Source organism: Pseudophryne corroboree, chromosome 9 (assembly GCF_028390025.1).
Source record: "Pseudophryne corroboree isolate aPseCor3 chromosome 9, aPseCor3.hap2, whole genome shotgun sequence".
NCBI classification, from domain to species: domain Eukaryota; kingdom Metazoa; phylum Chordata; class Amphibia; order Anura; family Myobatrachidae; genus Pseudophryne; species Pseudophryne corroboree.
In genome coordinates this window covers 83,998,320-85,151,752 of record NC_086452.1, presented here as the reverse complement: position 1 = coordinate 85,151,752, position 1,153,433 = coordinate 83,998,320, and the positions used below count along the sequence as shown (strand labels likewise).

General features: G+C 46.7%; 3 protein-coding genes and 2 long non-coding RNA genes across 7 annotated transcripts in view; 1 reads left to right on the top strand and 4 right to left on the bottom strand.

Moving 5' to 3' along the window:
* SPATA6 (spermatogenesis associated 6) overlaps positions 1-242,186 on the bottom strand; it is a 290,370-nt gene extending 48,184 nt beyond the window's left edge. Inside the window, exons 1-6 of one of the 3 annotated variants that reach the window (XM_063939577.1) lie at positions 242,128-242,186; positions 174,596-174,658; positions 171,610-171,810; positions 161,865-161,952; positions 105,172-105,212; positions 65,000-65,169 (exon numbers count right to left, since the gene is read on the bottom strand). In XM_063939577.1, coding sequence (XP_063795647.1) covers positions 65,000-65,169; positions 105,172-105,212; positions 161,865-161,952; positions 171,610-171,810; positions 174,596-174,607 — 512 coding nt within the window. In that variant the 5' untranslated portion in view covers positions 174,608-174,658; positions 242,128-242,186. Of the gene's footprint in view, positions 1-64,999; positions 65,170-105,171; positions 105,213-161,864; positions 161,953-171,609; positions 171,811-171,901; positions 171,952-172,077; positions 172,247-174,595; positions 174,659-242,127 lie in introns of those variants that run through there. The other 2 variants (XM_063939578.1, XM_063939576.1) reach the window with 2 other exon arrangements.
* On the bottom strand, positions 144,966-146,101 carry LOC134957580 (uncharacterized). Its single transcript, XR_010186674.1, has 4 exons — positions 145,634-146,101; positions 145,489-145,552; positions 145,297-145,415; positions 144,966-145,068 (listed from the first exon to the last, which is right to left on the bottom strand). It is a non-coding gene; the product is annotated as an uncharacterized LOC134957580 (long non-coding RNA).
* A 76,830-nt stretch (positions 242,187-319,016) lies between the features above and the next one.
* On the bottom strand, positions 319,017-321,079 carry LOC134956712 (uncharacterized). Its single transcript, XR_010186119.1, has 3 exons — positions 320,978-321,079; positions 319,286-319,435; positions 319,017-319,176 (listed from the first exon to the last, which is right to left on the bottom strand). It is a non-coding gene; the product is annotated as an uncharacterized LOC134956712 (long non-coding RNA).
* On the top strand, positions 319,094-320,746 carry LOC134956711 (uncharacterized). Its single transcript, XM_063938704.1, has 3 exons — positions 319,094-319,150; positions 319,226-319,438; positions 320,054-320,746. The coding sequence occupies exon 3, from the start codon at positions 320,065-320,067 to the stop codon at positions 320,719-320,721; it is 657 nt and encodes a 218-aa protein (XP_063794774.1). The 5' UTR covers positions 319,094-319,150; positions 319,226-319,438; positions 320,054-320,064; the 3' UTR covers positions 320,722-320,746.
* Positions 321,080-351,965: 30,886 nt separating the features above from the next.
* Positions 351,966-1,021,944, bottom strand: AGBL4 (AGBL carboxypeptidase 4). The gene is made up of 8 exons (XM_063941485.1): positions 1,021,935-1,021,944; positions 1,019,425-1,019,514; positions 959,606-959,720; positions 882,655-882,766; positions 704,598-704,750; positions 633,885-634,047; positions 414,570-414,666; positions 351,966-352,126 (listed from the first exon to the last, which is right to left on the bottom strand). The coding sequence occupies exons 1-8, from the start codon at positions 1,021,942-1,021,944 to the stop codon at positions 352,027-352,029; spliced, it is 840 nt and encodes a 279-aa protein (XP_063797555.1). The 3' UTR covers positions 351,966-352,026.
* Between the last annotated feature and the right edge of the window lie 131,489 nt (positions 1,021,945-1,153,433).

The window sequence follows — 1,153,433 nt, the reverse complement described above, 5'->3', positions numbered from 1 at the left end:
TTTACATAAGATTAAGTGACACTTTGTTGTTGTTGTAATTATATCCAGAAAGCTGAAAGGAGGATCACATGTTCCTTTGATGCACTTACAGTCTCTAATAATAATTACATTTCAGTAGACCTATGGGGTGTGGTATTGAAGGTCAACCACACTTGGGTCGACAGTGTCCAGGTAGACCACTATTGGTCGACAGTAACTAGATTGACAGGGATTCTAGGCCGACAGGGTCTAGGTCGACATGTCAAAAGGTCGACATGCGTTTTTTTAATCTTTTTTGGTGTCGTTTTCGCCATACAGTGACCGGGAATCCCAATTAATGCACTGCTTCGCTCGCCATGCTTCGGGCAAGATGCCTCGCTCTGCTACCGCTGCGCTCGACACAGGTTACCGTTCCCAATCGTAGCCCACGTGGATCTTAAGTATGAAAAAGTTCAAAAAAAGAAAAAAAATAAGATTTTACTTACCGGTAAATCTATTTCTCGTAGTCCGTAGTGGATGCTGGGGACTCCGTAAGGACCATGGGGATAGACGGGCTCCGCAGGAGACATGGGCACTTTAAGAAAGAATTTAGGTTCTGGTGTGCACTGGCTCCTCCCTCTATGCCCCTCCTCCAGACCCCAGTTAGAGAAACTGTGCCCAGAAGAGCTGACAGTACAAGGAAAGGATTTTGGTAATCCAGGGCAAGATTCATACCAGCCACACCAATCACACCGTATAACATGAGTTTATAACAACCAGTCCACAGTATGACAAATAACAGAGCATCAGGTCAACCCCTGATGCAACCATAACATAACCCTAAGTGAAGCAATAACTATAAACAAGCATTGCAGAAGAAGTCCGCACTTGGGACGGGCGCCCAGCATCCACTACGGACTACGAGAAATAGATTTACCGGTAAGTAAAATCTTATTTTCTCTAACGTCCTAGTGGATGCTGGGGACTCCGTAAGGACCATGGGGATTATACCAAAGCTCCCAAACGGGCGGGAGAGTGCGGATGACTCTGCAGCACCGATTGAGCAAACACAAGGTCCTCCTCAGCCAGGGTATCAAACTTGTAGAACTTTGCAAAAGTGTTTGAACCTGACCAAGTAGCCGCTCGGCAAAGTTGTAATGCCGAGACCCCTCAGGCAGCCGCCCAAGAAGAGCCCACCTTTCTAGTGGAATGGGCCTTAACTGATTTTGGCAGCGGCAATCCAGCCGCAGAATGAGCCTGCTGAATTGTGTTACAGATCCAGCGAGCAATAGTTTGCTTTAAAGCAGGAGCACCCAGCTTGTTGGATGCATACAGGATAAACAATGACTCAGTTTTCCTGACCCTAGCCGTTCTGGCTACATAAACCTTCAAAGCCCTGACCACATCAAGCTAGTCGGAATCCTCCAAGTCACGCGTAGCCACAGGCACCACAATAGGTTGGTTTATATGAAAAGATGAAACCACTTTTGGCAGAAATTGTGGACGGGTTCGCAATTCTGCTCTATCCACATGGAAAACCAGATAGGGGCTTTTATGTGACAAAGCCGCCAACTCTGACACCCGCCTAGCCGAAGCCAAGGCTAATAGCATGACCACCTTCCAGGTGAGATATTTCAACTCCACCGTTTTAAGCGGTTCAAACCAGTGGGATTTCAGGAAACTCAACACCACGTTAAGATCCCAAGATGCCACTGGAGGCACAAAAGGAGGCTGAATATGCAGCACTCCTTTACAAACGTCTGAACTTCAGGTAGAGAAGCCAGCTCCTTTTGAAAGAAAATGGATAGGGCCGAAATCTGGACCTTAATGGACCCCAATTTTAGGCCCAAATTCACTCCGGACTGTAGGAAGCGAAGGAAACGGCCCAGCTGGAATTCCTGCGTAGGAGCATTCCTGGCCTCACACCAAGAAACATATTTTCGCCATATACGGTGATAATGTTGAGCTGTCACGTCCTTCCTAGCCTTTATCAGCGTAGGAATGACCTCATCCGGAATGCCTTTCTCTGCTAGGATCCGGCGTTCAACCGCCATGCCGTCAAACGCAGCCACGGTAAGTCTTGGAACAGACAGGGCTCCTGTTGCAACACGTCCTGTCTTAGAGGAAGAGGCCACGGGTCCTCTGTGAGCATTTCTTGCAGATCTGGATACCAAGTCCTTCGTGGCCAATCTGGAACAATGAGTATTGTTCTCACTCCTCTTTTTCTTATTATCCTCAGCACCTTGGGTATGAGAGGAAGAGGAGGAAATACATAGACCGACTGGAACACCCACGGTGTCACCAGGGCGTCCACTGCTACCGCCTGAGGGTCTCTTGACCTGGCGCAATACCTCTGTAGCTTTTTGTTGAGGCGGGAAGCCATCATGTCCACCTGTGGCAGTTCCCACCGACTTGTAATCTGTGTGAAGACTTCCTGATGAAGTTCCCACTCCCCCGGGTGGAGGTCGTGTCTGCTGAGGAAGTCTGCTTCCCAGTTGTCCACTCCCGGGATGAACACTGCTGACAGTGCACTTTCGTGATTTTCCGCCCATCGAAGAATTTTGGCGGCTTCCGCCATCGCCACCCTGCTCCTTGTGCCGCCTTGTCGGTTTACATGAGCCACTGCGGTGATGTTGTCTGACTGAATCAGAACCGGTTGGTCGCGAAGCAGGGTCTCCGCTTGACGTAGGGCGTTTTATATGGCCCTTAGTTCTAGGATGTTGATGTGAAGGCAAGTCTTCTGACTTGACCACAGACCTTGGAAATCTCTTCCCTGTGTGACTGCTCCCCACCCTCGGAGGCTTGCATCCGTGGTCACCAGGACCCAGTCCTGAATGCCGAATCTGCGGCCCTCGAGCAGATGAGCACTCTGCAGCCACCACAGGAGTGACACCCTGGCCCTGGGGGGTAGGGTGATTAACCGATGCATCTGAAGATGTGATCCTGACCACTTGTCCAGTAAGTCCCATTGGAAGGTCCTCGCATGGAACCTGCCGAAGGGAATGGCCTCGTATGATGCCACCATCTTTCCCAGGACTCGAGTGTAGTGATGCACTGACACCTGTTTCGGTTTTAATAGGTTCCTGACCAGTGTCATGAGTTCCTGAGCCTTCTCTATCGGGAGATAAACCCTTTTCTGGTCTGTGTCCAGAATCATGCCCAGGAAAGGCAGACGAGTCGTAGGAACCAACTGCGACTTTGGAATATTTAGAATCCAGCCGGGTTGTCGTAACACTTCGAGAGAAAGTGCTACGTTGATCAGCAACTGCTCTCTTGATCTCGCTTTTATGAGGAGATCGTGCATATATGGGATAATTGTGACCCCTTGCTTCCGCAGAAGTACCATCATTTCCGCCATTACCTTGGTAAATATTATCGGTGCCGTGGAGAGACCAAACGGCAACGTCTGAAATTGGTAATGACAATCCTGTACTACAAATCTGAGGTACGCCTGATGAGGTGGATAAATGGGGACATGAAGGTATGCATCCTTTATGTCCAGAGACACCATAAAATCCCCCCCTTCCAGGCTTGCGATGACCGCTCTCAGCGATTCCATCTTGAACTGGAACCTTTTCAGGTATATGTTCAGGGATTTTAAATTCAATATGGGTCTGACCGAACCGTCCGGTTTCGGTACTACAAACATGGTCGAATAATAACCCCTTTCTTGTTGAAGGAAGGGAACCTTGACCACCACCTGTTGAAGATTTTTTGAATTGCAGTTAACACTATTTCCCTCTCGTGGGGGGAAGCTGGCAGGGCCGATTTGAGGTATCGGTGAGGGGACATCTCCCCGAATTCCAGCTTGTATCCCTGAGACACAATATCTATTGCCCAGGGATCCAACTGGGAGTGAACCCACTTGTGGCTGAAATTTCGAAGACGCGCCCCCACCGGGCCTAGCTCCGCCTGTGGAGCCCCAGCGTCATGCGGTGGATTTTGTAGAGGCCAGGGAGGACTTCTGTTCTTGGGAACTAGCTGTGTTGTGCAGCTTCTTTCCTCTGCCCCTGCCTCTGGCAAGAAAGGACGCACCTCAGACTTTCTTGTTTTTCTGAGATCGAAAGGACTGCATTTGATAATACGGTGCTTTCTTAGGCTGTGAGGAAATATATGGCAAAAAATTTGACTTTCCAGCTGTAGCTGTGGAGACCAGGTCCGAGAGACCCTCCCCAAACAATTCCTCACCCTTGTAAGGTAAAACCTCCATATGCCTTTTTGAGTCGGCATCACCTGTCCATTGCCGAGTCCACAGGACCCTTCTGGCAGAAATCGACATAGCATTTATTCTAGAACCCAGTAGACTAATATCTCTTTGAGCATCTCTCATATATAGGACAGCGTCTTTAATATGCCCCAGGGTCAATAATATAGTATCCTTGTCTAAGGTATCAAGTTCCTCAGATAAGGTATCCGTCCACGTTGCTACAGCACTACACACCCAGGCCGACGCGATTGCTGGCCTCAGTAAGGTACCTGAATGTGTATAAATGGACATCAGGGTACCCTCCTGTTTTCTATCTGCAGCATCTTTGAGTGTAGCCGTATCCTGTGACGGCAGGGCTACCTTCTTGGATAAGCGTGTTAAAGCCTTGTCCACCCTAGGGGAGGATTCCCAGCGTAGCCTGTCCGTTAGCGGGAAAGGATACGCCATAAGAATCCTTTTGGAAATCTGCAGTTTTTTATCTGGAGATCCCCAAGCCTTTTCACATAACTCGTTTAGCTCGTGTGAGGGGGGAAAAGTTACCTGTGGCTTCTTTTCCCCATACATATGTACCCTCCTGTGAGGGACTGGGGTTTCCTCTGTGATGTGCAACACATCCTTAGTTGCTATAATCATATAACGGATGGATTTAGCCAATTTTGGCTGTAACTTTGCATCATCGTAATCGACACTGGAGTCAGAATCCATGTCGGTATCTGTGTCAACAATTTGGGATAGTGGGCGCTTCTGAGACCCTGTCGGCCTCTGCGACATAGGATCAGGCATGGGTTGGGACCCTGACTGTCCTGAGGCTACAGCTTTTTCTAACCTTTTATGTAAGGAATTAACATTATCATTTAAAACCTTCCACATATCCATCCAATCAGGTGTCGGCGCCGTCGGCGGAGACACCACATTCATTTGCTCCCGCTCTGCTTCCACATAGCCTTCCTCATCAGACATGTCGACACAAGCATACCGACACCCCACACACACAGGGAATGCCCTTTTTGAAGACAGTTCCCCCACAAGGCCCTTTGGAGAGACAGAGAGAGAGTATGCCAGCACACACCCCAGCGCTATAACCCAGGAATAACACAGTAACTTAATGTTAACCCAGTAGCTGCTGTATATATTGTGTTTTTGCGCCTAATTTATGTGCCCCCCCCCCTCACTTTTTACCCTCTTCTACCGTGAATCTGCAGGGGAGAGCCTGAGGAGCTTCCTCTCAGCGGAGCTGTGGAGAAAAAATGGCGCTGGTGAGTGCTGAGGAAGAAGCCCTGCCCCCTCGACGGCGGGCTTCTGTCCCGCTTAAATATGCATTTACTTGGCGGGGGCTCATACATATATACAGTGCCCAGCTGTATATATGTTTACTTTTGCCAAAAAGAGGTTCTAAATGCTGCCCAGGGCGCCCCCCCCTGCGCCCTGCACCCTTACAGTGACCGGAGTATGTGAGGTGTGTGGGAGCAATGGCGCACAGCTGCAGTGCTGTGCGTTACCTCAGTGAAGAACGGAGTCTTCTGCCGCCGGTTTGAAGTCTTCTTGCTTCTCATACTCACCCGGCTTCTGTCTTCCGGCTCTGCGAGGGGGACGGCAGCGCGGCTCTGGGATCGGACGGCGAGGGTGAGATCCTGCGTAGGACCCCTCTGGAGCTAATGGTGTCCAGTAGCCTAAGAAGCAGGACCTAGCTTCAGAGAGTAGGGCTGCTTCTCTCCCCTCTGTCCCACGATGCAGGGAGTCTGTTGCCAGCAGAGCTCCCTGAAAATAAAAAACCTAACAAAATACTTTCTCTCAGCGAACTCAGGAGAGCTCACTGAAAAGCACCCAGCTCGTCTGGGCACAGTATCAAACTGGGGTCTGGAGGAGGGGCATAGAGGGAGGAGCCAGTGTACATCAGAACCTAAATTCTTTCTTAAAGTGCCCATGTCTCCTGCGGAGCCCGTCTATCCCCATGGTCCTTACGGAGTCCCCAGCATCCACTAGGACGTTAGAGAAATAGGATTTTGGTTACCTGCCGGTAAATTGTTTTCTCGTAGTCCGTAGAGGATGCTGGTGTCCACATTAGTACCATGGGGTATAGACGGGTCCACCAGGAGCCATTGGCACTTTAAGAGTTTGAGAGTGTGGGCTGGCTGGTCCCTCTATGCCCCTCCTACCAGACTCAGCTTAGAAACTGTGCCCGAGGAGACGGACATCTTCGAGAGAAGGATTTAACACAGATAGTGGCGAGATTCATACCAGCTCACACATACAAGGCACATCAAGCTAACGTAGCTTGAAAACTCAGCAACCGCTGAAACATTACTTACCTAGTAACAATGCAGTACTCAACTAAAACAAAGTTGTACTGAACCAAATAACGATAGCAGGAAAACGAAGCGCTGGGCGGGCGCTCAGCATCCTCTACGGACTATGGCCCTCATTCCGAGTTGTTCGCTCGCAAGCTGCTTTTAGCAGCATTGCACACGCTAAGCCGCCGCCTACTTGGAGTGAATCTTAGCTTAGCAAAAGTGCGAACGAAAGATTCTCAAAATTGCGAATAGAAATTTCTAAGCAGTTTCTGAGTAGCTCGACACTTACTCTGCCACTGCGATCAGTTCAGTCAGTTTCGTTCCTGGTTTGACTTCACAAACACACCCAGCGTTCGCCCAGACACTCCCCCGTTTCTCCAGCCACTCCCGCGTTTTTCCCAGAAACGGCAGCGTTTTTTCACACACACCCATAAAACGGCCAGTTTCCGCCCAGAAACACCCACTTCCTGTCAATCACACAACGATCACCAGAACGAAGAAAAAACCTTGTAATGCCGTGAGTAAAATTGCTGCGATGCGAAGAAAATTACCGAGCGAACAACTCGGAATGAGGGCCATGAGAAAAGGATTTACCGGTAGGTAACCAAAATTCTATTTTCTCTTACGTCCTAGAGGATGCTGGGGTCCACATTAGTACCATGGGGATGTACCAAAGCTCCCAGAACGGGAGGAAGAGCATGGAGGCTCCTGCAGAACTGATTGACTGAACTTCAGATCATCAGAGGCCAAAGTATCGAACTTGTAGAACTTTGCAAACGTGTTCGACCCAGACTAAGTTGCAGCTCGGCAAAGTCGTAAAGCCGAGACACCCCGGGCAGCCGCCCAGGAAGACCCCACCTTACGAGTCGAGTGGGCCTTGACAGACGTAGGACACGGCAATCCTGTCGTAGAATACGCATGCTGGATAGTGAACCTGATCCAGCGAGAGATCGTCTGCTTAGAAGCAGGACACCCAATTTTCTTGGGATCATACAGGACAAACAGAGAGTCCGATTTTCTGTGACGAGCAGTCCTCTTCGCATAGATTTTCAGAGCCCTTACAACATCCAAGGACTTTGATGAAATTGAGGAGTCAGTAGCCACTGGCACCACAATAGGTTGGTTGATATGAAATGCAGACACAACCTTCGGAAGAAACTGCTGACGTGTCCGGAGCTCAGCTCTATCTTCGTGGAAGATAAAGTATGGGCCTGTACAGGACAAAGCCCCCAACTCCGAGACACGTCTAGCAGAAGCTAAGGCCAACAACATGACAGCCTTCCATGTAAGAAATTTGACCTCAACCTCCTGTAGAGGCTCGAACCAGTCCGATTGGAGGAACTGCAATACCACGTTAAGGTCCCAAGGCGCCGTAGGTGGGGAGGTTGGATGTGCAGAACTCCCTTCAAAAAGGTCTGAACCTCAGGGAGGGCAGCCAATTGTTTCTGGAAGAAAACGGATAGGGCCGAAATCTGGACCTTCACAGATCCTAACCTTAGGCCCATATCCACACCGGCTTGTAGGAAGAGGAGAAACCGTCCCAGTTGAAACTCCACCGCAGGAAATTTCTTGGACTCACACCAAGATACATATTTTTTCCAAATTCGATGGTAATGTTTTGACGTTACTCCTTACCTAGCCTGTATCAGGGTGGGAATAACCTTGTTCGGAATGCCCTTCCGAGCTAGTAACAGGCGTTCAACCTCCATGCCATCAAACGTAGCCGTGGTAAGTCTTGATAGGCGAACGGCCCCTGCTGCAGCAGGTCCTCCCAAAGAGGAAGAGGCCTCGGCTCTTCTTGCAGTAAATTCAGAAGATCCTCGTACCAAGCCCTTCTAGGCCAGTCTGGAGCAATGAGGATCGCTTGAACCCTTGTTCTCCTTAAGAGCTTTAGAACTCTTGGGATGAGTGGAAGTGGAGGAAACAAGTACACCGACGGGAACACCCATGGAGTCACTAGGGCGTCCACCGCCACTGCTTGCGGGTCCCTCAACCTGGAACAATACCGCCGAAGCTTCTTGTTGAGACGAGAGGCCATCATGTCGATCTGGGGTACACCCCAAAGATCTGTTACCTCCTTGAACACCTCCGGATGGAGACCCCACTCCCCTGGATGGAGATCGTGTCTGCTGAGGAAGTCCGCTTCCCAGTTGTCTACTCCCGGCATGAAGATTGCTGACAGCGCCAACGCGTTTTTTTTCTGCCCAGAGGATTATTCTGGTTACCTCTGACATTGCAGCTCTGCTCTTCGTTCCGCCCTGTTGGTTTATGTAAGCCACTGCTGTCACATTGTCTGACTGCACTTGAACGGCCCGATTTCTCAGAAGATGGGCCGTTTGAAGAAGACCGTTGTAGACAGCTCTTAGTTCCAGAATGTTTATCAGCAGGCTGGCTTCCAGACTTGACCACCTTCCTTGGAAGGTTTCCCCTTGAGTGACTGCGCCCCAGCCCCGGAGGCTTGCATCCGTGGTTAGAAGGATCCAGTCCTGAATCCCGAACCTGCGGCCCTCCAGAAGGTGAGGCAGTTGCAGCCACCAGAGGAGTGAAATCCTGGCCTTTGGTGACAGATGTATTCTCTGGTGCATGTGTAGATGGGATCCCGACCACTTGTCTAGGAGATCCAGTTGGAAGGACCGAGCGTGAAACCTCCCGTACTGCAGGGCCTCGTAAGAAGCCACCATCTTTCCCAGAAGGCGAATGCACTGATGAACCGACACCCGGGTTGGCTTCAGGACATCCCGGACCATTGTTTGTATCACCAACGCTTTTTCCTCTGGTAGAAACACCCTCTGCACTTCCGTGTGGAGGATCATTATCAGAAAGGACAACCTCCTGGTTGGTTCCAAATGTGATTTTGGAAGATTCAGGATCCAGCCATGTTCTGAGAAGCTGGGTCGTGAGAGCTATGGACCGTAATAGCTTCTCCTTGGACGATGCTTTTATCAGCAGAATGTCCATATATGGAATTATGTTCACCCCCTGTCTGCGGAGGAGAATAATTATTTCCGCCATCACCTTGGTGAATATCCTCGGTGCTGTGGAGAGGCCGAATGGTAGGGCCTGGAAATGAAAATGACAGTCCAACAGTGCGAATCGAAGATAAGCTTGATGCGGCAGTCAAATCGGAATGTGGAGGTCCGCATCCTTGATATCCAGGGATACTAGGAATTCCCCCTCCTCCAGACCTGATATCACTGCCCTTAGAGACTCCATTTTGAACTTGAACTCCCTCAGAAAGGGGTTTAGTGATTTTAAGTTCAGAATGGGCCTGACCGAACCATCCGGTTTCGGTACCACGAAAAAGTTTGAATAGTAACCTTTGTTTTGCATATGAGGTGGTACTGGCACAATGACCTGTGCCTCCACCAACTTCTGGATGGCTTCTTGTAGGACAGTCCTGTCCGCCAGCAGAGCTGGCAAGCCTGATTTGAAAAAATCGGCGAGGAGGGAGATTTTGAAATTTCAGCCTGTACCCCTGAGACACAATATCTTGCACCCAGGGGTCCAGGCCGGATGGCACCCAGACGTGACTGAAATGCCTGAGTATCGCTCCCACCGGCCCCACCTCCGGGACGTGTAGTCCAGCATCATGCGGAGGACTTCGGTGTACATGAAGCAGGTTTCTGTTCCTGGGAACCTGCAGCCGCAGGATTCTTGGACTTGGGCCGCAGGTTTCTTGGACTTGGGCCGACCTACCCGAAAGAAGGTGTTGGACGGCTTGGCCTTTCTGGTCTTGGTAGACAGACAGGGCTGTGATGTAGCTGAAGAAAAGGGTTTCTTTGGAGCAGGTGTAGCTGAGGGAAGAAAAGGTGACTTACTAGCCATAGCCGTGGAGATCCACGCTTCCCCAAAGAGAGCCTGACCTGTGTAGAGTAGGGTCTCCACACTTCTCCTGGATTCCGCGTCGGCAGACCACTGGCGCAACCACAGTCCTCGACGAGCTGATACAGACATGGAAGAAATTCCCGCAGCCATGGAACCCAGGTCTTTCATGGATTCTACCAGAAGTCCTGCCGAATCCTGAATGTTACGTAAAAACAATTCAACATCACATTTCTCCATAGTATCCAAGTCTTCAAGTAACGTGCCTGACCACTTTACTATAGCTTTGGCAATCCAAGCACTGGCAATAGTGGGACGTAGTATTGCCCCAGAAGCCGTTTACATGGATTTGAGCGTATTATCAATTTTACGATCAGCCGGCTCTTTCAAGGCGGTAGATCCTGGAACATGTAAAACCACCTTTTTTGAGAGTCTGGATACTGATGCGTCAACAATAGGCGGGTTTTCTCATTTTTTCCTATCCTCTACCGGGTAAGGAAACGCTACCAGAACCCTTTTAGGTATCTGGAATTTTTTATCCGGGTTTTCCCAAGCCCTTTCAAAAATAAGAATTTACTTACCGATAATTCTATTTCTCGGAGTCCGTAGTGGATGCTGGGGTTCCTGAAAGGACCATGGGGAATAGCGGCTCCGCAGGAGACAGGGCACAAAAAGTAAAGCTTTAGGATCAGGTGGTGTGCACTGGCTCCTCCCCCTATGACCCTCCTCCAAGCCTCAGTTAGGATACTGTGCCCGGACGAGCGTACACAATAAGGAAGGATTTTGAATCCCGGGTAAGACTCATACCAGCCACACCAATCACACTGTACAACCTGTGATCTGAACCCAGTTAACAGTATGATAACAGCGGAGCCTCTGAAAAGATGGCTCACAACAATAATAACCCGATTTTTGTAATTATGTACAAGTATTGCAGATAATCCGCACTTGGGATGGGCGCCCAGCATCCACTACGGACTCCGAGAAATAGAATTATCGGTAAGTAAATTCTTATTTTCTCTATCGTCCTAGTGGATGCTGGGGTTCCTGAAAGGACCATGGGGATTATACCAAAGCTCCCAAACGGGCGGGAGAGTGCGGATGACTCTGCAGCACCGAATGAGAGAACTCCAGGTCCTCCTTAGCAAGGGTATCAAATTTGTAGGATTTTACAAACGTGTTTGCCCCTGACTAAGTAGCCGCTCGGCAAAGTTGTAAAGCCGAGACCCCTCGGGCAGCCGCCCAAGATGAGCCCACCTTCCTTGTGGAATGGGCATTTACATATTTTGGCTGTGGCAGGCCTGCCACAGAATGTGCAAGCTGAATTGTATTACACATCCAACTAGCAATAGTCTGCTTAGAAGCAAGAGCACCCAGTTTGTTGGGTGCATACAGGATAACAGCAAGTCAGTTTTCCTGACTCCAGCCGTTCTGGAACCTATATTTTCAGGGCCCTGACAACATCTAGCAACTTGGAGTCCTCCAAGTCCCTAGTAGGCGCAAGGCACCACAATAAGCTGGTTCAGGTGAAACACTGACACCACCTTAGGGAGAGAACTGGGGACGAGTCCGCAGCTCTGCCCTGTCCGAATGGACAAACAGATATGGGCTTTTTTGAGAAAAAAACCACCAATTTGACACTCGCCTGGCCCAGGCCAGGGCCAAGAGCATGGTCACTTTTCATGTGAGATGCTTCAAATCCACAGATTTGACTGGTTTTAAACCAATGTGATTTGAGGAATCCCAGAACTACGTTGAGATCCCACAGTGCCACTGGAGGCACAAAAGGGGGTTGTATATGCAATACTCCCTTGACAAACTTCTGGACTTCAGGAACTGAAGCCAATTCTTTCTGGAAGAAAATCGACAGGGCCGAAATTTGAACCTTAATGGACCCCAATTTGAGGCCCATAGACACTCCTGTTTGCAGGAAATGCAGGAATCGACCGAGTTGAAATTTCTTCGTGGGGCCTTCCTGGCCTCACACCACGCAACATATTTTCGCCACATGTGGTGATAATGTTGTGCGGTCACCTCCTTCCTGGCTTTGACCAGGGTAGGAATGACCTCTACCGGAATGCCTTTTTCCCTTAGGATCCGGCGTTCCACCGCCATGCCGTCAAACGCAGCTGCGGTAAGTCTTGGAACAGACATGGTACTTGCTGAAGCAAGTCCCTTCTTAGCGGCAGAGGCCATAAGTCCTCTGTGAGCATCTCTTGAAGTTCCGGGTACCAAGTCCTTCTTGGCCAATCCGGAGCCATGAGTATAGTTCTTACTCCTCTACGTCTTATAATTCTCAGTACCTTAGGTATGAGAAGCAGAGGAGGGAACACATACACCGACTGGTACACCCACGGTGTTACCAGAACGTCCACAGCTATTGCCTGAGGGTCTCTTGACCTGGCGCAATACCTGTCCCGTTTTTTGTTCAGACGGGACGCCATCATGTCCACCTTTGGTATTTCCCAACGGTTCACAATCATGTGGAAAAACTTCCCGATGAAGTTTCCACTCTCCCGGGTGGAGGTCGTGCCTGCTGAGGAAGTCTGCTTCCCAGTTTCCATTCCCGGAATGAAACACTGCTGACAGTGCTATCACATGATTTTCCGCCCAGCGAAAAGTCCTTGCAGTTTTTGCCATTGCCCTCCTGCTTCTTGTGCCGCCCTGTCTGTTTACGTGGGCGACTGCCGTGATGTTTTTCCCACTGGATCAATACCGGCTGACCTTGAAGCAGAGGTCTTGCTAAGCTTAGAGCATTATAAAATTACCCTTAGCTCCAGTATATTTATGTGGAGAAAAGTCTCCAGACTTGATCACACTCCCTGGAAATCTTTTCCTTGTGTGACTGCTCCCCAGCCTCTCGGGCTGGCCTCCGTGGTCACCAGCATCCAATCCTGAATGCCGAATCTGCGGCCCTCTAGAAGATGAGCACTCTGTAACCACCACAGGAGAGACACCCTTGTCCTTGGATATAGGGTTATCCGCTGATGCATCTGAAGATGCGATCCGGACCATTTGTCCAGCAGATCCCACTGAAAAGTTCTTGCGTGAAATCTGCCGAATGGAATTGCTTCGTAGGAAGCCACCATTTTTACCAGGACCCTTGTGCAATGATGCACTGACACTTTTCCTGGTTTTAGGAGGTTCCTGACTAGCTCGGATAACTCCCTGGCTTTCTCTTCCGGGAGAAACACCTTTTTCTGGACTGTGTCCAGAATCATCCCTAGGCACAGCAGACGTGTCGTCGGGATCAGCTGCGATTTTGGAATATTTAGAATCCACCCGTGCTGTTGTAGCAGTATCCGAGATAGTGCTACTCCGACCTCCAACTGTTCCCTGGACTTTGCCCTTATCAGGAGATCGTCCAAGTAAGGGATAATTAAGACGCCTTTTCTTCGAAGAAGAATCATCATTTCGGCCATTACCTTGGTAAAGACCCGGGGTGCCGTGGACAATCCAAACGGCAGCGTCTGAAACTGATAGTGACAGTTCTGTACCACGAACCTGAAGTACCCTTAGTGAGAAGGGCAAATTTGGGACATGGAGGTAAGCATCCCTGATGTCCCGGGACACTATATAGTCCCCTTCTTCCTGGTTCGTTATCACTGCTCTGAGTGACTCCATCTTGATTTGAACCTTTGTAAGCGTTCAAATTTTTTAGATTTAGAATAGGTCTCACCTAGCCTTCTGGCTTCAGTACCACAATATAGTGTGGAATAATACCCCTTTCCTTGTTGTAGGAGGGGTAATTTGATTATCACCTGCTGGGAATACAGCTTGTGAATTGTTTCCCATACTGCCTCCTTGTCGGAGGGAGACCTTGGTAAAGCAGACTTCAGGAGCCTGCGAGGGGGAAACGTCTCGACATTCCAATCTGTACCCCTGGGATACTACTTGTAGGATCCAGGGGTCCTGTACGGTCCCAGCGTCATGCTGAGAGCTTGGCAGAAGCGGTGGAAGGCTTCTGTTCCTGGGAATGGGCTGCCTGCTGCAGTCTTCTTCCCTTTCCTCTATCCCTGGGCAGATATGACTCTTATAGGGACGAAAGGACTGAGGCTGAAAAGACGGTGTCTTTTTCTGCAGAGATGTGACTTAGGGTAAAAACGGTGGATTTTCCAGCAGTTGCCGTGGCCACCAGGTCCGATGGACCGACCCCAAATAACTCCTCTTCCTTTATACGGCAATACACCTTTGTGCCGTTTGGAATCTGCATCACCTGACCACTGTCGTGTCCATAAACATCTTCTGGCAGATATGGACATCGCACTTACTCTTGATGCCAGAGTGCAAATATCCCTCTGTGCATCTCGTATATATAGAAATGCATCCTTTAAATGCTCTATAGTCAATAAAATACTGTCCCTGTCAAGGGTATCAATATTTTTAGTCAGGGAATCCGACCAAGCCACCCCAGCTCTGCACATCCAGGCTGAGGCGATCGCTGGTCGCAGTATAACACCAGTATGTGTGTATATACTTTTTATGATATTTTCCAGCCTCCTGTCAGCTGGCTCCTTGAGGACGGCCCTATCTATAGACGGTACCGCCACTTGTTTTGATAAGCGTGTGAGCGCCTTATCCACCCTAAGGGGTGTTTCCCACCGCGCCCTAACTTCTGGCGGGAAAGGGTATACCGCCCATAATTTTCTATCGGGGGGAACCCACGCATCATCACACACTTCATTTAATTTATCTGATTCAGGAAAAACTACAGGTAGTTTTTTCACATCCCACATAATACCCTCTTTTGTGGTACTTGTAGTATCAGAAATATGTAACACCTCCTTCATGCCCTTAACAAGTAACGTGTGGCCCTAAAGGGAAATACGTTTGTTTCTTCACCGTCGACACTGAAATCAGTGTCCGTGTCTGTGTCTGTCGACCGACTGAGGTAAAAGGACGTTTTAACGCCCCTGACGGTGTTTGAGACGCCTGGACAGGTACTAATTTGTTTGCCAGCCGTCTCATGTCGCCAACCGACCTTGCAGCGTGTTGACATTATCACGTAATTCCATAAATAAGCCATCCATTCCGGTGTCGACTCCCTAGAGAGTGACATCACCATTACAGGCAATTTGCTCCGCCTCCTCACCAACATCGTCCTCATACATGTCGACACACACGTACCGACATATAGCACACACACACAGGGAATGCTCTGATAGAGGACAGGACCCCACTAGCCCCTTGGGGAGACAGAGGGAGAGTTTGCCAGCACACACCAAAGCGCTATATTTTACAGGGATAGCCTTATAATAAGTGCTCCCTTATAGCTGCTTTTATAAAATCACAATTTCGCCAAATTTTGCCCCCCCTCTCTTGATTTAACACTGTTTCTGTAGTGCAGTGCAGGGGAGAGCCTGGGAGCCTTCCTGACCAGCGGAACTGTGTGAGGAAATGGCGCTGTGTGCTGAGGAGATAGGCCCCGCCCCCTTTTCGGCGGGCTCGTCTCCCGCTTAAAAATGGATTCTGGCAGGGGTTAAATATCTCCATATAGCCCCGGAGGCTATATGTGAGGTATTTTTTGCCAAAAAAAGGATTTTCATTGCTGCCCAGGGCGCCCCCCCCCCCAGCGCCCTGCACCCTCAGTGACTGCCGTGTGAAGTGTGCTGAGAGCAATGGCGCACAGCTGCAGTGCTGTGCGCTACCTTAAGAAGACTGAGGAGTCTTCTGCCGCCGATTCTGGACCTTCTTCTCTTTTCAGCATCTGCAAGGGGGCCGGCGGCGAGGCTCCGGTGACCATCCAGGCTGTACCTGTGATCGTCCCTCTGGAGCTAATGTCCAGTAGCCAAAGAAGCCAATCCATCCTGCACGCAGGTGAGTTCACTTCTTCTCCCCTAAGTCCCTCGATGCAGTGATCCTGTTGCCAGCAGGACTCACTGTAAAATAAAAAACCTAAGCTAAACTTTTCTAAGCAGCTCTTTAGGAGAGCCACCTAGATTGCACCCTTCTCGGCCGGGCACAAAAACCTAACTGAGGCTTGGAGGAGGGTCATAGGGGGAGGAGCCAGTGCACACCACCTGATCCTAAAGCTTTACTTTTTGTGCCCTGTCTCCTGCGGAGCCGCTATTCCCCATGGTCCTTTCAGGAACCCCAGCATCCACTAGGACGATAGAGAAAATAGCATTTAATTCCTTTGACGTAGGGAAGGTTAGCGAGGCTTTCTTATTTTCAGTGAAGTAAGCCTCCTCAACCTGCTCGGGTGTTGTATCAGCAATATTCAACACATCCCTAATAGCCTCTATCATCAACTGCACCCCTTTTGCAAGAGATGCTGCCCCCCGCAACACATCCCCATCACAGTCTGTAATATTAGAATCGGTATCATCCTGCATGATCTGTGCAAAAGCACGTTTATGTGAATATACAGCAGGGAGCCCTGATGTACCAGAACTGGGCCAGACTGCCATAGAGTTCTGTAAAACCTGAGTTGCAGATTCATTTTGTGCAACCCTATTTGAAATCTGAGAAATCATAGATTTGATAGAGGATAACCACTCAGGCTCCTTTGCTGGAATCTGTGCTAAACCAGTGCAATCCTGATTACATGGAATGGGATCATTCTGAGAGGACATATCCTCTGCAGCATATGACACAGAGTCCCTGGACACTGCTTAATGGAGACCACAGACACTACACACACACACACACACACACACACACACACACACACACACACACACACACGGACAGACAGAGTTTCACCCCCAAGAATGGCAAGAGAGACACAGAGATTGGAGCCAACCCACACACAGCGCTTTTAATATAAAGGGAGACCCCCTATCAGCGCTGACTGTGCACCTTAATAGGTTACACAGTCGTTTTGCAGCATCTCCCCCCCCCCCTTCCACAACCCCCTGGTACCGTGAGAGATAGCTGGAGTTGCTTTGGAGGGACTTGCTCTTCCTGGACAGCGCTGTGCAGGCAAGAAAATGCAGCTGAACGCTGCTGGCTCCGCTCTGAGAAGCTCTGCCCCCAAAATGGCGCTGTCTTCCCGCTCTTCTTAGAATTATACTGGCCTGAGGATTTATGCTGGCTGAGATCCCGGGACCCCGACAGGCTGTGTGACCAGTGTAGGGTGTAGGCGCAGTTAATACTGCGCTCCTATTCTGATGCCGCCATCTTTACACCGGCTCCCCGCTTGCTAGGGGGGGTCGGTGACTCACTCGCCACTGATCTTCAGCTCTGTAAAGGGGTGGCGGCATGCTCCTGGGGTGAGCGATCCTCTGTGGCGGGGAATGATCTGTCACCTCAGGAGCTCAGTGTCCTGTCAGCGGAGATAGTGGCTCAGACCCCGCAGGGCGGACACTACTCCACCCCTTAGTCCCACGAAGCAGGGAGGCTGTTGCCAGCAGCCTCCCTGTAAAATAATAAACTCTAAAATAAACTTTACTAGAGAAACTCTGGAGAGCTACCCTAGCTGTGACCGGCTCCTCCGGGCACATTTTCTAAACTGAGTCTGGTAGGAGGGGCATAGAGGGAGGAGCCAGCCCACACTCTCAAACTCTTAAAGTGCCAATGGCTCCTGGTGGACCCGTCTATACCCCATGGTACTAATGTGGACCCCAGCATCCTCTAGGACAGCCGTGGCCAACCTGTGGCTCTTGAGCCACATGCGGCTCTTTCTTTATTCAAATGTGGCTCCCGACACTCAGTCACCTTACCACAACAGATCCTGGAAACTGGTGCACCCCAACCAGACACGCAGCAGCACTACGGCGACTGAAAATTGAGGGAGCCAGATACTGGGCTGTAGTGACATATGAGGGTGGGCTGGAGTGACACAATGGGGAGCTAGCTGGAGTGACACAGAAGGATCCTGGAGACATAATGGGGGAGCTGACTGGAGTGAAACAGAAGAGTGCTGGCTGGAGTGACACATTGACACATGGGGGAGCTGGCTGGAGTGACACATGGGGGAGCAGGCTGGAGTGACACATTAACACATGGGGAAGCTGGCTGGAGTGACACATGGAGGAGCTGAAGTGTATTATGTGAATATTGCTTTTTCAATATATTTTATGTGGATCTGGATTTTTTAATCATTTTATGTGGAAGTGTCTTTTTCAATGTATTTTCTGTGAATCTGGCATATTCATTGTCTTTTATACCAGGGGTGTGGCCTAACAGGCACAAGGTCACACCCCATTTTTGCACACGCGACTTCGGCTTGATGTCGGCTCTTTGACGTACCTAACAAGATTTTTTTGTCTCTTTGTCTCTGACTGGTTGGCCACCCCTCTAGGACGTAAGAGAAAAAAATGTGAAAACCTCATATCGACCTAGAGACCCTGTCGACCTAGTTAATGTCGACCAAGACACTGTCGACCTAGAGACCGGATACCGATCTATGCTAGGTGGCTTATAATAAACCTCAGTTAATAGTTACTGGTGGTTTTCCATACATAGCTAACCATAAGGGACTTCCTAAACATTAGATAGCCTTCCAAATTCACCACCCAGCCGTGACGGTTATCCAGCCAAGACTTGCTAGACCCACTAACTTCACAGCCCTCTTTCCAGTTCTAATTAGTATTACTTCTCCTTCAGACTTCCAACTAAGGAACATCCGTCCCCCCTGTACAGGTAGCAGAGGGAGAAATCAGAAAATATATTATATATGTACCATGGATGCACTTTAGGTAATAAACTTACAAAAGTTGTATGACTGCAAAATAACAGTCAACAGCAAAACAACAGGTAGTTAATGACTTAAATAAAATGGTCTCCTAAGACAAACTGGTACTTATTCTCTGCCTCTGGTAAATCGTATATTCCTCATGTTTACAGCTGGACACGGACAAATCCTCTTCTATTGTGGCTTCCAGACATACATGTTTTGGTTGATAAATGAAAACCTCTGCTACCCAACAACTTCCCTTGGGGTGAGGAGAGTAAGCACAAACTAACAGAAGCATATTTAGAATGAATATATTATTATATGGATATATGACCCAGGTATAGAGGAGAAATAGTAACAGTAAATGAAAAGGTGTAAGAGGGAAGCTTTTGTCTAAATCAGGGGTGGGGAACCTCCGGCCCACGGGCCGCATAAGGCCCGCAAAGCTGTTTGTTCCGGCCCACCCGCTTGTGTGTCAGCGAGATACGCCGCCGGCTCAGTCCGGCGGCGGCGTGTCTCAGCTGTCAAGGCAGGGAGGAGAGCGCAGCTATATATCCGGCGGCAGCAGCGGGTAGGATCTCAAACCAGCCACCGGTTCGTGAGCCAATCAGAGCCAGTCCCTGATTGGCTGCCGGTCCGCCAGCTCTGATTGGCTCACAAACCGGCGGCTGGTTTGAGATCCTACACACCACCCGACATAGCAGCGCTCTCCTCCCTTCCCTAACCGCTGAGACACGCCGCCGCCGGACAGAGCAGCAGCAGCAGTGAGCAGCACAATGGGGTGGGGGCATTTGTGCATCTGGCACTGTGGGGGCATTTGTGCATCTGGCACTGTGGGGGCATTTGTGCATCTGGCTCTGCGGGGGCATTTGTGCATCTGGCTCTGCGGGGGCATTTGTGCATCTGGCTCTGCGGGGGCATTTGTGCATCTGGCACTGCATTATTGGGGGCATGTGTGTATCACGTCCCATTTTAATTGGCCACATACATTTTTTGTCGTGCGCACTCAGTACCTCTAAGGGGCATAACTACTGGGGGGCAGGGTAATTTTTAAGTTGATCATTTTTGTATGGCCCCCAAAGGATTTTATAAATATCCAAATGGCCCTTGGTAGAAAAAAGGTTACCCACCCTTGGTCTAAATCAGGGGTGGGGAACCTCAGGCCCGAGGGCCGTATAAGGCCCGCAGAGCCACTTGATCCGGCCCGGCTCACCTAGTCGGGCACCCGCTGAGATTTTGTTACTAGTGGGCGCCTGGCTTCTTACCCTTAGTAGCAGCCGGAGGCAGGAGCTCACTCCTGAGCTCCAGCTTCCGGCAGTGTGCGTGTGCTGCTGTGTGGTGTTATGGGAGAGATGTCATGACTTCTCTCCCATAGTTCTGAGGAGCGAGCGGCCAGACGGAGGGCAACGGTCCGGAAGCAGGAGCGGGGCTGGTGAGTATTGTGTTTGTTTTTTTCTTAATGTGAGTAAGCGTCGCTACTAGGGGGCATATCTAATGGGGCATAACAACTGACTGGTGGCATATCTAATGGGGTATAACAAGTGACGGGGCATATCTAATGGGGCATAACAAGTGACTGGGGGCATACTTACTGGGGGCATATCTACTGGGGCATAACAACTGACTGGGGGCATAACTACTGACTGGAGGCATATCTACTGGGGCATAACTACTGGGGGCAGGCTCATTTTTAAGTTGATAATTTTTGTATGGCCCCCGAAGGATTTTATAAATATCCAAATGGCCCTTGGTAGAAAAAAAGATTCCCCACCCCTGGTCTAAATAAACAGATATTTTCTTAGATAACAAGGATGGTCCTGCTGTAATATGAAATTGTCTGTACTAAAGGGACTGTCAGGACTTGCTGGATATCTATTAACAATGGCAAAGAAATGTGATCAAAGTAACGTCATCCTTTTGAACCGGTTGACATTTTCTACTGTATCTTTTCCACTCCTCCACTCCTCAGGGGTAGTTTGGGTGTCCTGGCCTCCCAGCCACAAAGCTGATTAGCAGCTGCACCTCTATCTGGGGAAGAGGCAGGAAGCCTATTGTGTTGTTGTTATTATTCCTATTATTGAGATACAGTATATATATCTCACACACAGTATGTCCCCAACACGTACACACACACACACACTGTACACACACACTGTACACACACACTGTACACACTAAATTTTTGTCAGAATCAATTAACAGGGATGCGGTTAGCATTCCAGCCGTCGGGATTCCAACGGTCATGTGACAGACACCGGAATCTCGACACCACTCGGAATGCCGTCGCCAGAACACCGTTCGCCAGCATCCCAAAATATATGTTATGGTAAGAACTTACCGTTGATAACGTGATTTCTCTTATGTCCACAGGTATCCACAGGATAACATTGGGATATTGTCGAGCAACAGCGAAAATGGCACCAACACGGTCACAAGCTTTCTGGCCTCCCAGGATGCATTGGGGCCTCCACTATATAGTCCCGCCCACTGACTCAGTCAGATCAGTTCTTTCCACAGCGATTTTAGGCAGGAACATCAGGCAGAGACCTGTTTAGGCGATAAGAACACACATGCCCACCCTTCCATACAAGAAGGAAGAGGTTTTAGTGATTGTCTAGATCCTCAAATCAGATGCGTCAAGGTGGGATCCCTGTGGATACCTGTGGACATAAGAGAAATCACATTGTCAACGGTAAGTTCTTACCATAACGTATATTTCTCTGGCTGGGTCCACAGGATAACATTGGGATTCCCAAAGCCATTTTAGTGGAGCGGACGTTCCTGATTGCACAGGAGGACCTTTCGCCCGAAGTCTGCGTCATGAGAGGCAAAAGTATCCAAGGCATAATGTCTAATGAATGTGTTTATGGAAGACCATGTGCTGCCCTACATATCTGTTCTGCTGAAGCACCCTGTTGTGCTGCCCAAGAAGGACCTACCTTACGTGTAGAGTGTGCAGAGACATTAGCCGGAATAGGGAGATCTGCATGAGAATAAGCTTCTGATATTACCATTCGGAGCCATCTCGCCAGCGTCTGTTTACTAGCAGGCCATCCTCTTCTATGGAATCCGTAGAGGATGAAGAGAGAATCTGTTTTCCTGATGGCACTAGTACGATCTATGTAGATTCTTAAAGCCCGGACCACGTCCAGTGACGCTTCTCCCGCAGAAAGTCCCGATACCTGAAAAGCTGGGACTACAATCTCTTCATTCAGGTGAAACTTTGATACCACCTTTGGAAGATAGCTAGATCTCGTTCTGAGAACTGCTCTGTCTGGAAAAAAACTTAGGGAAGGAGACTTATATGATAATGCTCCTAAATCTGACACTCTTCTGGGTGACGCCATTGCCAGTAAAAAAAGAACTTTAACCGTTAACCACTTAAGATCTGCTCTCTCAAGTGGTTCAAACAGAGGACCCTGGAGAAATTTAAGAACTAAATTCAAATCCCAGGGAGCTGCAGGAGGAACAAATGGAGGTTGAATATGTACTACTCCTTGAAAAAACGTACGTACATCCTGTAAATCAGCAATCTTCTGCTGAAACAATACAGTTAACGCTGAAACTTGAACCCTCAAGGAAGCAACTTTCAACCCTTTATCCAATCCTGCCTGAAGGAAATCCAAAATCCTAGCTACTTTAAAAGATCTCGGCTTGAAATTTTTTCCAGTACACCAGTGAATATAGGCTTGCCATATTCTATGATACACACGGGCCGAAGAAGGCTTTCTTGCTCTAAGCATAGTTTGGATTACTTGTTTCGAAAATCCTTTAGCCTCTAAGATAGAGGTTTCAACAGCCACGCCGTCAAAGACAGGCGATCCAGATGACTGTGACAACAAGGACCCTGCATTAGCAGATCTGGACGTTGAGGGAGCAGTATCGGTGCTTCCATGGACATTCTCAACAGATCTGTGTACCAATGCCTTCTTGGCCAAGCTGGAGCTATTAGAATGATTGCTCCTTTTGCCTGTTTTATCTTTCTCACTACTCTGGGTAACAGAGATATTGGAGGGAACAGATATGCCAGCTGAAACCTCCATTCTACTGACAGTGCGTCTACAAGGACCGCTCCTGGGTCCCTTGTTCTCGATCCGTACCTCGGAACTTTGTTGTTTAGCCAAGACGCCATAAGGTCCATCTCCGGTAGACCCCATCTGTTCACCAGTGTCTGAAACACTTCTGGGTGTAGTGCCCATTCGGTTTCCTGAATGGTGTGCCGACGGAGAAAATCTGCTTCCCAGTTTAGTACACCCTGGACAAATACTGCTGACAATGCAGGGAGATGGAGTTCTGCCCATTTTAGAATGGGAGTTACTTCCTCCATCAGTCTCTTGCTGCGAGTTCCTCCTTGATGATTGAGGTATGCTAATGCCATTGCATTGTCTGAGCGGATCTGGACTGCTCTTCCTTGTAGATTGTCCTTTGCCTGAACCAGAGCCAAGAAAATGGCCCTTATTTCTAACAGATTTATTGGCAGGCGACTTTCCCTTGCGGTCCATTTTCCATGGAACCATAGGCTTCCGAGTACCGCCCCCCAGCCTTGCAGGCTGGCATCTGTTGTCAGGACTTGCCACTCTTTTATCCAAAAGGGTCTCCCCTTGTTTAAATGGTCTGTCTGTAGCCACCACGCTAGAGACCTTTTTACATTTACTGGAATCTTTATCATCTGCTTCTTTATCGTCTGATGATTTCCGTTCCATTCGGTCAGAATAAGGTGTTGCAACGGTCTGGAGTAGAATTGCGCATATTCCACCATGTCGAAGGTTGATACCATCAGACCCAACAGTCGCATTGCTGCATGGACTGAAATTGTCTGGGCTTGCAACGTTTCCTGAGCCATGACCTGCACCTTGACTATCTTTTTCTCTGGTAAGAGAACTTTCTGTAGGTCTGAATCCAATATGGCCCCCAAATGAACCATCCGCTGTGACGGATTCAGGGACGACTTTTCCCAATTTATGAGCCACCCGTGTCTCTGTAAACAAACTATCGTCTGTTAAAGATGGCTCAACAGTAAATCTTGCGACTGTGCCAAGATTAACAGGTCGTCGAGGTATGGGAATATTCTTATCCCCTGTTTGCGCAGACAAGCTGCCATAACCACCATGATCTTGGTAAACACCCTGGGTGCTGTAGCTAGCCCGAAAGGCAGAGCTTGGAACTGGAAATGTTCCTGGAGGATGACAAACCTGAGGTAACACTGATGTGACAGTGCTATAGGCACATGTAGGTAAGCATCCCGTACATCCAGAGATACCATGTCATCTCCCGGTTCCATAGCCAACATTATGGAGCGTAGCGTCTCCATGTGGAACTTCGGGATCCATATGTATTTGTTCAACATTTTCAGATTGAGGATTGGTCGGTATGACCCATTTGGTTTCTGGATTAGAAATAGATTGGAGTACAACCCCTGTCCCCTTTGTGATGGAGGTACTGGGACAATCACACCTGACTGCAGTAATTTTTGGACTGCTTCTTGCAGGGCATTGGCCTTCGACTCTATACGAGACGGGCTGGTGCAAAAAAATCTTTGAGGATACTGCCTCCTGAATGGGAACCCATACCCCTGAGATACTACCTTCTGCACCCAAACATCTGTTGTTGACTGCTGCCATATGTGTGCAAAATGAAGAAGTCGGCCCCCAACCCTGGAATCCTCCAAGCGGAGACCCGTCTCTTCAGGCTGATGGTTTCTGTTCAGGTTTGGAAGCTAGCTTTTTGCTAGCCCACTGCTTCCTACCCCTGGATTTAAACTGGGGTTGCTTAGGCACCTCTTTAGCTTTCGCTTTGCCAACAAAAAGAGCGAAATTTTAAACCCTTGGACTTAGGGTTATAGGTAGCCGGAAATCTGACCTTTTTCGATTCAGCCTCTGATTCTAGGATATCCGTTAAAGGTTTTCCAAATAATATATTACCGACAAAAGGCAATGCTTCCAATTCTTTCTTGGACTCCGCATCTGCCTTCCAGGTCCGTAGCCAAACTGCTCTGCGAGCGACTACTGTCAAGGCTGAAGCTTTAGAAGCAACTGTACCTACATCAATTGCTGCTTCTTCCAAATACTGGGCAGATTGTCTTAAACGGCAAAAACGATCCTCTTGCTCCCTAGTAGGAGAAGGGATGTCATTCTCTAGTTCCTCTATCCATTCGCCCATTGCCTTTGCTACCCAGGCCGAAGCCATAGTAGGTCTTACCACTGCTCCTACTAGAGAAAAAATATTTTTCAAAAGGCTCTCTACCCTCCTGTCTGTGACATCATTCAATGAGGTAGATGACAGTGGTAAAGCAGTTTTATGCACGAGTCGCAGAACATGTGCATCTACTTTTGGAGGAACTTCTCTTTTCGAACAATCCACAGCAGGAAATGGATAATAAGAATCCCATCTCTTAGGAATCTTATACTTTTTACTGGGCGCTGCCCAAGACTCATCCATCATTTCCGTCAGCTCATCTGACGCTGGGAATTCAGCTTTCACTGATTTTGTTCATTTAAATACAGGTGCTTTAGCTTTTAACACTGTCTTGGCTGGCTCTTCCAATGAGAGAACAGCCTGCACAGCATTAATAAGTTCAGCTACATCTTCTGAACTAAAGCTCTGCGACTGATCATCATACGGAGTTGAATCTATTGTATCATCATCATCCGATGTATCATCTTGTGTAGTCTGCCACATAGACGTATCTGTCTTAGTCTTACCTGTCCCCTGGTTGCTTGTAGAGGCTACTGGAACCAAACCATAGGAAGGGAGCTGCATGTATGGGTTCATAGTGTAACCTAACCCTTGAGGTGGTGCTACCGGAGTTAACCTGTCCGCTATTGAAGATCGAGTCTTTGCGAACATATTCCATGGTGGCTCTGTTGGTGGCTGAACCAACTCCTGTTTTTTACTTCGCTGAAAAGTGAAAGTTTGCACACAAACCCTCATAAGTGACCAATTGATTCATATCAATTACCCCTGACTTACAAGATAAGCATGTTAGGGCTGTAGGAGTGCTTGATAAATTCTCCTCATCACTTTTGCCGCTCACAGACATGGTATTAACCTGTTCTTGACTACACAATTTGTGACTGAAAATCACCCTATATGTCAGTATATAGAGGGGAGATCAATCTGACCACAGTGCACCTGATTTGAGGGTCAGAACAGGACTAACATTACACAGAAAAGTCAGCACGCATACTAGCAGTCAGTCACATGTTAAAGCATTAAACATTGCTATGTGAGAATACAACCTCCATAACAACTTATACATAAGTAGGAAAATTGTACTTCTGTTTTAAACTGGTTCTTTTTTAAACATAACATGCAGAAAACACAGTAATAGACAGGTCTCATATGCAATAGGTACTAAAAATTAACAATGCATACTAAGAAGTAGAGAGAATTTTTAGTACTGTATACCCTGCCTCCGTAGAGCGGGATACAGGGAGACTCACCACACTTCCATATCCAAGCAAATACGCTCGTAAGATGCTGAGTGGATTCAGATGCTACTGGTGTACACTGCCGCTCTTGATAACTGATAACAACCGCAGCGTCTAAGCTGCGACCGAGTACCCTCGTGGTAGCGTCTGAGCCGGAAGTGAGGTCATTTAGTTCATGAAACGAGAGACACGCGGGAACTGGCCATGAACTCAGAGGAGGGACGGCTAGGAGAGCGTCTGAATCCCCCTGCTGACTTAAACTCCCAGGATCGTGGCCTCTTCCTAGTCCTGGCGCCTATGATCCCCGAAGCGTAGCGCTGTCGCACTCTAGATGTTCGGCGCATCAACACACTGTTTGTAGTCTCCACCAAAATCAGTGTAGCTGTGTCCTGACCCCTCTAGTAAGGAAGTCCATAGACTCACCGTCTCCCCATGCTCCGGCCACAGCCTGGTTACGTCTGCTGGACCTGCTAGAACATCCGACACAGACGCCCGTCGAGACAGCACTGATACCCGAAGGTAAGCGTTGTTGCGACCCGGTGGGGAGTTGTTGGAGCGACTCTTTCTAGAATGCGTTTAAGACGCTGTTAAGATAAGTCGCTCAAAAAAAACAATATAGTAAGTCTATAAAAATAAAATAATAAAAGCTTGAGGCTGCTCTCACAGCAGCCCTGTGACCATGCGGCTTCCTGCCGCACCAAGCAAAAAAACTGATCTGACTGAGTCAGCGGGCGGGACTATATAGTGGAGGCCCCAATGCATCCTGGGAGGCCAGAAAGCTTGTGACCGTGTTGGTGCCATTTTCGCTGTCGCTCGACAATATCCCAATGTTATCCTGTGGATAATCCTGTGGACCCAGCCAGAGAAAGGTAAGTATCAGGATCACTGTGGGGGTCAGGGCCCGGGAGGGGAAGGGAGTGTGTTGGTGTGTGTTTTAGCCCTAGCCGCCACCCCAAGCATGTTAGGGTAGGGGACAGGGGTTAAATAATTACCCCGTCCCCTGTCGGTATTCTCATGGTCAGGATGCCGGTGTCGGCATCCTGTATCACACCCCATAAAAGGGAAAATAAAGAAGGATCAGAAGGGAAAGGATGGGGGACGGACGGACTCCTACCTGACCTGAAGAGAAGTAAAATTATTGCTATTGTGTCAAAAAATTCAATAAACGGACATTTATCATAGCGATAAGTGTGTATGTGTTCAATGTAGCTCAGCACAAACCTAATTATTCAGGTGACTTCTCCATCTTACCTCGTATTAGACAACACTAAGCATATGGCAGAACTTATAATAAAGAATGTAACTAACAGTTTGTAAGGGTGTGTACACACGGTGAGATCTTGCTATGCCCGATTTTCGCTTGCGATTTCCCTTGAACTCCCCGTAGCGCAGATAGCACAGATTTTGACTAACTTTTCTTGAGATATGGACTATGTGTGCTTACGATTTTGGCTTATGTGAGATGTTGGCTTATGTGAGAGGTCATTGACATGTGAGATGAACTAGATAGTACACCGATCTAGTAAGGATTGACATGCCTGTACAGTCTATCTTTTCTTGCGATGCCGACCTGGTGGGACCGCGCATCGGGATCGAATCGGGATCGCAAGGTGACTTTCACCTTGCGATCTGCACAAACTTTTCTTGAGATTTTGACTATATAGTCAAAATCGAAAGAAAATATCTCACCGTGTGTACACACCCTAAGACACAATACATAGAAAATTACAATATGATCAGACGTCTGATCATACAGTCAGAAACCCCGTGCCAGACTCAAATACTTTCATGACATCCATGTGTCATCTAGATACTGGATGTAAATTTCCACCTCTTATAAAATGTAATCATTCCCCTCTCTATGTCTGGGAAGGCTGCTCTTCTTTCGATATATAGAGTTGTTTTTATATTTTAATCCCCCCCCCCCAAAAAAAAGTAGCTAGTTGCAGCGGGATCCAGTCACATGGTCCACAATGTAGACATAGGGGGTCATTCCGAGTTGTTCGCTCGGTAAAAATCTTCGCATCGCAGCGATTTTCCGCTTAATGCGCATGCGCAATGTCCGCACTGCGACTGCGCCAAGTAAATTTGCTATGCAGTTAGGAATTTTACTCACGGCTTTTTCATCGTTCTGGCGATCGTAATGTGATTGACAGGAAGTGGGTGTTACTGGGCGGAAACAGGCCGTTTTATGGGCGTGTGGGAAAAAACGCTACCGTTTCCGGAAAAAACGCAGGAGTGGCCGGAGAAACGGAGGAGTGTCTGGGCGAACGCTGGGTGTGTTTGTGACGTCAAACCAGGAACGACAAGCACTGAAATGATCGCAGATGCCGAGTAAGTCTGGAGCTACTCAGAAACTGCTACGAGGTGTGTAATCGCAATATTGCGAATACATCGTTCGCAATTTTAAGATGCTAAGATTCACTCCCAGTAGGCAGCGGCTTAGCATGAGCAAATCTGCTAAAATCCGCTTGCGAGCGAACAACTCGGAATGACCCCCATAGTTCACTACGTCCACAGGCACCTGGTTGAGATGTCATACCCTCCAACTGTACCTTTTTAATAGGTACAGTACCTTTCTTTTTATGGTCTGTACGGATTTTTGGCTCTCCAAACTTCCATTGAAAGTATAGGAAAAGGGGCGTGGTCTTTACCCGTGACCACGCCCCCTTTTCCTCATTTGTACCGATTTTTATGTGTAAACTGTTGGGAGGGTATGAGATGTTCACAATGTCAAAGTCGCCATGTCAGTATGATAACGGTTGACCAAACATACCAGACCCAGTTGCACCTGACTATTGGGACTTCCACATAAATTTACTGACTTCCACATTGTAAAGTGAAACTGTATTCCAAAGGAGAATGGGGCTTGCTATCTATTCCCGTGCAAATATATGTATACCAGTAGGAAGCACGGACATAACAGTGCAGTATGCTGGGCCAGGATTTGTGTGACAGAACAAAATGCTAAGTACTTTATGAAAACATGAATGAGCATCTTATCTTGTGTCCCAGTGATAGGGTTCTCTAACTTGGCAAACTGGGACACTGGCATGTAATAGTAATTATTGGCCTTTGGAACAGTACCCTCCTCCTCCGGTTCGCAGGAGATAGGCAAAAATGCATCAATTTGCATCTGCACATGTGCAGTTTGCTAAAATTCTCTATTTGCAACCGTGAAAGGAGCTGCATTCCTTTTTTCCAGGGCTGCAATCAATAGGATTGATTGCATCAGTCCACTCCCACCCACAGTATCGCTCAGACTTGCTGCATACTGTGGAAACATGGAATATAATGTGTCTTTCACATCAGTGTTTGAGGATTGGTTCTCGTAAGGTTCAATGTTCCCTAAACAGAAAAATGATCCATTGTAAGTACAGTTTGCCAGCTCTCACGAGCATTCAATAGAACGCATGTGCTATATTTCATGAACCACTGCAGGTGAAGCCACGCGTGTGCATTGTTCACCACTGTGCAGACCACGCAGAGTCTCCTGGAAGCTCTTGTGTGTGACAGGGCAGGATCGATTCCCCTGTAATGTATCACTTGCAGGAGCGGCTGTGCTTTTCTAGCTGGAAAAGCGCAGCATTCAATTGCTGCAATGTGACACCATCCTTAAAAGACACTTGAATGTGTTGAAGAGGCTAGATGCAGAGAATGGAGGCACAGTAGTCAGCTTGTTGTCGGAATGCTGGTTGCTACTGAAATACAGCCAGAGTTACTGACGTCAGCCCAGAGGAGCATGGCTTAGCTCCAGCCTTTCCTCTTGGTGTTTGTATACTGTAGTAAGTTGGATATATTGTTTGTTGCTGCCTAAATTTTAGGACTCAACGGGTCACCCCTGTTTTTTTTTACGGAGAAGCCTCCTACAGATTCCTGTGCTCACCCCTTTCTTTCGGTCTATTGTTTTATGAAAAAAAGCAATCCAATAACAGTCCTTGTTAAATGTGTTCCTTCTTACAGTAAGTGGGTGCACATCGTATATACTGTATCAGTGGAGTCCATCCAGCACGGGTGGTATTCAGTATGCCAGCTGTTGGGATCCCGGCGCTCAGTATACCGGCGCCGGAATCCCGACACTCGGCATAGTGACAACTATTCTCCCTCTCGGGGGTCCACGACCCCCCTGGAGGGAGAGTAAAAAGCATTGCGAGTGTAGTGAGCCCGCAAGGGGCTCATTTGCGCTCGCTCAGCTGTCAGTATGCCGGTGGTCGGAATCTGTGCATGGGTGCAAATGGTGAGTTTGTGCATATGGCACAAGTGCAGAAGCATATTTACATATTAGGTGTCTGTTCATCCTATTTCCGAGTCAGTTGCGACTTGGCCGGATCTGTCTTTTCGTGAAATAAGTCATACGGAGCCGGGAACTCGTGCAGTAGCATAGCGATCGCACCTGACTTGTGGGCGTGTATCAAACGGTCTGTGTGATTCTGAGTCATGTGTACGGGGTATACTAAAGAGGACGGTCGTGACAGACGGCGTAAAATCAATGAACGGCACAGGATTCCCGCGCACAATCGCCCACATTAGATGAACAGTTATTCGTATTAAAATAAGATTTTACTTACCGATAAATCTATTTCTCATAGTCCGTAGTGGATGCTGGGGACTCCGTCAGGACCATGGGGATTATCGGCTCCGCAGGAGACAGGGCACAAAAAGTAAGCTTTTAGGATCACATGGTGTGTACTGGCTCCTCCCCCTATGACCCTCCTCCAAGCCTCAGTTAGGTACTGTGCCCGGACGAGCGTACACAATAAGGAAGGATCTTGAATCCCGGGTAAGACTCATACCAGCCACACCAATCACACCGTACAACCTGTGATTTGAACCAAGTTAACAGTATGATAACAACGAAGGAGCCTCTGAAAAGATGGCTCACAACAAGACTAACCCGATTTTTGTAACAATAATTATGTACAAGTAATGCAGACAATCCGCACTTGGGATGGGCGCCCAGCATCCACTACGGACTATGAGAAATAGATTTATCGGTAAGTAAAATCTTATTTTCTCTAACGTCCTAGTGGATGCTGGGGACTCCGTCAGGACCATGGGGATTATACCAAAGCTCCCAAACGGGCGGGAGAGTGCGGATGACTCTGCAGCACCGAATGAGAGAACTCCAGGTCCTCCTCAGCCAGGGTATCAAATTTGTAGAATTTTACAAACGTGTTCCCGCCTGACCACGTAGCTGCTCGGCAAAGTTGTAAAGCCGAGACCCCTCGGGCAGCCGCCCAAGATGAGCCCACCTTCCTTGTGGAATGGGCATTTACAGATTTTGGCTGTGGCAGGCCTGCCACAGAATGTGCAAGTTGAATTGTACTACAAATCCAACGAGCAATAGTCTGCTTAGAAGCAGGAGCACCCAGCTTTTTGGGTGCATACAATATAAACAGCAAGTCAGACTTTCTGACTCCAGCCGTCCTGGAATTATATATATATATATATATATATATATATATATATATATTTTCTGGGCCCTGACAACGTCTAGCAACTTGGAGGCCTCCAAGTCCCTAGTAGCCGCAGGCACCACAATAGGTTGTTTCAGGTGAAACGCTGACACCACCTTAGGAAGAAACTGGGGACGAGTCCCAGTTCTGCCCCGTCCGAATGGAAAATCAAATATGGGCTTTTGTAAGACAAAGCCGCCAATTCTGACAATCGCCTGGCCGAGGCCAGGGCCAACAGCATGGTCACTTTCCATGTGAGATATTTCAAATCCACAGATTTGAGCGGTTCAAACCAATATGATTTGAGGAATCCCAACACTACTTTGAGATCCCACGGTGCCACTGGAGGCACAAAAGGGGCTGTATATGCAATACTCCCTTGACAAATGTCTGGACTTCAGGAACTGAAGCCAATTCTTTCTGGAAGAAAATCTACAGGGCCGAAACTTGAACCTTAATGGACCCCAATTTGAGGCTCATAGACACTCCTGTTTTCAGGAAGTGCAGAAATCGACCTAGTTGAAATTTCTTCGTGGGGCCTTCCTGGCCTCACCCACGCAACATATTTTCACCACATGTGGTGATAACGTTGTGCGGTCACCTCCTTCCTGGCTTTGACCAGGGTAGGTATGACCTCTTCCGGAATGCCTTTTCCCTTAGAATCCGGCGTTCAACCGCCATGCCGTCAAACGCAGCCGCGGTAAGTCTTGGAACAGACATGGTACTTGCTGAAGCAAGTCCCTTCTTAGCTCCTGAGGCCATTAGTCCTCTATGAGCATCTCTTGAAGTTCCGGGTACCAAGTCCCTCTTGGCCAATCCGGAGCCACGAGTATAGTTCTTACTCCTCTACGTCTTATAATTCTCAATACCTTGGTTATGAGAAGCAGAGGAGGGAACACATACACCGACTGTTACACCCACGGTGTTACCAGGACATCCACAGCTATCGCCTGAAGGTCTCGTGACCTGGCGCAATACCTGTCCCGTTTTTTTTTTCGGGCGGGACGCCATCATGTCCACCTTTGGTCTTTCCCAACGGTTCACAATCATGCGGAAAACTTCCCTATGAAGTTCCCACTCTCCCGGGTGGAGGTCGTGCCTGCTGAGGAAGTCTGCTTCCCAGTCGTCCACTCCCGGAATGAACACTGCTGACAGTGCTATCACATGATTTTCCGCCTAGCGAAAAATCCTTGCAGTTTTGCCACTGCCCTCCTGCTTCTTGTGCCGCCCTTTCTGTTTACGTGGGCGACTGCCGTGATGTTATCCCACTGGATCAATACCGGCTGACCTTGAAGCAGAGGTCTTGCTAAGTTTAGAGCATTATAAATTTGCTCTTAGCTCCAGTATATTTATGTGGAGAGAATTCTCCAGACTTGATCACACTCCCTGGAAATTTTTTCCCTGTGTGACTGCTCCCCAGCCTCTCAGGCTGGCCTCCGTGGTCACCAGCATCCAATCCTGAATGCCGAATCTACGGCCCTCTAGAAGATGAGCACTCTGTAATCACCACAGGAGAGACACCCTTGTCCTTGGATATAGGGTTATCCGCTGATGCATCTGAAGATGCGATCCGGACCATTTGTCCAGCAGATCCCACTGAAGAGTTCTTGCGTGAAATCTGCCGAATGGAATCGCTTCGTAATAAGCCACCATTTTTACCAGGACTCTTGTGCAATGATGCACTGACACTTTTCCTGGTTTTAGGAGGATCCCGATTAGCTCGGATAACTCCCTGGCTTTCTCCTCTGGGAGAAACACCTTTTTCTGGACTGTGTCCAGAATCATCCCTAGGACCAGCAGACGTGTCGTCGGAACAACTGCGGTTTTGGAATATTTAGAATCCACCCGTGTTGTCGTAGAACTACTTGAGATAGTGCTACTCCGACCTCCAACTGTTCTCTGGACCTTGTTCTTATCAGGAGGTCGTCCATTTTCTTTGAAGACGAATCCTCATTTCGGTCATTACCTTGGTAAGGACCCGGGGTGCCTTGGACAATCCAACGGCATCGTCTGAAACTGATAGTGACAGTTCTGTACCACGAACCTGAGATACCCTTGGTGAGAAAGGCAAATTTTGGGACATGGAGGTAAGCATCCCTGATGTCCCCGGACACCATATAGTCCCCTTCTTCCCGGTTCGCTATCACTGCTCTGAGTGACTCCATCTGGATTTGAACCTTTGTAAGTGTTCAAATATTTCAGATTTAGAATAGGTCTCACCTAGCCTTCTGGCTTCAGTACCACAATATAGTGTGGAATAATACCCCTTTCCCTGTTGTAGGAGGGGTAATTTTATTATCACCTGCTGGGAATACAGCTTGTGAATTGTTTTCAATACTGCCTCCCTGTCGGAGGGAGACATTGGTACAGCAGACTACAGGAACCTGCGAGGGGGAAACGTCTCGACATTCCAATCTGTACCCCTTGGATACTACTTGTAGGATCCAGGGGTCCTGTACGGTCCTAGCGTCATGCTGAGAACTTGGTAGAAGCGGTGGAGGGCTTCTGTTCCTGGGAATGGGCTGCCTGCTGCAGTCTTCTTCCCTTTCCTCTATCCCTGGGCAGATATGACTCTTATAGGGACGAAAGGACTAAGGCTGAAAAGACGGTGTCTTTTTCTGCAGAGATGTGACTTAGGGTAAAAACCCGGTGGATTTTCCAGCAGTTGCCGTGGCCACCAGGTCCCATGGACCGACCCCAAATAACTCCTCCCCTTTATACGGCAATACATCTTTGTGCCGTTTGGAATCTGCATCACCTGACCACTGTCGTGTCCATAAACATCTTCTTGCAGATATGGACATCGCATTTACTCTTGATGCCAGAGTGCAAATATCCCTCTGCGCATCTCGCATATATAGAAATGCATCCTTTAAATGCTCTATAGTCAATAAAATACTGTCCCTGTCAAGGGTATCAATATTTTTAGTCAGGGAATCCGACCAAGCCACCTCAGCTCTGCACATCCAGGCTGAGGCGATCGCTGGTCGCAGTATAACACCAGCATGTGTGTGTATACTTTTTAGGATATTTTCCAGCCTCCTATCTGTAGATGGTACCGCCACTTGTTCTGATAAGCATGTGAGCGCCTTATCCACCCTAAGGGGTGTTTCCCAACGCGCCCTAACTTCTGGCGGGAAAGGGTATACCGCCAATAATTTTCTATCGGGGGAAACCCACGCATCATCACACACTTCATTTAATTTATCTGATTCAGGAAAAACTACAGGTAGTTTTTTCACATCCCACATAATACCCTTTTTTGTGGTACTTGTAGTATCAGAAATATGTAACACCTCCTTCATTGCCCTTAACGTGTGGCCCTAAAGGAAAATACGTTTGTTTCTTCACCGTCGACACTGAAATCAGTGTCCGTGTCTGGGTCTGTGTCGACCGACTGAGGTAAATGGGCGTTTTACAGCCCCTGACGGTGTTTGAGACGCCTGGACAGGTACTAATTTGATCGCCGGCCGTCTCATGTCGTCAACCGGCTTGCAGCGTGTTGACATTATCACGTAATTCCATAAATAAGCCATCCATTCCGGTGTCGACTCCCTAGAGAGTGACATCACCATTACAGGCAATTTGCTCCGCCTCCTCACCAACATTTTCCTCATACATGTCGACACACACGTACCGACATACAGCACACACATAGGGAATGCTCTGATAGAGGACAGGACCCACTAGCCCTTTGGGGAGACAGAGGGAGAGTTTGCCAGCACACACCAAAACGCTATAATTATACAGGGACAACCTTTATATAAGTGTTCCTCCCTTATAGCATTTAATATATATTCATATCGCCAAATCAGTGCCCCCCCTCTCTGTTTTAACCCTGTTTCTGTAGTGCAGTGCAGGGGAGAGCATGGGAGCCTTCCCACCAGCATTTCTGTGAGGGAAAATGGCGCTGTGTGCTGAGGAGAATAGGCCCCGCCCCCTTTTCGGCGGGCTTCTTCTCCGGAGTTTGTGATATCTGGCAGGGGTTAAATACATCCATATAGCCTCAAGGGCTATATGTGATGTATTTTTCGCCATACAGGTATTATACATTGCTGCCCAGGGCGCCCCCCCCCGCGCCCTGCACCCTCCGTGACCGCTGTGTGAAGTGTGCTGACAACAATGGCGCACAGCTGCAGTGCTGTGCGCTACCTGATGAAGACTGAAAGTCTTCTGCCGCCTGGTTCCGGACCTCTTCAATCTTCAGCATCTGCAAGGGGGGTCGGCGGCGCGGCTCCGGGACGAACCCCAGGGCGAGACATGTGTTATCCATTTTATATTTTATCGTGTTTATAGTGTGTTAATGATCAAAATTGATTAAATTATTTTATATCAGCACCCAATCCTTCTATTATATTTTCATGTTTATATACATCTATTAGCGCTGCTAATTGTTCTTTTCCTTTGATGTGTTCCGACTCCCTCTGGAGCTAATGGTGTCCAGTAGCCTAAGAAGCCAATCCATCCTGCACGCAGGTGAGTTCACTTCTCTCCCCTAAGTCCCTCGTAGCAGTGAGCCTGTTGCCAGCAGGACTCACTGAAAGTAAAGAACCTAAAAACTTTTTCTAAGCAACTCTTTAAGAGAGCCACCTAGATTGCACCCTGCTCGGACGGGCACAAAAACCTAACTGAGGCTTGGAGGAGGGTCATAGGGGGAGGAGCCAGTACACACCATGTGATCCTAAAAGCTTACTTTTTGTGCCCTGTCTCCTGCGGAGCCGCTAATCCCCATGGTCCTGACGGAGTCCCCAGCATCCACTAGGACGTTAGAGAAAAGAAGATAGTCGACTATGAATCAGTCTCGTAGTCTACAATACCCTTTATTTTAACCACACGTATGGCCTCAGTTAGTTGTATAGTTATGAGAGTGCAGGGCCATCAGGACTGCTTCCATTACGTGTCACATTGTGAGTTGGAAGCTTTTTTTCGTCATATGTGCTCCCTGAAATGCGTCTTTCCTCCAAAGTGCACAATGTCGATGCAAAGCATGTCACGTATCATAATATATTACAGAAGTAGAGACACAAGACCTGCCAAGTACAAATAGTATACCCATAATAATGCCCCCCTCTCCTCTACGGGCTCCTCTTGTGTTTGCACAGATCTACAAGGCTAGGCTCACCTGCTCATTAAACTTCCTAATCGACCCCCCCAGCTGTGCCCAGCTTCTCCCACAGGTTGGCTATTGATTACTGCCTCATGCCCTTTGGCACAAATCTAAAGAGACAGTTCTTGAGGTCACCAAAGAGTACTTTGCCGGTAAATGATGTCCGATATGTTTTTATTGTAAATGCAGTGGTTACCAAACTCTGGCGCAGATGTATCAAGCCTGGAGAAGGCATAAAGAAGTGATAAAGCAGTGATAAGTGCAAGGTGATAACACACCAGCCAATCAGCTCCTAACTGTTAATTTACATATTGGTGCATTATCACCTTGCACTTATCACCGCTTTATCACTTCTTTATGCCTTCTCCAGGCTTAATACATTCACCCCTCTGTCCTCAAGCAACCCAACAGTCCAGTTTTAACAAAAGTGACTTAATTCGTACCTCTTGCATTTTGCTATAACCATCTTGTGCTAAGCCATAAATATCCTTATAACCTGGACTGTTAGGGTGCCTTGAGGACAAGGTTTGGGAACCAATGGCATATGGGATTAGCCCATCCTTTCCTGTAGATTCTATTATATATATATATATATATATATATATACACACATACACACACACACACACACACACACACACACACACACACACACACACACCTATAGATCTACACACATTAGTCAACCCTATTTCCCTGTTGTAACAGGCACAGTGTTGGTATTTACACTGTAGGAAACACTGTGAGCCGACAACCACGGCGCTGCGCCCCTGGTGCTAGGCGCTATCCGCCATTTGTTCCTGTGCACCTGCCTGCATTGGTAACATCGTGTGACTACATTGCCCCTCGATGTTACCATAGGCCATATTGTGCATTACCACATATTTCATTATCGGCGCATGCGGGACACTTCCGGTCTTTACCGGAAGTAACGTCATGCGTTCCAGCGGGTGGAGCGCATGACCCCGCTGGGCGGACTTGGTGCCATTTTCTTTCCCAATTTACTAGGTATATAACAGGGGCATGGGAGGTAATGATCCATTGATCCTGTTCCTGCTTTGTTTTTTTTCTGCCCCTGCTGATGTTGTCTCATTGCCTCTGCTGGATTGGGACCGAAACGTCGGTACTGTGCGGAACTGGTTTGTGCAAAAATCTTTTTTTAACATTTTTTTTTTATTTAAAAGCGTGGAGTGTGCTATCATTCCCATCCCGTGGGAAACTCTGTGTACTGTATTATGGGTCCCCCAATAATTTGGGTCAGGTTCCGATTAGGCACCACAGCCAAAGTGTTATTTTGGGTGAGAGTGCAGGATACTCTGTGTAGATCTACACACACAGAAAAAATAAATATTATATATATATATATATATATATATATATATATGTGTATGTATGTATGTATGTATGTATGTATGTATGTATATATATATTTTAGTGCTGGGCAACGATTAAAATTTTTTATCGCAATTAATCGCAGGATTTCATGCGATTAATAGTATTGTTAGCTGACTAAAGTCAATAACGAATTCAAAAGTGGTGTATTGCGCACTTTTAGTACTTCTATATGAACAATAGTGCAATAACATTAAACAACGCTGCAAAAACATTTGGTTATCATGTCCAGAGTCGAATTCCACCTGGTTGGAATATCTTGTATAAGCAACTCCTTATTTTGTCTATGTTGAATTTGTTGTTTTTGTAATTCTGCAGCACTTGCTGGACTGTGTTTAAAGTGGCCTACAACTTTTCTGCATTTGGCCAGGACATTGTCAAACGCACTGTTCTGCAGAGATACTGTGACAGAACGCTGGAGACTGTGCGCAGTGCAGGGGACATGTTCAAAAGGCAGGTGTCTTGCAGCAGCAATCATATTTCTCTATCGTCCTAAGTGGATGCTGGGGTTCCTGAAAGGACCATGGGGAATAGCGGCTCCGCAGGAGACAGGGCACAAAAAAGTAAAGCTTTACTAGGTCAGGTGGTGTGCACTGGCTCCTCCCCCTATGACCCTCCTCCAGACTCCAGTTAGATTTTGTGCCCGAACGAGAAGGGTGCAATCTAGGTGGCTCTCCTAAAGAGCTGCTTAGAGAAAGTTTAGTTTAGGTTTTTTTCTTTACAGTGAGTCCTGCTGGCAACAGGATCACTGCAACGTGGGACTTAGGGGGAAAGTAGTAAACTCACCTGCATGCAGAGTGGATTTGCTGCTTGGCTACTGGACACCATTAGCTCCAGAGGGATCGAACACAGGCCCAGCCGTGGAGTCCGGTCCCGGAGCCGCGCCGCCGACCCCCTTGCAGATGCTGAAGCGTGAAGAGGTCCGGAAACCGGCGGCTGAAGACTCCTCAGTCTTCATAAGGTAGCGCACAGCACTGCAGCTGTGCGCCATTTTCCTCTCAGCACACTTCACTGGGCAGTCACTGAGGGTGCAGAGCGCTGGGGGGGGGCGCTCTGAGAGGCAAATATAAACCTTATACAAGGCTAAAAATACCTCACATATAGCCCATAGGGGCTATATGGAGATATTTAACCCCTGCCTGACTGGAAAAATAGCGGGAGAAGAACCCGCCGAAAAAGGGGCGGGGCCTATCTCCTCAGCACACGGCGCCATTTTCTGTCACAGCTCCGCTGGTCAGAACGGCTTCCAGGTCTCTCCCCTGCACTGCACTACAGAAACAGGGTAAAACAGAGAGGGGGGGCACATTAATGGCTATATATATATATATTAAAGCAGCTATAAGGGAGCACTTAATATAAGGATATCCCTTGTATATATAGCGCTTTGTGGTGTGTGCTGGCAGACTCTCCCTCTGTCTCCCCAAAAGGGCTAGTGGGTCCTGTCTTCATTAGAGCATTCCCTGTGAGTTTGCGGTGTGTGTCGGTACGTGGTGTCGACATGTATGAGGACGATATTGGTGTGGAGGCGGAGCAATTGCCAAATATGCAGATGTCACCCCCCAGGGGGTCGACACCAGAATGGATGCCTTTATTTGTGGAATTACGTGATGGTTTATCTTCCCTTAAACAGTCAGTTGAGGACATGAGGCGGCCGGACAATCAATTAATGCCTGTCCAGGCGCCTCAAACACCGTCAGGGGCTGTAAAACGCCCTTTGCCTCAGTCGGTCGACACAGACCCAGACACGGGCACTGATTCCAGTGACGACGGTAGAAATTCAAACGTATTTTCCAGTAGGGCCACACGTTATATGATTTTGGCAATGAAGGAGACGTTACATTTAGCTGATACTACAGATACCGTAAAACAGGGTATTATGTATGGTGTGAAAAAACTACAAACAGTTTTTCCTGAATCAGAAGAATTAAATGACGTGTGTGATGAAGCGTGGGTTGCTCCTGATAAAAAGTTGATAATTTCAAAAAAGTTATTGGCATTATACCCTTTCCCGCCAGAGGTTAGGGCGCGCTGGGAAACACCCCCTAAGGTGGACAAGGCGCTCACACGCTTATCCAAACAAGTGGCGTTACCCTCTCCTGAGACGGCCGCACTTAAGGATCCATCAGATAGAAAGATGGAAGTTATTCAAAAGAATATATACACACATGCAGGTGTTATACTACGACCAGCTATAGCAACTGCCTGGATGTGCAGTGCTGGAGTAGTTTGGTCAGAATCCCTGATTGAAAATATTGATACCCTAGATAGGGACAATGTTTTACTGTCGTTAGAACAAATAAAGGATGCATTTATCTATATGCGTGATGCACAGAGGGATATTTGCACACTGGCATCTCGGGTGAGTGCTATGTCCATTTCAGCCAGAAGAGCCTTATGGACACGACAGTGGACAGGCGATGCGGATTCAAAACGTCACATGGAGGTTTTGCCGTATAAAGGGGAGGAGTTATTTGGAGTTGGTCTATCAGACTTGGTGGCCACGGCTACTGCCGGGAAATCCACTTTTTTACCTCAAGTCACTCCCCAACAGAGAAAGGCACCGACCTTTCAACCGCAGCCTTTTCGCTCCTACAAAAATAAGAGAGCAAAGGGCTTGTCGTACCTGCCACGAGGCAGAGGAAGAGGGAAGAGACACCAACAGGCAGCTCCTTCCCAGGAACAGAAGCCCTCCCCGGCTCCTGCAAAAACCTCAGCATGACGCTGGGGCCTCTCAAGCGGACTCGGGGACAGTGGGGGGCCGTCTCAAAAATTACAGCGCGCAGTGGGCTCACTCGCAGGTAGACCCCTGGATCCTGCAGATAATATCTCAGGGGTACAGGTTGGAATTAGAGACGGATCCTCCTCATCGTTTCCTGAAGTCTGCCTTACCAACCGTCTCTTCCGAAAGGGAGAGGGTGTTGGAAGCCATTCACAAGCTGTACGCTCAGCAGGTGATAGTCAAAGTACCCCTATTACAACAAGGAAAGGGGTATTATTCCACTCTATTTGTGGTACCGAAGCCGGATGGCTCGGTAAGGCCTATTCTAAATCTGAAGTCCTTGAACCTCTACATAAAAAAGTTCAAGTTCAAGATGGAGTCACTCAGAGCAGTGATAGCGAACCTGGAAGAAGGGGACTTTATGGTATCCTTGGACATCAAGGATGCGTATCTACACGTTCCGATTTACCCCGCACACCAGGGGTACCTCAGGTTCATTGTTCAAAACTGTCACTATCAGTTTCAGACGCTGCCGTTCGGATTGTCCACGGCGCCTCGGGTCTTTACCAAGGTAATGGCCGAGATGATGATTCTTCTTCGAAGAAAAGGCGTATTAGTTATCCCATACTTGGACGATCTCCTAATAAGGGCAAGGTCCAGAGAACAGCTGGAGACAGCTTTAGCACTATCTCAAGAGGTGCTAAGACAACACGGGTGGATTCTGAATATTCCAAAATCCCATTTAATCCCGACAACTCGTCTGCTGTTCCTAGGAATGATTCTGGACACGGTTCAGAAAAAGGTTTTCCTTCCAGAGGAAAAAGCCAAGGAGTTATCCGATCTGGTCAGGAACCTCCTAAAACCAGGAAAAGTGTCAGTACATCAATGCACAAGAGTCCTGGGAAAAATGGTGGCTTCTTACGAAGCAATTCCATTCGGCAGATTCCATGCAAGAATATTCCAAAGGGATCTGTTGGACAAATGGTCAGGGTCGCATCTGCAGATGCACCTGCGAATAACCCTGTCACCAAAGACAAGGGTGTCACTTCTGTGGTGGTTGCAGAAGGCTCACCTATTAGAAGGCCGCAGATTCGGCATTCAGGATTGGATCCTGGTGACCACGGACGCCAGCCTGAGAGGCTGGGGAGCAGTCACACAAGGAAGAAACTTCCAGGGAGTATGGACGAGTCTGGAAAAGTCTCTTCACATAAACATTCTGGAACTAAGAGCAATCTACAATGCTCTAAGCCAGGCGGAACTTCTCCTGCAAGGAAAGCCGGTGTTGATTCAGTCGGACAACATCACGGCGGTCGCCCATGTAAACAGGCAGGGCGGCACAAGAAGCAGGAGTGCAATGGCAGAAGCTGCCAAGATTCTTCGCTGGGCGGAGAATCACGTGATAGCACTGTCAGCAGTGTTCATCCCGGGCGTGGACAACTGGGAAGCAGACTTCCTCAGCAGACACGATCTTCATCCGGGAGAGTGGGGTCTACATCCAGAAGTCTTCAACATGTTAATAGACCGTTGGGAAAGACCAATTGTAGACATGATGGCGTCTCGCCTCAACAAGAAACTGGACAAATATTGCGCCAGGTCAAGAGATCCACAGGCAATAGCTGTGGACGCACTGGTAACTCCTTGGGTGTACCAGTCAGTGTATGTGTTTCCTCCTCTGCCGCTCATACCAAAGGTATTGAAGATCATACGGCAAAGAAGAGTAAGAACAATACTAGTGGTTCCGGATTGGCCGAGAAGGACTTGGTATCCGGAACTTCAAGAGATGCTCACGGACGAACCGTGGCCTCTACCTCTGAGAAGGGACCTGCTACAGCAGGGTCCCTGTCTTTTTCAAGACTTACCGCGGCTGCGTTTGACGGCATGGCGGTTGAACGCCAGATCCTAAAAGGGAAAGGCATTCCAGAAGAAGTCATTCCTACCTTGATTAAGGCACGGAAGGAAGTCACCGTGAAACATTATCACCGCATTTGGCGAAAATATGTAGCGTGGTGCGAGGATCGGAAGGTTCCGACGGAGGAATTCCAACTGGGTCGTTTCCTACATTTCCTGCAATCAGGATTATCTATGGGTCTCAAATTGGGATCCATTAAGGTTCAAATTTCGGCCCTGTCAATATTCTTCCAAAAAGAATTGGCCTCTGTCCCTGAGGTCCAGACTTTTGTCAAGGGAGTACTGCATATACAGCCTCCTGTGGTGCCTCCGGTGGCACCGTGGGATCTAAATGTAGTTTTAGATTTCCTCAAATCCCATTGGTTTGAACCATTGAAAAAGGTGGATTTGAAATATCTCACATTGAAAGTGACTATGTTACTAGCCCTGGCCTCTGCCAGGAGAGTATCTGAATTGGCGGCTTTATCTTATAAAAGTCCTTATCTAATCTTCCATTCGGATAGGGCAGAACTGCGGACTCGTCCGCATTTTCTCCCTAAAGTGGTATCAGCATTTCATCTGAACCAACCTATTGTGGTGCCTGCGGCCACTAGCGACTTGGAGGACTCCAAGTTGTTGGACGTTGTCAGAGCCTTAAAAATATAGGACGGCTGGAGTCAGAAAATCTGACTCGCTGTTTATATTGTATGCACCCAACAAGTTGGGCGCACCTGCTTCTAAGCAGTCGATTGCTCGTTGGATTTGTAACACAATTCAACTTGCACATTCTGTGGCAGGCCTGCCACAGCCTAAAACTGTAAAAGCCCACTCCACAAGGAAGGTGGGCTCATCTTGGGCGGCTGCCCGAGGGGTCTCGGCATTACAACTCTGCCGAGCAGCTACGTGGTCGGGGGAGAACACGTTTGTAAAATTTTACAAATTTGATACCCTGGCAAAGGAGGACCTGGAGTTCTCTCATTCGGTGCTGCAGAGTCATCCGCACTCTCCCGCCCGTTTGGGAGCTTTGGTATAATCCCCATGGTCCTTTCAGGAACCCCAGCATCCACTTAGGACGATAGAGAAAATAAGAATTTACTTACCGATAATTCTATTTCTCGGAGTCCGTAGTGGATGCTGGGCGCCCATCCCAAGTGCGGATTATCTGCAATACTTGTACATAGTTATTGTTAACTAATTCGGGTTATTGTTAAGGAGCCATCTTTAAGAGGCCCTTTCTGTTGTCATACTGTTAACTGGGTTTAGATCACAAGTTGTACGGTGTGATTGGTGTGGCTGGTATGAGTCTTACCCGGGATTCAAAATGCCTCCCTTATTGTGTATGCTCGTCCGGGCACAGTACCTAACTGGAGTCTGGAGGAGGGTCATAGGGGGAGGAGCCAGTGCACACCACCTGACCTAGTAAAGCTTTACTTTTTTGTGCCCTGTCTCCTGCGGAGCCGCTATTCCCCATGGTCCTTTCAGGAACCCCAGCATCCACTACGGACTCCGAGAAATAGAATTATCGGTAAGTAAATTCTTATTTTCTTGCACTATCTGTGCTAAGTGTGCCGACTTTATCTGAAATGTTCCACTCCTATGCAACATGAATAAAATGTTCAGCGCACGTTTCAGCAAAATGTCTTTCTGTTTTCATTAGTCAGTGCATGTGAATGTAGCTCCCAGTGTTCATCAATATAATGCACTGTAACTCCGAGGTAATTATGGTTACCCAGCGATGTCCAGTAATCTCCAGTGAGAGCAACATGTGGTGCACATTGTAACGCCATCGCTTTTGTAGTCCTCTCATTTTCATACAAGTCATGTATTCTTCTTGTGATGGTGCGTCTTGAGGGAGGCTCATACGTGCTGTCATTCGTTGCGATCCTAAGAACATTCCTCAGACCGACATCTTCGACAATACTAATTGGCCTGCAGTTTGTAGCTATCCACTTCGCTATGTTATTTGTTAGCTTTTCTTGCTTTTGTTTATCTATACTTCTCCCATACGCTGTATCCAATGTAGTCTGCCGAAGCTTCCCTCCACTGTTTGTTTGAGTGGGTGAGTTGATGGCATCAACGGTGTGTATTGCATTTAAGTGTTACTTCAGACTCGAAGTACTCCGGTGATAAGAAAATTCAGCTTTGCAGTGTTTACAAATAACTTTGGTTTTATCAACTGTGCCATCGGGTAGAGATTTAAAATGGAAATGTCCATGTAAGATTTCGGTTCCTTTCTCCATTTTCTGTGAAAACATTTTTAAATAAATAAAATAAAATTTATAGCAGATTAGGCACCCCAGCAATAAAAGGGAGTATAATAGCTCAGCAGGGAGACCTTAATGAACAAAGGAGGCCCAAACTTCCAATCCCATCCACTAACCCTCCTGTTAATATAAGCAATATCAGCCCCAATGTACATAAACCCGTCACATCCAGTCCCACAGCGGCGTTGATAGAACCAGTGAATAGCCGCCGGTGAGAAGTGCTTCCTGCGCTGTCTCTGATACTTGCGCGCCGGCCAGCGCACACGCTGCGGGACCATTCTCATCCAGTCCCACAGCGGCGCCCGCCGGAGAAGAGAAGGTCTGCCCTGCGCGCTGCAACCCACGCGACCGAGGTTTCTCCTCAGCCACGCGTAACTAAGTTACCCAGTTCAGGCCAGCGCGCGCTATGGGATCCCACTCACCCAGTCCTACCGCGGCGCAGCTCCCGCTTGTGTTCTAACTTAGAACACAAGCGGGAGCTGCGCCGCGGTGGGACTGGGATCAAGTAGCGCGCGCTGGCCGGAGCTGGGTAACTTAGTTAGAACTTCTAAGTTAATCGCTACCTATCTAACTAAAAACTAAATGCTAAAGAGCAGCTATAAGGGAATCCTAAGCCTTTGCTAGGGCCCTGTATAAAAACCAGTACTCACAGAGATATTGTGAAGATGTCTCAGTCTCAAAAGGTTAGGGCGGCTGGCAGCTTCCTCTTCTCCGGCGGCATCCGGTGGCTTGCTCTTCTCCGGCTGCATCCAGCGGCTTCTCCATCAAGGGGGTCAGATGAATTACTGCTTCCGGCGGCTTCTTCCGCTACTGCTTCCGGCGCAGCAGCGTTAACGGCGTTAACAATATTATCGCCGTTATTGCCTTATGGCGTTAACGCGTTAATAACGCGTTATCTTGCCCAGCACTAATATATTTTTTTTACTGCATCGAGAACTCTGATCATACAGCTGTCATTTTATTACCTATTAAACTATATGTCCTAACAGGGTTCCTGAGAATTTCACAATTTCAAAAATGAAACCGTACTGAATTACAGTGATGTGTGCTCCTATGACATTTCCTAAGGAAGTCACTAGGGTGCGCTGTGACCTAACTAATAATGTACTGTAGCCATAAACTCAGAATCCACTAGGAAATGATTAGTCCTTCATGACACTATCTTAAAATTCTAAATAAGCAGCTTATAAACGTGAAATCATACTTAATAATTGTTCACATTTCTTATTTTATGAAAGATATTTATATTGCTGCGCAAAAAGAAACCCGCCATAGTATTTAAGCTATATAAATACTGGTGGAGTTTGTGATTATATATATATATATATATAGGTAGCGGTTATGGTTCGGCACTCACTAGTAAGGGTATCTTTACTTGCAGCGGTGCCCTCCGTAGATCAAAAGCAAGATCCAATATAGGCAAGACACAGAGACAATTCCGAGAAAGGATGGCACTGCATCGCAGCGCCATAAAGCAGGCGTTAGAAAAGGGTGTGAGTGAACAGCCTATTGCCCGGCATTGTTTACAGGCGAGGCACACGGTAGCCAGTATGCGAGCGATTATTATTGATCACGTCCCTCTTTCTCATCGGGGCGGGGATCGTAACAAAATTCTTATGCAACGGGAAAGTAGGTGGATATACGTCCTAGGCACCCTGTCACCGAGGGGGTTGAATGAGACATTAGGCTTACAATGTTTCCTATAAATAGCCATTATGGTATAGCACTCCATTTGTATGGCTTATTCCCCAAATAGCAGAAAATAACTCTATAAATCCTACAATTACCTGTAATAGGTTGTAATTAGACTTTAATAACATAATAACACAATAATATAAGTGACAACAAACGTCATTATCATTGACTCGTTAGGTTATTTAAGTATAAAAACGTGGACCTAGGTGTTATCTGTGATGCCGGGAATTGCATTGTTTAGCTGATAGCACCGTGTTTTTTAATTGTTGTATGTGTTTATTTGTTTTGTCAAGTGTGATCAGTGTCATATTCTCTTGTGATGTTATGCCCTGAGCACAGCGTGCAGGACTAACCCTTGGGTTGTTTTGATTATAGTGGTTACCTAGTAACGCTGACCTCACTTCTCCGGATTGGCTCCCTGCCCGGCGCAGCTGACTGACGTCATCGCTCCGGGACGAGTGCGCTCGTTCTGACGGACGGGACGCCGGCGGCGGCGTGGGACAGGTGACTCTAATCCTGTTACTGAGTACCTACTTGGGTGGGTATATAAGTGTATTCTATGTGAAATGTACTTGTGTATGATTTGTCCCTGAAGACGGGGCGCAGTCCCCGAAACGGCGTAGGACCGGATTAAAGACTTTTTTATCTTACTACAAGTCTGCTGAGTGCCGCTGATTTCCTCTCTTCTCTATATATATATATATATATATATATATATATATATATATATATATATACACACACACACACACACACACACACACACACACACACACACACACACACACACACACACACACAAAATATATATATATATATATATATATATATATATATATATATATATATATATATATATAGAGAGAGAGAGATATGTATATGTCTGGCTTTGATTTCGGAAAAAAAGTTACACCGCTTCCACCTCCCTAGCTTAATTAGGAGAGCTGCTGTGGCGATATGAAAATATGCTGATTGTGCATTTTTGGACAGATTTTTGAAAACTTTATATAGCCATATTTTGGACATGGCATGAGATATTTAAATAATATTTTATGTTTTTCTTAGACTACATACCTACTCTCCATATACCAAAATATATCAAAATCTGAGGTAGTGATGTAAAATCAGTGCGTTGATTTGACACAGAATGACCCTAATAGCAATATGGGTACCTCTAACGCTCACTCTAAGAACTTATGTTCTAAAGGGCCCTACACATTGAGCGATCCGCCGCCGAGCTGCCCGACGGCGGATACGGCCGATGGACGACCCGGCAGCGGGGGGGGGCAGTGACGGGGGAGTGAAGTGCAGGCAAATATGGAAGAGATTGTCCATATTGGCCTGCACAGGCGACGGGGCACCAGCGATGAACGGTATCTCATTCATTAATGAACGAGATTGTTCATATATTTGAATATTATTGCCCAGTGTGTAGGGCCAATAAGAGTCAGCGCTAGAGTTATCAATTTTGCTATAGTGGATTGTTTTTTTTTTGTGTGGCATGACTTTTCGCTGTGGTTGTGCTTTAACAGTGAATGGTTGTAAAAAGAACCACACTTTTGAAGGCTGAGATGTTAGAAGATAAAAAACTTAGTTTGAATGTGGTATACTAAAGGGGGAAAGCTTTGAGAAGGCACACAGAAGTCATTCATACCTGGATAACAATGTATATTAGGAGTAAATGACAATGCAGACATACATATTCTTTGACTGTTTGGAATGGGGTATATCAGGAGCAGACTGACTTATAGAACAGAAATCAGTATAGCTTCCAAAATTACTGCAGTTTCAGAAATCAGTGCAGAGCAGAGATCTCTGTAGACCAACATTGGAGACCATTGGGGAAATTCAATTGCCGGCAGGAAATTTAAAAAAAAAAATGCAGGGTTTTGCTATTCAATTCAAGAACTGAAAACTCTATAAAAAAATCACATTCTTTTTTTCTCGCTCCTCCAGAGCTAGTCTGATTTCTCCTAAATTTGTTAATTTTAGGAAAAACCACTAGGACTTGCTCTGGGACCCCAGAGGACTAATTAAGCAATTGAAAACTTCCAATTCGTTTAATTAATTATTTTGTAATTACTCACCTTCCGAAGCGGCGTCTCCAGCGTCCGGACCTCTGCAGCAGCAGTGAGTATAATGGATATAAACCAAGAAGAGAAAAAGAAAAGAAGGCTCCCGTATCCTTAGACCTTTGGGGAGCTTCCTAGTGCTGCATAGATTGGAGAAAGGGGAAATTGCCAACCCCTCAAATGGAATACAATACAAAAAAAACGAGTACCAATACGTGCGCAGAAGGAAGAATCAATTATAAAAAGTTATTTTAAAAAGTTTAATGCTTCAGTATAAATAAATAAAACAAATTAATACACAAACCTCAGAGTGACCACATTTGATAAAGGTTATGCATAGCCGTCACTACTTTAGTACATTTATAATTATAAATCTGAATTTAAACCATCTACCATTGTCCATATAAATGACCTCGTATTCAAGAGGACTATTTAGTGATTGAAAAAAATGTAACAGTCTCTTCAAAGTTGCAATTGCTCAAGATATGGTAATTTTGTATCAAATGTAAAGTGTCTATCACTTCATAGTTCTGTATAATGGAGTTGGTGAGTATAAATTACACCTTTGTGGCTGGCCCTCCAAATTTGTGACCTGTTCAACTGGACTTACTTATCTTTAAATAGGTTATTTGTCCAAAAGCCAAACAAGAACAATGGATAGTTTTAAGCCGTCAGTGAAGGTACCTGTATGGTTACCGGAGTTTCGTACAGCCGTGCAGTTTTTGTAAGCAGGACCGCCGTGAAGCTGTAATTCCTGTGTCTCAACGTGACTGAGACTTGTAGTGTGGCTGTCCGTTGTCTGTACAGCTAGAGAGTCCCGTTGGACCGGGCGGCTTCGATACTCGTATAGCCGCTAATTGAGATACCTGTACAGCCGGGACGTCAGTGAAGCCGTGCCGCTTAGGATTCCACGAGCCGCCGTGTGCTGCGCTGTCTGGGTGCTTCCCAGACAGTGCAGCTGGATAATCCTTGTAGGCTGAGATCGTGCACACAATAGCTGCTTCCGGCTGATTTACCTGACGGATGTATGCAACTTTAGTTGAGATTCATTTAGGACAATTTGGTGGGTGATCTGGAATGAGGGGTCACTCAGGCAGCAGTCACCTAACGCGTTTCTCGACCTTAGCACTGGTCGTTTCATCAGAGTAAAAAGGAAACTCTGAGGTTTGTGTTTTAATTTGTTTTATTTATTTATATTGAAGTATTAAACTTTTTAAAATAACTGAGTATAATGGATGTTAATGTCTGTGAGTGTGACCCCGCCCCCACTACAGGCAGCAGCTGGGAGAACTATATCTCAGAACATCCCCTCCCCAGTGGGAATATGAAGGGGAGACCACTTGAGAGGTATCTTTTTTTATCGTGCAAGCTGAAAACCCAGAGACCATTTTTTCAAATTTGATACTGCGGATATCCAAAATTGGACGTGAGGTCTGCAAAGTTTTTCACCTCACTAAACTTCGCGTCCAGTTCAGTTCCCCACCCATGGCTAGTCAGTGCAAGAGAAGTGTAATAGGTGATGCTCTGGTACATATAAGCCTGTGCCTTCAGACCAGTGCAGTTTTGGCACTGGGAGACATCCTGAGCAGAGTTGATTAAATGAAAATTTCAATTCAGAGACTCCACGGCATAGGTGGAGGTCACCATGTAGACCTCCATTGGCCCTGACGAAGTTCAAACCTAGGCAAAGTCCTAACCCTGGTCAAACTACACCACCATTTGTTGAAGCTGGGCACAAAACTCGGTGGGGCATAGAAGACAAACCGACAGACACACACACACAAAGTAGAACTGCATTCATTGCATGATGCCTACCGTTATAAAGACGATTTACCTTAGTACTAACTGAAGGTGTCACCATGCAGTGGGATAAAAGAAGCTTATGCTTACCTAGTGTGCATGAGCCTTAAATTTCTCATTTTCATAACTAGCAATAAAACTGTTCCCCAAACAATTCACAGGCAATGTCACATTCACTTCCAGTACATGACAATACATTACTGTGTTTTAAATACAGCTGTCTCTGCTTACTGCAGCCTTCGGAAGATCTTATGCCCTGTATTGCAATGAGTTAAGTCACACGCTTAATGAGCTGAAGAGTCATTTCAAGGCTGCTATCTTCGGTCTACCATTCTGCTCAGAGATTTCCCAGTCCTTCTCGGCTCCTTGTTACTTTGGAGGCCACTTGACTGTTTTCCCCACAGTGTGTTACAGACCCTGTCCTGAGAATATGTAATTAAGGAGAGTGAAGCAGGTAAAAATAAATGGTAATGTCCTGGAATCGCAGGGGACATTTGCGTAATGTGACTTTCATAATGTGAAAAGAACTCCAGTATCCACCAGAATGTACAATCTTCATCCTCCATTAATTCATACAGTATGAGGGAAAAAAATACAAGGATATTTCAATATCTGCAGCCTTTGGTGTCCAAGCTATTTCACTGGTTTGGCTCAACAGATTCTATGGTGGCACAGAGTTAGAAGTGCTGCCCTGGAGAGGTGGGTTCTAGTCCAACCTCGAGTAGGGAAAAGATGTGCACAAAAATACAAGCTTGGAATTACAGTGCTGCTGAATACGTGGATGTTATATAAACACAAACTGCATGAGGAGCTCTCTATTGAGCACCGGTTACATAAGATGATTAAGGAACAGAACGAAGGGATATTTGGCTTAACGTGAATAATTAGCCCAGCAACATGAATAGAATCCATTTTCCTGGAAGCAGATATACTGTTACTGCTGCTAGAAAAGAGGAATTGAAAAAGAATAAACGGGGTCAGAAATTATTGTTCCAAAGATGGAGCACATTTTGGAAGAACAGCAGTTAATAAATCCGGCAACTCATTGGTTTGCCTCTGAAATACAATTAGAAGTTGGGAAGGGCACTGATTTGGCTACCGTGGTAGCAGGTCATGTTATAAAGACAATCCAAGCGGCCACTGTTTGCCAATTAACAGCTTTTATGTTTATATCCTGAATGAAAAAAAGTCCTAGATACAAAATCCACGTTCCACTACACGTTCATCTTGTTATTGGACACATTCATTCCTGTAAATCCAAATAGCCATTATTCCATGACCAAAAGCCCCAGACCTTCTGGAGTCGCATCTTCAGGTGACTGTGGATTGAACCAGCAAAAAAATAAATAAAAAGAAAATAAAAGCTTGGACTGCTTAAAAGAAGCCCCACTGTTCTAAGGTGAACCAGCTCCTGCTGGCACCAAACGAAAAATAAGGAGCCTGAGCTGTGGCAGGGGTAGGGGGAGTAAGGACCCGTGCATCCTGGAAGATCTGAAAAACCTCAATGTCTGATTCCTTTGAGTTTTCGCAAGAAGTCTACCTCAAGTGGCTTAATGTGAAACTTTTGATAGCAATCATGGTTTACCTGTTGAGAGGGGAGGGGGGTGGGGGGGGGAGCTGCTTGACATTTGGTGTAAGGAGACATTTCTGAACATGTATACAGATAGTGGTGTAACAAACTAATCTTCCTTTCCTACCTAAGGTAATTTCCACTTTTTGACATTTTTTTTTTTTTTTTAAAGGAAGTGGAGGCTTACCAGCAGGTTGGGGGAAAAAAATGTAAAGTGGCACATACAGTCAGTGTAAAGTCCTGCGTGTTTTACCCTGACTGTGAGTGACATTTTTTATTTATTTATTTACACCTCCAAACCACCGGGAAGTGGCAGCTTACAAAAGTCGCAGTTGCGGAAAATAAGAATTTACTCACCGGTAATTCTATTTCTCGTAGTCCGTAGTGGATGCTGGGAACTCCGTAAGGACCATGGGGAATAGCGTGCTCCGAAGGAGGCTGGGCACTCTAGAAAGATCTTAGACTACCTGGTGTGCACTGGCTCCTCCCACTATGACCCTCCTCCAAGCCTCAGTTAGGTACTGTGCACGGACGAGCGTACACAATAAGGAAGGATTTTGAATCCCGGGTAAGACTCATACCAGCCACACCAATCACACCGTACAACTCGTGATATGAAACACAGTTAACAGTATGAAACAATAGAGCCTCTCAACAGATGGCTCAACAATAACCCGATTTAGTTAACAATAACTATGTACAAGTATTGCAGATAAACCGCACTTGGGATGGGCGCCCAGCATCCACTACGGACTACGAGAAATAGAATTACCGGTGAGTAAATTCTTATTTTCTCTAACGTCCTAGTGGATGCTGGGAACTCCGTAAGGACCATGGGGATTATACCAAAGCTCCCAAACGGGCGGGAGAGTGCGGATGACTCTGCAGCACTGAATGAGAGAACTCCAGGTCCTCCTCAGCCAGGGTATCAAATTTGTAGAATTTTGCAAACGTGTTTGCCCCTGACCAAGTAGCTGCTCGGCAAAGTTGTAAAGCCGAGACCCCTCGGGCAGCCGCCCAAGATGAGCCCACCTTCCTTGTGGAATGGGCATTGACAGATTTTAGCTGTGGCAGGCCTGCCACAGTATGTGCAAGCTGAATTGTACTACAAATCCAACGAGCAATAGTCTGCTTAGAAGCAGGAGCACCCAGCTTGTTAGGTGCATATAGGATAAACAGCGAGTCAGATTTTCTGACTCTAGCCGTTCTGGAAACATATATTTTCAGTGCCCTGACAACGTCTAGCAACTTGGAGTCCTCCAGGTCCCTAGTAGCCTAGGCACCACAATAGGCTGGTTCAGGTGAAACGCTGACACCACCTTTGGGAGAAACTGGGGACGAGTCCTCAATTCTGCCCTATCCATATGGAAAATCAAATAAGGGCTTTTACAAGACAAAGCCGCCAACTTTGATACTCGCCTGGCAGAAGCCAAGGCCAAAAACATAACCACCTTCCACGTGAGATATTTCAGATCCACGGTTTTTAGTGGTTCAAACCAATGTGATTTTAAGAAACTCAACACCACGTTGAGATCCCAAGGTGCCACAGGAGGCACAAACGGGGGCTGACTCTGCAGCACTCCTTTTATAAATGTCTGAACTTCAGGTACTGAAGCTAGTTCTTTTTGAAAGAAAATCGACAGAGCCGAGATCTGTACCTTAATGGAACCCAATTTAAGGCCCATAGTCACTCCTGCTTGCAGGAAATGCAGAAATCGACCTAGTTGAAATTCCTCTGTTGGGGCCCTTTCGGCCTCACACCATGCAACATATTTTCGCCATATGCGGTGATAATGAGTTGCTGTAACCTCTTTCCTGGCTTTAGTAAGCGTAGGAATGACTTCCTCCGGAATGCCCTTTTCCTTCAGGATCCGGCGTTCAACCGCCATGCCGACAAACGCAGCCGCGGTAAGTCTTGGAACAGACAGGGACCCTGCTGCCGCGGGTCCTGTCTGAGTGGCAGAGGCCATGGGTCCTCTGATATAAATTCTTGAAGTTCTGGGTACCAAGCTCTTCTTGGCCATCCACGAGTATCGTTCTTACTCCTCGCCTTCTTATTATTCTCAGTACCTTTGGTATGAGAGGCAGAGGGGAGAACACATAAACCGACTGGTACACCCACGGTGTTACCAGAGCGTCCATAGCTATCGCCTGAGGGTCCCTTGACCCGGTGCAATATCTTTTATAGCTTTTTGTTGAGGCGGGACGCCATCATGTCCACCTGTGGCCTTTCCCAATGGTGTACAATCCTATTGGAAGACTTCTGGAGGAAGTCCCCATTCTCCCGGGTGGAGGTCGTGTCTGTTGAGAAGATCTGCTTCCCAGTTGTCCACTCCGGGAATGAACACTGCTGACAGTGCTAACACATGATTTTCCGCCTATCGGAGAATCCTTGTGGCTTCTGCCATCGCGCTTCTTGTGCCGCCCTGTTGGTTTACATGGGCGACTGCCGTGATGTTGTCTGATTGGATCAGTACCGGCTGGTTTTGAAGCAGAGGCCTTGCCGGCCTCAGGGCATTGTAAATGGCCCTCAGGTCCAGAATATTTATGTGTAGGGAAATAACCTGACTTGACCAAAGTCCCTAGAAATTTCTTCCCTGTGTGACTGCCTCCCAGCCTCAAAGGCTGGAATCCATGGTCACTAGGACCTAGTCCTGTATGCCGAACCTGCGGCCCTCTTGAAGATGGGCACTCTGCAGCCACCACAGTAGAGATACCCTGGTCCTTGGAGACAGGGTTATCAGCCTATGCATCGGAAGATGCGATCCGGACCACTTGTCCAACAGGTCCCTCTGAAAAGTTCTTGTATGGAACCTGCCTAATGGGATTGCTTCGTAGGAAGCTACCATTTTCCCAGGACTCGCGTGCAATGATGCACCGCTACCTATTTTGGCTTCAGGAGGTCTCTGACTAGAGATGACAACTCCTTGGCTTTCTCCTCCGGGAGAAACACTATTTCTGGTTTATGTCCAGAACCATCCCCAGGAACAGTAGACGTGTCATAGGAACCAGCTGTGACTTTGGACTGTTTAGAATCCAACCATGCTGTTGTAGCACTTTCCAAAATAGTGCTACCCCGACTACCAACTGCTCCTTGGACCTCGCCCTTATAACGAGATTGTCCAAGTACGGGATAATTACAACTCCCTTTTTTTGAAGGAGTATCAACATTTCGGCCATTACCTTGATAAAACACCCTCGGTGCCATGTACAGTCCAAACGGCAGTGTCTGGACTTGGTAATGGTAATCCTGTACCACAAATCTGAGGTACTCCTGGCGAGGATGGTAAATGGGGACATGCAGGTAAGCATCCTTGATGTCCCAGGATACCATGTAATCCCCCTCGTCCAGGCTTGGAATAACCGCCCTGAGCGATTCCATCTTGAACTTGAATTTTTGTGTTCAAGGATTTTAAATATAAAATGGGTCACACCGAACCATGCGGTTTCGGTACCCCAACCCGTGTGGAATAGTAACCCCGTCCTTTTTGAAGTAGGGGCACCTTGAGTATTACCTGCTGGGAATACCGCTTATTAATTGCCTCTAGCACAGCCTCCCTGCCTGAGGGAGTTGTCAGCAAGGCATATTTTAGGAAACGGCTGGGGGGAGACATCTCGAATTCCAGCTTGTACCCCTGAAATACTACTTGAAAGAAACAGGGATCCACCTGTGAGCGAGCCCACTAATTGCTGAAATTTTTGAGACGGCCCCCCACCGTACCTGGCTACACCTGTGGAGCACCCGCGTCATGGTGTGGCCTCACAGGAGGCGGGGGAAGAATCTTGATTCTGGGAACAGGCTGACTGGTGCAGCTTTTTTCCCTCTACCCATGTCTCTGTACAGAAATGAAGCGCCATTTGTTTCTGAAGCCGAAAGGACTGTACCTTTGTCTGTGAGGAAACCTGAGGTAAAATTATTTCTTCCCAGCAGTTGCTGTGGATACGAGGTCCCAGAGACCATCCCCAAATAATTCCTCACCCTTATAAGGCTCTCTATGCGCTTTTTAAGTCAGCCTCACCTGTCCAGTGACAGGTCTCTAATACCCTCCTGACAGAATGGACATTACATTTATTTTGGATGCCAGCCGGCAAAATATCCGTCTGTGCATCCCCCATATATAAGACGACGTCTTTAATATGTTTTTATGTTTGCCAACTAGTATCCCTGTTTGACAGGGTCACCGACCACGCTGCAGCAGCACTATCTGCAGGTCTCAGTCTAGTACCTGAGTGTGTAAATACAGACTTCAGGATAGCCTCCTGTTTTTTATCAACAGGTACCTATTAAAGTGGCCGTATCCTAAGACGGCAGTGCCACCTTTTTTGACAAACGAGTGAGCGCCTTATCCACCCTAGGGGATATCTCCCAGCGTAACTTATCCACCTGGCGGGAAAGGGTACGCCATCAGTAACTTTTTATAAATTACCAGTTTCTTAACGGGGGAACCCACGCTTTCACACACTTCATTTATTCATCTGATGGGGGAACAAAACACTGCCTGTTTTTTCTCCCCAAACCTAAAACCCATTTTTAGAGGTGCTTGGGTTAAAGTCAGAAATGTATAACACATTTTTTATTGCCGGGATCACGTCACGGATGTTCCTAGTGGATTGTGTATATGTCTCCACCTTGTCGACACTGGAGTCAGACTCCGTGTCGACATCTGTGTCTGCCATCTGAGAGAGCGGGCGTTTTTGAGCCCCTGATGGCCTTTGAGACGCCTGGGCAGGCGCGGGCTGCGAAGCCGGCTGTCCCACAGCTGTTACGTCATCCACCCTTTTATGTAAGGAGTTGACACTGTCGGTTAATACCTTTCACCTATCCATCCACTCTGGTGTCGGCCCCACAGGGGGCGACATCACATATATCGGCCTCTGTTCTGTCACCATATAAGCCTCCTCATTCAACATGTCGACACAGCCGTACCGACACACCGCAGACACACAGGGAATGCTCTAAACGAGGACAGGACCCACAAAAGCCCTTTGGGGGGACAGAGTAAGAGTATGCCAGCACACACCAGAGCGCTATATATATACAGGGACTAACTGAGTTATGTCCCTAATAGCTGCTTTTTATATAATATACTGTATACAGTGCCAATTTTAATGCCCCCCCTCTCTTTTCCCTCTTACTGTACTGTAGAATTGCAGGGAAGAGCCAGGGAGCTTCCTTCCAGCCGAGCTGTGAGGGAAAAATGGCGCCAGTGTGCTGAGGAGATAGGCTCCGCCCCTTTTTCGCGGCCTATTCTCCCGTTTTTTATGGAATTCTGGCAGGGGTATTTACCTCATATATAGCCCCTGGGGCCATATATTGAGGTATTTTAGCCAGCCAAGGTGTTTTTATTGCTGCCTCAGGGCGCCCCCCCCAGCGCCCTGCACCCTCAGTGACCGGAGTGTGAAGTGTGTGAGAGGAGCAATGGCGCACAGCTGCAGTGCTGAGCGCTACCTTGGTGAAGACAGGATGTCTTCATGCCGCCGATTTTCCGGACCATCTTCTTGCTTCTGGCTCTGTAAGGGGGACGGCGGCGCGGCTCCGGGACCGAACATCAAGGCTGGGCCTGCGGTCGATCCCTCTGGAGCTAATGGTGTCCAGTAGCCTAAGAAGCCCAATCCGGCTGCAAGCAGGCGAGTTCGCTTCTTCTCCCCTTAGTCCCTCGCTGCAGTGAGCCTGTTGCCAGCAGGTCTCACTGAAAATAACAAATTCTAAGACTATAACTTTCTAAGAGCTCAGGAGAGCCCCTAGTGTGCATCCAACCTCGGCCGGGCACGAAATCTAACTGAGGCTTGGAGGAGGGTCATAGTGGGAGGAGCCAGTGCACACCAGGTAGTCTAAGATCTTTCTAGAGTGCCCAGCCTCCTTCGGAGCCCGCTATTCCCCATGGTCCTTACGGAGTTCCCAGCATCCACTAGGACGTTAGAGAAATACAGTTCTTTATATTAATGGGGACATCACACTTCATCACTCTGTCCAAGGCCAACTAATGACAAGGAGGAACAATTACATACGCTGGATCTTGTCAGTGCAATTTCTGATGACCTCATCTGACTGAATTCAGTCATAAAAACAGATCAGCTTTTTGACCTTCCTGTAGGACCTGAAATAGCATACTCCAGCCAAAACGCTTTTACAACATAAATCAAGGCTATTTAATGCACAGACTTACAAGAATACATGTGAGGTGACGGCAATCCTTAGGGCACATTCTACATAGATGGTGGCAATCCCATGGGCATGCAGGGCTTAGGCCTTAGCGGATGATCTGAAAAGCAGAACGGTGGTCGTGTCTTCACGCATTTTCCAGACATTTATTTTATGTATGTAACGTCTTCTGCTGAAGCGGAGTTTGGAACAAAAATCCCTCAGTAATACCCCTTTTCCACCGCATGAATAACATGGTTGTTGCTGGGTCTACCCCGGTCGAGACTTGGTGTAAATAGGACCTTAAAAAAACAACCAAGGTCTAGAGGTAATCCGACCCTGGTCACACTAAAAGCCTATGGAAAGCTGGATCAGCAGCGCTTGGAGATGATGTCATCTCTAAGCGCAGGCAGAGGGAAGAGGCGCCACTAACCCAGGTCCTGACTGTGGTGTAAACGGTATTTCAAGCTGCTGTGATACGGCTTGAAACTGGGTTTTTGGTGCAAAAGGGTTTTAGTCAATACAATTTTAATTTTGCTTATGCCTGAATCCACCATTTCTTTTGCTTGAACTTGGCTCAGTCATGAAGGGCTGCCATGGAATTAATAAATAAATAAAACAATTATCTTCAACTTAATTTCCTTAATATACTCTATGCCAGACCAACATTCCCATCCAAGTTGTCTATGGGGCTAATTCAGACCTGATTGCGGCTTGTGGGTTTTTGCACAGCAGGCTATCAGGTCTTAACTGCGCATGCACCACAATGCACAGGCGCGAGCGCCGGAATGCTTCGAAAAATCCGATTGCTCCGGTGATCGCAAGAAGATTGACAGGAAGAGGGCGTTTGTGGGTGGCAACTGACCGTTTTCAGGGAGTGTCCGGAAAAACGCAGGAGGGACCTGGCGTTTTGTGGGAGGAATCATGACGTCAGCTCCGGCCCCGATCATCGCAGCTGCTGAGTAAGTCCTGGGCTGTGCAGACTGCACTAACTTCTGTTTGTGCAGCTCTCCTGCACATGCGATCGCACCCCTGCACAGCGATTACCCCCTCCCCCTGTAGGCGGCGACTACCTGATCGCAGAGATGCTCCCTCGTGGGGGTCCACGACCCCACTGGAGGGAGAATAAATAGCGTGGCGCGCCACCGTGCCTGCAAGGGGCTCATTTGCGCTCGCCACGCTGTCGGTATGCCGGCGGTCGGGCTTCCGGAGCCGGTATGCTGGTCGCTGGGAGCCCGGCCACTGGCATACCATACTACACCCGGGATAGTCACGAAGCTGAAGACAGTGAAGCTTTATTACATTGGCTTCAGCACACGCAATATGTCCTTTTTTCCCGCCAACACTAAGTTGCTGCCCCTACCCCACCCCCCAAAATGCTGCAACATGTCAGTCATGCTGCGGCTTGGGGGCACTGCAGAATGCGATATGCAGATGCACAGTGCAGCAGCTGCGCAGATCTCTCATAATTGGGTTTATGTACATCTCTGAATTAGGTCTTCTGTGTCTCTGCACAGCCACCTACGGCGTTAACCCATCAGTGTAGGGCTGCCATGGAGTTTAAATATTCAGTGAAACCCTTCACATGACTGGGAGGTGGACACAATTTATTATACATTCATATATGTATGTTCTTTTTGCCAACCTGGGACGCGGCACCAATTACAAAGCCGTAAAGCCGCACAATAAGTATGAAGGACTAGCACAGGTTCGATTGCACAATATTTCCATGCACATGCTTCTGTTTTAATGGAATGAGCCTTAATTTGCATACATTAGGCCTGAAATAGCAACAATAGAGTTTTATTGCCCAGAGATAAACCAATTGTGCGAGCGTGTCAGCATCATAACACCAGAATGCCTCTTCCTTGTGTCTCTGTTGTTGGGATTTTACTGTTATGTCAAAGGAGAATGGGGAGGAGGAAGGGAGGGGGGGGGGGAAACACATTTCATTAGGAGAACAGTTTGCTCAGATGATAAAAATACACTTCTTAGCGGTATTCATTGTCATACTTTCAATTTTCCTTAGCTTCGGCAAACATTCTGCTGCTACACCAGTTTAAATTGTTTATTGATTTCAATAGATTGTATAAACACTTAGGAATTATTGCTCAGCGACCTGAAAAAAAGCCAGATCAATGGTAGACCTTCTCATAATTCATTTCAAAGATGCTCTGTCAAGTGTGATCAACTGCCCTCCTCCCTGGTGTGGCGGTAAAAGCACGCAACGCCTCTGTTTGCGTAGTGATAAAGGCAGTAACAAAATAAAAAAGAAAGAAAGAAAAACACGACATAAAGAAAGCAAATAATCTTCGCTCTCGACGGCAAGATATCTTGATTAGCCAAAGTGACAATGGCAAGAGACTCTCGGCGGGATTAAAGGCTGGTTACTACAAGCTAAAACACACACAAAAAAATGCATAGAATGGTTCACGCTCTGACGGTTTAGCACTCGATACAAAGGCCTGTCTCAAATGTCAAACAATTATCTGTTTAAGACAAAGACGTGCTGGCAACATCTGCCGGGACTGCTACAAGCGTGGGGAGAAGGAGAAAGGAAAACCGTAACACGCGTAATCTTTGCAAATAGATCACTAAAACTTTTTCCGCTTTCCCAAAGGATGGTCACATTTGTGAGGGATGTTAGCGATCATGGGTTGTGCTGGCTTCTAAGGCATGAGTCTGCACACTGTGCGGAAACGACTTACAAGGACAAAGTATCACAGGAGAGAAATCAATATAAATAGCTGTATAGTCATAGCGGGGAGGGAGAGAGCTTCCCAAAGAATCTACTTGGGGACAACAGAAAACAAATGATCTGATAACAAAAACACAAATCATTATAAAGATGAAATAGTACATGGACACATCCACAATACAAATACAACACACAACAAGACACACACAAAGAAGAAAGCTCCCAATAACTACTACTACTTTGCTAGGCTGGGTTGAGTTAGAGCACCCTGTTATCATTCTTCTACTGTTGACTCTTATCTCCCCAAGGGGCAGATGTATTAAGCATGGAGAAGGGACAAAGAAGTGATAAAGCAGCTGCTTTTGAATAATTTTGCACAGCTACTGCGTATAAAGATGCAGAGACAGGGATATTAGCGCCCACCTTTGAACCAGCCCCAGAGTCCTCTGATCAGGACCATCTTGCCTAAATCAGGAGGTATTGTTGCAAGGCACTTTCAAGCAAGTGCAGTGGAAAAAGGTGAAAGAGGATATGCTAAAGGCTTTGGGTTAAATTTGCGTTTGTGTGTCCCAACGTGTTTGAGCGGGGTACATCTGAAGCTCAAAAACCCAGTTCCCTAGTTCCACCATCTTTCCTACAGTACTGAATAATGATATGAGGCTTTGTGCAGTGAATGGAGGGAATGCAATTGTTTTACGCTCCGGCAGTCACTAGATGTGGCACCTGACGGATCAATTCAATTGCTGCTCAGTTTGGCTGCGCTTAGCTGCAGGCGCCGGCATTTCAGCTCACAACCCCCCATGCTGGCAAGCTTAAATTAGAGAAAAGTGACCTGTTTGGGTGCCCAAATGGCATTTTTCAAATCACGTACGGCACTTTGGTAAAACAGCTACACCCGGTATGGCTGGGCGCAATCAGCATGAAAACCCCCCAAACAACTGAATTGCGTCACACGATCTCCAAACACTTTAGACAGGAGATCAGACATGTGGCGGGCACGTAAGACGATTGAATTCCGCCCAAGGTGTTTCCCGCTGCATTCCTCCTGCCCATGTAGTGACTAAGGTTTTAGTGTAACTGGTGAAAGAAACTGGCGGTGGGGTTGTTCATGATTTATGGTATAAATGACTAAGTACTGATGTGAATAATTATGCAGACCCTGGATTCGTCACGCCTTCAACATGGGGGTGTTGTCCCCATTTTGAAGGCATGACAGATCCAGGGTCTGCATCGTCGTATGCAGACTTCCTGGACCCTGGTGTCCGGATCCTACGGCCAGCCTGAGTAAGCTTCAGCTTGCGCGGACTGGCCAGTACCTATAACCATCACGAATCACAATCGATGGACGCGATGATGATCCGAGGCTGAGTCTCGAAATTCTCCTGGTATCATTAGCGAGGATCAGTCTCCTACAGACGTCTCCTGCTGCATTAGAATTTTAATTGGACGGAATTTGGAGGAGTGGGGTGAGACAGAATGCTGGATACAGTATGTCAGTGGTCGTGAGGTGGTCAAGGCACTTCATGGATATCGCATGGAAATTAATTTGTTCCTAAGACTATGTAGAAAAGCCGCAGAGCTAACAATTACAGCTCCGCCAGTTACAAATAAATTACAAAACATGTAGTCTGCTAAATTCCATTTACTGGCACTAATAAGAGCAACCCGCCAAATGCTGGATAGACTATATGACATTATAATAAATATAAACACTATGTTATATTGATGTGGAGTCCATCCCTGTAGGGATACATATTGTTAATTTAATCAGCAGCGGTTTGCAGACTCAATGATATAATGCTGTATGCTATGACACAATCACAATACTGACCTTGGTGGTAACACATATTAATCCCTTGACAAAAAAAAGGGATATTTATATTCCATATAGGCCTATTATTACAGAGAACTAATAAATGAATAGCATCACCAAAAACACATAAATGTCAGCCACTTTACAAAAGCACAAAAGTACATTACATATGAATAGATACTGTCAAACTATAAAAGCTGTTAATGTGTTTCTCCCCGGTGGCAAATTTCTCATTAGGCATGTGAGGGGCGGCACTTGGGTGCTTATGTTGGTACTGCCAGCCCAAAAGTACCAGTAATGGCAAAATATTTACACTGTACTGTACCATGGGGGTCATTCCGAGTTGATCGCTAGCTGGCTAGTTGTAGCAGCCGTGCAAACGCTATGCCGCCGCCCACTGGGGAGTTTATTTTAGCTTAGCAGAAGTGTGAACGCATGTGCAGCCGAGCTCTGCAAAAACAGTTTGTGCAGTTTCTGAGTAGCTCTGAACCTACTCAGCGCTTGTGATCAATTCAGCCTATTCGTGTCCGGATTTGACGTCATACACCCGCCCAGCGAACACCCAGCCACGCCTGTATTTTTTCAGACACGCCTGCGTTTTTGCAAACACTCCCTGAAAACGGTCAGTTGACACCCAGAAACCGCCCCCTGCCTGTCAATCTTCTTGCGGCCGTCAGTGCGACTGAAAACTTCGCTAGAACCTGTGCAAAACAACAGATGCCTTTGTACCCATACGTCACGCGTGCGCATTGCGGGGCATACGCATGCGCAGAAATGCCGATTTTTAGCCTGATCGATGCGCTGCGAACAACGGCAGCTAGCAATCAACTCGGAATGACCCCCCATATGCCATCCTGAATGGTTTGTAAATGGGTAGGACATGCACATACTGCCCCTGTAAGCTGTCCTACTTAGTAAATATGTATACATAATTAAAAATAACAACATTTCATAGAGGCTTTTGATTATTTTTCTATTAAACTGGCTATCATGAAATTAGATTTTATAACCAATCAATAAAAATAACATTAGTAATTAGGCAGGCGGGGGGAGGCAGTTACTGAAGTGCCTAGGGTGCCCTAAAGCCGCTCGTTCCTCTCACCTGCATCATACGGACTGTGCTAATACGCAGATATTTACAGCTTATCTGTTACTGAGAAGTATGGGGCAGATGTATTAAGCCTGGAGAAGTGATAAAGCAGTGATAAGTGCAAGGTGATAACGCACCAGCCAATCAGCTCCTAACTGTAAATTTGCATATTGAAGCTGATTGGCTGGTGCATTATCACCTTGCACTTATCACTTCTCCAGGCTTAATACATCTGCCCCAATGTGTGTAGACAAGACATAGGCGTAAACAGTACCTGTCACAAGGGGGAAGGGGGGATTTTTATTTTTTATTTTTAACCCGGGACTCCAAAGTAATTTGCAAAGAGGAATGTTCTACCCAGCAGACAGACTGGTAATAAGCCTATTCCGCATGCTAGTCACTCAGCATTACCACTGATCTATAACTCTGCATTCCTGTGTTACATGGTACCAGTAGTGGGAAGGCTTATAATTAACCTAGTTGGACTCATTAGCATAATATTTATCAAATGGCCGGGGATGGGGTGGGGTTTGTTTTTGCAGTAAGTAGTACTTCGTTAATTATGAACAAAAATAATACCTTGTAAGGAACAAGCCCCGTCACTGCTGCTATTACTGTCCCTTACTGCTCCCAGCTGTGACTGACAGCTAGTATCATCCAGCATAAAGAGGCTCAGATAGGAAACTCTCCTTTCAGGAAATCTAAGTACTCAGCAACTTTGTATATTGAACAGTCAGGGGACAATTCTGCTGACTATCTATTCCAGTTTTAGATGGGGCAGCATTCCTGAGATAGAGATATTAAATCAAAACCACACACTGAGATTGATTTGTTCGCAAAGGTCATACATCTTTGAGGAACACAACACCTTTACCCAGTTTTATTATTAAGCATTATAATATCTAACCAGGTATACCACAATATTTTGTCTCTTGTGATGCTGGGAATAAGTGAGGGTATTGTTACCTTTGTCTAAGAGATGACCGGTTTAAGACAGGACTAGGCGGATGTCTCAGTATTGATGCAGGAGCCGAGCGAGATAGCGAAGGTGAAACTTTGCCTGGTGACTCCAGTACGCTGCCATTTAGACTGTCCAAGGACATCTGAAGGTCATCAATGTGCATCTTTCTGAAATCCTACAGACAAGAATAAAATAAGCTAATTTTATAACTGTATTTAAGTTTAATAATAGTGGATATATACAGATGTGTCCATATACACTAAGCTTCAGTGCTGGGCTAGATGAATGGCGCAAGTGAGCCGCCAGGTCCCATGTGACTCTGCTAGCTCCAGGAGTCTTTGTCATCTGAAAATACTTCTTAGTCGCAATACCATGAGACTAGGACGTACCAGGAGACAGCAAGGATTCATTTGGGATGCAACACTTGTATATCTGTGTCACTGAGGGAGATATTCAATTAGCTCAGACAATTAGGAGATATCGAATTCACCCCCCCTGCGTATTCAATTGAGGGCCATTTTCGCCTGTTTTAAAGTAAATTTTCGCCAATGGCTTTTCACTTTTTACGTTTTTAGTGAAAAGGCATTGGCGAAAAAAGTATCAAAATCGTCAAAAACGGCTCGCGTTTTCACCGGCATAGGTGTGAAAACACGTGGATCCACTTGTTTTTTGCTCCTGATGAATGTTTTGCCTAGGTGAAAAAACGGCCCTGTAATTGAATAGGGGAATCCCCATTCACCCCAAAAAATAGCGAAAAGTGCTGTTTTTTGCCTAGGTGGGAAAAACAGCCCTAATTGAATACCTCCCTGAGTCTGCATATGAAGCACAATGGCTCTTGGCATGGAAAAAAGCCACAGCAGCTGCGTGGTAGCACTTCATACAGATTCAGACTCAGTTGCACAGTTAGTGAATATCAAATTAATCCGCATAGCCTCCTGGTGCTTCAGAGTTGCATCACACTGAGACTAAAATGCATTTTTAGGTTGATTGGTGCAAGCCAAGACTCACAGGACCTAGTGCGCCGAGACTGGCTGTTTGGCACACTTGCAGCAATATTGTATCTGGACACATCTGTAAACATTTTCCAACCATCCCTATTTCTTCACAAAAGTCCAGATTTAAGGGATTTTCACACTATACCCAGATCATGTTTGGCAGGTGGTTCTCCTACTTTTTTGCCTAATCCGGAGTGACATAACCATGCTCACCCACCTACTCCCAATCCCATCAATAACTGTGAGGTTTAGATCAGAATCAGCTTTATTGGCAAGGTATACTTGTGTATACTAGGAATTGTTTGCGGTTACAATGCATCGCTAACTTAACATGGTACGGTACATAACATGTAGACATACATACATACATAGCATACATTACTACGGGAACGCTGTGCAAGGTAGCATCTCAGTTCATAGCTCCAGGCATTTTAGACCTTGTTTAGTAGATGAACAGCTAGTGGGAAGAAGCTTTTAGAGGTTCTGGTCGACTTAGCGGGAATGGACCTATAACGCCTGCCTAGAGTTTCATACAGGACATGGCCCAGGGTGTAGCTTGTCCACCACGATGTATATGTACATGTATATGTCGTGGACAAAGGAGAGATCGGCCCCGACATCCCTTTCTGCTGACCTCACGCAGTCTTTGGCAGCTCCATACCATACTGTGATTGATGAGCATAGGACAGACTCCACAATGGCGGTGTAGAAAGTGAGCAGCAGCTTCTGCGGAATGTTGAATTTCCTGAGTTGTCTCAGAAAGAACATTCTCTGTTGTGCCTTCTTGACGATGGAGCCTATGTTTGGCCCTCATTTGAGGTCGTGGGAGATTTTAGATCCAAGGAATTTGAAGGAGTCGACCCACGGCACCACACTGTCAGCAATCACTAGTGGGGGCATGGCAGCAGGTTTCTTCCTGAAGTCCACTACCATCTCGAGCGTTATAAATATAAATGTGCAACCACTGAAGCTTCTATTATATAACAGATGAAAAGTCAGCAATATGTGGAATTCCAAATCTCATAAATGCAGCAATCCACATTTACCAGGATATACAGGCTTAATCTGAAAAGGAATGCAATTGTCATTTGTATATCATCTATTCTCTGGATTATCCAAGTGATACACCCACTCTTGGGCTGTACAAGCCTATAGCAAATAGAAATACGTTTTGGTCACTGGGCAGACCATTGTGGAAGACGAGCGTTACTCACACCGGTGACGGACCACAACTGTCACACTCAACAAATTCTAAACAATAGAATTTGTGCTTTGTCAACCACGTAAACTGTAATCCGTAGTGCTGAACGCAGCGTGAAGATTAAATTAGTGGTTGAATTTATTCTCTAATGTCCTTTAAAGAACATATCTTTGCACCTCATTTAGAAAATGTATTTCCCGCTCACAACCAGAAAACCTAACCCCCACCTCCCCCCGCATCCTAACACGAATGCCGAATTCTGACAATGTCATCAGTTCATCTGCGACATCCTGAGAAAGTCAACAGTTGCCTGTACACATTTGAACTATGTCGACATAACTGTTGACACCTTGGTGTCAACACTATGAATGCTGACACTGTCGACCATCTGACTACATCCCGTGCATGTATGTGTATGTTTTCCAGTGTTTCCAGTATGCCCTGGTATAAGTACGCATCATTAAGTCGACATTCACTATGTCAACACCAGAACGTCAAATGTTATTAGGTCGACATGTTTAAAATGTGAACATCTGGAAAATGTTGACATGGACAAAATGATGACACATGTCAACATTACAGTCAGGGTTAGATGTGAATATTTCGATATTACTGCAAGGTTGACAAGTTACATGCCGACATCATAAAGTTGACATACTGTACATAACGTATGTTCAGTATCCCTTGGTATATATGTGTATGCGTCTTTTCCAGATGTGTGTTATGCCTAGGTTTTATTGTATTTTCAAGGTGTGCATGTTTTCCAGGTTTAAGTGTACGTTTTCCTGAGGTGTGTGTACTTGCGTGGGTTTGTAATTTCCAGTAAAAAAAAAAGATTTTAATCCTACCGGTAAATCTATTTCTCCTAGTCCGTAGAGGATGCTGGGGACTCCGTAAGGACCATGGGGTATAGACTGGCTCCGCAGGAGACATGGGCACCTAAAAAGAACTTTTCCTATGGGTGTGCACTGGCTCCTCCCTCTATGCCCCTCCTCCAGACCTCAGTTAGAGAACTGTGCCCAGAGGAGATGGACAATACAAGGCAGGATTTAAAAATCCAAGGGCAAGATTCATACCAGCTCACACCAATCATACCATGTAACCTGGAACATACATAACCAGTTAACCGTATGAACAACAACAGTGACGGTCCAAGACCGACTGCAACTGTAACATAACCCTTATGTAAGCAACAACTATATACAAGTCTTGCAGAGTTTCCGCACTGGGACGGGCGCCCAGCATCCTCTACGGACTAGGAGAAATAGATTTACCGGTAGGTTTAAAATCTTATTTTCTCTTACGTCCTAGAGGATGCTGGGGACTCCGTAAGGACCATGGGGTTTATACCAAAGCTCCCAATCGGGCGGGAGAGTGCGAATGACTCTGCAGCACCGACTGAGCAAAAGCTAGGTCCTCATCAGCCAGGGTATCAAACTTGTAGAATTTAGCAAAAGTGTTTGACCCCGACCAAGTCGCCGCACGACAAAGCTGTAAGGCCGAGACGCCTTGGGCAGCCACCCAAGAAGAGCCCACCTTCCTAGTGGAATGGGCCTTAACCGAATTTGGTACCGGCAATCCAGCCGTAGAATGAGCCTGCTGAATCGTATTACAGATCCAGCGAGCAATAGTCTGCTTCGAAGCAGATGCGCCAATCTTATTAGCAGCATACAGGACAAATAGTGCTTCTGTTTTCCTAAGTCTAGCCGTTCTGGCTACATAAATCTTCAAAGCCCTGACTACGTCCAGGGACCTGGAATCCTCCAAGTCACTCGGAGCCACAGGCACCACGATAGGTTGGTTCAGATGGAATGAAGAAACCACCTTAGGCAAAAATTGAGGGCGTGTCCTCAATTCCGCTCTATCCACATGAAAAATCAAGTAGGGGCTCTTGTGAGACAAGGCCGCCAATTCTGACACTCGCCTTGCCGATGCCAAGGCCAACAACATGACCACCTTCCAGGTAAGAAATTTCAACTCAACCTTGTTAAGCGGTTCAAACCAGTGTGATTTTAGGAACTGCAACACCACGTTCAGGTCCCATGGTGCCACTGGAGGCACAAAAGGGGGATGGATGTGCAGCACTCCCTTTACAAACGTCTGGACTTCTGGAAGAGAAGCCAATTCCTTCTGAAAGAAAATCGAAAGGGCCGAAATTTGTACCTTAACAGAGCCTAATTTCAGTCCCATATCCACTCCTGTCTGCAGGAAGTGGAGAAAACGCCCCAGATGAAAATCTTCCGTAGGCGCGTTCTTGGTTTCACACCAAGACACATACTTTCGCCAGATACGGTGATAATGTTTCACCGTCACCTCCTTCCTAGCCTTTATTAAAGTAGGGATGACCTCCTCCGGAATCCCCTTCTCCGCAAGGATTCGGCGTTCAACCGCCATGCCGTCAAACGTAACCGCGGTAAGTCTTGGAATATACAGGGCCCCTGTTGCAACAGGTCCTCCCTCAGAGGGAGAGGCCAGGGATCTCCTGTGAGCATCTCTTGAAGATCTGAGTACCAGGCCCTTCGAGGCCAGTCTGGAACAACGAGTATCGTCTGTACTCTTCTTCGCCTTATGATCCTCAACACTTTTGTGATGAGAGGAAGAGGAGGAAACACGTAGACCGAGTGGAACACCCACGGCGTTACCAGGGTGTCTACTGCTACTGCCTGAGGGTCACGAGACCTGGCACAATACCTCCGAAGCTTTTTGTTGAGGCGTGACGCCGTCATGTCTATTTGAGGAATTCCCCAAAGACGTGTTATGTCTGCAAAGACTTCTTGATGAAGTCCCCACTCTCCTGGATGGAGATCGTGTCTGCTGAGGAAGTCTGCTTCCCAGTTGTCCACTCCCGGAATGAAGACAGCTGACAGAGCGCTTACGTGATTTTCCGCCAAGCGAAGAATCCTTGTGGCTTCCGCCATCGCGACTCTACTTCTTGTCCCGCCTTGGCGGTTCACATGAGCCACTGCTGTGACATTGTCTGATTGAATCAGAACTGGTAGGTTTCGAAGAAGACTCTCCGCTTGTCGAAGGCCGTTGTACATGGCCTTGAGTTCCAACACATTGATGTGTAGACAGGACTCCTGGTCTGACCAGTCTCTGAAAATTTCTTCCTTGGGTGGGGAGCCTCGGTGGCTCGTGTCCGTGGTTACCAGGATCCAGTCCTGAATTCCGAACCTGCGACCCTCCAGCAGGTGAGCACTTTGCAGCCACCATAGGAGAGACACCCTGGCCCCTGGGGACAGAGTTATTTTCCGATGTAAGTGCAGATGCGACCCGGACCATTTGTCCAGAAGGTCCCATTGAAACGTCCTCGCATGGAACCTGCCGAAGGGGATGGCCTCGTAGGCCGCCACCATTTTTCCCTGAACTCGAGTGCATTGATGAACTGACACCCTTTTCGGTTTTAGCAGGTCTCTAACCATGTTCTGGATGTCCTGGGCTTTTTCCAACGGGAAAAAAACGGGAAAGCGCTATATAATACAGGGATGTACACTATACTGAGTGATTTTTCCCCTATAGCAGCTTATATACACAGTTTTGCGCCTAAATTTATGTACCCACCCTCTCTTTTTTACCCTTTGTGTACCAGGATACTGCAGGGGAGAGCCTGGGGACCACCTTCCTTCCAGCTGAGCTGTGAAGAGAAAATGGCGCCGGTGTGCTGAGGAAGAAGGCCCGGCCCCTTCAGCGGCGGGCTTCTGTCCTTTTATGTACTTTAATGGCGGGGGTTAATGCACATATACAGTTTATCAGACTGTATTATGTGCTTTTCGCCAAGTAAGGTAATCTAATTGCTGCCCCGGGCGCCCCCCCCCCCAGCGCCCTGCACCCATCAGTGACCGGAGTGTGTGGTGTGCTAAGGGAGCAATGGCGCACAGCTGCAGTGCTGTGCGCTACCTTCATGAAGACCGGAGTCTTCAGCCGCCGATTTTCAACTTCTTTTCGTTCTTCTGGCTCTGCAAGGGGGACGGCGGCACGGCTCCGGGACCGGACGACCGAGGACTGGGCCTGTGTTCGATCCCTCTGGAGCTAATGGTGTCCAGTAGCCTTAGAAGCCCAAGCTAGCTGCAAGCAGGTAGGTTCGCTTCTCTCCCCTCAGTCCCACGTAGCAGTGAGTCTGTTGCCAGCAGATCTCACTGAAAATAAAAAACCTAACAAATACTTTCTTTTCTAGGAAGCTCAGGAGAGCCCCTAGGGTGCATCCAGCTCTGGCCGGGCACAGATACTAACTGGGGTCTGGAGGAGGGGCATAGAGGGAGGAGCCAGTGCACACCAGATATAGTACCTAATCTTTCTTTTAAGAGTGCCCAGTCTCCTGCGGAGCCCGTCTATACCCCATGGTCCTTACGGAGTACCCAGCATCCACTAGGACGTCAGAGAAACCTTCATTTGTTCCGTATCCAGTATCATACCTAGGAACGTTAGTCGAGTTGTCGGAATCAACTGTGACTTCGGTAGATTCAGAATCCAACCGTGTTGCTGGAGTACTCTCAGGGAGAGCGTTACACTGCTCAGCAATTTCTCTCTTGATCTCGCCTTTATCAGGAGATCGTCCAAGTATGGGATAATTGTGACTCCATGCTTGCGCAGGACCACCATCATTTCCGCCATTATCTTGGTGAAAATCCTTGGGGCCGTGGAAAGCCCAAACGGCAACGTCTGAAATTGGTAATGACAATCCTGTACAGCGAATCTCAGGTACTCCTGATGGGAGGGATATATGGGGACATGAAGGTACGCATCCTTTATGTCCAGTGACACCATAAACTCCCCCTCCTCCATACTGGCTATAATCGCCCTGAGCGATTCCATCTTGAATTTGAATCTTTTCATGTACAGGTTTAGGGATTTTAGATTCAAAATAGGTCTTACCGAACCGTCCGGTTTCGGGACCACAAAGAGGGTTGAGTAGTAGCCTCTTCCCTGCTGGTTCAAGGGAACCCTGATAATTACTTGCTGTAGACACAGCGTTTGAATTGCAGCTAACACTACATTCCGATCTGGTGTAGAAGCTGGTAATGCCGACTTGAAAAACCGGCGCGGGGGCACCTCCTCGAATTCCAGTTTGTAACCCTGGGAAACTATTTCCAACACCCAAGGATTCAGGTCTGAGCTGACCCAGGCCTGGCTGAAAAGTCGAAGACGTGCCCCCACCGGTGCGGAGTCCCGCAGGGGAGCCCCAGCGTCATGCCGAGGATTTTGTAGTAGCCGGGGAGGACTTTTGTTCCTGGGCACCGGCCGAAGCGGGTGCTCTTTTCCCTCTAGCCTTACCTCTGGCAAGAAAGGAGGACCCCCGACCTCTTCTGGACTTTTGCGACCGAAAGGACTGCATCTGATACGGTGGTATTTTCTTTTGCTGTTGGGGAATAAATGGTAAAAAAATAAGAATTTACTCACCGGTAATTCTATTTCTCGTAGTCCGTAGTGGATGCTGGGGACTCCGTAAGGACCATGGGGAATAGACGGCTCCGCAGGAGACTGGGCACATCTAAAGAAAGATTTAGGTCTATCTGGTGTGCACTGGCTCCTCCCCCTATGACCCTCCTCCAAGCCTCAGTTAGGACACTGTGCCCGGAAGAGCTGACACAATAAGGAAGGATTTTGAATCCCGGGTAAGACTCATACCAGCCACACCAATCACACCGTATAACTCGTGATAGGAACCCCGGTTAACAGTATGATAACAACGGAGCCTCTGAACAGATGGCTCGCAATAACCCGATTTGTGTAACAATAACTATATACAAGTATTGCAGACAATCCGCACTTGGGATGGGCGCCCAGCATCCACTACGGACTACGAGAAATAGAATTACCGGTGAGTAAATTCTTATTTTCTCTGACGTCCTAGTGGATGCTGGGGACTCCGTAAGGACCATGGGGATTATACCAAAGCTCCCAAACGGGCGTGAGAGTGCGGATGACTCTGCAACACCGAATGAGAGAACTCCAGGTCCTCCTCAGCCAGGGTATCAAATTTGTAGAATTTTGCAAACGTGTTTGCCCCTGACCAAGTAGCAGCTCGGCAAAGTTGTAAAGCCGAGACCCCTCGGGCAGCCGCCCAAGATGAGCCCACCATCCTTGTGAAATGGGCTTTTACAGATTTAGGCTGCGGTAGTCCCACCGCAGAATGCGCCAGCTGAATAGTGCTACAAATCCAGCGCGCGATAGTCTGCTTAGAAGCAGGAGCACCCAGTTTGTTGGGTGCATACAGGATAAACAGCGAGTCAGTTTTCCTGACTCCAGTCGTCCTGGAAACATAAATTTTCAGGGCCCTGACTACGTCCAGTAACTTGGAATCCTCCAAGTTCCTAGTAGCCGCAGGCACCACAATAGGCTGGTTCAAGTGAAACGCTGATACCACCTTCGGGAGAAACTGAGGACGAGTCCTCAACTCTGCCCTATCCATATGGAAAATCAGATAAGGGCTTTTATAGGACAAATTCTGACACACGCCTGGCCGAAGCCAGAGCCAACAGCATGACCACTTTCCACGTGAGATATTTCAAATCCACAGTCTTAAGTGGTTCAAACCAATGTGATTTCAGGAACTCCAAAACCACATTGAGATCCCAAGGTGCCACTGGGGGCACAAAAGGAGGCTGAATACGCAGAACTCCTTTGACAAAAGTCTGAACTTCAGGCAGTGAAGCCAGTTCTTTCTGGAAGAAAATCGACAGGGCCGAAATCTGGACTTTAATGGACCCCAATTTGAGGCCCGAGAAAGTGCTACCCCCACTACCAACTGTTCCTTGGACCTCGCCTTTATCAGGAGATCGTCCAAGTACGGGATAATTAAAACTCCCTTCTTGCGAAGGAGTATCATCATTTCGACCATTACCTTGGTAAAGACCCTCGGTGCCGTGGATAACCCAAACGGCAGCGTCTGGAACTGATAATGACAGTCCTGCACCACAAATCTGAGGTACTCCTGGTGAGGAGGGTAAATGGGGACATGCAGGTACGCATCCTTGATGTCCAGGGAGACCATGTAATCCCCCTCGTCCAGGCTCGCAATAACCGCCCTGAGCGATTCCATCTTGAACTTGAACCTTTTGATATAAGTGTTCAAGGATTTTAAATTTAAGATGGGTCACACCGAACCGTCCGGTTTCGGTACCACAAACATTGTGGAATAGTAACCCTTCCCTTGCTGAAGGAGGGGTACCTTGACAATCACTTGCTGTAAATACAGTTTTTGGATAGCCACCAACACTGCCTCCCTGGCAGTTGCTGGTAAGGCAGATTTTAGAAAACGGGGGGGGGGGGGGGGGACGTCTCGAATTCCAGCCTGTACCCCTGAGATACTACTTGAAGGGCCCAGGGATCCACCTGTGAGAGCCCACTGTGTGCTGAAATTTCTGAGACGGGCCCCCACCGTACCCGGATCCGCCTGTGAAGCCCCAGCGTCATGCTGTGGTCTTACCGGACGCGGGGGAGGACTTTTGCTCTTGGGAACTGGCTGTATGCTGCAGCTTTTTCCCTCTACCTTTGCCTCTCGGCAGAAAGGATGCGCCTCGAGCCCTCTTGTGTGCTCTACTGTCAGCAAAATAGTGTCCCTATCCAGGGTATCAATATTATCCGACAGGGAATCTGACCACGCAGCAGCAGCACTGCACATCCATGTTGATGCAATCGCTGGTCGCAATATAATGCCCGTCTGTGTGTATATATAGCTTTTAGGGTAGCCTCCTGCTTTCTATTAGCAGGATCCTTTAGGGCGGCCGTATCCGGAGACGGTAGTGCCACCTGTTTTGATAAACGTGTAAGCGCTTTATCTACCCTAGGGGACGTTTCCCAACGTGACCTATCCTCTGGCGGGAAAGGGTACGCTGCCAATAACCGTTTAGAAATTATCAATTTCTTATCGGGGGAAGTCCAGGCTTCCTCACACACCTCATTTAATTCCTCAGATGCAGGAAAAACTACTGGTAGTTTTTTCTCACCGAACATAATACCCTTTTTTGTGGTACCTGGGGTACTATCAGAAATGTGTAATACATTTTTCATTGCCTCAATCATGTAACGGGTGGACCTATTGGAGGGTACACTAGTCTCATCGTCGTCGACACTGGAGTCGGTATCCGTGTCGACATCTATGTCTGCCATCTGAGGTAGCGGGCGTTTTAAAGCCCCTGATGACATTTGAGACGCTGGAACAGTCACAAGCTGAGTAGCCGGCTTTCCTATGTCGTCAAACCTTTTATGTAAGGAGCTGACACTGTCACGTAATTCCTTCCATAAGTCCATCCACACAGGTGTCGACCCCTCAGGGGGTGACAACACATTTACAGGCATTTGCTCTGCCTCCACATCATTTTCCTCATCATACATGTCGACACAGCGGTACCGACACACAGCACACACACAGGGAATGCTCTGACAGAGGACAGGACCCCACAAAGCCCTTTGGGGAGACAGAGGGAGAGTATGCCAGCACACACCAGAGCGCTATATACCACAGGGATATCACCTATAAAGAGTGTTTTCCCTTATAGCTGCATATATATATTATACTGCGCCTAAATTTGTGCCCCCCCTCTCTTTTTTACCCTTTCTGTAGTGCAGGACTGCAGGGGAGAGCCAGGGAGCGATCCTTCCAGCGGAGCTGTGAGGGAAAATGGCGCCAGTGTGCTGAGGGAGATGGCTCTGCCCCTTTTTCGGCGGGCTTTCTCCCGCTATTTTGTGTTATTCTGGCAGGGGTAATTTACACCTATATAGCCTCTGGGGCTATATATGGTGTCAGTTTTGCCAGCCAAGGTGTTAATATTGCTGCTCAGGGCGCCCCCCCCCCCAGCGCCCTGCACCCATCAGTGACCGAAGTGTGTGGTGTGCATGAGGAGCAATGGCGCACAGCTGCAGTGCTGTGCGCTACCTTGGAGAAGACAGAAGTCTTCAGCCGCCGATTTTCCGGACCTTCTTGCTTCTGGCTCTGTAAGGGGGACGGCGGCGCGGCTCCGGGAACGGACGACGAGGTCGGGTCCTGTGTGCGATCCCTCTGGAGCTAATGGTGTCCAGTAGCCTAAGAAGCCCAAGCTACCACCACTTAGGTAGGTTCGCTTCTTCTCCCCTTAGTCCCTCGCTGCAGTGAGCCTGTTGCCAGCAGGTCTCACTGTAAAATAAAAAACCTAAACTATACTTTCTTTCTAGGAGCTCAGGAGAGCCCCTAGTGTGCATCCAGCTCGGCCGGGCACAGAAATCTAACTGAGGCTTGGAGGAGGGTCATAGGGGGAGGAGCCAGTGCACACCAGATAGACCTAAGTCTTTCTTTAGATGTGCCCAGTCTCCTGCGGAGCCGTCTATTCCCCATGGTCCTTACGGAGTCCCCAGCATCCACTAGGACGTCAGAGAAATTTGATTTACCTGCGGTAGCTGTGGAAACCAGGTCGGTCAGCCCAACCCCAAACAATACGTCTCCCTTATAGGGTAGGACTTCCATATGCTTTTTTGAATCCGCATCACCCGTCCATTGGCGAGTCCATAAGGATCGGCTCGCTGAGATAGACATGGCATTGGCTCTGGAAGCCAGCAATCCAATATCCCTTTGAGCATCTCTCATAAATAAGACTGCATCTTTAATATGGGCTAGAATTAACAATACAGTATCTCTATCCATGGTACCAAATTCAGCCGTTAGATCATCTGTCCATTCTGAAATTGCGCTACATACCCATGCCGACGCAATTGTCGGTCTTAGTACAGTTCCAGTATGCGAATAAATAGACTTTAAAGTAGTCTCCTGCCTGCGATCCGCAGGATCCTTGAGGGTCGCTGTGTCTGGAGACGGTAGCGCCACTTTCTTGGACATGAGCGTTAAGGCCTTGTCCACAGTGGGAGGTAATTCCCAACGCACCCTGTCCTGTTTAGGGAAGGGGTATGCCATATAAATTATTTTGGGGATCTGCGGTCTCTTTTCCGGAGTCTGCCAAGCCTTTTCAAAGAACTCATTTAGTTCATGAGATGTGGGAAAATCTATAATCTGTCTCTTTCCCTTAAACATGTGTACCCTCGTGTCTGGAACAGAGGGTTCATCAGCATATGCAACACATCCCTTATTGCCACAATCATACACTGAATGCTTTTTGTCACCTTAGGGTGCAATTTTACTTCATCATAGTCGACACTGGAATCAGAGTCCATGTCGGTAGTAGTGTCCACAATTTGTGCCAAGAAACGTTTTTGAGACCCCGACGGGCCCTGTGAGTCGGTCCAATCCGAGGATTGACCCCCCGATGCCTCCCCTGATTCAGCCTTATCAAGCCTCTTATGTAAAGAAGCCACACTTGCATTCAACATATGCCACATGTCCATCCATGCCTGAGTCGGCACAACCGACGGGGACACACCACTCATTTGCTCCACCTCCTCCTTGGAGAAGCCTTCCGCCTCAGACATGTCGACACGCACGTACCGACACCCCACACACACAGGGATATACCTATAAGGGGACAAATCCCCAACCAGGCCCTTTGGAGAGACAGAGAGAGAGTATGCCAGCACACACCCAGCGCTCAAATAACACTGGAAAAACAAAATGACCAGATAGCGCTTTTTTATATACTATCCAAATTCCAACTCACTGCGTTACCAATGTGCCCCCCCCCCCTCTTTTTCCAGCCTGTGAAGTGTTCAGCAGGGGCGAGACCGGGGAGCCAGCGTTCTCATGCAGCTTCTGTGGAGAAAATGGCGCTGGTTAGTGCGGAGGATCAAGCTCCGCCCCCCCAACGGCGGGCTTCGGTCCCAGTGCAATTGTAATAAATTGGCGGGGGATCTGTGATTTTCTGCCTCCGCAGCCTAATCATACTCTATTGTGCCCAAAATTGAGGATTATTGCTGCCCAGGGCGCCTCCCCCTGCGTCCTGCACCCATCAGTGCTGCCTCTGTGTGTTGTGTCTGGGAGCAATGGCGCGCAGCGGTACGCCTTACCTCTCGAAAATCTGAAGTCTTCTGCCGCCTGAGAGGTCTTCTATCTTCTCATACTCACCCGGCTTCTATCTTCCGGCATCTGTGAGGAGGACGGCTGCGCGGCTTCGGGACGAACCCCAGGGTGAGACCTGTGTTCCGACTCCCTCTGGAGCTAATGGTGTCCAGTAGCCTAAGAAGCAGAGCCTATCAGTAAAGTAGGTCTGCTTCTCTCCCCTCAGTCCCACGATGCAGGGAGCCTGTTGCCAACAGGACTCCCTGAAAATAAAAAACCTAACAAAATTCTTTTTCTACAGAAAACTCAGGAGAGCTCTCTGCAGTGTACCCTTTCTCCTCTGGGCACAGTATCAAACTGAGGTCTGGCGGAGGGGCATAGAGGGAGGAGCCAGTGCACACCCATAGGAAAAGTTCTTTTTAGGTGCCCATGTCTCCTGCGGAGCCCGTCTATACCCCATGATCCTTACGGAGTCCCCAGCATCCTCTAGGACGTAAGAGAAAAAAAGTTGCTCCGGTATTTTAGGATACTCAACACAATATACAGTTACAACCTTCAATTCCAAAGTTAAAAGAACAAAAAAATAAATAAAAAAAAATCCCAGTAGTGAGTCCCCTTGCGGGCTTGCGACATTTCGGGTGCGGTGGTACAGGTTATATTCCCACTCAGGTGATGGCGTGGACTCACCACCCGAGTGAGATTACTGGGCTGCGGTCAGGATTTCGATTGCCGGCATTTCCTCCACTGGTGGGATTCTGGCGTTGGGATCCCGACAGGCCGTATATTAACCGCATCCCATAAAATCCAGCAATAGCCCAGCACTCGCACATCTCGCAGACAGCCGCTCCCGATGCCCAAATCTTGAGACAATATAGAGGTAGGAAGGTAAACGGCACTCACAGAAGATCAATCTTCATCTTCGATTATTTTAATACTGCACGGTCAACGTTTCACAGGGTAAGAGCTCTTCCTTCGTTAGGAAATATACATATTATATATATATATATATATATATATAAGTTTGCGCTGAAAGAGCTATCTGTAAATCAATGTAAAATAAAATGCACATAAAATGCAATTGTACTGTATCTTAATCTTGGCTTACATACCATGTAATACATACAGTAAAGAAAATATAATCAGAGGGGGAAAAAATCATTGGTGTTCAGGCTGTGACTGAGCAAGAAGAATGGAAATTAGACGGAAAGTAATTTAGACTTCTATGTAGTGATGAAAACAAAAATCCATTAATCAACCTTCATCAGCACATTGTTATCGATGGCATTCTGCGACTTCAGGAAAAAACAGATCTGCATCAGCAAGTTACCACCAAATAATATGTGTATTTGTTTATTCCCAGAAATTCCTAGGTGGAGAGATCATTCTAAACACGTCTTCCGTTTAATTTCAAAGCTGTGCTGTGTTTTCTGCTGCTAATAAAGGTAGATTTCAATCTCGACTTAGTTTGCTGGGAAGCGCGGCCAGCTCTGGGCCATCCGGGGAGTGATGAATTAAAGACCAACCATTGCTGTCTAGCAGCGCCCAAAAGTTCCTGCTGTTAATAACGCTTTTTTTTCCTCCTTTCAAACAAATCAATTTTAATTAAAATCTCTATGATAAAACAGTCGTGAATCATCAGGACAGTCCAAGGAAAGTAAATTATATGGAGCTATCATGGTAAAAAGGAAAATATAGCATAGCCTACTCTGAGGTTATCGTTACCGGTGAGAAGCTGGAGGCAGCGAGACAAGGAAATTGGAATTTAAAGTAATGGCGTCTTCTCCACGCTGGAATAGCACCAGGTCTAGGAAATCTGGGGTAGAGTCTCTCTTCCAGCTGCTGACCAAACATTAAATCAGTTTGTGAGCCAAATAGATTTAACCACTTAGGGGGGGAAATGTAATGAACAGAGATTTGCCGAAATCAATGTTTTTTTTGGCCATTTTTGCTGTTGGATTTAGAGGCTATACATTTTTAAAAGCAAAATCAGCTTTCCTTTGTGCATAGTGTTGCAAGGTAAAGACAGATCCTACCCTACTGTCCTTATTAATTTACCCACTGGGCGGCACTGTTCTATTGCAATCATTGGAATAGCTATAGAGAAATTTAGCTTCAGTTGCAGTTTTGCTATTTTAGCAAAAACGGCAATTGGCTGCGATCGCATGCTGGGGACAGGGCAAAGCCGGTCAGCATGCAAAAGCCGCCAGCGATGCGATCGTATCGCTGAATAGTGGTTGCCCCCCTCTTCCTGTGCAGCCAGGTTGTGTAGGCAGACGCAGAGCTGCCATTTTCCGGGGGGTTGCAGCGGGCGCGTACGACTCCACGCAGCGGCCCTGAACCTGCCCCGTTTCCTACGACACACCCACTCAACATCACTTCCCCCGCAACGCTGAATTGCCGCCCTGCAAATGCATCTGCCTGTCAGTCAAGCAGAGGCGTTCGCGTGAGATGCGATCGCATCTCACTGTGTGCACACGCGCAGTACCGCTGCTGCGAGTGCACACTGGTTATAAGCCATCCACACTGAATAAGGCCCCAAATCGGGCAGGTTAGACTGTTTTGTGCTCCAAAACCGGAATCCTATACTTAATCCTTTAATCCTAAAAGGAGAACCAAATATTCAAAAATACAGATTTCAAAATCTAGGGACATGCTTGGAACCCTGGGACAAATGACAATGACCAAAGGAATGAAAATATTCTAGTATAAAAGTATTTGTAAAACAAGCAAATGATAGCGCCACCCACTGGTTGCAGAATCCTGCAGTATGCAAGAAAGTGATAATTGCAATACCAAATCAATTTGTGTTACTTGTCAAACTAGTTTCTACTGCAGCAGAGAAAAGTCTGCCAACAGCTCCGCATGTGAAGAAGATTGTCAGAAATCTTCTCAGGATGAAGAGGAGAACGCACATTAGACAAGTACATGCAATCAACAGGCGCAGAGAATGTTTCAGCCTCTGGGGAAGATTTTAGCAAGACTACGAGTGTTACAAGTCAATATTCTGTAATGAAGTAAATCATTTAACATATTCTCTATCATGAACTGATTGCATATTTTTGTTTGATGTTTAGACGGCAAGCCGATTACTGACATTCTGCACATAATGGCAATGATGCAGGGTTTAACCTAAGCCCCTCTGCGGAGCAGATCTTGCATGTTTTCACTCTTAAACATATTCTGGGCCTGATTACGAGTTGCACGTGAGTCCAAATGCAGCCACATCCAGTGATTTTTTTGCATGCTGTGCTTGCGTCACCACCTGCATACGCATCTGTGCAAACTTAGAAGTGATTCAGAATCATCTTATACTTTCTTTGAGGACGCTTAAACGACATTGGCAAATGGGCAGCAACAATGCAAACACATGCAAGAGAACCATTGTGTGTGTGTATGTGTGTGTCACGTTCATGTAGCCAGAGGTTCCACCTATTCTGAGTCATGCTCTGTACGGGCATGGACGGGCACGCTACATGCAAAGTGGACACGGGAAACTGACCACTGGTAGGCTCTGACCAATAATGGCTCTATTTTCAAGAACATTTCCAATTTGATGATATGGTTGCGATCTGCGAAACGCGTCATTTTACTTGTTATGGAAAACTACTGATTACCTTTGATAATCTGCTATTGGCACCAATATCACTGGAACCTGTGCCCATGTGAAATTATTGTCATGCTACATTTCACCAAGCAAATAATGGATTTCTCTACATCTCACAAGGACTACAAACCTCACGGTAAACCTATGTATCCAGGAGTGATACTGGCCCTCATTCCGAGTTGTTCGCTCGCAAGCTGCTTTTAGCAGCATTGCACACGCTAAGCCGCCGCCTACTGGGAGTGAATCTTAGCTTAGCTAAATTGCGAACAAAAGATTCGCAATATTGCGAAAAGACTTCTCTGTGCAATTTCTGAGTAGCTCGAGACTTACTCTGCCAGTGCGATCAGTTCAGTGCTTGTCATTCCTGGTTTGACGTCACAAACACACCCAGCGTTCGCCCAGATACTCATCTGTTTTTCCAGCCACTCCCGCGTTTTTCCCAGAAACGGTAGCGTTTTTTTTACACACACCCATAAAACGGCCAGTTTCCGCCCAGAAACACCCACTTCCTGTCAATCACATTACGATCACCAGAACGAAGAAAAAATAAGAATTTACTTACCGATAATTCTATTTCTCGGAGTCCGTAGTGGATGCTGGGGTTCCTGAAAGGACCATGGGGAATAGCGGCTCCGCAGGAGACAGGGCACAAAAAGTAAAGCTTTCCGATCAGGTGGTGTGCACTGGCTCCTCCCCCTATGACCCTCCTCCAAGCCTCAGTTAGGTACTGTGCCCGGACGAGCGTACACAATAAGGGAGGAATTTTGAATCCCGGGTAAGACTCATACCAGCCACACCAATCACACCGTACAACTTGTGATCAAACCCAGTTAACAGTATGATAACAGAGGAGCCTCTGAAAGATGGCTTCCTAAACAATAACCCGAATTAGTTAACAATAACTATGTACAATTATTGCAGATAATCCGCACTTGGGATGGGCGCCCAGCATCCACTACGGACTCCGAGAAATAGAATTATCGGTAAGTAAATTCTTATTTTCTCTATCGTCCTAGTGGATGCTGGGGTTCCTGAAAGGACCATGGGGATTATACCAAAGCTCCCAAACGGGCGGGAGAGTGCGGATGACTCTGCAGCACCGAATGAGAGAACTCCAGGTCCTCCTTAGCCAGAGTATCAAATTTGTAAAATTTTACAAACGTGTTCTCCCCTGACCACGTAGCTGCTCGGCAAAGTTGTAATGCCGAGACCCCTCGGGCAGCCGCCCAAGATGAGCCCACCTTCCTTGTGGAGTGGGCCTTTACAGATTTAGGCTGTGGCAGGCCTGCCACAGAATGTGCAAGTTGGATTGTGCTACAGATCCAACGAGCAATCGTCTGCTTAGACGCAGGAGCACCCATCTTGTTGGGTGCATACAATATAAACAACGAGTCAGATTTTCTGACTCCAGCTGTCCTTGCAATATATATTTTTAATGCTCTGACAACGTCCAGTAACTTGGAGTCCTCCAAGTCACTTGTAGCCGCAGGCACTACAATAGGCTGGTTCAGATGAAATGCTGACACCACCTTAGGGAGAAAATGCGGACGAGTCCGCAGTTCTGCCCTGTCCGAATGGAAAATCAGATATGGGCTTTTGTAAGATAAAGCTGCCAGTTCTGACACTCTCCTGGCCGAAGCCAGGGCTAGTAACATGGTCACTTTCCATGTGAGATATTTCAAATCCACCTTTTTTAGTGGTTCAAACCAATGAGATTTTAGAAATTCCAAAACCACATTGAGATCCCACGGTGCCACTGGAGGCACCACAGGAGGCTGTATATGCAGCACTCCCTTAACAAAAGTCTGGACTTCAGGAACTGAAGCCAATTCTTTTTGAAAGAAAATCGACAGGGCCGAAATTTGAACCTTAATAGATCCCAATTTGAGACCCATAGACAATCCTGATTGCAGGAAATGTAGGAATCGACCCAGTTGAAATTCCTCCGTTGGAGCACTCCGATCCTCGCACCACGCAACATATCTTCGCCAAATGCGGTGATAGTGTTGCACGGTTACTTCCTTCCTTGCTTTAATCAAAGTAGGAATGACTTCTTCCGGCATGCCTTTTTCCTTTAGGATCCGGCGTTCAACCGCCATGCCGTCAAACGCAGCCGCGGTAAGTCTTGAAACAGACAGGGACCCTGCTGAAGCAAGTCCCTCCTTAGAGGTAGAGGCCACGGATCTTCCGTGATCATCTCTTGAAGTTCCGGGTACCAAGTCCTTCTTGGCCAATCCGGAACCACTAGTATCGTTCTTACGCCTCTTTGCCGTATAATTCTCAATACTTTTGGTATGAGAGGCAGAGGAGGAAACACATACACCGACTGGTACACCCAAGGCGTTACCAGCGCGTCCACAGCTATTGCCTGCGGATCTCTTGACCTGGCGCAATACCTGTCCAGTTTTTTGTTGAGGCGAGACGCCATCATGTCCACCATTGGTCTTTCCCAATGGGTTACCAGCATGTGGAAGACTTCCGGATGAAGTCCCCACTCTCCCGGGTGAAGGTCGTGTCTGCTGAGGAAGTCTGCTTCCCAGTTGTCCACTCCCGGGATGAACACTGCTGACAGTGCTATCACATGATTCTCTGCCCAGCGAAGAATCCTTGCAGCTTCTGCCATTGCACTCCTGCTTCTTGTGCCGCCCTGTCTGTTTACATGGGCGACTGCCGTGATGTTGTCCGACTGGATCAACACCGGTTTTCCTTGAAGCAGAGGTTCTGCCTGGCTTAGAGCATTGTAGATTGCTCTTAGTTCCAGAATGTTTATGTGAAGAGACGTTTCCAGGCTCGTCCACACTCCCTGGAAGTTTCTTCCTTGTGTGACTGCTCCCCAGCCTCTCAGGCTGGCGTCCGTGGTCACCAGGATCCAATCCTGTATGCCGAATCTGCGGCCCTCCAATAGATGAGCACTCTGCAACCACCACAGAAGAGATACCCTTGTCCTTGGAGACAGGGTTATCCGCTGGTGCATCTGAAGATGCGACCCTGACCATTTGTCCAACAGATCCCTCTGGAAAATTCGTGCATGGAATCTGCCGAATGGAATTGCTTCGTAAGAAGCCACCATTTTTCCCAGGACTCTTGTGCATTGATGTACAGACACCTTTCCTGGTTTTAGGAGGTTCCTGACAAGCTCGGATAACTCCTTGGCTTTTTCCTCCGGGAGAAAAACCTTTTTCTGAACCGTGTCCAGAATCATCCCTAGGAACAGCAGACGAGTTGTCGGCATTAACTGGGATTTTGGAATATTCAGAATCCAGCCGTGCTGTTTTAGCACTTCTTGAGACAGTGCTAATCCCCTCTCTAGCTGTTCTCTGGACCTTGCCCTTATTAGGAGATCGTCCAAGTATGGGATAATTAATACGCCTTTTCTTCGAAGAAGAATCATCATCTCGGCCATTACCTTTGTAAAGACCCGAGGTGCCGTGGACAATCCGAACGGCAGCGTCTGAAACTGATAGTGACAGTTTTGTACAACGAACCTGAGGTACCCCTGGTGTGAGGGGTAAATTGGAACGTGGAGGTACGCATCCTTGATGTCCAAGGACACCATAAAGTCCCCTTCTTCCAGGTTCGCTATCACTGCTCTGAGTGACTCCATTTTGAACTTGAACTTCTTTATGTACAGGTTCAAGGACTTCAGATTTAGAATAGGTCTTACCGAGCCGTCCGGCTTCGGTACCACAAATAGAGTGGAATAATACCCCTTTCCCTGTTGTAGAAGAGGTACCTTGACTATCACCTGCTGAGAGTACAGCTTGTGAATGGCTTCCAAAACCGTCTCCCTTTCGGAGGGGGACGTTGGTAAAGCAGACTTCAGGAAACGGCGAGGCGGATCTGTCTCTAGTTCCAACCTGTACCCCTGAGATATTATCTGCAGGATCCAGGGATCTACCTGCGAGTGAGCCCACTGCGCGCTGAAATTCTTGAGACGATCGCCCACCGCCCCCGAGTCCGCTTGAGAAGCCCCAGCGTCATGCTGAGGCTTTTGTAGAAGCGGGGGAGGGCTTCTGTTCCTGGGAAGGAGCTGCCTGTTGGTGTCTCTTCCCCCTTCCTCTGCCTCGTGGCAGATATGAATATCCCTTTGCTCTCTTGTTTTTAAAGGAACGAAAGGGCTGCGGTTGAAAAGTCGGTGTCTTTTTCTGTTGGGGAGTAGCTTGAGGTAAAAAGGTGGATTTCCCGGCTGTAGCCGTGGCCACCAAATCTGATAGACCGACTCCAAATAACTCCTCCCCTTTATACGGCAAAACTTCCATATGCCGTTTTGAGTCCGCATCGCCTGACCACTGTCGCGTCCATAAACTTCTTCTGGCCGAAATGGACATAGCACTTACCCGTGATGCCAGTGTGCAGATATCCCTCTGTGCATCACGCATATAAAGAAATGCATCCTTTATTTGCTCTAAAGACAGTAAAACATTGTCCCTATCCAGGGTATCAATATTTTCAATCAGGGACTCTGACCAAGCTACTCCAGCACTGCACATCCAGGCTGTCGCTATAGCTGGTCGTAGTATAACACCTGTATGTGTGTATATACTTTTTTGGATATTTTCCATCCTCCTATCTGCTGGATCTTTAAGTGCGGCCGTCTCAGGAGAGGGTAACGCCACTTGTTTAGATAAGCGTGTGAGCGCCTTGTCCACCCTAGGAGGTGTTTCCCAGCGCGCCCTAACCTCTGACGGGAAAGGGTATAAAGCTAATAACTTCTTTGAAATTAGCATCTTTTTATCGGGGGCAACCCACGCTTCATCACATACATCATTTAGTTCTTCTGATTCAGGAAAAACTATAGGTAGTTTTTTCACACCCCACATAATACCCTGTTTAGTGGTACCTGTAGTATCAGCTAAATGTAACGCCTCCTTCATTGCCAAAATCATATAACGTGTGGCCCTACTGGAAAATACGGTTGATTCGTCACCGTCGCCACTGGAATCAGTGCCTGTGTCTGGGTCTGTGTCGACCGACTGAGGCAAAGGGCGTTTTACAGCCCCTGACGGTGTTTGAGGCGCCTGGACAGGCACTAACTGATTGTCCGGCCGTCTCATGTCGTCAAACGACTGCTTTAGCGTGTTGACACTATCCCGTAATTCCATAAATAAAGGCATCCATTCTGGTGTCGACCCCCTAGGAGGTGACATCCCCATATTTGGCAATTGCTCCGCCTCCACACCAATATCGTCCTCATACATGTCGACACACACGTACCGACACACAGCAGACACACAGGGAATGCTCTTAACGAAGACAGGACCCCACTAGCCCTTTGGGGAGACAGAGGGAGAGTTTGCCAGCACACACCAAAAGCGCTATATATGACAGGGATAGCCTTATAATAAGTGCTCCCTGTATAGCTGCTTTTATAATATAATTTTTGCCACTATTTTGCCCCCCCTCTCTTGTTTTACCCTGTTTCTGTAGTGCAGTGCAGGGGAGAGACCTGGGAGCCGTCCTGACCAGCGGAGCTGTGTAAGGAAAATGGCGCTGTGTGCTGAGGAGATAGGCCCCGCCCCTTTTTCGGCGGGCTCGTCTCCCGCTCTTTAGTGTATTCTGGCAGGGGTTAAATATCTCCATATAGCCCCCGGAGGCTATATGTGAGGTATTTTTTAGCCAAATAGGTTTTCATTTGCCTCCCAGGGCGCTCCCCTCCCAGCGCCCTGCACCCTCAGTGACTGCCGTGTGAAGTGTGCTGAGAGGAAAATGGCGCACAGCTGCAGTGCTGTGCGCTACCTTTAGAAGACTGAGGAGTCTTCTGCCGCCGATTCTGGACCTCTTCATGTTTCAGCATCTGCAAGGGGGCCGGCGGCGAGGCTCCGGTGACCATCCAGGCTGTACCTGTGATCGTCCCTCTGGAGCTGATGTCCAGTAGCCAAGAAGCCAATCCATCCTGCACGCAGGTGAGTTCACTTCTTCTCCCCTAAGTCCCTCGTTGCAGTGATCCTGTTGCCAGCAGGACTCACTGTAAAATAAAAAACCTAAGCTAAACTTTCTCTAAGCAGCTCTTTAGGAGAGCCACCTAGATTGCACCCTTCTCGGCCGGGCACAAAAATCTAACTGAGGCTTGGAGGAGGGTCATAGGGGGAGGAGCCAGTGCACACCACCTGATCGGAAAGCTTTACTTTTTGTGCCCTGTCTCCTGCGGAGCCGCTATTCCCCATGGTCCTTTCAGGAACCCCAGCATCCACTAGGACGATAGAGAAAACCTCGTAATGCCGTGAGTAAAATACCAAACTTCATAGCAAATATACTTGGCGCAGTCGCAGTGCGAACATTGCGCATGTGCAATTAGCGGAAAATCGCTGCGATGCAAAGAAAATTACTGAGCAAACAACTCGGAATGACCACCACTGATACCACGTCCCAACATAGAAAGCATAAAAAAAAAAAAATACCCACAAATGGTAAACAAAAATAAATACATAAATAAATAAAAAGGACACTTAAGATTTCCAATATACCTCATGTATGCTGCTTAAGGTTCTGCTAGCTAGTAGCTTTTTAACACAAGCTATGTTTCTTCTTAAAGTTTTAAGCATGAACAATACTTACGCAGTTAACATAAATGGCATTACAGAGCTGTTTTAAAATATTTTACTTTTGATGTCACTAATCAACTTTGGCACAAGAATTACAAATTGGTAAAACTTGCAACTACTACTATAAACATAACACGGCTTTAGCAAACACACTTTCCAGATTTTAACTATCTCATGCCGACACTGTATAACCCATACAATGTTGCAGTTAACTCTTTATGAAGTGTGAAGTGTGTATATATTTTACACTGCTCAGTGCCCGTGGTTTGCTATAATTATTTTAATTGCAGGTAATATTTCAGAAACTTTTGACTACATGAACACCTTACATTTCTGACATCGCCAAGCAAGAAAAAAAAAATTCAAAAGCTGCACTAATCATACAATCTCTATGGGCCTGATTAATCTGTGTAAGCACTGTCGATAGTGGATGCAGTGGAGCAATGTTTTGCTACTGCGCCCAAGTTGTACGGCGCATCTGTGGCGATGGCTTAGCCACGGCACGCACAAAGAGAATCCATTTGCAAAGTGGGCGACAGGTAGTCAGTGTTCGGGGTAGGTTATGGGGGGTTGGTTCGCATAATGCAGGCGTGTGGCGACCGTTTCCTGGGCGTGTCCTAGTGTACCACTGCAAATTGATACTCAGTTGGAGAGGTCCCGACGTCTTAGCTGAGATGCACCTTCTGAGACAGCACATGGTTGTGGCTTTTGTATGTAAGCAGCGGATGTGAGACCTCGGAGGCGGGTGTCTATGTACACAAGACGGTGTCTGAGCAATTAGCATATTTTCGCAAGTCCGCAGCAAATGAAATAGCAGCTGCAAATGCAACGGGATCAGTATGTTTTGCCGATGGACGGGATGCTGGCGGTTAGAATACAGTCAGCGGAATCCCGTCCATCAGAATCCCGACAGTCCTCCAGTAAGCTCCCTAACCCTCCTCTGCCACCTACCCTAACCCTCCCTTGTGGGTGCCTAACCCTAACCTTCCCCACTTTGTGCCTAACCCCAACCCTCCCTTCCCCGCTGCCTAAACCTAACTCTCCCCGCTTGATGCCTAACCCTAACCTCCCCTTCTAAGTGCCAAACCCTAACCCTCCCTCCCCTGTCCCCAACCTTCCTGGCCCAGCAGCCTAACCTTAACCCCCTTCTTCTGCTAAACATACCCCCCCCCCCCCTACGTTTGCGGCAGGATGCCAGCGCGTCCCGCTGTCTGGACGATTGGCTGTCGGTAATGTGACTCTGGCATTGCCTCCTACTTTGGGATCCTGGAGTCGGTATATTGAACGCCGGGATCCTGTCTATCAGGAAGCTAACTGCTTCCCAATGCAACTATGTGCACCCATATATCAGACCCTATATGATTCTGCGCCATTTTTACACGGCGCTGCTTAGAAAAGGGTCCCTCGACCTCGTTTTAGCAGCGACAGACTGAAACTATCAAACACATTGTCCGCTTTTACTTCCCATTAAAAGTCTCCTAGCTTCCAAGTGTTACGGAGAAGAGAAAATAAACGTGTTGTAAATCATGGTCTTGACATTATTTGGACACTTAGACAGGACAGAAATAAGGGGGCACCTGAGATGGAATGGTAGAAAATGTTGTCCTTAGTACAATGGAATTTCTACTAAACCTAGATCACAATGAAGTATGAGATCAGTCAAAAATCAATAGCGAGGTACTTTACAAAATAATGGATGATGAAAGTATAAACGGGAATGAGCTTTTCTGAAAAATAATGCACGTCAGGCCGATTGGCAGCATCCTAAATTCTTTTTGCTAATGAGTACAGGTAACAGGAATGTGACTTGTACAGCAGGGGCTTTACAAAATACCCAGAAGGATTTTTTTTTAGAAATGTGTCCGACATTTAAAATCTCATGGTAAAAGGACTGCATTCTCTTCTATGGGCCTGATTAAGAGATTGACAGATGGCGCAGTGAAACGTTTGTTTAAAGCAGAGGTTCTCAAACTCGGTCCTCGGGGGCCCACAGAGTGCATGTTTTGCAGGTAACCCAGCAGGTGCACAGGTGTATTAATTACTCACTGACACATTTTAAAAGGTCCACAGGTGGAGCTAATTATTTCACTTGCGATTCTGTGAGGAGACCTGCAAAACATGCACTGTGTGGGCCTCCGAGGACCAAGTTGGAGAACCTCTGGTTTAAAGTTTCATGAGCTTCTTAGTGGCACTGTGTACGTGCCGTGATGGTCTTGCGATGGTGGTCACAGTGAGGATTTATTTACAAAGTGATTGACAGTCAGGGAGCATTTGTGGGTGGTACCAACATTTGCATATTTCCGCACCGCCGCTGCATACAGAATCGCAGCTGTGAAGGCATTCCTTAAACTTCTGCAGCATACTTCTCCTCCAACCAATCCCAAGAATCCTTCCTTCTGCTCATTCATCAATTACTGCTCTTACTGCCTGCAGGCGTAAGCACAGTGTCACTCCTATCACCTGTTCTTCCTTATAATGCCATTGTAATACAGGCATTATAGTCTATAGTGACTGGTAGAGTAATACCCCTTTCACATCGCAAAAATAACCCAGGTTATTGGTGGGTTGTTGCCGCGATGAGCTGGGTTGAGGTGCAGTGTGAAAGCGCCAAAGTGAATAATCCGGATCGAGCAACCCGGCATTTTAACCCGGGATAAAAGAAGGGTTAAACAGACCTGGGTCATTGTGCAGTGTGAAAGCCTCTGACCCGGGATATTCAACCAGGGTCTCAGAAAAAGATGCTGATTGGCTGTTTGTGTCTGCTCAAAGCAGTCCCCAGACCCTCCTTGTATTTCCTTTGAAACCTAGTCAATGTGAGCCAGAACATAGGATTTGAATTACCTACCGGTAAATCCTTTTCTCGGAGTCCGTAGAGGATACTGGGGTCCACATTAGCACCATGGGGTATAGACGGGTCCACTAGGAGCCATGGGCACTTTAAGAAATTGATAGTGTGGGCTGGCTCCTCCCTCTATGCCCCTCCTACCAGACTCAGTCTAGGAAACTGTACACGAGGAGACGGACATACTTTGAGAGAAGGATATAAAAGGATAGTGGTGAGATTCCGAACCAGCACACACAAACTAGAGGAAAGTCAAGCTAACCAAACTTTAAACCAGGAACAGCAACCGCTGAACCAACAATACTTAACCAAGTAACAGTGCAGGAAGAAACGAAGCACCGGGCGGGCGCCCAGCATCCTCTACGGACTACGAGAAAAGGATTTACAGATAGGTAATTAAATCCTATTTTCTCTTACGTCCTAGAGGATACTGGGGTCCACATTAGTCCCATGGTAATGTACCAAAGCTCCCAAACCGGGTGGGAGAGTGCTGAGGTGCCTGCAAAACGGATTGAAAAAATAAGAATTTACTCACCGGTAATTCTATTTCTCGTAGTCCGTAGTGGATGCTGGGGACTCCGTAAGGACCATGGGGAATAGACGGGCTCCGCAGGAGACTGGGCACACTATAAGAAAGATTTGGTACTACCTGGTGTGCACTGGCTCCTCCCTCTATGCCCCTCCTCCAGACCTCAGTTAGGATACTGTGCCCGGAAGAGTTGACACAATAAGGAAGGATTTTGAATCCCGGGTAAGACTCATACCAGCCACACCAATCACACCGTATAACTCGTGATACTATACCCAGTTAACAGTATGAAATATAACTGAGCCTCTCAACAGATGGCTCAACAATAACCCTTTAGTTAGGCAATAACTATATACAAGTATTGCAGACAATCCGCACTTGGGATGGGCGCCCAGCATCCACTACGGACTACGAGAAATAGAATAACCGGTGAGTAAATTCTTATTTTCTCTGACGTCCTAGTGGATGCTGGGGACTCCGTAAGGACCATGGGGATTATACCAAAGCTCCCAAACGGGCGGGAGAGTGCGGATGACTCTGCAGCACCGAATGAGAGAACTCAAGGTCCTCCTCAGCCAGGGTATCAAATTTGTAGAATTTAGCAAACGTGTTTGCCCCTGACCAAGTTGCAGCTCGGCAAAGTTGTAAAGCCGAGACCCCTCGGGCAGCCGCCCAAGATGAGCCCACCTTCCTCGTGGAATGGGCTTTCACTGATTTAGGATGCGGCAATCCAGCCGCAGAATGCGCCAGCTGAATTGTGCTACAAATCCAGCGAGCAATAGTCTGCTTAGAAGCAGGAGCACCTATTTTGTTGGGTGCATACAGGATAAAAAGCGAGTCAGTTTTCCTGACTCCAGCCGTCCTGGAAACATAAATTTTCAAGGCCCTGACTACGTCCAGTAACTTGGAATCCTCCAAGTCCCTAGTAGCCGCAGGCACCACAATAGGTTGGTTCAAGTGAAAAGCTGATACCACCTTAGGGAGAAACTGGGGACGAGTCCTCAATTCTGCCCTATCTATATGGAAAATCAGATAAAGGCTTTTACATGACAAAGCCGCCAATTCTGACACACGCCTGGCCGAAGCCAAGGCCAATAACATGACCACTTTCCACGTGAGATATTTGAGATCCACGGTTTTAAGTGGTTCAAACCAATGTGATTTTAGGAAACTCAACACCACATTGAGATCCCAAGGTGCCACAGGAGGCACAAAAGGGGACTGAATATGAAGCACTCCCTTTACAAAAGCCTGAACTTCAGGCAGTGAAGCCAGTTCTTTCTGGAAGAAAATCGACAGAGCCGAAATCTGGACCTTAATGGAACCCAATTTTAGGCCCATAGTCACTCCTGACTGTAGGAAGTGCAGAAAACGACCCAGCTGAAATTCCTCTGTAGGGGCCTTCCTGGCCTCACACCACGCAACATATTTTCGCCAAATGCGGTGATAATGGTTTGCGGTTACTTCTTTCCTGGCTTTTATCAACGTAGGAATGACTTCCTCCGGAATGCCCTTTTCCTTTAGGATCCGGAATTCAACCGCCATGCCGTCAAACGCAGCCGCGGTAAGTCTTGGAACAGACAGGGCCCCTGCTGTAGCAGATCCTGTCTGAGCGGTAGAGGCCATGGGTCCTCTGATAACATTTCTTGAAGTTCCGGGTACCAAGCTCTTCTTGGCCAATCCGGAACCACAAATATCGTTCTTACTCCTCGCCTTCTTATTATTCTCAGTACCTTTGGTATGAGGGGCAGAGGAGGGAACACATAAACCGACTGGTACACCCACGGTGTCACTAGAGCGTCCACAGCTATCGCCTGAGGGTCCCTTGACCTGGCGCAATATTTCATTAGCTTCTTGTTGAGGCGGGACGCCATCATGTCCACCTGTGGCCTTCCCAGCGGTTTACCAACAGTAGGAAGACTTCTGGATGAAGTCCCCACTCTCCCGGGTGTAGGTCGTGTCTGCTGAGGAAGTCTGCTTCCCAGTTGTCCACTCCCGGAATGAACACTGCTGACAGTGCTAGTACGTGATTTTCCTCCCATCGGAGAATCCTTGTGGCTTCTGCCATGGCCACCCTGCTTCTTGTGCCGCCCTGTCGGTATACATGGGCGACTGCCGTGATGTTGTCTGATTGGATCAGAACCGGCTGGTTTTGAAGCAGGGGCCTTGCCTGACTTAGGGCATTGTAAATGGCCCTCAGTTCCAGAATGTTTATGTGTAGGGACGACTCCTGACTTGACCAAAGTCCCTGGAAATTTCTTCCCTGTGTGACTGCGCCCCAGCCCCGAAGGCTGGCATCCGTGGTCACCAGGATCCAGTCCTGTATGCCGAATCTGCGGCCCACTAGAAGATGAGCACTCTGCAGCCACCACAGTAGAGACATCCTGGTCCTTGGAGACAGGGTTATCAGTTGATGCATTTGAAGATGCGATCCCGACCACTTGTCCAAGAGGTCCCACTGGAAGGTCCTTGCATGGAACCTGCCGAATGGAATTGCTTCGTACGAAGCCAACTTTTTTCCCAGGACTCGTGTGCAGTGATGCACCGATACCCGTTTTGGTTTTAGGAGGTCTCTGACTAGAGATGACAGCTCCTTGGCTTTCTCCTGCGGGAGAAACACTTTTTTCTGTTCTGTGTCCAGAATCATCCCCAGGAACAGTAAGCGTGTGGAAGGAACCAGTTGTGACTTTGGAATGTTTAGAATCCAGCCATGCTGTTGTAGCACTTCCCGAGATAGTGCTACTCCGACCAGTAACTGCTCCTTGGACCTCGCCTTTATTAGGAGATCGTCCAAGTACGGGATAATTAAAACTCCCTTTTTTCGAAGGAGTATCATCATTTCTGCCATTACCTTGGTAAACACCCTCGGTGCCGTGGACAGTCCAAACGGTAGTGTCTGGAATTGGTAATGGCAATCCTGTACCACAAATCTGAGGTACTCCTGGTGAGGAAGGTAAATTGGGACATGCAGGTAAGCATCCTTGATGTCCAGGGATACCATGTAATCCCCCTCGTCCAGGCTTGCAATAACCGCCCTGAGCGATTCCATCTTGAACTTGAATCTTTTTATGTATGTGTTCAAGGATTTCAAATTTAAAATGGGTCTCACCGAACCGTCCGGTTTCGGTACCACAAACAGTGTGGAATAGTAACCCCGTCCTTGTTGAAGTAGGGGTACTTTGACTATCACCTGCTGGGAATACAGCTTGTGAATTGCCTCTAGTACAGCCTCCCTGCCCGAGGGAGTTGTCGGTAAGGCCGATTTGAGGAAACGGCGGGGGGGGAGGCGCCTCGAATTCCAGCTTGTACCCCTGAGATACTACTTGAAGGATCCAGGGATCCACCCGTGAGCGAACCCACTGATCGCTGAAATTTTTGAGGCGGCCCCCCACCGTACCTGGCTCCGCCTGTGGAGCCCCACCGTCATGCGGCGGATTTGGAAGAAGCGGGGGAGGACTTCTGTTCCTGGGAACCTGCTGCGTGGTGCAGCTTTTTTCCCCTTCCTCTGCCTCTAGACAGAAAGGACCCGCCTTTTCCCCGCCTGTTTTTCTGGGGTCGAAAGGACTGTACCTGATAATACGGCGCTTTCTTAGGCTGTGAGGGGACATGGGGTAAAAATGCTGACTTCCCAGCTGTTGCTGTGGAAACAAGGTCTGAGAGACCATCCCCGAATAACTCCTCACCCTTATAAGGCAAAACTTCCATGTGCCTTTTAGAATCTGCATCCCCTGTCCACTGCCGAGTCCATAAGCCTCTCCTAGCAGAAATGGACAATGCACTTATTCTAGATGCCAGCCGGCAGATCTCCCTCTGTGCATCTCTCATGTACAAGACTGAGTCTTTTATATGCTCTACGGTTAGCAATATAGTGTCCCTGTCCAGGGTGTCAATATTTTCTGACAGGGAACCTGACCAAGCAGCAGCAGCACTGCACATCCACGCTGAAGCAATAGCTGGTCTCAGTATAACACCAGTGTGTGTATATATAGACTTTAGGATAGCCTCCTGCTTTCTATCAGCAGGTTCCTTTAGGGCGGCCGTATCCGGAGACGGTAGTGCCACCTTTTTAGACAAACGTGTGAGCGCTTTATCCACCCTAGGGGGAGTTTCCCAACGTGACCTATCCTCTGGCGAGAAAGGGAACGCCATTAGTAATTTTTTTGAAATCACCAATTTCTTATCAGGGAAAGCCCACGCTTCTTCACACACTTCATTTAATTCTTCAGATGGGGGAAAAACTATTGGTAGTTTTTTCTCCCCAAACATAATACCCTTTTTTGAGGTACCTGGGTTTATATCAGAAAGGTGTAAAACCTCTTTCATTGCCTCAATCATGCAACGAATGGCCCTAGTGGACATTAAATTTGACTCATCGTCGTCGACACTGGTATCAGTATCCGTGTCGACATCTGTGTCTGCCATCTGAGGTAGTGGGCGTTTTAGAGCCCCTGATGGCCTTTGAATTGCCTGGGCAGGCACGAGGTGAGAAGCCGGCTGTCCCGCATTTGGCATGTCGTCAAATTTTTTATGTAAGGAGTCGACACTTGCACGTAATTCCTTCCATAAGTCCATCCACTCAGGTGTCTGCCCCGCAGGGGGTGACATCACATTTATAGGCATCTGCTCCGCCTCCACATCAGTCTCCTCATCAAACATGTCGACACAGCCGTACCGACACACCGCACACACACACAGGGAATGCTCTTAAAGGAGACAGGACCCCACAAAAGCCCTTTGGGGAGACAGAGAGAGAGTATGCCAGCACACACCAGAGCGCTATATAATGCAGGGACTAACTGAATTATGTCCCCTATAGCTGCTATAATATTTACTGCGCCTCAAATTTGTGCCCCCCCTCTCTTTTTTACCCTTTTCTGTAGTGTAGACTGCAGGGGAGAGTCAGGGAGCTTCCTTCCAGCGGAACTGTGAGGGAGAAATGGCGCCAGTGTGCTGAGGGAGATGGCTCCGCCCCTTTTTCGGCTGACTTTTCTCCCGCTTTTTTCTGTATTCTGGCAGGGGTAATTACCACATATATAGCCTCTGGGGCTATATATTGTGGTTATTTTGCCAGCCAAGGTGATTTTATTGCTGCTCAGGGCGCCCCCCCCCCAGCGCCCTGCACCCTCAGTGACCGGAGTGTGAAGTGTGTATGAGGAGCAATGGCGCACAGCTGCAGTGCTGTGCGCTACCTTGGTGAAGACTGAAGTCTTCTGCCGCCGATTTTCCGGACCATCTTCTTGCTTCTGGCTCTGTAATGGGGACGGCGGCGCGGCTCCGGGAACGAACACCAAGGACGGGTCCTGCGGTCGATCCCTCTGGAGCTAATGGTGTCCAGTAGCCTAAGAAGCCCAAGCTAGCTGCAAGCAGGTAGGTTCGCTTCTTCTCCCCTTAGTCCCTCGTTGCAGTGAGCCTGTTGCCAGCAGTTCTCACTGTAAAATAAAAAACCTAATATATACTTTCTTTCTAGGAGCTCAGGAGAGCCCCTAGTGTGCATCCAGCTCGGCCGGGCACAGAAATCTAACTGAGGTCTGGAGGAGGGGCATAGAGGGAGGAGCCAGTGCACACCAGGTAGTACCAAATCTTTCTTATAGTGTGCCCAGTCTCCTGCGGAGCCAGTCTATTCCCCATGGTCCTTACGGAGTCCCCAGCATCTACTAGGACGTCAGAGAAATAGGATTTTGGTACTTACCAGGTAAATCCTTTTCTTTGAATCCATAGGGGGCACTGGAGTACTCTTGGGATATGGACGGATCCGCAGGAACAAGGCACTGAATAAATTAAATTTGGAACTACTCCTCCCCTCCATATCCCAGAGTACCTCAGTGTTTTTTACTGAGCCGAACAGGAGCAATAGAGAGGTTGACAATGGAGAATTACATATAACAAAACGGACAACAATAAAGTTGACACATAACGTTACTGACAACTAACAGTTGACACCATAACCGATAGAACTTGATAATTTGAACCAGTCGGTGAGAGTGTGTTACCATAAGATTCTCTGAACTTACCACAAACCAGGTAAAACTGCTCTGGGTGGGCGTCCAGTGCCCCCTATGGATTCAAAGAAAAGGATTTACCTGGTAAGTACCAAAATCCTATTTTCTTTTTCATCCACTAGGGGTCACTGGAGTACTCTTGGGACGTACCAAAGTTTCCGCCGTGGGAGGGAGAGCTGTTTGGAACCTGTAACACTAGGCGGCCAAAGCTAGATGCTGATGCCGCAAAAGTATCAAACTTGTAAAAGCGCACAAACGTGTGCACTGAAGACCATGTAGCCGCACGGCAAAGCTGTGTCGTAGAAGCTCCACGACCAGCTGCCCATGACGTTCCCACAGAACGTGTGGAATGAGCTGTTACTGATGTAGGTGGCTGTAACCTAGCATGAAGGTAAGCCTGACGTATGGTCAGTTTTATCCATCTGGATAAGGTCTGCTTAGAAGCTGACCAACCCATCTTGGCAGCATCGTAGAGAACAAACAACGTATCCGTCTTACGACCTGTAGCGTAGTGCGCGTACCACATCCAAGGTTCCAGAATCTCCTGTTAACACAGGAACTACTATTGGTTGATTGATGTGAAAAGAGGACACTACTTTTGGTAGGAAAGCGGGATTCGTCCGAAGTTCAGCTCAGTCATCATGAAACACTAAATACGGTGACTTGCATGACAAGGCACCCAAATCTAAAACACACCTTGCCGAAGCTAAGGCTAGGAGAAAAAATAAGATTTTACTTACCGGTAAATCTATTTCTCGTAGTCCGTAGAGCTTGCTGGGGACTCCGTAAGGACCATGGGGATTATACCAAAGCTCCCAAACGGGCGGGAGAGTGCGGATGACTCTGCAGCACCTATTGAGCAAACAGGAGGTCCTCCTCAGCCAGGGTATCAAACTTATAGAACTTTGCAAAGGTGTTTGACCCCGACCAAGTAGCAGCTCGGCACAGTTGTAGTGCTGAGACCCCTCGGGCAGCCGCCCAAGAAGAGCCCACCTTCCTAGTGGAATGGGTCTTAACCGATTTAGGCAATGGCAATCCTGCCGGAGAATGCGCCTGCTGAATCGTGTTACAGATCCAGCGAGCAATAGTCTGCTTTGAAGCAGGAGCGCCAACCTTGTTGGACGCATACAGAACAAACAGAGCTTCGGTCTTCCTGATCCTAGCTGTTCTGGTCACATAAATCTTCGAAGCCCTGACCACATCCAGGGTCTCGGAATCCTCCAAATCCCGTGTAGCCACAGGCACGACAATAGGTTGGTTCATATGAAAAGATGAGACCACCTTGGGCAGAAATTGAGGACGAGTCCTCAACTCTGCCCTATCCACGTGAAAAATCAGGTATGGGCTTTTATATGATAAAGCCGCTAATTCCGAAACACGCCTTGCAGAAGCTAAGGCCAACAACATGACCACTTTCCAAGTGAGGTATTTCAACTCCACTGTTTTGAGTGGTTCAAACCAAGGTGACTTGAGGAAACTTAATACCACGTTAAGATCCCAAGGCGCCACCGGAGGTACAAAGGGAGGCTGAATATGCAGCACTCCCTTCACAAAAGTCTGTACTTCAGGAAGAGAAGCCAATTCTCTTTGAAAGAAAATGGATAAGGCTGAAATTTGGACCTTTATGGACCCTAATTTTAGGCCCAAATTCACTCCCGTTTGAAGGAAGTGAATCAGACGGCCCAAATGGAACTCCTCCGTAGGAGCAGCTCTGGCCTCACACCAAGAAACATATTTCCGCCATATACGGTGATAATGTTTCAATGTCACATCCTTCCTAGCCTTGATCAGGGTAGGAATGACCTCCTTCGGAATCCCTTTTTCAGCTAGGATCCGGCGTTCAACCGCCATGCCATCAAACGCAGCCGCGGTAAGTCTTGGAACAGACAGGGTCCCTGCTGCAGCAGGTCCTGCCTTAGAGGAAGAGGCCACGGATCGTCTGTGAGCAACTCTTGCAGATCCGGATACCAAGTCCTCCTTGGCCAATCTGGAACAATGAGAATTGTTCTGACCCTTCTTAGTCTTATTAATCTCAACACCTTGGGTATTAGAGGCAGAGGAGGAAACACATAGACCGATCTGAACACCCATGGTGTCACCAGAGCGCCTACCGCTACCGCCTAAGGGTCTCTTGACCTGGCGCAATACCTCTTTAGCTTTTTGTTGAGACAGGATGCCATCATGTCTATTTGAGGCAGTCCCCACCGATCCACGATCTGTGTGAAGACTTCTTGATGAAGTCCCCACTCTCCCGGATGCAGGTCGTGCCTGCTGAGGAAGTCCGCCTCCCAGTTGTCCACCCCCGGGATGAACACTGCTGATAGTGCGCTTACATGGCCTTCCGCCCAGCGCAGAATCCTGGTCGCCTCTGCCATGGCCACTCTGCTCCTTGTGCCGCCTTGGCGGTTAACATGAGCCACTGCTGTGATATTGTCTGACTGAATCAGAACCGGTTTGTTCTGAAGCCACTCCTCCGCCTGGCGTAGGGCGTTGTAAATGGCCCTTAACTCCAGGACATTGATGTGGAGATAAGTCTCTAGGCTTGACCAGAGACCTTGGAAATTTCTTCCCAGTGCGACAGCCCCCCAACCTCGGAGGCTCGCGTCCGTGGTCACCAGGATCCAGTCCTGAATGCCGAACCTGCGACCCTCTAGGAGGTGAGCACTGTGCAGCCACCACAGGAGAGATACACTGGCCGGAACGCCTTCCTCCTGTGAACACGGTGAAATCGCGGCAGCGATCGTTTTCTTCTTAATTCAGTCGCTGACCGGCGTTACCCGCCGCTGTGCATACACATGAGGCCGCTGTGCATACACATTCCGGACCCGTTGGCACGACTGCGAAAAAAAGCATCGTGCGAACAGGTCGGAATGACCCCCTATGTACGTCACTGCCGTCACACTGTCCGACTGCACCTGAATGGCTTGATCTTGAAGAAGTTGTGATGCCTGTAGAAGGGCGTTGTATATGGCCCATAGTTCCAGAATGTTGATTGGAAGAATGGCTTCCTGACTTGATCATTTTCCTTGGAACGGTTCCCCCTGGGTGACTGCTCCCCAACCTCTGAAGCTTGCGTCTGTGGCTAGCAGAATCCAATTTTGAATCCCGAACCTTCGGCCTAGGGTCAGGTGATAAGTCTGAAGCCACCACAGAAGAGAAATCCTGGCTTTTGGCGACAGACTGATCCTCTGGTGCATGTGAAGATGCGATCTGGACCATTTGGCCAACAGATCCAGCTGGAAGGGCCTTGTGTGAAACCTTCCGTAACGCAGCGCCTTGTAACCAGCTACCATCTTTCCCCAAAAGGCGAATGCATAGATGCACCGATGTCCGGGTTTGTCTCAGAACATCCCGCACCATCGACTGGATCACCAATGCTTTTTCCAACGGAAGGAATACTTTCTGCTCCTCCGTATCCAATATCATCCCCAGGAACGGAAGCCTCCATGTTGGTTCCAGATGAGATTTTGGTAGGTTCAAAATCCACCCGTGATACTGGAGTAGTCGGGTTGAGAGGGCAATGTTGACTAACAACCTCTCCCTGGATGGTGCTTTTATCAGCAGATCGTCCAGGTACGGTATTATGTTCACCCCCTGTTTGCGGATGAGAAACATAATTTCTGCCATTACCCTGGTAAACACCCTCGGTGCCGTAGAGAGGCCAAATGGCAGGGCCTGGAACTTGTCGTGACAGTCCTGTAATGCAAACCTTAGATAAGCCTGATGAGGCGGCCAAAGCGGAATATGAAGGTACGCATCCTTGATATAGACACACCAAGAATTCCCCCTTCTCCAGACCTGAGATCACCGCTCTCAGAGACTCCTTCTTGAACTTGAACACCCGTAAGTACGGGTTCAACTACTTGAGATTAAAAATGGGCTTTACCGAACCATCCAGTTTCGGAACCACAAACAGGTTGGAATAATAACCCTGGTTTTGCAGCTGAAGTGGAACTGGAACAATGACCTGAGTCTGTACCAGTTTCTGAATTGCTTCCTGTAAAGTCATACTAGCTTTTTGAGAAGCTGGTAAGCCTGATTTGAAAAATCTGAGGTGGGAGTTCCTGAAACGCCAGTGTGTAGCCCTGGGCTATAAGATCTTTGTCCCAGGGATCCTGGCATGATGTTGCCCATATGTGACTGAAGAATCTCAAACGGGCTCCCACCTGCCTGTCTTCCAGGCAGTGTGGTCCACCGTCATGCCGCAGGCTTAGAGGAAGCAGAACCGCGGTTCTGTTCCTGTGAACCTGCAGTTGCTGGTTTTATGGGCTTACCTCTATTGCCTTTGAAGGCCGTAGAAGAACCTTTGGTTTTGTTTTTAAACTTCGCTGTCCGAAAGGACTCCAGAGTTGGAGCAGTGTAGGATTTTCTAGCCGGGGGAGCTGTGGAAGGAAGGTAAGCAGATTTACCAGCCGTAGCCTTGGATATCCACGTATCCAGTTCATCTCCAAAAAGGGCTTCACCTGTGAAAGGTAGGCATTCCACGCCTTTCCTGAAATCCGCGTCCGCAGTCCACTGGCGTAGCCACAAGCCCCTGCGTGCTGACACCGCCATGGCAGTGGTGCGTGCATTGAGTAAACCAATTTCCTTTATGGCCTCCACCTTAAAGTTAGCAGAATCCTGTATATGCTGTAGGAGTAAAATTATCTCCTCCCTGGATAAGGAATCTAACCAGTCAAGAAGATTACCTGACCATTTTGCAATGGCCCTAGAGATCCATGCACAAGCTATAGTGGGTCTCTGGGCCACCCCTGCAGCCGTGTGCAGAGATTTGAGAGTGGTCTCAAGCTTGCGGTCTGCAGCATCCTTCAAGGAAGCTGCCACAGGAACAGGTAAAACTATCTTATGTGACAGCCTAGAAACAGATGCATCAACTATCGGTGGGTTTTCCCATTTTTTTCCTATCATCCTGAGGAAACGGGAAGGATGTGAGCAACCATTTTGGGACCTGAAACTTCTTGTCAGGATTTACCCAGGATTTACCCACCTAAGGAATTTAATTCCTTAGATGCAGGGAAAGTAGCTGAGGATTTCTTTTTCACATTAAAATAAGATTCCTCCTCGTCCTCTGCCACCTTATCAGGAATGTGCAGGACATCTCTAATAGCTTATATCAGGGCTTGTATACCCTGTGATAAAGCTGCATCCCCCCTTCCTCCACCTCACCCTCCTCCGGGTCTGATACATCATCATCAGTATCAGCCTGCATGATTTGGGACAGAGTATGCTTCTGTGGACAAACGGTAGGGGTATGAGACGCTGGAACGACCTCTGAATTCTATTCATCAGGTCATCAACAGATTGCCTTAAGTATTGCGTCTCCTTCTCATTTTAGGATAATTTATTTGAAATATTTGAAATCATCCCTTTTAATGAATCTAACCATACTGGTTCAGATCCACTAGCCTGAGAATGTATACTATCCTGAGTACACGGCAGTGATCCCCCAGATTGAGAAAAACACTCTGCTGTGCATGATACACACTCCTTTGACATAGTAAATATGAAAGAATACACACACACACACACACACACACACACACACACACACACACACACACACACACACAGGAAAATAGGGTAAAACACAGTTAACCCACATAGAGCCCTCTAGGGAGACACAGAATATAATGGAGCCAGTCACACAGCGCCCCTACAGCTAAAGTACAAGTTTAGCTGGGTCGCAAACTAAGTACCCTAAAGAGGGTTAGTACACCAAATATTGCTCCCCCCCTGGTACCGCTGAGGTGCTCTGGAGTCCTTGTGGAGGAGCTCTGCTTCCCTGCCAGTCTGCCAGTGTATAGCTGCAGAGGGAAAATGGCACTGGTGAGCTGCTGGATCCATTCATAGTAAAGCCCCGCCCCCTTAATGGCGAGCGGTCTTCCTGTTTTTTTTTATACTGGCTGAGGTAATTTCTGTTCTACAGTGGGTTAAAACCCCTGTAGAATTGCTGCCAGTGTGGGTATGTGTGTGCTGTGGCTTCAGCTCGCCCCTCACAGCGGAAAACACAGCACCCTGTATGCCTCTGAAGCCTGGAGCAGCAGCCAGCTTGTCAGCGCTGCGCTCCTACCCCTTGTGCCGCCATTACAGCCGGCGACCCGCTAACCGGGACGCCGGCCACCTACTCACCACTCTTCTAACTTCTGGCTTTGTTAGGGGAGGCGGCGTGCTGCGGGTCTGTACGCTCGCCGTAATGGGGCTTGCGAATAGGACCCTCAGGAGCTCAGTGTCCTGTCAGCGGGGAACGGGACCATTTATCCTAGGGTGGTTGGGCCGTCCATCTCCCTAAGTCCCAAGAAGCAGGCAGTCTGGTGCCAGCCAGACCTGCCTGAAATCAATAAAAAACTAAATAAACGCAGAAAACTCTTCAGGAGCTTCCCAAGCGTGACCGGCTCCTCCGGGCACATTTTCTACGGAGTCTGATAGGAGGGGCATAGAGGGAGGAGCCAGCCCACACTATCAATTTCTTAAAGTGCCCATGGCTCCTAGTGGACCCGTCTATAGCCCATGGTACTAATGTGGACCCCAGTATCCTCTAGGACGTAAGAGAAAAGTCAATTTTAAATCACATCACAGTGTTTAACATGGGTGACCTGGGTTCAGTGTGAAAGGCACCAACCCGGGAATAACCTGGGTTGAAACTGCAAAGTGAATGGGTCTGAGCCTGCTCAGACTTAGGCCGGACCTGGGTTCAAAGCTGGGTCGGACCTGGGTTTGCAATCTGAAAGTGGTATAATACAGTATTCTCTCTCCACACAAGAGCCATACCGGAAAGATAATGACTGGAGAAGGAAGTGCTGGTGATTGGTGTCACACTATGTTATCTTCTACAATCAGGAGAGAGTTACTGTTGGATAAACAGTAAGGGGGCAGAAGCTGGCTGGCGGTCTTGAGAACAGGTGGGATCCTCCTTTCAGTTAGCATCATAGGATGAAAGGACGGGGTGGAAGATCAACTAAACAGGTAAGCAAAGACTAGTATAGTCAATAAGGGCCAATTAAGAAAAATGTCATATAGTGAAACCACTGTAAGTGGCTAAGAGTGTTAGCTTGGCAGTGGGGCCTACAAGTTAACAGAATGCATTGAAGGACCTGTGACCAGTGAAACTTTGTCAAAAATGTAATAGGAGAAAATCAATTTATAGCGACAGTCGTAATGGGCTATCGCAACGGTGTGGAGATCTTTGTAATGGCGACTCGTTGCAAGAACAACATTGCTCATATTACCTCACATCCATATAAGAGTGCATGATAAAAGGAATGATATTGCTGTGCCGTAAATATCTCTGATGAGCATCGCTGTCGCACTTTTGCGGACAATCGAATTGGCCCATAAGGATATAGATAACATTTAGCCCCACTCTAGGAGGCTAAATCATCAACAGTCTATCTGGGTGTTTAGTTTTACCTTCGTCTGGATGAATTAGAAATTATGAAAGGTTGACCTTGATGGAACTGTACATTTTTATTCTAATAACTAAAGGTTTAAAATATGTATTTTTTTTTTTTTAGTAATTCTGCCTTACAGACATTTTCCTGAATACTTACATTGGGATAGATGGGTCTGCTTCTGCTTAACATGGAGATATCTGAAAAGAAAAATCATTTTTAGTTACTAATGACAATAAACTAAACACATGGGCTACAGAGTATCATTAAGACTGAACATTAACAGCCTGAACCTTGCCTGCTTAAAGCCAACGAAAGATACAATATATAATGGAGGTTTTCACCTTAACAAGGTCCATCCCTTAATTTATCCAAAGCCAACCATCACTTGTGTAGCAAATAGGAACTTTCCAGGTTACCTGCAGCCAGTAAACCGGAACACATTGTATTCTGTTGCTGACAGCTGGTACAGAAAGCCGTCCACACCTGCTTCAACAGGGAACTGTACATTCTGCCTTCTTTAAGTGGACGGGATATAATAAAGGTATGGGTTGTCCAACAGAGGACAAGACCTTAACCTATAACACATACACACTGTCACGCTCTCATACATAATACACAAACACAGTCACACTATCATACATACAGTAATACACACACACAGTCACACTCATGCATAATACACACAGTCACACTCGTGCATAATACACACACAGTCACACTATCGTACATAACACACACACAGTCACGCCATCATACACAATACACACCATCATACACAATACACACACACAGTCACACCATCATATATAATACACACAGTCACACTCATGCATAGTACACACGCAGTCACACTCACGCATAATACACACACAGTCACACTATTGTACATAACACACACGGTCACACCATCATACAAACACAGTCACACATCATACACAATACACACACAATCATACAAAAATACACACACACACTAATGCATAATACACACACACACAGTCACACTCATATGCATAATACACACATACAGTCACACATGCATAATACATAGTCACACAAGTATGCATAATACACAGTCACACATAATACACAAACATACAGTAAACCTCATGCATAATACACGCAAAGTCACACTCTCAGCCATAATAGACACATACAGTCACACTCATGCATCATACACACACAGTCACACTCATATGCAAAACACACACACACAGATTTCACGGTCATGCATAGTGTTCATTCTAGCATCATGCACCTTTCAAAACACGTGCAGTTCGTCTTTCCTGCCTGGAGTGTCGCTCTCTGCTCTGGTACTTCTCAGAACACTCTGCTCTGTATTTTAGTGCTGAGATACAGAGCAGAGTGTTCTGAAAAGCAACAGAGCAGAGAGTGACACCCCAGGCAGGAAAGAGGAACTGCACAAGTTTTGAAAGGTGCAGGGTGCTAGAATGAACACTGATGCATATTACAGACACACAAACACTGTCACCATCTCATGTATAATACACACACACACACACACACACACACACACACACAATGTCACTCTCATACATAATACACAGCATCACACTAGTGCAAAACACATATACACTGTCACACTCTCATATATAACACAAACTGTCACCATCTCATGTATAATATACAAATACAGTCATACTTAGAGGATATATATATATATATATATATATATATATAGATAGATAGATAGATAGATAGATATTTTATAGGATTTTGATAACCTACCGGTAAATCCTTTTCTCCTAGTCCGTAGAGGATGCTGGGGACGACATCAAGACCATGGGGTATAGACGGGATCCGCAGGAGACATGGGCACTCTAACGACTTTTAATTGGGTGTGAACTGGCTCCTCCCTCTATGCCCCTCCTCCAGACCTCAGTTGTAGGAACTGTGCCCAGGGAGACCGACATTTCGAGGAAAGGAATTACTTAACTAGTGGTGAGATATCTATCAACTCACACCCTCAACCATGCCGCACACATGGCATTCAACATGACACACGCCAACAGGCATGAACTAATTGCAGCAACATGCTGAAACCAAGATAACACAACTTGTGTAACTCTAATAACTAAACTGCAGGTAAAGTACGCACTGGGACAGGCGCCCAGCATCCTCTAAGGACTAGGAGAAAAGGATTTACTGGTAGGTTATCAAAATCCTATTTTCTCATACGTCCTAGAGGATGCTGGGGACGACATCAAGACCATGGGGTCTATACCAAAGCTCCAGTACGCGCGGAAGAGTGCAGATGACCCTGCAGCACCGATTGACCAAACTTTAGGTCCTCATCGGCCAAGGTATCAAACTTGTAGAACTTAGCAAATGTGTTTGACCCTGACCAAGTTGCTGCTCGGCAAAGTTGTAATGCCGAGACCCCCCGGGCAGCCGCCCAGGATGAGCTTACCTTCCTAGTGGAGTGGGCCTTTACCGACGTCGGTAACGGCAATCCAGCCGTAGTATGAGCTCGCTGAATCGTATTTCTAATCCAACGTGCAACAGTCTGCTTGGAAGCAGGACAGCCAATCTTGTTGTGATCATACAGGACAAAGAGAGCCTCTGTTTTCCGTATACGAGCTGTTTTAGCAACATAGATTTTCAAAGCTCTAACCACATCTAGAGACTTTGAATCAGTGAATGTGTCAGTAACTACTGGCTCCACAATAGGTTGGTTTATGTGAAAAGCAGAAACCACCTTTGGAAGAAAATGTTGGCGAGTTCGCAACTCTGCCCTATCTTCATGGAAAATCAGGTAAGGGCTCTTGTGAGACAAGGCCCCCAATTCAGACACCCGCCTTGCGGATGCCAATGCCAAAAGCATCACCACTTTCCAAGTGAAAAACTTCAACTCTATCTTATGTAGAGGCTCAAACCAATCCGATTGAAGGAACTGCAATACCACGTTAAGGTCCCATGGTGCCACTAAAGGCACGAATGGAGGCTGGATATGCAGAACCCCTTTCACGAAGGTCTGAACCTCAGGAAGAGAGGCCAATTGTTTTTGGAAGAACACTGACAAGGCCGAAATCTGGACCTTGATTGATCCCAATCGTAGGCCCGCCTCCACACCATCCTGCAAAAAAATGGAGAAAACGTCCTAAGTGAAACTCTTCCGTAGGAGCTTTCTTGGATTCACACCAAGACACATATTTTCTCCAAATACGGTAATGTTTTGACGTTACTCCCTTTCTGGCCTGAATAAGAGTGGGGATGACCTCCTTAGGAATACCCTTCCTGGCTAGGATACGGCGCTCAACAGCCATGCCGTCAAACGTAGCCGCGGTAAGTCTTGGTACACACACTGCCCCTGCTGCAGCAGGTCCTCCCGAAGAGGAAGAGGATCTCCTATGAGTAACTGCTGAAGATCTGGGTACCAAGCCCTTCTTGGCCAGTCTGGGGCAATGAAGATTGCTCGAACCCTTGTCTTTCTTATGATCCTGAGTACTTTTGGGATCAGCAGAAGTGGAGGGAAAACATACACCGACGGAAACACCCACTGGGTCACCAGTGCATCCACTGCTACTGCTTGAGGGTCTCTCGACCTGGAACAGTATCTCTGAAGCTTCTTGTTGAGACGAGACGCTATCATGTCTATTTGAGGAACTCCCCGAAGACTTGTCACCTCTGCGAAGACTTCTTAGTGGAGGCCCCACTCTCCTGGATGGAGATCGTGTCTGCTGAGGAAGTCTGCTTCCCAGTTGTCTACTCCCGGAATGAATATTGCCGACAGAGCTTGTAGATGTTTTTCTGCCCAGCGGAGGATTTGTCGCCTCTGCCATTGCCGCTCTGCTTTTCGTTCCGCCCTGCCTATTTATGTATGCGACTGTTGTTACATTGTCTGCCTGGATCTGCATGGGATGGTCTTGAAGAAGATGTACCGCTTGTTGAAGGCCGTTGTAAATGGCTCTTAGCTCCAGAACGTTTATGTGAAGGCAGGCTTCCTGTTGTGACCAATGTCCCTAGAAGTTTTCTCCCTGACAGACTGCTCCCCAGCCTCGGAGACTCGCATCCGTGGTTACTAGGACCCAGTCCTGAATCCCGAACCTGCGTCCCTCTAGCAGGTGGGAGCTGTACAACCACCACAGGAGCGAAATCCTGTTTTTTGACAACAGGATTATCTTTCTGTGCATGTGTAGGTGTGACCCCGACCACTTGCCCAACAGGTCCCACTGGAATACTCTGGCATGGAACCTGCCCAACTGTATGGCCTCGTAGGCCGCCACCATCTTCCCCAACAACTGAATGCACTGATGGATCGACACACTTGGTTTCAATATCTGATTTACCATTTTCTGGATTTCCAGAGCCTTTTCCAGCGGAAGAAATACTCTCTCAACTTGTATCCAGAATCATCCCGAGGAAAGACAACCTTGTCGTCGGTTCCAACTGTGACTTTGGGTAATTTATGATCCACCCGTGTTGTTGGAGTATTGACAGGGAGAGGGATATGTTTGTAATAACTGCTCCCTGGATCTCGCCTTTATCAGGAGGTTGTCCAGATAAGGGATTATATTGACTCCTTTCTGATGAAGGAGGACCATCATCTCCGCCATCACCTTGGTGAATACCCTCGGCGCCGTGGAGAGACCGTAAGGTAATGTCTGGAATTGGTAATGGCAATCCTGAATCGCGAATCTCAGATGAGCCTGGTGAGGAGGATAAATGGGAACATGCAGGTAAGCATCCTTTATGTCCACCGACACTAAGTAGTCCCCCTCCTCCAGACTGGCAATCACCGCCCGAAGTGATTCCATCTTGAACTTGAACTTTTTCAGGAAGAAATTCAGATCTTTTAGATTTAGGATTGGTCTGACCGAGCCGTCCGGCTTCGGAACCACAAAGAGGCTTGAATAAAAAACCCTCCCTTGTTGTGACAATGCTACCAGGACTATGACCTGGTCTTGACAATTTTTGGATTGCCGCTGTTACTGCTTCTCTTTCTGACGGAGAAACTGGCAAGGTCGATTTGAAAAATCGGCATGGGGGAACGTCTTGAAACTCCAGTTTGTACCCCTGGGATACTATTTGCAACACCCAGGGATCCAGGCCAGACAGAATTCAATCCTGGCTGAAGAGTTTGAGACGTGCCCCCACCCGAGCGGCCTCCCGCAAGGGAGTTCCAGCGTCAAGCTGGGGATTGGTAGAAGTAGGGGTAGACTTCTGCTCTTGGGAAACTGGAGCCACTGTGGGCTTCTTTCCCCTTCCTGCAAAGAAGGGGGAACCTCTTGCCTTTTTGTATTTATTGGGCCGAAAGGACTGCATTTGCGGGTGATAGGTCTTTTTTGCCGATGCAGGCGCAGAGGGCAAAAATGTCGACTTACCTGCGGTAGCCGCTGATACTAACGCATCCAGGCCATCGCCAAATAAGGCCTCACCTTTACATGGGAAAGCCTCCATGTTTCTTTTGGAATCTGCATCCGCGTTCCACTGGCGAATCCACAACGCCCGCCTAGCCGATACTGCCATGGTAGCGGCTTGTGAACTAAAGAGTCCAATATCCTTCATTGCTTCCAGCATGTAGGCGGCAGCGTCCTTGATATTCCCTAACTTAAGTAGTATCTCATCTTTATCAATCGTGTCAATTTCTGATGACACGCTTTCTGACCATTTTTCAATAGCGCGACTCACCCATTCGCATGCAATAGTGGGCCTGAGCAGTGTACCATTGGTAACATAAATGGATTTCAATGTCGTTTCCATTTTGCGGTCTGCCGGCTCTTTAAGAGAAGCCGTGCCAGGAGCAGGGAGAATTACTTTCTTTGTCAACCTGGAAAAGTACACCGTCTAACACAGGGGGTGACTCCCATTTTTTCCTGTCTTCGACTGGGAAAGGATAAGCTATGTGAATCCTTTTGGGAATACGAAATTTTATATCAGGATTCACCCACATCCCTTCAAACAGAGCATTTAGTTCGTGTGAAGGAGGGAACGTGACTTTGGATTTCTTTTCCTTACATAAATAAACTTTTTCCTGAGGTACCGGAGTGCTTTCTGTAACCTCTAACACGTCCCTTATAGCCACAATCACATATTGTATACTTTTTGCCAATTTATGATCTCTCTCTCTGGATTCACTATCGTCGACACAAGAATCAGAATCCGTGTCGGTATCAGTGTTTACAACATTTGCAGATGGTCTCTTATGTGACCCAGAGGGGCCTCCCGCATAAGGAATAACAGCATCCTGAAAAATCACATCTTTCACAGATTTTCTCCAGCATGCAGCCTTAGATTCAGACTTATCTAATCTATGGTTAATCAGATGCATACTGTCACATAGCTCTTTACACCCATGCAGGCTCTTGGTGTGCCGGTAGCGCCACCACATTACAACTCTGTGTCCCTAAAATAACTTCCTCCGGGGAGGAACTCCCTGCCTCAGACATGCCTCACACGTGTACACCACACTCACAGACACACTGGGACTTATTTAGGGGACAGACCCACAGTAAAATCTGTCAGAGGGACACAGGATAGGAGCAGCCAGTTCACAAACCCAGCGCCAGTACTGCCTGTGAACACAGTATGTCCACAGCCCAAAAGCGCTTTTAAATAGTAATATACACTATCAAATGCACCACAATTGCTTTGTGCCCCCCTTTTATAGCACCCTGTACTTGTCAGAAGTGGAGGAGAGGACCAGCGTGTTCTCTGCAGCCTGAGGAGAGAGAGATAAAATGGCGCTGAGTAGTGTGCTGGCTGCCTGAGGAAGAAGCACCACCCCCACAATGGCGCGTCCTTACACTCAGTATATGACCTATTATTTATACTGGTGGGGGGAGGGCTGTGCCAGCAGCATCTTATGCCCCCTTTTAGCCAGCTTGAGGTATTTTTCTTGCTGCCCAGGGCACCCCCCTTCCCCCCCGCGCCCTGCAGTGCCTGTGTGTGTGGGCAGCAATGGGGCGCTGCGCTCCCGCCAGCCGCGCCGCACCTCAGCCGTCACATACTTGATTGAAGATCATTCTTCTCATACTAACCTGTCTTCTGACTTCTGGCTCTGCGAGGGGGGTGACGGCGTGCTGTGGGAGTGAGCATCTAGACATGGCTAGCGTTCAGTTCCCTTCAGGAGCTAATGGTGTCCTGTCAGCCAGAAGCAGAGCCATGAAACTCTGAGAAAGTTGGTTCTGCATCTGCCCCCTCAGTCCCACGAAGCAGGGAGTCTGATGCCAGCAGATCTCCCTGAAAATAAAAAACATAACATAAGTCTTTTAAGAGAAACTCAGTAGAGCTCCTCAGAGTGCATCCAGTCGACCTGGGCACATTTCTAAAACGGAGGTCTGGAGGAGGGGCATAGAGGGAGGAGCCAGTTCACACCCAATGAAAAGTCTTTAGAGTGCCCATGTCTCATGCGGATCCCGTCTATACCCCATGGTCTTGATGTCGTCCCCAGCATCCTCTAGGACGTATGAGAAACATATATAAATCTAATATATCATATACTGTCACAGTCTCAGGCAATGCCAGGAACAATTACCAGAATCTTCCTGATAGATGTTGGGGTACAACCACAAAAGTTACAGTATAGCTGATGCTCATAAATAAATGATGCAGTCAGCTGTCTATAAGCAGAGTAATCCTGTGTCTCAATTCCAACAGCCATATAGTAATCCTAACTCTGCAGCAATAGTCAGTACAAAACTTTAAAACTCTGTAATTAGCCATCTCCTCCAAAGTGCTGTGTTATATCACTGTTTCACAGCTGCATACATTAAATCCAGGGTTAGTAATTTTTCAAGTGACCATATAGTGTATATTAGTCAGCCATCTGTGTTTGCATGCTAAACTTTGTCTTAAATAGTGTGCCTGATTACCATTTAACTTAATGTCTGATCTTACAGGTCATCCAGCAGGCAGTGATATATACAGCAGCCGCCCCAGGGGTCTAATCAGAGTGCCTGGCAGGTTCATGAGCGGTTCAGCACTCAATAGATTTAGACTGTGGCATTTCAATGGACCTGGGTTATAGGGGAGGACAATATAAAACAGGTGTACTTGAGGGTCCAGCCTTCAACCCAGGCAACGCCAGGTATCCCAGCTAGTGTACTGTATGTTTGCCCCTGCTGATATGTTACTACAGACTTAAAGGTGACTATCTGGATGCCTGCACACCGTGGGTTAACTGTAAGGGAGTAGCCGCGAGCCTGTAGGAAGATATGGGATACTACATAGAACCCTAAAAATACTAACCCTGCACTCCGTCAGTAACTCTTCCCAGTGCAAAGCATGTAACATCGGTTCCGGAATGCCCACCTCTGTCACCTGTGGGAGTCTGCTAGCGAAGGCTGTCTTAGGAAACTGAAAAAAGATCGGGGGGATGTGGTATCTGACAACTGGAGAGCAGTATACATACTGTACAACAACATAGCGCGGTCCACAGATTTTATTATAGTAACTGGAGAGCAGTGCCAGCAGCAGGACCTCTGTTGATTGATGACCGTGCCTGAGGGTGAAAACCAGAAAGTCAGAAGCCACCTGATGCGGAAACGCTGACAGCTGAATTAGCAATGGCCAGGCAAGCTCCAATCGCGGGTGGCCCGTGGCAGGTGCAGAGACAGAGACCAAGCTGTCTCTGATAAAAGAGTTTGGTCCATCAGGTAGTGTTTCTGGGCACTCCGAAACTTCCACCTGTGTGTGCCACTGGAATATGTTGCTTTTTTTGTTTTTTAGCAGTCTTCCTTCTGTACTATTGATCCATACGTTTATATTAGAGGTGGTCTAACTAGGAGGTAGATGGATGATATTGGCACATATCATGCAGTTATGGCTCCTCCTGCTTTACCTATTTACAGAGGAGAAGCAGGAAGCTCTAGCGACGAGATGTATTAACATCTCGATGTCAGAGTGGGGGAGTGACAACTACCCCCAAGGCGATGTCTGTCAGTGCCCACAGCGCATCAGCCTAGTGCAGAGACCTCCCCTGCCCTCCCCCGGCCGGCTCCAGTGCACATGATCTTGAGATCCTTGCACAGCCTGGAGCTGGCAGCCACTACTGTGGCTATCAATGGGGCAACAACACCTGCAGCTGTCAAAATCGATAGCTGCAAGTATCGGAATGGTCAGGGCCACTGACCGTTCTTACATAGCGTGCCAATGTGCAGGGCAATCTTAAAGACAGCAGAGCTGATAATGACAGGGGCGCATGTCACATAACACACTTCAGCACAATAATACATGGGGGAGACGTGGTATCGGTGCACATAACGTGGATGATACCACTTCTCCCCCATAACGGAGGAAAACACATCTATACCTAGGTCCACAAAGAACCGTAACAGCTCAGGTTTTCCAGATCACCTGTGCATCTTTCAAAATGTGTCATTTAGTAATGAATACACCTGTGTGCCAGTTAGGAGATCTAGAAAACATGAACTGTTTGGGGTCCTTGAGGAATGCGGTTGGCCACACCTACTTTATAATACAAGAATGAATTTATATAAATCAGAAACAGAGGTTATTTTAGTGGCTCTGGAATGTGACACGGAGGGAAATAGAATACAGCAATATATTTATTAAAGGTTGCAGCTCTGTAAGCCAATAATTTACACATCCATATTAAGATGGAAATCCCCCTAAGCAGGATCAAGTCTCTAACAGGAGCTTTGCATGTGAAGAGACGCCTGGAACGTATCTGATGACTGGTGATGCTTTGCAGAATGATTCCTCCATGTAAGTCACGGGGGAAATCTCTCCTCTGCATGCTTCCGTGCACTGGTCTGACACCCACCAGAATATAACTGACCGCGTCATCATACAGTCCTGTGAGGTGTGTGATGTGCCCCACGTCCTGCATATTCTGTACCAGTATATTCCTAACACTACATTATTAGATGCATAGATCTATTACAAATATGTAACTTCAGACGATGGAGGCTTTCAGATTTTGGCTCGTGTTATGCTTCGTGCATTGTGTGACAGCTACAACCTGACACTATATTCCCAACGCCCACCTTTCTCATTTACTAGTTCCCACTCACAAGCGCAGCTCTGTCAGAAAGAAATGGCATAAGATTACGTGGAACGCTACCCTGGGGATGCACCTGGGTGACACAAACTGATTTTCTGAAATGATTTTAATGTTACATAGTGAGTGGGCTGACCATCCTGTCTATCTACCCGACGGAGGCTGTCACGGTCAATGATCTATTAAACACACTCTGTTGTAAGTCTGTTGTATTTCATGCAGAGACTGGTAGTAGGCATATTCAGGGTGAACAAAGTAATGACACTACACTGGTAACTCTTAGTTATTATTCCCATTTATTTACAAATATCTTATGGTACTATGCCATCGGTCAATTGTGGCACTAAACATTAGAGATGAGCGGGTTCGGTTCCTCTGAATCCGAACCCGCCCGAACTTCAGTTTTTTTTACATGGGTCCGAGCGACTCGGATCTTCCCGCCTTGCTCGGTTAACCCGAGCGCGCCCGAACGTCATCATCCCGCTGTCGGATTCTCGCGAGGCTCGGATTCTATCGCGAGACTCGGATTCTATATAAGGAGCCGCGCGTCGCCGCCATTTTCACACGTGCATTGAGATTCATAGGGAGAGGACGTGGCTGGCGTCCTCTCCGTTTAGAGAAGAGAGTGAGACAGTAGAGAGAGACACAGTAGTAGTAATTTTGGGGAGCATTATTAGGAGGAGTACTACTATACTACTACTACTTGCTGAAGTGATATAGATTAGATAGTGTGACTGTATTAATTATCTGACTTGTGGGGGAGACACTGACAGTGGGGAGCAGTTAGAGTCTGAGAGCAGGACTCAGGAGTACATATAACGTACAGTGCACACTTTTGCTGCCAGAGTCAGTGCCACACTGCCATTGTGACCACACTGACCACCAGACCAGTATAATATATTTTGTGATTGTCTGCTTAGGAGTACTACTTGCAAGTTGCTGATAGTGTGACCAGTGACCTGACCACCAGTTTAATAATCAATCACCACCAGTTTAATATATATATATATATATATATATATATATATATATAATTGTATATAATATATATATATATATATATAATATTGTATACCACCTACCCGTGGTTTTTTTTTTTTTCATTCTTCTTTATACATACTACTATAGTAGCTTACTGTAGCAGTCTGCGGTGCTGCTGAGCTGACAGTGTCCAGCAGGTCCGTCATCAGTCATTACATAATAAATATATATACCTGTCCGGCTGCAGTACTAGTGATATTATATATACATATATATTGATTTCATCTCATTATCATCCAGTCTATATTAGCAGCAGACACAGTACGTTAGTCCACGGCTGTAGCTACCTCTGTGTCGGCACTCGGCAGTCCATCCATAATTGTATACCACCTCCCCGTGGTTTTTTTTTTTCTTTCTTCTTTGTACATACTACTATAGTATAGTAGCTTACTGTAGCAGTCTGCGGTGCTGCTGAGCTGACAGTGTCCAGCAGGTCCGTCATCAGTCATTACATAATAAATATACATACCTGTCCGGCTGCAGTACTAGTGATATTATATTGATTTCATCTCATTATCATCCAGTCTATATTAGCAGCAGACACAGTACGTTAGTCCACGGCTGTAGCTACCTCTGTGTCGGCACTCGGCAGTCCATCCATAATTGTATACCACCTCCCCGTGGTTTTTTTTTTTTCTTTCTTCTTTGTACATACTACTATAGTATAGTAGCTTACTGTAGCAGTCTGCGGTGCTGCTGAGCTGACAGTGTCCAGCAGGTCCGTCATCAGTCATTACATAATAAATATACATACCTGTCCGGCTGCAGTACTAGTGATATTATATTGATTTCATCTCATTATCATCCAGTCTATATTAGCAGCAGACACAGTACGGTAGTCCACGGCTGTAGCTACCTCTGTGTCGGCACTCCATCCATAATTGTATACCACCTCCCCGTGTTTTTTTTTTTCTTTCTTCTTTGTACATACTACTATAGTATAGTAGCTTACTGTAGCAGTCTGCGGTGCTGCTGAGCTGACAGTGTCCAGCAGGTCCGTCATCAGTCATTACATAATAAATATACATACCTGTCCGGCTGCAGTACTAGTGATATTATATTGATTTCATCTCATTATCATCCAGTCTATATTAGCAGCAGACACAGTACGGTAGTCCACGGCTGTAGCTACCTCTGTGTCGGCACTCGGCAGTCCATCCATAAGTATACTAGTATCCATGCATCTCCATTGTTTACCTGAGGTGCCTTTTAGTTGTGCCTATTAAAATATGGAGAACAAAAATGTTGAGGTTCCAAAATTAGGGAAAGATCAAGATCCACTTCCACCTCGTGCTGAAGCTGCTGCCACTAGTCATGGCCGAGACGATGAAATGCCAGCAACGTCGTCTGCCAAGGCCGATGCCCAATGTCATAGTACAGAGCATGTAAAATCCAAAACACCAAATATCAGTAAAAAAAGGACTCCAAAACCTAAAATAAAATTGTCGTCGGAGAAGCGTAAACTTGCCAATATGCCATTTACCACACGGAGTGGCAAGGAACGGCTGAGGCCCTGGCCTATGTTCATGGCTAGTGGTTCAGCTTCACATGAGGATGGAAGCACTCAGCCTCTCGCTAGAAAAATTAAAAGACTCAAGCTGGCAAAAGCAGTAGCACCGCAAAGACCTGTGCGTTCTTCGAAATCCCAAATCCACAAGGAGAGTCCGACTCCAATTGTGTCGGTTGCGATGCCTGACCTTCCCAACACTGGACGTGAAGAGCATGCGCCTTCCACCATTTGCACGCCCCCTGCAAGTGCTGGAAGGAGCACCCGCAGTCCAGTTCCTGATAGTCAGATTGAAGATGTCAGTGTTGAAGTACACCAGGATGAGGAGGATATGGGTGTTGCTGGCGCTGGGGAGGAAATTGACCAGGAGGATTCTGATAGTGAGGTGGTTTGTTTAAGTCAGGCACCCAGGGAGACACCTGTTGTCCGTGGGAGGAATAGGGCCATTGACATGCCTGGTCAAAATACAAAAAAAATCAGCTCTTCGGTGTGGAAGTATTTCACCAGAAATGTGGACAACATTTGTCAAGCCGTGTGTTGCCTTTGTCAAGCTGTAATAAGTAGGGGTAAGGACGTTAACCACCTCGGAACATCCTCCCTTATACGTCACCTGCAGCGCATTCATAATAAGTCAGTGACAAGTTCAAAAACTTTGGGTGACAGCGGAAGCAGTCCACTGACCAGTAAATCCCTTCCTCTTGTAACCAAGCTCACGCAAACCACCCCACCAACTCCCTCAGTGTCAATTTCCTCCTTCCCCAGGAATGCCAATAGTCCTGCAGGCCATGTCACTGGCAATTCTGACGATTCCTCTCCTGCCTGGGATTCCTCCGATGCATCCTTGCGTGTAACGCCTACTGCTGCTGGCGCTGCTGTTGTTGCTGCTGGGAGTCGATGGTCATCCCAGAGGGGAAGTCGTAAGCCCACTTGTACTACTTCCAGTAAGCAATTGACTGTCCAACAGTCCTTTGCGAGGAAGATGAAATATCACAGCACTCATCCTGCTGCAAAGCGGATAACTGAGGCCTTGACAACTATGTTGGTGTTAGACGTGCGTCCGGTATCCGCCGTTAGTTCACAGGGAACTAGACAATTTCTTGAGGTAGTGTGCCCCCGTTACCAAATACCATCTAGGTTCCACTTCTCTAGGCAGGCGATACCGAGAATGTACACGGACGTCAGAAAAAGACTCACCAGTGTCCTAAAAAATGCAGTTGTACCCAATGTCCACTTAACCACGGACATGTGGACAAGTGGAGCAGGGCAGGGTCAGGACTATATGACTGTGACAGCCCACTGGGTAGATGTATGGACTCCCGCCGCAAGAACAGCAGCGGCGGCACCAGTAGCAGCATCTCGCAAACGCCAACTCTTTCCTAGGCAGGCTACGCTTTGTATCACCGCTTTCCAGAATACGCACACAGCTGAAAACCTCTTACGGCAACTGAGGAAGATCATCGCGGAATGGCTTACCCCAATTGGACTCTCCTGTGGATTTGTGGCATCGGACAACGCCAGCAATATTGTGTGTGCATTAAATATGGGCAAATTCCAGCACGTCCCATGTTTTGCACATACCTTGAATTTGGTGGTGCAGAATTTTAAAAAAAACGACAGGGGCGTGCAAGAGATGCTGTCGGTGGCCAGAAGAATTGCGGGACACTTTCGGCGTACAGGCACCACGTACAGAAGACTGGAGCACCACCAAAAACAACTGAACCTGCCCTGCCATCATCTGAAGCAAGAAGTGGTAACGAGGTGGAATTCAACCCTCTATATGCTTCAGAGGTTGGAGGAGCAGCAAAAGGCCATTCAAGCCTATACAATTGAGCACGATATAGGAGGTGGAATGCACCTGTCTCAAGCGCAGTGGAGAATGATTTCAACATTGTGCAAGGTTCTGATGCCCTTTGAACTTGCCACACGTGAAGTCAGTTCAGACACTGCCAGCCTGAGTCAGGTCATTCCCCTCATCAGGCTTTTGCAGAAGAAGCTGGAGACATTGAAGGAGGAGCTAACATGGAGCGATTCCGCTAGGTATGTGGGACTTGTGGATGGAGCCCTTAATTCGCTTAACAAGGATTCACGGGTGGTCAATCTGTTGAAATCAGAGCACTACATTTTGGCCACCGTGCTCGATCCTAGATTTAAAGCCTACCTTGGATCTCTCTTTCCGGCAGACACAAGTCTGCTGGGGTTCAAAGACCTGCTGGTGAGAAAATTGTCAAGTCAAGCGGAACGCGACCTGTCAACATCTCCTCCTTCACATTCTCCCGCAACTGGGGGTGCGAGGAAAAGGCTCAGAATTCCGAGCCCACCCGCTGGCGGTGATGCAGGGCAGTCTGGAGCGACTGCTGATGCTGACATCTGGTCCGGACTGAAGGACCTGACAACGATTACGGACATGTCGTCTACTGTCACTGCATATGATTCTCTCACCATTGAAAGAATGGTGGAGGATTATATGAGTGACCGCATCCAAGTAGGCACGTCACACAGTCCGTACTTATACTGGCAGGAAAAAGAGGCAATTTGGAGGCCCTTGCACAAACTGGCTTTATTCTACCTAAGTTGCCCTCCCACAAGTGTGTACTCCGAAAGAGTGTTTAGTGCCGCCGCTCACCTTGTCAGCAATCGGCGTACGAGGTTACATCCAGAAAATGTGGAGAAGATGATGTTCATTAAAATGAATTATAATCAATTCCTCCGTGGAGACATTCACCAGCAGCAATTGCCTCCACAAAGTACACAGGGAGCTGAGATGGTGGATTCCAGTGGGGACGAATTGATAATCTGTGAGGAGGGGGATGTACACGGTGATATATCGGAGGATGATGATGAGGTGGAGATCGTGCCTCTGTAGAGCCAGTTTGTGCAAGGAGCGATTAATTGCTTCTTTTTTGGTGGGGGTCCAAACCAACCCGTCATTTCAGTCACAGTCGTGTGGCAGACCCTGTCACTGAAATGATGGGTTGGTTAAAGTGTGCATGTCCTGTTTATACAACATAAGGGTGGGTGGGAGGGCCCAAGGACAATTCCATCTTGCACCTCTTTTTTCTTTAATTTTTCTTAATTTAATTAATTAATTTTTCTTAATTTAATTTTTTGCGTCATGTGCTGTTTGGGGAGGGTTTTTTGGAAGGGCCATCCTGCGTGCCACTGCAGTGCCACTCCTAGATGGGCCCGGTGTTTGTGTCGGCCACTAGGGTCGCTTAGCTTACTCACACAGCTACCTCATTGCGCCTCTTTTTTCTTTGCGTCATGTGCTGTTTGGGGAGGGTTTTTTGGAAGGGACATCCTGCGTGACACTGCAGTGCCACTCCTAGATGGGCCAGGTGTTTGTGTCGGCCACTAGGGTCGCTTAGCTTACTCACACAGCTACCTCATTGCGCCTCTTTTTTTCTTTGCGTCATGTGCTGTTTGGGGAGGGTTTTTTGGAAGGGCCGTCCTGCGTGCCACTGCAGTGCCACTCCTAGATGGGCCCGGTGTTTGTGTCGGCCACTAGGGTCGCTTATCTTACTCACACAGCTACCTCATTGCGCCTCTTTTTTTCTTTGCGTCATGTGCTGTTTGGGGAGGGTTTTTTGGAAGGGACATCCTGCGTGACACTGCAGTGCCACTCCTAGATGGGCCAGGTGTTTGTGTCGGCCACTAGGGTCGCTTAGCTTACTCACACAGCTACCTCATTGCGCCTCTTTTTTTCTTTGCGTCATGTGCTGTTTGGGGAGGGTTTTTTGGAAGGGACATCCTGCGTGACACTGCAGTGCCACTCCTAGATGGGCCCGGTGTTTGTGTCGGCCACTAGGGTCGCTTAGCTTACTCACACAGCTACCTCATTGCGCCTCTTTTTTTCTTTGCGTCATGTGCTGTTTGGGGAGGGTTTTTTGGAAGGGACATCCTGCGTGACACTGCAGTGCCACTCCTAGATGGGCCAGGTGTTTGTGTCGGCCACTAGGGTCGCTTAGCTTACTCACACAGCTACCTCATTGCGCCTCTTTTTTTCTTTGCGTCATGTGCTGCTTGGGGAGGGTTTTTTGGAAGGGACATCCTGCGTGACACTGCAGTGCCACTCCTAGATGGGCCCGGTGTTTGTGTCGGCCACTAGGGTCGCTTAGCTTACTCACACAGCTACCTCATTGCGCCTCTTTTTTTCTTTGCGTCATGTGCTGTTTGGGGAGGGTTTTTTGGAAGGGACATCCTGCGTGACACTGCAGTGCCACTCCTAGATGGGCCCGGTGTTTGTGTCGGCCACTAGGGTCGCTTATCTTACTCACACAGCTACCTCATTGCACCTCTTTTTTTCTTTGCGTCATGTGCTGTTTGGGGAGGGTTTTTTGGAAGGGCCATCCTGCGTGCCACTGCAGTGCCACTCCTAGATGGGCCCGGTGTTTGTGTCGGCCACTAGGGTCGCTTATCTTACTCACACAGCTACCTCATTGCGCCTCTTTTTTTCTTTGCGTCATGTGCTGTTTGGGGAGGGTTTTTTGGAAGGGACATCCTGCGTGACACTGCAGTGCCACTCCTAGATGGGCCAGGTGTTTGTGTCGGCCACTAGGGTCGCTTAGCTTACTCACACAGCTACCTCATTGCGCCTCTTTTTTTCTTTGCGTCATGTGCTGTTTGGGGAGGGTTTTTTGGAAGGGACATCCTGCGTGACACTGCAGTGCCACTCCTAGATGGGCCAGGTGTTTGTGTCGGCCACTAGGGTCGCTTAGCTTAGTCATCCAGCGACCTCGGTGCAAATTTTAGGACTAAAAATAATATTGTGAGGTGTGAGGTATTCAGAATAGACTGAAAATGAGTGTAAATTATGGTTTTTGAGGTTAATAATACTTTGGGATCAAAATGACCCCCAAATTTTTAGTGTTTTTGAAAAAAACACCCGAATCCAAAACACACCCGAATCCGACAACGCGGAACCGAACCTAAAACCAAAACACAAAACCCGAAAAATTTCCGGTGCACATCTCTACTAAACATAGCTTTCCCAAGGAGAACACACATCGCTTTTATAGAGAAGGGGATTTTAAAAGGTACAATTGTACACCTGCTGCAAAGGCATTTGCGTCCATCTCTGAATCAGGCCCTATACCAAAATAGTATTACAGCAACCTATTCGAATAACCATAGTGCATAGACAATCATCTGGAGGCATGACCACGCCCACATGTAAATTGTGTTCTCGTTATAAACTGCAGGGGGCATGACTACATCTTGAGGGTGTGGCCACAATCTTAGGGGCATGGCTGCACCCTTTGGAAGGTGTCAGTTCCTATAACAGACAATGGGGGTCATTCCGAGTTGTTTGCTCGCTAGCTGCTTTTAGCAGCATTGCACACGCTAGGCCGCCGCCCTCTGGGAGTGTATCTTAGCTTAGCAGAATTGCGAACGAAAGAGTAGCAGAATTGCGAATAGAAAATTCTTAGCAGTTTCTGAGTAGCTCGAGACTTACTCCTACACTGCGATCAGCTCAGCCCGTTTCGTTCCTGGTTTGACATCACAAACACGCCCTGCGTTCGGCCAGCCACTCCCCCGTTTCTCCAGACACTCCCGCGTTTTATCCTGGCACGCCTGCGTTTTTCCGCACACTCCCAGAAAACGGTCAGTTTCCGCCCAGAAACACCCACTTCCTGTCAATCACACTCAGATCACTTCAGCAATGAAAATTCTTCGTTCGGACGTGAGTAAATCTACTAAGTTTTGTGCTAAAATACTTAGCGCATGCGCACTGCGTATCATGCGCATTTTTGCCTTAATCACTCCGTTGCGAAAATCGTCAACGAGCGAACAACTCGTAATGACCCCCAATGGCTTATTTAATAAAACAAAGTCAAATACATTTTACTGGATTCAGTATGATTTGCTGGCGGACAGGAAATCGGAGGTCAAAATACAGACACCGGCATCCAGATAGTTGAATTCCCGACAGGGGTGAGGTAAGACTGTTCCCCCTCTCCCCTAACCCTCCCTTTGCACAGCCTCACCCTTCACTGGTGGTGCCTATACCCAACCCCCCCTGCCCTACAGCATAATCCTAACCATCTTCTCTTAGTGCCTAAATCTAACCTCCCCCCGATGTTGTCTAACCGTGAACCCCCCTCCCGGGGGCCTAACCCTAACCCCCCCCCCTCCCGGTGCCACCTAAACCCACCCCCACCTGGCCCTATCCCTAACCCAGCAGTTATACTTACAGTCGCAATGCCAGCTATCGGGTGCCGGTGCCCGTCTCCTGACCTTGTAGGGATTCCGGCTTCGGCATTCTGATGGCTGCTGGGTTTCCACATCGCCATACCAACTGCTGGGATCCTGAAAGCCGGTGTCTTAACTGCATCCCATTTAACGTCAACACCTGAACTACTGTAGTGGACTATTCTCCTTTCCTTGTGTACACAATTGACGTGAAGGAGGGTATCCAATTAGAGGTGAAGAAACATCAGGCATTTTTTACAATTTTTCCAGATGTTTCACTCGTATTCTTTTACAGGCTATCCAATTTGGACACCTGTAAAAAATGCATTATCTCCTGAAAATACACAGATTCAGTGAAACCTGTGTGTTTTCGGTAGAAACAGCCCCGTTTTCGGATGAAAACGGGCCTGTTTCTGGGGATTTGGTTTCACCTGCCTGAGGCAGGTGAAACAAAATCCCAAATAAACCGGAGTGAGCTGCAGCTTATCGGGGCTAATAGGAAAGCCCCCCGCGGCTAATTGGATGCCTCCCGAAGCGAGAAAAAAATAGGATTTTAATACCTACCGGTAAATCCTTTTCTCTTAGTCCGTAGAGGATGCTGGGGATGCTTCAAGAACCATGGGGTATAGACGGGATCCGCAGGAGACATGGGCACTTTAAGACTTTAAAAGGGGTGTGAACTGGCTCCTCCTCCAGACTCCAGTTATAGGAACTGTGCCCAGGGAGACGGACATTTCGAGGAAAAGGATTTATTTAATTTTTAAACTAAGGTGAGATACATACCAGCTCACACCCCTAACACGCCGTACAACATGGCATTCAACAACAACGCATGCAACGGCATGACCAACATCAGTCACAGACTGACTGAAACTGAACTCAACATGAGTGTAACCATAACCAAACTGCAGATAGAGTCCGCACTGGGACGGGCGCCCAGCATCCTCTACGGACTAAGAGAAAAGGATTTACCGGTAGGTATTAAAATCCTATTTTCTCATACGTCCTAGAGGATGCTGGGGATGCTTCAAGAACCCTGGGGTTTATACCAAAGCTCTAGAAAGGGCGGGAGAGTGCGGATGACTCTGCAGCACCGATTGACCAAACAAGAGGTCCTCCTCAGCCAGGGTATCAAACTTGTAAAACCTCGCAAAGGTGTTTAAACCCGACCAAGTAGCAGCACGGCAAAGCTGTAATGGCGAGACCCCTTGGGCAGCCGCCCAAGATGAGCCCACCTTTCTGGTAGAATGGGCTTTCACCGATTTCGGTAACGGCAATTCTGCCGTAGAATGAGCCTGCTGAATCGTATTACAGATCCAGCGCGCAATAGTCTGCTTGGAAGCAGGAGCCCCAATCTTGTTGGGAGCCCACAGGACAAACAGAGCCTCTGTTTTCCTAATCTGCGCCGTTCTGGCGACATAGATTTTCAAAGCTCTGACCACATCGAGAAACTTGGACTCGCAAAGGCGTCAGTAGCCACTGGCACCACAATAGGCTGGTTTACGTGAAATGATGAAACCACTTTTGGCAGAAATTGCTGACGAGTCCTCAACTCTGCTCTATCAGCATGGAAGATTAAATAGGGGCTTTTGTGAGACAAAGCCGCAAATTCAGATACCCGCCTTGCGGATGCCAAGGCCAACAACAAGACTACTTTCCAAGTATGGAATTTTAACTCAACCTTACGTAAAGGTTCAAACCAATGAGATTGCAGGAACTGCAACACCACATTAAGATCCCACGGTGCCACAGGAGGCACAAATGGAGGTTGGATGTGCAGCACGCCTTTCACGAAGGTCTGCACTTCTGTAAGGGAGGCCAATTCTTTCTGAAAGAAGATTGATAAGGCCGAAATTTGTACTTTAATAGAGCCTAACTTTAGGCCCGCATCCACACCTGTTTGCAAAAAATGGAGCAAACGCCCCAGCTGAAATTCCTCCGTAGGAGCCTTCTTGGATTCACACCAAGACACATATTTCCTCCAAATAAGGTGGTAATGCTTTGCCATTACTTCTTTCCTAGCCTGAAGAAGTGTGGGAATTACTTCACTGGGAATACCCTTTTGGGTTAGGATTTGGCGTTCAACCGCCATGCCGTCAAACACAGCCGCTGTAAGTCTTGATACACGCACGGTCCTTGTTGTAACAGGTCTTCCCGTAGAGGAAGAGGCCAGGGATCTTCTACGAGCAACTCCTGAAGATCAGGATACCAGGCCCTCTTTGGCCAGTCTGGAACAATGAGTATCGCCTGAACTCTTGTTCTTCTTATAATCTTTATCACCTTTGGAATGAGTGGAAGTGGAGGGAACACATAGACCGACGGAAACACCCACGGTGTCACTAGGGCGTCCACCGCTATTGCTTGAGGGTCCCTCGACTTGGAACAATATCTCTGAAGTTTCTTGTTGAGGCGAGACGCCATCATGTCTATTTGAGGAATTCCCCAACGACTTGTCACTTCTGCAAAGACTTCTTGATGAAGACCTCACTCTCCAGGATGGAGATCGTGTCTGCTGAGGAAGTCTGCTTCCCAGTTGTCCACTCCTGGAATGAAGACTGCTGACAGAGCGCTTGCATGTTTCTCCGCCCAGCGAAGAACTTTCGTGGCCTCGGCCATCGCCGCTCTGCGTTTCGCCCTGGCAGTTTATGTACGCCACTGCTGTTATGTTTTCTGACTGAATCAAGACGGGCAGACCGCGAAGAAGATGTTCCGCTTGCAGAATGCCGTTGTAAATGGCCCTTAATTCCAGAATGATTATGTGTAGACAAGTTTCCTGGCTTGACCATTTTCCCTGAAAATTTCTCCCCTGTGAGACTGCTCCCCAGCCTCGGAGACTTGCATCTGTGGTCACCAGGTTTCAATCCTGAATCCCGAACCTGCGTCCCTCCAGAAGGTGAGAACTGTGCAGCCACCACAGAAGGGAGATCCTGGTCCTGGAAGATAGGATTATTTTTTGGTGCATGTCCAGGTGAGATCCAGACCACTTATCCAACAGGTCCCACTGAAACACCCTGGCGTGGAACCTGCCATACGGAATGGCCTCGTAGGCCGCCACCATCTTCCCCAGCAACCGAGTGCATTGAAGAACTGACACTTTTGCCGGTTTCAGAATCTGTTTTACCATGTTCTGTATTTCCAGAGCTTTTTCCACTGGAAGAAAAACTCTCTGTAATTCTGTATCCAGAATCATACCCAGGAACAACAGCCGTGTCGTCGGAACCAACTGTGATTTTGGCAAATTTAGGAGCCTGCCATGTTGTTGCCGAATCGTCAGTGAGAGCGCAACATTTTTTAGCAATTGCTCCTTGGATCTCGCCTTTATGAGGAGATCGTCCAAGTACGGGATAATTGTAATTCCCTGCTTGCGCAGGAGAACCATAATTTCCGCCATAACCTTGGTGAAAATCGTTGGTGCTGTGGACAGACCAAACAGCAACGTCTGAAATTGGTAATGACAATCCTGAACAGCAAACCTCAGGTATGCCTGATGTGGAGGATATATGGGAACATGTAAGTAAGCATCCTTGATGTCGACCGACACCATAAATTCCCCCTCCTACAGACTGGAGATCACTGCTCGGAGAGACTCCATCTTGAATTTGAATTTTTTCAGAAAGAAATTGAGGGATTTTAGGTTCAGAATCGGTCTGACTGAGCCATCCGACTTCGGGACCATGAACAGACTTGAATAAAAACCCTCCCCCTGTTGTGACGGGGGTACTGTGACAATTACTTGATTTTGACACAGCTTTAGTATTGCAGCGCATACTACCTCCCTTTCTAGATGAGAAGCTGGCAAGGCCGATTTGAAAAATCGGTGAGGGGGCACGTCTTGAAACTCTAACTTGTACTCTTGGGTTACCATTTCTAACATCCAAGGATCCAGGTCCGAGTGCACCCAGACCTGACTGAAGAGTTTGAGACGTGCCCCCACCGGTGCGGACTCCCGCAGAGGAGCCCCAGCATCATGCAGTGGATTTGGTAGAAACCGGAGAGGACTTCTGCTCTTGGGAACTTGCCACAACCTGTGACCTTTTTCCCCTTCCTCTCGCAGCAAAGAAGGAGGACCCTCGTCCTTTTTTGTATTTATTGGGCCGAAAGGACTGCATCTGATAGTGGGGCGTTTTCTTCTGTTGTGCATGAACAGAAGGTAAAAATGACGACCAGGGCCGTTTCTAGCCAATTTGGCTCCCAGTGCGAGATTTCAAAAATGCCCCCCCCCCCCCCCATTGCTATAAAAAAAAAAATTTGCGTGCCCCCCCCCCCCCCACATACCTATAAAAAGAAAAAGCATGCGTGCGCTCCCGACATGGAGGTGTGGCCTGAATAAAATGGGTGTGGTCTCATTAAAGTGGGCGTGGCCTCGTCTGATATCACGCCCACCACAGGGGGGGGGGGGGGAAATAAAAATAAAAAAGTCCCCATTTTACACAGCATGGCAGGCAGGTGTCCCCATTTTACACAGTATGGCAGGCAGGTGTCCCCATTTTACAAAGTGCGGCAGGCAGGTGTCCCCATTTTACACAGCACGGCAGGCAGGTGTCCCCATTTTACAAAGTGTGGCAGGCAGGTGTCCCCATTTTACAAAGTGCGGCAAGCAGGTGTCCCCATTTTACAAAGCGCGGCAGGCAGGTGTCCCCATTTTACAAAGCGCGGCAGGCAGGTGTCCCCATTTTACACAGCACGGCAGGCAGGTGTCCCCATTTTACACAGTATGGCAGGCAGGTGTCCCCATTTTACAAAGTGCGGCAGGCAGGTGTCAAGTGGGGGGGGGGGGGGGAGGAAGGGAGGGAGGGGGAGAGAGATACTACTTACATCTTCCCGCTCTTCGGGTCTGGCCGCCTCACGTCCATCGCGCCGGCCGCCTCCTCCTTCCAGGCTTATCTCCTCTCCTCCCTCTTCCCGAGCGCTCCTGCTCGGAGGGCGGAGTTTCGCGGAATGACGCGTTTGCGTCGTGACGTCACGATGCAAACACGTCATTTCGCGAAACTCCGCCCCCCGAGCAGGAGCGCTCGGGAAGAGGGAGGAGAGGAGATAAGGACACACAAAGTGCCGCGGCGGGCGCCCCGTGCGGTTGCACGGCTCGCCCGCCGCTAGAAACGGCACTGATGACGACTTACCTGCGGTAGCCGTAGATACCAGGTCAGTGAGGCCGTTACCAAACAAAACACTACCGTTAAACGGTAAAGACTCCATCGCCTTCTTAGAGTCAGCATCAGCATTCCATTGATGAATCCACAATGCTCTCCTAGCTGAGACTGCCATGGCATTGGCCCTTGAACCCAAAAGGCCAATATCCCTTATAGCTTCTTTTAAATATGCTGCAGCGTCCCTGATATGACCCAGAGTCAAAAGGACGCTATCCCTGTCTAGGGTATCTACCTCAGATGACAAGTTATCTGCCCACTTTTCAATAGCGCTACTCACCCATTCCGAAGCAACGGCAGGCCTGAGTAGCGAACCCGTAGTGACATAAATGGATTTTTTGTGTATTTTCCTGCTTACGATCCGCAGGATCCTTTAGGGCTGCTGTGTCAGGAGACGGAAGCGCCACCTTTTTGGATAGACACGATAAAGCTTTGTCCACCGTGGGGGTTGACTCCCACTTTTCCCTGTCCCCAAAAGGAAACTGATATGCCACTGGAATTCTTTTGGGAACCTGTACCTTCCTGTCAGGATTTTCCCAAGCCTTTTCAAAAAGAGCGTTCAGTTCATGAGGGAGGAAACGTTACCTCAGGTTTCCTTTATACATACAGACCCTTGTATCAGGAACAGCAGGGTCCTCCGTGATATGTAATACGTCTTTTATCGCCACAATCATGTACTGAATGCTCTTAGCCAGTTTAGGATTCAATCCGGCATCACTATAGTCGACACTGGAATCAGAGTCCGTGTCGGTATCCGTATCTGCTATCTGGGTAAATGCACGTTTCTGTGACCCCGAAGGGTTCTGAGTTTGTGACAATGCATCCTCCATGGATTTCCTTCATGTATGGTTCTTAGACTCAGATTTATCTAATCTCTTAGTCAACCGAGCCACATTTGCATTCAAAACACTCAACATATTTACCCAATCAGTCGTCGGTGGTGCCGACACGGTCACTCCCACAGCCTTTTCTTTCCCCACTCCAGCCTCCTCCTGGGAAGAGAACTCAGCCTCAGAAATGTCGACACACACGTACCGACACCCACAACCACGCTGGGGCTATAGGAGACAGACCCACAACAAAGCCTGTTAGAGAGACACAGAGGGAGTCCTGCCAGCTCACAACTCAGCGCCTATCCCGGTTCTGAAGCGAGTAAATTACTACCCAGACCTGTTAACGCTTTTACTTTCCAAATAATTAACACCAGATCTCGTGCCCCCCCTTCCCCCCACCCCAGTTTTGCACCCTGTTACTTGTACAGCAGTGTGGGAGGCCAGGCTCAGCGTTTCTACAGCTTCTGTGAAGAGAAAATGGCGCTGGTCAGAGCTGTGAGGACTAAGCCACTCCCCCTTAATGGCGCGCTTCAGTCCCGCTTAATTTTACATATTTATACTGGCGGGGGTCTGTAATAAGTGCCCAGGCACTTCATACACTTCTGCCAGTCGCTAATTTAAGGATTTATGCTGCCCAGGGTGCCCCCCCTGCGCCCTACAGTGCCGTTCTTATGTGGGAGCATGGCCGTCTTCTGCCGTCACTGAAGTCTTCAGGTCTTCTTTTACTCACCCGGCTTCTGTCTTCTGGCTCTGCAAGGGGGGTGACGGCGCGGCTCTGGGAACGAGCAGCTAGGCGTACCAAGTGATCAGACCCTCTGGAGCTAATGGTGTCCAGTAGCCTAAGAAGCAGAGCCTTTGAACTCACAGAAGTAGGTCTGCTGCTCTCCCCTCAGTCCCACGATGCAGGGAGCCTGTTGCCAGCAGGTCTCCCTGAAAATAATAAACCTAACAAAGTCTTTTTTCTGAGAAACTCTGGAAAGCTCCTCAGTGTGCATCCAGTCTCACTGGGCACAGAATATAACTGGAGTCTGGATGAGGGGCATAGAGGGAGGAGCCAGATCACACCCCTTTTAAAGTCTTAAAGTGCCCATGTCTCCTGCGGATCCAGTCTATACCCCATGGTTCTTGAAGCATCCCCAGCATCCTCTAGGACGTATGAGAAAGAAGGAGGTTGTTCATTATATAAAGTTCTGGTCACACAAGGTACTATTTATACACAAAGATACATTTATATACCATAAAGCCAGCGCTAGAGATGATCTTGTATTGTATGCCCCTCTTTGGAAAGCTTCTGTTTAACCACTCAGCTGCAGTCTTTGGAAGCTGTGGTGCCAGCCATTTCTGTTGACCCTATACCCTTTGGAAGGCCCTGGCTCATCGCTGGGCAGAGGGCCACCTGGCTAGTCCGGGCATCATACATCAGTACCCGCTGATGGTTACTACTGGTTATACTGATTAATGAGAGAATGCACTGTTACCCCACTATAGACAGTGGTAGGGAAAACGCAGGCGTGACCAGGCGTTTGCAGGGCGGGTATCTGACGTCAATTCCGGGACCTCCGTCGCTAGAATCATCGCACAGGATAAGTAACTGCAGGGTGGTCCTGGTTTGCACAAAATGTTTTTGTACCGCTTGGCTGCACATGCGATCGCACACTTGCAAAGCAAAAATACACTCCCCCGTGGGCGGCGACTATGTGTTTGCACGGCTGCTAAAATAAGAATTTACTTACCGATAATTCTATTTCTCGGAGTCCGTAGTGGATGCTGGGGTTCCTGAAAGGACCATGGGGAATAGCGGCTCCGCAGGAGACAGGGCACAAAAGTAAAGCTTTCCGATCAGGTGGTGTGCACTGGCTCCTCCCCCTATGACCCTCCTCCAAGCCAGTTAGGTACTGTGCCCGGACGAGCGTACACAATAAGGGAGGAATTTTGAATCCCGGGTAAGACTCATACCAGCCACACCAATCACACCGTACAACTTGTGATCTAAACCCAGTTAACAGTATGATAACAGCGGAGCCTCTGAAAAGATGGCTCACAACAATAATAACCCGATTTTTGTAACTATGTACAAGTATTGCAGATAATCCGCACTTGGGATGGGCGCCCAGCATCCACTACGGACTCCGAGAAATAGAATTATCGGTAAGTAAATTCTTATTTTCTCTATCGTCCTAGTGGATGCTGGGGTTCCTGAAAGGACCATGGGGATTATACCAAAGCTCCCAAACGGGCGGGAGAGTGCGGATGACTCTGCAGCACCGAATGAGAGAACTCCAGGTCCTCCTTAGCCAGGGTATCAAATTTGTAGAATTTAGCAAACGTGTTTGCCCCTGACCAAGTAGCTGCTCGGCAAGGTTGTAAAGCCGAGACCCCTCGGGCAGCCGCCCAAGATGAGCCCACCTTCCTTGTGGAATGGGCATTTACATATCTTGGCTGTGGCAGGCCTGCCACAGAATGTGCAAGCTGAATTGTATTACACATCCAACTAGCAATAGTCTGCTTAGAAGCAAGAGCACCCAGTTTGTTGGGTGCATACAGGATAACAGCAAGTCAGTTTTCCTGACTCCAGCCGTCCTGGAACATATTTTCAGGGCCCTGACAACATCTAGCAACTTGGAGTCCTCCAAGTCCCTAGTAGGTGCAAGGCACCACAATAAGCTGGTTCAGGTGAAACACTGACACCACCTTAGGGAGAGAACTGGGGACGAGTCCGCAGCTCTGCCCTGTCCGAATGGACAAACAGATATGGGCTTTTTTGAGAAAAAACCACCAATTTGACACTCGCCTGGTCCAGGCCAGGGCCAAGAGCATGGTCACTTTTCATGTGAGATGCTTCAAATCCACAGATTTGACTGGTTTTAAACCAATGTGATTTGAGGAATCCCAGAACTACGTTGAGATCCCACAGTGCCACTGGAGGCACAAAAGGGGGTTGTATATGCAATACTCCCTTGACAAACTTCTGGACTTCAGGAACTGAAGCCAATTCTTTCTGGAAGAAAATCGACAGGGCCGAAATTTGAACCTTAATGGACCCCAATTTGAGGCCCATAGACACTCCTGTTTGCAGGAAATGCAGGAAACGACCGAGTTGAAATTTCTTTGTGGGGCCTTCCTGGCCTCACACCACGCAACATATTTTCGCCACATGTGGTGATAATGTTGTGTGGTCACCTCCTTTCTGGCTTTGACCAGGGTAGGAATGACCTCTTCCGGAATGCCTTTTTCCCTTAGGATCCGGCTTTCCACCGCCATGCCGACAAACGCAGCTGCGGTAAGTCTTGGAACAGACATGGTACTTGCTGAAGCAAGTCCCTTCTTAGCGGCAGAGGCCATAAGACCTCTGTAAGCATCTCTTGAAGTTCCGGGTACCAAGTCCTTCTTGGCCAATCCGGAGCCATGAGTATAGTTCTTACTCCTCTACGTCTTATAATTCTCAGCACCTTAGGTATGAGAAGCAGAGGAGGGAACACATACACCGACTGGTACACCCACGGTGTTACCAGAACGTCCACAGCTATTGCCTGAGGGTCTCTTGACCTGGCGCAATACCTGTCCCGTTTTTTGTTCAGACGGGACGCCATCATGTCCACCTTTGGTATTTCCCAACGGTTTCCAATCATGTGGAAAAAACTTCCCGATGAAGTTTCCACTCTCCCGGGTGGAGGTCGTGCCTGCTGAGGAAGTCTGCTTCCCAGTTTCCATTCCCGGGATGAAACACTGCTGACAGTGCTATCACATGATTTTCCGCCCAGCGAAAAGTCCTTGCAGTTTTTGCCATTGCCCTCCTGCTTCTTGTGTCGCCCTGTCTGTTTACGTGGGCGACTGCCGTGATGTTTTTCCCACTGGATCAATACCGGCTGACCTTGAAGCAGAGGTCTTGCTAAGCTTAGAGCATTATAAATTTACCCTTAGCTCCAGAATATTTATGTGGAGAAAAGTCTCCAGACTTAATCACACTCCCTGGAAATTTTTTCCTTGTGTGACTGCTCCCCAGCCTCTCGGGCTGGGCTCCGTGGTCACCAGCATCCAATCCTGAATGCCGAATCTGCGGCCCTCTAGAAGATGAGCACTCTATAACCACCACAGGAGAGACACCCTTGTCCTTGGATATAGGGTTATCCGCTGATGCATCTGAAGATGCGATCCGGACCATTTGTCCAGCAGATCCCACTGAAAAGTTCTTGCGTGAAATCTGCCGAATGGAATTGCTTCGTAGGAAGCCACCATTTTTACCAGGACCCTTGTGCAATGATGCACTGTTTTTAGGAGGTTCCTGACTAGCTCGGATAACTCCCTGGCTTTCTCTTCCGGGAGAAACACCTTTTTCTGGACTGTGTCCAGAATCATCCCTAGGCACAGCAGACGTGTCGTCGGGATCAGCTGCGATTTTGGAATATTTAGAATCCACCCGTGCTGTTGTAGCAGTATCCGAGATAGTGCTACTCCGACCTCCAACTGTTCCCTGGACTACGCCCTTATCAGGAGATCGTACAAGTAAGGGATAATTAAGACGCCTTTTCTTCGAAGAAGAATCATCATTTCGGCCATTACCTTGGTAAAGACCCGGGGTGCCGTGGACAATCCAAACGGCAGCGTCTGAAACTGATAGTGACAGTTCTGCACCACGAACCTGAGGTACCCTTAGTGAGAAGGGCAAATTTGGGACATAGAGGTAAGCATCCCTGATGTCCCGGGACACTATATAGTCCCCTTCTTCCTGGTTCGTTATCACTGCACTGAGTGACTCCATCTTGATTTGAACCTTTGTAAGTGTTCAAAAAATTTTTTAGAATAAGTCTCACCTAGCCTTCTGGCTTCAGTACCACAATATAGTGTGGAATAATACCCCTTTTCTTGTAGTAGGAGGGGTAATTTAATTATCACCTGCTGGGAATACAGCTTGTGAATTTTTTCCCATACTGCCTCCTTGTCGGAGGGAGACCTTGGTAAAACAGACTTCAGGAGCCTGCGAAGGGGAAACGTCTCGACATTCCAATCTGTACCCCTGGGATACTACTTGTAGGATCCAGGGGTCCTGTACGGTCTCAGCGCCATGCTGAGAACTTGTCAGAAGCGGTGGAACGCTTCTGTTCCTGGGAATGGGCTGCCTGCTGCAGTCTTCTTCCCTTTCCTCTATCCCTGGGCAGATATGATCTTATAGGGACGAAAGGACTGAGGCTGAAAAGACGGTGTCTTTTTCTGCAGAGATGTGACTTAGGGTAAAAACGGCGGATTTTCCAGCAGTTGCCGTGGCCACCAGGTCCGATGGACCGACCCCAAATAACTCCTCTTCCTTTATACGGCAATACACCTTTGTGCCGTTTTGAATCTGCATCACCTGACCACTGTCGTGTCCATAACATCTTCTGGCAGATATGGACATCGCATTTACTCTTGATGCCAGAGTGCAAATATCCCTCTGTGCATCTCGCATATATAGAAATGCATCCTTTAAATGCTCTATAGTCAATAAAATACTGTCCCTGTCAAGGGTATCAATATTTTTAGTCAGGGAATCCGACCAAGCCACCCCAGCTCTGCACATCCAGGCTGAGGCGATCGCTGGTCGCAGTATAACACCAGTATGTGTGTATATACTTTTTATGATATTTTCCAGCCTCCTGTCAGCTGGTCCTTGAGGACGGCCCTATCTATAGACGGTACCGCCACTTGTTTTGATAAGCGTGTGAGCGCCTTATCCACCCTAAGGGGTGTTTCCCAACTCGCCCTAACTTCTGGCGGGAAAGGGTATACCGCCCATAATTTTCTATCGGGGGGAACCCACGCATCATCACACACTTTATTTAATTTATCTGATTCAGGAAAAACTACGGTAGTTTTTTCACATCCCACATAATACCCTCTTTTGTGGTACTTGTAGTATCAGAAATATGTAACACCTCCTTCATTGCCTTTAACGTGTGGCCCTAATAAGGAATACGTTTGTTTATTCACCGTCGACACTGGATTCAGTGTCCCTGTCTGTGTCTGTGTCGACCGACTAAAGTAAACGGGCGTTTTAAAAACCCCTGACGGTGTTTTTGAGACGTCTGGACCGGTACTAATTGTTTGTCGGCCGTCTCATGTCGTCAACCGACCTTGCAGCGTGTTGACATTATCACGTAATTCCCTAAATAAGCCATCCATTCCGGTGTCGACTCCCTAGAGAGTGACATCACCATTACAGGCAATTGCTCCGCCTCCTCACCAACATCGTCCTCATACATGTCGACACACACGTACCGACACACAGCACACACACAGGGAATGCTCTGATAGAGGACAGGACCCACTAGCCCTTTGGAGAGACAGAGGGAGAGTTTACCAGCACACACCAAAAACGCTATAATTATATAGGGACAACCTTATATAAGTGTTTTCCCTTATAGCATCTTTTTTATATATTTCTAACGCCAAATTAGTGCCCCCCCTCTCTGTTTTAACCCTGTTTCTGTAGTGCAGTGCAGGGGAGAGCCTGGGAGCCTTCCCTCCAGCCTTTCTGTGAGGGAAAATGGCGCTGTGTGCTGAGGAGATAGGCCCCGCCCCTTTTTCGGCGGCCTCGTCTCCCGCTCTTAACGGATTCTGGCAGGGGTTAAATATCTCCATATAGCCTCCGGAGCTATATGTGAGGTATTTTTAGCCAAAATAGGTATTCATTTGCCTCCCAGGGCGCCCCCCTCCCAGCGCCCTGCACCCTCAGTGACTGCCGTGTGAAGTGTGCTGAGAGGAAAATGGCGCACAGCTGCAGTGCTGTGCGCTACCTTTAGAAGACTGAGGAGTCTTCTGCCTCCGATTCTGGACCTCTTCTTACTTCAGCATCTGCAAGGGGGCCGGCGGCAAGGCTCCGGTGACCATCCAGGCTGTACCTGTGATCGTCCCTCTGGAGCTGATGTCCAGTAGCCAAGAAGCCAATCCATCCTGCACGCAGGTGAGTTCACTTCTTCTCCCCTAAGTCCCTCGTTGCAGTGATCCTGTTGCCAGCAGGGCTCACTGTAAAATAAAAAACCTAAGCTAAACTTTTCTAAGCAGCTCTTTAGGAGAGCCACCTAGATTGCACCCTTCTCGGCCGGGCACAAAAATCTAACTGGCTTGGAGGAGGGTCATAGGGGGAGGAGCCAGTGCACACCACCTGATCGGAAAGCTTTACTTTTGTGCCCTGTCTCCTGCGGAGCCGCTATTCCCCATGGTCCTTTCAGGAACCCCAGCATCCACTAGGACGATAGAGAAAAGTAGCTAGCGAGCGAACAACTCGGAATGAGAGCCGTAGTCAGAATCGATGGAATAACTGTTCAAAAGGTGTACCACAACATATTAGTGCGTCATGCGATTCCCTCCGGAAGGCGACTTGTGGGTCAGAACTTCGTTTTACAACAAGATAATGATCCAAAACATATGTCCAAGTTGTGTACTAATTATTTGCAAAAGAAAGAAGACGCTTAAGTTGTTACAAAAATGGAATGTCCACCTCAATCACCAGATGTTTCACCCATGGACCTTTTGTGGGAAGAACTAGACAGGGAAGTCCGAAAACAGATGCCTACCAACACTGAGGGCCTCTAGGAGGCTCTTCAAAGCCGCTGGAGTCGAATAGATCGCCAAAAGCTGGAAACATTTGTAAATAGGATGCCAAGGATATGCAAAGCGCTTATCAAAGCTAAAGGCCCATACACATTAGACGATGTCGCTCTGTGAGCGACATCGTCTAACGTCTCCCCCTCCCGGGCCGGCCGGTCGGCGGCCGCCTGTACGCACTGAGCGATATGACCGCTCATATCGCTCAGTGACGTCACGCCCCCGCCAGCCCTGCATGAAGGTCGTGGACGACAGTCCACATCCTTCATGCATGCCCTACCGACAGCGACGATCGTTGCCGACCCGCGGGGCCGCGCATCGATCGTCGCTGGCGGCATACACACTTAACGATATAATGAGCGACGTCGCTCAAGGAGGGGGAAAATGAGCGACGTCGCTCATTATATTGTTAAGTGTGTATGGACCTTAAGGGTTGTCACTTCTCTGAAAGCAGACTACCTAAATAAACTTGCCTAAAAGTCAAAACAAGTATTGTTTTTTGTTTCCTTATTGTTCAAACAGTTGTTTATTTTGTAAACAACGCGAATAAAATAGGTTTTATTTCGTTACTGTGCGGTTAAATTGAAAATTCCTTAAAATATACTGGTGTGCTCAGACTTTTGACAAGTACTGTATTAAGCCTGGAGAAGTGATAAAGCAGTGATAAGTGAAAGACGATAACACACCAGCCAATCAGTACAAGTTTGAAAAATTACAGTTAGGAGCTGATTGGCTAGAGCCATATCACCTTCCACAGGGTATGGGACTCAGGGTCGACACCTATTGGTCGACACAGGAAATGGGCCGACACGCCCAATAGGTCGACATGAGTTTCTTAGTGTCGTTGTCTTTGTAAAGTGACGCTCGGCACAGGTTACCACTCCCAATTGTAGTCCACGTGGATCGTAAACTATGAAAAAAAGTTCAAACAATGGAAAAGAAAAAAAAAAGTGAAAAACTCATGTCGACCTTTTTCCATGTCGACCTAGAGTCCAGATACCCATTCCACTTATCACTTCTGCAGGCTTAATACATCTGCCACCTATGTGTTATAAGGAGTCAACTCAGTTTCTCTATTTACCAATCACTCCCAGCTGGTGAAAGCTATCGCTGCCACTAACTTTTACCAAGGTTCTCTGGTGAAGGCTTTCCCATCAAAACAGTGCATGTGCTGCCACAACCATTGCTTTGATCATCTCAGGATGAAGTCAACTGGGACGAGTGCCAGAAAAAATGCCTTATTATGCTGTCAAAACATTAGCGATGACTCTTACCTCCATCAGCCAGTATTGCATTAGCGCTCAGCAAAAGCCTATAGAAAAGTTGGGCAAGAAAAAATTTCTATCACTGCGATAGATAAAAATTCTTACATTTTGCCAACTCTTCGTAAACAGGCCCATTAGGAGGCAAGCAGTTTGTGATGTAGGATTTACAGTAACAAGTATCAACATAAATTCTACGGCAATGGCACTAAAACGGTTAGTAACACTAACCAGGCAAGGTGCAGTAATAGCTTGGCAAACTGCAATGATCTCAGTAGATTACGTTGTACATCTAAATCAATACAGGTCAAAAATAAGATTTTAAACCTACCGGTAAATCTTTTTCTCGTAGTCCGTAGAGGATGCTGGGACTCCGTAAGGACCATGGGGATAGACGGGCTCCGCAGGAGACATGGGCACTTTAAGAAAGACTTTGACTCTGGGTGTGCACTGGCTCCTCCCTCTATGCCCCTCCTCCAGACCTCAGTTAGAGAAACTGTGCCCAGAGGAGACGGACAGTACGAGGAAAGGATTTTTGTAATCCAAGGGCAAGATTCATACCAGCCACACCAATCACACCGTATAACTTGTGATATACTATCTAGTTAATAGTATGAAGAACAACACATCATCGGCCCAAACCCGATGAAACTATAACATAACCCTTATGTAAGCAATAACTATATACAAGTCTTGCAGAAGTAGTCCGCACTTGGGACGGGCGCCCAGCATCCTCTACGGACTACGAGAAAAAGATTTACCGGTAGATTTAAAATCTTATTTTCTCTAACGTCCTAGAGGATGCTGGGACTCCGTAAGGACCATGGGGATTATACCAAAGCTCCCAAACGGGCGGGAGAGTGCGGATGACTCTGCAGCACCGATTGAGCAAACAGGAGGTCCTCCTCAGCTAGGGTATCAAACTTACAGAACTTTGCAAAGGTGTTTGACCCCGACCAAGTAGCAGCTCGGCACCGCTGTAGTGCCGAGACCCCTCGGGCAGCCGCCCAAGACGAGCCCACCTTCCTAGTGGAATGGGCCTTAACCGATTTCGGTAACGGAAATCCTGCCGTAGAATGCGCCTGCTGAATCGTGTTACAGATCCAGCGAGCAATAGTCTGCTTTGAAGCAGGGCCGCTAACCTTGTTGGCTGCACACAGGACAAACAGTGCTTCTGTTTTTCTGATCCTAGCCGTTCTGGCCACGTAAATTTTCAAAGCCCTGACCACATCAAAGGACTCGGAATCCTCCAAGTCACGTGTAGCCACAGGCACGACAATAGGTTGGTTCATATGAAAGCATGAGACCACCTTAGGTAGGAATTGAGGACGGGTCCGCAACTCCGCTCTATCCATATGGAAAACCAGATAGGGGCTTTTATGTGATAAAGCCGCCAATTCCGAAACTCGCCTAGCTGAAGCCAAGGCTAACAACATGACCACCTTCCAAGTGAGATATTTCAACTCCACTGTTTTAAGTGGTTCAAACCAAAGTGACTTAAGGAAACTTAACACCACGTTAAGGTCCCAAGGCGCCACTGGAGGTACAAAAGGAGGCTGAATATGCAGTACTCCCTTTACAAAAGTCTGTACTTCAGGTAAAGAGGCCAATTCCTTTTGAAAGAAAATGGATAAGGCCGAAATCTGAACCTTAATGGAGCCTAATTTTAGGCCCAAATTCACTCCAGTTTGTAGGAAGTGAAGAAACCGGCCTAGATGGAATTCTTCCGTAGGAGCATTCCTGGCCTCACACCAAGAAACATATTTTCACCATATTCGGTGATAATGTTTAGACGTCACGTCCTTCCTAGCCTTTATTAGCGTAGGAATGACCTCATCCGGAATACCTTTTTCCGCTAGGATCCGGCGTTCAACCGCCATGCCGTCAAACGCAGCCGCGGTAAGTCTTGGAACAGACAGGGACCTTGTTGTAACAGGTCCTGCCTTAGAGCAAGAGGCCACGGATCTTCTGTGAGCATTTCTTGCAGATCCGGATACCAGGTCCTTCGTGGTCAATCTGGAACAATGAGAATTGTTCTCACTACTCTTTCTTATTATCCTCAACACCTTGGGTATGAGAGGAAGAGGAGGAAACACATATCCCGACTGGAACACCCACGGTGTCACTAGGGCATCCACAGCTACCGCCTGAGGGTCTCTTGACCTGGCGCAATACCTGTGTAGCTTTTGTTGAGACGGGATGCCATCATGTCTATTTGGGGCAGTCCCCACCGACTTGCAATCTGCGCAAAGACTTCCTGATGAAGTCCCCACTCTCCTGGATGCAGATCGTGTCTGCTGAGGAAGTCTGCTTCCCAGTTGCCCACTCCCGGAATGAACGCTGCTGACAGAGCGCTTACATGATTCTCCGCCCAGCGAAGAATTCTGGTGGCTTCCGCCATTGCCACTCTGCTCCTTGTGCCGCCTTTGCGGTTTACATGAGCTATTGCGGTGATGTTGTCTGACTGGATCAGAACTGGTCGATTGCGAAGTAGGATCTCCGCTTGACATAAGGCGTTGTATATGGCCCTTAGTTCCAGGATGTTGATGTGAAGACAAGTCTCTTGACCAAAGTCCTTGGAAATTTCTTCCCTGTGTGACTGCTCCCCAACCTCGGAGGCTCGCGTCCGTGGTCACCAGGATCCAATCCTGAATGCCGAATCTGCGGCCCTCTAGAAGGTGAGCACTGTTTAGCCACCACAGGAGAGATATTCTGGCCCTGGGGGACAGGGTGATCCGCTGATGCAATTGCAGATGCGACCCGGACCATTTGTCCAATAGGTCCCATTGGAAGGTCCTTGCATGGAATCTGCCGTATGGAATGGCTTCGTATGTTGCCACCATCTTTCCCAGAACTTGAGTGCAATGATGCACTGACACTTGTTTTGGTTTCAACAGGTTCATGACTAGAGTCATGAGTTCCTGCGCTTTTTCCGTCGGAAGAAAAACCCTTTTCTGGTCTGTGTCCAGAATCATGCCCAAGAAGGGCAGACGAGTTGTAGGATTCAGCTGCGACTTTGGAATATTGAGAATCCAGTCGTGTCGCTGTAACACATTCAGTGAAAGTGATACGCTGTTCAGCAACTTCTCCCGTGATCTCGCTTTTATGAGGAGATCGTCCAAGTACGGGATAATTGTGACACCCTGCTTGCGCAGGAGCACCATCATTTCCGCCATTACCTTGGTGAAAATTCTCGGGGCCGTGGAAAGCCCAAACGGCAACGTCTGAAATTGGTAATGACAATCATGTACCGCAAATCTCAGGTACGCCTGATTAGGAGGATATATGGGGACATGCAGGTATGCATCCTTTATGTCCAGAGATACCAAAAAATCTCCCCCTTCTAGGCTGGCGATGACCGCCCTGAGCGATTCCATCTTGAACCGTTTTAAGTAAAGGTTCAGGGATTTTAAATTTAAAATGGGTCTGACCGAACCGTCCGGTTTCGGAACTACAAACAGAGTTGAGTAGTACCCCTGCCCTCTTTGAAGCAGGGGAACCTCTACCACCACTTGTTGAAGACACAATTTGTGAATCGCATGTAACACTATCTCCCTTTCCAGGGGTTGTTTCGGTAGGGCCGATTTGAAAAACCGGCGAGGAGGCACTTCTTCGAATTCCAGCTTGTAACCCTGGGAAACTATTTCTATTGCCCATGGATCCACCTGTGAGTGGACCCAGACGTGGCTGAACAGTCGAAGACGTGCCCCCACAGGAGCTGACTCCCTCAGGAGAGCCCCAGCGTCATGCGGTGGATTTTGCAGAGGTCGGGGAGGACTTCTGTTCCTGGGAACTAGCTGTGGTATGCAGCTTTTTCCCTCTGCCCTTACCTCTGGCAAGAAAGGACGATCCACGTGCTCTCTTGCTTTTATTGGAACGAAAGGACTGCATTTGATAATGAGGCGCTTTCTTAGATTGTGAGGGAATACATGGCAAAAAATTTGATTTACCTGCCGTAGCCGTGGAGACGAGGTCCGAGAGTCCCTCTCCAAACAATTCCTCACCCTTGTAAGGCAACAACTCCATATGTCTCTTGGAGTCTGCATCAGCAGTCCACTGTCGGGTCCATAAGACACGCCTAGCAGAAATAGACATAGCGTTTATCCTGGAACCCAGTAAACTAATGTCTCTTTGAGCATCCCTCATATACAAGACCGCATCTTTCATATGCCCCAGGGTCAATAAAATGGAATCCTTATCAAGAGTCTCAATATCCGTTGATAAGGAATCTGTCCAAGCAGCTACAGCACTACAAACCCAGGCCGACGCAATAGCCGGTCTGAGTAACGTACCAGAATGTGTGTAAATGGACTTCAGGGTAACCTCCTGCTTGCGGTCAGCAGGATCCTTGAGGGTAGCCGTATCTTGGGATGGAAGCGCTATCTTTTTTGATAAGCGCGTCAAGGCCTTGTCCACCCTAGGGGAGAATTTCCACTGTATCCTGTTCTGCGACGGGAAAGGATACGCTGTTAGGATTCTTTTGGGAATCTGCAGTTTTTTGTCTGGAGTTTCCCACGCTTTTTCACATACTTCGTTCAGCTCATGTGAGGAGGGAAAGGAGACCTCAGGTTTCTTCCCTTTATACATGTGTACCCTCGTGTCAGGGACAGGGGGTTCCTCAGTGATATGCAACACATCTTTTATTGCGATAATCATATATCGAATACCTTTTGCCACCTTTGGCTGTAACTTTGTATCATCGTAATCGACACTGGAGTCTGAATCCGTGTCGGTATCCGTGTCAACTATTTGGGATAGTGGGCACTTCTGAGCCCCCGAGGGTCCCGGCGACAAAGGGACAGGCATGGGTTGACTCCCTGACTGTGCCCCAGTTTCGGCTTTGTCTAGCCTTTTGTGCAATAAATTAACATTTGTACTTAAAACATTCCACATCTCCATCCAGTCCGGCGTCGGCACCGCCGACGGAGACCTAACATTCATAAACTCCCCCTCCTCCTTAGGTGAGCCCTCAACCTCAGACATGTCGACACACGTACCGACACCACACATACACAGGGAAGCTCTTTTCTGAAGACAGGTTCCCCACCAGGCCCTTTGGAGAGACAGAGAGTATGCCAGCACACACCCCAGCGCTATATGACCCAGGAAAAACACAGTAAATTAATGTTTACCCAGCAGCGCTGTTTTATGTATCTGCGCCAATTATGTGCCCCCCCTCTACTTTAAAACCCCCTGTTACCGTGTGTCAAGCAGGGGAGAGTCCGGGGAGCTTCCTCTCAGCGGTGCCGTGGAGAAAAAATAAGAATTTACTTACCGATAATTCTATTTCTCGTAGTCCGTAGTGGATGCTGGGGACTCCGTCAGGACCATGGGGAATAGCGGCTCCGCAGGAGACAGGGCACAAAAATAATAAGAATTTACTTACCGATAATTCTATTTCTCGTAGTCCGTAGTGGATGCTGGGGACTCCGTCAGGACCATGGGGAATAGCGGGCTCCGCAGGAGACAGGGCACATCTAAAAAGCTTTTTAGGTCACATGGTGTGTACTGGCTCCTCCCCCTATGACCCTCCTCCAAGCCTCAGTTAGGTACTGTGCCCGGACGAGCGTACACAACAAGGAAGGATCTTGAATCCCGGGTAAGACTCATACCAGCCACACCAATCACACCGTACAACTTGTGATCTGAACCCAGTTAACAGTATGATAACAAAACGAAGTAGCCTCTGAAAAAATGGCTCACAACAATAGTAATAACCCGATTTTTGTAACAATAACTATGTACAAGCATTGCAGACAATCCGCACTTGGGATGGGCGCCCAGCATCCACTACGGACTACGAGAAATAGAATTATCGGTAAGTAAATTCTTATTTTCTCTAACGTCCTAGTGGATGCTGGGGACTCCGTCAGGACCATGGGGATTATACCAAAGCTCCCAAACGGGCGGGAGAGTGCGGATGACTCTGCAGCACCGAATGAGAGAACTCCAGGTCCTCTTTAGCCAGAGTATCAAATTTGTAAAATTTTACAAACGTGTTCTCCCCTGACCACGTAGCTGCTCGGCAAAGTTATAATGCCGAGACTCCTCGGGCAGCCGCCCAGGATGAGGCCACCTTCCTTGTGGAATGGGCATCTACATATTTCGGCTGTGGCAGGCCTGCCACAGAATGTGCAAGCTGAATTGTACTACAAATCTAGCGTGCAATAGACTGCTTAGAAGCAGGAGCACCCAGCTTGTTGGGTGCATACAATATAAACAGCAAGTCAGACTTTCTGACTCCAGCCGTCCTAACTATATATATAGTCTTGGAAGATCCTGCACTCTCATCAAAAGTAATAACGACGGCGGGTGCTCCTAATGACCAGAGAGGCCACCAATATACCACAACAACCACCTAGGTGGAAGGTGCACTCACGCCCAGAAATTAGTCTCTGAAGTCACTTGTAAATTCAGTATATTTTTATTCGGGTTCACTGTTGATGCCGTATTTCATCGACGTTTCGGTCCTTATGCGGACCTTTAGCAAGATTGGCACTTAAATCACCTATACAATCAGAAACAGTTACAATTAATATGTATAAGAACCCAGATTTATTCAACACCAACACCACCAGTGCCTCCCAGGCCCTGAAGACTGTCACAAAAACCAGAAAACGTATTAAAAAGCTGTTTTTTTATATATGTAAAAAAGAGATACTTGGAAATAATCCACGTGTGATGAAAGAGACACCTCCACCATTAGGACTATCTGTTTAGATAGGCAAATGATTACCTGGACGGCAAGCCAGATCACTCAGATGTGTGGAATGGCCTTCAAAGTTGGCAACATGCCTGATCACATAATGAAGTTAAAAAGCCTATAACGTAGGGGAAGCTGCAAGGCGTAGTCACCTATTAGATAAATAACAGAGTAACTACACCATAAGAAAATACACTAACAACGTCATTTTGGAAAAGATCATACCTAGTTACATGTAGAAATAGCTCATGGCAGCTTGTGGGCTCTGTACATGTGTCAGACACTCAGTCTGTAAGGAGGCACAACAGGAAAAAATAATCACCAACCGTAATCATGTGTCAGAAGGGAGCTGCAGGAGAACCATACTCACTGCTCAAGTGTCCAGAGCCAAATGGAAGCTGCATAAAGTTCAGCCTCAGCTGAGCACTATTTAAGGATCAACCACAGGAAGTGCCAATTAAGGAGATTAGTATAAACCCAGTCTCTCATTAACTGATCACCTCTCAGATAACTAACTCAGACCAACTGGGAAAAACGTTACAGGGTTCACAGGACAGGCAGTGGCTATCGCTAACGCACGGCTACTTAAATGAGTGTATTTTAACGATTTGGAAGGGCAACTGCCGGAGACGCGTCTTTTGCGTTCCACCGACCGGAACACCATGCGTTCCATTCCGCGGAAGTGGCGCTGGCCGGAAGTCTCTGCGTTCCACTCGCGGAAAGAACCGTAATTAGGCTTATCCACTGGCTAATGTTTAAAGGAGGTGTACAACCTAGAGGGGGGTGTTCTCAGAGAATGAACACTCCCCCAGGTGGAATCATCAATGTACAGGTTCACTCATAGCTCACAGGGACTCGGAGGTATACCGGAGGTCTCCTCACGTATAATCCTGGATTAACCTATGTGTAGCCTGTCAATCACCACAGAAGAAAAAGAGTGCAAATGTAAATAATGATCCATAATATGAAATGTCAAAAATGTCAAAAATGACATAAGAGGGCACCAGATCAAATGACCACAACTCACCCTACGCATACAAACTAACATATATCTGATCAACAAAGGCAAATTGAATACTGATGTGAGTGTAATATCTTTATAGTAATACATTGGTATAATGTAGTAAAAGATTTTAAATAATAAAAGGGAATAGTGGGTGGTGTGGTCATTGAAATTGGTGGACCCTCGTGACTAGTATAGGACCTGGGAAGGCTCCGGGAAACAACAGAAAAATATATATAAAAAACATAAGCAAGGACGTATAAATAACTGTCCTTACTTTCTTAATCTATATACATAAAAAGAACATACAAAAATGAAAAAAATAAAACATAGAACATAGAACATATAAAACATATAGAACACAAATCGAAACCCAGCCTGTATGTGCTGATTGTATCACAGTGCCCTATGTCCCTGAAACATACAAAGTGTGTTCCAAGGTATCCAATCAACTATGGCAAAATAAAATTCTAAAGAAAAATATTAAGGGGGTTGGCCTCATTGAGGCCCTTTGGTGACACTGTATTGAGTTTGTGTATCCAAAAGCTTTCCTTCTGTTTAAGTAACAAGGTGCGATCGCCTCCACTAACAGGTGGCGGCACCCAGTCAATCAGCTGACACTTCAGGGCAGATACTTGATGTCTAACTGACAAAAAGTGCCGTGCTACCGGTTTGTCAGAAAAGCCCACATTGAGGGCCGTGTGTATGGATGACCGATGGTTTGCCATCCTGTCGCGAAAGGGACGCGCGGTTAGTCCGACATAACATAACCCACATGGGCACTTTAGAAGGTAGACGACATGATCCAGTCGACAGTGGAGATGATATCTGATAAAGATTTTTTTCCCTGTGTGTGGGTGATACAAAAAAGGACCAGTGATCATAGATCTGCACGTTGTGCATCCCCCGCAGGAAAAACTGCCAGGTTTGGCTTGCATAAGCTGGATTTGAGATGTGTTCTGTTCAGGGAAAATCGTGGGTCTCATTAGTAATTGCTTTAGGTTGGCCCCTCGTTTGTATGCAACCATAGGAGCAGGTGTTTTAAGAAAAGGCAAACTGTTGTCGGTGGCTATTATTGGCCAATGTTTCCGTAGGGCCTTTCTGGTTGCACTTGTGGAACCATCATACTGAGTGGAACAAATCATCCGATTGTTACGAATGGGGTTTTTAACCTGTTGTTAATGAAAAATGCTGTTCGCTTTATTGAGACAGCGAGTAAGTACACTGCTAGTGTACCCTCGCTCCAGAAAGCGAGAGGTGATCTCGTTACATTGTTGATCTTTGAGTGCTGCGTTGGAATTGATCCTCATGGCTCTGAGGTACTGGGATATGGGCAATCCTTCTTTGAGGGCTGGGGGATGATGGCTGCTAGCATGCAAGGTCAGATTGCGATCAGTGGGTTTACGGTACAACGAGGTGTCCAGTCGGTCACCATTTCTGGTGATACTGACATCCAGGAAAGTGATGTTAGTGGCCGATACTGTGTATGTGAACTTGATAGGATTATCCAAAGCATTCAATTGGTTCACCATGTCAAGAAACTCAGACTCGGTGCCCTCCCACAGCAAGAAGACGTCATCAATGTACCGTTTAAAGAAGGCAATCTTGTGCCCATACCTAGGTAACAGGTACGTATGTTCATAGTGCGCCATGAACAGATTAGCGTAGGCGGGGGCCAAATTCGACCCCATCGCGGTTCCGGCGATTTGAAGAAAATAATCATTTTTATACATAAAGTGGTTGCACGTAAGAACCAATGAGGTCAGTTCCAACACAAACTCAGTGGGGTAATCTTTGCAGGGGCTGTTGGAAAGAAATTGACGTATAACATCCAAACCTAAGTGGTGTGGTATAACGGTATAAAGGGACCCCACATCCATAGTGGCCAGAAGAGTGCCTTCACTAAGATGGGTAAATGTCCGTAGATGTGTGAGGAAATCCCCAGTGTCCTTTAAATAGCTATCAGTTTTTAATACCAAAGGCTGTAGGATACTGTCAATAAAGACAGCAATTGGCTGTAACAGAGAGCCTTCCGCGGCAATAATGGGTCTGCCGGGAGGGTGAACTAATGTCTTATGAATTTTGGGCAGAGTGTATAGGATGGGACACCTGGGTGAATTGATGGTCAAATATTTTAATGTGTCTTCACTTATGTAGCCCTGCTCAAAACCTAACTTCAGAAATTGATCGATTTTAGATTTAATTTTAGGAACCGGATTGGTGGTTAATTTCTGATAGGTCATGTCATCTGCTAATTGTCGGTTGATCTCCATGTCATAGTCAGTCCAATCTTGGACGACTATTGCTCCTCCCTTATCCGCCGGGCGGATGACTATATGGGGAGAATCCTTTAAAGTTTTTAATGCTTTCCTCTCGGCTATGGACAGGTTATCAAACATCCTTTTGGGGGGTGAGCTCTCAGAGTCTCTTTGGACTAACCGTAAATAAGTTTTGATGCTGGGATTGGAGGATGGAGGATCGAATGTCGATTTGGGTCTGAATTGAGGTATCTCTTTGTTAGTGGATTTGTTAGCAAAGAACTCCCGCAGACGGAGGGAGCGGCCAAATTTATACTGATCTATAGTTTGTTGGAATGAATTAATTCTGCATGTGGGGACGAAAGATAAACCTCGGGCAAGAAGTTTAGTTTCCGCTGGACTCAGTTCTACGCTAGATAGATTAAAGACATTGTCACCTACTGTCTCCTCCTCCCTCTTCTCTTGGTACCCCCCTCTCCTCGGGTGCGGTCTGTGCCGCTTCTGAGAACCCTGGAACGGGTAGAGGAGGCCTCTCCTCCTCGATCTAAAAAACGAGTGGAGTCGTTGTTCCCTTCGTAATAATCGGTGTCTGAGGTAGAGGCGGAGGAAACAAATTCATGGGCAAAAGGTTGGGCCCTTCGCCTAGTGTATTGTCTATTCTGACGTTCACTAGTATTGTTTCCAAGTAACCAGCGGTATACAGTATGCGTTTGGTAGTCGTTAGTTACAGTGGACAATTTTTTTCGTTTAAAAGAAATTAGATCACGTTTATAAGTGTCCACCTGTGTCTGTAGACGTTCGATCCAATTTTGGGTTTTGTCATTCTGCAGCACGGTGGTGTGAGATTTGATGGTAATATCCACTTCAGTAGATAATTTCTTTAACTCAATGCCAACTTCCTCCACTACCAGGGTCATGAGGTCAAGCGAACATTTGTTCAATACTCCACACCACCGGCTGCAGAAGACAGGGTTGTTTCTACCCAATGTTGGAACGTTAGAGATACGGAAACCCCGGGGGATTTGTTTTCTCCTGAGGTATTCCGACAAAAATTGACCATGTAAAGTCAAATCAACCTCTTTTTGTCTGTGTTTAAGCACTTTGTAAAACAAATCCACAGGGGTTTCGGCTGGTAAGGCCTCAAACTCTAATTTATCGAATAGTAATTTTTCAGTGTCCTCATCCGTAAATGAAACTATACCAGTTTCAGCTTTGGCCAGTAGGCCATCATCCAACAAATATACCCCGCTCTGAGTCATAACACTCTTTAGACTGGAAAACTCAAACAGGTATAGCAATTAGATTAATAACATACTAAACATGACAAACAAAACATGTAAGGTTCCCGGAAATAAAGGTGGTGATCGGTGAGGAAGTCCAATCCGGTATGTTGGATGGGTGTCAGGAAGTAGGAACTGCGTATAGTAGTTCGAACAAATGTAGTCTTGGAAGATCCTGCACTCTCATCAAAAGTAATAACGACGGCGGGTGCTCCTAATGACCAGAGAGGCCACCAATATACCACAACAACCACCTAGGTGGAAGGTGCACTCACGCCCAGAAATTAGTCTCTGAAGTCACTTGTAAATTCAGTATATTTTTATTCGGGTTCACTGTTGATGCCGTATTTCATCGACGTTTCGGTCCTTATGCGGACCTTTATCAAGATTGGCACTTAAATCACCTATACAATCAGAAACAGTTACAATTAATATGTATAAGAACCCAGATTTATTCAACACCAACACCACCAGTGCCTCCCAGGCCCTGAAGACTGTCACAAAAACCAGAAAACGTATTAAAAAGCTGTTTTTTTATATATGTAAAAAAGAGATACTTGGAAATAATCCACGTGTGATGAAAGAGACACCTCCACCATTAGGACTATCTGTTTAGATAGGCAAATGATTACCTGGACGGCAAGCCAGATCACTCAGATGTGTGGAATGGCCTTCAAAGTTGGCAACATGCCTGATCACATAATGAAGTTAAAAAGCCTATAACGTAGGGGAAGCTGCAATATATATATATATATTTTTAGGGCCCTGACAACGTCTAGTAACTTGGAGTCCTCCAAGTCCCCAGTAGCCGCAGGCACCACAATAGGTTGTTTCAGGTGACAACGCTGACACCCCTTTAGGAAGAAACTGGAGACGAGTCCCAGTTCTGCCCTGTTCAAATGGAAAATTCTAATATGGGCTTTTGTAAAACAAAAACCGCCCATTCTTTTTGACAATCGCCTGGCCGAGGCCAGGACTAACAACATGGTCACTTTCCATGTGAGATATTGGTCAACAGCATGGTCACTTTCCATGTGAGATATTTCAAATCCACAGATTTGAGCGGTTCAAACCAATATGATTTTAAGGAATCCCAACACTATGTTGAGATCTCACGGTGCCCCTAGAGGCACAAAAGAACTGTATATGGAATACACCCTTTACAATCTGGACTTCAGGAACTGAAGTCAATTTTTTCTGGAAGAAAATCTACAGGGCCGAAATTTAAATCTTAATGAACCCCAATTTGAGGCTCAAAACACTCCTGTTTTCAGGAAGTGCAGAATCGACCTAGTTGAATTTCCTTCGTGGAGCCTTCCTGGCCTTACCCACGCAACATATTTTCACCACATGTGGTGATGACGTTGTGCGGTCACCTCCTTCCTGGCTTTGACCAAGGTAGGTATGACCTCTTATGGAATGCCTTTTTCCCTTCAGAATCCGGTATTCAACCGCCATGCCGTCAAACGCAGCCGCGGTAATTCTTGGAAAAGACATGGTACTTGCTGAAGCAAGTCCCTTCTTAGCTCCCCAGGCCCTTAGTCCTCTGTGAGCATCTCTTGAAGCTCCGGGTACCAAGTCCCTCTTGGCCCATCCGGAGCCACTAGTATAGTTCATACTCCTCTATGTCTTATAATTCTCAATACCTTGGTTATGAGAAACAGAGGAGGGAACCCATACACTGACTGGTACACCCACGGTGTTACCAGAACATCCACAGCTATCGCCTGAAGGTCTCATGACCTGGCGGAATACCTGTCCCGTTTTTCGGGCGGGACGCTATCATGTCCACCTTTGGTCTTTGCCAACGGTCCACAATCATGCTGAAAAACTTCCCTATGAAGTTTCCACTCTCCCGGGTGGAGGTCATGCCTGCTGAGGAAGTCTGCTTCCCAGTCGTCCACTCCCGGAAAGAACACTGCTGACAGTGCTATCACATGATTTTCCGCCTAGCGAAAAATCCTTGCAGTTTTGTCACTGCCCTCCTGCTTCTTGTGCCGCCCTTTCTGTTTACGTGGGCGACTGCCGTGATGTTATCCCACTGGATCAATACCGGCTGACCTTGAAGCAGAGGTCTTGCTAAGTTTAGAGCCTTATAAATTTGCTCTAAGCTTATTTATGCAGAGAGAATTCTCCAGACTTAATCACACTTCCCTGGAAATTTTTTCCCTGTGTGACTGTTCTCCAGCCTCTCAGGCTGGCCTCCGTGGTCACCGGCATCCAATCCTGAATGCCAAATCTGCGGCCCTCTAGAAGATGAGCACTCTGTAATCACCACAGGAGAGACACCCTTGTCCTTGGATATAGGGTTATCCGCTGATGCATCTGAGGATGCGATCTGGACCATTTGTCCAGCAGATCCCACCGAAGAGTTCTTGCGGGAAATCTGCCGAATGGAATTGCTTCGTAATAAGCCACCATTTTTACCAGGACTCTTGTGCAATGATGCACTGACACTTTTCCTGGTTTTAGGAGGATCCCGATTAGCTCGGATAACTCCCTGGCTTTCTCCACTGGGAGAAACACGTTTTTCTGGACTGTGTCCAGAATCATCCCTATGAACAGTAGACGTGTCATCGGAAAAAGCTGCGATTTTGGAATATTTAGAATCCACTCGTGCTGACGTAGAACTACTTAAGATAGTGCTACTCCGACCTCCAACTGTTCTCTGGACCTTGCCCTTATCAGGAAAGCGTCCATGTTTCCTTTTAAGAAAAATCATCATTCCGGCCATTACCTTGGTAAAGACCCGGGGCGCCGTGGACAACCCAAACGGCAGCGTCTGAACGGATAGTGACAGTTCTGTACCAGGAACCTGAAGTACCCTTGGTGAGAAGGGCAAATTTGGACCTGTAGGTAAGCGTCCCTGATATCCAGTGACACCATATCGTCCCCTTCTTCCTGGTTCGCTATCACTGCTCTGAGTGACTCCATCTTGATTTGAACGCTTGTATGTAAGTGTTCAAATATTTCAGATCTCACCGAGCCGGTTGGCTTCAGTACCACAATATAGTGTGGAATACTACCCCCTTCCATGTTGTAAGAGGGGTACTTTGATTATCACCTGCTGGGAATACAGCCTGTGAATTGTGTGAGGGGGAGATGTCTCGAATTTCCAATGTACACCTGGGATACTACATGTAGGATCCCGGAGTTCCCTTGCGAGTGAGCCCCCTGCGTACTGAAACTCTTGAGATGACCCCCTACCGCACCTGAGTCCGCTTGTACGGCCCCAGCGTTATGCTGCGGACTTGGCAGAAGCTGTGAGGGGCTTCTGTTCCTGGGAATGGGCTGCTTGCTGCAGTCTTCTTCCCTTTCCTCTACCCCTGGGCAGATATGACTGGCCTTTGCCCGCCTGCCCCTATGGGGACGAAAGGACTGAGACTGAAAAGACTGTGTCCTTTTTTGCCGATATGTGATTCGGGGTAACAAAAAGTGGATTTTTCAGCTGTTGCCATGGCCACCAGGTCCGATGGACCGCCCCTTTATACGGCAATACTTCCACATGCCGTCTGGAATCTGCCTCACCTGACCACTGTCGTGTCTTCGTCTGGCAGATATGTAAATCACATTTACTCTTGATGCCAGAATGCAAATATCCCTCTGCGCATCACGCATATATAGAAATGCATCCTTAAAATGCTCTATAGTCAATAAAATCTTGTCCCTGTCAAGGGTATCAAAATTTTCAGTCAGGAAATCCGACCAAGCCCCCTCAGCGCTGCACATCCAGGCTGAGGCGATTGCTGGTCGTAGTATAACACCAGTATGTGTGTATATACTGTCATGATATTTTTCAGCTTCCTATCAGCTGGCTTCTTGAGGGCGGCCGTATCTAGAGACGGTAACGCCATGTTTTTATAAGCGTGTGAGCGCCTTATCCACCCTAAGGTGTGTTTCCCAACTCGCCCTTACTTCTGGCGGGAAAGGGTATACCGCCCATAACTTTCTATCGGAGGAACCCCACGTATCATCACACACTTCATTTAATTTATCTGATTCAGGCAAAACTACAAGTAGTTTATTCACACCCTACAAAATACCCTTATTTGTGGTACTTGTAGTATCAGAAATATGTAACAGCTCCTTCATTGCCCTTAACATGTAACTCGTGGCCCTAAAGGAAAATTACGTATGTTTCTTCACCGTCGACACTGGGGTCAGTGTCCATGTCTGTGTCTGTCGACCGACTGAGGTAAATGGGCGTTTTTACAAGCCCCTGACGGTGTCTGAGACGCCTGGACCGGTACTAATTTGTCCGCCGGCCATCTCATGTCGTCAACCGTCTTGCAGCGTGTTGACATTATCACGTAATTCCATAAGTAGACCATCCATTCCGGTGTCGACTCCCTAGAGAGTGACATCAACATTACAGGCAATTTGCTCCGCCTCCTCACCAACATTTTCCTCATACATGTCGACACACACGTACCGACATACAGCACACACACAGGGAATGCTCTGATAGAGGACAGGACCCACTAGCCCTTTGGGGAGACAGAGGGAGAGTTTGCCAGCACACACCAAAAGCGCTATAATGTATATAACAACCCTAGAAGGTGTTGTTTCTATATATGCGCTCTTAATATATCATTATATCGCCAATTTATGCCCCCCTTCTCTTTTAACCCTGTTTCTGTAGTGCAGTGCAGGGGAGAGTGGGAGCCTTCCTCACCAGCGGAGCTGATCAGGAAAATGGCGCTGAGTGCTGAGGAGAATAAGCTCCGCCCCCTTTTCGGCGGGCTTTTCCTCCCGGTTTTTTAATAACTGGCCTGGGTTAAAATACATACATATAGCCTTAATGGCTATATGTGATGTATTTATTTGCCAAATAGGTATTTATATTGCTGCCCAGGGCGCCCCCAGCAGCGCCCTGCACCCTCCGTGACCGTGTCAGTGAGCCGTGTGACAACAATGGCGCACAGCTGCAGTGCTGTGCGCTACCTCTCTGAAGACTGTGAAGTCTTCTGCCGCCTGTTTCCGGACCTCCGTTCCGCCGTCTTTCTTCAGCGTCTGTAAGGGGGATCGGCGGCGCGGCTCCGGGACGAACCCCAGGCTGACCTGTGTTCCGACTCCCTCTGGAGCTCAGTGTCCAGTAGCCTAAGACTTCAATCCTCCTGCACGCAGGTGAGTTGCCAGTCTCTCCCCTAAGTCCCTCGTTGCAGTGATCCTGTCGCCAGCAGGAATCACTGATTAGAAACCTAAAAAAAAACTTTACTAAATAGCTCCTTAAGAGAGCCATCCAGTTTGCACCCTTCTCGGACGGGCACAAAAACCTAACTGAGGCTTGGAGGAGGGTCATAGGGGGAGGAGCCAGTACACACCATGTGACCTAAAAAGCTTTTTAGATGTGCCCTGTCTCCTGCGGAGCCCGCTATTCCCCATGGTCCTGACGGAGTCCCCAGCATCCACTAGGACGTTAGAGAAAAAGCTTTAGGATTAGGTGGTGTGTACTGGCTCCTCCCCCTATGACCCTCCTCCAAGCCTCAGTTAGGATACTGTGCCCGGACGAGCGTACACAATAAGGAAGGATATTGAACCCCGGGTAAGACTCATACCAGCCACACCAATCACACCGTATAACTTGTGATCTGAACCCAGTTAACAGTATGACAAACGTAGGAGCCTCTGAACAGACGGCTCACAACAAATAACAACCCGATTTTTTTGTAACAATAACTATGTACAAGTATTGCAGACAATCCGCACTTGGGATGGGCGCCCAGCATCCACTACGGACTACGAGAAATAGAATTATCGGTAAGTAAATTCTTATTTTCTCTAACGTCCTAAGTGGATGCTGGGGACTCCGTCAGGACCATGGGTATTATACCAAAGCTCCCAAACGGGCGGGAGAGTGCGGATGACTCTGCAGCACCGAATGAGAGAACTCAAGGTCCTCCTCAGCCAGGATATCAAATTTGTAGAATTTTGCAAACGTGTTTGCCCCTGACCAAGTAGCAGCTCGGCAGAGTTGTAATGCCGAGACTCCCCGGGCAGCCGCCCAGGATGAGCCCACTTTCCTTGTGGAATGGGCCTTGACAGATTTAGGTTGTGGCAAGCCTGCCACAGAATGTGCAAGTTGAATTGTGCTACAAATCCAACGAGCAATCGTCTGCTTAGAAGCAGGAGCACCCATCTTGTTGGGTGCATACAATATAAGCAGTGAGTCAGACTTTCTGACTCCCGCCGTTCTTGAAATATATATTTTCAATGCCCGGACCACGTCCAACAACTTGTTAGTAGCCGCAGGCACCACAATAGGCTGGTTCAGGTGAAACGCTGACACCACCTTAGGCAGAAAATGAGGACGCGTCCGCAGTTCTGCCCTGTCCGTATGGAAAATCAGATATGGGCTCTTATATGATAAAGCCGCCAATTCTGATACTCTCCTGGCTGAAGCCAGGGCCAGTAGCATGGTTACTTTCCATGTAAGATACTTCAGCTCCACCGATTTGAGCGGCTCAAACCAATGGGATTTGAGAAAATCCAAGACTACATTAAGATCCCACGGTGCCACTGGGGGCACAACCGGGGGCTGTATATGTAGTACTCCTTTTACAAAAGTCTGGACTTCAGGAACTGAAGCCAATTCTTTCTGGAAGAAAATCGACAGGGCCGAAATTTGAACCTTAATGGACCCCAATTTGAGGCCCATAGACAATCCTGTTTGCAGGAAATGTAGGAATCGACCCAGTTGAAATTCCTCCGTGGGGGCCTTCCTGGCCTCACACCACGCAACATATTTTCTCCAAATGCGGTGATAATGTTGTGCAGTCACCTCCTTCCTGGCTTTTACCAGTGTAGGAATGACCTCTTCCGGAATGCCTTTTTCCTTTAGAATTCGGCGTTCAACCGCCATGCCGTCAAACGCAGCCGCGGTAAGTCTTGGAATAGACACGGTCCCTGCTGAAGCAGGTCCCGTCTTAGAGGTAGAGGCCACGGATCCTCCGTGAGCATCTCTTGAAGTTCCGGGTACCAAGTTCTTCTTGGCCAATCCGGAGCCACTAGTATCGTTCTTACTCCCTTTTGCCGTATAATTCTCAGTACTTTTGGTATGAGAGGCAGAGGAGGGAACACATACACTGACTGGAACACCCACGGTGTTACCAGAGCGTCCACAGCTATTGCCTGAGGATCTCTTGACCTGGCGCAATACCTGTCCAGTTTTTTGTTGAGGCGGGACGCCATCATATCCACCATTGGTTTTTCCCAACGGTTCACAATCATGTGGAAGACTTCTGGATGAAGTCCCCACTCTCCCGGGTGTAGATCGTGTCTGCTGAGGAAGTCTGCTTCCCAGTTGTCCACTCCCGGAATGAATACTGCTGACAGTGCTATCACATGATCTTCCGCCCAGCGAAGAATCCTTGCAGCTTCTGCCATTGCTGTCCTGCTTCTTGTGCCGCCCTGTCTGTTTACGTGGGCGACTGCCGTGATGTTGTCCGACTGGATCAACACCGGCTGACCCTGAAGCAGGGGTTTTGCCAGACTTAGAGCATTGTAAATCGCTCTTAGCTCCAGTATATTTATGTGAAGAGACATCTCCAGGCTTGACCATACTCCCTGGAAGTTTCTTCCTTGTGTGACCGCTCCCCAGCCTCTCAGACTGGCATCCGTGGTCACCAGGACCCAGTCCTGTATGCCGAATCTGCGGCCCTCTAACAGATGAGCACTCTGCAACCACCACAGAAGAGACACCCTTGTCCGTGGCGATAAGGTTATCCGCTGATGCATCTGCAGATGCGATCCGGACCATTTGTCCAGCAGATCCCACTGAAAAGTTCGTGCATGGAATCTGCCGAATGGAATCGCTTCGTAAGAAGCCACCATCTTTCCCAGGACTCTTGTGCATTGATGCACAGACACTGTCCCTGGTTTTAGGAGGTTCCTGACAAGTTCGGATAACTCCCTGGCTTTCTCCTCCGGAAGAAACACCTTTTTCTGAACCGTGTCCAGAATCATTCCCAGGAACAGCAGACGTGTTGTCGGGGTCAACTGAGATTTTGGAAAATTCAGAATCCACCCGTGTTGTTGCAGCACTACTTGGGTTAGTGCTACTCCGTCCTCCAGCTGTTCTCTGGACCTTGCCCTTATCAGGAGATCGTCCAAGTAAGGGATAATTAATACGCCTCTTCTTCGCAGAAGAATCATCATTTCGGCCATTACCTTGGTAAAGACCCGAGGTGCCGTGGACAATCCAAACGGCAGCGTCTGAAACTGATAATGACAGTTTTGCACCACGAACCTGAGGTACCCTTGATGTGAAGGGCAAATTGGGACATGCAGGTAAGCATCCTTTATGTCCAGGGACACCATAAAGTCCCCTTCTTCCAGATTCGCTATCACTGCTCTGAGTGACTCCATCTTGAACTTGAATTTTTGTATGTACAGGTTCAAAGATTTCAGATTTAGAATAGGTCTTACCGAGCCGTCCGGCTTCGGTACCACAAATAGCGTGGAGTAATACCCCTTTCCCTGTTGTAGGAGGGGTACCTTGACTATCACCTGCTGAGAAAACAGCTTGTGAATGGCTTCCAATACCGTCGCCCTGTCTGAGGGAGACGTTGGCAAAGCAGACTTTAGGAACCGGCGAGGGGGAGACTTCTCGAATTCCAACCTGTAACCCTGAGATACTACCTGCAGAATCCAGGGGTCCACCTGTGAGCAAGCCCACTGTGCGCTGAAATTCTTGAGTCGACCCCCCACCGTTCCTGAGTCCGCTTGTAAGGCCCCAGCGTCATGCTGAGGGCTTTGCAGAACCCTGGGAGGGCTTCTGTTCCTGGGCAGGGGCTGCTTGCTGCCCTCTCTTACCCCTTCCTCTGCCCCGAGGCAGATATGACTGTCCTTTTGTCCACTTGTCCTTATAGGAACGAAAGGACTGCGGCTGAAAAGACGTGTCTTTTTCTGTTGGGAGGGGGTCTGAGGTAAAAAAGTGGATTTTCCGGCAGTTGCCGTGGCCACCAGATCCGATAGACCGACGCCAAATAATTCCTCCCCTTTATACGGCAATACTTCCATATGTCGTTTGGAATCCGCATCACCTGACCACTGTCGCGTCCATAAACTCCTTCTGGCAGATATGGACATCGCATTTACTCTCGATGCCAGAGTGCAAATATCTCTCTGCGCATCTCGCATATAAAGGAAAGCATCCTTTAATTGCTCTATAGTCAATAAAATACTGTCCCTATCCAGGGTATCAATATTTTCAGTCAGGGAATCCAACCAGACGACCCCAGCACTGCACATCCAGGCTGAGGCGATGGCCGGTCGCAGTATAACACCAGTATGTGTGTATATACTTTTTAGGGTAGTTTCCAGTCTCCTATCCGCTGGATCCTTGAGGGCGGCCGTATCAGGAGACGGTAACGCCACTTGTTTTGATAAGCGTGTGAGCGTCTTATCCACCCTAGGGGGTGTTTCCCAGCGCGCCCTAACCTCTGGCGGGAAAGGGTATAATGCTAATAACTTTTTTGAAATTAGCATTTTTCTATCTGGGTTAACCCACGCTTCATCACATACATCATTTAATTCCTCTGATTCAGAAAAAACTACAGGTAGTTTTTTCACCCCCCACATAATACCCCTTTTTGTGGTACTTGCAGTATCAGAGATATGCAAAGCCTCCTTCATTGCCGTGATCATATAACGTGTGGCCCTACTTGAAAATATGTTTGTTTCATCACCGTCGACACTAGATTCAGTGTCTGTGTCTGGGTCTGTGTCGATCGACTGAGGTAAAGGGCGCTTTACAGCCCCTGACGGTGTCTGAGACGCCTGGGCAGGTACTAACTGGTTTGCCGGCCGTCTCATGTCGTCAACTGATTTTTGTAATGTGCTGACATTATCACGTAATTCCATAAACAAAGCCATCCATTCCGGTGTCGACTCCCTGGGGGGTGACATCACCATTATCGGCAATTGCTCTGCCTCCACGCCAACATCGTCCTCATACATGTCGACACACACGTACCGACACACAGCAGACACACAGGGAATGCTCTTATCGAAGACAGGACCCCACTAGCCCTTTGGGGAGACAGAGGGAGAGTTTGCCAGCACACACCCGAGCGCTATAATATATATGGGAACAACCTTATATAAGTGTTGTTCCTTATAGCAGCTTAAATATATCCAATATATCGCCAAAAAATGCCCCCCCTCTCTGTTTTACCCTGTTTCTGTAGTGCAGTGCAGGGGAGAGTCCTGGGAGCCTTCCTCACAGCGGAGCTGAGCAGGAAAATGGCGCTGTGTGCTGAGGAGAATAAGCCCCGCCCCCTATTTCGGCGGGCTTTCCTCCCGTAGATTTAGATAACTGGCATGGGTTAAATACATACATATAGCCTTAATGGCTATATGTGATGTATTCTTTTGCCTTAAGGTATTAAAATATTGCTGCCCAGGGCGCCCCCAGCAGCGCCCTGCACCCTCCGTGACCGCTTGGTGTGAAGTGTGTGACAACAATGGCGCACAGCTGCAGTGCTGTGCGCTACCTTCATGAAGACTGAAGAGCCTTCTGCCGCCTGTTTCCGGACCTTCAATCTTCAGCATCTGTAAGGGGGGTCGGCGGCGCGGCTCCGGGACGAACCCCAGGGTGAGACCTGTGTTCCGACTCCCTCTGGAGCTAATGGTGTCCAGTAGCCTAAGAATCCAATCCATCCTGCACGCAGGTGAGTTGAAATTTTCTCCCCTAAGTCCCTCGATGCAGTGAGCCTGTTGCCAGCAGGACTCACTGAAAATAAAAAACCTAAAAAACTTTTTCTAAGCAGCTCTTTAAGAGAGCCACCTAGATTGCACCCTGCTCGGACGGGCACAAAAACCTAACTGAGGCTTGGAGGAGGGTCATAGGGGGAGGAGCCAGTACACACCACCTAATCCTAAAGCTTTATTTTTGTGCCCTGTCTCCTGCGGAGCCGCTATTCCCCATGGTCCTGACGGAGTCCCCAGCATCCACTTAGGACGTTAGAGAAAATGGCGCTGGTGAGTGCTGAGGGAGAAGCCCCGCCCCCTCGGCGGCGGGCTTCTGTCCCGCTCAATTGTTTTAATACATGGCGGGGGCTCTTTGTATACATGTACAGTGCCCAGCTGTACATGTATATATATCTGTGCCATAAGAGAGGTTCATATTGCTGCCCAGGGCGCCCCCCCCCCAGCGCCCTGCACCCTTACAGTGACCGGAGTGTGTGAGGTGAAGGGGAGCAATGGCGCACAGCTGCAGTGCTGTACGTTACCTCAGTGAAGATTCAAGCGTCTTCTGCCGCCTCAGATGGGTCTTTTCCTCACATTCTCACCCGGCTTCTTTCTTCCGGCTCTGCGAGGAGGACGGCGGCGCGGCTCTGGGACGGACGGCGAGAGTGAGACCTGCGTACCGATCCCTCTGGAGCTAATGGTGTCCAGTAGCCTAAGAAACAGAGCCCTGAACTCAGAGCAGTGGGTCTGTTTCTCTCTCCTCAGTCCCTCGATGCAGGGAGTCTGTTGCCAGCAGGCTCCCTGAAAATAAAAAACCTAACAAAAATGCTTTCTTACAGGAAACTCAGGAGAGCTCCTGAAATGCACCCAGTCTCCACTGGGCACAGTATCAAACTGAGGTCTGGAGGAGGGGCATAGAGGGAGGAGCCAGTGCACACCCAGAGTCAAAGTCTTTCTTAAAGTGCCCATGTCTCTTGCGGAGCCCGTCTATCCCCATGGTCCTTACGGAGTCCCAGCATCCTCTAGGAGGTTAGAGAAAATCCAGGTGTCTGGCGCGCGGGGGGCCCCCTGGCAGGTCCAGTGCATAGACAGGGGGGCCCGCAACGGGTCCGGCGCAACAGTGGCGGGTCCTGGCAGTAGTGACGGTAAGGGAATGGCTGCAAAGCACTCCCCCACCTGTCTGTGATTGGCTGCTGACTCCAGTAACATCACAACGCCACTACAGGGCCGAAATATTCCTGTTTTCCGAATATTTCGGTTAACGGTTGTCCGAATAACGGATACCCGACCTCTACTTTAATCTTGGTATGACAATGACTGAGTCTATATACAAAACCTTTTTTATGTATACAAAAATATATTTCTTACCATCATGCAGTTGGGAACAATCTTCTGACTTGGAACTTCTAGCAGAACATGACATCATGGTAGTGCCAGGTGACTGACTCATTTCCATCTGAAAGAAAAGAGGTGTCCTGAACAATTAGCACTACATTATTAGAGGAAGGCAAAATTATTTACAATTAGATGTTAGTCAGTCAAAAGAAGGAATCATCAGGGTGTTTTTAGCAGTCAGAGAAAATATTTGTCCTGAAAATAAATAACTAAAAAAGTTAGGTGCCAGAAATCAATTTTAGACAAACTGGCCCAATGGCTATTGGGTATGTCCAGCCCTGCATTAGATGTATGCAGTTTTCGCTATATTACACTGCATACATATGCAGCGGAACCAGATCAGAAGAACCGTGCCTGAGAACTTAGGTCAGGTACATATCAGGACCACCAGCAATCGTGCTGATGGTCGGGAAGATTTCCCTTTGCCTAGCAACATCACAGATTGCCGGCACACAACTCGATTTTATGAACGTCGGAATAATCTCTTGGTCCGGACTTCATTAATATGCACAACCGCACACACGATATTGGGGGTCATTCCGAGTTGTTCGCTTGTTATTTCTTTCTCGCAACGGAGCGATTAGTCGCTAATGCGCATGCGCAATGTCCGCAGTGCGACTGCGCCAAGTAAATTTGCTATGCAGTTAGGAATTTTACTCACGGCATTACGAGGTTTTTTCTTCGTTCTGGTGTTCGTAATGTGATTGACAGGAAGTGGGTGTTTCTGGGCGGAAACAGGCCGTTTTATGGGTGTGTGTGAAAAAACGCTACCGTTTCAGGGAAAAACGCGGGAGTGGCTGGAGAAACGGAGGAGTGTCTGGGCGAACGCTGGGTGTGTTTGTGACGTCAAACCAGGAACGACAAGCACTGAACTGATCGCACTAGCAGAGTAAGTCTCGAGCTACTCAGAAACTGCACAGAGAAGTTTTTTCGCAATATTGCGAATCTTTCGTTCGCAATTTTGATAAGCTAAGATTCACTCCCAGTAGGCGGAGGGTTAGCGTGTGCAATGCTGCTAAAAGCAGCTTGCGAGCGAACAACTCGGAATGAGGGCCATTGGCCCTCATTCCGAGTCGTTCGCTCTGTATTTTTCATCGCATCGCAGTGAAATTCCGCTTAGTACGCATGCGCAATAATCGCACTGCGACTGCGCCAAGTAATTTTACAATGGAGATAGTATTTTTACTCACGGCTTTTTCATCGCTCCGGCGATCGTAATGTGATTGACAGGAAATGGGTGTTACTGGGCGGAAACAGGCCGTTTTATGGGCGTGCGGGAAAAAACGCTACCGTTTCCGGAAAAAACGCAGGAGTGGCCGGGGAAACGGGGGAGTGTCTGGGCGAACGCTGGGTGTGTTTGTGACGTCAAAACAGGAACGACAAGCACTGAACTGATCGCAGATGCCGAGTAAGTCTGAAGCTACTCTGAAACTGCTAAGTAGTTTGTAATCGCAATATTGCGAATACATCGGTCGCAATTTTAAGAAGCCAAGATACACTCCCAGTAGGCGGCGGCTTAGCGTGTGTAACTCTGCTAAAATCGCCTTGCGACCGATCAACTCGGAATGAGGGCCATTGTTTGATTGACCTGCAGCACGGTCAATCAAATAATTTCGTATATCATCACCGGGAGTGCACAATTGTGGGTACACACTAGACGATTTGTCTTTCGAATACGACAAATCGTCCTAGTGTGTACACAGCCCAAGGGGCTGCGGTGACCGGTTTTGTGTCTTTGCAGTAATCCTATCTGCGACTCTATACTAATGCTATCAGCCCTTCCCCTGGTATGCAAGAGTACGTCTGAAGGGGAAACGATTGAGACGCCCACTTTACAAATCTTCAGACGCTACCGCTTAGTGCGTTTTTAGACGCAATAATCTTCTGCAACATCGAAACTCGCCCTAGGCCCATGCTACAGTAGCTACAGATTCTGCTTCAGAGTATAGTATCCAATAGCAGTTTCTGAGTATGCAACCAGTTCAGCAACATGCCCGACACTCCCGTACCACGCCAATGAAATGGACACTCTTTATATGTCTGAATAGCCCCCTCCCAGACACCCCAGGAATGTACAACACATTCCAAACATACTCGCGCATCTGTGCTCACACACCATGGGATGCATGTGCTTTAGGAGTTTTGGAATTCTTGCGCACGTGCGGTAGCTACGCATCGCTCAACTCCGTGACTCAGAATCAGGCACGTGGCGAACTATTCTAAACTCCAAAACTTCTGTTAAAAACCCATTCAGAAAAAATAAGAATTTACTCACCGGTAATTCTATTTCTCGTAGTCCGTAGTGGATGCTGGGAACTCCGTAAGGACCATGGGGAATAGCGGGCTCCGAAGGAGGCTGGGCACTCTAGAAAGATCTTAGACTACCTGGTGTGCACTGGCTCCTCCCACCATGACCCTCCTCCAAGCCTCAGTTAGGATACTGTGCCCGGACGAGCGTACACAATAAGGAAGGATTTTGAATCCCGGGTAAGACTCATACCAGCCACACCAATCACACTGTACAACTCGTGATATGAAACACAGTTAACAGTATGAAACAATAGAGCCTCTCAACAGATGGCTCAACAATAACCCGATTTAGTTAACAATAACTATGTACAAGTATTGCAGATAAACCGCACTTGGGATGGGCGCCCAGCATCCACTACGGACTACGAGAAATAGAATTACCGGTGAGTAAATTCTTATTTTCTCTGACGTCCTAGTGGATGCTGGGAACTCCGTAAAGACCATGGGGATTATACCAAAGCTCCCAAACGGGCGGGAGAGTGCGGATGACTCTGCAGCACCGAATGAGAGAACTCCAGGTCCTCCTCAGCCAGGGTATCAAATTTTTATAATTTTGCAAACGTGTTTGCCCCTGACCAAGTAGCAGCTCGGCAAAGTTGTAAAGCCGAGACCCCTCGGGCAGCCGCCCAAGATGAGCCCACCTTCCTTGTGGAATGGGCATTGACAGATTTTTGGCTGTGGCAGGCCTGCCACAGAATGTGCAAGCTGAATTGTACTACAAATCCAACGAGCAATAGTCTGCGTAGAAGCAGGAGCACCCAGCTTGTTGGGTGCATATAGGATAAACAGCGAGTCAGATTTTCTGACTCCAGCCGTTCTGGAAACATATATTTTCAGGGCCCTGACCACGTCTAACAACTTGGAGTCCTCCAAGTCCCTAGTAGCCGTAGGCACCACCATAGGCTGGTTCAGGTGAAACGCTGACACCACCTTAGGGAGAACTGGGGACGAGTCCTCAATTCTGCCCTATCCATATGGAAAATCAGATAAGGGCTTTTACATGATAAAGCCGCCAATTCTGATACTTGCCTGGCCGAAGCCAAGGCCAATAACATGACCACCTTCCACGTGAGATATTTCAGATCCACGGTTTTTAGTGGCTCAAACCAATGTGACTTTAAGAAACTCAACACCACGTTGAGATCCCAAGGTGCCACAGGAGGCACAAACGGGGGCTGACTATGCAGCACTCCTTTTATAAATGTCTGAACTTCAGGTACTGAAGCTAGTTCTTTTTGAAAGAAAATCGACAGAGCCGAGATCTGTACCTTAATGGAAACCAATCTAAGGCCCATAGTCACTCCTGCTTGCAGGAAATGCAGAAATCGACCTAGTTGAAATTCCTCTGTTGGGGCCCTTTCGGCCTCACACCATGCAACATATTTTCGCCATATGCGGTGATAATGAGTTGCTGTAACCTCCTTCCTGGCTTTAGTAAGCGTAGGAATGACTTCCTCCGGAATGCCCTTTTCCTTCAGGATCCGGCGTTCAACCGCCATGCCGTCAAACGCAGCCGCGGTAAGTCTTGGAACAGACAGGGCCCCTGCTGCCGCAGGTCCTGTCTGAGTGGCAGAGGCCATGGGTCCTCTGATATAAATTCTTGAAGTTCAGGGTACCAAGCTCTTCTTGGCCATCCACGAGTATCGTTCTTACTCCTCGCCTTCTTATTATTCTCAGTACCTTTGGTATGAGAGGCAGAGGGGAGAACACATAAACCGACTGGTACACCCACGGTGTTACCAGAGCGTCCATAGCTATCGCCTGAGGGTCCCTTGACCTGGTACAATATCTTTTATAGCTTTTTGTTGAGGCGGGACGCCATCATGTCCACCTGTGGCCTTTCCCAATGGTGTACAATCCTATTGGAAGACTTCTGGAGGAAGTCCCCATTCTCCCGGGTGGAGGTCGTGTCTGTTGAGAAGATCTGCTTCCCAGTTGTCCACTCCGGGAATGAACACTGCTGACAGTGCTAACACATGATTTTCCGCCTATCGGAGAATCCTTGTGGCTTCTGCCATCGCCATCCTGCTTCTTGTGCCGCCCTGTTGGTTTACATGGGCGACTGCCGTGATGTTGTCTGATTGGATCAGTACCGGCTGGTTTTGAAGCAGAGGCCTTGCCGGCCTCAGGGCATTGTAAATGGCCCTCAGGTCCAGAATATTTATGTGTAGGGAAATAACCTGACTTGACCAAAGTCCCTGGAAGTTTTTTCCCTGTGTGACTGCCCCCCAGCCTCAAAGGCTGGAATCCATGGTCACTAGGACCTAGTCCTGTATGCCGAACCTGCGGCCCTCTTGAAGATGGGCACTCTGCAGCCACCACAGTAGAGATACCCTGGTCCTTGGAGACAGGGTTATCAGCCTATGCATCGGAAGATGCGATCCGGACCACTTGTCCAACAGGTCCCTCTGAAAAGTTCTTGTATGGAACCTGCCTAATGGGATTGCTTCGTAGGAAGCTACCATTTTTCCCAGGACTCGCGTGCAATGATGCACCGCTACCTATTTTGGCTTCAGGAGGTCTCTGACTAGAGATGACAACTCCTTGGCTTTCTCCTCCGGGAGAAACACTATTTCTGGTTTATGTCCAGAACCATCCCCAGGAACAGTAGACGTGTCATAGGAACCAGCTGTGACTTTGGACTGTTTAGAATCCAACCATGCTGTTGTAGCACTTTCCAAAATAGTGCTACCCCGACTACCAACTGCTCCTTGGACCTCGCCCTTATAACGAGATTGTCCAAGTACGGGATAATTACAACTCCCTTTTTTCGAAGGAGTATCATCATTTCGGCCATTACCTTGATAAAACACCCTCTGTGCCATGTACAGTCCAAACGGCAGTGTCTGGACTTGGTAATGGTAATCCTGTACCACAAATCTGAGGTACTCCTGGCGAGGATGGTAAATGGGGACATGCAGGTAAGCATCCTTGATGTCCCGGGATACCATGTAATCCCCCTCGTCCAGGCTTGCAATAACCGCCCTGAGCAATTCCATCTTGAACTTGAATTTTTTTATGTAGGTGTTCAAGGATTTTAAATATAAAATGGGTCACACCGAACCATGCGGTTTCGGTACCCCAACCCGTGTGAAATAGTAACCCCGTCCTTGTTGAAGTAGGGGCACCTTGAGTATTACCTGCTGGGAATACAGCTTATTAATTGCCTCTAGCACAGCCTCCCTGCCTGAGGGAGTTGTCAGCAAGGCATATTTTAGTAAACGGCTGGGGGGAGACATCTCGAATTCCAGCTTGTACCCCTGAAATACTACTTGAAAGAAACAGGGATCCACCTGTGAGCGAGCCCACTAATTGCTGAAATTTTTGAGACGGCCCCCCACCGTACCTGGCTACACCTGTGGAGCACCCGCGTCATGGTGTGAACTCACAGGAGGCGGGGGAAGAATCTTGATTCTGGGAACAGGCTGACTGGTGCAGCTTTTTCCCTCTACTCTTGTCTCTGTACAGAAAGGAAGCGCCATTTGACCCGCTTGCTTTTCTGAAGCCGAAAGGACTGTACCTTTGTCTGTGAGGAAACCTGAGGTAAAATTATTTCTTCCCAGCAGTTGCTGTGGATACGAGGTCCCAGAGACCATCCCCAAATAATTCCTCACCCTTATAAGGCTCTCTATGCGCTTTTTAAGTCAGCATCACCTGTCCAGTGACAGGTCTCTAATACCCTCCTGACAGAATGGACATTACATTTATTTTGGATGCCAGCCGGCAAAATATCCCTCTGTGCATCCCCCATATATAAGACGACGTCTTTAATATGTTTTTATGTTTGCCAACTAGTATCCCTGTTTGACAGGGTCACCAACCACGCTGCAGCAGCACTATCTGCAGGTCTCAGTCTAGTACCTGAGTGTGTAAATACAGACTTCAGGATAGCCTCCTGTTTTTTATCAACAGGTACCTATTAAAGTGGCCGTATCCTAAGACGGCAGTGCCACCTTTTTTGACAAACGTGTGAGCGCCTTATCCACCCTAGGGGATATCTCCCAGCGTAACTTATCCTCCTGGCGGGAAAGGGTACGCCATCAGTAACTTTTTATAAATTACCAGTTTCTTAACGGGGGAACCCACGCTTTTCACACACTTCATTTATTCATCTGATGGGGGAACAAAACACTGCCTGTTTTTTCTCCCCAAACCTAAAACCCATTTTTAGAGGTGCTTGGGTTAAAGTCAGAAATGTATAACACATTTTTTATTGCCGGGATCAAGTCACGGATATTCCTAGTGGATTGTGTATATGTCTCCACCTTGTCGACACTGGAGTCTGTGTCTGCCATCTGAGAGAGCGGGCGTTTTTGAGCCCCTGATGGCCTTTGAGACGCCTGGGCAGGCGCGGGCTGCGAAGCCGGCTGTCCCACAGCTGTTACGTCATCCACCCTTTTATGTAAGGAGTTGACACTGTCGGTTAATACCTTTCACCTATCCATCCACTCTGGTGTCGGCCCCACAGGGGGCGACATCACATATATCGGCCTCTGTTCCGTCACCATATAAGCCTCCTCATTCAACATGTCGACACCGCCGTACCGACACACCGCAGACACACAGGGAATGCTCTAAACGAGGACAGGACCCACAAAAGCCCTTTGGGGGGACAGAGTGAGAGTATGCCAGCACACACCAGAGCGCTATATAATGCAGGGACTAACTAAGTTATGTCCCCTATAGCTGCTGTTATTATATATAATGTATACTGCGCCTAAATTTAGTGCCCCCCCTCTCTTTATTAACCCTTTGTAGACTGCAGGGGAGAGCTAGGGAGCTTCCTTCCAGCGGAGCTGTGAGGGAAAATGGCGCCAGTGTGCTGAGGAGATAGGCTCCGCCCCGTTTTCGCGGCCTATTCTCCCGTTTTTTATGGATTTCTGGCAGGGGTATTTACCTCATATATAGCCCCTGGGGCTATATATTGAGGTATTTTAGCCAGCCAAGGTGTTTTTAATTGCTGCCTCAGGGCGCCCCCCCCCAGCGCCCTGCACCCTCAGTGACCGGAGTGTGAAGTGTGTGAGAGGAGCAATGGCGCACAGCTGCAGTGCTGTGCGCTACCTTGGTGAAGACAGAGTCTTCATGCCGCCGATTTTCCGGACCATCTTCTTGCTTCTGGCTCTGTAAGGGGGACGGCGGCGCGGCTCCGGGACCGAACATCAAGGCTGGGCCTGCGGTCGATCCCTCTGGAGCTAATGGTGTCCAGTAGCCTAAGAAGCCCAATCCGGCTGCAAGCAGGCGAGTTCGCTTCTTCTCCCCTTAGTCCCTCGCTGCAGTGAGCCTGTTGCCAGCAGGTCTCACTGAAAATAAAAAAATCTAAGACTATTACTTTCTAAGAGCTCAGGAGAGCCCCTAGTGTGCATCCAACCTCGGCCGGGCACGAAATCTAACTGAGGCTTGGAGGAGGGTCATGGTGGGAGGAGCCAGTGCACACCAGGTAGTCTAAGATCTTTCTAGAGTGCCCAGCCTCCTTCGGAGCCCGCTATTCCCCATGGTCCTTACGGAGTTCCCAGCATCCACTAGGACGTCAGAGAAACAATGGTTGCTGTTCTCAGACCCCATTACCAGACTGGACTAGCAATGGTGTAAACTAATAGACACTTGAGAATCGGCTGTTCTCTTGAACGGACGATATATTGCAGGTCCGTCGGCCAGGGTGTACGAGTGATATGTCTGTGAACTCTATCGTTCACGGACATATCGTGTCAGTCCTGTTGCACAGCCAATGGCCAATATATCGTTAGATATATTGGCACGTCTGTGTGTGTGTACGGGCAGTCAGCCGACCGCCTGTACACACACTGCAGCAGCCGACGGTGACTGACAGCTGTACTGGACTGCGTGTGTAAATGCCCGCCCAGTTCATGATGTCAGACCCAGTCGTATCGGGCAGGGTGTATGCACAGCACACTGCCCGATCTGTCTTTAAGGTGGGTACACACTAGTAGATATATCTGCAGATCAATTGATCTGCAGATATATCTATGGACGGATCAGGCAGTGTGTTCAGCATACACACTGCCCGATCCGTCGGGGACTGACGTCATGAACTGAGCGGGCGTGTACACACGCCCGCCCAGTTCAGCTGTCAATCACCGCCGGCCGCCGCAGCATGGCACGCCAATATATCGGTAGATATATTGGCCGTCGGCTGTGCTGCGCGGCCGACGCGATACGTCTGTGAACGACGGAGTTCACAGACATATCGGCCGTACACACTGGCCAACGGTCCCGCGATATATCGGCCGTTCAAGAGAACGGCCGATATATCGACCAGTGTGTACGGGCCTTCAGATATAGCCGCAGATCGATTGATCTGCAGATATATCTGTAGGTGTGTACCCAGCATTATGGTGCCCATACACTTGTGAGATAAATCGGTGCTAACCTTCGATTTCGACCTCATCTGTGAGAGAAATCGAAGGATTGTATGCACATTGTAGGTACCTTGAAGGCCCGTACACACTGGCCGATATATCGGCCGTTCTCTTGAAAGGCTGATATATCGCGGGACCGTCGGCCAGTGTGTACGGACGATACGTCTGTGAACTCCGTCGTTCACAGACGTATCGTGTCGGCCCCGCAGCACAGCCGACAGCCAATATATCTACCAATATATTGGCGCGTCGCTGTGTGTGTACGGCGGTCGGCCGACCGCCCGTACACATGCTACGGCGGCCGGCGGTGATTGACAGCTGAACTGGGCGGGCGTGTGTACATGCCCGCCCAGTTCATGACGTCAGTCCCAGACGGATCAGGCAGTGTGTATGCTCAACACACTGCCCGATCCGTCCATAGATATATCTGCAGATCAATTGATCTGCAGATATATCTTTCCAGTGTGTACCCACCTTTAGACTCGATGCGCGGGCACGCCGCTCGAATGTCGAGTCTCAAGATATTATGTGCTGCACTTAATATCTCTCGCATCGCAGTGCAATCGCATGTGGTTTTAAAACCACATGATATTTCGCACTGCGATGTGCTCCCACTCGGCGGTGACGTGCCGATCACGTGATTACCATGCGATCTATTGCATAATCGCATGGTAATCACTTTGGCAGTTCAGGTGCGATGAGCTGCCGGTGCGATGCCCCGCGAGGTCGCATCGCGGGGCATCGCACAAGTGTATGGGCACCATTAGATTCATTTTAAGCTTTGGACATTTACATAAATGTTGGTCAGTGGCATTTTACAATTCAAGTCTTTGTATAAACTAGCGATCAAGCTCTAACAAAGGGGCAGATGTATTATTCTTGAGAATGGATAAAGAAGTGATAAACCAGTGATAAGTGCAAGGTGATAACGCACCAGCCAATCATTACGGATTTGAAAAATAACAGGAGCTGTTTTATCCCTTCTCCAGGCTTAATACATCTGCCCCAAAGTTCTTTCTGAGTGAACGTACGTGTCGGACCACAAAGGGGGGCTTGCTTTCGGTCTCCTTCTTGAATTCATAGGGTCCAAGGTTGAGATGGGCCAGTCTTTGCTTGGAGTCCTCAGACAACTCACACATGCGTCTGTTTGTGTATGGGGATGGCGAACGAGATTTGGAGGCGATCGTGGGCTGCTCATATCTCCTGCAGGTCTTGCGGGGCGGGGTGACAGGCTGTGGATGACAGACATGCTGGTTACAGGCAATAGTAAGTACAGGCTGTTGCTCTAGAGCTGCAGGAAAACATAATAAAGCCTATGCACACCTTTCCAGGAGCATCCTGCCCAGAATCTATAGATCTACCACACCCTTCTCCTGCTTGGAAGGATACACACACATACATATGTGAATGTGTGTGTGTGTATATATATATATATATATATATATATATATATATACATACATATATTCACTGAATACTGCACTTTGCATTGTAATGACCTGGGCTGAATACATAATTCAGGGACTAAAACCACATGACGCGCTCTCCCGGGTCCCCAGGCTTGATAGCTCGGGCGGTTCCCCCGGCAACGTCTCTCAGCCGCCCGGCACTGAGGTGACGCTGCCGGCAGTCGCACTGCACTGACGTCACATACACACAGTAACGTCAGCCGGGCGGCAGAGCAGGTCCCTCCCCCGTTATAAAAGGAAGGGCGCGGCGGGCGCAGTTGGTCGCCGCCAGTGATATAGACTGTGTGAGTCTGCGGTTTAGGCACGTGCTTGTTGCTGGGGGGGAGGGGGGCTCTGTGTGGCTAGTGAGGCAGTATCTGAGATGCTCTGAAAAAGCTAAAGAAAAACAAAAACCGGGAAAATCTAACATGTGAGATGCAAATGGACAGCACCTGGGGATCTCTAAGAAATGTACAAAAAAATAAAAAACGTGACCAGTATCTGGTCATCTCTCCAAAACAATTTGGAAAAGCAGAACACGTGGCAGCATCAGGGCATCTCTTTAAAGTTAATATTTGCAACACATGCAAATGGCCAGCATCTGGCCATCAATTAATGCTAAAAAGGCAAGTGGCCAGTATGTGGGCATCTATTAATGCTAAATAAAAAGGCAAGTGCCCAGTATGTGGGCATCTATTAATGCTAAAAAGACAAGTGCCCAGTATCTGGGCATCTCTAAAAACCTGCAATAAAAAAGAAAGTGGCCAATATCTGGGCATTCCTTTAAAAATGCAAGCGTGCAGCATCTTCGCATCTCTTAATGAATATGTCTAAAAAATGCAAGTGTGCAGCATCCGGGCATCTCTTAAAAATATATGTTGAAAAAAAGCAAGTGGAATCATGTTGAATAAAAGCAAGTGGGCACTATCTTGGCATTTTTAAAAATTATTTTAAAAGCAAGTGGGCACTTTCTGGGCATCTTAAAAAATCTGTTAAAAAAGCAAGTGGGCAGTGCCTGCACATCTCTTAAAATATGTGTCACAAAGGCAAAGTGGGCAGTATCTGGGCATCCCTGAAAATATGTTAACAAAACAAGTGGGCAGTTCAGTATCTGGGCATTTCTTAAAACACTGTCCAAAAAGCAAGTGAGGCGGTATCTGGTCAACTCGTAAAGTTTATTGAAGTGGACATTATTTGGTCCGCTATAAGAGGTTTTACTACTATAAAACAAATTTAAACCTGTTTAAGCAATCGTACTAAGCGGAGAACACAAAGTAATCTATAGCTAGAGGGACCAGATCCTACATACTATGATTATAAATAAACAGCTGCAGACAACTGGGCCTCTTGAGAAGAGAAGAATTATACTTAATGTTTATCATGAATTTAAATTGGTATACAGGATTTCAGCATTTCATTATTGTGAAGGCCCCCACACGGCTAGCAAAATTTCCTGGGGAGAGCATTGACATCTATTGTGCCCAAAATGTGTATGCAAGGTGGGGACGGCCATTTGCGGGCTGAAGCAATATCAATGTGCAGCCAATTAAATCGGTGGACCTCACTGACGCACAAGGTAGAGACAGCCATTTTGTCAGCTAGATTGTGGGACGGCAGTCTGCCCATTTAGTTACGTCATTGGCTCGTGGCAAATGCATAGTTCTGAAGTACCTCAGTGCTACCTACCAAATGAATAGGATTATTGATTCACCTCGCAAAATGACCATCTTCTCTGTGTGTATGTGAAGAATTCATTTAGCTCCGGTTATTGCAACTGGGAAATAAGTGATAAAAGCAGTATAATTATGCACTGACAAACTGCTCATGTTAGCAGGTATTGCGTAGCCTATAGAAACAATTCTGTCAGGAAAAAACCCCAATACAGCGTAATGGTATTAGGAGCAAAAACTGGTCAAGTAAAGTGATGTATTCCCCAGTATCAAGACTAATTGCTTAAGGGGGGTACTCACGGAGAGATCCATGCTTAGAGTTTAAGCATGAATCTCTCAAGTGTATGCCCCCCCAGAGATAGCGATGCGCAACCCCACGTGTTGCTATCGCCGGTGCTAGATTGGCTTGCATGCAGGCTCAATCTAGCACATCGCTCATTTCACCCGTCCCTCCCCCCCCCCCCCCCCCGGTCCGTCCCACCCTCGCTCAGCATACATCGCGCTGTGCTGAGCCGGGGGGAGAGATGTGTGCTGATCGGTTTGCTCAGCACACATCTCCCCCGTGAATACGGCCCTTTAGGTACAACAAGAGATAAAAGTAGGAAACCAGGAACTTTGGAGTCTATGCAGCTGACCGCTTCAATTACATCAACCATCACTACAGTTTCAATGTCTTTGCAGTAAAACCACTTACTGTTAATTAAAGTCTAATTGAGCTGTCTACTTTCCTTAGAACAGAGGGATCTATGGCAGTAAACTTGGCAGAAATAAAAAAATAATCAGGATCGTTTCTTATTTAATAGAAAAGAGCAGTTTATTTGGTTTTCTTTTACATAATACCATTTGTCATTAAACAAACAGGAAAAAAAACGACAACCCAGCAAACAGTGATTTCTAACCTTTTTCTGCATTCTCTCTGCGTAGTTGGGTCAATGTTCAGATGTACCTTATCCAACAAATACCTAGAGGGGGGCACAAAAAACAATAATTAAACATCAAGGTCTAAGTTAAAATGCTATCACGGGTAAATATCATGCAGTGTAACAAACGGGTTTAATTGTCAAGCATTCCCTTTGCAAGTGCCAGACTTTAATAAAGATAATTAAAAAAGACAAAGGACTGGTTGGAAATGTCAAGCAGATAACATTTTGCGTTTCTGATGATTCAATTACAAATGATTACATTGCTTTGTGCAACAATTAAGACCTGACTTTTATTTGAATGCGTTGGTTTGTCAAGATTGACTATTAATAGCACGGTTAATAGCAATTAAAACAAAATAACTGTTCAAACATAAAAAAATGAAATAAATTCATTATTGTTTTACTTAAGTATTACAAATTAAAAAAAAACATTACACCGAGTAATGTTTAAATTTATAAACAAGATGCGTTCGGTTGAGCTTTTATTGATGAATGAATCAAACGGACTCCAAAAGGCAGATAAATGCTTTGTTTAAATGTTATCATTTTGTAAAGGAAAGCGAGCAATCTTCCAATGCGCATAAAGGACATGATTTATAGGTGCATGGAATTCGCAATGCGGATGGATCTCGACGGTTTTAGTGAGCTGGAGTCTTATGCATCTCATTTGAGGTGGAATGGTAGTTACTGGGTGGTAAGAGGGCATTTGCGTCTATATGTTCCCCATGGGCGTGTAGTCAGAATTGCCGGTAATAGAGGTGAGATGTTGCCAACTCAGAATACAGGCAGATATATTTTTCATGTGGATTTCCAATTGCTGGCAGAGGCCAGAATTGTGACCTTTTTACCAGCGATTCAGAAACAGGCCCAAGGTGGCAACTCGGGGTCACTGCCAAAGGAGTAAGGGATTCATTAACGAATTGGTGGTCTAAAACAGAAGTGTCATTGTTGTTTGCAAAAACTATACTCCCAGGCTGTGTGGCATTAGAGGACGGAGATGTGCGCACAATGGCGCTCACGGCTAAATTCAATTTTGCACATCATGTGATCAACTAGAAAATTCAAAGCCTCCCGTCTATTACAGCTGTGGTCAACCCATTTTAGTACTCCTACCACAAATAATATATGATAACTATTAATCATGTCAAAGTCGGAAAAATATCATGCTACACGTTGCCATATATTCACCTCATGCGCTTGCCCGCTGCACGTGCACATTCTCTCCCGTGCGTGCGGATACTCGCAGCTGCGTGATGGCGCCTCCTCGGCCATGCGCTCGAGCGCGTGGTATGTGCATTTACGGTAGAGTTTGTGTGCGTCTAGCGGGCGACTCAATCGTTAAATAATAAAACCAAATAGTATGTTTTATAGATAATGTTCCCCTTAATAATAACTATAAGTTTGTTTAATGTAACTGGTCGCTGGACAGAGGAATTCCTCTTTGCATGATACGAAGGGTCAGACAGGGTTTGAGCAGTGGTGTTTGGTACCTAACTAAAGAACATTTTATTAGGAACAATCCGGTGCTAGTTAGGTAAAGATTAATCGCTCCTGCGTATAGTTATGTCTATTAGTAGTTTCTGGACATTTACTATATTTGCGGTTCATTATCCATGCGGCGGGAATTCTGAGATTCCCTCCCACCTGAGCAGTTTGATATAGTCACAGCCCACCTGTTCAAACTAACCTATGACCTTTTGTTATAATGCGGGGAGACATTCCTGTGTCCAATGAACAACAAGATTGTAGGGCCCTTTGTAGTACACTGTATGTTGTGTATATAAGGGTCACTGTCCCCAGACCGGCCAGTACGCTCTCTCATCAACATTTATCTCTGATAATTGGAGGACTGGATCCGGTTGCGCTAGCGAGTGTTCCCCGTATGATATGTTTCTCTGTGGCCACTTTGTTACCCGTTTTAATGTTAGCCATTCATTCTTAGTCTATGTATTTGTGTTTGCGATCGGTCGCTATTGTGTATATTTCTGTTTAGCTATTCTGTTAGATATTAATGTTAGTCTGTAGTGTGTGAACTGTTAACTGTTTTTCCCTTTTTACTTAGCTAAATATTGTTAGTAAAGGTGTTGGAACCTTAGCAAGGAGTGTGTTTCACCATTTGTTATTAAGGGTTGCTGAGCATCTCAATCGCTCAAACAGCTAGCTTACAGACCAAGGTTAAACAGTATTATATCATTGCAGTATCTCAACACTAAGAATTACAGTATAAGCATACTCTGTGTAAGGTTTAAAAGGTTATTATCTGTGTGTACGCTCGCTGTGTGTATTCCGTACTCACAGCGCAGCGTGTGTACGTAACTTGCGTACCATGTGCGAGGTCTTTGTATGCAAATAGCGTACGAAGTGCGTAGCACGTGCACGAGGGACAGCGGCCATTACGGCTTCACGATATTAGTAAATAGCTTGTGTTCTAAGGTATACAATCAGCTTTATCAATTGGGACCTCGTCCGTCCTCCACATATCCACACTGGTGAACAGACTTTATCTGTCAGCAAAGGGCGGGAACGCAGTATCCCTTCGTATCTGTCTTGGTGGTGAGGGATACAGTGGTGCTGACTAGATAAGCGTCTGTTACGCTACGCTGTAGGAGTGCTGGGGTGGAATCCGAAACCGGAAGGTAGGAAGGTAAGAACAATACGCTATTATCTTTTATAACTGTTTATTTCTGTTTTGCGTACGCACGCACACACCTGCATTGTTGCATTTCACTCTCTTGTTGCCATTAGAATCGATTATTAGAGACGTGCTGAGGAAATCTGGTGCTATTTAGTTGAGATTATAAAGGATAATTTTTAAGGGAATAATTGTAAAGGACACGCACACAGCATAGCAAATACTGTGTGGTGTACGGTAAGCGATTACAGTTGAACATCGTTTACATTTATAGAAGCGTGTTAGTTGCGTTGCTGTGGGCATATCTGGACTTTGTGCATACGTGTCTCGGGCAACGTGCGAGATTAAGTACGCAACACAAAGGCATACGCACGTGGCGTGTTTACGCAACGGAGCGTACGGATACGCCCACCGAAACTCAAATCACACGATAACATTGTTTTAGTGGGGGCGGTATAGTACAGCCACCTGATAATAGCACAGGTTTGTTCAGTTTCCAAAAAGCTTAGTTAAAAGAGAACCTTTTTCTACTGCAGAACCCAGGGATTGAACTACTGCCTGTATGAAAGTAATTTTTGTACAGAAAGATCAGTGTGTATATGAGTGAGTAGGAGTGAGTGTGGAAATAAAGGTATTATTTTGTGAACCCAGAAATCGGGATCCCGTCGGAGACCACATCAGGTGAGTGGACACTTGGTGGCGTGGGACTGGCTTGCCCACGTTAACATTATACAAGGTAAAAGGAGCAAGTAGTATCCGCAGACAAAAGGACTGCGAAGATTTAAGCGCAGCTCGGGGGGTTTTGCGTATTACCCATATAGACAAGTTGCTCCGGCTGAAGGTTTCGCAGCCTAAACAACCGATTCCGTTGGTCGTACAGCGTATAAATATTAAGTTACTTATGCGCAGTGCGACTGGACCGCACGTAATTGTGTGCATTAGTTTGTTACCTTGATACCCATTAAAATTTACTGTGGGATCATAAACGCTACTTGTACATTCTAACTTGATTTGTGTAGGTTTTTGTTATTTTAAGGGAGTTTCGCTGTTCACTCAGGAAATCTCCAACAACCAATACTTACTGGGGAGGGTAGCATACTCCCACACGCCCCAGTAAATAGAGGTTACAAAAAGATCCCGCGAATTGGGTACGTCCAGTGGTGGGCACATTGCTGGAACTCGTATTGGCCAATTGGGGCGTAAAGTGAGTGAAGGCACTAGTTGAACTTTCACCGTCGCCTTACTGCGGGCAACTTGGTTTGTTTTGTAAGAATTCGCTGAGACAGCAATATCTGCAAACGATGGGGGCCAGTTGTTCAAAGAAGGGACGTCCAACAAGGGTTCACGTTGGTATTTGTTGGCCCAATGGGTCAGCACGGTATATAATGTGTGAAAAATACGGATCACACACACAGGTATTTTGCAAAGAATGGGAACGAATGTCAGAGGATGATGGGGAGCAGTTTCCCCGGGTAGGCAGTTTGAACCCTGAGGTATTGCAGAATCTAAGAAAAAGGATAGGTCAAATAAAATCTGCAAAGCAGAGGATTAGACATTATGATTGTTTACAGGTATGGCAACAGGAAAGTGAAATACAACAGGAATTAGCTCAGAAAGCAAATTCAAATCCTGGTAGGAGTCTGATAGCAACGGCACCACCACCGTATATAGTAGGGGAAAAAGTGGCTGCAGAGAATGACATGCGGGTGTACGATAAGGGTGCACTTAACCAATGTAGTAGTGATAAGAATAAAATGAAAGTTAATGCAAATGTTGATACTAACGCTAACCCATGCAAGTTGTATCCCATTTTAAACTTCCCCCAGGAATACGACCAGGAAGATGAGCCCACTACGATTTCAGCTCTCTCTCTAGTGGCCACCATAAACGATACTTCAGTGGGCATCGCCCAACCAGTAAGAGTGGTATCAAAGGCACATAGTTCAGGGACAGGTGAGGTTGTATCTAGAGGTAAGTACGGCACTGTACAATATGCTGAAACTGTTGCACCACACACTGTAGAATCAACCCAGAGTGAAGCAATTAATCTTAATCCTGTTAGAGTGATAGCGGTCCCCAATGGGAAGACCGACAAAAATGGGGTCACACCCATCAGGAATATTGCAATGCACTGTCCCTGGTCCCGAGCAGAATTAAGAACAATTTTGTCTGAATTTCCTGATCCCAGAAAAGATTTAGCCGCATGTCAGGTTCATTAAGGACCTGGGTAACTCCACTGAACCTAACAACAAAGATTGGCGGACACTACTGAGGGCATGTCTGCCCTCTAGTATTGACCTTGTGAAATTTATAGCTGACTGTAAATTAGATGAAGAGGTACCCCTTACGGATGAGTATAATCAAGATAATGTAACCAGAATTAATCTACAGCTGGGAATATACTTCCCAGCTGTGGTAAAATGGAACAAAATTTTCTCCAAACAAATGGAAGGAGAAACTGCCTCTGACTATTTCCACCGGGCACTGGAGGAAATGGCTAAATATACTGGGATCGTGGAAATTGAGGCAAATGTACACCATAGAGAGGTAGCGGTGTTCGTCTTGATGGACGGTTTAAAGGAGGTATTAAGGAGTAGGGTACAAACCACTCAACCTAACTGGAGAGGTATGTCGGTGGCCGCCTTAAGAGAGACTGCTGTTGGGCACGACAGGAACATCACAAGACGCAGGGAGTCACAGAGTGATAAACTGATGGCTATAAGTATCCAAGCCCTTACAACAAGGCCGCCTCAGTCTAAATCTCAGACCCCTGGTGGTAAGCCGCATATGGTAAAATGTTACAATTGTAATAGGGAAGGTCATTTTGCACGTAACTGCACCAGTAATCCACACAATGCATATAAAAACCCTAGACAACGACATGACATACGAGATTGGGATCAAGGACCGCAGAGACGGAGTTATGAGCCATACGCAGAGGAAACAAGAAGGTATCCCCCAAGAAGAGACTGGCAAGTCTCTGATAGTTCCCATTTACCTCCTTCACAGGTAATAGCTGCCAGCGCAATGCAGGGAGGTCACCACGCACCATAGGGGTGGGGCCACACCTGTAGTCTGCAGCCAGTGAAATTAATTGCGAGCCTTGGAAGTGAACCCGAGGTTACAATTGATGTAGCTGGTAAATCTCTAAATTTCCTTGTAGATACGGGGGCGGCCAAGTCAGTGATAAATTCGACCGTGGGCATGAGAACCACTGGTAAAACAATTCCAGCCATGGGAGTAACAGGAGTAGTGCGACAATACTCTTTAAGCAAACCAGCAGAGATTACGATAGGGCCTTTGCATACCAAGCATTCTTTTCTGCTGGCTGCATCGGCTCCGTCTAATCTCCTGGGGAGAGATTTACTGTGCAAAATGGGATGCGTCATATACTGTACTCCTGAAGGTGTGTTCTTGGACATACCCGAAAACCACGCTCAGGAAGCGCAGGATATGCTAGACTCCCCAACAAGATTAATGTCACACACTGTTGTTGTAAATAGGTGTCCGTCCAATGTAGAGGAAATGATTTCCCAGATACCGGAATCACTTTGGACCAAGGATGGACAAGACACTGGATTGATGGCAAACGTAGCCCCAGTAGTTGTGCAAGTAAAAGATGGTAGGATAGCTCCAAAAATCCCACAATACCCTCTGAAGCCAGAGGTGGAGTTAGGAGTTTACCCTGTAATAGAGCGCTTGCTACAACAGGGCATTCTGGTAAGGACGTCCAGCACTGCCAATAGTCCCATCTTCCCTGTTAAAAAGAGTGGGGGGAGGGGTTACAGATTAGTGCAGGATCTAAGAGGGATCAACAAAATAGTTGAGAGTCAATTCCCCGTAGTGCCAAATCCAGCTGTCATCCTTATGCAAATCCCTCCCACTGCCAAATTTTTCACTGTGATTGACCTCTGCTCCGCCTTCTTCTCGGTACCTCTGCACCCTGACAGTCAATACTTATTCGCATTCACATACAGAGGAGTTCAGTACACTTGGACTCGATTACCACAAGGTTTCATAGACAGTGCAAGTATTTTCTCACAGGCCCTGCATGATTGTTTACAGTCTTTCCAACCAGAGAGTGGATCAATATTGATACAGTATGTGGATGATTTACTGCTGTGTTCAAATTCACTGGAAGCGTCCCTGAGAGATACGAAACAACTCCTGTTTCATCTTTCAGACACAGGACACAAGGTTTCCAAGGACAAGTTACAGTTATGCCAGACCCGTGTGAAGTATTTGGGACACTGTTTAACACATGGACTGAGACACCTTACCGCTGATAGAATTCAAGCAATTCGTGACATGACCCTGCCACAAACCCAGCAACAGATTAGAACGTTTTTGGGAATGTGTGGGTATTGCCGTAACTGGATCCCAGGTTTTTCCATACTGGCCCTACCTTTGCAGGAGATGGTCTCATCAAGCAAACCTGATCGGATTTCGCACACAGACGAATCCGAGATGGCATTTGAGAGACTCAAACAGTGCCTAACGCAGGCACCGGCATTAGGTATGCCAGATATGGGAAACCCTTTGAGCTGTACGGAACAGAGAGTGCTGGGTGCGCAGCAGGTGTCTTAACCCAGAAGCATGGTGATGCCAGCAGGCCGGTAGCCTACTACAGCGCCCAGCTAGATACGGTAGCGCGATCCCTCCCCACATGCTTGCGAAGTGTTGCAGCAATAGCATTGCTAGTCACAAAGAGCGAAGATGTAGTGCTAGGACACAACCTCACAATTCATACACCACATGCAGTGTCAGCCTTACTGAATTCGGCCCAAACCAGACACGTCTCATCAGCGCGATTTACAAGATGGGAATTGGCATTGATGGCCCCCGTAAACATCACCATAAGGAGATGCAGCGCATTAAATCCTGCAACGTATCTCCCAGGTGTGCCTGGACAGGCACAAAGGGTGGAGGATGAGAGTGATGGTGAAGGAGGATTTAATACAGGAGATGACACGCATGATTGTATGGAATATTTGACCCAAAATTTCACAGCAAGGCCTGACATCAGTGACAACCCACTGGAAGATGTAGATTTTACTTTCTACACTGACGGTAGTTGTCACAGACAGACGGACTCGAGAGACTTGTGTACTGGATACGCAGTCGTAGATGACTAAGGTACCATAGAAGCAGAACCGCTAGGCCCACCACACTCAGCACAAGTTGCTGAACTGGTTGCCCTAACCAGAGCATGCGAATTGGCTAAGGGCAAATCAGCCAATATTTACACAGATTCTAGGTACGCCTTCGGAGTAGTCCATGATTTCAGGGCCCTATGGCGCCTCAGAAATTTCATGACGGCAGCTGGCATACCCGTAGCGCATGCAGCCCACATCAAAAGACTTCTAACAGCGATACAGGAACCCGACAGAGTGGCTGTTATCAAGTGTAAAGCTCACACATATAGCCAAGACCCGGTATCACTTGGTAACAGCCGAGCAGACGAAGCTGCTAAATCAGCAGCCAGTACCCCCATACAGACAGACAGCACACAACTGATGGTATTTAATACTGTAAATACACAGAAATTATATGAAATGCAAAATTTGTGTTCCCCACAAGAAAAGGCAGTCTGGAGGTCAAAAGGATATGGCCAGGAGTCCTCAGGACTCTGGACAGATGGACAGGGTAAGCCAGTGGCACCCAGAGCATACCTTCCAAGTCTAGCGGAAGCGGCACATGGGCTGACTCATCTAGGCAAAGAAGGAATGTGTAAATTGGTAAGAGCTTATTGGTGCGCCCCAGGATTTTCTTCCCATGCGGGTAAAAGAGCGATGACATGTCTCACCTGCTTGAGGAAGAATGTCGGAAAGGCAATACCGACAGCCATCCCATATCCCTCCGACAGATTGCCCTTTTCAGGTAATACAAATTGATGTCATACAATTGCTACCTTGTAGAAATTTAAAATATGTATTGGTCTGTATTGATGTGTTCTCAAATTGGGTTGAAGCATTTCCCGCGGCCACAAATACCGCTGTATTTACTGCAAAGAAAATTGTGCAGGAATTTGTGTGTAGGTATGGTATCCCCAGAATCATTGAGAGTGATAGGGGTACCCATTTTACAGGTGAAGTCTTTCAAACAATGTGTAAGTTGATGGGAATTAATAGTAAGCTGCACACTCCGTACCGCCCCCAGGCGAGTGCAAAGGTGGAAAGAGTAAACAGCACTATTAAAAATAAATTGAGCAAGGTAATGACTAAAACAGGACTGTTATGGCCTGAAGCTTTGCCAATCGTATTATACAACATCAGAACCACTCCCAGGTCCCCTCTTAATCTGTCTCCTTTTGAAATTCTGTTTGGTCGACAACCTCATGTTATGATTAACCCCCAGGATGATTTGAAATGTAACAATGAAGTAACCGTAAAGTACTTGGTTAAGATGAGTAAGCAATTGAGGAATCAGAATGATAATCTAAAGTTGGTGATTCCTGATATGCCAGACAGTAATTGTCATGACATTGAACCTGGGGATTATGTAATGATACGGAATTTTCTACGCTCAGGTTGCCTTATTGACAGATGGGAAGGACCATATCAAGTCTTATTGACCAGCACAACAGCATTGAAGGTTGCCGAGAGAGAGACTTGGGTCCATTCGTCTCATTGTAAAAAGGTCACTGACCCAGAGAGGTCCCGTGATAAAGAACAGACGGTAGAGGTTGTATCACTAGAGTGCCTGTTCAGGGAGGATTGAGACGACACCTGAGCGCTGAGAATAATAAGACCAGAAGCTTGTCGAGCCAGATTTCTTTTTCCCATTTGTTGTTTTCTCCAGTTCCCACCTCCCTCCTATTTCCTTTCCCCCTTCTTATTTTTTTCCTTTTACTCCTCTAAGATGGACTTGCCCCAAGAGACTGTGATCCGGATTTTCCTGTTGACCATGATGTTGACCAGAGCAGTCTGTTTCGGTGAGAGTACCATGGAGGTCGAGGAAGGATCGGGAATGGGTTCTGATGACCAGGATGGAGGCGTAGTTTCCCAAGGACAACATAATCTCCCGAGTAAAGGCGAGTATCAGAAAACGATCTGGTAGCATTGACAATAGAAGAAATTGTGAAGGATTGTTAGATGAAGAGAACTGCATCTGTAGGCATTGTGACAATATAGTTGAGGATGGGTGCATCAAGAAGTGTCAGTCCAGTTTTAATGTCCACATGGACCGGCATCCATTGAGTGACTATCACTCCCTAGTGGGTAAAGTGTTAAACCATACAGACTGTTGGGTATGCTCTCAAGTACCTCAAGGTCATAGCAAATCAGGACTAGTACCATTCCCTTTAACTGTAGGAGAGGTACTTGAGCTAAGTGGTGGGAGGCCGGTGGACAAGAGGTTTTAACATTTCCAATCCCCGAAAGCCGGGAAATTGGGAAGTGTCATGGAGTAATCAAACCATGACCTTTTCATACAGAGCCGACAGAATGCCCATAGACACAGAACTTATACGCCAGATAGCCGACCATGGAAGATTTTTCCGGTATAGGTACACTCTAGGAAGTAGGACCATGCGAGTTGGAGAAGTATTACCAGGATACTTTGCACATATCATACAACCTGATACGTGTACTAAACAGATGGGAGAATTAGGGTTAGGAGATTTCACATGGAAAATTTGTAACATGGTAATGTCATACTCCGTCCCATATGTTCTCCCCGATGATGCATATTTCATATGCGGGAGGAAGGCGTATAAGTGGCTTGCCCCAAACTCAGAGGGATTGTGCTATATTGGAAAGTACTGCCTGAAGTAATGACTATCCCATAACAAAATGAAAGATATTCACCGCAGTGCCCAAGCTCCTTATACTCACACTCATTACAAGCACGTCGTTAAACGGCACCTGATAGAGAGGACAGAGCATTCAGCCTCTGATCTGATCCATGAATCCACCGGGATTCAATTCCTACTCGCGTTAGATATCACTCGTACCGCCAGAGGAGTGATAAATTATAGATATATATCTGCGCTTGCAAATTTATTAGACAATATCACCGAAATGTATGACGACACATTCAGGTACACTGGGAAAGAGTTACAAGCCTACAAAACAGAACTGGTTCAGCATAGGATGATTCTTAATTACCTCACAGCTGTGACAGGCGGGTATTGTGTTACCCTAGCAACTCAATATGGAATAAAGTGCTGCACGTATATCACAAACAGCACGGAGGACCCAGCCGAGGTCATAGACCAAAAGATGGATGACATTCTACAATTAAAATGGGAGTTTCGAAGGAAACACAATCTCACACTCGCTGCTGTCGGTAATGAGCTGACCAGTTGGGTGTCATGGTTGAACCCACGAAATTGGTTCTCGGGCTTAGGAGAATGGGCCCAAGGTATTATTATGGATGTAGGGAAATTTCTTTTGTGTATTCTGGGAGTCGTCATATTGGTTGGACTGATATTTAGATGCGTTCGGGTTTTAACAAAGTGTAAAAGTAATACCAGAGTGATGAGTTTAAGGAGCGAAGACACTATAATAACAACAACTAATTTGATTTATGACCCAACGATAGAGACAATGTTGTGATGAAAATGTGATTCCACGGTCCGTTTCTTTCACCCGTTTCTCCTTTGTTTTCCTCCAAGGTACAAAGACATCCGCTTGGAAGAAGAATTTGACAACCTCTTTTATACAGACCGTTGATGAACTATGCTACAAGCCCCCAATTTCCCTAGTGACTTTAACTTTTACGATAGCCCAATACTTTAGAGACTAACTTTATGGACAATGGAACAACTTTTGCTCGTTATGTATAGCAAAAGCACCGAGAGACATCAGACAACATGTACATCAAGACAAGACTTCAGACAAGACCTCAACCAGCGAATGCATATTAAACTCACATAGTTTACGACCGCATTTATAATAATTGCTTCTTATCTTCACCTCTACAACCTTTAGGTAATGACACACATAGTCGATAGGGAATATAGATACAGATATCAGCACTCACATATCCCCCCATTCATGTATCATCAACTAAATGTGCTCCCCCATTTGTTGCAACCAAAAGCCGAAAAGAGCTCGGTAAAGTTTGACAGCCCATCCACAGACCCGTAATACGGGATAAGAAGGATTCAAATGTATACTTCGCAATACCTCGAAGCTTGATTTAAAATACGTACGGCACGATGATACATGACCCCTCAAACATGGATTCATACACACATGCTTCTACTATCTCACTAGGTCATACCTTTTCTCTGACGTCCTAGTGGATGCTGGGACTCCGTAAGGACCATGGGGATATAGCGGCTCCGCAGGAGACAGGGCACAAAATAAAAGCTTAAGGATCAGGTGGTGTGCACTGGCTCCTCCCCCTATGACCCTCCTCCAAGCCTCAGTTAGATTTTTGTGCCCGGCCGAGAAGGGTGCAATCTAGGTGGCTCTCCTGAGCTGCTTAGAATAAAAGTTTAGTTAGGTTTTTTTATTTTCAGTGAGTCCTGCTGGCAACAGGCTCACTGCATCGTGGGACTAAGGGGAGAAGAAACGGACTCACCTGAGTGCAGAGTGGATCGGGTTTCTTAGGCTACTGGACACTAGCTCCAGAGGGACGATCACAGGTTCAGCCTGGATGGGTCACCGGAGCCGCGCCGCCGTCCCCCTTACAGAGCCAGAAGAGACGAAGAGGTCCGGTGAAATCGGCGGCAGAAGACATCCTGTCTTCAGACTAAGGTAGCGCACAGCACCGCAGCTGTGCGCCATTGCTCTCAGCACACTTCACACTCCGGTCACTGAGGGTGCAGGGCGCTGGGGGGGAGCGCCCTGAGACGCAATATAACAGAATACCTTAGGTGGCAAAACAGAATACATCACATATAGCTCCTGGGCTATATGGATGTATTTTAATCCCCTGCCATTTTACACAAAAAAGCGGGAGATAAGGACGTCGTGAAGGGGCGGAGCCTATCTCCTCAGCACACAAGCGCCATTTTCCCTCACAGCTCCGCTGGAAGGACGGCTCCCTGACTCTCCCCTGCAGTCCTGCTTCAGAATCAGGGTAAAAAAGAGAAGGGGGGGCATTGTTGGCAGCAAATAACAATAATTAACAGCAGCTATAAGGGAATAACACTTATATAAGGTTATCCCTGTATATATATATATAGCGCTGGGTGTGTGCTGGCAGACTCTCCCTCTGTCTCTCCAAAGGGCTAAGTGGGGTCCTGTCCTCTATCAGAGCATTCCCGGTGTGTGTGTGCTGTGTGTCGGTACGCGTGTGTCGACATGTATGAGGAGGAAAATTATGTGGAGGCGGAGCAGTTTCCTGCGTTGGTGATGTCACCCCCTAGGGAGTCGACACCTGACTGGATGATTGTATTTAAACAAATAATGTCAGCAATTTGCAAAAAACTGTTGACGACATGAGACAGCCGGCAAATCAGTTAGTGCCTGTCCAGGCGTCTCAGACACCGTCAGGGGCGCTAAAACGCCCGTTACCTCAGTGGGTCGACACAGACCCTGACACAGATACTGAGTCTAGTGTCGACGGTGACGAGACAAACGTAATGTCCAGTAGGGCCACACGTTACATGATCACGGCAATGAAAGAGGCATTGAACCTTTCTGACACTACAAGTACCACAAAGAAGGGTATTATGTTGGGTGAGAAAAAACTACCAATATTTTTTCCTGAGTCAGAGGAAATAAATGAGGTGTGTGAAAAAGCGTGGGTTTCTCCCGATAAAAAACAGCTAATTTCTAAAAAATTATTAGCATTATATCCTTTCCCGCCAGAGGTTAGGGCGCGTTGGGAAACACCCCCTAGGGTAGATAAGGCGCTCACACGTTTATCTAAACAAGTAGCGTTACCGTCTCCTGATACGGCTACCCTCAGAACCAGCTGATAGAAGGCTGGAAAATATCCTAAAAAGTATATACACACATACTGGTGTTATACTGCGACCAGCAATCGCCTCAGCCTGGATGTGCAGTGCTGGAGTCGCATGGTCGGATTCCCTGACTGAGAATATTGATACCCTGGATAGGGACAATATTTTGTTAACTATAGAACATTTAAAGGATGCATTATTATATATGCGTGATGCACAGAGGGATATTTGCACCCTGGCATCAAGAGTAAGTGCTATGTCCATCTCTGCCAGAAGAGCGTTGTGGACGCGACAGTGGTCAGGGGATGCGGATTCCAAACGGCACATGGAAGTATTGCCGTATAAAGGGGAGGAGTTATTTGGGGCTGGTCTATCGGACCTGGTGGCCACGGCAACGGCTGGAAAATCCACCTTTTTACCCCAGGTCACTCCACAGCAGCAGAAAAAGACACCGTCTTTTCAATCTCAGTCCTTTCGTTCCCATAAGTACAAGCGAGCAAAAGGCCACTCCTTTCTGCCCCGGGGCAGAGGAAGAGGAAAAAGACTGCACCATGCAGCCGCTTCCCAAGAGCAGAAGCCCTCCCCTGCTTCTGCCAAGTCTTCAGCATGACGCTGGGGCTTTACAAGCAGACTCAGATATGGTGGGGGCCCGTCTCAAAAATTTCAACGCGCAGTGGGCTCACTCGCAAGTGGATCCCTGGATTCTACAGGTAGTATCGCAGGGGTACAAACTGGAATTCGAGGCGTTTCCCCCTCATCGTTTCCTGAAGTCTGCTTTACCAAAGTCTCCCTCCGACAGGGAGGCAGTTCTAGAAGCCATTCACAAGCTGTATTCCCAGCAGGTGATAATCAAGGTACCCCTCCTGCAACAAGGAAAGGGGTATTATTCCACGCTGTTTGTGGTACCGAAGCCGGACGGCTCGGTGAGACCAATTTTAAATCTGAAATCCTTGAACACTTACATAAAAAGGTTCAAATTCAAGATGGAGTCACTCAGAGCAGTGATAGCGAACCTGGAAGAAGGGGACTATATGGTGTCTCTGGACATCAAAGATGCTTATCTCCACGTCCCGATATACCCTTCTCACCAAGGGTACCTCAGGTTTGTAGTACTAAACTGTCATTATCAGTTTCAGACGCTGCCGTTTGGATTGTCCACGGCACCTCGGGTCTTTACCAAGGTAATGGCCGAAATGATGATTCTTCTACGAAGAAAAGGCATTTCAATTATCCCTTACTTGGACGATCTCCTGATAAGGGCAAGATCCAGGGAACAGTTAGAAGTCGGAGTAGCACTATCTCAGGTAGTGTTACGTCAGCACGGGTGGATTCTAAATATTCCAAAATCGCAGCTGATTCCAACGACACGTCTACTGTTCCTAGGAATGATTCTGGACACAGTCCAGAAGAAGGTGTTTCTCCCGGAGGAGAAGGCCAGGGAGTTATCCGAGCTAGTCAGGAACCTCCTAAAACCAGGACAGGTCTCAGTGCATCAGTGCACGAGGGTCCTGGGGAAAATGGTGGCTTCTTACGAAGCGATTCCATTCGGAAGATTCCATGCAAGAACATTTCAGTGGGATCTACTGGACAAATGGTCCGGATCGCATCTGCAGATGCATCAGCGGATAACCCTGTCGCCAAGGACAAGGGTGTCTCTCCTGTGGTGGCTGCAGAGTGCTCATCTACTAGAGGGCCGCAGATTTGGCATTCAGGATTGGATCCTGGTAACCACGGATGCCAGCCTGAGAGGCTGGGGAGCAGTCACACAGGGAAGGAATTTCCAGGGCCTGTGGTCAAGCTTGGAAACGTCTCTTCATATAAACATTCTGGAACTAAGGGCCATTTACAATGCCCTAAGTCAAGCAAAACCTCTGCTTCAGGGTCAGGCGGTGTTGATCCAATCGGACAACATCACGTCAGTCGCCCACGTAAACAGACAGGGCGGCACGAGAAGCAGGAGGGCAATGGCAGAAGCTGCAAGGATTCTTCGCTGGGCGGAAAATCATGTGATAGCACTGTCAGCAGTATTCATTCCGGGAGTGGACAACTGGGAAGCAGACTTCCTCAGCAGACACGACCTTCACCCGGGAGAGTGGGGACTTCACCCAGAAGTCTTCCACCTGATTGTAAACCGTTGGGAAAAACCAAAGGTGGACATGATGGCGTCACGTCTAAACAAAAAACTGGACAGATATTGCGCCAGGTCAAGGGACCCTCAGGCAATAGCAGTGGACGCTCTGGTAACGCCGTGGGTGTACCAGTCAGTGTATGTGTTCCCTCCTCTGCCTCTCATACCAAAAGTACTGAGAATCATAAGAAGGAGAGGAGTAAGAACTATACTCGTGGTTCCGGATTGGCCAAGACGGACTTGGTACCCGGAACTTCAAGAGATGCTCACGGACGAACCGTGGCCTCTACCTCTAAGAAAGGACCTGCTACTGCAGGGGCCTTGTCTGTTCCAAGACTTACCGCGGCTGCGTTTGACGGCATGGCGGTTGAACGCCGGATCCTGAGGGAAAAAGGCATTCCAGAAGAAGTCATCCCTACTCTGGTCAAAGCCAGGAAGGACGTAACCGCAAAACATTATCACCGCATTTGGCGTAAATATGTTGCGTGGTGTGAGGCCAAGAAGGCCCCTACAGAGGAATTTCAACTGGGTCGTTTCCTTCATTTCCTGCAAACAGGACTGTCTATGGGCCTAAAATTAGGGTCCATTAAGGTTCAAATTTCGGCCCTGTCGATTTTCTTCCAGAAAGAACTGGCTTCAGTACCTGAAGTTCAGACATTTGTAAAAGGGGTGCTGCACATACAGCCTCCTTTTGTGCCTCCAGTGGCACCTTGGGATCTCAATGTGGTGTTGAGTTTTCTAAAGTCACATTGGTTTGAACCACTTTCCACTGTGGACTTAAAATATCTCACATGGAAGGTGTCGATGCTGTTAGCCTTGGCTTCAGCCAGGCGTGTGTCAGAATTGGCGGCTTTATCATATAAAAGCCCTTACTTGATATTTCATTCTGACAGGGCGGAATTGAGGACTCGTCCTCAATTTCTACCTAAGGTGGTTTCTGCATTTCACATGAACCAACCTATTGTGGTACCTGCGGCTACCAGGGACTTAGAGGACTCTAAGTTGCTTGACGTTGTCAGGGCCTTGAAAATATATGTTTCCAGGACGGCTGGAGTCAGAAAATCTGACTCGCTGTTTATCCTGTATGCACCCAACAAGCTGGGTGCTCCTGCTTCTAAGCAGACGATTGCTCGTTGGATTTGTAGTACAATTCAGCTTGCACATTCTGTGGCAGGATTGCCACAGCCAAAATCAGTAAAAGCCCATTCCACAAGGAAGGTGGGCTCATCTTGGGCGGCTGCCCGAGGGGTCTCGGCTTTACAACTTTGCCGAGCAGCTACTTGGTCAGGGGCAAACACGTTTGCTAAATTCTACAAATTTGATACCCTGGCTGAGGAGGACCTGGAGTTCTCTCATTCGGTGCTGCAGAGTCATCCGCACTCTCCCGCCCGTTTGGGAGCTTTGGTATAATCCCCATGGTCCTTACGGAGTCCCAGCATCCACTAGGACGTCAGAGAAAATAAGATTTTACTTACCGATAAATCTATTTCTCGTAGTCCGTAGTGGATGCTGGGCGCCCATCCCTAGTGCGGATTGTCTGCAATACTTGTATATAGTTATTGTTACAAAAATTCGGGTTATTATTGTTGTGAGCCATCTTTTCAGAGGCTCCTTTGCGTTTATCATACTGTTAACTGGGTTCAGATCACAAGTTGTACGGTGTGATTGGTGTGGCTGGTATGAGTCTTACCCGGGATTCAATATCCTTCCTTATTATGTACGCTCGTCCGGGCACAGTATCCTAACTGAGGCTTGGAGGAGGGTCGTAGGGGGAGGAGCCAGTGCACACCACCTGATCCTTAAGCTTTTATTTTGTGCCCTGTCTCCTGCGGAGCCGCTATATCCCCATGGTCCTTACGGAGTCCCAGCATCCACTACGGACTACGAGAAATAGATTTATCGGTAAGTAAAATCTTATTTTTCCCACCTGCTCCTCTCCTCCCTTTACCCAATCATAAAATGGTATTTACATTATGACATATATTTTTCTTTTTTTTGAACTGTTTTAGGAAGTGGCAGTTATTGATGACTGCCAAAGGGTGGACTGTCAAAGTCGGAAAAATATCATGCTACACGTTGCCATATATTCACCTCATGCGCTTGCCCGCTGCACGTGCGGATACTCGCAGCTGCGTGATGGCGCCTCCTCGGCCATGCTCTCGAGCGCGTGGTATGTGCATTTACGGTAGAGTTTGCGTGCCTCTAGCGGGCGACTCAATCGTTAAATAATAAAACCAAATAGTATGTTTTATAGATAATGTTCCCCTTAATAATAACTGTAAGTTTGTTTAATGTAACTGGTCGCTGGACAGAGGAATTCCTCTTTGCATGATACGAAGGGTCAGACAGGGTTTGAGCAGTGGTGTTTGGTACCTAACTAAAGAACATTTTATTAGGAACAATCCGGTGCTAGTTAGGTAAAGATTAATCGCTCCTGCGTATAGTTATGTCTATTAGTAGTTTCTGGACATTTACTATATTTGCGGTTCATTATCCATGCGGCGGGAATTCTGAGATTCCCTCCCACCTGAGCAGTTTGATATAGTCACAGCCCACCTGTTCAAACTAACCTATGACCTTTTGTTATAATGCGGGGAGACATTCCTGTGTCCAATGAACAATAAGATTGTAGGGCCCTTTGTAGTACACTGTATGTTGTGTATATAAGGGTCACTGTCCCCAGACTGGCCAGTACTCTCTCTCGTCAACATTTATCTCTGATAATTGGAGGACTGGATCCGATTGCGCTAGCGAGTGTTCCCCTTATGGTATGTTTCTCTGTGGCCACTTTGTTACCCGTTTTAATGTTAGCCATTCATTCTTAGTCTATGTATTTGTGTTTGCGATCGGTCGCTATTGTGTATATTTCTGTTTAGCTATTCTGTTAGATATTAATGTTAGTCTGTAGTGTATGAACTGTTAACTGTTTTTCCCTTTTTACTTAGCTAAATATTGTTAGTAAAGGTGTTGGAACCTTAGCAAGGAGTGTGTTTCACCATTTGTTATTAAGGGTTGCTGAGCATCTCAATCGCTCAAACAGCTAGCTTACAGACCAAGGTTAAACAGTATTATATCATTGCAGTATCTCAACACTAAGAATTACAGTATAAGCATACTCTGTGTAAGGTTTAAAAGGTTATTATCTGTGTGTACGCTCGCTGTGTGTATTCCGTACTCACAGCGCAGCGTGTGTACGTAACTTGCGTACCATGGCCCTCATTCCGAGTTGTTCGCTCGGTATTTTTCATCGCATCGCAGTGAAAATCCGCTTAGTACGCATGCGCAATGTTCGCACTGCGACTGCGCCAAGTAACTTTACTATGAAGAAAGTATTTTTACTCACGGCTTTTTCTTCGCTCCGGCGATCGTAATGTGATTGACAGGAAATGGGTGTTACTGGGCGGATACACGGCGTTTCAGGGGCGTGTGGCTGAAAACGCTACCGTTTCCGGAAAAAACGCAGGAGTGGCCGGGGAAACGGTGGGAGTGCCTGGGCGAACGCTGGGTGTGTTTGTGACGTCAACCAGGAACGACAAGCACTGAAATGATCGCACAGGCAGAGTAAGTCTGGAGCTACTCTGAAACTGCTAACTCGTTTGTAATCGCAATATTGCGCGTACGTCGGTCGCAATTTTAAGAAGCTAAGATTCACTCCCAGTAGGCGGCGGCTTAGCGTGTGTAACTCTGCTACATTCGCCTTGCGAGCGAACAACTCGGAATGAGGGCCCATGTGCGAGGTCTTTGTACGCAAATAGCGTACGAAGTGCGTAGCGCGTGCACGAGGGACAGCGGCCATTACGGCTTCACGATATTAGTAAATAGCTTGTGTTCTAAGGTATACAATCAGCTTTATCAATCATTTGGCACAATTGTTGATTAAGACCTGGGTATCATGGGCCACTCACAACTATGTTTGTGTAGTAGCTGTTCTCTACAGTTCAGCAATTCTACCTCGTCCCCTGGGCTCCAAACCAATGCCAATTTGGAGGATGGTTTACCGTATTTGTGAAAAGCCTTCTATGTGGTACCTGCGCCAATGATAACACCCATATACATGCTTTTCTCTTACGTCCTAGAGGATGCTGGGGACTCCGTAAGGACCATGGGGTATAGACGGGATCCGCAGAAGTCATGGGCACACTAATAAGACTTTGAATGGGTGTGAACTGGCTCCTCCCTCTATGCCCCTCCTCCAGACCTCAGTTAGACTTTGTACCCAGGAGTGACTGGACACACACTAGGGGAGCTCTACTGAGTTTCTCTAAAAGACTTTATGTTAGGTTTTTTATTTTCAGGGAGACCTGCTGGCTACAGGCTCCCTGCATCGAGGGACTGAGGGGAGAGAAGTCGGACCTACTTCTTCTTAGTTAAGGGCTCTGTTTCTTAGGCTACTGGACACCATTAGCTCCAGAGGGTTCGATCACTTGGTGCGCCTAGCTGCTTGTTCCCAGAGCCGCGCCGTCACCCCCCTCACAGAAGCCAGAAAAAAGAAGCCGGGTGAGTATTGGAAGAAAAGAAGACTTCAGTGACGGCAGAATACTTCAGTAACGGAGGTAACCGCAGCGGTAGCGCTGCCCTTCATGCTCCCACACACCAACGGAGACTTCAGTAACGGAGGTAACCGCAGCGGTAGCGCTGCGCTTCAAGCTCCCACACACCAACGGCACTCGCAGGGGGGGAGCGCCCTGGGCAGCAAGTTACTGAGGGTCTAAATCGCTGGCAAGAGGGTCATACTAGGTGCCCGGGCACCATGTACGATACCCCCGCCAGTGTAACGCAGCGGTTGCGCCGCGCGCCATTGCTCCCACACACCAACGGCTTACGAGGGCGCAGGGGGGGCGCCCTGGGCAGCGATATATATATATATATATATATATATATATATACAGCGTGTAAGTGCTGTATATGGACCCCCCCAGCTCAACATATATATATATATATATATTTTAGCGGGGCTTAAGCGCGCCGGGAAGGGGGGAGCTTAGCCCTCACAACAGATTCAGCGCCATTTTCCTCCATGTCCCCGCCAAGGCTATGTATACAGTACAAACGAGGGGGGGCACAGTGTTTTAGTGCTATATGGAGAGAAATATAGCACTATTTTCAATAATGGGCGTATAATCATTGTTGTGGTGCATGTATCTCTGTTTTTCCTGTCAGATTACCCACTATAGTTTTTAGTCGACATAGAGGGCTCTGTCACAAGCAGCTGTGGGGATCACTGTCGGCATCGCCGACGCCTGTTGTTACCTGATTCGTAAGATGCAGTAGCAGCAGGTCGGTAGTTGTATGCTTGTAAAAGTAAACACGGTATGGGAGACACAGTCGTATGTAGGTGCCCTGTCGACATCAACTGTAATTACTGGGTGAAAATTAACACGCTGTAACTGCCTTATACCTGTATATGTATTTATAGGTATATGTGGGGGGAGTGTTATTGAAATCATATATGTATGCTTCCCTCAGAACCCTCGGGGTTCCAAGAATTTTATTTTTTGCCTGCTTACTATTCCCTGCTGTCGACCAATACTAGGTTTTCTGTCGAACATAACGTTCCTGATAGATCCACAACTGGGGCATGTCAGTACATGGTTATACACATTCAGAACACATTACTGTCACTAGGGACCTGACGGGTCCGGACGATCCACTTATGTATATGTTAGGATATGTGTGTTATATTGTGTATTTCATTATGTATATTCATGAATGCTGAAGTAATAGTATTTCTTCTCATGTGCTGGTCACTCTTTTGATTAAGCTCTAGGTCGGCCGTGACGAGTTGGTCTTTGATCCTCTCAAGGAGTCCGAATGTTTATTATCTTCCCGACGCGGAGAGAATACTGTGGAAGTCAACTCCTGGTCGACACGGAGCCCTGTCACAAAGGATCATACACAGGAAGCTAAGTGATCATTTATTTCTATACTTTGGCTTTATTTGCATTGCATGCATATGGGGGAGTGTTATATTCGGATAGGCATCCAATAGAATTACCCTAAAGAGAGTGGGTAAGGTTTCTTATGTTTTTTCTGCTCTATAACATTGCAGCTGGCTGCCATGTGACGGCAGGAGGTGTGGCCGGGGAAATGCTGAGGATGTCTCCGAGAGATACTGGAGATACTGGAGGGACGGTATACAGCTGTTTGGGGATGCCTCAGTTCAGTCAATCTCGGCGGATACCACTGGTAAATCTAACTTTGTGAGTTAGACTCCTTCACAACGGTTGGTGACACATTCTTTTGTGGGATGCAGTCGTTTTAACCCAGGGGTGTCAAAGACAAGGCCCGCGGGCCAAATCCGGCCCGCCAGACCTCGTCTGATGGCCCGCGGTGCCGCCGCCATGAAACCCCCTTCTCCCGAGTGCCCAGCTCGGGGGGGGGGCGGGGTTTCGCGGAATGACGCGATTGCGTCGTGACGTCACGGCGCAAACGCGTCATTCAACGAAACCCCGTCGGAGGAGGGAGAAGGGAGCCGCGCAGACGAGGAGGGAGAGGCGGCTGAAGAGTGGCGAGAACCGCTTCAAATGTAAGTCAGCCCCTCTCCCTTCCTCTCTTTCTCTCTCTCTCCCTCCTTCCACCACCTGCCGCAATGTATAAAATGGGGACCTGTGCCTGCCACAATGTGTAAAATGGGGACCTGTGCCTGCCACAATGTGTAAAATGGGGACCTGTACCTGCCGCTATGTGTAAAATGGGGACCTGTGCCTGCCACAATGTGTAAAATGGGGACCTGTACCTGCCGCTATGTGTAAAATGGGGACCTGTGCCTGCCACAATGTGTAAAATGGGGACCTGTGCCTGCCACAATGTGTAAAATGGGGACCTGTACCTGCCGCTATGTGTAAAATGGGGACCTGTGCCTGCCGCAATGTGTAAAATGGGGACCTGTGCCTGCCGCAATGTGTAAAATGGGGACCTGTGCACTATAAAAGGGGGCACATGGCTGGGCACTATAAAAGGGGGCACATGGCTGGGCACTTTAAAAGGGGGCAGATGGCTGGGCACATATAAGGCAGGTGGAGCGGTAAATTTTGGATAGACCTACAGATACAACCGGCCCTTTGATGGGGACCAAACTGCTGATGCGGCACCCGATGAATTTGAGTTTGACACCCCTTAACCGGTTCGATACCGTTCTTTTTTCCTTTTCTGTGCAGACAGTGGAAGGTGAAAAGGTAAGAGTTCTGCAGCCTTGTTAGGTTCGCAGAAGCGGATGTCGTTTTCTGTTTCTACCACATCCACCACATCTCGCTGAGTCTATCTGGCTGGAGCCCACTCCGGTGGGGACTCGTCTACTACTTTTCAGTTAGTCCGAGAATAGACTAGGACCTGTGAGTTAATTATAGAATCAAAAGGGGGACATTCTGAGTTACAGATGTTTCCCCTCACTGATTTTCTAATAGATCTTACCGTTCCCCTCTGGAAGGGGAGGTAGTACGCGACGCCATACAGAGGTGCGTCACGTTCAGGGCATTGTCCTGCTGTCCCTGTTAAACCCGCCCCCCCCCCCCCCCCCCCAAAAAAAACAAAAAAAAACTAAGTGGTTTAAATGCGTTGTTCTCCGCATTCAGATTACCTGGGTGGATATCCAGGATTGTCTTTGCCATTTCACCGGAGTGATGGCAGTATGATGGTTTTCTTTCAATAGTAAGAGCCATTGTTATTCTGTACTGAGACGCTCAGATTACCTGGGTGGATATCCAGGATTTTCTTTGCCATTTCACCGGAGTGATGGCAGTATGATGGTTTTCTTTCAATAGTAAGAGCCATTGTTATTCTGTACTGAGACGCTCACCTGATTAAGGCGAGGTCAAGAAACAAGTGGTGCAAATCGTTGTTTCTCTCTGACTGTTCTTCAACACAGGGAATGGCTGTTGTTCCCAATGACGCAGATGTTGGAGGTGGGTATCAGAGTAGATACTGACCGGTTGAGGTTCTGTGTTTTTCCTGTGGAAAGAGGTCTGAGGATCCAGAGTCGGATCAGATTTGCTGTGACAATCCATCAATATGTTCCCTTAGTGAAGCAGATGGATGCGGCCTAAGAGGCCTTTTCGGTGAGCAGGTTATATGCCAGAGTGGTTTTCAGGGGACCAGTTGGAAATGTGGTCCGGGTCTCACCTGCACATGCACCGGAATATAATCCTAATGGCCAGGACATCGCTCCTGTGGTGTCTGCTCGGTTCTCACCTTCTAGAGGGACGAAGGTTCGGGATCCAGGATTAGATCCTGGTGTCCATGCATGCAGAACTCCGAGGCTGGGGAGCAGTCCTGGCAAGGGACGTATTTCCAGAGGACAAGGTCAAGCTGGGAAGCTTGTCTGCAATAAGCTTTCTTGAATTAAGAGCTATTTTCGACGAACATATTCTTCGTGATCTGCCTGTGTTAGTTCTGTCGGACGACTTGACAGCAGTGGCGTAAGTAAGCCGCTAGGGTGGAACAAGGAGCAAAGCGGCAATGTCAGAAGATGCAAAAGTTTGCCGCTGGGTGGAAAGACTGGTAAACGCTATATTAGCAGTCTTCGTTCCGGAGGTAAATGACGGAGAAATAGATTTCCTCTGCAGACACGATCTCCATCCGGGAGAAATACAGTCGTCATCGAGAAGTTTTCACAGAAGTGACAAGTCTTTGAGGAGTGCCTCAATTGGACCTGTTGGCGTCTCGCCACAACGAGAGGCCTCCGGGATATTGCTTGAGGTCAAGGGACACTCAAGCTATAGCAGTGGACACTCTTGTGACACCTTGGGTGTTTTCAGTCGGTCTGTGTGTCCCCTCCGCTTTCACTCTTTCTGAAGGTGATAAACGTGAGAAGAACAAAGGTTCAGGCGATCCTCATTGCTCCGGTCTAGCCAAGAAGGGCTTGGTATCCAGTTTTGCATGATTTACTCATAGAAGATCTCTGGCCTCTTCCTCTACGTGAGGAACTGTTACAGCAAGATCCTGGCCTATATCAAGACTGACCGCGGCTGCGTTGTCGGAGTGGCGGTTGAATGCCATATCCTAGTCCGAAAGGGTATTGCCAGTGAAGTCATTTCCACACTTCTTCAGGCTAGTGTTATGCACACCAGTGCCAGCAGGAATGTACTGGTGTCTGAACGGTGAGGGATGCAAAACAAATGAACTCACAGACAGACTGGGGAATATGACATTACATACACAGAAGGTGATAGGGTAACAAAATAAACACAAAGTGAACAGAGAAGCCCAAAGGCTAAGAAACTGGGTGTCTCCCTAGTATTAGGAATGCTCAGATGGAAAGAAGCGAGATGTAGAGAACCCGAAATGCTGTTGCTAAGGGCAACAGCAAAACCCTAAAGGGTTACCAACGGGTGTGGCAGTAAACTCCTTGGTCAGAGATGGAATAATAGACACAAGGAGAGTCTCCACAATCCTAGTCCTCACTTGCAGTGCACTGGTTCAGTTTACTGCCACTAAACTGACACCTGAACACCTTGCACAGTGAGAAAGGATTTTGGCAGGCAAGTCTGAGAATACAGCCGCAAACTTGCTAGGTTCACAGAGTAGCAAAAGAACCCCAGCAGGTTAAACGACTGACTCCAGTCTTACTGCTAGGTCTGGATTGGCAGAGTGTAATACCAAATCCCAAGGCCTATTTGCAGTAAGCAACAAACAAATACAAAGTTTACACAGTACTAGCTAGCTTTCAGGAACTGACTAACCAACAAAGATTCAGCAACATCTGCCTAACCTGAGAAGAGGGTTTATATAGCAGGTGATGTCCACGCCCCACTCAGACCTCACAGACTGTGAGCACAAAAACCAGCACCGGATCCCCTGCCGTGCACAGAGCCTGTAACCACTGCAAAGACCCGAACCGGAGTATCAGCTACGCTCAGGTTACTCCCCTAGCACTTGTCTCCCGGTTGCCATGACGACGTGGCAGCACAGAGCAGGAGACCCTAACAGCTAGAAAATAAGTAACGGCAAAGCCTTACCACCGTAGTTGGCGTAAATATGTGTCTTGGTGTGAATCCAAGAAGGCTCCTACGGAAGACTTTCAGCTGGGTCGTTCTTCTCCATTCTTTGCAAGCAGATGTGGATGCCGGCCTAAAGTAAATAGGCTCCATTTCAGTGCAGTTTTGGCCTTATAAGTTTTCTTTAAAAAAAAAAAGGAAAACAGAATTGGCCACCTTTCCGGAAGTTCAGACTTTCGTGAAAGGCGTACTGCACATCCAACCTCCATTTGTGCCCCATTGGCACCGTGGGACCTTGACATGGTGTTGCGTTTTCTTGTGTCACACTGATTGGAACCTTTATGAAAGGTTGTGTTAAAATTTCTCTCTTGAAGAATGGTCATGCTATTGGCTTTGGCGTCCGCAAGGCGGGTGTCGGAAGTTGCGGCTTTGTCTCACAAGAGCACCTGTTGGATCTTCCATGTGGATAGAGCGGAATTGAGAACTCTGATAATAGTTCTGCCAAAAGTGGTTTCTGTGTTTCGCAGAAACCAGCCTATTTTGATGCCTGTGGTTACTTAAGCATTGGCTGATTCAAAGTCTCTCGATGTAGGCGGGGCTTTGAGGGAGGAGCCAGTTCACACCCATTCAAAGTCTTATAGTGTGCCCATGTCTCCTGCGGATCCTGTCTATACCCCATGGTCCTTACGGAGTCCCCAGCATCCTCTACAGACTAAGAGAAAAGGATTTACCGGTAGGTATTAAAATCCTATTTTCTGTGGCCATGTTTACTCAACACCGCTTATTTTCCTGCGTACCTCCATGGGTGTGAGGGAAACTGGCATATGCCTTCATCCAGCAGTTCTGGAGGATCTTCGTGATCATGGCCTAGAATTTACTCTCCACTAAAAATTGTGTCCTTGGGGGTGAAGACAGCAAGACATACAGTATGCCTCTAGATTCCACCTTGAAACCAAATTGGTTTTAACTCATAGTTCTAATCCATAACAGGATTAAGGTCATTGTAGAAGCTTTAATGCTATGGAGTCAACAGGTGAATGATTGCTATAAGTTAGACCTATGGGCAATAGAAGCAATTTTCTCTTACGTCCTAGAGGATACTGGGGTCCATTTAGTACCATGGGGTATAGACGGGTCCACTAGGAGCCATGGGCACTTTAAGAATTTGGTAGTGTGGGCTGGCTCCTCCCTCTATGCCTCTCCTACCAGACTCCGTTTAGAAAATATGCCCGGTGGAGGCGGTAATGCTGAAGGAAGCTCCTGAAGAGTTTTCTGCATTTATTTTCTGTTTGTTGTTTTCAGGCAGGGCTGGTTAGCACCAGCCTGCCTGCTTTGTGTGATTTAGGGGGGAAAACGGCCCAACCTCTTGAAGGGTTAATGGTCCCATTCCCCACTGACAGGACACTGAGCTCCTGAGGGAACTAATCGCAAGCCCCACCACGGCGAGCGTACATTCCCGCAGCACGGCGCCAACCCTAACAGCCAGAAGAATGAAGAGTGGTGAGTACTGAGCCGGCGCCCCGGTTAGCGGGGCGCCGGCCATTATGGCAGCACAAGGGTACGGAGACGCACGGCTTCTAACCGGGGCGGAATGCGTCTCCAGACACAGTACCCAGACTGGCAACGCAGCCTTAAAACAGTTTATCAACATTTTAAGCACCATATTCCTCAGCCAGTATAAAAAAAGCGGGAAGACCGCGCGCCATTGAAGGGGCGGGGCTCCACTATGAGAGGATCAGCAGCTCACCAGCGCCATTTTCCTCTGCAGTGGACACAGACACTGACAGGACAGGGACGGGCAGCTCCTCCAGTGTGACTCCAGATTACCTCAGCGGTACCAGGGGGTCATAGCAGGGGGTGGAGCGACTATTAGTATACTAAGTTCCCTATCAGGGTACTTAGTCTGCGACCCGGCTAAGCTTGGCATTAGTGATAAGGGCGCTGTGGGGGCTGGCTCCAAACAACTCTGTCTCCCTTGAGGGCTCTTTGTGGGTTCATTGTGCTTAATCTTTTCTTTTCCTGTGTGTGTGCTGTCACATTTACATTGTCAGGCAAAGAGTGTGTTCCTTGTACAGCAGAGTGTTCCTCTTCACCAGGGGGCTCACTACTGGGTACTCAGGGTTCACAAGCTAGTGGAGCTGAACCGGAGTGGGTTAATTCTCTCATAGGAATGATTTCCGCAAAATTGTCCCGCAATGAGAAAGAGACGCAATACTTAAAACATACTGGATGAGTTTATGAACAGAGACTCAGTCCCCAAACATTTGTCTGCAAAAGCGACCTCTGGCCCATATGCCCATATCCTGCAATCTGACTATGTTGCTGATGGGTCAGACTTGGAGGAGGGTGAGGGGGAAGGGGGGGTGCTGCTCTACCACTGGGAATAGAGGCTCTTATAAAGGCTATCAGAGATGTTCTGCATATTCCTGATAAGAGGAGAGTGAGGAATCTTATTTTAATGTAAAGAAGTCCTCAGTTACTTTTCCTGTGTCAAAGGAATTGAGTACCCTGTTTGAAGAACCATGGGTTAATCCTGGTAAGTTTCAGATCCCTAAAAGGTTGCTCTTATCTTTTCCTTTTCCTCTGGAGGACAGGTAAAAATGGGAAAATCCACCGTTAATGGTAGCATCAGTCTCTAGGCTGTTCCTTGTGCAGCCTCCCTAAAAGACACAGCTGATCGTAAAATTGAGACTACACATTGAGACCTGCATGTGCGTGGATCACTAAAGCCATTGCGAAATGGTCAGGTGACCTAATTGAGGGGTTAGATTCCTTATCTAGGGGCGATGTTGTCTTACTCCTGCAACATATACAGGACTCTGCGAACTTTACGCTGGAAGCCATAAAGGAAATAGGCGTGCGTAACGCACGCATCACCGCTATGGCAGTGTCGGCACGCAGGGGCTTGTGGCTACCCCAGTGGACTCCTGAAGCTGACTAGGAAAGGCGTGGAAGAGCTACCATTCACAGGAGAGGCCTTGTTTGGAGATGAACTAGACAAATTGACCTCCGCAGCTACTGCGGCTAAGTCTACGTATTTTCCTTCCGCTGCCCCCCAACCAAGAAGACTTATTCAGCTTCTAAGTTACAGTCCTTTCGGACAGCCAAGTTCAAGGGCAAATCCAGAAGTGCTTCTACGTCCTCCAGCGGCGCAAGAGGTAAACCACACAAACCAGCAACAGACTTCAGCTCGACGGTGTACCGCAAAGCCTGGAGGGCTGCTAGGTGGGAGCCCGACTACAATTCTTCAGTCAGATCTGGTCAAATTCGTACCAGGATCCGTGGGTCATAGATCTTATTTCCCAGGGCTACAGACTGGAGTTCCAAGAGCTCCCACCTCACAGATTCTAAAAATCAGGCTTGCCAGTTTCACAAGAGGCAAGTATAACTTTACAACATGCCATCCAAAAACTGGTACAGACTCAGGTCATTGTTCCAGTTCCACCTCATCTACTAAACAAGGGGTACGCTTCCAATTTGTTCGTAGTACTGAAGCCGGATGGTTCGGTAAGACCGATTCTGAACCTCAAGTCTTTGAACCCGTATTTCAGAGTGTTCAAATTCAAGATGGAGTCTCTGAGAGCGATGATCTCAGGTCTGGAGGAGTGGGAATTCCTAGTGTCACTGGATATCAAGGACGTGTACCTTCATATTACGATCTGGCCGCCTCATCAGGCTTATCTACGGTTTGCACTGCAGGACTGTCGCTACCAGTTCCAGGCCCTGCCATTTGGTCTCTCCACGTAACCGAGAGTGTTCACCAAGGTGATGGCAGAGATGATGTTTCTACTCTGCAAACAGGGAGTGAACATAATTCCATACCTGGACGATCTCCTGATAAAAGCGCCGTCCAGGGAGAGGTTGCTGGACAGCATTGCTCTCCTAACCAAACTCCTCCAGGATCACGGGTGGATTCTGAACCTTCCGAAATCTCACCTAGAGCCAACACGGAGGCTTCCATTCCTGGGAATGATACTGGACACGGAGTCACAAAAGATGTTCCTTCCGTTGGAAAAGGCATTGGTAATCCAGTCGATGGTTCGGTAAGTCCTGAAGCCATCCCGGTCATCGGTGCATTCGCTTTCTGGGGGAAATGGTGGCCTCTAACGAGGCACTTCAATACGGAGGGTTTCACGCAAGACCCTTCCAGCTCGATCTGTTGGACAAATGGTCCGGATCGCATCTTCACATGCACCAGAGGATCTGCCTAATCTCCCATCTGTGGTGGCTACAGTCTTCTCACCTCGTTGCAGGATGGAGGTTCGGTATTCAGAACTGGATTCTGTTAACCACAGGCGCAAGCCTCAGAGGTTGGGAAGCAGTCACTCAGGGTGCAGTTTCAGGGAAGATGGTCAAGTCAGAAAGTCATCCTTCCAATCAACATTCTGGAACAGTGCACTAAAAATGGTAAAGTGACTCCTCCCACTTTGGCGCTAATCCAATGCTACACTTTTTGCAGGAACTTCTATTTTCTCAATAAAATGTAATGTACCGGCTTGATGTGAATAAAATATAAATTTAATACTACACAATTATTAAAAGTGAGACAAAAACAGAACCCAACATGGGAAACAGAGTCCTACCAAGATGATAATTCGAGCCGCAGGTGTTATGAATGCAAGGTATTTCCCGGGAACAATACCCTGCATGTGGCTCCGTCAGGCGTGTTCCCCAGTGGTCCCTTTCACAGTCAAGGATGTCCAGAAGCACAGGAAAGTACTGGAAAGCAGGTGCCGACGCGTTTCGGGACATCAAAGTCCCTTTTTCAAGGCTGTACAGCAGTTCCTGCAAAAAGTGTAGCATTGGATTAGCGCCAAAGTGGGAGGAGTCACTTTACCATTTTTAGTGCATTTTTACCGTTTGGAGTTTGTAGGGAACTCCCAGACTACCCCCAGGCCTGCACAAATCCTTACAGCGCAACCATCCACCTCTATTATTCCTTTTTTATTCTGGAACTCAGGGCCATATACAGCGCCCTTCTGCAGGCCTCACATCTTCAAGATCGGGTAATTCAGGTCAAGTCGGACAATGTGACAGCAGTGACGTACATAAACCGACATGGAACGAAAAGCAGAGCAGCAATGTCAGAGGTGTCAAAAATTATCCTCTAGGCAGAAAGAAACGCTGTGGCGTTGTCAGCGGTCTTCATTCCGGGAGTAGACAACTGGGAAGCAGACTTCCTCAGCAGACACGACCTGCACTTGGGGGAGTGGGGCTTTCACCCGGAAGTGTTCAGGTGCTTGTCAAGTCAATGGGGATATCCACAGATCGACATGATGGCCTCGCGTCTGACAAGAAGCTCAGGCGGTATTGTTCCAGGTCGAGAGACCCACAGGCGGTGGCGATAGACGCCCTGACAACTCCATGGGTCTATCAGATGATGTACGTGTTTCCTCCACTTCCTCTGATCCCAAGAATTCTAAAATGAATGAAAAGGGAAAAGGTTCAAGCAATACTCATTGCTCCGGACTGGCCATGAAGGGCCTGGTACGCGGACCTTCCGGAGATGCTCCTTGAAGATTTGTGACCTCTACCTCCGCAAGGATCTTCTGCAACAGGGCCCGTTCGTCTATCAGGACTTACCGCTGCTACGTTTGACGGCATGGAAGTTGAGCGGCTGATTCTAGCCAGGAGAGGGATCCCTAATAAGGTCATCCCGACTATGCTCCAAGCCAGGAAGGGGGTAACGTCTAAGCATTACCATCGTATTTGGAAGAAATACGTCTTTTGGTGTGAGAGCAGAAATTCTGCAGTGGAATTTCATCTGGGACATTTCCTGCTTTTTCTGCAGGCAGGCGTGGATGTGGGCCTACGTCTGGGCTCCATAAAAGTCCAAATTTCGGCCTTGTCCATTTTCTTTCAGAAACAATTGGCTTCTCTCCCTGAGGTCCAGACGTTCTTGAAAGGTGTACTTCACATCCAACCTACCTTTGTGCCTCCCAAGGCACCTTGGAATCTCAATGTGGTGCTGCAGTTCCTCCAAACGGACTGGTTTGAACCGTTACAGGAGGTGGACGTAAAATATCTTACGTGGAAGATCGTCACACTGTTGGCCTCGGCTTCAGCAAGACGTGTGTCGGAGCTGGGGGTTTTGTCTCACAAAAGTCCCTATTTAATTTTCCGTGAGGACAGAGCTGAACTCGTCAGGAATTTCTTCCTAAAGTGGTGTCCGCATTTCACATCAACAAACCTATTGTGGTTCCTGTTGTCTCTGGCACCTCTGCTACTTCAAAGTCTTTGGATGTTGTGAGGGCTTTGAAGGTTTATGTGAAAAGAGCAGCTCGTCACAGAAAGAGGAATTTGCTGTTTGTTCTTTAAGATCCCAATAAGATTGGGTGTCCTGCTTCAAAGCAGACAACTGCACACTCTATCAGACTTACTATCCAGCATGCTTATTCCACTGCAAGTTTGCCATGTCCAAAATCTGTACAGGCCCACACTACTTGATCGGTGGGTTCTTCCTGGGCGGCTGCCCAGGGTGTCTCGGCTTTACAACTCTGCCGAGCAGCTACTTGGTCAGGTTCGCAGATGTTTGCTAAGTACTACAAGTTCGAAACTTTGGCCTCTGAGGACCTACAGTATGGTCAATCAGTTCTGCAGTAACCTCAGCACTCTCCCACCCGGTTTGGGAGCTTTGGTACATCCCCATGGTACTAAATGGACCCCAGTATCCTCTAGGACGTAAGAGAAAATAGGATTTTAATTACCTACCGGTAAATCCTTATCTCGTAGTCTGTAGAGGATACTGGGCACCTTCCCAGTGCTTCGTTCTTCCTGCACTGTTACTTGGTTAAGTACTGTTGGTTCAGCCGTTGCTGTTCCTGCTTCAAGTTTGGTTAGCATGGCTTTCCTCTGGCTGTGTGTGCTGGTTCGGAATCTCACCACTATCCTTATCTATTCGTCTCTCAAAGTATGTCCGTCTCCTCGTGCACAGTTTCCTAGACTGAGTCTGGTAGGAGGGGTATAGAGGGAGGAACCAGCCCACACCATCAAATTCTTAAAGTGCCCATGGCTCCTAGTGAACCCGTCTATACCCCATGGTACTAAATGGACTCCAGTATCCTCTACGGACTACAAGAAAAGGATTTACTGGTAGGTAATTAAAATCCAATTTTTTTGACCAGTAAGGTGACCCTATACTGAGGGAATAGCTCAGGATAGACAGAGGTTGTAGCCTTACCCCCCACCTCTCCAGTGTCCATATGTGTCCATTATAGAATTAATTACTCCCTTCACAGTGGTAATAGATCACGCCCAAACCTCCCTGTGGTAAAAGAATGTCATTACCCCCCACCCCCAGTGTCCACTTGCCCCCAACTGGCACTAAAGCTCCTGTGACCATAGACCTCCGCAGCTCTCAGTGACAGTTAATCCCTTTATGGCCTTAAACTCCCTCCCACCCCTGCAATGGCATTTATCATGCAGAGTGCAGCTGATCAGGTCTCGGGACTGATTAGTGATACCTCTCTTTGCACTTAAGTACACTGATATCGGTGAATATGCTCCAATATGTCGATTGCATGGCATTCTGGGGCACACGATTGCCCTGAAGTGTTGGTATTCAGAGACCTCTATATCACAGCCGGAGAGAACAACAGGAGGAAATCAGTTCTGCACACTATTTAAAATACCAGGAGACAGAGAAGGAGGGATCAGTCGCGTGTCACATCCCATGCAACCACGTTAAGTATACTGTAGTACCATTTCTGGAACATTGGGGCAGATTCAATTAGTCATGAGGTTCCGTTGGAAACGTGCACAGCTGCACATCAAGCAAAGTTCCGCATATTACATTAGGAATCTGCAGGATGGAAGCAAAAGCCAAATAGATTTTCCTGCCCTAATTTTCTGGAGTATTACCGCACAAGACTCCAATGGTGACTGCCCCCACACTTCCCTTTTGACTGTAAGCTCCATGAACAGAACTCTCCTCCCTCCTGTTGTCATTCCCTTCTTCACACCAGCTTCACTCTATACCTCTGCCATGGGCTCACTGCCCCTGGACTGCACTCATCTGTTTCTTCAGGCCTACACCCTTTTTCTGCGCCCACGCTATGGAAACAGGTTCCAGCTTATGCTAAAAATATCCATTGCGCCCCTTGCATCAGTGGTTGTGCTGAGAGTAATGCTATTTGTTACTTGTCTACTGTATTGTACTGTTCCCTGTAGTATACTGTTATACCCTGTATTTTCTGATTGTTTTGCCCCCTGTACACTGCAGTCGACCACTTGCGGCACCCTATAAATAAAGTTTAATAATAATCTGCCCCAATTTATTTAAAGCAAGGTTCTGCCATTCCATTATTTGTAATGGCTCCAAATAGCTGTCTGCCCTTACCAATGATCACTCCATAGCATCTACCGTCTATCTCCTCTTGGTGCATGCTTTGTATTCCACTTTTGCAACTGCTGAATGGCTGTCGGGCAACAAGATCAGTTTGTGATGACGAATTACAGGCTCTGTTAGGATCTGCTTTATCATTCAAATATTAAAGCCAAATAAAGTGTTATTAATATTAATACATAGAAGGGAAGCATTTGATCAAACCGCTGTTTCTGATGTCAGTACATTCACAGTAAAACTTTCTGTATAATCCGGTAATAGGCCAGCTAGTCATAAATCTTGCATTTACTGATAATGACATATATATAACAGCACTTAGGTGAAGTGTCATTTTATTCAGTAGAAATTGTATTTATGATCACTTGCAGCTATGGGACACAGTCCAAAAATCTTTTCAAGGACGTTCTGCTTAGGACAAATCATTCCCGTAACCATTCTTACAATGGTTAGTAATTCACTTCCATGATACCCAGTGTGAAGAGTATTGTTTATGATCTCAATGTCACCCAGTAACATGGGGGGGTCATTCCGATGTTGATCGCTAGCTGCACTTGTTCACAGTGCAGCGATCAGGCTAAAAAACTGCAGTTCTGCGCATGCGTATGCGGTGAATTGCGCACGCGCGTCGTACGGCCACAACGAACTATGTAGTTTTGCACAGGGTCTAGCGAAGCTTTTCAGTTGCACTGGTGACTGCAGAGTGATTGACATGAAGTAGGCGTTTCTGGGTATCAACTGACCGTTTTCTGGGAGTGTTCGGAAAAACGCTGGCTATGTGAATGCTGGGCGGGTTTGTGACGTCAAAACAGGCACTGAACAGTCTGAAGTGATCGCAAGCGCTGAGTAGGTTTTGAGCTACTCTGAGACTATACAAAAAAACTTTGTAGCCGCTCTGCGATACATCCGTTAGCACTTCTGCTAGGCTAAGATACACTCCCAGTGGGCGGCGGCATAGTGTTTGCATGGCTGCTAAAAACTGCTAGCGAGCGAACAACTCGGAATGACCACCATGGTGCAAACGAACGTATGTACGGTAACCCGTAGCAACCAGACTTCTGCGTTCATAAGTCTGGACATTTAATTTGCTGACACAATTTCCCGCTTATTTAGGTCTACAGAACATCTGACCTGTTTTAAAACATACATGTAACCTCTGACGATGTCTGTTCACTTTAATAGAAAAGCAAATGTTCTAGAATTCTATTTTATTATTGACTAATGAAAGTGCATGCACATGAAAGTTTGGAGCTCAACTAATACACCCAATTAGTATACAGAACAGCCACAATAGCACACCTGTATACAGCGCAATGTAAGTAGCCTCCAAATGCAGTATACAGACACAGTAACTCTACAGACTTAGGGGTCTATTTACTAAGCCTTGGCTGGAAATAAAGAGGATGGAGATAAAAGTACTAGCCAATCACCTCGTAACTGTCATTTTTCAAACCGAGCCTGTGACATGGCAATTAGACAGTGATTGGCTGGTACTTTATCTCCATCCAAGGCTTAGTAAATAGACCCCTAAGGGGTCTATTTTTCTCTTGCGTCCTAGAGGATGCTGGAGTCCACATTAGTACCATGGGGTATAGACGGGTCCTCTAGGAGCCATTAGCACTTTAAGTGTTTGAGAGTGTGGGCTGGCTCCTCCCTCTATGCCCCTCCTACCAGACTCAGTTTAGAAAATGTGCCCGGAGGAGCTGGTCACAGCTAGATGAGCTCTCCTGGAGTTTTCCTGGTAAAAAAGTTTTTTTTAGAGTTTATTATTTTACAGGCAGGCTGCTGGCAACGGCCTCCCTGCAGCGAGGGACTGAGGGGGGGAGCAGTGTCCGCTCTGCGGGGTCTGAGCCACTGTCTGGAAACTGAGCTCCAGAGGGGTCTGATCGTTCTCCGCCACAGGGGACCGCCACCCCCTTGCAGAGCTGAAGAATCAGTGGCGATTGAGACACCGACCCTCCTAGCAAGCGGGGGGTCGGTGTGAAGATGGCGGCATCAGGGTAGGAGCGCAGTATTAACTGCGCTCCGATGATGGCTCAGTGGTACATGGTGCGGCGCTATGAGGGACGCTCTGAGCCAGCGCGACACCCTACACTGCTCCAGAAGCCTGTCGGGGTCCCCGGATCTCAGCCAGCACTAAATCCTCAGGCCAGTATAATCTGATGGAGAGCGGGAAGACAGCACCATTTTGGGGGCGGAGATTCTCCTCAGAGTGGACCCAGCAGCGTTCAGCGCCATTTTCCTGCCTGCACAGCGCTGACAAGGAGAATCAGGTCCCTCCACAGCAACTCCAGCTATCTGTAAACGGTACCAGGGGGTTGTAGAAGGGGGAGGGAGGCTGCAATACGACTGTGTATCCTATTTAGGTACACAGCGCTGAAAAGGGGTCTCCCTTTGGTAAAAAAGAGCTGTGTGTGGGTTGGCTCCAATCTCTGTGTCTCTCTTGCCATTCTTGAGTTGGAAACTCTGTCTGTGTTTGGTGGTCTCCTTTAGCTATGTCCAGGGACACTGTCATATGCTGCGGAGGATTTGTCCTCCCGGGATGATCCCATTCCATGTACTCAGGATAGCACTGGTTTAGCACAGATACCAGCAAGGGAGCCTGAGTGGTTTTCCTCTATCAAACCTTGGATTTCTCAGATTTCTGACAGGGTTGCAAGTACTGAATCTGCAACCAAGGTATTACAGAGCTCTATGGCAGTATGGCCTGTTTCTGGTACCTCGGGACGCTCCGCTATATACCCCCACAAACGTGCGCTTGTGCATGTCATGCAGGATGACACGGATACCGATTCTGACACCACAGACGGTGATGGGGATGTGTTGCAGGGGTCTGCATCTCTTGCAAAGGGGGTGCAATTGATGATAGAGGCTATCAGGGATGTGTTGAATATTAATGATACCACACCTGAGCAGGTTGAGGAGGCTTTTTTCACTGAAAATAAAAAAACCTCGCAAACCTTCCCTGCGTCAAGGTAATTGAGAAAGCATGGGAAAACCCGGAGAAAAAATTCCAGATCCCTAAAAGGGTACAGGTGGCGTTTCCTTTCCCTGAGGAGGATAGGAAAAAATGGGAAAACCCACCAATTGGTTTTACCTGTTCCAGGATCTACCGCCTTAAAGGAGCCGGCTGATCGAAAGATTGATAACACACTTAAATCAATGTACACTGCTTCAGGGGCCATATTACGTCCCACTATTGCTAGTGCATGGATTGCAAAGGCTATAGTAAAGTGATCGGCTACCTAACTAGAGGATTTGGATACGATGGATAGGGGTGACGCAACATTCACAATTCAGCAGGTTTTATGGTAGAATCCATGAAAGACCTGGGTTCCATGGCTGCAAGAATCTCTTCCATGTCTGTTTCAGCTCGTCGAGGACTGTGGCTGCGCCAGTGGTCGGCCGAGGCGGAATCCAGAAAGAGTGTGGAGTCCCTACCCTATACAGGTCAGGCTCTCTTTGGGGAAGCTTTAGACGCGTGGATATCCACGGCTACATCGGGTACATCTCCGTTTCTTCCCTCAGCTGCACCTGCTCCGAAGAAATCCTTCTCTTCATCAGCAACACAGTCTTTGCGGCCTAACAAGCCTAGAATGGCCAGACCGTCCAATACCTTCTTTAGGGGAGGTCGAGTTAAGTCCAAGAAACCTGCCGCTGCAGGTTCCGAGGAACAAAAGCCTGCTTCAGGTACGCCAAAGTCCTCCACATGACGGTGGGCCGCGCGGCCTGGGGGTGGGGCCAGTGGGAGCGTGACTCAGACAATTCAGTCACGTCTGGGTATCGTCCGGCCTGGATCCCTGGGTGATAGATATTGTATCCCAGGGTGATAGTGTTAGGGTCTCCTGCTCTGTGCTGCCACGTCGTCATGGCAACCGGGAGACAAGTGCTAGCGGAATAACCTGAGCGTAGCTGATACTCCGGTTCGGGTCTTTTGCTGTGCGGTGGTTACAGGCTCTGTGCACGGCAGGGGATCCGGTGCTGGTTTTTGTGCTCACAGTCTGTGAGGTCTGAGTGGGGCGTGGACAGCACCTGCTTAATAAACCCTCTTCTCAGGTTAGGCAGATGCTGCTGAATCTTTGTTGGTTAGTCAGTTCCTGAAAGCTAGCTAGTACTGTGTAAACTTTGTATTTGTTTGTTGCTTACTGCAAATAGGCCTTGGGATTTGGTATTACACTCTGCCAATCCAGACCTAGCAGTAAGACTGGAGTCAGTCGTTTAACCTGCTGGGGTTCTTTTGCTACTCTGTGAACCGAGCAGGTTTGCGGCTGTATTCTCAGACTTGCCTGCCAAAATCCTTTCTCACTGTGCAAGGTGTTCAGGTGTCAGTTTAGTGGCAGTAAGCTGAACCAGTGCACTGCAATTGAGGACTAGGATTGTGGAGACTCTCCTTGTCTATTATTCCATCTCTGACCAAGGAGTTTACTGCCACACCCGTTGGTAACCCTTTAGGGTTTTGCTGTTGCCCTTAGCAACAGCATTTCGGGTTCTCTACGTATTAAATCACTACATCTCGCTTCTTTCCATCTGAGCATTCCTAATACTAGGGAGACACCCAGTTTCTTAGCCTTTGGGCTTCTCTGTTCACTTTGTGTTTATTTTGTTACCCTATCACCTTCTGTGTATGTAATGTCATATTCCCCAGTCTGTCTGTGAGTTCATTTGTTTTGCATCCCTCACCGTTCAGACACCAGTACATTCCTGCTGGCACTGGTGTGCATAACATATTCAGCAGCCTAATACTCCTGTTGAAATTTTGTGGGAATATGGAGCATACCCCTCAAAATACTTTGCAACAGGTGGTCGATCAGGTGCAGGTCCTGACTCGACAATTTAATGATTTGTCCATTAAAATGCACACCTCGCAGGCCGCTGGCGGAGCTCCCGCAGCAGCAGTACCTTCAGGGGTTAAGGAGCCGAAAGTAAATCTCCCGGATCGTTTTTCTGGAGATCGCTCGCAGTTCTTTTGTTTCAAGGAGAGCTGCAAACTATATTTCCAGCTTAGGCCTCAGTCTTCTGGGTCGGAGATTCAGCGGGTGGGCATAGTGATTTCCTTGCTACAAGGAGACCCACAGGTCTGGGCATATGGGTTGCAGCCTGACTGTCCGTCGCTTAAAAGTGTTGATGCTTTTTTTACGGCACTGGGCATGTTGTATGATGACCCTGACAAGACGGCCTCAGCCGAGGCTCAGATTTCGATCCTTAATCAAGGGCGAAGGCCAGTTGAGGTTTATTGTACGGAGTTTCGGAGGTTGGCCCATGATACCCAGTGGAATGACCCAGCCCTGAGACACCAGTACCGAAGAGGTCTTTCTAACCAGTTAAAAGACCAACTGGTACAATATCCCTTGCCTGATAGCTTGGATCAGCTCATGCAGTTATCCATTCGGGTGGATAGACGGCTGAGAGAGCGCAGGCTTGAAAGGGAGACCGAGGTTTCCTTCTTTCCCAAGGGAACCTCAGACTCTGAGGAATTTTCCGAGGAGCCTATGCAGATTGGGGCTACCCGCCTCTCCTCGCGTGAGAAGACGCGGAGGAGACAGCAGGGGTTATGTTTGTACTGTGGGAATAAAGGTCATGTGGTAGTATCATGCCCAGAAAAGCCGGAAAACTTCAAGGCCTGAGGGTGATGGGAAATATCCTGTCAGGCCAGAAGTCAGAATTTCCCAAGAAGACTTTTATCATTCCGGTGACCTTGAAGATCCTCGGTCAAACTGTCAAGACTGAGGCCTTTGTGGACAGTGGGGCCGACGGGGTTTTTATGGACCGCCAATTCGCCCTGAAACACTCTGTTCCCTTAGTACCCTTGGCATCGGAAATTGGGATTTGTAAGTTAAAAGGGGAACCATTATCCCAGGGTAAAATTACCTCTTGCACTAGCCAGATTTCTTTGTTTATTGGAGCCACACACTCCGAAAAATTGTCCTTTTATGTGACCGTCTGTACTTTTGCCCCATTGGTGTTGGGGTTACCCTGGTTAAGGGCCCACAATCCTCAATTTGACTGGGTCTCTGGGGAGATTCTTAGTTGGGGTACTGATTGTTTCAGAAGTTGTTTGAGCCTTCCAGTCAGGCTTTCGCAGCTAAGTTTGCCAGGATTGCCAGGATGTTATGCAGATTTTGCGGACGTGTTCTCCAAAAGAGTTGCAGAGGTACTACCTCCCCATCGCCCCTATGACTGTGCCATTGATTTGTTGCCGAATGCTAAGCTTCCCAAGAGCAGGTTGTACTCCCTGTCACGTCCTGAGACTCAGGCTATGGCAGAGTACATTCAGGAGAACTTGGCTAAGGGATTTATCAGACCTTCACAGTCTCCAGTTGGGTCGGGGTTCTTCTTCGTGGGTAAAAAGGACGGTTCGTTGCGACCCTGCATCGACTTCAGGGAATTGAACCGTATCACGATTAAAAACTCATCATACCCACTGCCTCTCATTTCGGTCTTGTTTGACCAGCTTCGTACTGCCACCATTTTTTCTAAGAATGACCTACGCGGTGCGTACAATCTAATCCGAATAAGAGAGGGGGATGAATGGAAGACTGCCTTTAATACCCACTCAGGGCATTATGAATATTTGGTGATGCCTTTTGGGCTCTGTAATGCCCCGGCAGTCTTCCAGGACTTCATGAACGATGTGCTCAGGGAATATTTGGATAGATTCTTAGTTGTATACTTAGATGACATCCTAATCTTCTCCCATTCCCTGGAGGAACATCGGAAGCATGTACGCTTAGTCCTCCAGAAACTCGAAGACCACCGGCTTGGGGCGAAGCTGGAGAAGTGCGAATTTGAAGTTCAGCAAATCGCATTTCTAGGATATATTATCTCCCCAGAAGGTTTCCAAATGGAGGGTTCCAAGGTACAGGCAGTCCTGGATTGGGTGCAGCCCACTAGTTTGAAGGCGCTTCAGCGTTTTCTGGGCTTTGCGAATTTTTATAGACGATTTATCGCTGGATTTTCGTCTATAGTGGCGCCCTTGGTGGCACTCACTAAGAAAGGGGCGGATGTTGCTCACTGGTCTTGTGAGGCCAAAGCGGCTTTTGCCCGTCTCAAAAGGGCATTTGTCTCGGCCAAGGTGCTGCGACACCCAGATCCGGAGCGTCCTTTTGTGGTGGAGGTGGATGCCTCTGAGATGGGTATTGGGGCAGTGCTCTCTCAGATGGGGGTGTCTGATAATCGCCTTCATCCCTGTGCTTACTTTTCCCGTAAATTTTCGCCTGCCGAGATGAATTATGACGTGGGTAACCGGGAATTGTTGGCTATTAAGGATGCACTCGAGGAGTGGAGACACTGGCTTGAGGGGGCTAAGTTTGTGGTCTCAATTCTCATCGACCATAAGAATTTGGCATATTTAGAGTCAGCGAAGCGCCTCAATGCCAGGCAGGCACGATGGGCTTTGTTTTTTGCTCGCTTTAATTTTTTGATAACATATCGCCCTGGGTCAAAAAACATCAAGGCTGATGCGCTCTCGCGGAGTTTTGCTCCAATCCAGGAGACCACCGAGGAGCCATTGCCCATTGTGTCCCCATCATGTATTAAAGTGGGCATTACCCAGGACCTCTTGTCATTAGTCCTTAGAGCACAGGAGCAGGCTCCTCCAGACCTTCCGGTAGGTCTTTTGTTTGTGCCTCCTAGGTTAAGACAGCGAGTGTTCCTGGAATTCCATGCCAAGAAGTCGGCAGGTCACCCAGGTATTGCCAGAACTCGGGAGTTGCTATCTAGGGCGGTCTGGTGGCCCTCGGTGGCTAGGGATGTGGATCAGTGGGTTCGGGCATGTGACATCTGTGCCCGAAGTAAGACTCCTAGAGGGGTTCCTGTTGGCCCATTACATCCACTCTCTATTCCATCTAAGCCATGGACCCACATTTCAATGGATTTTGTGGTGGACTTGCCCAAATCCTCGGGGATGACAGCCATCTGGGTTGTCGTTGACAGGTATTCGAAGATGGCGCACTTCGTTCCATTGGTTGGGCTGCCATCGGCCAGACGCCTGTCTGAATTATTTATGCTGCATGTTGTGCGCCTCCACGGGTTGCCACTTGATGTAGTCTCTGACCGCGGATCCCAGTTTGTGGCCAAATTCTGGAAGGCATTTTGTTCCGATCTCCAGATTTCTGTCAGCTTGTCGTCAGGCTACCATCCGCAGTCTAATGGGCAGACTGAAAGGGTGAACCAGTCCTTGGAGCAGTTCCTCACGTGTTATGTCTCCAAGTGTCAGACTGACTGGGTTGCTCATCTGTCCATGGTGGAGTTTGCCTATAACAACGCGGCTCACTCTGCTACAGGGATCTCTCCCTTCCTTTGTGTGTATGGGCATCATCCTAAGGCCAATTCTTTTGACCCCCTGGACTCCACGCCTGGTGGTACCTCTGTGGTTTCGGTCCTTAGAGGTATTTGGAGGAAAGTGAAGAAAGCCCTTGTGTCTGTGTCATTAGTGACCAAAGGGGTTTTTGATAAGCGGAAAAGACCCTGCAGCTTCAAATTAGGAGACTTCGTCTGGTTGTCTACCAAGAATTTGAAGTTGAGACAGCCATCTCATAAGTTAGGCCCCCGGTTCATCGGTCCTTATAAGATCACTAGGGTTATCAATCCGGTGGCATTTCAGTTAGATCTACCCCGTTCTTTGGGTATCAATAAAACATTTCATTGTTCCCTTTTAAAACGGGCGATTAGTAATCCTTCTTCCAGTGGAAGACCTTCCCCTCTTCTGATACGTGGCCAGAGGGAGTTTGTTGTTGAAAGGATTCTTGACTCCAAGATGGTTCGGGGTCGGCTGTCATTTTTGGTGCACTGGAAGGGGTATGGCCCGGAGGAGCGGTCGTGGGTGCGCAGTTGTGATCTTCATGCCCCCAGACTGTTACGCTCTTTCTTCTCGCAGTTCCCCGATAAACCCGGTGGTAGGGGTTCTTTGACCCCTCGTCAGAGGGGGGGTACTGTTAGGGTCTCCTGCTCTGTGCTGCCACGTCGTCATGGCAACCGGGAGACAAGTGCTAGCGGAATAACCTGAGCGTAGCTGATACTCCGGTTCGGGTCTTTTGCTGTGCGGTGGTTACAGGCTCTGTGCACGGCAGGGGATCCGGTGCTGGTTTTTGTGCTCACAGTCTGTGAGGTCTGAGTGGGGCGTGGACAGCACCTGCTATATAAACCCTCTTCTCAGGTTAGGCAGATGCTGCTGAATCTTTGTTGGTTAGTCAGTTCCTGAAAGCTAGCTAGTACTGTGTAAACTTTGTATTTGTTTGTTGCTTACTGCAAATAGGCCTTGGGATTTGGTATTACACTCTGCCAATCCAGACCTAGCAGTAAGACTGGAGTCAGTCGTTTAACCTGCTGGGGTTCTTTTGCTACTCTATGAACCTAGCAGGTTTGCGGCTGTATTCTCAGACTTGCCTGCCAAAATCCTTTCTCACTGTGCAAGGTGTTCAGGTGTCAGTTTAGTGGCAGTAAGCTGAACCAGTGCACTGCAAGTGAGGACTAGGATTGTGGAGACTCTCCTTGTGTCTATTATTCCATCTCTGACCAAGGAGTTTTCTGCCACACCCGTTGGTAACCCTTTAGGGTTTTGCTGTTGCCCTTAGCAACAGCATTTCGGGTTCTCTACGTATTAAATCACTACATCTCGCTTCTTTCCATCTGAGCATTCCTAATACTAGGGAGACACCCAGTTTCTTAGCCTTTGGGCTTCTCTGTTCACTTTGTGTTTATTTTGTTACCCTATCACCTTCTGTGTATGTAATGTCATATTCCCCAGTCTGTCTGTGAGTTCATTTGTTTTGCATCCCTCACCGTTCAGACACCAGTACATTCCTGCTGGCACTGGTGTGCATAACATATTCAGCAGCCTAATACTCCTGTTGAAATTTTGTGGGAATATGGAGCATACCCCTCAAAATACTTTGCAACAGGTGGTCGATCAGGTGCAGGTCCTGACTCGACAATTTAATGATTTGTCCATTAAAATGCACACCTCGCAGGCCGCTGGCGGAGCTCCCGCAGCAGCAGTACCTTCAGGGGTTAAGGAGCCGAAAGTAAATCTCCCGGATCGTTTTTCTGGAGATCGCTCGCAGTTCTTTTGTTTCAAGGAGAGCTGCAAACTATATTTCCAGCTTAGGCCTCAGTCTTCTGGGTCGGAGATTCAGCGGGTGGGCATAGTGATTTCCTTGCTACAAGGAGACCCACAGGTCTGGGCATATGGGTTGCAGCCTGACTGTCCGTCGCTTAAAAGTGTTGATGCTTTTTTTACGGCACTGGGCATGTTGTATGATGACCCTGACAAGACGGCCTCAGCCGAGGCTCAGATTTCGATCCTTAATCAAGGGCGAAGGCCAGTTGAGGTTTATTGTACGGAGTTTCGGAGGTTGGCCCATGATACCCAGTGGAATGACCCAGCCCTGAGACACCAGTACCGAAGAGGTCTTTCTAACCAGTTAAAAGACCAACTGGTACAATATCCCTTGCCTGATAGCTTGGATCAGCTCATGCAGTTATCCATTCGGGTGGATAGACGGCTGAGAGAGCGCAGGCTTGAAAGGGAGACCGAGGTTTCCTTCTTTCCCAAGGGAACCTCAGACTCTGAGGAATTTTCCGAGGAGCCTATGCAGATTGGGGCTACCCGCCTCTCCTCGCGTGAGAAGACGCGGAGGAGACAGCAGGGGTTATGTTTGTACTGTGGGAATAAAGGTCATGTGGTAGTATCATGCCCAGAAAAGCCGGAAAACTTCAAGGCCTGAGGGTGATGGGAAATATCCTGTCAGGCCAGAAGTCAGAATTTCCCAAGAAGACTTTTATCATTCCGGTGACCTTGAAGATCCTCGGTCAAACTGTCAAGACTGAGGCCTTTGTGGACAGTGGGGCCGACGGGGTTTTTATGGACCGCCAATTCGCCCTGAAACACTCTGTTCCCTTAGTACCCTTGGCATCGGAAATTGAGATTTGTAAGTTAAACGGGGAACCATTATCCCAGGGTAAAATTACCTCTTGCACTAGCCAGATTTCTTTGTTTATTGGAGCCACACACTCTGAAAAATTGTCCTTTTATGTGACCGTCTGTACTTTTGCCCCATTGGTGTTGGGGTTACCCTGGTTAAGGGCCCACAATCCTCAATTTGACTGGGTCTCTGGGGAGATTCTTAGTTGGGGTACTGATTGTTTCAGAAGTTGTTTGAGCCTTCCAGTCAGGCTTTCGCAGCTAAGTTTGCCAGGATTGCCAGGATGTTATGCAGATTTTGCGGACGTGTTCTCCAAAAGAGTTGCAGAGGTACTACCTCCCCATCGCCCCTATGACTGTGCCATTGATTTGTTGCCGAATGCTAAGCTTCCCAAGAGCAGGTTGTACTCCCTGTCACGTCCTGAGACTCAGGCTATGGCAGAGTACATTCAGGAGAACTTGGCTAAGGGATTTATCAGACCTTCACAGTCTCCAGTTGGGTCGGGGTTCTTCTTCGTGGGTAAAAAGGACGGTTCGTTGCGACCCTGCATCGACTTCAGGGAATTGAACCGTATCACGATTAAAAACTCATACCCACTGCCTCTCATTTCGGTCTTGTTTGACCAGCTTCGTACTGCCACCATTTTTTCTAAGAATGACCTACGCGGTGCGTACAATCTAATCCGAATAAGAGAGGGGGATGAATGGAAGACTGCCTTTAATACCCACTCAGGGCATTATGAATATTTGGTGATGCCTTTTGGGCTCTGTAATGCCCCGGCAGTCTTCCAGGACTTCATGAACGATGTGCTCAGGGAATATTTGGATAGATTCTTAGTTGTATACTTAGATGACATCCTAATCTTCTCCCATTCCCTGGAGGAACATCGGAAGCATGTACGCTTAGTCCTCCAGAAACTCGGAGACCACCGGCTTGGGGCGAAGCTGGAGAAGTGCGAATTTGAAGTTCAGGAAATCGCATTTCTAGGATATATTATCTCCCCAGAAGGTTTCCAAATGGAGGGTTCCAAGGTACAGGCAGTCCTGGATTGGGTGCAGCCCACTAGTTTGAAGGCGCTTCAGCGTTTTCTGGGCTTTGCGAATTTTTATAGACGATTTATCGCTGGATTTTCGTCTATAGTGGCGCCCTTGGTGGCACTCACTAAGAAAGGGGCGGATGTTGCTCACTGGTCTTGTGAGGCCAAAGCGGCTTTTGCCCGTCTCAAAAGGGCATTTGTCTCGGCCAAGGTGCTGCGACACCCAGATCCGGAGCGTCCTTTTGTGGTGGAGGTGGATGCCTCTGAGATGGGTATTAGGGCAGTGCTCTCTCAGATGGGGGTGTCTGATAATCGCCTTCATCCCTGTGCTTACTTTTCCCGTAAATTTTCGCCTGCCGAGATGAATTATGACGTGGGTAACCGGGAATTGTTGGCTATTAAGGATGCACTCGAGGAGTGGAGACACTGGCTTGAGGGGGCTAAGTTTGTGGTCTCAATTCTCATCGACCATAAGAATTTGGCATATTTAGAGTCAGCGAAGCGCCTCAATGCCAGGCAGGCACGATGGGCTTTGTTTTTTGCTCGCTTTAATTTTTTGATAACATATCGCCCTGGGTCAAAAAACATCAAGGCTGATGCGCTCTCGCAGAGTTTTGCTCCAATCCAGGAGACCACCGAGGAGCCATTGCCCATTGTGTCCCCATCATGTATTAAAGTGGGCATTACCCAGGACCTCTTGTCATTAGTCCTTAGAGCACAGGAGCAGGCTCCTCCAGACCTTCCGGTAGGTCTTTTGTTTGTGCCTCCTAGGTTAAGACAGCGAGTGTTCCTGGAATTCCATGCCAAAAAGTCGGCAGGTCACCCGGGTATTGCCAGAACTCGGGAGTTGCTATCTAGGGCGGTCTGGTGGCCCTCGGTGGCTAGGGATGTGGATCAGTGGGTTCGGGCATGTGACATCTGTGCCCGAAATAAGACTCCTAGAGGGGTTCCTGTTGGCCCATTACATCCACTCTCTATTCCATCTAAGCCATGGACCCACATTTCAATGGATTTTGTGGTGGACTTGCCCAAATCCTCGGGGATGACAGCCATCTGGGTTGTCGTTGACAGGTATTCGAAGATGGCGCACTTCGTTCCATTGGTTGGGCTGCCATCGGCCAGACGCCTGTCTGAATTATTTATGCTGCATGTTGTGCGCCTCCACGGGTTGCCACTTGATGTAGTCTCTGACCGCGGATCCCAGTTTGTGGCCAAATTCTGGAAGGCATTTTGTTCCGATCTCCAGATTTCTGTCAGCTTGTCGTCAGGCTACCATCCGCAGTCTAATGGGCAGACTGAAAGGGTGAACCAGTCCTTGGAGCAGTTCCTCACGTGTTATGTCTCCAAGTGTCAGACTGACTGGGTTGCTCATCTGTCCATGGCGGAGTTTGCCTATAACAACGCGGCTCACTCTGCTACAGGGATCTCTCCCTTCCTTTGTGTGTATGGGCATCATCCTAAGGCCAATTCTTTTGACCCCCTGGACTCCACGCCTGGTGGTACCTCTGTGGTTTCGGTCCTTAGAGGTATTTGGAGGAAAGTGAAGAAAGCCCTTGTGTCTGTGTCATTAGTGACCAAAGGGGTTTTTGATAAGCGGAAAAGACCCTGCAGCTTCAAATTAGGAGACTTCGTCTGGTTGTCTACCAAGAATTTGAAGTTGAGACAGCCATCTCATAAGTTAGGCCCCCGGTTCATCGGTCCTTATAAGATCACTAGGGTTATCAATCCGGTGGCATTTCAGTTAGATCTACCCCGTTCTTTGGGTATCAATAAAACATTTCATTGTTCCCTTTTAAAACGGGCGATTAGTAATCCTTCCAGTGGAAGACCTTCCCCTCTTCTGATACGTGGCCAGAGGGAGTTTGTTGTTGAAAGGATTCTTGACTCCAAGATGGTTCGGGGTCGGCTGTCATTTTTGGTGCACTGGAAGGGGTATGGCCCGGAGGAGCGGTCGTGGGTGCGCAGTTGTGATCTTCATGCCCCCAGACTGTTACGCTCTTTCTTCTCGCAGTTCCCCGATAAACCCGGTGGTAGGGGTTCTTTGACCCCTCGTCAGAGGGGGGGTACTGTTAGGGTCTCCTGCTCTGTGCTGCCACGTCGTCATGGCAACCGGGAGACAAGTGCTAGCGGAATAACCTGAGCGTAGCTGATACTCCGGTTCGGGTCTTTTGCTGTGCGGTGGTTACAGGCTCTGTGCACGGCAGGGGATCCGGTGCTGGTTTTTGTGCTCACAGTCTGTGAGGTCTGAGTGGGGCGTGGACAGCACCTGCTATATAAACCCTCTTCTCAGGTTAGGCAGATGCTGCTGAATCTTTGTTGGTTAGTCAGTTCCTGAAAGCTAGCTAGTACTGTGTAAACTTTGTATTTGTTTGTTGCTTACTGCAAATAGGCCTTGGGATTTGGTATTACACTCTGCCAATCCAGACCTAGCAGTAAGACTGGAGTCAGTCGTTTAACCTGCTGGGGTTCTTTTGCTACTCTATGAACCTAGCAGGTTTGCGGCTGTATTCTCAGACTTGCCTGCCAAAATCCTTTCTCACTGTGCAAGGTGTTCAGGTGTCAGTTTAGTGGCAGTAAGCTGAACCAGTGCACTGCAAGTGAGGACTAGGATTGTGGAGACTCTCCTTGTGTCTATTATTCCATCTCTGACCAAGGAGTTTACTGCCACACCCGTTGGTAACCCTTTAGGGTTTTGCTGTTGCCCTTAGCAACAGCATTTCGGGTTCTCTACGTATTAAATCACTACATCTCGCTTCTTTCCATCTGAGCATTCCTAATACTAGGGAGACACCCAGTTTCTTAGCCTTTGGGCTTCTCTGTTCACTTTGTGTTTATTTTGTTACCCTATCACCTTCTGTGTATGTAATGTCATATTCCCCAGTCTGTCTGTGAGTTCATTTGTTTTGCATCCCTCACCGTTCAGACACCAGTACATTCCTGCTGGCACTGGTGTGCATAACAGATAGATATTGTATCCCAGGGATACAGGCTGGAATTTCAAAGTCTCCCCTTCATCGTTTTTTCAAATCAGGCTTGCCAGCTCTGCTCTACAAGAAGCTGTCCAGAAGTTGGTGGAAGCATAGGTCATTGTGCCAGTTCCTCCTCATTCACAAACCACAGGTTACTATTCGAACCTTTTCGTGGTACCAAAACCAGATGGTTCGGTCAGGCCCATTCTGAACCTAAAATCATTGAACCCTTTCTAAAGGAGTTCAAGTTCAAGATGGAGTCTCTCAGGGCGGTGATATTAGGTCTGGAAGAGGGGGAATTCCTGGTATCCCTGGATAACAAGGATGCATGCCTCCACATTCCGATCTGGCTGCCGCATCAGGCTTATCTCCGTTTCGCATTACTGGACTGTCATTTCCAGTTCCAGGCCCTGCCATTCGGCCTCTCCACAGCACCGAGGGTGTTTACCAAGGTGATGGCAGAGATGATGGTTCTCCACCGCAAACAAGGGGTGAACATCATTCCATATTTGGACGATCTGCTGATAAAGGCATTGCCAAGGAGAAGCTGCTGCAGTCCATTGTTCTCACAACCCGCCTCCTCAAAATCCACGGTTGGATTCTGAACCTTCCGAAGTCACATTTGGAACCAACCAAAGGTTGTCCTTTCTGGGAATGATCCTAGACACAGAATTGCAGAGGGTGTTTCTTCTGCAGGAAAAGGCGGTTATACAAGCTATGGTCCGGGATGTCCTGCAGCCGGCCCGGGTGTCGGTTCATCAATGCATTCGCCTGTTGGGAAAGATGGTGGCCTCTTACGAGGCTCTCCAGTGCAGAAGGTTCCACGCTCGGGCCTTCCAACTGGATCTCCTGGACAATTGGTCAGGATCTCATCACCACATGCACCAGAGAATACGTCGTGTCGCCGAAGGCCAGGATTCCTCTGGTTGCTGCAATTACCTCACCTTCTGGAGGGCCGCAGGTTCGGGATTCAGGAATGGTTCCTTCTAACCATGGATGCGAGCCTTCAGGGCTGGGGAGCAGTCACTCAAGGAGTAACATTCCAAGGAAGGTGGTCAAGTCTGGAAGCCGGCCTGCCCATCAACATCCTGGAACTAAGAGCCGTCTGCAACGGTATTCTGCAGGCAGCCCATCTTCTAAGAAATCGGGCCATTCAAGTGCAGTCGGACAATGTAACGACAGTAGCCTACATAAACCGTCAAGTCGGAACGGAGAGCAGAGCTGCAATGTATGAGGTGACAAGAATCATCCTCTGGGATGAAAGACACACGTTGGCGCTCTCACCAATCTTCATTCCAGGAGTGGACAACTGGGAAGCAAACTTCCTCAGCAGACACAATCTCCATCCAGGGGATTGGGGTCTCCATCCGGAGGTGTTCAAGGAAATAACAGATCTTTGGGGGTTACCTCAAATAGACATGATGGCCTCTCGTCTCAACAAGAAGCTCCGACGCTATTGTTCCAGTTCGAGGGACCCACAAGCAGTGGCAGTGGACGCCCTGGTGTCTCTGTGGGTGTTCCAGTCGGTGTACGCGTTTCCACCAATTCCACTCATTCCAAGAGTTCTAAAGCTCGTAAGGAGAACAAGAGTTCAAGCGATCCTCATTGCTCCAGACTGGCCAAGGCGGGCTTGGTACGCGGACCTTCTGAATCTCTTGCAGGAAGAGCCGAGGCCCCTACCTCTTCGGGAGAACCTGCTGCAGCAGGGGCCGTTCGCCTATCAAGACTTACCGCGGCTACGTTTGACGGCATGGAAGTTGAGCGCCTGATACTTGCTCGGAAGGGCATTCCGAAGAAGGTCATTCCTACCCTGATACAGGCTAGGAAAGGGGTAACGTCTAAACATTACCATCGTATTTGGAAGAAATATTTGTCTTGGTGTGAATCAAAGAAGTTTCCTACGGTGGATTTTCAACTCGGACGTTTTCTCCTCTTCCTGCAAGCAGGTGTGGATATGGGCCTGAGGTTGGGATCTGTGAAGGTCCAGATTTCGGCCCTATCCATTTTCTTCCAGAAACAATTGGCTGCCCTCCCTGAGGTTCAGACTTTTTTGAAGGGAGTTCTGCACATCCAACCTCCCTTTGTACCGCCTACGGCGCCTTGGGACCTTAACGTGGTGTTGCAGCTCCTTCAGTCGGATTAGTTTGAGCCTCTACAGGAGGTTGAGGCAAATTTCTTACATGGAAGGCTATTACGTTGTCTGCCTTAGCTTCTGCTAGACGTGTGTCCGAATTGGGGGCTTTATCCTGTAAAAGCCTATACTTGTTCTTCCACGAAGATAGATCTGAGCTCCGGACACGTCAGCAGTTTCTGCCGAAGGTTGTGTCGACATTTCATTTCAACCAACCTATTGTAGTGCCAGTGGCTACTGATTCCTCAGTTACATCAAAGTCCTTGGATGTTGTGAGGGCTCTGAAGATATATGTGAAGAGAACTTCTCGTCACAGAAAATCGGACTCTCTGTCCTATATGATCCCAAGAAAATTGGGTGTCCTGCTTCTAAGCAGACGATCTCTCGCTGGATTAGGTTCACTATCCAGCACGCTTATTCTACGGTAGGATTGCCGTGTTCAAAATCTGTTAAGGCCCACTCTACTCGTAAGGTGGGGACTTCCTGGGTGGCTGCCCGGAGTGTCTCAGCATTGCAACTCTGCCGAGCTGCAACTTAGTCTGGGTCGAACACATTTGCAAAATTTTACAAGTTCGATACTTTGGCCTCTGATGATCTGAAGTTCAGTCAATCAGTTTTGCAGGAGCCTCCGCGCTCTCCCTCCCGTTCTGGGAGCTTTGGCACATCCCCATGGTACTAATGTGGACCCCAGCATCCTCTAGGATGTAAGAGAAAATAGGATTTTGTTTACCTACCGGTAAATCCTTTTCTCTTAGTCTGTAGAGGATGCTGGGCGCCCTCCCAGCGCTTCGTTTTCCTGCACCCATTTTATGGTTAAGTACAGCTTGGTTTAGTTATGTACTGTATTGTTACTTGGTAAGTAATGTTTCAGCGGTTGCTGAGGTTTTCAAGCTAGTTACTGTAGCTTGATGTGTCTTGTGTGTGTGAGCTGGTGTGAATCTCTCCACTATCTGTGTTAAATCCTTCTCTCGAAGATGTCCGTCTCCTCGGGCACAGTTTCTAGACTGAGTCTGGTGGGAGGGGCATAAAGGGTGGAGCCAGCCCACACTGTCAAACTCTTAAAGTGCCAATGGCTCCTGGTGGACCCGTCTATACCCCATGGTACTAATGTGGACCCCAGCATCCTAACCAAAATCCTATTATCAAAGTTCGATTTTGTATTCGATTTTAAGTTTGATTTAAAGCGACCGATATCAAATCAAATAAACATTCTTTTTCACTCACCAAATCCCACTAATATTGAATTTTTAAATCAATTTCAAAATCTTATTTGATGTTCGATTTTGAAGTGATTTTGTGTTCGGTTTAGGATATCCATTTTAAAATCACCTATAACATCGAATACAAAATTGAAAAAACTTTTTCATTCTCAATATGGTACAAATTAGTGATGAGCGGGTTCGGTTCCTCGGAATCCGAACCCCCCCCCCCGAACTTCACCCATTTTACACGGTTCCGAGGCAGACTCGGATCCTCCCGCCTTGCTCGGTTAACCCGAGCGTGCCCGAACGTCATCATCCCGCTGTCGGATTCTCGCGAGATTCGTATTCTATATAAGGAGCCGCGCGTCACCGCCATTTTCAGTCGTGTATTGGAGATGAAAGGGAGAGGACGTGCAGCGTTCTCTCAGTTTCTGTGTTCAGTGTGCTGCAAATATCTGTGCTCAGTGTGCTGCAAATATATGTGCTCAGTGTGCTGAAAATATCTACGTTCTCTGCCTGAAAAACGCTCCATATCTGTGCTGCATTGTAGTATATAGTAGGAGGACAGTGCAGAATTTTGCTGACCAGTGACCACCAGTATTATATAGCAGTACGGTACAGTAGTCCACTGCTCTACCTTGTGTCGTCAAGTATACTATTCATCCATACCTGTGCTGCATTTTAGTTGTGCGCAGTATTATATAGTAGGAGGACAGTGCAGAATTTTGCTGACCACCAGTATATATATAGCAGTACGGTACAGTAGTCCATTGCTCTACCTCTGTGTCGTCAAGTATACTACAAAAGTTCAGTAAAATGACCCAAAAATCAAAAGCATCTGATGAGAAGCGTAAAACTTGCCAATATGCCATTTATGACACGGAGTGGCAAGGAACGGCTGAGGCCCTGGCCTATGTTCATGGCTAGTGGTTCAGATTCACATGAGGATGGAAGCAGTCATCCTCTCGCTAGAAAACTACAGTGCCACTCCTAGGTGGGCCAGGTGTTTGTGTCGGCCACTTGGGTCGCTTAGCTTAGCCATCCAACGACCTTGGTGCACCTCTTTTTTTCTTTGCATCATGTGCTGTTTGGGGACTATTTCTCTAACGTCCTAGTGGATGCTGGGGACTCCGTAAGGACCATGGGGAATAGACGGGCTCCGCAGGAGACATGGGCACTTTAAGAAAGAATTTAGATTCTGGTGTGCTCTGGCTCCTCCCTCTATGTCCCTCCTCCAGACCTCAGTTTGAATCTGTGCCCGGACGAGCTTGGTGCTGTTCAGTGAGCTCTCCTGAGCTTGCTGTAAGAAAGTATTTTGTTAGGTTTTTTATTTTCAGGGAGCTCTGCTGGCAACAGACTCCCTGCATCGTGGGACAGAGGGGAGAGAAGCAGCCCTACTCTCTGAAGCTAGGTCCTGCTTCTTAGGCTACTGGACACCATTAGCTCCAGAGGGATCGTACACAGGATCTCAACCTCGTCGTCCGATCCCAGAGCCGCGCCGCCGTCCCCCTCGCAGAGCCGGAAGACAGAAGCCGGGTGAGTATGAGAAGCAAGAAGACTTCGAAATCGGCGGCAGAAGACTCCGTTCTTCACATGAGGTAACGCACAGCACTGCAGCTGTGCGCCATTGCTCCAAACACACCTCACATACTCCAGTCACTGTAAGGGTACAGGGGGGGGGGGGGGGGGGGGCGCCCTGGGCAGCATATGGATCTCTGTTGGCAACAGTACTCATATATACAGTTGGGCACTGTATATATGTATGAGCCCCCGCCAAAAAGATATGTATTTTAGCGGGACAGAAGCCCGCCGTCGAGAAGGCGGGGCTTCTACCTCAGCACTCACCAGCGCTATTTTTTCTCCACAGCTGCGCTGAGAAGAAGCTCCCCAGGCTCTCCCCTGCAGATCACGGTAGAAAAGGGTAAAAGGAGAAGGGGGGCACATAATTAGGCGCTAAAAATACAATATACAGCAGCTACTGGGTTAACATTAAGTTACTGTGTTATTCCTGGGTTATATAGCGCTGGGGTGTGTGCTGGCATACTCTCTCTCTGTCTCACCAAAGGGCCTTGTGGGGGAACTGTCTTCAAAAAGGGCATTCCCTGTGTGTGTGGTGTGTCGGTACGCTTGTGTCGACATGTCTGATGAGGAAGGGTATGTGGAAGCAGAGCGGGAGCAAATGAATGTGGTGTCTCTGCCGACGGCACCGACACCTGATTGGATGGATATGTGGAAGGTTTTAAATGATAATGTTAATTCCTTACATAAAAGGTTGGAAAAAGCTGAAGCCTCAGGACAGTCAGGGTCCCAACCCATGCCTGATCCTATGTCGCAGAGGCCGACAGGGTCTCAGAAGCGCCCACTATCCCAAATTATTGACACGGATACCGACATGGATTCTGACTCCAGTGTCGATTACGATGATGCAAAGTTACAGCCAAAATTGGCTAAATCCATCCGTTATATGATTATAGCTATTAAGGATGTGTTGCACATCACTGAGGAAACCCCAGTCCCTGACAGGAGGGTTCATATGTATGGGGAAAAGAAGCCGCAGGTAACTTTTCCCCCCTCACACGAGCTCAATGAGTTATGTGAAAAGGCTTGGGAATCTCCAGATAAAAAACTGCAGATTTCCAAAAGGATTCTTATGGCGTATCCTTTCCCGCCAACGGACAGGTTACGCTGGGAATCCTCCCCTAGGGTGGACAAAGCTTTGACACGCTTATCCAAGAAGGTAGCCCTGCCGTCACAGCATACGGCTACCCTCAAAGATGCTGCGGATAGAAAACAGGAGGGTACCCTGCGTCCATTTATACACATATAGGTACCTTACTGAGGCCGGCAATCGCGTCGGCTTGGGTGTGTAGTGCTGTAGCAGCATGGACGGATACCTTATCTGAGGAACTTGATACCTTAGACAAGGATACTATATTAATGACCCTGGGGCATATTAAAGACGCTGTCCTTTATATGAGAGATGCTCAGAGAGACATTAGCCTACTAGGTTCTAGAATAAATGCTATGTCGATTTCGGCCAGAAGGGTCCTGTGGACTCGGCAATGGACAGGTGATGCCGACTCAAAAAGGCACATGGAGGTTTTACCTTACAAGGGTGAGGAATTGTTTGGGGAGGGTCTCTCGGACCTGGTCTCCACAGCTACGGCTGGAAAGTAATTTTTTTTGCCATATGTTTCCTCACAGCCTAAGAAAGCACCGTATTACCAAATGCAGTCCTTTCGATCACAGAAAAACATGAAAGTCCGAGGTGCGTCCTTTCTTGCCAGGGGCTGGGGCAAAGGAAAGAAGCTGCACAACACAGCTAGTTCCCAGGAACAGAAGTCCTCCCCGGCTTCCACTAAATCCACCGCATGACGCTGGGGCTCCACAGGCGGAGCTAGGCCCGGTGGGGGCGCGTCTCCGAAATTTCAGCCACAAGTGGGTTCACTCCCAGTTGGATCCCTGGTCAATAGATATTGTGCCTCAGGGATACAAGCTGGATTTCGAAGAGATGCCCCCTCACCGATACCTCAAATCGGCCCTGCCAGCTTCCCCCTTAGAGAGGGAAATTGTGTTAACTGCAATTCACAAATTGTATCTTCAACAGGTGGTGGTCAAGGTTCCCCTCCTTCAACAAGGAAAGGGTTATTATTCTACCATGTTTGTGGTACCGAAACCGGACGGTTCGGTCAGACCCATATTGAATTTAAAATCCCTGAACATGTACCTAAAAAGGTTCCAGTTCAAGATGGAATCACTGAGAGCGGTCATTGCAAGCCTGGAAGGGGGGGATTTTATGGTGTCTCTGGACATAAAGGATGCGTACCTTCATGTCCCCATTTATCCACCTCATCAGGCTAACCTCAGATTTGTGGTACAGGATTGTCATTACCAATTTCAGACGTTGCCGTTTGGTCTCTCCACGGCTCCGAGAATATTTACCAAGGTAATGGCGGAAATGATGGTACTCCTGCGGAATCAAGGGGTCACAATTATCTCATACTTGGATGATCTCATAAAAGCGAGGTCAAGAGAGTAGTTGCTGATCAGCGTAGCACGTTCTCTGGAAGTGTTACGGCAACACGGCTGGATTCTAAATATTCCAAAGTCGCAGTTGGTTCCTACCACTCGTCTGCCTTTCCTGGGCATGATTCTGGACACAGACCAGAAAAGGGTTTATCTCCCAATAGAGAAGGTTCAGGAACTCATGACACTGGTCAGGTACCTATTAAAACCAAAACAGGTGTCAGTGCATCACTGCACTCGAGTCCTGGGAAAGATGGTGGCATCATACAAGGCCATTCCCTTCGGCAGGTTCCATGCGAGGACCTTTCAGTGGGACTTACTGGACAAATGGTCCGGATCACATCTTCAGATGCATCGGTTAATCACCCTATCCCCCAGGGCCAGGATGTCTCTCCTGTGGTGGCTGCAGAGTGCTCACCTTCTCGAGGGCCGCAGATTCGGCATTCAGGACTGGGTCCTGGTGACCACGGATGCAAGCCTCCGAGGGTGGGGAGCAGTCACACAGGGAAGAAATTTCCAAGGTCTGTGGTCAAGTCAGGAGACTTGCCTTCACATCAACATCCTGGAACTAAGGGCCATTTACAACGCCCTACGTCAAGCAGAGACCCTGCTTCGCGGTCAACCAGTTCTGATTCAGTCAGACAACATCACCGCGGTGGCTCATGTAAACCGACAAGGCGGCACAAGGAGCAGGGTGGCGATGGCGGAAGCCACCAGAATTCTTTGCTGGGCGGAGAATCATGGAAGCGCACTGTCAGCAGTGTTCATCCCGGGGGTAGACAACTGGGAAGCAGACTTCCTCAGCAGGCACGACCTCCACCCGGGGGAGTGGGGACTTCATCAAGAAGTCTTCGCACAGGTTGCAAGTCGGTGGGAACTGCCACAGGTGGACATGATGGCATCCCGCCTCAACAAGAAACTACAGAGGTATTGCGCCAGGTCAAGAGACCCTCAGGCGATAGCTGTAGACGCCCTGGTGACACCGTGGGTGTTCCAATCGGTCTATATTTCCTCCTCTTCCTCTCATACCCAAGGTGTTGAGAATCATAAGAAAAAGAGGAGTGAGAACAATACTCATTGTTTCGGATTGGCCAAGAAGGACTTGGTATCCAGATCTGCAAGAAATGCTCACAGAGGACCCTTGGCCTCTTCCTCTAAGACAGGACTTGTTGCAACAAGGGCCCTGTCTGTTCCAAGACTTAACGCGGCTGCGTTTGACGGCATGGCGGTTGAACGCCGGATCCTAGTGGAAAAAGGCATTCCGGATGCAGTCATTCCTACGCTGATAAAGTCTAGGAAGGACGTGACAGCTCAACATTGTCACCGTATATGGCGAAAAATATGTTGCTTGGTGTGAGGCCAGGAATGCCCCTACGGAGGAATTCCAGCTGGGCCGTTTCCTTCACTTCCTACAGTCAGGAGTGACTTTGGGCCTAAAATTGGGTTCCATTAAGGTCCAGATTTCGGCCCTATCCATTTTCTTTCAAAAAGAGCTGGCTTCTCTACCTGAAGTTCAGACGTTTGCGAAGGGAGTGCTGCATATTCAGCCCCCTGAAATCCCACTGGTTTGAACCACTCAAAACGGTGGAATTGAAATATCTCACGTGGAAGGTGGTCATGCTACTAGCATTGGCTTCGGCTAGGCGTGTGTCAGAATTAGCGGCTTTGTCATATAAAAGCCCCTATCTGGTTTTCCATGCGGATAGAGCAGAGTTGCGGACCCGTCCACAATTCCTGCCAAAAGTGGTTTCATCTTTTCATATAAACCAACCTATTGTGGTGCCTGTGGCTACTACTGACTTGGAGGATTCCGAGTTGCTTGATGTGGTCAGGGCTTTGAAGGTTTATGTAGCCAGAACGGCTAGAGTCAGGAAAACAGACTCTTTGTTTATCCTGTATGCTTCCAACAAGCTTGGTGCGCCTGCTTCAAAGCAAACTATTGCTCGCTGGATCTGTAACACGATTCAGCAGGCTCATTCTGCGGCTGGATTGCCGCTGCCAAAATCAGTTAAGGCCCATTCCACTAGGAAGGTGGGCTCTTCTTGGGCGGCTGCCCGAGGGGTCTCGGCATTACAGCTGTGCCGAGCTGCTACTTGGTCAGGTTCAAACACTTTTGCAAAGTACTACAAGTTTGATACCCTGGCTGAGGAGGACCTTGTGTTTGCTCATTCGGTGCTGCAGAGTCATCCGCACTCTCCCGCCCGTTTGGGAGCTTTGGTATAATCCCCATGGTCCTTACGGAGTCCCCAGCATCCACTAGGACGTTAGAGAAAATAAGATTTTACTTACCGGTAAATCTATTTCTCGTAGTCCGTAGTGGATGCTGGGCGCCCGTCCCAAGTGCGGACTTCTTCTGCAATACTTGTATATAGTTATTGCTGCAATAAGGGCTATGTTATGGTTGCATCAGGGTTGAACTGGGGTGTGGTATTGAAAGTCGACAGTAACTAGGTCGACAATGTCTAGGTCGACCACTATTGGTCGACAGTAACTATATCGACAGGGTGTCTAGGTCGACAGGGTCTTTAGGTCGACATGTTCTAGGTCGACAGGCAAAAGGTCGACATGAGTTTTTCATGTTATTTTGGTGTCGTTTTCTTCGTAGAGTGACCGGGAACCCCAATTAGTGCACCGCGTCCCCTCGCATGGCTCGCTTCGCTCGCCATGCTTCGGGCATGGTGCCTTCGCTACGCTCGGCTCAGATTACCGTTCCAATCGTAGTCCACGTGGATCGTTAAGTATGAAAAGGTACAAAAAAAGAAAAAAATTGTGAAAAACTCATGTCGACCTCTTGACCTGTCGACCTAGAACATGTCGACCTAAAGACCCTGTCGACCTAGACACCCTGTCGACCAATAGTGGTCGACCTAGACATTGTCGACCTAGTTACTGTCGACTTTCAGTCCGGATCCCGTTGAACTGATGCTCTGTTGTTGTTCATACTGTTGACTAGGTAAGTTTATCACAAGTTATACGGTGTGATTGGTGTGGCTGGTATGAATCTTGCCCTGGATTTCCAAAATCCTTTCCTTGTACTGTCAGCTCTTCCGGGCACAGTTTCTCTAACTGAGGTCTGGAGGAGGGACATAGAGGGAGGAGCCAGAGCACACCAGAATCTAAATTCTTTCTTAAAGTGCCCATGTATCCTGCGGAGCCCGTCTATTCCCCATGGTCCTTACGGAGTCCCCAGCATCCACTGCGGACTACGAGAAATAGATTTACCGGTAAGTAAAATCTTATTTTTTTAAATCGGCCATCCTGTCTGACACTGCAGTGCCACTCCTAGATGGGCCAGGTGTTTGTGTCGGCCACTTGGGTCGCTTAGCTTAGTCATCCAGCAACCTTGGTGCACCTCTTTTTTTCTTTGCATCATGTGCTGTTTGGGGACAATTTTTTGAAGTGCCATCCTGTCTGACACTGCAGTGCCACTCCTAGATGGGCCAGGTGTTTGTGTCGGCCACTTGGGTCGCTTAGCTTAGCCATCCAGCGACCTTGGTGCACCTCTTTTTTTCTTTGCATCGTGCTTTGTTTGGGGACTATTTTTTAAATCTGCCATCTTGTCTGACACTGCAGTGCCACTCCTAGATGGGCCAGGTGTTTGTGTCGGCCACTTTGGTCGCATAGTTTAGCCATCCAGCGACCTTGGTGCACCTCTTTTTTTCTTTGCATCATGTGCTGTTTTGGGACTATTTTTTAAATCGGCCATCCTGTCGGACACTGCAGTGCCACTCCTAGATGGGCCAGGTGTTTGTGTCGGCCACTTGGGTCGCTTAGCTTAGCCATCCAGCGACCTTGGTGCACCACTTTTTTTCTTTGCATCATGTGCTGTTTGGGGACTATTTTTTAAATCGGCCATCCTGTCTGACGCTGCAGTGCCACTCCTAGATGGGCCAGGTGTTTGTGTCGGCCACTTGGGTCGACTAGCTTAGTCATCCAGCGACCTCGGTGCAGATTTTAGGACTATAAATAATATTGTGAGCTGTTCAGAATAAACTGGAAATGAGTGGAAATTATGGTTATTGAGGTTAATAATACTATGCGATCAAAATGACCCCCAAATTCTATGATTGAAGCTGTTTTTGAGGGTTTTTTGTAAAAAAATAATACGAATCCAAAACACACCCGAATCCGACAAAAAGTTTTCAGGGAGGTTTTGCCAAAACGCGTCCAAAACACGGCCGCAGAACCGAATCCAAAACACAAAACCCGAAAAATTTCCGGTGCACATCACTAGTCCAAATATATTACATCCAAAAAGCTGCAGTGGTTCCTCTCTGATTTGGGTACATCTCTGATTCTAGGTCACCTGCGTATGCACAGGACCTGTTCTGTGCATGTGTAGAATGGATCCTGCATCATCACAATCAGTGCCCCCTAAACCGTAGCCTGTCACCGTTTGGGGGCGGGGAATGCAAATGTTAGGGCACTCCAGCACTATTTGTGTGAAACCCCTAGAACCGGTGAGAGGTTTTCCTGCCAATAATAGCCCCCCGCTGTTCCCTTGGTGCATGACACGCACACCAGTAAGTTGCCGCCTAGAGTTGAACCTCTAGCAGTAGGGGCTCACACAATAGGCTGGAGACCTCAGGATAATGAGCTGGAGTATAAACGAGGATAAGTGGACACAGGAGAACAAAGGGTTAAGGTCAGGGCTAGACTAAGATGTCAGCGTGGGCAGATATGGCACTATGATAGAATGCAGACACTGCAGATGGCTGTAGGCACAGCGCAGATGGCATGCAGGCACTGTGCAGTTGGTACACTTTGCAGACTGAGTACAGGAACACTGGGATAGCAAACGGAGGGTTAAAAAAACACTGGGACTGAACGTAGGTACAGCCAGAGCAAGGACTAGGACTCAACGGGTAGATAATCCGGCAGAGTATCTACAAGACAGGAAAAGTCTTCACAGGACCTGGAAACTGGGACCATCAGCTTTTACTGACAGGGCACAAACTATAACCGGCACTGGAGAGCTGGGCTGAGTGCCTGATAGCAAAAACCAGCACCATACAGTGCAGCCAGAGAGGGAGGCATATCTTAATGAAAACAACTTAATGTAGCTGCAGCACTGCACGGACAACATGGGTCCCAGGCTGTAGTAGATAACTCCATTGGGTGAGAGAGTAGTAATGCTGTTTGCATATAAATGCAGTATTATGCTATTGGATATCCATTTTTTTCTCCACAAACCAACACTGGAGATTTAAGGTGTGAGACGACATTGAAGGAATCTAAAAAGGTCCAAACACATTAGACAATGACGCTCTGTGAGCGACGTCGTGTAATGCTTTCCCTCCGGGGCCGGCCGGTCGGCGGCCGACTGTACACACTGAGCGATATGACCGCTCATATCGCTCAGTAACGTCACTCCTCCACCAGCCCTGCATGCAGGTCGTGGACGACAGTCCAGATCCTGCATGCATGCACTGCCGACAGCGATGATCATTGCCGAGCTGCGGGGCCGCACATCAGCCGTCGCTGGCAGCATACACACTTGCCGATAAAATGAGCGACGTCGCTCAGGGAGGGGGAAAATGAGCGACGTCGCTCATTTTATCGGCAATTGTGTATGGACCTTTACTCTGTGTGGGTGTGACCCTCTCCCTATCAATGTGCCATTGTCTACTGTTCATGTAGACAACAAGGTAGGAGGCCATACTCTTGCTTTAAAACATAAACGTGGATGGCGATATTGCTCTATGAGATGTTTTTTTTTCTTTCTGTGAGAGAAATCTCAGAAAGTATAGGAGTCCAGAATCCCACTGAAGAAAGTTTGAATCCAGAGGGACATTATTTTGAGGGGGAGAGAATAATATCAATTCTGCTGTCAGTCACACGCACGCTACTCAGTTATTGCAGGATGGAACTCACAGTAATTAGCCAGCGTATCCCTGTGGAAGAGTGGAAGCTCCATACACAGGTGGAAGAGAACATGCATTCAAAAAGTATTTTGTAAGACCAAACCAGTCAGCTATATGGGGCCTTCTTACATAGGTATAGTTCTCTGGTGACATGATGGAACTGTGAGCTACACAGAATTAAACGTAAGTAATTCCAGGCATACCTTTTGCACCTATTATAGGGTAGGTGCAAGTGTGCCCTGATCTTGACTCGTGGCAAACAAAATTTACTGCTAGTGGTGCGATCACATCGTGAGATGTGTGTAACTTTGCATATGGATGAATATACACATTTGTCTCCATGAACTCATCCCGATTTCTATACAACTTTGCATGAGGCCTACAGTGTCCTCTTAAGAGCCACACGCCAATGACATATTGGAATTAATGGGTTCATAAGCGGCTTGAAATACATATGTAAAATAAATTCCATTGTAAGTGTTGCATATTATGGATATTGTAGGCCAGTGTCCTCACCGGGGTCTATTTCACAGGCATTCCACTTGGCTGTTTTCGCACTACCTTTACATTACTGTGACAAGCACAATACCAGAGATCCCTCGCCCATCTACAAGAGGCAGTGTGAAATTTGGTGGGAACATTGCAGAGAGGATAGATGGGGAGTGCAGATGTACATCCGTGTGTCAGCATGCAGCACCACTGTGTCTCAGCAGTATGTCTGTGCAGCGAGTAATTGGGCAATATCTGCAAGAGTCTGAGAAAAGTTTACCTGTGTCCAGCCACATTATATTTCTCCCACCCAGCTACTTTTTAATGCCGCCCGGCTGGTTAAATTTTCCAGGGAGAACACCATAGGCCTTATGCAGAGTACAACATATGCCCATTTGCAGGCGTATTTTACAGTGGAACCTCTAAGACTTGTGCTGCCTCTAATGATATCTGTGGGTGACATTTTGAGTCATGTGGGGGTGGGGCTGATGAGGTAATGAAAGCATCTCATTTCATTTTTAAAAGATGGTGCCTAAGCCACACTCCATTACAGACAGCTAAAACTCCTCCTACATCATTAGGACAATGTCCTGACAGCATCTCGTACTGGTCAAAAAGCTGAGTATACAGGTATTTTAGCAGGGGTGTATCTACCCATTGGCCAGGATGGCACTCGCCAGGGGCGCCATGCAAGGAGGGGGCGCCGCCTGGTGGTGCCACCCACGGCCAAAGGGTAGAAAAGTAGTACTGTCAGACTGTACCTGGTGAGAGTCTGTTACTGGTGGAGCTGCACCGGTGTCCGGCAGCACCGCACTTGTAATCAGACTCAAAATAAACTACAGCTCCCAGCAGCCCTTGTTGCTGGGAGCTCCCGACAGCAAGGAAGCCGCGCCGGCAGTAACAGACTCTCACCAGGTACACAGCAATTGTTATATAGCACAGTGCTATAGATCTATTTGTTGTTGTAGATAATAAAAAAGTGTCAGTATTTGGGAGAAGGGACTGTAGTACCTGGAAAACTACACGATTTTCATGCATGTTAGATGTAAGTAAGTAGTAAGTAAGCGAAAACTTTAACTTGTTGAGTGTAATAAAGAAAATAAAAATCTTACCTATTTCAAGACCAGGTTCAAGGAAATGTATATCAGTTAATTGTATAATTGATCATTTTATCTTGGAAGTGATTGCACCCTGATGTTTTTTCTAACAGGAAGTACTTCTACCATCCAACTAATGGTGTTTGCATACCTCCCAACTTTGTTCTTCTGTGGAGCGGGACACTCGCGCGGCTTCGCTCCCGAAAAGGGGCGTGGTCTGTGAAAAGGGGGCGTGGCTTCGCGGGAGTACCCGCGATCGCGAGCCACGCACCGTTTTCGTCACTGAGGGGGCATGCCCAGCGCTCTGTGAGCCGCTGGCATTCTCCCTCTGACTCCACTGAATAGACGCTGTGCGCATGCGCACAGCGTCTATTCACCGCTGCTCTGCTAAGCAGAGCAGCGATTGACAGAGCCTCCCAACTGACCCCCCCACCGCAGGACACTGTGGCCCGCGGGTGGGACAGCGGGACAGTCCACAAAAAACGGGACTGTCCCGCGTAAATCGGGACAGTTGGGAGGTATGCGTTTGGTTAATGGCTGGGTCCATTTGAGGCTCATCTCAATAGCATTTCATTTGAGATGCAGTCAAGATGCCAGTGTTTGGCATCCCGACGGTCGGAAAGCTGACACCAGCATCCCGAAACTACTCGGAATGCTGATGCTGGCATCCCAAAATAAATAGCGATGCAGAATGCCAAAATTCGAAACGAGTTGGTGACAAAGTCTCCACTGGCAATCCGCATGGGAGGGTTAGGGCAATCCGCATGGGAGGGTTAGGGTTAGGCTGCGAGGGAGGGAGGGTTAGGGTTCGGTGGCAGGAAGGGAGATTAGGAAGGGTGAGTTAGGGTTAGGCACCACTGCAGGGGGGGGGGGGGGCAGGTTAGGGTCAGGCTGTGGGAAAGGTGGGTTAGGGGCAGGGGGGAGGGATGGTGTAACGTGAATACGAGACACTACTGTGCGGTGTAATGTGAATGAGGTACACTACTGTGTGGCATAATTTGAATTGGGATACTATTGTTCTACGCCCTTCCCCCACAAGACCATGTCCTTTTCCAATACTCACACTCTATTTCAAAAGGGTGTGTAGGGGGTGGGGGGTGCCAGCCCCTTACTTTGCCAGGGGCGCTCGGACCCCTAGATACACCCCTGTATTTTAGTTTATAGGATATTGCCGTCACTGTTCTGCAAAGTTTAAATTCCAGTCACTGTCAAATTAGTTAGTTACATAAGAAATCAATAGAAAATTAGTCACGCCCCTGATCCGCCCAAAAACACCCACTTTTTAAAGAAACACAACTGTTTTTGAGGTCCATGAATCTGGATCTTATGGGACTTATAATAGTAGACATAGCTTGTTAAGTATAAAACATTCCAAGTTGTTTTAGATTGGTGTGGTATGTTAGGTCGACAGCTATCCTGTGACTATGTTGACAATCATCATATCTACACGAATGACATGTCGTCATTATAGCATGTTGACATAATGTCCCTAGTGGCCCACCGGTCACTTACCTGGTCCCGGAAGCTGCAGTGGTTTCCGGATCCTGGCAGTCATGTGACCATCACTCCTGATGCAGAAGTCTGAGGGAGCAGCATTTTTAACTTTAATCCCTACCCCGAGTGCTTAAATCTAACACTCCCGGCAATGCCTAAACCTAACCAATAACCCTCCCGACAATGCCTAAACCTAACCAATTGCATTCTGAGAATGTTGATATTTCACTCGGCAACAATGTGAGAAGGAAGAGAGAAAATGCTGATAGTAAAAATAATTTTGATAATCCCTCACAATTACCATGGAGTATAAATGAAGTTCTTAGCACACATTTGCGCAAATATGTGGGCCCATCCACCGGTAACTTCATTAGATAGGTCCCTAACATCTCTAATACTATCACATTGTATAAATGTATCTAGGTCTTACCGTCAAATAAAGGTCAATAATCTAGGAAACAGTGTCTGCTGATATGTTGAACCATAAAGACTTTCTACTGTCAATTGTGAATACTGACAGTGATAACTCAACAATGTGACTGGTTCCAATATTATTCAGTTAAGTTTTATATATATATATATATTTATTTATTTTCTTTTTCAACAAAATGGTGTACAGGTGCGCTGGTTAATGTTCAGTTTCCACTTAGAAAATGGAAAATAATTCTCAAGGTTGGCAAAACTCTGGGATATAGCCTTTAAAAAAACAGCTGCACCCCTCCTGTAGAAACTCCGGACTCCTGGAGTGAGATACTCTAGATACAGAAACAAAAGGAGGGGGCGCACAGAGGCCCTCATTCCGAGTTGTTCGCTCGCTAGCTGCTTTTAGCAGCAGTGCACACGCTAAGCCGCCGCCCTCTGGGAGTGTATCTTAGCTTAGCAGAATTGCAAACGAAAGATTCGCAAAATTGCGAATAGAAATTTATTAGTAGTTTCTGAGTAGCTCGAGACTTACTCTGCCACTGCGATCAGTTCAGTCAGTTTCGTTCCTGGTTTGACGTCACAAACACACCGAGCGTTCGCCCAGACACTCCCCCGTTTCTCCAGTCACTCCCACGTTTTTCCCAGAAACGGCAGCGTTTTTTCACACACACACCCATAAAACGGCCAGTTTCCGCCCAGAAACACCCACTTCCTGTCAATCACACTCTGATCACCAGAACGAAGAAAAAACCTCGTAATGCCGTAAGTAAAATACCTAACTGCATAGCAAATTTACTTGACGCAGCCGCAGTGCGAACATTGCGCATGCGCAGTTAGCGGAAAATCGCACCGATGCGAAGGAAAATAACGAACGAACAACTCGGAATGAGGGCCATTGTGCAAACAACTTTTATATAAAACAGGTAAAATCACTTTAAGAAAGGATCCACATTAACACATTAGATCACTGTGACATAGAATCCACATTAAATGAATGGGACTCGTACTGAGGTTCTCATCCGTGTGGACTGGTTACCATATGATGTATACAGAATGAAAGCTCCAATCTCTCCCTGCCAGTAAAAGCTGTGCTGCACTGAGAACCGTGACCTCACACCGCACCAGCGGCTTACGGGACGCCAACACAGGCAGAAGGCACAGACCAGTGGTCAGCTTGGAGGCAGGCGTGGCCTGCTAGATGTAGCTGCCTACCTAATTGGATGCCCACTATAATTTGATATACAGTACAGTTCAGTATATTCATGTCCATTAATGGCATTCATATTTGTTTTTAAGTTCTATGTACATTCGCATGTAAATGGATTGGTGCACAAAAATAGGACTAAATTATCCCCCCACCACCTCTTTCTGATATATATCAGAAATCCACCAAGGACAGTAACTACTCAAGAGACATCATGCAGTTTCTGTGCAATAGTTAAACAATTTCCCATTGTGGCATAATACATTTTTATTCAAAAAGCAGCTTTTGTGAAATGTCTGCATCATGTTAAATGTACAGTGGCAACTCGTTTAATGCAAAAACCAAATCAGCCATGTACAGTATATATCTGGATGAATGGAATACACATTCACATGGCAGCACTGCAATTAGTATAACTCATGAGTCTACATTTAAATTGCAGATCTGGTAACATTAAGGACAGTTCACACGCTTAATCTGTCTTCATAACGAGCTTTCCATGCACTTTATACGCATTGTACTGTTATTAATACTATTATTTTGGTTGCATGCGTTACCCGGCAAATACTGTAGGTCACGCCACATTCTACAAACTGCAATGTGCATTTGCAGCGTACAGGTGTGAACAAGCACACAATGTGAATCATTGCCAAAAAAATAGCTTTTCTGCCAATAGGTAAATTACTACTGACACCAATGGTAGTTGCATAAAACCTTATAACGCACAAAACAATACAATGCTAAAAAATGTACTTACTTAAATGAATTGGATTTTTTTTTTTTCACAAAGAATGCAAAAAGGTCAGTGTCCCTGGGATAGGGTAATCTCATCGGTATCCATAATTGTAGTAAGTGTATTGTTATCTCACTGTATCACGGATACTGCAGAAGAGACTCTGTTGTTGATGCCATTACCATAGTGATGAATACTAAGCTGCAGATACACCAATGAAAAGAATTGTGTTATTAATGATATTACTCTAGCCAAGGTACTACCAGGTTGAGTATCCCTTATCCAAAATGCTTGGGACCAGAGGTATTTTGGATATCGGATTTTTCCGTATTTTGGAATAATTGCATACCATAATGAGATATCATGGTGATGGGACCCAAGTCTAAGCACAGAATGCATTTATGTTACATATACACCTTATACACACAGCCTGAAGGTTATTTTAGCCAATATTTTTAACAACTTTGTGCATTAAACAAAGTGTGTGTACATTCACACAATTCATTTATGTTTCATATACACCTTATACACACAGCCTGAAGGTCATTTAATACAATATTTTTAATTATTTTGTGTATTAAACAAGGTTTGAGTACATTGAGCCATCAGAAAACAAAGGTTTCACTATCTCAGTCTCTCTCAAAAAATTCCGTATTTCGGAATATTTGGATATGGGATACTCAACCTGTATAAGGTTTATACAATGCTCTCACTCAGCCAACAAACATTACTAGTTATATTTACAAGTTTTGAATCAAAACCATAAATAAACGTTCCCATTCCACTCCAGCTACTGTACATGTATATGGCTATTTATTTATTTAAAAAAATTTTTTTACATAACATGTTGATGTTATGATGTACAGCTGCAGTGGAACTACAACTCCATGCATAACCTGACAGCCGATGTTTGGCAGTGCATGCTGGCATTTTTAGTTCCACCACAACTGGGAAGTTACAAGTTGCCTTATTTAACATAATGGGGTTCATTCCGAGTTGATCGCTCGCTAGCAATTTTTAGCAGTCGTGCAAACGCTAAGCCGCCGCCCACTGGGAGTGTATTTTAGCTTAGCAGAAGTGCGAACGAAAGGATCACAGAGCGGCTTCAAAAAAAAATTGTGCAGTTTTAGAGTAGCTCCAGACCTACTCAGCGCTTGCGATCACTTCAGACCATTCAGTTCCGGATTTGACGTCACAAACACGCCCTGCGTTTGGCCAGCCACGCCTGCGTTTTTCCTGGCACGCCTGCATTTTTTAGAACACTCCCTGAAAACGGTCAGTTGACACCCAGAAACGCCCCTTTCCTGTCAATCACTCTGCGGCTGCCATTGCGACTGAAAAGCGTCGCTAGACCTTGTGTAAAAATACATAGCCCGTTGTGAAAGTACGACGCGCGTGCGCACTGCGCCGCATGCGCAGAAGTGCTGCTTTTTCACTTAATCGCTGCGCTGCGAACATTTTTTACTAGCGATCAACTCGGAATGACCCCCAATATTCAGAGTATTGTTTGCATCCATTCTCAGACGGTGAGATAAGTAATGGGCTCCAAATTAGTATTTCTGCCGCAGGGTGCATAGGGTTTCCACAGGGAACATCGGGCATGTATAGATGGATCTGGATCCAGGGCACCAACAGGTGAAAGCTTTAGCTGTCCCAGGATGCATTGGGGCCCTCCTATAACCCCACCTCCAGGCACTGTGAGCTCAGTTTTGTAGTTGGTGCCTGCAGTAGCAGGTCACTAAACAGGAGATACAGTCACAGAGATACAATCTCTTCAGCACCTGAGATATTTTCATTCACGGTGGTGTCTGGGTGGGCAGATCCCAGACCGGGTGCTCTTGCCTAGTAACGTTTCATCACTTGTGTCCCCGGCTTCCAGTTCCCACCAGGCCTTGCACCCAGCAGACTGTCCATAGTGTTGTCTGCAGTAAATGCTTAGAGCGACAGACATCTGTTACTATACATAAAAGTGGTCACACTCTTGATCTTGTCTTTCAGATTGGGTTAGAAGTCACTGACCTAAAAATGAACCCAGTCATCTGGTCACACCACCAGTCCCTTTGGTTCTCAGTTGCAACCCCTCAAATAAGATCTCTGCCCGTGAAGTTGACCAGGTATCTGAGTGGTATGACTCCCCAGGCTCTGGCAGCAAATCTGGATCTCTCGCTATACTGGGTGCCTGTGAAGATCCCTGTTCCCTAGTCCGTCATTATAATAGGGATTTATGGCTGCAATTGATATTATCGGCCCTGTGCGTATAAGACCTTGTAAACCACAACGTCGAGCTCCTTAGTTCGACAACAGTGTTAGTGAGCTCAAGAAAAGGGGGCGTAGACTGGAAAGACGATGGAGGAAGAGTTGCATCCCACCACCTGTGATCTGGACCCGGCCTCAACCAAGCTTCTAATAGGCTGTATGGTTATAATTGGTCCTGTCTTTGCGTCTTTGCAAAAATTGTTCAGTGCACTTTGCAGACAGACATTTTTCTTGAATTCCTAAAGGAAGCAATTGTTAGACCTCTTCTTAAAAAACCTAATTAAGATCCGGACTGCATGACCAACTACAGACTGGTATCAAACCATCCTTTCCTAGGAAAGGTTATTGAGAAAGTGGTTGCAAATAAACTGGAAACTCGCCTGACAACTAGAGATGAGCGGGTTCGGTTTCTTTGAATCCGAACCCGCACGAACTTCACTTTTTTTTTCACGGGTCCGAGCGACTCGGATCTTCCCGCCTTGCTCGGTTAACCCGAGCGCGCCCGAACGTCATCATGACGCTGTCGGATTCTCGCGAGACTCGGATTCTATATAAGGAGCCGCGCGTCGCCGCCATTTTCACACGTGCATTGAGATTGATAGGGAGAGGACGTGGCTGGCGTCCTCTCCATTAGAATAGATTAGAAGAGAGAGAGAGAGAGAGAGATTGTGCAGACAGAGTTTACCACAGTGACCAGTGCAGTTGTTGTTAAGTTAACTTTTATTTAATATATCCGTTCTCTGCTATATCCGTTCTCTGCCTGAAAAAAACGATACACAGCAGTCACACAGTGTGACTCAGTCTGTGTGCACTCAGCTCAGCCCAGTGTGCTGCACATCAATGTATAAAAGCTTATAATAATTGTGGGGGAGACTGGGGAGCACTGCAGGTTGTTATAGCAGGAGCCAGGAGTACATAATATTATATTAATTTAAAATTAAACAGTGCACACTTTTGCTGCAGGAGTGCCACTGCCAGTGTGACTAGTGGTGACCAGTGCCTGACCACCAGTATAGTAGTATATTGTTGTATACTATCTCTTTATCAACCAGTCTATATTAGCAGCAGACACAGTACAGTGCGGTAGTTCATGGCTGTGGCTACCTCTGTGTCGGCAGTCGGCACTCGGCAGGCAGTCCGTCCATCCATAATTGTATAATTATATACCACCTAACCGTGGTATTTTTTTTTCTTTCTTTATACCGTCGTCATAGTCATACTAGTTGTTACGAGTATACTACTATCTCTTTATCAACCAGTGTACAGTGCGGTAGTTCACGGCTGTGGCTACCTCTGTGTCGGCAGTCGGCAGGCAGTCCGTCCATCCATAATTGTATTATTATAATATATACCACCTAACCGTGGTTTTTTTTTCATTCTTTATACCGTCATAGTGTCATACTAGTTGTTACGAGTATACTACTATCTCTTTATCAACCAGTGTACAGTGCGGTAGTTCACGGCTGTGGCTACCTCTGTGTCGGCAGTCGGCAGGCAGTCCGTCCATCCATAATTGTATTATAATATATACCACCTAACCGTGGTTTTTTTTTCATTCTTTATACCGTCATAGTGTCATACTAGTTGTTACGAGTATACTACTATCTCTTTATCAACCAGTGTACAGTGCGGTAGTTCACGGCTGTGGCTACCTCTGTGTCGGCAGTCGGCAGGCAGTCCGTCCATCCATAATTGTATTATAATATATACCACCTAACCGTGGTTTTTTTTTCATTCTTTATACCGTCATAGTCAGTCATACTAGTTGTTACGAGTATACTACTATCTCTTTATCAACCAGTGTACAGTGCGGTAGTTCACGGCTGTGGCTACCTCTGTGTCGGCACTCGGCAGGCAGTCCGTCCATCCATAATTGTATTATAATATATACCACCTAACCGTGGTTTTTTTTTCATTCTTTATACCGTCATAGTGTCATACTAGTTGTTACGAGTATACTACTATCTCTTTATCAACCAGTGTACAGTGCGGTAGTTCACGGCTGTGGCTACCTCTGTGTCGGCAGTCGGCAGGCAGTCCGTCCATCCATAATTGTATTATAATATATACCACCTAACCGTGGTTTTTTTTTCATTCTTTATACCGTCATAGTGTCATACTAGTTGTTACGAGTATACTACTATCTCTTTATCAACCAGTGTACAGTGCGGTAGTTCACGGCTGTGGCTACCTCTGTGTCGGCAGTCGGCAGGCAGTCCGTCCATCCATAATTGTATTATAATATATACCACCTAACCGTGGTTTTTTTTTTCATTCTTTATACCGTCATAGTCAGTCATACTAGTTGTTACGAGTATACTACTATCTCTTTATCAACCAGTGTACAGTGCGGTAGTTCACGGCTGTGGCTACCTCTGTGTCGGCACTCGGCAGGCAGTCCGTCCATCCATAATTGTATTATAATATATACCACCTAACCGTGGTTTTTTTTTCATTCTTTATACCGTCATAGTGTCATACTAGTTGTTACGAGTATACTACTATCTCTTTATCAACCAGTGTACAGTGCGGTAGTTCACGGCTGTGGCTACCTCTGTGTCGGCACTCGGCAGGCAGTCCGTCCATCCATAATTGTATTACAATATATACCACCTAACCGTGGTTTTTTTATACCACCTAACCGTGGCAGTCCGTCCATAATTGTATACTAGTATCCAATCCATCCATCTCCATTGTTTACCTGAGGTGCCTTTTAGTTCTGCCTATAAAATATGGAGAACAAAAAAGTTGAGGTTCCAAAATTAGGGAAAGATCAAGATCCACTTCCACCTCGTGCTGAAGCTGCTGCCACTAGTCATGGCCGAGACGATGAAATGCCAGCAACGTCGTCTGCCAAGGCCGATGCCCAATGTCATAGTACAGAGCATGTCAAATCCAAAACACCAAATATCAGAAAAAAAAGGACTCCAAAACCTAAAATAAAATTGTCGGAGGAGAAGCGTAAACTTGCCAATATGCCATTTACCACACGGAGTGGCAAGGAACGGCTGAGGCCCTGGCCTATGTTCATGGCTAGTGGTTCAGCTTCACATGAGGATGGAAGCACTCAGCCTCTCGCTAGAAAACTGAAAAGACTCAAGCTGGCAAAAGCACCGCAAAGAACTGTGCGTTCTTTGAAATCCCAAATCCACAAGGAGAGTCCAATTGTGTCGGTTGCGATGCCTGACCTTCCCAACACTGGACGTGAAGAGCATGCGCCTTCCACTATTTGCATGCCCCCTGCAAGTGCTGGAAGGAGCACCCGCAGTCCAGTTCCTGATAGTCAGATTGAAGATGTCAGTGTTGAAGTACACCAGGATGAGGAGGATATGGGTGTTGCTGGCGCTGGGGAGGAAATTGACCAGAAGGATTCTGATGGTGAGGTGGTTTGTTTAAGTCAGGCACCCGGGGAGACACCTGTTGTCCGTGGGAGGAATATGGCCGTTGACATGCCAGGTGAAAATACCAAAAAAATCAGCTCTTCGGTGTGGAGGTATTTCACCAGAAATGCGGACAACAGGTGTCAAGCCGTGTGTTCCCTTTGTCAAGCTGTAATAAGTAGGGGTAAGGACGTTAACCACCTCGGAACATCCTCCCTTATACGTCACCTGCAGCGCATTCATAATAAGTCAGTGACAAGTTCAAAAACTTTGGGTGACAGCGGAAGCAGTCCACTGACCAGTAAATCCCTTCCTCTTGTAACCAAGCTCACGCAAACCACCCCACCAACTCCCTCAGTGTCAATTTCCTCCTTCCCCAGGAATGCCAATAGTCCTGCAGGCCATGTCACTGGCAAGTCTGACGAGTCCTCTCCTGCCTGGGATTCCTCCGATGCATCCTTGCGTGTAACGCCTACTGCTGCTGGCGCTGCTGTTGTTGCCGCTGGGAGTCGATGGTCATCCCAGAGGGGAAGTCGTAAGCCCACTTGTACTACTTCCAGTAAGCAATTGACTGTTCAACAGTCCTTTGCGAGGAAGATGAAATATCACAGCAGTCATCCTACTGCAAAGCGGATAACTGAGTCCTTGACAACTATGTTGGTGTTAGACGTGCGTCCGGTATCCGCCGTTAGTTCACAGGGAACTAGACAATTTATTGAGGCAGTGTGCCCCCGTTACCAAATACCATCTAGGTTCCACTTCTCTAGGCAGGCGATACCGAGAATGTACACGGACGTCAGAAAAAGACTCACCAGTGTCCTAAAAAATGCAGTTGTACCCAATGTCCACTTAACCACGGACATGTGGACAAGTGGAGCAGGGCAGGGTCAGGACTATATGACTGTGACAGCCCACTGGGTAGATGTATGGACTCCCGCCGCAAGAACAGCAGCGGCGGCACCAGTAGCAGCATCTCGCAAACGCCAACTCTTTCCTAGGCAGGCTACGCTTTGTATCACCGCTTTCCAGAATACGCACACAGCTGAAAACCTCTTACGGCAACTGAGGAAGATCATCGCGGAATGGCTTACCCCAATTGGACTCTCCTGTGGATTTGTGGCATCGGACAACGCCAGCAATATTGTGTGTGCATTAAATATGGGCAAATTCCAGCACGTCCCATGTTTTGCACATACCTTGAATTTGGTGGTGCAGAATTTTTTAAAAAACGACAGGGGCGTGCAAGAGATGCTGTCGGTGGCCAGAAAAATTGCGGGACACTTTCGGCGTACAGGCACCACGTACAGAAGACTGGAGCACCACCAAAAACTACTGAACCTGCCCTGCCATCATCTGAAGCAAGAAGTGGTAACGAGGTGGAATTCAACCCTCTATATGCTTCAGAGGTTGGAGGAGCAGCAAAAGGCCATTCAAGCCTATACAATTGAGCACGATATAGGAGATGGAATGCACCTGTCTCAAGTGCAGTGGAGAATGATTTCAACGTTGTGCAAGGTTCTGATGCCCTTTGAACTTGCCACACGTGAAGTCAGTTCAGACACTGCCAGCCTGAGTCAGGTCATTCCCCTCATCAGGCTTTTGCAGAAGAAGCTGGAGGCATTGAAGAAGGAGCTAACACGGAGCGATTCCGCTAGGCATGTGGGACTTGTGGATGCAGCCCTTAATTCGCTTAACAAGGATTCACGGGTGGTCAATCTGTTGAAATCAGAGCACTACATTTTGGCCACCGTGCTCGATCCTAGATTTAAAGCCTACCTTGGATCTCTCTTTCCGGCAGACACAGGTCTGCTGGGGTTGAAAGACCTGCTGGTGACAAAATTGTCAAGTCAAGCGGAACGCGACCTGTCAACATCTCCTCCTTCACATTCTCCCGCAACTGGGGGTGCGAGGAAAAGGCTCAGAATTCCGAGCCCACCCGCTGGCGGTGATGCAGGGCAGTCTGGAGCGACTGCTGATGCTGACATCTGGTCCGGACTGAAGGACCTGACAACGATTACGGACATGTCGTCTACTGTCACTGCATATGATTCTCTCAACATTGATAGAATGGTGGAGGATTATATGAGTGACCGCATCCAAGTAGGCACGTCACACAGTCCGTACTTATACTGGCAGGAAAAAGAGGCAATTTGGAGGCCCTTGCACAAACTGGCTTTATTCTACCTAAGTTGCCCTCCCACAAGTGTGTACTCCGAAAGAGTGTTTAGTGCCGCCGCTCACCTTGTCAGCAATCGGCGTACGAGGTTACATCCAGAAAATGTGGAGAAGATGATGTTCATTAAAATGAATTATAATCAATTCCTCCGCGGAGACATTGACCAGCAGCAATTGCCTCCACAAAGTACACAGGGAGCTGAGATGGTGGATTCCAGTGGGGACGAATTGATAATCTGTGAGGAGGGGGATGTACACGGTGATATATCGGAGGGTGAAGATGAGGTGGACATCTTGCCTCTGTAGAGCCAGTTTGTGCAAGGAGAGATTAATTGCTTCTTTTTTGGGGGGGGTCCAAACCAACCCGTCATATCAGTCACAGTCGTGTGGCAGACCCTGTCACTGAAATGATGGGTTGGTTAAAGTGTGCATGTCCTGTTTTGTTTATACAACATAAGGGTGGGTGGGAGGGCCCAAGGATAATTCCATCTTGCACCTCTTTTTTCTTTTCTTTTTCTTTGCATCATGTGCTGATTGGGGAGGGTTTTTTGGAAGGGACATCCTGCGTGACACTGCAGTGCCACTCCTAGATGGGCCCGGTGTTTGTGTCGGCCACTAGGGTCGCTTATCTTACTCACACAGCGACCTCGGTGCAAATTTTAGGACTAAAAATAATATTGTGAGGTGTGAGGTATTCAGAATAGACTGAAAATGAGTGTAAATTATGGTTTTTGAGGTTAATAATACTTTGGGATCAAAATGACCCCCAAATTCTATGATTTAAGCTGTTTTTTAGTGTTTTTGGAAAAAAACACCCGAATCCAAAACACACCCGAATCCGACAAAAATAATTCGGTGAGGTTTTGCCAAAACGCGTTCGAACCCAAAACACGGCAGCGGAACCGAACCCAAAACACAAAACCCGAAAAATTTCAGGCGCTCATCTCTACTGACAACCCATGATATTTATGATCCATTCCAATGAAGATTCAGGAGAAGACATAGCACTGAAACAGCCCTGGTGTGTGTGTTAAATGATCTTCTGATGGCAAGAGACAGAGGTGACTGTTCAATCTTAATCCTTCTGGATCTCTGCAGCATTTGATACCGTAGACCATGGGCTTCTGATTGAGCGACTGATACATTTCTGTGGTCTGGATGGCACAGCCCTAAGCTGGTTCAAATCATTTCTCACAGGCAGGTCAAAGAGAGTATCGTCTGGAGTATGCTCATCACCATCAGTGCCATTGCCATGTGGTGTCCCACAAGGTTCTATACTATCCCCAATGCTTTTTGCAGTATACATGCTCCTGCTGGGTGAAATAATCAGGTGCCATGTCCTGGTCTACCATTGCTATGCAGATGATACACAACTGTACTTGTCCTTTGCTCCGGGCACTGATAACCAAATAGCAACCCTAAATGGCTGTCTAGCTGAGCTCCAGGAGTGGATGAGCGCCAGTTGGCTGCGACTGAACCCGGATAAAACAGAGGTCCTTATGATAGGACCGCAACATCAAAGGACAAGACTGCAGCATAGCCAACCAACTAGACTTACACTCGGGGATTCAGAATTACAAACCACTGATCATGTGCAGAATCTTGGCGTTGTCCTGGATGGTGGCTTGAAATTTAAACATCAGATATCAGCCACAATCAAATCCTCATTCTTTCACCTGATGAACATAGCCAGAATCAAGCACTTAATTCCCTCAGATGATCTGCCAAAAGTCATACATGCATTTGTATCATCTCGATTAGACTACTGTAATGCCCTCTACCTTGGTCTCCCAGCAAAACACAGCTGCCAAGGCTGTTAACCAACCAGCCCTGTTCTAGCCACATAACACCCATCCTCTACTCCCTTCACTGGCTGCCTGTAAGATGGCGAATCAACTTCAAGATTGGCTTACTAAGTTTCAAAGCACTACATGACCAGGGCCCAAGGTACCTGAAGCAGCTTCTGACCCCATACTGCCCCACTCGATTACTGCGATCTGTAGATGAATGACTTTTAGCAGTACCTAGATTCTCCCGTAATTCATCTGGGGGTCGAGCTGTTAGTCATGCGGCTCCGACTCTATGGAACTCACTTCCCCGCACAGTGCGAGAGGCCCCAACTATAGAATCCTTCAAAAGTAGACTCAAGACTTTCTTGTTTACTCACGCGTTTCCATAATCTCCCTTTAGTATCTACATGCTTCTGTATTTTATTAAAAGCTTTTCTGTACTTCATTATTTTCTGTACTATTTTATGCTATTGGAGCGCTATATAAATAAAATTATTATTATTATTATTATTACTACTATCAACCACCATATAGGAAATGGTATTATGCTGCAGGGCAATTTCTCTGCTCCTAGCAAGGCTATGGTAATGGCTTATTTTAGTGATTTATTACATATAAAATTAATCTACTGTAGTTATTCATAAAGAGTTTCTATATGAGACTAAGTTAATGGTGCACATTCCTTTCCATGACAGTAGTGATGGTCATTGATCTTCAATCTTTTAAAAAGACCGATTTTCATGCCTGAGCATGTCATATTTTGGATTGTTTCTGGAGATGGCTGATTCTGAGTAAAACGCAATGCTGATGTTCACATAAATTTGATTTATTGCGACGGTGCATGCGTCTCACGGTGTTAATACACAGAGTCGCAATACTGTTTGAGCAGCACGGACTCTGGAATGTATTGGGAGGTGGCTATGCACAAAGCCATTCCAGTGAGTAATGGGAGTAACGTGGATATGTTGCAGGAGTGGGTTCGCACTCGGAACTTAATGGGGTACATTGGAGGCTGTCATACTCTTAATACTCTAATGGAGATTCTGCACCTAATATTAAGCTGTTCGATTGTTTGACTGCAGCCGCTCAAATTGGGCATCCCAGACCTTCCACATATGCTTAGGTAACGACTACGGTAAAGGCTCTTCTGAGAATGGCACCATTCAGTAAGTTGCTATGCAAAGGCGCATATTCAGAGGTTGATGCTATAGGGGGATGCGACACAGCGGCTGGGCTAAATTATGCTAAAGTCACATGAGGCTTCTTAAGTAAATAGACATGCAGTGTCGGCTTCTGTGATCCGCTGCTGCATCCAAGGACAAAGCATTTGCTCCCCCTCAGTGACCATTGGACATCTGCTCAGGTTACTCAGGAAGTCAGGTGAAATCACTCTGTCGGGGCCAGTAATACTGCATCCGAGGACACATCCACTGGCTTCAGCATGCCCAGAAAACAGGTCCAACACATCCCCGTTTTCTGGAATGCTGAGTGTCGCCACCCCAAACGCCAGTAGTAAGTCAATCATGTTGTAGGGTTTGGGGCACGGTGAGCGTCATCGCAACCCCAGATCTGCATATGTGCAGTGCGGCGCCTTGTATGCACAGATCTGTAAACATCAGCAGATTACAAAACAATCACCACAGCGTCCACCTCTAAATCAGCCTCAAATACAGACTGCTTTAAGGGAATGCAGTTAATTTACCGGGATACCGACACCAAAATTCCGACAGCCGACAATGCCGGCAGATGGAACCCCGGCGCACCAGGGCTATTCCCACTAGTGAGATTAGATCCTGTAGCGAGCCACAGAGCCCCCAGCGTGGTGAGCACAGCAAGCCCGCAAGGGGACTCTTTGCGCAGCACCAATGCCGGCATTCTGGCTGTCGGGATATGGACAGCCAACATCCTGTAAGTGGTTCTTCATTGTAACTGTGCTTCTATTCTCTATATAGAACTTGATGGAAGATAACAACCCCTTGGCCCATCTAGTCTTCCCATTTACATACACACTAGAGTTGATTTTTGTTGGGAGCTGTCACGATCCGGGTACTGAGACACCAGTTTTTACCCATTAGGTGCCTCCTGCAGTTGGCTCAGCGGGCCAGGGCCGGGCGTTAACTTAGGTTATTGCTCGCAGCGCTGGTCTTAGCTGACCACCTTAGTATACGTACTTACGGAAGTGCGGCGCTTTCGGCCCCGCCGCGGCCTGGGGGCTCCCGTCTGGATGAACGTTCTCCATGTTCCTCTGCTGCAGCTTCTGTCTCTCTGGCCGCCGCACGCCGCTGGGCACATGTGATTCTGCTGCTTCGGCCTTCACCGCCATTGTTGCATCCTCCCACAGTAGTTAATTCCCCTTCTGTTGCCGTTCATGGACGAGGCCATGTTGGACTCCAGTCACCTGTTTCATTTCTCCAATCTGCAGTGCTGCCTAAAGCTCAGGTATCATGGTCAGCCAATCCCCGTTGGCCATGGGGGATAAATACCCTGTATCCACACCCAGAAGATTGTCAGTGCTTTCATTGTCGTCTGCTACTCCAGTGTGCAGTTCTCTTGTGGACTCTCTCTGCAACTCAGCCTGACACCTCGGTGGTTCCCTCCTGCAGTGTTAATCCAGCTCTCCTGTGGTTATTCTGTGGTGCAATCCGCTTCCCTGTTATCCTGCACCTAGTGCTAGTGGTGTGTATACTCTGGCTTCCCAGCAGCCATCCTTCATTTCTCATTTATCTACGAACCCCAGCTTCATTCTTCATTTACCTGCGGACCCCAGCTTCATTTCTCATTTTCCAGCGAACTCCAGCTTCATCTTCAGTTTACCCACGAACACTAATATTATTTACAGCTTCACCTTTACTTCCCATCATCAGGTTATTCCTCACCTGGGCTCCCAAGTTTTATACAGAACTTTGTGTTATTCCGGATTACTGGTCCCAACCAGCACTGTGTTTAATCATCCCCTTTATGACTTTTTCTTTAATAAAACCTGTTTAAGTTACTCCAGTTGTCGTGGTCACGCCTTCGGGCTCTACATAGCGCTACCTTGCATATGTCTAGGAGTCTACTCACTCCTCCCACATTCCGGTACCCATCAGCCCCTACAACTGAGGCTTCCAGTTACCGTCACCAGCCCTCAGTTGTGACAGGAGCCAATTAACCTACCAGTACATTTCTCTATCGTCCTAGTGGATGCTGGGGTTCCTGAAAGGACCATGGGGAATAGCGGCTCCGCAGGAGACAGGGCACAAAAGTAAAGCTTTCCGATCAGGTGGTGTGCACTGGCTCCTCCCCCTATGACCCTCCTCCAAGCCAGTTAGATTTTTGTGCCCGGCCGAGAAGGGTGCAATCTAGGTGGCTCTCCTAAAGAGCTGCTTAGAAAAGTTTAGCTTAGGTTTTTTATTTTACAGTGAGTCCTGCTGGCAACAGGATCACTGCAACGAGGGACTTAGGGGAGAAGAAGTGAACTCACCTGCGTGCAGGATGGATTGGCTTCTTGGCTACTGGACATCAGCTCCAGAGGGACGATCACAGGTACAGCCTGGATGGTCACCGGAGCCTTGCCGCCGGCCCCCTTGCAGATGCTGAAGTAAGAAGAGGTCCAGAATCGGCGGCAGAAGACTCCTCAGTCTTCTAAAGGTAGCGCACAGCACTGCAGCTGTGCGCCATTTTCCTCTCAGCACACTTCACACGGCAGTCACTGAGGGTGCAGGGCGCTGGGAGGGGGTCGCCCTGGGAGGCAAATGAATACCTATTTTGGCTAAAAATACCTCACATATAGCCTCCGGAGGCTATATGGAGATATTTAACCCCTGCCAGAATCCGTTAAGAGCGGGAGACGAGGCCGCCGAAAAAGGGGCGGGGCCTATCTCCTCAGCACACAGCGCCATTTCCCCTCACAGAAAGGCTGGAGGGAAGGCTCCCAGGCTCTCCCCTGCACTGCACTACAGAAACAGGGTTAAAACAGAGAGGGGGGGCACTAATTTGGCGTTAGAAATATATAAAAAAGATGCTATAAGGGAAAACACTTATATAAGGTTGTCCCTATATAATTATAGCGTTTTTGGTGTGTGCTGGCAAACTCTCCCTCTGTCTCTCCAAAGGGCTAGTGGGTCCTGTCCTCTATCAGAGCATTCCCTGTGTGTGTGCTGTGTGTCGGTACGTGTGTGTCGACATGTAGGAGGACGATGTTGGTGAGGAGGCGGAGCAATTGCCTGTAATGGTGATGTCACTCTCTAGGGAGTCGACACCGGAATGGATGGCTTATTTAGGGAATTACGTGATAATGTCAACACGCTGCAAGGTCGGTTGACGACATGAGACGGCCGACAAACAATTAGTACCGGTCCAGACGTCTCAAAAACACCGTCAGGGGTTTTAAAACGCCCGTTTACTTTAGTCGGTCGACACAGACACAGACAGGGACACTGAATCCAGTGTCGACGGTGAATAAACAAACGTATTCCTTATTAGGGCCACACGTTAAAGGCAATGAAGGAGGTGTTACATATTTCTGATACTACAAGTACCACAAAAGAGGGTATTATGTGGGATGTGAAAAAACTACCATAGTTTTTCCTGAATCAGATAAATTAAATAAAGTGTGTGATGATGCGTGGGTTCCCCCCGATAGAAAATTATGGGCGGTATACCCTTTCCCGCCAGAAGTTAGGGCGCGTTGGGAAACACCCCTTAGGGTGGATAAGGCGCTCACACGCTTATCAAAACAAGTGGCGGTACCGTCTATAGATAGGGCCGTCCTCAAGGTCCAGCTGACAGGAGGTTGGAAAATATCATAAAAAGTATATACACACATACTGGTGTTATACTGCGACCAGCGATCGCCTCAGCCTGGATGTGCAGAGCTGGGGTGGCTTGGTCGGATTCCCTGACTAAAAATATAGGCCCTCATTCCGAGTTGTTCGCTCGCAAGGCGAATGTAGCAGAGTTACACACGCTAAGCCGCCGCCTACTGGGAGTGAATCTTAGCTTCTTAAAATTGCGACCGACGTACGCGCAATATTGCGATTACAAACGAGTTAGCAGTTTCTGAGTAGCTTCAGACTTACTCTGCCTGTGCGATCAGTTCAGTGCTTTTCGTTCCTGGCTGACGTCATAAACACACCCAGCGTTCGCCCAGGCACTCCCACCGTTTCTCCGGCCACTCCTGCGTTTTTTCCGGAAACGGTAGCGTTTCCAGCCACACGCCCCTAAAACGCCGTGCATCCGCCCAGTAACACCCATTTCCTGTCAATCACAATGCGAACGTCGGAGCGATGAAAATGCCGTGAGTAAACTTACTTTCATCATAGTAAAGTTACTTGGCGCAGTCGCAGTGCGAACATTGCGCATGCGCACTAAGAGAATTCTCACTGCGATGCGATGAAAATCTCCGAGCGAACAACTCGGAATGAGGGCCATTGATACCCTTGACAGGGACAGTATTTTATTGACTATAGAGCATTTAAAGGATGCATTTCTATATATGCGAGATGCACAGAGGGATATTTGCACTCTGGCATCAAGAGTAAATGCGATGTCCATAACTGCCAGAAGATGTTATGGACACGACAGTGGTCAGGTGATGCAGATTCCAAACGGCACAAAGGTGTATTGCCGTATAAAGGAAGAGGAGTTATTTGGGGTCGGTCCATCGGACCTGGTGGCCACGGCAAATGCTGGAAAATCCACCGTTTTTACCCTAAGTCACATCTCTGCAGAAAAAGACACCGTCTTTTCAGCCTCAGTCCTTTCGTCCCTATAAGATCATATCTGCCCAGGGATAGAGGAAAGGGAAGAAGACTGCAGCAGGCAGCCCATTCCCAGGAACAGAAGCGTTCCACCGCTTCTGACAAGTTCTCAGCATGGCGCTGAGACCGTACAGGACCCCTGGATCCTACAAGTAGTATCCCAGGGGTACAGATTGGAATGTCGAGAAGTTTCCCCTTCGCAGGCTCCTGAAGTCTGCTTTACCAAGGTCTCCCTCCGACAAGGAGGCAGTATGGGAAAAAATTCACAAGCTGTATTCCCAGCAGGTGATAATTAAATTACCCCTCCTACTACAAGAAAAGGGGTATTATTCCACACTATATTGTGGTACTGAAGCCAGAAGGCTAGGTGAGACTTATTCTAAAAAAATTTTTTTGAACACTTACAAAGGTTCAAATCAAGATGGAGTCGCTCAGAGCAGTGATAACGAACCAGGAAGAAGGGGACTATATAGTGTCCCGGGACATCAGGGATCCTTACCTCTATGTCCCAAATTTGCCCTTCTCACTAAGGGTACCTCAGGTTCGTGGTACAGAACTGTCACTATCAGTTTCAGACGCTGCCGTTTGGATTGTCCACGGCACCCCGGGTCTTTACCAAGGTAATGGCCGAAATGATGATTCTTCTTCGAAGAAAAGGCGTCTTAATTATCCCTTACTTGGACGATCTCCTGATAAGGGCAAAGTCCAGGGAACAGTTGGAGGTCGGAGTAGCACTATCTCGGATACTGCTACAACAGCACGGGTGGATTCTAAATATTCCAAAATCGCAGCTGATCCCGACGACAAGTCTGCTGTGCCTAGGGATGATTCTGGACACAGTCCAGAAAAAGGTGTTTCTCCCGGAAGAGAAAGCCAGGGAGTTATCCGAGCTAGTCAGGAACCTCCTAAAATCAGTGCATCATTGCACAAGAGTCCTGGTAAAGATGGTGACTTCCTACGAAGCAATTCCATTCGGCAGATTTCACGCAAGAATTTTTCAGGGGGATCTGCTGGACAAATGGTCCGGATCGCATCTTCAGATGCATCAGCGGATAACCCTATATCCAAGGACAAGGGTGTCTCTCCTGTGGTGGTTACAGAGTGCTCATCTTCTAGAGGGCCGCAGATTCGGCATTCAGGATTGGATGCTGGTGACCACGGAGGCCAGCCCGAGAGGCTGGGGAGCAGTCACACAAGGAAAAAATTTCCAGGGAGTGTGATCAAGTCTGGAGACTTTTCTCCACATAAATATACTGGAGCTAAGGGTAAATTTATAATACTCTAAGCTTAGCAAGACCTCTGCTTCAAGGTCAGCCGGTATTGATCCAGTGGGAAATACATCACGGCAGTCGCCCACGTAAACAGACAGGGCGACACAAGAAGCAGGAGGGCAATGGCAAAAACTGCAAGGACTTTTCGCTGGGCGGAAATTCATGTGATAGCACTGTCAGCAGTGTTTCATCCCGGGAATGGAAACTGGGAAGCAGACTTCCTCAGCAGGCACGACCTCCACCCGGGAGAGTGGAAACTTCATCGGGAAGTTTTTTCCACATGATTGTAAACCGTTGGGAAATACCAAAGGTGGACATGATGGCGTCCCGTCTGAACAAAAAACGGGACAGGTATTGCGCCAGGTCAAGAGACCCTCAGGCAATAGCTGTGGACGTTCTGGTAACACCGTGGGTGTACCAGTCGGTGTATGTGTTCCCTCCTCTGCTTCTCATACCTAAGGTGCTGAGAATTATAAGACGTAGAGGAGTAAGAACTATACTCATGGCTCCGGATTGGCCAAGAAGGACTTGGTACCCGGAACTTCAAGAGATGCTTACAGAGGTCTTATGGCCTCTGCCGCTAAGAAGGGACTTGCTTCAGCAAGTACCATGTCTGTTCCAAGACTTACCGCAGCTGCGTTTGTCGGCATGGCGGTGGAAAGCCGGATCCTAAGGGAAAAAGGCATTCCGGAAGAGGTCATTCCTACCCTGGTCAAAGCCAGAAAGGAGGTGACCGCACAACATTATCACCACATGTGGCGAAAATATGTTGCGTGGTGTGAGGCCAGGAAGGCCCCACAAAGAAATTTCAACTCGGTCGTTTCCTGCATTTCCTGCAAACAGGAGTGTCTATGGGCCTCAAATTGGGGTCCATTAAGGTTAAAATTTCGGCCTTGTCGATTTTCTTCCAGAAAGAATTGACTTCAGTTCCTGAAGTCCAGAAGTTTGTCAAGGGAGTATTGCATATACAACCCCCTTTTGTGCCTCCAGTGGCACTGTGGGATCTCAACGTAGTTCTGGGATTCCTCAAATCACATTGGTTTAAAACCAGTCAAATCTGTGGATTTGAAGCATCTCACATGAAAAGTGACCATGCTCTTGGCCCTGGCCTGGACCAGGCGAGTGTCAAATTGGTGGTTTTTTCTCAAAAAAGCCCATATCTGTTTGTCCATTCGGACAGGGCAGAGCTGCGGACTCGTCCCCAGTTCTCTCCCTAAGGTGGTGTCAGTGTTTCACCTGAACCAGCTTATTGTGGTGCCTTGCACCTACTAGGGACTTGGAGGACTCCAAGTTGCTAGATGTTGTCAGGGCCCTGAAAATATGTTCCAGGACGGCTGGAGTCAGGAAAACTGACTTGCTGTTATCCTGTATGCACCCAACAAACTGGGTGCTCTTGCTTCTAAGCAGACTATTGCTAGTTGGATGTGTAATACAATTCAGCTTGCACATTCTGTGGCAGGCCTGCCACAGCCAAAATATGTAAATGCCCATTCCACAAGGAAGGTGGGCTCATCTTGGGCGGCTGCCCGAGGGGTCTCGGCTTTACAACTTTGCCGAGCAGCTACTTGGTCAGGGGCAAACACGTTTGCTAAATTCTACAAATTTGATACCCTGGCTAAGGAGGACCTGGAGTTCTCTCATTCGGTGCTGCAGAGTCATCCGCACTCTCCCGCCCGTTTGGGAGCTTTGGTATAATCCCCATGGTCCTTTCAGGAACCCCAGCATCCACTAGGACGATAGAGAAAATAAGAATTTACTTACCGATAATTCTATTTCTCGGAGTCCGTAGTGGATGCTGGGCGCCCATCCCAAGTGCGGATTATCTGCAATACTTGTACATAGTTACAAAAATCGGGTTATTATTGTTGTGAGCCATCTTTTCAGAGGCTCCGCTGTTATCATACTGTTAACTGGGTTTAGATCACAAGTTGTACGGTGTGATTGGTGTGGCTGGTATGAGTCTTACCCGGGATTCAAAATTCCTCCCTTATTGTGTACGCTCGTCCGGGCACAGTACCTAACTGGCTTGGAGGAGGGTCATAGGGGGAGGAGCCAGTGCACACCACCTGATCGGAAAGCTTTACTTTTGTGCCCTGTCTCCTGCGGAGCCGCTATTCCCCATGGTCCTTTCAGGAACCCCAGCATCCACTACGGACTCCGAGAAATAGAATTATCGGTAAGTAAATTCTTATTTTTTGGAGTGTGGGAGGAAACCAGAGTACTCGGAGGAAACCCACAGAAGCACGGGGAGAATCTACAAACTCCACTCAGTTAGGGTCATGGAGGGAATTGAACCCATGACCTCAGTGCTGTAAGGCACGGCCCATCTATCCTCCCTTGTAAACAAATGTCTGATTAGAAAGTACTGCTGTCTCCAGAATGGAATGGGGGTAGAGCGGCGGGTTCTTAAAGAGGGTTTTATCATTGTGATTATTACAGAATCTGCACATGTTCATAGAAGTATAGACACTGACAAAACCTTGACACTGACAAAATGTTGTCTTGTTCAAAACGTCAACACCCACTTTTAAGCCTAACCATAATATTTCTGTTGTAACAGTCTACATTATGGAGGAAACCTTTTAACTGTGATTGTCAACTTGATGACTACATCACAGCTGAACTTTGGATACTAATTGGCATAAATTACAACTTTTTATGAAAAGCTTGTTAGAAAGCAAAGCAGTAACATTTAATAAACCCAGTTATACATGCTGAATCAGAAATCCAGTAAAGACCTAAATGAAACAGGAACAGCATTATAGGAAAAAGTTATAGGGATGTTTGTAGACAGTGGCGGAACTATACATTTTGCGTCCCCTGCCAAAAAAGTTTCTGGAGCCCTTCCCCCCCATACATTAATTATAATTTTTACCTACACTCTTTGCCAGGGGTTTCATGCTCATTGCCAGGGGTTTCATGCTCGTTGCCAGTGGTTACGTGCTCGTTGCCAGGAGTTTCCAGTGACGCACCCAGGGGGGCGGGGGGGGTTCCGAGCACCCATAAACCCCCCTCCCAAAAATAAATAAATATATATATTTTTTTTTTTAAAGCTGCATGAGTATTATTAATGGCTGTCTAGCGTCCTCTGCAACCTGCTGTCTTCCTGGTGGCACTTGTAAGTGCTTAATAAAAGTTTACTTTATTTTAATTATAGTACATATATATCCATGTGCATACATATATACACATGTATATACATACATATAAACACCCACACACATATGATATATATACATTCGTATATATACGTGTACTGTATGTACATACATACATACATATATATATATGTATGCATGTTTAATATGCTATGTGTGTATATATATATATATATATATATATACATGTGTAGATATGTATATATATATATACACACAGACACACTAGTTTTATGGACCCAGCATATACTGGGTCACCTCAGTCCCCACCCCCGTGCTTGGCTCCACCCAGTTCTGGAAACCCCCCCCATGCAAATCCTGCGTTTGCCACTGGTTTCATGTTCGTTGTCAGGGGTTTAATGCTCGTTGTCAGGGGTTTAATGCTCGTTGTCAGGGGTTTCATGCTCAGGGTTTCATACTTGTTGCCAGGGGTTTCATGCTCTTGCCAGGGGTTTTATGCTAGTCGGCGTCTCCAGCGTTCCCGCAATTCTGGCACTTCTGGGTAACGCTATACCCGCTGTGCTTCCCTGACAGACGCTAGAGGTCCTGTAAGACTTCTAGCATCTGTCTCCTCCTAGGGGGTGGCCATTTTTGGAGGGACATTTTCAGCAGATTTCCAAGCGGACGGCCAGACAGCATGGAATCTACATAACACATGGCTATTGCTACACAACTGTTTGCAGAGTAAGTGGGAACCCCCTAAGGTTAGTGATATTTGAACGCATTAAACATTATTGTCAGTAGCTATTGCATTTTAGGATTGTGGTCTCTACCTCGTTGCTAAAAAAAAAAAAAAGAACATTCAGGTGAACGTTTTAGTTTGTTGATCTTTCTCCTGTCACTAAAAGGTGATTAATTTCCCTGAATTGAAAGCATGGCTTTAGGGTAAGGCTTTAGTAAGTACGAGAGACAAGCAATAGAGCCTGCGTCGGGACATTGTAGGATAAATTACCGGTACACAGCCAGTAGGAATGAAAAGTGTAGCTGTATACGGTCTAGCCAACTGAAATTGGTTATTACATGGCATTTCAGAAACAACACTGTTGTTGCTCTTTAAGTCCTGTCATTTAAAATGTCCTTTATAAGAACTTTTAGATCTGGGTAGCTGTGCTAAGGTCAGACTGCCAAGATTTACAAATTAAATATCGACAAAGCCCACTTGAGATGCAGAAGTATTTGTAGATCGTAGATTCTGTCACTGAAAAATAAATATACCTTCGTCTTAACATGTTTCCTTGTAGGGATTTTTTGTTGTTGCAGAAGACAGCCTCTAAATGGGAGATTAGACTAGAATGACCAAGGGCACTTGGGGGGGGGGGGGGGTTAAATACTTTTTTTTTTTTTACCTGGAGGGATACATTATTGTATACAAACATATATTCAAATGCAAACTGAGATTTGTCCATGCTAAAATCAAGGGCCCGTGAATAAGCCATGAAAGCACTTTTATATGAAAACGCTTTAATAGCAAAGGTTCTTATTTTGTGTTGGAGGCCGATTTGGTAAAGCTAGGTACACACTATGCGATTTGCTAATTGAGTTTCACTCTAGGGGTGGAATTCAATTGTTTGAAAAGTCAGTTGGGGGTCTGTTTTTTCCTGTCTATTAGATCGGAAAACACAGACACCCAACTGACTTTTCAAACAATTGAATACCCCTCTAGGTGTTCTTCTTTGGCAATTTAAAATTAGATACTTGATAAGGGTCACCGATTGCCTGTAAACCTGTGGTTCCCAAACATCTTTGAATCACGTCACCCTAGAGTATCAGCATGTTTGTCACGGCACTCTTATTGAGAAATAAAGCAAAATTATTGAAATAAATGAATCTGCAAACCAGTCTGTCACACATTGGGCTTCCAAGCCCTGTTACCTCACATGGCACTGCCACTTCCTAGCCATGGGGTCTGCCGCGGGCTGACGAAGACATCCCTGAATTTAGTGCGATGCCAATCAGCTGGGTGGTTGGTACGTTTCTTGGCTCTTCTCTCATGTCAGCAGTGCACGGGCGCCACCATCTTGAGTACAGACCAGGGCCAGATCAACTTCACACTTGTGACCTACTACTAGCTCCTGATTGGCCCGTTTCCAAGTGTATTGTTGTTGCTATTCCTAAATCCAGTCTGCAATTTTGTGTTGTGCATTCCAGTCTGCATTCATTGTACACCGTAGTCACCTGGTTCATGAGAATGTAGCCTACAGTTGAGGAGGAAAGAATTCCTGGAGTCTATTTTAACAGATGTGTCTATATTTTTAGCGGTATCTATTGTATGGATTGGCCTCCATCTTAGATCAAACCACAAAATGGGTGTCTCTACTAATACAGTAGATGCACTTTAAATCAGCAAACAACTACAATTGCTTTTTTCCTTGTCAGTAACCAGGGAATTTGTTAATATGAATCGTGTATTCAGGTGTGATTTGTGAAGCTTAGTATTTCAATAATTTAAAAAAAAAAACAATATTTGAAAGGAAGTGCAAAATTCCATAGTTAAGGCCATGGCGACTGGTACACGTTGGGAGATTGAAAGAATAAAAAGTTGTACTTTTTGTTAAATGTCTACATATATTGTATATGCAGTATTTCTGTGGGATCGTTTCATTGCACATAAGCTGTAAAGTATGAAACAGTTTAACCTACTGAATAGTGATAATAGCAGAAATGAAAAGAGACATTGATCTATTGCTAGAGCATTTACTGAAGGAACGTAGCCATCAAAGAGACACTTAGAGAAGAGAAATTGTCTCTGGACACTGATGAAAGCGATATCATTGCCTTTTTTTGCTCCAATCATTTCAATACTGCTGAAAAATGCATGCCGTGGGAGTCAGATGGAAAAGCAAGAAAAAATAGCTCAAATTCAATGCCCTTCGGAACCAAGGGATACATCTATACTATACATATTGAAAAGCTTGATTGCGTGAGGTATTCCTGTGAATATTGTGTTTTTCCTCTACCGTCATTTAATCATGATCATGGTTTCAAGGTGACAGTGGGGACAGGGTTTTGTCTTAAGTACATATGCGTATATGGAAGTATAACACACTGTGAATATTAAGCTGTCTAAAGTTAATTTCAGTAAAAAAAACGACAACACTGAACTGCGCATGCGTATACACCGTAATGCGCACGTGCGTCGGACAACAGCAAAGGGCATCGCCGGTCAGCGACGGGATGGTGCGAAAAATACGACCTCACGGGCGTTCGCAAGGTGATTGACAGGAAAAGGCCATTTGTGGGTGGTAATTGACCGTTTATTTGGAGTGTCCGGAAAAATGCAGGCATTCCCAAGCGTTTTCAGAGAGGGTTTCTGACGTCAGCTCCGGCCCCGATCAGCCTGTTGTGATCGCATTGTAGGAGTAAGTCCTGGGATGCGCACATGCTGCACACAGTGGATTTGTGCATCTCGGTGTACACATGGGATCGCACACTTCCACAGCGAATTTACACTCCCCCTGGAGGCGGCGACTATCTGAACACATGAAAGCAAAGTTAGCAGCCCAGCGATCAGGTCTGAATTACCCCCTAGATTTAAAAGATAACCATGCTTAAGCACAGATGAATAATTAGGTCACCTGTGCTCAAGCATGGACATCCTTTAAAACTGAATTTTAGGGGGCCTTGATGACCTAGTTTGGGAACCTCTGGTATCGGGGCTAGAACAGGTATGACCTTTGTTGGCCATAGGGCAAAATCTCTTACTGACAAAACAATCCCTGCTTGAATATAGATGTGGGCATTTTATGCTAAGGGTCTCATTTATAGTGATGAGCAAAGGGCATATTTGCTCCTGGAGAAACCATGCTATGGCGGAAGGATTGCACATTCATTTTGTCATGCAGGGAACAAACTGGTTGGTTATGAATGTATCACATAACTGTAAATGCTGGGCAATCTCTTACACTGCAGTCTAGAGTTTTCCCATTCCCAACTCTTAAGGGATCAATTCAATTATACCCCTTTCACACCGCAGCTTATACCCGGTATTTTGCCGTTTTAACTGGCTTCCTAAACGGGTCAAGCTGCGATGTGAAAGGGTCCCCTTCAATTTACCGTTTTCAAAATACCTGTATTTTGAAACGGTAAAAAAGAAGGGTCCTACCCGTTTCAGTCCCATTTCACTGTGCAGTGTGAAAGGGTCTGAAACGGTATTTGCAAGCCCCAGCAGGTCATAGGCTGTCTCCATGTGTGATCTCAAAAGCCACAACCAGGAAACAGCTTGGAAAACACAGGAGACACGTGAGAGTGGCTTTATAAACGTTTAGACTGCAAAGCCATTATAAAATGTCTAATTGGACTGATGAAGAGGTGAGGGAGCTGCTTTAGGATCAGAGGGGATGAGAAAATCTGCTGCCAAATTACTGGGACAGTCAAGGATACCCTCATATATAAAAACATAGCAAAAATGCTTCAAGCTGCTGGGTTCCATCGTACGACTATCCAAATTATTAATAATGAATTAATTAATAATTATTAATAATGTGTGGGCCAGAAAAGTCCATTTATAATGACAACCACTGTTTTCTATGGGTGAAACGGGTTCAGTGTGAAAGGTACCAAAACGGTAATGAAATGGTAATTTACTGGTTACAACATGAGATGTGAAAGGGGTTTAACTGCTCAGACCCGTTTTAAGAACCGTTTCAAATACCATTTCAAAAGCAGGTTTTGCGATGTGAAAGCAGCATTAGAAACAATGCAAAAGTCTACTACTGACTCAATGTATGTGTGATGTGCAAAATCTGTACATACAGCTTACATTTTAATATGTCCCTGTGGAACTGAATTAAAATACATGGAGCTGTAGGGTGCCGCTGCCGACATTCAAACGCCGTCACAATGGTACATCCTATGTGCATCACTCCTAATTTAACTGATCCCATAATCTGTCGCCACTCTTTAAATCCTCTTGCCTCATGGCTACATGGTCTTACCAATCAGTATTTACCTGTAAGCCATCGATTATTTGAAATGGTCGATGGCCATCCCTAGTTGCAAGTGCACACTGATTTTTGATGATGACTTTTAAGTATGCCATTGGTATTAGGTGGTAGCTGGGGACTGTTTTGATTTGATAAGAACGAATAGAAAGAAGTTAACATTGGCGGTGATTGTCCATGTAGATCAAGAGTGGCAGATTCATCAAAGACTTTATCAAATGATCAGCATGACTATTTATGTCCTACTATAAAGGCTGTCAGAGAGAGGTAGGGGTAAGGTCCTAAAATGAGAAAGTATACGGGTGCATGCATTAAGCATTGATTGAAATATGACAATTGTACAATTTTTTTTAACATCATAAAAGTGCATTAATTACAGACAGACACATGATTTGTCAAAGCATTATTATTATTATTATTATTATTACTATTTTAACATTCTATATTTGTACTACCAAATATGTATTAATTTGCTGATATCCATTTTCCACCAGCCACTGTATCATTATTGTTGTCCAGTGACATACATATGGAAATCACAGAAGTCTATCCTCTTTTACAAGTATGGGGGGTAATTCCAAGTTGATCGCAGCAGGAATTTTGTTAGCAGTTGGGCAAAACCATGTGCACTACAGGAAAAATAAAGCAGCCAGTATTTACCCTGCACAGAAACAAAATAACCCACCCAAATCTAACTCTCTCTGCACATGTTATATCTGCCCCCCCTGCAGTGCACATGGTTTTGCCCAACTGCTAAAAAATTTCCTGCTGCGATCAACTTGGAATTACCCCCATGGCTTTTACATATAATATTCAAGTATGGCTTTTACATATAATAGAGATATTTACTAAAAATACACATCAAATGGTTGGGTAAAAACTAGGGGTGTGCACAGGGCCATTTTTCGGGTTTTGGTTTTTGATCTGGATCTCCATCGTGTTTTGGATCTGTATTGATTTTGCCAAAAAACGCCCTTGCAGGTTTTGGTTTTGGATCTGTATTTTTTTATTATTATAAAAACAGCTAAAATAACAGAATTCTGTGGTGTTTTTGTTCCTGCAGTATTATTGACCTCAATAACATTCATATCCACTCATTTTCAGTCTATTTTGAACACCTCACAGCTCACAATATTGTTTTCATCCAGTTTAGCCAAAAGGTTGCACCAAGGTAGCTGGATGACTAAGCAAAGTGACAGAAGTGGGCGGCACAAACACGTGGCACATCTAGGAGTGGCACTGCAGTGGCAGACAGGATATCAGTTTTATAAACTATGCCAAAAAAATGCACCAAAGAGCACATAATGCAAAGAAAAGAGGTGCAAGATGGAATTGTCCTTGAGCCCTCTCACCCAACCTTATGTTGTACTGTATATTAAACAGGACATGCTAAGTTTAACAAACCAATCATTTTAGCGACAGGGACTGTGCATCTTTGCAGATTTGTGCCCCGTTTCAAAGAAAAACACATCGTATGACTTAAACCTAGGATAAAGTATGGTCGCCAAAATTTAGTGATCTGATTTCAAGAGATTGATGACCCTTGAATCCTAGCAAAGGGAATGAGGGCTTCATCTAGTCCAACATACTTAGCGGAATTGCTCCGTTTCAGCTTCTCCTTCACTTTCTCCAGCTGCTTTTTGCAAAATTCTGATGATGGGAATGACCTGACTTAATCTGGCAGTGTCCGAACTAACGTCACATGTGGCAACTTCGAAGGGGTTGAGATCCTTGCACAACACAGAAATTATTCTCCACTGTGCTTGACTCAGATGCATACCTGCTCCTTTCCCTATGTCATAGGTGGATGTGTAGGCTTGAATGGCCTTTTGCTGCTCCTCCATCCGCTGAAGCATATTGCAAAAAGTAAATGCTTACATCACAGTGGTACAACTGACATAGTTCAATTTGATTTGTTACAATGTACAATATGTGATACGTTTAGACATTTTAATGGGACCTTTCAAAATTGTATCGAAGACTTGAATAACATTTGCCTATGTCACAAAAGAAGCTGATAATAAACTTTTTTTTTTTTTTGACCAATGTGTGAGGTCTCATTTGTTGAATTGGTAATCTTTGTTTAAGATATGAAGCATATTACTCTTCGTACAAATGACAAAAACATTAATACAAAGCAACAAAAGAATGGGATTGGAAGGGGGGAACTCAAGCATGGGCTCTACGAACCCAATAAACCAGACAATACAAAGATATACAAGATAGAGTAAATCCAAATTGTCGATCCATTTCGTAATGCCATATTCAGGTGGGCGTTATGCGCCCCATCATATTAAGCAATAAATCAATAACCACACAAAAATCAGGTAGAAGAAGCTATTCAACGCAATGAAAACCAAGAGGTAGTTTCGAATAGTTTCTGGATATATTGTTGCGTTGAGTCATCCTAGCTGAGTGTGAGAATGTCCCATTTCTTATAGAAACGAGCGACACCTCTCTATATCTGGGAGTGTGGTTTGGCGTTCAAATAATAGATTGTTTAGGAGAACACGGTTTAGTTCTGTTATCGTTGGAGAGCGTTTGTTTATCCAGTTAGTAAGAATAATTTTTTTTGCAATTGTTAGAATAACCGTTAGTAAGGGGACAATAGTTTTTTTGTTAGGTCCTAAGTCCCAGTGGTCGAAGTGTAGAAACAGGCATGGGATCTAGTTGTTAGTTAGTCTAATGGGCCCTACACACTGGCCGACATCACTGCACGATATGAACGATCTCGTTCATTAATGAACGAGATAACGTTCATATCGTGCAGTGTGGAGGCACCAGCAATGAACGATGCGCGATTTCAGTGTATAAGTACAATTCTGCAACAGAATCGATAATTTGGGAAGGGCAGGAATGTCAACAGACCGTTTCAATTCGATAGGGTGTCTAAGGATGTCTTTGTTGCCCGAAATAAGAGATGCGTAGAGATATCGAATCCTATATCCCAAAATATTATGAGGTGTTAGTAGGGCCATAATGGGGTCTGGACTTTCTGTGTTGTCAAAGGCTACCGGTTGGGTTTGAGCAAAATGGCCTGCTTGGAGATACATATGGAACTGTTTATTGGTTAACTCTGTCAGAGATGAAAAAGGTATAGTGTGCCTCCTGGATCAAATACGTTCCATATAGCTGAAATGTCTTTGTTTCCATTCGAATAAAGTAGTATTGTCAAGACTGGGCTAAAAACATGGGGTTCCCCACAATGTGTTATAATGGGAGCTTGTATAATTCCTGTTGAATTTTTTATTTATTGCTTGTCAAGTTTTTATGTATCTCTATATGTAGTCTAGGAAATGGGAAAGTAGGAAGTTTTGGGGGTATGCAGTCAAGCAGCTGGTGAGTACGGATAAAAGAGGTTCTTTTCTATCTCTGTATTTTGAATCCTGAGTGAGTCAGTTGGTGATATAGCGAAAGAGAGCAGCAGCAGCCGTGAGAGAGACCCAGTAGTCATGACGACGAGTCTCTCTCCTACCTGATAGGCTGCCGTTTACCGCGCACACCCCCACATAGGCTGGGCCGGGGAAAAATACTAGTAGTCTAGTACTTATAGAGAGAGACTGGTGGGCAGGGAGAGGCGGGACACGGCGGCCCTACACTTGACTGACAGCTTGCTTGTCCGGACTCCGCAGCTGCAGTCACGCTCACACACGCAAAAAACGAGTACTGCTGGTACTGCTGTGTGATAATAACGGAGGCCGGCCTGGAACAAGTCTGTATGCTGCACTGCAGGCAGCGGCGCTGCAGTGCAGTGACAATTCAAAAGAAAAAAAAAAATTGTCTGCCACACCCACCATTGATGGCTAAAACCTATCTGATCTTCTGCCATCGATGGCAAAACCATCGGACACTAGGTCCAAACCATCAATGTTTCGGGAACATCGATGGTTGATGGCCATCCCTATACTGTATAGGATCAGATGCAACCTGTGTGAGAAATATTACTGATGCCACTGCTGTTGGAAGCAGGTGTGGAGTCAGGACTGATATGGCATCAGCTAGTAGTGATCATCAGCAGGTGCACTGCATGATCTGCTGCCAATCAGCTATGCAGAACTATCGGCGGCTCAGCCAATCAATGCTGCCACAGCTACTCTTTGAATAAACTTAGAAGAAACCCAGGGGTTTCAGGGGCTGCGGCGGTATTAGGAACCGGCTCGGCGGAGGGACTTTGTGGACATTATGGCTGCAGTGACTCACCAGCCACTAACCTCACCGCACATCACTGATAGTCACAGCCACCAGCCCTGCACAATGGCACCGGGGTGAGCCTTAAACAAACAGACTAATTTATTTGTGATCAAAGCCTTCTTAGATACCACTTTATATCATATGCTATTAGGGGATGCGGTCAAAATACCGACAACAATTGACCGATGGTCAAAATACCGTAATTTAAAATACCGACAAGGCCAAAGTACTGACATTTAAAATGTCGATAGGTCAAAAAGCCGACGTGTTTTTCATGATTTTTTCATTGAAACCGACTTGTTCATACTTTACCATCCCAGTGGACCTGGAGCGGGACCGTGCCTGTGCGAGCCATGCGAGGGGACGTGGTACACTTATACGCTGTCCATGTCGACATACACAACAAAAATCAATGGAAAACGTGTGTTGACTATTTGACCTGTCGACATTTCAAATGTCAGTATTTTGAACTTTGTCGGCATTTTAAATGTCGGTCAGTTGTTGTCGGGATTTTGATTGTGGGTATATCATACTAAACCACTAGGAGTCTATATCATTTTGAAAAATATTTTGTGTTGTTTATAATAATTATTATAAGCTAATCAACATTCACTTTATTATTAATATTATTAATATTATTATTATTTTGCACTTTTTATATGGAATAAACAAATAAGCAAAACAAGAAAACAATGACTTACAGTTCAAATCCATATAGGACAAGTACTGTACAGGGTATATAACCATAGCTGCGTCAGGGTGGCAGAAAACCTTGGGATTTGGTGCTGTGGAAAGGAATATGGAGTAGAAGATAGTTTAAGTAAGAGAAGGAAAAGCACATGAGGGAAGAGGGCCCTGCTCATGAGAGCTTGCATTCTACAGCGGTGGGGCAGACAGACAGGGGTGACACAGATGGGGTAGACAGAGGGCTTAGGATGAGAGTTTACTGGGTTTGGTGAGGCCCCCAGCAGAGAGAGCAGCAGGAGAGGTCATGTCAGAGGGGGTAATCCAGGTTTCAGTAATGGCTAGGAGATGCAGGTAGTTGGAGATGAAACAGTAATGGGTAGGGACCAGTTTCTCACAAACAGATCTGGCATTCCAGAGGGCATAGGATAGGGGAATTGAGTTTGTGGGAGAGATGTGAATGAGATTATCAGGGTTGCTGTAGCGTTGAGGTGAGATTCATTTGGAGGGATAAAGAGGGTGTAGTGTTGGTGTGGGCTCTTAAGCTAGGAGGGGGAACTGCAGGAGGAGGGCAGGGAGGGAGTACTGTGTGATGCGGATGGAGGTGAGGTGACCATATATGTTAACTAAGCAGGCATAGGGGGTCATTCCGAGTTGTTCGCTCGCAAGCTGCTTTTAGCAGCTTTGCACACGCTAAGCCGCCGCCTACTGGGAGTGAATCTTAGCTTATTAAAATTGCGAACGAAAGATTAGCAGAATTGCGAATAGACACTTCTTAGCAGTTTCTGAGTAGCTCCACACTTACTCGGCATCTGCGATCAGTTCAGTCAGTTTCGTTCGTGGTTTGACGTCACAAACACACCCAGCGTTCGCCCAGACACTCCTCCGTTTCTCCAGCCACTCCCGCGTTTTTCCCAGAAACGGTAGCGTTTTTTCGCACACACCCATAAAACGGCCAGTTTCCGCCCAGAAACACCCACTTCCTGTCAATCACATTACGATCACCAGAACGAAGAAAAAACCTTGTAATGCCGTGAGTAAAAAACCTAACTGCATAGCAAATTTACTTGCGCAGTCGCACTGCGGACATTGCGCATGCGCATTAGCGACTAATCGCTCCGTTGCGAGAAAAAAATAACGAACGAACAACTCGGAATGACCCCCATAGAGTGCAAATGTTAGATCATTGATGACCTTAATGGTTAAACAGCAAATGAATTTACATATATGCAAATAAATTATAATTTAGCCATTATGACTGTGTGTTACACTCCCCTAACCCCCACCTAGATCCGTTCCTGCTCCATCTCTCAGTAACCAATTAATGATGCTGGGAGGAGTTGAGGCCACAAGCAGTATAACTGACAGTATAACCTGTCATTGGCTTGCTTGTTGCATTACATATCAGACTGAGAAATTCCCAACTGGATCAACTTCTTCAAGGGCTTTTATTTCCTCTAAATTCATTCCTCAGAGTTCAGGCACCACCCGGTGGGGTGGGGGTGCGAGTAGGCTGCGTGGGTGTGGGGTGGGGGGTATTTAGGGGGAGATATACTAAGCAGTGATAAAAGTGGAGAAGTGAGCCAGTGGAGAAGTTGCCCATGGCAACCAATCAGCTGCTCTGCATACTTTTATAGTATGCAAATTATAAATGTTACGTCAGTGCTGATTGGTTGCCATGGGCAACTTCTCCACTGGCCCACATCTTCACTTTTATCACTGTCTAGTACATCTCCCCCTTAGTGCTAGGCACCTAAAAGGGAGGGTTGGAATTCCAACTGTCAGGATGCTACGTACGGTCTCTTAACCGTCGTCATCCCAACAGACAGCATTTCCTTCCCAACCCCATTATACAAATAGAGTAATGCTTTGTAACACTGTCAAACGGCACCTCTGAGCTATTGTTTTCTGTAAATATACCGATTTGTACATGTGGTGTACACCTGACACCAGTACTACACCTCAGTTTTTGAGTTTGACGCATCTTATAATGTGTTACTCAATACATGCAGCTAAGTGTACTTTTTTTTCTTCTTTTTTATTGCAACATTTTTAAGCCTAAATGAGTTCCTATACATTTTTCCTACTGGTTTTTTTTGCTTTTAGTCTTGGTGTAACCTATCAAATTCCTCATCTGCAACATCAACAACAATATTCTGCAAGGAAAATACGGGCCAAATAATAGAGTGAGAGTTTCAGAAAGTGAGAGATTTGGTAAAGATAATGAAAAACCTTACCAAATCTAGTGAAACTCTCACACTATTACATTTGGCACTATGGCCCTCATTCCGTGTTGTTCGCTCGCTAGCTGCTTTTAGCAGCATTGCACACGCTAAGCCGCCGCCTACTGGGAGTGAATCTTAGCTTTGCAGAATTGCGAACGAAAGATTAGCAGAATTGCGAATAGAATAGCGATTAGAAATTTCTTTGCAGTTTCCGAGTAGCTCGAGACTTACTCTGCCACTGCGATCAGTTCAGTCAGTTTCGTTCCTGGTTTGACGTCACAAACACACCCAGCGTTTGCCCAGACACTCCCCCGTTTCTCTAACGTCCTAGTGGATGCTGGGGACTCCGTAAGGACCATGGGGAATAGACGGGCTCCGCAGGAGACATGGGCACTTTAAGAAAGAATTTATATTCTGGTGTGCTCTGGCTCCTCCTTCTATGTCCCTCCTCCAGACCTCAGTTTGAATCTGTGCCCGGACAAGCTGGGTGCTGTTCAGTGAGCTCTTCTGAGCTTGCTGTAAGAAAGTATTTTATTTTTATTTTCAGGGAGCTCTGCTGGCAACAGACTCCCTGTATCGTGGGACTGAGGGGAGAGAAGCAGCCCTACTCTCTGAAGATAGGTCCTGCTTCTTAGGCTACTGGACACCATTAGCTCCAGAGGGATCGTACACAGGATCTCATCCTCGTCGTCCGATCCCAGAGCCGTGCCGCCGTCCCCCTCGCAGAGCCGGAAGACAGAAGCCGGGTGAGCATAAGAAGCAATAAGACTGCGAAATCGCGGCAGAAGACTCCAGTCTTCACTGAGGTAGCGCACAGCACTGCAGCTGTGCGCCATTGCTCCCACACACACCTCACATACTCCGGTCACTGTAAGGGTGCAGGGGGGGGGGGTGCCTTGGGCAGCAATTGGGACCTCTTTGGCAAAAGTTTAACATATATACAGTTGGGCACTGTATATATGTATGAGCCCCCGCCAAAAATTGTACATTGAAGCGGGACAGAAGCCCGCCGCTGAGGGGCGGGGCTTCTTCCACAGCACTCACCAGCGCCATTTTTTCTCCACAGCTCCGATGAGAGGAAGCTCCCCAGGCTCTCCCCTGCAGATACACGGTAGAAGAGGGTGAAAAGAGAGGGGGGGCACATAATTAGGATCAAAAATCAATCTAAACAGCGGCTACTGGGTTAACATTAAGTTACTGTGTGTTTCCTGGGTTATATAGCGCTGGGGTGTGTGCTGGCATACTCTCTCTCTGTCTCTCCAAAGGGCCTTGTGGGGGAACTGTCTTCAAAAAGAGCATTCCCTGTGTGTGTGGTGTGTCGGTACGCTTGTGTCGACATGTTTGACGAGGAAGGCTATGTGGAAACATAGCGGGAGCAAATGATTGTGGTGTCTCCGCCGACAGCGCCGACACCTGATTGGATGGATATGTGGAAGGTTTTAAATGATAATGTTAATTTCTTGCATAAAAGGTTGGATAAAACTGAAGCCTTAGGACAGTCAGGGTCTCAGCCCGTGCCTAATCCTATGTCGCAGAGGCCGTCAGGGTCTCAGAAGCGCCCACTATCCCAAATTGTTGACACAGATACCGACATGGATTCTGACTCCAGTGTCGATTACGATGGTGCAAAGTTACAGCCTAAATTGGCTAAATCCATCCGTTATATGATTATAGCAATTAAGGATGTGTTGCACATCACAGAGGAAACCCCAGTCCCTGACAAGAGGGTTCATATGTATGGAGAAAAAAGGCAGGTGGTGACCTTTCCCCCCTCACACGAGCTAAATGAGTTATGTGAAAAGGCTTGGGAATCTCCAGATAAAAAACTGCAGATTTCCAAACGGATGCTTATGGCGTATCCTTTCCCGCCAACGGACAGGTTACGCTGGGAATCCTCCCCTAGGGTGGACAAAGCTTTAACACGCTTATCCAAGAGGGTAGCCCTGCCGTCACAGGATACGGCTACCCTCAAAGATGCTGCGGATAGAAAGCAAGAGGGTACCCTGAAGTCCATTTATATACATGCAGGTACCTTACTGAGGCCAGCGATCGCGTCGGCCTGCGTGTGTAGTGCTGTAGCAGCATGGACGGACACCCTGTCTGAGGAACTTGATACCTTAGACAAGGATACTATATTAATGACCCTGGGGCATATAAAAGACGCTGTCCTATATATGAGAGATGCCCAAAGAGACATTAGTCTACTGGGTTCTAGAATAAATGCTATGTCGATTTCTGCCAGAAGGGTCCTGTGTACTCGGCAATGGACAGGTGATGCCGACTCAAAAAGGCACATAGAGGTTTTACCTTACAAGGGTGAGGAATTGTTTGGGGAGGGTCTCTTGGACCTGGTCTCCACAGCTACTGCTGGAAAGTCAAATTTTTTGCCATGTTTCCTCACAACCTAAGAAAGCACCGTATTACCAAATGCAGTCCTTTCGATCACAGAAAGGCAAGAAAGTCCGAGGTGCGTCCTTTCTTGCCAGGGGCAGGGGCAGAGGAAAGAAGCTGCACAACACAGCTAGTTCCCAGGAACAGAAGTCCTCCCCGGCTTCCACTAAATCCATCGCATGACGCTGGGGCTCCACAGGCGGAGCTAGGCCCAGTGGGGGCGCGTCTCAGAAATTTCAGCCACAAGTGGGTTCACTCCCAGTTGGATCCCTGGGCAATAGATATTGTGTCTCAGGGATACAAGCTGGAATTCGAAGAGATGCCCCCTCACCGATACCTCAAATCGTCCCTGCCAGCTTCCCCCCTCGAGAGGGAAATAGTGTTAACAGCAATTCACAAATTGTATCTTCAACAGGTGGTGGTCAAGGTTCCCCTCCTTCAACAAGGAAGGGGTTATTATTCGACCATGTTTGTAGTACCGAAACCGGACGGTTCGGTCAGACCCATATTGAATTTAAAATCCCTGAACATATACCTGAAACGGTTCAAGTTCAAGATGGAATCGCGCAGAGCGGTCAACGCAAGCCTGGAAGGGGGGGATTTTATGGTGTCTCTGGACATAAAGGATGCATACCTTCATGTCCCCATTTATCCACCTCATCAGGCGTAACTCAGATTTGTGGTACAGGATTGTCATTACCAATTTCAGACGTTGCTGTTTGGTCTCTCCACGGCACCGAGAATATTTACCAAGGTAATGGCGGAAATGATGGTTCTCCTGCGGAAGCAAGGGGTCACAATTATCCCATACTTGGACGATCTCCTCATAAAAGCGAGGTCAAGAGAGCAGTTGCTGATCAGCGTAGCACGCTCTCTGGAAGTGTTACGACAACACGGCTGGATTCTAAATATTCCAAAGTCGCAGTTGATTCCTACGACTCGTCTGCCTTTCCTGGGCATGATTCTGGACACAGATCAGAAAAGGGTATATCTCCCGATGGAGAAGGCTCAGGAACTCATGACACTGGTCAGAAACCTATTAAAACCAAAACAGGTGTCGGTGCATCACTGCACTCGAGTCCTGGGAAAGATGGTGGCATCATATGAGGCCATTCCCTTCGGCAGGTTCCATGCGAGGACCTTTCAATGGGACTTACTGGACAAATGGTCCAGATCACATCTTCAGATGCATCGGTTAATCACCCTATCCCCCAGGGCCAGGGTATCTCTCCTGTGGTGGCTGCAGAGTGCTCACCTTCTCGAGGGCCGCAGATTCGGCATTCAGGACTGGGTCCTGGTGACCACGGATGCAAGCCTCCGAGGGTGGGGGGCAGTCACACAGGGAAGAAATTTCCAAGGTCTGTGGTCAAGTCAGGAGACTTGCCTTCACATCAACATCCTGGAATTAAGGGCCATATACAACGCCCTACGTCAAGCGGAGACCCTGCTTCGCGACCAACCGGTTCTGATTCAGTCAGACAACATCACCGCTGTGGCTCATGTAAACCGACAAGGCGGCACAAGGAGCAGGGTGTTGATGGTGGAAGCCACCAGAATTCTTCGCTGGGCGGAGAATCACGTAAGCGCACTGTCAGCAGTGTTCATTCCGGGGGTGGACAACTGGGAAGCAGACTTCCTCAGCAAGCACGACCTCCACCCGGGAGAGTGGGGACTTCATCAGGAAGTCTTCACGCAAATTGCAAGTCGGTGGGAACTGCCACAGGTTGACATGATGGCATCCCGCCTCAACAAAAAGCTACAGAGGTATTGCGCCAGGTCAAGAGACCCTCAGGCGATAGCTGTGGACGCACTGGTGACACCGTGGGTGTTCCAGTCGGTCTATGTATTTCCTCCTCTACCTCTCATACCCAAGGTGCTGAGAATCATAAGAAAAAGAGGAGTGAGAACAATACTCATTGTTCCGGATTGGCCAAGAAGGACTTGGTATCCAGATCTGCAAGAAATGCTCACAGAGGACCCGTGGCCTCTGCCTCTAAGACAGGACTTGTTGCAACAGGGGCCCTGTCTGTTCCAAGACTTGCCGCGGCTGCGTTTGACGGCATGGCGGTTGAACGCCGGATCCTAGCAGAAAAAGGCATTCCGGATGAGGTTATTCCTACGCTGATAAAGGCTAAGAAAGACGTGACGGCTCAACATTATCACCGTATATGGCGAAAATATGTTGCTTGGTGTGAGGCCAGGAATGCCCCTACGGAGGAATTCCAGCTGGGCCGTTTCCTTCACTTCCTACAGTCAGGAGTGACTTTGGGCCTAAAATTGGGTTCCATTAAGGTCCAGATTTCGGCCCTATCCATTTTCTTTCAAAAAGAACTGGCTTCTCTACCTGAAGTTCAGACGTTTGTAAAGGGAGTGCTGCATATTCAGCCCCCTTTTGTGCCTCCAGTGGCACCTTGGGATCTTAACGTGGTGTTGAGTTTCCTGAAATCACACTGGTTTGAACCACTCAAAACGGTGGAATTGAAATATCTCACGTGGAAGGTGGTCATGCTACTAGCCTTGGCTTCGGCTAGGCGTGTGTCAGAATTGGCGGCTTTGTCACATAAAAGCCCCTATCTGGTTTTCCATGCGGATAGAGCAGAATTGCGGACCCGCCCACAATTTCTGCCGAAAGTGGTTTCATCCTTTCATATAAACCAACCTATTGTGGTGCCTGTGGCTGCTACTGACTTGGAGGATTCCGAGTCACTGGATGTGGTCAGGGCTTTGAAGGTTTATGTAGCCAGAACGGCTAGGGTCAGGAAAACAGAATCTTTGTTTATCCTGTATGCTTCCAACAAGCTTGGGGCGCCTGCTTCAAAGCAAACTATTGTTCGCTGGATCTGTAACACGATTCAGCAGGCTCATTCTGCGTCTGGATTGACGCTGCCTAAATCGGTTAAGGCCCATTCCACAAGGAAGGTGGGCTCTTCTTGGGCGGCTGCCCGAGGGGTCTCGGCATTACAGCTTTGCCGAGCGGCTACTTGGTCAGGTTCGAACACTTTTGCAAAGTTCTACAAGTTTGATACCCTGGCTGAGGAGGACCTTGTGTTTGCTCAATCGGTGCTGCAGAGTCAGCCGCACTCTCCCGCCCGTTTGGGAGCTTTGGTATAATCCCCATGGTCCTTACGGAGTCCCCAGCATCCACTAGGACGTTAGAGAAAATAAGTTTTTACTTACCGGTAAATCTATTTCTCGTAGTCCGTAGTGGATGCTGGGCGCCCGTCCCAAGTGCGGACTTCTTCTGCAATGCTTGTATATAGTTATTGCTTAAATAAGGGTTATGTTATAGTTGCATCAGGGTTGAGCTGATGCTCTGTTGTTCATACTGTTAACTGGGTAAGGTTATCACAAGTTATACGGTGTGATTGGTGTGGCTGGTATGTATCTTGCCCTGGATTATCAAAATCCTTTCCTTGTACTGTCAGCTCTTCCGGGCACAGTTTCTCTAACTGATGTCTGGAGGAGGGACATAGAAAGAGGAGCCAGAGCACACGAGAATATAAATTCTTTCTTAAAGTGCCCATGTCTCCTGCGGAGCCTGTCTATTCCCCATGGTCCTTACGGAGTCCCCTGCATCCACTACGGACTACGAGAAATAGATTTACCGGTAAGTAAAATCTTATTTTCTCCAGCCACTCCCGCGTTTTTTCCAGAAACGCCAGCGTTTTTTCACACACACACCCATAAAACGGTCAGTTTCCGCCCAGAAACACCCACTTCCTGTCAATCACACTACGATTACCAGAACGATAAAAATTCTTCGTTATGCTGTGAGTAAAATACCAAACTTTTGTGCTAATTTACTTGGCGCAGACGCACTTCGAGCATTGCGCATGCGCAGTTTGCGACTTTTCGCACCGATGCGAAGAAAAAGAACGAGCGAACGTCTCGGAATGAGGGCCCACATGTACATTATTGCAACATGATTGTGAAATGTCCTCTTATAATTACATTGCCAATTTATATGCGTAATACAAAAAAAAACCCATATATTTAATGAATGCATATTTATGTACATCCAGAAGGTTAGTAGCAAATCACAATTATGTTTCTGATTTCATATTTAGTGGCAAAATAAAGCTAACTCAACTCCTATACTAGATAAGTAACAAGCTTGCATGTTATAGCTATGTATTCTGTAGATTTAAATTCAGCCGAGTTTTCCCAGATCTATCCACTGCTCTCAATCTAAGGTAAATAAGTGTGATTGGAAAAAGGCAATCATCGGGCCTAATTCAGACCTGATTGCTCCTCAGCAATTTTGCAGAGGTCTGCGATCAGATAGTCGCCGCCTAGGGAGAGTGAAAACCCGCCCCGTGCAAGTGTGTGAATGCATGTGTGTGCCAGGCAGCTGACATCTGCAAATCCGTTCGCAACTCACTCACCATCGAATGATTTTTCAAGTCGGTGCACTCAGTGCTTACATTTGTATCTGTGCATGAGCTTTATGCGAACACTCACCATTTGCGCATGTGCATAAAGATTGATCCAACAAAGAGGTTCATGCCGAGTTGATCGCACGCTGCCGATTTTCGCTGCGCTGCTATCAGGTCTCTACTGCGCATGCATATGCACCACAATGCGCACGCGCGTCACACGGGTACAGTGCAGATCGTTGCTGAGCTATGGATTTAACGAAGAATCCATATGTACAGCCGATCGCAAGAAGATTGACAGAAAGATGGTGTTTATGGGTGTCAACTGACCGTTTTCTGGGAGTGGTAGGGAAAAGGCAGGCGTGTCCGGGCGTTTGGAGGGCGGGTGTGTGACGTCAATTCCGGCACCAAAAGACTGAAGTGATTGCAAGGGCTGAGTAAGTTCAGACCTACTCTGAAACTGCACAAAATGTTTTTGCAGCGCTCGGCTACACAGGCGTTCGCACACTTGCAAAGCGAAAATACACTCCCCCGTGGGCGGCGACTATGCGTTTACATGGCTGATAAAAACAGCTAGCGAGCGATCAACTCAGAATGACCCCCAAATAATCAAGCCCCATATATTAAACTTTAGATTCATGCATACTCTAAAGAGCAGTGCTAGACATTATAAATCGTATTTATTTATAATGTTTTGAAACAAAAATACAGTAAGCATTATTCTTAAGGTGTGTACACACTGTGAGATCCTTGCTATGTTCGATTTTGACTATACGATTTCCCCTGAGCTACCTGGAGCTCAGCACCACTGATTTTAACAATATTTTCATGAGATTTTGACTACGTGTGCTTGCGATTTTGGCTATGTGCCATTAAAATAGAGGGATGACATTACAGGGTTGGGGGGGAGTGTCTATTTCTGTTATGTAGATACTGGCATCTATTTTAAAAAAGAGCATTTCTGCTCTGTGGCTGTGCACTGTGTGGCCTTATGTTTTTAATTTTACAGGTACCCCATGGATTCTACATGGACAAGAGAACAGAGAGGCTGCGTGGGACAGTATTTAAGTATGTGTAAGTGGGTCTGGGACTCCAGGTCGACAACAAAAAGGTCGACACAACTTAGGTCGACACCAATTGGTCGACACACCTTAGGTCGGCATGGACAAAAGCTAGACAGGAACAATGTCGACATGGAAAAAGGTCGACATGAGTTTTTTATGTTTTTTTGGTGTCGTTTTCTTCGTAGAGTGACCGGGAACCCCAATTAGTGCACCGCGTCCCCTCGCATGGCTCGCTTCGCTCGCCATGCTTCGGGCATGGTGCCTTCGCTCCGCTTCGCTCGGCACAGATTACCGTTCCAATCGTAGTCCACGTGGATCGTTAAGTATGAAAAGGTTCCAAAAAAGAAAAAAAATGTGAAAAACTCATGTCGACCTTTTGTCCATGTCGACCTAAGGTGTGTCGACCAATTGGCGTCGACCTAAGGTGTGTCGACCTTTTTGTTGTCGACCTGGAGTCCGGATACCGTGTAAGTTTGTGTAAATAAACTGGTGTGTGTGTTTTGTCTTTTTGGGTATTTATTTTGTTGTGGAACTACAGGTACCAGCGGGCCCTTTAATTCTCCGCATCCTGGTACTTGTTGTTCTCCAAGTACCAGCATGCGGGGAGGCTTGCTGGGACTTGTAGTTCCACAGCAATAGACAATATTAATTTTAACTCCTTCACGGCTATCAGCACTTTATCCACAGCCCACGGGTGGAGGTGAAAGTCCCGGCCTTCATCCCTGGCCCTTGGGGACCCCGGCCAGGGGTGACTAGTTGGGGTGTGTGATGCTGCGGCCGCTGGGACCTACATAAAAGTGTCCCCCGGCTGCGGGATCACCTCCCTGGCTACTGGAGCCCGGTGCTGGTTTCAGAAATACAGGAGACCCCTACTTCTTTTGTCCGAGTACATGCCACTGGACGAGGTGCTTGATTTGGCGGAGGGGCTGGGTTGTGTGGCTTCCGCCGAAGAAAATGACTCTTGCGGAGGAGGGTTTGCCAGCGCATGCTCCATGGTAGAGGGGTGGTGGGAGGGGGTAAATTTGGGAGATGCCAACGGTCAGGTGGCACTATCTCCCAGGCCGGCTCCAGTGTTTGGCGCCTGGCGCGTGAGGTAGTCTCATATACTAGCCGTTTCTGGATCATGTTTTGATCCTCGGTCATCTCCGCTGCGATATAATTGCAGAAGTGTTGATCAGCGTCTGTGGCCCTATGCAGAACCTGCTCGGCACGTTGAAAAACTAGTCGTACAGACAAAAATAAAGTGTAGAGACGGTGCTCCAATAAAAAGGTGCTGCAACCAAAACAGACAGGGTGGTCACCGTCACCCCTATAGAGTTCAAATAATGTTCGAGTACTTGCTGTGGTGCGCTCCCTGGAATATGTGGCCAATTCTCCCTGTCAGATCATTAAAATTAATGCTGTTAATGAAGCAGTTCCTTTATAATTCGATGAGCAGGCAGTTCATCCCCCTTATTTCCTCTGGTGGGTAAATCTTCACGGCTCAGAAGAAAAGCGTACCCCCAAAAAACAAGGAAAAAGGGTGCATATATAGTGAAGTGAAGTACAATTTATTACATCAATAAAATCCATAAAAACTCAAATAGTGCAAATAACAAATTACAGATTACGCTGGTCCGCCAATCTGTAGTGGATTCTGTAATTTGTTATTTGCACTATTTGAGTTTTTATGGATTTGCACTATTATAAAGGAACTGCTTAATTAACAGCGCACCACAGCAAGTACTCGAACACGTTGGAAAAACTGTTGGGAGTAAGAGGGGGCGCTATAGGGGGCAGAAGTGGCCTTCCTTGCCGACCGCCGGGGTCTTGCAGGACGTGGCTGTGGTGTCATCCACTTCTGCCCCTTGGCCTGTGGTAGGCTCCAGCTCCGGGGTAAGGTCCTGCAATATTAGAAAACAAAAAAATTAGCTCCATGTAAAAATTTGTGGGTGGCTTACAATACAAATGTGTGTGTACTAATCAGATCCAGACTCTCCTGGGCCTCCTCTTCCACAAGAACTGGAGACTCTGGATCCAGACTTTCCCGTGACCTTACCCACAGCTCTTGCTCCAAAATGAACTTTAGTTGGTCATAATATCACAGGGTTGACTTACAGTATAGACCTCATCTGTGCTGGCTCCGGAACATTGTCTTCTTGTGCTCCTTTACAAACACTGGGTCTAATTCAGACCTGATCATAGCAGCAAATTTGGTAGCAGATGGGCAAAACCATGTGCACTGCGGTGGGGTGGGGGGGGCAGATATAACGTGCAGAGAGAGTTAGATTTGGGTGTGGTGTGTTCAAACTATAATCTAAATTGCAGTGTAAAAATAAAGCAGCCAGTATTTGCCCTGCACAGAAGCAATATAACTCACCCAAATCTAACTCTCTCTGCACATGTTATATCTGCCCCCCCTGCAGTGCACATGGTTTTGCCCATCTGCTAAAAATTTGCTGCTACGATCAGGTCTGACTTAGGCCCACTGTTGGGACATTTGCAATTTTCGTCTTCACCCAAGGTACATCAGCACGAGAGTTTCTGCCTCTACTGTACTGGATGAGCTGTTGATATGCCCGATTCCTCTTTGTTCTGTTGGCATAGTTCTCATGGTAGATGTCGATGAACCCTGCCCAGAATTGGCGATGCTCGTCAGTGGTCATTTCTATTAGAAAATGAAATAACACAACCTTCAAAATACACCTGTCACATACAAAATGCCTAAAAATAATATTAATCATAAAACAACAATATCACATTAAAACACTACGCTGCATCCTAAAATAAGCAAAAAAAACCCCGAAAACATTAGTGCATGACACATTACGCCGCACTCCAAAAAAAGCCAACCCCCCAAAAAATAACATTAGTGCATGACACATTACACCGCACCCAAAAATGTAAAATTTAAATTTATCACAGCTACGATCAGTCACACTGACATGCGGGGGATGCCCAGCACAGGGCTAGTCCACCCCGCATGTCAGTGCCGGCCCCTCCCCCGCAGAAGTACAAAGGCATCGCACTAGAAGAGTAGCTCCCGACCAGCGCAGCTTTAGCGTGGGTACCCAGAAACCCCTCCTAATGGACTGAATTCTATTTTAAGAGAGGGAGACAGCTGTGTCTCCGTCTCAAGAAAAACTACTGTTGCATTTTTTACACTGCAATTTAGATTGCAGATTGAACACACCACACCCAAATCTAACTCTCTCTGCAGATGTTATATCTGCCTCCCCTGCAGTGCACATGGTTTTGCCCAACTGCTAACAAAGTTCCTGCTGTGATCAACTCAGAATTACCCCCTGGGTTCGGTATGTGTGACCGGCCGTATCCATTAGGTTACACAATAGAGAGAACATTAAGGGAAAAAAGGGAACTGTGGTAATTTTGCCACAAACAAATAAAAGCAGGCGAGTAATAGTAACATAGTAACTAAGGTTGAAAAAAGACAGTTGTCCATCGAGTTCAACCTAGTAAGTTGAAACAGCGCAGGTCAGTCCCATGCAGTACAAAACCAGGAGAATAACGATTATAAACTGTTCCATTACAATTTATTTGATCTTACAACAAGTTTGTCATTTCGGCCCTTTGCTTTGGTCTCAGGCTCTCATATAGAGAAAGCTTCAATCACACTGGAATCTGAGACATGCTACTGTATAATTGATGTAGTTTGGCTGTGTTCTTTAATGCTCATTCACTGATCCTATGTAAGAATATAGCTATTTTAAATATGGGCTCTAATGAAAAGTGACAGAATGCCTACTGGCTTTTTTGGCAGTTTAAACTATTCCTGTTATTGATTCCGTAAATGAAATCAGCGCTGCCGAGGGGGAACAGTAAAAGTAGTACTTTACAGATAGAGCCTCCGTTATCTTGACTGGCTGAGGCGTTAGTTGCGATCGGGCATACGCAGCGTGCCTGGGCGCAATGAGGCGCGCCTAGTCATAGGGAGGCGCGCCTAGTCGTAGGGTGGCGCAGTTTGGCATTACCTTTAAGCGTAATACCTGCAATCATCCACCAGATGTCTATTATTAAAATCACCATTGCACATGCGTGTGGCCTCCATTAAAATACAATACCGAAATACATAGTAAGAACTACTTTAGTGGTGCGTCTCATTATGCTACAATATGCTACAGTATGTCATGCAGTATATTACAGTATACAGACGTAAATACAGTAGTACAGACGCAAACGAACGTGATAAAGCCACGGTATAGTCCATTGACGTTAGGAGTATGTATGCGTCCAAGTCCCGAAGACAAATCAATAAATAAAACCAGTAGTGTATAAAGAAGCAAGCGAACGTGTTACAGGTACAGTGTGGTCTATTGATGTTAGGGATATGTGGTCTATTGATGTTAGGGATATGTTAACGTCCAAATCCCATACACATTATGACATAATCAAAACCAATGGGCTTATGCATCTATCATTCAGCGACATGTCCGAGTGGTGAAGTGTTCCGCTTCCCATGCTTAGAGTCCCGGGTTTGATTCCCAAAGTGTGAATACATGTTAATTTTTGCCTGACACTTTATTATTTTTTTTTATTGTTGTTACTATTGTACTGTACTATACTTTCACACAAGTTTTACATAAAGCAGGGCAATGCTGCAGGAGCTGTAGTCTATAAAATGCACAGCAGCTACGAGGATAAGGTTCTATGCACCGTATGGTACAGATACAATTCTGTAGCAGCCCAGACTCGATTGAAATGGCTACCACCCGTGATCCCTTGCCTCGTGGAAGCCCTCAGCTATCGAGCCAGTGACTGCATAGATTTTGCAAGTTACAGGGCAATGCTGAAGGAGCATCTGAATACCCTAGCCAAAATACACAGGGGCGATAGTGATAAGCGAGCTCTATGCACATTTCGATACACCAGACTCAATCGCATAGCAAGTTGACAAAATGGCTGAGCGCTGCCGCCTGTGACCACCCGCCTTGTGGCAGTGCTTAGCTATGGAGTGAGTGACGGCATAGGTTTTGCAGGCTACAGTGCAATGCTGAAAGAGCGCCACAATACGCTAGCTAAAATACAGTACACAGGGGCAATAGGGATAAGCAAGCTCTATGCACATTACGATACACCGGACTCAATCACATAGCAAACTGACAAAATGGCCGCCACCCGTGAATCCTCGCCTCGTGGCAGTGCTCAGCTATGGAGCGAGCGACGGCGTAGGTTTTGCAGGCTACATGGCAATGCTGAATGAGCGTCACAATATGCTAGCTAAAATACACAGGGGTGATAGGGACAAGTGAGCTCTATGCACATTACGATACACCGGACTCGATCGCATAGCAAACTGACATAATGGCCACCGCCCGTTATCCCTTGCCCCGTGGAAGCGCTCAGCTATGGAGCGAGCGACGGCACAGGTTTTGCAGGCTACAGGCAAAGTTGAAGGAGTGTAGCTAAAAAAGTGGAAGGAGTGTAGCTAAAATACACAGGGTTGATAGGGATAGGCGAGCTCTATGCACAATACGATACTGTACCATACCCTCCAACATTTTACACATGAAAACCAATTCAAATTACAAAAGTGGGCGTGGCCATGGGTAAAGGGGGGTGGCCACCCTTTCCTATACTTTCAATGTTCATTTGGAGAGTCAAAAATTGGTACAAAGCCCTTTGGCAGGTACAGACCATAAAAAAAGGTACTGTACCTGGCAAAAAGGTACAGTTGGAGGGTACTGTATGCGATACACCGGACTTAATTGCACTGCAAGTTGACAAAATGGCTGCTGCCCGTTATATATCCTTTGCCCCGTGGAAGCCCTCAGCCATGGAGCGAGCGACGGCATAGGTTTTGCAGACTACAGGGCAATGCTGAAGGAGTGTCTCAATACTTTAGCTAAAATACACTGGGGCAATGAGGTCCCGTAGAGTGATCAATTAATAAATATAGTGTATACAGACGAGTACAGTATAGTCTATTGAAGTCAGGGATACAGTACAGTATGTGAGCGGCCAAGTCCCTTTAGCCATTAGGGCATAATCTAAAACGAGTGGCAAGGGATCACTGCTTACTGTACATTTAGACATGAGCTTGTGTATGTCATGAGGTGTTTTTTTCCCTGACACTTTTTTTTCTATTGTACTGTACTTTGTATTCAATAGAGATACTGTATGCACACAGGTTTTACATGAATCGGGGTACTGCTGCAGGAGCGTCTCATTACGCTATCTAAAATATACCACGGCTGTGGGTGGGGATACAGTAAGTGAGTCCTGTCACCATAAGCTGCCTGCTGTGTACAGCAGATTTCCGTCTGGTATGAATTTGTATGTTTGTATGTGTCTGGTATGAATTGGTATGTGTTTACAGTATACAGTACCTCTAATACACATTTCCTGTGGAAAAGACTGTACAGTACTGTACATTGAGCATTTTCTTTACTGATCCATTTAAAAAAAAAAATAATTATTCACTCTGTACATTGAACCTTCGGTCCTCCAGCTGTTGTTGAACGATCTACACATACACATACATTGCCAGCATGACTTGCTAGTTTTGCTATTTTGCCATGCTAAAACTTGCAGGGCATGCTGGGATGTTTAGTTCAACAACAGCTGGAGGACTGAGGGTTTCCCATCCCTGATGTACAGTATTGAACAGTGTTTCTTTGGAAACTGACTTACTGTACAGTATATGTATAGACCAACCCACTGTACACCCAGAAATTTTGTTTGCCATAATACAGTAGAATACTCTATGTATAAAGTTCCATATTAAAGAAGCAACTTAAGAAAAATCACAAAGCATGGCTACTATACTTTACTATAGTCTAAGATTTCAAGCCGTGCCATACTGTACATGGCAGGATAAAGATGATACTGTACAGTACTGTATGGACAGATCTCTACTGTATGCATTAAATTCCAAATGCAATTTATAGTAATCTTGTCCAAAGTCTTTTGTCTGTTTAACTAAAGACTAGATGGTCCATGTGGTTCTTACAGTATCTTTTATCAAAATCTGTTTCTTTGTACAGTACTGTATAAAACATTTGCACCTCATACTTCCGAGTATTAGCAGACATTGAGATACTGTACAGTACAGTAAGAAGCTTGCTGGTACAAAGGATGGTTCTCTACCTCAGGGGGTCTAGGGGGGGTTTCTTAGAGTCAGGACTGCTTTGCACAAATACTGTACAGTAGCAGTTGTACTGTACCTGTATTGACTTGCGCAAATCACTGTCCTTACAAATTCCTTGTTGTAACCCAGGCTGCGGTTAACATTCTGGGAGATTTGATTTAATGTACTGTACTGTATGATGCAGGTGATTAGGAGATAAGAATTGCAATTTGGAGATTCCTGCAATATCCGTGAGGGTAGGCAACTACTGTACTGTATGAACCATCAGAATATGTGTGGAGAGGAATTACCCTCCACTGCATAAAGGAAGCACTCAGTACAATTATGCAAAGTTCTCAAATTCTTTTTTATTGCATAAAATAATTAAAAACAAATACACACATCATTTATAACCGTGTAACATACAGTCTTATACTGAAAAATGTAAGCACAACTGTGATTTGATTAATACAGTAATGTACAGTACAGGGGACTCGGACGCTCATACCGCAAAACACAGTATTATCCACTGCCTTCCCCCACCCCCATTCTCCTTCCCCCCTGGCAGCCAACACAGTTCATACAGTAGACAGGGATGGAGGTCAGGTTACAATAAATGTGCAACACAATACTACAGTATACTGTATATGAAAATCACATAGAGAACTGCAGTCGCGCTGATAGGTGTGTAAATGGTACAGTAGCAGTGATCCCTTCTCATAAAGTACAATACAGATTCTCTATCGCCGATGATCTACAGTACTGTGTTACTTGAACAGTTAATTGCGTCAGGATACACTGATTTATATTTATTGGTATGCCTATGGGTGCTCATTACCGCTGTGTATTTTAGATAGCGGAATCAGACGCTCATGCAGATGTACCCTGATTTATGTGAAACCTGTGTGCACTCTTCCATTAAATGTATTACAATGGATTACAAAGAAAAAATAATAAAGTGAATGTCAGGGGGGGGGGAGAAATTAGATTGGCACTTTGGGAATCGAACCCGGGACTCTCAGCGTGGGAAGCGGAAGACTTCACCACTTGCCCAGATCGCTGCATGGAAGATACACAAGTTTATGTGTAAAAGTAATGCAAGCAGCGAGTCCTTCCCATTGGTGTTCGTTTATGCCGTTAGGGGACTCGGACGCTCATAACAAAACACGGTATTTAGTATTGAGTATGTAATCGTGCCTCAACGCCCCTGTCCGTGATTAAACTTAGCAACCTAAGCTATCGCCTGGGTGTGACTAAACCTCCGTCTAGGCGCAGAAACAGCCAAGATAACGGAGGACCCATCTGTACATAGAACAGTAGCACACAAACTGTGAGATAACAGTAAGGCTCCCCAACTCTAAAATACTTTTTGTCATTCATAATTATGATAGCTTCATGTGTGACTTCATGTGTAATCTTTGTTTCCTATAGAGATACATCAATTTGAATGAAGCTTCATAAACTACTCTGTGCTGTGGAAGAGCCCTACTTCATCCACAGCCCAACTCCTGCTTTCCATTATGTCTCTCTTTACATCATGACATTGTGTCTGCCACAGGCTGCCCTATCCACACTGGTGCCTTAGCCAGGAGGGGTGCAGGGACAGTAACTACTCCCCCTGCTGGTGAAATGTGGAAAATTCTGCATATTAGATAAAGGTGCTGTTTTTAAGAAGTGAGTAGGGATAGATGTTGAAAGCCGATGGTTACAACCATCGATGCTTGTTGGAAGTACTTTTACCATCAAATTGTGGGTATTTGATGGTTGCCAGCCATCTTATGCAGCTTTCCTATGGCTGACAGCTTCTGTGCAGCTCCAAACAACAGGAAGTGGTGTCTGCAGCTCAGTTAATGTGCGAATGCATGAAACACAGAGTCCTTCTACACTTGCACCTAATATAACAATAGATGGTTATAGCATTGGATGTGATGGCTAGTAGATTGACTACACCACATTGGTGTGCAGAGATTGGCTCTGCTTCCCCATCTCCAATGCTGCATCTCTCTCCTGGATGACAGTGGAGATGCAGCTTGATTGTCATGTCATTGTCATGATGTTGTGGCTCATCTTAATGTTCCCATCTGGTTAGAGAAAGGAGGTGCTTGGGGTGGGATGCTGGTGAGAAGAGGAGGGCAATGATGAGAGAAGGCGGAGCTAGTGAGAGGGAGGGTGCTGGTGAGAAAAGGGAGGGTGCTGTTGAGAAGAGGAGGATACGGGTGAGAGGAGGTAGTACTGGTGAGAGGAGATGGGGTGCTGGTGAGAAGTTGAGATATTGGTGAGAGGCGGAGGGGTGCTGGTGAGAAGTGGAGGTATTGGTGAGAGGAGGGAGGTGCTAGTGACTGGATCGGAGGACTGGGTTACTGGTGTTTGGAGGGGTGATGGGACTTGGTGCACAGGCTGTTACAATGAAGCCAAAAAAGTGATTTTTGAGGAGGGGATGATTAGGAATGATGGGGTGATATGTGTGGCGCCTATTCCAACTTGCCTCCCCCTTGTGTCAAAAACTGGCACACTCAATAATACAAGCAAAAGTTCCCACAACATCAGTATAGTAATTTCCTGAAATAATCTGTGCCACTGTGAACTTTGCGATTACCTGATTGGCTGTAGTTTGATGTATTTGTGCTGTAGAAATGCCCAGAAATGTTTCAAAGTAGATACTGAATGCGAGTAAGGTACACCGGTTTGGACATTTTGCAGTATCTTTTACAAATATTAATGTTTCGCATATGATTAAAAAAGTAAAACAGTCCAATGTAGCAGTTTTAGCATTCCTCCTAACATGGTGCAGCTTCTAATCGGTGAAAAGGGTGTTTTCTAATCAGGGAAAAGGGCCCAGCACTCCTGGAAATCTGTGCATGTTCAATAGACAAAGCCAGAGTCTACTGCACTGCCAGAAAGGATGGGGCACGGAGTCTGCACACGGGTCCTCTACTTTTTTGATTACATATTAAATTTGAGTTTTTAAGATTTCAATGCTCTGGCCAAATAGTTTAATTCACGATGCAATTTGTCACCTGTGACCTCAATTTGGAGAAGGTTCTTTCAAATTTTTCAGGAAAGTTGTACTTGCCAGTACACATACTGTACCTTTCAACATTCACAAACAGAAAGTTGGGCATATTTGGCTACACCCTTATCCCTTTGTACACACCCTTTTCACTGCAAAAAAAGGACTGTTAGGGTTCGGTGATAATATATACTTCCTTGACCTCTAAATATTAAGGAGATTCTTTAAAATTTTTAACCTTCACTTTTTGTGTTCACAATGGAAATGAACACAGTTTAGGCCTCCTATCATGATCTGCTTACACACCCTTAAATGGGCGTAGTCTCTCCCCCAGATCAGGAAGCTTAAACACACATTGGGGGTCATTCCGAGTTGATCGTTCGCTAGCAGTTTTTAGCAGCTGTGCAAACGCTATGCCACCTCCCATTGGGAGTGTTTTTTAGCTTAGCAGAAGTGCGAACGAAAGGATCGCAGAGCGACTACAAAGTTTTTTTGTGCAGTTTCAGAGTAGCTCAAAACCTACTCAGCGCTTGCGATCACTTCAGACTTTTCAGTTCCTGTTTTGACGTCACAAACGCCCTGCGTTCAACCAGCCACACCTGCGTTTTTCCTTGCACGCCTGCGTTTTATCGAACACTCCCTGCCCTCTTCATGTCAATCACTCTGCGGCAACCAGTGCGACTGAAAAGCTTTGCTAGACCATGTGTGAAACTACATCGTTCATTGTAATAGTACGTCGCGCGTGCGCATTGCGCCAGATGCGCAGAAGTGCCGTTTTTTTGCCTTATCGCTGCACAGCGAACGAATGCAGCTAGCGATCAACTCGAAATGACCACCATAGTCCTTTGGGAAATAAATACATGTAAACTGATTTAAGGGTATGTTGAGGGATTTGTATTACTATTATACAGGGTGGAATTAAAATCTATCAGATTGGAAGATGGAAGATTGGCATGAGATTATTCAAACCACCTTGTCATGTTTGGTCAGGTAATCAGTAATAGAGCCTACCGTCCTTGCTAAAATATTCCCGGGATCTCCTAATACCTGCTGTAGATGTGCTTGTTTGGTGAGCACTCCGCAGTTGGTGGGATTGTGCAGCCTTGCACCTGGTTTTTGAATTTGGTTCAGTCACTTTCCGGGGAGGTTCTGGGACACTATGCAATTATGGACCCCACTTTTTGTCTATTAAAGTCTCTGGATCTGTGTCATCCTATAAGAAAGTTCTCCTTAAAGACCTCAAAGTACAGCCAAAGCTGTCATAGCGGTTCACTGGAGGTCCATGTCCCCACCCACTAAGGAGTGGTTCTCTTGGTTAGAACACTAAGGGGGGATTAATTTTAACGCAATATGAATGGCGTTAGGAAGGAGGTTCGGTCCTGGAGTTAATCAATAGACCACGCTGTTAGGCCCGACCAGAGGATTTCTTCTCGCAGCCCTCCTGAAGTGCGAGCAGAAATCTGACCAAACTAGTGGCGCCATGCTGTTTTCTGCCATCGCGGCCCTTACTTTAGTTGAAGAATGCTGCTTGCCATGACAAAACACCCGGTTTATAGTGCGGTCTGTCCGGACTCCTAGCTTTCCCACACGTGGCTAATGGCGGCCGCAGCACTGAAGGAGTTAACCCGTGCCGCGGTTCCATATTTAAATGTATAATCTGCGCTAGGCACCCTGTCTTAAATGTATTAACTGCGTTAGGCGCCGAATATTGATTTTTAAAAAAATTTTAGTTACTTATTTGATATGCCACAGCAGCCGCTCCCTCTAGCGGCACTGCAGCGATAAATGTTATCCCCGAGTGTAAGTAGCCACTGCAGCCGGGACTTGCAATGGGTGGTAGCTCACTGGTGTCTGGAGGCTCTCAGAATCCACAGTTCGGTGAGAGAGCAGCTACAGAATTCTGGGGATCAGGAGCCTTGCTTCCGGAGCCCCAGCACTTTAAGGGTTACGATCCCACTGCTCCATGCAGTCAGTGGCCACACGCTAGGGAACAGGGGAAGCCAGCTCCCCATACTCCCTTGTGCTGAGTGCAGCAATGCTGGGATTGTGAAGTGCCACAGCCCTGGATCACCTCCGGATGCTGTGGCTATGTAGTAGACTGACTAGCACAGTGGAAGCAGGAAGTCCAACTCCTGGTACCAACCAGTGCTATGAGTGGGCACAATGGAGCCCCCGCATCCAGGGTTGTGGCTGCGGTGCTCAGAAGATGAGAAGAAATGCAAACCTTAACCCTCAGTATGCTGCAGCAGCTAATGGAAGTGTAAATGATCAGCTGCTGCAGCGTAATTTTAGGGAAGCTCAGCACCGGGCACAGTAAAAAGAGCAATTGTAAAAACGTTTAAAATAAAAGTATATAATGTAAGCCATAATGCTGTTTCTGGGTGTAAAAAGTGCACTGGGCACAAACTATGTATTTTAAACGTATTTATATTTACAGTGCCTGAATGTATTTTAAAGGTGAAATGCTCTAACCCTTTCCCAGGTGGTATTGGGGGGAATATGGAGCCCTTAGTTGGCTGCCAGTTTCCCCAGCCCATATAAGGGAACTGGAGTCATTTGCCTCACAACCTCCCCTGTGAAAGTAGCATGAGAAGCAAACCCAGCCAGCTAAATTGTTTCAGGGAGCCCCAAAAAACTCCAACTTGGACAGGAGAATCTGCCTAGGGACCCTGGTTGCCCATCTCTGAAGCTTGGATTCAGGCTGGAGGTTGCAGGCTTGTCCCTTTGTAGATTCCTGTAAGTGGTTTTGGAGAGAACTGTCCCCCACCCCAGATGGCACGTCACCTGGGCTGTGACTAACACGGCAGGTGGGACAAGGCATAGAGAAGAGACCACTCCCCACTGTCCATGGGCATGCAAAATCCATGCACTTTACTAGATTGATTGGGCAAAGACAGGAACTTCCCCCTGTGGTATTGTGTGTGGAATGAGCATAGGAGCATGCTTATCTTATTTTAATATATATACTTTCTGGATGTCAAAAAGTATTGAACTGCTGTAACATCTTGTATGCTGTATCCCCCTTGCGAAAGGGGGGAGACTTTTAAGATTATTTGGGCAATAAAATCTTGCCTTCAAGACGCTGCCTTCATCTTGCGACCAGCAGGAATGCTACACACACAGTCCCGTGCCTCTGCCTGTTCTGGGCTGAGCTCAGCATTTCTAAGCTCCCCCCTCTGCAAGCTACAATACAGGGCCTGGTAGGTTCAGTGACCAGAGTGGGTCAGCTGACGCCTGTCAGAAGATGTGTCAGCAGCGTGTCAACGCATACACAGTAGTAAGTGGTTCCAGGTGCTGGGGGTGGGAGCCTGGTGGTGGCAGCAACATACCCGCCCACTGTGCAGTGGGTGGAGTCAGTAACAGGCAGTTACTGATGGTAAGAGGAAATCCCCTATTGGCCAGGTCCTGTGAGACCCAGAGCCTGATCGCTTTGCTTGGGCAGCGGGGCGCATCTGGTAACACGCGGTAATCTGGCATGGATACATTTGGAGAGCTTAAGTGCTATTAAGGGCCCCTGGCTTTTGTTTAGAGTCCAAAACTTACGTAGACTTGTATAATGGGGATCAGTAACAGCCTCTCGGCTCAAACTAGTCTCGAATAAATTCCCTCACATTGTTCTTCACTAGTTTTCCTCCTTGATCGCCTTACTCTTTTTCATAGCACCCCTCACATCTCTTTCCGTTAGCCTCGCATATTTGGTAGGGGAATAGGTTCCTTTACTCTGGAATTCCCTCCCCCCATCTCTGGACATGTCAGAGTGCTGGGCAGCAACTGTGCACAGCCCTCTGAATAGAGCCACACCATGCGGAGGTGGTGGAGGGCACGTGTCAGTGTGTGTGTGGGGTGGTGGGGGCAGTTAGTTAGTGTGGATCCTTGTAGTGGTGGTTCCCTTGGGCTGACTCCATTTTTGCCATGCCTATCACACAATTTTGAGTCTGAAGGTTATTTCTGTATGGTTTGATTCCCACCGCATTCATATACTCAGAGCTTTCTTCATGTTTACAGGTTGCGTATGATGCGTCGTCAGACAGGTTTATGCTATGGGATTTGACATCCCTTTGTTTTTTATTAGTCAGTACACATAACATCAAACCATATTTACGAATGTCCAGGGAACAAAATATATTAGACCTTCATACATATTTCATAAGCTTCCACCACTTGCATGTTAATACTGTTTTTATATTAAGATCAGTCACTGGAGTCTACATCACCTTAGGAACCTCAGCCCAGTTTGCCCATCCTCCTGGCAATTCCAAATGCCAAACCAGATATATATATATATATATATATTGTCCAAAAAGTAGGCACTCTCCAGGCTTATACAAGCTTCAACAAGGGATTTTATTTGGTACTCACAACATAGAAATGCAAGGTGTAATCACTTGCATGGCAATAAGGTAGCAGCAGCGACGTTTCGGTCCATCCGGACCATTTTCAAGCTTTACAGCAAAGTATGCCCATTTAGAATCCACAACAGCAGAGTTATTCACAGCGGAAGTGTCATACCCCATTGCTGGCTGTCTTTTATGTGCCCTGAATGCCGCCAAAATCAATCACAGGCGCGGCGTGCGTTTCAAACACCAAGTGGAACGCATCCGCGTCTAGTTCCGGTTCCGGTCACGTGATCTATGCGTCTCAACCACCGGCATGAAACGCATATTGATACCGGACTCCTACATACACGTCTCACAGTATCACGTGACCGTTTATCCATGATACCATCAGCGATACATTACTGCATCACTAGGTACATATAATAAAAGTATCTTCAAGGAAAAAATTAATAACAACACCGCCAATATACCTGAACAGTATGGCAGACATTAATAGACATCTATGGGCATTCCAGGGCTAGCCAATGACAACCAGCAAAGCTTAATATTCCATACTTTTTTTTAAAAAACATATAAAGCACACACATACATAACATATAATTAAAAATATATGCACCCCTACGCATATGTACACCCAAAAAAAAAAAAAAAAAAAAAAATTTTTTAGGCTAGTGAAAATGGCGTCCCTATAGTGAAATATCTCTATATCAATTTTTTATTTGATATTTAATTTTGGTTACAGCTCCACCGCATTTTTTATGTATGCACCTACATATGTATGTGAGTACCCAATTTTGGGTGTACATATGCGTAGGGGTGCATATATTTTTAATTATATGTTATGTATGTGTGTGCTTTATATGTTTTTTAAAAAAAAGTATGGAATATTAAGCTTTGCTGGTTGTCATTGGCTAGCCCTGGAATGCCCATAGATGTCTATTAATGTCTGCCATACTGTTCAGGTATATTGGCGGTGTTGTTATTAATTTTTTCCTTGAAGATACTTTTATTATATGTACCTAGTGATGCAGTAATGTATCGCTGATGGTATCATGGATAAACGGTCACGTGATACTGTGAGACGTGTATGTAGGAGTCCGGTATCAATATGCGTTTCATGCCGGTGGTTGAGACGCATAGATCACGTGACCGGAACCGGAACTAGACGCGGATGCGTTCCACTTGGTGTTTGAAACGCACGCCGCGCCTGTGATTGATTTTGGCGGCATTCAGGGCACATAAAAGACAGCCAGCAATGGGGTATGACACTTCCGCTGTGAATAACTCTGCTGTTGTGGATTCTAAATGGGCATACTTTGCTGTAAAGCTTGAAAATGGTCCGGATGGACCGAAACGTCGCTGCTGCTACCTTATTGCCATGCAAGTGATTACACCTTGCATTTCTATGTTGTGAGTACCAAATAAAATCCCTTGTTGAAGCTTGTATAAGCCTGGAGAGTGCCTACTTTTTGGACAATATCTATTGGAATTTCTCGCTGAAAAAAGTGGTTCTTCTGTGTAGTGCACCCCACTGTTGATATTATCATGATGAGAGTGCTGGACTTTTTCTTCCCATATATATATATATATATATATATATATTTTTTTTTTTTTTTTAGTGCATTCACTGCCCCTGTTTCCTCACAGAACTGTAAAGACAATACAGTTTTAGCAACTGAACCCAAGTGAGTACATCTTGCAGTAACATGTTATATTGTCAGGCAGCTGAATGTAAGAACGGGATCAGCAGGGATCTGCCTGACAAATTACATGACGGAAAAATATCAGGTGCCTACTATATTTAACATTTTCATCACGTACATAAATAATACTCATTGCTGCAAAAATTATTTAGATTGCCGTTTCATTACAAACACATGGAAAAAGCAGTGATGTCACCAGACTTGACCATAAACCCCACATCTGATCGTCATGGTCTAAACACCGGCCGAATTTGATGGGATTGCTTTATTTTTATGTTAATTCAGGCTGGTAGATGACAGCATAGCTTACACCAGTTCATAAACTTGTGATAGGACACAATCACTGTCTAAGGGCTCTAGTTATCATTAATAATTCAGAGACTATGGGGTCAATTCAATTCACCGACAGTTGAATAGCGCCTGGAATTAGCTCCCGGCGCTATTCAATACAGCGCCAAGTGACACTCAATCGTCGGGAATTCTTCTCTCACCCCTGGGGGATGAGAGAGGAAATCAGACAAAAGTGCTGCCGCGCGGCCGGCGTGAGGCTGATTCTGTCGGGCGCGAGGCGGGGATTTAAGTCGAAGAATGCCCGTTCTCCCGACAAATCAACCTGCTAAGTCTGGGAGAACGGACATTCGCCGACTTAACTTGAGCTGAATTGAATAGCGCCGTGAGTTAATTCCTGGCGCTATTCAACTGTCAGTGAATTGAATCGACCCCTATTGGGTCGATTCAATTCTCCGACTTGTGGCTGTTTTGGAGAGTTTTGTTCAACTTTTGTTGACAAATTATTTTGTCGCTAATTCAATTCCCGGCGATGTTAATCGTCAGTTGGCGATGTTTGGTAATTCCCTACAATTCGTTCTCTCTATGGGCCGGACCAATTCAAATAATTTGCTGGTGGGGAGAGAATTGTAATTCCCGACAATTTAAAGTGTAAACTCTCCTTTTATTTCTCTCATCTCCCAAGGGGTGAAAATTTTCTAAAATTTGTTGCAAATGTAAAGGTCTTCATTAGTAAACCTTTAAATAGTCTGTAAAATCTCCAGCAAAAAGTTTTTTCTCCCCCTGGCTTGTTTTTAAAGTATCACCCTCCCACTTTTCTGTTGTGTCAAGTTACATATCAGCTGCAGAAGAGAATTTTCAGCTGAATAAGGAGCTTTGCTGGACCAGCTGTGAAGTGGATTTTGAAGAGGATTGAGCAGTGGATTCTGAAGTGGACTCAGAAGAGGATTCTGAGGAGGGCTGTAGCCTGATGATTGTTGTTTTGTATAGTTTTATTGAAGTTCTGTTTCTGAAACCAATGGAGTTTTTCCCAGATTCTGTTTGGGTGTTTATGCTTGTGGCCTGTGCAAATCATTCCAGAAGGCAATGGCTGGAGAAGCACAGTCCTGACAACATAGCAACAACCAGCAATTTTCAGTTGGCTCGTATCCCCAGGCCTCGTCTTTATCGCCAAAGACGATTGCTTGATGGGATACAAGAGGATCGTGTGGTAAAGCTATTCCGCCTTTCTACTTCAGCTATTTATGAGCTCCTAAAAGACGAATTGGAGCCCACTATGCCAACTAACAAAGCAGTGCCAGGGATATGTAAACTTCTCAGTGCATTGTATTTTTTGGCATCGGCACATATCAGCCCACTTTGGCTGAAGTGGCAAGTATGTCTCGGCCTACGTTTTCTCGTAGTCTGAACCAATTCCTCAAGCCTCTTCTGAAGCACACTGGGAAATGGATCAAATGAACTTAGTCTGATGCTGAGTGGCATGGTGTTAAGGCAGACTTTTAGGATCTTGCTCAAATGTGCTTGGTGCAATAGACTGCACCCACATTGCGATGACAGGACCACGGCGAATGGAAGAGTATTACCATATCCGTAAATTTTTCCATTCACTTAATGTCCAGATGGTTTGCAATGCAAACCTCCGAATCCTGAATCTTGAATGCCTCATTTCCTGGTTCCACTCACGATTCTTTTATTTTGCAGCAATCAGCAATCGTCTGCATGTTTGAGGAGGGAGCTTTCCCTAATGGTTGGCTGCTGGGTAAGTTTAACTCTTGTGTGATTTTTGTTAGTTGTTTTAGTTTTTTAACATAGTATTCATTTTTTCTTATCTTTTTGTGTAGGTGATGCAGGATATGGGAATCGGTCGTGGCTTCTCACTCCTCTCTCTGACCCACATGGTACTGCTGAAAGGAGGTATCAACAGACTCACAAAAAGACCAGAGTTACTATTGAAAGAACTTTTGGTCTTCTTAGAAGCCGCTGTAGATGCCTAGACTGTGGCAAGGGCCTGCTTCTGTATTCCCCTGCCAAAGTTTGCAGGATAGTTGTTGCATGCAGTATTTTCCACAACATCTACATTGCAAATATACAGGAGATGCAGATTAATCCATCGGTTTGCTTGGATCTGAACCTCAATCCAGCAGTACCTTCTCTGGTCGATTTGGGGACTGATACCAGGCAAGAGCTAATCGCCAGTTTCTTCAGTTCTTGTAAGTTTTATTTTTTTATATATTCTTAAACCTGACCAATTAATAATGTATTAAATCTCTAATTTAAGCTTCTTTCTCACAATATTTTGCAGGAGGTTCCAGATCTTTTCAGTTCTTGTTTTAAAGTTCTTGCTATGTTGGCAGATGTTATCTCTGCAGTTTGATTCACATTTTCAAGAAGGTTTCTCAGTTGTATCAGTTGGCTTCAATAGGTATTTTTTATTCTTTACAATTGTTCTAATTGGATTTATTTAAGACCCCAAAAAACTAATGTGTTTTGTTTTTTTGCTGATTATTTTTTTTTTATAGGCACTTTTTCCTAGTTTAAAATTCAGCGGCTGCCTATGTTGGAAGTGTTTCTGGTCAACTGTAAGTACCAATTGGTATTTGAATGTGAGGGCAATAATGTTTGGGAGAGTGATCTCTCTTCTAATCTCCACTTACATGTATTTTACAGTGGTCCTCCCTCATAGGCAGTGCAGCGGAGACCCCCTTAGGTTGTCAGGATATCCTGTGAAGGAGTTTGACAGGATGATGCCTGGCATGCAGAGGAGCTATGGGTGTGCGGAATCCGGCACACAGGTGAAACCCTTCTCTCTGAATATTCATCTCTCCTGTATTTATGGTGGATTAGCTTTACAAGTATTGTAATGGATGAGCCTTGAAAAAATTTCTGAATTGCACATTGTAGTCTTTTCTAAATACATGTTTTTCTAAAAAGTAATTCCTCTAATATACTTTTCTTTTGTTAATCGTGTTGACTAGTGATTAATGGCCTGAATTTCAAACATGACCTGGAGGAAATCAAGAAGTTTAGAAGAGGCCAACCTAAGCGGATGCTCCCAAACCCAGCACAAATCTGTGCTGGACATCAAAGTAAGCAGACCATTATAGTTTCTGTTAATCCTACTGTAAAACAACTATTGAGCAATAAGTTTCAAGAAACAAGAATGTTTTGTTTGTACATTTTTTGTTACTGAAACAAAATACAGTTGTAGACCTGTTTTTTTGGGCCCAAGAAAAGGTTCAACTTTCACACAGCCAACAGTTAGGCCTCATCTCCTTTAAACGTGTATGTGAGCAAATAGAACATTAGAAACTTGGTAGCACTTCTTTGGTCAAGAACAGGTTCATCTTTCACACAGCCAACAGTTGTGCCTCATCTTCTTTAAATGTGAATCCTGGTAGCACTTTTTTGTTGCGAACCTTTTAACACAGTTGCTGTTTCATTAAACAGTTGCATTTATGCGTATTTTCCAAACAATAACTGTATGCAAACTGTTAAACTTTGCAATATTTTGCTCCCTCAGATTCTTGTAGAACTGCATCACGTATCTTCTGCAAAGAAGAAAGAGAAATGTGGGTAAGTATAAATTTTACTTTTTTAGAGTGTCCAAGGGTTTTATTACCCGTCTTTTTCTCCTGGATATGCAAGTTTCCTAGCCACACAACATTACCAATGTCTACCAATTGTCCGCCAGCCACTAAAAACCTCCACAATAAGCATCAGTTAAAACCATTTTTAGTTTTTGCCAAATTTTATTTTTGAATTCACAGTTGTATTGCCTACAACAATCCCCATCAGTTACAATGACAATATGGTGGTGGAAATTGATAAATGTTCTCTGGCCTTCAGAACAGTGTTACCTACATTAGTTATTAACTTCACTGACGTACATCCTTCAGTTTTGTGACTTACTAAATGGGTAACGTCCTTCAATATCTGCTTAGATGTTCTACCAAAAACACAAGCCTGCCTAAACTCACAATTATCAAAAAAGAGTATGGCTATGGAAAGCATGGGCCTGGCACAGGGTTGTTTGTACAATGTAAGGTCTGTTTAATTAATTTACCTTCTGTAGGGTGTGAACCAGTGACCTCCTCCATTAATCTTCTGCGTAAGGAACTTGATGGCTCTGTGGTTGGCTGTGAAACTCTGGAGGAAGAGAGAGTAGCCCGGGGACCATACAACTCCTGAGGTGTGTTCGGCAAGAATGGACTTGGAAAATCATTCAGAGAAACATGTGCTCTTCGCAATTCATCTGCAATTACAGCCAGACTGGTAGCCATTGAAATGGAGCTTGATGTCGATTGTGTCAGCCACGTATTCATTTGATTCAGAGTTCCATTGATTTTATTCAAACTCTCTATACTTTGCAAATGTTGACTTTCATTGCGATCCTCTTTCCTTCGTCGCTCTCTACTATCCTCATCCAGAATATCTCTGAGCCGGTGAACACACTGCCCTAAAAAAATCATACTTCCTTCCATTTTCCTTCTATGCATCTCTTGATTAGTGTCCATAGCTCGTGCAACCTCTGCAGTGTTGTCAAAAGGTGTGGGTTGAGTTTCACCTTGGCCTTGATCTACAGAGGCATGAAGCATCAAATTAGGAAATAACTTGTATAGATACAAATATTTGAAAAGAATACCTAGCAAAAGAAATAACCACCATTAGTAACAATATAAACATCCTAATTTACCTTCTGAATGAACTGAACTGGTGTCCGAAGTCATTGGTGGCAAGTCACCTATTCCACTGCCTAATAAGAATATAAAAAAAGAGTGCGTGGTGTTTAAAAGTAAAAAAGAAATCGACACATCCGCACTTTGCGAAAAGCTTTAGAAAGAGCAAAAACAGTAAAGACATGCTGGATGGCAGTGTAATTAGAGTGAAATAGGTTTTGGAGACCATACATATCATCTGCTGGTACAAAATAAACCTGGGTGACAACCATGGCCAACAGTTCCAGTAGCTTAATGGCTTGAGCAGGCCCTTACACGAATACATCTTTAGGGTTTGTGCCCCCATTCTTCTCTAAAACAGTTTTCAAACTAGCTACAGGTGGGCCTCCCAAAACAACTTTTTGACTAAAGAAATTAAAGTAACATCTCCTAAGGTGTGTCAACATTAGTGATACATAGTAAAATCAGGATCTGCACCCGCAGAAGCACAAAATGACAAGCTAATAAGCCAAGGAGAGTGATAATCGAAGCTGGATAAAGCCAGCATATACTGGGTACAATATGGAAACCTTGCGGACATTTCCAGCACTGGAAAACTGTGTGCGACATAGCCAGCAGTGGTACTAGCACAACGGATCCCCCTGCAGCCATGCCACAGGATCTACAGTCAAATAATCTAATTTTTAACACAAATTTATCTTCATACATAGGTTCAGGATCCTCAAGATTAACTGGTGAATGATGATTTAGGCTGCCAGATTCTGCCTGCATTACCATGGCACTTGACTGTGGCTCTATTTCAATCGGTTGGCATGCAATTTGAGAGGATGTGGACTCTGTTGTTTCCATTCTGACAGTGGTATCTACAAATTTGAAAAAATATTGTTTAAATCTGTCTATTATGTAATATTTTGTAATAAAAACCTCACAAACTTACCAGTGGTTGCTGATTTCCTCTGGGCTTTGGTAAGAATAGAGACAGAAGTTTTAGTGGGTTCAGGTACAGTGGCAGGTGGTGCTAAAGCGGAGTGAAATAAAAATCGATTAGCATCCCTCAAAACAGGAAAAAGAAAACACCTTTATTATGGCTCAATTTCCAAAAACAAAACCCACAAATAGATTAGAGTAACCATCTTGTTCTGACTATTTCCCCTTAAATTTGCAAATGTTACATTTTTTTTTTTGAAACTGGCAAGTGGATAGGCAGAAACTGACTTTTTTGTAATTTACAAATGGAATATAGGACACAAAAAAGGGATAAAAGCAAACAAGTCAACAGTCGCACAAACTCGTATGTTTTTTTACAGTATTTGGTGGGCCTTCAAAACACTTTCAGAATGGGTGAAGCCACGGGGATGACCAACACTGGAATTGGCAATAGGTTCAAGTCTCACTTGGCTAGCTGCAAGGAAGACTGGAAAAGTGGAGGAGCCAGCTGGACAAGACAACAATCAGAAGCTCTATCCAAACCCAAAGAAGTAATTCACGTGGAAACCACCCATAGGGCCCAGGTAAAGTCACATGCTCCCATACACAGGCACAGGGATTCACGGTATCCTGCACCCCCATCTTGAGCTTCTGGAACCCCGTGCACTGCTGAGGTGACCGGCCTGAAGAGGAGTATCTTTGAGACCCATGCCACTGACTGAGGGCCTGCCCATCAGGGTGAGTGGTAATGTGAGGGGGTAGTTTGCTGGGACCTCATGGCAGTAGCAATCTTTCTACATGCACGCTTAACAGCTACAAGTACGGGAGGTAATTGGGGTCAGGCACTAAGGGTTGAAGTTTAGCTAGCGGGGACAGGGTGTTGGGGGCGAGCAAGGGGAGAGAATATCCCACACTCACCCCTATTGGTCATACCCTCAACAGGAACCTGGCATCGGTATTATGACCACGGAGGTACCCATCACCAGCATTTAATACTGCACCAGGAAACAGCTCCTGATTGATGAGCAGGATGGATTAGCTCTTAGAACAGGGTTCCCACAGAGGAAATCACCATTCCTGGCTGACCTCAATCATCCTCTACCAACTGTCACCCACACTCCCTAGTTACCCACTATCTGTCTCCACCAGTACTGGCCCAGTTTGTGTCTGCACTTACCCCTCCAAACCCCCAGCACTTACCCCCAAGCTCATCACCAAATTCTCCCTGCCCCCATGATTTGTGAAGGGACCCAGACCAGTGGCGTAGAACACCAATTTTTAAAAGTAAGGAGTCCCTGGGAGGCACAATTTTTCACACTGCATGCAAACTAAGTCAATTTAGGAAAATTCCCCTAAAGAAAATTATTCATCACCCTACCATATTTAAAAATGTATGGTGCCTCCAGCATTTCCAAAAGATTTTGGGACCAGAAACCCAAGAGCAAGAATAATAAAAGAAAGTTCATGACTTCAATAGAATAAACAAGTGGGCCATACCCGATGGAATCCGTCTGACAAGTGTCACTGGCACCGGTTGCCTGATGGCGCTTGCTACCCCAACACCTACAAATAACAATAATTAATAACTATCAGCCTGAAAATGTAAGTACAGGTTGAGTCTCCCTTATCCAAAATGCTTGGGACCAGAGGTATTTTGGATATGGGATTTTTCCGTATTTTGGAATAATTGCATACCATAATGAGATATCATGGTGATGGGACCTAAATCTAAGCACAGAATGCATTTATGTTACATATACACCTTATACACACAGCCTGAAGGTAATTTTAGCCAATATTTTTTATAACTTTGTGCATTAAACAAAGTGTGTCTACATTCACACAATTCATTTATGTTTCATATACACCTTATACACACAGCCTGAAAGTCATTTAATACAATATTTTTAATAACTTTGTGTATTAAACAAAGTTTGTGTACATTGAGCCATCAAAAAACAAAGGTTTCACTATCTCACTCTCACTCAAAAAAGTCCGTATTTCGGAATATTCCGTATTTCGGAATATTTGGATATGGGATACTCAACCTGTATATAAAAAACATGAGATCTCAATAATAATCACCTCTGGAAGGATGCGATTTCCCACGCAAGTCTACTCTTTTCTTTTTCCAAATGCATGATCCTCAGGAGGTGTGCGTGCCTTTGATGAAGGTTGGTCACCTGCAGTATGGGAAATGTAAAAAAAAAAAAAAAAAAAAAAGATATATGTAAGTTATCTTAAAACAAATCAACAACTCAGGAAAATAGTTAAAAACAAAAATTACCAGGGCCTTAAAATGTGTGTGTGTGTGTGTGGGGGGTGGGGGGGGGGGTTCCGCACTATCTACTCCACCATCAACTCCTTCCACCCAAATCTGTGAGAAGTGGTTACGTAATTTTTCCTCCCATGTATTAAAGCGGACATCAATAGGGCCTCCACCTCCAGTACCCCATGTATGTTGGGAAACACGGGCTATCTTGTCCTTAGTAAACTTTTTACAATCTCTCCATCGTTTTTTGCAGTTTTCAATAGTCCGAATTCTAAACCCCTCCGCACTGACTTTCCTAGAAATATCCGTCCACATTTTTGTCTTCCTCTTATGGATTGTACATGCTGCCTGAACTCCCATTAACTTGTCGTAGTTTTCTATGACCAGGGTTACTAGTACATCATTTTCTGCAGTTGAAAACCTTGGTGCCCGCACAACAGCTGGATCTGCATCTTATTCCTCAGCAGAAGGCACGCCCCTTCTTGATCTTTATAGAAAAAATGTTTTTGCCAGCTTTCAGGGTCAAGTGGTGGAGCTGACCATTCTTCATTGCTGGATACAACATCTCTACTGTCTTCAGTCTCAGCTTGAGCCCTAGGCCCGCTCTGAGGAGATGACATGCTGTAAAAAAAGAAGATAGTGTGAGAATAGTTTGGTGTCTAAATACCTAACATCCCGCAAAGGAAAGAAACACAAACTCCCCTAAAATAATTAAAAGCAAGCCTCCAAGAACAAAACAAGTGTCCAGTCAGTCCAGAAAAACTATAAAAAAGAGAACAACATAACAAATAAATCATTTGAGACAAATCAGAGCAAACACATGTAGGAGAAATTGGACAGGAGAGTGTATATCACCAATGGAGTCTCAGGCAACCCAAAGCATACAACACCACTCCACATGTGCACAAGGGATGCAGAAGTGGTCAGGAGAGTATAAATAAATAAAAAAAATACACCAATGGGGGGAAACTTTGCCACTCGCTGATGCTGAACTACACATCCCAGCAAGCCCTGCTGCAGTTGATATTTGGCCATGCTAAAACAGTACCAGGGCATGCTGGGATGTGTAGTACAACAACAGCTCCAGTGACATAAGATCCCCACCACTGGTCATGAGCAACTAATACCCCTTTTCCACCTACGAGCACGGGTCGCAGCCGGGAGCCTGACACGGGAGCTGCCCGGCTGCGACCCGTGCTCAGCCCCTTTCCCATCAGCAGTCACCAACCTGGCATATTGCCGGGTTGGTTACGCTGCTAGTGATGCATAATCACTTGATCTCCCTTCCATACAGTGTAAACGGGAGCCGTGTCGCATCAACACGGCTCCCGTTTACCCTACAACCCAACCCGGATCATTCCCGTGTCCTACCCAGGTAGATAGCCGGGTAGGATTCACGGGTCACTTGATCCGGGTTTTTGCGGGGGGACCCTTTTCCACTTGCAAAAAACACGGGTAAATGCACGCCCCCGTGCATTTACCTGTGCTTTTTGAGCTAGTGGAAAAGGGGTATAATACATGGCCAAGAACAAGTAAGTGTATTAACAGCTAATAGCAATTTGGCCAGGCTAAAACAGTACCAGGGCATGCTGGGATGTGTAGTAGAAAAACAGCTCCAGCATGTTTTGGATGAAAAAAAATAAAAACACACTCCACATAAAACACATACTCAATCATGAAAAGACAGTTTATGGGCTATATACAAAAAAAATAATCTACATTTGCTAGTTCCCACATATGCTTTTAAAGCTCACAATTCTAAAACCCAACATGTTTCCTTTTAAAGCTCACAATTCTAAAACCCAACATGTTTCTCAGGAGAAATAAGCTACAAAATATGTGTCTTGCTAGTACAGGGGTGAGGACATCCGGGGCAGACGTCTAGCATTTAGGAAACCGAAAATATTTTAATAAAAAATTATCAGAAATACAAACAGGAAACAGGACAAAACACCACGTAAACTAATTATACTTAATCCAAAAATAAAAAAACACGAGACTAAAGAGCGTTAAGGTGGGTACACACTGGCCGATATATCGCCGGTCCGTTGGCCAGTGTGTACGGGCGATACGTCTGTGAACTCCGTCGATCACAGACGTATCGCGTCGTCCCTGCAGCACGGCCAATATATCTACCAATATATTGGCGCGTCGCTGTGTGTAGCCGACCGCCCGTACACATGCTGCAGCAGCCGGTGGTGATTGACAGCTGAACTGGACGGGCGTGTGTACACGTCCGCCCAGTTCACGACGTCAGTCCCCGACGGATCGGGCAGTGTGTATGCTCAACACACTGCCTGATCCGTCCATAGATATATCTGCCGATCAATTGATCGGCAGATATATCTACCAGTGTGTACCCACCTTTACACTCCACTTTTGGACAACAAAAAAAAAAAACAAATACGTATCACAAAACACAGCACTAGACAAAAAATAAATAAGCACATCTGTAAAAATAGCACACATATGCCAGCAACCTCCAACCAAACCAAGAACAAACCTCAGCAAAAATAACATCTGTACCCACATTAAGCACATTACATTACCAAAAACACCATCAACTAATAAAAGTGCTTACCAGAAACAGAAATAAGGCTCCTCCATTGTGATGACGCACTTCTGCTTCACTGCTCTGCTCCAGGCAATCCAACAGGCAAAGCAAAATAGCAGAATTGACTCCCTCCCCCCAAACTCCCGCTTTTATAATCCTGCCGTCAGCGCGGGAAGAATGAGCAGGAAAAGAACGCTCCGCCTTGACCACTCCCTGGACATGCCTATTTTTGTCGGCGATCCTGCACCTAAATAAATTAGTGACAAAACTTCTCTCTCCTGACAAACTAATTACTGCGATGTCCGTGAATTAGAGCTGTCGAGAATTCCACGGGCACAAGTCAGAGATTTGAATCGACCCCTGTGTTACTATGGGGGGTAATCAATTAGTGCCGATTTTTCGACCAGTCGAAAAAATTGAATTTTTTTGCCTGTTATTAGGTCGAATGTACATTCGACCAATTCAATGCCCATGTCGTTTTTTTCAACTGGTCGAAAAATCGGGCACAGGTGAAAACAACGTGCATCTGCAAATTCCCTGCCGATACACGCGGTTTGTTGAATTTGCAGGCGTTTTCGCCTGTTTTCAGGTCCATTTTCGCCCATGTCGATTCGACGAAAAAAGCGAACAGGCATGGGTGAAAATTAATAAAAACCGCTATTGACTACACATAGGTCGAATTAGTGCCAATTTTCCAACTGTCCGAAAATTCGGCACTAATTGAATATCCCCTTATATGTGTTTTGGTTTTCTTGCTCTCACTGGCAATATAAAGCTTTTGGTGAATGGTTCCAGCAATATGTGCATGGGTATCTGACCCATACGATATCCAGAAAAATCTCTTGCTACCGTAGGTGAACATGTCAACCCAGGAAACTGAAGCACACAAGGAACCTTATGCTCAGTTGGATGTTGAACTGTTTGCAGACTGTATATTGTGTATTTTTGCACTGTGCAAGTTCCCAAAAGAAGCATATGCCATTACTGGCAATGCAGATTCCTACATGTTTCAATCGCATTTCCACTTGCGACTACAGGGAAGTTACCGGCAATTTGCACATGGGCAAAGAGCATAGAGGAGACAAAAGTGCAAGTTATGCATGGATGGAAGCTAGTACAAGAGCGTCATGACGATGATGACAAGTAGCAAATTAAGCATATGGGCATGGGTCAGAACCACTGGATATGTTGCAAAGATACAAGAATCTCTGGGCCTGATTCAGGTCTGATTGCTGTTGTGCGAATTTGGGCGATTATCGAATGACTGCGTATGCTCTGCAGTGCGGGCGCGATGCCAAACAGCGACAGGATGGTGCGACAATTTAGATCGCAAGGTGTTCGCAAGGTGATTGACAGGAAGAGGACGTTTGTAGGTGGTAACTGGCCATTTTCTGGGAGTGTCAGGAAAAACGCAGGCGTTCCCAAGCATTTTCAGGGCGGGTGTGTGCCGTCAGCTCCGGCCCCGATCAGCCTGTGCTCATCGCACTGTAGGAGTAAGTCCGGGGCTACGCATGGACTGCACAGCCTTGAAAAACTATTAGATGGTGAGTGAGTTGCGAACGGATTTGCAGATGTCCGCTGTCTGGTGGACTTTTCGCACGGCGTACACATGCATTCACAAACTTCCACGGGGTGGGTTTTCACTCTCCATGGGAGGCGACTATCTGATCGCAGACCTCTGCAAATTTGCAGCACAGCAATCGGGTCTGAATTAGGCTCTCTGCACGGGCGACTACATCCAATGCAAGAATAATCACATTCGATTTGCACCTAACTCTGTATTAGGCCCTAGATTAGAGTAGAATTGCCTCCCTGCATTGGCGAAATGCGTTGTAGCGCATGTCCACTTGTCTCTGGATGGGTGTAACTAGTTGGCAATGGTGTGTTTGCACGGGATCCGGAACTGAAAGTCGACAGTAACTAGGTCGACAATGTCTAGGTCGACCACTATTGGTCGACAGTAACTAGGTCGACAGGGTGTCTAGGTCGACAGGGTCTTTAGGTCGAAATGTTCTAGGTCGACATGAGTTTTTCACAATTTTTTTCTTTTTTTGAACCTTTTCATACTTAACGATCCACGTGGACTACGATTGGAACGATAATCTGTGCCGAGCGAAGCGAAGGCACCATGCCTGAAGCATGCGAGGGGATGCGGTGCACTAATTGGGGTTCCCGGTCACTCTACGAAGAAAACGACACCAAAATAACATTAAAAACTCATGGCGACCTTTTGACCTCTCGACCTAGAACATGTCGACCTAAAGACCCTGTCGACCTAGACACCCTGTCGACCTAGACACCCTGTCGACCTAGTTACTGTCGACCAATAGTGGTCGACCTAGACATTGTCGACCTAGTTACTGTCGACTTTCAATACCACACCCGTTTGCACATAGGCTAAGTATTTTGAGGGCATGTCATAGGTGTATAATAGGCAGGATTACAAGCTATTCAGCATTGTGTGTTTGTGAGGATCCATCTAATTTCGGATGCATCGGATGCATCTCATGTACCAAAGATGGAACTGGTGGAAATGCGATCTGAGAGTGACAGCAGCGACTTCTGCAGGCAGATTAATGGGGTGGCCTGGCCGCATATATCAGCCAACTCTGCTATGGATGAGGATCCACATTTATTCCCGTTTATACAATGTGGCAACTCTAACCAGCCCCATAATGTCTGTTAGAGTGACAGATATTGAATTGTGTCTGTATTATATGAAGTTACTGCCGTCTATTCAGATTACTTGACATTTGCATTTGGACTAGTGCAGAAAATGAGATTCCCACTTGATTTTTACATGGGAAAACAACAGATGCTTGTATTTCATTTCATTTGTATTTTGTAGTTGTGTTTATATTTAATTACATTTTATATGGAAAATGAAGAATAGCATTAATCATTAACACTGTCAGCCACATCTCTTTCTCTTCGCTATTGTAGGCATGAATATACGCACTTGTCACACCCGAGGAACGCCTGGTGCAAATGCTACTGTTTTTGAGCTTAGAGCACTTACAAATGCATGTATAGGACCATACATTATGGCCCTCATTCCGAGTTGTTCGCTCGGTATTTTTCATCGCATCGCAATGAAAATCCGCTTAGTACGCATGCGCAATGTTCGCACTGCGACTGCGCCAAGTAACTTTGCTATGTAGAAAGTAATTTTACTCACGGCTTTTTCATCGCTCCGGCGATCGTAATGTGATTGACAGGAAATGGGTGTTACTGGGCGGAAACACGGCGTTTCAGGGGCGTGTGGCTGAAAACGCTACCGTTTCCGGAAAAAACGCAGGAGTGGCCGGAGAAACGGTGGGAGTGCCTGGGCGAACGCTGGGTGTGTTTGTGACGTCAAACAGGAACGACAAGCACTGAACTGATCGCACAGGCAGAGTAAGTCTGAAGCTACTCTGAAACTGCTAAGTAGTTAGTAATCGCAATATTGCGAATACATCGGTCGCAATTTTAAGAAGCTAAGATTCACTCCCAGTAGGCGGCGGCTTAGCGTGTGTAACTCTGCTAAATTCGCCTTGCGACCGATCAACTCGGAATGAGGGCCTATGTGTGTAAATCTGCTTTTTTACATGCAGTTTTTCCTTCCATACGTTTTGAGGGCATATGCGTCAGTATCAACTCTAGGTCCAGGGATGAGGCCCCTTCTATTAGACACAGTAATACAACACCAGCATTCATGGCCCCTGGCGGCTCTCCTGAACAGGTCTGGCGCATATGCAGTGACGCCTGATTAGGCATACACTCAGTAGATGCCTCCGCTGACTGAAATGGCATTGATGGACCTCATTTCAATCCAGACCCAGTAGTGTATGCAACACCTGCATTGGCAGTAGTTCATAGTTCAGTTTGTCATGTTATCCCTTTAATCTGGAACACCTATGTTTTACACAGGTTCCATGGTTGGCCAAATTCAAGCCTGCATTTCTCCTGGTTTTAATCAACCACAGAACCTGTGTAAATCATAAGTGTCCAGGATTAATGGGATATTATGGCAAGCCTATTTATAGTTAGTAGTTCAGTTCAGCGAGATATCCTACCACACACCCAACAGTGCACATTACCATTTACTATGATAGACAGTATTTGCTCATTTTTGCCTGAGCACCTTTGTGAGATGTGAGAAACAGGGCTGCCATCTGTTGAGTGCATGGGGTACACTTGTGAGGAACCCAAGCTGTCAAATGAGTCTGGCATTTCACTGACTGTTTTTTCATTCACTCACCACTTGGTGATCAATTGTGCCATCAATTTTGTCTCCAATCCTAAAGCCACAGTGGTTGAGTTATTTACATAGGTCTTAGTATATTTTTGGTCTCCATAATCATGGCTTCTGCTTGTACAACGTATGTATATATACAGTATGTGGCCCACCAATCTGAATATCTGCATTTCAGACAGTTTGTGACTGAGAGTTCAGTTTGAATTATGTTGATTTTGTAAATCCAGATGATGCAATTTCTGTATAATTCAGTACCCACCAAAAAAGTCCATGGTGTTAGTAGGGGATGTTGTTATGTGACAGACGGTCAGGAAACCAACGGTCACATGACCTCCCCTTGCATCCCAAACACTAACAAAACCGACAGTCGGTGTGCTGAGTAGAAGGGAATATTCCTACTCGTGTGTATAGAACACGCCACTGAGCCTGCAAGGGGCGTCGTTGCGCTCGGCCCCCTCTGCCGGCATTCAGGCACCGGTAACGCAGCCCCAACCCGTTAGTTTTGGGGCAGTATCTAACATATTACAATCCATGCAGTCATGAAATGTACCCTCTGAATTAGCTGATCATGGCTGAGTAAGGGGATTCATGGCTGAGTAAGGGGAGTTTCAATGGACAGCATCGGATTCCATCCATGCTAACCAACACCTGGCCATAGAATGAACTTCCCTAGTTCTATTTGACGCAATTGCCGACTGCACTGTAAAGGATCCTGGGTCATAAGTAATTGGGGTCATAGTTGTGCCACGCCTGGAGACCTAGTGGGTCATTCCGAGTTGATCGCTAGCTGCCGTTGTTCGCTGCATAGCGATCAGTGAAAAAAAGGCTAATCTGCACATGCGTATGCACCGCAATGCGCACGCGCTTCATACGGGTACGAAGTCCATTGTGGTTTTGCACTGGTTCTAGCGACGATTTCAATCGCACAGCCGAACGCAAGGAAATTGACAGAAAGAGGGCGTTTATGGGTGTCAACTGACCGTTTTCTGGGAGTGTTTGGAAAAACGCAGGCGTGGCCGGGCGTTTGTTGGGCGGGTATCTGACGTCATTACCGTGTCACTCGTCGCAGCAATCATCGCACAGGATAAGTAACTACAGGGCTGGTCTTGTTCTGCACAAAATGTGTTTGCAGGCGCTCGGCTGCACAGGCGTTCGCACTCCTGCAAAGCGAAAATACACTCCCCAGTGGGCGGCGACTATGCGTTTGCACGGCTGCTAAAAACTGCTAGCAAGCCATCAACTCGGAATGACCCCCTTAGTACAATAGACAGGGGTTAATATAACTAATTCATCAGCCTCATTGTTAATCTGGCCTTGAGTTATGTCCTTGCCACCCACACCTATGAAATTTATTACTGCCCATGTATGATGGCATATTGTCATTTTGTGCTCTTTCTAACTAATAGTTTTGATACGATATATTTATTATCTGCTTAATAAGAAAATACAGCAATACTTGGTGTCAAATAACTCATATTTTAGATACACGGCTGGAATGAGGTGAATTGATTTTCATTTTCCATTACATAAAGACCCTCAACAATAATGCCGGCTGTTGAATTTACCTTTCATAGCACTTAATGTGTCCAATTCTGCAGAATTCCCTCTTTTGTAAAAACTAATGACTCTCAACTAGAGTAATGTTTTCCTGTGATTCAAAAACCATTTTGCTTAATGAGGTACTAAGTCTTTATAATTAGACCCAGAAGGGCGCAAAGACCTGCCCAAACGAACAATCATTATTTAGGTAATTTATAGTAATGCAGAGAGAGAGAGAGAGGAAAAAAGTCCATTCTTTCCGAGAAAGTGACTATTTCGTCCTGTGTACACTCCCTAGCATCCAATTACCCTATTAAAGCAGCATTTTGTTGCTAAGGACATTAATTGAAATGTAAATTAATTTATGCAGGATCGCCTAATTAAGTTGATATATGATGATTATGTCAGAATGGTTTGTGCAGTTAATTTTTTTACATTTTTATTTTTTGTTACTAGATGAGTGCTGTTGTTCTATTTAGTCTGTGAGTTAATTTAAATGTAAGATCTCGACGTTCTCCTTTGTGGTTATTGCTATTTAATAAACAAGTCAACTGCCCTTTTTTTCTTCACATTTTCAACACCAACTTGACTCTTGATGTTGAGAAATACTCAACTCTGAAGTTTACAGAGAAATTAAACACTCTCACGGGAGAAACAATATACAGAGACTGTCAGGAAACGTAAATTAGTAATTCCTCTTTTTTTTCCCTACGGCCTGAGAACTAACAGTAAAATTCCTGAGATCATCAACGATTTGTGTTTCACTGGGACTCGTGTCATATGTTACATCCTATTGTAATTACGCTACAATATTCCTCATCAGAGAAATAGATAGCAACAGCGCAAATTCAATTAGATTATTTTAATTAGTTCTCGGGTCACAGATTGATCTTCGCGCTAAACATGGGTAACCCTGTTCGTGCTGAAGAAGCTGTTAATACAATTAGGTTTTCTGTGCTTTATAATGCACAAGTGATGTTAATATATGTATGGATCTTTGTGTAAATTGTGAGCGGTGATAATTACTGCAGGCAGTGGCAAGTCAAGTTGTTTTGACACATGAAGACAGCAAACTGCACTCGTCTACCATTGCTATCAGAAATACTAGGAGCGACATAAGAATACAGTGCAACTGACTTTGCTTCCCTATAGATATATATGATCTTATGTCAATACATGGAAATGTGGATATTCTAGTGGTGATCAAGTGCTGATCTGGGATTAAAAGAAAAGTTACTTGTTCCTAATTTCTTCTTTTTTTTGGAAAGTCTGAGATGCTCAGTTTGCACAAGTGTATCTAGATTTCCGCTAAAGCACATAGAGGACCGTAATCCGAGTTGGATGCAGCGGTGTTTCCAGAGTGGAGGGGATCCGTGTTCAGACTCCGAGTATGGCCCCCCTCCTCTCCTGTAGCCGTCACCACCGCTGCTAGTGCTCTCGGCTCTGAGACTCTGGCACAGTGCCAGATTCTGCAGCGCATGCGCAGGACTCAGAAAAAATGGCCGCCGCACCATTTTCCCTGAGCCATGCGCAGTAGACTCTGGCACTGTGCCAGAGTCTCTAGCGCTCAGTGCGCTAGCAGCGACGGTGATGGCTACGGGAGAGGAGGGGGCCCACACACAGTCGCCGATGGACGCCGGACAGGTAAGTATAGAAGAAATGGGTGCAGTGTGTGCGGTATGGGCCCCCTCTGGACCCAGGGCCCGAGTGCCCTGCACACACTGCACCCATTATAGATACGCCAGTGTGCGGACGCTTTTCCGCACAGTTACGACAATCTGCTTACTAGCTTATGCTAATGCTTATCTCTATGCATCTACGGGTGTGAGACGCAATACCGACAGTCGGTATACAGGCGGTAACTGTGGCATCCTGACTTTTAGAATGCAGACGGGACGGGTTCATTAATTTACCCCTCCCCTGCCCCCAACCATAACCTGCCTAGGGTAGTGGCTAGGGCTAAGATAGTAGGGTGTGTCGGCTATGGCTAACAATTAGCAGTGGGGTGGCAGCTAGGGCTAAGACTCAGGGAGGTGGCGACTATGGTTTCCCCCCATAGTACCTAACCTTAACTCCCCCCTTCTCCCCAGGCTCTAACCCTCACCCCAATACCTATCCTTGGAATGCTGTCGGTCGGAGTTCCAGAGCTGGGATTTCGAGTGGTGTCGGGAATCCGGCGTCTACACCTGGAATTGCTCCCACCCAGTTTTCCCATCTGCAGTCGCAGCTGTCATCAATAGTATCTGGACATTATCCCATTTCATGCTGGGTGCAAAATATCCATTTAAACAGGCGTCCCATCTGTTTTCCGCACACTACTTAAGTTGGCTTACATGCCCATTACACACCCACAACCGTACCGGAACAGTTCCATACATTTTCATGCTTATTGCCCAGAAACAGGATGGGATGTGGTTATGTGACCAGCGGTCAGGAGACTGCTGATCACAATACTGGCGCCGCCATCCCAAACGTTGACTACCCCGCCAGTCAGCATGCTGACCAACAGAGACCATTCCCATTTGTGGGTGTCCACTACACCCATAGAGTGGGAATAGAACATGTGGCGATGTTGCACTCTGCCCCCCCCCTCTGTGTGCGCAGTTGCCAATCTCTTTTTACGGCTTATGTGCGGTATTCTGAAATCCGGCACTTGCATCAACTCAGAATCAGTCCGAGTCACAACGCAAAATGGCAGAAAGAGTGAAACCTGGCATCATGCAATGATGAGCGTTGGGCACACTGAGGAGTTCCCTATTGCACTTTCAGGCACTTAGATGTTCTTCCAGTTTGTTGCCGTGTCTTGTGAGGCCGAGAGAAGGCATGCAACTTGATGTGCCCTGTGGAAACTATCTAGATGTAAGGTTGCAAAACAAAAGACTCATGGGGGTACATTTACTAAGATTCGTATTTTTCAGAATCATGTTCAAGTTCAAATGCGACTGACATCGACAGTGTAATTTTGCAACTTTTTGAATTGATTACGACTCATTTACTAAGCATTCGTATTCGTCTTTTTTGTATCTTCCGATGTCGATGTCATTCGTGCTTTTCTGCTGTAGAATGCGGCCGCGTTTAGTGTTTTTTCGGCCGCGTTGGGGTTTTTTTTACGGCTGCGTCACAAGTCTGTTACGGCAGTGTTTTTTTTTTTGCGGCCGCGTTTTGACATAAGTTTCGTTTTCGTCACGCGGCCGTGATTGGTTGTATTCGTGAAGGAGGAGTGTCTGTGCATGTTACTATAAAAACGCCCCAAACACTCCGCACCTCGTGGGTTTAGCTAGTGGAGAGGAGAGAGGAAGGTGTATTTGGAGTTGGTGAGTTTGGTGGATTTTTTGGTGGATTTGGAGAGGAGTTTGGTGATTGTTGAGTGCTGTACTGTGTGTGTTAGTAGTCTTGTGAACTTTGTTGTATTGTTTTTTTCCAGTTTGTAAACATTTTTGTCCTTGTTTTTTTTTTTCAGTCTTTTGTCTTTGTTTGTGAGTGAGTGAGCGTGTGTGTTGGCTGTGTGGTGTGTAGTAGGAGTAGTGGCGGAGTGTGTTTTGTGTTTTATTTTTTCAGTGTTTTCTGTTGTTTGTCATGTCCGACTCAGAGGTCAGTGTGGTGGCGGAGGTTAGTGAGGTGGAGGCTGGTAGTGAGGTGGAGGCTGGTAGTGAGGTGGAGGCTGGTAGTGAGGTGGAGGCTCGTAGTGAGGTGGAGGCTCGTAGTGAGGTGGAGGGGGGTAGTGAGAGGGAGGAGGTGAGTGAGGAGGAGGGGGTGCCTGTTGGTCAGTTTTCTAGTGATAGTGATGGTGCTGTGGCTCCGCAGCCACGCACCACTACCAAGACTGGCAGGAATATAAAGTTCAGCTATGCTGAAAACATGGCGTTGGTGCGTGAGCTGATGAAGCACCATCGCCAATTGTTTGGTCAGGATGCTGCCAGGGTGTCCTCCCGCAGGAAGTCTGCCCTGTGGGGGCAAGTCATACTTGCTGTCAATAGTGAGGGTGTGGTGAGGCGGACAGAGGACACGTGCCGCAAGCGTTTCTATGATATCAAGCGGCGTGTCAAGGCCAAGATGGCCAAAGAGGCCAAAGCTGCACGTAGGACCGGAGGTGGCCCACCTTTACGTGTCGCCTATCGGGACTGGGAGGAGCCTGTGCGGGCATTGATTCCAAGCGAAGTGGTGTCTGCTACTCACGTCCGGGATTCGGACCGACCCACGCAGGATGGTAAGTTTGTTTGTTAATGTTGATATTAAATGTTTTTTATTTTTTTAATTTTTGGTGCAATTTGTGTGGTTTTTTTTGGTTTTTTTGAACAATTGCAGGCCTATGCTCCCTTAAGGTGTGTTTTTGTTATTTCCCTAATTTTTGCGGCTTGCATATGTTGCTTTCAAATTTATGGCCCTATTTTTGGCGAAAATGCTGTAACGTGTGTTTTTTTGTATGCCTAATTTGGATTTAACTTAAACAGACCACTGTAAAACTTGTCAATTTCCAAAACAGTACATTTTGTTCAACTTAGAAAGTACTGAATCTCTGCACTATTTTGCTACATTGATGTTTGTTTATGACAAAAAGTGTGGCCCACATGACTTACTTTTATTTTATCCACTCAAAAAAAGTAAATTCAAAACCACGTAAGCTTTTTATTGTTGTGTAAACCAAACCAAATATATGCTTACAGTACATCAATGGTTTGCACTGGGTCCTTTTACAAAATAAAAATAAAATAATGTTGATGTTCCTTTTTTCACAGTCACACAGCCCAGCCGCCCAGAAAGGCCTCAGACCAGTCGTGATGATGCCGGTATTGCAGGTAAGTCTTCACTCTAGTCACTTTTTCTGAAAAAACATAGAAGTACAAAATAATAATTTAAACATTTCAACCTAGGTTCTGCTTCTGCCAGCCGACCTCCTGTAAGGCGCCCATCACAGGGCTCGGGCCACTTACCAAGGAGGCCAACTAAGACTCGGCGTCTTGGGTCTGAATCTGCACCTCCATCATCCCCACCCAGGCGAAGGCTATCGGCAGTGTCATCCCAGCCACCACTGGCACTATTGGCGAGTTCGCAGAGTGATGAGCCCAGATCACCTCAGTTATCTGGTGAGTTAAATTTTAAACAAAACACATAAGCAAGAATATACACAGTACATTTATGATGATGTTAGTGGGTTTGGAGTTTACATGTTTTCACCTGCAATCAATGGGATGTAATGTCTTCTATTGCTCAAGGTGATTTGCTTAAAATAACTAAGGTCTTAGTGGATGGTTTAGACAATCTAGTTGTTTGTTAAAAACAGTTTTGAGGATACATTAAGCACACCCACTTTTCCATGTTCAAAATTATGAAGTGTATTAAATTTATTTACCAAACACAAAAGCATAAATAGTGAGCACACATCGTCCCTGACCAGTATGTAGATGGCTTACTTGCTCTGCTCCTCGGCACTATACAGGTAAGTAGTCTAGCTCGTGGTGAGGGGAGGGAATCTAACAGTGTAATGTTGTGGAGGGAAGTTAGTTAGGTGAGTAATATGCAAATTTGACAATATCTGTGCCTGTGTGGGGTTTATGGTTAAAAAAAGTGAAAAATTGTTAACGTAGAGAAAAACAAGAGGTAAGATTACAAAAATGTAGTATTAGGAATGTATTAATGTGTTGTATTCGGCACACCAAATTGAAAAACAAACAACATTGCATGTTGCCTCCCCCATACAGAGCACAACTTGATGTCCGGTGACGAGCAGCAGGGACCAGAACAACAGCCATCATTCACACTGCAACTTACAGCTGTTGATCCAAGCATGCCAATCCAGTTGCAGGATATACCCCAACCAACCAGCAGTCCACAACTGGCACAAGCTCCGCCCCAAACCCAAATTCCAGACGACTTTTGGGCAAGTTGGACAAGCCAACAGGCCCAAAGCAATGCCACACTCACCCAACACACACAACACCTTGCCAGTCTGCCCCATCATCTTCCGCGTCTTAGTCGCAACTCAGGCAGACTAATAGTCCAAGTAGGGAGAATGGCGACCTCTATGGAACAAATTAGGGCGGAAAATAGTCAAATGAACGCAAACTTAACACGCATTATAGATGACCAACAGCGACATCAGCAGGCACTTGTACAGATAATACAACACAATCAAGTGGTGAATGAGGCCTTATCCAGAATAGTAGCCAGCCACACTGCTACAAACACACAGCTGATTGCCAGTTTGAATAATCTCAGCAGCAATATTGCTAACATGGGTGGCCATCAAGCTACCTCCAGCTCTGGAACCACAACCCCGGTTCAAACGCCAGTCACCTCCCCTGTCCGGCGTTCATCAAGAGCACGTGCCAGTGAGCCAGCACCCAGCACACACAAGAGAAAAAAATAACTGAAAAATGTTGTTAAGAAAAAATAAAAGCTTTTGATTTAAAAACACATTCCTGGGTCCGACTCAAAAATGTATGAAGCTGGTCTGTATGTATGATGTTATGTTTTACAAGGGTAATGACTGTAAATGTTTTGTTAGCATCAACTAAGCACAAGGGACACAGCACTATAAACAACAAACAGTAAGTAACAGAACACACAATAGAAAGTATATGAAAGTGTTTAGAGAAGGCTAATTACAGCATAATTAAACTAACCTGTAAAATATCGCAGGATCACTTCTTGACGTACCTGCCTCCCTACATTTGTACTGACACTGTCACCAGATGGTTCTAACTCCTCTGCTTGCTGGCTGCTTTCTCCCTCACCATGTTCAAGATCTTGACTTAAACACAGATTATGGAGAAAACAGCAGCAGAACACAATCCTAGTCACCTTTGAGGGACTATACAACAAAAGGCCACCAGATTTATCTAGACACCGAAAACGTGACTTCAGCACCCCAAAACATCTTTCTATCACATTCCGTGTAGCCTTATGTGCATGATTATAACTGTGTTCAGCAGGAGAATCAGGTTGGGACAATGGAGTAAGGAGCCAAGAGTAGCAGCCGTAACCCCCATCACCTGAAAAACATATATAGTCAACATTAGGACATATGTGAGATGATTCTCTCACCTCCTTCAAAATCAAGCCTGTGGTTAAAAGACAGACACACATAACATTTACAACATACCCAACAGCCAGCCATCAGGCATTTGTCCCTCCTCAAATTTATCGAAGAGCGATGACTGACTGAGGATGAAGGAGTCATGGCAGGCACCAGGGTAACCAGCAACAACACTCATAATTTTTAAATTTGCATCACAGACCACCTGGACATTAGTTGATGGATCCATATGCCTATTAGTATATATATACTGGCGGCCCTTAGGTGATCTCAGCTGAACGTGTGTGCAATCTATGGCCCCCAGCACATTGGGCATGCCAGCAAGCTCATAGAAAGCTACCCTGACAGCACTCCACTCCGACTCCTCTGTAGGGAAGCAGATTGATGCTTTAATGTGTGGCTCCAACACATCCAAAACCTGAGTGGACATTAAAGAAGCTAAGGTGAGTGTCATGTTATGTTAGTCTCTACAATACTGTGGTGTTTCAAATTACACAAGCAACACTTAGCCATAACCGCATAGGTATTTGTAGACTCACCTGCATCAAATATCTTGAAAAGGTGGGCTGTGAGATCCCAATGACGTCGCCTGCCACAGCCTGGTAGCTCCCAGTAGCCATAAAGTGTAACACAGCCAGGAGTTTGTGTAGGCCTGAGACAGAGCGAGAGCGTGCTGTCTCAGGGTCTATGCCCAGTTTGACAAGGTCATACAGGTGGAAAATGTTGTTTCTATTTAGGCGGAACATCTGTATGACCCTATCATCGGACAATGCATTTAAGTTTAAACGCCCTTTAAAAAAACGAGGCTGGCGCAGCCTCCGCGGTACCTGGACAACCTGTTGGCCATGTTCACTTACCTGGTCCTGATTCCTGGAAGCCTCATGGAGCAGTCTAACGTATCCCACAGCCAACAAAAAACCATTGCCACACACTACAGCCGCCATTTCAGAGTGAGAGTAGTTCAGAATGTGGTTGAAACTCTTTTATAGGCCCAAAAATTCAGGTGTGAGTAATGGAAAATTAAGTTCACATGTAAACGCGGTTTTCAAAGGCAGGCGCGTTTTTTTTTAGGAAAAAAATGCGATTCGTAAATATTCGCGGCCGCAAATGCATTTTCGCGGCAGCAAATACAATTACGAATGGTTAGTAAATGACCGAGATTCGCATCTAAACAGGCGTAATTTGACCGATGGTGTATTCATTCGTAATTTTTGACTTGACCAAGGAAAAAAACACGAATGCCCTCATTACTGCCGTAAATACTGTTTAGTAAATGACCGAGATGACACTTAGAAGAAAAAACGCAATCACGGTCAAAATCGGGAGCTTAGTAAATGTCCCCCATGCTGTCCATGAAATATACACACGGGCCTAATTCAAACTGCAACTGCTTATGATCGCATGCTGAGGGCCACCTAGCATAGGGCAAGGCCGCCCAGTGATGCGATCACAGTTAAATTGTGATCTCATCGAAGAATAGACAATTAAAGATAGACCCCCTGCATATACAGCATGTGATGTCACGCGGCCACCCCTAAAACGTTCCGGACACGCCTGCGTCGTCCGGACTGCTCCTCTCTAATGCCGCGTCACTGCCCTGGACGGCTAATGCTGTCAATCACATAGCGATCGCATCCTTCCGGGATGCGATCTCTATGTGAATGGCCGCGCAGATGGCTGATAAGCGGTTGATTTTCCAAATATAGCGATTTATACTGAATCAGGGCCACTGTGTGTAGCTTTTCTCAGCCCTGTCTGCTGCATGAAATAGCAACATTTGTGGAAGGTTTTCTGACTTCCAGTATTTTTTTATTTATTTTGTTTTGTTTATTATTTTTTGTTCATTTATTTGCTTATTTTTCATATTTAATACATGCACAGAAAAAAATTATGATTTTCAGTGTTAACAAAGTAGGTAAGAAATCTGTTAAGTAAAATTTAATTTTGGATCAGCTTCTTATATCTCGAAAGGAAAATATCATTTTAGAAATACATGAAAACAGCTAACTCCCTAGATAGGACACCATCACACTGCTAAAATATCAGACTCCAAACTTCTTCCGTTCCTGAGATAACATTACCTAAAGTTGCTCTCACATCTCGCAATTAATTTTGTCTATTTTTGACATCTAATACAAAAAAAATCAGAATCATTTTTTTCAAATCAACCTTCATTAGAAAGAGAATATTTCACATTATACAGTAACATACTTTTTTATGGATATGTGTTTTGCCACTGAAGGGAGAAAACAAGCTTTAACCACTTAACTGGCATGGTTAGATTTCATGCAACTGCTCCGTCCCACCCTGTCCCCCCGTTTTTGACGAGGAGCTCCGTTTTGCAGATGTGCATTATATAATGTTTAAATATTTTAAAAAATACTTTTTCAACTTTATTAAATAAAATAAATTTAAAAAAACAATGTTAATGCTATTGAAGGGAAAAATCATCAGTTAAGTGGTTAAAGTGGGATGTAGAAGTGGGATGTAGTTATGTGACTGGTGGACATCCTGCCGGCTCTAAATCTCGACAGTCAGCATGCCGACTTATGGACTATTCCCACTCCTTTAAAGTAAGGTCGTTTTTGCAGCAACAATATTATATGAAGCCATTTTTCGATAGCTGTTATTTTAAAGCGACAGGAACCAGAACCCTGTGTTTAGGTGTCTTTGTACAACTTTTTGTGGTTATTCCAGAATTTTTTTTATCTGGATTGCTACAGATCCATATTTGTTTTGCAAATTAAGTTGAAAGTTGTCAAAAAGTCTGTCATGGCATGTCTGACTGCAGATTTAGAGCCTTATTCAGACCCTGTCGCTGACAACCGAAAACGCAGCCGCAGTGTGCGTTCTATCATTATGCGATCGCATCCTGGAAGGATGCGTTCATATCATGAGGGGGGAGATGCATTATGTTGCATCGTCCGCGACGTAGTGCACACACACTTGGCAATATCACAGACAATGAGTCTGTATCGGCCACATCGTTCACTGTATCATCTAGTGTGAACCCAGCATTACACTGGAGCAGGGGCTTGTGACAGAAACATGGGTATCAAACCCAGTAATGGCAGCTAAGAATTGTACTTTGGTGTGTTGCGCTGTCTATTGTATTGTTAGCATTGTGATAGTCTGGTAGCTAAGTACAAATAAATATTAAGACTTGCGCGAGTAGGGTTACTATAGTGGTCACAGAGATATCCCATGATGGTTTAATCTTTTGCCACTGTAGCCAAACTAAGGGGCTATGGGGGTAATTCAGACCTGATCACTAGGTTGCGTTTTCACACTGCCTGCGATCAGGTCCGAACTGGGCAGGCGTATGCACCGCAATGCACAGGTGTGTCGGACGACTGCATCGGGCATCGGTGCATAGCGATGGGATGGTGCGAAAAAAGGGAATGCACAGGCGATCGCAAGGAGATTGACAGGAAGAGGGCGTTTGTGGGTGGCAACTGACCGTTTTCAGGGTGTGTCTGGAAAAACGCAGGCGTGTCCAAGCATTGGAAGAGAGGGTGTCTGATGTCAAATCCGGTCCCGGGCAGGCTGAAGTGATCGCAGCGGCTGAGTAAGTCCTGGGCTAATCGGAAACTGCACAAAATCAGTTTGTGCAGCTCTGCTACACATGCGTTCGCACACTTGCACACCTCAAATACACTCCCCCAGTAGGCGGCGACTAACTGATCGCAGGGCAGCAAAAATCGCTGCCCAGCAATCGGGTCTGAATTACCCCCTATGTGTCTACTGAAATCATCACTGCTCTCCTGATTTCCTTCTTTAATATTTGAGCCATACAGTACATCAGCAAAACATGACCACCAATTATAATTAGTAACTTAGGGGAGATTTGTCAAACTTTCTATAAAAGAAATTACATGTGGAGGTGTTGATCATAGCAACCGATCTGATTTTAGCTATCATTCTATAGAGTGTACTAGAACCTAATTGGTAGCTATGGGCAACAGCTCCAATGGTCCTCTTTAGAAGGTTTGCTACTGTAAATCTGAAAATATTAGGTAAGTCAGAAAGTAGGTTTATGCAGGACTCCTGATAATTTTACAATTTCCAACAGCTTAAGCAAGTAAATGGTAACCGGCGATTTAGACTGTACAGAAAGGCCATTATACATTTTAAGTTTTAGGTTCTAGTTGATCTTAAATATGAATGTAAATCCCTAAATCGTTGCTATTTCTTAAAATTGTAAATGCGTTTAAAGGTGTCTAACGCTGTCTATTCTTCATCTTTCCGCAGGGTAGCATAATGGGTCTAAACTGATATTCTCATCTTAATAAATAAGCACAAAACAGTTACAGGTTCTAGTTGAGCTTAAATATGAATGTAAATCTCTAAATAGTTATTGTTTCTTACAATTTTAAATGCTTTGAAGGTGTCTTAACACTGTCTACTTTTCATCTTTCCGCAGGGCAGCACAATGGGTCTAAACTGATTTTCTCCAGCTTAATAAATCAGCACAAGACACAAGACAGTTTCAGGTTCCAGTTGAGCTTACATATGAATGTAAATCCCTAAATAGTTAATGTCTCTTACAATTGTAAATGCGTTTGAAGGTGTCTAACACTGTCTACTCTTCATCTTTCCGCAGGGCAGCACAATGGGTCTAAACTGATTTTCTCAGCTTAATGAATCAGCACAAGACAGTTTCAGGATCTAGATGAGCTTAAATATGAATGTAAATTTCAAAATAGTTAATGTCTCTTACAATTGTAAATACGTTTGAAGGTGTCTGACGCTGTCTACTCTTCATCTTTCCGCAGGGCAGCACAATGGGTCTAAACTGATTTTCTCAGCTTAATGAATCAGCACAAGACAGTTTCAGGTTCTAGTTGAGCTTAAACATGAATGTAAATCCCTAAATAGTTAATTTCTCTTACAATTGTAAATACGTTTGAAAGTGTCTAACGCTGTCTATTTTTCATCTTTCCACAGGGCTGCACAATGGGTCTAAACTGATTTCCTCAGCTTAATGAATCAGCACAAGACAGTTTCAGGTTCTAGATGAGCTTAAATATGAATGTAAATTTCGAAATAGTTAATGTCTCTTACAATTGTAAATACGTTTGAAGGTGTCTGACGCTGTCTACTCTTCATCTTTCCGCAGGGCAGCACAATGGGTCTAAACTGACATTCTCAGCTTAATGAATCGGTATAAGACACAAGTCAGTTTCAGGTTCTAGTTGAGCTTAAATATGAATGTAAATCCCTAAATAGTTACTGTTTCTTACAATTGTAAATACGTTTGAAGGTATCTGACGCTGTCTACTCTTCATGTTTCCGCAGGGCAGCACAATGGATCTAAAATGACTTAATTAGTTTATTGAATCGGCAGAAGACAATACTGACCGCTGTTTGTAGACCCTGGAAGCAAGGAATAAAACCTCTGCAGCACAAATTGGCTTCTTGGAACTCTAGGTAGAAATTATTTGTCATTAGTTGATGGAGGCCACATCCAAACACAGCTTGAAGACCTTGGAAGCAGAGAATAAATCCCTGGTGGAGCAAGTCGGCTTCTTAGAACTTGAGGTGGAAATGCTTCCTCAAGATTTGATGGAGGACACATCCGAATGACATGACCACTAAAACAAGCAAAGAACTTGAATTCTGTACATCGAAATGTTTCTGTAATATTCTAACTGAAAAATGTTGTTGTCCATATATGCAGAGTATATAGATGGTCTTGAGTGTTTTGAGAAAATATATCTATGGCTATATAAATATTATAATTCATAATATGAAAAATTCACTTTATAAGAAAAATAAATTCCATTATCACAGGTAAATATTAAAATATTTAAATTACATCACATGGTGGTATGTGATAACCCTTCCCCTGGATCCACCGATTTCCCTCATGTAACTATACTTTTCTTTGACTTACCACCAGTGTGATTCTAGAGTAGGTTAATAAATACCACTTTAACAAGGTTTACAATTTTATTTTTGAGAAATGGAATAACTGTTATGTCCATCAAACTAAGGACCTGATTAAGGTTGGATTGCAGATTCTGCCCAGCGCAGGGCAAGGCCACCCAGCATGCTGACCATGCTGCCTAGTGGCTGTGATCACAATTTAATTGTGGTCGCAGCAACTGTGGTTGCCTTCGGATAGACAGGCAGCCCGCCACCATTTTTCCCATTGGAGCGGCTGCGTGTAATGTCACATAGCTACCTTAAAAATGGTCCGGCCACACCCGTATTGGCCGGACCACTCCCCCGGAACGGTCTGACGCCCACTCCGCCGGAACGGTCTGACGCCCACTCCGCCGGAACGGTCTAAGATCCCAAACAGTATCTAGAAAAAAATTGTTTCTCAATCTTATAATTGCGATAACTTAACTAATCAGTTCTCAAATGACAGTGTCAATTTAGCTCTTGTATCACTGCAAAATTAACTAATATTCAGCTATTCAGATGTATCACTAAAGGAAAGTTTCCTAATTAATGTAACCAGTGGAAGTAATCATCACTTGCAGTATAAGTAGTTAGTATCACTAGTTTTCAGCACAGTTTGGCTTCCTACAGTATATTTGGGCACGATTTAGCTGAACTTTCCAAATCCACTGATTTGAGTATATAATTTGGAGAAAAAGCTCCTAAATAGCATAACAGTGGAAATAATTAGCACTTATTAGGTAGTCAATGTCTCCATTTCTAAAGTGCATGGAATGGTTGTCTATATAAGTTAACCAGTAATGGATATCGTTTAAAAAAAAAAAAAAAAACATGTACTTGTGTTTACTTTGGGGGAATTCAGTTGTCCACGAATACCCGTTTTCATGTGTAGAGGGTTTTTTCTTTGTTCGCGTCAGGCAAATATTAAGCTATACAGTTAGCTGCAGCAGCCAATGTGCAGTAATTCTCCATAGGGCTTAACAAAATTATAATAGGACTGTGGCCGGACAGCCCTGGTGGCCACATGGAGAATGGCGGCCGTGGCATTGAAGGGGTTAACCCCTAGTGCCCGGTGCCATTATGTGGACAATGGGCGCTTGGCACCATTTTAAATGTGCCCTGGCGCTAGGCGCCATATTTAAAATGTGGGTGCTAGGTGCCGTGTGTTTAAAATGTTTTAATAATGTTTTTTTAATTGTGTGCCACGGTCCCAGACCTCTCCAGCGACCGCGGCAGTGAGGGAGCCCCCCCCCGGCACGCTGTGCCATGTGTACACGCTGGGGGAGAGAGGAGAGCTGCTGCACTGCCCACCGGGGCACCAGGCTATCCGTCCCCCCTGTTCGGTGGGTGTGCTGAGGTCCGGGAGCTATGCTCCCGACACCTCAGTGCTACGGAGGAGGGAGAGCCGCTGCAGGAGGGAGATCTGCTCCCGCTGCAGTACTCTCTGTGGGTGGCGCCGCTGGGGGAGCTCCCGGCGCCTCAGCCCATTGGAGGTGGCCAGCCGCGGCAGCCAGGATGAACAACCCGGGCTGCTAGGCGGCAGGGGGGGTGCGCCGCAGCCCGGATCACCGCCAGACGCTGCGCCGCACACAGGGGACCGGGCTAGCCAGCTCCCTGCGCGGCGAGGGCACCAGAGTGCGCCGCTCAGGGGGGACCGTGATAGCCGGCTCCCTAGCGGCGGGGGTGAGCAGGCTGGTGAGTGCTGGGGTCTGGGAGCTACGCTCCCGGCACCTCAGCGCTGCAAGGAGCACAGAGCCGAGGCGGCCGGGACAAGGGAGCACTGAGCCGCCGGGCTTCAGATCGGGGGGGTGCCGCACCGTGCGGCGAGGCCACCAAGTGAGTGCCGCACTGGGGGGACAGGTAGAGCCAGCTCCCTAGCAGCCAGACTAAAGGGCTAGGGGAGCCCAGCGCTGGGCACAGTATTTAAAACAAAACATTGTTTTTAAATGTAAATATAAAAATATATTGTGTTGTGAGGCACTGCAGTGCCTGGGTATGTGGAGCCTGTGCAGGGCACAGGCTCAGTATATATTTAACAAAAGTGTACAGTGTATTTTAAATGTATTTTAAGGTAAAAATGTACTTACTTTGTTGTGTGTCCCAGGAGGGGGGAATCCATGGCTGTACAGGCTGATGGATTCTCCCAGACCTTTTTTCCCCAAAACGGAATGCTTTCTCCTCCAGCCTCAAACTTAAAAGTGGCATTGGAAGAGAGAGGAGAAGCTAAGCTTTGAAACAAGCTGAGTGGTTTTCTGGAGCTCCATGGAGGTCACCCGTAATGGCTAGAAAACCCTGACCAGGGGATCTAGGCTACCCAGCTCTGGAGCCCGAATCAAGGCCGCAGACAGTGGGCTAGGTCCTGGGCAGGATTCTGGAAGTCAGTTTAGGCGAAAAAACTTCCCCAACCTAGAATGAATGGCATCGGGGCATATCCTGATCCTCCAGGATGGGACGGTCAAAGGAGAGTGACCACTCCCCACTGTCCATAGAGGACAATGGTAGCTGTACATGTGACCAAGGCATGCACAGCCCATGGGTAAACATTGATTGGTTGTAAACCACAGGGCGGACTTACCCCCTGTGGTATTGTGTATTGGAGTAGGATAAAAGGAGGGCAGTTGCCCCATGAAAAGTGTATTATACCAATTTCGTTCAGCTGTAACATCTTGCTATATTGCTGAGTTCTTTTCAGAACTATTTGTTGGCATTAAACATCATGCCTCAAGAAGATTGCTTCATCTTGTGACCTACAGGGCTATGCGAAACCTAGCCCCAATCACCGGCTGTCCAGGGTGAACCAGCGTCTCCAAGTTCCGCCTTCCGCCAGCTACCGGTAGAGGCCTAGTCAAGCGACTAGTGGGGATTCGTCAACACCACACAGGTGTGGTAAGGCAGCGTTTCTGCACATACAGAGCAGAACCGTGGTTCCAAAGGCCACTGCAGGTTAGGAGTTTGGTGGTGGCAGCATAAACCCACCCACGGTGCAGTGGTGGAGTCAGTAACAGGCGGTTACTGACGGTAAGCGGGGATCCCCTATGTGGTCAGGTCCCGTGTGACCTAAACATCCATTCTGTGTACTGGGGACGAGATGCAAAAGCGGTGAGGGCTTTCGTACGGGACTGTCCGGTCACAAGGACCTAACACAAATTATTTTTCATGTACCCTTGAGCAAGGGTGCAGTTTTAGAAAACTCCTATTATAAGGTAAAAATGTCAGGGCTTGTTCCTGAACCATCAGTACACCCTCCCTACTGATTAATTAGGCACTTCAAATTTTTTTAATTAGCTAAAGTTGGTCAATAATGACAAGTTATTTTTGGTTATTGAAAAATGCATTTAAAAGCCATTTGACACAATTTATGAACCCCAAAGACGTTGCTTATGCCCATCATACATTTCTACACTGTAATCCAATATGTTTGCATTTTTTGGTGATACAGGCTGATTTCCCCATATGCATCTATACTTATCACAGGTGAAAAAAGCATGAATTAACAGGTGAATGCCAGAAAGAGCATTTTCTAATTGAAATTCCCGATAAATGGGAGCACGCATACAGGCGATAAGTGAAATTATCGTGCAATAGGTCCGTTATGTTAACATTCAAAAACTTTATACTTTATAGCTTTTTACTGAATTCTGCCCTTTAAGTGAGTGATGGTCATTATCGTGCTATCCAATTAGAGGCCACTTTGATCGTCCGAAAATTAACACGCGATCGTGCAAAAACAGATGGGATTGGGGATAAATCCCCAATCCCAAGTGCTATTTTGGCTCTGGCAGGCCACTTATCACCGGTTATGTTTTGGTGCCAGAAGCACCCAAAGCATAGTCTCTGTCTGGTAAGTGCCGGCATCAGGGAGAGGAGCACGCTGCATCTGGGCTAATTGGATAGCCCCTGGCGATACATTACCCACGGTCATTGACTTCGGGTAATTGGATACCCGCCTTATTGGTTAACTATCCCCATTTGCTTCTAAAGTATGTATACCAAGCACTAAGTTGTTTTGGGATCCAAATACATTTTATAAGAACATTTGTAGAGATGAGCGGGTTCGGTTCACCGAGAACCGAACCCCCCCGAACTTCACGTGGTTTACACGGGTCCGAGGCAGCCTCGGTTCTTCCCGCCTTACTCGCAAAACCCGAACGGGGGAAAACGTCATCATCCCGCTGTCGGATTCTCGCAAGATTCGGATTCCATATAAAGAGCTGCGCGTCGCCGCCATTTTCACTCGTGCATTGTACATTGAGCAGAGAGGACGTGGCTACATTCTCTGCCTGAAAAGCCCAATATCAGCTCAGTATCTGTGCTCAGTATCAGTGCTGCATTGTGGTGACCAGTATACTAAAGTACAATAGTCCATTGTTGTATCTTGCTGCTCCGTGTCAGTCCTAGTATCCTCATCAGTGCTCAATATCTGTGCTCAGTATCAGTGCTGCATTGTGGTAGTGATCAGTATATAATACTACAGTACAATAGTCCATTGCTGTATCTTGCTGCTCCGTGTCATTTCTAGTATCCTCATCAGTGCTCAATATCTGTGCTCAGTATCAGTGCTGCATTGTTGTGACACTTATATAATACGACAGTACAATAGTCCAGTGCTGTTCTCGCTGCCCAGTGTCAGTTCTAGTATCCTTATCAGTGCTCAATATCTGTGCTCAGTATCAGTGCTGCATTGTGGTGACCAGTATATAATACTACAGTACAATAGTCCAGTGCTGTTCTCGCTGCCCAGTATCAGTTCTAGTATCCTCATCAGTACTCAGCATCACTACTCATTGTCTTGTGCTGCATTGTGGTGACCAGTATACTACAGTACAATAGTCCAGTGCTGTTCTCGCTGCCCAGTGTCAGTTCTAGTATCCTCATCAGTGCTCAGTATCACTACTCATTCTCTTGTGCTGCATTGTGGTGACTAAAAGTCCAGTGTCTTGTGCTGCATCTTGCTGCTGTAGGGTGCTGTGGTAGTGTCCTGTCACTATGCATAGGTCATTATCATTCCAGTCACATTGATATCTGGTATCTATCTAGTGGTATCTAATTCCAGACATTACTGCCGTCTAATTCCAGATATATTACTGGCATATAATTCCACACATTAAAAATGGAGAACAAAAATGTGGAGGGTAAAATAGGGAAAGATCAAGATCCACTTCCACCTAGTGCTGAACTGCCACTAGTCATGGCAGAGACGATTCAATGCCATCAACGTCGTCTGCTAAGGCCCAATATCATAGTAGAGAGCATGTAAAATCCAAAAAACAAAAGTTCAGTAAAATGACCCAAAAATCTAAATAAAAAGCGTCTGAGGAGAAGCGTAAACTTGCCAATATGCCATTTACGACACGGAGTGGCAAGGAACGGCTGAGGCCTTGGCCTATGTTCATGGCTATTGGTTCAGCTTCACATGAGGATGGAAGCACTCATCCTCCCGCTAGAAAAATGAAAAGAGTTAGGCTGGCAAAAGCACAGCAAAGAACTGTGCGTTCTTCTAAATCACAAATCCTGAAGGAGAGTCCAATTGTGTCGGTTGCGATGCCTGACCTTCCCAACACTGGACGGGAAGAGGTGGCTCCTTCCACCATTTGCACGCCCCCTGCAAGTGCTGGAAGGAGCACCCACAGTCCAGTTCCTGATAGTCAAATTGAAGATGTCACTGTTGAAGTACACCAGCATGAGGATATGGGTGTTGCTGGCCCTGAGGGGGAAATTGACAAGGAGGATTCTGATGGTGAGGTGGTTTGTTTAAGTCAGGCACCTGGGGAGACACCTGTTGTCCGTGGGATGAATAAGGCCATTGACATGCCTGGTCAAAATACAAAAAAAAAATCACCTCTTCGGTGTGGAATTATTTAAACAGAAATGCGGACAACAGGTGTCAAGCCGTGTGTTGCCTTTGTCAAGTTGTAATAAGTAGGGGTAAGGACGTTAACCACCTAGGAACATCCTCCCTTATACGTCACCTGGAGCGCATTCATCAGAAGTCATTGACAAGTTCAAAAACTTTGGGTGACAGCGGAAGCAGTCCACTGACAACTAAATCCCTTCTTTCTTTTGTACCAAAGCTCCTGCAAACCACCCTACCTACTCCCTCAGTGTCAATTTCCTCCTTAGGAACGCCAATAGTCCTGCAGGCCATGTCACTGGCAAGTCTGACGAGTCCTCTCCTAACTGGGATTCCTCCGATGGATCCTTGAGTGTAACGCCTACTTCTGCTGGCGCTGCTGTTGTTGCTGCTGGGAGTCGATCGTCATCCCAGAGGGGAAGTCGGAAGACCACTTGTACTACTTCCAGTAAGCAATTGACTGTCCAACAGTCCTTTGCGAGGAAGATGAAATATCACAGCAGTCATCCTGTTGCAAAGCGGATAACTCAGGCCTTGACAACTATGTTGGTGTTAGACGTGTGTCCGGTATCCGCTGTTAGTTCACAGGGACTTAGAGAATTGCTTGAGGTAGTGTGTCCCCAGTACCAAATACCATCTAGGTTCCACTTCTCTAGGCAGGCGATACCAAGAATGTACACAGACATCAGAAAAAGAGTCACCAGTGTCCTAAAAAATGCAGTTGTACCCAATGTCCATTTAACCACAGACATGTGGACAAGTGCAGCAGGGCAGACTAAGGACTATATGACTGTGACAGCCCACTGGGTAGATGTATTGCCTCCCGCAGCAAGAACAGCAGCGGCGGCACCAGTAGCAGCATCTCGCAAACGCCAACTCGTTCCCAGGCAGGCTACGCTTTGTATCACCGCTTTCCATGAGAGGCACACAGCTGACAACCTCTTACGGAAACTGAGGAACATCATCGCAGATTGGGTTACCCCAATTGGACTCTCCTGGGGATTTGTGACATCGGACAACGCCACCAATATTGTGCGTGCATTACATGTGGGCAAATTCCAGCACGTCCCAGGTTTTGCACATAAAATTAATTTGGTGGTGCAGAATTTTTAAAAAAACGACAGGGGCGTGCAAGAGATGCTGTCGGTGGCCCGAAGAATTGCAGGCCACTTTCGGCATTCAGCCACCGCGTGCCGAAGACTGGAGCACCTGCAAACACTCCTGAACATGCCCTGCCATCAGCTCAAGCAAGAGGTGGTCACGAGGTAGAATTCAACCTTCTATATGCTTCAGAGGATGGAGGAGCAGCAAAAGGCCATTCACGCCTATACATCTGCCTACGATATAGGCAAAGGAGGGGGAATGCACCTGACTCAAGCGCAGGGTGCAAGGTTCTGCAACCCTTTGAACTTGCCACACGTGAAGTCAGTTCAGACACTGCCAGCCTGAGTAAGGTCATTCCCCTCATCAGGCTTTTGCAGAAGCAGCTGGAGAGATTGAAGGAGGAGCTAAAATGGAGCGATTCCGCTAGGCATGTGGGACTTGTGGATGGAGCCCTTCATTCCCTTAACCAGGATTCACGGGTGGTCAATCTGTTAAAATCAGAGCACGATCCTAGGTTTAAAGCCTACGTTGTAGCTCTCTTTCCGGCAGACACAAGTCTGCAGCTGTTCAAAGACCTGCTGGTGAGACAATTGTCAAGTCAAGCGGAACGTGACCCGCCAACAGCTCCTCCTTCATTTTCTCCCGCCACTGGAGCTGCCAGGAAAAGGATAACATTTCCAAAACCACCCGCTGGCAGTGATGCAGGGCAGTCAGGAGCGATAGCTGACATCTGGTCCGGACTGAAGGACCTGCTAACAATTACTGACATGTCGTCTACTGTCACTGCATATAATTCTGTCACCATTGAAAGAATGGTGGAGGATTATATGAGTGACAGCATCACCGTAGGAATGTCAGACAGTCCGTATGTTTACTGGCATGAAAAAAGCAATTTGGAGGCCCTTGCACAAACTGGCTTTATTTTACCTAAGTTGCCCCCCCTCCAGTGTGTACTCCGAAAGAGTGTTTAGTGCAGCCGGTAACCTTGTCAGCAATCGGCGTAGGAGGTTTCTTCCAGAAAATGTGGAGAAGATGATGTTCATCAAAATGAATTATAATCAATTCCTCTGTGGAGACATTCACCAGCAATTGCCTCCAGAAAGTACACAGGGACCTGTGATGGTGGATTCCAGTGGGGATGAATTAATACTCTGTGAGGAGGGGGATGTACACAGTGAAAGGGATGAGGAATCGAACGATGAGGAGGAGGTGGACATCCTGCCTCTGTAGAGCCAGTTTGTTCAAGGAGAGATTGATTGCTTCTTTTTTTGGTGGGGCAGACCATGTCGCTGAAATGATGGGTTTGTTAAAGTGTGCATGTCCTGTTTATACAACATAAGAGTGGGTGGGAGGGCCCAAGGACAATTCCATCTTGCACCTCTTTTTTATTTTTTTATTTATCTTTGCATCATGTGCTGTTTGGGGACTTTTTTTAAGTGCCATCCTGTCTGACACTGCAGTGCCACTCCTAGATGGGCCTGGTGTTTGTGCCGCCCACTTGGGTCACTTAGCTTAGTCATCCAGCGACCTCGGTGCAAATTTTAGGACTAAAAATAATATTGTGAGGTGTTCAGAATAGACTGGAAATGATGGTTATTGAGGTTAATAATACTATAGGATCAAAATTACCCAAAAATTCGATGATTTAAGCTGTTTTTGAGGGGTTTTTGAAAAAAACAAACACCCGAATCCAAAACACAGCCGAATCTGACAAAAATTCTTAAGGGAGGTTTTGCCAAAACACGTTCAAATCCAAAACGCAACCGCGGAACCGAATCCAAAACCAAAACACAAAAGACGAAAAATGCCCGCTGCACATCTCTAAAAAATTGTATTACCTCCAAAAGATTTTTATATAGTTATGCACTAAAATGCGTGTAAATTACATGGTATTTGTTCATAGATAATTTACCTAAACTAATAAAGTTATAAAGGTACTGTAGATATTAGTATATAGGGTATATGATTTAGACTTTTCTAAGTTACAACAAAAAATGAATTTAACATGAAATCTTATAGAAGATTCTGGTTTTGTTTAGTTGGATCATACACTATTGTATATTCTGCTGCATATATTTTATTTTGACATATAAAAAAACTAAAAATAATTAATAGACTTTGCTGTTTTTTGCTTGTGTATTATTTACATGTGTATTTGAAACTAATATTGCTGCCCAAATTTCATTTTTGTTTTGATAGCTTACATCAACTGAGTGGAAAACAAGAGTGTTATTTTTGTAGGTCACAAAACAGAATCTACGATCTTTAATAAATGTGAAAGAGCATCAAATCCAGGGCAGTTGGATTCATGTGTGACTAGCTGACAGTTCGATACAGTGCCACTCCACGACCTTCTATATAAATAACATTTTCTTTAGGTTTTAAACAAAACCAGAAACTTTTATAAGATTTCATGTTAAATCAATTTTTTGTTTTAAGTCTAAGGGGGAATTCAAATGTTATTGACCCTTATCTCCTGTCTAAAGTGACGGTAAATAGCAGGGGGCGATATATAAATGTCCCTCGTTTTCGCGGTGAGCACTAAACCCCACTAAACTACTGGGCGCAATGCAAAAAGTCCCGTTTGGGCGCCCATCCGGGTCACTTTTTGCAAATTTCAGCTCGCCACCCCTGGGGGTAGCAAGCTGAAATGGCTCATGTTGCGCCCATCAGCAACATTTGAATAGCTGCCGGAAGGCGCGGCTGGGTGGGGGAATCATTTGAATTCCACCCTAAATCTGCTGTCCGACTTGCCGTGACAGACTTGTTTGACAACTTTAAACTTAATTTGCAAATCCAGATAAAATTTTCTGAAATCACCACCAAAACTTGTTCAAAGACACCTATTTGGCTCTGTGTAAAGGCTTGTCTTTTTTAAGTGCTGCTTGGATTTCTAAGTGTGAGTTGTAAACAGCAAAAAGGTGAACTCTGATTAATCTCTGTCTATCCATATAGGGATAGTAATATTGTGAGAGAAAGTTAATCTGAATCTGATTGTTTGTATCTATACTGTTTCTTTTTTGTTTTAATATATCTGTACTGGGTTTTTTTTTGGAGGGAAAAAAAAGTGTGAGGTGAAAAGCCAGAGGGGTTAACTCAGGTGTGAGTAATCAGGAGGAGGAGGGGCTGATTAAAGCAGCTGGCTGAGCCTATATAAGCAGTGTTTAGACTCTTTGGAGCTTGCTCTGTGTAAAGGCTTGTCTTTTTTAAGTGCTGCTTGGATTTCTAAGTGTGAGTTGTAAACAGCAAAAAGGTGAACTCTGATTAATCTCTGTCTATCCATATAGGGAGAGTAATATTGTGAGAGAAAGTTAATCTGAATCTGATTGTTTGTATCTATACTGTTTCTTTTTTGTTTTAATATATCTGTACTGGGTTTTTTTTTGGAGGGGAAAAAAAAGTGTGAGGTGAAAAGCCAGAGGGGTTAACTCAGGTGTGAGTAATCAGGAGGAAGAGGGGCTGATTAAAGCAGCTGACTGAGCCTATATAAGCAGTGTTTAGACTCTTTGGAGCTTGCTCTGTGTAAAGGCTTGTCTTTTTTAAGTGCTGCTTGTATTTCTAAGTGTGAGTTGTAAACAGCAAAAAGGTGAGTTAGAATACAGAAAAAGGTGAGTTTTATAATACACAATCAGGAACACACATTTGCAGTACCATTAAACTTCTGGTGAAGCTGCAAGGGGCTGACCTTGTGAGTGAGTCTCTTACTTGGAGTAGCAGAGGGGCTGTGATTGTGCATGTGTGAGGGGCATTTTTTTTAATTAGCAGGAGCTGGAAGCCGAGTGAAAAGGAGGTGCAGTGAGCAACTGCTAAGTGGAGTATAGGTGCCGCAGGAGAGAGTACTACGGCTGCATAAAAGTGAAGGACCAAGACCCGCACAAAGATAGATAAGTATAAGCCAGCTCAATTATTGTATAAGTGAGATTGCTTGTCTTCTACTTTTTATTTTTTCTGCTTTTTCTTTGAGAGTAACAGGGAGTTAGACCTTACAAACAATATGGGAGGGGCTGTGATTGGGGACCTCACTCAGTGCATGTCGTGCAAGATGTATGCACACCTGGAGCTACCGGCCCAGTGTGATTACATCTGCACGAGGTGTGTGCGAACTGTTGCCCTGGAAGCCCAGGTAACTGATCTAGAGCAAACCGTTACGCGACTGAGGGAGATTCACAATCTCGAGCGTAGTTTAGACAGAACGGTGGAGGAGTTGCGGGAGGGGTCACTGGTAGAAGAGGATAATGATCAGGTAGCCAGTTGGGTCACAGTTAGAAGGAAGAAAAAGAGGGGGAGGCTCGACATCTCCGAACTATCAAACCCGAACAAATTTGCCCGATTGGACGAGGAATCGGAGGATGATAGTGAAGAAATGACGGTGCCGGAGGAGACTGCTCCCTCTAGCATCCAGAGGAGCGGTCCCTCTGGCGCGGTTGGGATAAAAGAAAGAGAGGTACCTAGTCAGATGGTGGTGGTTGATTCTATCATCAGGAAGGTAGATAGGGCAATCTGCTACCGGGACCTTGATCGCCGTACAGTCTGTTGTCTCCCGGGTGCTCGGGTACGGCACATCGCGGACCGGGTAGATAGATTGTTGGGAGGGGCTGGGAAAGACCCGGCGGTCTTGGTGCACGTTGGCACCAATGACAAAGTTAGCGGAAGGTGGGATGTCCTTAAGAAAGACTATAGGGACTTAGGAAAGAAACTGAAGGCAAGGACATCTAAGGTAATATTCTCAGAATTATTACCCGTGCCACGCGCTAGTCCAGGGAGGCAGAGGGAGATTAGGGAGGTAAATGTGTGGCTTAGGGATTGGTGCAGGAAAGAGGGGTTTGTGTTCCTGGAACACTGGGCGGACTTCTCAGTCAGGCGCCATCTCTTTTGTCGTGACGGATTGCACCTGACTGAGGAGGGGGCAGCGGTGCTGGGGGGGAGGATGGTTAGAAGGTTGGAGGAGATTTTAAACTAGGAGCCTGGGGGGAGGGTTTAGCTAGAAACTACGGGTCATGCAGTGAGAATAGTGGGGATGGCGGTAGTAAACGAAATGGGGGAGAAGTTGGGGGGAGGGTAAGAGCAGGCGGTAAGGTTACTAACATGGGTACTAAAACAGATTTTACCAAAGCACTAACCAATGACGATTACAGGTCATCATTGCTACATAAGGTGAAAGATGTCCCTAACACAAGGGAAAATACTTATCTTAGTTGTATGTATGTAAACGCCAGAAGCATTACTGGTAAAAAGGGTGAACTAGAAATACTTGCAGCAAGCAAACAGTATGATATTATAGGCATTACTGAAACTTGGTGGGACGAATCTCATGATTGGACAGTCAATCTAGAGGGCTATACATTGTTTAGGAGAGACAGACTAAATAAAAAGGGTGGAGGGGTGTGTCTTTACGTAAAGCCGTTTTTAAAACCTGATATACGGGAAGATATTCAGGAGGGGACTGTAGACACTGTCGAGACATTATGGGTAGAAATTGCATGCGGGGAAATAGGAATAAAAAAGTTAGTATTGGGTGTATGCTATAGGCCGCCTGGTATCAACGCATCTGATGAGGAATTGTTACTAAAGCAAATTGAAAGAGCAGCAGGAGTAGGAGACATAGTAGTGATGGGAGATTTTAACTATCCAGAGATAAACTGGAAAAACGATTCATGTGATACTGCTAGGGGCAATATGTTTTTAAACACACTTAATGATAACTACTTAGTCCAACTAATTGAGGAACCAACTAGGTACAATGCAATCTTAGACCTGGTATTAACAAACAATGGGGATTTGGTATCAGGTATTATAGTAGGGGAACCCATAGGAAACAGCGACCACAATATGGTCACATTCAATATCAGTTTCCATAAATAGCCCTATACTGGCTCAACTAGGACTCTAAACTTTAGCAAAGCAAATTTTGAAAAGATGAGGGTATTTTTCAGGGATATTGAATGGGAAGGTTTGTTTTTAGGAAAAAATACTACGGAGAAATGGGAGGTACTAAAATTCCTGCTAGCTAAAAATACACTCAAAATTATTCCTATGAGCAGCAAAAAAAGGAATAAAAATCATAAACCGATGTGGCTTAACAAAAAGATTAAGGAACTTATGGGCAAGAAAAGGCGAGCATTTAAAAAATACAAATCTGACGGGGAAGCAGTCATTTCAGCACTATAAGGAATGTAACAAAATTTGCAAAAAGGAAATAAGAGCGGCTAAAGTAGAAACTGAAAAACTAGTAGCAAAGGAAAGCAAAGCGAATCCCAAAAAATTCTTTAAATACATTAATAGCAAGAGATTAAAGAAGGAGAGTATAGGCCCTTTAAAAGACAAGTTGGGAGTCTTAAGCAAAAATGATAATGACATAGCGGACACACTAAATGAGTTTTTTTCAACAGTATTCACTAGAGAGGACCCAATTCAGGGACTGACACACAATCTCAATAATGAGAATATCCCACTGATAGGTACTTATTTAAGCGAGGAAGTAGTCTGTGACCGATTAAAACATTTAAAGATTAATAAATCACCAGGGCCCGATGGTATTCACCCAAGGGTTCTAATGGAGCTTCACCCTGAACTGGCAAAAGCGCTATCTTTGATCTTTAAGGATTCAGTTATATCAGGTATGGTTCCCAAAGACTGGCGTATAGCGGAAGTAGTGCCTATATTCAAAAAGGGAAGTAAAGCTGAACCAGGTAATTATAGACCAGTTAGTCTTACATCTATTGTGGGGAAAGTATTGGAAGGTATTCTAAGAGATAGTATTCAGAAGTTCCTTGAAGTCAATAAGGTCATTAAAAGGAATCAACATGGGTTTATGAAGGACAGATCCTGTCAAACCAACTTACTTGGCTTTTATGAAACAGTAAGCGCAAACCTAGATCAGGGTAAAGACGTGGATGTAATCTTTTTAGACTTTGCCAAAGCGTTCGATACTGTTCCACACATGAGACTTATCTACAAGCTACAAGAATCAGGGCTAGGAAGCACAATATGCACTTGGGTCAAAAACTGGTTAGATAATAGGGAGCAGCGCGTTGTGGTTAATGGATCTTTTTCAACTTGGACTGAAGTGCTAAGTGGTGTGCCGCAAGGCTCAGTATTAGGACTGCTGTTGTTCGATATTTTCATTAACGACCTAACAGAAGGTCTAGAGAGCATGGTGTCAATTTTTGCAGATGATACCAAATTGTGTAAGGCTATAAATACAGAGGAGGATGCCGAGTCTCTTCAGAACGACTTAGTTAAATTAGAAGCATGGGCAGCCAAATGGAGAATCGCTTCAACACAGACAAGTGTAAGGTAATGCACTGTGGTAACAAGAACAAAAATTACACCTACTTACTAAATGGGGTAAAATTAGGGGATTCTGTACTGGAAAAGGACTTAGGTGTCCTCATAGATAGCAAGCTAAGCAGTAGTACCCAAAGTAGGACTGCAGCAAAGAAGGCTAATAAGATATTAGCATGCATAAAACGGGGTATTGATGCTAGGGGCGAGAGTATTATACTCCCGTTATATAAATCGCTAGTGAGGCCACACCTTGAATACTGTGTACAATTTTGGGCACCGTACTACAAAAAGGATATCCTGGAGCTAGAAAAGGTACAGAGGAGGGCGACCAAACTAATTAAGGGTATGGAGACGATGGAATACAAGGAAAGGCTTGAAAGACTAGGCATGTTTACATTGGAAAAGCGGAGACTAAGGGGATATGATCAACATCTACAAATATATAAGGGGACAATACACAGAGCTTGCGCGGGACCTGTTTTTGGTTAGATCAACACAGAGGACTCGTGGACACTCGCTCAGGTTAGAGGAGAGGAGATTCCGCACAATACGTCGTAAAGGCTTTTTCACGGTAAGGACGATACGTGTTTGGAATTCCCTGCCCGAGGGAGTTGTAATGGCGGAATCAGTCAACAACTTTAAGAATGGGTTAGATAAATTCCTAATGGATAAGGATATCCAGAGGTATGGTGCATAGTCATGCATTATAGTTACTATAAATTAGTGATGAGCGGGTTCGGATCCTCGGGATCCGAACCTGCCCGAACTTCACATTTTTTGTTCACGTGTCCGAGCGACTCGGATCCTCCCGCCTTGCTCGGTTAACCCGAGCGCGCCCGAACGTCATCATCCCGCTGTCGGATTCTCGCGAGATTCGGATTCTCGCGAGATTCGGATTCTCGCGAGATTCGGATTCTATATAAGGAGCCGCGCGTCGCCGCCATTTTCACACGTGCATTGAGATTAATAGGGAGAGGACGTGGCTGGCGTCCTCTCCGTTATAGTAGAAAAGAGTAAAGACTGAGTGACTTAGTTATAATTGTGGGGAGGATTGGGGACGGGGAGCAGCTGTTAGGGAGTACAGTGCAGGGTTTTGATTATACCACCAGTGAGTTTAATCCGTTGTTTCCCTGCCTGAAAAAAAACGCTCCACCATATCTGTGCTCACTCAGTGTGCTGCACTGCTGCATATATCTGTGCTGAGTGCACTGCTCACACTGCCTAATTGTGGGGACTGGGGAGCAGTTATAGCAGGAGTACAGTGCACAGTTTTGCTGACAGTGACCACCAGTCCAGTATACATTTGTCTGCCTGAAAAACACTCCTGTGGTGGCTTTTTTTTTCTTCATACTAGTTTAGCAGTCTGCTGACAGTGTCCACCAGGTCCGTTATTATTATTATTATACAGTATATTATTTATTATATATATATAGCAGTACGGTAGGCCACGGCTGTACCTACCTCTGTGTCGTCAGTGCACTCGTCGTCCATAAGTAATATAATACTATACTATCCATCCATCTACATTGTATACCTGTGGTGGCTTTTTTTTTTCTTCATACTAGTTTAGCAGTCTGCTGACAGTGTCCACCAGGTCCGTTATTATTATTATACAGTATATTATATATATATATATATATATATATATATATAGCAGTACGGTAGGCCACGGCTGTACCTACCTCTGTGTCGTCAGTGCACTCGTCGTCCATAAGTAATATAATACTATACTATAGTATCCATCCATCTACATTGTATACCTGTGGTGGCTTTTTTTTTCTTCATACTAGTTTAGCAGTCTGCTGACAGTGTCCACCAGGTCCGTTATTATTATTATACAGTATATCTCCTATATAATAGCCCTATTCTGTGACCTTGTGATTCATTTGCTAACGCTGGGCGGAGTTACAACACTGGGCGGAGTTAGTCAAATGAGTCATAGAGATTTGGCCAAATCTACAGGAGACTAGGAGCAGATAGCATGGGCATTGGGCATGTCACAGGCAGGGGTGCAGACCTCCCAGCTTTCTGCAGGAGCTTTCTCCAGGCAGAAGGAGGGAAACACACTCGGCGAAATGGGGGCGTGGCTTCACGGGAGGGTCCCCGTTTTCGTCAGTGAGGGAGCATGCCCAGCGCTCTGTGAGCTGCTGGCATGCTCTTAGGGGCTGATTATGAGTCCGGGGGGCCCAGGGCACTTGTGACAGGGGAGCCCTATCTCATTGCTGTGCCTGCTGTGGGTTGGGGGCGTGGCCTAATCGCGGCCCGCGCGGCCACGCCCCTTTATGCAAATTTCGAGTTTTATTTTTTTTATGGGATTTTGGCCCCTCAGCTAGGGCTAAATCCAGAGGAGGTGGTCGCTCCCCCCTACACACCCGCACAGGGAGAAGAAAGCAGAGAGACTGCTGCCTCCCTGCAACACCACAGACCTGCCAATATGCAGCAGCGTGTGCTGACTGTAGCACAATGCTGCCGCTGTTGCTGGCAGGACGGGGGGGGAGCTTCTGAGCTGGGACAGAGCTACTCCAGCCGGGGGGTCCCCTAAAACTGTGGGGCCAACGGTACGTATCCCCTGCCCCCCCGCCACCTTAATCCGGCTCTGCTGCTGGAACCCCCCCATTAATCCGTACCCCCTGATGCCCCCTCTCCCTCTGTCTCCACTATTCACCGCTGCTCTGCTAAGCAGAACAGCGAGTACAGGAGCTTTCCAACTGCCCCCCCCCCACCGCCGGACACTGCGACCCGCGGGTGGGACAGCGGGACAGACCCCAAAAAATGGGACTGTCCCGCGAAAATCGGGACATTTGGGAGGTATGGGGGTGTGTGAGGGGTATGTCATACAGACAGACGGGCACCGGCTCACTGTGTGCTTGACCCCCCACATCGGCATACTCAGCAGGGTCTCTCTGATGCGGAGGAGCGTCACTTTCTGGCACACTCCACGCTTCTTAGCTGCAGTTTAGTGGGGCACCTGCCGCTGTGCAGGTTCCATACTGCCTCTGTTATCTCCAGCCCCGGCAACCCCACCGCTAGCTGCAGCGCTGCCACCCGCAGTGGAGTGCGCCCAGCTCATTCACACACTTTAGCTGGCGGGTAGCGCTGCAGAAATCCGAGCTGCTTGCAGGCTCTGACCCACTCCTCCCTCCAGCCGCAGCGTCTCCTGGGAGCTAACCAGTCACTCCCAGTCTCCCCTTACCACAGTGCCCGGAAGCCGTGAGGTCCGCGCCACGTGCATGCTATGACCCCCTCCTCCCTCCAGCCGCAGCATCTCCTGGGGGCTAACCAGTCATTTCCAGTCTCACCTTACCACAGTGCCCGGCAGCTGCGCGAGGTCTGCGGTGTGTGACTGAGGAGGGGGGGAGGGATGCGGACGGGCAGAGGAAGCAGGACTCCAGCCTGAGAGAGTCAGCCATGCCAAGTCTCCAGCAGCAGCAGATCCCAACAGGTTGGAGTGGAACAGCAGCAGCCAGCAGCAGTGACTCCGGTAAGACACATCTGTCTGTCACCACTGTTTTGTCCCTAATACCAATCTCTCCCGTGCCCTGTGTTCTGTCATGTCCCTGTCACCCCTGGCCTTGCCCTGCCACCCTTATCCTGGCCCTGTCACCCTTATCCTGTCCCTATCATTTCTGTCCTGGCCCCGTCACCCCTGTCCGGCCCCGTCACCCCTTTCCTGACACCGTCACCCCTGTTCTGACCCTGTCACCCCTGTCCTGGCCACGTCAACCCTGTACTGACCCTGTCACCCCTGTCCTGGCTCTGTTACTGCATACCCTCCAACTACCTTTTATGGCATGTACAGTACCCGCAGCGCCTCCAGACCTCTCCCCAATGCACCACACCTCCGCACCTTCCCCTCCACCACATGCGGCACTCCACCCCTCCCCCACATGCTGTGCCTCCAAACCCCCTACACCACCCGTGGCTCCCACTCCTCCACCCCTTCACCACCCACAGCACCACCAGGCCCCTTCCACCATTCACCGCCCTTATATGTCTCCCACCACACCTGCCCCCCTCCACCCGCAGCATCTGCAGACACCCTCCTCCATCAGCGGTCCCCCTCTCACCCACCCCTCCCCACCAATGGCACCCCCGCACCTGCCCCTCCACCACCTGCAGCACCTCCGGACCTCCTTTCCCATCCGCCGCAACACCCGTACCTGCCCTTACCCTACCCATGGTGCCTGCGGTCCCCTACCCCACCCCCGGCACTCCCGTCCCTTCCCATCCAACAGCACCTCCGGAACCCTTCATCCGTCCACAACATCCCCACACCTGCCCCTCTCCCACCCGTGGCACCCCTGCCCCTCCCCCACCTTCAGTGCCTCCGGACCCCTCCCCCATCTGCATCCCCCACTCCTCTGCCCCTCCCCCACGCGCAGCACCTCCCGAACCTTCCCCATCCGGGCCCCACCCCCACTTCTGCCTCCCTCCACCCGCAGCATCTACAGACACCATCCGCAGTCCCCCCCGCACCCGCTACATTCTGTACATCGTGCCCTGCAGGTGCTGTTCACGCCGTCGCAAGGGGCTGCGCCTCCTTCACCATCGCACGCCCTTTCATTGTGCAATATTTAACAACTAACAAAGGAATGCAGGTAATACTCCATATAATACAAATATTAAACCCCAGAAAGGCATGCAAGGGTTAAGGGGGCGTAGCCCCTTGCGACGGTGTGAAGAGCGCCCGTAGGGCGCGATGAAGCACCTAGTTATATATATAAGCAGTACGGTAGGCCACGGCTGTACCTACCTCTGTGTCGTCAGTGCACTCGTCGTCCATAAGTAATATAATACTATAGTATCCATCCATCTACATTGTATACCTGTGGTGGCTTTTTTTTTCTTCATACTAGTTTAGCAGTCTGCTGACAGTGTCCACCAGGTCCGTTATTATTATACAGTATATTATTTATTATATATATATATATAGCAGTACGGTAGGCCACGGCTGTACCTACCTCTGTGTCGTCAGTGCACTCGTCGTCCATAAGTAATATAATACTATACTATCCATCCATCTACATTGTACACCTGTGGTGGCTTTTTTTTTCTTCATACTAGTTTAGCAGTCTGCTGACAGTGTCCACCAGGTCCGTTATTATTATTATACAGTATATTTTATATATATATATATATATATAGCAGTACGGTAGGCCACGGCTGTACCTACCTCTGTGTCGTCAGTGCACTCGTCGTCCATAAGTAATATAATACTATAGTATCCATCCATCTACATTGTATACCTGTGGTGGCTTTTAGTTGTGCGCATTAAAATATGGAGAACAAAAATGTGGAGGTTAAAAAAATAGGGAAAGATCAAGATCCACTTCCACCTCGTGCTGAAGCTGCTGCCACTAGTCATGGCCGAGACGATGAAATGCCATCAACGTCTCTGCCAAGGCCGATGCCCAATGTCATAGTACAGAGCATGTAAAATCCAAAACACAAAAGATCAGTAAAATGACCCAAAAATCAAAATTAAAAGCGTCTGAGGAGAAGCGTAAACTTGCCAATATGCCATTTACGACACGGAGTGGCAAGGAACGGCTGAGGCCCTGGCCTATGTTCATGGCTAGTGGTTCAGCTTCACATGAGGATGGAAGCACTCATCCTCTCGCTAGAAAAAAGAAAAGACTTAAGCTGGCAAAAGCACAGCAAAGAACTGTGTGTTCTTCGAAATCACAAATCCCCAAGGAGAGTCCAATTGTGTCGGTTGCGATGCCTGACCTTCCCAACACTGGACGGGAAGAGCTTGCGCCTTCCACCATTTGCACGCCCCCTGCACGTGCGCCTCTTTTTTTCTTTGCGTCATGTGCTGTTTGGGGAGTATTTTTTTGAAGGGCCATCCTGCCTGACACTGCAGTGCCACTCCTAGATGGGCCAGGTGTTTGTGTCGGCCACTTGTGTCGCTTAGCTTAGCCATCCAGCGACCTCGGTGCAAATTTTAGGACTAAAAATAATATTGTGAGGTGTTCAGAATAGACTGGAAATGAGTGGAAATTATGGTTATTGAGGTTAATAATACTATGGGATCAAAATGACCCCCAAATTCTATGATTTAAGCTGTTTTTTAGGGTTTTTTGAAAAAAACACCCGAATCCAAAACACACCCGAATCAGACAAAAAAAATTCGGTGAGGTTTTGCCAAAACGCGTTCGAACCCAAAACACGGCCGCGGAACCGAACCCAAAACCAAAACACAAAACCCGAAAAATTTCCGGTGCACATCACTACTATAAAATTTATAAATAGGGATAAAATGCAACGGCTGACAGCAGCATCAGTCAGAAATTTTAGTCAAATCATCATGCATAGGAGACCACAAATAGGTTGAACTCGATGGACAATTGTCATTTTTCAACCTCAGATACTATGTTACTATGTTACTGTACACACAGGGTTCTGGATCTTTATGCTTTAAAACAACAGTAATTGAAAAATGAGTTCTTTTCATAATATTGTTGCTGCAAGCCAAAAATTACCTTACTTTAAAGCTTGTCTTCTCCCTTCAGTGGCACTTCAGCTATATAGAAACATTTTTTTAGTTGGAAATTGGCTTTTTAATAAAGGATGATTTAAAAAAAAAGAATTGATTCTGATCTTTTTTTGGTATTTGACTTCCAAAATAGGCAAAAATTAATTGTGAGATTAACTTTAGGTAATGTTATCTCAGGAACTAAAAGTTTGGAGTCAGATATTTTAGCAGTGTGATGGTATCTTACCTAGGGCATTAGCTGTATTTATGTATTTCTAAAATAATGTTTTCCTTTTGAGATATAAGCAGCTGAATCTAAAACTAAATTTTACTCGACAGATTTCTTGCCTACTTTGGCTTCATGCTGTGAAAAAAGTTAAAGTTTTGGGCCATCAATTTGTTTAAATCAGTGGCAAAAGTTGTACAGGTTTCTCAGCTTACACAGCATTTACTCCTTTAGAACCGCCACAGCAGGAGCTTAAACATTGCTGTTTTTGTGCCATTTAGTCAGTGACATTTCTACCTACCCTCACTCAGAGGGCCATAAGTCGGGTACATACCGAAGCATATTGGTCTGATATGGAATTTCCAGCCGACTTGGAACAACATAGCAGGCATATCGCTCAGTGTGTATGCCCAATATGTGGGTACCTGTGGTCACTAGCATTGTCACCCGGTTGCCCAGTTGGCCCTGCTGCACGGCCAACCGGGAAATAGCATTAGCAACCTAGCTCTATGTAAGTGAAGGCCGAAATTATATGTCGCTCCGTCCTTCATACATCATTCTGGTGTGTACCAAGGATTTGGTATGTTGGCCCGCCATAGCCTACATATCGGCTGGGTACATATCGCCTAGTGTGCATCCAGCTATAGTCTATTGTAGTCTAAAACATTCTCAAAGTTAGTTTGATATACAGTATATATACATTGTGTGTGTGTGTATATATACACTGCTCAAAAAAATAAAGGGAACACTAAAATAACACATCCTAGATCTGAATGAATGAAATATTCTTATTAAATATTTTGTTCTTTACATAGTTGAATGTGCTGACAACAAAATCACACAAAAATTATCAATGGAAATCAAATTTATTAACCCACGGAGGTCTGGATTTGGAGTCACACTCGAAATTAAAGTGGAAAAACACACTACAGGCTGATCCAACTTTGATGTAATGTCCTTAAAACAAGTCAAAATGAGGCTCAGTAGTGTGTGTGGGCTCCACGTGCCTGTATGACCTCCCTACAATGCCTGGGCATGCTTCTGATGAGGTGGTGGATGGTCTTCTGAGGGATCTCCTCCCAGACCTGGACTAAAGCATCTCCTGGACAGGTTGTTGGTGGATGGAGCGAGACATGATGTCCCAGATGTGCTCAATTGGATTCAGGTCTGGGGAACGGGCGGGCCAGTCCATAGTATTAATGCCTTCGTCTTGCAGGAACTGCTGACACACTCCAGCCACATGAGGTCTAAAATTGTCTTGCATTAGGAGGAACCCAGGCCAACCGCACCAGCATATGGTCTCACAAGGGGTCTGAGGATCTCATCTCGGTACTTAATGGCAGTCAGGCTACCTCTGGTGAGCACATGGAGGGCCGTGCGGCCCCCCAAAGAAATGCCACCCCACACCATTACTGACCCACTGCCAAACCGGTCATGCTGGAGGATGTTGCAGGCAGCAGAACATTCTCCTTGGCGTCTCCAGACTCTGTCACATGTGCTCAGTGAGAACCTGCTTTCATCTGTGAAGAGCACAGGGCGCCAGTGGCGAATTTGCCAATCTTGGTGTTCTCTGGCAAATACCAAACGTCCTGCACGGTGTTGGGCTGTAAGCACAACCCCCACCTGTGGACGTTGGGCCCTCATACCACCCTCATGGAGTCTGTTTCTGATCGTTTGAGTAGACACATGCACATTTGTGGTTTGCTGGAGGTAATTTTGCAGGGCTCTGGCAGTGCTCCTCCTGTTCCTCCTTGCACAAAGGCGGAGGTAGCGGTCCTGCTGCTGGGTTGTTGCCCTCCTACGGCCTCCTCCACGTCTCCTGATGTACTGGCCTGTCTCCTGGTAGTGCCTCCTTGCTCTGGACACTACGCTGACAGACACAGCAAACCTTCTTGCCACTGCTCGCATTGATGTGCCATCCTGAATGAGCTGCACTACCTGAGCCACTTGTGTGGGTTGTAGACTCCGTCTCATGCTACCACTAGAGTGAAAGCACCACCAGCTTTCAAAAGTGACCAAAACATCAGCCAGAAAGCATAGGAGCTGAGAAGTGGTCTGTGGTCACCACCTGCAGAACAACTCCCTTATTGGGGGTGTCTTGCTAATTGCCTATAATTCCCACCTGTTGTCTATTCCATTTGCACAACAGCATGTGAAATTGATTGTCAATCAGTGTTGCTTCCTAAGTGGACAGTTTGGTTTCACAGAAGTGTGATTGACTTGGAGTTACATTGTGTTGTTTAAGTGTTCCCTTTATTTTTTGGAGCAGCGTATATATATATATATATATATATATATATATATATATATACAAAGAAGGAAACAGCGGCACTCCATTTTTAAATCAATAAATTGTGTTATATTCAGGCATTTGTAATCAAATGCGTGTTCGACGTTTCGGGGCTCGTAGCCCCTTTATCAAGGTGAGTTGCTCACCTTGAAAAAGGGGCTACGAGCCCCGAAACGTCAGACATGCATTTGATTATAAATGCCTGAATACAACACGATTTATTGATTTAAAACCGGAGTGCCGCTGTTTCCTTCTTTGCATACAGACCATCGTACTGAGGGCACCCGGGCGACTAGTCTGTGACATCAAAGGAGTGCGGGACTATCCTGTTATATATATATATATATATGCCAACCTCAATGTAAATTATAAGGTGGGGACTATCTTCAAAATTGGTCCACTTGACATGGAATGACTCATAAATGTTCCATGACTCTGAGCGATTGTCTGATCAGTGTGCACCCCATGCACAATGAGCTATGTATAGTTCAGTGTGTACTTTCTTCAATGGGATTGGGAGGTCGGGCATGTCAGTTTTAAGCAGTTCATAAGATGCCAACTCCCATTTTGACCGTTGCAGGAGCATTTGAAGTCATTTATCAGCTAATGCACTGCATACTGTACCTATGCAATTATTTGGCCAATCAGGCGATATTGAATGTTCTGCACGATAATTGCATATGTGTATACGGGTTCAGCATGATATCCCGCATGGACAGGATGCCGGCGGTCAGAAACCCGACAGTAGCTTCAGAATCCCGACAGCCCCCTCTAAAGTACCCCAACCCTCCTCTGCCCCCTACATAACCCTACCTTGCGGGTGCCTAAACCTAGCCCTCACAGGTGGTGCCTAAGCCTAACCCTCCCTTCCCCCGCTGCCTAAACCTAACCCTCCCCACTTGAAGCCTAACCTTAACATCCCCTTCTATGCAGGACGCCAGCGAGTCCTGCTGTCAGGACGATCGGGATGCCGGCTGTCGGTAATGTGACACCGGTATCCCATGCGGCTTCAGTATGTAGATGTCGGGATTGTGTTCTTCTTCTGGATCCTGGCATCAGTATATCGACCACTGAGATCCCGTCGGGAAGATAACTGCTTCCTGTGTATACGCCCAACTTAAGCTAACTAAACAATATTACTTGACAGAAGACTAAGCATGTCTATGTCTTCTAAGATAAAGTTACAGGTAGCATCCTGTAGTGGCAAATGTGTGTGTTGGCAGGTTTAATGGAAATGGTATGTTTGAAATTGTTGAACAAATAATACATGCAAAAAAGCCTTGCTGTGGGCCTTTAAAACCGGAGAATAGTTACAGTATATACCAGACTGTCTAAAATTTTAAACAGAAGAACTAAGTGACCACATTTTTAAATGGTATATTTATTTATCAATGTGAACAAACGTACAATGAAAACTGAACAGCTGAGAAATATGTAAATGCAATAGAACTATGGACAATCTAAAGAAACAATGTTCTGTTCTTTGTAGTCTATGAATTCTTGGAGTTGCTTGTTGCCGCCTTGCGTGTTTCACCTGATACTCCAGAGCCCTTTTGCCTTAGTCTAGAGACAGCTGGTGACTTCTCCCTGCTTTAATAAACAAGAAACATCCTATAAGGAGCAATGTTAGACCACAGTTCACCAATAACATTAATATGTGGTGTGTAACTCAGCACAGTGGGGGCAGCCATTTTGTGTGGTGAACGATGGCCATGAGACTGTTGGCTAACAATAGTCGCTAGGAACCAGTACATCCTGGATACTGGTCATGAACTGAATCACTGATATCAATGGTTCCTAGTGAACTGTCGAGTCTGAACACTCACAGAGTGGGTGCTTTTACTCTTTGTGGGTGACAAGTATATGTTAAATATTGTACAGTATATAACACTATTAGCAGTTCCTATTGCCACATGGAAAACACAGTGAAGTTCAATTACAGGAAATAGCCATTTTTCCAATGTGATACTTCAGCTTTAATAAACTACCAAGTCTGCCTATAGCATTTGTTATAAATTATCCAATGAAGATTTGTGGGTTATTTCTCTTACGTCCTAGAGGATGCTGGGGTCCACATTAGTACCATGGGGTATAGACGGGTCCCTTGGGAGCCATGAGCACTTTAAGAGTTTAATAGTGTGGGTGGCTCCTCCCTCTATGCACCTCCTACCAGACTCAGTTTAGAAAATGTGCCTGGTGGAGCTCCTAGGAGTTCTTTTAGTTTTATTGTTTTTTTAAAAGAGTTAGGCACAGAGAGGCTGCTGGCAACAGCCTCCCCGCTTCGTGGGACTTAGGGGGGGGGGGGGGGGGGAGTAGTGTCCAACCCTCTGAGGTTAATGGCCACTATCTCCGCTGACAGGACACTGAGCTCCTGAGGGTGACGATTGCAAGCCCCCGAGGCGACCGCTCACTCCCATAGCATGCCGCCACCCCCTAACAGAGCCAGAAGACGTCGGTAATGAGTAGGTTGCCAGCGACCCGACAAGCGGGGAACCGGTGTGAATGGCGGCATCAGGGTAGTCCGGAGTGCTCAGAGGCACTGCTGTGAGGGCGCCCTGGGCCAGTGCGATACCCTTAAAACTGGTCATCTGGGCTATCAGGGAAGGTATTCTACTGTTAGCAATGTGTTTTACCTCAGGCCAGTATAATCTTAAAGTGCGGGAAGATGCGCTATGACAGGGGGCGGAGCTTCTCAGTGCGGATCCAGCAGCTCACCAGCGCCATTTTCTCCCTGCAGATCACACACAGACGCTGACAGGGAGCGCTGACCCTCCACATAACTCCAGCTATCCTGTGCGGTATCAGGGGTCATAGAAGGGGGGGGGGGGGGGGAGAGTGTTATTCACAATTTTACACTATGTAGTCTATTAAGGTTGCACAGTCAGCGCCAGGCTTTTATTATATAACTGCCTACTGGGGCGCTGTGTGGGTGCTAGCTCCATTAACTCTGTGTCTCTCTGAAAGTACTTGGGGGAAACTGTGTGTGACATTTTTCTGTGTGTGTGTGTTTGTTTGTGTGTGTGTGTGTGTGTGTGTGTACATATTTCTCACATTACCATGTCCAGGGACTTTGTGTTTTGTGCTGCAGAGTATGTATCTTCCCCAGAGGAATCCATTCCATGTACTCAGGAATGTAATATCATGTATCAGCCTTCTGAATCCAAACCGTTGTGGGTGGCTTTAATTAAGGGAATGATATCCCAGATTTCATCTAGGATTTGACAATGCTAAATTCCTTTGTCGTATAAACAACCCTTTATGAAGTCTAAGAACACTGTACGCTGCTTACTTAAGAAGTTCCGTAAGGGTACGCTATTTGCGTAACGATCGCTTAGCCGTAGGCGAGACGCTCAAGCGTCACGTTCGCTCACGGCCCAGTGATCACAGGACAGCACGTTATTGGTTATGACTAGAGTAATGATTCGCTATGGCGTAGCGGACGCTCGAGACCACGAGGAGGTCACCAGCGGCGCAGACGCTCACAACGCTATACCTTTATGTCTAAACCTTATACCAATGAAATGCACAGAATACCTTAATGTGAGTACAGGGTGTAAGTGCAACCTTGTGTAACCTGACTAACTACAAAGCTGCTTGAGCATCACCGACGCTCAAGTGAACACTTAACACTATAGAAAATACACAGATACTGGTTTAGGGTCCAAAGCCTATTAACTGTATTATATCTAATATACTTGTAAAAGGGGATAACAGTACAAATGATACACTACAATATAACAGAGACTTCCTAACCAAAATACAATACTATCTAATACAATACAATACTAGTCTAGGGGAGATGTGAGAGAAAAGAGAAAGGAGAGAGAGAGAGAGAGAAATTGGCTCACAGTAAGACAATGATTACGGAGAGAAAACTTACGCACAAGGGTAAACGATCGCATGCGCCTGGACATCCAGCACCCGATTTTCAGCAATGAGAACCGTTGAAGAGTGAGAGCTGGATGTGGTCGGCCTGCCTATTTATGACCCACACACAATGCAATCTCATAGTCCCTACAATCCCATTGTCCATTGGACGTCGGAATTCGGCCCTGTATCATAACAAAAGGTCATAGGTTGATTCATACAGGTGGGCTGTGACGATTTCAAACAGCTCAGGTGGGTGGGAAACTAGGTTTCCCGCCGCATACCTGAGTATGAGTAAATAATAGAAATGGACATAAACTTCTTATGTCCATAACTATTTGCACGAGCGATTAATACGCTCCAAACCAACACCGGAATATTGCTAATTAAATACTCTTCCGATGGGTACCAAACACTGCTGCATGACTCCTGTTAGACCCTTCCTACAATACAAAGAGGGATTCCTCAGCTCAGGGACATTCTATATTAACTAAACTTTCAGAAACTATCAAAGGGACCATGATCTACAAACTACATTAATTGTGAAAATATGTAACGATTGGGTCGCACGCTACGACTACATACTCTTTACCGTAAATACGCATACCGTTGCGAGCGGGTGCACGCATCAGCGGGTATGCGCTATCACGGGAAAGCGCACGCATGCGCAGCACGGACCAGCATGAGGTGCAAATATGGCAGCGTGTATAGAGACATTTTTCTGACTTTGACAGTCCACCCTTTGGCAGTCAATAATAACTGCCACCTTCTAAAACATTTAAAAAAAGGAGAAAAATGTAAGTCAGGGGTTAATTGATTTCCATGGTGGGGTAAGGAAGGAGAGAGGAGTAGGTGTGAAGAGGGTATGACCTAGTGAGAAAGCAGAAGCATGTGTGTATGAGTCCATGTTTGGAGGGTCATGTATCATCGTGCCGTACGTGTGGTAAATCAAGCTTCGAGGTATTGCGAAGTATACATTTGAATTCCTTCTTATCCCGTACTAAGGGCCTGTGGATGGGCTGTCAAACTCTACCGAGCTCATTTCGGCTTTCAGTTGTAACAAAATGGGGATGCACATTTTAGTTGATGATACATGAATGGGGGAGGTATGTGGTTGCTGATATCTGTGCCTGTATTCCCTATCGTCTATGTGTGTCATTTACCTGAGGGTTGTAGAGATGAAGATAAAGAACACTTATGGAAAATGCAATGGTATTCTATGTCAGGGAAATGTACATCTGTCGTTGAAGTTGTGTTCGGTATCTGTTGAGAGTCGTCTTCTTTGCGCTGTATTGCTCCTTGGGCATGAGCAAATAGCTTTGTCAGAGCCATCGGATTTACAAAAAATGTTGGGCTAGCGTGAGTTTAAAAATACTAGGGAAACTGGGGATCCATGGCAAAGTTCATCAAGTGTCCATATCATAGGTTGTCAAAACTTCATCTTTGGTGCTTGTCTGTTGTCTGTATAGCGTCTCGTCAACTTCCTCGTCCAAGGGGGTCTTTGTATCTTGGAGAAAAGCAGAAAAACAGGTGAAAGAAACGGACCGTATAATCGCATTTTCATCACATTCTGGTTTCTATCATTGGGTCATAAATCAAATCCAGGTTAATTACAATTTCCTCGCTCCTCAAGCTCATCACTTTTGTACTTTGTTTGCACCTCATTAAAGCCTGCCCGCATCTAAATATCAATCCAATCGATATAACGACACCCAAGATACATAGTAGAAACTTTCCAACATCCATTATGACTCCTTGAGCCCAGTCTCCCAAACCGGAGAACCATCCTATGCTGAACTAGTTCTGTTTTGTAAGCTTGAAGTTCTCTTCCAGTGTATCTAAACGTGTCATCATACATTTCAGTGATATTATCTAACAAATTGGCGAGTGCGGAAATGTATTTATAGTTCATCACTCCTCAAGCGGTGCGAGTGAAATCTAACGCTACCAGAACCTGAATCCCGGTGGATTCATGGATAAGATCAGAGGCCGGATGCTCTAACCTTTCTGACAGTTGTCTTTTAACTCGGTGCTCGTAATGAGTGTGAGTATAAGGAGCTTGGGCACCACGGTGTATGTCCTTCATTTTGTCATGTGTAACAGTCATCACTTCAGGCAATACTTTTCCAATATAACACAATCCTTCAGAGTTTGGGGCAAGCCACTTGTACGCCTTTCTCCCGCATATGAAATATGCATCATCGGGGAGAACATATGGGACGGAGAAGGACATTACCATGTTACAAACCTTCCAGGTGAAATCTCCTGACCCTAATTCTTCCATCTGCTTAATGCACGTATCAGTTTGTACGATATGTGCACAGTATCCTGGTGATACTTCTCCAACTCTAGTAATCCTATTTCCTAAGGTATATCGATACCGGAAAGATTTTCCTCTACTGGCTATGTGGCGTACAAGCTCTGTATCTGTAGGCATTCTATCTGCTCTGTGTGAAAAGGTCATGGTAAGGTTGCTCCATGACACTTCCCAATTTCCCGGCTTACGGGGATTGGAGATATTAAAACATAAGAGGGATCTATCCACATGGTATTGGTGGAGCTTCAAACTAGGAGGGCTGGAGATGTTAAACCTCCGGTCCACCGGTCTCCCACCACTTAGCTCAAGTACCTCCCCTAACGTTAAAGGAAATGGTACTAGCCCTGATTTGCTATGACCCTGAGGTACTTGAGAGCATACCCAACAATCTGTTTGGTTTAACACGTTACCCACTAAGGAGTGATAGTCACTCAATGGATGCCGGTCCATATGATTATTAAAACTGCATTGGCATTATTGTTACCGAGCCTACAGATACAGTTTTCTTTTTGAACTAACAATCCTTCAAAGAAAATGTTTACAGATAACATGGTTGTTAGATCGTGCCCGGTACTCGCCTTTGCTTGGTGATTGGGTTGCTATTGGAAATTTACACCTCCGTCTCAGTCATCAGGACCTTTCTGGATCCTTTCTCGACCTCACTGGTACTCTCACCGAAACAGACTGCTCTGGTCAACATCATGGTTAACGGGAAAATCCATATCACAGTCTCTTGGGGCAAGTCCATCTTACAGGAGGAGAAAAGAAGAAATTTGTAAAGGGGGCATAAGAAAACAGTTTGAGGGGGGGGAGAGAACTTGTTACGATAATAAGTTCTCTCGTCTTGTTGTTCTTCTTGTTCTGCTGTCCTCTCAAAGGTGCTGTCTCTCAGTCTTCCAAACGAACATTCTGGTGATGCAATATTCCTTCCTAACCAGCGATCTTTCTGTAAGGAGCAAAAATCTGGCATTACCATTGGTCCAACTGAGGGGTGACATACCATCTTTAAACCATGGAAACATGAGTGGGAAGAGAGAGACAACAAAAAAACAAAAGAGATAGAGAACAATTCATGTGCATATATACATTACATAACTCGACAATAACCACCAATGAGAAAAGAGAAACAAAACATTTTTAAACATTGTCAACATTAAGAAAACATTGTTAGCATTAGAAAAACATTGTCAGACTTATTAGGCTGTCATATCTACGTGTCTAATGGTTTCCTTGAGCAGCCCCTCCCCACCAGCACCTCCATATTCCACTGTCTGTATCTGGCCAGAAATACATTGTGGCGGATAGGTCATGCTGGGGTTTGGTAGACTTCTGCAAGGACCAAGTGGATATGCAATGTGTGAATTCTTACCAATAATCGTCAGAGATGGGGATAGAGAGAGAGAGAAAAAACATTTTTCTTCACAAATACATTTACAACGTTTCACCTGGTCATTCCTGTGTCTTCAGTGAATGACCTCCCAATTTATTAACCGTTACCTCAGGCTTACCATCAGTCCCAATGATCACCTTTCCTGCCTATGTGATCCCTAATTATAATTGTGTGTGTTATAATTTTGCTCATTTCTTGGTCTAGGGGGTCTAACTTTATGTGGGTTGTTACAGTTGTTGGCATAATGCCCTTCTCTTCTACAATTGTAACAAATCCTTGGCTTTCTCCATGTGCTAGGGGCCTGGGGTTCCGGTCGACTTGATGCATTCTCTAGTGCTTGGATGTTTAGTGTCATCAACCGCTCTCCCTGCGCTTCCCTGGTTCTTTTGATATTTCGGTCATGCTCGATAGCGGACTCTCTTAATGCTGCAACCGAGATACCTCTCCAATGAGGTATTGAGGTTTGTACCCTAATTTTTAGTGTGTCTTTCAAGTTGCTCGCTAATACGGACACAGCTACCTCTCTGTGGTGTACATTAGTTTCAATGTCATCTATACCAGTGTACCTAGCCATATCCTGCAGAGCCCGGTGAAAATACTCTTCTGCGGATTCACCTTCTTTTTGTCTTATTGTATAGATTTTATTCCACTTTGCTACTGTAGGAAAATATTCTTTCAACTGTAGATTGATTCTTTTTACATTATCTTGGTTATACTTGTTTGTTAGTGGCACTTCCTCATCTAGCTTACAATCAGCGATAAATTTCAATGAATCAACATCGGGGGGTAAACATGCCCTCAAAACTGTCCTCCAATCTTTGTTACTTGGCTCTGCAGTATGTCCTAGCACTCTAATGTATCTTTGACAAGCAACTAAGTCTTTCCTGGGATCAGGAAATTCAGACAGAATTGCTCTTAATTCTGTTCGGGAAAAAGGGCAGTACATGGCGGTGTTCCTGACAGGAGTGATTCCTGAAGAGTCAGTTTCCCCATTTGGTACTGCAATTACCCTAACAGGATTAAGTCCAGTAATGTCATTCTGAATTGATTCTATGATATAAGGTACATTTGTTTGTGCGTGATGTATAATACCATACATACCTGTGGACACGACCTCACCTGTCCCTCCATTAGGGGGTTTGATTACAGTTTTTACCGATTGGGTCGCGTCCACCTGGATGTCTTGTGTGATGGCTTCTGGAGGAGGTGCCGACATCGTTCTGGGTTCACTTTCTTGTTGGTGTTCCTGAGGAAAGTTTAACATGGGGTGCGACTTGCATGGGTTAATAGTTGTACATTCAACAGCATTACAATTAGCATTGTTACATTTATCACATTTATTCTTATTATCTATACTACAGTTGCTAAGAGCATTTTTATTGTTCACCCTTGTGCTTTTCTCCGCAACCACAATCCCCTCCATTGCCATCTCTCCCCTCTCAAGATGAAAGTTAGGTAAGTAAGTGACATTTCTTTGCATTTCACCCTCCTGTTGCCATATCTGTAAACAATCATAATGCTTGATTCGTCTCTTTGCTGATTTGATGAGACATATCCTTCGCCTTAAATTACGCAACACCTCTGAGTCAAAAACTACCTATCCCGGGAAATGGTGTCTTATCCCCCGCAGTCATTCGTGTCCATTCATCACAAAAGGTCTCAGAGTGGGGACCATATTTCCCCCACATTACTAACCGAGCAGACCCTCGGGGTCTGCAAGCCTCTGGAGTCTGAATCCTGACCTCCGACCGTCTCTGTGTTGTGCACTTGGCTGCCATTGTGGACCTTTTTAACACAGAAAAACTTCCTAAAATGCACCAAACACAGAACTTCGTTGGAAATCCTTAAAGCTCTTCCACTGAACTTCTTCTGCTCCGGGTATCCCCGTTCCGCCTTCTAGCAGACACGTGTAGCCGTTGCAGGCCCTATCTCTAGAGATTTTCCTGAGAAAATTCCCTTCCTTTTTCTTTACACAAATCACGCTTGCATGTGCTCCCTACAACACGTATGAGGGCAAGATTTACGCATGGATATACGACCTCATATCACGTTGCGTTATTGGTCACACATACAACCGTGCGGTCCAATCGTACCACTTATAGACACTTGTTGCCCATAAATGGTAGGATCATTGGAGTCTCCCTACTGTGCTCCAAAACAGCCAGAGCGTAATACAACGAAAACTTTATCACACTCTGTTGCACGTTTTCACTCAGATCGTGCTCATCACGTTCCACATAGATCACAAAGTTCACAAAGCGGGATTATCACATAGATCACAAAGTCCACAAAGCGGGATTCAATACACTCATACCGTTTTCAACCCAATATCATTCTTATAGTTTTCTGATCAGAAAAATCATTTCCCGTAGTCTGATAGCTCTCCCCAGAGGTATTACAGTAAAGTAAGGTATTTAAACTAAGTTTTGGAAAGCTGAAATCAATTTGTGCTATTTATCGCCTTGCATTATTTACTGCGTTGCGCTACTTATCGCTTTGCGTTGAAAATCAACTTGTGGTTTGAGTTACGTGGGCGTACACAGACGCTCCTTTGCGTAATATACGCTGCGTGCGTCTGCCTTTGGATTGCGTACGCTAGTCTTTGTTAGAGACACGTGTACGCAAACAAAGATCCACCGTAACACAATTTCTACTTTTATCAATGTAGAGGATCCTTTATCATCTACCGCGCACCACACTGACAAGCTGTGTGTTTGTCTATATTTTAACTATTACCTCTACTATGAAATAACAGCAAATCTCTTTTAGCACTTTCTATCAACTATAAAAATTGGCAAACAGGAATAGTGATATACGAAATTTGAAAAAGAAATGCAGATATATATGTGTGCGTGCGTGTATACGCAAGACAGAAGAGAAATAAAACAGTTTTAAAAGACACAAGCGTTTTGTTCTTACTTCCGGTTCCCGGATTCCTTCAGCACTCTTTATCTAAGCGAAGCAGACGCTTATCCCGTCAGCACTACGAGACAACCTCCCGCCCTTTGCTGGGGGGATAATGTCTGCTGATCTACCTAGTGCAGATATGAGAAGGATCGGACGAGTCCCCAATTGACAATGCTAAATTCCTTTGTCGTATAAACAACCCTTTATGAAGTCTAAGAACACTGTACGCTGCTTACTTAAGAAGTTCCGTAAGGGTACGCTATTTGCGTAACGATCGCTTAGCCGTAGGCGAGACGCTCAAGCGTCACGTTCGCTCACGGCCCAGTGATCACAGGACAGCACGTTATTGGTTATGACTAGAGTAATGATTCGCTATGGCGTAGCGGACGCTCGAGACCACGAGGAGGTCACCAGCGGCGCAGACGCTCACAATGCTATACCTTTATGTCTAAACCTTATACCAATGAAATGCACAGAATACCTTAATGTGAGTACAGGGTGTAAGTGCAACCTTGTGTAACCTGACTAACTACAAAGCTGCTTGAGCGTCACCGACGCTCAAGTGAACACTTAACACTATAGAAAATACACAGATACTGGTTTAGGGTCCAAAGCCTATTAACTGTATTATATCTAATATACTTGTAAAAGGGGATAACAGTACAAATGATACACTACAATATAACAGAGACTTCCTAACCAAAATACAATACTATCTAATACAATACAATACTAGTCTAGGGGAGATGTGAGAGAAAAGAGAAAGGAGAGAGAGAGAGAAATTGGCTCACAGTAAGACAATGATTACGGAGAGAAAACTTACGCACAAGGGTAAACGATCGCATGCGCCTGGACATCCAGCACCCGATTTTCAGCAATGAGAACCGTTGAAGAGTGAGAGCTGGATGTGGTCGGCCTGCCTATTTATGACCCACACACAATGCAATCTCATAGTCCCTACAATCCCATTGTCCATTGGACGTCGGAATTCGGCCCTGTATCATAACAAAAGGTCATAGGTTGATTCATACAGGTGGGCTGTGACGATTTCAAACAGCTCAGGTGGGTGGGAAACTAGGTTTCCCGCCGCATACCTGAGTATGAGTAAATAATAGAAATGGACATAAACTTCTTATGTCCATAACTATTCGCACGAGCGATTAATACGCTCCAAACCAACACCGGAATATTGCTAATTAAATACTCTTCCGATGGGTACCAAACACTGCTGCATGACTCCTGTTAGACCCTTCCTACAATACAAAGAGGGATTCCTCAGCTCAGGGACATTCTATATTAACTAAACTTTCAGAAACTATCAAAGGGACCATGATCTACAAACTACATTAATTGTGAAAATATGTAACGATTGGGTCGCACGCTACGACTACATACTCTTTACCGTAAATACGCATACCGATGCGAGCGGGTGCACGCATCAGCGGGTATGCGCTATCACGGGAAAGCGCACGCATGCGCAGCACGGACCAGCATGAGGTGCAAATATGGCAGCGTGTATAGAGACATTTTTCTGACTTTGACAGATTGCTCATACTGAGACTGAAACACATGTTTTGAGAAGATCTGTAGAGGTTTTGTCTGGTTCTGTTCCCACTACCTCCTCAAACGCCCCTGGTATATGCCCAAAGAAGCGTGCTCTTGCCCAAATTATGCAAGTCAACACGGATACCGACTCTGATACGGGAGACTGTGACGGGGATATGCGGGGGGGGGGGGGGCATCCCTTGCAAAGGGGGTGCAGCTCATGATTGAGGCCATTAGGGATGTGTTACACATTACTGACAAACCTCCTGAGCAGGTCGAGGAGGCTTACTTTACAGACAATAAGAAAGCCTCCCTGACCTTTCCTGCGTTTAAGGAATTAAACCAATTATTTGAAAAATCCTGGGAAAGGCTGGAGAAAAAAGGGGTTGCTTTTCCCTTTCCTGAGGAGGATAGGAAAAAGTGAGAAAACCCCCCTATAGTAGACGCTTCTGTATCTAGACTGTCTAAAAAGGTGGTTTTACCTGTCCCTGGGTCTACCGCTTTGAAAGAACCGGCAGACCGCAAGATCAAGACTACGCTCAAATCCATATACACTGCTTCAGGCGTGGCGTTAAGGCCCACTTTGCCGAAAGCAAGTTTTAGGTGGACTATACAGACATCGGCTACGCTGTCCAGACATCACGAGGCGCCTCAAGCACTGCACTGCACGGGAGACGGGACGCCAATCCCCTTCCAGCTTGTCCCCCGACCGCAATACTTTACATCCACCTGTGGGTTTAAACATCTACCGCCTCATCCAGCGGCTGCAATACCTGCATTGTGAACGCGGTCCACACGCTGCTAGCATTGGCAGCCGTTCTATCACCTGCACTGTCAATCATCACGGCTGCAGCGGTAAAAGGTACTCTCATTGTGTGGAGACTCCATACGGAAGTCACTGCGGGCTGTCTATCATGGGGATCAGCGGCTTCCTTTCAATCAGCTTTATGCCATCTACTACCCACTTGGACTCTGTAATTACCCACAGCCATTTCTATAATAGCGGCTTAATGCAGATAACTTTGCTCTGCACCTCAGCAGCTTTTTAAGCCATTGGGGTATATGCAATTCCGGCCGAATTGCGGCACTTTTTCGCCCGTTTTTAAATTCGACACAATTCGACCGTCGAATTCCGGCAAGTGGGTGCCGGAATTCGACATATTCAATAAAAAACTAATTCGACAGTCCCGCTGTCGAAAAACGTCCGATTTGACGGATTTTGATTAGATTTTTAAAAATGTTTAAAAACCGGTAAAAAACCCGAAAAAAAATTGCGTGGGGTCCCCCCTCCTAAGCATAACCAGCCTCGGGCTCATTGAGCCGGTCCTGCTTGCCAAAATACGGGGGGAAAAATGACAGGGGATCCCCCGTATTTTAACAACCAGCACCGGGCTCTGCGCCTAGTCCTGGTGCAAAAATTACGGGGGACAAAAGACGTAGGGGTCCCCCGTATTTTTTGTACCAGCACCGGGCTCCACTAGCTGGACAGATAATGCCACAGCCGGGGGTCACTTTTGTACAGCGCCCTGCGCCCGTGGCATTAAATACCCAACTAGTCACCCCTGGCCGGGGTACCCTGGAGGAGTGGGGACCCCTTCAATCAAGGGGTCCCCCCCAGCCACCCAAGGGCCAGGGGTGAAGCCCGAGGCTGTCCCCCCTATCCAAGGGCTGCGGATGGGGGGGCTGATAGCCATGTTTAAAAATGAAAGAATATTGTTTTTTTCTGAAGAACTACAAGTCCCAGCAAGCCTCCCCCGCAAGCCGGTACTTGGAGAACCACAAGTACCAGCATGCGGGGGGGAAACGGGCCCGCTGGTACCTGTAGTTCTACTGCAAAAAAATACCCAAATCAAAACAGGACACAGACACCGTGAAAATACAACTTTATTACATACATGCCGACACACATACTTACCTATGTTGACACGCCGACTCTGGCCACGACTCCAATGTCGACGTCCGGGGTACCTGAAAATAAAATTATACTCACCTGATCCAGTGTCCAGTTCTTTTATTGTAATCCACGTACTTGGCAAAACAAAAAAACGCATTAACCCGAACCAGACGGACTGAAAGGGGTCCCATGTTTACACATGGGACCCCTTTCCCCGAATGCAGAGACCCCCCGTGACTCCTGTCACAGAAGGTCCCTTCAGCCAATCAAGAAGCGCCACTTCGTGGAACTCTCCTGATTGGCTTTGCGCGTCTGAGCTGGCAGACAGCGCATCGCACAGCTCCCTCCATTAGTTTCAATGGTGGGAACTTTGCGGTCAGCGGTGAGGTCGCACTGCGGCTGCGTCAAGTAAATTGCTAAGAAGTTTGGTATTTTACTCACGGCATTACAAGGTTTTTTCTTCGTTCTGGTGATCGGAGTGTGATTGACAGGAAGTGGGTGTTTCTGGGCGGAAACTGACCGTTTTATGGGTGTGTGTGAAAAAACGCTGCCGTTTCTGGGAAAAAGTAAAACGCGGGAGTGGCTGGAGAAACGGGGGAGTGTCTGGGCGAACGCTGGGTGTGTTTGTGACGTCAAACCAGGAACGAAACTGACTGAACTGATCGCAGTGGCAGAGTAAGTGTCGAGCTACTCAGAAACTGCTAAGAAATTTCTATTCGCAATTTTGAGAATCTTTCGTTCGCAATTCTGCTAAGCTAAGATTCACTCCCAGTAGGCAGCGGCTTAGCGTGTGCAATGCTGCTAAAAGCAGCTTGCGAGCGAATAACTCGGAATGAGGGCCACGGTTACAAAGAGTTTACACTTGTTTTTAATAAAGTCATTTGCTGCTTATTAACTTTTGGACTCCTTTGGCTGATATTTTTTTCTGGGGAACAATATATACGGTTCTGTGAACACTTCTATTTTATCCTTTTTGTCCACTATTGCCTGTGCATGGATTTCTAAAGCCATAGTAAAGTGGTCAGTCACATTACTTGAGGAATTAGATTCTCTGGATAGAAGTGACATTGAAATGTTTTTACGTCACATACAGGATTCTGTGGGTTTCATGGTGGAGGCCATGAAGGACCTGGGTCATCTGAATGCAAGGATGTCTTCCATGGCTGTGTCGGCATGCAGGGGACTCTGGCTGTGCCAATGGTCTGCAGACGCGGAATCCAAGAGAAGTGTGGAGAACCTACCCTTCACAAGTCAGGCTCTGTTTGGGGAAGCATTGGATGCGTGGATCTCCACAGCAACCGCGTGTAAGTAAACTTTTCTTCCCTCAGCCACTCAGACACCGAAAAAAAAAAATTACCTCTACAATGCAGTCCTTTCGGAACGCAAAGGTTAAGAAGTCCAAGCCCCCTTCCACTTTCTTCAGAGGTGGTCGGGGAAAATCCAGAAAACCTGCACCTGCAGGTTCCCAGGAACAGAAGACTGGCTCTGTTTCCTCAGAATCCTCAGTTGACGGTGGACCTCCCAGCCTGGAGAGCGGGCAGGTGGGAGTGAGACTCAGACTTTTCAGTCACGTCTGGATTGTGTCCCAGGGGTACAGACTGGAGTTTCGAGAACTTCCAACTCACAGATTCTTCAAATCAGGATTACCAGCTTTGCTGACAGAAAGGGCTATGCTACAGGAAGCCATTCAAAAATTAGAAAAGGCAAATGTCATTGTTCCAGTTCCACCTCATCTGGAAAGCAAGGGTTACTATTCAAACCTATTTGTGGTACCGAAACCGGATGGTTTGGTCAGACCAATTTTGAACCTGAAGTCGTTAAACCCTTATTTGAGGGAATTCAAGTTCAAAATGGAGTCTCTGAGAGCGGTGATCTCAGGTCTGGAGGAGGGGGAATTCCTGGTATCCCTGGATATCAAGGATGCGTACCTCCACATTCCGTTTTGGCCGCCACACCAGGCTTATCTCAGATTTGCACTGTTGGACTGTCACTATCAGTTCCAGGCACTGCCATTCGGCCTCTCCACGGCACCTAGGGTGTTCACCAAGGTGATGGCAGAGATGATGGTACTCCTCCGCAGACGGGGAGTGAACATAATTCCATATCTGGACGATCTGCTGATAAAGGCATCATCCAGGAAGAGGTTGTTTCAGCCCATTGCTCTCATGACTCGACTGCTCAGGGATCATGGATGGATCCTGAATCTTCCAAAGTCACATTTGGAGCCGACAAGGAGATTGTCTTTCCTGGGGATGATCCTCGACACGGAAGTGCAGAGGGTGTTTCTACCGGTGGAGAAGGCGTTGGTGATAAAAACAATGGTCCGGGATGTCTTGATGCCTGCCTGGGTATCAGTACATCAGTGCATTCGCCTTCTGGGGAAGATGGTTGCCTCCTACGAGGCTCTACAGTACTGAAAATTTCGTGCATGGTCCTTCCAACTAGATCTCCCGGACAAATGGTCCGGATATCACCTGCACATGCACCAGAGAATTCATCTGTCGCCGAAATCCAGGATTTCACTACTATGGTGGTTACAAATGCCTCGCCTTCTCGAAGGCCGCAGGTTCGGGATTCAGAACTGGATCCTTCTAACCACGGATGCAAGTCTCAGAGGTTGGGGCACTGTCACTCAAGGGGAAACCTTCCAAGGAAGGTGGTCAAGTCTGGAATCCATTCTTCCGATAAACATTCTGGAACTAAGAGCTGTGTACAACGGTCTTCTACAAGCGGCACATCTTCTGCAAGATCAGGCCATTCAGGTACAGTCGGACAATGTAACGACGGTGGCCTACATAAACCGACAGGGCGGAACGAAGAGCAGGGCTGCAATGTCGGAGGTAACAAGAATCCTCCTTTGGGCAGAAAGACACGCAGTGGCACTGTCAGCAATCTTCATTCCAGGAGTGGACAACTGGGAAGCGGACTTCCTCAGCAGACACGATCTCCATCCGGAAGAGTGGGGCCTCCATCCGGAGGTGTTCACGGAGGTGACAAATCTTTGGGGTGTACCTCAAATAGACATGATGACCTCCCGTCTCAACAAGAAGCTTCGGAGGTACTGTTCCAGGTTAAGAGACCCGCAAGCAGTGGCGGTGGACGCCCTGGTGACTCCGTGGGTGTTCCAGTCAGTGTACGTGTTTCCTCCACTTCCACTCATTCCCGGGATTCTAAAGCTCATAAAAGAACAAGAGTTCAGGCAATCCTCATTGCTCCAGATCTTCTGGATCTACTGCTGGAAGATCTGAGGCCTCTTCGGGAGGACCTGCTGCAACAGGGGCCGTTCGCTTATCAAGACTTACCGCGGCTATGTTTGACGGCATGGAGGTTGAATGCCAGATATTAGCTCGGAAGGGCATTCCGAACAAGGTTATTCCTACCCTGATACAGGCTAGTAAAGGAGTAACGTCTAAACATTACCATCGCATTTGGAAAAAGTATGTGTCTTGGTGTGACTCCAAGAAGTTTCCTACGGTGGAGTTTCAACTGGGACGGTTTCTCCTCTTCCTTTAGCAGGTGTGGATATGGGCCTGAGGTTGGGATCTGTGAAGGTCCAGATTTCGGCCTTATCCATTTTCTTCCAGAAACAACTGGCTTCCTTCCCTGAGGTTCAGACTTTCTTGAAAGTGGTTCTGCACATCCAGCCTCCCTTTCTGCCGCCTACGGCACCCTGGAATCTTAATGTGGTGTTAAACAGTTTCTCCAATCGGATTGGTTTCGAGCCTCTATAGGAGGTTGAAGTCAAGTTTCTCACATGGAAGGTTGTCACTTTGTTGGCCTCAGCTTCTGCTAGACGTGTGTCGGAGTTGGGGGCTTTGTCTTGTAAAAGCCCCTACTTGATCTTCCATGAAGATAGAGCTGAGCTCCGGACACGTCAGCAATTCCATCCAAAGGTTGTGTCGCCTTTTCATATCAATCAACCTATTGTGGTGCCAGTTGCTACTGACTCCTCAATTCCGTCAAAGTCCTTGGATGTTGTAAGGGCTCTGAAAATCTGTAAAGAGGACTGCTTGTCACAGAAAATCAAACTCTCTATTTGTCCTGTATGATCCCAAGAAAATTGGGTGTCCTGCTTCGAAGCAGACGATCTCTCGCTGGATCAGGGTCACTATCCAGCATGCATATTCTACGGCAGGATTGCCGTGTCCAAGATCTGATAAGGCCTACTCTACTCGTAAGGTGTGTTCTTCATGGGCGGCTGCCCGGGGTGTCTTGGCTTTACAGCTTTGTCGAGCGGCTACTTTGTTTGGGTGGAACACGTTTGCTAAGTTCTACAAGTTCGATACTTTGGCCACTGAGGATTGCAAGTTTGGTCAATCAGTTCTGCAGGGGCCTCCACGCTCTCCCTCCTGTTCTGGGAGCATTGGTACATCCCCATGGTACTAATATGGACCCCAGCATCCTCTAGGACATAAGAGAAAATAGGATTTTCTCTGACGTCCTAGTGGATGCTGGGTACTCCGTAAGGACCATGGGGAATAGACGGGCTCCGCAGGAGACTGGGCACTCTTAAAAGAAAGATTAGGTACTATATCTGGTGTGCACTGGCTCCTCCCTCTATGCCCCTCCTCCAGACCTCAGTTAGAATCTGTGCCCGGCCAGAGCTGGATGCACCTAGTGGGCTCTCCTGAGCTTGCTAGAAAGAAAGTATTTGTTAGGTTTTTTATTTTCAGTGAGATCTGCTGGCAACAGACTCACTGCTACGAGGGACTGAGGGGAGAGAAGCAAACCTACCTGCGTGCAGCTAGCTTGTGCTTCTTAGGCTACTGGACACCATTAGCTCCAGAGGGATCGAACACAGGGCCCGACCTCGATCGTCTGGAGCCGCGCCACCGTCCCCCTTGCAGAGCCAGAATACGGAAGAACCAGGAGAAAATCGGCGGCTGAAGACTCCGGTCTTCAATAAGGTAGCGCACAGCACTGCAGCTGTGCGCCATTGCTCCCACAGCACACCACACGCTCCGGTCACTGGTGGGTGCTGGGGGGGGGGGGCGCCCTGGGCTGCAATATGTATACCTTTTTGGCAAAATGCAGATAATACTGCATAAATGCACATAATACTGCAAAATGCACATAAAAATGCATATAAACTGTATATGTGCCTAATCCCCCGCCATAAATATTATTAAAAAAGCGGGAGAAGCCCGCCGCTGAAGGGGCGGGGCTGTCTTCCTCAGCACAGCCAGCGCCATTTTCTCTTCACAGCTCCGCTGGAAGGACGCTCCCCAGGCTCTCGCCTGCAGTATACACTACGAGAAGGGTAAAAAAGAGAGGGGGGGGCACATAAATTTAGGCGCAAAAGGTGATATAAGCAGCTATTGGGGGAAAATTCACTTTGTGTTAGTGTAAATCCCTCTGTTATAAAGGACTTTGTGGGGTCCTGTCCTCAGTCAGAGCATTCCCTGTGTGTGTGTGCGGTGTGTCGGTATGGCTGTGTCGACATGTTTGATGAGGACGCTTACGTGGAGGCGGAGCAGGAGCGATAAGTGTGATGTCGCCCCCTGCGGGGCCGACACCAGAGTGGATGGATATGTAGAAGGTATTAACCGACAGTGTCAACTCCTTGCATAAAAGGTTCGATGACGTAACAGCTTTGGGACAGCCGGCATCTCAGCCCGCGCCTGCCCAGGCGTCTCAGAGGCCATCAGGGGCTCAAAAACGCCCGCTACCTCAGATGGCAGACACAGATGTCGATACGGAGTCTGACTCCAGTGTAGACGAGGATGAGACAAATGTACAATCCACAAGGGCCATCCGATGCATGATTACGGCAATGAAAAATGTGTTGCACATTTCTGACATTAACCCGGTTACCACAAAAAAGGGTATTATGTTTGGGGAGAAAAAGCAGCCAGTGACTTTTCCCCCATCTGATGAGTTAAATGAACTGTGTGAAGAAGCGTGGTGTTCCCCAGATAAGAAACTAGTGATTTCTAAGAGGTTACTAATGGCGTACCCTTTCCCGCCAACGGACAGGTTGCGTTGGGAAACATCCCCTAGGGTGGACAAGGCGCTCACACGCTTATCAAAAAAGGTGGCACTGCCGTCTCAGGATACGGCCGCCTTAAAGGAGCCTGCAGATAGAAAGCAGGAGGCTATCCTGAAGTCTGTGTATACACACTCAGGTACTATACTGAGACCTGCTATTGCTTCAGCATGGATGTGTAGTGCTGCAGCAGCATGGTCTGATACCCTGTCAGATAACATTGATTCCCTTGACAGGGATACTATTTTGCTAACCATAGAGCATATTAAAGACGTAGTCTTATATATGAGGGATGCACAGAGGGACATTTGCCGGCTGGCATCTAGAATTAATGCAATGTCCATTTCTGCCAGGAGAGTATTATGGACTCGGCAGTGGACAGGTGATGCTGATTCTAAAAGGCACATGGAAGTTTTGCCTTATAAAGGTGAGGAATTGTTTGGGGCCTGTCTCTCGGACCTCGTATCCACAGCAACAGCTGGGAAGTCGACTTTTTTACCTCAGGTTCCCTCACAGCCTAAGAAAGCACCGTATTATCAAGTACAGTCCTTTCGGCCTTAGAAAGGCAAGCGGGTCAGAGGCGCGTCCTTTCTGCCCAGAGGCAGGGGTAGAGGGAAAAAGCTGCACCAGACAGCCAGTTCCCAGGAACAAAAATCCTCCCCTGCTTCCACTAAGTCCACCGCATGACGCTGGGGCTCCACTGGTGGAGCCAGGTGCGGTGGGGGCCCGTCTCCGGAACTTCAGCGACCAGTGGGTTCGCTCACAGGTGGATCTCTGGGTTCTACAAGTGGTATCTCAGGGATACAAGCTGGAGTTCGAGGCGTCTCACCCTCGCCGTTACCTCAAATCAGCCTTGCCAGCTACTCCCAAGGAAAGGGAGGTAGTACTGGCGGCAATTCACAAGCTGTACCTTCAGCAGGTGATAATCAAAGTTCCCCTCCTTCAACAGGGACGGGGTTACTATTCCACAATATTTGTGGTACCGAAACCAGACGGTTCGGTGAGACCCATTTTTAAATTTGAAATCCTTGAACACATATAAGGAAGTTCAAGTTCAAAATGGAATCGCTCAGGGCGGTTATTGCAAGCCTGGAAGAGGGGGATTTTATGGTGTCACTGGACATCAAGGATGCTTACCTACATGTCCCCATTTACCCACCTCACCAGGAGTACCTCAGGTTTGTGGTACAGGACTGCCATTACCAATTCCAGACGTTGCCGTTTGGTCTGTCCACGGCACCGCGGGTATTTACCAAGGTAATGGCCGAAATGATGATACTCCTTCGAAAGAAGGGAGTTATAATTATCCCGTACTTGGACGATCTCCTTATAAAGGCAAGGTCCAAGGAGCAGTTGTTAGTCGGAGTAGCACTATCTCGGGAAGTGCTACAACAGCACGGCTGGATTCTGAATATCCCAAAGTCGCAGCTGATTCCTACGACGCACCTGCTGTTCTTGGGCATGATTCTGGACACAGAACAGAAGAAGGTGTTTCTCCTGGAGGAGAAGGCCAAGGAGTTGTCATCTCTGGTCAGAGACCTCCTGAAACCAAAACAGGTGTCGGTGCATCACTGCACGCGAGTCCTGGGAAAGATGGTAGCTTCTTACGAAGCAATTCCCTTCGGCAGGTTCCATGCAAGGATCTTTCAGTGGGATCTGTTAGACAAGTGGTCCGGATCGCATCTTCAGATGCATCAGCTGATCACCCTGTCCCCGAGGACCAGGGTGTCTCTGCTGTGGTGGCTGCAGAGTGCTCATCTTCTCGAGGGCCGCAGATTCGGCATTCAGGACTGGGTCCTGGTGACCACGGATGCAAGCCTCCGAGGTTGGGGGGCAGTCACTCAGGGAAGAAACTTCCAAGGACAGTGGTCGAGTCAGGAGACTTCCCTACACATAAATATTCTGGAACTAAGGGCCATTTACAATGCCCTAAGTCAAGCAAAACCCCTGCTTCAAGACCAACCGGTGCTGATTCAGTCAGACAACATCATGGCGGTCGCCCATGTAAACCGACAGGGCGGCACAAGAAGCAGGATGGCGATGGCAGAAGCCACAAGGATTATCCGATGGGCGGAGAATCACTGTCAGCGGTGTTCATTCCGGGAGTGGACAACTGGGAAGCAGACTTCCTCAGCAGGCACGACCTCCACCCGGGAGAGTGGGGACTTCATACAGAAGTCTTCACGCAGATTGTAAATCGTTGGGAACGGCCACAGGTGGACATGATGGCGTCCCGCCTCAACAAAAAGCTAAAAAAATATTGCGCCAGGTCAAGAGACCCTCAGGCGATAGCTGTGGACGCACTAGTGACACCGTGGGTGTACCAGTCGGTTTATGTGTTCCCTCCTCTTCCTCTCATACCCAAGGTACTGAGGATAGTAAGAAAGAGAGGAGTAAGAACTATACTCATCGTTCCGGATTGGCCAAGAAGAACTCGGTACCCAGAACTACAAGAAATTATCTCAGAGGAACCATGGCCTCTGCCTCTCAGACAGGACCTGTTACAGCAGGGGCCCTGTCTGTTCCAAGACTTACCGCGGCTGCGTTTGACGGCATGGCGGTTGAACGCCGGATCCTAACGGAAAAGGGCATTCCAGATGAAGTGATTCCTACGCTGATAAAGGCTTGGAAAGACGTGACAGCACAACATTATCACCGTATATGGCGAAAATATGTTGCTTGGTGTGAGGCCAGGAAGGCCCCAACAGAGGAATTTCAGCTGGGTCGATTTCTGCACTTCCTACAGTCAGGAGTGACTATGGGCCTAAAACTGGGATCCATTAAAGTCCAGATTTCGGCCCTGACTATTTTCTTTCAAAAAGAACTGGCTTCACTGCCTGAAGTTCAGACGTTTGTTAAGGGAGTGCTGCATATTCAGCCCCCCTTTGTGCCTCCAGTGGCACCTTGGGATCTCAACGTAGTGTTGGATTTCCTAAAATCACATTGGTTTGAGCCACTTCAGACCGTGGAGTTGAAGTATCTCACGTGGAAGGTAGTCATGCTGTTGGCCTTGGCCTCAGCTAGGCGTGTGTCAGAATTGGCGGATTTGTCCTGTAAAAGCCCATATCTGATTTTCCATATGGACAGGGCAGAATTGAGGACTCGTCCCCAATTTCTCCCTAATGTGGTATCAGCGTTTCATTTGAACCAACCTATTGTGGTGCCTGCGGCTACTCGGGACTTGGAGGACTCCAAGTTGCTGGACGTAGTCCGGGCCCTGAAAATCTATGTTTCCAGGACGGCTAGAGTCAGAAAAACTGACTCGCTGTTTATCCTGCATGCACCCAACAAGCTGGGTGCTCCTGCTTCAAAGCAGATTATTGCTCGCTGGATCTGTAGCACGATTCAACTTGCACATTCTGCGGCTGCACTGTCGCATCCTAAATCAGTAAAAGCCCATTCCACGAGGAAGGTGGGCTCTTCTTGGGCGGCTGCCCGAGGGGTCTCGGCTTTACAACTTTGCCGAGCTGCTACTTGGTCGGGATCAAACACTTTTGCAAAATTCTACAAGTTTGATACCCTGGCTGAGGAGGACCTTGAGTTTGCTCATTCGGTGCTGCAGAGTCATTCGCACTCTCCCGCCCGTTTGGGAGCTTTGGTATAATCCCCATGGTCCTTACGGAGTACCCAGCATCCACTAGGACGTCAGAGAAAATAAGAATTTACTCACCGGTAATTCTATTTCTCGTAGTCCGTAGTGGATGCTGGGAGCCCGTCCCAAGTGCGGACTTTCTGCAATACATGTATATAGTTAATGCTTAACTATAGGGTTATTGTTATGAGCCATCTGTTGAATGAGGCCCAGTTGTTGTTCATACTGTTAACTGGGTATAGTTATCACAAGTTGTACGGTGTGATTGGTGTGGCTGGTATGAGTCTTACCCTGGATTCCAAATCCTTTCCTAGTAATGTCAGCTCTTCCGGGCACAGTTTCCCTAACTGAGGTCTGGAGGAGGGGCATAGAGGGAGGAGCCAGTGCACACCAGATATAGTACCTAATGCCCACTCTTCCGTCGCCTGACACGTCTGCCCTCAAGGATCCGGCGAATCGCAAGCTGGAGACGACTTTGAAGTCCATTTTTCGTCAATACTGGTGCCTTGCTCAGACCTGCTGTGGCGTCGGTAAGGGTGAGTAGTGCTATTGCAAAGTGGGCTGAAAAGTTGGCTTCTGATATGGATGCTCTTGATAAAGATAATATTCTTCTGACTCTTGGTTATATTAAGGACGCTGCAGATTACCTAAAGGATGCGGCGAGGGATGTTGGCCTCTTGGGATCAAGAGCCAATGCCATGGCGATTTCGGCCAGGAGGGCGCTGTGGATTCACCAATGGAATGCTGATGCCGACTCCAAGATGAATATGGAAGCTCTTCCTTTTAAAGGTAGTGTCTTGTTCGGTGAAGGCCTGGCTGACCTGGTGTCGACCGCTACGGCGGGTAAGTCATCTTTTCTTCATTATGTTCCTTATGTTCCCACACAACAGAAGAAGGCACCCCATCAGCAGATGCAGTCCTTTCGGCCTAATAAATACAAAAGAGGTAGGGGCTCGTCCTTCCTCGCTTCAAAGGGTAGAGGTAGGGGAAGGAAGTCGCCTGCAGTATCAGGCACCCAGGACCAAAAATCCTCCCCTGCCTCTACCAAGTCCACCGCATGACGCTGGGGCTTCCCTGGGGGAGTCCCTACCGGTGGGGGGCCGTCTCCGATTCTTCAGTCAGGTCTGGGTTCGTTCGGCTCTGGATCCTTGGGTCTTAGACATAGTGTCCCAAGGGTACAGACTGGAGTTTCAGGAGATGCCCCCCCAACCGGTTTTTCGTGTCGGCTTTGCCAACTTCTCTTCCCGAAAGAGAGGTAGTAAGGGATGCGATACAATAGTTGTGTCAACAGAGGGTCGTGGTGCCGGTTCCCCCGTCAGATCGGGGGAAAGGGTTCTATTCGAGCCTCTTTGTGGTTTCTAAGCCGGATGGTTCGGTCAGACCGATTCTGAACCTAAATTCCCTCAATCCATACTTGAAAACTTTCAAGTTCAAGATGGAGTCTCTTCGAGCGGTGATCTCCAGCCTCGAAGGGGGAGATTTTATGGCGTCAGTCGACATAAAGGATGCTTACTTACACATCCCGATATTCCCTCCTCATCAAGCCTTCCTGAGGTTTGCAGTACAGGATTGTCATTACCAATTTCAGGCGTTGCCGTTTGGGCTTTCCACGGCCCTGAGGGTTTTCACCAAGGTAATGGCAGAGATGATGGTCCTCCTGCGCAAGCAAGGGGTCACAATTATCCCGTACTTGGACAATCTCCTGATAAAGGTGAGGTCCAAGGAGCAGTTGTTAAGAAATGTGGATCTCTCCCTGTCTGTTCTGCGACATCACGGTTGGATACTAAATTTGCCAAAGTCTCAGTTGATCCCGGCCACTCGGCTGTCCTTCCTGGGCATGGTCCTGGACACGGAGATCCAGAGAGTGTTTCTTCCGGAGGTCAAAGCTCTGGAAATCCAGACCATGGTCAGGGAGCTCCTGAGGCCGACAAGTGTGTCGATTCATCAATGCACTCGGGTACTAGGGAAGATGTTGCGGCTTACGAAGCCATTCCGTTTGGCAGGTTTCATGCCCGGGTGTTTCAGTGGGATCTGCTGAAAAAATGGTCCGGGTCTCACCTGCACATGCACCGGAAAATAACTCTTATCTTCCAGAGCCAGGATTTCTCTCCTGTGGTGGCTGCAAGGCTCTCACCTTCTAGAGGGACGCCGATTCGGAATCCAGGACTGAGTCCTGCGGACAACAGATGCAAGGCTGGGGCGCAGTCACGCAAGGAAGAAATTTCCATGGAAAGTGTTCAAGCCAGGATTCTTGTCTTCACATAGATGTTCTCGAGTTTAGAGCCATTTACAGTGGCCTGCTGCAAGCAAAGGACCTTCTTCAGGGTCTCCCTGTCCTAATCCAGTCGGACAACATAACAGCAGTGGCGTACGTAAACCGCCAAGGCGGAACAAGGAGCAGGGTGGCTATGGAGGAGGCCACAAGAATCCTACGCTGGGCGGAACAGCACGTGAGCGCTCTGTCAGCAGTCTTCCTCCTGGGAGTGGACAACTGGGAAGCAGACTTCCTCAGCAGACACGATCTCCATCCGGGAGAGTGGGCTGTTCATCAAGAAGTATTTGCAGAAGTGACAAAACGTTGGGGAGTTCCTCTGATAGACTTGATGGCGTCTCGCCTCAACAAGAAGCTTCCGAGGTATTGTTCCAGGTCGAGGGACCCCCAAGCCAGCGCAGTGGACGCCCTGGTGACTCCGTGGGTGTTTCCATCGGTGTATGTGTTCCCTCCGCTCCCTCTCATTCCGAAGGTACTGAGGATCGTTCGACGAACAGGAGTTCAGGCGATACTCGTCGTTCCAGATTGGCCACGGAGGGCCTGGTATCCGAATCTTCAGGAATTACTAGTGGGAGATCCCTGGCCGCTTCCTCTAAGAGAGGACCTGTTGTTGCAGGGGCCCTGCGTGTTTCCGGACTTACCGCGGCTGCATTTGACAGTGTGGAAGTTGAGCGCCAAATCTTGGCTCGAAAGGGTATTCCAGGGGAGGTCATCCCCACTCTCCTTAAAGCTAGGAAAGAAGTTACGGCAAAACATTATCACCGTATTTGGAGGAAATATGTTTCATGGTGTGAGACCAAAGCAGCTCCGGCGGAGGAGTTTCACTTGGGTCGGTTTCTCCATTTTTTTGCAGGCAGGCGTAGATGCAGGCCTGAAATTGGGTTCCATCAAAGTGCAGATTTTGGCTTTATCTATTTTCTTTCAGAAAGAATTGCCCGTCCGTCCCGAGGTTCAAACTTTTGTGAAGGGAGTGTTGCATATCCACCCTCCATTTGTGCCGCCGGTGGCGCCGTGGGATCTTGAAGTGGTCTTGCAGTTCCTTATGTCTCACTGGTTTGAACCTTTGCGTAAGGTTGAGTTAAAGTTTCTCACTTGGAAAGTGGTCATGCTTTTGGCTCTGGCGTTGGCCAGGCGAGTGTCAGAGTTGGCGGCCTTGTCTCACAAGAGCCCTATTTTATTTTCCATTCGGATAGAGTGGAATTGAGGACTCGTCAACAATTTCTGCCGAAGGTGGTTTGTTCGTTCCACATTAACCTATTGTGGTGCCTGTGGCTACAGATGCTGTGGCGGTTCCAAAGTCTCTTGATGTTGTAAGAGCTTTGAAAATTTATGTCGCCAGAATGGCTCGTACCAGGAAAACAGAAGCTTTGTTTGTCCTGTATGCTTCCAACAAGATTGGAAATCCTGCTTCTAAACAAACTATTGCTCGCTGGATTTGTAATACGATTCAGCAGGCTCATTCTTCGGCTGGGCTACCGTTGCCGAAGTCGGTAAAGGCCCATTCTACTAGGAAGATGGGCTCTTCTTGGGCGGCTGCCAGAGGGGTCTCGGCACTTCAGCTTTGCCGAGCAGCTACGTGGTCAGGTTCAAACATATTTGCTAAGTTTTACAAGTTTGATACCCTGGCTGATGAGGACCTCATGTTTGCTCAATCGGTGCTGCAGAGTCGTCCGCACTGTCCCGCCCGGTCTGGAGCTTTGGTATAGACCCCATGGTCCTTTTGGAGTCCCCAGCATCCTCTAGGACGTAAGAGAAAATAGGATTTTAATACCTACCGGTAAATCCTTTTCTCCTAGTCCGTAGAGGATGCTGGGCGCCCATCCCAGTGCGGACTGTTACTTTCAGTTGTAGTATTACTGGTTGTCTTTGTTTACACATGGGTTGTGTATTAGTTTATTCAGCTTGTTGCTGTTGTTAATTCATACGGTTATCTGGTTTCATACTACTCCAGTTTTACGGTATTTTGTGGTGTGGGCTGGTATGTTTCTTGCCCTTTGTTTAAACTAAAATCCTTTCCTCGAAATGTCCGTCTCTCCTGGGCACAGTTCCTATAACTGAGGTCTGGAGGAGGGGCATAGAGAGAGGAGCCAGTTCACACCCAGTTTAAGTCTTTATAGTGTGCCCAAGCTCCTGTGGATCCCGTCTATACCCCATGGTCCTTTTGGAGTCCCCAGCATCCTCTACGGACTAGGAGAAAAGGATTTACCGGTAGGTATTAAAATCCTATTTTTTAATGGAAGCAGTCGCAAGTAAAGATGTTTGACGCTACTGAGTCACGCTACTGCATGGCGTGACTAGAAGAGCTGTTTTACGTGCAGAGAGGCTACATGTAATTGGATACATCTGTACCATGAACATCAGGCCATAGTAATGTGGGACAGGGAGTATAGCAACACACATCAGGCATGAGTCATGCTTTTATGCCCTCAGTCATCAGCTCACACAGAAAAATGCAGTTTTTACAGTATTTTTGTGGAAGTACCTCCCAACCTACTGAAAATCAGGATGAAAGTCCTTATCGCCTGACAGCGGGACTGTCCATTTTATTGGGGACAGTTGCAGAAATTGGGACGGTTGGTATGTGTGAATAAGCATTAAAAAGTCAGTGAAAATGGTGATTCAGTGCCTAGAAATAACAGTGCATGCGTTCACCTCACAACTTCATCTTGGACCCGAAGAGAGTATCAAGTAAAGCTATGCTTGTTTTATAGGGCCTAATTCAGATCTGATCGCAGCAGCAAATTTGTTAGTTAATGGGCAAAACCGAGGAGGTAATTCAGACCTGATCGCTGGCCTGCATTTTTTTGCTGCCCTGCGATCAGATAATCACCAAATACAGGGGGAGGGCATGCTGTGTGTGCAGGTGTGCGTTCGCTTTCGTAGCAGAGCTGCATAAAAATATCAGTTTGTGCAGTCTCTGCTGAGCCCAGGACTTACTCTTCCTCTGCGATGTAATCTGCTGATCGAGGCTGATGTCAGACACCCTCCCTGAAAACGGCTGGTCCCGCCTGCATTTTTCCGGACACTCCTGTAAAACAGTCAGTTGCCACCCACAAAACGTCCTCCTCCTGTCAATCTTCTTGCAAAAGCCTGTGTGGTCGAATTTTTCACACCATCCCGTCGCTAGGCACCGATGCCTGGTGCTGTTGTGTGATGCGCTGAATTACCCCCCATGTGCACTGCCTGCAGGTGGGGCAGATGTAACATGTGCAGAGAGAGTTAGATTTGGGTGGAGTGTGTTCAAACTGAAATCTAAATTGCAGTGTAAAAATAAAGCAGCCAGTATTTACCCTGCACAGAAACAAAATTACCCACCCAAATCTAACTCTCTCTGCACATGTTATATCTGCCCTACCTGCAGTGCACATAGGGGGTCATTCCGAGTTGATCACTAGCTGCCGTTGTTCGCAGCGTAGCGATCAGGCTAAAAATCTGCATTTCTGCGCATGCGTACGGGCCGCAGTACGCACGCGCGAAGTACTTTCACACAAAACTATGCAGTTTTACACAAGGTCGAGCAACGCTTTTCTGTCGCTCTATTGATCGGTGAGTGATTGACAGGAAGTGGGTGTTTCTGGGTGGTAACTGGCCGTTTTCCGGGAGTGTGCTAAAAAACGCAGGCGTGACAGGTAAAAACGCAGGCGTGCCTGAGGAAACGGGGGAGTGGCTGGCCTAACGCAGGGCGTGTTTGTGACATCAAAGCAGGAGCTAAACTGACTGAAGTGATCGCAAGGTAGGAGTAGGTTTGGAGCTACTTTGAAACTGCATGAAAATTTTTACGAGCAGTGCTGCTAACCTTTCAGTCACACTTCTGCTAAGCTAAGATACACTCCCAGAGGGCGGCGGCCTAGCGTTTGCACTGCTGCTAAAAGCAGCTAGCGAGCGATCAACTCGGAATGAGGGCCATGGTTTTGCCCATTTGCTAACAAATTTGCTGTTGCGATCAGATCTGAATTACCCCCATAGATCTACAAAGGTGAAAAAAAAAACTAGATGCACTAGAGTAAAAACAGGATAAGTATTTATTTTACAGCCACCTTTTCACATCAAAAGTGAATCCCCACTATGGCTCATATACTGGACTGGATGATGACCACTGTCATCAGGGCTGCTGAGAGTGGTATTAGGGAAGTACTGGGGCCTGTAACTACCTGTGCTCTTTGTGTTGTGCATAACTAACTCCCACCCACATGATCCACATCATCATTGCACAGGAGCGCTGAGCAGCAGTATTTATAAATCACAGCGATAGGTAACGTTTTTCTCTTTGATGATAGACATTCAATATTACAAGCTATAGAAAATGTACTGTTGGTCACCACCATTAAAACATACAATATACATACATGTACAAAAGTAAGGAAGGGTTACTGTAAATGCTAGTGGTTTCCCTGTGCGATGTGAATGCAGAGGGGGGGGGGGGGGACCGGAGGCGTAGTGTAGGCGGCCGGGGGAGTGTCGGAGGCGGGCCGGGGGCGTGACTATGGGATCGTCCCGTGTAAGCCCCGCCCCGCTGTGTAATGCCGCTATTACCGGCATTATACAGCAGGGGGCGTGGCTATGATGACGCGATTCAACAAGAATCGCGTCATCGCCTTCCCGGACCGCCCACTTTACTCGCTAAGTGGGCGGCCGGGCAGGGGGGGACCCCTGTAATCGGGAGACTTGCCTGCTTTTCCGGGGGGCCGGGAGGGTCACCCGATTTTCGGGAGCCTCCCGGCCATTCAGGGAGAGTAGGCAAGTCTGATACATATTGGGGTTCTTAATAGTACCAAGAGTTGCATAACCACTAGATGCCGGCTCCTCTGTATATAGGCATCAGACTATTTCAATGACATGTGTCAGTCACTCAGCCATCTTTCTAGATGTTCTGCAACAGGTCTCCACTGAGTATGAGGGGCAAAAGGTGTGCATCTAAAAGGGGCACAATCCAGAAACCTTTAGCAAAAAATTAATATTTAATAAAGGAACACATATATTATGTCATAAGTACAAAGAAGTAAAATTAAAAATTAAAAGAACAGTTGTCGCACAATATTGCATACGAGACTCATAGGAGAAAATACTGTATTTGACCATTCACATCAGTCCCTGCCGCAGCGGAGCTCACAATCTACATTCCCTACCACGTGTTACCACACACACCTGCACCAGTGGAGCTTACAATGTATATTACCAAACACATGTACACACACACACATACATTCATGCTAGGGTTCATTTTGTTGGGAGCCAATTAACCTACCAGTTGGATTGTTGGAGGAAACCGGAGTACCTGGAGGAAACCCACGCAAGTACGGGGAGAATATACAAACTCCACACAGTTAGGGCCATGGCGAAAATCAAACCCATGATCTCAGCTCTGTGCGGCAATATTGCTAACCATTATGCTGTCTGTGCTACAGTATTACAAGTGCATTATCTAAAACAATAGTAGGAATCAATAATAATAAATTTTAATATAAGGTATACAGGGGTATATGCAATTGCGGTCGAATTCCCGAAATTGTCGAATTTCGGGTCATTTTCGACCACAAAAAAAAAATCGCCTATGCAATTCAGTGCTTTCCGACCAAAAAACGGACTTTCAAAATTCGACTTTTTGAAATTCGAATTTTTGCAAATTCGACTTTTCTGCAATGATACAAGTGCTGCAATTCGACCAAAGCATATTCAATTCAAGTTTGGAAATTCGACAGCAGTGCTTTTAGACAGCAAATTCGTCATTTTCAATCCGCCACACTTTGGAGGGTGAAAACAAATAAAAAAAATTTAAACATGTTTTTTTTTGTGTTTTTTTTTTTGGGAATAGCAGATCTATTTATATTAGAAGGGATTAGGTACTTTTTTTTTTTTTTTTGGAGGCACAAATATTATTTATATATTTTTTAAAATATTATTTTTTATTTTATTTATTTTTTATGCTGGAACGGTGAAATCATAAAAAAAAATGGCGTGGGGTCCCCCCTCCAAAGCATAACCAGCCTCGGGCTCTTCGAGCTGGTCCTGGTTCTAAAAATGCGGGGGAAAAATTGAGAGGGGATCCCCCGTATTTTTAAAACCAGCACCGGGCTCTGCGCCTGGTGCTGGTGCCAAAAATACGGGGGACAAAAAGCGTAGGGGTCCCCCGTATTTTTAACACCAGCATCGGGCTCCACTAGCTGGACAGATAATGCCACAGCCGGGGGTCACTTTTATGCCGTGCCCTGCGGCCGTGGCATTAAATATCCAACTAGTCACCCCTGGCCGGGGTACCCTGGGGGAGTGGGGACCCCTTCAATCAAGGGGTCCCCCCCCCAGCCACCCAAGGGCCAGGGGTGAAGCCCGAGGCTGTCCCCCCCCATCCAATGGGCTGCGGATGGGGGGGCTGATAACCTTTTGTGATCATGAAAAGAATATTGCTTTTTCCAGCAGTACTACAAGTCCCAGCAAGCCTCCCCCGCAAGCTGGTACTTGGAGAACCACAAGTACCAGCATGCGGGAGAAAAACGGGCCCGCTGGTACCTGTAGTACTACTGGAAAAAAAATACCCAAATAAAAACAGGACACACACACCGTGAAAGTAAAACTTTATTTCATACGTCGACACACACATACTTACCTATGTTCACACGCCGACATCGGTCCTCTTCATGTAGAATCCAGGGGTACCTGAAAATAAAAGATCAATATACTCACCTCAACCAGGCTCCAGAGATAAATCCACGTACTTGGAGAAAAAAACAAACCGAACACCCGCTCCATGCCGGACTGAAAGGGGTCCCATGCTGACACATGGGACCCCTATCCCCGAATGCAGAGAGACCTGTCAGTGACAGCTGTCACAGAAAGGTCTCTATAGCCAATCAGGAAGCGCAACTTTGTTGCGCTCATCTGATTGGCTCTGTGCGTCTGAGCAGACAGCGCATCGCACAGCCCAGTCCATTATATTCAATGGTGGGAACTTAGTGGCTAGCGGTGAGGTCACCCGCCGGTCAGCGGCTGACCGGCGGGTGACCCCCCCGCTAGCCGCTAAGTTCCCACCATTGAAAGTAATGGAGCGGCTTTGCGATGCGCTGTCACATCACAGACAGCGCACAGCCAATCAGATGAGCGCCACGGAAGTAGCGCTTCCTGATTGGCTGAAGGGACTTCAGTGACAGGAGTCACGTGATGTCCCGGCATTCGGGAGAAAGGGGTCTGATGTGAAAGCATTGGACCCCTTTCTAGTCCGGTATGGATCGTTGTTCGTTTTTTTGTTTTGCCAAGTACGTGGATTATCTCTGGACCTGGATGTACCTCTGGACGCTGGAAGGTGAGTATAATTTTTTCACAGGTACCTCGGATCGTCGGAGACCGTGGCAGTCGGCGTGTCAACATAGGTAAGTATGTGTGTGTCGGCGTATGAAATAAAGTTTTACGTTCACGGTGTGTGTGTCCTGTTTTTATTTGGGTATTTTTTTTCCAGTAGTACTACAGGTACCAGCGGGCCCGTTTTTCTCCCGCATGCTGGTACTTGTGGTTCTCCAAGTACCAGCTTGCGGGGGAGGCTTGCTGGGACTTGTAGTACTAATGGAAAAAACAATATCTTTTTATTATCACAAAAGGCTATCAGCCCCCCCATCCGCAGCCCATTGGATGGGGGGGGGACAGCCTCGGGCTTCACCCCTGGCCCTTGGGTGGCTGGGGGGGGGACCCCTTGATTGTAGGGGTCCCCACTCCCCCAGGGTACCCCGGCCAGGGGTGACTAGTTGGGTAGTTAATGCCACGGCCGCAGGGCACGGCATAAAAGTGACCCCCGGCTGTGGCATTATCTGTCCAGCTAGTGGAGCCCGATGCTGGTGTTAAAAATACGGGGGACCCCTACTCTTTTTGTCCCCCGTATTTTTGGCACCAGCACCAGGCGCAGAGCCCGGTGCTGGTTTTAAAAATACGGGGGATCCCTGCCCAATTTTTCCCCTGCATTTTTAGAACCAGGACCAGCTCGAAGAGCCCGAGGCTGGTTATGCTTTGGAGGGGGGACCCCACGCCATTTTTTTTTCGGGTTTTTCCCGTTTTTTCCCGTTTTTTAAAATCGCGGCAAAATCCGCCAAATCGGCCGATTTTCGCCCGCGATTCTGGCGAATCCGTTTTTCATTGAATATGGTGAATTCCGGCAGGCACCTGCCGGAATTCACCTGGCGAATTGAGTCGGAAAAAAAAACGGCGAAAAATTGCCGCGATTCGCCGTGAATTGCATATACCCCTAAGTGCTTTGAATGGCCTTTGAGAAGGGGTGGGCAATTATTTCAGCTCGGGGGCCGTTTGGCAGGTTTTGGATAAGTATGGAGGGCAGCGCATGGTGGACCGGACCTGACCGCCTGGATGGTCACGTGTGTGTGTGTGTGTGTGTGTGTGTGTGTGTGTGTGTGTGTGTGTGTACAATATATGTTATTCCCACATATAAATGCATGCTCCCTATAAAAGTGATCAAAGATAATGTACAACCCCCTGCTCCTTTAACAGTACCAGTTTAGAATAGATTGCAGCTCTTTTCCCTATATAACTGAGGCAGTTAAATTCGGCTGAAGGGTGTATAAACAGGGTATACTGTATGATTGGGGATGAAGCTGTTGTGCAGTAATCTGAACCCCATATGCAGTAAATAGGACTGCAAGTAGTGCACATGAGGCTGCTTTGGGCTTTATGCATTGGCTGTGTTTTATACAGTATGCATAGGGTGTACTTTTTTGCCATACAAAGCAACATAAGTGAACTTTATCACCAAGCATGTATATTTATTTTTGCTGTGAGTGGCACACATTATGCAGCCTTTGTTCTGTATCTCAAATGTATAATATTATATTTCCTTAATACTGTGTGCCCCACACTGCCTGGCCCTCCATCATGCATGTTTTCAAATTTTTCTTACATGCTGCTGTACCTGTCCCCGCTCCTGCAGTGCTCAGCACTGCTGGATCAAGGTCTCTCTCTCTTATCTGGAGCTGAATCCCCTGCTCCAGACCTTCTGTCTCAGGACTGCTACTGCCGGAGGTTGGCTCCGCCCCCTGTGCCCAAGGGCTGTCTCCTCGCCTGCAGTTTACCTCTGTTGGCCGACAACAGTAGAGAACAGCGCAGGGGCTGCATTAAACGGGCTGGACCCAAATGTACAGTATTTTGCCCACCTGCCTTAACCATGGGGTCTTGTGTAAACACGCCAGCTACATTTTGATGCTGGAAGTGGATGTGAGGGGGCACCTCAGTTCTCTCCGAAGACTGGTTGTACTTGTACTGCAGCTCAAACTCCGGGGGTGTCACTTAGCAGCGTAGTGGGATAGTTCCGGAGGGAACAGGACACAGAGATCAGTTGCTGTGCTGGCTCCTCTCATCTGCTTCCTGGTCATATGGTGCCGTGACAGGAGTCAGTAGGGGAAGCAGTGAGCTCGTGTTTACGGCTGGTGCAAGTGTGAGGTCTTGGGGCATGTGACATACTCTCGTCATGCCCCTCCCCCGTCACTGCCCGGCGAGACAGTGGGGAATCCGGGGGGTTTGTTAAATTGTCCGGGGCAGCGGGAGACGCCACTTAAAATCAGGAGTCTCCCGCAGATTGCGGGAGGGTAGGTAACTATGATATAAACAAAGGTACACTTAAACAATAATAAACAACACAAGTTATAGGCCCTACACATTGGCCGATCCGCCGCCGAGCTGCCCGACGGCGGATACGGCCGACGGACGACCCGGCGACGGGGGGCAGTGACGGGGGGAGTGAAGTTTCTTCACTCCCCCCGTCACCCGGCTGCATTGAAGTGCAGGCAAATATGGACGAGATCGTCCTTATTGGCCTGCATGTACAGCCGACGGGGGACCAGCGATGAACGAGCGCGGGGCCGCGCATCGTTCATCGCTGGAGCCTCCACACTCAAAGATATGAACGGTATCTCGTTCATTTATGAACGAGATCGTTCATATCTTTGGCTGATGTCAGCCAGTGTGTAGGGCCCTTTAGGGTGTAAAACACAATATTGATGGTAAAAAAAGGATAAAAATTAGGGGGTTGTTCGAGCAAGTAAAAAAAATAAGGAAAAATGGAAGGGCAACTATGATTGTAGGGAGCAAAAGCAATCAAATAAAAGAGGGGAGACTGAGGGGAGGAGAAAGATTAAAGAAGGGGCAGAAAGAGAAAATTAGGAGAGGTGAATATTGGGATTGTTACCACTGATACCAAACTTTGTGAAAGGTGGCCAGGAAATTGTTTTAGAACCACATAATATATTCCATTGAGCCCACAAAATGAACCCATGCCTGGACGGCTGCTAATGAAGGAAGCGATGTTGAAACTTCACAAGGTACCGATATACCTAACGACTGTGAAATCAAATTCCAAACCTGTTCCCAGAATGAGTAAACAATGGGACAAGACCACCAAGTGTGACGGAACATAGTCACCTCCCCACACTGGGGCTAATTCAGACTTGATCGCTAGGCTGCGTTTTCGTACAGAGGGCGTTCAGGTCTAAACTGCACATGCGTATGCACCGGGACAAAGCAGATCACCGCTCAGTTATGGGTTTGTGCGGAGGATCCGCTCGCACGGGCATTCGCAAGATTGACAGGAAGAAGGCGTTTGTGGGTGTCAACTGACCGTTTTCAGGGAGTGTCTGGAAAACGCAGGCGTGTCCAAGCGTTTGCAGGGAGGGTTCCTGGCATCAATTCCGGTCCCGGACAGGCTGAAGTGATTGCAGCGGCTGAGTAAGTCCTGGGCTACTCAGAGACTGCACAAGATCTGTTTGTAAAGCTCTGCTACACACGCGTTCACACACTTGCAAAGCGAAAATACACTCCCCTATGGGCGGTGACTATGCGAATGCAGAACTGCAAAAAACCACTAGCGAGCGAACAGGTCTGAATTAGCCCCATTGTCTCCAGCAGGTGCTCAATGTCATTGGGAACGTCTTGTGCAATTTAGAATGTACTAGATAACACCTTTTCTTGTCCTTTTATTTAAGCTAGTTTGATTAGGTTACAACTTGGGGGGTCATTCCGAGTTGATCGCTCGCTAGCAACTTTTTTCTGTGCTGCGATCAGATAGTCGCCTGTATTTTCACTTTGCAAGTGTGCGAACGCTGTTGCAGCCACGGCACAAAAAAAGTTTGTTGCAGTTTCTGAGTAGCTGTGGACTTACTCAGCCGCTGCGATCACTTCAGACTTTTTTGGTCCCAGAATTGACATCAGACACCCGCCCTGCAAACGCTTGGACACGCCTGCATTTTTCCAAACGCTCCCAGAAACCGGTCACCTTGCGATTGGCTGTGCGAATGGATTCTTCGTTAAATCCATCGCCCAGCACCGATCCTCTGTGTACCCGTACGACGCGCCTGCACATTGCGGTGCTTAGGCATGCGCAGTTTTGCTGAGTTTTAACGTGATCGCAGCACTGCAAAAAGTTGCTAGCGAGCGATCAACTCGGAATGACCCCCTGAGTGCGACAGGGTTCTGTTTGGGAAAGAGGTGTCACAAGACGGGAGGAGCAGCAAAGCATGCAATGTAGGAGAGATAACCCCATGAGTGGCACTCAAAAGTACTTATGTATCGATTGTCAGATCACTTGAGAGGCTGATATAAGATGTGTTGGTCTCAGTCTCTCACAACCTGAGGGATGGGCAGAAGACATGTTGAGAGACGCTGACTACCTTCTGTAAGTACTGGGCAAATACAGTTGTTATGTGAGAGGGAACTCTACTCTGAGGGCGTGATGTACATACTAAGCATTACATGCGTAATGCGGCACACCCTGCTTATGTACCTAGAAATGTGCAAAGGATAGCTTCCCGATGAGAGCTGTCCTTTGCGATAGAAGGACTTCTGAGTTTAGGTCCCTTGAGTCCTTATGTGCTTGCGCAGTGTGACATGGGGGGGGGGGGGGGGGTGCTGGGAAGGATCCGATTGTATCCCTCTTTGGGAATTGCAAAGAGAAGCCCATGGGCTACTTTGGGGTATTGCCTGATACAGCTGTTACCCATTGGGTCCGAGCTCCAGATTGTATCACATTCCGGAACTTGGTACACAAGAAATGCAGATGGACTTGTGGAAGCATTTTCCCTCTAGTACGTCCCGCCCTGATTTATTTTTCCACACAGCCGTAGCAATACATTTTCTTTGTAAATACAGGGAAATATGAGGAGTCAGTTCTAAATTTCTCCAGAATATGATTTTCTATGTAGCTATATTTTTTTTGTACAAACAGAACCGCGCTAATTTCATGTCTAATTTGAAAGATGGTAATATTCTCCTTCTGCGATCCCGCATTCCTGCTGATTCTATTTCTAGTGGCCTCATACAAACAAAAATCTAATATTCTCTGTGATTTTACAAAGTGAAATGGTAAAACCATAATGTGTATTTATGCCAGTGCCGTGCATGTAGAAATCCGCTGCTCGCGGTAGTACAACAAGGCCATGCTGAGAGGAAAGATGGGGGCTGCTGTTGTGCTTTGGGAAATATAATGCAGCGCTGCTGCTAACTGTAGATTCTGATTACTAACTACTCGACAGGATAATTGTAGCAAAATGATATTTTTGTAAGCACTCCACAGGACACTGTCCAAGGCGTACGGATCCTTTAATGGACACTTTCTGTTGAACCTATACTTTGTGTCAGATAAAAATAGTCTACTATTATGACAGCTAAACTGCGTTCTGCAAATATATAATGCAGAAATGTAGGAGGAAGATGGCATATTATAATTATTAAAAGAGTGACATGGGGAGATATAAACCCCCATGTAATTAGCCTTTAATCTGAAATGACTTATTTTTAATGTAATATCTGTAAAATTTCATTATGTGTATTGTGAATTGCTTTATATTTTACATATGTAAATGGGAGGCATTTGATATGCCGGCTGTCTGGATCCTGGCGCTCACCATACTGGCGCCGGTATTCCGGCGCTCACCATACCGGCGCCGGAATCCCGACAGGCATACCGACAACTATTCTCCCTCTTGGGGTGTCCACAACACCTCTGGAGGGAGACACCGTGCCCGCAGCGTGGCGAGCGCAGTGAGGGGCTCTTTTTCGCACTGCCTGCATGCCGGCGGTCGGGATCTCGGCGCAGGTATGCTGGGTGCCGGGATACCAAGCACCAGCATAACATACTACATCCATGTAAATATGGGATACATTCATTAGAAGTCTAATAAAAACTGTGGATATGTTGCCCAGAGGAACCAATCGGATTCTAGCTAGTATTTTCTAGACTGTACTAGATAAATGGTAGCTAGAATTTGATTGGTTGCTATAGGCAACACCTTCACTTTTTCATTTTCAAAAATCTACCTCTATAGGGCTTATTTATAGGATATTACCAGAAAACACCAATATTCCTCTCTGTCACCCCCCCCCCCCCCCCCCCCCCCCCTCAACTCATGCATATGATTTGTGATGGCCGTGCATGCACAGTACGCACCCAGGAACAAAATCATGAGGCTCTTTGCTGGGACAGGTTCTTATCAGAGCCCGTCTCCCAACAAGAGATTATTGCTGAACTTTAGCAAAGATATACATTTTCATGATGTGAATTTAGGCCAAAATCATTTATCAAACCACATTAAAAAAATGTGGATTGTCACAAATATGCCCCCATATGCACCTGTACCCAACACACTGTGGAGACAGCCATTTTGTGGGCTCTACCAACATTCATGAAAATGTAGAAAGCAACCAATTGCTAGGAACTAATGACATAACCAGGATCTTAATAGTAGGTCTTCACTGACAGTTGACAGGTACAAAACGTCAACAGATTTTCAGTCGACGATGCTAAAGGTCGACAGGTACAAAACATCGGCAGGTTCAAAAGGTCGACATACTGTATAAATGGTCAACACATGTATTTGGTGTTTTTAACATGTTTTCCAAAAAGTTGCTTGATTTACTATCCACATGGACTAGGATTGGGAATAGTAACCTCTCCCGAAGCGTGGCTCTACGTTTGTACTGGTAGAGGTCACAGAACATGAAATATACAAGGCGTGGCCAAAAAACAATAAAAAAAGTGTTGACCATTGTCGACAGGGCTGGACTTGGACCAAAAATAGGCCCTGGCATTTTTGAAGCACACAGGCCCACCTCGGTGTCAGCATCTGACTCCTCCCCTTACTATTCCCCACTCTTCCTACTTCTGAGTCTATGCTCTTACAAATATAATTAATATTATAACAACATACAAGTGTACATCATTCTGTATTAAAATACACACAACCATTGGTTGAAGTGGAAATGTTGAAGGGGGGTATGGAAAAATAAAGGTTGTAACTAAGCGCGCATGCTCCAGAAAAGGGGCGTGGACACGCACGTGCCCCATTCTGTAGAATGAGAGCGTCTGTGTGCACTCCCGGTGGGGCCAATTGGCAACCAATCAGACAGTATCCCATAGAGGTACTGTGTGCGCGCGCCGAATATGGGTGTGGCCAATTAAAATGGGACGTGATACACAGACATATGCCCCCAATAGTGCAGTGCCAGATCCACAATTGCCCCTACAGTGCCAGGTATACAAATGCCCCCACAGTGCCAGGTATACAAATGCCCTCACAGTGCCAGATCCACAAATGCCCCACAGTGCCAGGTATATAAATGCCCCCACAGTGCCAGATCCACAAATGCCCCCACAGTGCCAGATATACAAATGCCCCCATAGTGCCAGACCCATAAATGCCCCCACAGTGCCAGATCCACAAATGCCCCACAGTGCCAGGTATACTAATGCCCCCACAGTGCCAGGTAAACAATTGCCCCCACAGTGCCAGGTAAACAATTGCCCCCAGAGTGACAGGTATACAAATGCCCCCACAGTGCCTGGTAAACAATTGCCCCCACAGTGCCAGGTATACAAATGCCCCCACAGTGCCAGATCCACAAATGCCCCACAGTGCAAGGTATATAAATGCCCCCACAGTGCCAGATCCACAAATGCCCCCACAGTGCCAGATATACAAATGCCCCCATAGTGCCAGATCCACAAATGCCCCCACAGTGCCAGATCCACAAATGCCCCACAGTGCCAGGTATACAAATGCCCCCACAGTGCCAGGTAAATAATTGCCCCCACAGTGCCAGGTATACAAATGCCCCCACAGTGCCAGGTAAACAATTGCCCCCACAGTGCCAGGTATACAAATGTCCCCACAGTGCCAGGTAAACAATTGCCCCCACAGTGCCAGGTATACAAATGCCCCCACAGTGCCAGGTATACAAATGCCCTCACAGTGCCAGCCAATTGCCCCCACAATGCCAGGTATACAAATGCCCCCAGTGCCCCCCACAGTGCCTGCCAATTGCCGCCACAATGCCAGGTATACAAATGCCCCCAGTGCCCCCCACAGTGCCAGCCAATTGCCCCCACAGCAGCTTACTTACCGCTGCTGCGATGTGAGGTGTCAGGAGCTCAGAGCGCGCCAGCGCGGCTATGTCTGGCGGCATGTAGCGGACTTCAAACCAGCCGCCGGTTCGTGAGCCAATCAGAGCTCGCGGACCGGCAGCAGGCGGCTCCAGATTGGCACAAGAGGGGGTCAGCTGGACCGGCCCACATGGCCATCGGCCCTTCTGGCATTTGCCAGAAGTGCCAGATGGCCAGTCCGGCCCTGATTGTCGTGTTGACCTTTTGTACCTGTCAACTTTAACCACTGTCAACCTTTTAATCCTGTCAAGTTAATGCATATCAACCATATGATGTTGACCTATTGACTGTCTATTAAGCCAGTGTAGATCTTCTATACTACACCCGACATAACCAGTGAATACATCCAGTGTTACACTAGAAGCTAATAACATCACTGATGTATGACAAGCAGAGACTGACAGCCATTGCACCCAGTACACATCTCACAGTATTGCACTACAGGAAAATAGTGACATGAAACAAGTCTCGTAAATATGGATCACAAATTAGGGGGTGATTTAGGAAAGGACCACAGCTTCCCCATCTCTCTGTATGGCGAAACCTATGCGACAAGTATCACAGTGGTAATTGTAATACTGCAATACTTGTCACAATGCTAATAGCAGATGGAAATAAAAATATGACATTTAAAAAAATTTATAAAAGCTTTATTATTTTAACAAACAAATAACCAAAACATTTTTAATAACTAAGGTTTTAAAATATGTTTTGGTATTTTTTTTATTCAAATATTTTATTTATTAAGTGGAACTGAATACCCAAACTGCAACAAGTGACAATAAAAAGTAAATTGTATTGCTCCAGACAACACCCCACAGTAGGTTACACCCTGGAAATGCGTAAACCACGTCCAGATCATGCCACTCTCCATGTCCATGCCAAGGCTTCATCGGACAGATATATACATTAAGCGATAGTATTACCATGACAATACTAGAAGGCCTAGCTCCCAACTGCAGACTGGAACTTATGTGTGTGGTGTGGCAAACAACATGAAGACGTCCACCAAGTGTAAACCGCATGAAAGTTACAAATCCGGGTTCAGTAATACTTTCAGCCCCCTACCCCTCACCTTTTCCCTACCCTAACCCTCCCTTCCCCGCTGCTTAACCCTCGCCTAACCCTAACCTCCCCTTCTAAGTGCCTAACCCTCCCGCCCTGGTCCCTGCTCTTCCCGTCCCTGTTCCCTAACCCCCCCTCTGGCTAAACCTAACACCGCTTTCCCCCCTGCGCGCGCGCGCGCACACTTCCCACTGTGTGGATGATCGGGATGCTGGTTGTCAGTAATATGACGCCGGCATCCTGAGCGACATCGGTATGTGGACTCCGTCATTGCGTCCTCCTTCGGGATGCCGCCGGGATCCCATCCATCTGGAAGCTAACTGCTTCCTGCAAATCCTACCGCTTATGAAACGTAACTTTCATTAAACCAAAAATGTCAGTTTTTATCCGACTGTTCTGCTTGTTTTAGCTCAATTTATGGCTTATATTAATTATAAAAGTGAGGGGTTTTGATACAGTATTTCAACATTGGCATTACTTATGGAACGTGGAAACAATATTGTCTTTATTGCATTTGAAGATATTATAATGGACTGAGAAGTATAATAGTGATGAATGGGTGGGGATATTAAGTGTTGCCAAGACTTTGGCCAGTGGCTACATTCCCCATGATGTATACATTAATTCAGCATGTTCTGCCGCAAAGCACATTAGAGGACATGATTGTGACATCACAAGGGGGCGTGGTTATGCCTCTCTTCCCTCCTGGGTCCCTATGGAGCCCTGAGTTATCTGTACTCCCTACTGGGGTTTGTATAGTAATCTTGAAAGAATGGAAGTAGTGGATGGTTGGGGATAGTAAGTGGGCTAATTGGGCTAATTACATTTGGCTGGGAGGAGTGGTGATATTACATTGGTCTGGGAGGGGAAGAGAGTATTCCAGTGGGTTGAGATAGGTCAGATTATGAAAAGTAGCTTTAAGGAATGGGTAAATGACTCTGGGCAGGGAGGGATGCTAATATAACAGTTGACCGTTGAGTTGGGGATGTTAGAGTGGGCTAGAAGTAGTGGAGGGATGGGGATAATGCAGTTTGCTGCCAGTATATGAATGGGCTTGCAGAGTTTGGTACAGTATATAATGGTTGAGGTGCCGGACCGTAGATGTAGAAGGGACCATGCAGTTCACTGATCCCCAACCATTGAAGACTAACAACATAAGGTCACATATTTTGCCCAGTTATACCATGTATTATGTACTCCTCCGTGCTACCATACGCTGAAGTGTATGCACTTTCAGTGTAAACAAGCTTTCTCTGACGTCCTAGTGGATGCTGGGACTCCGTAAGGACCATGGGGAATAGCGGCTCCGCAGGAGTCTGGGCACATCTAAAGAAAGCTTTAGGATCACCTGGTGTGCACTGGCTCCTCCCCCTATGACCCTCCTCCAAGCCTCAGTTAGATTTCTGTGCCCGACGAGAAGGGTGCACACTAGGGGCTCTCCTGAGCTCTTTGTGAAAGTTTTAGTTTAGGTTTATTATTTTCAGTGAGACCTGCTGGCAACAGGCTCACTGCATCGTGGGACTAAGGGGAGAAGAAACGGACTCACCTGCGTGCAGAGTGGATCGGGTTTCTTAGGCTACTGGACATTAGCTCCAGAGGGACGATCACAGGTTCAGCCTGGATGGGTCGCGGAGCCGCGCCGCCGGCCCCCTTACAGAGCCAGAAGAGCGAAGAGGTCCGGTGAAATCGGCGGCAGAAGACGATCCTGTCTTCAGATACGGTAGCGCACAGCACCGCAGCTGTGCGCCATTGCTCTCAGCACACTTCACACTCCGGTCACTGAGGGTGCAGGGCGCTGGGGGGGGCAGCGCCCTGAGACGCAATAAATCCATAAAAACCTTATATGGCTAAAATAAATGCATCACATATAACTCCTGGGCTATATGGATGCATTTAACCCCTGCCAAAACATACAGAAAAACGGATGATAAGGACGCCGAGAAAGGGGCGGAGCCTATCTCCTCAGCACACTGGCGCCATTTTCCCTCACAGCTCAGTTGGAGGAAAGCTCCCTGGCTCTCCCCTGCAGTCACTACACTACAGAAAGGGGTTAAAAAAGAGAGGGGGGCACAAATTAGGCGCAGTATAAACAATACAGCAGCTATAAAGGGAAAAACACTTATATAAGGTTATCCCTGTATATATATAGCGCTCTGGTGTGTGCTGGCAAACTCTCCCTCTGTCTCCCCAAAGGGCTAGTGGGTCCTGTCCTCTATCAGAGCATTCCCTGTGTGTGTGCTGTGTGTCGGTACGTTGTGTCGACATGTATGAGGAGAAAAATTATGTGGAGACGGAGTAGAGTGTCTGTAATAGTGTTGTCACCCCCTAGGGGGTCGACACCTGAGTGGATGTACTGTTGAAATTGCGTGACAGTGTCAGCTTTGTATAAAAGACAGTGGTTGACATGAGACAGCCGGCTACTCAGCTTGTGCATGTCCAGACGTCTCATACAGGGGCTCTAAAGCGCCCGTTACCTCAGATACAGACGCCGACACGGATACTGACTCCTGTGTCGACGGTGAAGAGACAACCGTGATTTCCAATAGGGCCACACATTGCATGATTGAGGCAATGGAAAATGTTTACACTTTTCTGATAATATGAATACCACCAAAAAAAAGGGGTATTATGTTTGGTGAGGAAAAACTTCCTGTAGTTTTCCTGAATCTGAAGAATAAAATGAGGTGTGTGATGATGCGTGGGTTTCCCCCCGATAACAATTGATAATTCTAAAAAGTTATTGGCAGTATACCTTTTCCCGCCAGAGGTTAGGGTGCGTTGGGAAACACCCCCTACAGGGGATAAGGCGCTCACACGCTTGTAAGAACAAGGGCTCTACCCTCTCTTGAGATGGCCGCCCTTAAGGATCCTGCTGATAAAAAGCAGGAGGGTATCCTAAAATGTATTTAGTAACCGAGTAAAACCGAACCTCGCTCATCACTAGTATTTACACACATACTGGTGTTATACTGCGACCAGCAATCGCCTCAGCCTGGATGTGCAGTGCTGGGTTGGCGTGGTCGGATTCCCTGACTGGAAATATTGATATCCTAGATAAGGACAGTATATTATTGCCTATAGAGCAATTAAAAGATGCATTTCTATATATGCATGATGCACAGCGGAATATTTGCCGACTGGCATCAAGTATAAGTGCGTTGTATTCTACCAGTAAAGTGGTCAGGGATTCCAAACGGCATTTGGAAGTATTGCCTTAAAAAAGGGGATGTACCCTAGGTCGCCTCTCAAAATAAGACGCCGTATTATCAGGCGCAGTCCTGGTTGGCAAGCGGACAAAAGGGTTCCTCTTTTCTGCTCGTGACAGAGGGAGAGGAAAATGGCTGCAGAAATCAGCCAGTTCCCAGGAACAGAAACCCTTTTCCGCCTCTGACAAGCCCTCAGTATGACGCTAGGGCTTTACAAGTTCAGGCACGGTGGGGGCCCGTTCTCAGTGAATTTCAGTGCGCAGTGGGCTCACTCGCAAGTAGACCCCTGGATCCTTCAGGTAATATTTCAGGGGTACAAATTGGAATTCGAGACGTATTCCCCTCGCCGTTTCCAAAAAGTCTGTTTTACCGACGTCTCCCGCTGACAGGGAGGCAGTTTTGGAAGCCATTCACAAGCTGTATTCCCAGCAGGTGATAATTAAGGTACCCCTCCTGCAACAAGGAACGGGGTATTATTCCACACTATTGTGGTACCGAAGCCAGACGGCTCGGTGAGACCGATTTTAAAATCTAAAATCTTTGAACACTTACATACAGAGGTTCAAATTCAAAATTGAGTCACTCAGAGCAGTGATTGCAAACCTGGAAGAAGGGGACTACATGATGTCTCGGGACATCAAGGATGCTTACCTTCATGTCAAAATTTACCCTTCTCACCAAGGGTATCTCAGGTTATGGTACAGAACTGTCACTATCAGTTCAGACGCTGCGGTAGGGATGGTCCACGGCACCCCGGGTCTTTACTGAGGTAATGACCGAAATGATGATATTCCTTCGAAGGAAGGGAATTTTAGTTATCCTTTACTTGGACGATTCCCTGATAAGGGTAAGATCCAGGGAACAGTTGGAGATCGGTGTAGCACTATCTCAGGTAGTGTTGCGGCAGCACGATTGGATTCTCAATATTCTAAAATCACAGCTGGTTCCGACGACTTATCTTCTGTTCCTAGGGATGATCCTGGACACAGTCCAGAAAGAAGGTGTTTCTCCCGGAGGAGAAAGCCAGGGAGTTATCCGAGCTAGTCAGGAACCTCCTAAAACCGAACCAAGTCTCAGTGCATCAATGCACAAGGGTTCTGGGTAAAAATGGTGGCTTCCTACGAAGCAATCCCATTCGGCAGATTCCACGCAAGACTTTCCAGTGGAACCTACTGGACAAATGGTCCGGGTCGCATCTTCAGATGCATCAGCGGATAACCCTGTCACCAGGGACAAGGGTATCCCTCCTGTGGTGGTTGCAGAGTGCTCATCTTCTAGAGGGCCGCAGATTCGGCATTCGGGACTGGGTCCTGGTGACCACGGATGCCAGCCTACGAGGCTGGGGAGCAGTCACACAGGGAAGGAATATCCAGGGCTTATGGTCAAGCCTGGAGACATCACTTCACATAAATATCCTGAAGCTAAGGGCCATTTACAATGCTCTAAGCTTAGCAAGACCTCTGCTTCAAGGTCAGCCGGTGTTGATCCAGTTGGACAACGTTACGGCAGTCACCCACGTAAACAGACAGGGTGCCACAAGAAGCAGGAGGGCAATGACAGAAGCTGCAAGGAGTCAGCAGTTTTCATTCCGGGAGTGGACAACTGGGAAGCAGATTTCCTCAGCACGACCTCCACCCGGGAGAGTAGGGACTTCACCCAGAAGTCTTCCACTAGATTATAAACCGTTGGGAAAAACTCGACAGGTATTGCGCCAGGTCAAGGGACCCTCAGGCAATAGCTGTAGATGCTCTGGTAACACCGTGGGTGTACCAAATCAGTGTATGGGTTCCCTCCTCTGCCTCTCATACCCAAGGTACTGAGATTGATAAGATGGAGAGGAGTAAGCGCTATATTAGTGGCTCCGGATTGGCCAAGAAGGACTTGGTTACCGGAACTTCAAGAGATGCTCACGGAGGATCCGTGGCCTCTACCTCTAAGAAGGGACCTGCTCCAGCAAGGACCTTGTCTGTTCCAAGACTTACCGCGGCTGCGTTGACGGCATGGCGGTTGAACGCCGGATCCTGAAGGAAAAAGGCATTCCAGATGAAGTCATCCCTACCCTGGTCAAAGCCAGGAAGGATGTAACCGCAAAACATTATCACCGCATTTGGCGAAAATATGTTGCGTGGTGTGAGGCCAAGAAGGCCCCTACAGAGGAATTTCAACTGGGTCGTTTCCTCCATTTCCTGCAAACAGGACTGTCTATGGGCCTAAAATTAGGGTCCATTAAGGTTCAAATTTCGGCCCTGTCGATTTTCTTCCAAAAAGAACTGGCTTCAGTACCTGAAGTTCAGACATTTGTAAAAGGGGTACTGCATATACAACCTCCTTTTGTGCCTCCAGTGGCACCTTGGGATCTCAATGTTGTTTTGAGGTTCCTTAAGTCACATTGGTTTGAACCACTCACCACTGTGGACTTAAAATATCTCACATGGAAGGTGACGATGCTGTTAGCCCTGGCTTCAGCCAGGCGTGTGTCAGAATTGGCGGCTTTATCATATAAAAGCCCTTACTTAATTTTTCATTCTGACAGGGCAGAATTGAGGACTCGTCCTCAATTTCTCCCTAAGGTGGTTTCTGCTTTTCACATGAACCAACCTATTGTGGTGCCTGCGGCTACTAGGGACTTGGAGGACTCCAAGTTACTTGACGTTGTCAGGGCCCTGAAAATATATGTTTCCAGGACGGCTGGAGTCAGAAAGTCTGACTCGCTGTTTATCCTGTATGCACCCAACAAGCTGGGTGCTCCTGCTTCTAAGCAGACTATTGCTCGTTGGATTTGTAGTACAATTCAGCTTGCACATTCTGTGGCAGGCCTGCCACAGCCAAAATCTGTAAAAGCCCATTCCACAAGGAAAGTGGGCTCATCTTGGGCGGCTGCCCGAGGGGTCTCGGCTTTACAACTTTGCCGAGCAGCTACTTGGTCAGGGGCAAACACGTTTGCTAAATTCTACAAATTTGATACCCTGGCTGAGGAGGACCTGGAGTTCTCTCATTCGGTGCTGCAGAGTCATCCGCACTCTCCCGCCCATTTGGGAGCTTTGGTATAATCCCCATGGTCCTTACGGAGTCCCAGCATCCACTAGGACGTCAGAGAAAATAAGATTTTACTTACCGATAAATCTATTTCTCGTAGTCCGTAGTGGATGCTGGGCGCCCATCCCAAGTGCGGATTGTCTGCAATACTTGTACATAGTTATTGTTAACTAAATCGGGTTATTGTTGTTGTGAGCCATCTTTTCAGAGGCTCCTTCGTTGTTATCATACTGTTAACTGGGTTCAGATCACAAGTTGTACGGTGTGATTGGTGTGGCTGGTATGAGTCTTACCCGGGATTCAAAATCCTTCCTTATTGTGTACGCTCGTCCGGGCACAGTATCCTAACTGAGGCTTGGAGGAGGGTCATAGGGGGAGGAGCCAGTGCACACCAGGTGATCCTAAAGCTTTCTTTAGATATGCCCAGACTCCTGCGGAGCCGCTATTCCCCATGGTCCTTACGGAGTCCCAGCATCCACTACGGACTACGAGAAATAGATTTATCGGTAAGTAAAATCTTATTTTTATTTGTTCTCTTTGAATGACACATCTGCGGCGGAATGTAATGAAGTCCGAGATTGCCGGAGGTGCGGGATTCCGGCCGATCTCAGACGTTTAAAGGGGCAATCACTTACAAGGCAAGTGTTTTCCCCTTTAAAAAAATGCCCGATACAGGGCGCACCTCCGGTGATCTCGAACTCCATAACATCCCGCTGCCAATTGCAGCTGTCAGTGGAGAGAACAAAGGCTGAAAGGGAATGGGAGACTTGGTGGAGAGAACCTGCGGGGGGAGGAGGCTGAGAAAACGAATGGTATGTAATGCGGCAGGAATTGCGCAGGCTATTCATTTATTAGTGAGGGTTAAAGGCAGTTATCACACAAATAAGGTGACCAGGGCGGTTTCCTTCCCTTCCGCACTGCATTTCCCCCGGTGGTTGCTCCACACCGCAGTCTGATGTATTCTTGCTACATCAGATTTGCTCCTGTTTAGATAAACATCTTACAGATATGAATACTATGGGAAAAGTGGTATAAACTCTCTTGGCAGTGGAGGAGTTAAAACAGCAAAGCATAGATCTTATACGTCGCCTGCTCGGATAAGCCCTGGCCTGTATCACTCTGCTCAGCCCAATCCTTTAACTGTACATGTGTGCGTGTGCTCAACAAATTGGCCCAATTTTCCCCATATGGACCCTGAAATCTACTTATCCAGATATATTAGAGAAGGATTACAGCCTGTGTTTATTGTCCCTGCTGTTTTGTTTATGCTTTAAACCCTACTGAGCCTCTGAAAAGTGACCCTTTCCGCCGGATAAAATTATTCACAAGCCTCCAGGACCCTTCACTTTTAAGTGAAACTGGTTTAAATGAGCATTAATGAAGGGAAAACAACAAGGTGTATAATCCCCCTGGTTTAATTACACCGCCTCACACAATCACTATATTCTAATTAAGCATCGTGTCTGGTGCTCCCAACAATGCCAGCGATTCATGCTAAATCAGAGCATCCTAACCTTTCCCTTCAGCTGCGGCAGCCAGTCACTCATCTAATCCCGGAGGTCCCAGTAAACATACAGCCAGAACAATAGCTTCTTTCTATTTATACTTCAGATCATTCAAACCACAAGCCCTTGAGACGCCATCAAGAAAAGAGTTAATACAGTTAAATGATATTTAGGTAGATTTACTGCATTGGTAACTTGCATTGGGCTGTGGAGCTGGAACCATTTTTTGTGACATGGTTATAAATACTTTGCAGCCTCACTTGCTTTTTGGTTGGCTATATGCTGCTATGTTTGGCAATTATGGGATACGTATTTTTACAAAGGACATTGGGGGTCATTCCGAGTTGATCGCTCGCTAGCTAGTTTTAGCAGCCGTGCAAACGCTATGCTGCCGTCCACTGGGGAGTGTATTTGAGCTTAGCAGAAGTGCGAACGCAGCAAAAACAGTTTGTGCAGTTTCTGAGTAGCTCTGAACCTACTCAGCGCTTGCGATCACTTCAGCCTATTCGTGTCCGGATTTGACGTCATACACCCGCCCAGCCACGCCTGCGTTTTTTTCAGACACGCCTGCGTTTTTACAAACACTCCCTGAAAACGGTCAGTTGACACCCAGAAACGCCCCCTTCCTGTCAATCTTCTTGCGGCCGTCAGTGCGACTGAAAACTTCGCTAGAACCTGTGCGAAACAACAAATGGCTTTGTACCCGTAAGTCGCGCGTGCGCACTGCAGTGCATAGGCATGCACAGAAATGCTGATTTCGGCAGCTAGCAATCAACTCGGAATGACCCCCATTATATGAGGTCAGCAGTGACACAGGACCATCCAGCTTTGCATATCCCAATAAAACAGCATAGCATCACTGGGCATATTATTATTTGGAATCTTAGAGATGGGGTCTATTCATGAAGCAGTGGAAAAGTGAGCCAATGGAGAAGTTGCCCATGGCAACCAATCAGCTGCTCTGTATAATTTTATAGTATGCAAATTGTAAATGTTACTTCAATGGTGATTGGTTGCCATGGGCAATTTCTTCACCGGCTCACTTCTCCACACTTTTCACTGCTTCATGAATAGACCCCTGAGGGCTAAATGCATCATCCCTTGGAGAGTGATAAAATGCAGAGAGAAAAAGTGCCAGCCAACCAGCTCCTAACAGGCTGTGTTTGAAAAATGACAGGAGCTGGTTGGCTGGTAGTTTATCATTTTCCATTTTATCACTCTCCAAGTAAGGATGCATCTAGCCCTTAGGAATTTATTTACCAATTTGCTATGGAGCACCGGCAAAACACCATCCCCCCCACCCAGTGTTGTAACTAATTGCATGTGTGATGTCTGTGAATGTGCCTAGTTGTTAAAACCAAAGAAGATTCATTGAAGTCTTGCCAGGTCCCCATTGCCGGTTGGCGTTAGCAAGCAATTAGATAGCAATGCATTTTGGTGCTTGTTAAATTCAATTAAGTCATCATCCTCATAGAGGCCTATGGTGACGGGTGTAAGCGGCGGTCAGAGAGGTACAGATGTGTCCACTTACACCTATCCTCAAATCGCGCCAAATAGCCCCATTTAGCACACCACAGACTTTGCGACATAGACGCGCCAAAATATTAATCTAAATAGTTAGTACATTATAGGCGAAATAAGATACAAAATTGAGGAAAAAGTAGCACAAAGGAGGAAAATGTACACAGTCTAGGGTTAAAAGGCAAAAGACAGATCTGATACGAATGGCCAGTGCTATGCCTTGTTATTCACAATCCGCGACTTTATATTAATTCCTTTGCTACAATATAATATAATGCCTAACTTTCTAGTACATTATAGGCAAAGTAAGATGCAAAATTGAGTAAAAAGCATCAAAATTAAGGAAAAAAGTGTACAGCACGGAAATTACCAGACGTCTGCACTACATGATGCAAATCCACATACCATCTTTCCTCGGCTCACTACTTCTGTAGCAATTTATTGTTCATTTATGTCATGCTAATAAACCCTGAACTTTGCCCTCACATCTGCGTATACTTATTACTTTGACGTGATAGTTTATTATTGTCACGGATGTACTAGCTGGGACTGGTAATTCCGAACTGGGTTCTAGTTGGGAAGCGGACTCTCCGGGATGGAAGTTAGCTGGTTGGGCAAAGTCCCTTAGAGTCTTAGAGGTACTAACTGGAACTGGTGATTCTGAACTGGGTTCTAGTGGGGAGGTAATCTCTCCAGGATGAAAGTGTGCTTGCTGGATAAAGTTCCTTCGCATGAAGGGTGCAATACTCAAGGAAGAAGTAATTGAAGAAGAAGGTCTGGAGGATGATACCGAAGATCCGTACCGGACCGCTCCAGGGTAGGTGTAGAAGCCGGTATACCGTGATCCGTGGCAGGATCAGATACTCGCGGGCTAAAGCGATGGCAGAGGCGACTTTATGAAGCGGTGGGATGGTGACGACAGTCAGATTTACACAGAACAGTCACAGGGTCAGGAGTGCGGACACACTGGTAGACACTTGAGAAACGGAGCTGTAGATATACAACAGGAACCAGGTTCTAAGAGCACACTCAGAGAACCAGGTTCTAAGAGCACCAGCATGCAGCCTAGCTGCAATAGATGTTGCACGGACATCAGAATGTCCCAAACTGCTCCCAAAAATTCCCTGCTCCTCCCTGGGTTTGGCCACAGTGGAATTACCTGGAGCAGGGCCCTGATTGGTTCTGTTGGTCATGTGACCAGAATCAAGATGGCGGCGCCACACTGTGCGCTCACTCTGCTGCCTGCTGGTCTCCTGTGTGCCGGACCTCCCACCGCCCGCTAGCCACCCATTCCCACAGCCCGCCTCCACCTGCAGCAGCGTCGGCTAAGTCCAGAGCGCACGGACAGGTAAGTCCCGGCTCCCAGCAGCCACCAGCCTGCTGCCAGTGACAACTATTATGGAATTTATATTGTTAGGCAGCCATTTGCAATTCTAGAGTTGGCAAACTGGACAACATGGAGCAGAGGGAGGAATTGGAATGCGTGTGGGAAAAATAGGGTCGGGATTATGGATTGGGCAAGAAAATGGCACAGGCGAGTGCAATGGGAAAAGGATAGGGCAATGAGGAAGAAGGGAAGCGGGTGGAGAGAAAGGGCTGGGAACCACATGGGGCAGAATAACAGTGGTGTGTTTAAGTATTATAAAACCATGCTGTATTAATCTCCAACTTGCATGGAGCGGACCTCCCACTATTATACAACATACTTTACTCTTCAGAGTATATTTTTCCTGTAGGCATTTTAAAATGTGCAGCCGCAATTAAAGCAAAATTCTGCAGGAAAGTAGAGCAAAATCAGCTGTGTTCTGCAGGGTGGAGGAGTAAAGCTGGCAAACACTGAATTTACAGAAATATTTAGCCTGTGTTCCTATTCTACCTGCCAGAACATACAGTAACTAGTTCTGTATTTCCAATGACAAACAGCGGGAGGTTCAGTACAGAGGAGTACAGAGGAGCCGCAAAGTCCGTGGGCAGTGAATAGTGATGATTCTCATCTGCCGGATCTCTTTGTATTCATGTTTTATCATCACAAATATTCTGCCACCCTCAGTCACGGAACACACCATGCCCTGCAGCTACTGTGAACTGTTTTGTGGACACAATTGTTGTTGAAACTCAAGAGAAACAGTTTGATTTGAAATCCCTCTGATGTGATTTGAAAAAAGCAAAATGTGCTACAGAAAAGCTGAAACCCAACATTCACATGTGTGAGGCTCCACAGTCTGTTATTAGGTAGCACAAGAATAGAGGGTTCTAGCAGAAAAGGAAAACAGACACCTTTTTACCTCCAAAAAATGTGTTTTAGAGCAGAGGTTGTTGATAAGGCAACCAAGCTAAGGATATCCAGCAGGATGTATGGGTATGGTAGAATATATAATATATCCATGGAGCCATAGGCGTGCGCAGGACATTTTATTAGGGGGTGCACGAATAGAAGGGAGTGTTTAGCACCGCCTATTGGGCATGTCTAACACCACCTAATGGGCGTGTCTAGCACCACCTATGAGGCGTGTTACAACCACATATTGGCACTCAATGCAAACTAAATAATATAGAGAATTGATGCACAGATATTATATATATATATATATATATATATATATATATACATAGATATATAAAATCTGTTTAATATATGTTCAATTTGTATATTTTATTACCATAGATTATATCCTAATCTCTCGAAATATATATTGATATTGAATTTTAACTTGTCCTCCTCCAAGAGGAACGCTGTATTCTGTGGCGTTGGCACATAATGAGGAGAGAGAGAGCGTGGGTGGGAGCATAAGCGGGCATGCACACGGCATGACATCATCACGACACATCCCACAGGTTAGAGGAACTGGGAGTAGGATTACGTCAGTGATACTGCACCATACAAATGAATGACAGCCAGACAGAGCGGTGGGGGTGGCGGGCGCAATGGGCGGGAGGACAGAAATTAGCACACTCGGCGATCGCTGATACTGCAGCAGCAGGTGTGTGTGAGGGGGTTACAGACATTAGGGGGTGCCTGTGCGCACCAGGCACCCCCCCCTGCGCACACCTGTGCATGGAGCCACACAAGTGGGTGTAGTGCGAACCTGCTGACAGTCTGGTGTTGACGTTCTGAATGTTGACATTTCATACTACACCGTTTATTACCTAGCACTATCATTAGGTTTATCCCTAAAGATTAAAATATGAGTTTTCAATTTGTCATGCCGGGTGTCTGTCCGGTCGGCTGCTCCGACCCGCCGGGAGTGGAGTGGAAACCAGTTGCGGCTGCTACATTGTAGCTCTTCGTATACAGATTCAGAGACAGATAATCATATATCAAATGTGTCATAGTGTTATTTATCAAATTAATCAGTCTCTTCACATTGTGTTGCGACTAAGAAACACTGTTCACAAAAAACAGTTAAAAGAAACCCAATGCTCAACAATTCTCAAGCGACTTAGCGTGCCAAGAGGGGCTGTTTGGCGTGACTGCGGAAAAGATGTATGAGAACACATCTGTAGCTAATAAAAGCTTACAAGGGGAAATAAAAATTTTTTATTACACCTACAGGGATACAATGGGGGTCATTCTGACCCGTTCGCTCACTGCTGTTTTTCGCAGCCGAGCGAACGGGTCTTTACTGCGCATGCCAGACGGCCGAAGGCTGTTGCAGGTCTGCGATCGCCTCTGCCTGATTGACAGGCAGAGGCGATCGCTGGGCAGGAGGGGGTGGAACGGCGGTGTTTGGCATCCGTTTCGTAGGCACGGTCCGGCCAATGCAGGCGTGGCTGGACCGAACGGGGGGCGGGCCACAGCGGCTGCGCAGGCCGGGAGCTATTCCTAAAGTGCAAAGGCATCGCTGCTGTGCGATGCCTTTGCACTTCTGCGGGAACTGACATGCGGGGCAGACTAGCCCTGTGCTGGGCGTCCCCCCGCATGTCAGGGAAGATGAACGTAGCTGTTCTAAATTTAGCACAGCTACGATCAACTCGGAATGACCCCCAATAACACTTATTCTGAGTGCCCGGGTGACTCAAGAATTTTGTTGAGCACTCCTAAAATTCCTAGATAATAGAGCAGCCTCCTAGTTGCCGCTCACTTCCCCAGCAAAGTGGGTTGTCCTGGGGCTTGATGGCGCAAATTGCGTAATTACCACTTTCTTTGCCATGCTCCTAATTGCTGCATTCCACAGCGGAGAGGCAGGACTGCAATGGTGAAAATTCACCAGTCCATCCAGATTTCCCGGACAGAACAGTTTAAAAGTAGGTACAGATGTGTCCTCTTACATCTAAGCTCCACATGCTACAAGTCGCGTTACACATCACACGTGAGTGCCGCGTATCTCGGTAGCGACGAGTGGGGTTTTTTTGCGTTTTTTTTTCTGTAGTATGCACAAGCAGCTTCTGCTGATTAAAATTATATACAGCATGACTATATTCTGTGTGTGACTGCGACTGTATTTGCATACAAAATTCTATGCTACAGTGTTGTCCTGGAACACACTGTAACGTGGCATTTCAGATGCAGATACAGCTGCAATTACACACAGCGTATAGGCATGCCGTACATCATTTTACTCAGCAGAAGCTGCTTATGCATGCTATTACATTACTCTGCGTCTAAGGCACATCTTCACGGAAAAAAAGCAAAAAAAGATGCTTGGTGCTACTGAGTCCCACCACAGCATGGCGCAACGTAAAGGGCTGTTTAGCGTGACTGCAGCAAGGATGTAAAAAGAACACATCTATATATAACAATATCTGAAGAGAAGGGTCGTTAAATGCAGATATACGCTATAAAGAAGGAATACTTGACAGAAACCCAGTGCAAGTTAATGGTCCCTACACTCCTGGACTTTCTAAATCTTGAGCATGCAGAGGAAGCAAAAGGGGGGGAAAAGCAGGCACTACCCAGACTTAGGGCCTAATTCAGCATGAGTTGTAGTTGTGCGACTATTCGCACAACTACAATTCGTTACACTAACATGCGGTGGCTAAGCATGATAAGGGTAGCCCGCTAGCTGCATAGGCCAATGGTGAGCTGCAATGTTTCGGGTCACAGCGGCTGCATGTGACGTCACACAGCTGCAGTGGCCCGCCCCACAAATGGTGCGGACACGCCTCCTATGGACTGCGGCCCTGGAACGGCACGTCGACGCCTACAAAAGGCTGCGTCAACACCCCGCCCCTGTCGGGACTTGGACTGCGATCGCATGCAAACACAGTTTAAGTATTTGAAAGTGTGCAAATCGGTGTGTGCGCAAAAGTGCTAAAATTGCCAAATAGCAATTTCAGGACTTTTGCGATCTATTCTGAATCGGGCCCTTAGACTTGGTGGGGGGGCCCGAGTCAGCTGCTAATGGCAAATAGTATCATGCTCTGTCTTCCACTGTGTCTGGTCCGTAATGTAGGAAAGAATAGCAGGAAATGTATCCTATAAGCTAGTTCTACATTCTGAGCACTCACTGTAGTCAGTGGGAAATTAGGTCAAGCGAGAGAGCGTTATTTCTTAAAGTTGGATGATACTTTGGATCATAGGCAGGGCCGTGGTAGCTCTGTGGCTGAAGACATACTTACCTGTCCCCACTGTAATGATGCCTAGTGATAGCAGTGTGGCCTGAAGACGGCAGGTAGAGATGGTTGCACTGTAGACCAACAGCTCTGTGTCCTACCTCCAACATAATCTTTTAAATATATAACAGTTAAAACTTTGTGAAAGCAGTGGGAAGTTACAAGGTGGTATGGAGGAGCCTAAACCCCACCTAAGGACAAGGTCATTATGGAGATCACAATAACGTCTAAATTTAGCTGCTGAACTCAGTGCTGGCCTGTTTCTAATCACACACATGTCCTATGCGGCCACATTCTGAATGTGAACGGACTGCAGAATACTAATGCGAATGTACGCAGGGCCTAGTGTGTAAGCATTGCATGACAACACTTTTCAGTAGGTGAGAAGCAGGCATCAGTACTGTATACCGACCTCAAGTTAGGTGCAGGCGATCAGCCTGAATTTGGCTTCCAGAATGCATATGCATAACTCAGAATAGTAAGTAACTCTGGCTACACTCCCATGGCACAGCCCAACATGGTTCTCTTGCGTGTGTTCTCATTGTTGCCGCCCAGAAATGCCCATTTATCGGCAGCAGAGAAGTGGCTGAGATATGTCCCACTCTAAATCATGCATACATTCGCAATGATGCATGCGTATGCAGAGTGAGGTGCATGTACAGTATGTGAAAAACCACTAGATGTTGCCATTCAGACTTGCCATGTGTTCATCCGTCATGTTCGTCAGCTGTCATATCTTCCGTAAGTCCAGGTAATCTACCACAACTGTTCCTCTACCGGTGATCTCTGCAGCCTCTTCGGTGGTAGCAGGCTGTTGTAACTTTAGACCTGACTACATGACCACAATAGCTCTAAAGCACAATGCAACCAGTTACCAGTACGATACATGCATGGCAAAGAAGGACAGTGCGAGGTGGAGATGTGACGCACAAACTGGTCTCTCTAAAAATCTTATGATCATCGAAATCTGGTATCTAGTGGAGAATGCTTACCAGTGTTTTGTGTGTAACATTGACTGTGAGATAGATCTCTAGGGGTTTTAATCATTATTAGACACCCTAGGTGGATTTTTTTAATTGATCCTTGCAAACACTCATGACACGTATAGGAAAGAGAAATGTATCTGCACACTTAAGGTCCAATGGACTAATTAGATCTTATCCAACATTTGGACCCCATTAAGGAAATTCTAAATCTAATACTAGATCTAACTGTGTGGGGGTGCAGCCCGATTGCAACTTTAACTCAATACAAAAAAAGGGGGGGAGAACCAAAAAGTAGTTGCCTAGTTGGGCGCACAAGTGAAATTTGTACTGTATTACTATATAAAACTTAGTTTTATTGCTTATGCCTTCTAAAATATCCCATTTCTCTAGGGATTACACAGTAAAACATAGCGGTTAAATACTTAGACACATACAGACAAATAGGTGAAAAGAAATAGATATGTGTGAGTAGATTTAAAAAGCGGTACTTCCACTTATTACTCCAACGAGGTGTAGAAATAAAGATATTTATGGAGCCACTGAGAATCTGAAATATGTTAGCGACCAGATCCCCCAGTTCTATTGGACTCTTGTCACACAGAAAGCCAGTGATCCCAATTCAAAAATTACCATTCTTACTTTGCATTTGTAAAATGTTACAGGGTTGAAATATGTATATATATGTGGCAACCTGATGTTATAAACACGCATGACACACATGCTCAGTTGGGTCTTAATGTGATTCTTCCATGACCAACAAATGTGCTCATCTTTTTTTCCAAAGTAAATTCGGCTGCTCCACAAAACAAAGGATAATTGTGTGTTCACATTTCACTAGGCGCAGAATCTATTTCTTATACACTTTTTCTCTGTGCCTTCCAAGAGGGGGAGATCAAGGTAGGGGGTTGTGAGGGCAGGACCATGAGGAACAACAGAACCTAGAAAACCACCACAGCCCCAAGGCAATGCCAAATTTTGGAACTTGACCCAAAGACATCTCTAGATCAACTCGAACATTTATTTTTACGTTGTAAATAAGATACTTTTGTCTTTCATTATTAATGCTGTGCTAAGGAAATATGTCAGCGCCATATTGCTAGCATAATGTAATCTAGTTCATAAACATGTATTTCTGTGCAGCGACAGGCAAGGCCTGACCTTACTATAATTGGTTATCTGGAGCTGCAAGCAGAGCGACCCTAGTGTTAAGCAGAATTATCAGGATAATTAGCAATTCGGCGAGAATAGTAAGTTATCATACTGTGAACTCTGCATGTTATTAGAGAACTGGCAAAACATGTTTCTCAGGCTTCATGTGTAAAACCAGAAAATAATAAGTTCTAGACATCAAACAGGATTGCTGTATTGGGGAACCACAAGGCTTTAATGTTTGACTTAGGTACAGGTTTCTTTTTTTATATGTAGAAACACCGTGCAATCATACACATAGCTATGTCTTGGTGGGAGCAGCCATATTGAGAAGTGCTCTAGTTCACATGTCAATACAAAAAGGGGCTTTGTTGTGCTTGCCCCCCTGCCAGCATTCTACTGCTTGGGATGCCGATGTCGGGATCTTGACGTTCAGTATCTCGGGCGGTGGTATATCATACCGAACCCAATAAGGCAAGGTTGACTGTATGGAACAGGTCAAGCCAGAGGAACATCACTTTTATTTTCATCAGTGTCAGATTTGACTTAACCACAAGCAAGTCATTGCTGGATATACAGCAACTCACTATGCATATTTCTGCAATTATTAAATACCAACTAGGGGAGTATTCATTTCTGGGAAAAGGGAGTGAATTGACATTGCCATTACGTTAAAACGCTGAGAACGGCAGCCCTTGCAAACTTCGCCCAGCCGATTCCACCCTGATTCATTCAAAAGTGTTTGCCTTATGAGGTAGCAAACATTTTTGAGCGAGATCCCGCTGCCGTAAAACATGGCGGCTGCTGCGACCGGTTGAATGTATTCACCCTTATTAAAAGTAAAATAAAAAATATCCTGCAGTACCACCCATGACTACTGTGCAGCAGTACAGTGACATTTCAGTTAATCCATATATTTTTTTGCACAATATTGTTTGTAAACTATACTAGGGTAGGATTCATATACTACTATACTTGTTTGCATGATTGTATGCATGCTAAGCATGTAGCAAAACATGATGTGGCATTTGACAAACGTAAACAAGTGTCCATAATTAAAGGTGAAGTGAACGGGATTTCCTGGGTCATACTTGCCAACTTTTCAGAGCTCCCCTCTTGAAGATGAGGAAGGAATTTCTATGAAGTTGATGTATTCGAGTGATGAACCACCCATTACACTGATTTCTTTAGACAATGGGCAGTACGTGAAAGCCTGCAGTGTGCAAGCAGTTTGGGAATTCCAGCGATTCTGCCTGTATTTTTAAAGAGGCAATCATTTACAATGCAAAACTGACCTGCTTTTGCCGTGCAAATTATTGGCGCTTTAAAAATACACAGAAATTCCCGATCAACCTGCACCTCGTAGGCTATTACATATTGCCCCAAATCTTGGTTTGGAATGTCATCATGGAGTTTGTAAGACTTTCTTGGGCGTAGAGGAGATAATCCAATGTTTCATCAGTCTGATATGAGTCGGCAAGTACTGTACCTGTAGGCAGTATAAAGCCTGAACCTACAAGGTGCTCTTATGTTAAGCAGCATAATAATAATGATGATGATAATAAATTTTTTATTATATAGCACTTTTCTTCTGATAAGACAGAGGGGCAGATGTATTAACCTGGAAAAGGCATAAGGAAGTGATAAACCAGTGATATGGGCGAGGTGATAAAGGCACCAGCCAATCAGCTCCAATATGTAAATTAACAGTTAGGATCTGATTGGCTGCTGCCTTTATCACCTTGCACATATCACTTGGTTTATCACTTCCTTATGCCTTCTCCAGGTTAATACATCTGCCCCTCAAAGTGCTTTACATTTGCCTTTACAGCACAAAACACCGTACAAAGCAAACTTAACAGTAGATATTATTGAAAATACTTGGGTAAATAGGTAAGTAAGTCTTCAGTCTGTTTTTGAAGGATATTAGAATGGGGGCTTCTCAAACTGTGCGGGAAGAGTGCTTCACAGAGTTGGAGCCACAAAGCTGAAAGCTCGACCCCCATATGAATTGGGATACGGTCATTAAGTTGACATAGAAAAAGGTCGACATGCGTGTTTTTTTTTATCGTTTTTTTTTTACTTTTTCATACTTTACGATCCACATGGACTACGAATGGGAATGGCGAGCCATGCAAGGGGACTCGGTGCACTAATTGGGGCCGTATGGGCCGCAGTGCGCACACGCGAAGTACTTTCTCACAAAAGTATGCAGTTTTACACAAGGTCTTGCGGCGCTTTTCAGTCGCACTGCTGATCGGTGAGTGATTGACAGGAAAGAGACGTTTCTGGGAGGTAACTGGCCGTTTTCCGGGAGTGTGCTAAAAAACGCAGGCGTGTCAGGTCAAAACGCAGGTGTGCCTGGGGAAACGTGGGAGTGGCTGGCCGAACGCAGGACATGTTTGTGACGTCAAAGCAGGAACCAAACTGTCTGCAGTGATCGCAAGGTCTGGAGCTACTCAGAAACTGCTCAAAAATATTTACGAGCAGTTCTGCTATCCTTTCGCTCGCACTTCTGTTAAGCTAAGATACACTCCCAGAGGGCGGTGGCTTAGCGTTTGCATTGCTGCTAAAAGCAGCTAGCGAGCGATCAACTCAGAATGAGGGCCTATATACCATCACCCAAGGCTGGTGAATTACGTGTACACAACAAAATATTAATAGTTATTTAATTACTGGTAGTATACATTGACTTATTTTATATTCATTGTATATGAATCACGATGGAGGTTGATTCATTGCTGCTCTGCATCTAGGGGTGTTGGGAACAGGTAGACCAGCAAAAATAATTTTGAGGCAAAATTTGTTGGTTGAGGCATGGCATATATGAGTAGTATAAATTGTGCTCTATAGGCAAGCAAACGATTGGGACATATGCAAATTCCCCATCAAGAATAGAAAACCTGAATAGTTGGTTGATAAAAACATGCACTTGTATATCTACCCTCCCTAGTAAGATGGACAACTAGACTTGCTTACCTCTTGTGATTTCAACAATCTCTTCAAGGCTGACCTCCCTCGTCAATTATCCCTTACCTGAACCTTGGTCAGTAGCACTGTGGATATGCTAGATACCGGGCTGCACAGTTGGTGTATTGGTTAGCGTTGCTGCCTCATAGCACTGAGGCCAGGGATTTGATTTTTATTCCATGCTTGTGTAAATTTCTTCTGGGTTCTCTATTTTACTCCCACAATCCAAAAATAAACCCTAGTGTATGTGTGTCCATCTGATAGGGAATATAGATTGTAAGCTCCACTGGGGCAGGGACTGATGTGAATGGCTGGAATATTCTCTGTAAAGCGCTGCGGAATGTGTGCACTATATAAATAACTGATAATAATCTCACCTGGGATGTCATCTTTTGTGGCTGCAGTACGCTGGCCTAGTCTGTTACTTCATGCCCCTCTGGGCTTACTCTCCACATACCTTGGCCCAATCCACTGGCCTCTGGTCCCAAAGTAGGTAAATCCATTATTTCCCTTGGCACAGTGACATTCTGTTACACCGCCTAGTAATGCTCTGCAGCGTGACTTGTTGTTGCTGTAGGATGACCTCTGCTGGCTTTCCCTACAGCCCCGTGATGCCACAAACTCTCTTAAATTAACGGCTTGTGCTGCCAATATGACCCCAGACAAGCTTACTGTTCCAAGGTTGAAATGTCTTTATATTCTTGTGTCTACAAATACGTTCGCCCACATATGGCTATAAACATTTGCAATTTCAGGCAGTCCAGTAAATACAATAACCCATCTATGACCTCTTTCATGTTCACAAACTTCTAATAATCTGAATTATTTTTTTAGTCAGTGATAATTGACTAGAAATGCCAAAAGAGTAGCTTGCGCAGCTGTCCAGGAATAAGACTCAGCGCATGTAATAGGGTCAGGCAGAGTAATGTGCCCTCTATCAGTGTAAAGGACAGAGAGGGCAGAGAACGCTAGTTGCACATGAGGCTGTGATTTTCTATTCAGTGCCACTGTTCATTACTCTGGTCCTGTATTGCGAGCTTAGCCTCTGCACGCCTGAGCGGTCACCCTCTTCATTTCGGGTCTCATTTCCTCCCAAGTCATCCATTGAAGCAACAGTACAAATAAAAGGAAATATACAGTAACGTGTTTCCTACTGGAAAGCTAAGGATCGGTAGCTCATGATCTTGGTAAAACATGAAGGTAATTTATTTAAAAAACAAATGTAATTACTTTCTTATTGCTTGCTGCATTCACTAAAGGTTTATGATGTGTCCAGCTCAGGGTTGCATGGGCCAACCAGGGTACAGGGGAAATCCCTGCTGGGCCTGCTGCCTGTGCGCGCCACATGGTGTCAGAATCTGGAACTATACAGTGTTACTCTGGTGGAGCAGGACCACAGATAAACATAGGTGCTTTTTTTGCTTCTCTACACCAAGATTCGGTTAGCCATCTGTGGTAGAAGGCCACACACCCATCTGGTGGATGACCTTAAGCTTGGGCCCACTACTGCATTCCCCCAGAAGGCCCTTCATACATTAGTACAATACTAGCCTGGTTCTACAGTCTTTAAATTACAGTATGACCTACAGAAACTCATCCAGAAAGTACTTGTTGTGTTAGAGTGTTAGGACAGAGATGTAGATAATTATGTAGACAAAATATTACTAGCAAAAGTGTGAGCTCCCCATAAATGTTCTGTAAGCCAGTCCATCAAGCCTAGGAAATAGTTCTAAATTCATCAACAAATGCATTCAACAGCTGTGTTAATCTGAGTGAATTAAAAGGTCACATAAAACAAATACTTCTCATTTAATATTTCAACTGTTGTCATACAAGAAAACATCCTCTACTTACCATGCCTGTGATGTAGGAGCTGCGAGTTCCGTCATTCTGCGGTCCAGTTGGTAGTAATCCATAAATGTGCGTGCTACGTTCTTTCCAAGCTTCATATCTGATGTCTTTATTCAAGGAACAATTGTTAAACATAATACGTTTTCAATTTACAAACAGAATATATGACCCAACGTGGGGTTATTATTATTTAGTGTAGGACCACCTGAGCAGAGGACCCTTGACTTGACAGGTGCCTTATTATGTTTACAAATGTATGTAACTGAGGGGGTAATTCAGAGTTGATCGCAGCAGCAAATTTGTTAGCAGATGGGCAAAACCATGTGCACTGCAGGGGGGGGCAGATGTAACATGTGCTGAGAGAGTTAGATTTGGGTGGGGTGTGTTCAAATTGAAATCTAAATTGCAGTGTAAAAATAAAGCAGCCAGTATTTCTCTAACGTCCTAAGTGGATGCTGGGGACTCCGTAAGGACCATGGGGAATAGCGGCTCCGCAGGAGACTGGGCACATCTAAAGAAAGCTTTAGGACTAACTGGTGTGCACTGGCTCCTCCCCCTATGACCCTCCTCCAAGCCTCAGTTAGATTTCTGTGCCCGACGAGAAGGGTGCACATTAGGGGCTCTCCTGAGCTTCTTAGTGAAAGTTTTAGTTTAGGTTTGTTATTTTCAGTGAGACCTGCTGGCAACAGGCTCACTGCATCGAGGGACTAAGGGGAGAAGAAGCGAACTCACCTGCGTGCAGAGTGGATTGGGCTTCTTGGCTACTGGACATTAGCTCCAGAGGGACGATCACAGGCCCAGCCTGGATGGGTCCCGGAGCCGCGCCGCCGGCCCCCTTACAGAGCCAGAAGAGCGAAGAGGTCCGGAAAAATCGGCGGCAGAAGACGTTCCTGTCTTCAATAAGGTAGCGCACAGCACTGCAGCTGTGCGCCATTGCTCTCAGCACACTTCATACTCCGGTCACTGAGGGTGCAGGGCGCTGGGGGGGGCGCCCTGAGACGCAATAAAACATGATAAAAATACCTTACATGGCAAAAAATGCATCACATATAGCTCCTGGGCTATATGGATGCATTTAACCCCTGCCAGAATATACAGAAAAACGGGAGATAAGGCCGCCGAAAAGGGGGCGGAGCCTATCTTCTCAGCACACTGGCGCCATTTTCCCTCACAGCTCAGTTGGAGGGAAGCTCCCTGGCTCTTCCCTGCAGTCACTACACTACAGAAAGGGTTAAAAAAAGAGAGGGGGGCACTAATTAGGCGCAGTATTAAAACATACAGCAGCTATAAGGGGAAAAACACTTATATAAGGTTATCCCTGTATATATATATAGCGCTCTGGTGTGTGCTGGCATACTCTCCCTCTGTCTCCCCAAAGGGCTAGTGGGGCCCTGTCCTCTATCAGAGCATTCCCTGTGTGTGTGCTGTGTGTCGGTACGTTTGTGTCGACATGTATGAGGAGAAAAATGATGTGGAGACGGAGCAGAGTGTCTGTAACAGTGATGTCACCACCTAGGGGGTCGACACCTGAGTGGATGTACTGTTGAAAATTACGTGACAGTGTCAGCTCTGTATAAAAAAACAGTGGTTGACATGAGACAGCCGGCTACTCAGCTTGTGCCTGTCCAGACGTCTCATAGGCCGTCAGGGGCTCTAAAGCGCCCGTTACCTCAGATGGCAGATACAGACGCCGACACGGATACTGACTCCTGTGTCGACGGTGAAGAGACAACCGTGATTTCCAGTAGGGCCACACGTTACATGATTGAGACAATGGAAAATGTTTTATACATTTCTGATAATACGAGTACCACCAAAAAGGGGTATTATGTTCGGTGAGGGAAAAACTACCTGTAGTTTTCCTGAATCTGAGAAATAAAATGAGGTGTGTGATGATGCGTGGGTTTCCCCCCGATAACAATTGATAATTTCTTAAAAAGTATTGGCTGTATACCCTTTCCCGCCAGAGGTTAGGGTGTGTTGGGAAACACCCCCTAGGGGGGATAAGGCGCTCACACGCTTGTAAGAACAAGGGCTCTACCCTCTCATGAGATGGCCGCCCTTAAGGATCCTGCTGATAGAAAGCAGGAGGGTATCCAAAAATGTATTCACACACATACTGGTGTTATACTGCGACCAGCAATCGCCTCAGCCTGGAGGTGCAGTGCTGGGTTGGCATGGTCGGATTCCCTGACTGGAAATATTGATATCCTAGATAAGGATAGTATATTATTGCCTATAGAGCATTTAAAAGATGCATTTCTATATATGCATGATGCACAGCGGAATATTTGCCGACTGGCATCAAGTATAAGTGCGTTGTCCAATTCTACCAGTAAAATGGTCAGGTGATGCGGATTCCAAACGGTATTTGGAAGTATTGCCTTTGAAAGGGGACATTTGGGGTCGGTCTTTTAGACCTGGTGGCCACTGCAACAACTGGGAAATCCACGTTTGTACCCCAGGTCGCCTCTCAAAATAAGACGCCGTATTATCAGGCGCAGTCCTTTGTTGGCAAGCGGACAAAAGGTTCCTCTTTTCTGCTCGTGACAGAGGGAGAGGAAAAAGGCTGAAGAGATTACCCAGTTCCCAGGAACAGAAATCCTTTCCCGCCTCTGCAAAGCCCTCAGTATGACGCTAGGGCCTTACAAGCTCAGGCACGGTGGGGGCCCGTTCTCAATTAATTTCAGTGCGCAGTGGGCTCACTCGCAAGTAGACCCCTGGATCCTTCAGGTAATATCTCAAGGGTACATATTGAAATTCGAGACGTCTCCCCCTCGCCGTTTCCAAAAGTCGGCTTTACCGACGTCTCCCTCTGACAGGGAGGCAGTTTTGGAAGCCATTCACAAGCTGTATTCCCAGCAGGTGATAATCAAGGTACCCCTCCTGCAACAGGGAACGGGGTATTATTCCACACTATTGTGGTACCGAAGCCAGACGGCTCGGTGAGACCGATTCTAAATCTAAAATCTTTGAACACTTACATACAGAGGTTCAAATTCAAGATTGAGTCACTCAGAGCAGTGATTGCGAACCTGGAAGAAGGGGACTACATGATGTCTCGGGACATCAAGGATGCTTACCTTCATGTCAAAATTTACCCTTCTCACCAAGGGTACCTCAGGTTATGGTACAGAACTGTCACTATCAGTTCAGACGCTGCCGTAGGGATGGTCCACGGCACCCCGGGTCTTTACCAAGGTAATGGCCGAAATGATATCCCTTCGAAGGAAGGGAATTTTAGTTATCCCTTACTTGGACGATTCCCTGATAAGGGTAAGATCCAGGGAACAGTTGGAAGTCGGTGTAGCACTATCTCAGGTAGTGTTGCGGCAGCACGATTGGATTCTCAATATTCCAAAATCGCAGCTGGTTCCGACGACTTGTCTTCTGTTTCCTAGGGATGTTCCTGGACACAGTCCAGAAAAAAGGTGTTTCTCCCGGAAGAGAAAGCCAGGGAGTTATCCGAGCTAGTCAGGAACCTCCTAAAACCGAACCAAGTCTCAGTGCATCAATGCACAAGGGTTCTGGGTAAAAATGGTGGCTTCCTACGAAGCAATCCCATTCGTTAGATTCCACGCAAGAACTTTCCAGTGGAACCTACTGGACAAATGGTCCGGGTCGCATTTTCAGATGCATCAGCGGATAACCCTGTCACCAAGGACAAGGGTATCCATCCTGTGGTGGTTGCAGAGTGCTCATCTTCTAGAGGGCCACAGATTCGGCATTCAGGACTGGGTCCTGGTGACCACGGATGCCAGCCTGCGAGGCTGGGGAGCAGTCACACAGGGAAGGAATATCCAGGGCTTAGGGTCAAGCCTGGATACATCACTTCACATAAATATCCTGAAGCTAAGGGCCATTTACAATGCTCTAAGCTTAGCAAGACCTCTGCTTCAAGGTCAGCCGGTGTTGATCCAGTCGGACAACATCATGGCAGTCACCCACGTAAACAGACAGGGTGGCACAAGAAGCAGGAGGGCAATGGCAGAAGCTGCAGGGATTCTTCGCTGGGCGGAAAATCATGTGATAGCACTGTCAACAGTATTCATTCCGGGAGTGGACAACTGGGAAGCAGACTTCCTCAGCACGACCTCCACCCGGGAGAGTGGGGACTTCACCCAGAAGTCGTCCACATGATTAAAAAACTCGACAGGTATTGCGCCAGGTCAAGAGACCCTCAGGCAATAGTTGTAGACGCTCTGGTAACACCGTGGGTGTACCAGTCAGTGTATGTGTTCCCTCCTCTGCCTCTCATACCCAAGGTACTGAGATTGATAAGATGGAGAGGAGAAAGCACTATATTCGTGGCTCCGGATTGGCCAAGAAGGACTTGGTAACCGGAACTTCAAGAGATGCTCACGGAGGATCCGTGGCCTCTACCTCTAAGAAGGGACCTGCTCCAGCAAGGACCCTGTCTGTTCCAAGACTTACCGCGGCTGCGTTTGACGGCATGGCGGTTGAACGCCGGATCCTGAAGGAAAAAAGGCATTCCGGATGAAGTCATCCCTATCCTGATCAAAGCCAGGAAGGATGTAACCGCAAAAACATTATCACCGCAATTGGCGAAAATATGTTGCGTGGTGCGAGGCCAGTAAGGCCCGACGGAGGAAATTCAACTGGGTCGATTCCTACATTTCCTGAAAACAGGAGTGTCTATGGGCCTGAAATTGGGGTCCATTAAGGTTCAAATTTCGGCCCTGTCAATTTTCTTCCAAAAAGAACTAGCTTCAGTCCCTGAAGTTCAGACGTTTGTAAAACGGGTACTGCATATACAGCCTCTTTTTGTGCCTCCAGTGGCACTTTGGGATCTCAATGTAGTTTTGGGTTCCAAAAGTCACATTGGTTTGAACCACTTAAATCTGTGGAGTTAAAATATCTCACATGGAAAGTGGTCATGCTGTTGGCCCTGGCCTGGGCCAGGCGCGTGTCAGAATTGGCGGCTTTATCCTGAAAAAGCCCTTATCTGATTTTCCATTCGGACAGGGCGGAATTGAGGACTCGTCCTCAGTTTCTCCCCAAGGTGGTTTCAGCGTCTCACCTGAACCAACCTATTGGTGGTGCCTGCGGCTACTAGGGACTTGGAGGCCTCCAAGTTGCTAGACGTTGTCAGTGCCCTGAAAATATATGTTTCCAGGACGGCTGGAGTCAGGAAATCTGACTCGCTGTTTATCCTGTGTGCACCCAACAAGCTGGGTGCTCCTGCTTCTAAGCAGACTATTGCTCGTTGGATTTGTAGTACAATTCAGCTTGCACATTCTGTGGCAGGCCTGCCACAGCCAAAAATCTGTAAATGCCCACTCCACAAGGAAGGTGGGCTCATCTTGGGCGGCTGCACGAGGGGTCTCGGCTTTATAACTTTGCCGAGCAGCTACTTGGTCAGGAGCAAATACGTTTGTAAAATTCTACAAAATTGATATCCTGGCTGAGGAGGACCTGGAGTTCTCTCATTTGGTGCTGCAGAGTCATCCGCACTCTCCCGCCCGTTTGGGAGCTTTGGTATAATCCCCATGGTCCTTACGGAGTCCCCAGCATCCACTTCGGACGTTAGAGAAAATAAGAATTTACTTACCGATAATTCTATTTCTCATAGTCCGTAGTGGATGCTGGGCGCCCATCCCAAGTGCGGATTGTCTGCAATACTTGTACATAGTTATTGTTACAAAAATCGGGTTATTATTGTTGTGAGCCATCTTTCAGAGGCTCCTCTGTTATCATGCTGTTAACTGGGTTCAGATCACAGGTTATACGGTGTGATTGGTGTGGCTGGTATGAGTCTTACCCGGGATTCAAAATCCTTCCTTATTGTGTACGCTCGTCCGGGCACAGTATCCTAACTGAGGCTTGGAGGAGGGTCATAGGGGGAGGAGCCAGTGCACACCAGTTAGTCCTAAAGCTTTCTTTAGATGTGCCCAGTCTCCTGCGGAGCTGCTATTCCCCATGGTCCTTACGGAGTCCCCAGCATCCACTACGGACTATGAGAAATAGAATTATCGGTAAGTAAATTCTTATTTTACCCTGCACAGAAACAATAACCCACCCAAATCTAACTCTCTCTGCAAATGTTATATCTGCCACACCTGCAGTGCACATGGTTTTGCCCATCTGCTAACAGATTTGGTGCTACGATCGTGGGGGTCATTCCGAGTTGATCATATCTGTGCAAAATTTAGCACAGCTACGATCATCTTCCCAGACATGCGAGCCGCTGCGGCCCGACCCCCACACGGGCCGGCCATGCCTGTGTTAAAGTCGAAAAATATTGTAATGCATATGCCTTGTACTAACCCCATGCACATGCCCGCTGCTCGTGCACTCAGTCCTCCGTGCGTGCACATATCCGCAATTTGCGTAGGATCGCTCCGGCGATCATGCACGTGATATGGGTATTTACGGCGGAGTTTGTGAGCGCGTAGAGGGTTATTAGAACATTACATATTTCTCTAACGTCCTAGTGGATGCTGGGGACTCCGTAAGGACCATGGGGAATAGACGGGCTCCGCAGGAGACTGGGCACTCTAAAGAAAGATTAGGTACTATCTGGTGTGCACTGGCTCCTCCCTCTATGCCCCTCCTCCAGACCTCAGTTAGAATCTGTGCCCGGCCAGAGGTGGGTGCTCCTAGTGGGCTCTCCTGAGCCTGCTAGTAAAAGAAAGTATTTGTTAGGTTTTTTATTTTCAGTGAGCTTCTGCTGGCAACAGACTCACTGCTACGAGGGACTGAGGGGAGAAAAGCAAACCTACCTGTCTACAGCTAGGTTGCGCTTCTTAGGCTACTGGACACCATTAGCTCCAGAGGGTTCGAACACAGGCATCTGTCCTCGATCGTCCGTTCCCGGAGCAGAGCCGCCGTCCCCCTCGCAGAGCCAGAAGAACAGAAGCTTGAAAACGGCGGCTGAAGACTCCTGTCTTCATTTAAGGTAGCGCACAGCACCGCAGCTGTGCGCCATTGCTCCCAGCACACTTTCATACTCCGGTCACTGTAGGGTGCAGGGCGCTGGGGGGGGGGCGCCCTGGGCAGCAATTGAAGTACCTTTTTGGCATAACATACATATATACAGTCAGGCACTGTATATATGTAAAAACTCCCGCCATTTTTTTCACACAGAAGCGGGACAGAAGCCCGTCGCTGAGGGGGCGGGGCCTTCTTCCTCAGCACACCAGCGCCATTTTCTCTTCACAGCTCCGCTGGAAGGACGCTCCCCAGGCTCTCCCCTGCAGTATCCAGGTACAAGAAGGGTAAAAAAGAGAGGGGGGGCACATAAATTTAGGCGCAAAAGACATAAAATCGGCAGCTATTGGGTAATCACTTATTATAGTGAATATCCCTGGGTTATATAGCGCTGTGCTGGCATACTCTCTCTCTGTCTCCCCAAAGGCCTTTGTGGGGTCCTGTCCTCAGTCAGAGCATTCCCTGTGTGTGTGCTGTGTGTCGGTACGGCTGTGTTGACATGTTTGATGAGGAGGGTTACGTGGAGGCGGAGCAAGTGCGGATAAATGTGGGTCGCCGCCGTCGGGGCCGACACCTGATTGGATGGATATGTGGAAGGTCTTAAATGATAATGTAAGCTCCTTGCATAAAAGGTTTGATGACGCTGCAGCCTTGGGACAGCCGGGGTCTCAACCCGGGCCTGCCCAGGCGACTCAGAGGCCGTCAGGGTCTCATAAACGCCCACTATCTCAGATGGTTGACACAGATGCCGACACGGAATCCGACTCCAGTGTCGACGATGATGAGGCACAATTACAGCCTAAGATGACCAAGGCCATCCGCTACATGATTATTGCAATGAAAGATGTATTGCACATTTCAGAGGTTAACCCTGTCCCTGACAAGAGGGTGTATATGTTTGGGGAGAAAAAGCAGGCAGTGACTTTTCCCCCGTCACATGAATTAAATGAGTTATGTGAAGAAGCGTGGAGTTCCCCTGATAAGAAAGTGGAGATTTCCAAAAAATTACTGCTGGCGTACCCTTTCCCGCCAACGGACAGGTTACGTTGGGAATCCTCCCCTAGGGTAGACAAGGCGCTGACACGCTTATCTAAGAAGGTGGCCCTGCCGTCTCAGGATACGGCCGCCCTAAAGGATCCTGCGGATAGGAAGCAGGAAGCTATCTTGAAGTAGGTGTATACACACTCTGGTACTCTACTGAGACCAGCTATTGCTTCAGCCTGGATGTGTAGCGCTGTAGCAGCATGGACAGATACTCTGTCAGAGGACATAGATGCCCTGGACAGGGATACTGTCTTGCTAACCCTGGGCCATATAAAAGACGCCGTCTTATATATGCGGGATGCCCAGAGGGACATTTGCCTGCTGGGCTCTAGAATTAATGCAATGTCCATTTCTGCCAGGAGGGTCTTATGGACTCGGCAATGGACAGGGGATGTCGATTCTAAAAAACACATGGAGGTTTTGCCTTATAAGGGTGAGGAATTGTTTGGGGACGGCCTCTCGGACCTTGTGTCCACAGCGACAACTGGAAAGTCGACTTTCTTGCCTCAGGTTTCCTCACAGCCTAAGAAAGCACCGTATTATCAAATGCAGTCCTTTCGTTCTCAGAGAAGGTCCGACTGCTGTTTTGATACAAATTATAAATTTATTGCTAATTAGATGTAAAATCTTAAAATACACACAATAAAACAAAATTGGTATATTTACCATAAGACCAACAAGTAATAAGTATTAATCCCGCATGATGTTAAGAATCCACACAGGCTAATGATTGATTAGTGAATTACTCCTTCAGAAAAATCACTTGACCACATGCACCTAATCTAAAAAGTGGTAATTCTCCTCCAATCAGATAGAGCCAGATTTCATGCACATATGTAAGAGTTGAAATGATTTTTAGTCCCAAGCAAAGACAACTAGGAGGACACACGGGCATCTGTATTACAGAAGCGCTCCTGAGATTCACATATGGGTGAAGTATCCCTAACACCTTCATAACCAGTAACACCCTTCTCTAAGTGGTGTATGTACACTCCAAATCTTGTGATCATTCCAGCTTGAATCAGTGTTAAGCTGGTGTTTGAGCCAATGGCCCTCATTCCGAGTCGTTCGCTCAGTAATTTTCTTCGCATCGCAGCGTTTTTCTGCTTAGTACGCATGCGCAATGTTCGCACTGCGACTGCGCCAAGTAATTTTGCTATGAAGATAGTTTTTTTACTCACGGCTTTTTCTTCGCTCCGGTGATCATAGTGTGATTGACAGGAAATGGGTGTTACTGGGCGGAAACACGGCGTTTTATGGGCGTGTGGATCAAAACGCTACCGTTTCCGGAAAAAACGCGGGAGTGGCTGGAGAAACGGGGGAGTGTCTGGGCGAACGCTGGGTGTGTTTATGATGTCAAACCAGGAACGACAAGCACTGAACTGATCGCAGATGCCGAGTAAGTCTGAAGCTACTCAGAAACTGCTAAGTAGTTTGTAATCGCAATATTGCGAATACATCGTTCGCAATTTTAAGAAGCTAAGATTCACTCCCAGTAGGCGGCGGCTTAGCGTGTGTAACTCTGCTAAAATCGCCTTGCGAGCGAACAACTCGGAATGAGGGCCAATGTTTACATGTGCGCATGAAATCAAACTAATTTAGCTGAAGGAGAACCATCCTGCTATTCTTCAATTATATAGGTGCATGCAACTAAACTTCCTTTATGCTCTAATCTTTGCACAACTAACAGTCTTTGCTTGGGACCAAAAAATCATTTCAACTCTTACATATGTGCATGAAATCTGGCTCTATCTGATTGGAGGAGAATTACCACTTTTTAGATTAGGTGCATGTGGTCAAGTGATTTTTCTGAAGGAGTAATTCACTAATCAATCATTAGCCTGTGTGGATTCTTAACATCATGCGGGATTAATACTTATTACTTGTTGGTCTTATGGTAAATATACCAATTTTGTTTTATTGTGTGTATTTTAAGATTTTACATCTAATTAGCAATAAATTTATAATTTGTATCAAAACAGCAGTCGGTTTTTCTATTTATCTGTGCGCCTTTACCTATTTTTTCTCGATTGCATGTTGGGTGGATCCCCAGGTCCACATTGGGAAGGCAGCCGATTATAGGTTGTCCTCTCTCTTTTTTAAGAGATTAAGTACATATTAATCAGCGCCAGACACTTTGGTTTTGTTGTTTCGTTCTCAGAGAAGCAAGAAGGTCAGAGGTGCATCCTTTCTTGCCAGAGGCAGGGGTAGAGGAAAGAAGCTGCACCATGCAGCTAGTTCCCAGGAACAAAAGTCCTCCCCGGCTTCCACTAAGTCCACTGCATGACGCTGGGGCTCCACAGGCGGAGCCAGGAGCGGTGGGGGCGCGTCTCCGAAAATTCAGCAACCAGTGGGTTCGCTCACAGGTGGATCCTTGGGCTATACAAATTGTATCTCAGGGATACAAGCTGGAGTTCGAAGTGACTCCCCCTCACCGTTACCTAAAATCAGCCTTGCCAGCTTCCCCCACTGAAAGGGAGGTAGTCCTGGCGGCAATTCACAAGCTGTACCTCCAGCAAGTGATAATAATGGTCCCCCTCCTTCAACAGGGAAGGGGTTACTATTCCACACTGTTTGTGGTACCGAAACCGGACGGTTCGGTAAGACCCATTCTGAATTTAAAATCCTTGAACATTTATATGAAAAAATTCAAGTTCAAAATGGAATCGCTCAGAGCGGTCATTGCAAGCCTGGAAGAGGGGGATTTTATGGTATCTCTGGACATCAAGGATGCTTACTTGCATGTCCCCATTTATCCACCTCACCAGGAGTACCTCAGGTTTGTGGTACAGGACTGTCATTACCAATTCCAGACGTTGCCGTTTGGTCTGTCCACGGCACCGAGAGTATTTACCAAGGTAATGGCCGAAATTATGGTACTACTTCGGAAGCAAGGAGTTACGGTTATCCCATACTTGGACGATCTCCTCATAAGGGCGAGGTCCAGGGAGCAGTTGTTGATCAGCGTAGCACACTCTCAGGAAGTGTTGCAACAGCACGGCTGGATTCTGAATATTCCAAAGTCGCAGCTGATTCCTACGACGCGTCTGCCCTTCCTGGGTATGATTCTGGTCACAGAACAGAAGAAGGTGTTTCTCCCGGAGGAGAAGGCCCAGCAGTTAGTGACTCTGGTCAGGGACCTCCTAAAACCAAAACAGGTGTCGGTGCATCACTGCACGCGAGTCCTGGGAAAGATGGTGGCCTCATACGAAGCCATTCCCTTCGGCAGGTTCCGGATCTTTCAGTGGGATCTGTTGGACAAGTGGTCCGGATCGCATCTTCAGATGCATCGGCTGATCACCCTGTCCCCGAGGGCCAGGGTGTCTCTTCTGTGGTGGCTGCAGAGTGCTCATCTTCTCGAGGGCCGCAGGTTCGGCATACAGGACTGGGTCCTGGTGACCACGGATGCAAGCCTCAGCGGATGGGGGGCAGTCACTCAGGGAAGAAACTTCCAAGGGCTGTGGTCAAGTCAGGAGACTTGTCTGCACATAAATATACTGGAACTAAGGGCCATATACAATGCCCTGAGTCAAGCGGAGCCTCTGCTTCGAGACCAACCAGTGCTGATTCAGTCAGACAACATCACGGCGGTCGCCCATGTAAACCGCCAGGGCGGCACAAGAAGCAGGGTGGCGATGGCAGAAGCCACAAAGATTCTTCGTTGGGCTGAGATTCACGTACAAGCACTGTCAGCAGTGTTCATTCCGGGAGTGGACAACTGGGAAGCAGACTTCCTCAGCAGACACGACCTCCACCCGGGAGAGTGGGGACTTCATCAAGAAGTCTTCACACAGATTGCAAACCGATGGGAACTGCCACAGGTGGACATGATGGCGTCCCGCCTCAACAAAAAGCTAAAAAGATATTGCGCCAGGTCAAGGGACCCTCAGGCGATAGCTGTGGACGCGCTAGTGACACCCTGGGTGTTCCAGTCGGTATATGTGTTCCCTCCTCTTCCTCTCATACCCAAGGTACTGAGAATAGTAAGAAAAAGAGGAGTAAGATCAATACTCATCGTTCCGGATTGGCCAAGAAGGACTTGGTACCCAGAACTACAAGAGATGATCACAGAGGACCCATGGCCTCTGCCTCTCAGACAGGACCTGTTGCAACAGGGGCCCTGTCTGTTCCAAGACTTACCGCGGCTGCGTTTGACGGCATGGCGGTTGAACGCCGGATCCTAATGGAAAAGGGCATCCCGGATGAAGTTATTCCTACGCTGATAAAAGCTAGGAAGGATGTAACAGCTAAGCATTATCACTGTATATGGCGAAGATATGTTGCTTGGTGTGAGGCCAGGATGGCCCCTACAGAGGAATTCCAGCTGGGTCGATTTCTGCACTTCCTACAGTCAGGTGTGACTATGGGCCTGAAATTAGGGTCCATAAAGGTCCAGATTTCGGCCCTATCCATTTTCTTTCAAAAAGAACTGGCTTCACTGCCTGAGGTTCAGACGTTTGTAAAGGGAGTACTGCATATTCAGCCCCCTTTTGTGCCACCAGTGGCACCTTGGGATCTTAACGTTGTGTTGGATTTCCTGAAATCCCACTGGTTTGAACCACTTAAGACCGTGGAACTAAAGTATCTCACGTGGAAAGTGGTCATGCTGTTGGCCTTAGCATCGGCGAGGCGTTTATCAGAATTGGCGGCTTTGTCATGTAAAAGCCCTTATTTGATCTTCCATATGGACAGGGCATAATTGCGGACTCGTCCCCAATTTCTCCCAAAGGTGGTATCATCGTTTCATTTGAACCAACCTATTGTGGTGCCTGCGGCTACTCGGGACTTGGAGGACTCCAAGTTGCTGGACGTAGTCCGGGCTTTGAAAATATATGTTTCCAGAACGGCTGGAGTCAGGAAGACTGACTCGCTGTTTATTCTGTATGCACCCAATAAGCTGGGTGCTCCTGCTTCAAAGCAAACTATTGCTCGCTGGATCTGTAGCACGATTCAGCTGGCTCATTCTGCGGCTGGATTGCCGCATCCAAAATCAGTGAAAGCCCATTCCACAAGGAAGGTGGGCTCTTCTTGGGCGGTTGCCCGAGGGGTCTCGGCTTTACAGCTGTGCCGAGCGGCTACTTGGTCGGGTTCAAACACTTTTGCAAAGTTCTACAAGTTTGATACCCTGGCTGAGGAGGACCTTGTGTTTGCTCATTCGGTGCTGCAGAGTCATCCGCACTCTCCCGCCCGTTTGGGAGCTTTGGTATAATCCCCATGGTCCTTACGGAGTCCCCAGCATCCACTAGGACGTTAGAGAAAATAAGAATTTACTCACCGGTAATTCTATTTCTCGTAGTCCGTAGTGGATGCTGGGCGCCCGTCCCAAGTGCGGACTTTCTGCAATACGTGTATATAGTTATTGCTTAATAAAGGGATATTGTTATGAGCCACCCATTGAGTGATGCTCAGTTGTTGTTCATACTGTTAACTGGGTAAGGTTATCATGAGTTGTACGGTGTGATTGGTGTGGCTGGTATGAGTCTTACCCTGGATTCCAAAATCCTTTCCTTGTAATGTCAGCTCTTCCGGGCACAGTTTCCCTAACTGAGGTCTGGAGGAGGGGCATAGAGGGAGGAGCCAGTGCACACCAGATAGTACCTAATCTTTCTTTAGAGTGCCCAGTCTCCTGCGGAGCCCGTCTTCCCCATGGTCCTTACGGAGTCCCCAGCATCCACTACGGACTACGAGAAATAGAATTACCGGTGAGTAAATTCTTATTTTAACCCAAATAGTGTACATTTTAGATATAACTCCCCTACACCACATCAGCGAGTATTAATAGTTTAAACAGTTCCTGGACTAAGAGATTCGCCTTTGCATGATAGGAAGGGTCAGATAAAGGTTGGAAGGTGATGTCTAGTATCCAGCTGTAGGGTATTTTGAGGGTAACATTCCGGTGTTGGTTAGAGAAAGATCGCATGTTCCTGCGTATAGTTATGTGCAAAAGTAGAATATGAACATTAACTGTATTTACTGTATATTATGTATGCGGCGGGAATCCAGAGGATACCACCCACAAGAGCAGTTGGGGAAAGACATCGCCCATCTATTCAAATCAACCAATGACCTCTTCTGTAATGAAAAGACACATCTCTGTGTCCAATGGACAATGAGATTACAGTGACCATTGTATTGTGTATGCATGTTGTGTATAAAAAGCCCATTGTTGCCTGGCCGGTCAGAAGACTCTGAACGCTTTCTATCTGACTAGCGGAGGACCGGCCGGGTTGCGCTTGCGAACATTCTCACGTATGTACATTCTCTGTAGCCATTATTCTGTTTAGATTTATATTGTTAGCCTGTAGTGTATGATTTGTACTGTTTTACCTTTTGGAATAATCCACTGTGGCCTTAGAACCCTGTGGTTGCAACTACAAATCGGTGTTGTGTCTTCAGTTTCCCGCAAGGGTTTTAGAGTGTATTTATCTGTATAAGGTGTATAAGTATTGATAAGGTGTACGCACTGCGGGTACTTTGTACCGTCAGCGCTACTTAAGGTTTAAGGTACTACATCGTTGCAGTACTTTGCTGCTAAGGGTTAAAGTGTAATCAAATCATTACATTGTATCATTAACAAGGTTTAAAGGTTATCAATTGTGTGTGCGCACTCTGTGTGTACTCTGTACACTCAGCGAGGTGTGTGTACGCCAAGTACGTACCACGCGCGGGACTCTGTACGCAAATAGCGTACAAAGTGCGTAGCACGTGCATTCAGTCTAGCGGCCTTAGCGGCTCCACGGTAATAGTGTATTTAGAGGTATAGCTTTTCGGTCTAAGATAATATCAGCATTATCACCTGCATTGGCCGGACTGCGCCTGAAAACGGCGTCTGAACACCGCCGTGCCGCCCCCTCCCGCTCAGCGAACGCCTCTACATGTCAATCAGGTAGAGGCGATCGCTAGGCAACGACGGCCGTCTGGCATGCACAGGCGCACTACGGTGCCGATGCATGCGCAGTTCCAACTCGATCGCTGCGCTGCGAACAACTGCAGCGTGCGATCGGGTCGGAATGACCCCCAGGTCTGAATTAGGCCCAGAGTCCTCTGCATTGTATTATTATGTAGGATGAATGTCTGTTTTGCTTGGCCCATGGCACAGCGCTGGGAAATTTGAGTCTTGTTTTTTTTCTTGTCTAGATTAACCCCTCACTTACATGCACCTGAGATGGGCAAATACATTGATTCTGAGAAACTTCCATTCAGTGTATCACTTAAACATAAGATTTGTAAGAGCAAGACAACTCAGTTTATTAAGTATTTCCCAACTTGGTATGAAGGAAGTTACACTGCTGATGCAATGTGTGCTAAGTTTACTATTTTGTGATGTTTGTGGACATGTATGGTAAATTGTGTCAGGCGTGACTTGCTCTGCAACATTCAGAGAGCATGTCTGTACCACAAAAAATATAGGTGTTTTACTAACCAATAATTGTACCTTGTTTTTCATTCAAAATGAAACCGGTATTACATTACTTCATGACAGTTACTTTTCAAACAACAATTTCTATTATTTCACAGGCAATGGTTTTTAGTTACATTTTAGAAGTATATCCAGATTGTGTGGTTACATTTGGACATAGAATAAATATGGCACAATGTAACCACTTATTTACATTATTGGTGGAACTTTTGCCTTTGTGGGTGGTCCAGAGGCTGTGGACTCTGAGGTCAGGGGGAACCATGATACCAACTACTATTATCTGTGAGTAACATCCTATAGACAGAACACAGTGTCAGTGACCATGTGCTCAGAAGAGCAGAGTGGGGCCTGGAACAGAATTTACTTCAGAGGGTCATTCCCCAGGCAAAGTGTACCTGTCAAGATCGTAGCGGATAGGGAATAGAGAGGGGTATGAAAACCCAAGATAGTGGCTTTTCAACTTACTTGATACAGAGTGGCGGAGCTATTGGCTACAGTATATGGTAGGTATGTAAAAAAGCTTTACAAGTGGACATCCCCACTTGTGGAGTATCTAATTATTCTCACTGTGGGTATTAACTTTTGCATACCTTCCAACATTTAACCACTTAACTGGCTAATATTTTTTCCAAACACCACTTCGAAATTGTCATTTTTGTTTTTATGACTGAATCAGGTCAAGAACATCTAGTTAATATTTATCCAACACGATTTTATTTAAAAAAAACACATTTTTTTTTCAAATGCTTGATTTAGAACTTTAAACACTTTTAAACGATTTAGGACTTCTATAAAACTTATTTAACAGTAATTTAAGTGTAATGGAACATTAGAACATTAATTTAATGGAACTTTAGACTTTATTTGGTTATGAAAGACTTTGAAACAAGGCACAGCGCACAGTCTGACGTTACACTCTCTGCAGTAGAACTGTGTCTCCTCAGACGTTTTTGATACTCTCATCTCTCTTAGAGCAGCAGACGGCACATTTTCTGTCAGGATTGTCTCTTTTTCTGTAGCAGGGATAACTCTGGGAAATACCTCTGTTAGGGGTAACGGGTCTGGGCTAGGTCCTTGTTGACCGTGTTTTGCTGTCAGGGCTCTGCTGTTTGGTGATGCTCTAGTAACAGTCCTGCCAGCTCCAGTCTAAATTGTATGTTTCTCTGACGTCCTAGTGGATGCTGGGAACTCCGTAAGGACCATGGGGAATAGCGGCTCCGCAGGAGACTGGGCACAAAAAGTAAAAGCTTTAGACTAGCTGGTGTGCACTGGCTCCTCCCCCTATGACCCTCCTCCAAGCCTCAGTTAGATTTTTGTGCCCGAACGAGAAGGGTGCAAGCTAGGTGGCTCTCTTGAGCTGCTTAGAAGTAAAAGTTTAAATAGGTTTTTTATTTTCAGTGAGTCCTGCTGGCAACAGGCTCACTGCATCGTGGGACTAAGGGGAGAAGAAGCGAACTCACCTGACTGCAGAGTGGATTGGGCTTCTTGGCTACTGGACATTAGCTCCAGAGGGACGATCACAGGTTCAGCCTGGATGGGTCCCGGAGCCGCGCCGCCGGCCCCCTTACAGAGCCAGAAGAGCGAAGAGGTCCGGAGAAAGCGGCGGCAGAAGACGTTCCTGTCTTCAAATAAGGTAGCGCACAGCACTGCAGCTGTGCGCCATTGCTCTCAGCACACTTCACACTCCGGTCACTGAGGGTGCAGGGCGCTGGGGGGGAGCGCCCTGAGACGCAATAAAAACGATATAAAAACCTTATATGGCTAAAAAAAATGCATCACATATAGCTCCTGGGCTATATGGATGCATTTATCCCCTGCCAGTTTCCTGAAAAAAGCGGGAGAAAAGGCCGCCGTGAAGGGGGCGGAGCCTTTCTCCTCAGCACACAAGCGCCATTTTCTTTCACAGCTCCGCTGGAAGGACGGCTCCCTGACTCTCCCCTGCAGTCCTGCACTACAGAAACAGGGTAAAACAGAGAGGGGGGCACTATTGGCAGCTAATATGTAAATACAGCAGCTATAACAGGGAGTAACACTTATATAAGGTTATCCCTGTATATATATAGCGCTCTGGTGTGTGCTGGCAAACTCTCCCTCTGTCTCCCCAAAGGGCTAGTGGGGTCATGTCCTCTATCAGAGCATTCCCTGTGTGTGTGCTGGGTGTCGGTACGATTGTGTCGACATGTATGAGGAGGAAAATGATGTGGAAGCAGAGCAATTGCCTGTGTTAGTGATGTCACCCCCTAGGGAGTCGACACCTGACTGGATGGTAGTAATTAAAGAATTACGTGACAATGTCAGCACTTTGCAAAAAACTGTTGACGACATGAGACAGCCGACAAATCAATTAGTGCCTGTTCAGGCGTCTCAGACACCGTCAGGGGCGCTAAAACGCCCGTTACCTCAGATGGTCGACACAGACCCTGACACGGATACTGAATCCAGTGTCGACCGTGACGAGACAAACGTAATGTCCAGTAGGGCCACACGTTACATGATCACGGCAATGAAGGAGGCATTGAACATTTCTGACACTACAAGTACCACAAAAAAGGGTATTATGTGGGGTGTGAAAAAACTACCAGTGGTTTTTCCTGAGTCAGATGAATTAAATGAGGTGTGTGATAAAGCGTGGGTTTCCCCCGATAAAAAACTGCTGATTTCTAATAAATTATTGGCACTATACCCTTTCCCGCCAGAGGTTAGGGCACGTTGGGAAACACCCCCTAGGGTAGATAAGGCGCTCACACGCTTATCAAAACAAGTGGCGTTACCGTCTCCTGATACGGACGCTCTCAAGGAACCAGCTGATAGAAGGCTGGAAAATATCTTAAAAGGTATATATACACATACCGATGTTATACTGCGACCAGCGATCGCCTCAGCCTGGATGTGCAGCGCTGGAGTGGCTTGGTCGGATTCCCTGACTGAAAATATTGAAACCCTGGATAGGGACAGTATATTATTAACTATAGAGCATTTAAAGGATGCATTACTATATATGCGAGATGCACAGAGGGATATTTGCACCCTGGCATCTAGAGTAAGTGCGATGTCCATTTCTGCCAGAAGAACGTTATGGACGCGACAGTGGTCAGGTGATGCGGATTCCAAACGACATATGGAAGTATTGCCGTATAAAGGGGAGGAGTTATTTGGGGTCGGTCTATCGGACCTGGTGGCCACAGCAACGGCTGGAAAATCCACCTTTTTACCCCAGGTCACCTCTCAGCAGAAAAAGACACCGTCTTTTCAAACCCAGTCCTTTCGTCCCTATAAGGGCAAGAGGGAAAAAGGCCGCTCGTTCCTGCCCCGGGGCAGAGGAAGGGGAAAAAGACTGCACCATGCAGCCTCTTCCCAGGAGCAGAAGCCCTCCCCCGCTTCTGCCAAGTCCTCAGCATGACGCTGGGGCTCTGCAAGCAGACTCGGGCACGGTGGGGGGCCGTCTCAAGAATTTCAGCGCGCAGTGGGCTCACTCGCAAGTGGACCCCTGGATCCTGCAGGTAGTATCACAGGGGTACAAATTGGAATTCGAGACGTCTCCCCCTCGCTGGTTCCTGAAGTCTGCTCTACCAACGTCTCCCTCCGACAGGGAGGCAGTATTGGAAGCTATTCACAAGCTGTATTCCCAGCAGGTGATAATCAAGGTACCCCTCCTACAACAGGGAAAGGGGTATTATTCCACGCTGTTTGTGGTACCGAAGCCGGACAGCTCGGTGAGACCAATTTTAAATCTAAAATCTTTGAACACTTACATAAAAAGGTTCAAATTCAAGATGGAGTCACTCAGAGCAGTGATAGCGAACCTGGAAGAAGGGGACTATATGGTATCTCTAGACATCAAGGATGCTTATCTCCATGTCCCAATCTACCCTTCTCACCAAGGGTACCTCAGGTTTGTGATACAAAACTGTCATTATCAGTTTCAGACGCTGCCGTTTGGATTGTCCACGGCACCACGGGTCTTTACCAAGGTAATGGCCGAAATGATGATTCTTCTTCGAAGAAAAGGCGTATTAATTATCCCTTACTTGGACGATCTCCTGATAAGGGCAAGGTCCAGGGAACAGTTAGAGGTCGGAGTAGCACTATCTCAGGTAGTGCTACGTCAGCACGGGTGGATTCTAAATATTCCAAAATCACAGCTGATTCCAACAACAAATGGTCCGGATCGCATCTTCAAATGCATCAGCGGATAACCCTATCTCCAAGGACAAGGGTATCTCTCCTGTGGTGGTTACAGAAGGCTCATTTTCTAGAGGGCCGCAGATTCGGCATTCAGGATTGGATGCTGGTAACCACGGATGCCAGCCTGAGAGGCTGGGGAGCAGTCACACAGGGAAGAAATTTCCAGGGCTTGTGGTCAAGCATGGAAACGTCTCTTCACATAAATATCCTAGAGCTAAGGGCCATTTACAATGCCCTAAGTCAAGCAAGGCCTCTGCTTCAGGGTCAACCGGTATTGATCCAGTCGGACAACATCACGGCTGTCGCCCACGTAAACAGACAGGGCGGCACAAGAAGCAGGAGGGCAATGGCAGAAGCTGCAAGGATTCTCCGCTGGGCGGAAAATCATGTGATAGCACTGTCAGCAGTGTTCATTCCGGGAGTGGACAACTGGGAAGCAGACTTCCTCAGCAGACACGACCTCCACCCGGGGGAGTGGGGACTTCATCCAGAAGTCTTCCAAGTGATTGTAAACCGTTGGGAAAAACCAAAGGTGGACATGATGGCGTCCCGTCTCAACAAGAAACTGGACAGATATTGCGCCAGGTCAAGGGACCCTCAGGCAATAGCGGTGGACGCTCTGGTAACTCCGTGGGTGTTCCAGTCGGTATATGTGTTCCCTCCTCTTCCTCTCATACCAAAAGTACTGAGAATCATAAGAAGGAGAGGAGTAAGAACGATACTCGTGGCTCCGGATTGGCCAAGAAGAACTTGGTACCCGGAGCTGCAAGAGATGCTCACGGAGGACCCGTGGCCTCTACCTCTAAGGAAGGACCTGCTCCAGCAGGGACCTTGTCTGTTCCAAGACTTACCGCGGCTGCGTTTGACGGCATGGCGGTTGAACGCCGGATTCTGAAGGAAAAAGGCATTCCAGATGAAGTCATCCCTACCCTGATCAAGGCCAGGAAGGATGTAACTGCAAAACATTATCATCGCATTTGGCGAAAATATGTTGCGTGGTGTGAGGCCAAGAAGGCCCCTACGGAGGAATTTCAACTGGGTCGTTTCCTACATTTCCTGCAAGCAGGATTGTCTATGGGCCTAAAATTAGGATCCATTAAGGTTCAAATTTCGGCCCTGTCGATCTTCTTCCAGAAAGAACTGGCTTCAGTGCCTGAAGTTCAGACGTTTGTCAAAGGGGTACTGCATATACAGCCTCCTTTTGTGCCTCCAGTGGCACCTTGGGATCTCAATGTAGTTTTAGGGTTCCTAAAATCACATTGGTTTGAACCACTTGCCACAGTGGATTTGAAATATCTCACATGGAAAGTGGTAATGCTGTTGGCCCTGGCTTCAGCCAGGCGCGTATCAGAATTGGCGGCTTTATCCTATAAAAGCCCTTACCTGATATTTCATTCGGATAGGGCGGAATTGAGGACTCGTCCTCAATTTCTCCCTAAGGTGTTTTCAGCGTTTCACATGAATCAACCTATTGTGGTACCTGTGGCTACTAGGGACTTGGAGGACTCCAAGTTGCTGGACGTAGTCAGGGCCCTGAAAATATATGTTTCCAGGACGGCTGGAGTCAGAAAATCTGACTCGCTGTTTATACTGTATGCACCCAACAAGCTGGGTGCTCCTGCTTCTAAGCAGACGATTGCTCGTTGGATTTGTAGTACAATTCAACTTGCACATTCTGTGGCAGGCCTGCCACAGCCAAAATCTGTAAAAGCCCATTCCACAAGGAAGGTGGGCTCATCTTGGGCGGCTGCCCGAGGGGTCTCGGCTTTACAACTTTGCCGAGCAGCTACTTGGTCAGGGGCAAACACGTTTGCTAAATTCTACAAATTTGATACCCTGGCTGAGGAGGACCTGGAGTTCTCTCATTCGGTGCTGCAGAGTCATCCGCACTCTCCCGCCCGTTTGGGAGCTTTGGTATAATCCCCATGGTCCTTACGGAGTTCCCAGCATCCACTAGGACGTCAGAGAAAATAAGAATTTACTTACCGATAATTCTATTTCTCATAGTCCGTAGTGGATGCTGGGCGCCCATCCCAAGTGCGGATTGTCTGCAATACTTGTATATAGTTATTGTTACAAACAAATCGGGTTGTTTATTGTTGGAAGCCATCTTTTCAGAGGCTCCTACGGTTATCATACTGTTAACTGGGTTCAGATCACGAGTTGTACGGTGTGATTGGTGTGGCTGGTATGAGTCTTACCCGGGATTCAAGATCCTTCCTTATTATGTACGCTCGTCCGGGCACAGTATCTTAACTGAGGCTTGGAGGAGGGTCATAGGGGGAGGAGCCAGTGCACACCAGCTAGTCTAAAGCTTTTACTTTTTGTGCCCAGTCTCCTGCGGAGCCGCTATTCCCCATGGTCCTTACGGAGTTCCCAGCATCCACTACGGACTATGAGAAATAGAATTATCGGTAAGTAAATTCTTATTTTTACCACCATTTTATTTATGCAGGATGTAATCCAACTTTTTTGAGATATAGCGCACTAGAGTATCAGATTTTTTTCACGGCACCCCTAGGCCAAAAGTTTTTTTATTGAAAAATTAAGAAAACATATTAAATTAATTAAATTGTGTTTACATGCCATCCTTAGGTTCAGTTATGTGGTGAGGGACAGGATTACTTCTCTTTGACTGGAATCCACAAGCACTGGTTTTGTCTATTACATTGACGGTAAATAATTTGAATTGGTCCTGGACCATCAAACCAGGGCACCCCTGAAAGTGTCCTGAAGCACCTCAGGGAGCCTAGGCGCACAGTTTAAGAACCAATGATGTAAGGAATCCAAATTGCTTGGTTTACTAGGTGGGTAAATATTGTTATATAAAATTTCTTACCCCTTTTATGACTTATGGGATACATACGTTGTCAAATTATAATCAACAACACAGCCTGTGGTTTGCATTTACTTTTGTGAGGTAGTTCAGTTTCCACAGGTTCCATGTTGTGAACCGTAGATACCAGGGCATTCCTTCTAGACCAGTACCACTCCAGCAGAGGTTTTTGTATCAAGCTTTGCAGCACTATCAGGGAGATGAATACCAGTATTTCTGCAGCCGTTGTTGGGACCCAATCATTGCTCCTAGAAAACATAGTTTTCTCATTTGTACCATGTATGGACTGTTCAGCATGCCGATCTGTTTCTGCAGTAATTATTTGGACCAAGTGGAGGTCAAAGTTTAATGAAACTAATAAAAACCTTAATCCAATATAACTAGTATTAAAAGAAGGACAAAGTGTGGTGGCACTGAAAGAATGGCCCCAAAATGCAAGAACACCAACTGTCACTCCATACGCAGCACTCAAAAATGGGAGGTGACCTGCCAGCCCATTACCACGCCCAAGGTATCCACCTCCCGCCACAATGACACAACATGAGGCCCACCTGGGTTGGTGGTGCCACTGAATCCAGTAGGGTAGAATCAGCCTAAGCCATGTTTTACAGGGGAGAGCTCCTCAAGATCCAGAGATAGATGGTGACTGCAAACGTTCTTTCCCACCACTACCATTTCTGACACATAGGGAATAAACAAACCAGGGAGGGGGCACAGTAAATAGATGACCAGTAACATATCCCTAAAATGGCTACTACAGCACACTCTGCAATGGCCCTGAAATCCACTGCTTCCCATCTACAGGACAACCCCCTCACCCCATAAAACTACCTCACAGCAAAAGCATTAATACTTTCCTGTCCGCATTCAGACACTGCCTGATTTGGGTGTTTAGTTAACTCTCTGTATATAAAACTCACTCTTTTCTTAAAACCTTTATTATAATTGGGTCAGTCACTGTAATAACTAACAATTGTATCACTTGTCTCAGTCACTGCTATCTCCTCAGCTACACTGTCGCAGGACTCAAAAGTTGTGTAAGAAGATAAGTCACCAGCGGCAGGGGTTGGGCGATCCTCATAGGATTGTCCACACCCTGAAGAGATAGAGAGGTAGGAGTGGGCAGTCCTTGGGTTGGGCCCAGGAGGTCCCTCTGAGACTCATGGCTGCAGGAAGATTCTCTTCCAACAGCTACCCATAGGGCATTTCTGACTGGCTGCATCAGATGCGATCATGTCAGGGAAAGCCCAGCCTGGTGTGGTCACATCTGATACAACCATGCCAGGCAAAGGATTAAAAGGCACGATTGGGGCTGAATTAGACCCACCCTAAAATGCACCCCATTCTTATAATAAGTTACTGCTGTTACTATTATTATAATTATTGTAATGATGTTTATTTTGTAAGGCTACTATACCTCTTATTACCATAACGCTACCAAATGCAAGTTTAGGGTTTCACAAGTTCAGCTGCATGAGGTAGTCCACCTTGAGATTAAATTTTATTAACTGATGTAGAACATCGTTTGGGCTCCTTACTCTAGGTCGATTGTTACTTGAGACCAGCCTCTGGCAAGGTAAGACTGAGCAAAAGTGACTGCATTTGGCAAGATTTCTAGAGGATATCTACAGTATTAGTGTTGAAGCCCTAAAATGTAATATTATTTATTGTCACAAAGCGTGACAATTTGAAAGTTTTGTTTAGATCTTTGCCAATCAAGGGCTCCTCTTGATTTTGTATTAGCAAGCCTGAAGTTTCCAGCAAGTAATTTGAGCATTATGTACGTGTATGGCCATTGGACCTCACGTGTGCACACATAGACTAGTGGAGGAAAAAAATGTAAAAATGTCATCACAGAATGGTGTTAGCTATTGGGGGGATCAAGCTTTGGAACTTTTCAGAGTTTGATATATTGGGTAAGACTAGCCCGCATTTCAATAAGTGGTGGTTAGGGTTAGGCACTAGAGGGAACGTAGATATTGGGTAGAAATACTAACCGGACCACTGCATCATTGGAGGTTTGACCCAGAAGTGACAGTCACATGGCTTGTAATGGTTTGCATATTGTACTGAGAGTCTGAAGCTTAAACCCTTACTTATTCAATATTCAATAGCAGCCCGTTTCCCCCTCCCATTCCGACCATTCATTTCCGCCCTCTCTTATGGGCGGAAATTAATGGTCGAAAACTCCCCGTTTTCAACAGCAGCTGGGTCGTAAAAACACATGGATGAGCAGATATTCCGCTCACCCGTGTGTTTTTTTACTTGTCATAGTCTCCGACAGGACGGAAGAACGGCACTTCAATATTGAAGTGTTGGAAAGTTCCGATTATTGACAGAAAGTGCCGTCTTTCCGGCCTGTCGGAACACGTCCGACTGTGATTGAATACTCCCCTATACCTTTAAACTGGGACATTTATGAATTATACAGGTTCTGTGGCTGGCTGACTTTAAACCTGCATTTCACCTGGTTTTAATCAGCTACAGAACCTGTGTAATTCAAGAGTGTCCTAGTTTAAATTGATAGTATTGTAAAGGCCCATACACACTTGCCGATAAAATGAGCGACGTCGCTAATTTTCCCCCTCCCTGAGCGACGTCGCTCATTTTATCGGCAAGTGTGTATGCCGCCAGCGACGACCGATGCGCTGTCTGCAATGCATGCATGCAGGATCTGGACTGTCATCCAGGACCTGCATGCACGGCTGGCGGAGGCGTGACGTCACTGAGCGATATGAGTGGTCATATCGCTCAGTGTGTACAGGCGGCCGCCGACCGGCTGGCCCGGGAGGGGAAACATTAGACGACGTCACTCATAGAGCGACACCGTCTAATGTGTACGGACATTAAGCCTATTTATGATGCATGTAGCTGGTTCCTAAAAGTGCCTGACCAGCCTCGATATATCAGTGCTTGTTTAGGGTTACAAGCCTATATTTTAAAATACAGTATATATAGTGTTATGTGATTTATTAATGTGTACTGTAATAAGCACCGGCTTGCTTCTATATTATGGAAATAATTGCATGCAATAAAAGGCATGTATGCTCATAGACATTATACCAGCGCAATGCACAACTTTAGAAGATTTAAAATTCATGCATTTATGTGGTATGACCTTGATTGGGAACACACGTTTACCCACAATCCATCTGTGCTGCACTCTGTGACTTGCCTACCTCTGGGCAAGCAATCTAGAATCAGCAATCAGTAATTGCCAGCCATTCATTTAAGATGTCTTGCTTCCTCATTTGGAAAGCACTCCAGCAGATTCTTTTAAATAATCATAAGGTGAGCTCTCAATTAGCTATTAAATCAGCAATGTGTCCCATATGCCAATAATATTGATTTATTTTTAATTACCTTTTGTGAAGGACTCTTGCCAATTACTAGACTAGTGTTATAAGGGCTGTCTATGCATAACCCAGAAGCTAGGCAGTATACTGGTGTCCCTGGCGATAGAAATGTCTAAATCTAGCGTGAGTCGTAGTCCAAGGAAATCTAGTGGTTAATAGGATGTGAATATAATCTTATATGTAGAATGACTTGTTTATTAAATTGCACAAAATCTTATCACTTTTCTCTGTTCTCATGTTGTATGGAGGAAAATAAATATAAGAATACTGTCCTTATGTTCTGGTTAAAGACTTTTCTCTAGGACAGAGTTCCCAAATGAAGTCCTCAAGGCACCCTAATGGTCCAATGGGGTAATTCAGACCTGATCGCTGCTGTGTTTTTTCGAACAGCGGGTAATCACATCTGAACTGCGAAAGCACCGCAATGCGTCGGATGACTGCACTGGGCATCGGTGCCTAGCGACGGGATGGTGCGAAAAAAGCGATCGCACGGGCGATCGCAAGGTGATTGACAGGTAGAGGCCTTAGGTGGGTGGCAACTGACCGTTTTACAGCAGTGTCCGGAAAAATGCAGGAGGGACCAGGCATTTTCAAGGAGGGTGTCTGACGTCTGCTCCGGTCCCGATCACCAGGATCACATCGCAGCGGCAGAGTAATAGGCCCTACATACTGGGCGATCTGACTGCAAGATATGAACGATCTCGTTCATTAATGAACCAGATACCGTTCATATCGTGCAGTGTGGAGGCAACAGCGATGAACGATGCGCAGCCCCGCGCTCGTTCATCGCTGGTTCCCCCGTCGGCTGTGCATGCAGGCCAATATGGACGATCTCGTCCATATTTGCCTGCACTTCTATGGAGACGGGGGGAGTGAAGGAACTTCACTCCCCCCGTCACTGCCCTCCCCCCCGCCGCTAGGTCGCCCGTTGGCCGTATTCGCCGTCGGGCAGCTCGGCGGCGGAACGTTAAATGTGTAGGGCCTAGAGCTAATACCCTCCCCCTGTAGGCGACGACTATCTGATTGCAGGGCTGCAAAAATAGCACCCTAGCGATCAGGTCTGAATTAGCCCCCAAGTTTTAAGTATCCATGCTTGGCCACAGGTGACTTAGTCAATTTGATTTACTCATCTGTGCACAACCATGGATATCTTTAAAACCTGGACCAGAGGGTACCTGAGGACCGCATCTGAGAACCTGTTTTAGGCGATGGCAACTTTTTTACACTCCGCAATAACCTTCCTCCTGTCTAATCCACATTTGTCTAATTTCCATAGCTTCCCTCTAGTAAAAAAGGAAAAGGAGCTGACATCATTTACATCATAGGTCTGCAAACTCGGTCCTCATTACACCACACAGTGCATGTTTTGCAGGTAACCCAGCAGGTGCACAGGCGTATTTATTACTCACAGACACATTGTAAAAGGTCCACAGGTGGAGTTAATTATTTCACTTGTGATTCTGTGAGGAGACCTGCAAAACATGCACTGTGTGGGGTAATGAGGACCGAGTTTGCAGACCTATGATTTACATCATCAGATGGGCAGGGCAGTGCTAACTGAGGTGGGCTGGGCTTTATGACATAGTACCAGATGCATCATGGCTTGGAAAGTGATAAAATGGAAAATGATAAATGACCAGCCAACCAGCTCCTGTCATTTTTCAAACACAGCCTGTGACATGGCGATTAGGAGCTGATTGACTGGTAGTTTTTCTCACTCCCATTTTATCACTCTCCAAGTGATGATATATCTAGCCTATAATCTGCATCATCAGGTCATGCCTACACCACTCTCCTGGCAGGTAGTATGCTGTATTGCTCCCAACATTTGTAAGGTTATATTCAGATCCCTGCATGCCCCCAGAAAGGGTGTGACCTCATGGGGAAGCGGTGTGGTCTTGTGACACGCCCCCATTTTAATCACTCAGGGGCGTGTCCAACACTCCCAATGATGCTGCTCTTTCCCCAGCCTTGAACTGATGCTGTGCATCTGTTCACCCAAAAGCAGGATAGTTGATTCAATAAGTGTGGTAACACGACATCTCATGTGTGTACTGTTCTCTATTTCATTCTCATTTCCACCAGGCCAGAGCAGGCAGACCCCTGCTTCCCCTCATGCCCATTAGATTGCGCCATACTTGCCTACCTGACCCTCTCCATGAGGGAGAAAATGCTCTGTTCCTGGACTTTCCTGGTAATGTATGATTGCCATCACCTGTGGTGAGCTAGTTAATTGATAAGAAAGGTGTTTCACCACAGGTGATGGCAATTATACATTACCAGGAAAGTCCAGGAACAGAGTATTTTCTCCCTCATGGAGAGGGTCAGGTAGGCAAGTATGGATTGCGCCTCATATCAGTCATACTGTCCCAACATCAGTTTTAAGATGGTGGGGCTGGTGGAAACATTGTCAAACATTAAAGTGTGTAGTGTGATCAGATTTTTGTGTCTAAAGAGCACATCAGCAGCTGAAATACATTGTAAAAATGTATGGTGATAGCGTCTTGTCACGGAAAAAGGTTACTAGTTTTCAGCACTGCCTTTGATAATGGCAAGACAAACATTAAAGTTGTTACCATTGGATGTTACTGGACCATCTGTCCTACAGCCCTGACCAGGCACCAAATGATTTCTCTCTCTTTGGGCCGTTAAAGATGCACCTGGGTAGAAGGTGATTCTCAAGCATTGGTGAAGTTCAGCAAGCCGTCATGTCCTGGCTTCAGGCACTTGACACTGATTTCTTCTATGCCGGGATAGTTGCATTGGTGTACTGTTGAAAGAAATGCCTAGACAAGTCTGTACCAAGGCCATACTATTGATTATACATATATGTACAAGTTGACTAAATTTACGCAATGAGTAGTCTTGTTACCTTATTTATTGAAGCACCCTCATATACGAAGGAACTGATAATAAAGTAAAAGGAAAAAAGTGTGTTTTAATAATAATCACAATGAGTGCTGCTATAATACACTGGATAGTCACCTGTACTATTGTGAAATTCACATCAATTAGGATGAAGTTAAAAATATGAATCTGTCATGCTCGGTGTGGATTGTGGATCCGGGTTGGGGACAGGAGATTAAGGGAGTACAGGTTCTTTGAACAGAAGATGGGCTGGATGAATAAAAGTTCCCATGGGTTTATTTTTTGCTGGTAATACAAGGCAGAGAGCCTGCGTAGAGATCACTGGCACCCGTTAGGAATATATGCCAAGAAGAGTAATTCCTGTGTAAGAAATCAGATGGAGCAGTTTTACCGTAATCCAGTGCCGTCGGGGTACCCTGGTGGGTCTAGTTACTGTGGTGACCGGGTGAAGTAGTGGGTTAGGCCGCAGGTAGCCATGTTGATTCAGATTGTCAGGAGCTATAGAGGCAACCTGTGGCAAAAGATCTGGCCTTTGGCACACTTTAAACCTCTGATATACTGTAGATTACTGGAAGCTGGAGAGGAGCTTCTGCGGAGCACAGAGAACTAGCAACACAGCATAGCTGTGTGAGATGATGAACTGGTGATTTCTGGGATCCCAGCTGCCTAGTTTATACCTGCAGCCACAATCCCGTAGGCTGCTAGGGTCAGCTGACCCTTTCTGAGATGGGATTGGCTACTGAAGTCACATAACTCAAAACCAAGATGGCGACTCCAGGCACTGCTGATCAGCACTCAACCTGCCTTCCCCTTGAGACCGAGAGGAGAGCTCCACGGACCCTTGCAGATCTGCCCGCTGCCAGCAACCTGCACCTCACTAGACGGACCCCACCAGAGCACAGAGATGGGTCAGTCCCGGACCCCTTGATACATACCCTGGCCGTGACAGATTGCGTAGACCGTAAAACTCAGTATTTATTATGATCTAAAACTTGGGCATAGGCTATGCTGAGCCTCCTGTATTTGCAGATGTCTTGCACTGCACCTCCATAATCCTAGACTGTAGGGTAAGGTAACTGATTTTCTCTAACGTCCTAGTGGATGCTGGGGACTCCGTCAGGACCATGGGGAATAGCGGCTCCGCAGGAGACAGGGCACATCTAAAGAAAGCTTTTAGGATCACATGGTGTGTACTGGCTCCTCCCCCCATGACCCTCCTCCAAGCCTCAGTTAGGTTTTTGTGCCCGTCCGAGCAGGGTGCAATCTAGGTGGCTCTCCTAAAGAGCTGCTTAGAAAAAGTTTTTTTAGGTTTTAAATCTCAGTGAGTCCTGCTGGCAACAGGCTCACTGCATCGAGGGACTTAGGGGAGAGATTTTCAACTCACCTGCGTGCAGGATGGATTGGAGTCTTAGGCTACTGGACATAGCTTCAGAGGGAGTCGGAACACAGGTCATCCTGGGGTTCGTCCCGGAGCCGCGCCGCCGACCCCCCTTACAGATGCTGAAGATCGGAGGTCCGGAAACAGGCGGCAGAAGACTCTTCAGTCTTCATTAAGGTAGCGCACAGCACGGCAGCTGTGCGCCATTGTTGCTACACACTTCTCACTGACCAGTCACGGAGGGTGCAGGGCGCTGCTGGGGGCGCCCTGGGCAGCAATATTAAATACCTTTAGTGGCAAAGAATACATCACATATAGCCATTAAGGCTATATGTATGTATTTAACCCAGGCCAGATTTCTCAAAACCCGGGAGAAAAGCCCGCCGGAAAAGGGGCGGAGCTTATTCTCCTCAGCACTCAGCGCCATTTTCCTGCTCAGCTCCGCTGTGAGGAAGGCTCCCAGGACTCTCCCCTGCACTGCACTACAGAAACAGGGTAACAAAGAGAAGGGGGGCATAAATTGGCGATATTTATATATTAAAAGCGCTTATAACAAAAACAACACCTTTTAGGGTTGTTTATATACATTTATAGCGCTTTTGGTGTGTGCTGGCAAACTCTCCCTCTGTCTCCCCAAAGGGCTAAGGGGGTCCTGTCTTCGATTAGAGCATTACCTGTGTGGCTGCTGTGTGTCGGTACGTGTGTGTCGACATGTATGAGGACGATGTTGGTGTGGAGGCAGAGCAATTGCCGGTAATGGTGATGTCACCCCCTAGGGAGTCGACACCGGAATGGATGGCTTTAGTTATGGAATTACGTGATAATGTTAGTACATTACAAAAGTCAGTAGACGAAATGAGACGGCCGGAAAACCAGTCAGTACCGGCTCAGGCGTCTCAGACACCGTCAGGGGCTGTAAAACGTCCCTTACCTCAGTCAGTCGACACGGGTACCGACACAGATGAATCTAGTGTCGACGGTGAAGAAACAAACGTATTTTCCAACAGGGCCACACGTTATATGATCACGGCAATGAAGGAGGCTTTGCAGATCTCTGATACTGCTGGTACCTCAAAAAGGGGTATTATGTGGGGGGTGAAAAAACTACCTGTAGCTTTTCCAGAATCAGAGGAATTGAATGACGTGTGTGATGAAGCGTGGGTTAACCCAGATAGAAAACTGCTAATTTCTAAGAAGTTATTGGCATTATACCCTTTCCCACCAGAGGTTAGGACGCGCTGGGAAACACCCCCTAGGGTGAATAAGGCGCTCACACGTTTATCAAAGCAAGTGGCGTTGCCGTCTCCTGATACGGCCGCCCTCAAGGATCCAGCGGATAGGAGGCTGGAAACTAACCTGAAAAGTATATACACTCATACTGGTGTTATACTGCGACCGGCAATAGCCTCAGCCTGGATGTGCAGTGCTGGGGTAGTGTGGTTGGATTCCCTGACTGAAAATATTGATACCCTGGATAGGGACAGTATTTTATTGACTCTAGAGCAATTAAAGGATGCGTTTCTTTATATGCGAGATGCTCAGAGGGATATTTGTACTCTAGCATCAAGAGTAAGTGCGATGTCCATATCTGCCAGAAGAAGTTTATGGACGCGACAGTGGTCAGGTGATGCGGATTCCAAAAGGCATATGGAAGTGTTGCCATATAAAGGAGAGGAATTATTTGGGGTCGGTCTATCGGATCTGGTGGCCACGGCAACTGCCGGCAAATCCACTTTTTTACCTCAGACCCCCTCCCAACAGAAAAAGACACCGTCTTTTCAGCCGCAGTCCTTTCGCTCCTATAAAAACAAGCGATCAAAAGGACAGTCTTATCTGCCGCGAGGCAGAGGAAAGGGTAAGAGAGGGCAGCAAGCAGCCCCTGCCCAGGACCAGAAGCCCGCCCCGGGTTCTACAAAGCCATCAGCATGACGCTGGGGCTTTACAAGCGGACTCAGGAGCGGTGGGGGGTCGACTAAAGATTTTCAGCAATCAGTGGGCTCGCTCACAGGTGGACCCGTGGATCCTGCAGATAGTATCTCAGGGTTACATGTTGGAGTTCGAAAGGTCTCCCCCTCGCCGGTTCCTAAAGTCTGCTTTACCAACGTCTCCCTCAGAAAGGACGACGGTATTGGAAGCCATTCACAAGCTGTATTCTCAGCAGGTGATAGTCAAGGTACCCCTCCTACAACAGGGAAAGGGGTATTATTCCACACTATTTGTGGTACCGAAGCCGGACGGTTCGGTAAGACCTATTCTAAATCTGAAATCCTTGAACCTGTACATACAGAAATTCAAGTTCAAGATGGAGTCACTCAGAGCAGTGATAGCGAATCTGGAAGAAGGGGACTTCATGGTGTCCCTGGACATAAAAGATGCTTATCTGCATGTCCCAATTTACCCCTCACACCAAGGGTATCTCAGGTTCGTGATACAAGACTGTCATTATCAGTTTCAAACGCTGCCGTTTGGTTTGTCCACGGCCCCTCGGGTCTTTACCAAGGTAATGACCGAAATGATGGTTCTTCTACGAAGAAAAGGCGTATTAATTATCCCTTACTTGGACGATCTCCTGATAAGGGCAAAGTCCAGAGAACAGCTGGTAGTCGGTGTAGCACTAACCCAAGTAGTGCTTCAGCAACACGGGTGGATTCTGAATCTTCCAAAATCTCAATTGACCCCGACAACACGTCTGCTGTTCCTGGGAATGATTCTGGACACGGTTCAGAAAAAGGTGTTTCTCCCGGAGGAGAAAGCAAGGGAGTTATCCGAACTGGTCAGGAACCTCCTAAAACCAGGAACTGTGTCAGTACATCAATGCACAAGAGTCCTGGGAAAGATGGTGGCTTCTTACGAAGCAATTCCATTCGGCAGATTCCATGCACGAACATTTCAGTGGGATCTGCTGGACAAATGGTCCGGATCGCATCTGCACATGCATCAGCGGATAACACTGTCACCAAGAACAAGGTTGTCTCTCCTGTGGTGGTTGCAGAGTGCCCATCTGTTAGAGGGCCGCAGGTTCGGCATACAGGACTGGGTCCTGGTGACTACGGATGCCAGCCTACGGGGCTGGGGAGCAGTCACACAGGGAAGAAACTTCCAGGGTGTATGGTCAGACCTGGAGACGTCTCTTCACATAAATATACTGGAGCTAAGAGCGATATACAATGCTCTAAGCTTGGCAAAACCGCTGCTTCAGCTTTTCCAAATAATGCATTAATGGAGATATATCACCCATTCAGAAGTGTGAAAAAGTCCTATGTGGTGCATCTGTGTGTGGTATGTCCAGGAAATAACCAACTTTGATTATTGATGCTCTCAATATCCAAAGTTGGAAATTTCCTGGACATTCCGCACACAGATGCAGAAAGAAAACAAGCTGGTGTAGGGAGTGTAATGCTTTGGACAATATTCTGCTGGGAAACCTCAGGTCCATTTATTCATGTGGACATTAATTTGATGCTTACCAACTTCATGAACCTAAATATAGATTCAGACCAAGTGCATCCATCCTTTCATAGCAATGGAAGTGGCCTGTTTCAGCAGGAAAATGCACCCCACCACATTGCACGGGAATGGTTTGAGAAACATGATGAAGAGTTGTGGGGCAGAGGAGCATCAGCATATACTGTAAGCAGCTATATTTTAGGATGCCACCAGCAAGTCAGGAGATAGAAACGTCTAAATGCATAGGCAAACCAAAGCAGCTATGTGTCTAAACACTATAATATATACAGTCTTGAAACTCAGCTACAATCCACTACAATTGCGCACTCTGTATTACTTTCCCCCATCATCTTGTTTGCACAGTGTGTGACAAGGATTACTGGATTCTTCTAAGGAAGCATTAGGTGTGGATTGTGTATCTCAGGAGCAGTCTCTCAAGAACAATATGTGATACCCTGAAACTGCAGCCCAAATCAACTGTGGCACTACAGGTGCCAGCATGACTTTAATAAAAGTAAAATGTTTGCTGGAGTTGCATAAGCACTGTGCCAGCAGCCTACAGCTTGCAGCACAGAAGAAGTTAACAGCACAGCTCATAGCAATACAGATCAGTCTGCAAAATGCAAAGTGCATGACTCACCCATTTGCAAACTAAGAGCGGGAAATCCCAGATAGAATGTGGTCCTGGGAATGCAAAGTTATAAAAGGGTTGTCCTGCAGCAGCCTGGAGAAGAGTGAGCTGAGGAGAGTGAGCAGGCAGTGAGGAGACTGAGAGAACAGTGAGCTGAGGTGATCGGGGCAGAGGCGGGAAGACGGAGAGAGAGAGGACCGCGGTGTGAGGGGAACGAAGAGAGCGCGCCCACCCGCCAGACTCGCTGCTGCCTGCCACGGCCGGAGCAAAGGAACAACACCGCCGCGTGTACAAGAGAGGGAGGTGGCTCAGGTCACAGAGGCTTCCTGACACCTGCCCAACATCAAAGACGCCACGGCACAAGGGCTCGAGATCCGGAAGGGGGGAGATCGCGTGGGAAGAGGATTCCCCTAACAACAGTCATACGGGAGAGGCTGCAGTGACTGGGAGCACGGCTGCAGACAGCAGGAGCAACGAATATACCGCAGGTACTCTCACTTATCCCCAATATCCCAGCTATCCGGGTTACAGAAACCCCAAGTACAGAAGTACTGTACCTGGGTCTTCATAGATGTTTCCATGTAAAGTAGAGGGTTATCATTAACTGCCGCCTGTCAGAAAAGGGGGACGCCCCTAACCCTAAACAGCTCCGTCAAAGACTCTCCCTATGTAATAGCGCCTCCTAACGGGTCCATGTTATGACCTTCACACTTATACTGCACCCGGTTGTTACAGCACAGTTCAACAAAAGGTAACAGGACTGTGCAAACCCCTGTTCTTACTGTGCAAACCCCTGTTCTTACTGTGCAAGCCAGAACTGGTCTGTTTACTAGTTTATATCACTGGATGATAATTGACTTACCTTTCTGTGGATACAAATGCGGTTGGTACCGTGAATCATTACTGCTGTTCTGTATTATGGAGAAAGTGGTTTTGCATGCCTGTTTACAACTGTTTACCTTGCGTCCACTGACGCCTCCTTAGAAGTCCTCTGTTTCAGTATAAGCAGTCTATTAGAGAGACATTGGCCGCAAACGCCTCTGGGGCGCAGGAACTGAACGTTACGGTCCAGCATATAACGCCCCCCTCGTGGACAGTTTAGGGATGGCTCCCGCGTTACTGCCAGGACATACTTTACCCTAATAGGACATTATCCTCCAAATGATTGGTAGTACGGGTGAAGTATTTGATTTGGTCAAAGTTATACCTTCGAGGTGTTAAAACTGTGAATGTTGTTATAAGACAGGGAAAGACTCAGGTTATTGTAATAATGTTCAACCTATGCAACTGTGTTTAATGAAAATTGAGTTACAGCGGTGACTGATATCGTCAGTGCAATAAATGGTTGTCACCGTCTCCATGTGTCGTGGTCCTTGAGCACATTGGGTTTGGGTTGCCCTTCCGGGGTTCTCCTGGTCCTTCTGCCCCAGCCTTACAGGTGAGGAGAAGAATAGACGCTGGCCAAGACATCGTTGAAGAGTGGATACGGCCGATTACGAGACCGACAGAGTTTCAGGTACGAACCCTTTTATAGAGATATTACAAATATACAGTACATGTTAATTAAACAGATGATAAAGGACGTTCTGTCTAAAGATGTGAGGCTGTCTAATCAAGGGGTTAGGAGGACAAGATCACAGAAATAGAAGAACAAGAGGATTTTCCAGGAATATCTGCAGATTCAGATAGTGGTTCATCACAGTCAAGAAATGGAAATTAAGGAGTATTCCAGAGCATTTAACCCTGAAGCAGTGGAAGCATATTAAAAAGACAATGACTATACAGGATATAACCTCCATATAGTGCTCAAGCAAATGTTCATGCACACAGTTACACAGAAGGGTTTATTTTCTTGTCAGGAGTCAATTAACCTTGGGGGGAAACAGGAGTACCTGGCGTAAATCCACACAAGCACAGGGAGAATATACAAACACCACACAGTGGCCATGGAAGGAATCACCCATGACCATAGTGCTGTGAGGTAATAATGCTAACCATTACAAATAAATCACATAAATGACCATCAACTAATAAATGGTCTGTTTATGCAACTTAACAGTAATTCCGGCCAGACAGAAAATATTGCCCTATGAGGCAATATACAAGACAAAACCAAGATAATTCACCTAGCAGTCCTGAAATCTACAACGACTATGCAAGCAAGGTCACAGCCTCCAGCTATCCAAGTGGGAAGTGATATTTACAACAGACCTGTCTTCTTATACTGATTTCACCACAGTACTGTCGCTTCCTTAGGTTCTTTTATCTAGGACACCACTTCCAATTTACTTGTCTACCCTTCTGCCGTTCAACATCTCGCAAGTCTGCTACAAAGATATTATTAGTCTTGATGGCGGCTCTTGGAAAGCAGGAAATCACATCCCTAATCGTAAGACACATACAGTAAGGTGATCTATTTCTTAGAGAAGCATGGATGGGTCATCAATTCCTGCCAGAATCACCTAGTTCCTTTGCTGCAGCTGCAGTTTCTGATAGTTCAGATAGACACAGTGGAAGACAAAGCATCCTCATCACAGGATAGAATTCACAAGATCTGATAGCTGTCTGGTCAGATTTACTCTCGTCAGAGATCTTCCATTAGGTAACGTCTGAAGCTCATTGAACGCTTACATAGGTAGCCTACCGTGGGTAAGATGGCATTTGCGGTATCTACAAACAGAATGACAAATGATATGATCACAATCCAGACAAACTGGATCATCTGATAATATGAATGTAGAACAACAAAAGGTCCCTCAGTTGATGTCAGTATCCATTTGTATAAGAAAGGAGAGTCCCCTTCTCAGAGCCACAATGGGCTGCATTAACAATGGATTCAGCAATCAGGGAATTCATTTGAAGAGCAAAGTAAGACAACAAATATGTATGGTTGTCTGATAATTTAATTTCTTTGAAGAACTATTTTATACAGGCAGCTTGGAAAGTCATTCGAGTAGGAAGGTAAGAAGGCTTCCATGGTTTTTGCCTGTTGAGCTCAGCTGAACACAAATGCTATGGAATGTGACGATATTTAGGTAGTTGATTGATTTTTTTTTGCTAATGCACATACGTAAAAACGTTTGCACTGTGTATGCATCCCGATGGTGTGCTTACAGTGCTACAGTGGCGAGTTGGGCACCCATGCAGGAAAAAATAAGAATTTACTCACCGGTAATTCTATTTCTCGTAGTCCGTAGTGGATGCTGGGAACTCCGTAAGGACCATGGGGAATAGACGGGCTCCGCAGGAGACTGGGCACTCTAAAAGAAAGATTAGGTACTATCTGGTGTGCACTGGCTCCTCCCTCTATGCCCCTCCTCCAGACCTCAGTTAAGGAAACTGTGCCCGGAAGAGCTGACACAACAAGGAAAGGATTTGGAATCCAGGGTAAGACTCATACCAGCCACACCAATCACACCGTACAACTCGTGATAACCATACCCAGTTAACAGTATGAACAACAACTGAGCCTCAGTAACAGATGGCTCATAACAATAACCCTTTAGTTAAGCAATAACTATATACATGTATTGCAGAGAGTCCGCACTTGGGACGGGCGCCCAGCATCCACTACGGACTACAAGAAATAGAATTACCGGTGAGTAAATTCTTATTTCTCTGACGTCCTAGTGGATGCTGGGAACTCCGAAAGGACCATGGGGAATAGCGGCTCCGCAGGAGACTGGGCACAACTAAAGAAAGCTTTTAGGTCACCTGGTGTGCACTGGCTCCTCCCACTATGACCCTCCTCCAAGCCTCAGTTAGATTTTGTGCCCGGCCGAGGTTGGATGCACACTAGGGGCTCTCCTGAGCTTCTAGAAAGAAAGTATATAATTAGGTTTTTTATTTTACAGTGAGACCTGCTGGCAACAGGCTCACTGCAGCGAGGGACTAAGGGGAGAAGAAGCGAACCTACCTGCTTGCAGCTAGCTTGGGCTTCTTAGGCTACTGGACACCATTAGCTCCAGAGGGATCGACCGCATGGAACTGGCCTTGGTGTTCGGTCCCGGACCCGCGCCGCCGTCCCCCTTACAGAGCCAGAAGCAAGAAGAGGTCCGGAAAATCGGCGGCAGAAGACATCAGTCTTCACCAAGGTAGCGCACAGCACTGCAGCTGTGCGCCATTGCTCCTCATGCACACTTCACACTCCGGTCACTGAGGGTGCAGGGCGCTGGGGGGGGGCGCCCTGAGCAGCAATAAAAACACCTTGGCTGGCATATATATCACAATATATAGCCCTAGAGGCTATATATGTGATAAATACCCCTGCCAGAATCCATGAAAAAGCGGGAGAAAAGTCTGCGAAAAAGGGGCGGAGCTATCTCTCTCAGCACACTGGCGCCATTTTCTCTTCACAGTGCAACTGGAAGACAGCTCCCCAGGCTCTCCCCTGTAGTTTTCAGGCTCAAAGGGTTAAAAAGAGAGGGGGGGCACTAAATTTAGGCGCAATATTGTATATACAAGCAGCTATTGGGAAAAATTCACTCAATATAGTGTTAATCCCTAAATTATATAGCGCTCTGGTGTGTGCTGGCATACTCTCTCTCTGTCTCCCCAAAGGGCTGTGTGGGGTCCTGTCCTCAGTCAGAGCATTCCCTGTGTGTGTGCGGTGTGTCGGTACGGCTGTGTCGACACGTTTGATGAGGAGGCTTATGTGATGTCGCCCCCTGGGGGCCGACACCAGAGTGGATGGATAGGTGGAAGGTATAAAACGACAGTGTCAACTCCTTACATAAAAGGCTGGATGACGTAACAGCTATGGGACAGCCGGCTTCTCAGCCCGCGCCTGCCCAGGCGTCTCAAAGGCCATCAGGGGCTCAAAAACGCTCCCTCAGATGGCAGACACAGATGTCGACACGGAGTCTGACTCCAGTGTCGACGAGGTTGAGACATATACACAATCCACTAGGAACATCCGTTACATGATCCCAGCAATAAAAAATGTGTTACACATTTCTGACATTAACCCAAGTACCACTAAAAAAGGGTTTTATGTTTGGGGAGAAAAAGCAGGCAGTGTTTTGTTCCCCCATCAAATGAGTGAATGAAGTGTGAAAAAGCGTGGGTTCCCCCGATAAGAAACTGGTAATTTCTAAAAAGTTACTGATGGCGTACCCTTTCCCGCCAGAGGATAAGTTACGCTGGGAGATATCCCCTAGGGTGGATAAGGCGCTCACACGTTTGTCAAAAAAGGTGGCACTGCTGTCTTAGGATACGGCCACTTTGAAGGTACCTGCTGATAAAAAGCAGGAGGCTATCCTGAAGTCTGTATTTACACACTCAGGTACTAGACTGAGACCTGCAGATAGTGCTGCTGCAGCGTGGTCTGTAACCCTGTCAAACAGGGATACTAGTTTGCGAACATAAGACGTCGTCTTATATATGAGGGATGCACAGAGGGATATTTTGCCGGCTGGCATCCAGAATTAATGCAATGTCCATTCGGTCAGGAGGTTATTAGAGACCCGACACTGGACAGGTGATGCTGACTTTAAAAGGCACATAGAGCCTTATAAGGGTGCCTTCTTACCTTCCTACTCGAATGACTTTCCAAGCTGCCTGTATAAAACAACAGCTGGGAAGAAAAATCTTTTACCTCAGGTTTCCTCACAGCCTCAGAAAGCACTGTATTATCAGGTACAGGCCTTTCGGCTTCAGAAATGCAAGCGTGTAAAACGAGGGAAGAGGGAAAAAGCTGCTCCAGTCAGCCAGTTCCCAGAATCAAAATTCTTCCCCCGCTTCCTCTGAGTCCACCGCATGACGGGGGGGCTCCACAGGCGTAGCCAGGTACGGTGGGGGGCCGCCTCAATAATTTCAGCGATCAGTGGGCTCGTTCACAGGTGGATCCCTAGATCCTTCAAGTAGTATTTCAGGGGTACAAGCTGGAATTCGAGGCGTCTCCCCCCCGCCGTTTCCTCAAATCTGCCTTGCCGACAACTCCCTCAGGAAGGGAGACTGTGCTAGAGGCAATTCACAAGCTGTATTCCCAGCAGGTGATAGTCAAGGTGCCCCTACTTCAACAAGGACGGGGTTACTATTCCACACTGTTTGTGGTACCGAAACCGGACGGTTCGGTGAGACCCATTTTATATTTGAAATCCTTGAACACATAGATAAAAAAATTCAAGTTCAAGATGGAATCGCTCAGGGCGATTATTGCAAGCCTGGAGGAGGGGGATTACATGGTATCCCTGGACATCAAGGAGGCTTACCTACATGTCCCCATTTACCATCCTCACCAGGAGTACCTCAGATTTGTGGTACAGGATTGCCATTACCAATTCCAAACACTGCCGTTTGGACTGTCCACGGCACCGAGGGCCTTTACCAAGGTAATGGCAGAAATGATTATACTCCTTCGAGAAAGGAAGTTTTAATTATCCCGTACTTGGACGATCTCCTTATAAAGGCGAGGTCCAAGGAGCAGTTGTTGGTCGGAGTAGCACTATCTCGGGAAGTGCTACAACAGCACGGATGGATTCTATACATTCCAAAGTCACAGCTGGTTCCTACCACACGCCTACTGTTCCTGGGGATGGTTCTGGACACAGAACAGAAAAAAGTGTTTCTCCCGCAGGAGAAAGCCAAGGAGTTGTCATCTCTAGTCAGAAACCTCCTGAAACCAAAACAGGTATCGGTGCATCACTGCACACGAGTCCTGGGAAAAATGGTAGCTTCTTACGAAGCAAAATTCCATTCGGCAGGTTCCATGCAAGAACCTTTCAGTGGGACCTCTTGGACAAGTGGTCGGGATCGCATCTTCAGATGCATCGGCTGATAACCCTGTCTCCAAGGACCAGGGTATCTCTACTGTGGTGGCTGCAGAGTGCTCATCTTCGAGAGGGCCGCAGATTCGGCATACAGGACTGGGTCCTGGTAACCACGGATGCCAGCCTTCGAGGCTGGGGGGCAGTCACACAGGGAAAAAATTTCCAAGGACTTTGGTCAAGTCAGGAGTCGTCCCTGCACATAAATATTCTGGAACTGAGGGCCATTTACAATGCCCTAAGTCTGGCAAGGCCTCTGCTTCAAAACCAGCCGGTACTGATCCAATCAGACAACATCACGGCAGTCGCCCATGTAAACCGACAGGGCGGCACAAGAAGCAGGATGGCGATGGCAGAAGCCACAAGGATTCTCCGATGGGCGGAAAATCACGTCTTAGCACTGTCAGCAGTGTTCATTCCGGGAGTGGACAACTGGGAAGCAGACTTCCTCAGCGGACACGACCTACACCCGGGAGAGTGGGGACTTCATCCAGAAGTCTTCCAACTGTTGGTAAACCGTTGGGAAAGGCCACAGGTGGACATGATGGCGTCCCGCCTAAACAAAAAACTAGAGAGATATTGCGCCAGGTCAAGGGACCCTCAGGCGATAGCTGTGGACGCTCTAGTGACACCGTGGGTGTACCAGTCAGTTTATGTGTTCCCTCCTCTGCCTCTCATACCAAGGGTACTGAGAATAATAAGAAAACGAGGAGTAAGAACAATACTCGTGGTTCCGGATTGGCCAAGACGAGCGTGGTATCCGGAACTTCAAGAGATGATCTCAGAGGACCCATGGCCTCTGCCGCTCAGACAGGACCTGCTGCAGCAGGGGCCCTGTCTGTTCCAAGACTTACCGCGGCTGCGTTTGACGGCATGGCGGTTGAACGCCGGATCCTGAAGGAAAAGGGCATTCCGGAGGAAGTCATTCCTACGCTGATTAAAGCCAGGAAAGATGTAACTGCAAAGCATTATCACCGCATATGGCGGATGTATGTTGCTTGGTGTGAGGCCAAAAAGGCCCAAACAGAGGAATTTCAACTGGGTCGATTTCTGCATTTCCTACAAGCAGGAGTGACTATGGGCCTGAAATTAGGCTCCATTAAGGTACAGATCTCGGCTCTGTCGATTTTCTTCCAGAAAGAACTAGCTTCACTACCTGAAGTTCAGACGTTTGTTAAGGGAGTGCTGCATATTCAGCCCCTTTTGTGCCTCCAGTGGCACCTTGGGATCTCAACGTGGTGTTGAGTTTCTTAAAATCACATTGGTTTGAGCCACTTAAAACCGTGGATCTAAAATATCTCACGTGGAAAGTGGTCATGTTATTGGCATTGGCTTCAGCCAGGCGTGTGTCAGAATTGGCGGCTTTGTCATGTAAAAGCCCTTATCTGATTTTCCATATGGATAGGGCAGAATTGAGGACTCGTCCCCAGTTTCTCCCTAAGGTGGTATCAGCTTTTCACTTGAACCAACCTATTGTGGTGCCTGCGGCTACTAGGGACTTGGAGGATTCCAAGTTGCTGGACGTAGTCAGGGCCTTGAAAATTTATGTTTCCAGGACGGCTAGAGTCAGGAAAACTGACTCGCTATTTATCCTGTATGCACCCAACAAGCTGGCTGCTCCTCCTTCTAAGCAGACTATTGCTCGCTGGATTTGTAGCACAATTCAGGTGGCGCATTCTGCGGCTGGACTGCCGCATCCTAAATCAGTAAAAGCCCATTCCACAAGGAAGGTGGGCTCATCTTGGGCGGCTGCCCGAGGGGTCTCGGCTTTACAACTTTGCCGAGCTGCTACTTGGTCAGGGGCAAACACGTTTGCAAAATTCTACAAATTTGATACCCTGGCTGAGGAGGACCTTGAGTTCTCTCATTCGGTGCTGCAGAGTCATCCGCACTCTCCCGCCCGTTTGGGAGCTTTGGTATAATCCCCATGGTCCTTTCGGAGTTCCCAGCATCCACTAGGACGTCAGAGAAAATAAGATTTTACTCACCGGTAAATCTATTTCTCGTAGTCCGTAGTGGATGCTGGGCGCCCGTCCCAAGTGCGGATTGTCTGCAATACTTGTACATAGTTATTGTTAACTAAAGGGTTATTGTTGAGCCATCTGTTGAGAGGCTCAGTTGTTTTCATACTGTTAAACTGGGTATGGTATCACGAGTTATACGGTGTGATTGGTGTGGCTGGTAAGAGTCTTACCCGGGATTCAAAATCCTTCCTTATTATGTCAGCTCGTCCGGGCACAGTGTCCTAACTGAGGCTTGGAGGAGGGTCATAGTGGGAGGAGCCAGTGCACACCAGGTGACCTAAAAGCTTTCTTTAGTTGTGCCCAGTCTCCTGCGGAGCCGCTATTCCCCATGGTCCTTTCGGAGTTCCCAGCATCCACTACGGACTACGAGAAATAGATTTACCGGTGAGTAAAATCTTATTTTTCTCTGACGTCCTAGTGGATGCTGGGAACTCCGTAAGGACCATGGGGATTATACCAAAGCTCCCAAACGGGCGAGAGAGTGCGGATGACTCTGCAGCACCGAATGAGCAAAGGCAAGGTCCTCCTCAGCCAGGGTATCAAACTTGTAGAACTTAGCAAATGTGTTTGAACCCGACCAAGTAGCAGCTCGGCAAAGCTGTAAAGCCGAGACCCCTCGGGCAGCCGCCCAAGAAGAGCCCACCTTCCTTGTGGAATGGGCTTTCACTGATTTAGGATGCGGCAATCCTGCCGCAGAATGAGCTTGCTGAATCGTGTTACAGATCCAGCACGCAATAGTTTGCTTTGAAGCAGGAGCACCCAGCTTGTTGGGTGCATGCAGGATAAACAGCGAGTCAGTTTTCCTGACTCCAGCCGTCCTGGCTACATAGATTTTCAAAGCCCTGACTACATCTAGTAACTTGGAGTCCTCCAAGTCCCGAGTAGCCGCAGGCACCACAATAGGTTGGTTCAAATGAAACGCTGATACCACCTTAGGGAGAAATTGGGGACGAGTCCTCAATTCTGCCCTGTCCATATGGAAGATCAGATAAGGGCTTTTACAAGACAAAGCCGCCAATTCTGACACACGCCTAGCCGAAGCTAAGGCCAATAGCATGACCACTTTCCACGTGAGATATTTTAGCTCCACGGTCTTAAGTGTCTCAAACCAGTGGGATTTCAGGAAACCCAACACAACGTTAAGATCCCAAGGTGCCACTGGAGGCACAAAAGGGGGCTGAATATGCAGCACTCCCTTAACAAACGTCTGAACTTCAGGCAGTGAAGCCAGTTCTTTTTGAAAGAAAATAGATAGGGCCGAAATCTGGACCTTTATGGATCCTAATTTTAGGCCCATAGTCACTCCTGACTGTAGGAAGTGCAGGAATCGACCCAGCTGGAATTCCTCTGTAGGGGCCTTCCTGGCCTCACACCAAGCAACATATTTTCGCCATATACGGTGATAATGTTGTGCTGTCACGTCTTTCCTAGCCTTTATCAGCGTAGGAATCACTTCATCTGGAATGCCCTTATCCGTTAGGATCCGGCGTTCAACCGTCATGCCGTCAAACGCAGCCGCGGTAAGTCTTGGAACAGACAGGGCCCCTGCTGTAACAGGTCCTGTCTGAGAGGCAGAGGCCATGGTTCCTCTGAGATCATTTCTTGTAGTTCTGGGTACCAAATTCTTCTTGGCCAATCCGGAACGATGAGTATAGTTCTTACTCCTCTCTTTCTTACTATCCTCAGTACCTTGGGTATGAGAGGAAGAGGAGGGAACACATAAACCGACTGGTACACCCACGGTGTCACTAGTGCATCCACAGCTATCGCCTGAGGGTCCCTTGACCTGGCGCAATATTTTTTTAGCTTTTTGTTGAGGTGGGACGCCATCATGTCCACCTGTGGCCGTTACCAACAGTTTACAATCTGCGTGAAGACTTCTGGATGAAGTCCCCACTCTTCTGGGTGTAGGTCGTGCCTGCTGAGGAAGTCTGCTTCCCAGTTGTCCACTCCCAGAATGAACACTGCTGACAGTGCTAGCACATGATTTTCCGCCCATCGGAGAATCCTTGTGGCTTCTGCCATCGCCAACCTGCTTCTTGTGCCGCCCTGTCGGTTTACATGGGCGACCGCCGTGATGTTGTCTGATTGAATCAGCACTGGTTGGTTCTGAAGCAGGGGCTCTGCTTGACTCAGGGCGTTGTAAATGGCCCTTAGTTCCAGTATATTTATGTGTAGTGAAGTCTCCTGACTTGACCACAGTCCCTGGAAGTTCCTTTACTGAGTGACTGCCCCCCATCCTCGGAGGCTTGCGTCCGTGGTCACCAGGACCCAGTCCTGTATGCCGAATCTGCGGCCCTCGAGAAGATGAGCACTCTGCAGCCACCACAGCAGAGACACCCTGGTCCTTGGAGACAGGGTTATCAGCCGATGCATCTGAAGATGCAATCCGGACCATTTGTCTAACAGATCCCACTGAAAGATCCTTGCATGGAACCTGCCGAAGGGAATTGCTTCGTAAGAAGCCACCATCTTTCCCAGGACTCGCGTGCAGTGATGCACCGACACCTGTTTTGGTTTCAGGAGGTCCCTGACCAGAGATGACAATTCCTGGGCCTTCTCCACCGGGAGAAACACCTTCTTCTGTTCTGTGTCCAGAATCATGCCCAGGAAGAGCAGACGCGTCGCAGGAATCAGCTGCGACTTTGGGATATTCAGAATCCAGCCGTGCTGTAGCAACACTTCCCGAGAAAGTGCTACGCTGACTAACAACTGCTCTCTGGACCTCACCTTTATAAGGAGATCGTCCAAGTACGGGATAATTATAACTCCCTTCTTCCGAAGGAGTATCATCATTTCGGCCATTACCTTGGTAAATACTCTCGGTGCTGTGGACAGACCAAACGGCAACGTCTGGAATTGGTAATGACAATCCTGTACCACAAACCTGAGGTACTCCTGGTGAGGTGGGTAAACGGGGACATGCAAGTAAGCATCCTTGATGTCCAGCGACACCATAAAATCCCCCTCTTCCAGGCTTGCAATAACCGCCCTGAGCGATTCCATTTTGAACTTGAACTTCCTTATATAAGTGTTTAAGGATTTTAAATTCAGAATGGGTATCACCGAACCATCTGGTTTCGGTACCACAAACATTGTGGAATAGTAACCCCGTCCCTGTTGAAGGAGGGGAACCTTGATTATCACCTGCTGGAGGTACAGCTTGTGAATTGCCGCCAGTACTACCTCCCTTTCCCTGGGAGCAGCTGGCAAGGCTGATTTGAGGTAACGGCGAGGGGGAGTCGCCTCGAACTCCAGCTTGTATCCCTGAGATACAATTTGTACAGCCCAGAGATCCACTTGTGAGCGAACCCACTGGTTGCTGAAGTTTCGGAGACGCGCCCCCACCGCACCCGGCTCCGCCTGTGGAGCCCCAGCGTCATGCGGTGGACTTAGAGGAAGCGGGGGAGGATTTTTGTTCCTGGGAACTGGCTGCCTGGTGCAGCTTCTTTCCTCTACCCCTGCCTCTGGGCAGAAAGGATGCGCCTCTGATCCGCTTGCCTTTCTGAGGCCGAAAGGACTGTACATGATAATACGGTGCTTTCTTAGGCTGTGAGGGAACCTGAGGTAAAAAAGTTGACTTCCCGGCTGTTGCCGTGGATACGAGGTCCGAGAGACCGTCCCCAAACAATTCCTCACCCTTATAAGGCAAAACCTCCATGTGTCTTTTAGAATCAGCATCACCTGTCCACTGCCGAGTCCATAATACTCTCCTGGCAGAAATGGACATTGCATTAATTCTAGATGCCAGCAGGCAAATGTCCCTCTGTGCATCCCGCATATATAAGACGACGTCTTTTATATGTTCTATGGTTAGCAAAATAGTATCCCTGTCGAGGGAATCAATGTTGTCTGACAGGGTATCAGACCATGCGGCTGCAGCACTATACATCCATGCTGAAGCAATAGCAGGTCTCAGTATAGTACCTGAGTGTGAGTGTGACCCCCCCCCCCCCCCCCCCCCAGCGCCCTGCACCCTACAGTGACCGGAGTGTGTGGTGTGCAGTGGGAGCAATGGCGCACAGCTGCAGTGCTGTGCGCTGCCTTAATGAAGACCGGAGTCTTCTGCCGCCGATTTCATCTCTTTTCTTCTGGCTCTGCAAGGGGGACGGCGGCGCGGCTCCGGGAACGGACGATCGAGGTCAGGCCCTGTGTTCGAACCCTCTGGAGCTAATGGTGTCCAGTAGCCTAAGAAGCATAAGCTAGCTGCACGCAGGTAGGTTTGCTTCTCTCCCCTCAGTCCCTCGTAGCAGTGAGTCTGTTGCCAGCAGATCTCACTGAAAACAAAAAACCTAACAAATACTTTCTTTCTAGCAAGCTCAGGAGAGCTCACTATGAGCAGCCAGCTCTGGCCGGGCACAGATTCTAACTGAGGTCTGGAGGAGGGGCATAGAGGGAGGAGCCAGTGCACACCAGATAGTACCTAATCTTTCTTTTAGAGTGCCTAGTCTCCTGCGGAGCCCGTCTATTCCCCATGGTCCTTACGGAGTTCCCAGCATCCACTAGGACGTCAGAGAAACTAGACAAAGAATGGGGCATTACATGGTGGTGAATGGGCACACACAGAGATGACATAATATGGGTGTGTTTGGAAGTGCCGGGGGTGTGATGCTGAAATTGGTTGTATACAGAGACGCTATATCGCTCACATAGAACGCCATACACAGACAGAAACTGCACCTGTCACTGAACAGTGCTAAATGGCATACAGTAGTTATAGTTGCTGCAAGTGGGGGGCTTTGAAGTGACAACGGCGTAAAATCACAGACGCGACTGCGGCAATAGACAAAGGGGCTAATTCAGACCTGTTCGCTACTGTGCGTGTTCGCACAGCAGCGATCAGGTCTGAAGTGCGCATGCGCCGGCCGACTGTTGTCTTAGCCCTGCGATCGCCCTGCCTGATTGACAGGCAGAGGCGGATGCTGGGTGGGAGGGGGCGGGCCGGCGGCGTTTGGCCGCCGTTTACGGGGGTGCGGTACGGGCAACGCAGGTGTGCCCGGACCATTGGGGGGGCGGGCCGCGTGACATTACGTGCAGCCGCTGTGACCCAGGCAGCGACAAGTAGCTCCCTGCCAGTGCGCAGGAGCTGCACTGGCTGGGTGCTACTCCTATAGTATAAAAGCATAACTGCTGTGCAATGCTTTTGTACTTGTACGATGGGGTAGGGCCTGACATGCGGGGCGGACTAGCCCTGTGGCCTGACATGCGGGGTGGACTAGCCCTGGGCGTCCCTCCGCGTGTCCGGGAAGCAGATCGTAGATGTGCTAAATTTAATTACATTTAATACATTTTTAAACCCAAGTCAGGGTCAGAGAGAGTAAATGTTAAAGGCGTAGTGTTGTTTAGTGCAGTGTGTTACTGTTGCTAGGGATATTAGCCAATCAGCTGTAAAGGGGTGTTGTTCCGAGAGAGCTTTGTGAGCTACAGTATAGTCAGGGGTGTCAGAACGTTTTTTTGCTTGGGGGGGGGGGCAAGATAAAGGGGGTAATTCCAAGTTGATCGCTCGCTAGCTACTTTTAGCAGCCATGCAAACGCATAGTCGCCGCCCACGGGGGAGTGTATTTTCGCTTTGCAAGTGTGCGAACGGGTGTGCAGCCGAGCGGGACGAAAAAGTTTTTTGCCGTTTCTGGACTTACTCAGCCCTTGTGATCACTTCAGTCTTTTTGGTCCCGGAATTGACGTCAGACACCCGCCTTGCAAACGCTAGGACATGCCTACGTTTTTCCAAACACTCCCAGAAAACGGTCAGTTGCCACCCACAAACGCCCTCTTCCTGTCAATCTCCTTGTGATCGGCTGTGCAAATGGATTCTTCGTTAAATCCATCGCCCAGCAACGATCCACTTTGTACTCGTACAACACGCCTGCGCATTGCGGTGCATGCGCAGCAATAACCTGTTCGCTGCGTTGCGAAAAACGTCAGCAAGCAATCAACTCGGAATGACCCCCATAATCTCTGTTTGGCGCCCCTAGCTTCTGGCCACCATAGATGGGTCGCTTGCACCTGTACGCAACTCTATGGAGCAGCTGGGAGTGAGTGGCCCCTTGTACACATTACACCTGGTAGAGCCACTTATACACATTATGCCAGGTAGAGCCCATTACACAAATTATGCTAGGTAGAACCCATTATACACATTATGCCTGGTAGAGCCGCTTGTACACATTACGCCTGGTAGAGCCGCTTGTACACATTACGCCTGGTAGAGCCCATTACACATGTTACACATTACGCTAGGTAGAGCCCATTATACAAATTACGCTAGGTAGAGCCCATTATACATATTACGCCAGATATAGCCCATTATACACACTACGCCTTGTAGAGCCCATTATTCACAATACACCTCGTACAGCCCATTACACACATTATGCCAGGAAGAGCCGCTTGTACACAGTACACCTGGTAGAGCCACTTGTACACATTACGCCAGGTAGAGCCCAATATACATATTACGCCAGATATAGCCATTATACATATTACTCCTGGTAGAGCACATTACACATTATGCCAGATAAAGACCATTATACATATTACGACTGGTAGAGCCCATTACACGTTACACATTATGCCTGGTAGAGCCCATTATACACATTACGCCTTGTAGAGCCTATCACACATGTTACACATTATGCCAGATATAGCCCATTATACGCATCTGCTAGATAGAGCACCTCCTCCTCCTTATTGCTCCTCTCCCTACTCCTTCCCCACAGCCAGCAGCTATGCTGCTGCTTACCTCTGCTGTCACGAGCAACACGTCTCCGCAGAGCGTAGACAAATATATTTTCTCTGACGTCCTAGTGGATGCTGGGAACTCCGTAAGGACCATGGGGAACAGCGGCTCCGCAGGAGACTGGGCACAAAAAGTAAAAGCTTTAGACTAGCTGGTGTGCACTGGCTCCTCCCCCTATGACCCTCCTCCAAGCCTCAGTTAGATTTTTGTGCCCGAACGAGAAGGGTGCAAGCTAGGTGGCTCTCCTGAGCTGCTTAGAAGTAAAAGTTTAAATAGGTTTTTTATTTTCAGTGAGTCCTGCTGGCAACAGGCTCACTGCATCGTGGGACTAAGGGGAGAAAAAGCGAACTCACCTGACTGCAGAGTGGATTGGGCTTCTTGGCTACTGGACATTAGCTCCAGAGGGACGATCACAGGTTCAGCCTGGATGGGTCCCGGAGCCGCGCCGCCGGCCCCCTTACAGAGCCAGAAGAGCGAAGAGGTCCGGAGAAAGCGGCGGCAGAAGACGTTCCTGTCTTCAAATAAGGTAGCGCACAGCACTGCAGCTGTGCGCCATTGCTCTCAGCACACTTCACACTCCGGTCACTGAGGGTGCAGGGCGCTGGGGGGGAGCGCCCTGAGACGCAATAAAAACGATATAAAAACCTTATATGGCTAAAAAAAATGCATCACATATAGCTCCTGGGCTATATGGATGCATTTATCCCCTGCCAGTTTCCTGAAAAAAGCGGGAGAAAAGGCCGCCGTGAAGGGGGCGGAGCCTTTCTCCTCAGCACACAAGCGCCATTTTCTTTCACAGCTCCGCTGGAAGGACGGCTCCCTGACTCTCCCCTGCAGTCCTGCACTACAGAAACAGGGTAAAACAGAGAGGGGGGCACTATTGGCAGCTAATATATAAATACAGCAGCTATAACAGGGAGTAACACTTATATAAGGTTATCCCTGTATATATATATATATAGCGCTCTGGTGTGTGCTGGCAAACTCTTCCTCTGTCTCCCCAAAGGGCTAGTGGGGTCCTGTCCTCTATCAGAGCATTCCCTGTGTGTGTGCTGGGTGTCGGTACGATTGTGTCGACATGTATGAGGAGGAAAATGATGTGGAAGCAGAGCAGTTGCCTGTGTTAGTGATGTCACCCCCTAGGGAGTCGACACCTGACTGGATGGTAGTAATTAAAGAATTACGTGACAATGTCAGCACTTTGCAGACACGGATACTGAATCCAGTGTCGACGGTGACGAGACAAACGTAATGTCCAGTAGGGCCACACGTTACATGATCACGGCAATGAAGGAGGCATTGAACATTTCTGACACTACAAGTACCACAAAAAAGGGTATTATGTGGGGTGTGAAAAAACTACCAGTGGTTTTTCCTGAGTCAGATGAATTAAATGAGGTGTGTGATAAAGCATGGGTTTCCCCCGGGTTTCCCCCGATAAATTATTGGCACTATACCCTTTCCCGCCAGAGGTCAGGGCACGTTGGGAAACACCCCCTAGGGTAGATAAGGCGCTCACACGCTTATCAAAACAAGTGGCGTTACCGTCTCCTGATACGGCCGCTCTCAAGGAACCAGCTGATAGAAGGCTGGAAAATATCTTAAAAGGTATATACACACATACCGGTGTTATACTGCGACCAGCGATCGCCTCAGCCTGGATGTGCAGCGCTGGAGTGACTTGGTCGGATTCCCTGACTGAAAATATTGATACCCTGGATAGGGACAGTATATTATTAACTATAGAGCATTTAAAGGATGCATTACTATATATGCGAGATGCACAGAGGGATATTTGCACCCTGGCATCTAGAGTAAGTGCGATGTCCATTTCTGCCAGAAGAACGTTATGGACGCGACAGTGGTCAGGTGATGCGGATTCCAAACGACATATGGAAGTATTGCCGTATAAAGGGGAGGAGTTATTTGGGGTCGGTCTATCGGACCTGGTGGCCACAGCAACGGCTGGAAAATCCACCTTTTTACCCCAGGTCACCTCTCAGCAGAAAAAGACACCGTCTTTTCAAACCCAGTCCTTTCATCCCTATAAGGGCAAGAGGGAAAAAGGCCGCTCGTTCCTGCCCCGGGGCAGAGGAAGGGGAAAAAGACTGCACCATGCAGCCTCTTCCCAGGAGCAGAAGCCCTCCCCCGCTTCTGCCAAGTCCTCAGCATGACGCTGGGGCTCTGCAAGCAGACTCGGGCACGGTGGGGGGCCGTCTCAAGAATTTCAGCGCGCAGTGGGCTCACTCGCAAGTGGACCCCTGGATCCTGCATGTAGTATCACAGGGGTACAAATTGGAATTCGAGACGTCTCCCCCTCACCGGTTCCTGAAGTCTGCTCTACCAACGTCTCCCTCCGACAGGGAGGTAGTATTGGAAGCTATTCACAAGCTGTATTCCCAGCAGGTGATAATCAAGGTACCCCTCCTACAACAGGGAAAGGGGTATTATTCCACGCTGTTTGTGGTACCGAAGCCGGACGGCTCGGTGAGATCAATTTTAAATCTAAAATCTTTGAACACTTACATAAAAAGGTTCAAATTCAAGATGGAGTCACTCAGAGCAGTGATAGCGAACCTGGAAGAAGGGGACTATATGGTATCTCTAGACATCAAGGATGCTTATCTCCATGTCCCAATCTACCCTTCTCACCAAGGGTACCTCAGGTTTGTGATACAAAACTGTCATTATCAGTTTCAGACGCTGCCGTTTGGATTGTCCACGGCACCACGGGTCTTTACCAAGGTAATGGCCGAAATGATGATTCTTCTTCGAAGAAAAGGCGTATTAATTATCCCTTACTTGGACGATCTCCTGATAAGGGCAAGGTCCAGGGAACAGTTAGAGGTCGGAGTAGCACTATCTCAGGTAGTGCTACGTCAGCACGGGTGGATTCTAAATATCCCAAAATCACAGCTGATTCCAACAACACGTCTACTGTTCCTAGGGATGATTCTGGACACAGTCCAGAAAAAGGTGTTTCTCCCGGAGGAGAAGGCCAGGGAGTTATCCGAGCTAGTCAGGAACCTCCTAAAACCAGGACAAGTGTCAGTGCATCAGTGCACGAGAGTCCTGGGAAAAATGGTGGCTTCTTACGAAGCGATTCCATTCGGAAGATTCCATGCAAGAACTTTTCAGTGGGATCTGCTGGACAAATGGTCCGGATCGCATCTTCAGATGCATCAGCGGATAACCCTATCTCCAAGGACAAGGGTATCTCTCCTGTGGTGGTTACAGAAGGCTCATCTTCTAGAGGGCCGCAGATTCGGCATTCAGGATTGGATGCTGGTAACCACGGATGCCAGCCTGAGAGGCTGGGGAGCAGTCACACAGGGAAGAAATTTCCAGGGCTTGTGGTCAAGCATGGAAACGTCTCTTCACATAAATATCCTAGAGCTAAGGGCCATTTACAATGCCCTAAGTCAAGCAAGGCCTCTGCTTCAGGGTCAACCGAGACACGACCTCCACCCGGGGGAGTGGGGACTTCATCCAGAAGTCTTCCAAGTGATTGTAAACCGTTGGGAAAAACCAAAGGTGGACATGATGGCGTCCCGTCTCAACAAGAAACTGGACAGATATTGCGCCAGGTCAAGGGACCCTCAGGCAATAGCGGTGGACGCTCTGGTAACTCCGTGGGTGTTCCAGTCGGTATATGTGTTCCCTCCTCTTCCTCTCATACCAAAAGTACTGAGAATTATAAGAAGGAGAGGAGTAAGAACGATACTCGTGGCTCCGGATTGGCCAAGAAGAACTTGGTACCCGGAGCTGCAAGAGATGCTCACGGAGGACCCGTGGCCTCTACCTCTAAGGAAGGACCTGCTCCAGCAGGGACCTTGTCTGTTCCAAGACTTACCGCGGCTGCGTTTGACGGCATGGCGGTTGAACGCCGGATTCTGAAGGAAAAAGGCATTCCAGATGAAGTCATCCCTACCCTGATCAAGGCCAGGAAGGATGTAACTGCAAAACATTATCATCGCATTTGGCGAAAATATGTTGCGTGGTGTGAGGCCAAGAAGGCCCCTACGGAGGAATTTCAACTGGGTCGTTTCCTACATTTCCTGCAAGCAGGATTGTCTATGGGCCTAAAATTAGGATCCATTAAGGTTCAAATTTCGGCCCTGTCGATCTTCTTCCAGAAAGAACTGGCTTCAGTGCCTGAAGTTCAGACGTTTGTCAAAGGGGTACTGCATATACAGCCTCCTTTTGTGCCTCCAGTGGCACCTTGGGATCTCAATGTAGTTTTAGGGTTCCTAAAATCACATTGGTTTGAACCACTTGCCACAGTGGATTTGAAATATCTCACATGGAAAGTGGTAATGCTGTTGGCCCTGGCTTCAGCCAGGCGCGTATCAGAATTGGCGGCTTTATCCTATAAAAGCCCTTACCTGATATTTCATTCGGATAGGGCGGAATTGAGGACTCGTCCTCAATTTCTCCCTAAGGTGGTTTCAGCGTTTCACATGAATCAACCTATTGTGGTACCTGTAGCTACTAGGGACTTGGAGGACTCCAAGTTGCTGGACGTAGTCAGGGCCCTGAAAATATATGTTTCCAGGACGGCTGGAGTCAGAAAATCTGACTCGCTGTTTATACTGTATGCACCCAACAAGCTGGGTGCTCCTGCTTCTAAGCAGACGATTGCTCGTTGGATTTGTAGTACAATTCAACTTGCACATTCTGTGGCAGGCCTGCCACAGCCAAAATCTGTAAAAGCCCATTCCACAAGGAAGGTGGGCTCATCTTGGGCGGCTGCCCGAGGGGTCTCGGCTTTACAACTTTGCCGAGCAGCTACTTGGTCAGGGGCAAACACGTTTGCTAAATTCTACAAATTTGATACCCTGGCTGAGGAGGACCTGGAGTTCTCTCATTCGGTGCTGCAGAGTCATCCGCACTCTCCCGCCCGTTTGGGAGCTTTGGTATAATCCCCATGGTCCTTACGGAGTTCCCAGCATCCACTAGGACGTCAGAGAAAATAAGAATTTACTTACCGATAATTCTATTTCTCATAGTCCGTAGTGGATGCTGGGCGCCCATCCCAAGTGCGGATTGTCTGCAATACTTGTATATAGTTATTGTTACAAACAAATCGGGTTGTTTATTGTTGGAAGCCATCTTTTCAGAGGCTCCTACGGTTATCATACTGTTAACTGGGTTCAGATCACGAGTTGTACGGTGTGATTGGTGTGGCTGGTATGAGTCTTACCCGGGATTCAAGATCCTTCCTTATTATGTACGCTCGTCTGGGCACAGTATCTTAACTGAGGCTTGGAGGAGGGTCATAGGGGGAGGAGCCAGTGCACACCAGCTAGTCTAAAGCTTTTACTTTTTGTGCCCAGTCTCCTGCGGAGCCGCTGTTCCCCATGGTCCTTACGGAGTTCCCAGCATCCACTACGGACTATGAGAAATAGAATTATCGGTAAGTAAATTCTTATTATGCCACTCCTTAGTGGAATATATAGGGACGTGGTTTCATGTGGAAGGGGCATGGTCACAGAATAGTACCAATTCACATTACACCTCACAGTAGCGTCATTTACTCACATTACACCGCCCAGTAGCGTCCATCACATTACACCGCCCAGTAGCGTCCGTCACATTTCACCGCACAGTAGCGTCCGTCACATTACACCGCACAGTAGCGTCCGTCACATTACACCGCACAGTAGCATCCATCACATTACACCGCACAGTAGCGTCCGTCACATTACACTGCACAGTAGCGTCCGTCACATTACACCGCACAGAAGCATCCGTCACATTACACTGCACAGTAGCATCCGCTAGCTTACATGTTACACTACAGTAGAGCTTCTTTTACACATAATGCCATGGTATAGCCTCTAATACAAATTATACGTTGCCTACCCCTAGAACTGCCACTGATTGGATAAACTATTGATAAGAACGCTGGGGGTGGAGACAGAGGGGCAAAGAGAGAGAGAGAGAAGACAGAGAGGGGGTGGGGGGAGAGTGTGAAGGGAGGGTGATAGAGAGGGGAGAGACCTTCTCTGACAAGGTCCCAGCTACCTGCCCCGTGTCCCTCCTGCAGCTCTTTGCCTTTGTGTCCCAAAGCAGATCAAATCCCTATGTTCCCTTCCCCCATACCCCTCTAACCTTCATCTAGTGTGAGCCACAGGAGTGGAGGGACGGGCAGAGGAGGACCGTCACCATGAAGCCGCTGAGATTCGTCGGGCGGCCAGGCGGCAGGGCTGGGTGGAGAAGGATCATCACCATGGAGTTACTGGGATCCGGCAGGCAGCCGGGAGGGCTGGGCGGAGGAGGATTATCACCATGGAGCAGCTGGGATCCGGCAGGCGGGCTCATGTGAAGGGCCGGGCGGAGGAGGACCGTGGAGCCACTGGGATCTGGTGGCCAGACGTGCGCTGTACAGTGAGTGAAGGTGACTTACTCACTGTCAGCAGCGGTGCCCTCCACTGACCGGCACTCTACTCGGCTGCATAGTCCGTGTATGCGTCGGGCCGGTGTTGGGCGGAGCAGCCGGGGAAGGCAGCTTCAGCGCTGCCTGCTGTGTAAAGTAATAGTAGCAGTTAATACAGCGCTGAAGCTGCTGGTGGCGGCTGCACAGGCGTGCAGTTGTGGGCCCGGGTGGATGGCGCCTCTCTCATGTTTTGGGGGGAGCGAGCTGCCCCCTTGCCCCCCCCCATTCCGACGCCCCTGAGTATAGTGGCTTGTTGTGTTACCTCTTTTCTACAGAAATTGCCCTCCTTCCCTTCGTCCCTATTGTATCTGCCTGTCAGCTTTTTGTCAGAAAAGAACGGTAGTCCAGTGGCCATCTTGCTACAATCTGGGGGTGCGCTCCCCCTCAATACACTGGGCAAGCTAACTGGGGTTAGCAGCACTGCTAGTCCGAGTAGACTTACTGTGTATTGCTATGGGTGTCAGATACCTGCCATCTGAGTCTGCGAAAGGGATAGATGGCCCTTGCCATCGTTGCATAAGTTAAGTGCTCTACAAATAGTCAGCCGGTCTTTCTTCCACCACCATACTCAGATTACTGATTTTTAAAGCTGACCAATTTTTTAAAATGCCATATTGTTTTCTGTGTATTTATTTTATTGTATACCTTTATATTATAAAGGTTTATCTGGTGGTACATTAAGGTATCTGACATCGAATGTTCCACTTTAGTGAATACTATGCACCAAACATATACACTTCACTACGTGCCATGCAGCATGAGATGCCTGGCATGAGCCCGTGCAAACTCTGCTAACGTCAGCCGTCTGTTTTTTGCTAGAAATCTTAGTCCCAACTCAATAGACGCATGAGGAGACTGTGCTGATTAATTTGATATATGGCCCTTATATATTGTGTGTGACTGAGTCTATACCGAGCAGAACAGAACTTATATTGGAAAAAGCTGTGGCTGCTACATTGTAGCACTTTGTGTACAGATTCAGAGACTCAGTCGCACACAGATACTGTGACAGGAATCACAAAGACAGAGTATAATCCAAAACGCTTTATTTCCACCTCAGGCAGGGTACAGCTTGACATGCATGTTTTGCAGGTCAGGCTTACAGGCGTTCTTAAAACAGCAATATAACATTTCAAGTTCTAGTAAGCACAAACTGCATATTGCAAATGGCTCCTAAAGTAACCCCAGACTCCCCCAAGCTATCGTCTGGCCACTTGTTAGTATCAGGAGCAATGACCTACTGAACAAAACACATTTTTAAAGACAGCAGACAAGGTGAAGTGATTAGCCCAGCTGTGGCTTACCACAGACTTGGCTAAATCCCGGACTGGATTCCATAAGACCTGTTAGTGAGGTTCCAATCCTGCAAAAGCCTGCCGTTCCACATTAACCTCATATGCAATCATGCTGTCCCTGCCACAATACATATACAAGCGCCTTATGTCAAATTAATCAGCACAGTCTCCTCGTGGAAGCAAAAAAGCTTCCTGACGCTAGAAGATCCTCACATGACCTGGCATGCCATGAGGGGCTTTTTGGTGGGACTGCAACCAAGATGAATGAGGACACATCTGTAGAAATATATATTCCACATGAACAAAGTTGAAATCTAAATTTCTCTTACGTCCTAGAGGATGCTGGGGTCCACATTAGTACCATGGGGTATAGACGGGTCCACTAGGAGCCACTGGCACTTTAAGAGTTTGAGAGTGTGGGCTGGCTCCTCCCTCTATGCCCCTCCTACCAGACTCAGTTTAGAAAATGTGCCCAGAGGAGCCGGTCACAGCTAGAGCTTCTTTAGTTTTATTTTTTTCTAAGCTATATTTAGGCACAGGGAGGCTGCTGGCAACAGCCTCCCTGCTTCGTAGGACTAAGGGGGGGAGTAGTGTCCGCCCTGAGGGGTCTGAGCCACTATCTCCGCTGACAGGACACTGAGCTCCTGAGGGTGATGATCGTTAGCTGCCCCAGACGACTACTCCCGCAGCATGCCGCCACCCCCTTACAGAGCCAGAAGATTCCGGTGGCGAGTGAGTCACCGCCCCCCCCTAGCAAGTGGGGAGCCGATGTGAAGATGGCGGCAACAGGGAAGGAGCGCAGTATTGCTGCGCTCCGGAGGCTCAGTGGTACATGGTGCGGCGCTGTGAGGGGTGCCCTGAGCCAGCACCTATACCCCACACTGGTCGCAAGCCTATCAGGGACCTCGGTTACACTGCCAGCAACAATCCTCAGGCCAGTATAAAAAACTGAAGAGCGGGAAGCAGCGCCATGTTAAGGGGGCGGAGCTTCTCAGAGCGGACCCAGCAGCGTTCAGCGCCATTTTCCTGCCTGCAGATCCTCTACAGAGACGCTGACAGGGAGAGCTGTCCCTCCAAGCAACTCCAGCTATCCTGTGCGGTACCAGGGGGTTGAAGAAGGCGGGGAGGCTGTGTAAATACTGTGTATTTAGGTACACAGTAAGCGCCAGATAGTGGTATTGTATCTACCTAGGAAAGCGCTGTGTGTGGGTTGGCTCCAATCTCTGTGTTTCTCTGTGGCATTCTTGGGGATAAACTGTGTCTGACATTTCCCTGTGTGTGTGGGGGTGTTTGTTGTCTCACATAGCCATGTCTAGGGACTCTGTCTTATGCTGCAGAGGACATTTTCTCTCAGGAGGAATCCATTCCATGTGCACAGGAATGTAATGTCTTATCTCAGATCCCTATTAATGAGCCCGAGTGGTTAACCTCTATTAAAGGTATGATCTCCCAGATCTCTACTAGGGTAGCTCATACTGAGACTGAAACTCAGGTTTTAAAGAAATTTATGGCAGTTTGGTCAGGTTCTGTCCCTATTCCTTCAAAATCCCCTAGCATATACCCACAGAAACGTGCACTTGCCCAGATTATGCAAGATGACACGGATACCGATTGACAGGGCAGACGGTGATGTGCTGAGGGGGGCGGCATCCCTTTCAAAGGGGGTACAGCTAATGATTGAGGCCATTAGAGATGTGTTGAATATTACTGGCACAACCAGAGCCGGCCATAGGCAAACTAGGCAATTGCCTAGGGCATTTGATATGCCTAGGGGCATCAGCAGCGTCTGCTGATTAAAATGATATGCGGCATGCCTATATTCTGTGTGTAGCATTTCATATGCAGATACAGCCACAGTCTCACACAGTATATAGGCATGCTGCATATCATTTTAATCAGCAGAAGCTGCTTGTGCATCCTAGCCACATAGCAATGCAAATAATATGCATTTTCATAAAAAAAGGTGCCCGACATTAGCATTGAGGCAAGATTTATGAGGACACATCTGTATCCAAGCAGAGGCAGAGGTCACAGTGTTAGTGGCAGTGTGAGTGCTGTGTGCATGTGAGTGAGTTGGTTGTGCAGTAGTGTTTGGAATATGTGTAAGGAGCATTATGTGTGTATGTAAAAATGCATTAATAATGTGCAACATATGTCTCGGGAGCACTATATGTGTCATTATGTGTATAAGGGCATTAATAATGTGCGGCATATGTGTAACAGGGTACTACTGTATGTGTGTCATTATGTGTATAGGGACACTAATAATGTGCAGCAAATGTGTAGGGGGCACTATGTGTGTCATTATGTGTATAAGGGCATTAATAATGTGTGGCATTATGTGTATAAGGTGCTCTACTATGTGGCGTTGCGTATAGAAAGGGCACTACTGTGTCGTCTAATGTGAATAAAGAGCAATAGGGTGTGGTGTAATGTGAATAAGGAGCAATTCAGTGTGATGTGATGTGAATAAGGGGCTCTACTGCGAGGAGTAACGTTTAAGGTAAAGTGATACTACTGTGGGATGTAATATGAATTATGAACACTATCACATGATCAAATGTGAATAAAGTTGCAGTATTGTGTGGCGTAATCGGAATTGGGGTTACTATTGTGTGGCCATGCCTCTTGCCAGCAAAAACACACCCCTTTTTGGGCCAAATGTGCAAACTGTTCCTATTTAAAATATATGGGGTACATACACCAAAATAAGGACTGCTATGGGTGAGGGGTGATGGTGCTGGGAAAGAGGTGCAAGGTCAGAGGCGGAAAAATTTTGCCTAGGGCATCATATTGGTTAGGGCCGGCTCTGGGCACAACACCTGAGCAGGTTGAGGAGGCTTACTTCACAGACAATAAGACAGCCTCGCTAACCTTCCCTACGTCTAAAGAATGAAATGCTTTTTTTCAAAAATCCTGGGAAAACCCAGAGAAAAAATTCCAGATCCCAAAAAGGGTTCTGGTCGCTTTTCCCTTCCCCGCGGAAGATAGGGAAAAGTGGGAAAACCTACCCATAGTTGACGTATCTGTTTCCAGACTGTCGAAAAAGGTGGTTTTGCTTGTCCCTGGATCTACCGCGTTAAAAGAACCGGCAGATCGTAAAATTGACACCTAAAATCCATATACACTGTTTCAAGGGTGGCGTTGAGGCCTACTATTGCCTGCGCATGGATCTCTAAAGCTATAGTAAAGTGGTCAGGCACATTACTAGAGGATTTGGATTCACTGGATAGAAGTGACATTGAATTGTTTTTACGTAACATACAGGATTCTGCGGGATTCATGGTAGAATCCATGAAGGACCTGGGTACACTGACTGCAAGGATATCTTCCATGTCTGTCTCAGCTCGCAGGGGACTCTGGTACGCCAATGGTCTGCAGTCGCGGAATCCAGGAGAAGTGTGGAGAACCTACCCTACACAGGTCAGGCTCTATTTGGGGAAGCATTGGATGCGTGGATTTCCACGGCAACCGCAAGTAAGTCACCTTTTCTTCCCTCAGCTGTGCCTTCTACGAAGAAACCTTTTTCTTCATCGGCATCGCAGTCCTTTCGGACCGCTAAGACAAAAAAGTCCAAGCCTCCTACCACCTTCTTTAGAGGTGGGCGGGCAAAATCCAAAAAGCCTGCACCCACAGGCTCCCAGGACCAGTTGCCTGCTTCTGGTACCTCAAAATCCTCAGCATGACGGTGGACCACGCAGTCTGGAGGATGGGCTGGTGGGGGTGAGACTGAGACGTTTCAGCCACGTCTGGGTGTCGTCCGGCCTGGATCCCTGGGTACAGGATATTGTGTCCCAGGGGTACAGGCTGGAGTTTCAAGAAACCCCACCTCACCGATTCTTCAAATCAGGCTTGCCAGCTTTACTGACAGACAGAACTGTCCAACTGGAAGCTATCCAGAAATTGGAAAGGTCAGAGGTCATTGTCCCAGTTCCACCTCATATGCACAACATGGGTTACTATTCAAACCTTTTTCGTGGTACCGAAACCGGATGGTTCGGTCAGACCAATTTTGAACTTGAAATCGTTGAACCCTTATCTAAGGGAGTTCAAATTCATAATGGAGTCTCTGAGAGCGGTGATCTCAGGTCTGGAGGAGGGGGAGTTTCTGGTATTCTTAGATATCAAGAATGCGTATCTCCACATTCCGATTTTGCCTCCACACCAGGCTTATCTCAGATTTGCACTGTTAGACAGTCACTATCAGTTTCAGGCACTGCCATTCGGATTCGGTCTCTCCACGGCATCGAGGGTGTTCACCAAGGTGATGGCAGAGATGATGGTTCTCCTCCGCAGACAGGGAGTGAACATAATTCCATACCTGGACGATCTGCTGATAAATGCATCGTCCAGGGAGAGGTTGTTGCAGTCCATTGCTGTCACGAGTCATCTGCTCAGGGTCCATGATTGGATCCTGAACCTTCCAAAGTCACATTTGGAGCCGACAAGGAGATTGTCTTTCCTGGGGATGATCCTCGACACGGAAGTGCAGAGGGTGTTTCTACCGGTGGAGAAAGCGTTGGTTATACAATCAATGATCCGGGATGTCCTGAAGCCAGCCCGGGTATCAATTCATCAGTGCATTCGTCTTCTGGGGAAGATGGTTGCCTCTTACGAGGCTCTGCAGTTCGGAAGGTTTCATGCTCGATCCTTCCAGTTGGATCTCTTAGACAAGTGGTCGGGTTCTCATCTACATTTGCACATGAGGATACGTCTGTCGCCAAATGCAAGGATTTCACTCCTCTGGTGGCTACAAATGCCTCACCTTCTGGAGGGCTGCAGGTTTGGGATTCAGGACTGGATCCTTCTAACCACGGATGCAAGTCTCCGGGGCTGAGGTGCAGTCACTCAAGGGGAAACCTTCCAAGGAAGTTGGTCAAGCTTGGAATCCGGTCTTCCAATAAACATTCTGGAACTAAGAGCCACGTACAACGGTCTTCTGCAAGCGGCACATCTTCTGAAAGATCATGCCATTCAGGTTCAGTCGGACAATGTGACGACAGTGGCCTACATAAACCGACAAGGCGGAACGAAGAGCAGAGCTGCAATGTCAGAGATAACAAAAATCATCCTCTGGGCGGAAAAGCACGCGGTGGCACTGTCAGCAATCTTCATTCCGGGAGTGGACAACTGGGAAGCGGACTTCCTTAGCAGGCACGATCTCTATCCAGGAGAGTGGGGCCACCATCCAGAGGTGTTCACGGAGGTGACAAATCTTTGGGGGGTTCCTCAAATAGACATGATGGCCTCCCGCCTCAACAAAAAACTTTGCAGGTATTGCTCCAGGTCAAGAGACCCGCAGGCAGTAGCGGTAGACGCCCTGGTAACTCCGTGGGTGTTCCAGTCGGTGTACGTGTTTTCTACACTTCCTCTAATTCCAAGAATTCTAAAGCTCATAAGGAGAAGAAGAGTTCATGCAATCCTCATTGCTTCGGACTGACCAAGATGGACTTGGTATGCGGATCTTCTGGATCTACTGCTGGATGAGCCGAGGCCCCTTCCTCTTCGGGAGGACCTGCTGCAGCAGGGGCCAATCGCTTATCAAGACTTACCGCGGCTACGTTTGACGGCATGGAGGCTGAACGCCAGATCTTAGCTCGGAAGGGCATTCCGAACAAAGTTATTCCTACCCTGATATAGGCTAGGAAAGGAGTAATGTCTAAACATTACCATCGCATTTGGAAAAAGTATATATCTTGGTGTGAGTCCAAGAAGTTTCCTACGGTGGAGTTTCAACTAAGACATTTTCTCCTCTTCTTGCTGCGGGGTATACTGGGCTCCACAAGGATTAACATCGGGGTGTAGAGTAGGATCTTGATCCGAGGCACCAACAGGTTCAAAGCTTTGAGTGTTCCCAAGATGCATAGCGCCGTCTCCTCTATAAACCCGCCTCCGTGCACAGGAGCTCAGTTTTGTAGTTGGTGCCTTGCAGTAAGCAGGCAGTCAACAGGGGGGCTGCTCCTGCAGCCCTAAAGAAAAGCTATTTCAAGAAGAAAGAAATGTAAAGACTGCAAGGGCTGCAGCTGTGTCTGGATGTCAGTCAGACATCCCCTGCTGCAGCTCCATCACTTCCCCAGCGGCGCTGTATACTCCCGCGCCCTGGTTGCCGGGTGATTACAGCTGAGGCTCCGGTGTTCTTCTAGTCAGTCACACACTCGCCGCTGTCCTCCCGGATCGTGTGGCCGCATACAGGGGGAGGTAAGGGGTCTCTTTGGCCCGCTGTAATTGCGATCCGGAGCGGCCGGTGGGAGGCGGGCCGCGCGCTGGCGTGGACACTGTAAGGGGCAGGGGCTCCACTAGCCACCAGGGCACTGGGCACAGGTCGGTTTTCTTCATGAAACAGTTTGTTTGACAGCCCGCAGCGCCTGGTGGGGATGCCAGCACGGGGGATAAGGCCTGACCTGTAGCCCCCAGCCCCAGGGCGCCATTTAGGCAAATGTTCCCGCCCTGGAGCTACATATCTCTCCCTCACTCCCTGTCAGCCGCCATTACACGGAGCTGCGCTGTTCCTGGGACTGCTTGGGCAAATCCTCTGTAAAGCCGCCTGCACGTCAGCGCTGTGTATTTTACAGGACACTTAAGTATTCTACCTGTCAATGGACAGTGTTAGTTAAGAAAGAGTGCATACGGTCAGGGTTGTGTGGTACAAACATCCTGTGATATACATCCAGTGTTTGCTGTGTTTTGCTATATCTACTGTTTATATATATATAGCTATACTGAGTATTACTTTGTATTGCTAGTCCAGTGCAGTCTAATTGTATGTTATAATTTCTGCAGTGTACATTGTGACTTTCTGTGTGTGTGCATGTAGCTGCTGAGTGGCTGCCATTTTGTGTACTTAGCTCAGCCTGCTACCCCTATATTCTGTAACCTGAGGGGGCTAAGTGCGACTACTGTATATAGGTGTTTCACAAGATATGCTTACTGTGTATTTTTCTCTGTGATTTCTGGTCACCATATATCTCTTGGGTTTCCGGTTTGTGCTGATAACACTACACTGGGAGTTCTTGCTAGATATAGTGCTGCTAATATTGTACTAGGTTGCCTGATATTGAGCTTCTCATTATGTCAGCTGCAAGGGGCAACGGAACTGGGGCTGATCCCACATTGAGTGGTGATGCGGCTGCAGTCTCATTTGAGGAAAACATGGCGGCAGAGAGTTCAGGTTCTGGGGGTTCTTTGCCCCCCCCAGTGGGTTTGCAGCAATGGGGGTCCACAATGACCCGCCCTGTGCTACCTTCTCCATGTTATTAAATACGCTGGTAACTAAACTTACACCCCCTGTGGGACCGCCTGTGTCAGTACAGCAATTTATGGTCCCTGCAGTCAATCCGCCATGGGCAGATCAGATCTCATCACAGTTACAGCACTTGAACCAATCACTGACTAAAAAGAAGTCTAACTCTCGCCCGCCTAAGGCTAAGGTGTCTTCTAAACGGGCCGCTACTTCCTCACAATCCACCACCGTTCCAGACACTTCCTCTGATGAGGATGGCTCATACACTGACCCCACAGACACTGACTCTGATGCTTCAGATGGGGAGGGAAGGTCACAGGTGGATGTCCCTGATTTGATTGAGGCTATCAGGCTGATTCTTCAAATTTCTGATGAACCGGAACCTGAGCCTGTGTCTAAAAACCTGGACAGATTTAAACGTAAGAAAGTGGTTAAACAAGTTTTGCCTCATTCTCAACACCTGGCTCACATACATGAGGAATCCTGGGAAAATCCAGGAACAAAGTTCACGCCGCATAAGAAAATGTTGGCTCGCTACCCTCTCCTCCGCCTGTAGATTCTCGTGTGGCATGGATGGTAGTTTCCTCAGCTCTGCCAGTGACTACCGTCACCTCTCTGAAGGAACCGACGGATAGACGTGTGGAGGGTTGTTTAAAGGCGATTTACACCCTGACAGGTACTGTGCATAGGCCAACCATTGCAGCGACATGGGCTGCTGATGCTGTTGAAGCATGGGCTCAGGAGCTGAAGGCGGAGCTACCTTCCAACGCTTCTGATCATGCTAGTCAATGTCTCTCATATATTACCACGGCTTCTCATTATCTTAAGGAGGCGGCTTCCGATGCCGGGGTGCTGACGGCTAAGGCTGCGACTACGTCCATCCGACGTATCCTTTGGTTGAGATCCTGCTCCGTGGATCTGGATTCTAAGAAAACCCTGTAGGTACTTCCTTTCAAGGGAGACATTCTTTTCGGAGAAAACCTCAATAAGATCGTGGCTGACTTAGCTTCTGCTAAAACGGCATGCCTACCGAGTACGGCGCCGAAGGCTAAAAGTACCTCCTTTCGTCCTCCAGGAAAGGCAAAAGGTCAGGCGTACCCGAAACAAGCTTGTACTTCCAAACCTGCTAAGCCCAGACCGTAGCGGGCATGGGCTGCCTGTCAGCCTGCTTCCAAAACAGACAAGCCTGCCTCATGACGGGGTGGGTCTCCCTCTGGGGGATCCCAGGGTGGGGGGTCGACTTCTAGGATTTACCCAGGAATGGTTGAAGACCACTTCCGATGCCTGGGTACGGGAAGTCGTCACTCGAGGTTACGACGTATCCTTCAAGAATCGTCCCCCTCATCGATTTTGCCTGACAAATGTCCCTTTGGATCTGGTGAAGGCAAATACTCTTCATTCGGTGGTACAGTCCCTCCTGGACACAGGAGTGGTAGTACAGGTTCCTCTGGCTCAGAGAGGCAAGGGGTACTATTCACCGCTGTTTCTACTCCCGAAACCAAACGGGTCCTCGCGGCCCATTCTCAATCTCAAGTCTTTGAACAAGTATGTGAGGGTCTCAAGTTTCGGATAGGAAACTCTACGCTCTATTGTTCTGGCCTTGGAGCCTGGGGACTATATGGTCTCCCTGGACATACAGGATGCCTACCTGCATATTCCTATTGCAATGTCACATCAGCAGTACCTGAGCTTTGCGGTGGGCAACCTTCATTACCAGTTTCGGGCGTTACCTTTTGGTTTGGCCACAGCTCCGTGGGTATTCACCAAAGTCATGGCGGTAATGGCGGCTGTGCTACGCCGTCAGGGTATCAGGATCCTCCTGTATCTAGACAACTTGCTGATCCTGGCAAACTCCCCAGAAATTCTCCTACGTCATTTGGATGTGACAATCCAGTTTCTGAAAACTCACGGGTGGCTCATCAACTGGAAGAAATCTTCCCTGGTCCCTGCTCAGACCATGGTACACCTGGGGGCATTGTTGGACACTCACAACCAGCGGTTGTTCTTGTCTCAGGAGAAGAGCCTGAAACTTCAGGACAAGATTCGATGCTTCCTATGTCGTGCGCAAGTGTCGATACATTCGGCAATGCAAGTGCTAGGTCTCATGGTGTCGACCTTTGACATGGTGGAGTACACTCAATTCCATTACCGCCCTCTACAGAAGTTGATTCTGGCCAAGTGGGACGGCCTGCCTCACCGGATCAGGTCTCATATGATCTCCTTGTCTCTGGAGGTCCGTCTGTCACTGATCTGGTGGCTTCAGGACCACCGATTGAGCGGGGGTCGTCCCTTCTGGATCTCCAACTGCCTCCTTCTGACGAAGGATGCCAGTCTGAGGGGTTGGGGCGCGGTGTTGGAGCAACACTCCCTTCAGGGTCGGTGGACCAAGGAGGAGTCTCTCCTCCCGATAAACTTTCTGGAACTGCGTGCGGTGTTCAATGCACTGAACCTGGCCCAGCATTTGATACAGAACAGACCTGTTCAAGTACAATCAGACAATGCCACCACGGTGGCATACATAAATCATCAGGGCGGCACTAGAAGCCGCATGGCAATGAGTGAAGTATCAAGGATTTTTCAATGGGCGGAACGCCGTCTGCAGCCATATCGGCAGTGTTCATTCCGGGGGGTCCTCAACTGGGAAGCAGACTTTCTCAGTCGTCAGGACATACACGCCAGAGAGTGGAGCCTCCATCCAGAAGTATTTCAACTCTTCGTGGACAAGTGAGGCCTTCCAGATGGGAACTTGATGGCGTCTCGACACAATCACAAGGTTACGGTCTTCGGAGCAAGGACAAGGGATCCTCAAGCGGCGTTCGTAGACACACTGGCAATCCCGTGGAGCTTTCAGCTACTATATGTGTTCCCTCCGGTGTCACTCCTGCCCAGAGTACTAAGGAAGTTCAACAAGAAGGAGGAACACCGCTTCTGATCGCTCCAGTGGCTCAGACGGCACTGGCTCTCAGATCTACAGGGTCTCTCGATAGAGCGTCCCCTTCTACTTCCACAACGACCAGACCTCCTCGTTTAGGGCCCTTGTGTATACCAGGATTTGGCCCAACTGGCTTTGACGGCGTGGCTCTTGAAGCTTCCGTCTTGAGGGCCAAGGGTTTTCTTGAAGTGGTCATTCATACTATGTTGAAGGCCCGTAAGCCAGCTTCTGCTCGGATTTACCATAGGGTCTGGAATTCTTACTTTGCTTGGTGTGCATCTAACAATCATGATGCTTACAAGTTTAGTATGGCCAAACTTTTGGCCTTCCTACAATAGGGCCTGGACTTAGGCCTTCGTCTGGCATCCCTCAAGGTTCACATTTCTGGCTTGTCAGTATGGTTTCAGAGAAAGATTGCTACACTGCCTGATGTTCTTACTTTCACTTAGAGGGTGTTACGGATTCAACCTCCTTATGTACCAGTAAAAAAATATTGGAAAATAGGTGTTGCGCTGATTCACCGGTGGAGAAACTGCTATTAATACAATTCCTTTTCAGAAATATTTTAGTAGTAAAGCTGCTGCTGCTGCCCACATTAAGGGATGTTTTGCAACCCCCGTGATTATGATAGAAACAAAAAACAGACAGAGTGGGAGCGCTGCTAGGATTACTACAAATTTAGACTTACTTTAATCATATAATTGATACTCATTTAGCGGTATAGATAATCAATAAACTTTTAATTGATGACATAAAAAACAAAAATAAGAAAAAAGAAAGAAGAAAAAAGAAAAAGAGGAAAAAATAAAATAAAGATAAAGAAAAAAATAATAAATACCAATAAATAAAACAATTAATAACACCAATATTAAAACTGATACTGAGATGGAATACCAGAGAAAAATATATACCAATGATAATTTAATCTAATTGGCTTGAAACATTTGTAAAACCTGTGCAAGCTAAATTAATATCGCACAATGTCCTCGCTTGGTAGTAAGATCCCTTGGAATAGTTCAGATGGTTAATAGTTGCTGGCCAGAAGGAAACATAGTTTCATTTTTCATGAAGATTTTAAAGATTGATATAATGTCATCCACATATGCCACAATGTGACAGTACGGATCCAGCTGAATGAAATAGCCTTTGAAAAGGATTCCTTAATACACAGTCTCTTATGTTAGAGTTACCTGGGTCCCACGGCACTGGTGCTGTACCTCTGTGATCCTCCTACTGGACCTGCCAGCGTGTTACAACAATGGAGGAGGGTGATTTTTCCGGTGTGATCCGTGGTCCCGTTCTCTTCGCTGACGTCAGAACTGTGTACAGGTAATTCGGGTATTGTGCTCAGCGGCACTCCGGGGCTCCTTGGTTACGCGTTTCTCCGCCTTTAGACTCGGCGGCTTCCTCAGACCTCCTCCTTATGTACCACCAGTGGCCCCTTGGGATTTGTCAGTGGTTCTGGAGGCCTTGCAGGAGTATCCTTTTGAACCTCTTGCGTCTGCAGACCTTAAGTGGCTTTCCCTTAAGGTTTGGTTTTTGCTGGCTATTGCCTCTGCTAGAAGGGTCTCGGACTTAGGTGCCTTATCCTGTAAGTCCCACTATCCGATTTTTCACCGTGACCGGGCTGTTCTTAGAACACGTCCTGGTTATTTGCCTAAGGTAGTGTCTTCCTTCCAACTTAACCAGGAGATTGTGGTTCCGGCCTTTAGTTCTCTTGAGTTGTCCTCCAAAGAGCGGTCTTTGGATGTAGTACGGGCTCTTCGTATCTACGTGAAGAGAACTGCCTCCATTATGAAGTCTGATTCTCTCTTTGTGCTGTTTGGATTTCACAAACGTGGCTGGCCTGCTAACAAGCAGTCCTTGGCCAGATGGATTAGAATGGTGATTGCACATGCTTATGTACAGGCTGGTCTGCCAGCTCCTGCTACCATCAAAGCCCATTCTACACGGTCTGTTGGACCTTCTTGGGCGGCCCGCCGTGGTGCGACCCTTGAACAATTGTGCAAGGCGGCTACGTGGTCCTCAGTGAACACGTTCATAAGGTTCTATGCCTTCGATACTTCCACCTCCCAGGATGCTTCCTTTGGACGCCGGGTTCTTGTGCCCGCTACAGTGCGTCCCATAAGGAACTGCTTTAGGACATCCCATAAGGAACTGCTTTAGGACATCCCCGTTGTTAATCCTTGTGGAGCCCAATGTACCCCACAGCAGAAAACGAGATTTATGGTAAGAACTTACCGTTGTTAAATCTCTTTCTGCGAGGTACACTGGGCTCCACAAGGTGCCCACCCTGACGCACTTTGCTTCTTTGGGTTGGTATGGCATTAGCCGCTGACACCCTCTCCTGTCGCGAGTGTGTGGTGTGTCTGGCTTCTAACGATTGTCGTCTCTGTTACCTGCTACTGCATTGGCCTGGTTAACTAAAACTGAGCTCCTTTGCACGGAGGCGGGGTTATAGAGGAGACGGCGCTATGCATCTTGGAACAGTCAAAGCTTTGAGCCTGTTGGTGCCTCGGATCAAGATCCTACTCTACATCCCGATGTTAATCTTTGTGGAGCCCAGTGTACCTCGCAGAAAGAGATTTAACAAAGGTAAGTTCTTACCATAAATCTCTTATCTTGGTGTGAGTCCAAGAAGTTTCCTACGGTGGAGTTTCAACTGGGATGTTTTCTCCTCTTCCTGCAAGCAGGTGTAGATACGGGCCTGTGGTTGGGATCCGTAAAGGTCCATATTTCAGCCCTATTCATTTTCCAGAAACAGTTGGCTTCCCTCCCTGAGGTTCAGACTTTTTTGAAAGGGGTTCTGCACATCCAGCCTCCCTTTGTCCACCTACGGCGCCCTGGGATCTTAACGTGGTGTTACAGTTCCTCCAATCGGATTGGTTCTAACCTCTGCCGGAGGTTGAGGTCAAGTTTCTCATGTGGAAGGCTGTCACCTTGTTGGCCTTAGCTTCTGCTAGAAGTGTGTCAGAGTTGGGGGCTTTGTCTTGTAAGAGCCCTTACTAGATCTTCCATGAAGAAAGAGTTGAGCTCCGGACACGTCAGCAGTTCCTTCTGAAGGTTGTGTCAGCATTTCATATCAACCAACCTATAGTGGTGCCAGTTGCTACTGACTCCTCTATTTCATCAAAGTCCTTGGATGTTGTAAGGGCTCTGAAAATCTATGTGAAGAGGACTGCTCGTCACAGAAAATCGGACTCTTTGTTTGTCCTGTATGATCCCAAGAAACTTGGGTGTCCTGTTTCCTAGCAGACTATCTCTCGCTGGATCAGGTTCACTATCCAGCATGCGCATTCTACGGCAGGATTGCTGTGTCCTACATCGGTTAAGGCCCACTCTACTCGTAAGGTGGGTTCTTCCTGGACAGCTGCCCGGGGTATCTCGGCTTTACAGCTTTGCCGAACGGCTACTTGGTCTGGGTCGAACACGTTTGCTAAGTTCTACAAGTTTGATACTTTGGCCTCTGAGGACCTGAAGTTTGGTCAATCAGTTCTGCAGGAGCCTCCGCGCTCTCCCTCCCGTACTGGGAGCTATGGTACTATTGTGGACCTTAGCATCCTCTAGGATGTAAGAGAAAATAGGATTTTAATTACTTACTGGTAAATCCTTTTCTCGTAGTCCGAAGAGGATGCTGGGTGCCCGCCCAGCGCTTCGTGATCCTGCAGTGGTTACTTAGTTCAGTACTGCTTGGTTCTTGGTTAAGTACTGTTTGTTACTTGGTTAAGTAATCTTGTTCAGCCGTTGCTGAGTTTTTCAAGCTGGTGAGCTTGGTTTGCCTTGTATGTGTGAGCTCTCTCGAAGTTGTCCGTCTCCTCGAGCACAGTTCCTGTACTGAGTCTGGTAGGAGGGGCATAGAGGTAGGAGCCAGCCTACCCTCTCAAACTCTTAAAGTGCCAGTGGCTCCTAGTGGACCCATCTATACCCCATGGTACTAATGTGGACCCCAGCATCCTCTACGGACTACGAGAAAAGGTTTTACCGGTAGGTAATTAAAATCCTATTTACGTTCGGCACAAAAACACAGATCAGATATCTGTAACTGGTGGCTACACACTTTTGCTTCTTTTGTATGGAGGAATGTGATAAATCAGGGCAATCAAGGAATACAATAAGTCCTCTCTCTGCAGCGTTGTATCCGGCAGCCTGCAGTAAAATACCGCAGGCAACTGGTCAGTACCTTGCTTCATTTTCACTTGTGTAAAAAAAATATGAAATCTAATATATTCTAACATATGTAGAAAGTGATATCCAGAATTCAGTAAATTAAGTTGAAGGCCTGAAAATAAGACGTGAAATTAGCAATGAAATTTCAGACAAATGGAGTATGTACAGTGGCCCTCATTCCGAGTTGTTCGCTTGCAAGGCGATTTTAGCAGAGTTACACACGCTAAGCCGCCGCCTACTGGGAGTGAATCTTAAGCTTCTTAAAATTGCGAATGATGTATTCGCAATATTGCGATTACAAACTACTTAGCAGTTTCTGAGTAGCTTCAACCTTACTCGGCATCTGCGATCAGTTCAGTGCTTGGCGTTCCTGGTTTGACGTCACAAACACACCCAGCGTTCGCCCAGACACTCCCCCGTTTCTCCAGCCACTCCCGCGTTTTTTCCGGAAACGGTAGCGTTTTTATCCACACGCCCATAAAACGCCGTGTTTCCGCCCAGTAACACCCATTTCCTGTCAATCACACTACGATCGCCGGAGCGAAGAAAAAGCCGTGAGTAAAAATACTATCTTCATAGCAAAATTACTTGGCGCAGTCGCAGTGCGAACATTGCGCATGCGTACTAAGCAGAAAAACGCTGCGATGCGAAGAAAAATACAGAGCGAACGACTCGGAATGAGGGCCAGTGTTTTGGAGCAATGTGGCATGGATTTGCTGGCAGTACATCATTTCACTCTAGTAAAGGGATGATAAGCACACACACCGTACAGCTGCAGTCTCTAAGTAATAGTTCCGCTTCACAGCGCTCCGGTTTTTCGTCTGAGCTCACCACAGAATTCAGTGATTTAAAGCCCAGAGATCACATGGGATACGGCAAATTCCAAATTATTTATTTCCCTGAGTTGGAAGTCGATCCAGAGATTATTTACTGCAAATGGGGATGAGAGTCAGAGCGCAGGGATAGGGCGGAGAGGGGAAGAACAGATTGATTGAGAATTTTCAATTAAAACCTGCAGTCTTTTAACAGAGATTTAAGGTTTTAGCACGGAAATAATATTTCTCAGCTGAGCGCAGACAGAGAGCGCAGCTGTTGACGTAGAACAAATTCTGCAGAGCCACGTATTTTTAAATAATGCTCTCAGATCAAGATGTATGTCCCGGAATTAACCTCTATAATGCTTTATCACTGCTTGCTGTAAATTGTGTTTGCTTTTCATTAAAGAAAAAAAGAATGAAAAACAGCTTAAAAGACTGATAAAACAATATTTGCTTTCTGCTAATTATTGTAAGCATCATTGCTTACATCAGTAGTACATACTGTATATAAAGGTTTCAGGTACAGTGGTATTTACAATGATGCTGGTATGCAGGGGAGCAAGGCTAGAATTAAATAATACACTGTAATAATATCAGGCCACAGCACTAAAGGGCTCCAGGGGTTGGTCTAAGGCAGGGATGGGGAACCTTGGCCCTCCAGTTATTGTTGAACTACACATCCCAGCATGCCCTGCAAGTTTCAGCATGGCCAAATAGCAAAACTGTAGCAACGCATGCTGGTATGTGTAGTTCAACAAGAGCTGGAGGGCCGAAGATTCCCCATCCCTGGTCTAAGGGGTACGCACAGGAGGTAACTGTCTTGATCATATCTAAGCTTGCGGCAGCTAGGTGCTTTATTTTCTTGCTGCAGAATATCAGCAGCAGAAATGTTTATTCAGTACTGACCATTATTTATTAGGGCTTGGTACAGACCCTATGGGCCTTCATGCAGAAGGATATAAGATAGCCATTGCTGTACTGCAACCATATGACTCTGATTATGGCTCCCTCCAGAATGGCCCTGGCAGCTAATGTTAGCCCATAGATGGCGTTAGCGTATGGGTTACTCCATCGCTGCTCTAGATCCCTCTCTGTTGACGCATGTGCATGCTGACTGCTATGTATATGGAGTATATGTGCAGCATCCATACCCCAGAAGCAAAGTGATAGCTGTAGCTATCACTTTGTTTCCAGCCTTTGTTTCCAGCCTTTTGCTGGGACAGTGCTAGCTCTCAAGCCCTTATTCCAGCACCTATATTTTTAAAAATGTATGTAATACTTGTAAATGTCGATTTCAAATGACTTTATTGATCACATACTGTATGAATTGTGAAATTTATTGACAGTCAGGGAACACTTGTGGGATGGACTGGGGTGTGGCAACTCACACTGGCGTGTTGCGACCATTTGGGGGGCGTGTCACTCTTTGCAACTCTGATCCCATGTGCAGTAAACATGGCTCCGGTGTCTTAATTCAGAAGGCCATGCGGCGCCACCTTATTGTTACTCACATGGCCATAAAGTAGCCATGGTCCCTAGGAAAAACATAAAATAATAATTGTGGGAGCACCTTTCAGATGAGGGGAGACAGTGGGGCATGCTTGGGAGGTATCTTACCTGGCTTGATGTGGGAAATGGGTCCCTCCTCGGTCTGCACCATCTTCTCAGTGATATTCAGGAAGATGGTGTTGCGGAGGAGGGTCCTGCTTCCCAGATCAAGGTAAGTATACTCAGCAGGAGAGGGAGTGGCATTGGACCCAGGCCCCTGCTGGGCCCCACCAGCAATCTTGGGCCCATGTAATTAATACCTGCACCCCATGCTTATTGGCAAATGTGTGTCTGATGTCTGCGTCTTTGTACACAAGTGGCAGATCTGAGACTCCTCCAGTGGGTGTTCAGTACAAATCACGGCAGCTGTGAAATTTGCATATTTGTGCACAGCTGCTGCGTACGGAATCGCAACTGTGAATGGCCGCATACTTGGGGCGACTTCAATGCATGCACAGAAAACAAAAATACAAACTTCCATTAGCAGTGCTTCTGATTTAGAATCATGCCCCTTGGTGGTCATTCCGAATTGATCGCAGCAGCAATTTTGTTAGCAGTTTGGCAAAACCATGGTGGTCATTCCGAGTTGTTCGCTCGTTGCCGATTTTCGCTATATTGCGATTAGTCGCTTACTGCGCATGCGCAAGGTTCGCAGAGCGCATGCGCTTAGTTATTTTACACAAAAGTTAGGTATTTTACTCACGGCATAACGAGGATTTTTCATCGTTCTGGTGATCGTAGTGTGATTGACAGGAAGTGGGTGTTTCTGGGTGGAAACTGGCCGTTTTCTGGTAGTGTGCGAAAAAACACTGGCGTTTCTGGGAAAAACGCGGGAGTGTCTGAAGAAACGGAGGAGTGTCTGGCCGAACGCTGGGTGTGTTTGTGACGTCAAACCAGGAACGAAACTGACTGAACTGATCGCAATGGCTGAGTAAGTCTGGAGCTACTCAGAAACTGCTAAGAAATTTCTATTCGCAATTCTGCGAATCTTTCGTACGCAATTCTGCTATGCTAAGATTCACTCCTAGAGGGCGGCGGCTTAGTGTGTGCAATTCTGCTAAAAGCAGCTAGTGAGCGAATAACTCGGAATGAGGGCCCATGTGCACTGCAGGGGGGGGGGGGGGGGGGGGCAGATATAACATGTGCAGTGAGAGTTAGATTTGGGTGGGGTGTGTTCAAACTGGAATCTATATTGCAGTGTTAGAATAAAGCAGCCAGTATTTACCCTGCACAGAAACAAAATAACCCACCCAAATCTAACTCTCTGCAAATGTTATATCTGCCCCCCCCCCTGCAGTGCACATGGTTTCGCCCAATTGCTAACAAACTTGCTGCTGCGATCCTCAGAATTACCCCCCTTGTACCGATGCCCTTACACAGTCCCCTCACCTGGGATCCACCACCATAGGCACTCCCATACCCACTGTTTAAGATAAAAAAAACATAAACACCATATTATATGGATTCTAATTTTTTTAAATGGTATATTTATTTATTAACACTGTAAAGTTCCGATCTTTTGCATGAAATAATACAAAACTGGAATACTGTACCAAGCCCAGGCCCTCCCAAAAAAAACCACTGCAATCTGAAAACAATTTACATATATACTGTGTATATATATATCTATATATATCTATATATATCTATCTATATATATATTCATTCTGTGTTGCAAGTTTACACTTAATTATTATGCATTAAACAGCAGAAGAAGAGTTAAGATATTTTAAAACAACAGCCACTAAGACTGATACAAGTGCCTGACTCTCAAGGCTTCTTTGCTCAAGAACATCAGAAAATTAATTACACAGTGACGCTCCCATTAACTTTATGGCTGAGGAGGTAATAACCAACTTCTCAGAATTGTGTGTACTTTCCCAGCCACTGTGCTGTAATGGACATCCATTTAATCAAAGTAAATTATTGCACTAAAATATATATATAATAAAAAAAGATTTCAATTAAAATATGTTTTTTTTCAAACTGCTACCAATTTAAATCAGGCCATGGGGTACACGCCACTAATTGGGTTACTGTTTCATCTGAAAAATTTTGATCAAATTATAGGGCAACTTAAAGGCACACTAAACCAAAAATGAATGCAATTTGAACATACACTCGCAGTATTCACACACATAATACCCTACTTATAAATTACATGTTGGACAGTTTTTCTTGTTACTGTATCTACTCTACTGTAAAGCAGTGATGATCTCCTTCCTGCTTTGTTGTCATACAGTACTTGTGTAATATGGGTTGGGTTTGTGTGATTGGCGGTCGAGCCATACCGACGCCAAGGTCCCGGCTTTTAGATGGCGGATAGGGGGCGAGTGCAATGAAGCCCTTTGCTGCACTCGACCCAGGTTGTTTTTCCCACTCTATGGGGTCGATTCAATTCTCCAACAGTTGAATAGCACCGGGAATTAGCTCCCGGTGCTATTCAATACAGCGCCAAGTGACACTCAATTGTCGGGAATTCTTCTCTCACACTCGGGGGATGCGAGAGTAAATCCGATAAAAGTGCTGCCGCACGGCCGGCGCGAGGCTGTTCTGTTGGGAATCAACACCACGCCGGGGAGTTAAGTCGGAGAATGCCCGTTCTCCCGACAAATCAACCTGTTAAGTCCGGGAGAACAGGCATTCGCCGACTTAATATGAGCTGAGTTGAATAGCGATGGGAGCTAAATCCCAGCGCTATTCAACTGTCGGAGAATTGAATCGACCCCTATGAGTGTCTTGGACACCCATGAGTGGGAATAGTCCCTTTTGGTTGGCATGCGACCGGCGTGCTGTTCAGTGTTAGGGATCCCGGCGGTCCGGTCACATAACTGCATCCCAATTAATACAGATTGTAGCACTTGTTTAACAGGCTTGCTGATGTGTTATTACAGATAGGTGCTGCTTTCATTAATAAAATGTATGTAACTTACTATGCGGCCCCCGAATGTTTATCAGGTTGGCTATCACTGCTGGAAAGCCTCATCCTACCCCAATTTCTAGTGGGAAAGAGATACAAATGAACTGCTGGACAGTTCCAGAGTGACCGGACCAGTGTATGAGTTAGGGTGTGTACACACGGTGAGATATTTTCTTTCGATTTTGACTATATAGTCAAAATCGCAAGAAAAGTTAGTGCAGATCGCAAGGTGAAAGTCACCTTGCGATCCCGATTCGATCCCGATGCGCGGTCCCGCCAGGTCGGCATCGCAAGAAAAGATAGACTGTGCAGGCAAGTCAATCCTTGCTAGATCGGTGTACTATCTAGTTCATCTCACATGTCAATGACATCTCACATAAGCCAAAATCTCACATAAGTCAAAATCTTAAGCACACATAGTACAGATCTCAAGAAAAGTTAGTCAAAATCTGTGGTATCTGGGCTCCGGGGAGTTCAAGGGAAATCGCAAGTGAAAATCGGGCATAGCAAAGATCTCACCGTGTGTACACACCCTGAGGGTGCATACACACGGTGAGATTCGGACTTATCCGATTCTCACCGTGCGACAGGGGGCCGGGTCGGCACTTAGCCAGTATCGCAAGCACATAATAACTGTGCTTGCGATGCTGGCTATGTGCGATTTCAATCCTGACTATCTCTTCTATAGAGATAGTCAGGATTGACTTGCCTGCACAGCCTATTTTTTCTTCCGATGCCGACCGCGCGGGGCCGCGCATCGGCATCGGATCGGGATCGCAAGGTGACTGTCACCTTGCGATCTGCACTATATTTTCTTCCGATTCTGACTATATAGTCAGAATCGGAAGAAAATATCTTACCGTGTGTACACACCTTAAGACCCTGTTCCCAGAGAAGAGGATGAGGTGGATCCAGGCATTGGTGGATGCCACAAGCCTGGAGTCTCCGCTTCAGATCTGCATTTCTAAAGTTGCTATGAGATGTTTTGTGCCAGCACTGTTGTAATGTTATTTAAAGCATTGTAATGGTGTCGACATTATAATTTTAAACACGATGTTGAAAGTTATAAAGCCAACACCATTACAATAGTTAAATAAGATTTCAACAGTGTCGGCAATCTCCCATCGATATTATGCTGTCAACATACGTTATTAACTGTCAAAAGCATGACCATTGATATCATGTATGTATCTCGTAGCCAGAGATCTGGGGTGTTTGCATCCAACTTAGGTTTTGGGTCAGCTTGGCCATCGGAGATTTGATAGTCTACAAAGCCAACTTATTTTATTTTGCGAATCATCAATAGACACCAGCAGGGACGAAAATTAGCCCCAGCATTCTATGTGCATGCCACACATAGTGGAGGCATGGACTTGTGGCTTGCCCTGTCTCAGCATGCTGGCCAAACAGAACGCTGGGAGGCAGAGCTTCTTGGCCAGTCCTTCAGGCAAGAGGACCGGTCCAACAGGCCATCGGACGTTTTGGCAATGGATGTTTAAACGCTGCTCTGGCTGCAGATTGTGGCCAGAATATTGGGCTCACTACCTGGCGTCAGTATATTGAGACTTCCTATGTTTTTGATGCTGGTGTTTGCAAGAACCCTGTGATCTCCTGGTGTCTTGACCTTGGCTTTGTTCATGGCTACTCTTTGCTTAATCACTGTGGATTAACTGAGACCTCCAAGTACATAGACTTCTGCTGGTTGTAGACTTATTGCCTAACTCCTCTGGCTTATACGAGACTTCAGGTATACGAGACCCCAGCTTTCTGACATCCCTTACTACAACCTATCACCCTCCATTATCACACTAGTTATGAGGGAGAACGCAACCTGCTTATTGAACGCAATGAGGTTCAAACCTATTTGCATCAGTCCCTGGTGCAAACCTACCAGTGTGTTACATTCTACACCCCTAATACTGGTAGCGCAAATACTCCCTGGTAGCACCCAGTCCATTAGTACTCATACAGTAGTTCCATAATAATGTTATTACTAGTTCATTTTTCATACAACAAATGTACAGTATATTAGGCTTACTATTCCTTTAATGTTTAATCATGCTGCTCTTCTAGGAGGCAAGAAGTGGGTAACTGCACCCTGCTCTAATTAATCATTCTTCACATTAAATCCGATTTAAATCTGTTTTGTACTCAACGTCCATTGACAAGCCAAGTGTTCAGGGCAATAAATAACAAAGTACTTTGCTTAATTACTTATAACAAAGTTTAATGATTCATTGATTGATAATTAGCTCAACCTTCAAACTCTGTCAGATCAGCCGCCCTCAAGAGTTGTATTCTTCAAAATATATTAATGATCTGTGACTAAAGAATGGAAACAATTTACCTTCCCTAATTAAAGGAAAATTAAAGCTTGCATGCAAGTTGAATGAATTGAATATTTACAGCTATTTGTAAAATTCTCCTATTTTGTCTGAAAACTTTTTTCTTTGCTGCCCCTGAACTTACGTAACCAACATGACTGGGTTTATTCCACTTTGATATTCATGCAGGATGCCATATAATAAGGCTCCCAGGCGCTAACGTGGGATCTCCACATGTCTATTGGCTTTACCTCATTGAGCAACTTCTGGGCACCATATGGCTTGGTCAGTAGTGCTCAAAGGGTGGGAGGGGGGAAATGGCCAGGTACAAAGCACTGGTGCATGGGCCTGTCAAAGAACTGCATCAATACTCTCTACATGGTATAGCCGTGCGCCCTTAAGTACCACTGTTGGGGCTTGGTATTCGCTACATGGTATAGCCACACCCACTTAATATCAAATCCCAACATTTCTCATGGCATGGTGGAGCATGGTTACTGATCATGTGATCACTGTGGTAAGAAATCATATCGATAACAGCTGGTATATGTTCCTATCTACCCACAGACTAGCTGATGTATATTAAAACTGTAAACTGACATTAACTTTTCACTACCATACTGATTAAGTGGGGAGTTATTTCATCCAAGGACCACTCACATCAGCTTAGTAGTGAATCACCTGCAATCTTATGAACCAAGCCAGCTACAAATACTGAATAAGGGGGGCGTAGTTATTAATATCAGGTCCTAGATCTCATAACTATAATTTGTTATCGTAACCCTTGCAGTGTTGTAAAAGTAAAGTAATCCTTCTCCTGATAACTCTTGCAATCTTCAACCCCTAGGCTACAGCAGCTTACGCCATCAGGAGATGGCGTTAGCTACCAAGGCCAAGCTGCTGGAATGCATCACATTTCAGGAGCTTGGTAAATTTGACAAAGAAACCTATGGGGGCTGCTTTTCCAAGCGAAAACTGGGGACTGCAACAGAAATCTCCCTTTCCCCCTCCAGATAAATTCAGGGGACACTGTCAAATTGGCGATATCCTTTGAAAAAGGATTGGAAAATGACTGCTATCACCCGATCATCTTACGAGGGCACTAAGAAGCTACAGTTGTCATGGCTACTGGTTCTAAGAGCAAAATTGCAAGGGATCAACTAGATCTCAGATTTTTTTGCCCATCTTATTTGCTGTCAGATTTAACAATAATCCATTGCAGAAATATGGCGTCCACCTTTACGAATTAGTGCTCCTTCTTTGTAAGTATGGAGGCTGAAGACTAATGGTGGATAGAACAGAGCATCTCTGGGCCATAGCAAAGGTTGTTAATGACCCGGTAGTGCAGCTCTAGTTTCCCATGCCTCATTCTCCTCTCAGAAGAGCAGATTGTTGGCGACATTTGAGCATACGCGGTGCCTGAAGCATCAGCACCTATTGCAGTGGGGACAGTTCTGCCAATGCAGTTAATGATAGGCTATAACCTGATGGCTCTCGTGGTCGCCGACCAGAAATGGATAGCGTTGTCCTTCAGCAGACAGGTTAATCCATAATACAAGCGAATTCTGCTCGCCTGTGTACACCTGATACAGCTGGGATCTGCGAGACGTGTGCGCATTGCGACTTGCCTGCGACTCAGAAGCAGCCCCTCTGCGTTTATTTATACTAATATAAACCACTATTATTTTGCAATATGAAGAAATACATAAACCAACTATTCAGGCAAAAATTATGTTAAGCAACAAAAGCTTGCCGATATCTTAATCAATAATAATAAGAAGAAAAACCCTAATTTAAAACCCTAAGAGACGCCGTTCTAAGTTTTACAACACTGACATAAATCAGGGGAGAAAAACAAGTTGCTTTAATGATGCACTTTTGTTAAAGGATGCATGATTGATGGGAGAGTGAGCGTCAGTCCTCTCCGGAATGCAGAGCGTGGCTGTAATATAGTCAGCCACAGACTCCGGTACTCTTTTAGTATACGGCAAGCAGAGACCATGGCTTGCTGGAGGCTGCTCTGCCTTACTGTAATTCAGTTTAATTGAAATGTTATGCCTGTTAAGTTCAGAATTTTTAATTGATCAACAAATGTGAGCTGTGCAAAAAATCGGACCTGCACTAACGTCTCCTGCTGTTCAGAGCCTTTAAGTGATAGAACCTGTGTGCTTGTGACCTGTGCGTCATGCCTGACCCATGCCATTTACATGAACTAAAACCTTAGAATTAGAGGTACCATCGAGTGGCTGAGAACTCCTCACCCAGTGATTTGACAATAAATTTACCTGGCTAATTGGAGCTCTGCGCTTCCCATGAAAAGAGATTGATGCCTATTCTGCCTTCCGGGGAAGAAATTGTCAGCTGTGAGTAACGGAAAATGAATAGCTACACTAAATATGATAAAAATGCTTTGCATGGGACGCTTTTAACCGCTCAAGAGAAGGAATAAAGCTCATTTTAGGGAATACAGCAGATAGTGCGTCTTAAATTAAACAATGGCTGTCTGTATTAATGAATTTCGGTATAAATATTAAGTTACTGTACCTACTCTTAAATATATTTATAGTACCCTCCACAAAATGTTAAGAACTCGCTATATTTATCTCAGCCAGATCATTCACTATGCAAATTAGGCTCCTGCCTAGGGCCCAGTGGCACTGCAGAGCCGGATTAAGAGGGGTGGCTCACCCCCCTAATCCACCCCTCTCTCATATCTAGTGGCGTGGACTACATACGTAGCTTGTATTATCCTACAACATGTATGTATATATATATATATGTTTATATATATATGTATATATAAAGGGGAAATATGTGGAGCTACTAGGAGATTTGTTTATTAAGAGCCCTCTACACAAAACGTGCTGACACCCACTAAGGCTTGAGGAGAGGAAATTTTGTACTCAGCGCAAGAAGGGATTCTTCACTGTAAGGGCAATACGAATATGGAATACACTGCCAGAGAAGGTTGTAATGGCGGACTCAGTCAATGCGTTTAAAAATGGGTTAGATAAATTTCTAACGGAAAAAGATATACAAGGATATAGCCTTCAACCAGAATAGAATAGGGAATATAATATACAGGTTGAGTATCCCTTATCCAAAATGCTTGGGACCAGAGGTATTTTGGATATCGGATTTTTCCGTATTTTGGAATAATTGCATCCCATAATGAGATATCATGGTGATGGGACCCATGTCTAAGCACAGAATGCATTTATGTTACATATACACCTTATACACACAGCCTGAAGGTAATTTTAGCCAATATTTTTTATAACTTTGTGCATTAAACAAAGTGTGTCTACATTCACACAATTCATTTATGTTTCATATACACCTTATACACACAGCCTGAAGGTCATTTAATACAATATTCTTAATAACTGAGTATTAAACAAAGTTTGTGTACATTGAGCCATCAAAAAACAAAGGTTTCACTATCTCAGTCTCACTCAAAAAAGTCCGTATTTCGGAATATTTGGATATGGGATACTCAACCTGTATAAATAATTCAGGTTGAACTCGATGGACTACTGGTCTTTTTTCAACGTCACCAACTATGGGGGGGGCATTTAGTGCAGATTTTTTTGACAAGTCGAAAAAATTGGACTTTTCCCTGTTTTTAGGGCGAATTTGGATTTGCACTATTCAATTTCAGTGCCGCTTCTTCAACTTGTCTAAAATCTGCCACTGGAGAAAAACACGTGAATCCCCGCCTATCCACATGTTTTGTCGAATTGTCAGGGGTTTTTCGGTTTTCAACGGTTTTTGAAGCCCGTTTTCGCCCATGCCGATTTGCCCCCCACCCTCCCCCCCAAAAAAGGGTGAAATGGCATGGCAAAAAATTATTAAAAAACAGGCGAAAATGCCCGCAATTGACTAGGGTGGGTCGAATTAGTTCAGTTTTTTCGAGTAGCAGAAAAAAAACGGAACAAATTGCATACCCCTATACGTTACTATGTAAGAGTGGAAGGACATTTGGAGCTTGGTGCCTGGCATCAGTTCACCCTGAATATTAATATACAGTTACAGATGGAGCCATCTTCATCTTCGCCTTTACTAGGATTAATTGAGCCAGGGCAGTCGGACTTAATCCCCTGCTGTAATTACTTAATCCCCTGATGTATTGTTCTCTCTGTATTGTATTGCAGCTGAGAACAATAGATGAAGGGTTTATGCTAATAAGCCTTGGTGTACCTAGGCACAGCAGAGAAGGCTAGATGAGCGTGACTCCATCTGTAGGTTGTGACATTTTCACCTAATTTGTTGCCCCTCCTTCTCCCATCTTCCCAAACCACCTACTTTTTCTGTTACGTATTGCCTTCTCCCCCCCATCGTCCTTCACTTCTCCCCTCCTAATTGGCTTTTCTTCCAGCACTAATGTCTATCTGTGCTTGTATCTGTTAGAGAATGTAGACCCCAAGACGTGCACCTGCTGCACACATAATAAATGGAGAGGTTATAAAATTGGAATAGATAATATTTTTGCTCTGATTTATAAATGTTTGTACTGTAAATAACATTGGCACATCTACTTAACACTTGCCTACTCTCCTGGATTGTCTGAATGTCCAGCGCAACCTGTTCATCTCTGTAGTATAGTGTGCTGAGCGATGATGACGCGCTTCACCATATCCACAATTTCCTGCTCCAAGATCTTCAGAAGGGTAGACCAATAAAGGCCTCATTCACAAGCAGGTCCGAATACAGCCTCATTTAGAATGTAGAGGGATTCCAAATGGAATGTTAATGTGACTATACACACGTTCTAATATGTATGCATCTACGACATTGCACTGCCTGGATTTTATCCATACACAAAGGCAACCGGTCATCATTATCATCACCACTTAACACCTACCTCATGGTAAGTCAGGATATCAGTCTGAAGTTGGTGTCCAGAATGCATACACATGACTAAGAGTGAGCAACTCTGGCTATACGTTCAAGTCATGTACTGATAAAATGAATCTCTTGCATGTGTTCGCAGTGTTGCCACACAGGTGTTCTGTCATACTTATGTTCACAAAGATGCATATGCAGCCCATGACTATTGCACAGCATGCAAAAAATCACTAGATGCAGCCCCATTCGGACCTACATGCAAATCACCACATATCTGTGAGTGGCAAAGATATGTGAACCTTTGCTTACAGCAGGGGTGGGGAACCTCCGGCCAGCGGGCCGTATAAGGCCTGCAAAGCCGTTTGTTCCGGCCCACCCGCTTGTGTCAGTGAGACACGCCGACGCTCAGTCCGGCGGCGCCGTGTCTCAGCTGTCAGGGCAGGGAGGAGAGCGCAGCTACATGTCCGGCGGTAGGTAAGATCTCAAACCAGCCGCCGGTTCGTGAGCCAATCAGAGTTTGCGGACCGGCAGCCAATCAGGAGCCGCCGCTGCCGGTCCGTTAGTTCTGATTGGCTCACGAACCGGTGGCTGGTTTGAGATCCTACACGCCGCCGCCGCCCGACATAGTCGCGCTCTCCTCCCTGTCCTGACACCTGAGACACGCCGGATGGAGCAGCACAGTGGGGTGGGGGGGGGCACTGTGGGGGCATTTGTATACCTGGCACTATGTGGGCATTTGTATACCTGGCACTGTGGGGGCATTTGTATACCTGACACTGTGGGGCATTTGTGGATCTGGCACTGTGGGGGCATTTGTGGATCTGGCACTGGGGGAATTTGTGTATCTGGCACTGCACTGTTGGGGGCATATGTGTATCACGTCCCATTTTAAATGACCACACCAATTTTTTGGCACGCGCACTCAGATCTACTGGGGGGCAGGGTAATTTTTGAATGGCCCCCGAAGAATTTTATAAATATCCAAATGGCTCTTAGTAGAAAAAAGGTTCCCCGCCCCTGGTTTACAGTATGTGGTATGACCCCCTTGTGCAGCAATACCTGCATGTAAACATTTCTAGGAATTGTTGATTAGTCCTGAACATTGTCTTGGATACATTTTACCCCATTCCTCCATACAAAACAGCTTCAACGCTGTTATGTTGGTGGGTTTCTGCCCATGAACTGCTCGCTACTGGACTTTGACTTTACCATTCCAAAACATTTATTCTTCTTTAACCATTCTTTGGTCAAATGGCTTGTGTTCTTTGTGATGTTGTCTTGCTGCATGATCCCTGTTCTATTGAGATACAGCTCATGGACAGATGTCCTGACATTTTTCTTTAGAATATTATGGTATAATTCAGAATTCATTGTCCCATCAATGAAGGCAAGTCATCCTGGGCAAGATGCAGCAAAACAGGCCCAAACCATGATACCACCAGAACCATGTTTCACAGATGGTATGAGGTTTTTATGCTGGAATGCATTGTTCTCCTTTCTACAAACATACCCCTTCTCATTAAAACCAAAAATCTCTATTTTGGACTTACTGTCCACAAAACAAGTGTTCTAGTCGCCTTCTGGCTTGTCCAGGTGATCTTTGGCAGACTGCAGACGGGCAGCAATGTCCTTTTTGGAGAGCAGCGGCATTCTCCTTGCAAAGGCTTTCAGTTGTTTGGAGGTTACCTTTGGTTCCTTTGTGATCTTGCAAACTATTAGACACCTTGCTCTTTGCGTGATCTTTGTTGGGCAAACACTCCCTGGCAGGGTGATAGTGGTCTGGAATTTCCTCCATTTGTACACATTCTGTCTGCCTTGATTGGTGGAGTCCCAACTGTTTAGAAATGGATTTGTAACCTTTTTAGCCGCATATGCATCAGCAACTCTTCTGAGATCCTCAAAAATCTCCTTTGTTCGCGGCATGATACACTTCCACAGACGTTGATAGATCCCTGTTCTTTAAAAAAAAAAAAAACAGTTTGTCCACTCACACCTGATTGTCATCCCATCAAAATACCTGACTCTAATTTCACATTCAAACTATCTGCTAAGCCTAAAGGTTTACATACTTTTGCCACTCACAGGTAAGTGATATTGGATCATTTTCCTCAATAACAAAAATGAGCACGTCTAATTTTTGTCTCATTTGTTTGATTTAGTTCTTTTTATCTACATTTAGGACTTGTGTGAAGATCTGAGGTAGTTTTAGGACAAATTTCAGCAGAAATATAGAAAATTCTGAAGGGTTCACAAACTTTTAAGTACCACTGTACATGTCACTATACATGTTTAGGGCAGTATGGATGGTGTAATGGTTAGCATTACTGCCTCCCAGCACTGAGGTCATGGGTTCGATTCCCACCATGGCCCTAACTGTGTGGAGTTTGTATATTCTCCCCGTACTTGCGTGGGTTTCCCCCGGATACTCCGGTTTCCTTCCACAATCCAAAAATATGCTGGTAGGTTAATTGGATCCCAATAAAAAATGAACCCTAGCGTGAATGTGTCTGTGTGTACATGTGATAGGGAATATAGATTGTAAGCTCCACTGGGGCAGGGACGGATGTGAATGGCCAAATATTCTCTGTAAAGCACTGCTGAGTATGTGTGCGCTATATAAATAACTGGTAATAAATAAATAATGTCAAACTGTTTTCCTTTTTATAGGTTTAGATTTCAGCAAAGTGTTTGGTTGTTTTCTCCTAAGGTACAGGGAAGTAGAACACAAATTAGATGTCCACAATCAATCCTGTTAATAAGGAGCTTGGATTATGCTTTAAATGTCTTGGCAGATATTTCCGCATGAAACAACTGGCCAATGACTATTAGGTGCCAGATCTGCGGGCAGACCATTCCAGCTTTCTAATTGTTTATGCTGCCTGCTGGGAGATGGTCTCAAATATTTTATTTTTACAGCATTTTACGTTAACATTTATAAGATGAGACACAGTGACACATATTTATTCTATATAGTTATTAGTATGTATCATATATTTTACATAGCTGCCGGGAAATAGCTATATGCTGAGAGAGTAGTTGGCAGAATGAGCTAGCGTCTTACCTGTGGCCAGTATTTGGGTATTGTACAGTGCACGGTGGATGGCTCCTAACATGCTGATTGGTGGATAGTACTGTCAGTCAGCTTTATTTAAATGTTAAACCATGTGCATTTTCTGTGAGACCACTCCCCTTCTTGGTAGGTCATACTTGACGCCTTCGACAATTGGCTGTCCAGTAGGTCCAAGGATAGGAGAAGACAACTGAGTGTGATGGGGTGGCGCTCCATGAGTCATGTCATCATAGCCTCCTGTGATGTTTTGTTGGGATTCCAGGTTATGCAACACTGGGGACAGGGCTGGTATCGAATTGCTTCATCGTGACTTGTGTCCTGCTCACAAGTAGGTGGGCATTATGCTGGAGAATGGCTCCCGGTAAAGTGGGCACTTCTCTATCATCCTGCCAGCAGACTTGTGAAGTTCCAGGAGACTGGTCAAGTACGTGGTAGGCCATGAGTAAAAACATAAACTTGGGATTGTCCACGTAAGCAGCACTGTTTACTTCCATATGATGATATTTTGTAATCATTGCCTTATTTTAAAAATGTTATAACCTTAGATTTAAAAAAAAGAATTTGGTAAACCGAACACAAATTTGTATATGTCTGTAATTATACCAGAGAGCTATCACTGGTGCTAAACCGGTTTGTAATATTAAAGAAAATTGGAATTTTGATTCGGTTTCAGTAACTATTCAGCAGGATTCTTTACTAATATAAATCTGTTAAATCCTAAAATATGGTTTTATTTATTCCCCCTATGCAATGATCCTTTAAGGTAATACTGTATAAGCAACATTAGATGTCTTACTGTATATTGTATATAGGATGCATACAAGTTTCAGGAACATAGCGGAATAATACAAATGTTCATCGTGGCTACATTTAGGCACATTTGCGCCCCATTTGCTGCGACCGTGTGCAAGTGTAAGACGCAGTCTGGCGCGGAGTGCAAGTCCTGGCAGGCTGTAGACACGATGAACGTGGCTACATCTGTATGTTTACTTTTATGATCGTTTTTGTTTGCGCAGCTGATTATGCATCTCAGTATTTAAAAAGCACCTGGAACCTGTAATGTTGTAAAATCATTATGAACCATGGGCATAAGTCTATATTGGGTGCCCAGACACAAAATAGTCAGTAATCCTGCCAGTTGAGGATAACATCCAGCCACTTCTTCCCAGTTCTCCAGCCACTTCTTCCAAGTTCTCTTCAGCCTCATCCTGAGTGTATCTCCCCAGCCTTCTAATGTGTTTCTGCAGCTCCAGTCCCATTCTGTGTCTCCAGCACACCAGTGTCTCTCCAGCCAGCCCCATTCTGTCTCCATCCCCCCAGTGTCTCTCCAGCTGTTCCCTCAGTGTCTCTTCAGCTCTAGGAGAACACTAGAAAGAAAAGGATGGTCTCTTTGTTGGCGCACCTTAAGAGGAAGGTAAGTATAATTAAAATGTAACTTATATAAATTATACTTACCGTCCTCTTAAAGTGCGCCAACAAAGAGACAATCCTTTTCTTTCTAGTGTTCTCCTTCACCTTCATTGTCTATGGCAGCACTCCCTATGTATAACTATAAATTGATTTACAATATATAAATTGGGGATTCATATTGCATACTTAATAAATTATCAATTTTTCTTTTTCATCCACTAGGGGTCACTGGAGTACTCTTGGGATATGGACGGCTTCCGCAGGAAACAGGGCACTGAATATTTAAATTTAGAACTCTCCACCCCTCCATATCCCAGAGTACCTCAGTGTACTACCTCAGTGTTTTTTCTGTGCTCATGCACTAACAGAGGCTTGTGTGGAGCTCCCACACTGATCTTTGAATATTTTTTGATTTTGATTTTAATTTTTAATTTTTACCTTTTTTATTACTATTTCAAGCACATCCCTTCCCAGTTTCTCCTAAAAACATGGGTCCGGGATAGTGCCGCTGCACAGAAGCAGCGCATGGCGTGTCGGTCCTCACAAAGAGCACCCTCACAGCCACACGCAGCTCACTGATTGCTGCTACAGCTGAGCTGGACGGAGCTTACAGGAGAAGCCCCGTCACAGCCATGAACAAGAGCTGGAAGGAGCTTACAGGAAAGCCCCGTCACAGCCATGACCTGATGCACGGAAGCAGCCCTCCCTAAGGAGACAAGGTATGCTGGGGGGGACGGGGCGGCCAGCGCACGCTGCCGCCCCGCTGTGTGGGGTCCGTGTTGAACCGCCGCCCGCACCCGCCGCTAATACACAGCCGCTCCGTCCGGCCAGCGCCCAGCCGCTCCGTTCAGCCAGCCGCCCCAGCGCTCCGTCCGGCCAGCCGCTCCGTCCGGCCAGCCGCTCCGTCCGGCCAGCCGGCCCAGACGCCCCAGCCGCTCCGTCCGCGCTGTATCCAGCGCTAAGAGGGGGGCAACCGCCGCATCTGAGGAGGCTCAGCGCTCACACTAGCGTCGCTGGAAGCCGCTAGCTCCAGCCAGCCGAACTCCGTTCGCTCAGCGGCTCTCCTCACAATCGTCCCCCGCCTCCCTGCAATGAAGGTCAGCTTCCCGGCACCCGCTCCCCGCTAAACTGCACGGAGCACAGGGGGAGGGGGGGGGGACAAGGTCTGATCACAGCGCTGCTGCAGGGGAGAGAAACTTATAAGGCTGCATGATAAGATTTCATATTCAGGCACCATAGGTATATTAACCTATATTATACACAGGAGTATTGTACCCTAACCTGTGCTTATCACTGTATAATAGACTATTGAGCCTATATTATACACATGAGTATTGTACCCTAATCTGTGATTATCACTGTATAATAGACTATTGAGCCTATATTATACACATGAGTATTGTACCCTAACCTGTGATTATCACTGTATAATAGACTATTGAGCCTATATTAACACTGGAGCATGTATTGTAAACTGTCCGGTGATTATCAGGGTCAGCATGGCATGGGGGCCATTTTAACCATGTTTCCTGTTTCTTCCAGTTAGTAATTCCAGAATGTTCCTGCCCTACATCTCTACGCCACCGGAGGCGCAGGGGTGTTAGTGGGAATTTTGGTTCAGGTTTCACATAGGCTGGCCATGTGAACTGCAATTCGGCCATATATATATATATATATATATTACACACCTTAAGTAATAATTTTACTGCGTCATGGTAGTGTCTGTCTTTGTCTATTGTGTTGTCTGTCTGCATAATGAGTACGGCACCAGCATAGACTAAAAATAATTTTACTACAATGTCTGTACATAAATCTACCACATGTTCAGTATGTTTTGTAGGGGCCGCCGCTCGACAGAAGCGGCAAGATCGGAGGCTCGGGTGACAACGCCAGCTCTAAGGAGTTTCAGCCTTTGCAAAGGTCCAACTTCACTTTGGGTAACAGGGTGTTAATTTAATTGGTCTTATAATTTAACCTTTTCTGCTATGTTGTAGTCTGACAATTCTATGCCAATCCTCACGGCACTAAATAAGCGTGAGGAGGGCACATTAGACCAGCAGTCAGATAGTGCGGTTTTTGACAACCAGACATTGATAATGCCCAGGGCGTCAGTCTCTGAAGTTTACAGAGACTAAGGAGCCTCTAACATATAATCAGTCGTATTTACTAAACGACAGAAATCTCCAATGGGTTTTTTATTTAGGATATCTTACTAAGATGTTAGTAGAACGCGAATAACCCGTTCTATACCTCACAGATTTAAGTCTATTTGCCGTTTCCAATCCGCCATTGGTGAATTCGTCTGTGTCAAACCTTATAAAGACCCAAAATACATTTGGGTCACTAAGGCGCTCTATGTATGGTAACAATGACGATCACGTTATACTTATCGTTAATCAAATCTGAGAAGCTGCTGAGTATCTATGTACAGCTTCGGCTGCCGCCTGTTAGCTCGCTTCTCGCCTTTCATCGTCGCTAGTTACAGCACGACAAGGACTCTGGCTGCGTTCTTGGCAAGCGGAGTCAGAGGTCAAAAGAATACGGTGGCCAGAAGTTGTTTGGTCCTAAATTTGACAAATGCATTTCTCAGGCCAAGGCGGTGGGGGGGGGAAAGTCTAGTTTCCTGCCATTGCCTCCTCCGGTACCAAAACGGAAATACTCTGGTCCGGCGTTTAAATCCTTTAGACTTCAGTCTTTTCAAGACTGTGGTACATAATTTGTACCGCCAGGGCGCTAAAGTCACCAATAAGCCAGTGGTTTGACGGGCTCCCAGGTCATCTCGGATTTCCAATGTGGGAGCGTGCCTCTAGACGTTACATTAGCCGGGATTCCAGACATCCACTAATGGATGTATCCGCAATTTAGGGTTAAAAGAAAGCTGTCTCCGCCACTGCGCTTTTTCAAGACAGGACTGCCTCTGTCGGATGACAAGAAGGCGTTTTGGCAAATTGCCATTCAGTCTATGCTGGATTCAGCAGTTTTTAATTCCAGGCCTGGTACACCAACAAGGTCAGGGTTATTATTCCCGTCTGTTTGTGGTACCGAAGCCGGAGGGCTCCGTCACAGTCTCAATCAGTAAGTCACTTACTACAGATTGAAGATGGAATTTCTGCGGTCAGTATTTGCAGATTTGGAGTCACAAGATTTCATGATTGCACTTGATTTCCAGGATGCGTACTTACACATTCCGGTTTGGTCACATCATCAGAGGTTCTTGCGTTTTGCAATACGCCACACCATTAACAGTGTTAGGCTCTACCGTTTAACAGTGTTAGGCTCTACCGTTTGGCCTCTCGTCAGCGCCACGGATATTCTCCAAGTGAGGTTTGTGATGATAGCTCATCTCAGATCCCTGGCAGTGACAATCGTTCCGTAATTAGACGATCTGCTCATAAGAGCTCCGTCTCAACAGATGCTCCTCCAACTTGCGCTGCTAACGTACACCACGGTTGCAGTGTCAACTTCACGAAATCGCATCTCATTCCGTCTTAACGATTTCAATTCCTAGGTATGATTCGAGATACGGTAAATCATAGAATTTACCTACTACACCAGAAAGTACAGATTATTCGCCATCTGATACAATGAGTGTTCAAGCCACGCACATTCTCGGTACATTTGTGTATTCGCCTATTAGAAACAATGGTGGTGGCTTTCGAAGCGATTCAGTTCGGAGGTTTGCACTCGCTTCCATTTCCACAGCATGTGCTCGCACAGTGGTTGCCCTCGCATTAGCAGATTCCCCACAGGGTGAGGTTGTCCCCAAGGGCGACGGTGTCTCTACTCGGGGTAAGAGTCTCAGAAGTTGGGGAGCTGTAGTTTAAAATTGTCAGCGACAGGGTCTTTAGGCGGATCACGACAGATTGCTGTCTTTACATGTCCTGAAACTCCGCGCAATTTACAAAGCACTACATGCTTTGCTCTCAGACTGGCCAAGTGCAGTCAGACAACGCGACGGCAGTCGCATACATCAACATGGACAACTGCGAGGCGGATTATCTCAGCAGTCGGAATTTTCATCCAAGGACGGGGCATTAAAGCCAGAGGTTTTCACTTGTTGGTCCACAGGTGGGGTTACCCTCAGGGGGATCTGATGGCACTTCGCCAGAATTACCAAACGTCCCAGTATGTGTCCAGAACCAGAGATCCAAAGGCAGTGGCGGTGGATGCTCTCACAATCGCGTGGCCGTACAGCCTCGTGTATCTGTTTCCATCGTTTCCGCTACTCTCTCGGTTGCTAAAACGGATCAAAAGAGAGTCCGTCACAGTCATACTAGTGGTGCCTCATTGGTCTCGGAGTGCTTGGTTCTCGGATATCCGCGGACTGCTCGCATAAGATCCTTGGTCGCTCCTACTACGTCCAGACCTGTTACAACATGGTCCATTCTTTTACCCCGGTTTTGCGCGGCTGCGTTTGATGGGGTGGCTGTTGGGACCGCTCTCTTAAGAAGAGAGGGCATTCCAGTATCGGTTATAACAACCATGTTACGGGCTAGGAAGCCGGTTACGGCAGCTCATTATTACAGAATTTGGCGTGCCTATATAGGTTGGTGTGCAGCTCGGAAGTTTCCGACATCATCTTTCCAGTTATTCCGTCTTCTGTTATTTCTACAGACGGGTTTAAATGGAGGACTGCGTTTATCTGCACTAAAGGTGCAGGTATCTGCTTTGTCAATTTACTTTCAAAGACGATTGGCTCTATTGCCGTCTATACACACCTTTCTCCAAGGTGTCCTCAGAGTTCAGCCTCCATTCATTCCACCTACAGCGCCATAGGACTTGAATCTGGTTTTAGATTTATTACAGTCTTCATATTTTGAACACTTACAGCAAGTGCATATAAAGTTTCTCACTTGGGAAAACAATTTTTTCTTCTAGCCTTAGCTTCGGCAAGGCGTGTTTCACATTTGGGTGCCTTGCCATGCAAGCCACCGTATTTGGTGTTTCATGATGACAGAGAGGAACTTCGGACGAAACCCGATTTTTTACCAAAGCTAGTGTCATTTGTTTTCACATCAATCAACCAATAGTAGTTCCTGTGTTGACAGCACATTCTGGAACTCTGAATGTGGTACGCGCATTACGCGTTTGTGTCCCGAACGTTTACAGTTCGTAATACGGATACGTTGTTTGTTCTCTATGAGGCTGCCAAGTGGGGTTGGCCAGCTTCTCAGCAGACCTTATCCAGATGGATAAAACTGACTATACGTCAGGCTTACCTTAAGGCTAGCTTACAGTCGCCTACATCAGTAATAGCTCATGCCACAGGTTCTGTGGGAACGTCATGGGCAGCTGGTCGTGGAGCTTCTACGACGCAGCTTGACCGTGCGGCTACATGGTCTTCAGTGCACATGTTTGTGCGCTTTTACAAGTTTGATACGTTTGCGGCATCAGCATCTAGCTTTGGCCGCCTAGTGTTACAGGTGTCAAACAGCTCTCCCGCCCACAGGGGAAGCTTTGGTACGTCCCAAGAGTACTCCAGTGACCCCTAGTGGATGAAAAAGAAAATAGGATTTTGGTACTTACCAGGTAAATCCTTTTCTTTGAATCCATAGGGGGCACTGGACGCCCACCCAGAGCAGTTTTACCTGGGTTGTATTAAGCTCAGGGGATCTTATGGTAACACATTTTCACCGATTGGTTCAAATTATAAGGTTCTATCGGTTATGGTGTCAACTGTTTAGTTGTCAGTAACGTTATGTGTCAACTTTGTTGTTGTCCGTTATAGGAATTCTCCATTGTCAACCTCTCTATAGTTCCTGTTCGGCTCAGTAAAAAACACTGAGGTAGTACACTGAGGTACTCTGGGATATGGAGGGGTGGAGAGTTCTAAATTTAAATATTCAGTGCCCTGTTTCCTGCGGAAGCCGTCCATATCCCAAGAGTACTCCAGTGCCCCCTATGGATTCAAAGAAAAGGATTTACCTGGTAAGTACCAAAATCCTATTATCATAGACTAGTGCAGAAGATATCCACTCTCCTTTCCCCTAATCTATTATCTCTTCAGCTCTAGCAAGCCCCTTCTCTCTTCAGCCCCCACATTCCCCTGCCTCCAGCCTGCAGACACTTACCTTCTACTGTGACTTCTCTGTCTTTCAGTGGCATGGTGTGACATCATGATGTCATGCACACCATGTTGCAATTAAAAAAAAATCTTTGTCGCACCAGCCACAGGCAAGCAACAGCACCCCCCGGACCCAACAGATGTATCCATCTGTAACCGTTGTCTGCACTGATGCAATGATCAGCAAGGTGTAGGCAGTGGTTATAGATGTATTTATCTGTGGCCCTTGTCAACCCATCGCCAGACCTGCTCCTCTATGCTACCATTGCCTCTGGGAGAATCACAAATGTTATGGTCAATATTTAAGTGTCGATTCAGTTTGCGCACTTTGTCAAGAATCATAGTACAGCAAAATTGCAGATTTTCAGCTCACAGCTGTAGGGGGCAATGCTAAATTTGCAATGTTGGTGGCCAAGTTTCCAGAGAAACAGTGCGGACTACGGCAACAATTGAATTGTTCTCCATAGTTTATATATGACTAGCTGACTTCTCATTTGTTTGGAATTAGTAACATAACTCACTGTATATGAAATCAGAACGCTCAACCTCATTTCAGCTTGTGAGTCAAATTTATGTTCACAAGTTTTATTTGCGACAAAACTCTTTACTGATTCCCTGAGCGACAGTTGTGCCGTCAATTTATTCTAATCACGTCTGTAACATAACGCACCATAATGAACACATTTGGATAGCTTTGACACACTGTTTTGGTCGTTCTGAAATGGCCATCTCTCAACTTGTCTATAGTTAATTTTTTTGGCAACTATCTTGTCTGTTTTTTAAACACTTAATACAAATAGGGCCTGCTAAATAACATTGACATCCAGCAGCTCAATAATATTGAGAACAGCAACGAATGACACGACTCGCTGCTGGAGAGACCATTTAAACATTTCCCATCCTCCTCCGTGCTGATTACTCACAGTGTGCTCTCGCAACAATGCAAGAAAAGCAATACAAAAGAACACTCGTAAAACAATGAGATCGCCAGACTCATAAATAATTTTGGATATGAGGAAGAAGAATTTGGATTTCCTTGCATAAATAAATATATTTTGAGCTACAAACTATACTGAGGATGGTAATTAGATACAGACACGGTAACACAGCTGTGCCGACACACGTATGCGTACACTAAACCAAAAGAGCATCTCAATAAAGAAGATGATAAAAATATGCAAGCGAATGAAGGCAATTGCTCTAGCGCTGTGTACACGGAATTAAATGCAGAAATTAAAATCTCTAGGGCGCCACCGATATTAATCGGCTTGTTTAACCCCTTCACTGCTGATGGTTTCCTCATCCCATTGCTGAGGATATTTTTTTGCGCTCAGGTACAGATACCACTATGGGCGTGATAGGTCTTGTAGCGCATGGGTAAGATTGGTTATCGCAGCTATTCACCAATTGACCAGCCGCTCTGAGAGGGTGGGATATACAGTAGGAGATCTACACTGTCTATACAGCCAGTCATTAAGTTGATCCCATATAGTTACATAGTCGATGAGGCTGAAAAAAGACAAAATGTCCCTCAACCTGTATCCATCAAAATGTCCATTCAACCTGTATTATATTTTTTTATCATTTTAATACTGTATCCTTGGATATTTCTTTCAGTTAGCAATTTATCTAATCCATTTTTTAAAACTTATTGACTGAGTCCACCAGTACTACCTTTTCTGACAGTGAATTCCAAATCCTGACTGCTCTTACTGTGAATTATTTTTCCCACTTCTAACCTTGGAGGGGGGGGGGGGGGGGGGTCCTGTGTAGCCCTTTTTTTGATAAACAGACCGTCAAAAACAAAGCTACACTGGACACCCCTGAGGTTAGAAGAGAAAAAATGTCATACACTATGGAGGAAAGGGTTCTTCACAGTGACAGCTATGGTTGACATGCATTAGGTCTATAGGGTCAAAAAGTCAACAGGGTCAAAACTTCAACAGGTAAAGGGTACACAGTAGGTAAAGATGACAAGTACAAAAGGTCAAGATGACAAAGGTCGGCACAAAAAAGGTTGACACAAATATTGTTTGGGTGTCATTTTGCATGTTTAACCATATCTAAGCACAGGTATCCGACATTGACATGGTCGACATGGACACATGGTCGACACATGAAAATGGTCGACACATGAAAAGGTCGACATGAGTATTTTAACTTTTTTTCTTTTGGGGAACTTTTCCATACTTTACGATCCATGTGGACTACGATTGGAACGGTAATCTGTGCCGAGCGAAGTGGTAGCGAAGCGAAGGCACCATGCCCGAAGCATGGCGAGCGAAGCGAGCCATGCGAGGGGACGCAGTGCACTAATTGGGGTTCCCAGTCACTTTACGCAAAAAACGACACCAAAAAAGTAAAAAAACTCATGTCGACCTTTTCATGCGTCGACCTTTCATGTGTCGACCATTTTCATGTGTCGTCCATGTCGACCAATAGTGGTCGACCTAATGACTGTCGACCATAACATGGTCGACCATTCATACCGGAACCCTAAGCACAATAGGTGGAAACGTGTACACTCGCCACGCTCCGGGAAAGGTGGCTCGCTCTGCTATCACTGCACTTGCCAAAGGTTACTATTCCTGATTACAGTCTGCGCAAACAGCAAATGAAACAAAAGTTGAAAAAAAACATGGAATCCACAAAAACCGTGTCGACCGTTGTCATGTGGACCTTTTGACTATGTCGTCCTTATGTACATGTCAACCTTAAGCACTGTCTACCTTTTACCTGTTGACCCTGACGACCTAATGCATGTCGAACATATGGGGTCGACAAATTGGCTATCATCCTATACACTGGAACTGGCAGTTGTAGAGTAGCGTCTATTTGTTTAAAGTCTGCATATTATTCACATACAGTAGCATGCGGAAAGAAGCAACACTCACAGCGTACCAGAGATGCCGGACTACCAGTTTAAGCGCGCAGGGATTTGCCTTAAACACGTACAAAGTCGCAATGAAGCACAATGGATCTTGGGGGTAAATTTACTAAGATGGGAGTTCTAAGATGAGATGTTGCCTTAAGCAACCAATCAGATTTCAGGTATTATCTTCTAGAAGGTACTAGATCAGGGATGGGGAACCTTCGGCCCTCCAGCTGTTGTTGAACTACATATCCCAGCATGCCCTGCAACAGTTTTAGCATGGCCAATTAGCAAAACTGTAGCAAGGCATTGTGGTATGTGTAGTTCAACAACAGCTGGAGGTCCAAAGGTTCCCCACCCCTGTACTAGATAAATGAGAAGTAGAACCTGATTGGTTGCTATGGGCAACATTCCATCTCAAATAGAACTCCCATCTTAGTAAATTTACCCCCTGGTTTGAGAAAAAGCTGCGGCCCATGCATAGGAACCTTTTTTACACAGATTCAGACTCGGGGTCATTCAGACCTGATCGCCGCTGTGCGTTTTCGCACAGTGGGCGATCAGGTCCTAACCGCGTCGAACAACAACGGGCATCGCCGGTCAGCGATGGGTTGGTTAAAAAAAAACGAACGCACAGGCGTTTGCAAGGTGCTTGACAGGAGGATGCCGTTCGTGGGTGGCAACTGTCCGTAAAAAAGCAGGCATGTCCAAGCATTTTTCAGGGTGGGTGTCTGACGTCAGCTCCAGCCTGTTTTCATCGCACTGGAGGAGTAAGTCTTGGGCTGCACACAGACTGCAAAAAGTGTATTTTTGCAGCTCTGCATACACATGGGATCACACACTTGTACGGCGAATTTACACTCCCCCTGGGGGCGGCGACTTTCTGAACGCAGGACAGCAAACTTATCAGGTCTGCATACCTCCCAACATGACCCTCTCCAGGAGAGACAAAATGCTCTGCTCCTGGACTTCCCTGTTAATTTGTGATTGCAGACACCTATTTTGAATAGGTTAATAATTAAGAAAGGTGTTTCACCACAGGTGATGGCAATCATAAATTAAAAGGGAAGCCCAGGAGCAGGGCATTCTGTCCCTCCTGGAGAGGTCATGTTGGGAGGTATGGGTCTGAATCTGCCCCTCAGTCTCCCATAGATGTACAAGTGTCGCACATCAAATTGATCAATGCAATCTAGCAATGTAGTGTTGTCACTTCCAATTGTTCTATTTAAGCAAAAAAGATACATATTTTAAGCGAAAAAGACGCTTGGTGCGGCCGGGTCATCCAAAACCTGCCAGCATGCTGAGAGGGGCTGTTTGGCTTGATGAAGCCACAGAGTATGTGGACACATCTGTATATGCTGAGTACAAGTCCCACTCATCCTTGGCAGTAAAGGAGTTAAATATCTATCTAAAAAACAGCCAGCCCGGCCTCTGGGTACTCACTCATCTCAGCCTACCTGCAAACGCCCAATTGCCTCTCGATTATGCGCATTGTGTCCTTGGCTACAAAGCATACAAAGTGCTAGAAATCAGTTCTGTCTGTAAAGCTGCAATTCTGAATCATCCCCAAAGTATGCAGTCTAAGAAAGTGAGAACAGTAGAGGAGCTCATTTCATTGATTGCCTGATTCCTGCCACACTTGTTGATCCGATAGAGAACTCAACATTATAATCACATCACCCAGCGACGTGCAGGAAAGCCACTGTTTGTTATCACTTTGATAGCTAATACAGTATGTAGTTTTCTGATGATGAATAATAGCGTTTGATGTTTCTTCCTCCACTCTGTTTTTGATTTCAATATATATGAAAATGAAATGTGATTACGTACTAATAATAATACAAACTTTTAGAAACAGCTTAATACAAAGAAACAATTTCACATTTACATGTATCATTATTACATGGCGGAGGGATTGTCAGCGGTGAGGTATGATGGATGAGAATCTGGGAGACACACAAGTTACACTGACAAACTTGTTTTGGATTCCTGCGTGCAAGGATGCGTCATTTACTTTTGCAAGACATTGAAGAGTAATGAAGATCTGTAGACTCAATCTCCCCAGCTTGTAAACTGAAACAAAGCCTCATTCTTTTATAAAGATTTGGCTACTGTGGCCCACTCAATCAACCTTAATATAAAGGAGTGAATTTCTGCCAGACACCTTACTTTGGTTAAGGCAGCAATTTTATATATAACTATGTTTAAGGAAGTAGCTACCATAGGTGCAGGCAGTGCAGCTGCTATGGGGCCCAGAGCTGAGTGGGGCCACCTTCCCTGTCAAAGTTACATGTGTTATATACATTTTTCGCCATTAGGTGGTACGTAAGGGTCCTTTCAAACTTTTTCTTTGGTGCCTGCAATATATCTATGCCCCTGAATCAGCTTATTGTAGTGGGATATAAAACGAGCTGGAGGGCATTTTAATGTTATATTATATGAACCGGGGCACAGTAATGAGTCACAATATGAACAGGGAGCACTATATATCGTAATGTGAATTGGGGGTAATGTGCGGCATAATGTGTACTAGTAGCACTGAAATGTGACATAGGGTGAACTTAAGCACTACTACAATTCATAAAAGAAACTAGGGCACTACTATGGCGCATAACATTAACAACTCTCTAAAAGCATTGGGACGGGGTCCCCTTCAAAATGTTGCTATGGGGCCCACAAAGTTCTGGCTACGCCCCTGACTATGTTAAAAAGAGCTATAGTTGAAGGTTTTGTTTTAGTTTTGTGAGCTTCTTGTGTCATGTCTTATGTAACGGTGCAGAATAAAATGCTTGGTTATACTTGGTTCTTGCAATGGGCTGGCACTGAATTATAATAATTAATAGTGACTTTGGCGTTCGACTATGGAGAGACCAGAATTTTATATCCAATGACCATCGCCTGCTTATCCAGTGTGGCACCCATTTATAAATCAGTAAGATCATCAGAATGTTAATAGCAGCACAATCATCACCCCCTGTAGAGGGGTTTATGAAGTTTAATATACATAAAACAGTGGGGTTAATTCAGCGTTAGGGGTAAAGCAGGCCATACACTTTAAGATGATCTATTCCATCCAGGCAACTAGGAACGAAAATCTGGTAATGTATGTGAGAAAATGTACAACCTCCAACTGTTTTTTTTTTATGGTCTGTATCGGCAAATAGGGGCTTTGTACCCGGTGCAAGGCCTCCGGATTTCTAAAGCAGCACTGCGGGGACACGCCCCCTTTACCGATGGCCATGCCCCCTTTCCTCAACTGAAGCAAGTGTTAGCTCAGAGATGTTGGAGGGTATGCAAAAGACAATCAACAACTTCCTCCCAAAAACTGGAAACAGATGAAAACGGTTGTTCAGACAATGCAAGTAATCTCATCATGTTTTGCCAGTTTAAGAACAAAGAAAGGAGTAATTTGATCCTGGAACAAACCATGTTGCAATGCAAGGGGTGCAAATGCATTCTAACTGCGTTGCAGGGGCAACGACTCTGCATTGCAGAGGCATTCCATTGGAAACGGGGACGGGCTGCTGAGGCAGGGGGGCTACCCTAAATCAGCGATGCAATTGTATTGTAATCTCAACGCTGGCTACCTGTTAGCATTCGGGGCGGCCTTACCCTGCGCTGGCGGCCCCCAGCATGCAGTTTAATCGGTTGCAGATTCTGCTTTTTAGCAGAATCTGCAACTGATGCTGAATGGGGTCCTCTGGCCACTATACAGTATGTATATGTATAGAACAGTATAACAGTCACAGGGCTGAGTTACTGGAGTTGTTCTGTGGGAAGCAAGGGACATTGCTGGAATATTGTATGGCATAGGACACCTTTAAGATGTAATGTGAGGGCATCATTGTTCAGCTTAGGGTTTTGGAGCGACATTGGTTAAAAGATATTGGGGTGCGATGTACTAAGATGTTACGCTGTGCTGAGTTGCATTGCGCTGCGCTAATAACCATCTTACCATTCTGAAGCCCCCAACCTCCTCCTCCCCCGAAGCAGCGCAGCCGCCTCCCTCCTCTCCCCTCCCGAAGCAAGGACAACCGGGAGCAATCTCCCCACCACCACCACGCTTCCACCATCTCCTTCTCCTTCCACAGCCTCCACCTTTCCCGACCGCCTAGCGCTGGCTGCAGCAGTGAGTGAGCGGATAACACAGCCGCCTGTGTACTGTACCCTCTTACCGCTTCGAAGCATGTTAGAAATCCTCCTCAGCCTCCCGACGCTGTCATTCTTTCCAAGCAGTTTCCGCATCACGTGATCCCTTTGTCTCCTGACTCCATTGGCTAGTGCATACAGTTCACGTGATGTGGAAACTGCTTGGAAAGAATGCCAGCGCTTGGAGGCTGAGGAGGATTCTAACATGCTTAGGAGCGGTAAGAGGGCTATTAACGCAGCGCAATGCAGCTCAGCGCAGCGTAACATCTTAGTACATCCCGCCCATAGGGGCTAATGCAGAATGCATACAACATTACATTTACTTGGCGTAATCCTAGCACATCCATTTGTGCCTCTCATTCCCAGATCCGACTCCCTATGCCTGGAGTGGCAAATGAAGAACAAAGGTATGTCGGATGTGTTTTATTTGTAATCAAGGGGGAGATGTGTGAAGCAGTAAAAAGAGTGGAGAAGTTAGCCAGTGGAGATGTTGCCCATGGCAACCAATCAGCTTTGAAGTAATATTTATCAAGCACATGCTATTAAATTATACGTAGCAGCTGATTGGTTGCCATAGGCAACTACTCCACCGACTCACTTCTACTCTTCTGGCTGTGTCTGGGTGTTTATCTTACAGTTATTTTATTACAGTTGTGCTGCAGGTCCTGTATGAGGCTAATGCACAGCCATCATAGTGCTGGTAGCAACACTTTCAGGGGAACTCCACTCTGTTTGCCTCCAGATTATGCTGGTAATAATTTATGGGACTGTTATTTAAATACTGTACATAAAAAGATTAAGCGTCATCAAGATGATGATGATAAAATACACTTAGGGTCAGATTCAATGATATCCGGATGATAGATTGACGGTACTAAGGGGGTCATTGCACACGTGACGTACTTTCACAACGGCCGATGTAGTTTTACACAAGGTCTAGCGAAGCTTTTCAGTCGCAATGGCCGCCGCAGAGTGATTGACATGAAGTGGGCGTTTCTGTGTGTCAACTGACCGTTGTCAGGGAGTGTTCAAAAAAACGCAGGCGTGGCTGGCCGAACGCAGGGCGTGTTTGTGACGTCAAATCCGGAACTGAATGGTCTGAAGAGATCGCAAGTGCTGAGTAGGTCTGTAGCTACTCAGAAACTGCACAGTATTTTTTTGTAGCCGCTCTGCGATCCTTTCGTTCGCACTTCTGCTAAGCTAAAATACACTCCCAGTGGGAGGCGGCTTAGCGTTTGCACGGCTGCTAAAAACAGCTAGCGAGCGATCAACTCGGAATGACCCCCTAAGATCGGCAGTCAATAGGGCAACCACTATTGGTCGACATGCATTAGGGCTAATGGCAATGGTCGACACAGGAAAAGGTTGCCATGAGTTTTTTGCAATTTTTTTTTTTCATTTTCAACTTTTTCATGCTTTACCAACCACGTTGACTACGGTTGGAATAGTTACCTGTGCCAAGTGCACCACAGTTTGCATGCCATGCAAGGGGTTGCGGTGTACTAATTGGGGTTCCCGGTTCTTTTACGGAAAAAACGACACCAAATTTAAACAAAAAAAACATTTGTGTCAACCTTTTCCTGTGTCGACCTTTTCCATGCCACCTCTTTTTACCACGTCGACCCTTTCCGCATGTCGACCTTTTGGGGTTGACCTAGACACTGTCGACATTTTTCAGGTTAACCCAATGATCCATAACTGATACAATTAGCCGAGAGGTTTACCCATAATTTGGTGCCGCATCCCTGCATATTAAGCCCCAGAGGGTGTACTTAACGTGGAATTTTCCTTGCAGCCTCAGGTGATGGGGAAGAATCTGTGTCAGATGCACCCTCTGGGCTTAACGTGAGTGGAAACCCAAAGATTCCAGCAGTTAAGGGGGAATATATGGGAGTACGCGCGTTACCTGCGGGTTTACCATTCAGGGAAAATGCAGAAAAATGTGATAGCTCCTTTACGTTAAACCTGGAGCTTTCCCCGCGCGGTGAACATTGTGGGCAATTAAAGCTGCTCCTTAATAGCGTAATATCATGTGCACGCATTTGTTCCCCTGTACAGATTACTTGAAATCCCTTAATTATGACAATTTTGTGTACAGGCCCATAGGGTGTAGATAATAATAGAGAGAACAGCGCGTGGGCCTGTGATCTGCCTGATTTTACCTGTGATGATCCAGAGAAGTACGGTTCATATTCCACATACACTGCAGAAACCAAGATTATTGTTCTCACATTTAGCTGGGTATCAATCAGCATTGTTACCAAGCATAATTGCTTCTGTTTATGGCTCTCAGCAGGAAAAACACTAATTATAGGTGCAAATAATTAAGCAGGTGAAATAATTACCCTTTTCTCCAAGCTAATATTAATTTCATACTACTCAAAACAATGACAGCAGAGGGTGCTCCAGAAATCCCTGCAAACATTTATTTCATGAAGAAGGATGGGAAATGTTCCAGCGCATAATCTTACCCTCATCGCTGCACATTCTGTTTAAGGAGGAAATATCATTTCAGGGCCGAAATAACCCAAACCCGGGTCTTTAGGCTTTCAGGTATTTGGGGCCCCCTCTGGGATTTCACTCAGTCACCGCGCTACAGCTGATAGTTTGTTCCGCTGCTGCCCCCCCCCTCCCCCCATTTATCTCAAAACAAACCTCAGCTGACTACCAGTGTGCCTTGACACAGCTCAGACTGCAAACTGCCCTTAACCAGTCAGCATTTGGGGGGGGGGGGGGGGGGTAACACTATGTTAGGTTGTCCCTACCACACTGATGCCTCTGTACCACTCTGAAGCCCCCACTCTGCTCTATAAAGAATCCTCTTGTGAACGTCTAAACTTAGAAGAGACCTTTATTAACTATTCCCAGACCAGGGGGATGGGTAGGAAATCTGTAGTGGTGTCGCCAGGCACCTACCTATTGTCAAAGTCAGAAAAATGTCTCAATGCACGTTGCCATATTTGCACCGCACACTGGTCCGCGCTGCGCGTGCATGCGCTCTCCCGTGGATTCGCATACCCGCAATAACGTGCACTCGCAGGCGCGGTATGCGTATTTACGGTAGAGTTTATGTAGTCGTAGCGTGCGACTCATTCGTTACAAATGTTCACAATTAATGTAGTTTATAGATCATGGTCCCTTTGATAGATTCTGAAAGTTTGGTTAAAATACAATGTCCCAGAGCTGAGGAATCCCTCTTTATATCGTACGAAGGGTCTAACAGGAATCATACAGCAGTGTTTGGTACCCATCGGAAGAGTATTTAATTAGCAATATTCCGGTGTTGGTTTGGAGCGTATTAATCGCTCGTGCGAATAGTTATGGACATAAGAAGTTTATGTCCATTTCTATTAATTACACATACTCAGGTATGCGGCGGGAAACCCAGTTTCCCACCCACCTGAGCTGTTGGAAATCGTCACAGCCCACCTGTATGAATCACCCTATGACCTTTTGTTATGATACAGGGCCGAATTCCTTCGGCCAATGGACAATGGGATTGTAGGACCAGGAGATTGCATTGTGTGTGGGGCATAAATAGGCAGGCCGACCACATCCAGCGCTCACTCTCTCATCAACGGTTATCTGCTGATAGCCGGGAGCTGGATGTCCAGGCGCATGCGATCGTTTCCCCTTGTGCGTAAGTTTCTCTCCGTAAACATTGTCTTTCTGTGAGCCAATTTCTCTCATCTCATCTCTCTCTCTCTCTCTCTCTCTCTCTCTCTCTCTCTGTTCTGTTCTCTCATATCTCCCCTAGACTAGGCTAGTATTGTATTGTATTAGATAGTATTGTATTGTATTGCATTTAGGTCAGTGTAGTATTGTCTTTTTGTATTTATTGTTTAGTTCTGTGGTTAGGAAGTCTTTGTTATATTGTAGTGTATCATTTGTACTGTTATCCCCTTTTACAAGTATATTAGATATAATACAGTTAATAGGCCTTGGAACCTAAACCAGTATCTGTGTATTTTCTATAGTGTTAAGTGTTCACTTGAGCGTCGGTGACGCTCAAGCAGCTTTGTAGTTAGTCAGGTTACACAAGGTTGCACTTACACCCTGTACTCACATTAAGGTATTCAGTGTATTTCATTGGTATAAGGTTTTATCATAAAGGTATAGTGTTGTGAGCGTCTGCATCGCTGGTGACCTCCTCGTGGTCTCGAGCGTAAGCTACGCCATAGCGAATCATTACCCTAGTCATAGCCAATAACGTGTCCTGTGATCCCTGGGCCGTGAGCGAACGTGACGCTTGAGCGTCTCGCCTACGGCTGAGCGATCGTTACGCAACTAGCGTACCATTACGGTACTTCTTAAGTAAACAGCGTACAGTGTTCTTAGCTTCATAAAGGGTTGTTTATACGACAAAGGAATTTAACATTGTCAATTGCGGGCTCGTCCTATCCTTCTCACATCTGCACTAGGTAGATCAGCAGACATTATCCCCCAGCAAAGGGTGGGAGATTGTCTCATAGTGCTGGCGGGATAAGCGTCTGCTTCGCTTAGATAAAGAGTGCTGAAGGAACCCGGTAACCGGAAGTAAGAACAAAACGCTTGTGTCTTTTTAAAACTGTTTATTTTTTTTTCTTTTGTCTTGCGTACGCACGCATATATCTGCATTTCTGTTTCATTTTCGTATATCACTATTCCTGTTTGCCAATTTTATAGTTGATAGAAAGTGCTAAAAAGAGATTTGCTGTTATTTCATAGTAGAGGTAATAGTTAAAGTATAGAACAAACACACGGTTTGTCTGAGATACAAGGCAGTCAGTGTGGATTGCGGTAGATGATCAGGGATCATTTACATTGATAAAAATATATTGTGTTACGGTGGATCCTTTGCATTGCGTACACGTGTCGCTAACAAAGACTAGCGTACGCAATCCAAAAGGCAGACGCACGCAGCGTACATTACGCAACGTAGCGTCTGGTTACGCTCACGTAGCTCAAGTCACGAAAAAAGTTGAATTAGCGCAAAGCGATAATTAGCGCAAGGCGATAAGTAACGCACAGCGGTAGATAACGCGAAGCGGTAAATAACGCAAATCTATTTTTGGAAAATCGGAAATTTAGTTTAACAGATCCTGCTCCTAATTGGTAACACTGTTGGGCTAAAGACAAATTTCTGCGCAGAAATAGATATAGAAACAAAAGTGTACATGTGTTGAGTGAGTGTGTTTTGTATACAAAAGTTTATATAACTTTAAGGTGGAACCAAAAGGAAAGCCGGGTACTCGTCAAGGGACATACGTGTAAGTGACATATACGGTGGCTAGGGAGGCATCCCTGGTTAAATAATATTTGAGCATTAGAGTATAGCGGACCATAAGGTAACAAGACCAGGAGGTCATAACAAGACCAGGAGGTCATAAGGAACAAGACCAGGAGGTCATAAGGTAACAAAGAGGTCCGCTATAAAAGTCCAGTGGCACAACGCCTGGGGTGTTGGTGCAGAACCCATATAGGCCATACAAGCTCTGGCTGAAGGAATCGCAGCCGGAAACATAGATTCCATTGATCTTTCAGTACATGACAAGTAGTGCTCGTGTACTGAACGATTGGACCGCACGTAATTGTGTGCAGTAGTTAGTAATCTGACCTAATACCATTAGAGTAAAGTGGTCACAAACGCTATTTGTACATTCTGACGTGATTTGTGTAATTTTTTATTTTTGGAAGGGAAGTTCGCTGGTCACTCGGGAACTATCCAACAACCGATACTTACTGGGGACTGGTAGGTCCAGCACGCCCCAGTAAATAAAGGTTCACAGGGGCCCTAAGTTGGGTACAGCAGCTCTGGCTACAGTGATTGCAGCACAGGCCAACGTGGGCGAGAAGTAAGTGGGGTACTTGATAAACCACCACCGCCGGCCTGCCCAAGGACATCTTGGTTTGTTTGTAAGGGTTCGCTGAAAGCCTTGATATTCAAGGAGGAATAGGCAACGCCTGCAGATTATGGGGGCCATTTGTTCAGGTAGGGGGCGATCAACCTCGGTTCGGGTTGATTCAGAGAACCGATCCATCGGGTCGGCACGATATGTGATGTGTAAGAAATATGGAAATCACGCTGAAGTTTTATGTGATGAATGGGAGAGAATGACTGTACAAGACAGGGACAAATTCCCAAGAATAGGTAGCTTCAGTCCAGACGTGTTACAAAATTTAAGGAGGAGGATAAGTCTCATTGAACCAACGAAGAGACAAAATAAACATTATGAATATTTACAGTTATGGCAACAGGAAAGTGAATTACAAAAAGAGTCTATTGACTTTTCTGACTCTTATCTTGAGAGGAGAGATATGGCAGCAGGAGAGGAGTTGATTGCGGAGAGAAAAGCACAAAGGTGGAACAATAAAAACGCTCTTAGCAACTGTAATATAGATTATAAGGATAAGTGTAATAAATGTAACCATGATTATTGTAATACTGTTGAATGTACAACTATTAACCTGTGCAAGCTGCACCCCATGTCAAACCTCCCTCAGGAATACAAACAAGAAAGTGAGCCCAGAACGATGTCGGCACCTCTTCCAGAAGCCATCCTACAAGACATCCAGGTGGACACGACCAAATTGGTAAAGGCAATAATCGAACCCCCTAACAGAGGGTCAGGTGAGGTCGTGTCCACAGGTACGTACAATGTTTCATATCACGCACAAACAGATGTACCCCATATTGTAAGACCAACACAAGATGATGTAACTGAGCTCGATCTGGCCAGGGTGATCTCAGTCCCCAATGGGAAGACTGACGATCAGGGAATCATTCCCGTCAAGGACAGTGCAATGCGCTGTCTCTTGTCCCGGATCGAATTGAGATCAATTATGTCCGAATTTCCTGATCCTGGGAAAAATCTAGCCAAATGCCAAAGGTTTATTAAAGAACTAGGAAACGCCACAGAACCCACCAACAAAGAGTGGCGGACAGTGCTGAGGGCATGTTTGCCCTCCAGGGTTGACCCTGAAAAATTCATTGCTGATTGTAAATTAAACATGGAGGTACCCTGTATGGAGGAACACAATCAGGAATGTATTAGGCAGATTAACCGACAGTTAGGAATATATTTCCCAACCACTGTCAAGTGGAGTGAAATTTTCTCCATAAGGCAAAACGAAAAGGAAAATGTTTCTAATTATTTCAATCGAGCACTGCAAATAATGGCTAGAAACACTGGGATCGCAGACATCAAGACAAATGCACAACATAAAGGAATAGCGGTTAAGGTATTAATGAATGGTTTAAAGGATGAATTAAAAACAAGGGTACAGACCACCAACCCAAACTGGAGAGATATCTCGGTGGCCGCACTAAGAGAGGCCGTCATTAATCATGACCAGAATATCACCAGGTACAGAGAGTCACAAAGAGATAAGTTAATGGCAGCAAATATACAGGCCCAAACCACAAGACCACCCCAACAAAAGCCCCACACCCCTGCGAGAAACCCAGATATGGTAGTCTGTTACCATTGTCATAAAAAGGGACACATTGCAAGAGATTGTAGATCAAGAGAAAGACAACGACATAATCATGGTATCCAAGGAACCAGGGAAGTACAGGGGAAACGATTGATGATGATGAGCATCCGAGCGTTTGAGGAGGCATCAAATCAACCAAAACCTCAGGTCATTGACACGTGGAGGGAGCCCAGGATTTGTTACCATTGTAGGAGAGAAGGGCATTATGCCAGCAACTGTAATAACACACATAAAGTTAGACCCCCTAGACCAAGAAATGAGCAAAATTACAATACACACCATTATAATCAAGGATCACATAGGCAGGAAAGGTGATTATTAGGAATGGAGGCAAGCCTGAGGTAACGGTTAGTAAATTGGGAGGTCATTCACTGAAGACACAGGAATGACCAGGTTAAACGTTGTAAATGTATTTGTGAAAAATGTTTTTTCTTTCTCTCTCTATCCCCATCTCTGACGATTATTGGTAAGAATTCAAACCTTGCATATTCGCTTGGTCCTTGCAGAAGTCTACCAAACCCCAGCATGACCTATCCACCACAATGTATTCTGGCCAGATACAGACAGTGGAATAATGCAGGTGCTGGTGGGGAGGGACTGCTCAAGGAGACCAGTAGACACGTAGATACGACAGCCTAATAGTCTGACAATGTTTTCTTAATGTTGACAACGTTTAAAAAAATGCTTTGTTTCTCTTCTCTTATTGGTGGTTATTGTCGGGTTATGTAATGTATATATGCACATGAATTGTTCTCTATCTCTTTTGTTTTTTATTTTCTCTCTCTCCTCACTCATGTTTCCATGATTTAAAGATGGTATGTCACCCCTAAGTGTTAACCAATGGTAATGCCAGATTTTTGCTCCACACAGAAAGATCGCTAGTTAGGAAGAAAGATTACATCACCAGAAGGTTCATTCGGAAGACTGAAGAGACAGCACCTTTTGAGAGGACAGCAGAACAAAAAGAACAACAAAACGAGAGAACTTATTATCGTAACGAGTTCTCTCCCCCTCAAACTGATTTTCTTATACCCCCTTTACAAATTTCTTCTTTTCTCCTCCTGTAAGATGGACTTGCCCCAAGAGACTGTGATATGGATTTTCCCGTTAACCATGATGTTGACCAGAGCAGTCTGTTTCGGTGAGAGTACCAGTAAGGTCGAGAAAGGATCCAGAAAGGTCCTGATGACTGAGACGGAGGTGTAAATTTCCGATAGCAACCCAATCACCAAGCAAAGGCGAGTACCGGGCACGATCTAACAACCATGTTATTTGTAAACAACGGTGAAGGAATGTTAGTTCAAAAAGAAAGTTGTATCTGTAGGCTCTGTAACAAAGAAATGCCAATCCAGTTTTAATATCCATATGGACCGGCATCCATTGAGTGACTATCACTCCTTAGTGGGTAATGTGTTAAATAAGACCGATTGTTGGGTATGCTCTCAAGTACCTCAGGGTCACAGCAAATCAGGGCTAGTACCATTTCCTTTAACGTTAGGGGAGGTACTTGAGCTAAGTGGTGGGAGACCGGTGGACCGGAGGTTTAATATCTCCAGCCCTCCTAGTTTGAAGCTCCACCAATACCATGTGGATAGGTCCCTCATATGTTTTAACATCTCCAATCCCAGAAAACCGGGAAATTGGGAAGTGTCATGGAGCAACCTTACCATGACCTTTTCACACAGAGCAGATAGAATGCCTACAGATACAGAGCTGGTACGCCACATAGCCAGTAGAGGAAAATCTTTTCGGTATCGATATACCTTAGGAAATAGGATTACTAGAGTTGGAGAGGTATCACCAGGATACTGTGCACATATCGTACAAACCGATACGTGCATTAAGCAGATGGAAGAATTAGGGTCAGGAGATTTCACCTGGAAGGTTTGTAACATGGTCATGTCCTTCTCCGTCCCATATGTTCTCCCCGATGACGCATATTTCATATGTGGGAGAAAGGCGTACAAGTGGCTAGCCCCAAACTCTGAAGGATTGTGTTATATTGGAAAAGTATTGCCTGAAGTGATGACTGTTACACATGACAAAATGAAGGACATACACCGTGGTGCCCAAGCTCCTTATACTCACACTCATTACGAGCACCGAGTTAAAAGACAACTGTCAGAAAGGTTAGAGCATCCGGCCTCTGATCTTATCCATGAATCCACCGGGATTCAGGTTCTGGTAGCGTTAGATTTCACTCGTACCGCTCGAGGTGTGATGAATTATAGATACATTTCCGCACTCGCCAATTTGTTAGATAATATCACTGAAATGTATGATGACACGTTTAGATACACTGGAAGAGAACTTCAAGCTTACAAAACAGAACTAGTTCAGCATAGGATGGTTCTTAATTATCTTACAGCAGTAACAGGCGGATATTGTGTTACATTGGCAACACAGTACGGCATAAAGTGTTGCACGTATATCACAAATAGCACCGAGGATCCGGTAGAGGTCATAGACCAAAAGATGGACGATATTCTCCAACTAAAGTGGGAATTTCGTCGAAAACACAATCTCACCCTTGCTGCTGTAGGTAATGAGCTGACTAGTTGGGTGTCATGGTTGAACCCGCGAAATTGGTTCTCCGGTTTAGGAGACTGGGCTCAAGGAGTCATAATGGATGTTGGAAAGTTTCTACTATGTATCTTGGGTGTCGTTATATCGATTGGATTGATATTTAGATGCGGGCAGGCTTTAATGAGGTGCAAACAAAGTACAAAAGTGATGAGCTTGAGGAGTGAGGAAACTGTAATTAACCTGGATTTGATTTATGACCCAATGATAGAAACCAGAATGTGATGAAAATGCGATTATACGGTCCGTTTCTTTCACCTGTTTTTCTGCTTTTCTCCCAGATACAAAGACCCCCTTGGACGAGGAAGCTGACGAGACGAGATGTATACAGACAACAGACAAGCACCAAAGAAGAAGATTTGACAACTTTAAATATGGACACTTGATGAACTTTGCCATGGATCCCCAGTTTCCCTAGTATCTTTAAACTCACGCTAGCCCAACATTTTTGTAAATCTGATGGCTCAGACAAAGCTATTTGCTCATGCCTAAGGAGCAATACAGCGCAAAGAAGACGACTCTCAACAGATACCGAACACAACTTCGACGACAGATGTACATTTCCCTGACATAGAATATCATTGCATTTTTCGTAAGTGTTCTTTATCTTCATCTCTACAACCCCCAGGTAACGACACACATAGACGATAGGGAATACAGGCACAGATATCAGCAACCACATACCTCCCCCATTCATGTATCATCAACTAAAATGTGCATCCCCATTTTGTTACAACCACAGCCGAAATGAGCTCGGTAGAGTTTGACAGCCCATCCACAGACCTGTACCACAGGATAAGAAGGAATTCAAATGTATACTTCGCAATACCTCGAAGCTTGATTTACAACACGTACGGCACGATGATACATGACCCCCCCAAACATGGATTCATACACACATGCTTCTGCTATCTCACTAGGTCATACCCTCTTCACACCTTCTCCTCTCTCCTCCCCTACCCAACCATGGAAATCAATTAACCCCTGACTTACATTTTTCTCCTTAAATGTTTTGTGGCAGTTATTATTGACTGCCAAAGGGTGGACTGTCAAAGTCAGAAAAATGTCTCAATGCACGTTGCCATATTTGCACCGCACACTGGTCCGCGCTGCGCGTGCATGCGCTCTCCCGTGGATTCGCATACCCGCAATAACGTGCACTCGCAGGCGCGGTATGCGTATTTACGGTAGAGTTTATGTAGTCGTAGCGTGCGACTCATTCGTTACAAATGTTCACAATTAATGTAGTTTATAGATCACGGTCCCTTTGATAGATTCTGAAAGTTTGGTTAAAATACAATGTCCCAGAGCTGAGGAATCCCTCTTTATATCGTACGAAGGGTCTAACAGGAATCATACAGCAGTGTTTGGTACCCATCGGAAGAGTATTTAATTAGCAATATTCCGGTGTTGGTTTGGAGCGTATTAATCGCTCGTGCGAATAGTTATGGACATAAGAAGTTTATGTCCATTTCTATTAATTACACATACTCAGGTATGCGGCGGGAAACCCAGTTTCCCACCCACCTGAGCTGTTGGAAATCGTCACAGCCCACCTGTATGAATCACCCTATGACCTTTTGTTATGATACAGGGCCGAATTCCTTCGGCCAATGGACAATGGGATTGTAGGACCAGGAGATTGCATTGTGTGTGGGGCATAAATAGGCAGGCCGACCACATCCAGCGCTCACTCTCTCATCAACGGTTATCTGCTGATAGCCGGGAGCTGGATGTCCAGGCGCATGCGATCGTTTCCCCTTGTGCGTAAGTTTCTCTCCGTAAACATTGTCTTTCTGTGAGCCAATTTCTCTCATCTCATCTCTCTCTCTCTCTCTCTCTCTCTCTCTCTCTCTCTCTCTCTCTCTCTCTCTCTCTCTGTTCTGTTCTCTCATATCTCCCCTAGACTAGGCTAGTATTGTATTGTATTAGATAGTATTGTATTGTATTGCATTTAGGTCAGTGTAGTATTGTCTTTTTGTATTTATTGTTTAGTTCTGTGGTTAGGAAGTCTTTGTTATATTGTAGTGTATCATTTGTACTGTTATCCCCTTTTACAAGTATATTAGATATAATACAGTTAATAGGCCTTGGAACCTAAACCAGTATCTGTGTATTTTCTATAGTGTTAAGTGTTCACTTGAGCGTCGGTGACGCTCAAGCAGCTTTGTAGTTAGTCAGGTTACACAAGGTTGCACTTACACCCTGTACTCACATTAAGGTATTCAGTGTATTTCATTGGTATAAGGTTTTATCATAAAGGTATAGTGTTGTGAGCGTCTGCATCGCTGGTGACCTCCTCGTGGTCTCGAGCGTAAGCTACGCCATAGCGAATCATTACCCTAGTCATAGCCAATAACGTGTCCTGTGATCCCTGGGCCGTGAGCGAACGTGACGCTTGAGCGTCTCGCCTACGGCTGAGCGATCGTTACGCAACTAGCGTACCATTACGGTACTTCTTAAGTAAACAGCGTACAGTGTTCTTAGCTTCATAAAGGGTTGTTTATACGACAAAGGAATTTAACATTGTCACTATATACCCCTTTCACACCGCCAATACCGGATCCCACCTGGGAGTTTGAAACGGGTCCTTCCTGTTTAGGATCCGGTATTGGACCCTAACAGCTGACTTACCGACCCGGGCAATATGCTGGCAGGTTGCCATAGTGGCGGGGGGCGGAGCCGGCAGCAGAGGTGGCACGGGGAGATAAGCTCATCTCCGCCCCACCTCTCCCTACTGTAGTGAATGGGTCGCATCGACCCAGGAACCGATTCACGCTGCCACTGACCCGGTATTTAACCCAGGAATAACACTGCTTTATTCCCGGGTTGGATTACCGGGTCAGGTGAACCGGGAATTCGACCATGGCCCTTTCACACCGCACACCCGACCCGTGTCGACCCGGCAATATGCCAGGTCGATACCAGGGGATTTGTGCGGTGTGAAAGGGTTAATATTTAGCTACGGGTTCTGAAGATGCAGTGTTCCACCCAGTAGCGGTTCTTGCTACGGGCAAGCAGAATTTTTGCACGGGGCGCCGCTGCTGTCCGGAGGGCGCCGCCGCTGTGGCAAGATCCGCTACTGGTGCTGTGCGGTGCTCGATGAAGTCATCACGCACTCGCACTGCATTGTGGGAGCGGCACATAGACGCTAGAGGTCATAATTGACCTTTAGTGTCTATGCGGTGCTATGGGAGAGACGTCATGACGTCTCTCCTATAGATCCGAGGAGCGGTGCCGGAGACGGAGGGCAGCAGCGGTCGGGGAGCGGGGATTGTAAGTACTCATTTATTTTTATTTATTTTTTAAAGCGGCGCAACTAGGGGGCAGAACTCTACAGGGGGCACAGTACTGGGGGCACAACTCTACAGGGGGCACAGTACTGGGGGCAATACTACTGTGGGCACAGCTACAGGGGGGCACAGTACTGGGGGCAATACTACTGTAGGCACAGCTACAGGGGGCACAGTACTAAGGGCACAGCTGCAGGCCACGCCCCTTCTCCATGAAGCCACGCCCCTATTTTTCCACCCTGGGCGCCACAAGGTCTAGATCCAGCCCTGGTTCCACCCATGGTTCTATCTACAAATGCCCATTATAAATAACAGCCATTTGGTGTAAAATACAATCCATTAAAAGTATAGATCACCTCATACGGGCACTTTTTATGTGGTCCATAAGTGAAACAACAACCAACCAGAAGCCTACATACTGGCACAGATGAGCCCAATTGTTAAGCAACATCAAACTGCCTGTGTGAATTATTGTGCAAATTGTCACTGAGTTCCCTGATACTGGGTATGATACAGCAGGGAGAGGGTGTGCTGGAGTACCCAGCTGGTATGTGACAAATGATACAGTAGGTGTCCAAGACAGACATAAGCTTAAGCTGGGTACACACTGTTACACTGGGTACACACTGTTCAGCGTATTGGAAGATAGAGCATTCTGATGCGGATCAGACCAGTATATTGTCCGCACCACTAGGATATCGGGCATCGTCTGTGCAAGTCAGATGGGATGACCCGATGGACGATGGCATGCAGTTAAAAGTGGAATGTACCAACATATCCCACCATCGTACAATATATTGTACAGTGTGTACGGTGCTGCAATATATCGGTACATCGCGTCTTACGATCGCAGGGACACACCATCGTGTAGTGTGTAATACCCAGCTTCACAGACATCATAGGCAGTTACAGGCAGCGAGTGAGAACTATAACTTTTACATCACAAGAGGGAGATACTTACCCTCAGCTACACTGTCATTTGCAAAGTTCATAACATGCACGCCCTGAAATTTGCACAGAGGCGCTAAATTGTCTGTAGCGCACATACAGAGCCACTGCACGTCCATGTTCTATTTTTGGGATCAAATCCCTGAAAATCATATTGCACTTTGTTTGTCCAACTGGAAGTCTGGAGGGTACAAGCACTCTGGAGGCAGATGCAGCTGCTGCAAAAGACAGAGCCACGTCTGTGTGTGACACAGAATTGGCCGCAATGACTTTAGACCACCTAGAAACTTTTCAAAAGCATTCATGAAAATAGACATACTGAATCCAATGGATTTGACAGCTATATTGTAAATCAATAGTATCTTTCCTTTCACATATCTGCCATCTGAAGTGAGCATTTTTATTTGCTTTCATGCATATTAAAATTAAAATACTGTTTATCTGTAAGTCAGTGTTTTCTGAGGACTGATAAAGCCTCACTTTAATGTATAGTGATAAAGCCCCTCTCTAATGTATGGTGTCAGGATTGCTTCTGTTCCATTGCTGTTTTGCATAATATTGGTTTCATGCAGAGTATGACCAGGCTCAGGGAACATTTGTTTTGCCGTAACCCAATTTGCTGGATTTAAAACCACGCAGAGAATGAATCATTAAAATGCAAATTTACTGCTAAGAAAATTAGTCGGAACTGAGCTGCTGAAAACAAGTGCCATGTTCCGTTCCCCCACAGATGCGTCATCCTCTTGAGGTATATTGGTTTCCAGAACAATTGTTCATTCTTATGACACATATATGGTAAACAATGGAGTGTAACAATATAGGCCTACATTCGCTAAAATCCATAACACATGATCACTAAGCCCTATAGCAAAGTATTGGGATTGGGCCGTGATACGTATCCTTCTGTCCCCAATCAGAAAACAGGTTGCTCTAACTTCTGCTGCAAGCCTGGCCAGTTAAAAGGTGACAGATTGGCACAGTATATGGGTTCTGCCCACTATGTCAGTGGTAGACGTATCAGATGCACAGCTTGGCACCACAGTTCCTGGCCCAGCTGAGGTTTGTGTCAATTTAATATAATAAAGTATTTATTTGTTACAGTTTTTTATATAGGTAAAATAATATACAGTACAGTAGGTAGCCAGTGTCTGGGGCTGGAGAAGGAGGCATAACGAAGGCACCAGTCAAGGACAAGTTTGTAGAGAGTTAAATAGTCAAGGTCACTAGCGAAGATGAAGGGTTAATACCAGGTACTACAGTAGTAATACTGTACCTTGCTCAGGCAGGGACGGCTGATGAGGATTGCTAGTACTGTAGATGGAGATGATGGGAATGGTGAAGTAAAGGCCTGATTCAGAGATGGTCGTAGCACACACAGCGGGTGTAGTATGGTATGCCGGTGGCCGGGCTCCCGGAGACCAGCATACCGCCGCCGGAAGCCCAACCGCCGGCATACCGACAGCGTGGCGAGCGCAAATGAGCCCCTTGCAGGCACGGTGGCGCGCCACGCTATTTATTCTCCCTCCAGGGGGGTCGTGGACCCCCACGAGGGAGAAAAACTGTTGGTATGCCGGCTGTCGGGATTTTGGCGCCGGTATACTGTGCACCGGGATCCCGACAGTCGGCAACCTGAAGACCACCCCACACAGCAGCTGGGTCTTTGGATGCAGCTGCTGGGTGTATATATGCTAATGCTGCATGAGGTGTCTTATGTAAGTAGGGTATCTGGACTCTAGGTCAACAGTGGGTAGGTCGACACTAGAAATAGGTCGCCGTGGCCATTAGGTCAACATGAAAAAAGTCTGACATGAGTTTTTTCCCTTTTTTTGGGGGGGGGGGGCTTTTTCATGCTTTATGATCCAAGTGGACTACGATTGAGAACGGTAACCTGGCGAGCGCAGCGGTAGCAGAGCGAGGCACCTTGTCCGCAGCATGGGGAGCGAAGCCAGCCATGCAAGGGGATGCGGTGCACTAATTGGGGTTCCTGGTCACTTGACGGAGAAAACGACACAAAAAGCCCCCATAAAAAACTCATGTCTACCTTTTTTCATGTCGACCTAATGGCCGTGTCTACCTTTTTCTAGTGTAGACCTACCCACTGTCGACCAATGGGTGTCGACATAATTGGAGTCGACCTTGAGTCCCATACCCTGTAAGTAGATGCCTCCAGCAATCTCCTGTGATCCGCTGCTACAACTGAGGACACAGCATCGGATCACTCTGTGGGAGATGTACTAAACCTTGAAGAATGATAAAGTAGCAGCCGATCAGCTCCTAACTGACGTTACATTTTCATATATACCTGATAATTATGACGGGTATTAAACCCAGTGTAGGAATAGTGGTGGTCATGCTGTAGTAATACAGACAATCTGCCTTTTGTGGGTTGCAGGCAGGGTGGGAGCATTTTGGTCTGACCTGCTTTCTACTCATCATCACCCAGACTTTGGGTGTCTACCATGGGCCTTCTAGGCTGTAAGTGCATGCACTGGTTACTGTACCTCTGCAGCCATGTTTGCCACTGGTGGTGTCACTAGTTTTTCTAAGGCCAGTATTGTTTTGTAACAAGCTTCGATCACCTCTACAGAAGACTTATGGTGTGTACACACGGTGAGATATTTTCTTACGTTTTTGACTATATATAGTAAAAATCGGAAGAAAAGTTAGTGCAGATCGCAAGGTGAAAGTCACCTTGCGATCCCGATTCGATGGCGATGCGCGGTCGGCATCGCAAGCCTAGATAGACTGTGCAGGCAAGTAAATTTTGGCTATCTCTATCATTATGTGCTTGCGATGCCGACCTAGCCCCTGTCGCATAGTGAGAATTGGGCATAGCCCGAATCTCACCGTGTGTATGGGCCTTTAGGCTGGTTACACACTTAAATGATGCATACGCCATCACGCCGATTGAGCGGCCGATTATGTAAGCAGTACATACTTACCAATCACCCGCTCGATATGTCTGCGCAGATGAGACAACTGGTGGGTTTTTAAATTTGCCTGCCCAACTGTGATGTCAGTGTTCCCTGCAGCCAGTGTATAGGCAGTTGGCGGGTCGTCTGTACAGACATGCAGATGCTCCAATATATCTTTCAGATAAACTTGTATCCACTGTGTTCCAGGGGTGCTCTGATATGTCTGTGAATGAGATAATTCGCAGACATGTCAGGTGTACACACCAGTCATTCAGTTTGCGATAAATAGCTCATCGATATGTGTACCCAGCATAAGGAAAGCAAAGTACTGACTGCACAGTGTTACGATGCTACAAAAGTACACTTACACAGTCAAGTCACATTATTATGACCATCTCCTACATTTGACGCCGGCAGCACGTAGCCCATGAAGTACGTCACGTGTCGTGCGCTGTCTTAGTGGTTATATAAGGTGTGCACACTTATCACTTTTCTCTAACGTCCTAGTGGATGCTGGGAACTCCGTAAGGACCATGGGGAATAGCGGGCTCCGAAGGAGGCTGGGCACTCTAGAAAGATTTATGACTACCTGGTGTGCACTGGATCCTCCCACTATGACCCTCCTCCAAGCCTCAGTTAGATTTCGTGCCCGGCCGAGGTTGGATGCACACTAGGGGCTCTCCTGAGCCCTTAGAAAGAAAGTATAGTTTAGGTTTTTTATTTTCAGTGAGACCTGCTGGCAACAGGCTCACTGCAGCGAGGGACTAAGGGGAGAAGAAGCGAACTCGCCTGCTTGCAGCCGGATTGGGCTTCTTAGGCTACTGGACACCATTAGCTCCAGAGGGATCGACCGCAGGCCCAGTCCTTGGTGTTCGGTCCCGGAGCCGCGCCGCCGTCCCCCTTACAGAGCCAGAAGCAAGAAGAGGTCCGGAAAAACGGCGGCAGAAGACATCAGTCTTCACCAAGGTAGCGCACAGCATTGCAGCTGTGCGCCATTGCTCCTCATACACACTTCATACTCCGGTCACTGAGGGTGCAGGGCGCTGGGGGGGGGCGCCCTGAGAAGCAATAATAACACCTTGGCTGGCAAAAACTCCACAATATATAGTCCCAGTGGCTATATATGTGGAAAATACCCCTGCCAGAATATGGAAAAAAGCGGGAGAATAGTCCGCGGAAAAGGGGCGGAGCTATCTCCTGCAGCACACTGGCGCCATTTCTCCTTCACAGATCCGCTGGAAGGAAGTTTCCTGGCTCTCCCCTGCAGTCTACACTACAGAACAGGGTAAAAACAGAGAGGGGGGGGCACTAAATTTAGGCGCAGTATATATATAGTATAAAAAGCAGCTATAGGGGACATAACTCAGTTAGTCCCTGCATTATATAGCGCTCTGGTGTGTGCTGGCATACTCTCACTCTGTCCCCCCAAAGGGCTTTTGTGGGTCCTGTCCTCATTCGGAGCATTCCTTGTGTGTGTGCGGTGTGTCGGTACGGCTGTGTCGACATGTTTGATGAGGATAATGATGTGGAGGCGGAGCAGATGCCTTTAGAAGGGATGTCACCCCCTGCGGGGCAGACACCTGAGTGGATGGGCTTATGGAAAGTAATGAGTGCACGTATAGACTCCTTATATAAGAAAATCGACGACATGCCAAATGTGGGACAGCCGACTTCTCAGCTCGTGCCTGCCCAGGCGTCGCATGGGTCGTCAGGGGCTCTAAAACGCCCGCTACCTCAAGCAGACCCAGATGTCGACACTGATACTGACACCAGTGTCGACGACGATGAGTCTAACCTGATGCCCACTAAGGCCATTCACTGCATGATTGAGGCAATGAAAGAGGTGTTACACATTTCTGATATAACTACAGGTACCACTAAAAAGGGTATTATGTTTGGAGAGAAAAAACTACCCGTAGTTTTTCCCCCATCAGATGAATTAAATGAAGTGTGTGAAGAAGCGTGGGCTTTCCCTGATAAAAAATTGGTAATTCCTAAGAAGGTACTAATGGCGTTCCCTTTCCCGCCAGAGGATAGGTCACGTTGGGAAACACCCCCTAGAGTGGATAAAGCGCTCACACGTTTGTCTAAAAAGGTGGCACTACCGTCTCCGGATACGGCCGCCCTCAAGGAACCTGCTGATAGAAAGCAGGAGGCGATCCTGAAGTCTGTATATACACACACAGGCATTATACTTATGCCAGCTATTGCGTCAGCTTGGATGTGCAGTGCTGCCGCTGCGTGGTCAGATAAACTGTCAGAAAATATTGACACATTAGACAGAGACACGATCCTGTTAACCATAGACCATATAAAAGACTCAGTCTTATATATGAGAGATGCACAAAGGGAAATCTGCCGACTGGCATCTAAAGTAAGTGCATTGTCCATTTCTGCTAGGAGAGGCTTATGGACTCGCCAGTGGACAGGAGATGCAGATTCAAAAAAGCACATGGAAGTGTTACCTTATAAGGGTGAGGAATTATTTGGGGATGGTCTCTCGGACCTAGTTTCCACAGCAACGTCTGGGAAGTCAGCATTTTTACCCCATGTCCCCTCACAGCCTAAGAAGGCGCCGTTTTATCAGGTTCAGTCCTTTCGGACCCAGAAAAACAGGCGTGGAAAAGGCGGGTCCTTTCTGTCCAGAGGCAGAGGTAGGAGAAAAAGGCTGCAACAAACAGCAGGTTCCCAGGAGCAAAAGTCCTCCCCCGCTTCTTCTTCCAAGTCCGCCGCATGACGGTGGGGCTCCACAGGCGGAGCCAGGGGGGTCGCCTCAAAAATTTCAGCGATCAGTGGGTTCGCTCACAGGTGGATCCCTGGATCCTGCAAATAGTATCTCAGGGGTACAAGCTGGAATTCGAGGCGTCCCCACCCCACCGGTTCCTAAAATCTGCCTTGCCGATTGCTCCCTCAGACAGGGAGGCGGTGCTAGCGGCAATTCACAAGCTGTATTCCCAGCAGGTGATAATCATGGTACCCCTACTTCAACAAGGCCGGGGTTATTATTCCACACTATTTGTGGTACCGAAACCGGACGGTTCGGTGAGACCCATTCTAAATTTGAAATCCTTGAACACGTACATAAAGAAATTCAAGTTCAAGATGGAATCGCTCAGGGCGGTTATTGCAAGCCTGGACGAGGGGGATTACATGGTATCCCTGGACATCAAGGATGCTTACTTGCATGTCCCCATTTACCATCCTCACCAGGAGTACCTCAGATTTGTGGTACAGGATTGCCATTACCAATTCCAGACGCTGCCGTTTGGACTGTCCACGGCACCGAGGGTATTTACCAAGGTTATGGCGGAAATGATGATACTCCTTCGAAGAAAGGGAGTTTTAATTATCCCGTACTTGGACGATCTCCTAATAAAAGTGAGGTCCAAGGAACAGTTGTTGGTGGGAGTAGCACTATCTCAGGAGGTGCTGCACCAGCACGGCTGGATTCTGAATATCCCAAAGTCACAGCTGGTTCCGACGACACGACTACTGTTCCTGGGTATGATTCTGGATACAGTCCAGAAGAAAGTGTTTCTCCCGGAGGAGAAAGCCAGGGAGTTGTCATCTCTAGTCAGAGACCTCCTGAAACCAAAACAGGTATCAGTGCATCGCTGCACACGGGTCCTAGGAAAGATGGTAGCTTCTTACGAAGCAATTCCCTTCGGCAGGTTCCATGCCAGAATCTTTCAGTGGGACCTGTTGGACCAGTGGTCCGGATCGCATCTTCAGATGCATCGCTTAATAACCCTGTCTCCAAGAACCAGGGTGTCTCTACTGTGGTGGCTGCAGAGTGCCCATCTTCTAAAGGGCCGCAGGTTCGGAATACAGGATTGGGTCCTGGTAACCACGGATGCCAGCCTTCGAGGCTGGGGGGCAGTCATACAGGGAAGAAACTTCCAAGGACTATGGTCGAGTCAGGAGACTTCCCTTCACATAAATATTCTGGAACTAAGGGCCATCTACAATGCCCTAAGTCGAGCAAAAGCCCTGCTCCTACACTAGCCGGTGCTGATCCAGTAAGACAACATCACGGCAGTCGCCCATGTAAATCGACAGGGCGGCACAAGAAGCAGGATGGCGATGGCAGAAGCCACAAAAATTCTCCGATGGGCGGAGAATCATGTACTAGCACTGTCAGCAGTGTTCATTCCGGGAGTGGACAACTGGGAAGCAGACTTCCTCAGCAGACACGACCTCCACCCGGGAGAGTGGGGACTTCACCCAGAAGTCTTCCAGATGCTGGTAAACCGTTGGGAAAAACCACAGGTGGACATGATGGCGTCCCGTCTCAACAAAAAGTTAAAAAGATATTGCGCCAGGTCAAGGGACCCTCAGGCGATAGCTGTGGACGCTCTGGTGACACCGTGGGTGTACCAGTCGGTTTATGTGTTCCCTCCTCTGCCTCTCATTCCAAAGGTATTGAGAATAATAAGAAAGCGAGGAGTAAACACAATTCTCGTGGTTCCGGATTGGCCAAGACGAGCGTGGTACCCGGAACTTCAAGAGATGCTCTCAGAGGACCCGTGGCCTCTACCGCTCAGACAGGACCTGATACAGCAGGGGCCCTGTCTGTTCCAAGACTTACCGCGGCTGCGTTTGACGGCATGGCGGTTGAACACCGGATCCTAAAGGAAAAGGGTATTCCGGAAGAAGTCATTCCTACGCTTATTAAGGCCAGGAAAGATGTTACGGCAACGCATTATCACCGCATATGGCGAAAATATGTTGCATGGTGCGAGGCCAATAAGGCCCCAACAGAGGAATTTCAACTAGGTCGATTTCTGCATTTCCTGCAAGCAGGAGTGGATATGGGCCTAAAACTAGGCTCCATTAAAGTACAGATCTCGGCTCTGTCGATTTTCTTTCAAAAAGAACTAGCTTCAGTACCTGAAGTTCAGACTTTTGTAAAAGGAGTGCTGCATATTCAGCCCCCGTTTGTGCCTCCTGTGGCACCTTGGGATCTCAACGTGATGTTGAGTTTCTTAAAATCACATTGGTTTGAGCCACTAAAAACCGTGGATCTGAAATATCTCACGTGGAAAGTGGTCATGTTATTAGCCTTGGCTTCAGCCAGGCGAGTGTCAGAATTGGCGGCTTTATCATGTAAAAGCCCTTATCTGATTTTCCATATGGATAGGGCAGAGTTGAGGACTCGTCCCCAATTTCTCCCTAAGGTGGTGTCAGCGTTTCACCTGAACCAGCCTATTGTGGTGCCGGCGGCTACTAGTGAATTGGAGGACTCCAAGTTGCTAGACGTTGTCAGGGCCCTGAAAATATATGTTTCCAGGACGGCTGGAGTCAGAAAATCTGACTCGCTGTTTATCCTGTATGCACCCAACAAGCTGGGTGCTCCTGCTTCTAAGCAGTCTATTGCTCGCTGGATTTGTAGTACAATTCAGCTTGCACATTCTGTGGCAGGCATACCACAGCCAAAATCTGTAAATGCCCATTCCACAAGGAAGATGGGCTCATCTTGGGCGGCTGCCCGAGGGGTCTCGGCTTTACAACTTTGCCGAGCAGCTACTTGGTCAGGGGCAAACACATTTGCAAAATTCTACAAATTTGATACCCTGGCTGAGGAGGACCTGGAGTTCTCTCATTCGGTGCTACAGAGTCATCCGCACTCTCCCGCCCGTTTGGGAGCTTTGGTATAATCCCCATGGTCCTTACGGAGTTCCCAGCATCCACTAGGACGTTAGAGAGAAAAAGAATTTACTCACCGGTAATTCTATTTCTCGTAGTCCGTAGTGGATGCTGGGCGCCCATCCCAAGTGCGGATTGTCTGCAATACTTGTAAATAGTTATTGTTACCTAAAGGGTTATTGTTGAGCCATCTGTTGAGAGGCTCAGTTGTTTTCATACTGTCAAACTGGATATAGTATCACGAGTTGTACGGTGTGATTGGTGTGGCTGGTAAGAGTCTTACCCGGGATTCTAAATCCTTCCTTATTATGTCTGCTCGTCCGGGCACAGTATCCTAACTGAGGCTTGGAGGAGGGTCATAGTGGGAGGAGCCAGTGCACACCAGGTAGTCATAAATCTTTCTAGAGTGCCCAGCCTCCTTCGGAGCCCGCTATTCCCCATGGTCCTTACGGAGTTCCCAGCATCCACTACGGACTACGAGAAATAGAATTACCGGTGAGTAAATTCTTATTTTTGCTGTCATGGGTAAAAGGGGCGATTTATCCGGGTTGCAAAAAGGGATGGTTATCGGCTTTCGGGCCAGCACGGTTTGTGAACTGTCCATGTGCTGCTGCGGCGAAGGTGTATCGTGACTCGACAAATGGCACCATTGTGAATAACCGACGTGGAGACTGCGGAGCACCATGTGCCATTGATGTGAGAGGTGACCGTCGGCAACGGAGGTGCGTGAGGGCCGACCGACACGCTACAGTGAAGCAGCTCACCGTCAGAATAAACCTGGGGGCTACCAGATGTGTGTCTAAAATGACCGTTCAGGCCGTCTAGCTGCTGTCTGTGGTGCACACAGCGGTTACACTGGCTATTAGCTGGTGGTCATAATATTGTGGCTCGACCGGGTATATTAGTGGGTAACCACTTAGAAACCTTTTTAAGCACTGTGGGGGACATTTACTAAGCAGTGATAAGAGCGGAGAAGTGAGCCAGTGGAGAAGTTTCCCCATCAACCAATCAGCAGCTCTGTATAATTTTATAGTATGCAAATTATAGATGTTACGTCAGTGCCGATTGGTTGCCATGGGCACTTCTCCTCTGGCTCACTTCTCCGCTCTTATCACTGCTTAGTAAATGTCCCCCTGTATGTATTTGTGACCAATCCCATAGACTATATACTTCCGCCCTTTATACTCTTTGCTACAGCCAATACATCTTGCATGACCTGTGAAGTCCCTCGTTGCATATAGTTTTTACCTACTGTCCACATTAATATGAATATAGCATAAAAATCTATAGCTGACCTGCCAAGAGATGTGCAGCGATGAAGAATCTAAATACAACACATTACTTTATTCCCAGGTCATCGGTAGTGACTTCAGCCTCTCCGGAGAATTCTATTATTTGAAATCATAGCATATTCCTATATTGCAGCACATATTTCCTTAACACTTTAAAGGTTAAGTGTTAAATGGAGTGTCTGGCATTAATTAAATCTTTTTGAGCTAAATCTATACCAAGCGGAGCAGAATCGGCGTTTTGGAGCCGGTGATACAGTATTCTCTCCCGGCAGATACTCAGAGAACCTCACAGTTGATTTATAGCCAGAGCGAGAATAGCTGACACTTGTGACTTCAGGCTGCTTCTCACTAATAGCTTTGTGATTATAATGCAAGTCGTTTGTTAGCAGACAATGCAAAGAATGAAAATAAGGGACCGGCAATTACAGCACTGAATTTCCGGCACACTCGGTAACTGAAGCTTGTTTTACAATGGAAGATATTGGGGGCGACAGATAATGAAACATTGCAGGAGATCTGCATTTTCCTCACAATGTTATCTGCGTAAAGAAATAAATGAGCGCTAAGGAACACGGTTATAGTGAAGGATTGTATGATTGTATATATTAGGTTTCACATTTTTGTATGCCCTACATAAATATATGCCCTACGGCACCAAGTACAGTACCTTCATGCCCCTGGTGGGGAAAGTGCTGGCAAACCTTAAAGTTATGGTAATGTCACCTTTTCTCAAGTTCTCACCTACAGCCAATTTCTCAGGGCTGTAGATCACAGTAGGATCCCCGGTAGTGTCTCTGGGGGTCATTCCGAGTTGATCTCTAGGTAAAAATGTTCGCAGCGCAGCGATTAAATGAAAAAGCGGCACTTATTCGCATGCGTATGCGGCGCAATGCGCATGCGCGACGTACTTTCACAACAGCCGATGTAGTTTTACACAAGATCTAGCGAGGCTTTTCATTCGCAATGTCCGCCGCAGGGTGATTGACAGGAAGGTGGCGTTTCCGAGTGTCAACAGACCGTTTTCAGGGAGTGTTCGGAAAAACACAGGCGTGCCAGGAAAAACGCAGGCGTGGCTGGGCGAATGCAGGGTGTGTTTGTGACGTCAAATCCGGAACTGAACAGTCTGAAGTGATCGCACGCGCTGAGTAGGTCTGGAGCTACTCTGAAACTGCACAATTTTTTTTTGTAGCCGCTCTGCGATCCTTTCGTTTGCACTTCTGCTAAGCTAAAATACACTCCCAGTGGGAGGCGGCATAGCGTTTGCACGGCTGCTAAAAACTGGTAGCGAGTGATCAACTTGGGGTGACCCCCTCTGAGCCTGATTTAAAGATGGATGGAGTAGCACAGCTGCTGTGCCTTTGTGCGCAGCAGCTGTGCAATAATATGCAAATGCAGCAGGAGGGGTCTTGTGTTAAAAGTCACCAGCTGTTGGCTTCTCTTATCCAACTGCTGCGTCCAAGGATGCAGCATCGGATTATCTGTAAACATCAGACATATGAGTAACGCAGGATGTCTGGTGATTTCACACTGGATGCAGCCACTGGCTTCAGCATGCCCAAAAATGGGGTCAACATGCCCTTGTTTTCTGAAAGCTAGCAGCGGACATGCTTTCCCCGCCAAGCGGCTTACGAGGCACAGCGACTGTCGTTGCATCCACTGATCTTCACTTGCGCAGGTGGGGTGACATTGGGTTTGCATACATCTTTGAATAAGACCCTCTGCACTCTCTGTAAGGGGTATGCTTATGATTGGTGGGTCAGTGATACAGAATGGAATTTCTCTAATGTATTAAGCCTAGGCTCATCTTGGAGACCCAATGAAAACTCAGCTACTTGGCTGGTGATGAAGTGTTCAAGTGACATTTATCCTCCAAGTGCAGGCATAAGACACCCATGCCCGAACAGATTTCATGTTCTTGGGCTGGTCCCTCATTGCCAACTCCTCACTCTGTTTATCTAGAAGGTTATATGTGACGGCTGGCAACTCTCGGGGACTGACAGTCCACACAATGGGACTGGCAGTGCACTTTTAGTCTGGCACTTCTCATCTCCCACAGTGTCTATGGGCCTAATTCAGACCTGATCGCTAGGCTGCGTTTTCGTACAGCGGGCGATCAGGTCTAAACTGCGTATGCACCGCAATGCGCAGGTGCGTTGCACGGGTACAAAGCGGATCACCTTTCAGCGATGGGTTTGTGCGAAGAATCCACGGGTGTTCGCAAGGAGATTGTCAGGAAGAGGGCGTTTGTGGGTGTCAACTGACTGTTTTCTGGGAGTGGTTGCAAAAACGCAGGCGTGTCCATGCGTTTGCAGGGAGGGTTCCTGACGTCAATTCCGGCCCCGGACTTGCAAAGCGAAAATACACTAACCTATAGGCGGCGACTATGCGAATGCACGACTGCAAAAAAACCCTAGCGAGTGAACAGGTCTGAATTAGGCCCAATGTTCAGTGTTCCAGCCTGTTTTCCTGACAGGCTCCGAAGCACTTTTAGTAAATATCACCATTTATTTATTTATTTATTTATTAAGAGTTTCTTCAGCAAATACAGTTGCTCTTTACAATTGGAAACAGCATTGCCAAAACAAGACTGAGTAATAATAACACAGTCATAGAGGTAGGAAGGCCAGCATGCCCTTGTTTTCTGGAAGCCAGCTGTTTACACCATACAGATGAGTCCTTTCTCATCTTCGCTGCTAGTGTGCCTGCGGTTAGCCCGTGCACTGCGTGCAATCCCGGAGTCCATAGGATTGCATGGGATGTGTAAGCTTCTGCGGACAGGGATCTTGGGGGGCACGGCTAGTTGCAATAGCGATGTGGCTGTATGTGCAACCCCTTCATGGCAACAGTGAGCAAGGACACATCTGTATTTTCCTTCACATCCGGCAGGCTCGAAGTTGTCACTGAACTACATTCAATGTTTCTGTGGCCCTTCAGAGTATGACTCCGGTTCCTGCAATGGCCACACCTAATCCAGTAAGCACTGTGTCTGTGGGTTACATAATGTAGCTTTACCGTCTCTACTTTAGCCAATATACTGTATCAATTATAGATCAACCATCCCTTATGGTCTTTACCATTAGCTGGAGCTAGAAGCCACTGACAGCTGTATTGTGCAGGACCTGACACAGGGATGATGGTGCAAAGCACCTTGGCCAGACCTGCTTTGGAGGTCCACATACTATATATCTACAGTATCTATATCGATCTAATGGGTGTCAATAAAGCTATTTAGGGTAAGCGCAGATAAACTATCTGTCTAGGAAAGAAAGTGTTAATCTGCTAACATTTATACCTAATGTGATGCAGAGACACATCTGACTTGCACACAATTCTTACTGAGCAATAAACCTTTAGAGACCAATGAGTCTCACAGGCTGTAAATGAGGAGAAATAGCTAAGTAAGAGATCTGCCAATAGAGCAATGAGGAGTTACAGAACCATAAGAATATTATACAGCACAAGAAGAGCCAGAGGCAGCAATACTTATGCCACTGCCTTGATAACTACAGGAGTGTATAGGCAGAGCTTACGGGGTGCACAGTGTAAAGCGGGTGTGGATCATTAGATCGTCAGTGTTTAGGTCGACCACTATAGGTCAACAGGGTTGGAAGGTCGACAGGGTTTCTAGGTCGACATGTGCTAGGTCGACAGGTCAAAAGGTCAACATGAGGGGGGTTTTGGGTTTTTTTGGGTGTTGTTTTCTTCGTTGTGACCGGGAACCCCAATTAGTGCACCATGTCCCCTCGCGTAGCTCGCTTCGCTCGCCATGCTTCGGGCAAGGGGCCTTGCTTCGCTCGCCACAGATTACCATTCCAATCATAGTCCACGTGGATCGTTAAGTATGAAAAAGTTCAAAAAAAGAATTAAAAAACAACCTCATGTCGACCTTTTGACCTGTCGACCTAGAATCCCTGTCGACCTAGAAACCCTGTCGACCTAGACAGTGTCGATCTTCAGACCGGATCCCGTGTAAAGTAGGGTAGTTCAGTATTTGTATCCTGCAATAACCAATTCTTTGATTTTACTAGTCTTAAGCTAGAAATACATAGGCCAACAAACTGAGACCAAATTAGGCAATGTATGGGTTCAGTGGCCGTATTACTTCCTGAATGGCTGACGTTGGCAGTAGATGGATGATTTTTGTGCATCTCAGTGGCCATTTCCTAGTCACCGCCTAGGAATACCCATCACATTTTCCATACATTTCCGATACCGGGCATTTCTGTTTTAAGTGCACGACTGTGAGAACACCCCATGGGATGCATGAGTTTTTAGGGTTTTCCAGGCTCACGCAGCAGCAAAAAAGTCACTCAACTCTGTGAACATTATCATTGCATGTGACTCGGGATCAGGCTCCATATAGTATGTGCCGGATCAGAACAGGCAGGGAAGAGCTAGTAATAGCTATCCCTGTACAAGGGCTGTACAATTAGTTTCTGGATGCACAAAAGGAATCATATTTACAAAGTGAACATTACATTTTTTCATAGTATTCACCAGAGGAGTCTACGCAAAGTTGCCTGTGCTCAAACCACTTGGCGAAGCAGCTGGACCACTCTGAAGCAGGTATGTCTTCTACATGCTGGATAAAGGTCTCCACTGCAGCTTACGGTGACTCAAACTGAATCCCATGCATCCGGAGCTTGATTTGTGCGAACACAAAGAAGTCGCAGGGGGCCAGGTCTGGGCTGAACAGCAGATGACCAAGCTCCTGATGCGTTCCTGGGCCAGAAAATCTACCACTTTCCAGGGCAGGTGCATTGTTGTAATGGAGAAGGGCACCGCAAGGGCGCACTCTTGGATGGTGCCTGGAAATGCCTTCCAGCACTTGCGGCAGGCCTTGGTGGGTGTGCCAGTCCCGGTGCGCTGCTGCATGAGTGGTACAGCAGTTACATGTCCTGTCTTTGGCACAAAACATCCAACATCTGCTTGGCCACGCTGCGCTCACGTTGGAACTTCTGTGGCAGCGCACCTCCAACTGGGGTCCTCTGGGCCGACTTGATTGGTCTCGGGGTTGAAACTAGAGCCAGGACTTATCGCCACTGATGATCTCCAAGACAGAGTTTGAGTGACCGCCATCAAACCTGGCCAGCATGTTGTGGCACCAAGTTGCCTGAGCCTCCTTCTGCTATCTCAGCTGATGGGGCAACCAGCATGCAGAAACCTTGCTCAGGCCAAGCATTTAATGGAGTATCAAGCAGATGGTTCCCTATCCCCATGTCTAACTGGGCCACGATCACCCTGGTATCCATCTCAACTATAGCCCGCATGGTAGCAACGTTGTTCACGGTGATGGAGGACACAGGTCGGCCACAGTGCTCCTTGTCTTCCAGGGACTGTTTCCTGCACCAAAATTCTGCAAACCACTCAAACACAGTAGTTTTGAATTGTGTTTCCTCCCCGAATGCAGCTGCAATAGATCAGAACTCTCTTGTAGTGATAGAAGATCATCGCTCTCCAGTGGCCTCTGTTGAGCTCCATAACGAGTTTGTGAAGGAAGTGAACAGTGAACATGCTGACTTCCTCGGTGTGCAGAGCTACTTATATACGGTTCTGTACCATGGTATTTCACAAAAACTATAGTCAGAGATTACAGTTCACAACCAGAGAGATTGTGACTACTGTACCTATGCACTGCACATTCACTACCCCAGGACAGGGAAGGGTTTTTTTTTTTTACTAAGAAGCACAATAAGTCATATTAATGCTCCAATATGCAGTGATAAGAAATAATAGTTTACGTGGACACACTGCCATCAATAATAAATAGGTCCCTTTGAGATGTACTTCTGAGTTCACTAGACATAACTGATCACAGTAATATGTGGTGCTGATTTTGAATCCCGAGGATCTCTCATCAAGGACGCACAGGGCGAGTTTTTGCATACAGCGCATGTGCAGAAGAGACTTTACACTTTTTTGTGTAATCTCATCCTACTCCGGAGTCGGAGGCAACTTTGCTTGATCTATCTTTCTGTGAAATAGGGCATTTCCGGGCTGGAACTGGGCGGTGAAAGAGGGCGATCACACGTAACCGTCCTGACTCGTAGGCCTGAATGAAAAGCTCTGTATGATTCTGAGTGGTGTGTACGGAGAAGGGAAGCCTGTTTCTGACTGATCTCCTGCACTTAGTATGGGGCTGGTGGAAGTGCAGATGTTATTGCTGCAGTTGCTGTGACCGACATAAAATTAATGGTTTCCGCTTCCACATAATATTGCGCATTACTGGAACAGATACTAAAATAGCATAAAGTAGTAAATCTTGCTTCCACAGCTGCCAGCAACTACAGCCACGTTGTGTGCAACTGTGTGAAACGTACCGTCTAACCTACTCTCACACATCATACAGGAGACTCACGAATTTTGGAGAGTCCACACGGACTCCTGGAAGCCTATTAACATCCCACCAAGCAGGTGGTATGTGGGGTGCAATGTGCAATTCTTATAGAATTGTGCCATCTTGGCCCTTCACTCTTTGTTCCTGCAAATTGCAACATTGTGCCATGGATTGCCAGCAGTGACGTGCGGTGGGGTGAGGCAGGTGAGGCAGAGCCTTTCCTGTCATACTTACGTTTAAACCAGAGTTTTGACTGAATAAAGTATATGAAAAATACTAATAATTTGTTTGAAATATCTTCTTTCCGTTATTCTAATAATTTTTATAGCCCAAACTCTGGAGTAAAAAGTCTATGGCAGGTGAGGCAGTGCCCCCCACCCCGCTTATCTTTTCTGCACATCTCTGATCAAAACTCACCAAATTTCCAGGAGTTTATACAGCTGCACCTGTGTATAATGACCAGATGTACCCTTTGGCTCATATATTGCATGGAATTCTGGCTCTGGGGCTAGCCAGTGCCTCTTGAGCCATTTAGCTCACCGCACGTCCCTGATTGCCAGGTTCCAATGATGCAAAGTACCCCGTCCTACTCCCACACTGACACTTGCAACACGGGTGTGTGAAAGGATGACCATACCTGTTCCGGCAGCACTGTCTTCCCGCTCACATACAAATGGAGCCACGCTAATCGTGGCTCCGTCTGCAACTAGGTGCGCCCAGCGAGGGGCACCTCCGGGAACGAATGGGACGCGCGTGCATCGTAGAAGCACACGCGCCACATTCAAAGTGAATGGGAATGTCTCTGTACGCACTTGGTGGCATGCTGAGGCGAAGGCGCATCTAGGCACGCCTCGCACCCCCGCCTACGATGCAGCCACGCTTAATAGCGTGGCTCCATCTATACAGTACTCTGAAAGATGACGCATACACAGAAGAGAGCAAAGACATTGGCACAGTACAGGGATCTTTACTGCTCCTAAGCAGACCCGTCTTTCACCAGTATGATGGACTCTACTGGACGAGTATAGGGCCGGGCCCTGCATGCGCAACCCCAGTGGCGAATCAGTCAGCGTAGGGTGTGCGGCACAGGGCTTCCCTGGACCAAAAAGCACTGCACACCCTGCACCCATGATAGATACCCCACTGGCAGCAGCATTGTGTATTAGGACTCTCGGTGCAGGACAATACAAAGGTAGGACTGAGCTTTAAGAAGTTATGATAGGTGCTACAGTAGGTTTCCGTTTGGATGGTCGACCATGTTAAGGTCAACAGTCATTAGGTTGACCACTATTGGTCAACATTGACATGGTCTACATGGACATATGGTCAACACGTGAAAATGGTCGACACGGGAAAGGTCGACACATGAAAAGGTTGACATGGCTTTTAAAAAAAACAAAACAAGCTTTTTAACTTTTTCATACTTTACCATCAATGTGGACTACGATTGGGAACGTTAACCTGTGCCAAGCGCAGTGGTAGCGGAGCGTGGCACCTTGCCCGCAGCATGGTGAGCTAAGAGTGCCATGCGAGGGGACGGGGTGCACTAATTGGGGTCCCCGGTCATGTTACGGAAAAAATGACACCAAAACAGTTAAAAAACCCATGTCGATCTTTTCATGTGTCGACCATTCTCATGTGTCGACTATTAGTTCATGTCGGCCAATAGTGGTCGACCTAATGAATGTCGACCTTAACATGGTCGACCATTCATACCAGAACCGACACACTATATAGTGGCATAAATAGCAGCACTGTATATGGTGGAATGCTGCTGTTGCCCTTAGCATGTACCAACCTATGGCTCTCCGGCTGTTGTGAAACCACAAGTCCCAGCATTCCCTTCCACTGATCAGCTGATAAAGCATGCTGGGATTTGTAGTTTCACAACCGCTAGAGAGCCACAGGTTGGCCGCGCCTGTACTATATGTTCTGAACGTTGACATCTATATGATGGACAACGTCAAATATCTCTTCTTATTGTAGATAGTTTGGGGCAAAATGCTAAAAAGAATTCTGCATCTCATTAACTAAAGGTTTTGATGATCTACTGTATAACTGTAAAGGTCATTTCTGAATATAGAAGAATGCAGTGCCTTCCTTTGTAATGCTATGCACCTATTTAGTATAATTGCGTTCATTTGTACACTGATATGCATAATGTAGTTCCCTCCGATGTTCTGCGCTGCTGGGAAAGTAGCAAGGCATATAATACTGTTACACATTAAACAGATCACGGTGATGTTACTGTACAGATATCTATCACATTCCCAGCGAGATGAAGGAGGGAAAGGTGCCCAAAGTATTTTCATTTTTTTCATTGATTTTTAAAAGTAAAACAGCACCTCACCTAGGAGAGAAAGGGTCCTCAGTGCAGGAACAACTTTATATGTATGATATGCAATGCTTACAGCCGGCGCACTGATAACAGCAGCCAGAATAAAACCCAGTGCTCGCTCTACATCTGCATGCTGACCTTTATTAGGCTGGCGGCTCCGGGGAGATTGGTTTGCCTTAAAACAGTGACATTTCATGCACAATTTAAACCGTTGCTAATTGCAAATACAGTTTGGAGTGCACTGACATTACCTGACACCAGGCAGCTTCATAGGTGCTACTGATGTCCCCCACCTTCCATTGTTTCTGTTTGCCTAAAGCAGTTAGAGTAACTCTTGTAGCATAAATTCATAGACCATAAACTAATATTGGGGGTGATCCAGCACAGGGCTAGTCCGCTCCGCATGTGCCCATCCCCCCCCCCCCCCTTCCCAGCACAGGTGCACGGCAGCGATGCTTTTGCACCTGCCAAGTAGCTCCCTGCCTGCGCTGGCAGACGGCTACCCACCACGTTCCCGGTCGCAGCGGCTGCGTGTGACCTCACGCAGCCACCGCGGCCTGCCCCGGCAACGGTCCGGACATGACTGCGTTGTCCGGACCGGCGCCCCCCAATGGCATTCTAACAGCGTTGGCATGCCCCCTCCCACCCCGCGACCACCTCTGCCTGTCAATCAAGCAGAGGCCATCGCAACAGTGACATGCTTTCGCATCTCACTTGGTGTGCACAACGCTTAGGGCTTCAGAGTGTGATCGCTGTTGGTGCAGCGATCGGTTCTGTATTAGGCCCATTGTTACATTATAACATGTCTCTGGTGACACAGCAGATAGGACGTAGACTATGTGCAGTGGTGGGACACCCTAAATACCCATAATTGAACTTCAGCATAGATCATGCTTGCCAATTTCTCAGCAGGGGTCTCCAGCAGGGTTCGGGGGAGGGGTCAGCCAGATGAGCGCTATGGTACGTGGTGTTACGTTGCCCCAACCCCACTATAAAATGTCATAACTCTTGACTTGGTAAAGCTTGGGACTGGGCCATTTTGAATCACATCAGGCTGCCCAGACCACCCACTTCATTCACGAAGTGGGCAGTCAGTGGGTGGCAGGGGTGGAGTCCGGGTGACTTGCCCGCTCTTCGCTAAGTTCTGGAGAGCCACCCGAGATTCAGTAATCTTCTGGATATTCCAGGACAGTATGCAAGTACGGCAGCGGCAGATTATGACCCTATGTTGCCGTAGGCAATATACTGGTTTTGGGTCACTTCCTACCACCATCTGGTAAAAGGAAGGGTAATTCAGGACCCTCAGTGCCCAGGAAGCCATTTGTAGGCCCCTAGTTTGTCTAATGGATGGTTTTGTCTATTAAACCCCACTGATATATTTATTATCAGTTCTTTATATAGAACACACATATACCACAGCGCTTTAAATAGCCTATTTAGCCATTCACATCAGTCCCTGCCCCAGTGGGACATACAATCACTATCACATGAACACACATATAGAATAGGGATAATATTTTCATCAGAAGCCAATTAGCCTATCAGTATTTAGATTTGCCTGACCAGTCCTCCCAGGGCCCTCCTCTCACTTTGCACCCAATCATGCTGCACCATGCCTGGCCTGCTGAGAGTGAGTGACAACCATGGGCCGCACTAGGCACTCCCCTGCTCCCAGCATCAGAGAGATGGACCGTGCCGGGCAGCCCCCTCGTCACAGCATCAGAGACAAAGCGCAGGGATGAGTATCCTCTGCCGCCCAGACTGCAGCAGCTGCCACAGCCAAACACCTGTCAGAAGCCGCCACCCATCTGCCTATCCAAGGAAAAAGTGAGTGCCCAGCGCTTGCACTGAGCTGTTACAGTCTGTAGCAGATCACACTGGGAGGTGGACCCGGCCGAGAGGTATTCCCACTCTTGGAGAATACTGTAGAAAGAGGTGACTCTTCAGCTGGCAGCTGCACCCCCGTCAGGATGGAATAGCCCCTGGGAGGACAACAGTGAAAAGAGTGGTGGAAGGGTGATCTTTTTTTTTTATCCCAAGCCAGGAATTCACCTTTAAGAGACCCAACTAATGCTACTGGCAGATTTATACAGAAGTACTCACTCTGCGTTCTCAATAAACCTTCCACAATGAATTGGCTGTACTTATTTCCATAATAGACTTCTGAAAAAATGGGCAACTTCAGTGAAACACATAAAAATCTGCCCCTAGGTACCTAGAACATTATATTACAGTTTGATCTTGAGAACACTTCAATAAGAGAACATATTAATAAGCTATTGACACCCTAACCCCCAGGAATCTGTGAATTGTGATGTTGAAGAGGAACAGACAACCTTCTAAAGAGGATGAGTGGAGGTGTTGCCTATAGCAGCCAATGCAATTCTAGCTATCATTCATCTACCGTATTCTATAAAATGATATCTAGCAGCTCATTGGTCGCTGTCTTTTTTAAAAAGCTTGCTAAATCTCCCACGTAGCCCTTATAAAGCCATAAAAAGAAACAAAATTTATGTCATTTATCTAATAAATGCGCCTGTTACAGGCAAAATGACTCATTGAGGGTAGTAGACGGTTTGAGACTGACATTATGGCGCAAAAGTTCAATAGATACTGTTCCTGTGAACTCCATCAGTGAAATCTCGCAGCGCCAATATCATACAGGAATCCCCTTCCCCCAACGCTGGAAAGATTTTCTTTTCTTTATCTAGAGGAATTTCTAAACGTTTGACTTTACTCTGCCATCTGGAGATCCCCAGGGGTTTCTAAGGTAATAACTATTAAAATGTTACTGCCATTTGTCTAATACAATTCCACGCTCCACATCTATCATTGCAGAGCTGGGTTTCATTTACACTTCAAAAATAATTTAAGGTTTTTACTGTGAAGGTTAGAAAGTTTCCACCACTCGCAGCTAATATCTCCAGTGTTTACATGTTATAATGTCTCCGTGACCTTTTCAGAAAACGCTACGGCCGGCAGCTCTGGCTGACAGCTAGCTGTGTTTTTACCTAGGCTTGAAATCTGCTGTTACTTTCTCTCACTGATTGCTGACAGTTGGGATGGAAACTAAAGGGTCAATTTATTTGTATCATTTCAAAGTAATAATAATAATGACTACAGGTCCATATTAAGGTATTGGCGGGTCGTTAGTAAAGAACGGCACATCAGCTGCCTTCGCTGGGCGATGTACAAACAGGATTGTCTGTAACTGAGGGGTCTATTCATGAAGCAGTGAAAAATGTGGAGAAGTGAGCCTGTGGAGAAGTTGCCCATGGCAACCAATCAGCTGCTCTGTACAATTGTATAATATGCAAATTATAAATGTTACGTCAATGCTGATTGGTTGCCATGGACAACTTCTCCACTGGCTCACTTCACCACACTTTTCACTGCTTCATGAATAGACCCCTAAAGGTGGTAAAAATTTCAACTAGAATTTTGTCTTGTTCATGACTACTGCAGGTAGCACCTAGCAGAGTTGATGTTACAAGTCTACAAACCTAAATTACTCTAAATCTTTGGCTTCAAATAATTTGTTTATTAGTATTAGATGGGTATTTAATTTTACTGACCTAGGGCCTAATTCAGATCCCAAAGGACCTGAGGCACATGGTGCAAAGTACCGATGGTAATTTGTGCATGCGCCATACAGGTCCTGCATCATCGCATGCAAAATGGCTGCATACGTCAGAAATTCTGCAGCTGTTTGAGGGCAGCGACGGCAGTCGATTCCCAAAACAGAGGCATGTCACCTCCATTATGGCGGAGTGCCGAGGTTTCAGATGAAAATTTCCTGGTTACTTGGTCAGAGCTGCAGCTGCCTACCTGCGTGACCCCACAGGTCACTTAGCCAGCCAATGGGGTTGCAGGTGATCCGATGCTGCATCCTAGGATGCAGCACTAGATCACAAATCCACGCTGGAGGCCTCTACTTACACCAGGCGCCTCCTGCTGCATTACCATATCTCTGCATTGCTGCTGCTTCCAAGTAAGCAACAGTGATGCACCAACCATTCCCATCTGACTTAGGCCCCTTATTCCAGTAAACAAAAGGGGTAACTTACAAATGGATCCCAATGATATAGGGTCTGATTCAGAGATGGATGCTAATGCCACCTTGCTGTGGATGTGCACGCAGCGGCTGTGTGAAAACATGCAAGTGTCGCACCTTTCAGGATTTTCACTTTCCCACAGCTCGTAGGCTCCTTCAGACAATGCCAGACTGGTGTAATTACCTGCTCTCCCCCTCATGGCACCCCTGTGTACTGTGTGAATGCTGATTATTTTACAGGACAGAAAGCTATACCTTAATACACTTAAATTCGAGCCGCTGCGGCCGCTGTATGTAATCCTTACCCTATGTACTTTTTACACAGTTAGCGTACAAACACCCAGGGCCGGCGCTACCACTAGGCAGCTTTAGGCAGCTGCCTATGGGCGCCGGCACTTTAAGGGCGGTGCTGAGCAAAAAAAAAAAAAAAAAATGTAAGGCCACCGCGTTCCGGCTCACCTCTTGCTCCTTCACTGCTGCGTCGCTCACTGACTCCCCCTCCCTTCTCATACCCACCCCGATGTCCGGGGGCGGCACATTCACCCAGGGAGGAAAGGACTTCTTATCCGTCACCACCCGCCCCCGCTATTGCCGCCCGTTACTATAGCGCCGCACCGCGCTGGCGCACTATGCTGCCTCCGTCATGTGTGTTCTGCTGCTGGGAGCCGGGAGCATGACCGCAGCGCTCCCGGAGCTGTACATGTCAGATTGTGTTTTGGCTGTGTCCCCGGAGGGGGCGCTAGTGGGTCAGTGGAGGTAGCTGGGAGAAAACGAGGAGGCTGGATAACGTTCCTGCGCATGAGCGCAATGATATTTATTAGCAGATGACATAAACAGAATGGCAGCAGAAATAATAATAACAAATGGAAATGTCAATCACACAGCGTAATAGCTGAAAGTCTATGGCAACAGGATGACAGATGACTGGAGAAATAATAACCGGTAATATGATAAACAGAAGAACAGGTGCTTGTAGAGATGATTCTGGTTTGGAAACCAGTGCAGGTTTTAAACATGAAACTTGGCAGTGAGATGTTGAATGGCAAACCTGGTAGCAGAGGCAGGAGTCTGACTATCCACAGTGCAGGTGGTGAAGCACTGACAGCAGCAAGCTGTATCACAGGTGGAGGAATGGAACACACCTGGAGTCAGTCTCAACTGCAAGGCTGAAGCACACAAGGTGGTGATGAGTGTGAAGCCTGTTTGAAGTTGCAGGTATTGCTGGGCCTTGAAGTTCCACGGAGCTGTGCAGAGTAACCAGGAGTACAAGTCTTTAAGCAGAGAGCCAGGAACACGGAAGGAACAGGAACAGATCCTTTCACATGGGTCGCAGGAGTGACACAAAGTCCAGGATGCCTGCAGACTGATCCTGCAGTCTCTTATGTACCCCTTGGTGCACAGGCATTGGATGAGTGAGGGAAAGTGGGTGCGGCCAAGCACCGGATTGGCCGCTGTATGCTGGTTGTTGTGAACTGTCATGGCGGCGCCCATGCCGCGGCCTAGCGGAAACGCGGCGTGCTACACGCCTGCTGTCGCAGGAGCGCTCCCAGGCCCGTGATGGCGTCCAGAGGCAGGGACACGGACGACAGGTGACCGCAGGGAACCAGGTCGGAGTCCGCAACGGCGGACGGATGTCAGCTTGGTGAGTCGATTCCTGACAGTACCCCCCCCTTTAAGGGTGGACACCGAACACCCACGTGGCTTGGATGGATGAGTGCTGTGGAAGACACGGACCAACCTTGGAGCATGGACATCCGATGAGTTTACCCAACTTCTTTCCTCTGGGCCATAACCGGACCAATCGACCAGGTACTGGAGACGTCCATACCGGCAACGAGAGTCCAGAATTTTGCCAATCTCGAATTCCACGCCCCGCTGAGTTCGAATTTTGGGGCCAACTGGAAGAGCACTCTGAAAACGGTTCAGGACTAGAGGTCTGAGGAGAGAAACATGAAAAGCGTTAGGTATTCGAAGAGAAGGTGGTAACTTCAGTTTATAGGCCACAGGGTTGATGACTCTTTCGATAGGGAAAGGACCAATGAAACGGGGTGCAAACTTCATGGATGGAACCCTAAGACGGAGGTTACGGGTTGACAGCCAAACCTTGTCCCCAGGTTTCAGGTTAGGAACCGCACGTCTCTTGCGGTCGGCAAAGTACTTGTACCGGCTGGAGGCCTTTTTGAGAGACACGTGAATCTTTCTCCAAATTAATGAGAACTGAGTCAGAGCAGTAGTGGCAGCAGGAACATCCATATGAGGGAGTTCTTGGAAGTCTGGAACACGGGGATGTTGCCCATATACTGCGAAGAATGGTGTTGTTTCAGTAGCAGTATGATAGCGGAAGTTGTGGGCAAACTCGGCCCATGGGAGCAGATCGAACCAGTCATCCTGGGAAGATGAAACATACAATCTTAAAAAAGTCTCAAGTTCTTGATTAACCCTCTCTGTCTGCCCATTCGTCTGAGGATGGTACGATGATGAAAACTTCAGCTTGACTTGCATGGCAGAACAGAGGGCCCTCCAAAACCTCGCTACAAACTGTACCCCCCGGTCGGATATTATTTCCGAGGGTAGACCATGTAAGCGGAAAATCTCCCGTAGGAAGATTTGGGCAAGTTTCGGGGCAGAAGGGAGACCCTGGAGAGGAACAAAATGAGCCATCTTGGTGAATCTGTCCACTACAACCCAGATGGTATTGTATCCCTGAGAAGGAGGAAGGTCGGTGATGAAATCCATGGACAGGTGTGACCAGGGACGACTAGGAACAGACAATGGTTGTAACTGACCTGCTGGAGACTGACGAGGAGTCTTATGCTGCACACACTTAGGACAGGATGCCACGAAATCCTTGATGTCAGCTTTCATCTTAGGCCACCAGTACGTCTCAGAGAGAAACTTGAAGGTCTTCAGGACACCAGGATGACCGGTGAACTTGGATTGATGAGCCCAAGATAGCAACTTGGGACGGAGTTCTGGGGAAACAAAAGTCTTACCAGGAGGAGGAGCTGGGGAGACTTGAGATGCAGCGAACACCACTGGACTCAGGATGGAATGAGGCACTGAGTCAGGCGTTTCCTCTTCGGATTCCATAGATCGGGATAAAGCGTCAGCTTTAACATTCTGCGAACCTGGGCGGAAATGAAGCTTAAAATTAAAACGTGAGAAAAACATAGCCCACCTGGACTGGCGAGGATTAAGGCACTGAGCTGCCTTTAAGTATAGCAGGTTTTTATGATCCGTGTAGATGTTGAACGGATGTTTGGCCCCTTCTAGGAGGTATCTCCATTCCTCGAGAGCCAGCTTGATCGCCAATAGTTCTTGATCTCCAACGGAGTAGTTAGCTTCTGCAGGAAGGAATTTGCGAGAATAAAATCCACAAGGGTGGACTTTCCCATCGGTTCCCTTCTGGGAGAGAACAGCTCCAACCCCAACTGTAGAGGCGTCCACCTCCAACTCGAACGGTCTGTTTACATCTGGCTGAGACAGAACTGGGGCAGACATAAAGGCCAGTTTGATCTTCTGGAAGGCTGCTAAGGCTTCTTCTGACCAGTTGGAATGGTTTGCCCCTTTCCGAGTCAGGTTGGTAATAGGAGCGATGAGAGTGGAGAATCCCCGAATAAATTTCCTATAATAGTTGGCAAAACCCAGGAACCGCTGGATAGACTTGAGAGAATTTGGAATGGACCAATTGGCAATAGCTTCCAATTTTGTCGGGTCCATCTGAAGATCCGATCCGGAAATTATATAACCCAGGAAGGGTATAGAGGGAACTTCAAAGGTGCATTTAGAAAGTTTACCGTAGAGCCGGTTCTCACGAAGACGTCGGAGGACTTCACGGACTTGTAGACGATGAGATGGAAGGTCTTGGGAGAAGATGAGGATATCATCCAAGTAAACAACGAGGTACTTATACAGGACATCACGAAAGATTTCGTTCACAAAGTGTTGGAACACTGCTGGAGCATTACTCAACCCAAATGGCATTACCAGGTATTCGTAATGGCCATCTCGAGTGTTAAAAGCTGTCTTCCACTCGTCACCACTCCGGATTCTGATGAGATTGTAGGCACCGCGGAGATCTAACTTGGTGAAGATGCGGGCTCCTTTAACTCTGTCAAATAATTCGGTAATGAGTGGTAATGGATAACTATTTTTAATGGTAATGTCATTGAGACCCCGGTAGTCAATGCATGGACGCAGTCCTCCATCCTTCTTTTTAACAAAGAAGAAACCTGCACCAGCGGGTGATGATGGAGGGCGGATGAATCCCTTTTGTAGATTCTCCCTGATATATTCACTCATCGCCTCGGTTTCAGGAACAGACAACGGGTAGGTGCGCCCCCTAGGTGGCTTCTTGCCAGGAAGGAGATCGATGGGACAATCCCATTCCCTATGGGGCGGTAGGACATCAGCGGCCTTCTCACTGAAGACATCTGAGAAATCTTGATAAACTGCTGGGAGACTTGACTGTGTCTTAACTTCGGTAGACTTTATGGGACACACTTGGGCTAAACAGGACTGATGGCAATGTGAACCCCATGAGGTAAGCTGCAACGTTGACCAGTCAAACTGTGGATTATGTAGCTGGAGCCAGGGCATGCCCAAGACGATCTCCTGGGTGGCTTGAGGGATGACTAAGAACTTAATCAGTTCAGAGTGTAGGAATCCAACTCCCAGAACCACTGGGGCAGTTTGATGAGAAATATTCCCCTTGGAGATTCGACTACCATCCACAGCGGTAATATAAACTGGACAGGAAAGTTCACATATAGGTAAGCAAAATTTATTTACCGCAGCTTGGGTGATGAAGTTACCTGCAGCTCCACAGTCCACTAATGCTGATGCGGACTGGAGCCCAACTGAAGTCTCTAACGTCACAGGAAGGATAAGGTCTTGATTAGAAGGAGCTTGACTAAAAGATCCCAACTTGACTCCTCCTTTACAAGTCAGGATCTGGCGTTTCCCGAACGCACTGTGCAGGAGTTAATCTGATGGCCCGCAGCCGCACAGTACAGACAGAGTCTCTCACGCATTCTTCTTGCCCGCTCTTCAGGAGTTAGGCGGGACCTATTTACCTGCATAGGCTCGTCAGAAGAAGGAGACTGGAACTGTACTGAAGGTATCATCCTTGATCTGCGTGGCTCACTCCGAGCGCGTTCATTATTGCGTTCGCGGATGCGAGAGTCCAACTTAATGCACAAGGAAATCAATTCAGACAATTGTACAGGAAGGTCGCGGGTCGCCAGTTCATCTTTGATCCGGTCAGAAAGTCCATGCCAGAAAGCTGCTACCAGGGCCTGATTATTCCACTGAATCTCTGCGGCCAACGTCTGGAACAGAATGACATATTGTCCCATGCTACGGGTACCTTGACGAAGTTGAATCAGGTCAGCGGAAGCTGATGTTGCACGACCAGGCTCGTCAAAGATCCGTCTGAAGGTTGACACGAAGTCTGTGTAGTTGTTAATCAGAGGGTCAGCACGTTCCCACAGAGGAGACACCCAGCTCAGAGCAGATCCAGAAAGTAAGGAGATGATGTAGGCAACCTTGGATCTTGGCGTGGGGAAATTATGTGGCAACAACTCAAACTGGATTTCACATTGGTTGAGAAACCCGCGACATAACTTTGGACTGCCATCATACTTGCTTGGCACGGGCAGGTGCAGACGTGACACTGGAGCTGATGCAGCCGGCATAGAGGAACTCACAGCACTGGCAGGTGCTGGAGTAACAGGAACAGTAGGAGTGAGTACACTAGGCAGGGATTGCTGTAGTGTATCTATCCGGGAGGACATCCCTTGCAGGAATTGAAACATCTGCTGCTGCGCAGCCTCTTGACCATCCAGACGGGAGACCAGATTTTGCAAGGCCTCTGACCCCACACTCCGTCCACCATCCGAGTCCATCGATCCTGGACTTACTGTCAGATTGTGTTTTGGCTGTGTCCCCGGAGGGGGCGCTAGTGGGTCAGTGGAGGTAGCTGGGAGAAAACGAGGAGGCTGGATAACGTTCCTGCGCATGAGCGCAATGATATTTATTAGCAGATGACATAAACAGAATGGCAGCAGAAATAATAATAACAAATGGAAATGTCAATCACACAGCGTAATAGCTGAAAGTCTATGGCAACAGGATGACAGATGACTGGAGAAATAATAACCGGTAATATGATAAACAGAAGAACAGGTGCTTGTAGAGATGATTCTGGTTTGGAAACCAGTGCAGGTTTTAAACATGAAACTTGGCAGTGAGATGTTGAATGGCAAACCTGGTAGCAGAGGCAGGAGTCTGACTATCCACAGTGCAGGTGGTGAAGCACTGACAGCAGCAAGCTGTATCACAGGTGGAGGAATGGAACACACCTGGAGTCAGTCTCAACTGCAAGGCTGAAGCACACAAGGTGGTGATGAGTGTGAAGCCTGTTTGAAGTTGCAGGTATTGCTGGGCCTTGAAGTTCCACGGAGCTGTGCAGAGTAACCAGGAGTACAAGTCTTTAAGCAGAGAGCCAGGAACACGGAAGGAACAGGAACAGATCCTTTCACATGGGTCGCAGGAGTGACACAAAGTCCAGGATGCCTGCAGACTGATCCTGCAGTCTCTTATGTACCCCTTGGTGCACAGGCATTGGATGAGTGAGGGAAAGTGGGTGCGGCCAAGCACCGGATTGGCCGCTGTATGCTGGTTGTTGTGAACTGTCATGGCGGCGCCCATGCCGCGGCCTAGCGGAAACGCGGCGTGCTACACGCCTGCTGTCTCAGGAGCGCTCCCAGGCCCGTGATGGCGTCCAGAGGCAGGGACACGGACGACAGGTGACCGCAGGGAACCAGGTCGGAGTCCGCAACGGCGGACGGATGTCAGCTTGGTGAGTCGATTCCTGACAGTACACAGGCAAGCGGGCTCGGCTCCTCTTCACTTCACACGGAGATAGGCAGAGTTGCGCAGCGGCTGATCCAGGAGTCCAGGACAGTATAAGTCTGAAGAGTCTGTCCTGGACTCCTGGATCAGCCGCTGCGCAACTCTGCCTATCCCCGTCATTCTCCCTTTCTCTCTGCCTATCCCCGTGACCCCGTCAATCTCCCGCATTGCCTCCTCCTGCCTTCTACGTCTCCTCCCGCTTATCTTATAACCCCCCATGACCGCATAATGTTTTGGTGGGCTGCGGGGTCCAGAAGCATTTGAGCACTGCAAATAATACCAGATCGCCCAGCTTGTGACACCACGGAGCTGCCTCCCCACCTGAAGGTACTGTCTGTATGTGTAACTGCTCTCCAGAGCACCTCTCTGAAATCTCACTCTCTTGCGCTCTCCCCCTCCCCCCCATATGCCTCTTTCTCCTCATACCAAGCCCCCCTCTTCTCTCCCTCTTAATGCCCCATCTCTCTTCATGCCTTTCTCTCTGTATGCCTCTCTCTCCATGCCCCCTTGTTATCTCCCCACATGTCCCCCCTCTAGAATACCGTGTCGTACAATGTGAATTTCGGCTCATTCAGTGTGCTACAATGTGAATGTCGGCTCATTCAGTGTCCTACAATGTGTATTTCGGCTCATTCAGTGTGCTACAATGTGTATTTCGGCTCATTCAGTGTGCTACATTGTGTATTTCGGCTCATTCAGTGTGCTACAATGTGTATTTCGGCTCATTCAGTGTGCTACAGTGTGAATTTCGGCTCATTCAGTGTGCTACAGTGTAAATTTCGGCTCATTCAGTGTGCTACAATGTGAATGTCGGCTCATTCAGTGTGCTACAAGGTGAATTTCGGCTCATTCAGTGTGCTACAGTGTGAATGTCGGCTCATTCAGTGTGCTATAATGTGAATTTTGGCTCATTCAGTGTGCTACAGTGTGAATTTCTGCTCATTCAGTGTGCTACAATGTGAATGTCGGCTCATTCAGTGTGCTACAAGGTGAATTTCGGCTCATTCAGTGTGCTACAGTGTGAATTTCGGCTCATTCAGTGTGCTACAGTGTGAATTTCGGCTCATTTAGTGTGCTACAATGTGAATTTTGGCTCATTCAGTGTGCTACAGTGTGAATTTCGGCTCATTCAGTGTGCTACAATGTGAATGTCGGCTCATTCAGTGTGCTACAAGGTGAATTTCGGCTCATTCAGTGTGCTACAATGTGTATTTCGGCTTAGTCAGTGTGCTACAAGGTGAATTTCGGCTCATTCAGTGTGCTACAAGGTGAATTTCAGCTCATTCAGTGTGCTACAATGTGAATTTCAGCTCATTCAGTGTGCTACAAGGTGAATTTCAGCTCATTCAGTGTGCTACAATGTGAATTTCGGCTCATTCAGTGTGCTAAAATTTGAAAGGGGCACCAGTACTAGAGAGTATAAGGGGTATTACTACACTGAGGGACATGCCCCGTTTAGTGGCCACGGCCCCTTTTCCGGAGCGCGCGCGCATGATTTCACCCTTCGCTTTTTTTTTGGGGGGGGGGGGGGGGGGCGCCATTAATGATATAGCCCTGGGCTCCAAAATCCCTAGTTACGCCTCTGATATATATATATATATATATATTTATTTATTTTGGGGGGGGGGGTTTGCTGATGATTTGCCTAGGGTGCTGGGAAACCTTGCACCGGCCCTGCAAACACCCGTACCGTGTACGCACTTTGCGTACCCACGCCGCGACAGACGTAAAAAGTACAGGCAGTGCATACACACACACCGACACGTTGAGCACAATGCAGCTGCACGTGTGATAGAAATATACCTTAAACCTTAGCAGGAAATGGGACACGACACCAATTGTATTTCAAAACTATGTTGGGGTCCAACCCACCAACGGTTATTTTACTAGCAGGGGGTTACAAGAATAATACAATAAGAGAAAAAGGCTACAGTCAATGGTACATACGTTTGTTCGCCTGCGCTTCCCGGTCCGGTCCTCAGTCATCAAGGTAGATAACCTTTAGAGATTGTGTGTGACCGGGCCTGCAGCTGGTTTTTTATAAATTTGTCTAAAACCTAACACAATAGAAACTGTAATCTCTGTCTATTGGTCACTGGGCTGGTCATTTACAGTACAGGAGAGGTCATAGGTCGGTTTGAATAGGTGGGCGTTGTCTGGTCCAGGTGCACTTGCAGATGTTCTCCACTGGGTTCCCGCCGAATATCAGGAGTACAGTAAATACAGTTGATATTAATATTCTGCTCCTGCGCTTAACTATTTGCAGGAGCGTGCGATCTTCCGCAAACCAACACCGGATTATTGCTCTAAAAATACCCTACAGCTGGATACCAAACACCACCTCTTAACCTAATTCTGTCCCCTCCTATCCTGTAAAGGTGAATCCCTTTGTTATTATACCCTTCAAGCAAGTGTAACTCGCTGGTGTGGTGCATGTAGACTATGTGTACATTGTGCACTATGTGGATTAAATATGAAATGTGTCTTTATGGCTTTTCCATGCGATCACAAGTGCTACCGTAATTACTCATACCACGCGCTAATACGCAGGACCGCGTGAGCGGTCATACGCAAATTGCAAATATGTGCACGCGTGGCAGAACAAGGCCATCTGTGTGTAGTTTGTACGCGATGTGTGTACTGAAATATTTTTGACTTCGACAACTGATATACCTTTCACACAAGAAGAAGACACTACAGGTGTAGTCTCCCATATCCGAAGTTCCGGAATCTGAGCCTGACTGAGACTTACACAAATACATTCAATTATTAAGAATATTGTATAAAATTACCTTCAGGCTGTGTGTATAAAGTGTATATGAAACATAAATACATTTCCTGTTTAGACTTGGGTCCCGTCCCCAAGATGCCTCATTATGCTTTGGAAATATTCCAAAATACTTCTGGTCTCAAGCATCTCGGATATGGGAGACCCAACCTGTTCATGCAAAGATATCAAAAGTGTTTTTGTTTTTCTTAGATTTGTACATTGTATGTAATTAATAACCAATTAGACAATTGATTTAAATTGTCCAATTTGCGTGGGACCAATCACAGCTTATTACGTAGTGTGGATTGTGATGTCAGGTCTAAGGAGAATATTAACGGCCATGAAGTGAGATGGTGCCTTATCTCTGAAGGGCAGCTGCTACCTGTAAAACTGTAATTGAACTCTTCTACTGCTCATACTCTGCATATACCTTCAAACTGAGGAAGATGAGTCCCACTCATCCTTAGCAAAGTGCCACATAAACATAAAAAAACCCTCCTATCATCTCCCAACCAGTACTGAACTCAGGTGGAGAGTTGCAGGTAGCAGTGGGGATGGTCTCCGGATGGTGATTTTGGCATACATGAGGTACATTTTTTTGTGGGTACTGCTCAAAAAATAATTAATATTGATGTTAGAATGTGATGAGCGCAAACCTTGGAAAACGCCTCAGCTGAGGGGTGAGAAAACCCTCAGCAGTGAAGGGGTTAACACTTTTTTTGTGTGTTTTTGTAACAATATATTACACCAAGGGACAATATTGATAATTATTCAGTTTCAGGAAAGTGGAATATTTCTAATGCGCAGGTGAATCCAGTACAGAACACTGGAAATGCAGTGCCACTAGGAGTCCACCTTCTCCCGGAAAGTGCAATATGTTTGTGACACTCAGCAAGAGGAAGCATAGCACTCCCAGCATGCACTGCAGCATTATGCTCCTCATCTTGGAGTAGGTCTGTGATTCACTGCCCCTCTGTGCCTATTCTACCAGGCTGTAGGACTGTAATACACTGCCACAGTGTGCCCACAGCACTGGCATTTCAACATGTCCAGGATGCACTGCCGCTCTGAGGATGCACTGCCGCTCTGTGACCATTCCAGTCACAATGTGCTCACATTTTATTGGTGTTATTTTCAGTCTCTAGCACGTTGGATGGTAATTGTGGGAATTGTTTTTACATTCTCCTCATCTTGTGCACAGCCTATTAATGTAACACACTCTGTACTTGAATCATGTAAATGTTCCTAACGAATTGCAAATATTTTACACTAAATTCCTGAATTTGTTCCTTGCGGAGATCATCAGTTAAACATACTAGTCTCTGTTCTTCTAACGAAACATTGAATTATAAAAGCAAATGGCTGCGAACTGGGACACAAGGAACAAAAACAAACGAATTATGAAACAAGTATACAATTTATTTATTTTTTCATTTAAAAATGTGCCGGCAGTTGACTAGAGTTGAATCAAAATTTGAAAACAGTTTTGTGAATTGGTCACCTCTTTCCTGCACGTGGCTGTGGAATTTCACACGTTTGCCACGCCTACATTTGTTATCCCAGTGGTATCCCAAACACTTCACACGATGATTTCACCATTATTCTCACTCCACAAATTGCAAATTTGCACATTAGGCCTAATTCAGCTTCAGTAGCAGTTTTGCTAAAATAGGTAAACTACTGCTTACAATCACATGGTGGGGCCGCCCAGCAAGTTAAGAGCCACCCAATTGCGATTGCATTGCAGAAATTGGCAGTTAGTGGAAGCCCCCTGTATACACAGAGGGCCAGATGCATCATCGCTTGGAAAGGGATAAAATGGAGAGTGAAAAAGTACCAGCCAATCAGCTCCTAACTGCCATTTTTCAAACACAGCCTGTGACATGGCAGTTAGGACCTGATTGGCTGGCACTTTTTCTTTCTTTATGTTATCACTCTGCAAGCGATGATGAATCTAGCCCCCAGGCTGCATATACAGGTACACAGCCACATGTAAATGACCCCCTTTAACTCTCTCCCTTCAGATTCATCATACATCCTCTTGTAATTCATCACACATTACTAAGCTCATGGTCACTCATGTAGCTATCAGTGTGGTGGGGAGTGGTGGCCATTTTCTTGTAGCACACAGCTTAATTATTGCATACAGATGTGTCCTCTTACAACTTTGCTCCATGTGCTACATTTCACGTTACACATAACACGTGATGGCTGTGTGACTCGGTAGCACCAAGCGTCTTTTTTTGCATCTTTTGCCACGAAAATGGCAATGTAATAGCACGCACAAGCAGCTTCTTCTGATTATATATGCAGCATGCCTATATTCTGTGTGTAGACAATATAAAGGTGAAGTGGAGTGTTCAGCGCTGTATACTATGGAATGGAGTCTGTATATACAGAGGTAACTGTACGAACTTCACACCAAATATGTACTGCCAAGGGTGGATCAAGTCAATGAGATCACCGTCCCTGCTGTGTTTCTATCTAATGAAATGACACTCACTTTAAATAAATGGATAACGTTCACCAAAAGGTATCTGTAAAAGCGCAATCCCGTCCTGGATCTCTGGCTCAATCCACAATTCCAGTAGTAGCCGTAGATGTGTATAGTGTAAATATATTCACTGGAACTGACAGTGTTCATGAGAACCTTTGATATGTATATTGGTAGACATTATGTGGTAGATTTTAGTATATCAAATATATGCCCATTATGTTTGAATGGATGTGTGTGGGAAATCAGCGTCACCTGCACATCGTGATTCCAATTGGAGAGATCCAATCAGAAAATTCCTATGGATATATATATGATGATTTGGACTTCCTACAGCAGATCTTGAGAAAGGGGGCGCCGAAACGCGTTGACGCTGTAGGACTTGAGAGCAGTTCCAGGAGAGGAGAATCACCCATCCGCACGTCTGAGGCTGTTGCCGGTACAGCGGACTGAGACATCCCGGGCGTCTCAGCAGTAGAGCGCAGCCTCGCTTAGGAAGGGGTACGATTTCCATCGTTCTGTGAACGCATTTTTTTTACCTTGTTACATAAATTCCCTGACGGGTATCTTTTATCCTTACCTATCTGGTACTTACTTATGGCTATCTGTGATTTATCTACGGCTACTACTGGAATTGTGGTTTGAGCCAGAGATCCAGGACGGGATTGTGCTTTTACAGATACCTTTTGGTGAACGTTATCCATTTATTTAAAGTGAGTGTCATTTCATTAGAGAGAGACACAGCAGGGACGGTGATCTCGTTGACTTGATCCATCCTTGGCAGTACATATTTGGTGTGAAGTTCGTACAGCTACCTCTGTATATACAGACTCCATTCCATAGCATTCAGCGCTGCACACTCCATTTCACCTTTATATTGTCTACATATGTTTTAGCTGTCGGTGTACACCTGGAAGTAGAGCAAGCTGCTGATTGAAAGTGCTGCAAAGGAGATTACCATTTGTTTTATATTCTGTGTGTGACTACGACTGTATTTACATATAAAATGCTATGCTAGAGTGTTTTCCTAGAAAACACTGTAACGTGGCATTTCAGATACAGATAGAGCCGCAATAACACACAGAATATTGGCATGCTGCATATCATCTTAATCAGCAGAAGCTGCTCGTGCAGCCTATTACATTACATTGCATGTAAGACGCATTTTTGCGGCAAAATACATAGAAAAAGACACTCAGTGCTACCGAGTCCTGCCACGGCATGGCGCGACTTGAAGGGCTGTTTAGCGTGACAGCAGCAAGGATATAAGAGGACACATCTGTACAAGTGACATATCCATTGTTATAAAACTGTTTTAAATATATCATCTACAGTATCTGTATAGCTGTGAAACCATATCACGCAGCACTTTTCAGGAAAAAATAACCCATTTACATTGGTTCTTGCCACGTTGGAGCTTTCAGGATAAATGTCCAATCACAGACAGGTGCTCACTTGGGTCAGTTTTGGCAGAATCCAATTAACCAGTCTGTTTATGGAACAAAACTGAAATGCCGGAGGACACCCACATAAACATGGGGGAGAACATACACACTCCACACAGATTATGCTATAATCAGAATTGAAACCATGGTCTCAGTGCTGTGCGGTAGCAATGATAACCACTGTGTTACCACAAACTGCAAAAAGCTGCGTTACCACAAGTTAGGGTCCCTACTGCACAAATGTGCCAGGTATAGTTGGGTTATTCATACGCACTGCACTACACTGCACCTGGATCCGGGACTCTCAGACTTCCAGGTAAAGAGTCATTAAAACTAAAATATAAATAAACATATAAGAAATAAATGTCAAAATAAATTTTTTAAATTTTTTTTGCAGTATTTTAACATAGTCTTAAGTGTAAAAATGCTCTATTTTATTAATAAAGTATATTCTGTTCTGCATCTGCTATCGTCATCCAAAGATAGTATAGTCCAAGATACAATAGTATAGGAGGACAGATAGTGATGGGTTGGGTACGGGTGACCAGCAGTTGGGAGACCGCCGGTCACCATACCAACCGTGGGATCCCGGCTTTTAGATGGTCAGCGGGGGAGGGGGGCGAGCACAACACCCAGGAGTGGGAATAGTCCCTGTTGGCCGGCAGGCTATTCAGCGTTCGGGATCCCGGCATCCCGTAGTGATACATGTACTATCACTGCCCTTCCTAAATATGCGTAACAAGGAAAACTTATTGTATCAGATCTACTACAATGGTCACCATTGGCTCTAGGGCTTGATAACTAGGGGTAATTCCTGAATCTGGCAAAAATGGGCATTTAGGAATCTACCCACCACACAGTTTAATACATAGGCCCTCAGAATTATGCATGGTGGCCAAGTTTACCAGAACTATACAGTGGGAGGGCGTGGCTACGATGACCCGATTCAGCATGAATCGTGCCATTGGCTGCTGGGACTGCCCATTTCACTTGGCAATGGGCAGTTAATTAACAGCAGCAGGCAGCTCTGGGAGGCTTGCACACTTTTTCGGGAGAGTACGCAAGTATGGAGTCTTCTCAGCAGAACCCAAGCATTGTGCACGCTGTATGCTACAAGTGCCACAAAGTAGCTAGCAAGAGTTACAGCAGCGTTTATGCTGGACTGATACATAGAAAGAGTAATGTCTTGCAATACAAACTCTGTACTCAACTTCTTACTAATGTGTATAAATGATAGGAGAATCTCTGCTGACTTGATGTTCGAGGGCTGTGGGTACCGAAGGCCGCTGAAGCCCACAAGAGAATTTCCCTGCCCTCAAAGCATGAACACTGCATAATGTTGATAAATGTATCCCTCTGTACTGATGCATCACACAACCAAGACAAACTTTGTGTGCCTAGCTTTTAGCGTGGAGAGGGAATAATTGAATTGAACTAGTTATAGAAAGTCTAACACTGATAAATGTCTCATGCTGTTTTCTCGCTCCGTTCTCCGACTTCTTCCAAAATAAAAGCTGCATTGCTCCAACTATTGTTTCCCGAATATCATTTCATTTTGAAAGCGCAGATCAGTGCAATGGGGTCTGCTGCAGCTTGAGAAGACCCATTCACAGTTTACCAATTACAATTACCGTCATTTCACAATCACTTCAAGCTGTTTATTACTCTCCCTATATTTTTAGTTAAGGCCAGGCTCTGAAGGTCAGATTAGGAACAGCCAATCCAAGTTCCCGTTATCGATCCAAAAGATCGATGTGGGATTGGCATTTTTGGAAAATAATCGTGAAAATAATAGTATTAAGTAGGATTTTCCTGCGGGGTATTAGCCTACAGCTAGTTGAATCTGCCGCCAAGACATCTTGAAACACGATATCAGGTGTTGTGGCAGGACTGGTTCATATATGATCAGCTTTACTTGGCATACTGTAGTGTCAGAAGTTCGACTAACTCCTAAGTCTTATTTTTGGCATTCATGCTCTGGATTAGGTGCATTACTACGACTACCATGGATTCCACATGCCACCCATGTCCAGTATTCTACCCATCATAAAGGGTTAACAGCAGTGCAAGCAGGGAAAAAAAGATGGGCGTGGCCACAGAAAATGGGGGCGTGGCAATATGACAAGCCATCCATTTCTCGTCACTCTGGGAACATTCCTTTCCATATAGCACATCTACAGTAGTGCACGTTATTCACATTACACCACACAGCAGAGCCCCTTATACTTGCTACATCACACAACAGAGCCCCTTATACACATTACACCACACAGCAGAGACCCTTATACACATTACACTACACAGCAGAGATCCTTATAAATATATTAAGAAAATCCAATGAGGTTAGAGTAGGGCCACAGGGGGGAGAGTGGGGGACACAGTGAGCAGAGTGGGGCCATAGAGGGGTTAATGAGTGCTGGTAAAACAGATGCAGTGGTACCAGACTAGGTATGAATACTCTGAAGGCTTTTTCGGATTCAGTCTGCATTTCAGCACATATGTAAATTATTCCATTATCAGTGTATTGCCAGCTGAGAAATCGGAGCTACTGTATCAGCAATGCCCAGAAAACTATAACCATGGAATATTCTGTAATTCTGAGACCAAAGCGAGTTCTGGCTGCACAGCACAAGCTCTATATGGTGTAGTATGTGGTGTGAGATACTGCATCATGCAGACAGTTGTCAGTGATTCACATTACCATCTGCTGAGCGAGCACCTTGCGGACAAGGCATTTAGGTTAGATTTATGCCTGTAGAGGCTGTCTAGCTTGGCATATGTTGTGTTGCTAGATTTCAGATATACAACCAAATGCTTGTTGGGAAATGGGCCAAGAGCCCAGACATTTGAATGAGACGAGCAGCAAGTTCACAGAGGCACCAACTTTTGCTGTGGCAGAAGTCAAGGCTCCGTTCTGCAACCTGTTATTCTGGAGGCGCATCTGGACTTTAATGGGTTAAAAGCAAAAGTGAATAAACATAAGCTGATAACATGTGTGTTTTTAAACAAGTACAATATAAAAGTGTTGTTATCAAGGCTGATCTGCTTTGAAACATTGTGTTCTGGCTTTGGCAGTGGTGTGTATAATACTGGTATCAGTCGCAGTTCCACGTTCCAGCAGACAGTCTTGCTGGGAGCCAGAAAAGCCCATCTGCCTAACCAGGTGTCCTCAGGTAAAATGAGGTGCGGGAATGGAAACACAGGGTTTCACCAGCCCAAGGCTCAAATTCTTCTATGTGCAATATAATAATATCTGGAAAATATAAAAGATTTTGCCAACCTTAGCTGTTGTTGTTTTTTTTTGGATTAGAATTTCTCAACATGTTTACTGACTGTAATTAGATTTCACGGAGCATTAGTTACGTTACCTGCAGAACTAAGTGAGGCATCTATATACCTTATATCTCAATCTATGTAAGTGAACTACTTTAGATATTCTTTTTTTATGCACACGCAACAGAGATGTGTTTTTGTATTATGGGACCGTATTTCTCACAATGGGGGAAATGAACTAAGCTTTGGAGAGTGATAAAGTACCAACCAATCAGCACTTAACTGCCACGTTATAGGCTGTGTTTGAAAATTGCCTGGTCATGAAGCAGTGAAAACTGTGGAGAAGTCAATCAGTGGAGAAGAATCAATCAGCATTGAAGTAACTGTTAAGTAACAAATTTATAATTTGCATACTATAAAATCATACAGAGCATCTCCACTGGCTCACTTCTCTAATCTTGAATACATGAATAGACCCCTTAGTACATCTCTCCCAATAAGGGCAGTCTTTTCTTTCACCCTGCCATCTTTTATTCCAGGCTGCTGCAGGTGCATGGGGAATTGCCAATGAACCCCACAATTTACAATGGCTTAATCCAATCAATGGCCCCTTCAGTAATTACAAGATGGAATGTAATCTGGGCACAGGCACTTTAAGGGGTCTATTCATGTAAGAATGCAATGGTTTGGTTTTACTTATATCACCAAACATCGCATTCTTACGGGCGGCATTTTTTCATATACTTACCACAATTCATGATCCTTTGCCGGCTTCCTGATGCGATGCGGTATCTATTCTAGACCCATCACGATCTTGTCCTCAAGCCTCCTACCGCTGCTTGATTGGTGGTGCTGTTGATTCTGCGCATGCGCCAGTCCCTCTTCTGTCTTCTGCGCATGCGCTGGCGGCTTCTGTCCGAGGCGAGACCGGTCATCTTAGGGGCAGCGGGCATTGAGGAGGTGACCCAGCATATGCATATGTCGGGTCACCTCAGAGGCAGAGCGACTGGGGGGCAAACAGAAGGTGGGCGCAATGCGCGGGGGAACTGTGACAGCGGCCCAGGCAGTCAGGAGGAGGAGACCCAGCATATGCCGTGGGCTCCTCTGATTGGCTCCTGTCATGGAAGGGGGCGGGGAGAAGGCAGGAGACAGACATATTCACTGCTCTTCTCCTGTGCAAGCCTCACTACGCCTGTCTGAGATGGCGATGGGGCTTTGCGAAAGGTAACGGAAAGCTGGGCTTTCCGTTCCTACATGAATTGCAGTCACCATACAAAAGTATGGTGATGCGATTCAGCCACAGAGTGGGGGTGCCGCTGGGGAAGTCAAGGGCTTCTCCATGGTAACCCACTCTGTGAATTGCGGTAAGCAGAGAAAAGCCCTGTTTACCGCAAAACAGAGCTTTTCTCTGCTTCATGAATAGACCCCTAAGAGAGGAGGAAGCCCGTGTGCAGGCTCCGAACGGACCCCCTACTCTCCAGTGGTGAGGTAGGTTCTGGCATTGTGCCAGAGTCTACTGCACATGCACAGGTCGCCAGGAACATGGCGCCTGTGCCAAGTTCCCGGGGGACATCTCTATTGCACGTGTGTGAATCACCAGAAAATGGCTGTGGTAGCCATTTTCCCAGTGATATTTGCTGCTCTGCAGTCAGTGCCGGGCCAACAGAATGGTAAGTATAATTAAATGTAGATACGCCAGTAAATCTGGGGTTATGGGATTGACTGTGTCCCCCTATCTTGTTAAAATGGAAAATAAAATATTTTACAGAATGGACTATGTCAGCATCATGTGACCAATAAATAATATCAGGTAAGGGCTGGAACTTTTGGTCCAGCAGGCAAAAGTAGTAAGTTACCCATGGCCCAAGCTCCACTTGACCCCAAGACCTGTTCATGTTAGGATGTCATTATGGGATGAACTACAGATGTAATAATGATAATTAGTGCTATCCTCTCCTTATGCATGCTGGGAAAATGAAAATGATGGGAAGTAAACAGCCATTTACAGTGAGCCTACCAATTGCATTAATTCCATTAAAGAAGATAATATAGAACAGTCCTTTTTACTTTGCTGGCACACATCTGTAAAAGAGAGGGTGACCCAGTGGGCATTGGCCATCATGCCCTTTGACATCACTTCCCTTAGTACTTTTACAATTTAAAGGAGCTCTTCCAACAAGCAATGATGGGTTATGTACCAGGCACCAGCACGGCCTATTTAAATTATTTTTTTATTATTGTAGTTCAACGTAAAGGACAGCCCTGTCCAAGCACCAGGACAGTCCTTATATGACATGTCAGCATACTGCTGCAGTGTAAAGCTGGGTGTACACACTAGGCCAGTGGTTCCCAAACTTTTGTGAGTCACGGCACCCTGGAGTGTCAGATTTTTTTTTCACGGCACCCCTAGGCCACAAGTTTCCTATTGAGAAATTTAGAAAAAAATATTAGATTAAGTAAATTATTTTTATATGTCATCCTTAGGGTCAGTTGTGTGGTGAGGGACAAGATTTGCTTCTGTATGTCCTCATATTTTATAATTGGCAGCCACCAGCACTGGTTTTGCCTATTAAATTGACAATAAATAGTTTGAATTGGTCCTTGACAACCAACCTGAGGCACCCCTGCAAGTGTCCCGCGGCACCCCAGGGTGCCACGGCACACAGTTTGGGAACCACTGCACTAGGCAATAGTTCAGCTGTTCAAGCAAACAGTCAATATATTGTGAGCTGCTTGACGATATATCACCAGCTCAACGACGTTCACAGACCTATCACGTTGGCTGTGTTCGGTCTGCGTAACAGCAGGTCCGCCGATGTGTCAGCCCAGTGTGTACCCAGCTTAACAGAAGAAAGAGGAAGAAGAAATAAGGAAGAAATAATAGAGCAGGTGTTATTTCTTTACGCACACACGTTATGCAGTGGTTTACACAGAATAATCATTGACATCAGCAGAGCTTTCATCTTGCTTATTTGAATCTCCCCCCATAGTTATGTATCACTCTAAAGGGGGGTACACACGGAGAGATCCGTGCTTAAAATCTAAGCGATCTTGCTAGATTGCTTAGATTTTAAGCACGGATCTGCCGTGTGTATGCCCTCCAGCGATAGCGATGCGCGGCCCCGCGCATCGCTATCGCCGGTGCTAGATTGAGCCTGCATGCAGGCTCAATCTAGCGGGTCGCTCACTTCACCGTTGTGTGAAGTGAGAGGCACCCCGTCGGCTTTCCCCCTCGCTCAGCACATCGCGCTGTGCTGAGCGGGGTGAGAGATGTGTGCTGAGCGGTCTGTGTTAAGATCGATCAGCACACATCTCTCCCGTGAGTACCCCCCTTAAGGCCCAGATTTATCAAGCCTTGGAAAGTGATAAATAGCACGGTGATAAAGTACCAGCCAATCAGCTCTTAATTGTCATGTGACAGGCTGTGTTTAAAAAATGACAGTTAGGAGCTGATTGGTCGGTATTTTATCACCATGCAATTTATCACTCTCCAAGGCATGATAAATCTCGGCCTTAGAGATAACTTACAATTGTGAGCAGCGGCGGCTGCAGCCCCAACCATATGGTGCAAGGGGGAACCGCTTAGAACATATAAACAGACATGTTCTAATGTATGTAATATACAGTATTTGCTGGCTGGTTCCCCCGAGGATTGGCAGCGCTGTGTACATCAGGAGCCATACGGCACTCAGCATATAGCATCACACTCCATCTGAGCCCGTCCCCGGCCTCCCATTGGCTACTTTCACAGGAGTCTGGGGGCAGGCTTAGAAGAAGTGTGATGCCTTATGCTGAGTCCTAGGTGCCCCATGGTGCCTGATGCACACAGCGCTGCTGATAACCGGGGGAACCAGCCAGCACATATATTACATACATCAGAACATGTATGTTTATATGTGCTAAGTGGTTCCCCCCTGTACTATATGATTGGTGCTGCAGCCCAGGGGCTGCATAAGCGGCTGGTTGTGAGTCTGAATTGTAATAAAGCAAAATTAATTCATTTAAATAAAAAACACTGCAGATTTCTTATACACCGCCTTTTAATGGCACCTTGAAAATAATGGACATTTGGGTCAAGAGAAGTGCAAAGAATTAATATAGGCCAGTTTTCTTTTTAAGCAGTTTTAATGTTGCTCTGGAGATGTCATAATGTTCTGAGTGAATGTAGAATAATAATTTGTCGGGCAGCCTGCCAAAGCCAGGCTGAATTATGAGATGCCACCATTGGTTAGTCACCTCTGCTACAGCTTCTGTAAAGAGTTGTTAGGGGACACTGAGGCATGAAATCTGAGGCAGGGTGTTCGGGAGGTGCTGTTCTGCTAACATTATTGCCCTGCAGTAAGTATGTCCAGCTGTGAGGAGGGGGAATGCTGTGCCTATGTGTGAGCACAGCCTCACTGCCTCCACAACTATTACCATGTGTAACATTCCTGCTGTTCCAAATACATAATGATGTTCTCCTTGTTTTCTGCATAGCACCAACATAATCTACAGCGCTGTGTGCTAGAAGAACATTATTCAGCAATATCAGTGCCTTTTCCATTGAAGTTTACACACTAATAACAATATTGGTGGTCATTCCGAGTTGTTCGCTCGCTAGCAGTTTTTTGCAGCCAAGCAAACACTATGCCGCCGCCCACTGGGAGTGTATTTTAGCTTAGCAGAAGTGCGAACGAAAGGATCACAGAGCGGCGGCAAACTTTTTATGTGCAGTTTTAGAGTAGCTCAATACCTACTCAGCGCTTGCGATCACTTCAGACTGTTCAGTTCCTGTTTTGACGTCACAAACACGCCCTGCGTTCGCCCAGCCACGCCTGTGTTTTTCCTGGTACGCCTGCGTTATTCCGAACACTCCCTGAAAATGGTCAGTTGACACCCAGAAACGCCCACTTCATGTCAATCACTCTGCGGCCAGCAGTGCGACTGAAAAGCTTCGCTAGACCTTGTGTCAAACTACATCGTTTGTTGCAATAGTACGACAGGCGTGCGCATTGCGACGCATGCGCAGAAGTGACTTTTTTTGCCTAATCGCTACACAGCGAACGAATGCAGCTAGCGATCAACTCGGAATGACCCCCATAGTCAGAGGCTATGTAACCACTCAAAGTATCTTTGGCAGGGCTGGACTGGCACTTCTGGCAAATGCCAGACGGGATGTTGGCCTGTTTGGCAGGTTCAGCCGCATGGCACACATAGTGAATGGGGCTGCCTGACAGCTCTGCCTCCCGGCGCTCTGCTCGACTGCCCAGCAAACAGAGACATTGGGGCATGCAGCGAGCCCAGGCCCCACGTGACCCTTAAGTCGTGTAATGCCCAGGCTGCTTTAGAGTCCCAGTCTGTCCCTAGTCTTTGGACAATGCAGGGTATGGATGTCATATAAACTACATATAGCACCATAATCAGAACTGATCCCAAGGAATTAGGGCTGTAGGGACAGCAACGAAAAATACTGTGCAGCTGCTAAGGAACAAAGAGCCTAATTCAGATCTGATCGTAGATGTGCTAAATTTAGCAATTCTACGATCAGGGTCACAGACATCCAGGGGGACACCCAGCACGGGGCGAGTCCATCCCGCATGTCTGCCCCCCCCCCCCATCCCCCGCACAGGTACAAAAGCATCGCATAGGGCAATGGTTTTGTACCTGGCGAGTAGCTCCCTGCCTGCGCAGCTCCTGCGCTCTGGCAGGGAGCTACTCGTCACAGCGGCTGCGTGTGACGTCATGCTGCCGCTGCGGGCTGCTCCCCCCAACGGTCCGGACACACCTCCGTTGTCCGGACCGCGCCCCGCCAACAGCATTATAATCAGACAGAAGCAATCGCAGCCCTGAGATGCTGATAGCAACTCATGAGGCTCCCGGGGTGCGCACACGCAGTCTGAATAACACCCTGTGTGCTCACAAGCACCTCCGTTACACCACAGTGTATGGCAGGGGTATTCAGCATGCAGCCTTCCAGCTGTTGTGAAAATAAACATCCCAGCATGCCCTGACACACTTTTGCTACTACGGCATACTAAAACTGTGGCAGGGTATACTGGAATGTGTAGTACTACAGCCGCTGGAGGGTCGCATGCTGAATAATATGGTGCATGGGTAATATAATGCACGGAGTGGCAAATACTAATCATCTCAAAGGAGACTGTCAGTCAGCAGCTTTTATCTCTGACGAATGCACTAACTGTGGGTCAGCGTTAACATTCATTTTTAAAATGGATTTACTTTGTTTTTATTTAAGTAGCAAATCATTTTACCGCTAACGGTTCCCTACTATCATGAACCTTTTTAACCAGGAGGAAGAGAGAGCCGGTAAAAACTACAGTAGCATCAGTGATACGTGGCAATAGCTTTCACCAGCAGGGAGGGCTCAGTGAGTAGGGATAGACCCTATCTCCAGAATTATGAATGTCTCAGTTCAGGGTTATTGAGAAGCTGACCGTATGAGCTGTTACTTGTATTTATAAATAAGGTTTCTCTTACGTCCTAGAGGATGCTGGGGTCCATATTAGTACCATGGGGTATAGACGGGTGCACCAGGAGTCATTGGCACTTTAAGAGTTTAACAGTGTGAGCTGGCTCCTCCCTCTATGCCCCTCCTACCAGACTCAGTGTAGAATCTGTCCCCGAGGATACTTCGAGAGAAGGAAATACACAGATAGTGGCGAGATTCATACCAGATCACACAACAAGGCAAATCCGGCCAACATGCCGGAAAACTCAGCAACAGCTGAAACAGTACTGAAACAGTAAACAACGCAGAACTTACCTAGGAACCAGGCATTACTAAACCAAATAACCACTGCAGGATAAAGAAGTGCTGGGCGGGTGCCCAGCATCCTCTACGGACTACGAGAAAAGGATTTACCAGTAGGTAATTAAAATCCTATTTTCTCATACGTCCTAGAGGATGCTGGGGACTCCAAAAGGACCATGGGGTATAGACGGGATCCGCAGGAGACATGGGCACACTATAAGACTTTGAATGGGTGTGAACTGGCTCCTCCCTCTATGCCCCTCCTCCTTGAGTTTCTCTGAAAAGACTTCATGTTAGGTTTACTATTTTCAGGGAGCACTGCTGGCAACAGTCTCCCTGCATCGTCGGACTGAGGGGAGAGAACCAGACCTACTTCTGTGAGTTTCAAGGCTCTGCTTCTTAGTCTACTGGACACCATTAGCTCCAGAGGGTTCGATCACTTGGTGCGCCTAGCTGCTTGTTCCCGGAACCGCGCCGTCACCCCCCTCACAGAGCCAGAAGAAAGAAGCCGGGTGAGTAAAGGAAGAACAGAAGACTTCAGTGACGGCAGAAGACTTCAGAGTCTCTGAGGTACTGTGCTGCGCGCCATTGCTCCCACACACAAGCGGCACTACAAGGGTGCAGGGCGCAGGGGGGGCGCCCTGGGCAGCAAAAATACCTCATATACATGCCTGGCAAAGAGGTATACAGTGCATAGGCACTGTATACTGACCCCCGCCAGTATAAAAAAAGTAAAAATTAGCGGGACTGAAGCGCCCCGAGAAGGGGGCGTGGCTTAGCCCTCACAACTCTATACAGCGCCATTTTCTCCTCACAGACGCTGGCCCCGCCAAAACACTGTAGAGCAACTAACAGTGTAAAACGGAGGGGGGCACAGTTGTTTAGTGCACTATGGGTTCATATATGAAGCACTGTATATATATATATATATATATATATATATACTATATATATAATGAGCGTGTGGTACATGAGTTGTTAAAAGTTTGTGTTTTCCCTGTCAGATACTGGAATCTACCCATTATAGCGATTTAGTACACGTGTGTCGACTTGCGTGAGTGCTCTGCCACAAACAGCTATGGGAATCCCTCTGTCGGCATTGCCGACTCCTGATGGTACTTGACTCGGTAGATGAAGTGTCAGCATGTCGGTAGTTGTAAGCTTTTCCAAAGTAAACACTGTATGGGAGACACAGTCGTATGTGGGTGACCCTGTCGGCACCAACTGTTATGACTGGGTGTAGATTAACATGATAATGTAAACAACCTATACCTGTATATTTATATATATATGTATGGTACGGTTCCATTGAGCTGTAGCTCGAGCACATATGTGGGGGAGTGATATTAGAATTATGTATATATTTCCCTCAGACCCCTCGGGGTCGCAAGAATGTTATTTTGCCCGGTTACTACTCCCTGTTGTCGACGAATACTATGTCTTATGTCGACCATAATGTTTCCTGGTTAGATCCACAACATTGGCATTCAGTACATGTTCATACACATTCAGAACACATTAAGGTCACTAGGGACCCTGCTGTTCCTGACAAAATACATATACGTATGATGTATATATAGAATATGTGTGTATATGTGTATTTAAATGTGTATATTCATATTACGATTTCTAATGAATGCTGAAGTAAAGTTATTCCTTCTCATGTGCTGGTCGCTCTGTTGATAAAGCCCTAGGTCAGCCGTGACGAAATCGTCTCAAATCCTTACGAGGAGTCCGAGTGTTTATTCTTTTCCCACCGTGGATAGAATAAAGTGAAGGTCTACCCCTGGTCTGCACGGCGCCCTGTCATAAAGGATTGTATACAGGAAGCTAAGTGATATCTTGATTATATGCTTTGATAATATTTGCATTACATGGGGGAGTGCTTACATTCAGAAATGGTCGGTTACCTTGGCATCCAATATAATTACCCTAGAGAGAGAGAGGATATTCCTTAGGTTGGGTTTTCTCTAGAACATTGCAGCATGCTGCCGTGCGACTACGAGAGGTATGGGCCTCTTGGGTGCGGGGGCCACTTCCATGGCCCTCTCGACTAGGAGGGCGTTGTGGATTCACCAAGGGCATGCGGAGGCAGGCTCAGAGGAATACTGGAGTATCTTCCCTAGGAAGGTGTAACCTGGTTTGGGGATGGCTTTGTTAAGTTGATCTGGGCAGATACCACTGGTAAGTCTACCTTCTTGAGCTATGTCCTCACAACGGTTGGTGACGCATTTCTTGTAGGATGCAGTCATTTTGACCGGTTGGATACCGTTTTTTCCCCTTCTTTGCAGGTAGAGGAAGGTGATAAGGTAAGAGGTCTGCTAACTTTTCAAGTTCGCAGAAGCAGATATCGTGCTCTGTTCTACCACATCCACCGCATGTCGCTGGGTCTATCTTGCTGGAGCCCACACAGGTGGGAACTCGTCTAATACTCTTCAGTCAGTCCTGGAATGGACTTGGACCAGTGAGTTAAGAATGGAGTCAAAAGGGGGACATATTGGAGGTTCCAGATGATTCCCCTCACTGATGTTTCAAAAAAGAGCTTACCGATTCTCCTCTGGACGGGGAGGTAGTATGCGACGCCATACAAGAGTTGGGTCAGGATCAGGACATTGGCCTGCTGTCCCGGTCAGACCAAAAAAAAAAGCTGTTATTCAAGCTTTTCGTGCTTCTGAGGCAGGGATCTCCAACCTGTAAAAGAAGAAAGAGGGTTTAAATGCGGTTTCATCCACATTAAGCTTACCTGGGTTTGTTATTCAGGATTGTCATTACCATTTCACCGGAGTGATGGCAGTATGTTGGTCTTCCTTCAATAGTAAGAGCCATTATTGTTCTGTACTGGGACGCTCTCCTGACTACGGCGAGGTCTAGAAACAAGTGGTACAAATCGTTGTTTCTCTCTGACAGTGCGTCAACACAGAGAATCGCTGTTGATCCAAACGACGCAGATGTCGGAGTTGGGAATAAGATTAGATACTGAACTGTTGAGAGTTTGTTTTTTTCCTGTGGAATGAGATCTGAGGATCCAGAGTCGGATCAGATTTGCAACAGGGTAAACCCGTCAATACGTTCCGTTGATGAAGAAGATGGTTGCGCCCTACGAAGTCATTCGGTGAGCAGCTCAAATGCCAGAGTGGTTTTTGCGGAACCAGTTGGACATGTGGTCCGGGTCTCACCTGCACATGCACCGGAAAATAATCCTATTTTCCAGGTCCAGGATATCTCTCCTGTGGTGGCTTCACAGTTCTCACCTACTAGAGGGACGAAGGTTCGGGATCCAGGATTAGATCCTGGTGTCCATGGATACAAGTCTCCGAGGCTGGGGAGCAGTCTTTCCAGGGGAAGAATTTCCAGGGGAAAAGGTCAAGCCTGGTAGCTTGTCTACAATAAGAGCTAATTACAACGGAACATCCTCTTCGCGATCTGCCCGTCTTAATTCTGTCGGACGACTTAGCAGCAGTGGCGTAAGTAAGCCGCTATGGCGGAACGAGGGGCAAAGTGGCAATGGCAGAAGCCGCAAAAGTTTTCCGCTGGGCTGAAAGGCATGTAAACGCTATATTAGCGGTCTTCGTTCCGGGTGTTGACAACGGAGAAATAGACTCCCTCAGCAGACACGATCTCTATCCAGGAGAGTGGGGTCTTCATCAAGAAGTTTTCACTGAAGTGACAAGTCTTTGGGGAATTCCTCTATTAGACATGATGGCATCTCGCCTCAACAAGGAACTTCAGGGATATTGTTCCAGGTCAAGGGACACTCAAGCAATAGCAGTGGACGCCCTCGTGACACCGCGGGTGTTTCAGTCGGTCTATATGTTCCCTCCATTTTCACTTTTTCCGAAGGTAATAAACATAAGAAGAACAAAGGTTCAGGCGATCCTCATTGTTCCGGTCTGGTCAAGGAGGGCTTGGTATCCAGATCTTCAAGATTTACTCATAGAAGATCCCTGATCTCTTCCTCTATGAGAGGACCTGTTACAGCTTGGACCGGGCGTGTATCAAGACTTACCGCGGCTGCGTTTGACGTAGTGATGAGCGGGTTCGGTTTTACTCGGTTTTACTCGGTTCTCAAAACGGCATCTTATTGGCTCACGGATGTCACGTGTTTTGGATAGCCCATAAGGTTCTGTTTTGAGAACCGAGTAAAACCGAACCCGCTCATCACTAGTTTGACGGCATGGTGGTTGAACGCCATAGCCTAGCCCGAAAGGGTATTTCCAGTGAAGTTATTCCTACATTGCTTCAGGCTAGGAAAGGAGTAACGGTGAAGCTTTTCCACCGTATTTGGAGGAAGTATGTGTCTTGGTGTGAATCCAGGAAGGCTCCTACGAAAAAATTTCAGCTGGGTCGTTTTCTCCATTTTTTGCAAGCAGGTGTGGATGCAGGCCTAAAGTTAGGCTCCATTAAAGTGCAGATTTCGGCCTTATCAATTTTTTAAAAAGAATTGTCCACCCTTCCAGAAGTTCAGACATTCGTGAAAGGGGTGCTGCACATCCAACCTCCATTTGTGCCCCCAGTAGCACCATGGGGCCTTAACGTGGTGTTGCAGTTTCCTATGTCACACTGGTTGGAACCTTTACGAAAGGTTGAGTTAAAATTTCTCACTTGGAAAGTGGTCATGCTGTGGCCTTGGCGTCCGCAAGTCGGGTGTCGGAATTAGCGGCTTTGTCTCAGAAGAGCCCTATTTGATCTTCCATGTGGATAGAGCGGAATTGAGAATTCGGATACAATTTCTGCAGAAAGTGGTTTCTGCGTTTCCCTGAACCAACCTATTGTGGTGCCTGTGGCTACTGAAGCTTTGACTGATTCGAAGTCTCTCGATGAAGTCAGAGCTTTGAATATTTATGTCGCCAGAACGGCTCAGATTGGGGAAGCAGAGGCTCTGTTTATCCTGTATGCTCCCAACAAAATTGGGGCTCCTGCTTCTAAGCAGACTGTTGCACGCTGGATCTGTGATACGATTCGGCAGGCTCATTCTATGGCTGGTTGCCAGTACTGAAGTTGGTGAAGGCCCATTCTACCAGGAAGGTGGGCTCTTCTTGGGCGGATGCCCGTGGACTCTCAGCGGTTTAACTTTGCCGAGCAGCTACTTGGTCGGGTTCAAATACTTTTGCTAAGTTCTACAAGTTTGATACCCTGGCTGATGAGGACCTCATGTTTGCTCAATCGGTGCTGCAGAGTCGTCCGCACTCTCTCGCCCGGTCTGGAGCTTTGGTATAAACCCCATGATCCTTTTGGAGTCCCCAGCATCCTCTAGTACGTATGAGAAAATAGGATTTTAATACCTACCGGTAAATCCTTTTCTCTTAGTCCGTAGAGGATGCTGGGCGCCCGTCCCAGTGCATACTGTATCTGCAGCTATTGTTGTTTACACTCATGTGGTGTTTCTTTTCAGTCAAGTCGGTTGCTGACGTTATTCATGCCATGGCATGCGGTATGCGATTATTGGTCGTGTTTACACACGGTTGTGTTACATTTTCGGTCAGCATATTTGCTGTATATTTTTCATGCCGTCGGCTGGTGTTCTATTGAATGCCACGTTCTGCGGCATGTTCGAGGTGTGAGCTGGTATGACACTCACCGTGTTTAAACAATAAATTCTTTCCTCGAAATGTCCGTCTCCCTGGGCACAGTTCTCTAACTGGAGTCTGGAGGAGGGGCATAAAGGGAGGAGCCAGTTCACACCCATTCAAAGTCTTATAGTGTGCCCATGTCTCCTGCGGATCCCGTCTATACCCCATGGTCCTTTTGGAGTCCCCAGCATCCTCTACGGACTAAGAGAAAAGGATTTACCGGTAGGTAATAAAATCCTATTTTCTCTTGAGTCCTAGAGGATGCTGGGGTCCATATTAGTACCATGGGGATGTACCAAAGCTCCCAGAATGGGAGGAAGAGCGCGGAGGCTCCTGCAGAACTGATTGACCAAACTTGAGGTCCTCAGAGGCCAAAGTATCGAACTTGTAGAACTTTGCAAACGTGTTCAACCCAGGCCAATTTGCTGCTTGGCAAAGTTGTAATGCCGAGACACCCCGGGCAGCCGCCCATGAAGAACCCACCCTATGAGTAGAGTGGGCCTTAACAGACGTAGGACACGGCAATCCTGCCATAGAATATGCATGCTGGATAGTTAACTTGATCCAGCGAGAGATCGTCTGCTTAGAAGCAGGACACCCAATTTTCTTGGGATCATACAGGACAAACAGAGAGTCCTATTATATGTGATGAGAAGTCCTCTTCACATAAATTGTCAAAGGCCTCACATCATCCAAAGACTTTGAAGAATTTAGAAAATGTGCCCGGAGGAGCCGGTCACAGCTAGAGGAGCTCTGCAGAGCTTCTTTAGAAAAAGTTTTTTCGAGTTTGTTATTTTACAGGGAGGCTGCTGGCAACAGCCTCCCTGCATCGAGGGACTGAGGAAGGGAGCAGTGTCCGCCCTGCGGGGTCTGAGGCACTATCTCCGTTGACTGGACACTGAGCTCCAGAGGGAATAGATCGCTCCCTGCCACAGCAGCATGCCGCCACCCCCTTACAGAGCTGAAGAGTGGCGAGTGAGACACCAACCCCCCTAGCAAGCGGGGGGCCAGTGTGAAAATGGCGGAATCAGGGTAGGAGCTCTCCGGAGGCTCAACGGCACAAAGGGGGTCATTCCGAGTTGTTCGCTCGTGGCAGATTTTCGCTATGCTGCGATTTGTTGCTAACTGCGCATGCGCATGGTACGCAGAGCGCATGCGCTAAGTTATTTTACACAAAACTTAGTAGATTTGCTGGTGTTCGTGCGGCGCCTTTCAGTCGCACTGCTGATTGGTGAGTGATTGACAGGAAAGGGGCGTTTCTGGGTGGTAACTGAGCGTTTTCCGGGAGTATGCTAAAAAACGCAGACGTGTCAGGGAAAAACGCGGGGGTGTCTGGAGAAAAGGGGGAGTGGCTGGCCGAACGCAGGGCGTGTTTGTGACGTCAAACCAGGAACTAAACGGACTGAGCTGATCGCAATCTGTGAGTAGGTCTGGAGCTACTCAGAAACTGCAAAGAATTATTTAGTAGCAGTTCTGCTAATCTTTCGTTCGCAATTCTGCTAAGCTAAGATACACTCCCAGAGGGCGGCGGCCTAGCGTGTGCAATGCTGCTAAAAGCAGCTAGCGAGCGAACAACTCGGAATGACCCCCATAGTGCGGCGCTGTGAGGGCCGCCCTGAGCCAGCGCCTGCACCCTACACTGGTCACAAAGCCTGTCGGGGTCCAAGGATCTCAGCCAGCATTTTACCTCAGGCCAGTATAGCCCTTGTGAAGAGCGGGAAGACAGCACCATTTTGGTGGCGGAGCTTCTCCTCAGAGCGGACCCAGCAGCTGGTTCAGTGCCATTTTCCTGCCTACACAGCGCTGATCAGGAAAAGCAAGTCTCTCCACAGCAACTCCAGCTATCTCTCACGGTACCAGGGGGTTGTAGAAGGGGGAAGGAGGCTGCAAAACGACTGTGTAACCTATTAAGGTGCACAGTCAGCGCTTATAGGGGGTCTTCCTGTATATTAAAAGCGCTGTGTGTGGGTGCTGCAGAGGATACGTCCTCTCAGGATGATCCCATTCCATGTAATCAGGTTAGCACTGGTTTAGCACAGATAACAGCAAGGGAGCTGGAGTGTTTTTCATCTATCTATCTATCTATCTATCTATCTATCTATCTATCTATCTGTGTTTTCTCAGATTTCTACTAGGGCTGCATAGACTGAATGTGCACCTCAGGCTTTACAGAATTCTATGGCAGTCTGGCCCAGTTCTGTCGCCTCAGGGCCCCCCACTGTATATTCCCAAACACGTGTTCTTGCGCAGATTGGGCAAGACAGCAAGGATACTGATTCTGGCACTGCAGACGGTGAAGGGGATATGCTCGGGGGCGGCATCCCTCACAAATAAGATGCAGTTTATGATAGAGGCCATTAGAGATGTGTTGAATATTTCTTATACAACACCTAAGCAGGTTGAGGAGGCTTCCTTCACTGATAAGAAAACCTCGCTAACCTTCCCTGCATCAAAAGTATTACATTCTATATTTGAAAAAGCATGGGTAAATCCTGCAAAAATATTCATGATCCCTAAGAGGATCCAGGTGGCTTTTCCTTTCCCTGTGGAGGATAGGACAGAGTGGGAAACCTGCCCGGTGTGGGAGCCGGCTGATCGTAAAATTGATAATACGCTCAGTTCAATGTGCACGGCTTACGGGGCAATGTCACGTCCCACTATTGCCAGTGCATGCATTGCCAAGTCTATAGTAAAGTGGTCAGGCACATTGCTGGAGGATTTGGATATAATGGATAAAAATGATGTTAAATTGTTTTTACGTAACATAAAGGATTAGGCAGGGTTTCTGGCTGAATCCATGTAGGACCTGGATTCCATGTCTGTCTCAGCTCATCGAGGACTGGCTGCGCCAGTGGTCTGCCGACGTGGAATCCTGGAAAAGTGTGGAGACCCTACCCTACACAGGTCAGGCTCTCTTTGGGGAAGAGTTAGATGCGTGGATTTCCACGGCTACAATGGGTAAGTCACCTTTTCTTCCCTCAGCTGTTCCTGCTACGAAGAAAACCTTTTCTTCAACTACATCACAGCCCTTTCGGACTGCCAAGCCCAGAAAGGCCAGGCCGTCAAAGGGACGGCCCAAGTCCAAAAAGCCTGCTGCTGCGGTTTCCCAGGAACAGAAACCTGTTTCAGGTACACCAAAGTCCTCCGATTGACGGTGGACTGCACACCCCGGAGGTGGGGGCGAATCTCAGGCATTTCAGTCACGTCTGGGTGTCGTCCTGCCTGAATCCCTGGGTGCAAGATATTGTATCCCAGGGGTACAGGCTGGAATTTCAAAATCTCCCGCTTCACCAATTTTTCAAATCAGATTTGCCAGCTTTGCTGGCAGACAGGGCTATCCTGCAGTAAGCCGTCCAGATGTTGGTGGAGGCACAGGTTTTTGTACCAGTCCCACCTCTTCTGCAAAACAAAGGTTACTCTTCGAACCGTTTTGTGGTACCGAAACCAGATGGTTTGGTCAGACCCATTTTGAATTTAAAATCACTAAACTCCTCTCTGAGGAAGTTCAAAATGGAGTCTCTAAGGCCGATGTTGTCAGGTCTGGGAAAGGGAGAACTCCTGGTATCCCTGGATATCAAGGATGCATACCTCCACATTCTGATTTGGCTGCCGCATATCGGCCTCTCCACAGCACAAAGGGTTTTCACCAAGGTATTGGAGGAGATGATGTTTCTCCTCCGCAGTCGGGGTGAACATGCTTCCATATCTGGACGTTCTGCTGTAAAGGCGTCGTCCAAGGAGAAGCTGTTGCAATCCATTGCCCTCACGACCACTCTCTCAGAGTACATGGGTGGATTCTGAATTTTCCAAAATCACATGTGGAACCAACCAGGAGGCTGTCCTTTCTGGGAATGGTCATCGACACGGTAGAGGGTTTTTTCTTCTAGAAGAAAAAAGCATTGATAATACACGGTACATCGGTGCATTCGCCTTCTGGGAAAGTTTGTGGCCTCCTACAAGGCTTTTCAGTAAGAGAGGTTTTATGCTCAGTCCTTCCTACTAGTTCTCCTGGACAACTGGTCAGGATCACATCTACACAGGCACAAGAGAAGACGTCTGTTGCCAAGAGCCAGGATTTCACTCCTCTGGTGGCTGCAGTTATCCTCACCTTCTGGAAGGCCACAGGTTCGAGATTCAGGACTGGATACTTCTAACCACAGATGCTAGACTCCGGGGATGGGGCACTGTCGCTCAAGGGGAGACCTTCCAAGGATGGTGGTCCGGTCCAGAGGCCGGCCTACCGATAAACATTCTGGAATTAAGAGCCATCTACAATGGTCTTCTTCAGGTGGCCCTTCTTCTCAGAAATTGGGACATTCAAGTACAGTTGGAAAACAGTGGCTTACATAAACCGACAAGGCGGAACGAAGAGCAGAGCTGCCATGTCAGAGGTGACAGGAATCATCCTCTGGGCAGAAAAACGCGAGTTGGCGCTGTCAGCAATTTGCATTCCGGGAGTAGATAACTGGGAAGCGGACTTCCTCAGCAGACACGATGTCCATCCAGGAGAGTTGGGCCTCCATCCGGAGGTGTTCACGGAGATAACAGATCTTTGGGGAATACCCAAAATAGACATGATGGCCTCTCGTCTCAACAAGAAGCTTTGGCGATATTGTTCCAGGTCGAGGGACCTGCAAGCAGTGGCGGTGAACGCCCTAGTGTCTCTGTGGATATTCCAGTCTGTGTATGTGTTTCCACCACTCCCACTCATCCCAAGAGTGCTAAAACTCATAAGGAGAACAAAAAGTCAAGCGATCCTCATTGCTCCAGACTGGCCAAGAAGGTCTTGGTACGTGGATCTTCTGGATCTACTGTGAGAAGAGCCGAGGCCTCTTCCTCTTCGGGTGGACCTGCTGCAGCAGAGACTTTCAAGACTTTCCACGGCTACGTTTGACGGCATGGGGTTGAACACCTGATACTAGCTCGGAAGGACATTCCGAACAAGGTTATTCCAACCCTGATCCAGGCTAGGAAAGGAGTAACATCTAAACATTACCATCTTATTTGGAAAACGTATGTCTCTTGGTTTGAGTCCAAGAGGTTTCCTACGGTGGAGTTTCAAATGGGACGTTTTCTCCTCTTCCTGCAAGCAGGTGGGGATATGGGCCTACGTTTGGGATCTGTGAAGGTCCAGATTTCGGCCCTATCCATTTTTCTTCCAGTAACAATTGGCTGCCCTCCCTGAGTTTCTGACTTTTTTGAAGGGAGTTCTGCACATCCAACCTCCCTTGGTACCGCCTACGGCGCCTTGTGTTGCAGTTCCTCCAATCAGATTGGTTTGGGCCTCTACAGGAGGTTGAAGTCAAGTTTCTTACGTGGAAGGCTGTCACTTTGTTGAGCTTAGCTTCTGCCAGACGTGTGTCTTACTTGATCTTCCATGAAGATAGAGCTGAGCTCCGGATGCATCGGCAGTTCCTTCCAAAGGTTGTGTCGGCATTTCATATCAATCAACCTATTGTGGTGCCAATGGCTACTGACTCCTCAAATTCTTCAAAGTCCTTGGATGATGTGAGGGCTTTGACAATTTATGTGAGGACTTATCACAGATAATAGGACTCTGTTTGTCCTGTATGATCCCAAGAAAATTGGGTGTCCTGCTTCTAATCAGACGATCTCTCGCTGGATTAGGTTCACTATCCAGCATGCGTATTCTACGGCAGGATTGCCGTGTCCTACGTCTGTTAAGGCCCACTCTACTCGTAAGGTGGGTTCTTCCTGGGCGGCTGCCCGGGGTGTCTCGGCATTACAACTTTGCCGAGCAGAAAATTGGCCTGGGTTGAACACGTTTGCAAAGTTCTACAAGTTCGATACTTTCACCTCTGAGGACCTCAAGTTTGGGCTACCAGTTCTGCAGGAGCCTCCGCGCTCTCCCTCCCGTTCTGGGAGCTTTGGTGCATCCCCATGGTACTAATATGGACCCCAGCATCCCCTAGGACGCAAGAGAAAATAGGATTTTAATTACCTACCGGTAAATCCTTTTCTCGTAGTCCATAGAGGATGCTGGGCGCCCGCCCAGCACTTCTTTATCCTGCAGTGGTTATTTGGTTTAGTACTGCCTGGTTCCTAGGTAATTTCTGCGTTCTTTACTGTTTCAGTACTGTTTCAGCTGTTGCTGAGTTTTCCGGCATGTTGGTCGGATTTGCCTTGTGTGAGCTGGTATGATTCTCGCCACTATCTGTGTATTTCCTTCTCTCGAAGTATGTCGTCTCCTCGGGCACAGTTTCTAGACTGAGTCTGGTAGGAGGGGCATAGAGGGAGGAGCCAGCCCACACTGTTAAACTCTTAAAGTGCCAATGGCTCCTGGTGGACCCGTCTATACCCCATGGTACTAATATGGACCCCAGCATGCTCTATGGACTACGAGAAAATGATTAACCGGTAGGTAATTAAAATCCTATTTTCATGTCTCTATGGCAGCAACACTTTGCAGGTCACGTTGGTTCAGTAAATCTGTGGCAGAATGAAGATGCATTCTGTAACATTCCTAAATAAGTACAAACTGACACACCATGAAATCATGTAGGGATGTTTGCAATTACGTACAGTTTGAATGTAGTGATAAAACAAGTTCCATAATCAAGGTTCTGGTCACCAGTATTTCTATGAATGAACTTATGCTATATGCTGTTCTTGTATTGTTCTGCAACATTATATACCAGGTAATAACCCTTTAACGCTGAGCTTTGGATCTGGGTATCTTGCTTGGGAAGGATCCGGGTTACAGAGCAGTGTGAACAGGTAAACAACCCAGGTCCCATTCACAGTACAGGGAGAGCCGCATTCCCTGCTCTTGGAGATTATGTAATCTCCAAGCATCAGCATACCTCCCAACATGACCCTCTCCAGGAGGGACAGAATACTCTTAATTTGTAATTGCAATCACCTGTGCTGAAACACCTTTCATATCCATTAACCTGTTCAACACAGGTGCCGGCAATCATAGAGAAAGGGAAAAGTCCAGAAGCAGAGCATTGTGTCCCTCCTGGAGAGGGTCATGTTGGGAGGTATGCATCAGCACTCACGTGCAGTGTAAATAGTGACTACCCGGGAATAACCTAGGTTGGAGCCGCGGTATGAAAGGTGTCTGTCTTGGGTCTAACTTGTGTTGGAATCATGTTCAAAATCCCGAGTCAGACCTGGGACTTTGTTGTGAAGGGGTATTAGTGTCTATGGCACAGGTTCTCTAACTCGGTCCTCAGGACCCCACACAGTGCATGTTTTGCAGGTCTCCTCACAAAATCACAAGTGAAATAATTAGCTCCACCTGTAGACCTTTTAAAATGTGTCTGTGAGTAATTAATACACCTGTGCCCCTGCTGGGTTACCTGCAAAACATGCACTGTGTGGGGTCCTGAGGACTGAGTTTGAGAACCTATGGTCTATGGTGATCTCTCATCAGTGAATTGTTCAGAAAATGTAATCACAGTATATTACTGGCCTTGATTATGTTATGACATCACTGGTTCTGGATTCAAGGATTTTGGACAGGTTCAGTATGAATTGCTGATGCCGGGATTCTGATGAATGAAGTACCGACAGGGGTGAGTATAGTCTATTCTCCCATCTCTTCTACACCCTAACACACCCTTCCTGCAGCCTAACCCTAACTTCCCTCTGGTGGGGCCTAAACCTAACCCCCCTCACCGCTACCTAACCCTCAGCCTAACCCACACCATCGGTGCCTAATTCCTTCCCCAGTCCTATGCCTAACCCGCGCAATACTTACTACGGTCAGGATTACGGCATCGGTGTCCTGAGCTTTTCCAAATTCAGATGTCGGCATTCTGATGGGTGTTGGTATTTCGGCATCGGCATTCCTTACATACAACTGATTTATACCCTTATAAACAGGAAGACATTATTTTCTGGATGCGCTAAAGGTTATTCAAAGATTACCCAACAACAAAGACTCACAGCCGATCACTTGGTGCAGCCATGATGCTGTAAGATTGTTTGCATTAACATTTTTATTTTTTAAGGGTTGTACAGTCTCCGAGATCTAATCTGTTAAAGCTGCAGAGCACAACAGTGCAAAGTCTATATTGACTCCTTTAGGGAGACTTCATTCCGTAACTAAGATGGCCACCATCTGTAGTACTGCATTCTGCCATCTTGTTACTATGTAAGAACACCACAGTGTGACACAAACATGTTATAACTAGCTCCTGCTATTACTGATAATCCATCCTGCCACAACTGCTGGTTCCACTGCTTGCATCCTGCACCGCTACCCACATACAGTCACCGGCTGTTGACCTGTATGCTCCACTCAAACTCTGCTTCATGGTGAGAATCTGTACAGCATATGCATAATTGTGAGTATGGCTGTACATCCAAATTCGTGCTGACCACCCCACTGTGGTTAAGGCATACCTCCCAGCATGACCCTTTCCAGGATGAACAAAATGCTCTGCTTCTGGACTTTTCTCTTCATTTATGATTGTCTGCACTTGTATTAAACAGATTAGTGGATAAGAAAGGTGTTTCATAATTTAAGAAAAAAGTCCAGAAGCAGAGCATTTTGTCCTGGAAAGGGTCATGTTGGGAGGTATGGTTAAGGGGTCTATTTACTAAGACTTGGATGGAGATAAAGTAGACAGCGCTAAGTAGCAGCCAATCAGCTCCTGTCATTTTTCAAACACAGCCTGTGACATGACAGTTAGATGGTGATTGACTGGTACTTTATCTTTGTCTAGGCTGACCATTTTATCCCTTTAACCTGGGACACTCATGAATTACACAGGTTCTGTAGCTGCTTAAAACCAGGTGAAATGTAGGCTTGTAGTCAGCCACCCACAGAACCTGTGTAATTCATGAGTGTCCCAGGTTAAAGGGATAATATGGTCAGTCTATCTTTGTCCACTTTATCTCCATCCGCCGGCGCGTCCCACTAAAAGGGCATTTGGGAATCCGGCTGTCTGTATTTTGACGCCGGGCATGTGGCTCCTTCAGGATTCCGGCGTCAGTATATCGACTGTTCATCGGGAAATTTACTGTATCCTGTGCAGAGTAGGGGGGCAAGCAGGAAGTAATAGAAGGGGTGGCAGGATGGGAGTAGTGGTGGGAAAAAGTGGGCAGGATGGGAGTAGTGGTGGGAAGAAGTGGGCAGGATGGGAGTAGTGGTGGGAAGAAGTGGGCAGGATGGGAGTAGTGGTGGGAAGAAGTGGGCAGGATGGGAGTAGCGGTGGGAAGAAGTGGGCAGGATGGGAGTAGCGGTGGGGAGAAGTGGGCAGGATGGGAGTAGTGGTGGGAAGAAGTGGGCAGGATGGGAGTAGTGGTGGGAAGAAGTGGGCAGGATGGGAGTAGTGGTGGGAGGAAGTGGGCAGGATGGGAGCAGCGGTGGGAAGAAGTGGGCAGGATGGGAGTAGTGGTGGGAAGAAGTGAGCAGGATGGGAGTAGTGGTGGGAAGAAGTGAGCAGGATGGGAGTAGTGGTGGGAAGAAGTGGGCAGGATGGGAGTAGTGGTGGGAAGAAGTGGGCAGGATGGGAGTAGTGGTGGGAAGAAGTGGGCAGGATGGGAGTAGTGGTGGGAAGAAGTGGGCAGGATGGGAGTAGCGGTGGGAAGAAGTGGGCAGGATGGGAGCAGCGGTGGGAAGAAGTGGGCAGGATGGGAGTAGCGGTGGGAAGAAGTGGGCAGGATGGGAGTAGCGGTGGAAAGAAGTGGGCAGGATGGGAGTAGTGGTGAGAAGAAGTGGGCAGGATGGGAGTAGTGGTGGGGAGAAGTGGGCAGGATGGGAGTAGTGGTGGGGAGAAGTGGGCAGGGTGGGAGTAGTGGTGGAAAGAAGTGGGCAGGGTGGGAGTAGTGGTGGAAAGAAGTGGGCAGGATGGGAGTAGTGGTGGGAAGAAGTGGGCAGGATGGGAGTAGTGGTGGGAAGAAGTGGGCAGGATGGGAGTAGTGGAGGGAAGAAGGGGGCAGGATGGGAGTAGTGGTGGGAAGAAGGGGGCAGGATGGGAGTAGTGGAGGGAAGAAGGGGGCAGGATGGGAGTAGTGGTGGGAAGAAGTGGGCAGGATGGGAGTAGTGGTGGGAAGAAGTGGGCAGGATGGGAGTAGTGGTGGGAAGAAGTGGGCAGGATGGGAGTAGTGGTGGGAAGAAGTGGGCAGGATGGGAGTAGTGGTGGGAAGAAGTGGGCAGGATGGGAGTAGTGGTGGGAAGAAGTGGGGTGGAAGTAGCGGTGGGGAGAAGTGGGCCGGGTGGGAGTAGTGGTGGAAAGAAGTGGGCAGGGTGGGAGTAGTGGTGGGAAGAAGTGGGCAGGATGGGAGTAGTGGTGGGAAGAAGTGGGCAGGATGGGAGTAGTGGTGGGAAGAAGTGGGCAGGATGGGAGAAGAAGTGGGCGGGGTGCGAGTAGTGGTGGGAAGAAGTGGGCAGGATGGGAGTAGTGGTGGGAAGAAGTGGGCAGGATGGGAGTAGTGGTGGGAAGAAGTGGGCAGGATGGGAGTAGTGGTGGGAAGAAGTGGGCAGGATGGGAGTAGTGGTGGGAAGAAGTAGGCAGGATGGGAGTAGTGGTGGGAAGAAGTGGGCAGGATGGGAGTAGTGGTGGGAAGAAGTGGGGTGGAAGTAGCGGTGGGGAGAAGTGGGCCGGGTGGGAGTAGTGGTGGAAAGAAGTGGGCAGGGTGGGAGTAGTGGTGGGAAGAAGTGGGCAGGATGGGAGTAGTGGTGGGAAGAAGTGGGCGGGGTGCGAGTAGTGGTGGGAAGAAGTGGGCAGGATGGGAGTAGTGGTGGGAAGAAGTGGGCAGGATGGGAGTAGTGGTGGGAAGAAGTGGGCAGGATGGGAGTAGTGGTGGGAAGAAGTGGGCAGGGTGGGAGTAGCGGTGGGCAGGGTGGGAGTAGTGGTGGGAAGAAGTGGGCAGGGTGGGAGTAGTGGTGGGAAGAAGTGGGCAGGATGGGAGTAGTGGTGGGAAGAAGTGGGCAGGATGGGAGTAGTGGTGGGAAGAAGTGGGCAGGGTGGGAGTAGTGGTGGGAAGAAGTGGGCAGGATGGGAGTAGTGGTGGGAAGAAGTGGGCAGGATGGGAGTAGTGGTGGGAAGAAGTGGGCAGGATGGGAGTAGTGGTGGGAAGAAGTGGGCAGGATGGGAGTAGTGGTGGGAAGAAGTGGGCAGGATGGGAGTAGTGGTGGGAAGAAGTGGGCAGGATGGGAGTAGTGGTGGGAAGAAGTGGGCAGGATGGGAGTAGCGGTGGGAAGAAGTGGGCAGGATGGGAGCAGCGGTGGGAAGAAGTGGGCAGGATGGGAGTAGCGGTGGGAAGAAGTGGGCAGGATGGGAGTAGCGGTGGAAAGAAGTGGGCAGGATGGGAGTAGTGGTGAGAAGAAGTGGGCAGGATGGGAGTAGTGGTGGGGAGAAGTGGGCAGGATGGGAGTAGTGGTGGGGAGAAGTGGGCAGGGTGGGAGTAGTGGTGGAAAGAAGTGGGCAGGGTGGGAGTAGTGGTGGAAAGAAGTGGGCAGGATGGGAGTAGTGGTGGGAAGAAGTGGGCAGGATGGGAGTAGTGGTGGGAAGAAGTGGGGTGGAAGTAGCGGTGGGGAGAAGTGGGCCGGGTGGGAGTAGTGGTGGAAAGAAGTGGGCAGGGTGGGAGTAGTGGTGGGAAGAAGTGGGCAGGATGGGAGTAGTGGTGGGAAGAAGTGGGCAGGATGGGAGTAGTGGTGGGAAGAAGTGGGCAGGATGGGAGAAGAAGTGGGCGGGGTGCGAGTAGTGGTGGGAAGAAGTGGGCAGGATGGGAGTAGTGGTGGGAAGAAGTGGGCAGGATGGGAGTAGTGGTGGGAAGAAGTGGGCAGGATGGGAGTAGTGGTGGGAAGAAGTGGGGTGGAAGTAGCGGTGGGGAGAAGTGGGCCGGGTGGGAGTAGTGGTGGAAAGAAGTGGGCAGGGTGGGAGTAGTGGTGGGAAGAAGTGGGCAGGATGGGAGTAGTGGTGGGAAGAAGTGGGCAGGATGGGAGTAGTGGTGGGAAGAAGTGGGCAGGATGGGAGAAGAAGTGGGCGGGGTGCGAGTAGTGGTGGGAAGAAGTGGGCAGGATGGGAGTAGTGGTGGGAAGAAGTGGGCAGGATGGGAGTAGTGGTGGGAAGAAGTGGGCAGGATGGGAGTAGTGGTGGGAAGAAGTGGGCAGGATGGGAGTAGTGGTGGGAAGAAGTAGGCAGGATGGGAGTAGTGGTGGGAAGAAGTGGGCAGGATGGGAGTAGTGGTGGGAAGAAGTGGGGTGGAAGTAGCGGTGGGGAGAAGTGGGCCGGGTGGGAGTAGTGGTGGAAAGAAGTGGGCAGGGTGGGAGTAGTGGTGGGAAGAAGTGGGCAGGATGGGAGTAGTGGTGGGAAGAAGTGGGCGGGGTGCGAGTAGTGGTGGGAAGAAGTGGGCAGGATGGGAGTAGTGGTGGGAAGAAGTGGGCAGGATGGGAGTAGTGGTGGGAACAAGTGGGCAGGATGGGAGTAGTGGTGGGAAGAAGTGGGCAGGGTGGGAGTAGCGGTGGGCAGGGTGGGAGTAGTGGTGGGAAGAAGTGGGCAGGGTGGGAGTAGTGGTGGGAAGAAGTGGGCAGGATGGGAGTAGTGGTGGGAAGAAGTGGGCAGGATGGGAGTAGTGGTGGGAAGAAGTGGGCAGGGTGGGAGTAGTGGTGGGAAGAAGTGGGCAGGATGGGAGTAGTGGTGGGAAGAAGTGGGCAGGATGGGAGTAGTGGTGGGAAGAAGTGGGCAGGATGGGAGTAGTGGTGGGAAGAAGTGGGCAGGATGGGAGTAGTGGTGGGAAGAAGTGGGCAGGATGGGAGTAGTGGTGGGAAGAAGTGGGCAGGATGGGAGTAGTGGTGGGAAGAAGTGGGCAGGATGGGAGTAGCGGTGGGAAGAAGTGGGCAGGATGGGAGCAGCGGTGGGAAGAAGTGGGCAGGATGGGAGTAGCGGTGGGAAGAAGTGGGCAGGATGGGAGTAGCGGTGGAAAGAAGTGGGCAGGATGGGAGTAGTGGTGAGAAGAAGTGGGCAGGATGGGAGTAGTGGTGGAGAGAAGTGGGCAGGATGGGAGTAGTGGTGGGGAGAAGTGGGCAGGGTGGGAGTAGTGGTGGAAAGAAGTGGGCAGGGTGGGAGTAGTGGTGGAAAGAAGTGGGCAGGATGGGAGTAGTGGTGGGAAGAAGTGGGCAGGATGGGAGTAGTGGTGGGAAGAAGTGGGCAGGATGGGAGTAGTGGAGGGAAGAAGGGGGCAGGATGGGAGTAGTGGTGGGAAGAAGGGGGCAGGATGGGAGTAGTGGAGGGAAGAAGGGGGCAGGATGGGAGTAGTGGTGGGAAGAAGTGGGCAGGATGGGAGTAGTGGTGGGAAGAAGTGGGCAGGATGGGAGTAGTGGTGGGAAGAAGTGGGCAGGATGGGAGTAGTGGTGGGAAGAAGTGGGCAGGATGGGAGTAGTGGTGGGAAGAAGTGGGCAGGATGGGAGTAGTGGTGGGAAGAAGTGGGGTGGAAGTAGCGGTGGGGAGAAGTGGGCCGGGTGGGAGTAGTGGTGGAAAGAAGTGGGCAGGGTGGGAGTAGTGGTGGGAAGAAGTGGGCAGGATGGGAGTAGTGGTGGGAAGAAGTGGGCAGGATGGGAGAAGTGGTGGGAAGAAGTGGGCGGGGTGCGAGTAGTGGTGGGAAGAAGTGGGCAGGATGGGAGTAGTGGTGGGAAGAAGTGGGCAGGATGGGAGTAGTGGTGGGAAGAAGTGGGCAGGATGGGAGTAGTGGTGGGAAGAAGTGGGCAGGATGGGAGTAGTGGTGGGAAGAAGTAGGCAGGATGGGAGTAGTGGTGGGAAGAAGTGGGCAGGATGGGAGTAGTGGTGGGAAGAAGTGGGGTGGAAGTAGCGGTGGGGAGAAGTGGGCCGGGTGGGAGTAGTGGTGGAAAGAAGTGGGCAGGGTGGGAGTAGTGGTGGGAAGAAGTGGGCAGGATGGGAGTAGTGGTGGGAAGAAGTGGGCGGGGTGCGAGTAGTGGTGGGAAGAAGTGGGCAGGATGGGAGTAGTGGTGGGAAGAAGTGGGCAGGATGGGAGTAGTGGTGGGAAGAAGTGGGCAGGATGGGAGTAGTGGTGGGAAGAAGTGGGCAGGGTGGGAGTAGCGGTGGGGAGAAGTGGGCAGGGTGGGAGTAGTGGTGGGAAGAAGTGGGCAGGGTGGGAGTAGTGGTGGGAAGAAGTGGGCAGGATGGGAGTAGTGGTGGGAAGAAGTGGGCAGGATGGGAGTAGTGGTGGGAAGAAGTGGGCAGGGTGGGAGTAGTGGTGGGAAGAAGTGGGCGGGGTGCGAGTAGTGGCGGGAAGAAGTGGGCAGGATGGGAGTAGTGGTCAGGATGGGAGTAGTGGACTCAACAAGCATAAGTTAGAATAAAATGAAGGATCTCACCTCTTTACAGCTCACACAGGACATACAGTTGCACAGCCAGAGTGAAAGTGGTGTGTCATGCTCCTCCGGCAGCTCACAGTCACACCCATCTCTTTCCTGCACAGTCCAGCGTGGATGAGACACAAGAGTGGATGCAGCCTGCGATCGGTTTGCGGGGGGAGAAAGGGGGGGATCAGTTTGCGGGGTGAGGGTCAGTTTGCGGGGGGCGATCGGATTGCGCGCGGGGGGGGCACCGCACCTCCGCACAAGCTGTACTGGCCAATGCTTGCAGTAGAGGCTAGCTGCAGCCCACAGACATTCCCCAGACAGCGGCTGTCACTGTGTGACAGTCGGCGGTGGGCAGCCCCCCGGGAGGGGGGGGGGGGGATCTCAGCTGGAGCCCTGCATATGACGGGGCCTAAGAACACTTAATGCTGCCGCTGTATACTTCAGTTCAGTGTGGGCCAGCGGACACTATCGGCCGCCCTGTGTGTAAGCTCGGGAGGGTGGGGGTGGCTAACGCTCGTGGCAGAAAGGGGGAATTATCGGCTGTCATTAATGTAAGAGCGACAGGGGTGGGGTGGGAGGGAGAGGTGCTCGCGGTAGCCAGCTCTGGGAAGCAAGGTGGTTTGGGGACGGGTAGCCACTCCAGCCCTGCCCACTGTCCAATTACATCAAACTCAGTGACAGGGGCGTGCTTTCATATGGGCTGAAAGCACGCCCCTGTCACAGAGGCACTTCCAGCAGGTGCCGCTTATAGGGCTTTTTTTAATGGGCTTTTACAGCCCGATGCTTGGCCCCGCCCCCCGCTTCCGGCCCTTTCACACCAACAGCAGGAGGCACCAAGAGCGGTGCCTCCGAAACACATTAAAAACTATTTTTGGACACAATAAAAAGGATTAAAATAATATAAAGGCTAAAGAAGATACTTATATGTGTTATAAGTATCTTCTTTGATTTATTTTAGTCATTAATGACAGGGGAGGCACTGCCTCCCCTGACTGTACGTCCCTGCCCCACCCCCTTTACATTTCTTCTGCTACTTACTCAATGCAAGGGAATTTCACAATTTCTTTAAACTACAAAATACCCCCAGCATCACTTCTTGTACTGTTATGCAAACTCAAAGTAGCCCATATTCCTGCAATACAAGTGTCCTTGTATCTAAGAATGAACCTTCTCCTTGTGGTATAGATTAATAGTATTTTAGCAACCTGTTAGGGCACAGAAAATAACTAGCCACAGCTAACACAAGTATAATGAAACACCAGAAAGGAAGATTAGAGGTTTTATCCTGCTCGTTATCTGGTCACTTTGCATAGCAAGCCTCGGGCACAGTGTCCTTGTTATAACCTTGAAATGCAAACCTGAATTAAACCAGTATTTATATAGAGATCTACATGAACACTGCCCTTTAAAACACATTTCTAGGCTACACATATTGACTTCCAATTTACTTGCATGAAAATATCCACACCATGTGGTGTTTGAGTATAAAATACATTCATATATTAGTATGAAGTAAATAATACTCTTTCCGCAATAGTTGAATGCAGTTGATGCTTTCTGCCAGTAGAGGGCACTGGAGTTCCAGTCATTTGTGTTCCGTACAGTGGTACAGCTGTTCTATGCTTGCTCACATTAGTAGCTAAGATTGGAAAACTCAGAAACAAATGTGTCCAGTTAAATATATTAGAGTGTAAACATTCCAGACATTTTTACTGGGAAATACCCACAATTTCACTGGTGGAAACCCTTTTCTGTAACATTCTTAACATTGATTTTCATCAAATGGAAAGCATACAAATATTTGGTGCTGAAAAATGCAGCATCCTGGTTTCTGATTTCCAAACAAATATAAGAAGGGTCACATATGTAAGAGAAAACACTCAGTGCAATAGCTGTTCTATAAGGCCACGTGCCCTACATGTGCTCATGTGCACCCATTTATAGAAGGAAGAACATGGACAGATGGGCCAAGATGGCGCTTTGTGAGAGGGTGCATATGGTTGCACCATTTTATGGCAGGACTTTGGGGGTCATTCCGAGTTGATCGCTCGCTGCCATTTTTCGCAGCGCACCAATTAAGTCACTACTGCGAATGCGTATGCACCACAATGCACAGGCGCGACGTACGGATGCAAAGCGGATTATTGCTGTGCGATGGATTTAACGAAGAATCCATTTGCACAGCCGATCGCAAGGAGATTGACAGGAAGAGGGCGTTAGTGGGTGTCAACTGACCGTTTTCTGGGTGTGTTTGGAAAAACGCAGGCGTGTCCAAGCGTTTGCAGGGTGTCTGACGTCAATTCCGGGACCGGACAGGCTGAAGTGATCGCAAGGCTGAGTAAGTTCTGAGCTACTCAGAAACTGCACAAATAATTTTTGTACCGCTCGGATGCACATGCGATTGCACAGTTGCACAGCAAATATACACTCCCCAGTGGGCAGCGACAATGCGTTTGCACGGCTGCAAAAAGTAGCTAGCGAGTGATCAACTCGGAATGACCTCCTTTGTCAGAACAGGGTTTAGTATGGATAAACACATTAACAGAGGTTCTCAAACGCAGTCCTCAAGGCACCACATTGCTTATACAGCAGAAGCTGGGCTAGCCCTCTGATGAAACCTGGATTATGAAACGCATAGAGATGTGGACTGGCGCATTCCTGTTCTGTGGTATGGAGACCATGGTACTTACCTTATGTCCTATGCTGTGTCTGACTGCCACCATTTGTATGCAATCCTGTGACCTGGTTTAATCTGACCGCATATTAAAGTTTTATTGTAATGCACATTGAGGCTCCCCCTTTATACTTCTAACTTTTAGTAAATATATATATATATATATATATATATATATATATATATATATATATAGAAGCTGTGTAGTACGGCACTCAGACGCTGGTAGATGAATTAAGTTCAAGCCCTGGATAGCTGTCAACGTTTCAATTTAATAAGAATTTTTTTCAAGACATACAAAGTAAAAACAAAAGAACACTCACCTTATAACCCCTCACCACAAGTGCTCGTTGCGCTGGCCGGAGCGGGGACCGCCTACCGCCGGAGTCCGTCGGGCGGCAATCTCCCGTCAGCTGTGGCGCAGTCTGGTGACGTCATCACGCTTAACGTGATCATGGAGACCGGCTATAAACAAAAGAAATATACAAATACCAACTGCCATCTACATTTCTGTAGTATGCCTACCGGAATACACATGAAACTGAATGCTGATTAGATCTATGATCAACTTAAAAATAATAATGTGCAGCATTAATAGTTGGATTATATTGATATTACTGTTACGTCACGGGCGTACTGGCACACGCCGTAAAAACCCAAAAAATCCCTCTGGCCCTTTAGGGGTCACAACTCGCACCAAGGGCCCAAAAAAGGTGGCCGGACTAGACGTGGAGGACAATACAAGCGCTCCAGTACGTGGAAGCAAACCACCCGTGGGCTCAGGGCTTGAACTTAATTCATCTACCAGCGTCTGAGTGCCGTACTACACAGCTTCTATTTACATCCCCCTGCATGCAGAGGAACAGTAAGGGCACCGGACCAAACAACCAGCCATACCAGGGAGTGCCAGATCACTACATAGAATATATATATATATATATATATATATATATATATATATATGATCCACCCTGTCTGAGAATGTGTATGAAGGTCAAAGACAAGTTGCATGGAGGGTAATGAGACCTGACTCTACCCACTTACAGGGCAAATTATGAGCTGAACTCGGTGGGAGTCGGGCTTGTTCCTCAGGAGGGTCCAGTAACTAGACACACAGTGTAAGGGTCAGAGCTAGGTGCAAGGGGGGGGGAGCGCCCTGGGGGCAGGAGGAGAAGAGCTCTAGGGGTGGAGGAAGTGGAGCAGCCAGTAAGGAGATTATCTCCATCTAGAAACTACAGAAACACTGCCCATGTTAACCCTTGATGGCGCCCTTCGACCCAGTACATTGACTGGACCCTCTCAAATGTTTGAGGGGGGGCCCTTGCCCCCCTACTGTTCCAACACCTGTCCTATGCATGTTTATATGTTTCATCCAGAACAGTGCTCATTCTTCTAGCTACATATACAGTACATTCTGTAATGTGATAACTGCTGGGTCATCCCGTAATACAGGACTACTGTATATAATGAATGCTAAGAGGTTATATTTTACTGTCATGAAAATCAGATGGAAAGTTACAAACTATACAATGAAACTTATGTGCAAGCTGCAAATAAGAAAGTTCCAGACTTCTTCGTTATATGGTCTTTGGCCCTCATTCCGAGTTGTTCGCTCGTTCTTTTTCATCGCATCGCAGTGAAAATCCGCTTAGTACGCATGCGCAAAGTTCGCACTGCGACTGCGCCAAGTAACTTTACTATGAAGAAAGTATTTTTACTCACGGCTTTTTCTTCGCTCCGGCGATCGTAATGTGATTGACAGGAAATGGGTGTTACTGGGCGGAAACACGGCGTTTCAGGGGCGTGTGGCTGAAAACGCTACCGTTTCCGGAAAAAACGCAGGAGTGGCCGGAGAAACGGTGGGAGTGCCTGGGCGAACGCTGGGTGTGTTTGTGACGTCAACCAGGAACGACAAGCACTGAACTGATCGCACAGGCAGAGTAAGTCTGGAGCTACTCTGAAACTGCTAAGTAGTTAGTAATCGCAATATTGCGAATACATCGGTCGCAATTTTAAGAAGCTAAGATTCACTCCCAGTAGGCGGCGGCTTAGCGTGTGTAACTCTGCTAAATTCGCCTTGCGACCGATCAACTCGGAATGAGGGCCTTTATTTGCATAAATGCATCTATTTGTCCAACAAGTGCATTTCAAGGCACATCCACACTTTAGTCTTTGGCAGCACAACTGTAATAGATGGATGTGCAACATATGTTTACTGATACGATAATGCACATGGTGGAAAGAGTCCAACCTGCTATAACATGAGGGCCAATCTCTATTTTATTTAAAAATTTCGGATTTTTCTTTGACGCTATAGTTTAGTCTCATAAATGCCAGTTGTACCCCTTTCACACCGCACAAATAATCTGGTATCGACCTGGTATATTGCCATGTCGGCACGGTTCACTGTGCGGTGTGAAAGGGCCCATGGCGAAATCCTGGGTCGCCTGACCCAGTAATTCAACCCAGGAATAAAGCAGTGTTATTTCCAGGTTGAATTCCGGGTCAGTGGCAGTGTGAAAGGGTTGCCGGGTCGATGTGACCCGGGCCACGCTCACTACATAGGAAGAGGAGGCGTGGAGATGAGCTCATCTCCCAGAGTCGCCTCCGCCTCCCATTCTGGCTCCCCCATTACTGAAGCCGGGCATCTTTTTGGAGCTATGCGAATAGGACGCACAAGCAGACTCTGCTAATAAAAATGACTTGTGGCATACCTATGTTCTGTGTGCAGCTGTATCTGCGTAAGAAATGCTACATTACAGTTTGTCCTGGAAAACAGCTGCTGACGCTGCAACGTAGCAATTTTGTATGCATTAATAGCCACAGTTGCATACACAATATATACTCATGCTGTATATCACGTTAATCAGCAGTCTGCTTGTGTATTTTTTTCCACAGAGAAGCAAATAAGACACATTTTCGGCAAAAAAAGTCGCCCGATATTAGCAGAGCTGCCTGGGAACTGTCGGCTCACTCAGGCCAGGAATCTATTGAGGCAAGATGTATGAGGACACATCTGTATGTTAGTAAACCAATAAATAAAGGAGGCAGAAATGTTTGCTGAGTGATGCTGGCAGGGCGGTAAGTGATTTTAATGACAAACAAGACGGCACATTTCATTGGCTACCACAATGTTAGCGTTTGTTAGCGACTTTGAGTTGAATTTTACTGGTAAATCAAGTCTTCAGTTTCTCTCCTTGCAGCGTAGTTGGTTTTATCGCCCCCTGCTGTTGGTTAATGTAATGAGGCTGTATGAGTGCCAGGTGTTTTATATTCTTAGTTAGTGAATTGTGAATAGCACTAACGAAGATGCTACTAATAGACTGTAGCAATTAGCAGTTTTGCAGGAAAGTGGTAAAATAGTCACAATCAGCTGATTAGCATTATGGGCAATTTAAAAATAGTCTCTGAAACTGTCAGAGAAAAGACCAAGTTGTAGTTAGTGTTATTGGAAACCAGGCTGAGAATAATTTAGCTTCCTGTATAGCTCTCAAAGCTGTTATGGAGTTGTACTAGTTTCTAAGAACACTCAGCACCTGAGTTGTGCAGAAATATTTTATACCACATATCTTTGTAAGGAGTGGTGCAAGTAGACATTATTTCCTATTGGTACTCTCTGCGCACAACAAAAGCTCACCTGAACTGGGCGTGGCTACATCTCACAGAGGCAAGGTCACATGTCACTGAGGTTTAGCTACGCATCATGGGGGCGTGTCCATGCAACCTGTCCCTATTTATTGGCACTCTGCGGCATGCTCAGTGCTCCAGAAGTTGCTTGGCTGCCCCCAGTCACTCGCGGCCCAGCGTCTGTCTCTCCCCGGAGCATTGTGACTCGCTCGGCAGCACAGCTAATGGCACCAACAGTAAGGTGGTAGGGGTATGGTGTACAGGCTACTAATTTCATAATGGTATGCCATATCTGCCTGTACTTCCTTACTTGCACCACTGACTGGAAGAACTCTATCACTTATCAGGGCCTACGTATTGATAATCACAGCACTGCCATGACTATTAACAGTCTTAATCGCAATAGATTTTTCATCTGAGGATGGCATAAATCTGCAGTGCCAAACTTGGTGCATAGGGGCAGACCATAGTCCCCATAATAACGGTCATTTATCTAGCACAATGTATGAAATTAAGCTGATTGGTAGAAGCTGGTTGCTATGGGCAACTTCTCCATCTTATCTATTTCAGTGGCTTGATATAGCCCCCCCTTGATACAGCTTTCCCAGTTGCCGATAATACACTCCGCATACGCACAATTCGCACGCCGCATATCAGCCGCTATATTTGCGTACAGAATATCGTAAAAATCGCCTCCGCTAAATTATTCAGCAGACTTGCACATAAAAACAACCCCTCAACTAAACAATGGTAAAACGGTGTGGTGGAGGAGTGTCTGTGTCCAAGGTTACAAATCTTGGCGTGTAGTGGGCGTATGTACCTGGGTCTATGGCGATGCATACACATATCTGCAGATAAGCAACCTTAAAATACAGAAAAAGTCAATGTAGATTCTGGGCAGGTATCGAGCTACTCACAGTGTGCATGTTACTATAATGGCAGCAGTAACATCGATGATTGATGCGATGGCTGCACAATTATCGAATAATCGTACACAGCTGATGTTGTTTAGTAAAATCACACACAGCTTGTGTACTGCCTCACCATTGTAGCTGCAGGTTTTTGACCCTTATGCATTCTGAATTTCAGGTTTATTCCTTTGTTAAGATTATGTTAGTAAGTGCATCATTCAAACTGTTAATGCTTTACAGTTTAGGACATTAGTAACACATGCACATTACCTTGTGTTTGTAGTTTCATTTACTGGAAACGCTAAGGCAGAGGCAGGGCCGAATTCAGAGCCGGCGCAAAGCGCTCAGCGAGGTCCGCAATTCAGGGAGGCGCCGAACTACCGAGGCGCTCTCCCCACTCAGCTGTTGTGCTACAGCATCCGCTTCTGCTGCGCCTGTCAAACTGACAGGCAGCAGCAGAGCAACAGCATCAAGGCGCCTCAGAGCCAATCCCCTAGTGCTGTTGCTGCTGCTGTAGATAGGAGGTGTTTTCCTGCTACAGCAGACTCAGACTAGCCGTCGAGTAGTCTAAGCTCCGCCCCTTCCGCAAGCCCCGCCCCCTCCACGGTCCACGGCTCCCCCTGGATAGGGTAAGTTGAGGAAAGCTGCTTCTTTAATATCCCCTTTTCCGATCTCTGCGCTTTCTTCTCTTTGCTTAACCCCTTTATGATCCACTGCTTCCCACCAGTTTCCTCTGTGCACCAAATCTCCCACTCCTTTCTCCACTGTCAGCTCCACACTGCAGTTTTCTGTTCCTGTCTCCTTAATTCTCATATTGTAGTTATTATGTGTATGGTTATGATGTGCATGGTTATTATGTGTGTAAGGGGCACTATGGGGGTCATTCCGACCCGTTCGCACGCAGCGGTTTGTCGCTGCGGTGCAAACAGGTCTGGAATACCGCACTGCACACGCGCGTCGTTGCGGGTTACGTCGCGGAGAACGAAGAAAGCGGTCGCAGAGGAGACCGCAAGAAGATTGACAGAAAGAAGGCGTTCCTGGGCGTCTCCAGACTGTTGCCTGCCGTTTTCGGGGAGTGGTGATGAAGACGCAGACGTGTCCAGGAGAACGGGGGGCGGATGTCTGACGTCAAAGCCGGCCCCAGCATCGTAGAGATCGTCGCACAGGGTATGTTCAGGGCTAGTCTTGTTCTGTTTTACATTTTTTAAGCTTAGCAGGGCTGCACAAGCGATCGCAGCCCTGCTAAGCTAAAATACACTCCCCCATAGGCGTGTACTAGTTGATCTCAGCAGCAGCAAAAAGTTGCTGGCAGCGATCAACTCGGAATGACCACCTATGGGCCTTATTCAGAGTTGGACGCAGCTGTTGCGTTTTGCACGCACAGCCACGTCCAAAAGGTCTGCGCACACACCGCGGCTGTAGTGTGCGTGCGCAACCCTTCACTATGCAATTGCATCCCGGATGGATGAAATTGTGTAGTGATTGACAGGCGACAAGCGTCCAGGGACAGCAACAGGGGAGGTGAGCAGGAAACGCAGGCCTGTCGGGGCCTTTTCGGGGCCAGCTGATGCATTGCGAAAACCTCAAATAGAGTTTGACCTCTGCCTATGCAGCATGGCTGCGTACGCAGGGGTACCGCCGTCATGTTTCCACTCATCAGCAGGCCCTGAAAATGGCAATGAGACGCCTGAGTTTCCTGCCAGTGGAAACATGGTGGCGGTACTCTATTTGGGGTTTTCATGAAGTGATCGCATCACAGGGTGGCGCCATACATGCTGGGTGGCCTTGCCCTGTTCTAGGCAGCCCCCAGCATGTGAGAAGTAATTTTGCTTAAACTGAGATCAACTCTGAATTAGCCCCTATGTGCATAAGAGGCACTACTACTGTGCAGTGTGTGTGTGTGTGTGTGTGTGTGTGTGTGTGTGTGTGTGTGTGTGTGTGTGTGTGTGTGTGTGTACACCGCACTACTACTGTGGGCATTGTGTGTGTGTGTGTGTGTGTGTGTGTGTGTGTGTGTGTGTGTGTGTGTGTGTGTACACCGCACTACTACTGTGGGCATTGTGTGTGGGTGTACACCGCACTACCGTGTTTCCCCGATAATAAGCCCTACCCCGAAAATAAGCCCTACCCCTGCTTTTGGAAACTGGTCCAAAATAAGCCCTACCCCGAAAATAAGCCCTATCAAAATTCCCGTTCCCTGAGTCCGTGCACTAAATTCAATGCCCCCAGCTCCACCCCCGCTAACCCCCTTCACCGCCGCCCTGCTTGAGGGATGCTGTACAGTACGGCACTGTATCAGCCGTTGAAGACTCCAGCTCCCAGTCCCAGGGATGTATTGCGACCTGCGCATGATGTCACCGCGCACATCACGCGGCTTCTGTACACGGCGGGAGCGGAGCAGCGGTGCTGGTGGAAAGCAAGAAGAAGAAACGAACTGGAAAGTGCTGTAGGTGAGGAGCAGGACTGGGGGCATGGTGGCTGTAAAAGGAGGACTGGTGGCTGTTAAAGCAGGACTGGGGGCATGTGGCTGTAAAATAAGCCCTACCCCGAAAATAAGCCCTAGGGTGTTTTTTGTTGAAAAAAATAAAATAAGACAGTGTCTTATTATCGGGGAAACACGGTACTACTGTGGGCATTGTGTGTGTGTGTGTGTGTGTGTGTGTACACCGCACTACTACTGTGGGCATTGTGTGTGTGTGTACACCGCACTACTACTGTGGGCATTGTGTGTGTGTGTACACCGCACTACTACTGTGGGCATTGTGTGTGTGTGTGTACACCGCACTACTACTGTGGGCATTGTGTGTGTGTTTGTGTACACCACACTACTACTGTGAGCATTGTGTGTGTGTGTGTGTGTGTGTGTGTGTGTGTGTGTGTGTGTGTGTACACCGCACTACTACTGTGGGCATTGTGTGTGTGTGTACACCGCACTATTACTGTGGGCATTGTGTGTGTGTATACACCGCACTACTACTGTGGGCATTGTGTGTGTGTGTGTGTGTGTGTGTGTACACCGCACTACTACTGTGGGCATTGTGTGTGTGTGTGTACACCGCACTACTACTGTGGGCATTGTGTGTGTGTGTGTACACCGCACTACTACTGTGGGCATTGTGTGTGTGTGTGTACACCGCACTACTACTGTGGGCATTGTGTGTGTGTGTGTGTGTGTACACTGCACTACTACTGTGGGCATTGTGCGCCGCACTACTACTGTGGGCATTGTGTGTGTGTGTGTGTGTGTGTGTGTACACCGCACTACTACTGTCGGCATTGTGCGTGTGCAGGTGGCACTACTACTGTGGGCATTGTGTGTGTGTGTGTGTACACCGCACTACTACTGTGGGCATTGTGCGCCGCACTACTACTGTGGGCATTGTGTGTGTGTGTGTACACCGCACTACTACTGTGGGCATTGTGCGCCGCACTACTACTGTGGGCATTGCATGTGTGTGTGTACACCACACTACAACTGTCGGCATTGTGCGTGTGTAAGCGGCACTACTACTGTGGGCATTGTGTGTGTATGTACACCGCACTACTACTGTGGGCATTGTGCGCCACACTACTACTGTGGGCATTGTGTGTGTGTGTACACCGCACTACTACTGTCTGCATTGTGCGTGTGTAAGCGGCACTACTACTGTAGGTATTATGTGTGTAAGCTGCACTACTACTGTGGGCATTATGTGTGACTGTTGTGTGTCATAACGTGAAAATGAGGCACTACTGTGTGGTGTAATGTGAATCAGGGACACTATGTGCGGTGTTATGTAAATAAGATTGTGCTATGTGATGTAATCTGAATTGGGGGTACTATTGTGTGGCCACTCCCCTTCCTTGAGATACCACACCCCTTTTGTGTGGCGGAGGGAGGGCGCAAATTTATAGTTTGCAGGGGGGGCGCCGAACACCCTAGCACCGGCCCTGGCCGAATTAAGCCTTGGTGCACTTAAGAAAGGGGGAGCCCGGGGAAGGGGGTGTACATTAGATTGTGTATATCCCCCAACATAAGCCATTCCAGGAGGGGAAAAATGCCCTGTACCTGGAATTCCCTCATAATTTATGATTGGCTTCACCTCTGTGGAACTATTTATTTGATAAGAAAGGTGTTTCAACACAGGTGATTGCAATCATAAATTAAGAGGGAAGTGCAGGTAGAGAGCTTTTTGTCCCTCCTGGAATGGAACTTGTTGAGAGGTATGGATTGTGTATATTAAATTTATACCAATGGTGAATATTTCTAGTTTAATAATGCCTGGGTACTGTTTATAGCTCCACCTAATTGAGAGACAGCTATTTTATAAAAGTTTCTTGTAGTGGAACAAAGACAATTTAAACAACCTTAAAATACATATAGAAAAATAAAATCTAGAATTTAGCTTGTCACGTGCAAGAATAGCGGAAGCCTCTGTACTACTTACACACTGGGACAGGACTCAGGAGGTTTCTTTCTAGAACCTCATTAGATAACAGGTTACATAGGATCCAGGAAGGGACAAAGAGAGGCTGGGATCCCTATATCACTTATAGATCTCCCACCCCTCCTATCTCTCCTCTGGTCAGAAAGCTCCGTAGGTAGCTCCTGTGTCTCTGTCTGCACTACATACTGTCCTGCTCGCTTTCTGGCTGTCTGGTTTTGTTGCTGCATAAGAGGGAAAGCTAGTGATGTCAGTGTCCTCCGATTGGAGGGCCGCCTGACAAATGGGGGCCCAGCGTACAGTATGCCCAGTGCCCCCTTCTTAATCTGGCTATGGCCAGAGGTTCTCTTAGTGCAAATGAACGCTAATCTGCAAACAAACTGCAGTATAATTGCTTCTAACGCTAGTTTGCATAGCTTTCCTGTTTTGTGTATTTATTTATTTTTGGTTTGGACTGTGGGCGGGGTTTTTTGTGTGCAGATTTGCGTTCACTTTGCAATTGATTGCAACTTTGCTTTTGCTATTATATTTTCCTTCAACTTTGAATTAGGCCCTTGGTCTTTCTCCAATGTGCAATCAGCAAAATGTATGCACGTTGCAATATTGGAGACACATTTTGCACTTTCATAAATGACCTTTCTAGTCTACTTTATGAATTATTGCACATGTCTGGTTAATGCACTGCATGATATTAGGAGCTCAAAAGGTAGCCGGAAATTAATTGCTGATTTAATATCAGATAGGATAAGAAGCGTCTGCAGGATGTATACAGGTCTTGTGCAATCACTGAGCTACATTTTAGCTGCTCGGCTACTGAAAGAGCTTGTAAATAACACTTTGGCATTTCTGCAAAAAATGCTAAATTGAGTGTGATTCCTAATGTCATGTCTATAGAAAGTAGTCAGCATTATTGTAGCATATGTCAGCCTCTGGAGTTTCAAGGACACGCTTTTGTCTGCCGAAGTCAAGGAAGTTGTGGTGATACTGTCTCTTTCCCTCGATAATTATATGAATTATTATCAATGAACGGTAACAAAGGAGATTATACTAAATTAATTCTCATTTACATTTTGCTGAATCACTATTTTTTTTTTTTTATAAAATGAAGGTACAATTTTGTCTGATAAACTTTTTCAAAACGTATTTATTAAAGTAACGCAAGCAGCTCTATTCAACTGCAGTTCATCCCTGACGTGACTGCATAGTGAGACTTACATGACCACAGAAAGACCCTTAGGGGCTGACTCTGAGCAAGTAACCGTGTGGGTCATACAGATCTGATCGCTGCTTTGGCGAACAGGTACTAACTGCGCATGCGTGTGCACTGTAATGCGCACGCGCACTGGACAGCAATAACGGGACAGTGCAAAAATCCGATCGCACGGCCGTTCGCAAGGTGATTGGCAGGAAGAGGCTGTTTGTGGGTGATGACTGACCATTTACAGGGGTATCCGGACTCCAGGTCGACAGCAAAAAGGTCGACACACCTTAGGTCAACGCCAATTGGTCGACACACCTTAGGTCGACACGGACAAAAGGTCGACAGGAACAAGGTCGACATGGAAAAAGGAGTTACGTCCAGCCTGTATCGATCCCACCCGTCAACATGAGATGTTGTGACATCACATCAATGGGGCGTGGACCAGGGAGGAGCAGAGTGCCGGACATCCTAAGGAATCTCCAGACGGCTCTGCTGTGGCTCCGCTTGCTCATCCCTAGTTACAGCCCTGCCAGAAGAGCAATTATGGAGTCTTACGGATATTCTGGGAGACATAGCAAAAAGTATGACCTGGAAGTGTAGAGTATTTAGACAGCAGTAGATACTGTATATATAGATAACGCACCAGTGCAATGGAACCAAGTTGGAATTCCGAGTTGATCGCTCGCTAGCAGTTTTTAGCAGCCGTGCAAATGCTATGCTGCCTCCCACTGGGATGTATTTTAGCTTAGCAGAAGTGCGAACGAAAGGATCGCAGAGCGGCTTCAAAAAAATTTTGTGCAGTTTCAGAGTAGCTTCAAACATACTCAGCGCTTGCAATCACTTCAGACCATTCAGTTCCTGATTTGACGTCACGAACACGCCCTGCGTTCGCCCAGCCACGCCTGCGTTTTTCCTGGCACTCCTGCATTTTTCCGATCACTCCCTGAAAACGGTCAGTTGACACCCAGAAACGCCCTCTTCCTGTCAATCACTCTGCGGCTGCCTGTGCAACTGAAAAGCATCGATAGACCCTGTGTAAAACTACATTGATCGTTGTAATAGTACGGCGTGCGTGCGCATTGCGCCACATGCGCAGAAGTGCCGATTTTTTGCCTGATCGCTGCCCAGCGAATGAAAGCAGGTAGCGATGAACTCGGAATGACCCCCATGTCCTATATGTACACAGTAGCTTTTTGGAAGAGTCATGTGTTATTTAGGCACATTCTATTTTCTTCCTATAGAAACATAGCTGCACCTCTTTTCCTCTGCTCTGCTGCTACTTTTTGCAGTAAGCACATAACAACATGGTTTTCCGCCTGAGCACCATTTACACAGGGAAAAAATTTATCCTGCAGAGCAAGTTTAAAAACAAATGTAACTTTGGGCTGACAGTTTCCCTTTAAGTGTAATGCCAGTGTCACAGATTAAGTGGTGACTGTAAGGCCTTTCGGTGGGAACTGTCAGAGCAGTGAGATGTATTAATTGCAGGTGACACACGAGCAAAGTTGCTAAAGATAACCAGCCACTAATGTGATAACATGTCCACGTCTGCAGGGTCCCATTGACCCCTTCTCCGCCTCAGGGCTTCCCTGTCCCGATGACAGTTGGGCAACAGATAACATGTACGGAAGTCAGAGAATTGTTTTTGGCAAGATGACCGCAGGGCAGTGAGCGATTCACAGGTAACTTGTCATTTTTTTTTAAGTAGTTTAATGTATAATTTTCAGCATGAGAATTAATAGCGGCTAGCAGGGCCGAGCACGCATGCAGTGTTGTCAAAGCATTGATTAGTAGTCTAAGTCTGACACTTTGTTTCAATAAAAGGGATCACTGAGTGATGTGCAGTAATCCTTGGACATGCTCCTGGCAATTGAACTGAGAGTTTTAGCAATACTGAGCGGGTTTGTGGCTCCTGATCAGTAATTATAAGTTATCCATGAATACCTGCCTGGAATGGCAGTCAGAGAGACTGTACTGCGGGGGCTTCTAGTGATTGGGTAGGCTGGTAATGGTAAAGACGCAGCAAAGTAATTACATACAGTACAATGGTGGACTGTCAGTCATTAAAAAAAGTTCATTTAGATTACCAAATACAGTACATCTCATATGTCTGTCATGCTACACAAGCCTATAAATACCAGCAAATGCAGCGGCTTCTGTGATATCTGTCTGTACCCCGAAACATTCAAGATATGCCTCTAATCATCATGATTGTTTATCTATACGGCACTATAATAATAATAGCAATTATTTAAAAAATTATATATAGAAAAAGAACAAGGTCATAGAACAAGGAGAGAGAAAATGCAGACGTGAGACGCAGGGTAGAGATAAATGCGGGTTTGCAGCAACAAATGCAGTTGTGTATTGTAGCATTGAATCCTGGTTGCAGAATAAAGCTGGGTACACACCTCAGTGATGTAGCAAACCAACAATGTAAAGTAACAATATATCACATTGCCATACACACTGCACAATCTGCTCTACTATGTGCAATATATCGTTACAAGTTTAATGTTACGACACTGCATCGTCCATGTCATCACCCCATCTGATGTGCAGCACATCAGATAGAATGATGCGACTAAACGATTCATTGAGTTTATTTGGGGGTACACACTGTACAATGGTCATTGCAATATGTTGCCAATCGCAAGATCGTCCAATATACTTCTTAGGATTGCTCTCCACTCAAAGGTGACGAGACTCGATGATTCGAATGGAAACAAACATGATTAAAAATGTGAATAAACATATAGTACAATAAATCTATGAATGTGGCCACATCCTGGATGTGCACATCCTAATGCATATTTGCAATTGCACCGACACATTTATTCCTGTACATAACAGCAGCTGTCATCATTATCATTGGCACATGCACCTGTCCCATGCTAGGAGCAGGAGAGCCCTCTGAATTTAGCATCCACTTTGCATACGCAGAGCTCAGAATAGTGAGCAACTCTGGCTGCACACCCATGACTGACTGGCTACACACCCATGACTAACTCTGGCTGCACACCAATAACTAACTGGCTACACACCCATGACTAACTGGCTGCACACCAATAACTAACTGGCTACACACCCATGACTAACTCTGGCTGCACGCCCATGACTAACTCTGGCTGCACACCCATGAATAACTCTGGCTGCACACCAATGACTGGCTACACACCCATGACTAACTCTGGCTGCACACCAATGACTGGCTACACACCCATGACTAACTCTGGCTGCACACCCATGACTAACTGGCTACACACCCATGACTAACTCTGGCTGCACACCAATAACTAACTGGCTACACACCCATGACTAACTCTGGCTGCACACCCATGACTAACTGGCTACACACCCATGACTAACTCTGGCTGCACACCAATGACTGGCTACACACCCATGACTAACTCTGGCTGCACACCCATGACTAACTGGCTACACACCCATGACTAACTCTGGCTGCACACCCATGAATAACTCTGGCTGCACACCAATGACTGGCTACACACCCATAACTAACTCTGGCTGCACACCAATGACTGGCTACACACCCATGACTAACTCTGGCTGCACACCCATGACTAACTGGCTACACACCCATGACTAACTCTGGCTGCACACCAATAACTAACTGGCTACACACCCATGACTAACTCTGGCTGCACACCCATGACTAACTGGCTACACACCCATGACTAACTCTGGCTGCACACCCATGACTAACTCTGGCTGCACACCCATAAATAACTCTGGCTGCACACCCATGACTGACTGGCTACACACCCATGACTAACTCTGGCTGCACACCAATAACTAACTGGCTACACACCCATGACTAACTCTGGCTGCACACCCATGACTAACTCTGGCTGCACACCCATAAATAACTCTGGCTGCACACCCATGACTAAATCTGGCTGCACACCAATGACTGGCTGCACGCCCATGACTAACTCTGGCTGCACGCCCATGACTTACTCTGGCTGCACGCCCATGACTTACTCTGGCTGCACACCCATGAATAACTGGCTGCACGCCCATGACTAACTCTGGCTGCACACCAATGCCTAACTGGCTACACACCCATGACTAACTCTGGCTGCATGCCCATGACTAACTTTGGCTGCACACCCATGAATAACTGGCTGCACACCCATGACTAACTGGCTGCACGCCCATGACTAATACCCCTTTTCCACTAGCTAAATTTACCCGTGTTTTTGCATGGGGGAAAACATCAACATAGGTTTTTTGTAAGTGGAAACGGCTCAACACGGGTTGAGTGACCCGGGAATCCTACCCGGATAGCTACCTGGGTAGAACATGGTAATGACCTGGGTAAGTGTGCAGTGGAAATGGTCATTACCCGTGTTTTCAGACCCGAGTAACGCTCTGATACGCTGATTGGTGCTTCTGGGGCACAGGAAGATGATGTCATCCCTGGGAGACACGCTGGGCACATGCAGGCACCGCAGCAGCTTGCAAACAAATGCGGATGCAAGTCGCTGTGCACAGCTATTGCAGAAGCTTGCAAACCCTACGCTGGGCACATGCAGGCATTGAGGCAGCTTGCAAACAAAACACCCTGAAGTCACGCTGGGCACATACAGATATTTTTTCTTTTCGTAACTCCATCTTGATGAGACAGTAAAAAGTCAATTTTTAATGACATCTATAGGCTTTTACACAGCTTACCCGGGTTAAGTGGAAACAGATCCGACCCTGGAATAACTCGTGTCGAAGTGCAGTGGAAATGGCGGGGCCGACACGGGTTGTACCCGGGTTAAACATCCCGGATCGGACCCGGTACTCAGGTGGAAAAGGGGTATAACTCTGGCTGCACACCCATGAATAACTCTGGCTGCACGCCCATGACTAACTGGCTACACACCCATGACTAACTCTGGCTGCATGCCCATGACTAACTGACTACACACCCATCACTAACTCTGGCTGCATGCCCATGACTAACTGACTACACACCCGTGACTGACTCTGGCTACATGCCCATGACTAACTCTGGATACACACACCCGTGATATTCCACAACACACTTACACAATGGTCTTGCATGTCTGTGCATTTTTTCCACCCAACTGTTACCCATAAATGGCCACATAGAGGACATAAAGTATTTGTGCATACATTCACAAAGATGTGTCTGCATCCCCGGCCCCATGTAACGTTGTGTGCATATACTGTAGCTGTCATTTCAGAACTCTAAAAATCACAATTACATTTCTTATGCACAGTAATGATGCAACACTGACCCTGTGGGTGGGATCTTGGTCCAGACATTGAGGTCATTATAATGTGACACGTTTTTAACGATGACAGAATACAATAAGTTCTGTTGCAGTGTTCTGTATATTATGTGACCGCATCAACATAACATCCACATGAGATTGTTGACATGGTGATAATGCAACAGACACCATGTCGACAATTAGCATGTCAACATTTAACATGTCAACACTGATAAAATGTCAACATGGTCATAGTGTCAACAAAACATTTCTGCAGTATCCCTAAGCCTAAATCTAACCCTAATGCTAATGTCAACATTTTCACTATGTCATATGTGGACATTTTGTACATGTTCTATCATAGCTGTCCGGTGTCGATATTATGAATGATGACATAGTGACAGCCGACTATATGACTGCATACACCTTAGCATTGTCTTGGATCTCTCTCAGCCATAAGAATGTCAAATAAGACTAATGAAAGTGTTTTAAATGAATAAGACAGATGTACACTCACTGGTGTTTCTGTAATGGGTGCAGGGAGTGCAGTGTACACAGGTCCCGGGGTCCACACACTTCACCCATATAACTATACTTACCATTCCGTACAAGAGGTGGACGCCATGTTCCAGGAGACCTGTGCATGTGCAGTAGGCTGACACAAAGCCAGAGTCTACTGCACCGCTGGAGACAAGAGGGCCCACACGGAGCATGCACACAGGTCTTCTTTTTAACTGCCCCTGTGTACACTAAAGGTTATTTACTAAATGTACCTGTAAAACATACTTGTATATAACACAAATCCACTGTTACTGTCCATTGATGAAACACAACATTGCTTGTAGCCCTGCGGGTTGTGCAGTAGTTCAGTTACTGTAAGGAGCAGCCCTGTCAGTAGCCATCACTTCAGCACCATGGACAGCTCACAGCAAGTACAGAGAGATTCCAGACTCCTCTGCCTTACTGCATTATTCCTCTTCACCCACAGCCTCCTACAGTATTTATAAAACATTTTGCATACACTAAAGGGAATATTTATTCCCTCGACTGATAATAAATAATCTCCAAATTACTGTTACTAATTTATAACTTTGCTATAGTTGTTTATAGCTGTTCTGTTTCCCTCTACAAAACTCTCAGCACCTTAGTCTTGCATGGAAGCAGCGAGTTTTATTTTGTTGTAAATACATAGGGGCTGATTCTGTATGGAAACTGAATAAAAGCAAGTAACTGTATCTGGAACAAACCACATTGCAATACAAGGAGTGCAAATACATTTATTATTTGTGTGCAGAAATAAATACTGTAACACAGTAGCTGGTTTTGCATGTAGTCCTCAAACACTGTACAGCTTTCTTTTTATACCCCCTTTAGACCTCCTGAGGTTGCACTTGGCAGCCTGACACGGGCACGACCTGCCGCAGGCCCCTCGCCGCCACTCCTAACCCGGCAGCCAGGTCGGTGACAGCAGTGACGTTGTGCTTAGAGATCACATGATCTCCAAGCGCCGCCCGTCCAAACAGTGAATGGGAAACGAGTCGATGCGACCCAGCTTCCCGTTCACACAGCACAGCGAGCTGGGTTGAACACATGTTCAACCCTACAAACTACCTGAGTTGGAACCTTTCAGACCACACAGCAACATGGGTTATGCGCGCTCATGTGCAAACCCTTGTTCAAAACTGGCGGTCTAAAAGGGGTATTAAACTGCAATTTAGATTTGAGTTTGGACACGCCCCTCCCAATTCTAAGTATCTGCATCTTTTAAATCTGCCCCACCTGCAGTGCAACATGGTTTTACCAAGATGCACGTTTACTTACCCTTTCTTGTTTGCTCCCAAGAATCAGCCCTATAAGCACAGTAGCTTCTCCTATGAGGCAAATGTTGGACCCTCATCATAGCTGGCACATTCCTAGGAGCAGAAGGGGCACATACAAACTGCTTTCTATACCTCACCAATATCTATGGCACTGAATTTGCAAAAGGAAGTGCAGTTTGATATACTGTACCAATGACTTATGTGAAATGTACAGTGACTGACACGGTGGTAGGCTCTGCCTATAGTCCTTACACCATTCATGGTGTCACCACATTTCTTATTGATGGAAGAAGCACAGGTGACTTTTGTGTCACACTGTGCTTTGTACTGCAATCGATTACTGTAGAAGGTGGTGGCTGGAGGTTGTTGAGAGCAGTTTGGAACTAAACAATTAACATTTTCTTTACGTGTTTAGAAAAACATGGGTACTAACCTGGCATGGTTTCTCTATATTTCTCTCACGCTCTGTCTTCAATGCTCTCTCCACTCTTTTTCTCCTCATTCTCCATCTCTCTCTTCTCTCTCATCCTTAGCTTTACCTGTTTTTCTTTTCATCTTTACTACTGTATAGCTTCAGCTCTACTTCCTCTCACCTCCCATTTCCTCCTACACTCCGCATGGACAAGTTTCTGGCAGCTACCATTTCTTTTAACGCTCCGTGGACAGGTTCCACTTTCACTTTCTCACAATTCACTTGACCTCTTCTACTCCACAGACACCAGCTCCCTGCCCTCCTCCCCTCACCAGGGAGAGAGTCCAACATCACTTATAGCTTTCCTTTCCTCCTCTTCTCCAAGCATAAGCTACTCTTCCACTTAGATCTTCATCCTCCTCTACACCCCCGGGAACGGTTCCAGATTCACTTTCTTGCAGCTTTCCTGACCTCCTCCTGCAACCGCTACCCATCCTCTTAGTGCTCCAGCCCCACTTCTTCTCTCCTTGGTGTTGCTATACCTCTAAGTAAACATTTTCCTACATTATAAAGTACTGCTGCGGTGCCTTCAAACTGCTTAGAAAAGTTACAACTTACTTGACATATACCGCTTTCACATCGCAATGCCAGGGCCCATCCGGGAATTGGAAATGGGTCCTTCCTGGGTGGGACCCGGCATTGGACCTTCTCACATTACTTCCCGACCTGGCAAAATGCCGGGTCCAGTTTCCATTGCGGGTAGGGGACAGAGCTGGCATCGGGGGCGGAGGCTGCGCTTGAAGATGACATCTCTGCGCCGCCTCTTCCTATGTTGTGAACTGGTCCCGAGTCGCGTTAACACGTCAACCTGTTCACACTACACCTGACCCGGTATTCAACCCGGGAATAACCGTTCTTTATTTCCGAGTTGAATTACCAGGTCAGGCGACCTGGGAATTCGTCACTGACCCCTTTCACACCGCACAGCGACCCGCATCGACCTGGCAATATACCAGGTTGATACCAGGTTATTTGTGCAATGTGAAAGGGATATTACTCTTGATACTTAGAAGAGGACTTCTACCTAAAATTGTGTGTTCACAATACAGAAACATACTGTATAGAAACATACTGCTGCTTCCCTTGGACTAAATGCAAAACTTAGCAACATCTGTAGCCACTGAAATAAACTATGGACTGCACAGATTCTGAATGGTTACAGATGTTGCTATAGAGTGAGCATCTGTGTCTTAAGCAGGCAATTTCAGACAGTAGACATGTTTAAAGTAGTGATGAGCGGATTCGGTTTTACTCGGTTCTCAAAACCGAATCTTATTGGCTATCCAAAACACGTGACATCAGTGAGCCAATAAGATTCGGTTTTGAGAACCGAGTAAAACCGAGTAAAACCGAATCCGCTCATCACTAGTTTAAAGTATTTGGGGGGGTTTTTAGCAGATTTTCCCTTTAAATAAAATCTGTAGTAAAGGTTATATTTGCTTATATTATGTTTCCTTTTATTGTGACCCAAAAATACCTTTTATAGACACTTCTTTCAAAGTGGATAAATACTTTCAATTTTAATAATGTGACTATATAGATTCCAGTGGAGCAGTATCCCCAGTAGACAAAGTTTTATGAGACATTGTAGAATAAATAGTTGTCATTACCAACGAGTGTCTATTGAATAAAGTATCTATTAGACATTTAATCATTTTTATGTGATTGTTTTTTTTTTGCGTTGTTGGTTTTTTTGTGGGTGGTGAGGGTTTAGATATGTTACAAAACTATCCCTAATGGGCTAAATTGGTCAACTGTACTATTGTAATATTATATAACCTATTTATTATTCTGTGTAATACTCATTGAACCAAACTCAGATGTTGCATTATTAAGTTTTGCAAACTCTCAAACACACTCCCATGTGGGCTGTCAAAGAGAGCCGAGCCTACCATATTTATCAATGATTTGCAAATCCACGGTATTAGTTGAATAAACACAGACTTTGAATTTGTATTTCAAGTAAAACTTGTCAAAGCCTAGATACAAATATAAGCTTTCTTTATGCAAGACACAGCTTCAGTGCAGGTCTTTTTGTTTAGTGTGCTTAGAGAAGACAAAAGATAACTTTGAGGGTTCTTTGGAAGGGATTAAAAACATTTGCACGAGTGACAATGAAATTAGCACTTTTGATGTATTCTTGGAACCGTAGCCTTGATGTATACAGAATATATTTATATTGGTTTGTCATTATATTTCTTTTGTTTTTAAATCTGTTTAATATAGACTAACCACATTGCATTGTTTGTTCTTTGTTTTAACCTGAACATAACGTTTGAAATAATTATATGGCGTTTTGTCATATCTATTTCAATGAATTTATGTTGTTTTGTTGTCTGTTATATTTTACTACTGTATGATTGCTACTAGGCATCATTAATTTTCTCTGAATGATACAGTTTCACTACTGGTAATATAAACTTATTGTGAGCGAAAAAGGTCTTTGATGAGCCTTAAAGGCAGCTGTGCCAACCTGCATAAATATTACTAATTGTACAAAAAAATACATATAACATTTTTACATTTTATGGCTACGCTCGGTCATGTCTGCCAATGTTCCCAACACTCTCACATAGGGGGAGATGTGTCAAGTCATGGTGAGAGGTAGTGTGGAGAAGTTGCCTAAATAAGCATATTGGTACGTACATTGGGCCTTATTTAGGTTGGATCGCTTATGTGATCCAACTCGCAGTTTCCTAATGTTCAGGAAACTGACAACGCACAGGACCCGTTTTGCGCATGTGCAAAACGGTTCCTGCGATCGCATCTTAGATATGGGATTTCCTTTGCCTGACTGACAGGCAGAGGCGTTCGTGGGGAGGGACGGAGGCGGCCGACGTTGGGGGAAAATGGGGCATGTTACTCCCATTTTCCGGGAGTGGCGAGGACATGAACTGTGACACTTTCCTTGGCGTTGCTATCTTCCCTGCGACTGCAAGTGACCGATGGTTGCGATGTTCATCCTGAACCAGTTTTTAGCAATCGCAAATGCAGGAAGGAGGTGGTATGAACCTTCTCCTGCATTTGCACTGCAAAGTATCGTAAAGCAAAACTGCTAAGAGCAGCTTTGCAATTACGATCCTACTTGTATAAGTCCCTTTATTTCTCTCCCAGCTTTGATAAACTGTTTAACTCTAACCAAATACTGGCAGGGTAATTTAGACCCAGACTTCCATGGACAATTAAGTACACGCTTTCCATTAACCAGTCCTCCAAAACTCCACCTGTCCCTTTCCCACTCCTCCTTTTTCAATGTGTCTCCTTATTCAGGCTCATTTGTTTTGTCTGTATTGCTTCAATGTTAATAAGGCTGAATGAGATCTTATTTGTATAGTGAGGTGATTCAATTACATGGAATTCTATGATATGATTTTGTTTTGTCTTCAAAATCTGTATTGACTGCCCGCTCTATGTACTATTCTACATGTATCAGTAAACTGAGTTTGTCCTCAATAAAAGATTATATAAAACAACAAAAAGAAATGGTAACATTCAGAATGTTTGGGGGGGGGGGAGGGGGGGGGGGGGGTTGTAGGTGTCTTCCGTCAGCCCATAACTATTTCCATTCAAATGGCATAATTATTGTACAACATGGTTCTTAGGCTGTAATATCTGTTTGGTCAGGATTAATACATGCTGGGTAAAAAACGTGTTAGTAATTAAAATATTAAAGTATTTTGTACAATGCCACCGACAAAAATGTTACTTTAACTGGAAATCCTCCTCACTTTAAATAAATTGCTCTTGACAAAGGCCACTATTTAATCTTCAGGCAATAAATATACAGAGCATATCCTAAATAGCAATTAGACCTGTCTGCAATGAATTGACTAGACCTACATGAACCCAAGTGCAACACATTCGGTCACCTCCCTGCAAGTCCTACATAGTGGCCAAGATAAGCATAACGTTTTGCAAAAGAAAATCACAAAATCCCAGCGGCAACCATTAATTCATGTATTATTCTGACCAACAGATGTAACTATTTTATCTTCACACCTTTTTCATTTATGTACAGTAGGTGGGACGTTCTGACCCAGTTATTGCCCTGCACCCACCAGGAGCTGCTAATTAGTTTGATGTTAATCCTTGACTCTGTAACCAGAATATCCCACTTTTCTGCCCGTATAATTCCATCCAAATTAAATCAGATTACGTGCTCCAGACACATGTTGTTTCTAGGCCTCTAACCACTTTACTGACAAATATTTTTTCAAAAACGGATAAGAAATTAATTTAAAGTATGTCCAATGTTATTAAAAAATAAAGAAAAAATATATTTGTAAAATGGTCGGAACATCACGCCCATCGATGATCAGAACATCACAACGTCAGGTTCTCGGCATCAGATCTTCTCTGCAGCCCCCAGAGCTCCTCGGGAAGATGAGGGGTGTGGCTGGGCTGACCGGTCAGCAGTTTTCGGCAACATGGCAGGCACGGGGATGGGGGGGACCACCTCCAGGAAGTAGAGGAACTGGAGGTCCCCATGACAGCGGCAATTGCAGGAATCTTCTATTCCTGCAGGTGCACATTGAGCTTTCTGACTGGTTGCATCCATGTCAGGGAAAGCCCAGCCTGGTCAGCCCAGCCAATCAGAGAAGCAAAAAAAGAAAATGAAAAGCAAATAGCTAAGGAGAGTAAAACTAACCCTAAAAAATTATAAAAGTACATAAATGGTAAGAGGCTAAAATAAGAGAATATAGGACCATTAAATAGTGAACTGGGATTCCTGATAAATGACAACAAAGAAAAAGCTGAAATATTGAACACATTTTTCTCATCTTTGTTTACTAGAGAGGACCAGATTGTGGGATTAGTGAGTAACTATAGTATTGATATAAGCCCTTTGCTTAATACTTATCTATCTGAGGAAGTAGTCCGTGAACGATTAAAAAAATTAAGACTAATAAATCTCCTGGTCCAGATGGCCTACATCCTAGGGTTCTGATGGAGCTAAATGCTGAAATAGCAAGGTCTCTGTATCTGATTTTCACTGAGTCACTTAGGTCAGGCATGGTACCAAAGGACTGGCGTAGAGCATATGTAGTCCCAATATTTAAAAAGGTTAGTCAACTTCATCCTGGTAACTATAGACCGGTTAGTCTGACACCAATAGTGGGGAAACTATTGGAAAGTATACTAAGGGACAGCATACAGGACTACTTGGAGAACTCCCATCCTATTAATAAGAACCAGCATGGTTTTATTATAAATAGGTCATGTCAAACTAATTTGTTTAGCTTCTATGAGATAGTAAACAACAATCTCGACTAGGGTAATGCAATAGACGTGATTTATCTGGATTTTGCAAAAGCTTTCAACACAGTACCTCACAGGAGGCTGATTTTCAAATTAAGGAAGCTTGGTATAGGAGACACTATTTTGTACATGGGTGAGTAATTGGCTTGACAACATGGAACAGCGAGTGATGATTAATGGGATGTTTTCCTCCTGGGCTAAAGTAATAATTGGAATACCGCGGGGTTCTGTGCTGGGGCCACTATTGTTTAATATATTTAGTAATGATTTAGGAGAAGGACTAGAAAGCACAGTGTCATTTTTGCAGATGATACTAAAATATGTAGGGTAATCAAGTCAGATGTGGATGTTGAGTATCTTCAGAGCTGGAAGTTTGGGCAATGAAATGGTGTATGAGGTTTAATGTGGAAAAAATTAAAGTTATGCACTTTGGGACTAAGAATAAACATGCAATCTACCAATTAATTGGGGAAAAATTAGGGGAAACTGTTAGAAAAGGATTTGGGGGTGTTCATTGATAGTAAATTTAGCGGCAACACGCAATGTAAAAGTGCAGCAACAAAGGCAAATAAGGTGTTAGCAAGCATTAAAAGGGGAATTGAGACAAGGGATGAGAGCTTAATCCTACCACTGTACAAATCATTGGTACGGCCGCATCTCGAGTATTGTGTGCAGTTCTGGGCACCACACTATAAAAGAGACATGTTAGAACTTGAAAAGGTTCAGAGGCGAGCTACAATATTGTTTAAGGGGTTGAAGACACTGGACTATGAGGAGAGGCTTTCTAGGTTAGATATGTTTACACTAGAAATGAGACGACTAAGAGGAGATTTGATTAATATTTACAAATATATAAAGAGGCAATGGGGGTCATTCCGAGTTGATTGCTAGCTGCCGTTGTTCATAGCGCAGCGATCAGGCTAAAAACCGTCATTTCTGCATATGTGTATGCACCGCATTGAGCAGTCGCGTCGTATGGGTACAATAAGCATCGTGGATTTGCACAGAGTGTAACGAACATTCCAGTCGCGCGGCCGAACGCAGGAAGATTGACATGAAGTGGGCATTTCTGGGTGTCAACTGACCGTTTTCAGGGAGTACTTAGAAAAACGCAGGCATGGCAGAAAAAAATGCAGGCGTGGCTGGGCGGGTGTGTGACATCAAAAGCCGTCCCTCCGTCGTTAGAATCAATGCACACGAAGAGTAACTACAGGGCTGGTCTTGTTTTGCACAAAAAAATTTTGAAGGCGCTCTGCTGCACAAGCGTTCGCACTTCTGCAAAGCAAAAATACACTCCCCAGTGGGCGGCGACAATGCGTTTGCACGGCTGCTAAAAACTGCTATCGAGCGATCAACTCGGAATGACCCCTGCGGAGCTATCATTGGAGTTGTTTACTAAAAGACCTCTACACAAAACGTGAGGACACCCACTAAGGCTTGAGGAGAGGAAATTACAGGGATTCTTCACTGTAAGGGCTATACGAATATTGAATACACTGCCAGAGAAGGTTATAATGGTGGACTCAGTCAATGCGTTTAAAAATGGGTTAGACAAATTTCTAATGGAAAGAGATATATGAGGATATAGCTTTTATCCTAAATAGAATAGGGAATGCAATACAATTCAGGTTGAACTCGATGGACTACTAGTCTTATTTCAGCCTCACCTACTATGTTATTATGGTGTGGTTGCATCTGATGCGACCATGCCAGGCAAGTGGAAAGTGGCAGCTTTAAATCAATAATAGCGTTATACCTGCATTCAACTGAAGGAAAACAGAAGGCAAACAAACAACAAACCAACATTACTACAGAAGGACTGCCTCACAAGCACAAAGCTCAGAGTTATTATGTGGCCTCTCCACACCTCTGCAATGAGAACTCCAGGACCAGGCTTACCACCCATCGGGCTGAAAACATCAGGTCTGCCCCCAAGTCTAACCCTCAACATAAGCAGTGAGCTATGGGGGAGAGCACCAGGAGCAGGCTCAGCAACCACATTTCCAACGAACTTGAGTGTGCTCCCCACATTCTCTAACCCACCCATTCTACTCCCATGAGACCAGGACATTTATAGTTTTATCAAAATAATGTTATCCTAATTTTCCCTCTTCGTTAGTTACCTGCAAATGTTTTTTTACCATGTGTTTTTTTTCTCTCTTCCACCACATTGTATGATATTCCTGTAATGTGTAACTCAGCTGTTTGCACACCCTGCCAGTGCACCCCAGATGGGGTTTCTTCGGATAGTTCCTCCACGGGCAGGATGTTCTTCATGTGGATCTTTCCAAACAGGGTATATCATACTACTACACAAATGTCAGTTTTTCCATGGGTGCATTGGGCCCTTGTATGGCTCACCTCCCACAGTGTAACCTTCGTAGTGCATCCAAGATGGCTGTCTCACCTGGTACCTGTGAGGATGGAATACACAACCCTTGGAAGTTTTTACCCAAAATGCCTACTCCAATCCTGCAATATGCTTACTGTGTGCTCAAGGTTTTTGTTTTTTTGTCTGTGTGGCTTACCTATTGCTGTATTACTTAAATCTTCTGTATTATGTGCATTGTTTTTGATGTCTGTAAAGCATCTTGAGTCCTGTTGGAGAAAGAGCGCTATATAAATAAAATTATTATTATTTACATGCAGTCCTTTATCATGCACTCTTCCTTCTATGATATTCAGCCATCTGTCTACGCTGATGATATAAACAAAAGGCTGCAAGTTACAGAAGGATGACAGATGGTGGAAAATATATGTATTTAGTAAAAGTTGCTTGAGGGCGGGTACAGGAACATCATTTAAAGTCATCTAAAGGTTTAAACAGGGTCGTATTAAGGGCCACATGAGTCCGGGGGCTGATGATGATCAAGGGTGTATTGTGAGAAGTGGAGGGGTGTGGCCAGCGCTGTATGGGTGTGGCCAGTGTCATGTTGACATGCCCACCTTCTACACTATCAGCCCGAATGTCTTCTTGAACACTTAAAAGTTGAGAATTTGCATAATTTGGTGAGTAAAGTAGAAATTAAAGTTTTGTACCTAAAATGTATGGATGCCCTATTTTAATGTGGACTGTAGTCCCATTTATCCCATTGTCTGGCCCTGGGTGGAAAAGAATGTTTGTGTTCTGACAGGGAGCATCTCTAATCCCTTCATGCCTCTCCTATCACGTTATTCGTGTTAAGAATAAAAGAGGGTTGAATGCAAGCAATTCCTCAATTTCTGAAGGGCTTGTAAGGACATGGAAAGAAATATAAGGAAAAATAATAGGTTATGGATAAAAATGAGGGCAGACTTATGTCATTGAAATAAGACATTTATGTAAGTAAAGAAATATGGCTCAATAGAGGACTGGTGTTTTAAATCTAACAGAAGAAAGAGAACCTGCCATCTTCTATCGGCAGTAAATTCCACATTTCTTTTTCAATCTCACTCCCAGAATCCCTTGCTACAGCTGCTCTCCTCACACTGTGATATCCTGTCATCCAGAGACTGAGCCGGGTGCGCTGGCTAACACTGGAGACTGAAAATATAAATATCAGTAAAGCTACAAAGGCAGAGACTGGGAATACGTGCTTTCCATTTGCAGCTACTGTGCATGTGTCTGTGTCTGTGTGTGTCATTATCGTCACTGCCGTTTGGAAACCGTATTATAAAGGCTGACAGCATTATGGCTGCAAAATAACTTTAAAAGTCTATAATTTGTAACTGTATGCTTTCAGCAACATTAAATTGTTTGAAGCGATCGCTATAAACTTGACAGGATCAGACAGAACATTTGATAACACAATTTCCATGTATGCCAAGTGGGGAAAAGTAAATACTCATCACTGCTGCTGGCTGTGTTTTGCTGCTGACAAATTAACCCATCTTTCCCCAGTTCTAAAGTTCCATTTCTAGCTAACGGGTATATTTTCTATCTGTCTTGCATATATGTATCCCTCATATTAGTTTTAAAGGACAACCAAAACCCAACATTGATTTTATTAAGTATGCTGGAAATATGTATTTACAAGCTTGAGGTTGTAGCAGTTTCTGTGAACACCAGTGGATGCCTAAAGCTGGGTTCACACTTGACGATACGCTCAATGATCGATATTGCCTAGTATTTTCCCTACCCTCCCAGGCGATCGATATCGTGCATACACACTGTACGATATCCCTAATGATATTGTTCAGTGACGTCATAAGTCCAAATTGAGCTGCACGTACAGACGACAGAGGGGGTCAATAATGACCATCGGGAGTGTGCATCGCTTATCGTTTGTAGCATACACACTGGGCGATATTACAAACAATATCGCTCAGAGGGGTGAGAATGAGCGATATTTAAAATATCGTCTAGTGTGTATGCACCTTTACAACTACGAACCGCCCATTTACTTAACCAGTGGAGTGGTTTTATTGAAGATAAAGCAGATACAGCCGTACTCACTGTTATACACACTGGTAGATGGAGAGGAGCTGGGTGTCATACAGCTCACCAGCAGGTGAATATATGACCATGGGGGTCATTCCGATCCGATCACTCGTAGTTTGTCGCAGCGCAGCGATCGGGCAGGAACTGCGCCGGAGCATGGCAGTTGTCGGTGCCCAGCGATCGCCTCTGAGACAGAGGCAGTCGCTGGGCGGGAGGGGTCTGAACGGCGGCGTTAAGCCGCCATTTAGTAGGCGCGGTCCGGCCAACGCAGGCGTGGCCGGACCGTTGGGGGGGCGTGGCGCGGCGGCTGGGTGACGTCTCACACAGCCGCTGCGGCCAGCGACACACAACTCCCGGCCAGCTGCAGGAGCTGCGCTGGCCGGGAGTTTCTCCACAGATACAAAGGCATTGCCTCTGTGCGATGCTTTTGTATTTCTGTGTGTGGGGGGGGGCGGCACTGACATGCGGGGCGGACTAGCCCCGTGCTGGGCGTCACCCCGCATGTCTGGAAACATGATCATAGCTGTGCTAAATTTAGCACAGCTACGATCAACTCGGAGTGACCCCCTATATGTAGGTATCCAGTAGCAGTGCAGGATGCTGGAACAGCAGGTAATCACTGGTTTTACTGTAGCTGAGTGAAATACTACTGTCTTTCATCGAGCCACTCTTACACAGTCTCAAGATGGCTCTGCACATGCTCACCAGTAGCCTAAGTGGCCATCTTGGTACAGGGAATTAAGCTTCCCTGAAGTAAGAGCAGCAACATAAAGTCTGCACAGTAGCGCACTCCACTTTCACAAAATATAATTCCATAAAGGTATATTAGATTGTAAGCTTGCGAGCAGGGCCCTCCTCCCTCTATGACTGTTTGTTTTTACCCAGTTTTGTCTTCTAATTGTGTCCAGTTGTAAAGCGCAACGGAATTTGCTGCGCTATATAAGAAACAGTTAATAAATAAATAATGAATATTACATTTTTCAGTGGTACTTTAACATTCCTCTGCAGTTCTATTAAAAAGCACATATTGGAACCGATTACTATTGGGACATGATACAGGTAATCAAAAAATATTACACGCATTTGGTAAATTATAATCTGCCTAAAAAGCAGGCTCAGATATACAGGGGTGTAGCCACAATTTTGTGGACCCCACATTATCATTTTGAAGCCCCCCCCCCATCCAGTGTTTCTAGAGAGATACCTCTCTCCGCATTGCTAATTAATTATGCCAATAGTAACGCTCTAGTTAGTTCATTTATGCCCCATAGTAGTGCTCTAATTCATTCATTAACTACAGTAGCAGCATATACAATGCATCCGGAAAGTATTCACAGCGCTTAACTTTTTCCACATTTTGCTATGTTACAGCCTTATTCCAAAATGGAATAAATTCATTTTTCCCTCAAACTCCTACACACAACACCCCATAGTGGCAACGTAAAAAAAGTTGTTGTTTTTTAGATTTTTTGCAAATTTATTAAAAATAAAAAACTAAGAAATCACATGTACATAAATATTCACAGCCTTTGCTCAATACTTTGTTGATGCACCTTTGGCAGCAATTACAGCCTCAAAATTTTTTTGAGCATTATGCCACAAGTTTGGCACACCTATCTTTGGGCAGTTTTGCCCATTCCTCTTTGCGGATGGGAAGCGTCTGCGCACGGCCATTTTCAGATCTCTCCAGAGATGTTCAATCGGATTCTGGGCTCTGGCTGGGCCACTCAAGGACATTCACAGAGTTGTCCTGAAGCCACTCCTTTGATATCTTGGTTGTGGTCGTTGTCCTGCTGAAAGATGAACCGTCTCCCCAGTCTGAGGTCAAGAGCGCACTTGAGCAGGTTTTCATCCAGGATGTCTCTGTATATTGCTGCATTCATCTTTCCCTCTATCCTGACTAGTCTCCCAGTTCCTTCAAGTGTGGGAGCTTATATACAGTAGACAGGCGTGTGCCTTTCCAAATAATGTCCAATCAACTGAATTTACCACAGGTGGACTCCAATTAAGCTGTAGGAACATCTCAAGTATGATCAGTGGAAACAGAATCCACATGAGCTCAATGTTGAGCTTCATGTCAAAGGCTGTGAATACTTATGTACATGTGATTTCTTAGTTTTTTATTTTTAATAAATTAGCAAAAATCGCAAAAAACTTTTTCAAATTGTCATTATGGGGTATTGTGTGTAGAATTTTGAGGACAAAAATTAATTTATTTCATTTTGGAATAAGGCTGTAACATAACAAAATGTGTAAAAAGTGAAGTGCTGTGAATACTTTCTGGATGCACTGTACTGTCTCATTAGCCCCCACTGTACAACAAATATATAGACCTACAGTATATGGCAATCCACAATTCATTATCTGGTACAACATAAAGGTGCTCATTGACCCTTAGCTGTCTGCCCCTCAGCTTTTGCTTCTGGATTATGTTTATAGTATGCTTGCCTACTATCCAGGAATGTCCGGGAGATTCCCAAATTTAGTCAAGCTCCCCCGTACACCCAGGAGAGTAGCCCAGCCTACCAAAATTGCCCCTTTCACCAGTGGGTCTGACAGGAGTATGATGATATGATTTGAGTCATTTTAGCCTACTGCTATACAAATCATGGCATTATTGCAGATTGAGCAGGGCTGTGATTAATGCAATCGGACACCATGCCCGCCCCTCATCTTCTCGCTGGAACTTATCTTCAGGGGTCTTCCAGAGGAAAGCAGTAAAAATTATGTAAATATGAAGTACAGCAAAATCTGCTTGTTGGCTGAAATTAGATGACTCTCTGTTGCACTGAACTTTGGACCCGATTCAGTAAAGATTGCAAATTCTGCTAAGTAGCAGATCACAGCACCATCACGGCTGAAGCTTACTCAGACTGGCCAGCTCCTGCCTGCTTGTGGGGCCAGGAAATCTGCATACTCCAACACAGATCCTGGCCTCTGTACTCTGGAAAATCACTTTACTTCCTGGTTTGGGGGCTAGTCTGCTGACTGCATGTAAGCTTCTGCAATCTGTAGCCCATAGGCTTCACATTCCAGAGCTTGGTAAATTCTGCATATTAGCAGCTCCAATAGAATCCTGCTTTTACGGACAAGAATGGGAAATTGCAGCAGATATCTCCGATGTCAGCTGTACATACATTCAGGGGTTCCTAAATGTTTTAAAGGAATATCTAATAAATATGCCACTTGGTGATTTCATGAATTGGCTGTTGCAGACCTTGCTTTGGTTATGAAAAGGTGATGCAGTAATGGGGGAGGTCAGGGAAAATCAGTCACCACTGTTTTAGTTTCACCTGACAACCAGGAGCCACAAAGACCCAGGTGGCCACTGTCAGATATAGTCCCACTAAGTATGTGTCTTGCAAGGAAAGGATCCATGGCCCTCATTCCGAGTTGAACGCTCGCTAGCTGCTTTTAGCAGCAGTGCAAACGCTAGGCCGCCGCCCTCTGGGAGTGTATCTTAGTTTAGCAGAAGTGCGAACGAAAGATTAGCAGAACTGCTCGAAAATCTTTTCCTGCAGTTTCTGAGTAGCTCCAGACCTACTCCTAGATTGCGATCAGTGCAGACTGTTTAGTTCCTGGTTTGACGTCACAAACACGCCTTGCGTTTGGCCAGCCACTCCCCCGTTTCTCCAGCCACTCCTGCGTTTTTATCTGGCACGCCTGCGTTTTTTAGCACACTCCCTGAAAACGCCAAGTTGCCGCCCAGAAACACCCACTTCCTGTCAATCATACTACGAACACTCGAGCGACTGAAAAACGTTGCCCGAGCTTGGGTAAAACTACAAAGTTTTGTGTGAATGTACTTAGCGCATGCGCGCTGCGTACCATGCGCATGCGCAGAATTGCCGCTTTTTCACTTGATCGCTGCGCTGCGAAAAACGGCAGCGAGCGATTAACTCGGGATGAGGGCCCATGTACGATAGTAGTGGGTGCGTGGGCAAATTCGGCCATGTCCCCTAAGAAAAAAAGCACACCCAAAAATACTATATGCCATGCATGGTGGCCCATGTCAGCTGCTGAGGGCACACCGCTGGGCCCTCAGCAGCGGCATTGCCGGACCCCTACAACAAGCCCACAACCCCTCTCAATGCCCCTGATCATATAAGAAAACAAGACTCTAATAGACTGGGTGTTTTTTGCATGCATAGCTCCCTCAGGTACGGTATTGCTTTAAGTCAATTATTAACTGTCAGGTTATGGAGACATTTACATTTGCACATTCGTCAAATATTCAAGGTGATCTTTCATAAAAGAGGTACTGCATTATAGCTGACATTTTCTCTGACATTTTCTTTTAAAGGAGAAATCAAGGTAATTTGTTTCTCATAAAATGAGGTTTATTATTTCACTGTATTATACAGTAATTATTCTCCCTAGATCTACCCCAGACTCACTTCCTCTCAGTCAGCTACCTTCTCCTGTTCTGCTACAGACCTGTGTAATTCCCTGCTACCACCAATCAGTTCTTCCCAAGTCTTTAAACCAGCAACTGCTCTTCAAAAAACAAGAGGGCGCCCGGAGTCATGGGGCCAGATGTAATGCCGCCCTAGTTCGGCGGCCGTGCGGGATGCTGACCGAACTTGGCCGTTTTTTTTAAGGGGCCGTCACTTACAAGGCAATACCATGCCTTGTAAGTGATTGCCCCTTTAAAAAAAACGTTCAAGTTCGACCGGCATCCCGCACGGCTGCCGAACGCGAGCAGCATTATACTCATGGTCTCCAAGCTCCGCCCCCCTAGCAACCCCCTTTCACTTCCTACCTTGACCTAAAAGGTGAAGTCTATGAGTGGCAGTTATTGGAGCAGGTACCTTTTTTAATACATATTCCCGATAAATAATATGGTAGTCCTTTGAAAATGTTTTTTTTTTTGGGAGGGGGAGGATTGACTGCAAAAATAGTTTGATACATCGGCCCCTTCTTCTGGAAATGGACCGTGCAACTGTCTTCTGGAACGTAAAATGCTGCCTTATAAAAATTTAAGGCAAATTATGTTTTCAACAACAGATATCACAGCTAAGACGTGTCCCGCCGGTTAAAAATGAAATTATTTAGCAAGAACTTGATGTTGCTGCCTCTCACTGTCTGGATTTTCATATCACGTTCCCTCACACATCTGGTCTATTTGCTGATCTTTGCAGAGCGGGGTCATTTTAACCTATGGAAATGAAACTGCTATAATCCACATTTACAATAATCTTCCTGATCTCCAACGTGGTTACTGCTCTCGGACTATGGAGGGTGGTAATGTATAAAGCAGACCAGATAAACTTTGATCTGCATAAGCCTTGTTAAGCCCTCACAGGCTGGAAGTGATGCAAAAAAAAAATAACTTTGTTGAAGCAGACCGAAATACATATTATGCAATTTGCTGAAAATGTTCCTTCCATATACACTTAGCACAAGGAGTGCAGGTGCTGTTACTGCTTACATACACTGGTCAGGGCAGTTTTACTACACTATAACAATTGACTTTAGGTTTAGAGAAGAATTGTAATTGTTTTGTTGAATTATAGAATCTTGGGGATGTAGTCAAAAGAATTGATGTTGACAACGCAGTGTCAACAGTTATGACGTCGATATTGTTAAAACATACTTTCCTACTTTTGGGTTCTCTCCGTGGGAGAAGACCAAAGAGGAGACGCTGCAGAGACCTTCGGGGGGCGGGGCCAGGATCTGACATCATTAAGCCCCACCCCCACCTGGGAAAACCACCACGATTCGTGGGTCCACGGGATGGGGGCAGGGCTAAATTACACAATTCTTGTCGTTTTAACCCCTCCGTATGAACATCCGAATGCTGGAGATTCCCTCCATCCTGCCCGATTCACTAGGGTGCGGGAGATCTGCCTTCTCTTCCGGGGGTGCAGTGGGCTACCCCAAAAATCTTCAGCCTCCCGCAACTTCCGGGAGAGTAGGCAAGTGTGTGTTAAAATGTCGACAGACAACATTTTGCCATTCTCAGAATGTCGGCATTAGTGTTAAGCTGTGGGCAGGTGGGTTAGGCTGAAGGGGGAGGGTTAAACTGCGGAAGGGAGATTTAGGAATAGGAATTAGGAGGCTTAGGAATAGCTGAGAAATACTCACCACAAACACCGGAGTATCTAATGTCTGATACAGAATTGGCTATCACTTGAGCGCTGGGACCTGAAAGATGCAGCTGGAGCCACTGCAGCTGCCAGGAGCAGGTAGGTCACCACTAAGTCACCCGGATGAAATGTTGAATGTCGACATTTTTATGGTCACCATTACAAATGTTAACATTATGGAGGTCGACATTTCCTATCCAAACCAGTATCTTGGGTACATTGTTGTAGGTTATACTGGCTAAGTCCTGGATATATTTATATAATGTGTCACTATTAGGAATGTTAGGGACCCACCTGATAATGGTTCACCTCGCCATGATAGGTGGGCTTGCATTTGTAGCCAAACATTGCGCCATGTTAAATTGTAGAACTTGTTAATTATTCTGGTTATTGGTATTCTTAGAGCTTGAAGCACGCACCTGCATTTTGCATTCTGCGTGGCACTATAAGTCTCAGCATAGTAGCACCCCTTATTATGTTTGAAATTAGGGTGTGCAGTCACCCCCCCCCCCAGTTATAGCGTGGAATCAGATTGTAAATTGTATGAATATATTAGAAGTTTTGCTTTGTAAGCAGTATATAACATACACATTCTGTGCCTCCTAATATCATTGTCTATTGTACATCCCAGGTCACGCCAATGCAGTTACCCCATTACAACCTGGCGCACCTCCAGTTCAGCTAGTTACAAATAAAAGACCGTACCTCCGCTGCCCATGAGACCATAGTTTTGCGCTGTGAAAAATAGGACAATTAGTGCTGCGTGATGTCCAGTAGTGGGGACTTTTTTATCTACACTCTTTATCAAATGTAAAACAAGCTGATCAGAACAATGAAGACACAGGGGGGAAGATACATGTATGCAGTAGAAGGCCCCAGTGTTCCATACCTTTCAGTTCACATATTAATGAGGAGACATGAAAGTTTACATCTTCTATAAATCTTATAGATCCTATAAAACTTACCTTATGTATCCTCTTCTTAAAACCATTCAAACAAAGAGTCCGGTACCAGACATTGATAGAAAAGGATACAGGCTTCCTCTGTGTAAGGGATGATGGAGCCGGTCCCACCCAGCATGTAGCAATAGAAAGAGACTTCCAAGGTGTAGCAATATGAAGAGTTGTCCAGGAGTCCTCCCAGCGACCTCCTGCCTGTGCCAGCTTTCATCGTGTCTCTATTGAAGGAGGTACTGGACTATTGGAAAGACATAAACATGAAAAACTGGACTGTTACACCATATACTGTGAATAATTCTGATCTTCTCTGACAACATATAGCAGCAAAGTGAGCTTATTCCTGTATACATTCATATGTACCCATCACCTGGGGTGGACATCGTGACATCTCATTTTCAAGGGTGGGTCTGGCACAGCAGGGCGGATTAAGGCTTTTGGGGATCCTGGGACCCTGCTCTTGCCCCATTATGGTCAGAGTGCACACCCCTCCCCTTCCCTCTGCAACCCAGCTACCCACCTCCCATGGCAGTACCTGGCTCTGTGCTCTGCATGCAGTCCCTTCAGCAGCGGCACGGACGTGATGTGTCGTGTGCCGCTGATGATGGAGTCACTCTGCACAGCAATGGATGCAGTCTGAGCAGTGGCAGTCCCTGTCCAGGAACATGTTATTGTAATGTCAGAGTACCCTGTGTGGTGGCCCTGGGGCAACTGCCCCTGTCGCGCCCTACCCTAATCTGAGCCTGCAGCACGTGGTGCATTATTATTGTGATGCAGTCCTGCATGCACACCCAGTGTTACCTACTATACATACTGTATATTTGCCAGATTATTATCTGCTGTTTTACAGAGCAAATAAGTTGTGGAAGGAGATTATTAAGATGAAATAAAGAGGTGCTGAGGTGAGTAGCAGCATTATTGGATGTGCTGAGCGGTACTTGGCCGTTTTCAGTATGTAAAAGGACTTGGATTTTATTTTACGCCAGCCCAGAGTAAGTGATCTTAGGGCCTCTTCCTAAACTTACAGTGTGGTGGGAAGCATTGTGAGCCTGATTCAGATCTGATCGCTGGGCTGCATCTCTGCACAGCGGGCAATTAGGTAATAACTGCGTATGTACCGCAATGCGCACACGCGTCAGCCAACAACAACAGGCATCGCCGGTTAGCAACAGGATGGTGTGAAAATTTCATTCGCACGGGCTTTCGGAAGGTGATTGACAGGAAGAGGCCGTTTGTGGGTGGTAACTGACCGTTTACTGGGAGTGTCTGGAAAAACGCACATCGCACTGTAGGAGTAAGTCCCGGGCTGCGCAGAGACTGCACACAGTGGATTTTTGCAGCTCGGCGTACACATGCAATCGCACACTTGGACAGTGAATTTACACTCCCCCTGGGGGGCGGCGACTATCTGAACGCAGGACAGCAAAGTGAGCATCCCAGCAATCAGGTCTGAATCACCCTCTGTGTGCGTTAATGTTGCACTTTAGTATAATTAGTGCATTTCTAGAAGCAATCCAGCAAAATGTAATAAAGCACTACACATACACATAAGTGACACGTTATAAAGACGGTGCAAATATCCCATCATTATTGTAATTCCGACCATAAATCAAACTTAACCGGAGCAGATCTGAAACGATTTATGAAGGGGTGTTTGTAAGTGGCAGGAGGTTGCCACGTGATATAGGCTATTTGCACACTGAGCCTCTTTATATGTTTAAGCTTTTCCTAATGCCTAGCCGTCAGCATACACCTTGCCTGAGAGTGGAGGCTCGGCATGTGCTGGGCAGCTGTTACAGGGGCAATGGTGTAAAACCAAGGTGCCTTGCAGTGTGCTGCAGTGCACCTCACTCCTCCAGCTGGGTTCACTACGGTATGCCGGCGGTCGGGCTCCCGGCGACCAGCATACCGGCGCCGAGAGGCCGACTGCCGGCTTACCGACAGTGTGGCGAGCGCAAATGAGCCCCTTGCGGGCTCGCTGCGCTCACCACGCTACGGGCTGGGTGGCGCGCTACGCGCGCATGCTATTTTATTCTCCCTCCAGGGGGGTCGTGGACCCCCACAAGGGAGAATAAGTGTTGGTATGCCGGCTGTCGGGATCCCGGCGCTGGTATACTGTGCGCTGGGATCCCGTCAGTCGGCATACTGAAGACCACCCCTCCAGCTGATAGTCACATCCTCACGGCTTGCAATAGATTATACCTGAAAGCACACATAAGGTCAGCATATGCTCAGGCCTGCAAATTAAGGTCACAGCTTGGTAGTGAATTTCACTAAGCCAGCAATTCTTACACATTTTTGCTACAGTAGTCAAAGAGGAAAATCAGATTTGTATGAAAGTTTTTATCACCTTTAGTCCCCAAACATAAATGTGGCTGCAGCATTGATGGCTGATCAGAGTAATCACTAGGGGCAGTCAGAAGTAGGCCCTAATTCATCTTTGTACACACTTGCCTACGCAGCTGCAATTTTTGAAAGGCTACGGAAATGCTAATGTTAGCAAGTGAAGCTGCTGCCCTGAAATGAACAGAGACGCCCATCGCAAACTCATTCGCCACTGTGTACACATTTTGCAAAGGCACCTTTGCACATGCGCAGTCTGCCGATAATCGCTCTGTTGCGTGAACATCGGCATTGCGTGCAAACATGAATTAGGCCCGGAATGTATTAAACAGCATGGAACACTCACACTTAGAGTGGATCTTGCAGGGAGAGCGGTTATCACTTGAGGATGGGACTACAGTAGTACTGATAAGCACATGTGAAGATACGAGTATTTCTAGAAAAAGCCACACTTTTTCCTACACTGTGCAGGATCTTAGAGCTGCCATCATCAGGTGGGTCCCTAACACTAAGATACAAGTCCAAGGCAGTCCTTAGTGTTAGGGATTCACCTAATGATGAGATCACCTGGACGTGGTGGGTGGGCCCATATATTTCTGGACAAAAATTATGCCAAGCACCTCATTTTTGCTCTGTGTTAAATTACAGACTTTGCTATCATTGTTATTAGCAGTTCTTGGTGCCTAGGGTGTACACCTGCAATTTTTCTTTTTTTCTGTGTGGAACTACAAGTCTCAGCATGATAGCACCTCTCATTGTGTTTGGAATTGGGGTGTGCATGCTAGATCCCCCCTTCCCGTGTTGCGCACAAGCTTTTCATCTCGTGGTAATGTCATGGGCTTATCGGGGTAATGTCATGGGAGCTGCGCTTCTGTTCTTAATCATGCGTACGTAGAAAGAAAGCCTGATTCTTAATGATCTTTTGCACCCAGGGTAGGTGCAAGTGTCAGTAGCAATGACGACAGTTGTGGCTGTAGACAGAAAAACAGTGGTGGATGTGGCTTCTCGCATAATGCTATATGGATCATCGCATTAGCCATATGAGTAATAGCATTAGCATAAGGTAGTAAATCAGGTTTCTACAGCTTCCCACAAATACATTTTGCGTCCAATTCGCAAATTTGCATTAAGTTGCCATCCTCAACTGTTTTGCAATCAGCTTGCAAAGTAGTCATAGAAAAGGGCTAATTTACACATCGGAATAATTATTGAAGTTCAGTGCACCTTTTCATCCTCCACATGGAGAGTGAAGTGCAGTGGATGTTCCTGGGAGGTAACAGGGGGTTGGCTTACATTTCTTTTCTAGAATTCTGACCACTGTATGCAGGAGCATCACTCATCTACTGTCCACTGCCACCCTGCATAATAGTAGGAAGCAGCATTGCATGCCTTGTGCATATATACAGTGATCACATTTATCTTGCGTCTTATGTATTCTTATATAGAGGTACTCTCGTTGAACCCTATACCTACAATGTGATCCTGCACTGACTCAACAGGACCATATCTAGATAAGGGTACAAGCAGATACCTCCTTATCTTATTCTACCCCTAGATGTCAGTTAAGGGTACTCTCACTAATTGTTCACTACTGTAACTCCAGCACACAGTGTGCAGCAACTGCCTATCCCACATAACACTGGAGGGCTGGTTTATCTACCTCTGTCCACTGTTGTATTCACTTACACTAACATTGATTCTGAAGTGTTATTATATATATATGGTATTGTGTTATATCTTAAGCTGATTGTCACTTCATGAGTTATATATTTTAATTTGTTTGCTTGACACACATCTGCTTGACATGTATAATGAATTATGGGCACAATATATGTATGTTCTTTTTTTGTATAATCCAGTAGGAGACAACAAGTGTGTATCCTCAGTTGCTACTGTATATCTAACAGCATTAAAGTGTCTGAGCCATGCAATACCTACCCATACTCTAGGATACTACAATCTTGACAAGATATATACAGGTTGAGTATCCCATATCCAAATATTCCGAAATACGGAATATTCCGAAATACGGACTTTTTTGAGTGAGATAGTGAAACCTTTGTTTTTTGATGGCTCAATGTACACAAACTTTGTTTAATACACAAAGTTATTAAAAATATTGTATTAAATGACCTTCAGGCTGTGTGTATAAGGTGTATATGAAACATAAATGAATTGTGTGAATGTACACACACTTTGTTTAATGCACAAAGTTATAAAAAATATTGGCTATAATGACCTTCAGGCTGTGTGTATAAGGTGTATATGAAACATAAATGAATTGTGTGAATGTACACACACTTTGTTTAATGCACAAAGTTATAAAAAATATTGGCTAAAAGTACCTTCAGGCTGTGTGTATAAGGTGTATATGTAACATAAATGCATTCTGTGCTTAGATTTAGGTCCCATCACCATGATATCTCATTATGGTATGCAATTATTCCAAAATACGGAAAAATCCCATATCCAAAATACCTCTGGTCCCAAGCATTTTGGATAAGGGAGACTCAACCTGTATTAGCTGTCAACCTTTTTTGTGAGTTTAATCTGTATTGATATCAAATTATTTGTTGAATATTGCATCGACACAGAGTTATCTCTATTTGGATAACTCTTAATATTTGGATTATTTATATTTACCTAAACTTTGATTTATATTTGTGTGTTTATCTGTGCTATATGTACATGGACGCTTTTTATATTTCACCAATAAATGTTGAGCAATAGTAAAAATGTCACATAAAGTAGATATGTGTGCCGACACCCATGTTTTGGGTTTGATTCTAATTCTTTGCCGGGTTTTGGTTTTGCCAATGCTGTGACTCTATTAGGAGCTCTGGGCTGCACTGTGGGCAGTGACAAAAAAAAAAAAAAAATAACAAAAGTGTGCTGTGCACCAAGGGTTAATGCTGCAGTTAAGTTACAGCACCAGTGTGACACACTTAGCCAAAATGCAAGTAATATACGTAGATGTTCACTTCCTGCACTGTGAAAATAACAAAAAAATGTTTTGCTAACTGCCTACATCCATCTAGCTCAGCCAATATTAATAGCACTAGGGACATGTGAGGCCAAGATTATTAACACTAGACATGTGTGGCTAGTAGTAATAACACTAGGAACATGTGGGGCCAGTATTAATAACACTAGGGACATGTGGGGCTAGTATTCATAACAATAGACATGTGGGGCTAGTATTAATTACACTAGGGACAGGTGGGTGTCCGTCAAACGTTGTCCTCACTAAAGCTTCCTCCCCTTTGTCGGTCTGGTGTGATAATGGCACCTGAATCACTGCAAATCCAAAACATGTAATATCCGACACCTGAAGATTACATTTTGCCTCGCTTTGGAATCCGAGCTTTCCCTTGTTTGCTCCTAAAATGTTTGCAGGAGCACATCCATTAAGTCAGGAGAGTAAGTTGACATTGGGACTGTCATAATTTAACCTAGAGGTTCCCAAACTGTTTTGAATCACAGCACCCTAGAATATCATCATTTCTTTCACGGCACCCCTAGGACAGAAGTTTCTTTCTGAGAAATGTAGAAAAAATATTAAGTAAATTGTGTTTATATTTCCTTAGGTTCAATTATGTGGTGAAGGACAGAATTCGCTTCTATTTGTCCACATATTTTATGATTTGCAGCCACAAGCACTGGTTTTGTCTATTACATTGACCATAAATAAGTTGAATTGGTTCTAGACCACCAATCCAAGGCACCCCTGCAAGGTCCCCAGGGTATATATTAGTCATTTATAAGATGCAAGAAGTATTAATACTGAACAATTTTAGAAGAATAAAATAATAAAAACCCATACGTACGATAATAGTTAATAAACACAAACTTCTGTCATATTGTGATAGCACAAAGGTATTTGTCTAAGAAGAAGAACAACAGTAAAGCGTCCTTTGTTCTTGGACTGGAAGCCTGCATTGTGATCATAAGCAACTTCATATATCACCAGAACAATTAACAAGAGCAGCAGTTTGAAATTAGAACATATTTCTTGCAAGTCATCCCTCCTTGTCATTGATATATGGAGTATAGGGAGACTCATTCATTTGCACACACCACCTGACCTTCAGGATTACATAGACGTAAAACATAACTTAAACGGGAGGCGGTCAAGATCCCGCTGGACGGGATCCCAGCGGTCGAAATACCGACGCCGGAATCCCGACCAGCACAATCCCGACATATTCCTACTCCGTGAGTGTCCACGACACCCATAGAGGGAGAATATAATAGTGTGCCGAGCGTAGCGTGGCGAGCGAAGTGAGCCCGCAAGAGGCCGCGTTCCGCTCGCCACCCCTGTTGGGATTCCGGCGTCGGTATTTCGACCGCCGGGATCCCGTCCAGCGGGATTTAGTACTGATCCCACTTAAACAGGGAAGAGTGATAGACATGAGACTTGTCATGGAGGGTTGCCTGGGTCTGGGCAGATAACAGCAAATAGTATGGCAGGCATTATAGGTAGTAACGTCTTATAAGATCACAGCTACACAAGGGATGCATTCAGCATCCCAGCTGACTGGATGCCAGCAGTCATGTGACCGACCTGGATTCCCGACACCACTCAGGAGACTGGCACTGGATCACCAACAGCCGACATCCCAAAGGTGAGTATCGAAGCTCAGGGTTAGGATTAGAGCCTCGGGGGAGGGATAGGGTTAGACACTAGGGGGGGTTAGGGCATAGCACTAGAGGAGGTGGTTAATCCTAGCCCCCCCCCCCAAGGTTTAGCCCTAGCCACCACCCCTCGAGGGTTAGGGTAGGGAACATTGGGTAGAAATACTTACCCCCTCCGATGTTGGCATCTTCAATGTCTGGATGCCCAGTTATATTCACACGGTCGACCATGTTATGGTCGACAGTCATTAGGTCGACCACTATTGGTCGACATTGACATGGTCGACATGGACACATGGTCGACACATGAAAATGGTCGACACATGAAAGGTCGACACATGAAAAGGTCGACATAAGTTTTTTAACTTTTTTTTCTTTTGGGGAACTTTTCCATACTTTACGATCCACATGGACTACGATTGGAACGGTAAAGTGTGCCGAGCGAAGCGGTAGCGGAGCGAAAGCACCATGCCCGAAACATGGCGAGCGAAGCGAGCCATGCGAGGGGATGCGGTGCACTAATTGGGGTTCCCAGTTACTTTACGCAAAAAACGACACCAAAAAAAGTAAAAAAACTCATGTCGACCTTTTCACATGTCGACCTTTCATGTGTCGACCATTTTCACGCGTCGACCATGTGTCCATGTCGACCATGTCAATGTCGACTAATAGTGGTCGACCTAATGACTGTCGACCATAACATGGTCGACCATTCATACCGGAACCGAGAATGGCAGGGCTTGGACAAAACTTAAGTTTTGTCCAAGCCCTGCCATTCTCACGTCTGTTACACAATGGCTTGAAAGGAACTCCTAGGCCAGTGGTTCTCAAACTGTGTGCCATGACACCCTGAGGTGCCCCAGAACACTTCTAAGGGTGCCTTGGATTGGTTGTCCAGGACTAATTCAAAATTATTTATGGTCAATGTAATAGGCAAAACCAGTGCTGGTAGCTGTCAATCATAAAATATGTGTACTAACAGAAGCGATTCTTGTTCCTCACCACACAACTGACCCTAAGGATGACATATAAACACAACTGACTTATTGAGAAACTTAGAAAGAAATATTAAATAAATAAACTTTTGGCCTAGGGGTGCCGTGAAAAATATTCTGATACTGTAGGGTGCCGTGATTTAAAAACGTTATAGAACCACTATCCTAGGCAAATGTTAAGCTAACCATAAACTTGGCTTGGCAGCACAGCAGCCGGATGCTGTTGCATATGGTGCACTGTAGCATGATGAGATGACCATATGCAAAAATGTATTGTCCATCCTGATTGACATCGAATCATTCCTAGTCAGATGCTGTTTGGAATCAATAAGACATTTCCAAAACCTCCATCATTTATATTATTTTGAGGACACCAAGTATTAATGATTATGTAGTAGAACGGTTTGTGAACATTGACTTTCAATTTTATGGAAAACAGGAATAAGGAATATCCACCCAGAACTTAAAGTATAATATAATACCTCTTTCTGCGGCGGGGTACACTGGTATTCCACAGGGAATAACATCGGGGTGTAGATTTGGATCTTGATCCGAACCATCAACAGGCTAGAGCTTTGACTGTTCCCATGATGCATTGCACCGCCTCCTCTATAACCCCGCCACCAGGTACTGGAGCTCAGTATGGTAGTTGGTGTCTGCAGTGCAGGTCACTAACCTGTGGGGCTGCGCTGGGCAGCCCTGAAAAGAGCTTTTTTAGAAGACTTCAAGGGCCGCAGCACTATTTATGTCAGTCTGACATTCTGTGCTGCAGCTCCATCACCTCCCCCAGCAGCGCTGCATACTCCTGCAGCCGGGTTCCCGGGTACTTGCAGTGGAGGCGCACCGTCATCAGGCACACCACCGCTGACGCTCTCCAGGATCGCGTGGCTGCACATCAGGGAGGAGGTAAGAGGGTCCGCCAGGTGGGACCCACTGGTAAATCGCGTTCCCAGGAGACGGACCGCGCAGCTGGCGTGGACACTGTACTGCACAGGGACCCCACTATATCTACTGTGCTTTTTATATCTATACTCATACATATTTATATGTGACAAGAAAGTATGTACAGCGCTAATGACTGGATACGGAATAAAACATGATTTAATATAATATAAAAAATTGTTGCAACAAAAATAGACAAAATAATAATAAGTTAAAATTAGAATTATAGGGCAAGCACAGCAAATTGGTTGGAATATTACCACATAGGGAAGCCGGACATTTTTGTGTATGAATCGTCCATAGGAATATGCCACAGTCCTGGGGGTAAGTATGAAGCTTTCAGATGATTGTCCACATAGGATTTGAAAATAGACCTTTTGAATGCTTGTTTCCGGACAGCAATTAGTCCTATTTAAAGCTTTGGTCTTGTATACCTCTGTGGATAGTAGCACGTTCCCCCTTTTTTTTCGTAGATGATAGCGGACTTCTAAGCGCTTAATTCCTCTGTTTTGTGTCCTGTGTTTACTGTCACATAACTTAGTTTTTTTTTGCATGTATTGTATTTGTCTGGCTATATTATACTGTTACGCCCTAAGGCTACATTCCTTATAATGTCTGCCACACAGGCTTCCGCATCCTGCAGTACTGGTGCCACGGATTTACCTGATGGGTAAGTTTTAGCTGCTGGCTCAGGCGCTGAGTGACATACACCCAGTCAACCTGCAGCACCTGTGGCCAATCAGGATCCACCTTGGGCAGCGGTCTCCCCTGTGGGACCTCCAGTGCCGTTGCAGCCACATATTGTCCCTGTAGTTTATCCGCCATGGGCGGATACTCTGTCTACCCAATTGCAACAATTAAATCAATCCTTGGTTAGACAAAAGTCTACCCCATGCCCCTCTGGGACCAAGGGGTCATCTAAACGGGCCATTTCTTCCTCACAATCCACAAATATTTTGGATAATTCTTCCGATATACTGATCCGTCAGACACTGATGCAGTTGCTTCTGATGAGGAATCTACAACCCAGGTTGATGTTCCTGACCTAGTGGAGGCTATTAAGCTAATTCCGAAAATAGATGATGACATTGAGCCTACTACTGCGTCTAAGAAACCTGATAAGTTCAAACGTCAGAAGGTTGCTAAAGTAGTCTTACCACATTCTGACCATTTAATTGACATACGTCAGGAATCCTGGTCGTCTCCAGGAAAGACATTTCCCCTGTCTGAAAAGATGCTAGCTCGTTATCCTATCCCTGCGGAGTTGAGTAACAAGTGGAAACTCCACCGCCGGTGGTCTCTCATGTCACCCGTCTTGTGGTGTCATCTACTCTGCCTGTCACCACTGTCACCTCACTGAAGGAACCGACGGATAAGCATGTGGAGGGATGCCTGAAGTCTATTTACTCCCATACTGGTGCGGTACATAGACCCACTATGGCAGCCTCCTGGGCTGCGAAAGGAATTGAAGCATGAGTTCAGGCAATTGAGGATGAGCTACCTCAGGATTTTTCTGACACTGCCAGACAATATCTATAGTATATTAACACAGCCTCCCATTATATTCAGGAGGCGGCCTCTGATGCAGGTGTAATGGTGGCCAAGGCATCTACTATGTCTATCCTGGCTCGTCGAATTATGTGGTTGATGTCCTGAAAGGTGGACTTGGACTCCAAAAAGACCTTGGAGGTGCTCCCTTTTAAGGGAGACATCCTATTTGGGGAGGATCTGAACAAGATTGTAATTGACTTGGCTACTGCCAAGACTGCGTGTCTTCCAAATACTAATCCTTCTGCACAGAAGGCTAAGAGTACCACCATTCGTTCCTTTCAACCTCCAGGGAAGGCAAAGGGTCAGGCGTATCCGCGACAGGCTCGTGCTTCCAAAACCACTAAGCCTAATTCCAAACAATCCTGGGCCACCCATCAACCTGCTTCCAAACAAGACAAGCCTGCTGCATGACGGGGCGGGCCTCCACCTGGGGGACCCCAGGCTGGGAGGCTGACTTCTGCAGTTAGCTCAGGCCTGGTTAAAGACCAATTCGGATGCCTGGGTGCGGGAAGTTGTCTCTCATGGGTACGCGATCTCTTTCAAGAGACGTCCCCGTCGCCAGTTTCGCACAACGTTTATCCCTGCAGATCCATTAAAAGCACAAGCTCTACACTTGGTTGTACAATCGCTCCTGGACACAGGCGTGGTAGTGCCGGTACCTCTGTTTCAGAGAGACGGGATACTATTCGACCCTGTTTCTAGTTCCGAAGCCAAATGGGTCTTTCCGGCCGATACTCAACCTCAAATCATTGAACAAGTTTGTGAGAGTATCCAAATTCCTTTTGAAAACTCTGTGCTCTATAGTGCTGGCCATGGAACCCGAAGACTATATGGTATCCCTGGACATGCAGGATGCTTACCTGCACATACCTATTGCCATGTCGCATGAGCAATATCTGCGGTTTGCTATTGGCAACCTACACTATCAATTCCAGGCACTGCCTTTTGGATTGGCCACTGCCCCTCGGATCTTTACCAAGGTCATGGCCATGATGACGGCTCTTCTCCGCCGTCAGGGAATCAGGATCCTGCCGTATCTGGACGACTTGCTAATCCTGGCAAACTCCCAAGAGGTTCTCCTCAGTCATCTGGACCTGACGGTCCAATTAGAAAAAGTCCTCACTGGTCCCTGCTTGGAGCATGGTGCACCTGGGGCACTACTGGACACACACAGCCAATGATTGTTTTTGTCTCCAGAAAAAGTCCTGAAACTTCAGGACAGGATCAGATATTTCCTCTTTCGCCCAAGAGTGTTGATACACTTGGCGATGCAAGTACTAGGCCTCATGGTGTCGGCTTTCGACATGGCAGAGCACGCTCAATTTCATTCCCGCCCTCTGCAGAGGTTAATCCTTTCCAAGTGAGATGGCCTGCCTCATCGGATCAGGTCTCAAATGATCTTCTTTACTCCAGAGGTCCGTCTGTCACTGAGTTGGTGGCTACAGGACCAACAGTTGAGCATGGGCCGTCCCTTCTGGATCTCCAACTGGGTCCTCCTGACAACGGATGCCAGTCTGCGGGGTTGGGGCGCAGGGTTGGAGCAACACTCTCACCAGGGTCGGTGGACCAGGGAGGAGTCTCTCCTCCCGATGAACATTCTGGAATTGCGGGCGGTATTCAATGCGTTGACACTGGCCCTGCCTCTAGTACAGAACAAGCCTGTTCAAGTACAGTCAGACAAGCCACCACGGGGGCGTACATAAATCATCAAGGCGGCACTCAAAGCCGCATGGCAATACTGGAAGTATCAAAAATACTCCGTTAGGTGGAACACCATCTGGCAGCAATATCAGCAGTGTTCATCCCCGGAGTCCTCAACTGGGATGCGGATTTCTTCAGTCATCAGGACGTTCACGCCAGGGAGTGGAGTCTTCGTCCGGAAGTCTTTCAACTCCTAGTGGACAAGTGGGGCCTACCAGACGTAAACCTGATGGCGTCTCGACACAATCACAAGGTTACGGTCTTCGAATCATGGACAAGGGAACCTCAAGCAGCGTTCGTGGACGCACTGGCAATGCAATTCCATGGAACTTTCGGCTGCCATATGTGTTCCCTCCAGTGTCACTCCTGCCCAGGGTACAGTACTTCTGAAGTTCAAGCAAGAAAAAGGAATACTAATTGTAGTCGTTCCAGCGTGGCCAAGACGGCATTGGTTCTCAGACCTGCAGGTTCTATCGATAAAGCGTCCTCTTCTACTTCCTCAACACCCAGACCTCCTTGTTCAGGGCCCTTGTGTCTATCTGGACCTGGCCAGACTGGCTTTGACGGCATGGCTCTTGAAGCTTCACTCCTGAGGGCCAAGGAATTCTCTGAGGCGGTTATTCAAACTTTGTTGAAGTCCTGCAAACCGGCTTCTGCACAGATTTATTACAGGGTCTGGAATTCTTATTTCACATGGTGTACTGCTAAGAATTATGATGCCTATTCGTTCAGAACTTCTAGGCTTTTGGCTTTTCTGCAACAAGGTTCATATATCTGCCTTGTCGGTGTGGTTTCAGAGGAAAATTGCATCTATTCCTGACGTTCATACTTTCACTCAGGGTGTTTTAAGGATTCAGCCCCCTATGTCCCTCCTGTGGCTCCATGGGATCTGTCTGTTGTCTTAAATGCCCTGCAAGAGTCTCCATTCAAACCTCTTGAGTCTGTGAATCTTAAATGTCTTACACTTAAGGTCTTGTTTTTATTGGCTATTGCCTCTGCTAGGAGGGTGTCGGACTTAGGCGTTTTGTCCTGTCGTCCACCCTTTCTGATTTTTCACCATGACCAGGCAGTTCTTCGAACTCGCCCTGGTTATCTACCTAAGGGTATTCGTTCAGATGGTCGACCATGTTATGGTCGACAGTCATTAGGTCGACCACTATTGGTCGACATTCACATGGTCGACACATGAAAAGGTCGACATGATTTTTTTAACTTTTTTTTCTTTTGGGGAACTTTTCCATACTTTACGATCCACGTGGACTACGATTGGAGCGGTAATCTGTGCCGAGCGAAGCGGTAGCGGAGTGAAGGCACCATGCCCGAAGCAGGGCGAGAGAAGCGAGCCATGCGAGGGGACGCGGTGCACTAATTGGGGTTCCCAGTCACTTTACGCAACAAACGACACCAAAAAAGTTAAAAACCTCATGTCAACCTTTTCATGTGTCGACCTTTCACGTGTCGACAATTTTCACGTGTCGACCATGTGCCCATGTCGACCATTCATACCGGAACTCTACCTAAGGTGGTATCATCTTTTCATCTTAACCAAGAGATTGTGGTTCCGGCCTTTATCTCTTCTGGTTTGTCCTCCAAAGAGCGGTCTTTGGATGTGGTACGGGCTATCCGTATTTACGTAGAGAGGACTGCCTCCCTCAGGAGGTCAGATACCCTTTTTGTACATTTTGGTTTTCACAAACGTGGCTGGCCTGCGAATAAGCAGACCTTGGCCAGATGGATTAGAATGGTGATTGCAGAAGCCTATGCGCAGGCTGGTCTCCCAGCTCCTGCTGCTATCAAAGCCCATTCTACTTGGTCTATTGGACCTTCTTGGGCGGCCCGCCGAGATGCGTCGCTGAACAATTGTGCAAGGCGGCTACGTGGTCCTCTGTGAACACGTACATCAGGTTCTATGCCTTTGATACTTCCGCCTCGCAGGATGCTTCCTTTGGACGCCGGGTTCTTGTACCCGCTACAGTGCGTCCCCTCCCATGAGGAACTGCTTTAGGACATCCCCGATGTTATTCCCTGTGGAATACCAGTGTACCCCGCTGCAGAAAAGGAGATTTATGGTAGACTTACCATGGTAGTGGGTGCCCTGTGGAATCCAGTGTACCTCGCAGAAAGAGATTTAACCATGGTAAGTCTACCATACAGTAAATCTCCTTTTCCCCCAACTAGTATAGCTGCCTGGGTCTGTTGCTAAGGACTGCGGCCATTTGTGACTATCCTCATGAATTATAAGGTTCGAAGCTTCCTAGTGTCAACACCACAAAAGGTGGTGAAGCACTAAAATTCCAATTTTCTTGCCATCTCAAGAATGAGGGCTGACCTTGGACCAGGTGTCAGGGGTGAGTATCTCATAAATGGTACAGTAGGTGTTCTGGACTCCTGAGTTTCTACTAGGTGGAATGTTCCAGTATAATTTTGGTATGGACAAAATGCTTCATTATCTGTGACTATAGATATATATATATATATATATATATATATATATATATATATACTCTAGAGGGTGAATTTATTAAAATGCATACAACCATATCTGTATGATAGGCTTCCTCTGCTGGAACCCATGTCTGTATAATAGGGTTCCTCAAAAACGTTTCAGCAGTCCAAGACCTTGACGGCACACCATTCATTCAATTGATTCCAGAAGTGGACCAAGGCACCTGACAGTGTGGCTATGTGGACACAGACACTTTAGCTTAGCCAGCCGCTGCTAATCATGTTCTCCTGCAGCAGCCCAGGCAATGTGTCTGTATTCATACGACTGCACTGCGCTTGGCAATGAAGATGCTGGGAGAAAGGCTCTCGATAGCACAACGCTGATGTGACAGTCATGAAGAGAGCCACTGCAGAGGAGTAAGCTAGAATGCCACAGAAAACAGCTAAGGTAAGTAAAAATCAGGGTATGGAGGAAAATTAGAGTTGATTTTGTGGGCAGGAGCACTACTTTGAGAATATGTGGCACTATAGGGAGTATATGAAGCATTACTGTGGAGGCATATGGGGCACTACAGTGTGGGGGCATATGGTGCACTACTGTGGGTTCATATAGAGCACTACTGTGGGGCATTTCGTGCCATCTTTAAATTACCACAGAGAGGGAGTTTGAACTGGAGCACTAATCAGTTTGACTGTGGCCTATAATTGGACATTCCCCTGCCAGTGGTGCAAGTGTGCGGGTACGGTTGGGTACGGCGTACCCTTAAGAATTTGGCAGCGGGTATGCCGTACCGCCACCCGCACACATTTAAGCGCACCAATGACGCCCCCGCCATTACTGCCGCCTCACACTTTAGGAAGAGAGGAGAGCGCAGCATGCGCCTCTCCTGCCTGACACAGTGACAGTCCGACGGCCACGGCGTGCACTGAAACGCTGGTTCATGAGCCAATCAGAGCTCACGGACCAGCAGCCAATCAGGAGCTGCCACTGCCAGACCGCGAGCCCTGATTGGCTCGTGGACCAGCGCCAGATCTAAAACACGGGCCGCTGCAGGAGGACGCGGAGACCGGACTGATGGGCAGGAGGGGTACGTGCTGTGCTCTCCTCTCCCCAGCAGCAGCAGAAGAAGACAGTGCGGTGAGTTGCACTGCTGGGGCATAACTGGCAGTCTCTGAAGGCATGTGTATCTGGCAAAGTGGGAGCTTATCTGGCACTGTGGGGGGCATGTGTATCTGGCAAAGTAGGGGCATATCTGGCACTTTGAGGGCATGTGTATCTGTCAAAGTGGGGCCATATCTGGCACTGTGGGGGCATATCTGGCACTCTGAGGGCATGTGTATCTGGCAAAGTAGGGGCATACCTGGCACTGTGGTGGGAATATCTGGCACTCTGTGGGCATATCTGGCACTGTGGGCATATCTGGCACTCTGGTGGGAATATCTGCCACTCTGGGGGCATGTATATCTGGCACTGGGGGCATATATGGCACTCTGGGGGCATGTACATCTGGCACTGGGGGGGCATGTCTGGCACTGGAGGCATATCTGGCACTCTGGTGGCATGTGCATTTGGCACTGTGGGGGCATATCTGGCACTGAAGGGGCATATCTGGCACTCTGATGGGAATATCTGGCACTCTGGTGGCATGTGCATCTGGCACTGTGGGGGCATATCTGGCACTGAAGGGGCATATCTGGCACTCTGGGGGCATGTGTATCTGGCAGAGTGAGGGCGTATCTGGAGTGTTTGGGCATATGTGGCACTGTCGGGGCATATCTGGCACTGTGGGGGCATTTATGCATCTGGCACTGTGGGGCATTTGTGCATCTGGCACTGTGGGGGCATATCTGGCACTGTAGGGGCATATGTGTATCTGCTCCCCCCCAATATGTGTATCACGCCCCCATTTTCATTTGCCACGCCCCATGTGGCATTTGGCCACACTTTTTTTTTTACGCGCACACACAGTATCTATAAGACATTTTTTCTACTTGCACCACTGTTCCCTTCTCACACGGCCTCCCATGGTTTTTGTCCAGGTTTGCCAGGAGAAACTAAGCTACAGAGAGCAGTCTTAGGGCTCTAGCTAGGGGGCAGCGGTCTCCCTAGTTGACTATTTTACTGCATGGCAATGCAGCTTTAATACTAGAGCAGCAGCATCTGCCTGAACAATAATTATGCATATTTAAAGATAACCTATGCCCCTGAGCCTGCAGAGAACAAAAATGTAAACATCTTTGAATTTTCTAATGTGTGTTAGTCTCCATGCAGTTCCCTAAATTCTCCGTATTTTTTCTGTTATGTCACATTTGTGCTCCCTCCCCACACACACACTCTGTTGTACTGGCAGCAGGACGTCTCTGCGCTGAGTAATCACAATTCACCTAACAGACAATAATTGCAGTAGTTATTCACTGAAAATCTCATTTTGTACTATAAACATCTTGTTGTAAATAACTAAATACATCATAATGAAATATTAAGGAATTCTGCATACCTCCCAAAAGACGAGCTTTCACTGCTTAATTAGGAGCTTGGACTAGATTGGTGACAAAGGGGTTAAATTAATTCCCTGCCTGATGGAGTTGTAATGGCGGACTCAGTCAACACCTATAAGAATGGATTAGATAAATTCCTAATGGATAAGGATATCCAGGGTTATTGTGCAGTAACGCACTATGGTTATTATAAAAAAAGAGGGATAAAACGTAACGGCAGACATCAGCATCAGTCAAAATTTTATACCAAATAATCCTGCATAGGAGACCACAAATAGGTTGAACTCGATGGACAATTGTCTTTTTTCAACCTTAGATACTATGTTACTACTATATATATATATATATATATATATATATATATTAGTGATGAGCGGGTTTGGTTAATCGTAAACCGAACCCCCCCAACTTCACCCATTTTACACGGGTCCGAGGCATACTCGGATTCTCCCGTATGGCTCGGTTAATCCGAGCGCGCCTGAACGTCATCATCCCGCTGTCGGATTCTCGCGAGATTCGGATTCTATATAAGCAGCCACGCATCGCCGCCATTTTCACTCGTGCATTTGAAATGTTAGGGAGAGGACGTGGCTGGCGTCCTCTCCGTTTATTAATGTTGATGCAAATATTTGTGCTTATTGCTTAATTGTGGGGACTGGGGAGCAGCTGTATTATATAGGAGGAGTACAGTGCAGAGTTTTGCTGATCAGTGACCACCAGTTTTATCCGTTCTCTGCCTGAAAAAAACGCTCCTTATCTGTGCTCAGTGTGCTGCATATATCTGTGCTCACACTGCTTAATTGTGGGGACTGGGGAGCAGCTGTATTATATAGGAGTACAGTGCAGAGTTTTGCTGACAGTGACCACCAGTATACGTTGTCTGCCTGAAAAACACTCCATATCTGTGCTCAGTGTGCTGCATATATCTGTGCTCACACTGCTTTATTGTGGGGACTGGGGACCACCAGTATATTATATAGGAGGAGTACAGTGCAGAGTTTTGCTGACCAGTGACCACCAGTATACGTTGTCTGCCTGAAAAACACTCCATATCTGTGCTCAGTGTGCTGCATATATCTGTGCTCACACTGCTTTATTGTGGGGACTGGGGACCAGCAGTATTATATAGGAGGAGAACAGTGCAGAGTTTTGCTGACAGTGACCACCAGTATACGTTGTCTGCCTGAAATACACTCCATATCTGTGCTCAGTGTGCTGCATATATCTGTGCTCACACTGCTTTATTGTGGGGACTGGGGACCACCAGTATATTATATAGGAGGAGTACAGTGCAGAGTTTTGCTGACCAGTGACCACCAGTATACGTTGTCTGCCTGAAAAACACTCCATATCTGTGCTCAGTGTGCTGCATATATCTGTGCTCACACTGCTTTATTGTGGGGACTGGGGACCACCAGTATATTATATAGGAGGAGTACAGTGCAGAGTTTTGCTGACCAGTGACCACCAGTATACGTTGTCTGCCTGAAAAACACTCCATATCTGTGCTCAGTGTGCTGCATATATCTGTGCTCACACTGCTTTATTGTGGGGACTGGGGACCAGCAGTATTATATAGGAGGAGTACAGTGCAGAGTTTTGCTGACCAGTGACCACCAGTATACGTTGTCTGCCTGAAAAACACTCCATATCTGTGCTCAGTGTGCTGCATATATCTGTGCTCACACTGCTTTATTGTGGGGACTGGGGACCAGCAGTATTATATAGGAGGAGTACAGTGCAGAGTTTTGCTGACAGTGACTACCAGTATACGTTGTCTGCCTGAAAAACACTCCATATCTGTGCTCAGTGTGCTGCATATATCTGTGCTCACACTGCTTTATTGTGGGGACTGGGGACCACCAGTATATTATATAGGAGGAGTACAGTGCAGAGTTTTGCTGACCAGTGACCACCAGTATACGTTGTCTGCCTGAAAAACACTCCATATCTGTGCTCAGTGTGCTGCATATATCTGTGCTCACACTGCTTTATTGTGGGGACTGGGGACCAGCAGTATTATATAGGAGGAGTACAGTGCAGAGTTTTGCTGACAGTGACACCAGTATACGTTGTCTGCCTGAAAAACACTCCATATCTGTGCTCAGTGTGCTGCATATATCTGTGCTCATACTGCTTTATTGTGGGGACTGGGGACCACCAGTATATTATATAGGAGGAGTACAGTGCAGAGTTTTGCTGACCAGTGACCACCAGTATACGTTGTCTGCCTGAAAAACACTCCATATCTGTGCTCAGTGTGCTGCATATATCTGTGCTCACACTGCTTTATTGAGGGGACTGGGGACCAGCAGTATTATATAGGAGGAGTACAGTGCAGAGTTTTGCTGACAGTGACCACCAGTATATATAGCAGTACGGTACGGAAGGCCACTGCTCTACCTACCTCTGTGTCGTCAAGTATACTATCCATCTAGATTCTATACCTGTGGTGCATTTTAGTTTTGCAGTTTGCTGACAGTGACCACCAGTATATATAGCAGTACGGTACGGAAGGCCACTGCTCTACCAACCTCTGTGTCGTCAAGTATACTATCCATCTAGATTCTATACCTGTGGTGCATTTTAGTTTTGCAGTTTTCTGACAGTGACCACCAGTATATATAGCAGTATGGTACGGAAGGCCACTGCTCTACCTACCTCTGTGTCGTCAAGTATACTATCCATCTAGATTCTATACCTGTGGTGCATTTTAGTTTTGCAGTTTGCTGACAGTGACCACCAGTATATATAGCAGTACGGTACGGAAGGCCACTGCTCTACCTACCTCTGTGTCGTCAAGTATACTATCCATCCATACCTGTGGTGCATTTCAGTTGTGCGCAGTATATATAGTAGTAGGCCATTGCTATTGATACTGGCATATAATTCCACACATTAAAAAAATGGAGAACAAAAATGTGGAGGTTAAAATAGGGAAAGATCAAGATCCACTTCCACCTCGTGCTGAAGCTGCTGCCACTAGTCATGGCCGAGACGATGAAATGCCATCAACGTCGTCTGCCAAGGCCGATGCCCAATGTCATAGTAGAGAGCATGTAAAATCCAAAAAAACAAAAGTTCAGTAAAATGACCCAAAATTGAAAGCGTCTGATGAGAAGCGTAAACTTGCCAATATGCCATTTACGACACGGAGTGGCAAGGAACGGCTGAGGCCCTGGCCTATGTTCATGGCTAGTAGTTCAGATTCACATGAGGATGGAAGCACTCATCCTCTCGCTAGAAAAATGAAAAGACTTAAGCTGGCAAAAGCACAGCAAAGAACTGTGTGTTCTTCTAAATCACAAATCCCCAAGGAGAGTCCAATTGTGTCGGTTGCGATGCCTGACCTTCCCAACACTGGATGGGAAGAGCTTGCGCCTTCCACCATTTGCATGCCCCCTGCAAGTGCTGGAAGGAGCACCCGCAGTACAGTTCCTGATAGTCAAATTGAAGATGTCACTGTTGAAGTACACCAGGATGAGGATATTGGTGTTGCTGGCGCTGGGTAGGAAATTGACAAGGAGGATTCTGATGGTGAGGTGGTTTGTTTAAGTCAGGCACCCGGGGAGACACCTGTTGTCCGTGGGACGAATATGGCCATTGACATGCCTGGTCAAAATACAAAAAAAAATCACCTCTTCGGTGTGGAATTATTTCAACACAAATGCGGACAACAGGTGTCAAGCCGTGTGTTGCCTTTGTCAAGCTGTAATAAGTAGGGGTAAGGACGTTAACCACCTAGGAACATCCTCCCTTATACGTCACCTGGTCCGCATTCATCAGAAGTCACTGACAAGTTCAATAACTTTGGATGACAGCTGAAGCAGTCCACTGACCACTAAATCCCTTCCTCTTGTTACCAAGCTCCTGCAAACCACACCACCAACTCCCTCAGTGTCAATTTCCACCTTACACAGGAAAGCCAATAGTCCTGCAGGCCATGTCACTGGCAAGTCTGACGAGTCCTCTCCTGCCTGGGATTCCTCCGATGCATCCTTGAATGTAATGCCTACTGCTGCTGGCGCTGCTGTTGTTGCTGCTGGGAGTCGATCGTCATCCCAGAGGGGAAGTCAGAAGACCACTTGTACTACTTCCAGTAAGCAATTGACTGTCCAACAGTCCTTTGCGAGGAAGATTAAATATCACAGCAGTCATCCTGCTGCAAAGCGGATAACTCAGGTCTTGTCAGCCTGGGTGGTGAGAAACGTGGTTCCGGTATCCACCGTTAATTCAGAGGCAACTAGAGACTTGTTTGAGGTACTGTGTCCCCGGTACCAAATACCATCTAGGTTCCATTTCTCTAGGCAGGCGATACCGAAAATGTGCACAGACGTCAGAAAAAGAGTCACCAGTGTCCTAAAAAATGCAGCTGTACCCAATGTCCACTTAACCACGGACATGTGGACAAGTGGAGCAGGGCAGACTCAGGACTATATGACTGTGACAGCCCACTGGGTAGATGTATTGCCTCCCGCAGCAAGAACAGCAGCGGCGGCACCAGTAGCAGCATCTCGCAAACGCCAACTCGTTCCTAGGCAGGCTACGCTTTGTATCACCGTTTTCCATAAGAGGCAGACAGCTGACAACCTCTTACGGAAACTGAGGAACATCATCGCAGAATGGCTTACCCCAATTGGACTCTCCTGGGAATTTGTGACATCGGACAACGCCACCAATATTGTGCGTGCATTACATCTGGGCAAATTCCAGCACGTCCCATGTTTTGCACATACATTGAATTTGGTGGTGCAGAATTATTTTAAAAACGACAGGGGCGTGCAAGAGATGCTGTCGGTGGCCCGAAGAATTGCGGGCCACTTTCGGCATTCAGCCACCGCGTGCCGAAGACTGGAGCACCAGCAAACACTCCTGAACCTGCCCTGCCATCATCTGTAGCAAGAGGTGGTAACGAGGTGGAATTCAACCCTCTATATGCTTCAGAGGATGGAGGAGCAGCAAAAGGCCATTCAAGCCTATACATCTGCCCACGATATAGGCAAAGGAGGGGGAATGCACCTGAATCAAGCGCAGTGGAGAATGATTTCAACGTTGTGCAAGGTTCTGCAACCCTTTGAACTTGCCACACGTGAAGTCAGTTCAGACACTGCCAGCCTGAGTCAGGTCATTCCCCTCATCAGGCTTTTGCAGAAGAAGCTGGAGACACTGAAGGAGGAGCTAAAACAGAGCGATTCCGCTAGGCATGTGGGACTTGTGGATGGAGCCCTTAATTCGCTTAACCAGGATTCACGGGTGGTCAATCTGTTGAAATCAGAGCACTACATTTTGGCCACCGTGCTCGATCCTAGATTTAAAACCTACGTTGTATCTCTCTTTCCGGCAGACACAAGTCTGCAGAGGTTCAAAGACCTGCTGGTGAGAAAATTGTCAAGTCAAGCGGAACGTGACCCGTCAACAGCTCCTCCTTCACATTCTCCCGCAACTGGGGGTGCGAGGAAAAGGCTAAGAATTCCGAGTCCACCCGCTGGCGGTGATGCAGGGCAGTCTGGAGCGAGTGCTGACATCTGGTCCGGACTGAAGGACCTGGCAACGATTACTGACATGTCGTCTACTGTCACTGCATATGATTCTGTCACCATTGAAAGAATGGTGGAGGATTATATGAGTGACCGCATCCAAGTAGGCACGTCATACAGTCCGTACATATACTGGCAGGAAAAAATAAGAATTTACTTACCGATAATTCTATTTCTCGTAGTCCGTAGTGGATGCTGGGGACTCCGTCAGGACCATGGGGAATAGCGGCTCCGCAGGAGACAGGGCACAAAAATAAAGCTTTAGGATTAGGTGGTGTGTACTGGCTCCTCCCCCTATGACCCTCCTCCAAGCCTCAGTTAGGATACTGTGCCCGGACGAGCGTACACAATAAGGAAGGATATTGAATCCCGGGTAAGACTCATACCAGCCACACCAATCACACCGTATAACTTGTGATCTGAACCCAGTTAACAGTATGACAAACGTAGGAGCCTCTGAACAGACGGCTCACAACAATAACAACCCGAATTTGTTTGTAACAATAACTATGTACAAGTATTGCAGACAATCCGCACTTGGGATGGGCGCCCAGCATCCACTACGGACTACGAGAAATAGAATTATCGGTAAGTAAATTCTTATTTTCTCTAACGTCCTAAGTGGATACTGGGGACTCCGTCAGGACCATGGGGATTATACCAAAGCTCCCAAACGGGCGGGGGAGTGCGGATGACTCTGCAGCACCGAATGAGAGAACTCAAGGTCCTCCTCAGCCAGGGTATCAAATTTGTAGAATTTTGCAAACGTGTTTGCCCCTGACCAAGTAGCAGCTCGGCAGAGTTGTAATGCCGAGACCCCCCGGGCAGCCGCCCAGGATGAGCCCACTTTCCTTGTGGAATGGGCCTTGACAGATTTAGGTTGTGGCAAGCCTGCCACAGAATGTGCAAGTTGAATTGTGCTACAAATCCAACGAGCAATCGTCTGCTTAGAAGCAGGAGCACCCATCTTGTTGGGTGCATACAATATAAACAGTGAGTCAGACTTTCTGACTCCCGCCGTTCTTGAAATATATATTTTCAATGCCCGGACCACGTCCAACAACTTGGAATCCTCCAAATCGTTAGTAGCCGCAGGCACCACAATAGGCTGGTTCAGGTGAAACGCTGACACCACCTTAGGCAGAAAATGAGGACGTGTCCGCAGTTCTGCCCTGTCCGTATGGAAAATCAGATATGGGCTCTTATATGATAAAGCCGCCAATTCTGATACTCTCCTGGCTGAAGCCAGGGCCAGTAGCATGGTTACTTTCCATGTAAGATACTTCAACTCCACCGATTTGAGCGGCTCAAACCAATGGGATTTGAGAAAATCCAAGACTACATTAAGATCCCACGGTGCCACTGGGGGCACAACCGGGAGCTGTATATGTAGTACTCCTTTTATAAAAGTCTGGACTTCAGGAACTGAAGCCAATTCTTTCTGGAAGAAAATCGACAGGGCCGAAATTTGAACCTTAATGGACCCCAATTTGAGGCCCATAGACAATCCTGTTTGCAGGAAATGTAGGAATCGACCCAGTTGAAATTCCTCCGTGGGGGCCTTCCTGGCCTCACACCACGCAACATATTTTCTCCAAATGCGGTGATAATGTTGTGCAGTCACCTCCTTCCTGGCTTTTACCAGTGTAGGAATGACCTCTTCCGGAATGCCTTTTTCCCTTAGAATTCGGCGTTCAACCGCCATGCCGTCAAACGCAGCCGCGGTAAGTCTTGGAATAGACACGGTCCCTGCTGAAGCAGGTCCCGTCTTAGAGGTAGAGGCCACGGATCCTCCGTGAGCATCTCTTGAAGTTCCGGGTACCAAGTTCTTCTTGGCCAATCCGGAGCCACTAGTATCGTTCTTACTCCCTTTTGCCGTATAATTCTCAGTACTTTTGGTATGAGAGGCAGAGGAGGGAAAACATACACTGACTGGAACACCCACGGTGTTACCAGAGCGTCCACAGCTATTGCCTGAGGGTCTCTTGACCTGGCGCAATACCTGTCCAGTTTTTTTGTTGAGGCGGGACGCCATCATATCCACCATTGGTTTTTCCCAACGGTTCACAATCATGTGGAAGACTTCTGGATGAAGTCCCCACTCTCCCGGGTGTAGATCGTGTCTGCTGAGGAAGTCTGCTTCCCAGTTGTCCACTCCCGGAATGAATACTGCTGACAGTGCTATCACATGATCTTCCGCCCAGCGAAGAATCCTTGCAGCTTCTGCCATTGCTGTCCTGCTTCTTGTGCCGCCCTGTCTGTTTACGTGGGCGACTGCCGTGATGTTGTCCGACTGGATCAACACCGGCTGACCCTGAAGCAGGGGTTTTGCCAGACTTAGAGCATTGTAAATCGCTCTTAGCTCCAGTATATTTATGTGAAGAGACATCTCCAGGCTTGACCATACTCCCTGGAAGTTTCTTCCCTGTGTGACCGCTCCCCAGCCTCTCAGACTGGCATCCGTGGTCACCAGGACCCAGTCCTGTATGCCGAATCTGCGGCCCTCTAACAGATGAGCACTCTGCAACCACCACAGAAGAGACACCCTTGTCCGTGGCGATAAGGTTATCCGCTGATGCATCTGCAGATGTGATCCGGACCATTTGTCCAGCAGATCCCACTGAAAAGTTTGTGCGTGGAATCTGCCGAATGGAATCGCTTCGTAAGAAGCCACCATCTTTCCCAGGACTCTTGTGCATTGATGCACAGACACTTTCCCTGGTTTTAGGAGGTTCCTGACAAGTTCGGATAACTCCCTGGCTTTCTCCTCCGGAAGAAACACCTTTTTCTGAACCGTGTCCAGAATCATTCCCAGGAACAGCAGACGTGTCGTCGGGGTCAACTGAGATTTTGGAAAATTCAGAATCCACCCGTGTTGTTGCAGCACTAGTCGGGTTAGTGCTACTCCGTCCTCCAGCTGTTCTCTGGACCTTGCCCTTATCAGGAGATCGTCCAAGTAAGGGATAATTAATACGCCTCTTCTTCGCAGAAGAATCATCATTTCGGCCATTACCTTGGTAAAGACCCGAGGTGCCGTGGACAATCCAAACGGCAGCGTCTGAAACTGATAATGACAGTTTTGCACCACGAACCTGAGGTACCCTTGATGTGAAGGGCAAATTGGGACATGCAGGTAAGCATCCTTTATGTCCAGGGACACCATAAAGTCCCCTTCTTCCAGATTCGCTATCACTGCTCTGAGTGACTCCATCTTGAACTTGAATTTTTGTATGTACAGGTTCAAAGATTTCAGATTTAGAATAGGTCTTACCGAGCCGTCCGGCTTCGGTACCACAAATAGCGTGGAGTAATACCCCTTTCCCTGTTGTAGGAGGGGTACCTTGACTATCACCTGCTGAGAAAACAGCTTGTGAATGGCTTCCAATACCGTCGCCCTGTCTGAGGGAGACGTTGGCAAAGCAGACTTTAGGAACCTGCGAGGGGGAGACTTCTCGAATTCCAACCTGTAACCCTGAGATACTACCTGCAGGATCCAGGGGTCCACCTGTGAGCAAGCCCACTGTGCGCTGAAATTCTTGAGTCGACCCCCCACCGCTCCCGAGTCCGCTTGTAAGGCCCCAGCGTCATGCTGAGGGCTTTGCAGAACCCTGAGAGGGCTTCTGTTCCTGGGCAGGGGCTGCTTGCTGCCCTCTCTTACCCCTTCCTCTGCCCCGAGGCAGATATGACTGTCCTTTTGTCCGCTTGTTCTTATAGGACCGAAAGGACTGCGGCTGAAAAGACGGTGTCTTTTTCTGTTGGGAGGGGGTCTGAGGTAAAAAGGTGGATTTTCCGGCAGTTGCCGTGGCCACCAGATCCGATAGACCGACGCCAAATAATTCCTCCCCTTTATACGGCAATACTTCCATATGTCGTTTGGAATCCGCATCACCTGACCACTGTCGCCTCCATAAACTCCTTCTGGCAGATATGGACATCGCATTTACTCTCGATGCCAGAGTGCAAATATCTCTCTGAGCATCTCGCATATAAAGGAAAGCATCCTTTAATTGCTCTATAGTCAATAAAATACTGTCCCTATCCAGGGTATCAATATTTTCAGTCAGGGAATCCAACCAGACGACCCCAGCACTGCACATCCAGGCTGAGGCGATGGCTGGTCGCAGTATAACACCAGTATGTGTGTATATACTTTTTAGGGTAGTTTCCAGTCTCCTATCAGCTGGATCCCTGAGGGCGGCCGTATCAGGAGACGGTAACGCCACTTGTTTTGATAAGCGTGTGAGCGCCTTATCCACCCTAGGGGGTGTTTCCCAGCGCGCCCTAACCTCTGGCGGGAAAGGGTATAATGCTAATAACTTTTTTGAAATTAGCACTTTTCTATCTGGGTTAACCCACGCTTCATCACATACATCATTTAATTCCTCTGATTCAGGAAAAACTACAGGTAGTTTTTTCACCCCCCACATAATACCCCTTTTTGTGGTACTTGCAGTATCAGAGATATGCAAAGCCTCCTTCATTGCCGTGATCATATAACGTGTGGCCCTACTTGAAAATACGTTTGTTTCATCACCGTCGACACTAGATTCAGTGTCTGGGTCTGTGTCGACCGACTGAGGTAAAGGGCGCTTTACAGCCCCTGACGGTGTCTGAGACGCCTGGGCAGGTACTAACTGGTTTGCCGGCCGTCTCATGTCGTCAACTGATTTTTGTAATGTGCTGACATTATCACGTAATTCCATAAACAAAGCCATCCATTCCGGTGTCGACTCCCTGGGGGGTGACATCACCATTATCGGCAATTGCTCTGCCTCCACACCAACATCGTCCTCATACATGTCGACACACACGTACCGACACACAGCAGACACACAGGGAATGCTCTTATCGAAGACAGGACCCCACTAGCCCTTTGGGGAGACAGAGGGAGAGTTTGCCAGCACACACCCAAGCGCTATAATATATATGGGAACAATCTTATATAAGTGTTGTTCCTTATAGCAGCTTAAATATATCAAAATATCGCCAAAAAATGCCCCCCCTCTCTGTTTTACCCTGTTTCTGTAGTGCAGTGCAGGGGAGAGTCCTGGGAGCCTTCCTCACAGCGGAGCTGAGCAGGAAAATGGCGCTGTGTGCTGAGGAGAATAAGCCCCGCCCCCTATTTCGGCGGGCTTTTCTCCCGGAGTTTTAGATATCTGGCATGGGTTAAATACATACATATAGCCTCAATGGCTATATGTGATGTATTCTTTTGCCATAAAGGTATTAAATATTGCTGCCCAGGGCGCCCCCAGCAGCGCCCTGCACCCTCCGTGACCGCTTGGTGTGAAGTGTGTGACAACAATGGTGCACAGCTGCAGTGCTGTGCGCTACCTTCATGAAGACTGAAGAGCCTTCTGCCGCCTGTTTCCGGACCTTCAATCTTCAGCATCTGTAAGGGGGGTCGGCGGCGCGGCTCCGGGACGAACCCCAGGGTGAGACCTGTGTTCCGACTCCCTCTGGAGCTAATGGTGTCCAGTAGCCTAAGAATCCAATCCATCCTGCACGCAAGTGAGTTGAAATTCTCTCCCCTAAGTGCCTCGATGCAGTGAGCCTGTTGCCAGCAGGACTCACTGAAAATAAAAAACCTAAAAACTTTTTCTAAGCAGCTCTTTAGGAGAGCCACCTAGATTGCACCCTGCTTGGACGGGCACAAAAACCTAACTGAGGCTTGGAGGAGGGTCATAGGGGGAGGAGCCAGTACACACCACCTAATCCTAAAGCTTTATTTTTGTGCCCTGTCTCCTGCGGAGCCGCTATTCCCCATGGTCCTGACGGAGTCCCCAGCATCCACTTAGGACGTTAGAGAAAGAGGCAATTTGGAGGCCCTTGCACAAACTGGCTTTATTCTACCTAAGTTGCCCTCCCTCCAGTGTGTACTCCGAAAGAGTGTTTAGTGCAGCCGCTCACCTTGTCAGCAATCGGCGTACGAGGTTACTTCCAGAAAATGTGTAGAAGATGATGTTCATCAAAATGAATTATAATCAATTCCTCCGTGGAGACATTCACCAGCAATTGCCTCCAGAAAGTACACAGGGATCTGAGATGGTGGATTCCAGTGGGGACGAATTAATAATCTGTGAGGAGGGGGATGTACACATTGAAAGGGGTGAGGAATCGGAGGATGATGATGAGGTGGACATCTTGCCTCTGTAGGGCCAGTTTGTGCAAGGAGAGATTGATTGCTTCTTTTTTGGTGGGGGCCCAAACCAACCAGTCATTTCAGTCACAGTCGTGTGGCAGACCCTGTCGCTGAAATGATGGGTTCGTTAAAGTGTGCATGTCCTGTTTATACAACATAAGGGTGGGTGGGAGGGCCCAAGGACAATTCCATCTTGCACCTCTTTTTTCTTTCATTTTTCTTTGCATCATGTGCTGTTTGGGGACAATTTTTTTGAAGTGCCATCCTGCCTGACACTGCAGTGCCACTCCTAGATGGGCCAGGTGTTTGTGTCGGCCACTTGTGTCGCTTATCTTAGTCACACAGCGACCTTGGTGCGCCTCTTTTTTTTCTTTGCATCATGTGCTGTTTGGGGACTATTTTTTTGAAGTGCCATCCTGTCTTGACACTGCAGTGCCACTCCTAGATGGGCCAGATGTTTGTGTCGGCCACTTGTGTCGCTTAGCTTAGTCACACAGCGACCTTGGTGCGCCTCTTTTTTTCTTTGCATCATGTGCTGTTTGGGGACTATTTTTTTGAAGTGCCATCCTGTCTGACACTGCAGTGCCACTCCTAGATGGGCCAGGTGTTTGTGTCGGCCACTTGGGTCGATTAGCTTAGTCACACAGCGACCTTGGTGCGCCTCTTTTTTTCTTTGCATCATGTGCTGTTTGGGGACTATTTTTTTGAAGTGCCATCCTGTCTGACACTGCAGTGCCACTCCTAGATGGGCCAGGTGTTTGTGTCGGCCACTTGGGTCGCTTAGCTTAGTCACACAGCTACCTCATTGCGCCTCTTTTTTTCTTTGCATCATGTGCTGTTTGGGGACTATTTTTTTGAAGTGCCATCCTGTCTGACACTGCAGTGCCACTCATAGATGGGCCAGGTGTTTGTGTCGGCCACTTGTGTCGCTTAGCTTAGTCACACAGCGACCTTGGTGCGCCTCTTTTTTTCTTTGCATCATGTGCTGTTTGGGGACTATTTTTTTTGAAGTGCCATCCTGTCTGACACTGCAGTGCCACTCCTAGATGGGCCAGGTGTTTGTGTCGGCCACTTGTGTTGCTTAGCTTAGTCACACAGCGACCTTGGTGCGCCTCTTTTTTTCTTTGCATCATGTGCTGTTTGGGGACTGTTTTTTTGAAGTGCCATCCTGTCTGACACTGCAGTGCCACTCCTAGATGGGCCAGGTATTTGTGTCGGCCACTTGGGTCGCTTAGCTTAGTCACACAGCTACCTCATTGCGCCTCTTTTTTTCTTTGCATCATGTGCTGTTTGGGGACTATTTTTTTAAGTGCCATCCTGTCTGACACTGCAGTGCCACTCCTAGATTGGCCAGGTGTTTGTGTCGGCCACTTGGGTCGCTTAGCTTAGTCACACAGCTACCTCATTGCGCCTCTTTTTTTCTTTGCATCATGTGCTGTTTGGGGACAATTTTTTTGAAGTGCCATCCTGCCTGACACTGCAGTGCCACTCCTAGATGGGCCAGGTGTTTGTGTCAGCCATTTGGGTCGCTTAGCTTAGTCACACAGCTACCTCATTGCGCCTCTTTTTTTCTTTGCATCATGTGCTGCTTGGGGACAATTTTTTTGAAGTGCCATCCTGCCTGACACTGCAGTGCCACTCCTAGATGGGCCAGATGTTTGTGTCGGCCACTTGTGTCGCTTAGCTTAGCCATCCAGCGACCTCGGGGCAAATTTTAGGACTAAAAATAATATTGTGAGGTGTTCAGAATAGACTGAAAATGAGTGGAAATTATGGTTATTGAGGTTAATAATACTATGGGATCAAAATGACCCCCAATTCTATAATTTAAGCTGTTTTTGAGGGTTTTTTGTAAAAAAAACACCCGAATCCAAAACACACCCGAATCCGACAAAAAAATTTCAGGGAGGTTTTGCCAAAACGCGTCCGAATCCAAAACACGGCCGCGGAACCGAATCCAAAACCAAAACACAAAACCCGAAAAATGTTCGGTGCACATCACTAATATATATATATATATATATATTTCTCTGACGTCCTAGTGGATGCTGGGAACTCCGTAAGGACCAGGGGGATAGCGGCTCCGCAGGAGACTGGGCACAAAAAGTAAAAGCTTTAGACTAGCTGGTGTGCACTGGCTCCTCCCCCTATGACCCTCCTCCAAGCCTCAGTTAGATTTTTGTGCCCGAACGAGAAGGGTGCAAGCTAGGTGGCTCTCCTGAGCTGCTTAGAAGTAAAAGTTTAAATAGGTTTTTTATTTTCAGTGAGTCCTGCTGGCAACAGGCTCACTGCATCGTGGGACTAAGGGGAGAAGAAGCGAACTCACCTGACTGCAGAGTGGATTGGGCTTCTTGGCTACTGGACATTAGCTCCAGAGGGACGATCACAGGTTCAGCCTGGATGGGTCCCGGAGCCGCGCCGCCGGCCCCCTTACAGAGCCAGAAGAGCGAAGAGGTCCGGAGAAAGCGGCGGCAGAAGACGTTCCTGTCTTCAAATAAGGTAGCGCACAGCACTGCAGCTGTGCGCCATTGCTCTCAGCACACTTCACACTCCGGTCACTGAGGGTGCAGGGCGCTGGGGGGGAGCGCCCTGAGACGCAATAAAAACGATATAAAAACCTTATATGGCTAAAAAAAAAATGCATCACATATAGCTCCTGGGCTATATGGATGCATTTATCCCCTGCCAGTTTTCCTGAAAAAAGCGGGAGAAAAGGCCGCCGTGAAGGGGGCGGAGCCTTTCTCCTCAGCACACAAGCGCCATTTTCTTTCACAGCTCCGCTGGAAGGACGGCTCCCTGACTCTCCCCTGCAGTCCTGCACTACAGAAACAGGGTAAAACAGAGAGGGGGGCACTATTGGCAGCTAATATATAAATACAGCAGCTATAACAGGGAGTAACACTTATATAAGGTTATCCCTGTATATATATAGCGCTCTGGTGTGTGCTGGCAAACTCTCCCTCTGTCTCCCCAAAGGGCTAGTGGGGTCCTGTCCTCTATCAGAGCATTCCCTGTGTGTGTGCTGGGTGTCGGTACGATTGTGTCGACATGTATGAGGAGGAAAATGATGTGGAAGCAGAGCAATTGCCTGTGTTAGTGATGTCACCCCCTAGGGAGTCGACACCTGACTGGATGGTAGTAATTAAAGAATTACGTGACAATGTCAGCACTTTACAAAAAACTGTTGACGACATGAGACAGCCGACAAATCAATTAGTGCCTGTTCAGGCGTCTCAGACACCGTCAGGGGCGCTAAAACGCCCGTTACCTCAGATGGTCGACACAGACCCTGACACGGATACTGAATCCAGTGTCGACGGTGACGAGACAAACGTAATGTCCAGTAGGGCCACACGTTACATGATCACGGCAATGAAGGAGGCATTGAACATTTCTGACACTACAAGTACCACAAAAAAGGGTATTATGTGGGGTGTGAAAAAACTACCAGTGGTTTTTCCTGAGTCAGATGAATTAAATGAGGTGTGTGATAAAGCGTGGGTTTCCCCCGATAAAAAACTGCTGATTTCTAATAAATTATTGGCACTATACCCTTTCCCGCCAGAGGTTAGGGCACGTTGGGAAACACCCCCTAGGGTAGATGGCGCTCACACGCTTATCAAAACAAGTGGCGTTACCGTCTCCTGATACGGCCGCTCTCAAGGAACCAGCTGATAGAAGGCTGGAAAATATCTTAAAAGGTATATACACACATACCGGTGTTATACTGCGACCAGCGATCGCCTCAGCCTGGATGTGCAGCGCTGGAGTGGCTTGGTCGGATTCCCTGACTGAAAATATTGATACCCTGGATAGGGACAGTATATTATTAACTATAGAGCAAGTATCACAGGGGTACAAATTGGAATTCGAGACGTCTCCCCCTCGCCGGTTCCTGAAGTCTGCTCTACCAACGTCTCCCTCCGACAGGGAGGCAGTATTGGAAGCTATTCACAAGCTGTATTCCCAGCAGGTGATAATCAAGGTACCCCTCCTACAACAGGGAAAGGGGTATTATTCCACGCTGTTTGTGGTACCGAAGCCGGACGGCTCGGTGAGACCAATTTTAAATCTAAAATCTTTGAACACTTACATAAAAAGGTTCAAATTCAAGATGGAGTCACTCAGAGCAGTGATAGCGAACCTGGAAGAAGGGGACTATATGGTATCTCTAGACATCAAGGATGCTTATCTCCATGTCCCAATCTACCCTTCTCACCAAGGGTACCTCAGGTTTGTGATACAAAACTGTCATTATCAGTTTCAAACGCTGCCGTTTGGATTGTCCACGGCACCACGGGTCTTTACCAAGGTAATGGCCGAAATGATGATTCTTCTTCGAAGAAAAGGCGTATTAATTATCCCTTACTTGGACGATCTCCTGATAAGGGCAAGGTCCAGGGAACAGTTAGAGGTCGGAGTAGCACTATCTCAGGTAGTGCTACGTCAGCACGGGTGGATTCTAAATATCCCAAAATCACAGCTGATTCCGACAACACGTCTACTGTTCCTAGGGATGATTCTGGACACAGTCCAGAAAAAGGTGTTTCTCCCGGAGGAGAAGGCCAGGGAGTTATCCGAGCTAGTCAGGAACCTCCTAAAACCAGGACAAGTGTCAGTGCATCAGTGCACGAGAGTCCTGGGAAAAATGGTGGCTTCTTACGAAGCGATTCCATTCGGAAGATTCCATGCAAGAACTTTTCAGTGGGATCTGCTGGACAAATGGTCCGGATCACATCTTCAGATGCATCAGCGGATAACCCTATCTCCAAGGACAAGGGTATCTCTCCTGTGGTGGTTACAGAAGGCTCGTCTTCTAGAGGGCCGCAGATTCGGCATTCAGGATTGGATGCTGGTAACCACGGATGCCAGCCTGAGAGGCTGGGGAGCAGTCACACAGGGAAGAAATTTCCAGGGCTTGTGGTCAAGCATGGAAACGTCTCTTCACATAAATATCCTAGAGCTAAGGGCCATTTACAATGCCCTAAGTCAAGCAAGGCCTCTGCTTCAGGGTCAACCGGTATTGATCCAGTCGGACAACATCACGGCTGTCGCCCACGTAAACAGAAAGGGCGGCACAAGAAGCAGGAGGGCAATGGCAGAAGCTGCAAGGATTCTCCGCTGGGCGAAAAATCATGTGATAGCACTGTCAGCAGTGTTCATTCCGGGAGTGGACAACTGGGAAGCAGACTTCCTCAGCAGACACGACCTCCACCCGGGGGAGTGGGGACTTCATCCAGAAGTCTTCCAAGTGATTGTAAACCGTTGGGAAAAACCAAAGGTGGACATGATGGCGTCCCGTCTCAACAAGAAACTGGACAGATATTGCGCCAGGTCAAGGGACCCTCAGGCAATAGCGGTGGACGCTCTGGTAACTCCGTGGGTGTTCCAGTCGGTATATGTGTTCCCTCCTCTTCCTCTCATACCAAAAGTACTGAGAATCATAAGAAGGAGAGGAGTAAGAACGATACTCGTGGCTCCGGATTGGCCAAGAAGAACTTGGTACCCGGAGCTGCAAGAGATGCTCACGGAGGACCCGTGGCCTCTACCTCTAAGGAAGGACCTGCTCCAGCAGGGACCTTGTCTGTTCCAAGACTTACCGCGGCTGCGTTTGACGGCATGGCGGTTGAACGCCGGATCCTGAAGGAAAAAGGCATTCCAAATGAAGTCATCCCTACCCTGATCAAGGCCAGGAAGGATGTAACTGCAAAACATTATCATCGCATTTGGCGAAAATATGTTGCATGGTGTGAGGCCAAGAAGGCCCCTACGGAGGAATTTCAACTGGGTCGTTTCCTACATTTCCTGCAAGCAGGATTGTCTATGGGCCTAAAATTAGGATCCATTAAGGTTCAAATTTCGGCCCTGTCGATCTTCTTCCAGAAAGAACTGACTTCAGTGCCTGAAGTTCAGACGTTTGTCAAAGGGGTACTGCATATACAGCCTCCTTTTGTGCCTCCAGTGGCACCTTGGGATCTCAATGTAGTTTTAGGGTTCCTAAAATCACATTGGTTTGAACCACTTGCCACAGTGGATTTGAAATATCTCACATGGAAAGTGGTAATGCTGTTGGCCCTGGCTTCAGCCAGGCGCGTATCAGAATTGGCGGCTTTATCCTATAAAAGCCCTTACCTGATATTTCATTCGGATAGGGCGGAATTGAGGACTCGTCCTCACTTTCTCCCTAAGGTGGTTTCAGCGTTTCACATGAATCAACCTATTGTGGTACCTGTGGCTACTAGGGACTTGGAGGACTCCAAGTTGCTGGAAGTAGTCAGGGCCCTGAAAATATATGTTTCCAGGACGGCTGGAGTCAGAAAATCTGACTCGCTGTTTATACTGTATGCACCCAACAAGCTGGGTGCTCCTGCTTCTAAGCAGACGATTGCTCGTTGGATTTGTAGTACAATTCAACTTGCACATTCTGTGGCAGGCCTGCCACAGCCAAAATCTGTAAAAGCCCATTCCACAAGGAAGGTGGGCTCATCTTGGGCGGCTGCCCGAGGGGTCTCGGCTTTACAACTTTGCCGAGCAGCTACTTGGTCAGGGGCAAACACGTTTGCTAAATTCTACAAATTTGATACCCTGGCTGAGGAGGACCTGGAGTTCTCTCATTCGGTGCTGCAGAGTCATCCGCACTCTCCCGCCCGTTTGGGAGCTTTGGTATAATCCCCATGGTCCTTACGGAGTTCCCAGCATCCACTAGGACGTCAGAGAAAATAAGAATTTACTTAGCGATAATTCTATTTCTCGTAGTCCGTAGTGGATGCTGGGCGCCCATCCCAAGTGCGGATTGTCTGCAATACTTGTATATAGTTATTGTTACAAAAAAATCGGGTTGTTTATTGTTGTGAGCCATCTTTTCAGAGGCTCCTACGGTTATCATACTGTTAACTGGGTTCAGATCACGAGTTGTACGGTGTGATTGGTGTGGCTGGTATGAGTCTTACCCGGGATTCAAGATCCTTCCTTATTATGTACGCTCGTCCGGGCACAGTATCTTAACTGAGGCTTGGAGGAGGGTCATAGGGGGAGGAGCCAGTGCACACCAGCTAGTCTAAAGCTTTTACTTTTTGTGCCCAGTCTCCTGCGGAGCCGCTATCCCCCTGGTCCTTACGGAGTTCCCAGCATCCACTACGGACTACGATAAATAGAATTATCGGTAAGTAAATTCTTATTTTATATATATATATATATATATATATATATATATAGCAAGTGTTTTGCTCCGGCACTTGCATCAATATTAGTAATCGTAGGGGTTTCTGCCTTTAGAGAAAGCCCAAAAGGACCTCCCTTATATATAGGTGTATTATAATCCAAAAGTCCACTTTATTAAAATTAGCATACTTGCGATCTAATCAATAAGTCTTGCCGACGTTTCGATTGTATATATACATACATACATACATACATACATACAGTATATATATATATATATATATATATATATGTGTGTATATATATATATATGTGTATGTATATATATATATATATATATATATAGTATATCAGAGTATTAATACTTCTTGCATCTTATAAATTACTAGTATATGTCAGGCAGAACAGACCCTGATGAATACCACCTTGGGGAACTTATAATGGAGCAGACACTGAATAAATGACATATAAGTGGTAAATTCCAATTTCACGTTCCATGCGCCTGACGCTGGCAGTTAATTCTAAAACAACACCCCGAGGTCAGGCAGGATTGGACTCTGTGCCACCATATGACAAGGATGTCCTATTTATTTCAGTTTTTCTTCAGGGCTATGTCCCTCGTAGAGAAAGTGGAGAAAACACACATCTTTTACAGTCTGTTAGTCTCTGTTACCAATACATGTCTGCAAAAATCGTCGTTTTATTGTAGCGAGGCCGAGAGGAGCTTCTGCACCCATTGGATATAACTGGTGGCTGTGTCTTTATGCTAGAAAATATCATAAAAAGCCTGAGGAACCACTTTTCGTTAACAGATTGAGCTGTATTTATTTTCAATTGTCCCCGAAAATATTGCAAAGTGGTCTGTACGCTTCACTTGGCCGGTAAAGGACCTGCTATGACACGCACTGAAGTCTAGCAGTTAAATCTGGGATGCTTGTATGAAAACAGGCAGTGGCTGAGATACTGTAGCAAATAAATTCATCAAAATATTCTAGATGTGGACCCACTATGAGTTGGTTAACCAGAGCAGTGCAGTCTAATATGGACTGAAGGTTTAGCTATGGACCCTTGTAAGAGAGTTATAGACATTGGAGCAGGAATATGAATGGACCCCGAAGATCAATTTATTGAACCTACAGATGTGTTCCGCTACTCAATGGGAGACGGGCTCATGCAGTGCCCATTGAAGTGAATGGCATAGCGGGCCAGCACATCTGTAACAATACTTGCATTTTGATAAAGGTCATTTTTTTGCTTTGATATAGAGAGCTTGACATGCTGATTAAATTAATTCTGCCATCATGATATAGGTTTATTCAATTGGTGCCGGTTTTTCCGACAGTCGGAAAAACTGCACTTTTTGACAGTTTTTAGGTCAAATATGCATTCAACCTATATTCGACCTATTCAATGAAAGTGTCGTTTTCTTGGCTGTCGAAAAAAACAGCACTTTTGGAAAACACGTGGATCGGCGAGTTACTCACCGATTCACGTGGTTTTGACGAAAACGCGTCTGTTTTTGACAGTTTACCGATGATGCAGATTTGACTTGTTGTCAAGTTGAATCTGCATTGTCGGAATCCTGGCTGGAAATGGCCGGCATTGAATAGTGCCGTGCCGGATCCTCACTTTCGGAGAGTATCTGACTTCAATTGAATATACCCCATAGTCAATATTCTTTCACAGAGAGACAGATGTCTGTTTTCCAGCCATCCTCCGTTCATGGGAGACTGTCCCAGTATTTCAGATTCTCTTGAGAGGCTGAGAAGTTTTGGGTGTCTTCTGACTGGATGTCTCAAAGAATAAGATACAGCAGCCCTGCCCTGCTATGTATATATTTTATTTTATCTTATAGAGGTCACGCCTTGTATTTCTGAAAAGTATGAGAAGTGGCTGGTCATGTATATGTTTGAGTTGGAACTAGTCTAGTAGCAGTACTGGGCAGGCTTTAGCAATAGGGAGTCCATTGGGTCAGGTGTGTGCTTGGAGATATAGGGATCAGAGAAGCTGTGAAGAGAGGGATTAAGCTTATACCCAACTCACTCCACACAAAACTGATCTCTGAGGATGCAGAACTTACTACACAAAGCTCAATAATGTTCTGCTATGAATGTCTGAATAGAATGAGGGATAGGAAGCGGCTGTTGGAAGTCTTTTATCTGTACATGTGCAGAATATCGATAATATAAACTATTGAAGGAGTTTGAGCTGGAGAGTAGTAAGCTCCAGCATTGTCTCCTCTGCTGTACACACGGGCACTATGACCCAGAGCCAGTAGGAGCTGCGACCACCGACCTGGTGACTTCATCGTACATACGCAGCCTGGCGCATGCCACTGTGTAGACTTTCACAGTACTGTGCGGACACACAGTACTCAGCTCCTCTCGGGTGTTACCCCGTATATACCTCTGTTGCCACGGTTACCATTGTTAACTCATACAGTACCGCTGTTTTGTGGTGCTACCAATAAACCTGCAAGCCCAGTTATGGAGATCTGTGAGGCCTAGCAACTACTTTCACCTACTGTTATCATCCATAATTGATTCCTATGTGCCAATCCTGTATCAATGCAGATTGTCAAATTTGGAGCTGCCAAGTGTCCAACCCACAGATCACCGCTTCCAAGCTAGTGTGCCTGGACATGTGCACTTACATGACAAAGCACTTTGAAATCAGGCCTGCGAATGGTGCTTTATATGCAAGCACTTACTGTATCTTGCACATGATATAGGTTATCTCCTTATGCTGTCCAACAGAATAGCTGCATGCCTTTTCGGCAGGACCTTCCAAATTATGAGACACAAAAGAGATAAGGGCTTTCACTAACAGAAGAGGAGTTTTATATTATTAGTATTATTTATCTAAATGGCGCCACGAGGGTTCTATAGTGCCGTATATAAGGGATATAATATAGCATATGTATAAAACTAAGGATGAGCAGGCAGTGGCGCCGAGAGAGGGGGGAGAGGGTACAAATGACCTGGGCCCAGGTCCTCCTCCCCTTACCTGGAAGCAGCAGCTGCAGCACATGTTGCTGTGTATTGGGCTGCAGTGTGGCCAGGGAAGTGCTTAAACTACAATTTTCTCTATTTTTTGCATGGCCACGCCTCCTGTGATTAGGCCATGCCCCCTGAAAAGTACCTGGGCCCAGCCAGGCTCCCTACTGCCTTGGGAGGCATGCCATGCTCCTGTGCATGGGTGCTTCTCAAGTGCTAGACCCCCCCCCCCCCCCAAAGAGGTGTGGTCATGCCCCCAGTATGCTGTAGTCACACCCCCATAAGGGAGGGAGAAAGCTGTTGTACCGGGGCCCATGATTTCTCTTGGCAGCCCTGTGAGTAGGGAGGAAAATTATATACAGTACTGTTATCTTGAAGAGGCAGTACAGGCTTGTAGAGGTGGGGTGTGGATGGCTAGGAGAAGGAGATAATGCTGCCTCTTAAAGTACTGGGGATCTCATTGTACCCTTTGACACTAGCCCACACCTGGCAGATAAAAGATAAACACTTCCATTGCCTCCCTTAACTTAGGCCACTGATTTTATGAGGGTGGACACACAGTGGGATATGGATGCAATGTCAAGGAAGAAAAGGGCTTGAGGATGGCTGAGAGGTTTGAATGAACAGGTGAGTTTTATGAGCACGTTTAAAAGTCTGGATACAAGTCTGATGCAGCTTGGGAGGACATTCCTGAGATTGGTATCACACAGGAGAAGTTCTGAAGGTGGCAATGGGAGGAGTTGATCAGGTAGGAGGTGAGTCAGCGGTCAGTAACAGAGCAGAGAAGGCGGAAGGGAGTGTTTGGAGGTGAGTTTGGAGTTGTACGGAGGAGCAGAGCGAGGGTTTTGTAGTTGCGTTAGAGGAGTTTGAGCAGTAGGTGAGTATTGTCACAACTGAGGGCCTGAGCTGACGGGAGGCAGCCTCAGTTGTAGGGGCTGAGATGTAACGGAACCTGGGAGGTTGTATCAGACCCCTAGACATGTAAGTAACATGTAGAAGAAATGCCCGAAGGCGTGAACACGACAACCAGGGTAAAACTCAATGATGTTTATTTATGACAAACTCCGTAACACAGCAGCAGTAAAAGAAAACATAAAAATCAGCAGAGGATAAATACAGTTCCTGGGTTCTACAGGGTGGCAAGGGCCACAGGGCTCTGGTAGTGTGAGATAGTTCTTAGAATCTTCTAGTTGGAAAGTCCTTACCAGGCCCGACGGTAGCAATGGAGATAGCCCAGGATCGTACCAGCTGGTGTTCCAGGAAAAGCTGGGCTGCTGTGGATAAAACGGCTGCTGTGGGTACTGGCTGGAACCAGACTGATGTTGGCACGGAGTGGATACTGGCTGGAACCAGTTAAATGATAAATGTAGCTTGAGAGCGATGAAATATGAAGTGATGTTTGGAGCTTGAGAGCGGTGAAATAATAATGCCGGTGATAAATGATAATCTGTAGAAAAGGGTACCGGCACTTTAAGAAGAGCTGATCTCTGCTGGAAGCTGATTGCTGTAAGCAGGTGGATCTGTAGCTGGAAGCAGATGAATCCAAATGGATAGGAGAGTCAGGCTACACCGCAGGTGGAATGCTGGTGCGGGTCTCTTTAGTGGAGGTTTGGAGATAGGAACTGGAACCTGGAAAACAACCACAGGAGAGAGACAAACTGGAACAAGGTTTGACAACCAAAGCACTGACGCCTTCCTTGCTCAGGCACAGAATACTTATACCTGCAGCAAGGAAGGGATTGGCTAGGCAATTATGCAGATTAACATTGCAAACAGTAGATTGGTGGAAATGAACAGATGACAGAATCCAAGATGGCTGCGCCCATGCAGACACTTGGAGGGAAGTTTGGTTTGTAATCCATGTGGGAATTAAAACAGTAATGGCGGCGCCGGCCACAGGAGACAGGAGACGCCAGACTGATAAGTGCACATTTAACCACGCGGGCACAGCGGAGGCCGCGGCTGACGTAATCACCACTCTGACACTCTGCATGCAGAAACTCAGGAACAGCGGCGGAGGCCGCGGGAGACGCCATTCCGGATGTTACAGGCGTTGCGGTGACCGCGTCTCAGAGTGACAGGAGAGGAGGCAGGAATGTGGACATCAGTATGACAGATGGGATCTGGTCCTGGAACGCTGAGCCAGCCTTAGAAGGCATCTGAAGGGTAAGTAATGGCGTCCAGATACCCGGATCGTGACAGCACCCCCCCCTTTAGGAGTGGCCCCAGGACACTTCTTTGGCTTTTGAGGAAACTTGGAATGGAATCTCCGGACCAAGGCAGGAGCATGGACATCAGAAGCATTGGTCCATGAGCGTTCCTCAGGGCCGTAACCCTTCCAGTCAATAAGATACTGTAGTTGACCGTAACGGTGACGTGAGTCCAGGATCTTGGCCACTTCATACTCAACGCCTCGTTGAGTTTGGACTTTCGGAGTTGGAGGAAGTGAGGAATGAAACCGATTCAGGATCAGCGGTTTCAATAGGGAAACATGGAATGTCCTGGGTATTTTTAAGAAGGGAGGTAACTGAAGTCTGTAAGCAACAGGATTGATGACTTGCTCAATTTTGAAAGGACCAATGTAGCGAGGTGCAAACTTCATACTGGGAACTCTTAACCTCAAATTCTTCGTGGGTAACCATACCCGATCACCCACCTTGAGAGCAGGAACCGCTCTACGCTTCTTGTCCGCAAACTTCTTATACCTGAACGATGCCTTGAGCAGAGCTGCTCGTACACTCTTCCAGTTGTTTGCAAACTGATGCAAGGTGATATCCACTGCTGGAACAGAAGTTGCTGGGAGCGGTTGGAATTCAGGGACTTTAGGGTGGAATCCAAAGTTGGTGAAGAATGGTGTTGAAGAAGATGAGGAATGATACTGATTGTTATGACAGAACTCGGCCCAGGGAAGTAATTGAACCCAGTCATCTTGAGAGGAAGACACATAGATGCGGAGGAAGGCCTCCAAGTCCTGATTCACCCTCTCAGTTTGACCATTGGTCTGAGGATGGTAAGCCGTGGAAAACTTTAGTTTGACTTGGAGGACTTGACATAAACTTCGCCAGAATTTGGCTGTGAATTGAACTCCTCGATCTGAGATAATTTCTTCAGGCAGACCGTGGAGTCGGAAGATCTCTTGTATGAACACTTGAGCCAACTTGGAAGCTGACGGAAGACCGGTGAGAGGAATGAAGTGTGCCATCTTGGTGAACCGGTCAACTACCACCCAGATGGTATTGAACTTGTTGCACATGGGTAAGTCTGTAATGAAATCCATCGACAAATGGGTCCATGGTCGACGGGGAACGGATAGTGGAACCAGTTGCCCCGCAGGCGACTGGCGGGATACTTTATGTTGGGCACACTTTGGGCAAGATGCAATAAACTCCATGACGTCCTTTCTCAGAGTTGGCCACCAATAGGACCTAGAGATAAACTCCAGGGTTTTTTGGATACCTGTATGTCCGGCAAAACGGGAAGCATGGGCCCAATGCATGAGCTTCTTCCTCAGTACCGGCTTCACAAAACTTTTCCCTAGTGGGGGCGTAGAGTCCATCCCTACCGTGGAGAATGCCAACGGATTGATAATAGGATGCTTGTCTGAAGACTCTGACTCCTTTTCTTGCTCCCATGAGCGGGAAAGGGCATCGGCCTTGCGATTCTGAGAGCCCGGACAGAACTGGAGTTTAAAGTCGAACCTGGAAAAGAAAAGTGCCCATCTGGCCTGACGAGGGTTGAGACATTGTGCGCCTTTCAGATATAAAAGGTTCTTGTGGTCTGTAAGTATGGTGATTGAATGAGAAGCTCCCTCCAACAGATATCTCCACTCCTCTAGAGCGAGCTTGATGGCTAGCAACTCCTGGTCGCCAATGGCATAGTTGCGCTCCGCTGGGGAGAACTTCCGGGAGAAGAAACTGCAAGGATGTAAATGGCCATCTTTAGCCCTCTGAGATAACACCGCTCCTACTCCAACGGAGGAGGCATCCACCTCTAAGATGAAAGGAGAGTCGATGTCGGGCTGTTTCAGAACTGGTGCAGAGATGAACCGTTGTTTTAAGAGATGAAAAGCTTGCTTAGCTTCTTCAGACCACTTGGACGGGTTAGCACCCTTCTTAGTTAAAGCAGTAATAGGCGCCACAATGGTGGAAAAGTCTCGTATAAACTTTCTGTAATAATTGGCGAACCCTAAGAACCTCTGGACCCCTTTGAGGGTTAAGGGTATCTGCCAATTCTGGATTGCTTGTAGTTTCTCAGGATCCATCTCTAGTCCGGAACCGGACACAATGTAACCTAGAAACGGAATGGACTTGACTTCAAAGACGCATTTCTCTAATTTGCAATAGAGATGATTGACACGGAGACGGGACAGAACCTCTTTTACCCAAAAACGATGTTCCTCTAAATTGTTGGCAAAAATGAGGATATCATCTAGATAGACCACGACATGACGGTATAAAATGTCTCTGAAGATCTCATTGACAAAATGCTGGAAGACAGCTGGAGCATTGCTCAATCCGAAGGGCATGACGAGGTACTCATATTGTCCGTCACGGGTGTTAAAGGCGGTCTTCCACTCGTCACCCTCACGGATCCGGATGAGATTGTATGCACCTCTCAAGTCCAGCTTTGTGAAGATGGTAGCTCCGCTAACTCTATCAAAGAGCTCAGTAATCAGGGGTAGTGGATAACGGTTCTTGATGGTAATGTCGTTCAGACCTCTGTAGTCAATGCACGGCCGCAGACCACCATCTTTTTTCTTTACGAAAAAGAAACCTGCGCCGGCTGGAGAAGAGGAAGGTCGAATGAACCCTTTTGCTAGGTTCTCTTTAATGTATTCCTCCATAGAATGCGTCTCAGGCAGAGACAACGGGTAAGTTCGGCCTCGAGGTGGAACCTTCCCTGGAACGAGATCAATCGGGCAGTCCCATTCTCTATGAGGAGGAAGGATATCAGCAGAAGCCTTACTGAACACATCCGTGAAATCTTGATATGGAGGAGGTGGAACATCAGACGACCTGGGGGAGGAAGAACAGACAGGCAATACTTTAAACAAACATGTCTCAGCACAGGAGGGACCCCATGCCAGAATCTGCGTAGTCGTCCAATCAATAGATGGATTGTGAAGACGGAGCCATGGAAGGCCCAGGACCACAGGATGTGTGGCCCTTGGAATCACTAAAAAAGAAATAAATTCGGAATGAAGAACTCCCACTCTCAGACGAACTGGTAGAGTCCTTAGGGAAATAACTGCATCAAAAATCTTGCTGCCATCCACGGCAGTTAAGGAGATGGACGAAGGAAGTCTCTCGGTGGGTAGGGACCACCGTTTAACATAGGCTTCGGTAATAAAGTTCCCAGCTGCTCCGGAATCAAGGAGGGCAATGACGTTCCGATAACGTTGAGCAATTTGGAGCGACACTGGGAGATTACAATCATGAGGAGATGGAGAGGAGATCATTACTCCTAGCCGGCCCTCTCCTGGGCGAGCTAGGGTTTGGAGTTTTCCCGGACGTTCGGGACAGGCATTGATGGTGTGAGACGGAGCTGCACAGTAAAGACAAAGAGACTCAGAGAGACGTCTTCGGCGCTCAGCAGGAGTTAAACGGGAACGGCCAATTTGCATGGGCTCGTTTTTAGATGGTGACAGTTGGCGAGGAGGAGGAGCAGAAGATTTTGGAGCAGATGATCTTCCACGCTCAGTTGCTCTCTCTCTGAAACGTAAATCAACTTTCGTGCAGAGTGAGATTAGCTCATCTAACTTGGTAGGTAAGTCTCTGGTAGCTAACTCATCTTTAATACGCTCAGATAAGCCATGCCAGAATGCAGCATACAGGGCCTCGTCGTTCCATGCCAGTTCGGATGCTAGGATCTGGAACTGTATAAGATATTGTCCTACAGTACGTGATCCCTGGCGTAAACAGAGAATCTCAGATGAAGCTGAAGTTACCCGGCCTGGCTCGTCGAAGATACGCCTGAATGTTGACACGAATGCAGTGTAGGAGGATAGCAGGGTATCGGACCTCTCCCATAACGGTGATGCCCAATCGAGGGCTGAGCCACTGAGAAGAGAGATAATGTAGGCAATTTTTGTACGGTCACTGGGAAAATTGCCAGGTTGTAGCTCAAACTGAATCTCACACTGGTTGAGAAATCCCCTGCAGAATCTTGGAGATCCGTCAAATTTTGCTGGCGTTGGAAGATGAAGACGTGGAGCAGAAATGGGTAAGGTGGGTGGGGTCATAGCTGGAGTCACTGTGGTTGACGCACCGGACGCGTCTGATCCACGGAGAGTTGTCTGAATCCCATCCAGCCGAGTAGAGAGATCCTGGAGACAGCGGATGATGTGGCCCTGTGCAGCCTCCTGATATTCAAGTCGGGCTGCCAGTTCTTGCATCGGCCTGGCCGCTTGATCCTGGTCTCCGGCTGGATTCATATGGTCAGTGCTTACTGTCACAACTGAGGGCCTGAGCTGACGGGAGGCAGCCTCAGTTGTAGGGGCTGAGATGTAACGGAACCTGGGAGGTTGTATCAGACCCCTAGACATGTAAGTAACATGTAGAAGAAATGCCCGAAGGCGTGAACACGACAACCAGGGTAAAAGTCAATGATGTTTATTTATGACAAACTCCGTAACACAGCAGCAGTAAAAGAAAACATAAAAATCAGCAGAGGATAAATACAGTTCCTGGGTTCTACAGGGTGGCAAGGGCCACAGGGCTCTGGTAGTGTGAGATAGTTCTTAGAATCTTCTAGTTGGAAAGTCCTTACCAGGCCCGACTGTAGCAATGGAGATAGCCCAGGATCGTACCAGCTGGTGTTCCAGGAAAAGCTGGGCTGCTGTGGATAAAACGGCTGCTGTGGGTACTGGCTGGAACCAGACTGATGTTGGCACGAAGTGGATACTGGCTGCAACCAGTTAAAGGATAAATGTAGCTTGATAGCGATGAAATATGAAGTGATGTTTGGAGCTTGAGAGCGGTGAAATAATAATGCCGGTGATAAATGATAATCTGTAGAAAAGGGTACCGGCACTTTAAGAAGAGCTGATCTCTGCTGGAAGCTGATTGCTGTAAGCAGGTGGATCTGTAGCTGGAAGCAGATGAATCCAAATGGATAGGAGAGTCAGGCTACACCGCAGGTGGAATGCTGGTGCGGGTCTCTTTAGTGGAGGTTTGGAGATAGGAACTGGAACCTGGAAAACAACCACAGGAGAGAGACAAACTGGAACAAGGTTTGACAACCAAAGCACTGACGCCTTCCTTGCTCAGGCACAGAATACTTATACCTGCAGCAAGGAAGGGATTGGCTAGGCAATTATGCAGATTAACATTGCAAACAGTAGATTGGTGGAAATGAACAGATGACAGAATCCAAGATGGCTGCGCCCATGCAGACACTTGGAGGGAAGTTTGGTTTGTAATCCATGTGGGAATTAAAACAGTAATGGCGGCGCCGGCCACAGGAGACAGGAGACGCCAGACTTATAAGTGCACATTTAACCACGCGGGCACAGCGGAGGCCGCGGCTGACGTAATCACCACTCTGACACTCTGCATGCAGAAACTCAGGAACAGCGGCGGAGGCCGCGGGAGACGCCATTCCGGATGTTACAGGCGTTGCGGTGACCGCGTCTCAGAGTGACAGGAGAGGAGGCAGGAATGTGGACATCAGTATGACAGATGGGATCTGGTCCTGGAACGCTGAGCCAGCCTTAGAAGGCATCTGAAGGGTAAGTAATGGCGTCCAGATACCCGGATCGTGACAAGTATATTGTGGGTAGTTTTGCCACTGCCTGTACCCAGTAATATCTGACAACAGCATAGTGAAACTTAAACAGGGCATCATAATGCATGTGCGGGTCCCCAAAGAGTAGGGGCCAAAAGGAGTACAGACTGCATTCCTGGGCCCCCCTTCAAATTCTGCTATGGGGTCTGGTGATGTAGTGTTCCACCCTGGGCCAAGAGGTTTGTGAACCCAAGGCAGCAAAGACTTTAAGTGGTAATTAAAATTATCAAAGCAATGTTGGGCCCCAATGATTGAATGGTACACCGGGCCTTATGGTGTTTTGAAGTTCTTGGGAAAAGTTCCTTCATTATACCCCTCACCATCCTTAGTAATTGGCTGAGGTTGTTTACAAATTGAAATGTAGTTGGTAAAACAGGTTTGTTCTACTTTGAGACATCACATGCCTATTCTTATGCTACTGTGCCAATTTTAGCGAGCATAGAATAGCGTGGCCATATGGTATTAAAATGTGAGAAGCACGTTTTATCTCCTTTTGATGAACAGTCGTTTCTAGAGTAGGCGGATCGGGACATTTCATATAGAATATTGAACATCCATAATAATTCTGCATTTGACTACAAAGGCAACATTTCATTTGTGAGATATCAAGCTGCAGACATTGTATTTGTTTATGTTCCTGATGAGGTACAATACAAGACACAGGAACTTAGTCCGTATTTGCCGACTTTTATTATGTACTTGCCGAGAGATCCAGGAGGGTGATATCAAGGTACGAATTGCATCACTGTGGCCACGCCCATGTCATGCAGTACTGCAATTGCGGTATTGTGCATTGGGGCATGGCTACTTTGATTCATGTTGAATCATATAATCAGCCCTAGACTGTCCATTTCCATGGAGAGTCTGGGAGAGCCACCCATAATTTGGAAGTCTGCTGGGCATTCTGAGAGTACTGTTTTTACTAATGTAACACTTTGACACCTTAATTACTAGTTCTCACCTACTGTATGTAACACTACTAGCACTTAGTTACTACTTCTCATAAATATAACTCTTTAACACTTGATTGCTACTTCTTACTAGTGTGATGCCTTGGGGTGGTTAGGTAGTGCTGGCCCGAGGGGTCCTGTGCTGGACTTGAACCTTAGGAATGTTAGGGACCACCTGATGAGGTTACCTGCCCGTGGAAGGTGGGCCCATATTTTTGGTCATAAATGATGCTAAGAACCTCTGTTTATTAAATTTAAGAGTTTATTATAATTGTTTTGATTAATAGCGTTTTTAGTGCTTAGAGCAGGCTTTTTCAACTAGTGTGCCGCGACCAGTTACAAGGTGTGCCGCGGAGCCAGAGCAGCTTCCTGCACCTTCAGAGTGAACTGTTGGCCCGGGCTCTTCTTAGAGGATCAGTCATGCTCCGACCGTGACCTATGCCTTGAAGAAGCGGCGGTGTGATATCATAGGTCACGGACGCTGCGTCTCACCAGCCAACCCACCCGCCTGCATACACATCTTCCAGTTCCTGCCTGCATACACAGCTTTTCTTGCCCACGCACATCCACACCTGCCCGACCGCCCGCTGCTCAGTATTCGCAGCACTCCACTATGAACAACCTCCGCCACTGAGGGACAGGGAGGAGGACAGCTGACTGGTAGGGGCTAATATTTGTTATTTTATTTCTCCTGTGAGGAACAATAGGATTTATGTTGGGAGAATAAGGATTTATGGGGGGGGGGGAATAATGTGAATAATTCATGTGGGGAGCAATAGGATTTATGTGGGGAGAAATGTGGTTGGTTGATTGACTGATTGATTTATGTGTGAGCAACATGATTTATGTGGGGAGCAATGTGATTGATTTATGTGGGGAGCAATAGGATTTATGTAGGGAGCAACATGATTTATGTGGGGAGCAATGTGATTGTTTTTTCTGTGTAGGCCAAGGTATGTGTGTTGTTTTTTTAACTGTGAGGGCCAATGGGTGTTTTTTGTTTTTTTTTCTATGGGGAACTGATGGTGCACCTTGGCAATTTTAAAATATTGTCCAGTGTGCCGCGAGTAAAAAAGGGTTGAAAATCACTGGCTTAGAGTGTACACCTGCATTTTTCCTTTTTTCTGTGTGGCACTAAAACTCTCAGCATTGTAGCACCTTATCATGTTTAGAATTAAGGTGTGCAGTCCAGCCTTCCTTATACATTTTGAGAGAGTAGGCAACTGCCTATTTCTACATGTTCCTCTTATCACAAATCTCCAACTTTTACACCTTCTGTAGATGCCACCACCATGGTGTGCAGATCCATGCGACTGTTACCTAAATAGCAGCATCTGCACAAAAATAAACATATGACATCACTACAGGGGCGGAACTACCAGCGGTGCAACCAGTGCGTTGCACTGGGGCCCGCTGGTGTGAAGGGGCCCACAGCCGCCCGCATTACAATGAGTCACATTGACTCACTGTAACTGTATGCCGCGGGTAGCGATGAGCCCGCCGCCAGTGTTGCTCTAGTGACCGGAAGTGACAGGGTCCCGGCCAGAGCAGGAGGAGTGTCCAGTCCGCTCTTCTCTCTCCGCCTCTCCTCGGCTGCCTCTGTTACTGTACGGGCCAGCTCTCCCCCTCGGCTCCTCCCCCCAGCTTTCCTAGTGCGGCAGCGGTTCATCATGACATGGCCGGGCTAGCTACCTGCCTCCGCATCACGGTACTGTACTGCTTCATATCAGCCGCCCCAACTTCATATGACAGCTCCCCCGCAGCACAGTCACACCTCCCGTCCTCTCTAACCCGCGCTTCTCCCGGCTGCCGGGATGTCTGGATTTTTTAATGGGTGGGATGACTGGGTGCTGTAGTATATGGTGTGGGGGGGTGGTGGTGGGTAGGTGGTGGTGGGTATTGTCTGGATGCTGTAGTGTATAAGGCGAGTCTGGGTGCTGTAGTGTATGGAGGGGGGGGGGGGTCTGGGTGCTGTAGTATATAGGGGGGTCTTGCTGCTGTTGTTTACGGGGGGGGTTGTCTGGGTGCTGTAGTGTATAAGGCGTGTCTGGGTGCTGTAGTGTATGAGGAGGGGTGTCTGGGTGCTATAGTGTATGAGGGGGGTCTGGGTGCTGTAGTGTATGGCTGGGTGTCTGGGTGCTATAGTGTATGAGGAGGGGTGTCTGGGTGCAGTAGTGTATGGCGGGGTGTCTGGGTGCTATAGTGTATGAGGGGGGTCTGGGTGCTGTGGTGTATGGCGGGGTGTCTGGGTGCTCTAGTGTATGAGGAGGGGTGTCTGGGTGCAGTAGTGTATGGCGGGGTGTCTGGGTGCTGTAGTGTATGAGGGGGGTGTCTGGGTGCTGTAGTGTATGAGGGAGGGTTGTCTGGGTGCTGTAGTGTATGGCGGGGTGTCTGGGTGCTGTAGTGTATGAGTGGTTGTCTGGGTGCTGTAGTGTATGAGGAGGGGTGTCTGGGTGCTGTAGTGTATGAGGAGGGGTGTCTGGGTGCTATAGTGTATGAGGGGGGTCTGGGTGCTGTAGTGTATGGCGGGGTGTCTGGGTGCTGTAGTGTATGAGGGGGGTCTGGGTGCTGTAGTGTATGGCGGGGTGTCTGGGTGCTGTAGTGTATGAGGGGGGTGTCTGGGTGCTGTAGTGTATGAGGGAGGGTTGTCTGGGTACTGTAGTGTATGGCGGGGTGTCTGGGTGCTGTAGTGTATGGCGGGGTGTCTGGGTGCTGTAGTGTATGAGTGGTTGTCTGGGTGCTGTAGTGTATGAGGAGGGGTGTCTGGGTGCTGTAGTGTATGAGGAAGGGTGTCTGGGTGCTGTAGTGTATAAGGAGGGGTGTCTGGGTGCTGTAGTGTATGAGATGGGGTGTCTGGGTGCTGTAGTGTATGGTGCGGGGTCTGGGTGCTGTAGTGTATGGCAGGGGGTCTGGGTGCTGTAGTGTATGAGTGGTTGTCTGGGTGCTGTAGTGTATGAGGAGGGGTGTCTGGGTGCTGTAGTGTATGAGGAGGGGTGTCTGGGTGCTGTAGTGTATGAGAAGGGGTGTCTGGGTGCTGTAGTGTATGAGGAGGGGTGTCTGGGTGCTGTAGTGTATGAGGAGGGGTGTCTGGGTGCTGTAGTGTAGGAGGGGGGTGTCTGGGTGCTGTAGTGTATGGCGGGGTGTCTGGGTGCTGTAGTGTATGGGGGGGGGTCTGGGTGTTGTAGTGTATAGGTGGTGAGTGTCTGGGTATTGTAGTGTATAGGTGGTGGGTGTCTGGGTGTTGCATTGTATGAGGTGGAGTGTCGGCATTGTAGTGTACAGGAGGGGGTGGTATCTGGCATAGTAGTGCATGAGGGGGATGTGTCTGGGTATTGTAGTGTGCGAGGTGGAGGTGTCTTTGCTGTAGAGGTAATAGTACTGTATGGTGGTGGGTCAGGGGGATTATTGGAGTGCTGCAGGGGAGTTGGTACTAGTAAATGAATGAATGAATGTGGGGAGTGTCTGGGTGCTGCTGGGGTGTTGGTAATGAATATGTGTGTGTGTGTGTGTGTGTGTGTGTGTGTGTGTGTGTGTGTGTGTGTGTGTGTGTGTGTGTGTGTGTGTGTGTGGTGTGTGTGTAGGTGGAGGGCACCAACCTCTATTTTGCCTCCATATTTCTAGGAGGGCACAAATTTATAGTTTGTAGGGGGGTGTTGTACACCCTAGCACCGTCCCAGCGCCCACCCCCCTGCATCATTCAGTCTGTGCTGCAGAAGAGGAGCAGCCAGCAAGGTGGGCGGCAGACTAGCTGCACATAACAGGAATCAAATGAATTACCAACAAGGAGGACGAAAAGGAGGAGTGAGAAGAGGATGGGGGCGTTGACACCATGGTGGCTGCTGCAGGACTTAGGAGTCAGGAGCAGCAGGATGACCTCGGCGCCCCAGCCCCACTGGCCCTGAGGCAAAGGAAGGATGGAGGTCCGGTCAAAAGTTCTGGGAAAGCTCAGGTACTGTGTATCAGTGTGTTGTGTTGTGCGGCCTGGAACGGTTTGTGGTAGATATTTGCAGATTTCAATTTTCACTGATGCTTTTTGTATAAATCTATTTATTGTAGGATCCGTTAGTGTACTGTAATGGTTAACATTACTGCCTCACAGCACAGAGTTCATGAGTTTGATTCCCTCCATCACCCTAACTGTGTGGAGTTTGTATGTTCTACCCGTACTTGTGTGTGTTTCCCCTGGCTACTTCGGTTTCCTCCCACAAAACCAAAAAAATATACTGATAGGTTAATTGGCTCCCAAAAAAAATGAACCCTAGTATATGTGTGTAAACAAGCAGACTAGATGGGCCAAGGGGTGCAGCGGCGGCTGCAGTGAAAAGGGGGCAGGGGGCCCCCAAAGCATATTGTCGCACCTGGGCCCTCCACTCTATAGTTCCGCCACTGCATCACTATTATATCCGCTGCTGGTCTATATATTTGCATTTCTCATATGACCTTCACTGTCAGCAATGGAACAGATGCAGTAACAGAAGTAAGCACAGAAGATATACTTTGTGCTACGATTAACTGAAGTCCAGGTTACAAAGCTGTTTAGGGTGTAAATTAGCTGCCTCTAAGCAGGTTGAGTCCAGCAATGTGTAATACGCTTATCCACTCACTGGAGGGAGAAAATGTCAAAGTTAACAAAACGCTACAACTTTGTTAACATTGTACACAATGGGTAATATAATGCATTCAGTTTTTGTGTCAGCAGTTGACAATTCATCCTTTTAAAGAGGCATCGGCTCCAGAGGATCTTTGAAGTAGATGAGATTGAAGCAGAAGTGAAAATCATTCAATCTGTGCTTAGTGTATTGTGACACTGTCCTGTGATTAGAATACAGAGTAGTGAGCAGAACACTTCCTGAGCCCAAGGCAGAATAACCACAGCTGACTAGCACAGTGCAGCCTAATAATAACATAATGGAAATCCCACACGTCCTATAACCCATAGACATTAGCTTTATACATTCCTTAACGATAAATATGTGACAAAAGTCTGAAGCTACCCCTTAAATAGTGTCCTAGGTTCCCACGGGATGACTGGTATCTGAAACTATAAAGAAGAATAAAGGGGCACTCTATAGTGCTTAAAAGTTTTAATGGTATATACATAAAAAAAAACAAGCAAGTGCTTGCAATAAGGCAATAGTATATTTGAACCATTGTTTAAAAGTTAAAGTGCATATCACCAAGTCATGCAGAGTTTCTAACCTAGAGGAGCCATTGGCCGATGTTCATTGCTTTTTTGCACGTCTTCATCTCTCTGCTCGCTGCCGACTGTGATGGTGCTTGTGTGCACCCACAGTGTTTCGCCATTCGACATCGTCAGAGGGATGGTATAATACTAGGAGTTCCGTTTATTTGGCAATCCACCAATCACACATTTGTATATGCTGTGGCTGCCAATCAAATTTAAAAGCCCAATATCCTTATAGTAAAGTATGTTCCTGATCTGACAGTGTTTCACAGTGACGGCTGCTAGTGTAACAATTATTCTATTCATATGTGGTGCCCATTGATAGGGAGGGTCCCGGAGCTTGGTAAATCTGTTTGGCAGCCCCCATAGAAACCTATGAGGGCTGAGGCTGCTGTTGGAAATAGAATACTGGTAATATCCATGGTACAGATGTAGCCACCCTCACTGCGGTTGCAACTATTCGCACCCATGACTAGTTGTCGTGGGACTTGTGCCAGTTTACTGGTACGTGCATATATTCGCACCCGCAACCCATAGACTACATTGTGCAATCACGAGTGCGAATAGTTGCAGCCGGATCCGCCTAGTTGCTGCTGCGAAGCATGCGCACGTGCACCACCACCCTCTGCAGCACCACATGTGCACCACCACCCATTCTTACTAATACAAGTATATAAGTGTGGTCCATTTACTAAGCCTTTGATGGAGATAAAGTACTGGCCAATCAGCTCCTAACTTCCATGTTACAGGCTGTGTTTGAAAATTGACAGTTAGTACCTGGTTGGTTGGGACTTTAACTCGGGCCACTTCATCTCCATCCAAGGCTTAGGTAATAGACCCTATCGAATAAAACTGATTAAATATAAATATTCATCTGAAGAATATGAATCAGTTAAATAAATTATTTGATTTAATTTTAAAAGAGCAATTGCAGAGATTTAAAAGATTCCCTAATTAACACAGCTGAATGGAAAACCAAACTTTATTTAGCACAAATTATAGGGAGTTAACATTTTCTTCACATTTAATAACTAACCTTAGTACGGATGAACCAGACTGCATTATTGATAATTTGATTTCAGTGTATTATACCTGAGCATAAGAAGATTCTTTTTGACAGAACCACTCAGCAAAAGTTATTCTGTTCACATTTAACAGGCAAATCCAAAAACAATTTGAAAGAGCGATGTGGAAAATTTTTATGAAATGAAATTTCAATGTTTAAGAATTTGTGCCACATAGAAGTAAAATCTCTTCAAAATGGGGAGAGTGTTCAGTTATAGAATGTAAACTTGATGGCAACTTTGAAATCGTGGTGACTTTGGTGTGTACACACGGTGCAATATGCACTGAACTTTTCTTATGATTTTAACTATATAGTCAAAACCGTAAGGAAAGTTAGTGCATATTGCACAGTGGGGGTCATTCCGAGTTGATCGCTAGCTGCATTTGTTCGCAGCGCAGCAATCAGGCTATAAATTGTCAATTCTGCGTATGCGGCGCAATGCGTATGCGCGATGTACGGGCACAATGAACGATGCAGTTCTAGCGATGCACAGGCTCTAGCGATGCATTTTAGTCGCACTGGTGGCCGCAGAGTGATTGACATGAAGTGGGCGTTTCTAGGTGGCAACTGACCATTTTCAGGGAGTGTTTGGAAAAACGCAGGCCTGCCAGGGAAAACGCAGGCGTGGCTGGGCAAACGCTGGGCGGGTGTGTGAAGTCAAATCCGGAACTGAATAGTCTGAAGTGATCACAAGCGCTGAGTAGGTTTTGAGCTACTCTGAAACTACACAAAAACATTTTTGCAGTCGCTCTGCGATACAACCGTTCGCACTTCTGCTAAGCTAACATACACTCCCAGTGGGCGGCGGCATAGCGTTTGCACGGCTGCTAAAAACTGCTAGCGAGCGATCAACTTGGAATGACCCCAATTGTGTACACAGCTTGCGATGCCGATGAGCGGCCCCACGGGATCAGCATTGCAAGCAAAAATAGAATGAGCAGGCAAGTCAATTTTGACTATCTCGTGTAAAAGATTGTCAAAATTGTCACTTAGCCAAAATCGGTATCACAAGCACAGTCATCTTTGCTTGCGATACCGACCACAGTCCATGTCGCATAGTGAGAACCGGGCATAGCCCGAATCTCACCGTGCGTATGGCCCTTTACAGTGTCCTTGCACTTCAAGCAGCGGGATGAAATGCCCAGCTGGTAGAGGCTGAAAGTACAAAATGATGGTGATGTTTGCTGGGTTTAAAAATGAAGTTGTATAAAAAATAAAAATAAGAATAAGAAATGTGAGCAAACTAGCCCAATGCTGGTAGCCATTAGGTGCGTCATGTATGCCTTGGATGCAGGGCTATATTAACGTATAGCCACACAGTAGCTGATCCTGATCGAGTGACTTGCGGGACATCGGACAGGTAAGCAGCGGGGGTGGGGGTAGGTTTAGGCTGCTGGAAGGGGGTGATTAGGTTAAGGCTGCTGGGGAGGGGGAGTTAGGGTTAGGCACCTCTTTGGAGGGCTGGAAGGGGGAGGGGCTTGGTTTAGGCATCACCGGGAAGGGCTAGGGTTTAGGCTGCGGGGAGGGGAATTAGGCTAGGGCGGTTGGGCGGGATGACAGGACGGTGGAATTTCAATGTGAACACATACATTTCAATATATGTGTTCACACTGTGTTCTATTGAAATCCCGTGTGGCAGAAATCGTCTTTCAAGCCAAATCCTGCAGAACCGGATCCTTGTGCACACAAAAAAAACCTCCCGGCCAAGCGGGTGCCGTTCAGCGGGAACCACTTGGCCGCTATTCGTGGCCCTAGCCTTAGGGTTAGGCTGCAGTAAGGGAGGGTTAGGGGTGGGATGCCGCGGTCGGTATTCAGTGATTTTTCCGGAGTGTCTGTTGCCGATTTGTGAACTCAGCATTTATTACATTCAGCTGTTTGTATTTCGAACACTGACAAAAATGGGACTTGTGTTGAAAAACAGAGTTTTTTTGTGGTGATTCTTGAGGCATTTTGCCTTTATTACATACGGTAAATTGCCACTCACCAGAAAAATGCTGTTATTACAAATAACATGTGGTACATATGCATGCGCAGTTACATCCTAACTGCGCATGCATATGTACCACAATACGCACGCGCACCGGGCAACAACAACGGGCATCGCCAGTCAGCAACGGGATGATGCGACCAATCCGATCGCACGGGTGATCGCAAGGTGACTGACAAGAAGAGGCCGTTTGTGGGTGGCAACTAAGCGTTTACAGGGAGTGTCCGGAAAATTGCTGGCGTTCCCAAGCGTTTTCAGGGAGGGTGTCTAACGTCAGCTCCGGCCCCGATCAGCCTGTTCTCTTTGCACTGAAGGAGTAACTCCTGGGTTTTGCACAGACTGCACAAAGTGGATTTTTGCAGCTCAGCTACACATGCGATCGCACACTTGCATGGCAAATTTACACTCCCCGTGGAGGCGGCGACTATCTGATCGCTGGACAGCAAAATTAGCAGCCCAGCGATCAGATCTGAATTTCCCCCATAGTACATATATACAGGAGCCAATGCCATGTTAGGGGCTCCTGTATATGTAGTAGTTTGGAAATGATAAATAACACATGTAACCCATTATAGTCTCCAAACTATATCCAAAGGAGGAATTATTGATGAAGCCAAAAATAGGCTCAGCCCCAACCACACGACACTTGACTGGACATAAAGACAGATACCAGTATTTGGATGTTGAAGACCCCTCTAGGTTAGTAACCAACGTCATGGCTTGTGGATCTTGGTGAATATGATAAAATGAGAAACAAGCCACTCTGACCATGAATTATGACCGACACAGGGCCTAATTCAGACCTGATCGCAGCAGCAATTTCTTTCTCTAATGGGCAAAACCATGTGCACTGCAGGTGGGGCAGATGTAAGATGTGCAGAGAGAGTTAGATTTGTGTGGGGTGTGTTCAAACTGAAATCTAAACTGCAGTTTAAAAATAAAGCAGCCAGTATTTACCCTGCACAGAAACAATATAACCCACCCATATCTAACTCTGCACATGTTACACCTGCCCCACCTGCACTGCACATTGGGGGTAATTCTGAGTTGATCGCAGCAGGAACTTTGGCCCTCATTCCGAGTTGTTCGCTCGCAAGCTGCTTTTAGCAGCTTTTGCACACGCTAAGCCGCCGCCTATTGGGAGTGAATCTTAGCACAGTAAAATTGCGAACGAAAGATTAGCAGAATTGCGAATAGACACTTCTTAGCAGTTTCTGAGTAGCTCCACACTTACTCGGCAACTGCGATCAGTTCAGTCAGTTTCGTTCCTGTTTTGACGTCACAAACACACCCAGCATTCGCCCAGACACTCCCCCGTTTCTCCAGCCACTCCCGCGTTTTTCCCAGAAACGGTAGCGTTTTTTCACACACTCCCATAAAACGGCCAGTTTCCGCCCAGAAACACCCACTTCCTGTCAATCACATTACGATCACCAGAACGAAGAAAAAACCTCGTAATGCCGTGAGTAAAATTCCTAACTGCATAGCAAATTTACTTGGCGCAGTCGCAGTGCGAACATTGCGCATGCGCAATTAGCAGAAAATCGCTGCAATGCGAAGAAAATTACCGAGCGAACAACTCGGAATGACCACCTTTGTTAGCAGTTGAGCAAAACCATGTGCACTGCAGGGGAGGCAGATATAACATGTGCAGAGGGGTTCACTACGGCTGGCCGGCGGTCGGGCTCCCGGCGACCAGCATCCCGGCGCCGGGAGCCCGACCGCCGGCTTACCGACAGCTTGGCGAGCGCAAATGAGCCCCTTGCGGGCTCGCTGCGCTCGCCACGCTACGGGCACGGTGGCGCGCTACGCGCGCCACACTATTTTATTCTCCCTCTATGGGGGTCGTGGACCCCCACGAGGGAAAATAATTGTCGGTATTCCGGCTGTCGGGCTCCTTGCGCCGGTATACTGAGCGCCGGGAGCCCGACCGCCGGCAAACAGAAGACCACCCGTGCAGAGAGAGAGAGAGATTTGGGTGTGGTGAGTTCAATCTGCAATCTAAACTGCAGTGTAAAAATAAAGCAGCCAGTATTTACCCTTCACAGAAACAAAATAACCCACCCAAATCTAACTCTCTCTGCAAATGTTATATCTGCCCCCCCCCCCCTGCAGTGCACATGGTTTTGCCCAACTGCTAAAAAATTTCCTGCTGCGATCAACTTGGAATTGCCCCCATTGTTTTGTTCATTAGGGAGCAAATTTGCTGCTGCAATCAGTTCTGAATTAGGGCCCTCATTCCGAGTTGTTCGCTCGCAAGGCGATTTTAGCAGTATTGCACACGCTAAGCCGCCGCCTACTGGGAGTGAATCTTAGCATCTTAAAATTGCGAACGATGTATTCGCAATATTGCGATTACACATCTCGTAGCAGTTTCAGAGTAGCTTCAGACTTACTCGGCATCTGCGATCAGTTCAGTGCTTATCGTTCCTGGTTTGACGTCACAAACACACCCAGCGTTCGCCCAGACACTCCTCCGTTTCTCCAGCCACTCCCGCGTTTTTTCCGGAAACGGTAGCGTTTTTTCCCACACGCCCATAAAACGGCCTGTTTCCGCCCAGTAACACCCATTTCCTGTCAATCACACTACGATCGCCTGAGCGAAGAAAAAGCCGTGAGTAAAAATCCAAACTTCATAGCAAATTTACTTGGCGCAGTCGCAGTGCGGACATTGCGCATGCGCACTAAGCGGAAAAACGCTGCGATGCGAAGAAATTTTCCGAGCGAACGACTCGGAATGACCTCCTAGGCCCTTACCCATTTCTGTCTGGCTCAGCCACCAAAGTACAGTTTATATAAATCTTCCGATGTATCCAAATGCTGTGTTTATAACCACTGACATTTTGTTTATTATGTTTTTATTGGTAGATGTAGAGATTAAAATTATACTGTCATTTGCTATGTTAATTAGGGCAATGACCGAGAAACCCAAGAAGGATTTGTACAAGTATAATAAGAATAATATTGTAGGCTGATGCAGGATTTTCCTTATGCCTAGTACCTCTATACTAGTGATAGGCAACTTCATATGCTTCAGGAGCCACATTGCATGCGCCTCTGACCTTGAAAATGGGCGCACATTAATTTAAATCTTGGTAATATATTACAATAATCCTTATAATCATTAAAAAAAAGTGTTACCAGTTATAATAGACAAATATGACAGCAAAGCAGAAAGGGCAGGGTGACCCCTGAAAGTGCAGACTTTTGCGACACTGCATTGCCCATAAGTGCCTGTGCTCAGTTCTGGAACTTGTGCAGTGTGGAAACAAACAAGATTTGCTCCGCAAGCAGGTGTACCACTCAGTTTTATAGGAGATCAGTAGGATTTACCGACGATCAGGACGCCGGCCTTCAGTATACTGACAACGGCATCCCGATCGTCAGTATGCAGGCAGAGCCTTGTGGATCGCTGTGCTTGCCACAGGTTGTATTCCCACTCTATGGGTGTCGTGGACACCCACGAGTGGGAGTAGCCCGTTAGCCAGAATTCCGGCTGTTGGCATTGTCAGTGGTCGGGATCCCGGCGTTGGTACCCTGACCGCTGGGATCCCAACTGCCGGCAACTCAACTGCATACCTTTTATAGTATGTCTACAAGCCTCTGTCTCCCAATCTGTGTAATTACTTTGGGTGGTAGGCATCAGAGTTGTACTGTAGTGTACTGGGCTGTTAAGGACCTGACGACGGTGATCCTATCTGATACTTCACTGTAAAAATAACTATCGACCATCAATGGTTAGCAACCATCGATGATTTGCCAATGATCGATGACAAATGTACAAAGGGAGTCATTCCGAGTTGTTCCCTCGTTGCCGATTTTCGCTATACTGCGATTAGTCGCTTACTGCGCATGCGCAAGGTTCGCAGAGCGCATGCGCTTAGTTATTTTACACAAAAGTTAGGTATTTTACTCACGACATAACGAAGCTTTTTCATCGCTGTGCTGATCGTAGTGTGATTGACAGGAAGTGGGTGTTTCTGGGCGGAAACTGGCCGTTTTATGGGAGTGTGCGGAAAAACTCAGGCGTTCGAGTTGCAAAACGCAGGAGTGGCTGGAGAAACGCTGGGTGTGTTTCTGACGTCAAACCAGGAACGAAAAGGACTGAGCTGGTCGCAATGGCTGAGTCAGTCTGGAGCTACTCAGAAACTGCTAAGAAATTTCTATTCGCAATTCTGCTAATCTTTCGTTCGCAATTCTGCTATGCTAAGATACACTCCCAGAGGGCGGCGGCTTAGCGTGTGCAATGCTGCTAAAAGCAGCTAGCGAGCGAACAACTCGGAATCACCCCCAATGTTTCTCCACCATTTATGGTAGAGATGTAGCAATAGTGTTTTTCAGGTGCTCGCAAAGCTTCCCCCCCTTTTCTCATTTTGCACACTGCACTACTGTGACCCTCAGCAGCCATGACCATCGATGGTTCAAACCATCCATGGTTTTCCTTCAATGGTTCCTTGCTATTGATGGCACCATTATTGGAGACAATCAATGGTGAACCATTTGATGGCCATTCCTACTTCATTGATAGTTTTCTACTTCAACCACCACAGTTTGTCTCCAGTACATAGGTTATTTACAGTACATAGGTCTCAGTGAAATTTTGGTCTCTAGAAAAATAGCTGCCACTTGTACACCACAGATGGTAAAAGGCATCCTGATTCAGGGGTGTACACTAATGCAGCGTGGCTGCAACTTTTGTTGCAACCGCTACTGTAAATTTATGCTAATGCCGCAGTCAACAGGCTGTCTACTGAGAGCCACGGGTGGTGATTCTAATCCATGGTGGTGCCCAAATAGTTGCACCATCGAGCGGACATCAGCTGCACCACATGGTTTTTCAGAAAGTCTAATAGTACACGGCCGCTGGGGCCAGTGGAAGTGCATCTTCCAATGCATTTCCTGATACTGGCATACACCCGCCAGCCAATGAAAGATCCCCACCAAACACTTATCTACTTCTGAATCAGGCTTAGAGACACTGCAAGGTGGAAGCTAACTCACCTTGCACTGATGTATTCAAGACTAAGCAACAGCTCCTCAGCAGATGTCTAACCCTGGAATTTTTCTAATATGCCACAGACTGGTCCTTTAATGATAGAGCCATATTCCTGGATATTGGAATATTGTGGAAATGCTGAATGCTCGAAATAGTGGCAAATCGTGATTGCAGCATCATCATTTTTAAGTTGAACCCTCATAGGGCCTAATTCTGAGCTGATCCCAGCAGCAAATTTGTTAGCAGTTGGGCAAAACCATGTGCACTGCAGGTGGGACAGATATAACATGTGCAGAGAGAGTTAGATTTGGGTGGGGTGTATTCAAACTGAAATCTAAATTGCAGTGTAAAAATAAAGCAGCCAGTATTTACCCTGCACAGAAACGAAATAACCCACCCAAATCTAACTCTCTCTGCAAATGTTATATCTGTCCCCCCTGCAGTGCACATGGTTTTGCCCAACTGCTAACAAACTTGCTGCTGCGACCAACTCAGAATTACCCCCATGGTGCGTAAAATGAGCAATGTTGGTCTATCGTTACTCTGAGTAATGTATGCAGCCACACATCACAGCCACACATCAATGAGAATTTAATTATCTCCTGTGTGAGCCTGTCTGTCGGCGTGTATCTGTATACATGTTTGTTTGTGGCATGAAAGAGGTTTGAGAGACAGAGGGTTAGGGGGCCCTGCATGTTTCATTTGTACTAAACTTTGTGGCAGGGCAAGCTGGGACTGCTAGTTCACAAATGTGGTAGAACCACTGATACCTGACCTCAGGCCATATAAACAGAAAAATAAATAAGAAAAATAGATTTGAAAAATAAGTGTAAATACAAGGTATTATTGAACAACTGTGTGAAGTTATATACACGGTCGAGGCACATTATTATGACCACCTCCTACATTTGACATCGGCGGCGCGTAGCCCATGAAGTATATCACGTGTCGTGCGCTGGCTTGGTGGGTATATAAGGTGTGCGATAGGTGGTCTGCACACAGCACCGTCATGGGTAAAAAGGGTGATTTATCAGAGTTGTAAATAGGGATGATTATGGTCTTTTGGGCCAATGGTGGCAGTATTTCTGAAACAGCGCAGTTTGTGAACTGTTCGCGTGCTGCTGTGGTAACGGTGTATCGTGACTGGACAAATGGCATCACTGCGAATAACCGACGTGGAAACTGCGGAGCACCACATGCCATTGATGTGAAAGGTGAACGTTGGCTACGAAGGCCGACCAACATACTACAGTGGAGCAGCTCACCGTCAGAATGACCCTGGGGGTACCAGACGTGTATCTAAAATGACAGTTCAGCCCGTCAAGCTGCTGCCCGTGTTGTACACAGTTGTCACACTGGCTATTAGCTGGTGGTCATAATAATATGACGTGTGTGTGTGTGTGTGTGTGTGTGTGTGTGTGTGTGTGTGTGTGTGTATGTGTGTGTGTGAATAAATTTGGTATTAGCACTAAATACATTATGTTATGATACAGCTAAATATTTTTAACAAATTGAATGAGTAGCGAATATGGCAGTAGCAGCTCAGGCCTTCAGGCACCAGTTGTCTGTATGTGAGGGAGAACCTGATTTCCTGAACCTGTTGCTTAGCCCAAATTCAATTCTTAAGCCGTAGAACTAAATCCCTTTGAGCTGTGACCCATTTAGGGGAGATTCAGATAAATGAAACCATCTCCAAAGTGAATCCCATTTCACAGCAAACAAGTTATTAACTCGATCTGCCCGGTTTGCATCTGAAAGCCCTGTGCATTATTAAAATAATCTGGATTTCTTTATAGTTTGGTGTGATAAATGCCTACAAAATTGTATCTGCACTTGAAACCTTTTCAGTCCGCAGTGCTTGGTAAATCAATCAGTGCTGACAGATGCTTTAAGGAGAGTAATCTTTTCAGTCTGTCTATCTGGTTAATAGAACATTGTTTCTCAGCTTGGCTAAGGCTGGGAGACAGTCAATTATGGTCGGCGCAGTGGATGGCTGGCAGCCCCAGAAGCAACCTGCGCTCGCTAATGGAAATAGCTTAGCTTCATAATCATTTTATTTCTGTGTGGTGCATGATTAAGGCTTGATGTGGAAACGCCTGCACACACAGTTTGCAAATTCCAGCCATTTCTCCCTGAGATATTTTCATTGGATTTGTTTATGTGTTTAAAAGATTTTCATATTTCAAATCTGCAAACATTGTGGATCTTTTACATTCCTGATGTGCAAAAATGTTTTTGGTTTTTTTTTCCTGTTATTTTATGTCAGCCACAGTATGTTTGCACAGTTGCAACCCTTTAAATTCCTGGGAAGGCCAGGTTAAAGGCAGGTGCAAGAAGGCCTGCAGAGTCCGCTCCATCTAATCCCCCGCCTGCCAGTCCAGCACACTATTCAGCAGGACACAGGCATGAAGTAGGGGGCAATTGCCCTAAAGCAGATCGGCTCAAAAAAAGTTTTTTTTTTATTGCAGCGCAACATGCGTTGCGTTATGATGTCACACTATTGAAGGAAAGGGCTGCAAAGAGGGAGCAGGCAGAAGACAGCGACGGTACAGTACAGTAAGCATCGGCTGCCACTGGAGTGAGCTATGAGGCATAGGGCTGGAGAGACAAAGAGTGTGGCACCAGAAAGACACAGGAGGGATGGTGCTGGAGAGACACTAGATATGGTGCTGGAGAGACACAGGGTGGATGGTGCGCTAAAGAGATAGAGGGGGTGGTGCTGGAGTGACACAGGGTGGATGGTGCTGGAGAGACACTAGATATGGTGCTGGAGAGACACAGGAGGGATGGTGCTGGAGAGACACTAGATATGGTGCTGGAGAGACACAGGGTGGATGGTGCGCTAAAGAGATAGAGGGGGTGGTGCTGGAGTGACACAATGGAAGAGTGCTGGAGACAGGTGGGATGGTGCTGGAGAGACACTAGATATGGTGCTGGAGAGACACAGGGTGGATGATGCTGGAGAGACACTAGATATGGTGCTGGAAAGACACAGGAGGGATGGTGCTGGAGAGACACTAGATATGGTGCTGGAGATACACAGGGTGGATGGTGCTGGAGAGACACTAGGTATGGTGCTGGAGAGACACAGGAGAGATGGTGCTGGAGAGACACTAGATATGGTGTTGGAGAGACACAGGGTGGATGATGCTGGAGAGACACTAGATATGGTGCTGGAGAGACACAGGAGGGATGGTGCTGAAGAGACACTAGATATGGTGCTGGAGAGACACAGGAGAGATGGTGCTGGAGAGACACTAGATATGGTGCTGAAGAGACACAGGAGAGATGGTGCTGGAGAGACACTAGATATGGTGCTGAAGAGACACAGGAGAGATGGTGCTGGAGAGATACTAGATATGGTGCTGGAGAAACACAGGGTGGATGGTGCTGGAGAGACACTAGATATGGTGCTGGAGAGACACAGGGTGGATGGTGCTGGAGAGACACTAGATATGGTGCTGGAGAGACACAAGGTGGATGGTGCTGGAGAGACACTAGATATGGTGCTGGAGAGACACAGGAGAGATGGTGCTGGAGAGACACTAGATATGGTGCTGGAAAGACACAGGAGGGATGGTGCTGGAGAGACACTAGATATGGTGCTGGAGAGACACAGGGTGGATGATGCTGGAGAGACACTAGATATGGTGCTGGAGAAACACAGGAGGGATGGTGCTGAAGAGACATTAGATATGGTGCTGGAGAGAAACAGGGTGGATGGTGCTGGAGAGACACTAGATATGGTGCTGGAGAGACACAAGGTGGATGGTGCTGGAGAGACACTAGATATGGTGCTGGAGAGACACAGGAGAGATGGTGCTGGAGAGACACTAGATATGGTGCTGGAGAGACACAGGAGGGATGGTGCTGGAGAGACACTAGATATGGTGCTGGAGAGACACAGGGTGGATGGTGCGCTAAAGAGATAGAGGGGGTGGTGCTGGAGTGACACAGGGTGGATGGTGCTGGAGAGACACTAGATATGGTGCTGGAGAGACACAGGAGGGATGGTGCTGGAGAGACACTAGATATGGTGCTGGAGAGACACAGGGTGGATGGTGCGCTAAAGAGATAGAGGGGGTGGTGCTGGAGTGACACAATGGAAGAGTGCTGGAGACAGGTGGGATGGTGCTGGAGAGACACTAGATATGGTGCTGGAGAGACACAGGAGGGATGGTGCTGGAGAGACACTAGATATGGTGCTGGAGAGACACAGGGTGGATAGTGCTGGAGAGACACTAGATATGATGCTAGAGAGACACAGGGTGGATGGTGCTGTAGAGACACTAGATATGGTGCTGGAGAGACACAGGGTGGATGGTGCTGGAGAGACACTAGATATGGTGCTGGAGAGACACAGGGTGGATGGTGCTGGAGAGACACTAGATATGGTGCTGGAGAGACACAGGGTGGATGGTGCGCTAAGGAGATAGAGGGGGTGGTGCTGGAGTGACACAATGGAAGAGTGCTGGAGACACAGGTGGGATGGTGCTGGAGTGACAGGAGTGATGGTGCTAGAGATACACAGGTGGGGTGGTAGGTAACACAGGGAGGATCACAACTGGCAGGATTACAAGGAAAATATAAGTGTACTGGGTTATCAGATTTCTGTTGCCGACTCTGCATGTTGGAAAGGGTTTCGCTGTGATGTTGACTGCGATATGAGCTAAGTTTGCTATTTAGGGTGGAAGAAGCTGGTGGAACAAGAGACCAAGGGAGGATTACAAAAAATATATAGAACTAAATTGTACAAAGTTTACAGTGTGTCAGGTACCAGTACTGAGTATATGAATATCATATTGTGGACGAATAATAAGCCATATGCCATATGCAAAGAGCAATGTAAGGGAGGTTATACTGTGACCAATAGAAAGTCACAAGCAGAGAGCAGTGCAGGGGTGTGTGTGTGTGTGGGGGGGGGGGGGGGGGGGCACACATTGTAAACCAATATGAAGAACCAAGTAAAGAACAGTGAGGAGAGATTATAGCTTTCTATTGGTCTTTAGCGTAGTGGGATTTCATACCAGGCGGTGAGTATACCGGGGAAGGGGAACCTAAGTGGATACTGGAACAGCTATCTAGCAGGTATTAACCATGCTTCTCAGAGGACCTAAGCAGGAGACTCCTGTCTCCCATCATGTCACTCCACGCAGTAAAGACAGGATGGCCCCTGCACAAACTAATATTGATCTTGATGGCCATCTTGGGATAGGTCATGAAGCCTCCCTGGAGAACAGGAAGACTGGAGTCTGCGCATTAGCGCACTCTTCTTTCAACATACAGTACTTTCTGTACACAAATGAACATCCTTCACAGGTCAATTCTTCTGGCATTGAAAACTAAGTACAATGATTCTATCTCCGTGTTTGCACTCGCTGACACACACACCAGAGAGCCGAGCTAAGACCCTGCCCAGAATAACACCCCAATGCTAGTTATTCCAAGTCGTTCTAGAGTAACTGGCCACTATAATTACGGTAAATCTGGCCATGCCATTTAGATTTTTGCTTATCATTTATTCTCTCTATAGAAACAGCAAGTATATTTCTTTTGGGAGATAAAGGTCAATTTTCCATGTACTAGTCAATAAAAATAGTAATGTTGATAATATGGAAAATATACAGTGAAGATTGTCAGAGATCCCACAGTAGGACTTATATTGCTCCTGGATGTAGGAAGGAATGTAATCAGCAAGATGGGTGCATTAAACAGTCACTATAATTACAGTATTATTGTTTTTCACTGGCTCTGTATAGAAGCCTCTGCAATACTGCAAACAGTGAAATAAAACCATTTACTGTATGCCTGCCTCATTGATGAGAACACTTCTATTACTATTTCCATCAGGCAAATGGCTCTTTTTATTACGTCTCCAGAAGTTGGCAGACTCTGCTGTTTTATGTCGGAATGACCTTCAGAATTTGTTTTCTCCTTAGTATTGTGATTATTAGAAGTTCTGATGAACAATAATAAAAGAAAACAGAAAACACCACCAATCTTTAAATGCAACTTCTCAGATCTTCTCAATATTTTGCACGCAAAGGGGGACATGTACCAAACATTCTGAAGAGGATGGGCAGAGGAAATGGCCTTAGAAACCAATAAAGTTCTCACTATCATTTTATAGTGTGATAGAACCACATAGACGGAGTATAGTCTAACAAACATTATTCCACCTCAGGCAGGTTAAACAATTGCATGCAGGTTTTGCAGGTCAAGTTTCACAGGCTGTTTTAAAGCAGCAGTCAGCACAACAGGATACATTCTTTCCAATACTGTTGGTATAACAATTCCAAATGGCTCCTAACATAACCCCACACCACAGTCCTATCATATGGGCAATTGGTTCGCAGTCAAAAGCAAGACCTACTGAACAAACACATTTTTAAAAGTAGAAGACAAGTTGTAGTAATTAGCCCAGCTGAGGCTTACAACAGACCCAGCCAAAACCCGGACTGGATTCCATGAGACCTGTTGCTACTGCTCTAATCCTGCAAAAGCCTGCCGCTGCACATTAACTTCATGTGGAATCATGCTGTCCCTGCCACAATAGGTTGTACTTGATAAATAACAGCTAGAAGTTGATTGGTTGCTTGGAGCCACATCTCCATGTGAGCTCTTTAGAACGTTTGATATATCGCCTCCAAAGTAACACAAACTGGACCTCAGCTGATCTGTACATTACTACTAATAACTAGAGATGAGTAGGCTTGGTTCTTAGAGAACTGATCCCACCCAAATTTACCCAATCCAAGTGGATCAGGACTTGGATCTCCCCGCCTTCCTCACATCCGGAAACAAAGCAAAACATCATCTTTCTGGTGTCTGATCTCGGATCTCATGAGTTTTGGGTTTGGGCACCAATTTCAAAATTTTTAAATCAATGGACTGACTGCTGATTGGATGAGAGAACTGTTCTCACAGCTCTCAGTCAATGGATCCCTGGATTCTCGTCTACCCAGAGGCTGCTGCTGCCACACACAACCCAAGCATGGCAGGCACTGAGAGAGCGCTGTGTACACTGTAGTGCCCGGTCCATCATCATCCTCACAGACACGGGGGCATTTACCATCGGCGGGACCCTCCTGCCTGCTGTCAAAGTAAGTGCGCTATTAATTCTAGGCTACAGCTGGCATGTCTCCCCACAATGTATCAGACCCACAATGTTTCCAACATGCCCTGTATCCATCCTTCCCAGTATTCGACCCGCACTGTAGCCGACCCAAACTGTGTCCGACCCACACTGTATCTGACCTGCACTATAACCTGCATTGTATCTGACTCACATTGTATCCAATCCGTACTGTAATCTGCACTGTTTCCGACCCACACTCTATCCAAGCCGCACTGTATCCGACCGGCACTGTGTGTCCACACTGTATCCATCTTGCACTGTGTCCAACCCACACTGTATCTGACCTGCACTGTAACATGCACTATATCTGACTCACACTGAATCCAACCAACACTGTATATGACCTGAATTGTAAACTGCACTGTATATGACTCACACTGAATCCAACCAACACTGTATCTCAGCTGCACTGTAACCTGCACTGTATCCAACACGCACTGTATTCGACCCTTACTGTATCTCAACTGCACTGTATCTTACCTGCATTATATTCATCCTGCACTGTAACATGCACTGTATCCGACCCACATTGTGTGTCCCGTACTGTATCCAACCTGCACTGTTTCTGACCTGCACTGTATCCGACCTGCACTGTATCTGACCCGCATTGTGTGTCCTGCACTCTAACCCACACTGTATCCAACCTGCACTGTGTTCAACCTGCACTGTAACCCGCTAATATTTAACTGTATGTCCCAAAGTATAGTGCACTGTGCAACACACTGTATCCAGCTATGGTTGGGGAAATTTTGGGGAGCTGCTTTACAAAAAGGCTGATTGATAAAGGCTTTACATGGGCACAGTGCCAGTCATCAGTGGCCCGGGGCCCCCAGCACTGAGAATAGGCATGTGCTGGGGGGTATGTGCACTTGTGGAGGGGACATAGCTTGCAAGACATCTATGTCCCTGCGAATCCATAGCCTTCTTGGGGTGTTTTTCACAAAAAATACTCTTATGTGCTGCATATGCACCACCGCTGCTGAGTAACTCCCCCCCACCTTCTGCCCAGTGATCAGTATACCAGTGCGCTCCCCTGGCTCCGGTCATCTGATCGCCAGTTTACTGCACTGTGACCCTGTCATCTGATGTCTGCTGTAAATGCTGGTTCAGATGACCAGGGTCACAGTACAGGAAGCCGGCGATCAGATGACCGGAGGCATGGAGGACACCTATCACCGCACCAGGGGAGGATGTCAGTAAATGTAATAGAATTTTTTTTTCCAGCGGTGATCAGCCTGATGTCTGGCATCGGCTCCTGACTCTGCTCTTTTTGTCAGAGTGAGAATGGAGACTGGAATCGGAGGGGACTGTGGATTGTATTATCCATATAGCGTTGTTATTATTACAGGGCTCCTTCCGGTATTTTTTCACATTTGGTTTTTGTTTGTAGTCAATTTGGCCAGATCACATTTCCCATTACAAGTATGGGAAATGAGATCTGATTACTAAACAGACATGTGAATGACAGCATTTGGAGGAGTTTTCCCAATAGTGCTCCAAAAGCCATTTAATACATTTCAGTGAAACTAATATAATGTGAAAATGGTATGAAATATCTACCCCTTAGAGATAAATACATAATAATATGCTTATAATAGAACTACATGTATGATTTCACATCTCATGATCCCCTTATTCCTCTCACAATACACTAGCTTTGGGGCATGGCCTAGTAACAAAAGGAGGGTATGATATAACTGAGGTCCAGAACAGAAAACAGAGGAATAGCATAAACTGTACTGTACCTAGCATGTGTTTTCCTTGTTCTTGGCAAATTAAAAAAATAAAGTTCTGTAATAAGGTTAGAGTCAGGTCCGGCAACAAAAATCTTGGGGCATATTACACTCATCCCTCCCTGTTGGTACAGGCTGGTCAGCAATTTGCTCATCCGACATGTTTCCTCCACACCTTCTTCCCATGTCTGTACAGCCTTATCCCCTTCTGTCTCTCTATTTTCAGTCTCACCCCCATCGTGGCGTTGCGGCTCATCTGCTGTTCAGCTGCGCAATGTCATGATGTCACACTTATTGTGTAATACACACAAAAACAATTCTCATGTATTCAGTGCAGGAGGCGGCCGTCAGAACCTGGGCTGGACTCAGAGGGCTCCTGAAAGGTCAGGGTCCATAGGAGTATGTGGGGCTAGTACAAGTCCCTCCCCTTGTACCCCATACCTGCAAACCTGGTTAGAGTTGTACTCAGTGATAGCAGCCATCTGATAATGCAACATACTTTATCAATTTCACAAAGAAGAACTTATATCTCTGCTTGGCTACAGTCTTATTGGTTTTGACCAGTGGTTCCCAAACTTTTTTGAATCACGGTGCCCTAGAGTATCAGAACTTTTTTCACGGCACCTCTAGGCCAAAAGTTTCTTAATGAGAAATGTAGAAATAAATATTTCATTTAGTAAATTGTGTTTATATGTCATCCTTAGGTTCAGTTATGAGATGAGGGACAATATTTTTTTCTGTTTGTCCGTATATTTTATGATTGGCAGTCACCAGCTCTGGTTTTGCCTATCACATCTGACCATAAATAATACTGGACCACCAACCCAAGGCACCCCTGCAAGTGTCCTGAGGCACCCCAGGCTGCCATGCACACAGTTTGAGAACCACTGGTTTATACATAACACGGCTGCCTCCACTCTGAACTCCTAACCAAGCATCACACAGACTGCTATTACTCTTGTGAATGATCACCTTTTTATACAAAGCACAATTTGTATACTTACAAAGGAAAAGTCTTCAGCATTCCGACAGAGCAGCTTAGGAAATATGGCCTGTCTCTGAAATAGCGCATCCTGCTCAAAGATATTTCCATACATGAAGCCGTTCATCATGGTGGAATGGGCGTGTATGTCAATATAGAACTCCAAACTGGTTTTCTGTTGGAACAGGAGATAGTGGGTGAGTCTAAAACATTCCAGTACTACAGAATTTACCATTTATAGTTTTTGATAGATGTCAGTTGTATTTTCAAATTTAAACAATTACTGATAGATAGATAGATAGATAGATAGATAGATAGATAGATAGATAGATAGATAGATAGATAGATAGATAGATAGATAGATAGATAGATTAGTCAACAAATATCCTGTTGGAAGAACCTGAAACCAGACATCGATTCAGAATGTTACAGTCTAAAGACAGATTTCATTTAGGAGCGGTAGATTATCATGGATTAAATTAATCATTAATTGTTCCCTTGGGGCTGTTCAATTAGCCCCAAAGCCAGGCGCTATCGTGTTAGCGTGTTGAAAAAGAAATCCCTGACAAACAGTTGATCAACAGCTGCCTCGACCCTGTTAATTCACGAAACAGTGAATTTATAGATTCTGTGTGTTAACACCTGTTAACACTCTACTTGTTAACCGGCGTTAACAAGGTTATCGGGAGAAATCGGGAGTCCAGTTGAATAGCCTCGAGCTTTAATGCCTGCGGCTACCTCCATTATACACACATGGTAATTTACTGTAGGTAATTGAATGCTGGCCTTAAGGGTATGAGTCTGAGCTGAGCACATCTCTGTGAATGGGCACAAATAGTTAGTTTATACCCACACCACATGCGCAGATATGTATGTATGTATTTTTTTTCCAGCAGGGTAGCAAATTGCAGCCTCATAGAGCTTGAGTCATGGGTTTCATTCATAAACTCTATGTGTGGAGTTTGTATGTCACCCTGTGTTTGCTCTGTGTGCTCCAGATTCCCTCTCACAGTTCAGAAAATACTGTAGGAACGATTAAAATACTATATAAACAAAATGTGTTATATAAGGAACAACAACAATAATAAAAATAACTAGCTGATTTGTCCAGTTCTAAAGGTTTGCTTAGTGGGTGTTTGCAAATAACTGTCACAGTTTCCAGACCACCCAGCAGGTCACATGTTCCAGGTGCATAGGCAGAGTTCGCCAACTGTCACAGTTTCTAGACCTTTAATTTGGTATACAGCATGTCAACGGGGGATCAGTATGATTTCCCGAATGACAGGATCCTGGCGGTCGAAATACAGACACCGGAATCCCGACCTTGATTGCAGCGTATCCCCTCACGGGCTTACTGCGCTCACCATGCTTCATTCGTGGCGAGCGTGGACCACCACCCAAGTGGAGTTTTTGGCTGGCAGTCGAGGATTTCGACCGCCAGGATCCCGACAGTCGGGACTCTAACCACATACCATCAGCGGCATCATAGAAATATGTTACTCAAAAGTTGTCCTTCTGCTATTAATATATAGATGATGTTGGATGTTACCATAGGTTTGCTTTTATATATAATTTGTAGTAGGGATTAGAGGTCTACTCCCTTGGATGCAGTATTGTAACCTAAGCCAAATAGCCATAGGCAAGGAGATGAGAGGGGGACAGCAGTGTATATTTGCCCCTTAAGTATGAACTGCAAGACTACCTCAAAGATATCCTTACAATCATGTTGTCTGGTGAGCACAGAGCCGGCCCTAACCAATATGATGCCCTAGGCAAGATTTTGGCTGGTGCCCCCTAGCACTGCCACTAGTTCTGCAGGAAATGCCTGGCATGAGTCAGCTGGCAGCTCTACTAACGTCGGGCGCCTTTTGTTTATGAAAATGCATCTTATTTGCATTACTATGTGGCTAGGATGCACAAGCAGCTTCTGCTGATTAAAATTATATGCGGCATGTCTATATTCTGTGTGCGACTGCGGCTGTATCTGCATACGAAATGCTACATTACATTGATTTCCAGGAATACACACAACGTAGCATTTCGTATGCAGATACAGCCGTAGTCACACACAGAATATAGGCATGCCGCATATCATTTTAATCAGCAGAAGCTGCTGGTGCACCTAAGCATACCAAATGCCCTAGGCATTTGCCTAGTTTGCCTATGCCTAAGGCCGGCTCCGGGTGAGCAGGTATGGGAGGGCCAAAGTGCCTGCTGCTTTTCCTGTTTATTAAGCAGGTTTGAAATAGAGTCTTCTAAATTCGATGAAGAGGTTTGTAGTCTCCAGTTGTACCCTTACCTGGAGAGGAAATATGGAGGTTTCCATATTTTTACCTAGCCCAACCTTTGTATATAATAATAATAATATTTTTATTTATAAAGTGCTCTTTCTCCAGCAGGACTCAAAGAGTTTTACAGAAATCAAAAACAATGCCTGTAATACAGAAGATGTAAGTAATACAGCAATAGGCAAGTTGCAGAGATATAGAATGAAAACCTTGAGCTCACAGTAAGCATAATGCATGATTGGTGTAGCCATTTTGGGTAATAACTTCTACGGGTTGTGTATTTCACCCTCACATGTACTGGGTGAGGCAGCCATCTTGGGCGCGCTGCATAGGATTACCCTGGGTGGAATATAGGGCCTAATTCTGAGTTGGGAATAGAACCTGTGTACCTGTGCAAACCATGGGCCCGATTCAGACCGATTAGCCTGTTCTCATCGCACTGTAAGAGTAAGTCCTGGGCTGCGCACAGAGTGCACACACTGGATTTTTGCAGCTCTGCAAACACATGCGATCGCACACTGGCACGGGGCGAATGTACACTCCCATTGGGCGGTGACTATCTGAACGCAGGACAGCAAAATTAGCAGCCCAGCGATCAGGTCTGAATTATCCCCCCATGTTGCAATGCCAGTGGTGTAATTGCATTTCTTTTTGAACATGCAGGGTAAATACTGGCAGCTTTTGCATGTAGCCTACAAATACTTAACAGTTTTATTTTTAAACTGCAACTTAGATCTGAGTTTGGACATTATAGTTCCAAATCTAAATCCTTCTGCACATTTTAAATCTGCTCCACATGCGGGTATATTTACTAAAGTGTGGGTCTTTAGAAGTGGAGATGTTGCCCATAGCAACCAATTTGATTCTACTTATTATTTACAGTATCTTTCACCTGCTAGGTTAGTCAGTTCCAACCTCGATCCTCGAGGCACATTAACAGTCAGGTTTTAGTGATATCCAGACTTGAGCGCATATGGTTATTTACGGAGGTACTAATTAACGGAGGTACTAATGAAGTCACCTGTGCTCAAGCAAGGATATCACTATAACTTGGACTGTTAGTGTCCCTTGAGGACCGAGATTGTGAATGCCTGCTTTAGAGGATCAAAGCTAGAATCTGATTGGTTGCTATGGGCAACATCTCCACTTGTAAAAACCAGCACTTTAGTAAATATACCCCCACAGTGCAGCATGGTTTTATCCAGGTGTAAAGTTACTTGCTCTTATTTGCTTTGCTCCCAACTCAGAATCAGGCCCATAGTCCTATGATAGGCCTGAAAATGTATTAATGTCTCCAGCCCACCGCAGCTCTGTGCAATTCATTCTTCAATTGTGTGGTTAGATGAAAACCAGACAGATCCATCCGCTCTTCACTTTTAGCCTGTGCTATTCCATTTATTTCCTTAACAACAATACTGTATGTTTGGCGTACTCAATCTTGATTTCTTTTTATTACATACAGAGCCGTAACTAGACATTTTAGTGCCCTGGGCCAGCAAAAATCATTGGTGTCCCCCTCCCCCATATTTTTTAAACAGGAACATAAGGAGAGCACTGGCACCCAGTGAAAGAACTTGCTATGATGCCTCTTCACACATTATATATATACATTTATAGAACGCCTATACTTACAGAATGCTCCCAAGAAAATGGATTTGGACGCCAACCCTCTTATACTATCATTTTGAACTTAATTTGAGAGCTCTTTGTCATTTAGTTAAATTATCTTTTATTTAAATCACATATTTATTAGCAGTCATACCCAGGACCTTCAGTCACATCCTCCTTTATTTAAAGCACACATTTTAAAATACTGTCATACCCAGGTTTCTAACCCATGGCCTTCCATATTGCAGTCAGACACATTACTCATGGAGCTATTTGCTCCTATGCGGACAGTATGAGAGGGTCTTGAAATGTGTACCTTAAATAAAGGAGTTAGTGCTTAGAGACGGGAAAGGGGAAAGGTGTCAGGTGATGCTTAGAATTAAAGAGAAACATGTTGCAAGTGAGATTAATAAATACAGAAAATTGACAGGTGCTGCAGAATAGCACCCCCTGCTTTGCGGTGCCCTCTGTGTTGGCACATATAGCATCACCCTACTTATGGCCCTGATTATATAAGTGCCTGCCACAACTGCTATTCCATCATAATTTCTGTAAAGTTTTTCCTTCTGTCTCCTTTACTCCTGTTTCAAAGCTTGAAATATACTGCTCTCCTGTACGAAATTAACTTTTTATGTGTTTGGATGGAGGAAGCCAAACAAGAGTTATAAGAGAAGGGTTCAGTGTGTTTTAGGGCAATTTGGAGGCAAACAGCTGTCCTGTCCCCTGACAGCTGGAACTAGCTACATGGCCTGAGGTCTCCAGAGAGCCTTGCCGAAAAGGGCCACTAGCTGTGGAAGAACAACTTGTATAAAAGTATTTTATTCCCTTGGGCGGGAAATAGAAAAAGAAAAGCTGAAACCAAAAAATGTCACTTTACTTCCATGATTATGTCAGTATAATTCTGTTCTGAAAATATATATATACTGTAGACACCGCCTATTGGGGGTAATTCCAAGTTGATCGCAGCAGGAATTTGGTTAGCAGTTGGGCAAAACCATGTGCACTGCAGGTGGGCAGATGTAACATGTGCAGAGAGAGTTAGATTTGGGTGTGGTGTGTTCAATCTGCAATCTAAATTGCAGTGTAACAATAAAGCAGCCAGTATTTACCCTGCACAGAAACAAAATAACCCACCCAAATCTAACTCTCTCTGCACATGTTATATCTGCCTCCCCTGCAGTGCACATGGTTTTGCCCAACTGCTAAAAAATGTCCTGCTGCGATCAACTTGAAATTACCCCCATTATGTAGAAAAACTAATTTCTCATAGTCCCAAATATACAAAGAGGGCATATTTAGTACTATACGCAGTTTTAATGCACATGTGATAAATATTTTTCACACAAATTTACAAAGTTTCTCATGCTCCTATAAGACCCAGTCTTGGCGAAGAGCAATGTGATAACGTAACACTATCAGACTGCTTCCTGGTTCAGGTCACCGGTGACACTGCACATGCGCGACCTCTCTGTAAAAATATTCACATTTGTAGCCCCTAGGCTACTATAGGATAATGCCGACTGGAAATGGCGTTATCCTAACAGGCCATGGGGGCTCTGAAATTGTCAGATTTGCCAAGCTCCAGAATAGAATACATTCCTAAGCTTGGCCCTGATAGGATAATGCCATTTCCACGCAGCGTTTTGCACATGTGCGAGCAGATAGGACCATGCATGCGCAGTTCAAAACTGGTAAGACTGCCTTTGTATGCAGGGGCATATTAAGAGAGTAGGGGGCCCATGTGCAGTCTCCCTTCTCACTAGCGGGCAGCACAGCGTATTAGTGAGTAGACTCTGGCACTGTGCCTGAGTCTACTGCGCATGCGCAGGTCTTCAGAGAAATGGCTTGGTAGCCATTTTACTGGTGATTTTTCTACTGCGCATGCACTAAATGAACAGCAGCTGCACCATTTGTTTTGTGATTTGTGCAGCGCTGCCACTGCTGATATGGAACTCAGGAAAGGTTGGTACTGAAGAAATGTATTATTTATTTATTTATTTATTAGCAGTTTCTTATATAGCGCAGCATATTCCGTTGCGCTTTACAATTAGAACAACAATTATAGAACAAAACTGGGCAAAGACAGACAGACAGACAGACAGACAGAGGTAGGAAGGCCCTACTCGCAAGCTTACAATCTATAGGGAAATAGGCATTGATACACAAGGATAGATGCTACCTGTTACATAATGGTTTCCCAGGCTGCTAGGTTCTTAATGGGTTGTATATGATATGATCACCCAGCAATGTTGGAAGACAAAATGTGAGTTTATGTGGACTGTACAGAGGGGATGTAACTTGATAGGGAAGCTGTTAAGGTTATGTGTGTGGGTCTGAAATTTGGTAGGCTTGTCTGAAGAGATGAGTTTTTAGAGAACGTTTAAAGGTTTGGAGACTAGTGGAGAGTCTTATTGTGCGTGGGAGGGCATTCCACAGAGTGGGTGAAGCCCGGGTAAAGTCCTGTAATTTTAAGTGGGAACAGGTAATACATGTGGATGAGAGACGCAGATCTTGTGCAGAGCGGAGAGGTCTGGTAGGGAGATATTTTGAGATGAGTGAGGAGATGTATGATGGTGCAGTTTGGTTAATAGCCTTGTATGTAAGTAAAAGTATTTTATATTTGACACGGTAGAAAACCGGTAACCAATGCAGGGACTGACAGAGCGGATCGGAAATGGATGCATCCTGCGCCCATTATAGATATACTATGTGGCCTTACCGACTCACGCATGTACTATTTGCAATATAGCTCAAGGCAAGACAAAGGGCCTAATTCAGATCTGATTGCAGCAGCACATTTGTTCTCTAATGGGCAAAACCATGTGCATTGCAGAGGGGGCAGACATAACGTGCAGAGAGTTAGATGTGGGTGGATTATTTTGTTTCTGTGCAGGGTAAATACTGGCTGCTTTATTTTTACACTGCAATTTAGATTTCAGTTTGAACACACACCACCCAAATTTAACTCTCTCTGCACATGTTACATCTGCCCCACCTGAGGTGCACATGGTTTTGGTCATTAGAGAACAAATTTGCTGCTGCCATCAGGTCTGAATTAGTCCCAAAGTCCACTTCGCATCAGCATTTCACTGATGTGGGGCTGCCAGAGCTCACTCATCGAGGAGGTAGGTGTAAGCAGGATTACGCCAGCTGGGTTTTTTTGGTTTGTTTTTATGACCAACTGTAGATTGGCAAACCCGAAGTACTGTATTTGATATAGCCGCGTGAGGTTGGCTCATAAGGAGTAAGTGATTTTTTGAAAACTTTAGAAAAAATAGTGCAACTAGAGTTGTTACAAATGGGTTCAAATGTATAGATAGACAGTGTCTAGTTAGACAGTCAATAGGTCAACTCTATATGGTCAACATGGTCAAAAGGTTGACGGGTGAAAGGGTGATTGTGCTTATGGTTTACAGAATGCCACTAAGTTCACCCAGGATGCCACTAAGATCATTTTTCACTCACTGATTATTTCCAGACTGGACTACTGTAATCTCCTAACTGGCCTCCCTGACAATTACCTCTCTCCCCTCCAATCTATCCTCAATGCTGCAGCCCATCTCATCTTCCTCACCAAATGCACTACATCCACCTCCCCTTTCCTACAAGCCCTTCACTGGCTCCCCTTCCATTTCAGAATCCAATTCAAACTTCTCACACTCACTTACAAAGCACTTACCAACTCCTCTCCCATTTACATCTATGACCTTATCTCCCTTTATTCTCCCACCCGTCCTCTTCGCCAGTGCCAGATTAAGGTCCTCATGGGCCTGGAGCTGAAATTCACAAAGGGCCTATTGTTTGCTGCCAAAGGGGGTGTGGCCAGCATGGTGGGGGTGTGGCAACTGATATGAGGGTGTGGTATGTGCCGTAGAGTGTGGCTAGCACCATGGAGGACATAGCTAACCACCTACCTTCAACCACCTCAATCTCCATCCCGTCTTTGTTTATGTTTACCATACACCACCTGTTATATTATTCACCACTGAATTTAAAAAAATACATAAAAAGCAAAAACTAGAGTTTATTAATAAAATGCAAACAATTTTATTTATAAAGTGATTTAACAGAAACATACCTGAAATATGCTAGTTTTCCAATATTTAACTTTGAACAAAGTACAAGGTGCAGACCATGAAAACATAATAAATAATACTAAATAAATATTAAATAACACAAAAAAAAATGTGAACTACAGTATGACTGCAAAATAGGTGACCTGCTCTTCAATTAAGACCTCGCAGTGTTTAAAATCACAGGTACTATAGGCTATTTCGCTCTATATTTCAAACCAGAAAGTAATGCTCAAGAGACCTCACTCTCAATTGAATAGGCCCCTATGACTTAATCATATTACCAGAGATATTATCACCTATGATAAATCTGACATAGACATACGAGTGCCATATAGACTGCAATATCAGATAGGCAACGATCCATTGGGCTCACAAAATAACAGTTTGTAAAGACTCAAACTTTTAACTTGGTAATGAAATAAATCCAAAAGCTATTTAATCAGAAAACATTGGTGAATTTAAGAGCATGTGTTCTCAAATAAACCACACTTAAAATTACATTTCAGGTTATAACAGGTACACAACAACCAGACTACAAACTGACGATAATGAACAAGTATTGCTAAACGTTAACTTTTCTTGCTTTACGACTGGAAAATTCTTCTATTACAGTTTCCATGTCCATTTCTCTTAATAGTTCATTTTCAATGCACAAAAGAGAGAGTGCATTTAAGCGCTGTTGTGCCATGGAGTACCTCAGTGCATTTTTTACCCGCTTCAGTGCAGAAAAGCTGCGCTCACCACTGCAGTTGGTGACCATCAGACAAAGGTACATGCGTAGTGAAATGCCAACATTTGGGAAGTTACCAACCAATGCCTCTGTAATTAGAAATTTATACATTTTGATTTCTTGGCTCTCATGTGTATCTGTGTTTGTACCAGATGAAATATAGATACGAAACAAAGCAGCAAAGTGTACTACTTCATCTGCATACTCTCGACCAAGATCTCCTACTAATGCACTGGCCTTAGCGCGTAGGTCATCTGATGGTAGAGAGCACAGTTCTGAAAGAAATCCAAATCTGTCTCGAATGACACTGTATGCTTCTTTTCTTCGATTTAGTGATGACACTAGCTGATCAATTATGGGAAGAAAAGTGTTCACTTTAAATTTGTCTGATGGTGAAAGTCCAGCAGCGGCATCTTCAGCACCACCAAAGTCCCACTTCTTATTTCTTTTAATTTGTCTTGTTTGTTTGTAATCATCGCAGGAGTAAAGTATTTTACTTTGGTTCTCTAATTCTGGAAACTGAGAACGGAGGCTTTCTACAAACATTTTTAAGGCTTCCAAAATGTCTGTGGCTCTGTTCAGATCCAATCTTGAATCTTGAAGAAAATGACTTGTTTTGTTAAACCGGCTCAGTATTGTGGACCAGAGTTGCACCATTATCCCATTTTCTAATTGACCCATTATAGTACAAAGTCCCTTTGCTTCCAAGCATGTTTTTTCCTTTCTGATGTATCATTTGCCATATTGTGTAGAAGATCTTTAATAGCCGGATATCCTTTTTTCAAGGAATTTAGTGCATCATGGTGAGCAGACCAACGTGTATTTGAAAGGCTTTTCAGTGTAGGTAATCCAAGGGGTTTGAAGACATCTGTCAGAAGATTCCAACGATGTGTTGATGTAGAAAAAAACACATACAACTTCTGAACAAAGTCAAAAAACAAAACTGCCTCAGAGCAACATTTTACAGCACTTTGCCCAATAAGGTTCAGAGAATGCCCATAGCATGGAATATATTCAGCTAGCACGTTCTTCTGACAAATCATGGCCTGCATACCATTGTATTTTCCACTCATATTTGATGCATTATCATATGATTGGGCCCGGCAATCTTGAATGGAAATCCCATTTTCCTCAAGAAAAAGAAGAAGGGTGTTTGCCAAGTGTTCTCCAGTATGTCCACGTACTGGAATAAATTTGGTGAAACGCTCAATGGGTCCATTTGGAAGCACATAACGAAATATAAGTGTCAGCTGATCAGTGTGTGAAATATCGGGTGTTGAGTCCACACTTACAGAATAGTACTTAGATGTTTTTATCTCAGTTATGATCTGCCGCAATACTTGTTGTCCAATCACCTCAATAAATTCATCACAAATCGTTGAGGACAGGTATGATACATGTCCTCGCCCTTTGTTAGCATGCATCTGAATGTGTTCAGCTAGGAAGGGATCATACTCTGCCAAAAATTCTAGACACCCTAAATAATTACCATTGTGCACTGAGCCAATGATTTCATCATTTCCACGAAAGGCAAGACCTATCGATGAAAGGAGTTTGATAGCGCTTAAAATTCTGCGCAGAATTTGATGCCAATACTTTTTCTCAGACTCGTATTGAATCACCAGAGATTTGTCTATACGTTCTCCTGTCAATGTTCTTCTAATAAGTTTCTCAAGAGAATCTGCATGAGTTGCACTACTTTCATGGCGGCTCAGATCTCTGGCTGCATGTCTCCAGTCAGAATAACCATCAGTTGCCAACAGTAAGGTGGCATCTGAAGAAAATAATTTGCAGTGAGCACAAAATAGTTTGAGTGTTTTTGGCGAGTAGCAAAGCCAGTCACGCTGAACTTTCTCACCATTAATTTGTTCACGATAGAACAATGACTTTGTACAATGTCGTGCAAAATGTTCACCAGGGAATATTTTTTTGGTATTGGTAAAATCACTGTTTAGGAAGTGGCAATCAGCAACCCCCTTCTGACAGAAGAATTCACGCAAGGTTTCTGAAACTTTCCACTCTCCTACATCATTTGAAAATGTTATTTTTGTTTGTTCAACCACAATTTCTGTGTCACCTTCAACTGATTCACTGGTTATATTTTGTACATCTACTGTATCTGCATGATCAGCGGATGCACTAGGACCGGCTTCACTTGCACCAGCTTCACTTGCACCAACTGCAAAGTCTCTGGCAGTGGATGCACTTGGACTGACTACAGAGGAACTGGCTGCACTTTTTATAGAACAAAAGTCTGTAATTTTTTTGGTCTTAGTCAATACTTTCTCTAGGTTTTTCTTTTCCTCTTTCTTAGCTTTTAGTTTATCCCAGCCACTCTGTTGTTTTTTCATGTTAACCTGAACGACAAGTAAAGTGTTACTCGTAAAATACTGTATAGGTGTTTCTCTAGCTTATTTTACACTCAGATTTAACTGTATAAAACATTTTTGAGCTGATTCTGAGTTGGGCGGATCTCTTTGCACAGATGAAAATAGCAACTTTTAGTGGGGAATTCAAATGTTTGAAAAGTCAGTTGGGTGTCTGTTTTTTCCTATCCAATAGACAGGAAAATACAGACACCCAACCGACTTTTCAAACATTTTAATTCCCCCCCATTGCATACAGTGCATGCGCAGAAATCACTTTTTGCTTATCTCTCTAATATTCGGAGTCTGACAGGCCAGATTTAGGCAGCGACAAAGAGATCGCATGGAATTGTTCTGTCTTGTGGGAGTATAGCTAGAGGTCCGCGCTATTCTGAGTCGTGCGTATGGAGAAGGTGAAGCCTGTTTAAATGTATATTTTGCACCTAGCATGGGACTGGTGAAAGTGCAGATACAATTGGTGACACTTTTGGCTCTAAACAAAAAAATAGGGGGTAGCGGCTTCCCACTTGCGGGCATACAGATTTTTGCATTACCCAAATGGAAACTCACATTAGCATAAGATAGGCTTCCACGACTACCCGCAACTACTACTTTGCACCCGACTCAGAAGCAGACCCTCTGCTTAATTTGCAAATAAACTAGGCTCTACATATGGAAGACCTATTTCTCTTCAGGGTGAATCTTCAGAAAGTGAACATAAAGTCCTATGCATCAGACTCTTTTGAATTTTTTTTCCTTTTAAACTGGTTTGTTAAGAAATTGTTGTTATATGAAAACTTAATTGCTTAATAGCAATGCCTTACCCTATAACTTAAGACCCACTAAAATCTTGGTATTTGTGAGAAGTATTTTGTTTGAATTTGTGTAGCTCCCCTGTGCATCACGGAGAATCGCCCTGCAGTCATTGAAATTACTTAGAATTTCAAACAATGGGGGGAATTCAATTGTTATTGCCCTGCTCTCCCATCTAAAATGATGGGAGATTGCAGGAGTGATATTCAATTGATGCCTCCTATCGCGCTGATCACGCCCATTAGTGTCTGGTTTAGCTGCCTAAGGCAACTAAACTAATGGATGCAATCCAAAAAGTGACATTTGGGTACCCAAATGGGTCACTTTTCACACATTTTATCTTGCCACCCCCGGCAGCAGATCCTGCGTGAACAGAGCTACAATTGAATATCTCCATTGGGCGCCATCTGCTGGGTGCCAGCATGAATTACATTTGAATTCCACCCAATGACTGTATAAATAAATATATACATAAACACACATACATATATAACAGTAATATATATATATATAATGTGACAACTACTTACTGCTGCTTGACAAAGACTTTTGTGGTGTTTAGTAGGATAGACAAAAAAGCTTTGATGGCTGAGGGAATATACAGTACATTAGTGTTAGTACTATATAGGAGTTTATTAATATTTATTATTACACATACAACAAAAAAGTATATAGTATTGAACTCTATCCCAAGTATTTAAGTGACCAAATATATCTCCAAAATTTTTTTTAGACATACATACATAATAAAGACATACATACTGTAATAAAGAACTACATACTGTAATAAAGACCTACAGATAAAATAGAAAAATTCACAAAAATAAATTTATGTAAATTGTAAAACAAATGTTAACACACTCCAACAATATGCCACATAATGCAATTTAACTCAAAATGTGTGTAAATTCCCTTTTGTTATTTATATAAATCTATATATCCACAATATAACAAACAGAATAGGAGACCACACATAGGGACTGTTTCAGAGGCGGTCACAGCTGCGTTTTTTGGCAGTTGCGCATCTGCAACTTTATGCACATGCTGCTACAAATCCCTTTCCTTGTGTTTGTCCAAACGTGCAAGGACTGAGACGCCCGCTGCCAGCATCTATAGACACAGTCCGTAGACACAATCGGTTGTACCGCGGAAATTGAACCAGCTCTATGCAATGGCAGACTTTCTGTCTGAGTATGGCCTCCTGTGTGAATGTTGAAGAATCTGTGGGGGTAATTCAGAGTTGATCACAGCAGCAAATTTGTTAGCAGTTGGGCAAAACCATGTGCACTGCAGGTGGGGCAGATGTAACATGTGCAGAGAGAGTTAGATTTGGGTGGGTTATTTTGTTTCTGTGCAGGGTAAATACTGGCTGCTTTATTTTTACACTGCAATTTTAGATTTCAGTTTGAACACACCCCACCCAAATCTAACTCTGTCTGCATATGTTACATCTGCCCAACAAGCACATGGTTTTGCCGAACTGCTAACAAATTTGTTGCTGCGTTCAACTCTAAATTAGGCCCTGTGTATGCAAACATTTTTTGCAATATGCCAGCCACTCTCATAATACACCCATGAGACACACCATTTGAATGCGCATTAATAGCCACCTCCCAATCACTGTGCAGAAATGTCCATCACTTTTAGAAGACATCTCTGATACTGCGCATCTCAATTACAGCTGTGCCTTTTGTGCACACACTCTGTATAACACAGATTTCCGTGCATGCACAGTAGCAAAGAGTTAACCACCTACATGAACATCGGTGGTGTGTGCGGCATTATATCCACATATATTATGCACAAATAGACAATATTTATTTATTTTATTTATTATTTATTTATTAACAGTTTCTTATATAGCGCAGCAAACTCCGTTGCGCTCACCCTGATGATGGGGTTACGTGCCCTGTTGAAAACATTAAACCACTTCCTGCTGTTATATGTAGTCTCAGAGTGCTGCTTTCATATATTGCTGCTATATATATATATATATATATATATATATATTTATGTATTCATTAACAAAGTTGAATATGTAGCCACACCTTTTCGTTATACAGCTTACATTTTAGAAGGGAGAAGCCGATACTATGACACGAACACTGAGCGGAAATAGTCAGTCTTCGTATATAGTAACTACTTAGGCATTTCAAGTTGGAACCTACTAGAGCAAAAACTTCCGTGCATTGGCCAATCCACCAACTAAACCCCCATCATTTATTTATTGAATTGTTGAGGATAAGTGAGTTTACTTTGGTGAGTGCTGGGTTCTTTTTTTGTATTTATTAGAGCGATGTGGTCATGGGCTACATGCACCCCGCCCTGTGAGTGGTAAGTACAGCTGTGTACCCCGCTTTTGTGGTGGAGAGTGCTGTGTTACATGCACCCCACCCTGTGAGTGGTAAGTGCATAGCTGTGCCCCGCTTCTGGTGTGGTGAGTGCTGTGGTTTTTTCTGTGTGTATACGATGGGGTTAATCTATGGTTAGCTCTTATTAACCGTGGCCACTAGCTTTCTCATGCACCCCTGTGTGGACTTTATTATCCTGAACCTGTCTCAGCTGTTCCTTAGCAATCATCTTTGAGCCAGTGCAATAGGTGACTAGTGTGCCTTTAAAAGCCATAAAGGTGTGGCAGGTACACATTAAATCTAGCAGGCAGATGATGTGTGTAACAGCAGTGAAGTAGTCAGGTTTTAAGACTCTGTGGTAGTGTAGGACCTGCATGAAGGTGGGGTACCTTGAAAATCGGTATGCAGGCTTCCGTGCATTGGCCAATCCACCAACTAAACCCCCATCATTTATTTATTGAATTGTTGAGGATAAGTGAGTTTACTTTGGTGAGTGCTGGGTTCTTTGTTTGTATATATATATATAGATATGAACTGTGATTTATTGTGGATTTGTGTTAACTTATTATTTATCAATTTGGAATTTTTTGTGCAATTTCTTGAGCATGTAATTGTTTTTATATAAACAGAGATGTATTTTTGTGTTATGTGTACTATAATCTGTATTTTATGCATGCATTTTTGTATTTTTTATATATTCACTGAATTAGTTTTACTGTGTAATTTGACGCTGAAATAATATAGGTGGTCATTCCGAGTTGTTCGCTCGCTGCTTTTAACAGCCGTGCAAACACTAAGCCGCCTCCCACTGGGAGTGTATTTTAGCCTAGCAGAAGTGCAAAGGAAAGGATCGCAGAGCGGCTACAAAATAATTTTGTGCAGTTTCAGAGTAGCTCCAGACCTAACTCCTAGCTTGCGATCACTTCAGACTATTCAGTTCCTGTCTTGACGTCACGAACACGCCCTGCGTTCGGCCAGCCATGCCTGCTTTTCCCCAGCCACGCCTGCGTTTTGATCTGGCACGCCTGCGTTTTTCCGCACACTTCCTGAAAACGGTCAGTTGACACCCAGAAACTCCCACTTCCTGTCAATCACTCTGCGGCCAGCAGTGCGACTGAAAAGCTTCGTTAGACCTTGTGTGAAACTACATCGTTCATTGTAATAGTACGACGCGCGTGCGCTTTGCGCCGCATACACATAAGTGCCGATTTTTTGCCTGAACGCTGTGCTGCGACCGAAATCTGCTAGCGAACAACTCGGAATGACCCCCATAATGCAGCACAGCTGTTCCAGCTTTGAAGTTAGAACGATCCCAGCTGTAGAGCTGTGGGCTATATAAGTTATTCCCAGAATCTGACAGGCCAGCCTCCTGACGAAGTGATGGCCTGTCAGACGCACTGTGCTCCACTTGTACTATCTGCTTCGATCGTTCCCGGTGTCCCAGGACGTGACGTTGCTCGGGGTCCGCGTCCCAGTTACCATGGTCCGGCGGTCACCGGAGCTGACGGCGCCGGCTCTGCTCTTCCTGCACGTGTGGGAGTGCCGCTGCTTCATTACCTCTCTCTCTCTCTCTCTCAATATATAAAAGCTATATATATATATATATATATATATATATATATATGCGTCTTTTACTAACCGGCACTCCAATACTGTCTGTCCTTGCCCCGATGCACACATAAGACCGCCTCCGCAATCCAATATAGACTCCACAACAGTTGCACTCAAGGGCTAAATAAAGTCCACATTACACTGGCAGTGTTATTCCAACGTTTCAAAGCAATTTACTTTTTCGTCAGGGATACAGAGTATGCATTGTCTGTTTTACTCTGTATCCCTTTCGCTTTGAAAAGATAGCATAAAACTGCCTAGTGTACTGTGGACTTTAGCCCTTGAGTGCAGCAGTTGTGGATAGATAGAGAGAGAGAGAGAGAGAGAGAGAGGATAATGGGCGGCACTCACACGGGACTTTACATTAACAACAAATAGAGACAGGCTGCTGTTTATTCGTTATTAATGTAAAATCCCGTGTGAGTGCCGCCAATTATCCTCTATACAAATACTGCAAGGTTAGGCGGGCACCCGGGCATTCACCATAGAGTAATTGAGTGCAGAGTCGCAGTAATATATATATATATATATAAAATTAGTATCTATATGGTCATACTGTGCTATATATATATATATATATATATATATATATTTAATACAGTATGACCATATAGATACTATATATCTATATATATATATATATATATATATATATACATATATCTATATATACATATATCTATATATATATATATATATATATATTATATATACATACATATATATATATATATATACATATATATATATATATATATATACATACATATATATATATATATATACATACATATATATATATATATATATATATACATATATATATATATATATATATTATATATAAATATATATACAATACATTGTATTTTTGCAGTATAATTAACTTCAGGCTGCCCATGAAACGTCTGCCATCTCACCGTGTCCTCTCTACTGAGAATCGACGGTGTCAGACTGACAGACACAAATGCGGCACAGAACTGCAGCCAGGCCAGCCAGCCAGGGCTTCCTCGCGGCCCGGGGATTTCAGTCAGGCAGTCTAGTGTCAGTCTGTCCAGTCACAGTGCGAGCGCTCTGCCTGTGCGCTACGCAGCTGGACTGGAGACTGGGTGCGGCGGCGGGGCGGGGCCTTTGTGACGTCACACGTCGGCGGCGTGAAGGAGGCGCCGGGGCTCTGTAAGAACGCGGCGCAGTGAGGGCTAGGAAAGCCTTTCACTGCGCCGCCATTGAAGTAAAAATTAATGTATGTTCCTTTCCTTTAACTAAACTTGGCGACGGATGATAGGTAGGACGGGAGGGGGCGGGCAGCGCGATAGAATGCTGCAGTAGTAGGAAATTTTTTTTTTCCTGTCTACAGCAGTATAAAGCACCAGAGATGCTGTGGGCCTATTTGAAGTGTGGGCCTGGAGCTGCAGCTCCATCCGCCCCATTGTTAATCCGGCCCTGCTCTTCGCTCTGCTAATGCACGCCGACTCTCCTGTCTTCTGATTACTTCCTCCCACTCCTATTGCCAAGATTTTTCATGTGCTGCTCCCTTTCTCTGGAATTCTTTACCTCTCCCCCTCAGGCTCTCTACTGAACTTCAAACGGGTTCTTCAGACCCACTTCCTTATCAAACCTAGCCAAATCTCATCCTAACCCCCTGTCCCATGCTCGGTCAACCCCATCTGTGTCACCCCTGTCTGTCTGCCCCTCCCCTATAGAATGTAAGCTCTCATGAGCAGGGCCCTCTTCCCTCATGTGCTTATCCTTTTCTTACTTTAATAATCCTTAACTGCCCAAATCCCGCAGTATATTTGGCCACCTTGAAACGTATCTCTATGTCGTCTACTGGTGTAGTTATGCTTCGTTACCCTGTACTTGTCCTATATTGTCTTCAACTGTAAGTCACTGTTTTCCTGTTTTGATAATGTGCATATGTACTCTGTAATTGGGCGCTGCGGAACCCTTGTGGCGCCATATAAATAAAGGATAATAATAATAATAGCAGAAACAAAAGTTCAACAGATACAAAAGGTCAACATGAAAATGGTTGGCACAAATTTTACTGGATTTTTTTAAAAGTTTTTTCAACATTTGTTTCATTTACAATCCACATGGAATACGATTGGGAATAGTAACTTGCGCAAACCACCCTGCCTGAAATGCAGTGAGGGAAGGAAGCCCACGAGGGTCTATGTTTGCGCTAATCATAGTCACTGACTGGACAAATTTTGGCAAAAAAACACTTGTGTCAACCTTTTTTTGTGTTGACCATTTCCATGTCTCTCTTTTGTACCTGCTGACCTTAGACAGTCAACCTTATCACTATTGACCAAATGTCAATCTTGTGCATGTTGACCATATGAGGTCGATCTACTGACTATCGGTCTAATATGAGTAAATCTGTTCTACCACACCCGCCATAAATCAGTACAGAGTTGTATTGAATGGTTTGTGTGTCAGTAATGGTGTACATTGACTGGACACTTGATACTATGTCTTATATACTGTAGTACAAGTATTAAATACGTAAAGGCAAATATAATGCAAAGTATATTGGTTGTTGTTAGTCTACTGCTGTGCCTTTGTGTGTTCTGATTATACTTGTCATATGTTGTTTTTCTCACTTGTCAACTCTAGGCATAATATAAATCTGAATTGCTATTATTATATTAAAATTATTTCCTACTTAAAAGTAGAACAGGGGGAATTGTTATAGATTGCATACAAAATATGAACCATAGTTTAAAGATTAGTGTAATGTATTAAACGATTGAAATGTTACTTGTTTTGAAAGATTATTTGCCCTATTTATTGCAATCCGCATTTTTAATGGAAATGTAATAAATCTTTTCACCTAAAGTCCCAAACAAAAATGTATATTTTCGCTGAAAATCACAAAAAGCCGCGGCATACTTCCGATGAGAGACCGTCCTGGCCAAGAGCTGGAAACAGAGTGATGGTAACGCTATCACTGCCTCTGAGTTTGGAATTGGTGCTTGTACAGAGCATACGCACCATCAGCTGACGCATGTTTCAGAGGGGGCTAGTGGAGAGAAATCCAGTAGATCCCTTTCCAGTAGGATCTGTGGAACAGTAGCTCATAGCCTACCATGGGCAAAGAGGCTGAAGTGAAGCATCTAACAGTTTACCATTACCCATAAAATCCTGTGGTAACTGCTATGCAGGTGTAAATGGAGGAACCGTGATAGATATTGGAGCAATCTGCTGCAGTCCATCCCGGTTTACATTCAGGGAGCATGAAAAAACAAAGTTGGATAGAAACAAAGGTGGTCATTCCGAGTTGTTCACTCGGTAATTTTCTTCGCATCGCAGCGATTTTCCGCTAATTGCGCATGCGCAATGTTCACACTGCGACTGCGCCAAGTAAATTTGCTATGCAGTTAGGTATTTTACTCACGGCATTACGAGGTTTTTTCTTCGTTCTGGTGATCGTAATGTGATTGACAGGAAGTGGGTGTTTCTGGGCGGAAACTGGACGTTTTATGGGTGTGTGTGAAAAAACGCTACCGTTTCTGGGAAAAACGCGGGAGTGGCTGGAGAAACGGAGGAGTGTCTGGGCGAACGCTGGGTGTGTTTGTGACGTCAAACCAGGAACGACAAGCACTGAACTGATCGCAGATGCCAAGTAAGTCTGGAGCTACTCAGAAACTGCTAAGAAGTGTCTATTCGCAATTCTGCTAATCTTTCGTTCGCAATTTTGATAAGCTAAGATACACTCCCAGTAGGCGGCGGCTTAGCGTGTGCAATGCTGCTAAAAGCAGCTTGCGAGCGAACAACTCGGAATGACCCCCAAAATGCGCTTTGAGAGGTAAAAGTTGCCCACAACCAGTGGTTTTAAGGTGACACCAACACCCTAGATATAAACACCACACCAAAAAACTTTAACCACTGTATACATAGGCGCTACAATACCATAGAATTGTTTTTCTATTGTTCCTTATCGATTTGATAACTCGCACAATTTATACCAGCAATTTTCATGAATGTCCCTTTAAAAATAGAAACAAACACACAATAGTGCAGATGGTGATAACTTATTAAAATTTGGGTAATAGAAGAATGGCTTGGACTCCTACCAGACAAGATGGTCTACACAAAGTAGACAAGCAAGCAATGGGGTGGAGCGGTCAATGCCAGTCACACAATCTTCCTTATATCTCCCATATTCCTCCAATTTAGAAAAAATGGGGAAAAGAACTCCACATAGTGTTACACTGTATTTATTTACATATAAATAAGTCCTCACGTGGGGACTTATTCGGACTCATATCCGGTGCGGTGACCATCGATCCAGGGACGCCTGTTGATACTTGACACTTACGATATGTCTACTCTTTCTTGTAGACCTGGATCCTCGGTGAGAGTCCATTTATAACCCAGTTTTTGTCTTTAACTGTTTTAAACCATTTTATGTAAAGTCTCCAATCCATCACTGATCTTCCGTGTCAGTACCACACTATCACCTTTCTCCCCTCCTTTGGACATACTGTATGTGTAAGGGGCACTACTATTGTGGGCATTATGTGTGACACTACTACTGTGGGAATAATGTGTAAAGGGGGTCTACTGTGGCATTGTGTATAAGGAGTACTACGTGTGACGTAACGTGAATAAGGGACACTACGTGTGATGTAATGTGAATAAGATTGTTCTACTGTGTGGCATAATTTCAATTGGGTGTACTATTGTGTGGTCAGGCCTCTTCCTTGTGAGATCAGACCCTTTTTGCGGTGCATGCTCCTTTTTTATGTATGGGAGGGTGCAAATTTATAATTTGCAGGGAGGCGCCAAACACCCTAGCACCGGCCCTGCGCAAGGGGCTGCGTTACGCTCAGCCCCTGTCGGGATTGTGCCAGTTGGGTTCCCGGTGTCGGTATTCAGACCGCCGGGATCCCGTCCGGCGGGATTTCGTACTGATCCCTTTCACGCAAGCAAACTGCTTATACTGTATATGGCTGGGGGCGCTCGCGATAACTTAAACTTAGCACAGAAAAAGGTCTTTATACACTGAGCTGACATCACTATATCACTGTGGGTGTGCAAGAGTTGACAGTGTGTCTTCTTCGGTCTAGCAGTAGCGTGACTCCCTAGCATACCCAGGAACCCGGGTTTGATTCCTGTAAATGGCAGATGTTTACATTTTCTTGTGAAACAATTTAGAATTCTGCTGATGTCAATATTACACTGGATATATATATATATTTAAAGCTCATTGTATTACCCACAGATACAATGAGCTTTAAATATAGATTGCTTTAATGAGCTTTAACTATAGATTAAATATAGAAAAAGGTCTGTCTGCTCCTATGAAGGACTGACTGTGCGTCTTAGGACGCGCACACAAATACTGTACACAGCTCAGGGGGGTGCTCACCAATAATAAACTACGTACAAGTACAGTGTATCAGCAAAGAAAAAATTCTGATTGCTTCTTGCTGCTTGAAGTGCTTTCTGGGTCCCTTCCCCCCAATACGAAGCCAGCATAAGCCATTATTTTTATTGGTGGGTGGTACACATGGAATATCTGTATTACTACAAGTACTGCAAGTTGCAGACACTGTACACAGTAATTGACGCTTTATAATAAATGGCCGGTGCATGTTCCGTTCCGGTAACATCCTGCGTCTTGTATCCTACATCCTGCGTCCTACTGTGCGTACTCAGTATGGGGAAAATGGCGCAGAGGCAGAGATCCTATTCTAAGGGGGAGCTGCTAATCCTCCTAAAAAAGAGCGACAAATCTCTGTCCTGCAATCTGGAAAGCAGCAGGCGTACACCAATGCCCGCTGTGAAATTCTGTCAAAATATGGCTGGTCCCAGACGGTCCGCTCCCTCCAAAGGAGATGGTGCCACCTGGTCAAGAGGGAACCCTGGCAGCTACAAGGGACCGCATGAAGAGCAGTAAGTACAAGTGCTGTACAGTACATTATTATTGTACAGTACATTAAGTCTAGCCAATCAGTATCCGCCATAGTGGCATACTGTTTGGCTTAATGTAAATGACATAAAGTGATTACAGTATATCATAGAGCTCCTCTAGAGCCCACCGTTTATTTGTAAGGCTTGCTACAGTATCACTGCATCTCTGCTGCATATCACTGCTGGAATTGCCATGTCCATTAGTCCATGAGCACGGCACATTTGTAAGGCATGCAATGGAAGAAAAAAAATTGGTTCTTAAGCTGCAAGCATCATTTGACCTTACATTGGAGACTTCACAGATGCGCAAAGGTGGTTTTCAAAAGTGACACCTGGTGTACAAACATGAGTATTGCACTCGCTGGATACTCAGTTCTTTATACTGTGACTGCATACGTCACCCTATGACCGGAAATGCCACCCTGCGACCAGGCACCGGTGTACGTGATGTGACTAGCTTTCCCCACTACACGCCTTAAGGTGGTAAGATGGGCGTGACTACATCTGTATATCTCCAGTCCACAAATTAGGCGTGGCCACAGGAATTTGTGTACATTTGGCTAAGGTATGACTGTCACATGATAATAAGTGTGTCATTTTATGAAATGCATAAAGTTTAGATTTGATGTCGGAATTGTCAGATATTTCTGTAATATCTCTTACTTGTAACTAATAACATCAAAGCTGTGTTCTCACTTGCTTATACTGTATGCTTCAGCTGTGCCTGTCTCAGGAATAAAGCAGGGGAAAAAGACAAAAGAATACTTCTGAATGCTCCTTTGTGTGAAGAGCAGTCTAACTGCAGGTGTCTAACTCACTTTACCTCTGAGGCAGAACCAATATTTTAAATGCAGTCTATCAATTCTACAGACATTTGAAAACTCAGTTAAGCATAAGACAGCTGTGCTACCTGCTTCAACAGTGTGACTAGGGGGTCTATTCATAAAGCAGTGAAAAGTGTGGAGAAGTGAGCCAGTGGAGAAGTTGCCCATGGCAACCAATCAGCATTGAAGTAACATTTATAATTTGCATACTATAATATTATACAGAGCAGCTGATTTGTTGCCATGGGCAACTTCTCCACTGGCTCACTTCTTCACACTTTTCACTGCTTCATGAATTGACCCCTTGGTCTTACTTGCATACTTTATGGACCTGGAAGGGAGGGCTAAGGGGCAATCACAGCACGATTGATGAGCAATTGTCTATCAGTATGGCACCCACCTTGCTATGCACATTGACACAATTTGTCATGCGGGTGGGGTTGTGGCTAAGGTGACACATATTCCTGCATCAGGTGACAGGGCTCTGATGCGTTTCACAGGGAGCCATGTCATTATTGGGCTGCCTACTTCTCAAGGAAGACAAGTAGGATGCAACATGACGTCCTGCTTTCCTGCGATGACTGCGAGATATTCAAGTGTCTCCTGGGGATTCCGGGAGTGTAGGTAGGTAAAGACTAGTTACTAGTGAACAGAAGACTGCATTTTCATATTATGTTTCTGTCCAAGGAGGGCATGATTTACAGTTAGGGGCAAATGGGAACAACCCATTTTGCAGTGCAAGGGGTGCAAATGTATTCATATTTTTGGTAGCAGGGAAAATACTGGCTGATTATGCATGTAGTGAGCAGTGTTTCCAGAATTAAGCTAGGACACGCCCCTTCACAACGCTAAACCTCTCTGCCAGGGGTGCATCTAGAGAGGAGGAAGCCTGTGTGCAGACTCCATCTACCTGACCCTCTCCATGAGGGAGAAAATGCTCTGTTCCTGGACTTTCCTGGTAATGTATGATTGCCATCACCTGTGGTGAAAGAGCTTTCTTATCAATTAACTAGCTCACCACAGGTGATGGCAATCATACATTACCAGGAAAGTCCAGGAACAGAGCATTTTCTCCCTCATGGAGAGGGTCAGGTAGGCAAGTATGATCTGGACCCCCTCCTCTCTAGCCAGCAGCGTTGTTGACTCTGGGCACCAGGGTCACTAGGGGACCCTAGCACTGTCCCAGAGTCTAGTGCACATGCGTAGGTCTCTAGGAAAGTGGTAGAACAGCCATTTTCCCAGTGATTTCCTTACTGCACATGCGCAAAATGCTTGGAAAATGGCTGCCGTGCCATGTTCCTGGTGATTTCTGAATCTGGAGGGTAAGTATTGATAAAATAGATGCATGGTGTGCTGTATTGGCCCCCCCAGAGGCCCATGTGCATGGCACACACTGCACCCATTATAAATACGCCAGTGCTCTCTGCACATTTTAAACCTGCCCCACATGCAGTGCAACATGGTTTTACCAAGTACAATAGCTTTTTATCATTCACTCTTGCTGTAACATCGAATCAGGCCCAGATTTTCAGCCCATATTCTATGCAGGCGCAGGGAATAATTTGATGCTGCAAACTATATACTTGCTTTATTCAACATATATTTTCCAATAATATTCATCTTTGAGGAACTTGAAGATTTCTATCTGTGAAGTACCAGGCTTATGTATTTCACTTTGTTGTAAATACATACAGTAAACTAACTTGGAAAACTGAGCAGTTGCTTGCACAGAAAGTTTTACTCCTTCGTTGGAGAAGCAATTAAAAATAAGATGAAGCAAAGTATGCTGGAATTAAAAGGCAGAGTGATTGTCATATAATTTGTCTGCAAAGACAAGGAGAAAGTAATAAGTTGTTAGCTGAGAACCCGCTGGATGCTGAGAGCTGTCTTTTAAGGGAGAAGCAAGATACCTCCTGCTATGATATTAAACTCATCATTTTCTGCTCTGGAGGTGGAATTCAGAATGATTCAACAGACGACATCTAAAAAGTCATTTTTCTACTTAATTCCCAGAAGTGACTTTTTTATGTGCTTACGAGCTACAAGAGATGTGGGGTTTTATTCGTTACTCTGTAATTGCCTTGAGATCAGGTGACCCTGTGTACCTAGGCACATTCTGTTTTTCCCCTTAGCTGGTAAAATAAGAGCCGCTTCCTTCCTTCTGCTTTGTCAACAAAGAAATGGAAATTAGGCGCCGCATGTGCAAGGAGATCCACTACCATCCACCAATCCGCTGCATACAGGACATTTCATGTCTTATTATTTCTTTTTATTCTTTTTATTGGCGCTCTTCCAAGAAGCAAAGCTAATCATCACACTGGTCAGTGATTTGGCCTTTATTTCTTTCTCCTGCAAGAGATGTGCGCTACTGAGAAATAAGCCCTACGCGTTATCGGCATTTAAGGGGTCACTTTGCCAAATTTATTTTGGTTGTTAAGTTGTTCATTTTTAATTTGCTTAATCAAAAAAAATCTTTGATTAATAATTGTTATGAGTCGTACTCTAAATATGACCATAGGAGTAGCATCCAGTCCCTTTCACTGGGGCCTCTTTATCATCTCTTTTGGGTTTGTTACACATGCGGTAACATTCGTTTCCACATGTTATGTGACGCGATCATTCATTATTAGGGAGGCTTAATATTCCGCAAACTCCGAAGACTGATGGCATTTACTCCTGGAGCGACCGCTCCTTCCTATGGGAGGGAGGACCATGGTTGCGAGGATGGATCCTAGCAGATGCCTTCACTGCCATGTCCTCATTGACCTTTGGCTGTGCGCATGCATGACATCAGGTGCCAGCACAGGTGTGGTAAGCATCACTGCTATCTCTGTAGAGGGATGCGGTTACATTGCCGGCAGTTGGGGTCCCGGCGGTCAGGATACCGACGCCTGAATCTCGACCACTGACAATGCCAACAGCCAGAATCCTGGCTAACAGGGGTGTCCGTGACACCCAAAGAGTGGGAACAAAACCGGTGGTGAGCCACGAAGCCTGCAGCGTGGGGAGTGCAGCAAGCCTGCAAGGGACTTTGTTGCGCTCTCCCCCCTGCCAGCATTCAGGCGGCCGGGATCCCGGCGTCGGTATGCTGACCACCGGGATCCCGGCCACCGGCATACCATACCCAACGCCTCCTTAGCAGTGTTACTGATCGTAATTAAGTGTCCACTGCCACCATTTATCATAGAGTTGGATACTTAATTCTTGGGCCCCATCCAGCCCCCAATGATGAATAGGCCCCACCAGTGGCAGCACAAGCCGGGTGCGGCCCGCACCCGTGTGTGACGCCTAGAAGGGGTGACACCTCACTGTGGGCTCCTCCGCAGTGACAGGAGCCGAGCGCTGCAGTGTGAAAGTCTGCTACAGAACATGGCTCCTGTCATAGCAGAGGAGCTGACAGTGCTGCAGACAGTCTCCGGAGATGCTGGGCACGCCCCCGGAGTGACGACCCCGCGAAGCCACGCCCCCTTTGTTAGCGGCCATGCCCCCTTTTTGCCGCGAGCATGGGATATGTAGGGTGCGCACCGGGTGTCACCACACCCGGTGACGCCACTGAGCCCCACTATCTCCTAGTTAGTAACAAGATGTTGCTTTTGAAGAAAGTGACAGTGGGATTGATAATCTGGGGATAGCCCCGCTTGAGTTTCAATACTGAAAGATGTTTAAAAAAACTGCGTAACTGTGAATATAAATACAATGGTGTGAAATTAATATTACTATGAAAATAGTGATGAAAGGCTAATCTGCACCTGAGATGCAGAATCGGTAAGTAAAATGTTTCTGAAAAAAATGCAATTCCATGTATACTGAGCCGGACGCATCTCACTCTGCATACAGTTCTGTCACAGTAGTATATGCGCTAAGTGTACATCAGGAGAAACACTAGAGATGAGCGCCTGAAATTTTTCGGGTTTTGTGTTTTGGTTTTGGGTTCGGTTCCGCGGCCGTGTTTTGGGTTCGACCGCGTTTTGGCAAAACCTCACCGAATTTTTTTTGTCGGATTCGGGTGTGTTTTGGATTCGGGTGTTTTTTTCAAAAAACACTAAAAAACAGCTTAAATCATAGAATTTGGGGGTCATTTTGATCCCAAAGTATTATTAACCTCAAAAACCATAATTTACACTCATTTTCAGTCTATTCTGAATACCTCACACCTCACAATATTATTTTTAGTCCTAAAATTTGCACCGAGGTCGCTGTGTGAGTAAGATAAGCGACCCTAGTGGCCGACACAAACACCGGGCCCATCTAGGAGTGGCACTGCAGTGTCACGCAGGATGTCCCTTCCAAAAAACCCTCCCCAAACAGCACATGACGCAAAGAAAAAAAGAGGCGCAATGAGGTAGCTGTGTGAGTAAGATTAGCGACCCTAGTGGCCGACACAAACACCGGGCCCATCTAGGAGTGGCACTGCAGTGTCACGCAGGATGTCCCTTCCAAAAAACCCTCCCCAAACAGCACATGACGCAAAGAAAAAAAGAGGCTTTTTACTGATATTTGGTGTTTTGGATTTGACATGCTCTGTACTATGACATTGGGCATCGGCCTTGGCAGACGACGTTGCTGGCATTTCATCGTCTCGGCCATGACTAGTGGCAGCAGCTTCAGCACGAGGTGGAAGTGGATCTTGATCTTTCCCTAATTTTGGAACCTCAACATTTTTGTTCTCCATATTTTAATAGGCACAACTAAAAGGCACCTCAGGTAAACAATGGAGATGGATGGATTGGATACTAGTATACAATTATGGACGGGCTGCCGAGTGCCGACGCAGAGGTAGCCACAGCCGTGAACTACCGCACTGTACTGTGTCTGCTGCTAATATATAGACTGGTTGATAAAGAGATAGTATACTCGTAACTAGTATGTATGTATAAAGAAAGAAAAAAAAACCACGGTTAGGTGGTATATACAATTATGGACGGGCTGCCGAGTGCCGACACAGAGGTAGCCACAGCCGTGAACTACCGCACTGTACTGTGTCTGCTGCTAATATATAGACTGGTTGATAAAGAGATAGTATACTCGTAACTAGTATGTATGTATAAAGAAAGAAAAAAAAAACACGGTTAGGTGGTATATACAATTATGGACGGGCTGCCGAGTGCCGACACAGAGGTAGCCACAGCCGTGAACTACCGCACTGTACTGTGTCTGCTGCTAATATATAGACTGGTTGATAAAGAGATAGTATACTCGTAACTAGTATGTATGTATAAAGAAAGAAAAAAAAAACACGGTTAGGTGGTATATACAATTATGGACGGGCTGCCGAGTGCCGACACAGAGGTAGCCACAGCCGTGAACTACCGCACTGTACTGTGTCTGCTGCTAATATATAGACTGGTTGATAAAGAGATAGTATACTCGTAACTAGTATGTATGTATAAAGAAAGAAAAAAAAACCACGGTTAGGTGGTATATACAATTATGGACGGGCTGCCGAGTGCCGACACAGAGGTAGCCACAGCCGTGAACTACCGCACTGTACTGTGTCTGCTGCTAATATATAGACTGGTTGATAAAGAGATAGTATACTCGTAACTAGTATGTATGTATAAAGAAAGAAAAAAAAACCACGGTTAGGTCACTGGTATATACAATTATGGACGGGCTGCCGAGTGCCGACACAGAGGTAGCCACAGCCGTGAACTACCGCACTGTACTGTGTCTGCTGCTAATATATAGACTGGTTGATAAAGAGATAGTATACTCGTAACTAGTATGTATGTATAAAGAAAGAAAAAAAAACCACGGTTAGGTGGTATATACAATTATGGACGGGCTGCCGAGTGCCGACACAGAGGTAGCCACAGCCGTGAACTACCGCACTGTACTGTGTCTGCTGCTAATATATAGACTGGTTGATAAAGAGATAGTATACTCGTAACTAGTATGTATGTATAAAGAAAGAAAAAAAAAACACGGTTAGGTGGTATATACAATTATGGACGGGCTGCCGAGTGCCGACACAGAGGTAGCCACAGCCGTGAACTACCGCACTGTACTGTGTCTGCTGCTAATATATAGACTGGTTGATAAAGAGATAGTATACTCGTAACTAGTATGTATGTATAAAGAAAGAAAAAAAAACCACGGTTAGGTGGTATATACAATTATGGACGGGCTGCCGAGTGCCGACACAGAGGTAGCCACAGCCGTGAACTACCGCACTGTACTGTGTCTGCTGCTAATATATAGACTGGTTGATAAAGAGATAGTATACTCGTAACTAGTATGTATGTATAAAGAAAGAAAAAAAAACCACGATTAGGTCACTGGTATATACAATTATGGACGGGCTGCCGAGTGCCGACACAGAGGTAGCCACAGCCGTGAACTACCGCACTGTACTGTGTCTGCTGCTAATATAGACTGGTTGATAAAGAGATAGTATACTACTAATATTATATACTGGTGGTCAGGTCACTGGTCACTAGTCACACTGGCAGTGGCACTCCTGCAGCAAAAGTGTGCACTGTTTAATTTTAATATAATATTATGTACTCCTGGCTCCTGCTATAACCTATAACTGGCACTGCAGTAGTGCTCCCCAGTCTCCCCCACAATTATAAGCTGTGTGAGCTGAGCAGTCAGACAGATATATAATATATATAGATGATGCAGCACACTGGCCTGAGCCTGAGCAGTGCACACAGATATGGTATGTGACTGAGTCACTGTGTGCTGTGTATCGCTTTTTTCAGGCAGAGAACGGATTATAAATAAAAGTGGTGGTCACTGGTCACTATCAGCAAAACTCTGCACTGTACACTACTGAGTACTCCTAATGCTCCCCAAAATTAGTAAATCAAGTGTCTAAACGGAGAGGACGCCAGCCACGTCCTCTCCCTATCAATCTCAATGCACGTGTGAAAATGGCGGCGACGCGCGGCTCCTTATATAGAATCCGAGTCTCGCGATAGAATCCGAGCCTCGCGAGAATCCGACAGCGTCATGATGACGTTCGGGCGCGCTCGGGTTAACCGAGCAAGGCGGGAAGATCCGAGTCGCTCGGACCCGTGAAAAAAAACATGAAGTTCTGGCGGGTTCGGATTCAGAGAAACCGAACCCGCTCATCTCTAAGAAACACAGGTATGCAGTTATTCTGTGCCAGGAGATGCGGGTTGATGTTAGTAATATATAGTGCGACGGTCCAGACACAAATAGTAGCAGTTGCCAATAGTCATCATTAGCACCATTTTTGTGCATTTTGCAACACAGGTCACCTACCCGCAAGAGAAACACCTACTGGTGCATATGGGGTCAGTTTCAGTCACAATTATGTGAACACGCCCTAACTGTACTTGTGTCTATGGCCAAGATTTATCAAGCCTTGGAGAGTGATAAATAGCACAGTAATAAAGTACCAACCGATCAGCTCTTAACTAATTTTTCAAACCCAGCCTGTAACATGGCAGGTAGGAGCTGATTGGCTGGTACTTTATCACAGTGCTATTTATTACTCTCCAAGGCTTGATAAATGGGGGCCTATGTTTGCACAGCTCTTCCATACTTGTCTACTCTCCTGGAATGTCCACCCCACCTGGCTACCCCTGCTTTCCCCATTCTAGCTCTTTGCCGCTCTGTAGCCAGTGGTGAATTTCCCATGAGGCACATGCCTAGAGGCGTCACTTGATGGGGGTGGCACTTGGATGATAGTTTTAGTACTGTCCGCCCAAAATTTACCAGTGACTACAAAATGTTTTCACTCTACCATAGGCTATCTTGAGTGTAATGTAATTGGGTAGGACAGGCACACACTGCCACTGTAAGCTGCCCTAATTAGTAAATATGTATACATAATTTAAAATAAAATGCAATATCATAGTTTATGGCTTATATATATTATTATATTAAATTGCCAATCATCAAATGAGGGCTTATACCCAAATAGTAAAAATAATAAAATTAAGCAGAGTACAACTATTACTGTTGTGCCTAGGGGCACCCTGACCCCTTAATCTGCCCCTGTCTATAGCAAGCAGTTGACTAGTGCTGGTGACTGTCATCTATGTAATCCAGTATTTGGACCTGACCATGACCACTATCAAATAATATGGTTTCCCCAGGCTCACATGCTTCTCTTTCCCGGTCTGCATATGTGCGTACAGTATATGCATATTAGAAGTGCTGAACACAGGAATTTAGAAGATTCCCTCTGTCACCCCATGCCCCTCTCTCTGATTCCCTCTCTCACTCCGTACCCTCTGTCTATCTGTGCTCGGACAGAGGCGGAGCCAGGAGCCAATAAAAAAAAAAGTGGCTGCTTTTTGAAATTCGGCACTGATTGCGAGCCAATTGCAGACCGTCAGCCAATAAGAAGCTGCCACTTGTCAGTCTCTAATTCGCTGGTGGTCCGCGAGCCATGATTGGCCTGCGCCAGATTTAAAAAAGCCTCCCCTTCTTTTGATTGGCAGCCTGTTCATGGGATTGGCTGGCAGCCAGGGCCAACATTAAACTGTACTCCTGCCAGGTCCGGATGCTCCCAGCTCCATCCCAGCATCATCACTGATCGAGATTTTTCCCCAGAGGGACACATCTACAGACAGTGCCGCTGCCGTTCCAGAGCTTGGATCCTATACTTAATCATACATTCTCTACTGTGGCAAAAGTGATGGTGAGAAGTGGTGGCATGTCATACCGCCATATACCACCCTACTTCAAGCACTGCATATTAGGGATAGCGAGCCCCAGCTACAAGCGTTGGTGCTTACATCACTTTTAAATGCAATTAAGAATCTGATTCATCATCATTAAGTTGATGTTGATGAATAGCACCTTGAGTATGCCGCAGCATTATTATACTCTCAAAGGGGTGGCCTTCAGTATGCCGGCTGTTGGGATCCCGGCGCACAGTATACCGGTGCCGGAATCCCGACAACCTGTATACCGACACTTTTTCTCCCTCTTGGGGGTCCACGACCCCCCTGGAGGGAGAATAAATAGCATGGCGCGCCACCGTGCCTGCAGCGCGGCGAGCGCGCAAGGGGCTCATTTGCGCTCGCCCAGCTGTCGGTATGCCGGCGGTCGGGATTCCGGTGCCGGTATGCTGGCCGCCGGGAGCCCGGCCGCCGGCATACCCTACTACACCCCTCTCAAAGCATATCTAGATGCGCTTTAAATGTATATTAAAGCTGACGCATTTAAATGCTTATTTTGAGTTGCATGTATAGTAAGACGTGCATCTGAAAATAAACATGTACCTGTATATTCGCTGTATATTGGAATTATATTTACAAAACTGTCATCTTGGAAACTTGTATTCTTGAATTTTGCAGAATAATGGAGATGGATGGATTGGATACTAGTATACAATTATGGACGGGCTGCCGAGTGCCGACACAGAGGTAGCCACAGCCGTGAACTACCGCACTGTACTGTGTCTGCTGCTAATATATAGACTGGTTGATAAAGAGATAGTATACTCGTAACTAGTATGTATGTATAAAGAAAGAAAAAAAAACCACGGTTAGGTGGTATATACAATTATGGACGGGCTGCCGAGTGCCGACACAGAGGTAGCCACAGCCGTGAACTACCGCACTGTACTGTGTCTGCTGCTAATATATAGACTGGTTGATAAAGAGATAGTATACTCGTAACTAGTATGTATGTATAAAGAAAGAAAAAAAAAACACGGTTAGGTGGTATATACAATTATGGACGGGCTGCCGAGTGCCGACACAGAGGTAGCCACAGCCGTGAACTACCGCACTGTACTGTGTCTGCTGCTAATATATAGACTGGTTGATAAAGAGATAGTATACTCGTAACTAGTATGTATGTATAAAGAAAGAAAAAAAAACCACGGTTAGGTGGTATATACAATTATGGACGGGCTGCCGAGTGCCGACACAGAGGTAGCCACAGCCGTGAACTACCGCACTGTACTGTGTCTGCTGCTAATATATAGACTGGTTGATAAAGAGATAGTATACTCGTAACTAGTATGTATGTATAAAGAAAGAAAAAAAAACCACGGTTAGGTGGTATATACAATTATGGACGGGCTGCCGAGTGCCGACACAGAGGTAGCCACAGCCGTGAACTACCGCACTGTACTGTGTCTGCTGCTAATATATAGACTGGTTGATAAAGAGATAGTATACTCGTAACTAGTATGTATGTATAAAGAAAGAAAAAAAAACCACGGTTAGGTCACTGGTATATACAATTATGGACGGGCTGCCGAGTGCCGACACAGAGGTAGCCACAGCCGTGAACTACCGCACTGTACTGTGTCTGCTGCTAATATATAGACTGGTTGATAAAGAGATAGTATACTCGTAACTAGTATGTATGTATAAAGAAAGAAAAAAAAAACACCGTTAGGTGGTATATACAATTATGGACGGGCTGCCGAGTGCCGACACAGAGGTAGCCACAGCCGTGAACTACCGCACTGTACTGTGTCTGCTGCTAATATATAGACTGGTTGATAAAGAGATAGTATACTCGTAACTAGTATGTATGTATAAAGAAAGGAAAAAAAAACACGGTTAGGTGGTATATACAATTATGGACGGGCTGCCGAGTGCCGACACAGAGGTAGCCACAGCCGTGAACTACCGCACTGTACTGTGTCTGCTGCTAATATATAGACTGGTTGATAAAGAGATAGTATACTCGTAACTAGTATGTATGTATAAAGAAAGAAAAAAAAACCACGGTTAGGTGGTATATACAATTATGGACGGGCTGCCGAGTGCCGACACAGAGGTAGCCACAGCCGTGAACTACCGCACTGTACTGTGTCTGCTGCTAATATATAGACTGGTTGATAAAGAGATAGTATACTCGTAACTAGTATGTATGTATAAAGAAAGAAAAAAAAACCACGATTAGGTCACTGGTATATACAATTATGGACGGGCTGCCGAGTGCCGACACAGAGGTAGCCACAGCCGTGAACTACCGCACTGTACTGTGTCTGCTGCTAATATAGACTGGTTGATAAAGAGATAGTATACTACTAATATTATATACTGGTGGTCAGGTCACTGGTCACTAGTCACACTGGCAGTGGCACTCCTGCAGCAAAAGTGTGCACTGTTTAATTTTAATATAATATTATGTACTCCTGGCTCCTGCTATAACCTATAACTGGCACTGCAGTAGTGCTCCCCAGTCTCCCCCACAATTATAAGCTGTGTGAGCTGAGCAGTCAGACAGATATATAATATATATAGATGATGCAGCACACTGGCCTGAGCCTGAGCAGTGCACACAGATATGGTATGTGACTGAGTCACTGTGTGCTGTGTATCGCTTTTTTCAGGCAGAGAACGGATTATAAATAAAAGTGGTGGTCACTGGTCACTATCAGCAAAACTCTGCACTGTACACTACTGAGTACTCCTAATGCTCCCCAAAATTAGTAAATCAAGTGTCTAAACGGAGAGGACGCCAGCCACGTCCTCTCCCTATCAATCTCAATGCACGTGTGAAAATGGCGGCGACGCGCGGCTCCTTATATAGAATCCGAGTCTCGCGATAGAATCCGAGCCTCGCGAGAATCCGACAGCGTCATGATGACGTTCGGGCGCGCTCGGGTTAACCGAGCAAGGCGGGAAGATCCGAGTCGCTCGGACCCGTGAAAAAAAACATGAAGTTCTGGCGGGTTCGGATTCAGAGAAACCGAACCCGCTCATCTCTAAGAAACACAGGTATGCAGTTATTCTGTGCCAGGAGATGCGGGTTGATGTTAGTAATATATAGTGCGACGGTCCAGACACAAATAGTAGCAGTTGCCAATAGTCATCATTAGCACCATTTTTGTGCATTTTGCAACACAGGTCACCTACCCGCAAGAGAAACACCTACTGGTGCATATGGGGTCAGTTTCAGTCACAATTATGTGAACACGCCCTAACTGTACTTGTGTCTATGACCCAGATTTATCAAGCCTTGGAGAGTGATAAATAGCACAGTAATAAAGTACCAACCGATCAGCTCTTAACTAATTTTTCAAACCCAGCCTGTAACATGGCAGGTAGGAGCTGATTGGCTGGTACTTTATCACAGTGCTATTTATTACTCTCCAAGGCTTGATAAATGGGGGCCTATGTTTGCACAGCTCTTCCATACTTGTCTACTCTCCTGGAATGTCCACCCCACCTGGCTACCCCTGCTTTCCCCATTCTAGCTCTTTGCCGCTCTGTAGCCAGTGGTGAATTTCCCATGAGGCACATGCCTAGAGGCGTCACTTGATGGGGGTGGCACTTGGATGATAGTTTTAGTACTGTCCGCCCAAAATTTACCAGTGACTACAAAATGTTTTCACTCTACCATAGGCTATCTTGAGTGTAATGTAATTGGGTAGGACAGGCACACACTGCCACTGTAAGCTGCCCTAATTAGTAAATATGTATACATAATTTAAAATAAAATGCAATATCATAGTTTATGGCTTATATATATTATTATATTAAATTGCCAATCATCAAATGAGGGCTTATACCCAAATAGTAAAAATAATAAAATTAAGCAGAGTACAACTATTACTGTTGTGCCTAGGGGCACCCTGACCCCTTAATCTGCCCCTGTCTATAGCAAGCAGTTGACTAGTGCTGGTGACTGTCATCTATGTAATCCAGTATTTGGACCTGACCATGACCACTATCAAATAATATGGTTTCCCCAGGCTCACATGCTTCTCTTTCCCGGTCTGCATATGTGCGTACAGTATATGCATATTAGAAGTGCTGAACACAGGAATTTAGAAGATTCCCTCTGTCACCCCATGCCCCTCTCTCTGATTCCCTCTCTCACTCCGTACCCTCTGTCTATCTGTGCTCGGACAGAGGCGGAGCCAGGAGCCAATAAAAAAAAAAGTGGCTGCTTTTTGAAATTCGGCACTGATTGCGAGCCAATTGCAGACCGTCAGCCAATAAGAAGCTGCCACTTGTCAGTCTCTAATTCGCTGGTGGTCCGCGAGCCATGATTGGCCTGCGCCAGATTTAAAAAAGCCTCCCCTTGTTTTGATTGGCAGCCTGTTCATGGGATTGGCTGGCAGCCAGGGCCAACATTAAACTGTACTCCTGCCAGGTCCGGATGCTCCCAGCTCCATCCCAGCATCATCACTGATCGAGATTTTTCCCCAGAGGGACACATCTACAGACAGTGCCGCTGCCGTTCCTGAGCTTGGATCCTATACTTAATCATACATTCTCTACTGTGGCAAAAGTGATGGTGAGAAGTGGTGGCATGTCATACCGCCATATACCACCCTACTTCAAGCACTGCATATTAGGGATAGCGAGCCCCAGCTACAAGCGTTGGTGCTTACATCACTTTTAAATGCAATTAAGAATCTGATTCATCATCATTAAGTTGATGTTGATGAATAGCACCTTGAGTATGCCGCAGCATTATTATACTCTCAAAGGGGTGGCCTTCAGTATGCCGGCTGTTGGGATCCCGGCGCACAGTATACCGGTGCCGGAATCCCGACAACCTGTATACCGACACTTTTTCTCCCTCTTGGGGGTCCACGACCCCCCTGGAGGGAGAATAAATAGCATGGCGCGCCACCGTGCCTGCAGCGCGGCGAGCGCGCAAGGGGCTCATTTGCGCTCGCCCAGCTGTCGGTATGCCGGCGGTCGGGATTCCGGTGCCGGTATGCTGGCCGCCGGGAGCCCGGCCGCCGGCATACCCTACTACACCCCTCTCAAAGCATATCTAGATGCGCTTTAAATGTATATTAAAGCTGACGCATTTAAATGCTTATTTTGAGTTGCAAGACGTGCATCTGAAAATAAACATGTACCTGTATATTCGCTGTATATTGGAATTATATTTACAAAACTGTCATCTTGGAAACTTGTATTCTTGAATTTTGCAGAATAATTTTTCCTTTTACCTCTAACATTAGCTGATTGCATTAGTACGTTTGGCCCTTTGTATCTTTGACATTTTCCCTTTTTGTTGCTATATTTTTGTGTGACGCAGAGAACTGGTTGAATTGTGCTCTTTCCATGTGACCCACTAATCTGCGAGGCTTTCTCTTGTTTTATGTTGTCATGATACTAATGTATTATGACATATTAAATGGAAGCCTGCTGCTGATTCAATAATTATTCCCTAAAACTATTTGTTAGGAGCTTCTTGTGTTCTTATTTGTGTGCAGACATTACTCCAGTACTTCCAGACAATTCTATTACTCCTACAACTGCAATACCATATTTAGGTAATAAATTTAATCTTGGTAAGTGTTATCGTAAGACACAGCACAATAAGGTTACGAATGGAGGTCACTGCTCAGGGACATTCATTTATCTGGATAAGGAATATAACATTAAACTGTCTTCTCTATAGACATAGTATAATTATAGAATATACTGAAACCAGGCAAATGATCTGTTTGGGCTGAAAGGAGATGTTATGCCGCTGGTTAAAAGATCGAGTCCGTCAGAACCGCTCGCCTGAATTAACATCTCCATTCCTGTTTGCCAGCCGTATGGTTTTCAGCCGAGCAGCCAATATAATGAAATATGAGATATGACAAGATCAGTAACACCAATCTTTTATATTGTCTCTTATCATCCTGTGGTGGTTGTATATTAGCATCTTATCATATCTACGATATACTGTGCGGCGTGCTTGTTATGTAATCACTATTAAAAATCTCCTACCATTGTGCATAAAGAAATCATACCTTCATCTCTGTGAATGATTATATACAGCTTAACTTTAAAGTAGTGGATAATATAGGTGTTTTTTTACCCGTTATATAACATGTTAAATACATTTAGCTAACCTACATAATATCTCCTTTTCAAAATCTCTCTGAAAGGAAAACAAGTATGGCTATTCAAGACACACGGGTATATTTGCGAAGCCACAGTTGTTGAGCTTGCCACAATGATTAATATTAATAAATGCACCCCATTTTTTTTCATGGGATTGCTGCTTTAACAGTTGCTTTCAGCAAAAATCCCCACATCCCATTATAATCCCTAAGGGGTGTATTCATTAGATGTCGGATCCTTTCGGATGTAAAGGATCCGAGATCTCAGTATTCATCAATGAGCGGCCAGATCCGACAGGATTTGTCCGTTCCCGACAATGCCAACTCAACTTTTTTTAAAGTCGGATTCACATTTCGGAAACGGGGCTAAAACCTGACGGATTTGGCCGCGTTTCCGATAAAACACGTGGATCGGCGGCTTAAATGGAGGCAGCATTGAATAGGTCATAACCCCTTCCGACCTAAAAAAGTCAGAAACTGCCGTCTTTCCGACAAGACGGCAGTTTCCGGCTTCAATTGAATACCCCCCCAAATGTTCATAATTATACAGCTGTTTTGCCATAAAATTGGATGAAATTCATACATGGGAAAAGAACAAAGAAAAGGCATTACATTGAATAGGATTATTTTATTGATTTTTTTTTTTCTTTGCCTAAGCACTTTAACACATTTCCTGCAATATATGATTACACTATTGATGCTACCGCAACGGAAAATAGCAGCAAGAAAATACATCTGAAAGCATTTTTTTTTCTTGAAACACCAGCCAGCTCTCTGACGATCGTTACAAATATGCTCTATTGTGGTTCTGTCATTTGTGCACTAAGGACCCAATGCCAAGTTGAGCACAAATCAGCCGTCTATAATCCCACATTGTGTGCATGTGTACATATGCCCCTAATTAGCGTTGTACATATCTTTGTGGCTTGCCCGCCCCTATCCGTACGCTTGGCTTTATACTTGTGGTTATCATCATCAGGGGGCACTTGAACCAGCCTGTATGTAGTTGAATTAGAATCATTCAGATTTACGCTTACTTCTAACTCTGCCTGCAGATCCGTCAACACTCCCTCACTGAATTGTACCTATGGCTGTTACAGCCCAGTTACCCCTCTCCATGCACAAGTAGAGATGCGCATGAAATGATACGACCCTGCATCACCCATAGTTGTACGCTGGGTCCTGTGCAGTGAAAAATCATGCCAGCTATGCTCACGCTAAATGGTTGACTTAATTTGCTCGTCGTCAGATTAAGCGCAATCATATGACCCACTTACGGTAGAATCAAACACGCAGATTTTTTGTTTGCTGCAGAGCTATGCCCAGAATTCTACATGCTTGGGGTGGGGTTTCAGTACGATTTGCCTGTGCACGTAAGAGTATTATCCCATCTCCTCTAACCCTCCCTATCTGCAGCCTAACCCTAGCTCCCCCCCGGTAATGCCTGAACCTAACCCGCCCTACCTCGCAGCCTAACTCTCCCCTTTAGTGCCTAAACCAATAGTGGTACCTACCTCTAATCCCCCCCCCCCCTTCCCGGTGACTAACCCTATTCCCCCGGGTGGCACCTTAATCTAACCGCCCACTGGCATTAACCCCAAACCCCCTGGTATACTTATGTTCGGGAAGCTGGCAGTCAGGATTCCGGCAGTGGTCACCTGACCCTGGCAGGGTTCTGTCAGGGACGTGCAGTAAGGTAAATGGCTCAGGAGGCACTGGCTAGTACCAGAGCCAGATTTGCACAACATATGAGCCAAAGGGTGCATGTGGGCATTATACACAGGTGCAGCAGTATAAACTCCTGGAGATTTGGTGAGTTTTGATTAGAGATGTGTGGAAAAGATAGGCAGCTATAGGCTTTTTACTCCAGAGTTTTGACTATAAAAATGATTAGAATAATACAGAGAAGATATTTCTAACATATTATTTGTCTTTTTCATATACTTTATACAGTCAAAACTCTGATGCAAACGTTAGTATTACAGGAAAGGCTCTGCCTCATCCCACCGCACTTCACTGGATTCCGGCGTCGCCATTCTGACGGCTGTCTGGATTCCGGTGTCGGCATTCAGACTGCTGGGATCCCAACAGCTGACATCTTGACTGCATCCTGCTTGGTGTGAGTCAGGCAGCGAGGGGGGTAAGTTTAGATGGCGTTGTCAGGGCGTTCACACCGTTGCAATGGCAATTCGCATCCTTTGCTGGTAATTGAATCGATCCCTAGTGCAATTCCCCCTTTGCTAAATGTAGTTTTTTAATATCCAATCAGACAGCACCAAATGAATAGCGCAGGTAGGTCATTGCATGGCAGCTCTCTGTGTTTGGGATTCCATGTATGACTTTTGCACAAGGATGAGATGCTGTAACTCATAGAAACCTGATATCAGCTTTCATAGGCTCTCCTTCAAAAAGGAAAGGTGAAATCTGATTGGTTTCTCGGAGCAGCTGAGATTTTTCGCCATGGCAGAAATGGCACTTTGCCTTTGAGACGGCAAATTGCACCTTGAGTTCCTGTAGAGAATTTACACTACGTGCAGCTCGTCAGCGCATGAATTGTAGGTATTTTGTGAGCTTTATGGCGAAGATATCTTCAGTCCTGACAACCGAATGACCCTAAGGGTTCGATTCCTTATCACTTCAAAATCCCATATGTCTTTGTATCTGCAGGCACTGCTCCAGAAAGAAATACATTACTTATCTTTATTATCAACATAAAATCTTTCCATTCATTTATTCAGGAGAAAAGCTATCTCAGAAACTGCTTTTCCGTCGTTGTCCTTAGGCACATATTTGAGGCTGTCTGAGAGCTTTTCATAAAAAAAGGAAGTTAAAGACTTCATAATGTTCTATCCGAGTGAACTTTTCTATAAAGCAAACTTTTAAGCTTATCGCTTCAGACATCTGCGACGGGGATCTCTGTGACAAAAGTAATACGCTGCCTTATTTATAGAATGTCCGAGGAATTATTGTTTGCTGCACAATCATACAGACATCAGGCTGCTGCTACTGTGCCTAGCGCTTGATGGATGTAGATTCAGGACTTCCTTCACACAATGTGTGATTATTCCCAGGCGGTATACAGAGGAACATAAAGAGTAAAGACAGAACTATAGTGACACTCGGGTTCATTGCAATGTTTGTGTAATACCAGTGTGCCTGTTGTAATATAAGATGTGAGGGACACAGTCAGTAGCGGATCTTGCTACGGGCACACAGGATTTTTGGCCGGAGGGAGCCGCTGCCGTGGCAAGATCCGTTACTGGTGGTGCCCCCCCGGTGCCGGTACTGCTGAAGTCATCGCGCACCACACTGCATTGTGGGAGCGCCACTTAGACACTAGGGGTCATGATTGACCTTTAGTGTCTATGCGGTTCTATGGGAGAGACGTCATGACGTCTCTCAAATAGATCAGAGGAGCGGCGCCAGCGGGCAGAGACAGAGGACAGCGGCGGTCGGGCATCAGGAGCGCGGATGATAAGTATTATTATTATTTATTTATTTTAAAGCGGCACAAACGGGGGCAATACTACTGGGGCCACAAACGGGGGCAATACTACTGGGGCCACAAACGGGGGCAATACTACTGGGGGCACATTGACCACATCCCTTTATGAAGCCACGCCCCTATTTTCACCCGGGGCGCCACAAGGGCCAGAACCGGCCCTGGACACAGTACAAAGCATATAGGAATGGTACTGGGGTCGGCATCTGCACCAAGTGTCTGATGCACTGTACAGGAAATATACAAAGAAACAGTATAAAAATATATCGTAAGTACAATAAAATGTGAGTTGACTATAGTTGCTGGTATTTTGCCTGTCCCCTCTGGGAAGGGGCAGCCAGGTGGGAGGTCCATGGGGCATTGCGCTGGTAGGTGGGTATTGTGTGTGTGTGTGTGTGTGTGTGTGGGGGGGGGGGGGTACTTTTCCACCCAGGAGACTCCTCAATTTATACCACCCAATATAGTGGAGTCTCACCCCGGTGTATAGGAAAATAAATGGTGATGAATTAGATTTCGTTTTAATTCAAACAGACATGAGATGCCTCAAAACCATGGTTTCCTCTTAGGAAATAAGCTTACAATAAGATCGATATACTGTAGCATCACTTTATAAATTGGTCTTTATTGATAGATCATCAGTTTTCAAAAGGGATAAATCGATTCATCATGGCATCATGCAAAAATAAGGAAATGTACATACTGTAGTGTAATAATATTTATGACTTGTTTAATATGAACAGTCATTTAAAACAATTGTACTGAAATAGAGTAAAATTCGTTATTGCCAATGGGGGTCATTCCGACCCGTTCGCACGCAACGGTTTATCGCTGCGGTGCGAACGGGTACGGAATGCGCATGCGCGGCGGCCGCAGTGCGCATGCGCGACGTTGCCCAGCGACAGGGGTCGCCGGGTTATGTCGCGGCTAACGAAGGAAGCGGTCGCAGAGCCTACCACAAAGAAGATTGACAGGAAGAAGGCATTCCAGGGCGGGTCGGACCATTGGCTGGCATTTTCGGGGAGTGGTAAGGAAAACGCAGGCGTGTGCAGGAGAACGGAGGGCGGATGTCTGACGTCAAAGCCGGCTCCTGCATCGCAGAGATCGTCGCACAGGGTAAGTATGTCCAGGGCTAATCTTGTTTTACTTGAATTTTTTTTAGCTTAGCAGGGCTGCACAAGCGATCGCAGCCCTGCTAAACTAAAATACACTCCCCCATAGGCATGTAGTAGTTGATCGCAGCAGCAGCAGCAAAAAGTTGCTGGCTGCGATCAACTCGGAATGACCACCCATGTCTGCAGTCCTGAGGTTGGCTGGAGTCCTTGGTCCTGAAGGTGGGTGAAACCTCTGTGCAACGCGTTTCATGTTTCTCCCTTTCTCATGTACAGACTTGAGAAAGCTAGAAACCTGAAACACACTGTACGGAGGTCCCAGCAATAACGTACTGTATGAATGGACATCTTCTATAAAACTGGATATGACCCTTCACTCATTCTAACATCTGCACAATGACTACTTACAACAAGACAAGAAGGGTCTTGTTATATTTGATTTCAGTTCATACTTTATGCCTTTTACTCTATGTGAAGGACAATTGTTTTGAATTAGATAATTTAAAAAAAGCCTCAACATTATTACATTATGTACATTTTTAGTGTACACTTATGGCACTACAAGTACCAACATGCACATGAGTCCCCTATAAATAGTGCTCTTCTCATGAAATAATTTTTTTTACCCCTGTCATAAATAAATAGTATTGCTTTCATTAAAAAAATTACTAAATAAATATTGTCCCATAATATAATAATTTATAATAAAGCCTGTAAATATAGCATATCCATGCCTATATGACGATGTGCTCTGCAGACATATAGATGCGTCCAGTTCTGCGCCAGTAGCAGATCTGCCAGCTTTCCACTTCCACCTAACCAGGGCATAAACCTTAGAAACTTTTTGAAACATTTGTATTGAAAACCGAAAAAATACATTCATTATTATTTGTTTAATTTTTAATTAAAAAACAAACAAAACCCTCTATAATACAGCAAATGTAACATTCCACCTCGCAGAGAGGGTGGAGGACAGGTACAGATTACCCGAACCTCTGTAAGGGCTCTGGAGCTGCCGTGATCATACAAAGTATAGAACAATGTAGACTGTAGGCACGCCCTCTCCAGCAGCCACACCCACCCGAAGACCCAGCAGTCAAGTCTACGTATTATTAGTATATACATTTTATTTATAAGGCGCCACAAGTGGTCCACAGAGCCATACATATACATCAACAATAGGACAGTACAGGGTACATAGAACATTGCATGACATTACAATAACCTAGGGGGTAATTTAGACCTGATCGCTAGGCAGCGATTTTTGCAGCCCTGTGATCAAAAAGTTGATGCCTACAGGGGGAGTGTATTTTTGCTGTGCAAGTGTGCGAACGCATGTGTAGTAGAGCCAGTGATGCAAGTATACATTTTTTCTTAGTGGCACTGATAGTAAAAATGGGAGTGGTCACGTGTCGTGAGGGTGTGTGGTCACACAAAACTAGGGGAGTAGCTATATGACAATAGAGGCATGGCCACATTTGCAACACACCATAATGCCCCTTACACATTATGCCAAACACCGTAATGCTTATTACACATTATGCCACACACCGTAACTGCTTATTACACATTATGCCACACACCATAATGCCCATTACACATTATGCCAGACACCATAACACCCATCACACATTACGCCACACACCGTAATGCCCATTACAAATTATGCCACACACCGTAATGCCTTACATATTATACCACATCGTAATGCCTATTACATATTATGCCACACACAGTTATGTCAGTGACACCATTTTATGTCCCACACACAAAAATGCCCCTTATAAATGATGCCAAAATGGTGGGCTGGTGGTATTGAGTACCACCACCCTATTTCTTAATGGTACTCTGTACCACCCTACGTTCGGAGTAGAGCTGCATAAACTGATTTTGTGCAGTCTCTGCGTAGCCCATGACTTACTCAGCTGCTGCAATCACATCAGGCTGTTCTGGACCAGATTTGACGTCAGACACCCTCCCTTCAAACGCTTGGACACGCCTGCGTTTTTCCAGACACTCCATGAAAACGGTCAACTGATACCCACAAACGCCCTCTTTCTGTCAATCTCCTTGCGAACGCCGGTGTGACTGAATCCTTCGCACAAACCCGTCACTGACCGGCGATCCACTTTGCAGCCTCCCATCGCACCTGCGCATTGCGGTGTATACACATGCGCAGTTCGGACCTGATCACCCGCTGTGCGAAAATGCACAGCAGCGAACAGGTCTGAATGACCCCCTAAGACATAAACAGAGCACAGGTAACAATTAGCACCTCAATTCTCCAGTACAGCTGGGAAGCAAGGTGAGTAAGGGAGTAATCAGCAAAGGGTGGAACCTGCCTCCAATAGTGACGGCGCAGATAGAGCCGCTGGAAGAGACAAACGGCTGTGAGCAAGAGGAATTCCAAGCTAAATGGCAACTGAGTAGGTGAAGGCTGTAATTGAAGTGCTAGAGAAGAGGGCTCTGAGAGCAGGAGGGAGAAGAACCCTGCTCCTAGGAGCTAACAACAATCTGAGAGATGGAGATTCACAGATGACATGTGGGGTGAGCATGTGGATGGAGACCTTAGGGCAGGAGGTAGGCAAAGTAGACATGACTGAGGTAGGAGGGTGGGGTGAGTGACCTGGTGGCAAGGTTAAGTGGTGGAAAGGAACACTTTGATGAACAGGTGAGTTTTCAGTGAGTGTATGAAGCTATGCAGAGTCAGGGAGAACTCGTATGCAGGCTCGGACTGGGCCACCGGGGAGCCGGTGAAACCACAGGAAGGCCCCACTGATTTTTGGCCACGCCCTCTTTTTTATGAGGGCAGGGCCTACTATAATAATGTGGAGCCCGGGTAGCAGCGCCGCGGTGCGACGAGCCGCCTAATTATTGTAACATGCTGCCGTCAGTGGCCCCGGGAGAGAGAGAGGCAGCACACACCGGCAGTCAGCTGAGGGGCAGGAGGGGTGCACGCTGCGCTCTCCTCCCCGGCTTCGACAAAGGAGCAGCAGAGCCCGGGCGGTGGCTGTGATTAGATCCCACGCAGAGTCGGACTGAGGGGCAGGAGAGGCGCACGCTGCGCTCTCCTCCCCGGCCCACAGACACGGGAGCAGCAGCAGAGCCTGGGCGGTGGCAGCGGTGAGTAACTTGCACTTTGTTTACATATGTGTAACTGGCACTGGGGGGGGGGGGCATATGTGTAACTGCTAATGGGGGGCATATGTGTAACTGGCATTGAGGGGGCATATGTGTAACTGGCACTGGGGGGCATATGTGTATCTGGCACTGCTGGTGGTGTATGTGTATCTGGAACTGCTGGGGGCGTATGTGTATCTGGCACTGCTGGGGGCATATGTGTATCTGGCACTGCTGGGGGCATATGTGTATCTGGCACTGCTGGGGGCATATGCGTATCTGGCACTACTGGGGATGTTTGTGTATCTGGCAATATACTCTGGTCATTATGTGTATCTGGCATTATATTGGGTCATTATGTGTATCTGTCACTATACTGGGGTCCTTATGGGTATCTACTGTTCCCTCCCAGATTAACTCAGGCGCATTTACTACTGTTCTCCCCCAGTGTAACCCAGGCGCATATGCTACTGCTCTCTCCCGGTGTAACCCAGGCACATACACTACTGTTCTCTCCCAGTGTAACCCAAGCACATATTCTACTGTTCTCTCCCGTTTTCACCCAGGCACATATACTACTGCTCTCTCCCGGTGTAACCCAAGCACATACACTACTGTTCTCTCCCAGTGTAACCCAAGCACATATTCTACTGTTCTCTCCCGTTTTCACCCAGGCACATATACTACTGCTCTCTCCCGGTGTAACCCAGGCACATACACTACTGTTCTCTCCCGGTGTAATCCAAGCACATATACTACTGTTCTCTCCTGTTTTCACCCAGGCACATATACTACTGCTCTCTCCCGGTGTAACCCAGGCACATATACTACTGCTCTCTACCGGTGTAACCCAATTACATATAGGGGGTAATTCCAAGTTGATCGCAGCAGGATTTTTGTTAGCAAATGGGCAAAACTATGTGCACTGCAGGGGAGGCAGATATAACATGTGCAGAAAGAGTTAGATTTGGGAGGGTTATTTTGTTTCTGTGCAGGGTAAATACTGGCTGCTTTATTTTTACACTGCAAATTAGATTGCAGATTGAACACACCCCACCCAAATCTAACTCTCTATGCACGTTATATCTGCCTCCCCTGCAGTGCACATGGTTTTGCCCATTTGCTAACAAAATTCCTGCTGCGATCAACTTGGAATTACCCCCAAACTACTGTTCTCTCCCGGTGTAATCCAGGCACATATGCTACTGTTCTCTCCCAGTGTAACCTAGGCGCATATACTACTGTTCGCTCTCGGTGTAACCCAGGCGCGTGTACTACTGTTCTCTACCAGTGTAACCCAGGTGTGTATACTACTATTCTCTCCCGTTGTAACCCAGGCACATAGTAACATAGTTGATGAGGTTGAAAAGAGACAAAAAGGCCATCGAGTTCAACCTGTAATGTTATTTCATTTAAATGCTACTGTATATCCTTGGATATTTCATCAGTTAGGAATTTATCTAATCCATTTTTAAACTTATTGACTGAGTCCACCATTACTACCTTCTCTGGCAGAGAATTCCAAATCCTTACAGCTCTTACTGTGAAAAACCCTTTCATCCGTTGTGTATGAAATTTTTTCTCTTCTAACTTCATGGGGTGTCCACGTGTTCTGTGTAGTGCTTTTTTGATAAACAGATCGTCTGATAAATCCTTGTATTGTCCCTTTATGTATTTATAAATATTAATAATGTCCCCTCTCAGCCGCCTCTTTTCCAGTGTAAACATATCTAACCTTGTAAGTCTTTCCTCATAATTCAGTGCCTCTAGCCCCTTAACCAGTTTGGAAGCTCACCTCTGAACCCAGGCACATATACTACTGCTCTCTCCCGGTGTAACCCAGGCACATATACTACTGTTCTCTCCCGGTGTAACCCAGGCACATATACTACTGTTCTCTCCTGGTGTAACCCAGGCGCATATACTACTGCTCTCTCCTAGTGTAACCCAGGCACATATACTACTGCTCTCTCCAGTGTGTAACCCAGGCACATATACTACTGCTCTCTCCCGGTGTAACCCAGGCACATATACTACTGTTCTCTCCTGGTGTAACCCAGGCACATATACTACTGTTCTCTCCTGGTGTAAACCAGGCACACATACTACTGCTCTTTCCTGGTGTAACCCAGGCACATATACTACTGTTCTCTCCCGGTGTAACCCAGGCACATATACTACTGTTCTCTCCTGGTGTAACCCAGGCGCATATACTACTGCTCTTTCCTGGTGTAACCCAGGCACATATGCTACTGTTCTTTCCTGGTGTAAACCAGGCGCATATATACTACTGCTCTCTCCCAGTGTAACCCAAGCGCATATACTACTGCTCTCTCCCTGTGTAACCCAGGTGCGTATACTACTGTTCTCTCTCAGTGTAATCGAGGCGTGTATACTACTGCTCTCTCCCAGTGTAACCCAGGCACATACACAACAGCTTGAAGTGGGCAGCGAAGTAGAACTCTTTATCTTTATATACTATACTAGGTGGCGCCTATAATGGCTGGCCACTCCCCTCTGGTCACATGACCACACCCCTTCCAGCATATGGCATAGCACCTTAGTGGGCCCCTGTGATTGCATTTCCCTGGGGGGCCCTTCATGCCCGAGTCCGACACTGCCCGTATGAATACATGCAGGAAAGAAAATACATTTTCAGAGTACAGTGGCCCTCATACCGAGTTGATCGCTCGCTAGCTACTTTTAGCAGCCGTGCAAACGCATAGTCGCCGCCCACAGGGGAGTGTATTTTATCTTAGCAGGAGTGCGAACGCCTGTGCAGCCGAGCGGCTGCAAACACATTGTGTGCAAAACAAGACCAGCCCAGTAGTTACTTGTTCTGTGCGTTTTTCCAAACACTCCAGAAACGGTCAGTTGACACCCAGAAACACCAACTTCCTTTCAATCTCCTTGCGTTGTACCCGTATGACACGCATGCGCATTGCGGTGCATACGCATGCACAGTTTTGCCGTTTTTTTAGATGATCGCTACGCAGCGAACAACGGAAGCTAGCGATCAACTCGGAATGAGGGCCAGTATTCCCACACAATCATATAATATAGGCAAAATCAATGAAGAAAGAGATCCTATCAGTTTCAAAGGTAAATCCACAATCAGCCTATCAGATTCAGAAGTGGCTAACTAGGTTTGTACCTAACCTCAGGCACCCGCAATTAATACAGCTACAGGGAAGTACACACTAAAGAGATGTGTGCTGAGCGATCTATCACAGACCGCTCAGCACACATCTCTCCCCCCGTTCAGCACAGCGCAATGTGTGTGTGTGTGGGGGGGGAGACGGGGGGCCGCTCACTTCACCCAGCGGTGAATGCATGCAGGCTCAATCTAGCACCGGCGATAGTGATGCACGGGGCGGCGCATCGCTGTCGCTGGGGGGCATACACATGACAGATCCATGCTTAACTTCTAAGCAATCTAGTCAGATTGCTTAGATTTTAAGCACCGATCTCTCCGTGTGTACCCCCCTTACTGACAAGTCTGCCTGAGTTTGTAATTACTGTACTCGCTCAGTACTCAGCCTGTGACAGCTTTCTAAGGTGCACAGGCAAGAGCAAATATCAAATCTGCGTTCAGACTTAGGTGTGTGATTTATTTCTGGGAACGCATAGCGGGGGTCATTCCGAGTTGTTCGCTCGCTAGCTGCTTTTAGCAGCATTGCACACGCTAAGCCGCCGCCCTCTGGGAGTGTATCTTAGCTTAGCAGAATTGCGAATGAAAGATTAGCAGAATTGCGAATAGAAATTTCTTAGCAGTTTCTGAGTAGCTCCAGACCTACTCACAGATTGCGATCAGCTCAGGCCGTTTCGTTCCTGGTTTGACGTCACACACACGCCCAGCGTTCGGCCAGCCACTCCCCCGTTTCTCCAGACACTCCCTCGTTTTTTCCTGACATGCCTACGTTTTTCCGCACACTCCCAGAAAATGGTCAGTTTCCGCCCAGAAACACCCACTTCCTGTCAATCACACTCCGATCACTTCAACGATGAAAAGTCTTCGTTCGGACGTGAGTAAATCTACTAAGTTTTGTGCTAAAATACTTAGCGCATGCGCACTGCGTACCATGCACATTCGCATTTTAGCCTTAATCGCTCCGTTGCGAAAATCGGCAACGAGCGAACAACTCGGAATGACCCCCAGTATGACCAACTCAGCATCAGAGATGGTTCTGGTTCTAATTCATTATCATGTTTTGCTTTTGACAAAACCTCAAGTGTTTTATATTTTGAACTTGGGTTTTGGGTCAATTAAACATTTATATTGCCAAAAATCAATAAAAACAACTAAAATCATGTAATTTTTGCAGTCCAAAACTTGGTTCGGATCAGATCTTCTCGGGAGATCCGGACTAGGTTTTGGTTTGGTTTAAATCCACAAAATTTAGGTGGATTTGCATTTCTGAAGAACCGAGCTGCACATCTCTATTCAGCATGAGCCCCGTTACATCTCAAGGATCCCGGCAGTCAGCATACCAATCCTGGTGGCAGAATGCCGGCCGGGGGGGGGGAAGAGCGCAACAAAGCCCCTTGTGGGCTCGGTTCTAGTCCCTCTCTATGGGTGTCGTGGGAATAGACCCCGTGGGTAGGCATTCTGACTGCTGGCATTTTGAGCGCTCTGACTTCCGGCATCGGCATGGTGACCGCCAGGATCCCGAGCGCCAGTCACATGACCGCACTCCATCTCAAGCACCATGTTATTTTTAATCATTTCAAAACAGAAGTCGGCTTTTCATTCCTTCACCTACAGCCACGGCACACAACCAGAATGCTGCCGATTTATTTTGAGTATGAAACTTACTTGAAAACCAATTAGCCCTATTACAGCAAGAGTGCTTCTAAATTTAAACTGAGGTCGCTCGGTGCACAAAGGTTGGAGAAAGATTTTTTTATATATATAAAACTGTTTAAAATAAGTTCTGGGGGGGGGGAAAAATCAATATTGTACATTTTATCTAAACCGCAGCTGAAGATAGCAAGCTTGCAGAGACAAGGTTTAAAACCGATGCAATCAATGCCTCATACACACTGTCATTTATCTTGTTTTATAGGATTCATCAAAAGCTTTACAGTTTAACGGAAAGCAGACAAATGCGGCTGGTAGCTCAGGCACCCTGATTCATGTATAAACTTCACCGACTCTGAGTCTTGCTCCTTCCCTTTGTCCTTGAGTCTGTAAACCTGAGAAGTTAATAGTTACGCAACTGGCAGAGGCTGAGGCCAGAAGAACACACGGCAGATGGCAGAAATTACCGAGCAAGGGAGACATGCAAGTTCCAGGGGAAGAAAAATGGCGTTCTATGCTAAAATATTAAAGCAAGGTGCTAAATCAAGCACAGCAGGTGATAACATCTGCAGATTTCCAAAAAGATAGGCTGCAAGAAAATACTGTTATTCCAAAGAAGGCTACAGAGGACCTGACTGCAAGGAATAATTACAGAGAAACTGTCTGGAATAGAATAAAATAAATAATAGCTTGTTACAGCAACGCAATGTAGGAGTGTGCTTGATCATTGCTTCTTAATACAAAATGGGGAATAATACACAACAGAGTTGTATTGGCTGTGTTTCTGGGCTTGCAGTATTCAGGGGATCTCGAACCACCGTCAGATCTGTAGAGCAATGACAGCCATGAGTAATGGGGGAGGTGTGGACAAATCATGGGGGCGTGGTTATACCTGCCTAGGTAAAAAAAAAAAACATGGAAACTACTATACGCGGCAGTGGTACATGACAAGAAGGGGGACATTCTTCGCCTAAACAGCTGGCCTGGGCCCTATAAACAAACCCAGGCTTGGGGAATCAGCACCCGCTTCTCCCCTCTCGGCACCCGTAATCACCAACAACTTATCTCATAATGTTGAGAGGTCTGACCCACTGCCTGAACATATTGGGGCTGCTGTAGAGTTGGACACAAGTCCATTGGCTGAATGAATTCTACATGTTCTCGTATTGCCCATTCTCCGTAACTGTCTGTATGCCAGTGTGGGTGATGCCGCAGTGGCATACCATTCTCAGTCAGATCTCTACTTGTGGATAAGGAGGAGGAACCAGGTTGCAATAGGGCATTCTCATGTAGGCTAAGGTCAGAGAGGGCGTTCAATGGAACTGTGGGCTATGCAGCGTTGTTACGCCAGTTTAGAGAGAGATCTCTAGCACCAAGATTAGAGCTTATGCCAGTGTGCCCTGATAATGATGACAGCAATGAACCGAAGCGTATGGATAGGGGTGGTCCATTTGCAGAGATGCCTAAGGACCAATATACGCATTTGTTTCCATACATACAATGCAGGAGCATCAGGCCCAGTATATTGTCACTGATTGCGCATGGAAAGAACAGGTGTACCTAATAATAATGTGTCCTCTTGGTAGTTGGTATACATCTTGTCACATTCCAAAAAAGGAATTCCGCAGACCCAACAAGTCATCACAGTAATATTGCTGCGTTTCTGCAGCATATTGCTATTCGGATATGTATATATATATATATATATATGTGTATTATATATATATACATGCATACAGGAGGGTTAATGGGCAGCACTCCCGGTGGGGTCCTTAGAGCCCTGGTGCTCACCCCGGTGTATTCACACCAACATGTACATAGCAGGAATCAGGCGGCACTCACGAAACCTAACTCCGCAAACCAGTAGGTAGATCAGTGTTTCGATTTATTGTTAAATCGTCATCAGAATCAAAAAACGATCCTGATGACGATTTCACAATAAATCAGAACGTTTATCTACCTACTGGATTGGAGAGGTAAGTCCCATGAGTGCCGCCCGATTCTTGATATATATATATATATATATATATATATATACACACAGTATGGATATGTTAATTTTAGAGATGTGCAGCGGGCATTTTTCGGGTGTTGTGTTTTGGTTTTGGATTCGGTTCCGGGGTCGTGTTTTGGATTCGGACGCGTTTTGGCAAAACCTCCCTTAAGAATTTTGGTCGGATTCGGGTGCTTTTTGGATTCAGGTTTTTTTTTCTAAAAAAAACCCTCAAAAACAGCTTAAATCATAGAATTTGGGGGTAATTTTGATCCTGTAGTATTATTAACCTCAATAACCAGAATTTCCACTCATTTCCAGTCTATTCTGAACACCTCACACCTCACAATATTGTTTTTAGGCCAAAAGGTTGCACCGAGGTCACTGGATAACTAAGCTAAGCGACCCAAGTGGCCGGCACAAACACCTGGCCCATCTAGGTGTGGCACTGCAGTGTCAGACAGAAGGGCAGATATAAAAAAAAAGGCCCCTAACAGCACATGATGCAAAGACAAAAAAAAAGGTGCACCGAGGTTGCTGTAGGCCTAAGCTAAGCGACACAACCACCTGGCCCATCTAGTAGTCTCACGCAGTGGCTGAATGTCAAGAGTGGGCCGCAATTGTTCGGTCCACTGACAGCATCTCCAGCACGCTACAGTCACTTTAAAAAAAATCTGCAATTGGTGGACTTATACGGCAGTACCCCAGGACTAATACAGCAGTACCCCTGGACTCATACGGCAGTGTCACACAGGATGGCACTTTTCAAAAACTAGGCCCCAAACAGCACCTCATGCAAAGATGTCGAAGAGGTGCAATGTGGTAGCTGTATGACTAAGCCAAGCGACACAAACAATTCCAACTGGAATTATATGTCCAAATCACTGGAATTATTTGGCAAGATCACTGTAATTAATAATTATAAATCACTGATATTAATTGGTAAAATCACTGTAATGCTACGTCCAAATCACTGGAATTAATTGGCAAAATATCGCTATCGCCTGCCTAGTGAAGTGGAATCTAAATGGGATTTGGTACCGGGGACACAATAACTTCATCAATTGTCTAAATCCCACTGCACTAATGGCGGATAACGGGCGCACGTCTAACAGCGCACTGATTATACTGATCACTGATTATACTGAGCACTGATTATACTGAGCACTGATTATACTGAGCACTGATGATACTACGGAGAACTGACACTGAGCAGCACGATGCAGCACAAGACACTGTACTAGTATTAGCGAGCAGCACAAAAGCCCTCTGGAATTGTCACCCCCCAGATACCACTGTGACTGGAATGATGATGACCTATGCACAGTGACAGGACACGACTACAGCACCCTACAGCAGCAAGATGCAGCACAAGACACTGGACTATTAGTAATGTACTGTGGTATACTGAGCACCACACAATGCAGCATAAGACAATGAGTAGTGATACTGTGCACTGATGAGGATACTAGAACTGACACTGGGCAGCGAGATGCAGCACTGGACTATTGTACTGTAGTATACTGGTCACAACAATGCAGCACAGATACTGAGCACTGATATTGAGCTTTCCACTCAGAGAACGTAGCCACGTCCTCTCGCTCTCTCGACAATGCATGAGTGAAAATGGCGGAATCTGAATCTCGCGAGAATCCGACAGCGGGATGATGATGTTTTGCCTCGTTTGGGTTTTCCGAGTCAGGCGGGAAAAACCAAGGCTGTCTCGGACCCGTGTAAACCACGTGGAGTTCGGGGGGGTTCGGTCCTCGGAGAACCGAACCCGCTCATCTCTAGTTCATTTCATTACACAAGACTATTAACTGTATGCACACATTCTGCATAGGAGTGACCACATATTGTGGCTAGCAATGACTTTAGTAGCCAACAGCACGTATTTGCATGGTGGCCACAGAATGGCATTTGTTTCTACAACAACAATTTGTGGTTTCAGTGATATTCACAGATCTTCATGAAATTGATTCTTTGCATAAATACTGAAACACACTGTGTCACACCCAGAGCCACCATTATTGGGAATGGCCTGTACACTTGTAATGGGTCCACCCAGGCTGTAAAGGGGGCCATGTCCCGGGATAGGTATGATATCCTGGCTGTTGGGATCCCGGCGGGCAGCAGACTGATGCCGGAAACCCCACAACTGGAATACCGGCGGCAAGCGCAGCGTGTCCGCTCGCCATGCATCGGGCCCGGTGGTGACCAAAGCTCCCTCGGGTGGTGGTGCGGACAACCACCCAAGTGGGGAATTCAGGCGCCGGCATTTCACCAGGTGTCGGTTTCCTGACTGCCAGGATCCCGATAGCTGGCAAATTGACCGCATACCCAGGATCCCATGTCTAACTTCACTTCAGTTTTTGCAGTCATTCTCCATTTGGCGATCAATGGTAACATAGACACACTGTAGGGTGGACACTAATTCCTCTGAAACTGAATTGCTCAAGACTTTAATAACTGCCTCTCAACACTATGAACAAGCCTAAAGATACACTTATATTCCAAAGGCAGGTACTTTACTGATAGAGCCAGTCTCCCTTCTAGTGTGTGTGTGTGTGTGTGTGTGTGTGTGTGTGTGTGTGTGTGTGTGTGTCTGTGTCTGTGTCAGTGTGTATGTAGGTGCCCCATTATTTGTTTTGGCGTGGAAGAGGTTGGGTACACAGAGGGTTAGTGTGGATCTCCATGTTTCATTTGTACCGGGCTCTACAATTTCTAATGGAGCCCTCGGTTAAAACCTCTCAACATTAAACAAATTTGAATAAAAATAAACTTTATCCACACCCATGTTCTAACAGAGTCACACCCAGCCCCTTCTCTTTTCAGTTTCCGATAGTACTGCCAGAATGGGGCTATTGGGAGGCATTTGTTGTTTATTATTATTATTTTATTTATTTATTAACAGTTCCTTATATAGCGCATCATATTACATTGCGCTTTACAATTGGAACAACAGTAACAGAACAAAACTGTGTAATACCAGACAGACAGAGAGGTAGGAAGGCCCTGCTCGCAAGCTTACAATCTATGGCTGTGATTCAGACCTGATTGCTGGACTGCTAACTATGCTGTCCTGCGTTCAGATAGTCGCTGCCCCAGGGAGAGTGTAAATCAGCGTGCAAGCGTGCGATCCCATGTGTACGGCAAGTTGCAAAAATCCACTGTGTGCGGTCTCTGCGCAGCCCAGGACTTACTCCTACAGTGCGATCAGAACAGGCTGATCGGGGCCGGAGCTGACGTCAGACACACTCCCTGAAAACACTTGGGATCACCTGCGTTTTTCCGGACACTCCCAATAAACGGTCCGTTGCCACCCACAAACATCCTCTTCCTGTCAATCACCTTGCGAACACCCATGCGAACGAAATTTGTCGCTGACCGGTGGTGCCCTTTGTTGTTGTCCAACGCACGTGCGCATTGCGGTGAATACACATGCGCAGTTATGACCTGATCGCTTGCTGTATCAGGTCTGAATCGGGGCCAACTAGGCTGTGTTTAAGAAACAGTCAATCTTAAAATCTATTCTGAGAAAGTTGGAGCTCCTGATCGTTGACCTGTCACCCCCCGCACACCCCCCTTACACAAATAAAATCATAAAAAGTTGATACCCCTTAAATTGTTAACCCTTGCTCCAATTCTGACACATCCTAGTAGTTTTAATTCTGCCAGGCATAGAAAATGCTTTCTGTCTTCTTCATTTTGCATGAAGGGTAAATACTTGCTGCTTTTGCACGTAGCCCATAAATGCTGGACAACTTTATTGTTTACTGCATCTGTCTGCCCCTTTTACATCTGCCCCACCTGCAGTGCGGCATGGTTTTACCAAGGTGCAAAGGTTTGCTTTTCTCCCAACTCAGAATCAGGCTCCCCCTCTAAGTACTGTAAGTTGAAAAGATTTTGCTACAAGAATACATGCAAAGGGGGTTAACTTAACATGTAGAAGGGTTAAAATAAAAAAGTAATCTAACTGTGCATTAAATGTGAATATTTAATGTCCTTTGCTGCTCCTGACAATCCAGGTGCCTGAACAGATGGTATGTCTTCTAACATCTGCAATGTTTGGTAGCTGGGAACATCAACATTCCCCATAGATCTCCGCTGCTCTTTTACATTCTATGCATGAAATAAAGGTCTCCTCATCAGCTGTGACAGCACAGGTGACAGGACGTGTCTGAGATTTACAGTTAAAGGACAGTAATGATGACTTACTTCCCAGTAAATGTTTGGGAAAGGCCTGAAGATACGGTAATGAATTTACACCTTGGATTAGGTGTACAGAAAGCACAGCACTTCCCTGATTATTTGCAACAATAATAATATTAAAAGTCCATCCTATGAATATAATTATACAGATCTGTCCGCAGTGCCGCCACTTGAGAAGCTAAACAAGCGCAACCCAGCACAAAACGGACAGTGGGGTTAAATCAGTAAGCATCCTTACTGCATGTAGCCGATGTTTGAGTCCTGCGCACACGCTGAACCTGTTCTGCGTATGTGCAGAACGGGTCCTGCGCGATCGTGGCGCAAATATGCGAACACTTCTGCCTGAATGACAGGCAGAGGCGTATTCAGGGAGGGGCGACAGGTGTTGGGGAAAGCGGGGGTGCGTCACCCCCTGTTTTCCGGGAGTGGTGAGGCCAAGGACTGCGGCACGAAACGCAGCCACCTTGTCCCCACAAGATGCACTGCAACAGCAAGGCTGAGTAAGCACCTCCTTCTGCATTTGCAATCCTTAATGTATCAAGCCTGATATATAGATAAAGGCTGCCAATCGACACATGGAGGAGAAATCTCAAATACTGTAGACCAAATGTCGGTACCTGGGCTTAATCCAGTGGCTTACAGTATCTATAATTGGTTTAAGGTGCACAAGGGCCCCTGGGTCCACCACACAGCACCAGAGACTTCTCACTTGTCCCCTTTTTTAACCTTTAGGTAAACTCAGGGTCAGACTGGCCCACAGGGGTACTGCCTGAGGGCCCACTCCTTCCTCTAGGAATCAGGTTCCAGACTGTGCACTTGTATTATACAGGTTGAGTATCCCATATCCAAATATTCCGAAATACGGAATATTCCGAAATACGGACTTTTTTGAGTGAGAGTGAGATAGTGAAACCTTTGTTTTTTGATGGCTCAATGTACACAAACTTTGTTTAATACACAAAGTTATTAAAAATATTGTATTAAATGACCTTCAGGCTGTGTGTATAAGGTGTATATGAAACATAAATGAATTGTGTGAATGTAGACACACTTTATTTAATGGACAAAGTTATAAAAAATATTGGCTAAAATTAATTTCAGGCTGTGTGTATAAGGTGTATATGTAACATAAATGCATTCTGTGCTTAGATTTAGGTCCCATCACCATGATATCTCATTATGGTATGCAATTATTCCAAAATACGGAAAAATCCGATATCCAAAATACCTCTGGTCCCAAGCATTTTGGATAAGGGATACTCAACCTGTACATGGTAGATATGTTGCATTACACTGCACTAAACTATTGTGTATTTGAAGCCTCTGTGGAGGCTGGCCACACCCCCTTTGTAGGCTGGCCAATCCCCTAAGTATGGGCCCCTATCAATGCATCCCCCCGGTGGGACCTTCATGACCCAGTCCGACACTGGGTAAACTAAACACTATTTGATCCTCCTCATCATTTCATCCAGCACACTCCATTGCTATAATCATATGAAAGAAATGCTCATTGGCCCTCATTCCGAGTTGTTCGCTCGCTAGCTGCTTTTAGCAGCAGTGCACACGCTAAGCCGCCGCCCTCTGGGAGTGTATCTTAGCTTAGCAGAATTGCGAACGAAAGAGTAGCAGAATTGCGAATAGAAATTTCTTAGCAGTTTCTGAGTAGCTCGACACTTACTCTGCCACTGCGATCAGCTCAGTCAGTTTCGTTCCTGGTTTGACGTCACAAACACACCCAGCGTTCACCCAGATACTCCCCCGTTTCTCCAGCCACTCCCGCGTTTTTCCCAGAAACGGCAGCGTTTTTTCACACACACCCATAAAATGGCCAGTTTCCGCCCAGAAACACCCACTTCCTGTCAATCACACTCCGATCACCAGAACGAAGAAAAATCCTCGTAATGCCGTGAGTAAAATACCTAACTTTTGAGTAAAATAACTAAGCGCATGCGCTCTGCGAACATTGCGCATGCGCAGTAAGCGACTAATCGCAATATAGCGAAATTCGGCAAGAAGCGAACAACTCGGAATGAGGGCCATTATACGCTATTTGAATATAGGTACATAAACTTTAAATGTACCATGACAAAAACTTCCTAACAAAGCAAATGGACAAATATAGAGACAGAAGAGTTGTATAAGACTGCACTTTTTGCTGATGTGCTAGCTAAATACATACTGTATTATACACGCCTTTTGCAGACTTCTGTACCTAAATTAACATAAACTGTAGCTTACTATGCACAGCCACTAGCACTACTGAGCTCTAGAACCCAAAATAACACAGCGTGCATATCATTGTGTCACATTTGTAAGACTGGCAAGCACTTTTGAAAGCCGACAACCAGGTGTATCCATAAAGAGGGGGTATATAAATCACCCAGAAAGGGAGAGCAGGAAAGAAGTACATAGGGATCTTGGTCCAAAAGCCGCACAAATAGGAAGTACGCTACTAAGGGGGAGAGGTCGACCCACGGCGTCCCCCCTGCTCCCGCTCAAATAAATTCCCCTTTAAATAAGAGTCTGACACATCTGACACGTGTCTTTTGGATCGAATTACTGGCCAGAGTTTATTTCCATTACCTTATTCCATGTTACCTTACAAGGTTGCAGGGCACGGACAGAAGCGGTGGGCAAGGCGCAAACGGGTCACTGACCCCTCCTGATTACTTAGGGGCGTGCCCTGCCTATCCGGTAGGCACCGCGGCAACGCCCCTGGGGAACCAGCCCTCCTGGTGCATATCGCGCTCCAGCCCAACCGTCCAAGGCTGGAGCCGAGCGTGCGCCCATTCACCGAGGGTGAATCTGCCAACCTCAGCTGGCTTCCCCGGTTCGCCATGCCTTGCGCACCGCTTCTTCCCGCCACGCTAGCAGCGCTGTTCTCCCTGCACTCAATGCTCACCTCCCCCCCGCTTGTCCTATTTAACCTCCCGGAGTCCGGCCGCCGCCCCCCCCCCCAGCTCCTGACTGGCTGCCAGGTACCCACAGGTGTGAAAGAGGGGACGGGTGCACCTGCCCCCCCCCCTTCACGCCGTTGGCCCGCGGGCCGCCTGCCGCCCCTCCCCCTTAACCCTCTCCGGCACCATCTTTGGCTCGGCACCTTTGTTCTCCTACTCTCTGTGTTTCACTGGGAGATGAAACAAACATCATTATCTGTGAATTACCAAATGCTAACAATGCAGACACAGGTGCTCTATGGTGCCGATACAGAGGTGAACGCAAATGTAAAAAGACGCTCACTACAGGCTTCTTGGATCCACTGCCTGCGTCCGAAGATGCAACATCAGATCCACAGTGTAAATATCATTGTACCCATAGGTCACTCAGGATGACTGGGAAAACTATGCTGCAGGGGTCAGTGAAACTGCTTCCCAGGATGCAGCCTTTGAAGCCAACACACCCCAGTTTTCTGCATCCCCCGTCCCTCGCCAACAACAAACGGGGGCATTATACATACAGTATACTGGCTCTGCTTGTTCCCTTTCCATAAAAATCCTCGTCAGCAAGTATCAGAAGTGAGGGTGAAGAGTGCAACCCGTGTTAGTAACCCTGCCCAAACATAAACAGATGGTAATAGTGCTGCAGCAGGGTTCACTGCCGCCCTGTGATGGCCCTGCCCCCATGATGTCACATGAGGAAGACAGCTGCTCAGATGCTACAAGCGGCTCTACACATTGCACGGTGCGTGCCTTGTGTATTGGAGGCGACGGAGCTGACCTCTGGAGCCGTGAGTGATGGCACGGCTCCTGCACCCATCCATACGGCCTTGGACTGTATTGTATATGAATAGAATGCTGTAATTTTAGCATCTACTACTAGCACTGTGAAGCCACACCTCCTGGCTATAGCAAGCGCATATATTACTGTTCTCTTCAGGATTAAGGCATGTGCATATACTACAATTGCAGTGTTGGATGCATCTTGCATTACAGCCAGCTACAGTACAATAAGTCTATTTGACTAAGGGGGACATTTACTGAGCAGTGATAAGAGTGGAGAAGTGAGCCAGTGGAGAAGTTGCCCATAGCAACCAATCAGCACTGAAGTAAAATCTATAATTTGCATACTATAAAATTATACAGAGCTGCTGATTGGTTGATGGGGCAACTTCTCCACTGGCTCACTTCTCCGCTTTTATCACTGCTTAGTAAATGTCCCCTTAAGTGTCTAATTCATAGATCATACTTGCCGAATATGCTTTCCCCTCCTCCAGGAAAGGTTAGCTTGTTCGGCGCGTAGGGGGTATGACAGGTGCAAAGGTGGGCAGCATGGTGACACGATAATGTCATTGTGACTCCGCCCCCACTTTACAAGCATGAACCACGTCATTGGGCAACCTCAGACCACCCATTTGTCCTCTGAAAGAGGATGCTCGCATGGGGGGTTGCGAGAAACTTGTGGGGAGTGCGAGTGGCTGGATGGGAGTGCTTGGTACTTGCCCAACTTTCTAGGGGGGGTCAGAAGCACCACCTGATTTTGGGGGCTTCCCAGACATTCTGGAAGAGAGAGAGAGCGAGTATGTCATGAATGCACAATGGATCGATGATTCCCCAATGGAAAACGGTGTAATTCAGCGTTTGGGTCCTGTGCCCCACTATACTGTACATTGCTGTAATGAATAAATAACAGTGACATGCGTTGAGGTGAGGTAGAGCCATTCATGTCATACTAACATATACGACAGAGTTTTGACTGTATAAAGTATATGGAAAATACAAACAATGTATAAGAAATATGTTTTAATTATTCTAATAATTTTTATAGTCAAAAGTCTGGAGTAAAAAGTCTACGGCAGGTGAGGCAGTGCCTCCCCTTCCTATCTCTTACGCACATCTCTGACCAAATTTCCAGCAGTATGTACTGCTGCACCTGCATATGAACCTCATATGAACTTTTGCCTCATATATTGCGTGTAAATCTGACTCTGGTACTAGCCAGTGCCTCCTGAGCATTTCACCTAACTGCACATCCCTGGTAAACAAGTGGTGCAGGCCCCTTGGTTGTGAGGCTCTTAGACTGCAGCCTACTAAGCCCTGAAAGATCTATATGACAGTGACCAAACCTGATCAATCACCCCATTAACAAAAACAATTCCGCATCTTTGTATATTGTTGGTTTTTTTTTTCACCAAACGCGTAACCCAAATAATTGCTAATCTTATTTACATAATGTCGGTAACACTGTTTCTGGTACAACATTTTGCATGTTTTTGACATCCACCTAAAATAAACTTTTATGGAAGAACTAAAATACAGAATCGATTCCCCTGTATTTATTTCTAGTCTTTGTCTACTTGTATGTCACACTTCGCAGCATCATTCTTATTTTTTTTTTATCATACACTTTTCGTTTCAGCTCATTAAAGATGTGTCAATAACGCCATCTCTCTGATAGGCCATTTTCATGAACACTAATTACATTGGTCTTAGTTTTATATAAAGTGATCTTGTCAATAGATTCTACATTGGTTTTCTGCTTACTTATTACACAGTGCCCAAAGAAAAAACATCTATTCTTCCATACTTCCATTCACCTGGAAGGGAGTATGTATTATAGAGTGCTCTCAAGGTCATTCAGTAGCTCGGTTAAAACCTGTCAGGCTCTCACCATTCATTATACTCTACTCGGCTGGGTTCTGTTATAATTCACAGATCTTCTTGTAGGTATCAAGTAAACTTGGCCAGACCATAGTGCAGAGAGATCGTATTCTATTAAATGCTCTCTCCTGGGCAAGTGGGTTTATGGTTCACATTACACTATTGAAAAATCACAATTAGGAGCTGATTGGCTGGAGAACCATTTATCATTCTTTCAAAATTAGAAGCTGATTGGCTGAAGCACCATTTATCATTCGTAACGAGTGATGATAAGAACATTGCTCGTTGTTAAATCTGCCCCTATGGGCCTGATTCCGGGGTGAACACAGGAGTGATGATGCGTCTTTTCGTCACAGTGGATCTGAGAAGGTATGTCCAGTCTCCAGTGTCTTCTGTTGAATTGAGATGCCCCTCTGTGTCGTCTCAGATCTGCTGCATGTATCCGAGGCTGCAGCATTGGATCATCATCAGGCATCTAATGTTCCTCAGCGTTCCCGTTACAATTACGATGCTGAGACCAGTGAATCGGCTTTGGAAGAGGCAATACTGGCCTTGGCACACCTCAAAACGGGGCCAACACACTCCTGATATCTAAAACGGTCGCATTAACGGTGTGGACTGTCAATCACACGACATCTGCACTGCATCCGATAACACAGGACCAGATCTGCACATGCACAACCAAAAACAGTGCTGTGCTGTGTGGGCACTTCCACCCGTAGCAGTTTAAAAAACCCTCTAGAAACGACCCATTGCCAAGGAGGTGTCAGAAGCTAGAGGTCTTTTCTTTATTTTTGCAAAGAATAATTAATTTTACAAAGGTGTCCCCCACTGTAGCTCCTCCCTAACGCTCCGCTCACCCCCAGGAGTTTCTGAACCTATTTTTCTACAAAAGTAATAATAATAATAATTTTATTTATATAGCGCTCTTTCTCCAATAGGACTCAAGGCGCTTAACAGATACATAGCATAATATAGTACAGAAAATAATGAAGTACATTTTCATAAAATACAGAAGCATGAAGATACTAAAAGGGACATTATGGAAATGCTTCAGTAAACAGGAAAGTCTTGAGTCTACTTATACACTATATACAGCACTATATACAGAATATACGGTGTATGGGTGTGTGTGTGTGTGTGTGTATATATACCCCCGGCAGGCCCCGCTGCCTGGAACCCCACCGCCTCTTCTTCTGTTCACACCCCCATACATAGGCCCCTATAACGGCATTCCCTGGTGGGCCCATCATGCCCCAGTCCGACACTGTGTATATATATATATATATATATATATATATATACAGGTTGAGTATCCCATATCCAAATATTCCGAAATATGGAATATTCCGAAATACGGAATTTTTTGAGTGAGACTGAGATAGTGAAACCTTTGTTTTCTGTGGCTCAATGTACACAAACTTTGTTTAATACACAAAGTAATTAAAAATATTGTATTAAATGACCTTCAGGTTGTGTGTATAAGCTGTATATGAAACATAAATGAATTGTGTGTATGTACACACACTTTGTTTAATGCACAAAGTTAGTAAAAATATTGGCTAAAATGACCTTCAGGCTGTGTGTATAAGGTGTATATGTAACGTAAATGCATTCTGTGCTAAGACTTAGGTCCCATCACCATGATATCTCACTATGGTATGCAATTATTCCAAAATACGGAAAAATCCGATATCCAAAATACCTCTGGTCCCAAGCATTTTGGATATGGGATACTCAACCTGTATATATAAAGACAAAAGGCTGGCACTCCTTTAAATGAAAAACAGCTGCCCCGGTGCCATCCAAGAAATTAATTACAAGCACTTATGGTTCCTAGGGAGGAAATAGCACTATAGTGCTATTTCCTCCCTAGGAACCATAAGTGCTTGTATATATATATATATATATATATATATACAGAGAGAGAGAGAAGCAATAGGAAACGAGAACATGCACTGAGACTGGAGGGAGGCAGGTTCAGGGGAAATTTGAGGAAAAATTACTTCACAGAAAGGGTAGTGAACAAGTTTAATAGCCTCCCATCAGAGGTGATAGAGGCTAAGACAGTAGAGTAATTTAAACATGCATGGGATAGACATAAGGATATCCTTACAAAGACATAAGGATCAAAAAAGGTTTGAGATAAAAATATGGTAAAAAAAAGGGTCAGACTAGACGGGCCAAGTGGTTCTTATCTGCCGTCAAATTCTATGTTTCAATGTTTAACAATGACTCTAATTTCCCTTAGGTCAGTCAAGTAAAAGATAACAGGGGCCTCAAACCAGAAATAACCAGTTTTGGTCAGTCTGGTGTGGTGTGTGAGGTCATGCTGATGTCATAATGGCAACTGCCTATATCAGCGCTGTGCTGTTGCTGTCTCTCACAGATGCCTTCAGAGGCCTGGGACGGCATAGCACACTGGCAGAAGGTTAGTGACTGGACAAAGATTAGGGCAGCTTAGTTTGAATTGTCGGCAGACTTTTAGCATGACTATTATAATATATGACTTATGACCTTGGGGATAGCATAGTATTGGATTAAAACAAAATCTCACACCTACTGGGACAGCACCATTACTTAACAACCACAAGCGCCTGCAAATGGGCCATTGGAGAAATTTGCAGCGCGCTGTCTAGATGGGCCTATAATGTTCCTAATTACAGGTAAATCCTTTATGTGCAGCCGCACCTATGACATCTCCTTGGAGTTGTTTGGTGAGCCTGTAATGTGGCAAATTAAATAATTTACTCTCTCTCTGCCTGACTAAATCCCAGTATACCAGTATTGCAGTCTGATCCATTTTTATTAATGTGCAGAGGTGTAAGAGAATTATATTGTGCTTTAATTATTACTTTTGTTTTTATCCAATACTATATGCAGATGTAGCCACGCTGGTCATGGCTACATCTGAGGCAAACGTGCACCCTCAACACGGCTATGCGCACCAGGGACGTGCAGTCAGGGGAGGTGGGGGAGGCACTGCCTCCCCTGTCATTAATGATTAAAATAATACAAAGAAGATACTTATGACACATATTCTGTGTCATAATAAGTATCTCCTTTATATTAATCGAATCATTTTTATTCCTAGAATGGGTTTGGGAGGCACTGACAGTGGTGCCTCCCGTTGTTAATGGGAACGGGGGGCGAGCAGGGGCGGGGGCAGGCCAAGCCTTGGGCAGTAAAAGCCCATTGAAAATATAATGGAAAGCGGCACCTACTAAAGTGCCGCTTTCATACAGGGACGTGCTTTCAACCCATGAAATCACGCCCCTGTCAGTGATGCCAGATGTGATTGGCCAGTGGATCTATCACTGGATCCGCTGCCATCACTCACTGGCTGCAGGCGAATGCGGTGGAACGTGGCAGAGATGCGGGTGGCGGGACACGGCGTGATGCGGTGGCAGGTGGCAGTGGCGGCAGGCATGGATCCGAGATACCTGCCTGCCATTCTGCAGAGTTTGGCAGCAGAGCGGTACCCATTTAAAAAATGGCGCCACAGCGTAATTTTTTTAATTAAAGATGGCCGCCACGAGCCAATCACGGCTTGCTGCGTCATCACCACACCCCCTCAGGCTGACTTGTATAAGTCAGCGTGAGGCAGCGGCTGTCAGTCCGACGGCGGAGGAGGAGCAGTGAAGAGCTCCTGAAGATAGTAGACGCCGTGGAAGTCCTGGATGGGCAGCGGCTATGCAAAAGAGCTTAAAGGCCGCCGCCCACCAGGTGAAGACGCCTGAAGCCCTGGGCAGGCGGCGGCTATGCAAAAGAGCTTATAGGCCGCCACCTCCTATGTGAAGACGCCGGAGGAAGACGTCGGAAGCCCTGGGCAGGCTGCGGCTATGCAAAAGAGCTTAAAGGCCGCCGCCTCCCAGGTGAAGACCCTGAATAATAAATGTTATTTTAAAACTGTGTCATGTATTTATTTTAATATTTTCTTTACAGGTGGACTACATGCTGGGGCAGGCTTGCTGGGACCTGTAGGCTGCCTGTAAAGAACAATATTACTATTCTTTACAGGTGGACTACAGGTGCCAGAAGGCCCCTTAATGTCCGGGCATGCTGGCACTTGTGGTTCTCCAAGTGTCGGCATGCTGAGGCGGGTTTGCTGGGACCTGTGCCTAGCTGTGCAGAGCTGCAACATTTGCCGCTCCCATCCATGCGTATGGGGCACACACACGTCTTAGACGTCCAGACGTACGCGGTGCGGTTGCGCCTAATAAGGCACAATCGTGATATGATGTAGCCACAACGAGAATGGCTACATTTGTACAGTTATAATCCCTGTTAGCATCAGAAATGAATGCTATGGTGGTTATGACTGTCCCCCTGCCACCCCCTCACTCCCATTCATCTCTTGCTCTCTTTTTTCACTCTCTCACCATTGACGTGTAGGTGCGTTCTTCTGCGGCCGGGTAAAAGGTAAAAATAGCAGATTTGAGGTGACAGAAGGGATGACTGGGTTAGGCAAGGTTAGTGGGTGGGCGAGTGGTCTGGGCAAACTCTGCATAGTCTCTTAATGCCTAGAGGGACGGGCAGTACTTCAGCCATGGGTCCCCAGAGGTTTCCTCCACAAGGGGGTTTTTCCTCTCCTTAATGCTGAAGGATGACTTCATGAGTCATGAGGCTTACGTCATCTTGTTCCTCTTATAGGACAAGTTTGTAAGATTACTGAACCAATCTTAGTCCAAAATTCCCTATTTTATTATGCAGAGTAAATAATAATAATTACAAATAATAGTAACTAGGTGCTTCATCGCGCCCTACGGGCGCTCTTCACACCGTCGCAAGGGGCTACGCCCCCTTAACCCTTGCATGCCTTTCTGGGGTTCAATATTTGTATTATATAAAGTATTACCTGCATTCCTTTGTTAGTGGTTAAATATTGCACAATGAAAGGGCGTGCGATGGTGAAGGAGGCGCAGCCCCTTGCGACGGCGTGAACAGCACCTGCAGGGCACGATGTACAGAATGTAGCGGGTGCGGGGGGGACTGCGGATGGTGTCTGTAGATGCTGCAGGTGGAGGGGGGGCAGAAGTGGGGGTGGGGCCCGGATTGGGAAGAGTCGGGAGGTGCTGCGGGTGGGGGAGGGGCAGAGGAGTGGGGGATGCAGATTGGGGAGGTGTCCGGAGGCACTGCAGGTGGGGGAGGGGCAGGGGTGCCATGGGTGGGAGAGGGGCAGGTGTGGGGATGTTGTGGATGGGTTAAGGGTTCCGGAGGTGCTGTGGGATGGGAAGGGGTGGGAGTGCCGGGGGTGGGATAGGGGTCCGCAGGCGCCATGGGTAGGGGAAGGGCAGGTACGGGTGGTGCGGCGCATAGGGAAGGAGGTCCGGAGGTGCTGCTGGTGGTGGAGGGGCAGGTGCGGTGGTGCCATTGGTGGGGGAGGGGTGGGTGAGGGGGGGACCGCGGATGGAGGAGGGTGTCTGCAGATGCTGCGGGTGGAGGGGGGCAGGTGTGGGGGGAGACATATAAAGGGGGTGGATGGTGGAGGGGGCCTGGAGGTGCTGTGGGTGGTGAAGGGGCGGAGGAGTGGGAGCCGCGGGTGGTGTAGGGGGTCTGGAGGCACAGCGTGTGGGGGAGGGGTGGAGGGGAAGGTGCGGAGGTGTGGTGCATTGGGGAGAGGTCTGGAGGCGCTGCGGGTACTGTACCTGCCAAAAAGGTAGTTGGAGGGTATGCAGTAACAGGGTCAGGACAGGGGTGACAGGGTCAGAAAAGGGGTGACGGGGCCAGGACAGGGGCAATGGGGCCAGGACAGAAATGACAGGGACAGGATAGGGGTGACAGGCCAGGGTAGGGGTGGCAGGAACAGGACAGGGGTGACAGGGCCAGTATAGGGTTGACAGGGCAAGCACAGGGGTAACAGGGCCAGGATAGGGGTAACAGGGCCAGCATAAGGGTAACAGGGCCAGCATAAGGGTGACAGGGCCAGGATAAGGGTGAAAGGGCCAGGATAAGGGTGACAGGGCCAGGATAAGGGTGACAGGGCCAGGATAAGGGTGAAAGGGCCAGGATAAGGGTGGCAGGGCAAGGCCAGGGGTGACAGGGACATGACAGAACACAGGGCACGGGAGAGATTGGTATTAGGGACAAAACAGTGGTGACAGACAGATGTGTCTTACCGGAGTCACTGCTGCTGGCTGCTGCTGTTCCACTCCAACCTGTTGGGATCTGCTGCTGGTGGAGACTTGGCATGGCTGACTCTCTTAGGCTGGAGTCCTGCTTCCTCTGCCCGTCCGCATCCCTCCCCCCCTCCTCAGTCACACACCGCAGACCTCGCGCAGCTGCCGGGCACTGTGGTAAGGGGAGACTGGGAGTGACTGGTTAGCCCCCAGGAGATGCTGCGGCTGGAGGGAGGAGGGGGTCGGAGCCTGCAAGCAGCTCGGACTTCTGCAGCGTTACCCGCCGGCTAAAGTGTGTGAAGGAGCTGGGCGCACCTCACTGTGGGTGGCAGCGCTGCAGCTAGCGGTGGGGTTGCCGGGGCTGGAGATAACAGAGGCAGTACGGAACCTGCACAGCGGCAGGTGCCCCACAAAACTGCAGCTAAGAAGCGTGGAGTGTGCCAGAAAGTGACGCTCCTCCGCGCCAGAGAGGGGGGGGGGGTCAAGCACACAGTGAGCCGGTGCCCGTCTGTCTGTACGGCATACCCCCTCACACACTCCCATACCTCCCAAATGTCACGATTTTCGCGGGACAGTCCCATTTTTTTGGGTCTGTCCCGCTGTCCCACCCGCGGGTCGCAGTGTCCCGCGGTAACGGGGGGGTCAGTTGGAAAGCTCCTGTACTCGCTGTTCTGCTTAGCAGAGCAGCGGTGAATAGTTGAGACAGAGGGAGAGGGGGCATCAGGGGGTATGGATTAAGGGGGGGTTCCAGCAGCAGAGCCGGATTAAGGGGGGGGGCAGGGGGTACGTACCGTTGGCCCCACAGTTTTAGGGGGCCCCCGGCTCGAGTAGCTCTGTCCCAGCTCAGAAGCCCCCCCCCCCCCCGTCCGTCCTGCCAGCAACAACGGCAGCATTGTGCTACTGTCAGCACACGCTGCTGCGTGTTGGCAGGTCTGTGGTGTTGCAGGGAGGCAGCAGTCTCCCTGCTTTCTACTGCCTGTGCGGGTGTGTAGGGTGAGCGACCACCTCCTCTGGATTTACCCCTAGCTGAGGGGCCAAGATTCCATAAAAAAAACACAAAAAAAAAACAACGGAATTTGCGTGAGGGGGCGTGGCCTCGCGTCCCGCGATTAGGCCACGCCCCCAACCCACAGCAGGCACAGCAATGAGATAGGGCTCCCCTGTCTCAAGTGCCCTGACCCCCCCGGACTCATAATCAGCCCCTGGGGGCATGCCAGCAGCTCACAGAGCGCTGGGCATGCCCCCTCATTGACGAAAATGGGGCCCTCCCGTGAAGCCACGCCCCCTTTTCGCCGAGTGTGTGTCCCTCCTTCTGTCTGAAGAAAGCTCTTGCAGAAAGCTGGGAGGTGTGCACCCCTGCCTGTGCCATGCCCATACTATCTGCTTCTGCTCCTAGTCTCCTGTAGATTTGGCCAGATCTGTGACTCATTTGACTAACTCCGCCCACTGTTGTGACTCCGCCCAGCGTTAGCAAATGAATCAGAAAGTCACAGATCTGGGCTATTATATAGGAGATAAGAAGAAGACGAAGAAGAAGAAGAGGAAGAAGAAGAAAAAACAGGCAGCATTTTACTTAAAATAAAAATAGTCATTTATTTTTAAAATATATTTTGATTGAAGTTGTCTTTATTTTATTAATAAATCCTCTCAAAAGGTGAAGAAATTACGCATATTTTGGAAAACAAAAATATTAGGAGAGTTCAGAACCATGTACTGTTTATCCTAAGAGAGTACCAGGCGAGGCAGCCGTGTTGGGCGCACTACACAGGTTACACTTTGCGATTAGCAAAACGTGGCAGTAAGGCATACAAGGGTACAAAGAAAAGTAACTAACAGGACACCTAGTTCTGTAGCTTACATAGTAAGGGAAATCCCCTTTGCTCTGTAATTGCTTTCAGAAAATTTTCTCCTTCATAAAAATTTTAAAGTGAGCTAAGTGGAAAATAGCAAAAAAGGTTCCAGTTAGATTTTGAAATTATTTACAAAAAAATAATAATTATCTGACCAAAATATAAGAAAAAAATAAAGTTATATTAATTCTCTAACACTCCGAAGATAGTAAGCTCATATTGTGAATTGCATAAAATATTTATATGAAGCCCACAAGGATTACTGACACCTCAGGAGGGATGTGATAACTCTGGGCTGTGGTAAGGGTTCCAATGACACAGACTTTGTTTCTGTGCAAAATAGACAAATACAAGTGCTATGAGACCACCTAAACAAATGTTAATTACATTCTAAACAACTACAGTGGAGATAATATCATACAGTTTTAATCTATTTTCACTTAAAAACCAGTATCAATAAAGAAAAAGTGATGAAACAGTGCTGGATGTGATCTGCGGTACAGAATCTGACCTGCTTCCTAGGACTTGACCAACAACTGACCTGCAGAGTCCTGAGAGCCGCGTCACATGACTGGACCAAAAAAGAAATCAGCGCTAAAGTCCCGGAACAGCAGAAGGATTATTGCAAAATGAGCTTCCTTCAAACATCTATTCCCTCAGTGGTTGTCTCTAAGCACTTGTAGTGGTGTCCTGGGTTGGTGGTCTAGGACCATTTCAAATTATTTATGGTCAATATTATAGGCAAAACCAGTGCTAAGCCTTACTGAAGCAGCCCCTATAGCAGGGGTGGGGAACCTTTTTTCTACCAAGGGCCATTTGGATATTTATAAAAATCCTTCGGGGACCATACAAAAATTATCAACTTAAAAATTAGCCTACCCCCAGTAGTTATGGCCCCAGTCAGTAGTTATGGTCCCAGTAGATATGCCCCAGTAGTTATGTCCCCAGTAGATATGCCCCCAGTCAGTTGTTATGCCCCAGTACATATGCTCCAGTAGATATACCCACAGTCAGTTGTTATGACCAAGTAGACATGCCCTCAGTACATATGCCCCCAGTCAGTTGTTATACCCCAGTATATACACCCCCAATCAGTTGTTATGCCCCCAGTCAGTTATTATGCCCCATTAGATATGCCCCCAGTCACTTGTTATGCCCCATTAGATAAGCCCCCAGTCACTTGTTATGCCCCATTAGATATGTCCCCAGTCACTTGTTATGCCCCGTTAGATGTGCCCGCTCTAGTAGCACCGCTTACACATACACATAAAAAAAAAAAAATACAATACTCACCAGACCCGTTTCTACTTCCGGACCGCTGCACACCGCCTGGCAGTCCGCTCCTTGGAACTATGGGAGAGACGTCATAATGTCTCTCATAGCGCACAGCCGCACACTGGGGGTCAATCCGAGTTGATCGCTAGCTGCCGTGTTCGCAGCACAGTGATCAGGCTAAAAATCAGCATTTCTGTGCATGCATATGGGGCGCAATGCACACGCGCGCCGTATGGGTACAAAGCCCGTTGTGGTTGTGCACAGATTGTAGCGAAGTTTTCAGTCGCAGTGACGGCTGCAAGAAGATTGACTGGAAGGGGGCGTTACTGGGTGTCAACTGACCGTTTTCAGGGAGTGTTTGCAAAAACACAGGCGTGTCTGAAAAAATGCAGGCGTGGCTGGGCGTTCGCTGGGCGGGTGTATGATGTCAAATACAGACACGATTAGGCTGAAGTGATCGCAAGCGCTAAGTAGGTTCAGAGCTACTCAGAAACTGCACAATTGTTTTTGCAGAGCTCGGCTGCACACGCGTTCGCACTTCTGCTAAGCTCAAATACACTCCCCAGTGGGCGGCGGCTTAGCGTTTGCACGGCTGCTAAAAACTGCTAGCGAGCGATCAACTCGGAATGACCCCCAATGTCAGAGCCGGAAGCTGGAGCTCAGGAGTGAGCTCCGGCTTTCGGCTGCCACTGAGGGGAAGGAGCCGGTGCCCGCTGGTAACACAATCTCAGCAGGCGCCCAACATCTCCCTCGGTAAGGTGAGCCTGGCCGGGCTGGATCAATCGGGCCGGACGTTCCCCACCCATGCTCTATAGGAACACAAATTGTCTAGTTTCAAAGAGCAGAAGCTTCTCTTTCTATAAAAGTGTTTTACTAAGGTCGAAGAGAACTGCTATTTCAAATAATTATAACACAAAAGAAAACTAACATGTATCTGTAACCTTGATATTGGGCCTAATTCAGATCTGATTGCTGCTCTGCGCTTTCGCACAGCGGGCGATCAGATCTGAACTGCGCATGTCTATGCATCGCAATGCGCCGGCACGTCGGACAGCTACAACGGGCTTCGCCGATCAGCGATGGGATGGTGCGAAGGACCCATTCGTACAGGCGTTCGCAAGGAGATTGACAGGAAGAGGCTGTTTGTGGGTGGCAACTGACCGTTTTCAGGGAGTGTCCGGAAAAACGCAGGTGGCCTCAAGCGTTTTCAGGGAGGGTGTCAGAAGTCAGCTCCGGCCCTGGCCAACAGGATTCAATCGCACAAGAAGAGTAAGTCCTGGGCTGCGCAGAGACTGCACAAAATTAGTTTGTGCAGCTCTGCTACACATGCAGTCGCACACTTGCACAGCGAAAATACACTCCCCCTGTAGGCGGTGACTATCTGATCGCAGGGCAGCAAAAAACGCAGCCCAGCGATCAGATTGAATTAGGCCCATAGACCTTACTGCACCTCCTAAATCTGAACTTACTTTGAGCTTTTTATCTCTAGACCTATCATTCGCCATTATGGTGTTCCATTATAATGCCCATGCTGATATCCTATAGATATATGCTAGGATCCACAAAGATGTGTATTGTACATTGTCCTACAGATTTATCAGTATGTGCTGCTCTATTTAAAGAAAAAGATGATGTGAATGTAGAAGAAATGTACTATTTTACACGTCTTGTTTGCTTCCTCACACACTCAACCTTTTGACATTACTCCATAAACTGGAAGGGTGACATGCATGGAGCTATCACCTTACATCATTACATGAAGACAAGTTCCTACCTGTGAGAGCCAATGTCTGGATTACACTGGATTGATAAGGGAACAATATTTCAATAAAATAAGAGTTGATACCAGCTGGGTATTGGCAATCAGAGTCTTTTAGACTTGGAAGTGAAGCATGGGTATTCAGCTTGTATATATATATATATATATATATATATATATATATATACATACATACATACATACAGGGTTGGACTGGACTGGCCCGCTGCCCGGGGCCCCACCGCCTCTACTATGGATCAGGTTCCATACTGTGCACTTGTATTATACATTATACATATGTTACCTCATATTGCACAGGACTAGGGTGTATTTTCTACAGTGCATTGCCATTATTAATCTGGTACATTATAATACATGCACCAGCAGTATTTACTATACTTTACTATACTATTTACTCTCTAATGATCAGCCAAACCTTTGTGGCAGCTGTCCACGCCCCCTCTGAAGACTGACCACACCCCCAAACATAGGCCCCTATAACGGCATTCCCCTGGCGGGCCCTTCATGCCCCAGTCCAACACTGCACGTCTCCGTCACTCACGCGCGCGTGCACCCGGCTAGACGGAGATGCTCCTGGTGATAGGTGCGCCTAGGCACAGACGGAGCCACGACTAGCGTGCCTCCATCTGTGCATCAGATTCTTTTTTGGATACAGAGTAAAAATAGATACACAGAGGGAACATATTTAGCTATGCAACATTTTTGGAGCTTCCCATGACTTCAGGCAGAAGGGAGCTGTCAGTGAAAGTCCTACCTCATACCAGTCAGATTTAAAAAATATTGTATAAAAATACTTTTAGGTGTCAGTTTGAGGTAAAGGCGGCATCAATCACCTAGCACTGTAGCTCTGGTTCACTTTAGTCCAGAGATTTCACTTTTCAAACGTAGCATTTTCCTGTGATAGAAGCATAGATACGTCCTGTATTCATCTACATACAGTAGGGTTTAAAATAGACTATAATATAACAGATAGAACTTAAAAAAAGGTATTTTTCACTCATTTTGCTGTGGATTTTGCCTTGTTATCTGGGCATTTTGAAAACAAAAGCTGCAGAAATCCCCAGTTGGTGAATTAGTAAGTATGTGTGTTTTAATACTTTTACTACTGGCAACACGTTCACAATTTATTTCCGTTTAGCTCTCGGTCTTAAGTGATTCTGTGTGAAACATACTGACACATTTTTTCTAGTCACTCAATGCCTTGTTGGCTGACAAAGAGATGAAACGATTCATCTCTATGTTTCTTTCTTCTGGAGCAGCTTATAATTTGATAGATGAAATGTCACAAATAATTAGATTTCGTCTCCCACCCTGGACTTGAGCTAGCAGCAATGTGCCAACATGCGTGTTCTCAGGATCTTTTAAGGGATCCCTCTAGATGTCAACTTTGTAATATTCAGATCAGAGGCGTAACTCCGGGAGACAATGGAGTCTTTTGCCGCCGGGCTCCTGTGTGAAATGGGCACTTCACTTCCTCCACTGTCCCCTGGCCGCACGGCGCACAGTAGCACATGCAGGGGGCTTCCGAGTAGCTAGAAAGAAATCCCCCTGTGCACACACCAACAGCCTGATAGTCACAAACTCACTCAGCAGAGGCTGTCAGAAACTTTCCCCTTTGCTACTTGTATTGTATCAGCTCAGCTGCGCAGTGAGAGCAGAAAGTGAAAGTAAACTCTCTCTGCACTCATGTTTCTGAACCCTCTACAGGAACTGGTGACCCCACTGTGTGCACTGCAGCCCGACACTCACATACAGTGGTGAGTTTACTCTTCAAACTCATTGACATTTTCAATAGCAATTGCTTATAAATAATTCAGCTTCAAGGGTGTCCCTCCATTGTATATTTCTAGTGTGATGTTTTTTTATTTGCCAGACTATATATATATATATATATATATATATATATGATCCATACCTCCCAACTGTCCCGATTTCCACGGGACAGTCCCATTTTTTTTGGGACTGTCCTGCTGACCCACCCGCGGCCACAGTGTCCCGCAGTGGGGGTGGGGGCAGTTGGGAGGCTCCTGCACTCGCTGCCCTAAGCAGAGCAGCGGTGAATAGACGCTATGCGCACAGCATCTATTCACTAGAGACAGAGGGAGAGGGGGCATGCCAGCAGCTCACACAGCGCTGGGCATGCCCCCAAAGTGATGAAAACCGGGCACTCCCGTGAAGCCACGCCCTCTTTCCAGAGGCCACGCTCCCTTTTCCGGCGGGGCGCGGCTACGCTGTGCCGATGTCCCTCTTTGTCAGCCACCAAAGTTGGGAGGTATGTATGATCTGCCTCACTATTATGCCAATAGCATATAACATATATATAGTGTATATGTGTGAGTATATATATATATATATATATATATATATATATGTCACTATTCTGCTGTTGTGAACGCCATACTTTGCCATTACGTTGCCGTTACTTTGTCAACTTCTGTGGAAGGCACCAGGGAAGTTGTTTTCTTAAGTGGAGTGGTGGGACATTTATATCTATATAACATAATATTTGTATATGTATTGTATCGTGGTGGAGGGGGCACCAACACTTATCTTGCTTCCGGGCATCTGGGACAAATTTACGCCACTGATTCAGATAATTCCCATATGACCAAGAGAGACTGTACAGCAGGTTAACATGTTATAAGTTTTATTTTAGAGTTACTTAAATAACCTCAGCATTACGTATGGGCTCAGCCAGTAATTTGGATTCAGGCTACTACGACAATGATGGGGTTTAGTAACATCAAGGATTGGTGAAATTCCTAGGATGAAAATGCTAATTTCCCTGATTTTACATGGCCCAAAGTAGGACATGTTCGATCTGGCTTGCCCCATTTATAGATTCTGGGTGGGAGCTTCTAGAGGCAGAGGAGGTAGATCCCTAGGGCTTCCGTTGGGATCCTGAGTACATCCCATCTCTAGATTTCTCCAATGGTGAGCATCCTTCTGAACTAACAAGGAGAACAATACAACAACAAATATACCAACATCAACAATGCACAATGATGCCTGTCCAACTCCTCTTGGAACAGATTATAATAATTTAAGCAAGAAACAGGTGAAGAAAAATGGGATAAAATCAACCAAGTTTGAATTAGAACCAATCATTGCTCCTAGAACACAATATTGGATAATGAGTCTAGGGTAACGTAGTGTGTCATAAGGGCCAAAAGTCACTCGACTTCCATGTGTAACACCCAGTGAGGATGCTCCAGAAGGCCTTAGGCCAATGGAGGAAATAACATTGTTACAATGCTAAGACACTATTCTCTCTTGTGACACTACATTACATTATCATACCGTATACAGCAGTTACTACTAATGCTGCCTAGCAACATCTCTATGTCACGATCCGGGTATCTGGACGCCATTTCTTACCCATCAGATGCCTCCTAAGGCTGGCTCAGCGCTCCAGGACCGGATCCCATCTGTTATCCTAATGTTCACATTCCTGCATCCTCTCCTGTCTCTCTGAGACGCTGTCACAGTAACGCCTTATTACATCTGGCATGGCGTCTCCCGCGGCCTCCGCCGCCGTCCCTGAGCTTCTGCATGCAGAGTGTCAGAGTGGCGATTACGTCAGCCGCGGCCTCCGCTGTGTCCGCGTGGTTGGATGTGCACTTGTCAGCCTGGCGTCTCCTGTCTCCAGTGGCCGGCGCCGCCATTACTGTTTTCATTACCACATGGATTACAAACCAAACTTCCCTCCAAGTGTCTGCATGGGCGCAGCCATCTTGGATTCTGTCAGCTGATCATTTCCTCCAATCTGTTGTCAGTATTGTTAATCTGCATAATTGCCTAGCCAATCCCTTCCTTGCTGCAGGTATAAATACACTGTGCCTGAGCAAGGAAGGCGTCAGTGCTTTGGTTGTCAAACCTAGTTCCTGTTTGTCTCTCTCCTGTGATTGTCTTCCAGGTTCCAGCTCCTGTCTCAAGACTTCCACCATAGAGACCCGCACCAGCATTCCACCTGCGGTGTAGCCTGACTCTCCAATCCATTGTGGATTCATCTGTTTCCAGCTACAACATTACCTGCTTCCAGCTCAGCTTCCAGCAGAGTACAGCTTCCCTTAAAGGGCCGGTGTCCTTTCTACACTTTACCACTCTCCACCGGTATTATTATTTCTCCGCTCTCAAGTTCTACATTTCAGTTCATATTTCATCGCTCCCAAGTTCATTTATTATTTAACTGGTTCCAGCCAGTATCCACTCCGTGCTAACAACAGTCTGGTTCCAGCCAGTATCCACAGCAGCTGTTTTACCTTCAGCAACCCAGCTTTTCCTGGAACACCAGCTGGCACAATCCTGGGTTATCTCCATTGCTACAGTCGGGCCTGGTAAGGACTTTCCATCTAGAAGATCATAAGAACTATCTCACACTACCAGTGCCCTGTGGCTCCTGCCATCCTGTAGTACCCAGGAACTGTATTTATTATTTGCTGACTTTTACGTTTTCTTTACTGCTGCTGTGTTGCGGAGTTGTCATAATAAACATCATTGACTTTTATCTAAGTTGTCGTGGTCACGCCTTCGGGCAGTTATTATTCATGTTACTTACATGTCCAGGGGTCTGATACAACCTCCCAGGTTCCGGTACATCTCAGCCCCTACAACTGAGGCTGCCTCCCGTCAGCTCAGGCCCTCAGTTGTGACACTCTATGCTTATTCATGCACAGTACTATACATGGGATCAGTACTAAATACCGCTGGACGGGAACCCAGCGGTCGAAAATCCCGACGCCGGAATCCCGACCACACAATCCCGATAGGGGTGGCGAGCACACTAATTTATTCTCCCTCTATGGGTGTTGTGGACACCCACAGAGGGAGAATATGTCGGGATTGTGCCGGTCGGGATTCCAGCGTCGGTATTTCGACCGACGGGATTCCGTCCGGCGGGATCTTGACCGCATCCCATATACATTCCTATACGACTTACATGGTGCAAGGAAAAGGGCCCTAATTTGCACACCTTAATTAGGTAGTGAGGTGCTACTCTGCTTGAGACTTAGTAAAGTGTACAAAGAGGAAAAGTAGCAGGTGCACAATCTCTCACTAGCTCAACCTGTAGTAACCAGAGGCATTTAGCATATTCCTGGCCAGGGCTATGAGCTTACCCACCGCATCAAGGTAGCCTCTCATTGGGTAAGTCCCTAACACTAACTATAGGGGTTCAGGTCCGGGGGGCAGGACACCCCAGAGCCACCCAGCCAGACAACCCCAGGGCATCGCAGGAGTGATAAAATTATAGGGTTAAAGTGGTAGGAGCAGCTGTTGCTGCATGTGTGAATAATGTGAGCAGTAAAAGAAAATTATGTGAAGGTGTTACATATATATAAAACAAACTAATACCCCTTTCACATCGCACAAATAACCCGGTACCGACACGGCAATATGCGATGTCAGTGTGCGATGTGAAAGCACACTGGGTGATTTAGCGGGTCGCCTGACCCGGTAAATCAACCCGGTAAAAAAGAAGGGTTTTACCCGGGTTGATTACCGGGTCAGGTGCGGTGTGAATGGGAGCCGTGTCGATGCGACACGGTTCCCATTCACAAGATAGGGAGAGGCGGCGCTGGAGATGAGCTCATCTCCCGACGCCGCCTCTACCCCCGCCCCTGCTGCTGCTGCGGCCTCCGTTGTCATGGCAACCGACCCGGTATATTGCCGGGTCGGGAAGCCTGCAACGGAGCGCAAATGCCGGATCCCACCCGGTAAGTACACGTTTGTCTTACCGGGTAGGACCCGGCATTTGCGGTGTGAATGCAGCATAAGTGCCATGGAGTGATGAAATACTGTTAAATTGCGATGCCCCAGGGACACCCAGCCACGGTAGGCACAGGGAGCCCCGCACCCCAGAGAATTCCCCCCATTATGGACTGCCATATTAAACAAAATGTAGGAGTCTTACCACAGTGTGCTCATTCCAAATGTAAGGCTAGAGTGTTGGACTATTTAAAATCAGAGGGGTGGGTGGGGCAGGGTGCTAAATTAGGGTGAAGGTGTCTCCTACCTTCAAAAATGTATGAATACATCGGTTACAGAAGGAAAAGGGCCCTAATTTGCACACCTTAATTAGGTAGTGAGGTGCTACTCTGCTTGAGACTTAGTAAAGTGTACAAAGAGGAAAAGTAGCAGGTGCACAATCTCACACTAGCTCAACCTGTAGTAACCAGAGGCATTTAGCATATTCCTGGCCAGGGCTATGAGCTTACCCACCGCATCAAGGTAGCCTCTCATTGGGTAAGTCTGTCCATAATGGGGGGAATTCTCTGGGGTGCGGGGCTCCCTGTGCCTGCCGTGGCTGGGTGTCCCTGGGGCATCGCAATTTAACAGTATTTCATCACTCCATGGCACTTAGTTTGTTTTATATATATGTAACACCTTCACATAATTTTCTTTTACTGCTCACATTATTCACACATGCAGCAACAGCTGCTCCTACCACTTTAACCCTATAATTTTATCACTCCTGCGATGCCCTGGGGTTGTCTGGCTGGGTGGCTCTGGGGTGTCCTGCCCCCCGGACCTGAACCCCTATAGTTAGTGTTAGGGACTTACCCAATGAGAGGCTACCTTGATGCGGTGGGTAAGCTCATAGCCCTGGCCAGGAATATGCTAAATGCCTCTGGTTACTACAGGTTGAGCTAGTGTGAGATTGTGCACCTGCTACTTTTCCTCTTTGTACGACTTACATGGTGCAAATGCCAAGGTTTACAGCTGGACACATGTGACTGATCGTATTACACTCTTATATGTGCTCTTTCTTGCATGTATCAATAGCTACTAGGATATCTCCTACTCCGGTGGACTCATTGTTGATCCAGAGAACTCTAGTATACAAGTTCCACTTCTGAGGTGATCCATGGGTAACTTCTTTAACCACTTGCCTGGCATGGTCGCATCAGATGCGACTATGCCTGCAAGTGCTTTATCTGACCTGGTCGCACAGGATGCAACCAGTCAGATAAACTTTGTTAGCAGCGGCAGGGAAGGTAAACTTCCCTCTGCTGCTGCTGTCAGAGGGACCGGAAAGGTCCCTCTGCCTCCCTGTACTCTCCCGTACTGATTGCCGTGCTGCCGATCACTGCTGATCGGTCAGCACGGCAGGATCCCCCCCCCCCCCTCCAGTGGCTGCAGACAATGGCAGCCGCTGGGAAGTGCAGATTAACCCTCCCAAGCCACCCCCAGACCCCCCCCCCCCCCCCCCTGTATACCTGGAGGCTGTCCTGGCTTTCAAAATGAAAGCCACGATGGTCGCAATGTTTCCGATGGTCGCAATGTTCCCAATCGATGTTTCAATGTTGGAAAAATATTTTTTATAAAAAAATGTTTTATTCTTTTAAACTAAAATAATTTTGGATAGGGTTAAATTCACGTTCTTCACCTAATTCACTCATACAAAACCCCAGACAATTTTGGAGCGGTTATTGGCAAATTAAAACGTCAGTTAAGTAGTTAAGAGGTTTCTTCTACTGCAAGCAATGGGTACACCATCGACAGTATTTGGTCTACCTCATCTGAGGCCAGACTTCAACGTGTCTGAGGTAGAACCTTGTATTCTCACAGAGAAGGGGGCCCATGTGTAGACCATAGATGGTCACCTTCTTTACCTGGTACAGTCGGTCTACTGTGCATGCGCAGGTCTCTGGAAACATGGTGTCCATCATGTTCCGGAGACTAATTTCACTATTGTGCATGTCCGGTGGCCATTTTGGCTGTGATTTTTGCCGTGGCTGCAGCACCCGACGCAGGACTTTGGAAAGGTAAGTATTAAACCGTGGATGCAATGTGGGGCCCATTATAGAAATGCCAGTGAGCTGAACAACCCATACAAGATGACCTTGGACAGTATCAAACTTGTCCCACACATAGAGAACATGGGAACTCTCCTTCATTATGTCTCACACAGTACTTCCATATGCAGATTGCCATCTGTTCCCAACGCTGTGAGGTGCTAGTGCAAAGCTACATCCTAGCGACTCCTTCATCTCCCACCCCCAGGAAGACAATTATTTATCAGCCGACCTCTCTGCATTCTGCTATAGAATAGAAAACAGTTATATGTGGGCATTTCCTCTCATTCATTGCAGCAGGAAGTACAGGACATCAGGATTAGCCATCTGTCCAAATGCAAGGGGACCCTGGTTTATACTCCAAGGCAAATTCTTATTTAGATAAGGCTGCAAACCAGTGCCAACCAGTAGCGTCCACTGTTGTTATGGTTAGAATGTAGGTGAAGGGATTTTTGACCATTTTCTTTCCACTTGGACATAAAAAGAGTGGCCACTGATACCTTCAAACCAGTATTTGCCATTAATACCCATATATTGATACCCATATATTCCCTATTATGTCTTGGTCATACTTCTTTCTCATGTATTCAACCTGCCCCTTTCCTAGGGACCCTCCCCAAACTGTGGAAGAACGCACATGTTAGCTCTTTGTTTAAAGCTGGAGATCCCTGTGATCTAAACAACTATTGGCCAATCTCCCTTCTCTCAGTTGTAACTTCTGGAAAAAGATTGTGAATGCTGATATCCTACACGGATTAAACCAGTCAGCTAAACCCAATACAGTCTTGCTTCAGAACTTCATATTCTGCATTGATGCTCTTCCCAATGTAACTTATGACTGGCAGCCTGAGCTACAGTACAAAAATTGTGTCAACCAGATAATCATACACTAGATCCTGACACCAACAGGAGTGTAATTGCAAAAATCTGGGTACTAGCAACCGGCACATAGAAGAGGGATCCAATCATCTCCCAGAACTGCAAGTATAGGAACAACGACTGTAGGTGGGGCTTGTACACACAGGTGCAAATACACTTACATAATTGTCATTTTTATTAATAAAAACATCAAACACACTACATATGTGTAAAATAACTCCTGGAAGTGGGCAGTAATTAAACAGAAATTTAAAAAACTCCAATTTAAAAGCAAGTCAGTAACAGTGTTCTCTATGATGTGTATGCGCCAGCTCCTCCTAGTTGTACCTACAACCTGATAATCATAACTGATCTTTTAATGTATATTTTTTTTTTAGAAATAAATAAAAACACTGTATCCCCAACACAAACACATATATAACCCAGCACCAGGGCTTATAGTCTGTGCTGATTAATACTAATATACTGTATCAATTCAATTCACTGTATCAATGAGGGTCTGGCATACGCTTTATGCAGGATCTTTATTCATAGCCAATCAGAAGTAATTTCACACACTTGCCACTTATACCCCTTTCATACCACCTGAAATATCCCGGGATTTTGCACGGGAGCGCGCAAAATCCTGGGACTGCAGGTGGTGTAAAAGGGTCACCCCGGGTCCACTTTCCCGGGAATCCAACCCGGCACATACGCAGGGTTGGACACGGGTAAGACCCAGGAAGGAGGAGGTGTAAATGGGTAAGCCGGGTCAGCCGACCTGGCACCCATTTACAGCATGGCAAACCTCCCGTACCGCAGTGTCCGGCGGGTGGGCGGGAGGCTGGGGGTTACGGCGCACGCTGTCTATGCAGACAGCGGTGCCGTGCTGGTTGCCATGCTGCGGCTGGAGACATGGCACATGCTGTCTATGCAGACAGCAGCGCCATGTCTGGTGCCTGGAAGCGCCGGAGGCTGGGGGCAGCACAGCAGCTTCCAGATTGCTGCGCTTGCCCCCGGCGAGGCGCTCCGGAGTCCCGATCTGCAGTGTTGGCCGGCGCTTGGGGATGACATCATCTCTAAGCCCCGGCCCACAAGACACTGCACCCGGGTGCAGTGTAAACGGTGCCGATCCGGGAATATCACGGATTGGCACTGCAGTGAAATGGGGGGAGTCCCGGGTCTGACCCGGCTTGGAACCGTGTTCCAAATCCTGGGTCAGACCCGGGATTTTGGTGTAGAAGGGGTATTAGAGCGAAGCTTCTCTTGGTTACTTGTCATCTATGAGAGTTTCATTTTTTTTTTTACTATTGGATTACCATAGAAGAAGAAGATTCCTAAGGATTTACAATATAGTGGAAAATGAGGAACTGGGGAAGAGTTTATATAAAATAACGGACCTTTAATATGGTACACATGTTTCTATACATCTAGGCGGCAGGGACGTGCGGTGAGCTAAATGGTTCAGGAGGCAATGGCAAGCCCCAGAGCCAGATTTACACGGAATATATGAGCCAAAGCGTACATCTGGGCATTATACACAGGTGCAGCCGTATAAACTCCTGGAAATTTGGTGCGTTTTGATCAGAGATGTGCGGAAAAGGTAGACTTTTTACTCCAGAGTTTTATGATATAAAAATGATTAGAATAATGCAAAGAAGATATTTCAAACAAATTATTTGTATTTTTCATGTACTTTATACAGTCAAAACTCTGGCACAAATGATAGTATGAAAGGAAAGGCTCTGCCTCACCTGCCACACCCCACCGCACGTCACTGCTAGGCGGACCCCCTTACACTGGGATAACATTGGAACCACCTCAAAAGCTGACTGTGTTTTTTTTTTATTTAATCCCTTATTTTGTTTTGTTTTGTAATGAGTAACCTTTGTTGATGTCACCTGGGTTTGCACAAAATATTTGTCTAATTCCCACTACACAAAGTATTACATACTGTACAGTATGTCTGTATGTACTGAATATCTATCATGAGTTGAAGGGAATTTACCTTTTATTATTATTATTTTATTTATTTTTATTTTTTTATTTATAAGGTGCCACAAAGTGTCTGTATGACAGAACACATTTGCAACAAAATGAATACACAATACAGAATTATACCACGAACAAACAGCTATGGGTGGTACCCAATTAACCACAGTCCATGACCGCTGCTAATTGTATCGCCGGGGGTTATCCTATAAGCCCCGATGCGGCAGGCTCCTCCACCCTCAATGCCGGCAATTGTCGCGGATTGTGCTACGGGTGCCTGAGCCAAAGCATTATCCGTGATAAGCGGCTGCTGGAGCCGCGAAAACACATGGGATCGGGGACTTATCCCCGATCCCATGAATTTTCGAGCAATCGCGGTTCCAATTTCGGACATTGAAAACGGGCCCTAATTGGGTACTGCAATAATGACCATTGGCCATTTATTGCTATATTCGTCATTTTTCCCCACCAAAAACGGATCGGAGCTAATTGGATACCTCCCTATGAGTTAAAAGAGTACATAACACATAATAGAAATTAAACTTTCAGGAAAAGAGTGAGCATACAGTACATGGAAACAGAGAAGCAGAATAATAAATACATGGATGCAATTAGCAGAATAATAAATCACATAGTATACAGAAACAATCCTGCATGAGACATGACATTAGCAAACGAGAAGAACAGACATGAGACATAGGGTAAAAATTAAGTTAGGGTAACTATGGGAAAAATGAATGAGAATCAGCTTTATTGGCCAGGTATACTCGCGTATACTAGGAATTGTTTGAGGTATACTCGCGTATACTAGGAATTGGGGAGATACAAACGTGATACGTAACATACATGTATACATATATACATAACATCCTTCGCTATGGGAATACTGTGTAAAATTGCATCTCAGTACGAAGCACCAGACATTTTAGACATCATTTAGTAGATGGACAGCTAGTGGGAAGAAGCTTTTAGTGGTTCTGGTCGTCCTGGTGGGAAAGGACCTGTAACGCCTGCCTGAAGAGAGCATTTCAAACAGGTCGTGGCCAGGGTGTTGCTTGTCTGCCACAATTTTCCCTGCGAGCTTCTTGACTCTGGACAGGTATAGATCTTGAACAGAGGGGAGATCGGTCTCGACAATCTCTCCTGCTGTCCTCACCACCCTCTGTAGCCTTCGTCTTTCACACTCTTTGGCAGCTCCATACCAGACTGTGATTGATGAGCATAAGACAGACTCCACAATGGCTGTGTAGAAAATGTGCAGCAGATTCTGCGGGATATTGAATTTCTTGAGTTGCCTTAGGAAGAACATTCGCTGTTTTTGTGTCTTCCTGACGATGGCGCCTATGTTTGGTCCCCATTTAAGGTTATGGGATATTTTTGACCCTAGGAATTTAAAGGAGTCGACCCACGACACCACGCGGTGGCAATCACGAGTGGGGGCAAGGCAGCAGGTTTTCTTCTGAAGTCCACTACCATCTTAACCATTTTGAGGGGATTTAGGTCAAGGTTATTCCTGCCGCACCACTGTGTTATCCGGTCAACCTCGCATCTGTATGCAGACTCATCTCCATCCTCGATTAGACCAATGATGGTGGTGTCGTCAGCAAATTTTATGATTTTTGCCGATTGCTCGGCCAAGGTAGTCATTGGTGTATAGAGAGAAGAGCAGGGGGGAGAGGACACATCCTTGGGGGCCCCTGTGCTGATCGAGCGCACGTCAGATGAGAGCATTCCTGCTTTTACCACCTGTCTCCTTGCTGTCAGGAAATCTATGATCCAGGAGCATGTTGGTACAGGAACCCCTAAGGAGAGAAGTTTCGGCTGCAGGATACCTGGGATGATTGTGTTGAAAGCTGGGCTGAATTCCACGAATAGGACCCTTGCATAGGTGCCTGGATGGTCCAGGTGCAGTAGGATGTAGTGCAGCCCCAAGTTGACTGCATCCTCGACGCTCCTGTTAGCACGGTAGGCAAAATGCAGGGGGTCCATTTGAGAGTTAGTCGCTTCTCTCAGGTGGTTCAGCACCAGCCACTTGAACGCTTTCATGACCACAGATGTAAGCGCAATTGGCCTGTAATCATTCAGATCTATTACAGTCGAGTTCTTGGGAACCAGGATAAATGAACAAAGTACTATAGCTATAATCGGATGGTGATGGCAGTGACTGAAATTGGCAGGGCTGGGACAGATTTGTCCTGCAAGTACCTACCACACTGATGGACACAGAGACAAAAGAACAGGCTTTTGTTCTGCAACATAAGACATTACATCAGAGGCGTCGCTCTGCCTCTTTACACCCAGTGCGGCGGGTTAAAAAGGGGACGTGGCCTCACGGGGCAGGGGCGTGGCTAGCCATCCCGACCCCCGTTTTCATCACGCCGGGGATCTGGGAGGAGCGGGCTGCCCCCGGGAGTGCTCTTTTTGCAGTGCCGGCTCCTGCTCAGTGACAGGAGCCGGGTTGCTGCACTGTAATGTTACAGTGCAGCACCTAGCTCCTGTCACTGAGCAGGAGCCGTCACTTTGGTGTCACCCCTCGGCGGGTGACACCCAGGTGCGAGCCGCACCCCCAGCCCCACCCTCCTGACGCCAGTGCATTACATTAATGGTTCAGTTGTCAGCTAAGAATTTGTTTGAATAGAAATTCCAACTATGGTAACAAACCATGTGGCTGGTGCTAAGAATATTACGTTCTTTTGACACTTTATTATCACCCTATGTAATGTACAGGTGTTCCCATGGGTGATCCCGCCCATTACTCATGCTTTGCAACCATGCGCTGAAACCTTAAAAATAGTAATGCCATTAAAGAAAAATTCCACCATTCTGATGCAGTCATTAAGTAGACAGTCACAATGTGGGCACTGAAATGCTGACAGTTATGAATTAGGCATGAGTAAAATGTTGATATCAAAATGTCGACACCTGGGAAATGTCGACATTGGCATTATTTCAGCCTATGAAATGTTCATATTGTGAAAACGTTAACATGTGCGTCAGGGTTAGGATTACGGAAAGAAGAACACAAAAAACACATTCCACCAGTGTCGGCATAAATGACATGTCGCTATTGCTATGTCAATTTAATGAGTGTTGACCTTTTGAACGTCGACAAAATATACCACACCTTGTCTGATTTGGTGTATTCCTCAAAAAGAGCCTGATGTCGGTCCAGCCTCCTGCCTCCATTACCACGTCGCCAATGTCACTGATGTTTATTGTCCACAGGTCAACCTTTATCATGCTGGGACCATCACACCTACAACAGCTAAAGCAGTTTAAAGCCGCATACTGATGGGGTCAGATGATGTAAGGTGGAATTAGACTTTAAGGGCATAAGTTATGTTTTTACGGATTTGGGGGCAATCGGTTTTGGGGGTTAGCAGCAAATATTAAGTATCCTCCGAATGTACAGTTATATAGGAGGTGTTTAATATCTAAGTGCATAAGGAATATAATTGATTTTACTAATTCAATATACTCGCATATTTTGTGGTATACCGCTATACCTATCATATAATATATCTTACATGCTTTTGAGCCTGTTACATAGAGTTAGATAGGTGACCTTTATACAGGCACTAGTTCACTTATAAAATACATGTAGCTTTAAACAGAGTTTGGAAATCAGCAGACTCGCTGTGTGTAATAGAATTGGAATTAGCCCTAAATAACGCTAATCAGCTTCTAGCTAGTTATACCCCTTTCACACCGCAGCTATAACCCGGTAAATTGACGATTTTTAAGCCTTCCAAAACGGTTCTAGCTGCGGTGGGAAAGGGCCACATTGAATTTACCGGTTACAGAATACTGGTATTTTAAAATGGTTCAAAAGCAGTGTCCTACACGGTTCAGACCCGTTTCATTGTGCAATGTGAAAGGCTCAGAAACGGTATTTCCAAACCACAAAAGGTGATAGGCTGTCTCCATGCGTGATGTCATCAGGCAGAAGCAGGAAATAAACTGGAGGAAACACATGAGAGTGAATGGAGTGTTTTATTATACAGAATACAGTTTAAAATAGCAAATTGGAGTGATGAGGAGGTTAGGGAGCTGCTTAGGATCAGAGGGGATGAAGAAATATATAGACAAAGCACTGGGACAGTGAAGGATGCAGTAATCTACAAAAACATGGTAAAGATGCTTGAAGCTGCTGGGTTCCATCATACGACTAGCCAAATTATTAATAATTAATTAATCATTAATAATTATTAATAATGTGTGGGCCAGCAAAGTCCATTTAAAATGACAACCACTGTTTTCTATGAGTGAAACGGGTTCAGTGTGAAAGGTACCAAAACGTTAATGAAACGGTAATATACCAGTTACAACATGCGATGTGAAGGGGGTTTAACTGCTCAGACCCGTTTTAAGAAACGTTTTAAAAGCAGGGTTTGCGATGTGAAAGCGGTATTACTCTGTCCTAATATGAGCATAAAACTGCAAAAAGATTCTACTAGGATGTATGAGATCAGTGGGAGTGTAAAGAGAATTGGGTGTAACCACGTATAAAGGCCAGTACTCACTGGCAGATGTGGGAGAGATGTGTGCTGAGCGAGCGAGGGGAGACGGGGGGGGTCGGGTGAAATGAGCGACCCGCTAGATTGGCCTGCACGGCGGGCCAATCTAGCACCAGCGATAGCGATGCGCGGGGCTGCGCATCGCTATCGCTGTGGGGCTACACACGGAGCGATCAGGCTTAAAATCTAAGCAATCTAGTCAGATTGCTTAGATTTTGAGCAGCGATCGCTCCGTGAGTACCCCCCTTTATAAAACCAGTGTATCTCCATATTTTTCTTCGTTAATGTCCTGTAACCCGGGCTGACAGGATGTGCCTCTCAGCCTGTATATGGGCGTGGTCTTTTAAATAAATAATTCATTGTTTTATTAAATCTGATTTCAATTCATTCTTTTACTTAGATGCAACAAAACAAAGCATTAAAATTAGGATTCAACAGAGGGAACCAAGCAAATATCTCCGATAGCTGCGGCGATCCCTCCATTCCCCCAGGCAGACACATCCCCCATGTGTTTCTTTGGGGGATGCGATGCTGCCAGATTTATCAATTTCTGGAATGTCATGCATTCCAGAGATTGACCCCCACAGCTACTGCCATCTGAAGATTGCAATAGCACATTGTAGCCTAAGTGCTACTCACCGCATTCCTAGCCGGCGGAGGGTCTCCTTAGAACCCTCCTCGGAAGTGACCGCTGTGCATGTGCAGTCAGCGGGACTGCACATGCACCATAGCCCCAGCATCTCACTCTGCATATCGCACGCACAGGCTCCTTTTGGAGCCCCTGTACCTGTGGGTGCTCTTTAATACATACCCCCCCCCCCCCCCCCCGATATGATCAGATATTGCAGTGAGATCCTGGGTGGTCATTCCGAGTTGTTCGCTCGTTGCTGATTTTCGCAATGCTGCGATTTGTTGCTAAATGCGCATGGTACGCAGCACGCATGCGCTAAGTTATTTAACACAAAACTTAGTAGATTTGCTGGTGTTCGTACGACGCTTTTCAGTCGCACTGCTGTTCGGTAAATGATTGACAGGAAAGGAACGTTTCTGGGCGGCAACTCAGCGTTTTTACGGCGTTGGCTAAAGAACGCAGGCGTGTCAGGGAAAAACGCGGGAGTGTCTGGAGAAACGGGGGAGTGGCTGGCCAAACGCAGGGCGTGTTTGTGACGTCAAACCAGGAACTAAACGGACTGAGCTGATCGCAATCTGTGAGTAGGTCTGGAGCTACTCAGAAACTGCAAAGAATTATTTAGTAGCAGTTTTGCCAATCTTTCGTTCACAATTCTGCTAAGCTAAGATACACTCCCAGTGGGCGGCGGCCTAGCGTGTGCAATGCTGCTAAAAGTAGCTAGCGAGCGAACAACTCGGAATGAGGGCCCTAGTTGCTAATATCGTGCGCAGACAGGGCCGGTTCAAGGGCTTTCAGCGCCCCAGGCGGGCAATAGGGGCGTGGCTTCATAAGGAGGCGTGGTCAGTTACGCCCCCTGTACAGTAGTAGCGCCGCTGAAATGATGTGCGGTGCGCTACGCGTCTAGTTCCCTTCGTGAAGAGGACCTTTGCTGTGCGGTGCGCGATGACGTCATCGCGCACCGCACAGTAAAGGTCCTCTCCACGAAGGGAACTAGACGCGTAGCGTCTAGTTCCCTTCACAGCGGGGGGCAGCGGGACAGAGCGTGCAGCGGGGGGCACAGCAGCAGCGGATCTAGCCATGGTGCGGCGCCTTTCAGAAGGCGGCACCCCGGGCAAAAGTCCTGCTTACCCGTGGTAAGATCCGCTACTGTGCGCAGATCACATTGAATATGCAATCAATGATAAATGGGGCAAATAAAACCAGTCGTACATTGCATATTCCGTTGGGCAGGCATTAAGGTGGCTTAATGCCCACCCCCACCCTTGTAACACTCCTATTTGTGCATTAAAAGATTATCAGTGTGAAAATTCTTCCCGTTGTGTTGTGCAACCTTTCTCCCCACAGTTCAATGTGTCCTTACACAGCCATTTGTGGCAGACTCCCAGCGTGATAGATTTGCTGAACTCTGTTCTACTTGAATATCTATGGCAGTAACTAAAAAGTAATGAAAATCCATTCTGCGCCTGGGCTGTGCAGGGTAATAGATGGGCTTTGCTACTGAAATACTCCCAGCATTAAACCTGGAGCCAAAGACAGGAGTGTTAGTACATTATAACCAATCAGGGCTGTTTCAATCATTTGGACAGGCCCCATGGATCCATAATCTTTTACAGCACCCCTTCTTGTATGGCTGAATAGTTAACCAACCTGCTTAAGTAGGTTGTCAGTTATCCCTGATAACAACAGTCCAGGCATAGAGCCATAAACAGGATTATAACCAGCTGCCGAGGAAGACTTATATCTTCTCCCAAGCCTTTTACAGTGTCATCATTTTAACTGCCTGCTCCATGAAACACGTTTTCCAGCCAGGCCACGGGGCAGCATCTGTAGAACCAGCCTGCTTTTCATGTGCTGCTTATACCACCTTGCATAACATCCTGACCACAGGCAGCTGCAACCAGTACAGAAATGCTGTGACAGCTCTATTCCTCATCATGAAAATTGCAAATTAACAAACAGCAATTTTGCTGTAAACATTAAATACTTCAGACGTGAAAGCTTGCGTGCGTTTCAGCATGATCTGTTTCGAGCCTCAGATTCTCCAAAGGGTCACACACACTGAGGAACAGGCAGCAAGAGAGAGAGAGGGGGGAGAGAGAGAGATCAGAGCTCTAGTTGAAATTCAGATCACAGCAAAAGCAATTTCCGAGTGTGCAAAGTGCTGTCAGCATGCCTGATGTTTGTGTATGAAATATAGACAATATGACTGGCCCGTCGGATCCTTCTGTCAGCCTGATGGATGGGACCTGTGCTGCAGCAAAGCGGATGCCGTTAGAGCTCAGTCTTTCGGCCGTTGAAAGGGGATCGGGGCTTAATAGAGGTAAAAGTTTCTTTTAATCTGCCGAAATTCCTAACTGCGACTACAGCGGAAATAAAACAAGAATGAGTCCTAGCCCCAGGCAGGAACAGTTGGCGGAGGGGAGGGCGGTACGTCTAGCATTTAAATCTATTCTGTGGAGATCTGTTTTTACCTACAGTGAATATTAATATCGGGGAGGACATTAATCTGCCACATCGTTAGCTGAATGTAGCACCTGATTTTTTTTTCTCTTCACAGGGCTCGTTTTAGAGACAGATCCTGCTACTCAGTTTATAGTGAGGGCATACATAATAAGTTACCAAGCAGACTCCAGCATGACAGGAAATACGATACCGTAGGGATGACCATCGATGATTCAAATTCATCGATGGTTTATGGCCGATGTCGACTACTTTAGCCTTCGACGGTGGAGAATCACATGGTTTCCTGCCATCAATGGTAAAGGACAACCAAAGAGGGTTTTTTTCCCCCCTTTAAAATGTGTCTGGAGTGCACACAGAGCATAGCTCCGCACCCTGACAACCGCGAAGCACCACCCCCGGTCACTGATTAGCCCACAGTCCACTTCATAGGAAAGCAGGGATAACCATCGATGGGTGATACCCTCAATGGATCCCTAGCAGGTAGTTTTATACCATCGATGGTTGCAATCAATGGTACTATCGATGGCAACCATTGATGGATAACCCACCGATGGCCATCCCTACGAGACCGTGGAATCCAAACCCCCCCCCCCCCAAAAAAAAAAAAATGTGTCGGTTTATTTTAACTACTGTGGCTAGATGCAGTATTTGTAAACAATACCTGTCTGCTGTTTTGAACACCCCACCTGGGATATTCCGGAGGGTAATGATGCAAACTGTTACTATAGCACTACTCACCACTCTGCAAACTTGCATTTCAAATTACTGCACAGTAGGTGTGACATGATACAAGATTCTCACAGTCTCCATGTATAGAGAAGTATGAATGAAATGGAAAAAGTTGAACTTGTTCTAAAGACCTTATGATCTAACCCAGTGTTTCCCAAATGTTCGTGAATCGCGGCACCCTAGAATATCAGTATTTTTTTCATGGTAGCCCTAAGACAAAGTTTCTTATTGATAAATTCAGCAAAGATTATTAAACTTGATAAATTGTGCTTAACAGTCATCCATGGGTTCAGTTTTGTGGGGTGGACAGAGCTGTGCTTCTGTTTGTCCACATATGGTATCCAGGATGCCATGGTACCCAGTTTTAGAACCTCTAATTCAGTGGTTCTCAAACTGTGTGCCGTGGCACCCTGGGGTGCCTCAGGGCACTTACAGGGGTACCTTGGATTGGTGGTCTAGGACCAATTCAAATTATATATAGTCAATGTAATAGGCAAAACCAGTGCTGGTGGCTGCCAATCATAAAATATGTGGACAACAGAAGCAAATCTTGTCCCTCACCACATAATTGCACCTAAGGACAATTTCAATTCATTTAATATTTCTTTTAAAATTTCTCAACAAGAAACATTTGGCCTAGGGGTGCCGTGAAAAAAATTCTGATACTCTAGGGCGCCGTGATTCAAAAAAGTTTGGGAACCACTGCTTTAATCCATAGGTTATCAAACTTGGTCCTCAGGACCCCACACAGTTCATGTTTTCCATGTCTCCTCACAGAATCACAAGTGAAATAATTAGTTTTATCTGTGGATCTTTTAAAGTGTGTGAGTGAGTAATGAAGACACCTGTGCATCCATCTGATGGGTGACCTGCAAAACATGAACTGTTTCGGGTCCTTAGAACTGAGTTTGAGAACCACTGATCTAATCTAACCAATTTAAATAATACAGATAAACTCCTATTAAACCAGTATTACATTTCCTTCAAATGACTAGAGATGAGAGACATTAAAGCGTGGCAAGCCATTTTTCAGCTCCAGTTCACTTCACCATTTTGCACCGTACTTGTATATTGACAAAAGTCAATCAATTCAGCTGTGTGGTGGTGCTGGGGGTATACAGCCAAAATCCGCATGAAAAACGTGAAGTTTCATGGACAAATGAGCAAAATGGCAGTTCTCAAAAATGCCTCACATTCCCAGAAATCACGTCAATGGCCCTCATTCCGAGTTGTTCGCTCGCAAGCTGCTTTTAGCAGCTTTGCACACGATAAGCCGCCGCCTACTGGGAGTGAATCTTAGCTTATCAAAATTGCGAACGAAAGATTAGCAAAATTGCGAATAGACACTTCTTAGCAGTTTCTGAGTAGCTCCAGACTTACTCGGCATCTGCGATCAGTTCAGTCAGTTTCGTTCCTGGTTTGACGTCACAAACACACCCAGCGTTCGGCCAGACACTCCTCCGTTTCTCCAGCCACTCCCGCGTTTTTCCCAGAAACGGTAGTGTTTTTTCGCACACACCCATAAAACGGCCAGTTTCTGCCCAGAAACACCCACTTCCTGTCAATCACATTACGATCACCAGAACGAAGAAAAAACCTCGTAATGCCGTGAGTAAAATACCTAACTGCATAGCAAATTTACTTGGCGCAGTCGCACTGCGGACATTGCGCATGCGCATTAGCGACTAATCGCTCAGTTGCGAGAAAAATATAACAAACGAACAACTCGGAATGACTCCCCATGTTTGATAAGTTCCACCGAAGGCTGACACTGTAAGCCTGAGGAACATTAACGACAGTCAACTTATTTTTTACTAGCCAATAGTAGTTAAGTGTAGAGGAGTCTTTGCAGTTAACAGTGGTGTAAGACAGAAGATCTGCCTTTTTTGATCCATCATGGTGAGCATGCCCCCCCTACCCCCCCCTTCCCCCTTTCAGCACCCTTGGGTAACATTCCCTTTTGTCCCCATTACATCAGCATGCTACAGTACCTTAACTAAGCTAAAGCAGATGTCTTGAGTGGACCAAAAAGTTTAATTGAAAACTAATGAGATTCACCATAGAGAGATGATAGAGTGTTACCTGTGCTGTATATTGGGGTTTTATCAGAGTTGTTAGCAAACCCAAAAAAGTTAGCAATTGGGCAAAACCATGAGCTTAGTTCAGACCTGATCGCTCGCTAGGGGTTTTTTGCACTGCTGCAAACAGATAGTCGCAGCCCATAGGGGAGTGTATTTTCATTTTGCAAGTGTGCGAACGCTTGTGTAGCAGAGCTGTACGAACAGATCTTATGCAGTCTCTGAGTAGCCCAGGACTTACTCAACCGATGCGATCACTTCAGCCTGTCCGGGACCGGAATTGATGTCAGGAACCCTCCCTGAAAACGCTTGGACCCGCCTTCATTTTTCCAACCACTTCCAGAAAACGGTCAGTTGCCACCCACAAACGGCTTATTCCTGTCAATCTCCTTGCGATCGCCCGTGCAAATTCATTTTTCGCACAAACCCATCGCTGAGCAGTGATCTACTTTGTACCTGTGCGACGCGCCTGCACATTGCGGTGCATGCGCAGTTCTGATCTGATCGCAGCACTGCAAAAAATGCTAGCGAGCGATCAGGTCTGAATTCCCCCCATGTTGCACGGCAGGTGCAGCAGATGTAACATGTGCAGAGACAGTTAGATTTGGGTGGGATGTGTTCAAACTGAGGGACAGATGTATTAACATGGAGAAGGGATAAAGACGTGATAAAGCAGTGATACATGCAAGGTGATAACACACCAGCCAATCATTACGGATTTGAAAAATAACAGTTAGAAGCTGAGTGGCTGGTGCGTTATCACCTTGCACTTATCACTGCTTTATCCCTTCTCCAGGCTTAATACATCTGCCCCAGAAATCTAAACTGCAGTGTAGAAATAAAGTAGCCAGTATTTACCATGCCCAGAAACAATATAACCGACCCAAATCTAAATCTCTCTGCACATGTTACATCTGGCCCACCTGCAGTGCAATATGGTTTTGCCCAACTGCTAACTTTTTTGGTTTGCTAACAACTCTGAATAACTCCCCTTATTCCTTATATGAAATTATATGCAAATTTTTTTCCAATGCACAGTCACATTTTATGTTTGTGCTTTCCTTTTTAAGACTAATGCCATCTTTTTTGTAACAATATTTGTAAAACAATTATCCTCATCCTCACAAAACTGCATCATGGGGGTCCTCTCATGTGACATCATCTCCCGTAATTCAGTTCAGTGGGGTGGAAAAGTGAGGTTTGCCTTTAATCTCTTGTATCACAAATACGGTGTAATTATCAGTTATTTTCTCCGCTATAAAACATGGCTTTCCTTTGTAGAGTGAACTTAACTGCACATTTACACAGAAAAAACAAACATTACAAATAAATGAAACTCAATTGGTCTTTGAAGTCAGCAATCTTTAAAGTCTCCCTACAATATGTATTCAAATTACATGAAAACTAAGTTTTCAACTTCCAGTTCTGAGGCTGATCGGCTTTTCGGAAAAGCACACATATAACTAACCATTTTTCCAGCAATGGCTTACTGCTTACAGTTCATGTTGTGAGTTCAATTTGGGATTAGCTAAATCTCTCAATTTGACTGTGTTAAAAGGAAGTTGTTTATTCCTCTCACACATCATGATAAATCAGTGCCACATTGCTTACCAGGTTCAATCTGGACACAATAATGAGTTGTACGGTTCACACTTATACCCCTTTTCCACTTACGAGCACGGGTCGCAGCCGGGAGCCTGACACAGGAGCTGCCCCCTGCTGCGACCCGTGCTCGGCCCCTTTCCCATCAGCAGTCACAACCCGGCATATGCCGGGTTGGTGACGCTTCTAGTGACGCGGCAGGGGCGGCGCAGGGAGATCACATGATCTCCCAGCGCCGCCCTTCCATACAGTGTAAATGGGAGCCGTGTCGCATCGACACGGCTCCCGTTTACACTACAACCCTACCCGGATCAGTCCCGTGTCCTACCCAGGTAAATAGCCGGGTAGGATTCACGGGTCACTTGATCCGGGTTTACCCTTTCCCACTTGCAAAAAACACGGGTAAATGCGCGCCCCTGTGCATTTACCCGTGTTTTTTTAGCTAGTGGAAAAGGGGTATTAGTGGTCAAACCAATTAGGTGCAAGTTAGCGTGGCAAGTGTCGCACTTTATGGCAGCCCGAACTCGCACAAAACTGCTTGCAGCATTATAGGGCTGAGAGTACTTTTGAGCGAATTCGGGATGAAATCTGGCTTCGAGATGCGGTGGCATTGCTGACATTGAAATGCCACGGCAATGGCAACTCGCCCCCCTTCACATCTAATTGGATTGAGCCCTTAAAGTCCTTCTTGACCAGGAATCAAAAGTTTTCACAAGCTCAGATAAGGTTCCCAGCAATCAATAAGATTCTATCATTTCTCTAGTCTAGAGCAGTGGTTCTCAAACTCGTTCCTCAGGACCCCAAACAGTTCACGTTTTCAGGTCACTCAGTAGGAGCGCAGGTGTACTCATTACTCACTAACACATTTTAAAAGCTTCAGAGGTAGAGCTAATTATCTCACTATTCTGTGAGGAGACCTGGAAAACGTGAACTGTTTGGGGTCCTGGGGACCGAGTTTGAGAACCTATAGTCTAATACATGTATAAAATTACAGCATCTGATTGGTTGCTATAAGCAGCTCCTCCATCTGTCGTTTGACTTTGTTAGAAGTGGGGCAACCCTACTGGGGTCCCTATAGCAGCTGCCTTTGTGTAATCCTTCACACACAGACATAACATCATGCACAAATCATAGAAATGTTAACTTGCCACCTTCTAATTGGCCAATACCGGTAACCAATCTAAAAGCGAAGCTCACTCTAATGTCATAGTCATCTGACCAGACCAGAACTCAGACCACTGCAGTGCTGAGGATCAGAAAATGGAGGCAAGAGGCCAACCTGACCAGATCAGAACTCAGGCCACTGCAGTGCTGAGGAAGAGAAAATGGAGGCAAGAGGTCAACCTGACCAGACCAGAACTCGGACCACTGCAATGCGGAGGAAGACAAAATAGAGGCAGGAGGCCAACTTGAACAGACCAGAATTCAGGCCACTGCAGTGCTGTGGAAAAAAAAAAGAAATCGGAGGCAGGAGGCCAACCTGACCAGACCAGAAATCAGGCCATTGCAGTGCTGAGGATGAGAAAATGGAGGTCAAAAGGCCAACCTGACCAGACCAGAAATCAGGCCATTGCAGTGCTGAGGATGAGAAAATGGAGGTCAAAAGGCCAACCTGACCAGACCAGAAATCAGGCCATTGCAGTGCTGAGGATGAGAAAATGGAGGCAAAAGGCCAACCTGACCAGACCAGAAATCAGGCCATTGCAGTGCTGAGGATGAGAAAATGGAGGCAGGAGACCACTCATAAGGTTGATGCAGAGTTGTCTACACTCACAGGAATGTCTCCCAGAGATGTTTGCAAATTTCAAAACCATTCATATATCAAATGTATGACACAGATTCAACGACCCATAACATGTTTTTCAGTATACTCATATTTAATCATCTTTGGACCCTTACTTGAACTTTTAATCAATATAAAAGTATTTTAACATTTATTTTATAATCAAAACGTGACTGCTCATTGCTCAAGGTTTGTTATTTGCCAGCAGTGTAACAGGGCACTTCTGCTCCGTGGGCTGGTTCACAATTGACGTCATGATATCACAAAAGCGGAGGCAGGGACCTGGACACCGGACATGTCCTAAGGATGCAATGGACACCTCTCCGGGTAGGAAGATATTTTCCAAACACCCCACAGGAGACAGGTTCCACCAAGGCTGGGCCAGTGTCACTCCCTTGGCCGTGCGCACTGGGCGGTGGCACATGTCTCACACCCCTTGTTACAGCCCAAGCTACTGCAAAACATTAACTTTGCTAACTGGCACCTTACTGTCTATTACTGCTACCGGGGAATATGTTACTGGACTATGCTGTTATTGGTGGCATTTATTGCGCACTACTGCTATTAATGGGCAACGTCTTACAGCCTTGCTGTGCATTACCTTTATTCAGGGCCAAGGCTGAAAATGTTCAATTGCCTATACTGAGAAGAAGAGGAAATGTGATCAGTGATGCGTGGGTGTGGCCAGTACCATGTGCTTGTGACCAGTGGGTGTGGCAAGAGGCAAGTGGGTGTGTAGATCCCTATACTGTCAGGCCGAATGATTCCTTGAATACATAAAAAAGAGAAACATTGCATAATTTTGTGATAAGAAACTATTTTTAATATTTATGATTTATGGCTGACTGTGTGGCTAGCTAGGAACCTTCTAATTGGCCAATACTGGTAACCAATCAGAAAGCGAAGCTCACTCTAATGTCATTTTAAGTGTGATAATGAATGATGATAAAGTAGAACTATAGTCATTTGACCAGGTCACTGTAGTGCTGAGGATGAGAAAATGGAGGCAGGAGGCCAACCTGACTGGGTGGCTAACTAGGAACCTTGTAATCATCATTCTCCAAAAAGATGGGCCTATTTTCATGTGGGAACCTGGAGCTGGATCTTCATTTGTGTTAATCTGACCCTGCCTGAACTGCTGCTAATTTTTCCTGTCATCGTGCATTGGGGTAAGGGAAGGGGGGGCGCTATTCACCTTCTTGGTTCCTGCTTATTGCTGCCTGATTATGTGAATCACATCCGGGCCTGCATGACTAACCCTGCCCACTTTATAGGAATAAGAAGTATCTCAGAGGGTGGTCTACTGTTTGTTATGATTCCAGCACTCTGGTCTGAGATCTTATTGCGAGGACCGGAGCACTGGAACGAGATGCTGGGAAAGGGAACGGGAATGGAAAATAGCCCCTGGCGCCCTAACTCCGTTGTCTCACCCGTGCTGTCAGAAATCCCCTGCGAGACTATGGTTGCTTGAGACCTTGGCAGCCGCGTTTGAAGGGCGGATTATGTCTGCCCAACTCCGATGCCCCCCGGTCTTAGTGAGAGACAAAGGGAAATCCGAGACAGGGAGATAACAAGGGGCCCTCTGACTAAACAACCAGGCCAGGGGCTACAAGCTAACTCAAAACTAGAATATGTGCGGAAAAACCGCCAGAGAAAAGGACAACCAAAATATCCACTTGTCCACTTCTCCTACCCGGCACCGCCGAGTTCCAGAGAGGACTTGTGGAAGCGGAACCCTCCGCAAATGCTCCGACAACAGAAGATATAAAGATAATGCGGCTGAGCCGCAACACACGGCAGAGCCGCAACTCACGAAACACCACTCGATGTTAAACGGTGATCAGTCAGGACTCCAGGGAACAAAACGACTTCCTGGGATGAGATGACAACTCCCGAATACTGGACTTCTGAGGACAGGAATGACCGGATACAGCAGGACTGGAAACAGACTCTCAGCAAACCAAAGCAGCATGCAGGAAGCTATTACCGGCATCTGTGAGAAGCCCTGGGAAGATACTTAACAGGGAGTCCTCCAATCAGCTGCTTAGAGCCTGATTGGAATAAATGCCGTGCAGCTGCCTTGCTGCACGGCCGGAGGACAGGTGTATGTGTTAGTTCATTAAGCCCAGCAACGGGGAACGCGGTCCGCCAGTGGCGTCCCCGTTGCTAGGGTCCGTGCGGCTCAGCGCGCCCGGCGTCTAGCGTTGCTAGGGAGCCGGCGGCTGAACGCGCACAGCGTCCCTAGTTGCTAGGCGCCGGGCCGCGCGGACAAGCGGACCCCGGCGCCTAACACTGTTCAGATAGACTCCCTGTAATTCGTTGGTCTACTGGCAATTCCTGGCAAGTATGGATAATACAGTAGCTACTTATAGATGAATGGTTCCTATATGCATCAGAATCCTCTGTAAAGTGTGGTCTGGGGAGGACAGGGCATCCTGACAGGCACCTGTAATCCTCCTGTGCCTGCCTATCACAGGTTAGATCAGTGGTTCTCAAACTCGGTCCTCAGGACCCCACACAGTAGTGATGAGCGCCTGAAATTTTTCGGGTTTTGTGTTTTGGTTTTGGGTTCGGTTCCGCGGCCGTGTTTTGGGTTCGACCGCGTTTTGGCAAAACCTCACCAAATTTTTTTTGTCGGATTCGGGTGTGTTTTGGATTCGGGTGTTTTTTTCAAAAAACCCTAAAAAACAGCTTAAATCATAGAATTTGGGGGTCATTTTGATCCCATATTATTATTAACCTCAAAAACCATAATTTCCACTCATTTTCAGTCTATTCTGAATACCTCACACCTCACAATATTATTTTTAGTCCTAAAATTTGCACCGAGGTCGCTGGATGACTAAGCTAAGCGACCCTAGTGGCCGACACAAACACCTGGCCCATCTAGGAGTGGCACTGCAGTGTCACGCAGGATGTCCCTTCCAAAAAACCCTCCCCAAACAGCACATGACGCAAAGAAAAAAAGAGGCGCAATGAGGTAGCTGTGTGAGTAAGATTAGCGACCCTAGTGGCCGACACAAACACCGGGCCCATTTAGGAGTGGCACTGCAGTGTCACGCAGGATGTCCCTTCCAAAAAACCCTCCCCAAACAGCACATGACGCAAAGAAAAAAAGAGGCGCAATGAGGTAGCTGACTGTGTGAGTAAGATAAGCGACCCTAGTGGCCGACACAAACACCGGGCCCATTTAGGAGTGGCACTGCAGTGTCACGCAGGATGTCCCTTCCAAAAAACCCTCCCCAAACAGCACATGACGCAAAGAAAAATAAAAGAAAAAAGAGGTGCAAGATGGAATTGTCCTTGGGCCCTCCCACCCACCCTTATGTTGTATAAACAAAACAGGACATGCACACTTTAACCAACCCATCATTTCAGTGACAGGGTCTGCCACACGACTGTGACTGATATGACGGGTTGGTTTGGACCCCCCCCAAAAAAGAAGCAATTAATCTCTCCTTGCACAAACTGGCTCTACAGAGGCAAGATGTCCACCTCATCATCATCCTCCGATATATCACCGTGTACATCCCCCTCCTCACAGATTATCAATTCGTCCCCACTGGAATCCACCATCTCAGCTCCCTGTGTACTTTGTGGAGGCAATTGCTGCTGGTCAATGTCTCCGCGGAGGAATTGATTATAATTCATTTTAATGAACATCATCTTCTCCACATTTTCTGGATGTAACCTCGTACGCCGATTGCTGACAAGGTGAGCGGCGGCACTAAACACTCTTTCGGAGTACACACTTGTGGGAGGGCAACTTAGGTAGAATAAAGCCAGTTTGTGCAAGGGCCTCCAAATTGCCTCTTTTTCCTGCCAGTATAAGTATGGACTGTGTGACGTGCCTACTTGGATGCGGTCACTCATATAATCCTCCACCATTCTTTCAATGGTGAGAGAATCATATGCAGTGACAGTAGACGACATGTCCGTAATCGTTGTCAGGTCCTTCAGTCCGGACCAGATGTCAGCATCAGCAGTCGCTCCAGATTGCCCTGCATCACCGCCAGCGGGTGGGCTCGGAATTCTGAGCCTTTTCCTCGCACCCCCAGTTGCGGGAGAATGTGAAGGAGGAGATGTTGACAGGTCGCGTTCCGCTTGACTTGACAATTTTCTCACCAGCAGGTCTTTCAACCCCAGCAGACTTGTGTCTGCCGGAAAGAGAGATCCAAGGTAGGCTTTAAATCTAGGATCGAGCATGGTGGCCAAAATGTAGTGCTCTGATTTCAACAGATTGACCACCCGTGAATCCTTGTTAAGCGAATTAAGGGCTCCATCCACAAGTCCCACATGCCTAGCGGAATCGCTCCGTGTTAGCTCCTCCTTCAATGTCTCCAGCTTCTTCTGCAAAAGCCTGATGAGGGGAATGACCTGACTCAGGCTGGCAGTGTCTGAACTGACTTCACGTGTGGCAAGTTCAAAGGGCAGCAGAACCTTGCACAACGTTGAAATCATTCTCCACTGCGCTTGAGACAGGTGCATTCCACCTCCTATATCGTGCTCAGTTGTATAGGCTTGAATGGCCTTTTGCTGCTCCTCCAACCTCTGAAGCATATAGAGGGTTGAATTCCACCTCGTTACCACTTCTTGCTTCAGATGATGGCAGGGCAGGTTCAGTAGTTTTTGGTGGTGCTCCAGTCTTCTGTACGTGGTGCCTGTACGCCGAAAGTGTCCCGCAATTCTTCTGGCCACCGACAGCATCTCTTGCACGCCCCTGTCGTTTTTTAAATAATTCTGCACCACCAAATTCAAGGTATGTGCAAAACATGGGACGTGCTGGAATTTGCCCATATTTAATGCACACACAATATTGCTGGCGTTGTCCGATGCCACAAATCCACAGGAGAGTCCAATTGGGGTAAGCCATTCCGCGATGATCTTCCTCAGTTGCCGTAAGAGGTTTTCAGCTGTGTGCGTATTCTGGAAGGCGGTGATACAAAGCGTAGCCTGCCTAGGAAAGAGTTGGCGTTTGCGAGATGCTGCTACTGGTGCCGCCGCTGCTGTTCTTGCGGCGGGAGTCCATACATCTACCCAGTGGGCTGTCACAGTCATATAGTCCTGACCCTGCCCTGCTCCACTTGTCCACATGTCCGTGGTTAAGTGGACATTGGGTACAGCTGCATTTTTTAGGACACTGGTGACTCTTTTTCTGAGGTCTGTGTAAATTTTCGGTATCGCCTGCCTAGAGAAATGGAACCTAGATGGTATTTGGTACCGGGGACACAGTACCTCCAACAAGTCTCTAGTTGGCTCTGCAGTAATGATGGATACCGGAACCACGTTTCTCACCACCCAGGATGCCAAGGCCTCAGTTATCCGCTTTGCAGTAGGATGACTGCTGTGATATTTCATCTTCCTCGCAAAGGACTGTTGGACAGTCAATTGCTTGGTGGAAGTAGTAAAAGTGGTCTTACGACTTCCCCTCTGGGATGACCATCGACTCCCAGCAGCAACAACAGCAGCGCCAGCAGCAGTAGGCGTTACACGCAAGGATGCATCGGAGGAATCCCAGGCAGGAGAGGACTCGTCAGAATTGCCAGTGACATGGCCTGCAGGACTATTGGCATTCCTGGGGAAGGAGGAAATTGACACTGAGGGAGTTGGTGGGGTGGTTTGCGTGAGCTTGGTTACAAGAGGAAGGGATTTACTGGTCAGTGGACTGCTTCCGCTGTCACCCAAAGTTTTTGAACTTGTCACTGACTTATTATGAATGCGCTGCAGGTGACGTATAAGGGAGGATGTTCCGAGGTGGTTAACGTCCTTACCCCTACTTATTACAGCTTGACAAAGGGAACACACGGCTTGACACCTGTTGTCCGCATTTCTGTTGAAATACCTCCACACCGAAGAGCTGATTTTTTTGGTATTTTCACCAGGCATGTCAACGGCCATATTCCTCCCACGGACAACAGGTGTCTCCCCGGGTGCCTGACTTAAACAAACCACCTCACCATCAGAATCCTCCTGGTCAATTTCCTCCCCAGCGCCAGCAACACCCATATCCTCCTCATCCTGGTGTACTTCAACACTGACATCTTCAATCTGACTATCAGGAACTGGACTGCGGGTGCTCCTTCCAGCACTTGCAGGGGGCGTGCAAATGGTGGAAGGCGCATGCTCTTCACGTCCAGTGTTGGGAAGGTCAGGCATCGCAACCGACACAATTGGACTCTCCTTGTGGATTTGGGATTTCGAAGAACGCACAGTTCTTTGCGGTGCTACTGCTTTTGCCAGCTTGAGTCTTTTCATTTTTCTAGCGAGAGGCTGAGTGCCTCCATCCTCATGTGAAGCTGAACCACTAGCCATGAACATAGGCCAGGGCCTCAGCCGTTCCTTGCCACTCCGTGTGGTAAATGGCATATTGGCAAGTTTACGCTTCTCCTCCGACAATTTTATTTTAGGTTTTGGAGTCCTTTTTTTACTGATATTTGGTGTTTTGGATTTGACATGCTCTGTACTATGACATTGGGCATCGGCCTTGGCAGACGACGTTGCTGGCATTTCATCGTCTCGGCCATGACTAGTGGCAGCAGCTTCAGCACGAGGTGGAAGTGGATCTTGATCTTTCCCTAATTTTGGAACCTCAACATTTTTGTTCTCCATATTTTAATAGGCACAACTAAAAGGCACCTCAGGTAAACAATGGAGATGGATGGATACTAGTATACAATTATGGACGGACTGCCGAGTGCCGACACAGAGGTAGCTACAGCCGTGAACTACCGTACTGTACTGTGTCTGCTGCTAATATAGACTGGTTGATAAAGAGATGTAGTAGTATGTATAAGTATAAAGAAGAAAGAAAAAAAAACCACGGGTAGGTGGTATACAATTATGGACGGACTGCCGAGTGCCGACACAGAGGTAGCTACAGCCGTGGACTACCGTACTGTACTGTGTCTGCTGCTAATATAGACTGGTTGATAAAGAGATGTAGTAGTATGTATAAGTATAAAGAAGAAAGAAAAAAAAACCACGGGTAGGTGGTATACAATTATGGACGGACTGCCGAGTGCCGACACAGAGGTAGCTACAGCCGTGGACTACCGTACTGTACTGTGTCTGCTGCTAATATAGACTGGTTGATAAAGAGATGTAGTAGTATGTATAAGTATAAAGAAGAAAGAAAAAAAAACCACGGGTAGGTGGTATACAATTATGGACGGACTGCCGAGTGCCGACACAGAGGTAGCTACAGCCGTGGACTACCGTACTGTACTGTGTCTGCTGCTAATATAGACTGGTTGATAAAGAGATGTAGTAGTATGTATGTATAAAGAAGAAAGAAAAAAAAACCTCGGGTAGGTGGTATACAATTATGGACGGACTGCCGAGTGCCGACACAGAGGTAGCTACAGCCGTGGACTACCGTACTGTACTGTGTCTGCTGCTAATATAGACTGGTTGATAAAGAGATGTAGTAGTATGTATAAGTATAAAGAAGAAAGAAGAAAAAAAACACGGGTAGGTGGTATACAATTATGGACGGACTGCCGACACAGAGGTAGCTACAGCCGTGGACTACCGTACTGTACTGTGTCTGCTGCTAATATAGACTGGTTGATAAAGAGATGTAGTAGTATGTATAAGTATAAAGAAGAAAGAAAAAAAAACCACGGGTAGGTGGTATACAATTATGGACGGACTGCCGAGTGCCGACACAGAGGTAGCTACAGCCGTGGACTACCGTACTGTACTGTGTCTGCTGCTAATATAGACTGGTTGATAAAGAGATGTAGTAGTATGTATAAGTATAAAGAAGAAAGAAAAAAAAACCACGGGTAGGTGGTATACAATTATGGACGGACTGCCGAGTGCCGACACAGAGGTAGCTACAGCCGTGAACTACCGTACTGTACTGTGTCTGCTGCTAATATAGACTGGTTGATAAAGAGATGTAGTAGTATGTATGTATAAAGAAGAAAGAAAAAAAAACCTCGGGTAGGTGGTATACAATTATGGACGGACTGCCGAGTGCCGACACAGAGGTAGCTACAGCCGTGAACTACCGTACTGTACTGTGTCTGCTGCTAATATAGACTGGTTGATAAAGAGATGTAGTAGTATGTATGTATAAAGAAGAAAGAAAAAAAAACCTCGGGTAGGTGGTATACAATTATGGACGGACTGCCGAGTGCCGACACAGAGGTAGCTACAGCCGTGAACTACCGCACTGTACTGTGTCTGCTGCTAATATAGACTGGTTGATAAAGAGATGTAGTAGTATGTATGTATAAAGAAGAAAGAAAAAAAACCTCGGGTAGGTGGTATACAATTATGGACGGACTGCCGAGTGCCGACACAGAGGTAGCTACAGCCGTGAACTACCGTACTGTACTGTGTCTGCTGCTAATATAGACTGGTTGATAAAGAGATGTAGTAGTATGTATGTATAAAGAAGAAAGAAAAAAAAACCACGGGTAGGTGGTATACAATTATGGACGGACTGCCGAGTGCCGACACAGAGGTAGCTACAGCCGTGGACTACCGTACTGTACTGTGTCTGCTGCTAATATAGACTGGTTGATAAAGAGATGTAGTAGTATGTATGTATAAAGAAGAAAGAAAAAAAAACCACGGGTAGGTGGTATACAATTATGGATGGACTGCCGAGTGCCGACACAGAGGTAGCTACAGCCGTGGACTACCGTACTGTGTCTGCTGCGACTGGATGATAAATAATGATATAAAAAATATATATATATCACTACTGCAGCCGGACAGGTATATATTATATAATGACGGACCTGCTGGACACTGTCTGTCAGCAGAATGAGTTTTTTATAGAATAAAAAAAAAAACACCACACAAGTGAAGTCACACGACGAGTGTTTAACTTTTTCAGGCAATCACAATATAGTATACAACTAACTATACTGGTGGTCAGTGTGGTCAGGTCACTGGTCAGTCACACTGGCAGTGGCACTCCTGCAGCAAAAGTGTGCACTGTTTAATTTTAATATAATATGTACTCCTGGCTCCTGCTATAACCTATAACTGGCACTGCAGTGCTCCCCAGTCTCCCCCACAATTATAAGCTGTGTGAGCTGAGCACAGTCAGATATATATACATAGATGATGCAGCACACTGGGCTGAGCAGTGCACACAGATATGGTATGTGACTGAGTCACTGTGTGTATCGTTTTTTTCAGGCAGAGAACGGATATATTAAATAAAACTGCACTGTCTGGTGGTCACTGTGGTCAGTCACTAGTAAACTCTGCACTCTCTACACTTCTACAGTACTCCTAAGCTCCAGTAAATCAGGTCAATCTCTCTCTCTCTCTCTCTTCTAATCTAAATGGAGAGGACGCCAGCCACGTCCTCTCCCTATCAATCTCAATGCACGTGTGAAAATGGCGGCGACGCGCGGCTCCTTATATAGAATCCGAGTCTCGCGAGAATCCGACAGCGTCATGATGACGTTCGGGCGCGCTCGGGTTAACCGAGCAAGGCGGGAGGATCCGAGTCTGCTCGGACCCGTGAAAAAAACCATGAAGTTCGGGCGGGTTCGGATTCAGAGAAACCGAACCCGCTCATCTCTACCACACAGTGCATGTTTTGCAGGTAACCCAGCAGGTGCACAGGTATATTAATTACTCACTGACACATTTTAAAAGGTCCACAGGTGGAGCTAATTATTTCACTTGCGATTCTGTGAGGAGACCTGCAAAACATGCACCGTGTGGGGTCCTGAGGACCGAGTTTGAGAACCTGTGGGTTAGATAATGCACACTATAGGAAAGAATGACCCCTCTGCTTACAGCACAAGCCTCCGTTCAGGCACTGTTAGCTCCATGAAGAATGCAACAGAGTGCGACAAGTCACACACCGATTTTCCATTCCCATAAGAAAACTCCCAAACAAATCACTAATATATTCCAGACTCAGCTACCAGCTAAACAGCCTCCTGGTCACCTTTTGCTCACGTTATAACACCCTGCGGCTTCTGTGACAGTTGAAAGAGACCTCAACAAGTCTCTTATATTGGCAAACCCTAAGATGCATGTACTGGCTGAATACACAGTATAGGCAAAGCAATCCAAATCAATCCAGGACCCTATAAAATTGTTACATTAATGTTTCGGTCTGGTTAATGACCCTTGGTCATGCTTTCGTTTAAGCGTAAAAATGTAGATGTAACAATTTTCCCAGGCTTCTTATTGCCTTCTATAGATTTATTGGCACCTAGGTATGAAAACAAATGTCAGGGTCACAGCACTGATTCTGGGATTACTGCTCAAGCAATAAGGATCTGTGCCCTTCACTCTGACACACTCCCCCCTGCTCTGTAACGGGTGCTGGTGCCTGCATTACTTTGCATCCCCTCCCCACCTTCCTTTCTACTATTCATTTTAAATTACAAGATGCTTCACTTCATTCTGCCCGTGATTGATGGCTATTCATAACTCATAAAACAGAAGCATGACAGATGCAGCAGAGATATTAACCTACAGAGAGAAGACTATCCACGGAATGTAGCAGAAATGCCATTAGTTGGGTCCCAGCGGAACTGTGTATTAAGACTGAAACGTGATCATTTGCCATTGGGCGTCAGCAAACTGCGTTTCTCTGTGTCTTCTGGGAAGAGGTCCCTGGAGAAATGACTATTTTTGTGTTTGGATGAGCAGAACTGTTATCTGTTCGCTTGCAGAAGGCCAGATCTGTGCTGGTATATTTAAAAAGCTGAAGCCTTAGGGTTGGGTGTCAGGCTCCCAAATACAGTAACAATTATTATATCACCTGAGAGTGACAGACAGGAAGGTATTTATCCTTATATAGTGCTGTAATAGACCATAATAATAGTGTAATTATACTTTATCAGGGTTTTTTTCTGAGCCTTTCCATGGCTAAAGAGGACAACTATGCAACTGTAGAAAACATGATATAAGTTAATATAGGAAGTTCACGCAATTTTTTTAGAAAATGAATATGTATTTAACGTGCACCTGATTGTAATAGGAATTATGTTATATAGTACTTGGCGGACGAGTTTTTTTTTTTTAATTATGCAAACTGAATGTTTCTACCAGACATATTCTAGTTTATATTATAGTCTACCTAACAGTAGAGACTTCATTATAAATTATTATTGGTATCAATTATTAGACACTTAGGGGTCTATTCATGAAGCAGTGAAAAGAGTGGAGAAGGGATCCAGTGGATCAGTTGCCCATGGCAACCAATTAGCTGCTACGTATCATTTTATATAATACACTGGGTAAATGTTGCTTCAAAGTTGGTTGCCATGGGCAACTTCTCCTATCGCTGTCCCATGGCACTCCAGGCACCCACCCTGCTGCTTGTACAGTAGCCCCAGGGAGCATCCTTAGGACATTATGGGCACTCCTGTTTTGCTGGTCCTGGCACAGGGCATATTTTAACTCTACTATGGCCCTGACTGTGGTTTGATGCTTCTCCCCTAAGCCTGTGTGGGAACCCGGCGCACGTTTTGAACTAAGAGTGAGTTTGAACTTTTGGTTCCATTGCTTATACAAAAAAAATGCTTTCATTTATATAAGTTGTGAGAAGGTGTCTGGTAAAGTCTCGAGAACAGGCTAATGTAAAAACATACATAGGGCGGGATTCAAATCTTCTGCCCGCCCCCATAGTGCCCGCCAGCAGTATTCAAATGTTGCTGCGCAATATCAGCATTTAAGCTCGCCACCCGCTGGGGTGGTGAGCTGAAATGCACGAAAAGTGACCCGTTTGGATGCCCAAACGGGACTTTTCGCAATTGCGCCCATGACTTTAGTTGGGTTTATCTGCTTTACGCGGTTAAACCCATCTCTTATGGGCTCGATCAGCGCAATAACAGGGGGCCATAGAATATCGGCCCGCAATCTCCCGTCACTTTAGACGGGAGATCGGTGACAATAAAAGATTTGAATCCCGCCCATAGAGTTTGATGGGAACACATAGCAAAAAAGCCAATCCCCGGAATCCCAGGATTGACCATTTTTCCATCCCGATACCCAGGATTGAAAAAATGGCCCGGGATTGGCCACCCTAGTTGGCATTTTATCTCTGTATCTTATCTCTCTCCATGTCCTATTGCATTCCACCACCCGTAGACCCATATGCAGACAAAGCAGGGGAGCATGAGAGATCAGCCTACAGTACCTCTAAGATATATAGTACTACATTTTATTTATTTATTTATTACCAGTTATTTATATAGCGCACACATATTCCGCAGCGCTTTACAGAGAAGAGTTGGTCATTCAAATCAGTCCCTGCCCCAGTGGAGCTCACAGTCTATATTCCCAAACACATGTACACGCGCACACATTCATACTAGGGTTAATTTTGTTGGGATCCAATTAACCTACCAGTATATTTTTGGATTGTGGGAGGAAACCGGAGTACCCGGAGGAAACCCACGCAAGTATGGGGAGAATATACAAACTCCACACAGTTAGGGCCATGGTGGGAATTGAACCCATAACCTCAGTGCTGTGAGGCAGTAATGCTACCCATTACACCATCCGTACTGCCCGTAATACATATAAATTATATTCTCAACAGATGAAATGTTTTCATTTATTTTCTGCATGTACAGTGTTGATAATGCAGCAAGAATCTGTAAAATAATAATGAGAATTTTTTTAAAAAAATGTTCCAATATTGGTGTTATTTTCAACGATTGCTAGGATTTTCGGCATAAGGTTGCCTATCTGTGTGTCATAGCCCCAAAGAAACATGAAAGCATAATATTAATGCGGCTCAGGATGAGATGTTGTATTTATTTTTTTAATTGAAGTCTCAAATTAGTTTTGAAAGGGCCCAGTGGGCCTGCAGTTAAGGTCAGATTTACCCGCTGTATTATTGTAATGCGAAAGACCCCTGTGGTAGCAGAATGAGACTGATTACTCATGAACAAGAACGACACTGCCTGAATGCCCAAAAGGCAAAGTCATAGGCTGGTTCTGACCCCCCGTAACAAGATTTTCCGTAACACATTTTGACAAACTTTCTGCATCTGGCTCCACGTTCCCTGCGCTTAGAACTAAGCCCGAAATGATGTCTACAGAGGGTTCAGTTTTAATTAGCTTTGGGATTTACTATTACTGAGGGCTAGCTTATCTAAGAGCAATATCCTGATGTGGTTATAATTATTTTGCCCACCGCGGTTTGCCACCTGTTCAGAAAAGGGCAATTTGGTGCAGCTGTTGCAGAACCTCTTGGGAAGCAGGCCTATCCATTACTAAAGTTCAACGTATTCTGTGTATGAGCTATCAAAATGTTTCACAAATTGCAGAAAATTGTTAAAATGAAAGAGCATGCAAGGCTTTTTTTTTTTTTTTTGCCTTTTTTTTTTTAGTCTACCAGAACGCCATGCCCTCAAGATGAATTGTATTTAATTTACATACAGAAAGAGCTGTCGGAGGCATCATCAACAGAGTATGCAATAGCAGCCCCATCAGAAAGACATTAGGATCAGAGGCAGGAGTTGATTCAGGGTGTACAATGCATGCAGGCACTGGAGGTTTTGATCCACAGAAGCAATTTGAGTCAATCACTGAGATGCACAGTACCCTTGCAGTGGGGAAGCTCTTGATCTTGATGGCAAATCACTAAGATATGGTTTTGTGGGATAAACTCATCGGGTCAGGGGCTCATTAAGAGAGGAGGGGCCGGGGGCCCCTGTGCAGTCTCTGTCCGGGCCCCCTTCTCTCTAGCAGGCAGTGATGCTGAGCATTAGGTGCTGTGCATGTCTCCGGAAAAATGTTGCAGCAGACATTTTCCCAGTGATTTTAACTACTGCACATGTGCAAATTGATGGGAAAATGTTGTGCCATTTTCCTGGATGCATACCCACCACCTAGTGCAGCGGTGGCCAACCCGTGGTTCTTGAGCCGCATGTGGCTCGCTCTTTACTCAAATGTGGCTCCCAACACTCAAAGTCACATGACCACGGCAGATCCAGAAACCAATGCACTCCAGCCAGCAGCACTACATTGACTGAAAACTGAGGGAGCCAAATACTATAGGCGAGACATCCACTGGCAAATAGAGGACACATAAGGGGGTGCTGCAATCAGGAGCTTGGTGGCAACCTTTAGCCTGGGGGGCAGACTCAAGTAAGCGGCCCAATTTTTTACAGGGAATCTGCAGTCAAGTGGCCCTGGAACACTTAAATTGCACTGGCCCGGGGGTCAGATGGCACCCTGCCCCCCTTCCCACCCATCCCCTGGCCACAAGTTGGGGGGCCTGCAGTGACATATGAGGGTGGGCTGGAGTAACACAGGAGTGTTCTGGCAGGAGAGACACAATGGGGGAGCTAACTGTAGTGACATAGGAGGGTGCTGTCTGAAGTGACATATGTTGGAGCTGTCTGAAGTGACACATGGGGGAGCTGGCTGAAGTGACACATGGGAAGCTGAAGTGTATTATGTGAATCTGGCTTTTTCAATATATTTTATATGGATTTGGCTTTTTCAATTATTTTATGTGGAAGTGACTTTTTCAATGTATTTAATGTTGGATCTGGCTTTAAAATGTATCTTATGCTGGATCTGGCTTTTCCAATGTATTTTATTCCAGGGGTGCGGCCTAGCTGGCAAAAAGCCACACACCCATTTTTGCACACGCGCCTTCGGCTTGATGTCGGCTCTTTGACGTACCTAACAAGATATTTTGTCTCTTTGTCTCTGAATGGTTGGCCACCCCTGACCTAGTGCTAAGAGTCACTGTTACCGCCATCCCACGGGACTCCGGAGTGGTAAGTGGAGAATAAATGGGTGCAGGGTGTGCGGCATGGGCCCCTCTGGACCCAGGGTCTATGCACTGTACACTGCACTCATTATAGATATGCTAGTGCATCAGATCATTAGTCTTACAGTAATTAAATATCCTCTAAAAGTCTATATAGTTCTACAGTATAGCTGATTTTACCTTGATTGCTTCCAAGTGGTATCTACAGTAGTAACTTGGCAGGGCTGGTTCTAGATTCTAGACCTTGTGGCCTCCATGGCAAATGTTTCCTTTGGCGCCCTCCCTCCCCCCATTGGAAACAGAACAGTGCGCGCCAGAAGTGTGCAACAAAATTATAGGGGCGCATAAACAGAATATTACCAATTCACATTACACCGCACAGTAGTGTCTCTGTCTGTCACATATACCACACAGTAGTGTCCCTTATACACATTTTGCCATGTTAGAGCCCCTTACACTCATTACACCACAGTAGAGCAGAACCCCTTATACACATTACACCAGGTAGAGGCCCTTTTATACACGTTATGCCAGGTAGAGCCCCTTATACACTTTGCATCACTTGGAGACCCTCACACATTGCACCAGGTAGAGACTCTTATACACATTGCACCAGGTAGAGCCCCCTATATACGTTTCATCAGGTAGAGCCTCTTATACACTTTGCACCAGGTGGAGCCCATTATACATGTTGAGCCAGGCAGAGCCCCTTATACATGTTATGCCAGGTAGAGCCCCTTATACCCGTTACGCCATGTAGAGCCCCATGTACACATTGCACCAGGTAGAACCCCTTATTCATGTTGCACCAGGTAGAGCCCCTTATAAATGTTCCACCAGGTAGAGCCCCTTATAAACTTTGTGCCAGGTAGAGCCCATTATATACATTGAGCTAGTTAGAGCCCCTTATACACGTTGCACCAGTTAGAACCCCTTATACATGTTACACCAGATAGAACCCCTTATACACATTACGCTAGGTAGAGCCTCTCTATAGAGAGAGAGAGCATGTGTGTGTGTGTGTGTGTGTGTGTGTGTGTGTGTGTGTGTGTGTGTGTGTGTGTGTTGTCACTCACCAGCCACCAGCTCTCTGTCATGGGACCGGTGACAGCAGCATACCTCCCAGCTGTCCCACTCTCACTCGCTGCAGAGCAGCAGTGTATAGACTATTCACCGGGGGAGAGAGGGACACAGGGCATGCCAGCAGCTAATAGAGTGCTTGGCATACCCCCCAGAGCAGCGTAACCGGCACTTCCTGCGAGGCCATGTCCCCTACCCACCAGGCCACGCCCCCTAATTTTGAGTATTGGGGTACGTGGCGACCGGGGACTGAGGCAGCCAGCACATTGCTGGCAGTGGACGGGTGCGGACTGACCCTCAGGCAGCAACGTTCTGACTGATGAAATCCTGAGCGCCGGGATATCAAATACATCCCGGTCAGAGAAGTGCATGGGTGGCTATCTGCTTATTTTCCACTTGTATTAAATTTCTTATTTTTTATATATGTTTCATATTATAAATGGTTAAGTATAGTCTAGATCATTTAAATTTGTATATTTAGCAGAGGTGGGCTATACTGGGGATTAGGACAATGTAGGAGTATGGGGGTGTGGGCTCAGGCCATATTACAGAAATGTGTGCCAGGTGGGCAAAAATTAGATTTAGGATAAATTTACAGGTTGGATTTTGCTCAGCATTAAAGGATACTTTTATCTTTTGGGTGTAATTTAAAAAAAATATTCTATTCTGGGACCCCAAACTTCCGAGATTTATATTTGTATAAATATGGGCCTGCCATTTAGTAGGACAGAGACAAAACCCTATAATCATTCCACATCCTCTCTTATTGGTTCCAGCATGGATAATGACAAACACTGGGATATCAAACATTGTCAGCTTTATTGACATAATGACAGGAACAAGAGATGGGACTGACACATGACTCACTTGAGGTTTATACCAATTTAAGCCTTTCTTCAGGGACCAATACTATACAGAGGATAAGAGTCTCAGGGGGTCATTTACTAAGCAGTGATAAGAGTGCAGAAGTGAGCCAGTGGAGAAGTTGCTCCATCAACCAATCAGCAGCTCTGTATAATTTTATAGTATGCAAATTATAGATATTACTTCAGTGCTGATTGGTTGCCATGGGCAACTTCTCCACTGGCTCACTTCTCCACTCTTATCACTGCTTAGTAAATGTCCCCCTCAGAGCTGAAGCATCCCAATTAAGTACAGGTAATACGGGAAATTTCTATATTTGCTAAGTTTCCCACCAAAAAGTGAAAATGTCCTTGATGGTTTTTTTTTTTTTAAAGACTAAAACCAGAACAAGGTGTAAATACAGTAGTGCTTATCCCTATGCTAGAGCTAGAATTATATTAGTACATACATATCAAATACTGAGGTTGGCTGGGCACATACCTTCAGTATAACACACCGATACAGCCAGAGCCGGCCCTAACCAATATGATGCCCTAGGCAAGATTTTGGCTGGTGCCCCCTAGCACCGCCGCTAGTTCTGAAGGAGATGCCTGGCATGAGTCAGCTGGCAGCTCTGCTAACGTCGGGCGCCTTTTGTTTATGAAAATGCATCTTATTTGCATTACTATGTGGCTAGGATGCACAAGCAGCTTCTGCTGATTAAAATGATATCCAGCATGCCTATATACTGTGTACGACTGTGGCTGTATCTGCATACGAAATGCTACATTACAGTGATTTCCAGCAATACACTGCAACGTAGCATTTCTTATGCAGATACAGCCGCAGTCACACACAGAATATAGGCATGCCGCAAATCATTTTAATCAGCAGAAGCTGCTGGTGCCCCTAAGCATACCAAATGCCCTAGGCATTTGCCTAGTTTGCCTATACCTAAGGCCGGCTCTGGATACAGCACTGACTCTGGGTGAGGGTTTAATCTTTTTTTAAAGTTTGAGGACCAGAACAAGAGATCTTCTTGGTCTCTGACATAATCTTAGAGTTTGACCAAGTTATATTGTAGCTCAACCAATCACAAACAGTTTTCACAGGCTAGTCATTGTGATTGGCTGACCAGATATAGATCCTCACAGTCCATTTAGTTCAATGTAATTTATTGGCAGGAATTTGTGTTCATCTAACACTAAAGGGGGGTACTCACGGAGCGATCGCTGCTTAAAATCTAAGCAATCTGACTAGATTGCTTAGATTTTAAGCCTGATCGCTCCGTGTGTACCCCCTACAGCGATAGCGATGCGCAGCCCCGCGCATCGCTAACGCTGGTGCTAGATTGGCCTGCCGTGAGTGCCCCCCGTCTCCCCCCGCACGCTCAGCACACATCGCGCTTTGCTGAGCGACGGGAGAGATGTGTGCTGAGCGGTTCGCTCAGCACACATCTTTCCCGCATCGGCCAGTGAGTACTGGCCTTTACAGTATTTTATTTCACTTAGACCACATTGATAGTGAACATTCACTTTGCATTGCTCGAGAAAACATTTATTTTTGAATTTAATAAATGTTGATATGTTTATTTTAATCAAATTGATTTTTATTTTGTGTGTGTGTGTTTTTTAAGTGTCTGTGAGGCTGCTTATTCAAACAGAGCCACTGACAGCCAAGGGCTAGTAGTTCCTCTAGTACTAACTGCTTCTATTAACCAACAAGTGTCATGGCTTACTGAGTGAGATACAGCTGTTACCTCTGGGATGGCATTTAGGGCTTTCTTCAGGTTTGTTAGGAAACCAAAAAAGCACACTAAGGGGAAAACCATGTGCACTGCAGGGGGGGGGGGGGGGGGGGGGGGCAGATGTAACATGTGCAGCCAGAGTTAGATTTGGGTGTGTTAAAACTGAAATCTAAAGTGCAGTGTAAAAATAAAGCAGACAGTATTTACCCTTCACAGAAACAATATAACCCATCCATATCTAACTCTCTCTGCACATGTTACATCTGCCCCGCCTGCAGTGCACATGGTTTTGAACATTAGTGTTCTTTTTTGGTTAGCTAACAAACCTGAATAACCCCCATTATCCATTCCAGTACACCCAACTTGTTACAATAATTAGCATCCTGGCTTCCACCACTAAAGGGCTGTCTGTATGAATCTCAGGGCTATTTAGCATGGAGCTTATGTACTTGAGCTTTGCACTCACTCTGCATGCAGAGGCCTGGTGCTGAACTTACTTGTTCCCGCTATAGCAGGGTGACACCACTGTTCCATTTTACCCTGTTAAAGTGGAATCAATCCAGTCCATCTTAACCTGGTGTAGGTTACTGCTTTAGCAGGGACTCCACACTTATCCTGCCCCTGCTGTAGTAGTAACAAGATAAAGGCTATATCGTCAGTGGTGATTATTCATTCTGGGAGGGTAGTTATGTTTTACTATATATTATACACTTACATTCAAGTGGATGTCCATTATAGCATGCACATACAGCCTCCTAATCCCCCCCCCCCCCCCCAATACATACACACACAACTATGAAAGAGGTATGGCTGTGGTCCAGTTTACATATTTGGAATGTACATATATAGGGAGTAGCAATTGCTTAAGCACTCGGCTCATCAGGCTACAGCCTAGGATGCCCATACTTGGATTGCACCACCAAGGGCAGATTGACAATAGGCCCTGCCAGAATTTTTTTCCAAAGGCCATCTGTAATATTGTTGGCGGGGAGTAGACGGGAGCTCTGCCACCTCCACCTTTATGCAGGGTGAGCGCAACAAAGACCCTTGCGGGATCACTGCACTCACCACAGGTTCTATTCCCGCTCTAGTGGTGTCATGGACACCCACAAGTGGGAATAGTCCTGAGCCCCCTGCCGGCATTCTGGCGGCAGGGATCCCGGCATCGGTATGCTGACCGCCGGGATCATAACGACATCCTGCGTAGGGATGTCACACTAAGGATGTAATGTATGGTGGTAACTGGGACACTCTCTGTATTGAATGGGGGTCACTATGGTGCTATCTGTATTGTACAGCATGTACTAGGATCATCTCTGTCTTATATAACAGTAACTATGATGCTCTCTGTATTGTACAGTGGTCACTAGGGTGCTCTCTATATTGTACAGCATGTACTAGGATCATCTCTGTCTTATATAACAGTAACTATAATGCTCTCTGTATTGTACGGTGGTCACTAGGGTGCTCTCTGTATTGTATAGCATGTACTAGGATCATCTCTGTCTTATATAACAGTAACTATGATGCTCTCTGTATTGTACAGTGGTCACTAGGGTGCTCTCTGTCTTATATAACAGTAACTATTATGCTCTCTATATTGTACAGTGGTCACTAGGGTGCTCTCTGTATTATACAGCATGTACTAGGATCATCTCTGTCTTATATAACAGTAACTATGATGCTCTCTGTATTGTAGGGTGGTCACTAGGGTGCTCTCTGTATTGTACAGCATGTACTAGGATCATCTCTGTCTTATATAACAGTAACTATAATGCTCTCTGTATTGTACGGTGGTCACTAAGGTGCTCTCTGTATTGTATAGCATGTACTAGGATCATCTCTGTCTTATATAACAGTAACTATGATGCTCTCTGTATTGTACAGTGGTCACTAGGGTGCTCTCTGTATTGTACAGCATGCACTAGGATCACCTCTGTCTTATATAACAGTAACTATGATGCTCTCTGTATTGTACAGTGGTCAATAGGGTGCTCTCTGTCTTATATAACAGTAACTATGATGCTCTCTATATTGTACAGTGGTCACTAGGGTGCTCTGTATTATACAGCATGTACTAGGATCATCTCTGTCTTATATAACAGTAACTATGATGCTCTCTGTATTGTACGGTGGTCACTAGGGTGCTCTCTGTATTGTACAGCATGTACTAGGATCATCTCTGTCTTATATAACAGTAACTATGATGCTCTCTGTATTGTACGGTGGTCACTAAGGTGTTCAATGTACTGAATGATAGTCAATCGGATGTACTTTATATTGTATATGGGTCACTGCAATCCTCTGTACTGTATTGTTAGTGCAGGGGGCGTGGTTAGTGTAGATGGGTGACACTTAATGGCATTTGGACAGGGATCACAGTTTAGGTCTAGAGTCTCTCTTAGATTACTAAAGCATGTGCTATAACCAGACCTTTGCTTGTTTTTCGATCTATTTAAATGCATGTCTTCAAACATTACAACTTTGTCAGATATAAAAATGAAACAGAACAAAATAATGATACAGAATGTAAGGCCTCGTTACCGTAATTTGACACCAGCTGCTAATAATTGCGCTGGGTCAGCAGTAACGGAGTGTATTTTCACAAACGCTTTGCATGCATTGCTCCCTAATGTGCAGCACTGTGTGGAATAAGTTGGCATTTCATAAATAAAAGCAGATAATAAGTCAAGAGGGGATCTCAGAAAAAGGAGACTGTTAGACATTTTATACGAGTGCCATATTTGTGATTATGTCTCTGGGGCCTGTGTTTGTTAGTGTGTTTTTGATGAGAAGTAATAATCATGCAATTAAATTGCACATTTTTTAAATCCTGGTTTAGTAGTGATGGCTATTTTTATGGAACTTGACACATAAATATTTCCTGTATTTCCGCTCTGGTTTGAAACTTGGTAATTTTAAAAATAAACAAAGGATTATAAAATGTATTAAATGACTTTTTATTCTGATACCACCCCCCAACTGCTACTCAATGTATATTTTTTCTGAACTCTAGAAACCCTTCTGCCTCCAAGGTATATAATGAATTTGTTGGGAATGATGTGTGTGCAGGTGTTGATATTACAGAGTTATACAGGCACCACCGGATGACTCAAGCAATGAACCGCTCAGTTACTTAACCAGTTTTGTTGGTTTATTGATAGCAGGTACAGCCGTACTCACTGTTACACACTTGTTCTAATGACGCGGTGCTTCAGCAGAGCACGGTGCCATACAGTTCACCAGCCAATGAGAGTATATAGGCACTGTGTAGAGGTGCTGAAACACTGAAATTATTGTGGATTGCAGATGATCGCAGGTCTCTCTGGAGCTAAGTGGAAGACAGGTGTCTTCCACTTTGATGCTCTAACACAGTCTCCCACACAATTCCAAGATGTCTCTGCACATGCTCAGTAGGCCGCCATCTTGGGACAGGACATGAAACCTCCCTGAAGAACAGGAAGACTTGAGTCTGTGCAGTAGTGCACTCCTCTTTCAACAGAATTTGCACTTTTTGCTTGGCACACGGCTAGGAATAACTTTTTTTAAACTGCCAAGGTCATTTATATTTTTGTGGACAGTGGGGGTAATTCCAAGTTGATCGCAGCAGGAATTCTGTTAGCAATTGGACAAAACCATGTGCACTGCAGGGGGGGCAGATATAAAATGTGCAGAGAGAGTTAGATTTGGGTGTGGTGTGTTCAATCTGCAATCTAATTTGCAGTGTAAAAATAAAGCAGCCAGTATTTACCCTGCACAGAAACAATATAACCCACCCAAATCTAACTCTCTCTGCAAATGTTATATCTGCCACACCTGCAGTGCACATGGTTTTGCCCAACTGCTAAAAAATTTCCTGCTGCGATCAACTTGGAATTACCCCCAGTGTTAGCCTTTCTGTCGGTACCATAGTTTAAAAAAAAAATATTCTGAGTTCTAATAAAAATTCAAATAAAATACAACTGAAGTGGCACTAAGATACAGATATTCAAAATAACTAGTGTGTAAATAATAACAGATACTGCCCAGTGACGCTGCCGGTGGGGAAAGAGCCTACTGCGGCTGACAGCAGGTATTACCAGGGACACACAATCTGCCTGTGGGGTCTGACTCCACTGCTGAGCTGCACAAGGGGGCAAGGAAGACTGCTGCTGCAGACATCAGAGGAGAGGACGGAAGGGGACGGAGACTGCTGAATACAAGCGAAGGAACCGGTGACTACTGCTGCATAAAAGCGAAGGACTAGGGGACGCAAAGGATAGATAAGTATAAGCTTTACTTCATCATTGTATAGTAAGTGTTTTGCCTAGATTGTTTTGCTTCTCTATTTCTTCTTGGGTAACAGGGAGTTAGACCTTACAAAAATATGGGTGGGGCTGGTATTGGGGATTTCACTCAGTGCATGTCGTGCAAGATGTACGCGCACCTGGAGCAACCGTCCCAGTGTGAGTACATCTGCACGAGGTGTGTGCGAACAGTTGCCCTGGAAGCCCAGGTAACTGATCTAGAGCAAACCGTTACGCGACTGAGGAGATTCACAATCTCAAGCAAGAATTAGCTAGAACGGTGGAGGAGTTGAGGGAGGGGTCACTGGTAGAAGAGGAAAATCAGGGAGCTAGCTGGGTCACAGTTAGAAGGAAGAAATTGAGGGGGAGGCTCGACATCTCCGAACTATCAAACCCAAACAAATTTGCCCGACTGGACGAGGAATCAGAGGATGATAGTGAGGAAATGACGGTGCCGGAGGGGACTGCTCCCTCTAGCATCCAGAGGAGCGGTCCCTCTGGCGCAGTTGGGATAAAAGTTAGTGAGGTACCTAGTCAGATTGTGGTGGTAGGGGATTCTATCATCAGGAAGGTAGATAGGACAATCTGCTACCGAGACCGTAATCGCCGTACAGTCTGTTGTCTCCCGGGTGCTAGGGTACGGCACATCGCAGACCGGGTAGATAGATTGTTGGGAGGGACTGGGCATGATCCGGCGGTCTTGGTGCACATTGGCACCAACAACAAAGTTAGTGGAAGGTGGGATGTCCTTAAGAAAGACTATAGGGAATTAGGCAAGAAACTTAAGGCAAGGACATCTAAGGTAATATTCTCCGAATTATTACCCATGCCACGCGCTAGCTCAGGGAGACAGAGGGAGATTAGGGAGGTAAATGTGTGGCTTAGGGATTGGTGCAGGAAAGAAGGGTTTGTGTTCCTAGAACACTGGGCGGACTTCTCAGTCAGGCGCCCTCTTTTTTGTCGTGATGGATTGCACCTGAATGAGGAGGGGGCAGCGGTGCTGGGGGGAAGGATGGTTAGAAGGTTGGAGGAGATTTTAAACTAGGAGCCTGAGGGGAGTGTTTAGCAAGAAACTACGGGTCATGCAGTGAGAATAGTGGGGATGGCGGTAGTAAACGAAATGGGGGAGAAGTTGGGGGAGGGTAAGAGCAGCCGGTAAGGTTACTAAAAGAGATTTTACCAAAGCACTAACCAATGACAATTACAGGTCATCGTTGCTACATACGGTGAAAGATGTCCCTAACGCAAGGGGAAATACTTATCTTAGTTGTATGTATGTGAACGCTAGAAGCCTTACTGGTAAAAAGAGCGAACTAGAAATACTTGCAGCAAGCAATCAGTATGATATTATAGACATTACTGAAACTTGGTGGGACGAATCTCATGATTGGACAGTCAATCTAGAGGGCTATACACCGTTTAGGAGAGACAGACTAAATAAAAAGGGTGGAGAGATGTGTCTTTACGTAAAGCCGTTTTTAAAACCTGATATACGGGAAGATATTCAGGAGGGGACTGTAGACACGGTTGAGACGTTATGGGTAGAAATTGCATGCGGGGATAAAGGAATTAAAAAGTTGGTATTGGGCGTATGTTATAGGCCGCCTGGTATTAATGTATCTGATGAGGAATTGTTACTGAAGCAAATTGAAAGAGCAGCAGGAGTAGGAGACATAGCAGTGATGGGAGATTTTAACTATCCAGAGATAAACTGGAAAAACAATTCATGTGACACTGCTAGGGGTAATATGTTTTTAAACACACCAAATGATAACTACTTAGTTCAACTAATTGAGGAACCTACCAGGTACAATGCAATCTTAGACCTGGTATTAACAAACAATGGGGATTTAGTATCAGATATTATAGTAGGGGAACCCATAGGAAACAGCGACCACAATATGGTCACATTCAATATCAGTTTTCATAAACAGTCCTATACTGGCTCGACTAGGACTCTAAACTTTAGCAAAGCGAATTTTGAAAAGATGAGGGTATTTTTCAGGGATATTGAATGGGAGGGTTTGTTTCTAGGAAAAAATACTACAGAGAAATGGGATGTACTAAAATTCCTGCCAGCTAAAAATACTCTCAAATTTGTTCCTACGAGCAGCAAAAAAAGGAATAAAAATCATAAACCGATGTGGCTTAACAAAAAGATAAAGGAGCTTATGGGCATGAAAAGGCGAGCATTTAAAAAATACAAATCTGACGGGGAAGCGGAGTCATTTCAGCACTATAAGGACTGTAACAAAATATGCAAAAAGGAAATAAGAGCGGCTAAAGTAGAAACTGAAAAACTAGTAGCAAAGGAAAGCAAAGCGAATCCCAAAAAAATCTTTAAATACATTATTAGCAAGAGATTAAAGAAGGAGAGTATAGGCCCTTTAAAAGACAAGTTGGGAGTCTTAAGCAAAAATGATAATGACATAGCGGACACACTAAATTAGTTTTTTTCAACAGTATTTACTAGAGAGGACCCAATTCAGGGACTAACACATAATCTCAATAATGAGAATATTCCATTGATAGGTACTTATTTAAGCGAGGAGGTAGTCTGTGACCGAATAAAACATTTAAAGATTAATAAGTCACCGGGTCCCGATGGAATTCACCTAAGGGTTCTAATGGAGCTTCACTCTGAACTTGCAAAACCGCTATTTTTGATCTTTAAGGATTCAGTAATATCAGGTATGGTTCCCAAAGACTGGCGTATAGCGGAAGTAGTGCCTATATTCAAAGAGGGAAGTAAAGCTGAACCAGGTAATTATAGACCAGTTAGACTTACATCTGTAGTGGGGAAAGTATTGGAAGGTATTCTAAGAGATAGTATTCAGAAGTTCCTTGAAGTCAATAAGGTCATTAAAAGGAATCAACATGGATTTGTGAAGGACAGATCCTGTCAAACCAACTTACTTGGCTTTTATGAAACAGTAAGTGCAAACTTAGATCAGTGTAAAGAGGTGGATGTAATCTTTTTAGACTTTGCGAAAGCTTTCAACACTGTACCACACATGAGACTTATCTACAAGCTACAAGAAATAAGGCTAGGAAGCACAATATGCACTTGGATAAAAAATTGGTTAGATAATAGGGAGCAGCACGTTGGACTAAAGTGTTAAGTGGTGTGCCACAAGGCTCAGTATTAGGACCGCTATTGTTCAATATTTTCATTAACGACCTAACAGAAGGTCTAGAGAGCATGGTGTCAATTTTTGCAGATGATACCAAATTGTGTAAAGTGATAAATACGGCGGGGGATGCTGAGTCGCTTCAGAACGACTTAGTTAAATTAGAAGCACGGGCAGCGAAATGGAGAATGCGCTTCAGTACAGACAAGTGTAAGGTAATGCACTGTGGTAACAAGAAAAAAAATAACACCTACATACTAAATTGGGTAAAATTAGGGGATTCTGTACTGGAAAGGGACTTAGGTGTCCTCATAGATAGCAAACTAAGCAGTAGTACCCAAAGTAGGATTGCAGCAAAGAAGGCTAATAAGATATTAGCATGCATAAAACGGGGAATTGACGCTAGGGACGAGAGTGTTATACTCCCGTTGTATAAATTACTAGTGAGGCCACACCTTGAATACTGTGTACAATGCTGGGCACCATACTCCAAAAAGGATATCCTGGAGCTAGAAAAGGTTCAGAGGCGAGCAACCAAACTAATTAAGGGCATGGAGACGCTGGAATACGAGGAAAGGCTTACAAGGCTAGGCATGTTTACATTGGAAAAGAGGAGACTAAGAGGGGACATGATCAACATCTACAAATATATAAGGGGACAATACACAGATCTTGCGCAGGACCTGTTTTTGGTTAGATCAATACAGAGAACTCGTGGACACTCGCTCAGGTTAGAGGAGAGGAGATTCCGCACAATACTGCGTAAAGGCTTTTTCACGGTAAGGACGATATGTGTTTGGAATTCCCTGCCTGAGGGAGTTGTAATGGCGGACTCAGTCAACACCTTTAAGAAAGGATTAGATAAATTCCTAATGGATAAGGATATCCAGGGTTATGGTGCATAGTCACGTACTATAGTTATTATAAAAAAGAGGGATAAAACGTAACAGTAGACATCAGCATCAGTTAAAATTTTATACCAAATAATCCTGCATAGGAGACCACAAATAGGTTGAACTCGATGGACAAATTGTCTTTTTTCAACCTTAGATACTATGGGGTATATGCAATTGCGGTCGAATTGCTGCAAAAGTTGAAAAACGGGGCATTTTCGACAAAAAAAAAACATGTCGAATTGGATTTGACAATGCAATACAGTACTTTTCGACAAAAAAATGTAAAAACATGTTTTTTTGTGTGTTTTTTTATTGCTAATAGCATATCTATTTATATTAGAAGGGATTATATACTTGGTTTGTCTATTAGGAGACACAAGTATTATTTATATATTTTTTAAAAGATTTTTTTTTTTTTACTGACTAATAGAGAGAGCATGGTTTTCAATGGGAAGGGGTGGGAATGGGTTAAAATCCAGAAAAAAAAATGCGTGAGGTCCCCCCTACTAAGTTAGACTGCGGGTAACCTCACCGCTGACCGCAAAGTTCCCACCATTGAAGATAATGGAGCGGCTGTGCGATGCGCTGTCTGACAGCTCAGACGCGCATAGCCAATCAGGAGAGTGCCACGACGTGGCGCTCCCTAATTGGCTGAAGGGACCCTCTGTGACAGGAGTCACGGGGGGTCTCAGCATTCGGGGAAAGGGGTCCCATGTGTAAACATGGGACCCCTTTCAGTGCGTGGTTCGGGTATGCGGTTTGTTTTTTTGCCAAGTACGTGGATTACAAAAAAGAACAGGACACACTAGGTGAGTATAATTTTATTTTCAGGTACCCCATGGATTCATCTTGGAGACGTGGACAGAGTCGGCGTGTGAACATAGGTAAGTATGTGTGTGTCGGCATGTATGTAATAAAGTTTTACTATCACGGTGTGCGTGTACTGTTTTTATTTGGGTAGTTTTTTTGCAGTAGAACTACAGGTACCAGCGGGCCCGTTTTCTCCCCGCATGCTGGTACTTGTGGTTCTCCAAGTACCAGCTAAAAATAATGGGGATCCCCTGTCAATTTTCCCCCCATATTTTTACAACCAGGGCCGGCTCAAAGAGCCCGAGGCTGGTTATGCTTAGGAAGGGGGACCCCACGCAATTTTTTTTTAGGTTTTTTTAACCATTTTTGTGCCGTCCGAAAAGTCGAATCCAGGACACACTTATCCGTCAATTGGTCCGTTTTTCGGCAGCGGGACTGTCGAATCCGTTTTTAATTGAATATGTCGAATTCCGGCACCCGCCGGCCGGGATTCGATGGTCGAATTGTGTCGAATTTACAAACGGGTGAAAAAAAAGCCGCAATTCCTCCGGAATTGCATATGCCCCTATGTTACTATGTATGTTACTATGTAACAGTTTAATAAGAATAAAAAAACACAAAAACAACAGCTGTAGTAGCGCCTCGAATGGGGGTGCATTATAAAATAAACACACAATAGACAGTTAATACTGTAAATCAGGTATCACAGATTATAAAAAATGACAGGTTGGCACAAAGTCATAAAGTGTAATTATTAGCCGATATAAATTTACAGAGGTCATCCATAGAGAACAGAATAAAAGGAGTGTACCCAAAATAGATCCATTAGTGGACTTATTGTCGGGATGAGTTCAACATCTCGGTGGTTGGCATGTTGGCGGTCATGTGACCAACATCACTCAGGAGACCGGCGCTGGAACAGCGACAGCCAACATCCCAAAGGTGAGTATCAGGTGCCGGTTATGGCACGGAGTAGGGGTGGTTAGGGGTATGCACTAGGGGGGTTAAGGTTAGGCACTATGGGGGTGGGTAGCCATAGCTGCCACCCTCCGTGGGTTAGCTGTAGCCAACAACACTGGAGGGTTATCAATAGACACCACTCCCGGAGGGGGAGGGAAGGCTAGACATACTTATCCCATCCACAGTTGGGATATTCATTGTCGGGATGCCGGTGTTGGTCATGTGACCGCCTGCATCCCAACCACCGGTATTAAATACCGAACCTGTTATTGTCATGTCCAGAAAATGTCATGATCCGGGTATCTGGACGCCATTACCTGCCGTTTAGGTGTCTTCTGAGACTGGCCCAGCGTTCCAAGTCCGGATCTCATCTGTGTCAACACTCTGCATATCCCTCCTGTCATTCTGAGACACTACCACAGCGGCGCCATGTTTGAATCCAACATGGCGTCTCCCGTCCTCCGCCGCCGTTACTGTGTTATTGTTGCAGGTTCGATCACATGCTCCAATTCCTCCAATCCACCGTCTCTGGAATCTGCATAATTGCCCAGCCAATGCCTGCATAGCAGCAGGTATAAGTATCCTGTGTCTGGGCCAGATAGATGTCAGTGCTTTGAATGTCATACCTTGTTCCAGTCTCTCTCTCCTGTGGCTTGTTTCTCCAGGTTCCAGTTCCTGTCTCCAGCATCCACAAAGAGACCCGCACCTGCTTTCCATCCTGCAGGTGCAGCCTGACTCTACAGCCTTCCGTGGCTGTCCAGTTTCCAGCTATCTACTATCTGCTTCCAAGCAGCCAGCTTTCAACTGATTCCAGCTTCTACCAAACACCGGTGCTGATGCAGCGGATCCTATCTTACCAGCAGTATCCACTACCACCGGTAATCATCTATCAGCTATTCTGTTTCTACGCTCACTAGCATCTCACATCATTCACTCTGTGTTCATCACCTAGCTGGTTCCATCCAGCATCCATTCCGTGACTTTAGTACCTGGCTGATTCCATTCAGCATCCACCCTGTGTTTCATCACCTGGCTGATTCCACTCAGCATCCACTCCAATGTCTTACCACCTGGCTGGTTCCATCCAGCTGATACAGCAGCATACTCAAGTTACAGATTCACCTGCTACAACTACTGGCATGTTCCTCGGCTATTTCTACTACTACAACCAGGCCTGGTAAGGTGATTCCATCAAAGGACTTTTACATCTGTTCTAAACCTACCAGTGCTCTGAGAAACCTTCTATGGTTATGTGTTCCAGGAACTGTGTTATTTGCCACTGTCTTTGCTAAACCTTGAATACTGCTTGTTATCACACGGAGTCTGTTAATAAACTTTTATTTTGAATTTTAAACTGGTTGTCATGGTCACACCTTCGGGTAATCATTCTGCACTTACATGTCCAGGGGTCTGATTAAACCTCCCAGGTTTAATTTCATCTCAGCCCCTACAACTGAGGCTTCCTCCCGTCAGCCTAAACCCTCAGTTGTGACAGTAAGCACTGACCATATGAATCCAGCCGGAGACCAGGATCAAGCGGCTAGACCTATGCAAGAACTGGCAGCCAGACTCGAACATCAGGAGGCTGCACAAGGTCACATCATCCGCTGTCTCCAGGATCTCTCTACTCGGCTGGATGGGATTCAGACGACCCTCCGTGGACCTGTCACGTCTGATGCGTCTACCACAGTGACTCCAGCTGTAACCCCACCCACCTTACCCATTTCCATTCCACGTCTTCATCTTCCAACGCCAGCAAAATTTGACGGATCTCCAAGGTTCTGCAGGGGATTTCTCAACCAATGCGAAATCCATTTTGAGCTTCAACCTGGCAACTTCCCCAGTGACCGTACCAAAGTTGCTTATATTATTTCTCTCCTCAGTGGCTCAGCCCTTGATTGGGCATCACCGTTATGGGAGAAGTCTGATCCCCTGCTGTCCTCCTATACTGACTTTGTAGCATCATTCAGGCGCATCTTCGACGAGCCGGGCCGGGTTTCCTCTGCTTCATCTGAGATTCTCCGTCTACGCCAGGGAACACGTACTGTGGGACAGTATCTTATACAGTTCAAAATCCTGGCATCTGAACTGGCCTGGAACGACGAGGCCCTGTATGCTGCATTCTGGCATGGCTTGTCAGAACGCATTAAAGATGAGTTAGCTACCAGAGACTTGCCTTCTAAGTTGGATGAGCTAATTTCACTATGCACGAAGGTTGATCTACGGTTCAGAGAGAGAGCAACCGAGCGAGGAAGATCATCCGTTCCTAAATCTTCTGCTCCTCCTCCTCGTCAACCATCTCCATCCAAGGATGAGCCTATGCAAATTGGTCGTTCCCGTCTATCTCCCGCTGAGCGCCGAAGACGCCTCTCCAAGTCTCTATGTCTCTACTGTGCAGCTCCGTCGCACACTATCAACGCCTGTCCCAAACGTTCGGGAAACTCCAGATCCTAGCTCGCCAAGGAGAGGGCCGGCTAGGAGTAATGATCTCCTCTCCATCTCCTCATGATTGTAACCTCCCAGTGTTGCTCCAAATTGCTCAACGTTACAGGAACGTCATTGCCCTCCTTGATTCCAAGGCAGCTGGGAATTTCATAACCGAAGCTTATGTTAAACGGTGGTCCCTACCCACCGAGAGACTGTCCTCGTCCATCTCTTTGACTGCCGTGGATGGCAGCAAGATTTTTGACGCAGTCATTTCCTTAAGGACTCTTCCAGTTCGTCTGACAGTGGGAGTTCTTCATTCTGAGTATATGTCTTTTCTAGTGATTCCAGGAGCCACACATCCAGTGGTTTTAGGCCTTCCATGGCTCCGTCTCCACAAGCCATCGATTGACTGGACGACTACGCAAATACTGGCATGGGGTCCCTCCTGTGCTGAGACTTGTTTAGCCAAAGTTCTTCCTGTTTGTTCTTCCTTCCCCAGGTCATCTGATGTTCCACCTCCTCCATATCAAGACTTCACGGACGTGTTCAGTAAAGCCTCTGCTGATATCCTTCCTCCTCATAGAGAATGGGACTGCCCAATCGACCTCATTCCAGGGAAGGTTCCACCGCGAGGCCGAACTTATCCGTTGTCTCTGCCTGAGACACACTCCATGGAAGAGTACATCAAAGAGAACCTGGCGAAGGGTTTCATCCGACCATCTTCTTCTCCAGCCGGCGCAGGCTTCTTCTTCGTTAAGAAGAAAGACGGTGGTCTGCGTCCGTGCATCGACTACAGAGGTCTGAACGACATTACCGTTAAGAACCGATACCCTTTACCCCTGATTACAGAACTCTTCGATAGAGTTAGTGGTGCAACCATTTTCACAAAGCTGGACTTGAGGGGTGCCTACAATCTCATCCGAATCCGTGAGGGTGACGAGTGGAAGACCGCCTTTAACACCCGTGACGGACATTATGAGTACCTCGTCATGCCCTTCGGATTGAGCAACGCTCCAGCAGTCTTCCAGCACTTCGTGAATGAGATCTTCAGGGACATTTTATACCGCCATGTCGTGGTTTATCTAGATGACATCCTCATCTTTGCTAATAATCTAGAAGATCATCGTTTCTGGGTAAAGGAGGTTCTTTCCCGTCTCCGTGTCAATCACCTCTATTGTAAATTGGAGAAGTGTGTATTTGAAGTTAAAACCATTCCATTTCTAGGTTACATTGTGTCCGGTTCCGGACTAGAGATGGATCCTGAGAAACTCCAAGCAATCCAGAATTGGCCTATACCCTTAACCCTCATAGGGGTCCAGAGGTTCTTAGGGTTCGCCAATTATTAAGAAAGTTTATACGAGACTTTTCCACCATTGTGGCGCCTATCACTGCATTAACCAAGAAAGGTGCTAATCCGTCCAAGTGGTCCGAAGAAGCTACGCAGGCCTTTCACCTTCTGAAGCAACGGTTCATCTCTGCACCAGTTCTGAAACAGCCCGACACCGACTCTCCTTTTATCTTAGAGGTAGATGCCTCCTCCGTTGGAGTAGGAGCGGTGTTATCCCAGAGGGCCAAAGATGGACATCTACATCCTTGCAGTTTCTTCTCCCGGAAGTTCTCCCCAGCTGAGCGCAACTATGCCATTGGCGATCAGGAGTTGCTAGCCATCAAGCTCGCTCTGGAGGAGTGGAGATACCTGTTGGAGGGAGCTTCTCATTCAATCACCATACTTACCGACCACAAAAATCTTTTATATCTCAAAGGCGCACAATGTCTGAACCCTCGTCAGGCCAGATGGGCACTTTTCTTCTCTAGGTTTGACTTTAAACTCCAGTTCTGTCCGGGTTCTCAGAATCGTAAGGCCGATGCCCTTTCCCGCTCATGGGAGCAAGAAAATGAGTCCGAGTCTGCAGACAAGCATCCTATTATTAATCCGTTGGCATTCTCCACGGTAGGGATGGACTCTACGCCCCCACCAGGGAAAAGTTTTGTTAAGCCAGTTCTAAGGAAGAAGCTCATGCATTGGGCCCATGCTTCCCGTTTTGCTGAACATACAGGCATTCAGAAAACCCTTGAATTTATTTCTAGATCCTACTGGTGGCCAACTCTGAAGAAGGACGTTATGGAATTTATTGCCTCCTGCCCAAAGTGTGCCCAACACGAAGTCTCCCGCCAGTCGCCTGCGGGGCAACTGGTTCCATTATCTGTTCCCCGTCGACCATGGACCCATTTGTCGATGGACTTTGTTACTGATCTACCTATCTGCAACAAGTTTAATACCATCTGGGTGGTAGTTGACCGGTTCACCAAGATGGCACATTTCATCCCTCTCACCGGTCTTCCGTCAGCTTCCAAGTTGGCTCAAGTGTTTATACAAGAGATCTTCCGTCTTCACGGTCTTCCTGAAGAGATCATCTCGGATCGTGGAGTACAATTTGTAGCCAAATTTTGGCGAAGTTTGTGTCAAGCCCTCCAAGTCAAGTTAAAGTTTTCCACAGCTTACCATCCTCAGACCAATAGTCAAACCGAGAGGGTGAATCAGGACTTGGAGGCCTTCCTCCGTATATATGTGTCTTTCTCTCAAGATGACTGGGTTCAACTCCTTCCTTGGGCCGAGTTCAGCCACAACAATCAATACCATTCCTCATCTTCTTCGACACCATTGTTCATTAATTATGGATTCCACCCTAAAGTCCCAGAATTTCAACCGCTTCCCGCAACTTCTGTTCCAGCAGTGGATGTCACCTTGCGTCAGTTTTCAAATAACTGGAAGAACGTCCGCGCAGCCCTGCTTAAAGCCTCATCCAGGTATAAGAAGTTTGCCGATAGGAAGCGTAGAGCGGTTCCTGCTCTCAAGGTGGGTGATCGTGTGTGGTTGTCCACAAAGAATTTGAGGTTGAGAGTTCCCAGTATGAAATTTGCACCTCGCTACATCGGTCCCTTCAAGATTGAACAAGTCATCAATCCTGTTGCCTACAGATTACAGTTACCACCCTTCTTGAAAATACCCAGGACATTTCATGTTTCCTTGTTGAAACCGCTGATCCTGAATCGGTTTCATTCCGCACTTCCTCCAGCTCCCAAAGTTCAGACTCAACGGGGAGTCGAGTACGAGGTGGCCAAGATTTTGGATTCACGTTTCCGTTACGGTCAGTTACAGTATCAATGCCTCAGACGTCCATGCTCCTGCCTTGGTCCGAAATTTCCACTCAAAGTTTCCTTTAAAGCCTAAGAAGTGTCCTGGGGCCACTCCTAAAGGGGGGGGGGTGCTGTCACGATCCGGGTATCTGGACGCCATTACCTGCCGTTTAGGTGTCTTCTGAGACTGGCCCAGCGTTCCAAGTCCGGATCTCATCTGTGTCAACACTCTGCACATCCCTCCTGTCATTCTGAGACACTACCACAGCGGCGCCATGTTTGAATCCAACATGGCGTCTCCCGTCCTCCGCGGCCTCCGCCGCCGTTACTGTGTTATTGTTGCAGGTTCTCAGAATCGTGTATCATGCCTTCCGCGGCCTCTGCTGCCCTCCAAGTGTCTCAGCATATAACTGTCATCTGGCGTCTCCTGTCCTCCGCGGCCGGCGCCGCCATTATCATTATGTTTGCACATTTCATTTCAAACCAGTTTTCCCTCCAGGTTCCAGCATGGGCGCAGCCATGTTGGATTTGATCACATGCTCCAATTCCTCCAATCCACCGTCTCTGGAATCTGCATAATTGCCCAGCCAATGCCTGCATAGCAGCAGGTATAAGTATCCTGTGTCTGGGCCAGATAGATGTCAGTGCTTTGAATGTCATACCTTGTTCCAGTCTCTCTCTCCTGTGGCTTGTTTCTCCAGGTTCCAGTTCCTGTCTCCAGCATCCACAAAGAGACCCGCACCTGCTTTCCATCCTGCAGGTGCAGCCTGACTCTACAGCCTTCCGTGGCTGTCCAGTTTCCAGCTATCTACTATCTGCTTCCAAGCAGCCAGCTTTCAACTGATTCCAGCTTCTACCAAACACCGGTGCTGATCCAGCGGATCCTATCTTACCAGCAGTATCCACTACCACCGGTAATCATCTATCAGCTATTCTGTTTCTACGCTCACTAGCATCTCACATCATTCACTCTGTGTTCATCACCTGGCTGGTTCCATCCAGCATCCATTCCGTGACTATAGTACCTGGCTGATTCCATTCAGCATCCACCCTGTGTTTCATCACCTGGCTGATTCCACTCAGCATCCACTCCGTGTCTTACCACCTGGCTGGTTCCATCCAGCTGATACAGCAGCATACTCAAGTTACAGATTCACCTGCTACAACTACTGGCATGTTCCTCGGCTATTTCTACTACTACAACCAGGCCTGGTAAGGTGATTCCATCAAAGGACTTTTACATCTGTTCTAAACCTACCAGTGCTCTGAGAAACCTTCTATGGTTATGTGTTCCAGGAACTGTGTTATTTGCCACTGTCTTTGCTAAACCTTGAATACTGCTTGTTATCACACGGAGTCTGTTAATAAACTTTTATTTTGAATTTTAAACTGGTTGTCATGGTCACACCTTCGGGTAATCATTCTGCACTTACATGTCCAGGGGTCTGATTAAACCTCCCAGGTTTAATTTCATCTCAGCCCCTACAACTGAGGCTTCCTCCCGTCAGCCTAAACCCTCAGTTGTGACAGAAAAACAGCATATACTGTATGTTCACCATTCATAGCAATTATTAGAATCCAGTGCGCATCTGGCTGCTATCCCGCAATCTGGTGTCTTGTAGCATAGGAGGCTAAACATCCTCATAACATCCAGATATGATGACAAAATGTTCCATAAGGATAATGGGTATAGGCGAATCAAGACTGTGCAGAAAGGTTCTGGTTGGTTCGTGTTTCTCCGACTAGTACTGTATGTCAGTTTCTTCAGAAGGCACAGCAAGCAATTTTAAATGTTTGTGGACAGATGAGCTTCTTTTTATATCGTAGTTTTTCTAGGGTTTCAGATATTAAATAAAATAGAAATGTCAAATTTTTGCCATTTTTCCCTTAACTCTACTTACTTGTATTCAAATCCTCTCCTTCAGGAGATCTTAATGCTGAGGTAAAAGTGCAAATGCAATTTGAGGCATCTAGGAGCAGTGCTATGAAGATGCAATTACACAGGAATCACGCCATTAATCCCACGGGTGCCGTTACTAGCAGCACGCTCCTGTGGCGCTTGGTTACAGTACACCCCCCGGAAATGGGATGTCAGGGCCGAATTATACTGTAGTTCCAGTCTGTTAATGAGGTCTCTTCTATTAGATATCAGTAAGGGCAGCAGAAAGAGCAGAACAAGCCGAGGTCAGGGCAGGCAGCAGGCAAGAAGAGGGAAATCAAGTAGGGTCAAACTAAGCAAATTTCACACTTATACAGAGCACAATGCCTTTAGGAGCTAATGCTAGAACAGTAAGGAGCGATAGATGGCGACAGCCTTATAAACCAGCAGTGCCCAACCCCAGCATCGGAACACTCAGCCTTCAGGGAGCTGACAGTAATACTAAGCACCTGAGTATCAGAGAAGTAAAGCAATATCATTACAAGTAGTAAAAACAGTCTAATTTCCAACTAAACCTCCTCTATATAAAGCAGCCCTATATTTGTGTGCCACAAACAAAAACAGACAGTACTTTCCGTGTATGCCCAATTTTTATTTACTGTGGTGCTTGAAAGTTTGTGAACCCTTCAGAATCTACTATATTTCTGCTGAAATTTGGGCTAAAACTACCTCAGATTTTCACAAAAGTAGACAATGGTAGACACACGTTTTTTTTTAATTTAAAAAAAAGTCCAACTTTTTCATACTTTACCATCCACGTGGACTACGATAAGGAATAGAAACCTTGACCAAACTTCGCTAGCCGTGTGAGGGGATGTGGTAGACTAATGGGGCTTGCTTGTGACAGAAAAATCTGTGTCGACCTTATGACCCTGTCGACCTTTTGCATGTATACCATTAATGGTAGACCTATTGACTGTAGACCTTTTTAGTGTAGATCTAATAATCCACACCCGTAATGTGGTTATGTATTGCTGTAGTGCGGCAGTGGTATTGCTGTAATGTGGTTATGTATTGCTGTAGTGTGGTTATGTATTGCTGTAGTGCGGCAGTGGTATTGCTGCAATGTGGTTATGTATTGCTGTAGTGTGGTTATGTATTGCTGTAGTGCAATACACCTACCAAAAATGTGGCCACACCTACCACATATGGCCACTTTCTCATTATTTTCCATTGCAATTATGCATTCTCAATACAGCCATGTGTATAGCTCTGTATTCAAACCATACTAACATGTAGATATTTTTATTTCCTCGAGTCCTGTGGGGTGTAATGTTTTATCGAGATCGAGACATGGTCACTAAACACATGGTGAAGTCAGCTCAGGACCAAACACTAGATTAGGAAGGTGTGGCTCTACACTAGCCACTAGACTAGGATGACTAGCACTAGAGTGGGAGTCATGTTATGCACCAGCCACCAGATTACCTGGTGTATCTATAATGGGTAGAAGGTGTGCAGTGCACAGCCCCTGGGTCCAGTGGGGCCCACACACTGCCCACCGTGCACCTTCATAATTATAGTTACCGCTACGTCAGCCCAGCGCTGGCTGCAGCAATCACCTGAAAAATGACTGCCGTGGCCATTTTCCCATTGATTCACGCTTGTGAATCACCTGTGTCACCGAGGTCATGCACATGTGCAGTATATTCTGGCACAATGCAGGAGTCTACTGCACTGGTGGAGAAGAGTGGCTCCGATTGGAGCCTGCACATGGGCCCCCTCCTCTCTTAAACCTCCTCTGATCAGATTGATGGGTCTACTGGACACCAGCTATCAAACCGGGTGTCTGCTCTACAGACCAGTTACCAGGAAGGACTATGTAAAGTAGTCACCCGCGGTTGGATTCGGGATACCGTCTGTCAGGATGCCTGTGGTCAGAATATCGACAGCAGCACCCCAACTGCCATAATCCCGACAAGTCTGAGCAAATAAACTAACCCTAACCCTCCTTTCCCACAGCCTAACCCCCCCCCCCCCCCTCCCCAGCCTAACCCTAACTCTCTCCCCCTAGTGCCAAACACTCTGCCGCCACAGCCTAACTCTCCCCGGCATACTTACTTACAGGATTCCGGCATCGGGTGGGGGCAGCCTAACCCTCCCCGGCATAATTATGTCTAGGATTCCTGGCATTGGGTGGAGGCAGCCTAACCCTCCCTGGCATACTTACTTACAGGATTCCGGTATCGGGTGGGGGCAACCTAACCCTCCCCGGCATAATTATGTCTAGGATTCCGGCATTGGGTGGAGGCAGCCTAACCCTCCCTGGCATACTTACTTACAGGATTCTGGCATCAGGTGGAGGCAGCCTAACCCTCCCCGGCATACTTATATGCAGGATTCTGGCATTGGGTGGAGGCAGCCTAACCCTCCTCGGCAAACTTATGTACAGGATTCTGGCATTGGGTGGGGGCAGCCTAACCCTCCCCGGCATACTTACATACAGGATTCCGGCATCGGGTGGGGGCAGCCTAACCCTCCCCGGCATACTTACATACAGGATTCCGGCATCGGGTTGGGGCAGCCTAACCCTCCCCGGCATACTTACATACAGGATTCCGGCATCGGGTGGAGGCAGCCTAACCCTCCCCGGCATACTTACGTACAGGATTCCGGCATCGGGTGGAGGCAGCCTAACCCTCCCCGGCATACTAACATACAGGATTCCGGCATCGGGTGGGGGCAGCCTAACCCTCCCTGGCATACTTACGTACAGGATTCCGGCATTGAGTTTCTGATAGTTGTTGGGATTCCGATACCGGTCTTCTGACCGTCGGGCATCACTTCCATCGGGGTGTCAACTACATAGACTGAGGTGTTGAACAGATGAAGTTATAGGAGGTCTATGTATTTTGTAGTAAACCAAACAAATATTGCCTACCACGGGCAATCACCGTACAATTCCCCACACACTGAAAATACTGCACACTGTAATCTTGTGTATATGTACTCATGGGAAACGCATAGAGACACACCATTAATATAGTCCTTTTTTTTCTTATAAGCAAACTGTAAATGAGTCCTTACAGGAATATTCATTTTTTTAAATGACAGCAAATAAACTATTACTATGACCAAAAAAAGATCGAATACACAGTTCTGCCAATATATTGCTAACAAGCAGAAGTAACAAATATAATCCATCTGCAATGTGGCATGAGGAATAAACCAAAATAACACAATAGCAATTTTACTGGAATGTGAAAAGCCTGTTTGTCTTTGCCATGTAAATCTTGCAATATTCTTATAGATCACAAGAACAGACAAGTGCATGCTTTTAAAGCAACCTAAGACAAATGACTTTCAGCTACATTAAGTCTTCCAATATGTGTTCTTGTGCAGATATGGCATTTATTTTAAAATAAATTACATTTTCCATTAGGAAAGGTTGTTAGAGTCAGCATTCTGTGCTTGGGGCTGAATTTCGAATTTGATTAGCAAACAATATGAAAGCAGTATGTTTCAGACCCTTTCCTGCCAGAGGGGTCTGGAAGTAACATATAATGAAAGGGCATCTTGTGATAAGACCGCCCTGACTCAGGCAGCTCTGGCTTGCACTAGTGAATTTAGGGGGTAATTCAGACATGATAGTTGCTGTGCATTTTCGCACAGCGGGCGATCACATCTGAACTGTGTCTGCACCGTAATGCGCCGGCGTGACGCACAACAGCACCGGGCATCAGTGCCTAGCGGCAGGATGGTGCGAAAAAAACGATTGCACAGGCGCTCGCAAGGTGATTGACAGGAAGTGGCCGTTTGTGGGTGTCAACTGACCGTTTTGCAGGAGTGTCCGGAGAAACGCAGGCGGGCTCTGGTGTTTGGAAGGAGGGTGTCTGACGTCAGCTCCGGCCCCCGATCACCAGGAATCCATCGCAGCGGCTGAGTAAGGCCTGGGCTGCGCAGAGACTGCACAAACTGATGGTTGTGCAGTTCTGCTAAAGAAGCGAATGCACACTTGCTCAGGGTTTACCCCTCCCCCTGTAGGCGGCGACTATCTGATCGCAGGGCTGCAAAAAATAAGATTTTACTTACCGATAAATCTATTTCTCGTAGTCCGTAGTGGATGCTGGGACTCCGTAAGGACCATGGGGAATAGCGGCTCCGCAGGAGACAGGGCACAAGAATAAAAGCTTTAGGATCAGGTGGTGTGCACTGGCTCCTCCCCCTATGACCCTCCTCCAAGCCTCAGTTAGGATACTGTGCCCGGACGAGCGTACATAATAAGGAAGGATATTGAATCCCGGGTAAGACTCATACCAGCCACACCAATCACACCGTACAACTTGTGATCTGAACCCAGTTAACAGTATGATAAAACGAAAAGGAGCCTCTGAAAAGATGGCTCACAACAATAATAACCCGAATTTTTGTAACAATAACTATATACAAGTATTGCAGACAATCCGCACTTGGGATGGGCGCCCAGCATCCACTACGGACTACGAGAAATAGATTTATCGGTAAGTAAAATCTTATTTTCTCTGACGTCCTAGTGGATGCTGGGACTCCGTAAGGACCATGGGGATTATACCAAAGCTCCCAAACGGGCGGGAGAGTGCGGATGACTCTGCAGCACCGAATGAGAGAACTCCAGGTCCTCCTCAGCCAGGGTATCAAATTTGTAGAATCTTGCAAACGTGTTTGCCCCTGACCAAGTAGCTGCTCGGCAAAGTTGTAAAGCCGAGACCCCTCGGGCAGCCGCCCAAGATGAGCCCACTTTCCTTGTGGAATGGGCTTTTACCGATTTTGGCTGTGGCAGGCCTGCCACAGAATGTGCAAGCTGAATTGTACTACAAATCCAACGAGCAATCGTCTGCTTAGAAGCAGGAGCACCCAGCTTGTTGGGTGCATACAGGATAAACAGCGAGTCAGATTTTCTGACTCCAGCCGTTCTGGAAACATATATTTTCAGGGCCCTGACAACGTCAAGCAACTTGGAGTCCTCCAAGTCCCTAGTAGCCGCAGGTACCACAATAGGTTGGTTCATGTGAAATGCAGAAACCACCTTAGGTAGAAATTGAGGACGAGTCCTCAATTCTGCCCTGTCAGAATGAAAAATTAAGTAAGGACTTTTATATGATAAAGCCGCCAATTCTGACACACGCCTGGCTGAAGCCAGGGCTAACAGCATCGTCACCTTCCATGTGAGATATTTGAAGTCCACAGTGGTGAGTGGTTCAAACCAATGTGACTTTAGAAAACTCAACACAACATTGAGATCCCAAGGTGCCACTGGAGGCACAAAAAAAGGCTGTATATGCAGTACCCCTTTTACAAATGTCTGAACTTCAGGCATTGAAGCCAGTTCTTTCTGGAAGAAAATCGACAGGGTCGAAATTTGAACCTTAATGGACCCTAATTTTAGGCCCATAGATAGTCCTGTTTGCAGGAAATGGAGGAAACGACCCAGTTGAAATTCCTCTGTAGGGGCCTTCTTGGCCTCACACCACGCAACATATTTTCGCCAAATGCGGTGATAATGTTTTGCGGTTACGTCCTTCCTGGCCTTGACCAGGGTAGGGATGACTTCATCTGGAATGCCTTTTTCCCTCAGGATCCGGCGTTCAACCGCCATGCCGTCAAACGCAGCCGCGGTAAGTCTTGGAACAGACAAGGCCCCTGCTGGAGCAGGTCCTTTCTCAGAGGTAGAGGCCACGGTTCGTCCGTGAGCATCTCTTGAAGTTCCGGGTACCAAGTCCTTCTTGGCCAATCCGGAACCACGAGTATAGTTCTTACTCCTCTCCTTCTTATGATTCTCAGTACCTTTGGTATGAGAGGCAGAGGAGGGAACACATACACTGACTGGTACACCCACGGCGTTACCAGGGCGTCCACCGCTATTGCCTGAGGGTCCCTTGACCTGTCGCAATATCTGTCTAGTTTTTTGTTTAGACGGGACGCCATCATGTCCACCTTTGGTTCTTCCCAACGGTTTACTATCAGGTGGAAGACTTCTGGGTGAAGTCCCCACTCTCCCGGGTGGAGGTCGTGTCTGCTGAGGAAGTCTGCTTCCCAGTTGTCCACTCCCGGAATGAACACTGCTGACAGTGCTATCACATGATTTTCCGCCCAGCGAAGAATCCTTGCAGCTTCTGCCATTGCCCTCCTGCTTCTCGTGCCGCCCTGTCTGTTTACGTGGGCGACTGACGTGATGTTGTCCGATTGGATCAATACCGCCTGACCCTGAAGCAGGGGTTTCGCTTGACTTAGGGCATTGTAAATGGCCCTTAGTTCCAGAATGTTTATATGAAGAGATGCTTCCATGCTTGACCACAAGCCCTGGAAATTTCTTCCCTGTGTGACTGCTCCCCAGCCTCTCAGGCTTGCATCCGTGGTCACCAGGATCCAATCCTGAATGCCAAATCTGCGGCCCTCTAGTAGATGAGCACTCTGCAGCCACCACAGAAGAGACACCCTTGTCCTTGGCGACAGGGTTATCCGCTGATGCATCTGAAGATGCGATCCGGACCATTTGTCCAGTAGATCCCACTGAAAAGTTCTTGCATGGAATCTTCCGAATGGAATCGCTTCGTAAGAAGCCACCATTTTTCCCAGGACCCTCGTGCACTGATGCACTGACACCTGGCCTGGTTTTAGGAGGTTCCTGACTAGCTCGGATAACTCCCTGGCCTTCTCCTCCGGGAGAAACACCTTTTTCTGGACTGTGTCCAGAATCATTCCTAGGAACAGTAGACGTGTCGTTGGAATCAGCTGCGATTTTGGAATATTTAGGATCCACCCGTGCTGACGTAACACTACCTGAGATAGTGCTACTCCGACTTCTAACTGTTCCCTGGACCTTGCCCTTATCAGGAGATCGTCCAAGTAAGGGATAATTAAGATGCCTTTTCTTCGAAGAAGAATCATAATTTCGGCCATTACCTTGGTAAAGACCCGAGGTGCCGTGGACAACCCAAACGGCAGCGTCTGAAACTGATAATGACAGTTTTGTACTACAAACCTGAGGTACCCTTGGTGAGACGGGTAGATTGGGACGTGGAGATAAGCATCCTTGATGTCCAGAGACACCATATAGTCCCCTTCTTCCAGGTTTGCTATCACCGCTCTGAGTGATTCCATCTTGAATTTGAACCTCTTTATATAAGTGTTCAAGGATTTCAGATTTAAAATTGGTCTCACCGAGCCGTCCGGCTTCGGTACCACAAACAGCGTGGAATAATACCCCTTTCCCTGTTGTAGGAGGGGTACCTTGATTATCACCTGCTGGGAATACAGCTTGTGAATGGCTTCCAAAACTGCCTCCCTGTCGGAGGGAGACTTTGGTAGAGCAGACTTCAGGAACCGGCGAGGGGGAAACGCCTCGAATTCCAGTTTGTACCCCTGCGATACTACCTGTTGAATCCAGGGGTCCACTTGCGAGTGAGCCCACTGCGCGTTGAAATTCTTGAGACGGGCCCCCACCATGTCTGAGTCTGCTTGTAAAGCCCCAGCGTCATGCTGAAGACTTGGCAGAAGCAGGGGAGGGCTTCTGCTCCTGGGAAGCGGCTGCATGGTGCAGTCTTTTTCCCCTTCCTCTGCCCCGGGGCAGGAAGGAATGGCCTTTAGCTCGCTTGTACTTATGGGAACGAAAGGACTGAGTTTGAAAAGACGGTGTCTTTTTCTGCTGATGTGAAGTGACCTGGGGTAAAAAGGTGGATTTTCCAGCCGTTGCCGTGGCCACCAGGTCCGATAGACCAGCCCCAAATAACTCATCCCCTTTATACGGCAATACTTCCATATGTCGTTTGGAATCCGCATCGCCTGACCACTATCGCGTCCATAACGCTCTTCTGGCAGAAATGGACATAGCACTTACTCTTGATGCCAGGGTGCAAATATCCCTCTGTGCATCACGCATATATAGTAATGCATCCTTCAAATGCTCTATAGTTAACAGTATATTGTCCCTATCCAGGGTATCAATATTTTCAGTCAGGGAATCCGACCACGCGACTCCAGCACTGCACATCCAGGCTGAAGCGATTGCTGGTCGCAGTATAACACCAGTATGTGTGTATATACTTTTAAGAATATTTTCCAGCCTTCTATCTGCTGGTTCTTTGAGGGTGGCCGTATCAGGAGACGGTAACGCTACTTGTTTAGATAAACGTGTGAGCGCCTTATCTACCCTAGGGGGTGTTTCCCAACTCGTCCTAACCTCTGACGGGAAAGGATATAGTGCCAATAATTTTTTAGAAATTAGCAGTTTTTTGTCGGGGGAAACCCACGCTTTATCACACACCTCATTTAACTCATCTGACTCAGGGAAAACTATTGGTAGTTTTTTCACACCTGTAGTGTCAGAAATGTTCAATGCCTCCTTCATTGCCGTGATCATGTAACGTGTGGCCCTACTGGACATTACGTTTGTCTCCTCACCGTCGACACTAGACTCAGTATCTGTGTCTGGGTCTGTGTCGACCCACTGAGGTAACGGGCGTTTTAGGGCCCCTGACGGTGTCTGAGACGCCTGGACAGGCACTTATTGATTTGCCGGCTGTCTCATGTCATCAACCGTTCTTTGCAAAGTGCTGACATTATCACTTAATTCTTTAAATACGATCATCCAGTCAGGTGTCGACACCCTAGGGGGTGACATCACTAACCCAGGCAATTGCTCCGCCTCCACATCATTTTCCTCCTCATACATGTCGACACACACGTACCGACACACAGCACACACACCGGGAATGCTCTGATAGAGGACAGGACCCCACAAGCCCTTTTGGAGAGACAGAGGGAGAGTCTGCCAGCACACACCAAGCGCTATATATATATACAGGGATAACCTTATATAAGTGTTATTCCCTTATAGCTGCTGTTTATATAATTTTTAGCTGCCAATAGTGCCCCCCCCTTCTCTTTTTTACCCTGATTCTGTAGCAAGTCTGCAGGGGAGAGTCAGGGAGCCGTCCTTCCAGCGGAGCTGTGAGGGAAAATGGCGCTTGTGTGCTGAGGAGATAGGCTCCGCCCCTTCACGACGTCCTTATCTCCCGCTCTTTTCTGTAAAAATGGCAGGGGTTAAAATACATCCATATAGCCCAAGAGCTATAAGTGATGTATTCTTTTGCCAACCTAAGGTATTATCTGTTATATTGCGTCTCAGGGCGCTCCCCCCCAGCGCCCTGCACCCTCAGTGACCGGAGTGTGAAGTGTGCTGAGAGCAATGGCGCACAGCTGCGGTGCTGTGCGCTACCTTAGTCTGAAGACAGGATCGTCTTCTGCCGCCGATTTCACCAGACCTCTTCGCTCTTCTGGCTCTGTAAGGGGGCCGGCGGCGCGGCTCCGGGACCCATCCAGGCTGAACCTGTGATCGTCCCTCTGGAGCTAATGTCCAGTAGCCTAAGAAACCCAATCCACTCTGCACGCAGGTGAGTCCGTTTCTTCTCCCCTTAGTCCCACGATGCAGTGAGCCTGTTGCCAGCAGGACTCACTGAAAATAAAAAACCTAAAATACACTTTTATTCTAAGCAGCTCAGGAGAGCCACCTAGCCTGCACCCCTCTCGTTCGGGCACACAAATCTAACTGAGGCTTGGAGGAGGGTCATAGGGGGAGGAGCCAGTGCACACCACCTGATCCTAAAGCTTTTATTCTTGTGCCCTGTCTCCTGCGGAGCCGCTATTCCCCATGGTCCTTACGGAGTCCCAGCATCCACTAGGACGTCAGAGAAAAAAACACAGTAGCGATCAGGTCTGAATTACCCCCTTAGTTGTGAACCCATTAATCAACGTACATTGAACATCTTATGTAAGCCAACCATTTGGATTTTGACAGTTTAAGTATGGTGAGCAAATGTCCCTGGGTTCCATGGGCATTCCACAGTTTGAATGGTTTAGCCCCTGCTAAAACATGTCCCCGAAATACCCCAACATTTCACTGCCACTGAGCTATTTAGTAATGAGATTATAGCTTCGGAGCTCAGCTCTATTGAGCAGAGCACTCAATGGACACTAAGGATCTAAGGGGTCTATGTACTAAAGCCTTGAATGGAGATAAAGTTGAAGGATATAAAGTCCCAGCCAATCATCTCCTTACTGTAATGTCACAGGCTGTGTTTGAATAATGACAGGTAGGAGCTGGTTGGTTGGGACTTTATCTCAGTCCACTTCATCTCCATCCAGTCACACACAATGCAGGTATTTGTGCAAATGATCAACGTGTTTCAACTAAGTATGTGTCTAAGTTTCTAAAGAGTGGCATGTATCTCATGGCGCATGGTAGCCAAAGTGTCTTGGAAATGGTTTGGGCATTCCTGGTTGGTGGCTGCTGGTGGCTATCCAGACGCACGAAGATGGTCCATGTTATGGGCCCCTTGGGCGTATTGCTGAAGTGGTTGTGAACTCAGATGCTTAATCACTCGCAATGGAGGCCATAATGTGACGGAGAATGTGTACCTAGCATGGGTCAGGTGCAAGTTTCAATGGTGCAACAGATAGTTGTGTCTACAGATGCACCCAACAGTATTTCAGCATCTCAAGACAATCAATGTGAGTGTCTCAGTCCTTGCACGTGAGGGACACACAATGTACACCAGGAGAAGGGCTTATACAGGCATTAGCATAAATTCGCAGATGCGACTATGCCAAAAGATGCATAACGCGGTTGCTGCAGCATGTGACCCTGATTCAGTGCCACAGTGTTTACCTCTGTGGGCTTTGGCTGCCAGCCACCTAGCGCTTCCAACATGACAGAAGTGACACCTTGACAAAGACCCCAGTAGGGGAGGAAACGCGTTGGTGGAGGAGGCATTCCAGTTCTAATATTTTAAAGGAGAACCTGTATGGAATCAGCAGTTAGGACGATTGTGAGTGGTGTTTCCGGGACTTCCACCATACCTATATGCTGTATTTGAACTGTCTAAACCACAGTTCCACCAAATTTGGTAAAACTCCATTGCATCTATTTGACTGAGATGCCTACCTTGTCTAATATTATGCCTTTTGCACAGACCTCTGGATTTTAATTGTTTTTATGTTGTTTGTAATTAAAAACTGTATTACACTATATTCTCTTTCCTACCTCTTTGTTACATATACAATATGACGGGGATGATTTGAGGAGAATTAAGTGAACCATTGAACAAACAGAAGCGCTGGTTAAGTGGTTTTCTCTATTTTTTGTTGATGCTTGCACTATTGGTGAGGGGTTAAGGACACCTCTAGCAGTTCACCATTGACAGGCTGCTTCTTGCGCACGGCACAATTCTTTAACTTGCTTTGAAATGACAGAAGTGGGACCTGATGCAGAGTTGGATGATAACATTTTTTCGCAGTTCTCATGCTCAGAAGTGCGAAAAAATAAGGCTGATGCTGTCATACAAAACTGAATGTGGCTAAATCAATGGGGCAAAATAGGATACATCCAAGCAGTGGAAGTTTTAGTGGGGGGAATGCAGCACAGTCCAAAATTCACATAGGGGAGCCACACCAACTGCCACCCTAAATGCTGGCAAACATCACTGGCTGCAACTCACTGTCAGATGGTGTGGCTCGCTTGTTTGAATTTTGGACTTCGCTGTAGACCCACCTCTGGAGCTGCCACTGCATCGAAGGATACTAAAAGAGCTTAAAGAGGCGTTGGGAACACCAATAACAGAATTATTCTACCAGTCGCTAGCTACAGGTGTAATTCCAGAGGAAAATAGTGTACAGGTTGAGTATCCCTTATCCAAAATGCTTGGGACCAGAGGTATTTTGGATATGGGATTTTTCCGTATTTTGGAATAATTGCATACCATAATGAGATATCATGGTGATGGGACCCAAGTCTAAGCACAGAATGTATTTATGTTTCATATACACCTTATACACACAGCCTGAATGTCATTTTAGCCAATATTTTTTATAACTTTGTGCATTAAACAAAGTGTGTGTACATTCACACAATTCATTTATGTTTCTTATACACCTTATACACACAGCCTGAAGTTCATTTAATACAATATTTTTAATAACTTTGTGTATTAAACAAGGTTTGTGTACATTGAGCCATCAAAAAACAAAAGTTTCACTATCTCACTCTCACTCCAAAAAGTCCGTATTTCGGAATATTCCGTATTTCGGATATTTGGATATGGGATACTCAACCTGTATATAGTCCCACTGCACATAAGTAGAAGCAAGGAATAGGCAAGCAACAACCGACCAGTGAGCCTTATGCTGGGTACACACCAGATGATATGATGTCCATTCCGGCAGGTAGGACCAACATATTGAGCACACAGTCTAGAGCTTAGGTTCTCAAACTCTGTCCTCAGGACCTCAAGCAGTCAGTGTTTTCCAGGTGACCCAACAGATGCACAGGTGTAGCAATCAAATGGGTATCTAATAATAATATATGTATAAAAAAAAAACCAATGAGCAGATCATATTATTTATGAATCAGTGTACCCCATACGACCTAAGGAATATATATAGATTAGGTTGAGGAGGAGATTGCAAAGAACCTTGGAACGCAAATGATCGGAAGTGACCATCAGCTGGAACGCAACTATACCACATAAACAGGGAGAGGAGATCAGCATATCGGATATCCTGACGAAGCCTTTCCAGGTCAAACACATTGATTACCGATTGTACTGATCCTTTGACAGCGACACTAGACTGCTGAGGCGCGCTGCAAGAAAGTCTGCCGGCAGACATCATCTCCTTTCCACCGGAGAAGAACGAGTACCACCAAGAGAGACCCGGGCATTTGGAATCCGCTACGGAGGAGGTAAGGAACACACTCCAACCTCACTCCATACGGAGAAGTAAAGACTTTTTTCCGGACGGGGAATTCACCCTCACAGCATATCTATTGCTGCACGGAGGAGGTAAGGAATACACCATAACCTCACTCCATACGGAGAAATAGAAACTCTTCCCGCACGGGTAATATACCCATACAGCATACCTATTGCCGCACGGGACTTTGCATCTAATCATAGGACGCGGTTTTTACTAATGGACTGATCCTCTACAATTGGATGATATTATTATACGTTTCACCAGAGCACCGGCAGGCAGATGAGAGTAAGACCCTACATAGCACTTCACACTGCCAGACATAGGTTTTTATATGTTTGTGTTTTGTCTTTGTCAACTAATATATGTGTACGTTTGTAAAGTGTACCGGTACTAGGACCACATAAGAACACCCCCACATATATACGTATATAGAGGAACCGTTTGTGCCTTGAACGGACATATACTACAATACTGTAGTTTTTATTGTTAAATAACAAACCTCTTCTGCATACCATAGCTACATAGTAGCCTTTGGATACCCATTTAATAAACCTTTTTTGTATTTATACCATTGAATACATTGTTTTCTTCTGTAGAATAGTGCGCAGGGAGCAACCACCCTTTTGATTGCTGCATTTATTTCTGAAGTGGACTGATGTAGTACAGCCACGCCCCCAGCTGCATATTCATTACAGACACCCAAAACCACACAGAGAGCGCAGTATCACCTCTTCTCCTTCAGATGCACAGGTGTATTTATTACTGACTGACACATTTTAAAAGGTCCACTGGTGGAGCTAATTATTTCACTTGTGTATTTGTGAGGAGGCCTGCAAAACATGCACCGTGTTGCGTCCTGATGACCGAGTTTGAGAATCTGGGGTCTAGTGTGTACCCACTATGCCTCTGACAATACGCACTCCCGTGTGTTGTCATCAACATGCTCCATCGGTCCTACATGCAGGACTGATGGAAGACATCGCTAGTGAGGAGCATTCTGCTGAATTAATTCTGGCCGCTGCCATCGCATCGTCACTGCTGCATAAACAAGTGTGTACTTTTTTTTCATGTGTATTGGTTTTTATTGTTTTCCTGTGAGGGTCTATGAGTGTGTGTAATTTTTTTTATGGGAATCATATGCGTTTTATTTTTAGTTTTGTGATCTACAGATTTCCTTGTGTCATTGTTACATTATTATCTGTACTCCCGATATTTCACACACCGAATAAATGACAGTTTTGTTAATTAAATATATGAGGGTTTATTCCACCAAGGGGCACCAAAATCTATATCCGCTTACAAAAAAAATTAGGCTCAGGCTGACCCTGCTTGTATGGATGCACTGGGGTACAGTCTGCAGCGTAACAGTACTTGTATAGATACACCTGGGGTATGGCCTGCAGCGTAACAGTACTTGCAAGTGAACAATGCGCACTAGGGTCATTTGCACCAAACAGTACGAACAGTAGATCGATCTGTCTATCTATATATATATATATATCTATATATATATATATATATATATATTAGGACAATAAATAATCATGCATCCTTCAATTAGTCCATATAGTTACGAGTCAATTTTTTCAAGCTCCTGATGTATCCTTATTCGCTAAAAGGTTATCTCCTGCAGCCTCCTCAAGATACAGCCGTACCACAGGCTTAGTATTGCACATGTAAAGGAAACAGATGAGGGGCGCAAGCAATGAATATATGGTTGTAAGCTTTTTTTTAATAAAAGTATATGTATACATACATCTCAGTTCAAGTATTGCAGCTTAGTGGATCGACAAAGGTGCCTCCGGACGGCACAAAAGGAAAACTGCTCGCCGCAGCTCATCAACCGATCCCGGCCTGGGACCACACACAGTCAGGTCAGCAAAGGTGACGTAGATACGTCTGGTGTCTCGCAACCACCCCAACGCGTTTTGTCACACGGACTTCATCAGGGGGTGTCTGACGAAGTCTGTGACGAACTGAGATGTACAGTATGTATACATATATTTTTATTAAAGAAAGCTTGCAACCATATATTCATTGCTTGCACCCCTCATCTGTTTCCTTTATATATATATATATATACAGTATATATATATATATTACTGTACATACAGCAGCATGCCCCTATACATCACTAAACAGAGCACTGGCGTCTGGAATTTCAGTACAGCTAATTAACAGCAGAGTGCAGCCCATACAGCAGCATTCCCCTATACACACTGACTATATAATACAGAGATCACTGGAGTCTGATAGCAGCCATGTGCTATACACACTGACTAAAGGGCCCTACAGACATGCCGATCCGCCGCCGAGCTGCCCGACGGCGGATACGGCCGACGGGTGACTCGGCGGCAGGGGGGGCAGTGACAGGGGGAGTGAAGTTTCTTCACTCCCCCCGTCACCCGGCTCCATTGAAGTGCAGGCAAATATGGATGAGATCGTCAATATTGGCCTGCATGTACAGCTGACGGGGCACCAGTGATGAACGAGCGCGGGGCCGCGCATCGTTCATCGCTGGAGCCTCCACACTGAAAGATATGAACGAGTTCTCGTTCATTTATGAACGAGATCGTTCATATCTTTCAAACAAATCGGCATGTGTGTAGGGCCTATAAGAGATCACCACTGGAGTCTGCAGTCAGCACAGCCAATTAGCAGAGTAGAGCAGCATACAGCAGCATGAAGTGAAATGGCGCCAAGTCCCAGCCGCGCCGCCTTATATAGAATCCAATACCCATGAGAATCGGACGCTGGGACTCCCACAGAGTCAGATGGGAAACCATGAGTCGGACTAGGTTCCCCTTGGATTTGTGATGTTCGGATGGATCCGGTTCTCAGAGAACTGGACCCACTCATCTCTAATGTAAACCACTAAGTTTGTGGTGTAATGCAAAATCTGGTGGTATCTCTGGTAGGCCCAGACTGGCCTAGCACATACTGTAACTACCAGCTTTGAGTAAGATAAAATGTGGCTACAGTATATCATCATGGGTGCATGGCTTCTTATGGGCTCGGCAGCTTCTTAACTCTCTCCACTCAAAAGACCCATTCATTGCCGAGTACACCATGGATGCAAGGCAGCCAATGGATGACTGAGCCTTTAGTGCTTGGGGATGTTTTCTTTTCAATTTAGATGTGTGTGGACATGTGCGCTGGTTTGGTCCACTTTCCAGTTCAGCCCCCAGACCAGCAAACTCTGGAAAGCACAACTCTGTGGGCGTTGCCTAGCAACACCTTCACTAGTCCTCTAGCTATCACCATGACTTCTAGGGGAACACGAGTGCCATGACACCTTAGACAGATGTTTATTACACATTTGAAGTATACATATTATTGTTATAGAGGAATAAACGTTTCTTCATGTAGACAAATTGTCAGTGCCTTTGTTCCCCACATGCACCTGCATATAGATTTACATGAAAGAGCATGTATGTAACTACACTTTATGCAACATCAAAATTAATTTTTGGTATGAGAGAAGGTCAGGGTGAAACTACAGCAGTAATTATCTGGAGCAGGCCTGTCAGATCACAGGCAATAGCACTCACAATAATGGGTGGTCTTCAGTTTGCCGGCTGTCGGGATCCCGGCGCACAGTATACCGGCGCTGGAATCCCGAAAACCGGCATACCGACACTTTCTCTCCCTCTTGGGGGTCCACAACCCCCCTAGAGGGAGAATAGATAGCATGGCGCGCCACCGTGCCCGCAAGGGGCTCATTTGCGCTCGCCCAGCTGTCGGTATGCCGGCGGTCAGGACTCCGGCGCCGGTATGCTGGTCGCCGGGAGCGCGGCCGCCGGCATACCCTACTACACCCCACAATAACAAATGTTTATAATGATTCCAAGAGATGTACAGTGTGTTCAGAAATATCAAAGCCCATTCTGTGAGGGACCATCTATTGCAAGTATTAAGGAAGCACATGTGACATTAAGAAACATTAGCGACGGCCATTGATGGCTTAGGGCTATGCATGCGCAGATCTCAGATACCGGACTAATGCTGCCATTGTTGTGTCATCGGTGCTGCACCATCGATGAAAAAAGATTGCATTTGCCAAAGGCCACACACCATCGATAGTCAATGACCATCCATAGAAAACATGAATTCTCAATCCATCGTTACCACCCTGAATGATCCGGGAGGGGGTTGGTACTTGCGGGAAGTGATGGTGCGTGTTGTCTCCACTTCATTGGAAAAGTGGGTAGGATCCCGGAGGCTGGGTGACTCTCCTGGCAGTGCGGGAGAATTACTTAAAAATTTGAGAGTCTCTCACACACTCCAGGAGAATAAGCAAGTATGATCAAAATGGTTAACCTTTGTCTGTGATGGTGGCTTATCATTGGTCCCTCCACTCACAACCGCTCCAAAACTTCACACAGTCTTGGTTTTTACAGTCTTGTGACTCTTGCCACATAGCCCAAGAGTGAGTGGCTGCATGGAGCAGGACCCTGGGCTCTGGGAAGGATTGGAGCTGTCATTATCTCTAGTATGCCACCCCAATTAAAGTATTTCAAGAGACAGGTTTTATTTTATTTGCTATATAATATCCATCTCTTCCATCCAATAATATTTTATCATGAAGTACCTCAGTGTTCCTGTTTGACAATCTGTTGTCTCCTCACTAATTTAGTTTAAATCGCAAAATGGCTGCCTTCATAGACTCAAGTGATTTGGACAATACAGAAAAACAGGAAAGGTGCAAGGGGAGAGACTTATGAGAGGGGTGGTAGTTATTTATTATACTCTGCATTTTAACCAGTAAAATATAATTTATTATCACCGCATATCTTGCAATAAAAAAATATACTTTGGTGTAATGTATTATAAAGGGACCACCAAGCGGGCTTGCTTTGGGCATGGTGTGTCATTCCACTCCACTTCGCTTGCCACAATGTTACTAAAGGTTATGATTTGTGACACGGAGAGTTAAGGAAGGAAAAAGTAAAAAAAAACTGAAAAAAACAAACAAAGATGCGTCGATCATGTGTGTTGTCCATTGTCATGTTGACCATATGGTCCTGTCAACCTTTTCCAGTGTCGACATTTCATGTGTTGACCTTCTGTCCATGTCTACCTTCTGTCTGTCTACCATATGGGGTTGACCTAATGTATGTCGACCAATAGTCCGGATCCCGTCTTGCACAAGTAAGTACAGTTTGTCTTTGTATGGACCATTCCATAATCCAGGAAGTGAAAATGTACATACAGTATGAATGGGTGTAGTATGGCTGACCGGCGGTCTCTTGACCGCCGGTCAGCTTACCGACGCCGGGATCGCGGCAGCATACCGACGCCGGGATCGCGGCGGGGAGGGGCGAGTCCAGCAAGCCCCTTGCGGGCTCGCTGCGCTCACCACGATTCTATTCCCACTCTATGGGTGTCGTGGACACCCACGAGTGGAAATAGTCCCTGTTGGTCGGCATGCCGACCATCGGGAAAGTAAGCCGTCGGGCTCGTGGAGGAGGTCATGTGACCGTCGGTCAGCTGACCGACGGTCACATGAATACCACCCGTATGAATGCACTTGGAAGACAGTTATTCATAGTTGTGCAAATAACACAGCTCCTGGTACTGTAGCGTTTGCCCTTCAAATTTTCCATTCTGACACAGAAATGAAACACCACTCCTGATTGGCTGCCTAGCTATAAAGTATATAGGCTTGCCAAATAATTTGTGCAGGGAGATCTATGGAGGGGTCTGGTTCTTTTTTTTTGTGGGGTTATCTAGTTTTTATTCCACTGAACAACACTGATTTACAAGAAAGATAAGTATTGCCCAGAACAAGTATTATCGACTTCACTACAGAAAAAATGGGGGACCTTTAAATATTAATATTTAAATGGTGTAACTATTAATGCTACAATTAAGGGGCAATCATTAATTTTAAATAAGGGGGCGATATTAGTGTTTCTCATAAAAAGGGGAAATATTAATATTACTAATTATAATGCGGATATTTATAGTATTAATCATTATAACAGGGGACATGTTGTTATTTTAATTATTATGGGTTCACATCTATTATACTGTATGTTATTTTTGTTAGGAATTGATAAAAACTGTGTATTGGGCTTATACTTCCCGTTCAGGTAGTGGAGGGTGATTTTTTTCAACTTTTCTACTTCTTACTGGGTTAACAAGTAAGAGAGCTGAGATATCAGCTCAATTATTTTTGAAGAAAAAAATGAGTATGGCGATTTGCTGGACATTTGTAAATTGTGGTTTTGCTGCAATGTTTTTGTGTTTCTGAATTGATAAATGATGTCTTTAAAATCGCAGAATAACTTCTCAGATGTCACTTGATAAATCCCCCCCCCCCCCCCCCCTATAAGTGTATGTTCCCTTTCTAGCTCTAATTGCAGGAATTTGTGACTTCAATAAAATGTTAATAAGTCTGCGTGTGCCGTTTACCATCCAATACAATGCTATTATCTCTGTCACATAATCCTCTGATCTCCTCTGAAAGCCACCCAAGCTATTCATTTCTGTGTGATAATCCTCTTACAATAAAATGGTTTAGTGGTGTAACCTAATGGCAAAGGGCAGGCATGACATCATGTCAGGGTTAGTATGACATTGCTAGGGGTGTGCCAGGTCCCTAGGCTTTATGTAAGGTTAGTGAGCAGGCAAACAGGAGACAAGGTATAGCATATGGGGCCTAATTCATATCCCAACGGATCTAAATTGCATGATGCACAATACTGATATTGGTTACTTTGCGCATGCGCTGGGCCCGTACTATGCATGTGCGGTATGGGTCCTGTATCATTGGACACGGTATGGCTACAGACGTCAAGAGATTGATATTCTGCAGCTGTTTGAGGGGAAGGAGGGGATGGCGACGCCTCTGCTTCCCAACACAGAAGTGTGATGCCAGAATTTTGGGGGAGAGCTGCCGAGGCTAGGCTATCATTGGAATGTGAAGATTTCCTGGCCTCTGGGTCACAGCTGCATGACCACGGTGTTGCAGGTGATTTGATACTGTATCCTAGTACACAGCACGGATCAATAATGCAAGCAGGAGGCATCTACATGTATCAGACGCCTCTTGCTGTATTACCCAGTGACGTGCGGTGAGGTGAGGCAGAGCCTTTCCTGTCATACTAACATATACACCAGAGTTTTGACAATAAAAATGCTAATAAAAATACAAAGAAGATATTAGAAATATATTCTTTGTAAAGTTTGTATTATTCTATTATTTTTTATAGTCAAAACTCTGGAGTAAAAAGTCTATGGTGGGTGAGGCAGTGGGTGTGGATCATTAGATCGACAGTGTCTAGGTCGACCACTATAGGTCGACAGTCACTAGGTCGGCAGTGTCAGTAGGTCGACAGGGTCAGAAGGTTGACATGTTCTAGGTCGACAGGTCAAAAGGTCGGCATGAGTTTTTTATGGGGGTTTTGGTGTCATTTTCTTCGTAGAGTGACCGGGAACCCCAATTAGTGCACCGTGTCCCCTCGCATGGCTTGCTTCGCTCGCCATGCTTCGGGCAAGGTGCCTCGCTTCGCTCGGCACACATTACCATTCCAATCGTAGTCCACGTGGAACGTTAAGTATGAAAAAGTTTACAAAAAGGAAAAAATGAAAAACTCATGTCGACCTTTTGACCTGTCGACCTAGAACATGTTGACCTTCTGACCCTGTCGACATAGTGACTGTCGACCTATAGTGGTCGACCTAAACATTGTCAACCTAGACACTGTTGATCTTCAGACCGGATCCCGAGGCAGTACCTCCCCTGCTTACCTTTTCCTTACATCTCCGATCAACACTCACAAAATTTCCTGCTGCACCTGTGTATAATGCCCACATAAACCCTTGGGCTCATATATTGTGTGCAAATCTGGTACTAGCCAGTGCCTCCTGAGCCATTTACCTCACCGCACGTCCCTGGCATTACCATACTAGTGCACCCCAGCTACTTCCAAGTTATAAGCAACGACAGCACCTCCTACCACTTCTGATTTACGCCCATGAAGCCAGAAGTTTGGGGGATAGTTTTCAGGATCTTGACGCAGATTATTTGAAGAACAAACAACGTATGGCTGTACTGTATAGTGTATGTATATTGAAAATGACACACAGCATTGGCCTATAGACCATCCTTAAATGTGATTATAGGTAATGTGTAGAACTCAGGGCTGATTTAAGAAAGGACAACAAGCCCTTTTACTGTAGTAAACGGGTAATTATAGTTTCACCAGTGAACAGGCTTGCTTCTGCCTGGTTCATTATATGAATACTCGGTACCAACTTGTCAAAAACAATATGTTTGACAAATCAGGAGACAAAATATCTGCTGATAGAAGGATTAAACAAACTCTAACAGAGCAAGTCTATATCAGTGGAGAAAGTAGAAAGTGGAACCCCTCCTGTGCTAGACGTTTGTAACCTAAGTGCAAATGCACACTGCCTTTATTGCTCAGTACTGATTCCTTAATAGACAATATGCCCAAAAGGTTCAATATGATATACCGCTCTTCGGGAAGCCGGTGGTCACATGACCAACACGAGTATCCTGACATTGAAGCTTCCTACTTCGGAGGGGTAAGTATCTCCACCTCCCTCCCCTATCCTAACTCTCTGGAGGTGGCGGCTAGGGCTAAACCCCCCTTAGTGCCTTAACTTTACCCCCCTAGTGCCTAACCATAACACTCCCCGGGCCCTAACCGTAACCTCGATTCCGTCACCGGTGTCCTGAGTGGTGTCGGCATTCCGGGGTTGGTCACATGACCACCGGCATCCCATTCATCAGGATACTAAATGCGTACAATGATCTACCTACAGGAACTCCACATGTGCGTTGTACATACTTGTCTGTATGTCTGCATGATTCACTTATCAATATAGTGATGGTGCCGATGCGGATGCACAGATCATGTATAGATGGGCCATGGCCAAATGCAGTAGCCACATACCTGCCCAGTTGCAATGCCAGTCCAAAGGCACTTGATATTGATCCGGCCCAGCTGGCATCTGCCCTTTTACCTGCTCATGGCAATAGCAGGGTGAAATTTCAGTCTGTGAAGGCACAGCCCGCCAAACCTGTGATGTCATGATGCCGGAACAAGGAAGAAGCAGAATGCCCAGAGCGTCCTAAGGACACCACAGGCCAATCTTTATGATGGTGAGGTGAGCGCCATTCTAGGCTCTACAGTGCTCACACACCCCTAGTTACAGCCCTGCCAAGCCTGCCCTGGCTGTGATACAGGAAATCAGCATGTGGAAGTGAGTATGATGCAATAACTCAGAACAAAGGAAATCAGCATGTGGAAGTGAGTATAATGCAATAACTCAGAACAAAGGAAATCAGCATGTGGAAGTGCGTATAATGCAATAACTCAGAACAAAGGAAATCAGCATGTGGAAGTGAGTATAATGCAATAACTCAGAACAAAGGAAATCAGCATGTGGAAGTGAATATAATGCAATAACTCAGAACAAAGGAAATCAGCATGTGGAAGTGAGTATAATGCAATATCTCAGAACAAAGGAAATCAGCATGTGGAAGTGAGTATAATGCAATAACTCAGAACAAAGGAAATCAGCATGTGGAAGAGAATATAATGCAATAACTCAGAACAAAGGAAATCAGCATGTGGAAGTGAGTATAATGCAATAACTCAGAACAAATCTCTGTCCCTACATTGGCAAACAATAGAGGGCAAACTTGTTTCCAGGGTGAGGCACAATAGAAAAATGACCGTCTTTGGTCCACTTCCACTAGGCACGATAAAACTGGGTGTTAAGCTGAAATATGGAGGCAGTACTGCCTTTATCATACTCTTCTTCTGCTACTACTGGCTCTGCTTCCATATAGAATTCTACGTCAGAGAATATGATGGATCACACCACAGTGGCTTATAGTATATCTCTGTCATTTCCTGTCTGTAACTGAATGTGCAGCTGAGTGAAATGTATTTCTGAGCCCCAGCACACTACTGAGAAAGGGAAAGGTCAGAGGCCTGTATTGGGAATTACCTTGACCTTTACAAATACATCCATCACACACCCCCTGCAACACGCAGCATCCATCGCTCAAACTTTAAAGGTCCTCTCACTATTAATGATGGAAAGAATACATTTTCATTCATGTATACCAAGCTCTGCAATATGCTCCGCAGTCGCAGAACTGTAGCTAACCACTTCTGTGGGCCGTATTATAAACTACAGATATCCTTTATTTTAAAATAAAGATGAGATTTTTTCCTCCTATTTAATAAAACAAAACTTCCTATTGAATCAAAAGTTATTACAGAAACCAGGAGCAGTTGACAATTTCACTAGGTTGTAGTTCCTTTCTGTTGCCTTTAGGTGGCTCTCTCAGTATTTGAAGCTATAGATCTTTGTGCGGGGGTGATAATGAATTCTCTTTACTCCATTTCCAACAGCGGAAAGGATTAGAGGTGGATCACTGATCTCTTTTGGAAAGACGATGATGAGGAGTGCACATAGCTTCCTTAGCTAATGTCATACCAGAGAAGGGATGGCATGGCATAAATAGAATATGCTCTAGTTATCCCACCCCTGCTTTGTCATATGCGCTGCACCAGCTTCTTTCCAGCTATTAGACTTTTCAGGGCTGATAAATATAGAAAAAGGGCCACACCTTGTAGTCCCCAAACAGTGCACACTAAAAAGTTAAATTGTAGATAATGGCACTAGATTTAGCAACACTTCCCTTATGATGTCTTTTTACAGAGAGTTTGTCCTCATCAATATCAGTCGGAAGGGTTATACTGTATGTAAGGAAAGAGAAAACACAAAATATCCTTGTGTACTACAGTTATAACATTAGTTCCGGAAAATTGTTTAACACCATGGGCGGGATGTACAGTACTAAGCATTGCATCCCGCCATTTACCTAGGACACACAGTGCTAATTGTATATGGACTTACACATTATTTATTACCAGTTATTTATATAGCGCAAACACATATTCCGCAGCGCTTTACCGAGAATATTTGGCTATTCACATCTTTCCCCAGTGGAGCTTACAATCTATTCTCTACCACATGTACACGCACACACATTCAAACTATGGTTAATTTTGTTTGGAGCCAATTAACTGACCAGTATATTTTTGGATTGTGGAAGAAAACCAGATTACCCGGAGGAAACCCACGCAAGTACGGGGAGAATATACAAACTCCACACAGAGCTGTGGTGGGAATCGAACCCATGACCTCAGTGCTGTGAGGCAGTAAAGCTAACCAGTACACCATCCGTACTGCCCTTACTATAGCAAAGGACAGCTCTCCTGATAAGAGCTGTCCTTTGTGATGTCGGTACTTCCAAGTTTCAGACCCGGGAGTCCCTCTGCGCATATACAGAGTGGTGCGTCAGCTGCAGGGGGTGCTGGGAGGGATCCCTCTCAGGGCAGAATGCAGAAAGAAGCCCATAGGCCTCTATAGGGTAACGCCAACAAAAGCTGACATTAGCCACTGCATCCAATCCCCGGAATGCTCTCAAAATTTGTGAGGTTGCCCCCCAAACATTACACTCACACTTTCAGGTGAATAAACAGGCACATCAAGCAGTATGGTTCAGCATTAGGACAGAGACTGACTCGTCCCATACAAAAACAAAAAGTGTTGGATTTTAGGAAGGCTGATTTTGTAGGGATGGGAAAATGGCCCTCATTCCGAGTTGATCGGTCGCAAGGCGAATTTAGCAGAGTTACACACGCTAAGCCGCCGCCTACTGGGAGTGTATCTTAGCATCTTAAAATTGCGACGGATGTATTCGCAATATTGCGATCACAAACTACTTAGCAGTTTTAGAGTAGCTCCACACTTACTCTGCCTGTGCGATCAGTTCAGTGCTTGTCGTTCCTGGTTTGACGTCACAAACACACCCAGCGTTCGCCCAACCACTCCCCCGTTTCTCCGGCCACTCCTGCGTTTTTTCCGGAAACGGTAGCGTTTTCAGCCACACGCCCATAAAACGCTGTGTTTCCGCCCAGTAACACCCATTTCCTGTCAATCACATTACGATCGCCGGAGCGATGAAAAAGCCGTGAGTAAAAATACTATCTTCATAGCAAAGATACTTGGCGCAGTCGCAGTGCGAATATTGCGCATGCGCACTAAGCGGAATTTCACTGCGATGCGATGAAAAATACAGAGCGAACGACTCGGAATGAGGGCCAATGTGTAAGCGATTCTTTGGCAGAGTGGTGGAACTTGGAAGCAGTGCAGGAGAGGTGGGAAACAATAAAATGTGTAATATTGAAGGCAACAGACCTTTGTATCAAAACTGTTAGGAAAAACACAAGGAAAAGGAAGCCAGTGTGGTTTGCAAAAGAAGTAACAAATATTGTGAGAGCAAAAAAGATGGCTTTTAGGAAATATAAGCAGACACAAAATAATGAAGACAAAGAGATATATCTTGTTAGACAGAAGGAGACTAAGAAGGTAATCAGATGTGCAGAGGCACAAGCTGAGGAGAAAATGGCCCAGTCAGTGGGTAAAGGAGGCAAAACTTTTTTTAGGTATATAAGCGAAAGGAGAAAAACAAAAGGCGGAATTATAAAACTAAAGACGGACACTGGGAGTTTTGTTGAAGGAGACAATTTAATAGCAGATCATCTTAATGATTATTTTTGCTCAGTATTTACTACTGAAAGAGAGGGGAAGGGGCCACAGTTAAGTTGCAGGGATATTCAGGAAAATGAAACAAGTACATTTACAGAGGAGAAGGTCCTAACAGAACTTTCAAAGCTGAAAGTGGACAAATCTATGGGGCCAGATGGGATACATCCAAGGATACTAAAAGAACTTAAAGAGGTGCTGGTAGCACCATTGACAGAATTATTCAACCAGTCATTAGCTACAGGAGTAATTCCAGAGGACTGGAAAAGAGCAACCGTAGTCCCACTGCACAATAGTGGAAACAAGGAAGAGGCAAACAACTACAGACCAGTGAGTCTTACATCAGTAGTAGGGAAATTGATGGAAACACTCTTAAAAGAAAGAGTTGTAGATTATCTCAAATCCGGCAATTTACAGGATCCCAAACAGCATGGATTCACTGGGGGGAGATCATCTCAAACAAATCTTATTGACTTTTTTGATTGTGTGACTAAAGGGATGGATAAAGGTGGAGCCATAGATATAGCTTATCTAGACTTTAGTAAGGCTTTTGACACTGTTCCACATCGCAGACTGCTAAATAAACTTGAAAGTTTGGGATTGGATATTAGGATTATTGAATGGATAAGATCTTGGTTGATGGATAGAAAACAGAGAGTTGTGGTAAATGGAGTGCATTCACAGGAGGGAAATGTTACCAGTGGAGTACCCCAGGGATCTGTACTTGGAACAGTGCTTTTTAATATCTTTATTGGTGACATTGCAAATGGCATTAAAGGGAAAGCATGCCTTTTTGCAGATGACACAAAGGTATGCAACAGGGTAGACACACCAGGTGGGGTAAAACAAATGATTGAGGATCTAGGTAGACTAGAGGAATGGTCAAGAGTCTGGCAATTACAGTTTAATGCCAAAAAATGCAAAATCATGCACTTGGGTCTCAAAAATCCTAAAGCTAAATATAGTATTAATGGCACTGTACTGGAAACTACTGAGGAGGAAAGGGATCTAGGAGTCACTATTTCAGATGACTTAAAGGCAGGTAAGCAATGTAACAAGGCAATGAGGAAGACTAGTCAGATGCTTGGCTGCATTGGGAGCGGAATCAGCAGCAGAAAGAAAGAAGTAATAATGCCACTGTATAGGTCATTGGTACGGCCTCATCTAGAATACTGTATTCAGTTCTGGAGGCCATATCTTCAAAAGGATATTAATAAATTAGAAACTGTACAAAGGAGGGCAACTAAAATGGTGCATGGCCTACATCACAAAACATACCCAGAAAGACTAAGAAATCTCAATATGTATAGTTTGGAGCAGAGGAGGGAAAGGGGGGACATGATAGAAACTTTCAAATATATCAAGGGTTTTAACAAAGTCCAGGAGGGAAACATTCTCCAAATGAAGAGAAGCAATAGGACACGAGGACATGCACTGAGGCTGGAGGGGGGGAGGTTCAGGGGAAATTTGCGGAAAAATAATTTCACAGAAAGGGTAGTGGACAAGTGGAATAGCCTCCTATCAGAGGTGGTAGAGGCTAAGACAGTAGAGCAATTTAAACATGCATGGGATAGACATAAGGATATCCTTACAAAGAAATAAGGATCAAATAAGGTTAGAGATAAAAATAATGTAAAAAAAAAAAAAAAAGGGGCAGACTAGATGGGCCAAGTGGTTCTTATCTGCCGACAAATTCTATGTTTCTATGTTTCTAACACCTTTGGGTGATATCACCGTCACCATAAGTATACCTTTACAGGGGATGCCCCCTTAATAATACACTCACAGATGTATGAGGTATAATAAGCATCTTTTTATACAAGGATCTTTTTCCTACCCTCCTGACTGATGCTATTTGATTTCTTCTCTACCCCTTTGAAGGTAGGTCACCTTCCCGGTATTTGGCAATATTGTCAACCAAAAAGAAGAGAAAGGTTCCAGAGAAGTTCACGAATAACAACCCTTTATTCCAAGACCAAAGCCAAGAATAGACCCAAGTGGTGAGAGGGTTCAATGTTGTTACCAGAATGCGGCCCCATTGAGGCGTTTCCTCCTTCCGTTCTCAGGGCCTAATTCAGACTGGAATGCCGCAGCAGTAGCGTTTGCAGTCTGAAGCCATGTAGTGTGTGCGCATGCATAGCAGCCGCACTGCGTGTGCGCACATGTGAGGTGGAACGGCATCTCACTGGTGTGATCGCCTCTGCCTGATTGACAGGCAGAGGTGGTCACGGGGCGTGGTGGCGACATTGGGGGGCGCAGTCTGGACAATACAGGCGTGTCCAGAACTTTTGCGGGGCAGGCCGCTGCGGCCAAAAACATGGCAGCTAGGCTGTGTAGGCAGGGAGCTACCCGCTAGGAGCAAATTCATCTGAGCTGTGCGGGAGGGGGGGGGGGGGGGGGGGTAGGACCTGGCATGCAGGGCTTCCCCCCACCCCGCATGTCAGAGATTGTGATCATAGATGTGCATTTTTTCGCACATCTACGATCACCTCTGAATCGGGACCCGGTCTGAAGATCGACAGTGTCTAGGTCGACAATGTTTAGGTCGACCACTATAGGTCGACAGTCACTAGGTCGACATGGATGGAAGGTCGACAGGGTTTCTAGGTCGACATGTGCTAGGTCGACAGGTCTAAAGGTCGACATGAGTTTTTCACATTTTTTTTCTTTTTTTGAATTTTTTCATACCTAACGATCCACGTGGACTACGATTGGAACGGTAAAGTGTGCCGAGCGAAGCGGTAGCGGAGCGAAGGCACCATGCCCGAAGCATGGCGAGCGAAGCGAGCCATGCGAGGGGACGCGGTGCACTAATTTGGGATCCCGGTCACTCTACGACGAAAACGACACAAAAAAAATAAAAATCCTCATGTCGACCTTTAGACCTGTCGACCTAGCACATGTCGACCTAGAAACCCTGTCGACCTTCCATCCATGTCGACCTAGTGACTGTCGACCTATAGTGGTCGACCTAAACATTGTCGACCTAGACACTGTCGATTTGATGAACCACACCCCTCTGAATCACCCCCTCAGTATGGTCACCCTCTATCCAGGCTGTACTGTCCCCACCAATTCGCTTCTATCCACAAATGGATCTTTTTCAAGGTATAGCTATAAAAAAAACATGCCCCTAACTCACTGGAACACTGCCCAATTTACAGCTACACATGTCAGTTTTCTGGGAAAGTCCTGGGCACACTCATGTGAGCCTCACTCCTTTCAAGTTCTGCAAATCTGGGCAGTCAGACAGAATTAGGCGGTATAGCATGGGTGTGGTCCCATAGGTGCATAGGCAGAAGATCTTGAAGTGAACCTCTTGTGTGCTTCTGCAATGAGCCCATTTGATTTTTGAGGAGGCAGGACAGGCACATTCAACTTCAGTGAGAAAGCAAGAAGGTTTTACTCACAGTACAAAAATCAGAAGCTCCACCCTGCCACCCCTTCAAACCCAACCAATATTCCTTTAACACATACCCTAACACATTTTGCCAGCAGTAGTGCTCCTCACTAATTATACCATCGGCACCACCAATATCGTATCGCAATGGCCCACACAATCTCCTATATTGTTTTCTCGCCTGGTGCGACAACCCTTAACTGGAGATTTTTCCTGAAGGTATTTACTTCTTCTATCTGCACAGCTTGTCTCCCTGGACTTTCACAGAGTTCTAGAGTGTCCCTCTCATAACTCAGGCTAGCTTGACTTGTTTTAGCCATGGACATAATCTCTCTCTTATCTTCCCGTGAAAAAGGGCATGTATATTCATGTTTTCTAACAAGTTATCCTCAGATTCATCCATTAGTGATTGACAAGGACTGAGATGGACAAAACATTCTTGTCTCATATACTGTAACTTGACACTGTCTTTGACGCTTGGGCTTGCTGTCATTCTCACTGTGGGGGTACCAAACCCTGCCCTTGGCTAAAATTTTGAGATTGAGCAAGTGGAAGGTCCTTACTCCCTCTCATGCTTGACTCTAGACGCGGGGAGCCATTGAGCTTCTCAATAGTCTAGGAGCATTGTTTTATCAAGGATCTAGGAACCCATATATACTGAACCAGAATAACCTTCCAATGCCTCTTCTAGCCACTGTATTATAATTAAGGATTAGCTAATTAATCTTCAGAGGAGGCCTCACTATAAATAGATGTAAATTGTGAGTTCAACCTCTGCCAAACATCTAGTAGCATGGAGAGCACACAGTTACATCACTCTTGGTGCAGTTGCAGACATGCACAAGGTAATTGACTAAAGGAACCTATAGTCCTATGGGAAAGAGATCCCACTTTCAAAGAGGGATCTGCCCCCTCCGGTTCTTACATTCTCCTGGCACTGCACATGCTTGAACTCAGTCAGACCCTGAAGTGTAAAGGGATCACAGAAACAGCTAACTTTCTGAGCCCAATATTGAGATGCAAACTGCAAATGGGGTGTGTGCGTGTACAATCTGGAAAAAAATACTGTGGGGGTAAGACACCCACTAGAGGTGGGAGCCGTTTAAGTCCAAGTTCAGCCCCATCAGCATAGGGGGTGAGCAGGGGTGAAAAATAAAATGTATATATATATATATATATATATATATATATATATATATATATGGGGTAAGACACCCCTAGCACCCCTAGGGGTGGGAAGGGGGTGACATGTAAAAATCCATAGTTTTTGGGGGCACTGTGATGAATAGTGACACTCCCAATGCCGTTTCAGTCCAAGTTCAGCCCTCATCAGCATGGGGGGTGAGAAGGGGTGAAAAATAAAATGTCTATATACATATGTGGCACTGCAGTGCTGCTATCTCACAAAGTCAAAGGGGATGGAAAACTGTGCAGCCTGCCCAAGTGTCCCCCTCCTCTCAAAGCTAGCAGCTCCTCGCATCGCTGGGCTGGGCGCAGGGCAGTGTGAGAGACAGAGTAAGCCGGGACAGGGAGAGACGTCTGACGTCATCACGTCTCTCTCGAATTCCGAGGGGAGTGAGCCGGCATCCAGGGCAGATTCCAGGCAGGCTGAGTGTCAAGGCAGAGAGAGGCAGAGACCCGGGAGCTAGCGGCAGCACTCCCGAGTCCCCTGCAGAGGTGGCGGGAGACAGGTGCCAGCGGCACTCAGAGACCAGAGATCACGGCAGTGCAGGGGGGATGCGGTGCTCAGAATCGCTTCAGAGGCAGCGGCTCAGGCGGGCGGCGGGAGACAGGCGGCAGCGATTGAGAAGCTAAGCAAGGAGACCTAGGACCCTTTGGAATAGAGTCAGCCTATCCAGTGCCAGATTAAGGTCTACTTGGGCCTGGAGCTGAGAGTTAGGAAGGGCCTATGGTGGTCATTCCGAGTTGATAGCACGTAGAAGCTTTTTGCTGCTCGTGTGATCAATTAGACGCTGCCTATGGGGGGGGGAGTGGATTTCTGCATAGCAAGGCTGCGATCGCTTGTGCAGCCCTGCTATGCTAAAAATGTTTCCTGCAAAACAAGACCAGGGTCAGACTTACTTACCCTGTGCGACGGATCCAGCGATAAAGGTCCCAGGACTGACGTCAGACATCCGCCCTCCAAACGCCTGAACACGCCCGTGTTCGCCTCACCACACCTGGAAAATGGTCAGTTGATGCCCCGGAATGCCTCCCACCTGTCAGTCTTCTTACGATTGCCGCTGCAATCACTTTTTCTGCTGGCGGCATCGCTGCCCGGCACGCAACGAAGCGCGTGCGCATTGCGGATGCCGCGCAGGCACAGTCCCGACCCGTTTGCACCGCAGCGATGAACCGCTGCGTGTGATGGGTCGGAATGACCCACAATTACTGTATGTGCTGTCGCAGGTAGTGTAATCAGTGCCGTAGAGAAGTTCTCCCAAGTGGGTAGGGGAGCGTGGATACTATATCACTGCACTACCTCCCCACATTACATTACTGTGCTACTTCCCCATACTACATCCCCACACTGCACTACATCCCCATACTATATCACTATGATGGGTTGATATTGGGAGACCGGCATTTGGGATTCCGGAGGTCACCATAACGACCCCATCTCCAGAATGCTGGCAGGGGGGGTAAATGCATCAAAGCCCCTTGTGGGCTTGCTGCGCTCGCCACGAGGTGGGCTGGGTGGCTCGCTGCGCTCTCCCCAGGTTCTATTCACACTCTATGGGTGACGTGGACACCCGTGAATAGGAATAGTCCCTGTTAGTTGGCATGCCGACTGTCGGTGCTGTCCAGCGTCAGTATAGTGACTGGCATTCACATAACTACATCCCCACTATGATACTTATTCACACTACATCACTGCACTACATCCCTACAGTTTATCACTACGCTACCTCCCCACACTACTTCTCCACACTATTTCACTGCACTACCTCTCAGACCTACATTCCCGTACTATACCTGCCTCCCCAGATTACTGTGTTACCTTCCCACACCACCGTACTATACTACTTTCCCACACCACCATACTGCACTACTTTCCCAAACCACCGTATTGTGCTATCTTCCCACACCACCGTATTGCGCTACCTCCCCACACCACATTACTGCGCTACCTCCCCACACCACATTACTGCGCTACCTTCCCACACCACCATACTGCGCTACCTCCCCACATCACATTACTGCTCTACCTTCCCACACCACATTACTGCGCTACCTCCCCACACTCCATTACTGCGCTACCTTCCCGCACCACCATACTGCGCTACGTCCCCACACCACATTACTGCGCTGCCTCCCCACATCACATTACTGCGCTACCTTCCCAAACTCCATTACTGCACTACCTTCCCGCACAACCATACTGCGCTACTTCCCCACATCACATTACTGCGCTACCTTCCCACACCACATTACTGCGCTACCTTCCCACACTCCATTACTGCGCTACCTTCCCACACATTACTGCACTACCTTCCCACACCACCATACTGCGCTACCTTTCCACGCCACCATACTGCGCTACCTTCCCGCACCACCATACTGCGCTACCTTCCCAGACCACCATACTGCACTACCTTCCCACGCCACCATACTGCGCTACCTTCCCGCACCACATTACCGCGCTACCTTACCACACCACAATACTGCGCTACCTTCCCGCACCACCATACTGCGCTACCTCCCCGCAACACATTACTGCGCTACCTTCCCACACATTACTGCGCTACCTTCCCGCACCCCATTACTGCGCTACCTTCCCGCACCACTATACTGCGCTACCTTCCCAGACCACCATACTGCGCTACCTTCCTACGCCACCATACTGCGCTACCTTCCCACACCACATTACTGCGCTACCTCCCCGCAACACATTAGTACGCTACCTTCCCACACATTACTGCGCTACCTTCCCGCACATTACTGCGCTACCTTCCCGCACCACCATACTGCGCTACCTCCCCGCAACACATTACTGCGCTACCTTCCCACACATTACTGCGCTACCTTCCCGCACCACATTACTGCGCTACCTTCTCGCACCACCATACTGCGCTACCTTCCCAGACCACCATACTGCGTTACCTTCCCACGCCACCATACTGCGCTACCTTCCCGCACCACATTACTGCGCTACCTCCCCGCAACACATTACTGCGCTACCTTCCCACACATTACTGCGCTACCTTCCCGCACCACATTACTGCGCTACCTTCCCAGACCACCATACTGCGCTACCTTCCCATGCCACCATACTGCGCTACCTTCCCACACCACATTACCGTGCTACCTTACCACACCACAATACTGCGCTACCTTCCCGCACCACCATACTGCGCTACCTCCCCGCAACACATTACTGCGCTACCTTCCCACACATTACTGCGCTACCTTCCCGCACCCCATTACTGCGCTACCTTCCCGCACCACTATACTGCGTTACCTTCCCAGACCACCATACTGCGCTACCTTCCCACGCCACCATACTGCGCTACCTTCCCACACCACATTACTGCGCTACCTTCCCGCACCACCATACTGCGCTACCTCCCCGCACCACATTACTGCGCTACCTTCCCGCACCACATTACTGCACTACCTTCCCACACCACCATACTGCGCTACCTCCCCACACCACATTACTGCGCTACCTTCCCACACCACCATACAGCGCTACCTCCCCACGTCACATTACTGCGCTACCTTCCCACACCACATTACTGCGCTACCTCCCCACACTCCATTACTGCGCTACCTTCCCGCACCACCATACTGCGCTACCTCCCCACACCACATTACTGCGCTACCTCCCCACATCACATTACTGCGCTACCTTCCCAAACTCCATTACTGCGCTACCTTCCCGCACAACCATACTGCGCTACTTCCCCACATCACATTACTGCGCTACCTTCCCACACCACATTACTGCGCTACCTTCCCACACCACATTACTGCGCTACCTTCCCACACTCCATTACTGCGCTACCTTCCCACACATTACTGCACTACCTTCCCACACCACCATACTGCGCTACCTTTCCACGCCACCATACTGCGCTACCTTCCCGCACCACCATACTGCGCTACCTTCCCAGACCACCATACTGCGCTACCTTCCCACGCCACCATACTGCGCTACCTTCCCGCACCACATTACCGCGCTACCTTACCACACCACAATACTGCGCTACCTTCCCGCACCACCATACTGCGCTACCTCCCCGCACCACATTACTGCGCTACCTTCCCACACATTACTACGCTACCTTCCCGCACCCCATTACTGCGCTACCTTCCCGCACCACTATACTGCGCTACCTTCCCAGGCCACCATACTGCGCTACCTTCCCACGCCACCATACTGCACTACCTTCCCACACCACATTACTGCGCTACCTCCCCGCAACACATTACTGCGCTACCTTCCCACACATTACTGCGCTACCTTCCCGCACATTACTGCGCTACCTTCCCGCACCACCATACTGCGCTACCTCCCCGCAACACATTACTGCGCTACCTTCCCACACATTACTGCGCTACCTTCCCGCACCACATTACTGCGCTACCTTCCCGCACCACCATACTGCGCTACCTTCCCAGACCACCATACTGCGTTACCTTCCCACGCCACCATACTGCGCTACCTTCCCGCACCTCATTACTGCGCTACCTCCCCGCAACACATTACTGCGCTACCTTCCCACACATTACTGCGCTACCTTCCCGCACCACATTACTGCGCTACCTTTCCAGACCACCATACTGCGCTACCTTCCCATGCCACCATACTGCGCTACCTTCCCGCACCACATTACCGCGCTACCTTACCACACCACAATACTGCGCTACCTTCCCGCACCACCATACTGCGCTACCTCCCCGCAACACATTACTGCGCTACCTTCCCACACATTACTGCGCTACCTTCCCGCACCCCATTACTGCGCTACCTTCCCGCACCACTATACTGCGCTACCTTCCCAGACCACCATACTGCGCTACCTTCCCACGCCACCATACTGCGCTACCTTCCCGCACCACATTACTGCGCTACCTCCCCGCAACACATTACTGCGCTACCTTCCCACACATTACTGCGCTACCTTCCCGCACCACATTACTGCGCTACCTTCCCAGACCACCATACTGCGCTACCTTCCCATGCCACCATACTGCGCTACCTTCCCACACCACATTACCGTGCTACCTTACCACACCACAATACTGCGCTACCTTCCCGCACCACCATACTGCGCTACCTCCCCGCAACACATTACTGCGCTACCTTCCCACACATTACTGCGCTACCTTCCCGCACCCCATTACTGCGCTACCTTCCCGCACCACTATACTGCGTTACCTTCCCAGACCACCAACCACCATACTGCGCTACCTTCCCACGCCACCATACTGCGCTACCTTCCCACACCACATTACTGCGCTACCTTCCCGCACCACCATACTGCGCTACCTCCCCGCACCACATTACTGCGCTACCTTCCCGCACCACATTACTGCACTACCTTCCCACACCACCATACTGCGCTACCTCCCCACACCACATTACTGCGCTACCTTCCCACACCACCATACAGCGCTACCTCCCCACGTCACATTACTGCGCTACCTTCCCACACCACATTACTGCGCTACCTCCCCACACTCCATTACTGCGCTACCTTCCCGCACCACCATACTGCGCTACCTCCCCACACCACATTACTGCGCTACCTCCCCACATCACATTACTGCGCTACCTTCCCAAACTCCATTACTGCGCTACCTTCCCGCACAACCATACTGCGCTACTTCCCCACATCACATTACTGCGCTACCTTCCCACACCACATTACTGCGCTACCTTCCCACACCACATTACTGCGCTACCTTCCCACACTCCATTACTGCGCTACCTTCCCACACATTACTGCACTACCTTCCCACACCACCATACTGCGCTACCTTTCCACGCCACCATACTGCGCTACCTTCCCGCACCACCATACTGCGCTACCTTCCCAGACCACCATACTGCGCTACCTTCCCACGCCACCATACTGCGCTACCTTCCCGCACCACATTACCGCGCTACCTTACCACACCACAATACTGCGCTACCTTCCCGCACCACCATACTGCGCTACCTCCCCGCACCACATTACTGCGCTACCTTCCCACACATTACTACGCTACCTTCCCGCACCCCATTACTGCGCTACCTTCCCGCACCACTATACTGCGCTACCTTCCCAGGCCACCATACTGCGCTACCTTCCCACGCCACCATACTGCACTACCTTCCCACACCACATTACTGCGCTACCTCCCCGCAACACATTACTGCGCTACCTTCCCACACATTACTGCGCTACCTTCCCGCACATTACTGCGCTACCTTCCCGCACCACCATACTGCGCTACCTCCCCGCAACACATTACTGCGCTACCTTCCCACACATTACTGCGCTACCTTCCCGCACCACATTACTGCGCTACCTTCCCGCACCACCATACTGCGCTACCTTCCCAGACCACCATACTGCGTTACCTTCCCACGCCACCATACTGCGCTACCTTCCCGCACCTCATTACTGCGCTACCTCCCCGCAACACATTACTGCGCTACCTTCCCACACATTACTGCGCTACCTTCCCGCACCACATTACTGCGCTACCTTTCCAGACCACCATACTGCGCTACCTTCCCATGCCACCATACTGCGCTACCTTCCCGCACCACATTACCGCGCTACCTTACCACACCACAATACTGCGCTACCTTCCCGCACCACCATACTGCGCTACCTCCCCGCAACACATTACTGCGCTACCTTCCCACACATTACTGCGCTACCTTCCCGCACCCCGTTACTGCGCTACCTTCCCGCACCACTATACTGCGCTACCTTCCCAGACCACCATACTGCGCTACCTTCCCACGCCACCATACTGCGCTACCTTCCCACACCACATTACTGCGCTACCTCCCCGCAACACATTACTGCGCTACCTTCCCACACCACATTACTGTGATCCCTTCCTGCACCACTGTACTGCGCAAGTTTGGTGTGCATGGCACGCCCCTACCCATTAAGCCCGTGTCAGACCACATCCACTATTATGCAGACACTAGTATGCAGCTTCCCTGGGGTCTGCCTGCTCACCCAATATGAAGTCACCTGGCTTCTATTGGCTAGGAGGGGGCTACATCCTGCCTACTTATGGAAGTCCCTACCCCCACTGGTCCAGTGGCGTCTTTCCATACCCCACAGGCAAGCTCAGATGCTTGTGAGCACTGGGTGGCGGAGTAAATAGTACATTATGAAAACAAATACCCTGCAGAATCCCACTCTGCCATATTTACACTGCTCTGGCCGGCTGTGCCGTACTCCCTCTGCCGAGTCTGTCACGGGCCCAGGATATGAGCCCTGCCCTTGTTATGCCTCTGCCTCTAAAGGCCCGTACACACTTGCCGATATATCGGCCGTTCTGTCGCCCGATATATTGGCGCACCGCTGTGTGTGTACGGGCGGTCGGCCGACCACCCGTACACATGCTGCGGCGGCCGGCGGTGATTGACAGCTGAACTGGGCGGGCGTGTACACGCCCGCCTAGTTCATGACAGTACCCGACGGATCGGGCAGTGTGTATGCACAACACACTGCCCGATCCGTCCATAGATATATCTGCAGATCAATTGATCGGCAGATATATCTTCCAGTGTGTACCCACCTTAACAGTGCCTCTGTAGTGCCCACTACTAGATATTGTCACTAGGTACCTCTCTCTGTAGAGCCACAGCAGCCAATGACAGGCAACAGCTGCAGAACACTTCATAAACTTAACAACACTGTTTGGTAGCAATGGAGAAGGAGAGGACTCGGACTGACAGCAGGACTTCTGATGACCGTAAGGGGACACGCTGCTATCTTCCAGGGGGCGGAGCTATTCAGGCTTATGGGCGGAGCTTCGGGCTTCCCAGGGGAAGGGAGGGGTGGATCCAGCCTCAGTGTGGAAGGAGTGGAGCAGCTGGGGACTGAGCTTTAGATAGGATGGGGGCGGGGCTTCAGGCAGTGTGAGAAAGCACAGCTGCATACCGTCCAGGGGGCGGGGCTTATCGCCGTTTTGGGCGGAGCTTATGACATCCCGGGGTCTGACTCTGATCTGCCTTGTTCACTCAGGCAAGTTAAGCAACCCAGGTGAGGGGACCCGCTGTGCACGGCTGCGGGGTGCGGGCAGTTCGGAGGTGATAGGGGGAGATTTGGCCGGGAGGGAGGCATTTCCTGTTGCTGAGTGATCAGTGATGACAGGAGAAAAGTAGTTTCTCCTGTCAACACTGGCTGGCTTCACTGCAGAGATCATGTGGGCCTATTTTCAATGGGGGGCCTGGAGCTGCAGCTCCATCCTCCCCATTGTTAATCCGGCCCTGAGCCTATCCCTGCAAACCTTTCCATATATAACATACAGCGGGCAGAGCTTGACCTGTCGTCCCAGCATTTACAGCACTGATCAGGGCAGCATCAGAGGTGGGACGGGGCAGAGAATGAGGTCGATTATTCTCAGCGCCAGCCTTTTGACAGCATCAATCCGAGGAAGGCTCGCCCGGAGGTGCGGCCTGACAAAGATTAGCAGCGGCAGGCGTGTTTATATATATATAAAAATGGATGTGTGTATTTGTGTATGTATGTTCCAGCATAACTCTGGAATGCCTGAAGCAATTTACACCAAGCTTGGCACACATATGATTTACAATCTGGATAAAAATACTGTGGGGGTACGACACCTCTAGCACCCCTAGGGGTGGGGGTGGGAAGGGGGTGACATGTAAAAATCCATCATTTTCGAGGTCGCGGAGGTGAATAGTGATGGGCGCAATGAAAATAGTCCACAAAACTCGTTACACATATGACTTACAATCTGGAAAAAAATACTGCGGGGGTAAGGCACCGCTAGCACCCCTAGGGGTGGGGTTGGGAAGGGGGTGACATGTAAAAATCCATAGCTTTCGGGGTCGCTGAGATGAGTAGTGACACTCCCGATGCCGATTCAGTCCAATAGATATATAGATAAGAGTGAGACAGAGATACCTACATACAGCTATATATATATATATATATATATATATATATATATGTAAGGCAGGGGAAAAGAACAGGCGCCATATGGTGTAGTATTTAGGAATAAATGGAGTGATATGTATGTGAATATAATATAAGTACCGGATAGATTCTTGAGATTAGGCCTGTATATCAGATAATTCTTTGTGGCTGTTTCCCCACCAGATGAATTCTTGAGATTAAGCCTGTATATCTCAGATACTTCTTTGTGGCTGTTCCCCACTTGCATCAGAAAGCGTGTCTCTCACACACAGATCCTGCAGCCTTCCCAGGCAGTCTGCTATATATTAGCCCAAGTCTGTGATTCTGTGCCTGGCCGTAACACTGGGCGGAGTCACAGCGGTGGGTGGAGTCACAGAGGTCGCCCACCACATGTGCAGCAAGTCTCTGCTCCTGCTGCCTGTCCATCTCACCCCCCCCCCCCCCAACTCTGACTCCCCAGCCACGGCGCCGGCCGAACAACACCTGCTGCTGCTGCTGCCACAGGCATAGACATTAGGAGGGACGGGTGGCGCAGGAGAAGGCTTTCATAGCCATCCCTGCGCCGCGTACACAGACCCGCCGCCTCCTCCGCACACATCCAGCTGTCAGCTCTCCTGCTGTGACAGGAGCCGAGTGCTGCAGTGACATCATCTCCTGCAGCACTCGCCTCCTGCATGCTTGCCTACCTGACCCTCTCCATGAGGGAGAAAATGCTCTGTTCCTGGACTTTCCTGGTAATGTATGATTGCCATCACCTGTGGTGAAACACCTTTCTTATCAATTACCTAGCTCACCACAGGTGATGGCAGTCATACATTACCAGGAAAGTCCAGGAACAGAGCATTTTCTCCCTCATGGAGAGGGTTAGGTAGGCAAGTATGGCCTCCTGTCACAGAGAAGAGCCGGCACACACACACTGCAGTCTCCGGGAGCTGCCAGCATCTACAGGCAAGCTGCAAACACCCCCCGAGTGAGAGAGAATAGACCCGCGAGACCACGCCCCTTTTACATTTGGTCGTGCGACTGGGGGGGGGGGGGAATGTAATAGTACAGACTGCTCTCCCACACCTGGTGACGCCTCTGGATACAATACTATTTCACAGCCTGCAGCAGGCGGCCACAGCCCCAACGGTGAGTCCCTCCGGCCATCCTACCCACTGTATCTATGTCTGCTCGCCACTTTGCACAAGTACACCCACTCCACTACTCCCCCCCCCCCTTTCTTCATCAGCTTCCTCACTGGGGACCCTCCCTACCGCCCGCTTCTCTTTATCCCCTCCCTACCACCCCGCGTATCTCTATGCCCTCCCTACCGCCCCGCGTCTCTCTATCCCCTCCCTACCGCCCTGCGTCTCTCTATCCCCTCCCTACTGGCCCGCGTCTCTGTATCCCCTCCCTACCGCCCCACGTCTCTGTATCCCCTCCTCCCTACACCTCTGTATCCCCACCCTACCACCCCGCTTCTCTCTATCCCCTCCCTACCGCCCGCGTCTCTATCCCCTCCCTACCGCCCCGCGTCTCTCTGTCCCCTCCCTACTGCCCCACGTCTCTATCCCCTCCCTACCGCCCCACGTCTCTCTGTCCCCTCCCTACCGCCCCACGTCTCTGTATCCCCTCCCTACCGCCCCACGTCTCTGTATCCCCTCCTCCCTACTGCTCCGCGTCTCTCTATCCCCTTCCTACCACCCCGCGTCTCTCTATCCCCTCCCTACCGCCCCACGTCTCTGTATCCCCTCCTCCCTACGCCTCTGTATATCCCGACCCTACCGCCCCGCTTCTCTCTATCCCCTCCCTATCGCCCCGCGTCTCTCTATCCCCTCCCTACCGCCCCGCGCCTCTCTGTCCCCTCCCTACCGCCCCACGTCTCTGTATCCCCTCCCTACCGCCCCACGTCTCTGTATCCCCTCCTCCCTACACCTCTGTATCCCCTCCCTACCGCCCGCTTCTCTCTACGCAGCCGCTGCGGGCCACTCCCCGCACGGTCCAGCCACGCCTGCGTTGGCCGGACTGCGCCCACGAAACGGTGGCCAAGCGCCGCTGTTTCGCCCCCTCAATGAGGCAGAGGCGATCGGAACACAGCGATGAGTGGCCATGCGCTGGCACACTACAGTGCCGGCGCATGTGCAGTTCTGACCCGATCGCTACGCTGCGAAAAACTGCAGCGTGCGATCAGGTCAGAATGACCCCTTTAATCTGACTCCGACAGTATTGTGTCTGTTGCTGCAACTCACAGTGAGTCAAATACATAATTAACAGGGTGTGTAGGAGCACTATAATGAATAGCCCCTTAGTATCACGAAGCCTTCCTTTAGTAATGATGGACCCTTGAACGCCAGGTACTGTATCTCTGCTTACAAAGAAGGCAAAAAAAAAAAATTCAAATAACTGTAGACTGAGATTTTAAATTGTGGAGCGGTATAATCCCTCTAACCAGGAAAGACACTGCCCAGTATTCTACATTTAATTCAGCCAGCGAAAGAAATATGATGTTTCAATCAATCAGTGCCTGCTTAATGATTCAAAGACCTAACTTGTCTTGAACACAAGCTCTCTGGGAATATTACAGAGAATCCATCTCCTTTCATAAGCTTAAATAGAACTTTATTTCAAACACTCATGAAAAAAACTTTCGTCCGGTCTCTCTCAAAGCTTAAACAGATGCCCAGAGGGTTCCATATGTTAACTTTTTTGAATGATTTTCATTTAAGTAACAAGAAGCACTTTTCCGGATGTTTAAAAAAGACAAATAAAAGTTCTGTGCATTAATATATACTGTCGAACGGAATTGGTTGCTTCCAGAATTAATGTTCTTTCCATATTCGCAATAATTCCCAGTTCTGCTCACTCATCTTTTTATTCCAGAGGAGTCTGCAGTTATATTTAATGGCCTTCAACAAATGAATATAAAGAAGCAGAAATTGATATTAAATTTGCTGGAGTTTACAGCAGGAAACATAATTAGCGTGCCCCTCCCCTTTATCGTATTCTCAGTGAGTTGTTGGCAAAGTGGGTTTTATGTAACATTAACACAACGGGGTACCAGGAGCGGCAACATCTATGGTATGTTCCTATGTGGCTCTTCTGGGAGGCAGTCACGAGACCACCTGTCGGGATCCCGGTGGTCGCAATGCCAACGCCAGAATCCCAGCAGGCGGTGAAATCTCAACGCCACAGGCTTTTCTCCCTTTATGAGTATCCATGACATAGAGGGAGAATATAACCTGTGGCTAGCGCAGAAAGCCACAGTGCCCGCAGAGTGTCAAGCATAGCGAGCACGCAAGGGGCTTTCTAGCGCTCGCCCTGCTGCCCATATATTGGTGGCTGGGATCCCGCTGTCAGGATCATGACAGCCGGGATCCCGGACATCGGTATATCCTATGTATTCCGATCTTCTAGTGTAGTTGTTCAGCCCTAATTAATATGACATGGGGAAGAAGCAGGCTTCAAATTTAAATTGGCTTCGGGTTCTCTCCAAGTAGAGAGTCTGATATATCCAGATGCTCTCCAGTAGCAAATTATACCAGTGTTTGGAACCTATGTACAGGGCCGTCTTAACAGCAGTGTGGGCCCCTGGGCACAACAATGCACTGGGGCCCCTACCTAACCTCCAGCAGTAGGGGTGGGGGGGCTGTCAGTGGCAGCTTTGATGTCTCGTGGGCAGTAGGGGGTGTTCTATCTTCAATTTAGCATGTAGGACCTGGAGCAGTAATTTCTGCTAATTACTCCTTTACTGCACAGATGGTGGGAAATGGGGCAGGAGGGAGAACACTAAACTGTAGAAGGGGGCATTGGGCTGAATGAAGGGGCCCTGGTACATGACTTTCAGGGTGGTAGGGGGTGTTTAATACGCAGGGGAGGGGTGGATAGTGGCGTGGGCTTAATATTCACCATTTTCCGGTGGGAGGGCAGCTTGCTTGAGTGCAGATATCTCCAGTTCCTGGAAGTAGATTTCTTAGCTTTGAATGGGATGAAAACACTAAAGAGTCCCTCCTTTCAGGAGGTACTGGGGACTTGGGGATCAGAGTTCAGAAGCCAGAGCAATCCACCAACTAAAATATAAAACTGTATACCAGGCGTGCAGAGCTGGAGCAGGGACCAGCTGCTGGAAGGCTGATATATCTGGTTCTGGGCATAGTAGAGACAAGCTGCCAGTGTTCACCAAAAGGGGAGAGTCCCAGCGTTTGGAGTATACCCTCTGAAAAACTATAAGTCAAACAAAATCCGAGATATCTGGCTGGGAAGAGCAATTAACAGGCTTGGATGGGGACCACTGCTTTGAAGTCGGATATCTCTGGTTCCCCTTGCCCGATTTTCAAAAATCTGGTATCCCTGGAAAGAGGGGACTCTCAGCTATCAGCCTAGGGCCCTTATACTCCTGGGGCCCTTGGGCAAGAGCCCACTGAGCCCATACGAAAAGACGGCCCTGCCTATGTACTGTATACTTATATATGCAGAAGAACATTTCTGTGAACAGTTGGTTTGAGTGCTCCCTGTCTGTTTGTAGAGCGTATTCACACTGAGCTGCTACGGAACCAAACATTAATAATTATAAAGGCTGCGGAGCTTGCAGACCTAAACCCATGAAATAAGCACAGTTTGCATATAAAATCTGTGTGATACCTGGTGGACAATGATAGTGTCAGTGTAGGGACTGGCCAGAAGATAAGACTTTGACGTTAGTTGGCCAGCTTGATATATATAAGTGAGTGTGTATATGTATACACAGGTTGAGTATCCCTTATCCAAAATGCTTGGGACCCGAGGTATTTTGGATATCGGATTTTTCCGTATTTTGGAATAATTGCATACCATAATGAGATATCAATGTGATGGGACCTAAATCTAAGCACAGAATGCATTTATGTTTCATATACACCTTATACACACAGCCTGAAGGTAATTTTAGCCAATATTTTTTATAACTTTGTGCATTAAACAAAGTGTGTCTACATTCACACAATTCATTTATGTTTCATATACACCCTATACACACAGCCTGAAGGTCATTTAATACAATATTTTTAATAACTTTGTGTATTAAACAAAGTTTGTGTACATTGAGCCATCAAAAAACAAAGGTTTCACTATCTCACTCTCACTCAAAAAAGTCCGTATTTCGGAATATTCCGTATTTCGGAATATTTGGATATGGGATACTCAACCTGTATATATATATATATATATATATATATATATATATATATATACTATAGATATACTATAGATATAGTATATATATATATATATATATAGATATACTATATATATATATATATATATATATAGTATATCTATCTATATACACTGTATATGTATACATACACGCACACACATAGTTTCTCAATGCAAACAATACAAATCTAAGGGGGTAATTCAGACCTGATCACATGCTAGCTTTTTCTGCTGCGATCAGGTCAAAACTGCGCATGCGTTTACACTGCAATGCGCAGACGCGTCGCTCGGGTACAAAGCGGATCGTTGCTGTGCGATGGGTTTTGCGAAGGATCCATTTGCACAGCCGATCACAAGGAGATTGACAGAAAGAGGGAGTTTGTGGGTGGCAAATGATCGTTTTCAGGGAGTGGTTGGAAAAACTCAGGCGTGTCCAAGCGTTTGCAGGGCGGGTGTCTGACGTCAATTCCGGTCCTGGACAGGCTGTAGTGATCTCAGCGGCTGAGTAAGTCCTGGGCTACTCAGAAACTGCAAAAGATCTTTTTGTACTGCTCGGCTGCACATGCGATCGCACACTTGCACAGCTAAAATACACTCCCCGGTGGGCGGCGACTATCTGATCGCAGCCCTGCAAAAAACTGCTAGCGATCAGGTCTGAATTAGGCCCTATGTTCTGTTATGTTTTCACACTAATTGGAGGATAGGGCTGGTGCAAGCGTGCCCTCATAATGATATGTATGAAACCAAAAATACAGATAGGAACGGTCCAGCCACAAAGATGCATACATAAAATCATTGTGTGAAAATCGGCAAGTAGTTCCGTGCATGCCATGAAGGTACAAATACAGCCGACGTGTTCAACCAACATAATCAGCAATAGTTGCCTTACTGTATATACAGTAGAAACGCTCAACTTACAGGACTGGTGTGCATCTCCAGGATCAGTTGCTTCACTCCATATAGAGTTGGCTGAGCCCATGGGGAAGGTTCTTGCCAATGTCTGTTTAGATCGAAACCCATCAATGAGCACCTTTAATAAGAGAAAACAACAAGTCATAAATAGCTTCACTAATACAAATGACAGATATAACATTGTGACGGAACTACTGTATATATTCCCTATATTCCATAGCAGACCTTTAGACAGTGGCTTTAATTAGTCAAACTTATTCCAGACTGATCAAAGCGAATATCAGATGGTTTGCTATATGTTGTAGCACATAGATTATAGTTGTCGCATTTATAAAAGACGTCCATTTGTGTTATCATCATTTTATTTCATGCAATTTGCTCTTGCAAATTGCATGAAATAAAATATAGCATGAATACAAAGCATTGTCATAGAAATTAACTGCTGTTTGTTTGCAAAACTTATTCCATTCACCGCTTGCATTTTGGCTATAATAAACAAAAGGTGGTAACAGTCTAAGCTACTGTGTGCACACTACTAATGTGAGCTCTTAAACAGATAAGGAACAGAATGAAGCAGTAACATAAGGCTGGTGGGGATGTAGGGGGTCATTCCGAGTTGATCGCATGCTGCCGATTTGCGCAGCGATCAGGTTACTACTGCGTATGCACCGCAATGCGCACGCATGTTGTACAGGTACAAACAGCATCGTTGTTGACCAATGCTTCTAGCGACGAATCCATTTGCACGGGTGATCGCAAGGAGATTGACAGAAAGAGGACGCTTGCTGGGAGTGGTAGGGAAAACGCAGGCGTGTCTATGCGTTTGCTGGGCGGGTGTCTGACGTCAATTCCGGGACCGCACAGGCTGAAGTGATCACAAGGACTGTTAGGGTTAGGCGGCAGTGAGGGGGGTTAGGGTTAGGCTGCAGGGGGAGGGATAGGTTTAGTCTATGGTGGTAAGGTTATGTTTAGGCTGTGGGACTGTTAGGGTCAGGCGGCTGTGAGGGGGAGTTAGGGTTAGGCTGCAGGGGGAGAGATAGGTTTAGTCTGAGGCGGTAAGGTTATGTTTAGGATGCAGGACTGTTAGGGTTAGGCGGCAGTGAGGGGGTTAGGGTTAGGCTGCAGGGGAGGGATAGGTTTAGTCTGTGGGGGTAAGGTTATGTTTAGGATGCAGGACTGTTAGGGTTAGGCGGCAGTGAGGGGGTTAGGGTTAGGCTGCAGGGGAGGGATAGGTTTAGTCTGAGGCGGTAAGGTTATGTTTAGGCTGCAGGACTGTTAGGGTTAGGTGGCAGTGAGGGGGGGTTAGGCTGCAGGGGGAGGGATAGGTTTAGTCTGTGGGGGTAAGGTTATGTTTAGGCTGTGGAACTGTTAGGGTCAGGCGGCAGTGAGGGGGTTAGGGTTAGGCTGCAGGGGGAGAGATAGGTTTAGTCTGTGGCGGTAAGGTTATGTTTAGGCTGCAGGACTGTTAGGGTTAGGCGGCAGTGAGGGGGTTAGGGTTAGGCTGCAGGGGAGGGATAGGTTTAGTCTGTGGGGGTAAGGTTATGTTTAGGCTGTGGAACTGTTAGGGTCAGGCGGCAGTGAGGGGGAGTTAGGGTTAGGCTGCAGGGGGAGAGATAGGTTTAGTCTGTGGCGGTAAGGTTATGTTTAGGCTGCAGGACTGTTAGGGTTAGGCGGCAGTGAGGGGGTTAGGGTTAGGCTGCAGGGGAGGGATAGGTTTAGTCTGTGGGGGTAAGGTTATGTTTAGGCTGTGGAACTGTTAGGGTCAGGCGGCAGTGAGGGGGAGTTAGGGTTAGGCTGCAGGGGGAGAGATAGGTTTAGTCTGTGGCGGTAAGGTTATGTTTAGGCTGCAGGACTGTTAGGGTTAGGCGGCAGTGAGGGGGGTAGGGTTAGGCTGCAGGGGGAGGGATAGGTTTAGTCTATGGTGGTAAGGTTGTGTTTAGGCTGTGGGACTGTTAGGGTTAGGCGGCTGTGAGGAGAGGTTAGGGTTAGGCCGCAGGAACTGAGGGTTATGTTTAGGCTGCGGGAAAGGAGGGGTAGGGACAGGATCAGGATTAGCTGCCTCCTGCACCCTTGTTGGCAATTACAACAGTCGGGATACCAGGGTTGGGATTATGACCACTGGCAACACGAATTACCAGGATCCTGTACCCAATGCGGCTGATGAATAGCGTCACTGACGGAACCAAAGAAAGAAAGAGAAAACAAATGTGTACTCTACAAATATTGTTTCTTATCTGTGGAAGATTTTAATTTATTATAGGTGAGATTTATACCTTTAAGAATTAATTTGATCTTAAAATATTTATGGTTACATCTTCACTGCATGGGAACCTGTGAACGTGTGGGAGAACGCCTGAGAAAGCAGTGACAAATGTGTTAGCCTTCAATGCCAGGTTTGTGCTTTTTGAATCAACTCTATTTTATAATAAATATTAATTGTACCGTATCCATTGCATAAAGAAATAAAACAACTACAAACTCAGACGTTGTCCTAAAGATGTTCTCCACTCACTTGGGTGACATGCTACCTGTACTGTGTAGAATAAACCTCCAGATGAACAAGAAGCAGTCCACTGATCCTAAATGCAGCCAGTTGTGAATGTCCTTTTACTTGTGGGATTAAACCACTGGCCCTTTACCGCATTTCACTAGCAGCCCAATAAGAACTCTCCCAAAAGGTGCTGAGGAAATTTGTCCTAAGGAAGTTGGTAGGATCACTGGCGAAATGCGTTAAAGATCCAGTGGTTCAATCATTCATCTCAAGTCACTGCATTGAGGATGAGAACCGAGTGCTTTTTATTCACCATCTGGAAGTGAAATCAAGTAAAGCTATATATTAGCTATAAGGGCTGTGGTCATCAGTACCTAGTGAACAGATAAAGCCATCATCTCTTGTATACATAATCATTGCATATGTCACTAAAGCCAGTATGAGGCCTAGTTTTGCTTCCGTTAAGCTCGAGAGTGGTGAATTCTTCTGTTATATATTTTTGTATATTTGAAAGGGTGTGGATCATTAGATCGACAGTGTCTAGGTCGACAATGTTTAGGTCGACCACTATAGGTCGACAGTCACTAGGTCGTCAGGGTTGGAAGGTCGACAGAGTTTCTAGGTCGACATGTGCTAGGTCGACAGGTCAAAAGGTCGACATGAGTTTTTTTGGGGGGAGGGTCATTTTCTTCGTAGAGTGACCGGGAACCCCAATTAGTGCACCGTGTCCCCTCACATAGCGAGCGAAGCAAGGTGCCACGCTCCGCTACCGCTTCGCTCGGCACAGATTACCGTTCCAATCGTAGTCCATGTGGATCGTTAAGTATGAAAAAGTTCAAAAAAAGAAAAAAATTTGACAAAACTCATGTCGACCTTTTGACCTGTCGACCTAGCACATGTCGACCTAGAAACCCTGTCACCCTAGTGACTGTCGACCTATAGTGGTCGACCAAAACATTGTCGACCTAGACAGTGTCGATCTTCAGACCGGATCCCATTTGAAAGATGATGCAAATATATCCCCATAGTAGATACCAAGGTTACCCGCTTCCATGGCACCATACATCATTTCTTTGAGTATACTGTAGCAGAACTTAGTAGTCACCGAAGGCACACGATCCTGTGTTCCCCAGCATTGTGACACAAGGAGAGTGACTTTCTCAGTAACCAGCCTACTTAATACATTTTCATGAAGCTGGTCAATAAAAGTCACCATTAGAGAACCATTATACACAAATCTTGTGGACATTGGGGGTCATTCCGACCCGTTCGCACGCAGCGGTTCTTAGCTGCGGTGCGAACGGGTCTGAACTGCACATGCACGGCGGCCGCAATACGCACACGTGTTTTTGCCCGGCTGCGGCTGTCGCCGTTACAGCGGCCAGAAGGAAGAAGAAAGTGATCGCTAGCGCGTTCGCAAGAAGATTCACAGCAGAGAGGCGTTCCGGGGCGTCTACTCACCATTTTCCGGCCGTGGAGATCCGAACGCAGGCATGTCCAGGCGTTTGGAGGGCGGATGTCTGACGTCAATCCCGGGACCTTCATCGCTGGATCCGTTGCACAGGGTAAGTAGGTCTGACCCTGGTCTTGTTTTGCAGGAAACTTTTTTAGCATAGCAGGGCTGCACAAGCGATCGCAGCCCTGCTATGCAGAAATACACTCCCCCATAGGCGGCGTCTAGTTGATCGCACGAGCAGCAAAAAGTTGCTACGTGCGATCAACTCGGAATGAGGGCCATTGTTGAAGTTTCCTATAAATCAGGTTTTTTTGTGCCAATTATGATGGATAGATAAGAGTTGATGTTTCTGAAAAACTAACAAATGCTTTGTGATCGTCTTCCTGATCTGCCATCGACTTGATGGTCCATAACTAAAAACTGTGTTGTATCTTGACTAACTAGGGGGTTGTCAAGGATGCCAATCATGGATCACAGATTTAGAAATAAAATAAAACAAATCCTAATCTACAATGTATTTCAATTGCTGTTTTAAATCTATTGGTCTCAGCTACTGATAATTGGCAGCTTGACAACACCCTGATTAGTAACTGTACCCCTGTGGATGGATTCAGTTGAGGAGGTACTGGTGGTCATTCCGAGTTGATTACAGCCAGCAACTTTTTGCTGCTGCTGCGATCAACTTGTCCACGCCTATGGGGGAGTGTATTTTAGCTTAGCAGGGCTGCGATCGCTTGTGCAGTTCTGCTAAGCTAAAAAAAATTCTAGCAAAACATGACTAGCCCTGGACATACTTACCCTGTGCAACGATCTCTGCGATGCTAGAGCCGGCTTTGACGTCAGACATCCGCCCTCCGTTCTCCTGGACACGCCTGCGTTTTCCTTACCACTCCCCGAAAATGGCAGGCAACGGTCCGGATTCGCACAGGAACGCCTTCTTTCTGTCATTCTTCTTGCGGTCGGCTCTGCGACCACTTTCTTCGTAGGACGCGACGTAACCCGGCGACCCCGGGCAACATCGCGCACACACAGTGCGGCCCCGCGCATGCTCATTCCAGACCCATTCGCACCACAGCGACAAACCGTTGCGTGCGAACGGGTCGGAATTATCCCCACTGTACTTGTTGAACTACAGATGTAGCCACCTTTATCTTGAGTGGCTGAGGCGTTTGTCCCGATCGAGCATACGCAGCGTACTGGGGCGTAGGGAGGCGCGCCTAGTCACAGAGAGGCTATCTAATCGCACGGAGACAGACGTTTGGCGTTACCTTTACGTGTAATACCTGCGATCATCCACCAGATGTCGCTTTTTACAATCACCACTGCGCATGCGTGCGGGCTCCCGTAAAATATAATACTGAAATACTGTAACCTGTAGTAAGGACTACTTTACTAGTGCGCTGAATCCCGCAGACAAAGCAACATAAAACCAGTAGTGTACACTGACGCAAATGGACGTGTTAGAAGTTCAATATTGCCTAATAATATTAGGAATATTGTACAGTATGTTAGCATCCTAATCCCGTAGCCATTATGGCTTAATCAAAACTAATGGATTTATTCATCTGTCTGCGGCGAAGTGGTGAAGTGTTCCGCTTCCTATACTCAGAGTCCCGTGTTCGATTCCTAAAGTACAGTACTGTACAGTACGAACGCATGTTAGTTTTTTCCAGACACTTTATAATTTTTTTTATTCACATAAACCAGGGCAAAGCTGCAGGAGCAGATGTACTGTTAAGGTTCTATGCACCATACGGTACACATACAATTCTGTAGCAGGGCAGACTCAATCGAAATGGCTACTGCCTGTGACTCCTTGCCCCGTGGAGGCCCTCAGCTATGGAGCGAGTGATGACATAGATTTTGCGGCCAACGGGGCAGTGCTGAAGGAGCGTCACAATTCCCTCGCTAAAATACACAGGGGCGATAGGGATAAGCGAGGTCTATCATTACGGTACACCGGACTCGATCGCATAGCACACTGTCAAAATGGCCGTCGCCCCTGAACCCCCACCATGTGGCAGGCAGCGCTCGGAGATGGAGTGAAAGATAGCAGTAGTCTTGAAGGCTACGGGGCAATGCTGAAGGAGCGTCACAATCCCCTCGCTAAAATACACAGGGGCGATAGGGATAAGCGAGGTCTATCATTACGGTACACCGGACTCGATCGCATAGCACACTGTCAAAATGGCCGTCGCCCCTGAACCCCCACCACGTGGCAGGCAGCGCTCGGAGATGGAGTGAGAGATAGCAGTAGTCTTGAAGGCAATGAGCGTCACAATCCCCTCGCTAAAATAACAGTACACAGAGGCTATATGAATGAAATGAAGTTTTACTTTCACGGTGTCTGTGTCCTGTTTTTATTTGGGTATTTTTTTTGCAGTAGAACTACAGGTACCAGCAGGCCCGTTTTACCCCCGCATGGTGGTACTTCTGGTTTTCCAAGTACCAGCTTGCGGGGGAGGCTTGCTGGGACTTGTAGTTCTGCTGCAAAAAACAATATAATATTTTACACTCTGGCTATCAGCCCCCCATCCGCAGCCCCTGGCCCTTGGGTGGCTGGAGGGGGGGGAGACCCCTTGATTTAAGGGGTCCCCACTCCTCCAGGGTACCCCGGCCAGGGGTGACTAGTTGGGGATATAATGCCACGGGCGCAGGGACCAGTATAAAAGTGTCCCCCAGCTGTGGCATTATCTCTCCAGCTAGTGGAGCCCGGTGCTGGTGTTAAAAATACGGGGGACCCTTACGTCTTTTGTCCCCCGTATTTTTTGCACCAGGACCGGACGCAGAGCCCGGTGCTGGTTCTAAAAATACGGGGGATCCCCTGTCAATTTTCCCCTGTATTTTCACAACCAGGACCGGCTCAAAGAGCCAGAGGCTGGTTATGCTTAGGAGGGGGGACCCCAAGCATTTTTTTTCGGGGTTTTTTAAAAACTTTTGTGCCGTCCAAAAAGTCGAATCCAGGACGCACATATCCGTCAATTGGTCCGTTTTTCGACAGCGGGACTGTCGAATCCGTTTTTTATTGAATATGAATTGTGTCGAATTTAAAAACGGTCGAATTCCATATACCATGTGACATGAGCTTGTGTACAGTATCTGTCATGAGGTGTTTTTTTCACTGACACTATTATTTTTTTCTATTGTAATATACAGAGGCGGCAAACTAGCCAAACGGGAATAATCAGCTTCTGATGAATAAAATGAGATGCTACAGTACATGCCTATATTCTGTGTGTGACTGCGGCTCTATGAAATGAAATCTGAAAATGTAAATATGAAATGCATTACTAATGTGCAGCATTATGTGTATAAGGTGTGCTACAATATTTTCTGGCGTAACATAAGGAAAGGGCACTACTGTATGGTCTAATGCAGTGGTTCTCAAACTCGGTCCTCAGGACCCCACACGGTGCATGTTTTGCAGGTAAACCAGCAAGTGCACACGTGTACTGTATTAATTACTCACTGACAGATTTTAAAAGGCCCATACAGTAGGTGGAGCTAATTATTTCACTTGTGATTCTGTGAGACCTGCAAAACATGCACTGTGTGGGGTCCTTATTTAAAGTAATAACTGAGAGAGTTAATTACATGGTAGGTGTTAAACTGAAATAAAAGTTGTTTTATTTTGCAAGAGATGAATAATAGTATGGTGAATAAATGCATATATAATACAGAGTCATATAGTAGTTTGACCTTGATTCTCAAGAGAACAGATGCACTATCGTATCTATGTTGATGTTCTTCCAAGTTTCAGTAATGTATTTTTCAATATATTATATAACCTATATATTGTTGTTGTTTTTGTCTTTTTATACTGTAATTGTATTTGCTATGCAAGTAGCCTTTATCATATAGTCTGCATGTCATCATTTCCAATAGAGGCTAAAGTTGAATAATGTATTTCTAAAAGTAGCTTATAAGACAATTTAAACACTTGATATGATAAGGGCAGATTAGCGCTATATAAACACTGGTCACTCTGTCAGATCAGTTCATGCTGTATTCATCAGGTATACCTTGTTTTAATAAAAACAACATATGGTCGTTTAGCATTGTAAATCGCCTCAGACTGCTATCACTTCCACCATAATGACATTTACTTGCTCGGCATCTGCGATCAGTTCAGTGCTTGTCGTTCCTGGTTTGACGTCACAAACACACCCAGCGTTCGCCCAGACACTCCTCCGTTTCTTCAGCCACTCCCGCGTTTTTCCCAGAAACGGTAGCGTTTTTTCGCACACACCCATAAAACGGCCTGTTTCCGCCCAGAAACACCCATTTCCTGTCAATCACATTACGATCACCAGAACGAAGAAAAAAACGTGAGTAAAATTCCTAACTGCATAGCAAATTTACTTGGCGCAGTCGCACTGCGGACATTGCGCATGTGCATTCGCGACTAATCGCTCTGTTGCGAAAAAAAAATAACGAGCGAACAACTCGGAATGACCCCCACCATTACTATGATGCTGGAAAAGACCCAATTGCAAACAAAAGAACAAAAAAAACCAACAACTCAAATTGAAATGAAAAAATAACTCTCTAGGGGGCCTATTCACTAAGGGTGTATATTTACTAATATGTGGGTTTTAAGAAGTGGATCTGTTGCCCTTAGCAACCAATCAGGTTCTACTTATCATTTATCTAGCACCTCCTAGAAGATAAATCTAGAGTCTGATTGGTTGCTATGGGCAACATCTCTACTTCTAAAAAACTGCACTTTAGTAAATATACCCCTAGGTATCCAACTCGCTGCAAGTAGCAGTGGTGGATACTAAAACATTGTTACAATACAACATTGGGCCTGATTAATTGTTGTAAGAAAAGCAAAAAATTGGTCAAAACCATGTTGCACTGCAGGTCTATACCTTCCAATAGTCCTTTATGTCCTCTGACTTTCCCACTGTCCCACCTACAGGCCACAGTGTCCCGTGGTGGGGAGTTGGGGGGAGCACACACCACTAAACAACGGGTGAATAGATGCCATGCGCATGACATCTATTGATAGTGCCAGGAAAGCCTGGGGGCAGCCCAGCGTTTTGGAGAGTGTTGGGCATGCCCCCACAAGTGATGGGAACAGGGGTTGCCACAAAAGCTCTTCCCGCTTTCCTTGAGACTCCACCCCATCTGCGGCCATACAAGCATCTTTGGTGTGTGCAGGGACCTGCTCCAAGAACCACCACCAATGTTATGAGGTACAGTATGCCGGTGGGGCAGATGTAACATGTGCAGAGAGAGTTAGATTTGGGTGGGGTGTGGTCAAACTGAAATCTAAATTGCAGTGTAAAAATAAAGCTGTCTAACATTTGTGGGCTACATGCAAATGCAGCCAGTATTTACCCTGCACAGAAAAAATAGAACCAACCCAAATCTAAATCTCTCTGTACATGTTACTTCTGCCCCACCTGCAGTGCAACATGGTTTTGTCCAGTTGCTTGCTAATTTGCTGTACTTGCAAACAGGCCCATTGTTCTTATGTGGGAACAGCTGATACAAAGATCCCTGCAATTCCTAGTCTGACGCAGCAGTTCTAGTGTGCAAGCATAACTTGGGTTTACGCATGCACGACTTCCAGTGTAGAGAGCCCAACATGGGCAAAGGGATCCGAAAGAACCCTGGTAGGAAGGAGTAAGGGTCTGGAAGTCAGTGGCATCTGTCAAGTATTTTGGAACGTGATGCTCAGTCATTTAGTCATGTTAACTCCCCAAGAAGAAACATCTGTGAGACCGGAAGTACTGCAAGTGCTACATACTGTATAGCCGCACTTACTGTAGGATGCCGGCAAGTTGGGTCTAATTGAATTGACTCATATGACTGTCATTAGCGTTAATGCTGACAATGCGTATGTGTCACCATGATTCTCACTGGAGTGTTTAACATAAAGGAAACTTATAGGTATTGTAACGTTGCTAAATATTTTCTTAATAGATATATGGTTCTAACAGTGAAAAGATAAAAATGTTTGATACAGAAAGTACATGCATTAGACCAGGGGTGGCCAACCAGTCAGAGGCAAAGAGCTATAAAAGGACAAGAGCCACTATCATGCTCGTGCCTAAGGCGTGCACAAAAAATGGGGGCTTGACCTAGTTGTCAAAAAAGCCACACCCAATTTTTGTGGGCACACCTTTCGGTGTGACGTTTGTAGGAGTATGACCTTGTGTCATAACCCCGTTTTTAGTCATGTTGTACAGTGCCACATACATATACAAATGCCAAAAAATGGGTGCCAGATACACATGTCCCCACAGTGCCAGATACATACATGCCCCCAGTGCCAGATACACATATCCCCACAGTGCCAGATACATACATGCCCCCAGTGCCAGATACACATGCCCCCACAGTGCCAGATGCATGCCCCCGAAGTGCCAGACACACATGCCCCCAGTGCCAGATACATATGCCCCCAGTGCAAAGATACATATGCCCCCACAGTGCCAGATACATATATGCCCCCAGTGCCAGATACACATTGTCCCCACAGTGCCAGATAAATATATGCCCCCCAGTGCCAGATACACATATCCCCACAATGCCAGATACATATATGCCCCACAGTGCCAGGTACACATATGCCCCACAGTGCAAGGTACATATATGCCCCACAGTACCAAATACATATATGCTCAAACAGTGCCAAATACATATATGCCCCACAGTGCCAGATACATATATGCCCCCAGTGCCAGATACATATATGCCCCCAGTGCCAGATACATATATGCCCCCAGTGCCAGATACATATATGCCCCCAGTGCCAGATACATATATGCCCCCAGTGCCAGATACATATGTCCCCACAGAGCCAGATACATATATGCCCCACAATGCCAGATACATATATGCCCCACAGTAGCAGATACATATATGCCCCACAGTGCCAGATACATATATGCCCCACAGTAGCAGATACATATATGCCCCACAGTGCCAGATACATATATGCCCCACAGTGCCAGATACATATATGCCCCACAGTAGCAGATACATATATGCCCCACAGTGCCAGATACATATATGCCTCACAGTTCCAGATACACATGCCCCCCACCATGCCGGCTATGCCCCCAGTGCCAGATACACATGTTCCTGCAGTGTCAGCAATGCCCCCAGTGCCAGATAAACATGCCCGCAGTGCCAGCTGTGCCCCCAGTGGCAGATACACATGCCCCCACAGTGCCAGTTGTGCCCCCAGTGCCAGGTAGACATGTCCCCACAGTGCCATCTGTCCTCCCAGTGCCAGATACACGTGCCCCCGCAGTGCCAGCTGTGCCCTCAGTGCCTGATACACATGCCTCCGCAGTGCCAGCTTTGCCCCCAGTGCCAGATACACATGCCCCTGCAGTGCCAGCTGTGGCCCCAGTGCCAGATACACATTTCCCCGCAGTGCCAGCTATCCCCCCAGTGCCAGATACACATGTCCCATGCAGTGCCAGATATGCCCCCAGTGCCAGACACACATGTCCCTGCAGTGCCAGCTATGCTCCCAGCGCCAGACACACATGTTCCCACAGTGCCAGTTAAGCCCCCAGTGCCAGATACACATGTCCCCGCAGTGCCAGATATGCCCCCAGTGCCAGGTACACATGTCCCCGCAGTGCCAGATATGCCCCCAGTGCCAGATACACATGTCCCTACAGTGCCAGATATGCCCCCAGTGCCAGATACACATGCCCCCGCAGTGCCCCCCCTCAATTGCTGCTCATCGCGCTGCTGCTCCTGTGTGTGAGGGCGGGGAGGTGAGCGCAGCGTGCGCCTCTCCTGCCCCTCACTGTCCGGCAGGGGTAGTTATCTTTAATTAGGCGCCGATCCGTGAGCCAATCAAAGCTCGTGGTCTGGCAGCCAATCAGGAGCCTTAGCTGCCTGTCCACGAGCTATGATTGAATCAATTCGGCGCCGAATTGAAGATAAACACCGCTGCCGGAGAGAAGTGTGTGTGCTGGGCAGCGGTGGCCAGGAGGAGGAAAGAGCCGCATGCAGCTCGGGAGCCGCGGGTTAGCCACCGCTGTTTTAGACCATCTATAGCATTAATAATTAATACTGTATCACCTACACTATCCAGAGTATACGGAGACTACTGTGTACATACAGAATATATCCAGTGCGAGTGCTAGGTACTTCTGATGCTACTGAAGACTCCTGGGACCTTGATTGTGGAATGATGCCCATGTGAGCATCGGCTGTGTAACAGGATGGCCGTGTATTCCAGATTTGTGGAGCCAGGATATCTGTGTTGGAAGATGCAGACCCTCGCTTCAACATGCCAATAAAACAGGGGTGACAACTCGCTGTTTTGTAGAACAGTCCCCTTCGCCACACTGACCCCCTCCAACATGGACCATGCCCAGTATTGATCGTGCACAGGCGCCATTAGGTAAACATCGGGGGCAGGATGTACTAATGTACATCGCCGCCCATCGCCGCCCTGCGCCACGATGCTGATCGCATATGTATTAACATATGCGATCAGTATTGCGGAGGACAGCTCTTCCGATAAGAGCTGTCCTCCGCGATGCGCAGCGGCAGCCTGACTACCGGGATTCGGCCCCAGGAGTCAGTCTGCGCATGCGCGGGGTGACGGGGGTGGCCGCAGGGCATGCTGGGAGGGATCCGATCGGATCCCTCACACAGCGCCGCGGAGAGAAGCCCATAGGCTTCTATGGACGTACGCCAGCTCGACGCGGCGCTGTCCTGCCGGCCGGGGGTTAGTAGTACATCAGGAAAATGCAGTAAACAGGGAGTTTACCGCATTTTCCGCTTAGTACATCCCGCCCCGGATTTGTGAGTAAACCATAGGGTGTCAGGTCTGCTAGCTAGTTCATGCAAGATAATGTACTAGATGAATAACATCAATGCACTGTAGAGAATACACCATAGTCCTGTGCTGTATAATGTTAATGTTAAATATGTAAAGTGTATAATTCGGGTTGGGCCACGGGTCAAATAACTACATCCCTATAATTCAAGTCTACAGTCTGAATCAGAACCCTAGATGAGGAGGTGGGACCCACTGGAGTTTTCTCCATGTCCCAGCCGCATCTAGAAATATCACAAGTCACCATTACATCATTTCTTAAAAATACAGTATTAGAGATTTTTTTTTTTAATTCTCAAAAGCAGGGCCGAAACTAGGGGGGGGCTAGGGGGGCAGGTGACCTGGGCGCCGGATTGGAGGGGGCGCCGAGACCCCCAAACACCGCCGCGGCACTTTTAAATCCCCTTCTCCCGAGTGCCCAGCTCGGGGGGCGGGGTTTCGCGGAATGACGCGATTGCGTCGTGACGTCACGGCGCAAACGCGTCATTCAACGAAACCCCGCCGGAGGAGGGGGAACTGAAGGGGGAGCCCGGAGCCGCGCAAACGAGGAGGGAGAGGCGGCTGAAGAGCGGCGAGAACCGCTTCAAATGTAAGTCAGCCCCTCTCCCTTCCTCTCTCTCTCTCTCTCCCTCCCTCTCCCCACCACCTGCCGTAATGTTTAAAATGGGGACCTGTGCCTGCGTACTGTGTAAAATGGGGACCTGTGCCAGCGTACTGTGTAAAATGGGGACCTGTGCCAGCGTACTGTGTAAAATGGGGACCTGTGCCTGCGTACTGTGTAAAATGGGGACCTGTGCCAGCGTAATGTGTAAAATGGGGACCTGTGCCAGCGTACTGTGTAAAATGGGGACCTGTGCCAGCGTACTGTGTAAAATGGGGACCTGTGCCAGCGTACTGTGTAAAATGGGGACACTTGCCAGCGTACTGTGTAAAATGGGGACCTGTGCCTGCGTACTGTGTAAAATGGGGACCTGTGCCTGCCGCAATGTGTAAAATGGGGACACTTGCCAGCGTACTGTGTAAAATGGGGACACTTGCCAGCTTACTGTGTAAAATGGGGACACGTGCCTGCCGCAATGTGTAAAATGGGGACACTTTTTCCTGCCGCAATGTGTAAAATAAAATGGGGACACTTTTTCCTGCCGCAATGTGTAAAATGGGGACACTTTTTCCTGGATATGAAATTTATGTTAGAAAAGGCAGTTTTTCAGGTTAAAAAGTTCTGAAAGAGATATATATATATATATATATATATATATATATATATATATATATATAATATTTTTATTCATTTATTTATTTATTTATTTTTTATTTTATTATTTTTATTCATTTATTGTAAAATATTTTTTTTTTTTTTTTTGCGGGGGGGGGGGGGGGGGGGGGTCAAATGACTACCTTCCCCCGGGTGACAGAAATCCTAGTTTCGGCCCTGTCAAAAGGTCACAAATACAGTATACAAATACAAGCAGATGGTTAAACATGTTTATTGGGCATTAAATGTTGCATATGTTCTAGTACAATATGTCAGATTAAAATAAGAAAACAACATGTAAAATATTATTTAGGTAACTCCAATAAATGATTATATAAACATGCACAACATAGCCAGATTAAGAAGGGGGCGCAAGGGATACTGTACCCCGGGCCCTCCTCTGTTAGGGGGCCCACTGGCTGAAGCATACTGACATCAGTAGATCTCCCTCTTGTGCAGCAGCAACACAGAGTATTAGGTTTCAGAGAGGGACACACACAGAACCCAGTGTGTACGTACGTAGTAGAGTCTGCTGCTGTTCTTGCATGTGACAAGATAGATTACAGATTTTATTTTTCTATGTGTATTTAAGGTTGTTTAAATTGTCTTTGTTCCACTATAAGAAAACTTTATAAAATAGCTGACTCTCAATTAGGTGGAGCTATAAACAGTACCCAGGCATTATTAAATCTAATATAAACTATTGGTTTAAATTTAATATACACAATCAATATATCCCAGCATGACCCATTCCAGGAGGGACAAAGTGCTCTCTACATGGATTTCCCTCTTAATTTATGATTACAATAACTTGTGTTGAAATAGCTTTCTTACCAATTAAATAGTTCAACACAGGTGACGCCAATCATATATTAAGAGGGAAGTCCAGGAGCAGGGCATTTTGTCCCTCTTAAGGGCCATACTCACTGGCCGACCCTCCGCCGAGCTGCCCGACGGCGGATACGGCCGACGAGCGACCCGGCGGCGGGGGGGCAGTGACGGGGGGAGTGAAGTTTCTTCACTCCCCCCGTCACGCGGCTGCATTGAAGTGCAGGCAAATATGGACGAGATCGTCCATATTGGCCTGCATGCACAGCCGACGGGAGACCAGCGATGAACGAGCGCGGGGCCGCGCATCGTTCATCGCAGGAGTCTCCACACTGAAAGATATGAACGAGTTCTCGTTCATTTATGAACGAGATCGTTCATATCTTTCAAAAAATCGGCCAGTGTGTAGGGCCCTTTAGATTGGGTCACGCTGGGAGGTATGCACAATCTAATTTACTGTACACCTTCCCTTTCCCCAGGCCCCCCTGTTTTAAGTGCCGCTGGCCCCCAAGGCTTAATCTGGCCCTGCACAACAGAATAACAATAAGATATTTTGACACCATCTAATGTCTCCCAACAGTCTCAACTTTCAGTTTTGGGTGTTGCATTATGGAAAACGGTTTTGACACTATCAGATCAGGGCGTCATTTTCATGACTCAGACGTGTATCACAGATGTAAGGTATGTCCAGATTTGTATTTTATGAACCCTCCTTCTGACTAGCAGAATAGTGGGCCATCCACAGTATTACTGAGATGCTTCCCCCAATTGCTTTCTTTAGATTTTAATAAGAACTCCAGACAAAGCTAAACTATTATTTATATTAATTTCATTGTTGTTTTTGATATGCTCTAACTGGGAACTGGAGTGGAACTGGGAGTTAGCTTCATCTGACTGGATGGGTCATTCATTACGCTTTATTTTTTTTGGTCACGCCACTTGTACAGTAGAATCAAGTAATGCTGAACTCCAAGATATTTTACTTTCAGGCATTTATTGTATGGTTCTCATTCATGAAACGCACTGAATGTGCAGTGCAAATCACTTTGGATTAGTTTTGCATTAAATCACAGTAATTGTCCGTCTGGTATACAGTACTTCAAGGAGCATGGCTACTTCCTCATCACGGGAGGTGCCTCCATAAACTATAAGTGTGCCAAAGTTTGCAGGGAAGGAGAAACAGCACTTCAAAGTCTAGCCTGTAATTTTCGTAAAATATTTCTCAACTCATCCTCATTTATTGCTTACAGCAAATCATGGGCTCTGTTTTTATTACATATCGCACTTTAATGTGTTTATGATATGGTTTTTATTTACATGGGGCAAACTGCACTTTTCTAAAAGGAAATTCTCCCATCGCTCATGCTGTGACTTTACAATGACCACTATACACTGATATTTTTTTTTCTTCAAAAAATAGGTATTTTTTTGCTGTTTAAAAGTAATATGTAATTTTATCTCAACAATTTGATATTAACCATATAAGGCACCTAATTTATGGTAGCCGCAATCATTAATATAGGACTATATTGGCTAGAGATCATAAGTAAATAAACAATAATATTAATAATGCCTAATACCGGTATACACATACAGTATAACGTACAAATAACACAGACATGAAACAATGACATAAATGTGCTCCCTTTTCCGCTTTCGTGTATGAGTTGTTGGTTCGCGCTGTGGGGATGACACGTTTACAGGCAAATTACTATGTCTCACTGTACGGTATTTAAGATTCCTTATGAATAAGCTTAGGCTGAACTGAGTGTTGGATGCAATATCGGATAGATAACTTTTTAAAAATCCCATAATAACAGGGTTCTAACCTTTGGCTCTAAAAGACCGTCATCTGTAGTCTCCTCTGTGTGGCAGGAGTTAGATATGTAGATATGTTACTCATCATCTTCACCGATATCTTATATAAACGTGCTATGCAAGAGGTGTCTGTCGGCAGACATAGGTAGGGCGCTTCCGTGTGTATTCAATAGCGTGTAAGCGCCCCACTCGTATGGAAGTGGAACCCCTGTCCTCCACAAGCGGCTATTCAGGAGACCAGCGATAAGCACAGCCTTTCCTACCTACTCTTCTGAAACTGCACTTCTCTGCCTAGGTGCAGCTGGAAGGTGTGAATCGCTTGTCATTGAATGTATAAGGCAAGACCTGATCCTGTATTTTTTTGCAAGAGAAAATTATTGTGCCCCCTCCTTCAAGCATGGAACATCAGGCCTGATTCAGAGTTGGAGGTCATGCCGATATTTAAGGAGTTGAGCGATTATCGTCCTGCTGCGCAAGCACCGCGATCGCACTGTGCATGTACCAAAGGGGGTCATTCCGAGTTGTTCGCTCGTTATTTTTTACTCGCAACGGAGCGATTAGTCGCTAATGCGCATGCGCAATGTCCGCAGTGCGACTGCGCCAAGTAAATTTGCTATGCAGTTAGGTATTTTACTCACGGCACTACAAGGTTTTTTCTTCGTTCTGGTGATCGTAATGTGATTGACAGGAAGTGGGTGTTTCTGGGCGGAAACAGGCCGTTTTATGGGAGTGTGTGAAAAAACGCTACCGTTTCTGGGGAAAACGCGGGAGTGGCTGGAGAAACGGAGGATTGTCTGGGCGAACGCTGGGTGTGTTTGTGACGTCAAACTAGGAACGACAAGCACTGAACTGATCGCAGATGCCGAGTAAGTCTGGAGCTACTCAGAAACTGCTAAGAAGTTTCTATTCGCAATTTTGCTAATCTTTCGTTCGCAATTTTGATAAGCTAAGATTCACTCCCAGTAGGCGGCGGCTTAGCGTGTGCAAAGCTGCTAAAAGCAGCTTGCGAGCGAACAACTCGGAATGAGGGCCAAAGTTCATTACCGGATTTGCTCACAACCATTTTTCGGGGGCATGTCTCAGACTGATACTGCAGTCCTATACGGAGATAAAATCGCCATTATGAGTGACCAAAGATTCACTTAGGGAGTCGATGTTTTCATGATCTGCATCCGATGATACGTATGTATACGCAGTTGCGGACAACTGCTGTGACTCCAGTGGGCATCTCAATACATTTCCAGATGGCAGCATTAGGATATTTTCGTACATCCATTGCATACAGGATTGTAGCTGCAAATGCATTACTGTACATCTCTGATTCAGATCCCACCATCTCCAGCCATGTGTCTCAGATGAATCTCGCTCCACAAAATGTTATTTAGTTTTGTTCTGTAAAAATAATTGCAGTTGTGCACTTTCTTAGTAATTCAAGGGAATGTCCTCTGTATGCCATTCTCCTCCTAATGGTCAGTGCAAACATCTCCTCCTAGGGAAGCTACATGTCCAAGATTTCCCAGGATTGTACAATTTTTAGGGCCTCATCCCAGCGTCCGAACAACTGTGTTCAGAACACACAAATGTCCCGGTTTGTGTTGAAGCCGGGACCAGACACTGGATAGCGGAAGGGGAGCCAAAGGGCAAAAGCAAAGGTTTACATGATTTGGAGGTGGTCCCCAGCGGCCGTCCGCATGTTATGACGCTAAGTCATCAGCAGCAGCTGGACATCATCTTTCCACCAGCTGCGGATAGTCTGTGCAGGACGTCTGTGAAGGGTGAGGAGCTGGCCCAGCCAGGTGTATGTGCGTTATACAGGACATTTAATCATTATTGTGCTACCTCTCTGCTCTACCCAGTGGTTCCCCAATCTATAAGCCAAACAGCAGCCCACCTGCCATGAGGAAGCAGGGGTTACCCATGTACAAATGGTGACTGTGACCATAAATTCCTGTTTGGTCAGTCTGGCACAGGACCATGGGCGTAGCTACCATAGGTGCAGGGGATGCGGCTGCTACGGCTTCCGAGCCGTCTCTGGGGCCCAAGCCTTCCCCTGCACCCAGCTACTGAGCCCTGGCGCTGGCAGCTTTTTACATTACAAGAAGTGTGCTGCGCTGCTGTACTGCAGCCACACCTGCTTACCCGGCCGGCCCCGCCTCCCCTGGGTACTAACTAATGCTCGGAGGAGGCATGGCTGAGTATGCAGGGACGTCCGACATCCCCGGACCATGGCCACGCCTCCACCCAGCGTCTTTGAAGAGGCAGTGGACGGAGCCGGGCCGGCCAGGAGAGCAGATATGGCGGCAGTGCAGCAGCACACTGCTGCCACAATGGTGAGTGCTCTATAGGGGGCGCCTCCATGTGGGGGGCGGGGGTATGCATGGAATTATGCTGTGGGGCCCCAAATGAGATAGCTACGCCCCCTCATAGGACATACTTCCGGTCTTTATTTATAAGATAAGACTCGCAAATGCAAGTGGTGCAGCCATACGGAGTGATGGAAAAAGAACAAGAGGTACTGATGCTATATCCATAAATGCAGCAACAGAAGCAACAACCTTAAGACAAGGCTGGAAATTAGTGGCTACTGTTATAAGCAATGTGTTGTGTTTGTCCTCATACAGCTTTAGCAATACCACTAAAGTAAGTCCCCTATACAACAGAAAACAGTGAGTTTTAGAGTAGTATAGAAGACCTAGAGCCGTTGCAGAAGAAATTGCCTGTTTGATGGATGTGAAAGATTCTTTTGCTTTGTGTTTCAGGGGAGAGATTCTGAGTTGTTAATATGAGTCAAAGTCTGAAGGATTTTGACAATTGAAGCATAACTCATACTCGTACAGAAGACAGTGGCAGGCCTTGGAACACCGAGAATAGTTTCTATATTTTCAGCAGAGAGGGAGCATGGAGGATGTTCTATATTGTGTCCTTTCTGTAGACAGTGTCATAGTTGTCCCAAAAGGGCAGCCATATTACCAGGGTCTCTGTGCCAACCCTGGATTAACCCAGGGTGATCACAGGACTGGATTAACATGATTGGGCTTAATTGGCTGTTCCCGTTAATTGTGGGTACAGATCATCACATTTGGTAATACTAACTAAAAAAAAAATACATTTATTTATACAAAACTGAGGCCTATGGGTGTGGTATAGAAGATCTAATGTTTAGGGCGACAGTCAATAGGTTGACACCAAATGGTTGACATGCCATAGGTCGACAGATAAAAGGTCGACACTGGTTAAGATCGACAGGTACAAATGGTTGACAGTCAAAATGTCGACATGACAGTGGTTGACACACAAATATGTGTCAACCATTGTGTGTCAACCATTGTCATATTGACATTTTGAACCTGTCGACCTTTTGTACCTGTCAACCTAATGCATGTCGACCATATGGAGTCAACCTATTGACTGTCGAACTAGACACCGACGGTCTCTCATCCGGATACCTTATAGATTGTTGAAGAAACTGTATAATTTGCTGAAACTGCAAGTCATAATACAACACACCCAGCACAAACCAGTGACACAAAGGGAGAGGTCACCTAGAAAGAAATACATACAGAAAGATCTCCCAGCACACTGCCATGGACAAGTAGCTCTAACCTTCATCAGTATGAGTATCTACTGTATGGGGTTTGGGTATGGGTGACCGGCGCTCACCATACAGACACCGGGATCCGTGGGATTAGAATGCCGGCGTGAGGGGCGAGTGCAACAAAGCACGCTGCGGGCTCAGTGGCGAGCGTTATTCCAACTCTAGGGGTGTTGTGGACACCCACGAGTGGGAATAGTCCCTGTTTGTCTGTCCGGATTGTGAGGCGCCAGGATGGGTGTGGTTCATCAAATCGACAGTGTCTAGGTCGACAATGTTTAGGTCGACCACTATAGGTCGAGAGTCACTAGGTCGACATGGATGGAAGGTCGACAGGGTTTATAGGTCGACATGTGCTAGGTCGACAGGTCTAAAGGTCGACATGAGGAATTTTTTTTTGTGTCGTTTTCTTCGTAGAGTGACCGGGATCCCAAATTAGTGCACCGCGTCCCCTCGCATGGTGCCTTCACTCCGCTACCGCTTCGCTCGGCACACTTTACCGTTCCAATCGTAGTCCACGTGGATCGTTAAGTATGAAAAAATTCAAAAAAATAAAAAAAATGTGAAAAACTCATGTCGACCTTTAGACCTGTCGACCTAGCACATGTCGACCTAGAAACCCTGTCGACCTTCCATCCATGTCGACCTAGTGACTGTCGACATATAGTGGTCGACCTAAACATTGTCGACCTAGACACTGTCGATCTTCAGACCGGATCCCGCCAGGATGTAGGCATAGGTAGGAGAACGCTGGTCACATAACTACATTCCCTGGATAGCATATAAAATATTCATGTGTTTATAAAATTGAGAGCTAGCGTACTAGGCGATATCCCAAATAGCTTCCAATATTGCATTGCAAGGACGTTACAGCACTCCCTGTCAGTGACTGATTCCATGTATGTGTGTACAGACAATAATACATAAATGCAGACAGATAGTATAATTCCACTTAGGCACTTTCACATATTAACATGCAGGCCATCGCTTATACAGGCAATGGTTGTACTTTTCTTATAGAAAGAATTCCACTTCCTCCTGTTTTCCAACCTAGAAAATGCCCCTTTCGTCATTTTTCCCCTTGTGTTTTTTCACAGGCTGCACTTATATATTTGATTGCGCACAATTAGCACACCACTTTCCTCTGTTAATAATACATAAATGGCAGTTGCTCATGTTGGAAATATGTGTGTAAAGCTAGGGGATGTAGCAGAGTTTCGGTACACACCTGCGGACATGTTACAACTACAAACAGTCCAGTTACTTAACCAGTGGAGTCGTTTTATTGAAGATAAAGCAGGCACAGCCGTACTCACTGTTATACACACTGGTAGCATGGAGCGGATCAGGGTGTCATACGGCTCACCAGCCAAGCGGCAGGATGTAATGGAGTTCAAGATCGCCAGAGATACGGGATGCCGGATGATCTCAGACATTTTATTAAAGGGGCAAAAACCATGACTTGTAAGCGATTGCCCCTTTAAAAAAAAGTCAGAGATCGTCCAGCATCCCGCACCTCCAGCGATCTCGGAGTCCATTACATCCCGCCGAATAAGTGTATATAGGTACCGGGTAGCGGTGCAGGATACTGGAACTGCATCTAAAACACCAGGTAATAGCAGATCACAGTGGGGCAGATGTATTAAAATGTCCTTAACGTTCTTTATGTAACGTGAGGCATATCTGTTTTATCACAGTGATATGCCCACACACACACATCACCCTAATGTATGAACATTAGCCCTTTGTTCGTACCACTTCTTTATTCCTCCCCCTGGCGTTCTGCATCCTCTGCAGATTTCGCCGTTTGCTATTGTGCCGCGCATGCGCAGTAATCATTCTACCCAGCGCCCCCTGCGCCCATCACCTTGCGCATGCGCGATTCATCTGATTTGACCTGATGTGCCGACTCCCCAGCTCCCAGCGAGCCATGCACTGTGAACCGGCACATGCGTAGAGGAGCCCTCAGCTGCCGTCGCCACACAATAAAGTTATATATAAAAAAAAACCACAATGAAGCAGCTAGTACTGAAGCGCCAGCCCCGACCTGCTGAAATGACAGAGGGGGCTTAACGATTGGAGAATCACTGCCCCAGCCTTAATACATTGGGGTGCCTTCAACTTCAGGTAGGCACAGCGCTGCAGACGAAACTGCAGCGTGCGCTACCATCATTCCTTAAGAAGCCGCTGTCAGCCGCATCATACATCGGGATGATGCGGTAACAGCGGGAGTTAGCGTGCGCTATGTGCAAAAAGCACATAGCGCACATTTGTGCATTTGCCTCACTGGCACTAAATGGAAGACTACTGTCCGGCGTTGGTCACCTGGCCCTGTTGGGATTCCGGCATTAGCATTCTGATGGGTGTCGGTATGCCGGCATCGATATTCTGACTGCCGGGATCCCCACAGCCGGCATCTTAATCGCATCCCCTTTAAGGGGTTAGAAAATCAAAGAAAGAAACTGGGAAACTTTTATGGCACTTTTTATTGTGTATTATGTTGTTTTAGACAACGCAACCTGTTCAATTGTGTTTCAATCTGTGACAAAGAAAGAAGAAATTCACACACAAAAAAAAAAAAACCTGGCAGAAAAAGGAAACACTTAACACAAAATAAAAGTAGACGAACTACCTGTTTTGACATTCTGTTAGTGTTTTTGCGCAGTGAACACCCAGGGGCCTTAGCATTAAAACTCTGTTGCTTGTGATAAGGTCACAGACCGGGAGATAGCTGAGTGTACAAGTAGAATAGAAAAACATAAATAATGTTACCCAATGGTAAAATACATAAACCTCGAGCAAAGTGCTGGATGTGTAGGCACACCTAAGAGGTGGATGGGACGAGGCCTGTCACGTCGTTACAGCAGCGAGATGATTACTGAGCTACTCTTTTATGCCCTTTGACATTACATCTGAGATTGCTAAAAAGTTATACGGCCACTGATTGCCGATGGAAAAGTTTCTAAGTCTTAAAAGCCGTTTCGAAAACCCATACATAATGGCCTCATCTATTCATCCACGACAAGAGGCGCAGGGAACCAAAGACAGTGTTCCTTTTTTCAAGGGCTTTCAAGGTTTTTGTGATACATAGCACGTTCCATGGGGTCGCAGCAGCAGACCAGTGAGCTGATTTTTTTTATTTATGGGAAAAAAAGGCTGCTTTAAATGTATGGAGGAAAGCAATAGGTAATGTTGTATTTCTGACATACTGTAAAGTCTGATAAAAAAAAAAGAGGAAGTAATTGTGCACCTTGGTTAAAACAAGTTACAACAATTCAGGTGGGGCAGATGTAGAATGTGCAGAGATTACATTTGGGAGGGGCATGTTCTTACTATAAACTAAATTGCGGTGTGAAAATAAAGCTGCCCAGTATATGTGGGCTACATACAAAAGCAGCCAGTATTTACCCTGCATTCAAATAAAAAATAAATATCTAAATAGTTGCATTTATAGATTGTCACTCCTCCTTAAAAAGCGTTTTCAGGCAGAGAACGTAGATATTTTCAGCACACTGAGCACAGATATTTGCAGCACACTGAGCACAGATATTTGCAGCACACTGAGCACAGATTACGGAGCTTTTCAGGGAGAGAACGCAGCCACGTCCTCTCCGTTCAATCTCCAATGCACGAGTGAAAATGGCGGCAACGTGCGGCTCTTTATATAGAATACGAATCTCGCGAGAATCCGACAGCGGGATGATGACGTTCGGGCGCGTTCAGGTTAACCGAGCAAGGCGGGAAGATCCGAGGCTGCCTCGGAACCGTGTAAAATAGGTGAAGTTCGGAGGGGTTCGGATCTCGGAGAACCGAACCCGCTCATCTCTAATGATAACCCAATGGTATTACTGGCACTGTTTTATAAATAAGACTAACAAAATAAAATTAGTCTATTTTTTATAGTAAATTATTGAAACCTTGTTACGTTTTCAAAATGAACGGATTCCCGCCAATATTCCAGTATTGCTCCATGGTTTAACTACAAACTTGTTAAGAAATAGTCCTAAATGTGCACAATATGGAGTAGAAAAAACAATTGCAGATACTTTTTCGCTGGAATACTAAGCAACTGTACATTGGCCTATTAGAATACTGGTTTTGAGAAATAAATAATTTCAATGCAGTGTCATTTCTTCATGTGCATCTCTCTTCTCTGTACTATGCTCAGCGGTATGTATCCCAAATGTACATGAAATAAAATCAATCCATCCCCTTATTGTGAGCCTCAGCAGTGTGCAGCTGAAGCCTTTCATTTGTTAGAGAGACAGTAGACAAAAACAATGAGACAAGGTTAAGAAGAAGCTGGAAGGGGAGCATATAGCAAATGAATAAGTAATGCTTAAACGTCCAAGTCTGATTTACTTGGCAGAGATATATGAATGGGAAAGCTATCCGTCACATAACGCCTGAAAGCAATGAAGAAATATCAAGGTCCTTCAATACTTAGAAATGGATGCAGCAGTGTATCAATGATGTCCTGCAAGGGGGCATAGGTTATATTAGGCTTTGACACATAACATAATATTTTCATTATTCATTGTCACTAGAAAATGCATACAGATGTGAGGCTTTCTGGCTTGTAAGAGGTAGATACATTAATCAAAAATCTTTCACAACAGGTCTTTCAGTGATTGGCCGCTGAAGACATCAATCTAGAACATCGTTCTATTCTGACAACAAATAAGTGGAGTTGTCAGCTGAGCGGTTACTTAACGTTTGAGCGCGATGTTCTATGTACCAAAGCAAGACACGTAGAATGTGCTGTTGCCACGGAGAATAAAGGAAATAATACATTGAGAATTCTAAGCATTTAATTTTTTGCACGGTGGAGAATTTTACGTTTAACATGCTGAAGATGATACGTCCATTAAAATGTATATTTCACCTATATATATATATATATATATATATGTTTTGTAAAGAAGGGATGAGGTATTTGGAGCGACCAATGGTGCTTAAAAGAATTTAGTAGGATCTGATTGTTTATATAAATTCCAAAAATTTATTACGTTACAGCACTAGACAAAAAGGAGTATATGCAATTAAAAGTGCACACATATGAAAAAAGAATTCTTTTAAAAAGATACAGAACATAAAATATGCCCAAATAAAAAGATAAAAAATGGAATTAAAAATAGAAAACAGAAAAATCAAGACAAGGAATTAAATATAAAAAATACATGCATATAAAAATATTTTTTATATAAAAATATTTTTTTGTCTACAAAATATTTTTAGAGGATCAATTATAAAAGAGGAGTAAAAATATCTTAACTTGTAGTAAGTGAGGTAGAATCAAGGCAGCACCCAACGCGTTTCGTCCTATTTGGACTTCATCAAGGGGTGATCTATAGCTAGGGACAGACCCTGTATATATACTAAACCTGTACAGGAAGTGATGTGTGCATCACTTCCTGTAATTAAGTGACTGGAGCGATTTTAAACATAAAAAATAGAGGTATCTCCACATTTATTATTAGTGTATGGATAGAGGAGATAAGCATGGTACTTTAAAGTTCATAATTGTCAGAGCAAAGTCCATAATTTTCTGTTAGAGACACGGAGTCACGGACTTCCTGTCCGGACGGTCCGTGACGTCATATCCGCCACACTTCCGGTATCCTTGTGGACCTGATGCGCATGCGCCGGCCTTGTGTGGCGCGGCTGTTTCCGATCTCCGTGATTTCTCCTCAGTGTGGGCGGCAGGTTCATAGGAGAGTGCTTGTTCACTGGCGGCCATTTTCTTGTCCTCAGAACTCGGTATATGCGGCGGCCATGTTTTAGGAGCCCGAATTCGTGTCTTTTAGAAGTACTGGTTTCTAGTGGTCCGTTTTCGGCTCCATTACAATTGTAGAAGTACATGGATAGGGTGATAGATGAAAAAACAGGAGTGATTAAAAAATAAATAATAAATAAAAATGTCATATTTACGCTGCTCACGAAAAAATGAAAAATTCTTTATGACAGATGTCTGTATTGATAAAGGACATGTGCTGACGACATATATACAGATTTAATTGCTAGGATATCATAAACCATGCACAATATTGGGTATGAGAGCAGTTCAGGTATATTAATTAAAAAGATTTAGTTGGATGAGTACCAATTGAATAGTAGTGGGAGAGGACATCAGCTGCAAAATGTGTACATCTCGCCATTAGAGCAACCTTGCAGCGCTCCTCCAGCATCTTTTTGTTTACAATACCCGATCTTCCAAGTAGGTCTCCCATTCTTGTACTGGCCGGGCCCAGCCTAGCTTAGCTTCCAAGATCGGACGGCATTGGGCGTCCCCAGGCTGGTATGATTGTAATGACAATGTGGAGTCGTGAGTAGGTTCCCTCTTGGTGTTCATACACATGTGAGCAATAGTACTTATTTGCGTGAGTCAACATTTGAATGAAAATGCCCAGTTTAGAGGTATCAGGGCATATGCATAATGTGTGAACACACAGGGAGATACCTATGTGGGTATATAATAGGATGTGGTGATTATAGATAAATGGAAATCCAAAACAGACGAGTATAAAGAAAACTAGATAGAATTTTTGGAAAACAAGATAGGATTTTTCATCCCTGGAAGTTACAGCACCTGTTCTCCCCTGGTGGTCGCCCCACCAGGTACTAAACAGGCCTTATGCTGCTTATCTTCCAAAATCGGCCAGGTTTGTACCTGTCCAGCATATTGTGGCTGTACTGAGGGTCGGGATGGATGAAGTATGTGTTAGATATGAAGAGAAGGTGGTGGAAAATGCTTACATTACAGGAAGGGTGCTATCTCGTATCCTTCATTGAAACCTTCAGGATGGATGGTATTCAGTTCGTATATCCAAAACATCTCTCTCCGTGAAAGAAGGTTGGATAGATCTCCTCCTCTGTCTCCCAGATTGACCAATTCAATGCCTTTGTAAGTTAATGCTTCTGGGTCCGAGTTGTGGTACTGATGGAAATGTCTTGGTACCGCATGCGTCAGGACTTTATTCTTTATGTTCCTGACATGTTCTTGGATGCGAAGTTTCAGAACTCTTTTTGTTTTGCCAACGTATTTCATTTTGCATGGGCATTCTAGGAGATAAACCACTGATGAGGTATTGCAATTAATGAACTGTTTAATCCGGTATTCTTTGTTGGTGTTGGAGTTGAAAAAGGACTTCCGGTTTTGGTGAAGGAATTTGCAGATGTTACATCTGCCACATTTATAGCTCCCTACGCATTTAGGCATGGTGTTTCTTGGTTCAGGATTTTTTTAACATGCTGGGTGCCAACAGGTCCTTAAGGTTCTGAGACTTCCTAAAGACCAATTTTGGTTCCTTCGTGAGATAGTCCTTTAAAATTGGATCCATCAGTAAGATGTGCCAATGTTTTTTAAGGGTTTGTTGGATCAGTTTGTCATGCCGACTGTAGGTGGTGATGAATTTGACTGTGTCTTCTGTGTTTTCCTTGGCCTTATATTTTAGGAGGTCTTTCCTTTCCAATTCCCTTGTTTTAGCGGTGGCTCCGTCCAGTAGTTGTGTCGGGTAGCCCTTTTCCTTAAATCTCTCTCTGTAGACTTCAAGTTGTGTGTCTCTATCCTCGCTGGTTTTACAGTTTCGTGCTATCCTGTTAAACTGAGAGTAGGGAATGTTGTCTTTCCACTGTTGTAGGTGGTTACTTCTATAGTGTACATAGCTGTTTTTATCCACGTTCTTGATGAAGTTGCTCGTAATGATTTCTCTGTCACAGTGTGTCAGTATTAAATCAAGGAACTCGATTCTCTCCGTGTCATCCTTGGCCGTGAAGCTGAGGTTCATGGTATTTTCCGAGATGTATGTTAAAAATTCACTAAAACTTGACTGATCTCCTTCCCATACAATTAAGATGTCATCAATATATCGTTTATAAAAGATGATATTATGTTTGTAAGGGTTGTTTTTATAAATATACCTGTTCTCCCATTGTCCCATAAAAAGGTTAGCGAAACTAGGGGCAAAGATAGTGCCCATCGCTGTGCCACAAATCTGAAGGTAAAACCCATCTAAAAATTTAAAATAATTGTGCTTCAATATAAAATGCATAAGATCACATAAAAAAAGTCTGTGCTCCTCTGTAATGAGATGGTCTTTGCTAAGGAATTCATCGCAGGCATTGATCCCTTTATCATGCTCAATGCAGGTGTATAGGGATTGCACGTCGATTGTGACCCATCTGTATGTGTCCTTCCACTGGAATGTTTCCATTAAATTTAGGACTGATGTAGTATCCTTCAGATATGCTGGTAATTCAATCACATATTTTCTCAAGAAAATGTCCACATACTCTGAGAGATGTGAGGTCAGGGAATCAATCCCTGCTACAATAGGTCTACCAGGGGGGTTGACCAAAGATTTGTGTACTTTCGGGAGAAAGTAAAAAATGGGGGTGATGGGGTTGGAATTTAATAGATACTGGTACTCCTCTTTTGTGATAATTTCTCGTCTGAAACCCTTTAGAAGCATGGTTCTTAGTTCTTCCACGAAGGTTTCCTTAGGGTCATTAGGCAATTGAATATATGAGGATCGATCTCCTAGTAATCTATTTGCTTCCATGGTATAGGCTTCCCTATCCATGATTACCAACCCCCCCCCTTTGTCAGCCGCTTTTATGACTATGTTCTTATTGTCTTGTAGTTGTTTGATGGCTTCGGTCTCTCTATTGCTGGGATTTTTTTCCTTAATAGGTGGGATATTTCCATCGCAGAGGTCCTTCTTTACTAATTCATAAAACAAGCCCACATTGTGTCCCTTAGATTCTAGGGGATAAAATTTTGAAGTGGGTTTGAGTCCAGATTTAGATTGCTCGTAGTTTTGTATCACTGCATCTTCTTTTTTAAGGAAGTGCCGTTTGAGGGTCACTTTCCGTATAAATTTGTTCAAGTCTATAAAGACGTCAAATTTGCTCATTCCCTTTGTTGGGGCAAAAGATAAGCCTTTATTTAACAGGGTGGTTTCGTGGTTGGTCAGCGTATGTTTGGAGAGATTGAAGATTCCTTTTGCTGTTGGCGGTGCTATCGTAGGTTTCGTCTTTTGAATAGGCTTTTCCCTTCTGCCCCCACGGCATCCTCTTCTTCTTCGAACCTTCTTTTTCGTGGTGATGTGTTGGTGGTTTTCCATCTTACGGTAGTGTCTTTGTGTGGTGCAGCTGTTCTTGGGGATACAGGGTCGGGCTGGCCCACAGGGGTACCAGGGAAGCCACCGGTAGGCCCCACTGCCTGAGTGCCCACTCCTTCCTCTAGGGATCAGGTTCCAGACTGTGCACTAGTATTATACATGGTAGATATGTTGCATTACACTGCACTAGACTATTGTGTATTTTAAGCCTCTGTGGAGGCTGGCCACACCCCCTTTGTAGGCTGGCCACACCTCTAAGTATGGGCCCCTATAACGGCATTCCACTGGTGGGCCCTTCATGCCCCAGTCCGACACTGTATATATATATATATATATATATATATATATATAAATACCCATGCTTCGTTATGGAATTTAGGGTATTTCCATGCGTATAACTTTAATTTTGAAGGACTTCCTGGTAAACTACATTTTTAGTCTTTCCGTCAGGTTGGAGAATGGCCAGGCTGTCAGAGGAGCTGACTCTGGAACAGGCAACATAGAACTAGCCATGGGAGAAGCAGGCGCTCCTCAGATCCACACCAGCCACTTAACACTCTGCCCCTGAGCTCTGTTATTGGCCATGGTGTAGCATACCGTTACCGTGAACTGCAGCCGTTTGAACTGGAAATGGTAATCTGATGGGATCAGAGGAATTCTCGGAATGATGACAGTTTCGGATGGATGCTAAAAAAGCCCCTAACAATCCTCCAATTTAAAATGAAAGAAAAATTGATATGATTGTCAGTAAAAGAATCGTTAATAAATGATCGTTTTTAAACCTAGTTTAACATGCTGCTAAATATATATACACCTACTCAGGCACTTAATTTGGTAACGTTTGTATGCAAAAAACAAATCTAAATCTTATCTGGATTAAGAGATAATGAAGAATATATAAAAAAACACTTTTCACCCCTTTGGGGGTGGACTTTTGAAAAATCTCTTCTTAGTGGGTGCCTACCTCACAAAACAAAGCTACTGTCCAAATTTCAAGTTCTTAGTCCTCATGGAGATTTTGCCTGAGTCAGTGATATTTGGCTTTTATATATGTAGATATATAAAAAATAATAAGCGATAACTTTCATTTATGATTATGCTGGTTTTGCCAAGTAGTGATTCTACTACTGTCTCGGGTGAGATTACATAGGAGCCCATTTCCTGAGTCACTGGTGCTGGCCCAGGAGAGCACCGATAGAAAGAATACAATTATGAAAGACAGCATGACCCACCGTCCTATATATTGCCAGCCTTGGGTCTAGCCAGATTCTTGTTCTCATAGTGAAGACCACCGCCGAGCAGGGCTGTCGCGATTGCCCCCCTCAGCAATTCTGCAAAGGGGGACAATGTTCCTGCTCCACCTTGCACACCTCTCAGCGCCCCTGCCTGCAAGCATATTTATTCATGTTGGGCACTTTTATTTTAGGGAAAATGGAGCCATCAAAGTCCTTCCATGCGAGATGTCACTGAAAAGTATTGGGGGTCTGAGTAGTAATTAATGTAAAAGCCCTGATGGATCACTTTACCAGTCCTGTGGTTCATGCATAAAGGCTCACAGGTTCACAGAAACTCTACATTCTCATTCATAACAAAAACAAATTAGAAGTCTTAGATTAGTTGGCAGGTCTGACACTAGCCACCAGATTGCAGGGTGGTTACACTATAGCCAACACACAGGGGGCCTGCTTTATACACTAGCTTCCGGTATCAAAATCTCCTAGACACTAGCCCCCAGATTGGAAGTCTGTATTGTGCACTAGCCACCACATAGTTTACATGTGTCAGCTGCATACACATTGGGTGATATAGTAAATGATACCACTCAGGAAGGGGAAAATGAGCGATATTATATTTATATATTTATTTATGTATTCTTGAGCATAGCAACTGTGAGTTATACACCTGTACTTAACTGTAGGCCTAATTCAGACCTGATCGCTCGCTAGCAGTTTTTTCAGCGCTGCGATCAGATAGTCGCTGCCTACAGGGAGTGTATTTTAGCTGTGCAAGTGTGCGAACACATGTGCAGCCGAGCGGTACAAAAAGATCTTTTGCCGTTTCTGAGTAGTCCAGGACTTACTCAGCCGCTGCGATCACTTCAGCCTGTCCGGGACCGGAATTGACGTCAGACACCTGTCCTGCAAACGCTTTGATACGACTGCGATTTTCCAACCACTCCCTGAAAACGGTCAGTTGCAACCCATAAACGCCTTCTTCCTGTCAATCTCCTTGTGATCAGCTGTGCAAATATATTCTTCGTAAAACCCATCGCAGAGCAACAATCCGCTTTGTACCCGTGCAACGTGCCTGCGCATTGCGGTGCATATGCATGTGCAGTTCTGACCTGAACGCAGCGCTGCAAAAAACGCTAGCGAGCGATTACCGACTATCATTAAATGTCTAAGCGTTTTAACACCACTGTGACACCCCTGTCTGCAGTCCGTGGATGCTGAAAAGGTTAATCCATTCTCTTTGTTCAACTTTCTGTTCTGTTTTCATCCTTTGTCTGACCACAGAGAGAAAATGCTCAGTGTGATGGTAATTTACATTTCATATGAGAAAACGTGATGTATTTTTTTTATATATTTTTTTGCTTATTTCATGGTGACTAATTGCCAATTACTATGGTAATGTTATAATTCAGCGTGTGTGAGGTCTAGGAATGAAAAATGATAGGTAACTTCTTTGCTCTCATTTCTATGGCAACAAAACTTAATTGTCATTAAATAGCAGTTACAATATATAGAGGCAGGACCCGGTAATTATAGGATTTATATGCCCATAAACATAAATAAGAGCGGCACATTTATCGAGAGGTCTCCCTCTGTTCATTTCCACTGGGTTAGGATTCTATGTGCAGTGGCAGCATCTAATCAGACAAAATGTTTACTATAAAAATAAAAGATGGATTATGAATCTCCACAAACACTGGAAATGCTTCACGGAACACACTTTATGGTAGCCATGAACCACGGTCTTCCAGCTTCAAGACACCACTTAACTGGCAAATGAAAAAATATCACTCAATATATTACAGCAATATGTCAAATGACAATCCGAATGTATTGCTTTCATAGCAAAAAAAGAGGCTAATAATAAAAAAATACAAGTATATACTATATTTTGTCTCATGAAAGAGATTATAGACCCTATTTGTAAATAACACTATATTTCACTTAAATATTCAGTAGTATAGAGACTGAGAGCTAGAAAATTTGTTTTGAATACACAACTTTATTTCTCTGTAAGCTACAATGTTACACGGAAGCTGACATGTTAATTCCTCAGATGAGATTATATGTATTGCTATTATAGTAATAATAATAATAATAATAATTATTATTATTATTATTATAATTATTATTATTATTATTATGCTTAAGAATATGAAACCAATATATATTACACAGCTCTGGGGGTCATTCCGAGTTGTTCGCTCGGTGCCGATTTTCGCAACGGAGCAATTAAGGCAAAAATGCGCATGCACATGATACGCAGTGCGCATGCGCTAAGTATTTGAGCACAAAACTTAGTAGATTTACTCACGTCTGAACGAGGAATTTTCATCGTTGAAGTGATCGGAGTGTGATTGACAGGAAGTGGGTGTTTCTGGATGGAAACTGGCCGTTTTCAGGGAGTGTGCGGAAAAACGCAGGCGTGTCAGGGAAAAACGCGGGAGTGTCTGGAGAAACGGGGGAGTGGCTGGCCGAACGCAGGGCGTGTGTGTAACGTCAAACCAGGAACGAAACGGGCTGAGCTGATCGCAATCTGTGAGTAGGTCTGGAGCTACTCTGAAACTGCTAAGAATTTTCTATTCGCAATTCTGCTAATCTTTTGTTCGCTATTCTGCTAAACTAAGATACACTCCCAGAGGGCGGCGGCCTAGCGTGTGCAATGCTGCTAAAATCTGCTAGCGAGCGAACAACTCGGAATCACCCCCACTGTACAGAGACCTTAATCGTACAGGCACATGAGCTTCTGTCCCAAAGGAGCTTACACTCTTATAAAGATACATCAACACCAGGGAAGAGATCTACTGTATCAACGGTCGAAGTTTCAGCATTTTTAGAAATCGCCGTACAACGGCACCAGATATTATCCTGACATATTTATTATCCAGCAGTTTGGTAACTCCAATTGCCAGCAATGTGCTGCGATTTTGAAACCCCGGTTTAACCCAAGCCACATGCAGTTTATGGGTATCCACCATTAGTAAAGGAGAATAACTTCCCTCCTCTTCACTAATAACCCGCACTATTTAACAAAGTCTGACAAGCCAATTGCCTAAGTTTAAAAATGCTGGTTGTGCCGCAATCTTACAGCAGTTTTGATTTACTAAATTAGGAATTTTGTAAACTGACCAAAAACCTTTCAAATTTACTTGGTAAATGTAGTAATCAGTTATTACCCTCAGTGTCGGACTGTGGCGTAAAGTACCATACCTGGGAGATATATATATATATATATATATATATATATACCTCCCAACATCAGCTCCTGTGAAAGCGGGACCCATTCGCGTGGCTATGCTGTGCGCAACAAAAAGGGGTCATGGTCTGTGGAAAGGGGTTGTGTCTCTTTCGAGTGAGCCGCGATCACGTGCCACTCCCACACTTTAATCATTTAGGGGGCATGCCCAGTGCTCCATGAGCTGCTGGCATGCCCCCAGTCCATCTTTCTCCCGTGAATAGACGCTGTGCACACAGCCAGAGGTGTCACTTACACCTTGTGCACCCGGTGCAACGGGGCCAGAAAAATGGGTGTGGTTTCATGGAGGGGCTTCATGGGAGGGGAGGGGCTTCGCTTCCCGACTCTCGTTTTTCATCACTTGGGGGGTTCGTGAGGTGCGTGCTGCCTCCCACGGAGTGCTTTTTGTGCAGTGCCGGCTCCTGCTCAGTGACAGGAGCCGAGTGCTGCACATAATGTAACAGTGCAGCACTCGGATCCTGTCACTGAGTAGGAGCCGGCATTTTGGTGTCACCCCTCGGCGGGTGACACCCGGTTGCGGGCCGCACCCCCCTTGTGACGCCACTGCACACAGCGTCTATTCACCACTGCAGAGCAGGGAGTGACTGGAGCCTTCCAACTGCCCCCCACACTGTGGTACACTGCTGCCGGCGGGTGGGACAGCGGGACAGTCCTAAAAAATGGGACTGTCCCATGAAAATCGTTGTTGTTGTTCAGATCAATAGGTTAAATCAAACGGATTTAATACATTTGAATGACCATTTTCAGCCATTTTCAAGCACTGGGAAGCAAATCACTGATTGTCATTTGCTCACATACATTACCAGATTTTTACTCCAACCAACCAACCAACTCTGTGAATGGTGGAAAAATAATCTTTAGGTGTATGGCTAGATTTACGGGCAGATTTTTTTTTTTTTTTTACTTAAATAGGGTGGGTTGTACTAAATGACATCGCCGCCGTTCGTCACTATGCTAATATGTACTTATATATGAGATTAGAATTGCAAAGGACAGCTCTTCCGATAAGAGCTGTCCTTCGCGAGCTCCTGCAGCTCCCTGACTTCCGGCTCAGCGAGTCAGTCTGCACATGCACAGATGACGGGGCAGTCGCAGGGCATGCTGGGAGGGATCCGATTGGATCTCTCACACCAGCGCGGCGGAGAGAAGCCCATAAGCTTCTATAGGGTTTCGCCAGTAAAAGCTGGCCATCCCTTCCGCTGAGCTGTCCTGGCGGCCGGGGCTTACTACATTAGGAAAATGCATAAAACGGGGGTTTACCACATTTTCCGTTTAGTACATCCTGCCCATAATGTGAAAAGGGGTGTTTTCAGACCCATTTCACATTATTATAGTATTACTTGAATGTATTAAAAGGGCTTTTGGAGCAGTTTTGGAGCACACTTCATAAAACAGATGGGTGGTAATGCTAGATAAGGGAGCCTGAAGCTTTGATACATAATAGAGATTAACAAATTGATTTGACAAAAGTCTAGATTCTCCAGGTTAAGTCATTTGAAGACAGCAACAACTTTAACTGAAATAAAATTGGAAAGTAGAACAAAATTGAATTTTAAAACATTGTTTGTGATCAACGAAGTCTATAAAATACAGAACAATGAAGTCTATAAAGAAAAACATCAATAATAACAAATTGAACACATTAACACTATAAAAACTGTGTACGCAAAAAGAGGGAAAATGTGTATATCCCCCATATACTAGGGACTTGTACTAAGGATTTGTTTTGCTATCTGCTGCAATCTGACGAACTTCGCAATCAGACTGCTGTCTAGAAATCTAGTATTTACTAACAATAGGATTTCAGCATCAAAAATGCCCATTGTATATTTTCTGTTTAAAAGGGTAGATTACTCTTTCCAGTGGCAATCTGTCATCAATCTGCTGTGTATTTATAGGACAGCCCAGATCACTATCATCTGTACAGGCTTTGTTTTTTTAAATAATTTTAAAAGATTTAAAAATATGTAAAAAAAAAAAAAGCTTTGCTCTGTGCAAAGTTTAGGGCTTGGGACAGTGGCGTAAGTTCGTCACTGTTGCCCGGAGGCAAGATAAATACTGGTGCCCCCGTATTTCCTTTATTAAGATAAATATATGTATGTGTGCGTGTGTGCGTGTGTGCGTGTGTGTGTGTTTATGGAGTGTTCTGAAAAAATGTATATACTGAATTTATACATTTAATTGTCTTTTATTTTAAATCACACATTTCTTAGCAGTCATACCCAGGATTAGAACCCATGACCTGTTACACTAATAGCAGACACTTTACTGATGGAGCTATTTGCTCCTGTAGAGGAAGCAAGAGAATTCTAACTATATGAAGTTACGTGTAATTGTCAGAGAAGTATCTTCATATAGTTAAAATTCTCATATTTCCTATACAGGAGCAAACAGCTTCATCAGTAAGGTGTCTGCTTCCAGTGTAATAGGGTGTGGTTTCTAATCCTGGGTGTGACACTTGTAAAATGTGTATATTCAGTATAATAAAGAGGGTGTGATTTGTAAGGTGCAGGGACCAGTGAGGAAGTCCGCCACTGAAAAGACAGCAACAGCTATCAATTAACTTAATTCAATGGTGTCACAGAATGGGAGGAGAGATGCCCCCCTTCAGAGCAGGAGCCCGGCGGCAGATGACTCCGTTGCCTCCCAGAGTTCTGCCTCTGGTTTGGGATTTGGGGGCCCATAAAGCCTCCATTTTATCCTTATGAACTGTCATTGTCACTGTCGCAAAGAAAGTTATTATTTGTAATTGGACCTTTTCCTCGCCCCCCTTTTTGACTGCAGTGAAATCTTTATTACTTAAACCTTATATTATGACCGCCAATCTATTTTTCCTGCTTTGCAGACAGGGGTGATTTACTTTTATAAAAAATGGGGTGCTCTTGTTGACTCCCTCGACTCCTCCACCCAAGATAACATACTTAAGGTGTTTGAAACAACCTCCTGGTACTTGTGTCATCAATTGTCCTAAGCTAATGTACTAATCTAATTTTTTATTTTATTTGTGGCCCCTGCTCCAGTGTGTCAGTTTCGATACTGACCTTTGATCCACGCACTCCAGCCTAACCCTTGCTTTTATCCGAACCCCACCCTTCCCTATCCCTTTCTGACTTTCTTCTTCTATTTCTTATTTTGTATTTTTTCTCTTTCTGGTATTATGTATGTCCAATGTATGAAGGCTTTTAGTATTAGCAATCTCCTGCGATGTACTGTTTGTTACATGTTCTATGTCGCTATTATATATCGCTTGTTCCACTTCTGCAATTGACTGGCTCAGTGTTGCCTTTTGTACCCTCGTATGCCTTTTTCATTCAATAAAAAGATTTAAAAAAAACCCCACAAACATGGAACCTTCCAAACCAATAACCCAGCCTGCGCCTCTGGGTATGGGGCCCTCCCTATTCAGCTAGTATCGCATTTGCGAAGCGATCACATTGGGCCGATTTTCAGCCCAGTGCGCACGTGCTGGGTTAATTCTGTGCGTTCATTGCATTGCATTGATGCGATCGCCTCTGCCTGATTCACAGGGACAGTTATTACGGGGACGGCGTTGCGGTGGTGTGGTGTCAGAAACGGGGTCAGAGGCATGGGGGTTTCCCTTATACAGCTATGCAAGCGCAATTGAATTGCAATTGCATTGCTGGTTGCCGTTAGTATGCTGGGCGGCCTTGCCCTGTCCTGGGTGGCCCCCAGCATGCGATCACAAGCAGTTACAGTTTTGCTAATTTAGCAAAATGGCAACTGTTGCTAAATGAGGGCCATAATCTGGTATTGGAGAATAGGTGGGATCCTATGCCATTTTTACCCCCTTTCCAGTACAAGCCTAGGAGCCCAGAGATGGTTGTCGATGAGGAGGATTCCACACGTTTATTGATTGATTTATTTATTTTGTAATTTTTTTACACTTTAAATATTATTCAAGAAACAATGCCTGCATAGAACCTAGTAATCTGGGTAGTTCTTCACAACAACTTGCCTACCAGCAGGTGTATTATTTGGGCAGGCTTGCCATTGGCTTTGCAGCAGGTTCCAAAACCGGGAGGCAATCAAGTTGCTGGCTGCCGGGATCCCTGCAGTCAAGAGACCAACGGCGGAATCCTGACCACCGGTGAAATACCAGCGGTTGGAATCCTGACCGCCGTCCAAAATCCCCACTCGAAGGTCGCCACCATGCCCGAAGCGTAGTGAGCGCAGCGAGTCCACGAGGAGACACAATGTGTTCGTCGCCGTTATTCTGGCTGTTGGGGTCCCGGCTTTGGTCTCCTGGCTACCGGCATACCTACAGCCGGTATATCAGACTGGATCCCCAAAACCTATGCTTAGGAAATCCAGGGTTTATATTGTTGTCTATGTAAAATAATTAATGGTTGGTCAAATGTTCGATTGCCATCTAAAGTCAGGTTTGTCCAATGAATTTCTGTCAGACTTGCCTTTAGACATATATAGTGGCAGATGCTCAATTAGCTTAGCGATATCATTCAGGTGCTTGAAAGGGAGGGGTATTTCTAAGCAAGAAAAAAAGGCATTTTGTTTCCTCCAGCACCCTGAATGATAACAGTAACCAGATTTACATCCCACACAATATTGGAATTCAGAGATCTCAGTTACATATATTTGCGCAAATGAATGAATAAGCCCCAAAGCTGTATCAAGGCATCTCTGTATATTTGGAGTCCCTAGCGCTCTATCTAGGTGCAGGGTATGAGACTTACTTTTAGTAAATCTCCAGATTTTTTATCATATTACCATACCTCCCAACTGTCCCGATTTTCACGGGACAGTCCCGTTCTTTTTGGTCTGTCCTGCTGTCCCTTCCACGGGCCGCAGTGTCCCACGGTGGGGGAGGGGCAGTTGGGAGGTTCCCTATCACTCGCTGCTCTGCTCAGTTTAAAGCAGAGCAGCGGTGAATAGATGCTGTGCGCATGCGCACAGCGTCAATTCCAGTGAGACAGAGAGACTGGGGGCATGGCCAGCAGCTTACAGAACGCTGGCCATAACCCCACTGTGCCGAAAATTGGAGGCGCGGCTTGTGATCGCGTCATCTATGCAAGGCCACGCCCCCTTTCCAATATACCAGTTCCCCTTTTTGGTGCCGCACGGCTGCGTCGCGCCAGGAGTCCCTCCTTAGTGAATTCAAATGTTGGGAGGTATGTATTACCGTGTTTGTCTGACTCTAAAATATCTGTATCAACCTTCTCTGCAAAGATATGTTTGTTTACATGCACTGCACCAAGAAAGATACATAAACTGAGATGTAAATCTTTCCTTTAATGATGTTCTGGGATGATGTCCAGAGACACAAAGATTGTTACAAACTAGCGTCCGGGTCTGCAACTAAAATACACCAACAAGAAGGGCAGAAAGCAGAGGAGGTTAGGTCACCAGCAAATCTAGGTCTCACTTGAATGTGCTGTTTATGAAAGGGTTTACCCTACTTACTGCCCTCACATAAACACTATGGGGAGGAAGGCTTAACTCAATATATCAAGCAGTAAAAAGTCTTGGTTAGCTGATAACTGAGCATATACATTTCACTGTAAGACACAGCAGTGTATAATTAACGGTCCTGTACTGCTGGTTTCAGTAAATATTAACAACTACAGCCGGTAATGTTATATACTTTGATGTACGTATTTCAACATTTCGCAACATTTATGCTCAATGGGCCTCATTCAGATATGGTCGCGAAGCGGGTGCAGTATGCAAATTGTTTGATGTTTTATCACTGTGAATGCATCTGAGCCGCAGTGTGCACGTGCAATGATTGAATTGCGATGACGCACGCATAAATGGATTAGTTGCATAATAAGTGACAGGTAGACAGCATTTGAGGGTAGTGACGGGGAGTGGTCGGCCAAACGGAGGAGGGAGCAGTGGGTGTTTCTATGCTCAGGTTAGCTTCTGCCCATATTAGCATATAATCACAAATACAGACAGCAAAACATAGCAATAATCATCGTATCAGCAACCATATCTGAATGAGGCCCAATATTTGCAAAGATTGGCACAGAGTTCTGACAGATTAGCTCAGCTGTAGGTCTTGGATGAGGTGGGTAAACTGCAAAAGGAGTTATGGGAAATATTATTTTGGTCTCAAAATATTAGTTCGCTGCCAGCCCAGGCTACAATGCCACCCTGGGCTCTTACGATCTTGTTTCAAGTTGACAACCTATTTTATAGAGAAACCTAGTTTCTCATACGTCCTAGAGGATGCTGGGGTCCACTTCAGTACCATGGGGTATAGACGGTTCCGCAGGAGCCATGGGCACTTTAAGACTTTTCAAAGGGTGTGAACTGGCTCCTCCCTCTATGCCCCTCCTCCAGACCTCAGTTTAGAAAATGTGCCCAGGCAGACTGGATGCACTCCAGGGGAGCTCTACTGAGTTTCTCTGAAAAGACTTATGTTAGGTTTTTTATTTTCAGGGAGAATTGCTGGCAACAGTCTCCCTGCTTCGTGGGACTTATGGGGCAGAAGTAGGAACCAACTTCCTGAATAGTTTCATGGCTCTGCTTCTGGCTGACAGGACACCATTAGCTCCTGAAGGAAACTGAATGCTAGCTGCGGCTATGTGCTCACTCCCACAGCACGCCGTCACCCCCCTTGCAGAGCCAGAAGTCAGGTGAGTTTTAGAAGAAAGGATCTTCAATCAAAGTGATGGCTAAAGGTACCGCGCGGCTGGCGGGAGCGCAGCGCGCCATGTTGCCCACACATACACAGGCACTGCAGGGTGCAGGGCGCGGGGGGGTGCCCTGGGCAGCATGAAACCTATTGAAACTGGCATAAATAAGGGGCATAAGTTGCTGAGGCACAGTCCTACCAGCCAGTATAAAAAATTACCTCATAAATGCTGAGGAGAAAGGCGAGGCTTCCTCCTCAGTCAGCCAGCACACTGCTCACTGCCATTTTCTCTCCTTCCAGGCTGCAGAGAAGAACGCTGGTCCTCCTCCACTGCTGATCAAGTATCAGGGTGCAAAACAGGGGGGGCCACAGTGAATTTGGTGCTATATAATTGTGTGATTAACATTATAAAAGCGCTGCATGTTAGTGGGCATTTTGTGTTCACAGACATTGTGTTAATGGCGCTGGGTTGTGAACTGGCAAATCCTATCTGTGTCCATCTGACAGATTTTACTGTGGGTCTGTCCCCTATAAGTCCCGGGGTGTCTGTGGTGTGGTTGTGCACGTGTGTGACATGTCTGAGGCAGGGAGCTCTTCCCCTGAGGGAGCCATTTTAGGGACACAGAGTTGTAATGTGGTGGCGCTGCCGGCACACCACGAGTCTGAATGGGTGAAAGAATTACGTGATAGTGTGAATCATATCAGTAAGAGATTGGATAAGTCTGAGTCTCATGCAGAGACTGGAGAAAATCAGTGGAAGATGTGATTTTTCATAGTCCTGCTTTTTCATCCATAGGTGACCCCTCTGGGTCACATTAGAGACCATTTGCACAAATAGTACATACTGATACCGACACGGACTCTGATTCCTGTGTCGACGATAGTGATTCCAGGGGGATAGATCCTAAATTGGCAAACAGCATTCAATGCATGATTGTTGCTATAAAAGAAGTTTTGGAAGTTACAGAAGCCCCTCCTGTACCTCAGGAGAAGGCTTATTTTTTATAAAGAAAGGAAAATTTATGTAGCTTTCCCTCCTTCTCATGAGCTAAATACCTTATTTGAGGGAGTTTGGGTAAACCCTGAAAAGAAATTTCAGATTCTCAAAGGATTCAGGTTGCTTATCCTCTCCCGGCAGAGGACAGGAAAAGGTGGGAGTCACCCCCCATATTAGACAGTGCCCTGTCAAGGTTAACTAAAAAGGTGATTCTCCCTGCACCTGGGACGGCTTCACTGAAGGAGCCGGCAGACTGCAAGTTGGAGACTATGTTAAAATCTATTTATATGGCCAATGGTACATTGTTCAGGCCCACCATTGCTTGCGCATGGGTGAGTAGGGCTATCGAAAAATGGTGAGATGACCTGTCATCGGAAATTGACACTATAGATAGAGACGAGATACTCCTAACGTTAGGTCATATCAAAGACGCTGCTGCATACATGCTTAAAGCCATGAAAGATATTGGACTCTAGGGTTCAAAAGCCGCTACCATGGCAGTATCAGCTCGGAGGGTATTGTGGATTCGCCAGTGGAATGCTGATGCAGATTCCAAAAGAAATGTGGAGGCTCTCCCGTATAAAGGTGAGGCCTTGTTTGGAGATGGGCTGGATGCGTTAGTCTCTGCGGCTACCGCAGGTAAGGTGACATTCTTGCCTTATGCTCCTGCACCGGCGAAAAAGACACATCACCCTCACATGCAGTCCTTTTGGCCCAACAAATACAAAAAGGCCAAAGGTTCCCCCTTCTCTGCAGGTAGAGGAAGGGGAAAAGGAAAAAAATCTGCAGCGTCTCCAGGATCGCAGAAGCAGAAATCATCCCCTGCTTCTGCCAAATCTGCAGCATGACTCTGGGGCTCCCTTGCGGGAGTCTGCTCGGGTGGGAGCACGTCTGAAAATTTTCAGTCAGATCTGGCTTCAATCTGGCCTGGACCCATGGGTCTTACAAATAGTGTCCCATGGATACAAACTGGAGTTTCAAGACGTCCACCCATCCCGATTTTTCAAATCGACCTTGCCAGCTTCTCTTCCAGACAGAGAAGTCGTAACAGCTGCAATTCAAAAATTATGTCAGGATCAAGTCATTGTCCTGGTACCTTTATCACAGCAAGGAGAAGGTTTTTATTCAAGCCTTTTCGTAGTGCCAAAGCCGGATGGCTCAGTCAGACCAATTTTAAACCTGAAAGATCTGAATCTCTACCTCAAAAGGTTCAAGTTCAAGATGGAATCTCTGAGGGCAGTGATTTCCAGTCTGGAGGAAGGGGACTTCATGGTGTCAGTAGACATAAAAGATGCTTATTTGCATGTTCCCATTTATCCTCCTCACCAAGCTTATCTGAGATTCGCAGTACAGGATTGCCATTACCAGTTCCAGACGTTGCCGTTCGGGCTCTCCACGGCACTGAGGGTATTCACCAAGGTGATAGCAGAGATGATGGTCCTCCTTCGACAACAAGGAGTCAATATAATCTCCTGATAAAAGCGAGATCCAGGGAACGGTTGGTGCAGAACATTGCACTCTCCCTGTCAGTACTCCAACAACACGGTTGGATCATGAATTTTCCAAAGTTACAATTGGAACCGACGACAAGATTGTCCTTTCTGGGAATGATACTGGACACAGAAGTACAGAGAGTATTTCTCCCAGTAGAAAAGGCTCTGGAAATCCAGAGAATGGTCAAACAGATTTTGAAACCAACAAGAGTTTCAATACATCAATGCATTCGGTTGTTGGGGAAGATGGTGGCGGCCTACGAGGCCATACAGTTTGGCCGATTCCATGCCAGAGTTTTCCAGTGGGACCTGTTGGACAAGTGGTCTGGATCCCACCTACACATTGATGAAGAAAAAATCAAATATACATCTGAATTGTCTCAGAAATCGTGCTTTTAGACTTATAAGTAGATATCTGTAAGTGGCTCCTTTTAATTCCAATAATGATCAGTTTCTTTTGCAGTGGAAAGTTTCTGCAAACCTTTGCCCTAGCTTGTGACTAAGAACATAAGTGCATACGTGGTGCTTAGATAAAGACACTCGTATTTAGATAACCAGAACTTAATGACATTTTATGGGTTTTGATAAGTACATATCAGATGAACCTTCTGTTTTGGAAAAGAGCATCATGACACATGAACAGAGATGACCTATTTGCTGACAAGATGTATTAAGAAACTCCATTGGGTTGAATGGGAGATCCAAGACTCGTGGAACCAATCTGCCACCTTAAGGAAAAGAACAGCCATTTCATTCTAGCCCAGCTGACCATATTGGGATTTCCTGTTTGTGACCATCAGCCAATCAATAATCCTCTTGTTATCTGAATACACGCCCCATTGATTAATCAATTATGAATTATTGTATAATTTTGTACTGTATATGTGAGCCTGAATTCCCCTGAAGGGACGGGCATCATTGGTGAAGTCTGTCTTGGGTCAAGTCTCTCTCTGCGCAGATAAATTGGGCGTGGCCTCTTTGATAATAAATTCTATATGCTGAATATCATCACAATGGAGATTCCCCAATTCTTTTAAATAATTAGACATTATCATGCACCGGAAGATAATCCTGTCCTCCAAAGCCAGGATTTTGCTCCTGTGGTGGCTACACAGTTCTCACCTACTAGAGGGACGCAGGTTCGGGATTCAGGACTGGGTCCTAGTAACCACGGATGCAAGTCTCCGAGGCTGGGGAGCAGTCACACAGGGGGAAAGCTTCCAAGGAAAATGGTCAAGTCAGGAAACCTGCCTTCACATAAACGTTCTAGAATTGAGAGCCATTTACAACGGCCTTCTACAAGCGGTACATCTTCTTCAAGATCAACCCGTGCAGATCCAGTCCGACAATGTCACAGCAGTCGCGTACATAAACCGTCAAGGCGGAACGAAAAGCAGAGCGGCGATGGCAGAGGTGACAAAGATCCTCCTCTGGGCAGAAAGGCATCCAAGAGCTCTGTCAGCAATTTTCATTCCGGGAGTGGACAACTGGGAAGCAGACTTCCTCAGCAGACACGATCTCCATCCAGGAGAATGGGGCCTCCACCAAGAAGTCTTTGCAGAGGTGACAAGTCTTTGGGGAGTTCCTCAAGTAGACATGATGGCATCTTGTCTCAACAAGAAGCTTCAGAGATATTGTTCCAGGTCGAGAGACCCTCAAGCAATAGCAGTGGATGCACTGGTGATCCAGTGGGTCTTTCGGTCGGTATATGTCTTCCCTCCACTTCCACTGATTCCAAAAGTTCTCAAAATCATAAGAAGAACAAGGGTTCGAGCAATCCTCATTGCCCCAGACTGGCCAAGGAGGGCTTGGTATCCAGATCTTCAGGAGCTGCTCATACAAGATCCTCGGCCTCTTCCTCCTCGCGAGGACCTGCTGCAGCAGGGGCCGTGTGTGTATCAAGACTTACCGCGGCTTCGTTTGATGGTATGGCTGTTGAGCGCCGGATCCTAGCCCGAAAGGGTATTCCCAAGGAAGTCACCCCCACTCTTATTCAGGCCAGGAAAGAAGTAACGTCTAAACATTACCACCATATTTGGAGAAAATATGTGTCTTGGTGTGAATCCAAGAAGGCTCCTACGGAGGAGTTTCAGTTGGGACGTTTTCTCCATTTTCTGCAGGCTGGTGTGGATGCGGGCCTAAGATTGGGTTCAATCAAGGTCCAGATTTCGGCCTTATCAGTTTTCTTTCAAAAACAATTGGCTTCCCTTCCAGAAGTTTAGACATTCGTGAAAGGGGTGCTGCACATCCAGCCTCCATTTGTGCCTCTAGTGGCACCATGGGACCTTAATGTGGTGTTGCAGTTCCTTCAATCGGATTGGTTTGAACCTCTACAGGAGACAGAATTGAAGTTTCTCACTTGGAAAGTGGTGATGCTTTTGGCCTTGGCATCCGCAAGGCGGGTGTCTGAGTTGGGGGCTTTGTCTCACAAGAGCCCTTACCTGATCTTCCATGAAGATAGGGCAGAGTTGAGGACTCGCCAACAATTTCTTCCAAAGGTGGTTTTCATATGAGCCAACCTATTGTGCCAGTGGCTACTGACACTTTCACTGAGTCAAAGTCTCTGGACGTGGTCAGAGCTTTGAAAATGTATGTCGCTAGAACAGCTCGGATAAGGAAAACAGAGGCTCTGTTTGTCCTGTATGCTCCCAACAAGATTGGGTGTCCTGCTTCTAAGCAGACAATTGCGCGTTGGATCAGAGGGACGATTCAGCACGCTCATTCCACGGCAGGATTGCCGATACCGAAATCGGTAAATGCTCACTCTACCAGAAAGGTGGGCTCATCCTGGGCGGTTGCCCGGGAGTCTCGGCATTACAACTTTGCCGAGCAGCTACTTGGTCAGGGTCGAACATGTTTGCAAAATTCTACAAGTTTGACACCTTGGCCGATGAGGACCTCAAGTTTGGTCAATCGGTGCTGCAGGGTCATCCGCACTCTCCCACCCGTACTGGAGCTTTGGTATAACCCCATGGTACTGAAGAGGACCCCAGCATCCTCTAGGACCTATGAGAAAACAGGATTTTAATACCTACTGGTAAATCCTTTTCTCCTAGTCCGTAGAGGATGCTGGGGGCCCGACCCAGTGCGTATTCTTCCTGCAGTTGTTAGTTTATAGTTACACAAGTGTTGTGTTACATTATTTTCTGCATGTTGCTGCAAATGGTTCATGCCTGTTGGCGTGTGTTATGTTGAATGCCATGTTGTGCGGCATGGTTGAGGTGTGAGCTGGTATGAATCTCACCGTTAATTTAAAAAGTAAATCCTTTCCTCGAAATGTCCGTCTCCCTGGGCACAGTTTCTATACTGAGGTCTGGAGGAGGGGCATAGAGGGAGGAGCCAGTTCACACCCTTTGAAAAGTATTAAAGTGCCCATGGCTCCTGCGGAACCGTCTATACCCCATGGTACTGAAGTGGACCCCAGCATCCTCTACGGACTAGGAGAAAGGATTTACCAGTAGGTATTAAAATCCTGTTTTCATGGCTTATTTTAAGCAGCTGCTGACATCTCCCGACAGCAGAGAATTGGCTAAAGAAGGACAGATGAAGGAAGGCTAAACTAAAACACATGAACACTGGCAATTCTGTACTTCCTGACATTAGGCAGGTGGACAGGTTCCAGTGTGTAAATCATGGATATACTGGCATGTAAACAGGAGAGCTGGAACTCTGGCCTCGTCTGCCCTGATTTATCGCGGCTGGTCATGGCTTACAGTAAGCCAGCGTTCACCCTGTTGTCTTCCCCTGCACAGGGACCAGCCACCTTGACAATTGACATTGGGCTGGTAGCAGGCTTCCATTCACTACTTGGAGTGACACAGCTTCTTGTATTATCCTAGGGCAGGGTTGGACTGGCCCACTGGGGTACAGGGGAAACCCCCGGTTGGCACCACTGCCTGCCCACCCTCCCCTTCCCCCTCTAGGAATCAGGTTCCAGACTGTGCACTTGAATTCTACAATATATGTCTGTTACCTTATACAGCACAGGACTATGGTGTATTCTCTGCAGTGCATTGCTGTTATTAATCTGGTACATTATCATGCCTGCACTGTTAGTGTTTGATGCAGTGCCGTAACTAGACATTTCAGCGCTGTGTGCAAAAAATGTACGGCAGACAGCATCCCCTTTTTACACATTACGGCAGACAACGTCCCCTTTTACACATTACGGCAAACAGCGTCCCCTTTTTTACACATTACGGCAGACAGCATCCCCTTTTTACACATTACGGCAGACAGAGTCCACCTTTTTACACATTACGGCAGACAGCGTCCCCTTTTTACACATTACGGCAGTCAGTCCCCCTTTTTACACATTACGGCAGACAGTCCCCGTTTTTACACATTACGGCAGACAGCGTCCCATTTTTACACATTATGGCAGACAGAGTCAACCTTTTTACACATTATGGCAGACAGCGTCCCCTTTTTACACATTACGGCAGACAGAGTCCACCTTTTTACACATTATGGCAGACAGCTTCCCCTTTTTACACATTACGGCAGACAGCATCCCCTTTTTACACATTACAGCAGTCAGTCCCCCTTTTTATACATTATGGCAGACAGTCCCCCTTTTTATACATTACGGCAGACAGTCCCCATTTTTACACATTACGGCAGACAGCGTACCCTTTTTACACATTACGGCAGACAGCATCCCCTTTTTACACATTACAGCAGTCAGTCCCCCTTTTTATACATTACGGCAGACAATCCCCATTTTTACACATTACGACAGACAGCGTCCCCTTTTTACACATTACGCCAGACAGAGTTCCCTTCTTACACATTACGGCAGACAGCGTCCCCCTTTTTACACATTATGGCAGCCAGTCCCCCTTTTTACACATTATGGCAGCTAGTCCCCCTTTCATACATAAGGTAGACTAGATAGATAGATAGATAGATAGATAGATAGATAGATAGATAGATAGAATAGATGATACTTACCATCTCTCTGCTGGCTCAGGCAGTCAGGCTCCTCGGTGCTGGCAGCTCCAGAGGCAGGAAAGAAGGAGGAGGAGGGAGGGGGACTCGGGAGCCGCAGCAGTGCTATGTAATTGGTGGAGGCGCAGCATGCAGCTGTCCCTCTCCTTCCGCATTGGCTGGCCACCACCACTGTGAATGGTGGGATGAGGTAAGCGCATCCCAGCATTCACAGCGGCGGCAGCCAGCCAATGCGGAAGGAGAGGGACAGCTGCAGCAGCGCCGCCACCAATTACATAGCGCTGCTGCGGCTCCAGTCCCCCCTCCCTCCTCCTCCCCTGCCCCCGGAGCTGCTCCTCTCCGACGGCAGCACACACACACAGGCGGCTTGTAATGAGTCAGTTTGACTCATTACAATGCCGCTGATGACTTTAGGGAATGTGGGCAGTTGCGCCCTCAGGGCAACTGTGCTTTGTGCCAGGCACATATGTAGTTACGGCTCTGCTTTACAGGTAGGGACGCTTTACTAAAGTTAATAACCTTTTTCCAAATTTATTAAAAAAAAACTTTTATCTTAGGGGTGCCGCAAAAAAAATACTGATACGCTAGGGCGCCGTTGTTTAAGAAAGTTTGTGAACAACTAATCTAGCCAATATGGTGGAAGGCAGGTTATTTGTTGTATTTGGAAAAACAGGCAAATATGGAAACATTGGCAGGAAATAGGTTTCCTTTATTGTAATAGCTGTTTGTACACAATTAGCACAGACCCAGAAGTCTATCCCCATACGTATTTTTACAGTTTATGCTAACTATATATATCTAACCTAATTTCTGATGCAATTGTAGACCCAGAAGGTTATTGTACTTTACAATTATTTTTTTTATCTGGAATTTGTGAGATATTTATTTATATTTACACCACAGGATACACTGAAAATCCTCCAACGACTGGTGTTCCCTAGTGTGAGCACTAATAAATCCATGCTGAACTAGATTTAGTAGCCACTGACCCGGCAGTTACTGTAAGATCATCTCAGCTTGGGTTTATTAGTAATGCCTTGCATCAGAAGCCACGACTGCATGATTCTATTATACACTATGGGGCCTATTTATCAAGTGATATTTGTGGGATATTTGTTTTCGAGAGATATCCACATATATTAAGGATTCCCCAAATGTATGAAGAACAAGGGATTGCAGCAGATATCTCCGATATCTGCTGTGATCCCTCCATTTCCGGCAGCAACTGCAGCCCCTATAGGTTTCTACCGTAAGTAGGGTGATGTTAGTACAATGACAATCTGGCTGCCACATTATTCTGACCCCACAGCTGGATATCCAGGCTGTTACCAACAATATGGGGGTAATTCTGAGTTGATCGCAGCAGGATTTTTGTTAGCAGTTGGGCAAAACCATGTGCACTGCAGGGGAGGCAGATATAACATGTGCAGAGAGAGTTAGATTTGGGTGTGGTGTGTTCAATCTGCAATCTAAATTGCAGTGTAAAAATAAAGCAGCCAGTATTTACCCTGCACAGAAACAAAACAATCCACCCAAATCTAACTCTCTCTGCACATGTTATATCTGCCTCCCCTGCAGTGCACATGGTTTTGCCCAACTGCTAACAAAAATCCTGCTGCGATCAACTCAGAATTACCCCCTATATACTAAGTAAAATTGACATGAACATACAGCTGCCATGATCTATATAGCATAGCTGCAGAGCACCATTGAACTGCATGATTGTGCTATATACCAGTTGGAAGTAAAGGGACCTGTACGTACATCTGATGGTAATAATTATATAAGCTTCAGTTAATCAAAAGAATATATTTTTTTAAGATTAGTTTTTATTGAATTTGCCACACAGAATATAAGGTACAAAAAAGAAAAGGATAAAAAGGAGGGGATATACAGAATATAAATCAATATTTCTTATTTTTGTAGCACAACCTGGAGCTGCAGACACTTCCTGGGCTGGAGTACAAGAGTGCAAGCCGCCCAATCCCAGAATTCTCCATGTAATGGACACACAGTAAGTCAGACTTTATGTACCCCTGTGACATTTGTGATACTGTATTTCCTAATCTGCAAGCATACATTTATTTTCTATATTAATATTATATTATTTTCATTGTATATTCAAAAAATCTCAATAAACAGTAAGAAATATCTGCTGCAGGTGGAGCAGGCTTTATGGCACATGTCAGTATGATGCAGCACTCTGACACCTCATGGCACAGTGCGTAAAACCCAAGCAGTATTACTGCGTAGCACTTCTGTGACCCCCTCATACCCTGTATCATACTAATGGTACTGTGGCATTAATTCTTCTATAATCCTGTAACACAGAGAGCCAAACAATGTAATATCTCATTTATCCATTGTTACCACCTGTACTAATGGAATCGTCCAATTACTAGAGGTTACGGTTTTGCTGCCAACACTAATTAAATAATGTAGATTTCTCTTCATGGCATGATCACTAGCGGTTTGTCTCCTCCTCCTGTCAATGCTGATCTCCTGTGGGACTGGCTATACCTGCTGCTCTGTCTGTGCGGCTGATAGACAGAAGGACAGAGCCCATTTCATCCTAATCTAAAAGCTGCAAGACAGAACAGCAAGTGCAGCTCCTTTTTGCAGAAAGCCATCAGTTACTGAGAGTGGAGAAGAAGAGGAGTGGAGTAGCTAGTGGTAGCTCTGGGTGATTGTCTTATCTACTAGTTCAGGGGTGGCCAACCAGTCAAAGACAAAGAGCCAAGAAATCTTGTTAGGTACATCAAAGAGCCGACTTCGAGCAGAAGGCGCACTTGCAAAAATGGGGTGTGACCTTGTGCCTGCTAGGCCACGCCCCTGGTATAAAATACATTGAATAAGCCAGATCCAACATAAAATACAATGATTAATTGAAAAAGCCAGATACAAATAATTGAAAAAGCCAGATCCGCATAAAATATATTGAAAAGCCAGATTCACATAATACACTTCAGTTCCCCCATGTGTCACACCAGCCAGCACCCACCTGTGTCACTCCAGCCAGCTCCCCCATGTGTATTTGGCTCCCTCAGTTCTCAGTCTACATAGTGCTGCTGCATGTCTGGCTGGAGTGCAGCGGTTTACAGATCTCTTGTGGTCACGTGACATGAGTGTTGGGAGCCACATTTGAATGAAGAAAGAGCCGCATGTGGCCCAAGAGCCACGCGTTGGCCACCACTGTACTAGTTCCCTGTGTCTCTACAATTGTTTGTTCTATCACTTACTGCAACTCTCCATCATTTCAGGAGTATAAAGGCCATCAACCGGGACAGCTGATTGTTCCTCCACCACCACCACCGCCACCACCACAAATCAGCCAGCTTAAAACACCTAAAGCCCCTGTGTACATCACAGATAACATCTGCTCTGTGTTTAAAAAACAAAACAAAAAAACAACATCACGGCCTGCACAAGGCCACAAAGTCTCTTAATACCACCTTCAGAGACCACAGACACCTTGCCTTCCTCAGTCTAACTGGCCTTCCTTCCACAAATCAGGCAGCTTGCACTAAATGAAGGCCCCTGGTAACAACACAGATATCACCTGATCTGTTACATACAAAAAACAACAACATCACGGCCTGCAAAAGGCCAAAGAGTCTCCTAATACTGCCAGAGGAGACCACAAACCCCTTGCCTGCCACAGTCTAACTGACCTTCCTTCCACAAATCAGGCAGCTTGAACTAAATGAAGGCCCCTGGTAACATCCCAGATAACACCTGACCTGTTACAAACAAAAAAAACAACATCACGGCCTGCAAAAGGCCCAAGAGTCTCCTAATACCACCAGTGGAGACCACAAAAACCTTGCCTGCCTCAGTCTAACTGACCTTCCTGCTCAGTGTTAAAAAAACATTTTTTTTTAATTAAAAGTGTAGAAAACTATGAAATATTAAAAAAACTCTTGTATTATTTCCAAATGATAAAGTCACTTATTGCAGCAATTTCCATATATGTCCGCTAAGGAAAACAATGTTGTAATTGTGATTCAGGACGCTCCCAAAAGGGCATGACCTTGGTAAAAGGGACATGGCTTTGTGAGAAATACAGTGTCCGTGAGCCATGTTTACCGTTTTACGTAATTGTGGTGGCATGCCCAGAGCTCTGGGAGCTGCTGGCCATGCCCCCAGTCCCTCTTGCCCATGAACAGAAGCTGTGTGCATACGCACAGCATCTATTCACCACTGAGCAAGTGAGAGGAGGGTGGGACAGCTGGGCAGTGGCCAAAACACGGGACTGTCCCACAAAAATCGGGACAGTTGGGAGGTATGTATTACATTCAGATTTGTTATATAGTAGATTCTGTTGTATCAGGCCCGGCGCTACCAGCTCACCAAAGGGATGCAAAGCAGGGAGGCACCAGGCTGGAGAGGTGCTCTCCCTGCACTGCATCCCTGTGCTGAGCTCATGTCCCTGCTGCTGCCGGCAGCTACGCCTGTCACACTTTATGACAAGCAGCGGCACCGGCCGCATGATGCCTCCTCTCCCCTCTGCAAACCTAAAAGGGGGTGGAGCTACACAGTAATAAGGGGCGAAGCTACATGGAACCAGGTGCAGCCTGCTACACGGGAGGATGAGCTGCTACAACTCTGGCTTGCCAGACTTCCTTAGGTAAGTAGCTGGAAAGAGTTTTAGTGAGTGAAAGTGTGTGTGTGTGTGTGTGTGTGTGTGTGTGTGTGTGTGTGTGTGTGTGTGTGTGTGTGTGTGTGTACAGCATCTGTGTATATGTATGTGCAAAGTATTGAAGAAAAAAATGAGGCCCTTTGAGTGACCATAGAACAGGGGAGAAGTCAATTGTTCGTATTGGCGTGATATACAGGCCACCAGGTCAGGAAGAGGAACTAGACAAGAACCTATTGCAGGACATAACTAAAATGGCATTAAAAGGAGGGGTAATAATCATGGGAGACTTTAATCTTCCTGATGTAAACTGGGGGTGGCTGTTGCTAGTTCCACTAGAAGTAGGAACATATTAAATCCCTTTCAGGGAGCATCCCTCCACAAATTGGTGAGGGAGCCCACTCGGAAAGACGCAACATTAGACCTAATATTTACAAATGGAGACAGAATATTGGACTTAAAAGTGGTTGAAAACCTGGGATCCAGTGATCATCAAGCAGTATGGTTCAGCATAAAGACAGAGACTGACTTATCCCATACAAAAACAAAGGTGTTGGATATTAGGAAGGCTGATTTTGTAGGGATGGGGAAATGTGTAAGCGATTCTATGGCAGAGTGGAGGAACTTGGAAGCAGTGCAGGAGAGGTGGGAAACATTAAAATGTGCAATATTAAAGTCAACAGACCTTTGTATGAAAAGTGTTAGGAAAAACACAAGGAAAAGGAAGCCAGTGTGGTTTGTGAAAGAAGTAGCAAATATTGTGAAAGCAAAAAAGATGGCTTTTAGGAAATATAAGCAGACACAAAATAATGAAGACAAAGAGATATATCTTGTTAGACAGAAGGAGACAAAGAAGGTAATCAGATGTGCAAAGGCACAAGCTGAGGAGAAAATGGCCCAGTCAGTGGGTAAAGGAGGCAAAACTTTTTTTAGGTATATAACTGAAAGGAGAAAAACAAAAGGCGGAATTATATTAGGTTGCGATTTTCTGACTGATAGGGTTTGTCAGCCAGAAAATCGCAACCTAATTTGTGAAGATACTCCCTTTCGAGCTCACACCTTGTAAAAGGTGAGGGAGTATCTAAAGTCCATCTAACAAACGTGTTGGTTGTATATTTTTTTGGTTGTACTTATTGACACAATTTTAATTTTGAACTGTAAAAAAATGTATATGTTCAAATGTATGTTATTAAAACAACTTTTTACTAATTGGCCTGTTGGCCTCTTGTTTGGGTGACTATTTGGTGAGGGGTGTCTGTTACAGGTCCCCAGAGTTAAACATCCTCCAGTCTACATTCCTATGAACATTAGAAGAATTGTGTAATTACGTTTCACTTTAGCGCACTTGGGAATTTTTGTGTTTTTCCATATATATATATATATATATATATATATATATATATAAGTAATGCAACTGTATGTGCCCTGTATTTTTACATGTATGTTTATTTGGCTGACTGGACGCTGCCTGCTCAGTTATGTGGGCATAATGACATTTGGTGTCAGAAGGGTATGTTAGACTTCTGGTGGCCATAGTAACCATTAGTGGCAGTGGACAGACCGGGGCAATTACCCTCACTGGAGCCGGCGTGAGGGGACGGCACTGGAACCGCCACGCGCCGGGCACCAGGAGGACAAGATGGGGCTCATGACAGCTGCGTAGCTGAGTGCGTGTACTGACCGTTGGAGCGTAGGTCCGGTGCGCTGTGCAATCACCAGGGGCGAAGGAGTGTCCTGTAGCGTTGGAGCGGACAACGGTAACCAGCTGCGCTGTTTTTTCCCCTACACCGATGCCAGAGAGAGTCGGCTTCCAGTGCCGACAGAGGCGGGCCGGGAAGGCGGAGACCAGTGCGGACGGGCTGTGTCTGTGCGGCAGATCCCCGCTGAGAGTCGAGGTGGAGGCGGTGCAGAGGCGGGTCCGGAGGCGGAGCTGCCTCACGGCAACAAAGGGGACCCAGCGGTCAGCCCGGAGGCAGACCGGGGGGTGGAGACGGGCAGTGGTGACTGGTGATGTACGGGTCCTGGTGTCCACAGTGTCCGACGGTGGCTGTCACAGGCAGAATCAGCTGAGGGCGGCAGGCAATGTACGAGTCCTGGCGTCCACAGTAGCGCTCCCTCTCCTTTCCGGCGGCAGTTGTCACAGGCGGAATTACCGCACAGGGGCTGTGCTGTGTAGGTGGACAGTGGAACTTTAACTACTCCCTCACTCACTAAAACGGCTGTACGTGCGGGGTGTGCTGCCGATGGTGCGCCTCCAGTGCAGTTGCGCTGTGGGCAAGGCACCATCGGCACACACCTAGTTACGGCCCTGGTTTGAAGTATTTATTTATCAAGAGACCCAGATCATTCTCTCTATAATGGTTGGCCAAACCCCCTGTGGAGACTAGCCACACCCCTAAACATGGGCCCTTACCACTGCATTCCCCCGGTGGGCCCTTTATGCCCCAGTCCAACACTGTCCTAGGGTATGATGCCAATCTGGCAGACAGGGGGCACAGCTGGACAGGACAGGCGCTGATGCACTCCATATTCCTCCTGTTCTTTACCATCCCTTCCCTTTGATTTTCCATTCATCATCCACTGTATTCATCCCCTCCCCACACACTGCTCCTCCCATCATCCTGTATGTATGGACCAGCTGCTACATCCCTTGTGGGGCTAGTGAGGCTTTCCCACTTGATCATGCAGGAGGCAGACAGAGGAGTCTACAGGACCTCCCACAGCTATCAGCTATTAATTAGTATGCACAAGGTCTAATGTAAATTCATTTGTGGGTTTTAAGGTTATGTGGGTGACTTTGTATATAATGTGGGAACTCGTGGAGGCTATTAACATAATGTGAGGACTATTCATATAAGCAGGTGGGTTAAATATAGTTAAATATATAAGTTAAATATAGTAATACTTTTGGGGGTAATACCATATTTTCTACTCCATGAAACTCACTTATAACTTATTATGTGAAGGTATCTGAAACTTTGTGTCACTACATAATGAGGGTCATTCCGAGTTGATCGTAGCTGTGCTAAATTTAGCACAACTACGATCATTCACACTGACATGCGGGGGGACGCCCAGCACAGGGCTAGTCCGCCCCGCATGTCAGTGCCGCTCCCCCCTTCCCCGCAGGAGTGCAAAGGCATCACACAGCGGCGATGCCTTTGCACTTCAAGAATAGCTCCCAACCAGCAAAGCTTTAGCATGCTGGCCGGGAGCTACTCGTCGCTCCCCGGCCCGCAGCGGCTGCGTGTGACGTCGCGCAGCCGCCGCGACTCGCCCCCCCAATGGTCCGGCCACGCCTGCGTTGGCCGGACCGCGCCCCCTAAACGGCGACTTAACGTTGCCGTCCAGCCCCCTCCCGCCCAGTGACCGCCTCTGCCTCAGAGGCGATCGCTAGGCAACGATGGCTGCCATGCGCCGGCGCACTGCAGCGCCGGCGCATGCACAGTTCCTCCCCGGCGCATGCACAGTTCCTCCCCGATCGCTGCGACAAACTGCAGCGAGCGATCGGGTCGGAATGACCCCCTATGTGCAGTTTATACTGCTGTAAAACATGTTAACCCGCACCGTGATACCATATAAGAACCCTTTAACAATATTCCAAGTTTATACTTACAGCACTGATGTTGACGTCTTCAGTGTGCAGCAATCTAAGTTATTACAAGGTAGTGAAGAAAGGTATTTCATTAAGAAACCGTTGAAATAATTGACTCATGCTGGGGAATTGCAGTAAGCGATTTTCATGAATGATACGCTAGTCTTGCTTGTTTTCTGCATTATAAGATAATTGATATTTTCTAGGCTTGCTCAATATCGCATATTCCTCAGCACAATGAAACCAATTACACAATCGCACTCAGAATTCGGATACTATTTCATGAGTTTAACATAGCCCTAATTAATTGCAATCAATGAGCGTAATAGTCATTAAAACCATCAGTGTGTTTATTAAGGGTAATACGCTTTATAGATTGCCAACTCAGAAGCTTTATTTACCTAATCAATATATTGCAATTAAAAACTCTTGGAAGGCAATTAAAGGTCACAAATGATATATTTTTCTAATGCTTTTTTTCTTTTATGATATGCATGATAAACATTACTGTCTTGCAAATGGTAATTGAAAAACAATGGCATCGATGGTCCGAACATTGGTCCTTTGGAGCAGGCATGGGAGCCATTATGTTATCAGTGATATGTCTCCTGACATTAGGCCCACTGGCTTTTGGCTGTACACATGGCTGGAATTTATAGTTTTGGAAGCATAGCACCATCAAGTAGGACAGGATGTACTGAAGTCCGTATTCGGCTCGACGGCCATGCTGGATGCTGGCTGAACTCTGACTTTTTTTAAAGGGGTAATCATGTACAAGACATGGTTTAGCATTTGTACATGATTGCCCCTTTAAAAAAAAAAAAGTCTGACTTTTGCCAGCATCCCGCACGGCCGCCGATCTTGGACTTCGTTACATCTTGGCCGTAATATCTAATGGACTACTCTGGCAGTAGCTCAGTAAATTTTTCTCTCATTCTATTACATCATTTTATCTACTCATCTAGTTGTCCTTTTATTTATTATATCTAGTTGCTATACCCAGGCAGAGCCGGCCTTAACCAATATGATGCCCTAGGCAAGATTTTGGCTGGTGCCCCCTAGCACCGCCGCTAGTTCTGTAGGAGATGCCTGGCATGAGTCAGCTGGCAGCACTGCTAAGGTTGGGCGCCTTTTGTTTATGAAAATGCATTTTATTTGCATTACTATGTGGCTAGGATGCACAAGCAGCTTCTGCTGATTAAAATGATATGCAGCATGCCTATATTCTGTGTGCGACAGTGGCTGTATCTGCATACGAAATGCTACATTACAGTGATTTCCAGGAATACACTGCAATATAGCATTTCGTATGCAGATACAGCCGCAGTCACATACAGAATATAGGCATGCCGCATATCATTTTAATCAGCAGAAGCTGCTGGTGCCCCTAAGCATACCAAATGCCCTAGGCATTTGCCTAGTTTGCCTATGCCTAAGGCCGGCTCTGTACCCAGGAGCACCAATAGGAGGAGCTAAGGATTAGAAGCTTGGGCTGTTGATGAGGTATAGCCACACCCACAAAATACATAGCCCAGACTCCCCCTAATAACGGGCCCTGACAGATCTTTTGCCAGCCCTGCCAGTGACGTGCGGTGGGGTGAGGCAGGTGAGGCAGAGCCTTTCCTGTCATACTTACGTTTAAACCAGAGTTTTGACTGAAAAAAGATATGAAAAATACTAATAATTTGTTTGAAATATCTTCTTTGCATTATTCTAATAATTTTTATAGCCCAAACTCTGGAGTAAAAAGTCTATGGCAGGGGAGGCAGTGCCTAACCTGCATACCTTTTCTGCACATCTCTGATCAAAAGTAATTTCCAGGAGTTTATACTGCTGCACCTGTGTATAATGCCCAGATGTACTCTTTGGCTCATATATTGCATGTAAATCTGGCTCTGGGGTTAGCCAGTGCCTCCTGAGCCATTTAGCTCACTGCATGTCCCTGAGCCCTGCCAATACCCAATTTCATTTTCATAGTAAACCCGCCTTCAATTCCTTCAATTTATTTTATTTCCTGTCTCTCGCACCCCATTAGGGCTATATTAATTAAGCATATGCCTAGGGCAGAACTATTAAAGGAACTGCATCAAGATTGTATATTACTAACTCTATTCAGTTTTATCTTAAAAATTTGTATTACTGTTCTGTCGCTAATAACCACCTAAATGCCCAGTGATAATACAGAAGTAGTGCACGCACAATTATTAAGAATACATAAGGTCTAGACTTCTCCTGAATGTTGGACTGTGGAAGTGGGCATTATGGGGGGGTTTGATAATGCGATTAACAGGGATTCACATCGTCGTGGACTTGCCCCGGGATTCACAATGAAGTTATTACTGACATTTCTCCACTCATACCACCTTAACATCATCACTGAACACAATGCAAAATAATAAGTATGTCCCTAAAGCTGCATCACTACAAATGTATAGAGGTTTTCTTAGCTAACACTATAGAGGATGTAGAGCATATATGTGGCTACATGTTTAATGGAAGCAGCCATTTTGTGGCATTCATGAATATGACCAACAATACACGAGTCACAAGTAACATGGCTTAGGCACACCGTGTAGGCATCCATTGTATGTACTGAAGCATTATTCTAAGGCATCTTATTCATTTAGGACCAAGGACACAATTTGCATTTCAGTGATATCATTGGCTGCTTCTGTTCTGAGCGAATTGCATATGCATACTCAGAAATATTACATTAAACAAAATGGCTGCTCAACAGCACTGTATGCCTCGCAAAGTGCCTCAGTGGTATCTTGTTCTTAGTGATTTGGTCAAGTCATTTTTTTTAAATATCCTTCAGCCTATCAAATTCTGTTTTCACAGTGTTTAGGTGACTAGCATTGCTCCTCCAGTGTGCAGCATATTACCTTGCTGGTGATGAAAAGCTGTTATACCTTCATAAACTGTTGGCATTAATGAATTCAATGAGAATAATGGTTTTATTAAAGCGATAGCAACGTGTAAGTAAAATATAATATTCTGTAAAAGGTGACACGTGTAATAACCTATTTAACCCATAGAGGTCACTTTACTCATATTCTTTCCTTCTCAAGAAGAGTTTGCAGTGAGGAACAAGAATGTCCTTCAGCCTCAGAGTGTGGGAAATGTGGGAGAAAGCTCGCCCTGTGATTCACTATAAGATCTCCCATTCTCACCACCATCTACTGTATCATGTATAGCAGGGGTGGGGAACCTTTTTTCTACCAAAGGCCATTTGGATATTTATAAAATCCTTCGGGGGCCATACAAAAATTATCAACTTAAAAATTAGCCTGCCCCAGTAGATATGCCCCCATTAGCTATGACCCCTAGTAGTGCTGCTTACACACACACATTAAAAGAAAGAAAAAACACAATACTCACCAGCCCCGCTCCTGCTTCCGGACCCTTGCCCTCTGCCTGGCTGCCCGCTCCTCAGAACTATGGGAGAGACGTCATGACATCTCTCCCATAGCACCACACAGGCACACACGCATACTGCCAGAGCCGGAAGCTGGAGCTCAGGAGTGAGCTCCTGCCTCTGGCTGCTGCTACTGAGGGGAAGGGCACCCGGCATCTCCCTTGGTTAGGTGAGCCTGAGAGTGCCAGATCAAGTGGCTTTGCGGGCCTTATACGGCCCGCGGGCCTGAGGTTCCCCACCCCTGATGTATAGGATTATGTACTGTATTATTATCATCAGCGCTTTACCCTTTACACAATGACTGCACAGTCAGATGGCAGTGGACAGGATGATCACCATTTCTCATTTATTACGGAATGCCAATAATAGGGAAGCTGTCAGATATCACAACACAAATAGGAAAGGGCACAAGGTGGTGCGGGGCGTGCGGCCCGCTCCCGGGTGTCACCCGCCGAGGGGCGACACCAAAATGCCGGCTCCTGCTCTGTGACAGGAGCAGAGTGCAGCACTGTTACATTATGTGCAGCACTCGGCTCCTGTTATTGTGCAGGAGCCGGCACTGCAGGCACAGCACTCCCCGGGAGTCAGCCCCCACCTCCCAAACTCCCAAGTGACAAAAAAGGGCGTTGAGATGTGAAGCCCCGCCCCCTTCCCGCAAAGCCCTGCAATTTTTTTTAGACATTCAAGTGTCAAAAACTGGTGCCAAGCCGCGAAACTCCACCACCAAAATGAAGCCCCGCCCCTTCCGTGAAGCCCTGTCCCTTTTTCCTTGCCGCCGTGTGGAGTGTCCAGGAGGTGAGTGACGCCTCTGGATACTATTATTCAGGACCTAGATGAAGACAGGCAATTTGCCTTTCATGAGAAACCAGGCATGTGGCTAGAGGTAGAGTTTAACCACATTAGGTGTCAGGAAGATGTACCGTAATTTTAAAGCTGTGAGTTACTGACAGTGGTGGAGATGTACTAAGCCTTAGAAAGTGATAAAGCAGAGAGTGATAGTACCAGCCAATCAGCTCCTAACTATCATGTTTCAGGCTGTGTTTAAGAAATGCTATTGGCTGGCATCTCTCTCTACTTTATCATTCTCCAAGGCTTAGTACATCTGCCCCAGGGTCTGGCAATGAGTTTGCAAAACTCAGTGACGGCCAATGGACGCAGCTGCGGGAGCTTCTGCACCCACGCTGAATCAGGTGCTAAGAGTCCTATTCCTCAAGCTCAGTACCCCTTAGCACAAGTGCTAATGGCTGTTGAGACAGAACTCAATGCTTGATAATAGGCTCTCCTAATAGGCAGTAACATTTGCTCTCTCCAGCAGAAGGGCTTCTTGCCCTTTGATAAATCAGCCCCATTGAGTTCCATTTCTTAAACTGTTTTTTAGGTATGGGTTGCTGTTCATGTTCCAGTGCTGTGTATTTGCCCCCCAGACTAAGCTTTACCAGCCAGTCCCTGGGTTCGCCTAATGCAGAGTATCGCAGAATTCTATAATACTAATTACATAGCATCACCTCTGGGACAGAGAGAAGGAGTGGAACCAGGTACTGTTTGCATGGGCTTCTTGGAGGAACCCGATGGGGGCCCGGATTAGTTGCTGAGGAGAACATTGTCCACCTTTGCAGTTTGCAGCACTGTCGATGGGAACAAATGCCCCACTTTATAGAGTGCAGCACTGCAGACCCGAGTCATTTGCTGAGCAGTGCAGCTGAGGGGTACAAATGTGCCCCTTTGCAGCGTGTGCCCCCCCCCCCCCCCCCCCCATAGCAGTGCGCATTGCCGCTTCGCATAGTATGTTTTAACTTTTTTTAAGGGGGAGTGGCCATGCCTCCCAGATTTGGTCATGCCCCCAAGTACCTGGGCCCGTCTCCGCTCTCAACTGCCCTGTTCACCATACAGGAACATGAAAAACGTACTTTAAATAGCACTTCTAAGCTTCAATTGCTTAATGTTTACCACCTAACATGGTCCTGTAGGAAAATAAAATTCAGGGCTATTGTATGAATTATTGAAGTAACCAAGGTGACCCCTTAAACTCCCATCTTCAATGTAGCTAATACAGTATGTCTATATTTATTCAAATACTTGCTGAATGGAGTATTGTTACATGAGTCACAGAGAAAGTGTTTGATTTGTTTTTAAACTGAGCAAATGTTCGAGAAATGTTCATTTTCATTTGTGATACATAATCCCCCCCCCACCCCCTCCCCTTTACCTGAGTATGATTCCGATAGCACCTGTGTGTATTTTGCTCCTGAAATACTGACGATTATGAACACTCTGCATTAAGTATGTGTTTAGCTGCCATGATTGAATATTCTATTGCTTTTGGCATCTAGCTAAAAGAATCACAACTCCGACAGTTCTCACATCCAGTCCTCAAGGTGAATTGGCAGGTTGGGTTTTAAGTGCTTCTCTGCTTGAATACAGGTGAGTGGATCAGTGACTTGGCCATTTTTGCCTTAAACAGCTGTGTTCTCACAGCGATATTCTAAATCCAGCCAGTTAATGACCCTTGAGAGCTTTATACAAAACCTTTCACAAGTAGTACTTTAAATCAAGTGCGGAGATTGTAATATACAAGAGTGTATTGTAAAAGCCAAGGCAAAGCATCAATGCTAAATAAAAATACAGTACCGGTTCCATTCTCATGGCCATATGTTCTATTGTATGTTCTCCATGGGAATCTGTAGCAGGGACTGGCAGTGGGTATGAATACCCTGCAGGCATGATGTCACAAAATGTTCTCTGCATTTAACGTGAGCAAAATTGTACTCAAGGGTTAGCAAACCCATGTTATTGCCCAATTTCTAAACGGCAATGCATAGCGCAGCCGCAGGTAGGCCATTGTCACACGCTGCTCCATCTTTGGGGTCATTACTGTAACACAGGGACAAATATAAGCGTGGAGGCACAGACGAATCTTCCAGGGTCTGCCCTGGTCCACTCATGCTGTTGCACGGACAGAGGCCCTCATTCCGAGTTGATCGCTAGCTGCCGTTGTTCACTGCGTAGCGATCATTTAACAAAAAAGCAAAACTATGCATGCGTATGAGCCGCAATGCGCACGCGTGTCGTACGGGTACAAAGAGCATCGTTGTTTTGCACTGCTTCTAGCGATGATTCCATTCGCACAGCCGAACGCAAAGAGATTGACAGGAAGAGGGCGATTATGGGTGACTGTCAACTGACCGTTTTCTGGGAGTGTTTGGAAAAAAGCAGGCGTGTCCAGGCGTTTGCAGGGCGGGTATCTGACATCAATTCCGGGACCTTCGTCGCAGCAATCATCGCACAGAATAAGTAACTACAGGGCCGGTCTTGTTTTGCACAAAATGTTTTTGTACCGCTCGGCTGCACAGGCGTTCGCACTCTTGCAAAGCGAAAATACACTCCCCCGTGGGCGGCGACTATGCGTTTGCACGGCTGCAAAAAGTAGCTAGCGAGCGATCAACTTGGAATGAGGGCCAGAGTGTTTTGTAAATTTTAGACGCATTTTGTGAGTTTTCAAAAATGATTCAGGCATACAGCAACTGTAATGGATTCCACTGCCCCAGTAGTCAAACAAAGCCAAAAAACAAAGGAAAAAAAAAAGAGGTTGAAGATTAGCAAATCTGCCTATAAGCCAAAGTGGGGTCCTCCCACAAATTCATAACTACTGTATTACTAGGTGCAGTATATAAGCAAGATGAAAACCCAAGATGATTGACAGTTGGGTACCAAAAGCAGGCATGGATTCAGATTATTGAACTAATTAACAGCAATCGGTTAGGTTTGGGGTGAATCTTGATATATAGGGAATTCCTCATTGAACATGAGTTGATTTTTTGGGGGGCGTATTTTGCAATGTGAATGCTTCACAACCAAGTATGCACATCTATGGGGGATTCTGAGACATACAACCTTCAGTCGTTTCCCCATGTACAGCTGAGTCGGTGGCACTTAGGGGGTCATTCAGACCTGATCGTACTCTAGATTTTTTCGCTGCGATCAGGTCAGAACTGCACATGCATATGCACCGCAATGCGCAGGCGCGTTGTATGGGTGCAAAGCAGATGGTTGCTGTGCAATGGGTTTTGCGAAGAATCCATTCGCACAGCCGATCGCAAGGAGATTGACAGGAAGAGGGTGTTTATGGGTGTCAACTGACCGTTTTCTGGGAGTGTTTGGAAAAACGCAGGCGTATCCAAGGGTTTGCAGGGCGGGTGTCTGACGTCAATTCCGGGACCTGACAGGCTGAAGTAATCGCAGCAGCTGAGTCAGTTCTGGGCAACTCAGAAACTGCACAAAACTTTTTTGTAGTGCTCGGCTGCACATGCGATCGCACACTTGCAAAGCAAAAATACACTCCCCTATAGGCGGCGACTATTTGATCGCAGTGCTGCAAAAAATAGCTAGCGAGCGATCAGGTCTGAATTAGGCCCTTAGTGACAACAGGGTGCTTATGTGTATATAGGGGAGTACGGTCAGTATGATTGCCCCCTCCCCCTCACATAACACTTCTCCTCTGCCCATTACCGCTTGGCACTGTATAGGTAGGGAGAGAGAGGAGACCCTCCACAGCCCAGCACACAGCAGCATTTTCCTCGCTCTCACTGCCTGATGTGCCGTTGTAGCTGTTCTGCTTTGCCCTGGTGGTCAGAGGAGGAGTGTTACGCTACACCACATGGCGTAATGAGGCTAGGTGTATGAGGACACATCTGTAGTATTTTTAAAAAAAAGCTTGTTGACTGGCAACTGATCATCCCACAATGTACAATTGTTGTAGTGTTTTTGTTATGACAATTTCTGTGATTTGTCCAGTAGTGTGATTATTGTATATTATGTGCCTCATCATATACAATAGTTCTTGTTGGGTTTACTTTCTTTCCTATGCTTTTGACTTACTATGAATTGTACTACTTTTTTGTGGGCTGGAAACAGAGCTTATTTGGCCACAGCGGAATACACATTCCCACCTCACAATCAGACAGTCAGAGTGCTGTTTAAGCAAATAGGCACATAAGCCCTTAGGTTTGTGGGTGGATATACAGCTTTAAGGCTATATAGCTGATGTCATTGTGTTGGTTACTACTGACAGGTCCTTGAGCTAAGGGGCGGTCTATTAAGTAACTCTGCCCCTCCCACCTCCAGCCGTCACTGTTTGGTGCAGGCAGATAGCTCTGGTGCTTCACCTCACTCAGCTCGAGAGCCCACTCTTCACACCCCCTCATGCAACTCATGCTGGTACGGGAACTAGGGCCTTTTATGACTACTCTTCCCACATTTCAGTATGAAAAAAACACAATTGGCCATGCCCTCAATCTGTCCAACCATTCCCTTGACTTATCGAATCACAACTTATCTTCACAGCACTGCCCCTAGTTACTGTAACCACACCCATAAATCCTTAAATGCAACCCCTTTGGCCCAAAAATATCAGGGTTGCTGGGAGTAACGATGTCTTTCCATATACACAATTTGAAAATAAAACTGTAATGTTGGAACCCAGTTTTACTTATATCAAAGATTTTACCCTATGGCAAATTGACCTATTGAAGTCACATTGGCCTATGCACCCCGATTTTCTGGAAGACTCACGAATTTCAGGCTTCCAGAAGAGTAGACAACCCTCCCAGATCCTGTACACTCAATCATGTCATCAAGGCCCACCTCAGCAGCATAATACCATTAATTATGACATCATGTCACAGAGGGCAGCATTAAAAAGTAGGTATATATAATAAAAGTACATATTCCAATATCTTAAAATACGCATCCCCAACATTATTCCCTCAGACCATCTGACCAATAACACCTGCTTTTTAATAAAGAAGTCCCTTTAACACTCCATAAATAAATAAATAAATAAATAAATAAATAAGGGCTCTAATAATCAGTATGACATGAACTACTTTGAGGTACAAGGTACAGTGGGGCAGATGTATTAACCTGGAGAAGGCATAAGGAAGTGATAAACCAGTGATATGTGCAAGGTGATAAAGGCACCAGCCAATCAGATCCTAACTGTTAATTTACATATTGGAGCTGATTGGCTGGTGCCTTTATCACCTTGCACATATCACTGGTTTATCACTTCCTTATGCCTTCTCCAGGTTAATACATCTGCCCCAATGTTTGTCTGCTGGCTGGGAAGTACTGTAGTATATGCCTAGGTTAGTGGTGGACAAGATGGTCATGCTTTTGGTGATATTCCCTTGTGACCTTGAGCAAATGACGAAGACTCCAACCATCCCTGACAAATGCTCTACACTGTGCTCTGTGCTCTTTCCTTCGATGTGTGAGAATTTGTTATTCATTATTACAAGCACCTTGATGATTAATAGAGGAACAACAGAAAAAAAGATGAACTGGAGGCATTCATTGGTGAGGCAAGAACCAGCCTCATTCATTACATTCACAACTACTGAAGGTTAATATAAACATTTATTATAATCTTCCTTAAAATCCATTTAGTATCATCATGCCACTTATAAAAAACAAATGCTGTGACTTCAAGACCATCAGGGCCAAATGCTATAATCTCTGGTTTGTGGGAGCTGGCGCTGTTCCGGTGAGTGAGATAGTCATTAGATTTAAAGCAGTAATTAGTTTAAAGGCAAAACCAGGTTGGTTTTGTACTTAAATGAATTGCCGCCTTAAATCTAATATTGCTATGGGACCCGGGTAGCCTCTGGGGGTTTCTCGTCGTCCCCCTGCACCTTGTCACGCCACCGCTCACTGCAGGAATGGATTGTGTGACAACCACGTGTGCGCCAGCCAGTTAGGAGCATCAGGAGAACATGATGGACCGGATGAAGAGAAACACAGAACTTTCTGAACAAAGCTGACAATGGGACAATGCAGGTGCCAGCTGTTGGGGTGAGCCGTATTGCAGAGATCACACTGTGGCAGTCGGGCCTGGCCCTGTGAGCTACCAAATAACAAGACAGGATGACGCCTACGTATTACACCCCCACACCAGGATGTGCTGACAGAAGACTGTATTAATAATTATAATTTTATTACAATCAGAATTGGGGGGTGTTGGTGTGTAAAGTAGCTGGCCCCTTGCGGTGTAATAAGCTATATAGCAATAGGTGTAATAAGCTATATATTAATAGGTTCTAGGATGCATCATTGGCAAAACCCCATTCGGCACTCCCTGGGGTCGCACAAGCCGGCAGCAGCAGTTCCTACAAAGAGGCCATTAAATCTATATCTTCTGACGGAGAGCCTGGCCTCAGCATGCCCCCAAAACGTCAGTGTCATGCCCAAAACGTCAGTGTCATGCCCAAAACCTCAGTGTCATGCCTCTTGCTTGCAGTAGTGATCCATGCAGCATCCTAGGATGCAGTATCGGAACACCTGCAACATCATGGGCCGTCTGCGTGACCAATGGGGCTGCACAAGCCGGCCGCTGCAGTTCCTACAAAGAACACAGGAAATCTCCATCTTCTGACACAGATCCTGGCTTCAGCAACCCCAAAAAGAGGAGTGTTCCCACCCCTAAAGGGCAGAAAAATGTCAATCACTGACAGTCTGCAGTCTTAAGGGGGGTACTCACGGAGCGATATTCTAAGCAATCTGACTAGATTGCTTAGAATTTAAGCAGTATCGCTCCGTGTGTGCCCCATACAGCGATAGCGATGCGCAACCCCGCGCATAGCTATCGCTGGTGCTAGATTGGCCTGCCGTGCAGGCCAATCTAGCGGGTCGCTCATTTCACCTGCTGGGTGAAATGAGCGCCCCTCCCCCCCGTTTCCCCCCGCACGCTCAGCACAGATCGCGCTGTGCTGAGCGGCGGGAGAGATGTGTGCTGAGCGGTTCGCTCAGCACACATCTCTCGCACAACAGCCCGTCTATATGGGCCTTTAGTGTGTCCAATGACACAGGCCCGTACTACACATACAGAGTACCAGTCGGATGCATGCGCAAAGTACCAAACATTGGGCCTAATTCAGACCTGATCGCTGGGAAGCGATTTTTGCTGTCCAGCGTTCAGATAGTCGGTGCCTACAGGGGGAGTGTATTTTAGCTGTGCAAGTGTGCGATCGCATGTGTATCAGAACTGTACAAACAGATTTTGTGCAGTCTCTGCGCAGTCCAGGACTTACTCAGCCGCTGCGATCACTTCAGCCTGTCCGAGACTGGAATTGACGTCAGACACCCTCCCTTCCAACACTTGAACACGACTGTGTTTTTTCCAGACACTCCCTGAAAACGATCAGTTGCCACACACAAATGTCCTCTTCCTGTCAGTCACCTTGCGATCGCCCGCGCGATCGCTTTTTTCCGCATCATCCCGTCGCTATGCACCGATCCCCTTTGCTGCGGCTCATCGCACCTGTGCATTGCGGTGCATACGAATGCGCAGTTCAGACCTGATGGCAGGCTGTGAGAAAACGAAGCCTAGCGATCAGGTCTGAATTACCCCCATTGGTCCTCTGTCCTATGTGCCGCATATCCAGCGGGATCTGAATTAGGCCCTGGGACTGTGAAGGCAGGGGAGTGGTTGTTGTGTAGTAATAGCTTAGGCTGCTTAGTTAGATTTGATTCCATACAGAGGCTGACAATAGACCCATCAGCTTTTGCCAGCTCACTGACTGCTCAGAATTCCAGTTCTATCCACCCAGGAACTTTTTAGAAGCATCAGCCTCAAACTTTCGCTGTTTGGTGACTTTGGGAATTTTCTCCGTGATAAATGCTTTGCTTTCTTCATGCTAAATGAATTCAAGCAATGACCATGAGATTTCTTGGTCGGAAACGGAAAAGTCATTTGTTACATTTCAGGCAAGAAATGAATAATCCATAGCTGATTTGGCTTTAGTAGCTATTCTGTGCTAAGCACTTAAGTTAAATCCAAACTTATTAAATGTTCATGGGGATTTATTATTAACCCCTTCTATGCCGCAGGGAGGTAGAAGTTCACGCGATTAACCTGGACTTGGTGTTAGCTTGGTGTTTTGGATTAATAATGTAATATTCCTTTTAATGGCATAAACATTGACTACAAGATAAGCACATTTTATATCAAAATATTAGCGTAAATTAGGTACTTATACGGAGTGTTATTTAAATATAAGTTACGGGTATTAAATAATTTTGTCATTACTTTTATGTATATCTTATACAATAAAAGGCTAACGCTGCTCCTCACCTCTATGGGGGGGGGGGGAATTCACGCGTTTTACACCCCGGTGGCCACTAGATGGTGCCCGACGGAGCAATTTTGTTCATCAATTCATTACTGATTAGTTGTTCCATCATTTTGATGGGCTGGTAACTAGTTGTAAATAAAAACACATGCCAGATGCAAAGCTCCTTATCGTTAATCATATGTATTTTATACTGTGCAATTCAAATTGGATTGATATAGTCCTAGAAATGTGAGGAGTAGATAAAGACAAGGCCACCTACAGCAGGCATGTCCAAACTGCAGCCCTCCAGCTGTTGTGAAACTACATATCCCAGCATGACCTGACACAGGTTTGCTGTCGGAGAATGCTAAAGTTGTGTCCGGGCATGCTGGGAAGTGTAGTTTCTCAACAGCTGGAGGGCCACAGTTTGGACATGCCTGACCTACAGTATGAGCCACATCCTGGACAGGTTTGTGAATGGGTCATCATCTTGTGTCTTACTTCCAATTGATGATATTGTACACCTGCGCACTGTGCCTAGCTAATTGTTTTGGCTAGCTGCTGCACATCAATAGGTTACCAGCCTATATAGAGACAAAGAGTATACAGTGGGAAGTGCTGCGCTTAGCCCAATGTTGTGTTATTTTAGTAATAGTAGTTTGTGGACCAATAATCAGTCTGAATATAGTATAAAATGTTTTTACTATCAGTTAAACATATAAAATACAAATGATTTACGTTTTCACAAGTGTTAGTGAAGGTATGGAAAAAAAAGGAAAAGGAAGAGACATGAGGAGCAGAAGAATAGTAGGAAGAAAGAAGTTGAGAGGAGAAATTGGTATGAAAAATGAGAAGGAGAAAAAATGAATAAATCAATAGCTGAAAAATAAAAAATAAAATAAAAATAAAAATTGTTTTGAAAAAATGGAAAAATACGTATTGAATATTCACAAAGGGGGTCATTCCGAGTTGTTCGCTCAGTATTTTTTTCTCGCAACGGAGCGATTAGTCGCTAATGCGCATGCGCAATGTCCGCAGTGCGACTGTGCCAAGTAAATTTGCTATGCAGTTAGGTTTTTTACTCACGGCATTACGAGGTTTTTTCTTCGTTCTGGTGATCGTAATGTGATTGACAGGAAGTGGGTGTTTCTGGGCGGAAACTGGACGTTTTATAGGTGTGTGTGAAAAAACGCTGCCGTTTCTGGGAAAAACGCGGGAGTGGCTGGTGAAACGGAGGAGTGTCTGGGCGAACGCTGGGTGTGTTTGTGACGTCAAACCAGGAACGAAACTGACTGAACAGATCGCAGATGCCGAGTAAGTCTGGAGCTACTCAGAAACTGCTAAGAAGTGTCTATTCGCAATTCTGCTAATCTTTCGTTCGCAATTTTGATAAGCTAAGATACACTCCCAGTAGGCGGCGGCTTAGCGTGTACAATGCTGCTAAAAGCAGCTTGCGAGCGAACAACTCGGAATGACCCCCAAAATCAATAGTGAAGAATTGCAATATGCACACTGAGTCTGTGTGATCGATCACTCTGGAAATAAATTGTATCAAATGTCTCTTGGTGGGTTCTGGGGAACAGTCTCTGTGTCCCTGAATCGTTGCACCATGGATAGAGTCTTATGGATGTTAACAATTATGAACAGCTCCAGATGTTGGAAATGGTGAATGATTCAAGTGAAAAAAATAATAATAAAAATAAATTAAAAATGATGAATACGAAAAATATATGTGAGTAGCGGCGTCCCTCTAACTCACTGGGTTATACCAGAAGAAGACCAATCAATGGTTGAAACACGTTGGAAGCATTACAGCAGCAAACATGGGAGATCCGTGCACGGATCGGCTAAGAACGACCAAGCTGCAGCGCTGAACGAGAAAAGCCTCCGTAGTGGAGAGACATTGCAGGGAAAGGCTGAACAAGCCCAACCCTGTCACTGTCTCTCCCCAGATCACGAGCAGCTCCTTCCCGGGTTCCGTGTGCAGTGGACGCTCACTTAGTGACCGTTCCCCTGGATGGCGGCCTGGGGCGGGAGCCCGTCAGATCCGGAGCACACCAGTGGCGTGCGGTGAGGTCACTGGCTGGGGAGGCACTGAGAATATATATATATATACATATATATATATATATATATATATAGTGGTCGAAGTGGACATTTTGAAGTGGGGGTATGGAAAAGTCAAGGACGCAATTATGCACGCGCCCCAGTGGTCACCCAAAAGGGGGCACGTCCCTTTCACCTTATAGCACAGGGTACGAGCTGAAATTCACATTATAGCACACGGTACGAGCTGAAATTCACTTTGTAGCACACTGAATGAGCCGAAGTTCACATTGTAGCACACTGAATGAGCTGAAATTCACATTATAGCACACTGAATGATCCGAAATTCTGACAGCAGGGACAGCCAGAATGACAGCAGGGACAGGGAGAGAGAATGACGACAGGGAGAGAGAGAGTGACGACAGTGACAGCAGGGAGAGAGAGAGTGACGAGAGAGACAGCAGGGAGAGTGACGACAGTGACAGCAGGGAGAGAGTAACGACAGTGACGACAGTGACAGCAGGGAGAGAGAGAGTGACAACAGGGACAGGGACAGTAACGACAGGGAGAGAGTGTGACAGCAGGGGAACATTACGTGACTGTGGTCGGCAGAGGCACCAATGGGCAGCGGCGGTGAGGTCCCTCTGACCGCCATTTGTTGCGGGCGGCTGGTGGCTGGCGGAGGTGAGCGGCTGGTGGTGGTGAGCAGCGGGTGGTGGGCGGCTGGCGGCGGGGAGCGGCGGGAACGGTGGTGAGCGGCGGGCGGCTGTGAGCTAGTACAGCGCTCTACACAGCCACCGAGCAGGGACGGGAGCACCATGTGCAGCAGGATGGCCACTTCCCTCGCCTCCTGCTGCACTTTAATTTCCGGGTCAGTGGAAGAAGTGGCGGTATACCATACCGTCGTATACCGCCCCACTTCGACCACTATATATATATATATATATATATAGTTGAGAGGCGTGCAGCACTTTGAAATCACTGTGTGTTGCTTACCTACTCCAATAGTGCAGCAGCGGGCAGCCATGGCCCCTTCAGGGTCTCCTGTTCCACACTGACACTGTGGGCTGGATTTCATGCACTGGTGGCACCGCGGGACCCTTCCCAGATGACAGGGGGGAGGGCAATCCACCACTGTCTCCACCAGTTCCCTGGCATCGCGGGAGGGCTGGGAGCGGGAGGTCTCACAGTTGCGGGTACATTTCGTGTACATTTCCCAGACGAAGGGGGGGGGGGATCCGCCACTGCCTCCCCCAGTTCCCTAGCATTGCGGGAGGGCTGGGAGCAGGAGGACACCCAGCGGCATCCAGGCACAGCGGGCGGCTGCGGCAATTTAGGTCCACAGCAGCGCCCTCCTCGGTCTGCTGTCTACGCGGCCAGCCCTGGCTTCCACTCCGGGTCCCACTGCTTCTTCAACCCACCACGCTACTGTAACTGTGGTGACAGCTCCACAGTAGCGCCGAGTCCTGCTGCCTCTTCACCCCACCGCGTATGGGTGATTGGATGAGCGGATCCAGTACTGGATCCGCTGTCCAATCACATCTGCCTTGCTAACAGGGGCGGGTTTCCCCTGTCAACGAGGCACTTGTATAAGTGCCACTTTCCGCTCCGGTTTTTAATGGGCTTTGACTGCCCAGTGCTTGGCCCCGCCCCTCCAGCTTTAACCAGTTCCTATTGTTAACGGGAGGCATTGTTATCAGTGCCTCCCAAACTACTTTTTAGGATTAAAATGGTTAGGATAAGATAAAGAAATAACTTATGACACAGAATATGTGTCATAAGTATCTTCCTTATATTATTTTAATCATTAATGACAGGGGACTGCCTCCCCTGCATCCCCTGACTGCACGTCCCTGGAGCACACAAACACCCAGGCAGAGTACCCGGCTCGGACAGACGCCGCAACTTCAAAGGTATAACCCAGTGAGTTAGTGGGACGCCGCTACTCACATATATTTTTCGTATTCATCATTTTTTATTTATTTTTATTATTATTTTTTCACTTGCATCATTCACCATTTCCAACATCTGGAGCTGTTCATAATTGTTAACATCCATAAGACTCTATCCATAGTGCAACGATTCAGGGACACAGAGACTGTTCCCCAGAACCCACCAAGAGACATTTGATACAATTTATTTCCAGAGTGATCGATCACACAGACTCAGTGTGCATATTGCAATTCTTCACTATTGATTTTGTGAATATTCAATACGTATTTTTCCATTTTTTTTCAAAACAATTTTTATTTTTATTTTATTTTTTATTTTTCAGCTATTGATTTATTCATTTTTTCTCCTTCTCATTTTTCATACCAATATCTCCTCTCAACTTCTTTCTTCCTACTATTCTTCTGCTCCTCATGTCTCTTCCTTTTCCTTCTTTTTCCATACCTTCACTAACACTTGTGAAAACGTAAATCATTTGTATTTTATATGTTTAACTGATAGTAAAAACATTTTATACTCTATTCAGACTGATTATTGGTCCACAAACTACTATTACTAAAATAACACAACATTGGGCTGAGCGCAGCACTTCCCACTGTATATACTTTGTGTCTTACTTCCCACAGAGTCATAATCTGTGGGATGATAGGGGGACTGGAACTGGAGAGAAGTAAAACTGGTTTCACCTCTCTCGTTAGTGGCAATTGTACTGTATGTGTGTGGGTGCTCCGGGGTGTGTGATACTTAGAGTCCCAATGTTATCAATAACAAGGCATTCTCACAATGTTTAAATACTGACTGATTTCTGCCCTTATTGTTAAAGCGACACTCACTTACTTTGAGCTGATTATTTGACATGACTGAATCAACAGAACAGTAATAAACTGAACCAGTGTCAGACTGGGGCATGAAGGGCCCACCGGGGAGATGCCGTATTAGGGGCCCATTCTGGCAGTCCTTTTTCTCTCAACAGTAGAGAAAATTACAAGCACCAGAAACCTCTGAGTTGCAGCACAGGTATAGGATAAATACCGCAGCACTTTCCCAATGAAGGCTCCGCACTCCTGGAGCATGATTGATTTCTAGGAATAAAACATAATGGAAAAGGCGCTCATAGTGCAGACTGTTTATTCAATTTAAAAACAGTAACAGGTCCACGGACAAATTGTATAGGACTCGTACCATATAGCACACGCTGTGGGCTGGTTACCACACGGTTCAAAGAAAGACGACTGGCACTGACGAAGTGTGATACGAAACGCGTTGGGACGTGGCCTGTCTGACGCACTGTGTCCACCTGTGCAGCTGCTCCTACTGTCTGATCCAGAGAGGTTTCCCAACGAGTCACGGCTATACCATAGCCGGCGGCGCGGTGTGTGGTCCCGGGTGGCGGCCAGCGGGTATGCAGTTTGTGCCAGTGGATTTTCTTTGAACCGTGTGGTAACCAGCCCACAGCGTGTGCTATATGGTACGAGTCCTATACAATTTGTCCCTGGACCTGTTACTGTTTTTAAATTGAATAAACAGTCTGCACTATGAGCGCCTTTTCCATTATGTTTTATTCCTAGAAATATATATATATATATATATAAAATACTGCTAGTGCATACATGATAATTGTGCAACATATGTGTAATATACTGTATAATGAAAGTGCACAGTCTGGAACGGGGGGGGGGGGGGGGGGGGCAGACGGGTTTCCCCTGTGCCCCTGTTGAACAGTCCAACTCTGAACTGATCTGGCTGTACCATGGTTAGGGTAGTTAGGAGGTGTCAGGGGTGTATGGTGTAGGCAGGCAGGAGAGTGTGGTTCCACATTCTGCCCCATGCTATACAAAGCCGTGATTCCAAGCATTGTGTAGCAGAAGGACACTACCACAAAGACGCAATTCTGTGTGACTCAAGTCATTAAGCTGCCCAGACTGACCACTTCACTCGGTGAGGTGCTTGTGGGAGACTTGCCTAGTCTTGCGGAAAACACTCCCAATATTTGGTATTGTCTGCTTAGCACAACATTATGCAGCTGGTTTGACCTGTAGCCCATTCAAACCCTATGGAGAGCCGGCTCACCGGCGCTTGAGATTATGTTATCTCCAAGTGACAACAGAGGAGAAGCCCCGGTAGTACCCCGGGTCCAGCCTGCAGTGTGAACGGGTTTCAAGCTGCTGTGACATGGGCTTGCGGTGTTAAAGGGGTATTAGAATCTGATTGGTTGCTTTGGGCAACTGCTCCACTTTATCCCTCTCCAAGGCTTGAAACATCTCACCCTGAGTGTGGCCATGATAACACAACCACTAAGCCACACTCGTACCTCGCACATGCTGCCCTTCTCCTTCCTGGAGCTGTTTCTCTGCACATGGGTTGCGCCTGTATGTGAAAGTATAAAAGGATGTTGTGCCTAGAACAAAGCCTCAATGTGGTGTGGCCACGTCCCCTCTCCCAATGGAGGAGAAGCAATATGTACACTCCTAAAACATACTGGTAGGGTAGGTTTATGGGTGTCTGACCTATTTCCTGTGTCAGTGTTCCAGTGTTACAAAATTTAGACTGTAAGCTAATATGGAGCAGGGACAAACATCTGGGCCGTCTTAACAGCATAATAGGCCCTGGGCAAGCAATGCACTGGGGCCCCTACCCACCCATTCACGGGAACCAATTAAATAAAAAATAACTTGCTCCTCTTGGTTCTGCACCATCTCTTTACGTGCTTTCCTACAGTGAATGGCTATCAGCATTCTGATTGGTGGACAGCTCCAGCCATCCACCAATCAGCATGTTGACTGACTTTCACTGTCTGGCTGCAGGCTGGGAGGCAGGTAGAGAATGCTGTGATTGTGTGACCACCACCCGCCCCTGCTCTAAAGCCCCTAGAATTGTGAGGTCCTGCGGAGCTGCCCAGTTTGCCTATATGTTAAGGTGGCCCTGCCGGAATTGAATGAGTGCTATCTCTGTAAAGGACTATGTAATATTGTTGCGCTATATAACTGGATAATAATAATAATAATAATAATAATAATAATAATAATAATGACTATATCAATAATAAAGAGAAGCAACATATCAATATACCGTATAACCATATTAGAGTGTAAGCTCCTTCCTAATTTGTGCTAGTCTCTGTTATTTACAGATTTTTCTTTTAGTCACTTATGCTCTAAGGCCGTAGGTATAGGGGGTCATTCTGAGTTGATCGCTTGCTAGCAACTTTTTGCAGCGCAGCGATCATCTCAACCGCGGCTAAACTGCGCATGCTAATGCACCGCAATGCGCAGGCGCGTCGTACGAGTACAAAGCGGTTTGTTGCTGAGTGATGGATTTAACGAAGAATCCATTCGCACAGCCGAACGCACAGTGATTGACAGGAAGAAGGCGTTTATCGGTGTCAACTGACCATTTTCAGGGAGTGGTTGGAAAAACTCATGCGTGTCCAGGCGTTTGCAGGGCGGGTGTCTGACGTCAAATCCGGACCAGACACGCTGAAATGATCGCATGGGCTGAGTAAGTCTAGAGCTACTTAGAAACTGCACAAAATGTTTTCGGCCCGCTCGACAGCACACGCGTTCGCACACTTGCAAAGCGAAAATACACTCCCCCATAGGCGGCGACTATCTGATCGCAAGCCAGCAAAAAGTTGCTAGCGAGCGATCAACTCGGAATGACCCTATGGTGTGTAGTGCCATATAATAAAACTAATACAGGTTGAGTATCCCATATCCAAATATTCCGAAATACGGACTTTTTTGAGTGAGAGTGAAATAGTGAAACCTTTGTTTTTTGATGGCTCAATGTACACAACCTTTGTTTAATACACAAAGTTATTAAAAATATTGTATTAAATGACCTTTAGGCTGTGTGTATAAGGTGTATATGAAACATAAATGCATTCTGTGCTTAGACATGGGTCCCATCGCCATGATATCTCATTATAGTATGCAATTATTCCAAAATACGGAAAAATCCGATATCCAAAATACCTCTGGTCCCAAGCATTTTGGATAAGGGATACTCAACCTGTACTTACAAACTCAGAATAAATTAGATTTTCCCAGGGAAATACATTGAAATCATAAACATAATTTTAGACAGTTTTTAATTTAAACAAGCAAAAATAAAACAAAAAAAGAATAGTTAGAAATAAAAGTTGTGACCTGAATGTCTGGCCACCCACCCGTCATCATTAAGCATGTCTAGATAAGTAAGTTCTAGGTCACTCATATGATACATGTTGTCTTTCGAACATCACTCAGGTACACTGTAAACTTGTTCTCCTACCTGTAGTTTCCCAGGTACACCCCATCAGGATTAAGCATTGGTGCGATTTTGAAAATCAAGTGATCCCGGAGGGATCTGGCAGCTGGATGCTGACTTACAAGGAAATCAATGATACCTATGGGATGAAAAAGAAGATGGTTAGGCATCATCAAACTGTAATATCATTGGTAAATGACATGTCTATCAAGGCTGCACTTAAAATAGGCTGGAGAGAAGTCATGTACAGTACTTTGTGGTCTAAGCCAATATCTCTTTGTCAGGACCAGTAATTACTGATTCACTGCCTGACCAATATTCATGAGCTCTACTAATGCTGCCTGACCAATATTCATGAGCTCTACTAATTCCGCCTGACCAATATTCATGAGCTCTACTAATGCCGCCTGACCAATATTCATGAGCTCTACTAATGCCGCCTGACAAATATTCATGAGCTCTACTAAAGCCGCCTGACCAATATTCATGAGCTCTACTAATGCCGCCTGACCAATATTCATGAGCTCTGCTAATGTTGCCTGACCATTATGCATGAGCTCTACTAATGCCGCCTGACCAATATTCATGAGCTCTACTAATGTTGCCTGACCATTATGCATGAGCTCTACTAATGCCACCTGACCAAAATTCATGAGCTCTACTAAAGCCGCCTGACCAATATTCATGAGCTTTACTAAAGCCGCCTGACCAATATTCATGAGCTCTACTAATGCTGCCTGACCAATAACTATGAGCTTTACTAATGCTGCCTAACCAATATTCCTGAGCTCTACTGATGCTGCCTGACCAATATTTATGAGCTTTACTAATGCCGCCTGACCAATATGCATGAGCTCTACTAATGCTGCCAAACATATATTCATGAGCTCTACTAATGCCGTCTGACCAATATGCATGAGCTCCACTAATGCATACCCTCCAACATGACCCGCCCCACTAGGTACAAAATGCTCTGTTTCTGGACTTCCCTCTTAATTTATTATTGCCATCACCTGTGAAGAAACAGCTTTCTTATCATTTAACTAGTTCAACACAGGTGATGGAAATCATAAATTAAGAGGGAAGTCCAGAAACAGTGCATTTTGTACCTAGTGGGGCGGGTCATGTTGGAGGGTCTGCTAATGCTACCTAACAAATATTCATAAGCTCTACTAAAGCCGCCTGACCAACATGCATGAGCTCTACTAAAGCCGCCTGACCAATATTCATGAGCTCTACTAATGCCGCCTGACCAATATTCATGAGCTCTACTAATGCCGCCTGACCAATATTCATGAGCTCTACTAATGCCGCCTGACCAATATTCATGAGCTCTACTAATGCTGCCTGACCAATATTCATGAGCTCTACTAATGCTGCCTGACCAATATTCATGAGCTCTACTAATGCCGCTTAACCAATATTCATGAACTCTCCTAATGCTGCCTGACCAATGGGGGTGATTGAGACCTGATCGCTGCTGTGCTTTTTTGCGCAGGGGGCGATCAGGTACTAACTGTGCATGCGTATGCACTGCAAAGTGCACGCGCATCAGACAGAAACAAAGGGAATCCCCGGTCAGCGACGGGATGGTGTGAAAAATCCGGTCGCACGGGCGTTTGCAAGTTGATTGACAGGAAGAGTCCGTTTGTGGGTGGTAACTGACCGTTTATTGGTAGTGTCCGGAACAACTCAGGTGTGCCCAAGCATTTTCAGGGACGGTGTCTGACGTCAGCTCCGGCCCGATCAGCCTGTTGTGATCACACTGTAGGAGTAAGTCTTGGGCTGCGCAGAGACTGCACAAAGTGAATTTCAGCAGCTCGGCGTACATATAGGATCGCACACTTGCACGGCGAATTTACACTCACACCGGAGGCAGCGACTATCTGAACGCAGGACAGCAAAGTTTGCAGCCCAGCGATCAGGTCTGAATCACCCCAAATATTCATGAGCTCTACTAATGCTGCCTGACCAATATTCATGAGCTCTACTAATGCTGCCTGACCAATATTCATGAGCTCTACTAATGCCGCCTGACCAATATTCATGAGCTCTACTAATGCCGCCTGACCAATATTCATGAGCTCTACTAATGCTGCCTGACCAATATTCATGAGCTCTACTAATGCCGCCTGACCAATATTCATGAGCTCTACTAATGCTGCCTGACCAATATTCATGAGCTCTACTAATGCTGCCTGACCAATATTCATGAGCTCTACTAATGCTGCCTGACCAATATTCATGAGCTCTACTATTGCCGCCTGACCAATATTCATGAGCTCTACTAATGCTGCCTGACCAATATTCATGAGCTCTACTAATGCCGCCTGACCAATATTCATGAGCTCTACTAATGCCGCCTGACCAATATTCATGAGCTCTACTAATGCTGCCTGACCAACATTTATGAGCTCTACCTATATTCATGTGGTTCTGGTTCTTAGAGAATTGATACAATAAATTCTCATGAATAATAGTTCCACCCACAACATGGCTACTTCTATTGTGACTCTCTACTTTAATTGGATTATGTTAAACATGGTTGTTGACTTCATTACCATCAGGAAGGGGCAGCCTAGTCGGCACATATGGGTTGGGGTGGGCGCAAAGGTGAGCTGTGCGGGGGGGGGGGGGGGGGGGGCATGGTGGCATAATCATGTAATCGTGGGTGGTGGTACATAGGGCCCTTGCAAATTTTTTCCTCGAGGCCTACAATATATAGTGATGCCACTGGACCTGCACATTGTAATGTGGCATAAAATGAATGAGAGGGCACTATAGTGTTACATAATATAAACTGAGGCACTGCAATGTGACATAACATGAACTGGGGGCACTGTAATATGACAGAACATGAACTGGGGGCACTGTAATGTGGCACAATATGAAGTGGAGGCATTATAGTGTGGCATAACATGAACTGGGGGCACTGTAATGTATGTGATATAATAAGAACTGGGACATTGTATGTCATAATGAGAATTGAAGGTACTGCGTTGCATAATGTGCATTGGCAGCCCTATAATGTGACTTAATGTTAACTAGGTCACTGCTACTATTCAGAAAATAAATTAGGGCACTACTATGGGGCATAACATTATATACGGCACTACTATGGTGCAAAGAAATTAACTAGGGCACTATTATGGGGCATAACATTAACAACTGCTGCAGAGAAGTGTCTCTTTAGAAAGCATTTGGACAGGGTCCCCTTCAAAATGTTGATATGGGGCCCAAAAAATTCTGGCTATGCCCCTGGACACAGGTAGCCTGATTCAGAATGGGAAATGTTGGTAGTTGCTCCCACCATGCATAGATGGAAATAAAGTCTCCCTGGAGTTGTACGCATCTTGTGGCGCACCCGCCCCCTATGTGTACACTTGGGCCTGATTCACAGTTGTACACATACCTGAGTTTTACACAGGTGAGTGATTACTTATCGCCTTATCGGTGGTCTGCACATGGTCTAAGTCACACTGACCATCTCCAATGTTTTTGGATCTGTGCAGTTGCAGAAGCCACGCTGCACACGTGCAGATCCGAGGCTGCGATGTCGGATCACATAAGCTGGTAGTGAGCGTCTTTCTCAGGTGTCTCCTGCTGCTTTTGCAGATTTTAGCACAGGCGCTGCGTTTCAGCGTCATCTCTGAATCAGGTCCTATATACTTAAATACTGGTCACTGCAGCGGCAGCGTACGTAGGATATAGGCCAGTGCAGTGTGCGCATGTGCAGAAGCCACACTCCGCATGCAGACACAGTGAGATGCAATGGTATCTCACCTGTGCGTTTGCCTCTGCCTGATTGACAGGCAAAAGCGATCGGGGGCGTGTCGGTGGTGTTGGGACGACATTGTGGTGGTGCGGTCAGGACAACGGAGTTGTGTACGGACCATTGCTGGGGCGGGTCACGGTGGCTGCCAAAAACATGGTGGGTAGCCATCTTCCTACTTGATCGTAGATGTGCGTTTTTCCCACATCTACGATCAGGTCTGAATTAGGTCCTGTAAAGATCTGGATATGACAAATGCTGAAATGGGGCAGCTCTGGTAGCTACAAAGAGACCTGTAGCTAATGGACGTTATAATTCTTCCTTAAATCTATGAAGAAATAACGCTACCGACCGCGCTAATGTGTCACAATGTTAAGTAAAGCAGCCCCGAGACCTGTTCTATTTCTATTACCTAATCAATGCAAACCACATCTTGCAGATCATGTTAGGTACATATCACAGCCCCTCATTACGGTAAGGTTACAAATTTGGCAGCTGCCGGCGCCTATTTAATATCATTTACACAAAACAGACAGAGCAACGCAGCAGATTCACTGATTTATTAGTTGGTCCTTGTATTAAAATAACAGTTTGCTGGTAAACAGGAAGGGTAATGATGCCAGTCACCCTTGTTAGAGGCTAATAATAGCTTAATTTGTCCACTAATTGACCTTTGGTACTGATGAGGCGTTGTAGTGTGTTTCAGGGCAAGAGATAAACAAGACCAAGATTACGTTACCTCGGAGAATGGCTTCAGCAAATGGAAGGTAGTTAGCGTAATACATTATCTGCTCACAGATGAGCGGATTAATTGGTCTGCCAATTAGGAGGGTACTGGGGAAAACAGGGCAGCTTGCACTGTAATGTGTTGTGTACACAGCAGACCACCACCAGCCATTCATTCTGAGTCATCAGTGTCTCAAGTTGAAAGGGAAAGTCATCTTGCCGCAGCGGTTGTCTGTACTCACAACAAAGCAGTAAATAATATTCCAGACACCTTGGGAACATGAGCAATATCCATAGGAGCTAGTCAGAAGACATAGGGATGAACACGATCCCTGTTATACACTACTAGGTGATTCATTGCGCACTACGGGCGCTCTTCACACCGTCACAAGAGGCTACACCCCCTTAACCCCTGCACGTCCTTTGGGGGAGCAATATTTGTATTATGTGGAGTTTTACCTTCAAGCATAATGTTGTTAGTGGATAAATATTTCTCTATCGTCCTAGTGGATGCTGGGGTTCCTGAAAGGACCATGGGGAATAGCGGCTCCGCAGGAGACAGGGCACAAAAAGTAAAGCTTTAGGATCAGGTGGTGTGCACTGGCTCCTCCCCCTATGACCCTCCTCCAAGCCTCAGTTAGATTTTTGTGCCCGGCCGAGAAGGGTGCAATCTAGGTGGCTCTCCTAAAGAGCTGCTTAGAAAAGTTTAGCTTAGGTTTTTTATTTTACAGTGAGTCCTGCTGGCAACAGGATCACTGCAACGAGGGACTTAGGGGAGAAGAAGTGAACTCACCTGCGTGCAGGATGGATTGGCTTCTTGGCTACTGGACATTAGCTCCAGAGGGACGATCACAGGTACAGCCTGGATGGTCACCGGAGCCTCGCCGCCGGCCCCCTTGCAGATGCTGAAACGAGAAGAAGGTCCAGAATCGGCGGCAGAAGACTCCTCAGTCTTCTTAAGGTAGCGCACAGCACTGCAGCTGTGCGCCATTTTCCTCTCAGCACACTTCACACGGCAGTCACTGAGGGTGCAGGGCGCTGGGAGGGGGGCGCCCTGGGAGGCAAATGAATACCTATTTTGGCTAAAAATACCTCACATATAGCCTCCGGAGGCTATATGGAGATATTTAACCCCTGCCAGAATCCGTTAAGAGCGGGAGACGAGGCCGCCGAAAAAGGGGCGGGGCCTATCTCCTCAGCACACAGCGCCATTTTCCCTCACAGAAAGGCTGGAGGGAAGGCTCCCAGGCTCTCCCCTGCACTGCACTACAGAAACAGGGTTAAAACAGAGAGGGGGGGCACTAATTTGGCGTTAGAAATATATAAAAAAGATGCTATAAGGGAAAACACTTATATAAGGTTGTCCCTATATAATTATAGCGTTTTTGGTGTGTGCTGGCAAACTCTCCCTCTGTCTCTCCAAAGGGCTAGTAGGTCCTGTCCTCTATCAGAGCATTCCCTGTGTGTGTGCTGTGTGTCGGTACGTGTGTGTCGACATGTATGAGGACGATGTTGGTAAACGCCCGTTTACTTTAGTCGGTCGACACAGACACAGACAGGGACACTGAATCCAGTGTCGACGGTGAATAAACAAACGTATTCCTTATTAGGGCCACACGTTAAGGGCAATGAAGGAGGTGTTACATATTTCTGATACTACAAGTACCACAAAAGAGGGTATTATGTGGGATGTGAAAAAACTACCGTAGTTTTTCCTGAATCAGATAAATTAAATGAAGTGTGTGATGATGCGTGGGTTCCCCCCGATAGAAAATATGGGCGGTATACCCTTTCCCGCCAGAAGTTAGGGCGCGTTGGGAAACACCCCTTAGGGTGGATAAGGCGCTCACACGCTTATCAGAACAAGTGGCGGTACCGTCTATAGATAGGGCCGTCCTCAAGGAGCCAGCTGACAGGAGGCTGGAAAAATATCATAAAAAGTATATACACACATACTGGTGTTATACTGCGACCAGCGATCGCCTCAGCCTGGATGTGCAGAGCTGGGGTGGCTTGGTCGGATTCCCTGACTAAAAATATTGATACCCTTGACAGGGACAGTATTTTATTGACTATAGAGCATTTAAAGGATGTATTTCTATATATGCGAGATGCACAGAGGGATATTTGCACTCTGGCATCAAGAGTAAGTGCGATGTCCATATCTGCCAGAAGATGTTTATGGACACGACAGTGGTCAGGTGATGCAGATTCCAAACGGCACAAAGGTGTATTGCCGTATAAAGGAAGAGGAGTTATTTGGGGTCGGTCCATCGGACCTGGTGGCCACGGCAACTGCTGGAAAATCCACCGTTTTTACCCTAAGTCACATCTCTGCAGAAAAAGACACCGTCTTTTCAGCTTCAGTCCTTTCGTCCCTATAAGAGTCATATCTGCCCAGGGATAGAGGAAAGGGAAGAAGACTGCAGCAGGCAGCCCATTCCCAGGAACAGAAGCGTTCCACCGCTTCTGACAAGCTCTCAGCATGACGCTGAGACCGTACAGGACCCCTGGATCCTACAAGTAGTATCCCAGGGGTACAGATTGGAATGTCGAGACGTTTCCCCTGCGCAGGCTCCTGAAGTCTGCTTTACCAAGGTCTCCCTCCGACAAGGAGGCAGTATGGGAAAAAATTCACGAGCTGTATTCCCAGCAGGTGATAATTAAATTACCCCTCCTACAACAAGAAAAGGGGTATTATTCCACACTATATTGTGGTACTGAAGCCAGAAGGCTAGGTGAGACCTATTCTAAATCTAAAAAAATTTGAACACTTACAAAGGTTCAAATCAAGATGGAGTCACTCAGAGCAGTGATAACGAACCGGGAAGAAGGGGACTATCTGGTGTCCCGAGACATCAGGGATGCTTACCTCCATGTCCCAAATTTGCTCTTATCACTAAGGGTACCTCAGGTTCGTGGTACAGAACTGTCACTATCAGTTTCAGACGCTGCCGTTTGGATTGTCTACGGCACCCCGGGTCTTTACCAAGGTAATGGCCGAAATGATGGTTCTTCTTCGAAGAAAAGGCGTCTTAATTATCCCTTACTTGGACGATCTCCTGATAAGGGCATAGTCCAGGGAACAGTTGGAGGCCGGAGTAGCACTATCTCGGATACTGTTACAACAGCACGGGTGGATTCTAAATATTCCAAAATCGCAGCTGATCCCGACAACAAGTCTCCTGTGCTTAGGGATGATTCTGGACACAGTCCAGAAAAAGGTGTTTCTCCCGGAAGAGAAAGCCAGGGAGTTATCCGAGCTAGTCAGGAACCTCCTAAAATCAGTGCATCATTGCACAAGGGCCATGGTAAAAAAATGGTGACTTCCTTCGAAGCAATTCCAGTCGGCAGATTTCATGCAAGAACTTTTCAGTGGGATCTGCTGGACAAATGGTCCGGATCGCATCTTCAGATGCATCAGCGGATAACCCTATATCCAAGGACAAGGGTGTCTCTCCTGTGGTGGTTACAGAGTGCTCATCTTCTAGAGGGCCGCAGATTCGGCATTCAGTTTTGGATGTTGGTGACCACGGAGGCCAGCCCGAGAGGCTGGGGAGCAGTCACACAAGGAAAAAATTTCCAGGGAGTGTGATCAAGTCTGGAGATTTTTCTCCACATAAATATAGCTAAGGGTAAAATTATAATGCTCTAAGCTTAGCAAGACCTCTGCTTCAAGGTCAGCCGGTATTGATCCAGTGGGATAAAACATCACGGCAGTCGCCCACGTAAATAGACAGGGCGGCACAAGAAGCAGGAGGGCAGTGGCAAAAACTGCAAGGACTTTTCGCTGGGCGGAAAATCATGTGATAGCACTGTCAGCAGTGTTTCATTCCGGGAATGGAAACTGGGAAGCAGACTTCCTCAGTAGGCACGACCTCCACCCGGCAGAGTGGGAACTTCATGGGGAAGTTTTCCACATAATTGTAAACCGTTGGGAATTACCAAAGGTGGACATGATGGCGTCCCGTCTGAACAAAAAACGGGACAGGTATTGCGCCAGGTTAAGAGACCCTCAGGCAATAGCTGTGGACGTTCTGGTAACACCGTGGGTGTACCAGTCGGTGTATGTGTTCCATCCTCTGCTTTTCATACCTAAGGTACTGAGAATTATAAGACGTAGAGGAGTAAGAACTATACTCATGGCTCCGGATTGGCCAAGAAGGACTTGGTACCCGGAACTTCAAGAGATGCTCACAGAGGACTTATGGCCTCTGCCGCTAAGAAGGGACTTGTTTCAGCAAGTACCATGTCTGTTCCAAGACTTACCGCAGCTGCGTTTGACGGCATGGCGGTGGAACGCCGGATCCTAAGGGAAAAGGCATTCAGGAAGAGGTCATTCCTACCCTGGTCAAAGCCAGAAAGGAGGTGACCGCACAACATTATCACCACATGTGGCGAAAATATGTTGCGTGGTGTGAGGCCAGGAAGGCCCCACGAAGAAATTTCAACTCGGTCGATTCCTGCATTTCTTGCAAACAGGAGTGTCTATGGGCCTCAAATTGGGGTCCATTAAGGTTCAAATTTCGGCCCTGTCGATTTTTCTTCCAGAAAGAATTGGCTTCAGTTCCTGAAGTCCAGAAGTTTGTCAAGGGAGTATTGCATATACAACCCCCTTTTGTGCCTCCAGTGGCACTGTGGGATCTCAACGTAGTTCTGGGATTCCTCAAAACACATTGGTTTAAAACCAGTCAAATCTGTGGATTTGAAGCATCTCACATGAAAAGTGAACATGCTCTTGGACCTGGCCTGGACCAGGCGAGTGTCAAATTGGTGGTTTTTTTTTCTCAAAAAAGCCCATATCTGTTTGTCCATTCGGACAGGGCAGAGCTGCGGACTCGTCCCCAGTTCTCTCCCTAAGGTGGTGTCAGTGTTTCACCTGAACCAGCTTATTGGGGTGTCTTGCGCCTACTAGGGACTTGGAGGACTCCAAGTTGCTAGATGTGGTCAGGGCCCTGAAAATATAGGTTCCAGGACGGCTGGAGTCAGGAAAACTGACTTGCTGTTATCCTGTATGCACCCAACAAACTGGGTGCTCTTGCTTTTAAGCAGACTTTTGCTAGTTGGATGTGTAATACAATTCAGCTTGCACATTCTGTGGCAGGCCTGCCACAGCCAAAATATGTAAATGCCCATTCCACAAGGAAGGTGGGCTCATCTTGGGCGGCTGCCCGAGGGGTCTCGGCTTTACAACTTTGCCGAGCGGCTATTTAGTCAGGGGCAAACACGTTTGTAAAATCCTACAAATTTGATACCCTGGCTAAGGAGGACCTGGAGTTCTCTCATTCGGTGCTGCAGAGTCATCCGCACTCTCCCGCCCGTTTGGGAGCTTTGGTATAATCCCCATGGTCCTTTCAGGAACCCCAGCATCCACTAGGACGATAGAGAAAATAAGAATTTACTTACCGATAATTCTATTTCTCGGAGTCCGTAGTGGATGCTGGGCGCCCATCCCAAGTGCGGATTATCTGCATTACTTGTACATAGTTACAAAAATCGGGTTATTATTGTTGTGAGCCATCCTTTCAGAGGCTCCGCTGTTATCATACTGTTAACTGGGTTCAGATCACAGGTTGTACAGTGTGATTGGTGTGGCTGGTATGAGTCTTACCCGGGATTCATAAATCCTTCCTTATTGTGTACGCTCGTCCGGGCACAGTACCTAACTGAGGCTTGGAGGAGGGTCATAGGGGGAGGAGCCAGTGCACACCACCTGATCCTAAAGCTTTACTTTTTGTGCCCTGTCTCCTGCGGAGCCGCTATTCCCCATGGTCCTTTCAGGAACCCCAGCATCCACTACGGACTCCGAGAAATAGAATTATCGGTAAGTAAATTCTTATTTTTACGGCCAAAGGGCGTGCGATGGTCAAGGAGGTGTAGGCCCTTGCGACGACATGAACAGTGGATGCAGGACATGATAAATGACAGAGGGCGGGATGTACTAACCTCTCCTGCTGCGGTATTAGGGTTATCTCTGCGCTCCCGGTGTTTTCTCCTTGTTAGCTGTTTTCCTCCTGCTGCCCGGCGCTCCCTGTAGTTTCCGCGTCACACTAGCCGTCACTGTGGTCTGCCTAATCACCGCCGCGGCCACAGATCCTTCTGTAGCGGTTGTTCAGTGCTGCGCTCACCCTGTTAGTGAGTCGCGCATGCGCAGTAGTCTCTGCTTCCTACTACTGCAACTACTGCGCAAGCGTGACTCACTGACAGGGGGAGCACAGCGCTAAACAACCGCTGTGGAGGGATCAGTGGCCTCGGCGGTGATTAGGCAGACCACAGTGACGGCTAGTGTGACGCGGAAACTACAGGGAGTGTTGGTGAGCACCGGGCAACGGGAGGAAAACAGCTAATGAGGAGTAAACACCGGGAGCGCAGAGATAACCCTAATACCGCAGCAAGAGAGGTTAGTACATCCCGCCCCTAGTGTGTTAATAATATGTTATGTGTACATAATGTAGGTATAAAGACAATGTCCCCTTCCCCTATCTAACATCATATACACAGTGTGCGCGCTGGGGACTTATCTCTCATCACAGTATATGGTATTAGCCTCTCACCAGCTTCATTGTCCCTGCACACTGCACACTACAGATTCTCACTCTGCACCAGCACCAGAAACAGCAACCACCATGTTCCTTCCTGGCCACGCAAGACATGGCTGGAGTTGTAGTCTCCCCACAGCACTGCCGTGACGTCACGGTGACGCGTACCCTAACGCAGTCAATCCCCATGCAGGGGAGGCTGGCCTGCCGCGTACCCCCGCGGTGCTTCCTCGGAGATGTGGTCTGCGGGCGCCGTTCCCCCTCACGCTCCACGGGGAGCAGCCGCAGGTGTAGGCTTCCCGGGGTTGCTGCTAATTGTCCCATTACCCCTGGGAAGGGGGGGGGGGGGCTGTCATCAAAGCACTGGCTGCTGCAAGGTGTAGCGCTAACTATTAGGTAGCGTGTGTTTTACCTAGTGTGTCCTGTCCAGATCTGTGACTCTATGACTCAGAGCTCCTAGCCACGCCCAGCATTAGCATGAGTCATAGAGTCACAGATCTGGACAAATATATAGGCGACGGGGTTATTCAGAGTTGTTAGCAAACCAAAAAAGCACACTAATGAGTAAAACCATGTTGCACTGTAGGGGGGGGCAGATGTAACATGTACAGAGAGAGTTAGATTTGGGTGGGTTATATTGTTTCTGTGCATTCAGGGACGATTCTAGCCCTTGTGGCGCCCCGGGCGAAAAACAGGGGCATGGCTTCATACAGGGGCGTAGTCAGTTACGCCCCCTGTAGAGTTGTGCCCTCATTTGTGCCCCCTGTACAGTAGCGCCGCTTACAAAAAAAAAAAAAGGAATACTTACTATCCCCGCTCCTGATTCCCGACCGCTGCAGACCTCCGCCGGCGCCGCTCCTCTCCTCGGATCTATGGGAGAGACGTCATGACGTCTCTCCCATAGCACAGCATAGATAGACACTAGAGGTCAATTATGACCCCTAGCGTCTGTGCCAGTCCCACAATGCTGTGCGGTGCTCAATGACATCATCGCACACCGCACAGCAAAGGTCCTCTCCACGAAGGGAAACTAGACGGGTAGCGTCTAGTTCCCTTCACAGCGGGGGGCACTGCCAAACAGTAGTGGATCTTGCCATGGTGTGGCGCCCTCCGGAAGGCGGCGCCCCGGGCAAAAGTCCTGCTTGCCCGTGGCAAGATCCGCTACTGTGTGCATTGTAAATACTGGCTGCTTTATTTCTACACTGCAATTTAGATTTCAGTTTGAACACACCCCACCCAAATCTAAATCTCACTGCACATGTTATATCTGCCCCCCCTGCAGTGCACATGGGTGGTCATTCCGAGTTGATCGCTAGCTGCTTTCGTTCACAGCGCAGCGATTAGGTAAAAAAGCGGCACTTCTACACATGCATATGGGGCGCAGTGCACACGCGCGACGTACTTTCACAACAGCCGATGCAGTTTCACACAAGGTCTAGCGACGCTTTTCAGTCGCACTGCTGGCCGCAGAGTGATTGACAGGAAGTGGGTGTTTCTGGGAGGTAACTGACCGTTTTCGGGGAGTGTGTGTAAAAACGCAGGCGTTTCGGTTAAAACGCAGGAGTGGCTGGGGAATAGTAGGCGTGGCTGGCCGAACGCAGGGCGTGTTTGTGACGTCAAAACAGGAACTAAACAGACTGAAGTGATCGTTAGCTAGGAGTAAGTCTCGCGCTACTCAGAAACTGCACAATCTGTTTTTGTAGCAGCGCTGTGATCCTTTTGGTCGCACTTCTGCTAAGCTAAAATACACTCCCAGAGGGCGGCAGCTTAGCGTTTGTACTGCTGCTAAAAGCAGCTAGCGAGCGAACAACTCGGAATGAGGGCCATGGTTTACCCATTAGTGTGCTTTTTTGGTTTGCTAACAACTCTTAATAACCCCCTGTGTGCAGGAATGGGATTTGTAGCAGCAGGGTTCAAAAACAAGGAGTAAAAGTACAGTATATTCAGTGGGATACTCCTTTTTTCTTAATTTAGGCAGAGATTTATGAAGCGTGGAGAGATAAACGGCCCTATTTATCAATATTATATTTAATAAACCTTTTTCACATTATTTTAGTTTCTCTGAAATGTGTTAAAGGGCTTATGGATCAGTTTTTCGTGAAAAACTACACCAATCCCTTTAATTTTTTAGCATTTCCCATACGTGTAACAGGAAATGTGATCTGCTCAGATTTACTAATAGGCCTTACACACTTGGCGATTCTGCCGATATTACCGACCAACAATATTATCGTTGGCCGATTTGTCTTCCGCAATTTTAAGCAAACACACTGGACGATAGCTATGGCTGATTTGATGATATGACATTACATACATCAGTATCGTCCAAATTGGCTATCATGTTTAAACGATGATCGATGAACGATTGCGGGCCCATTAGAGCAGAGTAGGGAGCCGGCGGCTGTGATCAGCCATGTGTGTCTAATAAGACCACAGGTTGATCACCATAAAAAGAAAGAAATGTTGTCTGCTGTAAACTGGCAGCATCTTAATTTACAGCAGAGACATCAGATGACGGGGTCACAAAGCTGGAAGGCAGTGATCAGATGACGGGAGTCACAGAGGAGCTCACTGTGGGTCACCGACATGGCCGGACTGGCCATCTGGCACTTCTGGCACATGCCAGAAGGGCCGATGGGCAGGTGGGCCGAATTGGTCGCTCAGAGAGCCGGGAACGCTCTCTGGTTCCATGGAAATGGGGGCGTGCCGCGAGTCAACGCCACCGGACTCGCGGCGCGCCCCCCCCAGCAACCGTCGACATGGTAATGGGGGAGTGCCACGAGTCCACGCCCCCATGACTTGCGGCACGCCCCCATACGTCATACGGCGGACCCCTGTGAAGTGTGCGCGCGACCCCCCGTGACGCGCGCTTTCACAAATGCCAGGGCCGAATCAAGGCCCCAGTCCGTCGCTGGTCACTGACCACCAGGTAAGTGCTAGGCGGTGTAAGGGGGGTGGGGGGGTACCCGGTGGTGGAGGTGTCGGTGCATGTGCAGCACATTCTCAGGGTATTTTTAGTGAGAAATACCCTGAGAAGTGTATGGAGAGGATTCACAGGGATAGCGCTTTCCCGCAAGCTCTGTCCCTGCATGTGATATTTAATACATCCCTGTGATGTATTCAGTTATTGCATTGCAGGTTTGGGCGTTCTTATCTCATCGTGGCTAAATTGTGGCTACATCCAGGTGTGAATGCAGTTCATTTGCCATGACTCGCGCGCACGACTCCATGCGCATGCATTTTAGATGCACCTGCGCCCCATACAAAGTATATGGGGCAGATAAAGATGCAGCTCGGCGCGGCTAGGTGAAGGCACACCTAGCTGCTCTGGTAGTGCACATAGCGCTCAGGTGTAGCCACGATGCGAGGGGCTACATCTGTACATAGACCCCACTGTCTGTAACATAACAGAAGCTGATTGGTTAGTATTTCTCTCCAAGCTTTGATAAATCTCCCCTTTAGTTTGTAAGCAACTGGTCTTTGGTAACATTCGTCAAATGATAGTGAAAAAGAAAAGATAAGTAAAAAAAAAAAAAAAAAAAATAGAAAAAAATATGTAATTTGTATTAAAGTAATGAGGACAATGTGGCTCATGCAAAGTGAACATTGGCCCTCATTCCGAGTTGTTCGCTCGGTATTTTTCATCGCATCGCAGTGAAAATCCGCTTAGTACGCATGCGCAATGTTCGCACTGCGACTGCGCCAAGTAACTTTACTATGAAGATAGTATTTTTACTCACGGCTTTTTCTTCGCTCCGGCGATCGTAATGTGATTGACAGGAAATGGGTGTTACTGGGCGGAAACACGGCGTTTCAGGGGCGTGTGGCTGAAAACGCTACCGTTTCCGGAACAAACGCAGGAGTGGCCGGAGAAACGGTGGGAGTGCCTGGGCGAACGCTGGGTGTGTTTGTGACGTCAACCAGGAACGACAAGCACTGAAATGATCGCACAGGCAGAGTAAGTCTGGAGCTACTCTGAAACTGCTAAGTAGTTAGTAATCGCAATATTGCGAATACATCGGTCGCAATTTTAAGAAGCTAAGATTCACTCCCAGTAGGCGGCGGCTTAGCGTGTGTAACTCTGCTAAATTCGCCTTGCGACCGATCAACTCGGAATGAGGGCCATTATACCAGTTGGCGTTGCACAAGTTGCATGAAATTGCATGCTCAGAGCAGTGTACAAATGCATAAGCGCCCATGTGCATTTACAACTTTTTGCCATTTTCATGTGTCTTCTACGGCTTATGGGCGGCGCGGGACGGGGGCATACTGATGGAGGCCAAGTACAGTTACGGTGTGTCCTTGTAAATGTGAGGAATAGGAGGTAAGCACATTGGGAGTCTTTAATTACTGATTGATTTAATTACTCTCCCTGAATTATATCTCATTCTGTGTGGTATAATGTGAATTTCGGCTCATACTGTGTGGTATAATGTGAATTTCGGCTCATACTGTGTGGTATAATGTGAATTTCGGCTCATACCGTGTGTTATAATGTGAATTTCGGCTCATACCATGTGCTATAGTGTGAATTTTGACTTATACCGTGTGGTATAATGTGAAAGGGGCATCAGTACTAGATAGTATAAGGGGTCCTACTATTGTGATGCATAATGTGTATAAGGGTTATATGGTGTGGTAAACTACACTGAAGGGCACATCTCCTTTTGAGTGGCCACACCCCCTTTTCCATAAGCGCGCGCATAATTACCTCCTTCACTCTTCCATACCCCCACTTCAAAATTTCCACTTCGACCACAGTGTGGGTGTGTATATTTATGTGTGTGTGTGTGTGTGTGTGTGTGTGTGTGTCTGTCAGTGTGTGTGTGTGTGTGTTTAGCCATTATGTGAATAAGTGGCACTTCTGTGGGAATTATGCATAAGCACGGCTACTACTGGGGGCATTATACATAAGTGCACTACTACTGGGGGCATTATACATAAGCACCGCTACTACTGGGGGCATTATACATAAGCACTGCTACTACTGGGGGCATTATACATAAGTGCACTACTACTGGGGGCATTATACATAAGCACCGCTACTACTGGGGGCATTATACATAAGCACTGCTACTACTGGGGGCATTATACATAAGTGCACTACTACTGGGGGCATTATACATAAGCGCCGCTACTACTGGGGGCATTATACATAAGCGCCGCTACTACTGGGGGCATTATACATAAGCACTGCTACTACTGGGGGCATTATACATAAGTTCACTACTACTGGGGGCATTATACATAAGTGCCGCTACTACTGGGGGCATTATACATAAGCACTGCTACTACTGGGGGCATTATACATAAGTGCACTACTACTGGGGGCATTATACATAAGCGCCACTACTACTGGGGGCATTATACATAAGCGCCGCTACTACTGGGGGCATTATACATAAGCACCGCCACTACTGGGGGCATTATACATAAGCGAACTACTACTGGGGACATTATACATAAGCGCCACTACTACTGGGGGCATTATACATAAGGGCCGCTACTACTGGGGGCATTACACATAAGTGCACTACTACTGGGGGCATTATACATAAGCACCGCTACTACTGGGGGCATTATACATAAGCACCGCTACTACTGGGGGCATTATACATAAGCGAACTACTACTGGGGGCATTATGCATAAGCAAACTACTACAGGGGGCAATGGCCCTCATTCCGAGTCGTTCGCTCTGTATTTTTCATCGCATCGCAATGAAAATCCGCTTAGTACGCATGCGCAATATTCGCACTGCGACTGCGCCAAGTAATTTAACAATGAAGATAGTATTTTTACTCACGGCTTTTTCATCGCTCCGGCGATCGTAATGTGATTGACAGGAAATGGGTGTTACTGGGCAGAAACACTGCGTTTTATGGGCGTGTGGCTGAAAACGCTACCGTTTCCGGAAAAAACGCAAGAGTGGCCGGAGAAACGGGGGAGTGGTTGGGCGAACGCTGGGTGTGTTTGTGACGTCAAACCAGGAACGACAAGCACTGAACTGATCGCACAGGCAGAGTAAGTGTGGAGCTACTCTAAAACTGCTAAGTAGTTTGTGATCGCAATATTGCGAATACATCGGTCGCAATTTTAAGATGCTAAGATACACTCCCAGTAGGCGGCGGCTTAGTGTGTGTAACTCTGCTAAATTCGCCTTGCGACCGATCAACTCGGAATGAGGGCCAATATACATAAGCAAACTACTACTGGGGGCAATATACATAAGCTCCGCTACTACTGGGGGCAATATACATAAGCAAACTACTACTGGGGGCATTATACATAAGCGCAGCTACTACTGGGGGCATTATACATAAGTGCACTACTACTGGGGGCATTATACATAAGCACCGCTACTACTGGGGGCAATATACATAAGCTCTGCTACTACTGGGGGCAATATACATAAGCGAACTACTACTGGGGGCATTATACATAAGCGCCGCTACTACTGGGGGCATTATACATAAGTGCACTACTACTGGGGGCAATCTACATAAGCTCCGCTACTACTGGGGGCAATATACATAAGCAAACTACTACTGGGGGCATTATACTTAAGCGCAGCTACTACTGGGGGCATTATACATAAGTGCACTACTACTGGGGGCATTATACATAAGCACCGCTACTACTGGGGGCAATATACATAAGCTCTGCTACTACTGGGGGCAATATACATAAGCGAACTACTACTGGGGGCATTATACATAAGCGCCGCTACTACTGGGGGCATTATACATAAGTGCACTACTACTGGGGGCAATCTACATAAGCTCCGCTACTACTGGGGGCAATATACATGAGCAAACTACTACTGGGGGCAATATACATAAGCGAACTACTACTGGGTGCAATATACATAAGCTTCGCTACTACTGGGGGCAATATACATAAGCAAACTACTACTGGGGGCATTTTGCATAAGCAAACTACTACTGGGGGCATTATACATAAGCACCGCTACTACTGGGGGCATTATACATAAGCGCCGCTACTACTGGGGGCATTATACATAAGCTCCGCTACTACTGGGGGCATTATACATAAGCGCCGCTACTACTGGGGGCATTATACATTTATACATAAGCGCCGCTACTACTGGGGGCATTATACATAAGCGCCGCTACTACAAGGGGCATTATACATAAGCGCCACTACTACTGGGGGCATTATACATAAGCGCCGCTACTACTGGGGGCATTATACATAAGCGCCGCTACTACTGGGGGCATTATACATAAGCGCCGCTACTACTGGGGGCATTATACATAAGCGCGCTACTACTGGGGGCATTATACATAAGCGAACTACTACTGGGGGCATTATGCATAAGCGAACTACTACTGGGGGCATTATACATAAGAACCGCTACTACTGGGGGGCATTATACATAAGCGCCGCTACTACTGGGGGCATTATACATAAGCTCCGCTACTACTAGGGGCATTATACATAAGCACCGCTACTACTGGGGGCATTATACATAAGCTCCGCTACTACTGGGGGCATTATACATAAGCACCGCTACTACTGGGGGCATTATACATAAGCACCGCTACTACTGGGGGCATTATACATAAGCTCTGCTACTACTGGGGGCAATATACATAAGCTCCGCTACTACTGGGGGCATTATATATAAGCACCGCTACTATTGGGGGCATTATACATAAGCGCCGCTACTACTGGGGGCATTATACATAAGCGCCGCTACTACTGGGGGCATTATACATAAGCGCCGCTACTACTGGGGGCATTATACATAAGCGCCGCTACTTCTGGGGGCAATATACATAAGCACCGCTACAACTGGGTGCAATATACATAAGCTCCGCTACTACTGGGGGCAATATACATAAGCGAACTACTACTGGGGGCATTATACATAAGCGCCGCTACTACTGGGGGCATTATACATAAGTGCACTACTACTGGGGGCATTATACATAAGCACCGCTACTACTGGGGGCAATATACATAAGCTCCGCTACTACTGGGGGCAATATACATAAGCGAACTACTACTGGGGGCATTATACATAAGCTCCGCTACTACTGGGGTCATTATACATAAGCGCTGCTACTACTGGGGGCATTATACATAAGCGCCGCTACTACTGGGGGCATTATACATAATCGCTGCTACTACTGGGGGCATTATACATAAGCGCATCTACTACTGGGGGCATTATACATAAGCACCGCTACTACTGGGGGCATTATACATAAGCGCCGCTACTACTGGAGGCATTATACATAAGCGCCGCAACTACTGGGGGCATTATACATAAGCGCCGCTACTACTGGGGGCATTATACATAAGCACCGCTACAACTGGGTGCAATATACATAAGCTCCGCTACTACTGGGGGCAATATACATAAGCGAACTACTACTGGGGGCATTATACATAAGCGCCGCTACTACTGGGGGCATTATACATAAGTGCACTACTACTGGGGGCATTATACATAAGCACCGCTACTACTGGGGGCAATATACATAAGCTCCGCTACTACTGGGGGCAATATACATAAGCGAACTACTACTGGGGGCATTATACATAAGCGCCGCAACTACTGGGGGCAATATACATAAGCTCCGCTACTACTGGGGGCAATATACATAAGCAAACTACTACTGGGGGCATTATACATAAGCGCCGCTACTATTGGGGGCATTATACATAAGCGCCGCTACTACTGGGGGGATTTTACATAAGCGCCGTTACTACTGGGGGCATTACATATAAGCGCCGCTACTACTAGGGGCATTATACATAAGCTCCGCTACTACTGGGGGCATTATACATAAGCACCGCTACTACTGGGGGCATTATACATAAGCGCCGCTACTACTGGGGGCATTATACATAAGCGCCGCTACTACTGGGGGCATTATACATAAGCGCCGCTACTACTGGGGGCATTATACATAAGCGCCGCTACTACTGGGGGCATTATACATAAGCGCCGCTACTACTGGGGGCATTATACATAAGCGCCGCTACTACTGGGGGCATTATACATAAGCACCGCTACTACTGGGGGCATTATACATAAGCTCCGCTACTATTGGGGGCATTATACATAAGCGCCGCTACTACTGGGGGCATTATACATAAGCGCCGCTACTACTGGGGGCATTATACATAAGCGCCGCTACTACTGGGGGCATTATACATAAGCGCCGCTACTTCTGGGGGCAATATACATAAGCAAACTACTACTGGGGGCATTATACATAAGCGCCGCTACTACTGGGGGCAATATACGTAAGCGAACTACTACTGGGGGCAATATACATAAGCGGACTACTACTGGGTGTAATATACATAAGCGCCGCTACTACTGGGGGCATTATACTTAAGCGCCGCTACTACTGGGGGCATTATACATAAGCGCCCCTACTACTGGGGGCATTATACATAAGCGCCGCAACTACTGGGGGCATTATACATAAGCGCCGCTACTACTGGGGGCATTATACATAAGCACCGCTACAACTGGGTGCAATATACATAAGCTCCGCTACTACTGGGGGCAATATACATAAGCGAACTACTACTGGGGGCATTATACATAAGCGCCGCTACAACTGGGGGCATTATACATAAGTGCACTACTACTGGGGGCATTATACATAAGCACCGCTACTACTGGGGGCAATATACATAAGCTCTGCTACTACTGGGGGCAATATACATAAGCGAACTACTACTGGGGGCATTATACATAAGCGCCGCTACTACTGGGGGCATTATACATAAGTGCACTACTACTGGGGGCAATCTACATAAGCTCCGCTACTACTGGGGGCAATATACATGAGCAAACTACTACTGGGGGCAATATACATAAGCGAACTACTACTGGGTGCAATATACATAAGCTCCGCTACTACTGGGGGCAATATACATAAGCGAACTACTACTGGGGGCATTTTGCATAAGCAAACTACTACTGGGGGCATTATACATAAGCGCCGCTACTACTGGGGGCATTATACATAAGCGCCGCTACTACTGGGGGCATTATACATAAGCTCCGCTACTACTGGGGGCATTATACATAAGCACCGCTACTACTGGGGGCATTATACATTTATACATAAGCGCCGCTACTACTGGGGGCATTATACATAAGCGCCGCTACTACTAGGGGCATTATACATAAGCACCGCTACTACTGGGGGCATTATACATAAGCGCCGCTACTACTGGGGGCATTATACATAAGCGCCGCTACTACTGGGGGCATTATACATAAGCGCCGCTACTACTGGGGGCATTATACATAAGCGCGCTACTACTGGGGGCATTATACATAAGCGAACTACTACTGGGGGCATTATGCATAAGCGAACTACTACTGGGGGCATTATACATAAGCACCGCTACTACTGGGGGGCATTATACATAAGCGCCGCTACTACTGGGGGCATTATACATAAGCTCCGCTGCTACTAGGGGCATTATACATAAGCACCGCTACTACTGGGGGCATTATACATAAGCTCCGCTACTACTGGGGGCATTATACATAAGCACCGCTACTACTGGGGGCAATATACATAAGCACCGCTACTACTGGGGGCATTATACATAAGCTCTGCTACTACTGGGGGCAATATACATAAGCTCCGCTACTACTGGGGGCATTATATATAAGCACCGCTACTACTGGGGGCATTATACATAAGCTCCGCTACTACTGGGGGCATTATACATAAGCACCGCTACTACTGGGGGCATTATACATAAGCTCCGCTACTACTGGGGGCATTATACATAAGCGCAGCTACTACTGGGGGCATTATACATAAGCGCCGCTACTACTGGGGGCATTATACATAAGCTCCGCTACTACTGGGGGCATTATACATAAGCACCGCTACTCCTGGGTGCAATATACATAAGCGCCGCTACTACTGGGGGCATTATACATAAGCGCCGCTACTACTGGGGGCATTATACATAAGCGCCGCTACTACTGGGGGCATTATACATAAGCGCCGCTACTACTGGGGGCATTATACATAAGCTCCGCTACTACTGGGGGCATTATACATAAGCGCCGCTACTACTGGGGGCATTATACATTTATACATAAGCGCCGCTACTACTGGGGGCATTATACATAAGCGCCGCTACTACTAGGGGCATTATACATAAGCACCGCTACTACTGGGGGCATTATACATAAGCGCCGCTACTACTGGGGGCATTATACATAAGCCCCGCTACTACTGGGGGCATTATACATAAGCGCCGCTACTACTGGGGGCATTATACATAAGCGCGCTACTACTGGGGGCATTATACATAAGCGAACTACTACTGGGGGCATTATGCATAAGCGAACTACTACTGGGGGCATTATACATAAGCACCGCTACTACTGGGGGGCATTATACATAAGCGCCGCTACTACTGGGGGCATTATACATAAGCTCCGCTACTACTAGGGGCATTATACATAAGCACCGCTACTACTGGGGGCATTATACATAAGCTCCGCTACTACTGGGGGCATTATACATAAGCACCGCTACTACTGGGGGCAATATACATAAGCACCGCTACTACTGGGGGCATTATACATAAGCTCTGCTACTACTGGGGGCAATATACATAAGCTCCGCTACTACTGGGGGCATTATATATAAGCACCGCTACTACTGGGGGCATTATACATAAGCTCCGCTACTACTGGGGGCATTATACATAAGCACCGCTACTACTAGGGGCATTATACATAAGCTCCGCTACTACTGGGGGCATTATACATAAGCGCAGCTACTACTGGGGGCATTATACATAAGCGCCGCTACTACTGGGGGCATTATACATAAGCTCCGCTACTACTGGGGGCATTATACATAAGCACCGCTACTCCTGGGTGCAATATACATAAGCGCCGCTACTACTGGGGGCATTATACATAAGCGCCGCTACTACTGGGGGCATTATACATAAGCGCCGCTACTACTGGGGGCATTATACATAAGCGCCGCTACTACTGGGGGCATTATACATATGCGCCGCTACTACTGGGGGCATTATACATAAGCACCGCTACTACTGGGGGCATTATACATAAGCGCCGCTACTACTGGAGGCATTATACATAAGCGCCGCAACTACTGGGGGCATTATACATAAGCGCCGCTACTACTGGGGGCATTATACATAAGCACCGCTACAACTGGGTGCAATATACATAAGCTCCGCTACTACTGGGGGCAATATACATAAGCGAACTACTACTGGGGGCATTATACATAAGCGCCGCTACTACTGGGGGCATTATACATAAGTGCACTACTACTGGGGGCATTATACATAAGCACCGCTACTACTGGGGGCAATATACATAAGCTCCGCTACTACTGGGGGCAATATACATAAGCGAACTACTACTGGGGGCATTATACATAAGCTCCGCTACTACTGGGGGCATTATACATAAGCGCCGCTACTACTGGGGGCATTATACATAAGCGCCGCTACTACTGGGGGCATTATACATAAGCGCCGCTACTACTGGGGGCATTATACATAAGCGCCGCTACTACTGGGGGCATTATACATAAGCACCGCTACTACTGGGGGCATTATACATAAGCTCCGCTACTATTGGGGGCATTATACATAAGCGCCGCTACTACTGGGGGCATTATACATAAGCGCCGCTACTACTGGGGGCATTATACATAAGCGCCGCTACTACTGGGGGCATTATACATAAGCGCCGCTACTTCTGGGGGCAATATACATAAGCAAACTACTACTGGGGGCATTATACATAAGCGCCGCTACTACTGGGGGCAATATACGTAAGCGAACTACTACTGGGGGCAATATACATAAGCGGACTACTACTGGGTGTAATATACATAAGCGCCGCTACTACTGGGGGCATTATACTTAAGCGCCGCTACTACTGGGGGCATTATACATAAGCGCCCCTACTACTGGGGGCATTATACATAAGCGCCGCAACTACTGGGGGCATTATACATAAGCGCCGCTACTACTGGGGGCATTATACATAAGCACCGCTACAACTGGGTGCAATATACATAAGCTCCGCTACTACTGGGGGCATTATACATAAGCGCAGCTACTACTGGGGGCATTATACATAAGCGCCGCTACTACTGGGGGCATTATACATAAGCTCCGCTACTACTGGGGGCATTATACATAAGCACCGCTACTCCTGGGTGCAATATACATAAGCGCCGCTACTACTGGGGGCATTATACATAAGCGCCGCTACTACTGGGGGCATTATACATAAGCGCCGCTACTACTGGGGGCATTATACATAAGCGCCGCTACTACTGGGGGCATTATACATATGCGCCGCTACTACTGGGGGCATTATACATAAGCACCGCTACTACTGGGGGCATTATACATAAGCGCCGCTACTACTGGAGGCATTATACATAAGCGCCGCAACTACTGGGGGCATTATACATAAGCGCCGCTACTACTGGGGGCATTATACATAAGCACCGCTACAACTGGGTGCAATATACATAAGCTCCGCTACTACTGGGGGCAATATACATAAGCGAACTACTACTGGGGGCATTATACATAAGCGCCGCTACTACTGGGGGCATTATACATAAGTGCACTACTACTGGGGGCATTATACATAAGCACCGCTACTACTGGGGGCAATATACATAAGCTCCGCTACTACTGGGGGCAATATACATAAGCGAACTACTACTGGGGGCATTATACATAAGCTCCGCTACTACTGGGGGCATTATACATAAGTGCTGCTACTACTGGGGGCATTATACATAAGCGCCGCTACTACTGGGGGCATTATACATAATCGCCGCTACTACTGGGGGCATTATACATAAGCGCAGCTACTACTGGGGGCATTATACATAAGCGAACTACTACTGGGGGCATTATGCATAAGCGAACTACTACTGGGGGCATTATACATAAGCACCGCTACTACTGGGGGCATTATACATAAGCGCCGCTATTACTGGGGGCATTATACAAAAGCTCCGCTACTACTGGGGGCATTATATATAAGCGCCGCTACTACTGGGGGCATTATACATAAGCGCCGCTACTACTGGGAGCATTATACATAAGCTCCGCTACTACTGGGGGCATTATACATAAGCACCGCTCCTACTGGGGGCATTATACATAAGCACCGCTACTACTGGGGGCATTATACATAAGCTCCGCTACTACTGGGGGCATTATACATAAGCGCAGCTACTACTGGGGGCATTATACATAAGCGCCGCTACTACTGGGGGCATTATACATAAGCTCCGCTACTACTGGGGGCATTATACATAAGCACCGCTACTCCTGGGTGCAATATACATAAGCGCCGCTACTACTGGGGGCATTATACATAAGCGCCGCTACTACTGGGGGCATTATACATAAGCGCTGCTACTACTGGGGGCATTATACATAAGCGCCGCTACTACTGGGGGCATTATACATAAGCGCCGCTACTACTGGGGGCATTATACATAAGCACCGCTACTACTGGGGGCATTATACATAAGCGCCGCTACTACTGGAGGCATTATACATAAGCGCCGCAACTACTGGGGGCATTATACATAAGCGCCGCTACTACTGGGGGCATTATATATAAGCACCGCTACAACTGGGTGCAATATACCTAAGCTCCGCTACTACTGGGGGCAATATACATAAGCGAACTACTACTGGGGGCATTATACATAAGCGCCGCTACTACTGGGGGCATTATACATAAGTGCACTACTACTGGGGGCATTATACATAAGCACCGCTACTACTGGGGGCAATATACATAAGCTCCGCTACTACTGAGGGCAATATACATAAGCAAACTACTACTGGGGGCATTATACATAAGCGCCGCAACTACTGGGGGCAATATACATAAGCTCCGCTACTACTGGGGGCAATATACATAAGCGAATTACTACTGGGGGCATTATACATAAGCGCCGCTACTACTGGGGGCATTATACATAAGCGCCCCTACTACTGGGGGCATTATACATAAGCGCCGCAACTACTGGGGGCATTATACATAAGCGCCGCTACTACTGGGGGCATTATACATAAGCACCGCTACAACTGGGTGCAATATACATAAGCTCCGCTACTACTGGGGGCATTATACATAAGCGCAGCTACTACTGGGGGCATTATACATAAGCGCCGCTACTACTGGGGGCATTATACATAAGCTCCGCTACTACTGGGGGCATTATACATAAGCACCGCTACTCCTGGGTGCAATATACATAAGCGCCGCTACTACTGGGGGCATTATACATAAGCGCCGCTACTACTGGGGGCATTATACATAAGCGCCGCTACTACTGGGGGCATTATACATAAGCGCCGCTACTACTGGGGGCATTATACATATGCGCCGCTACTACTGGGGGCATTATACATAAGCACCGCTACTACTGGGGGCATTATACATAAGCGCCGCTACTACTGGAGGCATTATACATAAGCGCCGCAACTACTGGGGGCATTATACATAAGCGCCGCTACTACTGGGGGCATTATACATAAGCACCGCTACAACTGGGTGCAATATACATAAGCTCCGCTACTACTGGGGGCAATATACATAAGCGAACTACTACTGGGGGCATTATACATAAGCGCCGCTACTACTGGGGGCATTATACATAAGTGCACTACTACTGGGGGCATTATACATAAGCACCGCTACTACTGGGGGCAATATACATAAGCTCCGCTACTACTGGGGGCAATATACATAAGCGAACTACTACTGGGGGCATTATACATAAGCTCCGCTACTACTGGGGGCATTATACATAAGTGCTGCTACTACTGGGGGCATTATACATAAGCGCCGCTACTACTGGGGGCATTATACATAATCGCCGCTACTACTGGGGGCATTATACATAAGCGCAGCTACTACTGGGGGCATTATACATAAGCGAACTACTACTGGGGGCATTATGCATAAGCGAACTACTACTGGGGGCATTATACATAAGCACCGCTACTACTGGGGGCATTATACATAAGCGCCGCTATTACTGGGGGCATTATACAAAAGCTCCGCTACTACTGGGGGCATTATATATAAGCGCCGCTACTACTGGGGGCATTATACATAAGCGCCGCTACTACTGGGAGCATTATACATAAGCTCCGCTACTACTGGGGGCATTATACATAAGCACCGCTCCTACTGGGGGCATTATACATAAGCACCGCTACTACTGGGGGCATTATACATAAGCTCCGCTACTACTGGGGGCATTATACATAAGCGCAGCTACTACTGGGGGCATTATACATAAGCGCCGCTACTACTGGGGGCATTATACATAAGCTCCGCTACTACTGGGGGCATTATACATAAGCACCGCTACTCCTGGGTGCAATATACATAAGCGCCGCTACTACTGGGGGCATTATACATAAGCGCCGCTACTACTGGGGGCATTATACATAAGCGCTGCTACTACTGGGGGCATTATACATAAGCGCCGCTACTACTGGGGGCATTATACATAAGCGCCGCTACTACTGGGGGCATTATACATAAGCACCGCTACTACTGGGGGCATTATACATAAGCGCCGCTACTACTGGAGGCATTATACATAAGCGCCGCAACTACTGGGGGCATTATACATAAGCGCCGCTACTACTGGGGGCATTATATATAAGCACCGCTACAACTGGGTGCAATATACCTAAGCTCCGCTACTACTGGGGGCAATATACATAAGCGAACTACTACTGGGGGCATTATACATAAGCGCCGCTACTACTGGGGGCATTATACATAAGTGCACTACTACTGGGGGCATTATACATAAGCACCGCTACTACTGGGGGCAATATACATAAGCTCCGCTACTACTGAGGGCAATATACATAAGCAAACTACTACTGGGGGCATTATACATAAGCGCCGCAACTACTGGGGGCAATATACATAAGCTCCGCTACTACTGGGGGCAATATACATAAGCGAATTACTACTGGGGGCATTATACATAAGCGCCGCTACTATTGGGGGCATTATACATAAGCGCCGCTACTACTGGGGGGATTTTACATAAGCGCCGCTACTACAGGGGGCATTATATATAAGCGCCGCTACTACTGGGGGCATTATACATAAGCTCCGCTACTACTGGGGGCATTATACATAAGCACCGCTACTACTGGGGGCATTATACATAAGCGCCGCTACTACTGGGGGCATTATACATAAGCGAACTACTACTGGGGGCATTATGCATAAGCGAACTACTACTGGGGGCATTATACATAAGCACCGCTACTACTGGGGGCATTATACATAAGCACCGCTACTACTGGGGGCATTATACATAAGCACCGCTACTACTGGGGGCATTATACATAAGCGCCGCTATTACTGGGGGCATTATACAAAAGCTCCGCTACTACTGGGGGCATTATACATAAGCGCCGCTACTACTGGGGGCATTATACATAAGCGCCGCTACTACTGGGAGCATTATACATAAGCTCCGCTACTACTGGGGGCATTATACATAAGCACCGCTACTACTGGGGGCATTATACATAAGCACCGCTACTACTGGGGGCATTATACATAAGCTCCGCTACTACTGGGGGCATTATACATAAGCGCAGCTACTACTGGGGGCATTATACATAAGCGCCGCTACTACTGGGGGCATTATACATAAGCTCTGCTACTACTGGGGGCATTATACATAAGCACCGCTACTCCTGGGTGCAATATACATAAGCGCCGCTACTACTGGGGGCATTATACATAAGCGCCGCTACTACTGGGGGCATTATACATAAGCGCTGCTACTACTGGGGGCATTATACATAAGCGCCGCTACTACTGGGGGCATTATACATAAGCGCCGCTACTACTGGGGGCATTATACATAAGCACCGCTACTACTGGGGGCATTATACATAAGCGCCGCTACTACTGGAGGCATTATACATAAGCGCCGCAACTACTGGGGGCATTATATATAAGCGCCGCTACTACTGGGGGCATTATATATAAGCACCGCTACAACTGGGTGCAATATACATAAGCTCCGCTACTACTGGGGGCAATATACATAAGCGAACTACTACTGGGGGCATTATACATAAGCGCCGCTACTACTGGGGGCATTATACATAAGTGCACTACTACTGGGGGCATTATACATAAACACCGCTACTACTGGGGGCAATATACATAAGCTCCGCTACTACTGGGGGCAATATACATAAGCGAACTACTACTGGGGGCATTATACATAAGCGCCGCAACTACTGGGGGCAAGGGCCCTCATTCCGAGTTGATCGCTCGCAAGGCGATTTTAGCAGAGTTACACACGCTAAGCCGCCGCCTACTGGGAGTGAATCTTAGCTTCTTAAAATTGCGACCGATGTATTCGCAATATTGCGATTACTAACTACTTAGCAGTTTCAGAGTAGCTTCAGACTTACTCTGCCTGTGCGATCAGTTCAGTGCTTGTCGTTCCTGGTTTGACGTCACAAACACACCCAGCGTTCGCCCAGACACTCCCCCGTTTCCCCGGCCACTCCTGCGTTTTTTCCGGAAACGGTAGCGTTTTTCCCCGCACGCCCATAAAACGGCCTGTTTCCGCCCAGTAACACCCATTTCCTGTCAATCACATTACGATCGCCGGAGCGATGAAAAAGCCGTGAGTAAAAATACTATCTCCATTGTAAAATTACTTGGCGCAGTCGCAGTGCGAATATTGCGCATGCGTACTAAGCGGAATTTCACTGCGATGCGATGAAAAATACCGAGCGATCAACTCGGAATGAGGGCCAATATACATAAGCTCCGCTACTACTGGGGGCAATATACATAAGCGAATTACTACTGGGGGCATTATACATAAGCGCCGCTACTATTGGGGGCATTATACATAAGCGCCGCTACTACTGGGGGGATTTTACATAAGCGCCGTTACTACTGGGGGCATTATATAAGCGCCGCTACTACTGGGGGCATTATACATAAGCTCCGCTACTACTGGGGGCATTATACATAAGCACCGCTACTACTGGGGGCATTATACATAAGCGCCGCTACTACTGGGGGCATTATACATAAGCGCCGCTACTACTGGGGGCATTATACATAAGCGCCGCTACTACTGGGGGCATTATACATAAGCGCCGCTACTACTGGGGGCATTATACATAAGCACCGCTACTACTGGGGGCATTATACATAAGCGCCGCTACTACTGGGGGCATTATACATAAGCACCGCTACTACTGGGGGCATTATACATAAGCTCCGCTACTACTGGGGGCATTATACATAAGCACCGCTACTACTGGGGGCATTATACATAAGCGCCGCTACTACTGGGGGCATTATACATAAGCGCCGCTACTACTGGGGGCATTATACATAAGCGCCGCTACTACTGGGGGCATTATACATAAGCGCTGCTACTTCTGGGGGCAATATACATAAGCAAACTACTACTGGGGGCATTATACATAAGCGCCGCTACTACTGGGGGCAATATACGTAAGCGAACTACTACTGGGGGCAATATACATAAGCGAACTACTACTGGGTGTAATATACATAAGCGCCGCTACTACTAGGGGCATTATACTTAAGCGCCGCTACTACTGGGGGCATTATACATAAGCGCCCCTACTACTGGGGGCATTATACATAAGCTACGCTACTACTGGGGGCATTATACATAAGCGCTGCTACTACTGGGGGCATTATACATAAGCACCGCTACTATTGGGGGCATTATGCATAATCGGCGCTATTACTGGGCGGCGCTACTACTGTGCACATTATACATAAGCGCACGACTACTGGGGGCATTATGCATAAGCGCTGCTACTACTGGGGGGCATTATGCATGCATAAGCGCACTACTACTGGGGACGTTATGCATAAGCGGCGCTACAACTGGGGCATTATGTGTATAAGCAGCACTAGTACGTGTGGTGTAACGTGAATAAGATTGTACTACTGTGTGGCATAATTTGAAATGGGAATACTATTGTGTGGCCACGCCCCTTCCTTGTGAGACCACACCCATTTGGGCATCCATTTGTAAAATATGGGAGGGCGCAAATTTATAGTTTGCGGGGGGCGTCGAACACCATAGCCCTGGCCCTGCATGCAAGTACGGGTAATGCAACAAATTCAAGCGCATATGACAAGAACGTGTAACTTGGCTCTAATGGGGTGTTCTCAAATAGGCAAAGTTCAGTCTTGATGGATGTGTGGGCTAGCCTACATACCATGCTCCAAGGGGGATAGTCTCCTGTGCGTTGTGATTTTTTGCTAAAAGGACCCTTATACCACTTTCACATCTCCAATGCTAGATCCCACCCAGGAATTGGAAATGGGTCCTTCCCGGGTGGGATCCGGCATTGGAGACTCTGCTACCCCTTTCGCTGTCTGTCTGACCCAGCAAAATGCCGAGTCGGTTGCCATAGCGGCGGGGGGGGGGGGGGCGGAAGTGGAGGCGGAGCTGGGAGATGAGCTCATCTCCGCTCCGCCTCTTCCTATGCTGTGAATGGGTACGGCAACCCATTCACACTGCGCCTGACCCGGTATTCAACCCGGGAATAACCCTTCTTATTACCCGGTTTGAATTACTGGGTCAAGCAACCCGGGAATTCCCCAATGACCCCTTTCACATCACACAGTAACCCGTGTCGACCCAGCAATATGCTGGTTCGATACCGGGTTATTTTTGCGATGTGAAAGGGGTATTATATTTACCATTGACTTTATAATTATTTTCCTTTGCTGAATTGATTACATCTTAAAAAGACCACCCAAAGATGTGACTGTTATAATCTGTGGTGGTGGACTGGACTCGTGGGGACCAAAATATTTCTATATATTAATTATTCTGAAAAAATTGAGCTGTTAATAAAAGGGGAGCTAATTTGTGTGTACTTTAGAAGTAGAAGTTTTTTTATAATGATATTTTTCATTAAATTGTGAACTTAATCCATTCCATCCTTTTATTTTATTTATTTCATTGATACATTTATAATTATGTCTCATTAGCCCAAACTGATTGGAGCGCTGTTTGTATGGTTTTTATGTATACGTTTCTTTGGGGGACAAACGATCCCCGTTTCAACAGCTGCTTTTGGCTAAACCACCCAAGTAGCGCCTGATTGGATAAACCTTGGTATATATTTGTTGGATATTTAATTATCGTCTGCCAATCAGCCCCTGATAATGAATGTTCCTGAAGTGAGGAAGTATGGTGTGCACTGACTGAATACAAACACAGATGTATAAAGAATGATGCACGCATACATAGACATACCTAGAAGTGTACGTGTTTGTAAGTAAAGCAAACAAGCAAGCAACTGTGCAAACCCATGTTGCAGTGCAGGTGGGGCAGATGTCACATGTGCACAGAGATTTAGATTTGGGCAGGGTAAATACTGGCTGCTTTTGCATGTAGCTCACACATGTTAGCTTTCTTTTTACACTGCAAATAGATATCAGTTTGAACACACCCCACCCAAATCCAAACTCCTCTGCACATGTTACATCTGCTTGCCTCACCTGCAGTGCAACATGGTTTTGCGCTGTTGCTTGCTTATTTGCTTAACTTACAAATATGAATCAGGCCCATAGAACCACAAAGAAATGTATACCTACATCTACAGAGGAAGGCAGAGAGTAATATACTTGTGAGAACTGCTTCACTTTTCCTTAAGAGGGACTATTAATAAATATGAGTATTTGTATTGTACAGAATTCCCAGCAGCAGTAAGTAATGTATTCTCCTATACACCGGGCAGAGCCTAACACACATACATTATTTCACATTAATGCTGACTTCACTTTTATTTGCAGAAGGATATTATTTCTTTGCTTTACAACCAAATTGTTGTTGTTTTTTTAAGTGGCAGTTCCTATCAGCAGTGCTCTTATGGCATTTAGGAGGACATTTACTAAGCAGTGATAAGAGCGGAGAAGTGAGCCAATGGAGAAATTGCCCCATCAACCAATCAGCAGCTCTGTATCATTTTATAGTATGCAAATTATAGATGTTACTTCAGTGCTGATTGGTGGCCATGGGCAACTTCTCCACTGGCGCACTTCTCCGCTCTTATCACTGCTTAGTAAATGTCCCCCTTAGTTCTTGTACTGTATCAAATCACACCAAAAGGAAGTATTAGGTTATATTGCTAGATTTTAAAATGATTAGCAGTTGTAGCAGCTGATTGCTAGCAGGAAGATCTGCTGTTGTCAGTGCACCAAACTGCATGGGAGCTTCTTTCTAGTCATGGCTTTCGACCATTGATGATTCAGAATCATTGATGGTCTATGGCCGATGTTGAATACTTTAACCATTGATGGTGGAGAACCAAATGGTAAAGCCCAACCAGATAGTTTAGTTTTCTCCCTCAACACTATGTTTGGACACGGAGCATAGCTCCACATACCGACATCCACGAAGACCCGTCCTCTGTAACTAATTGTCTGGCAGCCCATTCCATAGTAAAGAAGGGATGATCATCAGTGGGTGAAACCATTGATGGTTCCCTAGTAGATAATTTCATACCATCGATGTTATCCGTTGATGGTTATCATCAATGGATGGACCACCGATGGCCATCCCTACTTCTTTCTTGTATTTACAGATGGAGCCATACTAATCATGGCTCCGTCTGCGACTCAGAGCGCCAGGTGAGGCACACTTCCGGGACGCGCATGCGTCATAGACGCGCGCACACCCCACTCAAAGTAAATGGGAGTGTCTCGTTACGCTCGCCGGTGAGGCCAGGCGTACGCACACCTAGGCATGCCGTGTGCCCCCAACTGAGATGTAGTCACGCTCAAATGAGCGTGGCTCCATCTGTACCATACGTATCTGTCGAAATATCCAGGAGACTACAGAATTCACATAGCTCTTGCCCCTTTCCCACCCAAAAGTCTCAGTTTCGCTGCAAAACAGATCTGGCAAAGTTCTGTCCAACTCGGAATAGAACAGACTTACACAAAAATGTGTCAATTTGTTTCTGTGTATCGCTGTATGCAAATACACACTATTTGCATCTGGCGCAAAGATCCGTCCAACTCAGATCACATTGAGTTAAAAGACAAGGTTCAAAAGTGCTTCTACAGTAGGTGTGAAGATTACCTATTTAGAAAGCATTCATGGGGCCTAATTCATGTTTGGAAGGAATTGCACAGCCACATGGAAGCTGCTGCAATTCTGTGTCATTAAAATTCACATGCAGCAGGCGGCGTCTGTAGGAGATAAACACCTCCTGATAGCATTTGTGAGATCTGTGTGCTGCATCTGAGATCGCAGCCTCATATCACCATCGTGACCATCGGTTGCGATTTGCAACGTTTTCAGACACCGTCAGCATGTGTAAGGTGAAGCTTGCTCAGGCTGGCTGTAAGATACAGTCCAAGAAGTCTGCATCCGACGACAAAGACCCTCGACCCGTCACACCTTCAAAACGGGGGTGACACCCCCTGTTTTGACGACCGGTGCCAGATGCCGCTCCCGCTCCACCCTTCACATTCTTGCTTGTCAATCATGCTACAGCATACTTACCTACATTTGATTTCTCCTCTCCGGGAGAAGCCCGGAGAGGAGACGCTGCACGTGTCTTCGGGGGGCGGGGGCGGACTGTGACATCACTAAGCCCCGCCCCCCGCATCGGGAAATGCAGCGATTCGCGGGTCCCCGGGAAGGGGGCGGGGCTAAAATGACGCGATTTGCGTCATTTTAACCCTTTCTCCACCTGACGGACCCGCGAATGCGGGAGGTAATCTCTCCATCCTGCTCGCATCACTAGGGTGCGAGCAGGATGCGGGAGACCTGCCCACTCTTCCGGGGGTGCGGGGGGCTTCCCCAAAAAACGGGAGCCTCCCGCAGCTTCCGGGAGAGTAGGTAAGTATGTGCTACAGCTGACAGAGAGCTGTGACCAATATCGCAAGACCTATTCTAGACATGTGCAGACCCCAAACATCGTATTTGTATGCATTGCAAACCATAGGTGTTTAAAGACAAATATCAATTAGACACTTGGTTTAGTGACAGCGGACCCCTTCAGTCCTCTGACACATGAAATGAAGGCTCTTTCTTAATCATTGTACAAAGACTTTCTGCGACCGCCATTGCAAGGTCATCGCAGCACTCGATACTCGCTCAATTGCGAAAACATCGGCTTTGCGTAAATCTCTGAATCAGGTCCCTGTTCATGTGGGTAACACTCAATTCTGCCTGTGATAATGGACACATGTATGAGGGTCTAATAGTTACAGAAAAGGGTCCTTCATTCAGTGTCTGAATCTAACATTATAAAAACTTGAAATAAATCTATAGAGCGTTGCTAGTAATAATGAACCAGCTGCTGCCCGCTGTAAGGTGTAAACGTGGGGACAGCAAGTGACAAATGTGGTGTCTGTTGTATTGATTATACGTAATTAGCTATTTTGCTGGTTTAATGTAAAGATGTTGCTGAGCAAACAAACACAATGAGACTCATTCAGGAACATATGCATAGCATAAATATATCACATACATTGACACAGTCACACATACATGGACATTTACAAATAGAAAATGCAGAGGTGTAGAGCCAGCAAAGTACTGTAAATCCTGTCACAAGCAATGGGGGTCATTCCGAGTTGATCGCACCTAGTAGACGACGCCTACGGGGGAGGGTTTTTTTGCATAGCAAGGCTGCGAACGCTTGTGCAGCCCTGCTGTGCAGAAAAAGTTTTGTGTAGAACTAGACCAGGGTAACAGTTACTTACCCTGTGCGATCGATCCAGCGATGCAGGTCCCGGAATTGACATCAGACATCCGCCCTCCAAACGCCTGGACACGCCTGCATTGGACTCACCACTCCCAGAAAACGGTGAGTTGCCGCCCCAGAACGCCTTCCTGCTGTCAACCTTCTTGCGATTGCTCCAGCGATCGCTTTCTTCGTTCTTCTGGTTGTTGCCTGGCGACGACCGTAGCTGGGCAACGATGCGGGCGCGCATTGCGCCTGCCGCGCAGACACAGACCCGACCTGACCCGTTCGCACCGCTGCAACAACCAGCAGCGTGCGAACGGGTCGGAATCACCCCCAATGCCTCTATGAGCAGTGATGAAGGATGCATTCAGTCGCACACGTGCAGTTACAGCATTCTTGTCTAGTTTTGAAAACTAGTTTCAGGGAGATCATAGGCCCTCATTCAGAGTTGTTCGCTCGCAAGCTGCTTTTAGCAGCTTTGCACACGCTAAGCCGCCGCCTACTCGGAGTGAATCTTAGCATAGTAAAATTGCGAACGAAAGATTAGCAGAATTGCGAATAGACACTTCTTAGCAGTTTCTGAGTAGCTCCAGACTTACTCGGCATCTGCGATCAGTTCAGTCAGTTTCGTTCCTGGTTTGACATCACAAACACACCCAGCGTTCGGCCAGACACTCCTCCGTTTCTCCAGCCACTCCCGCGTTTTTCCCAGAAGCGGCAGCGTTTTTACACACACACCCATAAAACGGCCAGTTTCCGCCCAGAAACACCCACTTCCTGTCAATCACATTACGATCACCAGAACGAAGAAAAAACCTTGTAATGCCGTGAGTAAAATTCCTATCTGCATAGCAAATTTACTTGGCACAGTCGCAGTGCGAACATTGCGCATGCGCAATTAGCGGAAAATCGCTGCAATGCGAAGAAAATTACCGAGCGAACAACTCGGAATGACCACCATAGTCTGTAGTAGAATGTGGCATGCGGTTGAGAGGGGGCGTGTCAAGCTCCACCCAAAGGGCATGTCTAACAGCTCAACACATGAGCGTTTTTATGCTGCTAAATATTTCTAAATATAGGCTTACTGTACTTTCCTATTAAACTGGGACACTCATGAATAACACAGATTCAAGCCTGCATTTAGTTTATTCAGCCACAGAACCTGTGCAATCCATGAGCATGCAAGTGTAAAGGGATAGTATGGTAAGCAGTGGTGGATTTTACCGATGTATGGCAGGTCTGCAGCCCTCCCAAGTAAAATCCGCCATTGCAGGGAGTGAGACAGTTGCAGTCTGTGACTGTACCTGCTACACAGTGACTGGTAGTGCCTGCCAGTCAACCCCAGTACAGTTAGTCCCATTGGGAGTTGTCTCCTCCCTCTGGGACTGCCAGACCGGGCTGCGATCACCTGGCAGCGGCGGCTTGACTGCGCATGTGCAAACCCCGGCTGTCATGGACTGCAGCCGATGCAGTCTTTAGAAGCCAGGGGTTTGCGCATGCGCAGCTAAGCTGCTGCTTGACTGCGCATGTGCAGACCCGGCCGGCGGCACCAGCAGCTCTCTCCCCTTCCCGGAACCCTGTCGGCCGCAGCAGCGGCCCTCTCCACGGAACCTGGCCCGCGGCAGTCCCCCTCCTCCTTAACAGTAGGAGCTGCCACTGATGGTAAGCCTATCTATATAACATCGGTAGCAGAGGCGGTTCCTACTTACTTTTAGTAGGGGGGGCTGCTGTAACCCCCATGCTCAGAGAGGCCTGGACCATTTGCAATCTGAGTGCTGCATCCAAAGACCAAGCATCGGATCACCATCGTGAATATCCGTTATGATGTTGGCAGCATCGATCATCGGAGTAAGCTGCAGCCGGGGCCAGGAAATCTGCTTCAAAATATGTAGACCCAGCCTCAGCATTCACCAAAAAACAGGGGTCACCCCCCTCCCCCTATCCATTTTTAGGAACACTGACCAGCTCCGCCCACCACCGTAGCCTAAAAGACCACCAATCTCCAATGTTGAAAATATTAGATAAAAAAGGAATAGAACAGGTGGTCACACCTTAATAAAATTTGATCCCCAGAAAAATAACAATCACATATTTAGAAGGCAGCTTGAGAGGCTATATTATAACCCCGCGAAATAAATAAATAAATAAACAAAAAAGAAAATATATAGTGTTGCGTTGAATACATGACCTCGAACAAGTGTTACATTTCAAAACCCTTTGCTATATGTGACCTGTATTTTTTTTATCCTTTGGTGTAAACCACTTGAGATTTGCTTTTCCGTGTCTCTCCGTACAGCTTCTATAAAGTCTTCCTTGTGATCCAATGACAGATGACAGTTACTGCCAGCGCAGTGTAAACCTGGTCTCTTATTGTGCTTCATCTTCCCCTGAGGGGACAGCTCAGAAAGCCCCTTTTCTGCCGCAGCTCATACGTGAAAACATATGAACCTCCAGCAACGGCACCTTCTGACTGCATATTGATTTCCACTTTACTGTTTTTCAAGGCCTCTCATTTTAAAAGCATTTCCCTGTCCTGGAACGATCACAGGGAAGAGCAGCTACGCAGACAGACAAGGCACACACAGGTTTGGATAAGGCAGACCTCAAGTTGAAGTTAGGGCAACTGAAAACAGCTTCCTAACTTCCCTGGCTGGCCTACGGTGCTTTTCAAATTCATCACACTGAATATTTATTATAAAGTTTATATTCTTGTTTTACTATAGCTCATGCTAGATGTGTCCCTCTCTCACCCACTCTCTCTGTCTTTCCCTGTCTTTCTCCCCATAGCTCTCTCTCCCCCTCTTCCTCCTCAGTTATATTTCCCCTTCTCACCCTGTTTCTCTCTTTCTCTGTCTCTCTCTTTTCTCCTTTTTTTTTGTCCACTTCTTTCCTCTCGCACCTTTTTTAAAATCTCTCCCTCCCTTTTCTCTCTACCCCTTTTTTTACACCTCCTCCACGTCAACCTGCAACATGGAGTATTGCTAAGTAAGCTCTTTCTGGTAAATCCAGGCAACATGGGGAGGTAGATAGGTTGTGTACCCCCCTGCTCATTCTGCACTGAGACCTTGGTACCTTGGTAGTGATGCAGCTCAGGCATGGTGGCCAGCTTAAGGACCCAATATTGACCATCAATATTGGCAGTGGTGGTCCTCTGTAGGGGACAAACATGGTGCATGCACACATCGCCATCTGGTTCTCACTGCACATGTCAAAAATACACAGTTTAGTAGGGTTGGGAACCAGAACAATTGCTCTCTGCATATGGGTTCTAGAATAATAGTATAGTGACACCTGGTGTCCCAGCAAAAACAGAAATAATAATTTTTTTAGCTAAGTAGGACTATACTAGGACAGAATTCATATTTTATGTACTTTGTTGTTGTTTTTGTTGTTGTTATGTATAAAATGTATTTTATAAATACATAAATGTATAAAAGTGTATTTCAGAACAATTAGGGGTTGAATGGCAAATAAGAACCCTATCAGATTCATGCGCTGGGTGAAGGTGGCAGAATCGAGCATACTGCATGGGAAGAGTAATCTTATTGGTTTTGGAGGACAACAAACATTCCTGTAGATAGAGCTTGCGTTCATTGGCATGTAGAAGGCCAACAAAGGCAGATTTAAAAGTACAGTATATAGAGAGGGTGCTAAGCAATGTCCCATCCTGGGTCATTGGCATGTATGAAACGAAAGGGAGTGCTAACTTTCCCTTCCTTTTCTTAATACACATATAGTAACAGCCTCAAGTTGGTGATCTGTGTTATTGGTGTATTAAAAAAAGCTGAAAAGAAGAATTGAGTCTTTGAGAACCGAGAAGCATAAGCTGGTTCTGGGGTGGATACTATCATGGCTATTCCCATGAGATAGGGAATGAAACCACTGGAGCAGCCTCTACCACCCTCGTGGGGCTACAATAGATGGGTTGACTCAGTAAACATTCCCAGCCTTTGATGTGCAGAGGGCAGGAACTCTCTGAACAATTGGGAATTCCACTGTATTATTCAGGGTCTGAATCCTGTGGATATATAGTTGAGCAGACATTAGCTTGATGAAGAAGCCTTCGGGGTATATTTACTAAAATGCGGGTTTTTATAAGTGGAGATGTTGCCCATAGCAACCAATCAGATTTTAGCTATTATCTTCTAGACAGTGCTAAATAAATGGCAAATAGAATCTGAATGGTTGCTAGGGGCAACATCTCCACTTCTAAAAAAACCCTTCATTTTAGTAAATATACCCCTTGGTGTTAAATAAGGGGAGTCAAGAACATAACAGTTGGAAGTAGGAATTCTGAAGGCAGAAAATCCTAGGTTACCAGCAATAAGGCTTCTGCACAAGTATGGCTCTAAGAGTCATTAGTAACTGTGAGATGATTGAGGAGCTATTGCTATTAGGATGTTGTCATTGACTACACAGATGAGAAAAAGAGCAGCTGTCATACTGTGAGTTCTTGTTTCACCACACGAAAGGAACATAGCTGAAATGATAGGAGAAAGCATCACTAAGAGCTGTGTGATGGTCCCTTCAGCAGGGCTAGTACTAGGTGTGAGTGAGACTCTGCGTTTCACAATGTTATGCACCATACCTATCACTATCACAATAGCATTGTATTTCACCGCAGAATTGGTAATGCTGCCATGTAAAAGCTTTCTGACTGCAAAATGTCAGTTAAGAAGCCACAGGTAGGGCGGGTGTGTGGTTGGCAGTGTAGGATGGGGTACATAAGTGGCTTTGCACTGAGCTTAGGGCCTGATTCAGAGACGGTGGGTAAAGAAGCCACAGGTAGGGCGGGTGTGTGGTTGGCAGTGTAGGATGGGTACATAAGTGGCTTTGCACTGAGCTTAGGGCCTGATTCAGGGACGGTGGGTAAAGAAGCCACAGGTAGGGCGGGTGTGTGGTTGGCAGTGTAGGATGGGGTACATAAGTGGCTTTACACTGAGCTTAGGGCCTGATTCAGGGACGGTGGGTAAAGAAGCCACAGGTAGGGCGGGTGTGTGGTTGGCAGTGTAGGATGGGGTACATAAGTGGCTTTACACTGAGCTTAGGGCCTGATTCAGGGACGGTGGGTAAAGAAGCCACAGGTAGGGCGGGTGTGTGGTTGGCAGTGTAGGATGGGTACATAAGTGGCTTTACACTGAGCTTAGGGCTTCATTCAGGGATGGTGGGTAATGAAGCCACTAGTAGGGCGGGTGTGTGGTTGGCAGTGTCATTGTAGGATGGAGTACATAAGTGGCTTTACACTGAGCTTAGGGCCTGATTCAGGGACGGTGGGTAAAGAAGCCACAGGTAGGGCGGGTGTGTGGTTGGCAGTGTAGGATGGGGTACATAAGTGGCTTTACACTGAGCTTAGGGCCTGATTTGATTGATGGTGGGTAATGAAGCCACAGGTAGGGCGGGTGTGTGGTTGGCAGTGTAAGATGGGGTACATGAGTGGCTTTACACTGAGCTTAGGGCCTGATTTGATTGATGGTGGGTAATGAAGCCACAGGTAGGCGGGTGTGTGGTTGGCAGTGTAAGATGGGGTACATAAGTGGCTTTACACTGAGCATAGGGCCTGATTCAGGGATGGTGGGTAATGCAGTCGTAGTCGCTTTCTGTACATGTGCTGAGACGCTCACTTCAGGCTCCGACATCGGTCGCACCTTCGACATTTGCGGTAGACTAGGTTCTACTCCAGCTACTCTCTTCAGGTCCAACTAAACATAGCCTCCGAAGCAGTGAATTGAGATTGGGAATGCTGCAGCGTTTCCAGACACACCACTGACACACCTATCACACGCCCATGAAACGGCCTGCGTTCACTTTAGGACACCTCCCAGTCTCCATCCTGAAATGCCCAGGGATCGTAAACTCCTTCTCAAGTGTTCGCTTTCCCATTGCAATTGCAAACGCCATAGGACACTTGGGTTCATGCATGCACCGTAGGGGTTTCCAGGACTTTTTCGTGCATGTGCAGTAGCAAATAATCGCTCAACTGCGAGAAAATGAACACGGCATTCGTCTTTGAATCCGATCCTTAGGCAATAAGGGGGCAATAACTTCTAAAAATACATACAGTGGAACATTTCATAATATATCCATAAGTCTAATAGAGCAGCTTGGTAAATCGTGTTGTATTGACATACCAAAAAAACACTGTAGATCTTGTGTTGCCTTTTTTTCTTTTCGGAGCTAAAGATGTGATATCAAAAGCAAATACCAAGAGGATGGCTGCACACCGCTAGCAAGATCAGCGAGGCCACAAAACGGAGATTGAAAGTATGGCCTGAGATTTAATTGAAAGCTTTAATATTTGTTTCAGTTGTACTCTTTCCCAAACAGACGCTTCCCTGTGTGTCCTTTGGTGAGTGGAGCACATGAACTAATAAAGTCTGATTTGTATCTGGGGACTGATTGACATGTCAGTGAATTATACAAAGATCCGCTTATCTGCTTTCGTCCTGATAACTGCTGTTGTTTCCCCCGGGCAGATGTACTACAACTGAAATGATACGTTCTACATTTAAATTATGAAAATAAAAAAATTAAACTTTCATCAAATAATATTGGATCTTAATCCTACGCGAGCTTTCCATAGGATGGAATCACTAAGAAGATACAATATACACAGTGTCGGACTGGGGCATGAAGAGCCCACCGGGGGAATGCAGTAATAGGGGCCCATACTTAAGGGTGTGGCCAGCCTACAAAGGGTGTGTGGCCAGCCTCCACAGAGGCTTGAAATACACAATAGACTTGTGCAGTGTAATGCAACATATCTACCATGTATAATACAAGTGCACAGTCTGGAACCTGATCCCTAGAGGAAGGAGTGGGCCCCCAAGCGGTGGGGCCCACCGGTGGTTTCCCCTGTACCCCTGTGGGCCAGTCCGACCCTGAATCTACACACCATGTAACCGATGGACGGCATACAGCATGTTGCATCTTCTTAGTGATTGTAAAGGAGTATTTCCTACTTTCTTGTCTTCTTGTTCTCCTCCTTGTTTCCGTACTCTTCTGTCCCAATCTATCCATCACTTTGCAGTAGTCTATCCTGAAGATTCCTTGTTTCAAAGCAGCACTCCTGGGACCAGCCTTCGGAAATTCATGCAAGTGCAAAGGAACGGTGCTGCAGATACCGCTTCCAGGTGTCCGCAGTTGAATGTATGTAGTCAAAAAGTTGCCACAATCGCAATCCCGGCATCGAATGTAAAGAGCATTTCCATTAAATCAGGAACATCAATGATTGCCATTACTTTCTGATGTCCATCCTTATACCATACTCTCACCAGGAACTCTACTCCGTTCTTTGCCAGATGGAATAAATCAAACATCGAGTACAGTATTACTAGACTATTAAATAGCAAAGTCCATTTGCCCCTATTAGTGCATGATGTGGTAACATGAAAGCAAATTAAATACTGAAGTGCACCACCATTCTTTGTTGTAATGTGTCAATGCTTCCTTTAGTTTGATAGTTACTGTACCTGTAGTCTGGTTTATGACCTCAAGAATTTGTGTAACTTCTTGTATACTTCTTATACTGGCTCAGTGATTAGTAGACCATTCATTTCTGATGTTTCATGCGATAATTAGGATTGACAATACATCAAAGAAGCCCGGACAGTACTAGACTTATGCTGGGTACACACTGGCCATTATATCGGCCGTTTTATTGAAAGGCCAATATATCGCAGTGAGTACCAACGATATGTCTGTGAGCGCAACGCCCCCTGCCTTGCAGTGCCCTGTACGATGTGCACCACCCTAGTTACAGCCCTGCGCAATAGCCCCTTTGTGTGTGCACTATGGGAAATGCATACACCATAGGGCATTCCAGAATATTTTGCACATGTGCTATTACAGAACAGAACGGAAGCAAATAATTGTTCAACTGCATGAACATCAGAACTGCATCTGGATTGTGCAGACCCCTGAAACAGGACCTTAGGAGTCTATTTACTAAGCCTTGGATGGAGATACAGTCGCTGGAGATAAAGTACCAGCCAATCAGCTCCTAACTGCTATGTCACAGGCTGTGTTTGAAAAATGACAGTTAGTAGCTGATTGTCTGGTACTTTATCTCCAGAGACTTTATCTCCATCCAAGTCTTAGTAAATAGACCTATTAGCCTTACTCCTGCCTTTTCCCGTCTTGTATTCCTGCCCGCGTATCCTGGGGCTATACTGTAACCTCTCTTCCAAATTACACTATTAATAATGACAATATTCTAATTACTGTAGCTCATTCATACATTGTTTGCTAATTGTGTGCTCTCTACTTGTCTGAAAACAAATTAATTGTTAATTAAAAAATACTGTGCACATAACCTTTTTTTTATTTATGTGTTAACAATATATTCAATATTTACATAATTACAACTTTGCATCATTACCTTTTTGGCAACTATTCATAGTAACATGTCAAATAATACTATACAGTCAGAAGCTTTGTCATTTTCTGAAACAATTTGTTCTATTACATGTCGATGTTTTCTATATGGGATGCAGTCAATTTGCCGGCTGTCGGGATCCCGGCATTCAGGATACCGACGGCGAAATCCTGACAGCCGACAATATTGACAGCCGGAATACCGGCGCAACAGGGCTATTCCCATGACACTCATAGAGTGGGAAGAGACCCTGTGGCAAGGACAGATTGGCGAGCACGCAAGGGGACTCTTATAGGCCCTACACACTGGACGATAATACTCAAAGATATGAACAATCTCATTCAATAATGAACAAGATACCGTTCATATCTTTGAGTGTGGAGGCACCAGCGATGAATGATGCGCGGCCCACGCTCGTTCATCGCTGGTGCCCCGTCGCCTGTGCATGAAGGCCAATATGGACGATCTCGTCCATATTGGCCTGCATTGCTATGAGCTGGGTGACGGGGGGACAGAAGAAACTTCACTCCCCCCGTCACTGCCCCCCGCCGTCGGGTCGCCCATCGGCCGTATCCACCGTCGGGCAGCTCGGCGGCGGATCGATCAATGTGTAGGGCCCTTTAGTGCTTGCCCCTTGACGGCATTCTGGCAGCCAGGATGCCACTGTCGTCATAGTGACAGCCGGCATCCCGTCCGCCAGCAAATCGCATGTATTCCGTCAATATATAAGAGAATCACTGTATGAAACTGGAATCTGTTCCCCGGGCCATTCAAACTTGATAAACTATATCTTACCCCTCAAGGTCACAGCAAAGAGCAAACTGATAATAGAGCTGCTGATTAGAACTGTAGAGAGCATGAAATATAGATATGTACTTTGAATCCTTATTTTGCTATTGTCTTTTATCCCGCGTCTCGTCTGCTGCCCAGCCAGGAATACAAATAGTTAAAAGACGTATCATAACTAAGAACCCATTGTCACATTTAATTCACTGGTAAAATTAAAACCCATTTTAGACTTCCCTCTTGTCTTGGTGTAGGATAAAATATGATAGGAAGAAAACAAAAAATAATTAGTTTTGGGGCCACTTGAGACTAGTCTGCGTTAAGCCTCTGATATCACTGGGAAAAAAATCTGATGCTAAATTATGTACAAATGAATATTCCTGCATGTTTACAGTTTGTACTACTTAATTAGCATATACATGCCAATAAATGTTTAATCAAAAATATACAGACATTCTAAATTAATTAAGCTCCAATCAACAAGTAGAAATGTTGCTGAGTGGAACGGTTGCCCTTAACCTCTTGTTTTTGTAGAACCACATTTAACAAACGAGTGGTTGAATATTCAAGGTTATAGTGTTGCTGCAGTATGACAATGTAATATGGGGCAAAAAATAATTAATTCTAAAGTCATCTGAAATCCCAAGCCCTAGTTTCCCAGCAGGCATTGCTTTCGCTAAACAATAGGCTTCATAAGAGATGAGTGATAGGTATGGGACTAGTTAGGATTTTATGCTTATATTTGCCAGTCACATGACCTGAATGCTGTCAGGATTTGTGTTTTTGTTTTGAATTTGTGCCAGTAGCCAATGGTGTTAATGTACAGTAGCTGGAAGGTATGTGGAGAACACTTGGAGGTCTACATAAGTTCCATTACATAGGAAGTGTATTTATTGAGTATAGAAATAATAAAATACTTTCAATGAATATAGCATACTGGAATATCAGAATACGGCAACAGTCACTCCTCTACCAGTAAGCTGTCAAATATATCCATAGATGATATTGTAATGACCTGTATTGGGACGGGTGGACTCCCAGGTAGGATGGTGGTCAGTGATGCTGCGGCCGAGCCTGGAGGCCGTATTGTAGGCTGATGACGACAGAGGCTGAAGTCCTCAATTAGATTTTGTTTGGGTTCACAGGAGTGCAAGAGGTTGAACTTGCAGCACCCCGGACAGCGGATGAACAAGGGTGCCAGAAGACTGTCAACAGATGATTTTGGTATAAGCAGAGTAACTTGTACTTGCTCACAGGTAAAACAGATGACTGTGGTATACTGCAGAGTTATGGCAGACGGGTGTGCCTGACACTGTAGATACACTTGGATACAGGAACGGAAGCAACAGGACTTGTAGCAATGAAGGGTTAACATCAGCAGACTTGAATAAGCAGATGGCTGAAACTGGATGCAGACTTAGAGAGGGTGATGCCTACAGACTTGGAAAGCTTCAGAATGTAGAAGTGCTTTGCTGATTAGGAATTTGAACTCTGAAAATCCTTTAGCAGCAAGGGCTGGCTGCAGCAGAAGGTTACAAAACAGTAGACTTAGAACAGCTGAGGCTGATTAGGTATACACAGGCAAACAAAAATCAGCTAACTTGCTGAAGACTGTTTGCACTGTGGAGCAAATATTCTGGATAATGCTAGTACCAGCATACATGCAGGAACACAGAAGTTGCACTGGTCCTGGAGGAAGCGCCTGAAGGGATTTATATAGGGTTCTGGACTGGCTGGCTTGAGGTCACCTGACTTGACACAAGATGGCAGCACCCATGTCCCAGCTCCACAATGCAAAGTACTACTGAAAAACCTGTTCTGCAGGTCAGGTGAGTGCTGAATCGCTATGAAGCACCATTGCTTAGTGCATATGTGATATCTCTCTAAGGGGTTCGTACCTGAAGCTCGGTCGTTTTCGTGGTCGGCGGTATCCACTCTTCAACGATGTCGAGGCCAGCGACTATTCTTTCCGTCACCTGCAGGGCTGGGGCAGAAGAACCAGGAGAACCCCGGGAGGACAACCCAAACACAATATGCTCAAGGACCACTACACATGGAGATGGTGACAACCATTTATTGAACGGAAGACATCAGTCACCGCAATAACGCAGTTCTCATTAAACACAGTTGCATAGGTTGAATATTAATACAGTACCCTGAGTCTTTCCCTGTCTATAACAGTAATCACAGCTTAGGTATCTCAAAGGCATGACAATATCTTGGTCAAACAATCAAATATATCACATGCAATAGCAAACATTTGAAATATAATGATATCTTAAGGTAAGAAATGTCCTGACAGTAATTTGGGTACGCTACCCATTCGGATAGGTTATTTTCCTGAATTATTCAAACAGTCTACCAATAGGCCACTAGATGGCACTGGACCCCGCAAAAGCAGTCACTGGTCCTACACACAATCCGGAGAAGTCTGAATATAAGTCTATGCAGGGCACATAATAATCAATAGGGTCAGTTTCCCACTGTATGGCGTGTTAGATCCTGAGCACGACGGACAACAGGAATGATACTGAGGTAAAGTCTAGTGTATGAGCACCGGGGATGGCTCAGAGGGCTGAGCATCGAACTCGCTATGAGTACAAGAACATAGTTCATGCAACTTAGTGGGTGTCTTAGTTCCTTGTATAGCTGCGTAGGCCGTTGGGGTGGAGTCAGCCTATTGAGGCTAGCTGTGGTTTATAGGACCTTGTCCCCGATGGGGAAATATAACACAGGAGTCATAGGTCAGTGGCGTTGCTGGTCACGTGGTAGCTTAGTGTGCTGTCCCTGATGAGCTCTTTATGGCCACAGGCAATATGCGTACTTAATATGAGGGGGAACGTGATCTGCTACAGTACTCCCTGCGCCCCTTAGTTGGTATGGGAAAGAAGGGAGGTTGGAGTACTGTCAGTGTTGGAGGCTACCTGTGCTCCGGCGATGTCTCTCCTCTCCAGCTCCAGATAAGACCGGTCCTCTGTATGCCTGGCAGCGGTAGTGATGCTGGGTTCCGTCCCTGCAAGCTGTTCTCGTGCTGTGCGGCGCTTCCGGCAGCACGTGCAGCTCTCTGTCAGTGGCCGGGTCTCTCCACCAGCGGGTCTCCGTCCGCCTCAGTCAGTGGCGCTGGTGTGGCTCTCTTTCCTGGCTCTGTCAGCGGCGGCCGCGGCTCCCGGCCCCTCTCTTCTGCAGCGCGCTCCAGCACACCTCAACCCACGGTGAGTCCCTCCCCCTGTCTTCCCGCACTTTTTCCTCCAATCCTCGTGCAGCCAGGCTTCCCACTCTCCCTTCTAGGGCTGGATTCTCCGGGGTCCCAATGCTCTTCCTTTCAGCAAGACGTTGCTAGGCAACGCAGGGGGAAAAGAATTAACCTTTACGGGCCACTTAGCTAGCCCTGTTGCTAGATGCTGTTTAGGGCTGTTACAAGATATAGCAGGGGTACCCCAAACGTGGGTACCACACATACATGGGTTTTGCAGGCAAGGTCTGTGACAAATGCATTTTGTTGAGCAGATGCAGTTCAGTGTACATCTTTACGTAGTGTGAGAACCTCAGAATACTAAGTTACTTTCCATAACTTTGCATAGGAATATATGAATTAGAATAAACATTTTGTAACCATCCAGAGGGCCTGAGTGTGATCCAAATGCTGCGGTGACATTGGATACAGCGGAGCAATGTTTTTCATATGTGCATGTGTCAGTGCCACCCTGAGCATGTGTTCCTATGGTGTTCATACAGTGATGCCACTACAGATTTGGGTGCACGTTCTCTGAAATATATTGGGCGGTTCTGGACAGTGACTTGGAGATAACTGGGGTGCTAAACAGTTGCACAGATGTTGCCTGTTATGGGAATGTTGCAGGTATGTTGCTGAACGTGGTTGTGTATGAAGATGCTCAACCACTGACATAAAAGGCCATACTGTGGCAGAAGAAGTAAGGACAGACGCGACTTTGGCAGAAGATGTAAGGATGGACACTACTGTGGCAGAAGATGTATGGATGAAACGCGGCTGTGGCAGAAGATGTATGGATGAAACGCGGCTGTGGCAGAAGATGTATGGATGAAACGCGGCTGTGGCAGAAGATGTAAGGATGGACGCAACTGTGGCAGACAATGTACGGATGGACGCAACTGTGGCAGAAGACGTAAGGATGGACGCGACTGGCAGAAGATGCATGGCCCCAGACAACCCCCCCCCTCCGCATGCGGTACCATCGCTAATGTGATCGCTGGGTACACACATTGTCCAGTGTGTACCTGGCATTAGTGTCCCAGCGCAACTGTAAAATGTGCACAGGAAATTAAATAGCAGTTTGCTACCTTTGTAGTCAGCTGCAACCAACTCTGTATATGTAGCAAATGCACCTTCTTCACCCTGCAAGTAAAAGGATCAGATGTGCCAGGCATATGAAAGGAGGTGTAGCTTTACTATGCATATAGAAGATGGACAAAAACACAGTACACAGGGCCTAATTCAGGTTGGATCGCAAATTCAACTGGAATTTCTGCGTTCGCCCTGCGATTCTGTGTTCTGCAAATTTCTGCGTTCACGCCGCGATTCACAGGCAGAGGCGTTTGTGGGGCGGCAAAATGCTCTGTTTCCAAGGTGGCGACAGAGCATTATGGGGACGTGGCGATCGCGTTATAGGGGTGGCTGCATCACGTCACACGCAGCCGCTCCAATCAGAGATGGCGGCGGGTCTCCTTGCTATCGCAGCCGGGCTGCGCCGGCAGGAAGCTTCCCTAATTTCTGCGACCGCGCACTAATTGCGGTGCGATTGCGATTAGTGCATGGTCGCAGATGGGGGGCGGTGAGTGGCATGCTGGGTGGCCTTGCCCTGCGATGGACGGCCCCCAGCATGCGAGTCAAGGATTGCAAATTCTACTAAAGAGCAGAATTTGCATTCCTTACTGAATAAAATCCTTAGTGCATATTATCGATGCACAGATCGGCTGAAGGGAAGAAACTGGTGCTTACAGCTATGGTGTGGAAACACTGCATTAAAATCGTTGGAGTGTTATTCCAAGACCTTTATCAGGCTCATATCCCACGATATTGACAGGTTTTTCCCCAAGTGTGACATTTTGGAACAATACAAATCCGTTATGTTGTTGGTCATGAGGAACACAAGGATTTAAGTCCATTGGGGAGACTGTAAATTACATTTTATATTCATTTTAGACGGCAAAGTCTTTCAGTGAACAGGCAATAAATGGCCCAGAGTTTCCCCTTTGTTACCATTTAAACAATAAAGGGCCCTAATGCTGATCCCTGAATGTGGCCCTTACGTTCAGCAGTCTCTAATGTCTACTAGATTGTTATTACCACGGGAGGCTTAAAAAGCATATCAATAAGACAACTCATAGATGTTTGGTCCTGTAGTGCATACAATGTGCAAATCTCACTTGCTGAAAATCATAGTGCCATGTATATTAAATAATAATGTATAATATGTCATTATGTTGTTTTGTATGAAAGCCACTGCGTTATTGTGAAATGTACGCTGATGCATACTCCATAATATTTAGGTTAAACCATTCTGTGCAATGCATTTATTTGATGAGAAATCCATCTGTCCTTATCTTCTGGTTTCATTTTCATTGAACTAGTAACCATGGGGGTAATTCAGACCTGATCGTAGCAGCAAATTTGTTAGCAGTTGGGCGAAACCATGGAGGTCATTCCGAGTCGTTCGCTCGGAAAATTTCTTCGCATCGCAGCATTTTTCTGCTTAGTGCGCATGCGCAATGTCCGCACTGCGACTGCGCCAAGTAAATTTGCTATGAAGTTTGGATTTTTACTCACGGCTTTTTCTTCGCTCAGGCGATCGTAGTGTGATTGACAGGAAATGGGTGTTACTGGGCGGAAACAGGCCGTTTTATGGGCGTGTGGGAAAAAACGCTACCATTTCCGGAAAAAACGCGGGAGTGGCTAGAGAAACGGAGGAGTGTCTGGGCGAACGCTGGGTGTGTTTGCGACGTCAAACCAGGAACGATAAGCACTGAACTGATCGCAGATGCCGAGTAAGTCTGAAGCTACTCTGAAACTGCACAGAGATGTGTAATCGCAATATTGCGATTCTTTCGTTCGCAATTTTAAGAAGCTAAGATTCACTCCCAGTAGGCGGCGGCTTAGCGTGTGCAATACTGCTAAAATCGCCTTGCGAGCGAACAACTCGGAATGAGGGCCCATGTGCACTGCAGGGGGGGGGGGCAGATATAACATGTGCAGAGAGAGTTAGATTTTTTTTTTTTTTTTATATTTTATGTGGGGGGTGTTCAAACTGAAATCTAAATTGCAGTGTATAAATAAAGCAGCCAGAGTTTACCCTGCACAGAAACAACATAACCCACCCAAATCTAACTCTCTCTGCAAATGTTATATCTGCCCCACCTGCAGAGGTGTAGCTAGGTGCCATGGTGCCCAGAGCAAGGGTATGTTTCGGCGGCGCCTCTCCTTTACTGAATTGGGTGCATGTTACATTTAAAAAAACAAAATATTTAAAAATCCTAAATCGGTGAGAGGGCTGGTTCTAGACCTTGTGGATCTCAGGGTGAAAGTTTTCTTTGAGCGATGTATAATATAGGGACAGCACAAAAATATAGGGGTGTGGAATCATGGGGAAGGGGCGTGGGCACAGAATAGTACCCATTCAGATTATACCACACAGAATTGCTCATTATTCACATTATACCCCAGTCGTGTAAGTTATTCACATTACGCCACACAGTAGAGCCCCTTATAAATGTTATTCTGCAGCATCAATGTATAGAGGGGTGTTGCAGCGGCCAGGGAAGAGAGGGTTGTAGCAGGACAGAAGTAATCCTGCTACACAGCTACAAGCAGACATATAAAGAGGGTGGCAGAGTCTCTGGCCTGCCCTGTTCTCTATCTAATCTCAGAGTCCGAGTACAGCAGCCCACGGTATAGTGGGTGTAGGGAGGGGGATAGGCGGCGGTGTGCCCCTTTAACTTTTCCGGCACCCGGAGCTCGCGCACCACCGGAGCCACCCTCACTACACCCCTGCCCACCTGCAGTGCACATGGTTTTGCTCAGCTGATAACAAATTTTCTGCTATGGGGGATAATTCCGAGTTGATCGCAGCAGGAACTTTGTTAGCAGTTGGGCAAAACCATGTGCACTGCAGGGGGGGCAGATATAACATGTGCAGAGAGAGTTAGATTTGGGTGGGTTATTTTGTTTCTGTGCAGGGTAAATACTGGCTGCTTTATTTTTACACTGCAATTTAGATTGCAGATTGAACACACCACACCCAAATCTGGGTGTAGTACGGTATGCCGGCGCTCGGGCTCCCGGCGACCAGCATACCGGCGCCGGGAGCCCGACCGCTGGCATACCGACAGCGTGGCGAGCGCTAAGGAGCCCCTTGCGGGCTCGCTGCTCTCGCCACGCTGCGGGCACGGTGGCGCGCTACGCGCGCTACACTATTTTATTCTCCCTTTAGGGGGGTCGTGGATCCCCACGAGGGAGAATAGCTGTCGTATGCCGGGTGTCGGGATTCGGCGCCGGTATAATGTGCGCCGGGATCCCGACATTCGGCATACTGAAGACCACCCCCCAAATCTAACTCTCTCTGCACATGTTATATCTGCCCCCCTGCGGTGCACATGGTTTTGCCCAACTTCTAACAAAGTTCCTGCTGTGATCAACCCAGAATTAGGCCCATGGTCAGGTCTGAATTATCCACCAATTTCTAGCACTGCACTAGTCAAGATCTGTACTTTATTGTGCATGCATATAAATACTGTAGGTAAGGGTCATATAACTGGCAGCTCGGGATGCTGGCCCAATATTATAACTCAATATTGAATAAAGACAGCACAATGTTCGATAATAATATGATTGTAACCAATTACAGTATCAGCAGACATGGGAGGTAAGGAGACTGTAAGAAGTCTGTTATCAGCCTGGGTGTATGGCCACCTTCCAACCACGTTCACATGGACAGATTCGGAAAAGGGCATACAGTAGTTGCAAAGCCACTGTGCTAAAATACAGTATGTAAAAGCACCAGGAGGTATCTTGAGTAGAGAGACGCCCAATGCCTGCTTCCTGTATGACACCTTCTATTGCGTCCAAAGACGCAGCATCAGATCCCTCTGCTTGTACATCTGTCATCTGGGAAACCGTCAGGTTACTGAGGATAGCGGCTGTTTTCATGGTGTCGGGGCCAGTGCAGCAGCGTCAGGAGACACGGGCATCGGCATGCCTAGAAAATGATGCTCACAATCTGCATTGATTGTTGATGGACTAGATTTAATCTGATTTGGAGATTGACACTCTTTATACTGCTTTGAGTTGGTTTTACTGAGTATCCAATAACAGGGCATGCTCCACCAGTGTTGGACCGGGGCATGAAGTGTCCACTGGGGGGAAGGGGCCATGCTTAGGGGTGTGGCCAGCAACCATAGGTGCTTGGCAAACTATTAGAGAATGCATTGTCTGGGCCTCTTGATAAATATTTACAGTAAATACTGCTAGTACATGCATGATAATGTACCAGAATAATAACAGCAATGCACTGTAGAAAATACACCATAGTCCTGTGCAGTATAAAGTAACAAAGTAACATATGTATAATGTATAATTCAAGTGCACAGTATGCAACCTGATCCATAGAGAAGGGGGTGGGCCTTCAGGCAGTGGTTTCCCCTATACCCCTGTGGGCCAGTCCAACCCTGTGTTCCACCTAAGGAGATGTTTGAGCCTCCTAGCATGTATCAGTGCAATGACTCCAGAAGCTGCTAATATGGTCTCTCTCATGTAATATCAGCCATGGAGAAAGGAAGCAAGTATAAGGAGAACTGAAGTCACAGGCCTGTAACCCAAAGAGAAATTGGGGGTTGTTATTTATTACTATAATAAGCAGTAACCCATATCCAGTCAGCTTTGATGGCTCTGTTACTAGTTAAGCAATGTGATCTTTTGCATGACTGGTTGCTAGGCAAGAATGAGTGAAGTGGTGGATTGAAGAGACCACAGCTGCACAATCTGTATTGTAGGGGGACATTTACTAAGCAGTGATAAGAGCAGAGAAGTGAGCCAGTGGAGAAGTTGCCCATGGCAACCAATCAGCACTGACGTAACATCTATAATTTGCATACTGTAGAATTATACAGAGCTGCTGATTGGTTGATGGGGCCACTTCTCCACTGGCTTACTTCTCCGCTCTTATCACTGCTTAGTAAATGTCCCCTTTAGTGTTAGTTCCCCTGTTCTGCTGTACAGCCATTTGTATACTCTGGGGGAAAAGTATCAAATAGTGGAGAAGTAGATAAGTTGCCCATAGCAACCAATCAGCTACTACCTACTTTCTACTAGAATGTACTTGATAAATGCTAGCTACAGTAAAGCTTAACTGGTTGCTATGGGAAACTGCTCCACTTGTCCTCTTCTCCACTCTTTAGAAGGTTTAATACATCCCCCCCCCCCCCGCTTTATTTGCAAATTAATATCTTGTAAATATGTACAATCTATAAATGGAGCTGGGAAAATGATCTTGAATTCACCCTGCTCCGTGGCGGGTTTGAATGTGGAATGTGCAATATGTTACAACCTACAGCGAAATGGGGCAGATACGTATTCTGTTGAATAGATTTGAAAATTTCACTCATCCCCATTGCTATGGGTGAATATTTCTACTTTTTTGCCACATGGGGGACATGTACTAAGCAGTGATAAAAGTGGAGAAGGACTTCTCCACTTTTATCATTGCTTAGTACATGTCCCAGACTGACCTATGCAAGACTCAGGATTACAGCAGTCAAGGTACAGTATGTGTTAGTGGTCTGTCTGTATGAAGTAAACAGAGTAAGGCTGTCAGTAAAACAGGTGAGTGAGTTTATGACGGTGTACAGAAGGAGCAATTACCAATGAGTGACTGGTATGTGGATGCTGTATTTATAAGTGAAGGGATTAAATGTCAATTTGATGCAGCTGACAAGTGAAGGGATTATATACAGTAAATGATGTGTGATAGTAGGAAGCGATAATGTGTAAACAGTGTTGATGATGGGATGTGTGAACAGGTGATAGGTATATTATTGCTGAGTGGAGTTAATAGGATATTTGTTTGTAAGACAAGTGGTAATGCGTAAATGCAGTCAGATATGTCTGAATGGGTGAATGATCGCTAAAGTGGGCATTGCACAAAATGCATGAATTATAGAGTAGACTGAGTAATGATGTGAGTGAATCAAGTATATGATAACTGATTAATTTCTTTCGAAAAGCTCTACAGTACTTTTTTCTGTTGGCATTTTCTGTATATTGCCTATGGCACTGGTATGCACATGAATGAGAGGAAGCAGCGTTTTAGTAGTGTAAAAAGACAAAGCAGGATAAAAATGATATTTACGCCTTTATTTTCATCTTTATCACACAGTTAAGTAGAAAATTGTTATTTGATATTTCAAAGACACCAACATGTGGTCATGAGAAAAGATATATTAGTTTTAAATGTCACAATTGAGTATGATACACTGTAGGGAAAAAGGCAGATTACATATCAAATGTAGATGACCCGTGGGGATTCAGCTGTTGTAGAACTGCAAATCCCAGCATGATCAGCTATAGAGCCACGTGTTCCGGTTTCTGCTCTCTATAACTGGCACATAATCAGTTTCAGCACCATGGACAGGTAATGGAAAATACAGTAAGATACCTTTGAGTATTAATTTTTCAAAGTTCTAATAAAAAAGGTTATTTATGCATTGGAAAAACATTCAGACCTGCAAGGCTGATGTCATTTTGAGATATTATGAATTTTTACGTGTGAATGCAACAATTTTTAACATAAACTACATGAATTTGTTGGGTCAAGATGATCTAGGTAGACTAGAGGGGGATCCGGTCTGAAGATCGACAGTGTCTAGGTCGACAATGTTTAGGTCGACCACTATAGGTCGACAGTCACTAGGTCGACATGGATGGAAGGTCGACAGGGTTTCTAGGTCGACATGTGCTAGGTCGACAGGTCTAAAGGTCGACATGAGTTTTTCACATTTTTTATTTATTTTTATTTTTTCATACTTAACAATCCATGTGGACTACGATTGGGACGGTAAAGTGTGCCGAGCGAAGCGGTAGCGGAGCGAAGGCACCATGCCCGAAGCATGGCGAGCGAAGCGAGCCATGCGAGGGGACGCGGTGCACTAATTTGGGATCCCGGTCACTCTACGAAGAAAACGACACAAAAATAAATAAATATCCTCATGTCGACCTTTAGACCTGTCGACCTAGCACATGTCGACCTAGAAACCCTGTCGACCTTCCATCCATGTCGACCTAGTGACTGTCGACCTATAGTGGTCGACCTAAACATTGTCGACCTAGATACTGTCGATAAAACGAACCACACCCACTAGAGGAATGGTCAGGAGCATGGCAACTGTAAAAAATGCTAAATCATGCAGTTGGGTCCTAAAAAAACCCAAATAAATGAAAGTGTAATGGAAACTACTGAGGAGGAAAGGGATCTAGGTGTCACTGCTTCAGGAAACTTAAAGGCAGGTAAGCGATGCAACAAAGCAATGAGGAAGCAAGTCAGATGCTTGGTTGCATAGGAAGAGGAATCAGCAGCAGAAAGAAATAAGTAATAATGCCACTGTATAGGTTATTGGTATGGGAACACAAACCATTTACCGGCAGACAGGATGCCGGCTGTCAAGATCCCGACATCGATATCCTGTCCACCAGAATGCCGGAAGCAGGGCGAGCACTAGGAGCCCCACGAGTGGGAATAGCCCTGGTGGGTCAGGATTCCGGCTATCGGTATTACCAACTATCGGGATATTGGCGTCAGTATCCTGAATGCTGGGATCCCGACAGCCGGCATTTTAACTGCAACTCATTGGTACGGCCTCATCAGTAATACTGTGCTCAGTTCTGGAGGCCATATCTCCAGATATAAATACATTAGAGAGTGTACAAAGAAGGGCAACTAAAATGGTGCATGGCCTACATCACAAAACATACCTAGAAAGACTAAAACATCTCAATATGTATACTTTGGAGCAGAGAAGGGAAAGGGGGGACATGATAGAAACTTTCAAATATATCAAGCGTTTTAACAAGGTCCGGAAAGGAAACATTCTTCAAAGGAAGAGAAGTATTAGAACACAAGGACATGCACTGAAGCTGGAGGGAGATAGGTTGTGGTGACATTTGAGGAAAAATTAACAAGAACTAAGGATCAAATAGGTTTTGAGGTTAGAACAGGGGCAGACTAGTTGGGCTAAGTGGTTATCTGCTGTCAAATTCTATGTAAAATGGTGGTCAAAAGGAATGAGGAAAATTGTCCATCTTTTCATGGGAAAATCTGGGTGGATTTGAACATATCTTGTGTGAGTGTGAACTAGCTGATGAGTGCACCCTTCTATTACTGCCACACACATGTGAAACTTTGACCTATGCACCTCTTTGGTGACCTTTTAAAGGGTAACATAATTTGGCTAATGTAATAACAAACTTTAAATGTACAAGAGTGATATAAAAGTTAAAGATAGTAACTCAGAGGGTGATTCAGACCTGATCGCTGGGCTGTTAAATTTGTTGTGCTGCGTTCAGATAGTCGCCACCCAAGGGGAGTGTATATTCACCGTGCAAGTGTGCGATCGCATGTGTACGCAATGCTAAAAAAATCCCTCAGTCAGCGGACAGCTGCAAATCCGTTCGCACCTCACTCACCATCGAATGTTTTTACCAGTGTGTGCACAACCCAGGACTTACTCCTACAGTGTGATGAGAACAGGATGATCGGGGCCGGAGCTGACGTCACACACCCTCTCTGAAAACGCTTGGAAACGCCTGCATTTTCCCTGACACTCCCAGAAAACGGTCAGTTACCACCCACAAACGCCCTTTTCCTGTCAATCAGCATGAGAATGGCTGTGCGATCAAAATGTTTGCACCAGCCTGTCGCTGTCCGGTGATGCTTGTTGTTTGGCAATGTGCATGTGCATTGCGGTGCATACGCACGTGCAGTTTATCGCTGATCGCCAGCTGTGTGAAGACGTACAGCAGCGATCAGGTCTGAACTGGGCCCTTTGTAACCTCTCGATCATGATTGATTAAAATCATAAATAAGGTTAAAGCAAGCAGCATTTTAGTGAATAAAAAAACAATTGAGACTGAGTGGTCATAAAGTCGTATTCAGCAGTAGTTTTCAGTAGGTTTGCAGTGTTACCCTCAACCCCGCAAAATAAGGTGCAGAGCGGCTTCACTGCGCCAACACTGACTTCAAAGCAAGGTGAGAAAGACGCGTGTAATGTGCTACACAGGCATCTGCGAGTTAGTATAACTATACCTTATAATTAATATTATAGCGGAAAGGAGGGGTGGTGTTGGGCACACTTCATTGTATTAGCTGAGTACAGTATAATGAGCCAATTAAGACATAGGGGGTAATTCTGAGTTGATCGCAGCAGGACTTTTGTTAGCAGTTGGGCAAAACCATGTGCACTGCAGGTGGGGTAGATATAACATGTGCAGAGAGAGTTAGATTCGGGTGGGGTGTGTTCAATCTGCAATCTAAATTGCAGTGTAAAAATAAAGCAGCCAGTATTTACCCTACACAGAAACAAAATAACCCACCCAAATCTAACTCTCTCTGCACATGTTATATCCGCCTCCCCTGCAGTGCACATGGTTTTGCCCAACTGCTAACAAAATTTCTGCTGCGATCAACTCAGAATTACCCCCATTGTCATTCCAAATTGCTCAGGGGATCATTATCAGACCTTAGGAAAGTGGAGGTGTGGCCTATAGAAGCCAATCAGATTCTAGCTGTCACTCTCTACCACATTTTATAAAATAATAGCTGGAATCTGATTGGTTGCTATCCACAACACCTCCACTTGTTATTTGTAGAAGGTTTGATAAAGCTCCTAGTGTCATATAGCATGCACCATGTTGGCTACACCCGATTATCAATGCTGTGAAAGAAAGTGGCAGCGAAGTCTGTGATAGGGTTGGGTTGTGTTGACTTTTCAGTGACCTGGGCTGCTCGCCGTGCTGCTGTGCATGTGGTAGAGTAGATCTACAGTGTCTAAGTAGACAGTCAGTAGGTTGACAACATATGGTTGACATGCATTACGTTGACAGGTACAAAAGGTCAACAGATAAAAGGTCACAAGTGGTTGAGGTGGACAGGTTACTATTCTCAATCGTAGTCCACGTGGATAGTAAATCAAGTGAATGTTGGGAAAACCTGAAGAACCCAAAAAACATGTGTTGACCATCTGTGCATCGACCATTGCCATGTCAACCTTTTGAACCCGTCGGCCTTTTGTGCCTGTTGACCTTAAGTACTGCCAACTACACATCTACCTAATGCATGTTGACCAAACTACTGACTGTCTACCTAGACATTGCACTGTAGCTCTATCATCCGGATACCGCTGATGTTGCAGAGCATGGCATGCTGGGACATGTAGATCCACAGTGGTTGCAGAGCCACAGTTCTTCTGAGCCTGCTTTAAATAAAAGTTGTTCATCTTCCATCTTTGTTTATCAAAGAAATCTCCTCTTTCCTACTGAGACTCTTCTAAATGAACAATACATTGTCACATACTGGCATCCAGGACCACAGCCTGAGTTTAGACAGAAGCACAGAAGTTTGGAACACTTGCTAGCATGGGATGAGGACACCAGCCACTTCTGGTGACAGTCCACTTTCCTGAATTTGTTGTTTATGCGTGTAATGCCCCCCCCCCCCTCCCCGTCTTTTGCCCCAAAAGCCTCATGTGTTGATTTTGCCTGAAGGGAGACAGAGACTGACAGTCACTCACCCTGACACACAAAGGAAGACGGCGTTTCCCCAGGGTGAACTCGGGCAGTTATAAACACGACCCTCTGCTCAGCTTCAGAGACCAGGTTCACTAGAAGAAAGAGACAGACCTCATCAATTCAGTGCTGCAGATTGGAACATTAATATTAATATGTCCCCTTTTATTAAAATACGCCATAAATTATGAATTTCTTTGAATCCATTATTAAACAAATCGCCTGCACCCTCTCCTCTTGCATTAGCGGGAGCAGAAAATGACAAGTTAACCCTTGTTTAAAGCATTCACTTTTCTCATAAGATTGTATTGGTGAAATGGCTCATTATTTAAAAAAAATAAAAATAAAAAGGCAAGTTATCACTTTCTATGTAATATTCTTTTAAATATTAGGAATGAAAACCTCATGTTGAGTCCCAGACTGGAGCTGTATCTAAAATCTGAATAAATATGAGGCAGGCAGCGCTGAGATGAACACACCAGAATTTCCAATCAGTCTCCAATAAGAGTTTTTATATTAAGCCGCCTCTGCAGGAGAGAATATTCAATAGCCTGTGACGAGTAAACAGACCCCGTGGACATGTACATTGTATAATATTAAGGGGGCGCAAACCTTTCCGTCACACTGGACTCAGTAGCGGATCTTGCCACGGGCAAGCAGGACTTTTGCCCGGGGCGCCGCCTTCCGGAGGGCGCCGGTGCCATCTGGAGGGCGCCGCACCAGGGCAAGATCCGCTGCTGCTGTGCCCCCCGCTGCCTGCTGCCCCCCGCTGCCCGCTGTGAAGGGAAACTAGAGTTTCCCTTCGTGGAGAGGTCCTTTACTGTGCGGTGCGCGATGACATCATCGCGCACCGCACAGCAAAGGTCCTCTCCACGAAGGGAACTAGACGCTACGCGTCTAGTTTCCCTTCGTGGAGAGGACCTTTGCTGTGCGGTGCGCGATGACATCATCACGCACCGCCATCAAAGGACCTCTCCACGAAGGGCTTCACAGCAGCCAGCGGCAGCGGGGGGGCACATTTCAGTCTGTACAGGGGGCGTAAATGACCACGCCCCCTGCACAAAGCCACGCCCCCCATTGCCGCCCGGGGCGCGCAAAGCCGCAGAACCGGCCATGGCTGGACTGTACATCACACATCTGAGTATAATAACTCAACCTGTGGCACAGGAAGAATAGTATTGAATTACTGGCTGTACACATAGACAAAAGTTGCCGTTCCAGTTATTTCACACTGGCCAAACATACAATCCACAGGCTGCATAGTGACAGTCTAATTTCGACACATAAAACCAGGTATTGATACACAGCATATATAACTTTTTAATGCAAATATGTCGTGGTTCGGTATGATTTACTGGCGGTCGGGATTCCAGTGGGCCAAAGACCGACGCCGGAGTCCCGACAGTCAGAATACTGTCAGCGAACACAGCGAGCCCCCTTCGCAGGCTCGCTGTGCTCACCAAGCATTGGGCCCGACACTACTATATTCCACCTCGGGTGGTGGCGTGGACCAGCACCCGAGTTGGAATACCGGTCTTGGGTCAGGACTCTGAGTGCCGGAATTTCCCCAGCTGTCAGGATTCCGGCGTCTATTTCCATCACAAATTCAGGTAATTTCTCTACTTTTATGTCTTTAAGGAGACATTGGGGCTGATAGTGTAAAGTATGAACATGCTCACATTGCACTGGCCACACCCACACAGCAATGACCACACCCACACATTACTGGCCACACCCACACAGCACTGGTCACACCTCCTCCACTTCTCCCAATAGGCACTTGATCATTTCCAGCCCCAGGCCCATGTGTCCCTTAATCCAGATATTGTGTAATTGTAAATGGGTGTGGTTCATAGGGTCGGCCACACTTAGGTCGACAGTGTCTAGGTCGACCACTATTGGTCGACAGTGAATAAGTCGACACCCAAAATAGGTCGACATGACAAAAGGTCGACATGAGGCTTTTTGTGTGTGTCATTTTCTTCGAAGAGTGACCGGGAACCCAGACTAGGCACTGTGTCCCCTCGCATGGCTCCCTTTGCTCACCATGCTTCGGGCAAGGTGTCTTGCTCTGCTACCGCTGCGCTCGGCACAGGTTACCATTCCCAGTCATAGTCCACGTGGATCGTAAAGTATGAAAAAGTTCAAAAAATTTAATAAAAAAAAAACTCATGTTGACTTTTTGTCATGTCAACCTAGTACATGTCGACCTAGTTACCATGTTGACCTAGTGCATGTCGACCAATAGTGGTCAACCTAATGACTGTCGACCTAGGTGTGGTCCACCTAGAGACTGGATACCATCGTAAATATACGTGCTTGGAGGAATAGCTTTAATGGCAGTAAAGGCTGTTGCAATTGATGATGCAGTTCACTCACAATTGTGTAATGGTGATCCTCCCCCTGCTTTACAATGCCGGTGATTGTAGAATTGTATAGCAGGAGGTGAGGCCATGATGCAATCACTGTGTCATGCACCACGACTGCCCACTTGGCCAAACCACACTCCGCATACCTCCCACCATGCTGACCCCTCCTGGAGGGGTCAGTCAAAAAGTTGGCAAGCATAGGGATGGGCTCACTGATGATGATGATGATGATGACTAATAGCAAACCAGATGCACACATAGGGGGCTACATATCAGCTACATATATCAGCAATAGTTAAAATGAACGCTGCTCAATCAAATTAGTAAATGCTCTTCAGGTGCTGACAGGGAGGGGTTGTTCTAAACTAGAAAGATACACAAAGCAGAGGGGCATTAGCAATAAGATATGAAATATTACATGGTAGTAGCTAATTCAGAGATCTTAGTTACATATATTTGCAAAAATATGGTAAGCAATAGTCTCAACTCTAGGACATATTGGTGGTCATTCCGAGTTGTTCGCTCGCTAGCTGCTTTTAGCAGCATTGCACACGCTAGGCCGCCTCCCTCTGGGAGTGTATCTTAGCTTAGCAGAATAGCGAACGAAAGATTAGCAGAACTGCTACTAAATAATTCCCTGCAGTTTCTGAGTAGCTCCAGACCTACTCCTAGACTGCAATCACCTCAGTCCGTTTAGTTCCTGGTTTGACGTCACAAACACGCCCTGCGTTCGGCCAGTCACTCCCCCGTTTCTCCAGACACTCCCGCGTTTTTACCTGGCACGCCTGCGGTTTTTAGCACACTCCCTGAAAACGGCCAGTTTCCGCCCAGAAACACCCACTTCCTGTCAATCACACTACGATCACTCGAGCGATGAAAAAACATCGCTCGAGCTTGTGTAAATCTACAAAGTTTTGTGTGAAAGTACTTAGCGCATGTGCGCTGCGTACCATGCACATTTTTGCAGTTTTTTCACTTGATCGCCGCACTGCGAAAATTGGCAGCGAGCGATCAACTCGGAATGACCACCATTATACGTTATACCAAACACTGACCAGCAAACTACCAACAGATTAGTTTTAGGAAATTACATGAAATGAGTGTAGGATTATATTTGCTAGCGTGTAGGTTGGTTGAGCACCACTTTTAGGGGTGTGTGGCAAATCATAGGGCCATAGAACTAGCCACAGAAGCTGTGCACCAAGAGGTGAGGGGGGGGACAGCACACCACTGATGTCACTATGATTGTCACTATCAGGGCCTTATCTAGGGACAGGAGAGCCACGCAATCGCAACAGAGCGCCTGTGGCCAGCCTGCAGCTGGAGCCAGAGGCATAATAATGAGTCAGACTGACTCATTACTGTACCGCTGCAGCTGTGCCACTGCTCCGTGAGTCACTGCAAAGAGGATGTGGTGCATTCTGGCTGGAGGTGGGGGGGGGGGCATCTCTCCTTCTCTTTGTCTCTTACTGTTCGGTGCCGCTAAGGGGGAAGTGATCCCGCTCGTGCCACTGGAGATGATGTCACAATCTCATGACCATCCCCGCCATTCAAACACAGGCATTGCAGGTAGGAGCTACCGTTTCTTTGCCTGTGCCCTGCACTGCAGTTAGAAAGCCAGCCATGGCACCCAGCCCAGCAGTAAGTAAAGTTTAAAACCTATGTTTAGTTACACAGGGGCAGATGTATTAACCTGAAGAAGGCATAAGGAAGTGATAAACCAGTGATATGTGCAAGGTGATAAAGGCACCAGCCAATCAGATCCTAACCTTTAATTTACATATTGGAGCTGATTGGCTGGTGCCTTTATCACCTTGCAAATTTCACTGGTTTATCACTTCCTTATGCCTTCTCCAGGTTAATACATCTGCCCCACAGTGTGTACCTGAGTGCCCCTGCCTGGCAGCCACACAGTTCTGGCCTCAACCGCTAAACGGGGAAGCACTCTAATATTCTCCCAGCTCCTGCCCTTGCAGGCAGTCAGGCTTCTATCAGCTTCGCTATACATTAACCTGTCCTGTTTTGGGAGTATCTGTACACTGATCTGGTGGCCTCTGGGGAAGGATCTTTAGTGGTGTGTTTGTTGCAGTGTCCATATTCCTGCATACATTGGATGTATAGTGTCCAAATTAGAAGCTGGTGAGGTTTCCTCTTTAGGGGTATATTCAATTAGTGTCAAATTTTCCGACAGTCAGAAAATTGGCACTAATTCGACCTCAGTGTATTCAATAGCGTTTTTCAATCCATTGTTGCCCATGCCTTTGTGGGTTGTTTTTTTGTAGACTCAGCATGGGCGAAAAACGGACCCAAAAACTGTTGAAAACACCTGCAAAGTCATCAAAATTCACCACCGATCCACGTGGTTTTCGCCCATGCATGTTTTTTTTCCGACCAGTCGAAGAAACAGCACGGGCATTGAATAGGTCGAATGTAAATTCGACCTAAAAACGAGCGGAAAAATGCATTTTTTTTTCAACTGGTCAAATACCCCCATAGCCTGATACTTTTCTTTAATAGCTGACCGTATGATTAATACATTTTTGTAAGTGTATTTTATGTGTTTTAAACCTGATATCTTAGTGCGGTTTCAAATGTTGCCAAGAACTGGATCAGCTTTGGTCTGAGGAGAATCCATGCACCCATTGGTAGGACTGCCTTGCAGTCTGTTCCTTGTGGCATAACAGTGGATGTGGACTATATCCTGTGGTGGCCAATGTCTGGCACTGCAGGGTGCAAAACTGGGGTGTAATGAATGTTAGTATGAGCCTCTGATTACAAGACCTTAGGCTTTCCACATAAAGTCATATTTTCCTGCACTGTATGCCTCTGTACCAGCTGATTATGGTATAGAGAACATTGTCTCACTTTTCTCAATTATTCTTTAATAACCAAATAGCCACTTATCCACTAATTTTCTCCTGGTTTACATATAAAATAATAAAATGTTATTTATTTTTTGTTTGTTTAGGTAGATAAAGAAGGAAAAAGTCAGGGGCTCTAAACAACCCATATATAGGGTGGGATTTACTAAATGACATTGCCGCCCGGCACCACAATGTACTTATGCGGAGGACAGCTCTTCCGATAAGAGCTGTCCTCTGTGATCCCCAGCGGCACTGCGGAGAGAAGCTCATAGGCTTCTATGGAGTATCGCCAGCAAAAGCTGGCGAACCCCTCCGTGGTGCTGACCGCTGGGGTATGGGGCATAGAACATTCCGAAAATGCGGTAGACGGGAGTTTACCGCATTTTCCGTTTAGTACATCCTGCCCATAGTCCAGATATATGGACTTGGTTTCATTAAGCAATTGACACCAAAGTGTCCTTCCAGCAGCTTCATGTCTAGGACCGAAACGAGGGCTGTGAGACCACCATCCATGGTGCAAGGCCAAGAGACTGGCAAGGTCGCTTCCGTGACTGTTTCCAGCTTACAGGGTGCTGCTTGGAAAGGTGCCCTACTTCCTGCTCCTGGAACTTGATAAATGACATCACAGCACACGGGGCAGGGGTTGGCTGCCTTGGGCACTTCTGCACTGGGCTATGGACAGATTCTGTTCACTATCAAACTCTTATCTGTAGCCTCCCACCTGCCCACTGCATTCCCCTCCTTACATTGTAACAGGGACCCTGTCACATGTCACCCAGTTTTCACTAAGATTATTACAAGTGGACAGTTGATCAGAACAGAGCACCAATCTCCTGAAATATTATGTGCTGCTCTAAACAGTCTGATGATCTGATCGATGATGGATTGTTATGTCCTATCCAAAGAGGGGTACAAGCATAACAAAAATCCTGATAACAAAAAGGTGCTCTGACTATAATCAAATACTGTACACCCTAAATATTAGATAAGCAATGATTGTCTGCCATTAGCTCTTGGAAATACAGGAATGTATCCTACATTCAGTGGCTTATCTATAATGGGTGCTTAGTGTACGGTGCTCACTGGGTCCAGGGTGCCCCCACACTGCACACTATGCACCCATTTCTTCATTACTTACCTTTGCGAAGCCCCACGTCAGCAGCAGCAGCACTGCCCAAATCACCAGGAAAATGGCCATTTTCCCAGCATTATGCGCATGCACAGTAGGGAAATCACAGGGAAAATGGCCGCCACACCATTTTCCCAGAGACCCGTGCATGCTCTAGTGCTCATTTTACCAGAGACTTGCACTACCAGCTACAGAGGAGGTGGCCTGGACAGACAATGCACACGGGCCTCTTCCTCTCTTAATATGCCCCTGCCTACATTGTACTGCTCTTATTCAAAACTTGAATACATTTTTTGCTATGATATCTGACTAAGACAGAGCCAAAGAGTAGATAACATGTCATTTAACCTATGTCCTTTCTCCCCGGCCAACGGGACAGTTTAGCCTCTGCCTCTGAAACGCGTTTGTAATGAAACACTATAAGAGTGTTTGTGAAAAGTTATGAATCATGTTCCGTTTTGTAAACAAGAATTAAAGACTACTCTTCAAAGGCTATTCTACAGCTTGTACATTACAGATATGACATTTGGGTTCAATACTGGAAAAATTACAATTTCACTTCCAAAACTGCCTTCAGTTATTGCACTTGAATACATCCAAGGAGTGTAACGTGTAGAGAGCTATAAGCAGGAGGAACTTTCTGCCGTTATATTCCTACTTTTCAGATTTAGCAGATTTCTGGTGTGTTTGCAATAAGAGGAAATACTGTATATCAAACACAGTAATTACAGGTGAATTAAATTTTTAAAAACTGTTGTGTGATATATTTGTCTTATTGCGCACTTCACCATAAAGCTGCACTTTTCATTATTGGAATGTGGCCGTAAGTGTTCCCAGTTCTACCGCAGCCCCGGTACACAGCAGAATGGCTTGCCCCTTGTCATCACACCAAAGGAAATTCTCGCCCTGGGCTCGGTCTAGGGGTGTGATTCAGACCTGATCCCTGGGCTGCTAATTTTGCTGTCCTGCGAGCCGCCTCCAGGGGGAGTGTAAATTCGCCGTGCAAGTGTGTGCGATCCTATGTGAACGCCGAGCTGCAAAAATCCACAGTGTGTAGTCTGTGCGCAACCCAGGACTTACTCTTACAGTGCGATAAGAACAGGCTGATCCGGGCCGGAGCAGACGTAAGACACACTCCCTGAAAACGCTTGGGCACGCCTGCGTGTTTCCGGACACTACCAATAAACGGTCAATTACCACTCACGAATGGCCTCCTCCTGTCAATCACCTTGCGAACGACCGTGCAATCGGATTTTCACTGACCGGCGATGCCCTTTGTTGTTGTCCGACATGCGTGCGCATTGCAGCGCTTACGTATGCACAGTTAGTACCTGATCGCCCGCTGTGCGAAAACATATAGCAGCGATCAGGTATGAATCAGGTTCTAGAACCGGACCTGAAAGATATTAAAATAACAGACAGAGAGGAGGGTGGTGCAAATCCCCACCCCTAAATTCCCTTCCGCACACTGAAAATTACCTGTAACCATCCCTGAACCTATCTGGTAATAAAATTCAGAGAATTAGTCACAAATGTTTGCAAACACATGTTTAGCTGCTGGCCACGTCACGGCTTCTCCGATACAGACGTCCTAACCTACATAATAGCAGTGCCCACATAGGGCCATGTAATTTGTCACAGTAGGCCTCATGATAAAGGCTATTACTAAAACACTTCCCGACAGAGAGCTAACTTACCCAGGAGCCACCCCCAGGATCTCCCATTGGCACTACAAGGAGCAGCATGCCTTCAAAATGCTGCTCCCATTCAATGCCTCTTGCACACAAGCAGACAAACAATTTGGCAGTTGCTCAATCATACCTGGAGATAATTATATATCAGGTGCTGGAAGGGGGAGGGGTCACAGGCAAACAACAGACAGAGAGGAGGGGGGTGCAAATCCCCACCCCTAAATTCCCTTCCGCACACTGAAAATTACCTGTAACCATCCCTGAACCTATCTGGTAATAAAATTCAGAGAATTAGTCACAAATGTTTGCAAACACATGTTTAGCTGCTGGCCACGTCACGGCTTCTCCGATACAGCAGTCCTAACTACTTGATAGCAGTGCCCACATAGGGCCATGTAATTTGTCACAGTAGGCCTCATGATAAAGGCTATTACTAAAGATATTAAAACAATAAGTTTCAAATTTAGGGCAACTTTAGTTTATTGGCTTGCACAACCACTTATACATACAGACTTATGTATACACAGGAGATGGCTGAACTGAACGACTGGATTGCTGCTAGCTCTCTCATACTGAATTCTAAATGTTTTTATTGTCTACAGATTGTTTAAATCCCACACATTTGGTATCCCACTGAGATCATGGGTTCGATTCCCACCATGGCCCTGTGTAGAGTTTGTATATTCTCCCCATGCTTGCGTGAGTTTCTTCCAGGTACTCTGGTTTCCTCCCACAATCCAAAAGTATAACGGTAGGTTAATTGGCTCCCAACATCAAAATGAACCCTGGTGTGTGTGTGTAAGTGTGTGCATGTACATGTACATGGGCAGACTAGATTTGCCAAGTGGTTCCTATCTGCCGCCAAAATCTATGTTTCTGTTTCATTCCCAAAGCAAAGTGAACAAAGAATAAGGCTAGCTTAACTATAGACAGCACATTAAGGGGTATATTCAATGAAAGTCGGATCCATTCCGACATGTTTTTGTCGGAATGGATCCGACAACCCCTATTCAATCCCATCTTAATTCGACTTGCTGGAGCCGGGTGGAAGCTGCCGTGAGGTCGGGCGGCTGAGTGACATCCAGCTGCAGCGCTACTGTAGTGCTGATCTCCCTGTATGCCCGCCGGCTGTCCCCCCATCTCCCTGCGGCTTCCCCCACCTCTCTTCCTCTGGGTCCGCATCTCAGTCCGACATCATTTTGATGTCGGACTGAGATGGTCGAAAAGAGGGCCAAAACCTGTCGGTTTTGGCCCCGTTTTCGACACAAGCACGTGGATCGGCAGCTATTCCGCCGATCCATGTAAAAGGAGAAAAATGCAGCGCTATAAACTGAATATGTAGAAATATATAATTTATTAAAAGAAAAATTGCAATATCACGTGAATATTACTATATTAGCACACAATGAGCACTAATTAAAAACTTAGAGCAGATGGGGCAATCTCAGCACAGCAAGTAGAATGAATAAATATCACAAATGGAAGCCTCACATGATCCTTTGTTAAGAGTCATGGAAATGATTGCCACAGTCCCAGGGGTGCATAAAACACTGTAGGAATGTTGGTAGTCCTTATGGAGTAGTTTGCACAGACCTTTATAGCTTGAATATTACTCCTTATTGTAGACAACAGTGTATCCCTGTTTGAACCAATGGTGGACTTCTAGGCGTTGTTCCAGGACATCTATAGGAATATTGGTGTAGGCTTCTCCAAACCTTTGGAGAAGCCTACACCAATATATTCCTATAGATGTCCTGGAACAACGCCTAGAAGTCCACCATTGGTTCAAACAGGGATACACTGTTGTCTACAATAAGGAGTAAAAGACCAAGCTCTACATGAGAATTTGATGCTCGAATTCAAGCTATAAAGGATCATGGATCATGTGAGGCTTCCATTTGTGATATTTATTCATTCTACTTGCTGTGCTGAGATTGCCCCATCTGCTCTAAGTTTTTAATTAGTGCTCATTGTGTGCTAATATAGTAATATTCACGTGATATTGCAAGTTTTCTTTTAATAAATTATATATTTCTACATATTCAGTTTATAGCGCTGCATTTTTCTCCTTTTACATTGTTCCTTAAGGGGGTAACTACCCCTTAAAGCAGCTGCTTTAGGTCAAACACCTCCTTTTAAAGGCGCCGGACTAATTACACTGGTAATTTTTCTCTTGCTATTCCGCCGATCCACGTGCTTTTCGACAAGTCGAATTCATCGACTTGTCGAAAAATGTAGGAAAATATTGAATAGGTCGAATCAGGATTCGACCTTAAAAAGTCGAAAACTGACGTCTTTTCGACAGACGGCAGTTTTCAACTTCAATTGAATATACCTCTATATGTCCTGCCTTGTAGATACAGAAACATTGGTGAAAATCACAAAAGAAATCCAGAAATATAAAGCAGTATAGGCCTCATTTAGATGGGGACAGAGTAGCTACTGTATCTCTGCAGCTTCTCTAGCGCTGTGTGGTGATGCAGCAGGAGCCGTCTATCACAAGCAGACACCTCCTGCTGCAGTAGTGATCAAATCTGCATCCTAGGGTGCAGCATCGGATCTCTTACTCGCCATTGGACAGCTTGCGGTACCCATGGTGACATGTAAGCCGCACGTCGCAGAAGCCAGGAATTCTCTGTCCTACGACGGAGATCCCTGACCTCTTCCCTCCCCCTAAGCGGCAGCGACATTACAACCGGAAGCCATCTCGCCCCCTAAACGACAGCAGACTGTCAATCACTGTCAGTCTGCTGCCATCCTCCTACCTTCATTGCAGAACCCTTTCACGCATGCACAGAACGGATCCTGCAGTACCGATAGTCGTCACTTTGCACATCCCATAGCATTTGTTACGGGATCTGAATAACCCCCTATGTTTGGTAACATTGACCCTCATTCCGAGTTGTTCGCTCGCTAGCTACTTTTAGCAGCATTGCACACGCTAGGCCGCCGCCCTCTGGGAGTGTATCTTAGCATAGCAGAATTGCTAACAAAAGATTAGCAATTCTGCTATTACTAGCAGAATTGCTAATGAAAGATTAGCAATTCTGCTATTAAGTATTTCCTTGCAGTTTCTGAGTAGCTCCAGACCTACTCCTAGATTGCGATCACCTCAGTCAGTTTAGTTCCTGGTTTGACGTCACAAACACGCCCTGCGTCCGGCCAGCCACTCCTCCGTTTCTCCAGCCACTCCTGCGTTTTTACCCGGCAACGACCTGCGTTTTTTAGCACACTCCCTGAAAACGGCCAGTTTCCGCCCAGAAACACCCACTTCCTGTCAATCACACTACGATCAGCAGAGCGATTGAAAAGCTTTGTTCGCCCGTGAGTAAAATAGCATAGTTTTGTGTAAAATTGCTTAGTGCGTGCACCCTGCTGTGCATATGCATGCGCAGAACTGGCGGATTTTGGCCTATTAGCAATTCTGCTAAAAATAGCAGCGAGCGACAACTCGGACTGACCACCATTGTAAGAAGATATTTACAGATTGATGAATTAAGCCTGCACTACCATCTATAGGAAGGAAGCGGGGCAGTAAAGCTACCCCCCCCCCCCCCCCCCCGCTCCCTTCCCCCCCTCCCCTCTGTCCAGCCATGGAATGATCCATAGTTAGACTCACAGTCCCTGCAAGTGTAACATTTTGAAGGCGGATGAACATGGTGACCAATGAGAAGGAACAATTACATTGCAGCTTCCCATTGGTCCTCCTGTAGACACCTCCATTCTCCAATCATTTAAAAGTGATAAATAAAAGTGTTGGTAATGATCTCTCAAGACTGTAAGATCACAAGCAGGACCCTCATCGCTTTGTCTTTAGCACCAGTTTTATTATTGTGCATGTTTCCCACTGTACCATGGAATAAATTGCCCAAATGTAAAAAAAGGTTTTATAAATACGGTGAGAAGCCCCTTTAAATTTTGAGGCTTTGATTTGACTTTGAGACTCCAGTCACCTGTTAATTATTTACACTGAACGTTTAACACCACAGCTCTGAAAATCCTTCCAGTCTACATCTGGAGCTAAATTGTTTCATATATCTGCATAAACCTCCTAATCACTCAGGAACGTTAAATGATGTGAAAATAAAGATTAACTCCAAGCCAACCCCACAGGCTCAGCATTAGGAGAGAAAAAAAAAACGTGAAACCATAGATCTACTGCTGTTATGAACCAACTGCTGTCAACCTAGGGGATATTTTAATGAAGGTAGAAAAGCATCTTAGTTTCAAGGTAACACACATCTCTGGAGGCACAAGGGTTAATTAAAATATTACAATAAAAAAGAGAGCCGGACCAGCAGACATATTTCCGTCTTACGAGTGAGCCGGGTTGTGCTACTGTCTCTGCCAAGCTGGCGAATTTCTGTTTGAAAAGTTCTTTATCCTTTGGAGATCTTCATTGACTTGTATAAAAATACAGCTTTTAATCTCAAATCCCCGCTGACATTTACATATAAGCACCAAAAATGCAACTGGGCTTCGGAGATTTAATTTAAACGAAAGAGAAAAAGTATTCCCATTAAAGTGTGCTTTTTAAATTAGCATCTTCTCATCGGTCAGAGAAACTGGATTATTTAAAAATAGTAACCTGTATTCCTCTCTCTTTTTGTAATATACTTTCAATTGATATAAAGGCTGAAAATAAAACATCAGTACATCAATGATTGTTATTCAGTGAGAAATAAACTGATGAATGACATTTAATGCAAAACAGTAGCTTTGTATGTGTTCCCTTTAAATACTGACAGCACAGGAGGATACTCAGTCCTCCTGTAAGTGTTAATCACATATGCATCTGATCACCACCAGATAAACTCTAATGCAATGTTTCTCTGCGATTCTACTCACACCCAGGAGCAAATGGGAATGAGATGCTACCATAAGGATTAATGATCCCAGCTACTACACAGTCAGTGACTATAAACTTAATCCTGTGTAACCCATCCTCACGTCAGTAGGTTTACAGTTGTTCCTACATGCCAGGCGGCTTATATGCCATCCTCTCGCATAAACAGTGGATCCATATTTTATAGATGTATATAGTCTATTAGGCTCTGTAGTATGGAATGCTTTAATAGTTGCCTCTTTTTTTATGATGTCCGTATGATATAGTTATACGAAGACACCTTAAAGCTCCCTAACATTACTCCAGGTGTCACCAGCCATCCAGTTTCTCCATTGCAGCCACCTAATACAAAGCAGAGCCCTAAAAAAAGGGGAGCTCGGGAGGAGGCCACCTTCCTTGATCCGACTTCTCTTACTTGCATCACCAGGCCCCGCCTCCTGCGCTGTGAGAACACAGTTCACTTAAATGCTATGTGAAGCAGTGATGATGCTAAACACCCCCCACACTTGTACATTGGATCTCCGCGCTAAGGGCTCTAGGGGTTAGGTCTAAAAAGTAGGCACGTAAGGTCTTTGGAGGAACTTGTGTCAGCTACACAAAGCACATGTTGCCAAGTATTTAATGAAGTCTGAATTCGCCGGCCGTGCGGGATGCCAAACTCTGACCTTGTTCTAAAGGTACAATCATGTGCAAGGCTTAACCATTCCTTGTATATGAGTGCCCCTTTAAAAAAGTCCAAGTTCAGCCGGCATCCCGCACAGCCGCCAAATTTGTACTTTATTACATCCCGGCTGTTGTTGGAATAGTAATTTGTCAGGTCAGGTTCTTTGTAAATGAGAAACACTTATCCGTTACACATTCAGACGAACAACAAGGAGGGTGACTCAAGGACAGACAGCAGAAACTTCAGTGTCATAAGTCAGAGGTACCAAAACACAATCCACAAGGCACCCGAACGGACCAGGTTTTAAGGATATCCATGGCTGGTCATAGATAGCTAAATCAAATTGACTGAGGTGCTAATTAAGGGGGACATTTACTAAGCAGTGATTAGAGTGGAGAAGTGAGCCAGTGGAGAAATTGCCCCATCAACCAATCAGCAGCTCTGTATCATTTTATAGTATGCAAATTATAGATGTCACTTCAGTGCTGATTGGTTGCCATGGGCAACTTCTCCACTGGCTCACTTCTCCGCTCTTATTACTGCTTAGTAAATGTCCCCCTAGGTCACCTGTGTCTAACCTTGGTTATCCTTAAAACCTGGATCATTAGGGTGCCTTGAGGACTGTATTCTGGCATCTCTGTCATAAGTATAGATGACCTCACATTGCTTAGTGACAATTTCTCCTCCCTGTAGAAGTCCGTAATATGCAACACTTTGGGGGAGATGTATAAGTAGAGAAGTTGCCCATAGCAACCAAATCTGTCATTTAAGAAGTATCATTTATAAAATGATAGCTAGAAGTGAATCAGTTGCTATGGGCAAACTCTCTCCATGGTCCAGATTAATCAAAGGCTAAAGAGAGATAAAGTGGAGAGAGATAAGTATCAGCTTCTTACTGTCAGGTTACAGGCTGTGTTTGAAAAATGTCAGGGACTGGCTGGCTGGTACTTTATCTCTTTCTACTTTATCACTCTCCAAACTTTGATAAATCTGTGTCCACGTGACCTCTTTAGAAGGCTTGATACAGTTTCCCTTTTAGGTCGAATAAGTTCTGCCTGTTGTAGCTCTAACACATAAATCAGTTTCAAATTACATTTATAATATTCTTTTCTGCTTAATGGTTGACATTCAGCTGACCGATTACCCATTTAAAACTTAGGAGTAGCATACGGGCATAACTAGACATTTATGGGCCTTATGTCAATCAAGGTCTTCATTTCTGTGAAGCAGACAGTTACTCTGGCTCCCTCTACTGGCTAGTAACCTGTGGCTAGTAACCTATTGGAAGCAGGGCAAGCAACAGAAATCTTGGGGCCCGGTACACCGGGTACTCTAGGGCCCCCGCAATCACGCTTGACACCCCACCCCCCTTTCAAAGCACAGTGGCTTAAAAAATGGGGAGCGGAGTTGGACAGTGGAGGGGCTGCGGGGGGCTTCTGCCTTTGACTCAGACTGTCAGTGAGCCCTGCTGGGTTACCCGACCCTTAGGTGGCCATGGCAGGTGCAGACAGGGAAGCGTCAGCGCAGCGGCATGCGTAATGACGGTAATACAGCACTGACCATAGGGAAGTAGAGCAAGTGACGGAGTAAATGGAGGTGAGAGGGGTTCGAGAGCCTGTTAATTGTTTTCTTACTTAAAAGCATTATTAAGTGCTGTGGTCCTGTTTTTTGTGCCCCTAATCGTTGGGGCCCCCTGAATCTTGTGGTCCTGTATGGGCGCCCCCTTTGTCCCCCCTGTCACCGGTACTGCAGAGAGCATCGTAATGACTACTAGATAATGTATAAAATATTATAGTGACTACCATATAATGTAGATAACATGATTTTGAGCACCATATAAAGCAGAGAGGATCAGTGATCACCATATAATATAGCAAACATCGCAGTGACCTCTATATAATAGAGAGAGCATCACAGTGACAAGCAGATAATACAGAAAGCATCGCAATGATTGGCAGATAATACAGATATTTGGCTCTCCAAACTTCCATTGAAAGTATATGAAAAGGGGCGTGGCCACACACCATTTTACCCGTGACCACGCCCCATTTTCTAATTTGTAACGATTTTTATGTGTAAATTGTTGGAGGGTATGCAAGTGACAGAGTAAAAGGAAGGGAGGAAGGGGGGTTGGGGACCTATTCATTGTTGTCTTAAACTGAGCAGTTGAAGCGTTAAACAGCAATATGGCCCCATTTTTTGTGTCCCTTATCTCCCCTGAACCTTGGGGCCCTGTACTGGTGTCCCCTTTGTCCCCCCTGTCGCCAGTTCTGATTGGAAGTCATCTAAACTGTTAACCAGTCACGGTTCTCCTTTGATATTAGTGTTGGCCTGGTCACTAACGTGCGCTTCAGTAAGCCAGCAGGGGATGAAAAATTGTCTGCAGCCTCACTGCTGGTGTCATGGTGATTGACAGGAGAAGCAACCTCCCCCACACAGGGGTAGATTTACTAAGATGGGAGTTCTATTTAAGATGGGATGTTGCCCATAGCAACCAATCAGATTTTACTTCTCATTTATTTAGCACCTTTTAGAACATAATACCAGGAATCTGATTGGTTGCTATGGGCAACATCCTATCTTTAATAGAGCTCCAATCTTAGTAAATTTACCCCACAGTCTTTGGGGGACTAGCTGCTTGCAGCTGCAATCCCTCCGGCTGTCATAGATGTTCTGCCCCTGAGGGGGAGATGTACTAAGCCTTGTAGATAAAGAGGAGCAGCAGCACAAAGCATCCAGATAAATGACAGTTAGTGCTAGATACGTGACAGTTGCAAGCCGGATAGTCGCTATGGGCAACTTTTTCACCTGCCCTTTGAAACCCCCCCCCCCCCCCCCCAAAAAAAAATAAGATTTTACTTACCGATAAATCTATTTCTCGTAGTCCGTAGTGGATGCTGGGGACTCCGTCAGGACCATGGGGATTAGCGGCTCCGCAGGAGACAGGGCACAAAACTAAAGCTTTAGGATCAGGTGGTGTGTACTGGCTCCTCCCCCTATGACCCTCCTCCAAGCCTCAGTTAGGATACTGTGCCCGGACGAGCGTACACAATAAGGAAGGATATTGAATCCCGGGTAAGACTCATACCAGCCACACCAATCACACCGTATAACTTGTGATCTAAACCCAGTTAACAGTATGACAAACGTAGGAGCCTCTGAACAGACGGCTCACAACAATAACAACCCGATTTTTTTGTAACAATAACTATGTACAAGTATTGCAGACAATCCGCACTTGGGATGGGCGCCCAGCATCCACTACGGACTACGAGAAATAGATTTATCGGTAAGTAAAATCTTATTTTCTCTGACGTCCTAAGTGGATGCTGGGGACTCCGTCAGGACCATGGGGATTATACCAAAGCTCCCAAACGGGCGGGAGAGTGCGGATGACTCTGCAGCACCGAGTGAGAGAACTCCAGGTCCTCCTCAGCCAGGGTGTGCCCCTGACCAAGTAGCAGCTCGGCAAAGTTGTAAAGCCGAGACCCCTCGGGCAGTCGCCCAAGATGAGCCCACCTTCCTTGTGGAATGGGCATTTATATATTTTGGCTGTGGCAGTCCTGCCACAGAATGTGCAAGCTGAATTGTACTACACATTCAACTAGCAATCGTCTGCTTAGAAGCAAGAGCACCCAGTTTTTTGGGTGCATACAGGATAACAGCAAGTCAGTTTTCCTGACTCCAGCCGTCCTGGAAATCTATATTTTCAGGGCCCTGACAACATCTAGCAACTTGGAGTCCTCCAAGTCTCTAGTAGCCGCAGGTACCACAATAAGCTGGTTCAGATGAAACGCTGACACCACCTTAGGGAGAAACTGGGGACGAGTCCGCAGCTCTGCCCTGTCCGAATGGACAATCAGATATGGGCTTTTATGAGACAAAGCCGCCAATTCTGACAGTCGCCTGGCCGAGGCCAGGGCCAACATCATGGTCACTTTCCATGTGAGATATTTCAAATCCACAGATTTGAGCGGTTTAAACCAACGTGATTTGAGGAATCCCAGGACTATGTTGAGATCCCACAGTGCCACTGGAGGCACAAAAGGGGGTTGTATATGCAGTACTCCCTTGTCAAATTTCTGGACTTCAGGAACTGAAGCCAATTCTTTCTGGAAGAAAATCGACAGGGCCGAAATTTGAACCTTAATGGACCCCAATTTGAGGCCCATAGACACTCCTGTTTGCAGGAAATGCAGGAATCGACCGAGTTGAAATTTCTTTGTGGGGCCTTCCTGGCCTCACACCACGCAACATATTTTCGCCACATGTGGTGATAATGTTGTGCGGTCACCTCCTTCCTGGCTTTGACCAGGGTAGGAATGACCTCTTCCGGAATGCCTTTTTTCCCTTAGGATCCGGCGTTCAACCGCCATGCCGTCAAACGCACCCGCGGTAAGTCTTGGAACAGACATGGTACTTGCTGAAGCAAGTCCCTTCTTATCGGCAGAGGCCCTGAGTCCTCTGTGAACATCTCATGAAGTTCCGGGTACCAAGTCCTTCTTGGCCCATCCGGAGCCACGAGTATAGTTCTTACTCCTCTACGTCTTATAATTCTCAGTACCTTTGGTATGAGAAGCAGAGGAGGGAACACATACACCGACTGGTACACCCATGGTGTTACCAGAACGTCCACAGCTATTTCCTGAGGGTCTCTTGACCTGGCGCAATACCTGTCCAGTTTTTTGTTCAGGCGGGACGCCATCATGTCCACCTTTGGTCTTTCCCAACGGTGCACAATCATGTGGAAACAACTTCTCGATGAAGTCCCCACTCTCCCGGGTGGAGGTCGTGCTGAGGAAGTCTGCTTCCCAGTTGTCCACTCCCGGAATGAAAACTGCTGACAGTGCTATCACATGATTTTCCGCCCAGCGAAGAATCCTTGCAGTTTCTGCCATTGTCCTCCTGCTTCTTGTGCCGCCCTGTCTGTTTACGTGGGCGACTGCCGTGATGTTGTCCCACTGGATCAATACCGGCTGACCTTGAAGCAGAGGTCTTGCTAAGCTTAGAGCATTGTAAATTGCTCTTAGCTCCAGTATATTTATGCGGAGAGAAGTCCCCAGACTTGATCACACTCCCTGGAAATTTTTTCCTTGTGTGACTGCTCCCCAGCCTTTCAAGCTGGAATCCGTGGTCACCAGGACCCAGTCCTGAATGCATAACTGTGGCACTTTAGTAGATGAGCACTCTGCAGCCACCACAGAAGAGACACCCTTGTCCTTGGAGACAGGGTTATCCGCTGATGCATCTGAAGATGCGATCCGGACCATTTGTCCAGCAGATCCCACTGAAAAGTTCTTGCGTGAAATCTGCCGAATGGAATCGCTTCGTAAGAAGCCACCATTTTTCCCAGGACCCTTGTGCAATGATGCACTGACACTTTTCCTGGTTTTTGGAGGTTCCTGACTAGCTCGGATAACTCCCTGGCTTTCTCCTCCGGGAGAAACACCTTTTTCTGGACTGTGTCCAGAATCATCCCTAGGGACAGCAGAGGTGTCGTCGGAGACAGCTGCGATTTTGGAATATTTAGAATCCACCCGTGCTGTCGTAGAACTACTTGAGATAGTGCTACTCCGACCTCCAACTGTTCTCTGGACCTTGCCCTTATCAGGAGATCGTCCAAGTAAGGGATAATTAAGACGCCTTTTCTTTGAAGAAGAATCATCATTTCGGCCATTACCTTGGTAAAGACCCGGGGTGCCGTAGACAATCCAAACGGCAGCGTCTGAAACTGATAGTGACAGTTTTGTACCACGAACCTGAGGTACCCTTTGTGAGAAGGGCAAATTTGGACATGGAGGTAAGCATCCTTGATGTCCAGGGACACCATATAGTCCCCTTCTTCCTGGTTCGCTATCACTGCTCTGAGTGACTCCATTTAGAATAGGTCTCACCGAGCCGTCTGGCTTCAGTACCACAATATAGTGTGGAATAATACCCCTTTACTTGTTGTAGGAGGGGTACTTTGATTATCACCTGCTGGGAATACAGCTTGTGAATTGTTTCCAATACTGCCTCCCTGTCGGAGGTAGACGTTGGTAAAGCAAACTTCAGGAACCTGCGAGGGGGAGACGTCTCGAATTTCCAATCTGTACCCCTGGGATACTACTTGTAGGATCCAGGGGTCCACTTGCGAGTGAGCCCACTGCGTGCTGAAACTCTTGAGACGACCCCCCACCGCACCTGTTTGTACGGCCCCAGCGTCATGCTGAGGACTTGGCAGAAGCGGTGGAAGGCTTCTGTTCCTGGGAATGGGCTGCCTGCTGCAGTCTTCTTCCCTTACCTCTATCCCTGGGCAGATATTATGGGGACGAAAGGACTGAGGCTGAAAAGACTATGTCTTTTTCTGCTGAGATGTGACTTGGGGTAAAAAAGGTGGATTTTCTAGCTGTTGCCGTGGCCACCAGGTCCGATGGACCGACCCCAAATAACTCCTCCCCTTTATACGGTAATACTTCCATGTGCCGTTTGGAATCTGCATCACCTGACCACTGTCGTGTCCAGAAACATCGTCTGGCAGATATGGACATCGCACTTACTCTTGATGCCAGAGTTTCGCATATATAGAAATGCATCTTTTAAATGCTCTATAGTCAATAAAATACTGTCCCTGTCAAGGGTATCAATATTTCCAGTCAGGGAATCCGACCAAGCCACCCCAGCGCTGCCCATCCAGGCTGAGGCGATCGCTGGTCGCAGTATAACACCAGTATGTGTGTATATACTTTTTAGGATATTTTTCAATCTCCTATCAGTTGGCTCCTTGAGGGCGTCCGTATCTGGAGACGGTAACGCCACTTGTTTTTATAAGCGTGTGAGCGCCTTATCCACCCTAAGGTGTGTTTCCCAACGCGCCATAACTTCTGGCGGGAAAAGGTATACCGCCAATAATTTTCTATCGGGGGGAACCCACGCTCATTTAATTTATCTGATTCAGGAAAAACCACATGTAGTTTTTTCACACTCCACATAATACCCTTTTTTGTGGTACTTGTAGTATCAGAAATATGTAACATCTCCTTCATTGCCCTTAACAAGTAACGTGTGGCCCTAAAGGAAAATACGTTTGTTTCTTCACCGTCGACACTGGAGTCAGTGTCCGTGTTTGTGTCTGTGTCGACCGACTGAGGTAAAAGGACGTTTTAACGCCCCTGACGGTGTTTTAGACGCCTGGACAGGTACTAATTGGTTTGCCGGCCGTCTCATGTCGTCAACCGACCTTGCAGCGTGTTGACATTATCACGTAATTCCTTAAATAAGCCATCCATTCCGGTGTCGACTCCCTAGAGAGTGACATCACCATTACCGGCAATTGCTCCGCCTCCTCACCAACATCGTCCTCATACATGTCGACACACAAGTACCGACACACAGCACACACACAGGGAATGCTCTGATAGAGGACAGGACCCCACTAGCCCTTTGGGGAGACAGAGGGAGAGTTTGCCAGCACACACCAAAAACGCTATATTATACAGGGACAACCTTTATATAAGTGTTTTTCCCTTATAGCATTTTAATATATATATACATATCGCCAAATAAGTGCCCCCCCTCTCTGTTTTAACCCTGTTTCTGTAGTGCAGTGCAGGGGAGAGCCTGGGAGCCTTCCCACCAGCCTTTCTGTGAGGGAAAATGGCGCTGTGTGCTGAGGAGAATAGGCCCCGCCCCCTTTTCGGCGGGCTTCTTCTCCCGTTTTTCTGAGACCTGGCAGGGGTTAAATACATCCATATAGCCTCCAGGGGCTATATGTGATGTATTTTTAGCCAGAATAAGGTATTATACATTGCTGCCCAGGGCGCCCCCAGCAACGCCCTGCACCCTCCGTGACCATTGGTGTGAAGTGTGTGACAACAATGGCGCACAGCTGCAGTGCTGTGCGCTACCTTCATGAAGACTGAAAAGCCTTCTGCCGCCGGTTTCTGGACCTTCAATCTTCAGCATCTGCAAGGGGGGTCGGCGGCGCGGCTCCGGGACGAACCCCAGGGTGAGACCTGTGTTCCGACTCCCTCTGGAGCTAATGGTGTCCAGTAGCCTAAGAAGCCAATCCATCCTGCACGCAGGTGAGTTGAACTTCTCTCCCCTAAGTCCCTCGATGCAGTGAGCCTGTTGCCAGCAGGACTCACTGAAAATAAGAAACCTAAAAACTTTTTCTAAGCAGCTCCTTAAGAGAGCCACCTAGATTGCACCCTGCTCGGACGGGCACAAAAACCTAACTGAGGCTTGGAGGAGGGTCATAGGGGGAGGAGCCAGTACACACCACCTGATCCTAAAGCTTTAGTTTTGTGCCCTGTCTCCTGCGGAGCCGCTAATCCCCATGGTCCTGACGGAGTCCCCAGCATCCACTTAGGACGTCAGAGAAAAAAAAGTGTACGGAGCATGCGGGCCATGCAATTTTGATTTATGATGCTTTTATCTATATTTACATGCGTAGCACAATGGTAACCGCTTCTGTCAGAGGAAGAAAAGGCATCTAATTGTGCGCTAAGGAATAAAATAACTTCCCTGTTTCTCCATCCCTTCTTGCATCCATTTGCGGCTGTCAGAACATACAATACGATAGAATGGAAATAGCGCCGCAATTATATGATATAACATGCCCACAAAGAAAAGACATTCATCTGGCTTTGGTGCCAGGAGTGGAAAAACTCCACTTAACCATTTCATCACAATAGTAACCTTTTTTAGTTCTCAGCAAGGATTTGATCTGTGATGACATCCTGTGTATTTATAAGCTTTTGGTCTCCACCTGCTGCTGGGGCGGTAATGAGACTCGGCAGGAATAAGTAAAAGATAGATTAAACAGATTACTTTATGCCGAAATCTATTTCAAGTGACTTTATAGACAGGTAACCTTCACGTCGCATCAGAATTAAGAAGCATATTGCTTTCTCAGTTGTAACATTGTCCTCTGCTGATTAGTAGTGACTGAATTAGGTTAATGATGATTATTTATGGTGTCTCGTCATTTTTTATAGACACTCCATTTATTTCTTTATATGATGTTAATTTGGATGGATTTTGCATTACTGCCTTTTTTTTTAAATATTCATAATCAATTGATGTATCTCTGAACCTTAACTTTACTTCTGTTACTCATGTCTCCATCTAATCTACATGTACATTCACTCTGCTTGGTAACTGGACAGTTCTGTAGGTGATTACCTGCTGGCAAGTAAGGAATGTAGAACCATACCAGGGCCAATGGCCAACCAATAGCCACACATCTACCAGCAACAATATAGAGTGCAGTTAATAGATAAGAACATATTCATTTACAACATGTAAAATGTCCTCTGCACAATGCAAATTCGGCTTGGGGCGTATAGCATAATCAGGGGTGAATTTAGTGGTCAGGCTGCCCCTAGGCACATTATAATTCTTTGCGTGATAGTGAGGCTATACTGAGCAGTGTTTATATAACAATTATTAATGAAAGAGTCATTCTAATGTGGTCAGATAGGCCACTCTGGTCCTTTAAACCTTTGCTCAGCACACATCTTCTAAGGTTTCCACCACTCCTGCACATCAGTAAGGTGTTTTCTGGTGGGCATCATGTGTGCTTAATAAATTAGGTGCCAGCTTATGCTTAGGTACCACTAGAGGACTAGGGCCCGAAGGGCCCACCAGGGTATGCAGTGGTAGAGGCCAATGCTTAAGTTCAGGGTTGTGGTTAGCCACTAGAGGGGGTTGGACTGCCTTAACAAAGGTATGACTAACTACTTTATTAGAGCAGGGCCGTTACTGGGGGGGGGGGGCATGTGCCCCGGGGCTGAGACAGAATAGACAGCAGCATGCCCTGCCAGGCACACCCCTGCAGACCCACAGCCTGCCAACCACGGCACACAGGTTTCTATATACACACTGTGTGCATATAATGTGGCACACGGACACCTGTCTCTCTCCTGGGATCCCGCACTCCATCTCCTGGACTCCCAATTGCTCCCAGGGAGAGGCCCCATGTAGCGATGATCGTGGTGCCTGCACTGACCACCGTGAGCTTGCACCTTGCATCACCGCTCCTTCACCACCTGCCTTCAATACCCACCATCTTCCATCCACTGAGCTCAGCTGCAGGCTCCAGAGCACCATACCCGGCATCATGTGTCACTGCCTGCCGACCTCTGTGCACTGCTCAGCCTGCAGCTCTGATCGCACAGCACATTGCTCCTGCTCCGCTGCCTGTGTAGGTCCTCCGACTTCAGTTATGAACATCTCCCCACGCGTGAATCATGGTGCAGGGAGCAATATGGCCTCATTCACCTCTACCTGACATACTTGACCCTATCACAGCCTTCAGGAACTATGGGCATGTTTCTTCACCCTGGGGGGGGGGGGGGGCATGTGAATTTGAGGACATGTTGGGGGTGGGCGCCAATTATGTTTTGCCTCAGGTGACCAATATGTTAGCTAGGAATATTTAGTAGAGTTTATAGAACTTTTGCATTTGTACTGTAAAACTATATCATATGATTGCCAATTGTAGAATTTTTTTTATTTGGCTGTGTATAAGGAAAGCAGGTACACCTTTAAATTATCAGAGACGATGTATAGTTGTACACAGGAGTGAGCCTAGTAGATTCTTGGGACGCAGTATACATTAGTGACCAGACCAAGCCCACCTATGCCTTGACAAAGACACAATTTGGGTAGAAATGCGTGGGCAGCAGGTGGACTTGGTCACTGTACGTTGTGTGGTACAGGGAAGCGGCTGTTTGGGAGCGGTAAGGGTGCGGAGAAACCTGGCCGGCACTCAGAGGCTCGCAACCAGCGGACAGCCAGCTGAAGACGGGGGGAGACTGCGGGTAAAGTAACTCCCAGTGGAGGAAGGTCACCTCAAAACAACGGCGTCCTGAGGGTCCGATGAGCTTTTCTGTGTGTGTTTACATCTGCCAGCCAGGACTGCATGCCAGTGAGCTCCCCCGTGTATTAAGATCTATAAAGCCAGGATTGTATACCGCTGTATTCTGCTTGCAATGTGCCATACGCTATGAGCAAGAAGAACTTTTTAATCTTTTAAAAAATAAAACGTTTTTACTGTTTTTTTGGATTCCATTTGTACCTGGATATTTGGAAATTCTGACTTTGACTTTTGTGTGTGCTTCATGTGTGGCTCAGAAAACGGGATTCTTTGTGAGATATTATTGAGAACTGAGATTTTATTTAAGAGTCAGATTTCTATAAAGGAACTGCTGTATGAGAACAAGCAATCCCTGGAAACTTAAAGGGAATTAAATGGAAACAGCGCTGTGGATTCCCTTTTGTTCTGGTACTTTTTATCTTCATTTTGGCCCTGATTAGAGAATACATGGCCTGTTGTTGTTGTGTTGTTGATGTGACCAGCCTTTAGACTGACAGTAGGGTGAATCTTGATGCAGTTTCAGTAGAAGTGAACCAGGAACCCATGTGTAGCGTTCTCCTGCCCTGCCAGGTAACTGAACCTCTAATAGAGTAACCATGGCCCTCATTCCGAGTTGTTCGCTCGGTAATTTTCTTCGCATCGCAGCGTTTTTCTGCTTAGTACGCATGCGCAATGTTCGCACTGCGACTGCGCCAATTAATTTTGCTATGAAGATAGTATTTTTACTCACGGCTTTTTCTTCGCTCCGGCGATCGTAGTGTGATTGACAGGAAATGGGTGTTACTGGGCGGAAACACGGCGTTTTATGGGCGTGTGGATAAAAACGCTACCATTTCCGGAAAAAACGCGGGAGTGGCTGGAGAAACGGAGGAGTGTCTGGGCGAACGCTGGGTGTGTTTATGACGTCAAACCAGGAACGACAAGCACTGAACTGATCGCAGATGCCGAGTAAGTATGAAGCTACTCTGAAACTGCTAAGTAGTTTGTAATCGCAATATTGCGAATACATCGGTCACAATTTTAAGAAGCTAAGATTCACTCCCAGTAGGCGGCGGCTTAGCGTGAGCAACTCTGCTAAATTCGCCTTGCGAGCGAACAACTCGGAATGAGGGCCCATGGACGGATTAAGGGAGGGGCAGGGCGGCTGTCCTGGGGGCCCCATACATTAGGGGCACCCACACATTGCATACCTCCCAACTGTCCTTATTCCAGCGGGACAAGTCCCACCTGAGGGCACAGTGTCCCGTAGACGGGGGAGAAGTTGAGGAGGACGCTCTGACACTGCTACTTTGCTCTACAAAGCAACCAAGAATGGATGACAGGCACATGTGCATGTCATCCACAGACTCTGTGCCGGCTACAAGCTATAGTAATACCATGCTACAAGCAATAGTAATACCCATGTATGTGTTTAGTGTGAGATTTATTAAAGAAAGGCCAAGTTGAGGTGTTTCCCATAGCAACCAGGTCATACAATGTTCTTGAAAAATGATAGGTACTATAGAATCATATTGTTTGCTATAGGTAATACATTCACTGGTACATCTTTAGAAGGTTTGATATATTTCTGGTTACCATAATTTACTTACTAACGGGGTAATTAAGAGTTGATCGCAGCGGCAAATTTGTTAGCGGTTGGGCAAAACCATGTGCACTGCAAGGGGGGCAGATGTAACATGTGCAGAGAGAGTTAGATTTGGGTGGGTGTGTTCAAACTGAAATCTAAATTGCAGTGTAAAAATAAAGCAGCCGGTATTTACCCTGCACAGAAACAAAATAACCCACCCAAATCTAACTCTCTCTGCAAATGTTATATCTGCCCTCCCTGCAGTGCACATGGTTTTGCCCAACTGCTAACAAATTTGCTGCTGCAATCAACTCTGAATTACCCCCTAAGTTAGAGAGCAGGTCTATTGCATGAATGGACTTCTTTATTTGGAGTGCCGCCATTGGGACATTGGGGGTCATTCCGACCCGATCGTACGCCGCAGTTTTTCGTTGCCGTGCGATCGGGTCCGAAATGCGCATGCGCTGCAGCTGCAATGCACAGGTGCATCACTACCCGGCGACGGGGAATGCCAGGCAGCGATTGCTCTAAAGAAGATTTCGATCGCATCGGCGATCGCAAGGTGTCTGACAGCAAGAAGGCGTTCTGGGGTGTCAACTGACCGTTTTCTGGGAGTGGAGAGGAAAACGCAGGCGTGTTCAGGCATTTGCAGGGCGAGTGTCTGACGTCAATTCCGGGACCTGACAGGCTGAAGTGATCGCAGTGGCTGAGCAAGTTCAGAGCTACTCAGAAACTGCACAAAATGTTTTTGTACTGCTCCCCTGCACAAGCGTTCGCAACACTTGCACAGCTAAAATACACTCCCCCATAGGTGGCAACTATCTGATCGCATGGGCTGCAAAATGTTGCAGAGTGCGATCAACTCGGCATGACCCCCACCAGTGGCGTAACTACTGCCCCCGCAGTCCTCGCGGTGGCTTGGGGGCGAGGGCGCCACTGATTTACAGCAGACTGACATGCGGACGAGCGTCCGCATGTCAGTCTGCAGTCTCCTTCCCTCCGCCGCTTGTTGGAGGGACACGGAGGGAACACAGCGCGCCTCCCTGTGTCCCTCCTGCTGCATCATCTCCGGCGGCCGCGGGTCTAATAGGGGGAAGTGCCGTCCGTGAGCTCTAATTGGCTCACGAACCGGCACTTCCCCCTAATAGACCCGCGGCCGCCGGAGATGATGCAGCAGGAGGGACACAGGAGAGGCGAGCTGTGCCCTCTGTGTCCCTCCAAAAAGCGATGGCGGGGGGGGGTGGTGGTAAATATCTGGCACTGGGGGCATATATGGCACTGGGGGGGGGGGAGGGAGGCATTTCTGGCACTGGGGGGAATATCTGGTACTGGGGGCATATCTGGCACTGGGGGGGAATATCTGGCACTGGGGGAATATCTGGCACTGGGGGGGGGGATATCTGGCACTGGGGCATATATGGCACTGGGGGGGAATATCTGGCACTGGGGGCATATATGGCACTGGGGGGGAATATCTGGCACTGGGGGCATTTCTGGCACTGGGGGGAATATCTGGCACTGGGGGCATATCTGGCACTGGGGGGGAATATCTGGCACTGGGGGAATATCTGGCACTGGGGGGGGGGATATCTGGCACTGGGGCATATATGGCACTGGGGGGGAATATCTGGCACTGGGGGCATATATGGCACTGGGGGGGAATATCTGGCACTGGGGGCATATATGGCACTGGGGGGGATATCTGGCACGGGGGGAATATCTGGCACTGGGGGGGAATATCTGGCACTGGGGGCATATATGGCACGGGGGGAATATCTGGCACTGGGGGGGAATATCTGGCACTGGGGGCATATATGGCACGGGGGGAATATCTGGCACTGGGGGGGAATATCTGGCACTGGGGGCATATTTGGCACTGGGGGGGAATATATGGCACTGGGGGCATATCTGGCACTGGGGGCATATGTGGCACTGGGGGGGAATATCTGGCACTGGGGGCATATGTGGCACTGGGGGGGTATATATGTACCTGGCACATGGGGACGACGACTATATTTGGCACTGGGGCATGTAAGTACCTGGCACCGTGGGGGAATATCTGGCACTGGGGACATATGTGGCACTGGGAGCACAGCCCTAGCAACAAGGACTACCTCCTAGCAACGAGCATGACACCCAGTGCATGAAACACCTGGCAACGAGCATGACACCCAGTGCATGAAACCCCTGGCAACGAGCATGACACCCTGAGCATGAAAACCCCTGGCACCGTGCATGGAACCAAGAGCATGAAACCCCTGGCAACGAGCATGACACCCAGTGCATGAAACCCCTGACAACGAGCAGGTAATTGAAAAGTAATTAGAAGCCTTACTGTAGGACTTAATGTGTAATGGGCATTACGGTGTGTGGCATAATGTATCACGGACATTGCTGTGTGTGTCATAATGTGTCACAGGCATTACGGTGTATGGTATACTATATCGCGGGCATTGTGATATGTGGTATAATGTCTCAGGGTCATTGCAGTGTGTGGCATAATGTATCACGGACATTGCGGTGTGTGTCATAATGTGTCAGGCATTACGGTGTGTGGTATACTATATCACGGGCATTGTAGTATGTGGTATAATGTCTCAGGGTCATTGCAGTGTGGCATAATACATAACGGGCATTGCGATGTGTGGCATAGGGTATAACGGGCAGGGCATTGCGGTATGTGTCACAGGCATTACGGTGTATGGTATACTATATCACGGGCATTGTGGTATAATGTCTCAAGGTCATTGCAGTGTGTGGCATAATGTGTCACAGGCATTGTATGTGCTATAATGTATCGGGCATTGCAGTGTGTGGCATAATGTATCACGGACATTGCGGTGTGTGTCATAATGTGTCACAGACATTGTATGTGCTATAATGTATCAGGGGCATTGCAGTGTGTAGCATAATGTATAACGGGCATTACGATTCCTGTCATAATGTGTCACAGGCATTACGGTGTGTGGCATAATGTGTCACAGACATTACGGTGTGTGGCATAATGTGTCGGGGGCATTACAGTGTGTGCATATTGTGTCGTGCATTATTGTGTGCGGCATAATGTCTAAGGGCCATTGCAGTTTGTGGCATAATGTATACTGGGCATTACTATAAGGAGGAAAAATGACAAATAATGTAAGGGGCATGAATCAGGATTATTTTTCTTTCCTGTGGTGGCCAACGTATGGGCGTGCAGGTTGCAAAACTGGGGTATAAGGTAGTCTTTTCCTGCAATGCCACGCCCCTTTATGTGAAACCACGCCCACTCCAACAAAACCACTCCCCTTTTTTGGCAAGCGCGCCGAAGGCGCGCGCATATTTATCCCTTTCTTGCTCCCAATTATGGAGCATGAAAGGGGGGGGGGGGGGGGGGGGTGCGCCGAAGAATTTTTTGGCTTGGGGGAGAAAAATTTCTAGTTACGCCACTGACCCCCACTGTGCTGATGCTGCTTGCAGCTTATTTAGGTGGCACCGCACAGTACCTTGGGGGTCATTCCGAGTTGATCGCTCGCAAGCTGCTTTTAGCAGCTTTGCACACGCTAAGCCGCCGCATACTGGGAGTGAATCTTAGCTTATCAAAATTGCGAACGAAAGATTAGCAGAATTGCGAATAGACACTTCTTAGCAGTTTCTGAGTAGCTCCACACTTACTCGGCATCTGCGATCAGTTCAGTCAGTTTCGTTCCTGGTTTGACGTCACAAACACACCCAGCGTTCGCCCAGACACTCCTCCGTTTCTCCAGCCACTCCCGCGTTTTTCCCAGAAACGGTAGCGTTTTTTCGCACACACCCATAAAACGGCCAGTTTCCGCCCAGAAACACCCACTTCCTGTCAATCACATTACGATCACCAGAACGAAGAAAAAACCTCGTAATGCCGTGAGTAAAATACCTAACTGCATAGCAAATTTACTTGGCGCAGTCGCACTGCGGACATTGCACATGCGCATTAGCGACTAATCGCTCCGTTGCGAGAAAAAAATAACGAGCGAACAACTCGGAATGACCCCCCTTGTTAGGAATCAGTGAGTGCCGGCATTGTCCACTTGCATCTTTGCTATTTTGCTAAATTTGGCACAACATGCAAAACACGGCTTAGCTGTTTTTCACGAGTAGCGAGTGGATGGATTTTAAAATTTTAGTTTGCCATAATAGAATATATATAAAGTAACATATTAAAGAAGCAAGTTAAGAATAATCACAAGACATGGCTAAATCTCTGAGTCTATGGCATGCAAAACCAATCCATACATGGCGGGATATAGCAAAGATGTATGTGGACACATCTATATATATATTCCATAGACAAAAAACCTTACGGTTTCACATGTCCCATTAAGGCTTCTTAGACATGATCGAAATTTCAGAAACCTGTTGTAACTCTTCCACTCAAACTCCAAAAAGCAATGAAATTCCGATCATTAAGGCTGACGCCTTAATGGACGTGTTCCTTGCGCAATACAGATATGGTATGCCATCACAGCCTGTGGGTAAGTGCAGATTCAGCACTCTCACAGAGTGAGATTGCTGTCACTCACACAATGGTGGAGCTGCTAATTCACAGATTTGTGTGCTCATTGGAATACACACATGCAGTCTATGCAACTGAAGGTCTGAGCAGTTTTGTGGTGCTCCCATCCCACACAGTGCCCACAACCATCCCATTCGGTCACCACAACCATCCCACCTTGTTACAACATCCTTCTGACTCCATACATCCATCTCACATAGTATACACATTTAGCTCCCTCAAACATCTTGGTTAATTGCTAAAACTATAATACCCTATCTACGGTCTATGCATCTACACTTACTTCCCCTATACACCCCCATGCTGCCCTGTCTTCCCCAATCCCTACTGCTGTGTTCTCCCATCTGTGCTAGTCTGTACTAACTTATCTGCACCATCTGTCTTTCCCCACCTGTGCCTTGTCTGTACCACCGTTTCCTTCTCTGTGCTGCTCAGTGTTTCCTTCTTCAACGTCACTCTGCCTCCTTCAGTACATGGCACACTATTTTCTCTCCCATCTGCACCAGTTTTCTACCCATCCATGCCAGTGTTTTCAACCCATCTGCACCGCTCTGTCTCCCTTCCCATACTTGCTGCTTAATCTACCCCCTATCCACACCACTCTTACCCCATTCATGTAGCTGACATCCTGAAGGTAAATTTCGTGGATCATGTGCTCTTGGCAGGGGGATAACCGCTACAGCCCACCCCCCAGTGGTCTGGAAACGCCTCCGTTGTGCAGACCATGCCCTGCCAATGGCATGCTAACGCTGTTTGCACGCCCCCCTCCTTCCCCGCAACCACCTCTGCCTATCAATCAGGCAGGGTGATCGCAGCCAGTGAGATGCTGATAGCATCTCACTGGGCTCCTGGGGTACGCACGCACAGTGCGGCCATTGCACGTGCGCACCTCACAAACTAATTCAGACTGCGATTGCTGCTGCTGCGGTCTGAATTACCCCGTGTTTCTTTGTCCCCCCCATCAGTGCTGCTTAGTGTTCAACTCTATCCACACACTTCTGTTCCCCCATCCACACCGCTCTCCTCCCTCCAATCAACAACACTCTTACCTCATCTGAGCAGCTTTGTCTTCCGCTCAGACCTTCAGTTGCATAGACTGCATGTGTGTATTCCAATGAGCACACAAATCTGTGAATTAGCAGCTCCACCATTGTGTGAGTGACAGCAATCTCACTCTGTGAGAGTGCTGAATCTGCACTTACCCACAGGCTGTGATGGCATACCATATCTGTATTGCGCAAGGAACACGTCCATTAAGGCGTCAGCCTTAATGATCGGAATTTCATTGCTTTTAGGAGTTTGAGTGGAAGAGTTACAACAGGTTTCTGAAATTTCGATCATGTCTAAGAAGCCTTAATGGGACATGTGAAACCGTAAGGTTTTTTGTCTATGGAATTTCATCGCTTTTTTTAAATTTATTCTTTTTATTCAGAAATGTAAAATTTCACTGTAAGAATAAACATTTGATTTTTTAAATGTTTAATGAAAATGTTCGTATAACATCACTGTTCTGTGCAAAATTATTTTATTAACCAAACCGAATTGTTTAAGGTCCATACACACTTAACGATTTAATGAGCAACGTCGCTCATTTTCCCCCTCTTTGAGCGATGTCGCTCGTTTTATCGTTAAGTGTGTATGCCGCCAGCGACGAACGATGCGCGGCCCCGCGGGTCGGCAACAATCGTCGCTGTCGGTAGGTCATGCATGAAGGATGTGGACTGTCGTCCACGACCTTCATGCAGGGCTGGCGGGGGCGTGACGTCACTGAGCGATATGAGCGGTCATATCGCTCAGCGTGTACAGTTGGCCGCCGGCCGGCCGGGGGAAACATTAGATGATGTCGCTCACAGAGCGACATCGTTTAATGTGTATGGGCCTTTAGACTTTGGTCAAAATATTTTGCTGCCTTTGCAGCTGATGCAGGGAGGGGGGTAGGCGGCAGCAGCCTGTGACTGAGGCTGGAGGTAGGCGTGAAATGCATTGCTTGTACGTGTGAGTGCGTGGTGTCAGGTGCTGCGCGTGTATATGTGTGTGTGTGTCAGGTGCTGCCTGTGTATCAGCTCCTGTGTGTGTGTGTATGTGTGTCAGGTGCTGCGTGTATATACGAGTGTGTCTGATGGTGCGTGTGTATGCGTCAGCTGCCGCACGTGTATGTGTGTCAGGTGTTGCGGGTGTATATGTGTGTGAGTATCAGGTGCTCCGCGTGTGTACAAGGGTAGGTCTGGTGCTGTGCATGAATACGTATGTCTGTGTCAGGTGCTGCGCGTGTACATGTGTGCATCAGGTGCTGCGCGTGTACATGAGTGTGCATTAGGTGCTGCGCGTGTACATGAGTGTGCGTCGGGTGCTGCGTGTGTACATGAGTGTGCATTAGGTGCTGCGCGTGTACATGAGTGTGCGTCAGGTGCTGCGTGTGTACATGAGTGTGCGTCAGGTGCTGCGCGTGTACATGTGTGTGCGTCAGGTACTACACGTGTCTATGTGTGTGTGAGTAAGGTGCTGCATGTGTATGTGTGTGTCTGATGGTGTGCGTGTATATGTATGTGTCAGGTGCTGCGTGTATATGCATGTGTCAGGTGCTGCATGTTTATTTAATTGTGTCTGATGCTACGTGTGTGTGTCAGGTGCCGCACGTGTATATGTGTGTGTGTCAGGTGTTGCGCGTGTATGTGTGGGTCAGGTGCTGCATGTTTATTTTATTGTGTCTGATGCTACGTGTGTGTGTGTCAGGTACCGCACGTGTATGTGTGTGTCAGGTTGCGCGTGTATGTGTATGTCAAGTGCCGTTCCCCTTCTTCCCATCCCAGCTCTCTCTGTAGAATACAGCTCTGCACCCAGAGAGAGGGAAAGACTAGGGGGCTGATCACTGCACTGCTCACTTTTTGGTCATGAGTTCGGCCTCCTGTTTCTTCCAGTGCTGTGTTCCTGCAGCCCAGCCCTCCCTGTTGTGCCAGAGAATCAGCCCTTCCTTCCCCTGCCAGAGAGAGAGAGCCAGAGACACTCTTCCCGTAGCTGGCTTACCCCCAGTACTTCAGCACTGGCCATGCGGCAGTCAACAAAGGAGACCAGCAGGGGGTTCTGGCAGCATCAGCTGTGGCCGCAGCTGGATCGGGGAGGCCTGTAGTGTCTGAGGTGGGCAGCACTTCCTCCGCCGCTGTCACCTTCCCCTGCCGGAGAGAAAGCCAGAGACATACCCTTCCCGCAGCTGGGCTACCCCTAGTACCTCAGCGCTGGCCAGGCGGAAGTCTATGGAGGGGACCGGCAGGGGTTTCAGGCCACAGCAGCAGCGGCCGCAGCCAGATCAGGGAGGCCTGCAGGGTCAGAGCTGGGCAGCACTTCTACCAACACTGTCACCTCTGTGCTGGGCATGTACACCAGTCCGTACGGACGGAGGTGTCCACAACAGGCAGCAGTATAATGAGTCAGACAAACTCATTACACGCCGCCCACTGCTGCGCCGCATGCACTCGATGGAGGAAGCCTAGATGCGGTCCCCAGCTGCAGCGAGGGAGAAGGGTGATCACATCACCCTTCAACCCGGCACCTCACAATCAGCTGGGGATCTGCAGTAGCTTCATCTCTCTCTTCCTCTCTGACAGCACAGCAGCCCCTCTGGGTCCCATGTAGCTCTGCCCCCCTGCTCAGAGTTCACTCGGCCTCTCCTGATTAAAAAGAAAATAAGAGACTGACCTGCTGCTCAGATGCGAGGAGGGGACGGGCGGTAGGTCCTCTGTGAGTACACTACACAGTCAAAATTAACTCTGACTCCTCACAACAGTGTGGACTGCGGGCGACGTCAGACGCCAATTTGGGTGTGCTTGCCGCACTACCTGCCCATCAAGCCCAACGTGGTGCCATGGTGCAGCCCCGCCCACTATACGGATTCCATTTTGTATTAGGAACCCTATAACAGCATTCTGACATCCCTCCCCATGATGCTGCCATCCATACACTGCCGCTCTCACACAACTGTACACTGCTGCTCTCATACATCCATACACTGCCGCTCTCATACATCCGTACAACCCCGCTCTCATACATCCGCACACTGCCGCACTCTTACAGCCGCACACCATTGCACTCTTACAGCCGCACACCATTGCACTCTTACAGCCGCACACCATCGCACTCTTACAGCCGCACACCATCGCACTCTTACAGCCGCACACCATCGCACTCATACAGCTGTACATTGCCGCTCTCATACATCCGCACACTGCCGCTCACATCTATACAAACATAGCCTTCATACATCTACACATCCAATCCCCGCGCAAGGGAACACTGAAATCACTATCACTTTTGCCCGGGGTGTGACCACAGCCAGCCACTACTCCGGCCACCTTCTTGTGACACCAAAATGCATCTTACCTATCATCAGGGTGGTGCTGCTGCTGGGGGTGGGTTGCTGCCTCAGTCTCCAGGTTGGTGCTGCGATTGGAGGGGGTACTGCTTCCCTGTGCTGCCACTGTCTCCCGGATCATCGTGCCGCTGGCTGAATTGCAGCTTGACGCTACTGCTGCCGGGAGTAACAGCTTCCTGGCTGTTGTTGCTGGTGGCTGCCTACTGCTCATTGCCACCGGAACACTGACCGGCTCGGCAGTGATGCTGGCGGAGGAGTAGTGGCGGTGGGGTGGGGGGGTGCCTGCTCCCTTCCCTCGAGCATGCTGCAGTGTACAAAAATAAATAATAAATAGAGAGCTTACCAGGGTGAGAGTCTGTATGGATCACAGTGATTACATGGGGCACAGCAAAAGGACACCTTGCTGTGAGGGGCTCTGCCCACACAGATTGCTGCACCCTCTCTGATGTCAGCCGCTGCCCTCTCGTTCTCTGGGCGGCTAGTTCCAGTGTGAAGTAGGAGAGGAAGAGAACACACAGGAGAGCAGCCCTGATATATAACAGAGGTGGAAGTTCTATAGGCAGCAGAGACGGAGACCAGCCAGCCAGTCTCCCAGTGCCCTGATCACTACACGCCTCCAGCACAGCATTACAGGAGGGTCCTATAGTGCTGCCCTGAGCTAACAGGTGTGTGTACCAAGTGTACCCCGTACAGTGTGCTGCGCCCTGGTGTCTCTGAGAGGGGTGAGGTCACCGTGCCGCTTTAGTATATGGCTTTTCCTTAGTACTGTACGTTACAGCCCTGCACTAGTGGTGGCAACTCTGCCCTATGTGAACCTGTGAGGTTATTTTCCTATTTACAGAATAACCGGGGAGAAGGCGGCCATATTGCGGCTCTCAAGTGAAGGCACTCTAATACACCCCCTGCTGGCGGCCACTGTGCAGGCGCAACAAATTGAAATGCCCGATCTCTAATGGGGCATATTTCTCTTAATTAAAAAAAACCTGTAACTTTCTGAAAAACCACAACCCCAAAAGGCACTTCACTGGGACATGCTCTATCTAATGAAACAAACCCCAAGTCATATATATATATATATATATATATATATATATATATATACACACACACACACACACACACACACACTCATGTATATACATGTATACACAAATACACGTATGTCCATGTTTATGTATGTATAATACATTGATAGAGTACATTATATTTATGAATTAATTGCTTCCCGATTCTGCAGCAGCATCATCAGCACCACCAGTGTTACTCACAGTCACTTCACACTGACTGCTGCACAACACATCACTTAATTTCCGGGCCGCCCGCCACCTGGTGAAGAGACATGGGAGATGAAGGACCAGCAGTGCCACGTTGAGCGGAAGTATTGTGAATTAGTTACCCACACACTCCTTGTGACACCTGCTCCCCGTCTGCCCTCCCACCCGCCGCCTGCCGTCCGGTACCCGCACTGACAAGTAAGTCTCAGCAGAATGTGTCTGCCGGCGGCTCCCAGTCCCCAGTGGTGTGGCGGCCGCGGCACACTAGGACTGAGAGACCGCAGCGGGAGGAAAGCACAGGTGGGCGGGAGGAGAGCATGGGCGGACATCACCAAGTCACATTGCAAGGTGACGCCAGTCCCCGCAGTGAGGCCGCCAACTAATGCACTCAGCATAGTATTAGCAGCAGGAAGAGGGGGGGCGGGCGCATCGGTGGTGGGAGGTACGGAAATGAGCTGCAGGCTAGGCTCCACCGATCACACACTCAGTGATCACTGTGCTACAGCAAGCGTGGCGTGCAGCGATGCTGGACATTAGGGAGTGCCTGTGCGCACCAGGCACCCCCTGTACGCACGCCTATGCGCTACCACCCCCCATATGCCACACTACATCACTATGCTATAGCCCTCCCATATGCTGCACTTCATAATTACACTATACCCCCCATACAACATACTACATCACCACACTACACTACTCACAATAAAATTAAAGCATCCCAGTTCCTCATTCTTAATGAGCTCACGTGAGTTCTCTTCCCAACGGAGCTCCAGACCAAGTAACAATGAAGACACCAGCAGCGTGTAGGGGCATGCCTGGTCCACTTGTCAGGAGAGAGCAGTCACTGGAGGGTAAGAAGGGGGCGGGGCCTAGTCCTACAGACGGGAGAGAGCACAGACAGGAGAGAGCAAGGTACAGGGGTACAAGGGGACGGCTGATGTGAAGAAGGGGGCGGGGCCTATTCTTACAGGCTTTCAAAATTCGATTTTTTTAAAAATTCGACATTTGACAAATTCGACTTTTCTGCAATGGTACAAATGCGGCAATTAGACAAAAGTATATTCAATTGAAGTTTGTAAATTCGACAACAGTGCTTTTAAACAGTAAATTCGTCATTTTCAATCCGCCACACTTTGCTGGCGGAATCTAATAAAAAAATGTAAAAACATGTTTTTTTTTGCAGTTTTCTTTTTTGGTAATATCATATCTATTTATATTAGAAGGGATTAGGTACTTAGTTTGTCTTTTTTGGAGGCACAAGTATTATTTATATATTTTTTAAAAGATTATTATTATTTTTTAAATGGAATGTGAAAAACCCGTAAAAAAAATTGCGTGGAGTCCCCCCTTAAAGCATAACCAGCCTCGGGCTCTTCGAGCCGGTCCTGGTTCTAAAAATCCGGGGGAAAAACGGACAGGGGATCCCACGTATTTTTAAAACCAGCACCAGGCTCTGCGCCTGGTGCAAAAAATACGGGGGACAAAAAGAGTAGGGGTCCTCCTTATTTTTTACACCAGCATCGGGCTCCACTAGCTGGACAGATAATGCCACAGCCGGGGGTCACTTTTATACAGTGCCCTGCGGCCGTGGCATTAAATATCCAACTAGTCACCCCTGGCCCGGGTACCCTGGGGGAGTGGGGACCCCTTCAATCAAGGGGTCCCCCCCCCCAGCCACCCAAGGGCCAGGGGTGAAGCCCGAGGCTGTCCCCCCCATAAAAGGGCTGCGGATGGGAGGCTGATAGCCTTGAGAAAATTGAAAGAATATTGTTTTTTCCAGTAGTACTACAAGTCCCAGCAAGCCTCCCCCGCAAGCGGGTACTTTGAGAACCACAAGTACCAGCATGCTGGAGAAAAACGGGCCCGCTGGTACCTGTAGTTCTACTGGGAAAAAAATACCCAAATAAAAACAGGACACAGACACCGTGAAAGTATAACTTTATTTCACACCTGCCGACACACACATACTTACCTATGTTGACACGAAGCAGTCGGTCCTCTTCTCCAAGTAGAATCCACGGGTAACTGAAAATAAAAGATAAATTATACTCACCTGATCCAGGTTCCAGATTAAATCCACGTACTTGGCAAAACAACAAACCGAACACACGGACCAGACGGACTGAAAGGGGTCCCATGTCCACGAATGCAGACATCCGAATCTCGCGAGAATCCGACAGCGGGATGACAACGTTCGGGCGCGCTCGGGTTAGCCGAGCGAGGCGGGAAGGTTCGAACCTGCCTCGGACCCGTGTAAAATGGGTGAAGTTCGGGGGGTTCGGATTCCGACGAACCGAACCCACTCATCACTAGTATGTACGTGTGCGTCAGGTGCCGTGCGTGCACGTACGTGTGCGTCAGGTGCCGTGCGTGTACGTACGTGTGTCAGGTGTCGTGCGTGTACGTGTGTGTGTGTCAGGTGGCGCGTACCTACATGTGTATGTCAGGTGCTGTGCATGTGTGTACGTACACGCGTGTATGTGTCAGGTGCCGCACGTGTACGTGTGTGTGTGCCAGGAGCCGCGCATGTCCATGTGTGTGGGTGTCAGGAACCGCGCGTGTACGTACATATATGTGTATGTGTGTGTGTCAGGAGCCGCGCGTGTACGTACATGTGTGTATGTGTGTCAGGAGCCACGCGTGTGCATACGTGTGTGTGTGTCAGGTGCCACACGTGTATGTACGTGTGTGTGTGTGTGTGTGTGTGTCAGGTGCCGCGCGTGTACGTACGTATGTGTGTGCCTGGAGCCGCGCGTGTACATACATGTGTGTGTGTGTGTCTCAGGTGCTGCACGTGTATATGTGTGTATCTCAGGGGCTTCATTTGTATGCGTCAGCTGCCACGTGGGTGTCAGGTGTTGAGAGTGTATGTGTTTGTGTCAGGTGTCGCATCTGCATGTGTGCGAATGTCAGGTGCTGCGCGTGTATGTGTGTGTCAGGTGCTGCATGTATATATGTGTGTGTTAGGTGCTGTTCATGTATGTGGGAGTGGCAGGTGCTGCATGTGTATATATGTGTGAGTAGCAGGTGCTGCGTGTGTATATGATTGTGTGTCAGGTGCTGTGCGTGCGTGCGTTAAATGCCACATGTATATATGTGTCAGGTGCTGCCTGTGTGTGTGTCAGGTGCTGCATGTCTGTATGTGTGTGGGTGTGTCAGGTGCTGCATGTCTGTGTGTGTGGGTGTGTCAGGTGCTGCATGTCTGTGTGTGTGTGTCTTTCAGGTGCTGCATGTGTGTGCCAGGTGCTGCATGTCTGCGTGTGTCAGGCGCTGCATGTCTGTGTGTCAGGTGCTGCGTGTCTGCGTGTGTGTGTCAAATGCTGCGTGTGTGTCAGGTGCTGCGTGTCTTTGTGTGTGCGTGTCTGTCAGGTGCTGCATGTGTGTGTCAGGTGCTGCATGTCTGCGTGTGTGTGTGTCAGGTGCTGCGTGTCTGTGTGTCAGGTGCTGCGTGTGTGTGTGTGTCAGGTGCTGCGTGTGTGTGTGTCAGGTGCTGTGTGTGTGTGTCAGGTGCTGCGTGTGTGTGTGTGTGTCAGGTGCTGCGTGTCTGCGTGTGTGTCAGGTGCTGCGTGTGTGTCAGGTGCTGCGTGTGTGCGTGTGTGTGTGTGCGTGTGTGCCAGGTGCACATCCCAGTTCCTCATTCTTAATGAGCTCACGTGAGTTCTCTCCCCAACGGAGCTCCAGACCAAGTAACAATGAAGACACCAGCAGCGTGTAGGGGGCAGGCCTGGTCCACTTGTCAGGAGAGAGCAGTCACTGGAGGGTAAGAAGGGGGCGGGGCCTAGTCCTACAGACGGGAGAGAACACAGACAGGAGAGAGCAAGGTACAGGGGTAGAAGGGGACGGCTGATGTGAAGAAGGGGGCGGGGCCTATTCTTACAGGCTTTCAAAATTCGACTTTTTAAAATTCGTCATTTGACAAATTCGACTTTTCTGCAATGGTACAAATGCAGCAATTCGACAAAAGTATATTCAATTGAAGTTTGTAAATTCGACAACAGTGCTTTTAAACAGTAAATTCGTCATTTTCAATCCGTCACACTTTGCAGGCGGAATCTAATAAATAAAAGTTGTTGTTTTTTTGGTAATAGCATATCTATATTAGAAGGGATTAGGTACTTGGTTTGTCTTTTTTGGAGGCACAAGTATTATTTATATATTTTTTAAAAGATTATTATTTTTTTAAATGGAATGTAAAAAACCCGGAAAAAAAAATTGCGTGGGTCCCCCCTCCAAAGCATAACCAGCCTCGGGCTCTTCGAGCCGGTCCTGGTTCTAAAAATCCGGGGGAAAAACGGACAGGGGATCCCCCGTATTTTTAAAACCAGCACCGGGCTCTGCGCCTGGTGCTGGTGCAAAAAATACGGGGGACAAAAAGAGTAGGGGACCCCCGTATTTTTTACACCAGCATCGGGATCCACTAGCTGGACAGATAATGCCACAGCCGGGGGTCACTTTTATACAGTGCCCTGCGGCCGTGGCATTAAATATCCAACTAGTCACCCCTGGCCGGGGTACCCTGGGGGAGTGGGGACCCCTTCAATCAAGGGGTCCCCCCCCCCAGCCACCCAAGGGCCAAGGGTGAAGCCCGAGGCTGTCCCCCCCATCCAAGGGCTGCGGATGGGAGGCTGATAGCCTTGAGAAAATTGAAAGAATATTGTTTTTTCCAGTAGTACTACAAGTCCCAGCAAGCCTCCCCCGCAAGCTGGTACTTTGAGAACCACAAGTACCAGCATGCGGGAGAAAAACGGGCCCGCTGGTACCTGTAGTTCTACTGGAAAAAAAATACCCAAATAAAAACAGGACACAGACACCGTGAAAGTATAACTTTATTTCACACCTGCCGACACACACATACTTACCTATGTTGACACGAAGCAGTCGGTCCTCTTCTCCAAGTAGAATCCACGGGTACCTGAAAATAAAAGATAATTATACTCACCTGATCCAGGTTCCAGATTAAATCCACGTACTTGGCAAAACAACAAACCGAACACCCGGACCAGACGGACTGAAAGGGGTCCCATGTTTACACATGGGACCCCTTTCCACGAATGCAGACATCCGAATCTCGTGAGAATCCGACAGCGGGATGATGACGTTCGGGCGCGCTTGGGTTAGCCGAGCAAGGCGGGAAGGTTCGAACCTGCCTCGTGTAAAAGGGGTGAAGTTCGGGGGGTCCGGATTCCGACGAACCGAACCCACTCATCACTAGTATGTGCGTGTCAGGCGCTGCGTGTGAGTGTGTTAGGCGCTGCGTGTGAGTGTGTGTGCGTGTCAGGCGCTGCCTGTGAGTGCGCGTGTGTGTCAGGCGCTGCGTGTGAGTGCGCGTGTCTGTCAGGCGCTGCGTGTGAGTGCGTGTGCGCATGTCTGTCAGGTGCTGCGTGTGAGTGCGTGTGCGCGTGTCTGTCAGGTGCTGCGTGTGAGTGCGCGTGTCTGTCAGGCGCTGCGTGTGTCAGGCGCTGCGTGTCTGTGTCTGTCAGGCGCTGCGCGTCTGTGTGTGTCAGGCGCTGCGCGTCTGTGTGTGTGTGTCAGGCGCTGCGCGTCTGTGTGTGTGTGTCAGGCGCTGCGCGTCTGTGTCAGGTGCTGCGCGTCTGTGTGTGTGTGTGTCAGGTGCTGCGCGTCTGTGTGTGTGTGTCAGGTGCTGCGTGCCTGTGTGTCAGGCGCTGCGCGTCTGTGTGTGTCAGGCGCTGCACGTCTGTGTGTGTGTGTCAGGTGCTGCGTGTGAGTGTGTGCGTGTGTCAGGTCCGTGTGAGTGTCATGTGCTGCGTCTGTGTGTGTGTGTCAGGTGCTGCCTGTGTGTGTGTGTGTCAGGTGCTGCATGTCTGTATGTGTGTGGGTGTGTCAAGTGCTGCATATTTGTGTGTGTGTGTGTCAGGTGCTGCATGTCTGTGTGTGTGTCTGTCAGGTGCTGCATGTCAGGCGCTGCATGTCTGCGTGTGTGTATGTGTCAGGCGCTGCATGTCTGAATGTCAGGTGCTGTGTGTGTGTGTGTGTGTGTGTCAGGTGCTGCGTGTGTGTGTGTCAGGTGCTGCATGTCAAGTGCTGCGTGTCTGCGTGTGTCAGGTGCTGCGTGTCTGCGTGTGTCAGGTGCTGCATGTCTGCGTGTGTCAGGTGCTGCGTGTGTGTGTCAGGTGCTGCATGTGTGTGTGTGTGTAAGGTGCTGCGTGTGAGTATGTCAGGTGCTGCGTGTGAGTGCATGTGTCAGGTGCGTGAGTGTGTGTGTCAGGTGCTGCGTGTGTGTGTCAGGTGCTGCGTGTGTGTGTCAGGTGCTGCGTGTGTGTGTCAGGTGCTGCGTGTGTGTGTGTGTCAGGTGCTGCGTCTGTGTGTGTCAGGCGCTGCGCGTCTGTGTGTGTCAGGCGCTGCGCGTCTGTGTGTGTCAGGCGCTGCGCGTCTGTGTGTGTCAGGCGCTGCGCGTCTGTGTGTGTCAGGCGCTGCGCGTCTGTGTGTGTCAGGCGCTGCGCGTCTGTGTGTGTCAGGCGCTGCGCGTCTGTGTGTGTCAGGCGCTGCGTGTGAATGTGTGCGTGTGTGTCAGGTCCGTGTGAGTGTCAGGTGATGCGTCTGGGGACGGCGGGGAGGGATGGACGGACACAGCAGGGAGGGCGGGGGGGATGGACGGACACAGCAGGGAGGGCGGCGGGGGGGATGGACGGACACAGCAGGGAGGGCGGCGGGGGGGATGGACGGACACAGCAGGGAGGGCGGGGGGGATGGACGGACACAGCAGGGAGGGCGGGGGGGATGGGAGGGCAGGGGGGGATGGACGGACACAGCAGGGAGGGCGGGGGGGATGGACGGACACAGCAGGGAGGGCAGGGGGGGGATGGACGGACACAGCAGGGAGGGCGGGGGGGGATGGACGGACACAGCAGGGAGGGCGGGGGGGATGGGCGGACACAGCAGGGAGGGCGGGGGGGGATGGACGGACACAGCAGGGAGGGCGGGGGGGATGGACGGACACAGCAGGGAGGGCGGGGGGGATGGACGGACACAGCAGGGAGGGCGGGGGGGATGGACGGACACAGCAGGGAGGGCGGGGGAGGATGGACGGACACAGCAGGGAGAGCGGGGGGGGATGGACGGACACAGCAGGGAGGGCGGGGGGGATGGACGGACACAGCAGGGAGGGCGGGGGGGGATGGACGGACACAGCAGGGAGGGCGGGGGGGGATGGACGGACACAGCAGGGAGGGCGGGGGGGATGGACGGACACAGCAGGGAGGGCGGGGGGGATGGACGGACACAGCAGGGAGGGCGGGGGGGGGTGGACGGAAACAGCAGGGAGGGCGGGGGGGGGGGATGGACGGACACAGCAGGGAGGGCGGGGGGGGATGGACGGACACAGCAGGGAGGGCGGGGGGGGATGGACGGACACAGCAGGGAGGGCGGGGGGATGGACGGACACAGCAGGGAAGGCGGGGGGGATGGACGGATACAGCAGGGAGGGCGGGGGGGTGGACGGACACAGCAGGGATATGGACGGACACAGCAGGGAGGGCGGGGGGGATGGACGGACACAGCAGGGAGGGCGGGGGGGATGGACGGACACAGCAGGGAGGGCGGGGGGGGGGGGTGGACGGACACAGCAGGGAGGGCGGGGATGGACGGACACAGCAGGGAGGGCGGGGGGGGGGGGGATGGACAGACACAGCAGGGATATGGACGGACACAGCAGGGAGGGCGGGGGGGATGGACGGACACAGCAGGGAGGGCGGGGGGGATGGATGGACACAGCAGGGAGGGCGGGGGGGGGGGTGGACGGACACAGCAGGGAGGGCGGGGGGGGTGGACGGACACAGCAGGGAGGGCGGGGGGGGATGGACGGACACAGCAGGGAGGGCGGGGGGGATGGACGGACACAGCAGGGAGGGCGGGGGGGATGGACGGACACAGCAGGGAGGGCGGGGGGGGGATGGACGGACACAGCAGGGAGGGCGGGGGGGGGGGTGGACGTACACAGCAGGGAGGGCGGGGGGGGGGGGGTGGACGTACACAGCAGGGAGGGCGGGGGGGATGGGCGTACACAGCAGGGAGGGCGGGGGGGGATGGGCGGACACAGCAGGGAGGGCGGGGGGGATGGGCGGACACAGCAGGGAGGGCGGGGGGGATGGGCGGACACAGCAGGGAGGGCGGGGGGGGTGGGCGGACACAGCAGGGAGGGCGGGCGTACACAGCAGGGAGGGCGGGGGGGTGGGCGTACACAGCAGGGAGGGCGGGGGGGATGGGCGGACACAGCAGGGAGGGCGGGGGGGGGGATGGGCGGACACAGCAGGGAGGGCGGGGGGGGGATGGGCGGACACAGCAGGGTGGGCGGGGGGTGGGCGTACACAGCAGGGAGGGCGGGGGTGGGTGGGAGTACACAGCAGGGAGGGCGGGGGGATGGGCGTACACAGCAGGGAGGGCGGGGGGGGATGGGCGGACACAGCAGGGAGGGCGGGGGGGGATGGGCGGACACAGCAGGGAGGGCGGGGGGGTGGGCGTACACAGCAGGGAGGGCGGGGGGGTGGGCGTACACAGCAGGGAGGGCGGGGGGGATGGGCGTAGACAGCAGGGAGGGCGGGGGGGATGGGCGTAGACAGCAGGGAGGGCGGGGGGGGGATGGGCGTAGACAGCAGGGAGGGCGGGGGGATGGGCGTAGACAGCAGGGAGGGCGGGGGGGATGGGCGTAGACAGCAGGGAGGGCGGGGGGGGATGGGCGTAGACAGCAGGGAGGGCGGGGGGGGATGGGCGTAGACAGCTGGGAGGGCGGGGGGGGTGGGCGTAGACAGCTGGGAGGGCGGGGGGGGTGGGCGTAGACAGCTGGGAGGGCGGGGGGGGGGTGGGCGTAGACAGCAGGGAGGGCGTAGACAGCAGGGAGGGCGGGGGGGGGATGGGCGTAGACAGCATGGAGGGCGGAGGACGGACACGGCAGGACGGACACAGCAGGCCGGATGGACACAGCAGGGCGGGCGGGCGGCCGGGCACAGCAGGGCGGGCACAGCATCGGAGGACGGACACAGCAGGCCGGGCGGACACGGCCGGGCGGGCAGGCGGGGGACGGACACAGCAGGGCGGCCGGGCGGACACAGCAGGGCGGCCGGACACAGCAGGGCGGCCGGGCGGGCTGACACAGCAGGGCGGCCGGGCGGGCGGACACAGCAGGGCGGGCGGACACAACAGGGCGGGAGAAGTATAAGAAAAATAAGAAAGGATGGCATACATCCTGCCGACGCTCCCGCTGAGTTAAGTGGGCCCGGCATCCTCCGAGCTGCGGCTATCTCCTCCCGCTGACACTCCTGAAGGGGACCCGGCTTCTGCTCCGTCGTTCTCCTCCCCCAGTAAGGCTCCCTCCGTCGCTCACGTCCCGCGATCTCCTCCGGGTCTTGTAGAGGCTCCCTCCTTCTCGTCCTCCCGCGGCCTGCAGCTGTCCTCGTCATGCACGAGACACTGCTTCCCGCGCTCTCCTCGTGCACAACTTGACAAGCTCATCTATGTTCACCCCCTGCTGGCGGCCACTGCGCAGGCGCAACAAATTGAAAAGCCCTATCTTTAAAATGGGGCATATTTTACTTAATTAAAAAAAAACTATAACTTTTTGAAAAACCACAACCCCAAAAGGCACTACACTGGGACATACTCTATCTAATAAAACAAACCCCAAGTCTTAATTTGTCCTCTATCCTGAGTTATGCCTTCCCAAAAAAATCCTCATTCACTCTATAGGAAAACCATGTCAAAAAGCCACAGAGGGAGTGGCAGAAAAAAACTGACAGTTGGAACTTTAGCTTACTCTCAATTCCTCATTTTTTATTATTTTGCCCTGAAATTTGGCATGCACCAGCGGGTGACGATTCTACACGTCCATGCCAAATTTCAGCTCGGTACGTCCAATCAGTTTTGAGGTGTAGCCCCTCAAACACCATGCCCCCATCTCAGAAGTTCCCTATGGGAGAATTCCGTTTGTTCGATTCAGCCTTAATATAAGGGCACGACCGTGCCCTTATAATATATATATATATACATACCTCCCAACATGACCCTCTCCAGGAGGGACACAATGCTCTGTTCCTGGACTTCCCTCTTAATTTATGATTGGCCTCACCTGTGGTGAAACACCTTTCTTGTCCATTACCCTGTTCAATACAGGTGATGGCAATCATAAATTAAGAGAAAAGTCCAGAAGCAGAGCATTGTGTCCCTCCTGGAGAGGATCATGTTGGGAGGTATGTGTGTATATATATATATATATATATATATATATATATATATATATATATAACTTTAATTTTTAAGGACTTCCTGGTAAGCTACATCTTTAGCCTTTCCTTCAGGCCTTTCCTTCAGGCTAGAGAATGGCCAGGCTGTCAGAGGAGCTGACTCTGGAACAGACAACATACAACTGGCCATGGGAGAAGCAGGCACTCACATCCACACCAGCCACTTTCACACTCTGCCCCTGAGCTCTGTTATTGGCCATGGTGTAGCATACCGTTACCGGGAACTGCAGCCGTTTGAACTGGAAATGGTAATCTGATGGGATCAGAGGAATTCTCGGAATGAAGACAGTTTCGGGTGGATGCTAAAGAAGCCCCTAACAATCCTCCAATTTAAAATGAAATAAAAAATAAGAATTTACTCACCGGTAATTCTATTTCTCGTAGTCCGTAGTGGATGCTGGGGACTCCGTAAGGACCATGGGGAATAGACGGCTCCGCAGGAAACTGGGCACATCTAAAGAAAGATTTAGGTCTATCTGGTGTGCACTGGCTCCTCCCCCTATGACCCTCCTCCAAGCCTCAGTTAGGACACTGTGCCCGGAAGAGCTGACACAATAAGGAAGGATTTTGAATCCCGGGTAAGACTCATACCAGCCACACCAATCACACCGTATAACTCGTGATAGGAACCCCGGTTAACAGTATGATAACAACGGAGCCTCTGAACAGATGGCTCGCAATAACAACCCGATTTGTGTAACAATAACTATTTACAAGTATTGCAGACAATCCGCACTTGGGATGGGCGCCCAGCATCCACTACGGACTACGAGAAATAGAATTACCGGTGAGTAAATTCTTATTTTCTCTGACGTCCTAGTGGATGCTGGGGACCCCGTAAGGACCATGGGGATTATACCAAAGCTCCCAAACGGGCGGGAGAGTGCGGATGACTCTGCAACACCGAATGAGAGAACTCCAGGTCCTCCTCAGCCAGGGTATCAAATTTGTAGAATTTTGCAAACGTGTTTGCCCCTGACCAAGTAGCAGCTCGGCAAAGTTGTAAAGCCGAGACCCCTCGGGCAGCCGCCCAAGATGAGCCCACCTTCCTTGTGGAATGGGCTTTTACAGATTTAGGCTGCGGTAGTCCCACCGCAGAATGCGCCAGCTGAATAGTGCTACAAATCCAGCGCGCGATAGTCTGCTTAGAAGCAGGAGCACCCAGTTTGTTGGGTGCATACAGGATAAACAGCGAGTCAGTTTCCCTGACTCCAGCCGTCCTGGAAACATAAATTTTCAGGGCCCTGACTACGTCCAGTAACTTGGAATCCTCCAAGTTCCTAGTAGCCGCAGGCACCACAATAGGCTGGTTCAAGTAAAACGCTGATACCACCTTCGGGAGAAACTGAGGACGAGTCCTCAACTCTGCCCTATCCATATGGAAAATCAGATAAGGGCTTTTATAGGACAAAGCCGCCAATTCTGACACACGCCTGGCCGAAGCCAGAGCCAACAGCATGACCACTTTCCACGTGAGATATTTCAAATCCACAGTCTTAAGTGGTTCAAACCAATGTGATTTCAGGAACTCCAAAACCACATTGAGATCCACTGGGGGCACAAAAGGAGGCTGAATACGCAGAACTCCTTTGACAAAAGTCTGAACTTCAGGCAGTGAAGCCAGTTCTTTCTGGAAGAAAATCGACAGGGCCGAAATCTGGACCTTAATGGACCCCAATTTGAGGCCCAACGTCACCCCTGCTTACAGGAAATGCAGGAATCGGCCCAGTTGAAATTCCTCCGTTGGGGCCTTCCTGGCCTCACACCAAGCAACATATTTCCGCCAAATGCGGTGATAATGTTTTGCGGTGACATCCTTCCTGGCTTTGATCAGGGTAGGGATGACTTCCTCCGGAATGCCCTTTTCCTTCAGGATCTGGTGTTTAACCGCCAGGCCGTCAAACGTAGCCGCGGTAAGTCTTGGAACAGACAGGGCCCCTGCTGCAGCAGGTCCTGTCTGAGCGGCAGAGGCCAAGGGTCCTCTGAAAGCATCTCTTGAAGTTCCGGGTACCAAGCTCTTCTTGGCCAATCCGGAACCACGAGTATAGTTTTCACTCCTCGCCTTCGTATTATTCTCAGTACCTTGGGAATGAGAGGCAGAGGAGGAAACACATAAACCGACTGGTACACCCACGGTGTTGCTAGAGCGTCCACAGCGATCGCCTGAGGGTCCCTTGACCTGGCGCAATATCTTTTTAGCTTTTTGTTGAAGCGGGACGCCATCATGTCCACCTGTGGTCTTTCTCACCGGTTTACCAGCATTTGGAAGACTTCTGGATGAAGTCCCCATTCTCCCGGGTGGAGGTCGTGCCTGCTGAGGAAGTCTGCTTCCCAGTTGTCCACTCCCGGAATGAACACTGCTGTCAGTGCTAACACATGATTTTCCGCCCATCGGAGAATCCTTGTGGCTTCTGCCATTGCCCTCCTGCTTCTTGTGCCGCCCTGTCTGTTTACATGGGCGACCGCCGTGATGTTGTCTGATTGGATCAGTACTGGCTGGTTCTGAAGCAGGGGCCTTGCTTGGCTTAGGGCATTGTAAATGGCCCTTAGCTCCAGAATATTTATGTGAAGCGAAATCTCCTGATTTGACCACAGTCCTTGGAAATTTCTTCCCTGTGTGACTGCGCCCCAGCCCCGAAGGCTGACATCCGTGGTCACCAGGACCCAGTCCTGTATTCCGAATCTGTGGCCCTCTAGTAGATGAGCCCTCTGCAGCCACCACAGCAGCAACACCCTGGTCCTTGCCGACAGGGTTATCCGCTGTTGCATCTGGAGATGGGACCCGGACCATTTGTCCAACAGGTCCCACTGGAAAGTCCTTGCGTGGAACCTTCCGAATGGAATTGCTTCGTACGAAGCTACCATTTTTCCCAGGACTCGTGTGCATTGATGTACCGACACCTGTCCCGGTTTTAGGAGGTCTCTGACTAGAGATGACAACTCCTCTGCTTTTTCCACTGGAAGAAACACTTTTTTCTGGTCTGTGTCCAGAATCATTCCCAGGAACAGAAGACGTGTCGTCGGGACCAGCTGTGACTTTGGAATATTGAGAATCCAGCCGTGCTGTTGTAGCACTTCCCGAGAAAGTGCTACCCCCACTACCAACTGTTCCTTGGACCTCGCCTTTATCAGGAGATCGGACAAGTACGGGATAATTAAAACTCCCTTCTTGCGAAGGAGTATCATCATTTCGGCCATTACCTTGGTAAAGACCCTCGGTGCCGTGGATAACCCAAACGGCAGCGTCTGGAACTGATAGTGACAGTCCTGTACCACAAATCTGAGGTACTCCTGGTGAGGAGGGTAAATGGGGACATGCAGGTACGCATCCTTGATGTCCAGGGAGACCATGTAATCCCCCTCGTCCAGGCTCGCAATAACCGCCCTGAGCGATTCCATCTTGAACTTGAACCTTTTGATATAAGTGTTCAAGGATTTTAAATTTAAGATGGGTCTCACCGAACCGTCCGGTTTCGGTACCACAAACATTGTGGAATAGTAACCCTTCCCTTGCTGAAGGAGGGGTACCTTGACAATCACTTGCTGTGAATACAGTTTTTGGATAGCCACCAACACTGCCTCCCTGGCAGAGGGAGTTGCTGGTAAGGCAGGTTTTAGAAAACGGCGGGTGGGGGGGACGTCTCGAATTCCAGCCTGTACCCCTGAGATACTACTTGAAGGGCCCAGGGATCCACCTGTGAGAGAGCCCACTGTGTGCTGAAAATTCTGAGACGGGCCCCCACCGTACCCGGATCCGCCTGTGAAGCCCCAGCGTCATGCTGTGGACTTACCGGACGCGGGGGAGGACTTTTGCTCTTGGGAACTGGCTGTATGCTGCAGCTTTTTCCCTCTACCTTTGCCTCTCGGCAGAAAGGATGCGCCTCGAGCCCTCTTGTGTTTATGGGGCCGAAAGGACTGTACTTGATAATACGGTGCCTTCTTGCTCTGTCAGCAAAATAGTGTCCCTATCCAGGGTATCAATATTATCCGACAGGGAATCTGACCACGCAGCAGCAGCACTGCACATCCATGCTGATGCAATCGCTGGTCGCAATATAATGCCCGTGTGTGTATATATAGCTTTTAGGGTAGCCTCCTGCTTTCTATCAGCAGGATCCTTTAGGGCGGCCGTATCCGGAGACGGTAGTGCCACCTATTTTGATAACCGTGTAAGCGCTTTATCTACCCTAGGGGACGTTTCCCAACGTGACCTATCCTCTGGCGGGAAAGGGTACGCTGCCAATAACCGTTTAGAAATTATCAATTTCTCATCGGGGGAAGTCCAGGCTTCCTCACACACCTCATTTAATTCCTCAGATGCAGGAAAAACTACTGGTAGTTTTTTCTCACCGAACATAATACCCTTTTTTGTGGTACCTGGGGTACTATCAGAAATGTGTAATACATTTTTCATTGCCTCAATCATGTAACGGGTGGACCTATTGGAGGGTACACTAGTCTCATCATCGTCGACACTGGAGTCGGTATCCGTGTCGACATATGTGTCTGCCATCTGAGGTAGCGGGCGTTTTAAAGCCCCTGATGACATTTGAGACGCTGGAACAGTCACAAGCTGAGTAGCCGGCTGTCCTATGTCGTCAAACCTTTTATGTAAGGAGCTGACACTGTCACGTAATTCCTTCCATAAGTCCATCCACACAGGTGTCGACCCCTCAGGGGGTGACAACACATTTACAGGCATTTGCTCTGCCTCCACATCATTTTCCTCATCATACATGTCGACACAGCGGTACCGACACACAGCACACACACAGGGAATGCTCTGACAGAGGACAGGACCCCACAAAGCCCTTTGGGGAGACAGAGGGAGAGTATGCCAGCACACACCAGAGCGCTATATACCACAGGGATATCACCTATAAAGAGTGTTTTCCCTTATAGCTGCATATATATATATTATACTGCGCCTAAATTTGTGCCCCCCCCTCTCTTTTTTACCCTTTCTGTAGTGCAGGACTGCAGGGGAGAGCCAGGGAGCGATCCTTCCAGCGGAGCTGTGAGGGAAAATGGCGCCAGTGTGCTGAGGGAGATGGCTCCGCCCCTTTTTCGGCGGGCTTTCTCCCGCTTTTTGTGTTATTCTGGCAGGGGTAATTTACACCTATATAGCCTCTGGGGCTATATATGGTGTCAGTTTTGCCAGCCAAGGTGTTAATATTGCTGCTCAGGGCGCCCCCCCCCCAGCGCCCTGCACCCATCAGTGACCGAAGTGTGTGGTGTGCATGAGGAGCAATGGCGCACAGCTGCAGTGCTGTGCGCTACCTTGGAGAAGACAGAAGTCTTCAGCCGCCGATTTTCCGGACCTTCTTGCTTCTGGCTCTGTAAGGGGGACGGCGGCGCGGCTCCGGGAACGGACGACGAGGTCGGGTCCTGTGTGCGATCCCTCTGGAGCTAATGGTGTCCAGTAGCCTAAGAAGCCCAAGCTACCACCACTTAGGTAGGTTCGCTTCTTCTCCCCTTAGTCCCTCGCTGCAGTGAGCCTGTTGCCAGCAGGTCTCACTGTAAAATAAAAAACCTAAATTATACTTTCTTTCTAGGAGCTCAGGAGAGCCCCTAGTGTGCATCCAGCTCAGCCGGGCACAAGATTCTAACTGAGGTCTGGAGGAGGGTCATAGGGGGAGGAGCCAGTGCACACCAGATAGACCTAAATCTTTCTTTAGATGTGCCCAGTCTCCTGCGGAGCCGTCTATTCCCCATGGTCCTTACGGAGTCCCCAGCATCCACTAGGACGTCAGAGAAATTAATAGATTGTCGGTAAAAGAATCATGAAAAAACAATTGTTTTTAAACCTAAATTAACATGCTGCTAAAAATATATACACCTACTCAGGCACTTAGGGGGTCATTCCGACCCGTTCGCATGCAGCGGTTCTTCACTACGAACGGGTCTGGAATGCGCATTTGCGGTGTGCGCACTGCGCACACGCAACGTTGCCCGCAACGACGCTTACAGAGAAGAAAGCGGTCGCAGCGGCTACCACAAAGAAGATGGACAGCAAGAGGGCGTTCCGTGGCGTCAACCTACCGTTTGCTGCCGTTTTTGGGGAGTGACAAGCAAAACGCAGGAGTGTCCAGGCAAACGGAGGGCGGAGGAGTGACGTCAGAGCCAGGCCCATCATCCCTGGATCCATTGCACAGGGTAAGTATGTCCAGGGCTGGTCTTGTTTTGCTTGAAACTTTTTTAGCTTAGCAGGGCTGCACAAGCGTTCGCAGCCCTGCTATGCTAAAATACACTCCCCCATAGGAAAGAGATTAGTTGATCGCACCAGCAGCAAAAAGTTGCTTGTTGCGATCAACTCGGAATGAGCGCCTTAATTTGGTAACATTTGTATGCAAAAACCAAATCTAAATCTTATCGGAAATAAGAGATAATGAAGAATTTATAAAAAAAAATAAGAATTTACTTACCGATAATTCTATTTCTCGGAGTCCGTAGTGGATGCTGGGGTTCCTGAAAGGACCATGGGGAATAGCGGCTCCGCAGGAGACAGGGCACAAAAGTAAAGCTTTCCGATCAGGTGGTGTGCACTGGCTCCTCCCCCTATGACCCTCCTCCAAGCCAGTTAGGTACTGTGCCCGGACGAGCGTACACAATAAGGGAGGAATTTTGAATCCCGGGTAAGACTCATACCAGCCACACCAATCACACCGTACAACTTGTGATCTAAACCCAGTTAACAGTATGATAACAGCGGAGCCTCTGAAAAGATGGCTCACAACAATAATAACCCGATTTTTGTAACTATGTACAAGTATTGCAGATAATCCGCACTTGGGATGGGCGCCCAGCATCCACTACGGACTCCGAGAAATAGAATTATCGGTAAGTAAATTCTTATTTTCTCTATCGTCCTAGTGGATGCTGGGGTTCCTGAAAGGACCATGGGGATTATACCAAAGCTCCCAAACGGGCGGGAGAGTGCGGATGACTCTGCAGCACCGAATGAGAGAACTCCAGGTCCTCCTTAGCCAGGGTATCAAATTTGTAGAATTTAGCAAACGTGTTTGCCCCTGACCAAGTAGCTGCTCGGCAAAGTTGTAAAGCCGAGACCCCTCGGGCAGCCGCCCAAGATGAGCCCACCTTCCTTGTGGAATGGGCATTTACATATTTTGGCTGTGGCAGGCCTGTCACAGAATGTGCAAGCTGAATTGTATTACACATCCAACTAGCAATAGTCTGCTTAGAAGCAAGAGCACCCAGTTTGTTGGGTGCATACAGGATAACAGCAAGTCAGTTTTCCTGACTCCAGCCGTCCTGGAACATATTTTCAGGGCCCTGACAACATCTAGCAACTTGGAGTCCTCCAAGTCCCTAGTAGGTGCAAGGCACCACAATAAGCTGGTTCAGGTGAAACACTGACACCACCTTAGGGAGAGAACTGGGGACGAGTCCGCAGCTCTGCCCTGTCCGAATGGACAAACAGATATGGGCTTTTTTGAGAAAAAACCACCAATTTGACACTCGCCTGGTCCAGGCCAGGGCCAAGAGCATGGTCACTTTTCATGTGAGATGCTTCAAATCCACAGATTTAACTGGTTTTAAACCAATGTGATTTGAGGAATCCCAGAACTACGTTGAGATCCCACAGTGCCACTGGAGGCACAAAAGGGGGTTGTATATGCAATACTCCCTTGACAAACTTCTGGACTTCAGGAACTGAAGCCAATTCTTTCTGGAAGGAAATCGACAGGGCCGAAATTTGAACCTTAATGGACCCCAATTTGAGGCCCATAGACACTCCTGTTTGCAGGAAATGCAGGAAACGACCGAGTTGAAATTTCTTTGTGGGGCCTTCCTGGCCTCACACCACGCAACATATTTTCGCCACATGTGGTGATAATGTTGTGCGGTCACCTCCTTTCTGGCTTTGACCAGGGTAGGAATGACCTCTTCCGGAATGCCTTTTTCCCTTAGGATCCGGCTTTCCACCGCCATGCCGACAAACGCAGCTGCGGTAAGTCTTGGAACAGACATGGTACTTGCTGAAGCAAGTCCCTTCTTAGCGGCAGAGGCCATAAGACCTCTGTAAGCATCTCTTGAAGTTCCGGGTACCAAGTCCTTCTTGGCCAATCCGGAGCCATGAGTATAGTTCTTACTCCTCTACGTCTTATAATTCTCAGCACCTTAGGTATGAGAAGCAGAGGAGGGAACACATACACCGACTGGTACACCCACGGTGTTACCAGAACGTCCACAGCTATTGCCTGAGGGTCTCTTGACCTGGCGCAATACCTGTCCCGTTTTTTGTTCAGACGGGACGCCATCATGTCCACCTTTGGTATTTCCCAACGGTTTACAATCATGTGGAAAAAACTTCCCGATGAAGTTTCCACTCTCCCGGGTGGAGGTCGTGCCTGCTGAGGAAGTCTGCTTCCCAGTTTCCATTCCCGGGATGAAACACTGCTGACAGTGCTATCACATGATTTTCCGCCCAGCGAAAAGTCCTTGCAGTTTTTGCCATTGCCCTCCTGCTTCTTGTGTCGCCCTGTCTGTTTACGTGGGCGACTGCCGTGATGTTTTTCCCACTGGATCAATACCGGCTGACCTTGAAGCAGAGGTCTTGCTAAGCTTAGAGCATTATAAATTTACCCTTAGCTCCAGTATATTTATGTGGAGAAAAGTCTCCAGACTTGATCACACTCCCTGGAATTTTTTTCCTTGTGTGTCTGCTCCCCAGCCTCTCGGGCTGGGCTCCGTGGTCACCAGCATCCAATCCTGAATGCCGAATCTGCGGCCCTCTAGAAGATGAGCACTCTATAACCACCACAGGAGAGACACCCTTGTCCTTGGATATAGGGTTATCCGCTGATGCATCTGAAGATGCGATCCGGACCATTTGTCCAGCAGATCCCACTGAAAAGTTCTTGCGTGAAATCTGCCGAATGGAATTGCTTCGTAGGAAGCCACCATTTTTACCAGGACCCTTGTGCAATGATGCACTGTTTTTAGGAGGTTCCTGACTAGCTCGGATAACTCCCTGGCTTTCTCTTCCGGGAGAAACACCTTTTTCTGGACTGTGTCCAGAATCATCCCTAGGCACAGCAGACGTGTCGTCGGGATCAGCTGCGATTTTGGAATATTTAGAATCCACCCGTGCTGTTGTAGCAGTATCCGAGATAGTGCTACTCCGACCTCCAACTGTTCCCTGGACTATGCCCTTATCAGGAGATCGTCCAAGTAAGGGATAATTAAGACGCCTTTTCTTCGAAGAAGAATCATCATTTCGGCCATTACCTTGGTAAAGACCCGGGGTGCCGTGGACAATCCAAACGGCAGCGTCTGAAACTGATAGTGACAGTTCTGCACCACGAACCTGAGGTACCCTTAGTGAGAAGGGCAAATTTGGGACATAGAGGTAAGCATCCCTGATGTCCCGGGACACTATATAGTCCCCTTCTTCCTGGTTCGTTATCACTGCTCTGAGTGACTCCATCTTGATTTGAACCTTTGTAAGTGTTAAAAATTTTTTTTAGAATAAGTCTCACCTAGCCTTCTGGCTTCAGTACCACAATATAGTGTGGAATAATACCCCTTTTCTTGTAGTAGGAGGGGTAATTTAATTATCACCTGCTGGGAATTCAGCTTGTGAATTTTTTCCCATACTGCCTCCATGTCGGAGGGAGACTTTGGTAAAGCAGACTTCAGGAGCCTGCGAAGGGGAAACGTCTCGACATTCCAATCTGTACCCCTGGGATACTACTTGTAGGATCCAGGGGTCCTGTACGGTCTCAGCGCCATGCTGAGAACTTGTCAGAAGCGGTGGAACGCTTCTGTTCCTGGGAATGGGCTGCCTGCTGCAGTCTTCTTCCCTTTCCTCTATCCCTGGGCAGATATGATCTTATAGGGACGAAAGGACTGAGGCTGAAAAGACGGTGTCTTTTTCTGCAGAGATGTGACTTAGGGTAAAAACGGCGGATTTTCCAGCAGTTGCCGTGGCCACCAGGTCCGATGGACCGACCCCAATTAACTCCTCTTCCTTTATACGGCAATACACCTTTGTGCCGTTTGGAATCTGCATCACCTGACCACTGTCGTGTCCATAACATCTTCTGGCAGATATGGACATCGCATTTACTCTTGATGCCAGAGTGCAAATATCCCTCTGTGCATCTCGCATATATAGAAATGCATCCTTTAAATGCTCTATAGTCAATAAAATACTGTCCCTGTCAAGGGTATCAATATTTTTAGTCAGGGAATCCGACCAAGCCACCCCAGCTCTGCACATCCAGGCTGAGGCGATCGCTGGTCGCAGTATAACACCAGTATGTGTGTATATACTTTTTATGATATTTTCCAGCCTCCTGTCAGCTGGTCCTTGAGGACGGCCCTATCTATAGACGGTACCGCCACTTGTTTTGATAAGCGTGTGAGCGCCTTATCCACCCTAAGGGGTGTTTCCCAACGCGCCCTAACTTCTGGCGGGAAAGGGTATACCGCCCATAATTTTCTATCGGGGGGAACCCACGCATCATCACACACTTTATTTAATTTATCTGATTCAGGAAAAACTACGGTAGTTTTTTCACATCCCACATAATACCCTCTTTTGTGGTACTTGTAGTATCAGAAATATGTAACACCTCCTTCATTGCCTTTAACGTGTGGCCCTAATAAGGAATACGTTTGTTTATTCACCGTCGACACTGGATTCAGTGTCCCTGTCTGTGTCGACCGAATAAAGTAAACGGGCGTTTTAAAACCCCTGACGGTGTTTTTGAGACGTCTGGACCGGTACTAATTGTTTGTCGGCCGTCTCATGTCGTCAACCGACCTTGCAGCGTGTTGACATTATCACGTAATTCCCTAAATAAGCCATCCATTCCGGTGTCGACTCCCTAGAGAGTGACATCACCATTACAGGCAATTGCTCCGCCTCCTCACCAACATCGTCCTCATACATGTCGACACACACGTACCGACACACAGCACACACACAGGGAATGCTCTGATAGAGGACAGGACCCACTAGCCCTTTGGAGAGACAGAGGGAGAGTTTACCAGCACACACCAAAAACGCTATAATTATATAGGGACAACCTTATATAAGTGTTTTCCCTTATAGCATCTTTTTTATATATTTCTAACGCCAAATTAGTGCCCCCCCTCTCTGTTTTAACCCTGTTTCTGTAGTGCAGTGCAGGGGAGAGCCTGGGAGCCTTCCCTCCAGCCTTTCTGTGAGGGAAAATGGCGCTGTGTGCTGAGGAGATAGGCCCCGCCCCTTTTTCGGCGGCCTCGTCTCCCGCTCTTAACGGATTCTGGCAGGGGTTAAATATCTCCATATAGCCTCCGGAGGCTATATGTGAGGTATTTTTAGCCAAAATAGGTATTCATTTGCCTCCCAGGGCGCCCCCCTCCCAGCGCCCTGCACCCTCAGTGACTGCCGTGTGAAGTGTGCTGAGAGGAAAATGGCGCACAGCTGCAGTGCTGTGCGCTACCTTTAGAAGACTGAGGAGTCTTCTGCCGCCGATTCTGGACCTCTTCTTACTTCAGCATCTGCAAGGGGGCCGGCGGCAAGGCTCCGGTGACCATCCAGGCTGTACCTGTGATCGTCCCTCTGGAGCTGATGTCCAGTAGCCAAGAAGCCAATCCATCCTGCACGCAGGTGAGTTCACTTCTTCTCCCCTAAGTCCCTCGTTGCAGTGATCCTGTTGCCAGCAGGACTCACTGTAAAATAAAAAACCTAAGCTAAACTTTTCTAAGCAGCTCTTTAGGAGAGCCACCTAGATTGCACCCTTCTCGGCCGGGCACAAAAATCTAACTGGCTTGGAGGAGGGTCATAGGGGGAGGAGCCAGTGCACACCACCTGATCGGAAAGCTTTACTTTTGTGCCCTGTCTCCTGCGGAGCCGCTATTCCCCATGGTCCTTTCAGGAACCCCAGCATCCACTAGGACGGTAGAGAAACACATTTCACCCCTTTTCATCCCTTTGGAGGTGGACTTTTGAACAATACCTTCTTATTGGTGCCTATGACTTTAATTTTACTGGAATAATAGTCATTTCGGTCACAGTCTAGTGTCTCTTGCTAAACTCACAATAAATGTTATATCTTTGTCCATAAGTCCCTTTTCCCATTTCCAGGAATCGTAAAACCTCTCAGCTAAAAAAAACATTTCAGAGATCTCTCACTAATGATCTGTGTCAAATGGGGAAAAAAAAACCTTAATTTTCAAATATTAGATGGGAAAAGGTCTTTGATGGAAAGTAAAAAAGAAAAAAAAATGGATTTGCAATGAAATAGGTAACAGTCCTCAAATGGTGAAAAACTAATGACAGCACAGGAGTAAGAAACAAATCATTCTGAATGTACTGTAACAGGGCTGAGGGTAATGGGATATTGCCTGATGAATGGTACTATGTTATTTTGCATCTATTATAACTGGGGTTTTACAAGCTGGAGACTTTGATAAATAACCCTGTGGAAATCTCACTGATCTGTGAACACATTTACTGGTCTCTGCTGTTCCCCCTCAGGACTATACACCTGCTTACAGTACATAGCGGTATCAGAATGCCAGCAAAGATGGATATTTGTCAGGCGCCTGAGTGTTGCTTAGCAACTGATTCTATGGATAAACAGAGGGATAAACAGAAATCAATATTTTCTCTGTGTTCAGCAAGACATAAAAATAGGAATATTTACCACAGTGTACAGTTTGTGCTAAACCTTCCCCCCCCCACCCAAAGCCTAGAATAGTAACCCTTAATTGCCTGGCAAGCTAAATATCATTAACTGTAAAGGGTAAGTTTTATTATGACATTTAAATGAGAAGGGGATTTGCTCTGCTTTTATTTTGCATTACTTAATAAAACGTACTTAGTTGTTGTTCCAATAGTACAGATATACGCAAAATGGGGCTGAGTCAGACACACCCAGAGGTGTGGGATTGGGGGCCTGGAATGAAAACCTGGGTCATTTGCTAGAGAGGTTGTAGCCATGCCTCTCAGATTTGTACAAGACCCCCACCCACTATCCAGACCCTTGACAGCTCTTAATGGCCCTGGACACACCTGCAGTCACTGTTGGGTCTCTCTGTGGCAGCTTACATACTACTAGAATGTACAGTGTAAGACTCAAATGGTTGGGCAATGGTGTACACTAAATTTAGCATCTGTTTCATTGCCTTTAGGTACTTCACCACAGTAGCGATGTTTTCGTTCTTGTAGCCAGTACATGATAAGTTTGTATGGAAAAGCAGCTGACGATAGCGTTGCCATCTGTCTGGGATTACTTCAGTCAGTCCAGAAATCAGGGCAACTAGCCAGAGTCTGGTGTGTAAGTAATCCTGAATAGGCATTTTTTTCCAGCCTGGTGACTGGTGAATTGACAGACTAGCAGTAACGCCACAATCTTTCTGTTCCAGCCCGACTCCACTGCTTCTGCACATGACAACTCACTGCAGCCAGTCACAGTGCTTGCTCTGTGCCTCTGCAGACTGTACTCAGGGCCGGCCCGACGCATACGCGGGCTACGCAGCCGCGTTGAGCGCCGGGCCGTAGAGGGCGCTGCTGCAGAGAGTGAGTCACAGTGACTCACTCTCTACAGCAGCGGTGGCTAGCAAGCGGCTCGACCCGCTCCCGGCCACCGCCCGGCGCGCACTGACGTCTCCAGCGGCGGTGTGTATCTGAAATTCAGCGCCGGCCCGTGAGCCAATCAGAGCTCGCGGACCGGCAGCTGAGGCTCCTGATTGGCTGCCGGACCGCGAGCTCTGATTGGCTCACGGGCCGGCGCCGAGTTTCAGATACATACCGCCGCTGGAGACGGAGGGGTAGGAGAGGCGCGCGCTGCCCTCTCCTCCCCTCACAGCAGCAGCAGCAGGTGAGCAGCACTTTTTTTTTTTTCAGGGGAGGAGGCACTGAGGGGACATGTATCAACACTGGGGGCATATTTGGCGCTGTGGGAGGCACGGTGGGGGCATGTGTATCAACACTGGGGGCATATCTGGCGCTGTGGGAGGCACTGTGGGGGCATGTATCAGCACTGGGGCATATCTGGCGCTATGGGGGCATATCTGGCGCTGTGGGGGCATGTATCAGCACTGGGGGCATATCTGGCGCTGTGGGGGCATATCTGGCACTGTGGGGGCATGTGTATCTGCACTGGGGGCATATCTGGCGCTGTGGGAGGCACTGTGGGGATGTGTATCAGCACTGTGGGCATATCTGGCACTGTGGGGGCATGTGTAGCAGCACTGTGGGCATATCTGGCACTGTGGGGACATATCTGGCACTGTGGGATGCACTGTGTGGGCATGTGTATCTGCACTGGGGGCATATCTGGCACTGTGGGGGCATATCTGGCACTGTGGGAGGCACTGTGGGGGCATGTGTAGCAGCACTGGGGGCATATCTGGTGCTGTGGGAGGCACTGTGGGGGCATGTGTAGCAGCACTGGGGGCATATCTGGCGCTGTGGGAGGCACTGTGGGGACATGTATCAGCACTGGGGGCATATCTGGCGCTGTTGGAGGCACTGTGGGGATGTGTATCAGCACTGTGGGCATATCTGGCACTGTGGGGGCATGTGTAGCAGCACTGGGGGCATATCTGGCACTGTGGGGGCATGTGTAGCAGCACTGGGGGCATATCTGGCACTGTGGGAGGCACTGTGGGGGCATATGTATCTGCACTGGGAGGCACTGTGGTGGCATATCTGGCACTGTGGGGGCATGTGTATCTGCACTGCTCTGGGGGCATATCTGGCACAGTGGGGGCATGTGTATCTGCACTGGGGGCATATCTGGCACTGTGGAGATATGTGTATCTGCACTGGGGGCATAGCTGGCACTGTGGGGATATGTGTATCTGCACTGGGGGCATAGCTGGCGCTGTGGGGATATGTGTATCTGCACTGGGGGCATAGCTGGCACTGTGGGGATATGTGTATCTGCACTGGGGGCATAGCTGGCACTGTGGGGACATGTGTATCTGCACTGGGGGTATAGCTGTCACTGTGGGGACATGTGTATCTGCACGGGGGCATAGCTGGCACTGTGGGGATATGTGTATCTGCACTGGGGGCATAGCTGGCACTGTGGGGATATGTGTATCTGCACTGGGGGCATAGCTGGCACTGTAGGGATATGTGTATCTTCACTGGGGGCATAGCTGGCACTGTGGGGACATGTGTATCTGCACTGGGGGTATATCTGGCACTGTGGGGACATGTGTATCTGCACGGGGGCATAGCTGGCACTGTGGGGATATGTGTATCTGCACTGGGGGCATAGCTGGCACTGTGGGGATATGTGTATCTGCACCTGGGGGCATAGCTGGCACTGTGGGGACATGTGTATCTGCACTGGGGGCATAGCTGGCACTGTGGGGACATGTGTATCTGCACGGGGGCATAGCTGGCACTGTGGGGATATGTGTATCTGCACTGGGGGCATAGCTGGCACTGTGGGGATATGTGTATCTGCACTGGGGGCATAGCTGGCACTGTGGGGACATGTGTATCTGCACTGGGGGCATAGCTGGCACTGTGGGGACATGTGTATCTGCACTGGGGGTATAGCTGGCACTGTGGGGACATGTGTATCTGCACTGGGGGTATAGCTGGCACTGTGGGGATATGTGTATCTGCACGGGGGCATAGCTGGCACTGTGGGGATATGTGTATCTGCACTGGGGGCATAGCTGGCACTGTGGGGATATGTGTATCTGCACGGGGGCATAGCTGGCACTGTGGGGATATGTGTATCTGCACTGGGGGTATAGCTGGCACTGTGGGGATGTGTGTATCTGCACGGGGGCATAGCTAGCACTGTGGGGATATGTGTATCTGCACTGGGGGCATAGCTGGCACTGTGGGGATATGTGTATCTGCACTGGGGGCATAGCTAGCACTGTGGGGATATGTGTATCTGCACTGGGGGTATAGCTGGCACTGTGGGGACATGTGTATCTGCACTGGGGGCATAGCTAGCACTGTGGGGATATGTGTATCTGCACTGGGGGCATAGCTGGCACTGTGGGGATATGTGTATCTGCACTGGGGGCATAGCTGGCGCTGTGGGGATATGTGTATCTGGCACTGGGGGTATATCTGGCGCTGTGGGGACATGTGTATCTGCACTGGGGACATCAGTCATCCACTATCTCAATGTCACCCTGCCTCAGTCACACATTATCTCCCTGTCACCCCTGCCTCACCAGTAATCTATTATCTCCCTGTCACCCACTATCACCCTGTACCATGGGGAGTACAATTGTGTAGCCACACCCCTTTCTGGTAAGACCACACCCTTTTTATCCCATGAAGGGGCGCCAAAATAGATTTTTGCTTACTAAAAAAAATAAGCTTGGGCTGGCCCTGACTGTACTGCAGTACTTCCGCCGACTGGACAACCGCAATCTGTTGAGTGAGTGATGAGTGAGGGTCTGAGATTGGATTACCATTTCTATCATTCACTTGGTACAGTATACAACAAGGTAAGCCAAGGGGCAAAGGGGCCAGGGCGGAGGCTCTAATGGTATGTACTGTAATATAAAGCAAAGACTGGACATGAGGTGAGGGGGCCCTGGCATTTAAAGAATTAAAGGGGCAGCAAATTGCACAATAACAGCAGCGGTGCAAGTATGCGGGTACGGATGGGTACGGCGTACCCTTAAGAATTTCGCCGTGGGTACGCCGTACCCACACCGACGGGCCGCCGCTCGCTACCGCTGATGTGAGGGGAGGAGAGCGCAGCCTGCGCCTCTCCTGCCCCTCAATGTCTTCGTTCAAATCAGCGCCGCCCGTGAGCCGATCAGAGCTCGCGGAGCTTTGATTGGCTCACGGATCGGCGCTGAATTGAACTCACTCGGCGGAGACTGAGGGGAAGGAGAGGCGCAGGCTGCGCTCAGCTCCCCTCACACATGGGAGACAGGACAGCAGCAGCGGTGAACAGGGGAAGGGGGGGGGGGGCTGCTTCATAAATACCTGGCATTGTGGGGGGCAATGTATATCTGGCACTGTAGGGGGCAATATATATCTGGCACTGTGGGGGGCAATGTATATCTTGCACTGTGGGGGGCAATGTATATCTGGCACTGTGGGGCATTCATGTATCTGGCACTGTGGGGCATTCGTGTATCTGGCACTGTGGGGCATTCGTGTATCTGGCACTGTGGGGCATTCGTGTATCTGGAACTGTGGGCAACGTGTATCTGGCACTGTGGGGCAACGTGTATCTGGCACTGTGGGGCAACGTGTATCTGGCACTGTGGGGATCATATGTGTATCTGCCCCTCCCACATCTGTGTATCACGCCCACATTTTCATTGGCCACGCCCTATATGGCATTTGGCCACACCCATTTTTGACGCGCGCAACTTCGGCGCGCACACACAGTACCTGTAAGACATTTTTCTCTAACGTCCTAGTGGATGCTGGGACTCCGTCAGGACCATGGGGAATAGCGGGCTCCGCAGGAGACAGGGCACATCTAAATAAAGCTTTTAGGATCACATGGTGCGTACTGGCTCCTCCCCCTATGATCCTCCTCCAAGCCTCAGTTAGGTTTTTGTGCCCGTCCGAGAAGGGTGCAATCTAGGTGGCTCTCCTAAAGAGCTGCTTAGAAAAAGTTTTTTTAGGTTTAAATCTCAGTGAATCCTGCTGGCAACAGGATCACTGCATCGAGGGACTTAGGGGAGAGATTTCCAACTCACCTGCGTGCAGGATGGATTGGAGTCTTAGGCTACTGGACACTTAGCTCCAGAGGGAGTCGGAACACAGGTCCTCCTGGGGTTCGTCCCGGAGCCGCGCCGCCGATCCCCCTTACAGACGCTGAAGACGGAGGTCCGGAAAGCAGGCGGCAGAAGACTCCTCAGTCTTCATGAAGGTAGCGCACAGCACTGCAGCTGTGCGCCATTGTTGCTACACGTCTCACTGATTCAGTCACGGAGGGTGCAGGGCGCTGCTGGGGGCGCCCTGGGCAGCAATATTAAATACCTTTAGTGGCAAAATAAATACATCACATATAGCCATTAAGGCTATATGTATGTATTTAACCCAGGCCAGTTTTCTTAAAACCCGGGAGAAAAGCCCGCCGAAAAAGGGGCGGAGCTTATTCTCCTCAGCACTCAGCGCCATTTTCCTGCTCAGCTCCGCTGGTGAGGAAGGCTCCCAGGACTCTCCCCTGCACTGCACTACAGAAACAGGGTAACAAAGAGAAGGGGGGCATAATTTGGCGATATTGATATATTAAAAGCGCTTATATCAAAAACAACACCTTCTAGGGTTGTTTATATACATTTATAGCGTTTTTGGTGTGTGCTGGCAAACTCTCCCTCTGTCTCCCCAAAGGGCTAAGAGGGTCCTGTCTTCGATTAGAGCATTCCCTGTGTGGCTGCTGTGTGTCGGTACGTGTGTGTCGACATGTATGAGGACGATGTTGGTGTGGAGGCAGAGCAATTGCCGGTAATGGTGATGTCACCCCCTAGGGAGTCGACACCGGAATGGATGGCTTTAGTTATGGAATTACGTGATAATGTTAGCACATTACAAAAGTCAGTTGACGGCCGGAAAACCAGTTAGTACCGGCTCAGGCGTCTCAGACACCGTCAGGGGCTGTAAAACGTCCCTTACCTCAGTCAGTCGACACGGGTACCGACACAGATGAATCTAGTGTCGACGGTGAAGAAACAAACGTATTTTCCAATAGGGCCACACGTTATATGATCACGGCAATGAAGGAGGCTTTGCAGATCTCTGATACTGCTGGTACCTCAAAAAGGGGTATTATGTGGGGGGTGAAAAAACTACCTGTAGCTTTTCCAGAATCAGAGGAATTGAATGACGTGTGTGACGAAGCGTGGGTTAACCCAGATAGAAAACTGCTAATTTCCAAGAAGTTATTGGCATTATACCCTTTCCCACCAGAGGTTAGGGCGCGCTGGGAAACACCCCCTAGGGTGGATAAGGCGCTCACACGTTTATCAAAGCAAGTGGCGTTGCCGTCTCCTGATACGGCCGCCCTCAAGGATCCAGCAGATAGGAGGCTGGAAACTACACTGAAGAGTATATACACACATACTGGTGTTATACTGCGACCGGCAATAGCCTCAGCCTGGATGTGCAGTGCTGGGGTAGTGTGGTTGGATTCTCTGACTGAAAATATTGATACCCTGGATAGGGACAGTATTTTATTGACTCTAGAGCAATTAAAGGATGCTTTTCTTTATATGCGAGATGCTCAGAGGGATATTTGTACTCTAGCATCAAGAGTAAGCGCGATGTCCATATCTGCCAGAAGAAGTTTATGGACGCGACAGTGGTCAGGTGATGCGGATTCCAAAAGGCATATGGAAGTATTGCCATATAAAGGAGAGGAATTATTTGGGGTCGGTCTTTCGGACCTGGTGGCCACGGCAACTGCCGGCAAATCCACTTTTTTACCTCAGACCCCCTCCCAACAGAAAAAGACACCGTCTTTTCAGCCGCAGTCCTTTCGCTCCTATAAAAACAAGCGACCAAAAGGACAGTCTTATCTGCCGCGAGGCAGAGGAAAGGGTAAGAGAGGGCAGCAAGCAGCCCCTGCCCAGGACCAGAAGCCCGCCCCGGGTTCTACAAAGCCATCAGCATGACGCTGGGGCTTTACAAGCGGACTCAGGAGCGGTGGGGGGTCGACTCAAGATTTTCAGCAATCAGTGGGCTCGCTCACAAGTGGACCCGTGGATCCTGCAGATAATATCTCAGGGTTACATGTTGGAGTTCGAAAGGTCTCCCCCTCGCCGGTTCCTAAAGTCTGCTTTACCAACGTCTCCCTCAGAAAGGACGTCGGTTTTGGAAGCCATTCACAAGCTGTATTCTCAGCAGGTGATAGTCAAGGTACCCCTCCTACAACAGGGAAAGGGGTATTATTCCACACTATTTGTGGTACCGAAGCCGGACGTTTCGGTAAGACCTATTCTAAACCTGAAATCCTTGAACCTGTACATACAGAAGAAGGGGACTTCATGGTGTCCCTGGACATAAAAGATGCTTATCTGCATGTCCCAATTTACCCCTCACACCAAGGGTATCTCAGGTTCATGATACAAGACTGTCATTATCAGTTTCAAACGCTGCCGTTTGGTTTGTCCACGGCCCCTCGGGTCTTTACCAAGGTAATGACCGAAATGATGGTTCTTCTACGAAGAAAAGGCGTATTAATTATCCCTTACTTGGACGATCTCCTGATAAGGGCAAAGTCCAGAGAACAGCTGGAAGTCGGTGTAGCACTAACCCAGGTAGTGCTTCAGCAACACGGGTGGATTCTGAATCTTCCAAAATCTCAATTGACCCCGACAACTCGTCTGCTGTTCCTGGGAATGATTCTGGACACGGTTCAGAAAAAGGTGTTTCTCCCGGAGGAGAAAGCAAGGGAGTTATCCGAACTTGTCAGGAACCTCCTAAAACCAGGAACTGTGTCAGTACATCAATGCACAAGAGTCCTGGGAAAGATGGTGGCTTCTTACGAAGCGATTCCATTCGGCAGATTCCATGCACGGACATTTCAGTGGGATCTGCTGGACAAATGGTCCGGATCGCATCTGCACATGCATCAGCGGATAACACTGTCACCAAGAACAAGGTTGTCTCTCCTGTGGTGGTTGCAGAGTGCCCATCTGTTAGAGGGCCGCAGATTCGGCATACAGGACTGGGTACTGGTGACTACGGATGCCAGCCTACGAGGCTGGGGAGCAGTCACACAGGGAAGAAACTTCCAGGGCGTGTGGTCAAACCTGGAGACGTCCCTTCACATAAATATACTGGAGCTAAGAGCGATCTACAATGCTCTAAGCCTGGCAAAATCGCTGCTTCAGGGTCAGCCGGTGTTGATCCAGTCGGACAACATCACGGCAGTCGCCCACGTAAACCGACAAGGCGGCACGAGAAGCAGAAGAGCAATGACAGAAGCTGCAAGGATTCTGCGCTGGGCGGAGAATCATGTCATAGCACTGTCAGCAGTGTTCATCCCGGGAGTGGACAACTGGGAAGCAGACTTCCTCAGCAGACACGACCTTCACCCGGGAGAGTGGGGACTTCATCCAGAAGTCTTCCACATGATTGTGAACCGTTGGGAAAAACCAAAGGTGGACATGATGGCGTCTCGCCTCAACAAAAAATTGGACAGATATTGCGCCAGGTCAAGAGACCCTCAGGCAATAGCTGTGGACGCTCTGGTAACACCGTGGGTGTACCAGTCAGTGTATGTGTTTCCTCCTCTGCCTCTCATACCAAAGGTACTGAGAATTATACGGAAAAGAGGAGTAAGAACAATACTGGTGGCTCCGGACTGGCCAAGAAGAACTTGGTATCCGGAACTTCAAGAGATGCTCACGGAGGATCCGTGGCCTCTACCTCTAAGAAGGGATCTGCTTCAGCAGGGACCTTGTATGTTCCAAGACTTACCGCGTCTGCGTTTGACGGCATGGCGGTTGAACGCCGGATTCTAAAAGAAAAGGGCATTCCAGAGGAAGTTATTCCTACCTTGATTAAGGCTAGAAAGGAAGTGACTGTACAACATTATCACCGCATTTGGCGGAAATATGTTGCGTGGTGTGAGGCCAAGAAGGCTCCAACGGAAGAATTTCAATTGGGTCGATTCTTACATTTCCTGCAAGCAGGATTGTCTATGGGCCTAAAATTGGGGTCCATTAAAGTTCAAATTTCGGCCTTATCAATCTTCTTCCAGAAGGAATTGGCATCAGTGCCTGAAGTACAAACTTTTGTCAAAGGTGTACTACATATACAACCCCCAATAGTGCCTCCAGTGGCACCGTGGGATTTGAACGTAGTTTTGAATTTTCTCAAATCTCATTGGTTTGAGCCTCTAACATCGGTAGATTTAAAATACCTTACATGGAAGGTAACCATGCTATTGGCCCTGGCTTCAGCCAGGAGAGTTTCAGAGTTGGCGGCTTTATCATACAAAAGCCCATATCTGATTTTCCATTCGGACAGGGCAGAACTGCGGACACGTCCTCATTTTCTCCCTAAGGTGGTTTCGGCTTTTCACTTGAACCAGCCTATTGTGGTGCCTGCGGCTACTAGCGACTTGGAGGACTCCAAGTTACTGGACGTTGTCAGAGCATTAAAAATATATATTTCAAGGACAGCTGGAGTCAGAAAATCTGACTCGTTGTTTATATTGTATGCACCCAACAAGATGGGTGCTCCTGCGTCTAAACAGACGATTGCACGTTGGATCTGTAGCACAATCCAACTTGCACATTCTGTGGCAGGCCTGCCACAGCCTAAATCTGTAAAGGCCCACTCCACAAGGAAAGTGGGCTCATCTTGGGCGGCTGCCCGAGGGGTCTCGGCATTACAACTTTGCCGAGCAGCTACGTGGTCAGGGGAGAACACGTTTGTAAAATTTTACAAATTTGATACTCTGGCTAAGGAGGACCTGGAGTTCTCTCATTCGGTGCTGCAGAGTCATCCGCACTCTCCCGCCCGTTTGGGAGCTTTGGTATAATCCCCATGGTCCTGACGGAGTCCCAGCATCCACTAGGACGTTAGAGAAAATAAGAATTTACTTACCGATAATTCTATTTCTCATAGTCCGTAGTGGATGCTGGGCGCCCATCCCAAGTGCGGATTGTCTGCAATACTTGTACATAGTTATTGTTACAAAGATCGGGTTATTACTATTGTTGTGAGCCATCTTTTCAGAGGCTACTTCGTTTTTTGTTATCATACTGTTAACTGGGTTCAGATCACAAGTTGTACGGTGTGATTGGTGTGGCTGGTATGAGTCTTACCCGGGATTCAAGATCCTTCCTTATTGTGTACGCTCGTCCGGGCACAGTACCTAACTGAGGCTTGGAGGAGGGTCATAGGGGGAGGAGCCAGTACGCACCATGTGATCCTAAAAGCTTTATTTAGATGTGCCCTGTCTCCTGCGGAGCCCGCTATTCCCCATGGTCCTGACGGAGTCCCAGCATCCACTACGGACTATGAGAAATAGAATTATCGGTAAGTAAATTCTTATTTTTCTACTTGCACCACTGAATAACAGGTACCCAACCAGACATACAAACAAACAGTGGTAGCTGCTCAATCACTCTAGAGATACTTATCAGGTTCTAGAAAAGGGGAGGGGTCACAGCAAACAGAGAGGGGGGTGCTTCCCCCCCCCGGTATCCCCCCAGCACCCTGACTAATACCCGTAACAATACCTGAACCTATCTGGTAATAGAATTTCAGAGATATTTGTTACATGAATTTGCAAATACACGGTTAGCTGCTGAGCCGCATCAAAGCTTCTTTGATGTCAGCAGTCCTAGCACTACATAATAGCAGTGCCCACGTAGGGCCATGTGATTTGTCTACAGTAAGGCCTCAACCAGACCATATAAGGCATGTCTCTGAATGACACCAGATGTGCAGGGTAGAAGGGGAAAATGCCCACTTATAATAATACTAGCATTTGCCTGCAGCTTCAGTTGTGTGGATGTCTGTTATTGCTCAGGGGAACTCATTTTACAAAGACAGTAGTGCCATCTAATATTGTGATGTATATTTTTATTTTATATTGTACTGTATACATCGATCACAAAATTTCTTTGTAAACAATATTTGCAGTTTTTCCTTCAGGGATTAGCACTAAAAGATGCTTGGGGCTTCTAAATTGTAACCAAGCTACGTAAAACTGCACATGGGAGAAGCAGCTGGTCCTGAGATCTACGTCTGCAGCCCTGAGCATTATTCAGGGTGTGCAAAATATGTATAATATCTAACTTCCCCATGCAGGGCACCCCACACCATACTGCAGCGCTGCACCCTGGTTTGTAGAAGAGGAAGCATCTGGGCTAACTCCAGAGAAGACTTTGATTGATGGCATATAAAGGGGCATGAGAAGAGGCTCTGTGTGACATATATAGGAGCACCTGTGGGGTCTGATGCCATATAAAAAGACATGAAAGGCTCTGTCATATGTAGTGGCATGAGAGGGTTTGATGCCATAGAAAGGGGCATCTGGAGGAGTCTGATGGCATAAAAGGGGCATATGGAAGAGTGTGATGGCATTAAAGGGCATATGGGTTCAGAAGCCTGGAAGAAAGATATCCCTTCTATAACTTAGGGAAATATGATATTCAGTCATTATGATAAACAATGGGGGTCATTCCGAGTTGTTCGCTCGCAAGTGAATTTTAGCAGATTTGCTCATGCTAAGCCGCCGCCTACTGGGAGTGAATCTTAGCATCTTAAAATTGCGAACGATGTATTCGCAATATTGCGATTACACACCTCGTAGCAGTTTCTGAGTAGCTTCAGACTTACTCGGCATCTGCGATCAGTTCAGTGCTTGTCGTTCCTGGTTTGACGTCACAAACACACCCAGCGTTCGCCCAGACACTCCCCCGTTTCTCCAGCCACTCCTGCGTTTTTTCCGGAAACGGTAGCGTTTTTTCCCACACGCCCATAAAACGGCCTGTTTCCGCCCAGTAACACCCATTTCCTGTCAATCACATTACGATCGCCAGAACGATGAAAAAGCCGTGAGTAAAATTCCTAAGTGCATAGCAAATTTACTTGGCGCAGTCGCAGTGCGGACATTGCGCATGCGCATTAAGCGGAAAATCGCTGCGATGCGAAGATTTTTACCGAGCGAACAACTCGGAATGACCCCCAATGTCTTTCTCTGACGTCCTAGTGGATGCTGGGAACTCCGTAAGGACCATGGGGAATAGACGGGCTCCGCAGGAGACTGGGCACTCTAAAAGAAAGATTAGGTACTATCTGGTGTGCACTGGCTCCTCCCTCTATGCCCCTCCTCCAGACCTCAGTTAGAATCTGTGCCCGGCCAGAGCTGGGTGCTCCTAGTGGGCTCTCCTGAGCTTGCTAGAAAGAAAGTATTTGTTAGGTTTTTTATTTTCAGTGAGATCTGCTGGCAACAAACTCACTGCTACGTGGGACTGAGGGGAGAGAAGCAAACCTACCTGCGTGCAGCTAGCTTGTGCTTCTTAGGCTACTGGACACCATTAGCTCCAGAGGGTTCGAACACAGGGCCTGACCTCGATCGTCCGTTCCCGGAGCCGCGCCACCGTCCCCCTTGCAGAGCCAGAAGACAGAAGTAGGAGATGAAATCGGTGGCAGAAGACTCCGGGCTTCATTAAGGTAGCGCACAGCACTGCAGCTGTGCGCCATTGCTCCCACTGCACACCACACACTCCGGTCACTGTAGGGTGCAGGGTGCTGGGGGGGGGCGCCCTGGGCAGCAATAAGAATACCTTTTGGCACTAAATACACATAATACAGTCTGGGAAACTGTATATGTGTAAAAACCCCCGCCATTAAGCTATACAAAACGCGGGAAAAGCCCGCCGCTGAGGGGGCGGGGCCTTCTTCCTCAGCACACCAGCGCCATTTTCTCTTCACGGCTCCGCTGGAAGGACGCTCCCCAGGCTCTCCCCTGCAGTATCCTGTACGAGAAGGGTAAAAAAGAGAGGGGGGGCACATAAATTTAGGCGCAAATAGGATAATAAGCACCTATTGGGAAAAATCACTCATTATAGTGTAAATCCCTGTGTTATATAGCGCTGTGGTGTGTGCTGGCATACTCTCTCTCTGTCTCTCCAAAGGACTTTGTGGGGTCCTGTCCTCAGTCAGAGCATTCCCTGTGTGTGTGCGGTGTGTCGGTACGGCTGTGTCGACATGTTTGAGGAGGGTTACGTGGAGGCAGAGCAGGGGCAGATAAGTGTGGTGTCGCCCCCGACGGGGCCGACACCGGATTGGATGGATATGTGGAAGGTCTTAACAGACAGTGTCAACTCCTTACATAAAAGGTTCGATGATGCAGCAGCCTTGGGACAGCCGGGATCTCAGCCCGCGCCTGCCCAAGCGTCTCAGAGGCCATCAGGGGCTCAAAAACGCCCGCTAGCTCAGATGGTAGACACAGATGTCGACACGGAGTCTGACTCCAGTGTGGATGAGGATGAGACAAATGTACAGTCTACAAAAGCCATCCGATGCATGATTACTGCAATGAAAGATGTATTGCACATTTCTGATATTAACCCGGTTACCACCAAGAGGGGTATTTATGTTTGGGGAGAAAAAGCAGCCAGTGACTTTCCCCCCATCTGATGAATTAAATGAATTGTGTGAAGAAGCGTGGAGTTCCCCCGATAAGGAACTGGTGATTTCTAAGAGGTTACTGATGGCGTACCCTTTCCCGCCAACGGACAGGTTACGTTGGGAAACATCCCCTAGGGTGGACAAGGCTCTCACACGCTTATCAAAAAAAGGTGGCACTGCCGTCTCAGGATACGGCCGCCCTAAAGGAGCCTGCGGATAGAAAGCAGGAAGCTATCCTGAAGTCTGTGTATACACACTCGGGTACTATACTGAGACCTGCTATTGCTTCAGCATGGATGTGTAGTGCTGCAGCAGCATGGTCTGATACCCTGTCAGACAACATTGATTCCCTCGACAGGGATACTATTTTGCTAACCATCGAACATATAAAAGACGTCGTCTTATATATGTGGGATGCACAGAGGGACATTTGCCTGCTGGCATCTAGAATTAATGCAATGTCCATTTCTGCCAGGAGAGTATTATGGACTTGGCAGTGGACAGGTGATGCTGATTCTAAAAGACACATGGAGGTTTTGCCTTATTAGGGTGAGGAATTGTTTGGGGACGGTCTCTCGGACCTCGTATCCACAGCAACAGCTGGGAAGTCAACTTTTTTACCTCAGGTTCCCTCACAGCCTAAGAAAGCACCGTATTATCATGTACAGTCCTTTCGGCCTCAGAAAGGCAAGAGGGTCAGAGGCGCATCCTTTCTGCCCAGAGGCAGGGGTAGAGGAAAGAAGCTGCACCAGGCAGCCAGTTCCCAGGAACGAAAATCCTCCCCCGCTTCCTCTAAGTCCACCGCATGACTCTGGGGCTCCACAGGCGGAGCCAGGTGCGGTGGGGGCGCGTCTCCGAAACTTCAGCAACCAGTAAGTTCGCTCACAGGTGGATCTCTGGGCTGTACAAATTGTATCTCAGGGATACAAGCTGGAGTTAGAGGCGACTCCCCCTCGCCGTTACCTCAAATCAGCCTTGCCAGCTGCTCCCAGGGAAAGGGAGGTAGTACTGGCGGCAATTCACAAGCTGTACCTCCAGCAGGTGATAATCAAGGTTCCCCTCCTTCAACAGGGACGGGGTTACTATTCCACAATGTTTGTGGTACCGAAACCAGACGGTTCGGTGAGACACATTCTGAATTTAAAATCCTTGAACACTTATATAAGGAAGTTCAAGTTCAAAATGGAATCGCTCAGGGCGGTTATTGCAAGCCTGGAAGAGGGGGATTTTATGGTGTCGCTGGACATCAAGGATGCTTACTTGCATGTCCTCATTTACCCACCTCACCAGGAGTACCTCAGGTTTGTGGTACAGGATTGTCATTACCAATTCCAGACGTTGCCATTTGGTCTGTCCACGGCACCGAGAGTATTTGCCAAGGTAATGGCCGAAATGATGATACTCCTTCGGAAGAAGGGAGTTATAATTATCCCATACTTGGACGATCTCCTTATAAAGGCGAGGTCCAGAGAACAGTTGTTAGTCAGCGTAGCACTCTCTCGGGAAGTGTTGCTACAGCACGGCTGGATTCTGAATATCCCAAAGTCGCAGCTGATTCCTACGACGCGTCTGCTTTTCCTGGGCATGATTCTGGACACAGAACAGAAGAAGGTGTTTCTCCCGATGGAGAAGGCCCAGGAATTGTCATCTCTGGTCAGGGACCTCCTGAAACCAAAACAGGTGTCGGTGCATCACTGCACGCGAGTCCTGGGAAAGATGGTGGCTTCTTACGAAGCAATTCCCTTCGGCAGGTTCCATGCAAGGATCTTTCAGTGGGATCTGTTGGACAAATGGTCCGGATCGCGTCTTCAGATGCATCGGTTGATCACCCTGTCCCCAAGGGCCAGGGTGTCTCTGCTGTGGTGGCTGCAGAGTGCTCATCTTCTCGAGGGCCGCAGATTCGGCATACAGGACTGGGTCCTGGTGTCCACGGATGCAAGCCTCCGAGGATGGGGGGCAGTCACTTAGGGAAGGAACTTCCAAGGACAGTGGTCAAGTCAGGAGACTTCACTACACATAAATATACTGGAACTAAGGGCCATTTACAACGCCCTGAGTCAAGCAGAGCCCCTGCTTCAAAACCAACCAGTGCTGATTCAATCAGACAACATCACGGCGGTCGCCCATGTAAACCGCCAGGGCGGCACAAGAAGCAGGATGGCGATGGCAGAAGCCACAAGGATTCTTCGATGGGCGGAGAATCACGTGCTAGCACTGTCAGCAGTGTTCATTCCGGGAGTGGTCAACTGGGAAGCAGATTTCCTCAGCAGGCACAACCTCCACCCGGGAGAGTGGGGACTTCATCCAGAAGTCTTCACGCAGATTGTAAACCGTTGGGAACGGCCACAGGTGGACATGATGGCGTCCCGCCTCAACAAAAAGCTAAAAAAATATTGCGCCAGGTCAAGGGACCCTCAGGCGATAGCTATGGACGCACTAGTGACACCGTGGGTGTACCAGTCGGTTTATGTGTTCCCTCCTCTTCCTCTCATACCCAAGGTACTGAGGATAGTAAGAAAGAGAGGAGTAAGAACTATACTCATCGTTCCAAGTTGGCCAAGAAGAACTTGGTACCCAGAACTACAAGAAGATCTCAGAGGACCCATGGCCTCTGCCTCTCAGACAGGACCTGTTACAGCAGGGGCCCTGTCTGTTCCAAGACTTACCGCGGCTGCGTTTGACGGCATGGCGGTTGAACGCCGGATCCTAACAGAAAAGGGCATTCCGGATGAAGTGATTCCTACGCTGATAAAAGCTAGGAAGGATGTGACAGCAAATCATTATCACCGCATATGGCGGAAATATGTTGCTTGGTGTGAGGCCAGGAAGGCCCCAACAGAGGAATTCCAGCTGGGGCGATTTCTGCACTTCCTACAGTCAGGAGTGACTATGGGCCTAAAATTGGGGTCCATAAAGGTCCAGATTTCGGCCATATCCATTTTCTTTCAAAAAGAACTGGCTTCACTGCCTGAAGTTCAGACGTTTGTTAAGGGAGTGCTGCATATTCAGCCCCCTTTTGTGCCTCCAGTGGCACCTTGGGATCTTAACGTTGTGTTGGATTTCCTGAAATCCCACTGGTTTGAGCCACTTAAGACCGTGGAGCTGAAATATCTCACGTGGAAAGTGGTCATGCTATTGGCCTTAGCTTCGGCTAGGCGTGTGTCAGAATTGGCGGCTTTGTCATGTAAAAGCCCTTATCTGATCTTCCATATGGACAGGGCAGAATTGAGGACTCGTCCCCAATTTCTCCCTAAGGTGGTATCAGCGTTTCATTTGAACCAACCTATTGTGGTGCCTGCGGCTACTCGGGACTTGGAGGACTCCAAGTTACTGGATGTAGTCAGGGCTTTGAAAATCTATGTAGCCAGGACAGCTGGAGTCAGGAAAACTGACTCGCTGTTTATCCTGCATGCACCCAACAAGCTGGGTGCTCCTGCTTCAAAGCAAACTATTGCGCGCTGGATCTGTAACACGATTCAGCAAGCTCATTCTGCGGCAGGGTTACCGCATCCTAAATCGGTAAAAGCCCATTCCACAAGGAAGGTGGGCTCTTCTTGGGCGGCTGCCCGAGGGGTCTCGGCTTTACAGCTTTGCCGAGCTGCTACTTGGTCGGGTTCAAACACATTTGCTAAGTTCTACAAGTTTGATACCCTGGCTGAGGAGGACCTTGCCTTTGCTCATTCGGTGCTGCAGAGTCATCCGCACTCTCCCGCCCGTTTGGGAGCTTTGGTATAATCCCCATGGTCCTTACGGAGTTCCCAGCATCCACTAGGACGTCAGAGAAAATAAGAATTTACTCACCGGTAATTCTATTTCTCGTAGTCCGTAGTGGATGCTGGGCGCCCGTCCCAAGTGCGGACTCTCTGCAATACATGTATATAGTTATTGCTTAACTAAAGGGTTATTGTTATGAGCCATCTGTTACTGAGGCTCAGTTGTTGTTCAAACTGTTAACTGGGTATGGTTATCACAAGTTGTACAGTGTGATTGGTGTGGCTGGTATGAGTCTTACCCTGGATTCCAAATCCTTTCCTTGTTGTGTCAGCTCTTCCGGGCACAGTTTCCTTAACTGAGGACTGGAGGAGGGGCATAGAGGGAGGAGCCAGTGCACACCAGATAGTACCTAATCTTTCTTTTAGAGTGCCCAGTCTCCTGCGGAGCCCGTCTATTCCCCATGGTCCTTACGGAGTTCCCAGCATCCACTACGGACTACGAGAAATAGAATTACCGGTGAGTAATTTCTTATTTTTAAAATCATCTATACTACAAGAGACTCATGCAAAAATAGTACATAGAGCATATATAACTCAGGCTCAGAGCCGTTATTTTGTACCAGAAGAACTAGGTATATGCTTAAAATGTCGTGGGAGTAATGCCAATCTTCTGCATTCTATTTGGGAATGTAGTAAGATCAGAAGGTTCTGGAATAAACTTCTTTTATTTATAAATGGCACCTTTCGGATAAATATGACCCTGAATCCTGTTGTATGTATTTTTTCTAATTTTGACTCCTGGATTTCTATAGGACTAAAGAAAGTACTTATTCCCATGCTCACTTTGATTATTACGATAACGAAAAAGGTAATATTGAGCCATTGGATCTCTAAAGACGCTCCAATGATTCACGATGTGAAAACTATGGGGGTCATTCCGAGTTGATCGCTAGCTGCCGTTGTTCGCAGCGATCAGGCAAAAAAATCAGCTTTTCTGAGCATGCGTATGGGCCGCAGTGCGCACGCGCCAAGTACTTTCACACAAAACTAAGCATTTTTACACAAGGTCTAGCGACGCTTTTCAGTCGCTCTGCTGATCGGTGACTGATTGACATGAATGGGGCGTTTCTGGGAGGTAACTGACCGTTTTCCGGGAGTGTGCTAAAAAACGCAGGCGTGTCAGATGAAAACGCAGGCGTGCCTGGGGAAACGGGGGAGTGGCTGGCCGAACGCAGGGCGTGTTTGTGACGTCAAAACAGGAACTAAGCAGTCTGAAGTGATCGCTAGCTAGGAGTAAGTCTGGAGTAATGAAAAAATTTTCGAGCAGTTCTGCTAACCTTTCGGTCGCACTTCTGCTAAGCTAAGATACACTCCCAGAGGGCGGTGGCTTAGCGTTTGCACTGCTGCTAAAAGCAGCTAGCGAGCAATCAACTCGGAATGACCCCCTATGCCTCTTAAAATTATGTATGTTGAACGCTGTAACAGATTAGCTGACGTAGAAAAAGGGGTGGTTTCCTTCAGTAGCGGATCTTGCCACGGGCAAGCAGGACTTTTGCCCGGGGCGCCGCCTTCCGGAGGGCGCCGCACCATGGCAAGATCCACTACTGTGCCCTCCCGCTGGTCCCCCGCTGTGAAGGGAACCAGACGCTACGCGTCTACCTTTGCTGTGCGGTGCGTGATGACATCATTGCGCACCGCACAGCATTGTGGCACAGACGCTAGGGGTCATAATTGACCTCTAGTGTCTATGCTGATCCGAGGAGAGAAGCGGCGCCGGCAGAGGTCTGCAGCGGTCTGGAATCAGCGGGGATAGTAAGTATAAATTTTTTTTTCCTCTTTCAGCGGCGCTACAGGGGGCACAAATGGGGGCGTAACTGACCACGCCCCCGTATGAAGCCACGCCCCTATAGTTTTGCCCGGGGTACCACAAGGGCAAGAACCGGCCCTGGTTTCCTTCTATAGGAAATGGAGCTCGTATATTAATACTTTGGATGACAAAACAAGATTGCATGTCTTTAGTATTTTTGAGAATACCGAATGGTGGCTATGCAAGAAAATAACAGACAGCTAACTCTTTATAATGTTTTACATGTCTATCGTAGTGACATGATATAATTGGATGTATACTACGATCTGTATGTAATTTGTGCCATTCATTTAATTTATCTATTATATCTGTGATTACTTGTTTTAATGTGTTTTTTTTAAATTTTATTTTCATTTGTTCTTCAATGCTCGACTATGTTATGTATATTTTATTGTGCAGCTGGACGCCACAGGGCCATACACAATATCTAACTATATATGTTTGCTGGATCTGGGTCAACCACACCAAAGTTGCATTGATCTGCTACCTGAATGCCCAGTTCCATGGGCCTAGCGGATGGTAGGACCATTATCGCACAACCTCCCCACCCCCTTCCATCCTTATTCCCTCTTCTTCTTCTCCTCTATAATTTTCTAGGTAACTTGGTGTTAAATTTGTTGAAATAGGCCGTTGTAACCTGTAGTGAACACCAAATAATGAGGCGACAAACCGGAATGCTTTTAATATCTGTTGCTTTACTTTGGTAAGTCAGACCTAGTTAAACCAATCTCTACACTTGTTTCATATCTGCAGACATATGATTAGGATCACAATCTGCTTAGATGACACGGTTCTATTGGACCATCTATATTCATTGATCCCTCGTATGTTTCTTTAAAGGATGCTTACCAACCCCGATGTTATGTCGCCTCCTTTGGCATTGTTTGACTTAGGCCTTGCTTACCGATTTTTGTGATTGTATATCCTTACCATCTATTGTTTATATGTTTGTTTTTGAAAATTTACAATAAATATATTTAAAAAAAACAGTACATGGGTGATATGATGTAAAGTGCAAGTGGGGGCACTGACGACATATTAAGGGCATGCAGAGGAGTCTGATTACATATAAAAAATAAGAATTTACTCACCGGTAATTCTATTTCTCGTAGTCCGTAGTGGATGCTGGGACTCCATAAGGACCATGGGGAATAGCGGCTGTGGACTTAGAGGAAGCGGGGGAGGACTTTTGCTCCTGGGAACTGGCTGTATGCTGCAGCTTTTTCCCTCTACCTCTGCCTCTGGGCAGAAAGGACGCGCCTTTTACCCGCATGCCCTTATTGGGCCGAAAGGACTGTACCTGATAATACGGTGCTTTCTTTGGCTGTGAGGGAACATGGGGTAAAAATGTAGACTTCCCAGCTGTTGCTGTGGAAACGAGGTCCGAGAGACCATCCCCGAACAACTCCTCACCCTTATAAGGCAAAACTTCCATGTGCCTTTTAGAATCTGCATCTCCTGTCCACTGCCGAGTCCATAACCCTCTCCTGGCAGAAATGGACATTGCACTTATTTTAGATGCCAGCCGGCAAATATCCCTCTGTGCATCCCTCATGTATAAGAGTGCGTCTTTAATATGCTCTACGGTTAGCAATATAGTGTCCCTGTCTAGGGTATCAATACTTTCCGACAGGGAATCTGACCACGCAGCTGCAGCACTGCACATCCATGCTGAAGCAATAGCTGGTCTCAGTATAACACCTGTGTGTGTATATATAGACTTCAGGATAGCCTCCTGCTTTCTATCAGCAGATTCCTTCAGGGCGGCCGTATCCGGAGACGGTAGTGCCACCTTCTTTGACAAGCGTGTGAGCGCTTTATCCACCCTAGGGGATGTTTCCCAACGTGACCTATCCTCTGGCGGGAAAGGGTACGCCATTAGTAACCTCTTAGAAATTACCAGTTTCTTATCGGGGGAAGCCCACGCTTCTTCACACACTTCATTTAATTCCTCAGATGGAGGAAAAACTACTGGTAGTTTTTTCTCTCCAAACATAATACCCTTTTTTGTGGTACCCGGGGTAACATCAGAAATATGCAACACATTTTTCATTGCCTCAATCATATAACGTGTGGCCCTATTGGAAGATACATTAGTCTCATCGTCGTCGACACTGGATTCAGTATCCGTGTCGACATCTGTGTCTGCCATCTGAGGTAGCGGGCGTTTTAGAGCCCCTGATGGCTTTTGAGACGCCTGGGCAGGCACAGGCTGAGAAGCCGGCTGTCCCATATTTGGTATGTCGTCAAACCTTTTATGCAAGGAGTCGACACTGTCGCGTAATTCCTTCCACAGAACCATCCACTCAGGTGTCGACCCCGCAGGGGGTGACATCACATTTATCGGCATCTGCTCCGCCTCCACATAAGCCTCCTCATCAAACATGTCGACACAGCCATACCGACACACCGCATACACACAGGGAATGCTCTGACAGAGGACAGGACCCCACAAAGCCCTTTGGGGAGATAGAGAGAGAGTATGCCAGCACACACCAGAGCGCTATATAACACAGGGATCCCACTATAAATGAGTGTTTTTTCCCTTATAGCTGCTTATATTATATATATATATATATACTGCGCCTAAATTTAGTGCCCCCCCTCTCTTTTTTACCCTGATGTAGCTTGACACTGCAGGGGAGAGCCAGAGAGCGTCCTTCCAGCGGAGCTGTGAGGGAAAAATGGCGCCAGTGTGCTGAGGGAGATGGCCCCGCCCCTTTTCCGGCGGACTTCTCCCGCTTTTTCTGGAATTCTGGCAGGGGTATTTTTACACCTATATAGCCTTCCTGACTATATATGGTGTAGATTTGCCAGCCAAGGTGTATTATATTGCCCTCAGGGCGCCCCCCCCCCCAGCGCCCTGCACCCATCAGTGACCGGAGTGTGAGGTGTGCATGAGGAGCAATGGCGCACAGCTGCAGTGTTGTGCGCTACCTTGTTGAAGACAGAAGTCTTCTGCCGCCGATTTTCCGGAACACTTCTTGCTTCTGGCTCTGTAAGGGGGCCGGCGGCGCGGCTCCGGGACCGAACGATCGAGGTCGGGTCCTGTGTTCGATCCCTCTGGAGCTAATGGTGTCCAGTAGCCTAAGAAGCCCAAGCTACCACCAGTTAGGTAGGTTCGCTTCTTCTCCCCTTAGTCTCTCGCTGCAGTGAGTCTGTTGCCAGCAGATCTCACTGTAAAATAAAAAACCTAAAATATACTTTCTTTCTAGGAGCTCAGGAGAGCCCCTAGTGTGCATCCAGCTCAGCCGGGCACAAGAGTCTAACTGAAGTCTGGAGGAGGGTCATAGTGGGAGGAGCCAGTGCACACCAGTTAGACCTAAAGCTTTCTTTATAGTTGTGCCCAGTCTCCTGCGGAGCCGCTATTCCCCATGGTCCTTACGGAGTCCCAGCATCCACTTCGGACTTCAGAGAAAAAACACAATTTACGGCAAAAAATAAACTTTTCTTTCTGTGTGCATGTGTGCTTATTTGGAGTGTAATGTCAATGAGATGGTAAGGTGTGTAAAGCCGCATACACATGATGTGATATGATTACTGATGTAGAAAACACAGATTGTGATGCCGATGTGTGCTCCCGTGGGGTCGGTATTGCACGAAAAAATAGACTGTGCAGATAAGTCAATTTTGCCTAGAAAGTATACAATATAGTACATAGTATAGTCAAAATTGCCGAAAGCCAAAATAGCACTGTGTGTATAGTCAATATCTGTGGTTCTGGGCTCCAGGGAGTTCAAGGGAAATTGCATAGTGCAAATCGGCCACATAGGCAGAATCGCACCATGTGTAGGCTCCAGTGACATGCGGTGGGATGAGGCAGGTGAGGCAGAGCCTTTCCTGTCATACTTATGTTTGTGCCAGAGTTTTGACTGTATAAAGTTGTCGAATACTGTGACTGAGACAACCTGCTGAAGGCCTAACAGTTATGTGTGTGCACTACGGGATAGTACGTATATTATGTATACATTCAATAAGCAAAGGGTTCTCATATTCACTAGTATAATATGAAAGCATAACAGAATCCATTTTGATTCTAGCTAGATGATATAGCAAATTCATATTGAACTTTATACGCACCCTGAGAGAAAAACAACTTTGTTGGCTGAGTATTAATTCCACATACGCACTTTCTAAAAGCTCAGAGGACAGATGTAATTCCTAATATGGACACAGTTCAATATCACGAGTATCATTTTAGTATTCTTGATAATTGTCCCAATATTGCATAACTCTATTGCCTAACATTGTATTCCAGAAGTATGAAATCATAGGGGAGGGATATACAAAATGGGCGTTACTTTGTATTATATAAAACTCATTGTTGATATGTGTATGTTGTTGTTAAATGATTTGACACAGGACGAGAGGATGTCCCTCTTCCCTGTATACGGGCGTGGCCCTTTGAATAAATAATAATTGATTTTTATAAATCCATTTTCAATTCATTAATTTTACCTAACAACCCAAACAGCAACAAGATGGTTAATTTAGTTATCCTCACAAGGAGAATTCAACAAGAATACTAAAATGATACGATTACGAGCCCCCACCTTTCCAGCAGCAGTGTAAGCCATGACGCAGTAAAGAAAAAAAAGTGTTCAGTGAGCTTTAATTTTTTCATCTAACAAGATGGATCATAATAAGCATAAGTCAGTGGTTCCCAATTTTTTTTAATCATGTAGCCCTAGAATATCAGAATTTTTTTCACAACACCACTAGGAAGAAATGTAAAAAAAAGGAGTAGATGGCGTTTATATGCCATCCTTAGAGTCAGTTGTGTGGTGAGGGATATTTGCTTCTGTTTGGCCACATATTTTATGACTGGCAGCCACCAGCACTGAATAATTTGAATTGGTACTAGACCATCAACCCAGGGCACCCCTACAAGTGTCCTAGGCACCCCAGGTAGCTACGGCACACAGTTTGGGAACCTCTGCATATGTTATACAAACTATCTACTCTAGTTTTAATATAAAAAACTAATATCTTTACCAGATAACCTGTAGAAAATGCTGCCAATTTCTTTCTACAGCATAACTGTAATCAGAAAATATAAGAACAAAAAAATCCCAGCAACAGATATGGGCTAGAGATGTCAGCGCTAACAGCGTTATCGCTGACAGATCTGCATCTGGCAGACAGTCAAGAAGACAACGCCCTAACTCTGGTGAGCTAAAGTTTTCAAAGCAGCAGCTAAAATCATAGGGAAAGATAAAGGAATATGCATTCTTTAATGTATATGCTGTAAATCAAACATTGCGACAAGCAATTAATCACTACGATTCCAGTATTAACATACTTTTAGACAATTCTTCAAAGTTATTTGGAAGAATCCTAATGTAAAAGTTACCCTGGGTATTTCTAAAGATTCCAGGAAGAATAAAGTAGGAACAGATTAAGTTGGATGCATAGCATATCTATATATCACTTACCCTGGGTTCGTGAGGTAAAAAAATATGCTTGCTAAAATCCATCTCATTGTATAGGCATCGATATAATACGTTGCAAAAGTTCTTAGTGGACTGCACAATATGCGGTGATGAACCAGGTTCCGTAGCCAGGAAGTGTGGGGATATGATTGTATAGAATAGTTATACAGATAGAAATGTGAGCAGGAGCGTTGTTCAGTTTTGTAAGTGATTTTTCAGTGAATATGTATATGTGCCAAAACATCCATGGGATGGACACAGTCCAAGAAAAGTTTGCTTGGAAGCACAGGAAGTGATGGGTGTGCACGAGAAACGTACAGTTTGTGTGGACTGGCCAGTCTGAATGATATGTTGAGAAATGTAACCAGTATGTGGATGATATACCTTTGTGTTATAAATTATTTGAAGTATTGGTGTCAGATACTAAACAGTTGTGTTTTTTTACAGAAAAGACCACAAGGTGGCGCAAGACAAAAGTCAACGGTGTGCTGACATAGTTAACTACCTAGACATTATTTGGCGCTAGGCCAAAGATAGTTAAAACCCTTAGAGGGTGGAGCCTTGGTATACATTTATTAATAGATAGATATGTATGACCAGATGATAATTCTCTAGATACAGTAATTTTTTTTTAAATGCTATATGCATACATTCAAGTTCATAACCAAAGAAATTATAGAAGGTAATACAATATTACACTTTATCATGAATAAAACATTATGGATACACAGTCAGAGCCAAACCATCCACTTATGCATAAGCAAGAACATATATGTTTAATACTGAGTATATAGGTTTAATACTGAGGTTAAGCAGTAGATAGTATATGATGTGTACATTTTACCTCTGACAGTATACAACTTAAATATAAAATGCAATAGTGTAGCTTACGGAGAGATTTCAGATTTAAAGATATATCCCTTCACTCAATAGGGGATATATGAACAAACAGGGAAATTGTAACAAATGATTTGTTCCATGAAAAATGTGTTTATTAGGACACATAAACTCACTGACATACTACATACATAAAGTGCATGGGTGAATCTGGACCAGTTAAAGTGACCGTGTGATAGATGTAAATCTCTCAACATATAATGGGATTGCGGTGGGCTAGCTTAAAGAAGCAACTTGGGTCTGAGGCTGAAAATAGCCTAGGCACCACTGCAGATGGTTTATTCAGCGTATCAGTCCTTTTACTTGCTTCACTGATCCTCGTCACCCGATTCCCCTGTCCAAGAACCTATCCTGGTAGGGTTTCCTCTGGTGGCACAGTGATGCCCAGCTCAGAGTGTTTCCCGATTCACAGGATCCACCACAACTTAGATACAGCTAAGAGCTGCATACTTGTCTTCCTCACCCCCAAAAGTGGGGAGTATAAGGAATATAATGTGGATGAGTAAGACAATTATGATTACATCGCATTTTACATTGCATTTAAAGGAATTGAAAAAAAAAAAAAAAAAACTGATTAACAGGAGAATAATTTCTCGAGCATCCATAGGGGATAATGGGATGGTGAATTGGTGAATTGGTGAATTAGTATTATTAATAATAAAGTGTTGTTGCCAATTTTCATTAAGGGGAAATGTCATGAGTTATGCAAATCCAAGGGAAATGTCATGAAATAGATTCACAAGCTTTCTATGGTAGGATGAAGTTAATGGAGAAGTGTACATTGTGTTTTGGCATGGGACCAAAATAAAAAATTATGTGATAACAAGAGGGATCGTGATGGTGATAAAGAAAGCTATAGCATGTGTTTACTGCAGATGATTGGGTTGATTAAAAACAACATTGTTTTAATACAACATAGTTTAATGCAAAAATAAGGAACTATAGTATGTGTAACAGGTGTTAAAGGGGTTATTTGAGAGATGAATAATAAGGCCAGAGGTGTGAGCTATTGTTTCAAAAGACAGTAAAGTTTCTTTACTGATAGAAAGAGTTTATAGGAGTTTGAAAAATATTTTGTGTTTAATATGTGTAATGTTGAGAATAAAAAGTCATAATGTGACAAGGAAAGTTTAAAGAATTAAGCATTATTAATCTACAAAAGAGACAGGAAAGGCAGAATTTGAATCATGGCATGGTCCAATCGTTGGTTCAATAGTGGTAGAATTACACCTAAGCCTCTGCTTTGTCTCTCTTCTATATCATTTTTTGTTATTCTTTTTGGAATCCAGCAAAATGATTTGACGATTCAAATGTGTCACACAAATTATTTAAACAGTTACAAGAATATCAAAAGCTGCAAGAACCTTGGAAAGATATTTAACCAACATGAAAACACACAGTCCGGCACAGGACAATCACTAAGAGAGTGAAGACGGTGTTATGGTGAGAAGTTGCTTATGTTTCGGTTCTATTACAGATCGCATAGGATGGTCCTTGGCAAGTACCGCTGACTCTGATACAGCCGTTGCAAAGGCTGCAGAAGAAGGACACCTAGATCCATGAGCTTGCAATGAAATGAAAAGGTCAGAGACCAGAGCTTAAAGGAACCTAACAATAAAAACAATTGTATGGAGATACAATACAGAGACTGTTACTACTGTTACTACCACAGAGTTGTATTTGAATGAACCCTTCAATCAAGATAGAGATGATTATGATCATTGATAATAGACTATGTGCTTATAAGCTAATATCCTACAGAACTTTTAATATTTTTGAAAGTATACAGGAGCAACGTTATTTATAACAGCATTAGGACTTAATTTATTTATTTTTCTTTGAAGAGAGAGCGAGCAAACGTGTGGTGTAGGTATGAGTACTCATCCATTAGTGTGGATGGGAATTATTTCAATAAGACCCTTCCTTCCTCTTTTCTTTTCTAAGCAGGAAATCCAGAGGGATTTATGACTGGTGTAACGAACACACACTTTGAAAAACGTGGTTGTGAGTATTATACTCCACTTGAAGACAGATGTATAGATTAATGCATGGATAATTTAAATAATTTAGGATATTATTCTGAGGAGTATCCAGTCCAGCAATACCATTAATTGTTGGAAAGATTTTAAGTACTGCAGCTATATAAAGTGTATTGCTAATCATTATTTAAGACTATTATAAGGTATAATGTATAATAGCAGGCCAAAGTTCTCTATGCAAGTTACATTTGATGTGATTACCAAAACTTTATAGAGTCGTGATAATTGTGAAACACGGTACATGTGTATAGATACAACAGTATCTCAAGAAATAACCACTGGTGATAATATTAGCTACACATATCGGGTGTATTTCAGTTAGTGGAAATAAAATAGGTCAATAATAAAAAAATAAAAAAAAATAAAAAATGATCTTATGTAGATAGAAAAGGTTGATTTAAGGGAATGTGAAAGGATTGTTACAATATACTAACCTAAGGTTTCTAGATGTGCTAGATGTAATGAGTTAGGTATATAAATAGTAATGGTTACATATGATGTTCATTAAAGTTTATGATGTAATATGTATTTTACTAGGAGTAGATTCAAAGGTTAAAAGAAGATATCATACATAACGGGGAATGGTAGTTGTCACCATGTCCTTAGGATATGATATATAATTGTTTACCTATTAATTCTAAAAAAATGTTTGTTATTTAAGAAGATTGATTTAGCAGTTTTATACAAAAACATATATTAACTTGAGAAAAGTTTTCTTGCAGGATGAACTATTCCTAAAAAGAGTAATTGACTCAGTAATCAGGAAACATGTTCCTGCCACCAGAGCATCAATAAAACCTCGAAGTGGTAAAGGTGGCTAATAAGTTCTCCTATGGCTAATGAAGTCGTATGATTAATCAACTGGAAGTTGACGTTTTATTTCAATTAAATTATTGATAACATGATTGAACTTTATGATAGGATATTCCTGAACTGTGGACATTTGTGATGATTCCAGGACATTGGACATGAACTATTACGATACCATATTGTTCTACATTTTTTAATACCACAAATTGGAGGATATTGTTGATGTCCGGAAACAGCACTTTGAGCTTACTGCTGTGCTTATTTGACCAAAGACATTACGGATCCTGATACGTGTAATGCCAAGTATATAAAGGCGGTCCATGATATAAAAGAACTTTAACCAAGGCATTATGATATGGACTGGAAAAGATAAATGTTTAAATCCTAGTATTCAATTTCAAGATTAGGAAAATGTTTTAAATATATTGTCTGTGATTGTATGTGATGATGTATTCTGTGATGAGGTTTATTCTTTGGCGACCCCAATGTGATTATAGACATTCATTTGATGTTCACCGCATACAGGTGCGGCCTATGTTGTATTTAGAAGGCTACTGTCAAACGCAGAATAGCAATACTACATGAAATGATTATTAGCTAACTATACGTTCCCAGAAATTCTCCTGAGATGACAGGGTACATGGATAATGTCCCTGATCAAAGGGTGGAGCTGTCGAATACTGTGACTGAGACAACCTGCTGAAGGCCTAACAGTTATGTGTGTGCACTACGGGATAGTACGTATATTATGTATACATTCAATAAGCAAAGGGTTCTCATATTCACTAGTATAATATGAAAGCATAACAGAATCCATTTTGATTCTAGCTAGATGATATAGCAAATTCATATTGAACTTTATACGCACCCTGAGAGAAAAACAACTTTGTTGGCTGAGTATTAATTCCACATACGCACTTTCTAAAAGCTCAGAGGACAGATGTAATTCCTAATATGGACACAGTTCAATATCACGAGTATCATTTTAGTATTCTTGATAATTGTCCCAATATTGCATAACTCTATTGCCTAACATTGTATTCCAGAAGTATGAAATCATAGGGGAGGGATATACAAAATGGGCGTTACTTTGTATTATATAAAACTCATTGTTGATATGTGTATGTTGTTGTTAAATGATTTGACACAGGACGAGAGGATGTCCCTCTTCCCTGTATACGGGCGTGGCCCTTTGAATAAATAATAATTGATTTTTATAAATCCATTTTCAATTCATTAATTTTACCTAACAACCCAAACAGCAACAAGATGGTTAATTTAGTTATCCTCACAAGGAGAATTCAACAAAGTATATGAAAAATACAAAGAATATGTTTTAAATGTCTTCTTTGCATTATTCTAATAATTTTTATAGCCAAAACTCTGGAGTAAAAAGTCTATGGCAGGTGAGGCAGTGCCCCCCCTGACTATCTTTTCCTCACATCTCTGATCAAAACTCACCAAATATCCAGGGGTTTATAATGCTGCACCTGTGTATAATGACCAGATGCACCCTTTGGCTCATATTTTATGTGTAAATCTGGCTCTGGTGCTAGCTAGTGCCTCCTTAGCCTTTTAGCTCACCGCACGTCCCTGGTAGGCTCCTTGAAACTAATGGATAAGTGGGGGTATATCCATGTATACATTTTTCTTTCTTTATTAAAGTGGTCAGAAAAAAGTCTTGGCCACACCCTGAAAATAAAAAGGTGCTAGCCCTGGCTGATGGTCAAAGTTGTAGCTCATTAAAGGGAACTAACCAAAGTATTTTATATATGCATTTTTTCAATGGAGCCCTAGGTCCATGCTCCAATTACCCAGTGCAATGCAAAACTGTGTTGGGGGCTTGGGTCTTTGCGCCTTCTCCAGAAGGAGACACACTCTGTTTCTTCACATCTCACCTGTACCACAAAGGCACCTTATGCATTGAAAAGGAATCTTCAGGTCCTGCTTTGCTGAGACATGACATCCCTGACACCTGCAGCTAAGAGACCCCTTAGTGGCAAGGGTATTCAGGCTTCCCTGCTCTGCAAGGCTCAGAGTTTTGTCCTTTCTCCTTAACATTGACTGAAACTTCCCCTGGGACACAAATTCTTCAGCTTTCCCCAAAAGGAGAGAGCATCCAACGGTTTGAGGATAGAGCAGCCCATAAGGGTCAACTCAAAACATCATAAAAAAAAAAAAAAAGTTTGACAAACACACGCAAATACAATAAAAAAAGCACACAACAAATATGGATAGATGAGGTGTGGTGCAGAAAATGTGCAATAATAAATGAATAGTGCCACAAGGGTCCAGCCTTTCTACTGGAAGGAAATATAAAATTAGCCTTGCCCTGGCCAGAAAGCTAGGGCAAAGGATAAATAGTGCCACCTAAAGTGCATGGTTCAACATATACAACCTGTGCAAAGGTGCAGGCCATCAGCAGAGCATTTTCAGGCAACCTCAGCCTAGGAGGCACCGAGGTCACATAACACCTCAGGCTTCAGGAACCCGATCTTTTGGCCAAAGGTGCAAGACACACACAACCCTCCAAAATTTGATACCTGCAGTATTTCAGTTTGGAATGTTATTTACCTGTGTAATACACAGGGTGTAATATATATTTAAGCTTAGCTATAGCTTTACTTGTTTTAAAGAGGCATTTATTCAACTTAATTTGGACTATTCGTCTTTTATTTTATTGTGTTAAAGTCAGTTTGCTTGTTCTCCACATAAGAATCTTTAAAATATGCATAACTTAAAGAAAATAGGGGCCCTTTTATCAGTGAGGTTTAGCTATTTAAAACTCACTGCTTTCGATAAATGGTGCTCCAGCCAATCAGCCTCCAACTGTCATATTTCAGTCACATGACAGGAGCTGATTGGCTGGAGCACCATTTATCATACGCAGCAAGTTTTAAAAAGCTAAAACTCATTGATAACTGGGCCCCATAGTTAAAAAAAAAAGTTCAGTAATATTCAGTGAGTAACATTTGTATTGTAATACTGTATCGCCTATTCTTTCCTGAATATATATTTGAATTTATTTGTGCCTGATTCTCACTTGGACGCAATGTGGATGTTCTTTTAAATGAGCTTGGTTTCCTAATGCACAAGTGAGACTATTTACTAAGCCTTAGAGAGAGATAAAATAGATGGAGATAAACCAGCCAATCAGATCATAACTGCCATGTTACAGGCTATATTTGAAAAATGACAGGAGCTGATTGGCTGATACTTTATCTCGTCCCCTTTATCTCCATCCAAGTCTTAGTAAATAGAACCCTTCAATCCCTTGAGTCTCTAAAAAGTTGCATGGCGCATGTATCCCACAGTATGTACGCATAGTGTCTCAGAGCCGATTGAACTGCACTGACTGTGGAGTGTATTGGGCGTTCCTGGGCAGTGACTGGGTGGTGGCTAAACAGACGCACAAAGATATTCCATTTGATGGGTGTGTTATGGGAGTGTCTCAGGTGTGTCTCATGGAGCGGCTCCGAGCTCAGACACTTAATCTCAGACATTGGAGGCCAAACCCTGCGCATAGTATGGACTTTGCGCAAGTTCTGACGCTGCTTCCCATGGCTGCGACTGCAGATGCACAATCAGGCTCAGGCATGTACACAGGGGGAAGGGCTGACACTAGCATTAGTATAAAGTCCAATTGTAAAGTGCAACGGAATATGCTGCACTATATAAAAAATGTTTATAAATAAATAATAAATAAAGTTGCAGATGTGAATATGGAAATAGGCGCTAAAGTCAGTGCACCAACATTCGACTCAGAATCAGCATCATTTGTCTGAATTGGTAAAATAACTAGTATCATCAGCAATTGTGAATGAAATGCCTTGCCCTGCATTTAGCTATTCCTGCACCTTTGCGGGTGTAGTATGGTTTGTCGGCGGTCGGGGTCCCGGCGACCAGCATACCGGCGCCGGAATCCCGACCGCTGGCATACCGACAGCTGGGCAAGTGCAAATGAGCCCCTTGCGGGCTCACTGCGCTCGCCACGCTGCAGGCACGGTATGCGAGCCACGCTATCCTCCCCCCTCCCAAGAGGGAGAAAAGATGTTGGTATGCCGGCGCCGGTACGGGAGGCCGGTAGCCGGTAGCCGGTACGAGAGGCCGGCTGCCGGCAACCTGAAGACCACCCCACCTTTGCTGCATCTACACTAGAAACTGTTAAATAAATAAAAATTCAATAACCTTTAGCAACCAGTCAGGTTTACAATTTACTAAACTCCAGAAATGTCACAATGACAGCAAATGTTATTGTTATGAGTTAGATCACCTCTTACCTGTGCACCAGCTTTTGTAAGTCTTCAGGTAATAACAACTATTTTAAATGTTCTTTTATAGTGGCGCTGTGTTCAGTAGCGCATAAATCATTTTTTTATATCCTGTATGTTTTTGCTATTATTATCTTTGATCGCACTGTACCACATGTCTTTTCTTATTATTTTTACTCTTTTTTTATTTAATATTTTTGTTATGAAGATAGTTTCCTAAAACTTTTGTTAAATCAATTAATTCATGTTAATGTTTTCCATATGTGATGTTTTAGCCCTGTTTGTATAATACTGGGCAGAGTTGACTATAGGTGTTCAACCCTGATCTTCGTGTTTTTTTGGTTAGCAAACAACTTATCCAGTACAAGCTGTAATGTCCGGCGTTGCATGACCTTTATACTGTATATTCATTTATTCTCTCTATCTCCACCCCTCCCTTCTCTTTCTTTCTACCCCATCCCTTACTCTCTCCCCCAGAAACTTTCCCCCATCTCTCCCTCTCCCCCACCCTTTTTCTCCCACCCCAAAACTTTCTCCCCACTTCTTCCTCATCCCCCACTCCCTCTATCAATCTCTCCAGTGTATTTCTGACGCTGGTGTAAAAGATCAGACGTCTGACCAGCTGTGATTACATTCCAACTGGATGACATAATTTTTTATCAGCAGACGATTTTATTACATAGATTATGTCATGATATGGCTTAAATGTACATAAATGAAGACAATGAGAAAAACCTGTATTTAGAAAGTCATAGAAAAGTGCGCACATTAATTCATTAAAATGATCAGAAGTTGGAAAGCCCCTTTAAAAAATATATAAAAGAAAATTAAAGAAAAAACTATAATGCGTAAATCCAATCAAAATACACAAAACTGATTTAGAAAATGTTAATTCGTGGCAACAGGTCAGCTTGAAAATCTGACAAAAGTTAAAAATATTTTCATATTCAGATGAGCCAGTCTTGAGAACATGTCATACTCCAAATGTTGAGCCTTAGTAGCGTCAGACTAATTGCACTGTCTAGTACTTGAGTCTTTTCTTTTATTGTCCTGCACACGAGGCTAATTTTATGCAAGCGTCTCTTAGTGAGCAGCATTTTATCCTTCACACCCACCATCAAGAGCTCAACGTGCCAGTGACCTTCTCACTTCCTTCAAAGCCTGTGCTTCTAATTTTGGAGAGGGGCCTTTAATCAAAGTAAGTGTTATGGTATTGTGGAGATAGCCTGAAGGACCCTTTATATGACGAGCAGATACAAGGCCTGGTACATTTCTGACCTCTTGATGATCTGACCCTGGAATCTAATCAATTTCTAGCCTCGAGGTGGGTGATAAAAAATGGGGGGGGGGGGGGGGGGATGATGTCCTGGCATTAACAGATTCCTGAAACAGCTCTTTTCAGACCATAAAGGAATGAGGAGTGAAACATGGACTCACACAAAGACGTGTCTGCGAGAACAATGAATTACAGTAAATATAGAGTTATGGTTGGGATGTCTTCCCTGACACCGCTTAACGTGCAGCAGCTTCATTCTGCATCAACGTGTATTCCAATTGGAACGGAATACAAAAGTTTGCAAAATAATGCTTTTTTGCGTTAATTAACCCTTTGTATCAAACGTGAGCAGCATCTATAGTGATGTACAGTATAAAATATATTCTTCCTAATAAATGGACAGGGAGGCAATACCGTTAGGCAAACCTTTTATTATTATCTTTTATTTATATTAGAAATGAGCGGGTTCGGTTCTCCGAGAACCGAACCCTACCGGACTTCACCGCCCGAGCCCAGATCCGAGTCAAGCTCTGGTTTTCCCGTCTGACTCGGAAACCAGAACGAGGCAAAACGTCATCATCCCACTGTCGGATTCTCGCAGGATTTGGATTCCATATAAGGAGCCGCACGCCGCCGCCATTTTCTCTCCGGCATTGGAGAGTGTAGAGAGAGGACGTGTCTCCGTCCTCCGTGTCCGTGTCTTGTGCTGCATCTGTCCAGTCACAGTGGTGGTGTCCTCTGCTGCCATATGTTCAGTGCTGCTGTATAAGTCCAGTGCAGTGGTGCTGTGTTGTCCTGCATCAGTCCAGTGGTGGTGTCTTGTGCTGAATTAGTCCAGTCACAGTGGTAATGTCCTCTGCTGCCATATGTCCAGTGCTACTGTATAAGTCCAGACCATTGCAGTGGTGCTGTGTTGTCCTGCATCAGTCCAGTGGTGGTGTCCCTGTGCAGCCGTATATGTCCAGTGGTACTGCCGTATATGTCTAGTGATACTGCCATATATGTCCATTGATACTGCCCTATATGTCCAGCGGTACTGCCGTATAAATCCAGTGATCCTGCCGTATAATTACAGCGATCCTGCCGTATAATTACAGCGATCCTGCAGTATAAGTCCAGTGATCCTGCAGTATAAGTCCAGTGATACTGCCGTATAAGTCCAGTGATCTTGCTGTATAAGTCCAGCAATACTGCCGTATATGTCCAGTGATACAGCCGTATATGTCCAGCGGTACTGGTGTATAAATCCAGTGATCCTACCGTATAATTACAGTGGTACTGGCGTATAAGTCCAGTCCAGTGATTCTGCCGTATACAGTATGTCCAGTGATACTGTATGTCCAGTGATACTGCCGTATATGTCCATTAATACTGCCGTATATTTCCAGCGGTACTGCCGTATAATTGCAGTGATCCTGCCATATAATTACAGTGATCCTGCTGTATAATTACAGTGATCCTGCCGTATAAGTCCAGTGATCCTGCGGTATATGTCCATTGATACTGCTGTATATGTCCAGCGGTACTGCCGTATAAATCCAGTGATCCTGCCGTATATTTCCAGTGGTACTGGCGTATTAGACCAGTGATACTGCCGTATAATTACAGTGGTACTGGCGTATAAGTCCAGTCCAGTGATACTGCCGTATATGTCCAGCGGTACTGCCGTATATGTCAAGAGGTACTGCTGTATAAATCCAGTGATCCTGCCGTATAATTGCAGTGATCCGGCCGGATAATTCCAGTGATCCTGCCGTATAATTCCAGTGATCCTGCCGTATTATTCCAGTGGTACTGGCGTATTAATCCAGTGATCCTACCGCATAAGTCCAGTGATCCTGCCGTATAAGTCCAGTGATCCTGCCATATAAGTCCAGTGATCCTGCCATATAATTCCAGTGGTACTGGTGTATAAATCCAGTGGTACTGGTGTATAAATCCAGTGATCCTGCCGTATAATCACAGTGGTACTGGCGTATAAGTCCAGTCCAGTGATACTGCCGTATAATTACAGTGGTACTGGCGTATAAGTCCAGTCCAGTGATACTGCCGTATATGTCCAGTGGTACTGCCGTATATGTCAAGAGGTACTGCTGTATAAATCCAGTGATCCTGCCGTATAATTGCAGTGATCCTGACGGATAAATCCAGTGATCCTGCCATATAATTCCAGTGATCCTGCCGTATTATTCCAGTGGTACTGCCGTATATGTCCAGCGGTACTGCCGTATAAATCCAGTGATCCTGCCGTATAATTCCAGTGATCCTGCCGTATAAATCCAGTGATCCTGCCGTATATGTCCATTGATACTGCCGTATATGTCCAGCGGTACTGCCATATAAATCCAGTGATCCTGCTGTATAATTCCAGTGATCCTGCCGTATAATTCCAGTGATACTGGCGTAAAAGTCCAGTGATCCTCTCGTATAATTAATTACAGTGGTACTGGCGTATAAGTCCAGTGATACGCACGTATATGTCCAGTGATACTGCCGTATATATCCATTGATACTGCCGTATATGTCCAGCGGTACTGCCGTATATGTCCAGCGGTACTGGTGTATAAATCCAGTGCTCCTGCCGTATAATTACAGTGGTACTGGCGTATAAATTCAGTGATCCTGCCGTATAATTACAGTGGTACTGGCGTATAAGTCCAGTCCAGTGATCCTGTCGTATATGTCCAGTAATACTGCCGTATATGACCATTGATACTGCCGTATATGTCCAGCAGTACTGCCGTATATATGTCCAGCGGTACTGCCGTATAAATCCAGTAATCCTGCCGTATAATTGCAGTGATCCTGCCATATAAATCCAGTGATCCTGCTGTATAATTCCAGTGATCCTGCCGTATAATTCCAGTGGTACTGGCGTATAAGTCCACTGATCCTGTCGTATAATTAATTACAGTGGTACTGGCGTATAAGTCCAGTGATACGCACATATATGTCCAGTGATACTGCCATATATGTCCATTGATACTGCCGTATATGTCCAGCGGTACTGCCGTATATGTCCAGTGGTACTGGTGTATAATTCCAGTGATCCTGCCATATAATTACAGTGGTACTGGCGTATAAGTCCAGTGATCCTGCCGTATAATTACAGTGGTACTGGCGTATAACTCCAGTCCAGTGATCCTGTCGTATATGTCCAGTGATACTGCCGTATATGACCATTGATACTGCCGTATATGTCCAGCGTTACTGCCGTATATATGTCCAGCGGTACTGCCGTATAAATCCAGTGATCCTGCCATATAATTGCAGTGATCCTGCCGTATAAATCCAGTGATTCTACCGTATAATTCCAGTGACCCTGCCGTATAATTCCAGTGGTACTGGCGTATAAGTCTAGTCCAGTGATACTGCCGTATATGTCCAGTGATACTGCCGTATGTGTCCATTGATACTGCCGTATATGTCCAGCAGTACTGCCGTATATGTCCAGCGCTACTGCCGTATATGTCCAGCGCTACTGCCGTATAAATCCAGTGATCCTGCCGTATAATTCCAGTGATCCTGCCGTATAATTACAGTGGTACTGGCGTATAAATCTAGTCCAGTGATACTGCCGTATGTGTCCATTGATACTGCCGTATATGTCCAGCAGTACTGCCGTATATGTCCAACGCTACTGCCGTATAAATCCAGTGATCCTGCCGTATAATTCCAGTGGAACTGGCATATAATTGCAGTGATCCTGCCGTAAAAGTCCAGTGATCCTGCCGTGTAATTCCAGTGGTACTGGCGTATAAGTCCAGTGATCCTGCTGTATAAGTCCAGTGATCCTGCCGTATATGTCTATTGATACTGCCGTATATGTACCGCGGTGCTGCCGTAGAAATCCAGTTATACTGCCATGTATGTATATATATATACCCTGTTGCAAAGTGGATTACTGAGGCCATAACAACTATGCTGGTATTAGACGTGTGTCCGGTATCCACCATTAGTGCAGTGGGACTGCAGTGCCAACCCTAGATGGGCCAGGTGTTTGTGCCGCACACTTGTGTCGCTTAGCTTAGTCATACAGCAACCTTGGTACACCTCTTTTTCATCTTTGCATCATGTGCTGTTTGGGACCTTTTTTTTTTTATATCTGCCCTCCTGTCTGACACTGCAGTGCCACTCCTAGATGGGCCAATTGTATATATCAGCGCGAGGCAACGGCGGCGGAGGAGCAGAGAAGAGCTCCTGAAGGCAGAAGACGCCGGAAGTCCTAGATGGGCGGTGGCTATGCAAAAGAGTTTAGCAGCCGCCGCCCACCAGGTGAAGACGCTGGAAGCCCTGGGGAAGGTGGCCCCATGCAAAAGAGCTTAAAGGCCGCCGCCTCCCAGGTGAAGATGCCAGAGGAAGACGCTGGAAGCCCTGGGGAGGTGGCGCCCCCCCCCCAGGTGAAGACGCCGGAAGCCCTGGGGAGGCGGCAGCCATGCAAAAGAGCCGCCCCCAGGTGAAGACAATGACTAATAATTTTTTTTTTTAAAGATAGTGTGCTGTTTTTATTTTAAGATTTTCTTTACAGGTGGACTACAGGTGCCAGCAGGCCATTTATGTCCGGGCATGCTGACACTTGTGGTTCTTCAAGTGCCAGCATGCTGGGGCAGGCTTGCTGGGACCTGTAGGCCACCCATAAAGAACAATATTACTATTCTTTACAGGTGGACTACAGGTGCCAGCGTGCCATTTATGTCCGGGCATGCTGGCACTTGTGGTTCTCCAAGTGCCAGCATGCTGGGGCAGGCTTGCTGGGACCTGTAGGCCACCTGTAAAGAACAATATTACTATTCTTTACAGGTGGACTACAGGTGCCAGCAGGCCATTTATGTCTGAGCATGCTGGCACTTGTGGTTCTCCAAGTGCCAGCATGCTGGGGCTGGCTTGCTGGGACCTGTAGGGCACCCGTAAAGAACAACATTACTGTTTTTTACAGGTGGACTAGAGGTGCCAGCGGGCCATTTATGTCCGGGCATGCTGGTACTTGTGGTTCTCCAAGTGCCAGCATGCTGGGGCAGGCTTGCCGTATAATTACAGCGATCCTGCCGTATAAGTCCAGTGATCCTGCCGTATATGTCCATTGATACTGCCGTATATGTCCAGCGGTACTGCCATATAAATCCAGTGATCCTGCTGTATAATTCCAGTGATCCTGCCGTATAATTCCAGTGGTAAATGGCGTATAAGTCCAGTGATCCTGTCGTATAATTAATTACAGTGGTACTGGCGTATAAGTCCAGTGATACGCACGTATATGTCCAGTGATACGCACGTATATGTCCAGTGATACGCACGTATATGTCCAGTGATACGCACGTATATGTCCAGTGATACTGCCGTATATGTCCTTTGATACTGCCGTATATGTCCAGCGGTACTGCCGTATATGTCCAGTGGTACTGGTGTATAAATCCAGTGATACGCACGTATATGTCCAGTGATACTGCCGTATATGTCCATTGATACTGCCGTATATGTCCAGCGGTACTGCCGTATATGTCCAGTGGTACTGGTGTATAAATCCAGTGATCCTGCCGTATAATTACAGTGGTACTGGCGTATAAGTTCAGTGATCCTGCCGTATAATTACAGTGGTACTGGCGTATAAGTTCAGTGATCCTGCCATATAATTACAGTGGTACTGGCGTATATGTCCAGTGATACTGCCGTATGTGTCCATTGATACTGCCGTATATGTCCAGCAGTATTGCCGTATATGTCCAGCGCTACTGCCGTATAAATCCAGTGATCCTGCTGTATAATTCCAGTGGTACTGGCATATAATTGCAGTGATCCTGCCGTAAAAGTCCAGTGATCCTGCCGTGTAATTCCAGTGGTACTGGCGTATAAGTCCAGTGATCCTTCTGTATAAGTCCAGTGATCCTTCTGTATAAGTCCAGTGATCCTGCCGTATAAGTCCAGTGATCCTGCCGTATAAGTCCAGTGATCCTGCCGTATAAGTCCAGTGATCCTGCCGTATAAGTCCAGTGATCCTGCCGTATAAGTCCAGTGATCCTGCCGTATATGTCCATTGATACTGCCGTATATGTCCCGCGGTACTGCCGTAGAAATCCAGTGATACTGCCGTGTATGTATATATATATATATATATATATATATATATATATATATATATATACCCTGTTGCAAAGCGGATTACTGAGGCAATAACAACTATGCTGGTGTTAGACGTGTGTCCGGTATCCGCCATTAGTGCAGTGGGTCTGCAGTGCCGACCCTAGGTGGGCCAGGTGTTTGTGCCGCACACTTGTGTCGCTTAGCTTAGTCATACAGCAACCTTGGTACACCTCTTTTTCATCTTTGCATCATCTGCTGTTTGGGGCCTTTTTTTATATCTGCCCTCCTGTCTGACACTGCAGTGCCACTCCTAGATGGGCCAATTGTATATATCAGCGCGAGGCAACGGCGGAGGAGGAGCAGAGAAGAGCTCCTGAAGGCAGAAGACACTTGGAGAACCACAAGTGCCAGCATGCCCGGACATAAATGGCCCGCTGGCACCTGTAAAGAATAGTAATATTGTTCTTTACGGGTGGCCTACAGGTCCCAGCAAGCCTGCCCCAGCATGCTGGCACTTGAAGAACCACAAGTGCCAGCATGCCCGGACTACAGGTGCCAGCGGGCCATTTATGTTCGGGCATGCTGCCACTTGTGGTTCTCAGAGTGCCAGCATTCTGGGGCAGGCTTGCTGGGACCTGTAGGCCACCTGTAAAGAACAATATTATCAATGAACCCTACACCCACCGCGGGGTATAGCACTGGGCTATGAGCCCAGTGCTGGTTATTGGTCAGGAGGGAGACCCCATTTTTATTTTTTGGGGTCCCCTTTACCAAGGAATTCCAGCCCTGGGCTGACTAGTTGTTTTTTGTTTGTTTTCTTTTTTTTTGGGGGGGGGGGGGGGGCAGATTAATGCTATGGCAGGGGACCCCATGCCTAGTGTCTCCCCTGCTATGGCATTATGCACCTTCGCTGGTTATGCCTGGTGCTGGATGGTTAGCTGCTTGTGCCTCCCCAGCCACTGACCTCACCACACGCCACTGGTCCAGGGGCACTGCTGTATTAGTCCAGGGGTACTGCTGTATTAGTCCAGGAGTACTGCCGTATAAGTCCACCAATTGCAGAATTTTTTAAAAATGACAGGGGCATGCAGGAGATGATGTCAGTGGACTGAAAACTTGCGGGCCACATTCAGCCACTGCATGCCACTACTAGATGGGCCAGGTGGTTGTGTCGCTTAGCTTAGTCATACAGCAACCTCGGTGCACTTCTTTTTCTACTTTGCATCATGTGCTGTATGGGGACTATTTTTTAAATCTGCCATCCTGTCTGCAATTGCAGCACCACATGCATTACATCGGCAGGGTCACTAGGTCGACATGGTCATTAGGTCGACATGTACTAGGTCGACGGGTCAAAAGGTCGCCATGAGTTTTTTTACTTTTTTTTGGTGTCGTTTTGTTCGTAAAGTGACGGAGAACTCTAATTACTGCACCGTGTCCCCTCGCATGGCTCACTTCACGCGCAATGCTTCGTTCCCAATTGTAGTCCACGTGGATCGTAAACTATGAAAAAGTTCAAAAATTGAAAAAGATTTGAAAAACTCATGTCGCCCTTTTGAACTGTCGACCTAGTAAATGTGGAACTAATGACCATTTTGACCTATTGACCCTGTTGACCTAATGCATGTCGACCAATAGTGGTCGACCTAATGACTGTCTACCTAAGTGGTGTCGACCTAATGACCATATCCCCAACAAGATACCTACAAATATACTGGTAAATAACTCAGAAATGGCTCAGCCCTAGTCCCAGATGTTTATCAGAAAATAAGATTTTACTCACCGGTAAATCTATTTCTCGTAGTCCGTAGTGGATACTGGGACTCCGTAAGGACCATGGGGAATAGCGGCTCCGCAGGAGACTGGGCACAACTAAAGAAAGCTTTAGGACTACCTGGTGTGCACTGGCTCCTCCCACTATGACCCTCCTCCAGACCTCAGTTAGGATACTGTGCCCGGAAGAGCTGACACAATAAGGAAGGATTTTGAATCCCGGGTAAGACTCATACCAGCCACACCAATCACACCGTATAACTCGTGATACTATACCCAGTTAACAGTATGAAATATAACTGAGCCTCTCAACAGATGGCTCAACAATAACCCTTTAGTTAGGCAATAACTATATACAAGTATTGCAAACAATCCGCACTTGGGATGGGCGCCCAGCATCCACTACGGACTACGAGAAATAGATTTACCGGTGAGTAAAATCTTATTTTCTCTGACGTCCTAAATGGATGCTGGGACTCCGTAAGGACCATGGGGATTATACCAAAGCTCCCAAACGGGCGGGAGAGTGCGGATGACTCTGCAGCACCGAATGAGCAAACTCTAGGTCCTCCTCAGCCAGGGTATCAAACTTGTAGACTCTTGCAAAAGTGTTTGAACCCGACCAAGTAACAGCTCGGCAAATTTGTAAAGAAGAGCCCCTTTCCTCGTGGAATGGGCTTTTACAGATTTAGGGTGCGGCAGTCCAGCCGCAGAATGTGCAAGTTGAATCGTGCTATAGATCCAGCGAGCAATAGTCTGCTTAGAAGCAGGAGCACCCAGCTTGTTGGGTGCATACAGGATAAATAGTGAGTCAGTTTTCCTGACTCCAGCCGTCCTGGAAACATATATTTTTCAGGGCCCTGACTACGTCCAGTAACTTGGAATCCTCCAAGGCCCAAGTAGCCGCAAGCACCACAATAGGTTGGTTCACATGAAAAACTGATACCACCTTAGGAAGGAATTGGGAACGAGTCCTCAATTCCGCCCTATCCATATAAAAAAATTAGATAAGGGCTTTTGCATGATAAAGCCGCTAATTCTGATACACGCCTGGCCGACGCCAAGGCCAACAGCATGACCACTTTCCACGTGAGGTATTTTAGCTCCACGGATTTAAGTGGCTCAACCCAATGCAACTTCAGGAAATCCAACACCACGTTGAGATCCCACGGTGCCACTGGAGGCACAAACGGGGGCTGACTATGCAGCACTCCCTTAACAAAAGTCTGAACTTCAGGCAGTGAAGTCAGTTCTATTTTGGAAGAAAATCGATAGAGCCGAAATCTGGACCTTAATGGAACCCAATTTTAGGCCCATAGTCACCCCTGACTGTAGGAAGAGCAGAAATCGACCTAGCTGAAATTCCTCCGTTGGGGCCTTCCTGGCCTCACAGCACGCAACATATTTCCGCCATATGCGGTGATAATGGTTTGCGTTCACTTCTTTCCTAGCTTTAATTAGCGTAGGGATAACTTCCTCCGGAATGCCCTTTTCCTTCAGGATCCGGCGTTCAACCGCCATGCCGTCAACGCAGCCGCGGTAAGTCTTGGAACAGACAGGGCCCCTGCTGCAGCAGGTCCTGTCTGAGCGGCAGAGGCCATGGGTCCTCTGAGATCATTTCTTGGAGTTCTGGGTACCAAGCTCTTCTTGGCCAATCCGGAACAATGAGTATAGTTCTTACTCCTCTCCTTCTTATTATTCTCATTACCCTGGGTATGAGAGGCAGAGAAGGGAACACATACACCGACTGGTACACCCACGGTGTTTCCAGAGCGTCCACAGCTATCGCCTGAGGGTCCCTTGACCTGGCGCAATATCTTTTTAGCTTTTTGTTGAGGCGGGACGCCATCATGTCCACCTGTGGCCTTTCCCAACGGTGTACAATCATTTGGAAGACTTCTGGATGAAGTCCCCACTCTCCCGGGTGGAGGTCGTGTCTGCTGAGAAAGTCTGCTTCCCAGTTGTCCACTCCGGGAATGAACACTGCTGACAGTGCTAACACATGATTTTCCGCCCATCGGAGAATCCTTGTGGCTTCTGCCATCGCCATCCTGCTTCTTGTGCCGCCCTGTCGGTTTACATGAGCGACCGCCGTGATGTTGTCTGACTGGATCAGCACCGGCCGGTGTTGAAGCAGGGCTCTAGCCTGATTTAGGGCATTGTAAATGGCCCTTTGTTCCAGAATATTTTTGTGTAGGGAAGTCTCCTGACTTGTCCATAGTCCTTGGAAGTTTCTTCCCTGTGTGACTGCCCCCCAGCCTCGAAGGCTGGCATCCGTGGTCACCAGGACCCAGTCCTGTATGCCGAATCTGCGGCCCTCTAGAAGATGAGCACTCTGCAGCCACCACAACAGCGACACCCTGGCCCCTGGAGACAGGGTTATCCGCCGATGCATCTGAAGATGCGACCCGGACCACTTATCCAACAGATCCCACTGGAAGATCTTTGCATGGGACCTGGCGAATGGAATTTCTTCGTAAGAAGCTACCATCTTTCCCAGGGCTCGCGTGCATTGATGCACCGACACCTGTATTTGTATTAGGAGGTCTCTGTCTAGAGACGACAACTCCTTGGACTTCTCCTCCGGGAGAAACCCTTTTTATCCTGTTCTGTCTCCAGAACCATACCCAGGAACAGTAGACGCGTCGTAGGAACCAGCTTATTCAGAATCCAGCCGTGCTGTTGTAGCACTTCCCGAGATAGTGCTACTCCGACGAACAACTGCTCCCTGGACCTCGCCTTTATAAGGAGATCGTCCAAGTATGGGATAATTTTTTTGGCCATTACCTTGGTAAATACCCTCGGTGCCGGGGACAGACCAACGGCAACGTCTGGAATTGGTAATGACAATCCTGTACCACAATTTTGAGGTACTCCTGGTGAGGAGATTAAATGGGGACATGCAGGTAAGCATCCTTGATGTCCAGTGATACCATGAAATTCTCCAGGCTTGCAATAATCGCCCTGAGCGATTCCATTTTGAACTTGAACCTTCGTATATAAGTGTTCAAGGATTTTAATTTTAGAATGGGTCTCACCGAACCGTCTGGTTTCGGTACCACAAACATTTTGGAATGGTAACCCCGGCCTTGTTGAAGGAGGGGTACCTTGATTTCACCTGCTGGAAGTACAGCTTGTGAATTGCCGCCAGTACTACCTCCCTTTCTCCGAGGGCAGCAGGCAAGGCTGATGTGAGGTAACGGCGAGGGGGAGTCGCCTCGAACTCCAGCTTGTATCCCTGTGATACTACTTGCAGAACCTAGGGATCCACCTGTGGGCAAGCCCACTGGTCCCTGAAGTTCCCGAGACGCGCCCCCACCGCACCTGTCTCCACCTGTGGAGCCCCAGCGTCATGCGGTGGACTCAGAGGAAGCGGGGGAAGATTTTTGATCCTGGGAACTGGCTGTCTGGTGCAGCTTTTTCCTTCTTCCCTTGTCTCTGTGCAGAAAGGAAGCGCCTTTGACCCGCTTGCTTTTCTGAAGCCGAAAGGACTGTACCTGAAAATACGGTGCTTTCTTAGGCTGTGAGGAAACCTGAGGTAAAAAAAAATTCTTCCCAGCTGTTGCTGTGGATACGAGGTCCCAGAGACCATCCCCAAACAATTCCTCACCCTTATAAGGCTGAATCTCCATGTGCCTTTTAAAGGCAGCATCACCTGTCCACTGCCGGGTCTCTAATACCCTCCTGGCAGAATGGACATTGCATTAATTCTGGATGCCAGCCGGCAAATATCCCTCTGTGCATCCCTCATATATAAGACGACGTCTTTAATATGCTCTATGTTAGCAAAATAATATCCCTGTCTAGGGTATTAATATTATTTGACAGGGTATCAGACCACGCTGCAGCAGCTCTATTTATGCTGAGGCAATTGCAGGTCTCAGTATAGTACCTGAGTGTGTATATACAGACTTCAGGATAGCCTCCTGCTTTTTATCAGCAGGCTCCTTCAAAGTGGCCGTATCCCAAGACGGCAGTGCCACCTTTTTTGACAAACGTGTGAGCGCCTTATCCACCCTAGGGGATATCTCCCAACGTGACCTATCCTCTGGCAGGAAAGGGTACGCCAGCAGTAACGTTTTAGAAATTACCAGTTTCTTATCGGGGGAACCCACGCTCTTTACACACTTCATTCACTCATCTGATGGGGGAACAAAACACTGGCTGCTTTTTCTCCCCAAACATAAAACCCCTTTTATGTGGTACTTGGGTTCATGTCAGAAATGTGTAACACATTTTTCATTGCCGAGATCATGCAACGGATGTTCCTAGTGGATTGTGTATATGTCTCAACCTCGTCGACACTGGAGTCAGACTCCGTGTCGACATCTGTGTCTGCCATCTGAGGTAACGGGCGTTTTTTGAGCCCCTGATGGCCCTTGAGACACCTGGGCAGGCGCGGGCTGAGAAGCCGGCTGTCCCACAGCTGTTACGTCATCCAGCCTTTTATGTAAGGAGTTGACATTGTCGGTTAATACCTTCCACCTATCCATCCACTCTGGTGTCGGCCCCACAGGGGGCGACATCCCATTTATCGGCCTCTGCTCCGCCTCCACGTAACCTTCCTCATCCAACATGTCGACACAGCCGTACCGACACACCGCACACATACAGGGAATGCTCTGACTGAGGACAGGACCCCACAAAGTCCTTTGGGGAGACAGAGAGAGAGTATGCCAGCACACACCAGAGCGCTATATAATGCAGGGATTAACACTATAACTGAGTGATTTTTCCCCCAATAGCTGCTTGTATACACATATTGCGCCTAAATTTAGTGCCCCCCCTCTCTTTTTAACCCTTTGAGCCTGAAAACTACAGGGGAGAGCCTGGGGAGCTGTCTTCCAGCTGCACTGTGAAGAAAAAATGGCGCCAGTGTGCTGAGGGAGATAGCCCCGCCCCTTTTCCGGCGGACTTCTCCCGCTTTTTCTGGAATTCTGGCAGGGGTATTTTTACACCTATATAGCCTTCCTGACTATATATGGTGTAGATTTGCCAGCCAAGGTGTATTATATTGCCCTCAGGGCGCCCCCCCCCCCAAGCGCCCTGCACCCATCAGTGACCGGAGTGTGAGGTGTGCATGAGGAGCAATGGCGCACAGCTGCAGTGCTGTGCGCTACCTTGTTGAAGACAGAAGTCTTCTGCCGCCGATTTTCCGGAACACTTCTTGCTTCTGGCTCTGTAAGGGGGCCGGCGGCGCGGCTCCGGGACCGAACATCGAGGTCGGGTCCTGTGGTCGATCCCTCTGGAGCTAATGGTGTCCAGTAGCCTAAGAAGCCAAGCTACCACCAGTTAGGTAGGTTCGCTTCTTCTCCCCTTAGTCCCTCGCTGCAGTGAGTCTGTTGCCAGCAGATCTCACTGTAAAATAAAAAACCTAAAATATACTTTCTTTCTAGGAGCTCAGGAGAGCCCCTAGTGTGCATCCAGCTCAGCCGGGCACAAGATTCTAACTGAGGTCTGGAGGAGGGTCATAGTGGGAGGAGCCAGTGCACACCAGGTAGTCCTAAAGCTTTCTTTAGTTGTGCCCAGTCTCCTGCGGAGCCGCTATTCCCCATGGTCCTTACGGAGTCCCAGCATCCACTTAGGACGTCAGAGAAATAAATGATTTGTATTGATTGGTCATTAGTTATATAGTTTGCGCTCCTATTAGTGATTTCTTAATCAGTTCTCTGTCTTCTTGATCCATAAACAAGTCACTTATTATTTAGGTGCAGCTTCCCTATAAAGCAATCTATTCTGACATCACAGTGTGTGATGTCATTACTGCCATAGAACCTCCCGTTCCAGGCACAGGTCTCTCATTTGCCACGATGTGGACTCAAAGGCAGAACCTCTGGCTGCTTTGGATCATTTGCTGTGAGTATTCCAACAACCTTTAGCACTCTATGGGGGTGATTCCGAGTTGTTCGCTCGCTAGTTGCTTTTAGCAGAATTGCACACGCTAAGCCGCCGCCTACTGGGAGTGTATCTTAGCTTAGCAGAATTGCGAACGAAAGCTTCGCTAATTTTCTCGTAACGATTACCCCGCAGTTTCTGAGTAGCTCAAGACTTACTCAGCCATTGCGACCAGCTCAGTCCTTTTCGTTCCTGGTTTGACGTCACAAACACACCCAGCGTTCGCCCAGCCACTCCCCCGTTTCTCCAGACACTCCCACGTTTTGGAACTCGAACGCCTGCGTTTTTCCGCACACTCCCATAAAACGGCCAGTTTCCGCCCAGAAACACCCACTTCCTGTCAATCACACTACGATCACCACAGCGATGAAAAAGCTTTGTTATGCCGTGAGTAAAATACTTAACTTTTGTGTAAAATAACTAAGCGCATGTGCTCTGCGAACATTGCGCATGCACAGTTAGCGGATAATCGCAGTTTAGCGAAAATCGGCAATGAGCGAACAACTCGGAATGGCCCCCATAATGCACGCAACATTAATTTATAGCCGTGTACAAGGGTGCAGCAGTATATACTGCTGGGAATTTGGGAAGTTTTGATCAGAGATGTGTGGACAAGGTAGGCAGGGACACAGGGCCTCACCTGTCATAGGTGGTAATTCCGAGTTGTTAGCTCGCTAGCAGTTTTTAGCAGCCGTACAAACGCTATGCCGCCTCCCACTTGGAGTGTATTTTAGCTTAGCAGAAGTGCGAACGAAAGGATCGCAGAGCGGCGGCATCATTTTTTTGTGCAGTTTTAGAGTAGCTCAATACCTACTCAGCGCTTGCGATGACTTCAGTCTGTTCAGTTCCTGTTTTGACGTCACAAACACGCCCAGCCACGCCTGCGTTTTTCCTGCCACGCCTGCGTTTTTTCGAACACTCACAGAAACGCCCACTTCATGTCAATCACTCTACGGCCAGCAGTGCGACTGAAAAGCTAGCGATCAACTCGGAATGACCACCATAGACCAGTATACTGTCTCTAGCATTACTGATATCATACAAGGGACTCCACTCTGCTGCGGAACCTAACACTATAGGGGTTCAAACCTAGGGCACGGGACCCCAGGGCATCACAAGGAATGATTATGTGTAGTGAGAAGGATTAAGGAATAGGTGAGAAAAAAGGTGTTATGGGGTGAATTAATATACGTGAAAAAGGTGTGACATGCTATAGTATTAGGGTTCCACAGCAGAGTGGAGTCCCTTGCCGTGGGGCTGCGGCTACATGCATTGATCAATACATTACTAAACTCCACTATTTATTATATGCTAAGCTGTATGATATCAGTAATGCTAGAGACAGTGCACCTACAACACACACTTTTTTTCCGTAGAACTACAAGTCTCAGTAGGTAGCACCTCACATTACTGGCAGCTATAGGTGTGCAGTCCAAGGACCCTCCCTAATACACCAGTATACTCCAGAGTTTTTACTATAAAAATGATTAGAATAATACAGATATTTATAATGTCTTATTATTTTTCATATTATCTATAAAGTCAACACTCTGGTGTATATTGGAGTATGACAGGTGAGGCCCTGCCCCCCCCCGACCACATTTCACTGATATGTACTGTAACACATTATTGAAAGTATAACTAGTCTGTGCGTGCGCCCAAACCGAGCAACAATTTATTTGCTCTGTCTGACGCCACCTAGTGGCCCTGGTGTGCCAAAATCTTGAATTCTCCCTATAGAGGCGAGGAGCAGCGTTAGCCTTTTTTTTTTAATTAGGATTTTGCACCCAGGTAAAGGTTGTAACATGTTGTCTTTGTACTTGCAGTCCTTGCATTTCCTGGCATACACTGCCAATATTATTCCAGAAGTGAAGATGATGGAGATGTTGTGAGTATAATTTTGTTGATTAATCTTTAATAACATTTAAAGGTTTTGTTATACACGTTTGGGTCAATGTGTGAGTAAATTTTCTTGTAACAAGTTACATACACAACACTACATCCCTAATCCCTCTATACCCTACACTAAATCCCTAACCCCTCTATACACTACATCCCTAACCCCTGTATACCCTACACTACATCCCTAACCCCTCTATACACTATATCCCTAACCCCTCTATACACTACATCCCTAACCCCTGTATACCCTACACTACATCGCTAACCCCTCTATACCCTACACTACATCCCTAACCCCTGTATACCCTACACTACATCCCTAACCCCTGTATACCCTACACTACATCCCTAACCCCTCTATATACTACATCCCTAATCCCTCTATACCCTACACTAAATCCCTAACCCCTCTATACACTACATCCCTAACCCCTGTATACCCTACACTACATCCCTAACCCCTCTATACACTATATCCCTAACCCCTCTATACACTACATCCCTAACTCCTGTATACCCTACACTACATCTCTAACCCCTCTATACACTACATCCCTAACCCCTCTATACACTACATCCCTAACTCCTGTTTACCCTACACTACATCTCTAACCCCTCTATACACTACATCCCTAATCCCTCTATACCCTACACTAAATCCCTAACCCCTCTATACACTACATCCCTAACCCCTGTATACCCTACACTACATCCCTAACCCCTCTATACACTATATCCCTAACCCCTCTATACACTACATCCCTAACCCCTGTATACCCTACACTACATCGCTAACCCCTCTATACCCTACACTACATCCCTAACCCCTGTATACCCTACACTACATCCCTAACCCCTGTATACCCTACACTACATCCCTAACCCCTCTATACACTACATCCCTAATCCCTCTATACCCTACACTAAATCCCTAACCCCTCTATACACTACATCCCTAACCCCTGTATACCCTACACTACATCCCTAACCCCTCTATACACTATATCCCTAACCCCTCTATACACTACATCCCTAACTCCTGTATACCCTACACTACATCTCTAACCCCTCTATACACTACATCCCTAATCCCTCTATACACAACACTACATCCCTAACCCCTCTATACCCTACACTAAATCCCTAACCCCTCTATACACTACATCCCTAACCCCTGTATACCCTACACTACATCTCTAACCCCTCTATACACTACATCCCTAATCCCTCTATACACAACACTACATCCCTAATTCCTCTATACCCTACACTAAATCCCTAACCCCTCTATACACTACATCCCTAACCCCTGTATACCCTACACTACATCCCTATCCCCTCTATACACTATATCCCTAACCCCTCTATACACTACATCCCTAACCCCTGTATACCCTACACTACATCTCTAACCCCTCTATACACTACATCCCTAATCCCTCTATACCCTACACTAAATCCCTAACCCCTCTATACACTACATCCCTAACCCCTGTATACCCTACACTACATCCCTAACCCCTCTATACACTACATCCCTAATCCCTCTATACCCTACACAAAATCCCTAACCCCTCTATACACTACATCCCTAACCCCTGTATACCCTACACTACATCCCTAACCCCTCTATACACTATATCCCTAACCCCTCTATACACAACATCCCTAACCCCTGTATACCCTACACTACATCCCTAACCCCTCTATACACTACATCCCTAATCCCTCTATACCCTACACTACATCCCTGACCCCTCTATACTCTATACTACATCCCAAACGCCTCTATACCCTACACTACATCCCTAACCCCTGTATACCCTACACTACATCGCTAACCCCTCTATACCCTACACTACATCCCTGACCCCTCTATACACTATATCCCTAACCCCTCTATACCCTACACTACATCCCTAACCCCTGTATACCCTACACTACATCCCTGACCCCTCTATACACTACATCCCTAACCCCTGTATACCCTACACTACATCCCTAACCCTTCTATACACTATATCCATAACCCCTGTATACCCTACACTACATCTCTAACCCCTCTATACCCTACACTACATCCCTGACCCCTCTATACTCTATACTACATCCCTAACCCCTCTATACCCTACACTACATCCCTAACCCCTGTATACCCTACACTACATTGCTAACCCCTCTATACCCTACACTACATCCCTGACCCCTCTATACACTACATCCCTAACCCCTCTATATACTATATCCCTAACCCCTCTATACACTACATCCCTAACCCCTGTATACCCTACACTACATCCCTAACCCCTCTATACACTATATCCCTAACCCCTCTATACACTACATCCCTAACCCCTCTATACACTACATCCCTAACCCCTGTATACCCTACACTACATCCCTAACCCCTCTATACACTACATCCCTAACCCCTGTATACCCTACACTACATCCCTAACCCCTCTATACACTACATCCCTAATCCCTCTATACCCTACACTACATCCCTGACCCCTCTATACTCTATACTACATCCCAAACGCCTCTATACCCTACACTACATCCCTAACCCCTGTATACCCTACACTACATCGCTAACCCCTCTATACCCTACACTACATCCCTGACCCCTCTATACACTATATCCCTAACCCCTCTATACCCTACACTACATCCCTAACCCCTCTATACCCTACACTACATCCATGACCCCTCTATACTCTATACTACATTCCTAACCCCTCTATACCCTACACTACATCCCTAACCCCTGTGTACCCTACACTACATCCCTAACCCCTCTATACACTATATCCCTAACCCCTGTATACCCTACACTACATCCCTAACCCCTCTATACACTATATCCCTAACCCCTCTACACTACATCCCTAACTCCTCTATACACTACATCCCTAAACCCTCTAAACCCTACACTACATCCTATACCTTACACCCCATCCCTGACCCCTCTATACCCTACATTACATTCCTGGCCCCTCCACATCCTTCACTATATTCAGTGGCAAATGCAGGATTTCTGGAGGGGGGTTTCCAAATGCAACTGCAAATATCCCACCCTGCGGAACATGGAATACAGTATAGATGTTCTATAGTATAGGCTGTATCTAATGGGCCCTACACACTTTTCGACCTGCCGCTGAGCTGCCCAACGGCAGATACGGCCGATGGGCGACCCGGCGTCAGTGACGGGGGGGGGGAGTGAAGAAACTTCACTCCCCCCGTCACCTGGCCCCATAGCAGTGCAGGCAAATATGGACGAGATTGTCCATATTGGCCTGCATGCACAAGCGACGGGGCACCAGCGATGAACGAGCACGGGGCCGCGCATCGTTCATCGCTGGTGCCTCCACACTGAAAGATATGAACGGTATCTCGTTCATTAATGAACTAGATCGTTCATATCTTTCAGTATTATCGCCCAGTGTGTAGGGCCCAAAACATATTTAAATAATATAAATAAGATAAGATAAGTAAGTGGTCAGGAAAAGGTTAAACATACTATAATAAATAAATGCACAAACATTATAGAACCAGTACTGAACTTTCTAAGCACACATTCTCCCACCTCATGGTAAGGCTCCTGTCTCTTCTTTCTGGTAGCTAATCTTTGGTCCAGTGAACTTAATGAGGGCTCAGAACCACACAGACAGCAAACTTGATTGAAAAAGCTGCTACGAGTGGGCATGTGCAGCAGTTCTGCATGATGCGGCGCCAGTTCTAGTAATCATATTATATACCATTGGTATTGTTGTCATAATTTGCCACTTGCCAAGAGGAGGGGGGTTTCTGGGCAACCGGAAACCCCCCTGCGTTCGCCTATGATATTACCAACTTCTCTATACCCTTCACTACATCAAGGACCTGTGTATACCCTACATCATTGACCTTCTTCTTATACCCTATATCACTGACTCCTCTATACAGTACATCACTGATGCCTGTATACCCTACACTACATCACTGACCCCTCTATACCCTACACTACAATACTGACCTCTCCAGGGGCGGATCCAGAAAAAAATAGCAGAGGGGCACCATGATAGAGGAAGGGGGAGTGGTTAGGGGTGATAGGGGCTCGCAGATGATTGTAGCTTCCTGCTGTATATCCAGGTGACTGCATCTAATATTCCCATCTATGCACAGGACCCAGGTCTATATACCTCTATAATACACTATACACAGCTCTATAATACACTATACAATGGGTACAGCCTCTATATTACACTGCATACAGGATATAAAATAAGACACAAATAACTCACTCACGATCTACGTTGGGCTATGACTCCATCCACATGGTAATGGTAACCATCCCGTCACCCATATCTGGTGCCTGTGTTCCCTCTGCCACCCTGACATATGCCCCAGCTCACGGTGCCTGTGCCCTTTCTGCCCCCTTCCCTGACATATGCCCCAGCTCCCCCTGCCTGTGTCCTCTCTGCCCTCCTCCCTGACATATACCCCAGCTCCCCCCTGCCTATGCCCCCTCTCTGCCCCCCCCCCCTCCCCCCCGACATATACACATTTGCTTTTATTATTTAAACTATATTAGAATATTGACAGTTTGGGTGCTGATTACAGCGCCACATACACTGAGCAGTTACCATTTTATAAATGCATGCACTGTATGTTATATACACAGCAGCATCTTTACACTTCACACAACATTTATCTTTATAGTCGTGTCACTGTTTTCTACTTATATCTTTTATTTATATAGATTCCTCTAGAACACAGTCGAGAAGAGGCCAGCACCTCCGTTGCCAATGCGGGAGATACCAGAGCCCTCGAGGACACCAATGAGGATGACAACAATATCCAAGCCATCATTTATGAGGACAGTGCCCCTGAGGACACCATGGAAGAGGGAAACAACATTGAAAACATCTTCGATGAGGCCAGCACCCCTGAGGACATCATGGAAGAGGCCAATATTCCCAAGATAATTGGTGAAGCCAGGGTAATTGGAAAGGCCAAAGCCCCAATGATCAGTCCTCTGCATTTTGCGATTGCAATTTTGTGCATTCTGATTGCTATACAGGTGGTGTTCCTTTGTATTTATGCATTGGCATACCATCATTACAAAAAGTACTGCAAACGGGTCTCCAGCCCTGACATCCTGGAGCCATGAAGAGTGAAGCCTGTGCCCCCGCCACCACCCGGGAGGCATGCACCCTCCAACACCACCTGGAGAGGAATGCACACTCCAATACCACCTGGGAGGCAAATTTATTAAAGCTTTTAAAACAGTGAATGTGTGATGTTGCCCATAACAACCAATGAGATGCTGTCTGTCATTTCATCTACACCAATTCTCTGTTTTAGAAACTTTAGTAAATTTACCCTCTGGAGAGGAATCCACTCTCCAACGTCACCTGGAGAAGAATGCACCCTCCAATGTCATCTGAAGAGGAATTCGTCCTCCAACACCACCTGGAGAGGAATGCACACTCCAATACCACCGGGGGCAAATTTATTAAAGCTTTTAAAACAGTGAATATGGGATGTTGCTCATAACAACCAATGAGATGCTGTCTGCCATTTCATCTACACCAATTCTCTGTTTTAGAAACTTTAGTAAATTTACCCTCTAGAGAGGAATCCACGCTCCAACGTCACCTGGAGAAGAATGCATCCTCCAATGTCATCTGGAGAGGAATGCGCCCTCCAATGTCACCTGGAGAGGAATGCGCCCTCCAACACCACCTGGAGAGGAATACGACCTCCAATGCCACCTGGAGAGGAATGCGCCCTCCAACACCACCTGGAGAAGAATGCGCTCTCCAACACCACCTGGAGAGGAATGCGCCCTCCAACACCACCCGGAGAGGCATACACCATCTAACATCACCCAGAGAGGCATGCGCCATCCAATACCATCAGGAAAGGCATGACCCCACTCTCCTAAGACCAGGAGAGGCTTGTGCCCCCAGCAGGAGAGGTATGGACCCTAACCAGAAGAGACATGTATCTCCGATGACCACCAGGGGAGACATGCGCACACCACCACAACCAGGAGAGGCATGTAGGGGATTTTGTGATGTTAAATAAAGCATTGCCTACTAAAGTGCTATTGTTGCATGTTGTATTCAAATGTCTGGGTAATTTGAGATCACTGTTGCTTGTTGTAGTGCTTAGGTGTTTTCTGTAACACCAGGAAGAGCTTAGCCCAGGTGGTTCCGAATAGATAGCCTGAGCAGGTGCAGAGTGAGAATGCTCAGTCCCTAGGCACACTGGCGGCCTGAAACACTCTTTCTTTAATTAAATACAAACATGTTTAGAAATACAGAGCTGACTGATGGTTAAGGCCAACAAGGCAAGTGCCTTAGCCACCAGGTGCAAAAGGTCCAATTGGTATATCAAAGAGACTTAAAAATATAAAATATTACATATATATATATATATATATATATATATATTACAGAGCGGTCAGTGGTCGGTGGTGCAGTGTCTAGTTGCTCAAATAAGGGTTTACACACAGCTTGTCCAGGTTTACATAAAGAAAATGGTGATTTACTGTCGTCAGCAAGCCTCAGCACTACTTCACTTCTTCAACCCTCACTATAGAGGCATCTAATCTGCAAACTTCCTATATAGTCTCATGGTCCTCACTGCTTCCGACAGGTATGGCATGACAGCCAGAATGTTATACACACAGGGCCGGATGTAATGCATGGTTTTGCCTTGTAAATGACTGCCCCTTTAAAAAAAACATCAGAGTTTGACTGGGGGGACGCTGCCAACTTGGACGGCATTACATCCCGTCCACAGTCTTAGTGTTTTATGGTCCTCCCTGCCTCCTGCATCTATGGATACTGGCTTCCTAACCCCCAATGTTCTCCTGGCTCACTGGCCTCCAGTCACACTGGGCCACATGGCTTCCACAGATCCACTTGGACTCTCTGTACAGGGCATCTTGACCTGACTGCCACTATCTCATCTGGGCTTTATACACAGAGCAGCCATTAGGGGTAGGCACACCCCTTTTTCTTCCCTTTAAGGGCCGAATCTCTCCAGTATAACACAGGATCAGTGGCTCACCAACGCCACTAGCTTCATACAGCCACAATATATATCCAGACCCGTTAATTTGTATATTTTAAGTAAGCAGATTGCATTTCCCATTCTTGTAATAAAAAATGCGATCTGCCTGGATTTACTAGGGGAATTGTGTAAAGATACCTGGGCAGGGGGGGTAGATGACAACAAAAATACCTGGGAGGGGGGTGATAACAACACTATTTGGAGATGGCGTTAAGCTGATCACTGTAAAAAAAAAATACACACCTGCACCCAGGGGTCTGGTTATCAGTGCTCACTGAGGCTCACCTCCGGGCAGCTGGTTGCCGGGCTCTGTGAATTTACAGCACATGAGATGCCAGTTTACAGCACAGGTGACCGGTATCACAAAGCAGCAGCCCGAGTGACCACTGGAATTATACGGCAAGCCTGCCCCAGCATGTTGGCACTTGGAGAACCACAAGTGCCATCATGCCCGGACATAAATGGCCCGCTGGCACCTGTAGTCCACCTGTAAAGAATAGTAATATTGTTCTTTATAGGTGGACTACAGGTCCCAGCAAGCCAGCCCCAGCATGCTGGCACTTGGAGAACCGCAAGTGCCAGCATGCCCAGACATAAATGTCCTGCTGGCACCTGTAGTCCACCTGTAAAGAATAGTAATATTGTTCATTACAGGTGGCCTACAGCAAGCCAGCCCCAGCATGCTGGCACTTGGAGAACCACAAGTGACAGCATGCCCGGACATAAATGGCCCGCTGGCACCTGTAGTCCACCTGTAAAGAATAGTAATAGTGTTCATTACGGGTGGCCTACAGGTCCCAGCAAGCCTGCCCCAGCATGCTGGCACTTGAAGAACCACAAGTGCCAGCATGCCCGGACTACAGGTGCCAGCGGGCCATTTATGTTCGGGCATGCTGCCACTTGTGGTTCTCAGAGTGCCAGCATTCTGGGGCAGGCTTGCTGGGACCTGTAGGCCACCTGTAAAGAACAATATTATCAATGAACCCTACACCCACCGCCACCAGGGGTGCGGGGTATAGCACTGGGCTATATGCTGGTTATTGCTCAGGAGGGAGACCCCATTTTTATTTTTTGGGGTCCCCTTTACCAAGGAATTCCAGCCCTGGGCTGACTAGTTGTTTTTTTTTGGGGGGAATTAATGCTATGGCAGGGGGACCTCATACCTAGTGTCTCCCCTGCTATGGCATTATGCCCCTTCGCTGGTTATGCCTGGTGTTGGTTTTAAAAATGTATGGGGGGGGGGGGGCTACACTCCCCCCCACACACACTCTATGGAAGGGGGGGATGGATGGTTAGCTGCTTGTGCCTCCCCAGCCACTGACCTCACCACACGCCACTGGTCCAGGGGCACTGCTGTATTAGTTCAGGGGTACTGCTGTATTACTGTATTAGTCCAGGAGTACTGCCGTATAAGTCCACCAATTGCAGAATTTTTTAAAAATGACAGGGGCATGCAAGAGATGATGTCAGTGGACTGAAAAATTGCGGGCCACATTCAGCCACTGCATGCCACTACTAGATGGGCCAGGTGGTTGTGTCGCTTAGCTTAGTCATACAGCAACCTCGGTGCACTTCTTTTTCTACTTTGCATCATGTGCTGTATGGGGACTATTTTTTAAATCTGCCATCCTGTCTGCAATTGCAGTACCACATGCATTACATCGGCAGGGTCACTAGGTCGACGGGTCAAAAGGTCGCCATGAGTTTTTTTAGGTGTCGTTTTGTTCGTAAAGTGACGGAGAACCCCAATTACTGCACCGTGTCCCCTCGCATGGCTCACTTCACGCGCAATGCTTCGTTCCCAATTGTAGTCCACGTGGATCGTAAACTATGAAAAAGTTCAAAAATTGAAAAAGATTTGAAAAACTCATGTCGCCCTTTTGAACTGTCGACCTAGTAAATGTGGAACTAATGACCATGTTGACCTATTGACCCTGTTGACCTAATGCATGTCGATCAATAGTGGTCGACCTAATGACTGTCTACCTAAGTGGTGTCGACCTAATGACCATATCCCCAACAAGATACCTACAAATATACTGGTAAATAACTCAGAAATGGCTCAGCCCTAGTCCCAGATGTTTATCAGAAATAAATGATTTGTATTGATTGGTCATTAGTTATATAGTTTGCGCTCCTATTAGTGATTTCTTTAACAGTTCTCTGTCTTCTTGATCCATAAACAAGTCACTTATTATTTAGGTGCAGCTTCCCTATAAAGCAATCTATTCTGACATCACAGTGTGTGATGTCATTACTGCCATAGAACCTCCCGTTCCAGGCACAGGTCTCTCATTTGCCACGATGTGGACTCAAAGGCAGAACCTCTGGCTGCTTTGGATCATTTGCTGTGAGTATTCCAACAACCTTTAGCACTCTATGGGGGTGATTCCGAGTTGTTCGCTCGCTAGTTGCTTTTAGCAGAATTGCACACGCTAAGCCGCCGCCTACTGGGAGTGTATCTTAGCTTAGCAGAATTGCGAACGAAAGCTTCGCTAATTTTCTCGTAACGATTACCCCGCAGTTTCTGAGTAGCTCAAGACTTACTCAGCCATTGCGACCAGCTCAGTCCTTTTCGTTCCTGGTTTGACGTCACAAACACACCCAGCGTTCGCCCAGCCACTCCCCCGTTTCTCCAGACACTCCCACGTTTTGGAACTCGAACGCCTGCGTTTTTCCGCACACTCCCATAAAACGGCCAGTTTCTGCCCAGAAACACCCACTTCCTGTCAATCACACTACGATCACCACAGCGATGAAAAAGCTTTGTTATGCCGTGAGTAAAATACTTAACTTTTGTGTAAAATAACTAAGCGCATGCGCTCTGCGAACATTGCGCATGCACAGTTAGCGGATAATCGCAGTTTAGCGAAAATCGGCAATGAGCGAACAACTCGGAATGGCCCCCATAATGCACGCAACATTAATTTATAGCCGTGTACAAGGGTGCAGCAGTATATACTGCTGGGAATTTGGGAAGTTTTGATCAGAGATGTGTGGACAAGGTAGGCAGGGACACAGGGCCTCACCTGTCATAGGTGGTAATTCCGAGTTGTTAGCTCGCTAGCAGTTTTTAGCAGCCGTGCAAACGCTATGCCGCCTCCCACTGGGAGTGTATTTTAGCTTAGCAGAAGTGCGAACGAAAGGATCGCAGAGCGGCGGCATCATTTTTTTGTGCAGCTTTAGAGTAGCTCAATACCTACTCAGCGCTTGCGATGACTTCAGTCTGTTCAGTTCCTGTTTTGACGTCACAAACACGCCCAGCCACGCCTGCGTTTTTCCTGCCACGCCTGCGTTTTTTCGAACACTCACAGAAATGCCCACTTCATGTCAATCACTCTACGGCCAGCAGTGCGTCTGAAAAGCTTTGCTAGACCTTGTGTGAAACTACATCGGTTGTTGTAATATTACTTTGCGTGTGTGCATTGCGCCGCATACGCATGCGCAGAAGTGCCTTTTTTTTGCCTCATCGCTGTACAGCGAACGAATGCAGCTAGCGATCAACTCGGAATGACCACCATAGACCAGTATACTGTCTCTAGCATTACTGATATCATACAAGGGACTCCACTCTGCTGCGAAACCTAACACTATAGGGGTTCAAACCTAGGGCACGGGACCCCAGGGCATCACAAGGAATGATTATGTGTAGTGAGAAGGATTAAGGAATAGGTGAGAAAAAAGGTGTTATGGGGTGAATTAATATACGTGAAAAAGGTGTGACATGCTATAGTATTAGGGTTCCACAGTAGAGTGGAGTCCCTTGCCGTGGGGCTGCGGCTACATGCATTGATCAATACATTACTAAACTCCACTATTTATTATATGTTAAGCTGTATGATATCAGTAATGCTAGAGACAGTGCACCTACAACACACACTTTTTTCCGTAGAACTACAAGTCTCAGTAGGTAGCACCTCACATTACTGGCAGCTATAGGTGTGCAGTCCAAGGACCCTCCCTAATACACCAGTATACTCCAGAGTTTTTACTATAAAAATGATTAGAATAATACAGATATTTATAATGTCTTATTATTTTTCATATTATCTATAAAGTCAACACTCTGGTGTATATTGGAGTATGACAGGTGAGGCCCTGCCCCCCCTCCCCCCCCCCCGACCACATTTCACTGATATGTACTGTAACACATTATTGAAAGTATAACTAGTCTGTGCGTGCGCCCAAACCGAGCAACAATTTATTTGCTCCGTCTGACGCCACCTAGTGGCCCCGGTGTGCCAAAATCTTGAATTCTCCCTATAGAGGCGAGGAGCAGCGTTAGCCTTTTTTTTTAAATTAGGATTTTGCACCCAGGTAAAGGTTGTAACATGTTGTCTTTGTACTTGCAGTCCTTGCATTTCCTGGCATACACTGCCAATATTATTCCAGAAGTGAAGATGATGGAGATGTTGTGAGTATAATTTTGTTGATTAATCTTTAATAACATTTAAAGGTTTTGTTATACACGTTTGGGTCAATGTGTGAGTAAATTTTCTTGTAACAAGTTACATACACAACACTACATCCCTAATCCCTCTATACCCTACACTAAATCCCTAACCCCTCTATACACTACATCCCTAACCCCTGTATACCCTACACTACATCCCTAACCCCTCTATACACTATATCCCTAACCCCTCTATACACTACATCCCTAACCCCTGTATACCCTACACTACATCTCTAACCCCTCTATACCCTACACTACATCCCTAACCCCTGTATACCCTACACTACATCCCTAACCCCTGTATACCCTACACTACATCCCTAACCCCTGTGTACCCTACACTACATACCTAACCCCTCTATACACTACATCCCTAATCCCTCTATACCCTACACTAAATCCCTAACCCCTCTATACACTACATCCCTAACCCTTGTATACCCTACACTAAATCCCTAACCCCTCTATACACTACATCCCTAACCCCTGTATACCCTACACTACATCCCTAACCCCTCTATACACTATATCCCTAACCCCTCTATACACTACATCCCTAACCCCTGTATACCCTACACTACATCTCTAACCCCTCTATACCCTACACTACATCCCTAACCCCTGTATACCCTACACTACATCCCTAACCCCTGTATACCCTACACTACATCCCTAACCCTTGTATACCCTACACTACATCCCTAACCCCTCTATACTCTACATCCCTAATCCCTCTATACCCTACACTAAATCCCTAACCCCTCTATACACTACATCCCTAACCCTTGTATACCCTACACTACATCCCTAACCCCTCTATACACTACATCCCTAATCCCTCTATACCCTACACTAAATCCCTAACCCCTCTATACACTACATCCCTAACCCCTCTATACACTACATCCCTAACCCCTGTATACCCTACACTACATCTCTAACCCCTCTATACCCTACACTACATCCCTAACCCCTGTATACCCTACACTACATCCCTAACCCCTGTATACCCTACACTACATCCCTAACCCTTGTATACCCTACACTACATCCCTAACCCCTCTATACTCTACATCCCTAATCCCTCTATACCCTACACTAAATCCCTAACCCCTCTATACACTACATCCCTAACCCTTGTATACCCTACACTACATCCCTAACCCCTCTATACACTACATCCCTAATCCCTCTATACCCTACACTAAATCCCTAACCCCTCTATACACTACATCCCTAACCCCTGTATACCCTACACTACATCCCTAACCCCTCTATACACTATATCCCTAACCCCTCTATACACTACATCCCTAACTCCTGTATACCCTACACTACATCCCTAACCCCTCTATACACTATATCCCTAACCCCTCTACACTACATCCCTAACTCCTCTATACACTACATCCCTAAACCCTCTAAACCCTACACTACATCCTATACCTTACACCCCATCCCTGACCCCTCTATACCCTACATTACATTCCTGACCCCTCCACATCCTTCACTATATTCAGTGGCAAATGCAGGATTTCTGGAGGGGGGTTTCCAAATGCAACTGCAAATATCCCACTCTGCGGAACATGGAATACAGTATAGATGTTCTATAGTATAGGCTGTATCTAATGGGCCCTACACACTTTTCGATCCGCCGCTGAGCTGCCCAACGGCAGATACGGCCGATGGGCGACCCGGCGTCAGTGACGGGGGGGGGGAGTGAAGAAACTTTACTTCCCCCGTCACCTGGCCCCATAGCAGTGCAGGCAAATATGGACGAGATTGTCCATATTGGCCTGCATGCACAAGCGACGGGGCACCAGCGATGAACGAGCACGGGGCCGCGCATCGTTCATCGCTGGTGCCTCCACACTGAAAGATATGAATGGTATCTCGTTCATTAATGAACGAGATCGTTCATATCTTTCAGTATTATCGCCCAGTGTGTAGGGCCCAAAACATATTTAAATAATATAAATAAGATAAGTAAGTGGTCAGGAAAAGGTTAAACATACTATAATAAATAAATGCACAAACATTATAGAACCAGTACTGAACTTTCTAAGCACACATTCTCCCACCTCATGGTAAGGCTCCTGTCTCTTCTTTCTGGTAGCTAATCTTTGGTCCAGTGAACTCAATGAGGGCTCAGAACCACACAGACAGCAAACTTGATTGAAAAAGCTGCTACCAGTGGGCATGTGCAGCAGTTCTGCATGATGCGGCGCCAGTTCTAGTAATCATATTATATACCATTGGTATTGTTGTCATAATTTGCCACTTGCCAAGAGGAGGGGGGTTTCTGGGCAACCGGAAACCCCCCTGCGTTCGCCTATGATATTACCAACTTCTCTATACCCTTCACTACATCAAGGACCTGTGTATACCCTACATCATTGACCTTCTTCTTATACCCTATATCACTGACTCCTCTATACAGTACATCACTGATGCCTGTATACCCTACACTACATCACTGACCCCTCTATACCCTACACTACAATACTGACCTATCCAGGGGCGGATCCAGAAAAAAATAGCAGAGGGGCACCATGATAGAGGAAGGGGGAGTGGTTAGGGGTGATAGGGGCTCGCAGATGATTGTAGCTTCCTGCTGTATATCCAGGTGACTGCATCTAATATTCCCATCTATGCACAGGACCCAGGTCTATATACCTCTATAATACACTATACACAGCTCTATAATACACTATACAATGGGTACAGTCTCTATATTACACTGCATACAGGATATAAAATAAGACACAAATAACTCACTCACGATCTACGTTGGGCTATGACTCCATCCACATGGTAATGGTAACCATCCCGTCACCCATATCTGGTGCCTGTGTTACCTCTGCCACCCTGACATATGCCCCAGCTCACGGTGCCTGTGCCCTTTCTGCCCCCTTCCCTGACATATGCCCCAGCTCCCCCTGCCTGTGTCCTCTCTGCCCTCCTCCCTGACATATACCCCAGCTCCCCCCTGCCTATGCCCCCTCTCTGCCCCCCCCTCCCCCCCGACATATACACATTTGCTTTTATTATTTAAACTATATTAGAATATTGACAGTTTGGGTGCTGATTACAGCGCCACATACACTGAGCAGTTACCATTTTATAAATGCATGCACTGTATGTTATATATACAGCAGCATCTTTACACTTCACACAACATTTATCTTTATAGTCGTGTCACTGTTTTCTACTTATATCTTTTATTTATATAGATTCCTCTAGAACACAGTCGAGAAGAGGCCAGCACCTCCGTTGCCAATGCGGGAGATACCAGAGCCCTCGAGGACACCAATGAGGATGACAACAATATCCAAGCCATCATTTATGAGGACAGTGCCCCTGAGGACACCATGGAAGAGGGAAACAACATTGAAAACATCTTCGATGAGGCCAGCACCCCTGAGGACATCATGGAAGAGGCCAATATTCCCAAGATAATTGGTGAAGCCAGGGTAATTGGAAAGGCCAAAGCCCCAATGATCAGTCCTCTGCATTTTGCGATTGCAATTTTGTGCATTCTGATTGCTATACAGGTGGTGTTCCTTTGTATTTATGCATTGGCATACCATCATTACAAAAAGTACTGCAAACGGGTCTCCAGCCCTGACATCCTGGAGCCATGAAGAGTGAAGCCTGTGCCCCCGCCACCACCCGGGAGGCATGCACCCTCCAACACCACCTGGAGAGGAATGCACACTCCAATACCACCTGGGAGGCAAATTTATTAAAGCTTTTAAAACAGTGAATGTGTGATGTTGCCCATAACAACCAATGAGATGCTGTCTGTCATTTCATCTACACCAATTCTCTGTTTTAGAAACTTTAGTAAATTTACCCTCTGGAGAGGAATCCACTCTCCAACGTCACCTGGAGAAGAATACACCCTCCAATGTCATCTGAAGAGGAATTCGTCCTCCAACACCACCTGGAGAGGAATGCACACTCCAATACCACCGGGGGTAAATTTATTAAAGCTTTTAAAACAGTGAATATGGGATGTTGCTCATAACAACCAATGAGATGCTGTCTGCCATTTCATCTACACCAATTCTCTGTTTTAGAAACTTTAGTAAATTTACCCTCTAGAGAGGAATCCACGCTCCAACGTCACCTGGAGAAGAATGCATCCTCCAATGTCATCTGGAGAGGAATGCGCCCTCCAATGTCACCTGGAGAGGAATGCGCCCTCCAACACCACCTGGAGAGGAATACGACCTCCAATGCCACCTGGAGAGGAATGCGCCCTCCAACACCACCTGGAGAAGAATGCGCTCTCCAACACCACCTGGAGAGGAATGCGCCCTCCAACACCACCCGGAGAGGCATACACCATCTAACATCACCCAGAGAGGCATGCGCCATCCAATACCATCAGGAAAGGCATGACCCCCACTCTCCTAAGACCAGGAGAGGCTTGTGCCCCCAGCAGAAGAGGTATGGACCCTAACCAGAAGAGACATGCATCTCCGATGACCACCAGGGGAGACATGCGCACACCACCACAACCAGGAGAGGCATGTAGGGGATTTTGTGATGTTAAATAAAGCATTGCCTACTAAAGTGCTATTGTTGCATGTTGTATTCAAATGTCTGGGTAATTTGAGATCACTGTTGCTTGTTGTAGTGCCTTAGGTGTTTTCTGTAACACCAGGAAGAGCTTAGCCCAGGTGGTTCTGAATAGATAGCCTGAGCAGGTGCAGAGTGAGAATGCTCAGTCCCTAGGCACACTGGCGGCCTGAAACACTCTTTCTTTAATTAAATACAAACATGTTTAGAAATACAGAGCTGACTGATGGTTAAGGCCAACAAGGCAAGTGCCTTAGCCACCAGGTGCAAAAGGTCCAATTGGTATATCAAAGAGACTTAAAAATCTAAAATATTACACATATATATATATATATATATATATATATATATATATATATATATATTACAGAGCGGTCAGTGGTCGGTGGTGCAGTGTCTAGTTGCTCAAATAAGGGTTTACACACAGCTTGTCCAGGTTTACATAAAGAAAATGGTGATTTACTGTCGTCAGCAAGCCTCAGCACTACTTCACTTCTTCAACCCTCACTATAGAGGCATCTAATCTGCAAACTTCCTATATAGTCTCATGGTCCTCACTGCTTCCGACAGGTATGGCATGACAGCCAGAATGTTATACACGGGTTCACTACGGGTGGCCGGCGGTCGGGCTCCCGGCGACCAGCATCCCGGCGCCGGGAGCCCGACCGCCGGCTTACCGACAGCTTGGCGAGCGCAAATGAGCCCCTTGCGGGCTCGCTGCGCTCGCCACGCTACGGGCACGGTGGCGCGCTACGCGCGCCACACTATTTTATTCTCCCTCTATGGGGGTCGTGGACCCCCACGAGGGAAAATAAGTGTCGGTAAGCCGGCGGTCGGGCTCCCGGCGCCGGTATACTGAGCGCCGGGAGCCCGACCGCCGGCAAACAGAAGACCACCCGTTATACACACAGGGCCGGATGTAATGCATGGTTTTGCCTTGTAAATGACTGCCCCTTTAAAAAAAACATCAGAGTTTGACTGGGGGGACGCTGCCAACTTGGACGGCATTACATCCCGTCCACAGTCTTAGTGTTTTATGGTCCTCCCTGCCTCCTGCATCTATGGATACTGGCTTCCTAACCCCCAATGTTCTCCTGGCTCACTGGCCTCCAGTCACACTGGGCCACATGGCTTCCACAGATCCACTTGGACTCTCTGTACAGGGCATCTTGACCTGACTGCCACTATCTCATCTGGGCTTTATACACAGAGCAGCCATTAGGGGTAGGCACACCCCTTTTTCTTCCCTTTAAGGGCCGAATCTCTCCAGTATAACACAGGATCAGTGGCTCACCAACGCCACTAGCTTCATACAGCCACAATATATATCCAGACCCGTTAATTTGTATATTTTAAGTAAGCAGATTGCATTTCCCATTCTTGTAATAAAAAATGCGATCTGCCTGGATTTACTAGGGGAATTGTGTAAAGATACCTGGGCAGGGGGGGTAGATGACAACAAAAATACCTGGGAGGGGGGTGGTAACAACACTATTTGGAGATGGCGTTAAGCTGATCACTGTAAAAAAAAAATACACACCTGCACCCAGGGGTCTGGTTATCAGTGCTCACTGAGGCTCACCTCCGGGCAGCTGGTTGCCGGGCTCTGTGAATTTACAGCACATGAGATGCCAGTTTACAGCACAGGTGACCGGTATCACAAAGCAGCAGCCCGAGTGACCACTGGAATTATACGGCAAGCCTGCCCCAGCATGTTGGCACTTGGAGAACCACAAGTGCCATCATGCCCGGACATAAATGGCCCGCTGGCACCTGTAGTCCACCTGTAAAGAATAGTAATATTGTTCTTTACAGGTGGCCTACAGCAAGCCAGCCCCAGCATGCTGGCACTTGGAGAACCACAAGTGCCAGCATGCCCGGACATAAATGGCCCGCTGGCACCTGTAGTCCACCTGTAAAGAATAGTAATATTGTTCTTTACGGGTGGCCTACAGGTCCCAGCAAGCCTGCCCCAGCATGCTGGCACTTGAAGAACCACAAGTGCCAGCATGCCCGGACTACAGGTGCCAGCGGGCCATTTATGTTCGGGCATGCTGCCACTTGTGGTTCTCAGAGTGCCAGCATTCTGGGGCAGGCTTGCTGGGACCTGTAGGCCACCTGTAAAGAACAATATTATCAATGAACCCTACACCCACCGCCACCAGGGGTGCGGGGTATAGCACTGGGCTATATGCTGGTTATTGCTCAGGAGGGAGACCCCATTTTTATTTTTTGGGGTCCCCTTTACCAAGGAATTCCAGCCCTGGGCTGACTAGTTGTTTTTTTGGGGGGGGGAATTAATGCTATGGCAGGGGGACCTCATACCTAGTGTCTCCCCTGCTATGGCATTATGCCCCTTCGCTGGTTATGCCTGGTGCTGGTTTTAAAAATGTATGGGGGGGGGGGGCTACACTCCCCCCCACACACACTCTATGGAAGGGGGGGATGGATGGTTAGCTGCTTGTGCCTCCCCAGCCACTGACCTCACCACACGCCACTGGTCCAGGGGCACTGCTGTATTAGTTCAGGGGTACTGCTGTATTACTGTATTAGTCCAGGAGTACTGCCGTATAAGTCCACCAATTGCAGAATTTTTTAAAAATGACAGGGGCATGCAGGAGATGATGTCAGTGGACTGAAAAATTGCGGGCCACATTCAGCCACTGCATGCCACTACTAGATGGGCCAGGTGGTTGTGTCGCTTAGCTTAGTCATACAGCAACCTCGGTGCACTTCTTTTTCTACTTTGCATCATGTGCTGTATGGGGACTATTTTTTAAATCTGCCATCCTGTCTGCAATTGCAGTACCACATGCATTACATCGGCAGGGTCACTAGGTCGACATGGTCATTAGGTCGACATGTACTAGGTCGACGGGTCAAAAGGTCGCCATGAGTTTTTTTAGGTGTCGTTTTGTTTGTAAAGTGACGGAGAACCCCAATTACTGCACCGTGTCCCCTCGCATGGCTCACTTCACGCGCAATGCTTCGTTCCCAATTGTAGTCCACGTGGATCGTAAACTATGAAAAAGTTCAAAAATTGAAAAAGATTTGAAAAACTCATGTCGCCCTTTTGAACTGTCGACCTAGTAAATGTGGAACTAATGACCATGTTGACCTATTGACCCTGTTGACCTAATGCATGTCGATCAATAGTGGTCGACCTAATGACTGTCTACCTAAGTGGTGTCGACCTAATGACCATATCCCCAACAAGATACCTACAAATATACTGGTAAATAACTCAGAAATGGCTCAGCCCTAGTCCCAGATGTTTATCAGAAATAAATTATTTGTATTGATTGGTCATTAGTTATATAGTTTGCGCTCCTATTAGTGATTTCTTAAACAACTCTCTGTCTTCTTGATCCATAAACAAGTCACTTATTATTTAGGTGCAGCTTCCCTATAAAGCAATCTATTCTGACATCACAGTGTGTGATGTCATTACTGCCATAGAACCTCCCGTTCCAGGCACAGGTCTCTCATTTGCCACGATGTGGACTCAAAGGCAGAACCTCTGGCTGCTTTGGATCATTTGCTGTGAGTATTCCAACAACCTTTAGCACTCTATGGGGGTGATTCCGAGTTGTTCGCTCGCTAGTTGCTTTTAGCAGAATTGCACACGCTAAGCCGCCGCCTACTGGGAGTGTATCTTAGCTTAGCAGAATTGCGAACGAAAGCTTCGCTAATTTTCTCGTAACGATTACCCCGCAGTTTCTGAGTAGCTCAAGACTTACTCAGCCATTGCGACCAGCTCAGTCCTTTTCGTTCCTGGTTTGACGTCACAAACACACCCAGCGTTCGCCCAGCCACTCCCCCGTTTCTCCAGACACTCCCACGTTTTGGAACTCGAACGCCTGCGTTTTTCCGCACACTCCCATAAAACGGCCAGTTTCCGCCCAGAAACACCCACTTCCTGTCAATCACACTACGATCACCACAGCGATGAAAAAGCTTTGTTATGCCGTGAGTAAAATACTTAACTTTTGTGTAAAATAACTAAGCGCATGCGCTCTGCGAACATTGCGCATGCACAGTTAGCGGATAATCGCAGTTTAGCGAAAATCGGCAATGAGCGAACAACTCGGAATGGCCCCCATAATGCCCGCAACATTAATTTATAGCCGTGTACAAGGGTGCAGCAGTATATACTGCTGGGAATTTGGGAAGTTTTGATCAGAGATGTGTGGACAAGGTAGGCAGGGACACAGGGCCTCACCTGTCATAGGTGGTAATTCCGAGTTGTTAGCTCGCTAGCAGTTTTTAGCAGCCGTGCAAACGCTATGCCGCCTCCCACTGGGAGTGTATTTTAGCTTAGCAGAAGTGCGAACGAAAGGATCGCAGAGCGGCGGCATAATTTTTTTGTGCAGCTTTAGAGTAGCTCAATACCTACTCAGCGCTTGCGATGACTTCAGTCTGTTCAGTTCCTGTTTTGACGTCACAAACACGCCCAGCCACGCCTGCGTTTTTCCTGCCACGCCTGCGTTTTTTCGAACACTCACAGAAATGCCCACTTCATGTCAATCACTCTACGGCCAGCAGTGCGTCTGAAAAGCTTCGCTAGACCTTGTGTGAAACTACATCGGTTGTTGTAATATTACTTTGCGTGTGTGCATTGCGCCGCATACGCATGCGCAGAAGTGCCTTTTTTTTGCCTCATCGCTGTACAGCGAACGAATGCAGCTAGCGATCAACTCGGAATGACCACCATAGACCAGTATACTGTCTCTAGCATTACTGATATCATACAAGGGACTCCACTCTGCTGCGAAACCTAACACTATAGGGGTTCAAACCTAGGGCACGGGACCCCAGGGCATCACAAGGAATGATTATGTGTAGTGAGAAGGATTAAGGAATAGGTGAGAAAAAAGGTGTTATGGGGTGAATTAATATACGTGAAAAAGGTGTGACATGCTATAGTATTAGGGTTCCACAGCAGAGTGGAGTCCCTTGCCGTGGGGCTGCGGCTACATGCATTGATCAATACATTACTAAACTCCACTATTTATTATATGCTAAGCTGTATGATATCAGTAATGCTAGAGACAGTGCACCTACAACACACACTTTTTTCCGTAGAACTACAAGTCTCAGTAGGTAGCACCTCACATTACTGGCAGCTATAGGTGTGCAGTCCAAGGACCCTCCCTAATACACCAGTATACTCCAGAGCTTTTACTATAAAAATGATTAGAATAATACAGATATTTATAATGTCTTATTATTTTTCATATTATCTATAAAGTCAACACTCTGGTGTATATTGGAGTATGACAGGTGAGGCCCTGCCCCCCCCCCCCCCCCCCCCCGACCACATTTCACTGATATGTACTGTAACACATTATTGAAAGTATAACTAGTCTGTGCGTGCGCCCAAACCGAGCAACAATTAATTTGCTCCGTCTGACGCCACCTAGTGGCTCCGGTGTGCCAAAATCTTGAATTCTCCCTATAGAGGCGAGGAGCAGCGTTAGCCTTTTTTTTTATTAGGATTTTGCACCCAGGTAAAGGTTGTAACATGTTGTCTTTGTACTTGCAGTCCTTGCATTTCCTGGCATACACTGCCAATATTATTCCAGAAGTGAAGATGATGGAGATGTTGTGAGTATAATTTTGTTGATTAATCTTTAATAACATTTAAAGGTTTTGTTATACACGTTTGGGTCAATGTGTGAGTAAATTTTCTTGTAACAAGTTACATACACAACACTACATCCCTAATCCCTCTATACCCTACACTAAATCCCTAACCCCTCTATACACTACATCCCTAACCCCTGTATACCCTACACTACATCCCTAACCCCTCTATACACTATATCCCTAACCCCTCTATACACTACATCCCTAACCCCTGTATACCCTACACTACATCTCTAACCCCTCTATACCCTACACTACATCCCTAACCCCTGTATACCCTACACTACATCCCTAACCCCTCTATACACTACATCCCTAACCCCTGTATACCCTACACTACATCCCTAACCCCTCTATACACTACATCCCTAATCCCTCTATACCCTACACTAAATCCCTAACCCCTCTATACACTACATCCCTAACCCCTGTATACCCTACACTACATCCCTAACCCCTCTATACACTATATCCCTAACCCCTCTATACACTACATCCCTAACCCCTGTATACCCTACACTACATCCCTAACCCCTCTATACACTATATCCCTAACCCCTCTATACACTACATCCCTAACCCCTGTATACCCTACACTACATCGCTAACCCCTCTATACCCTACACTACATCCCTAACCCCTGTATACCCTACACTACATCCCTAACCCCTGTATACCCTACACTACATCCCTAACCCCTGTGTACCCTACACTACATACCTAACCCCTCTATACACTACATCCCTAATCCCTCTATACCCTACACTAAATCCCTAACCCCTCTATACACTACATCCCTAACCCCTGTATACCCTAAACTACATCTCTAACCCCTCTATACACTACATCCCTAACCCCTCTATACACTATATCCCTAACCCCTCTATACACTACATCCCTAACCCCTCTATACCCTACACTACATCCCTAACCCCTCTATACACTACATCCCTAATCCCTGTATACCCTACACTACTTTCCTAACCCCTCTATACACTACATCCCTAATCCCTCTATACCCTACACTAAATCCCTAACCCCTCTATACACCATATCCCTAACCCCTGTATACCCTACACTACATCTCTAACCCCTCTATACACTACATCCCTATCCCCTCTATACACTATATCCCTAACCCCTCTATACACTACATCCCTAACCCCTCTATACCCTACACTACATCCCTAACCCCTCTATACACTACATCCCTAATCCCTGTATACCCTACACTACATCCCTAACCCCTCTATACACTATATCCCTAACCCCTCTATACACTACATCCCTAACCCCTGTATACCCTACACTACATCCCTAACCCCTCTATACACTATATCCCTAACCCCTCTATACACTACATCCCTAACCCCTGTATACCCTACACTACATCTCTAACCCCTCTATACACTACATCCCTAATCCCTCTATACCCTACACTAAATCCCTAACCCCTCTATACACTACATCCCTAACCCCTGTATACCCTACACTACATCCCTAACCCCTCTATACACTACATCCCTAATCCCTCTATACCCTACACTAAATCCCTAACCCCTCTATACACTATATCCCTAACCCCTGTATACCCTACACTACATCCCTAACCCCTCTATACCCTACATCCCTAACCCCTGTATACCCTACACTACATCCCTAACCCCTCTATACACTATATCCCTAACCCCTCTATACACTACATCCCTAACCCCTGTATACCCTACACTACATCCCTAACCCCTCTATACACTATATCCCTAACCCCTGTATACCCTACACTACATCTCTAAGCCCTCTATACCCTACACTACATCCCTGACCCCTCTATACTCTATACTACATCCCTAAACCCTCTATACCCTACACTACATCCCTAACCCCTGTGTACCCTACACTACATCACTAACCCCTCTATACACTATATCCCTAACCCCTGTATACCCTACACTACATCCCTAACCCCTCTATACACTATATCCCTAACCCCTCTATACACTACATCCCTAACCCCTGTATACCCTACACTACATCCCTGACCCCTCTATACACTATATCCCTAACCCCTCTATACCCTACACTACATCCCTAACCCCTCTACACTACATCCCTAACTCCTCTATACACTACATCCCTAAACCCTACACTACATCCTATACCTTACACCCCATCCCTGACCCCTCCATACCCTACATTACATTCCTGACCCCTCCACATCCTTCACTATATTCAGTGGCAAACGCAGGATTTCTGGAGGGGGGTTTCCAAATGCAACTGCAAATATCCCACTCTGCGGAACATGGAATACAGTATAGATGTTCTATAGTATAGGCTGTATCTAATGGGCCCTACACACTTTTCGATCCGCCGCTGAGCTGCCCAACGGCAGATACGGCCGATGGGCGACCCGGCGTCAGTGACGGGGGGGGGGGGAGTGAAGAAACTTCACTCCCCCCGTCACCTGGCCCCATAGCAGTGCAGGCAAATATGGACGAGATTGTCCATATTGGCCTGCATGCACAAGCGACGGGGCACCAGCGATGAACGAGCACGGGGCCGCGCATCGTTCATCGCTGGTGCCTCCACACTGAAAGATATGAACGGTACCTCGTTCATTAATGAACTAGATCGTTCATATCTTTCAGTATTATCGCCCAGTGTGTAGGGCCCAAAACATATTTAAATAATATAAATAAGATAAGTAAGTGGTCAGGAAAAGGTTAAACATACTATAATAAATAAATGCACAAACATTATAGAACCAGTACTGAACTTGCTAAGCACAAATTCGCCCACCTCATGGTAAGGCTCCTGTCTCTTCTTTCTGGTAGCTAATCTTTGGTCCAGTGAACTCAATGAGGGCTCAGAACCACACAGACAGCAAACTTGATTGAAAAAGCTGCTACCAGTGGGCATGTGCAGCAGTTCTGCATGATGCGGCGCCAGTTCTAGTGATCATATTATATACCATTGGTATTGTTGTCATAATTTGCCACTTGCCAAGAGGAGGGGGGTTTCTGGGCAACCGGAAACCCCCCTGCGTTCGCCTATGATATTACCAACTTCTCTATACCCTTCACTACATCAAGGACCTGTGTATACCCTACATCATTGACCTTCTTATACCCTATATCACTGACTCCTCTATACAGTACATCACTGATGCCTGTATACCCTACACTACATCACTGACCCCTCTATACCCTACACTACAATACTGACCTCTCCAGGGGCGGATCCAGAAAAAAATAGCAGAGGGGCACCATGATAGAGGAAGGGGGAGTGGTTAGGGGTGATAGGGGCTCGCAGATGATTGTAGCTTCCTGCTGTATATCCTGGTGACTGCATCTAATATTCCCATCTATGCACAGGACCCAGGTCTATATACCTCTATAATACACTATACACAGCTCTATAATACACTATACAATGGGTACAGCCTCTATATTACACTGCATACAGGATATAAGATAAGACACAAATAACTCACTCACGATCTACGTTGGGCTATGACTCCATCCACATGGTAATGGTAACCATCCCGTCACCCATATCTGGTGCCTGTGTTCCCTCTGCCACCCTGACATATGCCCCAGGTCACGGTGCCTGTGCCCTTTCTGCCCCCTTCCCTGACATATGCCCCAGCTCCCCCTGCCTGTGTCCTCTCTGCCCCCTCCCTGACATATACCCCAGCTCCCCCCTGCCTATGCCCCCTCTCTGCCCCCCCCCTCCCCCCCGACATATACACATTTGCTTTTATTATTTAAACTATATTAGAATATTGACAGTTTGGGTGCTGATTACAGCGCAAC

What these genes read in the sequence shown, in the direction of transcription:
- LOC134956711 (XM_063938704.1), top strand. Translation starts at nt 320,065, where the DNA reads ATGTCCGGTGACGAGCAGCAGGGACCAGAACAACAGCCATCATTCACA.
- AGBL4 (XM_063941485.1), bottom strand. An exon ending in TGGAGATGCACACCAGTCCT is followed by an intron (nt 704,751 to 882,654) that starts GTAAGTTGAGCG and finishes CTGTTCCAACAG; the next exon opens with AAAACCAGTTTGGAGTTCTA. An exon ending in GCTCCTACATCACAGGCATG is followed by an intron (nt 352,127 to 414,569) that starts GTAAGTAGAGGA and finishes TGTTTATTAAAG; the next exon opens with CAGGGAGAAGTCACCAGCTG.